Source organism: Delphinus delphis, chromosome 8 (genome assembly GCF_949987515.2).
Source record: "Delphinus delphis chromosome 8, mDelDel1.2, whole genome shotgun sequence".
NCBI lineage: Eukaryota > Metazoa > Chordata > Mammalia > Artiodactyla > Delphinidae > Delphinus > Delphinus delphis.
Window position 1 is genome coordinate 103,482,758 of NC_082690.1, and position 988,582 is coordinate 104,471,339.

Consider the following 988,582-nt stretch of genomic DNA (forward strand, 5'->3'; position numbering starts at 1 on the left):
GCACTTACATGAGGCATCTTGAGCCTCTTCTTGATGGGAATGATAGTAGTACCCACCTCATAGGGTTATTAGGGTGCTTCAGGGTCTGGTGTTGACAGGCACTCGATAGGCATTAGCTATTTTCATCACCTCTAAAAGTCCTGTATCTGGAAAGCTGGGTGGGAGAACGGGATCCACCTGAGAGGCCGGCCCCTGCCGCTGGCACACCGCCCCCCCCTCCCCCCGCGCTGTGGTGGGGAAGGGAGCGCTGACAGCCTGGGGCCTGGCAGGCCTGGAGCCCTTCCTCTCACCCAGGCCCCTCTGCCCTCGCCACCTGTGCTAGTTTCCTAGGGCTGGTGTCGCAGATGGCCACGACCTTTTATTTTATTTTTTTGGCCGCTTGCGGGATCTTAGTTCCCTGACCAGGGATTGAACCTGGGTCCACATCAGTGAAAGCTCTGAGTCCTAACCACTGGACCGCCAGGGAATTCCTAACCATGGTCTTTTTTTTTTTTTTTTTTTTGTGGTACGCGGGCCTCTCACCGCTGCGGCCTCCCGTTGCGGAGCACAGGCTCCGGACGCGCAGGCTCAGCAGCCATGGCTCACGGGCCCAGCCGCCCCGTGGCATGTGGGATCCTCCCGGACCGGGGCACGAACCCGCGTCCCCTGCATCGGCAGGCAGACCCTCAACCACTGCGCCACCAGGGAAGCCCCCTAACCATGGTCTTTTAAAACAACACACAGTGGGGACTTCCCTGGCAGTCTAGTGGTTGAGACTTCCCCTTGCAATGCAGGGGGTGTGGGTTTGATCCCTGGTTGGGGAGCTGGGATCCCACATGCCTCGCGGCTGGGAAGCCAAAACATAAAACAGAGGCAATGTTGTAGTAAATTCAATAAAGACTTTTAAAATGGTCCACATCAAAAATAAATAAATAAATCTTGAAAAAATTAGTCAAACAACACACAGGGAATTCCCTGGTGGTCCAGTGATTAGGACTCCATGCTTTCACTGCCGAGGGCTGGGGTTCTGTCCCTGGTCAGGGAAGTAAGATCCCACAAGCCGTGCACTGTGGCCAAAAAAGTAAATAAATAAATAAAAATAAAACAACCCACATTCAGGATCTCACAGTTCTGGACGTCATAGTCTGAAATGAGTCTCCCTGGGCTGAGATCAAGGTGTCGGCAGGGCTGCATTCCTTCTGGAGGCTGAGGGGAGAATCCATTTCCTTTGCTCTTGGCCCCTTCCTCCATCTTCAAAGCCAGTCATGTAACCTAACATTCATAGGCTCCGGGGTTAGGACGCAGACATCTTGGGGGGCCTTTTTCTGTCCACCACGCCACCTTCTCTGCCCCAGGGACCCGGGGCCCAGTCTGGATGCCAGTGCCTCAGGGGACAGGCCAGAGAACCCAGGAGGTCTGGGGGTTTCTCCTGCCAGCTAGGCCCACCTGCTTTGTGCTCCAGGCAGCGATGCTTGCCTCTTCTCTGCCCAGCTCTGACAAGGCCTCCCTGCGCTGTGGCCTGGTTGTCAGGGGAGCAGGAGTGGCTGCCGGTCTGTGCGAAGGCTCAGCAGACTCAGGGACCCCTCCCAGGGCCATGGAGGAACTTCTGCTCCAGGCTGGCCTCTCTGTGGCTAGCTCCGCCCAGGCCTCCTCTCCAGGACCACCGCCCAGTCTCCCCCTAGTTCTACAGGTGTTCCATGGGCATAAATTCAGAACGTGTCTCTCCCACCCCACAGGTGCACACCATTTCAGTCACCAGAGGGCTCTCCTCCACAGAAGGGCCTTTGTGCTCTCCTGTGCCCACCAGGCCGGCAGAAGGAGAGAAGGGGGGCACTGCCCACCCAGATCACCTCACTGTGCTTGTCGTTCCCCTGCCCTGCCCCCTTCTCCTAGGCTCAGTTCAGCCTTCACTGCTCGTGGCGTGCCGGCCACAGCCACTGCTCCAGGTGCAGCTGGAGAGAGACCGGCCAACCCCTGGAAACCCTGCCTTGTGTCCTGGAGGGGGATATGCACACGCGAAGTTGGAGAGGCCTCTTGGTTCTCTGAGGGCCAGGGGCCCATGATCTCAATTCCATGCACCTGTGAGATGGCCAAAGGGGACAGGGGAGGGAGCCTCGCTGGGAACCAGATCCTGGTGGGCAAACTGGCTCTGCGTGGCCGGTAGGGCGTGTCCTGCAAGGTCCCCTGGGGGTCAGCTTCCTGGTCTGTGATGCGCTCTGACCCCCTCCCTTCCATGCAGGTGGGGTGTTTTCCTACTGCCTCCCCATGGACACCCCAAGGTCGGGCCCTGGTTTAGCCATCCCCACGAGGCAGCACTGGCCCAAATCCAGGCTCCGTCGATGCTCAGCAATGTGGACAGAACAGTGAGGGCAGCAGCATCAACTCTGGGCCTCTCTCCCCCACCCTCTGCACCCAGACACGGGCCTGCCTGGGGCTGAGTCACCTGGACTGAACGAAGTTCAAGCTTCAGGGCCTTTCTTTGGCAGGAGTCTCTTCCGAGTCCCTGGGAGGGCCTAGCAGTGTGTTCTATGGTTTTGTAAAATTTATGAAAAAACAGGAATTAAATAATTTTTTTTTTTTTTTTGGCCACGCCGCGTGGCTTGTGGGATCTTAGTTCCCTGACCAGGGATTGAACCCGGGCGCCTGGCAGTGAAAGTGCTGAGCCCTAACCACTGGACTGCCAGGGAATTCCCTAAATAATAATTTTTTCTAAAGGGGGCCCCTAAAATTATTTAAGCTTCAGGCCATACAAGTCCTGGATTGGTCCCTACGCACCAGACACACTGGCTCCACTTGGTTCTAGAACACGCCCTGCAATCTCCCTGCTCTGGGCCTTTGCTCTCCAACTGCCTCCCCATCTTGGCTTCTCAGCACACACAGCCCATTCCCTTCACCCTGGCTTGTGAGACTGGACGGCTGTCCTCCCCTGGGAACAGACTGGTCACTCAGTCACCCTATTTATTGTTGTCTCCTCCATCCCTGCTGTGCAGCCTTCAGCGAGTTACATCACATTTCTAGGCCTCCATTCCCTCATCTCTGCACCGGGGTGGCACTACCTACTTCTTCAGGCTGGTGGCGGAGGTATGATGCCTCGCTAATGGTTTCTTCTCCCACCCCCGCAAGGGCAGAGTGCGGTGCTCTCACACATCTGCAGATGACAGGCAGGCATGTGGTTTCCAGAGGCGGGGGAAGTGGTCCGCAGGGTCAGCAGCCCCTCCCACCGTGCGGGGCCACAGGTCAGCTCTCTGACCTCAGTTTCTTCATCTGTGAAATGGAGACAATCACCCGCTTTCCAAGGTTGTGGGCGACATTGGGTGAGAGACGTGAAAGCATCTGCGGCCTGCATGGCTGCCTCTGTGTGTGATCCTGTCAAGTTCATTCAGTCACTGATCTCTTAAGACCCACCTCGCGCCAGGGCTCATTTTCATGCACCCTTCGTTCCCTCCTGCATGAGTTTCCTGGAGCTGCCATGACAAATCACCTCAAACTGGGGGCTGGAAACAAGACATTCATTGTCTCAGGTTCTGGAGGCTCCAAGTGCAAAACAAAGGCGTTGGCTGGCAGGGCCACGCTCCCTCTGGAAGCTGTAGGGGAACCTTCCTTCCTCGTTCCTTCCAAGCTCCGGGCGCTTGGCTGGCACTCTTTGGCCTCCCTTGGCTTTGCAGCTGCATAAATCCAATCTCTGCCTTCACCATCACATGGCTGCTCCCTGTGTGTCCGTCTTCATGCGGGGTGTGTCTGTCTTTTGGGGGTTGGGGGGTATCGTATTAGTTTGCTGGGCTGCTGTAATCAAGCACCACAGACCGCGTGAACAGAAATCTATTTTCTGTCTCTGGGGCTAGAAGTCCGAGATCAAGGTGTCGGCAGGGTTGATTCCTTCTGAGGCCTCTCTCCTTGGCTTGCAGATGGCCGTCTTCTCCCTGTGTCATCACATGGTCTTCCCTCTGTGTGTGTCTGTGTCGTCATCTCCTCTTCTTATAAGGATGCCAGTCGTGTTGGATCAGGGGCCCACCTTACTCCACTTTGTCTTAACTAATTACATCTGCAAGGACCCTATTTCCAGCTCAGGTCATAGTTTGAGGTCCTGAGGGTTAGGACTTCAACTTTTTTTTTTTTTGGTGGGGAGGATACAATTCAATCTGAAATACCACCCTAATGGTTTATTGTCGTGGTCTTCTTTGGGGCTTTTGAGAAGCAGTAGTGGCCTACTCCAGCCAGCCTGGCACATACAGCCTGGCTCAGCCAGCACCTGGCTCCAGTGGCCCCCCAGACCAGAAGAGGCCCAGCCAAGGCCACCCATGGAGGTCGGGGCAGTGGGACAGGGTCTTCCCGGCCCCCAGACACCCCCTAACTTTTCAGGTAGCAGAGATCGCAAGGACAATCAACACAGGTAATCCCGTTGTCCCTTCTGAGGCTGGGGCATTTCTGGGTCATCCTCCACCACTTACAGCCTCTGGGACACTCCTGTAGGCCTTCCCATTTCTGGCCTCTCTGGGCTAGCTGGGTACAGGCAGCCCTGGCCACACTGCAGCTCACCAGGAGGCCAGCTCAGATCCAGCCACAGGAGGAGGGCTTCCTGCTTTGAGCTGCAGTGGCCCAGCAGCGTGCTGACACATGGAGAGATCCACAGGAGGCCAGAGGCCCCACTGGATTCAGAAAGGCTACAGCTGGGCAAGCAAGGAAGCTTACATGCTCAGTCTGAAAAGATAAAGGCTCGAGAGACAAGACCATATAAAGCTGGGAAGGAGTGGGCTGGAGTGACCGTGCCAGGAAAGTCTGACACGTGTTAGTGAGTGACAAGGATTCTACATGCCCCTGCACAGGGAGTTGCAGAATGAATGACCAAGTTGCCCAGGAGGATGTCAGCTCAGAGTTCAGTCAGCTTTTCAGGGGACGGGAACACAAAGGACCAGGAAATCAAGCCACTTTGCACATACATGATAGCCCTGATAGATAAGCTGGCCACACCCAACACAGGACAAAGGGGAACAGACAACAGATGGGGTGGCAGTCAGTGATCCGGGAAGGCTTCCTGGAGGAGGGGGCCTGAAAGGTTCAGTAGGATAGAGACAAGTGGAGCAAAGTGAGAGGGTAAGGGGGCAGGGCAGTGGAGCCAAGCAAAGCCTGGCTGTGACCTTGATGCTGATGGACACTGAAAGCTCTGAGCCAAGGAAGGACAGATTCTCACTGCTCAGAAGGATGCCTTAGAGCCACCTGGCCCTTTCTCCCTGCCCAAATCAGCCCATTTCAGAGAAGGCAGGCAGGCTACCCAACATCACCCAGAACTGGGGTGTTGGGGCCGGGCCTGGGTCAGAAGTTCAGTTTTAGGCAGTAAGTCTGATGCCCCGTGGTCGCCTGCTTTTCTGGCCCCCACCAGTTGACAATTCCTGGCGGAGGGTGGGGGGGTGGTGTTTGGAGGGGAGTTGGCTGCGGTCACTGTCTGTAGGGTGCTGGTCCGGCTGTGGCCGGCAGGGGGCAGTTGAGCCCGCCCTTTCCTCCAGCTCAGCTGCAGAGGTGGAGCCGGCACTTCCTGTCCGGATCTACACATCCTGGAACCCAGGGCAGAATCTGGGGTTCTTGGGTCTGGCGCTGCATGCCCACCCCCTCTCAGAGTGGGACCCCTGGCTCCTGACCGCTGCCACCTTCCTCTGGTCCATGATCGGGGGTCCTGGACCTCCAAGAGCACCAGAAAGAGGGTTTTCCCCCTGTGGTCCCCAGTTGGTGAAGGGACCCACATTTTCCAAAGATCAGGATGCATGTCCCAAAAACAGATTCTGCTTTGGAATTTTTTTTTGGTTTTTTGTGAAATGAAAATCGAGTCAAAATATTTAAAACAAGGGCTATATGGGGGAATCCGGGAAGTGGGGTGGGCACACCCTGGGGCTAGTCATCTATCTCCCTCCGGCTCCACCGCCTGCCCACAGGAGCTGACTGTCCCAAGCCCCTGCCCGCCAGGCGCCCCCCTTCCCAGCAGTCCCGCCCCTCTCTCAGCACCTCCTCCCCTCCCCCACCCATACTGAATTCTTCAGCTGTTTTATTTTATTTTAAATTATTTATTTATTTTTGGCTGCGGCTGCGTTGGGTCTTCATTGCTGCATGCGCATGGGCTTTCTCTAGTTGTGCAAGCAGGGGCTACTCTTCATTGCGGTGCGCGGGCTTCTTATTGCGGTGGCCTCTCTTGCTTGCAGAACACGGGCTCTAGGCACGCAGGCTTTAGTAGTTGTGGCACGTCGGCTCAGTAGTTGTGGCTCGCGGGCTCTAGAGCACAGGCTCAGTAGTCATGGCGCACGGGCTTAGTTGCTCCGTGACATGTGGGATCTTCCCGCACCAGGACTCAAACCCGTGTCCCCTGCATTGGCAGGCGGATTCTCAACCACTGCGCCACCAGGGAGGTCCTCTTCAGCTATTTTAAACTACTTGTCAAAGGTATAATTTGCAAGTGGGAGAATAATAATAGTCCCAGCTCTCCCCAGGACTTCTGTGTCCCCTGCCCATTTCACCGTTGCATTTGGGGGGTGGGCCATGACTGCTGACTCTCTGGGTCAGTAAGAGCACAGGCCTCCCTCAGATCATTAAGGTCAGCAGCCTCCAGGGGCAGATGGACCACTCGGAGGGGTTCGCTCTGCCCACAGAAGCCACGGCACCACACACACGTCTCTCGCGGATGCCACTCAGGCAGGCCAAGGGGAGTCAGAACAGAAAAGTCTCCTTCAGAGGTTTGAGGACAGTCTGAACAAGCAGCGCTCCAGTGGGATCACGTGGGGGAGAAACAGGCTCGGGCATGAAGACGTTTCCATCCACAGGGACGGAGCTGAAGCGGGCCCCCGCAGTGGGGGAGGCAGGCGGACCCAGAAGACAGAGTGTTTCCTGGGGGGCTGAGCAGCCCTAGGCGTGGGAGGTGGTGCGTGTCAGCACCACCTGGCTCCCGAGCCAGAGGAGCTGTTGCCAGGAATCCTGATGGGTAGGGCTTGGGGCGAGGCTGGCAAGATGGACACAGGCCAAAGGGTGGGGCCTACAAAAGCTGGGACTTGCTTAGTCTGCAACAGGGAGGCTGGCCGAGGAGGTCTGGGGGCCACTGGTGGGGCAACGCTTGTGGGACCAGCTCCCTCATTCCACAGGTCTTCCCGGGGCTGGGGGCGGGGGGCTGGGGAGTGAGGACACAAGCGCTGGGCATCGGGTGGGGGAGGGGGACAAGTGGGTCCGGTGCGCACTCGGGCAGGGGCTTCAGGACACAGGGAGGCGACCATGAGACAGTGAAGGTGCTGGCAAGAGAAGGGCAGTGTGAGCTCCAGGCAGGAGGTCAGCTGGGGCAAGGCTCAGGGACAAGGGGGGTGGGGTAGGAGGGCTGAGGCACCAAGGGCCTGATGCCCTTGAACGGAGCAGGGAGTCCCAAAGCTCAGATGCAGGAGACTGACACCATCAAAGTGACTTCCTGGAGGCGAGGCCCGAGGCCGAGGCCTGGCCCTAAGCACAGGGGGCTCGCGGTTGGAGCTGCAGCAGTGGCTAGGTAAGGGCTTCAGGAACCCAGAGCCCACAGGCCCTGCAACCCCCAGTGGAGGCATGGGTCACATGTGTGAGAAGCCCTCTCCTAACTTAGGATACCCTCGCTGCTTCTCCCCTCTCCTTTTGACACACATGGGCCCCAAAAATGAGAGCATGAAATGCAGGTGGGCTGGCCCACTTCCTCCTCTGCTTTATAAACCAGGGCCTGGGGAGTATCCACCCCCACGCCCTCTCCCTCGAGTGCCTCCTGCCAGCGTTGGCCCAGAGACGCTCCCCTGGCTCTTTAGCTGCGCCAGACCCTTCGTGTGAGCTGCTGGGTCCAGGCCACAGGGAGCAGCGCCTCCCCTTTCTCCTCCTCTCCAGACCTGGGAGTCCAGGGCTGGACAGGCCCCCAGATCTGGACCTGTCATGGAGTTTGTGGGCCTGCTGCTAACCTGAGAACTCATTTCCTTCCTTCAATCAGTCCAGAAACATCACAAGTATTTACTGAGAGCCTCACACTGGACAGTGACCTTTACTGTAATATTGATGATTGTTTGATCAACACATTGATGGAGGTCTGCTCCATGCCAGGGCCATTTCATGGACCTGCTGGACACAGAGAACCGGGGGAGTACAAAACAGACAGAAACCCCTCACTTGAGGGGCTCAATGAGAAGGTGACCTCTGAGCAGAGGCCAGAAGGAGCTGAGGGAGGGCTGGGCCAGGAGGCCACTGGGTGAAGCACTTTCAGGCAGAACAGTATTCATCAGAATTATGAAGTGAGAACAACAAGGAAAGCACGCTGGGGAGGTTAAGGGCCTGCCAGGGTCATGCTGCAAGGTGGGGTGGGGGGACCGGGCCAGAGCCCAGGCTGAGGCCCTGCTTCCTGCCAAGGCTGGAGAGGCCAGTGGGCGCTGGGCGGGGAGTTCCTGTTTGTTGTTCCTGCTGGGCTGCTGTGAGGTGAGTCAGGGCAGGAAGGGCTCTCAGCCAGCACGCGGTGACTATGCAGTTCCTCACCCAGGCTCACCCAGGCCCTGAAACCAGGGGCCTCAGGGCTCAGAAGGAAAAGGCCCCAGACAAGAGTCTCCTGTGAGTGGAGAGCCCAGGGTGATCCAGGAGGCCACGGTTCTGGAACTGGACCTGTGGGGATGGCGGCAGGGCTCTGGCACATTCTCTAGCGGCAGCAGCAATACTGTCATCCTTCTACCCATCTTGAACCTCAAGTATCACCTCTTTCTCACTCTCCTTTTTTTTTTTTTTTTTTGGTTGTGCTGTGCATCTTATGGAATCTTGGTTTCCTGACCATGGACTGAACCCATGCCCCGTTCTGTGGAAGTACAGAGTCCTAACCACAGGACCGCCAGGGAAGTCCCTCACCCCTCTTCTTCTGTCTCCTGGGTCCTTTCTCGGGCTGATGTGTGTTCGGAAACAGCAGAGCTGAGCTAGCTTCAGAACAAGAATGTGAGGTGGCCATGGCTGTGAGAAAAGGCTTGGAGCCCGGGTCCTGGCCCTGAAATCTGTATGTTGCCCAAGGGGTCCTTCCTCTCCTCCTTACCCCTGCAACCCTGAGCCCCTAAGTGGGCTGCCCAGGAACGAGCAGGCCTCCGCCACCCACCTGGGCGGGGCAGACCTACCACCACCCAGCCCCACCCAGGGAACCAAGGTCCTCTGTTTACTGCTGTTTACTGGAACAGCTTGTTTTGATCTAGAAAAATCTGCTGACGCACTGGCTGCCCTGCCCTCCCCCTCTGTCAGGGTGCAAGTATTTTTAGCCCCATTTGCAGAGAAAGAGGCAGAACCCAAGCCCCACATTTATCCACCTTACTGTGAGTACTGCCTTGGCCCCTTCAGGCAGGACAGAGAGGTCCCTGTGTGGTTTTCTACCCTCATCCCTCCTCAGACACATTCCATCTCCAAAGAACCCCGAGGCCAGTAGAAACTGAAACCAGGACCCACTGAAACTGTGCCATTTTGTCCTTGAAAATGGAGTTGGGCCCCTCCAGACACAAGGGCACAAAGCAAGGCCTTAGTTCCTTTTGTGTTGGGACTCCTAAGCTTTGTAGTATCCTAATGCTTTGTGTGTTGCTAATTCCACTGACTCCTGCTCTAAATCTAAGACAGTTTGTTTCTGGAATTTGGGAATAATATGTGGGAATGAGGAAGGTTATGAGACCAGGTAGAGAACAGCAAGCTAAGACATGAAGTTGGGCCTGGGAAGCTGACACACAGCAATTCCCACCGCCTCTCAGGCGCCGCCGTGTACATAAAGGGCTGAGCCCACAGTCTGGCACAGTGACACAGCATAGAAGGCACTTGCTTGCTATTACACACCTCCCGGCCTTTCTAGAACACTCTGACAGGCAATTCCCTCTTTCCACACTGTTCTTTCAGGCCAAGTCTTCCCAACCCACCCCTAGCAATGTTGCCAGTACAAGACGGATGAGGCAGATCTTGGGGAAAAGTGAGCTGCCAGAAGCTTTCCCTGGCAGGAGAGGGCAGCTGAGCAGCCCTGTGAACAACCCTGGGCTTGCCACGTACTCGACGTTCTGTGACAAGGGTCACAGGAGAGTCACCAGTTTCCGAAGGACTCAGGGAGGGTGCCCCCGCTGGGCCCGGCCCCGCCTGCAGATGCCATCTCATAGAGGCAGGGGAAAAAACCTGCCCCAGTTTCCCCCTTGCTGCCAAGGGAGCCTGTTGTCACAGACGGGTTTGTTTGGGGTGTGGGTGGTTACCCCGGGAGGAGACAAGCCCTTCTCAGTTGTTCCGCACCACTGTCTTTCCCGCTGTGCGCAGGGGCTTCAGGGCTGAGAGGAGGCCCCCGGGGGGGGGGGGGAAGAGGGCGGGGTCTGGGGCTGTGGCTCCTCCTCCCGCTGGTCCCACACTGGCAAGGGAGACGCCAGCGACCCATTTCAAAATGGGTCGCCTTGGTGGAGGGGACAAGAGTTCACCGGTTTGCTTTTGCCTCCGCTTTGAGAGACGCAGGTTGGGGGACTGCTCTACGTGGGCAGCCAGCGAAAAGTGCCCCCAGCAGCCACCAGACAGGCTCCCTGAGGACCATCACGGGCTGTAAACTGACCTGGATAAACTAGTTTTTTCCCCCAAATCTCCTTTTTCCCCACCTCCCAAACCAAAAGGAAAGCGGGTTGAATACCTATACTCTTTTGGTCTTATTGCCACGCGATTACACGTATTGTTTTCTGCACAAACAAGATCTTGCTTTTCACTACCTTGCATCTGCCTTTTCCCATTTAATACATAATGAATAATCATCAAGTATTCTTACCCAGCAGGGACAACTTTTCTGAGGAAATACTTCAAGCCTCCAAGCCCCTGGTAACAGAGAATAACAAAGCCACGACACACGCCCCTCAAGCTACCTAGCAGCAACGCGGTGGCTTAACTTTTTTTTTTAATTTCTTTTTGGATGCGTTGGGTCTTGGTTGCTGCACACGGGCTTTCTCTAGTTGCAGCGAGCAGGGGCTTCTCTTCGCTGCGGTGCGCAGTCTTCTCATTGAGGTGGCTTCTCTTGTTGCGGAGCACAGGCTCTAGGCGCGCGGGCTTCAGTAGTTGTGGCACGTGGGCTCAGCAGTTAAGACTCATGGGCTCTAGAGAGCGGGCTCAGTAGTTGTGGCACACGGGCTTAGTTGCTCCGCGGCATGTGGGATCTTCCCAGACCACGGATCAAACCCGTGTCCCCTGCATCGGCAGGCGGATTCTTAACCACTGCGCCACCAGGGAAGCCTGGGGCTTAACTTTTTAATGAACTTTTAAAATTAAAAATCACAGCAGGGTTTCTTAACCAGAAACACTAAGCACAGCTACGGGTGCGGCTCCCCGTAGGCGTGTCCCTGGATCCAGCCTCGCGGAGCTCGGGCCGCCCCACCCCCACACTCCCACACCGCAACCGGCGCGCCTCAGCACTGACATCACAGGCGCTCACGAGGCCCAGCCGACGCCCGAGGAGTCACGCGCTTCCGCCCCACCCCCACAACGCCGCGGGGAGTGATGCGCCCTCTGCAGAGATCCCTCCGCCGCCGCCTGGAATTTTCCAGACGCTCTGCCGGCCCTTCTTTCGGGCTTCTTCTGGGCGGGGTGACCTGAGGCGACCCCAAAAGTTCCCTTAGACTCGAAAGAGCAGCCCCAGCCCTCCTCCCCCCCCCCACCTCCAGGACCGGGATGCCTCCCCAACCCTGGCACTGTCACCGGCCGAAAAGAGGGCTTACCCTCCCTCCCGGTTGGAATCCGCCTCCCTAAGTGACCTTGAGATCTGTCGTCGATCTCAGGAAGCACTTGCTAAGGAGAGTGGGGGATAATTGGGGAATCTGAGAAGGTGGACACCCCGGAAGAGCGGCAGCCGCCCCGAATCGTGTCCTTGGCCAGGGTCGGGGAGGGACTTTTTTCCGGTGGCAGGGGAGGAGTCGTCCTGTTGAGCAATGCCCTGGGTAACGCGGCCCAGGCCTATAAAGGCAAAAGTTGTGGCCCGTCCGGCAGGAGTTAGCGACAGGGAGGGCGGGGGCCCTGGGCTTAGTTTTGGGGGAGGAGGTGGCCAGTTTAGGGTCTCAGGGGACAGGTGGGGGAGATGGCAGAGTTAGATGGGACTGGGGGGGTGGGGGGTGCCAGGAGAAGGAAGGTTGAAGGGGAGACTAGATGTTGGGGGAACTGTGCTGGGAAGAGGTGCGTCGGGAGTGCCCACAGTAACCCGTGGGGGAGAACACCCCAGGCCTGGCTGTCGCAGCTGCCTGCTGGAGAAGGGGGGCCTGACCTCTAGGAGGGCGCCGCTGCTGTGTAGGCTGAGCGGCCCCCAGTGCCCTGGTTTGTATGGAAGGAGGAAGGCAGAGAGACGGGAGGAGGAGGCTGACGGTCCCGCGGCCCTTGCTGGAGACACACTTGGGCAGTCGACGCCCTGAAAATTTGCAGGAAGGAAGGCAGTGGGGTACAGGGACGCAGATAGGCAGGGAGGGCAGAACCTGAACTTGTCAATACCAGCAGCCCCCTTTTTTTCCAGACAGAGGGTTGTGAACCCGCCTGGGGATGAGGCCTGGTGTTGTGGAAACTGAACTTAGCTTCGCGGGGCTGACAGTTCTGGCCCAGGGCGGTATGTAATTCTGGCTCGGCCTGGGACAGGGTCCAGCCAGGCCCAGCTGGGTGGAACCCAGGTCTCGGCGTGAGGGTGGTCTAGGGAGTGATGGAGGTCACGTGCCACCCTGAGCGGTTACTGGTATGGCGCCTCGTGTATCTGACAGGCGGGAGCTGTAGGCAGACAAAATTGACGCCCACTTTATTTTCCAGGTGGCAGTGCACCCCTTTGGACTTTTCCTCTAGGTTCCATGCTTACCTCTTCTGTGACCTCACTCTACCCTTCCTCCTCCCTCTTAACTCTCTCGAGGTTACCCCTTCACTTAAAACGTTGCTTCTGGTAATCTGGTAAGCCGGGAAAGTTGCTGGAATCCCTGCCGGAGTCGGTATTGTCGGTAATCCCGAAGGAGGAGAGGCGTCCCCAGCGGAGACTCTGGGTGGGCGGGTTGGTCTTGCTTGCCGGTGGAGAGGGTGGGGATGGAAGGTGCACCCTTGGGTGGGCCCACATTGATGGTACCAGCTGAAAGCTACAGAAATGCTTCATAGACCGTGGTTTGTTACTATAGCGTTCATCATGGCAAGCTGGTGGCACCAGGAGAAATGGAGGCCCTGGCCAGTGTGAGTCGTAGCCGTGCAGGAGGGGAGACCCTGGAGGAGGAGAGAGCCCGCCTAAATTGATGTCTACAGATTGAATTTCCAGAGGCTTAGGAGGAGGAGTTCTCCAATGTCCTGTTTCCAGGCCTTGCTCAGGAAGCCCTGTATTCATTCAGGAGCCCACCCTTTAAGGTTTTCAGATGAGCTTATGAGGGGGTAATCTTTAAAAGTCCAAAGCAGATGCATCCGGGGCCTTCAGCAGATGTGTTGCTTTGAGTGTGTAATCCGGGAGCAGCGATCTCTGGGCACGTGAATGCCAGCAGGCGCCTCTCCTGTTCCGGGGTGGAGGTTTTCAGATGCTGCATCTTCTCAATTCAGCCTCCTGTTGTACTAGTTCTGTGCTACGAACCTTGCTTCCAGAGGACCCTTAAGCCGTAGAACATTTTATCGCGATGCCACAACGCAGAGTGCTGCCTTGTAGACGGAGCTCGCAGATGCGTCCCCGTGCCCCTCTCATCTACCCGCCCGCCTTCCTGCGCGTTGGCCGGAGGAATTCTTAGTGTGATGATATAATCTGTGTGTTGGGAAAGTGTCCAAGATTGAATGCCTTAGGCAAATACTTAAATGAGCCAACTGGCAAATTGAGGGGGTCATTGTACTGTGCTGGAGGTGCGGGTTGGTCATGCCCCAATTGTGATAGAAACGGCAGGTCTAGTTTGGGCATTCCTACTAAGAAGGGAGTGGTCAGGATACCGGTAGTGATCTTTGATTCATCTTGCTCTTTGTGTTTTTTAACTTCAGTTTTACTTGATCAGATTTGAGAGTAATCTCAAATGGGAGGACCCTGAGGTGAGGGGTGGTGGGGAGGGAAAAGCCTGCCGCAGGTGCTGGGAGGGGTGGGAGGGGTGGGCGTGAAGAAAGGGAGAAGGGGGGAGGGTTGTGGTTAGGTGTGGGTTGTAGAGGGTGGGAGTGGTAGGGAATGTGGGTTGAAGGGAATTCTCTGGAGAAAAGATCAGTAGACAGAGCTCTGGGGAATTATATAGAGCTCATGGGCAAAGAAATTACTAGTTAATAGTAAATTGTTAATGCTAGTTAAATTATCACTTGGAAGCACAGAAAACAGTTGCTTGGAAACTTTCTAAAATGCTTAAAACTCTGCTAAGTGCAGGGGAAAAAGCAAAATTGCTTTGCTGCAAGATGGGGAAGACTGAAAAGGTAACTGAAGACCTGGTTATTGGTGGCTTGAAAGATTGGTGTCAGAAACTTGCATCAGCAGGTTAACATCCTTCACTGCTTTCAAGCTTCTTACGTGGTTTATCTGGAGATGTGTGGTATTTGGGAGAGGTCTTGGAAAAGACTTTAAATACCCATATTGTGGGCTTTTAAAGTAAGCTTGAGGTTTTGGAGTGCACTTAAGATGGTGAGATGTACTCTTCCGGGTTTGCAACATTTTTTTTCACTGAGGTTTTGCAGTTGAAAACTTGAGCAAAGTGAAAATGCAATGATTTCTAAAGGAATTTTGTGTTACTTCCTGCCTTATAAGCACATCTCTTTGTGATGAGTATTAATTAGAAACAGCAAGAGTTTTTACTTTTCATCGTCATTGTAACAAGGAGAACCTAATGACTCTGTGATCACTGTAAAATTACCGTCATGTTTGGTAGCAAACACTCCATGTAGGCTTGCTAAGGTTACAGTTAGTAACCCACTGTCTCTTTAGTTTGAATGTCTGTGTTTTTTAAGTGATAACCGTATTAGAGGGGAAACTATCAGCCAAAATCAGTTTGGGAAATAAGCAAAACGGGGTGGGGAGGTGCTTTATTACTAGATTATGGTGTGTTTGTGAAAATTCAGGGAAAGATCCGAATCCTTTGTGATAAAGTAATACCAGTGGCTTTTTTATCTTGTCCTTCTTCCCATTGAATTTCACTTTGAAAATTTTAAATCCCCAATATTTATACACTTGGCATCTTTCTAGGTTCTCTTTTTAATGTTTAAAAATATGTTGACATGATCAGTTCTTAACCCGTGATTTGGGCATGATATAGTAACTGTCATTGGAATTTAAAGAATACTAGTCATGCATGTATGGGGAAATGGTAAGCTGTTGTGAAATTGAAACTGTAATAAAAGTAGGAGGAAAAAGTACTTTTATGTTGCTCTGTATGGGAAGAACCAGTCTTGTTACACCATGTATGTGACTCATCATCATTCTTCCCCTTTACAGCATGAATAAAGGTTTGAGTTCTAAACTCATTAGAATTGTTTGTATTGCTATGTTATATTTTTTCAACCCTGATCTTGTCTGTATATCAAGTTGCCTTCATAAAGAGACTGTGGAGTCAGGTGCCCACCAGCAAGCTGCCTGTGCGGGGCTCACGGCCCTGCCAAGAGTGGGCACCGCTGATCTTGTCTGTGTATCAAGTTGCCTTCATAATGAAGTTGAATGTACCTTCATATTGGAGATTTAGGCCTAGATGTACTAAAGTAGCTCCACACTGAGGGCGTGGAGTGGAGTGTGCTAACCTGAAACAACTGGCACATCCTGAATGGCCTGCAGTCTGGTGGGTGGGGAGGGGCTCTGCTCACTGGGCGTGTGTGATGGTTGCGCAAAATGTGATGTCAAACCACCAAGCCAATGAAGGTCAGTGTCAAGGTGGGGGAGTACTTCGTAACACCCTGGAATTTTACCTGGTTGTATTTCCAAATGGTATTGTCAAAAAGGGGACCGCCTTATTCCTGTCTGGAGGAAACAAGCTAAATAGAACGGACATGTAATATGTATTTGATGTATGTATTTGTGGTCTTTGGGAGGCTGGAATGTATCTGGGATTTGGGTTTAACGCACATAATTCTAATTTTACTAAAGAATTTGACGTTCCCTTAAAGTTTTTCCTTTTGGTGAGTGATAAAAGAATTTGGGCTAAGTTGTGTCTAAGCGCTGTGCTAAGCAGGCCAGGACTACGCCCAGGGCATGAGTAGAGCGTTTGGAATCCAGAGTATGTGTTGTGATTCTAAGTTGGTCCTGTGTCCTGGGTGGGGAAGGCACAACAGCAATGCATCCTGGGAGCTCATTCTTGTACCGCTGTTCTGTGTTCATTCTTTGGGGCCATAAGGTTTTGCTTCCCAGCAGACAAACTTTGGGCTTGGAATAGAAACCACTGCCAGCCTCTGCTGAGGCTGTTGTTTCCAAGGGAGTGGAAAGGGGAATGCGACAGGCTGTGACCAAAACAAAGGCCAGGGAGAGCAGCTGTTGTCCTCACTGGCGCCTCCTGTTTGCCTGCCTCCTGTGTCCACGTGAGCCCTCACGTGTTTTTTCCTGAGATGCTGGAGTTGGGGGCCCACCAGCAAGCTGCCTGTCCAGGGCTCACAGCCCTGCCAAGAGTGGGCACCGCTGTGCAGCTACCTTACCCTTGCTTTTTACCTCGTCCTCCTCCACCTGCCTTGCCCTCTTTTCAGAACTTGTTTCTCCTCTTGTTTTTATATGGTGATTACTAAACTCTTGCTTCCAGACTTGAGGGTAATTGCTACCAGCGTCTCTGGGTACTGTTTCTTAGCGACTGTGGTGGGCTGATAAAGAATTTCTCCACAGGGGTATAAGTGTTTGTCATTGGAAGGGGTTGTAAAGTACAGGCGCACAGCAGGCAGCTGAAGGCTATGCCCTTGCCCTCCTGGCCTCTGCTCTGTCTGGGGCCCCTGGGCCTGTTCTTTACCCTTCACTATCCTCAGGTAGGGTGGGATAGGGCGCAGGTGTTGATGGCAGTGTTGGTGATCTTTGCTAATCAGCTTGCATCCTCGTGTGTAGATCTGACCTCAGCCTTCCCTCTGAACTCTCAGAGGTGGTGGATCGTACAATGAAATTCAGTGAGTGGGCTTGTGGAAGTTAGGTAGAAAATGGTGATCTGATGCAAATTAAAAGTGATGGGGTGTAAGAACAGCAAGAGTTGAATTCGGAAGTTCTTTCAAAAAGGAATAGCCTGAGAGGAAGCATTGGTTGAGGCTCCTCTGTGGGCCCAGGTTGGACACACTAACTGCAGAAATGGCCTGTGTTACCAAAGGGGTTGGATGGAAACTGCCCTTCCCCACCCCCCACCTCACCCCGTTGTCTGCCCTTGGTTTGTCTTATGGCCGTGAAGGGACCCCCTAGGACCTCTTAGGCATGCCAGGGCTAACCTCTCTGACTGTACTTTAGTTTCTGGAGGAAATGTTAACCTCTGGCCTTGAGCAGTACTTATTATTGTGCAGTGCTGACGTTAAAGGAAATGCCAAAACAGGCTTCAGGTATCTGTGGTATATTTTAAATGTTCACATTTAACACAAAAATACACTGATGCAGTTTGGAAATGGCAAGAGGAAGGTAGCAAAAATAAGAAAGATGTGAAGATATGTGTCCCAGGGAGTGTGGCCTTGACCTTCCTCTGGGTGAGGAGGAAGCCCCCCTACCACCTTGTCTTATGCGTAGGACACTGCCTGCTGGAGGCCTCTACCCTCCAGGGCCCCTCAGGGCTGCACCGACTTCCCTCTTCTTTTCTTTTAAATAACTCTTAGTTGAGTTTTCATGTTGTAAAAAGGGTTTATTATTGTAAGGTTTACAAATAAAATTGATATAAACAAAATCCTCAGTAATCTGTTGACAGTTGTTGGCATCTTTGCTTCTAGAGGTTTGTTCCCCTATGCATAGGATATATGCCTTTTTATACAGAAGTGGAATTATGCTGTAAATTCTGTTGTGCAACTCTTTTCACTTAATATACAATGAACATCTTTTCCTGGCACTGGAAGCATCTTTTGTAGTGACATAATGTCTATTGTATGCCTCTATCAATTTAATCTCATTTAGATGACATGTGAGTTATTTTCCAGTTTTTCTTCTCTTAGGAAGTAATGGTGTGATGACCCCTGTAGCTCAAACTTTTATCACATCTGGTATTTCTTTGGGATTCATGAATACATTCTACACGCGAATTGCCTGCGTCAGACTTCTTAAGACTTTAGGTTCCTATTGCTGAATTGCCCTCCAGGGAGGGATTTTGTAAATTAGCATTCTCACTCTTGAGGTAAACCTAGCTGTCTCCCCTTTTTCTCAGAGTGGGTAGTGTCATGCTAAAAACCTTTGCTTCCTGAGTGGATCCAGGCTGCTTTACCAGGGGGTGTGCGCACTGTTAGTGACACTGAATATCTGTGTGTTCGTTGGCCACCTGCAGTGTTATTATGTGCGTGCGAGTGTGACTTTACACTTCCTAATGGTTCATTTTTCTATCGATTGTTTTGTAAAAGCACTTACATGTTAATAATGCTTCGTATGTTTGATGCAAATATTTTTCCCAGTTTGTACGTTGCCTTTTCATTTGTTTATTGTGTTTCAAACATACAGTAGTTACAGTTTTTCTGAGGTTGTCACTCTTTATGGTTTCTGTACTCGTGTTATGCTTAGATCTCTCCTACCCCAAAAGTGTATACATATTAATCTGTGTTATTTTGTGACAGTTGTATGGTTTCATTTTTTACATTTAAACATACAATCCAACCGGAGTTTACTGTGCAGCCTGTTGTGTGTGTGTAGTAGGGGAGGCTTGCTCCCCCCCAGTGCCCACGTCCCTGTGGCCAGATGATGGAGTGGCAGAGAGCATGCCCTCCGCTGGGAGGCTAGTTGTCGCAACGGGACGGTTCACCGAAGACCTGAGGGGCAGGTGGCTGCTGTGTTAACTGCGCCCAGCAGGCAACCCTGGGTGCAGGCGGGGTGCTCAAAAGCAGGTGCAGACAGACAGATGTGGTTCTGCTCCTGACTTGGGAGCTTTGTGACTGGGAGTACATTACTGAGCCTCGCCGGGCCTGTTTTCCTCACCTGTGAGATGTAGATTTAGGCCTAGATGTACGAAAGTAGCTCCACACTGAGGGCGTGGAGTGGAGTGTGCTAACCTGAAACAACCGGCACATCCTGAATGGCCTGCAGTCTGGTGGGTGGGGAGGGGCTCTGCTCACTGGGCGTGTGTGATGGTTGCGCACAATGTGATTACTGTAACTACTGTCTGTTTTACCGCCTGATGTACCATCTGCGTTCTTCCTCTTGGACCATTTACCATATAAAATTTCTGTATTGATTTGTATAAAGATCTTGAAGCTTTTGCCAGTAGTTGTCAAACTTAATCTCATTTTTTCCTTTTCTATTTGTGCTCAAAAAGTATCTATTATACAAAAACTTTTTAAAAGTTGTTGTAACGAGTCTAATAATAACAAATGGGGTGTTGGGTTTGCTTCTGATGACTTTTTCTTTCGTAGCTAAACATGTTTGTGCTGCCACATGACAATAAGTGCTTTTCTCCATTTAAGGGGTTATGGATCCAGCCTCCAAAGTGTATAAATTAATCACCCTGATAAAGTTGAACTATCAGGCTTTTACTGAGTAAATACTGTCATTGCCCTTTTGTTCCAGGTCTTGTCAACAGCAGCTTCTTGTAATTATCTGCTTGAATCTGCTTCTCAAATTTTTTGTCTCTAGTTTTTGTTGTTTCTAATCAAATGCAATGAATTTTAATGACTGTTACTATTCATTAGGTTATAAAATCTAGTAAGTGGAAGCTATGATACTCCTCTCAAGGCAAGAGTATTCCTTCTCCTTGTTGGAACTTGAGCACACAGAACTGGGTTAATCTTTGGTTCAAGACATAATATGGTTCTCTTTTATTTGGTTCCTTGATGTTTTTAATAACGTGGCAAGCATTTTTGAATCTTCTGTTTGCTGTATAAACAGGACTTTAGACAGTAACTTCCTCTGCTTGTGTGGTCCTGGTCATCTCCCCCATCTCCCTCCCTGCCTCCCTCTAGGCCAAAGTAATCATCATCCTCAATACTAGGTTTATCTTCTACTTGCTTTCTTCTGATATAACTTTGCAAAAAGAAAAAACTTACCTAAATGTGTTTTTTAAACTATAATTTTCATTTCAGTTGTTTTTAATTTTATAGAAAAGGTATTATGTTGTATATAAGCTTATGGAATTATTCTCATTTAATGATTTTAAGATTCATCCTTTACCTTGTGTGTAGTTCATTTGGAGTCTCTATGTGACTGTAACACAATTAACCAATTTTTCCCATTGCTTCTCTTACTCTGGTCAGTGTAATTGGGTAAGTGGTAGGTGGATGCTCTCATGTTATACAGAATGAAACCCTGACTGACCGGGGCGGCACCACCAATATGCACCGCTACCCTCACCCTGCCTGCTGCTTTTCCTGCCGGACCTTTTTCTGTACGTTTTTATCCACATCTAGTATTCAAAGAACATAGGTTATAAGTGGGAAGATACTGTTTTATACTGTATATCATTATCGACTTGCTTTTTTCACTTAGCAGTAGGGAGAGTCACATGAGTACATGGAGAACTGCCGTCATTGTATTAAGCTGCTGTGTCGTATTCCTTCACCTGGGCGTTCCACGAGTTATTTAGCCATTCCGCTACTGGTGGATAGTTACACTCTTTCCAGTCCTTTCGGTTGCTGTGTGATCATCATCATGAGTGCTCCGTGTGCCCGCACATGAGTGCCCACGCGTGAGAGTAGGTATCAAAAAGTGGAATTGCTGGGTCAGACATTTTGCTCAATTCCTCCCTGTCGTCCTCCAGAGTACGCGTACCTGATTATGAAAGTATCTGTTTGTCCATATCCTCTTGGACACCCTGTATGTATGTATGGCAAGCTTTTAAATTTCTGCCAGTTGCCTTTGATCCGTCATGTATTCACATTGACCCACTGAGTCTTTGATGGGTACAGTGGACTCTTGGCATCTGTGGACTTAATATCTGTGGGCTTGATGCTGATAGGGGTACCAGAGTCCAAGGCACATGATCCTTTGTGATTTTCTTGAGGTAATTTTTTAAATTACTCATGTCATGAGCGTCCCCAGCCAAACGGTCTGTTCCATGTCACACTATGGCTTTGTTCTCCACTTGTCTCTGCATTGCAGCAACTCTCAAAGGGACCAAAACTTTGCAGATTTGGGTAGGTTTATGGCTCATGTTACTATACTATGTACTGTGGTAATGGATGGGACTGTGGAGTGTATGTTTGTGGCAGAATTTATTTTAATCCCTTTATAAATTACTAACCTTGCATTTAAATTTTAAACACTATGGGAAAACAATGTAGAAGATAAAAGTTTCTCTCTAGTTCTTCTCCCAAGAATAATTAGTAATGGCAACTTCATTTATATTCCTTCAGATGTTTTCCCTCCATGGACATACAACAGTTTATCCTATTATTATTATGTGCTCTAAAATGGAAACATACAGTATGTACTGTTCTGCAACTACTTTTTTTCATGACTCTGTAATATTTAATCTTGCACATGTTGGTATAGTCACTTTAACCATTTTCCTGTTGATGGGCTTTTAAGGTTATCTCTAGGGTTTTCTGGCCATAGCAGACAGTGCTGCAGTGAGCTTCTTATAAATACTTCTTTGTGCACATGCTACGCAAGCCCTCAGATCGTGATGCCTGCAGGAAACATGAGCTCCAGACATGCACACCTGCTCCGCACAGCCCCGCACTGCAGCTCTCCCACCCTGGTGCTGTCGGGGTCTGGGGCGTTCAGTCTTGTGAGGTGGGTTGCGAGTTTCTGCTGCCAAAGTAGAATAATGCTGGCCTTCTCCTAATGTGTCGGGGAATTCAGTTGAAACTGCTTGTCCATACCAGGTTTTAGCTTAAGATGGTGTCTGACTGACTTAGCACAAAACAAAAAGACCCAACAAACCTCAAAGTCCACTTCCCAGTTTTCTTCCCCTAAGCAGGTTGAAAAACAAACTCTTCTAGGAAAGTAGTTGTGACATTTGCAAAAAGTAGCATTTAATTATGTTATTGTTTGTTTGTTTGGTCTCTTGAAGTCGTTTCACCTGGCATCTCTGTAGGCGTTTCTGGTCCTCGGGAAAGCAGTGCGTTCAGGTGGGGCACAGGCTGCTCCCTCCTGCCTTTCAGCACAGGCTTGGCTGCTAAGTACATGCTCCCTCTCTAAGAGGCCACCACGTGCCAGGAGCACAGGTGTGAACCCGCTCTGTCACTCACCTCTCAGGATCACGAGGGAACTGAGGGCACAAGATCTATCCCAGCAGCCTTATTCTCTCCCCTCAGCTTCGGGGGTGATCCGTGCACTGTCCCCCATACCCTTCTGTCGAGGAGACAACTGTGTGACCCGCCGTCTGTATGTCAAATCAAGGCCCTGCCTCTGCCCTGAGCTGACCCCAAGGGCAAAGGCTCTTTTAAGTTGTTTAACTTAAAGGTGTAAAAAATGCTCAAAGTAATACCTGCAAGTGTTAAAGTTCAAACCCTGTAGAAGATACTGTGACGCCTTTCTCTAACCCCTGGCCTCCCCTCCCACAGAGGCAGCTATCGTGGCCAGTTAGTTGCTGGAGTTTCCTTCCAGAGAATTCTTGTACCTGTTTTGCTGTGAGGTCCTGGTATACCACATGCCCTGTCTTGCACTTTGGGTGGTTCAGTTAACCGTGCGTCGAGGAGCCCACTGTGTATCTGTATTCGTGGTCTGCCTTGGGTCTTCAGTATCTGTGTGGTAGTGCGTGTTTGAATTATCCATTCCCCTTTTGAGGAACAATTAAGATTGTTTCTAGCAATTTTTGCTGTATATAATGTCTATCCTGAGTATCTGTCTCCATGTGTTTTTATGTACATGGCAACTATGTCTGTGGGGGACGTTTCCTTTGAGGGGAATTCTGGGCCACAGCCCATGTACTTTTCCAAACATGAGGGAGCTACCAGCTTACACTCTAGGGAGGCTGTTCAGGTTGACGGTTCCCTACACCTTGTGTTCTTGAACTAGATTATTTGTGTATATGAAAAGTGAAAATAGTATTTCATTGTAATTTGCATTGTATTTCATTGTAATTTGCAATACATAATACATAGTATTTCATTGTAATTTGTAATTTGCATTGATTTGCATTTCTATTGGGATGTGTACTTAGGGATTTTTAAGAGCTCTTAACATATTAAAAAAGTTAACCCTTTGTCATTTGTGCTGCAAATACCCTTTGTCATTGACCTTTACATTTTATGCTTTAAAATTTTTTGCTGTTCAAGAGTTTTAAACATATTTATACTTATGTTTTCTTTCATGGCTTCTGGATTTTTTGAGTAGTTCAGAAAGACGAATGCAGCTCAAGATTATTTTTTGTTAAACCTCGTGTTTTGCCCAGTTCTTTTAAGGTGTACGTGGAATGTCTAAGTGGAATCCTGCTCTAGTAACAGGCACCTGACCCCGAACTGCCTTTTTCTCCTGTCCACACCTGATGGTCCGTTTACAAAATGTCTCGCTTGCTTTCCTGCCTTGTCAGAGAGATTACACAGACCAGAATTTGCCTTTTCTTTGGCGTCTCAAGGCCGCCATCCACATACCGTCGTCCAGTCCGGCACACGGCAGTTGCTTCAGGGGCTGCTGAGGTGGCCTGTTTGTCCCCTCACTGACTGTCCTCCCCAGCCCGGCCCTTCCTCGGGGTCAGCCCACCCCTCCTGTACTGGGCTCGCGGTGTCTGTACTAGAGGCGAACCGAAGGTGCCTGGAGGTGAGGCAACAAAGCCTTCCCTTTGGTTATTTTACTGTTTCACCTGTGTGTCAGTGGTGGCCTGTGTCTCTTCAGAGATGATCCGTATGGGCCTGTTTTTCAACCAAACACAATTCTGTTTTCTAACTATGATTTTTTCTGATTTACTGATTTTCTGATTTACTGTTACTTTTTCTGATTTACTAGGATGCTTTTTTCTCTGTTTTCTAAGACTGTGATTTTTTCCTTAAGGGAATTTCTTAACACTGACATTACTGGCTCAGAGGACTTGGCCAATGTGAAGGCTTTTGAGTCACGTTGCGTTGCTAAGTGCCTTCCTCAAAGGCCAGCACAGCTCAGCCTGGCCCTGCCCTGTTTGTTTTCATCTTGGCTGACCGGAAGGTTAAGCAGTGTCTCGGGGTTCTAACGTGCACACTTTGACTCTGTACAGCTGAATGTGCGCCCTTCGTGTATGTTAGCCGACCCATGCATCTGCTTTGTGCTTCACTTCTATTTCCATCGCTTCCTGAGAACTCATTTTTATGTGGAGGGCATTTACCCACAGATACTACGAAATGTTTTGCAAGTTTGTAGTTTACCTTTTAAGTTTACATCTTGGATCTTGCTGATGGTTTCTTGCCGATGGTTTAAAATTTTGTAGCCAAATCTGTCTAATTTTATTATTAGGGTTATGTACTTTGGTGTCATGTCTGGTTCTTTTGTGGTTTCATTTTTGACATTTAACTTTTTACTCCATCTAGAAGTTGTTTTGGTCTACAGTATGAGGTAAGAATCTAATTTAGTTCTTTCAAAATGGTAAACAAATTTTCCCACACTTTTACTGAATTGAAATGCTGCTTGTTAATTATGGGCTAAATGCTCAAACTGAGTCTGTTTCTAAACTTTTCAGTCTGTTCCACTGGTCTGTCTTTCCTCGTGCCAACCTAGTGCTTTAAATATTTTATCTTTATAATATCTGCTTTTAATAATATGGTAATACAGGCCCCTGCCATTCTTTTTAAAAGTATTTGGATTTTTATTGGCATTGAATTACATTTATAGATATGTTACTGAGACTGCCCATTTAGGAACTGGTCTCCCTGTTCATTCAGGATAGAATGATTTTCATGTCCCTCAGGAATTTTAGACCTCAAACAATTAAAGCACATTTACAAAGCTTGTTCCTAGAAATGTTCTGTTCTGTATTGTGGTTGAATAAGTTTTTCTATTAAAATTTCTGATTATGGTAGCCTATGGTAAGACTCGTTTTACATATGTATTTTATAAATAAATCTGCTGTACTTCATTACCAGCGTCAGTTGAGAGGCAGTAATAGTATCTTGGCTAAGAGTGTAGTCTTTCGAGTCAGATGACCCTGATTTCATGCTGGACCTGCCTCATTTCTGTGTGACCATCTCTCTGCCTCAGTTTCCCCATCTATAAGAGGGGATAATCTTATTATCTACTAAGAAGTGGTTGAGGAGTTCTCTGGCAGTCCAGTGGTTAGGACTCGGTGCTTTCACTGCTGTGGCCCCGGGTTCAGTCCCTGGTCTGGGAATTAAGATCCTGCAAGCTGAGTGGTGCGGCCCCCCCAAAAAAAAAGGAAGAAAAGAAAATTGGGTGGGATAAGGGTTAATGAAGCAATGTAAGCCTTGTACTTGGTGCCCTCCAGACATGGAGTGAGCACTGTTCTCTTGAGGTTTCCAAGTAACTAACATCAACTTTTTTAAAATTTAATTTATTATTATTTATTTTTGGCTGCATTGAGTCTTTGTTGCTGCATGTGGGCTTTCTCCACTTGCCGCGAGCGGGGGCTACTCTGTTGCCATGTGCGAGCCTCTCACTGCAGTGGCTTCTCTTGTTGTGGAGCACGGGCTCTAGGCACACAGGCTTCAGTAAGTGTGGCACATGGGCTTCAGTAGTTGTGGCCCGCGGGCTCTAGAGAGCAGGCTCAGTAGTTGTGGCTCACGGGCTTAGTTGCTCCGCGGCATGTGGGATCTTCCCGGACCAGGGCTCGAACCTGTGTCGCCTGCATTGGCAGGCGGATTCTTAACCACTTCGCCACCAGGGAAGTCCCAATGATTCTACTTTCCTGATATTGTCCTTTAAAATAAAATAAATTTATATTTTAAAAGTGAGTTGATTTAAGGAAAAAAATAGGACCGCTGAACTCAAAAGTGGCAAAAAAAAAAATCTCAAGATGTTGTGTGAATTAAGGTTTGGGAGAGTGTCTTCTGTGAACCACAATTGTTTGGAGGCAGAGAAAAGAGTGCAAACCTTAAATAAGAAGCGGGTGAGGAGTGCTGTCCCTTTGTGTGTGGTGTCAGCTGGCATCACTGCCAGACACACTGGGATCATTTGTTATTAGATTGTGAGGAAGTTTCTGTTTTGTTTTTTAAATTTATTAAAATGTCTTTCCTGAATCTATGGAGATGAACGTCACGTTTTTCTCCTTTCATCGTCTAATGACTAGTTGGATTGATGGAATATTAAGCCCTCCTGTGACTTCTGAAACAAACCTTTCCGGGACTGGAGCTCTATTTTGTCGACAGAGAAATGAACCAGAGGGTCCACTTTGACTCGGGGCCTTGCCAGGCAGGCAGGTGTCAGGATCTCAGGAGAGGTGGACACAGTCCAGGGCAGCAGCTCTGACCGCTGGTCCCTATTCCCTGCTCTGCTGCTTATCAGCACATGCCTTTGGCCAAATTCCTTAAATTCTTGAAGCCAGTTTCCTCCGTGGTAAAATGGGGACAAAAACAGTGCTAGCACATCTCTCTCGATCTGTGTGAAGCTGAAGTGTGGTGGCGCAGGCTCTGGGAGTGAGTGGGCCTCCACTGTTCCTGCCCCTGTTACGACAGGAACATGTGACGTTTCTGGCGGGACCACCGTGGGAATTCAGGATGGGACCCCCGGGGCACCTGAAGGCCTCCTGGCTGTATTTGGGAAAGAGCTCATTGTCCTTATTTCCTATATGCTTTGTGGTTTCAGTTCTGATGTATAATTTGACCATAGTTATTTAAGAGTATGCTTTAAAATGTCAAAAAAAAAACCTACTTAAAAAGGCAAAAAACTACTGCTTTTTTGAATCAATGTCTCCCTTTCTTCATTGCTTGAAGTGTGATTATTTTCATAAGTGTTCCATGGCAGTCGAGAAGGTATTCTCTGATACGTTCCATATTCTGGATTAGTCCCTTCGCGTGTTTTTTGGTCCAGTCCAAATCCACTATATCCTTTTGTAGGTGAGAAGTGTGATTCCATTCTCACCACCACTTCTGGTTCTCTCCCCTCCCCCCTAGACGGCTTATCAGTTCTGTTCTCTGTTTCGCAGCAGCATTATTGGAACATTGAGATTCCGCCTGTGTGGACTGCCTTCTGCTTGGAATTCGCTTTGTCTGGTATAGGCAGGGCGGGCCTGCACCTGCGCCCCACCCACCACCAGCCTGGCTGTGTCTTGTTTGCACTTGACTGAAGTACCTGTCGAGAGTTACTTTCAACTGAAATTTGAAACTATCTACTTTTGCATCTTTCTGCCCACGTATGTGTGTTTATTTTACGCGGTTGTGATCGGTAGTTGCTTTGCTTTCTCCACTTCAGGTTATGTTTTGGGCGCGGTTACCCTGCTGAAATCATCCACCCGTTCCGGGTGAGGCCCTCTGGGGCATTCCAGGGTGTGAGCCTGTCACTGCTGCCTTGCAGTCTGAAGCGTTTTGTGATGATGAATGACACAGTCACAAACGTCTTGGGGCAAATCCCCTTGTATACCTACCTCATGGCTGCTTCTGGTTTGCATTCCCCACTGGCCAACGGGAAGGGGCAGTTGCTTAGTCCTCCTTGCTCACTGCCCTGTGCCCTCCAGATGGCTCTAAGAAGCCAGCGACACACTTATCTTTGCTCATTGACTATGAGTGTGTGTGGTGGTTTCTTGAAGCCATTTAATTTTTCCTCTTTTAGCCAGTGCGTATTTCCCTGTGTAGATAACTCTCTGGGTTTCCCAAGGTAAAAATTGCGAGGGCCTCGTCACTCACCTGCTGAAGTGTAATGCTTTGCTCATCTTACAGAGTGTGTTTTGACTCCCCCCACTTCTGAGGCCTTTTAAGGTCAGAGCTCTGTTGCTTCATCGTCAGGTTGGACTTAGATGGTCGTGCACATCCCTCTCTCCTGCTGCAATAAGTAAGTGCCCGCCCTTTGTGGTGTGTTTGGGGGACGAAGGTGAAGGGAGGCTGTGAGGGGAGGTGGGCTAGAAAGAGGGACAGGGACGTGAGGGAGATGGGCTGAGGGGGACGGAGGCCAGGCCCACGGGCCTGGCTCTGAGCCCACCTGATGGGCCCCAGACCTTGGGGTCGGGGTGTGTGTATGAACGGGGCCCCACTCACGTTCCTCAGCCTGGCCTAATTGTTCTGTGTGACCCTGAGCAGGTGTCAGCCCTCTCTGGGCCTCAGCCTCTCATCTGGACCTTGCTGGGAAGAGGCTTCTGCACTCCTCAGGGCTGGCAGGAGGGGTGCAGGAGCGCTCCCCCTGTGAGAGGCCGGGACAGGACTCCTGGACGAGAACTACGGAGCTGGGAGCGCGGAGGAGGGTAGTGCACCCACTGGACCCGTCGTGGGCCCAGGGGAGGCAGAGCCCGGCCCGCAAGCAGTGGGTACTGCGGGCTGTGGGCTGGGAGGGAGGCCTGGGGGCAGGTCCGGGGTGAGCTCCTCTGTAACCTCTCGGAGCCCTGGGGACTGTGACCTGCCCTCCCCGGAACTTCAGACTCCCACAGAGAGTAGGTGAGAGGAGAGAAGGTGGCGGGGGCGTTCTGGCCTCGTTTTCAAGTAACGGCAGTTCCCAGGAGGGGTCCACAGCTGACTGGGACGGAGAGATGGGGGCAGCAGGTGTGGCAGGTGGGCGCGTCTGCGTGACCCCCACGTGGCCGGGGCACGGCAGACCTGGAGGACCGCTGGCATTCAAGCTAGGCCAGAGTGCTCAAGTTTCCCCTAGTTCTTAGATTTCCTGTTCTAACAAAAAATTTAAGATTTTTGCCTTTAAATATAAAAGTAATTTGCCTAGAGTTAAAAATTCAAGCCATGGAAAAAGTATAAAATGCAAGTAAAATTCCTTCCCCTGCCACCCCATCCCGGCCCTGCTACACAGAGGTGACCTCTCAGTGTCTCAGGATCTTGGAGGTTTCTGTACACATACGCATCTTGTCACTGCTGACACTGTCCTAGAACCAGCAGGACCGTATCTTGCGGTTCAATCTGCCTGTCTGATTTCATGCGCTCCTGCGGCTGGGCTATGCAGCCAGCACGACAGGAGACGTGTGGCTGTGGGGCTGAGGGGCCGTGTGTCCCCCGGCTGTGCCTTTGAAAGGGGCGTCAGGGCGGGGAGGAGTAAGCCTGGGGGACGGGAGGCACGGAGCCGGCGCAGGTGTTTTTTTTTCCTGGACGCGCTGATGGCTGCATCCAGGTTTTGCTTTTCACCTTTGAGTCTGTGAGAAAATGAGCAGGAAAAAAGCAAAAGGCACTGGTGGTGGCACGCCTGGTACTGCTGGGCCAGGGTTCAAGTCCCTGCAGTGTCCCTGCTTCCTTCCAGCTCCCCACTCCAGGCCCTTCCCACCCTGTCAGGGACATCATGGTCCCCAAGGAGAGAGGTTTCCGGGTGGGGCGTCCATGGCCTCTCTCCCAGGAGCCCTCACCCGCTGGAAGGGGGCCTGGCTGAGATGAGTAGACATGGACGGGGGGCTGGGCGCTCAAGGGCTCTTGGGGCTGCAGCCCCGCCCCCCAACCCCTGGGCCACATGTGGCGGGGGGAGGATGTGGGAAAGGGAGGACAGCCTAGGGGCTGTGAACCCCAAGTCTGGGGGCCCCGCCTAGAGGCCACTCTTGTCAGGGTGTGCTCCACACCCAGCCTCGTCCACCCAGGGCTCCCGGGATCAACTACCGCCCTCCTCTCTGCCTCTGAGGACCAGGAAGGGCTGGGTGGACAAGGTCTAAGAGGAGGAGGCCTGGCTGAACTGGGCAGGTCGTGGAGTGGCCCTGGGGAGCAGAAAGAGAGAGGCCGACAAGCAGGTGCTGGTGCAGGAAGTGCAAGAGGGGCCTGGGTGGCCCTGAGGGTGCTGAGCCTGCACTGTGCAGGTACCTGGGACCTGGAGGAAGGACCCCAGGAGACCCCAGCTCAGGACCCAGCAGGGGCAGCTGTGATCCCAGGCAGGCTGACAGCGGCTGCCTTGTCTCTCAGCCTCTGAGGTTCCTCTGCCCCTCTCCCAGCTGTGGCCGGCCTCCTCCATTCCCCTCTCCCCAGAGGTCAGAGGATCACTAGCCATTTCGCTGGTCCTGATGCTGATGCTGTCGCACCTTGGAACAGGGCTGCTCAGGCTCCAGCCAGTCCCCATGATTCCCCAGGAGCCCCTGCCCATCACTGCAATAGTCTTTTCCTTTAACAATCCACATCCCATAAGGAACAGCTGGAAGCAGGAGGGGAGGCGTGCAAAGTTGGCCAGGAGGCAGGGCTCTCAGAGCCCAGTTTGAACACCAGGCCCTGTAGGTCTTCTCAGCCCAAACTCAAGTCACAGGATGGTACAGGTCCTCCCAGGAGAGCTGGGCTCCCATGGGGTGGAAGGGACACCACACCTGGACAAGCCCTGAGGGAGATGCAGGATGCCAGTCTGAGGGAGGGGAGCTAGGAGACAGAAGAGGGCAGCGGCCGGTCAGCCTTGCCGAGAGAACCCCTTAATAAGAGGCCTGGGCTTGGGCCTCCTGAATGAGAGCAGTGGCTGCTCTGCCGTCATCTGCAGTGCCTTAGCCCCTTGGCAAGTTTTGGTGACAGAAAACCACCCTTTGGAGGTGGTGTTTCTTGAGGGTGGTGAGAGGAGGCAGCGGAGGCCGTGGTCCCGCGAGCAGACTGTTCCCAGGCGGGTGGTGAAGTCGCGATGTCCACCAAGGTGCCTGTTTATCTGAAGTGCGGCAGCCACAAAGGCAAGAAAGAAGCTGCGGGAATTGCTGTCCTCAGACATGATCAGCCCGCTGGTGGGGGCTGACAGGCTTATGCTCACGCATAAGCAAAGGCACTGAGGCACCAGAGTGCATTACAGAGAGGAGCCAACACATGGCAAAGACAGCATAGGTCTCTGAGTCCAACCTAGCCTTGTGAGGCTCAGTTTCCCCATCTCTAAAATGCAGTCAGTGATACCTACCTAACAACCTAGCAGGGTTGTTAAGCAAGTCAGGGATAACGTTTATTAGCGTGCACATGGAAGGTATTCAAACATGGTTATGCTGTGAGACATAAAGGAACCCGGGGCTCGGGAAAGGCAGGACCATGAAGCTGGGAAACTGGGTCGGAGTCAGCTTAGAACAGTTCTCCTTGCAAGGCTGAAGCTGAGGCCATGGGAGCTGCCGAAAGAGTTTAAGCAGGAGAGACGGGGGGTCAGACCCAGGTTTTAGAAGGGTCACCAGCCAGGCCGAGTGGGGAGACGGACCAAAGATCAAAGAGGAAGAAGCCGTTGCAGGAAGAGGGCTGGCTCCGCGTGGGGACAGTGGGGACCGAGAGGAGGGGAAGGTGCTGGCGTGGGGCTTCGTGTCTGACTGGTACAGACCACGTGGGCAGCTGGAGGCCAATGCCGGCCTCGGTGACCCCTCTTCCATTCTCTGCTGGTTCTTTTCCATCCTTTTGATCCTGTGAATCCCAGAACCCCCCTCACCCCCAGCCTTTCCTGCTTCCAGTCCTTGCGAGATTTCATAGTGGAGGCTGAATTTCAGCAGAAGGCATTTTGCTTGGCCATGCAGGGTTTTCTTTTAATGTTTTTTAAAATTTTATTATATCAATAGATACACACACACGTATATGTATAACATAAAACTTGCCCTCTAATTTTTTATTTATTTATTTATTTAATTTATTTATTTTTGCTGTACGCAGGCCTCTCACTGCTGTGTCATATAGAATAACAGCCCAAGGTACACGCAGGCTCAGTGGGCATGAGTGGGCTTCTCCTGCACTGTCCTGTCCACTGGCAGACACTGCCATCCAGCACAAAAGGTCAGGGTCCTGCTGAAGACCTCCTGGTGGCCTCCTTATCACATCCCCAGTGGTCCACAGCCCACACCAGGGCTTTCCCACCACTGGAAGCCAGAAGCTCCCCAGAGTGGCCCGGCTTGAGGAAGCCCTGGTAATTGCAAGGGCTAATTGCAAGGGCTGGTAATTCCAAGGGCTAATTGCAAGGGCTAATTGCAAGGGCTAACCTTGCAGCCTCATCTCCTCCCCACCCCTTATGAGCTGACATTTTGCTTGACACAGGAATGTCCGGGAGCGAGATCCACAGGCTGCAGAGGTTCCTACGACCTGGAAGCAGACCCAGTAGAGGAGTGCATGCTCCAGCACCGACTCCACAACACACCATGAAATGTGTGGAGTCCCTCTAACTGAAAATGCCCAACTCCTGGCAACGCCTGCCCAGGTAACTCTGTCTCCCAATGACATACAGAGGCCAGAAGGGTTCAGGAGCGCAGGAAAAGCTCAGCAGGGCTCATCAGGAAAGTGGAAACACACTAGAACCAGAGATACCATGCAGACACACGAGCAGAGCAAGCTGCAGAAAAGCCCGTTAGCCACACACTGGGTCCGCGCACTGCAAGCCCTCCAGTTACAGAGCATGGGAAATGAGTCAAGGTCATGCTGTCCCCATCTGTCGTGAGGGCTGAGTTGGGCAGAGAACCTGCTTGCTTGCCCTTCCCTCTCTCTTCAGCTCCTGTTTCCTAAACTCACACTGAACTTCAACATCTAGATTTCTGGAGCCTGTCTCTGTCCTTGTCCTCTGTTCCCCCTTTGCATTTCTTCTGGCCTGGTCTGACTCTGTTTTGCTTTGACCTTGACACCAGCTTTTCCCTTCCAGTCTAATGAATCTAGTATTTGGACAACTTTGAAATACCGCCCAATGTTCCCTTCCAGTTGTAGCATTCCACAGCATGAGTAAATCACAGTAAACTGTCAACCTTTTAATCCTTGTTAAACCAGTTTAACAAGCATTTCCTGTTCCTTATGTACAATACAAACCACTTTACCTAAGTGATGTGAGAAGGCTTGTCCGAGAGGAAGCCAAGCGGAGGGCAGCAGAGCCTCATGGTGGGGAGCCATGGAGAGCGCTGGGGCCAGCTGTGGCGGAGACGAAGACCACCTCTGCGTTTTTCAATAACATAATACAATAAATATCCTTTTTGCTGAGGTCCTCTTGCGGTGGGGTGGGAGTTTCAGGTGAAACTGAAGAAGGTCTGGTAGACCTTGACCTGGTCCTAGTGCACTAGTGCTGACTTGCCTTAGCTGTGCAACGACAGGCAACTAATAATGGGATGAGGGCATGTCTCTTGAGGGAAGAAAAAAGACCAGTCCTAGACCCGACCTACTCTGAGGGGCAGGAAATCTGAATTCTAGACTGGCTTCTTTCACTTCCGCACTGAGCCGTCTCTGGGCCTCTGCTTCCCGGTGGCTGTGGAGAGGCTGAGGGGTTGAAGGTCCCGCCTCACTCTGGGAGCGGGTGTCTCCTGCCCAGGCTGCCAGCTGTACCACGGGCACCCGCTCCGCCGAGGGCAGTGTGCACTCCTCCACGGCACTCTCAGGGTCAGAACCAGGACTTGTGACTCAGAACAGACATATCCATTGCCAACTGATGAGATGGGAGAGACAGAGGAGGCCGGTGTACCTCCCCTACCAGCTGCCACTGATCTCTACAGCTGCCTGTCCCCAAATGAGTGCCCAGCCCTGGCACAGTGGGAAGGCCCTTCAGGGTTCAGACTTCCCCTCCGTGCAAAGAGGGGCCCCTCCGTGGCCCCCACTCTAAGGGGCGCAGGAGGTTCACAGCCTGGACCCTGCTTGTTTCTTGGGCTGGAACTTGAGCCGCAGTCTGGCTCTAGCCCCTGGCATCTAGTCTGGCTCCCCCCGACCCCGGCCAACAGACACACACCCCGTGCTACTCTCCGTGGGCCTCTGTCTCACCGTTGTCGTGGTTCTGCTATTTAGAAATGATTATCCCCCCTCCAGACCCAGTCCCCTGTCTGCAATGATGTCCTGCCCAACCTATCCACCAGCTCACCCTTCCTGGCCTAATTAAAGCACCACCCACTCTCAGAAGCCTCCTCTGAGCTCGTGATGGTGACTGTCTCCCTGACGCAGGTTCTTCCCAGCACCAGGTCCCTCAGCGACAGCATTCGCAGGCCCACGCACGTCACAGCTATTTATAGATGTCTTCAACTCCCTGGAAGGAGGCTCTGACTCAACCCCCAAAAGCAAGTTGCAGAAACACGCTTAGGAAGGTAAAGAAGCAGCCTGGGAGAAAAACAATGCTGTTGCCGTGGGGCGGGGGACACTTACTTTTTGCTTCATACATTTCATCACTTATAAAATTTATCAGTATTACAAGGTTGTAAACATTACATTATAACATTACAATGTTATAAAATAACATCTTCAGTAACTCTCTACATAAAATCTCACATATTTCTTTTTTTTTTTTTTTTGTGGTAGGCAGGCCTCTCACTGTTGTGGCCTCTCCCGTTGCGGAGCACAGGCTCCGGATGCGCAGGCTCAGTGGCCATGGCTCACGGGCCCAGCCGCTCTGCGGCACGTGGGATCTTCCCGGACCGGGGCACGAACCCATGTCCCCTGCATCGGCAGGCGGACTCTCAACCGCTGCGCCACCAGGGAAGCCCTCACATATTTCTTAAATTTATTCCTAGGTATTTTATGGTTTGTGTTGCCACATTAGCACTTAAAAGAATAAGGTAGGTCTCATGTGCCAAAATAGATCTCTAGCTCTATTTTTGAGAAAAAGCAAGCTGTAAGACAATATCTCCAGTATAATACCTTTTATAACTTTTTAAAAAAATAAAGTTATTTATTTATTTATTTTTGGCTGTATTAAGTCTTTGTCATTGGGTCTTTGTTGCTACATGCAGGCTTTCTCTAGTTGCGGTGAGCAGAGGCTACTCTTCGTTGCGGTGCGCGTGTTTCTCACTGCGGTGGCTTCTCTTGTTGCGGAGCACGGGCTCCAGTAGTTGTGGTGCGCGGGCTCTAGAGCGCAGGCTCAGTAGTTGTGGCGCACGGGCTTAGTTGCTCTGCGGCATCTGCTTCCCGGACCAGGGCTCGAACCCGTGTCCCCTGTATTGGTAAGCGGATTCTTAACCACTGTGCCACCAGGGAAGTCCCTCCACTATAAGACCTTTTATGGAAAAAAATCCCCAGCCACTAAAATGATAGTACATTTGTATATATGTGTATGCTATATAGACACACATACCAAATAGTGTGTATATATATTTGTAAACATATACGTATGTATATATGTGTATATGTGTGTGGTGTGTATATATATATATATATATATATATATACACACAGCACATTATTTAATATATCTATGTTTTTGTATAAACATATATAAACTGGAGAATATATATATTCTGCACACTGATATATATATCAATTAACAGGATAACAGTAGTCAACTTTAGGACAGGCCTAGGATGGGAAGCGATGGTCCAAGGGACTTTAACAGTGCTGTTTAAATTTTATAACAATAAAGTGTTATTTCTAAATAAATAATAATATAATAAAGACATCACAGGGTGGAATCAGTAAGTCTGAGGTGGGAGAGGCAGTGTTTCAGGTAAGCCCATGAAAACTTCAACAAAGTTTAATTGGCCCTGGCAGCTGAGTCCAATCGGACATCTTGGTGAGACAGTCTCCAGAAGTGTCACAGCATATAATTTTCAAAGCTAAAAGCATGACCCTCAGTATAGGGTATATGTCAAAGATTACTTAACGTCTTAAGGAAAGTACCAGTATGGTGGAAGACCTAGTTCAAAGAGAACCAGGGAAACAGAAGTATTTAGAGGCACCAAAAAAAAGTGCTGGAATAAGATTGCTGGGTTACATACAAAGTGGCTAATGACCTACAGGGGTCACTATTACCTTGGGGGTCATGCTCTCTACCTGACAGTTATTTACAGCTTATCAATCTACTTATCACCGAGCTGGGGCTGATAGCCACCCTTTTGCCTTTTCAAATTTCGAATAATTTTTTCTTAACTGAGGAGTGTTGCTTAACCCCTTCTCCAAATCTTCTCTGCTGATCCCGAGGTTTCGCAGAGCTATTGATCTGAGCTGGGTGGAGAGTGGACTGTCCACACTTGGTGGCAGCGTTCTGAGTTACCCTGGTTCTGGGGCCATTGGTGCTCCTGTCTTCAGGGCTGAGCTGGGCCCCAGGGAGAAGGAATGAGTCTGCTCTCTTCCTAAGGTCAGGGAGCTCTGTGGCAGGACTCTTACTCCCGTGTCTTCAAGGAGGCTGCTGCAGGGCTGAGCTGAGACCTAAGGGCAAACTAGATTTCACCAGGATTGGGGACGGCGGTGGCTGGGGTGAGCCAGGAACACAAGGAGGATAAACCCAGAGAAGCCTGCGTTTACTCAGGGAGGCCTTGGATGGGACAGGACCAAAGACTGGTTTATCACAAGTTTCCTGAAGGCGGATGATGTGCGGCTCAGGACACAACGGAGAGAGAATGGCGAGAGGCCCTGGCCTGGGGGGGAGGCCAGTCATGGGTGCAGGGAAGGGGAAAGTGGAGGAGTCAGAATCTGCAGGAGTTGAGGTCCACGTGAGGAAGCAGGGGATGAAAAGAGAACATCAGGCTGACACAGTGGGGACAGCGGCCCTGCTTCACCCACCTGCATCCCCGGGGCCTTTCCAGGCCCCCCAGAACGAGGCCTAGCCACAGGGTCCTTCAACCCCCCTTCGGCCTCACCCCCTGCGGTCCTGCCCAGATCTCATCTCTGCGCCTTTGGGTCAGGGACCACAGTACCTGCCCCACACTTTGAAAACACCAAGCTAGGGGACTTCCCTGGTGTGGCAGTGGATAAGACTCTACACTCCCAATGCAGGGGGCCCAGGTTCGATCCCTGGTCAGGGAACGAGATCCCACATGCATGCCGCAACTAAGGAGGCCGCCCGCAACTAAGACCCATCACAACCAAATAAATATTAAAAAAAAAAAAATCGAGCTGGGCCAATCCGGCAGGAAAAGCAGTTCTCAAAGGCTGACACAAACCCGGGAGTTCCCGCCCAAGGAGCCCCTCCTTTTCGGACACCACGCCAGGCTCCGGACATAGGCCGCCCACAAGTGACAGACCAGGGAACCGCCCGGGCCGAGAAGACTACACAGTTCCGAGGCGGCCCACCCCGCCCCCGCCTCCCCGGGCCCCGGCGCGGAAGTCAGGGGGAGGAGACGGGGGCGGGGAGAGGGAGGGAAGGCAATGGGTTTCCGGTGCCGAGCGGCTGTTTACTAGGACAGTCACGTGAGGCGCCTGGCTTACTGAGGCACCCGGAAGCATCTGGCGGGGCGCCGGCCTCCGGGCCTGGCCAACCTGCGGACCGTCTCTCCCGGCCCAGCGGCCCCAGTGCGGGGTGGGGTGGGGGGGAGCCCAGGTCCGGTTCTCCTCTTCCCAGGGTCTCTGCCTTGGCCTTACATTTTTGGGAAACCCCAGGAGTTCCAGGCTGGGGAGGGGAATCTGGGGGCAGAAAGGGTATCTAGAAGGAGCCTGGAGTTGTCAGACCACGCCCCTCATAGCCGGGGTGCAGGACAGGTTTGGGGGGTCGTCAGGAGTCAGTGGAGGGAGAAGAGTGTCCCAGGTTTGGAGAAAGGGTGGGGGTAGCATCTTGGGAAGAACACTCTGGGAAAGACCCAGGATCATGCGCCGGAGAGGTGGAGAAGGGGGAATGTGCATCTATACACTCTACCTTCCCACCCACTCCGAGCAGCTTTCAAGCTCTTGCTGTGCCTCAGGGGACTCAGGCCTCGGCCTCTCCCACGTGGTCCTCCTCCCGTCCCATACACCTACAGGGCCAGCAGCCTCCCCTGGCACCCTGCTCCATCCACCGCGTGGCATCAGGCTCTTTCACATCCCAGCCAATGCGCTCTCAGGCCCTACCTTCTGCTCTGCGCGCTCGCTTGCCTGTTCCGACAGGGGCACTCTTACACGCCTCTGTGCCTTTGCACATGCTGTTCCCTGCACCCGGACTGCCCTGTCCCACAACCCCTCTTCTCTCACTGGTGAACTCCGGAGCCAGACCCCATATCCACCATATCGAGCTACAGAGTAGTCCCTTCTGGAATGCCTTGTCTAGGAGCGTCGACCACCAGCTCCACTCAGCCCCACTTTTCGGCCTCCCTCAGACCAGGGGCCAAAGCGTGTGCGCGGGGCCTGTCACTTGCAGTGAAAGCGCTTTGAGGCTGGGGAACTTCACATGGCTGAGAGAGTAGTGAGCAGGTCACTCGGCCTCTATAGGAATGAGGTGTCAAGGGACGCTGGGCGGGGTGCAGTGGGGACAGCTTCGGAAGGAAGGAGTGGTGTGGTGCTTCAGGGCTCTCCCAGCCCCAGGTTGGGAGGGGTTGTCCGGAACTGCGTACCATGCTGGTGCCCACGCCCCCTCCCTTCCCCTCCTCCCCCAGCCGCCCGGGCGCGGGCGGTGGCCGCGGGCTGAGCTCACTCGGCTGCAGTGACTCGCTAGCTCCAATTGCGGCCCACGCGGCCCCGCCTCGCCTCCCGGAACCGGAGCCGGCAGAGCACGCTCGCAGCTGCGTCAGCCCCGACGCCTGTCTTCTCCAGCCTGAGCCCCGCGAGCGGTAGGCGCAGGGGAGGCCCTCCTCAGGTCTGGGGTTCTAGGAGGCATGAGTGCGTGGACAAGGCTGACGGTTGCGGAGGCGCAGAGGGGTCTAGGGTTCAAAGCAGTTAAGCAGACAGTGTCAAGGAGTGTCAGTTGCTTTGTTTGGACTTGACCTCCCCACTCCAGGGTATTCAGAGCTAGCCTCACACCGCCCTGGGATGGAAGGCTCCCCTAGGCCCTCACCACGCCTTAAGGCAGGATCCCAGACCAGTGGCCATCCAGCAGGTCCTTGGTTCCTCCCAGTAATAAGGAGCTCGCTACTAAGAACGATCTTAACACCCCCTGGCTCATTCATTTATTCAACAGATGTTTACCAGGCACTTACTATGTGGCAGAGACTGGGCACTGGTTTAGATAATGAGGATTTAGCTGTGACAAAACCAAGCCTTTTGGTCAATGTTCCAGGATTCTTCTGAGTGTGTGGATCACTTCCCCCTGGAAGCCCTCCTAGCTCTACCCTCTGAGTTAAGCCCCTCTTCTTTGCTCTAATAGTTCCCAGCCTTCCCCACCACCACCACACCTCCACTTCCTTAACCCAGAGAAGGCAGAGCCTCTTCTGGTTTGGACCTGACCAAGGTGTTTGGTGATGACTGATGCACCAATGCCCAGTGGAAGCTGAGCTTTGAGAAATCCCCACGGCTTTCAGCTCTGCCGTCTGGAGCTAGGCTGGTCCAGGGAAAACCTTGCTCCTGCCTTGTGGTACAGCCCCTAGAGCAGGTATCATGGACAAACGTGTGGGGCAGGAAGCCAGGACTCCAGGAGCTGCCCGTCTGAGGTTAAGCCCAAGGGTCAGAAGGCCTGGGACCCTCACCCACAAAGAAGGACATGGGCATGTGTTTTAACACAGGTGGTAGTTGAAATCTGGGGGCAGGAAGGGCAACTGCATGTTTCGCACCAAGGGCAGATGGCCATACTGGGAGACTTCCCCATGGTCTGAGGGGAAGGAACCCCCCTCTCCCCACTGGGGAACAGCCCACTTCCCAGAACAACATCTCTGTGACCCTGACTTCCTCTGTCCACTCCTGTTCTTTCTTCTGTCTGGAATCTCCCTATCTCTTCTCAAGGCCAGTTCATTCTCATCCTTCCACTTGCTGCTCAAATGTCACCTTCCTGGTCCACCCTATCTAAAATTCATCCCCTCCTCTGGTTCCCTTCATGCAACCACCTCACCTTCTTCAGAACACTTACACGGCTGCTATTCACTGGGATTGTTGCCTGGCTTCCTCCACTAGAATACAAGCTCCATGAAGGCAGAAAACTTGCCTTTCACCTGCCTTATTTTTTTTTAATATTTATTTATATATGTGGCTGTACCAGGTCTTAGTTGCGGCATGTGGGATCTAGTTCCCTGGCCAGGGGTTGAACCCGGGCCCCCTGCATTGGGAACACAGAGTCTTAGCCACTGGGCCACCAGGGAAGTCCCTCACCTGCCTTATTTCCACAAGCTGTGCCCTGCGTGGAGGGTGTTTGTTGAATGAATGAAGTTTTGTTCCAGAATCACATAAAGAATGAAGCTAAAAGTCAGGAAAACCAAATCCTGCTCTGCTACTAATTTTTTTTTTAATAAATTTATTTATTTTTGGCTGCATTGGGTGTTTGTTGCTGTGTGCGGGCTTTCTCTAGTTGCTGAGAGTGGGGGGCTACTCTGTGTTGCGGTGCACAGGCTTCTCATTGCGGTGGCTTCTCTTATTGCGGAGCACGAGGTGAGGTGCATGGGCTTCAGTAGTTGTGGCACACGGGCTCAGTAGTTGTGGCTCGCAGGCTCTAGAGCGCAGGCTCAGTAGTTGTGGCACACGGGCTTAGTTACTCCACAGCATGTGGGATCTTCCCCGACCAGGGCTTGAACCTGTGTCCCCTGCATTGGCAGGTGGATTCTTAACCACTACACCACCAGGGAAGTCCCCTGCTTCTCATTTTTAAATTTATCTCTTTATAGCTACCTTTTACACAAAGGATTGCCGTCAACTTTTAAATATACAGTGAGAGTGAGATAGGTAGGTAGCTAGATAAAAAATCAGGCAGAGAAAGTTCAGGCAGGTTTAAAAGTAAAGGCCATAGAGTCATTTATCACTGCCAAATTTGTGCCTCAGTTATGGTTTTTAGCTTCCTGGGAGCTAAAGTAAAAGGGAACAGTATTTATTACATGATTCATCTTGTCTGTAAGGAAAAGCATCCCAGTTCCTCAGGGAAAGCACACTTTTTTGCTGGTAGGTGATGTATAAGACATTTCTCACGTAGGCCTTCATATGGGGATGTGGTAGCTCTTGATAGCAACTCTCCCTACTAAAGGCCTGTGCACGGAGAGCTGCAATATCAGCAGTGAGCAGGATGCCAAGGACACCTCGGCACGTGCAGCTCTGCAGGGTGAACAAAGGGGTTTTCTGGGGCTCTGGCTAGACCCGGGGGGTAAGGCCTAGAATCAAAGAGGGATGGAGGGACTGAATTCCTTTCAGAGCAGTGTGGCTCCCAGCTTTTGGGTTTACATAGCCAATAATTTTATTTTTAAGTTGGATATTTTCAATACCATCTATAAAATAAATATTCCTGTAAAAAAAAAAAGAGGAACCCAAATTGGATCAAGATCTAATCACCTCCTTATAAAAACTGCAGAGGGGGAGAGGGCTTCCCTGGTGGCGCACTGGTTGAGAGTCTGCCTGCCGATGCAGGGGACACGGGTTCGTGCCAAATCCGGGATGATCCCACATGCCGCGGAGCGGCTGGGCCCGTGAGCCATGGCCGCTGAGCCTGCGTGTCCGGAGCCTGTGCTCCACAACGGGAGAGGCCACAACAGTGAGAGGCCCGTGTACAGCAAAAAAAAAAAAAAAAAAAAAAGTTGGATATATTGATATAAGGTTAGCCTTTTCTCAATTAGCCAACTTTTCCCAAATAAGAACGTGACAACAACAACAACAAAAAGAACATGACAACAAAATAGCTACCATCTGCTCTCACCATCATTTCATAAGAAAAAGGACTTTATAACATCAAAGATGCAGTAAGGGCTGCAACTCTGATAAAGGCCAGTCAAAATGGAATGTATTTTGCTTTCTGGAAAAATCACAGCAGACAGTACCGTGGGGCAGTACTGGTGTGTGGGCCCCAGCTTCAAACAATCCTTCCCAAGCCTGTGTTTCTCAAACACCAGCTGCCAGTCCACCAGGCTTTAAATCTAGACCTTGCCGCTTGCTGGCTGTGTGACCTCGGACCAGTTTACCTGACTTCTCAGGGCCTCAGTTTCCACATCTGTAAAATGAGTGGGAGCTGTAATAATGATCCTCACCTTCTAAGGTTGCTGTGAAGATTGAGCTGGTGCACGGGCGGTGCCTGCCGCCTAGAAAGTGCTCGGTGTACGGCAGTTGCCTGTATTTTTACCTCCCATGGGGATGATAAGGTCCACAGATTTATTGTGGAGGGCAGGCAGGCCTTTAACTTAGGTTTATGGAATGTCAGAGCTGGAACGGGCCTTCTGAGATCATCTACAGAGGAATCCTCTTACAGAAAGAGAAAGGGAGTCTTTGGGGGGACTATGTGAACAGCTGATGGTCCCAGTGACAGAACAGTAAGTGGACTTCAAAGGGGCCCCTGAGTCCTGGGGCTCCGGGCTTTGCTGAACAAGTTGGTAGGGCCCCCAACCCCACCTCATAGGGCCATTCCACTCTATGCTCATGTCAAAGCCGGTCAATTAAAGCCACATGGCGAGTGCACAGAGCTTTAGTTTACAGTGAGCCTTTGCAAACTTACTCCAGCCCTAGAAGGTAGGGTGTCCTGGAATGAGTATCCCATTTCACAGAAGCCAGGGGTGGATTGGTAACCAAAGCCGTAAGCAGAGGCTCAGAAATTCAAAAAAAGAAGGTTAGGTCAGTATAAAATGGCTGCCACTCCCTCTGCCTTTGGAAAAGTACTTCAACTACAAAGAAGTCAACTACTAACTCCAAGGAGAGCAGAAAGGAAAGCAGTTGCTATGGCAACATCTCTGGCAGCCTATTTTCCATCTTCCTCTGGTTCAAAACAACAGCTTCCAGCAGGTTCTGGCTGGGGGGTAGGGAAGGTCTAACTCCAGCCCAGAAACAGCTCTTGGCCAATCTCCTGCTAGATTTCAGTGGCAAGAGAAGGTGGCAGCCAATGAAGAGGCCTGGAGCTTGTGTCATCGGCCTCTAGCCAGGTTGGAATAAGCAGAAGGCAGGCACACGTGACCGTTTCCATGGTGACCTCAGTTAGCAACCCGAATGGTCCTGTTTATGAGCACTGGAAAATTCCACCCAGCCTCTGGCCTGATTTTGTTACCTTCTCTGCCTCCTTCCTGCTCCAAGGCAAGGAAGAAGTCACTGCCAATGTTTAACCCCTTCCTAAGATGTGCCTGGCTCCCGTCAGATCTGGGGGTCTGGGAGGCAGCTGCGTGCTTAGTATGCGAGGGGGGAGGGAAGGTAGTGACAGACACCATTTGCAGGGCACGTCATTTGAGCCAGGCACTGTACTCAGCTCCTGACGGCCTCACAACCTGAGAAGGGGGTACTACACGATTTCATTCCTATTTCCCTGAGGACTAAATTTGATTCAGAGAGGTTAAGTAACTTGCCACCATCACAGGGTACAGCCAGTGAGGGAGGAACCAGGCTGAGACCAAGTGTGTGGGACTCTCAAGGCCACTCTCTCCATGACCCCTCTATAAGGGTGGAAGAGTTGAAGAACCAGATGGGGTGGGCGACAGGGACAGGGTGCGGAGGGGGAGAGATCCATGGTCTTCTGGGGAGCTGAGAGAAGGCTGAGTGGAAGAACAAGGAGGAGATACCTGCTTGGCTCCAGGACACCCACATTGCCAGGCTGGGGCCGACGGCTGGTGGGCAAGGCCAGACAGGCCCCAGGGAAGGCTGTGGCCAGGACCCTGGGCTGAGTCCCCATCATTCATCCTCTCTGGGATCCTGGTTGGGGTGGGGAGAGAAGTCAAGCCTATAACCATTCCTGCCAAACTCCTGCTGGGGAAATGCCAGCCTGGGCTGGGGATGGATCCTGGGGCCCAGCAGCTGGAACAGCTGGAACCTGGGGTGAGCCTCTCAGCGTCCCCAGCACCAGCTGGCGGTCACACAGGACAGGCTGCGTAGGTGCGGAATAAGCTGCGTGCATTGCTGGTCTGAGCCGAGGCGGGGCTGTGCGAAGACTGTGTTTGCAAGGATAAGCGACAAACAACAATAAAAGTCATATACCATAGCTCAGGGTAACAACAGGTGAGTCACTGAGCGAAGGGCACGATCACAGGAGTGCTGGTGAGGTCACTGGATGATGACAGCCGCAGGCGCCTGTAGGAGGGACGGACCATTCAGCGGGGAGGGCTTCCTGCAAGGAAGGAGGGCAAGGGGCCTCGATGTGGCTCCTAAAGAGGGGGCTCCCACTGGCCGGGAGGTTAGCCGTGTCCCTGGGGGAGAGGTGGCGGGATATCTCATGAACTAGGGGTCTGAGAGCAAATGAGGCTGGAATAGACGGGACACAGCTGATTGAGGGTTATGGCCCGGGTTCAGGGTGGGGCAGTGGGTGACAAAGATCTGGGAGAATGAGGAAGGGTGACCCTCTGTGACCTGGATGGTTTCTAGCTCCCAGGTCTGTCTCTGCCTTGGGCTCAGCTGAAGCCTTTGCTTTGGCAGAACAGTCATGGAAATTTCCACCCAGGCTCTTTTCCCAGTGCTTTTCTTGTCTCCACCTTCTTCCCAGGCGCTGCTGAGTCTAAACTTCCTTGGTTTGTGTGGGCTGCAGCTGAAGAGGCCTGAGGCAGCCTGAGACTGAGTGACACAGAAGGCACTTCTGGCGTGGACATGTCAGAACTTCAGTCATGCTGGGCATTGTGTTGCCATGGGACACGGGGGCTAGCCCCCCAACTGACGGTCCCAGGGGCCCCGGGATTCCTGCACCTGGGGAAGGCAAAGGGGAGGAATGAGAGCTTCTGCCACCATTTCACAATTCTTGAGCCAGGTCACTCCGTTGGGCCTGCTTCCCTGGAGTAAAGGGCAGAGGAGCTGGGAATGCAGGGACCAGAATGAGCTCTGGCCTTAGAGCAACAAGTTACCAAACGGAGCCAAGTGACATCTCTGCAGAGTTCTCACCCTTTGTCCACAGCTGGGACTCACCGCTGGGAGGGTGGCACAGACCCATCTCCCGTCTGTGCAGGAGAGTGAGCCCGAGGGCCCTCTGTCCCCAATTTCAGCCTCCAGCAGTCGCACCCCATCCTCACTGCTGACCAGGCTGCAAACCCTGGAGTTGCCTTAACCCTCCAAAGAGTTAGGGGGACATGTTAACGAACACGTGTTCATCCAGGAAAACAGGCTGTGCTGTGACAGTGAGTAACTGTGGGGTGGTGATACGGGATGACTTTGGAAGTGCTGGGCAGAGGCCCTAGGCCCTTTCCCAGGCAGGGTGATGAGAATGAGTGTCATCTGAAGAGTGGGGGAGGTGCATTCCATGCAGATGTGTCATCGAGAGCAAAGAACATGAGTGTGGACTCACAGAGAGAGAACAAACTAGTGGTTACCAGTGGGGAGAGGGAAGTGGGGAGGGGCAAGATAGGGGTAGGAAAACGAAGGGTTATTACAGGATTATATGAAATCATGTGTGTTAAACTTTTTTTAATAAATACATTTGTTTATTCATTTATCTTTGGCTGCATTGGGTCTTCGTTGCTGCACACAGGCTTTCTCTAGTTGCGGTGAGCGGGGCCTACTCTTCGTTGCAGTGCATGGGCTTCTCATTGCCGTGGCTTCTCTTGTTGTGGAGCACGGGCTCTAGGCACGTGGGCTTCAGTAGTTGTGGCTCACAGGCTTAATTGTTCTGCGGTATGTGGGATCTTCCTGGCCCAGGGATGGAACCCGAGTCCCCTGCATGGGCAGGCGGATTCTTAACCACTGCACCGCCAAGGAAGCCCCGTGAAACTTTTGAAAATTGTAAAACACTATAGAATTTAAAGGACCTTTCTTTTAATAAACATCTATTGAGTGCCTACAAACAAACAAATAAATAAATAAAGATGAACATGAATGCTTAAAAAAAAAAGAAAAGGGGACTTCCCTGGCAGGGTCCAGTGGTTAAGACTCTGCACTTCCACTGCCGGGAGCACAGGTTTCATCCCTGGTCAGGGAACTAAGATCCCGCATGCCGCACAGCATGGCCAAAAGAAAAAAAAAATGGAAGAAAGAAAAGAACATGAGTCTGGAAAGGGCTAGGGTGCTCAGGAGACAGAGGAAGAGACCAGTGTGGGGAGCCTGGAGAGCCTCAGGCAGACCTCTACCTGTCTTCTTTCTCTTGTGCCATGCCACCACCCCCACCACCCCCACCACCCCCAAATCCAGGCCTCCACGACCTCCGGCCCGGGCTGTGAAGATGGACTCCAGGGCCGTCCCCTCTGCCGCCTCTCCCAGCTCAGCCACCTTGCAAAGAGCAGCTACACAATGCTTCCCAAAGCCAGGGCCTCTCCCAGCTCGGAAGCCATCCTGCTGTCCAAAGAACAGAGTCCAAACTCCCTCTTCAGGGAACTCCAGACCTCCCAGACCTCACTCCAGTCTCCGCTGCTCTCTAGTGAGTTCCCATCACCTAAAGAGCTTTCAGGTCTCTTCCACCGCAATCACTGCAAGCCTGTACTGTCACATCAGCCCCAGAGAAAGAGCCATAACGCCGTGGGCTTCTGTTCTTACCTGGCATGTGCTGAGAGATACACCTCAGGCAAAGATCCTAGACTGGCTGACCTCTACCCCTGTTCCATGAGCCTTGTCTCTGTGGGATGCGGGCCACAGCTGGGTTGAGGAAGAATGAACACGTGTGTGGTGTGTGTGTGTGCGTGTGCGTGTAGGAGGGGTGAAAGGTTTAACGAGCACCACGCTGGGGATGTGGTGCTAATGCAAGCATCTGCCTGGGACCTCAGGGGGGTGACTGAACAGATCAGGGTTATAAGACTGTGATACTGTGGATACGACCCACTGGGAAGCCTCACAGTTCCTTCAGGCTGTTCTGAAAGGTCCACTCACAGGCCCGCGCAGTGCGGGTGAGACTGGACACAGCACCTCCTGCTTCCCGCGGTGAGGCCTCCAGCAGAGGGGCAGCAAGCCCTGAGTCCTGAGGGTGGGCTCACACCCCTGCGTTCTGGAGGCAGGAGCTCCACGGAGACCCAAGGCAGCCTTCCGGGCCACACCCTTCCCCACCTCTATGGGTCAGTCTGTCTAGAAGTTCCGCGGTTTCTGACGCGGTACCGCTCAGTGCGGAGTTTACTCCCTCCTGCCGGACGGTCGTGTTTGTGTCACATCTGAAAGCATTTTGCTCCTGTCAAAGCATGTCAGCTTGCGCCTCTTCCTCACCACCGCGCTCCAGTACCTACACAGCGCAACCAACAGCTGGAAACCTCAGAGAACCACTGAGCTCGCTTTACACAAGTGTCTCTGGACTGGACATTCCAGGATGGGGGACGCATTGTCCTTTCACAGCCCCTCCCGAGCTGGGTTACAGTCACTCAGTCACTCTGCACTTACGGGGCATCTACTGCATGTGCTCTTTTCACTGTTCTGCCTGGTTTTTTAATTCCAAAAGAGATACTATTCCAATTTAGTCATTTAGTCATGGTTCAGTAGGCACATTTTGAGCTCCTAATGTGTGCCAGGCACTAGTGATGCCAAGAGAGACAGCCCGGGCCTCAGTTTCCTCATCTGTCCAAGGGGTTAACAGCAGCACCTCCCTCACAGGGTGGCTGTGAGAACTGAAAAGAGATGGTTCATTGAACGCGTATGGCACAGTGCTCAATAAATGCTACAGAAAATAACGCTGAATTTCCTGTCCTGCAGATGCACCAGGCACAATGCAGGGACTGAGGAAAGCGTGGTAGACTCTGTTCTCTGCCGGGGAGGGGGTCAGTAGACCATCTCCACCCCAGGTTAACCAGGACAAGAGGAAAGGCCACAGGGAGGGTGGACGGCCTGGGGAAGGAAGGTCTGGAAATGCTGGGTGAAGCCAGTGAGGGGCCTTGCTGAGCTCTTAAGCTGGGGAGAAAGAGGCTGAGGCAGCTGGTCTGGAGAGCTGCGTTCTGCCCCTTGTTGTCATTCTGTCCTCCCACACCCCACAGTGCTACAGCTGGGCTTCCACAGCCAGGCCTTCTGGAAAGATCCACAAACAGGCTGCAGGGCCCAGGGCCAAGGACATTACGTGGCGAATAAACTAAAGAAGGGAGGAACTAGCAGCATGGAGTTCTCGAACTGGGGTTGAGAAATCTCTTTTTCAAGATGCTTTCTCCTGTGTTCTCCCCCAGAAAGAGAATTCTACCAACACAGAATCCTTCTGCTATGTCTTGGAGGAGGATACACTTAAAAGACGGATGGTCTTCTCAGGAAGACAAGAGGAGAATGTTTCCTTTACTCTTCAGCCTAGAGATGTTCAGTGCCTGAGAGGGAGAGGCCCAGGCTGCCTCTCCCCAACAGCATTTTGGGGAAGGCTGATGACGCAGCCGTTTTTAGTTTCTGTAACTTGTTTTTGCTAGAATTGCCCTCAGCTCTCTGTGAGGTAATGGTGTGTCTGGTGGATTTCAGTGGTTGATTTTTCGACTTTCTCCGAGTACATTTTTAGTTGTCCAAAATCCCCTAGAAAACAATGACTTCTCTTCTGCATAATGGAGCTCTGAGCTGCGTCATCTCTGTGGGTTTTTCCTGCAGTGGGAGTTGGCTGCTGTCTGAGGAGGAGGGAGCTGAACTTTTGTGCAGTCATTGTTCCAGAGATCAGCTCGGGGAATGTGGGCAGCAGGAGGGGGCTGGGAAATGCAAATTCCTTGAGTCTTTAGAAAACAAGAAAGTTGTTTATTGGGGACTCCCGTGGCCTTTTATTTCTGACCTGCATTTCCAAAACTGTCTCTGGCAATGAAGGATTATCTAAATAGCACAAGGTTAGGTAAAATGCAACAAAAGAGGCCTGGGGGGATGCCAGGTATCGCTGAAGACTCACCCAGACTGGCCTCTGAACCATAGCCCCAGAAATGAAGGGCCTCAGAAACGTCTCTTGACTAAGCCTGACCGGCCTTTCTAAAAAGGGAAGGAGGTGGAGCAGATTCTGGCATTCTCTGGAAGTTTCGGGTCTGACGTGATTCGGGAGGATTAGGTGACAGAAGGTCTGGAGGCCTGATTCTAAATTTTTGCTACTTTAGACCTTTTCAGGGCTCCACCTCCTTGAAGCCACAGCCAGGAGGCCTAAAACCTTCCATGTTCCCTTCTCAACCCTGTTTACTGCATTTTATAGAGTTAGCGTCATCACTCCTTCCATCGAATCTCCTCATTTTACACATAAGAAAATCGCCAGTGAGAAGTTATTTGGGTTAGTGCCCAAGGTCACCCGCTGTTTGTCAGGGAAGTGATTGCCAGAAACCGGAACCAAGAGCCCCCTATTTTTAGCCTGGGCTTTTTTGAGGGTGGGGTGTGGGAACATGAGATGACCTACCAGCTGAAACGGATTAGCCCTCCTATACCTGTGCCCTGAGGCCCAAATGCAGACCAGGTTTCAGACTGAGGTAGAGGGGAATACATAGGATATTGAGAGCAGCTGCCTTAGGACGTTATGCAGTTAAAAGGAACATGGATTAGGAAAGGTGCCTTGAAGAAAATTTCGTTTTATGTTAAAGGGAGCCTTAGCTCAAAAGAATTGAGAGAAAGGCTCATAATCAAATGTATTATTTATCTTCTCACCAAAGAACATGGCAATTTTAGGCCATCTTGTTTAAATATATCTTCCAGAAAAAAAGAGACTCATTACATCAAGAAGAGGAGGGAATTAGAATATTTTGGAGACAGCTAGTCAGTTTTGCGAAGCAAAAGCCAAGAGAGATGAAGGCAGTAAACCTTTGGGCCAAAATAGTAAAAAGGGGATTAGTGTCCATAATCTCTAAAGTATTTTTTACTTACCAGTTTGGGAAAAAAAGGTAAGAAAAATCTCTCCCACACGAGAGATTCCTGAGTTCTGAGCTTCATTTAAATCTCTTTCCCCAAATTCAGGGAGAATTAGCCAAATACAACGCAGCCATTCTAACAGTATAAGGAAAATGCTACAATCTATGTGTAAGGGAACTGGAAATGACTAGTTAGCTACACTGACAATTATTTAAAGCACTTCAGGGCTCTTAACATTCACTTCGGCGGCTCCAGAATGGGAGAAAGGTCACAAATAAGAGGGGGTCCTAGGTCCCCTCCCCGCCCAACCCTGGAGAAAAGGGCAGTTGAGGAGGCCGACATAAGTACTGGGAGAGAGTGGGGGGACAAAGGGAGGCACCATGAGGTTGAAATTCGCAGATTCAAGAATAGGTTCTGGTACTAATTAGCTGTGTCTGATTTTAGGCAAATCACAAACTCCCCAGGCCCCCAAATCTCCATTTGTAAAATGAGGTGACCCAACTCAGGTTTTCCTCCTTCCAGCGCTAAAATTCTACTAAAACTTTTCCAGTCCCAGAGCAAACAACAAGACTACGTTTGAAGGGAGCCGTCTGCATCTCTGTAATATTCCACTCTTACAGGGAGAGGGAAAGAGTGATTAAACAAGAACAGCTTCACCAGGGCCACTTTAAAGTAGCTGCTCAGACTGGCCCTGCTTTATTGGGGGTGGAGGAGGTGGGAGGGTAGCATAGAAGACAGTACCCTAACTTGCTAGAGCCCCCCAGGCCTGCTCCTTTCACAACCACCGCCATTTATAGGAGCCAAAGGGGGTTTAAAAATACAGACTACGGGACTTTTTACAACTCCTATGTCATCATTCAGTTGCCATCCTAACCTGTACCTTGCCAATAAACTCCGTCTTCCCCTCTTGGAATTTACTGCCTAAACACAAGGTATTGCAGAGATTCTAGAATTAAAAACTCTGGAGGTGAGAGGCGGCGAGAGGGTGGGTGTCACCACCCTGTCCTGGGCTCTAGGCTTGAAACCACCATGTGCCCTGGAACGCTCCACGATCTCATCGCCACTCCAGTCTTTTCAAGGAAAACAACCCAGGCAGTTTCTGAGACCCCTTCCGCTTCGAGCATCCTAGACTAGTAAGATCTGGTGACATACAAACACTCAAGGGATGTTACAATAAACAGAACTAGATGACTACAGGGGAATGACGTGCGAATTTTTAATAAACGGATGACTTTGCGATAATAAGGAAGCAATGACAAAAGACGGGGGAGGGGAAGGAAAGGCCGACCCGGGCTGAGAAGAGAAGGAGGGCAGCAGCCCCTGCAAGGGAAGAGCAACCCAAACGTGGCGAAAGGTTGTAAGGGCGGTCAAACAGCCCCAACCGGCTCAGGGCCAGCTGCCACCCTCCCCCACGCCTTTCTCTAGGACAGGCACCGGCCCTGGGGGCGGGGCGCGCGTGCGCAGTGGAGCGCTGCGCCAACCGCCACCGCTCCCGGAGGCGGCAGGGACCGGCTGGAGCCGGTTAGAACCGGCGGAATCCGCCCGCGAGCCTACGACTCACAAAGGGAGCCGGCGGCTCACGACCAGCATATCCCTGCGCGAGGCGGGCGTGGAGTGGGGGTGGGGGTGCGGGTGCGGTGGCGTTAGTGTAGCGCCCCTCCCCCCACTTCCTCAAAGGCCTCAGGCCGCGCCGGCCCGGAAACACACCCCTCCCCCGCCCGGGTGGCCCGAGGGTCCTGGAGGCCCAGCGGCCCCGGCGGGGCGTGCCCAGGCCGCTCGGCCTCTCCTCAGCATTTTCTTTCCGCGGCTTCTTTAGTTGCGTGGAAGGCCGGTGTCCGGGAAGCCCCCCCCCATCCCCCAAGACTTTTAAAAGTCTCTAGAGTTAAACAGTAGATAACGCAAAATTTGTAAAACAGAAGAACCTAGAAAAGCAAACCCGCAATTAAAAGTTCACAAAAATTTGAGAACGTGTTCCCTCGCGGAGTGCCTGCCCAAGGTCGCCTTGTCTTTCCAGGTGAAATCACTGACTTTTGTTATTGATACTTTATAAACAGGACATGTAAACTTGGTTTTGACAACTTTAACGAAAGAGAAGCCTGGAAGTTTAGAAACGCTTCACGTTTGGAAAGAACAAGAAGTTAATCCCGGCTTGATTTAAAATGTCTAAGCAGGCAACCAAAAGTGTAGGGCTCTAGCTGACATTTAGTAAATACAGAATCGACAGCAAAAGCATGTAGCATGTCAAGTAACTAACAGGCCCACGCTGATGCCTCGATTTTAGTCAGCCTTTGAGATGGGTAGCCAGCTCTGTTTCAGAAGACAATAAACTGTGGGTCTTGAAACATTTTCGAGAAGTGGACTTATACATTTAGAATTCTTAAGCAGATAACCTGGACCGATCGGATTTCATGAATAAAAGGGCAAACAGGCCGCTTGCGGTATAAACCTCAGAACCACCTCGCAGGACTTGAGGCTGTTGGGGGAAAAACTGCAACGCTTTGCTTCTAAAATGGCTGCGGTCTGTACTTGTGAGGCTGCGGCTCGGTTACATAATGGAAAGGCAGGCCGTCAGCAAACCTAGTTTAACCTTCCTTCAAAAAGCACTAAGTTGTACCCACTGTACTCCAAGGAAACACGAGAAGTATTTTAAAAGTTGCTAAAACATTCCCAAGTAATGGCTCTGAGTTTTTGTAAGCTGGTCTATTTAAATGTGATATTCATTGTTTTTGCCCAAACTTTCAGCTCAAATCTACTTGTTAATAAGTTTTAAAAATCTGGGTACAGGACTTGCGATCAAGTTGCACAAACTTAAGAGTCTAGAAAGTCTCGTCAACCAGATTCTATTTTTACCCCTCCGGAGGAACTATTTTTGCTTCCCTCACAAAGGCGGCGGAAGGGTATTGAAATTTGGAGGCGTCAGCCGTCCTTCCTCTATAAATATGCCGCAGCGGGCGGGGTGGCAGGTATTGAGGCAGCGAGCGCAGAGGCTGCTGTGAGGGAGGAGGCGCTGCCTGAGGCGACCACAGATAAGTTTTTCTGCTAAGATAGATAGGATTAGTATAATTCTGTAGGAATTATAAATAGAATACTGAGATACTGCTTTGCATTAAATTCTTAGAGTAAGTTTGATAACTTAAGATTATTTTACAGGAAATATGAAGACTTAAAGAGTAGGTTGAGAAAGGAAGAAAAATAATTTTTAGAACATGGCGGAGGTTAGGAGCTGAAACTTCTTCATGGAGTGAAAAAAATAATTTTAAAAGGAATTGCTGAAAGAAATAGGACTGCACAGTACGGAATTTTCTTAAATGAAAGGCAGCCTTTTAGATTAACGTTAAAACGTAGGATGACATAAACAGAACCTAAACCTAACCGTCATTTAAAAAAGTCAAGTTGTAGAGGATTAAAATTCTTTAAAAGCCGTCTTTTAAGAAAATTAACTGAAGGTGATTTAAAAAACATGCCTTCAAATTCATGGCGCAATAAAAATTGCGACATTTGAAGCCTACTTGATTATAAGGGCTTTATTTGCTAAAGCCGACGGAAATAATAATTAGGGATGGTAGGATAAAGATTTTGAGAAAGAAGATTAGAAATTTGAAGTGGAAAACTCGGAAGACAGAAGTACAGGAAGGTGAAGAAAAGACTAGAGAAGATAGGAAAAGTAGAAGATAAAAATACGCCCGTTAGAAGACAGAAAAACTAATTTTAGCCCAGAAGGTAGAAGGCGGAAGAAAAAGTAGACAAAACTAGAAGAGAGAAAGAAGGTTGAACATACGGTCGAGTATTTCAGATAGAAAATGAAAAACAAGCTATTGGACATAAGCATACCAGATAGACGTCAAAAAAAAATTAGAAGATGCGAAAGTTCAAGGCCAAAAAGTTGGATAAAGTAAAGGAACAAAAACTAAGGAAAATAATTTTTTATAGTTAAAAGAATTATAAAAGCCCATCAACTTAATTCTGGTGGTGCAGAAGTTAGATTGGAGAAGATGAGGGTTTTTAAACTGCTGTAGGTCAGGACCAACTTAGAAGACTATCCCAAAACTAGAAGGGAAGTCAGTTTAAAATCACAGCAAAAAGCTACTAAAAGGACTGAAGTAATTTAAAAACTAAGAATGTTTTTGGAAGAGTTAAACATTTGAAAGGCTGTAAATACAGTAGCTTAGTTTCCTTTGGAAAATTTAAAGGACTTTGTAACTGAAGGAAATCCAAGAGCAAGAATAACCGTCAAGTTAACATTTTTGCATTGGACTTTGCGCTAAGATGAAATTTTAAATTCTGAGGACTAGGCGCTAATTAACAGCTGACCCAGGTGCTACACAGAAGTGGATTCAGTGAATCTAGGAAGACAGGAGCCGCAGACAGGATTCCAGGAGCCAGTGTTTGGTGAAACTAGGACTGAGGAGCAAGCGGCAGTTCGTGAATATAGGAAAGAGGAGCCCGGGAGCCAGTGCGATTTGGTGAAGGAAGCTAGGAAGAAGGAAGGAGCCCTAACGATTTGGAGGTGAAGCTAGGAGAGGATCCCAGGAAGGAGGAGGCCAGTGCGATGTGGTGATGAAGCTAGCGTGCGGCTTGGCTTGGCAACCACGCGGAGGAGGCGAGCAGGCGGTGTGGAGGATAGATAGAGGATCCTAGAGCGGCAGCCCAGTGTGCCAGGCCCGCAGGGAGAGCCAGTGGTGTGGTAAAAAAATCCGTGAGGTCGGCCATATCGTGGGTTGTTTTTTTCTCTTTAATTTTTTTTTTCTGGTAATTGAGTATGGTAATATCTTTGAATTTCCTAATGGTAATGGGGGAGTTGTGTACTTAAGCATAAAGGGTTTTATGGGGATGTAGGCCGATTTTCGGGTGTCGTAGGTTTCTCTTTTGCAGGCCTATTTTCTCATGCATCTTTTCTGGAGCTTTTGAGGGCAGACTTCCAAGGCCCGGAGGAATGGTAGATGGCAAGTGTTTTTGTTTTTAACCAATATGAGGGAAAACAAATGGATTTGATAGAACGACTTTGAGAGGATTTCAGCAAGTTGTGTAAGCAGGTTTTATATTTAGCTTGGGGTAATGAAGCATTTCAATTTCGTGAATAGAGGACCTATTTTTCTTTCCTCACCCTGTATTCTAAAAGTTTTCTGAATATGTAGCTTGGGTGTGTAATTGTGGGGGGAAAGTTTTGGGGGGGCAAAATATGTTTTGAGTTTTTTTCCCTTTAGGTCTGTCTAGAATTCCAAAGGCAAATGACTCAAGGTAACAGGAAAAAAGAAAATCCAGTATCAGGATTATCAGAACACCACAGGTTTACAGTTTGTAGAAACGAGAGCACAAGCAGCTCTCATTTGAGGTCTGTGGCGGAGCTATCCATTGGAGAAATGGCTGGTAGTTATTCTGTTTTTCCACCCCTTAATCAGATATTTTTTAAAGTACGTAACTGGTTATTTTTACTTGAAGTATTTTGGGGACGAGGGTGGGGGAGAAAATGTTTCTCTAAGATTTTCCACAGATGCTATAGTACTATTGACAAACTGAGTTAGAGAAGGATTGTACTGCTACGCTGTTTGGCACCAACGCCTTCAGGGATTGGAGCTGCTTTTTTCCTTGGAAGAGTATTCCCAGTGAAGCTGAAATGCACAGCACAGTGCAGCTTTGGTTCATACTCAGTCATCTCAGGAGAACTTCAGAAGAGCTTGACTAGGCCAAATGTTGAAGTTAAGTTTTCAAATAATGTAACTTTTAAGATAACTTATTAAAGGGGAGGGGCAGACTTTGGCAATTAGTTGGCAGTGGCCTATGGTTGGGATTGGGAGGGTTGGGTTTAGGTAATTGTTTAGTTTATGATTTCAGATAACTCAAACCAGAGAACTTAAATACTTAGGATGGAAAACTAAAGAACTCTCAACTTCCAAGGTGGCAAGTAACTCCCAATTTTCTAGTTTCTGTTTTTCCCCAGTTTTTGAATTTGACAGCTGGGGAAGTTCATGAAGATTGGATTTAAAGTGTAGGGCTTGGGGAAGGAAAATGGTGGACTGGGGGTTGGTCTAGCCCACTGGGCTGCCTTAGATTAAAAACTTGGGAATTTTTTAAATGCTTAAGTTGTTTGCATATGGTAGTGTGTGGTTCTCTTTTGGAATTTTTTTCAGGTGGTTTAATAAAACTTAATACTACTATAGGAGCTTCAGAGCAAAGGAAGTGGCTTAATGATCCTGAAGGGATTTCTTCTGATGGTAGCTTTTATATTATCAAGTAAGATTCTATTTTCAGTTGTATGTAAGCAAGCATATTTTTTTTAGTGTAGGAAAACCTTGTGTGTGTGACTGCAAAACAGGATGTTAAGGTATGATTCAAAATTATTGTAAACTGTCTCAAATTTGCATCTAAGTATTTGTAAATTATAACTGATAAGAGGGTGGGCTTTTGTTGATGAGGGAGGGGAAACCCTTTTTTTTTTCCTGTAGACTTTTTTCAGATAACAACTTCTGAGTCATAACCAGCCTGGCAGTATGATGGCCTAGATCGAGAGGGGAACAGCTCCTTGGTGAATGATAAGTAAAGGCAGAAAAGATTATATATCATACCTACATGGGGGAAAAGGCATAACCCTGAGATCCTTAACTACTGATGAACAAACACATTGTCTGCATATGCCAAAAAAATTAAGCAAATGAAAGCTACCAATTTAAAGTTAATGGAATCTACCACTTTAAAGTTTGGCTTATCAAGCTGTATCCACAAAAATAATGAATTGATGAGAAATAATGAAATGATGAAATACAATGAAGATCAAATGTCCATCTCAATACTGCTTTTACAAAAGCAGAATAAAAAAGCGAAATGAAATGAAAATGATAATGCTACACATTAATCCTGGAATAAAAGAAGCTGAAATAATTGAAATGAGTGGGATCAAGTGGATTGAGGAGGAGGCTGTGCTGTTTGCCAATCTTTCGTTTGCCTCAGACAGGTTTCTCATTATCAGAAGAGTTGCTTCATTTCATCTGGGAGCAGAAAACAGCAGGCAGCTGTTAACAGATAAGTTTAACTTGTATCTGCAGTATTGCATGATAGGGATAAGTGCTTACCTTTGCTAAGAGCTGTGGAGGTCCTAGGTCCCTTACCTAAGGGATTCCGGGATTGTCAGGGATTTTCCTATCCAGCCTTTTAAAATTAGACAGGACTTAGTGTGCCTGTGGGCTTCCATGATGGGTTAGCACACTTCACTCAGAGGCTAGTAATTCCTTAAAGCCTCTTGAGATTAATAAAGGTAATGTGTGTAATACTAAGAACATTTGTTTAGCATTGAATCTCTGAAAAGCCTATTGAAGGGTAGCATAATGTGCTGTTAACCAGAATTCAGATTGTTAATCTTGCTAAAATTTAAATGTTATGATGTGTATTGTGCAGAAAACCGTTAAATTATTCAAAATAAAATACTTTGTAGAGAATGTATGCTTTTAGAAAGCTGTCTCCTTATTTAAATAAAATTGTTTGTCTGTAGTTAGTGTTGGGCAATCTTGGGGGGATTCTTCTCATCTTTCAGAAACTTTGAACACTCTTTAACGGACAAGATCAGGAGTTGAGCGGAAGAACGAATTTAACTTAAGGCAGGAAAAACAAATTTTATCCTTCGTAAAAGTGATGAGCATTTAATAATTCCAGGCACATGGCAATAGAGGCCCTCTAAATAAGGAATAAATACCTCTTAGACAGGTGGGAGATTATGATCAGGAAAACAGGTAACACCTACGCTGTTTTCAGAAAGTCAGGAGTCTAGTGGTTAAACTAGAGTAATGAGAGATCATACTGTCCACGTTTCCAGTTTGCATGTTAACTTTAAATGCTTACAGTCGTGTTATCTAGTGGTAGCTGATGTTTACACTATTGGCCTTTTATGTAGGCACTTGGTGTGGGGGAGGGCATGTGGGTTTTTTAAAGCATTTTCCTTTGCAGAGGCTTCATTTCATCCTTCATGAAGCTGTTCAGGATTTTGACTTGCATATAAGCACTTGGCTCTGCCTTCTGTTCTCCTAGTGAGTGTGAGACCTTGCAGTGAGTTTATCAGCATACTCAAGTAAATTTTTCCCCCCTGATTTTGGAGGGAAGGGAGGAGAGGGTGGGGCTTACTTGTTTTAGTTTTTTTTTGCAGACTACACAGAATGCAGTTGTCTTGATCTCAGGTCTGTCTGTTCTGTTGGCAAGTAATGCAGTACTGTTCTGATCCGCTGCTATTAGAATGCATTGTGAAACAACTGGAGTATGATTAAAAGTTGTGTTTTCCCCAATGCTTGGAATAGTGATTGTTGAAGGAAAATCCAGCTGAGTAATAAAAGGCTGAGTGTTGAGGAAATTTCCGCAGCTTTAAGCATTCGTGTTTGTGATTGAAGCAAAGTCCCTTTTGCTGTGCTTTTAGGTAAAATGCTTTTTTGTTCACTTCTGGTAAGGGGGTGGGAGGGCACTGAAGCCTTTAGTCTTTTCCAGATGCAACTTTAAAATCAGTGACAAGAAATAAATTTCAAACGAACAACAGTCTTCACGAAATTTAACTGGCAAGTGGAAATGTTTAACAACAGTTCAGTGGTCTTAGTGCATTGTCTTTGTGCCGGGTTTCTCTCTCCCCTCCCTTGGTCTTAATTCTTATATACAGGAACATTCAAAACAACAGACGTATGCGAAGGGCCAGAGAAGCCAGACCCAGTAAGGAAAAATAGCTTATTTACTTTTAATAAACAAACCAAACATTGCATTTTAAATGTGGGGATTGGGAACCACTAGTTCTTTCAGATGGTATTCTTCAGACTATAGAAGGAGCTTCCAGTTGAATTCACCAGTGGACAAAATGAGGACAACAGGTGAACAAGCTTTTTCTATATTTACATACCAAGTCAGATCTGTTATGGGTAATTCAGTACTAAATGACCTTCCAGCTTTACGCTGGTGTCAACAGCATGAGCAAGTTGTTTGTTGGCCTGGGGGTGGAGGGGTGAGGTGGGCGCTAAGCCTTTTTTTAAGATTTTTCAGGTAACCCTCACTAAAAGCACCGAAGGCTTAAAGTAGGACAACCACGGAGCCTTCCTGTGGCAAGAGAGACAGCAAAGCGCTATTATACCAAGGTCAATCAGAATGGTGTCGGCCTCTCAACCCCATCTTCTGTTAGGAAATGAGGACTTGCCTCAACGACACCCTTTGCAGACAATGCATTGAGGCTGTCTTTTTGGGGAGTGAAGCATCCAAACGAATGCTCGAGTACCTTGTATATACCCTGGGCTTGTCCTAACATACAACTCAGCTGTTTTTATAGCAGCTCTTAATAAAGCCCAAACCTCAAAAAGTGATGCTTGAAGGGGAGGGAAAGGGGGAAAGCGGGCAACCACTTTTCCCTAGCTTTTCCAGAAGCCTGTTAAAAAGCAAGGTCTCCCCACAAGTGACTTCTCTGCCACATCGCCACCCTCTGCCTTTGGCCTAGCGCAGACCCTTCACCCCTCACCTCGATGCTGCCGGTAGCTTGGATCCTTGTGGGCATGATCCATAATCGGTCTTAAGGTAATTGGTGTCAAGGTCTTCCGGTGGGTTGCACTACTAGAAATGACCATTAATTTGCCTGCAAATAGTTAATGATGTTAAGACCACAATTAAAAAGCTCTAAGATGTTTCAGATGTGTGGCATTATTATCCAGTGATTAAAAGAAACTTAAACCAGTAAGTGGAGAAATAACATTTAAGAACTGTCATGTTGGGTGGGAAGGTATAAACTGAAGTAGACAGGCACTTTAGCAGTTGAGAGGGGCTGTTGGGGGGGATTGCAAAAATTCTCTGCTAAGACTTTTTCAGGTGAACATAACAGACTTGGCCAAGCTAGCATCTTAGCTGAAGCAGATTCTCCAGTGCTCTTCAGTAGGGTTATTTATAAAGGTTTTTCTTTTCCTGAGAAAACAAAAGGTTTTGTTTTCTCAGGTTTTGCTTTTTGGCCTTTTCCTAGCTTTAAAAAAAAAAAGCAAAAGATGCTGGTGGTTGGCACTCCTGGTTTCCAGGACGGGGTTCAAATCCCTGTGGCATCTTTGCTTGACTTTGACCTCTGCTCTCAGGACTCTTACGTTTTTCTTCTTTGGCTTCAGGTGCTAGGCTCTAGAGTTAGGGGAGGTGGAAGATAAAAGTAGCTTCAAACTATATCTTTTCATTTCATTTGTCAGAAGTCTGAACTGGTTTGTATTTGTATTTACATAGGAACCTAATATAATAACTGCATTGTCTTTAATTTTCAGGTATTCCTCATGTATCTAGTGTTTGGAGAAGTCTCACTATTGAAATGTTTAATTACATATTAATAAAAATTAAAAAGCTTTTCATTGGTGTGATTCATTTGTGTATAAATCAAACTGGTCCGGGTGGGTGTTTTCGTGGGTGTTCTACCTTGTTTCTGTTTAACTTGTCTAATGAAATACTGTCATGCAGTCTAATCTCCCAAGTAGAGCAGGGACCTGGAGGGGGGAAGCGGTGCACCGGGTGAGCTGAAGGACCCAGCAACATCCCTACAGGAAAAAATGGACACTTCCTTTAAAGCAGCCTACTTTCTGCTGTTCAGCAGTTGGCTGTGAGCTGGGCTGGGATGAAGAAAAACAGCTGGGGGACATGGGGAGGAGCGGTATTACCATTTCTTCTATGAAAGTACTTAAAGCTGGTTAAAAAGCTCTCTGCTGTTCCCTCTGATGTCTTAAGTGACTCAGTTTTTTAATCAGTTGTCATTTCCCAAGCTACAAGCTGGTCACGTCACTTGTCCTGTGGAATGGCCTGTAAACCTGCAGATCATCCCTCTCACTTGCAACTGGAAAACCCTCACGGTCCCACCCATCTTCTAAACCCCTGAGAGGTCCTTGCCTCCTCCCTGTATTCCCTGAACGAGTAGGAGCGTCTCCTTCCAGTAAACCTGGCCAGTGAAACCTAAGTGTGGGACACAGTTCTGAAGAAGATGCTGCACCTAGCACCGGTCTCCCAGCCTGGCTACACCCTCAGCCCAGTGGAGGGGAGGGGCCTCAGCAAACAGCTTTGTCCTACATAACTCATGTTAAGTTGCTCATGTGTTGCAAATGGGGAAGCAAGCTCTGATTGGGTCACTGGCAAGGCAGCAGGGCTGGAATTTGAACCCTGGTCCCCAACACTTGAATTCTCTTGCTTTTACTTCAGTGCATGAATGTACGTTAACTGTCCAACTACATAGAAAATAAACAAGGACCTACTGTATAGCACAGGGAACTATATTCAATATCTTGTAATAACCTATAATAGAAAAGAATCTGAAAAAATATATGTATGTAATTATATGTATATTCACTTTGCTGTTCACCTGAAACCCAACGTTGTAAATCAACTATACTTCAATTAAAATAATAAAATCAACTGTCCAGACAGGTCAGCAGCAGACCAGCCCCCAACACAATGGTCCCTGGGCTTAAGTGCCTATTCTGAACTGATGCCCAGTTTCAGCATCTTTTGGAGAAGTCTCTGTTCTTGCAGAGCTGGGAGACTCCCAGGAAGCGCAAGGACTTCACTGGAGAGCAAAGGAGTAAGAGAGGAGAGGCTGGGAATTCACCAGGGGCTACATGTTTCCTGGCGCTGAGCAGGCTCAAAACTGGCCAGGATTGGAAAATGTCAAGGCCAGGGTCAGCGACAGGAAGGGGCAAAGAAGGAGGCCAGAAGTCATTTCCTCCTTCTGAGCACAAAAAGAAGGAGGCCACCATAAAATTCCTCTGAAGGTTATGTCCAAGGCAGGGGCCTAGATCTTGATAATATAAACGAACCCCAGGAAAGTCCTTTATTTACTCCTCCAGCTGTACAACAGACTTTTTCACTCTGGGTTTTTTTTTTCTTTTTTTTTTGGATTTCATTATTCTGATAATTCCAGTACTGCAGTGGGTGACTAAAACAAACCTGAGTTAAGTGACAGCTCCACCATTTCCCAGCCTCTCCAAACTTGCCCTCAAGTCTCCCAGGCCCAGGGCTAGTTGGTTTGGATTTGGGAAGCAGATTTCTGACTTCAATAAGAGTGCAACTAGGAAAATGAGAAGACTTGGAGGGAGGGGCAGGGTATTGGGGAAAGTGAGAAGTAGGAGTGTCTAGCAGGGTTTTGTTTTGTTTTGTTTTGTTTTTGGCTACGTTCGGTCTTTATTGATGCGCACAGGCTTTTCTCTAGTTGTGGCGAGCCGGGGCTAGTCTTCGTTGTGGTGCGCGGGCTTCTCATTGCGGTGGCTTCCCTTGTTGCGGAGCACGGGCTCTAGGCATGCGGGCTTCCGTAGTTGTGGCTCGCGGGCTCTAGAGTGCAGGCTCAGTAGTTGTGGCGCACGGGCTTAGCTGCTCAGCGGCATGTGGGATCTTCCTGGACCAGGGATTGAATCCGTGTCCCCTGCATTGGCAAGCAGATTCTCAACCACTGCGCCACCAGGGAAGCCCTCTAGCAGGGTTGTTGATTCAGAAGCTCAGAAAATATAGGCGACATAGGTCAGATCCTGGCTCCTGGCTCTGACAAGTTGGCAAATGGGGTGTCACCTGCCCTTTCCAGGACTCTGTTTTTCCTCTGTTTAAATGGGGACGATGCCCTGTCTGCCTGCTGCAGTGAGCAGAGTAGCCACAGGAGATGCAAATGTATGGAACTGGACATGAGTGGGCTTTTGCCGCCATCTAGTGAACAAATGCAGTATTGCAAACCCTGTCCTTGTAATACTTCATAATACACTTGTTTGTTCAACAAACGTTTATTTTTATTGCTGAGTAGTATTCCATTGCATGGATATTATAATTTCAGTTACTTCCCATTTTTAGTAATTATGATGCATAGTTTTTAAGAAATTTCCAAGCTATTTCCCCAAGTGGTTGTACCGTTTTGCATTCCCACCAACAGTGATGAGAGTTCCAATTGCTCCATACTCACCATCATTTGGTATGATCATATCTTTTATTTTTTTAAATAAATTTATTTATTTTATTTGTTTTTATTTTTGGCTGTGTTGTGTGCGTTTGTTGCTGTGCACTGGCTTTCTCTAGTTGCGGGGAGCAGGGGTTACTCTTGGTTGCAGTGCACGGACTTCTCATTGCGGTGGCTTATCTTGTGGAGCACGGGCTCTAGGCACGTGGGCTTCCATTGTTGTGGCGTGCGGTCTCAGTAGTTGTGGCTCGCAGGCTCTAGAGCGCAGGCTCAGTAGTTGTGGCACATGGGCTTAGTTGCTCCACGGCATGTGGGATCTTCCCGGACCAAGGCTCGAACCCGTGTCCCCTGCATTGGCAGGCGGATTCTTAACCACTGCGCCACCAGGTGATCATATCTTTAAATTTTAGCTATTCTAGTGAATATGTAGTGGTGTCTCATTGTGATTTTAATTTGCATTTCTCTATGACCAGTAGTGCTGAGTATCTTTTCATGTGCTTACTTGCTATTTATATATCTTCTTAGGTGTAGTGTCTATTCAATTTTTTTTTGGCCAATGTTGTTATTGGGATGTTTATCCTTTTATTGTTGAATTGTAACAGATTTTTTTTTTTTTTTTTTTTTTTTGCGGTACGCGGGCCTCTCACTGCTGTGGCCTCTCCCGTTGCGGAGCACAGGCTCCGGACACGCAGACCCAGCGGCCATGGCTCACGGGCCCAGCCGCTCCACGGCATGTGGGATCTTCCCGGACTGGGGCACGAACCCGTGTCCCCTGCATCGGCAGGCGGACTCTCAACCACTGCGCCACCAGGGAAACCCAGAAGTTTTAAATCTTGAACAAACCACTGATGTGCACAATAACATGGAGCAATTTCAAAATAATTATGTTGTGAGAAAGAAACCAGTTTTTTTAAAGTACATACAGGGAATTCCCTGGCGGTCCAGTGGTTAGGACTCTGTGCTTTCACTGCTGAGGGTGCAGGTTCAATCCCTGGTCAGGGAACTATGATCCTGCAAGCTGCATGGTGCGGCCAAAAAACAAAAACAAAAAACTACACACTGTCTGGTTCCATTTATGCAAAATTGTCAAAAATAAAAACTAATCTAGGGCTTCCCTGGTGGTGCAGTGGTTGAGAGTCCGCCTGCCGAAGCAGGGGATATGGGTTCGTGCCCTGGTCCGGGATGATCCCACGTGCCGCGGAGCGGCTGGGCCCGTGAGCCATGGCCGCTGAGCCTGCGCGTCCGGAGCCTGTGCTCCGCAACGGGAGCGGCCACAGCAGTGAGAGGCCCACATACCACAAAAAAAAAAAACCAAAAAAACCTAATCTAAAATAACAGCCAATAACAGCTGACTAGGAGTTATAAAGGGGCACAAGGAAACCTTGGGGGTGATGATCATGTTCATTGCCTTGATTGTTGGTTTCATGGATGTACACATGTCAACACTCATCAAATTATATACTTCAATTACTTGCAGCTTATTGTACATCGAGAAATTGTAAAATAAAGAATATACACACACATGAACAAGCATCTCTTGCACACTTACTGTGTGCCAAACACTGAGAAGATGCTGGGGATACAAAGAGAAACAGTGGACTCTCCTCAGCAGCTCAAGTCTTGAAGCAGAGCCCTACATTCACCTCCCCAAGGCTATGGCGACAGGGTGTCTTCCAGGCCCTTCTCTGCTCCCTGCCCATCCGCCTTCACAGACTGCCTGTTAGGATTCCTGTGCACATTCTGGCTGTGCCCACCTCACTGGCCTCTATCCAGCCTCTGAAACCCACACCCACTTGACCAGCAGTCCCTTCCTTCCCCTACAGGAACCACCCACACCCCACACACAGCCCCTCCTGTCCCGTCTCTGGCCTTCCCTCATGCCTTTCCCCCTTGCTGGAATACTCTCTGCCCTCACTCATCTCAGAGGAAATCCCACTCCTTCAAGGTTCAGCTCAGAAGCTCCCTCAGCCCTTGCCTGGGCCGTCGTGCCTTGAGCCCCCTCCTGCGTGTTCCCCAGCCTCCTGGAACCTGTGTTCTGGTTTCCGTCCAAGCCCTGCCTGGGCACTGACCCAGGGTCATGCTCTGGTTCACTCCGCTAAAACAGGAGGACCACACCCTCCTGAACAGACATGTGTGTGCACAGCCCTGGTCACAGACCCTGGTGTTGCTACACACTTGCCAACTTTTCACCAGAGCCACTCTTACAAATGTATACCGCTTTTTAGACAGTGATTCCTTTTTTTTTTTTTTTTTGCGGTACGTGGACCTCTCACTGCTGTGGCCTCTCCCGTTGAGGAGCACAGGCTCCGGACACGCAGGCTCAGCGGCCATGGCACACGGCCCAGCCGCTCCGCAGCATGCGGGATCTTCCCGGACCGGAGCACGAACCCGTGTCCCCTGCATCGGCAGGCAGACTCTCAACCACTGCACCACCAGGGAAGCCCAGTGATTCCTTTTTCAGTACAATTTCTCCCCTTCCCACACCCCTTTTCTTAGTTCCCCGACAAGGGATCGAACCTGCGCCCCCAGCAGTGGAAGCGCGGAGTACTAACCACTGGACTGCCAGGGAATTCCCCTCCCCTTTCTTTTTTATTTTATTTTAAAGTTTTTATTTGTTTATTTATTTTTGGCTGCATTGCTGCACGCAGGCTTTCTCTGGTTGCGGCGAGCAGGGGCTACTTTTCACTGCAGTGCGCAGGCTTCTCATTGCGGTGGCTTCTCTTGTTGAGGAGCAAGGGCTCTAGGCACACGGGCTTCAGTAGTTGTGGCACATGGGCTCAGTAGTTATGGCACACAGGCTTAGTTGCTCCGTGGCATGTGGGATCTTCCCGGACCAAGGCTCGAACCCATGTCCCCTGCATTGGCAGGTGGATTCTTAACCACTGCGCCACCAGGGAAGTCCCATCTTTTTTATTTTAATAACCTTTTTATTTTATAATGTTTTTAGACTTACAGAAAAGTTGCAAAAATGATACAGCAAGTTATAACGACTATTATTTTTTAACTGAGAAATGCACCAAATGAACTCACTATTACATGTGATACTTCAACTTTACGGTTTCAGGCAAAGAAACTCATCACTGAACTCCATACAACAGTTTGGAACAATCTGGAACAAATGGAATCATGGACCAGATTTAGTAGAACCCAAAGTGTTTTACTTTGGATGGCAGTCCTGCCAAGCCCGAGAGTGGGCAGAGTGGAAACAGAACAGGTGGCCCTGGCCTCGCAGGCCAAGGTGGGGGGCATCTGCCTTCACGTGAGTGAAGTGGGAGCTGTCGGAGGGTCTTGAGCAGTGGAGTCCGGTGACCTGCCTTACGTTCTGTAAAGATCCCTCTGGTGGATGGAGGACAGGGGGGTGCAGGGGAGACCAGTGAGGCAGCTGCTACAGGGGTGCAGCAAGGGAGGCTGGTGGCCTGGCAGCTGGGGGAGGGGCAGCGGAGGTGGTTGTACCAGGTGATTGGAGCCCAGATCGCCTGCTGGTGGCCTTCGTGGGACAGGAGAGGAAGCGCTGGGGTGAGCCTGGCTTCTGGCCCAGAAGGGTGGAGTTGCATTTGCTGCCGGGTGAGCCGGAGCCGGTTTGTGGGGGACTGAGAGCTGTCGGAGGGTCCGTTGCCTATCTGGGCTGGGCTGAGGGGATGGTCCCCACTGTGGTGGGGCAATGCAGAGGGCATTTGAAACCCCAGACTCCATAAGATGACCTGGGGTGACTTGCCCTGGCCACACCAGCTGCCCGGCCTTAGACCTCAGCTTCCAAACCCTCCCCGGAAGCCACCCCCGTCCCTAGCCCACCTCAGCACCTGTGTCCAGGGATGGGAGCCCCAGAGGCACCACCGGGATTCAGCATCACAGACCTGCAACAGTGACACTGCCAATACCCAGCAAATGGTGTGGCCTCCCTTCCTTTTCCCACCGGGGAGGGAAGCCCATACCCAGCCCTCCTGGCAGCCCAGGTGCCCCCAGAAGGTGGAGTCAAAAGGGAGAGAAGTGAGGTGGTCCTGGCCTCCCCTGAGCCCTGGCCCCTCCCAGCTCCTGCCTGGAGCCTGGAACAATAGCAGAGGGGGTGTAGGGCAGTGGGGGGCCAACAAGCCTGGGAAGGAAGATGTGAGGACGTGGAGCAGGGGGGTAAGGGGGGGCGTGCTCTCACCCCCGCCTGACCTGGGCCACTCGCCCCAGAGAAGTGACGTTGGGGGAGGGAGAGGGGTGGTGGTGGAAGTCGACCGGTTCCCAGGCCAGCCCACCTCAGAGCTGAAATGTTGTCCCTGGGAACCAGACGTTCCTGGGCCCAGGCAACTGACAGACAAACAGGTGGCTCGAGCTGCATCCATTTCTGCCCAGGTGGAGCCAGGCCACTGGGAGACAATGCTGTCCCTTCATCCCTCTGCCTGACAAGACTGTCCCATCCTGCCTCCGCTCGCTCACTCGTAACACTCATCCACATGCTCCCAGCAGTCACCGGGCTGAGATTTGAATCCAGGCAGCCTGGCACACACACAACTCACATTCTCAACATACACTCGCCAGCCAGCTGTGCCTGGGTCCAGTGACAGAGAAACATGGGCCCTGTACTCAGGGAGCCCGCGCCATCAGCCCTGACATGCTCATGAATGCTGGGTGCATTGGCCATTACGGTCAGACCAAGGGCCTCCGGGGCTGGGAGGAGGGTGGGCTTCCTGGAGGAGGAGGCATCTGAGTCGGACCTTGACAAAATGTTGGGACTCACTCATGCGAGGACAGGAGGAAAGTCACCCCAAGGGAGGGAAACAGCGTGAGCCAAGGCAGGAGGCTGGAAGGCTGTTTGTCCGTGGGGTTACATCCTCAATTCCAGGAGGTGTCTCTCCCCAGCCTACTCCTGAGCTTTGGGGACAAACCCCCGGCTCCCCACCCCACTCTTTTCCCCAGCCTCCCCCACTTTCACTTTCTCTTGATTCCTTTTGCCTCTCCTTCCAAGGCTTTGAAACTGTCACATGATTTCTAATCGTGTCACCCTTACATTTGTAACCAGGACACTGATTATTCACACTGGCCCACTTGTGCCCCAGGTTCTCAGCTCACCCTTGCTTTCTTGAATCCTGTTCCTTCCTTCTGGGTTCAAGGTCCTTCTTCCTAAGGTACTTCTGGAAATTCTCTCAGCAAGGATTTCTGAGTGGTAAATACTCAGAGCCTTTGTTTGAAATATCTTTATTTCACTCTCTGCTTTCAAGGATAGTTGGGCTGGGTACGGCATTTTCAGTAGCCCTCACTTTCCCTCAGCACCTGAAGATGTCGTCTGGATTCAGTTGTTGCTTTTCAGAAGTTGCCTTCTGCCCCACATTCTGCCCCTGGACCCCAAGCCCTCACAAGCTGCTCCTGCTTCCTCTGAACCATTTGAGGACCCTCCAGATGGGAACCTCCCAAGGATGAAATTCTTGGCACCCTACATTCCCCCAGCTTCTGGGGCAGCCAGTCCTTACAGCTGCCCTCCGTCACCCACCACACAAACATACCCTGCCTCTCTGCTCCATGTGGTCCTGCAGCCTCCTTCCTCCTGCGTGGCTCTCCCCTCTCCTGCTCCCTGCCCCAGGTCCCTTTCCTCTTCCTGACCCTCTACCTCCTGCATAGCTTCTGCACCATCCATGCCTCTCACCGCCTACCACCTCTGCCCTGGCCCAGCTCCCCCAACTGTGCATCCACAACCCCTCCGGAATGTTCTCTACGTGATGCCTTTACTCTTTCCAGTCCTTTCCCAGGCTGTGGCCTGACAGATGTTTCTAATGTACAGATCTGATTGTGCCACTCCCCTTGATGGTCCTGTTTTCTCCCATGGAGGTAGTCAAACTCCATGACCTGACTGAGAAGCCTTACATGATCTGCCTGTGCCCACTTCCTGGCTCCATCTTTCCCATCTCAAACTAAGGGCTCCTTCCAAGTCCCCCACAGGAATCACTTGGGAAAGATTTTTATCTGTAGAGAAACGTCATCAGATAAACCAAAAGCAGAGACATTGGCACTTTGTCACACATCACAGTCTGCTGTGGGTAAATGTAAAACTCCTTTAGGCTGGGTGAAACGTTGAACAGTGTGTGCTTTGTGAAGATTCTGTTGTATTTTGGCTTTCTTCTTCAAACCAGGAGAGATGTTTTTTGAAAAACGCATCTCCACTATATGTTTACATACAATAAAATTCCTACCTTTTTTTTTTGGCCGCACTGCATGGTTTGCAGGATCTTAGTTCCCCAGCCAGGGATGGGACACAAGCCCCTGCAGTAAAAGTGCAGAGTCCTAACCCCTGGACCACCAGGGAATTCCGTAAAATTCCTATCTTTTAAGTGTACAGGTTGATGAGCTCTGACAAATGTACCTGTGTAACCATCACTGTAGTCAAGGTATTTCAGAACTCTTAATTCTATTCCATTTCCCATTACATTCCATGTATGTTTATTCTTATGACTGTACCACACTGTCTTGATTACTATTGCTTTGGAGTAAGTTTATTTATTTATTTATTTATTTATTTTGGCTGTATTGGGTCTTCATTGCGGTGCATGGGCTTCTCATTGCGGTGGCTTCTCTTGTTGCGGAGCACGGGCTCTAGGCACATGGGCTTCAGTAGTTGTGGCGCACGGGTTTAGTTGCTCCGCGGCATGTGGGATCTTCCTGGCCCAGGGCTTGAACCCCTGTCCTCTGCATTGGCAGGCGAATTCTTAAACACTGCACCACTAGGGAAGCCCCTGGAGTAAGTTTTAAAATCAGAAAAGAGGGCTTCCTTGGTGGCGCAGTGGTTAAGAATCCGCCTGCCAATGCAGGGGACACGGGTTCGAGCTCTGGTCCGGAAAGATCCCACATGCCGCGGAGCGACTAAGCCCGTGCACCATAACTACTGAGCCTGCGCTCTAGAGCCCGTGAGCCACAACTACTAAAGCCTGCACATGTAGAGCCCATGCTCCGCAACAAGAGAAGCCACCGCAGTGAGAAGCCCACACACTGCAACAAAGAGTAGCCCCCGCCTGCCGCAACTAGCGAAAGCCCCGCTCGCCACACTAGAGAAATCCCGGGCACAGCAACAAAGACCCAACACAGCCAAAAATAAATAAAAATAAAATAAATAAATTTATTTTTAAAAAATCGGAAAAGTGTGAGTCCTCCAATTTTGTTCTTTTTCAAGATCGTTTTGGCTACTATGAATCCCTTGCAATTCCATGTGAATTTTAAAATCAGCTTGTTAATTTCTACAAAGAAGCCAGCTGGAATTCTGATAGGGATTGTGTTCAATCTGTACATCAATCTGGGGAGTGCTGCCATCTTAATAATATTAAGTTTTTGACCCATGAATGTGAGATGCTTTCCCACTGACTTAGATCTACGTTAGTGTTTCAACCATGTTTTTGTAATTTTCAGAGTATAAATTTTGCACTTCTTTAGTCAAATTTATTCCCAAATATTTTATTCTTTTGATGCTATTGTAAATGGAATTGTTTTCTTAATTTCATTGCTAATGTATAGGACTTTTTAATATTGATCTTGTATCCTGCAACCTTGCTGAACTCCTTTATTAATTTTAATAGCTTTTTCATGAACTCCTTTGGATTTTCTGTATAAAATATCATGTCATCTGCAAATAGAGATCTTTTTTTTTTAATTTTTACTGGAGCATGGTTGATTTACAATGTTGTGTTAGTTTCAGGTGTACAGTAAAGAGAATCAGTTATAATATACATACATCCACTCTTTTTTAGATTCTTTTCCCATACAGGCCATTATAGAGTATTGAGTAGAGTTCCCTGTGCTATATAGTAGGTCCTTATTAGTTATATATCTTGTATATAGTAGTGTGTATATGTCAATCCCAATCTTCCGATTTATCTCTACCCCCCTTACCCCCGGTAACCATAAGTTTGCTTTCTACCTCTGTAAGTTTATTTCTGTTTTGTAGATAAGTTCATTTGTACCTTTTTTTTAGATTCCACATGTAAACACTATCATATGATATTTGTCTTTCTCTGTCTGACTTACTTCACTCAGTATGACAATCTCTAGGTCCACCCATGTTGCTGCAAATGGCATTATTCTGTTCTTATTTTATGGCTGAGTAATATTCCATTGCATATATGTACCACAACGTCTTTATCCACTCTTCTGTTGATGGACATTTAGGTTGCTTCCATGTCAAACAGAGGCAGTTTTAATTCTTCCTTTCCAGCCTAGATGCTTTTTGTTTCTTCTTGTCTAACTGCCCTAGCTAGAACCTCCAGCATAATGTTGAATGGAGGTGGTAAGGTGGATATCCTTGTCTTATTCTTGACATTAGGAGAAAAACATCCAGTCTTTCACCATTAAGTATGATGTTAGCTGTGGGTTTTTCATAGCTGCCCTATCAGGTTAAGGGCGTTCCATTCTTTTTTTTTTTTTTTTTTTTTAAGATTTTTTGATGTGGACCATTTTTTTTTTCTAAATTTACTTTTTAAAAATTTTCATACTTTTTAATGGCTGAGTATTTATTCCATTATATATATGAATAATAATTATATATAATTTATTCCATTATATACATAATGGATCTTTTTTTAAAAAATAAATTTATTTATTTATTTTCGGCTGGGTTGGGTCTTTGTTGCTGCGTGTGGGCTTTCTCTACTTGCGGTGAGCCGGGGCAACTCTTCGTGTGGTATGCATGCTTCTCACTGCGGTGGCTTCTCTTGTTGCAGAGCACAGGCTCTAGGCGCGCGGGCTTCAGTAGTTGTGGTGCACAGGCTCAGTAGTTGTGGCTCAAAGGCTCTAGAGCACAGGCTCCGTAGTTGTGGCGCATGGGCTTAGTTGCTCCACAGCATGTGGGACCTTCCCAGATCAGGGATCGAAACCATGCCCTCTGCACTGGCAGGCGGATTCTCTTTTTTTTTCTGGCAGGCGGATTCTTAACCACTGTGCCACCAGGGACGTCCTGATGTGGACCATTTTTAAAGTCTTTATTGAATTTGTTACAATACTGCTTCTGTTTTTATGTTTTGGTTTTTTGGCCCCGAGGTATGTGGGCTTTTACCCCCTGTGTTGGAAGGCAAAGTCTTAACCACTGGACCACCAGGGAAGTCCCAAGGAAGTTCCATTCTATTCCTAGTTTGTTGAGTATTTTTATCATGAAAGTGTGTTCGATTTTTATCAAATGCTTTTTCTGCATCTATTGAGAGGATCATTTTTTTTTGGTTTGTTTTTTTATTCCATTAATATGGTGCATTACATGAATTGATTATCAGATGTTAAACCAACTTTTCATTCTTAGGATAAATCCTACTTGATCATGGCATATAATTATATATATAATATATGTATATTTATTATATTATATATTATATATATATAACATATAATTATACATATAATATATGTTGCTGGATTTGGTTTACTGGTTTGGAGAGTTTTGCATCCATATTCATAAGAGATTTTGGTCTGTAGTTTTCTTGTGATGTTTTTTCCGGTTTGGGTATAGGGTAGTAGTGACTACAGAGAATGAGTTGGGAAGTGTTCCCTGTTCTATTTTTTGGAAGTGTTTGTAAAGAATTAACATTCTTTTTTAAATGTTTGGTAGAAGTCACCAGTGAAATCATCTGGGCCTGGACTTTTTTTTTTTTTTTTTGCGGTACGCGGGCCTCTCACTCTTGTGGGCTCTCCCGTTGCAGAGCACAGGCTCCGGATGCGTAGGCTCAGCGGCCGTGGCTCACGGGCCCAGCCGCTCCGCGGCATGTGGGATCTTCCCGGACCGGGGCACGAACCCGTGTCCCCTGCATCGGCAGGCGGACTCTCAACCACTGTGCCACCAGGGAAGCCCTGGACTTTTCTTTGCATGTAGTTTTTTGGGTTTTGTTTGTTTGTTTACTTTTTGGCCACACTGTGCAGCTTGTGGGATCTTAGTTCCCTGACCAGGGATCGAAGCCGCGTCCCCTGCATTGGAAGTATGGAGTCTTAACCACTGGACTACCAGGGAAGTCCCTGGTGTGTAGTTTTTTTGCTTCCTGTGTGGTGGTTTTTTTATTTATTTATTGATTGATTGATTGCTAATTCAATCTCAACTTGTTATAGATCTATTCACATTGTTTCTTTCTTCTTGAGTCAATTTTGGGAGTTTGTATATTTCTAGAAATTTGTCCATTTCATCTAAGTTATCTAGTTTATTGGCATACAATTACTTATAGTGTTCCTTTATAATCCTTTTAACTGCTATGAAGTCATTAGTAAAGTCCCTTCTTTCACTCTGATTCTAGTAATTTGAGTCTTCTCTCATTTTTTTTCTCAGTCAACCTAGCTAAAGGTTTGTCAAGTTTACTGATATTTCCAAAGAACTAGATTTTGGTTTCATTATTTTTTCTCTATTGTTTTTCTATTTCATTAATTTCCACACTTTAAAAAAATAATTGATTTTTTCCAGTTTTATTGAGAAATAGACTTAATTTTTTAAAGTTTCAGGTGTACAACATAATGATTCAATATTTCTATATATTGCAAAATGATCACCACAATAGTCCAGTTAACATCCATCACCATACATAGTTACAAAACATTATTTTCTTGTAATGAGCACTTTCAAGATCCACTCCCCTAGCTACTTTCAAATATGCAAGACAGTATTAGAAGCTGTAGTCACCATGCTGTACATTACATCCCCATGTCTTATTCATTTTATAACTGGAAATTTGTACCTTTCAACCCCCTTCTACCAATTTGCCCACCCCACCCAATTTCCATTCTTAACTTTATTATTTCCTTCCTTCCACTTGCTGCAGGCTTAGTTTTCTCTTCTTTTTCTAGTGTTTTAAGATAGAAGTTTAGGTTATTGATTTGAGATGTTTCTTCTTTTTTAATATAGGCATTTATAGCAATAAATTTCCCTCTAGGCACTGCTTTGGCTGCATCCCATAAGTTTTGGTATGTTTTGTCTTCTTTTTTTTTTTATTAATTTATTTTTTAGTTTTGGCTGTGTTGGGTCTTCGTTTCTGTGTGAGGGCTTTCTCTAGTTGTGGCAAGTGGGGGCCACTCTTCATCGCGGTGCACGGGTCTCTCACTATCGTGGCCTCTCTTGTTGCGGAGCACAGGCTCCAGACGCGCAGGCTCAGTAGTTGTGGCTCACGGGCCTAGTCGCTCTGCGGCATGTGGGATCTTCCCAGACCAGGGCTCGAACCCATGTCCCCTGCATTAGCAGGCAGATTCTCAACTACTGCACCACCAGGGAAGCCCTGTCTTCATTTTTATTCATCTCAAAATATTTTCTAGTTTCCCTTTTGATTATTCCTTATTTAGGAGTTTGTTAGTTTTAATTTCCACATATTTAAGTTTCCAAAATTTCTTTCTGTAACTCATTTCTAATTTCATTTGATTGTGTTCAGAGAACACACTTTATTTATTTTATTTTATTTTTTCAGAGAACACACTTTTTTTTTTTATTTTATTTTTTCAGAGAACACACTTTATATTATTTACATACTTTTAAATTTATCGAGGCTTATTTTTCAGCCTAGCATATACTTTATTCTGAACACTGTGCCATGTGTATTTGAGAAGAATATATATTCTGCTGCATTGTATTTCTTTAATTTCAAGGACTCTTGTGATTACACTGGGCCCACCAGGAAAATCTAGCATAATCTATCTTTTTTTTTTTTTAACATCTTTATTGGGGTATAATTGCTTTACAATGGTGGGTTAGTTTCTGCTTTATAGCAAAGTGAATCAGTTATACATATACATATGTTCCCATATCTCTTCCCTCTTGCATCTCCCTCCCTCCCACCCTCCCTATCCCACCCCTCCAGGCGGTCACAAAACACCGAACCGATATCCCTGTGCCATGCAGCTGCTTCCCACTAGCTATCCACTTTACTAGCATAATCTATCTTAAGGTCAGGTGATTAGTAAGCTTAATTCCATCTACAACCTTAATTCCCCCTTTGTCAAGTAACATATTCACAGGTTTTGAGGATTAGGATATGGACATTTTTAGGGGGTCATTATTCTGCCTGCCACAACAGGCCAGAATCATGAACAGCTTCTTTTTTAAAGCATTGTATTTACTAAACAAGCAAGCATAAAAACAAAGCAAAAACCACAGAGCAATTTTTTGAAATGTAATAGTAATGAAGGCAAAGTAACTTTTACCTTAAAGTTATTCTCATACAATTTTGCAAACTTTTAAATTTTTACTTTTTTTTTTTTTTTTGACCACATCACGCAGCTTGCAGGATCTTTAGTTCCTCAACCAAGGATTGAACCCCAGCCCACAGCAGTGAAAGCGCCAAGTCCTAACCACTGGACCACCAGGGAATTCCCTAAATGTTTCTTTAATTATCAATTTTTAGACTTAGATTTAATTCTAAAATTAAATTTGGGTAACTGCCACATAAGATCCACCATTGTTTAATAGCAGTTTTTCTGTTTTCATGACTAAATCTCCTAAAATAAGTAGAAAAAACACAACTGATCATTTTATCCTGTGGTAAGTCATCAAGAAACAAAGCATGGACCACTAGCAAGTGGCTTTCAGAATCTTGCAGTGAGTTGAACAAGAAATATTTTTCCCTGAAGTCTTTGGAGCCCTGATAGCTAAACTTAAAGTTTTTATTTTATTGTAGGGAAATATACCTCAACTGGCAAGAGACAGGTGGAGGCGGGATTTTCCAAAGCATTCATACATGCATACATAATATGTACATTTATATTATATATATATGTTTTTATAATGAAAAATATATAATTACACATATATAATGAAATTACACATATACATATGTATGTGTGTAAGTATATATATACATATATAGTTTCTTGTTTACAAAAGGAATTCACTTATTGTGAAAACTTCAAGCATCACATCAAAGAAATAAATATTATGTTGAGCTGTATGAATTTACCAATATTTCGCTATTTTTGACATATAAAGACAGCAATTTCATACTGTTCAATCTAATAATACAGCAAGGAGAACTCCCTGTAATCCCCATGTCCTGGAGGAAACCACTGCCGTTCGGTATGTATTCCTTCATGCTGGAGAGTATGTCTGTGCATATTTATGGTTGGTGGAGTTATTACCACAATGACATAACATGGATAATTTTGCAATCGGCTTTCTAAGCACTTTGTAGAGCAAAGCAAATCCTAGCACTGGTTGTGCTGCTTCCCCTCTACGGAGCCTCAGTTTTCTCACCTGCAAAAGTGAAACTAATGATTCTGTGCCAGTTATTAATTTATTGACTCTCAGCTCCAAATTCATCATGTTTGCCCGCTTTGTGAATATGAATCCGGGCCCTTTAAATAATTTTCCTTTGCCAGATGGCACAACGTTAAATTTTACCAGTAGAGGGCGCTAACAGACACTGCTTGATGAAGGTTTTACTTCCGGGTTTGAAGGCGTGCCTCTCGGCGGGCTTCTGCAGCGCGGCCAATTTCTCGACTCAACTACCCAGGGCAGCTTTTCTAGCGACGGGTTCCTGCAGTGCAGGTGGCCAGCAGCCCTCAGCCCCCACCCTAGGAGAAGTGGACCGCTTCTAGTGAGTCACTTCCCCATGAACAGCTTTCCCCAGCACCCTAGAGGGTGGTTTTCCAGCAAGTTCCATGGGGTGTGCACAGCACTTGAGCAACTTCTCTACTATCCGCTGAGCCCCAGGCATTCCCTCTCCAGCCAAATCTGGATCTCAGACTTGGGGCAGGAGGCGGGCTCTATCTCAGCCCTAGGGTTGGGGGCTGCTCCGTATACTTGTTATTCCTGTATTCTTTCGAGTTCTGTCTCTCTCTCTCTCTCTCTCTCTCTTTTTTTTATACATCTTTAAAAAATTTTTATTTATTTATTTTTATACAGCAGGTTCTTATTCGTTATCTATTTTATACATACTGGTGTATATATGTCAATCCCAATCTCCCAATCTTTTTCTTTTTCTTTTTTTTTGTTTTTTCTCTTTTGGCCTCGCCATGGGGCATGCGGGACCTTAGTTCCCTGACCAGGGTTGGAATGCGTGCCCCCTGCAATGGAAGTGTGGAGTCTTAACCACTGGACCACCAGGGAAGTCCCTAGAGTTCTCTGTACTTCTTACTAGCCAATTCCTTGTTATTCCAATCCTGTTACAGTTAATAATTCTTTACATTAGACTTTCCTTGTTCAAATCACTTTGTGGTTTCTCTCTGACTGGCGCAGAGCCCCCATATTGTTATGAAGATCAGACAAGATCCTGTAGGGAGAGCACCTAGCTCAGTGCCTGCCATGCAGGGGGCACTCAGAAAACAGCTGTAGTATCTCTACCATAATCATCATTTCTCCATGTCAGAAGCTGTAGAGAAGCCTCTTTCTTACCAACTGTTGTTGTGGTTCCGTAGTATGGATGGAATTTTGAATCACTCCATTCCTGATGGACATTTGGATTTTTCTAGTTTTCCATGATTACGAACAGCCCTACGATCCACAGAAGAGATGTCATTCATTGAACACTTGCTGCATCGTATGCACTGAAGCAACTACATATACTAACTCACGAATCCTCACAACACGCCTAGTGTATTAGCTCCTACGGCTGCTCTAACAAATTGCCACAAACTTTGTGGCTTAAAACAACACACATTCATTATCTTACAGTCTGGATGTCAGAAGTCTAAAATGAAGGTGACAGCAGGGCTGTGTCCTTCTGGAGGCTGCAGGGGAGAAGCTATTTCCTTGTCTTTTTCAGCTTCTAGAGGCCACCTGCATTCCTTGGTTCATGACCCCTTCCTCCCATCATTCTACCCTCTTGCTCCCATTGTCCACCTCCTACTACTCACTGTGATCTTCCTGCCTTCCTCTTACAAGGACCCTTGTAACTACATCAGGCCCATCCAGATAATCCAGGATAATCTCCCCATTTCAAGACCCTTAACTTAATCAAAACAGTAAAGACCCTTTTACTATGTAAGGTAACATATTCACAGGTTCCAGGGATTAGGATGTGGATATCTTTGAGCATACCACACCTATGAACTAGATACTATTATTCCACCCATTTTACAGGTAAGAAAACTGAGGCACAAAGAGAGTAAGTAACTTGCCCAAAGTCACACAGCTCATAAGCAGAGAGCTAGGATACAGGAGGTCTGGCTTGATAATCCAGGCTCTAACAATTACATTGCTTTGTATAAATCTTTGCATACCTGAATGAGGGTTTGTGTAGGATACATTTCTAGAAGTGGAATGACTGGGGGAAACTGCTTAACAGGTATTGCCAACTTGTCCTTCACTACAGCTGTGCCAATTAATTCCCAGCAGCAGTGCCTGAAATCCCAAATTCTTCCTCATCCCAACTCTTGATGCTCTGAGGGCAGAATGTTACGTGACTACAAAGGATTTGTATTCAGAACCAAAGGATTTTTACTGCTTATCAACGTAGGAACTGAAAAATGTTTCTCTTCGTGAGATGAGAGGAACATGACTTACCTAATAATAAACAAAAAATTACAGTTGTAATAAAGAGCCATCAGTTTCCTGGAGAAAATAAAATCATTTCATTACCTTAATGTATTGCAAGACTGAAAACACTGGCCTAGCACTGACCGTGATTCCAGCTTCCTTTCCTCACCGAGACTTGTTGTTGGAGGCAACACTTCTGAGAGTTTTATTGATATTTTCCGCCTCCATGGGTTGTTTTCATCTCCCATGTCATCTCCTGAAGATCTCTGGTTAATAAATCACTTCCATCTTTGAGCCTTTCCAATCACCCTCTCTTCTTCTTGCATCCATGCCACAATTGTTTACAGCTTCCTTTTCAAGGCTTTCCATTTCCCTTCCCAGTGTGCTATTTATATGGGGCCGAATACTTCTACTCCCCACAGTGGCAAACACTTACATAGTTACTTTTATAATCTTCATTTTACACATGAGGAAAAGAAGTGAAGTGACTGGCCCAAGATCTCACAGATATGGGATTCGAACTGAGGCATCTGCCTACAGGTTCTCCTGCTTGACATCCTACTGTATCTCCTCTGGAGCAACGGGCATCCTGATGCACCCGTGAACCTCAGGCCTGCCTGCCCTGGGGCCTCCTAGGGTCATGGCAGGGCTGCAGGGCTGTGTGCGCTCGTCCTGGCAGGTGAGGGAAGCAGCCAGCAGCACTCAGGCACTGCCACTTCCTACTGCGTAAGCCTTCAGAGCCTCAGTTTCCTCATCTGTAAGGTGGGAACAACATTGGTCCCCCACATAGGGCAGTGAAGAGGAACTGGTATTATCCTCATTTTCTAGTTGATGAAATGGAGGGCTCACAATGTGAGGACAGGCTCAAAGTGAGAACTTGGGAAAGGGATGCTGTTCCTTCCTAGGCTGCTAGCCTCTCTGCGCCAAGCTTTGCTGGAGAAGCAGGGTTACTTAGAGAATCTGGGAGGCAAATCCCTTTCTGGCTCTTCATTTGTAACTATGCTTCCTGTTGTCCTCTGCCCAGTCTGTTTCACCTCCTCGCTGCTCTTCTGTGCACTGGGACTCCAAGATCTCCCCCCAGCCCAGTGGCCCTGCCCTTCCTGCACTGGTTTCCTCTCCAGATGCGGCGCCCTGCGTGGCACAGGCCTAACATTTGGCAGGTGCATAGAGAATGTGCCACTAACTGAACACTACCACGTGAACCCTGTGTTCTCAAACCCTCCCCTCCAACCGTGCTCTCTACGCCAAAGCATCACCCGCCCCAGCCTGCCATGTTCCATCATTCCACACTCACAAACTCATAGCTCAGCCTTCGGTAGGGTAAAGTTCCAGACTCTGGGACTTCCCTGGCGGCCCGGTGGTTAAGACTCCACGCTTCCAGTACGGGGGGCACGGGTTCAATCCCTGGTCGGGGAACTAAGATCCCACAGGCCACGCGGTGAGGCCAAAAAGTAAAAAAACCCAGAAAATCAAACAGTTTCAGACTCTGTATTCTGGCATTCAAGCCCTCTGCTTGCCCCTCTCCCATGACAAGATGCTCCCCACGCTCCAACCTTGCAAATTCCATATTCACAGTGTTGTCAGCATCTTCCTAGCGAAGCCGCAGAAGAATCTCTAGTTACTATTTCTGTTCGGCCCCGAGCAGCCAACACTGTGTCTGATCCTCCCTCTGAGTGTCCTGCACAGGTACTTGGACAAGAAAAGGGAGACTAAGTCTCCGCTGAGCAGCTGTTTTATGTTAGGTGAGGCACCCCAATTTATAGATGGAGGAACTGAGGCTCCCAGGTAAGGTGAGTTCTCACAGCTGGTGAGGGGGGCTGGGCTGGGATTCAAACCCAGCTCTACTGACTTTGGCATCCCTGCCCTTGAATCCACTCCCAAAGGCATCCCCACCAGACGTTTCATAATCAGTCCCAGAATCTATCCATGCTCCGTAGGGTGTGGTTGCGGGTCTGTCCCCAACCCTGGGTCCCCTGAGACCTTACCTGCAGAGGAGCCATTGCCAGCCCAGCCGCTTCTGGACATTGGGCTCTGTCCAGCTAAGGGGCTGGGTCTCCATCAGTATGAATGGCATTTGAGCTTCTGACACCGCTTTGCCACAGACAGCCCCTATCTGCACAGGCAACTGGGGGACCTGGAGGAGACTCTGGCCCTGAAGACCAGACAGCCAAGTCTGCTGGGCCCAGGAGAGCAGGGGCCCCTCCTGGCCCCCTGGCTTCTTCTAGACTTGCTGGGCTGTTCCTCCTCTATCATTCTCCTTTCCTGGGGTCACTGCCTTTTCCCTCCCCCAGGTCCCCTCCCCCATCCCAGGGTTCCTAGACTTTGCCAGGGCCTTTGCTTCACTCTCTGCTCCCCAACCACGCTCATTTTCCGGGGCTCTGCTTCCTTGTGCCTCTCTCCCCTGGTCACTTCCTCATTCCACCAACACGATGCCTCATCGGATCCTGGAGGTGCCCACTGGCTGGTGGGACAGAGAGTCTGGCTTGGGTACAATCGCCCTCCCTAAGCCTTTTCCCCACTGAACACTGCACCCCCTTCATGTCTGTCTGTCGACTTCGTCTTCCAGCTGTCTCCCTCTCTCTCAGCTTCCTTGCCTCGGTTTCCCCAACCTCAGCCCCTTCTCAAGCTCTAATCCTTATATAACGCTGGGAGGTGGACTCTATTACCACCCACATTTTAGATTTAAGGACACAGAGGGGCTGAGAGTTTGGGTGACCTGCCAGGGCGCCAAAGCTGGTAACTGGCGGCTCCCAGCCAGCGCGCTCTATCTAGGCCCGGTGGCCAGCCGAGGGGTGGTCTCCCGGCTCCCCTCCGCCCCTGCTCCGCCCATAGGCTCCGCCCCCACCGACCGTAGCCCCGCCCCCGATCCGGCCCCGCCCTCGCCCCGCCCCGCCCCGGCTCGGGCCGCCGGAGGACCAGGAGCTGAGGACCCCGATCCCGCGGCGGCGGCGGGGACGATGTGGTTCTTTGCTCGGGACCCGGTCCGGGATTTCCCGTTTGAGCTCAGCCCGGAACTCCCCGAGGGCGGCCCTCCCGGGCCCTGGGTCCTGCACCGCGGCCGTAAGAAGGTAAGAGCGACCCCGCTCCGCAGGCCGCAGCGGACCTCGGTCTCGCCTAGTCAGCGCCGCCGGCTCCGCCGCGTCGCGCCCGCCTGACGTGGCTGCGGAGCCTCTAGGGCTACGGGCCGGGCGGGGGGACGGGCAGTGCCGACGTGGCGGGCGGAAGGACCGAGGGACCGACAGGCGGACCCAACCAGGGTTACGTGGGCCCGACTCTGTCCCCAAGGGTTGACTTGGGGAGAGACCAGGCCGGCGGCCCTTCCTTTCCGGCACTGAACCAGCTCCGGGGACCATCTCGGAGGTGGAGTGGTCTGCCCGGGACCCGGCCCACACACCTGAGGCCGCTCCGCCCTCCCACAGGCCACAGGCAGCCCGGTGTCCATCTTCGTGTATGACGTGAAGCCCGGCGTCGAAGAGCAGACCCAGGTGGCCAAAGCTGCCTTCAAGCGCCTCAAAACTCTCCGGCACCCCAACATCCTGGCCTACATCGATGGGCTGGAGGTACCTACCTGCTGCTCAGTCTGCCCCGTCTCTGCCCCTCACCTTTTCCCAGTCTCCCACTCCTGGCTTCTGCCTTCCTGCCAGTTTCCAGCCCTTCTGCCCCAGCGCCCCCCAGATTTGACTTCCTCTTCTCCACCCCTCTCCCCATCATGTCTCTCATCTCGCCTTCCTCTCGCCCCATCCCCCCCGATCCCCCGTGTCCCCTTCAGACAGACAGATGCCTCCACATAGTGACAGAGGCTGTGACCCCGCTGGGAGCGTACCTCAAGGCGCGAGCAGAGGCTGGTGACCTGAGGGAACTGGAGCTCTCCTGGGGGCTACACCAGATTGTGGTGAGGTGGGGGGCAGTGGTGATGAGAGCAGGGCTGGGGGGCTGCAGCTACTGGGCTGTGATGGCTCCTTCTGCCCCCAGAAAGCCCTCAGCTTCCTGGTCAACGACTGCAGCCTCATCCACAACAATGTCTGCATGGCCGCTGTGTTCGTGGACCGCGCTGGCGAGTGGAAGCTTGGGGGCCTGGACTACATGTATTCCGCCCAGGGCAATGGCGGGGGACCTCCCCGCAAGGGGATCCCCGAGCTTGAGCAGTACGATCCCCCGGAGTTGGCCGACGGCAGTGGCAGAGCGGTCAGAGAGAAGTGGTGGGTGACTGCGGGGGGGTGGTGGTGGCATGCCCCACCCTGCCCTATTCTGGAAGCCCCTGCAGCCTCAGGACCCCTAGATTAGCTGGTACTCCCCTATCCCCTGCCACCTGACTGAGGAGGAAACTAGGGTCCTCAGGGTGGGGCCCACTCCTTGCTCCCAGGATCCTCAGGGAGGTAGGGCAGGATAAACACAGGCTTTGGGGTCAGGTGGTTCTGAATTTTAAAGTTGTGTGACCTGGGGTGGATGTCCTTGCTCTTCTGAGCCTCAGTTTCCTTATCTGTCAAATGGGGCTAATGAAACGTGCTTCTCGGGGCTGATGGGAGGATTAGCTGAGGAACACAGCCCAGGGTTTGCCATGCAGTGAGTGCCTAGTGCCCAGGGTAGATTGGAGGCCTATGCTGGCAGGTGGCAGGGCCTTGAGCAGCTCTGGTCACTGCCTCAGGTCAGCTGACATGTGGCGCTTGGGCTGCCTCATCTGGGAAGTCTTCAATGGGCCCCTACCTCGTGCAGCCGCCCTTCGAAACCCTGGGAAGGTGAGTGTCTGACCCCACCCGGCCCCTCTCCACCAGCCAGCCAGCCCCTGCCCTGACCCTGACGCTTCTCCCACAGATCCCCAAGTCACTGGTGCCCCATTACTGTGAGCTGGTTGGAGCCAACCCCAAGGTACGTCCCAACCCAGCCCGCTTCCTGCAGAACTGCCGGGCACCTGGTGGCTTCATGAACAACCGCTTTGTGGAGACCAACCTCTTCCTGGAAGAGATTCAGGTGAGTCCCCTGCCCCACCCTGGGCTCTGGCCCTACGTTCCTCACCCCTGTGTCCTGTCCCCACTTTATAGGCTCCCTGATCATTAGACCCCAGGAGACAAGCACAGACTGTGGAGCTAGGCTGTCTGGGTTCAAACCCTGGCTCCAACTGTCATTTACGTGTGACTTCTCTTGGCTGAAGTTCAGTCCTAATAACAGCACCTACTTCAAAGGAGCAGGGTGAGGAGTCAGTGAGTCTGACTTGCATAGTGTAGTTTCTGGCACATAGTGGGGCTTAGTGACTGCTCCGGGCACTCTGTTAACTGGCACTGGCCCTGAATGTTGGGCTGTGGTGTGGGTAGCAGGGTGGGGGGTAAATGGACCAGGCCCCCAGCCTTGGGGACTCTCACTGGGGGAAAGGGACAAAAAAAACCCATAAATGAGGAAAGCTGTGCTTCCTGGAATGTGGATAAGTGCCGGGAAGGAAAACAGTGAGGGTTGGGTGTTTAGGGAAGGGCTCTCTCAAGGGTGATGTTTGAGCTGTGACCTGAAGGGTGTGAAGGTGGGAGTCATGGGGATGGTAACTGGTGAAGAATGTTCCAGGCAGAGGGAACAGCAAATGGAAAGATGGTAAGGAGGGACCCCTCAGCTTAACCTCATTGAATCTCAGTTTCCATATCTGTCCAGTGAGAATAACTATAGTATCTGCTGACCCATAGCACTGTTGTAGGGAATGAAGGAGGGAGGCTCTGCCCTGGACACCCGTTCTGACCCGGCCTTGTGTGGGGCACACAGACAGGTGACTGAGAATCCAGAATGGGGGAGGAGTGACAGACACTTCCACAGACCTCGATGGTCTGTGGAATCTTGACTCAGATAGGGGCTGGGAGGCCTTCCGAGGATGGGAACATGAGCTGAAGAAGGTGCTGGAAACGCTGAGCCCTGTTGCCTCCTGGGCAGTGTAGGGACAGCAGGAGCTCTGTTACATGGAGTTCTTCTTCTCACATGGCTGGCTCTGCCGGGCTGCCCTTCTCCGTAATATGTGCCCCACAGGAAATAGGCTGTTTCTGGCAGGTCCCGATGAGAGCGTGGGAGGGCAGTGCCCAGTGGCCCCTCTTCCCATCATTGAGCGCAGCGGTGGAGAGAGCCCAGCTGTGACTCTCAGTGTGCGACCTTGGATGCGGTTTGGCCTCTCTCTGGGCCTTTGCTCCCCTGAACCCTGTCGTCAGAGCACCAAGCCTGCCTCCCACACTAGATTGAGCTGCTCAGGGGCCAACCAGGTCCTCCCCAACCCCAGTTAGAGATCACCTCTTCTGGCCCAGGCAGCAGCTCTGGCGGTGAGGGTACAGCAGAGAGCACAGGGACTTTGGAAGCGTACAGGACAGGGTTATAATCCATGCCCTACCATTCCTGCCTGGTGACCTTGAGCCTCAGTCTCCTCCTTTGTAAATGGGGGAATGACAGCACTTCTTCACAGCCTGTAGCACAGCAGAGGTGCCACACCACCGGGTCATACCCTTCCTTGACGGCTTCTTAGCTGTGTACCTTTGGACAAGCTCCTTGCCCTCTCTGTGCCTCAGCTTCCTCATTGGATTATTTCATCTGTGTAAAGGTTTTAGCACGTAACCTGCCTGGCACGTAGTTTGTGCTCAGGAAGTGTGAGTTGTGGGTATTACAGCCTCGGGGAGGTTAGGAGGACTGAAGGAGACCATCGAGCTGACAGCCTGGCCTGTTCGGGCCCAGTGGGAGGACGAGCTCCGGGGGTAAACTGCGCCTCATCCCTGCCTTTCCACAGCCTGCCACGACCTCCACCCACGGGGCTGCAGGTGTGCCCAACCCAGCCAGGCCCAGGGTGCCAGAGTGAGCCCCTTGGCCTCACTAAGCCTGTTTTCTCGTCTGTGCCGTGGGGTTAATGGTACTCACACCTTGTGTCGTCCTGAGGAGCAGAGGCAACGCTGATAAAGGGCTTGATCCCCCTAGTGGCTGCTTTCACAGCAGCAGGCCAGGTGGCAGTGACAATAATGACGGTCACTGACTGAGCGCCTCCAGTGTGCCGGGCAGCTTTCATGTGCGTTTTCTGGTTGAATCCTCGGCACAGTTCTGTGAGACAGTACAGTTACTACCCCATTTTACAGGTGGGGGAACTCGCCTAAGGTCACATGGCTAATAAATGGGAGAGTCGGGATTTGAACCCAGCCCATCTGGCACCCCAAGCTTAAGTTTACCTTCGGGTTGGAGGTGACCCCCGTCCTTGCCCGTGGCTGACGAGACCGTGACCAGGCTGATTTCCCGTTCCCTGCATCCTGTCCATGCTCCACCAGATCAAAGAGCCAGCCGAGAAGCAAAAGTTCTTCCAAGAGCTGAGCAAGAGCCTAGACTCGTTCCCTGAGGATTTCTGCCGCCACAAGGTGCTGCCCCAGCTGTTGACCGCCTTCGAGTTTGGCAGCGCAGGGGCTGTTGTCCTCACGCCCCTGTTCAAGGTGAGTGGGGCCTGGAGCCTCAGGAACTGTGGGCCCAGAGACTGGCTGAGTAGGTCTGAAGGGCAGAAGAGAGGCCAAGGGCGTGGCCAGCCTCGCTGGTGTCCTTGCAGGGGCAGCCTGGTCAGGGATATCCAAGCCCACGTGACGGGGAGCTTTTTTTTAATATATGTACTTTTTTTTTTTAAATTTTATTTATTTTGGCTGTGTTGGGTCTCTGCTGCTGCGCGCGGGCTTTCTCTAGTTGCGGCGAGCGGGGGCTACTCTTCGTTGCGGTGCGCGGGCTTCTCACTGTGGTGTCTTCTCTTGCTGCGGAGCATGGGCTCTAGGCACACGGGCTTCAGTGGTTGTGGCTCGTGGGCTCTAGAGCGCAGGCTCAGTAGTTGTGGTGCACACGGGCTCTAGAGCGCAGGCTCAGTAGTTGTGGCGCGCGGGCTTAGTTGCTCCGCGGTATGTGGGATCCTCCCGGACAGGGCTCGAACCCGTGTCCCCTGTATTGGCAGGCGGATTCTTAACTGCTTCCCACCAGGGAGGTCCGAGGAGGAGCTTTGACATCCAGTGGTTCAGCAAGTCAGGGTCACCTGACCAGCTGTCAGGGAGGTGGTGGGGACTTCTTGTCCCTGGGGAAGGGACACCCTCTGCCTCCAAAATTCTTTTTCCAAACACTCCTTCCTTCAGAGCCTATAGCCCTTCCTCCATTTCCTCAAGACAGCCTCCCTGGTCTGACCTGGGCACTCTGGTTCCCAGGGCCCAGGGGATCACCTGCTCACCACCTCACTTTCCTTCCTTCCTGACCACTCGGCGCTTAGCTCTCTTGCTTCTAGGGGCTGGATCCTCTCCCCCTCCTCAGACCCCAGCCCACTGTTACCGGGGCGCCTGCCATTTCCCGCTCGGTGGGAGAACCCTTTCCCCAAACGAACTTGGCATGTGGGAAGCGGGGAAGACGGCAAGTAAATCTTGTGGAGCTGAGAACCCCCAGAAATCACAGGCAGAACTCTGTGGGCACGTGGTGTCTAGGTGCTTGATTATAGGGAAGGGCACAGAGCTTTTGTGAGCCTCCTGAGAAAGGCCTTGACGCAGAAGGGTTAAGGGCAGCGCTGACTGAGACGGAGTACGGGCAGAGGGGCTGCTGAGGATGTGCCTGCCCCACCCCACCGCCCTCACCCCGTTCCCACCCTGGGAAATCAGCAGGGAGCCTGAGGGAGTTAAATGAGCCCAGTGAAGTCATCTCAGTCCTGTGGACGGAGCTGAGCCCCTCTTCCCGCGCCTTCTCTCAGGTGGGTAAGTTCCTCGGCGCTGCGGAGTATCAGCGGAAGATCATCCCTGTCGTGGTCAAGATGTTCTCATCGACTGACCGGGCCATGCGTATCCGCCTCCTACAACAGGTAGGGGCCACGGCACACCCTGCCTGCTTCCACCCCACCCGGACCCCACCCTGGCTGCACGGGAGGCCCCCTCCTCACCTCCAGCCCCAGGCAGGTAGCTCAAGCCCCTGCGCCGGCTACACAGAGACCCCAGAAACCCCTCCCTGAAACATACACACTGGTGAGGAACAAGCGGGGCTGTGCTCTCAGGAAGTCAGGATAATCGCAGGGCTCATTGGCAGCTTTGGGAATGCCCCGCCCGCCCGGGCTGCAGGGCTTAAACGCCTCCCCCTGCGCCGCCCAATCTCCTGGCTCGGTCCCCTCTAGAGTGGGGATAATGTCTCTCTTGCCAACCCCAGGGCAGCTGGGAGCATCATACAGGACTGATGGGATCGAGGGTGGGGGCCACCCGTGCTTCCAGGCAACATTCCCTCTCTGGTGCTCAACACACCAGCCTTCCTCACAGCGCTTCTCTGGGCGGGGGTTGCACTCCTTTTTATAGACAGGCGGTGGAGGCTCTAAGAGGGGGTGTGACCAGTTAGCCTGCTGAGCAGGACCAGAGGCCAGGCCCTCCACCTCCCATTCCCAGGCTCTTCTCAGCACCCTCCTTGCAGCCTCACCAGTCCACGTGGGCCTGAGGCCAGATGCGAGGTGGGGGCCTCAGGAGACTCCCCTGGCCAGCCAGTGCCTGCCAGGTGGAGAAACCATGTTAAGGCTGATCCCATGTCTCTGGTGAGGGGTAGAAGGGCTGACTGCCTTCTCATGCCCCAACCCGGACCACAGATGGAGCAGTTCATCCAGTACCTTGATGAGCCAACAGTCAACACCCAGATCTTTCCCCATGTCGTGCATGGCTTCCTGGACACCAACCCTGCCATCCGGGAGCAGACAGTCAAGGTGGGTGTAACCAGGCCCAGAGGGGCCACCCCTGGTTTTCTGAGGCTTGGAGGGGGCTCATCAGAGGACACACAGGCCTTGGTTTTGGCCTGTGGGTCGAGCAGGTTACGGGAGGGGCAAGCACTGTTCTGCATGTAGGTCCAGGCTGTGGGTACAGCTCGGCAGGTGGTGGGGGCAACAGGATGGGCATGACCAATAGTCCTCCATTCAGCAGACACGCTTTGTGCCCGGCCCTGTGTCCCATGCTGGGGTGCAGTATGCACAGGCAGACCAAGCTCCCTGCCTTCTTGGAGCTTCTTTTCGAGGAGAGGGGGAGGGGGCTTGGCAGACAATAAACAGAATTAGAAAAAAGTATATTATGTTAGAAAGCGATGGAGAGTGTGAAGAGTTTGCAGTTCTAAAAACAGTGATCAGGGAAGACCTTGCAGAGGAGATGTCGTTTAAGGAAAAAAGGTGAAAAGGGGTGAAGGAGGAGATTTGGAGGAAATATGTTGCCTGCAGAAGGAACAACATGTGCAAAGGTCCTGAGGCTGGCGTGTACCTGGAGTGTAGGAGTAGCAGCAAGAGGTTCAGCATGGCTGAAGGGGCATGATTGTGGGCAGTGTAATCTGAGAGGTCATGGTGGGGCCAGGGCCTCGTAGGGCATGGCAGGGACCTGTTGCATTCATGGGAGTGAGACAGGAACCCTGGGGGATTGAGCAGAGCACTGACCTGATCTGACCTGTTGCAAAACACTGTGTTGCTGTGTGGAGAACTAACTGTCAGGGCAAGGGTGGAAGCTGGGACACTGTTAAGTGCTATTACAGTGGCCCAAATGAAAGATGACAGTAGCTCAGACCTGAGTGGTAGCAGCAGGTGGAGAGAAGGGGCAGCATTGTGAAGGTGGAGCTGACAGTATTTGGTGATGGGTAGATATGGAGTCAAGGATGGCTCCAAGGTTTCTGGCCTGAGCAACTGGAAGGTTCAGTTGCCATTTACTGAGAAGACTGGGAGGAACAGTTTTTTTGTTTTGTTTCGTTTCATTTTCTAAATATTTATTTGGCTGTGTCGGGTCTTAGTTGTAGCATGCGGGATCTTTTGTTGCGGCGCGTGGGCTTCTCTCTAGCTGTGGTGCGTGGGCTCCAGAGTTCACAGGCTCAGTAGTTGTGGCTTTCGGGCTTAGTTGCCCTGCGGCATGTGGGATCTTAGTTCTCCGACCAGTGATGGAACCCGCGTCCCCTGCATTGGAAGGCGGATTCTTAACCACTGGACCACCAGGGAAGTCCCTGGGAGGAACAGTTTTGCGGGAGGAGGTCAGGCCCAGTCTTGGCATGTCTGTTAGCCAGGTGGACATGCACTGGTTATGTGTGTGTGAGGTTTAGGGGAGAAGTCTGGGCTGCAGGTGCACATCTGGGCACGGTCAGCTAACAAGGGCATTCGAAGCCGTGAGATGGGTGAGCTCGCCTAGGCTGAGGTGTAAAAGATACGAGGCTTGAGGAGTAGCTCTGGGGTGTCTGAACAGTAAGATCTCAGCAAAAGGAGACTGAGAAGCAGCAGTAGGTGAGGTCAGAGAACCAGGAGAGGGCGGTGTCCTGGAAGAACAAGAGACCAAAGTTGCGAGGAGGAGGGAGAATTCGGGGCTGTCAAAGCTGCTGAGGGGTCAAGTTTGGTGAGGATGGAGAATTGGCCTTTGGATTTAGCAACATGGAGATCATTGGTGACTTCAACCCAAGCTAATTGGTAGAGAGTGTATGTGGAGGTGTTTTTGTGAAAGTCTGAGTAGAGTGCACGCAACAGAGAGCTGACGGAGAGGGATGGGAGACAGGAGTGCAAAGCAGTGGGGGTCACCTTCCTCAGCATTCTGGGCAGGGGCCAGGACCAGGTTGGGGGTCGGTTGGGGAGGGCTTTGGCGGGCTTTGTCTCCTCAGTGCCCAGGCCCACTGGTGGCCTCCAGAGTATGCCCGCTCCAGCCCACACTTTCCGCCGTCTCCCGCCCTGCAGTCCATGCTGCTCCTGGCCCCGAAGCTGAACGAGACCAACCTCAACGTGGAGCTGATGAAGCACTTCGCGCGGCTGCAGGCTAAGGATGAGCAGGGCCCCATCCGCTGCAACACCACCGTCTGCCTGGGCAAAATCGGCTCCTACCTCAGTGCCGGCGTGAGTGCCCTGCACAAGTGCCAGGAGCTCTGTCACCGTCACGGGACCACAGCCAGGTCCCCCAGAGCCAGGTCTCCTTGTGTGGGGCCTGTCATCCTCCCAGAGACCTAGGCCCTGGGTGCTCCAGCCCAGTGTCTGAGGGTGGAGTGAGTTGAACCGGTCACACCACCAGTAGGTGGTGGGTCTGGGAACCAAACCCAGGCCTGCTTGCCTCCACGGCCTTGCATCCCCTCCCCTCAGCCAGGGCCTGTGAATGCAGACGCCTGCAGCTCCCAAGCCCTTAACAGGAATGAATGAGTCGGTCTGCAGTGCAGGTGGGGAGGGAGGCACTGGCCTCAGCCCTGAGGCAGCTGCTGCTCTGGCCCCTGTCACTCTGAGGCAGCGTGAGCCCAGTGATTTGGGAGGAGAAGCTAAGGTCTAGAGTTTTAAGTAAATTCTCCCCATTTGTTAGTGATTAACTCCCATTTCTTAGACTCTGGAGACCCCGTGGATGGCCTCTGTTCTGGGAAGTAAGGCCTGTCAGTTCTGGGCCCCGCACTGATCCTATACTCAGGAGCCCTCTTCCCGCCCCACCCCAGACCAGACACAGGGTCCTCACCTCCGCCTTTAGCCGGGCCACTAAGGACCCGTTTGCACCATCCCGGGTCGCGGGTGTTTTGGGCTTCGCCGCCACCCACAACCTCTACTCGATGACTGATTGCGCCCACAAGATCCTGCCTGTGCTCTGCAGCCTCACCGTGGATCCTGAGAGATCCGTGCGGGACCAGGTAGGGCACAGCTGGGGCTGGGCCCTGGAGCTGGGGCTCTGGGGGATACCTGGGCCCTAGCTGGCCTGGCAGGCTCACGGGAACCTTGGAGGCCCCAGCTCTGCCCCTTGCTACCCCACAGGCCTTCAAGGCCATTCGAAGCTTCCTGTCCAAACTGGAGTCTGTGTCGGAGGACCCCACCCAGCTGGCCGAAGCCGGTGAGTGGCCCACACTCGTGTTCCCTGTGACTCTTGCCACATTCTTAACTGTCACCTGTCATGGCCCCCTTCTACCTCATTGGAGCGTCCGAAAGCTGGAAGAACCCTAGAAGACAGACTGTACATCACTCCCCCACCCCCATCTCACAGTTGGGAGAACACAGTACCTGGAGAAGGGGGACGCCCACTGCAGGTTGCTCTGTTTCAGTTCTTGCCCTCCTACCACCCTCCCCATGGAAGCCTGAGGTGTCCATACCTGTCTCTCCTGTCACTGCCCAGAGAAGGACGTCCATGCAGCCTCCAGCCCTGGAATGGGAGGAGCCGCAGCCAGCTGGGCAGGCTGGGCCGTGACAGGGGTCTCCTCACTCACCTCTAAGCTGATCCGTGCCCACCCCACGGCTGCCCCAGCTGAGACCAACGTTCCCCAGAGACCCGTGCCTGAGGGTGAGTGTCCCAGATCGGCTGTATCGGTGACTGAGAGGGCCTGGGGTTGCTGGCACCTAGGACCTGTTACTGATCGACTTCCCCCCGGGATGGTGATGGGGACATAGGAGACGGTACGGTCCAGTCCCCTTGTGAGCTTCCACTCTACACACCCCCAGCAACCTCGGCCCTGCTCTGAGACCTTCCTGGGGCCCAGTGTGTGGCAACTCAGTGAGCCTCTGCTCCCCAGGACTTCCTGCCCCAGCCCCAACCCCTGTCCCTGCCACACCCACGACCTCAGACCACTGGGAGACACAAGAGGAGAGCAAGGACGCAGAAGAGGACAGCACTGCTGCCGACAGATGGGATGATGAAGACTGGGGTAGCTTGGAGGTAAGTGGGGCTGAGGAGGCCTACCCGGGCGACCCCAGCTTCAAGGTCACAGGCTCCCCTGCCATTCAAGGAACTCATGTGGGCTTGGCTGGAGTCAGACCTGTCCTCATCTGCACAGCATCCTGGGCAAGTAGGTGTCATGGAGCAGCCGTTGCGGGTTAGAGCTGACAGCTGAGCCCCCACTCAACTCCAGAGGCCAGGCTGCTGGTGGTTGGCTCAGCCCACTGACCCTCCTTCCTCTCCTCCACTCCCCGTCCCTCCTATACCTGTTCTAGGGCCCACCCCACCCTGTGACCAGCAAGGAGAAGTCACTCCCAGGCCTGCAACCAACCAGTCCTCCCTGGGGCTGGGCTCAGCATGGGCTGAGGTTGGAGTGGGGCTGTTCTGAAGGGAATGGGGGCAGAGCTCTGGGTGAGACCCCTGAGGCCACAGGCAGGGGTGTGGAACTCTAGATTTCATTACCCAGCTTCATAGAGCAGTGATGACAGGCCAGGTTCAGCGTGTCCACTTTACTGATGGGAGACAGAGCCTAAGGAGAAAACGAGAGGGAAGGCAAAAGAAGAAAGGGTGGAGCCCATGGCTGGGCAGGGGCTAGGGGGCTTCTTTGCCCTTTTGGGTGGAGTACAGGGGACCCTATGGTCATGCTCTCCTCCCCACACTGCAGCAGGAGGCCGAATCTGTGTTGGCCCAGCAGGACAACTGGAGTACTGGGGGCCAAGCCAGCTGGGCTGGGCAGGTGAGCTGGGTGGGACAGGGTACATGTATGTGGGGTGGAGCCCTGCCCCTCCCTCCCTGCCCCTCCCTCCCTTTCTCTGGCACTATCTCCCCCTTCTCTTTGCAGACCAGCAACCCTGGTCACAAATCCCAGGAGTCAGACTGGAGCAGCTGGGAAGCCGAGGACGCATGGGAGCAGGGCTGGCAGGAGCCAAGCCCCCCGGAGCCACCCCCTGAGGGCACACGGCTGGCCAGCGAGTATAACTGGGGTGGACCGGAGCCTAGTGACAAAGGCGACCCCTTTGCTGCCCTGTCAGTGCGTCGGGAGGCTGGTGCCCAGGTACTCGGCACCTGTCCAGTGGGAGGGTGCAGGCCTGGGGTGGACCTCAACTGAGAGTAGGCCTCCACTCCAGCCCACACTTCCCTTTCCAGCCGAGGCGGGACTCGTGGGGTGATGACAACTGGGAGGGCCTGGAGGCCGAAAGCCGTAAGTGCTTCCCCTGGGCTGGCTGGCTGATGGGCTAGGGCTACCCTCCTCTGGGGCAGGCATGGGCTGGGAAGCTGAGACTCAGGTTGTCCTGACGCCGTAGCCCTCCTCCCCTTCTTGTTCCCAGGACAGGCCAAGGCAGAGCTAGCCCGGAAGAAGCGCGAGGAGCGTAGGCGGGAGATGGAGGCGAAACGCGCTGAGAAAAAGACAGCCAAGGGCCCCATGAAGCTGGGAACCCGGAAGCTGGACTGAACCGCGGGTGTGGGCGCTTCCCAGCCTCAGAGAGCAGGCCCCGCAGATGTATTTATTGTACAAACCCTGGGAGCCCGGCCAGCCTGGCCAGGCACATTTCACATATACATAATCAGAGCCACAATAAATTCTATTTCGCACCCCCTGTGCTGGGCTCAGTCTAGCCCCTCCAAGGAGGCTGGGGTCTGGTGCTGCCCTTCGGAGACTGCGCCCACCACGGACATGAACATCAATATACTTCGAAAACCCAGAGTAAAGAGGCACGATCTGATTTATCAGTTTCTGGGAAACGCCCTCTGGAAGGAAGGCCGGCAGCGCCAGAGAGACCCAACATCTGCCTATGAACCGGGTGGAGCTGGTATGGGCACCCTTGGAACACGGGGCTCGGGGAAGGGGTCTGCGGGCCCCGAAGGGTCCCTGGGTCCGAGCCCCGAGTCAGGGCACAAGCGAGAGGCGGAGCTCGCCCCAAGTGTCGGTCAGAAACTCCTCGGTGATTGCCGAGGTCCAGACCGAGGGTGGTGTCAGCGGCGGCGCTGGGGCACGCAAGCTCCATGTGGGCGGCTGCGCGCGAAGCCAGCTTTGCAGACGCAGCGGAAGGAACCGCTCGTGTTCACGCAGCGCTCGCTCTTGCATAGTAGCCCGCGCTGGTTCAGCTCTCGGCACTCGTCGATGTCTGGGTGTGGGAGTTAACAGGTGCGGACTTCGCGACGGAGCCGGAGCCGCGCGGCGCGCTGGGCTTCCGGTCCAGGCGGGGTTCTGCAGGGCCCCGCCCCGCCCCTCCATTGCCCCGCCCCTCGGCCCAGCTCACCGACGCAGCGCGCGCGGGAGGCGTCTAGCTGAAAGCCACCAGGACACTCGCATACTGCGCCGCCAGGCCTAGGCACACAGCGGCCGCTCACGCAGCGGCACTCGTCTGAATCCTCCTCCGAGCTGTCCTCTTCTGCGCCGGGAGAATGCAGACGTCAACACCAATCCCAGCGATGGCCGCGGACCCCGCCTCTGTCCCTCCCTTTACACTCACCTCGCGGGGGCTTTCCCAGCAGCAGGGGACTCGCGTCCCAGAAGGAATTGCTCTCACTCTGCGACGTCGGGCAGTGGGACCCTGAGAGGGCAGGGGGCGGTCAGACGTCTGCGGCGTCGATTCACCCCGGCTCCCGCCCCAAACTCCCTCCCGGGCCGGCTCACCGGCGCCGCGCGGCGGGCACGGGCGGCACTGGGCTCCCCAACCTCGGCCCTGGCGACAGCAGCAGTCGTCGAAGGTGAGGGCGGGCCCGGCCAGGGGGCCCGCACACATGCCGTCCTCTCCGCGCTGGCTCCAGCACACGTCCCGCCGCTCCGGGGCACGCTCTGCGGAGGGGGACCCGGCGTCAGGGAGGAGCGCCCTCCCCCGCTCCAACCCACCCTCGGGGGAACCGCGGCCCCGGGTCTCCAGGCGGCGGACAGGGCTCTGGAGAGCCCAAGATGACCCTTGCCCTCACCGGCCGGGCTCTCGGGGAGCTGGCAGTCGCGGCCAGAGGGCCCGGGCACCCAGGGCGGGCGGCACTCGCAGCGGTAGGAGCCCGGCAGGTTGACGCAGCGGCCAGGGCGGCAGGCTGCGGGGTCCTGGCACTCGTCCACGTCTACGGGCAGCGAGGGGATGATGGGTGTGTAGGGGTGGAAGTCACAGCTCGGCTCGGCCAGCCTCCCTCCTGTTTCCCCAGCTGGCCGACCCGAGCCTCACCCATCTCCTCTGGGCTCAGACACTGGCGCTGCGCCGGGCTGTACTCGGCCGGGGGCGTGCAGGCGCAGCGGTAGCCACCGCGCGTGTTCTCACACACTCCATTCCGGCAGTTAGACTCGTCCAAGCACTCGTCCACGTCTGAGGGGAGGAAAAGCGCGAGTGGTAGGAACCGGCCCCGAGTCGGGTGGTTGTGCATGTCTCCCGGCTGCTTTCCCGCGGCCACAGGGGCCGGCTGCACTCACCCACGCATTCCAGCAGGTTCCCGTCGTAGTAGAAGCCTTGCTTGCAATAGCACTCGTAGCCGGGCTGCGTGTTCACGCACTTGCCCTCCTTGCAGATCTCCGCCCCAAACAATATGCATTCGTCGATGTCTGCGGAGTGACAGGCCGTGGGCACCCTCGCCCTCTACCTGCGGGGCCACTTAGGCCCCGCAGCAGAGAACGTGTGGGTGGGGCTTACGGTGGAAGGGACGAAAACTCTGTACGAGGGGCTTTTCCGAACGCTGACGTAAGAGTGGTGGGGCGGGGCTTTGTGGAGGGGCGGGGCAGTCGGTGAGGGAGTGGGCGGGCCTTACCCCACTACCCGCCACTGACAAGCACTGGCGGGATCGGGGCAGTCCAAACCTCGGCGGGCGGAGCGGGCATGCCAGGTGGGCGGAGCCGTGTTGGGGCTTACCACGGTGGGTTGGGATTCCGTAGTTGACAATGTTGTTGTCCTGGGTGTAGCCCTTCCCGTCCGGGCAAAGGCTGTGGAACTCAGCTACAGCGAGATAGTGGCCGTGGGGAAGGAAGGAGGCAGGATTGAGCGCGTGTGTGCTGGCTGTCGGGCACAGGTCAGAGCTCTCGCCTCATTTCCCACCTACCCAGGGAGGGGCTCTCTCCCCCAGTCTGTTTCCAAATGAAGAAACTAAGGCTCAGAAAAAGGAAAGGGCCTGCCCGGCTCCTGACCTGAGCTGTAGACTGGGCAGGGATAGATCTCGCAGTGGTCTCCCCAGCCAGCCCCCAGGGAGCAGCAGCACTCCTGCTGGGTGACATTGGTGGCCAGTACACTGTCGCAGAACACGGTGTCATCGAAGTTAAGGTAGCACTCCTTCTTGTGGTGGGGCTGCTCCACCTCTGAGGGGAGGGGAGAGCAGCTCAGGTTCCTGCAGAATGTCTTTGCCTGTCCACGCTGCCCACCAACCTCATCCCTCTATTCCCCCACATCCCCTGGCTCCCCTTAGCTGCACTGTGAAAGCCAAGCTCCGTCCTCAATGTGGCATTCAGGGCCCTCCTGTGAGGTCTGGCCCCACCGGGCTCTCCCAGGCAAAAAGAGATTTCTTCCTGTTCGCCACATTCCAGAGGGTGGGACCAAGATACAACTCTGAGCCCCAGCTGCAGCTCAAGGGAGTTGTCTAGATTGAGGAGGAATCCGAGAGGGCACTCACCCTCACAGCCGTGCTGGTCCTGGGTGGGCATGAAGCCTTCATCGCAGACGCAAATGTAGGAGCCCTGCAGGTTCTCACAGGCCCCATGGGGAAGGCACAGACCCGGGTCCTGGCTGCACTCATCTATGTCTTCAGGGAGTGAGGTGAGCAGAAAGAATCACTCAGAGGGAAATGAGCCCCTCTTTCCCCGGGAGTATGCCTCAAGGGCCTCACACAAGATCAGAACCTGAATTTCCACTGTGACTTCAAAGTACACATGACAGGAAATCCACTCGCGTCTGTCTGTGCATGTGGGTAGTTGTGTGCACACTCGATGTATTATTCTTCATAAAACCTAACAGAATGAAGTCCTAACTCTCAGCTCAGCATTTGGGGACTTTCAGTTTGGTCTCCCAATATCTTTAAGTCTCATCACCCTTTACTCTAAACCACCAACACCCTCAGCTCTGTGCTTAGGGCATAGGTGTCTACTCTCCCTTAAAACACAACTAGTTTCTTCCGGATCTCTGTGCTTTGCAAATACTGTTCTTTGGGCCTGGAATACCATCCCATGCTTTTCTCTGCTTAGGGAATCTATTTATGCTTTAGGGAACCCTATTTATGCTTCAAGTTCCAATTCAACTGTTGGAATAAATCACTAGTCCAGACCTCTTTTGGCACCCAGCACCCTGAACTGTAAGAATCAATTTACATGTCAGTCTCCCCTAGCTGGGAGCCCTGGGTCATTGCTCAATATCTAGTATATAGCACAGAACCTGGAAAATATTAGCTGCTCAGTAAACTCTTGTTGGATGAATGCATACAGAGGTGATTTGGCACATAGTAATAAGCACTGTTAATTACTGTCATTATCACTGTTGTTGTTTTCAGTGAAAGAGTAGAAGGATGAGTGAGTGGATGGATGGATGGAAAGACAGATCAATAGTGTGTCTAGGAGATTACTGCTGCCTGCCATTGCTCCTCGGGAGCTCTCAGCCAATCCCCCCATACCTTGGCACTTCCGGCCGCCTACCAGCCGATGCCCCTGGGGACAGAGACATCGATAGGAGCCATTGGTGTTGATGCAATCACCCCCAATGCAGGCTGCGGGAAAGTCACACTCATCAATGTCTGTAGGGAATCAAAGAGGGGGAGAATCTCAGGGGCTAAGCCCAATCACACACAGCCTGAGGCTTCCAAGGCTTCCCAAAGAGCCCTGGGTAGGGCCCACACCCCAGGCCTCATCTTGCATCTGGATGGGGGCTGGCCATGGGAGTGCCTGGCTTGTTTACAGGTAGCCCCTGGGCTTGGCGCCTGGGCAGTGGAGGTCTTGGGGTAGGGAGGAACAGGTCAGCCCCCCAACTCAAGGGCCCCCTCACCCTCACAGTGGCTCCGGTCCCTTGACAGATGGTAGCCAGAGAGGCACTGACACTGGAAGGAGCCTGGCGTGTTGGTGCAGATGCCGTTGTCACACACGTCCCCAGCCTCACACTCATCCACATCTATGGGGCACAGGGGCTGTCAGAGGGCCAGGATGGGACGGTCTTGGGCCTCTGCTACCCTTTTCCCACTCCTGCCCATGGCCTGGAGCACCAGAGCTGAGGTGAGTGGAGCTGGAGAAAAGCATGGGACCCTCACTCTGCTCCTGTGTGGCACACTATGCCCTAACGACCAGACCAGGTGCTGCCAGGAACCCTGGGCCACGTATGATTCCAAAGAACTCAGGCCTCCCCATCCTTCATCTGTTCTCACCAAACAATCTCATTCTGCCCTGGGCTTCCTTTTGCCCCAACTGCTCTCACAGCTGCTCTTGCCCTTCCCCCACCTGCCGTGGCTGCCTTCCTTCCCATGTAAATAAGCTCCCCTATATCTTTGGTCTCACAGAATAAACTTGTTCTGCTTGTGCAGTAAAGGGACTTGGCTCTGAGAGCATGCTTCTCTGCAGTCCTTTCTGGTGGAAGCTGGTCGTTGCCCACACCCCAGACCCCTTTCAAACCACACTCTTCCTCCGAGGTGCACTTGGCCCCCAAGCCAGCCTCTCTATTGTTGTCAGCACCCACCTTCCTAGCCCCTCTCCCTCTCTCTTCCTCCCCATCCTACGAGTTTTCAACGTCCATTTGGACAGCCAGGCCCAGCCTCTGACCTTACAGCCCTTCATCCCTCAGTTTCTGTGGCCTTCACCTCAATGCCAGCCACTCACTCTCGGTGCAAGGGGCTGGGATCTGCCCCCTCTTGGACACCTCAGACGCAGCTTCCTTCCCGCTGCCTCCGCTGTTCTCAAGCCCCCAACTCTACCTCCTCTAGCAAGGGCCCATGAACACCTCTCCTTCCTCCTCACTGGTCTGGCAAAGTCAGAGCCCTAGCCTGCTTCTCAGGATCCTGGGTGCTGAGCGGGGCTGGAGCCAGCCACCAAGCTGAGCACCCTGGGCCACTCCACTCCCTCTGGCCTCCAGCCCAGCCAGATCCTCAGCATGGCTAGCGCTACCCTCTCCTCCTCCTCTCAAGCCTTGACACTCGAAAGCCCCTAGGTAGCCCCCGTGCTCTTGGGCAGTTCCAAACCTCTACTGTTCTCCTCAGCCTACAGCCTACACCCCACTCTGGTGATCCCAGGTCTCACTCCTCCTCACTTGCTGCCTGCATCTTCTGGCCTCCCGTCATGCCACGGAAGCTCCCCTGCCAAGGCCACCAAGGACCTTCTCGTCTCCCCAGCTAGTCCTTATTTTACTAGAAGCTCTCTGTTGCATTTACCTCATCCTCCTCTTCCCTGCATGCCTCCGCTCCCCAGCTTCTCAGCTAGTGCTCCCTGGGCCCTCCCACCACCTCTGCTCCGCCACCTCCTGCTCCGATTCCCCTGCCTTCTACCGACGTGGCAGTACCCACAAGGCTCTGCCAAGGCTCCCCTCACCGGACCCACCATCCTTGACTGCACCCCGAGGCTCCACAGCTCTCCCCAGTGCCTACCCCGAGGCTCCACACACCCCCAGTGGCACCTCAAGTCTCCGCAGCTCCTCCCAGGGCACACCCCCAAGGCTTCACACCCTCCCAGGGACACCCCAAGGATCCACACCCCCACAATACACAGTTCCAGTTGGGTGTGTCTGGCCCAAGGTTTCCAATCAGTATGGCCCACCCTCTGCTGGCATTGCCAGCTGAAAGGCCCACAGGGACCACCTGCTCAACTGTCCAACATGAAACTTAATGTCTTCCTTCTCAAACATGCCCCACCCCAGGGGACCCTATCCCGGTGAGCAGAACCCCCTGACTCACCCAAACTGGAAACCTAAGGATCCCTTACTCCCCTCTTTCCTTCACCTTGACATCCAGTTCACAAGCAGCCCAGGTAACGCGTTCTAATATTTCTCTAATATCACATAACCTCATGACCATCCTTAGGCCTCTATTCTCATCAGGTCCACCACTGTCTCTGTCCTGAGTCCCCACCAGACCTCCAGCCACTCTCCACAATGGGCATCAGGGAACTTTCTAAAACAAATGGCCAGTCTTGCCATTCTTCCCCTTAAAATGCTTCAGGTGCCTCCTAATAACCTCAGGGTGAAGCTCAACCTCTTGGGCAGGGCTTAGGTGGGCCCTTCAGGGTGTGGGGACCTGCCCCTCACCGGCCAGCCTCAGCCCCCATCCCCTGCTTACACCTTACATTCCCTGTACACTCCGTGCTGGTGTTTGCCTCTGACTTCGCTGGCGCTGCGCCTGGCATGCTCTTCCCTCTCACCTTTCTTTGCTTGGTTAACTCCTGTTGATCCTTTAAGAGCACTCAGACCTCCCCTTCTCCCAGCCCTGCTGAGGTTTCCCAGGAACACCCAAACTCCATCCAGTCCTACAGCCCTGCGCTCTACAGTTGGTGTCTACTGTTCTCCAGTTTCTCTGAATCCCAGCCCTCAGCCTTCCTCCTGATACATAAGAAACATTAGTGTCGGGGGGACTACTAACATCCCCTTTCTTTTATATCTTTTTTCCCCCCTCAAATTTAAGTAACGTGCTTTGCAAACGCAGCTTCAAGCTTTGCCTCCTAAGATCCTTCCTACGTAGAAATTCTGGTCGCCCCCTCCTCCGCCAGGTCCGCTGAGGAAAGTAGTGAGTGGATCAGTGAAGGGGCGGTGTCTGTGAATTAGCTACCTCCTGCCCACCCGTCCGACAGACGGGGTGACCCAGTCCCCAGCTTCGGCGCGTGAATGGGTGGCGGGTAGCAGGGCGGGGAGGGCTGGAGCTCACCCAGGCAACTGCGGCCGTCCGGCGCGGGCGCATAGCCCTGGGCGCACGTGCAGCGGAAGGAGCCCGGGAGGTTCTCGCACCAGCCGGGAGAGCAGGGGCTGCCCTCGGCGCACTCGTTCACGTCTGCAGCGGAGAAGGTTCGCCGCGGATTCCGCCCCACCGCATGATGCACTGTGAGGGGGTGGGAGCCCCCTCCGCCCGGGATGGGGGGGGTCCTCTACTCCCAGGAAGGACGCCCAGCCTGGAGATGACTTCCACCGCCATTACCCCCGCTCCATCACAGGGGCGACTCCCGAAGGGCCCCGCCCATTTGCTTTCGAGGCCCCGCCCCCTACCCTACCCCGAACCCCTGCCTCGCCCTTACCGCGGCAGGCCCCGCCCCCCTGACTGCGGTAGCCAGGCAGACAGGCAATGCACTTGAAGCTCCCAGGTTTGTTCTCGCATTTGCCATCTGGGCAGGAACTAGGGTCTCGGCACTCGTCGATGTCTGCACAGTAGGGAGGAATAGGACTCGTTTGGGGACAACGTGGCCGGCCAGGCGCTCAGCGTCCTCGGCAGGGCCTCCCTTCGTCACAAATCGACAAGGCGAAGCAGGCCCTCTGGGCTCCGGACCGAAACCTCTGAGAGGCCCAGAGCTGGGCAGAGACGGGGGTGAGGCCCTCCGCCCCCACCCCAGGCCGAGGGACCGCTGAGGACCCCCGGCGGTCTGGATGGGGTCTTCCCCACCTTCGCACACGGGCGGTCGAGAGGTTTTGAGCCGGTAGCCGGAGTAGCAGTTGCACTTGTAGTGACCGGGAAAGTTGATGCAGAAGCCGCCGTCGCCGCACAGGTGGGGCTTGGCACACTCGTTCAGGTCTGAGCGGGAGGAAGGGGGCGCGAGGGGAGTGCAAGGCGGCGGAGGGGATTACATGCGGTCGGGAGAGCCCCCCAGGTCCACCTAGCCCCAGCGCCACCCCCGGCCCGGCCGTGCTCACCCACGCACGAGCGCCCCCCGGCGCCGACGTGCAGGCGGTAGCCGCGGTTGCAGTGGCAGTTGTAGGAGCCGCCGGTGTTCATGCAGATTCCCCTCCCGGCGCCGCACGGCTCCGCCTCGCACTCGTTCACGTCTGAGAAGGGCGCGCGGGCGGAGAGGCGTCAGAGGTCTGTCGGGAGCCAGGGCCGCCCCCGCGCCACCCACTCGCCACGCTCACCCACGCAGTAGCGGTGCTGCGGATGCGACCGGTAGCCCGGGTTACAGTGGCAGGAATAGTCCGAGGGTCCCGGGACGCACTCCCCGTGGCCACAGATGTTCTGGTTCAGTCGGCACTCGTCCGTCTCTGCCGGGGTTGGGGGGTGGGGCGGTAGGTCAGGGGTCCAGGCAGGGAGAATTCACTTTCTGCCACGTCCCCAGGGAGGACCTGGATAGCCCATTACTAACGACCCGGATACCTGGGCCGGGTCGCACCCTAAGCTCGGGTGCTCCAATCCTAGGATTCCCTACACCTCCATCACAGATAAGCCCAACATCACAACCTCCGGCAGCCCCAAACCATGACCCCAGGTCCCTGACATCCCTATCTCCTCAACTCCAGGAAACCTTGATACTTCTATCCCCACTTATGATACCCTGACCCCAGTAACCTCAATACCTCAAACCCTGCAGCCTCACCCACACAAACATCCTCTAGATCAGTGAACCAACACCCTTTGCCTTAGGGACCTGCCCCCCCCCATTCCAGAACAGTGGTTTTCCTCCCCCTCCCAAGGCAGACAGGAGCTGGTTTCCTGGGAATCCTGGCTCACACATGGTTGTGCATAAGTGGTCAGATCCAGGAATCCTCCTCACCCTATTTCCTACGATTCCTAGTACTTCGTGCCTCCACCTCTCCCCGTTGTGGTCCCTCCCCTGAGCCCTGCCCCATGCAGCCCAGGCCTTGATGCTGAACTCTACCCGTTCCCAAACACACCTGGCCAGTGGGCTCTTGCAGGCTGTTCTCTTTGAGATGCCTCTCCCTAGGCATCCTTAACACCCCCTCCTCTGAGAAGCCTCAGCATGTGTCTCTTCCTCCACATTCCCACAGCCCCCAGACTGTCCCTGGGTGGTTCCTAGCCTGTGCAGACTTCCAGGGCAGTCACCTTCCACCAGGAGCTCATCTAACCTCTGGTTTTCAACCAGGCTGGTGGCTTCCTTGTGGCTTTGGAGACCAGAGACATGGGCTTGAATCTGGCTCAGCTGTGTGACCTGGGACCAGTCCCTGAACCTCCCTTAGCCGCAATTTTCTCATCTGGAAAACGAGGCTAACAGTGCCCACTTCACAGAGTATGAGAAGGGTAAACGGTATTTAGTATGTAAAACTCTTCAGTCAGTGCCTGGCCCAGGGCAACTGTTCAGCCATAGCTAGCAATTACTACGATGCCCAAAACCCTGCAGACACTTCCCACAGCCTTTGGGATCAAACCCAAGCCTCTTAACAAGGCTCCCTGAGCCAGTCCTCCCCTAGTTCAGAAACACTGATCTGTGTGTGTGGTTTCTCCCTGCTCCATGAAACCAGGGTTTCATGTTTCCATGCCTTTGCCCAAACTTCTGCCCAAACTGGAATGTCCTTTTTCCCAACCCGCCCATTTCTTTCCCACTTCTCGTTGTTAATTTCTAACAATCTTTAAAGCCCTGCTCAGAAAGCCTTCTCTCATTGCCACCGTGCATATTATCACCCCCCACCCCCTCCACCCAGACTTCCTTCCTTCTCTATTTTTTTTTTCATAGCATTTATGAGACATACCAGATTTGGACTCATTGATCTGTTTGTTGTCTGTCTACTCCACAAGGATAGGGAACTTTTGTCTGTTTTGCTTATTACTGTATCCCCAGCACTTAAACAGTGCCTACACATAGTAGGTGCTCAATAAATAGTTGTAGAATATGTGAATAAATGCCTTTGGCCTGGGCTGACCACCATAATACCCGGATCAGTTGAGGGCAGAGTGGGATCTCTGCTGCACACCGAGGCTTCCACAGCGCCCAGCCCAGGGCCTGGCACACAGTAAACCCTGGATGTTTTAGTGCTCGGGAATGATTGAAGGGGGTAAGGGAGGAGAAAAACTGTTAGGGGCGTGGCTTACCTCGGGCGTGGCCTAGGTGGGCGGGTCTTACCTGTGACCTGAGTAGGGGCGATCTCTACCGCACTTCGGGACGGGGGCAAGTCGGGCAGGAACCAGGGCGGCGAGGGCCGGGAGATCAACTCTGCGGGCAGCAGGGCACACTCGTCAGCTGGTGAGGAAGCTGAGAGCGCCGCCCCTCTCTCCGCAGGTCACCGGCTGGGAACTTCACACCCAGCTTCACCGCCCCCTGGTGACTAGACTGTGAACTTCCCTGGCAGTGGCAGCCCCTGAGGACTGGTTCCTACGGTGTCCAGCTCACCAGGGTAGGGCCGGGCAGGAGATGTGGTGACAGTCGGGTGGCTCTGCTGCGAGGACTGCTCTTCGATCACTGGCTGCGGGTGACAGCAACATGAGCCCTCTGTGTCTCCTTGGCCTCCCTGCCCCTCCCACCTGGGCTCTCATACTCACTGAGTCTGTGCTCACCCCTAGAAGGGAAGAAGATGGGGCCATTAAGTATTGGGCTGGGAGAAGGGAGTCAAATCTGGGATTGGCACTTGGGTATTTGTGGTCAGGGTCCCTAAGAGTTCAGCGATCATGTCTGGATCAAGCATCAAGGGTTAGATCCTGAGGTCAGGGAGTGTTTCCATCACAGGTCAGTGAAGCAATGGTTGGACAAGGTCCTTGGCTTGGGAGGTTACAGCCAGGGTCAAATCCCTGGGTCAGCGGTCAGAAGGTCAGATCTAGGGGCAGCATTTGAGCTGCATTAGTGCCCTGGTCTGGAAATCAAAGGGGTCCTGGAAGTCAGAGGATTGAATCTGGAGAGCAATAAATGGTCAAATTCTGTTGATCAGGGGTTAATTCTGGGGTAGTTACAACATTGGTTAGGGGTCAGAGTATCAGCTCTGGGGGTCAGTGCTGGTCTGGGACTAGGAGTTAGACGTTAGACTCAGGTCATATCCGTGGATCAAGGGTCAAGGTGTCAGACCTAGGGGTTCAGCAACTGTCAGGTAACAGGAGGGGTCAGGCCAGACCTCTCTCTTCCTCTGTGTCCTCAGGTGGTGGTGCCCGGCTGGGGCTCTCAGGGAGCTGCTGGGGCTTGGGTGGCCCATCAGGGTGCAGGAAAAGGGAGAAGTCACTTTCACCCTGAATGGTGAGCGTCTGATGGGAGGTGAGGATGTGGTACCCCTTCCCAGCTGGACAGATCTCCTTGAAGGCAGCTGCGGCCAGAGCAAGGGGCAGAGAAGTGAGCATTTCCTGGATAGGCACACAGACAGCCCCCCAGCCACAAATGCCCCAGGCTCACCAGTGCCATCAGCTGGGCAGCGCTGGCACCTGGTGCCCCAGGCCTTGCCAACACTGCAGCAGCAGAGTTGGCGGGTGAGGCGCGTGGTCAGCGGGTGCTGGCACTGGTGCTCAGGGCTGACCAGGCGGAAACATAGGCTCTTCTCCTCTGGCTTGTCCGCTGCAGGGGCCAGTGGTGGGCATGGGCATCTGGGCCTGAACACTGCCCACATCCCCCTTCCTGTCTGCTCCAGACCTTGCCTCTCTGGCCCAGACAACGCTTAATCCTCATGTGGCCCCTGATCGCACGTGACCCTGAATTCATATGACCCCTGAAACCTGTGTTATTCTGACCTCATGTAACACCTGAAACTTCGGTGACCACTGACCCCATTGACCCCTGATTCTAGCTGCTCTAGACTTTATCCCTCCCACTCATCAAGCCCATGGTCTCATATGACCTTGACTCCATATAATCCCTGACCCCATGCGACCTCTAACCCCAGATCTCATGCAACTCCTGAACCCACTGATCCCTGACCCTATCTGCTCTGGGCCTTGTTTCACCTGCGGCCAGCCCTTGACCTCACTCTGACTTCTGTGACCTCTGATCCTTACTGTTTGGAGGCTTAACCTCCCACCCATGCTTTGTGACCTCCAAGGATCCCCCAGTCTCACCAATGCACTGTGTGCGGGAGGGGCCCAAGCTATGGCCAGGTGGGCAGACACAGCGATAGGAGCCAGGGTTGTTGAGGCAGTCACCATGGCGACACATGCCTGGCATCGCGCACTCATTGATGTCTGTGGTAAGTGAGAGTTTGGTCCCTCCAGTCTGGGGCCATAGGGTGACAGCAAGATGCTCCAAGAACCTCAGGGTTCTGCCCCTGCCCCACCGCCCCCCTGTCCACCGCAGGGCCTCCCCCAGTTACCCCTCCAGCCCACAGAGTCTCCAGCCGGCTGTACCCTGGCAGTGTGTGCTGTTGAGCCTCTTGTAGCCCTGGGGGCAGTCAGTGCCCACCTCCCCACGTACAGGCCCTGGCTTCTGCACCCCTGTGTCTGCAGAGAGAGGAGAGCATGGCAGGAGAGGACCTTGGGGGGCCTGCAGAGAGGGAAGGGAGGGCACTGGAGACAGGCAGGGTGGGACGCTGAGGGGAATTGGATGGGCAGTGAGAGGCTCAGGCTGCTTGGAGTGGAGTCTGCCACTGCAGGGCTGAGAGGGGTGTGGGCGGAACCACCCTGTGGGGAGTGGGAGGGAGGTCTCACTGAGCCAAGGCACTCACACTGCAGCTGGGGGCACTTGTGGCACTTGCTCTGGCCCCAGGCTGTGCCGATGCTTCCACAGCAGTCTTCCTGCTTGGTGAGGCCGGGGAGGGGATTGCTGCCACACTAGGGAGAGGAGTGTGGACAGGGGTCACAGGGTGCCCAGCCCCGACCTGGCCTCCCTCCTGAGGCCCTTTTCCTCCTCCACTCAACCTGCAGGACACCCCCAGTTTTGAGCAATCCTGGTGGGTTGGAACAGGGCAGCCCTGAGAGACTGAAGGGCCGGTCCAGCGGCGACTGTGGATTCACTCACGGGTTGCTTGGGCAGCGTGTCCTGGAAGCAGCGGCCCAGGGGCTTCTGGGTGGGTGGTCGAGGATGCGGGGGCTTGGGGTGCGGCAGCAGGTGCTGGGAGGGGGCTGGGCCCTCGGCCTTGGGCCCTTCGATGCGGTGCACTTGGACGGAGGCCTCGGGCGGGTGGTGGACGCGCACGTTCACCACAGGGGGTGGGGCCTGCACTGGGGGGCGGGGCACAGCGGCTTCAGGGCTGCCCCGCAGGGCTGGTTGGCAGTGTGGCGGTCCTCCAGGGCTGGCTTCCGCCCGGGACCTGCCACCCTACTCCCCGCCCGCCTCGGCCTACCGGGGTCTGCCCGTTGCCTGGTACCTTCCGCTGAGATCTGTCCTGGCCCGAGGGGCACCAGGAAGGCTGCATGCTGGGCAGGGGGCCCCTCCCCGGGCCCCGGCGGATCGGCGATCACCTGGACCGCGTAGATGGCGTGCTTGCTGGCCACAGACTCGCCTTCCTGAGCCAGGGGAGGCAGCGCGCCTGTGGACAGGGCCCCAGCCCGACCAAGCCCAGGGCCTGAGCCGCCAGTGCCCCCGCCGGTTCCTCCAGCGGGCACCTGGCAGAAGCGACCGGTGAAGTCCGGGGGACACAGGCACTGGTTTCGGGAGGAGCACTGGCCGCCGTTCATGCAGGGCAGAGGGCACACCACTGGGGAGGAAAGGTGGATCAGGGCCCAGGCAGACCCCTGTCCCAGCCCCCAGGCCCAGTCCCTCACCCACATCCTGTCTCTTCCCCTCCTCCCTGCTTCCTTGCCACCCACCAGTTCTGTCCTCCCTGGGAAGCTGGTTTTTGTAACACATCACACACACACACACACACACACACACACACACACACACACACACTACCCTGTAAGTCCCCCAACATCCTTATACCCATGGGGCCACTGGAGTCTTAAGTCTTGGACTTAAATCCTAGATAGGAGGCCATGTGCCAACTGTGTGGCCCTGAGCAACTTACTTCCCCTCTCGGTGCCTCAGTGTCCTCATCTGTAGGACTGTCCTGTCTATTGAATGGGGCAATGCTTAGCGTAGTGCCTAATACACAGTGGGTCCTTAATAAGTAGTAGCAAATGATGATGATGATGATGATGATGACGGAATAGCCTTTCCCTCCCTTAGGCCTTTCCTGGAAATCCAATCTCTCTCTGGTGCTTCCTCCTCCTCACCCCTAAATTCTTCCCCTGATTCAGCCCTCTCTGGGCTCTCCCTCCCTCTCTTTGTCTTGCCATCCCAGGGCCCACACCTCACCATTGCCAACTTGAGCTATCCCTCTCCAGGACCTCTCTTAAGCACCTCCACCCAGGGGACCCTGTCAGAAATCAGCATCTTGCCTCCCCACCTCCACTTGGCCTTGAACAACCACTGGGAATCCCCACCTGCCCAGTCACTCATAACTGAGCCTTGATACTCCATCTCTCCTGCTCCCACTCGGGCCAGTTCTGGCCTCTGTAATATCTCATAATCCAGCTTCCCCCTCCCCATGCCCTCTGCCACTCCCCTGCCTGTCAACATCCCAAGCGCCCCCAGAGAAACTTGCTTCAGGCAAAGCTCTGGCACAGTCACACCCCTGCTCACAGCTTGCTTCCTTGCTCTCCCGTGGCCCAGAAGGAACCTTCTTTCAGCCCATCCCCCCCTGCTCTTTCCATGTGCACCCTATGCTCCAGGACTCATCTTCCGTCCCCTACAAATGTACCACATCTTCTGCCTCCCTGACTTTAATCATGCCTTTCCCGCCCCCTCAGAGCCTTGTCCCCCATCTCTGCATATTCACATCTTATCCTTCCAGGCTCAGCTCCTCCCCCAGGAAGAGAGCCTTTCCTCAGATCCTACCCACCCTCTGCCTCAGCTCTGGGTGCCAGAGGAGGTGCTGGGGGAATGAATGAAGGAGTGGCTCAGTGAGAGGATGGGATCTCTGTCTTTCTGTCACACACTCATATCTGAAATCCAGCCTTGGGGACCTGAGCTCACACACCAGGCCCAGCCCCTCTCCTGCCTGCCACATAGCTGCCCTCACTTCCCAGGATGGGAAGGTGGGGCTGAGGCTCTCTGGACACCTGAAGGGCCTCAGAGGGATGGCCCACATGCATGGCCATCGGGGCCTGGCTAAGAGCATCCCAGCCCAGCCCAGCCCATCCTGCCTGGCCTCTTGGGGCCAGTCTCTCAGGGCAGAAGGGGTGTGTCCTGGGCCGGGGGAGGCAGGATCCTCTCCTTCCTGCCTCCCAATGAGTCACCCATAGCGGTGAGGGTGACCTCCCTGTGACACCCGCCCACTGTGGCCTGGGCGCCGAGCCTGGGGGATGTGGGCAGCACGGATGGAGACAGCAGCCTGGGCAGGATGGCCAGGGGGCTTGGGAGGCCGGGCCCACGTATACTCACATGCACAGCCATCTCATCACACACACATGCACAGACTCATTCTGACACCAACACAGGCTTACATAAACACTCCCGTAGTGATTGCAGACATGCACCCCAGACAACACCAAGAAACAAGTACTTGATCCCAGTGTGCCACTCCAAAGCCGGGCATACCCCCGTGGGCGTGTCACGTGCAAGCACGCACGTGCACACTCGCACACAGACAGACACACATGCACGTCTCATGAGAACCCCACATCTGTGGGGTTCCTCAGGTCTGAGTGGGTACATGAGTATAGGAATGTGTAAGAGGGGCTGTTTTGCTGGTACCATCCTGGGCCTGGCCTAATTACCCTGTCCAGGAGGGTAATTACTGCTGGGACACCTCCCCCAGCCTGGCCCACAGGGCCCTGAGGGAGGAGAGCTGAGCCCAGGCCTGGCTCTCTGCAGAGAGATGTTGGGGAAGGGGTGGACTCCAGGTGGAACTGGGAAGTTATCACGGCTTGTTGGGGGGAGACTCTGAGGCAGAGCTGTTAAGATTTATGGGGGAAGCATAGATGGGGCATCAGGAGGAGGAGAGGTTGAGGACCCAAACCAGCCCCTACCTCCAGGCCTGCTCTCCACTTGTTAGGCCTCAACACCCCTCCCCTCTAAGACCTTGCCAGTAACTAATTCCCTCACTCCCAGCCCTGACCTCAGCTCCTCCTCCCAGAGAATGCAGGTGTCTACCACTGGCAGGCCCTACTTTAGACAGTTTTTAAAGACTTTTCCTGTTTCTTCCAGCAAGACTGTTTCTCGGGGGAATACTTATCCCTTCTCTGAGACCTCCTGCCCCCGGCTCACATCCCTCAAAAGCCCCTGCTGCAGGCCCTGGCTCCCTCTCAGGACCCAGCACTTTCCTAGAGGCCTGTGTCATCCAGGACCCCAGCATCACCCCACACCTTAGGCCTCAACGCCAACCCAAAGCTGTAAAGTCCAGGCTTCCATGCAGCCCTCCCAACTCTGGCCCCAGCACTCCAGCCTCCCAAGCCCCCTGAAGCCCCTGGGGCCCCAGGCCCTCAGGCTCTGCTCTCTCAACCCACGACCCCCAGGGTCACGTGGCCTACGTGGCTTACGCTGCCAGGTACCCCGCATTTGTCCAGGTGCCTGCCTTCCCCGCTCCCCCTGCCCGTGTCCCCGGCCCTCACCCACGCGGAAGCCGGAGCCCGTGAGCGTATCGGTGCTGTGGCCGTTCTCTCCGATGAGCGTCATGTTGGAGCCCTGCTGACAACTGTCCCGACACTGGCCCTTGAGACAGGTCCGCTTGCAGATCACCGGCGCAAAGACCACCTTGAAGCGCTCGCGGGCCAGCGCCCCGCCCCCGCCAGCGCCCCTCTCGCCCGCCGGCCCCCCCTCGGCCCCGCCGCCCGGGCCCAGCAGCAGTAGCAGCAGCAGCAGCAGCAGCAGCGCCAGCAGCCCCGCCGCCCCGGCCCCGCGCATCTCAGGGGCCAGGCCGCCAGCAGCCCCACGGGGCCCGGGCATCCGGGGCCGCAGAACCCGGGGGGCGCGCCCGGGCAGGGGCGATGGTCCCGGCGCCCGAGGGGAACAGCAAGCCGGGAGCCCCGGGAGAGGAGTAGAGAGGGCAGCGAGGGAGAGGATGGGAGGAAGCGCGCGGGGAGGGGACAGCAGGCGCGGGCGCGGGCCCAGTGAGAGGCAAAGAGATGGAGGCTGGACTGCGGGGAGCCCAGAAACTTCCACCGCCCCGGGAAGGAGCCCAGCCACGAGACGGGGCCGAGGGCCTGCGGAGGCCCCAACCTGAGGCCGGAGCGAGGAGGCCGGAGCAAGTTGAAGCGGAGAGGAGGAGCGAGGGGAGAGGAAGGCCGGGCGGCCGGCCCGCTCCGCGCCTCCCCCGGCCGGGCTGGGCTCCCGCGGCCGCCGGGAAGCAGGGAGCGCGCGGGGCGGACTCAGGGAGAAGTGAGCAGTTGTTTTCCCTGGCTGGAGCACGGCGCGGCGGCGGCGAGGGGGGCTGGGATGCTGGCCCCGAGCCAGGGAGACAGTTTTTTTCTGTTTAAAGCGTCGTCGCTGCCGCCTGGGGGAGCGAGGGTGTGCGGGCGGGTGGAGACTGGGGGGCGGTCCCCGCCCCAGATGCCCGCCCCGCCGGAACCCGCCGCCGCCGCCGCGCTGGGCCCGCTCCAGAGAGCCCTCACCTGGGACCGCTGGCCGCCCCGCCGGATTCCTCCGGGCGGGGCTGGAAGGCCCGCGCCCACCTCCGCCCGGCAGCATCAAAGTGGGAAACCGAGGCTGGGGTAGGAAGATGGGCCTTGCCCCAGGGTCGCGCGGATAATGGGAGCAGGTGGGGCTGGAACCCACGCCCCTCAGCCCTGGCGCAGCCTCCCTTGCACATGTGGGGGTCTCACCACCCCGAAATCACTTCTTATTAGTACTGGTCCACTCCCCCTGGAGGAGAGGACTCGAGGAGGGGGCACCCCTTAGCCAGGGCCCCAGCGGGGTCCCAGGAAGAAGCCCGCGGGGTCCAGAAAAGGAGCAGATGGAACAAAGCTTGAAATCCAGGTCCCCTGCCAACCCCCCTCTAAATGGCTTCCTGATGCCCACCCCGCCCCCACCCCTTCGCCTTGTCTGGCCGGGCTGGCGGGGCTGGCTCTGGGCCTCAGACACTCTGGAATCGCCAAGGTCTGAGCTCAGGGCCTGGCCCCCTTCCCAGGCTAACAGCCGGGAGGAGGGGGCTGATGCTTGAGGGCCCCAGGGCTGGGGAGGGGCACAGCAGGGCCCCAGGGCAGGGGTTGGCAGGGGCTGGCGGGGGGCCTTGAGTTTGGTCAGGGCTGGAGAGGAGCCAGGCCTGTCCGCTAGTCTGGAAGGGAGGCCCTTGAGGGCTGCAGTGCCCTGGGGCCCAGGCCATATCCCGGGCACCTAGCCAGGAGACCCCAGGATTCAGTCTCTGACTCACAGAATTCAGCAGGGGGTGGGTGTGACCAGGGCACAACCAGAGTGGGACACAGCCAAGTCAGGGTGACACTCTCTCTCCGAGGGGAACGGGGGCTGCAGGCTGACTGAGGGAAAGGGGGTTCAGGGACTTGCCTCCAGGCACACCCGTGCAAGGAACTCATGGTTTTCACTTTGAGGGTGGGCTCATTTGGGGGAACTGAGGGAGAGTCTTTGGTGGACCCCTGCCCGAATTGCTCAGTGGGCTCAGGCCCTGTTCACATAGACAGGTATTGCAGAGGTAGGATGGGGGCAATCCCATGTCCCCAGGGGGGCTGGGAGGGTGTGTAAGGGCTGCCCACACACTCCCTCGGGGCTCTGGTCCCACACTGAGGCAGGGAGTAGTACTGAGTGCTCACCACTTGCCACGTGTAGGGCTGAGCATTTTCTAGTCATTTTTCCCCCATACTCATCTGAACTTGGCCCTTGGAACACAGCATAAACAGACCAGGGTTAGAGTCCTAATCTCTCTGAGTCTCAGTTTTCTCACCTGTGAAATGGGGATCTATTCACTCAACAGACTAGGAACCTCCCGCGTGCTCCTGCTAACAAGTAGGACGAATCTCTGCCCTGCCGGAGCTTCTGTACTAGAGGAGACAGACATCTGACACATCAATTCATACGTGGCTGAGGCTGGGACAGAGACGACTAAGGAGCTGGGAACAAGAGAAGTGGTGGGACCTGGAGGTCCAGGAAGCCCTTCTGACGAAGGGACTTTTTTTTTTTTTTTTGGGGTACGCGGGCCTCTCACTGCTGCGGCCTTTCCCATTGCGGAGCACAGGCTCCGGACGCGCAGGCTCAGCGGCCATGGCTCACGGGCCCAGCCGCTCCACGGCATATGGGATCCTCCCGGACCGTGGCACAAACCCGTGTCCCCTGCATCGGCAGGCGGACTCTCAACCACTGCGCCACCAGGGAAGCCCGAAGGGACTTTTGAGCCAGGAGCTGGAGAAGGAGGAGGAGTTAACAGCCAGGCGGTGGGGAGAGCCTGTAGGACGCCCGAGGAGTCGAGGGGCCTGTGTTGAGGAGACAATTTACACAGGGGCATGCGGGGTGAAGGGTAGGAAAGAGATTCATTTCTTCGAGGAGCTGAGAGAAGGCCAGCGGAGCAACGGGGTGGGGAGGTGGAGAGAGGGCATCCGGAGGCGGAGGCGGGAGGCCACGGTGAGGAATCTGAGTTTTATTTTCATTGCCATGGGGCTGTATCAGAGCAAGAGGGGGTGCTGATGCCATCGTCCCAGGAGAGAGGACTCGGCTTGGACGCGGTGGAGATGTGTTTGGGGAGTGGAATCTAGAGACTAGGTAAAGTGGAGGGTGCACAAGAGGCTGGTGGTGTGAATGGCTCCCAGGTGTTTGGCCTGAGCCCCTGGGTGGGTGAGGAAGGCGGCAGAAGAGAGGGAGACCTGGGGGAGAGTGTGGGGCTCTGTTTGCAACCTGCCGAGTTTGAGATGCTTGTGTCATCCACGTGGAGACGTCTCAATCCAGGGGTCTGGAGCTCAAACAGAATGTCTGCCCTGGAGACACAGACTTGGGGTCCTCCGCCTACAGGGGCATTTATGGCCATGGGAAAGGGTGGGCTCGGCTGGGGAGAGAAGAGGGCCCAAGGCGAACCAGGGAGGTCACCACTCCCAGATCAGAAAGAAGAGGCAGCGTCAGAAGTGACTTAGAAGGAGCAGCTGGAGGGAGCAGAGAGAGGAAAACCAGGAGTGTGATGCAGGAAGAGCCCAGAGGAGCGAGTGTCTTGGGAGGAGGGCACGGCCAAGGCTGTCTGATGCTGCTGAGAGTAGGATGGGGGGAAGGCGGCCCTTGTTGGGGGGCTGTTGAGGGGACTGAGCCACCGGGAGCCGTGAGGGCAAGCGGCACACAGTGAGTGCTCCGTGAGTTTACCTACTGTCGGTACCAAACTCCTCAGCTCATCAGGAACCCAGCAGTGGGCACCCTCCCGCGGGTGATGAACATTAACCTAAGTCTGCAGCCACGGGAGCTGGAGCCGGAAGGGGGGCAGCCCTGGGGAGCGGCGGTCTTTAGCACAATCTGGTGGGACCTGTCCTCGTGCAGCCTGTGGGGAGGGAGCTGCGGAAATAAATATTACCCCCGGTCTCTTCCTGTCCAGCTGGGCCCCCCAGGGGCCGAACCCCAAAGGAAGCCTGCGGGCAGGGGGGGCTGGGGAGGGAACACAGCAGGCAAGGTGAGCCTCGGGGCATGAGGCAGGGCGGACAAGGATGCAGATCCGCAGGGCTACTGCGACAGTCCAACGCAGGTAGTGTCCGTGGCCTGTGCACCTTTTCTCTCCGCATCTCCTGTGTCACCACACCCAGCCACCCCATCTTCCTTGAATCGACCAGCATGCCTCCTAGATGTAAGTTCTCCTGCAAGTCCAAGGAGACCATGACCTCTGTGGTCAGTCCAGATCACTTCTGTTGCCTAACGGGTCTCCCCACTGCCATTTCTGCCTGGTCCTGTCCCTCCTCCACCTGGTGCCAGAGTCACCTCTTAAAACCTAATTCCAGGGCTTCCCTGGTGGCGCAGGGGTTAAGAATCCACCTGCCAATACAGGGGACACGGGTTTGATCCCTGGTCCGGGAAAATCCCACATGCCGCAGAGCAACTAAGCCCGTGCGCCACAACTACTGAGCCTGCACGCCTAGAGCCCATGCTCCGCAGCAAGAGAAGCCACTGCAATGAGAAACCCACGCAGCGCAACGAAGGGTAGCCCCCGCTCGCTGCAACTAGAGAAAGCCTGCATGCAGCAACAAAGACCCAATGCAGCCAAAAATAAAAACAAACAAACAACCCCCCTTAATTCCAGGGACTTCTCTGGTGACCCCCCCCCCTTAATTCCAGGGACTTCTCTGGTGGGGCAGTGGTTAAGACTCTGCACTCTCAATGCAGGGGGCCTGGGTTCGATCCCTGTTCAGGGAACTAGATTTCACATGCCACAACCAGGGAGCCCACCTGCTGCAACTACGAGCCAGCGCAACCAAATAAATAAATTAATTTTTAAAAAACCAACAAAAACCTAATTCCAACCTTGATCCTTCTTGGCTTAAAAAACCTCCAACAATTAATTTAAAAACAAAACAAAACAACAACAACAAAACCGTCCTGCAGCTTCTGTCTGCTCACCTGGGCCTGCAAGGTCCTCGGTGTGGCCTAATCCTTCATGTCTTGGGGTCCTGCCTCCAGAAGGCATTTCTCTAAAACAGCCGTCCCCGGCCCTTTGGGTCACATCCCCGCTTTGTCTCCTGCTGGTCTTCAGCACAGCCTGAAACATTCTTCTTTGTGGGCTTGGTTACTTCCGGTGCGTCTCACCGCCCTCTCAGGGAGGTACAACCTTGCCTCCAGAGCCTAGTACAGGGCCTGGCAGGCAGAGGGTGCTGAAGTTGGCTGATTGACTGAATGGACTGAGACCACGGAACTCTGAAAGACGGAACAATTAGACTTGCATCATCTGGTGAGTAAGATGTGGGGATTGAACTTAAGCCGGCCTGATCCAAAACCTACACAGTGCTCCTGGGAGGGAGGAATGAGAGGGGTCCCACAAATTCCTAAAGATAGGAGGGCAATGAGGGGCTTTGCTAGAATGTGGCAAGGAAGAGCCCTGGGACCCCAGCCCCGGGGAATGATCAGACGGCTTAAATGTTAGGAAAGGGTTCCTTTGTGCAGAGGGGTTCTTGAGGCTCAGAGATGGCAAGGGACTTGGCCAAGGTTGCATGGCTGGTTAACGGCAGAGCCAGAACCCAAACCCAGGGCTCCCGATGCCTCCTTAGGGGAACTGGCTGGACGAGGCAGCAGCAGCCTGCGTAAGGGACGTTTCATTTCAGGAGGCAGCATAACATGGTGGTGGTTTTCTGGCATTCGATCTTCCTGCACCAGCTGTGTGCATTGGGGAAATTCTTCATCTCCTCTAGGCCTCCTTTCCTCATTTTTAGACAACGAAGCAAAGGAGCTGACATTCATGAAGGCTTGTTGGATGCTGGGCACATGGCAAGTCCTCAGGATATGTTAGCTCTTTTCATCATTATCTGGGTCTGGGGTCCACAGTGGGCTGTGGGTGGGAGCTGGCTGCCTGTGGGGAGGGGGAGAATAACATTGAAAGAGGGCTGACCATGCGCCAGGCTCTGTGTCACCTCTCTGAGTTCTGAATGTCTTTGGGAAGCTTCTAGACTCTGAAGAAAGAAATGGCTCTAAATGTTGTAGGTTCTAAAGATGACGGTTGGAAGTTTCAGAAGCCTGGAGGGGACCATTCTGCCCTGAAGCATTTCTCTCCAAAGACACTTTACTGAAAGTGACTGTCACTGAGCCCCTCTGATGTGCCCCTGCTGTGATGAAGGGCACTGAGAGATGGGATTGGAAAACGCAATGAACCAGTCTTCATGCTTGATCAGTCAGAGAGGATCTTCAGCCCTGCCCCTCGTCTCCACCTTCCGAACCCAGGAAAAGTCCACTGGTGAGAATCCAGCTCTGGACGTGCGCTGACCAGATGGGGTCACAGCCCTGCCACATCCCAGCAGGGTGACTGTGACTAAACCTCTTAACCTGTCCAGGCTTCAGCTTCTCCATCTGCACATTGGGAGACATAACTCACAGACTTGTCCTGAGGATTAAAGGAGATAATTCAAGCTCTTAGTATAGTGCCCGGCCCCAAGAAAAAATACACCAAAAGTTGAGTATTATTATTTTTTTGTTGCTGTTTCTTTTTTTTTTTTTTTTTTGCGGTATGCGGGCCTCTCACTGTCGTGGCCTCTCCCGTTGCGGAGCAACAGGCTCCAGACGCGCAGGCTCAGCAGCCATGGCTCACGGGCACAGCTGCTCCGCGGCATGTGGGATCTTCCCGGACCGGGGCACGAACCCGTGTCCCCTGCATCGGCAGGTGGACTCTCAACCACTGCGCCACCAGGGAAGCCCGAGTATTATTATTTTTGCTACTGTATCATCTAGTCCTTTCTTGTTTCCCAGAAACGTCAGGTCAATTCACATTGCAGTGAAAGACAAGAAGAAAAGTCGACCCCTTCCGGAGGCCTGTTGCCGTGATGATTAAATAATGCCAGTTACGATTTTCAGAGCCTCGGCTACACAGCGTAGGCCACTCGTTGTCATGTGAACCTGATTCACCAGATGAGGCAGTCAAGTGGGACCTGTAACTGACCTGTGTGTGAATATGCTGCCGTGGGGTGTGCTGTTACTCAGGCACAGGCCTAACTACTGCCACATCCACTGTGCCACAGGTAGGGACAGATGTTGGGCTGGCTCACATGAGGGTAGGGAGGGGTCCCACACTTCCCAAACAGCCAGTCTACCCACCGTTACTGGTCTGAATGGGCTTTACCACCAGCACTTCTGAGACCTTCTATGTGCTTGCTCCCTTGTCAAGGACTATGACGGGTCTGAGGTTTTCTGTTTAATTTTTTATATATCTATTTTATTTATTTGGTTGTGCCAGGTCTTAGTTGCAGCAGGCAGGCTCCTTAGTTGTGGCTTGTGGGCTCCTTAGCTGCAGCATGGGAACTCTTAGTTGCGACATGCATGTGGGATCTAGTTCCCCGACCAGCGATCGAACCCGGGCCCCCTGCATTAGGAGTGTGGAGTCTTTTTTTTTTTTTTAATTAATTTATTTTGGCTGCGTTGGATCTTCGTTGCTGTGCACAGACTTTCTCAGTTGCGGCAAGCGGGGACTACCCTTCGTTGCGGTGCGCTGACTTCTCATTGCAGTGGCTTCTCTTTGTTGCAGAGCACAGGCTCTAGGCACATAGGCTTCAGTAGTTGAGGCATATGGGCTCAGTAGTTGTGGTGCAGGGGCTTAGTTGCTCCGCGGCATGTGGGATCTTCCTGGACCAGGGCTCGAACCTGTATCCCCTGCATTGGCAGGTGGATTCTTAACCACTGCGCCACCAGGGAAGTCCCGGGTCTGAGGTTTTACCTTACTTGCAAACACAAGTGAGCCTGCCACAGGTTCGTGCATGCTGGCAGAAGACAGGAGATTCCTGGGTCAGAGACAAAGGACCATTATTCATGGCGCAGTAAATAGCATGATCATCAGCATATTAACATCAGTCCTCTTGTCCCCAGGTCCCGTGGGGGTGGCACCAATGACCTAGAATAGACTCCTGCACACAGTGGACTGTGGTATGGGAGAGGATGCTAAACTCAAGAACGCAAGTCTTTTCTAATGACTGGCCTTTGCACTGGAGGGAGATTCTGTCTCGATCTTCCATGGCTATTCACTGTACCAATATCCTTGAGAAGAGAGTCCAGGACAAAGGCAGTCAGTTGCCTCGCTTGCAAAATGCACAGAAACTCAAGAGATCCCTGGAGAATTGTCTTACAGTAATATCCACCCCTCATTTCTACACTATCTTGGCTTTGGGCGAATTTTCCCATGAGTTCACCACTCTGTTGGCAAATCTGATCGACAGAGGCTAGGACCAAATCTGTTCAATTTGTGTCATACAGCATTTAATTAAAGCTACTACCAACAGAACTACAAGCAGCAGGATGAAGCCAACTTGCAGTACTGACCTCAACTATGCCTCCCAGATGAACAAATCCATAGAGCATCATACCTACCTTAGAAAGCCAGGTGGCTCGCTCCTTAGTTCTCTGCATCAACCTTTCCTTGGCTCAGAAGGCATTCAGGAGAGCCTCAATTCACTGACCAAGGTTGCTATGGGTGATGGATTTCTCCTGTACTTCTTCCTTGCAGACTAGAGTCTGTGCAATCAATATATCTGCTGTACCTGGATTAATGCTTCCAGCCATGAGTAAGAAGGTCCTTTTTCTCTGACTCAGGAGTCTCCTATCTTCTGCCAGCATGCATGAACCTGTGGCAGGCTCATGTGTTAGTTTGCAAGTAGGCTAAAGTCAAAGATAAATTTCAAGTCACTCTGTTTTCTGGAGAGAGACAAGTTAATGTGTGACTTCCACGTCAATCATGCAGTCTCAAGGGTACTAGTGGTGCTTCTGGGAAAAAACATGGCGCCCCCAAGTGGGACTTACATCAGCTAGAGGGGGCCCAGGTTGACAGTGCCTCCCTTCAAGTCCATAGGCCTTAGGGCTTCCAGCCCAATCCAAATAATTAAGTCTAGTCCTTGTTTTTGGAGGGCTTGGCTAAGGGCAGTTAGTCCTGTTTGCCCATGCCACCAGCCAGATGCCATTCTTCTACTCCATGGCATGACTGAGTGGTGATAGCTTCAGGATTGGGCCTGGGATCTGTATCTGGAGGTGATGTTGTTGACAGGTATTTTATGTAGGAGGTACAGGAGCTGAGGCTACCCGCTGCTGCTTCCAATCCCTTGGTGAGGTTAAGCAGAATGGCAGTCGAATCCAGGTCAGAACTGTCTAGTGGAGCATGGCAGACTCAGCAGTCAGTTAAATTTAAGTCACTTGAAATAGTTTGGGCGAGTTGGACCAAGATGTTGTCCTCAGTGAAGAAGGCTCCAAGTGGTTTGGAAAGACAAAGACTATAAGTGTCTTTCTTTCCCCCATTTCTCCCAGGGTCTGAGGTGTCCCCTCCCCAAGTGCCAAGGTTGTTATTCTCCCTCCAGTGTCACAAAATCGATGTGTTCTATTCTAGTAGTTAGAACTTCACCTTTTTTCCAATCACCTCCTACTTACACTTTTCATCTGGAAGGGTCAGGTGCAAGAAGGACAAGGACATTTTTATAAAACATACAGGAGCCCACTATGTCCCCCACTCTACGTGTAGGCCACTGTTCGGGGACTCAGAGAGAGAGGTGTGCGTGCCAGGCGCTCCAGGTATTCTCATGGTCTAGGACCGTGTCAGTCAAATAAGAGAATCCAGGTGGTTGAGAATCCCCTAGGCCCCTTTCTGACTGGGCTGTCTCCCGGAGTTGCACCAATCAGGCTGACCTGGGGTTGCTGTTAAGGGAAAGAGAGAAGCATTATGTCCAGGAATGGTGAACGTGGAACCCTAAATTTTCAAAACTGGTCTATATAAACCCCACCCCTCTCATCTCAATCATTATGAAGGACATGGCCTAGATGAGATGGTCCCATCCTGGGGACAGCCACATTCAGTTATTGAACTGCTGTACTAAGGTGTGTGGACCAGGAGGGAGAGCCAGAAATCTCTTTGAGCTAATTTTTGAGGAGCTATTTCAGTGCTCAACAGTACCACATGCTTGTGGATGACAGGGAGGATAGAAGGACCACCAAATACCTAGACTATCAGCTCATTGTTGAGTGGCCTGAGATGAAAGGTGCACCATTGTTAGACTTCAATTGGTCCAGAAAGCCAAAATCATGACACAGATTCGTCTCAAGAACCACAATGGGGTGACCAAAGTTGGCTGATTGGCCTGAAACAGTACCACTGTAACCTGAAAAAGTGTGAGACACCATCCATAGCCCCAGGAAGGAGTCAAAGGTCCCATGCATTCAATCTCTCAGGAGTGGGCAGGGGCAATGCCACATACACTGTAGCCTCCTCTTCACAGAACAAACAGCTGAACTTTTGACTGGGATCACAAATCTGGCATGGAGTGGTGGCTTCTGCATCAGCAGCATAGAGTCCTTCACTTTGTGCCCACTCCGTGATGGTGGACGTGTTGCCATATCTGGTATCATGATGGGTCCAGGCAGAAATGGAGACAATCTGGGCAGTGCAGGCTCGAACAACAGCTTGATTCATGTCAGTCTCATCAGAGAATGGGCCTTTAGCATGGGCATCTGCATAAGTGATCTAGAGAGTTTGATCAGCCACGATTTGTTTCCACAGTTAGCTGAGAACATTGCCGTCCAAAGCCCTCTATTAGGCGGCAGGGCCCTGACATTATCTATCTCACATTTGGGGACTCCTTGACTCAGCAACCACAGCAACATTGCTTTCCAGCTGGAGCGGCAAGGTTCACACCCTTTGGCTGACCTGGGCTTGAGTTGGTCAGTCTTGCTAATGGTTTGGCAATTTTGTTGATCTTCTAAAGAACTAACTTGTAGGTGAGTTGATTTTCTCTAATCTATTCTAGTCTTCCTTCTGCTTGCTTTGGGTTTAGTTTGCTCTTTTTTCTAGTTTCTTAAGGTGGAAGATTAGGTTACTGAATTGAGACTTTTTTTTTCTTTTAAATATAAGAATATACAACTATAAATTGCCCTCTAAGCACTGCTTTGGCTGTATCTCACAAGTTTTGTTATGCTGTGTTTTCATTAATCTCCAAGCAGCTTCTAATTTCCCATGTGTTTTCTTCTATGACCCATTAGTTATTTAAGAGGGTGTTGTCTAATTTCCACATATTTGTGAATTTCCGAAATTTCCTTCTTTTACTGATTGCTAATTTCATTCCACTGTGATCTGAGAACATACTTTGTATTATTTCAACCCTTTTAAGTGTGTTGAGACTTGCTTTATGGTCTAACATATGGTTAGACCATGTATATTTGAGAAGACCATGTATATTTGAGAAGAATATGACCTGCTGTTGTTGGGTGGAGCGTTCTATAGATGTCTGTCAGGACTTGGGCTTGACTTGCACAGCCGTGACTTTTATTAAAAGGAGACTACCTTGATAGAGGGTATTTCTGTCCCCCTGTCATAATAATGTCTCATTTTTGCCTTGTTTTAATAGAAGGGCTAGGAGAGTTTTCTAGGGCAGTGGAGCTGATCACAAGAATTTATCTAGATTTCTTTGGGGCACCTGTAGCAGTACTGTAAACCTGAAGTAAGACAATAGGAGCCCAAAGAGTAATAAATGCCTCATCTATGGTTTCCTATGGGAGTTTGTCTCAAGGAAATTTCCCGGAAGAGGGACAAAACTCCCTTATAGCAGCGAAGACCCATTGGGGGGAAAAGCTGAGACCTTTTACTGTCATCTCAGAATAGATATAAGATTCGCATGATAGCCTGTAGAAAGGGCTGAGCTGTAAGATGACCCAGCTGTTGCCATTCTTCCTTACCAAGCATCACATGCCCTGCCCCTCCTCTCCTAAGTGAGCCAGCAAAGTTCTAATGATTCATCTATTTTCTTGTCCATAGCAGTAATGAATTTCCCTCCATTCATGTTTAATATGTGTGTGCATCTCTGTAAATGCTGCCTGAAAGGAGGTGGAAACTTCTGTACTCCCAGGATGAGTCTTTTTTTTTTTCTTTTTTTGGCTGCATTGGGCCTTTGTTGCTGCACGTCAGGATGAGTCATTGGTTGTTACAATGGGGCAGACCTGGACTGTGAGGCGCTACCTTTCCACTCCCAAACCCCACCCAGAAGAGAGTAGTTGTCATGAGGAATAAATGAAAGGGAGTAAATGGGAGGATGAGTGTAAGGATCTTAGTTGGTGTCAGACAGGATAAGCTGCTGAGTGGATATGGGCCATTATGATGACACAGAAGGGTGCATCGAGAAATTCGGTGGGGGGTGGGGCGTGCTGGGAGCTGATGATAGTAAGGACCCGAAGGGTCTGTGCATATAGGCTAGAGGCCAAGAGTGCCTAGTCATTTTGGCAGAACTGACCTGGTGTCAGGCCCTGAGTCAGGTACACTGCTGCCCAAGAGGCTGCTGGTAGATGGACAGAGTGACGTGGGGCACAGGGCTCTCCAAGGAAGCAGGAGGCAGGAAGAGTCAGAAAATGTAAGTTCCAGGGAGTCTATGTAGGAGGAAGATGGGGCCAGGAGGAGGGTACTCTATCTTCAGGTAAAACTGAAAGCATGTGCTACCAGTCAGAGGAGATTGCCGATGAGATTACGGGAGTCTAAGTCCTAGCTCCTTCTCAACTGACCTGGTGTACTGCCTTGAGGCACTGCAGGCTGCACATCTGGGGACTGCTGCCTGCTCCACCTGGCTTCTTCAAACCTACTAAAGGAGAGGAGGTGTATGGAAAAAGAACAAAGAGGAAAAAAAAAAACCCACCAAGGCCAATGGTCAGGGAGCACTAGTAATTTTAACAGCAACGCACTCAAGAAGAGCATAACGGTCACAGGCATGTGTAATAAACCCCTCATCCCCACCCTCCAGCATGTATCACTCAGTTGCGGCTGGAACCGAAACTGCGCATGCCCAGCACAGCGATTTCCACCCCCACCCGCGGTCAGCTGGCTTTTCGAGGGTTCAAACTTCAACAAAACAAAATGTCTTCTTAAGGGCTGACTTTGAATCAGTCCCAGGCCTTTGGGTGGGGAAGATAGGGAGTGGGCAGACTGTAACACCGAACGTGCAGAAGGGGAGGGGTCTTGAAATAAGCTGAAAGGCAGCGAGAACGATCGCCGCCTGGCCTGCCTTGCCAGTTGAAGTGAGAAGGGAAGGACTGAGGCCCGAGGAGGCTCCACGCATGCATAAGGGGCCGTTTGTTATCAAGGGTGTTGTGATGTTGCCACTGCCCCGCCTGCCCCGGGTCCTGCCAGTGCGGAAAGGGAAACTCCAGGGGAGGCGGAGGCCAGCGGAGATTTCTCAAGCCAACCGGTGCCCTCCCTCCGCGGCGGGCAGGAAGAGCGACTCTGAGCAGCCACTTCCGGGCCCTGCGACTTAAAGCTGCATTATCACGGAGACGCCCCTCCTGAGGCCCGGCCAGTCGAAAGTTCTTGTCCACAGGCTCCCACCGAGGTGCGCACCAATGGGACAGGGTCTAGTCTGCGGCAGACACGCCCCACTCTGGGCATCGCGACGTCGGAGCACACAGAGCGTCATTTCCGCCCTCATCCTCGGCCCCACACGGAGGGGGCGGAGCCAAGCGGAAGGCGCGCGGCTTGTGCGTCACTTCCGGTGAGTCTAGCGGCGACAACGGTAACATGGCCCTGAACGGCTCTGGTGAGGACTTGGGCTGCGGGGGCTTGTGGCTGCGGGTTGCGGGCTGCAGCCTGCTTCGGCAAGACCCCCCGGCCCCTTGTGCCTCTCTTCCCCCAGAAGTCGACGACTTTTCCTGGGAGCCCCCGACCGAAGCGGAGACGAAGGTGCTGCAAGCGCGGCGGGAGCGGCAGGATCGCATCTCCCGGCTCATGGGCGACTACCTGCTGCGTGGTTACCGCATGCTGGGCGAGACGTGCGCGGACTGCGGGGTGAGGAGAGACTCGGGACGTGGGATCCAGGATGGGGCCGCGGACCAGGCCACACGGCCCTTGACCAGCGCTCCCCTCTGGACCCCATCGCCCGGCGTCTCACCCCTGCCCCGTGTGCTTTCTGGCCCCTAGACGATCCTCCTCCAAGACAAACAGCGGAAAATCTACTGCGTGGCTTGCCAGGAGCTCGACTCAGACGTGGACAAAGATAATCCGGGTGAGGTGTCGAGTGTGCTTGGTGAAGAAGTGTGGTGAGAGAGGCTCAGGAACAGTAGGTGGGAGGTGACAGTGGTATTTGTGGGTGAGGCGGGGGTGAGTTGCTTTCTCCTTTCAGCTCTGGAAAGGACCATTCATTCAGTAAGAGCACCAAGCACCTACCGTGTGCCAGAGATCATGGAGGGTCTAGCTTATCAGGCATAGTTCTGATGAGAGAGATGAAGCAAGGGCATAAATAACTCTGATACAAAGAAGAAAATGGATAAATTGCCTTATACTGGGGCAGGGAAAACATCTCAACTAGAGAGAGAGCAGAACAGTAAAGAGTAGGAAAGTGGCTCAGGGCTGAGGTGAGCCAGGTATCCTGACCATTCCACCGGCTTTTTCCTCTTTTAGCTCTGAATGCCCAGGCTGCCCTCTCCCAAGCTCGGGAGCACCAGCTCGCCTCTGCTTCGGAGCCCCCCTTGGGCTCTCGGCCTGCCCCTCAGCCCCCAGTACCCCGTCCAGAGCACTGTGAGGGAGCTGCAGCAGGGCTCAAGGCAGTCCAGGGGCCGCCCCCTCCTGCTGTGCCTCCAAATGCAGATGTCCTGGTCTGCACACAAGAGGCTCTCCTGCAGAAACTGACCTGGGCCTCAGCAGAGCTGGGCTCTAGCACCTCCCTGGAGACTAGCATCCAGCTGTGTAGCCTTATCCGGGCTTGTGCTGAAGCTCTGCGCAGCCTGCAGCAGCTGCAACACTAAAGAACCCCTCCTGAGAAAATCCCTGTAGAAAAACAGCTGTTCCTCTTGTGTGATTTTTTCTTTTCTTGGTTCTGAGTGTGCATGTAAGCCCCAGCTCTGCTCGTCTTTTTCCTACTTTTGGCCTCTCATGCTGTCACAGTCTGGTCTCCTTGATGCCCTGAGAGATGAGTTGGGCTTGTTTCTGCTCAGTTTCCCCACTCAAAGGATGAGGCGGGAGAGGACTATGTGATACTTTTATTCTGATAAGGAGGCCACAGCCTCCTCAAAAGCAGAAACAGGCGTCGCTCTCTAAAGGAACCCTGCAACCTCCTCAGCCATCCAGTGCTCATTCCCCACCCTTGAGTGAGATTTGGGGTTCCAGTCCCCTTGGTAGCTTCCCCTCCTTCCCCCGAGCATCCCGACACCATCATCCTATCCCACCTCAGGCCCAGACCAGGTACTCAGATACTGACAGGGTGTCAGTCAATTAGGGATCAATTATGGACTTATCCTCAGTCTCCTGACCACCCCCCCCTTTTTAGATCCTTGAGAGTTATAATAAGGCAGAATAAATAAAGTGTTGTGTGTGGGGGTGGAGAACCGCGAAAGAACCGCACGCTCCGCTTTTGCCCTCTTCCCTCACCCCTTTCTCCTGTTCCCCTTCTATTGGTGGCCAATTGCCTGTTCTCTGCTCTCTGCGACCTGGGGCAACGTGGGCGCATCAGCCGTTGCCCTTTTAAGAGAGGCCCTGCCCACACGGAGGGGTGGGCAGGGGGCGGAGTCGGAGGAATCGGGTAGGAACAAAGCACTCCTTGCGGGCGGCGGCTGGGCTCGGCTGGCGGGGCCGCGGGGTGCGGGGCCTGCGGGCGGCGGCCCGGGCGGAGCGTTGGAGGGAAGGAGGCGGCATCCTCCTCTGCCGGTCCGGCCATGAATGGGCTGCCTTCGGCCGAGGCGCCAAGCGGCGCGGGCTGCGCCCTGACCGGTCTTCCGCCGTTACCGCGCGGCCTCAGCGGTCTTCTCAACGCGAGCGGGGGCTCGTGGAGGGAGCTGGAGCGCGTCTACAGCCAGCGCAGCCGCATCCACGATGAGCTGAGCCGGGCCGCCCGCGTACCGGACGGGCCCCGTAACGCCGCCGGCGCCGCCAACGCGGGAACTGCCGCGGGTCCCCCCGGCCCGCGTCGCCCTGTTAACCTCGACTCGGCGCTAGCGGCGCTGCGCAAGGAGATGGTGAGTAGCCCTGCCTCGGTCAGCTGGGCGTTGCGGGGTGATGGGGGCTGCCGGCGAGCTTGAGGGTCCTGGGGCGGGGCGGAGTACATAAGGCAGCGCGCTATCTGGGTCTAGAGGATTGGCAGAAGCCGGTTGGGTCAGAGGGGATATGGTAACAATAATTAGTTACCGTTTATGGTAATAGTTACTATGTATTTTAAAATGCCTTACTAGTGTTATTTCATTCTATTCTGCTAGATAACTGTTGTCCCCATCTTGCAGATGAGGGTCAGTGGCTTTGCCTACAGATTCACAGCTTGTAGGTGGCATCTGATGTCCACAAAAACCTGTGCTTGGGAAGACTGGCTAGGGGGGTGGCTTCGACCCCAACCCCAGCCCACTCTCAGTCTTTTGCAGGTGGGCCTGCGGCAGCTGGACATGTCCCTGCTGTGCCAGCTGTGGGGCCTGTATGAGTCGATCCAGGACTATAAGCACCTGTGCCAAGACTTGAGCCTGTGCCAGGACCTGTCATCCTCCCTGCATTCAGACAGTTCCTACCCACCTGATGCTGGCCTATCTGATGATGACGAGCCTCCTGATGCTAGCCTGCCCCCAGACCCGCCACCCCTCACTGTGCCCCAGACGCACAATGCCCGAGACCAGTGGCTGCAGGATGCCTTCCACATCAGCCTCTGAAGAGCTAGGGTGGTAGGGGGCATGTACCCATGCAAAAGGCTCAGAAACTCACCCTTCAGCAAGTATTCAGACTATAGTGCCTGCTTTCCCCCATACCACCTCACCTCACAGGAGGAGGGCAAGGCCTGGGCCCCTTGGGAGCAAAACTGCCTACCCTCTCTCTCCTGTCTTGGGTTAGCTGGCACTGGGGCAGGTACCTGCGCTACAGCCTCTGCCCATGGCACTGGACCTTCACTCCTCCAGCTTGGCCGACCTTCAGTCTGGCGGTGGGGTCCAAAGCAGCTAGCACTCCCTTGGCACCTCTGTGACTGGGATGAGTGCCTGGCTCCTGTCTCTTCACCTTTTGCTGCTATTGGCAGCTGCTGGCTCAGGGGCGTCCCACCTTTGGTCCCTGGGTTCCACGGCCCTAGACAAGGGCTCTCCAGGACCCATTCCTGCACCACCCACGGCCGGGAGGGCCAAGGCTCCGCGCTGGATATTTAAGTTTAGGGGCCAGCCTCCTGGGCGCATAGATAAATAAATAACTGTCTCAGCATTGTTGTGTTTTGACTGCCTGGCTCAGGGGCGGGAAGATAAGCGGTAATTCTGTAAAGTGCTGCCCCGCGCTCCGCCAGCAGGTGGTGCCCGAGACCCCGAGTTGGAAGAGGCTCGGCGGTGCCAGGGTGCGAACCCTCGCTCCCCGGGCAGAGTCGCCGATCTGCCGATCGTTCCAAGCTGCCCCAGCTTGGTCCCGCGGTTGGTTGTGTGAGTGCGGGCGAGTCACTTCCCCTCTCTGGCCGGAGGCCTGGAGCTCAACGCCCCTCCCCACTCGCTTTGGGCTTTCCTGGCCGGCCGGGAAGGAAAGAGAAGGAGCCGCCCTTCTCGAGGAGAGAAACTTTCCACCCCGAGTGGGGGCGGGGTTGGGGCGGCACAGGAAATGGGTGGGCCTGGGCTGGCGGGCCGGGCCGAGGGGCCCTAGGCGAGAGAGGGGAGGGCGCCTCCTGGAAGGGCCTGGGACGAATGAGTGACCTATAGGCGGGAGAAAAGAGTTGCAGAGGCAGAAGGGGGGTGAAGTCGCAGTGCTCCAGGCCTCCCCAGAGGCCAGACAAGCCCCGGAGGGGAGATGGGGGCAAGCCTCTGGGCTTGGATGCATGAGACTCCCAGCGGCGTCAACACCCTCATTCTATGCCTGGCTTTCCCTCAACAGCACCTGGGACCTTCAGGGTTGTATGTAAAAGGCTTTCTCTTACAGAGGAAACGGAGAACCGCGATGCTGGGTCTAGGAGCTAAACCCGGTGTCAGGTTCCCTCCCCTCCCCCAAAGAAGCCTGAACATTTGCGAATGGTAGGTGCTAAGGCTTCCACACACACGCACAATACCCCACAGCTTCCTGAAACGAAGAGAAGAGGAGAGGACCTCAAAGTTGCGCACTTAGGCTTACCGGCTGCTCATCCCCATGCCTCCTGGACACAACTCAACTGACACTCCTGGCAGATCAGACGTCCTGTTCAAACCGAGTATTTATCAAGGACCAGGCTTCTGTCCATTCACAAACCTAGCAGAGCGTTCACACTGGCAGACGGAACAGGCTGATGTGCTGCTCTATGGCAGTTCTTGTAACTCTGAGCCTGACACCTGCAGCGGCTCATTACCAAGCAGGCAGCTGGGCGGGCTGGCGATAAGGGCTCTAATCTAGGTGTGAACAGAGCGGTTAACGCCCCGGGGCAGGCTTCCCAGGGGAGGGAGAGTAAACACACACACACTCCCGTCCATGATAACGGATTTCAATAAAACCGGCAAAATCAGCCAGGTTCTACACTAATGCTTTCCAAGCTTTCATTCTCAATGATGTTGTAAAAGATGGAACTATAATTATCCCTATTTCACTGAGGTGAAAACTGAGGCTCAGAGCGTTAGTACTTTGCCCAAGGTCACACGCTTGTTGGAAGTCATCTGCTTGTGGGATGTTGGGACCACCTTCCCACTTGACAGCTGGAGAGTCAGGTTCTGAAACTGGCAAGTGGGTGCTGCCCACAGGTAAGGCTACCCGGGTTGGCCGCTGACCCTGCTCCTTCCTGCTCTGGTTAATTCGTGGGTGGCAGCAGGAGTCTGCCTCTCCCCAGTGTTGAGGCCAGTTGGCTCTGGCTCAGCGCACTGTGATCCTTCACGTTTCTTCTCCTTTCTGGGTCTCTCTTTCCCCAGCCTGTGAAATGGGGCCACCAGTACGTACCTCCCAGGGCTGCGGTCAGGAAGGGAGGCGGCCGGGGCAGGGCTCGCGAGGGCGGTACCAATTGCTGGTGGCTCCCTGCCCCGGCCCGCGCGCCCCACACCCGGCCCACGCCTCCACACCGCCTCGGCGCGCAACAAGCGGGCGCTGCGGTCCAGGCGCCCCCGTCGCCCCTCTCTCTCCCCTCCCGCGCGAGGCCCCGGAAGCCGGGCCGCCCCGCCCCCGCGCTCTCGCCCCGGCCCCCGCCCCCCGCCGGAGCCCCGCCCGCCTTCCGACGGGGGTGCAGCTCCAGGAAACGGCGCGCTCGCCGCTCAGTGCTCCAGCGACACGACGCGCCCCGGACGACCCCGCTGACGCAGCCAGACCACCCAGCGGGCCCCAGCGGCGGCGGCGGCAAGAGCGGCTCCGGGTCCCGCGCCTCGGACCCCTCCCCACGGACGGGGCGGGCGGTGCCGATAGGAGCCCGGAGGCCATGGGGACCTGGGCCAGGCCAGCGATCGCGGGCCAGCGGGAGCCCCGGGTCTGAGGAACGGGCGGCGGAGGCGGCAGGGCCATGACCTCGGTGTGGAAGCGCTTGCAGCGCGTGGGCAAGCGGGCCGCCAAGTTCCAGTTTGTGGCCTGTTACCACGAGCTGGTGGTGGAGTGCACCAAGAAATGGTGAGTGGGAGGGAGGCCTGGGGCACTCCCCAGACTGGCGGGGACCCCATCCGGCCTTGGGGCCTGAGAATCCTGCCCCCAGTCCAGTGACCAAAGACGCCGCCTACCCCAGCTTAGGCCCTGGTGACCCGGGCACAGAGAAGTGCCGCTGCAGCTGTGGCATCCCCGGAGCTGAGGGTGTGGGCAGCCTTTGGGGAGCGGAGGGCAGGACTTGCGACCGGAGAATCTGTCTGGGCCCACACTTGCCTCAACTGCACTCAGGGCTGAGGGAAGGGAGGCCTCCTGGTTTTGGCCAGAGGGATGGTTCAAGGTGGCATCAGAAAAGGGAGCAAGTTTTGCCGGTCTTCGGGTGGAGGGGCTGGGACGGCAAACACCATGGCCCTAGTCCAGCTCAGAACAAGGATGTTGCCCCTTCCTCCGCTGCCCATTTGTTGAACCAGAGGAACCACCCGCCCCTTCAGCCGGAGTGGGCGCTGGGAGGCTGGATCCGTCTCCACAATATCCTTAAAAGGGGAAACTGAGCGCTGGGAGGGATGAGGAGGGAGGCGGGGAGCAGCTTAAAAGGGCCTGAGGACTTAGGAGGTTGTGGGTCGTGGAGGAGAGAGCCTGGGGAAGGCAAGGTGGTGGGGTGCAGGGAGATAGGTGAGGGGGTGCAGGACCCCCCAGCCCAGACTGCCAAAGGACCCGGGGCATCTCGTTCACATTCCCCCACCCGCAGCTGCCTGGGCCCCTGCGTCACACCCTAAATATACGTGCTTGCTAGTGTCAGCTTCCCCTGGCTGGATTAGGGCACAGCTGTGGGGGCCTCAGCCGCCAGGCGGGGCTAAATTTAGGCTCCCAAGTGAAAGCACAGGAAGGGACCAGGGGGTCCAAAGGGAGGGGAGTGAGCAGGAGGCCTGGGGTCCTTTGGGCAGCTGTCATATCCCTGATGTTGCCTGGGCCAGCCAGAGGGTGGTTCACACCACTCAGCAAGGCCCAGAAAGGACGGGCCGGCTGGGGTAACACAGCACAGGGCTGGAACTTGAACTCTGGCCTATGGCTTCTGCCTTCTGCCACAGCATCCTGGGTGAAGACAGGGGGACGCTGGGCACGGTCCGGAGAGGTGGCTGAGGGTGTGGGCACTGTCAACGTGTCTGAGTCACAGGCGGCGGGCAGGGCCTCCTGAGCTTTTTCGCCTGGAGCCCCGGCTAGGAAGCTGCCTCTGCCCAGGTCACGGCTCCCCAGGAGGGCGTGCCCAGCCTGAGTCAGGCTGCCTAGCCAGGCCCTGCCCTCCCTAGGCTCTCACTGTCTTCTTCCCCTTTCTGGGAAGTCCCCATGGCTGCCCTTAGCCATCGCCTGCAGTCTGGGGTCCAGGAGAGGCACTTGGCTCCAGGCTGGAGGGCTCTAGGCTCAGCTGTGTGCCCTTGCCTGGCCCCTAACCTCTCTGGGTCTCGGCATCCTCAGAGGCTGACAGGAGAGCCAGTTATCCTGGCTCGGCCTCCAGAGGGGCAGTGCGCTGGGTGAACCTGAGCGTCCTGGCAAGGGACAGGGTACAGGCAAGGAGGACTCTTACGTTGCCATCTGCCTGATGATCCTCTAACCATCCCCACCCTCCTGGGCAGCAGTCGGCCCCTCCAACGCAAAGGGGCCCTCTTCCTTCCAGGCCCAGCCACGTGTCTGGGACTCGGCCCCGCGCAGCTGACACTCTCCTCTCGCTTTGCCTCTGTCTCCCCACATCTCTGCCTCTCCTCTGAGTCTGCCCTGGCATATGCTGTTTCGGCTTAGATGCCACCTTCTAGAAGTCTTCCCTGGTGCCCCTTGCGAGAATCGGGGGCCCTGCAAAGCAAAGGGCTGGGCGTGGAAGGTCCTGGGAGGGTATCGAATGACAAGCTGACCCTATGCCTCTCTGCCTACTTCCCAACCTCTGCCCTCCCCTCCCGACCTTACACCCACACCCCCATCCTGGGACCCTGGCACTTGCCATCCTCTCTGCCTGGAGCCTTCCTTCTCCAGACCCTCCTGACATGACCCATTCCCTGCCCCAGAAAGGTCTTGCCTCTCCTTTGCTTGGCTCTGCCCCCAAATTGGGCTGGGGTAATAGTATGCACTCTACAAATATTTGTGAGTGAATGGGCTTCTTTTACTCTGAGGCTGTCTCTCTGTGTCTCTGAGTCTGTGTTTCTTGCAGGGTACTTGTGTTTCTGTTTGTCTCTGTGTGTGCCTGTCTCTCTGTATGACTTTCTTCATACTTCCTGCTGACCCACAGGCCTTTGCCCTCTGGCCCAGGCCTCACCCTGCCTCAGCAGCCCCACCCTACTCCCTGTGGCCCCAGATAAGGGGCTGTCTGGGCCCTGTCCTGGGGGAGGGGGATGTGGGCAGAAGGGAGACTGGAGGAGATAGAAAGGCCGGGTGGGCCTGACTGAGTAGCCCCCTCTCCCCGCTCCGCCTCCCAGGCAACCGGATAAGCTGGTGGTAGTGTGGACCCGGCGGAACCGACGCATCTGCTCCAAGGTGAGGGAGGATGTCAGCTGGGGGTCCAGGTTGGGGGTGGGGCCAATTGGGGGGGTAAGTGGGTCAGGGCTGAGGGGTGAGTGGAGTCAGGTTCAGGTTCAGATCAGAATCCATAGAAGGGAGAGAAAGATGGGGTCAAGGTTGGAGATAAGGGCAAGGGGTGAGGGGGAGAGTTAGGATTGGGGGGAGGACTCAGACTGCTCATTGTAGGCCCACAGCTGGCAGCCGGGCATCCAGAACCCATACCGGGGCACCGTGTTGTGGATGGTACCTGAGAATGTGGACATCTCTGTGACCCTATACAGGGTAAGTCTCTAGCCCTCCTGCACAGATGGGAATGAGCCAGTGATTGCAACCCTGGGCAGCCACAGGAGGCCCCTGGTGCGTTATCCATCCAAATAGAAAAGAACAGAGGGGTGAGACCAAGAATCATGGCAGGGGGCCTATTCAGTGTGAGTGGCCCAGGAGGTCTCCTTGGAGGAGGTAGCATTTAGCCACCACATGAAGAGAGCTGGGATCAGGAGAAGCCGGGAGCATACCTGCCAGGAGGGCTCAACATGTGTGAAGGCCCCACACAATCACCTCCGGAGCCAGCACAGGCTCTTCTCCCTGCCCTGTCCCCGCCGCAGCAGCCTCTGTACTCACCGGTGCCCCCTTTTCCCAGGACCCACACGTGGACCAGTATGAGGCCAAAGAGTGGACGTTTGTTATTGAGAATGTGAGTGGCTGGGGCGGGCTGGAGCCTGGGGTCTCGGGGACTCTGGGGCAGCACTGATGCTCCTTCTTCCTGCCCCCAGGAGTCCAAGGGGCAGCGGAAGGTGCTGGCCACAGCCGAGGTGGACCTGGCCCGCCATGCAGGGCCTGTGCCTGCCCAAGCCTCACTGCGGCTGCGGCTGAAGCCCAAGTCGGTGAAGGTGGTGCAGGCCGAGCTGAGCCTCACTCTCTCTGGGGTGCTGCTGCGGGAGGGCCGCGCCACGTGAGTGTCCAACTGCCCTCCTGGGCCCTAGTCTATAACCTCTGACCGTAGCCCTCACCCCTGATCTCTGACCCCCAGGAATGATGACATGCAGAGTCTTGCGAGCCTCATGAGCATGAAGCCTAGTGACGTGGGCAACTTGGAAGACTTTGCTGAGAGCGATGAGGAGGATGCTAATGGCCCAGGGGGCCCGGACGCGAGGGTTCGTGTCCTCCAGCCAGGTGGGCTCACAGCTGTGGACTGAGATCGCCAAGACCTAGGGAGGGTGGAGGATGACCCGGGCCAAAATCCACTTGCTCTTTTGGGGCAGGGCCAGCTTGTGCACGCCCAGTGGTCGGAGCGCACTATTGCCAGGTGGTCCCAACCTGCCCAGCAGCCCTGATTGTCCTGCAGAATGGGTTTCCAGTACCTCCCTGTGCCCCTGGCCCTCTCCTCACCCCTGCCCACGTACCTGCCCCGAGACAGCTGGGCCAAAAGCGCAGAGAGGGGCTGCAGTCCAGGCTTGCCACCCCTCACTACCCAACCTCGTCCCTCCCTTTTGCTTGTTAAGGCTTTTTTTTCCATCTGTCCTTGTTGGTCCTGTCTCTCTTTTCCTCTGCACCTGTGGGCCTGTCTCTTCTCGTAGGCCGGGGCGGTTCCCTGAGGCTGGGGCGTTTCCCAGGTAGGCCCAGCATTCTAGTTGTGGGGAGGGGGTCAGACCTGCAGGGCCCTTCCCTGGGCTGACCTGCCCCCAACGCCCCACCCCCAGATACTTCTCGGGAGCTGAAGACACTCTGTGAGGAGGAGGAAGAGGGCCGATTTCGGCCCCGGCAGGCAGGTGAGGCCCAGGCTGGGGTTGGGACGGTGGAGACTGGACCTCCAGTCACAGGGCCCAGGCCTCAGCATCCCCCTTCCTTCCCCCCAGCTGCCAGCCCTTCTAGTGCCGAGGATACCAGCCCAGCCCCTGTGAGTGCCCCTGCGCCCCCAGCCAGGGCCTGCCGGGGCCAGGGGTCAGAACCAGCTCCTGTAGCAGGGGGCCAGGTGGGGCCCAAGGCCCCAAGGCCCCCCGGAACCCCACCAGAGACAAGGTGAGCTTTGGGGTCAGCCCCAGCACCCCGCCCTGTCTACTCTTAAGAAGTTGCACACTCCTTGCCAACCTGCCTTTCCAGGGTCCCAGCAATCTGAGAGGTGGGGGGCGCTGAGAGCGGGGGGCCAAACGAGCCCCTGCAACGCACCCTCCTGCTCTCTCCTCAGGTCCTCAAGACAGCCAGGCCAGGACGCGGCCCCCAGCCCGGCCCCTCGGCTCCGGAAAGGCTCTGATGCCCCCTGGCCCCCAGTCCCCCAAGGGGGAGATGAGGCCCCCAACGCCTCAGGGGCTCCCCCAACAGGCGTGAATTCTGCTGTGGAGACCCAGGCCTGGGCAAGCCCTCAGAAAGGGACAGAGGCCCAGGGAACCGGGCTGGGCCCAGGCATTGAGGACAGAGATTCCAGCAACTCTTTGGAAGGGCAGAAACCCAAGGTTGAAGAGGGGGGCATTGGGGACAGGCCAGAGGCTAGTGGGGTGGACACTGAGCATGGGTCAGGAGTCAGAGAGGTGAACAGTAAGAGGTCAGAGGTCAGAGCTGGGGAGGCTGAAGAGAGTTTAGAAGTTGGTCAGGTGGATGCTGAGCAGAGGTCAAAGGTGAGACATGTGGACACTAAGGGACCAGAGGCTACAGGGGTGACATCTGAGGCAAGATTCAAGGGAACTCCTGAGACTCCTCCAAGGGGCTCTCAGGGGAGGACAGGGGTCAGGACCAGGGAAGAGGCTCCCACCATCCTGAGCCCACCCCCAGCGGAGCCGGCAGGGCAATCCAGGCATCTCAGTGACCTCAAGGGGGCCAGGGCTGCTGCGGGCCAGGAGAGAGAGGGTGCAGAGGTGAGGGGTGGAGCCCCTGGTGTTGGGGGGACAGGCCTGGAGCAGGGCCCCTCTGCTGGAGCAGCAAGCGCCAGGCCCCAGGTGAGCCAGTACCAGGGGGCCCCACCAGCAGCTGACCAGGGGGTGATGTCCAGGGATATGAGGGTCCAGGAAGTAGAAACTGGGGATTTGAGGGACCTGGGAACAGAAACTGGTGTGACAGAATCAGAGTTATTGGGGACCCAGAGAACAGAAGTGGGTGGGTCAGGGTTCCCCGAGATAGAGACTGAGACAGCAGAAGTGGAGATACTGGGGACCCAGGAGACAGAGGCAGTGAGATCAGGGGTCCTGGAGTCAGAGGCTGCTGAGATGGCAGAGTCTGAGGAACTAGGGACCCAGAAAACAGAAGTCAGCGTTTTAGGGGTCCCAGGGGCAGAGGCCGGGATGGCAGAGTGTGAGGTACTGGGGACCCAGGAGACAGAGGCTGTGGGTACAGGAGTTCTGGGGACGAAGACTAGGATATCAGAGATTGAGATACTAGGGATCCAGGAGATATCTGGGGGTTCACGGGTACTGAAGATAGAAGCTGATACAGCAGAATCTGAAATATTGGGGGCCCAGGAGACAGAGATGGGGTGTTCAGGGGTCTCAGAGATAAAATTTAAGATAACAGGGATGCAGGAGACAGAGTTATGGGGTTCTGAGGTCCCAGGGATCGAGACTGAGACGGCAGAAGCTAAGATACTGGAGACCCAGGAGATGGCAGCTGGGGGTTCACGGGTCCCAGGGATGGAGACTGAGACACTGGGGACCCAGGAGACAGAGGTTGGGGGTTCAGGGGCCCCAGGGACAGAGACTGAGACATTGGGGACCCAGGAGACAGAGGTAGGGGGTTCAGGGGCCCCAGGGACAGAGACTGAGACATTGGGGACCCAGGAGACAGAGGTGGAAGATTCGCAGTTCTCAGGGCCAGAGGCTAGAATGGCAAAGGCTCAGACTTCTGGGGCCCAGAGGGCAGAGACTGGACTCTGGGAGACCCTCAGATATGAGGCTTTAGGGGCCCCAGTCACAAAGCATGGAATTTTAGGGTCCCAGGGAGCAGAGGCAGAAACTACAGTTTTGAGGGGCCAGGAGGTGGAGGCTGGGACTTTGAGAGTTTCAGAGGCCATGTCTGGGGTTTGGGGGGCCGAGGAAGCAGAGACGGAGGTTTCGGGGGCTTCAGAGAACCAATCTGGTATTTTTGAGGCCCAGGAAGCAGAGGCTGGGGTCTCAGGAACCGAGAAGGGAAAAGAAGCTGAGGGAAACCTCCCAGAGGCCAGCCTGATGGAGGCGCAGGTGGCCAGTGGGGCAGGGGCTGGGGTGCCCAGGCCCTCGGGGGCCTCTTCCCCAGAGGAGCCTGAAGAGGACAGGAGGCTGCCGGGCAGCCAGGTAGGGATGGGGGCCGCCGAGGGCCCAGTCTGCTGCTTCCCACTAACCTGGGCTGAGCTAACGGCGGCTCTGCATGGACCCACCTGGCCGACTGGGGTGGGGTGGGACAGGAGCTCAGCTTCAAGGAGCCCCTCACCCCCTCCTCTCCGAGGGTGCCCTGGCTCCCCCGCCCTGTCTTCCCTGGGTTGCATGGAGCGGGATGCCCCGAAAGCTGAGTTTCTGGGCTGACCTTGAGGTGTGGCTGCTGGGGGGCCTCTGATATCGCCTGGGGGCCACTGACCTTTTAGGTGACCTTGGTAGATAACACTGGAGCTGGAAACCCTTTTGCCTGACCCTAAGGCCCTGGCCAGTGGTCCGTGGTGACTCCTGCAAACCCAGAGCTGGAGCTGTTTTGTGCCCGAGGGGCAGAGGGCACAAGTCCCACGTCCACATTCCCTAAGCCCATCCCTGTGTCCCCAGGCACCACCCGCCCCGGTCAGCTTCAGTCAGTCCCTGCTGGAGTGGTGCCAGGAAGTCACCGCCGGCTACCGTGGCGTCCGCATCACCAACTTCACGACATCCTGGCGCAACGGCTTGGCCTTCTGTGCCATCCTGCACCGATTCCACCCGGACAAGATGTGAGCTGCCAGAGGGAGTGGAAATGAATGGGGGAGGCTGCCAGGAGGGGAGGGTGGTGTGAATCCAGCCTCTGATCAGTGCTCTCTCTGCAGCGACTTTGCCTCCCTGGACCCACTCAACATCAAACAGAACAACAAGCAGGTGAGACAGGGTGGGAGTGGTGCCTGGAGGGAAGGAGGATCCAGAGCCAGGCCTAAGCTAAGATTAAGTTCCTTGTCCCATCTGTGTGTAGGAGAGGAATCTGTGGGCTTCATGGCCCCAGCTGTGGCTTTTGGAAGTTCTGCCACTTAGTTACCCTTTTGGTCTTTATATTTTTCGTTTTCCTGAGTTTAGCTTTGTTTTTTTTAAGCATATTTCCACCAGATGGTTTTTCCCAAAAGCACCCCGTTTGGTGTGCAGTTGCTGGGTAACGCAGGGGCGGGCCATGTTGCTAGATTTCCCCCAATAGGAAGGTGAAGGCGTTGTTGGCAAACCCAGGCGTGCCAGTCGCAGGGACCTCCTCGTCGTTCCGGGGCGGGGCGGCAGGGTCGCTGGCTGACCCGCCGCCGATGACCCGAACGAACGCACCGTCCCTAGGCCTTTGATGGCTTCGCGGCCCTGGGCGTGTCGCGGCTTCTGGAGCCGGCGGACATGGTGCTGCTGTCGGTGCCCGACAAGCTCATCGTCATGACGTACCTGTGCCAGATCCGCGCCTTCTGCACGGGGCAGGAGCTGCAGCTGGTGCAGCTGGAGGGCGGCGGCGGCGCCGGCACGTACCGCGTGGCCAGCTCCCAGTCGAGCCCGCCCGACGAACTGGACACCGGCGGCCTGGCGCAGCGGCTGCGCGAGCACTGGGCCCAGGAGCCCCAGGAGGCCGCGACCCGCGCGGACGGGACGGCCCCCGAGGCGGCCTCCAAGGACCGCGGGGCCGAGGCGGCCTCCAAGGACCGCGGGGCCGAGGCGGCCTCCAAGGACCGCGGGGCCGAGGCCGCCCAGGAGCCGCGCTCCGTGGAGGCCCCGGCAGACGGCCCTGGAGCCCGGGCATCCGTGCCCCCGACAGAGGGGCTGGTGAACGGGATGGAGGCGCCGGGCGCCGCGGGCGGCGTGAGGCTGCGGCGGCCGTCGGTCAACGCGGAGGCCGGGCCCGTGCCCCCGCCCCGCGCGCACGGCTCCTTCTCCCACGTGCGCGACGCTGACCTGCTGAAGAAGAGGCGCTCGCGGCTGCGGAACAGCAGCTCCTTCTCGGGGGACGACCCGGACTCGGGAGCCGCGGGAGCTGCCGGAGCGGCGGCGGTGAGTGCCCTCCAGCGGCGCGGGGGTCGGGGGAGCAGGGCAGAGCAGGGGCGGGTCTTGAGGGACCCCAAGGGCAGGGCTGGCGCGGGGCGGGGGGCGGTGGCTTCAGGGCGGCCGGCCTCTGCAAGATGCGGGTAGGCGTCTGATTTGAGGCACCGGTGCTGCGGAAGTCCCGCTCGAGGACGAGATAGCTCTGCCAACTCCTCAGCGGGGGCGCCAGTGCCCAGGCCGGCGACCCGGCGCCAATTTTTTTTCTTAAATGAATTTGTCTATTTATTTATTTTTGGCTGAGTTGGGTCTTTGTTGCTGCGCGTGGGAGCAGTGCGCGGGCTTCTCATTGCGGTGGCTTCTCCTGCTGCGGAGCGCGGACTTCAGTAGTTGTGGCTCGCGCGCTCTAGAGCGCAGGCTCAGTAGTTGTGGCGCACGGGCTTAGTTGCTACGTGGCACGTGGGATCTTCCTGGACCTGGGCTCGAACCTGTGTGCCCTACCCTGGCAGGCGGATTCTTAACCACTGCGCCACCAGGGAAGTCCTGCCGCTGACTTTTGCTGCCAGCCTTGGCCAAGATGCAGGCTAGTGATTTTTAACGCACGGCAACCAGTTAGTGGAATCAGGCTGTAGCAGGAAGTTCCTAGAAGGTTCCGTGTAGTCAGCGCTCTTTATGGACTGTTAAGTGGGTTGGGGCGTTTCTTTCCCTGCTGGTGGCGCGGGGTCTACCGGCAGCCACCACTTTCCTGTAAGCTGGGAACAGGATTTCTATACTCAAGGGAGCTCTCCAGGGCCTTCCAACCCCAAGATACTCTGACTCGGATCCTTAACTCCAGACACTGGAAACCAGTTTCCTCTCTTCTCTGATAATGTAAAGTTGGAGATGGGAGACTCTGCTGGGTGCCCATGTTCCCCCATCCCTTGCAGGTCTCAGGTCAGCCTCCCAGGGTGTCTCATGGTCAATACACTAAAGAGGAGATGGTTCCAGAGAGGGCAGGGATTTGCTCAAGGACTCACAGCCACTGAAGTCCCGGCCATCGGCTTTCCAGCAGCACCGTCCTGGACAGCAGGGGCAGCTCTGTCAGGCTGCTTCAAGCCTTCAGCTGTCCAGGCATGACCCCTAAGTTCTAAGGAAAAGAGGGAATAAATTGGGAGAGGCTTTTTGGAAGAAGCAGCCACTTGAGCCAGGCTGATAAGACGGGCAGCTTTTCCCAGGTGAAGAATCGGAGGGCTGGTTCTCAAGAGGTGGGACCTCACAAGTAAAAATGTGGCAGCAGGAAAGCTCAGGTCTCATTTAGGGAACTGCCAGCCACCTCCCTTAAGGTCCGCAGGCGGTGATGAGGCTGGCCTGGAGAGCAGGACCCCTGAGTGCAGGGTCAGAGGTGCAGCATTGAGCCTATGAATGAGAAACAGGAAGGGCATTAGAGGCACCCATAGGAACTGTGCTCTCCTGGCCTGTGTTGGCCTCTGGCCAAAGCTGCCTTAATGTGTCTCAATGGCTCTTTATATGTTAAAACAGGAGGCTCCATCTTTCTGGGCCCAAGTCCCAGCATCTGGTCCTTCCAAGCCAGGCCCCCCTCCAACCCTTGTCCCACAGGAGGTATATGACCCATGGGGCTGGAGGGGATGCTGCCTCATTGGCCACTCCCATCCCCCATCCCCCATGCGTACAGTAGGAGGACGTAGGGCCTGCCCCTGGCCTTGCGAGCTCCCAGAGACCTGGATGGGATGCAGTCAGTCGCCTTGAAGCTGGGGCAGGGCCGAAGCAATGCCATGAGGAGGGCAGGGTGCCTCTGCTGTGGCCCAGCAAGGCTTCCTGGAGGAGGGGCCACACATGAGGGTGTAGAAAGGGGAATTTGGGTCAGACATGAGGAAGCGTTGGAATTCCCATCAAGGCTGCCATGAGTAAGCTTAGTTGCTGCTGAGGTTGGGGCTTCTCCACTCCTGCATCCGCCTGCCCTATTGGTTGAGCACTTGCTTCATGCCTGGTCTGCCCCCTCAACCCCTCAGCAACTGCTCCTTCTAGGAAGGAACAGTTACCCCCTTTTGCAGGTGGGAGTGTTGAGGCTCAGGGATATGAAAAGATAAAGGGAGTTGATACTGGTGTGAACCCCGGTTCCGACACTGAACTCTAAAATGGCGCCCTCTACTGGGCCCAGCACTATGAACTGGCTGTGTGACCTTGGACGAGCCACTTAATCCCTCTGTGCTCTTTTCCTGAGGATGAGAAGTAAAGACATGAAAGCTTTTTGCAAAGTGGCATTGAGGTACTCCTGCAGGGTGTTGTCAAAAGAGGGGAACTGTGAGGGACTTCCCTGGCAGTCCAGTAGTTAAGAATCCGCACTTCCACTGCAGGGGGCCCGGGTTCGATCCCTGATTGGGGAACTAAGATCCCACATGCCGCACGGTGCAGCCGAAACAAACAAACAGACAAACAAGCAAACAACAAAAAAGAGGGGTACCCCAACCTGAGTGTACTCTGTTAAAAAATTTTCTTTTATAAAGGGGGGGGGACTGTTTTTCCCCAGATGTCTTTCTGGAGCCCTGTGTCCTTTACGTACAAGGACACAGGCCCAGTGCGTGTGACTGGGCCAGAGGCAAACAGCAAATTGGTGGCCAAGCTTGGGAACAAACTTTTGGATTAGACAGCCCTAGGCCTGGGCCGGCCCTGTTTGAGTGTCATTTCTGACCCTCTGTTTCCTCATCTGTAAAGTCGGGATGGTAACCTTCCCCGCCTCACAGTGTTCTTGGGAAAACTAAATGAGTCGATGCACGTACAGCACCCAACACACAAATAGATGCTTAATGCGTATCAGCCGTTACAGTTAACCGGTGCGCCCTGAGTGCATTCTCTGGACCCCAACCTGTCTGCAGGGGCCGCTGCTGCTTAGGGAGACAGGCGTAACCCACAGCTGTGATGAGGGAGGCCCTGGGGGCTAGGGTGGGAGTCGGGGAGGCTTCAGGAGGCCTGAAAGTTGGGGAGGGAGGAAGAAAGCCCTGTGAAGGGGCCCCTGGAGGAGGTGGGGCCGAGCTGGGTCAAGAAGGTCGAGTTGGCGTCCAGCTGCCCAAGACAGAGCCCGCTCCAGGCTGAGGAAACAATTTGGGGAAGCGAAAGTCCACCACTGGGGCCGGAGGGTGGCATCTGGGTGGGGCCCGGGGCAGTAGGAGTTGAGGCTGGATCTGCCACCAGGCCGTGGCAACGAGGCTGGGAGCTGAGAGGGGGTGTGAAGAGAGTGACACCATCGGGGGCGAAGGTTTAGGGAGACCCTTCAGTTGTGGCTTGAGGGTAAAGTCAGCAGGCAGGGCGTGGGGGGAGGCTGGTGAAGAGGCCGCCACCTACCCAGGCCAGAGAGGAGGGCCCCTGAGCAGGGGACGTCCAGGGCTGCCTCTCAGAGTTGCAGGGTGGGGTGGACTCAACACTTTCAGAGTTGCAGGGTGGGGGTGGCTCAATACTTTCTCCCCACCTCGTGACCTGGAAAGGTGGCCAGAGCAGGAGCCATCAAGGGGGCCTGGCTATTAGCTGAGCTGAAACTTGGGGGCCCCCAGGGCTGACAGTGCCAGCAAGTTGCCAGGGGCGGGGCACATGAGGGGCCAGCGCTGCCCTTCCCGGCTGAAATTGGTAGGTGCAGCTGCCTGTTCTGTTCCAAGTGTTATTCGGCGGGCACAGCATTCTCTAGGTGTGGGGACTGAGAAGGTGGGAGGGTGCCTCGTTTGGCCAGGAGACGGAGGTACTGGTTGCCAGGTCAGCTCAGCTCAGTGTCACTGAGCGGGGCCCTGGCCATGATGGGGATGCTGGCACTAGGTGACAGAGTCTGAGGTGACCTGAGGGAGATTCATGGGGGAGGGGGCAGAAGGGGGAAGGAGAGGCCCCAGCTGGGCCCCTCACAGCCTTTCACCCCCGACTCAGAAAAGCCCTGTGAGGCCCCAGGAACGAGGACTGTGAGGCTCGGCCAGTGGGAGGGGACTGGCCCAGGACCACAGGGCCAGGCGTGGTGAAGGCCTTTGCTCTAGGAGGTGCTTCCCCAGAAGGGATGGGGGTGGAGTTCTGTGCATGCAGGACCTCCAAGCTGCAGGGCCTGGAACTGAGGTCCCCCCTCCCCTGTGTGAGTGGGGCTCCGGCTGGCCCCAGGGCGGGCTGTTGGGGAGCCCCTCCAAGCCCTTACTGGCCTCCTCCTCCACAGGAAGTCGTGAGCCCTGACCCCAGCCCTGCCCCACAGCAGGCCCCTGGTGAGTAGTTTTGAAGGGGTGGCGACTTAGCTGAACTCAGGCTGCTCACAGATCCTGAGCTGGGGACCTTCTGGGGACAGATGTCAGTTGGGGGTGCCTTAGCCTGGTATCTGTCCACAGGTGGGAGTCCCCCATCGGAGGAGCTACCCCCAAGCCCAGCAGAGGAGGCTGGGCTGGTAAGGAGGGCTGAGGTGGGAGGAGTGATGGGTGGGCTTCCTAGGCAGGGCTTGGGCTCAGCCCACCCTGTCCCTTGCCCCCGCTTTCCACCCCAGCAACGGTTCCAGGACACAAGTCAGTATGTGTGCGCAGAGCTACAGGCCCTGGAGCAGGAACAGAGGCAGATAGATGGGCGGGCGGCCGAGGTGGAGACGCAGCTGAGGAGCCTCATGGAATCAGGTGGGGCGGGCATCTGGAGTCCACACCCCAGCACGTGCCACCACGGCTAGCCCACCCTGCAGCTCTTTCTGACCCTGGGAGGAGTGGGAGGAGACAAGGCTGGGGTCATCTCCCCATTTACAGCCGGGCACCCTGAGGCCCCCCGGCTGGGAAGCAGCTTGCTGGAGGCGCACAGCTCAGGTTTCTGAGATGCCACAAGGGAGCAGACACCATCCCCCACCCCCAGCCTCCCTGCTGCTGACACAGGGGTCAGTGGCAGGCCTGGTGACTGCCCTGGCCCGATTCAGGTGCCAACAGGCTGCAGGAGGAGGTACTGATCCAGGAGTGGTTCACACTGGTCAACAAGAAGAACGCTCTCATCCGGAGGCAGGACCAGCTGCAGCTGCTGTGAGTGTTGGTGCTTCCCTGTCCAGGCCCCACCCCTGCCCACCCAGGGCCGGCAGAGCAGATGGAATCTTAACTACTCTAATTAGAACTGTTCACTGCTCTCTTCTTTCTCTGAATTTTTTTTTTGAAGAAATTGCTCAACCATCTTAATTTTTTCCATAATTTCCTGTATAAAATGTATACTTCTTAAATTGGTACTGTTTTTATGAATAAGAAAATCGAGGCCCAAAGAAAAATGTGGCAGGTCAGTGCTGAGTGCCCCAGTTGGACCCTGTTCCTTTACAGGAAGGAACACTGAGCCTGAGAGACAGCTGAGCTGCTCTCCTGAGTGGGCTCAGGAGCGGTTCTGGGCTTCATGGCCTTTATAGCCCTGCGTGGTGGAAGTGGTTTTGCCTCCCTTTTACATCTTGGGTCATTTTTCAGAATAATTTTAGTCCAATACTTGCTGCTTATGAATAATATCCATCTGAATAATCCTTCTGGGTTTCTTATTTGTTGAAAAGGGGGTGGGATGAGGGGAGGAGACGATATAAACTCCCAGCAGCTGGGCAACAGTTGAAACAAGAGGGACTTCCCTAGCGGTCCAGTGGTTAGGACTCCGTGCTTCCACTGGAGCGGGCCGGGCCGGGGTCTGATCCCTGTTGAGGGAACTAAGATCCCGCATGCTGCCCAAAAACCAAAAACAGAAGAGATGATTCCAAGCTGGGACTAGGGTATAGCTCTGACCTCCGTCCAGCCATCTATGGGAACTGGCGGTGAGGTGGGGGGCGGGGGTGCCAGGGAGCGGTCCGAACCCTGGGCGCTCCCTGCCATTCCTCTCTCCCTGACCTGGCACCCCACCCCCCCCAGCATCGAAGAGCAGGACTTAGAGCGGAGGTTCGAGCTGCTGAGCCGGGAGCTACGGGCCATGTTGGCCATTGAAGGTGGGAGATGGGGCCCGGGGGCCGGGGACCAGGACCGGGCAGGGGCTGGCGCCTCCTGACCCTCAGCCTCCTCTGTCCTCAGACCGGTTGAAAACGGCCGCGCAGCAGCACCGGGAGCAGCTCCTGCTGGAGGAGCTGGTGTCGCTGGTGAACCAGCGCGACGAGCTGGTCCGGAACCTGGACCAGAAGGAGCGGACGTGAGTGAGGCCGGGATGCGCTGGGAGCTGGGAGGCTCCAGGGGGGCTCTCGGAGGCGTGCTCGGTCTGGACCCCGGGGGTGGCCTGCCTGTGGGGCCCGACGCTGGGGCTGACTTGAACCCGTTCCCTCCCAGAGCCCTGGAGGAGGACGAGCGCCTGGAGCGCGGCCTGGAGCAGCGGCGCCGCAAGCTGAGCCGGCAGCTGAGCCGGCGCGAACTCTGTGTGCTGAGCTGAGGCCGCGAGGGCCCGGACGTTTTCGCCCCTCCCGGTCCGTCCAGACCGCAGCTTTTCTCCCCGTCGCGCCCGATCGCCGCTTCGGGCCTGCGCTCCGGAGGACCGGACCCTCCCCGATGCCGCGCGTGGCCAGTAGGGGCCGTCGTCACCCTTTACCAGGAGGGGACGCGCGGCCCTTCAGGCCCCGACGGACAGGGGCGGCTGGGCGGCCGCGCCGCCCAGGCGTATTTATTAGTCCGTGTGAGTGTGTGTGCGTGTGTTCGTGGTGGGCTGGGGGGTCCCAGGCACGCCCCCCAGAGCCCCTCCCCGAGGGCAGGACCCGGCCGGCCAGCACCGAGGGAGAGGGACGGCTCTCGAACTGCCACATCCCCGCCCTCCCCCTTCTTCCTGTTCCTCGCGAGCAATAAAGTTAGAAAAGGCCAAGCCAGTGCTCCGGGGCTTTCTCAGGACGACTGGGGCTTTCAATAGACGGAAGGGGGTGGGGTCTCGGCGGATAAGATTGTCTGCGATCCTTATTGGGGCTGTGTGGAGTTGAGGTTCTCAGATGCTGGAGGAGGCGAGACCAGAGGCTTGAACTCTGCCTTCGAAGGGTGATGGGGTTTGGGTTGTTGATCACTGTAGGGAAGTCCCATTTCGAAAGGAGACGAAAACAGTCGGCGGTGTTGCCCGTTTTATTTTTTATTAACACATTCCCTGAGGTCCTCACATCCATCCCTTCCCCTCCCACCCCCAGAGGCTTCCCCAGCCACTCCCGATGGCTTCCTCCTCAGGCTTCTCCACCTGAAAGGAGCTCAACTCCATCACTGACATCTGTCAGCAAGCTGGGGCCCGTTCTGGGGCTGCTGCTGAGGGTGGCAGGGTGCTCAGAGCCAGTTCATCCAGGCCTAGGATGCCACCTTCGTCCTCAGCGTTCAGAGGGCCCCTGGACCTGAAGAACTTCACCATGGCACGGACCTGGGGCAGCTCCAAGAATGTCTCCACGGTCAGCAGCATGGCCAGGAGCCCCAGGAGCAAGTACCCTGGGGAGGAGAGGTTACTAGGGCAGCGCTCAGGGTGCTGAGGATGCTCCCCACTCCCCTCCCAGCAAGTGACCAGCCCTCACAATTCTCTTAGCACTTCGAACTAAACCTCCCACACCCTGCCCTGGGGCAGGGTCCTTCCAACCCGTGAGGCTCAGCCTCCCCAGTGGCTTATGGGAGTTGTAGTCCAGGCTCCTCTTCCCTCCTCTCCTCCCTGTCACGCTCCTTGGCAGCTGGACTCACCCAGAAGTGCGAACTGGCCAAGGTAGTAAAACACTGGATGCAGGCCATTGTCATGGCCAGGCAGCAGGTCCCCCAGGCCGATGGTGCTGAGTGAGCTGAAGCAGAAGTAGATGGCCTGCAGCAGGCTGCAGTCGCCCTGCAGACCCCACAGCACCAGTGCTGGCAGCAGCACGAAGATACCAGCCACTAGCAGGCCCAGCCCAGATGCCTGCAGTAGCGCAGCCCTGGCTGGCGTCAGCTGCCAATGGATGGCTACCCAGGCACCCGGGCGGCTGAGCAGAGGCAGCAGGCAGTGGCGCAGTGCAGCCACAAGTGCTAAGGAGGCTGGCAGCCCCAGGGCCGTGTAGACCACACAGAAGGCCTTTCCACCTGCCGATAGTGGGGCCATGTGGCCATAACCTGGAGAGGAGAGAGACAAGGGTAATGAGCACCTGAGTGGGATGCCTGCCGGGTACCCACTTCCTCCAGCCTCCCTCCGGTAGAAGGCTGCCCTCTGGTGGCTGAGATTGCTGGAACTGTTCAGGCAGGGGCTCTGTCTGGCTCTGCTCTTCATTCACTTGGGGTCTTACTCAAGTCCCTTAACCTCTCCGGGCCACTCTTTTATTTTCTGGAACAAGAAAGGATTAAAAGAGACAGTCCCCTCAGGCCTCTTGTAGCTGGGACAGTTCTGAGAGCTGCTGTCCTACCCCAAGGCAGCCTGGCTTCCTGAGAGATTCCTCAGCTCTGCCCTTGACTCCCACTTCCAAACCCACCAGGTGAAATGTTACCCCTTCTTTCATTCCCCAAAGGCATATCAAGTTATCCTGGGTGCCAGGCCTTGTGCTGGAATCAGAGTCTGCCCAGGCTCCAGTGGGGAAGGCAGGCAGGAAAAACAGTCAGGACACCTGACACGAAGGGCTGCAAAAGAGGCAGCGCACGTGAGAGAAGGCATTCAAGGCTGGAAAAGTGTGTGCAAAGGCAGGGAGAGGTGAAAGAGCGGGGCATGCTGGGGGAACAGGGTCGGCTGGTCCAGGGCTGTAAACACAAATACCTAGAGGAGTCAGAAGTAAGACAAAAGGGAGTGGTGGGGACTGGGGTGGGCTGGAGAGCATGTGCTCTGCCCCCAGGGCAGGCCCTGTTCTACTCCACAAGGATTCTGGCTCAGTGCAAATAGGTTTCCCAATTTTTCCAAAAGAAGATAGAAAATGGGGCTTCCCTGGTGGCTCAATGGTTAAGAGTCCTCCTGCCAATGCAGGGGACACAGGTTTGAGCCCTGGTCTGGGAAGATCCCACATGCTGCGGAGCAACTAAGCCCATGCACCACAACTACTGAGCCTGTGCTCTAGAGCCCGTGAGCCAGAGCTACTGAGCCCACGTGCCACAACTACTGAAGCTCAACACGCCTAGAGCCCGTGCTCTGCAGCAAGAGAAGCCACCGCAGTGAGAAGCCTGCGCCCCACAATGAAGAGTAGCCCCCGCTCGCTGCAATTAGAGAAAGCCTGCGCACGGCCAACGAAGATCCAACGCAGCCAAAAATAAATAAATTTTTTAAAAAGATGGAAAATGGCCTTTAAAAAATATTCAGACACTTTGCAGGACAAATCCCTCCAGGGCTGTGGGTCCCATTGCTTTATTCCTCTGGGCCTTCACACATGCTGTTCCCTCTGCCAGGAATTCCTTCGTGTCTATCTCTGTGCCCTCTTGCCTTGGCTACCATCTCATGGGGACTTCCTCCCCCGGGAGCCTTCCCTCACACTCCTTCTGGGATGGTGGTCCTGTATCCCCTGGGTTCACTCCATTTCCCTCCATCCAAGAATCCATCCCATAATTCATGTTCCCAGTCTTGCCTCAGGCCCGTAGGGTCTGGGCACCTCTCCTGGGTCTCAAAGGGTGCCTGGGGGTGGGACTGAGGAGCCCACACCCCTTCTGGCAGTTGAAGTTGAGGTGTGTTGGTGTGGGGGCCCCAGCTGTGATGACAGGCCTAATAAGGCCTGGGCTCTGTCTAGCACTTTGGGGCTGGGGGAAGGGCTGCACCCCCAGGGACCCCAGGTAGCAATGGCCTCAAGCGCCCCTTCCTGCCCGGCCTCCTGGCGGCCTTACCTGTGGTGGTGAGGAGGCTGGCAGTGAAGAGTAGGGCTGAGGGCAGATCCCAGTTCCTGGCCTGGGAGCCATTGCCCAGGCTGGAAACCCCGTGGGCCTGGGCTGCCAGGGCGGTGCCCAGCAGCTCTTCCAGTGCCCTGGGTGGCAGGCAGGCCCTGTACTCCGCCTGGAAAGTGGCCAGCTCGGCCCTGAGGTTGGCCTGGAGCTGGAGTGCTGGAGGCCCCTCCAGGGCCTGGAGCACTGCAGCCCCAAGTCCCAGGGCTAGCAGGTGGGCCACAACCAGTAGCCCGTATCGGGCCCAGGGCCTCAGAGCCCCCATGGTGTGCCGCCCAGAGTCCATCAGAGGTACCCTGGGAGCCGACTGCTCCACCACAGGCACCTGGGAGGGGCTGGGCAGGGTGGGGCTGGGAAGAGGTGCAGCGTGGGTGGCTGGCGAGGGAGGGAAGCCTGGGAGAGCAGCTGGGGTGAGTGGGGCTGGGAGGGTGAGGCGAGGAGGTGAGCTGGATAACTCCTCCCCATTTCTGGGGCAAGAAGTTTTTTGCCCAGTTCGCCAAAACTGGGTGGTCGGGTGGTGGGTGGTCCGGGGCGGGATGGAGGAAGGCGAGACCCCGAGAGGTAACTTGACCGGCTCCCAGTCACACCGTGGTGGTTTATTCAGGGATGAGCTCACTCAGTCACAGACCCCATTCACCCGCTCAGCAGGTGCCCGGACCCAGAGGACGTTAGGGGAGAGGACAGACCAGGTCCCTGCCCTCCTGGTGTTCCCACAAGAAGCCTGTTGGCAAGGACGCAGGACAAGTTCACATCATCACAAGCTCCCTGAAGGAAACGCCCCGGGTGTTGGGGGAGAGTTCCGGGGGAGCATCACCTGGAAAGCTCCTCTGAGGAGCGGCATTTCAGCTGGGGAAGAGAAGAGGCCAGGCCAGGTGGGAAAGAGCTAGGGTGGTGAGAAAAACAGAGGCCTGCTGGAGTGGGGCGGAGTTGGGGGTCAGGACACAGGGCCTTGAGGACATGTGGCTCAGGGGACCTATGGAGGGGGCTAGTGCAGGCATCCCGGATGGAAAGGTGGCGGCCTGGGCTGTGGAGTGGGAGAGGGCAGGTGGGGCAGGGTGGCGAGGCGAGGACAGGAGTGGAGGATGCCCGGAGCTCCCTGGACAGATGATGCTCCCTCCACTCTCAGTGCTTCCTGAGAACCCTTCATGCCCAGCCCTCCTGAGTCCCCACCCTGGTAAACACTGGAGTCACAGTAGGTCTGGCTGCCATGGAGTGCGCAGGGGACGGGGAGAGGGAGCCTGGACCCCGCCTCCCATAAACCATGGAGGGGCTGAGCCCAGGGTCCCCTGCCGTAGGGCGTGGTGTGGGAGGGGTAGTCCGCAGAACCCCATGGCATTAAGAGAAGCTTGAGTGGAGCCGGGTGTCAGGGTGGGGGCCCCCTCTTGTATCCAGACCATGGGATAGAAACAAACCCAGGACAAACCACCAAGATGCCACCCGGAGGGCTGTGGGCTCCTGAGTTCAGCGAGCTGCCTGGGGTGGGAGCAGCATAGCTGGGAGGGCATCCCAGGGGAGGTGATGTTGTTGCTGGGCCTTAAGGATGAGCCGGGACCACCCAGCAACAGGAAGAATCAGAGCAAACACAGTTGCTTGAAATGGTGGGAAAGGCTTAGTGAGGGTGGGAGAAGATGGGTGAGGCCCGAGCGTGTGGGTGCCAGGGAGGCTGAGAAGGGCCTTGAATGCCTGGTGATGAAGCGGACTTGATCCCAGGAGAGGGATGTGGTGCAGAGCATCCCAGCCTAGGCCCATGCTGAGGGCATGAGGTCCCCAGGGTCATGTGACGGTTTGGATCCCCTGGTTACCTCCAAGAAAGTGACAGGCTGTGCTTGGGGAGACAGCTTGGGGAGTTTATTTGGCTTCATTGGATCCCGAGGCCATGGCCCCAACCCTGGCCGGGGCAGCAGGAAGGCACCCAGAGAGCCCCGGCCCCAAATGACCCCCGGGGCAGGGGGGCCCAGGCACGAAGCCCTGGGGCAGGGGCCACAGTAGCAGGACTTGGTCAAAAGTGCTGGTGACAGCTAAGGCCGGCCCCTCTCCCCTGCACCTCCCCTCCTCCCTGCACCACCCCTGGGGGCAATTCCCTGAGTCAGGCTCTGGTCCTCCCAACCAGCTGGGTACAGTGTCGGGCCCCAGTGGGGCGGGTAAGTCGGGGGACCTGCACGTTGCAGGTGTGGAGGGGTGCAGGCCCCCTGTCCAGTGTGAAGGCTTCCTGTGCAGTGTAGTGTTCCTGACCCCCGGGGGGGGCAGGGTCCCTGGGCGAAACCAAGGCAGCTACAGAGGCATGACCGGCTCCTATTCCAGTGTATGCTGAGGCTCCTGGAGGGCGGTGGGCGCGTGGGGAGCAGCCCGGCCCACTCAGGGCCCTGCCTCTGGTGCCCACGGGGCCTGGGCACCCACGTCTTTGGTCTGCGCCCTGCAGTCCTGAGGGCCCCCTCGGAAGGGGTTGGCGGGTGGAGAGTCCCAGAAGGGGTCTGAGTCTGGGAACAAGGTCCAGGGTGCCCGGCGGGGTGCTGGCTGTGGCGAGGGCAGGGGTGAAGGCCGTGGCCCGGCTGACACAAAGCTCCATGGGTCGATGCGGCTGCGAAGGGGTGAGGGCCGAGGTCGACTGATGAGGCCCAGAGGCGGTGAGCGTGGGGTACCTGGGGTGCCAGGAGCAGAGCGTGATATCCCTGGTGGGGGCGAGACGGAGCTTCCTATGAAGGGAGGGGGAGAGGACCGAGGTCAGGCAGTCACCACCTCCTGGGTGTCCCTGGGAGGCACTGCCCTGCTCTGGGCCTCAGCTTCCTCATCTGTACAGTGAGTTACGGGACTCATAGCTTCCACGGTCCTTCATGCTTGGGGGTGCATCTGTTTACTACGTAGCAGTTAAGAGTGAGGAGTCCTCTGGAGCAGAGGGACCTGGGCTTGGATCCCAGCCCGGCCACTTACTAGTGGGAGCCTGGAATCCCTCGATATTTCATCCGAAAAACAGGTATAACCAGAGTACCTAGTTCACAGCCTTGTTTCCATAACTGAATGAGGCAACCTCTGTAAAGCACTAGCAACAGTGCCTGGCACAAGTAAGCAACCTGTAGGAGTTCGCTAGCGTCATCATCTTCATTTCTATTATCTCACAACTGGCCTGGCCTGGCCCCTGCCCGCCCCCACCCCCATGGATGGCTGAACGGGGAACTCAGTTCCCTATGGTGCATCCTCATCGCCCTGAGGGGGCGGTCAGCAGACAGCTGTGGCCCCGGCTGTACTGCCCTGCGCGTCCCCACCAGCCCCTCCTCCCCTCTGTCACCAGGCAGAGGCCACTCACCGCGCCTCTCCTCTTCGCGCCGGGGACTCTTGGCTGATGGCTGGCCGGCGGGGACACCCAGTTCCAGCAGCAGGGGCGCGGGGGAGGGCGAGCCGGGGGCGTCGGGGCTCAGCGGGGAGGCCTGGGCGTCCGGCATCTCGGGGGAGAAGCGGATGAGCGGAGAGGGGGGCGGCTCGGCGGGGGACGGCGTGGGCAGCGGGGCGCGGGGCGTTGGCGGGGGCTCCCCGCGCTCGCGGCCCGGTCCACCCGGGGGCTGCAGGTCGCGGCCGAGGCCCAGCGAGGCGAGCAGGGCGGTGCCGCGCAGCAACGCGCGCTGGATCAGCTTGGGCGTCCCGGAGCCGCTGCCGCGCTCCGCCGGGCCCGGCCGCCGCGGCTCCTCGGGCTCCGGGCTCGGCCGCGGGGGGTTACCTGGTGGCGGGTACACAGGTTAGGCCGACTTCGGGGGGACCCCTCGGCGGCCCTGGAGCAAGGACTGGCTTCTGCTCCCCTCTGACGGCCAGCCCAACTCCTCCCAGGCCGCCGCGCCTCCCCCAGCAGACACACTTTCTGGCCTTTCAGAAGGGGCGGGGCCGGGCAAGGTGGGGTGGGCATCGCAGTCTGAGGAACCAGCAGGAGCAAAGCCTGGGAGGCAACCAGGTGCCCTGGAGCCCAGAGATGGAGGGTGGGCTGGAGGGCAGGCAGGGGATCCACCAGCAAGCAAGCTGAGGCCAGATCGGGGCCTCAGTGGATTATCTGGAGGGGTCCGGGGACAGGTCTGGGACCCATGCTCTGTGCCCACCTCCTTCCTGGCTGGGCAGCCCTGGTCCTTCTGCTCGCCCGCCCCCCTCCAGCGGGAGCACACAGGTCAATTCCAATGTACACAACAGCCCTGAGAGGCACGCATCACTGTCCCTATTCCAGAAATGAGGAAGTTGAGGCTCAGAGAGATGAGCTGTTTGCGTCAGGCCTGAGCTGAATGATTTAGGGGCATTATGTTGTCTGATCCTCATGGCCCAGGCTTGGAGAGGTTAAGGGCTCAGCTAAGCCTGAACTGCCCTGGATTTCAGGACATCTGTGTCCTAACCTGTGGGCCTAGGGTTGGCCCGACTCCATTCTAGACCACCTGGGGTGGGTCTGGGGAACCTGTCATTGAGGACGTAGGGCAGTCTGTGATGGCTTCCCACAAACCCCAATTTTGTCAGGTCCTCCTTAGCTCTAGAACCTGCCATGGCTTTCCACTGCCACTAGAAGAAAGTCTAAGCTCCTTGTCTGGGTTTCAAAGCCTTCTCTCTCTTCCTTGGGCCTGCCTGGAGTGGAGCGCTGGGCTGGGTGTCCAGAGGAAGAAATGCAAAGCTGGGAAAAGTGAGTTTCTGCTATGAACCAGGACTTTGCTTGGGGTCCCTGTCCTCAGCCACAACCCTTACCCCATCTTTCTCTATTTTTTTTTTTGGCCACACCATGCGGTGTGCGGGATCTTAGTTCCCTAACCAGGGACTGAACCCGCGCCCTTGCCAGTGAGAGCACAGGGGTCCTAACCACTGGACCGCCAGGGAATTCCCCCCATCTCTCTGACTCTTATCCCCCCACCCCACCCCACCCCTGCAGTGACCACTGCCTTCTAAAATGCAAATCTGCTAAAGACAAGTCTGCTTCAAAAGTCCCCCATCAATTTCCAGGCCCTTCCTGAACTGGCTCCTGCCTGCCTTTCCACCTTCACTCATTCATTCAACAAACATCTGCTGGCCCATGTGCTGGGGCTGCACTGGGCTCCACAGACCGAGGGGATGCAGGCCTGAACCCCACTTGCTGCTTCAGGCCTGTGAGTCCCTGGCTCTCAGCTCTCCCTCTGAGTTCCAACCTGGATTCCTCTTCCTCAGGTGTGGTGGGCCCCACGGCTGTACACACACTATTCCCTCCGCTCAGCACACCTTCCCCACCTCGGCTCTCAGTGATCCCTTATTTACCATTCAAGACCCAGCTGAGATGTCACATCCTCTGTGAAGCTATGACATTCTGATTTATAAAAAAGTATATATTTTGTCTTCATCTCATACCTGGTACAGAACTCCCCAAACCCTTGGAATTTCCTAAGTGTAAGAATGATAAAGGTGAAAGGAGCGCCTTTTGTTATTCATAAGGAGATCTTTTAACCACATCTGAGTTCATATTGATGCAGTCATTTTTGGAAAGCTCCTAAGGATGGGGTCTGGTTGCCAAGGGAACGAACTATATGATTAGAGGGTTAGAACTTTCAGCCTCCACCTGCACTGGGAAGGGGAGGAGCTGGAGATTGAATCCCATCACCAATGGCCAAGAATTTAAGCAATCAATCGTGTCCATGTAATGAGGCCTCCACAAAAACCCAGCCAAAGCGTTCCAAGCACTTCTGGGTGGTGAACCAGTGGAGGTGCTGGGAAAGTAGCGTGCCTGGAGAGGGCGTGGACACTCTGTGTCCTCCCACATACTCTGCCCTACACATCTCTTCCATCTGGTTGTTCTTGACCTGTAACCTTTTTAATAAACTGGTAATCTAGTAAGTAAATGGCTTTCCTGAGCTTTGTGAGCTGTTCTAGCAAATCATCAGATCTGAGGAGGGGGTCGTGGGGACCTCTGATTTATAGCTGGTCGGTGGGGAGCACAGGTGACAAGCCGAACATACAACTGGTGTCTGAAGTGGGGAGGAGCAGTCCTGTGGGCCTGAACCCTTAACCTGTGGGGTCTGACACAAACTAACTCCAGGTAGGCAGTGTTAGAATTGGATTGGATTGTAGGACCCCCAGCTGGTGTCCCAGAATTGGTCGGTGTGGGGAAAACCCCCAGGCATCTAGTGTCAGAAGTGAAGTGAGTAGAATGGAGAGGAAAACAAGAGGTTTTTCCTCGTTTAGAAGCTTTGCCAGAATCCCATTAACCTGTGCGGTTCTTGCTCACGTTATGCCTTGTAGAGCCCTCGCCCCACCACGTACTACTCCCTACTGTCCTTGTTTATTTCTGAGTCTGCTTTTCCACCAGACTAGGCCCTCCCCAAGGTCAGGGCAGTGTTGATCTCTAGCACCTTGATGCCTGGCTCATAATATATGTCGATACATGTTGGATGGAAGAGTCCATTCTTACAATCCTGTGACAACCATGTAAGGTGACTGCTGTTACGCCACTTTACAGGTGAGGAAACTGATCATTTACAGTGAGTTTAAACAGAACAGGGGAAAAACATGTTTAAAACAGGCAAGATAAATGGAACAAAGTGAAGTGAAGCTGGAGGTCAGCACACAAACTAAGAATGGAAAGGAGTTCCTGAGGCCGATATTCTGAGAAACCGAGGTTCCCAAAAGTAAGCGACTTGCCCCAGGTAACTCGGCAAGGATTTTAATTTGCCTCTAAGCTCCCTGGCAGTAAGAGTTGGCAACCCTGTTGTTGAGGACAAAGAGAAAAAACATGCTTGACCCAGAGACGAAGGTGAAATCGCTTCTGTGGGGCCTCACAGAGAGGACACGGCCACGTGGTAGTTAGCGGCTCCAGGGCAACAAGCTTCAGGCGGCAGTTGCTGTCAGTGCAGGCTGACTGCGCCCACCAATCTGCCACTCATTGCAACCAGTTCCCCAGGGGCCGGAACACCCAGGTGTGGACAAGGGGTGGGAGTTGGGGCTCCCCGGTGGTGTGGCTAATGCCTGGGACAGTCTCACAGGGTCTTTGATTCTTAGCCAGGTTTTTCACTCTGTGGGTGGTTGGGAGGTCAAGGTCATGCACTCGTAGGTGGGCCCAAGATGGCTGGAGGGTGGGCTTGCACCAGGGGAACCAAGTGCTCAGCCAGCAGCTGGGCTGGGACAGGTGATATCCTTTTAGGTAAGAGGGCAAGCCAGAGAAAGATGGGGTCCAGGCCGTTGTGTCCCTGCTCCTAGGAGCTCAGGGAGAATAAGGCCAAATGGATCTGCAGAATATGGTCAGGGGCTCCTTCAGACTACACACCCAGGTTGACAGGACCTCAAGTTCTCCATTGACCCTTCTGGCCTGGGGCATTCTAGAGCAGGTGACTACAAGCAGCCCCCTTGGCCTTCCAATTCTCAGTTCAGTGCCTGCAGCACGGCTAGCTTGGGGCAATGCAACTGCTGGAGCAGAAAATGGTGTGGCAGACGGGGCTCCAGGGCCCTGCCTCCGGAGTCAGACCTGGGCTCAAATCCCTGTTCTGCTGTATGCCCTATTTCAAACCACTTAACCTCTCTGTGCCTCAGTTTCCTCCTCTATAAAATGGCACACAGGAAGGACCCAATAAACGTTTGCTGTTATTGTTACTGTGAAATGTAGCTCAGGTAATGGTGGAGGTGACGCGCTGGGTGGGGTGAGAGGAGTGAGTCTAACTTGTTTGCTGAATAGGACTCTGGTCTGATAACAGTTAAGCCAGGTCCTATATTCTGGCTGCGAGAAGCAGGTACAGCTGGGGGCTCTAAAGGGACCCATGGGCAAGGGAGGCTGCAACTTTCTAGTCCCTGCCAATGCTGGGCAGTGCTGAGCTGAGCCCTTGTCCCTCTGACACAGGAGCCCCAGTTTCTGCTAACCCCCTACCTTCCCAAGTAGTTTGTATGTGAGAAACCCTTTCTTCAAGTGAAAGTTTCTGGGAAAGCTCACTACGAGCATGAGAGTCAAAGTCTCCCTGGGTTCAAATCCTTAGCTGGGGGATTTAGGCAGATTACTTTACCTCGCAGAGCCTCTGTTTTCTCATCTCTCAAATGGGTATAATAATCCCTCATGAGATTGTTGCTTGGATGGAATGCCTGACACACAGTAAGTGCTACTGCCATTATGGAAAACAGAAAAGTCCAGAACTGCCCCAGATGCAGCGAGTAGGCCCTAGATCCCCACCCGTTCAGATTTCTTATCCTCTTCTCCACCTACAGGCTCCCCAGAAGGGACTCTGAGAAGCACAGTGTGGCAGCCACTTTTCTAGCTCCACCCCACATGCACAGTTTCCTTCTCTTCTCTCAGCCCAGCTTCCCCTGGGTCCCAAATGCGGGGCACCGTTCCTTGTTTTCCTGTCTTCCCTAGAGCTTGCTGAGGGCACAGCAGCTGCCACAGGGCCAGGGGAGAGCCCTCTTGCAGGCCAGCCCTGAATAGGGTCCCTGAGGCCTAGGCTGGATCCAGCTCAGTTGTGGGCTGATGGGTCAGACCTGGGTTCTAGGAATGGCCTGCCTTGCAGGCTGGCTTCTTGTAGCCTGCCCATAGGACCCACAGGAGTGCAGCAACAGTCTGCTGGGGGGAGACAAGGCCACTCACCATTGAGCATGGGGGGTGTGGAAGGAGATCCTAAGGGGGATGAGTCATCTGAATCCAGGTACCACGTGGCTTCGTCCAGGCGGGACCTTCTCCTGGTGAGGGGACGAGAGGGGAGTTGTGCTTCGTGAATCTCAGGACTGTTGGGAGGCAGAAGACACTCGGTGGGTGGCACTCAGGCACTCACCTCCCGTTCTGGGCTTCTCCGGGCTTGGGGGAACTGGGCCCCCAGGCCCAGCATGCTCGCCGCTCTCCATTGCTTGAGTCCTCTAGACGTCTTGGGGACTGTCGGCCCCATGCCTGGCCTGGTTCTGCAGGCTCCACTGTGGCGGGCAGGGGGAGGGGGGAATGGAAGGAGTCTGAGCTGAGGTCAAGAACCCTGATCCTTGTCCTCCCATCATGAGAATCAAGCTCCAGGGGCAACTTCTTGGAGGATTGGGGTGGGGTGTGGGTCAGGCTGGGCCCCATCCCATTCCCAGGGTGAGCTTTGGGCCACAGAGAATCTGAACGGAACTGGGGTAGGTGGGTGTGGGTCCTGGGACTGGCAGTGAGGCATCTCATCTAGTCCTTCTTCACCCGGCATTTGCTGCTTAGCAGTTAGTACAGCCACTACAGCCAACTGCGTGGGTTTGAATTCTGACTCTGCCACTTGCTAGCTGTGCAACATTAGGCAGTTACTTGTCTCACTTTTCTCATCAGTAAAACTTATATAATAACAAGGACATCTACCTCACAGGGTCTTCGTGAGGAATTAATATTAGCAAAGTGTTTAGGAAAATGAATGGGACATAGTGTCATACAATTGCTAGACTGAAAAAAGTTGTAAAATGCATGCTGCTTGGGGAACTTAGAGGTACCAGTTTAGACAGATAGGGGAGGGCGCCTGGGAGCAGGGGGGAAGAGGAGGAGACAGTGTGTGGGATCTACTTCCAAGGATAAGTTTTGACTGACAAAAGGATAAGGTCTGGGGGTAAGGGCATGGGCAAGGGGAGGCGAAGTTTCTTACACTGGATGGCCCGGAACCGGGGGAAGGTGGGCGAGTCCCCAGCCCCGACCTCGAAGACGTTTCTCCTCCTGTCCAGGCCGGGAGAGGCCTGCACGGTGATGCGGTGTTTGAAGTCTGGGGTTGGGGGGGAAGCAGGGCGCAGGTTTGTGGTGAAGGAGAGACTGGATCCTAACCTGCAGGGCCCCTCAGCAGTTCCCAGGCCACGCAGGCAGTGCTGGAACAGGGCCTGGCACAGTGGCTGGGTGACTGGGGTCGGCCTCACTGCCTTCCTGGGCCCCAGGCTCTCCGTAAGGAAAGCAGACCTCTCACGCGGAGAAGCGCAGCGGAGTCGGAGATTCCCAGGAGCGGCCCACCCAACTCCCTCGGCTTTCTCAGAACTTTCATGAGCCCCGCCCCTTCCCGGCCGTAGCCATTCCCAGACCGACATGCAAATATTCCCGCCAAAACCCGCCCACAAACGAAAACACACTCCGGGCCCCTCCCCTTCCAGCCTCGTCTTACAGGCCCACCCACCAACGCCCTAGACCAATCCCGGTGTGGCCAGCACACCCGCCTGACCCCACCCCTCCGCCCACGAAGCCAATGGCGGGCGGCGTGCTGGGACCCGCCCCTTACCGAGCGGCATGCTGATGCGCTCGCCGCCGTCGCGCGCGCGGAGTTTGCTGCGCTTGAAGGTTCCGCGGCGGCGGCGAACGTGTGGCCGTTCGCGATCAACTTGCTGCAATAGAAGCGTCAACTCGCGCTCGAACACCTCCAGCTCCCACTGGGCCAGCAGGTGCTCGCGCCGCCGCAGCTGCTCTGCCTGTGACCGCTGCTCACGCGCCGCGCGGGTCAGCTCCTCCTCGCGGCTCAGTAGTTCCTGTGCCCGGGACAATGGAGGCGGTGGAGTCAGTCGGGTACGGTCTCAGACGCTCACCCCCACCTTCTGCCCCATGGAAACCGGGGAGACATTCCTTCCCGGCGTCCCCTTCCAACCCTGGGACCCCGACTCCTCCCACCTTTTCTTTGGCCCGCAGCTCGTCAAAGAGGCCTTGGATCTCGCGCTTCCAGCCTTCCTGCATGGAATGGAAGGAGTCCCGCGGCATTTCCCGCAGGACCTGCGCCTCTAGTGCCTCCAACTGCTGAAGGATGGAGGCGAAGTCGGGCCTGCGGTGGGGATCCTGCGCCCAGCAATCTGGGGAAACGGAGTGGAGGGGGGACAGGATAAGAAGGGGTCTGTGAGTGGATATGTCCTGGGCCAAGGAGCTCTGCCCCTCACCCTCCTGCCCCATCCCCTTACCGGCCATGAGCTGTGCGAAGGGCTCGGGGCAGGTGGATGGGATGGGCAGTGTGAGCTTGTTAACGGCCACTCCATAGGCTACAGCAAGGCAGTCGATGCCACGGTAGGGCACCTCCCCAGTCAGCAGTTCCCACAGGAGCACCCCAAAACTGTGGGTGAGACAAAGGGTCTATGTCCCCTCCTCTACTTATTCGTTGCCATTTCATCCCAAGGCAACCAAGAGCTCAGTGGTCTGTGTCCCTCCCTCTGGGCTCTGCTTGTCTGCCCAGCCCTAGATTTTGGCAGCCACCTCTGCCCTCTGCAGCCCCATATCTGTCCAGCCTCCACCCAGCCGCACCTCCAGACATCGCTGCCCTTAGAGAAGGTGGAGGCCTTGATAACCTCAGGAGCCATCCAGGCATAGGTGCCTGCAGCACTCATTTGCGTGGTTTTGTGCCACTCGCGGGCCAGGCCGAAGTCAGTGATCTTCAGGGTCTTGTGCTCCATGTCGTCACCTTCAATGGGCTGCAGCAGCAGAACTGGGGAAGAGAGGAAGGGCTGTGGTGCTCCAGGCTCAGGTGGTGGGGACAAGGGAGGAGCTGGGAGCAAACTGTCATCTGACAGGCATCCTGGCTGGGTACTGGGGGCACCGAGGTGAACTGGTCTCAATCTTGCCCTGGAGAGCTCATAGCTGGGGTTGGGGTAGAATCAGATAATAAGCACAAGGCTGGGAAACATTTACCAAGGGGTTACCAGAGGCCAGGCATTTTACACTCAGCATTAGCACTCACAAAAAAAAAAAGTCTATGAGGTAGACATCATTATCCCCATTTTGCAGAAGAGGAAACTGAGCAATAATTTGATTTAACCTAGGGCATATGCAAATAAAGCAGATGCCACGACCTGGTCTGTGTGCTTCCAAAGCCAGTGCTCTAACTTTCTCCTAACACTGCACGGAATAGAAATGGGCAATATGGGGACCTTCCTGGTGGTCCAGTGGTTAAGACTCCACGCTTCCACTGCAGAAGGCACGGTTCAATCCCTGGTTGGGGAACTAATATCCCGCATGCCACGGTGTGGCCAAAAAAAAAAAAAAAGAAAGAAGTGGGCAATATGGCAGCCTCTCAGCATTTGTAACTTTGATTTCAAGAGAAACCTGTGTCTTGTCATTTTGCTGAGGCAGGAGTGTGAATCAGAACCTGCCTCGGGGTGGGGAGCAGGAGGGAACCCCCTCGTGAGAAAGGAAGCCCAGCAGGCACTACAGACCCCTGGTGTCCATGTCCCATTGTGGCTAGCGCAGCCGCTCCCAGGGGAAAGATTCCAAAAGATATCCACTGATGCAGCTGGATGTGAAGAGAGAGAAGGGGGTATAAGAAAGTGGTGGTTCTTGGCTAGAAAGGAGTTTGGGACAAATGTAGTAGTGGATAGACGTGGCAAGGGCTGATGGCTTTGTCCCAAATGGGGCCACCATACTCTGTACAGAGAGGAGAGGCAGCAGCTTGCAAATCTCTCACCAGGAAAAGCATGGCTCAAAGGAGAGAAGTTTTAGAGGAATAAAAAGAGGACAAAATTATAGAATTTTCAAGGTTCTGAAGAGGCCTCTCTACTTTTCTGGTTATAGCCAACTGCATTGTAGAGAAGTGGCATCCAAGCCAATGACATTTCTGAACACACGTCCTTTCAGGGCACACCTCTCAGCAATCCTGCCCAGAGTGACAGCACCATAGTGGGGGCAGAGGACACAGGCACCTAATACAGCCCGGCGAGTCAGGGAAGACTTCTCAGAGGAGGTGACAGAAGCAGGGTATTCGCTTTTCTAGGTCTAAAGCCACAACTCCTGATCCTGCTGCTGGCCGAGCTCTCTGGGCCTCCTGGGGGCATCTGGCACTGCTGCTCAACCCCTCCCTGCTGTCCTTGGCTCCCAGGACCTCTGGCTGCTTTTGCTGTTTCCTTCAGGGCCTCCCCACCCTTAGCCTTTTCAATGCTGGCGTTCCTCAGAGCCTGGCCTCCCCTTGACCTTGGCCCACTGCCCCCAGGCTGTCCTGGACTCTCCCAGGTGCCAGCTGCCCCCTCCTCACTGGCATCTCCCACATTGGGAGCTCCAGTTCAGAAGTTGATCCAGCTGCCTATCAGCTGCCCTACCTGACGTCTTTATGCCCTCAACAACCATCTTCATCCTTCCACCGTGCCTGGCAAATCTTCCCACAATTTCTCAAAATTCAGAGAATGATCCTGCAATCTACCCTCTCCTCTTAGCCAAACTGGGGCTGAGTACTGAACAGTTAAAGCTAGGCATGACGACAAAACCCACCTCAGAGGATCATCATGAGTATTAAACAAGATCACCTTTTTTTTTTTTTTTTTTGGCGGCACCAAGCGGCATGTGGGAACCTAGTTCCCCAGCCAGGGATGGAACCCGTGCCACCTGTAGAGAGGAAGCGCAGAGTCTTAACCACTGAGCCGCCAGGCAAGTCCAGCGAGATCACGCTTCTTAAAGCTTTAGCGCGGGATCTGACAGTTGTCCTAAAGACTCTGCTGCTAATCTCCCTCAGATTGACTTTCTCCTCCAACCTCTAACATCTTACTCCCAGCTTCACAACAGCCTCCGGCCCGGCTGCTGAAGACTCAGAACTGGACCATTCAGTAAGCTCTGCGAAAGTTCATTCCAGAGAAGAGCCGCAGCAGGCTGGGGCAGGCAGCTGGAGAGGGACCAGGCAAAGGGATCCATGTACTGGGGCTGGGGGGAGGGACTCCCGCCTCCTCTGGTGCCAGGACCCACCCATCCTCTTGACGGCTGCTTCTCAGTCGGGTCTCTAGCCACTTGTGGTACCTCACAGACTGGTGAATCACCTTCTGCGCCAGTATCTCGAGCTGGGAGGCCAGCCTCCCTTTTTCGGTCAGGTAATCTGAAGTCCAGAGAGGGGCAGCAACTCACTCGAAGTCTCAGGACTTCTTTCTATTGGTGGCCTTTCTGCCGCCTCCTACCCCCCAGCTTGACCTGACACCTGTGAAGCCTTATCCTCACCTCCGTGTCCCCTGCTTTTCTCCAAGTGCCTTGAATTTGTTCCAACCCAAGTTGCTCTTCTGGTGTCTGATGTAGACCTTGGGGATGGGGCGGTCAGGGGTCACTCAGAGGAGAAGGGGCTAGAGATCCCCCTCCCAGCATCCCGTTAGGGCTCCCTGGCCTCTGAAAGGGACCTGGCCCCCAGCCCCCTTCCTGGGCTGCCTCTGTGAAGCTTGGGAGTGGCCTAGGCAGCTTACGCCTCTTCCGCTTCCCTCCCATGGTCCCTACTTCTCCTTTCTGGGAGGCCTGGCTCAGGTCTCCAATGGGGGCGGGGGTCCTTTGGTGGAGAATTGGGGGAGGTCAGGCCCAGGCTGGGCTGGCTGGTCAGTCCTGTGACTCGTGGGCCTAGAGAATTCCCCCTCCTCTCCCTGCCAGGCTTCCTCACAAGGCCCCCATTGTCCAGGAAAATCACGCCATTGTTTCCTGCCTGCGCCCCCCCCATCCCAGGGACTCCCCCCGCCAATGCCGCAGACAGCAGCCCGGGCCTAGAACTGGGGTCTGCGAGGTGGGAGGCCAGGCTCAGCAAGGCTAAGGGCACCCTGCCTGCCTTTCACCACCATCCAGACTCTGGGAGGGAACTGGGGGGGAGTAGGGGCGCAATCCCTGGCTCCTTCCTCTCCCACAAACCCCCTACCCCCAGCTCTTTCCTCCCCTGCAGGCAGCTGGGCTGGGGAGAGAGCAGAGGCTGGAGCAGGGGCAGGAAGCCGGCTCAGGGGCAGCAGGAAACGCAGGAAGCGGTGGGGAGGGTGGGGAGCAGGAGCCTGGGCTATTGTTCCATTTTTTCTGGAAAGAAAACTGGAGGAAAAACAGAAGACGGGAGTCCCCTCCCCCCAGGCCTTCGGGGAATCCCCCTCAGGCTGGGGCAGGGAGTGGGGGTCCCTAGATGGCTAGGGCCCAGGAGGGAGGCTGAGAGGTGGGATCTGCCCCCTACTGTGGATGAGAGGAGTGGGTGGGGTCGCTGGCAGGCCTCCCCAGGCCCCTCTGGCCCTGGCAAGGACTTGGATATCACTGGGCCCTGGTGTTCTGCTCCCCACAAGCCGCTTATCCATGCTCAGCCCAGGCCAGGAGGCTCAAAATATCCATGCTCACCCCTCCAAGAGCCACCCGTGCCTCTCCAGTGACCTCACCGGCCCTTCCTTTTGCTCTACAGCTGCACCTCAGCCCCCAGCAGGCCCAGCCCGGGTACCCACTACCGTGCTGCGGCCTGCCTCCTTGCCTTTGCTCTTGTCAGGCCCTGCATCCAACTGGGTCCCTCCTGAACACTCCCTGCTTTGGGCTTGGTGTGAAGCTCGTCTGCTTCAGAAAGCCCTCCCAACCTGCCACTTGCTTGTCTTGGGCCCAGGCTGGGCAGCGTGTAGGACCTGAAATGGCTGGAGATGGAGTGCCTTACCGCTTGAGTCTTTCTTAGCCCCGCCACGCCCACTCCCAAGTGCTGATTCCAGGCAAAGCCCTCTTGGTGATCCAGCCTTCAAACATCCACACCCATGGCTGAGGACCCACTGTGTACCGGGCATCGGATGCCCAGCCTGCTAAGCCGTTTCACCCTCCCGATCACTCCCTTTTTACAGAGTCTGAAATCGAGGTTCTGAGTTGAAATAACCAGCTAGAGATCATGCAGCCAGGGGGGGAGGGGTGGGGCCAGAATTCCATCCCTGGCCCCAGCTTTGACCACCACGGGGCAGGGGAAGAGGGTGGTTTTTCCCCCTTTGAGATTTCTGTTCTGGAGGAGCTGCCCACCACAAGTGGAGGGGGGAGGAGGCACCAACAGGACAACGGTGAACTTCAGGGGAGTTCCCTGCAGATGAGGGGGCGCCAGCACCCAGCACTCCTCCTTCCTTGAGGTAGTGGCCACGGTTAGGCAAGCTGCTTACGGCCCACGTGAGAGGTTCCAATTTTTTTAACTTGGCAGCTGTGAGCTGGGATCAAGGACTCTTTGGGGATGGGGCGTGAAGGACTCTGTTGGGTGCCCGGAACTCCTGCTTTGGGGCTAGTGTGAGCCCACGGGCACCCCGGTCAACTCAGATTCCCCTAGGGGAGGAACTCCTGCCTCTAGTAGATCCCCAGGTAGGCTCAGCTAAGCGTTGTTAGTAGGTGTGTACTTGGGCCATGCCAACCTCCACCCATGCTCCCCAAAACTCACTGTTGTTGGACTTGAGGTCTCGGTGGATGACAGGCACCAGGGCCTCGCAGTGCAGGTAGTGCATCCCACGAGCAATTTGCACGGCCCAGTTGACGAGCACATGGGGGGGCACACGCCGCCCAGCCAGGGCACGGCTGAGGGGCCCGCCGGCAGCATACTCCATCACCAGGCACAGGTTGGGCTCCTCCAGGCACACGGCCTTGAGGGCAATGATGTTGGGGTGTGCCAGCATGGCGAAAAGCCGGGCCTCCTGTCGCACGCTCTCAGCTGTCACGCTGATGTCTTCATCGGGGTCCTGGCGAGCTGCCTTCACAGCCACCAGCTCGCCTCGCCAGCTGCCGCGGTAGACCTTGCCGAAGCCACCGATGCCGATCACCTCCTCCAGCCGCAGCTCCTGGAAGCTGGCCATCTCGCAGGGGGGCGGACCGCCGCCCCGAGACACATAGTTGGACGGAAAGATGCCCACCTGGCCTCCCACCTGGCCCGCCCACCAGCCCTCATCGCCTGAGATAGCTGCATCCCGGGACAGCACCTCCACACGGTCGCCCTTCCGCAGGGCCAGCTCGTCCTGCCCATTGGGCTCGTAGTCAAACAGGGCTGTCCACACAGGGTTGGCATAAGCTGCCGCCTTCGGGGATCCCTCTGGCCAACCTCCGCCGCCTCCCCCACTGCCCCCACTGCCACCGCTGTTCCATGACCCCAGCGGGCTCTTGAGGAAGAGGTTCTTCAAGGGCTCCATGGCTGGGAGCTGGCGTTGGTGGGTGTGGGGGACCTTCCCTGGGTGCCCCTGGTCCCCACCCTTGCTGACTGCCGAGGCCCTAGTCCCGGAACCTGGGCATCCGGGCCCTGGCCCTCAGCCCCAGACCCACGCCTCTCTGGGGAGCCAGGAGTGTCGCCTCCCGGCCCCCCGCATCTCGGGCTTCCGGGGGAAGGCGACCTAGGGCAGTGTGGTCAGGCTCGGGGGGTGGGCCCCCGGGGCCTCCGGCGTCTCACCATCGCTGGCACAGAGGGGCCCGGGCGTCCCTCAGTCTGGAGCAGTCCTGGGAGTCTGGCTCCGGCACCCGCCAAGTGTAAGGTGGGGCCAGCAAGGGGCAGCGCCTGGACTCCGGTTGGGTCTCTTTGCGCAGGGGGTGGCTGGAGTGTCTCTAGCTGGGCCAAGCTGCCTCTTCCCGGCTGGGCTCTCTCAACCCGATGGCTCCAACCCCGTTCCCTTCTTCCTCCTCCCTTTGTACTTTGGCCCCGGGGGCGGGAGGCAGAGGTGGAGGGTGGAGTTTCACTTTTTTCCGCTGTTCTCCCTCCTGCAGGAAACAGCATCAGATGACGCGGGCGGGTAGCACCGCTCCCCTCCCAGAGGCTGCGGGGCGACTGGGCCTGGGAGTTCCCGGGTAGGCGGGCAATGAGAGGCAGAAGGTGGGGAAGGGTAGCCCCGATCCCCCATGACAGCAGGTTTAGGGTCCAAGTTGGTTTCTACTAAGGACGGGCCATCCCCACTCTCTACATCCGCATCAGCAAAATTGGGGCAAAGAACCGGGCTTGGGAGAGGGGCAAACCCGAGTTTGGTCTTGGCTCCGAAGTTGCAGGGCTGTGTGACCCATCCTCTCTACGCCTCATTCTCTTCGTATGTGAAACTGGGGCCTGAAGCTCAGCTTTGCAGAGCTAGTGGGATGGGGGTGCGTAAGACAAGGAGGACGGAACTGGCTGCACCTCGAGCTCTTGGAACGAGTTGTCTAAGGCTCTCCTCTTTCCCTCACCTGGGAAACAATCCACTTATTCATGCCTCTTCCCCATGAAGGGGCGGAAACCTGAAACTGCGGTCAAGAAATTCGCTCAGTGATTGGATTCAGAATAACTAAACCGCCCTTGTAACTGCTGGATTGACCCCAATTGCCTTGAGCCTGTCACTTTAAGAAAAACGACGCTATCCTACTTCGACTATTCCTGCCTGTTCTTGGAGGATCGCTCTCTACAATCTTAAGTCTGAGCTCTGACCTGGAAGTAGAGGTAGCACGTGAGGTTTCAGGTCCATCGCTAAAAAGGGCGGACCTAGAGGGGCGTGCTCTCGTAGAGAACTGTCGCTTTAGCCAAGGGAGATCCGCGCCTCCATCCTCTACCCCGCCTCTTGTAACTCAGTGGGAGAATTTTGCGCCAGTTAACTCCGCCGTTACTCGATGGCCCCTCAACTATCCCTTGGGTTCCGCCCAGTGGTCTCCGCTAGATTGGCAACGTTTAGGTGTGCGCATGCGCCCAAGCGCTTCTGCCTTTCGGACCGTCCCTTCCCTTAGACCTGAACTTTGCGCACGCCCAAAGCACTCTCCCGCTTCTTAGCGCTCCACCACTTCCCTGCGCTTGCGCATTCAAGCCGCCAGGTTTTCCTTTTCCGGGTCCCAACTGGGCTCGTTGGGCGCATGCGCCACTGCAGGTTGGCGGCTCGCGGCTCCTTTTTCCGGCCTCCCCCTTGGGCCGGCTCCCGCAGAAGCGGGGCGAGCGCGGAGCCCAAAACGAGTGACCTGTGACCCCGGAAGTGGACCTCAGGGTACCAGGGCTTTCCCCGGGCCGGAACCGAGGGAGCCGTCGCCTGCACCCCCAGAGCATCCACCCCACGCCCACCTCTGGATGCCGCCGACGGGTGCCCGGCCCTTGCCCTGCGCCTGCCTGCCGGCCCGGCCCTTGGGAGCAGATCTGGGCCGGGGGTGGGGGCCCGGACCCCGCCTCTGATGCGTCTCCACCCCCGCGCCTGGGTCTCGCACCGCTGACTGCCCGGGCCGGCCCCGCCCCCTGCTCGCACCCTAGCCCCACCGACCTCTCTTCTCCGCTGGGGGAGGTCATGGCGTGAGCGCGAGGCCGGGCCCCGGGGCCCTCGGGCGCCACGCGGGGCATGGGCCGGGGGCCGCCCCCATGAGGGTCCCGGGAGGAGGGCGCGCGCAGCAGCGGCGGGGCCATGGGGTCGCAGGTATTGCAGATCCTGCGCCAGGGGGTGTGGGCTTCGCTCACCGGCGGTTGGTTCTTCGACCCGCACCAGAGCACCTTCTCCAACTGCTTCCACCTCTATGTCTGGATCTTCCTGCTCACCTTTCCTTTCTTGCTGTACATGGTGAGACGCTGCCGCCACCTGTAACTCCCGCCGGGGAAAGGGAGGGCAGATGTCACGGAGGGGTGCAACCTGGCAGGGATTCTGGGCTGTGGCTTAGGCACTAGGATGTAGGAAGAGGACTCAGTGCAGAGTTTGGAGTGTGTGGAGGAGAGGCCAAAATTTTCTGGCCTGGGTGACCTTGAGACCCTCACTTCGTTTCTTTCCAGTTAGAAGACAGGGCCCTCCGGCAGGGCTTTCTTACTAGTTGTGTGCAGGGGCGATGAAGTCCTGTTGTGAATTTGTGAATCCTAGCTTTGACTGTGGCGTTAGGTCCACCCCACGGGGGCAGGGCTGTGTGAAGAGGGACCTGACTTGCTGCCACCTCCAGGTCCTGCCCCCCAGCTTGATGGTGGCTGGTGTGTACTGCCTTGTGGTGGCTGTCATCTTCGCTGCCATCAAGACTGTGAACTATCGGCTGCATGCTATGTTCGACCAGGGCGAGATTGTGGAGAAGCGCAGCTCTACCATGGGGGAGCCAGAGGAAGAGCCTGCCCAGGGGGACGGCAGTCTGCCCAGGTGGGGCGAGGCAGGGCCTGTGTTGGAAATGGAGGGTCCTTGGTGCCTGGGCCTGAGCGCTGGAGGATGGAGAAGGGGCTTAGGGAACATTGGGTCCAAGAACGGTTGAACGTTCTATGGTTGGCCCTGGATTCATCAGGGGGATCTTTGTGGAGAGTAGAGCGATGGGGATGTTGGGAGAAGTACTATATGAAGAGGGAGGGTTAGCTGAAAGCTACTGTTCTTTTCCACTGCTAGGGATCCTGGAGTGGAAATGACAGTATTTCGAAAAGTGAGTTCCACACCCCCCGTACGCTGTAGTTCTCAGCATTCCGTGTTTGGCTTCAACCAGGTCTCGGTGAGTGGTCCTGGCCCTCTCCCTTCCCCACTCCTCTCCTGAGAGCCTGTCCCCAACATGGGTATGTCCTGAACCTACTTTTTGCCCTGTTTGCTCCTTCGTACTTTTTTTTCTATTGCTCAGGAGTTGCTGCCCCGGATGGAGGACTCTGGGCCCCTCAGAGGTAGGTGGCTGCTGTTCAGAGCTGAAGGTGGTGGTGTGGAGTAGGGGATGGCGCGTGGAGGCCTTGAGGTCCTGCTGACGCCTCTGGGGCTGTGGTTGCAGACATCAAGGAGCTGGTGCGGGAGCAGGGCAGCAACAACGTGATCATGACCTCTGCCGATCGAGAGATGCTGAAGCTAAGCTCACAGGAGAAGCTGAGTGAGTGGGCATGTTGGCGAGAGCCTGGGGAGAAGACTAGCTGTCTTGTCTTTGAGCCACCCCAACTTTTACTTCCCTGGGCTCTCTGTGTTCTCTCAGATTGGATCTCCTCAGTGTCTTGCCCCACTGGGTTCTCAGAAAGTGGGGCCATAGGACCCCTTCAGCCACCGGTCCCTTTTGTAGAATGCCATTCTGTCGTCTTCTGTCTTCTTGTGTTCTGATAGTTGGAGACCTCCCCCAGACGCCTCCAGGGGCTGCCCCAGACCCATCTCTCCCCAGCACGGACTCCTCAGAACGTTCTCCCCTGGCTGGAGATGGCGCCCCCTGGAGTGGGAGCAGCGTGGCTGACACTCCCATGAGCCCCCTGCTGAAGGGGAGCCTCAGCCAGGAGCTGAGCAAGAGCTTCCTGACGCTGACCCGGCCCGACCGGGCCCTGGTGAGGACCAGCAGTCGACGGGAACACCGCCGCGGAGCGAGCGGCTACCAGCCCCTGGACCGGCGGGGCTCGGGTGAGCCCACACCCCAGAAAGCCGGCTCCTCAGATTCCTGCTTCAGTGGCACTGACAGGGAAACGTTGAGCAGCTTCAAGAGCGAGAAGACCAACTCGACCCACCTGGACAGCCCCCCCGGTGGGCAAGCCCCCGAGGGCAGCGACACAGACCCACCCTCGGAGGCAGAGCTGCCCGCTTCACCAGATGCTGGGGTCCCGTCAGATGACACACTGCGTTCCTTTGACACAGTCGTAGGAGCAGGGACGCCTCCGGGCCCGGCTGAGCCGCTCCTCGTTGTACGGCCCAAGGACTTGGCCCTGCTGCGGCCTAGCAAACGGCGGCCACCTGTGAGAAGACACTCCCCCGCTGGCCGTGCCCCTCGGCGGCCGCTGCTGGAAGGCGGGGGCTTCTTCGAGGACGATGACACCAGCGAGGGCAGTGAACTGAGCCCGGCCTCCAGCCTCCGGTCCCAGCGCCGCTACAGCAGCGACAGCTCCTCGTCCACTTCCTGCTATTCCCCTGAGAGTTCTCGGGGTGCGGCGGGGGGGCCCCGGAAACGACGGGCCCCCCACGGGGCTGAGGAGGGGACGGCTGTGCCTCCCAAGCGGCCCTATGGAACCCAGCGGACGCCTAGTACCGCCAGCGCCAAAACGCACGCCCGCGTGCTGAGCATGGACGGGGCAGGGGGTGATGGCCTGAGGGGCCCCCTGGCTGGCTCCAAGGCTGAGCTGGAGGTCCAGGCGGGGGTGGAGCTGGCAGCCGGTGAGCCCGCTGTGCTGCCCGCCGAGGCCCGCCGGGGACCTGCGGCCAACCAGCCTGGCTGGCGGGGGGAGCTGCAGGAGGATGGTGCTGTGGGGGGAGGTGAGTGCCGGCTCCAGAGCTGGGGGGAGGCGAGCTCGGTAGGGACGTGGGTTTGGGCCAGGGGCAGCTGGAGTGGACCTGGTCAGCCTCTGTCTCAGGCAGCAGATGGACAAGGACGCAGCGACCTAGTGACGTTGGCTGCCGGGCGCCTCAGATGAGCAAGGCTGGAGTGGTGAGGAGATCGAGGCAGAGACCTCAGGCACCTGGCTCCAGGTCCTGCAGGTAGCACCTGGGCCTCTGCTCTTTGAGGACTCTGAGGAGCCACGCTCATCCTCCCGGGTCGCCAGTGGGGCAGAGCAGATCATGTCCTTGTTTCTGCATGTGGAAACTGAGGCCCGCGTGGTTAGGTGACCTGGCTGGGCCACAGAGGCGGGATGCGGTTGGACTAGGCCTGACCTTTAGCTCCATCCATGCAGGGGCATCTGTCTCCCCCCCTCCCCCAACCCTCCCTCAGGCTCTGTCCAAGCCTCTGTCACTTATGCTCGGGGGGCCTCTCTCTCTGGTCAGCTGCCGAGGAGACTGGCAAGCGGGACCGCTCAAGCAGCGTGAGGCGGGCACAGGCCATCCGGAGGCGTCACAATGCCGGCAGCAACCCTACCCCCCCCGCCTCGCTCATGGGCTCGCCGCCCAGGTGAGCACCTGCCGGCTGCTTGGACGGGAGTGGGGGCCGGCTGGCTCTAAGGGGTGCTGACCATGAGCCGACCCCTCCCCAGCAGCCTGCAGGAAGCTCAACGGGGCCGGGCTGCCTCCCATTCCCGGGCGCTGACGCTGCCCTCTGCCCTGCACTTCGCCTCCTCGCTGCTGCTCACTCGGGCCGGCGCCAACGTGCACGAGGCCTGCACCTTTGACGACACTTCCGAGGGTGCTGTGCACTACTTCTATGACGAGAGCGGTGAGCCCCTCCCCCGGTCCGTGGCCAAGCCTCTTTCTCTTCCGCTGAGGGTCGTGGTCCCAGCAGCTGTGCTCTTGGTGCCCAGGGGCTGGGCTGCCATCCAGGGGAACCCAGCAGAGGGTTTTCCTCACTTGATGGCCCTGGTGCCCACGTGGGTTGGGCCTCGGTGCTCCTGTCCCTGACAGGCTGCCGTGTCCCACACTTGTGCCCCAGGCGTGCGGCGTTCCTACACCTTTGGCCTGGCTGGAGGCGGCTACGAGAACCCTGTAGGGCAGCAGGGGGAGCAGGCAGCCAATGGTGCCTGGTGAGTCTCCAAGCTTGGGCTCTCCCGACCCAGCAGCCAATGGGCTGCCATTTCTGGGGAATTTTCTGTCTTCCTTCTTTGGGCTGGGCAGGGGCAGCTCAGACCCCTAGGAGGAGAGGAGGGTGGGCGGCGGTGAAGGGTGGACCTGCAGGGATCCCTGAGGTCTCTGGTTCCTCAGCACTTCGAAGCAGGAGGCTTCCAGGGTCTTCCAGGACCTGGGAGGGAGGCACTTCTGCCACCTGACTCCTCTGGACACCCCTGCGCTCCTGGGTATTGGAGCAGCTCCCTTGGGCCCCCAGTCATGGCCTGGCCTTGGCCTCGACCCCATTCCAGTCCCAGCCTCACCCACAGCCCCGACCCTCACGGCCGCTGTTCCCACAGGGACCGCCACTCGCATTCCTCCAGCTTCCACTCGGCTGATGTCCCAGAGGCGACAGGTGGCTTGAACCTGCTACAGCCGCGGCCCGTGGTCCTGCAGGGCATGCAGGTGCGCCGAGTGCCCCTGGAGATCCCAGAGGTGAGGAGCCAGCATCGGGGAAGGAGTTGCAGGGGGTGGGGTACAGACAACCAAGCATCCACCCAGGCACCAGGAGGGACAGGTCACCCTGAGTGAGGGCTCCAGGGGCCCTGAGATAGCTGTCTTGACCTTTGATGGCCAGCACAGGGTGCACAGGTCCTGGACCTGAATGGCTCAAGGAGTCGCTTATTTATTTACTCGTTCAACGTACATGCCTGGAATAGTTTTGTTTGCCCTGGAGGGGCCCACAGTTAGTGGGGACGGTGGGTGCTAGCAGTGGCACTTGCAGAAGGGGCGGTTGAGCTCGCCTGGCAGTGGCAGTGCTGCCTCCTGTGCTGGGCGCCTGACGTGGGGTGTCTTGAGGCATGCTGTTCGAGCTTGTCCGTCTCAGCAGAGCTAGCAAGAGCGCCACCTTTCGTTCCTGAAAGCGTCCTGACGGGGGCAATAACTGATGTGGTTGGCCAGGGAATAACAGAAGTACTAGGGATGTATGAGACACAGACTCAGAGTTAAACGACAGTCGTGAAAGTAGCACCCACACACCCAGGGCCACAGAGAGGCACGGGCAGCGCCCAGAAGCCCCACGTGCCCCTTCCTGACGCGATTATTCTCCTGACGGTCACGTGGCATAGCAGTGTTATCCTTCCACAGCCGAGGGTCTCCACCAGAGGCAGGGGCCCTGCTGCTGGGCTCTCCAGAGCCCAGCACAGGGACAGGCTCGTAGTTGTATCCCGTAAACACTTGTTGAATTAAAGACACGAGAAGCCCAAAGAGGTTAAGTAGTTGGTCCAGGGCCTCGCAGTGCTGGCACCGGCACCGAGGCCCGTCCTCAGGGCTGGCGCTCCGTGTGCTCCAGGGTAGGGGGTCTGAGTGACCCTGAGGGCTCTGTCTGGGAGGAGGGTAGTGTTTGTGCTGGCTCCTGAAGGATAAGGTGGATTTCTCTGAGCCCAGGAAGAGACGGGAGATGCTGCCTGAGTGGGGAAGACAGACGCAGGAGCTAGTAATCCTGGCGTCCAGCAGCCCTGGAAGCCCCCACGGCCACTGAGCCCCGTCCTGGGAAGCTGTAGGAAGGAGTAGGCCCTTGGATGGAGGGTCAGGGCAGGCCGCGGGGCTGCTGCATGGTGGGGACTTCCTGTGGTGACCAGCCAGTGTGTGCTGGGGGGTGGCAGTGGACCACGGGGGCGGGGGGTGCGGGGCTGATGGCCGCGGCCATGGGGACCGCAGTTTGACCTGCTGGACCAGGACTCCCTGCACGAATCCCAGGAGCAGACACTGATGGAGGAGGCGCCGCCCCGGGCCCAGCACAGCTACAAGTACTGGCTTCTTCCCGGCCGCTGGACCTCTGTGCGCTACGAGCGGCTCGCCCTGCTGGCCCTGCTGGACCGGTGAGCACCCACCCCCTCATCCCCCAGTCCTTGATCGTCCCTGGCCCCTGGCCTTCCAGACTCTGAACGTGTGGAGGCTGTCATGGCAACAGAGAACCTACCTGCTGGGGTCGCTGAGGGTGTGTGGAGAGCTGGAGTCTGCAGTGGGGTTTCTTCAGGTGCTTCTGGGTGCAGAGGGGCGGCCGGGGGGGTGGTGCTCTGGTCGCTCCTCTCCCAGAGCTTTGCTGGAGACGTTGTTCCTGTTCAATGTGTCGTTTTTTATTTGCTTCTGGGTGAGTGTCAAGTAAATTGAATCCTGTACCCTGAAAGAGCTAACGAACCATCTGTCTTAGCTTTCCGTGTTTTCGGGAGGAAACTGAGGCCCAGAAAGCGAGAGAGATCAGATGGCATTTGTTGTCGGGGTGGATGGTTTGGGCCTGGAACCTGTCCCGGCTCCCTGTGTTCTGGGTTTCTCCCGGCGCTGTGACCGGTGTTTGGGGGGCATCGTCTGTGTGCGTAGCATAGCGAGTGGGAGCCGGAGATGGGCAGATGCCAGAGTGGCGGCACCTGAGGCCTCAGGGTCTGGAGGGGGCAAAGACTGGGATCGGGCTGCGGGGTAGCAGTGGAGTGGCTTCCTGGAGCGGGTGCCGCCTGGCCCTGGCCCTGAGAGGGCATAGCTTCACATACTCAGGATGGCGGCTGGCGTGGACACCGGCCTGGACATGGGCCTCTGTGGCTGGCTCCTGTTTCCCCCATCCCCTAACCCCATGCTCCACCAGCAGGTGAGGAGGTGGGTGTGCTCTGACCCTGCTGTCTCTCCAGGACTCGGGGGCTGGTGGAGAACATTCTCGGTGTCGGTCTGAGCAGCCTCGTCGCCTTCCTGGGCTACCTGCTTTTGCTCAAGGGCTTCTTCACCGACATCTGGGTCTTCCAGTTCTGCCTGGTCATCGCCTCCTGCCAGTATTCCCTGCTGAAGGTCAGGCCTGGCTTCCTGGGTCTCTTCCCTGCCATCTCTTCCCAGATGCACCCCCCTTCCCAGGACCCCTCTTGAGCGGGTTGAGCTCGAAACCCGCTCGAAAGCAGTTAAGATGCTTCAGATCCCCTGTAGCCACCCCCCATCCTACAAATGAGAGAACTGAAGCTCAGGACGGTTCAGGGGCCTGCCCTGGTCATTCATAAGGGCCCAGAAGTGGAATCAAACAGATCCTGGGGCCTCTGACCCTCCCGTGGGCGCTGGCTCTCATCACCAGTGTCGCTCTTGTCTCTTCCAGAGTGTCCAGCCTGACGCAGCATCCCCCATGCACGTGAGTACCAGCAGAGCAGCACCTTTCCCCGCCAGGCTCAGGCCTGGGTCCTGGGCGGGACTGAGACCAGGTGGGGAGGGGGTCGGGTGGGGGAGAGGCAGGGCTCCCTCAACCACCCCCATCACCCCTAGCTCCTTGGTCCTTCTGCCCCCAGCATGCCAAGCTTTCTATCTTGGACCCAGGGCCAGGCACGGGACACATGAGCGTGCGTGTGTGCACGTACAAGTAGGGTGTTCAGTGGGGGAGGCCTGGCTCCTCACAGGCCCCCCTCCCCAGGGCCACAACTGGGTGATCGCGTACAGCCGGCCTGTCTACTTCTGCATCTGCTGTCTGCTCATCTGGCTGCTGGACGCCCTGGCCTCAGCTCAGCCTTTCCCGCCCGTCTCCCTCTACGGCCTCACGCTCTTCTCCGCCTCCTTCTTCTTCTGCGCCCGTGATGTAGCCACTGGTAAGGCCGGGCAGGGTTGAGGTTGCCCAGGGAGCGAGGCCCCAGGGGTGGGCCGAGGGGCAGCCTGCAGGCTGACCGGGCCTCCGCTTCCCCTCCCCGCCAGTGTTCACCTTGTGCTTCCCGTTCGTCTTCCTCCTGGGCCTCCTGCCGCAGGTGAACACCTGTCTCATGTACCTGCTGGAGCAGATAGATATGCACGGCTTTGGGGGCACAGGTATGGGGCCCATGGGTGGCTCGGGGGTGTGGGGGCCGTGCGGGGCCCAGGAGGGGCTGTGGATTGTGGCTGCGGCTCTGGCCGCTCACTGAGCCTTCTCCCGCGGCGACATGGTGGATTCTGAGAGCCCATCTCTTCCCCTCCCCTCCCCTCCCCTCCTGACTCCTCCGCAGGCAAGTGGTTTAAACCCAAGAATGCCAGGGGTTCCGAAGGCCTCTCCGGGCTGGGGGGAGCCGAGAACAGTGGGCTGGGGACGGGGTCTGGGGGAGTTGAGGGGCAGCGGGGGGCAGTGGGGTGGGCGGCCGGCAGGTGGGAGCTGGGCTTTACTAAAGGCTGTCGCTCACCTCGCAGCCGCCACCAGCCCCCTCACTGCGGTCTTCAGCCTCTCGCGCAGCTTGCTGGCTGCTGCCCTGCTCTACGGCTTTTGCCTCGGAGCCATCAAGGTAGGGAAGCCCAGGGGGTTGGTGGCGGGCATACTGGAGCCCAGGGCGTTGTTGGGACAGGGCTGTGAACTGGGCTCAGCAGTGGCTTCTCCCACGGTTGGGGGACCGCCCTCCGCCACCACGCTTATCCTCATCCCCTCTGACCAGCATGGGTTCTCTTCCCAGACTCCTTGGCCAGAACAGCACGTCCCCGTCCTTTTCTCTGTCTTCTGTGGCCTCCTGGTGGCGCTGTCCTACCACCTAAGCCGGCAGAGCAGTGACCCCACCGTGCTCTGGTGGGTGCCCGCATGTACCTGTCCGTGTGCGCACGTGTATACGTGTTTGCGTGCGTCTGTGCGTGTGTGTCTGTGCATGTGCCTGTCACCACCTGACATGGCAGGGGTTGGGGGGGGGTGTCTGTGGGAGGAGGGGCAGCCTCCCCAGACCCAGGCCCCTGACTCTTCTCATGCCCCCCAGGTCTCTGATCCGGAGCAGGCTCTTCCCTGAGCTGGAGGAGCGGAGCTTGGAGACGGCCCGCGCCGAGCCCCCAGACCCACTGCCAGACAAGATGCGTCAGTCAGTGGTGAGGACCGACAGTGTCAGGGTCTAGTCTTGGGGTGCGGGGGTGTGGTCAGCCACTGGGTGGCGGGGACACCCAAGCTGGTGTTTCCTGACCCTGCAGCGCGAGGTCCTGCACTCTGACCTGGTGATGTGTGTGGTGATTGCTGTGCTCACCTTTGCCATCAGCGCCAGCACCGTCTTCATTGCCCTGAAGGTTCGTGTGCCGCAGGCCACCCCTCCCCCTCCCCCACCTCAGTTTCCGCCCCTGAGGGCCTGGGCAGCCGTGGCCTCACGTCCTTCTCTGCCCCTGGCTGACCTGCACCAGGTGGCTCCGTGGCCCTGTGGCCTGGTTCCCTTGGCTGAGCCTTCCGCCTCTCCCTCTTGCAGTCCGTGCTGGGTTTTGTGTTGTATGCGCTGGCTGGGGCCGTGGGCTTCTTCACCCATTACCTGCTGCCGCAACTCCGCAAACAGCTGCCCTGGTTCTGCCTGTCACAGCCCGTGCTGAAGCCGCTGGAGTACAGCCAGTATGAAGTGCGCGGTGAGTGCCCCCCGCCCCGGGCTGGGACCCCTCCACCCCTCCTGCCCTGATTTCCAAGTGGACCTGCAGCCTGATGGTAGCACAGGCCTCGCAGCTCAGAGTGCCAGCAGGGGGCAGCCTCTGCCCACGCCTCCCCGTCCGCTCTGGCACTGGCCCTGCGGCCCCTTCACTGCCCTCTGTACCCGCTCCTGCGCCCGCATCAGCCCATGCCTCACTTTCACCCTGCCTGCTTTGCCCTTTTCCTACCTGCCTCGCAGTCTCTGAGGAGATGGGAGAAGTAGAACTCCAGGACCTTAAAGGGACACGTTGTCGAGAATTACAAGCTGGCTACCAACGCACTACATCAGCCTGGCATGCGTTTTTATTTGGATTCTGCAACACAAACACCCCTGAGCCTATATTTAAACACCTGGATTTGTTTACTCTTTTTTTTTTTCTTTAATATTTATTTGCATATTATTTTGGCTGCTCCGGGTCTTAGTTGCGGCACACGGGATCTTCATTGCGGCTTGTGGGATCTTTAGTTGCAGCATGCAGACTCTTAGTTGCGGCATGCATGTGGGATCTAGTTACCCGACCAGGGATCAAACCTGGGCCCCCTGCATTGGGAGCGCAGAGTCTTACCCACTGGACCGACAGGGAAGGCCATAAACATCTGGATTTGTTATGCAAAGGTTCACGTGCCTTTGTTTTCATAGACAATGAAGGATTTTGCCCACTGGGCCAGCATCTCCATGTGGCTGAAGTCAGCTCGAGTGGCAGGGGCCCCTTCAGAAGGGCCCTGAGGCTGAGGATCACTGTGCACTTGGGCCTCACCCTGCCCGCCCTGGCTCCGGTGGGCACCTGGGGTGTCGTCATTAGCCTTTATTTCACAGACAGCCGACTGGGCAGAGCACCTGCCCTGAGCCCCCAACACACCCGACCTGGGCCTCATCGGCCTCATTGCCCTCATCTGGGCTGCCAGAGATCAACCACCTGCCCCGCAACCGCTCAGAGTCTTTAGGGACCCAGAATGCCACATCCCCACGTCCTGGGGTGTGCCGTCTGTCCAGGTTCCTTTGGAGAGCACACCTATCCTGCCCCGTGGTTGGAGGGGAATGCGGAGGACCCGGTGCTAGACAGCAGTCCCACCTTTCCACCTTCCGTTGCAGGTGCTGCCCAGGTGATGTGGTTTGAGAAGCTGTACGCCAGCCTGCAGTGTGTGGAGAAGTACCTCATCTACCCTGCTGTGGTGCTCAACGCCCTCACAGTGGACGCCCACACGGTCGTCAGCCACCCGGACAAGTTCTGTCTCTAGTGAGGACCGCCAGCCCCCTGCCATCCCACTGTCTACATCTCCGTGTGACACAGGGGGAAACTGAGGCCCAGAGAGGGAAGGACACCTGCCTCAGTTGCCCAGCAAGCTTAAGTAGGCCCCCAGCTCCTGACACCCTTTCCGGTGAAGCAGCTGCCTCTTCAAGAGCAGATGTGTCTCTCCAGTGTGTCTGAAGGGGGTGACCTCTTTAGAGAGCAGAGATGAAGAGGCACCGGCCCAGAAGAGCAGGGGCCTGCCCAGCAGAGCCCAGGCCAGGGCCAGCAAGGGATGGGCACCCACACCCACCGTGCCGAGTCTCCGCCCAGTGCCTAACGCCCACCCCTCGCCCACAGCTGCCGGGCGCTGCTGATGACCGTGGCTGGGCTGAAGCTGCTGCGCTCAGCTTTCTGCTGCCCACCCCAGCAGTACCTGACCCTGGCCTTCACTGTCCTGCTGTTCCACTTCGACTACCCGCGCCTCTCCCAGGGCTTCCTGCTCGACTACTTCCTCATGTCCCTGCTCTGCAGCAAGGTGAGACTGTGCAGCAAGACTCCAGGCTGTGCAGCGGGAGCAGGCCTCTCGTGCCTCAGTGCGGGAGACCTTCCCCAGCCCATGTTAGCCACACTGGGGGCCTTCGCAGCGGCTCCTGGCGGGGCAGCGAGCATGCTGAGGTTTAAAGTGGGTAAGTGATTTGCCTCAGGTCTCCTGGAGCATTGGTGGTCAGCTGGGATTTGAAAAGGACCGTTCCCCGGCTCTGTGCTGGAGTCTGCAGTGGTGCCTGCAGGGCGACCCCAGCGCAGGCCTGAGCTTTCAGCTCACTCATGTGGGCGTTCTAGTCTGGTTTCTGGCCTGGCCCAGGATGGTGGCGATCCAGACTGTGTCCCCCTCTGAGGGCAGGGCCTGTGACTGGCTCTTAACTCTTGGTACCACAGTTGAGGCCCGGCCTCATCGCTGAGAGTGGCGTGGCCTGAGCAAGTCTGCTCTACCTTCTCGAATCTCAGTTTTCCCATCTGAGAAATGGGACAGCAGTAGGGGGCTCCCGGAGTGGTTCTATGAATTAAATGGCTAACGCCCCCTTGGTTGCTTTGTCTGGAGCTGCTGATGGTATCGGGGGCTTCGAGGCAGGTCCAGAGTGTAAGAGCTGGGAGTGATCTTGAGCTTGACTCCCATGTAGGCAGCAAGTGGCGTAGCCCCAAGGCTCTGAGTGGGTACTTGGTGGACCCCCCCCTCTCTGTGAGTGATCTGCGTATCTTTTACCTTCCCCCCTTCCAACCCTGCAGCTGTGGGACCTGCTGTACAAGCTGCGTTTTGTGCTGACCTACATCGCGCCCTGGCAGATCACGTGGGGCTCGGCTTTCCACGCTTTTGCCCAGCCATTCGCCGTGCCACGTACCCAGCCTGCCGCCTGCTGCCTGGGCGCGGATGTGCAGGGAGGACCGTGGCCTGGATGGGGCTGGGGGCCGCCAGGCGGGTTGGCACGGGGTGGGGGGCTAGTGAGGGAGGCCGGGGAGGGTCCTGCGTGCCTGCCACCTCCTTGACTCGTGCCCAGACTCGGCCATGCTGTTCGTTCAGGCCCTGCTCTCCGCGCTCTTCTCCACGCCGCTCAACCCCCTGCTGGGTAGCGCCGTTTTCATCATGTCCTACGCGCGGCCCCTCAAGTTCTGGGAGCGCGACTACAAGTGAGTCTCGTGGGCCACAGAAGCGAGTGCCGGGGGCGTCCCTGAGAGGGACTTGACAGGGGAGCGGGATGGCTGCACCGGGGGGCAGGTTGCTGGGAGACAGGAAGGAGTTTGGAGCCCAGGCTGGGTGGGGTGCCGTGGGCTTTGGCGAGGTGGCTGACCCAAACGAGGCAAAACTCGAGCCAGGCCGAGGCCTCAGGCTCACACCCTGCTTCCTGGCTGTGTGGTCCCGGGTGAGTCCCCTCATGTCCCTGAGCCTCAGCCTCCCCCTCTGTCACGGGGCTGTCATGGCATCTGCCTCGGGGTGCAGGGGTGCGGGTTCGGGGGGGAGGTGCTTGGGGCTGGCGGCAGCAGTCGTTAGCCCTGGGCAGCGTTGCCCTCTCGGCCACCCGTGGTGTCGCTCTCTCTGAACAGCACTAAACGTGTGGATCATTCCAACACCCGCCTGGTCACGCAGCTGGACCGGAACCCTGGTGTGTACCCGCCATCGGGGGCTTTCGGGCGGGGCCTTCCTGGAGGGAGCCTTGCTCACGTGTCACGGTGTCCATCTGTCCGTCCATTCTGGGTTCCAGGAGCTGATGACAACAACCTCAACTCGATCTTCTACGAGCACTTGACTCGCTCGCTGCAGCACACGCTGTGTGGGGACCTGGTGCTGGGCCGCTGGGGCAACTACGGCCCCGGCGACTGCTTTGTTCTGGCCTCCGACTACCTCAACGCCCTGGTGCACCTCATCGAGGTGGGCAATGGCCTCGTCACCTTCCAGCTGCGTGGCCTCGAGTTCCGGGGTGAGTCGCGGGGCCGAGTTTGACAGCGTGTCGGGGCTGGACTCTAGCCCTGCTCTGCTCCGGTTTGCTGGGGCCCTTGAGCAAGGGGCTCTCCCCGCCGGGCCTGGGTTTCCTAGTCCGAGCAGTGAGGTGGCAGGCTCTCTCCGGCCCAGCCCCGTCCCTGCCCTGACTGTGGCAGGTCTGTAGCGACCAGGCTGCTCTGATGAAAGCTCGGACCTGGAGCTTCCGCTGGCCTGCTCTGCGGTCTCAGGCCAGGACCAGGTGGGGGGCCACACGTAAGCCCTGGTGAGTGAGCCGGCTCCTTGCCCTCAGGAAGCTGTGCCTGGAAGATGCCAGCTTCAGAGGGGCTCACAGATGCACAGGGGCTCTAGGCACAGCTCGGGAGCAACACGAGCCTGAGCTTCAGTCTTTGCGTCTATAGATGAGGGACCGGACCCTGTCCCCTCCCCCCAACGCTCAACGCCCCAGTTCCACCCATCGCGGCCACTGGGAGTCAGGAGGAGAAAGGGGCTTGTTTGTTAATCGGTTCACTTAATAATGGTTACTTGCGTCGCATCTCGGGGAGGTGCCTGGGCACTGTCTGGGGAGGAGGTAGGCTGGGGTGTCACTGTGGCCCCCTGACTGGAGCCCCCCCTTCCCCGCAGGTACGTACTGCCAGCAGCGTGAGGTGGAGGCCATCACAGAGGGCGTGGAGGAGGATGAGGGCTGCTGCTGCTGCGAGCCTGGCCACCTGCCGAGGGTCCTGTCCTTCAATGCCGCCTTCGGGCAGCGCTGGCTGGCCTGGGAAGTGACGGCCAGCAAGTACGTGCTGGAGGGCTACAGCATCAGCGACAACAACGCTGCCTCCATGCTGCAGGTCTTCGACCTCCGCAAGATCCTCATCACCTACTACGTCAGGGTACGGGGGCAGGTGGCTGGGGGGCGGGTCCCCGCCGGTGACTGCCCACTGGCCAGGAGCATCCCGAAGGCCATCTTCTGGATCCCTGGGGGAAGCAGAGGCCTCAGAGAGTTTAATCAGCCTCCAAAGTGTCAGTGTGGGACAGCGGGCCTCAGAGGCCCATGTGACTCTCTGACGGTGGGGAGCCCGGGGCGGCGGGCCCCCTGTCACCCTCCTCCAGGAGGCTCACGTGGGGCGGTGAGTCCTGGGGGCCGGTGGGCAGCACGTGCACAGATCCTCTCTCTGGGAGGGGCATTGCTGATGCCAGCCTTCAAGACCACCAGCCCCGCCCCACGCCCCCCCAGTACAGAGTGACGATAACAGGAGCAGCGGTGGCGGGAACGACAGTCGTAGGAGCAGCCGCCAAGCAGCGGTGCTCACTGAGGGCTGGGCTCTGCCAGGCACCTCTCCTGGGCTGCGTGGAGCCCGCCACACCCTCCAGGAGAGGTCCCGCTGCCTCAGGTGCGGACAGCGACTTGCCTGAGGCCCTAGAATCAGGAGAAAGTGCCAGAGCTAGGCTTAGCCCAGGCCTGGTCCTCGCTGTCTCAGCCTGGGCACGCCAAGCCAGGCCTGGTCCTCGCTGTCTCAGCCTGGGCACGCCAAGCCAGGCCTGAGGGTCTCGAGGCCTATGGTGATGTGGCAGGGGGTTGGTGAGGCACGGTGTGGGGTCCGAAGGCAGCCGTGGATTGGGTTCTGGGAAGCTTAAACTATCGCCTTCTTTGCTGTGCCTGTCAACCCCCTTGAGAAGTGGGGATTCTCGCAGTTCTGTGAGGTGGCAGGGATGATGAGGGCGCTACAGGAGTGGGGTGAGTAGGGGCTCATAGGTCCCCTCACGCTCTCTTAGCATCTTCCCTGGGGCTTGTCGTGGGCCCAGACGGGGTGGCCTGTTGGAGTCCAGGTGAGCCTGCCCACCTGAGGTTCTCTCTAGGGCAGTCCTGTGCATCCCCTAGCTGTCCTTCACTGCCAGTGGGCACCCCATCTGTGTCGCTTGTCAGAGAAACTGCACTTTCTCTGCTGTGGATGTTTCCACCTGTCCACTCCTAGGGAAGGGCTTGTGAGCCTGCCCCATTCTTATCGTCACCAAGAAAGAGGCTGTGGTCCAGAAAAAGGCATTCCCAGCCGCAGGTCACCCAGGGGTTACGGTCCTGTACACCTTCCTCTCCCCGTCTCCTGAGAGGTGCTCCTGCCCAGGTCTCCCCACTTCCTCCCTCTCGGCCAGTGTAGGCTTCTCGTGGCGGTGCAGCAGACCCCAGCCAGGCCCCCGGCTAGCAGGCTGAGATGAGCGCCGCCCCTGTCCAGCTTCTTGAGGGGAAGGCGACTTGCCGCAGCTGCCTCAAAGGCTGGGCAGAATCACGGCCGTGTGGAGGCGCCTGGAGGACCCAGGGAAGGCTCTGCCCAGGATGGAGTGTGGGCTGAAGTTTGGAAGGATGAATGGGGGCTGCTGAGGCGGGGCCTGGGGGGAGGCAGGTGTGCAGGGCAGCCCCACGGGCCTGGGGCAGTTCAGGGATGTGTCCCATCCAGCCCTGGGCTTGGCAGACCAGGCGGAGCCTTCCTGTGCCGATTTAGCCCCCCTTGGCACCTCCTACCCCTTGTCCTCCGTGGAAGTCACTGAGTGCAGTTGCGTGAGAGATTCAGTGCAACTCCTGTGGCCACGGAGACACTGGCCCTCACATCCACCTGCAGCCAAGCCTTGGGGTACTCTTAGCATTTCCAAGCCCAGGCACGTTCATTCTGCTGTTTGATTCTTTTTTTTTTTTTTTTGCGGTACGCGGGCCTCTCACTGTTGTGGCCTCTCCCGTTGCGGAGCACAGGCTCCGGACGCGCAGGCTCAGCGGCCATGGCTCACGGGCCCAGCTGCTCCGCAGCATGTGGGATCTTCCCGGGCCAGGGCACGAACCCGTGTCCCCTGCATCAGCAGGCGGACTCCCAACTGCTGCGCCACCAGGGAAGCCCCTGTTTGATTCTTTTAGTAACTCTTGGAAGAGGCAAGGTCAGTGTAACAGGTCCCTTTCACAGTTGAGAAAACTGAGGCTCACAGACCCATCCTTGCAGTTAGGTGGGATGAAGGCAGAAAAGGTGCCGCAGTCGTGATGCTTATGAGGATTCAGTGAGCTGCCCCACGTGAGACACGGAGCAGAGCCACTGAGCTGCCAGCAAATGCTTGCAGGCGGGCGCTGTTACTCCTGAGAACCACCCTCAGGGCTGGGCCCCAGGATTGCTGGTTCCGTAGAACACCACGTGGTTGTGCAAGTGAATGGAGCACTTCTGTGTGCCAGGCCAGCTCCTCCCCCAGTCCCCAAAGTTTTTTTTTCTGGTTCTTCTTGGGGGCTGCGGAGATGCCCTCTGAGCAAGAAGGTCAGTCTGGAGCCAGTCTGCCTGGAGCCCAAGCTGCCCCACAGCCCTCCTGCCCCCATTCACCCCGTTAGGCTCCTGGTGCCCCTTCCTCTTGGTAAGGGGGCCACCCAGCCTTCCCCAGACTGCCCACTCACCTGCCACAGCCGAGGCAATGCTGGGGCCAGGCTCCCAGCTACCAGGCAAGCTGCTGTATGCTGGGAACCGAACTGGTGAGGCTCCACCTATAGCCATGGCCTCCAGGTGTCCCCACCGTCACCACCCAGGGAGCTATCTGAGGCCCTTGGCTCTTCCTGGCTTGTACTGTGGCTGTTTTGCCCAGGCTCTTAGCCTTTCCATGTCCTACCAGAGCCACCCTGCTGGACTCCCGTACTGCCTAGGTGCCCTCTGTTCATGGCCAGCTGCGCCAGCCTCCCCAGCTCTGGACTTCCCACCCTTTCCCCAGGCAGAAGCCCATCCCGTTGGCTCCATCCCAGGGCAGCACACAGAATCCCAGTAACCTCACTGGCTGCCAGCTGCCGGCCTCACACTGCCCATCCATGCTGGCTGTGTCAGCTGCCTGCTTCCAAGAGCTCCTCTGCATTTGCCCAAACCCCTGCTTAGAAGCCAGCAGAATCTCTTAAAGGGTCCAGGAGCCCCGGACTTTGGGCACAGATGCCGTGCCTCTGGCTTTTTTCTGAGGGGAAGCCCTATGGCCGTCACACTTAAGCTGCCTCAAGGGGCCCAAGACCTAGGGGCACTTAGGCCCCACTGGCCTGCAGGCAGCCCCACGACCTTAGGCTGACCTTCCGGGGCCTCTGAGGTCTGGATGCCGCAGCATCGTGGTATTGTGGTGCTGGCCAGCTCACCCTGCCCTGCTGTGTAATTGCGGGCAAGTCTGTCGTCTGTCTGGGCCTCAGTTCCCCTTACAAACAGGGCAGGAGGGAAGGGCAAGCGTCCGAGCACTTGCCACAGTGCACCACCCTCCAGGGGATGCTCCGTGAGGAGGACTGCTTTCTGTCAGCTTTCCCCTTCCCCCTCCCTGGCCGAGAGAAGGGCAACAGACTTGCCTGTGGGTCTTCAGGGAGCTGAGATGGGACACAGGATGGGCGTCCCGGGAAGCTGACTTCAGCTCAGTCTAAGGGAGAAACCTCTTTTTTTTTTTGGCCACTCCGCATGCCTTCTGGGGTCCTGATTCCCTGACCCGAGATCGAACCCCTGGCTTTGGCAGAGAAAGCATGGAGCCCTAATCACTGGACCGCCAGGGAATTCCCGCGGAGAAGCCTCTTCACCCTGACGCTGTCTCCTTCAGTGGCCGGGGCAAGGGCGCTCCCCCAGGCACTGACCCCAGCCCTCTCCTCCCAGAGCATCATCTACTATGTGAGCCGCTCGCCAAAGCTGGACGCCTGGCTGAGCCACGAGGGCATCGCGACAGCCCTGCGTCCTGTGCGGGCACCTGGCTATGCTGACTCAGACCCCACCTTCTCACTGAGCGTGGATGAGGACTACGACCTTCGCCTCTCTGGCCTCTCGCTGCCCTCCTTCTGCGCCGTGCACCTGGAGTGGATCCAGTACTGCGCTTCTCGGCGCGGCCAGGTCCGGCCACCGCTACCCTGGGGCTGCCTTCTCCCCTCGGCCTCCCCCCTCCCCATGCAGGTTCTTCTCACCCTCAGCCTCCCTTGGCCTGGGCCCCAGCCCCCACCCCAGGTTCCCTGTCCCAGGTCTGAGCTGGGCTCTGGGGACGGGGGTCCTTGTGCCGCAGCCTGTGGACCAGGATTGGAACTCGCCGCTGGTCACGCTGTGTTTTGGCCTGTGTGTGCTGGGCCGCCGGGCCCTGGGGACAGCTTCGCACAGCATGTCGGCCAGGTGAGTGCCCGCAAGTCCAGCCGGGCCTGTCGCTCTCCCCTCCTCTACCTCCATGAAGAGCTCTGGGCCTCTGGCCTCAGCCCCCAGGGGCCGCATCAGTCCTTCCTTCAGTGGCTCTTTTATCCATGGTGACTTCGCCTGCTCCTCACCGCCCTGTGAGGGACATGGGCAGAGGTTGACCTCGTCAAGATGGCGAAACCAAGGCCCAGCATAAAGAGCCGACTCCGCTCTGACCACTGCACATAGAGGCAGAGCTCAGGAAGCCAGGAGCCCCCTGTGCATTCACCTCCCCCGCTCCTCTTCCCCAGCCTGGAGCCCTTCCTCTACGGCCTGCACGCCCTGTTTAAGGGGGACTTCCGTATCACCTCCCCGCGCGACGAGTGGGTCTTTGCCGACATGGACCTGCTTCACCGCGTGGTGGCACCTGGGGTTCGCATGGCCCTCAAGCTTCACCAGGTAGGGAGAGGTGTGCCCAGGCAGGGTGGGGCGAGGTCTCTGCCCAGGCCAGGGGCCGCCGGCCTCAGCCCTCCGTCCTCCCCGCAGGACCACTTCACGTCCCCAGATGAGTATGAGGAGCCGGCCGCTCTGTATGATGCCATCGCAGCCAACGAGGAGCGGCTGGTCATCTCACACGAAGGCGACCCGGCCTGGCGCAGCGCCATCCTCAGCAACACGCCCTCGCTCTTGGCGCTGCGGCACGTCTTGGACGACGCCTCCGACGAGTACAAGATCATCATGCTCAACCGGCGCCACCTCAGCTTCCGTGTCATCAAGGTGGGGACGGCCGCTCGCCCGACCCGGCCCCCTTCCTGGCGCGGCCTCCTGACCCCCGCGTGTGGCCTCCGCAGGTGAACCGCGAGTGCGTGCGCGGTCTGTGGGCTGGGCAGCAGCAGGAGCTGGTGTTCCTGCGCAACCGCAACCCCGAGCGAGGCAGCATCCAGAACGCCAAGCAGGCGCTCCGCAACATGATCAACTCCTCCTGCGACCAGCCGCTGGGCTACCCCATCTACGTGTCGCCCCTCACCACCTCGCTGGCCGGCAGCCACCCCCAGCTGCGGGCATTGTGGGGCGGCCCCATCAGCCTGAGCGCCATCGCCCGCTGGCTTCTGCGCAGCTGGGAGAGGTGAGCTCCGACCCCCCGCCTCTAGCCCGCAAGGCCGGGGTCACGGGGCAGGAAGCCGGGGCTCGGAGAGAGGAAGCGGCTCTCTCTGGGGTCTGACTGAGGAAGTGCTGGAGCCAGGATTGAGCCCCGAGAGCTGACCCCTTCCCCGAGCTGACCCCTTCCCCGAGCTGACCCAACCGCACACCCCGCCCCCTCAGCCAGAGCTGAATGTGGCTTTTAGCCTGAAGCACCATTGATGATGCTTCCCTTTTTTTTTTTTTAAGGTTTATTTATTTATTTTATTTGTCTTTGGCTGTGTCGGGTCTTAGTTGTGGCACGTGCGATCTTCGTTGAGGAATGCGGGATCTTTTGTTGCAGTGTGTGGGCTTCTCTCTAGTTGTGGCGAGCGGGTTTTTCTTCTCTAGTTGTGACGTGCAGGCTCCGGGGCCCATGGGCTCTGTAGTTTGCGGCACTCGGGCTCTAGTTGAGGCGCGCGAGCTCAGTAGTTGTGGCACATGGGCTTAGTCGCCCTGCGGCATGTGGGATCTTAGTTCCCTGACCAGGGATCGAACCCGTGTCCCCTGCGTTGTAAGGTGGAATCTTTACTACTGGACCATCAGGGGAGTCCCCGATAAGCCCTCCCTTAAAAGCCCTGTAGGGACTTCCCTGGTGGTTCGGTGGTTAAGACTCTGTGCTTCCGCTGCAGGCGGTGCGGGTTCGATCCCTGGTCAGGGAATTAAGATCCCACATGCCACGCAGTACGGCCTTAAGGGGAAAAAAAAAAAAGCCCTGTGAAGCAGATGGCAAAAACCTTTTAGAAATAGGACTCTGGGTTCTGATATGGTAGGTGACCTGTCTTGGGTTGGGGACTTGTGCTTGTGAGGTCTTTGTATCTCCCACCCCCTACCAACCTCTTGTCCGCCTCCCATCCCCCAGGCTTCATAAGGGCTGTGGTGCCGGCTGCAACAGCGGCGGGAACGTGGATGACTCGGACTGTGGTGGAGGCGGAGGCTTGACCTCCCTCAGCAATAACCCCCCCTTGGCACACCCCACACCTGAGAACACAGCAGGTGAGCAGGCAGGGCCGCGCTGAACCGCTGAGTGGAGAGGGCAGCCTAGCCGACTGAAGTCTCTGCCCTCTTATCTGTCTCCCACAGGCGGTGGTGACCAGCCCCTCCCACCAGGCCCTGCCTGGGGCCCGAGGCCCTCCCTGAGTGGCTCTGGTGATGGGCGCCCCCCTCCTCTGCTGCAGTGGCCACCCCCTCGGCTCCCTGGACCATCCCCCGCTTCTCCTGCCCCCACTGAGGGTCCCAGGCCCTCAAGGCCCCCTGGCCCTGGCCTCCTTAGTTCTGAGGGTCCCAGTGGGAAGTGGAGCCTGGGGGGTCGGAAGGGGCTAGGGGGATCCGAGGGGGAGCCAGCCTCAGGGAGCCCTAAAGGAAGCACCCCCAAATCTCAGGTACGGTTCTTATGGGAAGGTCGGGTCCTGGGCAGCTCAGGTCTGCTCTCCTACCAACCTATCTCCCCTCCCTCAGGTGCCCCTAGACCTCAGCCTCAGTCCGGACATCAGCACCGATGCCTCGCCCCCCAGAGCAGTGCAGGATATTCCGTGCTTGGACAGCAGTGCTCCTGAGAGTGGCACGCCCACTGGGGCCCTGGGCGACTGGCCTGCCCCCGCTGAAGAGCGTGAGAGCCCAGCTGCCCAGCCCCTGCTGGAGCACCAGTACTGAGTGGCCTGGTGCCCTCTGGGTCCCAGCCCAGGATTCAGAAACTTGGACCCCCAGCCTTTGGCCCTTTCTGCTGGACCACAGAACTGAGTGGCTTTGGCTCCCACATGTGAACCCTGACCTCTGGCTGCCTTAGCCAGAGCACCAGAACTGAGTATCCCAGACCTCTGACCTTGGCCCCTGATCTCTCATCCTAATTCAGGGCCTGGGCTCCCCAAACTGAGGCAGGCAGCCTCCCAGCTGGGCCCTAAGAGCCAAACCCATGGGCTGGTCCTGCTTCAAGCCCATGGCCAGGACTGACTTGGCCCCTCGGCCTGCACTGCCTGCTGGGGTAGCCCCTTGGCCTTGGACTTGGGGCTGAAATGTGGGGAGGGGGGTTTCTTTTTCTTTTTTTTCTTTTTCTTTTTTTTTTCCGTGCTTCGGAGACACCAGAATTAATAACACTATTTTTGATTTTGGTTGGTAGTTTCTTCTTCCATCTGGGGGTGTTTGGGTGGAGGGTATATGAGCACAGAGAGGGGAATGGGCTATGATGAAGATCAAGGTTAGACCAGGGTGGGGTTCAAGTAGGACTGGATCCTCTTTCTCACAAGGCTGTTGCCTTTTCTATCCTTGATCTGAGGTTTGCAGTTGTTCCGTTTCTCACACCCAAGTGTTCAAAGACTTCTAGCTCCAGTGGCAGGTTCCTACAATTGTTAGCCTTGACCTTGGCCAAAGCCTTTCTCTGAACCTCAGTTTCTCCAGTTATAAGTAAGAGATGATACCTGTCTAAGGTGTTCTAAGAATACACGAGAGCGTGTGTAGGGCAGGGCCCAGTGCTTACGAGCAGAGTGCTTGTAAATAGCGGCACTTCCTGAGCACTTGCTCTGTTCCGGGATGGAGCTGAGCACTAGTTGTCCCGGTCTAGCCCTCCCAGTTGGTTTGGAAGGCAGGTACATTTGTTCCTGTTTCTCAGCCAAGGACTGGAGGCCCGACAGTTTACTGGGCTGGGCCGGGCCTGTCGTGGGGCAGCCGTTCAGACTGCCCGCCGCCAGGCTTCCAGTCCCCGCCCGCTGCGCTTCCCGCCGACGGAGACTCCCGGGCCGGCCCAGCCCCCTCGCTGCAGTTCCGCCCCCGGCATAGCCCCGCCCCCAGGCGGAGCCGGCGCCCGGAGCTGTAGCGGGAGAGGAGGCAGCTGGACCCCATCGCGGGAGGAGGCGGCAGAGGTACCGGCGGGAGAGGGGGGAGCGGAGGCACCGCGGTCGGGCGGAACAGGGAAGAAAGTGGCCTGGCGTGGGCCCGGGTGGTGTGTGGGTGGGAGGGGTCCTCGCCGCGTTCGCCGTCTGCACGCTCCCAACCTCCCGTTGGGCTCCAATCTCAAGTCAGCACGTCCAGTCCCCTGCCTCTGGCCGGTGCTGCCCCCTACCTCCTTTGCGGGACGGCCTGGCCCGCCCGGTGTGCGGGTGAGCGGATGCGGTGCCTCCCGACTCCTCTCAGCGGCACTGGCGACTGCCCTTCTGCCTGTCGGCTGTGTGCTCCCCTTATTCTGGGTCTCCCCTTCTCCCTGGGCGGCCTCCAACCCAGCCTTTGCACACCGCCCCCTGGTCCCGGGCCTGGCCTGGGAGGAAACATCTGTCGCGCCCCCTGGCAGCAGAAACGGGGTCATGACCTCCAGATGTGCTGGGAAGTATCCAGCGCCTCCTCCTGGGGCAGCCAGGCCTTCCGGATCTGTGGGAGCGGGCCGGCCCCCTCCTCCCCAGTGACACAGGCCGTGAGGAATGTCCCGGCCTCAATGGACCTTGTGTGAAGCTGCCGGGTGGGGGGCAGAGCCCAAGAACATCCCCCAAGGCAGGCCAGAGCCCGGCACTGGGCCAGAGCAAGAGGCAGCCCATGGGCTGTGCACGCACAGATACACAGAGCTCAACCCACACGGAGCAGGGGTCTGCGCAGACCCCTTCCCTCATGTCCCCTGTCACCCCCATCACACACACTTCACACACACCACAGCCAAGGCCCTGGAGCTTGGCACATGGAGCCAGGGCCTGCATCTGACACCACACACTTAACACAAGGCCAGCTTTGCTCGCTTCACCTTCCTTTCGGTCTTCCAGCAGTGTTGGGAGGGGACAGGGATAGTTAACCCCATTTTAGAGGTGAAAGAACAGAGACTCAGGGTCAGTGTCACGAACTTGTCCCAGGAGAAGCCAAGGGAGGAGGCACTCTGAGCCTTACTGGGTCCTGGAGCTTTAGCTGAGGGGTGCAGAGCCTCTGCTCCCATCCCCTCCTAGCCCAGCCCTACACAGTGTCCGGATGATGCACAATGACTCACCAGCAGGTGCCTGCACCCCTAGTGGGTCACCCACATCCCTGTCCCAGCCACCCACTCCATCCTGGGTTCACCTGAGGGTGACTCCCCCTCACGTTCTCATACCACCCTTTGCACCTGCCCCTGGTCTCGACACATTTTTCACACTTAAGCTGGTCCCTGGGGCCTTGGGTGTCTCACTCTTACATCCTGTGAGACCTCGAGCCTTAGCCCAACCCCCCACCTGCCCCACACCTACTCACATAGTGTTAGGAGTGGGGAGGTACAGCACTGTTTAGGCCCTGGAGATTGGCAGGCCCAGGTTCAAATCCTAGCTGATATGGAATTGCTTCAGTCAAGAGCATCCCCTTATTTGGACCTCAGTTTGTTTGTCATATGGGGTTCAGATTCTCCTCTCAGCATCAGTGGGGCCAGGTAGGCAGAAGTCCCCATGGGTCCCAGTTCCAGCAAAGGGGCCTGGTCAGCATGACTCCCTCCCGTACCCCCAGGTATGGCTACAGAGGCCTGCAAGAGGGTGAGCCCAGGCCTGTCCTTCAGGTTAGGTTGACTTAGGTCCCATGACTGAGCTAATGCGATCCCAGCACCTTCCTCAGGATGTGGGGCCGGGCAGGGGACTGGGCCCAGAGTTGGGGCCACTTCCCGTGCTGAAGGAAGTGCTCTTGCTGTTCCTGCTGCCCCGCCAGTGCCCCCTGGGAACCCCTGTGTCCTTGAGGTACTGAGGCCGTGAGGGCCAGGGCATTGAGACCCAGCCTCTGGGTGCTCAGCTCCTCTGGGATCCTGGAGGAAGTGGGAGGAGCAGGGAGGAAGGTCTCTGGGGACAGGACGTCCTCCCTTTGTCAAGTGGACAGGACCCAGACACCAGTAGCCCCATGGGTTTTCCGTCGGAGCGGAGACAAATCATCTGTCCGGTTGGGCCAGGTCTTGGTGGGGACTCTCACTCTGGGCCCAGACCAAAGCCAAGGTGTGTGAGTGGGGACTGGGGAGCCCTGGCAGTCCCAGGGCCGCCCAGGCTCCAAGACCCTCAGGGCCAAGGCCCCGACAGCCCTGCCCAGCACTAAACTGGAGGAGGGGGCTGGAAACTTCAGCCCCAGGCAGACGAGGAAGTGGCCAGGAAAGCGGAAGCGGCTTTGATGGTCGTGGAGGGGGCCGGAAGTCAACCCGCATGGTGGACCAGGCTGGGGGCCCGGGTTCCTGTTTTCTCCCCAGGCTCCTCTGAGCAGACCCCTCCTCCCTCAGGGCAGGAACCGGCCTGCCGGCTGGGCACCAACCACCCGTGCCTGCCAATGCGGCCCGGCACCCGGAGAGCCAAGTCCCCAGGTCCGAGGCACGCCCATGTGGGCCGGCGGCGTGGGGAGTCCTCGGCGGGGCCCAGCCCCTGAGCCCACCGATGACCTCTTCGCCCGCAAGCTGCGCCAGCCGGCGCGGCCCCCGCTGACGCCACACACCTTCGAGCCCAGGCCAGCCCGCGGCCCGCTCCTGCGCAGCGGCAGCGATGCGGGCGAGGCCCGGCCCCCGACACCGGCCAGCCCTCGCGCCCGCGCCCACAGCCACGAGGAGACCGGCCGCCCCCCCGCGCCCCCCGCCCGCTTCTTCTCCGACCCGCTGGCGCTGCTGGGGCTGCCGGTCGAGGAGCCGGAGCCCGAGTTCCCGCCCGTGCCCGAGCCCCGCTGGTTCGCCCACTATGACGTGCAGAGCCTGCTCTTTGACTGGGCTCCGAGGCCCCGGGGGACGGGGGGCCACGCAGAGGCGGGCTCTGGGACCCCCGCCTCGTCTCAGGACCAGACTGCCCGCTCCGACCTGCTGCTTGAGGCGCCTGGCTTCGTGAGTGAGCTCGGGGGTGAGGGCGAGCTGGGACTGGGTGGACTGGTGTCTCCACCTGTGCCCCCCTCACTGCCCAACGCGGCCGTGTCCGTCCTGGAGGAACCACAGAACCGAACCTCGGCCTACAGCCTGGAGCATGCAGACCTGGGCGCTGGCTACTACCGCAAGTACTTCTACGGCAAAGGTGAGGGGAGGGCCGCTGGGGAGGGGCCAAGGTCCCTGTCACCTGTGGTGAGCTGTCCTTTCCCTGTCAAGTCCCTGGCCACGTGAAGGGTCAGGCTCTGTCTCTGGGCCGAGGCTGCCCAGCTTTACCCACCTCCCTAAGACCAAGCCCAGCCTCCACCCAGCCAGGCATGCTCCGCTGCCCCCATCTGGTTCATCCTTTTGCTCCTCCCGGCTGGGGAGAGATTTCCTATGGACATTTCTGTGAGGTGAAAACTGAACCCCTGCACCCGGGAACCTTGTTCTCATCAGTGCCCACAAGGGAGGGCCCCAGGCATCCTGGGGAAGAATATGGGCATGGTGGGCGAGGCCATGCAGGATCTAGGTTTTGGAGCAGGCAGGCATGGCCCCCCTGGGTCTGGGGCAAGATATATCATCGGTGAGGCTGCAGAAGGGGTGAGGCCTAGGGCCAAGGGTATAGGTGCCGACAGGAGTCAGGATCTGGGTTGGTAGAACGTGGGCAGGGCTGACGAGGGGACTGGACTTAATGTAGGATCTGAACTAGTGTTGTGGTGGGACCTGGAGCGGGGACTTTGGTGGACGTGGTCGAGCGAGGGTGGGACTGCTCAGGGGGGTGGATCTGGTCACCCACCGCCTGCTTCCCCCAGAACACCAGAACTTCTTCGGACTGGACGAGGTGCTGGGCCCGGTGGCAGTGAGCCTGCGGCGGGAGGAGAAGGAGAGCAGCGGAGGGGGCACTCTGCACAGCTACCGCATCATCGTGCGGACCACGCAGGTAGGCCGAGGTCATGGGAATTAGACCGTGGATTGCCTTCTGAACGGCCTGCACGTATCCTGAGCGCCCCTTATCCCCTCCTTAGCTCCGGACCCTCCGTGGCACCATCTCGGAGGACGCGCTGCCGCCAGGGCCCCCGAGAGGCCTGTCCCCAAGGAAGCTTCTAGAGCACGTGGCATCGCGGCTGAGCCCGACCTGCCTGCGCCTGGGCTCAGCTTCACCGAAGGTGCCCCGCACGCTGCTTACGCTGGACGAGCAAGTGGTAAGTGGGTGGGACAGCCCTGCCCTACAGCTAGACCTGGTCTGAACCCAGCCTGCCCAGCTCCTAGCCACCTAGCCTTGATCCTGATCCTGGGCTGGACGGGGACCCCAGGAGAGCTGCCTTTTCAAAAGGAGGGCATCAGAGGTCATCTGGAGACTTGCCTCTCAAAGTAAGGTCTGTAGACCAGCAACATCCGTAGCTTGTTAGAAATGCAGATTCTCGGGCTCCACCCCAGACCTACTGAATCTCAGAGCCCACACTTTAAGAAGATCCCAAGGTAATTCCTATGTACATTTCAGCTGAGGAGCGCTGATCTGACTGCCACCCCCTCTTCCTGCAAGTCCCTCTCCTTCCCTGTCAGTTTTCCCCGCAACGCCCTGCTTGGTCTCCTGCCAGTCTGGGGTGCTCACTCCTTCCTGGGGCTGCCCATTCCACTGTGGGACCACTCAAGCCCGCTGAAGGTCCTTCCCTACCCTGTGCTGAAAGCTGCCTATGGGCCCCGATTCTCTTCCTCTGTCATTCAGTCTGTTAGTCATTCAACAAACATTTCCTCATACCTTGGTACCAGGCCCCAGACTGGATGTTGGAGACCTGTCTAGACCAGATGCTGTCCTTGAGTAGCTCACAGACAGGTGTGGGAGAGAGACTGCAGAGAATCATGGATAATGATGGAGCAGGATAACAGGGACAGGGCAATGTTGAGGGCTCTATGGGGCACCAAGGTAGCGCTGACAGCCCTTCCTTGGTTCAGCATCATGGAGGAAATGCAAGAGCCCAAACCAGGAAGAGCAGGCATTTTCTGGACAGAAGGAACAACTTGAGTGAAGCTTAGAGACTAAAAACTGTCACGTCAGGGTCCTGTGGGCAGTTCAGCATGACTGGAGTAGGACTTGGGGGGAAGGGGTGGGAAAGGCTGGCCTTTGGTCCTGAGGGCACCGTGGAGCTGTGGAAGATCTGAGAGGTTGAGCAGCCCTCTGGCTGCAGTGTGGGGGCTAGACTGGAGGCCAGGCTGAAGGCTGTCGCAGTGATCCCAGCCAGATGTGGTGGTGACGATGGCAGAGGTGAAGAGGAGGTGACAGTCCAGGGACAGTGGATAGCCTTCGTGGCCGACTGGAACGGTGGGGGTGTTGGGAGATTGCCCTGCTTCTCGGCCGCTGGGAGCGGTAGTTTATGGAGGCAGGGACCCTGGAGGACGAGTGGTGTGGGGGGGGGAGTCATAGTGAGGAGGTGAGGTGCCAGGGGCTGGAAGGACATCTGGGCAGCTGCAGCTCGGGAGAGGGGTCTGGGCTGGAGGCAGAGTTGGGGGTATCATTCCGTGGAGATGGCTGCTGTGGCCACTGAAGGTGAAGAGCGTGGGTGGGGAAGAGGCCCAGACATGAGAGGGTGAGGTCCCTGGGGTCTCAGGCAGAGTGAAGTTCCAGTTGTCCCAAGTGCCAACTAAGGTGAGAGGGTGCCAGGATGAGGCCGTGCCCGTGGCCATAAGAGGGGCTTGGGGTTTAGGAGCTGGGGTGGAAGTGGGGCTGTAGTGTGAGGACGGATGAAATGAAAGTGGGGACTGTGGGTGTAGACGCGCTTAACAGGAAGACGGGAGGTCAGAGCTGGAGGGGCCCTGGGCTTGTTTGCGTGGTGGCAGAGCGCCCTGAGCTGTGCACAGTTAACCCCAGATGCAAAGGAGCCACAGGAGCCGGGGGCAGAGAGTAAGCAGAGGTGGTGCAGGGCTCCAGGCCTCCAGAGGCTGGGCTCAGGGTGCCTGGCATTTGAGGGAGGGGAGGACAGGCTGGCCTTGAGATAAGGAGGATGACAATGTGGCCATTAATTGGGATCGAGCGCACTCTGTGCAGGGTCCTTTCCGTGAATCACGTCCTCTGTGGTCATATGACAACCAGCCCCCTCCCGGTTCCTTCTCACCTTGATCTCCTCTGCCCTCCTGAGCGCTGGGAGCAGGAGAGACAGAACCCACTTGATAAGCGAGGACACAGAAGTGGCTTAGAGAGGGCAGAGCTCAGGCCACACACGGAGGCAGTTCTGCCCCCAGGCCAGTGTCCCGGTCCATTCCCCAAGGCCCAGGGGTGCTGCTGGGCGACTGAGGCCTGTGCCTTCTGCCTGTGCCCTCCCCCGCAGCTGAGCTTCCAGCGCAAGGTGGGCATCCTGTACTGCCGGGCGGGCCAGGGCTCGGAGGAGGAGATGTACAACAACCAGGACGCAGGACCCTCCTTCATGCAGTTCCTCACCCTGCTGGGTGACGTGGTGCGGCTCAAAGGCTTTGAGAGCTACAGGGCCCAGCTGGACACCAAAAGTGAGGCCCAGGGGGCCCGGGGTGGGGGCAGACCCATGCTGAGGGGCAGGCTGCCTTGGTGAAAACCAGCTGCCTGCTCGCTTTTCTGTCCCATCTTGTCCTGGGTCTGGGGCCGGGGGTGGAGAGTTCTTTGGGTAGGCTGAGGACGTGGGTCTGGGGCTGCAAAGGCCAAGCCATGGCTGGGAGGAGGGGCTGGGACTATCCCCCAAGGCCCTGGTGCCCTACTGTCTGAGCGGGGTCAAGGGGGTTTGTAGGTACCACCCTCGCCATCAAACACACATATTCCACCAGCCCAGACTCTGCCTCCCTGGTTGGAAAGGTCCCAGGGTCCCTGGAAGGTGTTTTTATCCAGCACCTCCTGCCTGCCTTCCACTCTCTCAGCTGCTCCACACATGCTGGTGCCTGGGCCAACATCTGTCTTCTCCTGGGACATCCGCCCCCGACTCCCTGTTAGCAGGCCATCTCTCATTTCTGTCTTCATTCTATCTCAGCATCCCCCCATACCAATCCCAGGCTGGAGGCTGGATTCTGTGGGGGGAGGGGAAGGGGAGCAGCCAAGGCTGAGGCCGTTGGAGCTCATGGCCTGGACCTTGGCTGGTGGCGGAAAGGGGTTGTCCACCTGCTGGCTGGGGGTACAGAGGCTCCAGACTGCAAGCAGGATGGCAGGTTCAAGCCATCCGGATTTCCCTTGCTCTCCCTCGGTGTCCCCAATTAACTGGCCACAGCGGATTCCACGGGCACGCACTCCCTCTACACCACGTACCAGGACCATGAGATCATGTTCCACGTGTCCACGATGCTGCCTTACACCCCCAATAACCAGCAGCAGGTGTGAGGGGGCCCTGGGGATGGGGGCTGGCTATGGGCTTCTGGGGACCATGGAGGGGTGCTTTGTGGGTGGCAGTGTTTGAATCTTGGTCTGAACTCTGCTGACCCCTAACTACGCTCCAGGCTAGTGTCCCTCCCCAAAGACAAACACCCCAGGCCTTCACCAGGGGCAGGTGGGGGGAGCCACTGGTGCCCAGGCTCTTAGGTCTCACTCACATCCCCCACCTTCTAACCCCCAGCTCCTGCGGAAGCGCCACATTGGCAACAACATTGTGACCATCGTGTTCCAGGAACCCGGCAGCAAGCCCTTCTGCCCCACCACCATACGCTCGCACTTCCAGCACGTATTCCTAGTCGTGCGGGCCCACGCGCCCTGCACTCCACACACCTCCTACAGGTGGGCGCCCGGAGTTCCAGTTCTGCCAAGGGTAGGTCTTCCTGGGCCCTCCCTTTGCCCCTGACTACCGCCTGCTTCCCCATAGGGTGGCTGTGAGCCGCACCCAGGACACCCCGGCCTTTGGGCCAGCTCTGCCCCCTGGCGGAGGTCCCTTTGCGGCCAACGCCGACTTCCGGGCCCTCCTGTTGGCCAAGGCGCTCAATGGCGAGCAGGCGGCGGGCCACGCACGCCAGTTCCACGCCATGGCCACGCGCACGCGCCAGCAGTATCTGCAGGACCTGGCCACCAACGAGGTGACCACCACGTCGCTGGACTCGGCTTCCCGTTTCGGCCTGCCTTCCCTGGGTGGGAGGCGGCGGGCGTCCCCCCGGGGCCCGGGCGCTGAGCTGCAGGCGGCAGGGGCGCTGGTGTGGGGCGTACGCGCGGCGCCCGGGGCGCGGGGCGCGACCGGAGCCGAGGAGGGCGGCCCTGACGGCGCAGAGGTGCCATGCCTGCTGGGCATCTCGGCCGAGGCGCTGGTGCTGGTGGCGCCGCGCGACGGCCGTGTAGTCTTCAACTGCGCCTGTCGCGACGTGCTGGCCTGGACCTTCTCCGAGCAGCAGCTCGACCTGTACCATGGCCGCGGGGAGGCGATCATGCTGCGGTTCGACGGGCCCCCCGGCCAAGCCGTTGGCGAGGTCGTGACGCGCCTGCAGGTGAGGCGCGGGAGTAAGGTTGGGGTGCAAGGTCCTTGCGCGCGCGCGCAGCGGGGAAGGAGCCTGCTTTGGAACCCCTCGTTCCCGCCGCCTCTCCTGCGAAAGGGGAAGTCGGGGTGGTGGGGCACACCGGGAGCCTCGCGGGGATGGAACTGGGGGTCCCCAGGCCCTCTTTTGCGGGGTGGGTGGCTAATACCCTCCTTGGGCGTGTGGAAGGGCCCATGTGACCTGGGACGGTCCCCGGGGCTGGCGCTGGGGCGGCCCCTCCTCCGTTAGCCCCCCTCACTCCCCGCCCCGCCCCGCTCCGCCCCAGCTGGTGAGCCGCGGCTGCGAGACCCGCGAGCTGGCGCTGCCCCGCGACGGCCAAGGCCGCCTGGGCTTCGAGGTGGACGCCGAGGGCTTCGTCACGCACGTGGAGCGCTTCACGTTCGCGGAGACGACGGGGCTGCGGCCCGGGGCGCGCCTGCTGCGCGTGTGCGGCCAGACGCTGCCCAGTCTCGGCCCCGAGGCCGCTGCCCAGCTGCTGCGCTCGGCGCCCAAGGTCTGCGTCACCGTCCTGACCCCCGACGAGAGCGGCCGGCCCCGCAGGTCAGGACGTTGGGACGCAGGGAGGTGGGAGGACCGGGCAGCTGGCCACCACCTAGCCCGTGCCTCCCGTGTGGCCATTAGCGACAGGAACCTCGCGGGGAGGCCTTTCCTTCTTGAGAGAATCCCGCGTCTCTTAATCTCTCTGAACTGCACTATCCTTATGGGTAGAATGAAGACTATTAAGCTCGCGTCTTCACCGCCCAAAAGATCCAAGAGCAGCCCCCACTGTATTTCTCACAGACACCCAATACACACTATTGGTTACTTACTGCATTAAACCAGGGATATGCGGACTCTTTATGTAAAGAGCCAAAGAGTAAATATTTCAGGTTTTCTGGGCTATCTGGTCTCTGCTGCAGCCACTCGGCTCCATCACGGGAGCACAAGAGCATCCAGAGGTGACATTTAAATGATGACTATGGCCTCATGCCATGAAAACGAGTTATGGACCCTGCAACGTGAATTTTATGTGACTTTCACATGTCATAAAATATTCTTTTTATTTCTTTCAACTGTTTAAGACTGTAAAAGCCAACCTTAGCTTTCAGTACAAAAACAGGCACATCTGCTAAGAAAGAAAAGACAAAGGCAGAGGCTGGATTTGCCCCCAGGCAGTACTTTTTGGCTCTCTATGCTAAGTGGTTTTCCCACGTTATTTAAATCCTCACAGCAAACTAGGAGATCAGTACTATTATCCCCATTTCACAGATGGAGAAACTGACATTCAGCGTCATTTGCTTAGGATTCACAAGGGCAGCACTGCGATGTGAACTGAGGTCTGGACAAATGGCCAGTAGCCAGGCAAATATTTTTCAGTGTTGTCAGAGAGTTTGGAGAGCTCTCCTCCTCCTGGAAGCGAGCCTTGGGCACAGCTGGGAGTGGGGCTGGTGATGCTGGTGTTCCTGCCTGACCTACTCCTTCCTCCCCCCAGGAGCTTTTCGGAGCTGTACATGCTGTCTCTGCAGGAGCCCAGCCGGCGGGGGGCTCCCGAGCCAGTGCAGGATGAGGCCCCAGCAGTGGCCCTACTGGCCACCACGAAGCAGCTGCTGCAAGTGTGCCTGAACGATGGCAGTGGTCCTCCAGGGCCCGGGGACCTGGCCGAGGAGAGAACCGAGTTCCTGCACAGCCAGAACCCTCCATCACCCTGCAGGTACGCCCGCTCGGCCTTCCCTCTCCTCTAGCCCACGAGGCTGGACGGGAAGGCCTCTGCAAGCAGGGTCCACGGGTGGGGGCAGCTTGCAGTGCTGAGCCGTCCCTGCTCTCCCCAGCTCCCTGTCCGACGAGGCCCCAGTCCTGCCCAACACCACCCCGGACCTCCTCCTTGCCACCACAGCCAAGCCGGCAGCACCCAGTGCTGGCAGGGAGACACCCCCCACCCAGGTGAGCAGAAGCAACTCTCTGGAGCCCAACCAGCAGGGGTGGGCACCGTGGTGATGGTGGGCATCACTGCATCTATACCCACTTCTGCCCCCCAGGACGGGCCAGGCAGCCCCAGTGGCTGTGAGGACAGGGGTGACCCAGCCCCGGAACTGAGGGCCTCCTTTTTGCCACGAACTTTGTCTCTGAGGAACTCCATCAGCAAAAGTGAGTCTGGAGCAAGGTGGGGGTCTAGGAGCGGGGCAGGAGGAGGCCTGGCCTGTGCTTCCCTAGCTGAGCCCAGCTCCGGTGCCCACAGTCATGTCAGAGGCGGGCAGCGAGACCCTGGAAGATGAGTGGCAGTCCATCTCAGAGATCGCCTCCACCTGCAACACCATCCTGGAGTCGCTCTCCCGGGAGGGTGAGGCCACCAGGGCGCTGCGGGCGGAGCCAGGGTGGGGCTTTCTCCCTTTACCTCCCTGCCCAGACGGTCCCTCTGTCCCCACAGGGCCACCCATCCCAGAGAGCAGAGATGCCAAGGGAACTCCAAAATCTGACGCTGAGTAAGCCTCACATCCGATCTACCCCTTCACCCCATGCCCAGTGTTCGTGCCCACCCATTGGAGTGAAGCTCTGTCCCAGGGCTCTGCTGTAATGTACACCCCAGTCAGAAGACAGGGGGTGGGCTCCTCTCAGGCGGGTGGGTCTGGGAACCAGCCCATGGTGCCGCACCCTGCCCTGGTCTCACTGAGTTCTGAATCCCATGTTTTCAGGCCAGAACCCGGGAGCCTGTCTGAGAAGGTCTCTCACCTGGAGTCCATGCTCAGGAAGCTGCAGGATGACCTGCAGAAGGTGACACGGTGGCTGCGGGTCATGGGGAGTCACAGGGCTGCCCACGCTGGCTGGCCACGCTGACTCCCGCCTCGCTCCACCTCCCCCCAGGAGAAGGCAGACAGGGCGGCCCTGGAGGAGGAGGTGCGGAGCCTGCGACACAACAACCGGCGGCTGCAGGCCGAGTCCGAGAGCGCGGCCACCCGCCTGCTCCTGGCCTCCAAGCAGCTGGGCTCCCCCACCAGCGACCTGGCCTGAAGCTGTCGGGTCCAGCCTCAGCCTGGCTGCGGACCTGCTGGAACTGCCCGGTCGCTCGCTCGGGGCACCTGGGCCATACCAGGCCCTGGGCCCTCCTCAGGGACTATCCCTGCGCGAGGCGCATCTTAGCACTGCCCCCGCTCCCCGGCCCATTATTTGGTGGCATTTTGGTGGCGAAGTTGCCCCTCTACCCCATCCCCGTTTGTAAATATTCTGTGGAGAAAAGGGAACTTCAGGGAATAAAGAAGCCACCGTTATTTGTGTCCACACAGGTGTTCATGACGTGATGGGGGAAGGGGCTTTGCCCCCTCAGGCCCCGGCCAAGCTCCCGGGACAGTGGCTCAGAGTTGGGCTGGCACAAACTGAGGGGTTCTCTGAGGCTAGGCCACCCTTGGCTTCTGTCCCACAAACATTGGTTTGGTCTGTTGGGAAGCAGGTGGCCACACCCTGTACCTATCTGCTTAATCGTTGGAGCCAGGCCCCTGCCCTAGAACCAGACCTGCGGGGCTGAGATCAGAGGCAGAGCCCCTCTGGGCGGGAGAGGAAAGGCACTTAGGGGCCAAGGGGCACCTGCCCATGCCCTCTTTAAAGGCCCTGTCCCCAGTACAGGCCCCGCTCTCCTCTCTGTAGACACTGAGCCCCCAAGCCTGGCACTCCCTCAGTCACCTGGCCAGATCTGGCAGGCCCCAATTCCAGAGGTAGTAGCTTCTCTGCCTTAGTTGCCTGAGAGATGTTTCCATGTCCCAGAGGAAATCAGCCCTTGACCCACTTCTCTCCTCACCAGCCCATGACCCCTTGTTCCTCAGCAGGCTGGGCCCTTTCCTGTGAGTGGCATCAGCAGGTCCAAACTTGAATCGTGTCTAAACTGTTTTCTGGATCTGAGGCCCAGACAGGGCACTGACTTGCGCAGCATCACATGCCTAGTTCAGCCCTGCTGAGACTCAGGCCCTGGGGTCCATAAACTCAGGCTTTGGCAGGATGAGCTTGGCTCTGAGAAACAGCTTCAGGGGCTCAAGCTTCAGGGAGGAGGTAATGTGAGGGCTGAGGGTTCTTTTGTTTTTTATTTGTCTGCCCTGGGTCTTAGTTGAGGCACGCGGGATCTTCATTGTGGTGTGTGGGATCTTTAGTTGCGGCATGCAGGATCTCGTTCCCTGACCAGGGATCGACCCGGGCCCCCTGCATTGGGAACATGGAGTTTTAAACCACTGGACCACCAGTGAAGTCCTGGGGCTGAGTTTTAAAGGTTCAATGTGGGGACATTCGATCCCTGGTCAGGGAACTAAGATCCCATGTGCCGCAAGGTGTGGCCAAAATGTAAAAATAAAATCAAGGCTCAGTGTCCTGTTCACCAGGCAGAGAAGGCAAAGGGATCCTGGGTACAACCAGTCTGGGGGGCCTGTTGGACTGGAGTCAGCCTACGTAGGGACCCAGGGTCAAGGAGGCTGGAGCTGAATCAGAAAGGGCTGTGAATGGGTGCACTAGAGCTCCTGGACTAGCAGTTCCCAGCACTGTGTCCCAGCTTTCACCTGGTGGACTGTAGTGAGGAGCCCTCACAGTGCAGGGTGGAAGGCTCTGGTGTGATAGATGTTCAAAGGGAGGGTGATGTGATTTGGGTGTCAGAGCCCTTCGGCTACAGGGAAGGCAAGGCCAGGGAGGAGGCTGTAGTAGCAGCCCCAGTGGAAGAGGTGGTGGCTGAAACTAGGTGACAGCAGTGGAGATGAAAGGAACTGGGCACATTTGCCAGGACCCAGTGAGGAGGTGGACTCGAGTTGCTAGGGGAGAAGATGCAGAATCCACGGTGGTGGCCAGGTTTCTGGCTGGAGCCCCTGAAGGATGGTAAGGCCAAGGCTGAGACGGGGAGGGGGAAGGGCAGCCTGGGGCTGGCTGGGGTTCTTTGGAACACGGAGAGTTTGAGAGGCCTGAGGGATGTCAGTGTGAGATGTCCAGTGTGCTGGCGCACTGGAGAGAGAAGTCTGGGCTGGAGACAAGGATTTGGGACTGGTGAGCCATGAGCATGATGAGGTCACTCAGGGAGTGTGGGAAGGACCGTGAGAGGGCTTCTGGGGGTCACGGGATGTCACTTCAGGACACTGGGAAAGCCAAGAGCGAGGCACAGCCTGGGCTGGAGGACCTGGGCTCGCTCATTCCCCTCTGGGTCTCAGGTTGGCCACACTGCGGGCAGCTCTGCCATCAGTTTCCTCTGGTTAGCCTTCTCACCCTGCCAGGTCCCTCCTGGCGCTCGCCCTCGCCCCATTTACAGCGCCGTTGCTCCATCAAGCCCCACCTCCCCAAGCACCGCCCCGCCCCCCCCCCCCCCCCCCCCCGGCAGGTTCGCCGGGGTCCTGACCTGGCCACCATGCTCGGGTTCCGCCCCTCGCGCGTAAGTACAGCTTGGCCTGGTCCCAGAGTGGTCCACCTGCTTCAGACCCTGCCCCCTGAACAAGAGCCTGGAGCAAAGCACGATTCGCTCGATGCTTTCCGGTTCGCCAACATTCCGCCGCCAGCTGGCATCTTTCCTCGTAGACACCGTCCATCGGAGTCTGCACCCTGGGCCTACTGTGTTCCCAGAGGACTCGGTAGATTTGCAGCACGTCCCACTGAAACCCGGTTGCTCCTGCCTTCACCCTCCCGCAAAACCCTGCGACGCCACCGGCCTCAAGATGGGTTTTCCTGAAGCGCATTACCTGGCGTCTCTATTGTAGACTGCTATCCTTGCGCATGCGCACTAGCGACGGCAGGCCCTAGCGGGCCACGGCCTCTGGCGACCCTGCTTTACTGCGCGTGCGTCGGGCCAAGCCGGAAGTACGTCCAGTTCTAGTCCCTCTGGAAGTCGATTTGTTTTTGTTCAGGACTCCTGGGCGCGCGCGGTGGTGGAACGGCGGCTTCGGATTTAAGATTTCCTCGGTGCTCCCAGGGCAAGGTGTCAAAGCATAGACCTTTACCTGGCACCTCCCCTTCCCCAACACATGCAAACACTCCCTCATCCATTTAAGGGATGAAATCCAAACCTCTTAGCCCCGCGTTCTTTATCTTTCACAGAATGACCCCATCGAAACTTTCAACGTCGTCTCTCTTACCCCGCTCACCTACAAACGCTGGCTAGTCCCTCTGCGAAATCCACCCTCCTCTGTTGATGTAAGACCTGAAGCTAGCGTGGCCTCTGTGAAACCCTTCCTGAAAATGCTCCATCCCCACAGCTGCTGGGCCCTACCGGGCTCTCACTAGGCTGGGACCTCCACCCACTCCCACCCCCTGGCTGACTGCTCTCATCCACCGGCTGGTATCCAGGGGTTTCCACAGGCATCCTCGGACTGCAGGCTCCCGGATGGCAACGTATTCATCCAACTCTGTATCACCAACGTCCAGCCTGAAATGACCAGCAAAGAGTGTGCTGTTTGCTGAAAGAAGGCAAATCTCTGGCCAGCTTGGCAATGAATTTATTAGTTCAGAATAGAAAAAGCAATAGTCTATAAACGCTTTGATTCTTCACTAAAAACTGAGCCTTTTGACTGGAGAGCAGTCAGCCTGCTCTCCCCCTGACCCTCCAAACAACTCGCCCTACTACTAAGGCACTTGAGAAAAGGGGGAACAGAGCAGTCTCAGAGAGAACCTCCCTGGATCCTGGAGAAGGCCAGTGCTATCCCACCAGTTCCCTTCAACCACAGCCCAGCAAGGAAAGAGCTGGCAGAGCCCTCTGCAGGGTAGGAGGGCCAGCCCCTCAAATGCTGGTGGTTTGGCACAAAGAACGCCAGCACCACACAGGGGCTGGTAACAGGGGCATTATTTTGGCTCAAGGTGTAAGTGAACCCACGATTTGAGGCAGACACTTGGTAATAAGGCTTTGTGGCCTCAAAGGCCATAGCTCCAGCCTGTCCCTCTCTCTAGGAGAGTACTAGAAGCTGGAGGGTGGGGTTGAGGGACCCCAAAATTCCCTATAGAGACTGGAGCTGAATATCAGGATAAGGGAAGGAAGAGTTTGAGTTTTCCCAGCTCTCCCCTTTCCAGAGAAGTTAATGCTTCTGCTTAAGCACCTCCAAAAAGAGAGAGACAGCTACTGCCAATAGAAGAATAAAATGCACCCCCCTCCCCAGAAAGACATCACCCAAAGAAGTAGGGGGCAGCTGGAGAACACCCCCGCCCCCCCCCCGAATCCGTAAGTGCTTGCTTTGGGAGGGCTTGCAACCCAGTGCTCTGGGCAGGGCAGGGCAGGTCCCTGCCCTTTAGGAGCTGATCTGACTCAGAAGGGCTGAGAAGTCCATGTCCGCAATGGAGGAGAAGTCTTCATCCCCTGAGAGGAGGCCGTTGGTGAGGCCAGAGGCTCCCAGGGGAGTGGGAGCTGGGTCAGGGGGCCTCTGGGACCCTGTCACCAGACGAGTTATAGCCTCAGGGTACTCCATCAGCATGGGCTCAGCTGTATGGGGGGCCATGGGTACACCCTGGTTCAGCAGCTGCTGAAACTCAGAGTTGTCGACGGATGCCAGGTCTGTGAACACGGCTGGATCTGTGCTATTGCCGAGCAGGGCCCCCAGGTCTTCATCAGCGTCAAACTGCAGCTGCAGCAGAGCCTCTGTCAGTGTCCCTTCCCCAGCCGGGTTAGTCTTGGGGGCAGGTGGGGTCACAGCCTGAGCAAGGCCTGGGGCTAGGACGGGGCCAGGGGCTGGGGCCTGGGCCAGGGCTGATGCCATGGCTGGGGCAGGGGCTGGGGCCTGGGCCAGGACTAGGGCAGGGGCCGGTGCCAAGGCCGAGGTCTGGCTTGGGATCTGCCCAGAAGGAAAGACCATGGGGGAGAACTCCTCAAAGTTGATGGTGCTGAGAGATGGTGTAAAGGGATAGGGCTGGGGAGCTGGAAAGAGAAACAGAGAGGCAGGGGTCACAGAAAGCCTCAGAGGCCCACCCCAGCCTCTGGACCCCAGCTGCTGTCAAGACTGCTTAGGTCAGTCCTTCTCTGTGCGGTCACAGCCAGCACCCTAGCACCCTCCTCTTAATGCAATCTGCCCTCGCCTGTAAGGTCCAGCTCTAGCCGCAACTCCTTGGAGGTTCCCTGTCTACCCTAGCCCACAAAACTCTCACAGCCTTTCAGAGGAAGGGACGCTGTCAGAGCTGGCGCAACCTCATCATACAGCTGAAAGACCAAGCCCTAAGTGGGCCTGGGCCCCAGCAACACCCAGTAAGCAGGGGGTCGTCGTTCTTCTTTGAGCCACGTTTTGCTACTTCAGAGGTGTTTTTCTTGTTGCCCCACTTCAGTGGAGAGCTGGGGGCAGAGACTGTGCATTTTTGAAACTTCTGTATCTCAGGGTCTCCAAGGTCTCCAACGTGGGGTTTAACTGGCATAGGGGTTCTCATCCCCAAGAGGTTGCTGGTTCCAGGGCCACACCTCCAGAGCCTCTGATTCCACAGGTCTGTTAGGGGCCCAGGAATCTGCATCTTCACCGCTTCCCTGATGGCTGTGACACAGGCAACTAGGCCTCAGGCCCTGAGAAACAGGAGCCCAACAGAGAGCAGCCTTCAGACGTCTGCTGCTGAGACTGACTGCTCATCTCCCTCCCAGAATGGGTCTAAACCACGCACTGAACAGATTTGAGCCTATAGTTCTGGTGGGGCAACCTTAAGGAAATCCTTACGTGGCTTGGGGACGGAAGTTGAGCTGCGGGAAGGCACAGCGATGCGCCGGGTCGGAGGCCGGTGGTCAGTGGGTCCTGTGAGGCGAAGTCTGGGTCAGTTCATGGCGCCCAAGGTCCCCCTTCCCCCGCCTTCTCTCTAATTCTCCCACTGCCCCTCTTACCATTGAAAGGGCTCTTTTTCATGATGCTCTTAAAGGTCTCATACGTTCTTTTGCGTTTCTCCTCAATCCGGTGACGATCATCTGGGAAAGTAGTGGAGAAAAGCGGGTCTTACTCTCCCCAGTTGGACCCCCAAAGCTCTCAAAGGACCCTTGGGAGGTAGGTGACGGGACAAACTTCCCGAAGACCCTTTCTCCAAACCTTCTCAGCCAATGAGAAGAGCTGTGTGACTCTGTGACACTCAACAATTGTAAGAATGGGGACTTCCCTGGCGGCGCAGTGGTTAAGAACCCGCCTGCCAATGCAGGGGACACGGGTTTGACCCCAGGTCCGGGAAGATCCCACGTGCTGCGGAGCAACTAAGTGTGTGCCCCACAACTACTGAGCCTGTGCTCTAGAGCCTGTGAGCCACAACTACTGAACCCATGTGCCACAACTACTGAAGCCAGCGTGCTGCCTAGAGCCTGTGCTCCGCAACAAGAGAAGCCACCACAGTGAGAAGCCCGCGCACTGCAATGAAGAGTAGCCCCGGGCTTCCCTGGTGGCGCAGTGGTTGAGTCCGCCTGCTGATGCAGGGGACGCGGGTTCGTGCCCTGGTCCGGGAAGATCCCACATGCCACGGAGCGGCTGGGCCCATGAGCCATGGCCACTGAGGCTGCGCGTCTGGAGCCTGTGCTCCGCAACGGGAGAGATCACAACAGTGAGAGAGGCCTGCGTACCGCAAAAAAAAAAGAGTAGCCCCTGCTCGCTGCAACTAGAGAAAGCCCGCACGCAGCAACGAAGACCCAATGCCGCCAAAACAAAACAAAACAATTTTAAGAATGCCATAGCTTTGTGAGAAGACCTCTGTTAGCTCAATCTGCCCTCTGAAGGCCACACAGGTACTCCCAAGTCAGGGGCACAGCTGACATCCCTGTTCCCCTCCAGCCTTGATCAGGCCTGGCACTGTGCCCTCTGCTCTCTGGGGCAGCCCAGGCATGACAGACCAGCTTAAGACTTCAACAGACTCTTAATCTTCTCTCTGATGGTTTCAGAGTTCAGTCTGAAGTTTTCAGAACTTTCTAACTACTGCTGCACTTGGATAACCCCAGAGGAATCAACGCCAACAGTCCAAAGCCAACCTCACCATCTCACCTCAGACACCTGGTTCTGGTTCTTTCTCCTTCTGTGTTCCCTCCCTACCTCTCTGCCCTGTCCCCAAACCTTGGACACATCCTCAGCATCTTCCTCTTTCTCACTCCCTACCATTCAGCCCCTAGACACATATTTACCAAGCACCTACTGCGTGTCAGCCTCCGTTTGAGCCACTGGGATATGGCCCTGAGTAAGCAGACAAGGTTCCTGCTCCCAAAGTTGACATCCTGATGACAAAGGGGCGAAGACACAACCACATACAAGTGATAGGAGCTCTGAGGGAGAGGCACAGGGTGATGTAACACCACCAGAAGATCAAGGAATCTAGTTTAAAGGTGTCCAGGGAAGCACTGGTGTGAGCCCATCGCGTGAAGATCTGGGGGCCGAGCATTCCAAGCAGACGCAACAGCTAGAACACTGGTCCCGAGGGGGACTGGGCTTGCTGTGTGTTGTACGCAAAGGGCCCGTGGGGCTGAGAGTCCCCGAGGAGGCCAGCAGTAGGTGAGACCGGCTCGCTTTGCACTCCCTCTGCAAGGTTCACATGGCGCCTCCTCTCCCAGGATGACCAAAACGTCTTCCAAAATGGCCTCCCCACCCCGAGTCTCCCGTCTCAGATCCTCTGCACGCTGCTGCCAAAGCGAGCTTCCAGATCTGCTCGTGTCACTTCTCTGCTCAGAAACCTTTGGTGGCTCCCCACTGCCTTAGGATGCAACCGTGGATGAATGCCTAGAGTCCAACCTTCAAGGCCGTTCTGGGGCTTCCCTGGCAATCCAGTAGTTAAGACTCTGCACCTCCACTGCAGGGGGCAAGGGTTTGATCCCTGGTCGGGAACTAAGATCCCACATGCCACGTGGCACAGCCAAAAACAAAACAAAACAAACAAAGAAAACCAGCCCTCCTGCCGGGGCCTGCTCACCGCCCACATCAGCTCCCCCCTCGAAGCTGTCCCCAGATGTGCTGTGCCGGGCACCCTCCTACACCCGTGCCCTTCCAGATGCTGCGCCACCTGCCTAGAAAATGCACTTCTGGGTCTTTCTCCAACTCAAATGGCAACTCCTCCAGGCAGCCGGCTCCAGCTCCCACGGTATTTTGCACACACCTCCATTTCGCACGTTACTCTGTAACTTAAGGCTCTGTTTTGCATGCGTGTCCTCCTCATGTGCCTGAGTTTCCAAAGAGCAGGGCACATGTCTCATTCATTTTTGTATTCAGATTACCTGGCACAGGCCCTGGCACCAAGTGGACATTCAGTGATTATGTGTGGAATGAACTGATGGCCGTTTTGGGGGTTGTTTTCTAGACTCTATTAGACAGTTCCCAGGGCAGGAAACACTCTCAGGCTGGATGACGGACTTTGAATAAAGGATCACTCCAGCTATTCCTATTTGATCAGATACCCGAAAGCCTTGACCAAACCATGGCTGTGTGGTAGTGATAAGAGAGATCCGGTGTGGCAACAGGACCCTGGAGCCAGATGGCTTGGGTTCAAATGAGGTCTGCGTCTGCCGACTCACTGAGTATGTGACCTCAGGCAGGTTAGATGCTCACTCCCACCTCAAAAGGTTCATTAGAGAATAAAATCAGGTAATTCGCTGATATGCCTGGAATAGGGCCATGCCCGTAATAAGAGCTCAGTAAGTCTTGGGTATCGTTACTATTAAATGAGGCAAGAAAGATAATCTGATTACTGTGTAAATCCCCGCCCGACTCCAGCTTCTGACCCTCACCTACAGCTGCCACATCCAGGCCTGGCCTCACTCCCATTGGCTGGAGCCCAACAGCCCTGCTGCTACCCTCCCCAGCTGGGTACCTGTGTCTGGCAAGTACTGGAATTCCATGGGTTCGCTGAGCTCCCGATCGGAAGGCCGCCGCAGCTGCATGGAGACGCGCACGGGGGCCTGCAGGCTGGGGTCCGCATAGGGGGGCGTCCGGAACACAATGGCCACTTGCCGGTGCACATCAGCTTGTGAAAAGGAGCCTCGGGCCTCCCAGCCTGGTCCCGTGAAATACACCTCGATATCCTCTGCCAGAGATGGGGTGGCTTCGTGGGTCACCGCGGTCAGCTCACCCAGCCCGCCACCCCCTACAATTGCTGCTACTTATCTCTGGACATACATCGCCCTACTGTCCCCAAGGTGTTGGGGGAGTGTCTACACCAGTCCCCTGACACTCACCCCATGTCTGCTCAGCCCTGCCCTTCACCTCCTGATCCAAAGAGCACAGCCCTCCTCCCAGGTATGTACCTTTCTGCACCTTGTCACACAGCAGGAAGATCTCATCCCCCCCAAGGCAGCTCCCGGAGTTCCGATTCACTCGGCAGATCTTGAGCTCGGCAGTGTTGGGGGCGCCTGAGGGTGTGGGAATAAGGAAGGAAGCCCTGAACCACCGGAGGTCTCCTGGGCTGACCTGCAGGAAATGCAAGGCTCCTGCCCAGCCCAGAGCCTAGGCTGTCCAGAGCTTGCTGACTGTACCTCTGCAGCCAAGGTCCGACCATTCCCACTGGCTCCTCACCCCAACCAATTCAGCAACTGTTTATCTACTAGCACCTACTCTGTCCCCAGCTCTGTTCTAGGCCTGAAGAATACAACCACGCACAAAACCTAAACGTCTCTGCCCCCACGGAGCTCACAGTCCAATGTGAACCAAGGGGATCACAACTCCTCTTTCTCCACCTGACCCAAGCAATCTTCAAGGCCCATTCATACCCACCCTGGAAATGAACCCTTCCCTCCTGACCCCCCGGTTCATCCTGGTTTCTGGGCCTCGGGGCTCCAAAGGCCTTTTATTTTCACTCATCCTGCTGGCTACTTAATTAAAGACTGCAGTTGATCTACGTCGGCCCCATTCATCTGTGAACTTCCTGTGAGCTTTCATCATTGAATTATTACTCTCTAACATTATCTCATTTCTGGGAGTTCATTTCCTGGAGTCATTAGTACAGTTCTGGGCATACCACCCTCTTATCACGTATTGGAAATGCCTGTCTCCCATCTGACTCCCTGCCAGCCTGGAAGCTGCACCTCGAGGGCAGCTCTGGGTCTTCTTTGCCTCGTCTCTCCAGCCAGCACAGTTCTGGGCACAGAGGAGATGACGAATCCGCTGGATGACCGGACGAAGCCAGAGCAACTTCTGCAGGCCCCCGTGCCCGCCCCCACTTCCTCCTCACAGGTCCACCCCTCCTCCCTGCCTGCAGCTCCCTGGCCACTCACGGTTGTCAAAGATGGGATGAGAGAGGGCAGGCGACAGGCGTAGGGGCCTGCCTGCCGGGTCCCGCACCGTCACCTGGAAGCAGAGCCGGACAGCATTCAGGTCGTAGTCCCCACGCTGCTCTTCTACGGGAACTGCCAGAAAAAGAGATGGTCAGGCGAGCCTGGGCAGGGGATGGAGCGGGACGTGTGTGTGTGCAGGGGTGAGCTCTGGGTTGGGAGGGCTGTTTGAGGGCATGTGAAACGGTAGGAGCCCTAGAAGAGGAGGAAGAGAAGGTTCTAGACCCATCACTGACTCCACTTGTGACCCTGGATGCCACGTTCCCTATGTCCCCTCTCCGGGTCTCTTTCCCCAGTGGTAAACAGCAAGATTCCATCTGTACTGTGGGTCTTGGCCAGCGAGGGACAGATGAGGGGAAGGTGGCCTCGGGGCGACAGAGGCTGGAGGTGCTCCAGGCAGGTCCAGGCCTTTGCCGCCGCCGCCCTCACCTTGGAAGGGGTTGTTGTTGGTCTGGATGCGCTGACTGATGGCCTGCTCCAGGTCCCGCTTCTTTACACACTGGATCCCCAGGTTCTGGAAGCTGAGGCCCCCCCGGGCATCAGTCCCACTGTCTCCAGAAGAGCATGGGCCCTCCTGCCTTGCCCACTCTGCCCGTTCTCCCCCACCCACTCGCCAGGTGAGCACTTCGTGCTTAAGCCCCTTGAATGGTCCCCAACCATGCCACCGTGAAAGCCACTCCCTACTCTGGCTGACAAGGCCCTGTGCCCTGGCACCTGGCCCCTGTGGCAGTCCCTGCCGGCTCCCTACCCTCTGCCACAGGGGCTTCTTTCCCTTCTCCAAACACATGAAACTCATTCCCACTTCAAAGGCTTTTGCACCCGTTCATTCTGCTGGGCGTGTTCCTTCGGTGCTTCTCTGCTTTCCCACATTTAGGTCTTACCTGCGAGAGGCCCTTCTGACCTCCCAATCCAAAGAAATGAGACCGGCTCCTTCGCCTCCCCCACCTCGGGCTCTTCTTCCAAACTATTACTGCTTTACTTCCATCACTGAAATGGTGACTCCCTAACAGTATCTTGTTTAGTTATTTGTATATTTATTTATGGCCTGCCTCTGTCAACTAGTATGTAAGCTTCAGGGGAGACCGGTGGTTCAGTGGTTTTCTTTCCCGCTATGAGAGATGTGACACTGAGCGACTCGCCTTTCCAGCCACAGGGGTTAGGGGTTCAGAGGTGAGCAGGGACCCACTCCTTTTCCATGGAGCTCACAAGGAGCTCCTCTCCGTTTGAGAGAGGAGACACAGACAATTTCAAGACAAAAGAATCTGCTTGCAGAGCTGGGGACAGAGCAAGGAGTGAGGAATTCTGTCCTCCCTCCAGAAAGGAGTAACACTGTAACAGCTACACAACTGCCCCGCCTCTCCGCCTTCCGCCTCACCACCAGCCCTGCCACCCATGCCAAGCTCACCTGTGGATGCAGCGGTCCGGGCAGAGCTCAGCCTCATAGAAGCCATCCCGGCAGTCTTTCCCCACAAGCTCATGGGGGTGAGGCCGGTGAGGGGGGTCCTTGGTCACCAGGGAGATGCGGACTGTCCCTGGCCCCGTGTAACCATTGATCTGTCCAAAGTACAGAGAGAACCCTAGAGGCTCAGAAATTCCAGGCTCACCTCCCAGACACAGACTGTGTGGGCCTGAACGCAAGTCCCTCCCATACTGACTCAATGTCCCCCACCCGGCGCTGTGCTGACCTTGATGGTAGGGTGGGTCTTGGTGGTATCTGTGCTCCTCTCGCCTGGGATACTGCCTGCTGAGCGGCCCTCACACTTGTAGCGAAAGCGCATGCCCCGCTGCTTGGGCTGCTCGATGATCTCCACATAGGGGCCGGAGGCCTGGGCCGGCTCTGTGGGGGACACGCGGGCCAGCCCCCATCAGACGGCTGACCCCATTGCCCCTGGCCCTGGGGAGCTCGTCCCAACCCACTGAGAAAGGATGGCCCACTTACCCGCGGGGAAGATGAGGGGAAAGAGGTCTGAAAGGAGAGGGAGACAAGGGTCAGCACAAGCCCACATCCTGCCCTCACCAGGGAAGGCCTGCTTCCCCACAGCGAGGAGATGGAGCCAGGCCCCTTCCCAGGGACACGGAGTCGGGGCCTGACACCTGGAACCTGCAGGGAAACTAAGGGGCAGGGGTAAAGGAGCCAGAAGCACCTGCTTCCTGAGGGAAGCCGGGGATGGGGCCTCCCTCCACCAGGGGAAACTGAGTCAGGGTCTTTTCTATTTTCATAAGTTAAACCAAGGGTGGGCACCCTCACCCCCCAACCCGAGAGGAAACTGAGTCAGATACATTCCCCCCTAACGAGGAAACTAAGTCGGAACTGCCCCCCCGGACCCCGGGGGGAAACCGAGTCAACGCTCCCCCCACACCCCACACCCAGAGGGGAAACTGAGTCAGACCCCCGAACGCCCAACCCCGCCCCGCGCCACCATCCGGCCGGCCGCTCCCTGCGCAGCGCCCATCGGCGTAGGAAGGGTCGGAAGGCGACGCAGGGGCTCCCGCCGCGGTCCCGGCGGCCCCAGCGCCGCCACCCCGCGGGGTCAGAGGTCGCCCTCACCGTCCATGGCCGGGGTCCCGGGGGCGGGGCCGGGGTCGCAGCTGGGCCCGCGGCGCGCGCTACAGCAGAGCCATTCGCCAGAGGCGGAAATGCGCTGCGCGCGCCCGCCGCCGCGTCACTGCCGGGAATCCGACCGCGCTTGCGCGCTGGGTCGCCGCCGCCGCCGCCCCCGCCGCCCCCCGCGAGGGTAAGGGGCGAGTGAGCGCCACGCGGAGGACCGGGAGGCTGTGCGTGGCGACGCTGTTGTGGACCGGGAGCCAGTGCGCGCTGCGCGGGGCACCGAGAGGCTGCTCGCTTGGGGCCCGCTCCCGGGGCTGGCGGGGCGGCTCGGCTCGTCCCCGAGTTCGGGCCCCGCCTGGAGGGCGGGGCCGGCGATTACTCACAATGTTTTTAGGGGATTTCGGGGCCCCCTTCCTCCGATCCGAGGAGTTTGGTGATGTCACCCCGAGCCGGGTCTGGAGCAAAGCCAGGGCTGCCGGGCTTCGACCGCCCGCCTTGCGCAGGGAAGGTCTCGGGCCTGCTTTGCCCTCAAAGGCCAGGTGGCTGAACTCCTCACGGTTTCCTAGTCGATAAAAGTGCTGCTTAGTGCTTCTCGGTGGGTGTTGCCGCAGAAGCACTTTTTAATTTCCCGTCCTCCCCAATCTGGCTGCAAGGAGGGGAAAGGGAAATGCCCGGACCTCTCCACCTGGCAGTGCTTGGATCGTGGGCTTCGCGGATCCTGCTGCACGCTAGGGTGGCCCGAGGCTCCGCGCCGCGTCCGCTCCCACAGGCGAGCCGGGCCCAGGCTCATCTGTTTAAGATCACCCACACTGCCGGCCCTCGGGGGCAATGGGAGGGCAGGGGGCACCCAGAGGTAAATCTCTGGAGCCTCGTCTCTGCAACCTGCCGCCTCTGTTTTAGAAGGTCCGGGACCCCCAGGGGCCGCTTGAACCCTCAGGGTCACGTCCCGCCCCCTGTCTCCCCAGGGCTTCCTCCTGGGGTCCAGCCGTCTCCCAAAGCATTCCCACTAATTAAACGTCCTGTAACTCCTCGCCAGGGGTGCAGCGGTCCGGGCAGAGCTCAGCCTCCCCCAAGGCCAAGCCCAAGGCACGTTCGAGCGGGGTGAGGGTGGGCCTGGAACACCGCGCCCCCCCACCCCCCAAGGCGGCTTCCTCATCCCAGAGTGAGGATGCTCCATGGCAGGCGGCAGAGTCTTCCCCAGATGGAGGAAGACTTTATTTTCTCTAAGTTCGTTCTAAATTAGGGAATCATGTGGGAATTGGAAAAGATTGGAAATTCTGACTTTCTTTCCCAGGCTCTAAAAAAACAGGAAGAGAAAAGTGAAAACAGTTACCACCCCTCCCACTCATTTCAGTTTCTCATGTGGCTGCCCGGATTAGAAAAGTCACCTTACTTTTTATGAGGAGGCAGACGTCAGGACGACAGAATGGATTAATTATAATCCTTTTAAAATTATTTATTTATTTATTTATTTTTGTCTGCGCTGGGTCTTCCGTTCCTGCGCGGGCTTTCTCTAGTTGCGGCTAGCAGGGGCTACTCTTTGTTGCGGTGCTCAGGCTTCTCATTGCAGTGGCTTCTCTTGTTGCAGAGCACAGGCTCTAGGTGCGAGGCTTCAGTAGTTGCAGCACTTGGGCTCAGTAGTTGTGGCTCTTGGGCTCTAGAGCGCAGGCTCAGTAGTTGTGGCACACGGGCTTAGTTGTTCCAGGGCATGTGGGATCTTCCCGGACGAGGGCTCGAACCCTTGTCACCTGCATTAGCAGGTGGATTCTTAACCACTGTGCCACCAGGGAAACCTATAACCTTTGATTAATGATCATTGATCAATGATCATTGATCCTGGCATGATCCTCTTTTAAAAATTTATACATGTATAACTTTTAACTTTTAAATTAATATGTTGAATTCCAGTGTACCCACTGCAAAACTCAAGAGGCTGGATAGAGCACCAACAGGACTTAACATCTACCCACGTGTCCTCACCTGTTCATCCCCTCCTTATCCCTGTGTCTAGCATGCCATCATCCAGAATTCTGTATTTGTTATTCCTTTGATTTTTCTAAAGAAAAAAAAAATTTAAGAAAAATATTGTACTCACGTATACATGCCTACACAATGTCATGTTTGGTTTTGCTTAGTTTTGAACTTCCATGAAGAGAGTATCATGTTATTTGTTGTCCTTTGTTATTTGCATATTTCACTCAACACCTTACTAATATTTGTCTGTTTCATAGTTTATTCAGTTTTTTACTGCTGTATACTATTCTGTAAATGTACCACAGTTTTTTATTTATTCATTCTGAGGATGGCCATTTGGGTTTCCAGTTTGTTGCTATTATAAACAGTGTTGTTAAGAACATTCCTGTGAATGTCTCCTGTTACACATGTATCCAGAATTTTCTTGGATATATACCTAAAAATGATTTTTTTAGAGTATAGAATTTCTCTTTATCAGTTTTCAGAATAATGCCTTGGTTCTTTAACATCCTCTAAAATTGATTAGTAAGCATTTAAAAATATCTTAATGAATGCATGGATTTAAGCATATTTGATGTGCTTTAATCTATTACAATTTTTATTGAACTTCAAATTGTTCCATCTTTGGCCAGAATACATAAATAATTCCTAAAATTCAACAATCAGAAAAACCAAACAACCCAATTTAAAAAATGAGCAATGGGACTTCCCTGGTGATGCAGTGGTTAAGAATCCGCCTGCCAATGCAGGGGACACAGGCTTGAGCCCTGGTCCGGGAAGATCCCACATGCCGAGGAGCAACTAAGCCTGTGCATTACTGAGTCTGTCTGCACTCTAGAGCCAGCAAGCCACAACTACTGAAGCCCGCACGCCTAGAGCCCCTGGTCCGCAACAAGAGAAGCCACTGCAATGAGAAGCCCGCCCACCACAACGAAGAGTGGCCCCTGCCCACCGCAACTAGAGAAAACCCCAGTGCAGCAACGAACACCCAGTGCAGCCAAAATAAATAAATTTATAAAAAATAAAAAATGAACAATGGACTTGAATGGACATTTCTTCAAAGAAGATGTAAAATGGCGAATAAGCACATGAAAAGATGCTCAACATAATAGCTATCTGGGAAATGCAAAGAAAAGTCACACTGAAATCCTACTTCATACTCATTAGGATGGCTATTATCAGAAAAACAAAACAACAAGTGTTGGCGACGATGTGGAGAAAGTGGTTTCTTTGTACATCACTGATGGGAATGAAAAATGGTGCAGCTGCCGTGGAAAAGAGTAATCCTCAAGAAATTAAACAGAATTACCATATGATCCAGCAATTCCACCTCTGGGTATATATACAAAACAATTGAAAAGAGGAACTCAATGTTCATAGCAGCATTATTCACAATAGCCAAAAGGTAGAAGCAACCCAGATGTCCTTGAACAGAGAAACAAAATGTGGTATATACATACAGTGGCATATCATTCAGCCTTAAAAAAGAATGAACAGCAGAAACTAACACAACATTGTTAGTAAATATACTTAGTGCCACTGAACTGTACACTTAATCATGGTTAAAATGGTAAATTTTGGGCCTTCCCAGGTGGCACAGTGGTTGAGAGTCAGCCTGCCCATGCAGGGGACATGGGTTTGTGCACCAGTCCGGGAGGATCCCACATGCCGCAGAGCGGCTGGGCCCGTGAGCCATGGCCGCTGAGCCTGCGCCTCCGGAGCCTGTGCTCCTCAACAGGAGAGGCCACAACAGTGAGAGGCTCGCGTACCGCAAAAAAAAAAAAAAAAAAAAAAAAAAAGGTAAATTTTATATTACGTATATTTTACTACAATAAAAACAAATCTCTCAGTGATACCAGACAATTACTCATTTGGTCTGTCTCATACTATACACAAAACACTCAGAATAATGATACCAACTCTACCACCAATAATGTGATTAAATACAGAGTATATTTTTACAGTTCTTGTCCTTAGGTTACATTCAGTTTTGTTTTTGTTTTGTTTGTTTTGGTACATATCTATTACCAAGTTAAGGACGCTCCTTTCTAGTTCTAGTTTACTGCATTTATGATAAATGGGTGTTGATTTTTTTTTTTTTTTTTTGGCTGCACCGTGAGGCTTGCGAGATCTTATTTCCACTACCAGGGATTGAAACTGGCCCCAGCAGTGAAAGAGCTGAGTCCCAACCACTGGCCTGCCAGGGAATTCCCTGGGTGTTGATTTTTTATCAAATGCTTTTCCTGTATTTATGGAGAAGATTCTTCTTTATCTGTTAATGCCAAGTATGACGTAGATTTCCTAATAGTAAACCGTCCTGTATTCTTGGGATAAACCTAACTTGGTCACAGTGTGTTACATTGTAGAATTTGATTCACTGATATTTTAGGAGGAAATTTTACAACTGTATTTGTAAATAAAATGGCTGTAGTTTTCCTTTTCTTCCCCATCCCCCTGGCCTTGCCTAATTTTGGTATGAAAGTTGTACCAGCCTCATAGAATGACTTGAGGAAAAATCCCCCCTTTTCTATTCCCCAGAAGAGTCTATGTAAATTTGGAATGATATATTACTTGCAAGATTGGTAAAACTCACCAGTAAAATTGACTGTGGCTGTTGATTTCTCTGCAAAAGATTTTATTTATTTATTTTAACCTTTCATTATGAACATTTTCAGACACACTCAATATTAGAGAGAATGGTGTAATTAACCCCCATATAGCCATCCTTCAGCTTACATAAGTTATCAGCTTTGCTATTTTTGTTTCATCTCTCTCCCATTTTTTGGGGGGTGGGAGAGTATTTTAAAACAATCATTATATTGACTCATAAATACAGAATTACGTATATCTCCATATAAGGATTTCTTTAAAAAATAACTTCTTTGTGGGAAACTTTTAAACTACTATTTCAGTTTCTTTAATATATTGGAATATTTCGTATTTATAGGACTATTCCACTTTTCCGGAGTTAATTTTGAAAAGTTGTGTTTTTCTTGGAATTTATTTTACCTAAGTTTTCAAACCTATTGGCATGAGGTTGATGACAGTTTTCTTATCTTTTTCATATGTGCTGTAACTATAGTTATGTGTCCCTTTTCATTCATTATGCTATTTATTTGTACTTTCTATTTCTCTGTAGAAGTCTTACCAGAGGTTTTTCGAGAATCTTTTCATATGCTTATTTGCTATCCATATATCTTATCTAGTGAAGCATTATTCAGATGTTTGCCTTTTTTAAAAAATTGGGTTATACGTGGTTTTCTATAGTCTAAATACAAGTCCTTTGTTGAGTGTATGCTTTGCAAATATTTTCTCCCAGTCTGTGTCTTGCCTTTTCATTTTCAAAATAGTATTAGTTGCAGAATAAAACATTTTCATTTTGCTGAAGCCCATTTTTTTTCTTTTGTACTTCTTACCTTTTGTGTCATGTTTAAGAAATCTGAGCCCATCTAGAGATGAATGGATAAAGATGTGACATATAATGGAATATTACTCAGCCATAAAAAGGAATGAAATCTTACTATTTGCAACAACATTGATGGACCTGGAGGGTATTATGCTTAGCGAAATAGGTCAGACAAAGACAAATACTGTATGTTTTCACTTATATGTAGAATCTAAAAAATAGAACAAATGAATAAATATGACAAAACAGACACAGATTTACAGATACAGAGAACAAACCCAGTGGCTACTAGAGGGGAGAGTGGTGGGAAGAGGGTCAAAATAAGTGAAGGGGATTAGGAAGTACAAACTGGCAGTTATAAAATAAATAAGACACAAGGCTGTAATGTACAGCGCAGAAAATAGTCAACATTTTATAATAACTTTGTATAATGTGTATTCTATAAAAATATCAAATCACTATGTTGTACACCTGAAACTAATATAATATTGTATGCAAATACACTTCAATAATTTTTTTTTTAAAAAGAAAGAAATCTTTGTCAAACCCAAGGCCACTGTGATTTTCTCCAATTTTTTTTTTCTAGAAGCTTTACAGTTTTGGCTCTTACATTTAGGTCTATCTATTTCTTTTTCTTTTTTATTTTTTGGCTGCCCTGCGCAGCATGTGGCATCTTAGTTCCACGAAGAGGGATGGAACCCATGCCCCCTGTTTTGGAAGTGCAGAGTCTTAACCAATGGACCGCCAGGAAAGTCCCATTTTTTTTTTTTTAAATAATCCATTTCGAGTTAACTTTTGTAGATAGTATGAAGTATGGGAATGCTTCTTTCTTTTTCTTTTTTCCCTGTTTTTCATACAGTTATTGAATTGTTTCAACACCACTTGTTGAAAAAATTATCCTTTCTCCATTGAATTACTTTGACACCTTGGTTGAAAACCAACTGACCATATATACATGGGTATACTTCTGGACTCTTTATTCTGTTGCATGTATCTATATGTTTATCTTTACGCCAATACCACAAAGTCTCAATTACTGTAGCATTAAAATATATCTTGAAATCAGGTACTGTAATCCTTCAACTTTCCTCTTCTTTTTTTTTTTCAATCCTTTCCATTTTCTTATAAATGTTAAGATACAGCTTGTTAGTTTCTACAATTGGGGGAGCATTGACATCTTAATATCAAGTCTCTCCGTCCATGATCTCAGGTATATCTCTACCCTTATTTAGGTTTTCTTTAATTTATTTATGCATTTTGTTTTGTAGTTTTCAGTGTATAGGTCATGCACATCTTTTGTCAAATTTATCCCTAAGTATTCAATATGTTATGGTATTTTAAATGTTTTTAAATTTATGATTGTTGCTAGTATATAGAAATATAATTTATTGTTGAATATTGCAACCTTGCCAAACTCCCATTTTAGTTCTTGTAGCTTTTTTTTTTTTTTTGAGTAGAGGGTAAATTTCTTAGGATTTTCTACATAGATGATCATGTTGTTTATAATAAAGGCAGCTTTGCTTTTTGCTTTCCAATTCAGATAGCTGGATACCTTTTAATTTCTTTTCTTTTTTCTTTTTTTTTTTACTTTATTGTACTGGCTGGAACTTCCAGTACGAGTTTGATTTAAAGTGGTAGCAATGGACATCCTCACCTTTTTTCCAGATCTTGGGAGGAAAGCATTCTTTTTCACTATTAGTATCATGTTTGCTGCAGGTTTTTCCTCTAGATGCCTTTAATCAGGTTGAAGAAGTTCCTTTCTATTCCTACTTTTCTGAGAGTTTTTATCACGCTGATCAAATTTTTAAAATTTTATTTTATTTATTTTTGGCTGCGTTGGGTCTTTGTTGCTGTGCGCAGGCTTTCTCTAGTTGCAGCAAGCGGGGGCTACTCCATTGTGGTGCATGGGCTTCACATTGCGGTGGCTTCTCTTGTTGCAGAGCACAGGCTCTAGGTGCACAGGCTTCAGTAGTTGCGGCACGTGGGCTCAGTAGTGGCACACGGGCTTAGTTGCTCCATGGTATGTGCGATCTTCCCGGACCAGGGCTCAAACCCGTGTCCCCTGCATTGGCAGGCAGATTCTTAACCACTGTGCCACCAGGGAAGCCCAGGGGTTCTTTATATATTCTGGATATAAGTAGTTTTTCAGGTATTTGTCTTGCAAGTATTTTTTCCTTGTGCTTTATCTAATCATTTTATTAATAAGTCACAGAAAGAACATATGGAAAGCATGGAGGAGAGGTAATATATTAAGAGATAATGGGGGCTTCCCTGGTGACGGAAGTAACAAAATCCACACTGGCAGAAGTAACAAAGTCTGATTATAATGAGGAGGTAGGATTCTGTTTCACAAGGAGGACAGCGGAAATATATCTGGAAATCAAGGGATTCACTGACAATGCCTATTGATAAGTATGTATGGGCAATTGCAGCAGCCACAGGATGACAAGGCTGAGGACTGGGTTAACCCACTGGGCTAACAACCAGGTTCATGGATTGGATGATTCAATATTGTTAAGACATCAGTTCTCCCCAAATTTCTCTACAGATTCAGTGCATTCTCAATTAAAATACTGGCAGAATCTACAAAAGATTCTACAAGTTGATTCTATAATGTATATGGAAATGCAAAGGACCTATAATAGACAAAACATCTTTGAAAAACAAAGTTGGAGGAATTACATTACTTGATTTCAAATTTTATTTTAAAGCTAAATATTGGAATTTGATTAAAGAAGGTTTTTTTGTTTTTTTGTTTTGTTTTTGTTTTTGGACTTCCCTGGTAGCACAGTGGTTAAGAATCTGCCTGCCAAGGCAGGGGACACGGGCTCAGTCCCTGGTCCGGGAAGATCCTACATGTTGCAGAGTAACTAAGCCCGTGCGTCACAACTACTGAGCCTGCACTCTAGAACCTGCGTGTCACAACTACTGAGCCCGCATGCCACAACTACTGAAGCTCACGGACCTACAGCCTGCATTCCGCAACAAGAGAAGCCACCGCTATAAGAAGCCCACGCACTGCAATGAAGAGTAGCCCCCGCTCGCAGCAACTAGAGAAAACCCGGGCACAACAATGAAGACCCAATGCAGCCAAAAATAAAACAAATAAGTAAATAAATTTTTTTAAAAATAGAAGGGTTTTTTTTGAAGGACTTCCTTGATGGCCCAGTGGTTGAGACTCTGAGCTTCCACTGCAGGGGATGTGGGTTCGATCCCTGGTAGGTGAACTAAGATCCTGCATGCTGCGTGGTTCAGCCAAAAAAAAAAAGAAGGGTTTTTTGAAGTAAAAAAAAAAAAAAAAAATGCTGCAGTAACCAAGAAAGTGGGATATTAGTATAAAAATATAGATAATGATATAAAGATATAGGTAAATGAAGCTAATCCGAGAGACCAGGAAGGGACCTACATATACATGGTCAATTGATTTTTGATGAGGGTACCAAGAAAATTCAATGTGGAAAGGTGAATCTTTTCAAAAAATGGTGCTGGAACAATAGGGAGGGAGAAACAAAACTGAATCCTTACCTCACACCATATACCATAAGTGGTTTCTTGTTTCTGCTGATATTCACTCACAGTAGTTTACTTTCATGTGTTTGGTGGTGGTTGTGAGATCAAACAATCCTGTAGGCTTACTTGGAAAAGCTTCCCTCCATGGAGGGTTTGTTTCTGCTTCTGCTGTTAGTTCAGTGGGGGCGGGAGCCATAGGAGCATTAAGTTCATTTTAGGACTAATTCAGCCTCTCTTGTGGGTTTAGCTCCAAGTGGGAGTCTCCAAATCAGTGTTTTAACCTTGTTCTTGTTCTGAGAATTTTTAGATGTTGGTCTAATGTTAATTATGTTTGCTAAATATTTTAAAACTACAACTTTATTGTCATTGTTGATAAAATTTCTGTTTCTACAGATGATTCACTTTGTATTAACATAGATTTCAATAAAAACCATTTAAATATTATCTACAAAACAATCTAAATATTTCTTTTGTTAGATCTGGTTGTTCTATCAGAGAATAAAACTAGTGCCTGAAACTCCCTGCTTAGGTAAAGCACTTAGAACCAAGTTATCTGTCAGTTCTCTGACATGTATGAGAAATCTCTGCACGAGTTATGGACTTAGTATCTGTTTCTATAACTCTCCTAAAATGACACCTTCCTTACCTCTGAATATCGTCCTTCCAGTGATAACTTTAGTGTATGAATCAAAATTCTATCAAACTAGAAAAGTGCACGCAGATATTTAATGAAGGCACTGTCAGACACTTTTCTGGCCAACCACCAGTTGATTTACTTTACATGTGCTCTGTCCTAGTTCACTGGGCCCTGGGCACCAGCTCCCCCTCACTTCACCCGGCCATCTCCGGCACAGTAACAATAGCTAACGTTTGCTGAGCATTGGCTGTGTGCCAGATGTTGAGCTAAATGCTGTATATGGCTGATCCTTTGAATCTAATGCGTATAGCCAGCCTTTGAGGTGAGTGTTTTATCACTAGGATCTCCATATTACAGATTTGGTAATAGGTTCAGAGACATTGGGTAACCTGCCCAAGGTCACACAGCTTAATGGAGGGGCCAGGATTTAAATCCAATTCTGTCTGACTCAAGAGCTGACATCTTGTTGCAGGAACCTACCGCAACGTGACTCGGGAGCCAAGTCCTAGATGCAGTGGCTGGAAAGACCCACAGGGACCCTTCAGTTCTGCCTTGAAGCAAGTCATCTTCCCTTCAGGCCCACCTCTGGCCTCAACGTGGTCACTTCAGGCAATGGTATGCTCACAGCAGCTCTGTTTTTTCAAGGTCCTTTGTGATGTAGGGTCAAAATCTGTCTCCCTTTGGTTTCCATGAGATGGTCAGCCATCTGCCCATAGAGCCTTACAGAAGACACTAGCCTGCTCCCCACCCTAGGAAATCCCCTCAGACCCAATCCCCTTGACCCAAGCAAGGTATTTACTGTGGACCCACAATGTGCCTGGGACAGAACAGTGAGAAAGACAAAGTTCTAGCCCTGGTGGAATTGACACTTTAAAGGGAGAAATAAAAAGTTCCATTTTGACAGTGACACACTCACCCACCCACCCCTTCTAGCCTTTCTGGATCATTGCAGATTTCCAGATTCGAGACCCTTTGGAAATGTGGTCCTTGGTGAGGTAACCACACAAGGGACAGGGCCATGGGGCTGGCTGTGCTGATCCGGCATGAGATGCCCTGACTTGGGGCTTGGAGTGGCCATAGGTCCAGGGCAATCCCAGAGCTTCACTCTGTTCAAATCTTGGCAAAGGAGGAAAGAAAATCCTGCTGCTTCACTGCCATTCACCAAACAAGCAGGCAGCAAGACAGGCTCGATCCACTGCCCTCCCTACCCTCCCCAAACTCCGAGTTCCCCTTTCCCACCCCTGCCAATGTGTCCTGCACCTGCCCCGCCTTCCCTAGCTAGAGCCCACACGCACTTGTGACTAAACTCATGTTCTGCTCTTCTCCAGCCCAAAGTGTGCTTGCCTGTTCTCACTGCACTGGCTCCCCCCGTCCCCACCCCCAACTTCTCAGTTCCTCCCCCACATTCTGGCCTCTTCTACTTCCAAAATCTCTCTCCAGTCCAGCCATGACCCAAAACCAAGTGTTAGTGCCATTCCCTCGGACTGCACCCTTCCTCCTTATAGCTATTTGGAATAGGTGAGCACTTAAGAGAGCATCACAGGTCAAACACACACACACACACACACTTCCTTCTATCCGGTGATCCCTCTCTAGTCACAGACTCAGGACACAGTGGAACAGAAGAAGCCACGGTGCTGGTTTCCGGGTCATAAACAATAGATGTGGAAGAACAAATGCTCCGCTATTGAGCCCATCAACTTACCACCCTCCCCAAGGGAGATAATGAAAGGAGAGGAGAAGAGAGGAATAGCAGAGGCTTCAGAAAGGAGCGGAAAAGTTGGGGTGTCCCCAGGAAGAGCCTGTGTCCCAGTCCCCACTGGCCTGCACCCTGGCTGAGGTGTAGAAACGAAAAGAGAACCCTGAGAGATTGAGTTGCTCACAGCCCTGACGCCTGTGCTGTGCTTCTGGGATGGAACCAGGGTCAAGGGTGTTCTCAAGGCTGATGGCCAATGGGAGGCCAAGAGTCAGTCTGAGGGGCTTCAAAGAGTCTCTGGGCATCATCAGGGATTGGGGCACGAGAGATGGGTTCCCCTGGCCACCAAGAGTTGTGTGATCTTGGCATCAAGAGCTGGTCCAACTGGACCAGCTGGAGTGATCCTGCTCTCAGGGTAGCGGAGGCCAAGATGCAATTGAAGGGAACAACTGGGGTTTACATAGGTGCCAGCAGGGACTGGATGGCTCTCCCTCAGTAATATTCTCTCGCCTTTGTGGAGTGCTCATAACATGACCCTTCATGTGAATGAATCTCATTTAAATCTCTCAAAACAACCCCGTGAGATACTATGATTCCCATTTTACAGATGAGTGAATTGAGGTACAGAGAAGAGAAGATACCCATTCGAAGACACAGTACAGAAGTGGCAGGGCAGGTATTTTCACTTGTTTTTTTTAAGTCAATTTTATTAAGATATATTTGCCTACAATAAATGCATATGTTTTGAGTGTACAGTTCAACGAGTTTTGTTTCTTGGGTTTTTTGTTTTTTGTTTTTTTTTTGGCTGTGCTGCAGGGCTTGAGGGATCTTAGTTCCCTGACCAGGGATCGAACCCAGGCCCTGAGCAGTGAAAGCGCAGAGTCCTACTTTAGATGAATGTAGGCTGGTTCTTCAAATGTGTGGTATGGTGGAGGGCATCCATTTAGTCACTCTAGATTTGTGGTAGAAGGTCTACTGATAATACTTCTCATTTGGATGTGAATGTTTCTCAGATAATGAAGATTATCAATACGACTGCTGTTAATGAGATGAATGAACCTATTGATGAAATAGTACTTCATGTTGTGTAGGCGTCTGGAGAGTCGGAGTATCGTCGAGACATGCCAGATAAGCCTAGGAAATGTTGTGGGAAGAAGGTTAGGTTGACACCCACGAATATAATCACAGTGAATTTTTGCTCATGTTGAGTTGAGTGTATATCCTGAGAATAGTGGAAATCAGTGTACAAACCCCCCTCTAATAGCGAAAACAGCTCCCACTGAGAGCATGTAGTGAAAGTGTACGACTACATAGTAGGTATCATGAAGGACAATGTCTAATGACGAATTGGCTAGGACAATACCTGTCAGTCCACCGACTGTGAAAAGGAAGATGAAACCTAAGGCTCACATCAGGGCTGGGGATCATTTAATATTGCCTCCGTGAAGTGTTGTCAGTCAGCTAAATACTTTTACTCCTGTAGGGATAGCAGTAATTATAGTGGCTGATGTAAAGTATGCTTGCGGGTCAACGTCCATACCTACTGTGAATATATGGTGAGCTCATACGATAAAACCTAAGAACCCGATTGATACCATAGCTCATACCATACCTATATATCCGAAAGGTTCTTTTTTTCCTGAGTAGTAAGTTACAATGTGTGAAATTATCCCAAACCCAGGTAGGATTCAAATGTATGCTTCGGGATGTCCAAAGAATCAAAATAAGTGTTGATATAGGACTGGGTCTCCTCCTCCTGCCGGATCAAAGAAAGTTGTATTCAAGTTTCGGTCGGTTAACAGTATGGTAATCCTGGAGGCTAGGACAGGTAAGGACAATAGAAGTAATAGTGCTGTGACTAGGACTGATCATACGAAGAGTGGTGTTTGGTATTGGGTTATGGCGGGTGGTTTTATGTTGATAATAGTAGTAATAAAATTAATGGCCTGGGCTTCTCTGGTGGCGCAAGTGGTTGAGAGTCCGCCCGCCTGCCGATGCAGGGGACACGGGTTCGTGCCCCGGTCCGGGAAGGTCCCACATGCCGCGGAGCGGCTGGGCCGGTGAGCCATGGCCGCTGGGTCTGCGCGTCCGGAGCCTGTGCTCCGCAACGGGAGAGGCCACAGCAGTGAGAGGCCCGCGTACCGCAAAAAAATAAAAAAATAAAAATTAAATTAAATTAAATTAATGGCCCCGAGAATTGAGGATACGCCAGCTAGGTGCAGAGAGAAGATGGTGAGGTCAACTGAAGCTCCTGCATGTGCTAGGTTTCCGGCTAAGGGAGGGTACACAGTTCAGCCTGCCTGCGCCGGCTTCAACTATTGATGATGCTAGTAGTAATAGGAACGAAGGAGGGAGCAATCAGAAACTTATGTTGTTTATACGGGGGAAAGCTATATCGGGTGCCCCAATTATTAAGGGCACTAGTCAGTTTCCAAATCCGCCAATTGTAATGGGTGTGACTATAAAGAAAATTATTACAAACGCGTGGACTGTTACTAGTACGTTGTAGATTTGGTCGTCTCCGAGCAGTGTGCCGGGTTGGCCCAGTTCAGCGCGAATTAATAAGCTTAGGTCAGTGCCCACTATTCCTGCTCAGGGGCCAAATAGAAGGTATAGGGTGCCAATGTCTTTGTGGTTGGTTGAAAATAATCAGCGATTTATGAACGTAGGTAAAATGACCGAGCAGGCATTAGACTGTAAATCTAAAGACAGAGGTGGAACCCTCTTTTTGCCAAGTCCCCTGGTGAATGATCATTTTGAATTGCAAATTCAGGGAAGCAGCTTCAACCCTGCCAGGACTTCTCCCGCCTTTTTTTTTTTTTTAAAGGTAATCAAAATTTTTATTGATTAACTTTTCTTCTTACCTGAAAGAGTAACACATGCATGTGATGAAAAATTTAAGTAGTACCAGAAGAGTCACAGTGAAAAGAAATCTTCTTCCCACGTATGATCCCCAGGGTGCTAGTTTATCTCCCCAAAGGCAACTGTGCCATATGCTCGGGTACTAACCTCAAATTAATCTATGGATACACACATATATGTATCTCCTATATTGCATATCTTTTACACAAATAGATACCTGCTATACATGCTGTAGTGCATTTTGCTTAAAATGTGATTTTTTTTAACATCTTTATTGGGGTATAATTGCTTTACAATGGTGTGTTAGTTTCTGCTTTATAACAAAGTGAATCAGTTATACATATACATATGTTCCCATATCTCTTCCCTCTTGCGTCTCCCTCCCTCCCACCCTCCCTATCCCACCCCTCCAGGCGGTCACAAAGCACCGAGCCGATATCCCTGTGCCATGCGGCTGCTTCCCACTAGCTACCTACCTTACGTTTGTTAGTGTATATATGTCCATGACTCTCTCTCGCCCTGTCACAGCTCACCCTTCCCCCTCCCCATATCCTCAAGTCCGTTCTCCAGTAGGTCTGTGTCTTTATTCCTGTCTTACCCCTAGGTTCTTCATGACATTTTTTCCCCTTAAATTCCATTTATATGTGTTAGCATACGGTATTTGTCTTTTTCTCCCGCCTTTTTTTCTCGTGGCAGGAGAAGTAGATTGAAGCCAGTTGATTAGGGTATTTAGCTGTTAACTAAAAATTCGTGGGAAATGTATCCCTCCAATCTAGTGAGGATTTAGCTTAATTAAAGTGTTTGATTTGCATTCAATTGATGTAAGATATAGTCTTGCAGTCCTTATTGGGCAGGAATTAAGTAAATTGTACTTGCTTAGGGCTTTGAAGGTCCTTGGTGTGGTCTAACCTAAATTCCTATTCTAGGATTGACAGTATTGCTGTGAGAGGTAGAAGTATTGTGGATATTACGACTATAGTTGGTAGAAGGGTTGTTTGTTTCGTGGAGTCAAATTGTCATTTTATGTTGTTTGTAGAGGGGAATAAAGTTAGTGCTGTGGAGTAAGTGACCCGTATGTAGAAATACAGGTTGAGTAGTGCTGTGATGGCCATGAGTGTGGGTAGAATAATGGTATTATTTTTTGTTATTTCTTGAATAATCATTCATTTAAGCATGAATCCTGATAGCGGTGGGAGCCCTCCTACTGAGAGTAGAGTGAGTATGGTGAGGGTTGTGGTAATAGGTGTTTTGTTTCATGTCTGTGATAGTGATAGTGTGGCGGTAGTTGAGTTTTGAGTAAATAGCTTGAGTGAATGAATATAGTAGTTGAGTTTTGAGTAAATAGCTTGAGTGAATGAATATAGTGAGGATTGTTATGATGTAGATTAGCAGGTTTAGGATGGTTACGGTTGGGTTGTACAGTAAGATGGCCGTTATTCGCCCCACGTGCGCGATTGACGAGTAGGCCATGATTTTTCAGAGTTGTGTTTGGTTTAATCCACCTCAACCTCCGACTAGGATAGAGAGTGTGGATATGGTTACTATTAGGTATAGATTAACTGATGGTGAGATTTGATAAAGGATTGACAGGGGTGCAAGTTTTTGTCATGATAGTAGGATTAGACCTGCGGTTAAGGGGATGCCTTGTGTTACTTCGGACACTCAAAAGTGGAAGAGGGATAGTCCTAGTTTAATAGCTAGTGCTATTGTTGTTGTTATGGATGCCGTTGGGCTGAATAGCTTTGTGATGGTTCATTGGCCAGAGTGCAGTAGATGAATGATGACTGCTATTATAAGTAATATGGATGCGGTGGCCTGTGTTAGAAACTATTTAGTGGAGGCTTCTATAGCTCGCGGGCTAAAGTTTTTTATTATGATGGGGATGATAGCTATTATGTTTATTTCGAACCCAATTCAGGCTAGCAATCAGTGAGAGCTAGTAATTACGATTGTAGTCCCTAAAATGACGGTTGTTAAGATAATAATAAAGATAACGGGGTTTATTAGTACGGGAAGGATATAAACCAACATTTTCGGGGTATGGGCCCCATAGGTTGTTTAGCTGAACTTACTGTAGATGGTAGTGTGATGTGGTAGCACGAAGAACTTTGAATTCTTAAGGGTAGGTTCAATTCCTATGATTCTAGAAATAAGAGGGCTTAAACCTCTATTATTTACTCTATCAAAGTAACTCTTTTATCAGACATATTTCTTATGTTTGTGGAGGGATACTTGCTGTTATGATGGGTAGTGAGACATGTCATATACACAAGGCTAGTGTCAGAGGTAGGAAGTATTTTCAGAGTAAGTGTATTAGTTGATCGTATCGGAATCGAGGGTAGGATGCTCGAATCCATAGGAAAGATGTTGTTAGTAATAGTGTTTTAACAATGACATTTGCTGTATAGAGTTCTGGTGTGTAGGGGTTGTGGAATGCTCCCAGGAATAGAATAGTTGTGAATATATTTATTATAATGATGTTGGCGTATTCCGCTAAGAAGAAGATGGCGAAAGGGCCTGCTGAGTGTTCTGCATTGAAGCTGGATACGAGTTCTGATCTGATTCTCCTTCTGTTAAATCAGATGGGGCTCGGTTGGTTTCTGCTAGGGTAGAGATGAATCATATCATAGCTAACGGTCACGATGGGCACAATAGCCATAGTTGTTCTTGTGTTGTAGTTAGTGTTGATAGGGTAAAGGATCCATTTATTACGAGTACTCATAGGAGGATGATTGCTAGTGTTACCTCATATGAAATTGTTTGTGCTCCTGCTCATAGAGCTCCAATTAATGCGTATTTTGAGTTGGAGGCCCAGCTGGATCATAGAATGGAATATACGGCTGGGCTTGATATTGCTAGTACGAATACTACTCCTAAGTTTATGTTGATGAGGGGGTATGGTACGGGCAGAGAGATTCACACTGTGAGGGCTAGGGTCAGGGCTAGGATAGGTGCAATGATGAATATAGTGGTGGAGGATGTGGCTGGTCGCAGGGGTTCCTTAGTGAACAGCTTGACTGCGTCGGCAAAGGGTTGGAGCAGGCCATGAGGGCCTACAATGTTTGGTCCTTTTCAGAGTTGCAAGTAGCCTAGGATCTTACGTTGTACTAGTGTCAGGAATGCTGCGGCTACGAGGAGAGGGATGGTGAGCATTAAAATGTTAATGATAAACATTTTTTTCGGGAGAGGGTTTGAACCTCTGAGTATAAAGGTTTAAGTTTTACGCAACTGGCGGCCTCTGCCACCCCAACAAAACCCTGGTCTCGGGTAAATTAGTCTGTGCTTATTAAGTTGAGATTAGAATCATTAATTGCTTTGAAGGCACTTACTTAAAGTGGGCCTTATTTCTCTTGTCCTTTCGTACTGGGAGAAATGCATGATAGATAGAAACCGACCTGGATTGTTCCGGTCTGAACTCAGATCACGTAGGACTTTAATCGTTGAACAAGCGAACACTTACTAGCGGTTACAACATTAGGATGTCCTGATCCAACATCAAGGTCGTAAACCTTATTGTCGATATGGACTCTAGAATAGGATTGCGCTATTATCCCTAGGGTAACTTGTTCCGTTGATCAATTTTTTTGATCAATAAGTGATACGATGCTTTGGCTAGTAGGTCTAGGCATTAATCATTCCCACCAGGGAATTCCCTACTCAATGAGTTTTGACAAACATATACAAACAGCCATGTATACATCCCCACAATCAAGATAAAGAACATTTCCACCACCCCAAAATGCTCCGCTGTGCCTTTTCCCAGTCAATCCCACACCCACCCCATGCCCCAGGCAATCAGTGGTCTGCTTTCTGACACTATTTTCCTTATTATTATTTATTTATTTATTTATTGGCTGTGTGGGGTCTTAGTTGCGGCACACGGGATCTTCGTTGAGGTATGTGGGATCTTTCGTTACGGCACGCCGTCTCTTCATTGCAACGCTCGGGCTTCTCTCTTGTTGTGGTGCGTGGGCTCCAGGGTGCATGGGCTCTGTAGTTTGTGGCACGCGGGTTCTCCAGTTGAGGTCCTCAGTAGCTGTGGCACGCGGGCTTAGTTGCCCCGCAGCATGTGGGACCTTAGTTCCTCGACCAAGGATGGAACCCGCATCCCGTGCACTGGAAGGTGGATTCTTTACCGCTGGACCACCAGGGAAGTCCCCTCTGACACTGAGTATAATTGCTTTACAATGGTGTGTTAGTTTCTGCTTTATAACAAAGAGAATCAGCTAGACATATACATATATCCCCATATCGCCTCCTTCTTGCGCCCTCTGACACTATTAATTACATTCTTCTTTCCTAGAATTTCATAAAAATGGAATCATACAATATGTACTCTTTTGTGTCTGGCTTCACATGTCATCTATTGTGAAGTTTCCATTCAAATGTTTTGCTCTTCTTTTTTGTCTTGTTATTGAGTTTTTAGAGTTCTTTATACATCTGGATACCAGTCTTTGACTTTGCAATATGTGTATTGCAAATATTTTTTCTCAGTTTGTGGCTTGCCTTTTCATTTTGCTAATGATGTCTAAGAGTAGATTTTAATTTATTTCATCACTTTTTTTCTTTTATGGTTCATGCTCCTTCTGTCCTATTAAAGAGATCTCTGCTCATCCCAAAGACACAAAAATTTTCTCCTGCGTTTTCATCTAGAGAGCTTTATAGTTTTATAGTTATAGTTTAATAGTTTTAGTTCTACATTTAGGTCTATGATCTATTTTTTTAATTAATTTTTGTCTGTGTTGGGTCTGCGTTGCGGTGCACGGGCTTCTCACTGCCGTGGCTTCTCTGGTTGTGGAGCACGGGCTCTAGGTGCAAGGGCTTCAGTAGTTGTGGCACATGGGCTTAGTTGCTCCGAGGCATGTGGGATCTTCCCGGATCAGGGCTCGAGCCCGTGTCCCCTGCACTGGCAGGCGGATTCATAACCACTGCACCACCAGGGAAGTCCCTATGATCTATTTTGAATTAGTTTTTGTGTGGGGTATGAAGTAAGGATCAAAACCCATTTTTTTCCCAAATGGATATCCAGCTGTCCCAGCTTCATTTGCCTAAAAGGCTATCCTTTTCTCATTGAATTCTCTTGACCCCTTTGTCACAAGTCAATTGACTATATATATGCGGATCTATTTCTAGGCCCTATTCTGTTCCATAGATCTATGTTTTGACATATGTTTCTATTCTTTTTTTTTTTTTTTTTGCGGTACGCGGGTCTCTCACTGTTGTGGCCTCTCCTGCTACGGAGCACAGGCTCTGGACGCACAGGCTCAGCGGCCATGGCTTACGGGCCCAGCCGCTCCGCGGCATGTGGGATCTTCCCAGACTGGGGCACGAACCCGTGTCCCCTGCATTGGCAGGCGGACTCTCAACCACTGCGCCACCAGGGAAGCCCCTATGTTTCTATTCTAATGCTAATATGATCCTGTCTTGTAAGTCCTCTGATTGCATTCTTCTTTTTCAAAATTGTATTGGCTATTCCACGTTGTGCTGGTGAGGATATGGAGAAATTGGAACACTTGTGCACTGTTGATGATACCAGGGTAACACCAATCACTTTACAAAGTGAGTTGGGAAGTGTCCCCTCTTCTGTTTTCTCTCACCACATTAAAGATGTTGCTTCATGTCTTCTTGCTTGCATTGTTACCAACAAGGAATCTGTTGTCATCCTTATCTTTATTTCTCTGTATGTAACATGTCTATTTTTTTTTCCTGACTGCTTCTAAGCTTTTCTTTTTACCACTGGTTTTGAACAATATGATAATGATGGGCTTTGATTTTTTTTCATATTTTTTGTGCTTGAGGTAGGTTGAACTTCTTAGATCTGAGGGTTTATAGTTTTCATCAAATTTAGAAAAGTTTTTTGTTGGTGGTGGTGATAGTGGTGGGTATTTTTTAAAATAAATTTATTTATTTTATTTATTTATTTTTGGCTGCATTGGGTCTTCGTTGCTGCACGTGGGCTTTCTCTAGTTGCTGCGAGCAGGGGCTACTCTTCGTTGCGGTGCGCGGGCTTCTCATTGTGGTGGCTTCTCTTGTTGCGGAGCATGGGCTCTAGGGCACGTGGGCTTCAGTAGTTTTGGCACTCGGGCTCAGTAGTTGTGACACACAGGCTCTAGAGCGCAGGGTCAGTAGCTGTGGCTCACGGGCTTAGTTGCTCCGAGGCATGTAGGATCTTCCCAGACCAGGCCTCGAACCTGTGTCCCCTGCATTGGCAGGCAGATTCTTAACCACTAAGCCACCAGGGACGACCCCCCCCCCTTTTTTTTGGCCTCATTGTGCGGCTTGCGGGATCCCCAACAAGGGATCCAACCCATAGCCTCTGCAGTGGAAGCTCGGAGTCCTAACCACTGGACCACCAGGGAATTCCCGGCATCTTTTTTTTTTTTTTTTTTTTTTTGCGGTACGCGGGCCTCTCACTGTTGGGGCCTCTCCCGGTGCGGAGCACAGGCTCCGGACGCACAGGCTCAGCGGCCATGGCTCACGGGCACAGCCGCTCCACGGCATGTGGGATCTTCCCGGACCGGGGCACGAACCCGTGTCCCCTGCATCGGCAGGTGGACTCTCAACCACTGCGCCACCAGGGAAGCCCCCCAGAATCTTCTTTCTTGACTTCTAAACCACTCTTTCCAGAACGCTCTCAGATTCTCTTGCACACCCTCTTCCAGGCAGGTTTTCCATACTCTGCCCAGCAAAAATCCCTACTCTCTCCTTGATCTCTCCGTCTGCTGAGGACCTCAGAAGTTCCATGGCTGTCACAAGGAAGAAAATTTGCATCCTGATCTCGGCCCATCCCTTGGGCAGCTCCCTTTCTGGTCCCCATTATCAGCTATTCCAAACATGAACCTCCATTTTAAAGCCTCTACATCCATCCACACCCTCAACAGAGCACCTGGTTTCCTGCTCCCCCGAAAAATAGAGACCAAGGAAGAGGTTCTCAAACCTCAGGACACCTCAGCAGTGCCAAAGCCCCATGATATCGTAAGATAAACTTGCAGTCTTTGATTCAATAAAATGTATTTTAGTGACTATTTATTGTACACTTACTCTGCTGGGCCCTTTATGTTCAATAGTTATTTATTTCTCACAAACACCAATTAAAAGAGTTGTTGTTATTCGCATTTTATAGATCAGGAAACTGAGATTGAGAGAAGTGAAATTACTTGCCCAATCATATAGCTAGTAAGTGGCAGAGTAAGGATTTTTTCTGGAGCATTAGTTTTATTCAGTGGTATGTTAAAACATTTTTAAGACAGACATAATTTCTTAAAACTTAAAAAATAAAGAAAAGTAAAGAAAAAGCAATGTAAAATAAATGCTACTTATAAAGCAATATTGAAAGAATTGAAAGTACCTCATTCATTACACTAAATGTGAGGGACTGGATACTTGCAATAAAAGGTAAACTGCCAGATAAGGCTAAAAACACCAAAGCAGCCTAAAAATATTATATTATAACCATCAGACTTGCTAAGAGAACTTAATGATTCCAGCCACTAAAAAGAGAGGATAATTATGTAACCTATAGAGGTACTAACTATTGCTACAATGGCAATCATATTATACTACATAAAATTATCAGATTAACATGTTGTACACCTTAAATTTCCACAGTGTTACATGTCAAATATATTTCTTTTTTGGTAGATTTTTATTTTATTTTATTTTTAAATTTTTATTGGAGTATAATTGATTTACAGTGCTGTGTTAGCTTCAGGTAAATATGTTTCAATTAAAAAAAAAAAAGGACCTGCCAAAAACACTGTGATATTGCCGTAACAACAGATATATGGACTAGTGGAATAGAATGGAGACCCCAGAAATAAACCCTCACATTTTGTTTTTGTTTTGTTTTGTTTTGTTTTGTTTTTGCAGTACGTGGGCCTCTCACTGTTGTGGCCTCTCCTGCTGCAGAGCACAGGCTTCGGACGCGCAGGCTCAGCGGCCACGGCTCACGAGCCCAGCCGCTCCGCGGCATGTGGGATCTTCCCGGACCGGGGCACGAACCCGCGTCCCCTGCATCGGCAGGCGGACTCCCAACCACTGCGCCACCAGGGAAGCCCAAACCCTCACATTTACGGTTAACGGATTTTAGACAGGAGTGCCAAGACCATTCCATGGGGAAAGGACAGTCTTTCAACCAATGGTACAGGGAAAACTGGATATTCACATGCAGAAGAATGAAGTTGGACCTTTACCTTACACCAGACACAAAAATTAACTCAAAATGATCAAAGATAAATCTAAATTTATCAAGAAAAGCACAGATCAATATGAACAATCATATTCTCAACATCATATTGAAAGATATTTTAAAAAATGGAACAAATAGAAAGCTATCCCAGGTTTTGGATGGTTAGACATGATAGCATAAAATGGTCCCTTGTCCCCAAATTAGTATATACATTTAATGCAATTTGAATTAGCATTCTAATAAGTTTTCTCTTTTAATTGGTTTAAATGATCGTAATGCCTATCTCAAATAATACAAGTCTAGGAATAGTCAAAATATATGAAAAAGAATAATGAGGGGGGCCTTGCCTTCCAAGAAAGGAACCATTATAAGCACACTGTAATCAAATCAACATGGTATTGGCAAAGAATTAGTTAAACAGATTCATGAAGCCAAATTAAGAATATAAAGCTGGGTCCCAGTCCATTTTAGGATTTCATATATAACACATGTGGAATGTTGATTTAGCAGAAAAGGAGGGCCTTATTACCTAATGAGAGGTGTCAGCACACAGCTCACTACCCATCCAAAAGAAAATACAGTTGGGCCTGTTTCTTACACCAGTCTCCAGAATAAATTCCAGAAGGATCAAATTCTTAAATGTAATGAATAACATAATAACAATCTTGCAAGAAAATTTAAAAGATGAGAAGAGGCCCGTGAGCCATGGCCACTGAGCCTGCGCGTCCGGAGCCTGTGCTCCGCACCGGGAGAGGCCACAACAGTGAGAGGCCCACGTACCGCAAAAAAAAAAAAAAAAAAAAAAAAAAAAAATGAGAAGACCCTCTTAACCAAGACTGGAAACCCAGAAGTTATGACAGGAAGGATAGGCATATTTGACTAAATAAAAAATTTAAATGTATGTATGCTAAAAGATGCTAGAGAATAGATTTAGGAAAAAATATTTACAAAGCAGAAGACAATAACAGGTTAATATTGCTCTACAAATCAAGGTGGAACAAAGAACACAACGGAAAAATGAACTAAGCATATAAAGAGGCAGTTCACAGAAGGAAAATTCCAAATGGAAAACAAAGGAAAAGATGCTTAAACTGACTGAAAGGTTGGGAAATGCACATTAAAATTATAATGCTATGCCACTTTACTCACTGGTCTGGCAAAAATTTTAAAAGACTCTAGCATCTGTTGGCTGGAGAAGATACAGGGAAACAGGAATTTCCAAGCATTTTTTGTGGAAATGAGATATGTTACTTAAAAAAAAAAACACTCAACTAATATTCAGCAAAATAGAAAATTCTTGTATCTTTCAACACAGCAATCCCACTCATGGGACTCCAACCCTTAGATCCTATAAGAGACTTACTGTAGCAATATTCATGTTGGCATACAACCGAGACCAAAGCAAAGACCCACAGGTAGCTGAATTCCACTTGTAGAATATTATAGCCATTAAAAAAGAGTGAATTAAAGCTGTAACAGTTGACTTGATGAGAGTCCCACGAGGTATTGCTGAGTGAGAAAAGAAAAGTGCATCTGGTACAGCACTTCTAGTAACTAGAAAACCAAACAAAACCCACATCCTGTCTATGTACATTTGCACATATTTACAATTATATGTAGGTTTATTCTTGATTATGAGAGTATTGGTAAAATATGGGAGATTACATAGCAGGGTGTTAATCTGCGTTATGGGGGGGTATTGGTGGTAAACATGGGTGAAGGGAGGGAGAGGTCAAGCAAAAAGGACAAAGGAAAATTAGACTGCATAAAAAACATGTATTATGACCATGTATTCATCAGGTTCTCCAGAACCAATAGGGGATATAGATATATATTTACATATATTTTATTATATGTATGTCTCTTCCTCCCTTTCTCTCTCTCTATTATAAGAAATTGGCTCACATAATTAGGGTGGCTGGGATGTCCCATCATCTGCAAGCTGGAGGCCCAGGAAAGCTGGTGGTATAGTTCCAGTCCAAATATGAAGGTCTGAGAACCAGAAGAGCGAATGGTGAAAGTTCCAGTCTGAGGCCGAAGACTGATGTTCCAGCTCACACAGTCAGTCAGAGAGCAAATTCTCCTCCTCTGCCTTTTTGTTCTATTCTGGCCCAACAGATTGAATGATGCCCACCCACAGTGGGGAGAGCCAACTTCTTTACTAGGTCTATTGATTCAAATGCTAATCTCATCCAAAAACACCTTCACAGACACACCCAGAAATAATGTTTCATCAAATATCTAGGTGCCCTGGGACTTCCCTGGTGGTGCAGTGGTTAAGAATCCGCCTGCCAATGCAGGGGACACGGGTTCGAGCCCTGGTCTGGGAAGATCCCACATGCCGCGTAGCAACTAAGCCCATGAACCACAAATACTGAGCCTGTGCTCTAGAGCTCGTGAGCCACAACTACTGAAGCCCGCAGGCCTAGAGCCCGTGCTCCGCAACAAGAGAAGCCCCGGCAATGAGAAGCTTACGCACCACAACGAAGAGTAGCCCCTGCTTGCCGCAACTAGAGAAAGCCCTCACGCAGCAACAAAGACCCAAGACAGCCAAAAATAAATAAATAAAATTAAAAAAAAAAAAGACTAGTAAGTATCTGAAAAAGAATTTATTGCTGGCTCTCTGTAAGTGAATCAAGTGGATGTACAGCAGCAAGTAACACAGCATTGAAAATCAGCTGTACACCATTATAAAAATAAATTACAACAACAAAAAGACAGTGAGAGAGAGAGAAATTCTTACAGAATTCCTTCAGAGGCTGTGATGCAACCTGGACTGACCACATCTAGACCCACAGCTGGATGGGGCCTAAGGCTGGACACTCGTGGGGCTGAGAGGCTTGGCAAATGCAGCCCCTTTAGAGTAATACTGCCTGGCCCCCATTCCATGGGTCCCAAATCTCCAGGTGCAAGGGACCCTTCCTAGAGCTAAAACATGCATGGGACACCCAGAGGATGGTACACCATCTGATCGGGAAGAGTTTGGAAAAGGCACCTCATCTCCTCATCTAGTGGCCATTGGGTTCCCCCCTCTCCAGCCTCTTTCCTAACAATCTCCCCACTTGGGGAAGTCAGCACCTTCAACATCCTGTTTCGCACAGTTTGGAATTTGTCCGGATGATGAAGCGGAAGTGGGGGAACCAATGAGAGACTAGCCCTAGGTGTTTGGACAGGCACATGCCTCTCTAATTTCCAATCAGGAAGAGGAACTGACCAAAGGCTCAGCTTGCCCCGGAACCAGAATAGGGCTTGAAGCAATCCTGCTGTTTTGTGGCCAGTTCCCAAAAAAGCAAGTTGAAAAACGTAGCTCGGGGGCACTGCAATTCACAAACCTGCAGGGTTGTAAAGGATACCTATCCTCGAAAAATGTCTTGAGGTAAGTCATCGAAAAGAACTGTAAGCAAGGCAGAATTGCAGGAAAGGGATTTCAAGAGGTAGATTGGACTCACCCTTAAAGTACATGATAAGCGGGTGAGCCTCCCCAAGGATGCAGTTGGCCAAAAAGGGCGTATGCGTTTTTCCTGAATATATTCAGGAAAATATATTTGGCCAACCAAACAGGCGAACAATGCAAATCAACACTACGAAGAGGTGTCACTTCACATCAAAAAAGTGAAGAAAAAGAAAGAAAAAAAAGAAACAAAACAAAAGAACAAAAAAAGAGAAAAAAAAAAAGGAAACTGCCAGCCAATGCAGGGGACACAGGTTCAAGCCCTGGTCCGGGAAGATCCCACACGCTGCAGAGCAACTAAGCCTGTGCGCCACAACTACTGAGCCTGTGCTCTAAAGCTCATGAGCCACAACTACTGAGCCCATGTGCTACAACTACTGAAGCCCGCGCGCTTAGAGCCCGTGCTCTGCAACATGAAAAGCCACCGCAATGAGAAGCCTGCACACCGCAACAAAGAGTAGCCCCCGCTCGCCGCAACTAGAGAAAGCCTGCACGCAGCAACAAAAACCCAAAGCAGTCAAAAACAAATAAATTAATTTTTTTTTTTTTTTTTTTTTGGCGGTACGCGGGCCTGTCACTGCTGTGACCTCTCCCGTTGCGGAGCACAGGCTCTAGACGTGCAGGCTCAGCGGCCATGGCCCACGGGCCCAGCCGCTCCGCGACATGTGGGATCTTCCCGAACCGGGGCACGAACCCGTGTCCCCTGCATCGGCAGGTGAACTCTCAACCACTGTGCCCCCAGGGAAGCCCAAATAAATTAATTTTTTTAAAAATCTACGTGCCCTGTGATCCAGTCAAGTTGACACATAAAACTAACCATCACAGACCGTATATTCATTTATATAAAATTATGTATAAGGGATACATCTAAGAAACATTTCAAATTTAAAAATCTGCCCTCAATTGGAGCCGTCTCACCCCAGGGGCAAAGAGCTCGGTGTTTCTTCCCACTCCCATCAGGCATCGGTTGAGAGGAGCTTCTGAAGGTGTTCGTTTCTCCAACTTCCGGCCTTCATTGTGCGTGGGCTGGATACGTCCCTGTGGTCTGAGGAAGCCTCTATCAGAGCTGCAGGTATATGCAATGAGAGACCTTCCCCGTGTACAGAAGAACGTGGAGGGGAGAGGGGAGGGGCACGATAGCATCTGCTCCAGATATGTTGCGTTTTTGCAACAGCAGGCCTAAGTGGGGTATTGAAAACACTTAACCATGCTAGTTGTGGTTAAGGCCTATTGATTTTTGGATGCTCACCATGTACTGAATATGGTACCTGACCTGCACACACATCATCTGTAGGTGTAACCATTACCGTCCCTGTGATACAGCAACCAGTATCTCTCCACTGCTTCAGCAGAAGCTCTTCTAAAGAGATGGAACGGAGATGGGGTCCTCTGTGCTGGTGACATGCAGAATCGAAGGCAGGTGCCACATGAAGGAGATTGCTCAGCCTGACCAGAGACCCATTTCCCCTAGCAAACACTTTATTAACACCTTTCGAGCCCAAATCCTTGAAGCTGATGTTGAAGGGTGGACAATGGCTTTTTTCTCTGCTAGCTACTTTGTATGTGGCCCATAAGGATGGTGACACTGCAGGAGATAGGGCTTTATAATGGTTGTGTCTAATCTGAGAATAGAAATATTTTTAAGCAAAAAAAAAAAAATATATATATATATATATATATATATATTTGGGGTGAAATAAAAATTCTGAAAAGCCTTCACGAGCCCTCCATCTTCAGGATGGTTCTAGGTAGAGCTCAAGTTAACCCTACAGCTCACAAGACCACCTGACCTGCAAAGTGTGTTTATTAGGACAAATGGAGCAAACACCAATTAATGCTACCTGATAACAACAATGCAAGTCCACTATGGTGAAGTAGAATAAGAAAATGTCACATAACCTTTAAGGTGGCACACAGTTCTTATAGGATCACCTGCTCGGCAGCACTGCTGTAGCCACGCAGACCACGGCCCCAGTCTCTCTGCTGAGGTGCAGTCTGTGCTCCTAGGGTCCCTGCCCCACTGGCTCTGGGTTTCCAGGAGCAGGGCTGGCAGGGGTTTGGATAGTGGATTGGAAGGAAGGGTCTGTGTTTGAATGGTGTCTCTGCTAATGCTTGGCTCCGAGGCTTGGTTAAGTCCTCAGATTTCTGAGCTTTCGTGGTTCACCTGTCAAATGGGTACAGCACCTAACCCATTCACAGGGCGACTGTGGGGTCAGATTCATTCCTCCAGCAAATGTTCACTGAGAGCCTCTTTTGTGCAGGCACCTTTTCGGGCACTGGAGAAATTGGGGGCTTCCCTGGTGGCGCAGTGGTTGAGAGTCTGCCTGCCGATGCAGGGGACACGGGTTCATGCCCCGGTCTGGGAAGATCCCACATGCCGCGGAGCGGCTGGGCCCGTGGGCCATGGCCGCTGAGCCTGCGTGTCCGGAGCCTCTGCTCCACAACGGGAGAGGTCACAACAGTGAGAGGCCCGCGTACCGCAAAAAAAAAAAAAAAAAGAAAGAAATATTTAATATTTAGAAGTTATCATTCTTAAAATGACAATGTAAAACATAAAAGCTTTCATTGCCCTGATACTCTTGATAACTGTTTCATAACTAGACCACATGTAAAGACCTTTGTTTCAGTTTGCATTTACCTTGGTCAAAATGGTGTCCACAAACATCTTCAACAATTTGGGTGTATATGTTCCTTTGTAAAAGCTCATCTCATCTTCTTCTTTTTTTTTTTTTTTTTTTTTGGCCATGCAGTTTGCGGGATCTTAGTTCCCCGACAACCAGGGATCGAACCCCTGCTCCCTGCAGTGGAAGCTCGGAGCCCTAACCACTGGACCACCGGGGAAATCCCTCATCTGCTTTCTTAATGAGGAAAATATTTTATCTGCTAGTCCTGATTTTGGTCTTGCTGTTGAAATCAATACTGTTAATTCAGATTTCAGGTCAGTTTCTGGTTTCCTGTTGGAGTATTACATAACTTTCACAACTTTTTTTTTTCTCCTCTTAAAGCAGGGGTCCCCAACCTTTTTGGCACCAGGGACCGGTTTCGTGGAAGACAGTTTTTCCACAGATGCGGGGGGAGGGTGGTTTCAGGAAGTTTCAAGCGCATTACAACTATTGTGCATTTTATTTCTATTATTATTACATTGTAATGTATAATGAAATAATTATACGACTCACCATAATGCAGAATCATTATGGGAGCCCATAAGTAGAGCCCAATCACTGGGAGCCCTGAGCTTGTTTTCCTGCAACTAGATGGTTCCATCTGAGGGTGATGGGAGACAGTGACCCCCGAAGTGCATTGCTTATGTCCAATCTACTCTGTAAGATGCAGCTTGTCACTTGCCACTCACTGATAGGGTTTTGATATGAGTCTGCAAGCAATTGATTTATTATGGTCTCTGTGCAGTCAAACCTCTCTGCTAATGATAATCTGTATTTGCAGCCGCTCCCCAGCGCTAGCATCAATGCCTCAGCTCCACTTCAGATCACCAGGCATTAGATTCTCATAAGGAGCGCACAACCTAGATCCCTCGCATGCGCAGTTCACCGTAGGGTTCGCGCTCCTATGAGAATCTAATGCCGCAGCTGATCTGACAGGAGGCGGAACTCAGGCGGTAATGCCAGTGATGGGGAGCTGCTGTAAATACAGTGAAGCCTTGTTGACTTGCCCGCCACTCATCTCCTGCTGTGTGGCCTGTTTCCTAGCAGGCCACGGACTGGTACTGGTCCATGGCCCAGGGGTTGAGGGCCCCTGTCTTAAAGTATTCACAAAGAACTGTAGCCTATAGTGAATATTTAAAATACTGGAATACTCCTGTGAACATTATTGGGTCGTATTTGAATAATGTAACATTTGAATCTTCCAGCAAGATTAGCAGTACTACACAGAATCCCTTGGTGAAATGACCAATTTAAGAACTTATTTTACTTCCAAAAGGCATTATTTCTTGAACACCATTCACAAACTTTGTATTAAGAATACTTGTATACAAATTTATTAATTTATATTTTAGTTGCCAGAATGACTCATTGATGTGGTACAGCCATGCAATGGAATATTATTCAACCTTAAAAGGGAATGAAATTCTGATACATTCTACAACATGGACAAATCTTAAAAACATTATTCTAAGTGAAATAAGCCATATGCAAAAAGACAGATTTGTATGATCCTATTTGTATGAGGTACCTAAAGCAGTGAAATTCTTAGAGAGAGAAAGTGGAATAGTGGCTACCATGGTCTGGGAGGGCGGGGTGGGGAGTTAGTGTTTTAATAGGTACAGAGTTTATGTTGGGGATGGTGAAACGATTTGGAGATGGATAGTGGAGATGGTTGCACAACACAGTGAATGTACTTACTGCCACTAAACTGTACACTCAGAAATGGTTAAAATGGTAAATTTTATGTTATGTATATTTTACCATAACTTAAAAAAAAAAAGACTGACTCACTGTTACCAGGGCCACAAATGTACACTCACAAAATGGTAACAGCTGCAAGAACCAAGACTAATTTCATCACGATGACTTCTGGCTTTCACAGTCCTATTTCTGCTTTTGCTTTTAACCTGACATCAGTGAGTTCTTTTGGAGCAGTAACGTCTCCACGTGGATTGCTAAGCCTTAACTGTTGAGGGAGAATTATAATCCTTTTTTTCTTGATTTTTTTCAGGATCAGGTCCAGCCATGAAACTTGTGGGGCCTGGTGCAAAATGCATATGCGGGGCCCCGTGTTCAAAAATTAAGAATTTTTAAGATGTCAACAATGGAGCATTAAACTAAGTGCAGGATCCTTCTAAGCTCTGGGCCCTGTGCAACTGCACTGGTCTTACACCCATGAAATCAGCCCTGCTCAGGATTCAGCAAAACACAAATTTATGAGAGATGCCAAGAAGGCGTTTATGCCTGGAAACAGGAGGTGTGAAAGGAGAAGCGTGTGGCCCAGCGGCTGCAGCGGGCACTGGGCCACCCTAAGGGGAATCCCCTTGAAAACAAAGCCAACCGACTGAGCTGGTGTATAAAGATGCCATCTTTGAGCCACAGAGTTGACCAGCTTTGGAGCTGCTCCAGCTCCAGGGAGGTAAGAACTCCAGTTTATTCGGAGTTTATTCTTTGTTTTCTGTTATTTACAACCAAGAATGTCCAACTGATGCATGTCTTATAGAAACGTCCTTCCTCATCCTTGCAGCCCCCTCTGGTTCCCCTCCAATCACTCTTCTTAAAAAAAAAAAAAAAAAAAAAAAAAAAAAAAAAAAAGGCTTCCCTGGTGGCGCAGTGGTTGAGAGTCCGCCTGCCGATGCAGGAGACACAGGATCGTGCCCTGGTCCGGGAAGATCCCACATGCTGCGGAGCGCCTGGGCCCGTGAGCCATGGCCGCTGAGCCTGCGTGTCCGGAGCCTGTGCTCCACAACGGGAGAGGCCACAACAGTGAGAGGCCCGCGTACCGCAAAAAAAAAAACCAACAGGGTGGAACTCCCTGGCGGTCTAGTGGTTAGGACATGGCGCTTCCACTGCAGCGGTCTGAGTTCAATCCCTCATCTGAGAACTAGGATCCCAGAAGCTGCGAGGTGTGGCCCCCCCAAAAAAAAGCTAAAAAAAGTTTTTGTTTTCATTTTAACTTTGTTTTTCTTTTTTTAACATCTTTATTGGAGTATAACTGCTTTACAATGGTGTGTTAGTTTCTACTTTATAACAAAGTGAATCAGTTATACATATACATATATCCCCATATCTCCTCCCTCTTGCGTCTCCCTCCCACCCTCCCTATCCCACCCCTCTAGGTGGTCACAAAGCACCGAGCTGATCTCCCTGTGCTATGTGGCTGCTTCCCACTAGTTATCTATTTTACGTTTGGTAGTGTATATATGTCCATGCCACTCTCTCACTTTGTCCCAGCTTACCCTTCCCCCTCCCCGTGTCCTCAAGTCCATTCTCTAGTAGGTCTGCATCTTTATTCCCGCCTTGCCCCTAGGTTCTTCATGACCATTTTTTTGTTTTGTTTTTTAGATTCCATATGTATGTGTTAGGATACAGTACTTGTTTTACTCTTTCTAACTTACTTCACTCTGCATGACAGACTCTAGGTCCATCCACCTCACTACAAATAACTCAGTTTTGTTCCTTTTTATGGCTGAGTAATATTCCATTGTATATATGTGCCACATCTTCTTTATCCATTCATCTGTCGATGGACACTTAGGTTGCTTCCATGTCCTGGCTATTGTAAATAGAGCTGCAATGAACATTGTGGTACGTGACTCTTTTTGAATTATGGTTTTCTCAGGGTATATGCCCAGTAGTGGGATTGCTGGGTCGTATGGTAGTTCTAATTTTAGTTTTTTAAGGAACCGCCATACTGTTCTCCATAGTGGCTGTATCAATTTACATTCCCACCAACAGTGCAAGAGGGTTCCCTTTTCTCCACATCCTCTCCAGCATTTATTGTTTGTAGATTTTTTGATGATGGCCATTCTGACCGGTGTGAGATGATATCTCATTGTAGTTTCGATTTGCATTTCTCTAATGATTGGTGATGTTGAGCATCCTTTCATGTGTTTGTTGGCAATCTGTATCTCTTCTTTGGAGAAATGTCTATTTAGGTCTTCTGCCCATTTTTGGATTGGGCTGTTTGTTTTTTGATATTGAGCTGCATGAGCTGCTTGTAAATTTTGGAGATTAATCCTTTGTCAGTTGCTTCATTTGCAAATATTTTCTCCCATTCTGAGGGTTGTCTTTTCATCTTGTTTATGGTTTCCTTTGCTGTGCAAAAGCTTTTAAGTTTCATTAGATCCCATTTGTTTATTTTTATTTCCATTTCTCTAGGAGATGGGTCAAAAAGGATTTTGCTGTGATTTATGTCATAGAGTGTTCTGCCTATGTTTTCCTCTAAGAGTCATTTTAACCTTTCACGCAAACTCAAACTACCCTAAAGAATTGTGTATTTGTGCTGCTTCCAGTCCCTCGAGCCCTGCAGAGTCTGGCTTTCTCTCACCCCCACCTCTGTGAGAGTGCCCCCTGAAGTCTGGGAGGGCCAGCCAAGTACCTAGCCCAGCGGGCATTTTCTTGCCCTTGCTGCCATCCATGCTGAGGATTCCCAGACCTGGGCCTGCAGCCTTGGACTCTCTGCCAAGCAGTCTTTACCCCCACTTTGATTTTTTGTTTTTTTTTAAAAATTAATTCATTTATTTATTTTTGGCTGTGTTGGGTCTTCGTTTCTGTGCGAGGGCTTTCTCTAGTTGTGGCGAGCGTGGGCCACTCTTCATCGTGGTGCACGGGACTCTCACTGTCGTGGCCTCTCTTGTTGCAGAGCACAGGCTCCAGACGCACAGGCTCAGTAGTTGTGGCTCACGGGCCTAGTTGCTCCGTGGCATGTGGGATCCTCCCAGACCAGAGCTCGAACCCATGTCCCCTGCATTGGCAGGAGACTCTCAACCACTGCGCCACCAGGGAAGCCCTTGGGTTTTTTTTTTAACACAAATAATTTTTTTATTTTTAAAGTTACAACCTACCGAGAAATTAACACCTTGTCAATCCAGAACAACACCGGCAACCATTCCTCATGCACTTCTCTGAGAATAAAAGTCCCCTCGGCTGGTAGGATGAGGCTTATGCTATGGAACCTTCTCTCCCACAGCCACGACCCCCTTCTATGACAGGCCCCTCCTACCCTTGTTCCCCCCACATCCCCACAACAGCATTCACCTGTCCCACCCCAGAAAGTGCCGCTCATGGTAACCGTTTGTAGAAAATGATTTTAATGGGTACAGCAAATACACTTTTTAAAAAGCCCTCTCTGAAAACCAGAGATGATGAAAATGAATTGTGTTCTTGAACTGTTTTTTTTTTAAGCCTTCACTGGGCCGAAAAGGTGTCATTCTGAATATTTGACTTTTGTCTTGGGTACTTGTTTTCCTTTAGATCCCCTGAGATATAAAGGAGAGCACAAGTCCGTTTTCCCAAATGAGTGAGCTGTTGAGCCCAGTGGGGCTCAGCTTCCGGCCCCTTTCCTGGCTCGGGGTCTTTCCTGGGAACCAGTTATTGCTTCCATGACACTGTGACAGGGAATGTTCCACAAAGGTCATGGGCCTGGTCACAGCCCACCTGCAATGACAACCCTGCGCTGAAAAACACACCAGCCCGAGAGCTCTTACCCAGAAGAAACATCTTCAGCCCTCAAGGTCACGGGCACATCATTAGTGCAGTTTAGAGGAAATGCTTGTTTACCCCCACCTTGAATTCAGCCAGCATTTTGATGAATCTGGATCTTTTAAGCACAAACATAGCACATACATTTGGAAAACAGAAGTCCATGTTCCTTCCTTCTTCTTTTTTAAAAATATTTATTTATTTATTTGGCCGCATTGGGTCTTAGTTGTGGCATGCGGGATCTTTCCTTGCGGTGCACAGGCTTCTCTCTAGTTGTGGCATGCAGGGTTTTTTTCCCTTCTCTAGTTGTCGTGCGCAGGTTCCAGAGCACATGGACTCTGTTGTTTGCAGCTCGCAGGCTCTAGTTGAGGCACGCAAACTCAGTAGTTGTGGCATGAGGGCTTAGTTTCCCCACAGCACGTGGGATCTTTGTTCCCTGACCAGGGATCGAACCCGCATCTCCTGCATTGTGAGGCAGATTCTTTACCACTGGACCACCAGGGGAGTCCCAGTTATCCATTTTATTTATTTGTTTGTTTTTTTATGGTTCCATATGGTTATTATGGACCATATGGTTATTTATGGTCTTCGTTGCTGCACGCAGGCTTTCTCTAGTTGCGGCAAGTGGGGGCTACGCGCAGCCTTCTCATTGCGGTGGCTTCTCTTGTTGCAGATCACGGGCTCTAGGTGCGTGGGCTCTAGAGTGCAGGCTCAGTAGTTGTGGCGCACGGGCTTAGTTGTTCCGAGGCACGTGGGACCCTCCCGGACCGGGGCTGGAACCCATGTCTCCTGCGTTGACAGGCGGCTTCTTAACCACTGCGCCAGCAGGGAAGTTCCAATTATTCAGTTTTAATGTGGATGGAGTCATAGACAAAACGTCAATGAATGAGTGTGGCTATGCTCCAACAAAACATTGTTTACAGACCCTGAAATTTGAATTTCATAATTTTCATGTGTCATATTCTTTTGATATTTCTCCAAGCTTTAAAAAATATAAAAACCATTCTTAGCCCACTGGCTGTAGGAAAACTAGCAGAGGGTTGGATTTGGCCTGCACGCCACAGTTTGCCTACCTGCCTATTTCCTTCACCTTGCAGGGTTTTTTTTTTTTTTTTTTTTTGGTTTCCCAAAACACTTATCACTCTTTTTTTTTTTTTTTTTTGCGGTACGCGGGCCTCTCACTGCGGCCCCTCCCGCTGCGGAGCACAGGCTCCGGACGCGCAGGCCCAGCGGCCATGGCTCACGGGCCCAGCCGCTCCGCGGCATGTGGAATCCTCCCGGACCGGGGCACGAACCCGCGTCCCCTGCATCGGCAGGCGGACTCCCAACCACTGCGCCATCAGGGAAGCCCATCACTCTTTAATAGACTAGATAATTTATTTTTTAAATATATTTACTGTTTGTTATCTATACCCCTCTTTTTTTTCTTCCCAACCTCCAAGAATGCAAGCTCCAGGAGGAGGAGATTATTTTATTCACTGATGTATTCCAGGCTCCTAGAATAGGGCCTGGCACATGGTAGGCGATAACTAAGCACTTGTTGAATGTATAAATGAAAAATGTTGTAATTACTCTTATAATTAGCAACCTATTATACAAAACAACAAACCCATAAATCTTCCGTGACTCCCAGCCCTAAGGAATGAAGTCCACAACTTAGCGACGCGTTGAGTCTTTCAAGTCCCGGCCACTTCTCCAGACCCGCCCCCCAACTCCCGGCCGAGCACGCGCAGTTCACTCCCCGCGACGCATCGTTACGCCAGTAGGAGACGCCCCAGCCCGGCCTCCCTCAAAGCACTAACACCAGTCCCACGTGACCGGCGTCGCACCCAGTGAGCGTCACGTGACGGACTCAGTTTTCCTCCAATCGTTGTGCACGTTGTGGGGATTCCACCCAGGACCTGGCCTGAGACTTAAAACACACCATTCCCCCAGCAGCCAAACGGGCCGGCTCCGTCAGCAAGCTGGGCGGCGATGTCTCGCAAGTGTCCTCTCGTAAAGCCGCTTCGGGGAAGCCCGGGCCTACAACGTGTTCAGTCCCGGAAGTGACGTCTCCCAGAGGGGCCGGAAGTGGCAGTGGAGGGAGGGAAGATGGCGGAGGTGGTGAGTCCGGTGCCCGGGGCGGGGCGGAGGGAGCCAGGGGAGGTGGGTAGAGCCCGAGGCCCCCCAGTAGCCGACCCTGGCGCCGCGCTGTCTCCCCAGGGGGAGATAATCGAGGGCTGCCGCCTGCCCGTGCTGCGGCGGAACCAAGACAACGAAGATGAGTGGCGTGAGTGACGTCGGGGGGCGGGGCTAAGGAACCTGAGGGCGAGGGGCGGGGGAGAGTCAACCGAACCCAGGGGAGGGGGTGGGGCCTCTAGAATCCTGGAGCGGGCGGGGCGCAGATACTCAGGAGGGGCGTGGCTTTTAGCCGTTTGTGAGGGACCGGTCAGGGCTTGGAGAGGGGATGGCACTTGGTGACTAACGGGGGCTTGAGCGAGCGGTTCCAAGTGCTGGGGCTTAGGAATCGGGCCTCGTGGTGGAGTTCAGGTCGTAGGAGGGTGGAGCCTCATGGCCTGGTCTGTCTAAGGCCCTTGCCTCTGCTGTTCCCACAGCCCTGGCTGAGATACTGAGCGTGAAGGACATCAGTGGCCGGAAGCTTTTCTACGTCCATTACATTGACTGTGAGTTCTGGGCCGGGATGAGGTGGGGCCGCAGGGTTGCGGGGCAGCCTCTGGCACTCCTTCCTGAGCCATCCCCACTGCTGCAGTCAACAAACGCCTGGATGAATGGGTGACCCACGAGCGGCTGGACCTAAAGAAGATCCAGTTCCCCAAGAAAGAGGCCAAGACTCCCACCAAGAACGGACTTCCTGGGTCCCGCCCCGGCTCTCCAGAGAGAGAGGTGGTGAGTAGGTCCCCTGCTTCACCTCCTCTCTCCTGCCTCCTACTTTTCAAATCTCTTGGCCTCAGTGGCTCCTGGATGGGCTTGAGGCTGTGCCCTCCCACCCTGGCATCAGCTTGTGAAGGATGGGGGCCAAATTGCAGATGTAGTTTCCAGAGTCCAGTGGCTGTTCCTGTGTCCTTGAAAGGGCAGAGGGTGGGGTTTGATCACTCCATGCTGAGGGGGCCCTACTCCCCTTCCTGATCCCACCACCAACCCCGCCCCAGAGGAAGACCCTGGACCTATCTCTACAGCCGGCCTCCGCCCAGGCCAGCGGGAAGACCTTGCCAATCCCGGTCCAGATCACACTCCGCTTCAACCTGCCCAAGGAGCGGGAGGCCATTCCCGGCGGCGAGCCCGACCAGCCGCTCTCCTCCAGCTCCTGCCTGCAGCCCAACCACCGCTCAACGGTACCCTCAGCAATTCCAGGGACCTTGCTTTCCTCTCAGGTCCCACCTTCTCTACCTTCTGACCCACCTGTCCTGGTTTCTTTCTGCAGAAACGGAAGGTGGAGGTGGTTTCACCAGCGACCCCAGTGCCCAGCGAGACAGCCCCAGCCTCAGTTTTTCCCCAGGTGAGTCCCCCAAACCATCTCTTCTTCCCTCCCCTTCTTCTAACCTCTGGTAGCCCCTTTTGGGCTCATTTCACAGCTATGTTTTCTGTTCCTACTTTTTCATCTGCAGAATGGATCAGCCCGTAGGGCAGTGGCAGCTCAGCCAGGGCGGAAGCGAAAATCGAATTGCTTGGGCACTGATGAGGTAGGTCTGAGGAAGAGGGAAGCTGGGTGAAAAGGAGGGGACATAGGCAGGGCAGAGACTTTAGTGACTAGTTTAAAAATGAACAAGGGGTGCTGAGCAGAGATGGCGTTGGTGGGACTGGGAGTGAGGCGGAGCTGGTTCAGATCAGGCATTGGGTGATTTTTTTCTACATTCCAAATGAAAACTTTCCAAGTCTTGGTTTCTTTAACTGGAAAGTGGGGATTTTAGTACCTCCCCCAATAGGTTTGCTGTTAGGTTTGAACAAGGAAACCTGTGGAAAGGCTGTGAGCTGTAAAGTGCCCTGCTTGAATTGTCTCCTGTAACCTGGTGTCTTCCACCGGCCTTGGGCAGGACTCACAGGACAGCTCAGATGGAATACCGTCAGCTCCTCGCATGACTGGGAGCCTGGTGTCTGACCGGAGCCACGACGACATTGTCACCCGGATGAAGAACATCGAGTGCATCGAGCTGGGCCGGCACCGCCTCAAGCCCTGGTACTTCTCTCCATACCCACAGGAGCTCACCACACTGCCCGTCCTCTACCTCTGCGAGTTCTGCCTCAAGTACGGCCGAAGCCTCAAGTGTCTGCAGCGTCACTTGGTATGAGGGGTCCCAGGAGGCCATCCTCCTAGCAACCCCCCACCCCCGCCCCTAATTCTCCTCTCTTCCTCAGACCAAGTGTGACCTGCGACATCCTCCAGGCAACGAGATTTACCGAAAGGGCACCATCTCCTTCTTTGAGATCGATGGACGTAAGAACAAGGTCAGTGGCTGAGGGGCAGCGGGGAGTCCTTGTCGCCGGGAGTCTGAGGGAGTCGAGTGAGCAGCTTCTTCCAGCTCAGGAAAACACTGCCCATTGTGGCTAACAGATCTGTTCACCCCATTTACTGCATTCCTGCTGTAGGGCAGGTGGTGGGAGATACTGTACAAGGTGAATTGGACAAAATCTCTGCTGAGAGCTCACAGGGGAAAACAGACATGCTAATGGCTGCATAGATCCCAGTGTGATACGTGTCATGAAACACAAAGGGTGGGTTATCAGGATCCAGAAGAGGTGGACAGCAAAGCTTCACAGAGGAGGTAACCTTTGAGCCGTGACACAGGCAGTGGGTTCTGAAGGGCAGGAATGGATGCTGACTCCAGACATACTGCGGGTTCAGTTTCAGACCACCACAATCAGGTGAACATCGAAATAAAGCAGTCACACAATATTTTTGGCTTCCCTGAGCATATCAAAGGTACGTGTACGCTGTGCTGTAGTCCGTTAAGCGTGCAGTGGCATTGTGTCTAAAAAAACAATTGTAGTGGTAACATTGAGAATCACTGGTCACCATAACAAATATAATAAGGAAAAAGTTTGTAATATTATTGCAAGAATTATAAAAATGTGACACAGACATGAAATAAGCACATGCTTTTGGAAAAATGGCAGTGATAGACTCAATGCAGGGTTGCCACAAACCTTCAATTTGTAAAAAAAATGCGTTATCTGTGAAATGCAAAAAAATGTGCAGAGACCGTGTAAAAGGCGAAGATCCTTTCTTCTGGCCGGAGGGCAGACAGGATGCGGCAAGGCTGTCTTACGTGGGACAGAGCTCAGGTGGAGGGCAGACAGGATGCGGCAAGGCTGTCTTACGTGGGACAGAGCTCAGGTGGAGGGCAGACAGGATGCGGCAAGGCTGTCTTACGTGGGACAGAGCTCAGGTGGAGGGCAGACAGGAGGAGGCAAGGCTGTCTTACGTGGGACAGAGCTCAGGGGGTGGGATTGAGGTCAGCTGGGAAGTGGGGACACTACAGGTTTGGGGCTTCAAACCTGCCTTAGTCTGGCTGTGGGGAGGAAGAAGGGCATAACCTGGAGGGACTTTAAAAGTGAAATGCCTCCATTCTTGGGGCCTGGAGGGCGGGGAGGGAGAGGCAGTCACCTAGACTGCCAGGGGACAGCTCTTGCTTGGGTGCTGGGGGGACTTGAGAGGAAGATGCTGCTTTAACCACTGTTAACTGTATTAAGTGTGTGGGCTTGGGTATCCAAATGGCCGTGTCCAGCAGGTGCTTAAAAAGCCAAATCTGAAATGCAGGAAAGTTGTGAGACTAGAAGTAAAGTAGCAAGATTAATAATTTTGCTGGGGCAGCCCTTGAGGCAGTTATTTTGTCAAATTCCGGAATTCTTTACCCCTGTTGTAGAAGAGCAGATCAGTTCTCAAGAGATGTGACTGGGGGTTGCAGAGTGTTGTTTTTTTGACAACCAGTTTCCTAAGACTGTCACACAGACAGAGCTTTTCTCATAATCCTTGGTCAGTCCTTCTTTGTAGGGACACATCAGTTTCTTGACTGGTAACTGGCAGAGGGCAGTGGAGGCTTCCAGGCCAGAGTTAGGTGGGGTATGGAGAGCACGAGTAGACCTGCCCAGCTCACCGGGGGGCGGGTGCTTGAACACCATCACACAGCTGAAACGTGGGCTCCTGGACACTAAGAAGGGCCCGTGCGCCGGACACACTGACCAATGGACTAGGTCAGGCCCCAGGGAGGAAGGCTTCTCACCTGTCAGCCTGGGGGACAAAGAAGCTTCAGGCTGACCCTGGCCCAACGGCCATGCTCAAGGCTGGGTACCCAGGGTGGTGACAGACCTTTTCGTTTGCAGAGTTACTCCCAGAACCTGTGTCTTCTGGCTAAGTGTTTCCTCGACCACAAGACGCTGTACTATGACACAGACCCTTTCCTCTTCTACGTCATGACGGAGTATGACTGCAAGGGCTTCCACATCGTGGGCTACTTCTCCAAGGTGAGTGCTCTTCCAGGCTGTCCTCAGTCCTGCCCTGAGCTAGGTCCCTTCCCTCACACTCACCTGCCTCTCTTTTCCAGGAAAAGGAATCCACAGAAGACTACAACGTGGCCTGCATCCTGACCCTGCCTCCCTACCAGCGCCGGGGCTACGGCAAGCTGCTGATCGAGTTCAGTGAGTACCTGTGCTGCTGGCCGGGGGCTGGGGGCAGGTCCTGGGAGGCCCAGGCCCCATCGCTGTCTCACGCACAGATGCTGCACACAGACATGTCGGGTTGCTGTGTTCTCAGCCCTGGCTGTGCAGTCCAGTCACCAGGGGAACTGGCTAGAAATAAAGATGAGACTCTCCCAAGGTTCTCTCCGTACTGGGGTGACTGCCCTGTTCGTCTGGACTAGGTTTTCAGCCCCTCATAGTTCCTTGGCCAAGGTTCTAAGTACCACTCAACTTTTCCCAATTCTGACTTGTCTGCTCCTGCCCAGGGCACGGGCAGAAGCCGAGTGAGCCACTCCTGCTCAGCTGTCTGGTCCTTTGCGGTTATACACGTTCCTGGGCAAGGACCTGTGGTTTATTTTCCTACTTGTTCTCTGAGCCTTGGGGACAGCAGATGTCACGTCAAACGTGACTCACAGGGATCTGGCCTCTGCCCCCCATCAGACGTGAACTCTTCATTAGCCCCCAAGGCCCCCTCTTGCTTCCCAGCCTCTTACCGTCATTCCATTCAACTCACCACTCACTGCACCCTTGGGATAACCAAGCTCTGACCCGGGAGATGAGGGAGGCTTAGCTGTCTGGTGAAGACTTGGAGGCTTGACTTGATCACCGACATGTTCTGAGAAATTTTATTGGTATAGAAACATGCCAAGATGTGGTCACATCCTCAGGAAACCTTCTGCCTGAAGAGCAGAAGGTTGCTGAAAGTCAGTCTAGCCTTGGAGCTCAGCCCTCAGTGGAGATGGGATGTGTGTGGGGCCACCAAGGAAATGTGCTCAGTTGTGCCCGGCAGGAGCAGACAGGGCACTAGAAGCACCATTCCAGGCAGCTCCAGAGGGTGGGTCGGTTGTTGACTGGGAGGGGCTGGGAGCTCCTGCAGCTGAGGAGGCAAGTGTGGCCTCCAGTTGATCTGTCAGGACTCTGCATGCACTCCCCCCAAAGTTGAGTTAAGAACTCAAGTGTGCCCCTTCCCTCTTCCATGCTTCCTTCCTCCAAAGCACAAGCCTCTCTGTCCTCCCCACCGGGCTGCTTGGTGAAAGTCACAGGAAGTTGGGCAAGAGGGTCAGACTGGCTGATAAAGATGAATCAAGGGGGAAAGGAGAAAGGGCTACGATCCGACACAAGGCTCGTTATGACTGAGGATAAAGAAGGGCTTCTAGAAGTAGTGGAGACATCTCAGGGCCCTGACGGGGAAATGAATACTGTCCAAGAGATGTGAAACCGCTCAGGGTTTTGCATGGCCTGAGGGTCTCACCAGGAACTGCCTGCCAGTGCCCAGTGGTCAGCAGGGTAGAGGAGGGCACAGCAGTCAGAATGGGAGGGAGAGAGCCACTGGAGAGGTAGCTACTGCTGAGGAATGGCCTCCCTCTGACTTGGGAAGTGCTTTGGCGCCCTTCTTGCTTCCTCCCAGCCATCCAGTCAGGCCAGCCTGGTCTTAGAGCAGCTGATGCTTCTCAGGTCACAGCTGAGGAACTGCAAGCATCCTCAGGCCTGGACCAGAGGTGGGGTCTTCCCTCTTCTCTCCTCACATATCCAGGCGCAGAGAGTCTGGTATGACTGAGGCAAGTTGGAGGCACGCACTTTCCACAAACCATTTTCGCTGCACTCCCCGCATCCCACCTGTAAGCCCTCACTGGCTTCTAGTTGATTGTAGCTACTTCTCTCAGTGCCCTCAGCACACCGGTGAACCGTACGCTCACTAGTCCTTTACAAGGAAACTGAGGCACAGAACTACCACATGGCAGGCCCAGAATGGAAGCCATGCAGTCTACCTCTGCAACCTGCATTCCTAAACGATGGTTGCATAACGCTGTGATTGCTTACCCACCCCCTCCTGCTCCATTGCTTTAGGCTATGAACTCTCCAAAGTGGAAGGGAAAACGGGGACCCCTGAGAAGCCCCTCTCGGATCTTGGCCTCCTATCCTACCGAAGCTACTGGTCCCAGACCATTCTGGAGATCTTGATGGGGCTGAAGTCAGAGAGCGGGGAGAGGCCGCAGATCACCATCAAGTGAGCCTGGCCCTGCCTGCCCGGGGGTGCATGGCATGACCTGTCTGTTCCCGGGCTTTCTCACTCTTCGGGCTACTGGGGGCCTGGGGTGGAGATGTAGGCCCCCAGGGGACCTGATCTTTGCCCTCCCACAGTGAGATCAGTGAAATTACCAGCATCAAGAAGGAGGATGTCATCTCCACTCTACAGTACCTCAACCTCATCAACTACTACAAGGTAGGGAGGCAGGCAGGGGGAGACACGTGTGTGTAGGGGTGCAGAGAGCAGGCCCCACGTGGGCTGACCTGCCTGGCCCCGTCTCCTGTCCAGGGCCAGTATATCCTCACACTGTCGGAGGACATCGTGGATGGGCACGAACGGGCTATGCTCAAGCGGCTTCTTCGGATCGACTCCAAGTGTCTGCACTTCACTCCCAAGGACTGGAGCAAGAGGGGAAAATGGTGACCAGGCACTGCCCGTGGCAGTGCCAGCAAAGCCAGCAGAACTGCGGCTGACGGCCCATCCCTCCCCCACTGGGGTCTCCAAGAGGCGCGCCAAGGGAGAGAGGGCGGAGGACAACTCCACAAGGAGAGGACAGGCCTGGTAAAGGCCTGCTGGTGCCTAGCACCAGGGCGAGCTCAGGGCTCAGGTCAACTCCAAGGTCGGCTGGCCGCAGGCCCAGGCCTGCTGTGAACCAGGGACCAGAGGGAGCCAGGCAGCTGTGTACAGTGAGATGGGGGGTGCGGGTGGCTTGTATAGAGGACTGGTGGCTGTACAAATTTCTTTTGTAAAGTAGAAGCTGGGGGTGGGGTGGGGTGGGAACTGGCTGCAGAATTCTGGCCTCTCTTGCCCCACTGCCCCCTGGCAATAAATTGTTTCTATAGGTCAGAGCTGTGAAAGGACCTTGTGGGAAAATGGGCAGTGCTGGATCCAAGGTGCTGGCGAACTTACAGGTGTTCTGTGAAGAGCTCCTTTATTGGGGTGATGGAATCAGGCTCCAAAGTGAAGAAGGGTTTACTGGGGTGAAGGGATCGGTGGCTTTCAGTTTCAAGCTCTGGTTCTCAGTCCTCGGGTACCTGTGCGTGAATCTGCAACAGGAATCACCTCTACTATTGGATTTCTGCAGTATAGTGACTGGGTGGCCCAGATCCTCAGGGGAGAGACCCAGCTGCTCAAAATCATAGCCCTTCTAGAAGGCCAGAGAAGAGTGGTGGGGAAGCCATGCTGCCCCTACCCAGTCTAATCCTCCAGTCAGACCCAGGTTCCATCTGCCCCATTGTTCTCCCCAGCCCCGAAGCCCCCAGATTCACTCAGGGACAAGATTCTGGACAACTTAGGAAACCACCTTGAAGGGGCGGGGGGGGGGGTTGGATGGGGTCTGGGAGGGAGGGGGCCCATCCATGTACTCACCGCTGCAGCGAGGCTGGGCCAGGTCAGGGCCCCACGCACTTTGGCATCGGGACCGGGGATAGTCTCCAGGCCCCACAGGGTGAAGCTGCTGAAACTGGCTGTGGCTCCAATAAAGCGGTCCTGGGGAAGGGGCCCCGGCTCAGCATCGAGGCCGCCGCTCCCACCCGCGCTCCCTTGCAACCCTGTACCCCCGTGCTCACGAAGTCGCGCTCCAGCGCCTCCGGGGGCTCCACGAGTTCCCGCTCCTCTTGCTCGTCATCCTCCAAACCCTCCGAGAAGTCCTGCTTCCCCAGCAACACCTCTCCCTTCTCTTCTGTCATCACATATCCCACGAGGCCGGGAGGCACCACCACCTCCTCGCCGCGTAGACTGCGGCCCCGGAACGACACTTCCAGTCCTGGAGGAGGCAGGCGAAGGGCCCCAGTGAGGGTCTGATCCAGGCCTACCGGAGCAAGCCCGGTAGCCGCCCTCCCGCCACCTTCGGTGGACCACGATCCCCGGGAGCCCTCGCGCCGCTCCTCGCGGAGGAGAGCGCGGCGCCGGCGCGGGGGCTGCCGGGAGCCGTAGTCCAGCCGAGAGCGCTCACCGTCGGGACCCTGGCGGATGGCCGGGGTGAAGAAGAGCCCCACGGGGGCGGGCCGGTTAACCAGAACCTCGCAGGGCAGAAGGTGCAGCAAGATGGGGGCGGGATCGCGCAGCGTAACAGGGCGCAGGTGAACGCGGCGCTTGTCGACGGCTTCCCCGTCGCTGCTTTCCATTGTCCGTCGCGACCCCGTTGCTCGCAGGCTAAGGCCAAAGCTGGCGCGTAAAGCGCGCGGAGCCTGTCGGGAGGCCTGGGGCAGTCAGCGCAGAGCCTCCTGGGAAGCGTAGGCTTCTCTGACGCTCCTCTGCAATACCGCCTGTGTTCGAGCCCCAGATTTTTTTCTTGAAAATTTTTTTCCAATAGTATATTTTTATTGTAAAAAATCAACACGATCCCTAAGAGTTCACTTTTTATATATTGACTGGTAGAGAGTGTTTTGTTTTGTATTGTGTGTGTGTTTAACTAGGGATATCAACCCTTCCTCAAATGTATTGAAGATACTTTACCCAAGTTTGTCTTACAAACTTCTGTATTGGTCATTTTTATTACAGAGAAGACTTTTATTTTTTGTAGTCAAATATATAAGCCTTTTCGTTTCATGTCTAGTTTTCGCAGTACTCTTTCCCTTTTGACTTCTTAACTCTTCTTTAATGTTTATTTGTCCTGATACCCAACTTAAATAGATTTTGGGAAGTACTCTCATAAAACGAACCCATACGTAACTGGTAATTAACATTAAAATTGCATTTAATTTATAGATTTGAGAAAGAGAAAAGCATCCTCGGACATCCAGGAGCTAGCCTTGGTGTTCTGTTGAACATGAACAATTTCACAGAACATAGACATCAGACAAGGTCACTCTGTGATGTGAAGGATCAAAACAAAAACAAGATCATTCTGTAATCATGTGAACACTGACAAAGACACAAATATTGTCCAACACACAAAAATAATGAAAATCCCTCTATATTGGATAATATAAGTTTCTGTTGCTACTTTACCAATTGCAGCTTTAGCCTCCGTATAGTTAAGATCTGTTAACATATCCCATCACAGAAATACTCCCACTTGCTGACAGCATCCAATCCAGAGAAAAGTCCTACTTCTTTAAACCCTCCCTCATATCCCCAACACAAGCCCAAATCCTAGAAATCCTTCCTAATCCCTTCTTACTGAGATACCCCACACTGCAAAACTAATAACTACAGATGTGTGCCTGGTGGTCTTTGGCTGGAGGGTATTGACAGATTGAATAGAATTTTGCTTTCATTTTCTACCAAGCATAAGATACATAATACCATTTATTTATGTCTTTTATGTCTTATCCGTACGGTTGTGAGGTTTTCTTCTTTTATACATATTTTAAAGTTTATTCCTAGATAGCTTATATTGTTTCTATTACAAACAAGATCCTTTTTCTCTTTTTTTCCTTTTACATTCTGATTATTATTTATCTATAGCAGAGGTTGGTGAACCTCACATTTGTTCTCTGACACAAGTACTCAGCTTTGTCATTGTAGCCATAGAGGGCTTCCCTGGTGGCACAGTGGTTTAGAGTCTGCCTGCCAATGCCAGGGGACACGGGTTCGTGCCCCGGTCCGGGAAGATCCCACATGCCGCGGAGTGGCTGGGCCCGTGAGCCATGGCCGCCGAGCCTGTGTGTCCAGAGCCTGTGCTCCGCAGCGGGAGAGGCCACAACAGTGAGAGGCCCGCATACCGCAAAAAAAAAAAACAAAAACAAACAAAAAAAAACATAGACAATATGTAAATAAATAAGCATGGCTGTGTTCCAATATAACTTTATTTGCAAAAACACAGTGGGCTGAAAAAAAAAGTGGACTGGATTTGGCCTGTAGGCCATAGTTTTCAGAAAATCTATTGATTCTTATTTATGGCTGTACTGGGTCTTCGTTTCTGTGCGAGGGCTTTCTATAGTTGCGATGAGCGGGGGCCACTCTTCATCGCGGTGCGCGTGCCTCTCACTATCGCGGCCTCTCTTGTTGCGGAGCACAGGCTCCAGATGCGCAGGCTCAGTAATTGTGGCTCACGGGCCCAGTTGCTCCGCGGCATGTGGGATCCTCCCAGACCAGGGCTTGAACCTGTGTCCCCTGAACTGGCAGGCAGACTCTCAACCACTGCGCCACCAGGGAAGCCCTAAAAGATTTACTTTTACTTTATGTGATTATTTACATTTCCAAAATCAAACTACAAAGTAAGATCTATTTAGAGAAACCTAGTGTCTATTCCTGTTCCTTGCAAACAGTTCTCTCCTGCCCTATGTGATCTTTTAAATATTTTAGTTCATCTTTCCATTGTTTACTCTTTTAAAGTGTTAGCATACATTTATGTATATTGAATTCAATTTCCTAATATTTTTTTGTGGAGGATTTTTGCACCTATGTTCATGAGTGATATTGATCTGTAGTTTCCTTTCTCGTGATGTCTTTATCTGGTGTTGGTATTAGGATAATGCTGGTCTCGTAGAATGAATTAGGAAGTGTTCCCTCTGCTTCTATTTTCTGGAAGAGATTGTAAGGAATTGTTATTCTTTCTGAAATGTTTTTTCACAAGAAGAATTCACCAGGGAACCATCTCGGCCTGTTGCTTTTTTTTTTTTTTTTTTAGGAGATTTTCACTAATTTTTGTTGTTGTTCATTTTAAGAAATTTTTTTTTCAGCTTTACTGAGGTATAACTGACAAATAAAATTGTTAAGATATTTAAAGTGTACATCATGATGATTTGATATATGTGTCACCTCACATTATCTATTATTATGTTAACAATATACAGTATTAACCATTATAACTATTAATTATTGATTCACTTCCTCGAGATAGCTCTATTTAGATTATCTATTTTCCTTTGTGTAAGTTTTGTTACTTCGTGTCGTTCAAGGAATTGGTCCATTTCATTTAAGTTATCAGATTGTGGGCATAGAATTGTTCATAATATTTATTATCCCTTTAACGTCCATGGGCTCAGTAGTGATGACCCCTCTTTTATTTCTGATATTAATAATTTGTGCTCTCTCTTTTTTTCTTAGTTAGCCTAGCTAGAGGCTTATCAATTTTACTGATATTTTCATAGAACCAGCTTTTGGTTTCGTCGATTTTCTCTGAATTCCTCCTTTCGATTTCACTGATTTCTGCTTTAATTTTTATTTATCTTCCTCTACTTGCTGTAGGCTCATATTACTCTTCTTTCTCTAGTAACCTAAAGTAAAAGGTTAGATTATTGACTTTTATATCTTTCTTCTTTTCTCATATATTCATTTAATGCCACAAACCTCACTCCAAGTATTGCTTTCACTGAATCACACAGATTTTGACAAGTTGCATTTTCATTTGCATTTAGTTCAGGATATTTTAAAATTTCCCATGGGGCTTCTTTGACCCATGTGTTATACAGAAGTATGTTGCTTAATCTCCAAATATTTGGGAATTTTCCAGCTGTCATTCTGTCATGATTTCTACTTTAATTCCATTGTGGTCCAAAAGCAGACTCCTGTTCTTTTAAATTTGTTAAGGTGTGTTTTATGGCCCAAAATGTGGTCTGTCGCAGTGGATGTTCCATGTGCACTTGAGAACATGTATTCTTCTCTTGTTGGATACAATATTCTATAATCTTTTTTTTTTAATGAGTAACGTTCTTTATTTATTTATTGGCTGCGTTGGGTCTTTGTTGCTGCGCGGGCTTTCTCTAGTTGCGATGAGTGGGGGCTACTCTTCATTGTGGTGTGTGGGTTTCTCATCGCGGTGGCTTCTCTTATTGCAGAACGCAGGCTTCAGCAGTTGTGGCACGTGGGCTCGGTAGTTGTGGCTCACGGGCTCTAGAGGAAGGGGCCACCAGGCCACTGCAGCCTCCTCTGTTTCTGCCCATTGGTCCCTCGTCCTATCTAGCCTGAGCTCCCTGTGCAGAGACCCTGCAAACCTCTGGAGTTCAAAAGCACTGGCTCACAGGTCAGGAGGCCCAAGTCCAGCTTCACTCTCATTCCTAAATTGCTGGGTGGCTTTGAGCAAGGCTTTTCCCTCTCTGGGAGGCAAAGATGTGGATATTTTTTCTCCTGCCTCTTGGGCAGGGATTCTAGAGAATCCTAGTATATCCGGGCAGGAAGGAACTTTCATGCCCTGCAGTCTGCGGGTTCCTAGCTTGGAAGCTTTCCTGGAGCCTCTGACCCTCATCCCACTGTGCCTTCCCCCAACCAGGGCCCAAAAGAAAACAAACCAGTGAGGATTCTTAGCAAATATAGGGGGCTTTTTGTTTTGTTTTTACAGAAAGGAGCTACGGGGCTGTATCCTGGCTCTCAGCAGCACTTCTTGGGCAAGAGCCTGCAAAGGCCGCAGTCCTGCTCCTACCTGTGCCAGCCCTGGGGCTCAGCCAGCCGCTGACAGCCCCCGGAGGTAGTCCCCCACCAGAGGCAGCACGGCCCAGTCATCAGTCCGCAGGGCCACAGGCACTCCGTCTGCCTGGGCTGCTTCCAGCCGCAGCAGCAACCGCGAGTCTGGGGGCAGACGGATGGCTATAAGGTAGCTGGTCGGGGGTTGGGCCACCACCACAAAGGGCTCCAGGTGGCGGGACACCAAGGCCTCCAGCCCATGTGGCCCTAGAGGGCACCACAAGCGACTCTCGGTGCCCTTTGGCAGGCAGGAGTCCCAGAGCTCCTCGAAGAAGCCCAGCTTGGCCCCCTCGGGGGGCTGGGGGAAAGGCAGAAAGAGGTCAGCGAAGTTCACAAGCAGGGGTGGCAGGTGAGCATGGCAGGTGAGGCCGCTGGGTGTGGTGTACAGGGCGCGCACAGCCAGCCTCGCGGGAGCCGGGCGTCGGGGCTGCAGAGGCAGCAGCAGAGGGCGGGTGGGGCGGCCGGGGCACAGGCACGGCACGTGCACAGCCCCCAAGGGTGCATAGAGCTGTCTTTCCACACGGAAGCGCAGTTCCAGAGAATACACCTGCTCCAGCACCTCCACCTGGAGCTGCAGCACTGGGACCGGGCCCTTGGCTCTGTGGGGACCCATGCTTAGCCGAATCGGGGCCGGGGCCTCCTGCACCATCAGCGCTGCAGCAAAGCCCTGGTTCTCGGCCACCAGTGAAGAGGCCAGTGCAGGTGCGGCAAGGGAGGGGCCCAGGGCCACCCCCAGCTTGGGCTCTTCCAGGTGGGCCAGGAGGATGTAGTAGAGGCGCGCGTGGTCCCGCCCATCAGGGTCCTCCAGCTGCCTGGCCAGGGCCTGCAGCAAGTCCGCCAGGCCTCCTCCAACACCTGCCCGCAGCAGGGCCCGGCAGACCTGTAGGAGGGCCTGCTGGAGGCCCCAGTCCGTGCAGCGAGCAGCTGCAGCCTGCAGGAAGCCAAGGGTGGCACTCTGGGCATCCCCATCTGCCACCCTTGCCAGCATCTGCAGGTGCCAACGAAGGGCCTCATCCCTGCCTGGCCTGGACACCACCTCCTGCCGCAAGACCACCTTTAAGGGTTCCCCCAGCTCAGGGCCCACCCGATCCAAGAGATCCACGAAATGGGGAGCCAGTGCAGGCCGGGCTCGGTACAGCTGGGCCAGTCCGTGGGTCAAGGGTGTCAGCACCACAGGTTGCCCGGCCAGGCAGCGAGCAACGAGGTAGGAGGCCTGGAAGCAGAGAGTGGCTAAGGCCCGGGGGCCACCATCCAGGGCTGCCCTCTGCCGCAGGCCAGCCAGTAGCTCCTCCAGGTACTGCCGGGGGCTCTGATCCTGGCCCTTTTCCTCCTTTTCTTCGTCTTCCACACAGAGGAGGCACAGCAGATGCAGGCGGGCCAGCAGGGCCATCGGGTCATGCAGGAGACTGGGCAGGAGGCCACGGCATAGCTGGAACCCCAGCAATAGCGGGGCAGCCTCCTCGCCTGCGGGGCCCAGCGGCCAGTTCTCAGGGAAGTTCAAGAGGCAGTGCAGGTAGAAGAGATGGGCGGGCAGGGGCAGGGCCGGGTGCTGGGCAGCCAAGGTGAGCCGGCGAAGCAGCAAGGCCTCATCCTGGGCTGTGAACAGTGCCTCACCGAAGGCCGCCTTCAGAGCCAGGACGGCGTGCAGCAGCGTCAGCTGTGCTGTGCCCAGCAGCCGTACCAGCTGTGGCTTGAAGAGCACTGGTGGCTGTCCCCGAAGACCCCGCAGGGCCCAGCCCAGCAGCCACAGAAGCTGGGCCTGGGCCACAGGAGTGAGCAGGTAGGAGATGTCCAGAAGCTGGGCCACGGCAGCCCGCAGCTCCCGGGCCTCCTCAGGACTGAGCTCCAGCATGGCAAGGCAACACTCCCCCTCCTCAGCTGCTGGCCAACTGGGTGCCTGGGGCTGAAGGTGGGCATCACCCTCCTCAGCTAGCATCCAGTTCCAGGGACCACCCTCGGTGGGACAGCCCCCAGCCACGAGCAGGCCCTGCAGGCCAGCCCTGGCCCTGGCCTGTATCACCAAGGCGTTTCGTAGGGCAAGTGCCAGCAGCAGGCTGAGTGGCTGTACAGCGGCCTCCTGCCCCAGCAGGCCCCGAAGCAGCCCCAGACAGCCCCCCAGCAGCCCAGGCTTGCAGCTCTCCAGCTCCCGCAGGCACTCCCACGCTGTGGCCTGCAGGGGCCGCTGTTCCGAGGCAGGACCGAAGCTTCTCCCCAAATCGCGGCCCGAGGCCAAGCCCAGCAGCAGGGGCAAGAGCCGGCGGGAGGCTCTTGAGGTGGGGCCCAACGCACCTCCTGCCGCCAAGGCTGTGGTGGCCGCCAGCAGAAGGGGCCGCCGCAGAGCCGAGGGCCGCGGGGGTAGAAGGACCAGGGTATCCAACAAGGAGGTGGCGGCTACTTCGGCCGCAGGAGCGTCCGGCCACAGCTGCGCTGGGTACTCCAAGCTCAGAGCCAGCAAGGAAACCTGGGGATAGGGGATTCTGGGTGGGAATCACGAAGCTGAGGTTCACGTCACGGCAGGCTGAAGGGACCACGTGGGCCAGGACACAGGTCACGCGCAGGGCCTACCTTAGTTGGCTCGCTCAGCTTCTCACTCCTCAGGTCGCTCAGCAGGTGACGACCCAGATCCTCACCCTCAGGACCTGCCATGAAGGCGGACGGGCTGGCCCGGAAGGTGCCCAGGCGCTGGGCCCAGGTTTCCCGGCTCGTGGGTCCCATGGTCAGGCACGCAAGTCCCTGCAGAAGAGCGAGGGAGGATCAGACGTGCGGCCTGGAGACGCGCGGGGCCCCAGGGCCGCCAGAGGGCGCGCGAGCCCCTGCGCCAACCCCGAAGGGGCCACTGTCACCCCAGGGCCGCCTAGCAGATCCCAACCGCCCTCGGCCACGCGCAGAGGCCAGCGGGGACCTCGCAGCCGGGTCCCGAGATGAAACCCAGAGGTTTCGGGGGTGACGCTAGGGCGGGCCGCCAGGGTCCCCGGGGTGAGGAGGGCTGGCTAGCAGGGGCGGGGGTGCCGGGCAGGCAGCTAGCGCAGGGGTGCGTGCCGAGAGCTCATTAGGCCGCCTGCCTGCAGCCGGTACCGAAGCCACAGCACCGCCCCGGCGCCCGCGGTAACGGGTTGACCGCTCTCACCCTGCCTGACCCAGCGGCCGCTGGCGATCTGGCCGGCCGGCTACTTCCGGGCTGGCGGCGCTGGGCGGGGTGGGGCGGGGCGCGCGGCGCGTGGGCGGCCGAACTGAGGCGGGTCCCTCTCGGGGGCGGGGCCGTAACGGGGCCACCGCCTCCCCCGCCCTCCGGGCCGCCGCCCCCCCGCCCTCCCTGCTGGCAGGTGAAGACCTGTTGGTTTCGCTGGGGCTAACTGTCCCGCTGTGCGCAGGCCCCCCTTTCCCGGAACCGCCGCAGGCCCAGGCGTTGGCGGTGGAGTTGGGTGGGCCTGGGCTCCCGGATGCCAGGGTCCCCACTGCGTGCGGACTGCAATCTCAGGGCGCTCCGGCGGACAGCGGCCCGGGCCCCGCCCGCGCCTGCCAGACTGCTGAGGATGGCAAACAGCGCGCCCCGCGCCGGCGCCCGGGCGCGGCGCACCCTGCGCCAGCCGCCCGCGGCCCCTGGGGGTGACGCGGATTGGAGTCCTTGGGGCTCCCCTTGTGGCCGCTGGGGGGTGTACAAGGTGCGGTCCCCGGGCGCCCGCAGGAACTGCGCGCCGTGGGCCCGGCTAAACCGGTCGGGCGGGCGCCGCAGGGCTTGGCTTCGCTTCCCCGACGCCGGCCCCGGTTCCCCACCCGCTCGGCTTGGGGGCGCTGAGCCGGCGCCGGGGTCGGGGCAGGCGGAAGCTGCTGACCTTTGGCGGAGGCCGCGCCGACGGTCGGCTAGGGTCGCGGCAGCCAGGCCAGGGTAAAGCTGGCGGGGCCAAGTCCCAAGCTGCGATGAAACCGGAAAACAACGGGATGCAGACGTGAGGACTGGCAGGGTCTGTCCGGTCACGGGGCTCACAGCACGCTTAGCACGGACCGGGAAACTGAGGCCTTGCCGCCGCAGGAGATCTGGGGTCTGCAGTGCCCGAGCCCAGCACTCTTGACTTCCAGAGGGATGGAGCAGGGCTGTTTGGGGGCACTCAGAGGGCTGGGCCTGGGGCTCAGCTAGCAGCCCCTCCTGGGTCTAGGGTCCAGGCTGCAGACGCCCCACTGATCGCAGATTTCCAGGGTACAGAACCGCGGGCGTCCAGACCCCACACCCACAGCCCGCCGATCTGAGTAACGCCTCTGGCTCTCATCAGCCCGCTCTGAAGATGAAACAGGCCTGAGCCCCCATGCCATCGCTGCCAACTAGTTTCTCACCTTTCCCCGGGCTTGGCAGGCCCCTCCCCACCCCCTCCTGCTGCCCTCCAAATGGGAGGTGGTAGGGAGTGGTGAGGTAGAGAGACCTGGAAAAGAGGCTGTGTGCCCAGGGTGCCAAGGGGATGGAGACAGGGATCCACCCCAAGGGACAAGTCCAGCTGGAAAACCCAGTCCCAGCTCCTCTGGGCCCTGGCTCAACAGTTGACTCACAGGCGGCAATCCCAAACTACTTCCCTCTAGGTGCCTCAGTTTCCCCACCTATAAAATGGGAGTGATGACTTCGGCCGGAAAGGCTGTGGAGTGGGGCTGCCTGGCTAATTAAATCTAGGATGAAAGAGGCCAGGATGACAGCAGCCCTGGGAGGGAAGGCAGCTTGGAGGTAACAGGAGCCTGTCTGGTTTCCCTGTCTGAGGCCCAGAGGGTGCTGATAACTGCACATCCCCAGCCCTTATCACTTACAGGGAGGGAGGAATGATTATTAAACCCCTTTTACAGTTGAGGAGACAGGCTTCAAAGGGTCAGAAACTACAATGCTGGCTCCGGCCCCTGTTCAGCCTCTGACAGCCGCCAGCCTTTCTGAGCCTTTGCTCCTTGGGGCCCAGGGTCTGGAGGGAGGGAACCCACGTGTAGTTCTCGATGCTGTGGTGGGAGCATCCACATGGATTCACTGAGGCTTACAGCACCCTGAGGTACCTGAGGATGGGCACCATTCACAGAGAAGGAAAGGGAGGCCCAGCGGGGTGCAGTCACTTGCTCACAGTCACAGAGCTCCTAAAAGGTGGAGCCTGGGCTTCAGGCCACAACCCATTGCTATCCCTGACTTGGCCCTCCACTCACACAGCTGCCCTCAGCCTTCACCTGCCTGCCCAGATGTCTGCTCCCCTGTGGGAGGGTGGTGCTGGTACTGTCCCTGGCACAGGCCAGGCATAACATTGAACTCAGACCACCAGCACTGAATCTGCAGTCAGCAAGCCCACCCGCAAGAGTGACCTCCCAGCCGAGATGGCCCAGGTGTGGGCTGCAGCAAGTGGCTGAGCAGGGAACTCCCCACTCAATGCCCACAACTCATTTCTTCTCTTTCTGCTGAGTTTCCATCCTCCCCAGGGCATCCCAGTTCTGTGGAGACACTAGGCACACTGAAAAAAGGGAAAGTCAGTTTCCTGAGTCTCAGTTTTCTCATCTGTAAAATGGGAGATACCCATCCTCACAGCACTAGGCACTGGGGATACAGAGATGCTTTAAAAAGAACACATCAATATGCAAATCCATAGAGAGCAGAATAGTGGGTTCCAGGAGCCGGGGGTTGGGAGGAATGGAGAGTGACTGCTAATGGGTACGGTCTTTCTTTTGGGGTGATGAAAATGTTATGGAAGACAGGGGTGGTGGTTGCACAGCTCTGTGAAGATACTAAAAACCACTGAATTGGGAATTCCCTGGCAGTCCAGTGGTTAGGTCTCCATGTTTTCACTGCTGAGGGTGCAGGTTCAATCCCTGGTCAGGGAACTAAGGTCCCACAAGCTGCACAGCACAGCCCAAAACAAAAAAACCCAAAACCAAAACAGAACACTGAACTGTACACTTTAAAAGGGTGAGTTTTATGGTATGTGAACTATATCTAAATAAAGCTACTAAAAATGATGTTAAAAGAGGTCCCTTATGTACAGAACTTACACTGGGGAAGAAAGGAACAAACAAGACAAATCAAAATTTCATGGAATAAGAGATTCTGCAGGGACTTCCCTGGTGGCGCAGTGGATAAGACTCTGCGTTCCCAATGCAAGGGGTCCATGTTCGATCCCTGGTTGGGGAACTAGATCCCACATGCATGCCACAACGAAGAGTTTGCATGCCACAACTAAGGAGCCCGCGTGCCACAACTAAGGAGCAGACGAGCCACAACTAAGGAGCCCTGGAGCAGCAACTCAGGAGCCAGCCTGCTGCAACTAAGACCCAGTGCAACCAAATAAATAATAAATAAATAAATATTTTTTTAAAAGAGAGATGCTGCAAAAAAGAATAAGAAAATAGGGTAATGGGACAGAAGTGACTGGGGGGACAACGATTTAGCTAGGGCAGTCAGAGAGGACTCTTGGAAGAGGGCACATCTGGCTGAAACCTGAGTAACGAGAGAGCCAGTCATCAAGTGGGGAAAAGCCTTCCGGGCAGAGGGAGCAGCAGAGGAGAGGCGTGAGCTGGGAACAGGATTTGGCCAGTTCAGTGGACGGAGGGCCAGCAGTGTGGCGGGCACACACACAATCAGTGAGACGGAAGAAGCACGGGGTCAGGCCAGCTGGGGCCAGAGCACGCTGGGCCCCAAGGACTTTATTCAGTTGCGAAGGATCAGGGTGGTAAACGTGGAGACGGAGGTGTGGGAAGATTCCAGATGCTTTGGGAGCTGACAGGACAGAACTCAGCAAGAGATGGAGGTGTCAGTGTCACCCACAGCACGTCACAGTTTGTCAGGGGCTTTGCAGCCTCCACGGGGCTACCGTCAAACAGAGCTGGAAAGGCCACTATTTGAGCCAAGCAGAGGCCTCGGTGGCCAGGGGCACTGTCGGCCTGCTTTAAGGCTGAGTCCATTTTCAAGGGCTGCTAGCCTTCTGGGCAAAAGTGAATCAACAGCATCTCTTGACAGCTCTGAGGAGCAGAGCTGGAACTCAGAGCCCCCCGTACAGACAGGGCTTAGCCCAAGTCCCTGGAGACTAAGAGTCTGGGGCAGCCTGACTCTAGGTCCAGTGCTCTGTTCTGCTTGTCCTCTCAGCACAGCTCCCAAAAGCCTTTCTGCCCCGAGCCGCCATGCTTCTAAGCCCCTGCCCCACCCAACCTCATCCCGGCTCTCCCCAGAAGCCTTCTCTGAGAACAGGTAGGAGTTGTTCCAAAACCTCTCCATCCGACTCCTGCCCTAGCTCTCCCTGGGCTACTTGGGATGGGAGCCGAGCTCTAAAGGCGGCTGCCAGCCACCAGCCTTCAGGGGACATGGGCCTTGCCTGCCTGCTAGGGTTCTGCTTCCTTCACACCCCTGTCCACTGTACCAGCGGCACGGCTACTATGTCACCTGGAATGAGCACTCATGGCTCTGCCTGCAGCTGGCCCAGGCCACCATCCCCTCCTTCTTGGACTATGACGGTAGCCTCCTCACTGGTCTCCCTACTGCCACCCTCAGCACCCCTCCTCTGGCGACACACTCCTCTCCCCATAGCAGATCCAAGGCTTCCCACCACACTGAGCCTCACATGACATGACCGACCTGCCTCTCCAGGGTCAGTTCCTACACCTTCCCATCCCCTCATGATCCAGCCCCCTCGCCTTTCGGTTCATCACACACACACACACACACACACACACACACAGGCGCTGCTCACTCCTGCTCTGGGGCCTTGGGGCCGCCTGATGCATTTACGGATCAGCCTCTTCCCTGCCCTGCACAGCTGGCCCCTACCTCTCGTTCAGATCTCAGCGCCCCTCTCACCACCCCATCACTAGTTAAATGTCCTGCAACACACTAATCATTTCCTTATTCTTTGTTTGCCTTGCATCACAGGATACCCAGTGCTAGCACAGAGTAGGTGTTCAATGAATATTTGTTGACTGAATTAAGGAGGGAGAGAACGACATCGAACTGGCACTGCGTGAACAGAGCAGAAGGCGCCTGCCCTCATGGAGCTCACAGTTCAGCTCAGTGTTCACCCAAGTTCACACACATTGTCTGGTTCATGAACCACAGGCCACACACTGGCAGCCCACGGGTCCAATCTGTCACACGAATGTATTTTATTTGACTCATTCCATGTTTTAAAAAAAGCTAAGTCAACATTTAAAAACTGCTAGATTTCGGAGAATTCCCTGGTGGTCCAGTGGTTAGGACTCTGCGCTTTCACTGCTGAGGGCCCGGGTTTGATGCCTGGTCAGGGAACTAAGATCCTGCAAGCTGTGCAGTGTGGCCAATAAATAAATAAATTAATTAATTAATTAAAATTTGGTAGATTTCACACATAAATCTGGATTTCTGGTTTCCAAATGGACAAAAGTGGCAACGTTGGGTTTCTGTGCTTGGATGACATGCTTGTCACTGGCCCTTTAGATAGTCGCATTCTCCATGCCCCAGCCCCCATCTCTGAGAGTTAGTTGCCCTTTATCACACTGAACTTGCAGTATAGCTTTCCTCATAAGAAAGAAATTTGCTTCGTATTTATGTCTCTAGCAAATTTGGAGCATAAAAGGCTGAATGGGTCACATGAGTCAAGAAACATAGGATATTCATTCATTCAGCAAATATTTATTGACAACCCACTATGTGCCAGGCACAGCTGTAGATGCTGGAGATATAGCAGTGGGCAGCGTGGACGAATATCCCTCCCTCCTGGGGCCTCGATCTGTACACTGTGTAACTTTCTTTCCACAAGTGGAGACATTTGAGTTGTTCCCCCGATGAGAAAGACTGCCTGTGTCCAGCATCATCTACGAAACTTCATCAGAGTTTCCACGAAGCCCCTACTGTGTCCCAGCCCCTGACAGGGTCTGGTACAAGCAAAGTGCTCAGTAAATATTTGTTGGGTGAATGAACTAAATTCACCTCTCTCCAAGGCAGTGTTAGTCAAACTTATTTGCCCAGGATACATTCAAAACACAAGCAAGGGACTTCCCTGGTGGCGCAGTGGTTGAGAGTCCGCCTGCCGATGCAGGGGACACGGGTTCGTGCCCCGGTCCGGGAAGATCCCACATGCTGCGGAGCGGCTGGGCCCGTGAGCCATGGCTGCTGAGCCTGCGCGTCCGGAGCCTGTGCTCCGCAACGGGAGAGGCCACAACAGTGAGAGGCCCGCGTACCGCAAAAAAAAAAAAAAAGACAAGCAAGTAGCAGGTGCTCGCTTAATGTCAACTGAACAGAAGGGTCCAGGGTAAGAGTGGAGGGTTGACAACGGAAGCAGAGCCTGGGAAAGGAAGAGGAAGGGGGCAAACATTAGTGCCCCTGCCAGAGCTCACACCATCCTCACCGTGGACCCAAGAGGTAGATGATGGGATTCTCAGGTGACAGACGAGGATACAGCCTGGAAAGGAAAGCCCCTTGGCCAGACTCACAGGTTCCAGGAAGGAGCAGAGAAGGAGGCCCATCTGCCCCCAAAGTCCACACCTTCCCCACCCACCCAGGGAGTGCTCTACGGAAGTCCAGTGGGGGCATGTAAAGGGCCTCTGGAAGCCTCCCCCTTGAAAAACTACCTTCTTCCACTAGACGCCTGAAAGTCCACCATGAGCAGGCTGCTCCCTTCTGACTCCTGACTTTTGAACTGTGTGAATTCACTTATCAGATTCATTTCCTCCTAATCTGTCCCAGCAAACATTTAATATGTGAGAAAGGTGTATGTGTGGTAGGGACTCCACGGGGGAAGGGGGCGAGCTAAAAAGAGGGAGGGGTCCCATGCCAGCCCTTACTAGTTCAGCCGGTAAGAGAAGCCCAGTGGCTGAAGAGGCACAGTCACTGTGCCTCATGGAGGCCAGCAAGTGCTCCGCAGCTTCTGAGGAGGATGGGGCCTCCGTCCAGGAGGCGGGTCCTGGGCCTGGGCAGAGCGTGATGAATGGCTGGAGTGAGGGGTCCCAGGCTGCGCCTCGGCCAGGGCTGGGCTCTGGGGCCACGACATGAGCTCCCTGACTGCCGTGGCTGCGGCCAGGCAAAGTAAGTTGGTCCTCTGCCCTCGGCTCACCTCCAGTCTTGCTGCACCTGAACTCCGGCCATTTGGGACAAAGATGAGGGCTCGCGGGGGGCGCGGGGGGCGGCGGTGTAAGCCCCAGTGACTAGGCGCTGGGGTCTTTCGGGGTCACGGTGGACTCGGAGCGGTTTAAACGCCCTTTCCTCTACGAAACCTTCCACACTTGCCCGGCCAGAAGGCGGGCTCTCCGCTTTGTATTACGGCCCGGAGAGGCCCGGCCTGCCCGCCCACCGGCCTGCGCGTTCCTGCGGCCCCGCGTGCCTTTCCGAACGGTGCCGGCGACCAACAAATACCTCCCTCTGGGCTGAACCACGAATTGCTCAGCCAGGCGTTTGGGACCCGGGGCCGCCTGGGCCCGGGCCCGGTTCAACAAGTGTGGGCCGGGCCGCCCAGTCCCGCCCGACGGCTTCACGCCTCCCCAGGCGCCCGGGGCGCGCCGGGCCGGGCCCAGTCTGGCGAGTTCCACTTCATCGCCCTTAGAGCGTGCGAGCGCCGAATAACATTGCCCCTTCCCCTCCCTCCCCTCCTCTGCTCCCTTCGAAACTCCGAAATTCCGGTTGGCGAACGCTAGCACTCCAGCTGGGAGGTCCCCGGCGGGCAGCGGCTGGGCCGGCTGGGCAGCCGTGTGCTGGGGGCCCTGCGCCCGCCCCCTCCCGGCAACCCCGCCCAGCCCGCGAGGCCACCTCACCGGCAGCGGAATAGAAACCGGTTCGACAGGTAACAAATAGGTGGGTTGTCACCGTTATTTCCCAACGCATGCGCCGTCGCTCCCCGGGCCACTCCAAGCTAATTAGCTCAGATCAGCTCCCCCCCCCTCCCCGCCCCAGCCACCAACACACGCCGCTGCGAGCCAATAAAGCGTGAACCCGTCCGTCCTGCTCGCACTTTAAGACTTCCCGAGCGGACGCGAGGGACGCCAGTCGCGCCGGGAGGAGCATACCTGCCGCTTCCCCCGCCGCCCGGTGCATCTGGCTGAAGGGGACCTCGTTCAGACGGAGGACGGCGACAGCTCCGCGGAGTTGAAACGGGCGCGCGCCGTCCCGGGCACGGCCTCCCGGCGCAACGCGGGACGCTTTGGCGACTTCTTCTCCGACCTGCTCCCCCACCCCCCCACCCCCGTCCGCCTCCAGCCCGGCCAGGGAAAGGTGGGACGGCTCCGGCTCTAGTTACGGAAGCGGCCGGTACCCGGCGAGGAGGGTTCGAAAATGCCTCGTGCGTTTCTAGTGAAGAAGACGTGCGTCTCCACGTGCAGGAGGAACTGGAGCGAGCTCCCCGACGAGGAGCGCGGAGAGATCTATGTGCCAGGTGAGGCGGCCAGTCCCTGCGCCCCGAACCCCGCGCCGCCGAGAGGGCGGCGGGGCCCCGTCGAGCGGCCGGCGTGCGGGGCGCAGTGGCGCGGAGCCCGGCGGCCGGCGCAGCTGGGGCGCCCGATTTAATGTTTAAGCGGCCGCTGCCCCGTTAGCCCGCGGCGCGGCCGACCCCGGGCGCGGGGGGAGGGGAGGGCAGGGCCGGCGGAAGGAGAGGCCAGGCGGGGGCGGGGGTGGGCGCGGGGGCTGCCAGGTGGGGGCGACAGCCGTTCCCAGGACCCCGGCGGGGCGTGGGGGCAGGCCTGTCCGAGGCGCGCGGGCCCGCGCGGTGCCGCTCTCCCCTCCACCGGTCCGGGCCGCGGCGCAGGGGAGGCAACGGGGTGTGTCACCGCTCAGGCAACCTTCCACTCTCGTGCAGTAAATCCCGAAAGCCGGGACTTTTATGAGGCGGGAGGAGGGCACTGGAGCGGTGCCACTTCAGGGGGCAGGGAGCGAGCTGGAGTTTCTGCTGAGATTTGTGTAAATGTAAGAGAAGACCCAGAGCTGAAGCCACCTTCACTGATCTCTCCCTCTCACCCACAACACTGGCTGCCAGAAGGTCCCCGTGAGGGTCGGGCAGGCAGGAGCTCCGAGCCGTGGGGAGCGCGAGACTGTGGGGAAGGCGCCGAGCTGCACCCCACGAGCCCTGAAGACAAAGGTGGGATCAGCTCTCACCTCTGTTAGAAACGCGCCTCCTTCGACCTTGCAGAGGACACCACTGAGCTGAGAGGGGTTTTAAGGAGCCCACCCCACAGCCAGGGAGCAGCCCCGGGGGAAGCTGGGGCACCCAGTTCATTTTCGGAAGACGCCTTGACAGCGTGGGAGTCAACTTTGGATGAGTAACCCCAGTTGTTTCTTCCTCCAGGAGCATCTTCCACGTTAGCCCCGAGACCTCTTCTGCGCCTTCGGTCCTCCCCCACCCCTAACAGAATCTTTGGTCGGGAGCCAGTTTCCTTCGGAACTCCCCTTCCCCAGGCCTTGGGGGTGGGGCGCGGGATGCGCTGAACACTCTGCCCAGCGCCTCCAACGGGGGAGAGGTTGTAATTAACCAACCGACTTTGACCTTTGATCTGCCTGTTCCCCCTGCATCGCCCCGGGCCCTGTAGGAGAGTGGTGAAATAAGGGCGGTGAGGGGCCCTGTGAGGGCTCTTGCCTCGGTTTCTGTCCTGAATAAATTGTTGGAGACTGTGGGTGTAGTGGTGGCCTGACGACCGTCAGGATCCTACGGCCTACAGGGCTGGTGGGGTGTTTCACAGCTTAGCCTTATCTCAAGTGCCTAGGCCCCTATCTACAGCCTCCTTAAAAGGTCGGAATGCGCCAGTAGTCCTGATGACCCCAATGGGGAAACTGAGACAGAAAGGGAAGTGCGCTGCCTCCACACCCGGAGGCGGATCAGGGTGTGGGCCCAGGATTCTGTGTATAGTTTCTTGCTTCTCCAAGTTCCCTGGGGAGTTAGTGATCGGTGTTCCACCTCCAGAAGGGCCATGTGAGGGGGTGAGGGACGCGAGCCCCCTTCCTTGCTCCTGCCTCCTCCCTCACCTGTGTCTGACTTGCTGCTTAGCTGCTCCTTGGGATCTGATAAACCGAACTTGGACTGTGTTAAAGGTGAGCGGAGCCTTGCTCGAGACTAGTGTGCTGTTATTTTTAGTTTTACTTCACATCCCAATCAGTAACAGATCATGTGTTGACTTTTACAAAGGACAAAGGAATTCCGTTGGTTCAAATCATTGACTTCCTTGCATCCTAGTGATTTTCCCCAGCACAGTTCTGGTGGCCATAGTGGGAGTGGCGGGGGAGACCTGCACCAGGGGCTGTCCCATCAGGGGCACAGGATGGTCTGTGCCACCTGCCGCTGCTGTCCAGGTGAGGGGAGCCGCTCACTCTGCAGGATCATCCCGGATGTAGGATGGGGTCTAACCTGGAGGTGCAGGTGACGGTTTGCCAGGGAGAGTCCTGTGGGCTCAAGCAAACAGTAGAAGTCAGAGAGCTTACTTTTGCCTCTCAAAGCCATGTGGCCCACTAGAGAGTTTTCCCACAGTTTTTGGAAATGAGAAAGGGAATGTTCTCGGGCCACGCTCGGGTGCCTCAGATGGCTAGAGGGTGGGGAGTGTGTTTTGTGGTGGCCTGTCCCCTGACTGGGCCATTCCATCACCAGCCGACCGTGACCCTAAGAGCCGGCTGGGCACGTTTCCTTCACCCCACCTCACAGACTCAGCACGTTGTGACCAAGTAAGCATTGACCCCATCCGGTCCCACTGGGAGAGGCACCGGGAGGGCTGGGGAATGAAGCGTTTGAGGTCTGACCTTCCCGCCAGGGCCCTCTGAGACCCTTAGAGCAGCAAAGAATGCCTGGAAAGAAAGTGTTTACTGACTGAAGATCCTGGGCCCCGGCCTGGTAGCTCTGACTCCAGGGCCCCAGTCTGACCAGCACTCCAGCCTCTTCTCTGAGGCACAATTCTAGAGGTTTCCCACCCTCAGTCCCCTGGGCCTCACTCTCCTCCCAAAGCTGAGGGAAAAGCCCAGAAGTGGGCACAGGGCCTGGAAGGCTGCAGGGGTGGGCAACGGCACCACTCACGCCGGGAGCACTGAAAGGGTTCATGGTTAAGTTGCCACCTGTTTGGCCCTCGAGCCCCTGCCCTCCATCTCCCCTGGCATTTCTCCTTTGTTGTGTCATTATTGACTGTGGAGTGCAGGGACTGATGCTGGTTTCTTGACGATGAACCCAGGCCCCTGTACCCAGGGGCTAAATTCCATCTCCTGGACCTAAGGGGAAGCTCCAGGAACGGGGAGGAACGGGGATGAAGCGGGGTTCTCCAGGCCCCTGCTGAGAGGAATCTCAAAAGGCCAGGAAGGCACTGGAGGGCAGACCAGGCCTGGAAGCTGAATGACATGCCCCAGCCATGAGCATCCTGGGGCCTCTTCCCTACCCCCCATCAAAACCGCCCCCCCCACCTCCCCACTTCAGACGGAGCGTCTGCAGTCTGTTCTGCCAGTTCAGCAGCACATGCCTACCCCAGGGGGGCAGCCAGGCTGAGGTGCGCGGGACCAGAGCGTCCTCAGCCTGGCTCTGACTAGGCAGTGTGGGCACCTGGGCAGCTCTTTCTGGGCCGAGTTAGAAAGGCTGAGAAAGTCAGCTTTGGGCCCCAGAGTACACATGTAGGGGCGCGAGGGAGTGGAGTTGGGGAGAGATTATGCCTCTGACGGTGATCATTCTGATTCCTGGGAAGTGCTGGCAGTGAGGGACGCGTCTGCCGAGCTCTCCAGGGCAGCGAGGCTGGGAGGGTAGACAGCCAGCCCACGGATGGGTGCGGTGGGCTAGATGGGACTCCTAGCTGTCCCACAGGGTGCCGTCACCCAAGCTGCCAGGCTGTTTGTCCCTAGCTTGGGTGACCTGAGGCAGAATCCTGCCAGACTGTTTGTCCCAGAAAGAGAGCAGGTGAGGCCGAGTCCTCTGGGCACAGGGAGGACGGGAGCAAAGCACGGCCATTGTTGATGTCAGGCTTCTTCTTTAACTCTCTTCATGCTCAGCAAGTATCGTGTGGCGTCCCACAGGGGTGCCAGCCCCGTGCTGCACGGGGGGGAGGGAAGGAAGGACGCAAACTCAGTACGGCCCCGCCGGTTGCAGCGTCCACCCTGGTGTGAGGCTGAGGTGCACGGGGTTGGTTAACTTCACTGTGGACGCGGTATGAGGAACGGTTGGGAAAGGGGGGAAAGATCCTGCCTGAGAGAAGAACTTGGCGTTCACAGAATGGAAACGACAGGCTGAGAGATGGGCCCGTTGTGTTTCCAGGGCTGCCCAGCTCTGCCAGTTGGCTGGCACTGGCTCCCTTTCAGGCCCCTGTTAGCTGACCTGGGGGCCGGAGGAGACGGGCACAGGGGACCCTGCCCTTCCCGATAAGGGTGCAAGACCGCCTAACGCCAGCCTGGGCTGTGCTGACACACTGGGCTCCCCCGCCGCCCCCCTGCCGCTTCCAGGTCGGCAGCAGCCCCAGCCCGTGGCTAGGTGTCCTCACGTCTGCTTCACCCGCTCTCCCCAGAGAGCCTAGGGCCAGGCCTCGTGCCCAGCCCTGGCCTGAGGCCTTGGATAGGGTAGGACCTGGCACCCTGTCTGGTATTTGGGCCAGGAGCTTTCAATCCAAGAGAGAGGGGACTTGCTGAAGGCCTCGGGTGGGAAGCTGCTCTGGGCCCAATGCCCACAATGTCATCCAGGTGGAGGCATGTTGAGCCGACAGAAAGGGAACCCGTGCAGCCCCTGAGGGGGTAGGGAGAGGGCCTTGCCACACTCCTCAGCTGCGGGCGGGCGATGAGTAGCCACAGCGGCCGCCACCTTGCCGGAAACATCTAATTAGGGGACAGAGAGTAGCACAAGCAGGGCCCAGCCAGTTCTGCTCGCTGCCGCTCGGTGCCGCCCAGGGATAGGCGCGGCGGCAGGACCACGCTCCGGGGGTGGCAGGAAGACGGGTTTGGCGGGGCTGGTGGGATGAGGCAACCGTCCCCACCCTGACGGCCTCACCTGCCCCTCGCTCGGGAAAAGCGGCACAGGGGCAGAGCAGGCAGGCCCGCTCCCTGTCCCCGGTTCCCCAGCACTGTCATCTCAGGGCTTCTGCGGAACGGGAGAGGCAGGCCTGCGAAACAGTTCCCCCCCTAAACCTGCTTAGGTCCTCAGAACCCTCACCATGGACCCCACTCTAGTGGAGGCAGGGAGCCAAGGGTGACAACTCGTTTGAGCGCAAACCGGTTAACCCTCACCTGTTGTCACTCTTCCCTCTGCTGCTCCGGGTGCAGGCTCTGAGGCCCGGCTCCAGCTTTTGGGAGCCTTGATCTCGCTCTCTGATACTGAAAGACAGAAGCGGGTAGAGGTTCCTGTTTGTCTCTACCTGGATTGAGAAATGGAAATTGTCATCCAGTTTTGAATTCTCAGCCAGGATCTCCAATAGCTGGTAATCCGGCATAAACTGAAGCCGCCAACACTCTGACACGCCCACCCTCTGGCAGCCCCCATCCCTGTACACAGACGGCCGTCACTGTGGGAGGATGGGAGCGGGGGGGGGGGGGGGGGGGGCCTCTGAGAGCTCCGGCCTGACGTCCAGCCGTCCAGGGCTTGGAGAGAGGCCAGGCCAGGGCCAGGTGCTGGTGAATCAACTCCCGGAATGAGGTGGCACGTTAGAGTCCCGGGACGGACAGACAGACGGCGCCAGTGCCAGCAGAACGGGTTTGGGTGGCGGGCAGGCGCATTCTTCCCGTCAGAACTTTGTTGTGTTTGAAGGGGGCGAGAGCGGGGGCCTCTCCCGAAACTTGGGTGCCTTCATATTCGCCCTTCCTCCATTGGTGTGTCCTCTGCTTCCAGCCTTGCCCGCTGCATCCTGCTGGGGGCCGCCCCTCCCTGGGACCCCGTCCACTGTCTCACCGGCCGGGGGCTGCAGGCGCAGGGGCCGCCTTCATGGTTCTGAGACCCTAAGTCAACCTGCTAAGTCCCTCTCCCTGAAGCCCACTCATCCTTTCCTTCCTGTGCCCCTCTTGATTTTTCCTTCTGAGGCTTGGAAAATGTTCCTAGCTTAGCCTCTTCGGGAGAAAAATACTGACCAAACCGTAACATTAGATTATTTGCCTCAGCTCTGGGGGTTTGAGACTTGTCTCCTCTGTGTCACTCGGGAGAGCTCCCCTCCTGTCTAGTCAGGACGAGGGCCAAGCCTCTCCAGCCCTGTTTAGCGTGAGGTGTCTGCCGTGGGGAGCAGCGTGTCAAAGGGCTGCCGGTATTGCTGGTATCACTGCAGCTGCCGTGCGAAGGGCGGGAGCCCAGCCCTCAAAGCGCCACAGCGACCAAGCAAGTGAGCGGTCCCTGCTCTGGGGGAGGCTTGCGTAACAGCCGGGCAGGCTGCCCAGGAGACTGTTAGGCTGCATCCACCTGCTGCTCCCTGACCTCCTCCCTGCCCTGCCCCACCCGGCCTGCTCACCTGCTAAGCTGGGCCAGCGGGAGTGGGGAGCCTGGAGCCCCAATGAGCTGCAACGTCAGGGACAGACCACCCGGAAGGAGAGAGGGGTTAGGACCACCCGTTCCCCACGGCCAGCAGCTAAATCTGCCTGGAAGAGAGGCTCGGAGTGGCGCAGACCACCGGGACCCTTCTGGGGCAGGGATGAGTCCCTGGGTCCAGGGCCTCCAGTGGTGTCCTTTGTCCCTGCAGGAGCGTGGATGAGGCCTGGAATCCAGAGGGACTGGCCCAGGTGGGGCAGGCAGACAGCTCGGGAAGAATAATTGGCAGGGCAGCTTTGGTCCTCCCAGTTCCGCTAAGACACAGATTACTCAGCGGGCAGGCCTGTGGGCCGTGGAGCTTGGCTGGCGTCACCTGTAATTACCTTAATGGCGTGGGGGGAGGGAGGTGCGGCATGCAGTGGGCTGGGGGCAGCCCTGCTCTGCCACATGCCTGCAAGGGGTGGGACAGCGGCTCCACGTTCCAGCCAGCTAACCGCCAGGGAACCTTCCGGAAATCCCGCGCAATTCCTTTTTCTCCACCAAGCCCCTCACTTGGCTGTTCTTCTCTTCCCAGTCAGCCTAGGCTTCTGCCCACCACAGCCCTACAGGGAGCCAGAGCCATCAGTGGCCGAACCCCCTTCTTGCCCCCTGGCTTTGGACATGAGCCTTCGGGACTCCAGCTATAGTGTGACCCCAGGACCCTGCGTGGTGGCCCAGCTGCCCTCCGAAGACACGAGCCGCCTGGCAGAGCCACAGAGCAGGGACCATGGCTTCCTGCGCACCAAGATGAAGGTACTGACCCTCACGCTGTCTCCAACGGCCAGGGGCATGTGTATCCTCCTGGGTCCAGCCCACGAGACGTGGCACAAATGAGACTTAAGCAGAGATTGGCCTTGGATCTGGGTCTAGGTTTCTGCAGAGAAGTGAACCTCACTGGAGCACGGACGGGGGTGGCAAAGAAGAGAAGTGGGTCGGAAGTGAGAATGCCCTGCGCTGGGAAGAAGCAGTGAGGTTCCAAAGACGCTTAACTCTTTGGAGTCCTCTCTGGGGGTTGTTTAGCTTCATTTCGGGTCTTGAGGGGAGGCACCTCTTTACACAGAAGTCCTAGGAGAAGCGGGGAAGCGTGAGCCTGGCTCTGCAAGCTGGCCTGGGCCTGCGTCTCCGCCGCCTGAGAGTGAGGTCTGGAGTCTGCTCGGTGGTCGACTCCCTGCGCAGGTGCCCGGCGGCAGTCTCCGCCTCGCCCAAGTGTGTGCTTCCATCCCGGAGCCTTGCGTCTGGGGCGGGGCCTGGTGAGCGCCCCCTGCTCAGCAGCAGAGGCAGGAAGGAGCTCACAGGAATGCCCCTGCTTTCCAGCGTGCGAACAGCAGGGCTGTCTCTGGCTGGGCCTGCATTCCTGAAATCTCCGGGATCTGGAAGCAGTCATCTAGAGGAAGGGCTCCCGTGGAGCTTTCCTATGAGCCAAAAGACTGAAGAAAACTGGCCGTGCAGTGCTGTTCCCGCCTCTCTTAACTGCGGAGGCCACATGTTGTAACCAGAGGGGAATCGCCAAGACATGTGCTGGGCGGTTGGCTGGGGAGCTGACACAGTGCCCCTGATCCCCGAGGGCCCTTCCTCCCACCCCTTAATCCCAGTGGCTAGGGAGCGCGTGGAGAGAGCGAGCAGGGGGCACAGGACAGCAGATGTGCCAGAGGAGCGAGTCCTGACCCCAAAGGGCTTGCTTAGCTAGCAGCAAGGCATTTACCCGGTGCCCGAAGGCATGGGGTGATGGGGTGCGCCCGGTGCCCAGGGAGCTTGGGAGGAGTGGCCAGCGACAAGGCCACCACAAAGCACAAGTAACCTCTGAACATTCACAGAGGTAGGGCGTTAAGGCCACGTCTCCACTTCTGAACAGCTGTTCCATAATTACAAAGAAAATGAAAAATGTTTATAACCAAGAGAGTCATCAGGGTGGCAAAGGGACTCAGACCAGACCACGTCAGGCTCAAGGAAGGCCAGGGGCGGGGCTGGCCTGCGAGGGGACTCCAGGCTCCTAGCGGTGGCCTCAGCCTGGGAAGGCTGCACGGAGACCGCGTCGTGGGCACTCTTCCCTGTCCTAAGGCTTAGAATGGGAACAGAGGGCAGAAACTACAGAGAAAGGTTTGGGCTCAGTGAAGGGAGGACTTTCTAACAGGTAGAGTTACTGAATCGGGCTGTTTCTGTGGGGAGATGGCCACAGATGGTAAGGAAGGGGCTGGGTGGCGGCCCTGCACAGAGACTCAGGAGCCCAACAGGAGGCGGACCTTCCTTCCAGCTCCACCACCAGACCTCTGGAAGGTCTGGGCACAGAGGTGTGGCCTCTGGGGTGGGCACCGCCCTCCTCACGTGGCTGGGGGCTGGTGTGTGTGTCCTCGCAGTCTGCCACCTGCAGCCCCAACTCCTGGGTGTCCGTCACAAACCCCGTCCTCGCCCACAGGTGACTCTGGGGGACACTCCCAGTGGAGACCTGTTCACCTGCCACATCTGCCGGAAGGCCTTCACGTACCAGCGCATGCTGAATCGCCACATGAAGTGTCACAACGACGTCAAGAGGCACCTCTGCACCTACTGCGGGAAGGGCTTCAACGACACCTTTGACCTGAAGAGGCACGTGCGCACCCACACTGGTAAGAGGAGCCCGCCCGGCGGAGGCCGCGGCCGCGGCCGCCGTGCTGCTGTCCTGGGCCCTGGGGGGCCTGGGAGCTCTGGGCAGACGTCCTCCGCGGTTCGCTGGGGAGCTGGAGTCGGGCGGGCCTCCGGGCGCTCCTCTGCCACGGAGTCGGGTCCCTGATGCCGGCACTGCCCTCCCCGCAGGCGTGCGGCCCTACAAATGCAGCCTGTGTGACAAGGCCTTCACGCAGCGCTGCTCTCTGGAGTCTCATCTCAAGAAGATCCACGGCGTGCAGCAGAAGTACGCGTACAAGGAGCGGCGGGCCAAGCTGTACGTGTGCGAGGAGTGCGGCTGCACATCTGAGAGCCAGGAGGGCCACGTCCTGCACCTGAAGGAGCGCCACCCTGACAGCCCGCTGCTGCGCAAGACCTCCAAGAAGGTGGCCGTGGCCTTGCAGGACACCGTCACCTCCCTGCTGCAGAGCAGTCACCACCTCTGAGCAGTGGTGCCCTGACTTGGGCAGCCCCGAGAAGGCGAGGGCCGCCTCCCTGCCGCCCGGCCAGCCCGCCCTCTGCGGCCTCCTGCCGGAGCGCCGGTGACCTGGCGTGGAGCCCGTGGGCACGCATGCTCGCTCGGGCCGGTGCTGACCTCTGCTCGCATTTGCGTCGGTGTTTGGGGGGCAGAGGCCACTCTGAGCCCGGGCAGACATGTGTAACTGTGGGGCGGGGCGGGGCGGGGCGGGCCAGGGCTGCCTTCGATTTGAAGCAGCTCGGGTCCAGAGACAGGACTTCCTTCCCAGAGGAGGTACGTGAGGGCGATCCTGTCGTCCTCTGCTTTTGGAGCAGCGCGGGGATAGGGGGCTGCTGGTCCCCCGTGGACGGCAGAGTCAGGCGCCCCGGCAGAGGGCACCCCTGCAAACAACAGCCGTGCAGGAGCTGGCGGCGGCCCGCCCGGCCATGTTCCTCGCGCTCAGGGCTGCAGGGGCGCTGCAGGGCACTGCTCTTCGACAGGGAGATGCACGCGTGTGCACAGCCGTGGACGTGCGCGCACGCGGGAGGCCTTGCCATATATCACCTCATTTTTAAGAAATCAACTACAAGGTGCCAAGGAGGTTTTATTTCCTTTTTTAAAAGATGACATATGTACAGATAGTAATATATATTTTTGGTGCCAATGGCGACTGTTTTAAGAGAGGGTGGAGCTGGCTTTTCTCCTCCCCACGCAGTTTTATTTATCCTGGACGTTTCACGCCTCCTCTGCGCCTTGGCTCTGGGGTGGCTGCCCTGACCCACCCCTCATACCTCCTGAGATATTTAACCTAAGACTTTCCTCCAGCCCTGCCTGGAGGAGGCTGTACTGCTCTCTGTTCTCCCTCTTCTGCCGGGACAGCCGTCACATCTTCTGCTCTTCCCTCCCCGTGTCTCTGCCTCCCTCCCACATCCTTTGAAGGCAAGTCTCAGGGTGACCGAGAGCCTCCTGATAACAGACCTTTTGCGGAACAACTCACCATTCCGGAGATCCGGGGTGGGGGGTGTCCAGCTGCGGCCGCAGGGGTAAGCCGGTTGGGGTGACGAGTCTGTGATGCGCCCAGAGTCCACTGCCTGAAGTAACAGCAAGAGTGCGGGGCCAGGCTGCGAGGCCTGCTCTTTTCCTGGGAGAGTCAAAAACCCTAGGACGGGAACAAAAAAATTGGGACAGAATAATAACCAGACATGTCAGAAACTTCTAGAGGGAGGAGAGTATTAGATGGTTAACAAGTTACATTTGTAGCCCTTTTTCTGAATGTTTGGCAAATGGCGAGGCTGGGTCTTGCGCACCTAAGGAGGGAGCCACCCCTGGGCTGGTTGGCTCCACCTGAGGGACTCTGCCAGGCTCCCTTGGCTGGGCTGGGCTCCCTGCTAAGAACACGAAAGGGCTGTGGGTCGAAAGGGAACGACGGGCAGGGGCTGGAGCCAGCCTGCCGAAGAACGAGAAGGCACACTCGAAAGAGGACACAGAACAGAGCAGGTGAAGCTGCCCCGTGAAGCCAAAGCCCAGGCGGAACCAGCCTTGGCCTCTCCTGCCCGGAAGGAGCAGCGACTGCACAGTCCCCGGATGCAGGGAAGGAGCCTTCTCTGACCTCCCTCAGAACGTGTATGGATTGTTCTGGAAGACTCTCGTTTTAGTTTACTTTAGAGTCTGTGGGAGCTGCTGTATTCTGGAAGGTGTATAGCATGAACTAACATTCTCTGGAAGCCTTGTCTTGTTTACATTTCTGTATCCCTGTGTTCATTGCCTGTTCATTGTTCATCTCTGTGTTCATTGCCTACCTGAGGCAGTCACAAAGCTCTGTGCTGTCTGTTTTATAACTTGCCCCTCAACTATCAAAATAAAGAACTATCATTTTCTGTGTTTCTGCTTTTTTGTTTAATAGACCTCGTTTTTCCACCTGCAGGGAAATTAATCAAAACAATTGATGCATTCTAGTCAAAGCTTTACCCTTTTACAGGTAGCGATGGCCCTGGTCAAGACAAGAGCCTGCTAGATCAAGTGGCCTGCCCACGGTCTGGGCGGTCAGTGCCTGCTGACCCCAAGGCCGCATGTTCTGCTCTTCACGGTGGCATCAGGCCCTCCCCTGGCTCCTGCAGCCTGACTGACTCGTGGCTCTCCTCCAGTGGGTGCAGTTACTTGGGGTCCAGTCTCTTCCCCACACCCTGCCAGGACCACAGGAGGAAGAGCCACATTCCTAAATAGTAGGGCGCAAAATTCCCGTCACTTCTGGGCCAGACACCTAGCTGTAGGGATGGTCACACCTGCACAGCACTTGTTCTGGGCCAGGCACACTCGTGTTTCATGCGTATTAGCTCCCTTGAACTTCCAGCCACCCTATGAGATGGGGGCTGCTCCCCACACCCGGCAGAGAGGTTAGGCAGCTGGCCCCAAGTCTCATGACTAACTAGTAGTGGAGCTGGGCTAGAAACCAGACAGCCCGGCTCAGGGTCTGTGCTCAGAAGCACGCGCATGCCGCCAACGGAGAGGCCGGCAGATGGCCTCGCACCTCTAGGCAACTCAAAGTAGAGGGAAACTTAGAGATTACCTGGCTGTGCCCATCACCTACCCAGGATCGCCTGGGGAGACCTGATCACTCTGGGGACCCTGGTCCCTGAGTCCCAGTTCAGCGTTTTTTCGTCACGCCCCCGCCAGGGGTGGAGGAGGGGCTGCCAGGCCTGGGCCCTTGGCAGATGTCCCGGGAGGCGTGAGAAGAGTTGGTAGTCCTGCTGCTGCGAGGAGAAAGGAAAACATTGATCTGACCTCTAAGGCTCCCTGTGTGAAGCCAGAGGACTGGAAAGGGCCCCAACCCCTCCCTATGTCTCTTTAAATAGCTGGGCGCAGAGGATTTCTCTTTATCTCCAGAAGCCTCCCAATGTGAAAGGCAAACCAAATCCTATTTTTACATGTCCCAAGATGGGCAGAGCCCATTGTTGGGAACCCAGATGATTAACTGCTATGCAAACTTTAGGGGGAGCAAGCTTTCCAGGAAGCCAGGGATGGGGGTGGGGAGAGAGTCCCCGGGGCTCCCTCTAAGCCACTCCTCAGAAGGGCTCAAGGACCGGACACCACTCAGACGGGGTCAGGCCAGCAGTCACATTTTGAGGGCCCGTAATGATCTCAGGACTCTGCAGGATGGGTGCCGTGAGGGAAACGAGAACGGTGTGGGTACCCTCCGCTGCCTGGGAAATAGGCGGCAGCCCCGCAGAGGGAAGAGATTAGCGCAAGTCAATGGATAACTAAGGGTAAATGGTGTGGCCAGACTACGAAGGCTGTGGAACCCAAAAAGGAGGCTTTTGCATTTGAAAGAATGAAGACTTCTTGGAAGAGGTGGGCTTCAGCTGGGCTGGAAAAATGGGAGAGTCTGAATAGAACAAAAGGGGAGGGGAGGGCTTCCCTTGGTGGCGCAGTGGTTGAGAGTCCGCCTGCCGATGCAGGGGACACGGGTTCGTGCCCCAGTCCGGGAGGATCCCGCATGCCGCGGAGCGGCTGCGCCCGTGGGCCATGGCCGCTGAGCCTGTACGTCGGGAGCCTGTGCTCCGCAACGGGAGAGGCCACAACAGTGATAGGCCCACATACTGCAAAAAAAAAAAAAAGAAAAAAAGGAGGGGAGGTGTTTCAGGGAGGGAAAGAGGAGGATCCGACCCAGAAGAGAGGAGGTGTGGGCTCTGGGGCCGCAGGGGGCCTCACCCGTCCCACCAACAATCCGACAATCCGGATGTTGTCATTCATTCAGCCACACCACTGTGTCTTTTTGAGCCCTGCCCAGGTGCCAACAAGAACTGGTAACAAAATAAAATTCTGAGAGACAGGAGAGCTGGCTGGGACCTAGCAAGACGTCCGGCCTAATGGAGGATGGAAGGAGGGTCCTATTTATACAGCTAAAGGCAAAGCAACCAAGTGCACGGTGGGCGGAACTTTACAGCGTCAGGAAGTGCTGTGAAGGTTTATACTTTATATTTTTATGTATTTTCTAATGTTTTTATAATGAGCATATATAATTTTTACAATCAGAAGAAAATCGAGTTATAAAACAATTCAGGGCTTTTAGTCAACTTGAAGTTCAACACGTCACTGGGGATGGGGCGGCCCAAAGAAGCACTAGTGTGACCCTGGATGACACCAGAAGCGTGGCGTCAACAGCCGAGACTGCCCTCTGCCTGCCTGGGCCCGTCACCAGTCCGTGGGTGGCAGGAAAAGAGCAGTGACGGGGCTTGAGGCGCTGCCCTGTCTGGGGCCATCTGTGTGGCCTTGGGCGAGTGACCTAACTCCCCAGTCTCCTCGTGTATAAAATGAGGTGGGTTCCCAAGTTCAAACACCCCTTCTGTTCTAAAGGCTTCATGTCTCTACGCCCCCATCTCAATAACATCCTTGAAGAAACTCCCTGACAAACTGCAGCAGAGATGAGGAAGTGTAGAAGGCTGAGAAGGTGGCTGAGGGAGTGGGGAGCACCACCCACACGGCTGCCGGCTTGAAGCAGGGAGAGAGGCTCATTCCGGTGGACCCAGCGGGCAGAACCTGGGCGGAGAGGTGAGCATCAGAGGGGCACAGCCTCCACTGCAGGGAGCCCTGGCACAGCTTAACGTGGGGCAGTGGCTTGGGAGGGAGGCGCCCGGGCATTGTCACTGGGGGCTGCTGGCTGGGGCTGGGAAGCCATTCGTTAGGAATTTCTACAGGGACTCAGTAGCGGGGCTGGAGGCTGGACAAAATACAAGACTTTCCAGCCATGAAATTCTAAGGGGTCAGGCAGTGGCCGTGACTTCCAGGCCTAATCCCCATTCCCAAGAAGGCAGAGCCTGGGTGGAAATGCTAGTGAAGAGAATGGAATGGAAAAGGAAACCCTGGAAGGGGTGGACCAGTTGGGAGGCTGGGCTTGGGGGGTGAAGACCTGGTCTTGGAAGGGCTCCCCTGGCCCGTCCTCTGGGGCCACCCAGGACACCCACCACTCCCTCAGGCGGTGGTGGTCTCGCCTCACCCAGGATGTTCCGCCCTCTTCATGTCCAAGACCAATCTGCCCTCCGCTCCTCATGCCAGCCCCCTTCCCCAGTTTCTAGAGTCTGTTTTGATCTTCCATCCCTCACCCCGCAGGCTAACAGCTCCCAGCTTTCTGGTTCCTGTAACCCATCAGTCAGGCCCTCTCAGTCCTCCTCTGGGACGGTCCTCCTTGCTTGGCAGCCCCACCCCCTGGGCGGCAGGCTCGCTGACACGTGGGGACTCAGGTCCGACACCGGCAGGTGTGGAGATTCTGGTCCTGGGCAAGGGTGGTACATTGAGAATTATAATGTGTCTTCCAGGTTCTGTTTCCTGAACGTAAGAGCTCCGTAACAAGGGACCGATTTCCTTTGTTCCTCACTTGTTCTCTCTACATAAAATGAGAATACTTCTACCCTATCAAGCTTTGAAAGTAGAACACAAAGCAGGCGTCTAAAAATGTGTTCAGAGATGTGAGGGGTAGGGAGCCAGCTGCACTGTGTAACGGGCCTAAACCTCAAGCAGGAGTACCCGCCTGTCCTCAGAATTCGCCTGTGACTTAACGCTTGAGGGCGGCTGGCACGCCCCCTTCTCCCACCCCCTCCCACCGCCGCGGAGAGGAAGCCGGGGCAGGGCTGCTCAGGGCAGAGAGCAAGAGAGCTCTGCGTCCAGGCTGCGGGGCCACACGGCCTGTGAGGTGACAGCAGCACGGGCTCGTTCCACAGAGTAAAGGAACCACGGCATTCAGGGTGGGAGACCAAACCGAGAGAGGCTCAGGGCAGCGAGAGATGCCAGGGTCACTTACTGCTAAGCCCCGTGCTCCTTGGAGTCGCGTCACTGGCCCTTTATATTATTTATTTATTTTTTAACGTCTTTATTGGAGTATAATTGCTTTACAATGGTGTGTTAGTTTCTGCTGTATAACAAAGTGAATCAGCTATACATACACATATATCCCCATATCTCCTCCCTCTTGCGTCTCCCTCCCACCCTCCCTAGCCCACCCCTCTAGGTGGTCACAAAGCACCGAGCTGATCTCCCTGTGCTATGCGGCTGCTTCCCACTAGTTATCTGTTTTACGTTTGGTAGTGTATGTATGTCCATGCCACTCTCTCACTTCCTCACAGCTTACCCTTCCCCCTCCCCGTGTCCTCAAGGCCATTCTCTCCGTCTGTGTCTTTATTCCTGTCCTGCCCCTAGACACCGGCCCTTTAATAGCAGCTCATCACCGCCTGCATTTACTGAGCTTCTACTGCTTGTGGTGGGCAGGCACCAAGCTGCGCTTCCCTCTGACATCACTAATCCCCACAACCACCCTGGGAAGTAGCTATTATTGTTCTTGTTTTTAGACAAAGAAATTGAGGCTCAGGGAGATTAAATGTCTTGCTCAAGGTCACACAGGCTCCAGTCTGAGGACTCTCAGGCTGGGGCTCCCGTGTCTCAACCCTCCATGATCATGAGATGCGAGAGCCTTTCCCTTCACGAGCACCTACTCTGTGCCAAGCCCCGTGCTGAGGCGTTGGGGATGCAGAGACGAATGGGGTCCCTGCACTCCGGGGTTTACCTTGCGGTGGGGGAACTGCACTAGTGGGTGAGAGCCGAGGAAGCAGGAAGGGGCCCAGGCTGCCCTGAGCTCTGCCCTGAGCAGAGATCTCTGAAGCTCCCAAACGACCGACCCCACGTCCGCAGAGTTGAGGAAAGAGAAAGGAGGGAGAAACCCTGACACGGAAGAGCCCCCACTACCGTCTGTCTGGTGATTTGTGCACTAGCCCCGAGGTCTAGACTCTCCAGATGAGGAAGCGAAGCCTAGACAGGTTAACAAGAGGCCAAGGCCATCGCGGCCACCTGGCAGAGCAACCACTGAGCAGGCACCCGACTGGAGCTCCCCAGGCTCTCACCGACGGGCATCACATGGTCTTCGTGGGAAATGTGTGAAAATACAAGAAAAGAGGGTTCTGGAAACTCCAAAACTCCTCCGCGAGAGACCAAGGGGGCCAAAGGTGTTGGGGTCTAGCTCCTGCCACAGAAATGTTTGTGCCTGTTACTGTCCCAGCCACAGCCAGCTTCCAAACATTCCAAACCTGGAGAAAGGGCGGGAGGGGAGATGCGTGGGGCATGGAGGGTGGACCAGGACATTCCAAACCCACAGGAGCTCGGAAGTGAACTCCCAGCGTCCGCCCCGTGCCCCCCGCCCTTCTCCCTGCAGTCCCAGCTTTCCCAGGAAGTGATCTTGCCGCTAAGAAACTCATCCTGTCCTCACCACCTCGGCCTGTCCAGTCCAGCCGGCTCCTGCCTGGCCCCTCCGGGCCTCTACCGCCTCTGGGGGGACTCCAGGTAACAGGCCCAGGGAACCTCCCCCTCCCCACGCACAGCGGTTAGTTGGTAAAGGAGGCCAGGGGAACTGGTGGGACTGGCGACCCTTCTGCCAGCGGTAATAACGGGGCAACTGAGACTCAGGAAGTGGAGGGAAGGCTGGCGGCAGAGAGCCCTGCATTAGGGCCTTGCTCAGAAGCAAGAGGGGCCCTTGGAGGGTGGGGTTCTCTGTTCCTGCTGTGACAGACCCAACCAGTACTTCCTGCCCTACCTGACAAGACAGTCTCCGCTGATGCTAAGACCCCTACATGGTCTCCTCCCCCATCCTCCCAGGGGTTCTTTTTTTTTTGTTTTAATTACTTAATTTTTTTTTGGCTGCGTTGGGTCTTCGTTGCTGCGTGCGGCGAGCAGGGCCTACTCTTCGTTGCGGTGCGCGGGCTTCTCATTGCGGTGGCTTCTCTTGTTGCGGAGCACAGGCTCTAGGTGCGCGGGCTCAGTAGTCGTGGATCGTGGGCTCTAGAGCACAGGCTCAGTAGTTGGGGCGCACGGGTTTAGTTGCTCCACGGCATGTGGGACCTTCCCAGACCAGGGCTCGAACCCGTGTCCCCTGCATTGGCAGGCAGATTCTTAACCACTGTGCCACCAGGGAAGTCCCTCCCAGGGCTTCTGAGAAGTTCACATTAGGGTTTTCTGATGGAACCTCTGGGAGGCCCACCATCACTCCCAGGGCAGTGGCCTGTGTAAGTAAGGGGAGCGGGTGATGAGGTCCTGGAAGTTGGGGTGGAGGGATGGGGGGCTTGGTGCCCAGGGGGAGAGGAATGACATTGCCTAAGGAGGCCAGGGTGCTTCTAGGGGTGAGCATTGGAGGAGGAACCTTCTACAGAGTTTGCTGTGTTTGTGGGGAATTTGTTAAAGAAAAAGTAGAGGAAAAAGAGCAAAGCATCCACGGCCTGGTCGGGAGAATTGGAGGAAAGCAGTGTGCGCCCGCATTCAAGATGGTGCACTAACAGGTAGTATCAGGGACTTCCCTGGTGATCCAGGGTTTAAGGATCGGTCTCGCAATGCAGCAGACACCGGTTCGATCCCTGGTCGGGGAACTAACATCCCACATGCCGGGGGGCAACTAAGCCTATGCCCCATAACCAGAGAGAAGCTCACAACTAGAGAGAAGCCCATGCGCTGCAACAAAAAGATCCCTTGTGCTGCAACTAAGAGCTGACGCAGCCAATAAATACATAAATAAATATTAAAAAAAGAGATGTGGTGTCAAAATTAGATTTTGGCAGATAAAATTTTAGCCTTAATATGAAGAGTTCTTCCATATCAGTAAGGAAAAGAAAACGCGGACCACTGAAAACTGCAAATAGTATGGATGGGCTATTCACGAAAGAGCTTCAAATGATAAAAACCATATAAAAATAAACTTCAGGGCTTCCCTGGTGGCGCAGTGGTTGAGAGTCCGCCTGCCGATGCAGGGGACACGGGTTCGTGCCCCGGTCCGGGAAGATCCCACATGCCGCGGAGCGGCTGGGCCCGTGAGCCGTGGCCGCTGAGCCTGCGCGTCCGGAGCCTGTGCTCCACAACGGGAGAGGCCACAACAGTGAGAGGCCCGCGTACTGCAAAATAAAATAATAAAATAAAATTTAATAAATAAATAAAATAAACTTCACTCATAATCAAATAAATAAAAATTAAAATCAGATATAGAAGTCTATCATAAAACTGGTTACAACAGTGAAAAAGTAGGAACAATGCAAATGTTTACCTCTAGCGTACCATCCAAAATTATAATGAAATATTGTGTATCCACTAAGTATGATTTTATGAAAGTATTTACTAACAGGAAAATGTTTACAATATATTAAGTTTAAAAAGCAGATTCTAAAGCAATGTTATGGATAGGCACATTTTCCATTTCTGTAAACACAAGTAGGTCGACATGTACAACATAAAAGTTGTGGAAGACCAGGCACCACGACGTGCACAATACTAAGTTATTCTTCAATGGTGGAATTATGACTCTTATTTTCCTCTGTTTCGTTTGTCTATATTTTGTGCTTTTCTACAATGATCCCATATTGCTTTTGTTATGAAAAGAAACCTTCTTGGAGACTTTGAAAGAGTTCTTGGCAGAGGGAATGTAAAAATCGTTGCTTTCTGTATACACTTTTCACCAAGAAACGGAGAGTCTTCTCCCATTTGGTGATCAGAGTGGGGGTGGGATGGGAATGGGTGGGAGGAAGGCTGAGGTCCAAGGTCAGCTGGGGCTGAGGAAACGGATCCAGGAATCCCAACTCTGATGTTGCTCTGAAGCCCCCAGGGGCCCACGACCTTGTATAGAAGGCACAGAGGATTTGAAGTCAGAGAATGTGAGCGGATCCCGGGTCCACCAGTTGACACAAAGGAAGCCACTTTATCTTTCTGAAACTCATTGTCTAGAAAGTGGAAGTAACAGTAATGCAGGATTATTATGAGGATCATATGAGACAATTATTTTCTTTGCAAGGTATAAAGCCCTAATCGGGGACTTCCCTGGTGGTCCAGTGGTTAAGACTCCACGCTCCCACTGCAGGGGGCATGGGTTCGATCCCTAGTCCATGGAATTAAGATTTCAGCACGGCTGAAAAAAAGAAAAGCCCTAAGCAAATGTTAGATGTTGTAGTTAATAACACTGATCAGCCTGGGCAAGAAAGCTGGCCATCTGCTGTCGTCAGGGCTGTGCTGGACATGCGGGAGTTGAGGGGTAAGTTCCCATGTGGTTCAGGAAAACTTGGATTTCCCAGTCCATAGTCATAGCATATAAAAATAAAATAAAAATAAAACGAGCTCGGAGGAAAGTGTTCGGGGACCCACTGTCTGCTCTTTGAGCAAAGAATATGTAGCCAGTGATAAGAGCTCCCTGGTAGTCCTGTGCTGGGCAGTGGAAAGGAGGAGAAAACAGCCCAAAATGCAGAGGTCTCTGACCCCCTTCACCCAGAGTTGTTTACTGATGTTCTGGCAAAATGCTTGGGGGCTAAGGTGGGTGGACCAAGGATGCCACAGTTTGTCATCTAAGGAGACTGGGAGAGGCTGGGTGGCAGTTCCGGTTAGATGGGTCCCCACCCTGCACGAGATGGGGGAAGCCACGGCTTCTGGGTGGAGGTGGCAGGCACACCCATGAATCATAAGCCCCTCTTGTTCAGAACCCGTGAGCTGGTTCTTACAGTGCCGCTCACGGCCTTCACGAGGGATGGGCCCAAAAGTTGCCAAAGAGTACCACTTTCTTCATCCCACTAGATGAACGGGATTTACTGATCAGATGACAAGCTTTCTAATACTGACCACATTTGAAGACTTATTCTTGACTGCCCCTCCCCAGCTCCTCCAAATGAGATGCTTCATCTTCACTCTTCTTCTCTTACGTTTTTGCTCCTTCTACCATGCCTTTCCTTCTGTTTACCCCCCTTTTCTGCTTCGGGGTCATTTTTTAATTTTTTATTTTATTATTTATTTATTTATTTTTGGCTGTGTTGGGTCTTTGTTGCTGTGCACAGGCTTTCTCTAGTTGCGGGGAGCAGGGGCTACTCTTGGTTGCGGTGCGCGGGCTTCTCATTGTGGTGGCTTCTCTTGTTGCAGAGCACAGGCTCTAGGCGCGCAGGCTCCAGTAGTTGTGGCACGTGGACTCTAGAGCGCAGGCTCAGTAGTTGTGGCTCGCGGGCTCTAGAGCGCAGGCTCAGTAGTTGTGGTGCACGGGCTTAGTTGCTCTGCGGCATGTGGGATCTTCCTGGACCAGGGCTTGAACCCGCGTCCCCTGCACTGGCAAGCGGATTCTTAACCACTGCGCCGCCAGGGGAGCCCCTCGGGCTCATTTTATTGCTCCTCCTCTCCTCGCTCCTCCGTTTCCTGCTCCTTCTCCCCGTGTCCATGTCTCTTTGGTTCTGGGTGCAGCCAGCATCTTCACCTGTGCTCTTGATGCCACAGACACTCACCACTCGGAGCCACCCGACGCCAGGGTGTCCTGAGCTACAGCACAGAGGACAACTGTGTGATGAGGCCACGCAGATGGCCGTTGGTAGTAGCGGGTGGGGGGGGGCTGCCCCCTCCCGCAGGAGCCACCAAGCTGGCAGGTTCATGAGCTTCACTCCTCTCCTCCTCGCTAGTCCCCTCCTCAATTATCCAGCAAGCCTTTTAAAATCTTTTTGTAGCTGAGTTTTTCTTGTGATACTCCTGCCAACCCTACTCCCTGGCCCCCAGGCCCCTCCGCCTTCTGCGGGAGCCTCTGATGTACCCAGGCCTTGCTGGTGCCGACATGCCCTGGACTGAAAGCGCCGCTCGGCTGTGGTTTCGCCTGGTTAAGAGTCACAGCCTCCTGCCTCCCCCGGGGCAGCGGGGAGCGGCCAGCAAGGACAGCCCTGCGCTCCCGCTCAGCTTGGCTGCCTCAGCTGCCTCCCTCCCATTCTAGGCTCTTCTAGGCTTTCTTGTTTATCCCCGCTATCCAGCCAAGTGCCAGGATGGGAGTTTTTCCTGTCTCCTTCATCCCTTGGAAACTCACGCCACTGTATTTTTTCTAATCTGAATCTCTTTTTGAAATCTCCTGCCCAAGGGGTTTCCCAGAGCCTCCCAGTTTTGAATCTGCCTGAGGTTTACAGCACACCCAGATCAGGAATAGAGACGTCAGGGGGCGACCGGATCTGACACTATGCCCTGAAGACACTCCTGTGCCCGCGACAGTCACTGGACTAGTGGCACCTGGACAAACAAATCTATTCCCTCCTTATCTCCCATGAAAAAAGAAACCAAGTAGGCTCCAAGCTGAGAACAAGGACTGGCTGGAAGGCTGACGCCAACTCGGCCATGTTCCTCCCCTGGGGAGACGTGGGGGACTAACCGCAGGTCTGGCCTGCACGCAGGACGATGCTCTCCAAGCAGCCCCATGGAATTCTCTGCCCCCAAAGTGTCCAGTCCCTCTCAGGGGGCCATTCCTCAGGAATATGCATCGTAGCTCCCCATCCGTGACTGAATGGGGTGGATTTCTGGCCACAGGGATCCTAAGCCACGGGCAGCCTCAAGAACAAACACAGAGAAGTGGGTCAGTGTTTTCTTGAACAAGTGAAAACGGGTTGTTCTCTGCATACAAAGGTGACCCACCACCTGCCTGGTAACCTGAGAGCTCTCTGTCACCAGCAAAGAGGGTCAGCCTGTGGTCCCAGCCACGGGCTATGCTTATTCTCCAGAGGAAGCTGAAGGAAGAGTTCGGGGCTAAATTGGCAACCTGGGTCTCTGCATCATGTTCTAGCCAATTTTATTTTCAAAATCTATTCAAAGCCCCAGTTCTGCCTCTAATTCCCAGAGAGCCAATCCTTTTGTCCAAGTGAGCAGAGTGAGATCCAGACATCAAGCCAGCTTCCAGAGGCTCTCGTCACCCTCTCATTGAAGCGAACGCTGCCAACCGGAACTAAGCCTCTCTCTGCTCCTATAATTTGAGACGAGAAAACATTGATGCCACAGCAAGTTCCTGCTCTTAGCACCTGGTGTCCCTGTTGCTTCACCTTGGTTCAGTGCAAAGCCTTCAATGACTGGTGGCAGTCACACCACAAAGGAGAGAACTCTCTCTCCTTCCCTCCTGCACCCCCCCACCCCACCCAACCCTTGCGGGCCAGGGCAGGAGCCCAGCTCTCCTGGAGGAAGGGTAAGTGTTGGGTAAGGGTAAGGCAGAAGGATGATGGGAGTGCCCCCTGGTGAGGGGCAGGGAGGAGGGGCCTCCTTTCCCAGAGCACGGCCTGGGCGGAACATCAGATCCCAAAACTGTGGGTTGTTGACCTCGCCAACATTTTCTTAAAGCTCAGAATTGCTCAGAAAACGATCACACACATGCACACAAAAACACTAAGGGTCGCTTGACATCACATTGGCACAGTGGCAGGAACACAGGAGCCATCCACTCACGGCTGTGAGGCTTGCCATCTCCCTTCTTTTTTTTTTTTTTCTTGCGGCATCTTAATTCCCTGACCAGGAATTGAACCCAGGCCACTGCAGTGAAAGCACTGAGTCCTAACCACTTGGCGGGAACTCCTCGTCTCCCTCCTTTTTAACACGTTGGCCATCACGCCTTTGTCAATCCCCAGTGCAGGACTTTGCAAATTTTGTCTGCTAAGAACACCTTTTGGCAACCCAATGAATGTTCTATTCCCTTTTAGTGAGTCTAATTAATTAGCATCATTAAACTTCTCCTGTCGTGCTCCATCTCCGCGATCTCTCTCAGCCTCTGCTCTGTCTCTCGTCAAACAGCTGCCAGGCTCCTCTCAGCAAGGATTTAATGAGCTCCCACTGGACTCTGGGCTTACTTCTGCAACCACCCCCCCTTTCTGTCTCTAGAAGATTCCTTTGTCCTTGAGGTTCTCCTGCGGGTGAATAACCCTCATGGGCTCAGTGATTCCTCCTCTGGGGACACAGATCTAATATTCTTCTCATAAGACACGCAACTCCTTCACCACCCACGAGAGAAGGTGGTTCAGGAGAAGCCTGACAGTGACAGACCGCACAGGCTTAGTGGAGACATGACCCGGGGAGCGCTGGCATGGGGAGGGCCACCTGCCCAGCACAGCTGCCCTTCAGCTGCCCTTCAGCCACGCTCCTGCTGCAGCAGGTCACAGTGTCGCCAGCCTGGAAGGGACAACAGTATCTCGCTTACAAAGGCCTGTGGTTACCTTGATGTTGCCCGGTCCCTGGCTGTCTAACTGGCTGTGCTGAGTGAGAGCCCCCAGGAAGGTGGGGCGTCCCTGTGACCTCCTGCCAGAATTGTGACACCTCCACGCACAAGGGAGCGGGGCTCACCATTTCTCTGCCACCCCATCTTTGGAAACATCTTGTAAAAGTGCATCCGAGGAAACAATCTTTTCACTCTACCTCTTATTAGTTCCTGGAACAGGGAACTGTGCAGCCCGGCAAGTCACGCCAGAGATGGCGGAGGGCTCGCATGATGAGGGGACACAAGGGGCCAAACTACCATTTATCCCACTTCCAGGGATGAGACTGTCGACGCCGAGGTCAGGAATGAGCAACACTGACCCACAGTACCATGGGGTGCTGTGTCCACAGCATGTCCTCCTTGCTCTCAGGCACCACCTCTGGGGCTGCCGACGGAAGCCCTAGACTGGAGACTGGTGAACTGACCCAAGTGTAACAGAGAGTCAGGTCATGCTCTTCTTGAAATACTTCCAAGTACTTTATGACAACGGTCTCATTGACCTGACCAACATCCAAGAAAGGAAAGAAAGAAGGGAAAGGGAAATGGAAGAATAAGCCTTCTCATTTCATCGAAACAAAAGTGAATGGTTGGGGGGACTTCCCTGGTGGTGCAGTGGCTAAGGCTCCACACTCCCAATGCAGGGGGCCCGGGTTTGATCCCTGGTCAGGGAACTAAGATCCCGCGTGCATGCCGCAACTAATAGTCTGCATGTCGTGGCTTCCCTCGTAGCGCAGTGGTTAAGAATCCGCCTGCGCATGCATGGGACACGGGTTCGAGCCCTGGTTCCGGGAAGATCTCACATGCCACAGAGCAGCTAAGCCTGTGCGCCAGAACTACTGAGCCTGCGCTCTAGAGCCAGTGAGCCACAACTACTGAGCCCGCGAGCCACAACTACTGAAGCCCGCATGCCTAGAGCCCGTGCTGTGCAACAAGAGAAGCCACCGCAATGAGAAGCCCATGCACTGCAACGAAGAGTAGCCCCCGCTCGCCGCAACTAGAGAAAGCCCACGCGCAGCAACAAAGACCAAACGCAACCAAAAAAAAAAAAAAAAAAGAGTCTGCATGCCACAACTAAGACCTGGCACAGCCAAAATAAATAAATAAATAAGTAAATAAATAAATATATATATATATTTTAAAGTGAATGCGGAGGGGGAGATTTGGGGTGAACCAGCCACTAGTCACCTGGGAACTCAGTGAAGAAGTACAAATGAATTAAAAAACCCTGACCCCAGCCCCATGTTTCCAGCAAATCAGACAGATAGCTGATAACATGCATGGATGTGTGTGTGTGTGTGTGTGTGTGTGTGTGTGTGTGTGTGTGTGTGTGTTTGTGAGAGAGAGAAAGGGAGGGAGGGAGGGAGGGAGGCAGGGGCCCTCTCTGGTAATCTGCCAGTTCAGACTGACTTTAAAAGATGGGCTGGGGCTTCCCGGGTGGCGCAGTGGTGGAGAGTCCGCCTGCCGATGCAGGGGACAGGGGTTCGTGCCCCGGTCCGGGAAGATCCCACATGCCGTGGAGCGGCTGGGCCCGTGAGCCATGGCCGCTGAGCCTGCGCGCCCGGAGCCTGTGCTCTGCACCGGGAGAGGCCACAACAGTGAGAGGCCCGCGTACCACAAAACAAAAGAAAAACAAACAAACAAAAAGATGGGCTGACTTTGACCCCTCTGTGCTGGAAACGGTACCAAAGCACAAATCCCCACCCCCCCAACCCCCCTTCCCCAAACTTTATAAATAACAGAGACACTCACTAGAATAATTAGAAGAAAGAACTGTCAGCCAAGTGGTTTAAGAAGGTGTGGCTGGAAGCATTCTGTGTGTTTTCTCTAAAGCAGGACATGTAGACAGTCAAACACACGAGTTTAATGAGCTTATGAATTTGGAGTGACTCTTCACATCTTACAGTGAGGTCTGGGGTTCAGCTATTTCACCTCTGAAATCAAAGAGGCTGCTCTGGGGTTCTCATCCCTGAACAATGCCTCCAGAGTCTGTGCCGAGGATTTCTTCCTCAGTTTATCTTCTTTTCCAGGGTAACTGACACAAACAATTCAGCCCCCAGTGTTTTTGCAGAGGGAGGTAATAATTCTTGGTATTCAGAGATGTTTTCTGATGTTTTATCTCTTTCCTTCCCTCCTTAGTCTGCCCCAAGCTACCTAAAATACTTCAATCAGCACCGATATCCTTTAGGAACTTACATGCTTCTTATAAGAGACAGGTGCTCGTCCTGGGTAACTCCTACAAATGCGCAAGGTTCTCCAATGCTCAAGTTCCAAGCATTCTAATCTCAGTACTCATTGTTTACTACAGTGCTTTTCTAGCCTTTTCTATCGACAGTATTTCTAAACATTAATTTAATTGAATTTAAAAGACATTGTACATAGTGTGCTACAATTTGGCAAACAAATAATGTCAATGGTGTCCTGCTGACAGGGTGAGTCTAAGGCGGGAAACAATGCTGTCAGCAGTATTGTCTCACATATGACTCCAAGCCCAAAACAGCCACAGGGCTCCCGGTGAGGGAGGCACACGTGCGCGATGTCATTCATCTGGGGCCTCGCTGCCCTGGCTGGATCTAAAGGTGCTCTCCCGCTCCGGGTGGTTTGTTCTGCAGAATTAACACTTGGGGTGCCACTTCAATATTTTACTCTCTGTCTGGTGCATGCCGGCCTGGACATGAAGACAGAGTAAGCCTGTAGCTGAATACTTTGTCACCTCTTTTTTTCAGAGCCCCAGGACAGCATTGCTAATATTCAGGGCTACACATGACCTTGCTGCCCTCACCATGGAATAATCTGTTAACGAAACAGATAGACAGACAATCTCATAACCAGGGCCACTACATATACTCCGACTTACGCCCTTGGTTCCATTCCTTTCTTTTTATTTATTTATTTATTGGCTGCATTTTGTCTTAGTTGCGGCACGCGGGATCTTTCACTGCGGCCCACGGGCTTCTCTCTAGTTGTGTCGTGCAGGCTCCAGAGCGCGTGGGCTCAGTAGTTGCAGCGCGTGAGCTTAGTTGTCCTGTGGCATGTGGGATCTTAGTTCCCCAATCAGGGATTGAACCCACGTCCCCTGCATTGGAAGGCGGATTCTTAACCACTGGACCACCAGGGAAGTCCCTCCATTCTTTCCTAAGATTATTTAGAGGGAATTGCTCACTGGCCAATAATGCAGAATTGTTCTCCTTACACCCCAAGGTGGACTTTTTGTCCACAGCCACCCTCAAGTATCCCAGAGCTTCTGTCATCTGCCCCAATAGTCTGAGCCTCCTCTGTGCACTTTTGTTTTCCAGACTCTGTCATTCTCATGAGTTTTCCTGTGCTTCTGAGGATATAACCAAGACAAAAGAGATGCCCCAATCCTGTGCACACTGGATGAATGGGTAAAAACTTTAAGATAAGGGAACTGTGGAGAAACCTCGTAACATCCTAAGGATTCTTGGTGCAAAAGTTCCCAGTGCCACTCTCCCACTACCAAACCAGCTGGAGACACAGACCTGCCCTTCCCCAGGCTGATTTAGCTCGAACAGAGAGCCATCTAAAAGCTGTGCTATCTCCCTCCCAACTGAATCAGTGCACAACCGGTTACCTCCCTGGACTCCTCGGAGACATCACCAAGCAGAAATCCTTTCTAGGGGTGACAGCACCCTTTGGGAAGCCTAGCATCACCCGAGAGTGCCGCCCCAATCCCTCTGCCTTTGGCAGGTTCGTAGGTGGACTCAGAAAGGGTCCTGAGGAGTGTCCTGGGAGGTAGCAGCCCAGGTGCGAGTGAGGAACTGTGCCCAGGGGGCAAGGAGAAGGCCTGAGAATGAAGGAGCTTCCAGAGACGCTGCTGCACAGGTCTGAGCTGGAAGGCTGAGCTAGAAACTGAATGATGAAACAGAAACGCATTCTTAGTGACGATCAAACTCCCAGATTAACTCAGCTTGCTTGCTTTCTTTTTAAATTCATCTCTGTAGCATCTGTTTCCCTCCAGGCACGTGAAACTTTTGCTTTCTCTCTTCTTGTTCAGTCCACTTCCAGAGGCAAGAGGAGTGAGAAGCACTGGCTTCTGATTCTGCGCCAGATTAGGTCACAAGTGGATGTACCGTTCTCCTTACACGCATCAAATCTAACCGATAAACACGTTGATCTGACAGTCACTGAGTGCTCTGAATGAGGAACCACAGCGGCGAGGAGCTGTGAAAGGCAGTCTCTGCTTTGAGGAGCTCCTGTGGGACCGACCAGGCCAGCATGGCCATACCTGGCTTTAGGCACCTGCCCTGAAGTCTGCACAGGTCAGATTTTTCTAAATGGAGGTCTCAGCCCTTACTGCCTCACTGGGTAATCAGACCCTTTGTTTTCATATAAGACTCATCTTCCACTGATAACAACTTTTGATAGTTAGCCTCTGGTTTTTCTGTTCTCCCTGCTACTTACGTGCCCCAGAAAAATTTCATATTTAAATAAGTCTAAGCATGAATCTCTGGTAAAGTGAAGACTGTTTCTGCAAAAAGGGTAAGTCCTCCCAGATTTGTGTGCCTCAGCTGGGACTGGCACAAATCTTTTTTTTTCTAGAATTGGTCTCCATTGCATGTTCCATTTTCTTTTCATCTTTGATTTTTCTTTTTTTAATCAAGAAAGAAGAAGTTGGCCACCTAAACTGAAAAAAAGGTAGATAACCAATTTCTGTCTTGCTGCATCAGAAATTCTTTCAGGTCCTACAAATGCAGGTAATTATTACCAAAAGACTTGCAGTTTTAGGGAGGAGGAGGAATTCAGCATACCCCGACGAGTGCAGGGACTCGGGGCTTCACAGCCTGGGTAAGGTCATTCCTGAGGAGATAACATCTGTCACACTGCTAACAGGCCTCTCCAATGACCACATTTTCAGAACTGAGAATTGGTGGCAGTCTGACGCGTGGCCTGGCAAAAGGCCAGTGTCTTCTGTCTCAGAAGCTGAGATTGTCCCAGAAAGCTGGTGCCACATGGCTGCCCACAGCACAGTGCGAAGAAACCTCTCACTGCTGCACTCAGCTTAGTAGGTGGACCCAGGGATCTCTCAATCGTTTCACCCCTCAGTTCTCTCCCGCTGCCCACTCTCTTGGAGTACGTTCAAACAGTACTCCAAACTGACCTATCCACAATTTTCATTTTTATTTTTTCCCATCAAATCAGCGCCTGTCCCCCCCGCCCCTTTAAAAAGAGATATGTCAGCAGTACATGAACATAACTTCGCCTACTGATTCCCAGCAGGAGGTGTTTCTGCTCTCTATCGGACTGGCTCTTTCCAGATTAAAAAGTAATTCTTCCAAAAGAAGGTTTTATGGTTAAAATTAAACCACAGTCCAAAAGCTATTAGGACCTGGACTTTGGACAAATGCCAAAGACGACAGTCCTGGCCATCTTCCAGACAGAAGAGAAAAGAGACCCACTAGAAGGAAGAAATCTTCAATGATCACATAAAAAGGCTAGGTAAAATGTTGGAACCTGTTCAACCACCTTCAGTTAGAAGGTACTTTTTAACAACATTAGGAAAGCGAAACTAGCTGTGGGTGGGGTGGAAATGCTGCCAGGTCATCCCGCCTCAAGAAACCCCAAGATTGTGCCTACATGATGGACGTGCTGCAGTGGCACCACGGTGGCACCGCTGCACCACGTGGCCATGAGGATCACACTAGCATTTTCTGGACTCCTGCCTGGGGGGCTCTACCAGTGTTTCGGTGATCACTAGCTCATCACTTGAGGTCACTTGGGTTACTAGCCCTGATTTGTTATTCCACAGCATGATTAAGAAACAATCATCTAGGAAAACACAGATGCACACATCAGTGTGCATGAAAAGGCCCGAGGGTGCTGAGAGCTTGCTGGGTCAGGCGTCTCGGTGGGAGGGTGGGAGGGGAGTGGGCAGGAGGGCGGGACCCGGGAAGGTCTGGCGAAATGACTCCGAGGCCAGCCTAGCAGCACCTCCCCTGGAAGGCTGGGAGCACGCCATCTGGGCTGGGTGGATGCCGACCAACCCGGTGCGTGCCTCCACGTCTTCTTCCAACCAGGTGTGCGACTGCCCTCTATTGGACAAAATGCTTTTCCATTTTGCCGGACAGATGGCTGAAGGGAAACATTGGCTATAAGGGCCGCCAGTTGGCATTAGGCAAGGCAGGACCTTCTAAGTCTCAGTTTCCACATCTATAAAATGGGAGTCATGGTAACAGTATCTGTCCTTGAAAGGGTTGTTATCAGGAGGAAATGAATGAAGTACCACTGTTTTCTACCTTTGCCTGCCTGCTCACTCTCTGCCCTGACATCATCCAGGTCCCTTTCCTGAGATGATCTTTCACTCCAGTGTCTCTGAACCAGAGGCACGATGATAAAAACAATATAGTCATGTTATTCTAAGCTCTAATAGCTAGTGGCATCTCACTTCTGGTAGCTTTAATAACTTCACAAATGTTTTAAACGTAATTTTCAAAGCATTTTTTCTTATAAGCATTTATATCATAATTTAAATCAATTTTCTGATAACTTATGTTCATTGTCTAAATCCCCCAGTGGATTATGAGTCCTCCAAATGCAGGGACCTGTGTGTCCTCTGTAACCCCAGGACCTACCTACCTACCTACTGCACAGCAGATGCCTGATAAACAATCTGCTGAATAAACACATAGATGAATCATAAGAACTGGAGAAGGCCAGCCAGGAAGGGCGGTCAGATATGGGGAAAAAAGTCCTTTTTCAAGAGTGGTGACATAAACTAATATTAAAAATGAAAAGGCAGGGTGATGACAAAATTTTGGAACTAAAGAGAGGTAGTCGTTGCACAACAGTGTGAAGGCACTAAACGTCACTGGATCATACACTTTAAAATGGTTAATTACACGTTATATGAATTTCACCTCAATAAAAAAAATGATAGGGCGGAATCGTAATATAATAATTACGATCCATGATGATTGAGACATTCTACAAACACTTGATAAGTCGATATAAAGAGAATAACTTTGATACAGTGCCTGATGGTTTACGTAAATGTTTCCACATAAGTGATTTCATCTGTTCCTCACGACAAGCCCATGGACTTGCGGAGGAGGAAACCGAGAAGTGCAGAGGTCCCGGCAGTGACTTCTGTTCCTCTGACAGGCCAGACGCACTCGCCACTGGGAGGCGCTGTCCGCGAGTCCTCCTGCCTGAAAAGGACTTCCTCCAAAAAGGACTTCCTCCAAAAAGGACTTCCTACTTCTCTCTCACCTCCATCTGGGCCCCACTTGGAGAGTCACCCCAACAGAAAGGTCTTCCCCAACCACCTTATCTAAAAGAGCAGCCCAAACACCCGACTCTTGTCATTCTCTCTCCCTTGCTCTGCTTGGCTTTTCTTCAAAATTCTTAGCTCATATTACATATTGACACGATTTTTCTGTCTCCTGCTTACAGTAGCGTAAGCAACAGAACAGGGATATCTGTCAGTTTTGTTCTCTGTTACAATCGTGACTTCTGGAATAGTGCCTGGCAAATAATAGATGCTTGATAAATATTTGTTAAAGAATGAATAAGGAGTAGAATTTTACCATGAACCTGGCTGGCTCTTCTGCGGAGCCTAGGCTTTTTAAGCCACACCACAAAAATGAAACTGTCATGTGCCTGCGATACAATACCAGTTGTTATAGTGGAAGCAGCTGCATTGCATGGAGGGATCAGCTCGGTGCTTTGTGACCAACTAGAGGGGTGGGATAGGGAGGGTGGGAGGGAGACACAAGAGGGAGGGGATATGGGGATATATGTATACATATAGCTGATTCACTTTGTTATACAGCAGAAACCAACACAACATTGTAACACAATTATACTCCAATAAAGATGGTAAAAATAAATAAATAAACAGAGAAAGGTTAAAAAAAAAAACCAGTTGTTAGAGCACTATGACAAAGTGCTACGTCGTTCAGGAATGAGCCCCTTCGTGCTCCTCTTGTCTCCAAGGGTGGGGCACCTGTCTGTTGTATCTCTGGCTCAGCACAGTGCCAACCACCTAGTATGGGCACTTGTCCATACGATATCAATAAAACATGGTGGATTCTGGGCAATACAGTCGAGAATGGAAGAACTGACCACAACACACGTCTGGGACCCACCCTGGGAGTGTACACCGGGGAGTCTCTGAGGAGGAGAGGAAGGAGGAAGGAGAACGAGCTAGGCAGGGGTCAGAGTCCAAGGAGCACCAGGGTACGGCCTCGCAAGCCTTGAGTAATCAGGGTACAAATGGTTCCTGAGACCAAATTGATCTGCAATGCCAACCTTGTACAATTAATTCAGGCTCTCAGGGAAAGCTTGCAGGGCTGGCCTCTTGACAGTTGGGTCAGGGTGGTCTGACAGGATGGGTGACCCTTGTGAGATAGACAATGAACCTCTGAAACCCAGTGGCCATCCCAGAATGGTACCCAGTGGCCTCTGAGAGATTCGTGCCCAGCAGCAGCAGCTGCCTTTCTTCAGCCTCTGAATCAGGCAGCCAGGCATGGTGGAAAACTGTTTGGGCTCACACTGATTAGGGGCCAAACTCCTGAAGCTCTGGTGTCAGCTCTGTTCCTGTTTGAACCTGTGTCTCTAAGTGCAGTTTTCAAATTGCGAACAAACTCACACAAGCATAAAAATCTATCATTTGTCCAAACTGACTGCTGCCGTGGCCCTTGTTGCATCTTAAATGGAACAAAATATTTAACATGGACAGATACCTGTTTGCCATCCTGTGCCTCACATTCTAAGTTAATGGTATGGAAACATGCTTTCAACTTTTAGTAAAGTCGTAAAACCTTTTAAAAATGTTCTGGAATTGAATTTCTGCAGAGAATTCCAAGCTATGTAAGCTACGATACACACACACACACACACACACACACACACACACACACATTTTCTCTAGAAGCTTCCTTATAATACGTCCAAAGTACACAGCTCAAAATTCAAGCAAATTATTAATTACAAAACAAATTAAACAAAATAATCACAGCATGATTTGTATAGCTGCCACTACTTTGGCCATTTTCCATGGGATGATTGATATTTCATTTTAATGGGTGCTGGTGTCAGGAACCATGGCCATTCACCTTTAGCCTACACTGCCCGTATGTAACCGTCCTCCCTGTGGGCACTCAAGCATGGGTGGGGATTTAATTTTTCTCAATTCCCACAGCATGAAAGACAAAACAAACAAAGCAAAACACGTTACTGTTTTTATCTTATATTACCTAACATTCAAAAAGAGTATTTGGTCATCAATGGAGGCCTCAGCTTGACACGAGATCAAATGCACAAGCACAGCTTGGCATCAAACTGGACCAGCAAACTCGGGCACCTGCAAAGGTGGGCAGGGACCCCAGGCAGGCAGACAGGCTCTGGCCAACTGCAGAGCACAGGAATGCAGACAGGCAGCAAGGGTTGCCATATGGGCCCAGGGTGGCCAGATCTTCTTACTTTTCAAGAAAAACCAGAAACCCAGGTTTTAATATGAACTCTAGGGTTTTAAACATTAGCAGTTCATTCTAAAAACTGCTTTAAGAATATTCTATCCAAACACTACACGTCTGTGGTTTGATATGGTGCTTGGGCAGCCTGTTCCTGAATCTGGGGAGTAGTAGGTGGTTCCAGTGGGTTCCAGCCCGAAGCTGCCACTCATTAACGGCTCCCTGGTTGGTTGCTTCACGTTCCTCCCTTGGGTTCAAATCCTTAGGTTCAAAGTGACGTACCTGCCTAGTCACTTTGATTGACCAGTCCAGGTTCCAACTTCCTCATCTATAAAATGCAGATAATAACACAACCCCGCTCCTATGGCGATTATGGGAGTAAAGGAGATCCTGCAGGCAAAGCACCTACCTGCAGAGTAAGCATTTGGTGATAGATATCAGCCACGATTAGCTGTAAGCTTGGTGCCTCCCTCCTCACTGTCACTCACAATTAATCAGCAAATCCCGTTAAATAGGTCTCCTAAAACTCTCTCCAGTCTATCCTCTTGTTTTCATCCCTACTTTCTGTGCCGTAGTTCACAGCCTCGTCCCCTCAACCCTGAACTGTTCCTTACATCGATCTAATGGACACACCTCCTGCTTTACTGAGCAGGGGACTCTGTGCCGGGGAGCTACTTAGTGTCCCACTTTGACCCACCCTCATACTGCACCCAGCTGATTCGATCTCTTGGCTCAGCAAATTACTTAAAGCAAAGATCTGCTGGCGTCATTCTCCCTGTCACCTGCAGAACAAAGGCCAACTTCCTTAGTCCTGCATTCAAGGTTGTCCCCAGGCTCTCCCCCAGCTCACATCCTACCAGTCTCTATAATCCTCTCTCTGCTCCGGCCACACCAAACTACTTTTCTCGTCTTTTCCAGAACGAGCCACACGGCTCCTAGTCATCATACATCAGCAACACTATTCTTTCTGCTTAGAATGTTTGTTTCTCTTCTTCTCACCCGTCAATCCCTTCTCACCCTTTGAAGTCCAGCCTTAAATGGTCATCTCCACCATGAAGCCTTCTCTGATCAGCCCCCTAACCAGCCCCCAGAGTCAGGCCCTCCCTCCTCTGTGTTTCCCACCACACTAGTACCTCTGTCCCTTCAAGCCCATCACACAATGTGTGGTAACTGGCTTACTGAGACATCTGTCTCAACGTGAGATAGACAGGAGGCCAAGGGCAAGAACCTGGTCCCTTATATCTGCTGCATTCCCAACTAGCACATGGTGAGTTTTCAGTGCTGGCTGAATGAATTAATGGGACCAAGAGGGCGTTTGAACAAAAGCCAAACAATGAGTCACTTTTAACACAACCTGTTGTTAGAAACAGGGATCTTTGGGAATATGCAAAGAAACAATAATAAAAATACATAAACTCACTCAGGAGCTCTCAATTGCCTGTGATGTGTGCATTTTGGTTAAGCTTAGTAAAAAAGGATATTTTATATATATATATATATATATATATATATATATATATATATATATATATATATGTAAAGTTGTAACTACCCAGATGATTGAAAATATCTGCACTTACAAAGCGGTGTCACAGTTTCTTGATCTTCACTTTTTCTTTCTGTGGTCTTGGTGGAATGCATCTGATATTCCAGGAGAAAATGTAATCCAGCCAAAGAACAAGTCTGATTATTTGGCTCACAATTTATATACAGCGAGGCGCAATCTGAGAGACAGACCCACACAACCGAAAACTGCTCATCTTGACCTGGTGCCTGTGCAGGCTTCTTACAAGAAAGGCAACAATTTCTCGGTACTCAGATAATCACCAGAGGAGGCCAGCAGTGGATCGTCTTGGGAAGGCAGAGATCTGGGAAAGAAAATAAACATCATTTTTTTTGGCATTTATGTTCGTAAAAACTTGTCTCTGAAGCGTTCATTCAACAAGCATTCACTGGGACTTCCCTGCTGGTCCAGTGGTTAAGAGTCCGCACTTCCACTGCAGGGGGCGAGGGTTCCATCCCTAGTCTGGGAACTAAGATCCTGCACGCCTTGCGGCAGCCAAAAACAAAATTTAAAAAACAAAACAAACAAAAACAACAAACATTCACTCAAGGAATGGAAGGGTGGCTCCACGGCCTCACTCCCCGCCCCCCAAGCAGGATGGCAGACCTCGCTTTGGCAGCCTAGGAGAACAGGTTGTGGGGTTTGGCTAGTAAGAACGGAGGCAGCTCAGCAGAGTGGTTCCCCATGCGGGTCTGGGGTCAGGCTGCCTAGGCTCAGGGCCTGGCCCGGGGAAGTTTCTAGTTGGTAGAGCTGACAGAGTGATAGTTTTATCTCAGAGAGTTTTAGGAAGGAATAGACGATAGAGAACACGTAAAGTGCTCAGCATGGTGCCTATGAGATGATTCTGATTATTATAAGAAGTCAGTAAATGTTAGCAATCCTCATTTGTTAAAAAGATCCTACTAATAGGCTTGAGCCTCTGCAGCTTATCTTTGCAACTCTGCCCACACCTAATATCTCTACTTTATTGTCTTAACTATGAGATCAGAGCTCCTAGAGAATGGAAGAAAGAGCAAGCTATAAACTTCTGGGCGATAACTAAGCAGAAATAATGGAGCCAAGGAGAAGAAAACAGCCCACGTACACTGACCACCTGGTTGTGTACAGTGGCTCAAGCATAGAATAGATCTGGATGCTTGATGGCCATACTTGAAGGGAGATAACGAAGGGGCATGCCTTCGAACTGCTGAAGGAAATTCCTTACCTAGACGAGCCTAGGCAAGTGTGGAGTAAGACATTTTCAGGCATTTGAGCCTTCAAAAAGTCTGAGATATTCTAAGGAACAGCATAAATTATTACAGTAGCTTCTCAATAGATGTTAAATAGTATTGAGACAGGTAAAGTCACTGAATGTGAAGGACTGATTCATACCACAAATACATGCTGAGTGCCTGTGATGTGTTGGTTACACAGTGGACTAGAACAAGTAACCCAACAGACATACGTCATTCCTTCATGGAGCTTACATTCTAGTGGGGAGAGATAGATAGTAAACAACCACAGAAGCGAAACTCCGATTCAGATGAATGCTCCAGAGAAAGAAACTGGGCCAAAAGCCCCAATTTTGGGGTATACCAGAACTATAGCTGATAGAGCATCCAGCTAAATGACATCATCTAGACGCAATCAGATAAATCCAGAATGTTGGCCATCTATAAGAATACAGGTCAGAATTCGTTAAAAAGTCAAAGTTGTTAAAAACAAGTGGGAGATTAATGTAGATTAAAGAGTTAACAATCACATTCAACATGTGAGCCTTGATTGGATCCTGGACCACAGGAAAAATTTTATAAAACATATTTTGGGGACAAGGAAGGACATTTGAATATAGATTGAATATTAGATGATATTAGGGAATTATTATTATTATTATTATTATTTTTTTTTTTTTTTTTTGCGGTACACCGGCCTCTCACTGTTGTGGCCTCTCCCATTGCGAAGCACAGGCTCCGGACGCGCAGGCTAAGCGGCCATGGCTCGCGGGTCTAGCGGGATCCTCCCGGACTGGGGCACGAACCCGTGTCCCCTGCATCGGCAGGTGGACTCTCAACCACTGCGCCACCAGGGAAGCCCTATTTTTAATTTTTAATTTATTAAATTAAAAAAAAATTTAATTTGCTTAGGTATTACGGGTATGTAGGAGAATGTCTCTATTCTTAGGAGATATATGCTGAAATATATAGAGATAAAGCAAATAGGGCAAACTGTTACCAACTGCTGAATCTAGAAGAGAATATTTAATTGTCTATTGCTCTAATCTTTCAACGTTTCTATATATATTAAAATGTCCAATATAAAAAATTGGATAGGTCTTCCCTGGTGGCCCAGTGGTTAAGAATCCGCCTGCCGATGCAGGGGACACGGGTTCAAGCCCTGGTCCGGGAAGATCCCACATTCCACGGAGCAACTAAGCCCATGCACCAAAACTACTGAGCCTGTGTTCTAGAGCCCGCGAGCCACAACTACTGAGCCCACATGCCACAACAACTGAAGCCCACACGCCTAGAGCCCGTGGTCCGAAACAAGAGAAGCCACCGCAGTGATAAGCCCACGCACCGCAACGAAGGGTTGCCCCGGCTCGCCACAACTGGAGAAAAGCCCGTGAGCAGCAACAAAGACCCAACGCAGCCAAAATATATATATATATATATATATACATATAGATATATGTAAAACTGGATAAAAAGGAATGGAGGAGAAGTAAGCATAGATAACTTTTTGGAGGAATTTAGCTGTGAAGGGAGTGTATTAATTTCCTAGAGCTGCTGTAACAGATTACCACAAACTTGGTGGCTTAAAAGGACAGAAATTTATTCTCTCACAGTTCTAGAGGCCCAAATCAAGGTATTGGGAGAGGCCACACTCCCTGCAGAGGCTCTAGGGAAGAACCTATTGTGTGCTTTCCAACCTCTCATGGCTATTAACATTTCTTGACTTGTGGCTGCATCACTCCGGTCTCTGCCTCTGGGGTCACACTGCCTCCTCCTCTTCTGTGTGTGTCTGATCTCCTTCTGTCCCACTCCTTATAAGGACACCTGTGCTGGCATATTGGGCTCACCCAGATTACCCAGAATAAGCTCCTTCTCTCAAGGTCTTTAACTTAATCACATCTTTTACCATGTAAAGTAACATTCACTCTTCTGCCACAGGGGTAATATTCACAGGTTCCTGGGATTAGGAAAGGAATATATCTTTTCGGGTCACTTCTGTGCCTAGCACAGGGAGGAAGAAAAATGGGACAGTAACTAGAGGGGAACATGCGGCCAGAAAAGGTTTTGTTTTGTTTTGTTTTAAGATATGAGAAATTATAGCATATCTGCAATAACTGATATGGAACAGTTTGTTGTACACTGCAGTAGCAGTACAATAATACAATTTATTTGTTCATCGTGTTAGCCACTTGCACACAGGAAAATTCATAAAGAAAATAGCAAGGCCATCATCAAAAAGCCTACAAATAATAAATGCTGGAGAGGGTGTGGAGAAAAGGAACCCTCATACATTGCTGGTGGGAATGCAAATTGGTACAACCACTATAGAGAACAGTAGGGAGGTTTCTTAAAAAACTGAAAATAGAGTTACCATATGATTCTGCAATCCCACTCCTGGGCATATATCTGAAGAAAACTATAATTCAAAACCATACATGCACCCCAATGTTCACTGCAACACTATTTACAATAGCCAAGACATGGAACCTAAATGTCCATTGACAAATAAATGGATAAAGAAGATGTGGTATGTGTGTGTATGTATGTGTATATGTGTGTGTGTGTGTGTGTGTGTGTGTGTGTGTAATGGAATATTACTCAGCCATAAAAAAGAATGAAATAATGCCATTTACAGCAACATGGATGGACCTAGAGATTATCATACTAAGTGAAGTAAGCCAGACAGAGAAAGACAAATTTCATATGATAATGCTTATATGTGGAGTCTTAAGAAAAAGAAGAAGAGGGCTTCCCTGGTGGCACAGTGGTTGAGAGTCCGCCTGCCAATGCAGGGGACACGGGTTCGTGCCCCGGTCCGGGAAGATCTCACATGCCATGGAGTGGCTGGGCCCGTGAGCCACGGCCGCTGAGCCTGCACGTCCGAGCCTGTACTCCGCAACGGGAGAGGCCACAAGAGTGAGAGGCCTGCATACCGCAAGATGAAAATAACAGTTACTCTTTGAGAATTTGATTAAGAGCAATGAAAAGGTAACAGAGGAGAACTTTTGTCAAACATGGCAGATTGAACAAATATATATGTTTATCTCCAAACCCCACCAAGATGAAAATAAAGGAATAGATATGGTATAAAACCACAAAGACAAAAGGAGCAGGAGAGCAGACAACAGTGGATCAGAGAGGTCAACAAAATTTTGGAGATGGAGGGGGAACTAACTTAGCAGAGTGTGGGAAGCTGGGACTTAAAGAGGAGAATACAAACCAAAAGAGTAACAGTTCACTCTACTTGTCCCCCCAAAAGTTCAGGACCTGAAGGGACCAGATACTTCAGGTGGAAGGAGAAAGTCATGGAGCTGAAAACAGGGAAATTGATTAGAAGTCTGTATATAAATCAGTTAAACTCACAAATCCCCTCTTCAGGCCTTTTTAGCCTGGCAATGACCCCTTGCGGGGTATCAGAGGGTTTATTCTTTGGAGAAATTGAGTCTTCAAAACATTGACTCAGGGCCACCAGGCACAGCTGAAGGTAGTGGTGAGCACTGAGCTGAAAACAAAAGGACTGGGTGAGAATAGGCACGCTGAATGTTGGATCCAAAACCCTATCCCCCTTGCCCTGCTGCCAGAACCTCAGCAGTGGTGGCCATGCAAATGATCCCCAGACAGGAGACTGGAGAACCTTCTCCGGAGAAACTGAAGAGTTCCTGCAATGTGATCTACAGATTCTGACATTTGAGGGTACCCACTAAAAAACCCAATTCTCCAGTCACCTTAGAATGAAGTGCATCAATTAACAAGCCCCATCTGTGCACCTAGAGTTTCCAATTAGCTCTGCTCAGCGTCCTGTTCTTAAATATTAATAGACAAATATCAAACATTTGAGGAAAACCTCCAACAACACACACACACACACACACACACTCACACACCAGAAAGGGTCGAAGGGAATTCAGAGCAAACAATGTGAAAACCAGAAGAAAACTTAAAACCAGGAAAATTCCTCAGAGAGCTAAGAGCACATGTACATGAAACAAAAACAGAAATGCTATATGTAAAATAAGAAGCAATCACTGAACAAGAGAGTTAAAATTAAAAATCCAATAGAAAGGATAAGACAAAGTTAATAACATTTTCTATCCAGAGAGTAGAAGAAAAAGAGGGTGACATAAGTAGAAAAAAAAATGAGTATAATGCAGGCTCCCACACCCTGAAAATCACAGAACATGGGGTGAGAGTGCAGGATGGGCCGTGGCGTGGTAGAAAACAGGTAATTTACATATGAAAGGAAAACAGATCACATCCATAGAGTTTAAAAAAGAAGAAGAACAAAACTGTACTTTTAAACAGCAGCACTTGGAAGTTAGAAGAGTGTGCCTGTGAAATTCTAAGGGAAAAACATTGCCAACCTAGAATCGCACACCCAGTTAAACTATCAGTCAAATATGAGAGAAGAGTCAATATTTTCAGATGGATAAGTTGTTACAAAGTTTACCTCCCGTGGTTACTTTCTTTGGAAGCTATTAGATGATGTGGTTGACCAAAATGAGGCTGTGAAACAAAAAAGGGGAAGAAGATCTAAGATCCATGCAGTAGGAGAACCAACACAGAAAAACAGAGAGAAGTGTTAAGAAGCTCAGGAAAGCAGCTCTGGAACAAGCCTAGAACGAGCCACCCTACACCAGACCCAGAGGACAAAGGACTCCAAGAAGGAAATTTCCAGGAAAAAAAAAAAAAAGGAATTGATAGATTATCTGTTAGATTTGACTATACGAACAAAATTATGGCACAGAGTTTAACAGCACTTTTGGAGATGGGAAAATTAGGTAGGGGTGTGTAGAAAACTTAACAATTAAAAAACATGAGGCTATTATAAATTTGTGTTATGAGACTTATGATATGATGAAGTTTCTACCCGTTAGAAATTGTATAGACTTTAAAAAGTATGTGGAGGAGAAAGGGTGACGTATTCCTTTCATCCTAAGTATCCATGACTGCTTTTTGCCACCTCTTAGATCCCTACCCAAGAGTCTTGATATTGATGCCTTGACACTAGATACTCAGAGAATCTTCTCTCTTCCCTGGGGTGACGATGGATGGTGGATGACATGTGGAAGACATCAAAGAAAGCCCCAAAGGAGACAGACACAAGGGGAAAAGTCCATGTGATTAGATGCATCATTAAAAGTCAAAGATGGAAATAATAATAATAATACAAAATAATTGAGACCATTTCAAATTCAAAGTTGATGTGGAGGTAAGGGGAACTTGTGGAAATGGTGATCATGGTGAAGTGATTAAAAAGGTGGAGCCCAGGGACTTCCCTGGTGGTCCAGTGGTTAAGAAACCCAGAAGCGGGTTTGATCCCTGGTCGGGGAACTAAGATCCTACAGGCCGCAGGGCAACTAAGCCCACACGCCTCAACTACTGAGCCCGCATGCTCTAGAGTCTGCGTACCATAACTAGAGAGCCCACGTGCTGCAACGAAGATCCCTGCATGCCACAACTAAAACCCGATGCAGTCAAATAAATAAATAAATAAATATTTTTTAAAAAATAGTAGAGCCCGGGAATTCCCTGGTGGCGTAATGGTTAAGAATCCGCCTGTCAATGCAGGGGACATGGGTTCAATCCCTGGCCCAGGAAGATCCCACATGCCGTGGAGCAACCAAGCCCATGCGCCACAGCTACTGAGCCTGAGCTCTAGAGTCCGTAAGCCGCAACTACTGAGCCTGCATGCCACAACTACTGAAGCTCACGAGCCTAGAGCCCGTGCTCTGCAACAAGAGAAGCCACTGCAATGAGAAACCCATGCACCGCATCGAACAGTAGCCTCCACTTGCTGTAACTAGAGAAAGCCCGCGCACAGCAACGAAGACCCAAGGCAGCCAAAAAAATAAATAAATAAATTTGTATATATAAAAAAAAATAGTGGAGCCCAGCAATTATTCTGGATACAATCTGGGGGCTAGGTAGAGGGAAGATTAGGGAGGCTGGGCTCAGTCCAGATATACAGGGCCCTGCGAGAGGCCTGTCCCATTAAACTGTAAAATTGGCTACATGGGAGAGGAGGGTACAGAAATAGTAAAGGAAATAACTTTAAAATCCAACAAACATAATCACTATTATGGGATTTGGCTTCTTACTTTTTTTCTTCACTTCTTTATTTTCTTATCTCTGCTCTTGCCTTTGTCACTTTGGAGCCCTTCGTTATTCTTTAGGATCCTCTCTCAGAAACTGCACTCCAGCCTGCATCTCTGTCCACAACCTCCATGACCTATCCTTACCCTGCTGTACCTTTCCATTTTTCTCACTGTGCATTCTCCTACATCTCATAAACCCAATCATGTGTTAAGCTAAATCCTTCTAGCCTAACCTAAATCCATTTCTCAAACATTTCTCTATAAGCTCCTCAGTCACAGTTCTTTTCCAAGAAACCAATGTCCACTCTTCCTCTACCTATCAACACATTAACGAATCTTCTCTTTCTTCTCAAAATGTTCCATTTCCCTCTTTATCACTCTTCTTCACTTCCTTTGGTCCTGGTCTCCGCCTTCATCCCCAGGAGCTCTTCATTCCCACTCTCTCTTCTCTTAGGCAAAGATGCTCTCCTTTCCCTCTCATATTTACCCCTTCAGGGTCAGTAATGTTCTGCTTGTCTCTAATTTCTCCTCTCTGACTTGCAATACTTCCCTTACCTGCTTCTTTCCTTCTTTACCTTAAATCCTTCATCTGCCTCATTCACTGGTACCTTTGTCTATAACCTTTCTCTTCCATAGAAATGGATTCATCAGTATTATCATTCACTTCATCCAAGACATCCTCCTCAACCCTCACCCCTTCCTCAATCTCTTCATTGTTCTCCTCTACCTTTTCAAAAGGAATGTCCATCTCAGCATCAGTAATTTCTATCAATCTTTCATCACCAGTAACTTTCACTCTTTCAATTTTCTCTTCATTTATGCTCCCCATTCTTGAACCGTCCAATTTCTCTCCACTAGTCCCCAGCTTCTCTCCCCTGGATCCCCGCCTTTCCCCGCTGAACACCAGCTTCTCTCTGCTCAACCTCGGCTTCTCTCCACTCGACCTCAGCTTCTCTCCACCTGACCTCAGCTTCTCTCCACTTGACCTCAGCGCCTCCGCATTCTGCCCTAGTTCGTATTCTCTGGATCTCGAGTCCTCTCCACTGGTTCCCACTCCAGTAAACTTCAACCTCTCTTTAAACCCAGGTCCCCCCCTAGACCCCGCTGTAGTCCCTGCATTCTTAGATTCAGCCCCTATTTCGTGTCTGACTTCTTGCTTTCCCCACACCTCCTTGGAGTTGTCTTTCCGCAAACCCGCGGAAGCCTGTAATGCACTTGCTACACTGCGGACTCGTTTCACATCCATCCTTCCCTGACTCCGGCCTGACTTTCCTCTCAAGACTGCCTTTTCCACATCGTCCAGTCTCCGGTCCTCAGACTCAAGCTTCGGGTCCCACATCCTAGGCTTTTGCGTGTTTCTACCCAGGAGCTCCATTCTCTTCCCGATCACGAAGAGCCCGTTCCAGGGCATCCACAATTTTTCTCGCATCGTCTGCGCCCCTCTGCTTCCAGGCTCCAGTTGCGACCGCCCGAGGGTCCGCGCCTGGCCTCGGGCGCCCTGGCCGCGGGCCCTGTCGCGCCCCCTCGCCGCCCGTTGCGGCTTACCCAGCCACTCCCTCATGTCCCAGAGCGGACGTCCAAACGGAACCCCTTTCTCCAAAGACATTAGCCCTTGTCCTCGTCCCTAGTCCGCCCCTCCAAACCAGCTCCCCCTTCCCCTCACCCACCCCACCCTTCCACCCAGCCCTCTGGCCTGCCGCCCCGCCCACCGCCTGGAGGGCACGAGACTAGGGTAGTGCGCACGCGCAGGCCGCGCCAGGCCGTTAGAAGGCGCGGCCCAGAGGGGCGGCGGGCGGGAGTCAGCCAGCCTGGGGCGTGGGCTGACGCGACAATAGATCTCTGCGATCCTAGAGCCCCCCCCCGGCCCCCGACTCCATTCTCCAAGCTGTGGGCTGTTCCCGGCCCTCTCAGTGCCGCGCTGCCCCTTAAAAGCTGGGGCCCAGGCACAGGAACGACAGGCGTTGCAGCCAATGGCGTCCCGCACGGTAAACCTGCTACCCAATCAAAAGGCGCAGCTGCGAGGGAACGGCGTGGAACCACGCCCGGCTCCAGGTGACTCCTTGGTAGGGAGGGGAGAGTGCCTCTGTCAGCTGATAGGATCCCCACTGGGTCCGTTCCTCGGGGCGATTTACCGGGGACCAACCTACGGGAGCGCGCGGGCAGTAACCCGCCGCGGAATTCTTGTGTGCTGTAGTCGAGAACGAGAGTGATGGAGGAGCACCTAGAGGCTGGGAAGGAGAGCAAGGTACAGAAAGGATGCAAACACCCTCCCAACCTTCACCTCACTCCATGATACCCAGTGAAGCCCAATCAGGGAATGGTGTGTGTGTGTGTGTGTGTGTGTGTGTGTGTGTGTGTGTGTGTGTGTGTGTGTGTGTGTGTGTGTGTGTGTGTGTGTGTGTGTGTGTGTGTGTGTGTGTGTGTGTGTGTGTGTGTGTGTGTTCGTGCCCACGCATGAGCTAGAGAAAGGCGAGACCTGAGCAAGGGGGTGGGGCGCTTCCGTGGCATCAGCATGGGGGCTGGTGAGGATGTCAAAGGAGGCAGGGTTTACCGTGGCCCCGACAGATGCAAAAGGACCCGTCACTCTTACTCATCCCCTTCCCAGGACCGACTCATGCTGGTTTGATGGGGAAGAAGGAAGGATGTTAGGGATTGAGAAGGGGCTGGAGTACCCTCCTCCTTTCCCAAGGTGGGGGAATACTGTTCAGCACTAATGGCTTCACTTGTGTATCTATGTTCATGTAATCATGAGACCATTCATTCTTTCCTCTTGACTTCATTCAACAAATAGTTTCTGAGCATCCTTGTGCCAAGGATGGTTAGGGGTGGGGCATACAGAGGTGCACACTTTTAGGGGTAGGAGGAATGTGCCTAGTGGACTGTGACTGAGGATAAGGATGGAGCAGCTGTGGTTCATCTTTGAAGTCCCATCTCCCTCAAGCAGTTACCAAGCAGGAAGGAGACAGGGGACTTGGGGGCCTATTGCACCAATGAGCCAGACTTTGGGGGTGGGGGGCAGTTGGACAGAGGCAGAGCCTGCCATGGGGGTGTCGGAGAAGCCAAGAAGTGAGGAATGGGGATCAGTGGAATTTGAAGAAGTGAGAGGGGTGAGAGACCAAAGTATGGAACAGAAAGCATCTGTTTCAGTGTTTATCTATGTTCATATTCATGGTTAAATTAGTTAACACAGGGACTTCCATGGCGGTCCAGTGGTTAAGACTTTGGCTTCCAATGCAGGGGGTGCAGGTTCTATCCCTGGTGGGGGAGCTAAGATCACACATGCGTTGTGGTCAAAAATCCAAAACATAAAGCAGAAGCAATAATGTAACAAATTCAATAAAGACTTTAAAAATGGTCCACATCAAAAAAAATCTTTAAAAAAATTAGTTAATATATATAAAATGCTTAGACCAATGCCTGGCATATAAGTAGAGCAAATATAAGTGTTAGCTATTATATTACTATTACTGTTACCAGTAATAGTGGATGCTATGTGTTCTAAGGATATACTGGGCTGTCAAACTCATGGGTGCACCCCTAACCTTTGTAGATGCCAGACTCTTTGAAAATCTGTTATTAGACCATGTCCTCCAGAGTAATCATTGGCTTCTTCAAAATTCTCCTATAAATATAGAGAAATGAAAAGAGTAATAAATGAATATGTAAGTAAAAATATAACAGAGAAAATGAAATAACATAAAATACTTGAGTAATCTAACAGAAATCAAGAAAGAAAGAATAAAGCAACTATACTCCAATAAAAATTTATTTTAAAAAAAAGAAAGAAAGAATAAAGGAACAAAAAACAGATGAGATGAAGAGAAAACAAAAAGTAAGATGGCAGGTTTATAGCCTACTATATCAGTAATTACAATAAGAATGAATGGAACAAAAAGTACAGTTAAAAAACAAACATCTGGGCTTCCCTGGTGGCGCAGTGGTTAAGAATATGCCTGCCAGGGCTTCCCTGGTGGCGCAGTGGTTGAGAGTCTGCCTGCCGATGCAGGAGACACAGGTTCGTGCCCCGGTCTGGGAAGATGCCACATGCCGCGGAGCGGCTGGGCCCGTGAGCCGTGGCCGCTGAGCCTGTGCGTCCGGAGCCTGTGCTCCGCAACGGGAGAGGCCACAACAGTGAGAGGCCCACGTACCGCAAACCAAACAAACAAACAAAAAAAACCTGCTATAAGGACATAGAAATATTGAAAAACTGATGGAATATGTACACTATGAACACACTAACCAAAAGAAAGCTGGTGTGGCTTTATCAATTTCAGGCTGGAAGACAAGAAAGAAGTATTACTAGAAATAAAGAGGAACATTTTATAATGATTAAAGAGTCAATTCAACAGGAAAACACTCCTCAATTTTATGCACCTAATAACAGTTTCAAAATATGCAAAATAAAAAATTACATATGCCGCAGAGCAGCTAAGCCCGTGCGCCACAACTACTGAGCCTGCACTCTAGAGCCTGCGAGCCACAACTACTGAGGCCTGCACACCACAACGAAGAGTAGCCCCCGCTCGCCACAACCAGAGAAAAACCGCACACAGCAACCAAGACCCAACGCAGCCAAAAATAAACAAATAAATAAATTTATATATATATAAAATTACTGAGAAAAATTAAAGAAGACCTAAATCACTGGAAAGATATTCCATGTTCATAGACTGGAAGATTCAATATTGTAAAAACGTCTGTCCTTCTCAATTTGATCTATAGATTCAATGTAATCTCAATCAAATCCCAGAAAGTTCTTTGGGGGTAGAAAATAACAAGCTGATTCTAAAATTTATGTGGAAATGCAAAGGATCTACAATAGCCAAAATGATTTTGAAAAAGAACAAAGTTAATTCTACCTGATTTCAACGTTGCCTGTCAATTACAGTAATCAAGAGAGTGTGATATTATCAAAAATACAGATATATAGATCAGTGGAACAGAACAGAGAATACAGAACTGATCACACTTATGAGGTCAATTGATTTTCTACCAAAACAAATCAATAGTGAAAAAATAGTGTTTTTAAACAAATAGTGGTAAAATCACTGGCTATTTATAGGGCAAAATTGAATCACAACCCATACCTTACACTGCATACAAGATGAATCAAATGGATCATAGACCTAAAACTGTTAATTTCTAGAAGAAAAAAATAGGAGAATATCTTCATGACCTTGGGGTAGGAGTGCTTCTTCAAGAGTACACAAACCACAAAAGATTGATATGTTGAGCTTGTAAAATTATAAGCCATTAAGAGAGTGAAAAGGCAACCCACAGAGTAGGAGATATTGGCAAAACGTAACTGACAAAGGGCTTGTCTCCAGGAGATTTAAAGAGTTCCTACAAATCAATAAGAGAAAGATGATCTGATTTTTAAAAGAGTATGGCAGGGAGGAGCAAAAGACATGAATAGGCACTTTACAAAAGAAGATATCTGAATGTCTAATAGGTACATGAAATGGTGTTCAATATCATTTCTCACCAGGGAATACAAGTTAAAGCCACTATGCACTATTTTTTTAAAAAAAGATGTATTTATTTATTTGGTGGCACTGGTCTTAGTTGTGGCACGTGGGATCTTCGTTGCCGCGCGCGGGATCTTTGTTGTGGCATGTGGGATCTTTTTTTTTTTAGTTGCGGCATGTGGGATCTTTCAGTTGTGGTATGCGGGATCTAGTTCCCTGACCAGGGATTGAACCCGGGCCCCCTGCATTGGGAGCATGGAGTCTTAACCACTGGACCACCAGGGAAGTCCCCACAATGCGGTATTACTGTACCTCCACCAGTAAGGCTAAAATTAAAAGGACTAACAGTTCTAAGTATTGGCAAGGATGTGGTGCAACTGGAACTTTCATTCAACGCTGGAGGGAGTGTGAATTAGTACAGTCACCTTGGAAAACTGTTTGGCAGTATCTATGAAAGCGTTTTAAACACATGCCTACCCTCTGATGAAGCCATTCTCGTACCCAACAGAAATGAGTACTTAGGTCCCTCAAAAGATATATGCAAGAATATTCATGGCAGCTTTATTCATAATAGCCCCAAACTTGAAATAATCCAAAAGACCACCAACAGTAGAATGGATAAACTACGATACGGTCATATGATGGAACACTACACAGCAATGAAAAAGAAACACTGCACTCAATGACATAGATGGGTCTCACTAAAGAACATGGACACAAAATAGTATATACTGTGTAACTGCATTGATATGAGGCTCAAGGCCAGGTAAAATTAATCTATGGTGCTAGAAGTCTAGGAGTGGCCCCACAGTGTCCCAAATAAGTGCCAAAGCCTGTGAGAGGAGAGAGGGAGGCGTCTGGGTGTGAGAGGTGGGCAGGTGTCAGTTTATATACTGGTGAGTAGTACTTGAAGGGAGAGTGGCTTCTGAGCCTCTGCCTCTCTCCCTAGTACCTCTTGGCACAATGGTGTGGACATAGCAGGTGTTCACTAAATGCTTGTTGAGATAGCTCAGTGTAAGGATGAACTAGTAACTTGGTGCCTCAGGGATCTTTTCACTTAGAGAAAAAATACAAGTGCTTGGCCTCCAAGTCAGTGCCTCTTGGTACCAAACGTAGTGAATGGAATGGTCTCAGGAGCCCCTCAAAAGGGGTGGGACCATCTTATCCAGCTCACTTTACACCTGGTGAAAGGTACCTGAGGTAACCAGCTGAGAAGGGGTGGGCCGGTAACTGAGGAAGTGCATGGGGTTTGGAACCGAGAAACTGTTCAAATCTGGCCCTGCTGCTTTGCACCTGTGTGATCTCAGCCAAGTTATTTCACCTCTCTGGTGGTCACAGCTTCCAGGCCTATCAAACAGGGAGAGTTCTGCCTACTTCAGAGGATGGCAGGGTGGGAAAGTGTCATTGTGAATCCCTGAGCAGTGACTTATCAGGATCCCTCGGGGGGTGGGGGGGAACAGCCGGCGACCCCAGGGCGTGGTGGGAGTAATGCTGCTGAGGTGGGCTCTGCAGGAGGACCAGAAGCCTGCGGCGAGGATGGGCGGGGGCGTGGTCAGTCATGTCAGGGACCTCCCTTCCCCCACAGCCCTCCTCCATGTCCCCGGACCTGCAGGGAGACAGCTCCTTACAGGTGGAGATCTCTGATGCCGTCAGCGAGCGGGACAAGGTGAAATTCACTGTTCAAACCAAGGTGAGGCTGCGCCGGAGCAGGGGGGGTTCAGATGGCTGCTTCAGGAGCCCGGCGCGCGGATGCCCGCGTAGCCTCTGGGCCCGGCTCCTCAGCCTGGCTCTTGGCCCCTGGCCCTCTGAGAAAGAGGGCATCTTGTCTAGTCTCGTACAGCCTTTGCCTGCCTAAGGCCCCAAGTACTACCATCCCCTGTCCACCCTCCTGAGGGTAGTCATGGACGTGTGAGCCCCAACTTGGGCCTCCCCTGGGATGTGGGATTGGGGAGGCCCAAAAGTGGGTGCCCAGGAAGCTTGGTGGGTGTAGGGTTTGGGCAGGGGAGGAAAGACACCTCAGCTAGGTTCCCTGGCTTCCAGAGCTGCGTCCCTCACTTCGCCCGGACCGAGTTCTCAGTCGTGCGACATCATGAGGAGTTCATCTGGCTACACAACGCCTACGTGGAAAACGAGGAGTACGCCGGTCTCATTGTGAGGAGGGGCCGGCCTGGGCACCGGGGGGCGGCCGGGAGGCTGGGCCAGGCTTCGGGGCGCGGGTGACGGCCTTCTCAACGATGAGAGGACTTCCAGCCCTGTCCCTCCTTGGAGCAGATCCCCCCAGCCCCTCCAAGGCCAGACTTTGAGGCTTCAAGGGAAAAACTGCAGAAGTTGGGTGAGGGAGACAGCTCTATCACGCGGGAAGAGTTTGCCAAAATGAAGGAGGAGCTGGAAGCGTGAGTGCCGCCTCCCGTTCCTGTCTGTGACAAAGCCCCAGCCCAGCCTCTCCTGACAGCCCCAGGGTTTCTCCCCTGACTGTCCCCCGTGGACGCTTAGGACCCTGCTCCTCGCTCCAGGCCTGCCGAGGGGGAAGGGGGCAGGAGGGGGGAAGGAGCCAGGGAGGGCCCGCGAGCTGCCTGCCATCCTCTGCAGGGAGTATCTGGCCATCTTTAAGAAGACAGTTGCGATGCATGAAGTCTTTCTGCAGCGCCTGGCGGCCCACCCCACCCTGCGTCGAGATCACAACTTCTTTGTCTTTTTGGAATATGGCCAGGATGTGAGCTGGGCCACAGAGCTGGGGTCCCCCCAGGGGTGGGGGGCAAGGCTCTAAGTGGGCTCAGGCCTCTTATCTCACCAGCTCGGCAAGTGGTATATGACCGGGGTGGGAGGTGCAAATGCCCACCCTGACGTCACACCCTCCCCACGTGTGCCTCAGCTGAGTGTCCGAGGAAAGAACAGGAAGGAGCTCCTTGGGGGGTTTCTGAGGAATATTGTGAAGTCTGCAGATGAAGCCCTCATCACTGGCATGTCAGGGCTCAAGGTGACTTGGGGGGCCCCCTCTCTGGATTCAACCCAGGGCCTCAAGTCCCCAGCAAGGATTGAGACCCTGGGTCCCTGTGGGAGGGAAGCCACTGATGGGGCCCTGCCTAGAGGGAGATTGTGCCACGCCCGGGAGCCCGAGACTGCACTGCTCCTGGTGACTCGGTGTGAGTGGGTCCTGTCTGGCTCCCTTAGGAGGTGGATGACTTCTTCGAGCATGAGAGGACCTTCCTGCTGGAGTACCACACCCGCATCCGGGACGCCTGCCTTCGGGCAGACAGAGTCATGCACTCTCACAAGTGTACGCAGGGCCCCAGGGGCCCTGGATCCCCCCCAGTGGCCCTACTCCCCAGGGGAGAGTAGAGAGCAGGAAATGCCCTGTGTCTGTCCATGGCCACAAACACCAGGGGTGGGACTTGATGTGCAGACGAAGGGGCTCTGATAGACGGCTCTTCCCCAACAGGCCTGGCAGATGATTATATCCCTATCTCAACTGCACTGAGCAGTCTGGGAACACAAGAAGTCAACCAGCTAAAGACGTGAGGACTCCCTCTTGCTCCTCTGCCCTCTTTCTTTGCCTGTAATACTGTGTCTGTCCATGAGGGGTCACTCCATGGAAGCCTACTATCAGCTCTAGCGGGAGATGCAGAAGCTCCTCGGGCTTTGGGAGAGAAAGAGAGGGAAGGTTCACCAGGGCAGGGAAGCTTTAAGCAATCCCTAAGACCCCTGCCCTAACTCCTCCCCACCGCCTCCTAGGAGCTTCCTCAAATTGGCAGAGCTCTTTGAACGACTAAGGGTGAGTACTGCCTTCTGTGTTGAAAGGCCACCCAATGATCCTTTGCAGGGAAGAGAGTGTCCCGGGAGAGGGGAAAGCTCCAGGGTCATTTTGGATTGTTCAGTGATAACTTGGGCTCAGTGAGGCCCTGGACTCACTCTGCAGACTAGTTTAATGAAAGATGGAGTGGAGACAGGGATCCAGCCTCAAGTGTGGGTGTGTGGTGATGGGGGAGGAGGTGGGAAGTGGGCTTGGCGAGGCACTTACAAGGATGTGCCACGTGCCTCTGGCAGACTGTTCTGTGCTGCCAGCATCCTGCCCCAGACACGCTCTTCCTGAACTCCTCTCCAAGAAGGTCACCAGAGTGTGCCCGTCTTCCTAAAATGTCCGTTGGACCCCATCTCTTCCCTGCTCAGGGCCCTTCAGTGACCCTATCCCTCCTTGAAACTATCCAAGACACAAAGCCCCAAGTCCCTAGCTTGCATCTTAAGCCTGTTGTGATCTGGCCCACTGCTGCCCAAGTGCCCCACTGAACTTATGGTTCCCTGAAAACATACCAGGCTTGCACACCTGCAAAGCCTTTGGCGACGTCGTCTAAGCCCTGCTCAACCCCCAAGATCCAGATCAGATGCCACCTCCTCTGTGAAGCCTTCCCTGGCCTGCTCCCCTGAACCACAGGGCTTGACATAGCGTGGGTATCAAGTGACCCTACTTGGTATTTAGATGAACAGCAGCACTCCCAGTCCTTAGCTGCCCCCCCACCAGCTCCCTCCCCAGCCTCCACTTTCCTGATTCAGAAACTGGAGGGCCGAGTGGCTTCTGACGAGGACCTGAAGCTGTCGGACATGCTGAGGTACTACTTGCGCGACTCACAGGCAGCCAAGGTGAGAGGTGGCCCCAGAGCAGACCTCAGGGCTGGAGCCACCAGGGAGGGCGGGCAGGTAGGCAAGGGCTGTGGGCCAGGGATCCTGTGCCCCTGCCGGCCCCAGGACCTGCTGTACCGGCGGCTGCGGGCGCTGGCAGACTATGAGAACGCCAACAAGGCACTGGACAAGGCGCGCACCAGGAACCGGGAGGTGCGGACCGCTGAGAGCCACCAGCAGCTGTGCTGCCAGCGCTTTGAACGCCTCTCCGACTCAGCCAAGCAGGGTAAGCCCCACGGCCCTGGAGCCCCTGCCACTGCACTGCTGACTCTGCCGGGGTCCCCATTCCTCTCTTCTCCAGAGCTCATGGACTTCAGATCCCGCCGCGTCTCCTCCTTCCGCAAGAACCTCATCGAGCTGGCGGAGCTGGAGCTCAAACACGCTAAGGTGAGCCCTCCAGCCTCACCGAGCCTTCTTGCTGCTTTCCTGGCCTCCCACCGCTGGGCCTCTAGGCCCTTATCAAGTGTCTTGGCGCATGGGGGGTGCGGTGGAGCTCGGGGGGAGGTCAGGCTGCCAGGAGCAGCCCCAGCTGTTCAGGACCACAGTTCCCCATTTTGGATCAGGACCATTCCCTTCTGTCATTGGTAGTGAGGCCTCAATAAATGGTAGCTGTTATTGCTGAGGACAGGGGTGGGGACGGAGGGGCTACCCAAGGTGGGGTAACAGAGGGGGTAGCAGCAGATGGGAGCCATCAAGAACCTCTCCTCTGCAGGCCAGCACCCTGCTTCTCCGGAACACCCTTGTCATCCTCAAGGGGGAACCTTAGAGCCACCAGAGTGCCCCCCGACCTCCCACCCCAGCAAGATGCCTCCTTCCCCACCCCAGGAGCCACTCACCATGCCCCGTGACTTCTCGGGGCAAGGCCTACCCCTACCCCAAGGTGCCAGGCCCTGCAAGATAGGGCAGCATGGGCACCACACTTGGCCACAGGTAAGCAGAGCCCTAACCTGGGGAAACCCAGGGGCCCTGACCTCCCTCCCCAGAGGCTATGGGGCAGCCTCAACCCACCTCTGGCCCCTGAGTTCATTTGTCTCCAGCTTGTTCACAAATAAAAAGCCTGGTTCTGTAGCAAGGAGGCTTGCTTGTCCTGACTTCCCAGTTGGAGGGCCCACCAAGTACATCCTCTATCGGGGCACCATGGTAGAGACCAGATCCTGGGGGAACACGGCGGGGGACACCCCTGCAGTGTCTTCAGCCGCTTTTCAGAGTGCCAGTGGTGCTCTCTGTGGGAAGGTACAAGACCCAGAACTTGGAATCCAGGAGCAGTCTTCAAGGCGTGCCACCACCCCCATAAACCCTGGCACAGACCACGCATAAAACAAATTATAAATCCTCTACACCCATTTCCTAATCAGTAAAATGGAACTACCCCTTCCTGCCTCCCTACCAGAGATACTGGCCAGCTCCAAGGCACTAAGGAACCAGCTCTTTAACTCCAGGCTTTTTTTAGTTGATGGCAGGGGGGGGGAGGGGGCAGGGTATAAATCCTCCATCACCACCACCCCTAGGGCAACACTTCCACCTTACCTGCAGGGCAGGCGAAAACCCAAAGCACAGGGCTGGAAAAGAGCCCACAGCAATGCCAGCAAGAAGCGTGGGGCTCCAGCCAACACTCTCTTGGTTAAACACAGGAAGGTGGAGCCCAAGACACCTGGGTCTGAAGTCCTGGACTCCACCTGGCTGGCCCCACCCTGGCCCCCAGCCACATCTGCAGAAGGCCAAAGACTCAACCTGGCTTTGGACTCACAGCAGCCACTGGACCCAGCCCTTATAAATGAGTCAGCCATCCAGGGGAGAGAGCAGAGCCAAAGACCAAATACTGAAAGTGGAGAAAAAGGTCAAGAAGCAACCAGTAACTTGCAGTCTCGGGGCCCACATCTGGGCAAGACTGCACAGGGGATCACAGAATGGGCCTCACTGTCCTACTGCCCACCTGGGTCAAGGCAACAGAAGAAACCAGTTCAGGGATTAAGCCTCTCTGTTCAAGGAACCCCTGCAGCCAGTAGCAGACACACCCTGGCTCAGCTACCTTCCAGGCTGGTGCCAACTATGACGCCAGGATATAGAGAGGGAACTGTCAGAAAGGAGACTCAGCTAGTCACTGGCGCCAAATGAGGGCGTGTGGGGCTGGCTGGAAGGAGGGTTAGGGAAGAGATGCTACACATCCTCCCAGCCTACCCGCCCCCAAGGTCCCCTGGGCCCCAACCTCCAAACAAACATCCCATTAGTGAGCCTTTTTATTGTTGTGTGTTTTTTTTGTTTTTTTAATTGAGGGTCCCTTACTGGTCCTGCTTCCATGAGTGGCTGTGACCAGGGGCAAGGGGGAGGGGAACCAGGTGGCGCAGGGAGGGGTCATCTCCACAACATTCCATTTATACACAGAACTAAACAGACAAGCACAGAGTCACTATTGTGGTTAGAAGTTGGCAGCATGGGAAAAGGGAGGAACAAGGGGGGAACTGGGGTGTCGTTAAAAAAAATACAGGTCCCCCCCAAACAGGGGTTCCTGGGGGGAACTTGGTCTGTTTCAACCCAAGAGGAATCAGAAGATCAAAAGCGGTTTGGGAAGGCCAGAACCGTCAGGGATGGAGGGAAGAGGAGGAAGGTCCAGGGGGTGGGGGGGCTGTTTGGCAACTGGGGTGAAGGGACTGCCCTCCCCCTGCTGGGTTCCCCCCAGCCCCTCCGGTCTGGCAGGAAGGGGGCAGCCTGCAACCCCCACGGGCAGGTCTGGGGCTGCCAGATGCTCCAGGCAGGGGGCTGGAGGGGGCTCACAAAGGCTTGCCCTCCAGAGAGATGACGGCGCTGCCCCCCAGCTTCTCTGCCAGGGTGCAGCGGTCCTTGACCTCCTCATAGCAGTTTGCTTGCAATTCATGCTTGATCCCTGTGGAGGAGAAGGGGGAGCATCTGTGAGAGGGAGCTCTGGGGCGGGGGTGGGTGTGCTGCAGCTGGGAAGGAGCCAGCAGAACAGATGGCGGGATAAGGCTACATCCAGCAGGCAGTGAAGAGGAGACAGAGAGAGAGGGCTCTCCTCCACCATGCCGTCCACCCCACCCTGCAGCCAAGGCCTGAATGCAAGGGCTTACGGCACCACCAGCGCTGGCCCTTACCCGTCAGCTTCTTCTTGATGGCGTCCTTGGAGCTGGCGTAGATCATTTTGCTCTTAAGGGGTGCACACTCAGGGGCCCTGGAGGGAAACAGAATCAGAGAACTTACCGCAAAGCCCCCTCCTCCAAGTCTAGCAAGTGCCCTGAAGCGATACAGGACTTCCAGAAACCCCTGAGCTGGCCCCTAACATTCAAGCTTTTATCAAGTTCCTCACTGACAGGCATTTTATTACAACACCCTCCCCTGAAACGCACACCTCTGGGTTAACAAGGAGCCACAGACCTTCCTGTCCTGGGAAAGCAGGGTGGGACAGAGCTACGGCAGGTGACAGGAAAAGGTGCCTGCAGGAGAAGCTCACCAGAAGATGAACACCAGGTCCTCCTTCTTGCTCTCCTTGGTCTCATAGGTTGCGTCATAGAGGGCGTAGCGGCAGTCCTTGTCTGGCAGCATCTTGACAAAGGTGGTGTAGGGGTCGTCTACAGTCTGGCCCACATCACCTACCAGGATCTCCTTGCCCTCCTCCAAGATGATGTTCTTCTTGTCCTCGCTCAGGCAGAAGAGCACCGCCTTCTTGCGCTTCTTCACCTCCTCTGGTGTCGACGACTTACGCACCTTCATGTCGTTGAACACTTTGATGACCCCATCAGAGACAGCCACGCCAGAGGCCTAGAGGACGAGCCACACGCACCTCATAAGGAACAAGTTTCTGGGACGTGCCCTGAAGTCCCTCCTTTGCTTTCTTAGGAAATCTGTCTAGATGTCAACAAATATAGTCCTCAGCCCCAAGACATCATTAATCCCCTTCCCAAGACAAGTATCACTAGTTTCCCACCCAAGTCACTGTCAAAGGATCAGATGTGACACAACCCCAGAAAAGCCGCCACAGAAGAGACCTCTGATCACATAACTCAACACCATTCCTCCCCACTCCGACATCCTGCAGGCTAGATTAAAGACCTGTGAAAAGCAAAGTCTTGGCCAAGATGTGAACCCAGAATTAAAAGAACCTACAGACGCACGGTACTCAGTCTCAGCTTTTGCATAGTGCTGACTCAGAACTTCACAGAGAGTAGAAAGGGACCCAGACAACCAGGTCATAGTCATCTACGAGAGAACCAGGACCCACAACGCTAGAGGAGTCACCAACGGTGCTCAACAGTTCTAGCAAGCCCATCAGAACTGTTCAACGCAATTATCACACAAGGTATCCCTTTCTCTGCTGGAGTCTTCCTACACCAAAGGAAGAACAAACCCCTAATTACGGCCCTACCCGACAACTCCCTGTTCTCCGGAAAAAAATGCAAGGCCCCAAAGGTCGCTGATAGAAGTTAGCAGTCCAAACTCAAAGGCCCAAACTCAAAGAGCTCCGTGAGAGCTCTTTAAACTTCTATTCTGGGTCGTATTGGGGTCCACCCTAGCCAGGAATGGGGGTGAGACTGTCCACGGTGAAATCTGCCCCCGCTCCCGGAACTGCAGAGGAAGCCGGCCACGTGATTGAGCCGCTTCCGGAGTAGGCGGGGAAAGGAGACCGGCTAGACTCAGCCCCCTCCCCGAAAAAAACCCGTACCTAGAGGAAGCAACACCTCCAGGGCCTCAACCCTAAGGAAGCGCCCTTACCGACAAGCTTATCGCCCCCCTGCGCTGCGGGCCTGGACAAATTACCCAACCTTCGGCTCTCGCAGCCCTCGGGCCGAACACAGGGGACGGGGTGGTTTCCGGGCGGTGCCCGCCTGGGTCACTTCCCTAAACTCGGCTCCACCCTCAGGCCCCATCCTGGAAAGCCGACAGCCCCGCTGGTCCACGGCTTCGGGCCCAGCAGCTAGGCCGGACCGTGTGCGCACGCGCCGGCCGACAGCGCCGTTCCAGCGTCCGCCGGGTGTAGTCTGCGAACCCAGCTCGCCTTGTGGGCTCGCTAGCTCCCGAGCACGGCCGTGATCTCCGCGCTGTCCGCTCTGTGCTGCGCGGTGCAAGTCTCTAATCCCAGGCGCCTGCGCCCGGACCCGGACACCCCCGCATCCCCGCTAGCCGCGCCGCCCCCGCCCCTTGCGAGCATCCCTGCCACCTGCTCTCGAGACAGACCCGCCTGAGAGGGAGGGTGACGCGGAGATAGGAACAGCCCCTGGGTGGGGCGCGCGCGCCGAGACCGCTCGCGCGCTTTTCCTTCGCCGCCCCCGGGCCAGGTTTGGATGCCGCGTGCTCCCGTCGAGCGCGCCCCCGTGAGCCGACTCTCTTCGGCCCCGCCGCGGCGCGCGACACCGGCTGCTCAGCGAGGGACGGGCGCGCGCGCCCTGGACCCCTCCCCCACGGCCCTTGTCCGCGCGGGCGCAACAGCGGGGTGGGGGAGGGGAAGGGAGTCCAGGGGGCGCGCGAGCGACGTCCAAGCCGGCCCTCACCGGCGCCCGCGGGCGCGCACGCGCGTCCCGGCGCCGCCCGCCCCTCAGCACGAGACCCTCATCCCGCCCGGGGAGCTGGGGGAGGGGATGCCGACGTCGCTCCCCCGTTCCCTTTAGCGCGCGCAGATGATCGACCCGCAGCCGCCTCCCCTCCGGCGCCATGGCCTGCCGCTCACCATGTTTCCGGAAGAGAAAAGGAGATAGCAAGGAGAGCCAGAAAAGACAAGAGCCGCTGCAGCTGCTGCCGGGATCCGACTGAACGCGGCCTCTCCCGGCCCCTTCCGTTTAGTACGAGCCGCACAATGAGGGGCGGGGCGGGCTTCCGGCGCTCCCCCCGCGGGCCGACGGGAAATGAAGTCCGAGGGTCCTGCGCCGTCTTCGGGCTCGCTGGGTAACAGAGTCTTTTTCACCTGACGGCCTCCCTGCTCCACGTTGCATACTGGGAAATGTAGTTCAAAACAGCCGAGAGAGGCGGGGCTATGGCACGGAGAGCGCACCCGTTGGTCGAATTTCCCAGGAAATGCTCGGAGCTGAGCGAAGGCCTCGGCGTTGGGTAATATGACCTGAAAATGAGCCCCGACTTCGCGCTCTCTACCTCGGAGGGAAACGGTTTTCCTAAGATCCATCTTGGCACTATCTGGATCCTTTGGTCTGAAAATTTTCAGTGAGTTAGTATTTTGGTTTTCCGAATTGAAGCACCTATTCATTGGCCTGGAATCCAGCCCTAGAGCAAGGAGAATCGCCAGTATAAGGCACCTTCTATCCAATAAACATTTGTTAAGCATCCTCCATGTGTAAAGCCACTCTTGTCTACTGAGAAAAGGCCATATGCAACGTCAATAAAATAAGAGAAAAAAACGCAAGGGAAAGGCTACGAGGAAATCTTTGAAAATAGAGATTTGTACTTGTTTTTAGGGTGTTTGGCAAAATCATGAGGTAATAAGCCAAAATCATGAGACAGGGGTTTGTGCATTCAATTCAAGGATTATGTGCCTTTTACTAAACAGTGAAAAGCGGAAATAGATATTAAACCAAACTTGAGTCTCATTCTCGAGTTGGTAACCAGGCATATGGTTAATTAGTACCGGCAGAAATTGAGACAGAAACTCTGTGGGAGCATAACCTTCAAAAAAAGAAACTGGGGTGGGGGAGTCCGGGAAGATTTCTTTGGCCTCGAACAAAGGCCATGCCCTCTTTCTCTGCAGGAAGAGAAGACAGGGTCGCAAACAAGAGAATTGGGGGCGTTGATCCCATATGCAGAATAAAGGGTGTAAATGAAGAGCCAGAAGGCTGGGCTTCAGGACCCGGGGAGCGACTCCCGAGAGTGGGGTACGTCGCAGAGCATGCCGGGGGTTGTAGTCGGGGACCTTCCGCCGCATCGCCCACCAACCGAGCTCCCGGGAGCCTCAGGCGGGGGCCACAGCTCAACCGCCTCGCGCAAGCGGCCCTGCCTGGAGAGGAGGCTGGCTCCACCTTTTTTGAGCTTCGGAGTTTCCTAGAGCAACGACAAGGGGGAGGGAGACTTCGCAGTTACCCTGGAGACGCGCTCCCGCCCGCCCCTAGCTGCGGGATGCCCTAGATGTCCTTATTAGGACATGAGGCTAGAGGGGGCGGGGCCAAACCGAACGCCCGCTGGAGGCTCCTTATAAGGCAGCGTCGGGCGGGAGGCGGGAGTGTGGAGCAGGCTGGGGGGGTGAGGGATCGAGGCGGGGCGGAGTTTGAAGGGGCGGGCCTGGAAGCTCTGGCGCCCGCCTCTCCGCTCCAGTAAGGCCTCAGATCCGCACCTCGCCACTTCCGGTGTAGCAGATGAGGGCTGCTCTAATTTGCTGGCGAGACTCTCGTGCTCAACTGGGACCCCTCTGCATAGTTCCCATCTTAACCTCCCTGAGGGTCCCCCACCTCCAATGAGTCTCAAAAACGATGAAGTGGGGCTTCCCTGGTGGCGCAGTTCTTGAGAATCTGCCTGCCAATGCTGGGGACAAGGGTTCGAGCCCTGGTCTGGGAAGATCCCACGTGCCGCGGAGCAACTGGGCCCGTGAGCCACAACTACTGAGCCTGCGCGTCTGGAGCCTGTGCTCCGCAACGAGAGGCCGCGACAGTGAGAGGCCCGCGCACCGCGATGAAGAGTGGCCCTCGCTCGCCGCAACTAGAGAAAGCCCTCGCACAGAAACGAAGACCCAACACAGACCCAAAAATTAATAAATAAATAATTTTTAAAAAAAACAAAAACGATGAAGTGTTTTCCCCTTGTCCGGGCTTCTTACTCCCAGGCTGCTACCCCGATTCCAACAACGCTACCACTTCAGCCCCTCCCACATATTCCGATGTCCAGTACCTCCTATTTGTTCCCTCTCTGCTTGTCCTCTGTCCCCCTCTCCCCGTCCTGCAAGCTTTGGCCTTCCCTGCGTGTCCCCGACTTCGCGCCCCTCCCCCATGGAGGCCCCAGCTCGGGATCACCATTTCCTCGGAGGGTCTTTCAGCTGCTCTCGCGTTACCTTCGTGTCCTCATTCCCTGTACCCATTCCTAATGTCCCTCCGACGAAACTACCTGCAACCCATTTGTTCCCCCACCCCCCCGGACTCTTCATAAGCCCAGTCTCTATACCGTCCTCCGCTAGAGCGCGCCCGAAACTGACAGCCTTAGGTTACTCGGTATGCACCGCCGCAACCAGACCTCCCAGCCACAGGGCGGCGCTGTCCACCTTCCTCTCTCCCGCACAAAGAGGACCCCCACCCCTCCACCCCCGCTCTCGAATCTGGGGTGGGAGGAAGGGGCGGGTCAAGGCCTGGGGCGGGCGGGGCGCGTCCGAAAGGCTCGTCCTGTCCCGGGGCGGCGGGAAGGCGAGAAGCGGTAGAGACTGTGCTTGGCACCGACCACTTAGAGTAGTACAGGGGCGGGGAGGGCAGCAGAAATCAGTCCTCTTGGTTAGTTCCCCGCATGGGACCACGTGATTGGAGAGGTCCTGCCCTCCTCCGCCGGAACCAGGTGTTCGAATCCCGTCTCCAGAACTAGCGGCATTTCAGTCCTGCCGGCGTGAGGGCTGGGGCTCACGCCCTGGGGCTCATGGCAGCGCCGGTCCGCCTGGGCCGGAAACGACCGCTGCCCGTTTGCGCCAACCCGCTCTTCGTACGCTGGCTGACCGAGTGGCGGGACGAGGCAGTCAGCAGAGGGCGCCGCACGCAATTCGTGTTTCAGAAGGTGGGTTCTGGCCGGGCCTGATGGGGGACAGGTGCTGGCCGGGCCAGACAGCCAGGTCCACCCTGACCCGGTACTGTACCCCTACTCCGCCAGGCACTGCGCTCCCTACGGCGGTACCCACTGCCCCTGCACAGCGGCAAGGAAGCTAAGATCCTACAGCACTTCGGAGACGGGCTCTGCCGGATGCTGGACCGGCGGCTGCAGCAGCACAAGGCATCAGGTGGTGAACGCTGGGAGCAGGGGTCTGTGGTCCCCTGAGCCTCCCTCAGATGCAGCTTCTGTAACCACCTGGGATACTTTGGCTTCAGGCTCCCTGCTCCTGTCCAAGTTGCTGTTTGACGTCGGGCTAGTGGTTGACTTTTTCAGAACCTCACCGCTCTCACCAACCACTTGAGCTGGCCGCGTCACAGACCATCCTACCTGCTGGATTCCAGGGTCCAGGGTTGACTCTCTTCTACTCCCGCAGGTGACCACGCCCCATGTTCACCACCTGGAGCGAAGAGTCCAGCCCGGGAAAGGCCTGCCAAAGTCCAGGATCCTTACATGCCAGTGAGGAGAGGGCAGGGGGGTAGAAGGGAAAGCGGGAGCACCAGGAGTAAGATTTTCTGGCTTGGGGGACTTAGCTGGGCTGGGTCCAAATCCCACCAGTGACACCTGGCTCTGGACAAATGACTTATTCTGTCTGATGCTTAATTTTCTTATCTGTAGGTGTAGATAGTGAGTTATAATAGAGTCAGTTGAGAGAATTCCATGATCAAGCTATTTAGGGGGCCAAACCCAGTAAGTTATGGGATTTGCTGTTGAGTCTTCTTGTCTTACCTTCTCTGTCCTGTGCTAGAACTGAGGCTGGGCCAGGCCGATTACACCCCTACCCCACCCCCCACCCCCTGAAACTGTCCACCGTCTCATCCCAAGTTTGCAGGAGATCATACTATCACATGGCCTATTTTACAGATACAGAAGCTAGAGAGGCAGCTGAGTAATTTGCTCAGGGCCGTTTAGTCTGCTGAGATAGAACCTGAACCTCAGCTTTGCCAGGGATTGCGTCTGCAACAGCTGGCTGGCTTTTGGCTTCAAAGGCCCCCTGTACCTTTCAGGGTCCAACCCAGCTCAAAGCAGGAGGCTCTGGCAAGTATTGGCCAGCTCGGCACTCGGGAGCTCGAGCAGTACTGCTGCTGCTGTACCGGGAACACCTGGTGAGCGCCTGACCAAATCGGGAGTCCGGGGAACTGAGGCCACGGGCCTGCGGCTCCTGGGGCAGGCTGCTCGGGCGCTGAACCTAAGTTGGTTACATTTCTGCCTTGGTTACAGAATCCTAGCAGCCACGGCTTCCTAACCAAGGATGAGCTGCTGCAGAGGTGTGCCCAGAAGGCTCCAAGGGTGAGCACTGAGAGGGGGAAGGAGGGAGCCAAGTGGCTCTGGATCTGACCCTGAGCCCACCACAGGCTGCCCTTCTTGGGAGCAAGCAGCGGGGTGAGACAAGGGGGTGGGCAGGTGGTAGCCCTGGGAGCTCTCTAAGGGTCTCCTCCCGTACGAACAGGTGGCCCCTGGAAGTGCTCGGCCCTGGCCAGCCCTCCGCTCCCTCCTCCACAGGAATCTCGTCCTCAGGACGCAGCAGCCAGCTAGGTGGGGAGAACAACGTGAGATGCAGGAGGCAGGGCCGGGGAGTATGCGTGCCGTGCTGAGGTGGCCCTGCAGCCTGATGTGTACTTGTTGCCGACCAGAGGAGTGGCCCTGGGCAGGTCCAGAGGCAGCTGATCTGAGGGGCGAGAACGTGGCTAGCAGGAGGGGTGTTGGGCAGCCACTGGCCTTGTTTGTGAAGTGTCGCCAAGGCTGGTGAGACCAGCCTAGCTGGGGGCAGGCAGGGGAGCCCGCCAAGTATGAGTGAAGAAGGGAGATCTGTGTTCTCTTTTTCCACCCACCAGGTACTCACTGACCCCAGAGGGTCTGGAGCTGGCCCAGAAGCTGTCTGAGTCGGAGGGCCTGAGCTTGCTGAGTGTGGGCAGCGGGCCAGAGGAGCCCCCTGGGGAGGAGCCTGCGGTGCCAGGAGCGGCCTCAGCTGAGCTGTGAGGAGGGGGAGGGGGGAGAACAGGGGAGCAGGAATCGTCCCCAAAATGAGGCCAGGACCCCACCCTGTCTCCATCAGCTCCAGCTGAGCTGTGGCTGCCCCACCTCCTAGGGGTTAGAGGAGCAGCAGCCCGGGCCTTGCACACACCGACTTCCACCCCTTCTCCCCAGTAGTGGCGCCAGCGAAGGGAACGTCCAACAGCCACCGCTGGAGCTGGGGCCTGGAGAGTACAGGGTGCTGTTGTGCGTGGACGTTGGCGAGACCAAGGGGTGAGTGAGGTGGGGGGAGGTGAGGGAGAGGACGCGGCGAGGGCCCTGGCCTGCCCTCCCTCAGGCCTCCCACCGTGCAACTCCAGGGCGGGATCCAGGCCAGAGCTGCTCCGAGAGCTGCAGCGGCTGCACGTGACCCACACGGTGCGCAAGCTGCACGTTGGGGACTTCGTGTGGGTGGCCCAAGAGACCAGTCCCAGGGACCCGGGTAAGGGGTGTGGATGGGCAGGTGGGGGGCAGAGGCAGGGCCTGGAGGGTGAGGGGACGCGAGCCAATGGGACACTTCTTGGCCTCTCGGCAGCACGACCTGGAGAACTAGTCCTGGACCACATCGTGGAACGAAAGCGGCTGGATGACCTGTGCAGCAGCATCATCGACGGCCGCTTCCGGGAGCAAAAGGTTCCTTCACTGGCCTCGCCACCCTCCCTGCCCCGGGCCCACTCAGGGGCACTTCTGGGTGGTATCTAGGCAGAGCTCCCACACCTCCAGCCACACCCCCTCTAGAGCTGCTCCAGGGCAGCCCCGAGATCAGACTCCCCTCGGGCCCCTCCAGGCACACAGTAGGTATGCAGGGTCTCTGGGCAGGGCAGAGGAGCATGTTAGGACCCCTAGGGTGTCCAGCCCCTGCAGCCTGGGGTAAACAAGGCTCACCCCTCCAGGAGTGGAACCGCAGCAGCTATGTGTCAGTGCCGGCTGCTAGGCTGACCCCATAGGCCACGTATAGGCCAAGGGAAGCTTGAAGAATGGGCATCGCTCAGATGGTGGCAGGGCTTTCTGTGCAAGAGTAGCAGCGTGAGCAAAGGTGTGGAGGCCGCTCTGAGGCAGGTGGAGAAGCTAGGGAGGATGAGGAGGCGAACTGGTGGGACCAAGGTCTTGTGACGGTTTTGAGGGTGACTTGATGGACACCTAGCATATGAGCATCCAGGTTTTGACCCACCTCACCCTCCCCAACTGCCTGCCCAGTTCCGGCTGAAGCGCTGCGGCCTGGGCCGTCGAGTATACCTGGTGGAAGAGCATGGCTCAGTGCGTAACCTCAGCCTTCCCGAGGGCACGCTGCTGCAGGCTGTCACCAACACTCAGGTGAGCCGGGAGGGCAGGGCCAGGCTGGCAGGGACCCTGTGGTCTACGGCTCTGCTCGGGAGCCACTCTCTTTCCCTTGGATCGTCTTCTTCAGGTCATCGATGGCTTCTTTGTGAAACGCACAGCAGATATTAAGGAGTCAGCAGCCTACCTGGCCCTGTTGACAAGGGGCCTGCAGAGACTCTACCAGGTGAGCAGGTGCATCCATCCGGCACTGGCCCCTTACTTAGGTCGCGTGTTCCCTCAGGGAAGGCGAGGTGAGTGGGATCCCTGTTTCTCAGGCTGGCCCACTGAGGCCTGGGATGGGGCAAGGCCTGGCTGGGGGTTGTCCCCTAGAGCTCTGGCCTGGCCTCAGTTCCCTCTTCCCTCAGGGCCACACCCTCCACAGTCGCCCCTGGGGAACCCAAGGGGACCCTGAATCAAGGGCTGGGCCCTCCCCAAACCCTCTCTGCTCACTCCTCACCTTCAACGACTTCAACGCCGGAGCCATCAAGAACAAGGTACTGCCTCTGCCCAGCCCCTCCTTACGAGGTCCAGCCCTGGGCCGCTCCTCACATGGTCCTCCCCCGACCCCAGGCCCAGTCTGTGCGGGAGGTGTTTGCCAGGCAGCTGATGCAGGTGCGCGGAGTGAGCGGGGAGAAGGCGGCAGCCCTGGTAGATCAGTACAGCACCCCTGCCAGGTAGGCGGCCACAGAGCCCCTGTCCTCTGCCCCCGCCCACACCGCGTGGACGTCAACTCAGCCAGTGCCTTGCGGGTAGTCTGGCTCTGTGAGGGCTGGACAGACCCAGCTGATACCTGAGGAGTTCACGGAGGTCCGGTGGTGAGGAAGACAGAGCCAGCCAAGACCAGACAGAATCTCAGGCATTGGGAGGAGGGGGAGAGAGACATTCTACAGTTAAGTCCTCTACATACGAACAAGTTCCATTCCAAGAGCACGTTCATGAGTCCGATTTGTTCGTAAGTCTAACAAAGTTAGCTTAAATACCCAACTAACACAGTCAGCTATATACCGCTGCTCTTACGCTTGCTTCTGGACATCCTGGGCTTGAAGTAAAGATACTGTACTCCTGTACTCTGTACAGTACCGTAGAGTAAAGCACAGCCACCTGTGGAGGATGCACGTGAGTGAGCATGTACACCAGACACATGAACTAACTTCCGTGATTGGACATGCGAACATATGTTCATATCTTTGAAAGTTCACAACTTGAAGGTTCGTATGGAGGGGACTTCCTGTACCTGGTGCAGCAGAGAAGGCTTCCTGGAGGAGTGGGCGGGCCATGAAGACTGGGCCAAGAACAGCCATACTTGGGAAACATTTGCAGAAGCATGAAAGGAGGGTGAGCAGGATGGAGCAGGGCCTTGAATGCCAGGTTCAGGAAGTGCGGCCATGGTCCTGACTCCTCTAACCCATGCCAACCTCTTCCGGCCCGCCTCCCGTGACACTGGCCTGAGCCACTCGGGATGGGCCAGCAGTCAGCCATTGCCAAAACTTAGAAACTCATACTCCCCACCCCACCCTCAGCCTGCTGGCCGCCTATGACGCCTGTGCCACGCCGAAGGAAAAGGAAATGCTGCTGAGCACCATCAAGTGCGGACCCCTGCAGAGGTGAGGGCAGGAGACAGAACCTGGAGAGAGTAGGTGGGGTGCGGTTACCCTCACCCAGGCCTGACCCTTACGTGCCTTTCTCTTTGTGCAGGAATCTGGGGCCAGCTCTGAGCAGGACCTTGTCACAGCTTTACTGCAGCCACGGCCCCCTGACCTGAGCTATGCCACAAGACAGAACCCCGCCCCCATCTTCCCAGGCTACGCAGCCTTTTAACCGGGATCTTTGGGCTACAATAAAAATCTTAAGTGTTTGCAGCTTTATGTGTTAGGAGGAGATGCCAGGCCCCAGGGGTCTTGTAAGATATCCAGGTGGGAACTGGGGAGACCATTGGGTCCAGTTTTTAAACTGAGCTCCTCAGGACCCGTGGGGTCCCCTGGCAGGGCACTGAGACTGCCAGGGAGATGAAGTCAGTGAGGCGTTGCAACTTTGAATCTAGTTTATGTCATCAGAGTTCTCTGATCAAATAAAGTTTCCTTTGAGAAGAAGTTCTGTAGCTAGGAAAAGAAAAGTTTATAAAGCGCTGACAGTCCAGTTGCCTCATTTTATGGATTGGAACACTGAGGCTCAGGGAGCGATCGTTTGAGACCAAGCTAGGATGGAAACCCAGGGCCTCCTGGCACTGTCTAGAGCAGGATTGTTCGGGCCACTGCAGAGCAGCCAAGCCCACGTTTCTGGGCTGTGGCCTGGAGTCTGCAGCCTCATTACCTCTTGCCTCCTCAGGGTGATTCTGATGCCCATGGTATATAGGCCAGTTCCAGTCTTGGGGATGCAGCTCCCAGCTCCTGTCAATGGAGCCCTTCATCCTGGACAGAGACACCCCCCGCCTTTAGGTGGACGTGGCCTGCCTCCCATGAGCCTGCCCTTTCCCCACTCTGGGGTTCACTGCAGTGTGACCCACCCACCTCAGCCACCAGGACTCCTTCTTTCTCCCTTTATTGCCTTTCTCTCTCTACCCTTCACAACAGCGTCTTCCCTTTTTAGCAGAACACAGTCATCCCTGAGCCCCAGGCTCCTCGGCTACAGGGAACCTCCCCCTCCCTGAGAGCTCCCCCGCCCACTCCTCAGAAGGTGTAGGCCCCCACGAAGACGGTGAGTCTCAGTACAGAGCTGGCCCGGTAGCTCATGAGGGAGTTCATGGTGACCATCTCGAGGTCCAGCACGTACTCCCGGGGGCCTGTCACAGGGCGCGCGAGGACCAGCATGGCGCTGACATTGTTGATTTGCTGCAGGGTACAGTGGGTGGGGGGACATGTAGATCGCGTCAACCTACGCAGCAGGACCCTACTCCGCCATCACCTCCCTGCCCTGAGTCTGGTATCCACGACCAGTTGGCTGTGAAGTGGAGAGAGCCCTGGTCAGCCTGGGACCCCAGGCGCTCATCCAGACCTGTGACTCCCTCGACATCTGCACCCGGGCTCCTGCCCTCAGAAACATCCCACTGGTGCTCTTCCCACCCTTTCCAGCTAGTTCTTCTTTTGTCTAACCACGGTCAACTGATTCAGGACCAGGTGTGAGACTTGGGAGCAGTGGGGCCTTTGGTGACCTGGAGCAGGCAGACTCCCCTTCAAAGCACTCAATTCCAGAAAGAGAAAACCAGCACTGGTACCAGACAAACCCTTAACACCTCTCTCACTGTGTCACATCCAGACCCTGCCCTCCTCCCACCTCCACCAGCAGAGAGCTGGATTCTCAGACCCCAGGCCCCTGTGCCAACCCCTGCTGCCTCTGTCTCCAAGATCCAGCTCCACTTGTTTGCCCTTCCCAGACTCTGCTGTGTCTGTTACCTCCAGCATCTCATGCTAGTCCTTTGTCCTAAGGGTGAAGCAGTTGAAGCCAGATACGCAGACCAGCACAGGGACTCAAACCCCAGTGTCTGAGTGCCTTGCTAGAATTGTATTTAACAATCTGTAGTTTGTACCAAGGGAATTTATAACACTTCTACCTTGCTACAGAAATTCTGACCCCTGTGGGGAGGGACACAGAGAAGAGGCGGGGCATGGTGGCATAGTTGCGTCTCCCACTTAAGGTTTCCTGGAATTCAGTTTTGGATTATGCAAGTCAGTTGAGGGATGGGGTTAAGGGAAAGCCTTACCCTAATGTAGAAGTCTCCCTGCGAGTTTCCAGCACGGATCTGAAAAGCATTGTAGGCGCCAGGGTAGACGGAGGTCGCTTGGATTTGGAACACGTCGGCTGGTACGCTCCGCTCCGAGGTGATGCTCATGTAGCGGTGCACGATGGACGAGGGCTGCTCCCGGCACAGGGGGTTGGAAGCCGGACAGAGGCAGCGACTGGAGACCCCGAGATGGGAACACGAATGAGGTCATAGCCCATCCTCCAAATCTGGCCCACCCCCAGAATTAGGGATCCCAAAAGGATCCTCCCACTCCTGCTGTAACAGCATGTGTGGTTTAGTTGGACTACAACTCCCATCGGCCCTCAGAGCACTCGGCAGCCCGAACAGGCGCCAGTCAGCCGCAGAGCCCTCTGGGAGTTGTAGTTTCTGCTATGGCCTGGTGTCGAGTTGACTCACTTGTCCGACACCTGGACATAGGGCTCCACGCAGCGGTTGGTGTCCACGCAGCGGTAGCCCCCGTGGAAGTTGACACACGTTTGGGCCTCAGAGCACTGGTGCGCACCCGACTCACACTCGTCAATGTCTGTGCCGGGGGAGAGGGGCTTGGAACCCGGATACCAGGCCACCAGCCCCTGACACCACCCTGCCCGCTGCACCGGGGCAACCTGTACCTTGGCACAGGCGCGTGGCCAGCAACTGGTAGCCCTGCGGGCAGTGGCAGGAGAAGCGGCCTGGCTCGTTGACACAGCGGTACTGGCAGAGGTAACTGGAGTAGCTGCACTCATCGATATCTGAGGGGGGAGGGGGAGGGGGGCGGGGCTGAGGACTGGGCTGCCGCAGTCCTCCAGCTCAGCCCCACACATGCTCATCTCATCGACTGAGCCTGGCCCCAGGTTAGGCTCAGTGTAGAAAGAAGCAGAAGAGACAGGCCCTGCGGAACTCAGCAGCGGACAGAGGGTTCAAGAAAGAACTGCCCAGGGGACTTTCCTGGCGGTCCAGTGGTTAAGACTCCGCGCTTCCACTGCAGGGGGCATAGGTTCCATCCCTGGTCCGGGAACTAAGATCCCAGAAGCCACATGGCAAAAAAAAAAAAAAAGAAAGGCCTGCCCAGCTCACAGATCTGTCTTTGCCCCAGGACTATAAGGTGATACTAAATGAGAGCACTGGGAATCTAGAGGTTTGGCTTTATATCCTACTGACTGAGTTTGGGGAACCTAAGTTTTCCTGTCAATAAAATCAGTGGCTTAGACTGATGAGCCCTCGAGGCATCCCAGCCTGCTCTGGGTTTCAGTACTTTGCCCGAATCCTGCAACCTACAATCCGCCCAATTACAGTCACCTCCTGCCAACTGCGAGCAGCAGAGGCAGGAGCCAGGTTTTCTCCTCTGTGCCCCTTATGCTGCCCGGCACCTAGCCAGGTACCAATGCGGCCTTCCTCGCCAGCAAAGCACACAGCATAACAGAAACAGGGCACGTGGCCGGTTGACATGGAGTGAGATAGAGCCCTGGCCCCATTGGGCAAGTCACTCAATCTCTCTTCACTGAAGTATTTTATCTTATTTTTTGTAATCCTCCCAACAAAACTTGAGGGAAGTATTATGTCAATTTGCAGAGGAGGAAAAACTGCTATTTATCTCATAGGATTGTTGGCAGGATTAAATAAGGCCAAATATGTAAGGAAAGCATACTGCACAGGGCAGTTTCTCAATAAATGCTAATTCACTTTAAAGCGTTGCTGCTTGGGACTTGAAAAAGTCTGTCGTCGTTTTCTCACTTAATTCTCAAGACAACCTATTCTACAGAAGAATAAATGGACTCAGAGAGAAGAGTGACTTGCCCTGGTCCAGGATTCGCACGCACATCAGCCTGATTCCCAGGGAGGGGGGCACCTACATCTTCGTTCAGTCTCCCTACTGAGCTTCGGTGGGGATCTGACTGCTCCCCTCTGTGCCTTCCCCACCAGGTGGGCAGCTCTGTAGGTGCCCAGCCACCAGCTGGGGTGGAGTACCAGGAGGCACATGGGTGCAGGATGGACGGGACGTGGAGGCATCAAGGGGAGGGCTGTGTGGCAGGAGGTGCAGCATGACACAGGGCCTGGGGGACCAGTGGAGGGACACGCGGCAGGGGTGGAGCTCTCACCACTGCAGGAGAAGCCATCCCGGTGCAGCTCATAGCCCTGGTGGCAGCGACACAGGAAGGTCCCATAGGAGTTGAAGCAGCGCTGCTCACACGGAGCCCCCATGTCACATTCGTTCACATCTGGGGGTGCCAGGAAGAGGGGGAGGGGTGAAAGCCGAGGAGCAGCCCAGAGCCCCCGCTGCCCCTGGGCTGGTCAGGAAGGGAGCTCCCCCCCCACACACCACCCTGCGCAGGACCCAGGAGCCTGGCCCAGCCCGGCCTCACCCACGCAGGAGCGGTTGTTGGGCCCCAGCTGGAAGCCCGGCTCGCACTGGCATCGAAAGGAACCAGGCAAGTTCACGCAGCGGTGCTGGCAGTAGCGGTAGCGGCACTCATCTATATCTGGGATGGAGGCAGGGGGAGGACAGCAGAGGGCAAATGTCAGGTGCGGCCCAGGCCAGCTGGGACTCATCACCCATAGTCTTGCTTGTGTCTGGGCTGGGCCAGATCATCCAGGACTCACACATACATGCACACAGTCCTGTGTCTGGGGACAGTAAGGCAGAGGTGGCAGGGGACTGGGGTGAAACCTGGGGGTGGGTTGGAATGGGGATCAGGTGCTAGAGTGAGAGCCAGGTCATGGGCAAGAGCAGGGACTAGAAAGGCCGCTCCCCAGACTCACCCACACACTCGGGCCCGATCTTGCGGTAGCCGTCGGGGCAAGTACACTGGTAGGAGCCAGGCAGGTTATGGCACTCCTGGCTGGGGCGGCAGTCGTGCAGGGCCTGGGCACACTCGTCCACGTCTGCAGGAGACACCACTCAGCCCCCGCCTGGCAGCCCATGCACCACCCGACACGACAGACACCTCAGTATGGGAGCACACAGGTCAGGTACCACTTACATGGATGTGTGGGTGACTGATGCACCCACAACGGGAACATGTGGACCCGCCCAACAGCACAAATAAGAGTTTACCAGCTTGGAGCCAATGAGAACGGCACCCCTACGCTGGGAGACCTCATGCCAGGGAAGCATAGGATAAGGCCCTGCCCATACTCCCAGGAGCACAGATTCCAGGGCCTTCCTCCAAGGTCCGAGGCACCCACGGGTGGGGTGCAGACCAGGAAGGGGCAGGGGCAGAGGCTGAGAGGCAGAGCTCTTGCAGTACGTCTGCAGCAGTCAAGGCGAGGGTCCCAGAGGCTGGCTGGGCAGTGTAACAGGAGCTGGGGCCCCCTGCGGCAGGCCCCACGCAAAGTGAGGGTCTGGACAAGGGTCTGGATGTTATCCTAGTGGCCCTGAGGAGGCTCTTGAGCAAGGGAGGAACATGAGGTGTAAGTTTTTAAGATGCAGTGAGAGACGCTCGGTAGAAGGGTTGGAAGCCTCAGTGCCAGGGTGACCCTTACTCACCCGTGCAGCTCTCTTGCTCATCGGGCTCATAGCCCGGGAGGCAGGGGTTGGGGTGCTCAGCAGGGGGCACTGGTGGTGGTGGTCCCTCGCCATGCAGGTCACTGATGACAGCAGCAGAGCGGGGCAGGCACAAGTAGCCCCCATAGTGGTTGATACATTTCATTTCCCCCTTGCAGGCCTCCGGGATGGTCAGGCACTCATTGACATCTGCGGAGAGGGGCCTGCTGGGCACAGCCAGTCTCCTGGGCCGGCCGTGGAGGGGGTGGGAGGCAGGAGCCCATCTCAGCCTTCTCTAAGCTGAGTGACCCGGGCAGGGCCTTCCCTCTCTACTCAAGAAGCTAAGGCTGCCTGCCCAGGACCCCTTCCCAGGGCTGCCAGGGCTGATGGTGGAGCAGTTGTTCCTATAGTCACCCCCATTTTCTTGCCCCCAAGAGGGTCTCTGTCCCTCCCCAAAGCCCTGGCCCTGACTCAGCCTAACAGTGATGTGCAGGCCTCCTTACCCACCCCCGCAGGCACTGCTCTCCTGGAGCCGTGATAGGACAAAGCTGGATAGGACAGTGATTAGAGGAGGTATCCAGGACAGCGCCCTGTTGCTCTCTAGACTCCTGAGGGGGTGGGGAGGGGGGCGGGCAGGGTGTCCTGGGTTTCTCTGAGAGGGAGGGGCCTGGATGGTTTCTCCACCCCTAGCCGAGCTGGCCCCCTGAGAATCAGAGCTGGCCACGGCCAGGCAGAGCTGGGCAGGAGACAGAGCAGCTCTTGGAGGTGGGGTTGCAATCCCCTTCCCGGTTCTCGGGGGTGAGTCAGTCCCCCAAGCATCCTCACCCCGGCAGTGCTGGCTGTCAGGGTCCCACTCATAGCCGTCTGTGCATTCCTACAAGGGGACCAGAGGTGGCCAGTGGTCACCCCTGGCCGCCTCTAGCTGACCAGGCCAAGACCAGGGCCCAAGCCTGGCCACCCTCCCCGCCTGCTCCAAACAATGGCCCCAGCTGCTCCACCAACCAGGGGAGGGGAGAATCTTCCCCAGCAGCAGCCACCCCAGGATCCTGGTCTCTGTGTCCCTGCCCTGCTCAGCCCAGCCCAGGCCAGTGACCCCACTGTCCCCACCGTGTAGCTGTCGGGCTCCTCAGAATCCTGGGGAGACGCTGCCCCCAACAGCAACAGCAGCAGCGCCCAGAGCAGTAGAGACGCCGGGAGGCAGGAGGCGAAGGGGAGCATCCTGGGGCTGGGGGATGGTGGGCGGGGGTCAGGGCGCCTCTGCCGCAGCAGCCCGCATTCCCGGTACCAGGACTCAGAGCCGTGGCCCCGGTCGCCTCCTGCCCGGAACCGTGCTTGGGGCACCGGAGCCTCCCAGGGCCGAGGGCCGACTCCTCACGCAGGCCGGGGTTCAGGGCCCACCCGCCCGGGGCCGCCCCGCCCCCGCCCGGTCCCCCAGCGGCTCCGGCCGAGGAGCGCGGGCCTCTCGGCTCCTTGCTGACGCGACTCGGCCGAGACTCTGGCTCGCGCCCTCCCCCCATGGACGGCCACTCACTTGGGCCCGCGACGGCCCCGCGGCCCGCGGCTCCGGCGGCTCGGCTGGCTTCGGCACTGCCTGCGGCAGACGGACAGGCGGACGGCGCAGCTCCCTGGACGCGCGGCCCCAGGAAGCGCCCCCCGCCCGCCCGCCCGCCGCGGCGCGGCCCACCCCGGCGCCTCCGCCCGCCCCTCAGCGGATTCCTGAGCCCGTGCCAGGGGGAGGGACCCCGACCCCCCACTTCTCCGCCCCCAGCCGGCCGCAGGCCCCCACCCGGTCCCCCGCGGCGCCTCCCGGAGCCGCCTCCCGGCGCCGGGCCAGGGTCCCCTAGCGCCCGATCCTGGGGGCATTGGCCCTGATGCCAGGCCCCCGACTCACTTAGGAGCCCCCACGCTTTCACTTTGCGCACCCCAAAATGTCATCCTGCGCACCTAGACCCTGCCTAATCTGCGCCCCCAGAATTCCTGTGCACTTAAGGCCGGGGCCCACAGACTCTTTCTGCGCCTCCCAGAATGTCATCCTGGGGACCTAGACCCCACCTAATCCTGGGACTTCCAGATCCTCACTCTGCAGCCTCCAGAATGTTATTCTGTGCACGCGGACAGTCACTCTGGAAATACCAGAACTTCGTCCAGGGTCACCAGACCCTCGCCCTAAGAAAAGACGCTCCCAGGTCCAGAACTGTCCATCTCGGTCCCTTCTCCTCTCCATCCCCAGGGCTGTCTTCAGCCAGGCGGTCCCTTCACTCCAGAACGGCCTCCTGCGAGCCCTCAGTCCGAGAGGCTACCTCAGTTTGGGGCGGGGGCGGCAGTTCACTTCTGGCCCAGAATGAATGGAAGCCCCTGAGAAGGCGGGCAGGGCCGAACTCGGGCGTGCAGGACGCCAGGGTCCGGTGCCATCGCCTTCCTGGCCATCCTCCCACCAGCGTCCCCCGACCCCACACACACACCCCGCCCCCAGTCCCCGGGTTTCTGCATCCTCTCCCAAGCAGAGGGAGAGCCCTAAGGGGAGGAGTTTGGGCGGAGCTGGCTCCCAGGAAGGGGTTGGGGTCTTGCCCTGGCCACGTCTCAGGGCGGGGCCAGACGGGAAAGGGCTGCGTGTCTAGGGGTCCCCTGCCTGGAGGCAGACAGGGTGTGGGAACTGCCGAGCCTTCGGTTCCCTTTCCCACCCCTGTTTATCTTCACTATCGCCCCGCCGGGGGAGAGGAGAGGACTTAACGGTGGGTCCTGGGGTGAGCCTTCCGGGTGCAGTGTGAACTGGAGAGCACCTCGCCACCCCCAAATCCTTCCCAGCACCATCCCCCAACGTGCGGGGAAGGAGCCTAAAAATAATAGTTCTTTAAAACCAAAAATACAGACAGTAACAAGTGCTGGCGAGGAGATGGAGAAATTGGAACACTCATACACTGTGGGTGGGAATGTAAGATGGGGCAGCCACTGTGGAAAACAGTCTGGCAGGTCCTCAGAAATGTTACCACGTGACCCAGCGATTTCACTCCTAGGTATATACCCAGGGGGATTGAAAACACAATCCACACACACACACACGAAATCTGTACAGTGTTCATAGCAACACTATTCATAAGAACCAAAATATAGAACCAATCTAATGTTCATCAATTGATGAAAGGATAAGCAAAAAATGGTAACACGGTGGAATGTTATTCAGCCATAAAAAGGAATGAAGTACTGATATATGCTACAACATGGATGAATCTTGAAAATAGTACACTAGTTGAAAGAAGCCAGACACAAAAGGCCACATATTCCACTTACTTATATGACACGCCCAGAATAGGCAAATCTGAAAGACAAACTAGATGAGTGTTTGCCGGGGGAAGGGGAATGGGGAAATGACTTCTAATGGGTATGGGGTTTCTTTTCGGGTGATGAAAATGCTCTGATATTAGACAGTGGTGATGGTTACACCATTATGCAAATACGTGAAAAACCGCTGAATTGTACACTTATAAATGGTGAATTTTATGGTATGTGAATTATACCTCAATAAAGCTGTTATGTGAACCTCCAGCTCTGAGGGCTGACATGGGGCTTTAGCCATAGGTCACACACAGCCAGAAGCAGCTTGGGACACATGCCTGGGATCTAGAATCATGAAGCCAGGTACCCCTCTGTGGATGGTCTGTCTACTGTATTTTAATAAAGGCAGCATCACTCTTTTTTCCAAATAGAGGAGTCCCTTGGCTTACTATCCGGGGTGTGTGGGTGGGGGGGGCGGGGGGCTGGGTGCAGCAAAACGGGATCTCACAGCTTTGGGAAGATTCCTAATGAATGAAGAAAAGAGGTGGTGAGCTCATGAGTGGATGGATCCCTTCCCGTCGCTCCCATCCCCATGGAACCCCGAGAAAGCCAGCTTTTTTCTCACCCATCTCTTGTATTGGGTGCTGGTTGCCAGCCTGGAGGCCCATATGGGAGCTCCCTAGCCCAAGGACCCACTTAAAACCAAGGCAGAAGTAACAGGTGTGAACACCCCTGCCCAGCCCTTAGCCTCCGGCCTTACTCTGTCTGAGATGCCAACCCTGCTATCTTTCCGCCCCCTCAGGCCCACCCACACCCCTCATCCCCATCCCCAGACTGATAGGAATGAAGAACAGAAGGAGGTAGTAGATGCCACTTGCTGTCCCCCAGACCCTGAACTTTTCTATTTAAAACCCATGACGACCAATTGCTCAGTCAACAAATCCCCACTGAGCCAGCTCTGTGCCCAGCCCCTTCCTGGGTGCTGAGGACACAAGCAAGGCAGATACCTCCGGTGCGGTTGGGACGCAGACGCCCAGTAGGCACAGGCACAGCAGGGGCTCAAGGAGCTGCAGGTTACACCACAGGATGGGTGAGCTGCTTGGAGGTGACTTCTGAGCCGACTGAGCTTTGTAATAGGATGAACAAGAATGCTCTCCGGGGGCCACTGACCACCACCCATCCCCCCAGTCATCAGGGCCTGTGGCTTCCATAGCCCCCTGTTTCCCGCTCAAGGCACTGATGGCCTTACATTGTCACTGCCCACTTAGGATCTGTCTCCTCCTGTCCCCTTAAGGACAGATCCATCTCCATATCCCTAGAATCGCCCAGAACAGCATGGGCAGAGAGCCTCTGTTGAATAAAGGGGAGGAGCGGGGTACAGGAAGGCAGGGGGCCATGTAGGGACAAAAGCCTGAAGGCCTCTTGTGCTCGGGGGTCCTCCTCCCCCTCGCAGCCTGGTTTCCCCTTTGTGGTTTCTCCAGCTCCACCCTCTCAGCCCCTCCACCTTGGTCTGCATAGCTTCCTGCCGCTGACACTCTGGTCTGCGGCGTCATGTCACTAACTGTCCATCTCTCCTGTCTCCTGGCCCTGTTGGTGGCAGGCCTGGCCCAAGGCATCAAGAGCTCCCTCAGGGGCCAGGTAAGCGTCCCCAGCCTGCTCCCCATGCCTGGGGCTCACCCCCTCAGAAACAGTGCTTTGCTCCTACTTCTCAGAGGGAGCAACTGAGGCTGGAGAGGTGATTGACGCGTCCAGGCCCACACAGGGAGAAGAGGGGGTGAACCGGCTGCTCCCCTAACCCAGTCCTGGCACATCTGGGAGCTGAGGTGTGTCCCAGCAATGACTCCTCACCTCTCCGCCTCCCCACTGCCCTTGGTTGTTTTTCCAGGACCCAGGTCCCCAGCCTCTGGAGCTGAAAGAGGTCTTCACGTTGTTCCAGATCCAGTACAACCGGAGTTACTCACACCCAGCAGGTATCACGGGGCGCAAATGTCTCCGGTCCAACCCCCCTTCTCCCATTTAAGAGACAAGGAAATCAAGCCACAGGGTGGGGAATGTGCTTGGCCAAAGCCACTCAGCAGGACAGTGACAGGGCTGGGGGTGTACTCCCTGGTTTCCCAAATGCACAAGTGGGGACAGGATCATCCTTGGCTACGAACCTGGAGGGAGGCAGCAGCTGTTGGGGGTCTGACTGGTCCAAGAGGATCCTTCACCTCCAGAGCCACTTTCCTGTGACTGCAGGCAGCAGGCAGGAGGCCGCCATCTAGTCATGAGTTCATTCAGCAAACACCCAAGGATACCCATTTTGTCCCCAAGCTGGGGACTCCCTCTCCACCCCCAGGAGTTGCCAGCCCTGCCCCTGCCCTCTGGATCTCATCTCCTATAGGGGGATGGTCTGTGAGCACCTTTCAGCCCAGACTTCCTGTGCCATGGACCTGTACCCCACCCTCCCCCACCTCGTTCCAGCCACAGACTTGCGGTCAGAGATGTGAAGTACAGAGAGCGATGACCTGGCAGGATGCCGATCTCTAACCATCCACTTTTCCCTTGAGTCACTCTGCCTTCCGACCCTTTACTTGGCTTCTCCCCCAGGTGGGCGGAGATACCCCTTCTGGCTTCCTAGGAAAACCCAACCCTAGGGGCGCTGGGGAGCCACTTCCTTGGCCCAGGTGTCTGTAGCAGGGCCTGCAAGGACCACGGGAAACACAGCCAGTGCTCACCTGGGCGAGTGTGGATGAGAAGCCAAGCCAGTGACCACTTCCTACCCCTGGGGGCTTGGAAGCCAGCCTAGGACAACCTCCTTTTGGTCTAGAGCATGCTCGCCGCCTGGACATCTTTGCCCGAAACCTGGCCAAGGCTCAGCAGCTGCAAGAGGAGGACTTGGGCACAGCTGAGTTTGGGGTGACTCCATTCAGTGACCTCACAGGTACCGGGACCCCCTCCTGGCCCCTAGGTGGTAGGTGGGGAAGCAGAACCTTCTCCAGGGATACTAGCAGATGGACAGGGCAGGTTTTTGGCTTTTGTTTCCCAGAGGGACTCTGAGGACCAGAGGCCTGGGTGCTTGGCCCAAATCAGAGATCAGGGGCAGGAACTCCGGAGGCCGGGGTCGCAACCCAGCTCAGGGGGAGGCAGCAGGTGCAGGGGAGTGCACCCCAGCAAGGAACCTGGCCTCTCTCTAGGCCTCAGTACCCTTGCCTTTCTGTCTCCCAGGGTATTAGGGGGACTCAGATGGCTGAGGATGTGGATGGCTGAAGTGAGAGGCAGACTGTGGGGGAGAGGGGGTAAAAACTGCAAAATTTGGGGGCCCCATCTGTCTCCCAGAGGAGGAGTTTGGCCAGCTTTATGGGCATCAGAGGGTGGCTGGAGAGGCCCCCAGTGTGAGCCAAAAGGTAGGGTCTGAAGAGTGGGGGCAGTCAGTGCCCCTGACCTGTGACTGGCGGAAGAAGGCTGGCATCATCTCACCCATCAGGAATCAGGTATCTGCCCCCATGCGGCCTGGCCCAATCCAGCCCTGGTGGCGGGAGGGGGAGGGGAGGGGCAAGGCCTGCATTCCCTACCCCCACCCCCATCCTTCTACCACTAGCAAAACTGCAACTGTTGCTGGGCCATGGCAGCAGCGGGCAACATCGAGGCCCTGTGGGCCATCAAAAACGATCAATCTCTGGAAGTCTCTGTGCAAGGTATGGCTGGGGGAGGGGACCTGTGTGACTGAGGCGGGGGTGCCTGAGGCCCGGGCACCCACACTGTCCCTGCTTGCACCAGAGCTGCTCGACTGTGACCGCTGTGGGAATGGCTGCAAGGGCGGTTTCGTCTGGGATGCGTTCATAACTGTCCTCAACAACAGTGAGTGCCTGTCTCTCGGGGCAGCTGTGTGTGTGTGTGTGTGTGTGTGTGTGTGTGTGTGTGTGTGTGTGTGTGTGTGTGTGTGTGTGTGTGTGTGTGTGTCGGGGGGGGGGTGGGATGTTCCGCAGCTGAGCCGAGTCTCCTCCGGGGCCTTGCTCATGTCCAGGTGGCCTGGCCAGTGATAAGGACTACCCATTCAAGGGGAACAGCAAACCCCACAGATGCCAGGCTAAGAAGCACAAGAAGGTGGCCTGGATCCAGGATTTCATCATGCTGCAGCCCTGCGAGCAGAGTACGGGCAGGATGGAGACACATGGGCGGGCCCAGGGGGGAGAATGACAGGGACAGACAGACCAGGACAGACAGGGCTACAGACAGAGATGGAGGGATTTGGGGGCGGGGGGTTGGGCGTGGGAAAGAGAAAGAGATAGAGACACCCATGAGCCGAGAGCAGGGGGCACAGGACAGGCAGGGCCTGACGGCACATTCCACCCCCAGGCATCGCCAGGTACCTGGCCACCCAAGGCCCCATCACTGTGACCATCAACATGAAGCTACTGCAGGTGGGATAAGGTAGGGAACTGGGGGGAGGGGTATATAGGGGAGGTGGCCCCCGACTCAGCCTCTCTGCCCCTGCAGCAATACCAGAAGGGTGTGATCAAGGCCACATCTACCACCTGTGACCCCCAGCTTGTGGATCATTCTGTCCTGCTGGTGGGTTTTGGTAAAAGCAAGTCGGTGGAGGGGAGGCAGGCAGAGGCAATCTCATCCCGGTCTCCTCCTCATCCTCGCTACTCCATCCCATACTGGATCCTGAAGAACTCCTGGGGGGCCAACTGGGGTGAGGAGGTGAGTGTGATCTACTGGGGGCGGGAGGACAGGGCCGGACAGACCTCTCCCCGCCGACTGGCCCTGATGTCCCCTAACTTCCTAGGGCTATTTCCGGCTGCACCGAGGGAGTAATACCTGCGGCATCACCAAGTACCCGCTCACTGCCAGAGTGGACAAACCCGTTAAGAAGCACCAAGTCTCCTGCCCTCCCTGAGCCCACCTGGCTGCCCCCCAGCTCTCTCCTGCTGTGCCAGCTACCTCCCTGCCCACCCCACCCCAAGGCTTTTGCCTATCCTCCCAGTGTTTCTGCTACGGATTGAATAAACCTAGACAAGACCCCTGTCTTCGGAGTGGACTCAGCTGGGGTGGGGAAATAGATGGGGAGTACATAGATAACATTCTCTGACATGTCCTAGTCCCTGCGGGGCCAATGGACACATACATCCTTAGACACTGTGACACGCAGAGACACACGCGTGCAACCTGCACACACTCCCACACGCGGACCCATAATTGTACCCACTCACAGCCTCCTCCAAAGTCATGGCAACTTTATTGTCAATGTGGGCAGGGCAGGGGGAGGGGGCCTCAGTCATGACAGAGACGCAGGAGGCAGCCACGGAGGGTGCCCATGTAGCGGTCCCAGAGGGCCTGGTGCCTGCAATGGTAACAGTAACGGGATCGGCTGACGTTTACTGTATGCCCCTCGTGTCATGACACTGCTCTAAGTGCTCTCTACACCCTCACTTGTTTGATCCTCACAATATTCCTATGATCCTCATTATTATCACCCCCAGCTTATGTACGAGGGGACTGAGGAAGGGAGAGGTTAAGGAACCTGTCCAAAGTCAGGGTCACAGCTTCCAAGAGGTGGAGCTGAGACTCTAGTCAACACAGACTTCCACCTCCAGGGCGACAGAACAGGGAACTCTGAGTCTGCAGGAGGGCTAGGCCCCAGAAGGAGGCCGGCAGAGTGAGGAAGCCTGGGGTGTCTCACCGGAAGCCATCCAGGGAGTGGACCGATGCCGAATACTGATTCAGGAAGAGTCGCACATCATTCAACGGCCAGTGGTCGGAGCGGCAGGGTTCCACGAACTGTGGGTCCGAGGTAACATCTAGCACTGGTACAGCCCAGGGACAGGCCAGGATGGGGATCAGAGGGCAGCGGGCAGGACAGCTCACCTTCTCCACAAGGTCCACAAACAGGTCTCTGACATCCTTATTGTGGGTCAGCTTGGCAGCCACATTCACCAGCCCCCGGGACAGGTTCTGTGGGGCAGGGAGCCTGGGAGTTCTGCCTTCTGCCCAAGAGGCTGGGGGCTGAGCCCAAATCTATCCACCTCCCTCCATCAAATAACTCCCCATTGTTTAAGAGCTGGCTCCCCCTTCACAGGCAGGCAGAGGGAGCAGCAGCGCCACCTGCCGGTCAATCTCAGGCATGAGCAGAGCTGCCCGGAGGGGACAGTGCTCTGGAGGCTGACGATGCCAATGGGACAGAGGCTGGATTGGGCCACAGACCTTGAAGTTGGCTTCCATCTCAGAGAAGACCCCGAGCTTTCCCCGGAGGGCAGTGCACACCAGGCTGCAGGGAGACAGGGTCAAGCCCAGAGTCGCCTGGGCCCCCACTTCAGGCCCCGCCCCATAGACCCCAAGGGTCACCTCTTGTGCAGGTCCAGAAGGTCCTTGTCAGCCACAAGCACCTTGAGCTCCTTCAAGTCCTGGAGAAACTCCTTGTCTAAGTCCATGTCCATGTCATCCGCCTGGGGGTCTGAGTGAGGTCCATGAAGGGAGTTGGGGTGGGAGATAAAAACCCCTCCTGTGACATCCCGAGCCTTCCTCCCCCACCACCTCATTGCGCCCCATGAGACAAAAGAGCAAGTGGAGTGTGAGGGACGTGGAGTGACTGGCCCCAAGCCATAGGGAAGCCGTGGGCCCTTTGTCTGCAGACGTGTGGGTGGGAACACCGGACTGGGAGCAGAAGTGGCTGGGGAGGGGCCCTGAAGAAGAAAGGATGCTGGGAACGGGGGCCTGCAGGAGAAACCGCTGGTGGGAAGCCAGGCCCTGAGAAGGTGAGGAGGTGTCCAGGCACCTGGGTCGGTGGGGGCCTCACCGACGGCTCCAAGGGTCCAGTTCTGGATCATGAGCTCAGCACAGAAGGCAAAGTCCCCAAAGCTCAGATACTGCAGTTTTTTCTTCCCTGTCTCAAAGCGATTGTTGGCAAAGAAGACGATGGCTGCATAGTCCCTGCAGGGAGGGGAGAGTGGGCCCATCAGGGCTTGAAATTCCTTCTTAGCGAGCAGCTCCCACCTGCAACACTGGCTGGGCATCCGAGTTCTGGCCTCTCTCTACCCTAACTCACTGTGTGATGTGTTTCAAGTCACTTTTCTCTGGGCCTCCTCATCTGGGGAAAGAGAAGGTTTCAGCCCAGGTCTCCTAAGGGACACAGTGGGAGACCACAGGGTAACAGCTACCATTCACTGAGTACATACTAAGCCCCAGGGGCTGTGCCGTCATGGGCTTTCCATGTGGCACCTCGCAACAGCCCAGTTGGTGAATGGCCGGGCTGGGATTCAAACCCAGGCCAGTCTGATCCAAAGTGCAGACCAGGAGTGGGATAACCATCCCCCTAGCCCAGCCAGGAGGTCAAGCGGGTTGGTGTGGGGAATATGGACCAGCCTCAGGGGGCAAGGAAGGAGTGTGCAGGAGGGGGAGGCAGCTGGCTCCTCATCTAGCCCCTCACCTGGCCAGCCGGTCGGACAGGAGGAAGTGTTGCTGGATGTTATCGACCAGGGAGCCCCGCATTTCCTCCACCACCTTGAAGACTCGCTTAAAGTTGTCAAACTGCAGGGCAGTTAGAGGAGGAGAGAGGACTGGTCAGAGGTTGCTCACCCAATAAGCTGTTTAGTGAACGTCCCTCTATCACCTACCCACCTATACAGTCAACAGACACTGAGGGAGCATCTGTTATTCCTTCAACAAACTATTAATTATTAATACCTGTTATCAATTCAACAAGTGTTCACCAGCTTCTGCCATCTTGCCTTGGATACATGTTTACTCACTCTTATCAATAAATTCACCCCCATTTTATCATCATGCTCTCCAGTTCTTCACTAATTTGTGCTGAAACTGACCGTCCTGGCTAAGCCCCAGGAAAGCTAAGGTCAGATCTGGGCTTCTGAGAGGCCACTCTGGCTGAAGAGTAGGGAGTGGCTTGGAAGGGCCAAAAAGAGAGCAGAGTGGATATGAAGCCACTGCCACCGAGGTGCTGGAGGAGCCTGGAGGTGGGGCAGTGACCAAAGGGATGGTGTGAAGGGGCGGGCTGCAGATGAGTGTGGTGTCCACCTGTCTCCGGCAGCTCTTGAGGGTGATGCCTGTTTTGGTGCTGATGTCATCCAGGTCTTTCTTAGTGCCCTTGGACAGCTTCTTGCCCAGCACCTCCCGCACAAAGGCCTCGTCAAAGGCATAGTACCTGTGAGGAGTCAGGGAACACTGCTGACTTTCCATAAAGGAGGCGAAAGGAGAACTGGCAGGACCTGGGTTTGGCCCCTTCTGCTCTCAACTTTCTCCCGGCCTAGATAAGCCCCGTCCCTCCCTGGGCCTCATTTTCAGCCTGCAAAATGGGTATATGGCCAGACTGGTTGGCGTCCCCACCATCCCGCCAGGTGAGCACCTCTCGATGAGCAGCGCCTGTCGAGAGGGCGGGATCTGAAAGATGAGCTGGTGCAGCAGCTTGGGCGGGGCGTGTAGCAGGCGCTCAAGCATTTGGAAAGTACGGTAGTGGTCCATGGTGTCGCTCTGCAGCACCGCTGCTGTGGCGCCGGTCTGCTCCAGGATTCCCGAGCGCACCCTCAGGGCCACCGCGTCGCTCACTAGGAAGTGAGCGCTAGCATCAGGCTCCGCCCCGCCGACCCCAGAGGCCCTTCAGGGATTCCAGCCCCGACCCCTAGGTATTCGGTACTCCCAGGCCTCTGCCCACTGCCCTATAGGATGCCTACTCCTGGCTCTGCCCGCTCTCCCATCCAAAACAACAGCTCCGCCAAACCGGCACCCACAGACGGTCCCCCACAGACCCGAATAACCGTCCAGCCAGAGGCGATACACGTCCTCGTCGATGAGGGTCGTGTTCCCCACGAAGATGTCCAGCTCGCTGGCCATGGCGACGCCGGGACCCGGGCGCTACCGCAGCGCCCCAGCAGGAGCAAGCACTGCCCGGGCCCGGCGCGCCGCCGCCGGGCCGCTTCCGTGAGCACAGGCATTCGGCTCCCGGCACCCGGAGCCAGAAAAGGACCACTTCCGGGACAGAGCGAGTCGGGGCAGGAGCGGCGAGGAAAGAGGCGGAGACGGAGGCAGTGGAGTAGCCCCGCCCTCCTCTCAGCGGGAGGGGGAATCTCAGGCTCTCAGTCCCCACCCCACCCCACCCTCACCCCGGCCAGGTTAGCGGGAGGGCGTCCAGAGTCAAGTTCTCCGGCCAGTTTGACCTATCCCGGCAACCTCTACCCTCACATCCTTCTGGTTTTTCTCTGCCCTTTTCGGGGCCTCCCTACTTTGACCTGTATCCTAAATTTAGGGTCTCCACTGGGCTCTATCCTAAGTCTTTTCTCTGAAAAAAAGGTGTCTGGCTCATCCTCAAGGGCCCTTGCTGGGTGGGAGCCCCTCAGTCCATCCTGCAGACGAGCCCCTCTCCTGAACATGGGGCACCTGTTCCCATGGTTTTAACCACCTCCCCCCCCCACACTAATGACCTCTCTTATTCTGCAGCTTAGAGCTCTGTCTGCAAGTCCACATCCAGACGGCCACCTATGTGTGACTCCACTCTGTCCCCCACAGGACCTTCAAAAGCCAGACAGACCTGTCGGTCTCCCGAATCTGTTTCTTTCCTGCGTTCCTATCTTGGTGACAGCCCCACCATCCACGCGGTTCTCATACCAGAAACCTGGGCTTTCTCCCAGACTCCTCTCTCCCTACATTCAGTTCTGCCGATTTGCCTCCTGAATATTTCTAGTATCTGTTCTGTCCTCTCCACCCCCACTGGCACTGTCCCAGCCCACTCCTTCTGCATAGCTCTCCTTGCCCATTGACACAGTGTTCTTAGTAATCTCTCTGCCTACATCCCCTCCCTGTGGTCCATCCCACACAAAGCCGTCCAAACAACCTTTTTTACAAAATGCATATTTAAAAATGTTACTCTCCTGCTTAAATTCTTACTGGCCTGTGTAAACGCTCCAGCCTGGTATTGAAAACTCTTAAAAATCTGGCTTCTGATTACCTTTGTTACCTCCCTTCCTCTCTTACCACTTTCTCTAAGCACCTGCCTTTCCAAAACAAACAAATAAACAAAAAACCCAAAAAACAAGCTACTCTCACGGTTTCCAAAGCAGCAAGCCTCTTTCAGACCCCAGCGATTTTCATCATGCTATTCCCTCTCCTTGAAATAGCTCTCTCATTACTTGCCAAAGTCCTATGCATCTTTCAGGGCCCCTCGGATATCCCCTCTTTTGGGAAACCTTTTGCAGGTAGGGGGCGGTCCCTCAAAATGTGCTCTTCTTCCATTTGCTTTTTGTTTAACGCAGCTCGTCTCCTCTGCCAGATTACGATCTCTTTAAGGACAGTATAAGGATATTGATCAAGTTTGTTTCTCTATAAGCCTTACATACAATAATAGTTTATTGAACAAAAGAATCCCTTGTATGGCCCTCCCACTGGGCAGGACACGGTCCGTGAGAAGGAGAATAGGCTGATGGTGAGCCAGGACGTTTGGACTTATGTTTCCGTGGACTGGGAGCGATGCTCAGTGAGCCGAGACTCTTGAGTTCGAGCAAAGCTAGGAAGGAAGAAAAGGCGATCCGTCTGGATTTCGCCCGGGGGTGGGCAGGAAAGTCGGGGGCCGACCCCCGAATCTTGGTTCTCAGAGGGAGCTCGAGCTTGAGGAGGTTTCGAATTGGAAGATACGAAGCTTCTAGTTTGCTGTTGACTGCCGCGGAGGTCGGTGACGCGGGTACCGAGTGTCCGCGAGCGTCGGGGACTCCGCGGTCCAGAGTGGGCGGGGAAGGGCCTTGCTCCCGGCTCCTAGGCACCGCCCCTTCCGAGGGAGCTGGCTCGGATTGGCTGTTCTTCCTTGACGCCATGCAGTCCCGACCCGGCGCGCGCCCCGCCGCGTGCCCACCCACGCGCGGCTGCTGCAGCCTAAGCTATCTCTACCACAGCCTGTCCGCGGAGCGGGTGCCTGAGCCCCAGCGGCGAGGAGCTCGTCGTGGGGCTCCTGGGCCGCGGCGGCGGGCAGGCGATGCTCCAGAGGCTTGAGCAGCCATGGAGGCCGAGACGGGCGGCCTGGAGGAGCTGACGGATGAAGAGATGGCGGCTCTGGGCAAGGAGGAGCTGGTGCGGCGCCTGCGGCGGGAGGAGGCGGCGCGTCTGGCGGCTCTGGTGCAGCGCGGCCGTCTCATGCAGGAGGTGAATCGGCAGCTACAGGGTCACCTGGGCGAGATACGCGAGCTCAAGCAGCTCAACCGGCGCCTACAGGCCGAGAACCGCGAGCTGCGCGACCTCTGCTGCTTCCTGGACTCGGAGCGCCAGCGAGGGCGGCGAGCCGCTCGCCAGTGGCAGCTCTTCGGGACCCAAGCATCCCGAGCCGTGCGCGAGGATCTAGGCGGTTGTTGGCAGAAGCTGGCCGAGCTGGAAGGCCGCCAGGAGGAGCTGCTGCGGGAGAACCTGGCCCTTAAGGAGCTCTGCCTGGCGCTGGGCGAGGAGTGGGGCCCGCGCGGCGGTACCGGCGGCTCGGGGGGCTCTGGCCCTGGGCCGACACCCGAGCTGGCCTTGCCCCCCTGCGGTCCCCGTGACCTGGGCGATGGAAGCTCCAGTACCGGCAGCGTGGGCAGCCCCGATCAGTTGCCCCTGGCCTGCTCCCCAGATGATTGAGGGCACAGCTTCGCGCCGACGCCCGCCCGGATTGCTCCTCCAGCGCGGAGATTGCGGTGGACCTCGGCACCCGGACGCCGCCCCCGCTGCGCACGAGGGGCCGCTGGCATGGACTTAGAAACCCTAACACTGAGGAGGGCCCCTGGCGCTTGCTGGCGGGGCAGGAGGGGGACTGGAGGCTGGAGCGGAGGGACTTGCTGGGGGCTGGGTGGAGGCTAATAAACTGAGGCGGAAGCAGAGCCCATGGCTGGGGCAGCGTCTGTTTGGGACTCGCCGGCGTTGGGACGAGGGCGGGGACGTTGAGACTGGGTACCATTCCCATCTGGAGGGACTGCAGAACTAAGGTGTCTGACTCCCCCATTACTTGCATCCTGGGGCGGGATGTGGGACCGTGGTAAGCCACTGGCTCCCCCCATCAGGCCCCAGGACAGGCCGTAATCCAGCCCCTGAAGTGGCTCCAGCTCCCTTCCCGGTTCCTTCCTGTCCAAGACAATGGGGCAGGAAGCAGGTGTTGGGGGCCTGAAACCCACTCAGCCGCCTCCCGGGAGGCTGGAAGGGGCATAACAGTGCCCTCCTGTGGGAGTACTGTGGGCCCCCACCAGGAGGAGGATGGTAATCCTCTTGGCTTGGCACCTCATAGCACTTCTGTGCCTTCTCTCAGTCCTGGAGCTGAGGCAGAACAGACGTAGCCTCACTTGTCAGATAAGAAAATCAAGGTCCAGAAATATCAAAGAATTTGTCCAAGGTCATGTAGTGAATTGGTGGAGCTGAAATGGGAGCCTAGGGCTTCTGGCTCCAAATCTTCTCCCTTTAGCCTCTGGGTCCAATGAGAGCAGGCTAGAGCTGCAAGCCTTTTATTCCATTTTGGCAGGTTTGTATAAAAATACTCTCTTTAGGAAAATAAATAGCAGCTGCCCACGCTGTGGAGGTTTGGAGCTAAAGTCTTCTCAGAGCTGGGGCTGCAGGTCAGCTCATCATAGAAACCTCTGGCACCTCCTGAGCTGTTCCACTTATGAGGGGCTGGCAGAGTGTCCTGGTTCAATAACCTGGTGCTGCTGGCAGTGGGGCTGGGTGAGTTAGTGTTCTCGGCGGGTAGAGCATCACCTCCTGTCAGGGGTAGGGTTGGGTGAATCACAGGAAGAGGGTGATGGTGACTATAGGGGTGATCTGCAGGGATTTAGGGCTCCAGAGGACCTCTGAGAATCTACAAAGTCCCTTGGGAGCTGCCCGGAATTTTCTCCAACAAACAGGAACCACTTTGTCTCTGACTTAGTGCAAATTGTGCTAGAGAGGCCAGCTCTAGAGAAAGAGGGGGCAGCTTTGGTAGCCCCAAGCTGGCACTACCAGGAAGCAAAATATGCCCAGTCTCATCTGGAGGGATGGAGAAGAATCTGCTGGGGTTGGACATGAGATATGGTCCAGGCCAGCTGGACCAATGGGCAGGGAAATATTGGTGAGGGTAGCACCCGCAGGGAGTGGGGGCTGGAGTGCCTCATAAGGCCAGGAGGGTTGGGGAGCCAAGGGGGTCAGAAGAGGGGTCCCCACTGCTGCTGCTACTCCTGCGGTGGGCTGAGGCACAGGGCTCCGGTGTGCTGGGGTAGGTGAAGACCAGACTGGGGGTGAAAGGAGTCAGGGAGGGTGTGGTCATGAGCGTGGGAGTGTGCAATGCTTCGGGTTCAAGCACAGGCCCTGGGGAAAGGGAGATACGAGGCACAGAGCGGGAGGGGGCTGGTGGGCTGCTGGTGCCACTGGTACCGCCTGTGCCGCTGGTTTCGCTCTCCTTGGCCCCTTCCGGGATTTTGCAGATGGGGCGGTGGGCTTCCAGCACCAGCTCCAGGCGCTCCTTCTGTTTCTGCAGCTCCTCAATCTCTCGCTGCAGCCCGGATTTCTCGTCCTCCAGTTTGTCGGTCTCCTGTGGACGATCAGGAGAGGAGTCAGGAGGATGAGGGCTGAATACCGCGGAGCCTCCCACTGTGGTAGTGATTGGAAGGTTGGGGCGCGGAAGGTGGGTGGTGGTGGCGAGGGGGCGGGGAGAAGTGGGGAGTCTCCAGCAAGTCTGGACTACAACTCCCATGAGTCGATGGGAGAAAATGGGCACGACTCCCATCAGGCTCGGGGGGCATCTTCGAAGGACATTGTCGGTCCCAGCTTCAGCTCTTCTCTGTTCAGAGAGAGACCCGCTGCAATTAATTTTTAATCACATTTTCCTCGTCGGAGTGCGCCTCCGACAGGGAGCCGGGGGTGGGGCAGGGGACTTCATATACCGGCGCCCCCTGCGGCCCCGCGGGCTCTTGGGAACTGGGGGCCTTTTGAGGTTGGGTGGGCCGGGACCTGGGCACCCTCCGCACTCGCCGGTGCTCACCGCCTGCAGGAAGTCGGTCAGTTCTTTCCTCCGGTTCCTGCACTTGGCCGCGGCTAGCTTGTTCCTCTCGCGCCTCACTCGACGGCGTTCCTCCTCCTCGGGGCTGATCTGGGGAGGGTAGAGAGAGCAGTGAGGTGGACCCTGTGCTGCTGGCCCAGTGGTAGGAGCCTGGCCGAGGGCATGGCAGCGCAGGGGCACCCTCAGGCTGCGTTTTGGGACCTCTGCACCCCGACCGGTTACCCGCTTTAGTAAGCTTGGATGAGTCATATTTCCTCCTCGCACCCAGCTTTTGCCTCCTATGATTCCTCTCGGAATGCCCTTCCCGTCCTTCTACAAACCTTAACCCTCCTCCTCTCCCAGGCTCAGCTAAGATTCCCCACCCGACCCCGGCCGTTCCTGGAAGCTTCTTTCATTCCGCAGCTATAAGTGGCCTTTCCTCCCATGAGCCTCTGGGACCAGGCCACTCTTTTTAAAAGGACCCTCATTCTTTTCAGTCTCTTGATAACCGAGTCTCCTCTTCCCCAGGGGCTGTAAGCACCAAGAGGGGCTAATGAGAGCTGCTAAGTAGTTGTTCATCGGGAATCTACTATGTGCCAGCTAAGAGCTTTACACAGATTCCTTTTAATCATTTAAGTTTTATTTATTTTTTTTTATACAGCAGGTTCTTATTATCTATTTTATACATATTAGTGTATATATGTCAATCCCAGTCTCCCAGTTCATCCCACCCCACATGCCCCCCCACCCCGCCGCTTTCCCCCCTTGGTGTCCATACGTTTGTTCTCTACATCTGTTTATAAAGATTCTTAACCCAACTTTTCGTGTAAGGAACTGAAGCCCAGAGAAGAAAGAATAACTTGTTTGTGGTTCCAGAGCAGAAATTAAAATCCACTCACTCTATTTAACATTGAGAAAGAGGCCAGCTGATGGAGACCACCTCCCCCGAAAGGACCCCACTCACAGCTCACAGCCTCAGTCTAGGAGTACCCAGGATCATGGCTGAAGGAAGTCCAGGAGCCTGCCTCTGGGGCTTACACCATGGTCTCCTTCCAGTTGGTCACAAAAGCCAGCCATTCTGTTTCTGGGGAAGTCACCCCTGGCCGACGGCACATCTTTGTTAGGATCCTGACGTCTTCCCCATCCTCTACCCTGCTGTCAGAGCAAGCTCCTTAACGTGCAGACCTCACCCACTATAGTCTCAGATACCAAAATGCCCCAGGGAGAGGAAAGTGGAACCACTCCCTAAAGACCCTCTAGCTCTTATTCATTTATTTTGGCACGGACTTTATTAGCAGTGTGCTGCTAAGAACCGTGGTTTGGGAGGTAAGAGTTCCCAGCTCTCTAAGCTTCAAGCCTTCTCTTAACCTCCTGGTGAGACAGTGTGGATTGGTGGTTACGATCTGACTTTAGAATTGGACAGACCTGTCTCATTACTCACTACTTGTGTGATCTTGGGCAAGTGACTACCTCTCTGTGCCTTCATTTCCTTGGCTGTAAAATGGGGAATACCAGAGTTCATTCCCAAGAGGGTTTTCGTGAGGATTAAATGAGATAAGAAACAGAGCCTCAGAGAGTAGCTGAAGGGAACCCTCCTCTTTCTGTTCTCTTCCCAGCAACATAGACAGCATAAGCCCGCCCTCTCCATACCTGTCAGCAGCTGGAGACCCTCTACTGTCCACACAACTTTCCACACATACACCTTGCATGTTCTCACTGCTACCTCCGTTCCTTCTGCCATCCCCTCTTCCTGGAATGTCTTTTCTTTCATCTTTCTCTCTATTCAAATCCTACCCATCCTTCTAGGCCTGTAGGAAGCCTTCCTTGATCCAGAAGTGACTGCTTTGCCCTCTGGGTCTCCCCAGGGGGTCTCATCACTTTCTGTCTTGGCCAGTAGTCACCAGTGGGTCTGTTCTCCCCATGCCCCTTCTAAGCCTGCGTTCTGGGCAAGAGCTTATGCTCTGCACCTCAGCATCCCTGTGGGCACAAGAACCCGTGCAAACGCCACTGCTTCTTACCTGTTCACAGGGCCGGCGACGCACTGCTGGAGTTTGGCCCAGGGCCCGTATGACTCCTGGCCGGGGCTGTGGGGGACTGTACTGGGGGTAGGCCAGAGGCCTGGGGTAGCTGCTGGGTCCCAGGAAGTGAGGCTGAACCATCCACTGCAGCTCCTGGCTGCCACTCACAGTGTTGATGCTTGGCACGAGGTGGAACTTCTGAGGGATAAGACATGGAGGGCCAGGGATAAGGTCTCTGTGGATTGAGGGGCTTCCAGTAATAAAGTGTGAATTCCAGGTGCTGTCCCAACCACTTTACAAATACTGACTCATATAATTTGCACAAGAGTATCTTCATTTTCTGACAGGAAAACAGTTGTCCCTAGACACACAGCCAATAAGTGGGAAGTGGGGTTTGGATCCAGGCAGCCAGGCTCTTCTTACCCACTTTTGCACCCTGCCTGAGTCCCATCTACATAAAGAGGATAATGACAGCCCCTAACTTCGAGGGTGACTGTGAGAATCAGGTGAGAGAATGTGTGTGTGACAGAGCCTGGTAACTGGCAGGTGCCCAACACACAGGGGCCATGGTGGGCAAGAGCCACTGCTCTGAGTTCAAGCTAGCCCAGTTCTAATCTTAGCTCAGCCATTTACCGGCTGTCAGGGCGAATTATTTAACTTCAATGTGCCTCCGTTTCCTTGTTTTTAATATTGTCATAGGTGAGGATTACAGCATTTCACTGATGCTAACAATTTCCCTTCAGTAGCTCTGAAATCATAGTTGAATTGGTAACTTTAAAAAAAAAATTAGTGGCACAAAATAATGGTGGGTTTTAAAATCAGTGGGGTCTTGGATTCTGTGAGGTAAAGTAAATGAGGTGGAAACTGCCCATCACAATGCAAGGCTGCACAGTATGCGCTCCAGGTATTACCTGTCATGATACTTTCAGCCAGAAACGTGAGGAATGGGTTGAGATGGGGGCTCAGTGTTCCGGAGGAGAACTGGGTTCAAGCCCAGGCAAGTCTGGACAGCAGTGTCCCCGGCTCAGCGCTGCGGGCCTAGTGACCCAGTGACCCCAGTTCCGGGCCGAGGTGCCGCCGGCGGCATCTCCCGCTCCCGAGGTTGTCCGGGCCCGGGACGCTCCGAGCCAGGAAGGGAGGGGCGCTCCGGGTGAGTCAGCCACCGTGACTCGCCGCCGTGACTCGGCGGAACGGACGCCACTCCTTCCCTCCCCTAGCGACACGTGCTCACGGCCCCTCGACAGGAAATGGACACCTGCAGCCTCCCGGGTCCCCCCTCAACCCTCAGCGGACGCCGTTCGGTGCCGAGAGTCGGGGGCGCGGGAGTTGCCGCTGCAGGACCTCGCGCACTTCCGGCACCTCGCGGTTTCCACCGGCCCCAACCCGTAAAAGGGTCAAGGGCCAGTCTCCCGGGGCCCACCAGGCTCCACTGCGCCGAGATGGGGATGAGGACTTGGCGACGGGGTGGGGAGGGACAAACAAACGGTCAGGCACACGGATGATCACAGACAGACTGCCGAGGATTCGCAGTCTGTCGGGGCTAGCCTGGCGGTGGATCCCGTGCGTAGGGACGTCTCGGCGGCCGCGGCTCAGACTCCGGACCTCGGAAAGTGAGTCCGAGATGGATCAGACCCTCTCTGATCCTGTCGGGGCTAGGACTAATCCCGGACTAAGGGGTCCCCTTCCGACGTAGATGGGACAAAGAAATTAGCGGTGAACAGGAAGAAGGAAAGAAGGTAACGGAGACGGAGGGACAGATAGACAGCAGACAGAGACGGGAAGGGGTACGAGCGCGAGAGGGGATGTTCGCAGATGTTTGCTCCGCCCGCCGCGCCCGTTCCGCTGGGGAGTGGGGGAGAAAGTGCCCTTAGACAGCGGAGAATGGGCATAATCCGCTGCCACTGCTCCGAGACCCATTCCCTGCTCCTTGTTCCCGGTCCCAGTCCCCGAGTGTGCGGGAGCGGCCCGCACAGTCCCAGGCTCTGTCCACCTGGGGATCCCAGGCATCGGGTTCCTCTCACCTGCTGGCCTGTCGCCGGGGGCTGCGCCGGGCCGCCGTACGCACCACCGGCCCCGGAGCTCGGCCCGGGTTCCCCGTAGTCTCGGAACATGCCCTGGGCTGGCTGCTTTGTGGGGTCCGCGTCGGCGGCTTCGGTTCTGACTCACTCGCTCCTAGCGGAGTCTTTTCTTTTTATGAATGAGAAGTCCTCGGGCTGAACCACTTCCACTGGGGGTGGGAGCGGAGAGCGGGCGTATCGCAGCGGCTCTGGACAACTCTGGGCTCCACCTCTCCAGACGCACTGCCTTTTGTCAGTCCGCCCTGAACTTTTCATCGCTTCCTACGATCCAGTAGCCGACTTTTGTTGGGCAAAAGGGGAGGACTTGGCGGCCCCCAGAGACAGCGGCGGGTCCGCCCCCTCTGACGTAGCTGCCCATACATGGTGCAATTTCCTCGCCGCGCCCAGGTGGAGCGAAGGATTCCCCCGCGGACAGACGCACCTGAGAGCAGCCGGGCGCCCCGCCCCACCCAGCCCCGCCCAGGCCTCAAGCGCAGACCTAGACCTCCGCCGCCAGACTCCAGAGCCTCTCACTGCTTGGTCTGGCCTCAGTGTTTGCATCCGTAAAATGGGACGAAATAATCACATAGCGAGCTTGCCACGCGTGGGAAGTTGGAATGAAGAATGTGAAAGTGGTCTGGAAACTGTAAATCGGATTATAAATGTGATTGATGTAATTATTATCATCATCATCATTTACTGCCAGGGACCGTGCTACTGCCATTATTTCATGCCAGGAATCGTGCTACTACCATCCAAGTCTTGGGGTGAGGCCCACTCACTTGCATTGTTTTAGGGTTCAGGTATACTAAAAAGTGAATAAATGACAAACCAGGGTTACCAAAATGGTGTATATTTTAAATGCTTACAATGACATATTAATGCGTTGAACTACCCACAAATGCAATGCAATATAATTGCACTACTCTCAGGATAATCTCAGGAGCTATAACAAATTTTAATTCAGAGCCCCTATAAGCAGTGAGAGCCTGTGGTGGGACACAGTTGTCCTGTGCTCTGATAAACGCCATCTTCTTTAAATACTGTAACTGCTCTTCCAGGACTGCATAGTCACCACCCTTGTTTGGGGATTATGTCAAAGGTCTGTGTGAATGTGAGGCCAGGACCAAATGTCAACAACCAAAGACCAACAACCATGGGAGGTAGGTGTCGTTATCATCCCCATTTTACAGATGGGGAAACTGAGGCTGAGAGATGTTGAAATGAGGTGCCTAAGATCACTAAGCCAGTGGCTGAAGCAGGTTGCCAAATCAGGGCTGTGGGAGCTCCAAGCCCGGGCTCAGGCAAGGGTTTTCAAAGCCCTCGCAGACAGACATGTTTTCACACATGCACAATATCAGTGCTGAGAGAACCACCCTGAAACTTCTTCTTTGCCTCTTCCCATTCTACAGATGAAGAAACTGAGGAGAGAACAAGGAGCTGCCAGTGTCACACAACTATACAGAGAGAGAGTTGGGCTCTCCTGCTTTCCACTGGTACCTCCTTTTTAAAAAATTGTTTATTTGTTTATTTATTTATTTTTGGCTGTGTTGGGTCTTTGTTACTGTGCGCGGCCTTTCTCTAGTTGCGGTGAGCGGGGGCTACTCTTTGTTGCAGTGCGCAGGTTTCTCGTTGTCGTGACTTCTCTTGTTGCAGAGCACGGGCTCTAGGCGCGCAGGCTTCAGTAGTTGTGGCATGTGGGCTCAGTAGTTGTGACTTGCGGGCTCTAGAGCTCAGGCTCAGTAGTTGTGGCGCACGGGCTTAGTTGCTCCGCGCCATGTAGGATCTTCCCGGACCAGGGCTTGAACCTGTGTCCCTTGCATTGGCAGGCAGATTCTTAACCACTGTGCCACTAGGGAGGCCCTCCATTGGTACCTCCTTTTGATCAGCTCCAGTTTTGTCCTCAGGGAGGGAAGATTTCAGGAAGGTGGGGACCTGGGCTGCCTTACTTGGGGACAGACGTCAGGGTCAGTTGACACATTCAGGACTTAGAGCCAAGAGGCCAGCTTGGCCCTGGGCTTCCAGTCTCAGTACCACCATTTTCTGTCTCTGTTACCCTGGGCGGGTCACCTTCCTGCTAAGTCCCACTCCCAATGGAAATAATTGAGCCTCCTGCTGACCTCATGGGGTTGCTATGGGATCAGATGAGATCACAAATGTGAAAGTGCTTTGTAGGCCGTAAAGTGATGTGCACTCAGAAGGTGGTTACCAGCCTGGTGCCTCTCCCTTGCCCTTATTCTACTCAATGCTTGTCATTCTCTAAAAAGAAAAGGAACCACCAGCAGTTTACCAGAATGAGAAATATATGGGTGTGTGTGTGTGTGTGCACGTGTGTGTGTGCATGTGCGTGCATGAGAGAGAGAGGGGGAGAGAGAGAGAGAGAGATTTTTTCAGGCAGTGTGATTCACGGAAAAGAACAGATATGCTGGAATCAGACAAGCCTGAGGTCTGAATTCGAATTCTGGTTAGGCTGCTCGCCAGCTGTGTGCTCTGGATGAGGCATACAGTCTCTCAGAGCCTCATCTGTAAAATGAAGACATAACGATAACTATATAGTGATAACGTCTCAGGGTTGTCGGAGAATAGATATAAAATGATGTCACATGCTTCATACAGCATATAGTAAACATTTGACAAATAGCAAAAATAATTACGTGTTAATAAAAAGCCCCAGGGCTGGGAGCTCTGGGGGCTCTGCATGCTAAGGTACTCATGCGCATGCACACACACTAACTGATATCTGAATTCCTTGGCTAAGTCCAAGCAGGACAGGTCGGAGTGACACAGGCAGCCAGGTTGTGGCACATGCGAGGCTTAACACAGGTCAGCCTTGACTGCATTCGTCTGCCGGCTCCAGAAACACCACCCTACCCCCACTCCCCAAGCAGCCTGGGACAGTGACTGAGCAGGGGCTCAGGTTTCGTGTGTGTGTGTGTGTGTGTGTGTGTGTGTGTGTGTGTGTGTGTGATTACGTGACTCTGAAAGTCCCTTCCTTCTCTAACCGTCAGTGGAGCCACAAGGAGGTCCTTTCAGAGGCAGCACATTCCAAGCTCCTCAGTCACTAACGCCCGCCTCGTGGCTGCAGTAACGTTCCTGGCCCCTGACCTCACCGGCTCCCACCCAGGGAGGCCTGGTGAGAATCCCAGGGGGCCACAGTGGTTTCAGGAGTCTGGGGGCTGGGAGGTCTGAAAGATCCAGGCATTGTCCCTTGGCAGCTGTGTGAGACTGGCTCAATCACCTTCCCTCTCTGAGTCCCTGACAATCCCCACCTCCTGGGGCTGCAATGAGGTGAAAGGAGGTGGTGGATGAGTGTGCCTTGCGCCCAGTAGGTTCTGTCAATGCTCCCAGGGCATTGTAGGTGATGTTTGTTTTCCAGTTTGCGTTCACTTTCTACATTGAAGTTTATTTAGTTTTAAAATTGAGGTGAAATTCATATAACATGCAATTAGCCATTTTTAATTAATGTTTTGTTAAAGTCTTTTAATTAATTAATTGATTTTTATTTTTGGCTGCGTTGGGTCTTCCTTCCTGCACATGGGCTTTCCCTAGTTATGGCGAGCTGGGGCTATTCTTCGTTGCAGTATGCACACTTTTCATTGCGGTGGCTTCTCTTGTTGCGGAGCACGGGCTCTAGGCGCGTGGGCTTCAGTAGTTGTAACTCGCGGGCTCTAGAGCGCAGGCTCAGTAGTTGCAGCGCACGGGCTTAGTTGCTCCGCGGCATGTGAGGTCTTCCCGGACCAGGGATCGAATTCGTGTCCCTGCATTGGGAGGCGGATACTTAATCACTGCGCCAACAGGGAAGTTCCTTCCTAGCCTTTTTTTTTTTTTTTTTTTTTGCGTACATGGGCCTCTCCCGTTGTGGAGCACAGGCTCAGCGGCCATGGCTCACGGGCCCAGCCGCTCCACGGCATGTGGGATCTTCCCAGACCAAGGCCCGAACCCGTGTCCCCTGCATCGACAGGCGGAATCTCAACCACTGTGCCACCAGGGAAGCCCCTTCCTAGCCATTTTAAAGTGTACACTTCAATGGGATTTTGTGCATTCACGATGTTGTGCAACCACCACTTCTCTCTAGTTTTAAAACTTTTAAATTATCCCAGAAAAACACTCCATATCCATTAAGTAATGACTCCCAATTAGCCCCTCCTCCCATCCCCTGGTATCCACTAATCTGCTTTCTGTTTCTACAGATTTGCCTCATATGGACATTTCATATAAATGGAAAATTTATTGTACAATTTGTGACCTTTTGTGTCTGGCTTCTTTCACTTAACATAATGTTTTCCAGGCTGATCAGTGTTGTAGCAAGTAGCAACACCTCATTCCTTTTTATGGCTGAATAATATTCAATTGTATGGCTATACCACAATTTATTTATTCGTCAGTTGATGGACGTTGGGTTGTTTCTACTTTTTGGCTATTATGAATAATGCTTCTGTGGACATTGTGTACAAGCTTTTGTGTGAACATGTGTTTCCATTTATCTTGGGCATATACCTAACAGTGGAATTGCTGGGTCATATGGTAACTCTCTGTGTAATCTTGTGAGAACTGCCAGATTGTTTTACACAGTGGTTGTACCCTTTTACATTCCTACCAGCAGTGCCTGAGGGTTCTAATTTCTCTACATCCTTGCCAACACTTATTATTTTCTGTTTTTAAAATATATCCTAGAGTGTGTGAAGTGATTGTGTCTCTTTTTCTTTTTTGAATTTTATTTTATTTATTTTTTTATACAGCAGGTTCTTATTAGTTATCCATTTTACACATATTAGTGTATATATGTCAATCCCAATCTCCCAGTTCATCACACCACCCCCTACCCTCCCCCCCCCCCCCCCCCCGCCGCTTTCCCCCCTTGGTGTCCATACGTTTGTTCTCTATTCATTGTGTCTTGATTTGCATTTCCTTAATAACCAATCATTTTCCTTAATGACCAATGAACATCTTTTCATATGCTTGTTGGCCATTTGTATATATTTTTTGGACAAATGTGTATTTAAGTCCTTTGCCCATTTTTAATTAGGTTGCTTTCTTTTTGTTGTTGCTGAATTACATGAGTTCTTTATATATTCTGGCTAACAAATGCTTATCAGATATATGATTTGCAAATGTTTTCTAACATTCTGTAGGTGGTCTTTTCACATTCTTCATAAAGTCCTTTGATGCCCAAAAGTTTTTATAATTTTTTTGAAGTTCAGTTCATCTATTTTTCCTTCTGTTGCTCATGCTCCCAGTGTCCAATTGAAGAATCCATTGCCAAATTTGAGGTCATGAACATTCACCCCTATGTTTTCTTCTAATAGTTTTATAATTTTGATTCTTATATTTAGGTTGTTGATGAAATTGAAGTTTAACATAACTACAGTAAAGTGCACTCATCCAATATGTTCAGGTCAGTGATTTTTTACATGTATGTAAACGCATGTAGCTACCACCCTGATCAAGGTGTAGGGTATTTCCAACAGCCCAGAACCTCTTTGTGCCTCCTCCCACTCACCATCCCCCATCTATAGGTAACCACTATTCTGACTTCTAGAGTCATAGATCAGTTTTTGCCTGTTCTTGAACTTCATGTAAATGGAAACATACAGCATGTACTCTCTTGGGTCTGGTTTCTTTTTTTTTTTTTGGCCGCACCATGCGGAATGTGGGATTCTGTTTCCCTGACCAGGGATCGAACCTGCGCGCCCCCTGCATTGGAAGCACGGAGCCTTAACCACTGGACCACCAGGGAAGTCCGGGGTCTGGCTTCTTTTACACAGCATGTCTGAGGGATTCGTCTATATTGTTGGGTAAAGCAGTAGCTTGGTCTTTCCCATTACTGTGTAGCATTTCATTGCACAAATATCCCATAATCACTCTCTACATTCTTCTGATGATGATATTGGGGGCTCTCCAAGTTTGGGGCTCTTCTGAATAAGGCTGCTGTGAACATTTTTTTTTGGCTGTGCTGCGCGTGACTTGCAGGATCTTAGTTCCCCAACCAGGGATCGAACCTGTGCCTCCTGCAGTGGAAGCACGGAGTCCTGACCACTGGACTGCCAGGGAATTCCCTCGTGAGCATTCTTGATATGTCCTTCGGTGGCCAATTGCACTCACTTCTCTTGGATATGTGCCCGGGGTGGATTTGTGGGTCATAGGGTACCTATAAATTTGGCTTTGATTCTCTCCAACAGTTCTCCAACCCACCAGCAGTGGGTCAGAATTCCAGTCTCCCCACATCTGGAGGTGACATTTCAGTTCATTTCAACAAAAAGATTTTTTTCCCTTGGTCCTAGTCCCCTCCATCTGTTCTGGACACTCTCCACAGCCTCCAGCTTGCTCCCTCCCCTCCACTTCCCACAAGCAGCCTGAGGAATTTTTAAAATCCTGACAATGTTTACAGAAAAATCTCTTACAATTCTGACCATTTCACCCTCAGACTTGGACCCTTCCGAGGCACCACGCTTCAGATTGCTACACAGGAGGGTCTGAGGTTTGGGAAGGGGTGGGGTCAGGATGCTTGATACACTCTGTGTTCTTTTTGGTTGTCTGTTGATTGGGGGACTTGGAGGGCCAAAAGGGTCACACTAGTGGCTCACGCTCATGTAGCTCTTATGAACCAGGCACTGTTCAAAGTAATTCATTAATCCTCACAACAACCCTGTAGAGACAGATAATAATATTATACCCATTTTACAGATTAGGGAATGGAGGCATAGAGAAATTAATCAACTAGCTGAAAGCCACACAGCAAGGAAATTGTGGAGCCAGGATTTGAACCTAAGCAGTCAGTCTCCGGAGCCTGAGCTCCTCACTGCCTTACTGGTCTGTCCTTTGAAAACAGCCAGAATCCTTAACATGGCATCCCAGGCCCTTCCAGGTGTGGGCCACCTGCCCAGGGTTCTCCCTCAGCAGCACCCAGTTACTCTCTCTGCACCAGGCTTACTACTGGACCAAGCTTCTCACCTTTGCAGAGGCTATTCTCTCTGCCCACAATGCCCTCCTTCATCCCCTTGCCTGGGCAACTCTCATCTTGCAGGTCTCAGTTTCCCCATCACTTCCTCAGGAGGCCTTCCATGAGTCCATGAGTCCTTTATTTATTTATTTATTTATTGGCTGCATTTGGTCTTAGTTGCGGCATGTGGGCTCTTTCTTTGTGGCATGCGGGCTCTTCTTTGTGGCACGCGGGCTTCTCTCTAGTTGTTGCGTGCAGGCTCAGTAGTTGCAACACTTGGGCTTAGTTGCCCCACGGCATGTGGTATCTTAGTTCCCCGACCAGGGACTGAACCTGCGTCCCCTGAATTGGAATTTTGATTCTTAACCACTGGACCACCAGGGAAGTCCTCATGAGTCCTTTTTTTTTTTTTTTTTTAATTTTTATATATTTATTTATTTTTGGCTGCATTGGGTCTTCGTTGCTGCACTCGGGATTTCTCTAGTTGCGACGAGTGGGGGCTACTCTTCATTGTGGTGCGCGGGCTTCTCATTGTGGAGCACGGGGTCTCGGTGCACGGGCTTCAGTAGTTGTGGCTTGCAGGCTGCAGAGTGCAGGCTCAGCAGTTGTGGCACACGGGCTCAGCTACTCCGCGGCATGTGGGATCTTCCTGGACCAGGGCTCGAACCCGTGTCCCCTGCATTGGCAGGCGGATTCTTAACCACTGCGCCACCAGATAAGTCCCATGAGTCCTTAACCTAGGTTAAATCCCTCATGTAATAGAGTCCCATAGCACTATGCAGGGTATTACATTTTTTTTTTAACCTGCTCAGAATAATTTTTAAAGATTTTCTGTTTGGGGGAGACAAACACAAAACACTATATATATATATATATATATATATATATATATATATATATAGTGCATGTAAGAGAAAAAATTATTTTAAAACATGATTTTTATTTTTTACTTTGCCTTATGTTTTAAAATTTTTCATTGCATTTGTTTTTCAACTAGGTAATACATTTACATGCTTCAAGATCCAGAAGCCACCCAAGGGTGTACAGTGAAAAGCCTCCCTCTCTAGTGTATTCAGTCGCTTGCCTATCTTTTTACCCAGAAGTTAGCCTGCTCTATACCCTGTTTTGCTCCTTGCTTTTTTGTTTTCTTATATCTTGGAAATCCTTCCACTGAGTATATGTAGACCTGCCCCATCAAACAAAAATCTACTTCGTTGAGGTATATTTTACATTCAGTAAAATTTACATTTTAAAAAATGTGCCGGTCTTATGTCTGACCATTTGTATTCACTCATGTAAGCACATTCCAGTCACGATATAGAATATTTCCATCCACCAGCAAATTTTCTCCTGCCCCTTTGCGGTCAATCCTCCCTACCCCAGAAAGTCACTTATCTCGGTTCTATCACCATAGATCAGTTTTGTCTCTTCTAGATTTGCACATCAGTGGAATCATACAGTGTGTGCTCTTTTGTGTCTGGTTTCCGTTTCTCACCATTATGTCTGTGAGATTCATTCAGGTTGTGGGTAGCAGTAATTCACTTCTTTTGATTTCTGAGTCTGGTCCCGTTGCATGATGGACAAGTTTATCCATTCTCCTGAATTAACAGAGTTAAAGTCGAATGGAACCAGCAGTCGGGGAGGTAGGGAAGCAGACTTGGTCCTGGCCCCAAGGTGTTTACAGCCCAAAAAAGGGATCAGCTGCTGAGGAAAACATCCCTGGTGGAAGGTAGAGAGTGCTGGGGCCAGGAGCTGGAGAGTGCCGGGGGAATTACAGGAGCGCCCAGGAAGGAAGGATGCTTTCCTATTGTGAGGGTAGGGGCAGCAGGTTTCCTGGTTGAGGGGTATCTGAAGATGGAGGAGATATTTCTGGATTTGGAGTCAGTAGGCTTTACAAAGGCCCGGGGGTTGGGAGAGGCGAGGCCTGGCTCCCTGTTGTCTAGGGCATGTGGTAGAATGTGTATTGGGACCACGATGGGAAGGGTGGGCTGAGTGAGGCCTAAGCCAGGGCCCTTAGTCCCGTGTGAGGGGCTTGACTTGGGCTAGAGGACAAGAGGACCCCTGAGTGCTGTTTGAACGGGGAAGGGACCTATGCTCACTTTACTGAGGCTGGAGTCTGGGGAGGAGGGGGCTGGAGTCCCTTATGGGAAGGTCTTCTGGCCCGTGGGGTGGAGGGAGCCATTTGGTGGGGCCCGGGCCGAGGAACGGGGTGGGATGAGAAGGGGCTGGGCTGCTGCTTCCAGGGCCTAGGTATCACCCTCCTCATTCCCCAGATGCCACTGAGCACTGGTCCCTCTGCTGTCCTTTGAGCCTCATGCCACCCTGCTGTGAAGGCAGTCCTGTCCCCATGATGCAGAGGAGCACATGAGGCTCCAGAGAGGGAAAGGAGCTGGGCTAAAGGGTTACAGGGAGTCTGTGCGGGGCAGACCTCTCCATCCCAGGGCGCTGGGGAGAGTGTTAACTACATGGTCCCAGCTCTGGCTGCACCTCTGATTTGTTATGGGACCTCAGGCCAGTCTTTTTCCCTCTGGGAGCCTCAGTTTTTCCTTCTTGCAGATTAGTGGTTTACATACAGTGATCCCTAAAACCAGAGGTTTCCGCAGAGGTGAGCTGGGGGAAGGGACAGGGCAGACTGGGCCGTCATCCCTCTTCCAACCAGCGCGGCTCAGGGAGGCAGGAGGGATAGCAACGTGAGCTCTGGAGTTGGATGGCCTGGGTTTGAGTCCTGGCTGTGTGACCTGGGTCATTCTCTTCTTTATGCTTGTTTCCTCACTTTTAAGACGGAGATCATAATGATTGTACGCGCCCTTCAGTACATGAGGCAAGGTGTGGATGGCACTTAGCACAGGACTGGTACAGTAAGCGATCAATACACGTTAGTGAGGGTTTTCTTGCTGTTATGTTTTGTGCCACGTGGACCATTTCCTCTGAATGCAGGACATCGAGGGCTCTGCTGTTGGTGCCCGTGATGGCGCTCTGCCCGCTCAGCCTGGCCTCTTATTTCTTAGAGTAGCTGCTGTTCCCTGCAGACCCAGGCCCAGGGAAGTTGGGGACTGTCACTCAGTTCTTGGACTCTCCTACCCTCCCAGGCCTGAGGCTTCCCGCCACCTCCAGGCTCCAGGCTCCGGGTGCCAGCTCTGGCTGTGGGCCAGGAGGGGGATGAAACTCTCATCCAGGGATGAAAGGCTGGTGGGCCTGGGCTGGGCTAATAAACCGCCCCACCCTCGCTGGGAGGACCTCTGGGCACCCGTGTAAACTGAGTCATGGGGGACAAGGGGGTGAGTCATCCGCTTGTGAGTGGGAGCCAGATGGGCAGAGTTGTCTGCGTGGGGCCCTGGGCTACACTCCACAGAGCCACACCCTCAGCTCCCCTCGAGTAGCCAGCGGGCCCCTGGCCCAGGACAGAGGGCGCAGGGCCGGCCTGCTGAGGGGCAGTGGCCTGGAGGCTGGACTCTCGGTGTGCACGTGTGTGCCTGTGTGTGCGGGCATGAGTGTGTGTGGTGTCAGGGCCGGGGGCAGGCAGACAGGAAAGGGAGGCTCTGACGCAGGGATGGGGGGGCGGGAAAGGATTGGTCTTTGGAAAGGAGTCAAAACCCTCCAGAGGAAGATTTTGGCGGGAACGCCTCGCTGCCCTCTCCTGCCCTCTGTGGGTTTGGCTGATTTTTTTTCTGCAGGAGCCAGCTTTCTCCCTTTAGCCTCGGAGGAGCCAGGGTCCCGTGGGTGACCTGCCTGTCCTCTAAGGTTCCCAGGGGCCTGAGTTGGGACGTGAGGATAAAGGGTCCCCAGAGACCACTTCAGACTTCACCCCAGGGAGGTCTCTGGCCCCTGGGGCCAGAGGTGCTCAGGGAGAGGGGGGAGCACCCTGCCGTAGGGGTGTGCACAGCGCTCGGGCGTTGTGGAGAGCCTCCGGAGCATTTCCAGCCTTGACTGTGGCCTTTACTTACCCCCTTTCGGCTCAGTTTACTCCTCAGTAAAACGAGGGCTGTGAGGACCAAAAGGGGTGAATGCGTACAAACTGCTTAGAGTAGTGTCTGGAACAGAGCAGGTCTGCATGTGTGTTTGTTCTTGCTATCTGAGCCTCAGTTTTCTCATCTGAAAAATGGGTAAGGGGGGGAAAATGCCTGAGGTGCCCCTTGTCCAGCCGTCGCTCTGGTTCCAGTCTCTGCCTCTATTCCCTAGGAAGCTGCCCCGATGCCCTGCCACCCTGCCCAACTCTGTCCCTCTGTCCAGCCTGGGGGGTTTTCAAGCCCTACTAGGAGGCCAGTAATCAAGGAAAGGTAGGTTTCTGGGCTAGGTGCCCTCAGGTTACTCCTCAGCACCTGGGGGATGCGCGTCAGAGAAACGGGGAGTTTCCCTCCTCAGATGAATCAGCTGTGTGACCCAAGCCTGGTCTCTGCCAGGGCCCCTCCCAGTGGGCGGGAGTGGGGTGCAGTTGCTGGGAAAATCCCCCAAACCTCGCCAAAGCTCTGGCTGAAGCTTTCTCCCGACTCAGCTGTTTCCTGTCCTCCCCGATTCAGCCCCTCACCCTAGCCGGAATCAGGAGGTGGGTAGAGATTCTCCCCATTCACAGGCTATCCCCTCTGGAGCCTCCTGCCTGGGGGCTGGGGTTCGCGGTGCATGCGAGCGGGAGTAGATGCGGTGCAGGTGTCCTCCTTTTCCTGGCTCAGTCATCCTTCTGTGGTTTTATAAAAGGGAGCAGAGCACAGCGGCTTGTCCAAATTTATCCAGCCTGGCCTACCCCGGGTCAGGGCTGCTCCCTGATGCCTGTATGGGAACGGGCCAGACAAACAGGACACAATTCCCTGCCAGCCTGAGTGGGTGTGTCTTGGGAGCTCTTGCCCTGGCAGGGGAGCAGTCCCCGCTGTAGGCCCGGGAGATCCTTCCTGCTCAGTAGGCTTAGTCACTCTACTCTCTGGGCCTCAGTTTCTCCAACAGTAAAATGGGAATCTTAGTCTTGGCCCAGCCTCTCTCTCAGGTGGTTTTGAGGGCCGAACCTGTGTGCTTTCCAAATCAGATCCTAAGTCCTTGCTGGATCTCAATTACCTCGGCAGCCCCCCTCCCCACAGCACTTTCACATAGTGGGGGGCTCAACAGTGCACTGGGTGCTGTGGAGCTGAATGACCGGGATTCAAATATTGAACTCTGTAACCTTGAAACAATTACTGAACCACTCTGGGCTTCAGTTTCCTCTTCTGCAAAATGGCAATAATAGTAGAGCTGGGTGAGGCTTAGATAACGTAGGTACACACTTAGCACAGTGCCTTGCTCTTGTTATGAATGGAATGAGGAAACTGAGGCCCAGAGACAGAGGGCAACTTTCATTCAGTCACTCAGTTATTCAATCATGTTTATTTGGCACTTATGCTAAGCCAGGTACTATGCTGGATGCTGAGGACACGCTGGGGGATAAAGCGCAGCCACTGTCCTTGAGGGGCTTCGGATGCACCGATGAGAGACACAGGTGCGTGTGCGTTACGGGAGCCTGGGGTGTGCATGGCTGGGGGAGGGGGAACCTCTTGAATGGATGACACCTGAGCATGTGCATCTGAGATCTGGAGTCAGCCAAGGAAGCGGGTGAGGGTCAGGTATACCAGGCAGAGGCAACAGCATGAGAATAGGCACAAAAATGAGGAGGCTAGCGGGTGTGCAGGAAAAACACAGGCAGCTCATGGTTCTGGACCCAGAAGCAGTGAAGCAGGGAGTGGAGGAGATGAGGCTGCAGGCAGTGGCAGGGGATGGACTTGAGTCACTCATTCATTCATTCAATAATTTATGAAAAGGTTGCTCTGGCCACAAACTGTGCTAGGCCCTCTGGGGACAGGGCTGAGATTTAGGCATTGTTCTGCCTTCACTGAGCATAGTCTGGGCACGTGGCTTAGGGGCCAGCAGCGGGAGAGAGACATTAATCCAGTGGTTACATAAGTAACCCCTCGATCCTCACTGCAAGGCAGGTGTTCAAGCAGAAGGAAGAGCCTGAGGCCCAGGGCTGCGTGCCAGGGGTGAAGGGAGGAGAGCCAGTTGGCTCCGGGCTGGGGGGCGGGGGTGAGCAGGGGCAGAAAGGGACGCCTGAGGGAAGCTGGGGCAGCTGGGGGCGGGGGCTAGGCCATAACGGGCTCAGGAGAGGGGACTCTAAGTTGCAGGCTGTGGGGAGCCACAGAAGGGCTTTGAGTAGCAGATGGACACAGGCCGCTCTGCAGGACAGCTGGCAGTGGGGGGAGGGAGGGGGAATGGGGCAGAAGAGGCAAGTTGTAATGGTCTGGGAGAGAGAGTGAGGAAGGGGCTAAAGCAGGGCCATGACGATGGAGGACAGGCGCTAAGTGTGTGAAATGGCTACTTATGGAAGAAGAACCAGGTGGTGTTGACACCACTTGGGCATCTTTGTGGGACCCACAAGGGCCTGGCCAGGATCCTCCCAAGCCTTGGCCCCATTTGGGTAAGTGCAAGGCACTGACAGTCTGAGGGGCACCAGGCTTTGACCTGGAGACCACCCAACCCTGGGAACTTCCCAGGGCTGGGCTGAAGGGGACTCAGCCCCGGGTGCGGAGGAGGCTGGGGAGGGGGCCGAGCCAGCATCTTATGACTCACCTACTTCCACCCAGTCAGCCTGGTGGCATCTCCGCTCCCCTGCTCCAAATTCCAATTTGATGAGGCTGCTGGAGGCTGAGTCAGCTCCAGCACGGCACGAGAGCAGCGTCCCAAGGGGCTCCCTGCCAGGAGCCGCCAGCCAAGCCCAGGGCCCTCCCAGAAGCTATAGCAGCCTCAGCTGAGCGGTATGGCCCAGGGAGGTCATGTTGAGTGAATGTGCCTGCTGGGTTGCAAAAAGCTAACTGCAGGTGAGGCCAGGGACGCCACTCTGCCTGAGGAGAACTGGGGTGCAAGTCTCAACTCTGCCCAACTCACTGCATGACCCTGAGGGATCATCTCTCTCCCCTCTTGGCCTCAATTTTCTTGACCATAAATTGGGCCCAAATCTCCTCCTGTTAGGTTGCGAGAATTAAATAATCCATATGGAAGTGATGTGCAAACAGTCCAGTGGCCTCTGTGATGGTCAGGGAGGCGGGAGAGGTGAGTAGAAATGGGAGGACTTCCAAGGCTCCCTGAGGTTGTGCAGGTTGTTCACTGCACAAGGATATCCAGCCTAGGCGGCTGAAACCCAACCCATCCTCTGTTCACCAGACCATGTGCCCCGGCCTAGAACTGCCAGGACCAAGGAGGTACCTTTCTCTAGTGGGCACAAATATACCCTCTGAGCTAGCAGTAGCCCCTCAGACTTTGCTGGGCCAAATCTTTGAATTTATGGGAAGTCACTGAGAAACTAATTCTGATTCTTGGGATGGAGGGGAAACAGGGCCGGCTTTGCAGAGGCTCTCAGAGAGGCTCCAGCCTTGGCTGTGAGGCATATCTTACTACTGGAGGCAGTTGGGGGGGCCCAGTCAGAACAGAAGGGCAGTCTCTCCTGGCCCTGCCTCTCTCCAGCAACCAAAGCAGGTAACCACCAACACAGTGTCTTCAAAAACACTCAAGACACAGACCCAAGCTGGGTTTTATTGAAATGCCAGGAGCAGGCATGTGACAAGGTAGCTGAAGAAAGGAGGAAGGTGGTGTGGGCTATGAGATGGCAGGGAGGGGCAGGCCCCGTATCCATGGCCCTGGCAGCCCCTGTCTCTGCCAGGAGCTGAGTGGAACAATCACCCACCCACCCCCAACAAAATGGCATGCTCAGGCCTGCAGGGCCTCTGCCCGCTGGACTGTGAAGGCCCCAAGGAGAGGGAGTGGAAGCACTAGGTTTTCTCTCCTGTGAGGGAGGAAGAGAAGGGGAGGATGCAGGAGGAGGGGGAGGTACAGCCAAAACTGAGGGTGTGGCCAAGGAAGGCTCTCCTGCTGGTGTCCGCGCCCAGCCTGTAGTCCTGGGTGACCAAGGGGCGCAGCAGCAAATAGAGAGGCTGAAGGTCTGGCACTCAGGGAGCCAGAGCCTCCAGCCAGTGGGGACTTGAGTCAGCCCTGAACACAGGACAGAAGTTCAAAGGGTTCGTAGATGCAGGCAGTTCCCGAGTGACCCAGTCCTCAGAGCTGGGGACGCTCAGCCTCCTTGGGACAAGGAGGGGGAAGACAGACAGGAGGATCCATCCCTAGCAGGGGCGGCAGAGGGTGGTCTCCCCCATTTGGCCCCACTAGGTCAGTTCCACATTGTTGGCACGGTCCAGCACACGGGAACCACGGGTGCTGCCCCCAAGCTGGAAACGGCTCTCATAGAGAGTGGGGCAGAGGTGCCAGCGGTTGGCCCGGTAGATGCCCAGGTAGGTGTAGACGTCAGGTTTGTAGGTGAGCAGACACTTAACGCCTGCTGCACGGATGGCTGCATCTGCTTCCAGTACACCCAAGCGGTCCGTGAAGTCGTCTGTATAAACACAGATGACCTGCCGCCCACCCTCCTTGGCCCGTGGGCTCACCTTGGCCACCTGAAGCCGGCCCTCGACCACGGCTCGAGCAATGCCAGCCCAGGCGTGGTCCAGCTTGAAGCCAGGTGCCAGGTGTATCAGCCATTTGCCAGAGAGCACCTGGTGGGTGATGGCCAACTGGCGCAGGGTACCTGGCGTGATGGGCCGCCCGCTGGTCTGCAGAGCCTCCCAGGCTACCTGCAGGCCCTGCACATCACCCGAGTTGGGGACATAGCCCTGCCCGTATGCTGCAATCCAGCCCACGGGCTCAGAGTTGGGCGAGCCAGGGTCCCCGTAGCGGGTAACTTGGGATGGTGGGTACTTGGCCAACCAGGCATCCAGCTCTGTGGCAGGTGTGGTGCGGGCGTCAAACACCAGCCAGGGGTCCATGTCAGCTGCCATGGCCTCTGCAGCCAGGTGCTCAGCAGTGAAGCCATCTTCACGACCACCTGGAGAGTCCTCGTCCTCCAGCTCCTCACCTGGTTCCATCCTGCCGTAGGGAACTGAGTTAGGGCAGGTCCACGACAGACCCAACTTGCTGGGCCCTAGTGGGTGCCAGACACTGAATTAACTGTGTGGCCTGGGGCAAAACTTAATGTCGCTGTGCCTCAGTTGCCTCATCTTTACAATGGATAACAACTGTTCCTGTCTCAAACAGCTGTAGAGAATTAAATGCCTGAAGTGGAACAAAAGCTGTGAAGATGTTGTTAATGTTATTACTACTCTCCCTGACCTACAGACGAGGAAACCGAAACTCAGAGAGACTGGACTCACCCAAGGTCACACCTGCAGTGAGTGACAGGGCCGAAATGTGAATTCAGGCGTGGGAACCTCCCGGCCCTGCCAGAGGATGGCAGCTTTCCCTGGCGCCGGGAGTTAATGGAGGAAGGCAAAGCACACGTTCGCGCAGCACCGCGGCAGGCCCCATGGCGCCAGGCCTCCAGGTGGGCGTTATCCAGCCCATTTAACGACGAGGACACTGAGGCCAGAGACGGCAGTGACCGATCCGAGGCCAACGGGGCGGTGTCCGGACTCGAACCCACAGTCGATAGAACCTGCAGGAGGGCCAGCCTCCCGCCCCGCCGCGCCCGCCGCCATTAGCGCCCACGGCCCTAGCTGCGCCCCCGCCCCGCCCTACCCCTTCCCGCCGCCCGGGGTCACCTCCGGCCTTCGCTGCGCTCGGCGCCGGCCCAGCCCCGGGCCCGGCTCCGCTCCTGCCTGGGATCTGCGCCGCCGCCGCCGCGCCCCGCCCCCGCCACGGCTGCTGCCGCCGCCGCCGCCATCTTAGCGCCCCGCCGCTTCAACAACAACTTTATAGACAAGCGCAGCACAGGGAGGGGCCGGGGGAAGGGGCGGGGCAGTAGGGGGCGGGGGCAGTAGGGGCGGGGCAGTAGGGGCGGGGCAGTCAGGGAACGCGAGGAGAGGCGGGCCTGCGGGGGGCGGGGCTAACGCTCTCTCTTCTGGCCTTGGGGGCGAGCGGGAGTGGCGGTCCAGTCCGCGACAGACGCGCACCGCCTGGGAGGCTCTAAGGCGAGGGCGCTCGGGCCCTGCGGCGGTGTCGTGACCGGCGGCGCTAGGACCCTGTGGGCAGCGGCGGGGGCGGAGCGGGCGGCACCAGGACCCGGGGGAACCGCGGCGGGCGGGCGACGAGCAGGCCCGTGGGCCGGGAGGCAGCGGGCGGCGGCGCTGGGCCCGGCGCGGCGAGAGAGGCCCCGAGATGCCGAGCAAGAAGAAGAAGTACAACGCGCGGTTCCCGCCGGTGAGCACGTGGCCAGGCCCCGGAGGAGCGGGCCGGGCTCTCGGGAGGCTCCGGCCCAGGCCCGGCTAGGGAGTAGGGCGCATCGCGATGTTCGGGGGCCCGGACGCCCCGCCCCCTTCCGTGCCCTCTCAGCGTCGGTGCCCCCCGCCCCCTTTCTCCTGGGATGCTCCCTTTCTCTCCCCCCACTTAAGCACCCCTTACGGGACGGAGGCGACGGGGTCCGAGCTCTCTACCCCCTCCCCAGGCACGGATCAAGAAGATCATGCAGACGGATGAAGAGATTGGGAAGGTGGCGGCGGCTGTGCCTGTCATCATCTGTATCCTGTTGGGGGCTGGTCGGATTGAGGGAGGTGGGGGAGGCCGGCAGCCCGGGGTCGCTTTGTGTGGGCTGGTACACCACCGGGCGTTCTCCTTGACCCCCCTGAGCTCGGGCGCTCGAGCTTTTCCTGGAGTCACTGTTGAAGAAGGCCTGCCAAGTGACCCAGTCCCGAAACGCCAAGACCATGACCACGTCCCACCTGTGAGTGGCTCTGCTCTGGGAGGGCCCGGTTGGGGTCCTCTTCCAGGAGTTCACACGCTTAGTAGAGGCTGTGCCCTGATAGTGCGGGAGGTAGGAGGTGCTGGGAGATCAGCAAGGCCTCAAAGACTAGTGGGTTTGAACTTGGGAGGAGGGGTTGAGTGTTCTAGCAAAGGGGGGGATGGTTGGGATTGAAATTTTCCAGGCTCCATTCCCCTGACATCCAGAGAGCCCCTTGCTGAGGGTGCAGATGGCTGTGCCCCACCTGAGTGCCATCCCCTCCCCACCTCTTCCAGGAAGCAGTGCATTGAGCTGGAGCAGCAATTTGACTTCTTGAAGGACCTGGTGGCATCTGTGCCTGACATGCAGGGGGACGGGGAAGAAAATCACATGGATGGGGACAAGGGTCCCCGCAGGTGGGGAGCCAGGGTCCAGTGTCCAGGTGGGGAAGGCCAAGGCCCTTGGGGTTGGGGGTGGCTGGCGGGTGGCAAAGGAGGGGAGAGACCTCTGGGCAGATGCACTATACCTTCCTGAAGGGGCCGGAAGCCAGGGAGCAGCAACCGGAAGAATGGTGGGATGGGAAGCAAGGGCAAGGACAAGAAGCTGTCGGGCACAGACTCGGAGCAGGAGGTGAGTGCGGCCCCAGCCCTCTGTCCTGCCCCGCAGGGCAGCCTTGCATCCGGCCAGGCCAAGCTGGCTGGAGGCCTGGTCCCAACCTCACCTGTGAGCTTTTCGTTTTGGTTTGTTTGCTTGTAAATTGGGGCTACGGAGGTCCATCTCCTATTTCTGCTTTCCAGTGATGAGCCCATGCCTTTCTGGTCATTTCTCATTCCTGCCTTATTCGCAGGATGAGTCTGAGGATACAGATACTGACGGCGAAGAGGAGACACCACAGGCCCCACCCCAGGCCAGCCACCCCCCTGTCCACTTTCAGAGGTAAGCAGTTCAGTGGCACCAAGAGAGGGCTAGCCGACCCCAAGGCTGACTTGTCCCTCCTGGCCTCCCTGGCCACTTGGTTCTGTTGGTTGTAGCAAATTTCAGGGATAGGAGGGGAGGAACTGAGGAGACCTTAAAGGCTGAATACTGTGCTCTCAGAAGGTCCCCTCCCCTTGGGTGAGGCTGTGTGACCTGCCCTGGATCCTTCACCTCTCTCGGCTTGGCTCCGTGTTGGTACAGAGGGCGCTGGGCTCCAGAGCTGCCTGTGTGGAGGACCGGGTGGGGCTGAGTGGGCAGGAAACTGCACCAGAGAGTGGCCTGATCTTCCTTTCCTGCTTTCTGCCCTGCAGCCCCCCGACACCCTTCATGCCCTTCACCTCGACTTTGCCTCTACCCCCAGCACCCCCAGGCCCCTCAGCACCTGACGCAGAGGATGAAGAGGATTATGACTCCTAGCGCCCTCTGCCCCCCAGGCCCCACCCCCTTTTAGTTGGTTTTAGTTGCTCTGGGGGGAGAGAGAAGTTAGAGCTGTTCTTAAATTTATTAATAAAACAACAATAAAAGGGAGCACCAGTGTCTGTCCCAGCTTGTGTCCAGCGCTTTGTGGCCTCCTTCCCGTCCATCCACCTCCTTCCCCACGCTGAGCTGGGGCCAGGAGCCGTGGTGGTCTGGACAGCAGCTGACTGAAGGGAGGGGCCGGAGGCCACGGTTCTGCCAGAGCAGGACCGGGGGGCTGATGGAAGGAAGGCGGATCAGAGTGGCAGAGGGCCTGAGCCAGCTGGTGCCGGTCATGCTGGGAGACAACCTGTCTCATTGTGCTGTGTGAGCCTGGGCAGGTTTCTGCCCTTCTGTGAGTGGCCTCTTCTTGTCTGTCTAATGGAGACCATTCTGCTCACTCTGGGCTGCTGCAAAGGGACAGACGGGACAGGAAACGGCAACAGTCTTGTAAACAAGAGCTTGGGCCAGTTGCCTTGCAGGGCGTGTGGGGAGGGGCAGTGGGAGCAGAGGTACGTGGGGTTGTGGCGGCCTTGAAGGCTGGCTTGTTGCGGGCGCGAGGTAGATGTGTGTCTTCAGGGAGCAGTGGCTTGGTGAGGCGGGCGGGGAGGCATGGCGTGCTGTCGGGAATCCTGGACGCTGATGACTGACTGCATCAGGGGCAGGGGATCCTCAAGGACTCCCAGGTTTCTTTGGGTGGGGCTGGGGGAGAATAGGAAGAAGAGGGTTAGCAAGATCTCGAGTTTGGCTGTGATGGGTTTGGGGTGCCTGTGAGGCCACTGAGGAGAGGAGTGGAGTGGGCGCTTGGACATAGGGGGCTAAAGACAGGTGTGTGAACCTTGAGCATCGGGGAGAGGGGAGGGCTGGGGCAGACCACCAAAATAGACTGAAGAGCAGCCAGCCCAAGGGCCCCCCAGGAGCCACTGCGGTGCCCACCCAGGGGCATGTGGGAGGAGGGAGAACTCAGCTGTCGGATGCCTCAGTGGCTTGGGGGTTGTGGACGGGACAGCGAGGTGAGAAACTTGGAGGTGAGTGGAAGCAACACTCAGAACCGTGGAGGGGAGGTGGGAGAGGGCAGTGGCTCAGAGTGAGGACGGAGGAACGGATTGGGGTTTATTTATTTATTTTAATTTTATTTTTTTGCGGTATGCGGGCCTCTCACCGTTGCGGCCTCTCCCGCTGCGGAGCACAGGCTCGGGACGCGCAGGCCCAGCAGCCATGGCTCACGGGCCCAGGCGCTCCACGGCATGCAGGATCTTCCCGGACCGGGGCACGAACCCGTGTCCCCTGCATTGGCAGGCAGACTCACAACCACTGCGCCACCAGGGAAGCCCCGGGGGGGTTATTTTTTAAGGTGGCAGAAATGCAGACTGAAGGGGCTGAAGGGATGGGAGGGGGGACTGATGGAGTGAGGTGGGGTTGCCCGAAGCCAACCCCAGCCTAACTGGGGAGAGGGGTTGAGTAGGTTTTGGTGGGGGACTGAGGTATTCGTTTTTTATCTGATGGCGTATGACTTCTTTGTGAAGTGGGAGGCACCATGGCAGGCCTGGGTGGGCCCAGGGCAGCTGGAGCCTGAGGGCACATGGGTCTTGTCTGCTTCTCATCTGCTCCTGCTCTAGGTGTAAGAAAGGAAAGCCCCCGGTTCCTTTTGGGGAAACATCCCTACTCAGCCTGTGGTGTGTGCAGCTGACTGCACTCCGTGGGGTTGAGGCATGGGAACTGCCAGCCTGGCCAATCAAACAGGCTCTGACCGCCGTGAGTACGTAGGCAGTGTCATGACCCCAGTGGGCAACACACCTGAGCCCTGGGACTTTAGGTGGGACCCTTGGGAAAGGGTTTTGACAAGATCGCCGCTGGCTTCCGCGTGGCTCTGGTGGTGCGCAGGGAACCCTCTCAGGAGTCCAGGTGAGGATGACAGTGGCCACACTGGGGTAGCAAGGCTGGCGGAATGGAGGCTGGTGGGTGCTGAAAGCTGCTTCCCACCCCAAAGGGTGATTTTGACTGAGCACAGGGCCAGCACAGCAGTGCCCGGAGGCTCAGAGGCACCATCTTCTGGTAACATCTGATAACCTGGACCCTGATGCCTGTATACCTTGGACTTCCTAGTCACGTGAGCCAATAAAAAAATTTTTCTCCCTAGAAGCCAGCTGGCTTTCTGTTACTTGTAACTAAGAGAGCTCTGGCTGGCAAGGACTGTGCATGGGAGGTGCTTCCTGTTGGCCCCGGAGAGGGAGCAAGCGGTTTTCTCCAGCAGCAAGTTGGGCACAGTCCCAGGGAGGGTGAGCTTCTGGGGTCCACGGAGCCGAAGGCCTGCCAAGCCATGCAAGGCACGTGGGTGGGAGACAAAGAGACCCTGGGAGCCCGTTGCTGGGATCTGTCCAAAAGGTGAGATTTTGCACGGAGAGGGTGGGCGATGGCTGGGGAAGGCGAGGAGGCAAGGGTGCAGGGAGCAGCCTCCCTTCATCCAGGAGGTGCAGGTGGGAGTGAGACGCCCAGGAGCCGCTGCCCTGGGTCTCTGCATCCTCAGCCTGTTGACTCAGTCTTGACAGGGTGCTTATGAGTAGAACCTCATTAGTCCCGGATTCAGATCCTGGCTTCTCCACTTATTAACCTTGAACGAGTTCTCAGCTTCTCTGTCTCAGTTCTCTCATCTGTAAAACGGGGCCTAGTTATTACCTGTGTTAGTTATATGTACTAAACTCTATGTACGAGTTATACCTATTAGTTAGGGTAAAGGGTTAATGTAACAAACTCAATATGTGTAGGTTGAAATACAATAGAAATGTATTTCTTGCCCACGTAAGGTTCATAACGGGTTTTCTCTGCTCAGTGGGCCGTGCTTCTCCAAGAGGGACTTCTGGGCCCAGGCTCCTTTCATCTTGTGGCCCCACCACCCTCAACTCATGGCTTTCAAAGTCACTGCGGAACGGGGAGTCTCAGCCTGCGGAGGTTTTCCTGGGCCAGGGCTGGAAGTGGTCCCATTGCCTCTGTTTACTTTCCCACTGGACCTGTCACAGGGTCCCACCCGAGGGAGGCTGGGGAAGGTGGTCTAGCCAACCTGGGTGACCAGCCAGCTTCTGCCGCAGGACCTCATGGGCCATTGGGAAGGGCCTGACCCAGCCTTTGACGAGTGTTAGGAGTGTGGCCTCCTGAGGCAGAGGGCAGGGGCCCCAGGGAGACAGTGCTTCTGGCGGGGCCTGGCCTCTGAGTGCCTCCTGGGAATGGGAAAAGATGGCTCTGCCCTGCCCTCTGGGTACCACTGGGCACAGGGAGGGGCAGCCTCTCAGTACCCCATCTGCAGAGCTCTTCCTGGGAACCAGATGATTGTCATTCTTTATTGTCTGTCCACTGGGGAGCCTTGAGCCTGAATGCCTCAGCCCGGCATCAACTGTGCCCCAGGGTGTAAGTGTGACCAGTGTGTGAAAGAGGGAGCAGCTGTGACCTTCATGTGAAGAGTACAGACCCACCCCTCCCTGCCAAGTGGAAAGCCCCCCCTCCACAGCCCATTTAAGGATCCATTCAACAAACGTTTATTAAGCACCCAACATCATCACCCAGCAGGGAAATGAGTTGCCAGCCACCCACCAGAAGACAGAAACTAAGAAGTCTGGGAATTCCCTGGTGCTCCAATGGTTAGGATTCCACGCTCTCACTGCTGCGGGCCCGGGTTCAATCCCTGGGTGGGGAACAAAAGTAAATAAATTAGATAAATAAACAAAAAGCTCTTTTATTAAATAAATAAAATCTGATACCACCTATGCTAGGGTAGAGGTGGCAACACCAGAACTCACACTGCTGGGGTGAATGGCAGTGGGTGCAACCACCTTAGAAAACGGTTTGGAGGGAAAAAAAGAAGGGACTTTCCTGGTGGCGTGGTGGATAAGACTTCACACTCCCAATGCAGGGGGCCCCGGGTTCGATCCCTGGTCAGGGAACTAGATCCCACATGCATGCCGCAACTAAGAGTTTGCATGCCACAACTAAGGAGCCCTCCTGCCGCAATTAAGACCCTACGCAACCAAATGAATAAATTAAAAAAAAAAGAAGAAAGAGAACGCTTTTGCAGATTCTCATCGAGTCTATCAACATACGCTTCCGTGTGACACGGCGATGCCACTCCTAGGCATACGGCCACCAAAAGACGCGTACAAGAATGTTCATAGCCCCCAACTGGAAACAATCCAAATCCGATCAACAAGAGCATGAATAAATAAATGATAGGATAATATATAATAAAACAGAAACACAAAAGAACAAACCACTGTGACACGCAGTATCAGGACGACTCTTATAGACATTATGTTGTGCAAAAGAAACCTAACAAAAGAGTGAGTGCACGCTATGACATAATTCATTTAAATAAAGTTCAGGGACAGGTGAAACTAACCGATGGTGATGGAAGTCAGTGTAACGATTACCTTGGGCTGGGGGCTGATGGGGGTGGTCACTGGGAAGCCTTCTGGAAATGTTCCATAGCTTGAACTGGGTGATGGTTATATATATAAATATACTAAGCTGCACACTTAACGATACACACACCTTTATGATACAACATAAAAACTTTATTTTATCTACATGTCCATTGAGAACCTACTGCACACCAGATACTATTCCAGGTAGTGGTGATTACACGAAGAAAGCGTTTCTTGGAGTTCGTTTCTGATGGAGAGAGACAGACAATAAAGAATATAAATAGTATGTCAGATGGCGATAACGTGTACTGGGGAAAAGGAAGCATAATAAAGGAGTGGGGAATCCCAGGCAGGACAGGACGGGTGGCCCCAGCCATTCTATGCAGCGTTCAGGGGAGACTGATAAGGTGAGATTTCAGTAGAAAGCCCTATTAAGTGAGGAGTGTGCAGGCCACAGGCTATCGGTGGGGAAAGAGCAGAGGGGACAGTGAGAGCAAAGGCCAGGATTGAGATTTGATCCGCTCAGCTTTCCCTGTGGTCTCCCCCAGCTCCCACGTCCTCATCCACCACCCGGGACCCAGATTCAGGAGGCACCAGCCCTGTACTCAGCCCACCTTGGCTAAGGGGTGTCCTTCTGGCATTGACGGCCCCTCAGGGTCCCAGAAGCTTCGTGGAGGGAGAGAAGGTAGTGGTGTGGGCTCCTCCCGGACACCTGCCCCCCCCCCCCGGGGCTGGCACACCTGGAGTCCCCAGGGGCTGGAGGAGGAGGTGAGGGGGAAGGAGGGAGAGATAAGGGGTGGGAGTGACCTCACCCACCGCCCACTGGCCTGGTGGACTGATCTGCAGCGCTGTGTATCTGAGTGCAGCATGACCCAGCGTTGTATCTGAGTCCACTCTCTCGGAGAGGTGTTCCCATCACCTCCCATTTTACAGAGGAGGAGACTGAGGCTCAGGAAGTGGGACGAGTGCCCCGAGTTTGCTCATTGGCACAGAGATGGGCAGGGGCTTGTACACTGGCCTGCCTAGGGGTCCAGAGTGTGGGGAGGTGGAGTTCTGAGGTCCCCCCATTCCTTCTTGGGTGTGGTAAGCTTGTCTCCAGGACGTGGATGGGACCAAGTTCCCACTCTTCTAGGCTATAGGAACTGCGGCAAGGGAGTGACACCTGTGATCCAGGTGCTCCACCAGGGTCCTGGTCCCTCCTCTCCTTGGCAGAGTGTTTGGTGAGAGTGGCAGGTAGCTCTGGACTCTCTCAGGGGGTTCCTTGTAGCTGGGGAGTGGGGCAGGACCTGGGCGACACTCACCTCCCATCACCAGAGTGAGCTTTCTTTATTCTGAAATCATGTCCTTCCTATTTTGTGTGCTTGTGTGTATTCAAATGTTATTTTTAGAAATGGAATAAGCGCTAAGATTTCTGCACCCACCCCAGTAATCAGAAAGCTACAAAGGAAAACACAGGATCTCACATGAGACCCGTCAGATTGGCAAGAACAGAAAGTCAGATAAGGGAATTCCCTGGCGGTCCAGTGGTTAGGACTCCACGCTTCCAATGCCGGGGCCAATCCCTGGTCGGCGAACTAAGATCCCACAAGCGCCAAAAAAAAAAAAAAAGGAAGAAAGATAAAACTGATGGCTGGTGGGGAGGTGGGTACACAGAAGTCAGGTGCTTCTGGCGTGTTTGAAAGGTCAGTATGATGGCTAAGTGACTTCCGGAAGTTCCACTCGTGGGTAAAACCTCTCCCAAAGAGAAAGACATGCCCTAGGCATGGTTAGAAGTGGTGAAGTATTACAGGCTGCCAAGCTGTCTGTCACTGGGGTGCTGCATGGCAGGTAGCAATGTGGACAAAGCTTCAACATATCAGAAAAACAGAAAAATGTAGAACAAGATCTATAGCACAGCAGTTTTTATGGAAAGTCAAAACACAGACAAGCACAGCAATGCCGTATATTTCTGCCATTTATTCTGTGACCTTGGGCCAGTGACTTAAGCTCTCTGTGCTTCAGTTTCCTCATCTGTAAAGTGGCGACAATAATAGCACCTCTTGGGCTTCCCTGGTAGTGCAGTGGTTAAGAATCTGCCTGCCAAGGTAGAGGACACGGGTTCGAGCCCTGGTCGAAGATCCCACATGCTGCGGAGCAACTAAGCCCGTGGGCCACAACTGCTGAGCCTGCGCCCTAGAGCCCGTGAGCCACAGCTACTGAGCCCGCATGCCACAACTACTGAAGCCCACGCACCTAGAACCGGTGCTCTGTAACAAGAGAAGCCACCGCATTGAGAAGCCCCTACTCGCTGCAACTAAAGAAAGCCCGCGTGCAGCAACAAAGACCCAACTCAGCCAAAAATAAAATAAATAAATTTATATATAAAAGAAAATAATAGCACCTCTTTCAGGGACGTATGATGAATAAATGAGACGTGACATATAAAGTGCTTAGCACAGTGCCTAGCACATGGTAAGCACTCAATAAATGGTGCCTGTAATTGACACAGATGGAAATCAATGCCTGGAAGGCAGACTGGAAGGACATGCTCTAGACGCACAAGAGTGGGGCGCTGTGGGGAGCAAGAATGGGAATGGGGATGGGCTGAAAGGGAAAGTCCATTTTATTTAATTAATGTATTTATTTTGGCCACGCCTCGCGGCTTGCAGGATCTTAGTTCGCCGACCAGGGGTCGAACCTGTGTCCCATGCAGTGGAAGTGCGGAGTCCTAACCACTGGACCACCAAGGAATTCCCAAGCAAAGTCCATTTTAAAGGAAGGCTTTTCAGGACCCTGGTGGTGCCTGAAGTGCTCAAACCAAAGAGATGAACAGCTAAGTCTATGCACGCCATGTTTAAAGCAAAACCAAAAAATATTGTCAATTGTCATCTTCAGAATGGGCCAAACGAATTGATCCTCCTAGACAGTGTCCTATAAGGACAAGTAAACAGTGGCCCTGCAGTGCTCTTGGGGTCATAGGTATTTCCTTCCTTCACTCACTCGACAAATATTTCCTGAGCACCTACTCTGTGCTAGGCACTGCTCTGGGCTCTGGCGAGAAGAGCACAAAAGAAAAAGGTCAACCTGCTCCGATGAACAAATGTGCAAACAACCAGTTTGGGTGGGGGGTGCCAGTGAGGCCGGTGTGCGGAGGCAGCAGCCAGCAGGTATGCAGGGACCCTGGCCATTGGAGTCCTCACCCTTCCTTGTTCCTGTGAGGGGCTGGGGTGCTGCCCTTTTTTCCAGCCACTGATTCTCTCCCACCCCTGCCCTGTGCCCAGGGCTGGTTTCACTTTCCCCTTCCCCTAAATTCTCTGAGTTTTGTTTCTGTCTGTGGGTTCCCCGCCCCCGCGCACCACCTTTGTCGAGTTACATCTGAAGTAGCAGGGAAGCCAAACAGTTTCGGGGCGGGGGACGGAGGATGAGGTAGGGGCCGGGGCCTCCATTGCTCCTCCAAAGGCCCCACTTCATCACTTACCTGGTCCCATCTCCCCGTCAGGATCCACCTCCCTACCATATTCCAGGGAGCAGAGCCCTCACCCCCACCAAGGAGTCTGGGCTCTGGGCTATACTCCTTGTATGTATTTTGTATTTTGGCACCACCCCTTACCAGCCTTGTGGCTTTGAGCAGATAACCCCACCTCTCTGTGCCTCAGTTTCCTTAGTATAAAATGGGCCTCATAAAAGCGTTGTTAACAGAGATATTTATAGAGATCTGCTGACCACCTGCTTAGTGCCAGGCTGTGCTAGGTGCTGGCCTTAGGCTGTGAGCAAACCAGTTCCTGGTCCCCGTGTACCTGACCCAGCGGAGGCGCGGAGTCCTAACCGCTGGACCGCCAGGGAATTCCCTTAACCAGTTTTAAGTGAACAGTTCAGTGGCACTAAGTACTGTCACGTTGTGCAACCATCACCATTCTCCATCTCCAGAATTTATTTCATCATCCCAGACTGACACTCTATTCTCATTGAACACCAACTCCCCATTCCCCACTTCCCACAGCCCCTGGTAACCACTGTGCTACTTCCTGTCTCTATGTCATCGACTATTCTAGGCATCGTATATAAGTGGAATCATACAATATTTATCCATATGTGTCTGGTTTATTTCACTTAGCATAAAGTCTTCAAGGTTCATCCATGTTGTAGCATGTGTTAGAATTTCTTTTTAAGGTTGAACACTAGTCTATTAATGTATATACCATATTTTGTTGATTCATTCATCCCTCCACGGACATTTGGGTTGTTTCCTACTTTTTTTTTTTTTTTTTTTTTTTTTTGTGGTACGTGGGCCTCTCACTGTTGTGGCCTCTCCCGTTGCGGAGCACAGGCTCCGGACGCGCAGGCTCAGCAGCCATGGCTCACGGGCCCAGCCACTCCGCGGCATGTGGGATCTTCCCGGACCGGGGCACGAACCCGTGTCCCCTGCATCGGCAGGCGGACTCTCAACCACTGCGCCACCAGGGAAGCCCTTGCTTGTCTTTTGAATATATCCTGGGCAAATAAGTTTGACTAACACTGCCAGGGAGAGAGGTGAATTTAGTTCATTCACCCAACAAATATTTATTGAGCACTTTGGTTGTACCAGACCCTGACAGGGGCTGGGACACAGTAGGGGCTTCGTGGAATCTCTGATGAAGTTTCGTAGATGATGCTGGACACAGGCAGTCTTTCTCATCGGGGGAACAACTCAGATGTCTCCACTTGTGGAAAGAAAGTTACACAGTGTACAGATCGAGGCCCCAGGAGGGAGGGATATTCGTCCATGCTGCCCACTGTCCACCTGTGAATGGCTGCAGAAAAGAAGAAATTAACACGTCCCCTCCCCGATGCTGGCCAAGCCACGCAAAGCTAATAGCCTTTTTACTTTACTTCCTCACTTGCTCCCCATCTCTGTTCTATAAAAGAAACCGGCATTCAGACCCCGATAAGATGGTTTTTTGGGCACACTGGCCCGTCATCTTCTCAGTCTGCCGGTGTTGTGAATAAAGTCACTACTCCTTGCCTCAAAGAAAAAAAACAAAACAACAGCCACCTAAATCAGGGACTTCCCTGGTGGTTCAGTGGTTAAGACTTTGCCTTCCAATGCAGGGGGTGTGGGTTCGATCCCTGGTCAGGGAGCTAAGATCCCACATGCCTCGCAGCCAAAAACAAACAAACAACCCCCCCCCCCATAAAACAGAAGCAATATTGTAACAAATTCAATAAAGACTTTAAAAAAAATGGTCCACATCAAAAAAAATCTTAAAAAAAAAAAAAAGGCCCTGAATCAGCCCCCATCACTTCCTCCCCTCAAAATCTTCTACTGTGAGGCTACTGTGACAATACAAGATGCGCGGGATATAATAAAGGATAATTTGTCTCCCAATGTCCCTCTAAAATTCCAAAGGAAACTTGTCTCTATGCCCTCAGATGAAGTCGTGACTTTCTGTGCCATGTTTCTCCACAGTGCTGGCCAGTTCCCACCGTGGCTCCGCAGCCTTTCTGGAAGTCTCCTGTACCCTTGATCCACTGGGCTGCCACGACTTCAGGTAGCCCATCTCAAGCTCTCCAGGCAGCTTTCTTGAAACACCTCTCCCCAGATTTGGGATTAGAAGGCAGACCCCAGCCCTAGTCCCTGAGGGGAGTGTTGGGACTCCCTTTCTAAATCAATCTCATCACAAAATTCTCCTTCCAGAATCCACCCTCCCAACCCTTTATAATCTTCAAGTAGACCGGGGGTTTCGCGTGACAAAATGGGTCTTCTAACATCCTCTCACACTTTCCATCATGCTTAGGACTAATCCCAAGACCTTCCCGTGGCCACTGGGCCACATGACCCGACTTCCGAGCCCCCAGAGAATTTAAAATGCCATAATATCAAAGAATATTACAGAAACTGACACAGCAGTGTAAAACAGCTATACTCCAATTTAAAAAAAAAGAACGTTACAAATAATTGTATGTCACCCAAAATAAAAACTTAATCAAAGTGAAGGCCTTTTCAGAAAAGTGTGAAACGCCAAAATTGGTACAAAACTATCAAAAACTTCAGTAGATCAATAACCAGTAAAGAAGATTATAATCTAAGACTCCAGTGCCAAAGGGTCCCAGTGGAGCCCACCAGACTTTCAAGGAACAGAGAGATGGTCCTTATCTTATACCAGTTGTTCCAGAAAACAGAGAATGAGAAAAGGCTGCCCACTTGCTCAGGTGACTCCCAAACCAGAAAAGAACAGTATCGGAAAAGGAAAAGTGTAGAGCATTTCACTCTGAACACAGATGTTAAATTATGATCTAATAGCATAAAATAGAGAAGAATGCCCCACCTAGGGGTAGGGAAAGGACTTCTTAAGACATCCAGAATGCAAACCCTCATTCAAAACATTTATGGATCTGAGCACATCAAAATTAAGTATTTCGGGCTCCCCTGGTGGCGCAGTGGTTGAGAGTCCGCCTGCCGATGCAGGGGACGCGGGTTCGTGCCCCGGTCCGGGAAGATCCCACGTGCCGCGGAGTGGCTGGGCCCGTGAGCCATGGCTGCTGAGCCTGCGCGTCCGGAGCCTGTGCTCCGCAACGGGAGAGGCCACAGCAGTGAGAGGCCCGAGTACCGCAAAAACAACAAAAACAAACAAACAAAAACAATTAAGTATTTCTGCTCCACAAAGGCCATCAGAGATAATGTTGATAGATAGCTGGTTGCAACCTAGTGAATGAAGAACTCCTGCAAGTTAATAAGAAAAAGCCAAGAAACACAATAGAGAAATGGCCATGAACAGAAACAAGTACCCCTGAACTGAACTGAACTGAACTGGCCCAAAGGCAAAAAATTAATGAAGATGGGGTCAAAGAAGTAATCAGCACAATTCAGTTAAAATTACAATGAGATACCATGTTTTTAAATTTATTTTTTCATTCATTTTATATATACATATATGTATTTTTCTTTTGGCCGCACCGCGTGGCATGTGGAATCTTAGTTCCCTGACCAGGGATCGACGCCGTGCCCCCTGCATCGGGAGCACGGAATCTTAGTCACTGGATCTCCAGGGAAGTCCCTAAAATTTATTTTTTTATTGAAGTGTAGTTGATTTACAATGTTGTGTTAATTTCTGCTGTACAGCAAAGTGACACAGTTATACACATATATACTTTAAAAAAATATTTACTTATTTATTTGGCTGCATCGGTCCTGGTTGTGGCACACGGAATCTTCGTTGCAGCATGCAGGATCTGTTGTTAGGGCGCATGGGCTTCTCTCTAGTTGTGGCACACAGGCTCAGTTGTCCCATGGCACGTGAGATCTTAGTTCCCCCACCAGGGATTGAACCCGCATCCCCTGCATTGGAAGGCAGATTCTTAACCACTAGACCACCAGGGAAGTCCCATATATACATTCTTTCTTGTATTCTTTTCCATTATGGTTTATCCCAGGGAGATACCCTTTTATAACCATCAGGTGAGTAAAAATTCATCAGGTGAATACTGATGTTTGGTGAGGGTGTGGACCGACAGAACTCCTTATCACTTTTGCAGGCATATAAACTGGTACAACTTCTTTTTCAAGCAATCTAAAAAGAGATATACATTTGTTTCAAGATCCCACACTCTCAATCCTTGGTAAATAAGCCCCAGAAATTCTCGTGCAGATGTACAAAGAGGCGTATACGAGGACGTTGACTGCAGTGTCCTGTGTGGAAACAGAAGTTGGGGGCAACGTTGGCATCCAACCTCAGGGGAATGCATAGTAAAGCGTAATGGAAGCAAACTACAGAACTTTAGGCAACAGTCAGAAACAACAGACAGCTTCTCAAAACGTGGCGTTCAGAGAGAAGAGTAAGGAACAAAAATGAGGTCAACAGCATAATACATTTATATAAACTAAAACCACCAATGCATAAACACGATATTAGATACTTCACAGAGCCATTCCTATTTAAGTGAGATGGGAATGAAGAGCAAAGATAAAGGAGAAAAAAATGCTAAACCAAAACAAGAGATTGACCTTGTATCCATTGGTGATTCTCATACACTGTGAAATAAGGAACATGATCAACTCAGCGCCCTGTGCCCGAGGACCAGAAGAGAAATGTGCAAAGGACGCGAACAGGGAATTCACAGAGGAAGCACAAATGGCCCATAAAGATAGGAAAATATACGAATCTCACAAATAATGAAGGGAATGCAAGTGATAGCAACGAGTTCATATTTTTTCACCTATGAGATTAACAAAGATTTTTTTTTTAATATGGAACGCTTCACAAATTTCCATGTCATCCTTGTACAGGGTCCATGCTGATCTTCTCTGTGTCGTTCCAATTTTAGTATATGTGCTGCTGAAGTGAGCACAGCAAAGATTTCTTTAAATTATACTATGTTTTGCTGGCGAGAGTGTAAACACTGTGGATTGAAATCTATATTGATTGAGCATTTGGGGACAGTGATTAAGCGTTATCAAAATTAAATTGCTGACAGCCAGCAAGTTTGCTTAAAGGAACTTATCTTGCAGAAATACCTCACGTGCAAAGGCGCATTTCCAAGGATGTCACTGCTGCAATGTCTGTCCCAGGGAAGCTAGCAGAAGCTGTGTGTGTGTCTGACAGGAGGAGATGAGTTTAGTACATCATGTCAGACATATGGTGACAACCAGTGTGAAGGCTGAGGTAGCTCTGCATGTACTGACATGGAAAGATAAGCATAATATACTATTAAGCAAAAGAAGTATGATGTCACTTTTGTTGAGAAATTACACACACACACATGCAAAATCACAAGACATTAAAAAGGTCCACGGTTTCAGGTCTGTTTTGGCATCGAAGGCCAAGCATAAGTCAACAGTGCAACGGCTCCCGTGTTCCGAAGCAGGTGCTTGTGGTGGGACCTGCAGGTAGATGGGGCAGATGGATCACACAGGACCTAGTAGGCCATGGTAAGGACTTCTTCTTTTACTCCTCAAGAGATGGGATCCCGGGAATTCCTTGGCAGTCCAGTGGTTGGGAGTCGGCTTTTCCACTGCAGGGGGCCTGGGTTCCATCCCTGGTTGAACTAAGATCCCGCAAGATGTGCGGCGCAGCCAAAAAGAGAGGGGGTGGGAATCCATTGGAGGGTTTTAAACAAAGGCAGGACAGGCTCCAGTCTTAACAGGATCACTCTGGCTGCTGAGTAGAGAACAGACTTGGGGCAAGAGCAGAAGCTGGGCGCAGGGGCTACTGCAGTGATCCGGATGAGAAGGGGTGGGGGCTTGGGGGAGCGTGCTAATGGTGGTGGAGGGGAGAAGTGGCTGGATTCTGTGTGTATTCTGAAGGCGGCACCAGCAGGGTTTGCTAGTGCTTGGGGTGTGGAGTGTGAAGGAAAGAGAGGAGTCCACAATGACACCAGAATTTTGGCGTGAGCAGCAGGAAGGATGGATGTGGCCTTGACTGAGATGGGGCAGATGGAAAGTCTGAATTTCAACATGTCAAATTAACTAATATGCTTATTCATCATCCAAGTGGAGTTGTCGAATGGGCCATTGGATACGAGTCTGGACTTCGCGGGAGAGGTCAGTCCTGAGATATGTAAACTCGGGCAGACCTGGAAGGTGATAGATGTCTTTTAAGGCCAGCAGACTGGAGGAGCTCACTTGAGGAGTGAGTGTGGCTGGAAAGGTCTGTAGACACCTCGTGAAAATATTTACCTGAGGAGCCCAGACCCGTCCTCTGCCAAGGAAGGAAGTAGCCCAGAGTTTGTCCAAAAAATCAATTCGATGGGGGTCTGGAGGGGACTTGCTCTCTGAAAATGGAGCAGCCCACACACTTGCCCTTCACCTGGGGTCCCACGGGTGACATTCAGCAGAGGAGGTGGATGCGCGGGGCTGGCGGCCCACCAGAAAGAGCAGAGTTGACCTATTTTGAATGGAAAAGATCTTTCCCTGGAGCGTTACTTAGGTTGTTCAGTGAAATGTGCTCATTGCAGAGGTGCTACTGGGATGGAGTCTGCAAGCAGACAGGGGTCCACAGCAACAAAGCTCTGAGCAAAACACGCCCGTAGGGCATCTGCTGGGATTTACTTCCACGAGCAGTCTCACCGGGGCGCACTGTTGACTGATTAATAACAACTCTCACCTGGCTGTTGTGACGAGCTGTGGAAATGTTCCATGATGCATGTGTGTATATATTAACTGATTTAATCCTTGCCACAGCCCTAGAAGGTAGACACTGTTATAACCAGCCCCACGTTGCCCATGAGGAAACAGAGAAGGTACGTGACACGTGGAGGGGCTGGGATCTCAACCCCCGTGCTTCCTCTGTTTTTTTGGGTTTTTTTTGGCCATGCCCTGCAGCTTGCGGGATCTTAGTTCCCCCAGCAGGGGTCAAACCCATGCCCCTGCGGTGGAAGTGCGGAGTCCTAACCACTGGACCGTGGGGAAGTCCCTTTCCTCTGTACTCCTGACCATCGTACTCTGCTGCCTACCAATAGTCATCAGTGATTTTTAGCAGTTTTAATCAACATTTACCGAGTGTGTTGCCTTTGTGATTTCATCGAATCCTTGCAACAAACCTACGGGATGGGCCTCTGATTCCAGTTTGACAGAGGAGAGAAGTGACTTGCCCAAGGTCACAGACCGGTGAGAGGCTAAGCCACGCTACTCCATCTCCAGGGCCTCAGCTCGGCACCAGGTCCCTATACTGCTGGTCACAGTGGTCAGCTCCCGGCATCTCACGGGGATTTACCGTGTCAAGGCTTTTTGGCGATGCTTAGAACTTTGGAATGAGAGCTGCATGTTCTTCCTCCAGAGCCTCCTCAGTGCTCTGGTTTGCCTGCTGCCTTGTTCCTGGACGTGGTATTCAACTTCCTGGCCTTTCCTGTCCTGTCAGGGCCTCGGAGGGTAAGTGGTTTGAACAAGATCTTGTTGTGAGGGTTCAGTTTGCCCCTTACATGGCCTCAGCAGGGGCTGAGGGGCAGCAAGGAGGCAGGCAGAGGGAGAGGGACACGGCAGGCGCCGTCTGCCATCTTCGTAGGGTGTGAGGACCCTTTGAGATGGAGAGTCCTGAGACCCCTTTGATAAATAGATGGTGAAACACAGGCTGAGCAAGGGCAGGGGGGAATTGTACTCGGTCAACGGGGAGTCCTGCAGACTCAGGAGCAGAGGCAGGCCTTGGCCCTGGATCTCTGGACTCCCAGACCTGGACTCTTTCTCAGCATCCTGCCCAACTCTCCCCTCCGGAAGGAAGTAGGACTTATATATATACCTTTCCTGGCCTGCTTTTGCCAGAGCCCTTGAGACTGGCTGAGGACTGGTTGCCATAGAGACGGTCGGACAGGGAGTTCCAAGGTTGGCAGATGTGGGGCGGGGCGGGGGATGGGACAAGACACCAACATGCTAAATGCCCACCAACAGTTGGTAAGGACCGCATCTGGGAGACCAGGGCAAGACACACCACAGCAGGCTCCAGGGACGGTCCCATGTCTGCTCAAGCTTCTCTCAAGCATCCCCCAAGCTGAGCAGGTGAGGGGGGCTCCTTGGGGGGATAGCCAACGGTCCAGAGGCAGGTTGGCTCTCTGGGGTGGGGAGGCTAGGGATGAGGGAAGCCCTTGAGAAGCCACGAGACTGGAGCTGAGGCCCAGGTGAGAGTCAGGGAGGCCCCAGGCGGGCAGGGACTACAGGGAGGCCTGCAGGATGTCGGATGAAGAAAAGGATGATGCCCAGGGATGACTCCCAGGCTTCTGATGGAGCAACTTCTGCAACACTGCGGGAGGATCAGGATTTCGGGAAAGACAATGCGTTTTTCCCACTTTGGCTTAGTAAGTCCAGGGCCCTGTGGGGCATTCAGAAGAGCTATCCGGAGCCCAGAGGCAGTACAGTGCAATGGTGACAAATCTGGGCTCTGGAGACAGACTCAACACACTCAGGTCCTGGCTCCACTTACCGGCTGTGTGACCTTAGCCAAGTGATTTCACCTCTCTGAGCCCCAGTGTTCTCATCTGCATGACAGGGGTGATAGCGAATATCTACCTCATGGATCCTTGGGAAGGTTAAACGAGTTAATACTTGAAAGTCCTGAGCACCCAGTAGATGCTCAGTAAATAGCAGTTGTTGCTATTTTAATATTAATAATTCAGGTCATGATCAGTCAGTTTCAGTGGTAACAAGGGCCCAGAGGGGCCAGCCTGACAGAAAAGAATGGTCCTGGGACTTCCCTGGCGGTCCAGTGGTTAAGACTCCGAGCTTCCACTGCATGGGGTGTGGGTTCGATCCCTGGTCAGGGAACTAAGATCCCACATGCCGTGTGGCACAGCCATAAAACAAACAAACAAAAGAACAGGAGGGTCCCCTGGGGGAGCTACTCAGAGCTGGGCCTCCTCTCCTGTCTTTGCCCAGGGGAGTCTTGGGAGCAGTGATGGTGTAATTCAGGGCCAGCAGCAGAGGTCTGTGAGCGCAGGGCAGATGGCAAAGAAGGACCGGAGGCCCAGGGACCGGAACAAGAAGGGGCAAGGCTCTGCTGAGGCTGAGGAGTAAGCAGCTGCGGAGGGGCCGGGGGGCTGCTGGGTGCCAGGCCCCAGTTGGGGCCAGCGCACAGACCCTGACCCCTGCCCCTTGCCCTCTCCCTCCTCAGTCTGGTCCCCTCTCCTCCTCGGAAACCCTCCTTCCCCTTCCAGTGGGTCTGGGAGAGCTTCACCACAGATGGCCGGGCTCCGCTTCAGCCGGGCTCCGCCTCGGCCCCTGGCCACCAAGCCCTGCCCTTGCCCCCAGCGGTCCATCGGCACAAGTCCAGGCGCAAGTCCACGGCCAACAACCCAGAGGCCCGTGGCTCCTGCTGGAAGACAGAGGCGCCAGATCCGGAGAGGAGACAGCAGCTCAGGGCCTGTAGACGCATTCCCATCCCTCCTGGCAAAGCGGGGGGCCAAGAGCTGGAGCTGCCTGGGAAGAGCTCAGGATCGGGGACGGAGGCCGAGCCAGAAGGCCTGGGCGCTGAGGTGGCCGAGAGGGCTCTGAGCCCCGGGGAACCGCCCCAGCTCCCCAGAAGGGGGTCGATCTTGGAGGAGGAGCCATTTGCAGAGGCCACAGACGAGGCCGAGGAGGGGGAGCACAGGGTCCCCCAGAGAAGGAGGGCTAGTTCTCCAAGAAAGGGGCGGAATTCTGGCGAGGAGGCCTGGGACGAGAGTGAACTGCGGAGCCAGGGGAGTGGCTCTGGCTCCAACAACCTCCGAGGACCACAGAGGAGGAGGCCAAGGGCCAGGGAGCTGGAGGGGCCGAGGAACCTGGAGAGGCTGCAGAGGCAGCTGCAGCAGGACTTGGACTGTGGTGAGCGTGGGACTCAAGGCCCGGGTTCCCCCACGAAGCCGCACAGTGCGGAGAGGGGCTGGAGCCAGCCACCTGGCTGGGCTGGGCTGGGCTGCGCTCCAGGTGCGGGGAGGGATTGCCCAAGGGGCCAGGAGAGACGGCAGTGCCTGATTTGTCCCTCTGTGCACAGATCCCGAAAAGCTGCCCTGGGAGCCATCGCGGGCTGCTGTTCAGGCCTCCCGCTGGAACAGGAAGGCCCATGCCTTGGGAGCTGATGAGACTTGCCTGTTTGCACACTTCCCTAACCGCACCTTCCACAAACGACAGGAGGCCACCAGGTGAGGTGGAGACGAAGAAGGGTGGGAGCAAAGCACAGGGACTAGAGAAGGAGCTAGTTCTTCAGGAGACAGTCATTCATCCTCTCATTCATTCCTTTATTTATCCATTCACCAGTCTTTCTGATCATCCAACCATCTGTCCATCCATCCACCATCCACCATCCATCCATCCATCCATCCACCATCCATGCATACATCTGTCTGCTTGGCCAACTGTTTATTGACACAAGCCAGTTTTCATTCACTTCCCATCTTCTATCCATTCATTAATTTATTAGCTAAGTGATTAATGCAACATATATCAGGTATCTGCTCATGGGTCCTCAGGATATAAAGGTAAAAAGACTTGGTTTCAGCCCTAAGAAGCTCAAGGTCGGCTGGAAAAGGAGACAGATGGGCAAAACAGCGACAATGGCAGAAGAGTTAGATCATTACTATACTTAGGGCTTGAACTAGAGACAGTGGGAGCAGAGGGGAAGACAGATGGGGGCTGTTGACAGTGTCTAGGTGAGGGTTGATGAGGGCTTGGACCGGGTGGCCATGTGAGTAAAGAGAGGGGGGTTTATTTAAAAGATATTTGGAGTGGGCCTTGGTGACAGTGGGCCTTGGTGACAAGTTAGAAGTGGTAGGTGAGAACCCATTCAGCATCCTGATAGCACCCTTCAAGTCTTATCCTGTTATCCTTCCTTGAGACCTTTCCATGCTTCCCAGTGCCCTTAGGACAAAGCCCAGATTCCTTGGTAAGGTGTTGGGCTGTCTGTCCATCCCTTTGTACAGATTGAGGGCTCCTCCACGGACAGTGTCAGCTCTTTTTTTTTTTTTAATATTTATTTTATTTATTTATTATGTTTTTGGCTGCATTGGGTCTCAGTTGCGGCATGTGGGATCTTCTGTTGTGGCGCGTGGGCTGCTCTCTAGTTGTGGTGTGAGGGTTTTCTCTCTCTAGCTGTGGCGTGCTGGCTCCAGAGAGTGTGGGCTCTGTAGTTTGTGGCACGCAGGCTCTCTAGTTGAGGCGCCTGGGCTCAGTAGTTGTGGCACGCGGGCTTAGTTGCCCCGCAGCATGTGGGATCTTAGTTCCCCAACCAGGGATCTAACCCGCGTCCCCTGCATTGGAAGGCAGATTCTTTATCACTGGACCACCAGGGAAGTCCTGGTGCCAGATCTTTTTGATCACATCCCCCGTCTGGCACCCTAAAAGGACCTGGCACATAGTTGGTGCTCAATAAACACGTGCTGAGTGTATGTCTGCCTATCTGTCCATCTTTCTATCTGACCATGATTCAGTTGTGCATGAACTCATCAATACTGAGTTTCTGTCTGTGTCAGGCACTGTGCTAGGTGCTGGGGATACATTGGTGGTGCAGAGGACAGACAAAGGATCCTGCTCTCATGAGGCTCACATTCTACTTGGGAAGGAGGATAATTGATAAAGAAATGAACAGAATGTATAGCTAGAGATAGAAAGTCCCTGGGAGGTAGATGGGGTGCTGAGGTCTCATTTTCTCTGACCTTTGAGCCAAGACCTGATTGACCAGAGGAACTGACCATCACATCTGGGGGAAGAATGTTCCAGGTGGATCTAGGTGCTGTCTATTCAACCGTCCACACCATCCATCCATCCTTTCATCCTTTCATCCACCCACTGATCACCATTTGTTTCTTTTTCCCATCCATTCATCCGTCTGTCCCTCAAACCCGTAGGCATTACCCTAGCTCCTACCAGATATAGGGGTCAGAGAGAAGAAAAGATCTGGGCCCTCCCCTCAAGGAGAGCTGCTTTGCAAGGGGAAGTTGGCGATACAGGTGAGGTCATGGGTGTGTGTGCTGAGCTCCACAAGGCTAAGGACTGTCCGAGTTGGGGTACACCCCTGGCTGGAGTAGGCAGGAAGCTTCCAGGAAGCGTAGGGAAAGACCTTGAGCTAGGCCTGAGGGCTGAGCCCCCAGAGTCAGCCTGCATCCTGTCCAACTTCCACAACAAACCCCATTCCCCAGGCCCCTGGATCTCTGGGCTGCAGCAGTCCCTCCCTCCAGGCCCCCATACGCCCCTACCTGCCCCTGGCCCTCCATGAGGCTCCTGGTTCCCTGCAGACTTCTCCCACCCCTCTTCCTTTCCTCTCCCCACCCAAGAAACCGGCTGCAGGCCTGGGAGCAGCAGCAGCAGGAGAAGCGGCAGCAGGCCGAGCTGCGGCGGGCCCGGGAGCAGCGGCTACAGCAGCGGCTGGCTCAGTGCCTGGCAGCCTACATACCCAGAGGGAGCCGGGGGCCGGGGGCCGCCCAGCGCAAGCTGGAGGAGCTAAGGTAGGCCGGAGCTGCGGGGGGCCTGGAGGGGAGAGGGCAGGGAGGCGGTGCTGGGTGTCAGACCAAAGGACCAAGGGGAACCTGCCCTCACCTTCCCACGGGCTGAGCTTCCAGGGCCAGCCTCCCCACCAGGTGGGCAGGTCGGGCCGCTTTACAGATGAAGACACTGAGGCCTGGGAGGAGAAGGGGCTGGGCCAGGATCACCTTGTTAATAATAACAATTCCTGCAGCTGTCGAAGGCTGAAGTTTAAAATGTTCTTCTTGCATTATCACACTTTCAAATCTTGTTTTCTGATTTCAAATGCCAGGCGTGCTTACTATAAAAATTCAAATATTACAGAAATAGTTCATGGAGAATGTGAATAGTGCCTGTGATCCGGCTCCTGGAAACAGCCATTGTTCGTGGTCAGGGGAAGAGTCATCTGTTTCATTTTCTTCCTATATTTTGATCATAAAAAAGCAAATTCATATTTAAAAGCAAATCTTTCTTAGACTCATAAGAGGAGAGTGAAGTAGGTATCATCAGCACTCCCATAATTTTACAGATGAGGAAAGTCAGCCTTCAAGAGCTTAAATAATTTGTCAAAGGTCACAACAGAGGGGCAAAGCTGGGATTCCAACCCAGGCAGCCATTCATCTGCCCTGCTATGCTGCCTCGGAGAGCTCAAATGCCCAATCTTCAGATAAAGTGCACCAGGATCTTCCCCCCAAAGCCCAAGCTAGGGAAGGAGATAACTCAAGTAAATATGATGACCGATGCCCTTGACACTGCGGACCTACGGGGTGCAGCTGGCACCCAGGCAGCCCTTTCATCCACGGAGAAGCGCTAGGGCAAGGTGAGTTGGGTGCTGCTGAGAGACTACAGGGTTCCTGCCCTGCGATGGGGCCCCTGAGGACTCAGGGGGGCTCTGATCACCTACTCTTTGAGGCTCAGCCTCATCACTCCCAACTTTACAGATGAGGAAACCAAGACTCGAGAGGTCGCGTGTACTTTAAAGGAATCCTTGGCCAGTGATCGGGGAGATGCCTTCTCCCTGCCGGACCTCAAGTTCATTGTTTCTTCACATGGCAGGAAGTGGAAGGCCAGACTCCAGTGGCAGATGTCAGTGAGAGGAGCGTTCCAAACGCACTCCTTTCATTTTCGACTTGGGAGAGGATATTTCCCACGGGGTGTCTCAGCCCTTCCAGCACATGAACTTTGCTCTGAGCTTCATGGGAGACTCTGCCCTTCCCGGGAGGGTGGGCACAAAAGATATCTCCCTGTGGTAGGGAAGCTCCGTACTTTACTTTTATTCTGAGACAGGGCTGACATCCACTGACATCACTTCCTTTCTCGCTTAGAGCTCCAAGACATGGGCTTCCTCTCAATTCTAACAGAAATAGCATCAAGAACCAAGCAGGAAAAATGTACACAACCTCACGGGCAAGACCGAGACTGAATGCAGCTCATGCTTCCCCCACTCCCCACTCCTTGTAACTGCTGTAAAATCCCCTCTTGAACAGTGAAGACTTCTCTTTGCAGTGACTTCTGTTCCTGGCCATGGTTTTCAAGTCCACCTTTTTCTCGAACGGAGGAAGTTTCCTTCTCTGGCACATAGCCAAGGGGCCTGGCCCAGCAAGCCAGTGTTTTCCACAGGGCTCAGCATACTTGCCGGAAGTCCCAGCATGAGTTTTGGAGTCTTGTGTGCCTCTCCCCTCCCGTTCTATCTGTGGGTGCTGCCACCATGCCCTTCGGCCTCTCTCGTGTGCTCTTCAGAAGGATGCCCGGTCCCGTGTGTGGCGTAGCCAGAGGGCCCCTCACTGCCAGGATGCACGGCTTGCGAGCAGACAGATTTCCGACAAGCGCACAGACTGGGTTTTTGTAAATGGGATTGTGCTTCTCCAGTGGAACCTAGATCTTTCTGGGATGTGTTCTTTCATTTGCAGTACATTTCTTTAGTTCCTCTGTCCCATTTTCTAAACTATCGGCTTATAAGATCCACAGAGAATGCTGGCAAGCTTGTCCCATTCGGGCTATAGCACAGAGAAGAAAATTGAACCCAGAGCCCAGACTGGGATTTTGCCCAAAGTTACAGCCAACAGTCACAGCGTCTCCTCACAGGCAGAGTGTGAGAGGGTGCAGGGGTGGATGCAGAGAGGGGAGGGCTGTGCATGCAGATGTCCAGTTGCTCAGAAGTCAGTGCTGGCCCCTCTCCCTTGGTGATGGCTAGGAGGAGGGGCGAGCCTGGCACCGCCTGCAGACCTGGGTTCAGCGCTCAGTCCCTCACTTCCCAGCTGTGCAACCTTGGACAAGTCCCTTGACCCTCCTGAGCCTCAGGCGTGTCATGGGTAAAATGGGACAGATGATTCCCGCCCCACTGACCTCAGGAGAAATCCAGGGCAAGGATGGAAATCAAACGGTTTTGTAAAGCTAAGGGCAGGAGGACAGAAACCGAAAGTTCTTAATGAGGACAAGTGGGCTCAGGAGGGGGCCGGCTCGTGTCCACAGTTAGCCGCCCAGAGGCCCGTCTCCCCGCAGGCGCCAGGAGCGACAGCGCTTTGCTGAGTACCAGGCAGAGTTGCAAGGTATCCAGCAGCGGGTGCAGGCCCGGCCCTACCTGTTCCAGCAGGCCATGCAGGTGAGGCTAGCACCTGGGCAAGCATGTGGCTCCCCAAGACCAGAGCTTCTCACTGGCCGAGTGGGTGGGGAGATGAGGTGGGCGTGGGCCCCCTTAGCGGGACCCCTGGGCTGCTGCCCATCTGGAAGCCCTGGGACCCCCTCGGTAAGCAGAGGCTCACTGTGTCCTCAGCAGCCCAGGTGAGAGAGGAACCCCGCTTCTCTCTCCTCAGGCCAATGCCCGGCTCACTGTGACCCGGCGCTTCTCCCAGGTGCTGTCGGCACTGGGACTGGACGAGGAGCGGCTGCTGGCTGAGGCAGGAAAGGGGGATACGGAGGGCACCCCCAGGAAACCCAGGTGAGGCCCAGCTGTGGGGAGGAAGGGCATGGTCACCAGCACTCTGCGCTGCAGGGCCTCATCCACCTGTCACCCTGCCCTGGGGAAAGGCCGAGGGGACTCCTTGAGCAGCCACATGGATCTACCGTGAATTCAGTCCTGCCCCATCCACCCCCTGGCCTGGAGGACTCTGTCTAGCTTTCGCAGTCAGCAGGGCCTTCCCCAGGCGCTGTCCTCCATGTCACCCAAGGAAGGCGGGGCCAGGGTTATTTTCCCCACTTCCGATGAGGAAACTAAGGACCCCAGGGGTAGGGTCTTGCCCAAGGACACAGGAATGAATAAGCAGCAGAGCCTGTCTGGGAACCTGCAGCCACCTGAGTGGCCACACATCAAGCCCCCACTGTGGGCTGGTGCCACGCTGGTCACTCCACCTACCCTTATGCTTTAGAACAACTTGGTGCAGAGCAGGGGTTATGAGGCTTGAGGAGGGGAAGTCACTTGCTCAGGGTCACACAGCATAGGAGCCAGATTTGAATCCACAACATCTGTGATGATGGCCTTTCCCCTTCTACAGCCCAGGTCTCCTTGGTTATGGGAGTGGGGAGCTGCACAGCCCAATGGCCTCTATCTGTGTCTTTATCTTTAAGGAGCCACAGGTCAGTGGGAGTGAGAATGGAGCACTCTTCTCAAGAGTCCCCCAAAGAAAGAACCCACTGGCAGCCAGCCTGACAAGCACTCCGCCCCAAGCCCAGACCGAGAGTCCAGTCCCTGAGATAAAAATTAAATGCTTTGTGGAATATACACTGTGGGATTCCTGGTGGTAGTGGAAAGAGGCTGCAGGTTGGGAGTAGGTGGTGGCAGGTGGGGTATGCAGCACTCTTGGCTGGTTCCCAGGACGAGGAACTCTGGCTGTTCTGGCTGCCCCCTCCCAGCACACACGGCTCTGCCTCTGCCCTGAGGACTGAGTGGGGCATCTCCAAGAGCGAGAGCTGCAACCCCTAAAACTGCTGGGTGCTGGAATTCAAGAGTGAATAGGACACAATGGCTTCCGCCTTTGGGAACTCCCAGTCCTGTTGGGGAGGGGGGCGGACCATTAAAGGGGCGCACGGTGTAACAAACGGGCCGCCAGAACGATCAACTGTGAGGCGGGGGTGTCAGGAGGGATTGTGTGGTCTGAGCTTTTACATTTAAGCAACTTCAGGTTAGAGCCCCTCTCCTCAAGGGGGAAAAAAAAAAACCTCAAACACACGGACGTGCCAAACTTTACATTCAATTTCAGGGGACTCAGACACGCAGAAGTTCATCTCGACCTCCGTAGCAGTCACAGGGCGCAGGTTAAAAAATCCGATCCAAGGAACGGGGGAAGGCAGCGTTTGCAGACAGTACTAGTTGTAGGGATTGGGAGGAGGCTGGAATGTGGAGCTGGGGAGGTCTCAGGAGAACACGCTCGTCGTTGAACACCTGATGGAGCCACGACCCCGGGGAGTTCACTAGGAGGACGCCTACTGCAGCGGTGGGCGCTGCCCACGGAAAGTCCGTGAGGCAGTGACTGTCCCGTGACTGAGGGTGTGCAAGCGGAGGGAAGCCTGAGAGGGGCTTTTCTGCGTCGGCGGTGCTGACTTTGATGGCCCCTAAGTCCTTAAAGTTCTGGGATGCCGTCTTACCCAGACCCGGTCGCACAGCACCTTGAGGCGCGCATGCGCAATTGAGCGACCTGCTCAAAGACTGCACCACCGCCCGAGGCGGCCGCGACTGCGCAGTCGGGCTCCGATCCCGGCTTTCCCATGAACCTTTGGGGCCGGCTCCGAGGCAAGCGACGGAAGCAGCCGCTCTTGGTTTCCGGCAATACGACACCGGCTGTCTGGCGACCCGGAAGTGTTCCCATTTTGCGTTGTCGGGGCTCGGCGGTAGCCGGGCTTGGGGTGCACACACCACCATGGGGTCGTCAAAGAAGCACCGTGGGGAGAAGGAGGCGGCCGGGACCACGGCAGCGGCCGGCACCGGGGGCGCCACCGAACAGCCGCCTCGGCACCGGGAACACAAAAAACACAAGCACCGGAGCAGCGGCGGCGGCAGCAGCGGCGGCGAACGACGGAAGCGAAGCCGAGAGCGTGGGAGCGAACGCGGGAGCGGGCGACGCGGGGCCGAAGCTGAGGCCCGCAGCGGCGCGCACGGGCGGGAGCGCAACCAGACAGAGCCCTCCGAGCGGCGGGTGAAGCGGGAGAAGCGGGAGGACGGCTACGAGGCCGGTGAGGGGCGGGGCCTGTGCAGGGGGCGGGGCGATGGGGGGTGTCTGGGGGTGGTGGGCTCTGGGTTTGGAGGCCGAGCACACCAGGCCGAGGCATCGCCACACTCTCTTCGTCAGTACTGTAACGGATCTTCCTGTGGTTATTTGGAATTAAAGGTTGTTTTTCTCTGTTAAACTTCGTGAGGGTAGAAATTTTCTGTTTTCCTCAATTGGCATATCTCAGGCTCTCCCTAAGTGTGTTGAGTGAGTGAATGAAGTGGTGCCAGCACGTGCAGAGGCAAGAAGAAACCTGATATTGTGCAAGTTGTGGAGTTCACAGCAGAGACACGAGGCTGTGAGATAGGCCCTGTTAAGAAATTTGAACTTTGTCTTGAGAGTCGTAGGGAGCCATGAGTTTGAGCTGAGGAGTGCGCTGATTATATTCATATTTTGCAAAGATCATTGTGTTGAGAACTGGGTCAAGGGCAGTGAAGATTGGAGGTGAGGTGAAGGCTGATGGTGGCCTGCACCAAGGCAGCAGCAGTAGGATGGAGGGGAGATTGGAAAGGTGTTTCGGAGGACGATGTGACAGAGCTTAGCACTTGGAAGAGGACGGGAAGGAGAAGAAGGAATTGAGGATGCTCCTTGAATTTTGGCTTGAGCGATTAGGTGGGTGGGAGTGCTGTCGACTGAACTTGAGGAGTTTGGAAGAGACGCAGATTTTTGGAGGGAGACAACGAATTCGCTTTTGCAGAGTGTTGCATTTGATGTGCATGGAGCAACCCAGCTTTGGGGCCAGATAGAGCAATTTGGGAATCATGAGAGTTCAGGTGGCAAATGAAGTCCCTTGAGAGACTGACGAGTGAGAAGCCAGGGTTGGGAGTAGAACCTGAGAGATGCCAATGTTTTAGTAGTAGGCAGAGCAGGAGACTAGAAAAAGGAGGTAGGCTATCCTCCAAAGCAGGAAAACCGTAGAATCTTGTGTCATGGGATCTGTGGGAGTGATCAACAGTGTCACACACCACAGGAGATCAGGCGAAAACCAGAGCTGAAAAGAATCCATGGGATTTCGAATTAAGGAGGCTGGTGACCTTGGAGAGAGCCTAGAAGGGTTGGGATGCAGGGTCCAGGTGGGATAAAAGGGAAAGAGGGAAAGAGGTAGGTTGTGAGGTGGGCCTGCCGGAAGGATGAGCACGTGGTGGCAGCTAGTTGGGGCAGCTCCGCCTGATGGGGTCTGGCTGTTGTCTCTGGTGTTCGGTGAAGTTATTTGCTGTTTGTGAGGTGGGTGGAGGAGGTCCGAAATGCCCCTTTATCTCTGTGACCCCGGTATCATCATAGAACAGGCACCAGTAAGTGTGTTTCTTGATTGCACGAATTACATAGAGGACACAGTTATGTTGCCAAGGTGGTTCCTGCCCTGTGAGGAGAAACAGACCCAGAAATGACTGACCGTACTATGCAGTGCAGGGGAGAGCAGTTCATGCTGATCAATAATCGAACAGGACACCACGAAGGAAGTGACATTTCATTGTTGCATTCGGATAGGATTTTGTTAATCAGGGTGAGGCCAGAGAGGGCAGTGCAGGTTGAAAATACAGAATGTACAAAAGTGAAGAGGCGGCAAAGTGAAGGATGTAGAAAGCTGGACCTTTTGGATGAAGAAAGGAAGGTGTGTGGAGAGGTGGCATACTCAGAGCCTGGGACTCAGGTAGAAGGAGCTCCTGGGGAGGAGGAAGCAGGCCCAGGTGCTGGTGAGGGCCTCTCGTCTTCGGCCCTGCAGCTGGAGCCAAGGCTGTGGCTGCAGGCCCTGTGTTCAGCTCCTGAGCCTTGCTGCTTCTTGTTCCAGCTGCCAGCTCCAAAGCAAGCTCAGGTGATGCCTCGTCACTCAGCATCGAGGAGACCAAGTAAGTACCGTCTCCTTTATGTTTCTGTGTTTTCTTACAAGCAGTTTCAGGGGCAGCTGTTTCGGGTGGCTTTCGCATAGTAACACGTTCTGATTGAAGTTGGAAGTTGCCACGTAAATCATCTTAGCCAACCATTTGAGTTACAGAAGTGGGCAATTAAGAGCCAAGAGGAAGGATGACATTTCACTGGTTAGAGGCAGGCCAGGCCTTCCGCCTGATTGGGAGGCCAGTGCTCTTCCCAATGCTGGGTCAGGCCCTAGGTTTGGGACCCTTAGGACCACTCAGTCCCCTCATGTTTTCACCCCGTCTGTCCAGAAATGCATTCGGTGCTCTTTCTTTGACAGTTCCTAACACTTGTATCTCTTGCCTTCAGTAAACTCCGGGCAAAGTTGGGGCTGAAACCCTTGGAGGTCAATGCCGTCAAGAAGGGTGAGTGTGGGGCTGAGGGTGGGGGAAGGGAGGGCATTTGGGACCAAGGAGAGAGGCCATCTGAAGGGGTCTTTGAAGAAAGTGGGCACAGGTTCAGCACCATTCAGCGGTCCTGTGTGTGTGCTGGCAGTGGGCGCGGGGCCCTCCTTGCTGTTGTGTGGCGGATCTGGGACTCAGCTGCTTCTTGTAGTTTGAGCAGTTGGCGTTGCATCCTCAGTCTGGCTGTGAGGTAGCATTAGATGGGCTGAGAGATGTGCACAGTTCCTGCAAACGGATCTGGGCTGTGCAGGTGCTAGTTTTTTCATTTTGTTTTGTTTTTGAAGTATGATCAGAGGGACTCTGGAAGGCATGGAGGGTCCCATTGTGCCGTGGGGAGACATGGGAGGGTGGGGTCGCGTGGGAGTAGGGAGGCACGGATTCTTCCCCCACCCCTGGCCCCTCTGGCCCCCTGAGCTGGACGGGGGCAGCGTGAGTGGCTCCCTCCTCTCCCCACCAGCCTTGGGCAGGCATAGCCTCACGCCTGGGCCTCCCTTCCAGAGGCGGGCACCAAGGAGGAGCCCGTGACCGCCGATGTCATCAATCCCATGGCCTTGCGACAGCGAGAAGAGCTACGAGAGAAGCTGGCGGCTGCCAAAGAAAAGCGCCTCCTGAACCAAAAGCTGGGGTGAGGGTCCCAGCCGGGCAGGCAGGGGGAGGGCCCGAGGAGGCGCCAAGCAGCTCTGGAGTTGGGGTGGGGGAGCAGGAGCTGGCTCCCGGAGCATCACTGTCTTCCCTCCTCAGGAAGATAAAGGCCCTGGGGGAGGATGACCCCTGGCTGGATGACACTGCAGCCTGGATCGAGAGGACCCGGCAGCTTCAGAAGGAGAAGGACTTGGCAGAGAGGAGGGTGAGGTGCTGGGAGCTGGGGTGTCGTTCAGTGCCTCTGGTGGCCTGACCGGCTGGTGAGGCAGAACATGGACCCTAGGGAGGTGAGGCTGGGCTCGGGGCTGTAGGAGTGGTCAGTAGTGCCTGCGCTGGGTTTTCAGCAGCGTGCCTCCAAGTCCTGTGCTCTTTGCACTCACATTTAGTAAGGCCCCGCACCTTCTGCTGATCCTGAACAGCCTGAGGTCAGACGTCACCCCCTCCCTGTCCCATAGGCCAAGCTGCTGGAGGAGATGGACCAAGAGTTTGGTGTCAGCACCCTGGTGGAGGAGGAGTTCGGGCAGAGGCGGCAGGTGAAGCTGCAGCAGCTGGGGGGTGGGGGCGGGGGGTGCTGTCCTTGGTGCTGGGATCCCAGGGCTTGGTGGGTCGGGCTCCTGACCCGGCTGGACCTTCTGCCTCCCTTCTAGGTCCTGTACAGTGCCCGGGACCTGCAGGGCCTCACTGTGGAGCATGCCATTGATGCCTTCCAAGAGGGGGAGACTGTCATCCTCACCCTCAAGGACAAAGGTGGGTTGAACTGGGGTGCTCTGGCTGGGGCCACAGGCACTGCTGAGTTGAGGGCAAGCGTGACCGGCCACTGCTTCTGCCCTGGCTCCAGGAGTGCTGCAGGAGGAGGAGGATGTGCTGGTGAACGTGAACCTGGTGGATAAGGAGCGGGCAGAGAAGAACGTGGAGCTGCGCAAGAAGAAGCCTGACTACCTGCCGTACGCAGAGGATGAGAGTGTGGATGACTTGGCACAGGCAGGCCGGCAGTGTGGGCTCTGGGCGGAGACGGTGGTGGCTTTTCAGGAGCTGGGTTGGGTCCTAACCTGTACTTCTTGTCTTGCAGCAAAAACCCCGCTCTATCCTGTCCAAGTACGATGAGGAGCTCGAGGGCGAGCGGCTGCAGTCCTTCCGTCTGGAGCAGGGCGGCGTGGCCGATGGCCTCCGGGAACGGGAGCTGGAAGAGATCCGGGCCAAGCTGCGGCTGCAGGCTCAGTCCTTGAGCGCAGCCGGGCCCCGGCTCGCCTCCGAGTACCTCACGCCCGAGGAGATGGTGAGCCCCGAGGCCTCCACCCGCACTTGTGACTAGGGTGGTGACCCTCCCTCCCCTCGGAGGTCACAGGCTGCCAGAATGAGCTAAGGAGGGGGATCAGGTGATCATGTGGTGCGTGGTCCCTGGGGATGCGCAGTCATTGGCAGCCCCGAGGAGGAGCTGTGGGCAGGCAGTTGGTGTAGACAGAACAAGGACCGTGAGCCAGGTGGCCCTGAACTGGTGTTCAGACCCTGCCGCTTAGCCAGCCTGTGCCTGGGGTGAGTGACGTAAGTACCAGGCGCCCCATCTGAAATGGGGATGGCGGGAGCCAGCTCTTGGGGGATGATACAAGGATGGGTGGTGATCTGGTAAGTGGTCATTCTACAGCTGCGCGTGGCTGTCGCCTTTGGGATGGCTGTGTGAATTCGCAGGTAGACCACTGGCTCAGTAGGTTGCTTGGCTCTGTGGTTACGAGCAAGACTCTGCAGCCAGACTCCTGGGATTCACAATCCCGGCTCTCCTGCTTAGGAGCTAGCTGACTTTGGACGAGATACATAATCTCTCTGTGCCTCGGTTTTCCTCATCTCACAGGCGGGAGAATAATCGCCCACACCTCATGTCTTGCCCATGTACGTGAACTACGTATGACCACAGCCAGCGCAGAGTAACGCTAAGGCAGCATTCGCTCTCGTGGGCTTGTGCTGCCTGCCTTCCCCCCACCGCCACCCCGGCCTTCACGTTTCTCTTTTCTCTCTCCCCTTCAGGTGACCTTTAAAAAGACCAAGCGGCGAGTGAAGAAGATCCGCAAGAAGGAGAAGGAGGTGGTAATACAGGCTGATGACCTGCTGCCCCTTGGGGACCAGACTCAAGATGAGGACTTCGGTTCCAGGTGGGTGTGGGGCCAGGGGTCGGTGTTGGCGCTGAGCCAGCCCCGGGGCCAGGGCTCACGCAGAGGCCTCTCCACACAGATTGCGGGGCCGCGGTCGGCGCCGAGTGCCTCAGGCAGACGAGGAGGCCCAGGAGGAGGGGGAGAAGGAGCCTGTGTCTCAGCCCCTGCAGTCAGATGACCCCCGCGTGGAGAACATGGACATCAGCGACGAGGGTAAGGGCCCAGCCAGCCCGTTTCGGGGGGTGGGAGGGCAGAGGGGGAGTTGGGGGCAGGGGTGGAAAAGCAGGGACAGGAGCCCAGGGCCCCTGGAAGTGATCTGAGCCGGCGTCTCCTGTGTTTCCACCAGAGGAGGGCAGAGCACCGTGGTCTGGGTCACCCGAGGTGCTGGAAGAGGATGAGGCGGAGCTGGAGCTGCAGAAGCAGCTGGAGAAGGGGCGCCGCCTGCGGCAGCTACAACAGCTGCGGGACAGCGGTGAGAAGGTAGGGGGGCTCCTGAGGCGTGGGTGGGCGCTGGGCCCTTTGGTGACAGGTGTGTCTGTAGTGCCCTGTCCTGAGGAGCACGTGCTCCTGCGCCATCGTAGGCAGCACCCGCATTTCAATTTGCATCCTCTCTTTTGTTTCATATGGTGTTATTGGTAGATATTGGTAGATTTCTAGGTTTCTGCAGCGTTTCCACTAGGGGATGCTTTAGTGGTTGGATCTTTCCCTCCCTTCTTTCCTTCTGGAGTGTGTATTGCATGCCTTACTGTGTGTGAGGCATTGTCCCAGGGCTGGGGAGTCACTGGAGAACAGGACAGCCAAAGGCCTATGCCTTGCATGGAGGCAGAAGTGGCGGTGAACTTGTGAACACGAGCAAACGGTAATTTCTCATAGTGACTAGAGCTGAGAAGACCAGACAGGAGTCACCGGAGGGTTGGTCTCTTGGTTCGGGTGTTCACGGAAGACCTTTCAAGGGGAGACATTTGAATTGAGACTGAAATGACACAAAGGAACCGATCTTGCGCAGATTCAGTGTGGAGGTCGCGTAGACAGACGTTCAGGCCCTGGGGACAGCAGATGTCCTTTGGATAGACGACCTTAGAATGTTGGAGGACCAGGTAGGCTGGAGCAGAGTGAAGGGCTGGTGGTGTGAGCTGAGGCAGAGAGGTCAGCGGGGCCTTGAGGCCGTGGTCATCGCTGACCCTCAACGGGGCACTGGCACGTGCCGGGCACTGCTTAAGTGCTTTATGTGCTACTTCATTTAATTCTCACAGCAACACCCTATGAGGAAGGTTCTGTTTTCTCCATTTTACAGTTGAGGAAAACTGAGGCACAGAGGCGTTAGGCAAGTTGCCTAAGGTTGCGTGACTGGTAAGTGGCCGAGCTGGAATTTGCACAGCTTGACTCCAGAGCCCACACTTGTAACCCTGCACCTCCCACCGAGGGAGAAAGTGGGGCTGGAGACAGAGGCTGCAGCAGCAAACCTGGGGTGCCTACCGTGGGGGGTAGCGTAGGAGGGGAGCCACGAGAGTGAGGCCTCCCTGAAGCCGAGGAGGGGTTTCGAGGAGAGAGAGGGCGGCGTCATCTAACACTGCTGAGGGGCAGGTCAGATTTGGCACCAGTGGAGACAGTGCCCTGGCAGAGACAGTAGCTTCTGGAGGATTGAGGAGAGATGGGACTCAAGGAGGTGAGGGCAGCAGCTGGGGATGATTCCTCAGCGCAGGAGCATGAGGGCTTTTTGTTAAAGGGCCAGAGAGTAAACGTCTGAGGCTTCGATCTTGGCAGCAGCTGCTCAGCTGCTCAGCTGCTCTGCCAGTGTAGCCAGTGGGCATGGCTGCATGCCAATACAGCTTGCTTTACGAGGACAGGCAGTGGGCCCCAGTTTGCCCAACCCCACTCTAATAGAGGACGGGAAAATGGGGCAATAGCTGAAGGGGGCGCGAGTTGAGGGAAGTTTTTCTCTTTCATAGTTAATGCGGAATAGCGTTAATATTTAAAAATTATGTGCGAGTGTCCCAGAGTCTACGGCTGAAAGGATTGTAAAGGTTACGTGGCCCGGTGGGATTAATCACGATTGGGTTTTCTACTGGCTGGGCCATTTACTGAGATGGGGGAGACTAGGGGAGAAACAGGTGTGGGGAAGAAAAGCAAGTGTTTCCTTTTGGTTTAGTTAGCTTTGAGGTGCCTCCTTATTGGAGGTGATTGTATTGAATAGGCAGTTGGATATATGACTTTGAACTTCAGGGGAGAGGCTGAGATGAGAGATACAAGCATGGAAGTCTGTGTAGCTGGGATTTAAAACCAGAGGACTGGATGGAATCACCAGGAGAGTGAGTATAAATAAGGAAGAGAACGTAGGGCTCCAAGCGAGGAGGGTAAAGAGGAGAGGGTGCCGTCCTGGAAGCCATGTGAAGAAAGGTCTGGAGTGGAAGCGTGTGAGCAGCTGTGGCGCATGCTCCGGAGAGTTTGGGTATCAGGAGGATGGGAACTGACCTTGGGATCGGGCAGCACAGAGGTCACTGATGCTCCCATCAGGTCAGCTCTGTGGGGTGGTGGGAAATGGGGACTAGATCATGCAGGCTTTAACAAGGTTGCTGGACACAAGATTAATAGATGAACGTTGATTGTGTTTCTGTACACCAGCAATAGGTAGAAAATGTAATTTTAAAAAGGACACCATTTATGAAAGCGATATAGATGGTGAAGTAATGTGGATAAGCAAGAGAAGACAATGTGGGAAAGGAGTAATCAGCATAGCAACAAAATAAAAAGGAATGAATGATTCGTAAGATCTATATGGGGAAAATTATAGTCCGTTTTCGAAAAGCATTAAACAAGACGTGTTGTTTTAGTTACCAAGGGCTACCATAACAGAATACTACAGGCCGGGTGGCTTAAACAACAGCAATTTATTCTAACACTTCTGGAGGCTGGAAGTCCAAGATCAAGGTGTTGGCAGGTTTGCTTTCTCTTCAGGCCTCTCTCCTTGCCTTGAGATGGCCATCTTCTCACTGTGTCCTCACATGGCCTTTGTGTGTTACTCCCTGACATCTTTCCTTCTTGTAAGGACACTAGCCCATTGGATTAGGGCCTACCCTTATGACCTCATTTGACCTTTTTTATCTTCTTAAAGGCCTTGTCTCCAAACACAGCCACACTGGAGATGAGGGCTTCAACATACAAATTTTGGGGGGGACACATTTCAGTCCATAACAACCATGTTAATGGATACCACTAACATTGTAAAGATGTCTATCTCCTCCAATTAACCTATAGATTAAATGCTGTTCCAACAGAAATCCCAATAGAGATTTTTGTGGAAGCTGGCAAGTTGATTCTAAAATTTACACAGAAGATCAAAGGGACCAAAATAGCCAAGACGCTTTGGAATAGTAACGTGGTGGGATTTGCTGTAACAGATATCAAGTCTTTTTAGAAAGTTGAAATTGAAACAGCAGGATATTGGCATAAGTGTGGACTAATAGGGCTGAGATTGAATACAGGGACCCAGAAACAGACTACTGAGCCAGGACACGTGATGTCCCAGTGTGAAAGGTGCTCAGCTCAATAAGTGGTGGTGGGACAGTCAGTTACCTATTTGGAAAAATGTGAAATTGGGTTTGTACTTCACACCTTATGCAAATTCACTTAGATTAAGAACTTAAAGGTAAAAACTTAATATTTGAGGCCAAAGTAAAAAAATTACGTTTATGACTTCGTGGTAGAGATTCTTTTTTTTATTGTGTTAAAATACACATAATATTTACCATCTTACCCATTTTTAGGTGTATGGTCTGTGGTATTAAGTATATTCACCTTGTGTGCAGCCGTCACCGCCATCCATCCCCATAACTCTCTTCACCTTGTGAAGCTGAAACTCTGTCCCCATTAAACCCTAACTCCCCATTCTCCCTTCCCCCCAGCTTCTGGCAATCACCATTCCACTGTCTGTCTCTATGACCTTGACTCCTCTAGGGACCTCCTATAAGTAGAATCATAGAGTATTTGTTTTTATGTGATTGGATTATTTCAAGAGAAAGATTTCTTACAATATAGATATAAAGCATAACCCATGAAGAAGAAAACAGACATTTTACTTAGAAATAAAAATTTTTAATTTTTTTTAAAAATTTACTTATTTTTGTCTGCATTGGGTCTTTGTTGGTGCACGTGGGCTTTTTCTAGTTGTGGCGAGCAGTGGCTACTCTTGGTTGTGGTGTGTGGGCTTCTCATTGCAGTGGCTACTCTTGTTGCGGAGCACGGGCTCGAGGTGCACGGGCTTCAGTAGTTGTGGCACATGGGCTCAGTAGTTGTGGCTCTTGGGCTCTAGAGTGCAGGCTCAGTAGTTGTGGCACATGGGCTTAGTTGCTCCGTGGCATGTGGGATCTTCCCGGATCAGGGCTCGAACCCAAGTTCCCTGCATTGGCAGGTGGATTCTTAACCACTGTGCCACCAGGGAGGCCCCTTAATTTTAATTTTAAAATTTTGTTTTATTTAAAATACATTATGAAGGAGAATTCCCTGGCGTCCAGTTGTTAAGACTCCGCGCTTCCACTGCAGGGGGCATGGGTTCCATCCCTGGTCGGGGAACTAAAATCCCACATGCCTCGATACGTGGCCAGGAAAGAAGAAAAACGACATCATAAAGAATGTAAAAAGACAGGCCAGAGGGAGAAGATATTTGTCCATATGCAGAATGGCATTCAGAGAATTAGAAGGATAAATGACCACTAGAATCCCCCGCGAGGCCCAACCTCAGTAGTGATCAAGGAAAGGTGAGCTGAAACAATGACAGACTGTGTCACATGTGCATCATTTGGCAAAAATGTCTGTCTGACAACATCAAATGTCAGTGAGGATGTGGAGCAGCCAGAATTCTTAGCCACACTTTTCATGGACGTGTAAACGAGTCTAATCAGTGGGAAGACAATGACGAACCTTGCAGAATGAAAGTGAGTGTGTTCCGTGCAGCTCACCGGTCCGCACTCTCACGTGTGCCCCAGAGAAATGCTTGCATCAGATTGCTTCAGCTGCGTTACTCGTGGTAACAGAAGAAGAACATCCTTAGTGCACTAGAATTAAATTGAGGTATGATCGTGTCACGGAATATGATTCTGTAGTTAAAAGCTAATGAACTATATATAGCCGCTCGTGTCAAGATTAACCTTAAAATACATATATACTTATGTATATATATAAACAAGTCATAGTAGAATCATACAGTACGATTCAGATTGCATAATGTTTGAAAAATGCACAACAAAATAACAGACTGTTCGTGGATAGGTCTTTATGTGGTAAACTATAAAGGAAAGCCAGTGAATCATGGCCACAGATATGTGGGGAAGAGACACTTGAGGTTAATAATGTTTCTCAGCCAGGTGATGGGGACATGGGTGTTTGTTTGGTGGTTGTTATTTTTAAAAATATGAATGTATTATAAATAACCCTTTTTTGTGTAGGATGACATTCATTTAAAAATGTAACATAATAAAATGAAAAGGGTTGCAAAAGTGGACATGGAGACTAGAAACTTCTCGGAGGAGTTTGCTGTCAGGGGGCAGAGCAGGAGGGCTGTGGTATTGAAAGGAGATTTGTTTTTTTTTTTAATTTATTTTTGGCTGTGTTGGGTTTTTGTTGCACGCGGTCTTTCTCTGGTTGTGGCGAGCGGGGGCTATTGTTCGTTGTGGAGCACAGGCTTCTCACTGCGGGGGCTTCTCTTGTTGTGGAGCATGGGCTCTAAGTGCACAGGCTCAGTAGTTGTGGCTCGTGGGCTCTAGGGCGCAGGCTCAGTAGTTGTGGCGCACGGGCTTAAGTTGCCCCGCGGCATGTGGGATCTTCCCAGACCAGGGTTCGAACCCGTGTCCCCTGCAGTGGAAGCACGGATTCTTAATCACTGTGCCACCAGGGAAGTCCAAGGAGGAGTTTTTAAAAGGGGAGAGCGACTTCCCTGGCGGTCCAGTGGTTAAGACTCTGTGCTTCCACTGCGGGGGGCGTGGGTTCGATCCCTGGTCAGGGAACTAAGATCCCACATGCCGCGCAGCCAAAAATAAAAGAGGGGAGATCCTAGGTCATCCCTGTGTGCTTGTGGGAATGACACAATAGAGGGGACAGTGAGTGTAGTCAGGAGGGGGGTAGTGTCAGGAGCAGAGTTCTGAGGGCCCTTGGAGCCCTGCCAGGTAAGGTGGCCTGAGGTGGGAGCAGGGCTGGGCATCTGCTGTGATGGGAGGGCAGGCAGGGTGGGTAGCTGGTGGATTCAGTGCCAGAAGCAGGTGGAAGGTCAACAGAGCATCTAGCCTGCAGCCTCAGGGACAGGGCTCCAGGGGGAGGGATGTTTACGCCGAGTCCTAAAACTGGAGTTTCTCAGGTGAAGAGTGGGTAGCAGAGGAGTGGCGGGAGAGGCCCTGGAGGAAGGCGTGCATGTGAGGCTGCAGGAGTGAGCTGAGGGGCTCTGGAGAAGGGTCGGCCCAGGCCCGGTCATGAAGGGCCGTGTGGGATTTTGGATATTAATTCAAAGGGCAGTGGGGAGCCATTGAGGACTTTGGAGGAGGGAAGCGAGCCAGTGAGATCGGTGCAGAGCGCAGAGCAGATCGGGGGTCAGGGAGAAGTAGAGACCGGTCTGGTCTGCCGTGAGCAGTGGGAATGGCTTGTCATACTGCCACCACGGAGGGTCTTGGGTTCCTGGGCCCCACCCCAGAAACTTGCGGGTTTGCCCACAGCCACTCCCTCCCTCAGGTGGTGGAGATCGTCAGGAGGCTGGAGTGTCGCCAGCGGGGCTGGGAGGAGGAGGAGGATCCGGAGCGGAAGGGGGCCATCGTGTTCAACGCCACATCCGAGTTCTGCCGCACGCTGGGGGAGATCCCCACCTACGGGCTGGCCGGCAACCGGGAGGAGCAGGAAGAGCTCATGGTGGGTCCTCGGCAGCCCAGCGCCCACACGCTCCCCTGGCCTGCTCTGCTCCGGGGGCAGGGGCGCAGCGTGGGCGGCAGTGTCGGCCCTGCCGGTCCTCAGTGCTGAGCCCCAGTGCTCAGGTGGGACGGGCCGGCTGAGGGCTGGGCCGCCTGGGCTGAGCCTGATCTGTCCTCTAGGACTTTGAACGGGATGAGGAGCGATCGGCCAACGGCGGCTCCGAATCTGATGGGGAGGAGAACATTGGCTGGAGCACAGTCAACCTGGATGAGGAGAAGCAGCAGCAAGATGTGAGAACAGGGAGGAACGGGGCTGGGGCCGGGAGGACACGAGAGTGGAGACCCCGCTGCCTTGGGGTCAGGAGCTGGGCTGGAGGCCCAGCTCTGTGCCTTCCTAGCCGTGGGGCCTCCATGTCTCAGAGCCTTGGTCTCCTCATGCGTAAATGGAGTGTATAAACCTCACGGGGTTATTGTGGATTAAATGAGACGTCTTGTCATGCAGGGCCTGGTGCATAGAGAGGTCCACAGTCCAGTGGGGGGTGACTGTTGGGTTGGAGGGTCAGAAGAGCCCGTGTGGCTTACAACCCCCATCATTCTGTGCCACCCCCAGTTCTCTGCTTCCTCCACCACCATCCTGGACGAGGAGCCCATCGTGAATAGAGGGCTGGCAGCCGCCCTGCTCCTGTGTCAGAACAAAGGTAAGGGGCTCGGGGCAGCCTTGCTGGGGCCTGGGTGCTGTGGCGGGAAGGGCAGGCGAGGCAGGTGCTGGCGCGGCTTCCCCTGGTCCCTTCTGCTGCCTCTTCCTCGTTTCTGATGCCATGAGCCACTCCTTCCCCTGCACCCTGGTTCCAGGGCAGTCTTAGTAGCAGCTGGCCTTCTGTGCTGCATCACCCCATTTTCAATGCCCGTGCTCACGTATTCCCCTGCAAAGCATCCTTTGAGGCTTGGTGTCTCCTCTGGGGAGGAGTGTGGGGAGCTGAAACAGTCCAGGCTGTGGCACAGAGGCCTTGGCATTAGGATCCCAGTCCTGCCTTTTACTTGGCCAGTGGCCCCTGACAAGGACTTGACTCTTGTCTCCGTTTCCTCCATCTGCACAATGGGCCTGATGTCTGTCCACTCCCACAGCACAGCTCTGAGGGTCTCCCAGTGGCCCCGTGCTGTTGGCGGGTGCTGGGAAGCCTGGAGTCTCATAACCCCTGTCCTCAGGGCTGCTGGAAACAACGGTGCAGAAGGTGGCCCGGGTGAAGGCGCCCAACAAGTCCCTGCCGTCAGCCGTGTACTGCATTGAGGACAAGATGTGAGTGGGGCACCAGCCGGGGCCGCACTGCCTGGAGCCTGGGCCGGGGGGGGGGCAGCAGCTCACACTGAATCCCTATCCGTCTCGGGCAGGGCCATCGATGACAAGTACAGCCGGCGGGAGGAGTACCGAGGCTTCACCCAGGACTTCAAGGAGAAGGATGGCTACAAGCCTGACGTCAAGATAGAGTACGTGGACGAGACGGGCCGGAAACTCACTCCCAAGGAGGTGAGCGGGGCCTCTGAGGCGGGGCCGCGAGGCAGAGCCGCACCCCAGGGTCTGGGCTGGGGGCTGGTGGTGTCTGTGTCTCTGGCAGGCCCGGTGGTCCCCCTCGCGGGCCTGGCGGGAGGGTGCCTTTGCTGGCCTGACCCTTCACTCTCACCGCCGGCGGCCCTCGCGGGGCGGCCGACTCTCCCATCTTTTCTTTGTCTTCCACCCGCCAGCACTCTTCCCCACATGCTCCCTGGGTGTGCTGCCCCCTCGCTCCAGCCCCAGCCCCGGTGCCCCGACGAAGTCCATCCCCCCCACTCTGCTGGGGGCCCCAGAGGGTGCTGGGGCCGCTGGCCTTCTCCCATCCCCTCCCAGCCACCCCACCCCACCCTGGGCCTAGCGCTGCCCCTCCCCTATCCTGTGCGGCTTGGGCGGCTCCAACACGGTCCTGCCTCCCTCCCCCATCGCAGGCTTTCCGGCAGCTGTCCCACCGCTTCCATGGGAAGGGCTCGGGCAAGATGAAGACGGAGCGACGGATGAAGAAGCTGGACGAGGAGGCGGTGGGTGCCCGAGGGGTCGCGGGGGGGCCTCGGGACGCATGGCGGGCAGCTGAGGTGCCGAGGCCCGCTCCCACCCGTGTTGACCAACCCTGCCCCCGCAGCTCCTGAAGAAGATGAGCTCCAGCGACACGCCCCTGGGCACCGTGGCTTTGCTCCAGGAGAAGCAGAAGGCCCAGAAGACACCGTACATCGTGCTCAGCGGCAGTGGCAAGAGCATGAACGCGTGAGTGGGGAGGCGGGGTGGGCACAGGGCCTCGCGGTGCACGTATGGGGTCGGGGAGGCGCGCAGCCGCTCTGCAGCCTCACGCCCTTCTTCTCTCCGCAGGAACACCATTACCAAGTGAAGCCGACCTCCCTTCTGATCCCCTCACGACTTTAATATTAAATAAAGTTCCCTCCTTATTTTTTCCCCCCCTGGTCATGGTGCAGATTCCAGGGTTAGACCTGGGAGGAGGGCAGGTGGAGGAGCATCAGTGACACTGCCCTCGGGCTCCATCACCACCTTTGTGACCTCAGGCAAGTCACTGAACCTCTCTGGGCTTTAATTCTGCCATTTGTACCATCAAGACACCTCTGCTTCACAGGATGTCTTGTGACAATTAAATGAACTCATTCGTTCATTCACCTGCAGTGCGAAGGTGAGCAAGACCCCTCAGAGGTGGCTTAGAGTGATGGCCTCTGCCAGGTGAGACCTGGTCGTAGGTGACACAAATAACAACGGAGATGCAGGGAGAAAGCTAGCCTGGATCCTCTAAGGCGGTTCTCCAGCCCACCCTGGGCCCCAGCCAGCTAAAGAGAAGCCAGCTGGTTCATTTTCTCGCCCCCTCCCCTGGCCTCCCCGGTGTGGTTGCATGGGTCCTGGCCGTCTGTTGAAGGCCGTGCCTTATCCTCTGCAGGGCTAGAAGTGGAAGGTGTTTTAGAGGTTTGGGTAAGAAGTGGAAGGTGTTTTAGAAGTTCAGTCACCCTGGTCTCTCCCAGCCTCCAGAGCCACAAGTGGCACTGCCCTCCCCGGCCAGGACAGGCGGGGCAGGGACTGGGGGCAGCGCAGGGCGGAGGTGCTACCCGAGGCTGCTCCGTGATCCTGTACCGCCTTGGTGTGTGTGGAGCGAGAGGCTGAGAGCTCCTCGGAGCACCTCCTGGGAGCTGTGTCCAGTTAAGCAGGGAAGAACTCTGTGAGGGGTGAGCAAGAGCCTAAATCAAGGGAATGGTGACAGCTGGCTCCCATGGGAGTCCGACCAAACCAGCGCCCCCCCTGACGTACACCCGGATGCATTCCAGACGCTTCACGGATTTTTTTTTTTTTAATGAAACGAAGAAAAGAGTGGATAACCTTAGGGTGAGAGAAATGTAAGCAAGGGACAAAAATACAGTTGCTTAGCACATTGCCTTTGATGACAGTTTTTGCGTGGCAGACCCAGCAAGCACCAGCGCCTCGTGCTTTCTTGCGCTCATCTCCTCGTTTTGAGGTCTGATTCTGATTTAATTTTCATCTGGGCTGCTTCCTCATGGAGGGTCCCCGTAGGATGCCTAGCCCAGATCTGGGATTTGGGGATTCTCAGTCCATTTCTCCTGGAAGCCTCTGAGGCACGTCCGGTGTTACGGATGGGCAGTCCAGTGTCCCTGGTGGCATAGCACCAGCTCTGGCCGAGCTCTTGTCAAAGTTCACACCGTACGCTGTGCAGCCTGTTAGGAGGCTGTCACCATCATCAGAGCCAGAAACGACCAAGGCCTAAAGCAACGGTGGACCAGGGTCAAATTGACCAGGTTTGGCCCAGGATGCCTCCCAACGCTGACCCTGTGACTGAGGAGACAGTAAATAGTGCACCAGGGGCTAGGAGGGGCTTCCAGGGACTCGCAGGGGCCTCTCCAGGAAGCCTCCCTGCTTGGCCGTCTGCTTCCTCTGAGACATCCTGTGGCCTCTGGTCCCCAGGCCCCGTGCTTGCCCTTCCCGGCCCAAATGCATGCTAGCTAGTCCCCTCCCCAGGCTGTGCTTGCCCCTGCCGGGGGCTGGGAAGCAGCAAGGCGTCAGTTCAGCTCCCTGGAGGTGGGAGGGGCTGGGGGCCACCAAATCTTTTGAGGCCTGAGCCCCCAGCGCAGGAAGAACCATGGGAGAAGGTGGGGCCCTGCCAGCAACACTTTCCCCCTCAGGAACTGCAGGCAGTGATGCCTCCGCACAGGCTGGTGTGAGGGTCACTGAGGTCTTAGCCAGGGCCTGGGGGCAAGCTGGCTGGGGCACTAACTCATCTGGACTGCTTTTCTATTCACAAGCTGTCTGACCTCGGGCGAATTACCACTGAGTCCGTGTCTCATCTCAGACTTCCAGGGCTGGTGTAAAGCAGAGTTAAGAACGTTCATCCTTTCATTACTTCAGCAAATGTTTACTGAGCATCAGGGCTGCTGGGCCTGAGGGTAAGGAGCAGGGCCAGACTGGCTGCCTGGGCCCGTGAGGATCTGATGGGTGAGCAGCCGTCGAGCAAGGACACCACCAGACGTGAAGGGGATGGGGGGAGTCCATGCCCTTCCACGTGACACAAGGCCTTCAAAGGGGCTCAGAGAGCCCAGCTTTAATTTACAGAAGCCCATACATCTGCCTCTCTGCCACCGGCCCACGTGGCACCCTCACCAAGGTATAAAGGCCTGCCCAGGACCCCTTCACCACTCCCAGCCGCTTCATTCCCTGGCCAGCCCCCAAGAAGGCCCTTTCTTCTGGGCCTGGTGATGGGAACCTCGGTCCAAAAGCTGATTATCCGGAGTGGGTGTGGCCTGCAAGTGAAACGGGCAGGATGGGTCCCCTCCTCACTCAGGTGGTCCTTCTCCTTCTGAGCTGTGCCCACACCCTGCCCAGGTCCACTGAACCCCTTCAAGCCCCAGCAGCCATACCCAGGCTGTGGCTCCTGTCAGCTCATGGTCCAGTTCTGTCGTTTCCCCACAGCACTGGGAAGCAGCAGGGTGTCCCCTGCCTTCTCCCCTCCCCCTCCCCAGGGCTGCCTGATGAAGCCTCCCCAGTTCTTACCCTGGAGGCCCAGGTAGGGCCCTGCCAGTTCAGGCACCCTTCCGAGATTTGTTCTCTGACCCCCTGGGATTCTGTGAGTGTATCAGAGTTCTCCAGAGAAACAACCGTTAGGATATGCACATGTATGAGGAGGTTTATTATAGGAATTGGCTCACGTGATTATGAGAAGCCCCAGATATGCCATCTCCGAGCTAGAGACCCAGGAAGGCCGGTGGTGTGAGTCTCAAGTCAGCCTGAAGGCCTGAGGAGTGAGGAGGAGACGGGTGTCCCAGCTCAAACGGAGCAAACTCGCCCTCACCGCCCCCTCCCCGTCCTCCTCAGGCTCTCAGGGCGCAATGGGTGAGGCCCACCTGCATTGGCGAGGGGGCCTTCTGTACTCAGTCTACTGCTCCAAATGCTAATTTCCAGAAACACCCTCACAGACATACCAGAAATAACATTTTACCAGCCATCTGGGAATCCCTGAGCCCGGTTAAGTTGACACACAAAATTAACTATCACAGTCACCTAAAATGGTCTAGAAAATCCCTTTTCTGCTTAAACAGTAGTTTCTGTTCTATACAAGTACTACTTTGTCCTGTTTCTCTTGTTTTTCTCCTTTGCTTTCTTTTTGAGTGATTGAGTGTTTAACACCTTTTCTTCTTACTGGCTTGGAAGTTATCCACTCTTCCTATTTTGGAGATTACCCTTAACGTTTCAACGTGTGTATCAAAGTCTAAACTTGGTCAATAGATCTATCTCCCTTCAAACTATACAGGCCTTTAGAACCCTTTAATTAGGATTGCTCACTCTCTATCCTTACATGGGTCTTGTTTTTTTGTTTTTTTTTAGTTTTGGCCACATGGCTTTCGGGATCTTAGTCCCCAACCAGGGATGGAACTGGTGCCACCTGCAGTGCAAGCGCGGAGTCCTAACCACTGGACCGCCAAGGAAGTCCCTATTCTTAGGTGTTTTTATCCTCCAGGACCTTATCTTGACTTTCTAAGAACCACCCCCTAGTCAGACATCATCATCATTAATGAACTTGTTCCTTGTTCCTTCTTGCCGCTCCGATCTCTCCTCTGGAGTCATTTTCAATTTTTTCTGAAGTTTGTCTTCTAGAAGTTCTGTCTGTTAGTGATAAACTACCATATTCTGCTGCTCTGAATGTCTTCATCTTGGTATAGGATGGAGATGGCTGTCCTCGCTCACAGGGCGGAGGTGAGAGCCAAAGTCACTCCCCCACGGCCATTTCTGCGAGGCCCTAATGCCCTGGGTAGTCAGCCTCACTCGGGGTCTTCACTCCGGTGGGTCCCAGCCCTTCCTGTTACACCCATTTCCCCCTCTCTGACTCCTGACGCACCAGGTCCTGCCATCTCAGGTGACTCCCATCAAAACCCCCTAGGCTGGCACTCCAGGCCTGTACCTGCCAGACAACATGGCCCTGCCCAGTGAGACCACGTTACCTGCCCTTCCTCAGACCCCTGCCCTTTCCCTCCTCTGTACACCTGCTCTGGGGACACTAAGAAAGGCAAAATTGCCCTCTGTGTCAATATATGCTCCCCTGCGGGCGTGGGCGGAGACAGGAGGGGGTCCCAAAATGTGTCTGACTTGTCAGCCTTCGACAGAAAGGGAAACTGAAAAAGGGGAGGATTTCCCTGCAGAGGCCCCCTCCCGCAAAGCTCTGTGTGAGACAGATCAGTCAGGGCAGATACTGCTGTATGAGTTCCTCTGCACCCTGATTTGGGTCCTTTAGAACTGAAAGAGGACTAGGGCAGCTCCCCACCACTCGCCAAGTGCTCTTGAGCACATACTCCAGTCTGTGTGCTGAGGGTTGGGAGACTAACGCCTGGGTAAGTGAACTCCCCTCTTCTGTTGTGGAACTTGTTACCAGTGGCTAACCAGTCGCAATTGCTCTTGGGGCCCTCGCACCCTATGCTTGGACTGAGACTGCTACTGTGTTACTGGATTGTATCATCCGAGTGGACCCGTTGGGCTCCTGCGACCCAGGGCAAGTGCTGACTTACTGGTGGACATGCTTATTGTGACCCTGCTGGCAGCTTCTATGAACGTTGACTGAATGTGGAGCCAGGAACTGATTACACCCCTCTCACTTTGGCCAAGGTCATGCAGTTCGAACCCCAGGAAGAAAAAGAGTACCCTTCTCATACAGAAATTCATGACAACGGAGTGATACACAGCGCTGTCTCCATGCTCAACAAGCTGCACTGGCTAGAAACAAGGGTTTCGGGTGCTTGGCACCTCACTGTGAACGAGCAAAGGTTACCTAAAGAAGTGGATATTTTAGCATCACCAGATTCTATCGTAACAATAACTGAAGAAATTGCTGCCACCTGGGAGACAGCCTTGGGCACTGCTAACGGTTTATTCCTCTATGTCGCCAGGCAAGGTGCACAATGGGCCTTGACACATTCCATAGGGATTCTGGATTCCCCCAAGTATGTCATCAATGCATCACACGTGAGCACATGAGCCACTGTTGGCGTCCCGACTTTCCCTCACACTGATGATATTCTGAGAGTGGTTCCTACTGAGGAAACTGCCCATGCTGCTTTACGTGCTCCTCAGACACAGGTAAGCAGAGTTGGTTGGGCCTTGAATGAAGACAAAATCCAGGGTCCCGCAACCCAAGGAATTTCCTAAGGGGCTATCTGGGCAACTACTAAGGACAAATTGCTGTCCTTTTCCTCAAACTACAAAGAGGCCCTACACCAATTTGGCTTCTTTGTACATTGGAGGCAGCATATTCCACATTTAAAGCCTTTAAACTGGGTCACCAGACGAGACCAGTGTGCAGGGGCCCTGACACTCAGCCCCATGGAATTCGTCTCAGCTTTGGAAATTATATTCCTCCAGTACTTATTGGCCCCAGGGCTTTTGCATTTGTGAACTTCTTCCTGCTGCTGAGCAGTGCACACTCCAGAATTTCACGCGTATCCTCTCAGAACATGATAGACACGTGCGTGCTGGCCAAATTTCAGTGGCCTTGAAGCCTGGTCTACTCACTCCCCCAGGGGGCTATTGCTAAAGTGTATTAGACACTGGATCCCAGAGTTCTCTATAAAGGAAAATTCCAGTACAGTCACTTGTAGTTTAAACCTGCTAGAGAACTCATCTTGAGCTGAAATAAAGAACACAATAGACAGGATACACAATAGAAGGGACACAGTTTAGGAATCAGTCAATTGGAAGACCAGATTGAGAAAATCTTCAAAGAAGGACTGAGAATTTTTAAAATGTAAAAGAAAAGCTAAGAGATATGGAAGACAGAAGTAAAGGTGCGGGGACTTCCCTGGTGGCACAGTGGTTAAGAATCCACCTGCCAATGCAGTGGCCACAGGTTCGAGCCCTGGTCCGGGAAGATCCCACATGCCGCGGAGCAACTTAAAGCCCGTGCGCCACAACTACTGAGCCTGCGCTCTAGAGCCCACAAGCCACAACTACTGAAGCCCGCGGGCCTAGAGCCCGTGCTCCGCAACAGGACAAGCCACCGCAAATGAGAAGCCCGTGCACCGCAATGAAGGGCAGCCTCCGCTCGCCACAATTGGAGAAAGACAAGCACAGCAACAAAGACCCAATGCAACCAAGAATAAATAAATAAATTTATTAAAAAAAAATTTTTAAATTTATGGATCAAAAAAGGCATCATGATGGAAATTTAAAAACACTCAAAACTAAAGTATAATTAAAATACTAGATATTTCACACCTATCAGGATGGCTACTAGCAAACAAACAAATAAAAAATAATGCATTGGCAAGGAAGTGTAGAAACTTGAACCCCTGTGCACTGATGGTGGGGAATGCAAACTTGTGCAGCCACCATGGAAAACAGTATGGCGGTGGGTCCTTAAAAAATTAAAAATAGCCCTGTGATCCAGCAATTCCACTTCTGGGTATATATCCAAAAGAACTGAAAGCAAGGTTTCAGAGATATCTGTACATCCATGTTCATAAGAGCATTAGTCACAACAGGTAAAAGGTGGAAAGAATCCAAGAGTCCACCGACTCTTGGATAAAAAAAAAGTGGCACATACAAACAATGGAATATTATTCAGTCTTAAAGAGGAAGGAAATTATGGCATATGCTATGACATGGATAAACCTTGAGAACATTATACAAAGTGAAATAAATAAGGCTGTCACAAAAAGGCAACTATTGAATGAGCCCACTTATCTGAGGTATCTAGTCAAACTCATAGAAACAGAAAGTAGGGAATTCCCTGGTGGGCCAGCGGTTAGGACTTCATGCTCTCACTGCCAGGGGCCTGGGTTCAATCCCTGGTCAGGGAACTAAGATCCTGAAGCCACGTGGTACAGCCAAAAGAAAAGAAAAAAAAACAAAACAAAGAAACAGAAGGTACAATAGAATTGTGGTTGTCAGAGACTGGAGGAAGGGCAAATGGGGAGTTGTTAACGGCTATGAAAAATTCATACACAAAAAAATTTCAACACACAAAAAAAACAAAACCAAATACAAATACTTATAGAGCTGCATTAAGGGAAATTTTAGCCTTAAAAGGTAAGACTGTCCCACAGATTACCTAATTACAAAGGGAAAATAATACCTTCATAAGAAAATGACCTAGAAGCCATCCCTTTAACCAGGTGATCAAAATTAGCATCACCAATAGTTGGACATCCTGTATCACGTGCCTTGTGATCTGCAATAGATGAACATCATCTCTGTACCTGGTGATGTGGTCAAAGCACATCAGCTCTAGGTTTTTGCTAAAATTGTTTAACTCAAATCTAAGCATACAAAAATAATCACACAAATCCAAACCCAGGACATTTGTTATAAGAAAACTGGCCTGAACTTGTTAAAAAGTCTATTTTATGAAAAATAAACCAAAAAAATGTTAAGAAGTCTATTCTAAATTAAGAGGCCAAAGAGATGTAACAACTAAATGCAAAACCTATGTGTTTTGTATGTATAGAGAAGTAGAACATGACAAAATGTTATAAATTAGTGACCCTGTTGAAGGGTACACAGGTACTTATTTTATAATTATTTTACTTTTTCTTCAGATTTGAAAATTCCCTAACTAGTTTTGTGGGGAGGGAGGAGGTAGAGCTGAAAATCAATGAGTTAAGGACCAAACCAAAAGGGTTAGAAAAAGAACCACAGAATAAACCCGAAGGCAGTATAAGGAGAAATATGGTAAGAGCAGAAATTAATGAAATAGAAAAAAAACTAACAATGAGGAATGATAACAAAAAAGCCAGTGCCCTGGGCTTCCCCGGTGGTGCAGTGGTTGAGAGTCCGCTTGCCAATGTAGGGTACACGGGTTCGTGCCCCGGTCCGGGAAGATCCCACATGCCGCAGAGCGGCTAGGCCCGTGAGCCATGCACTGAGCCTGCGCGTCCAGAGCCTGTGCTCCGCAACGGGAGAGGCCACAACAGTGAGAGGCCCGCATACCGCAAAAAAAAAAAAAAAAAAAAAGCCAGTGCCCTGAAGAGAGTAATAAATGAACTTCTGCCAAGATCGACAAGATTAAAAAAGAAAAAACACAAAAAAATAGTATTAGATATAAAAAAGGGGATATAACTTTGGATACAGTCAAGATTATGAACAAAAGGCAATTCTACAAATAACTCTGTGCCACAGATAAAATAAGAAAATATTTTTTCTTGAAAATATCACTGACTCAAGAACAGAAACCCGAGCAATCCTACACTCAATAAAAATCTAGAGTTAAAAACTTACCGCGAGGGCTTCCCTGGTGGCGCAGTGGTTGAGAGTCCGCCTGCCGATGCAGGGGACACAGGTTCGTGCCCCGGTCCGGGAAGATCCCACATGCTGCAGAGTGGCTGGGCCCGTGAGCCATGGCCACTGAGCCTGCACGTCCGGAGCCTGTGCTCCGCAACGGGAGAGGCCGCAACAGTGAGAGGCCCGCGCACCGCAAAAAAAAAACAAAAACAAAACAAAACAAACAAAAAAAAAACCTACCGCGAAAATGCCAGGCACAGGCAGTTTTACCAAAAATTTTAGAAGTGTAAAATCCCAATCTTACACAAACACTAATAATGAGAGAGAACATTCTCCAATTCACTTTACGAGGTTGGCATAACCTTGACAAAACAAAACAAAACCACCCAGACAAGGGCAACACAGGAAAGGAAAAGCTTAAACCATCTCACTTATGAACCTGGATGCCAAAATCCTCCCAAACATCAGAAAACCAAATCCAGCAATACACTGAAAAATGTATCATGGCTATTTTATTCCAGGAATGCAAGGATGTCTCAACATGAGAAACTGTGTCAAGATATCTCACCACGTTTACATATTACAAGAGAAAAACCATGCGGCTAGCTCAGAGTGCCATGGGTGCTCCTTGGCACACATATATGTGTGGCTGGATGACAAGGGAGGAAAGCGAGCTGGGCTGCATGGGGGGGGCTCCAATGGACATGACCTGGCTGTAAAGGTTGGTTGTAAAGTGATAGACGTGCGGAGTCTGGCGGGCTACAAGTCTTAAACCTAACTGCAGCAGGGGTCAGTACTATTAGGCAACAGATCACATGGACTGGCACTGGCATTGGGGAAGGAGGGTTCCTAAAAGCCAGCTCATTCGGGGACATCTATACATATATGGTTGGACTCCACTACTAAGTTGGGAGAATAGAGGTGGAATTCAACTTTGGAGAATGACAAAGGGGAACAGTATACAGAATACAAGGACTCTACCTCCATCAGAATTCCTAGGTATGACCCCCAGGAGTTGAATGGCTGATAAGAGAGGAAGTCGAGATTAAAAGGTTTTAGGAAGAAAAAAGAGGTTATTAGGTAGATCACAGAATCACTGAGGGCTGGAGAAAAACAGAAGGCCATGCTTAGATACAACGCCCCCCCAAATCACACAAGTACACCCGATAAAGTGGGAAACAGGGAATTCCCTGCTGGTCCAGTAGTTAGGACTCAGTGCTTTCACTGCCGTGGCCTGGGTTCAATCCCTCGTCGGAGAAATGAGATTCCCGCAAGCGATGCGGCTCGGCCAAAAAAAAAAAGCAGGAAACAAAGGAGTATTTAAAAGAAGATTCTTAGCCCTAAATGTACTAGAAAACAAGTCTGAAATTAATTAAGCATACAACCCAAGAAGTCAGAATGAGCAAATAACCCCAAAGAAACAGAAGGAAAAGGCTAATAAAGTAGACAGGTATCTTGCAAAGCTAGTCAAAGAAAACAAAATACACAGAATTCAGGACAACGTTTGTTGTTTTGGGAATTCCCTGGCAGTCCAGTGGTTAGGACTCCGGGGTGCTCTCACTGCCCTGGGGTTCAATCCCTGGTTGGGGAACTAGTATCTCACAAGCTGCACAGTATGGCCAAAAAAAAAAACCCTCCCCAAAACAAAAGCCACAAATGTTTGTTGTTTTATCTGCTCTCACCCCTTGCCCCCTTTTTGGGTAAAAGAACCTCTCTCTTCCCTGGGAAACGCATGTCATATGGATCAGGGAGGTTCATCTCGCCTCCCCTTATTCCCCCTACTCAGCCCTGGCCAGACTGGTTGCCAGGAGAGGGCAAGTGACCAGAGCAAGACCAGTCGGTCTTCCCTGAAGTTCATGGATCCCGAAGAAGTAACTCTTTGTCTGTCAGGACCAAGTGCAAACTGGAGCTTCCTGAAGAAAAAACCTATAGGGAGAAAGAGATTGCTGAACCAAGAGGAGCACAGACAATCCAAGAAATAAATGAGAGCCCTGACGAAATTATGCTGGCCTAGGTCAGCTCTGCCTAAAGCTCTGCCCTGAGACTGCAGAACAATGAGCTCTTGTTTGCTTCTGCTGGTTTGAATTAGACTTTTGTCACTTTTAAGTAAGACAGTCCCAAATGATACAAATAGTACGCATGATGTTTTGCAAAAAAAGGCTTAAATATACAAAAAACACACAATTCTAAAAATATATACATTATCAAAACTGACTCAAGGATAGAAAACTTGAATAAAATGCCACAGAAAAATTACAAGGCAAAGATCTACCCTTAAAAAAGGAATCAAGCACAGATTTTATAATTAAAATTCAATCAAACCCTGAAGAAACAACTCCTTTTCTTTAAAAAAAAATTTTTTTTTAATAAATTTATTTTTGGCTAGATTTGGTCTTCATTCCTGCACACAGGCTTTCTCTAGTTGTGGCGAGGCGGGGCTACTCTTCGTTGCGGTATGCACGCTTCTCGTCGCAGGGGCTTCTCTTGTTGCGAAGCACGGGCTCTAGGCCCACGGTCTTCAGTAGCTGTGACACGAGGGCTCAGTAGTTGCGGCTCGCAGGCTCTAGAGCGCAGGCTCAGTAGTTGTGGCGCATGGGCTTAGCTGCTCCGCGGCATGTGGGATCTTCCTGGGCCAGGGATTGAACCTGTGTCCCCTGCACTGGCAGGAGGATTCTTAACCACTGTGCCACAAGGGAAGTCCCAAAACAACTCCTTTTCTATAAATTACTCCAATCCAAAGAAAAAGATTAAATGTCTCCAAACCCATTCTACAAGGCTAGCATAATGCTGTTGTCAAAATGGGACACAGAAATCATTAAAATAAAAAATGAAATTGGCCCAAGGATAGACACAAAAATCCTAAATAAATAAATATAAAACTAAGCAGAGTTTACATCAGAATTCAAGAATGGTTCAACACCAGGAAACCTAATCATGTAAATCAGTGCAATAATAAAAAAAATCTTTTGACTATCTCATAAATGTCAAAATTCATCACTGTTGAATACAGGAAAAAAACACTCAGTAAGTTGGGTACAGAAGGAAACATCTTCAGCCTAATGAAGTTTATCAACCAGAAACTCAAAGCAAGAATAATATTTCATGATGAAACATGAGAACAATTCTCACTAAGAGAGGAACAAACAAGGGTGGCATTCAACATTATACTGGAAGTCCTGGCCTCCACAATTCACAAGGAAAAGAAATGAGTGTAAAGGAGAGGATGAAACTGCCGCTGGTAGAATATGATTTGACACTCTATCCAGAAAGCCAAGAGAATCAACTGAAGAACTCTTAGAACTAATGAGAATTCAGTTAGATAAATAGGTGGGCACACAGAGATGAACAGCTTTCCTACCTGCCAGTGATAGTTGGCAATGTAATTTCAAAAGAACACATCGATAACAACAAATAGCTCTAAAATTCTTAAGACTACATTGAACTAGACCCATATGAAGACAACATTTTTTTTTTTTTTTGGCCGCATGGCTTGCAGGATCTTAGTTCCCCAACCAGGGATCAAACCAGTGCCCCCTGCAGTGGGAGTGTAGAGTCCTAACCACTGGACCACCAGGGAATTCCCAAAAGATAACATCTTATAAAAGAACACACATAACTAATTTCTGTATAGGAAGATCAAAAACAACCGTTAAGTACCACTCCTCTCCAAATCAAACTATGAGATTTAAAACCACGCCAATGGAAATTGCAACAGAACTTTTAAATGCAATGACCAGTTCATCCTAAAGTTTTTATGTAAAAGAAAACAGGAAAATTCCAAGGAACGATGGGGCAAGGGTGAGGGAGAATGAGTTATCAATCATGCTATAAAATATGGCGTGTGCACACACAATCAGTGTGCCAGATTCCAAAGAGATCCATATATATGCGGGAATTTCATTTATTTTAAAAAAGGTATTTTGAACCAGTGAGCAAAGAATGAACCACTCAATAAATGGTATAGGGACAAGTGGCTAGCCCTTTAGGGAAACAAATTAGCCATCTTCCATACAAAAATAAACTTCAGATGAGTTAAAAATACACTCACATCTTCAACTTACCTGGTTAATTTTTTGCTCACGAATGTATATACACACATTTCTATACGTGCGTATATACACATGTAAGCATACACACACGTGTATATACGTATTTAAGACTACACTAAGCAAGCGTAAAAGAGTGAATGAGGAGCAGGTAAATGAAGTGGTAGCTGGAGAGGATGTGGGATCAGGGACAGGTTTTTTTTCTGGTTGTTTTTCAGATGGGAGATTGTATAGCACCTTTGATGCTAACATACCCAGTACACAGGATGACAAAAACCAAAACTCACCAAAACTCCTTAAGTAAAGAGAGACAGGCTCCAAAGCACGAGAGGAAAGGCTTAAGTCCCACTGGATTACAATGGGCAGTAAAATGACAGGAAGATCCATGAGCACAGTTGTAGGGTTGGTAACAGAGAGGTAAAAGTTCCCTCCAATGGTTACTATTTCTTAATGAAGAATGAGCTGCAGTCTGTAACTATCAGGCTAAGAGGGATTTGGTAAAAAAAAAAAAAAAAAAAAAAAGTTTTCTAATACGACATCCCAGGGTAGATCTGCCAGGCAGTGCTGCGTGGCCATCTGAGGTTTGTAATTACGAATTTAAGGTAAAACTTCGTAATGAACCAGGTTGGCTATTTTCTCTAACACTTACTTGCGTACAGGCACAGAGGTGAATGACTGGGTTGACCCAAGGTTAGGTTTTACTAGATGAACACGATGGAGGAAGAAAGGGAGTACAGGGTGTAGACCACGGAATTGATGCTGCACAGGGAAGGAAGTGAAGATAGGAGAATGATGGTGAGAATGTGGCAGGGCTGGAAGATGAAGATAAAGAATTTCTATGGGGGGCGGGAGGGGTGGTAGTTGAGCAAGGAGGCCTGGAGGTGGTGATTGTACAGGTTTTTGAATTCAAATGGCGTTGCAATTTCTAGTGACGTCAGCGGTCCAGAGAGTGACTACAGATATAGGCAACAGGCCTGAAATAGAAGACAAGGGCATTAGTGATGGGGACATCAAGGACCTAGGTGGCCACAGTGTTGAACGGGCCCATCCATGGGATGTAGAAAAACAGTGATGGAAGCACGAGTAGAAGACTCTAAGCCAGGAGGTAAACTTCAACGTCTGAGCAGTGACTAAAAGGTGAACGCCAGCAATGAAGAGGGAGAATGCACAGTCAGAGGTAAAAAGCTTCTAAGGAGAAGTGGGATGATGTGGTTTGCACGAGGGCTGAGGACTGACGGTCTGAGTAGCCATGAGGAGGCCACCAACCAGGGGATGTACACAGCAGCATGGAGGTGGGCGCTCCTGCAGTCACAAGTGACTAGAAAGGCAGGGAGAACAGCTTACGAGGCACTGTGAAATTCATCCTGAGGGTCTCGTAAAGGCAGATGGGCACTAAGCCCCACTGTGATCCTGAATGCCTGAACCAGTACTAACTGCAAGCAGGCAATGAGGTGGAAATGCTCCCACTTACTAAGTACATGCAAGGAAGCACACAGGGCCTGGCACTTACTAAGTGCCCGACGAGAGAGGGAGAAACTAGGAAAGATTCCAGCCATTTCCCATTTCCTGCCCATTCAGCCCACCTGCCCATGAGGACACCACCTAGGAGCAGTTTTTAACTTTATCACATGTCCCTCCTTCCTCCAAAGAGCCACTCCGACACCAGCGTAAGTCACCACCCACCAGGGGTTTAATTCTCCTATGTCAGAAAGTCAGTTCAGAGAAGGGCCCTGCCTTGTCCCCATCCAGGGGGAAAGATCCACAGAGGCTCCTGGGCATGTCCAAGCTCAGAGCAGCCAAGGACTATTCCCTGAGCAGGAGGAGAAGAGGGTCCCGGGGTCTCAGGCTGTCTCCTCTTCTTCACTCTCCTCCTCACTCTCATGACACTGTCTGCGGTTGGTGTTAACAAAAAGGTCAGCATCACCTTCAGAGCTGGACTCTTCTCCCGATGACTGTGGCTCAGCTGGGAGTTCTGGCTGAGCCTGTCTGCATCGGGGTGGGGGGAAAGGACAATTAGCCCAAGGCCTTCTGGGAAAACCAAGAAGCCCCACAAAAAGGAGGACCATATGGCCAAGCAGTCAGGGCTCAGCGAGTCAGACACAGAGAGAATCGCAGGAAACTTGGCCAAGAAAAAGCGGCAAGAAACTACCTCCTCCTCACCCCCACCTCAAAAATTTGCTAGAAAAAAAAAAAAAAATTTGCTAGAGCTACTGACTTCAATAATAATGATTCTACTACAACCAGCACTCAATGAACCCACACTGCTTACCAGGTACTATGCTCAGCAATTTTACAAGCGTTATTCTCTTTAACCCTTACAAAGTTCCCATTTTATAGGTTAACCTGCTTAAGGTCACTCAGTTATAACTCGCAAGGCCGAAACTTTAACCCAGGGGATCTGACTTTTAAATCATACTTTCAACCACAAATTTAGAAGCTCTCACCAGGCACCCTGTGTAGGAATGAAGGAAGGTTCTATTTCCCCTCAAGGTACCAAGGCCTGAAGCCCCATTTTCTGTCTTCCCTACCCCAGGACTTGTGCCTCACCTGTTCTGGTTGTTGTGTTTCTCAGCCACTTCGGAGAAGGCCTCAGGCCTGTGCCAAGAGAAGAGCCAAAGTAAGAAAGGACAGAGAAACTCCTCAGCAAAAAAGCTGTTTCCAGCTGTTCCTGCCTGAGATGCCATGATCTTCCCTCCCCCAAATCCACAACTAGGAAGTAAATCCTCCAGAGAAGTAGGGCAGCCAGTGACCAAGGGGACCATCCTACCAGAACCCCTCCTTCTGCAAAGAGCGCACGTGGTCTTTGCAGAGCACAAAGGAGATCTCGGCCTTCACCTTCTCTCCCTCTTCGATAGGGTCAACAATGAGAAAGTCCCCTGCAGGTAGAGAGGAGAAAAAGCACAGTCAGTCCTGCTTGCAGTGGTGGAAGCTGAGGCCATAGGAAACGGTTCTGCCTCCAAAAGGGCTGCCCCTCTCACCTCTCTTGATCCAGATATTCTTGCGGTATTTGGAGGGCATGCTCACCAGGAAGCGCTGCCCCTCGGCTGTCTCCACCTCATGCAGATTGTTCCCTGGGGTCCTGAGTACCTGGTCCAGGAGAGACCAATTACCAGTCAGCCTCATCAGCCGGTTCCAACACCCACTGAGCTGTGGTGCACCCTGCCCCCACCCCAGGGGCCCAACAGGAGTGGAGAGCGGGGGCAGAGCAGCTGGTCCCCAATGTCACTTACCCTCACGATCTGCTGCTGGTCGGAGGGCACCATGTGCTCCCCCAGCAACTCCTTCACCACATGCTTCCTCTTGGTGGCCTGAGACATGTTGGGTCCTGTCCCAGGGCGGTGAGGGATGCAGAGACTATCAACTCCTCCTCCTGAGTTTCTTGGATGGCAGGCTCAGAGTGCACGACTGTTTTGAAGATGGGGAGAGGCCTTTTACTGAGGAGTGACACAGTGTCCTGGTTAAGAACATGAGCTCTGAAATCCAACTGCTTGGATTCAAACCCTACCTTGGTTATTTCCTGGCTGTTCAATTTCTCTAGACCTCAGAGAAAAGCAGTAGCTAACTCAGAACACAGTTATTAAAAAAAAAATAATCGTAAGCAAAACACTTAGCACAGTGTGAGGCACGTAAAAAAACTCGTATTATTCTTAAGTACTGACATAACCACAAAAAATAAATACGTGTTCTAGAAAAATCAATCATTCTGGCAACCACTTGGGGAAGGAGTAAGATAAACCATTTCTTCCTCAACATGCTTGTACATCCCAGGTGCAGCACAACCACACAACACAGATGCTCAATCTCTCAGCACAGTACAGACACAGACAAGTTAGGAGAATCCAAGTCAGGAACGAGTTAATTAAAGGTCAGGGTAGGCTGGCTTGGTCTTCGACATCTACTGTTTCTGACTTGGGTACTGAAAAAACAAGGACTAATGCGTACTCAGGAGACTGATGGCTTCCAAAGGAAACTCCGACGTGTCATCCCTAGCTGCCGACCCCTGCCCTCCTGCCTCCCTATTACGGAGGAAAAACGCTCAGAGAGAAAGCCCCATACTTACTCTCTGGCCCTCGAATCCCACGGGCGCTGCCTGAAAAGACCCCGCTCTCCAAGCTGGACGCTGAGATCGACTCGTCCACGACTCACTTCGCAGCTGAGCTAATGAAAGCCCAGAAAAAGGACTTGTCGGCGGTCACGACAGTGGAGTCGTCTTGGACTCGGGTCTCCTACGCCTCCGGTTCTCGTCAGACTTTCGCAAGCCCGACGGCGAGCAGAACGGCGCGTGTCAGCCTGAGTCGCACACCGTAGTTCCGGCGCTCTCCCGGAAGTCTCCCGGCCACGTCTCTCTCCTTGTCCGTCCCTCTAACTCTTCCCACCATCAGGTCGGCCAAGGGTAAGTCCTTTAGGTTCCGGATGCCGTGCAGCAGAGAAATAAAGTTTTCTTGTCACAGACCTCTGCTCCCTGAGACCGGAAATGCTTCCCGAGAAGCGAGACCACAGAAGGCAGCCCGGCCTCCCGCGAAGGAACCGGAAAGGAGCGCCTACTAAGGGCGCCCTCGAGGTCCGGGGGGGAATGCCTCAACTCGGTGATTCTAAGCGGCTAGAAGTGCCCAATGTAGATTTTTTTTTTTAAGGCGGCCCTTGAAGCGACCCGGAAGCGGAAGTGGAAGAAAGTTCTAGTGGGTTGAGGGATCGGCGGGAGCAGCCGGGTGGCGGGAGAACCCGTTACGGAACCGGAGCTGTGGGTGAGTGCGAGCCGCGGAGCAAGGCCCGGGCTGGAGGTCGGAGGAGGCGCAGGGAGGAGGGAGAGAGGAGGGGCCGCAAGTGCTGCGACGGGCCAGAGGATGCGCTTTCGGACGTGCCCTGTGGGAGGGCTCGCTGCGGCACGGGGAGGGGGCGGGGCGCGGCGCGTTTGGGGCGGGCCCGGCGGCGTGGGACGCGGAGGGGGCTGGTGGCGTGGAGGTTGAGGGGCTGGCTGAGCGGGTGTGTGCGCTCCCGCTACGCCTTCGCTCTGTGAACAGCCAGTGGGGCGGGTGGGAGAGCCCTTCATTTGCTTTTCGGACCAGGTGGTCGTTCCATTCTGGGTCAGTGCCGCCTTTGCCCAGCCAAGGTCACAGAGCAGTGACAGCTTTAGGATGGGCTCTGGGTACTGAGCGACGCTCTTTGTCCTGCGTGCGCCACCTGTTAGGGCAGGATAGTTTCTTCTGTGGGGCGGTATCAAAACGCAGCTCCCGCAGGGAGTGGCAGAGACCTTTCTCTTGAACAGTGAGGAAAAGACTTTTCTTGATTCTGTTTTCTCATCCGTAAACTGGGGGAAATCGAGAAAGCCTTCCTAACGGATGCTCTAGCTGTCTTTTACTGTGAGATTGCCAGTGGGCCTTCGAGAGTTCCCGGGTTTTTAGCCGTAACTTCTCTTTTCTTAGGATTCCCAGATTAAGCCTGATCAAGATGACAACCTCCCAAAAGCACCGAGACTTCGTGGCAGAGCCCATGGGGGAAAAGCCAGTGGGAAGCCTGGCCGGGATTGGCGAAGTCCTGGGCAAGAAGCTGGAGGAAAGGGGCTTTGACAAGGTGTGGGGCGGCTGCGTGCAGCCGGGGAGGGCTGGGGGTGGCCGACTACAGTGCTTCCCCGCAGCTGGGGAGTGAGGAGAGTGCGTGTACCTGTTGGGGATGGGCGGTGGTGTGAGATCTGCAGAGCCCGCAGGCTGGCGCCTGCCCCGGCTCCTGGGCTCCTGTGCTGGGAGCGGCACGGAAGTGGCCTTCTTGTCTTAGTCCTACAGAGCGCTCAGCAGCCCGCCTTTTGCTTTGCCCATCTTGCAGGCCTATGTGGTCCTTGGTCAGTTTCTGGTGCTAAAGAAAGATGAAGATCTTTTCCGGGAATGGCTGAAGGACACGTGCGGTGCGAACGCCAAGCAGTCCCGGGACTGCTTCGGGTGCCTTCGAGAGTGGTGCGACGCGTTCTTGTGATGCTCTCTGGGGAGCCCCCGACCCCGAGCCCCAGCACTGAGTCTCCAGAGTTTGCAGCCAAGTGAGGACTCCTCCCCCGTCCTCTACAAAGGAAAAGATTGCTGTTGTCGTGCGCACGTCCCATGGACTCCAGGGTCTTTTGGGAGTTCTCTCCCCTCACCATTTCAACTTTTTTGGAATTCTTATCCTTGCATGCATCCCCCTTTTCCTTTCCCTGCCAGTTTCGTGACAGCAGTTACCAGCTTTTCTGAGTGATTCCTGGCCCTGTCCCCGCCCCCCTGCTCCCACCTCTGGTCTGTTTTATGCCATTTGGCCCTCTTTCTGGCAAAACAGTCACTGTCCTTGTAAAGTTTTTTAAATCAATAAAGTCAGTGGCCTTCATGACTGGGCTTTGTATATGAGAAGCAGGCGGGCTGGGAGTGGCCTATTCCTCCGGGAGTGACCAGGTTTGCTGCCCTCCTTATCAGTGCAGATCGAAACTGGCAGCTTCCTTCCCACTCTGGAGGGCAGCCATCCTGGCCACACGGGCCTTGGGCAGGTGGCTTGGCGTGTCTCAGTCCTTTAGTAATGTGGGAGAGAGTGTGGGTTGATCCCTTCCTGGGATCCAGATGTCCATGTGGTCAACAGCTGGGCTAGGTAGCACCTGGTGGAAAAGTCAGTGGCAGTCAGAGCTACTAGGAAAAGGGTGGCTGGGATGTGGGTGAAGGTTTACCTGCCAACTGTCCTGTGCTCTCCTGGCCTCTGGGAGGAGTGGGCAGGGCTCTTGCAGTCTGCCCTGTTGTCTTAGGGAGGCAGAAAGAATGTGAGCATCACAACTGGGGTAGGGGCTTGAGTGAGATACACTTTTTTCTGGTATATTTTCATCTTTATTTCGTTGAAGATTTGGTATGAACTAGGTCCAGAGCTAAGATCTTTGCAAACACTTGTTTCTTTCACAATAACAAGTGACTGTTTCCTCTTCTATGGGTGAGGAAGACTGGTCCTCAAAACATAATATGGAAACCTGAGAGCCCTGTGTTCCTTGGTCATGGCGCTTGGCCTCTCTGAGACTCAGTTTCCCCTCCTGGAAAGTGATGCTGTAAGGATCAGATGCAGTGCTGGAATTGTTCAGGACACCGGCACACCTGCACTGGCACCTCAGCGAATGTTCACAGCAGCTTTGTTTATCCTCAGAGGGTTTACAGTCTGGTGAGGAGAGAAATGACAGATAATAAATACAAACATTGCGATAATATGAGAAGATTTTCATGATCTCAGGGTAGGGAAAGATTAAGAAAAAGTTGATAAGTTCAACTCCATTATAGAAACTTCCGTCATCTAAAGATACCATAAAGCGAGTGAGGAGCCTAACCCATGGTTGGAAATATTTGCAACACACATCGACAACAAAGGATTCTCTAGAGCAAGTTCAGAGCTGCAGTCAAGAAAAAGCAGACAACACAACAGGATAATGGGTAAAAGACGTGGAAGGCAGCCACAGAGGAATCCCCAAGTGGTAAGTAAGCCTGTTAGAAGGTGTTCAATCACATTCGTAGTCAGAAATGCAAACACGATGCCATCATACGCTCACGTATGGTTGTAAGTCAGACGATACCAAGTGCCGATGAGGAAGTGGAGCAACAGGATCAGATACCCAGCTGGTGGGAGTGTAAATTGGTATGAACAGTTGGGGAAAAGGGCGTTTGCCAGTAAAACTGAAGACCCTGTGAGCCAGCAATTACGCTCCCAGGGTTGTGACTGAAGACACGCACACCTGCACCAGCACTTGAGCGACTTCACAGCAGCTTTGTATATAAGGGCCCCCAGCTGGATCCCTATGTAGGGATCTCCGTGGGTGGTAAAACTAGAGGGGAAAAAAAAATGCTTATTGCAGAAGTCGATGGTAAAGAAAAAGAAGTTGGGAGTGATTGCCTTTGGGGGAGGGAGGCGGGTGTAATGCCTGGGAGCACTTGGGGCCGGGAGTGGCAGTTTCCACTTTTTGACCTGTGTGGTGGTGATCAGATACGTTCTGTGTACTTCTCTGCACATTAGCTACGTCTCAGAGCAGTAGAAGAAAGATAAAAGGGAAACCAAAAAGACCTGAGGATAGAGCAAGTAGGTGATTACTCAGAAAGTATGATGGTTATTAGTAGAGATGAAGGTTCAGTGCAAGTTTGGGTCTGGGAAGTGTGAGAAGCCCCCCTGGAAGGTCACCAGGTGGCCGGACCTGGGCCCAGCTTGTGTTAACAGGCTGCTGCCTGGGAGGGTGCCAGTCTGAAGACCAGACTGAGGTGGTAATGTGGGCTGTCCCTGGAGTTTCAGGCCATACTGTGTTTCTGATGTTACTCTCGTTGGGTCCAGGGTCACCTTGGAGTCCCCTCAGCCTTGACCCATGTGCTGTGATGCTGTCACACAGGCCTGGTGTGCTTAGGCAGGGGCTGGGCAGGGCCACGGCCTCTCCCTGCTCAGCCTTGGTACTGCCACATGGTCACTGGCACTCTGTGAGGTAATGGAGACTCCCTCCTCTTCCACGACACCCTTCCTGTGGCTCCTGTCCCTGCTGGTTGCTGGGGGCCGCCCAGCGGAGCCCTGTGGGACAGGCTTCCCTGCCTCACGCACAGGCTTTGTCTGTGAGGGGGCTGAAGCCTGCCTTCTCACCTCACCCTCGGGCCCAGGCAGTATCTGTGACAGGTTGGTGGGCCCCGAACCCTCAATCTGGTCTTCTTCGTGCGTCGCACCCAACTTCCCGCATCAGTCCTGGAGCTGTAGGAGACCAATGGCATCTGAAATGTTCCTTGTGACAGCAGCCTCTCAGAGACCCAGCCCCACCTCGGCCAGCAGGACAAAGGGAACGAGGCCTGGAACGTTGGAGAAAGCAGACCTGGGTGGGGATGGGTAGGAGGTGGGTTATCTAGATGTCAGCCCGCACTGCCTGACAGGATGTGCCTGGCCGGAGACATGGGTGGGCCTGGAAATCAGCAAATATTGACCCGGTTTTCCTTCTCCCTGCTGCACCCGAGCCAGAGCTTGACGCCCTGAACCAGTCTATCACGAGTTCTCAGATCTGCCCCAAAGCTTGAGGTGGACCCAACCCATGAACTCCGGGGTCCTGAAGGGGTCCTGCTGCCCCTGGGGAGGAAGTAGGGAGAGGCTACAGGGCAAACCCAAGCCCAAGACTCACCTTGCCACCTGCCCCAGTAGCAGCCCAGAAGGTGTGAAGTACGTGCTCGTGACCGTCACACGCGTACGTGTGAAGTACGTGCCCAGAAGGTGTGAAGTACATGCACCTCCCTTCCATGTTGCCTCCTCCCTGCAGGGACCCAGGGCTCTCTCTACTGTCACTTCTGGCCTTGAAGGATGGTAGCTTGAAAGAGCCCACCAGGCCTGGCTCTGTGCTCAGTTCCTTCCGTGCGACCTGGAACAAGTTGCTTCACTGCTTTGAGCCTCAGTCTCCTCCTCTGTCAGCTGGTGCAGGTTTGTGAAGATTCAACCAGCTAATGAACGCAAAACCCAGGGCACTTGGGAGAGCTTCTCCCCAGAGGGCAGCTTTAATCACGGTCGGATCGCAGCTTTCCTTGCCACACAGCCCCTTTTCCAGGACATGATCCATCAGGAAAGGGGAGACGAGCCCTGGGCAGGGAATAACTGCGGCCCAGCTTAAGGTTCAAGGAAGAGGGTTCTGGGAGCAGCGTGAAGGCCCGGGGTAACATGATCCTGGGGTGAAGGGGATATCGAGGGCCCACCCTGGCCAGCAAGACCCATCAGCCAGGGACAAGAGAGGGGTGCCGTGGGCAACCCGGGTTGGGATGTCTGGGTCACAGCAAAACTGAAAGCCGTGTCCTGTGGCCAGTGGGGATGGCCCATCCGAGCTCAAACCTGGCCCAGGCCTCCTTCTGGAAGCCAGAGTGGTCCAGACTAAGCATGAATGGAGTCCAGGCTAAGACTCTTTTCCAGATGAGACCCAGCCCTGGGAAAACCCTTCCCGGGGCACCCGCACCCCCAGGGAGCCTCCCACTGCACAGCAGACCTCATATCCCTGTGGAGTGGTCCAGAACTCACACACTAGGATGCTGGCACATGGTTGCCCCCCAGTGCCCACCCCTGACCCTTCCCCTTTGACCCTGCATTTCCTCCTTGTAAAAAGTAATAATCACTGCTTCTGCAGAGCTGTTATGAGGATGAGAGAACATATGTTGAGTCCCTGGTGCAAGGCCCGGCTCATATCAGGAGCCCGATAATTGTTAATTTCCCTTCCCCATCCCTCTTTTCTCACCAGGACACCACTTCTGAGTGAGTGACCTTAGACAAGTGTCCTGACCTCTCTGATTAACTTTCTTCATCTGCAAAATGAGGATGATGCTTACTCAGGGTGCTTACGAGAACAGACCAGTGGGTGAAAAGTCTTTGAAAATTGTTAGGTTGGCATGCAAAAGATTTGCTGGTGTCAGCACAAAGGAATAACAGGTAGAGTAGGGGCAAGTGAGCTGGGGACCCACTGGCCCTTGGTGAGTCAGAGACTGGGCCTTGGCTTATTTCCCAGGGAGCTGTTGGAGTTTAAGTGTGGCCACAGCTGAGTTCCAAGTAACAGGAGAGCAGATCCGGGAGAACCCAAGGAGACTCCTGGCCCCCTGGGGCTACCTCTCCACCTCTCCCCTGGGCTGCGGGCTTGGGCCTCTTACTCCCCCACTCCCAGCTTCTCTCGGGTTGGGCTCCTGCCTGACCTTGGCCTCCTCATCAAGCCAAGCTCTTGCCAGCTCTCACACAAATGGGTCTGTCCCTTTAAGGCAGACACCTGAGCCCACAACAAACTTGAGACTGTCCCTTGGCATCCAAAGGTTGTTTTTCACAGCTGGGCTGAGGGGGTGGGGTAGTAGCTGGACTGGCAGTGACCACACTGGTCCTGGTCTCCCTGGGAGAAATCAGTGCCTTTCCTGGCCCTGGGATTCTGAGAGGCCGAGAATTGGTGGGGGTGCCGGGGGGGATGCTGGATGCTTTCTCATAATATTCATCACAATCATAGCTACCACTTATTAAGCACCAACACTTTTAAGCACCAACACTTTGTTGGGTACTGAAAACCACAGCCTGTCCCAAACCCCAGGTAAGATCCTTGGAGGCCCTAAGCACTAATAAGATCTTTGTGTCCCAGGAGCAAAAAGCCCCACCTCCCCCTGGCAACAAGTGATTAAAAGTACAAATGACCCTGAACTCTAAAATACTAATTCTAAAACATCCCAACAAAAGCCACACTTTTCCCGTGTTGACTACTTCAATGCTGTTTTTTATAGATTGTCAGATTATTCCAAAAAACATCATAGCCCTATATTGCTGGTACCTCCAGCACAGGCCCAGTTTACCTATGGGTGACCCAGTCTCAGGCCATTATTGTCAGCACAACCTTAGAAGACAAGAGTTGTCACATTTCTTCAGATGAGGACACTGAGGCTCCCAGAGGTCCAGGGACTTGCTGGAAGTCCCCCCGGCAGTAAACGGCAGAGCTGGGACCACCCACACACCTCCTTCTGGCCAGTTCTCATTCTTTGGGTTCAGTCTGGCTTGAGAGCACAGATTTGGCTTAGACTGCTGGGGCTCAAAAGCCAGTGTCACCGTTTACTCTTTGCCAGTCGGTGTCCTTGGGCAAAATCAGTCGTTCCCTCTTTCTCCTGTTCACTCCTCTGTAAAGTGGAAACATTACTGATCCCCACGTCATGCTGGTTGTGAGGGTTAAACATTGCCCCGCTCGGCGCAGTAACATCCCCTACTTACCTGCTGTTTATACAGCTCCTGGCCTCCCCTAAGCCCTTTACTTATTGAATCCTCACAGCAACCCGTTTCACAGAGGCGGAAATTGAGGCCGTGAGAGTTAAGTAACTTCTCCAAGGCTACACAGTGGAGACAGTTAAGAGCTTGCTGGTAGCTGTTGTTGGTATTTCACACGTGATGGGCCTCTGTGAACTGTCCCACTGGTGGCACTTGTTGCTGGGGGCTGTCCTTGCCCTTGCCCTCACCGGACTAGGTGTGCCTGGAGGGCACGCAGCGTCGTGATACACAGGTGTGCTCGGGGCTGTCCGCTGTCCCCCTCGGCGCCCGGAAGGCGGCCTTGCCCAGGCCCGGCGATCCCTGCCCGCCGGTGGAGGCACGCGGCGGGCGGGGCCGGGCGGGGCCGCGCAGCCCGTAAAAGCGGCGCGGGCCCGCGGCTGGACACCGACGCCGGCAACCATGGCGCGTCCGAGCCTTCTGCTGCCGCTGGGCCTGGCCCTGCTCGCGCTCTGCCTCCTGGCGCTGCCCCGCGACGCCCGGGCCCGGCCGGGGGATCGCGAGGTCGGAGAGCGGCAGGACCTGTCGCCCAACGACCCGCAGGTGCGGAAGGCGACGCAGGCGGCCATGGCCAGCTACAACATGGGCAGCAACAGCGTCTACTACTTCCGCGACACCACCATCCTCCGGGCGCAGAGCCAGGTGCGCCCGGCCGGCGGGGCGGGGCGGGGCCGGGCCGTGGGAGGCGAGCGCGACCCCAGCCGGGCAGCAGATGGAGGGGGCGACACAAGAGTAATCAGCATGGCATTTTAATACAACATATTTTTCAAAATCCAATTAATGCCAAAACTTCTTGCGGAACAGAATATCTAAATTTCGAATAAGATCCAACCCTGAATTTGCATGGCTACCTCACTAGCCTCACACTAGTCCCTGCCGGGATGGGCGAGTTGGGGAGGGGGGGAGAGGGAGATGGGGCAGTTGTGTGGACTTGGGTCTCAGCCTCCTGCGTGGCCCAGTCTCTGCCCCTCTCCCCAGGGCTCCCCACCAGAACTGCCTGCCGCCCCCTCCCCATCCTTCCTCTCCCCTCCTCCCAGACCTGAATCCCAAAGGCAGTGTGCCGGATATGTCCTAGGGAAGGTAATGGGAGATGGGAGCAAATGGAGGGAGGTGAGAGGTCCAGGTCAAAGGTTGTCCCCCGGCACCCCTGACCTGCCCCCACCTCTGCCTCAGTTGGTGGCGGGCATCAAGTACTACCTGACCGTGGAGATGGGGAGCACGGCCTGTCGGAAGAATGCCATGGCTGGAGACCACATAGACCTCACCACCTGCCCCCTGGCCGCAGGGGTGCAGCAGGAGGTAACAGCCCTGCCCCCAGCCAGGCATCAGCTCACCCAGTGGCCAGCGGCCGGGCCCTCGGGTTGTACAGCTCGAATCGGTCTGGCTGGCCCTGTCCCTGCCTCCTGGATGACTCAGCCTTGAGAGCAGTGTGAGGTGCAGAGAGGAGCAGACTGGGGCTCCCCCTGGAGTGAGGGGCTGGGCTGGAAAGATCTGGGCTCTGGTCCTGGCATCTAACTTGATGTTCCTCCTTGCATCCTGGAGCACCGCAGGCACAGGGCTGACTGTGGGCAGCAGGCGGCCTGGGGCCTGGGCTCACCCCTCCTTCTTTCCTCATGATCTATTTGCAGAAGCTGCTCTGTGACTTTGAGATCCTTACGGTTCCCTGGCAGAACTCCTTCCAACTTCTAAAGCACGACTGTGTGACCCTGTAGTAGACCCCTGTGGGCTTGGGTGAGGGAGGGAGCGGGCGGGTCTGGGCAGGAGTGAGCGCGTCGGTGGAGGGCATGTCAGGTTCCTGGACCATATATGTAGCAATAAATTGCTAGCACTGCTTCTTGCATTGGTCTCTTCTGAGTGCCTCACTCTTCCTCCCTCTCCTGTTCCCCAGTCCCACTCTCGGCAGCTCCCAACACCCCCCTCCAGCTCCCAACACCCCCCTGACAGGGTGCCCACACCACCCACAGCTGAGCTTCTGCTGTCTCAGCCCAGACGGTGCTAAGGGTGCAAAGTTCAGCTCCCAAATTTGGGGTCCCCTGAACACCCCAGCATCACAGACGTAGAGGAACGAACCTCTAGAGACTCCCAATATTGGCAGAGTTATGGGTTCGGAGACAAAGTCACAGGAGAGGGATGATGCCCCAAGACTGGAAAGGGACGGGAGCCAGTGAAGGCTCTGAGCCGCACCTGAGTTCTGCTTCCTCTCAGTTGCCAGGACGACTCAGAGTGGCGCGTGAGAGTTTTAGCCAGCCTGGCCCCAGTGCACTGAGCTCTCAGCCTGTGAGATTCTTATACCAGCATGTGGCCCAGACATGGCAGAGCCCCTGCCGGGCAAGAGACCACGAAGGCTGGACCCTGTGGACCACATGCCGGAAGGACTCCCCAGTGCTTTGTCCTGAGCAAGACGCCTGCAAGGGGCTGGCAGGGAGCGCGAAGGGGACCGAGGTCAAATCCACTGTCCGTAGGAGGGATAAGGGGACAGATGCAATTCAATGTCATTTAAAGAAGAGATGGAACATTTTTTGCGCACCTGAATTTGTGGCTGGAATTAACGCTCACTACACATGCACACACACACATCCAGAACTTCGCAAGACACCAGACAGACACATAAACCCACCATGCACCCTCAGATTCCTCCCAGACACCACACATATATCCAGAAAAAGACACACATAACCTAGCAAACCGGAAACACACACACACACACAGAAGCAACACCCCCATCCCGAGGATAACCTGGAGAATACACCCCAAAACACACAGCCCCAGGTACACACCTGCCCCAGCCGGAGCTGTTCCTCAGATGCACAGACACACACCCATGCCTGAGACAGGATGGGCAGGAAGCAGATCCTGTGGGAGCACGAGGTGTGGGTACCCCTAGGCCCAGGCGGCTGGACAGGGTGGCTGTGGAGAGCACCCTAGGGCCCGACCGGCCAGGCCTCGTGCCTGCCTGGCTCCCTGCCAATGCTGGCACTTACTGAGGAACAGCCCCAGCTCCCAGGCCCTGCCCTCTAGAGCCCTGGGAGGCCATATGGGGTGGCGATGGGGAGATGGCAAATGAACTGATTCCCACCTGGAAGCTTGAGGGGCTGAGTGTGACAGGAATGAGGGATGGAGGGAAAACTTCCAGCCTCCCAGCGGCTCAAGCCTGTCGGATATGGCCTCGCAGACAGCCCGGGGGCCTGCGGTGGGGCAGCCGCTGGAAGAGCTCCCATGTGCCACCCGGCAGGAGCCTCCTGGGTGGCTGCCACGGGGTGAGAAGTGGCAGGAAATGCTTGTTGAATCAGTGTGTGAGGTGGTGGGGTGAGGTGAGGCCGGGTGGCCTCTCCACCCCCGGAATCTGTGCCCAAATCCCAGATGGCATTTCCTCCGCACAGTCAATGCCCGGGCCCTGGGCCAGCCCGCACCCTCGGCCGGGCCAGGGAGGAGACGCGCTGCTTCTGTCCGGGGGCCCGTAGACGTCACCACTGTCTGGTCCGCACTGGAGGTAGGGGGGTGGCTGGCAAAACTGTCTGTCACCTCTCAGCTCCCACTCCTGCGTTCCGTCCCGATCCCCTCCAGCTTCACTCTGCCAGCTTCACTCCCCATCTGGTGGGAGGCCTCCCTCCCTCTGGCTGGGCTTGACTTAGTGCTCAGTGCCCCGCCGCCGTCTTGGGCATCCTGCCCAGGCTCAGGCTAAAAGCAGGGGAACTCATCCCTTGCTTCCCTCTAACAGAGGCTTGTCCACTCCACACACACCCGGCCCCCCCACCCCGAGGCCACAAGGACTTGAGCAGCCTCCACCCTCCCTCCCCTCACTGAGGCTCTTTAGCCTGACCCCAGGCAGGGCAGGGCATGGCGATGGCCTCTGCCTTCCGAGCTCAGGCTGCCCGCATCGAGCTGGCGCCCTTCTGCTGGATGCTGACGGTGCCGGTAGCCCTGGGCTCTGAGACCTCGTTTCTGGAGCATCCTGGTCCCTCGGGCCCTGACAACCGTCCTGTTCTTGTTCTCCTGTCTCCTGGGCCAGACGGGCCTCCCTCCCCAAAGCAGGGTGACCGCTCCCTCTCCCTCCAGCACTGAGCCTGGCCCACATGCCACGTCACCCCGCTGGCTGCTGTTAAGGCCCTGCCAGGCCAGGATGCCAGGCCCCAGTGGGGCAGGGAGGGATCCAAGGACAGAGCCTTTCACCTGAAACACTCGCACACACATGCTCGAGGATGCACGTGCGTGCAGGCCCACAGGTTCCCTTGCGGCTCGGGCCCAGCCAGGGAGGACACGGAGCCACCTGGGGTTTTAAAGCTCTGTTGGGGCCCAGCCCTGCAGGCCCAGTGATCTTTCCAGCAGAGATGGGGACTTGGCCCGACCCGGGGGAGAGCCTGCCAGAGGCTGAAGCCTGGACTCGGGCTGCCACTCTGGGGATCACTTCCTGAAGTCCTCCTCTCCAGCCTGCGGGGTGGGTGACAGGTGATGGCGCCAGCCCTCTGCCTCCCAGAGGCCCACACCGCTGTTACTCAGGGCGGCTTCCAGGCAAAGCCCCCGAGGCCCGGCCTTCCAGTGCCCTCCCCCTCCATCTGGCTCCTCCCAGGTCCTGCCTGGTTCACCTCAAACGTGGTGTCCACAATCTCATCGATGACAGCTGCCTGGGAGCGGAATTTCTGCTGGTAATGCTCCACCCCGGACACCAGCTGCAGGAAGTGGAACAGGAGCTCCCGCTGCCTGAGGGGACGGGGGGGGGGGGGGGGGGGGGGGGGGGGGGGGGCGGGGGGGGGCGAGGGGGGAAGTGGGAGGGGGCAGGGGGGAGGCAAGGCTGGGCCATCTCAGCCCCCAGAGCCCCCTTCTCCCCCCACTCACAGCACCCCATGCCTCCATTTCCAGCCACGGGCGCCACTTCTCTGTGTGTGGCCCTCCACGGTATATTTCCTTTTCCACATATCCGCGCCCCTGCTGCCACCAGCTGCCGGTACCATAGAGGGTTCTGACGATTAAACTGTTCACCTCCAAACCGCCCATGCCTCCATGTGTCCAAGCTACCCCATGCTGACTCCTGCACCCGCTCAACCACCTACCCGCATCCCCGCCCGTCTATCTAGCCATTCCTCACCCATGGGGCCGCCCCGCCCTTTCCCTCACTCACCTATCCCTCCATCCACCTGCTTTTCCCCGGCCCCGCCCCCCACCCCTTCATAGTCAGCCATCCACCTAAACCCCCAGCCCCACCCACTACCCATTCATTAACTCCTTCACTGCCAGCCTGTCTTATCAATCCAGCCATCATATAACCCTGAAATCAATGAACACTGCACGGTGCTCCAAGGACATAGAAACAAATAAGAAACAGCCGCTGCCCTTAAGAAGCTCAGTCTGTGGCAGAGCCAGGAAAGCAAACCAAGGGTGTTTACACTTGTGATAAGTATAAACAGAGGGCATCGAGGGGCCCAGAGGAGGAAAACCTCACCCAAGTACTGGGGATCAGGAAAGGCTTCTGGAGGAAGCGTCACTGAGCTGAGCTTGAAAGACACTTGAGGGTTTGCTGAGCTCAGACCCGGTTTCTGGTGCGCCAAGGTCTGTGAGCAGCAGGGAGTGTACTGGGGGCCGGAGTGCGCCTCGGGACGGATGAATTCAAGGTGGAGACATCCAGGGGAGGTCAAAGCAGGGCGCCCGGACCTTAAGCTAAGGGAGACAGGAGGCCTTGTAGGGCTGTAAACTCGGGGAAGGCAGGGAAAGCCAAAACTACTTTTAACAAAGATCAGTCTCTAAATCATTAAAAAGAAAAAGGAAGGAAGAAAAAAAAGATTCAAACAAACTAAACAACAAAAACAAGACCACTCTCGGTGGAGGTGGAGGTGGGCCAGTGGAGAAGAGTTTGGGGGCCGAGAAACCCCCAGGGAAAGCATCACAGAGGAGCCCAGGCCAAGGTACCAGGATCTGGAACGTGGAGGGCAGCCGGGAGGGCGGCCGGGAGGGTGGCCGGGAGATGAAACGAGCAGGATTGGATCTCAGCTCTTCCGGCTCTTGATCACCTGAGCCTGGTGTTGGCAGCCAGAGAACATTCCAGGCAGAGAGAACAGTGTGGGCAAAGGCCTGAAGGTGGAGAAGTATGTGCTGTGCTGTACGTAAAGCCAGGATGTGTTGGAGGTGTGGGGTGGGGCCGTGATCATGGAGGGCTTGGCGCTCAAGCTCTGTCGGTGGCCAAGAAGAGCCTGGAAGGTGCCAGCAGTCAGGCTGGTTCTCTGGGGAGCCAGGCCTGAGAGCCAGGGCGCAGGAGTCTGTGCCAAGGACCCCTGGCCATGAGCACAGCCACTAGTCCCCAGCTGTCCTGGCCCAGCGGCCACTCGCGTTGACATCTGCCTCCCAGGCCTTTACCAAGCTGTTTCCCGACCCACCCTCCCCATCCCTGAAGCCGGCTGGAGTCCACCCACCCTACGTGGCCCCGCCAAGGTCTTTAGAGGGGGCCCTCACGGGCAGGTGCTAGTCTGTGTCCGCTTTGGGCCTCTGGAGTCCTCGCAGAACCTGGCCCAGAGCAAGGATCAGGGATGCTTCTGGAGCAAAAAGATGAGCAGAACCCCTGCTCCTGCAGCCTCTGTCCGCTGCCCCTGCCCTGGGCCCTCAGCCTCAGAGGGGCTCTCGTGGCCCTTCAGGTGCTGCTGGTGGGATTCTCTTGGTGGTACCAGGTGACTCTGAGTGAGCAGAAGCCACTCAAGGCCTCCACATCCCACCCACAGGCTCTACATAAGCCTTAGGGCTCTACCGCCCTTCCAGAGAGGCGGGCAATGCCCCTTTCCCACGGCGGTCCACCGGTCTGGCCCCCGGACCTCTCCCCTTAGACCTGAGGCCTCCCCTCCCTTTGCATCTCCTTACTTCTCAGTCATGCCTCCAAATTTTTTCTCAATGAGCTGCTTCTGTATAGTGTGTCCACTTATCACCTCTTCAGGCTCTGCATGTAGGGAAAGAAGGGGGAGGTCAAGACGCTGCCTGGATTGAGAGAAGGTGGAGGAAACCCCGTGTGTCATGGAGATAGTCAAACAGGAGCTAAAGGGGTTTTTGTCCAGGATGACCCCAAAGAGATTGTTTCTCCGGGCATGGAGTGTGTTTTGTTTGTTTGCCCATCCAGCATGCGTTCCCTCTTCTTCTGGTAAAAGTTTCCCAATTTTCCTGGGGAACCACTCCCACCCCTTTTGGTGCACGTTGCCTAGCTGGGGTTGACCCCACCCCCCAGCTCTAAGGACATATGACTCAAGCCTGGCCAAGCAGAATAGCCTATCCTTTCAGCCGTAGCGATTGGTTCAGAAATAGGCAGGTGACCAACCTGAGCCAAGGAGATTCATTTCTGGGATGTTGTTCGAACCGTTGGGAGAAGGGGACCCCTGCTGGGAGAGCTTGGGATACTTAAACTGTGAGGATTTGGGACTAGAGTTGCAGGTGGTCACTTTCCCACCACAAAGGAAGAGCACCCTAAGCACAAAACCACACAGAGAGCCACAGCGCAGAGAACTGGAAGGAGACCAAATCTCAACCATCATTGGGTCCTGGATCCAGCCGTTCCTGAAAGCCCATGAACTCTCAAGTTGCTAATAATTTAAGACAGTTAATTCGTCTTTTTGCTTAAGCTTTTCTGCACTGAGTGTTCATGATGGAGAGGGCAGGTGGGGGTCCAGGTGACCCCTGAGGGCCCTTAGTCCTCTGGTGTTGATGATCCTGGGATTCTGGAGCTCAGATTCTAAAGTTCTGAAGGTCTTTAAGCAGGAGGCAAAGCAATTGGCTCAAAATCTATTTACCCAGGAAGTCAGGTGTGTAAAGATGAACATGTACAGAAAACTTCATTTTTATAGACTCAATTTTTATAGACACTTTGAGTGACTCTGGACAAGTGGGTATAACACCTTGACAAAAGCCTCAAAAACAGTTGAAGCCACCTCATATAAGACCAACTGCTACAAACTTTGTAAGTTATTAACAGAAACGAACGTTTGGTGAATCATAATTTGGCTAATTAGTTGTTTTGCAAATGGGTCTTTCAAGAATTGACTATCAGTTTAATTGGTTGTTGACGGTTAGTCCTGGAGCTTTTTGGACCGAAGTTCTAAGCTCTGAAAGTTCTCCTGAGTGTCAGGTTCTAAGACTCTAAACCTGGGCATCGGGAATTCCCTGGCAGTAGGTCCAGTGGTTAGGACTTGGCGCTTTCACTGCCGGGACCTGAGTTTGACCCCTGGTTGGGGAACTAAGATCCCTCTAGCCGCGCAGCATGGCCAAAAATAAATAAATAAATAGGTAGATAGGTAGATAAATAAATAAGGCTGAGCCTGGAGCTCTGTGCCTGCCTGGGAAGAAGCAGGCTGCTGGTACCTGCTTCCATGAGCTCTGTCAGTGAGTCATCCAGTAGCTTCTCATGGACCTGGGAGGCCTTCTGCGAAGAAGAGGCCTCAGTTCTGCCAGCGTCCCATGTCTGCCCATCCCTGGAGCACCTTCCTTCCTTCCCTCCAGCTTATGTGTCCCCCTCCCCGTGTCTTCCTGATTCGTCCCCCTGCCCCACTCCCTCACTACCTCCTGCTTCACTTTCTCCAGGCCTTTGAGCAGGGCCATCTGGAAGTTATCCACCAGGACGGCAATCACCAGGCTGGGGCGGGAGACAGGAGGAGGCTGGAGGGGAGGCCCTGAACCCTCCTCTGGGTTCATCGTGGCAGAGCCATGGTGAGAGGGGAGGGGAGGGGATGCCCCGGGGTTAGGCTGGGGGAAGTGAAGCTGGGGAGCACAGGCGTGGGGGCCTCACTTGAGGAAGATGAAGTACTGGATGATGATATATATCATGAGAATGGGGATGATGTACCAGGCGCCTGGGAGAGAGGGGGTCGTTCGAGCTGTGAGTTCCTTGCCGGTCCTCACCACACCCCTGCCAGCAAGGCTCAGAAGCCCCACTTTGCAGATGGGGTAACTGAGCCCTCAGGGTCTGCCCACTCAGCCAGCCCCTGCCCTCCACCCAGCCTGAGGCCTGCCCTACCCTGGGCTCGGCTGTCCAGGTAGATGAGGGACCAGTCGTCCAGGGTGAGCAAGGTGAAGAGGGTGAAGATGGTGGTGAAGATGTTCTGGAAGCGCTTGGGGTCAGAGTAGCGGAACAGTGCCCGGAACACCACAGAGAACAGGACTGGCTGTTGAGGACCAAACCAGGCTCACAGGGTCCTCTCTCCCCTTCTTCCTCTCTCCCTGCCACCCCCAGTTCCTGGTCTCTCCCCCCAACTCCATCCATTGCAACATCTCACTCTCCCACCCCAGCCCCCGTGGCACAGGATACAGAGACAGGTGAACATGAGGATGAGGATGGCGGTGATGGACGGCAAGGACTGGGCCAGGGTCCCGGTCACTTCCTGGAGGCTGGTCAGGAAGCTGTGGGCAGAGGTTGAGAAAGAGGCTGAGTCAGTGGGGTGGGGATCAGTGTCTAGCAGTTGGAGCTGATTACAGCTTTCAGACTGCTGATTACAGGGGTGGGAGGTCCCTGATTTGCTAGTGACTTGGGGCGGGGGGTGTCCCAGACCCTCTCTGGAAAATAAAGAGATTGATCCTAGTGGATGGCAGGAAAAGCAGGCTGGAGTCTGCAGCCTCCTTGTGGGCAGCTGTGGGTCCGCTGACCTGAGCCTCCGCAGGACCCGGATAGCTCGCAAGGCTCGCAGGCTCTTGAAGACCTTGAAGATGCGGAAGATGCTTTGGTTGTAGACCACGCGCATGGAGGAAGAGTTGATCTGCATGAGCATGAACTCCAACACAGCCATGATCATGATGAAGAAATCTACAGAAACAGGGGCACCTGGGTGTAATGGGCTCCTGCCCAGGCTCACAGACCTCCCAGTGCCAACACCCCCTGCTCCTGTCGCCCCTGGGCAGTTCAGGGGCTCCCACTACACGCACACACACACACACATGCCCCATCCCTACCCACCCAGGTTGTTCCAGGGGTCCAAAAAATACTTGAGGCCCAGAGCAATGATTTTGAGCACAGCTTCCACCACGTAGATGCAGAGGAAGATGGAGTCCAAGGCCATGAAGTACCACTCTGTGGGGGACACGGGGGAGGGGGGTCTCACTCAGGGGTCTCCCCAGCAATCCAGCCTCTCCTTCCTCCTCCCCACTGGAACCTCACACTCAGCCATTTAGGGAGAAGCTGACTCTGCCGAATGGCTGTGTGTTTTAACTGCTCTGTGACTCACTCTTCTTGCCTATAAAATGGTGATAATAACAGTCTGCCTGATAGAATTTTCACAAGCATTAAATGCTTTTCACGGGCTTCCCTGGTGGCACAGTGGCTGAGAGTCCGCCTGCCGATGCAGGGGACACGGGTTCGTGCCCCGGTCCGGGAAGAGCCCACATGCCGCGGAGCGGCTGGGCCCGTGAGCCATGGCCGCTGAGCCTGCGCGTCTGGAGCCTGTGCTCCGCAACGGGAGAGACCACAACAGTGAGAGGCCCGCGTATGGCCAAAAAAAAAAAAAAAAAAAAATTGCTTTTCACAGAGTAAAGGGCTTAGAATGGAGCCTGAAACAGCTTGCAAGAAACATCACTCTTCTTCTCCCCTTAGTTTATGGGCCCTGTGGCAGGTCCTTACCTTCACTTTGCTCCCCAGGGTTTTAGGGACCATCTTCCCAGGTTTCCCACCCTCATCCCTCCAGGGCCTCCTGCTTGCACAGTCTCCTGGCCCTTGCAGCTGACCTGGGTTCTGGGCATCCTTCCCGCAAAGCAGCGTACTTAGAGCTGATGCGCCACCTGGTGGCTATAGTCCAAAACAGCAAACCTCAAATTTATTGGGCTTTTCTGCCTCTGGCGGGCTGGTTGACTTCAGCAAAACTCTCTGAGCCTCACTCTACTGCTGGGCAATGCCGCTTACTTCCCAGGGTGAGGATCAAATGGGATAAGCGATATAAATCCCCCGGCACTTGATCCGGCCCACGGGAGGCTTGGGACAACATCAGTGGCCTTCTCCATGTGAACAGGGCTCCCTGGCTCTTACCACCCCGGACCTCGACTTCAGCGAAGGTCTGGGCCACGAGCATGATGGTGTTGAGGCAGACGATGAAGACGATGAAGGCTTCAAAGGCCAAGGAGTCAGTCAGTTTCCTGAGCATTCTCGAAAGGCCCCACATGAGGTGGCTTAATTTTTCCCACAACAAATAGAAGAGGTCCACAGTGTGCAGCTTCTTGTGGGTTCGTGGGGCTCGGCCAGCTGTGAAAGGGCCAGAAAGCCAAGCCCATGGGGGAAGGGGACACGGCGATCCGGTCTCCCTCCCAGGCCTGCCTGCCATGAGCTCACTTAGGTGCCTCCATGCTAGTCCTGCGCTGGTATAGGAGCCGCAGGCTTGACCCCTTCCCCGACAGGTGCCAGCTTGCTTGGGATTTGAGGTCTGCTTGAGCTCACGCTCCTACACCTCCATGCTTTTCTTTAAGTCACATGGCAACTTACACACGGAAGACCCCATCCTCCTCGCCACCCCATCCTCTTGGTAAACTCTCCTTCTCCCTCCAAGATTCTGCTGAAACATCACCCCTGTTGGCTGACTTTTCTGCCCACAAACAATTAGACACTCATCCCTCACTGCTTGTTTGTGAAGCTGATGCCGTGTTTACGGAACTACCAGGGGCCAAGTTTGGGGGATCATATGTTAACAGCCAAAGTCCCTCCCTGCCCTCTAACCAGGCCCTCATTCAGGCCTCTGGCCTCAAGAAGCTCACAGTTCAGTGGGGGAAACATGGACAAACAGAATCCACGGTGGTAAATGTTCTGATATGGATGCTAGACCCCTCTCACTGGGTAGTCTGGGATTGGCTGTATAAGTGATCACCCCCAGCTTTCATACTAGAGAAGAGGAAATGTTCGAGAAGTGAACATGCGAATGAATAAAGCAGTGACTGCATGAACCAACAACCGACAGTCTGGAGAAGTGCCTAATCCCAGGAATAAAAGATTGGATGGTGAACAGTCAGGCGAGTGAATAGCCAATGGGATACACCTGCAGGTGAGAGCAAGCCTCGTGATCTGCGGAAGGACGTTCAGGGCCTGACTCAGGTCTGGAATCTGGGCCAGGCAGCTGGAGTTGGGGGGTGGGGGGCAAGCCAAGACTCACTTTTGTGCTTCTGGATCTGCTCGTCTTCTTCGGGCCAGCTTTCCGAGGTTTTAGAGGAGGAGCCCTGAGGATGGACTTTGCTGGAGGTCTGGGCAGGGTGTGAGTACGCTGTGTTCAGGGAACGAGCCAAGCTGAAGGCTGAGCTCTGTCTATCTGGCTTGCTAGGTTGGGGGGCTACTTGACGAGAACAGGCAGAGCCGAGGGAGGCTGAGGCCGCACTGTGGGACGTGTGTGGGCCAAAGAGTTGGGAGCTATCACGACGGTACTCCCCATAGTGGTGCTCTCGGTGGAGGTAGTCACGAGGATGTGCACCGTGCTGGTGCTCTCTGTGCTGGTGCTCATCATGGTGGTAGGACCCCATGGAGGCAGGCCTTCTGTGGTGATGGGCTTCATGATGGTGGTGCCCGCCATGGTGATGGGCCTCACTGTGCTGGGCAGGGCTACCAGAGTGGGAGAAGTCTCTATGGTTGTAAGGCACACCTTGGTGATAAAGCCCACTATGGTGGGAAACCTCACTGTGGTGGTGAAACCCACCATGGTGGTGGGACTCCCTGTGCTGCTGGAGTCTCCCATGGTGGTAGGACTCCCTCTGTTGGTGGGGCCTCCCATGATGTCTCCTGCTACTGTGGTGGTGCTCGTCATCACAGTGGTCCTCACCATAGGAATGGTGGGAGATGAAAGCGCCACAGGAGGTATCCGGGAAGAGGGATGAGGAGCGGTGGAAGCGGTGGGAATGGCGGGAGAAGGCATTGTCATGGAAGTCTTGAGGTCCATCACGATGAGGGGATATGCCATGATGGTGGGACTCACCATGGGGACGGGACACCCTTCGGTGATGGCGGTGGACTCCACCATGGCCTGGCCTGTGGTGTGTGGTTGGTGAACTGGGGTGAGAGAACACATCCGAGTCATCAGTGTCTGCCTCACTTTGAGCCTTTTCAGCCATCGAGGGTTGATCCATGACTATGCTGTGAACCCCGGATTGAGGAAAGCTCAAGATGTGGGCCTAAGAGCCCTTCCTGGATTGCCTTTCTCGCCTAAGCCGTGGCACTGGGGCTTCTAGGAAAGCCTGACTTCTCATGGAATTCTCCCCTCTATGATGTCACAAACAGGCCCCTTAGTAGACCTAATTCCCAAATGCCTCCTCCTGGGCTACAGTCCAGAATCAAGGATCGGTGTGTCTAACCTCCTCAATGTAAAAGGATGAAACTGAGGTCAAGAAAGGAGAAGGGACTGGCCCAAGGTGACCCAGCAGGTCAATGGGAAAGCTGGACAGAGAATTCTGGGGTGACACCATAGGCCCCAGCAGTTGCTTTAGCAAGTTTAGCTCTGTTACTGGAAAAAACTTCAAGAAGCCAAATGGTCTAGTCCCCAGTTGTACCTAGATACCAACTGGCTCTAAGGTTCAAACTGCCCAACTCCACTGTAAGTAGGTGTGTGGCCGTGGGCTAGCTGCTTAATCTTCCTATGCCTCAGTTTCTTCCTCTGTAAAATGGGGATAATAACACCTACCTCAAAGGATCAAAAAAGTTAAGATATGTAAAACTTATACTTGCAGCACAATAAATGTTAATTAGTATCGTTATTCTCTCCTTCATCATTGACAGGGATGAAGAGGAAATACCTCTCTTGGGTTATTACTAAAATAAAACCGTCAGCCATTATTTACTGAGGACCTACATTAAGAACTCTTTTTTCTTTTTAAATCTATTTATTTATTTATTTATGGCTGTGTTGAGTCTTTGTTGCTGTGCGCGGGCTTTTCTCTAGTTGCGGCGAGCAGGGGCTACTCTTCGTTGTGGTGCGCGGGCTTCTCATTGCGGTGGCTTCTCTTGTTGAGGAGCACGGGCTCTAGGCACACGGGGTTCAGTAGTTGTGGCACGTGGGCTCTAGAGAGCAGGCTCAGTAGTTGTGGCGCACGGGCTTAGTTGCTCCACGGCATGTGGAATCTTCCCGGACCAGGGCTCGAACCCGTGTCTCCTGCATTGGCAGGCAGATTCCTAACCACTGCGCCACCAGGGAAGCCCACAAGACTTCATTTAAAGCAATGTAAGGTTCATAGGAAAACTGAGGGGAAGGTACAGCGATTTCCCATATGCCTTTGCCTCGACCACATGCATAGTCTCCCACATTATTAACATTCCAACCAAAGTGGTACGTTTACTACAATTGATGAACCTACAATGACACAGCAGCATCCTCCAGATTCCATAGTTTACATTAGGAGTCACTCTTAGTGGTGTATATTCTATGGGTTTGTATGCACTTTTAATATAATCCTCACAATAACCTCACAGGATGGATATTATTTACCCCCAGTTTACAGAGGAAGGTACTGTGGCTCAAAGAGTGTAAATGAGCTGCTCAATCTTCTGGAAGCATTCAGGTCCCTCGTTTGACTACAGCTGCTTCCTGAATGCTTGGTCACAGCCAAGTCCATAGCAGCGTTGGGTATCAGGTTCCCAGTGATGAAAGCCCTCAAAGGGCTCAGTGTCTGTCGCCAGTAGCAGACAAGGCAAAAGTTTGTGATAGGACTACTAATTGTTCCACAAATCCATTCTCCTCCTCTTCCTGGCACGTGGCCTCCCAGCTAGAGATGACATTTCCCAGGGTGCCTTGCACCTAGGCTTGGCCAAAGGGTGAGAGCAGAAGTAATGTGAGAACTTCCGGGTCTTGGATTTAAAGCACTGGGCCAGGAACCTCTGTTTCCCACCGTTCCTATAGGCTAGAGCGTGGTTCCACAAGCAGACAGGATCGATATTCTAGGGCAGAGATTTCTGCGTTCTGCAAAACCACGGAATTAGCCTTGAGATCTTTCTAGTTTACGGATTCCGTCTTGTGATGAGAAAAAAAACCCTCAGCATTATTTTCGAAACTCGCATGCTGTGTGATGCCAGCGCTTTCAGTGATGGACAGTAATCGAGCAGCCTCGGAAACCATTTGTGAAACGTTGTTCAGCCCCATCTGCAGTGCTCATTGGGTGGGGCCTTGCTCAGTTTTCAGCGTGAGATCAGGAAGTCTGTCGATCATGTGTGAACACAGTATTGCCCGGATAGGAGGAGGTAAAGAAGGTGACCTCAGCCTCGCCCTCCTGGTTACCTCCCTCCACCTCCCCTTAGGCGCAGATGACTGACTTAGGGGCGCAAACACTCTGGTGTGATAGAAAATCAGAGGAAATTTTTCTTCTAAGGAAATCATTTTTGCCTCGACGTAGCGGCCTCCCTGCCACTTTGCTGTTGATGCGAGCACTGTAAAACATGAATTATGCAGGTTAGAAGTGAATTTCAGCATGATTTCATATCTTGTTGCAAGTTTCCTGCTTAGTTATATATGATGCCCTTCTATTGTATGTCTTATTAGTGTTTGTGTTTTACAAATGGGTCTAGCGATTCCATGTGATGCTGTTTTATCATCAGGTGTGAAGTGAAAGAGGAGGAGCTTAGGACTGTGGACAAATCTGGTAGGGCTAGCGATGAAGAATTACAATTTACAAGTGTAGCAATGGCTTCAGGAAAATCGAAGAGAACTAAATTACAAATTACGCCATTTGACAAATAAATGTGCTGATTTTTAACCTATCGTATCTCAAAACAAACAGGGTAAGGCTTTTATAGGCTACATTTAGTACAAAGGCTCAAAGAGCAAGTTATTTGTAACAGACCAATTGTCCAGAAAAAGAACCCAATAATGCTGGCATGTAAAAGTATATGAGTGACGCGTTAGCGCAAGATGCTCAACAAAAGAGTGTAAGTGTTCTACTCTCAGAGAGAGTGACAACGCAACGTGTTGATGTCACGTGATGCTGAAGAACTTTTCTTTTTTTCTTGGTAATTAGCTGAAAACTAACAGATTCTTTATCCAGGCTGATGAGTCAACAGATTTCACCGATAAAGCCATGTTTTTAGAAGTGGCACTGATAAATGCCACTTCTAAGATTTGTAAATGATGCTGGTAATCGAGACTTTTCTTTTTCTGCGGCAAACAGCTTTTACATAGAAACAGCCAAGATATGATTAATGTTTTCTTCATATCTAGAATCAGAAGGTCTGTCTTGGAAGAACTGTCTTGGCATTTGAACTGATGGTGTTTCCATCAAAAGTTGGCTCCATAAGAGTTTTCACTGCTGTTATAAAAAAACAAAACCAGGACTTCCCCAGCGGTCCAGTGGTTAAGACTTCACGCTTCCACTACAGGCGGGGGTTCAGGTTCGATCCCTGGTTGGGGAAGATCTTGAATGCCCCGTGGTGTGACCAAAAAAAAGAAAAAGAAAAAAAACAAAACCAATCAAAACCCAACAAACAAAAACCTGTTGTTGCCACGTACACTACTTTCCTTACAGGGAGGAACAGGCGTCACAAACTCTTGGAGATGAAAAAAAGAATGATGCTGCAAAATGGTTAACTTGATGAAACAAAGACTTAACTTGAGCATGTTTTAAAAACTGTGGGCTTCCCTGGTGGTGCAGTGGTTAAGAATCCACCTGCCAATACAGGGAACACGAGCTCAAGCCCTGGTCTGGGAAGATCCCACATACCATGGAGCAACTAAGCCCGTGCGCCACAACTACTGAGCCTGCACTCCACAGCCCGCGAGCCACAACTACTGAGCCTGCGTGCCACGACTACTGAAGCCCACGCACCTAGAGCCCATGCTCCGCAACAAGAGAAACCACCGCAATGGGAAGCCCGCGCACCACAATGAAGCATAGCCCCCACTCTCTGCAACTAGAGAAAGCCCGCGCACAGCAACAAAGACCCAATGCAGCCAAAAAAAAATTTTTTTAATAAAAAAAACACAAAAAACTGTGATTATGGGGAATTCCCTGGCAGTCCAGTGGTTAAGACTCCACACTCTCACTGCTGAGGGAGTGGGTTCCATCCCTGGTCAAGGAACTAAGAGCCTGCAAGCCACGTGGTATGGCGTGCGTGGCCAAACCACTCCCCCAAACCAAAAAAACCCCTGTGATTATGATCCAACAAGTCCACTTCTGGGTATGTGCCAAAAGAGTTGAAAGCAGGGATTCAAACAGGTATTCATACACCCCTGTTTGTAACAGCATTATCCACAACAGCCAAGAGGTGGAAACAACCCAAATGTCCATGGACAGGTGGAGAGATAAGCCAAATGTGGTCCATAGATAAAATGGAATATTACTGAGCCTTAAAAGGAAGGAACTACTGATAACATACCACAACATGGATGAACCCTGAAGACGCTATGCTAAGTGAAATAAGCCAGGCACAAAAGAACAAATATCATATGGTTCCACTTAAATGAGGTACCCAGAATAGGCACATTTATAGACACAGAAGGTTACATAACGGTTACCAGAGGCTGTGGGAAGGGGATGATGGAAAGTTATTTTTTAATGGGTGCAGAGTCTCAGTTTGGCATGATGAAAAGTTCTGGAGATGGACCGTGGTGAGTGTTACACAACAGTGTGAGTGTACTCAGTGCCCCTGAATTGTACATTGAAAATGGTTAAAATGGCCAATTTTATGTTAATGAATATTTTACCACAATAAATGTTTTCTTAATTAAAAAAAAACTGTGTCCGCAAAAAAAAAAAAAAAAAAAAAAAAAAACTGTGTGAAAACCTGAACGAAGAACACAGACATCTCCTATACAGACAATAGAAATCTGGTGGCTTCCCACTTTGTGATAGGTCCATTGAGAAAGCACCAATTTAGTTGAGGAAAGAGGCTGGCTGAATCTATAGAATGGGTCATCTCATCCAATTAGTGAGGACTCCTGCACTGACTACCTTACATTGCATTTACATGGGACATGAGTAACTTTCCATTTTGTGAGCATTTTAAGAAGCCATCCACAGACCTCTTCCCTAGACCATCATATAATCAAGTTCCCAGTTGTGTTCTTTCCAAGTCTCTGTAAATGACCAGCCCATCAGATATTGCTCAAGAGCCCATATGAATCTGCACCTTAGCCCCTCTTTCCTTCCACACAAAGTGGATAATATATGTATTGCCCGAAGTTCTGCCTACTGGGAGGATTTTTCTTCACCACCGTCTTTCAGGGCCAACTCTGAATGGGGCTGTCGTGCAGCAACTGTCCACTTCTGGCTGTCGCTGGCTTACTGTGCAAAGTCTTCCATAAATCAGGTCTGTCCTTTTTCCTCTTCCCCTTGAAGCCTTTGAGTGTAAACAGAGGGAAAGGAGATGAAGCATTAGAAACAGACATCACGGTAGGCTGAAGCACCTGCTCATGTAATTCATTTGTGTCTTCTGGATCAGACCTCCCTTGCTATACAGGAGGTCCATGTTGATTACCTCTTTTATATGTACTAGCATGTATTTGTTAATCCCAAACTGCTAATTTATACCTTCTCCCCAGTATCATATATACCACTTCAATTTCTAATGGGATACAACTGTGAAAATCCAATTTCATGATTCTGTGGGCCAGATAACACCCAGTTTATGATGAACATTTGGGTCTGATAATCACTAGGTGTTCCATAAATCAGTCATTCAGTGTTCACCAGGGCCCAGAGGCAAGCCAGAGGCTGCTTTTGAGAGGATAGAATAGTCGTTGGCAGAGGACAGCATGACAAAAATTCCATGGGTCTTAGCTGTGATCCTCCTATTGGGGCTTGCTAGATATGCCACATGGCATCTTTGGCTGACACCTGCCCAAGTGGTAGGGCAGCTTGCACCACAGGCTGGACTTTTGCAGAGCTTTTTTTAGATCCAGATCGAACATTGTCAGATTTACAGGTTACCCAGAAAATGAGTCAAAGCAGTTTGCCCCAATGGGACCTACGTTGGCTCCAAAATCCAAAAGGCACACCGTACATTGCTCCCCTTTCTTTGTGACATATAGTGTTAAGCGGCAGCAACGTGTCTCTCACTTTATTTATTTTTTACATTTTATTTATTTATTTATTTTGGTCGCGCCACATGGCATGTGGGATCCTAGTTCCCTGACCAGGGATCGAACACACGCCCCCTGCAGGGGAAGCAAGGATTCTTAAGCACTGGACTGCCAGTGGAGTCCCTGTCTCTCACTTTAGAAGAGACATGCAACATTCCCCAGACCTCTGGACCCCTGGAAACTTTCCTGATGTGGCAGGCAATTTGAACTTCCATGGGGTTCATCTCCAGCTCTCTGGCACACATATGTTTAACGCTTGCTGTTTCCTGATCATAGTGCACAGTTAGCATAATAGCTTCAGTTGAGTGTGTCAAGATGGTATTCTCTGTGTTGTCAAGACTATCAACGTAGGGAGGGTGGGAGGGAGGGAGACGCAAGAGGGAAGAGATATGGGAACATATGTATATGTATAACTGATTCACTTTGTTATAAAGCAGAACTAACACACCATTGTAAAGCAATTGTACCCCAATAAAGATGTTAAAAAAAAGAAAAAAAAAAAAGACTATCAACGTCCCTTTGGACCTTGCAGTTTGCTGGAAGATGGCATAATCCAGGGACAAGACACTAAAGGTATACTGTTATCCTTGCTATGTAAATGCAAACAGTGTAAATTCCCATATTCATGGGAATGTAAGAGAAAGCATTTACTAGTTCAATAGCCACATAACAGTTGCTGGGGTTTATACTGAGTTTCTCCAATAAAGATCTCAAATCTAGAATTGCAGCTGTGATTGGCATTGCCACATCACTAAGCTTGCTTTTCCACCGGCAAATAAGAAGGGGATATGCCTGGAATCACCACTTTTGCATCTCTCAAACCCCTAAAGGTGGCACTAATCTCTGCAGTTTCTTCAGGTTGTTGTATCACTTGATGTATAACTTCGCAGGGGTGGGGGGACAATTCCAGAGGTTTCCACTTGGTCCTTTTACCATAATCGTCCACACTACAGGGGAAGGGAAGCAACGTGAGAGTCTGCCAGCTACTGAGTACTAATCTCACAATCAATTCTGGAATGGTGGAACTAACCACAGCGTGAATCTGAGGGCCTCAGGAATGTGACCTTTCATCTCTAAAGGCCTTTAGTGCTAACTGGTCTCCATGGGTAATAATATTCGAATTAACATCTGAAGCTGCAATGAATTTGTCGTGTCATTTTAGCTAAGCTGGAACTGCTTCCCAGAATTCCCTTCTCTGCATAGTTCTCTTTAGTGTGGGCCACGAGTGGCATTTTGTGTAAGATTTGGGAAGTAGAAGTGAAACAGGAGTTGTATCCTTTTTCCACTAGGAAGGTTGGTGCAGGGGCACCAGAAGCAGCTGCATCTCCCTCACAATGACCCTCATTTGCTAGCTCACCTTTTTAGCATCGAGCAGTACCTGGGTCCACAGCTTCTCCAGCTTCTGCTACTCTTGTTTCAGGTGCATGTTTAGCTCCCTGGTGAAGTGCCAGCTTCTCCTGTGGGTCATCTGCTTCATTAAAGTTGGAAGCTTAGACGCAGTGAGAGACTGATACAGGTTCTGGTCCATCCTGTGGGTACTAGCTTATTCTCACTGGTGCACGTTCATTCTTGCCTCCCTCACCTCACATCACATTCATTCCAGCTGTCTGCCTGCCATCTTTTAGCTCCAGCACCAGAAACAAAGATGGCAGTCTTATATGATCAGCCCTCACAATTATGTAGGGTCTTATCCATATGATACAACTTTACTGCCTATAATCGCTCCCAGTAATTTTGTTTCTCTGATTAAATCCTGGCTGATACAGTAACTTTATTTTTTGAGTTTTTTTTTTGTTGTTGGTGGTGGTGGTGGGCTTTTTCTGTTTTTTTTTGGCTGTGCCATGTGGCTTGTGGGATCTTAGTTCCCCCCACCAGGGATTAAACATCCTCAGCAGTGAAAGCACAGAGTCATAACCACTGGACCACCAGGGAATTCCCCAGTAACTTAAAAAATACACAAATTGCCATTTTCTGTGTCTAAAGAAACTTACAGCTTGTCTCTTGTCCCTTTGTGCACAAAGGTAAATAAATCAATGTTTCCGGTATCTTCCTTATTGTAACAAAGTGCTTATGACGGGTTGGGTTTTGTTTTGCTTCTTAGGAGTGCTGGATGAAAACAGAATCAGGAGTAAGCTCCTTCGCTTGAAGAAAGAGGGGAAGGTAGTATGATAGACTGAACATAAAAATAACCCCAGTTCTCTCCTGCTTCTATCCATAATGCCCCATGAAATGTGACTTTGAAACATCGACTTTCCCACCCCTTAAATCTGAACAGGTTTGGCTAATGAAATGGGGCAGAAGTGATGGAGTGTCTCTTGAAAGCCTCAAAAGAGCTTGCCCGTTTTTCGTTGTTCTCTTGGACCCACACTTGGGCGATGAGAACAAGCCCAGTCTCCTCTGCTGAAGATAAGAGAGACCATATGGAGCATAGCTGTGTCATATGGGCTGAGGCCATCACAGACTAGCTAACCCCTCCCCGCCCTGCAGTTGATCCTGCACCACGAGTGAGCACAACTGAGATCAGTCAAGCCCAGCCCAGATCAGCAGAACCACCCAGACGATCCATACTCTAATGAGAAACAATGCATTTTAATTTTTTTTTATGATTAATTAATTAATTAATGGCTGCATTGGGTCTTTGTTGCTGCGCGCGGGCTTTCTCTAATTGCATTGAGTGGGGGCTACTCTTCTTTGCGGTGCGTGGGCTTTTTACTGTGTTGGCTTCTCTTGTTGCAGAGCATGGGCTCTAGGCACACAGGCTTCAGTAGTTGTGGCATGCAGGCTTCAGTAGTTGTGCCTCACAGGCTCTAGAGCTCAGGCTCAGTAGTTGTGGTGCACAGGCATGGTTGCTCCACGGCATGTGGGATCTTCCCGGACCAGGGCTCGAGCCCGTGTTCCCTGCATTGGCAGGTGGATTCTTAACCACTGTACCACCAGGGAAGTCCATAGAATGCATTTTTAAAAGCCATTGGATTTTGGGGTGGTTTGTTACACAGCACATTGCTAACTAATACAGGAGCATGGGAAAATGGATGTTTTGAAGAATGGTGAGGAACTTTACAGGTGGATCAGAAAAGAAAAGGCACTAAGGGCAAAGAGAAGATCATGTGCCAAGAACAGAGGTGTGAATTGTCCTGACACCTTCAGGCAGTGGTGTGCTGGGAAGCGTTTGACACCTATCTCTCCATGTGTAGTTCTGATGTGAATTTTGGTTGCTATTTTTTGGTTTTGTTAATGAGTAACAGACTTTTTCCATGAAGGACCAAGAGGTAAATGTTTTAGGCTTTCAGGGCCACACAGTCTCTATTGCAATGACTCAACTCTGCTATTGTAGTGCAGAAACAGCCACAGAACAATAAGGAAAAGAATAGGTGTGGCTGGGTTCCAATAAAACTTTATTTACACAAACAGGTGGTGGGCCAGATTTGGCTTGTAGTTTGCTTATCCCTGGTCTAGACGATTAACAAAACAATAAATCGATCTGATTTATAGTGTTTGTTGATTTACAGTGTAACTACTTGCACCATGGCTGATTTCATGCTACCAGTGTAATGTCGCTGAACACTGTCTGGAAGAAATGGACAATAAGGAGCATCCTATTCTCTAGGATTTCCACCAGGCAGATACAATAGACCTACATAACCTTAAGAGCAGAAATAATAGTAAAATCTAGTAAACGAATTAGGAAGTAATGAGTTGTGAGTATTTATTACCTTTGTTCTTAATATACTTTATTTAATAGTAAGTTTATGTAATCTAGTTAAATTTTTAATTTAATTTTTAATACAATTTAATTGTGTTCAACAACCAGCTGGCAAAATTCAGCATTCTAGAGCCAGTAAGAGCCAGTAAGAGCCAGACCTGGCATACCATTGCATTCAGGAAATGATGTGTTATCCAGAGTGAGCAAGATGGGGGGTGGAGATAGAGGAGTAATGGGAGATGCAGGTGAAAGGTTTTTGGAAGGTCAGACTAGGCTGGGCCTTGTGGGCTGGTAAAGGGGGTGGCATTTCAAACAGTGATGAGATCAGATCAGATGGCTCTAAGAAGGATGCTTGCACACAGAGAGGAGTCTGTTTGCTGTGGGGATCCTGAGGCCGGTGGGTCAGTTAGGAAGCTGTTGGCATAACCAGCAGAGAAACTCTGATGGCTGGGACTACAGAAGATGTTGGGAAAGAGAGGTGGGTTGATGCCAGTTATTCAGGCGCCTGGATCTACAGGATGCAACGACGGATAGGTGGTGCTGGGGAAAGGGTGAGGGGCACATGAAGGGGACATCAAGGATTGGGGCTTGAACATCCTCAGGAACTGGGGCGCAGGTCCCTGAAACTGAGAGTGCTGGAGAAGGAGCTGGTTTGGCAGAAGATGAGTGTTCGGTTTGCACATAGTGGGTTTGACGATCCCGGGAACACCCAGGAGGGGAGCCCTGGGCTGGAGGCCAAGTTGGGAAAGAGGGCCCAGGACCTTGCCTCCTGGGGCTCCGGTGGCAGGACACTCATGGGAGTGTCCCCACTCCTGACTCTGCCCTGGCTCCAGGCCACCTCTGAGCCACATTCCCTCTCGGGGCTCAGTCTCCCCATTCGTAGTGGGGGGTTAGGGTCTGACTCCTGCACTCCTATTGCCTGGCTTTTGTGAAAATCCCATGAGATCGGGGTGCGGGTTGAGAGGGCGGTGGAGGACGCTGTTCCTGTCCTGTCCTCGGCCTGCTGGAGGGTGCTGGGGGACTCCTGGGAAGGAGACGATGGCCAGCCAGATTCCTGAGGCCTGGCTGGGTCAGAAGAGCCCAGCTCAGGTCCCCCCCATCACCTCCCCTTCTGCCCTGTATCCCCCTCTCTGGATGGCCTGGGGGGCTGTCCCCTCTCCTCAGGTTCTCTTGCCCTGCAGCCCCTCTCCACTCCTCTCGCACAGCCCCAGACGCCGCCAGCCAATTGCGCTGGCAGATCCCTGCTTTCCTCACCTCCGACACCCAAAGTGTCTCCCTGCCCCTCCCTCCCACTCGAACCACTCTCAGTGGCTTTTATAAAGAGGCTCTTTAACAAGGAGCCTGCATTCTGGTTTCGGTCCTTGCTCAGGCTCTCCCTGAGTGTGTGGGTGAGCCTGGGCACATCACCTTTTTGTACCTCAGTTTCCCCTTCTGTGAAAAGAAGATAAGAATAGCATCTACCTTACGGGGTTGTTGTTAAGAAGCACATAAGTTAAAATGCAGAAAGCATGGAGAAAAGCGCCCAGCACGTAGCAAGTGCTCAATAAATGTTAGCTGGTGCCACGTCCCTCCTTACCGTGCCTTCTCCCTGCAGCATCTGCAGTTTATTAAAGGCCTTTCTCCTGCTTCCCTCAGTGGCTCCATCATCTATAACAGAGCTCCCTACCTGGTGCACTGCTGTGCCAGGAATGGGCTACAGACGGGCTGAGACGGTGACTCCCTCCCCTCTGGGGACAGCCCAGCACCCCCTGCTGGTCATCTCTGGCCATTCCATTTATTCCAGTGTCCGGTGCAGAACAAGCTGGACTTCGAAGCGTGAGATTCAAGGCCTTTCCTAACCGGACACTGGCATGCTTCTCCCCACACTGGTAGCCCAGCATTCTCTACCTGGAGCACCCTTCCCTGTCCCTGTTCTCAGCTTTGAAACTGCCAGGTGATGCCTCAGGGAACTCCAAGGGGCTCCGGTTCTTTATGTCTCAGCACAGAAAGAATTCAGTGAGAGGCAAAGTGATAGATAAGAAGTGATTAATTAGGATAGGATGCTTGTGAGGCTTAGGAGCGGGCAGGTGAGCATCTCGCTGCACTGCCCCAAGTACTTAGTGGGTTACATCTTTATAATCAAAGGAAAAGAGGGGTGGGGGAGAAGACCACCTTCTTCCTCGTTCTCCTTTGAGTCTTCCATCATTAACTCCTCCGACATGTCAGGTGGGGTATTTTTTTGACCCTATATGGCCCATCTGGGACTGTCATGGCACTATGGAAAAATTATTTCAGGTCTCAGTATAATGAGGGTCTTTCACTTTGAAATGTCACCTTTCCCTAAATTATTGTTTTTTATGAGTGCAGAGAGTATGCCCTAGAGGTCATTATCTTGTTGACATCACTGGGCAGGATGTAGGCATTATTTTTCTACTATTGTTTTATTGTCTTGAGGCATGATTTGTGCCTCCATTGCTTAGTGTTGTTGCTAAGCACCTTGCTCTGCTTCGTGAGTCAAGCAAGCCCACATTGTTTCAGGATTTTCCCATTGCTTTCCTCAGTGATCATTAACTTACTGTGGTCTCCCAAAGCCCCCTAAAGTTCCTTGTCTATCTACAGTCCCCTAGTGGAATTTCTAAACTAACTATTTGATTATCCTACTCTATCCCTATCACCTTCTCCAGGGCGCCTCTCCAGACGGCTCAGGCAAACACTCCTGTCCTCCTCTGCTCCCCATGAAACTGAGCAGGACCCTGTGGGTCTCCTGGCACAGAAGCCTTTCCGTGTCCCCCATTTCTTGTTGTAGGGAACAGACTCCAGCCTCCATGACCTTCCCTGAGTTCCAAAGCGCAGATTCAAACAGTTGCTAATCGGGGAAGGGAGGGGATGCGGAGACAAGGGACGAGGAACCAAGAACAATAGTGGAGCCTTGGGGCAGGATCTTGGTTCCGCCTCAAGGGACACACAGAACAATTTATTTGAGCTCTTTACAGAACTAAAACCCCCAACAAGTGCAGTCAGCATTCTTCATTCCAGAGAAGACCACCTGAGACCGGATTCAAGGAACCGGAGAAGCTCATCAAGAGATTACCTGAGGGGCTTCCCTGGTGGCGCAGTGGTTGAGAGTCTGCCTGCCGATGCACAGGACACGGGTTCGTGCCGTGGCCCGGGAGGATCCTACGTGCCGCGGAGCGGCTGGGTCCGTGAGCCATGGCCACTGGGCCTGCGCGTCCGGAGTCTGTGCGCCGCAACGGGAGAGGCCGCAGCGGTGAGAGGCCCGCTTACCGCAAAAAAAAAAAAAAGATTACCTGAGGGCTTCCCTTGGCAGGGAACACGAGCTCAAGCCCTGGTCCGGAGCAACTAAGCCCGTGAGCCACAGCTACTGAGCCTGAGCTCTAGAGCCCTTGAGCCACAACTACTGAGCCTGCGTGCTGCAACTACTGAAGCCTGTGCGCCTAGAGTCCGTGCTCCGCAACAAGAGAAGCCACCGCAATGAGAAGCCCACGCACAGCAACAAAGAGTAGCCCCACTCACCGCAACTAGAGAAAGCCCACGCACAGCAAGGAAGACCCAACACAGCCAATAAATAAATATATTAAAAAAAAAAAAAAGACAGAGAGAGAGATTACTTGAGATCAGATTAAAGGAGGGCAGGGCCTGCACACACACTAATCTTATCAGCAACCCCACCCCTCAACTGTTGCTATAAAACTCCTTCCAAATCCTCCGGGGTTGGGACACACAGTTTTCTTTTTTTTATATATATAAATTTTATTTATTTATTTTTGGCTGTGTTGGGTCTTCGTTGCTGTGCGTGGGCTTTCTCTAGTTGTGGCAAGCGGGGGCTATTCTTTGTTTTTAGTTGTGGCGAGCGCGGGCTACTCTTCATTGCGGTACTCGGGCTTCTCATTGCAGTGTCTCCTCTTGCTGCGGAGCACAGGCTCTAGGCACGTGGGCTTCAGTAGTTGTGGCACGCAGGCTCAGTAGCTGTGGCTTGCGGGTTCTAGAGCGAAGGCTCAGTAGCTGTGCCACACGGACTTTGTTGCTCCAAGGCATGTGGGATCTTCCCAGACCAGGGCTCGAGCCCATGTCCCCTGCATTGGCAGGCAGATTGTTAACCACTGCACCACCAGGGAAGCCCAAGGGACACACATTTTTCGAGGCAGGAGACCGCTGTGTCCCCTTTGCCTGGTAAAGCAATAAAGCTATTCTTTTCTACTTCACCCAAAACTCTGTCTCTAAGATTTTATTAGGCACAGATGCACAGAGGCCGACTTTTTGGCATCACCCACATGCTTTGCACATCCTTCTGTAATCATAAAAGTCAAAGCTGCTGCTCATCCATACAGTGCCTTTGAGCAAAAAGCCACCCTTACCTCAAAGTGCGTTCTCCCATCTGCTGGAAAACTCTTGGAATAGATGTGCCAACCTATAACATCTACAGCGTGAAGGGTGTCTGTCTCGAAGGAGCCCTGATGATGCCAGAGCGGCCACTTTGGGGACATTTCCATGTGTCGGGCACCGTGCTAAGTGCCTTATCTCAACTACTGTTCACAAAGCTCTGGAGGGTTCATTTCACAGACGAGGAAAGTGAGGCTCAAATGCTAAGACCAAGGTCGTGTAACCAGTAGGTGGCAGAGCCAGGGTTTGAATTCCAAAGCACTGATGGAGGTAGTTGCTTCCGTCAAGTCACTGTCACCCAGGTTGCTGCTTACACATCTGTCCCAGACCTGAGCGTGAGCTTCTCAAGGAGGAGACATGTACAAAGGGCACAGATGGAAGGAGTCTCTCTGCAGGGCACTGGGGTCTCAGGGGCCGGGGCCTGTTCCTCTGGGTTGTGGCTGAAGCTGGAGATGTTCAGACCAGAGTCTCAGCCACTGAAGGCTAATCTTTGATTCAGTGTCTGCTTAGGATCTGCCCTTGCTCCTACCGCAAACAGAGAAACCCTCTCCTGTGGCCTGATAATTCCAGATGATTCCAGTTAGTCCCTGAATCCAGATTTTTCTGAGTCCAGAGTTGTGCTCTTTGCTGAAGTGGGGCAAGGTCTATAAAAGAGGCCCAGCTGCCTGAGGATGAAGGAAGGCAGGAGAGGCCTATGAAGGCAAATCTAAAGGTATGTATGAGTTTTCCAGGAGGATACAGGGCACGGTGAAGGATGTTCCTGGCAAAGGTATGACCAGAGGCTAGGGCTGGGGGGAGCAGGGGTGGGGGACAGTAGTGGACAGACATCTTCTTGGCCTGAGGGCCACAGCATGTCTGACTGCTTGTTTTTGGATAGATGACTTTGAGTCTAGTACAATGCTTTTTTTTTTTGCCGTACACGGGCTTCTCATTGCTGTGGCCTCTCCCGTTGCGGAGCACAGGCTCTGGACGCGCAGGCCCAGCGGCCATGGCTCACGGGCCCAGCCGCTCTGCGGCATGTGGGATCTTCCTGGACCGGGGCATGAACCCGTGTCCCCTGCATCTGCAGGCGGACTCTCAACCACTGCGCCACCAGGGAAGCCCGAGTCTAGTACAATTCTTTAAAGCTGCTTAACACCAGAAACCTAATTATGTCTTTGCAGGTCTCTAATTATTGTCTTTTGCCTTTTCCAGAGTGCCACTGTAAAAAGTGCTGTGTTTTCAAGCCCAGGGAGAGTCATATAACCTGCCAACTAAACCTTGCAATCTCCATTGCCCAACCAGGCCAGCGATTGTCTCTGTGAAAGATAAAAGGAAGAGGAGCTGACAGCAATGTCTTGGTTTCTTCACTTATCATTCTTTTGGGGAAGATCCTGGGCATCAGCCTAGCCTGGGGAGTGGGAGCTCCTTTATTCTAGTGGCAGTGTGAGAGCACTTAGGAACTATCAGTCTGGGTTCAAACTCTAGCTGTGTGACCCTGAGCATCACTTAACCTCTCCCAGTTTCAATTCCCTCATCCATAAAATGGTACCTATCTCATTAATTAATACACGTGAAGCCCTTCAACAGCAGTTGGCACATAGTATACCATGTTAGCTATTGTTTCTTTTGTTTTTGTTTTTGTTTTTTTTTTTGCGGTACGCGGGCCTCTCACTGTTGTGGCCTCTCCCGTTGTGGAGCACCAGCTCCGGACGCGCAGGCTCAGCGGCCATGGCTCACAGGCCCAGCTGCTCTGCGGCATGTGGGATCTTCCCGGACCAGGGCACGAACCCGTGTCCCCTGCATCGGCAGGCGGACTCTCAACCACTGCGCCACCAGGGAAGCCCAAGCTATTGTTTTTATTGCTTGTCCAGATGTGTCAATATAGCACTGAAGAAAGTAACAGGAAAAGTCCTGATTCTCTGCTGGTCTTAACAGAGGTTTCATTTGAAAGTGCTGGGTGTATTACTGTGCTAAAGGACATTGGAGGCAGGGAGTGGTCCTCATGAGTCAGTGTTGTCTTCTTGTGGGGAAGGAAGACCAGTGGTGAAGTCAGTGACTCAAAATGGAGATAAAGTCCTGAGTTAAGCCTCTCCTGACCTGAAATGATCCTCCTTCCAGCCTCTGCTCTGCCCAAGGAGGGGTTGTCAGTGTTTTCCCATGAGGATAAAGGTCCTATCTGCCTTGTTCCCCTGTGTCCCTAAGTTAGGGGGATGACGCTCAATACATGGTGCTGAAATGAATGAAAAGGCATGATTTAGATCTTCTCAAAGAGAAGTGAGTGGGGCTGGGGTGGCCAGTCTGGTGAACCCAGTCAATCAAGGGCTTGCTGAGTGTCGTGAGCCTCTGGGAAGGGCAGTGATTGAGCCTGGTGACGCCGAAAACTCAGCCTCCGTGCACCGGTGCCTAATCGAATCTTGGAGACAGAGTTTTGGGGGACGTAGAAAAGAATAACTTTATTGCTTTGCCAGGCAAAGGGGGGACACAGCAGGCTCCTGCCCTCGAAAACTGTGTCCCACCTGGGAGGATTTGGTAAGGAGTTTTATAGCAATGATTCAAGGGCGGGGTTGCTGATAAGTGTGTGTGCAGGGCCTGCACTCCTTTAATCTGGTCTCAGGTAATCTCTTGATGAGCTTCTCTTGTTCTTTCTAGCCTCAGGCAGTCTTCTCTGGAATGAAGAATGCTGACATCTTCCATTTATTGGGGGTTTTAGTTCTATAAAGCTCAAAAGATATTGTTATGTGTGTCCCTTGAGGTGAACCAGGACCTGCCCCAAGGCTGCACTATTGTTCTTGGCTCTCCTCCCTTGTCTCCGCATCCCCTCCTTTCCCTGATTAGCAACCGTTAGAATCTGCCCTTTGGAACTCAGGGAAGGTCATGGAGGTGGGAGTCTGCATCCCCTACAAACAAGAAATGGGGGACATGAAAAGGCTTCTGTGCCAGGAGCCCTACAGGGTCCTGCTTGGTTTCACTGGGGCCCCATCCTCATGGTAACAGCCACACCTATTCTTGGGCATCTGCCTCATCCTCAAACGTGGGGAATCTGGCTTTTAATGAGTGACATGCAATCTGTACATTTTAAAATATTTTATTAAAAACAAGGAAAACCAACCAACCAAAAAGCTCAACCCAAGAACTCTGGGTTCTGGGGGTCTGGGAGCAGCTTAGGTCTGCGGGAAGGGTGGAACCTGGAAGACGGACAGTGTGGGGGGGCCTCTGACCCCTGGCAGGAAGAGCAAGAGCCGGGGAGGCTGACAGGCAGCACAACCTTCCCCAGGGCTCAGCCCCTTTCTGTGGCATGGGCTCATCCACTTGGGGAAGACAGGTGGGGGTCCTCAATCCCCATAAAAAGGCAGGGTGGGCGGTTCTGCACGGGTCTCAGACCTCTTGGCAAAGCCACCAACCAGTTAGGACGGAGGAGAGGGTGGCCCGGGGCTCGATCGGGCCTAACAGCACCCTCCCCGAAGGCGGGGTTCAGCTCCCCCTCGGGAGATGGGCTCAGACAGGGAGCTGCGCCCCCAAGTACTGCTGCAGCCCCTCTCAGGAGAAAGGGCCCCGATGGGGTGGGACCTGGAGGCAGCCCTAGGCAAGATCCTGGTGGGCAGGGCAGGGTCCGGACTCCCATCCGGAGCTCAGTGGCCCCGGGGCAGCGCCCGGATGGGCCGAGGAGGGGGATTGTCCAGGACCGGTTCGGGCCGGGGGCGCACGCCACCTCGGCGCTTCTGCTTGCGCAGCAGGTAGCTCGAGTACTGCACCTCGGGCATGGCCAGCTTGAGGCAGGCCTCGGTGGCCGGGCCGGCGCGGCCGCTGGGCAGGTCGTAGCCCATGATGTCCACCTTGCGGCTGGGCTGCCAGGGCTGCAGCTGCTTGGTGCGGATCTGCGCCGCAGGCCGCAGCACAGGTTCCTCACCAAAGCAGCTCCGCAGCAGGCGCTCTCGGGCCTCTCGCAACTCGCGCGCCTCGCGCTCCACGCAGGCGCGTCCGGCGAGCGCCACGCGGCGCCAGAAGGTGACGTTGAAGTGGTCGTAGAGGCCGGCGTCGAGCGCGTTCCAGGCGCGCGCGGCCCGCGCGAGAGCCGCGGGGATGGCGGCGAGGCGCGAGCTGGCGGCGCGCGCGTTGAGCCTGGCGTAGAGCACGTCGTCTAGGTCCCAAGCCAGCAGGCGCCGCAGCAGCACGAGCGACTCGTCGAAGTACTCGGCGATCATGACGAGCGAGAAGACCTCCTCCACCTGGCGGATGAGGCCCGCCAGGTAGGCAGCGTCGTCGCGCGGGCTGCGCTCGTTGTCGCCGCCCAGGTCGTAGGCCAGCGTGTTGTGCGCGAACATGGCGAAGTGCTCGCCCGCGCGGTAGTAGGCCTCGGGCGCGCTCAGGAAAGCCTCGAGCGACGCGTTGGGCACGCGCCGGAAGGCGGGGCAGTACTGGTTGTAGTAGCTGAAGAGCGACTCGAACATGGCGGCCGGCTCGCGCAGGATGGTGACGTAGACGGTGCCCGGGGGCATGAGGCGCTGCAGCTCCGCGCGGTCGAAGCGCAGGTGGCTGGCCAGCATGTGCGGTGGCCGCGTGGCCGGGTGCACGAAGTGCGCCGAGAAGTTGCGCGGGTAGCAGAACTGGTGCTCGCAGCTCGGGTGTGGCAGGGCCACGGTCAGGTTGTGGCGCTCGGCGAAGCGGAACAGGATGTTCTGCACTGTCGTGCCCGCAGTCTTGTGCGTCTTCAGAAAGGCTACGGTCATGTGCTTGGGGCGCGGCGGAGAGTCCTGCAGAGGCGGGCAGCTCTGAGGGAACAGCTTGGGGTACCTGCAGGGTTCAGGGGGTGTGCAGGGAGGAGGAAGTAAGAAGGGTGCGGCTTGACCCTGCTTCTCCCCAAGGATGGTGGGGATGGGCCAGGGCTCATCCTGGGCTTTACCCACAGAACAGTAGAGGCGTATGGTGGGCAGCCTCTAAGATGACCCCCGTGATCCCTGCTGACCTCCTGGCATTCACGCTCTTGTGTATGTCCCTTCTCTTGAATATGAGTGGGACTTATTGATGCCTCTTAGGTAGTAGAACAGGGCGGAAATAGTGGGATGTCACTTGTGAGATTACATTATAAGAAGATTATGTTTTCTGTCTTGGTATCTTTCACTCTCTCTAGGGCAGCTCATGCAGGGGACAAGGAGGTACCAGGTGGGAACAGTCCCCAAGGAACGAGGCCCTCAGTCCATCAGCCTGCTTGAAGAGCTGAAGGCTCCGCCACCAACCACTTGAATGGGCTTATAAGTGGAGCCCTTCCAATCAAGGCTTCAGATGAGACTGCATCCCCAGCAGCCAACTTGATTGCAACTCCGTGAAAGACCTTGAGCCAGAGGTATGCAGCTAGGGCACACCTGGGTTCCTGACCCACAGGAGTGACATAATAAATGTTTAATGTTTTCAGCTGCTAAGTTTTGAGGTAACTTCGTTACACATAAAAGATAACACAAGGACAAAGGCCCTTGGAGATCCTTGAGGAATTCCACTTCACAGATGTACAAACTGAGGAACAGAAGGAGAAAAATCATTTCTATAAGTTTGGCAACTCAGATTAAGTCACCAAATCCTCTTGCTCTCTGTCTTCTTTCCACTGGCTACTCACATTGTAGGTGAGTGGCATGGGCTTTGAAGGAACCTGTTGTTATGTGATTCTGTTAAGTCCTCTGGAACCTTATTCATTTATTCAAGTAGTATTTTTTTAAAGCATCTACTATGTGCCAGGTACCGTTCTAGGCTCAAGAAATATGATAGTATAAAAAACATAATAATCCTAGCGTTCATGAAGCTTTCATTTCTGTTTCCTCATTCCTGAAACAAGGGCCTTCGGGATTACAGGTGACCTGTGAGTTCCCTTCAGACTTTGAGTCACTCTCCTGTTTCTTTTCTGCCATCCTCAGCGTCATGTAACAAGGACAACTCTAAGCAGCTTTGAGAATACCATTGAGACTTCCTATCAGTGGCTGGTTTGGGTTCAGGATAACGTCTGCATGGATGCTCCTGAAGACCAGCAAATCATCTGGCAAGAGGGACGGGGCCCATTCACACTGTTCTCATGGGCAGACCATGTAGCACATGGTGAAATTGAGGCCCTGAGGGGGTGCAAGGATTCACTGGGTTCACAGTGAGCCAGGAGCAGGGTCAGGGTTGCTACTAGTCATCACATGGTATCCTGTATCAGGGTGACTGGCTGGGTCACACATACATCATTCCCATTTCATAGATGAGCAAATGGGCTCAGAGAAGTGAGGAGGCTTGGCCAGCACAACAGTAGTGAGAAAGTTGTTTGCACTTCTCTGGGGGTGTGTGGCTGAAACACACTGTCTCCATCTTGTCAGCTCCATCGTAGGGCCACAGTCCTACCCCCTCCCCTTTCTGCGAAACTGAGCTTTAGCCTACGAACAAGGGGTGCGTCCAAGCCCGATAAGTTCCCTGCCAACCTTTACGCTTGCCTTCATCCCATGTGAAAACTGCAAGAGTGTCTTTTGCTGATGCAGATGGTTAATGGCCATGAGACCCACCCCCCCGGGGGCGGGGAGGAACCTCGTCCTTCCCATCCACGCGGATGTGCTTCTCCCTAATAGTCAGATTCTGTTTTTAGCTCTGGCCCCTTTAAACCCCCCTGTACCCCTTTCGGTGCCGCGGCGAATGCGGCGGAGGCCTCTGGATTGACTGTCCGATCGTTCTTTCCTGCCTGTATGTAAGTTACCCACAATAAACTTCATAGTTGCAGTTTATGGAGTCGCCCACTTCATTTTTTGGTCTTAAAGTTCCTTCTCACTTTGGAGAATATTCAACATCTCTGCCTTCTGACAGGGAGGCACTCAGAAGGAGATGCCGAGGGAAGACTCGAGCTGGAATAGAATCCCAGATTACTCACTCAACCCTTTCAGTGAAGTCCCTGCCCAGGGAGGTTGTGTGAATCTAAAGAGAATGTATGGAAAGCGCTTTCAGAACAGAGGGAAGGAGCAAAGCCCATCATAAGATGGACTCTTCTGGCAGCTTTAAGGAACGAGGAGAGCTCCCGTCTGCTAACGCTAACCAGGCAGCTGACTTCTAGAGGACCCCAACTGCCGAGCCCCGCCCCCTCACCGAGGCCCCGCCCCCTTACCAGCTGAGCTGCGCCCCCTGGTGGATGAGGAGGCTTAAGGTGCTGCATCCTAGCACCAGCAGCAGGATTTTCCTGCGGCTCATCTTGGTGGCCTGCTGCAGGCGCTGGAGGATGGGTGGCATGATGGGGTACCCACCCCTGGACCAGCCAGGGCCTCACTATCCAGGACTGCCTTCGCCGGCACTCATGGGGGCTCCTGGGGCTCTGGTAGCAGGGCCAGTGTTCCTGTGAGGCCTGGCAGGAGAAGGAGGCAAACAGGTTTGTAGCAGGCAGAGAAGATGGGCTCCGAGCCCCAACAGGACTGCTGCAAAGGAGAGCTGCAAAGGGTGGGGTGAGCAGAGAGGCCAGGGAAGATCAGATTCCTACCTCCTGTTACCATGACCCTATCTCCACACTGCTCCAGATAACTTAGTCTTGGGTGGAATTACACGCTCTGGGGTCTGGCCAGCCCTTCAGGCTGTAGCCACTCCCTTCCTTGAGCCCTGTCTCTGCTTTTCTGCCTGCCCCTAATTGTCTTTGTCTCATGGCCATTTGTGTCTGTCTCCCCTGTAGATGTGCCTTAGCACCAGCACTTGGCTCAGGGCACAGAAGTCTCAATTCGGGGTTTCCTCTCCTCTAGGACTCCTTGCCTCATTGCCTCAGCCAACGAGTTGGTCTTGACTCCCCAGACGCTGAGCTCCTCAGAAACACTGACCAGGTGTTCACTTTCTTGAGTCTCTGACATGAGGAAGAGGCTTTCTCTACATATTATACTACCACACACTTAATCCCATTTAATCCTCGCTGCAAGCCTAACATAGGTATTCCCATTTCACAGACAAGGAAACTGAGGCTCTAAGAGATGATGTCACTTGTCCGTGGTCATGCAGGTGGTATTAGCAGAGTCTGGATTCAGATCTGTTCCTTCCGGCTCCAAAGTCCATGCCCTCAGACAGTATGTGTGCTGCTTCTACAGAGAACTGATTTCCCCATCCCTGCCCTGGACTCTGGCAATCCTGCATGCTTCTGAGCCCCGAGGGCCCAAGACCAATAAATCCACGAGGGAAAGAAAGGAGGACTTGAAATCCTGGAACCCTATCTGGATTCCATCCCCAGACACCTGAAACCCTGGCCACCGCATCAGACGATTGCAGTGAGAGGTGCCTGGCCAAGGGAGGGGGGAGGGGAATACAGAGCTTGCTCTGCTGAGACTCTCCAGGAGAGGTGGGCCTCTATCCCAGCTGAGCGGCAGCAGTGAGAGGCAGGAGAAGGGCCTGGTTTCTGGTCAGTTACCCATCCCCACATGATTGTCTTGGGTCAAGGGCAGCTCCAGGGGAAAGTCAGCTTCAGTAGCAATGACTGCCCCCCAGTTAGGGTGGGCTCTCTGTCTCAGCAGCCTCAGTCTCCAGGTTCAGGTTTGGCTTCATCCTCGCACACACCCGTCTCCAAAGGGGAGGGGGAGCCTGGAACGTTATGGGCATGTGCATGTGTGTGGAACTAGGACACCTCAGTCCCAGGAGGGTTGAGGTAATGGTAAAACTCTTTTGACCATGACCTTCCCCTAGGCCCCTGCACTTGGCTTCCAATCCTTCTCCTTTAGCCCCCCCTTCCCCCAATTAATCCTGGATTACATTTAAACCTGTTTGGGTGGAAAGGTGTACTGGTTACGCCTTTCCCTTCTCTCCAGTTCCCATCACCTGATTTCCTCCACCCCTGCAGATAGCCTTAATCCTCCCGGAGCCAAGGGGTATGAAAGGTCCAGCCACAGAGGGCAACCAAGCTAAGGTCCCTCTGTCTTCAAGGATGGCTAGGGCAGAGGAGGGCTGGCGCTGCCCACGTGAGGCTGCCGGCAGGAGGGAGCCACAGCCAAGGCCCTCTCGAGATGCACACCTTCTTTCCCTGTCACTTATCCTGCCTAGAGGAGTTGGTGACCAGGCAGGAGTTTCCCAAGGGGGCCAAGTGGAGGGCCAGCCTACTCCCATCTTTGCTCAACTCACTGAAACCACCCTATTTTTCAGTGGCCTCTGGGTCAGCCAAGGAGAGGTCAAGCCTGGAGAGAGCTGCAGTGGGACTTTCCCTGGGAGACGCTTCAGCCAGGCCATATAGAGAAGGGTGATGGGGTGCTTGGTAGCCCCCTCCATCCCACTCCCCTCCATGGCTTAGCCCTGGGCAGCCAGCCAGACCCCAGTCTGAGGCCCACAGGGTATCATCACCACAAGAATCCCCTGGACACCAGCCCTCCAAGGTGGGCACCAGCTTCTGCGTGTTCCCGGTCAATGACTGGATGCTCACCGCCTTCACATACAGCCTGGTCCGTTTCTGAGCAGCCTTGGCTGTTCAGAAGTTCTCTCTGGGACAGCTGGGATCAGCCTGCCACTGGCAGCGCCCTCCTCCCCTTGTCCCCTTCCACCTCCCACTCTCATGGTTGCTAGTACTGCCCTGCTACACCACACGAACCGTTTTTTCTCCATGACAGACCTTCAGGTATTTCAAAGCAGTAACCCTGTCTCCTCTGGGTGGGCACTCGGCCAGGCTAAACATTCCAGGTCCCGAGAGAGGGTGCTGCTCGGACACTGGAGGAGGCCTCCCTTCCCTTGGCAAGTTCACTCCGCGATGCCTATTCTGGAGATGGAGTCAGGTCACTGGCACCCAGGAAGGGGGCCACCTGGGGCTGGGTTTCTCTTTGTAACCTCCGGGGCGGTGTGGGGTGGGCGGCAGTCTGCTGGGGCCAGAATTTAGAGCAACAGCCCTGGCTCCTGCCCCTCACATGTTTCAGACTACTCCCTGGCATCCCCGGTGCCTTCTCTGTGGAGACAGAGTTTCCCTCAGTCGTCCGAGACAAGTCAGGGTGCCCAGCCTCATCAGAAAATCAGTGCTAATTTTAGTCAGAACAATCAACCTCAGGCTGCTGCCTGGTTTTGCAAATTGCTTTCCTTTCTCCAGGGAACCAAAGAAGAAATGGTTTAGCTAGCCAAAGCTTTGCAAACCGGCCTGGATGCCCACCCACTCCCACATAAGCCCTTTGCTCTCTCCCTGTAAGCTCTAGGGCTGATATTGGTGCCTTTGGAGGACGGGGGGGGGCACCCTGGCCTGGACCACCCGCATCTGACCGTCGGATGACCTGGAGACTCTATCCTTACCTGAGGATGGCACAGCCCACTGTGTAGGGCAACTGCCCAGTGCACTAAAGAGGAAAGGGCCAAGGGCTGAGCGGGCTGCAAATTAGTGGCCCAGGAGATCAAATATTATTCAACCTTCCTCTTTTCCTTCCTTTCTTCCCCCCCAACCCCCGGCCTGCGCCAGGTCAGCCCCCCCTCCTCCAGTCCCCTCTCCCTGTCATCCACCCCCACGTCATCCCTGCCTCTGAATTCCCTTCATCCTCCTCTCTTCATCACTACTGCCCACCCTCCCAGCCCCCATTCCCTCAATTGCATCCCAGCCTCCCCCAGGGATCGGTCACTGGGATCTGGTCCCCATAAGGGATAGGCCAGATTCTCTCTCTCACCCGCGTCCTCTCCTGCTCTGCAGGGGGCCAAGAGCCCGCCTCCTCATGCTCTTCGGGGACTGGCCCCCACGGCACCCTCCCGCCCAGCCGGCATCCCCCATCCTGGTCCGGTCCACCCCCGCGCCTCCAGCCCCAGGCCGTCCCGCTGCAGTACTTACGCTGAGCGAGCTCTGCTTTGACCCGGGTTGAGGGTGGTCGCCGCTACCTCCCAACCTTGGCCGCGAAATCCGCTGAGGGTCCGAGGGCGCTGGGGGCCCTGCGAGCAGAGTGCTGGTCGCTCGCCTCTCCGTGCCTGGATGGGATCAGGTGGCAGCGTCAGCTCAGCTCCGCTGCTCTTGGCTCTGCCCGCCGCCCGCCCCCCATCGCACACCGGAGGCGGAGGCGGGGCGGGGGCGGGGGCCGGCGAGCAGGGGAGGGGGAGGGGAAGAGGAGTGGGAAGGGGAGGGGGCAGCCCTGACTCGCAGGCTCCCCGAGAACACTCTCCGAGTGGCGTCTTCGCATGCGGGCATCTTCCCTGGGCAGCCTTTGCAGAGTCTGGACACCAAGGTGGCCAGCTGCTTGCCCTCACTCTACAGGAGGGGAAACTGAGGCCTGGACGGTATCTGGATACTCCGGCTTTGCTGGGCCCCACTGGTCACCCTTGGGCGGGGTAGGCCCTGGGAGAGTTAGAGACACAGGTACATGTACAAGTACCTACATGGTTTCCCCCCACCCCCTTCTCCTCTTTCCACCTCCAGCCGAGAAATACCCTCCAGCCTGGGGTCTGGTCCCATCTTTCCTCACACCCCTAGGGACCCTTTCCTTTCCAGCCCCTGCTGCTGACCCACTCCTACTCTGCACCGGGAGTCCAGATCCACTCACTCTTGGCCAGAACTGTAGTGGGCCCGGGACCCCTGCCTAGGCACTTGTGTGCTGGGAATCAGAGAACCGAAGTTCAACCCGGGTTGAACTTAAGTTCCGGAGTCAAGAGGTAACTTCCTGGGCCTGGATGCTTCCAGCTCTACAATAGGGAGCTGTTCTTGGAGCTGTTCTCAGGCTGCAGAGATGATACATGTGAAGGCTCTGTGTGAACTCTGTGTGAGGATCCTGAATTTTCTACTGCCTTCTTTGTCCTTAGCTCCAGCCACCTGGGAGCCAAGCAGCAGCAGCTCCCAAAGTCGTACCAGACACCAAGAGCCCCAGCCGCACATTTAGTTATGTGGTTCTCAGGAACCCCTGCTTTCTCCTGCCTTCCTGGCCTGGTATGGCAAGGATCCTGGAGCTGGGGTAGCCACCCCAAACTGGGACCTTGCCTGGTATGGGAAGGAGGGGACTGGATTCCGTGCTAGACCCACACAGATAGGTATCGTGTGAGGGTCCTTGTTAAGGAGAAGGGAATGGGGACTCTCAGAGTCAAGAGAACTGCTTGTGGTCCCAGTTTGACCCCTTGGGGACATCAGTGTCTCTCTGCCCCTCAGTCTTCCCTTCCGCACAACTGGAGGAGGGTCATATCCTGCCTGGGTCCCAGGGCTGTTGGGAGAAAATGAGGCCCCAATTGGCCTGTCCTTTTCTGGCCCTGGCTACATTGCATCTTCACCCATCGGCCCTTAGTTTATCCTGCCTCAGAGACCCCCAACCTCTTCCCTAGCACATACACATGCTTTGGGGCCTTTGGCCTCAGATGACCTGCAGTGGCTCTCCAGTTACAGGGAGCAGAAAGACACTTCCTCTGGGTCAGGAATGGTGCTGCCTGAGTGGGCTGACAAGCTGGAGGGGAGGGCACTGCTGTTCTTTCTTCTGTCCTTTCTGGGTTTGGCTTCTCCTCTGGGAGTGTCAGGAGACTGGGATGGTGGTAGTGATGAAAAGGGGAAGGTCCAGGTTTGGGTGGGAGCAAAGAGAATTTCCCAGCCTGGGTTAGGATGTGAGCAACCTTCCTGGTCCAGTCCTTTTCTTTGTCTCTCCTAAATCTCACCTTCCCTGGACCTGACATCCCATTCTTTTTTCCCTGCTCCCAGCTACTCCTCTGTTGGGGGTGGTTGGTGAAATAGAGCATGCTAGAGAGAAGATCTGAAAGATGTGGGTGTCAGGGGGAAAGGAGACCATTCTGAGGTTCCCAGCTCTCTCACCCAACACACACACACTCACACAGGACGGGAGCCTGGCTGTCAGTGAAAGAGCAGAGCTAGAATGGGAGAGGGACCTCACAGCTAGTGGCAGAGGGGGGAAGGTTAACTGAATTGACTGGTCAGGACAGGGAGAAGTAGAAGGTGGGCAAGCATGGGGCACCCGCCCATCCCTCCCTCAGGGGCACAGGCCACTGGTGAGGTAGGGGAGCAGCAGACAGGGTCAGCTGCAATGGTAGGCTGGTGGGGATGAGGGAAGAAAAGGTCCTGAGTTTATTTTCTTTATTTTTTTTGGCTGCGCCGTGAGGCCTGTGGGGTCTTAGTTTCCTGACCAGGGGTGGAACCCCGGCTCCACAGTGAAAGCACTGAGTCCTAGCCACTGGACAGCCAGGGAATCCCCTGAGTTATTTTCAAGACTAAAAAAGACCCAAATCCTGTAACCAGAAAGACTGTTACATTTGTGTTTTTTTTTTTTTTTCAGTAATCATTTATTGATCGCCTCCTTAACGCCAGGTACTGCGAGCCAGTAAAAACTCCTGTCTTGGAGTTGGAAGTGCGGAGAAAGGGCAAGAAAGAATTCAAAACAAAGTTTCGACGTGTTACGGGCACTCCAGGGTAGGAAAGGCGGGAGACAGCTTAGAGGAGATGACATTTGAGCCGGCCAGGAAGGTGGAAAAAGGGGCTTTAGTGTGGCCCTTCCCCCAGGTCGGCAGCTGGAGCTCAGCCGGGAGGGCCCACTTCGCTCCCGGCTCCGATCCCCTTTCAGCCCATTCATCCATGCCTGGGCCGGGGGTGGGCGGGCAGACAATCAGACACTGTTTTATCACAGGCATCGGCTGCAACCTCCCGCTTGGCGCCCACAGCGCGCGGCCGCCGGGGGAACGAGTCTCCCCGGAACGTAAGCGTCCGGGCCTCTCACGCCCGACCAGGGAGTCGGGCCGGAAGGCGGGACGTCAGTGCTGCGGTCCGTGAGACGATGAAAGCACGCCCTCCGGGCAGGTCCATCTTTCCCCGCAGCCCCGCCCCAGCTCCGGCCCCCAGTGTTCCCGGTGCCGTGGCCGGCCACTGTTCTCCCCTCCCGGCTTTTGACCCTCAGAGACCGTGACCTGTGCACTACAACTCCCAGAAGGCTTCGCGACCAGGCCGCTTAGCACTATTGGAGAACGGCAGGGGGTGGGCCCTAATCGGAAAGGCCTAACAACCCTCGAGCGCTGCCGGAAGTTCCGGGAAGTGGGCTGGGAGGCTGGCCCGAGCTTCCGGGTTGGTCGCGCGCCTTCCTGCGGCTAAGATGGCGGCCGAGCATCCCGAACCCCCTAAAGGGGAGTTGCAGCTGCCGCCGCCGCCGCCCCCTGGGCACTATGGTGCCTGGGCTGCCCAGGAGCTTCAGGCCAAATTAGCAGAGATCGGAGCTCCGATCCAGGGTGAGGAGCACGGGAGGTCAAGAGCGGGAAAGTGCAGGCCTGCGGGGAAGCGGAGCTGGTTACCCCGGAGACTCGGGGGCGGGGGTGGAGGCTGGCCGCGGGGGCCTGACTTGGGCCTGCTCCGCCTGACCTACCCCATTGATCCTGTGCTTTGCCCAGCAGGGACTCGCGAGGAGCTGGTGGAGCGGCTGCAGACCTACACCCGCCAGGTAAGTGTTGGTGGCGGGACATCAGGGTAGGCCGAGCTTTTCGAGGAGGCATTAATGATCCCTCACAACTCGGTCTTCGTTCTTAACGTATCTCCGTACAGCAAGTGGGGTCTTGCTCTTTTTGCCTCTTCTTGCCTGCTCAGATATATCGGTCTTCCTGAGAGTCCAGTCCGAGCTCTGGCAGACAGACTCTGGGTAAATTTTGTTGGACAGAGCGAATGTTGTTCAGTGGAAGAACTCCTTTTGGGCTGACTCAGAGTCCTTCTCTTTCTCAGACTGGCATCGTCCTGAATCGGCCCGTTCTGAGAGGTGAAGATGGGGACAAAGCTGCTCCCCCTCCTATGTCAGCTCAGGTAAGGAGATTGTCCGGCTTGATAAGATCCGTTTCTACTCACAGTAGCCCATACTCTCACATGGAATGTACGGGAGGGATGCAACTAGCCGATTGGGCAGGGAGGTACTGTGATGACAGTATTGGGAACTCTTTAGTTCTCCCTTGGTCCTGATCCTTGCCTCTTTCCTCGGTGTCAGCTCCTCCAAATACTACATGTCATTTAAGATTCAGCTTAAATATCTGGAAGCCTGATTTACTCCTCCCCTAGTGGAACGTAATCACCCTCTTCTCTGCCCTCCCAGCACACAGTTGCCATATTATTCAGTGAGAAACTAGGGCTTACTCCCTGATTTGATTTCATATTCTCTATATTTAGTGAGTCCTTGGAGGCACAGTGGCTCCAGCTCCTCTCAACTTGCATGTCTTTTCTGATCTAGGATTTGACTCTCTTTCTTTAGAGCAGTGGCTCTGACTTGGGGTCCAGGGACTTCTATGTGTGGGATGAGGAGTTCTTAGATGGCCTTTTGAGGTGTCCCTGAATCTCCTGAAATTGTATGCAAAGTCTGTGTTCGTGATATTTTTCTGGAGAGCGAGTTGATAGCTTCCATTAGTTGGTGCCCCAGAGTTAACATTGCTATAGAGTATTCTTGATATCCTTGATATTGCTGTAGAGTATTCTTTTCTTGAGTGCAAGAATTATGCGTCATTTGACTTCACATCCCAGCACCTGGCTTATAGCAGTTCCCCAGCAAATGTCTGCAGTTAGATAAATGCTGCCTAGTTAACGGTCTTATTTTCCCCACAGCTCTCTGGGATTCCCATGCCACCCCCCCCCATGGGACTCCCTCCTCTGCAACCTCCTCCGCCACCCCCACCACCCCCACCCGGCCTTGGCCTTGGCTTTCCTATGGCAGTTGGACCCCGCCCACCAAACCTGGGGCCCCCTCCTCCTCTCCGGGTGGGCGATCCCGTGGCGCTGTCAGAGGAAGAGCGGCTAAAGCTGGCGCAGCAGCAGGCGGCGTTGCTGATGCAGCAGGAGGAGCGTGCCAAGCAGGTAGGGCAGGTGGCGGCCTGAGCCTGGATCTCATCAGGGTCCCGAAAGGGGAGTGGAGCCTCAGAGAGAGCCGGATCCTGGGGCCAAGGCTTCTGGGAAGGTCTGAACCAAAGACTTGGGCCCTAGGCTGGAAGAGGACGCCAGGAAGCAGAGTTGTGGCAGACTGGCCTGTGGGGTATTGGTGCTGGTATGAGCTTGTTTTCTTTTTTAAGCAGGGAGATCATTCACTGAAGGAACATGAACTTTTGGAGCAGCAGAAGCGGGTAATGCCTCCCTCATCCTAACCTTTGACCTCAGGGTCCAGTTCTTTGTCTGTCACTGCTAGTGCTTAGTGTCTAAAACGAGAAGTACCATTCAAGTTCTCCATGGAGGGAATTCCCTGGCGGTCCAGTGGTTAGGACTCTGCGCTTCCACTGCTGGGGGCCTGGGTTCGATCCCTGGTGAGGGAACTAAGATCCTGCAAGCCGCATGGTATGGCCACAAAAAAAAAAAAAAAGTTTTCCGTGGAGGTTACCTCATCCTCATCTAAGTTCCAGTATCTCCTAAATAATTCTCTCTTTCATGTAGCCCAAGGGTTGGTAAACTGTGGAGTACAGCCTGTTTTTGTATGGCCTGTGATGTAAGAATGGTCTTTATATTTTTGAAGGATCGTTTAAAAAAACACAACAAAAACAAACGGAGAATACACAACAGAGTCTGTACAGACAGTCTGAAAAGGCTAAAATATTTACTGACTCGCCCATTACAGAAAAGGTTTCCTGACCCCTACTAGTCTTACATGATATCATTTGAGGTACATTGGAGAGAACTCTGGGCTAATTTAGTTATTTGTATCAGATTTAGTTTAAACGTGATGGCTCTGAGTTAGGGAATGATACATAAGACATTCAGCCACAGAGACGCATTATATCAGTTGTTACCCCATACGTTACTCAGGAGTATTAGAAAATAAGCATTAACAGCAACAAATATGGAAATATTTACAGAGTACTGTCTTTGCCCAGATTGTGCTAGATCTTGAGGGGCAGGTACAAGAAAAGAGTTCAGTGTCCTTAGAAATAACTTAATCTCTTGGGGAAGAAAAATCTTGTTAAAAAACAGAAGGTAGTGTTTATTAAGTATTAAATTCTCTGTTAGGAACCAGAAGTTTCTCAGGGTTTTTATTGGTGTAATTTCCAGGGGTTTTCTTTTGTGGTGAGAGGGCTCCTTCACTTGGATCAATAGCCTGGAAGTGTGGGTGTGGCGAGGATGTCAGAACACGGGTGGTACCTGATTAATCAGTTCTCCTTGGGCCAGTTACCTGGCTGTAAGGCTGCATTTGCCAGGTGCTGCCTGCCCAATGGATTTCCAAAGCGGTGTCTCCAACTCCTACTTCCCTCTCATAGGCAGCTGTGTTACTGGAGCAGGAACGGCAGCAGGAGATTGCCAAGATGGGCACGCCGGTCCCTCGGCCCCCACAAGACATGGGCCAAATTGGTGTTCGCACTCCTCTGGGTCCTCGAGGTAAGACCGTGGAAATGGAAGGGAAGGGCAAGGAAGATGATGACAATTTTTAACTTAAGTATATATCACATAAAAAGGTGCACATATTGTAAGCGTACAGTTCAGTGAATTTTCACAAACTGAATACATCCATACAACTAGCACTTGGACCAAGAACCAAAACTACCAGCACCCTAGAAGCCCTGCACCCTTCTAGCCACCCCCTCTCCCAAGGGTAACCATTACCCTGACTTTGAAGCAAGGAAGGTAATTTTTATGTTTTGATTTTTTTTTCAAATCATTCTTTTTAAAAAAATTTAGTTATTTTATTTTTGGCTGCATTGGGCCTTCATTGCTGTGCACGGGCTTTCTCTAGTTGCGGCGAGCGGGGGCTACTCTTCTTTGCGGTGCGCAGGCTTCTCATTACGTTGGCTTCTCTTTGTTGTGGAGCATGGGCTCTAGGCATGTGGGCTTCAGTAGTTGTGGCATGTGGGCTTAGTAGTTGTAGTTTGCGGGCTCTAGGGCACAGGCTCAGTAGTTGTGGCACACAGGCTTACTTGCTCTGTGGCACGTGGGATCTTCCTGGACCAGGACTCGAACCCATGTCCCCTGCATTGGCAGGCGGATTCCCAACCACTGAGCCGCCAGGGAAGCCCCAAGGAAGGTAATTTTTAAAATGTGTGATTTGTCTTTTCTTACTTGAGATTTTGTTTTTTCTCCTCTCAGTGGCTGCTCCAGTGGGTCCCACTCCCACTGTCCTGCCTATGGGGGCCCCTGTTCCTCGGCCTCGTGGTCCCCCACCACCTCCTGGAGATGAGAACAGAGAGGTGAGATTGCTGATTTCCTCCTAGGGACAGGAGAGTGTTTTAGAAAGGGACTGTTTCTAGATTTTTTGAGAAGGATTCCAGAGAAGATGGGAGAACTTCTGGGGGTGGGGTTGGGTGCGGGGAGCCATATTTACTTAAAACATACTTAGGTAGGGCAGGAAGTAGGGTCTGGGAGACGTTTCTGGGGTAGGGTTCTGGGCTTCACTTTGAGGGATGCTGAGGGATGGTTGAATTCAGTTGGTGTTGTCCCCTATCTGCTGTTCCCAACACCTGGCCAGCAGGCTTTCGAGTACAAGAGGTAGGAGTCGGAGGAAAAAGGGCACTGTGATCACCCCCTCTGCCTGGGTTGTCTCTGGCAGATGGATGACCCCTCTGTGGGCCCCAAGATCCCCCAGGCTTTGGAAAAGATCCTGCAGCTAAAGGAGAGCCGCCAGGAAGAGATGAACTCTCAGCAGGGTGAGTGTGCCACCGTGTCCCAAGGGCTGCAGGGACAGAGCCTGCAGAGCTGCAGCCAAGTGTGCTTCCCTCCTCCCTCCCCCGAGGAGGATTTGAGAGAGAAACTGGCTCTTGGTAAAGAGGGGTTACCGTGAAGAGACTGATGGCCTCCTTCCTCCCTTACAGACGAAGAGGAAATGGAGACAGATACTCGCTCGTCCCTGGGCCACTCGGCGTCAGAGACTGAGGAGGACACAGTGTCCATATCTAAAAAAGAGGTATGGATGGAGCTGGATCTGGAAGGGATGTCAGAGAGAGGGTTTGGGCCCTAAAATAACCCCTATTCTAAGTGTTCAATAAGCAGTAGCTGCTGTCTCTTGCCAGTTCTTTGTCCAAAGCGTCTTACAGGTATTTTTTATTCAATTGGCTAAATCCTTTGAGTTCTGAGTGTGATGCCTGCCTCCATTTTAGAGCTGAAATAACTGAGGTTCTGAGAGATGCAGTAATGTACTCAGAGGCACACAGCTTGAGAGGGGTAGAACTTTGTGGTCTGACTTCGAGGCCTCTTTTCTCAGTCACTTGGGGAAATTGGGTGAGATTGGCGGTTGGGAGGCAAGCATGGTGCTTGGATTCCCTGACCCAGTTGGTTTTCCATGTTTTGGCAGAAAAACCGGAAGCGTCGGAACCGAAAGAAGAAGAAAAAGCCCCAGCGGGTGCGGGGGGCATCATCTGAGAGCTCTGGGGACCGAGACAAAGAGTCAAGCCGCTCCCGTGGCTCTGACTCCCCAGCGGCTGATGTGGAAATTGAGTACGTGACTGAAGAGCCTGAAATTTATGAGCCCAACTTCATCTTCTTCAAGAGGATTTTTGAGGCTTTCAAGGTACAAGGAGGAGCGCCCTCGGAAGGGGCAGAGCTAGCAGAGTAGGGGCAGGGATGGGGCAGGACAAGGGGAGGAGGGCACCTCTTCAGTGCCAGGTTCAGGAACCGGGGAGGGGCCCAGGGCTGGGGTTTCCATGCTGTCTGCCTCCTCAGCTCACTGATGACGTGAAGAAGGAGAAGGAGAAGGAGCCAGAGAAACTTGACAAACTGGAGAACTCTGCGGCCCCCAAGAAAAAGGGCTTTGAGGAGGAGCACAAGGACAGCGATGATGATAGCAGTGATGACGAGCAGGTGAGGCCCACGCTCTCCTGTTGGGGAAACAAGGGCTCTGGGGACGAGTAGCTGAGATACAGCCAGCGAGGGACCATGGGGAACTCTTGCAGGGGAGAAGTCCTTTGGTGGCTTTAGTTTCAGGGTAAGCTGGGCGGTCTGATTCACACCTAAGAATCCTGCTCACAAGAGATGATTGTTCTGGGACTTCCCTGGTGGTCCAGTGGTTAGGTCTCCACACTTCCACTGCAGGGGGCACGGGTTCAATCCCAGGTTGGGGAAGTAAGATCTCGCAAGCCGTGCAGTGAGGCCAAGAAAAAGAAAAAATGTCCTGTTCTAGGAAAAGAAGCCAGAAGCCCCCAAGCTGTCCAAGAAGAAGCTGCGCCGAATGAATCGCTTCACTGTGGCTGAACTCAAGCAGGTGAGAGCTGAGACGTTCCATCAAGGCCTGGAGCCCAGCTGGGAGAGCACACGAGGAGCTCCCGGAACCTCTCAGGGGGTTTGCTCTCGGGGTGGGGAGGAGGGCTTTGAAGGAGGCCCGGGACGGGCCCTTTGAGGAAGAGCAAGCAAGCAAGCTTTAGATCTGCGAAGTTCAGGCTTTCCAGAGGGATGCTGCTGTGTTTTCCAGCTTGTGGCTCGGCCCGACGTTGTGGAGATGCATGACGTGACTGCGCAGGACCCCAAGCTCTTGGTTCACCTCAAGGCCACTCGGAATTCTGTGCCCGTGCCTCGCCACTGGTGTTTTAAGCGCAAGTACCTGCAGGGCAAACGAGGCATTGAGAAGCCCCCCTTCGAGCTACCCGACTTCATCAAACGCACAGGCATCCAGGAGATGCGGGAGGCCCTGCAGGAGAAGGTGAGGGCCTGGCTGGGGTTCAGATCTGCCCTGGGGGATCCACGTCCTTAGCAGCAACCGGCTTCAAAATTGCAGCTGGCTCCCAAAACCCACCTACACATTAATTGTCTGATTATTTATTCTTCAGTTTAGAAGTCAGCACTGCATGTCACACATGGCAGGGAGGGCAGGAGGGGAAGGACATCTCACAAAAGGCAGACCTCACCTGTATGCTCAGAGCTCGCTCTCTTGCCCCCGCTGAGACTTCCGGTTCTGTGCGGTTCGGTTTGCCCCTTTGTCTCCTTGTCCCCCTGCCTGCACTTTGCCAACTCTCTCATTTGCACACGGTGACTCCTCCCTCTGCAGGTTGCTGTGTCTGTAGTTCTCTGCCCACTGTGTGAACCTGATGCACTTGTGGCTAGAAATGTATGGTGGTTGTGTAACTTCTTGAATTTAAAATTTTTAATTAAATACTCTCATTAGGTAATAGTTGCGTGTAGTGCAGAAATTAAGGAGGTACCAAAGCACATGGTGAAAACTGCCTCCCAGTTAGATTCTAGTCACCTAGCTCTCTGCAGAGGCAACTGATGAGCTCAGTCTCTTGATCAGATGGCTTAAAAAATATTTGACCTAGATAGCTGAGGCTGATTGCATATGTTACATCTATTTTGTTCAGCGTGGATCATGTAATTTTGAGGGGCTTGAGCAGGAAGGATTTTGGTGACTTTCGGAATGAGCCAAATGAGGTTTCCCTCTGTCTCTTTTGGGAGTGGGGATTTAGACCTACCAAGAGTTGAACTTGGTGAATACCTTTTATGGTGTGTCTTCTGCCATGCCCCACAGGAAGAACAGAAAACCATGAAGTCAAAGATGCGCGAGAAGGTTCGGCCCAAGATGGGGAAGATCGACATTGACTACCAGAAACTGCATGACGCCTTCTTCAAGTGGCAGACCAAGCCAAAGCTGACCATCCACGGGGACCTGTACTACGAGGTCCGGGAGGGGGCGGGGAGGCAAGGCTGGGCCTTTGGGCATGGCTGTGTAACTCTTGGTCAAAAGGGGTTTGGAAGCTGGAAGCGGGTACGGGGCCCCTCCCCTCAGCCTTAGAGTTTGGAATGAGGTAGTTTTCTGAAAGAGAAATGCAGACTATGTCTTTGAGGTGATCATTGTTTATTGTGGGTGGTTCAGGAACAGAGGGGCCAAGGGCAGATGCTTTTAGGAAACATTTAGTATTGAGGGTAGGAGAAAAGTATTTTTTTTCTGATGCTTGAAATAATCACCGTGCAGTTTTTCAAGTGGAAGGACCTTGGAGATCATCTTCTCGAACGTCCTCATTTAGCAGATGAGAAAGCCTGTCCTTAGATTTGGCCACGTTCTCATAGTGGGTTAGTGACTGCACTGGGAGTCTTGCCTTTCTCCCTACTTCCTGGCCTTTATTCCTTTCCCTACTCTAGCCAGGGAAAGAAGTGATGAGAATCAGAGTGGGAACTGGGTAGCCCTCAGTGGGACTTTGTGTCTGATGTGGATTGGGACATCTCGTCTTTGTTCTCATGTCCTCTTGCAATTGACCTCCCAGCGTGTGTCTGGTGTCCACAATACAGCATGCTTGGCTTTTTCCTCAGGGGAAGGAGTTTGAGACACGACTGAAGGAGAAGAAGCCAGGAGATCTGTCTGATGAGCTGAGGATTTCCTTGGGGATGCCAGTAGGACCAGTGAGTGCCAGTTATCTGACTGGGAAAGTAGAGAAGGGGTTGGGAATTGGGGCAGGAGAGAGACAAGGGGATAGGGTTGGGCAGATGGTATCCTGTCCTCTTTTTCCTGCAGAATGCCCACAAGGTCCCTCCCCCGTGGCTGATTGCCATGCAGCGATATGGACCACCCCCGTCGTACCCCAACCTGAAAATCCCTGGGCTGAACTCGCCTATCCCCGAGGTGAGTACTATCCTTTCTTTCATTCTTAGCTGGCTCTACATTTTTTTTTTTTTTTGCGGTATGCAGGCCTCTCCCGTTGCGGAGCACAGGCTCCGGACGCGCAGGCTCAGCGGCCATGGCTCACGGGCCCAGCCACTCCGCGGCATGTGGGATCTTCCCGGACTGGGGCACGAACCCGTGTCCCCTGCATCGGCAGGCGGACTCTCAACCACTGCGCCACCAGGGAAGCCCTGGCTCTACTTTTTAACTAGAGGATGATTTTCTTTTCCCTTTTCTCATTCTACCATGTGTCCTTTTTTTTTTTTTTTTAAAGGAGTAATGGTTTTTGTTTTAAAAAAGAATCTGAGATGCTTGTCATAAAGTGGTCAATCAGAATTGACAAGTACAAAGATGAAAACACATCACCCACATTTCACCACTCAAATAACCAAATTTAATATCTGGTGAATGTGTTTCCAGATAATCTCTCTGATATTATCAGAGAGATAGACAGATATAATTTTATCTCAGGAATGGCATTGAACTTATTTTTATTTTTAAAATTTTTTTAAGGAAAGATTTATTAAAGTGAAAAAGAAGTAATTGTTAAACTTCAGATAAAAATTTCTGTCCCTTAAGAGTAATAGATTCTAAAAGCTTACCAAAGTTAGGAAAAATCAGTAAGAAGTTGGAGTAATGTTTTTTAAAGTGTATGTTTCAGTTTCAGATAGCATGGACTCTGCCACAAAGGCTGAATTTATTAGCATGCTTTCTGCTCCCATCTCCCCATCCTATTACCTCCAGATTTTTATTGTTTACTACTTTTGCTTTGTAATGCTTTATAAGATTTAATTCTTCTCTGAAATCATAATCTCCAGAGTTCCCAGGTGTTAGTTCTGTACTTTGGAGCATGACTTTTCTTTAGGGCTTCAGTGTTTCTTTTGGAGCATAGGAGTGGAACTGACTTGCTTTCCTGTCTTGCAGAGCTGTTCTTTTGGGTACCATGCTGGTGGCTGGGGCAAACCCCCAGTAGATGAGACCGGGAAACCCCTCTATGGGGATGTGTTTGGAACCAATGCTGCTGAATTTCAGGTATGGGCCACGGCTGGCAAGCTTGGTCTTAGTTAAGGTTATGAAGTTCAGAGATAGTTGGTTTATAGCTTCATTAGCAGAGAGCTGTGTGTTCTGAAGTTTCAAAGTCTGAAAAAGGGACATATGTTTTCCTGAGATGTAATGCAAGCTCCCCACTAGCATATGAGCTCTTTGTCGGTAGTGATTATTGTCTATTTGTTTACTCTCATATCCCTCTGTTTACAACCGCTTGACACATAATAGGTATATAGTAAACATTTGTTGAATGAATGAGTGATGTCTTTCAGACCAAGACTGAGGAAGAAGAGATTGATCGGACCCCTTGGGGGGAGCTGGAGCCATCTGATGAAGAGTCTTCAGAAGAAGAGGAAGAGGAAGAAAGTGATGAAGATAAGCCAGATGAGACGGGCTTCATTACCCCTGCAGACAGGTGGGGGAAGCAGAGAGTCTGCCTCTCTGAAGTGGTATGTCTGTCTTTGGGGGCCTTGTCTTTACTCCAGAGCTTGTTCCTCTCTTCACAGTGGCCTCATCACTCCTGGAGGGTTCTCATCAGTGCCAGCTGGAATGGAGACCCCTGAACTCATTGAACTGAGGAAGAAGAAGATTGAGGAGGCGATGGATGGGTGAGGGAACCAGGGAGGGCTGAGAGGGGAGGATTTTCAGCCTCTAGGTGGACTGGCTGACTTTTTCTCCGGCCCCCCCTTTTTCTTTTTAAACAATTATTGAACACTAGCTCTGTGCCAGGCACTGCTCTAGGCACTGGGACATCTGCAGTGAAAAAGTCAGGCGAGGTAAACAAGTGATCAGAGAACAAGGTAATTTCAGATGTGGATAAGACGTGTAGCAAAGGAAACTGAGTAATAGGATGTAGAGGGATTTGGGTGGTGGGGAGGCCTTTGGGAAGGCTTATGGAGGAAGAGGTATTTGGGCTGAGAGCTGGGGCAGAAAGAACTGTAAGAGCAAGTAAAAGAACACTGGAAATGATAATAGACAATTCTTATTATTTAAATCTCTCTAAAAGATAATTGACCATTTAAACAAAAATAATAACCATGTAGTAGCCTTCCTTTTTGAAAGATACAGGATTCTAGGTTAACAGTGATTTTTTTTCTTTCATTACTTTAAAGATGTTGATTCAGTGTCTTCTTTCTTGCATCATTTCTGGCAGGAAATCTGTCATCATCCTTCCTTTGTTCCTCTGTGCATTTGTGCCATTTTTCTCTGGCTGCTTTTAAGATTTTCTTTTTATCACTGTTTTGAACAGATTATGACATGCAGTGTAGTGCAGCATAGTAGTGTAGTTTTCTTCGTATTTCTTTCTTTTGTTAAAACGGTTTGGTGGGGTGTTTTTTCCCTTCTTTTTCTGGCCATGCTGCATGGCTTGCAGGATCTTAGTTCCCCAACCTGGTGAAAGCCAGGAGTGAAAGCAGTGAAAGTGGCGAGTCCTAACCACTGGACTGCCAGGGAAGTCCCATCTTTTGTTTCTTTACTTGGGGTTTGTTAAGCATCTGGAATCTGTGCCTTTATAGTTTTTATTAATTTTGGAAAAATTCTGGCCATTATTTCTCCAAATATTTTTTCCTGTTCCCTTCTCTTTCTCCTCTCCTTTGGGAACTCCAATTATACATCTATTAGATTTCTTGAAGTTGACCTACAGCTCACCGATGCTCTGTTCATTTAAAAAATTTCTCATTTCTCTTTTTATTTCATTTTAGAAGTTTTCTATTCCTATGTCTTCAAGTTTGCTAATATTTTTTTCCACTATTTCTAATCTGACATTAATCCCATCCAGTGTAGTTTTCATCTCTAGAAGTGCAATTTGGGTCTTTTTATATCTCCTGTGTCTCTTATTTGACTTTTGAACATACGGAATCCAATTATAATAACATTTTAATGTACTTGCCTGCTAATGCTAACATCTGTGCCAGTTCTGGGTTGATTTAAGTGGATTGATTGTTTTCCTCATTGACGATGGTATTTTCATGCTTCTTTGCATGTCTGGTAATTTTTGATTGGATGACAGACTTTGTGAAATGTACCTTGTCAGGTCCAGAATACTTTCATAGTCCTATAAATCTTCTTTAGTTTTGTTCAAGGTTACAGTTAAGGTACTTGGAAACAGTTCGATTCTTTCAGGTCTTGCTTTTCAGGTTCATTAGGCAGGACTGAAGCAGTGCTCAGTCCTCTTCACTATTGAGGCACAAGACCCTATACTCTATCCAATATCCTGTTAATCAGGAGGTTTTTCAGTCTGGCTAGTGGGACTAGGCACTATTCCCAGTCCCGTGTGAAGAGCAGGCATGTATGATACCACTAATGCTAACGGGTGGTTCTTTCCCTGGCCTTGGTAGTCTCCATCCACACAGTACTCACCTGAGAACTTGAGGGGATTCTCTGTAGGTCTCTTGAGTTCTCGAGTCTCTGTGCTGCTTTCTCTTCTCCAGTTCTCTGTCCTGTGATCTCTAGTCACCGTAGTCTCTCTGCACTTTCAGCTTCATCCTTTCAACTCCTAGAGTCCTCTGGGCTCTACAGGAGTTCCCCTCTTTATTCTGTAGCCTGGAAACTCTCAGTGCAGTAGGATGGACAATTGAAGGAATCACCTCATTTGTTTCCTGTCTCTCAGGAGTCACTGTCCTTCGTTGCTTCGTGTCCAGTGACTTGAAAACCACTGTTCCATATATTTTGCCCCTTTTTTGATAGTTTCAGGTGGGAGGGTAAATCTGGTCCCTGTTACTCCTTATCCAGAAGCAGAAGTCTCAAGTTTTGAGGAAGAAAAGGAAAGAAGGGTATTGGGGCTAGACTGTAGTGAGCAGGGATTAAGTACGGGACCAGATGATGAACCCTATAGGTCATGGTAAAGAGTTTGGGTTTATTCAAACAATGATCAGAAGGCTCAAAGGGTTTTGAGCAAAGGAGTGACAGGATGTGAATTCCGTTTTTCCTTCTGGCTGCTTTGTGAGAATAGATTTTCACCTCTTCCAGGGGGAGGGGTGGGGATGAAGTCATGGTCTGGGTTGGTATTGGTAGATTTGCTGTTGTATTTCGAGTAGCATTCTTGAAACAGGTGGCACTTCTTCCTCCCATGGGTCTCCATGACTTGCAGAGGCAGCTTGGGCAGAATTTTTCCCCTGGGTATCTTGGAACCTCGCTGGGGAGCTCTGTGGGGATGCTGCCCTTACTCCTTTTGCTGTCCCTCCTGGAGACCCTTTTATCCTTTCCTTTTTGGGCTTGACCCCCTCGTCCTTTGCAGAAGTGAGACGCCTCAGCTGTTCACTGTGTTGCCAGAGAAGAGAACGGCCACTGTTGGGGGCGCCATGATGGGATCAACCCACATCTATGACATGTCCACGGTGAGCACTTGGAGGATACCGCTTTTGGGGGCTGGGAAGTGGGTCAGGAACTAGGGCTTCTGAGCTTCCCCTTTGGAGATGACAAGGCTCCGATTCCTCTTCCAGGTTATGAGCCGGAAGGGCCCGGCCCCCGAGCTACAAGGTGTGGAAGTGGCCCTGGCACCCGAAGAGCTGGAGCTGGATCCCATGGCCATGACCCAGAAGTATGAGGAGCACGTGCGGGAGCAGCAGGCACAAGTGGAGAAAGAAGACTTCAGTGACATGGTGGCTGAGCACGCGGCCAAGCAGAAGGTGGGCGCGCACACAGGAGCCTGGCTTCGTGAGCGCCAGGGACCAGGGCCGCCTTTCTCAGTGGGCTGGTGTCCTCTAGTGGTGAGAGGGAGGGAGGACGCAGTGCCTGCTGCCCTGAGCTTCCTTGGGGTTGGGAACCTAGGAATCCTCCAGTGGGCTGCCCTCTTTAAGGATGATGAAACAGGCACAGGGAGGGGAGGGAACTCATCCAACTCTGAGAATTCCAGCTTCAGTACTTTTTCCACAGACGTGTGTGGCTCTGTCAGGCTGCCCACTCTTTGTTTTGGGGATCAGCCAGTTGTTTAACCGTTGTAACCTGTTTTGTTCTCTCCTACAGCAAAAGAAACGGAAAGCTCAGCCCCAGGACAGCCGTGGGGGCAGCAAGAAATACAAGGAGTTCAAATTTTAGGTCCCCTCACACACCTGGCCCTCCTTTCGGCCCTTTGCCTGGACACCTGGGCTTCTTCACATGTGGGTCCCCAAAAGCCAGCTCTCCTGCTCTTCCCAGGGGCTTGTTATTTCATGTTCTTATTTTAGACCTGTTTTGTAAATAAAGCTGTTTCCCAAGGAAAGAGATGAATATGTAACACTGCTCATCCTCCTTCACCTTGTTTTAGTCCCCTTCTGCAAAAGAACGGAAACAGCCATTTTCTACAACCTGAAGTTGCTCCAGTGGCTGGGGGCAGGCACTTGGATCAGATGTTGCAGTTGAGACTGGTGATGAAGCTAAAGCCACACCGAGATTGTGTGTTTTACCACTGCCTGCTTTTGTAGGAAGGCTCTGGGGGAGGGACCTCCAGGTCTGGTTTGACCTTACTGGTGTGTCCTTGGGGACTAAAAATAGCCAGCTTAGCGCCCTGGCTGGGCTGAGGAAGTACAGTGGGCTTGGGAAGTAGGCCAGGTCAGGCCTTCCTAATAGACCCTGTGGCCAAGCGTCCAAGTCCTTACGTGGGAGAGAGCACAGCTCAAAGTCCGTATAGGTTGTCCTGAGTCCATGTGAGCCCCTGGGTGGTTTCATCAACAAGTCTCCAGGTTTTGGTGGGCGGGGGCTGCTTTCCCAGGTTCTAGTCCCCCTGTCCTGGGAGGTCTTTCTGACAGGCTAGACTACGTTGGACCAATGGTTCCAACGGGCATTTGCCAAGCACTGGGGAGGGAAGTCGCATACTGCCGCTGTACCACTGATGCTGGTCCAAGTCCACCATCTGGGGTGCCGGCATGCAGGAGGCTTCGAGATGGTTTCTGGAGCCGGGAGTGTGGGTGACTCCAGGGAGGATGAGGCAGTTGAGTAAGGCCTCGGGAAGAATAGGATTTTAGAAATTTAGTAAGTGACGAAGCAGAAAAACATCCCAAGTAGAAGAAATTGAGCGTAGAGATGGCTTGGGACTGTGATGGTTCTTTGTGGGAGGGGGACATTAGGGGCAGAAAATAGGTGGTTGGCTCCAGATGGGTCAGGGCTTAACTTCAGATTCACCCGTGCCAAAGGCCTTCTGAACTCTAGGTCCTTGAGCCCTTGCCCACACTGGGGAAAAGCGGGGCGGAAACTGCCCGGCCCACAGGCGCCCAGCCGGCCGCTGGGTCTCCATCGCTCCCTTCGCTGGTCGTGACGGCGAAAAAGCCCCGGAGCCGCAGGGTGGGGGCCAGGGCGGCGGTCGGAAAGGGGGCTTGGGTGGGCAGCGGGTTGGGCCTCTGGTCCACAGGCCCGAGAGGGCCGAGGCGCGCTGCCGCGGTAGCCCCCTCCGGTCCGGGGCCGCGCCCCGGAAAAGTGAGGTTTCCGCTGGCTCGGCTGCCGCCGCCCCCGTGGAAACGACGACGCGAGAGAAGAGGGGGGTCAGCTGGCTGCCGCCGGGCCGCGAACTTCAGGAGAGGATCCGGCAGAGGCGCGAACCGCCGACCCCTCTCCTGAAGAGCGAGGGGCGCGCACGCCCACAGGCCCGCCCGGGGCGCGAGCGCGAGCGCGGCCCCGGCCCCGCCCCTCGGCGCTGGGTGGGGCGGGCGCGGGCCAGGCCTCCCCGCCCCCTCCCCGGACACGCCCACCCAGTGCTTTGGCGGCGCGAGCCGCAACTGGCAGCGGCGGGCGAGCGCGAGGACCGCGCGCCGCGAGGCCCCGCGCGTGCGTGCAGTCTCTCGCTCGCGCGCTCTGGCGGGCGGGCTGAGCAGACGAGTCGAGCCCCCGCCGCCGCCGCCGCCGCCGCCGCCGCCGGAGAAGCCTCGGCGTCCGCTCGGCGTCGCCTGATTCCCGTAACCCCTGTGCCACCCTATCCCCGGCCGGGCCATGGCGGAACGTGGAGGGGCGGGCGGTGGTCCCGGAGGCGCCGGGGGCGGCAGTGGCCAGCGGGGCTCTGGGGTCGCCCAGTCTCCGCCGCAGCAGCCACCGCCGCAGCAGCTGCCGCAGCAGCCGACGCCCCCCAAGCTGGCCCAGGCCACCTCGTCGTCCTCGTCCACCTCGGCGGCGGCCGCCTCCTCCTCGTCCTCGTCCACCTCCACCTCCATGGCCGTCGCGGTGGCCTCGGGCTCTGCGACTCCCGGCGGCCCGGGGCCAGGCCGCACCCCCGCCCCCGTGCAGATGAACCTGTACGCCACCTGGGAGGTGGACCGGAGCTCGTCCAGCTGCGTGCCCAGGTGAGCGGCGGGTGGGGGGGACCGGGCCCTCGGGGGTCGCCCAGCCGGGTCTGTGGCAGGCCCCCGCCTTCCCATTCCTCCCCGTCCCATCGCCCAAGGGGGCACCCCGACCCTAGATTCCCTCTGGCTGCTTTGCCGCCCGGCCTGGCTCCTGCCCGGCCTCCCGGGACTCCTCCCGAATGGACCCCGCCCTCTCCTGGCATCCCCACCTTCTGTCTGGGGCCGGGGCCACCCTCTTCCCCTCTCTGAGCTGGGCCTTCTGGACTCTCAGCCCTGGGCCTTCTCTTGTTGATTTGACCGAATCCGGCCTTCCTGTCAGTTTCCCTGTGAAAGTCACAGACTCTTTTCCCGGCCTTGCCAGCTCCCGTGGGCTGTACATATGTTACATAGATGTGGTATGGATCTCTTTAGACATTATTTCCCAATATACTTGGCACGTGTCAAACTCGGTTGTCACCTTCTGCCAGGTAAAGTCGGTATAGTAACCCTTGGCGCTTCTAGTTTGTCTTCAACACACATGTTCATTTGTACTCCAAAGACACACATTGTGTCCCGGCCTCTACGTCTTGTAAAAGTCCTATTAAATGTGTCTTAAAGTGTATTTTTCATCCTCTTCTCCCTCCTCACCCCCCAATAACTGGTCACAACTTCTAGCCCTGCAGGGCTACATAAAATTACTGCCTGTTCCTAAATTCAATCCATTCCTCTGTCTGTTGGAACCATCTGGGGACTTTCCTTCCATTGGTAAAATATACCTGAGTTTGGCATATTTTCTGTTTCTGTATTGGCAAGGCAGTCTTTCTCAAACTCTTTGGGGACAGTGTGCAACATCCTACAGTTTACCCCTTGAATAGACACTGTGAAGCTGGTTTCACCCAGGAAGCCCAGAGAAGTGCCTGGAGGTGGTCTTTTTTGTCACCTGTAAACTGAGTTGATTCTGTTGGCTTGGAGTCTGGCTGGCTCCTTACTCTGTCAGCCCTGTCTTGGGCAGATGGACGTGTAAGTGGGGTTGGGGAGCATTGTCTGGTTACATCTTCAACTCTTTATTTTTCTCCATGCCTCCCCCTTTATTCTGAATTGTTTCATGCATGCAAGATTATATATGTCCTAGAAAGGATTGTAAATAAAAATGACAAGAAGTACATCTCTGTACTTGACTCAGCTTGAGAAAGAGCATTACAATTGTGTTGAAGCCCTCGGGGTGCCACTTCCTGATCACATCCCCTTCTTCCCCCTACAAAGGTAAACATTATTTTGAATTGTGTGTCTGTCATTTCCCTGTCTTATAAAATTAGTTTTACTGACATATGTGCATCTCTAAACTATGTTTTTTAGTTGTGGATGTTTTGGGAAGTTTATATAAATGCTATCATACTGTATGTGTTCTGTGGCCTGTTTGTGTGTGTGTGTGTGTGTGTGTGTTTAAACTCAACATTAAGTTCGTGAGAATCATCAGTGTTGTATGGTGGCTCTAAGTATTTTCACTATTGGGTAGAATTTCATTGTGTGAATGTATCATAAAGCTCCTTTTGATGAACATTTGGGTTGTTTCCTGTTTGTTAATACAAACAGTAATGCTGTAAATATTTTTGTCCAGGACTCTTGGTGCTCCTTGCAAAAGTTTCTTTAGGATGTCTTTATATGTAGGGGTGGAATTGCTATTTGAGAGATATACGTCTGGAACATTTTTAGATAATGCTGAATTGTTTTCCATTAGCCCCTCTCTACTCTTCGTGTCCCTTGTGTTTCAGCGTTCACTTCACTGATTTATACTTTCCTTTTTCTCTGTCCTTTCTTCAGGGTAATCAGGAGCCACATTAGTTTAGTTAGGTTTGGCCAGTACCCTAACACACACCAGACGCAACTGGGAGTTTAGTATGTGGCGGTTTTCCTCTCTTGGTCCTAAGCAGGCCTGCCTTTCTCTTTCTGTACAGGCCCATCTATAGTTGAAATATTCTCATCTACTTCTTTCAAACATAAAAGCACTGGGTCCTTTCCTCCATGGGTCCAGTGTTAGCATGCTTGCCTGTTCTTCCATCACATCTATCACTGTTTGACTGGTGACATTTGGACAGCTGCCTTCTCTAGCTTGTTAGATCAGAAAGGCGTGAGCCTACTGGCAAGAAGCTGCTGTGCAACCGAGGGGGATAAATAAAAACACTGATTGCTGTTGATTTCCAATCTGTCCCTATTGGTCACTGAAAGGTCCACACAATAAATTATTAGCCAAAGAAACAGCCAGGCATCCTGATCAAATCAGTAATTGTTATGTTGACTTGGTGTGAGAGCCTTAGACTGTCTTGTTGTTTTCACCTGCAGGGAGCATGCAGTTCTGTCATGTCTACCATCCAGTCTTTGGGATTGTCAGCTGTCCTGCTCTGACTTATTTTTTAACCGGCACCCTTGTGCCTCCCAGCTCTTTGTGAAACACTTGTGCTCTTTGGAGCAGGCTGTTTTATCTGCAGGATGGAAAATAACACCCTGTGGGGAGAAAATGGCCTGCTATTGGCCCTTCCAGTGATTAGAGTCATCCAGTTAATTTGAAGTCTCCTTGGTATGCTTGTTCACATTGTTTGGAATGTATTGGCAGCGAGCACTCTGTATACAGCACGCTGAATATCGTCTAGGATTAACATTCTTGTCTTGTGTAACTCAAATGAGACACAAATGTATGATTTATATGCACTTGAGAAATGCACGCATGATTGTATGATCTAAGGTTGGATGTGTATAAAATGTCCTGGGATTCAGTCTTGTGAAATTGTCATCCTCTTCCTAGTGCAGAGAAGCGAGTTGAAAAGTCGAGTGTTAGGAAGGTCATGCTCCTTTTGTTGATCCCTGTAGGAATATAATTTACTTTTGGAAAAAAAAAAAAACTTTTTCCTTTATTTGATGTTTAAATAAAGTTGTTGTTTCTCAGGTATGTACTCTGCTCTGACTTAACAGCTACTAAATTCTCTCAGAATCCATAGTATTTTTTTTTTTACTTTTTATGAATGAAGAGCATACCTATAGTTGGCTTTAAAATAACTAAATTGTTCTTTTCATTGCCATTTTTACCAGCATTTTTTAAAATAAAAAGATGGTTTTTTTCCTGATAGTAGATTTTTATTCTCACAAGGAATTTCAAAATTTTAACTGAAATATAGTTGACATACAATATTATATTGGTTTAATTTGCATTTGATTTGACATTTGCATACATTATGAAATGATCACCACGATAAGTCTACTAACCATCTGTCCCCACACAAAGTTATTACAGTACTATTGACCATATTCCTTATGCTGTACATTACATCCCAATGGCTTAAAATAAAAAGATCAATACACGTCCATGATTAGAATTTCAAGCAGTACAGAAAGATGGAAATGGTAAAGGAAAGCCCCAGCCCTGTGTCTCTTCTCCCTCCCCAGAGGTAATCATTGTGAAATACAGTTGACTGTTGAGATTCTGTCACCAGCAGGTAGGTCTGTTACAGTTCCATTATGAAATTCACAGCTTTGGAAGTGGACGCTGTTTTCCCTCCACACTAAGGAGTGCTCCCTGGTCTGTGGTCCAGAGTATGGACAGTGGTGTGGCGCTGTCGTAGGTACCAGGTGGCAAGATGCTTGACATTGAAGGCAGGGCTTTAGAGTCTCATTGACCCTTTCTCTTTGGTCTTTGTATGGTGACACTTCCCCTGATGTTCTTTTCTCTTTTTGAGTTGCTTAAGTAGGAGAGACTGAAAAATTATTCAATTTCCTAAGTGTACAAAATTTCCTCAGGGGTGTAAAACTGACTGTCAGGAGACAAAATGTGCTCTGCTCTATCACCCACTAACTGTATCACATTTGTCTTTGAGTACAGAGCACATTTGCGTATCCTTATCTGTGTGCTTAGGGAAGGAGTTCAGTGGTTATCAGTCACATTTCTCCTTTAGACCACATTTGGAAAAAAAAAAAAAGAAAAGGGGAGGTGGCCATGGCCAAGTTTGTGTGACTGTCCTGCAATAGAAGTATTAATTTCATGAAGATACTTGAGGCCAGCTACCCCTCTAACCATGAAAGCACTGGGCAAGCCAGGATGTATTGCTGTATGTGCTTCCTGTGTGCTAGGGCAAACTCTCCCACACCTTAGCATTTTCATCCATTGATTGGGAATACTTTTACTTACTATCCATTCCAAGATGTGGGTGAAATAAATATAAAATAGGACCTATAGATCCACAGGAGAAAGTACTTCTTAAATGATAGATATAAAGTAAATGTAATTGATCAAATAAGAGAGAGCTGTTAAACTTTCATTTATTTCCCTAGCGTTAAAAGTCTTGGAAGCAGGGCTTCCCTGGTGGCGCAGTGGTTGAGAGTCCGCCTGCCGATGCAGGGGACACGGGTTCGTGCCCCGGTCCGGGAAGTTCCCACGTGCCGTGGAGCAGCTGGGCCCGTGAGCCATGGCCGCTGAGCCTGCGCGTCCGGAGCCTGTGCTCCGCAACGGGAGAGGCCACAACAGTGAGAGGCCCGCGTACCACAAAAAAAAAAAAAAAAAAGTCTTGGAAGCATATTTGTATCTTAGAAGATTTGAATTTCACATTGTGAGTGTTGTAATAGAATATGCTCTCTATCGGAGTAATATAATCCACCGTCCCTGTGGAAGCTCAGATTCCTTAAGTCAGAAAGAGAATGACTTTCACAGAGTCTGTCTTACATGTATTGATTTACAGATCTTTTGGACACATTAGTGGTTATGTGATTTCCTTTTAAGCTAGATTTCCAATTTCTTAGCTGAGCCAATAAGCTGCCACTGTTATTAAGGTTGGTGCCGTCTCTGTGTGCACCAGGGAGGTGCAAGCCAGAAAGTGTTTGGGCTGTGTCTTTTCACTGCTTCACCCTAGGAGGCTTGTCCTGTTTTGGCCCGGACTTGCAGACTCAGTAGGTCCTCCGAAATTTGGAGTCGGCTTGGCTTGGACCTGTGGTGTCACATTCTGGGAGTACTTTGGGAATCCAGGGAAGCTGTGGGAATGATTGCAAGAGTTGGTCTTTTTCCAGTGTGAGTTCGGAGCGGTATTAAGGGCTCTTGAGAAAAGACAGAGTTTGAAGTTGGCCTTAAAATGTCTCTCAGAGCCCACTGGGCTGGAATTGAGCAAGGCGGTTTGGTTCTAGATTGGCGAGCCCTGACGCAGTCCTCCCTTCTCCAGGCCTAATTAAAGGAATAACCAGCATAACTTCAGAGGACTTTAGGGAACCAATGTGTGTGCCTGGGCACCAACTCTGGAGTCATTCACAGGGCAGTTATCTGATTAGAAAGCCTGCTGGACCTGCTTTCCCTTTTACGTTATTACAAACCAGCGAATAGCTGTAGTCACAGCTTAGGGAGCTGCTTAGGCAGACACGTGCCTGGCCTCTACCTTGGGTAGCGCAGTAGAGAAGGCCAGTAAATGATGATGTATTGTTGCTGAGCTTTTATAACTTCTAGAAAACAGTTACTTAAAACATTTTCTTTGACATTCAGTTATGTCTTAAGATCATAGGCTATTTCATCTTTAAAGCTGTGCTGTTCAATACAGTAGCCACTAGCCACATGTGGCTGTTTAAATATTGATTAAAATTGAATGAAATTTAAAATTCTCTTCCTTAGTTGCACTGGCCACATTTCATTTCACACCAGTCACGTGTGACTGGTGGCTGCCATATTGGACAGGGCAGATCTAGAACATTTCCAGGACCACAGAAAGTTCTGTTAGATAACACTGTTTTAGAGAGAAAACTGCCTAAGTATGGGCATTTCTGGTATTAATATTTATGGCTTCTCCTTATTTGTTTAACTAGACTGAGTACTCAGTCTGTCCTCTTCCAAGTTATTTTAAAATGTCCCCTTTCTTCGCTATTCCAAGGGCCCATTAGTTTTCTTTTGTTAGTTTTCCCCCTTTAAGTGTTGTTCCCTTCTAGTCTGTTCACTTCTTCCTGGAGGGAATTAGCTTCCTGGTGCTTCCCTGTCATTTTTTTCTCACAATTTTAGGTCTTAGTCAATATCTACAGAGAAAACTGTCTGGAGGCATTAACTCCAAAATGGTTTTGGATGGTAGGATTATGTGTGATACTAATTTTTGTCCTTGTGTATTTTTTGGTGATTTCCAGACTTTCTATAACAGACATGTATTACAGAAAAGACCAGTAAATGTTGTTTTAAAAATATATATTTAGGGACTTCCCTGGTGGCGCAGTTGTTAAGACTCTACCCTCCCAATGCAGGGAGCCTGGGTTCGATCCCTGGTCAGGGAACTAGATCTCACATGCATCCCACCTGCTGCAACTAAGACCCAGTGCAACCAAATAAATGAGTAAATATTTTTATATATATATATATATATATATGTATATATTTAAAGATGCATATCAACTCTTCTCGGTTGTATACGTACCTCAAAGGAGGGAACCTTACAAATTTTATATCATTATAAAGATGTAAAATATAGGATTTATTGAATGGATGAAGACATTGGGGGGAGCTGAGGTTTCACTCCACTCACCTTCCTTTCTTGGTTCTAGAGTTGCTTGTTCATCTTTATTGACAGCAAAAATGGTGACTGGAGAATGCTCTAGCCTGCTGCCCACCTCATGGTTGTGGATGGTGGGGCACAGGTGAGGAGGGGGGCATTGATAGAGGCACATTAGTTATTTGATGTTCGTGTAACTTCTTTTATTTTATTTTTATTTTTTATTTTTGGCCACACCGTGCTGCATGCAGGATCTTAGTTCCCTGACCAGGGATCGAACCTGCGCCCCCTGCATTGGGTGCGCTGAGTCTTAACCACTGGACCTCCAGGAAAGTCCCATGGAGCTTCTTTCAGATTGTAAAGTTTTTAAATACATTAAAGGTCAGAATATCTGAGTTTAGTTCTAGCTTCACCAATTTTTCTGACCCCGAGTACTGTTCTTCCTCTTTTCTCCTTGGCAGTAATGATCCTCCACGACTCTCAGATGAAGCTGTGTTTCATTCATCCTTTCAGCACTTGCAGTTCGTTCTGTAAACAGAGGCACTAGGTAATATCCAGAGCCTATTTTGGCAAAAAAATTTTTTAGAACTGTGACAGACCTCTTAGCAGTTACACCCTGAGTGGTTTACCCTGTATGTTTTTTTAGTGACCTGGTGCAGGTATAGGTAGGCGTGATGTTTTAAAACTTGGTTCCTATTACAGCACCTGCTCCTGTCTTCTTAGTCTGCAGACTCCTCCGAATGGCAGTCTGCCTCTCAGAGCAGTATTCTGAGCAAGACTCCCCCCAGGTAACAGTTTGGATGTGGTAAGTGGAATGTTAATTGTCCCTGAGGAAATTTAGCCTGGTTATTGTGCTTAGATGCAGGAAGGTGTTTTTTCTTTAGTTTTTCTCCAAAACTCTGTGTGTGTGTGTGTGTGTGTGTGTGTGTGTGTGTATGTCTGGCTTTGAGCTTCCTTTTGTTCCTTTTTTTATAAGTGAAACAGAGATTCTTTGTAGTGTTTTTTTTGGTTTTTGTTTTTATAACAGTTTAGGAGAACACAAAAGGCTTAGGACACAGTTGTCCTATTTGGTCCCTCCTCCCAGACCTTTTCCTGTCTGTTGTTTAGAAACACCAAATGGCTTCAGGGGTTAGATAGTAGCTTTTTCCTCCCATGTCTGTGATTTACGGTGCCTGGAAAGCACATCGCACTCCCTCATGTGTAATTCTACCCATCCTCTGTGACCCTGATCTCCTCCTAGAAGGTAACCACTAGTAGCAGTTCCGAGTGATATGTTAAAATGAAAATCAGATCATGTCACTCCCCTGTTCATAATCTTCCCAATTAACTCACTTAGCAAATGCTTGTAGACCAGCCGTCATGTGCCACAAACAAAATCCTTGATCTCATGAAGTGTCCATTCTGTTGGGTGAAGATGAGAGACCCTATCAGACAACTTTTCATCACACTTAGAGTAAAACGCTTTTTATGACCTAGGAGATACTTCGTGGTGGGACTCTTCCTGTGGCTTCCACCTCATTGCTACCATTCTCCCCATGCACACCTGGCTCTGGGCAAGTTGGGCCCGGGCACAGTCACCCTGCCTTTGGGCTTTTGCACTTGCTGTTCCCTCTACCCGGAATGCTGTGTCCCCAGGTCATCGTGTGGCTGGCTCCTGGGTATCATTCAGGTCTCAGCTGACCTGCTACCTTGGAAAGCTTCTCTCACCTGCCCATTCCATTCTGGGAGTTTATAAAACTCCTTCACACCAGTTACCATCATCTGAAATAATCCTGTTCATTACTTCACATAGTAGTTACTTTATAGGTGCTTGATGGATACATTTGTCAATGAACAGTGCCTGTTTATTCGTAAAGTTTATTGAATGAAAATCTATCCTACGCAATTCTTTCATTCAACAAATATTTTTTGAGTATTTCTATATGCCAAATACTGCTCCAGGTGCTGGGGAACCAGCAGCAAACTGGTTGACAAAGTCCATTCTCTCCTAGAGTTAACATTCTTGTGGAGGGAGACAGATAATAAACACGTAATTAGGTCTATAGTGAAGAGTCAGGTGGTGAGTAGTGCCATGATGGAAAACAAAGCGGAGTGTGGACTTGAGAGGGTTGGGTAGTGTGGTCAGAGAAGGCCTCTGGTGAGGTGCTGTTTGGGCTGATGCCTGGGTGAGGTGAACCAGACTGCTGAGCGTTTGCTATGTGCACAGCACCTCCGCAGGAAGGGAAGTCGAGGCCCAGGGAGGTGAAGGCTGTTCTGCAGGGCTCCCCAGTTTAGAATTAGGTGGAGGACTTCCCTGGTGGTGAAGTGGTTAAGAATCCGCTTGCCAATGAGGGGGACACAGGTTTGAGCCCTGGTCTGGGAAAATCCCACGTGCCGTGGAGCAACTAAGCCCGTGCGCCACAACTACTGAGCATGCGCTCTAGAGCCCGTGAGCCACAACTACTGAAGCCCGCGCGCCTAGAGCCCGTGCTCCACAACAAGAGAAGCCCCCTGCTCGCTGGAACTAGAGAAAGCCCATGCACAGCAATGAATACCCAACACAGCCAAAAATAAAATAAATAAATTAATTAAAAAAAAAAAAAAAACTTGGTGTCCCCTGAGCTCTGTCTGGTTCTCATGGTTGACAGATAATATTTAATGCTTTATATTTTCTAATGTTGGGATTACAGAATGCTGCTTTATTACCAGACTGTTGACAGTGAGAGGCTTCGTAGCACAGTGGCTACAGGTGTCATTTCTGGAGCCAGTTAGCCAGGATTTTAATCCTGACTCTGTTGTTTACTGTTTAAGTGACTTGGGCAAATTACTTAACTTCTCTAATGCTTCTTTTGTCTCATCTTGTAAAATGGGCATAGTAATTGCCCCTACTGTTCATTTATTATGAGGATTAAATGAGATTAATACACTTTAAGTGCTTATGTGGCACATAGAAAACACTTAAAAATGTTACTATTACTCTTGCTGTCTTTATTGCCAGCCTAGCTTCTCTGTCTCTCCCCCACACCCCTCGAAAAACTGCTTTCTGTCTAGAATCAGGGCAACCTTGTTTATATTCTGATTTCCTCAGGGGGACCATTACAAGGTCTTGGGTTCACTTTGGCCACAGATCCTGCCAAACCCCAAGCTTAATAGACTAGAAAGTCAAAGGAAAATATTTTGGTTCTCTGAAGCAGTGGCTGGGTCGGGATCCTGTTTCTACATCCTGCCAGCTTATATGAACGGAAGAGATGGCTCAGGCCCGGCCTGCAAACCACAACTTTGTTTTGAGCCAACTTGACTTGACAGCTTCCCTATTCTACCTGCTGACTTCTTTAGCTCCGCTTTGGCAGCCAGAAGAGCAACTAAACCGGTTTACAGCTAGCCATTTATCACCAGTAAAAGCTGAGCGACTCCTAGGAAAATCAGGATTTAAACGGAGTTGATCTTTTTCTCTTTTCTCCTTAAGCTTTCCTTTTTATGTCTCAAACTATAGAAAAACTGTATTCTACTTTTGTAGGAGAACCTGGTAATACATTTAAGGCCTATTGTGAAACATTTGGATCTTGGTACACATGTCAGTTTTCTCCTTTAATAAGCACCAAGACTTTTTATCTTCCCATTTTGGTTAGAAACCCACAAATATATTTATGTGTTTCTGGTTCTTCCTTGAGAATATATAAAACACAGATTTACCGCTTCTCAAGTGCGGATGGTCATGATGAATGGGACCCTCATGGCGAACATCAGGGCTTGAAATGAAGTGTGGACCGGTACATGGTGCGTAACTGTTTTTAAAGTCATATGTTTGCTTTTTTAGTTTTGTTTTTGTCTTCTCTTCTCCCTGTTGCTATCAATATGCCTTCTTTCTGCTTTGTTGCTTCTAATATTCCATGAGCTGAAGAATCATATAGTCAAATATGTTAAGAAGGAACGGGCTCTCAGTGTGAGGCTGAGAGTAATGGGCAGTGTAATCTGAGAGCATGAGATCCACAGCGGGGCTGTTTTGCTCACCTCTCGGTCCAGTTTGTGCTGTAGAGGTAGGCTTGCTGGTGAGTTGAGGGTGAGGGTTTAATCTTCTATTTAACTATTTAATCTTCTATTACTATTATGGATTAGTCAGTAAAACCCTATATCTAGTGCTTAGTTAAATCTATTTTGATTACCTCTGGGCAAGTCACTTTTTCTCCTGATTTTTTTTTTACAAGTGGGGATACCCTTTTTGGCCTTGTTGATTTGTTATGCAGAGAAACAAAATATTTGTAAAATGTTTGAGCATCTATATTCATAGAAATCATTACCTTAACATCTTTGGGTAATGGCAGTGAAACTATGAATATGATGGTATAGTATTTGTAGGCCTGATTTACATTAGTCATCATTTACATTGTCTCTGCAAGTAGGTTTTTGTTTCGCACTTTCAGGTCGTATCCAATAGAGTGTGGCAGCGTAATCTACCCTAAGTCTGTTGTTTAATAAAATTGTCTCCTCAAAATTAAAATATGTGGAAAGTAGACTACAGCATTCAGTCATCCATGCCATGTACTGTTTTTGCTGTGGATGAAAATGAATGAGCAACTCTGGAAACCAGCGTCCTCTGGGAACATAAAAGCTCAGTAGCTATTAATGGATTTAATTGTATTTCCACTCTGCCACCAAGATGTGCAATAAATTGTTTATGCCCTTATCTTTAATGGGGAGAATTGTTCATTAACTGTATATGATATCATTATCCCTTTGTTTTTATTACTTGTGGATAATCCCCTCTATCTTTCCTTTCTTTAAAAAAAAAACTTATGAAAAGGAGCAGCTAAAATGTTATTAAACATTGCCCATTAATCTTTTTGGTTGACTTTTCTCTCCGTGGAGGAAAAGGAAAGTGTCATCTCACTGGGAAAACAAATGCTTGGGTTGGAAATGGGACATGACCTGAACTAAGATTTGGCATAGGATTAGTTTGGTGTGCTTTGGACTTAGGCCAGCGATGTGTTTGCTTATGTTCCAGGAGGGCCTCATTCTCAGGCAGCCTCACTGATAAATGAGTGCCATGTCTCCGTGTGCTGAGGCGTCGTCTGATTGGAGTCCATTTAAGAGAACGTTTTATAGAACGTTTGTGGTGATGGCTTTATTTGGGTTTGGGTTTTGTTTTGTTTTGCTTTGTTTTGTTTGATGCTCATTCAGGTATTTCCTCCTATTCTTATAATATATCTGGAGGAAAAAAGTCAGCAAGTTGCTATCATCTCTTTAAAACCACGTGCCAAAAATGCTTTGGCTCTAGAATCTGGTTTCTTATTTGGCTTTACCTCACCATGTGGGTTTGCATAAGTCTCTGTGAGTCCTCTCCCTAATAGTAACTTCATTTAGTTGGCAGGTACTCACCGTGCAGAAACCGCATGCCTAGTCACCATTTTAGACACCGAGGAGAGAGTGCCTAATAAAACAGGCAAAATCAAAGCTCCCCTGGAGGTTACCTTCTAGGGGCAGAGGGGGCAGCAGGCAATAAACAAATGAGTGAGCAAATGGTAGGGTATGTCAGATGGGGAAAATTAAAGCAGGAAAGGGGTATACGTGAGACAGAGAGTGTTACTTTTTTAAATAAGGTAGTTTAGAAGACCCCAGAGAAGGTGAGTCATCATGTGGAGCACATACTTAGGCAAGTCATTAGCGGGAACAGTAAGTACTAGTAGGTTCCAGGAATATCCAGGAGGCCAGTGGGCTGGAGCCAAGTGAACAAGGTGGAGAGTAGTGGGAGAGAAATTCAGAGAAGTGAAGGGACCAGATCTCGTAGGCCAATGTAGGACTCTGGCTTTGACCTTGAGTGAGATGAGGAAGCCATTGGGGATTTCGAGCCAGAGAAGAGGCATGGTAATGACTTACATATTAAAATAACCACTGGCCCTTGTGTGTAGCATAGCCCATAGGGAAGGGCAAGGGTGAAAGCAGGGAGTCCAGTTAGGAGTATGAAGATGATGTACCGGGAGCTGATGTTGCCTTCAGCCAGGGTGGTAGAGAAGATGAGAAGTCATCAGAGTCGGGTATAGTCTTTTCAAGCCTAAAGGATTTGCTTATGGATTACATTTGGGATATGACAAAAGAAAAGGATTCAAGGACAACTTCAAGATTTCATTTAACCTCCTTGTGTCAGTTTTTCACTAAAAAAATGATAGTGATTGTCATCTGTTTATCATAAGTGACATTATATGAGAATGAGATCTGTGTAACAGAACTATTCAAAGCTCTTGAGGAAGGTTGTTTGTTTCTATTTTTGCCATTTGTGATTAACTGGGAATAAATTTCCTTGGGGATTTACTGGGTGATGGAATAATCCATAGGTTGGCAATGATTGTGTTAAAAATCTAGATAAATTCTTTTTATGCTGTAGGCCATGGTGAAGGTGTTGGAGCAGCAGAGTCCCAACATCCCTAATTATTCTGCTGTCACATTTGCTTGGTCTGATATCTCCTCTGTGATCTTTACCTATTTGATGGCTTTTGGTGAGGGAGCTCTATTGCAGAGGCCATTAACAGCCATAGCACCTACCCTTTGTCACTGACCCGGTGGAACTGAAAAATAAAAAAACATCTGTTTTTTTTTTTTTTTTTTTTTTTTAAATGACTGGTTTGCTACAGCCGACAGCCTGTCTGTGCTTCCTAGGAGCTGCTCTATAAGGAGGAATCCTGCTGCAGAATGATCTAATTTGTGTAATCTTGAAGGTGGAGCTATTTTTGAAAGAGAACAGAAAAATAATGGAACCCTTTGCTTGTGAATGCCAAGCTGGATCTTACTGACTTAAAAGGAAAAGGGCTCAGTTAGATCTTGTAGTTTGAACTCTAGTTTCCCTCTTGTCCTGCTCACCAGGTCTAGGCAAAATTTATAATAGATATATCTAGGTAATTGCTCTTGAAAACGGTAGCTGGGTTTTTCTTTTCTTTTTTTTAAAAACATTTTAGATAAATATATTACTTGTGATTTGGATAATGTGAGTAGCATAAAAGAGCAGTTACCAAATTCAAGAATTAGAATTCTCTTTACAGTTATTTGATAGACTGATGGTTTGTAACTGGTTCTCAAAACTATCAGATTTTATGGCCTCTTTTCTATCTTGAAATGAAATTCCCAGATAATCAGATTTACCAGCATGTCTGCAATGTCTTTTTTTTTTTTTTTTTTTTTTTTTTGCGGTACGCGGGCCTCTCACTGTTGTGGCCTCTCCCGTTGTGGAGCACAGGCTCCAGACGCGCAGGCTCAGCGGCCATGGCTCACGGGCCCAGCTGCTCCGCGGCATGTGGGATCTTCCCGGACCGGGGCATGAACCTGTGTCCCCTGCATCGGCAGGCGGACTCTCAACCACTGCGCCACCCGGGAAGCCCTCTACAATGTCTTAACTGCACTATAAAGGAAAAATAAAAGGAAAGCTGTTTGTAATACAGTATGTGTTTCTATATGTAAATTCTCAGAAGACATGTGTAAGTGTTCACAGCACATTAGAAACCATAGCTGTCAGGTGCTTGCAGGTACACATCGCCTTATCTCTGTGGATATGGCTCCCATAAATAGAGACTGATACAGGTGTACTGCATGGGTGCCTCATGATATGAGGCAGTGCCATCGGTGATACAGTTTTCTAAAATGGTGGATAAATCTTCATCAAATTCTACACAAAACAAAATATACTCTTTTCTCTGTTTACTGTAGTTACATTCCTGCAAAATCCAGTGTATATTGATTGGTGAAAAAATCAATTAAGTTTCTATGTAAAATCTATTTAAATCTAGGCTTAGAACATTATAAGCTGCTTTTTATTTACATACGTTTGTGTCTGGCAAGACCAAGGCAAATTTATTAGTAAGCTAATGAAACTTAAGTTTCAAGGTCCTTTATTTGCCTTAAATTCAAAGCAAATTTATTATGAAGCTAATGAAACTTAAGTTTCAGGCTACTTCTGTGGCCCTATACCTAATTTTTTTTAAACTTTTTATTCAAAAAGTATAATATATAGTACTTAGAAAAGGACAAATATAATAAGTACAATTGATGACTTTTTACAAACTGAACAAAACTAGCACCCATATCAGGAAACAACACATTACCAACACCCCAAAACATTACCTTGTCTACTTCTAATCACTGCCTCTGCCCCCACCAAAGATGACTAGCATCCTAACGTGTAAGAGCGTAAGTTAGCTCTGCCTGCTTTGGTACTTCATACCGTGTATACTCTTGTACCTGATTTCTTTTGCTCAACATGATGTTTGTGTGAATCAGCCATGTTGTTGCATATGGTTGCAGCTCATATATTCTTGTTGCTGTACGGTATTCCATGTGCGCATGTATCACAAGTTATTTAATCACTGGGCTGGCGGTGGTCATATAGGAGATTTCCCGTATTGTGAATAGGGCTGCCATGGACATTCTCACCCGTCTGTCGGAGGTCATAAGCACTCTCGTACAGTTCATTTCGTTTCTCTTGAGAGGACAGCCAGGAGTGCAATTGCTGGGTTGTGTGAGAGTTCCGCTTGGGTCAGATCGCTACCATCAGTTGGGATTGTCTTTTGTGTTTCAGTTATTCTGAGTGGAGGTGAAATGGCTGCTCCAGTGGTGTTAATCTGCATTTCCCTCATGATGTTGGGAACCTTTTCATAAGCTTAGCAGCCATCCGATATCCTCTTTTATGAATTGTCTGTTCAGGTAGTTTTTCTATTGGGTTGTCTGTTTTCATTGAATTGTAGAAGTTCTTTTTCTTCCAAATATCTTCTCATACTCTGTGGGCTTCCTTTTTACTCTTTCAGTGGTGGTGTTTGTTGAACACAGATTCTTAAATCTGTCCAGTTTATCCATTTTCCCCTTTATATTTAGTGTCTTTTATGTCCTGTTTAAGAAATCTTAGTCCATTCAAGATCATGAAGAGGTTCTCTAATATTTTCTTCTCAAGCTGTATTATTTTTCTTTCACATTTAGATCTATAGTCCATCTGGAATTGATATTTGTGTGTGGAATAGAGGGTTAAGATACATTCCCCCCACATGGATCTTCCATTACCCCTGTACCATTTACTTAAAAGATCATCTTTTTTGATGGAAATAAATGTTCTGTGTTTTGATTGTGATGGTGCTTACGCCATTTGTCAAAACTCATAAAACTGTACTCTCAAAATAGGTGAATTTTATTGTATATACATTAGACTAAAATTGAAAATAAAACAGAACAAAACTAAAAAAAAAAAAGATCATCTTTTTCCACTGCTCTGCACGTCACCTTGATTGTAAATCACATGACATTTTACATGTGGGTCTATTTTTAGACTTCCTGTCTGTACCGTTGGTCAGGTTGTCCACGCTGGTACCAGTGTTTCCCCTGCTCTACTCCTGTATCTTTCCTTTATCTTTATAATAGTCCTATTACCTGGTGGTGTAAGTCTTCAACTTTGTGCTTTCATGATTGCCTTGACTTGTCTTTGCTCTTTCATTTCTTTTTTTTGCGGTACGCGGGCCTCTCACTGTTGTGGCCTCTCCCGTTGCAGAGCACAGGCTCCGGACGCGCAGGCTCAGCGGCCATGGCTCACGGGTCTAGCCGCTCGGCGGCATGTGGGATCTTCCCGGACCGAGGCACGAGCCCGTGTCCCCTGCATCGGCAGGCGGACTCTAAACCACTGCGCCACCAGGGAAGCCCTGCTCTTTCATTTCCTTAAAAATTTGAGAATCAAATTTTCAGTTTCCTTAAAAGTTTTTTGAGAATTTTATTAGGATTGCATTGACTCTGTGGATTAATATGGAGAGAACTGAAATGTTTAAAGTATCGGTTCTTTCAGTCCATGGATGTGTTATGTCCCTCCATTTATTTAGATCTTCTTTCACTGATTTTGCACTTTTAGCATAGAAGTATTGTAAATCTTTCTTTAGATGTATTCTTACATATTTGATACTTTAAAATCCTAGACCTAATTTTGTAACTGCATTTGCATGCTTCTCCTGTAGAGGACCCTCCAGCTTGTAAAAGCTTTAGGCCCTACAAGACCTGGTTCTGCCCCTGGTCAGAACATTCCACGTACGTGAATGTTGGAAATTGTGCAGGAAGCTAGTCATTTCTTAATTGTGAGGGGCTCAGAGGAATTGTGGGTTGTAGGAGGTCTGGCTTTCTTGTTTTTTCCACCACTGAATGTCAGTGAAGTCTCTAGTCACTGTGACAATCCAGAAAGCCCCCTGGAGGCGTTAGCACCACCATTATATTCCAGTTATGATAGTTACATCCAGATGATAAGTGTGCTTGAGTATCTTCCAGTGTGTGTGGCTTTTTGTTTGTTTTAGGAAGAGACCTAAAGTAAACCAGCAATTTCAAATGTTGTCATCCCTAATCTAGACCTTAAAAACTAGCAAATGATTAATCTTCACAGACTTCTGTTTGCACAGAGAGACTGGCAGAGTGGATTGAACACTGGACTTGGAGCCAGAAGAGTTAAATCCTTCCTTGAACAAAAACTGTGATTTGGGGTTGGTTACCTTTTGAGCCTCCATCTCATCAGAATGGAAAGAAAGAAAAAGGACTGTCTAGCTGCCTACCCAGGGTTGTTGGGAAGAACAGATGAAATAATTTATAGATGCCGTCTTAAGTCTTAGAGTACTATAGAAAAGCCATTGAGTCGGTCTGTGAGTTTGCTAACTTCAGTTTTTGCTGGAGCTGTAGGCAGAATTACCAAGACGAAGTCTCCTAAACGGTATGGATCTGCCCAGTCCGGGGTTCTTTGAGTTTGGTCACTTTAGAGATAACTTATTCATGGAAAGTGGTGTCTGCTTTTTAAAAGCTGTGTGTTTATAGGAAGGCAACAAGAGCACTACTCTGTTGGGATTCCTGTGTCTTAATTCAAATTCTGGTTTTCAACATGAAAGTAGGCAAACCACTCACTTTCCATTTCCTTCGTCATCTTACTGCTTAGAAGTGCTTTGAGGATTCTGGTAAAATTTAAGCAAATTTCATGTTCCTCAGTGAAAGTTTCCATGTGAATATAGGTGTTACATTATTATAATTAAATTCTCATTCATATTAATTCACTATAACCCTGGCCTTCCAGCCAGTGGATTGAGAAATCCCTGGCCTCTTACTGGATGAAAAGGTGATAAGATTTTGGAATGTAAGTTGTGAGAGAGGAAGGATACTGTCTCTGCAGTTTTAACATGGAATATACTTAATACTCGTATGAAACTGAATTACAATGTGAACTCCTCACCCCCTCCCATAACTAAGTCTCCGTAGTACCTCTGGAATGCACCTTCTCATACAGACTGATGCTCGTTTGAACTGCATTTTGGTTTCATTTGAAGTTTCAACATTTGATTATTTTCCATCCTGGTTTTATTTTTTTTACTAGTCCACTTCCCCTTAATAGTTTTCTTCCCCTTGTTGTTGTATTTATTTCTCGTCAAAGTTGTACATATATTTTAAAGAGTCAAGTAGTTCTACAAGGCTCCTTTCAGAAACAATCTTTGGATAGTATCTGGTGAATTCCAAATGTGGAAGATTGTTTGGCTTTTTCACCACCACCTCATTCTCCCAATAAAATTGTAATTTTGGTTATATTATTATTCAGGACTTTTATTATTATGACCGTAGAAGGGCAAGTCACTGTTGAGCCATATAGCCAACTATGATTTTCCTTTCCTGGCCAATTTTTAGTTTTTCCAAGCATCCATAATCATCTTTTTAGTTTTGTTTGATTAATAGCTAATGTTAACTGAATACATAATATGTACTAGGTGCTGCTCTAATTGCTGTCCACGTGTTAATTCATTTAATTATCAGATAGGTAGAGGTGTGCAAAGGGGTTAGGTAACTTGCTGAAGAAAGCTGCATTGCCAGAGTTCGGGCCCTGGCAGTCTGGCCTCAGGATCTATGCTCTTAACTACTATGCTACACTTTTTTCACTGTCTATTAATATGCACTTAAACATTTTTTTAATTGAGGTAAAATTTGAATGCAGTGAAACGCACAGATCTTGGGGTTATAGTTGGATGAGTTTTGACAAACATATACATTCATGTAACCAACACCTTAATCAAGAATGTTTTTGTCACTTCCAGTCATTCCCCACCTGTCATAGGCAGTTACTGTTCTGGTTTATATGGTCATAGATTATGTTTGTCTCTTCTTGAGCCTCATATAAGTGGAATCATATATATTCTTGTGTTGACCTTCTTTTGCCAGATTCATCCATGTTGTGTGTTAGTGGTTCATTATTTTTTATTGCCAACAAATACTACAATTTTTTAATCTATTCTGCTGATGGACATATGGGTTGTGTACAGTTTTGGGCTTTTCTTTGTAAGGCTGCTATGAATGCTCTTGTACAAGCCTTTTGTGGACTTACATTTTCATTTCTTTGGGGATAACTATGTAGGATTGGAATGGTAGGACTCAGTATAGGTTTATGCTTAACTTTATTTTTTATAGTACTTATTTAATTTATTTTTATTTTTGGCTGCGTCAGTTCTTAGTTGCAGCATGCGGGATCTTCGTTGAGGCATGTGGGATCTTTTCTCGTTGCGGCATGTGGGCTTCTCTAGTTGTGGCATGCGGGTTTTCTCTTCTCTAGTTGTGGCGTGCAGGCTCCAGGGCGCGTGGGCTCTGTAGTTTGTGGCACGAGGGCTTAGTCGCCCTGCGGGCAGGTGGGATCTTATTTCCCTGACCGGGAATCAAACCCGCGTCCCCGCATTGCGAGGCGGATTCTTTACCACTGGACCACCAGGATGTCTCTATGCTTAACTTTATAAGGTGATTGTGTCAGTTTACATTCTCACTTCCTGTGGCAGATTCTAAGGTGGCCCCCGTGATCCCTGTCCCCTCATATTTATGCTTTAGTGTAATCCCCTCCCTATGAGCGTGGGCGGGACCTGTGACTTGCTCCTTCCTAACAGAAGATGTCAGAGGTGATGGGATGTACGTGATTATGTTGCATCAGACTGTAGTGCCCACCCTGTGGGGAGACTCCCTTGCTGGCTTTGGAGAAACAAGCATAGAGCTGCCTATGGAGAGGGCCACGTGGCAGGGAGCTGGGGGCGGCTTCAAGTCCACAGCCAGAAGGAAACGTGGCCCTCGGTCCAGTAGCCCACGAAGAACTGAATGCTGCCAACAAGGAGGTGAGCTTGGACATAGATCCTACCCAACGCAAGCCGCATGTGAGACCACAGCCCCAGCCGACACCTTAATTGGAACCTTGTGGAGGACCCAGCCCAGCCACGCCTGGGCTTCTAACCCACTTAAACTGGGAGATGATTAACATGTGTTATTGTAAGCTGCTAAGTTTGTGGTAATATTGTTGTGCAGCAGTAGATAACTAATACCAGCAGTATACAAAAGGTCCTGTTGCTCCACATTTCCACCAACATTTAATTTAGTCAGTCTTTTTAATTTTAGCCATGTGAATGGGTATGAAACGTTCACTCCTTGTGGTTTTAATTTGCATTTCCCTAATTAATAATGACATTGAATATCTGCTGATTGGCCATTTGGATATCTTCCTTTGTGAAGTATCTATTCAAGTCTTGCCTGTTTTATAAATTGGTATGTTTGTCTTTTAATAATTTATTTGTAGCAGTTCTTTATATATTACAGATAAGTCCTTTCAGATGTAGGTCTGTGCATGTGACTCTGTGTGTGTGTGTGTGTGTATGTGTGTGTGTGTGTGTGTGTCTCTGATAGATATTACTTTCTTCCAGTCTGTGACTGGGAGGAACTCCCACATCCCTCTCACCTCACCCATGTTCCCAAACTTTTTACATTTTTCCACATTTATTCTACTATGCTAACTTTCTCTAAATTAGTTTTTCTGAGCCATTTGAGACCAAGTTATGTACATGATGCCCTACCACCCCCAAATATTCCCTCGAATCAAGTGCACTCCTAAATAACTAGTACACGCCCTCTAAGTCAGGTAATTAGCATTGATAAAACCCTTTTCTCCAATCCATAGACCCCAATCACATTTTGCCAGCTGCCCAGCAATACCTCCTTTTGATTTTGCTCCAGGATCCCACCAAGGAACATGCATTGGATTTAGTTGTCATGTCTTTTCTTTTTTAATATTTCATTTAATTTATTTATTTGGTTGCTCCGGGTCTTAGTTGTGGCAGGCGGGCTCCTTAGTTGCAGCTTGCTGGCTCCTTAGTTGTGGCATGTGAACTCTTAGTTGCGGCATGCATGTGGGATCTAGTTCCCTGACCAGTGATTGAACCCAGGCCCCCTGCATTAGGAGCGCGGAGTCTTACCCACTGCGCCACCAGGGAAGTCCCCTGTCATGTCTTTTCGTGTCCTCCAACCTGGGATAACCTCTTAGTCTTTTCCTGTCACTCATGTCCTCAGCTCGTTGTATGTTCAGTAGGATGATCTGCAAGCTGAATCTATTAGTATTTCCTTGTGACCAGGTTGTGATTTCTTGCCAAAAATATCACAGAAATGATGCTGTGAATATTCTCAGTACATCACATCAAGGAACACATGGTGTTAACCAGTCCCATTACCGGTGATGTTAACCTTGATCATCTGGTCATGTTGGTGTCTGTGACGTATCTCTACTTTTCTGCAGACTTTTCTTTTTGTAACTGATGAGTATTTTGTGTGGAGACAGTTTGAGATTATGCCAATATTCTGTTCCTCATCACACTTCGAACTTACAGCATTAGTGTCTTCCCTAAATCAGCAAGCACTATGTGTTTGCCAAATGGTGATTTTTTTTTTGTTTCCATTATTCCTTCTACATCTATAAATTGTTCTATTGTAAAGATGAGCCTTTATCATCTCCTTCTTCCCTTCCTCCCTCACTCCTTTTCTTCCTTTCAGTATGGACTTACGGATTTGTCATTTATTCATTGTGTTGTAATTTACTAGTGTTATTATTTATTTTGATGCTCAGAGTACTCCAAATTTGGTCAGTGAGAGCTCTTCCAAGCTGTTTCCCTTTTATATGTTCTTTGCATTCTTTGAACACTTGTAATTTTCTAGAACAAGATGTTCCAGGCTTATCTTGTGTTTTCTCTGCCCTGGCCCTGGAATCAGCCATTTCTCTAAAGAGTCCTGGTTCTTTTAGTGGAGGATGGTATTTAGAAGCCAAGATTGGAGGTTTGTTGTGCTCATTGTTACAGGATGTCATTACTTCTAGGTGCTCTCAGAAAACAGAGCCTGGGCTTCCCTGGTGACACAGTGGTTAAGAATCTGCCTGCCAATGCAGGGGACATGGGTTAGAGCCCTGGTCTGGGAAGATCCTACATGCCGTGGAGCAACTAAGCCCATGTGCCACAACTACTGAGCCTGCACTCTAGAGCCCGTGAGCCACAACTACTGAGCCCACGTGCTAAACTACTGAAGCCCGCGCACCTAGAGCCTGTGCTCCGCAACAAGAGAAACCACTGCAACGAGAAGCCCGTGCACCGCAACAAAGAGTAGCCCCTGCTCGTCACAACTAGAGAAAGCCCGCGTGCAGCAACAAAGACCCAATGCAGCCAAAAATAAATAAATAAAATAAATAAATTTATTAAAAAAGAAAAAAGAGAACAGAGCCTGGAAATGTAAGTGAGTATCTATAGCACATACCCGCCCCCTCCACCAAAAACATACACACACTCTCTATTTCTGTAGAGAAACCATATGTTTTTTTTAAAACTGTAAAAGACCCAGGAGTTCAAACTAACACATTCATTTCCAGTATAATACCTCAAGGTTCTCTCCAGCCCTACCCTTTTCCATGTTTGTTAGTACCTTTTCCAATTTCAAAAATATACCAAAGTAGAGAAAATGTGTAATGAATCCCCGTGACCTCATCACCCAGCTTCATTATCAGCTGGTTGTTTCATCTGTATCCCTACCTCCTACCCCGACTTTCACTCCCAGATAATTGAAGCAAATCCCAGATGTCGTAGGATTTCTTCTATAACAATTTCAACATATACCTCTAAGAGGTAAGGACACGTTTTAAGAGTATATAACGCAATACCTTTATCCCTCCTAAAATAATTTACGTTTTAAGAGTATATAACAGTGATACCTTTATCCCGCCTAAAATAATTAAGTCCTTAATATTAACTACTTACAGCCAGTTGAGCTGGATTTCACAGAAGATTTAATAGTGGGAGGAAGAGAATTCAGGTTGAGGGAAATGTGGGTAAGTGACAGGGGTTACAAGTCTGGTTTAGGGCTGCGGCAATGGAAGTGGAAAGTAAATGGCAGATATGAGTCATTGTGGAGGAAAAGGCAATGGAATTGTCGCATTGCAGACAGCAGGTGTCTCTTCCCTCTGTTTCTGGTTAACAGTGTTTGAGTGGTTGTTTTGAGCCGTATAGAACAGGGTCAGCAGACCGAGTCCTACTCTCAGCCAGTGTTTGTAAGTAAAGTTTTTCGGGTACCCAGCCACATCCATTTCTGCACACATTGTCTACAGCTGCTCTCGCCCTGCAGAGGCAGAGTTGAGTGATTGCAGCAGATACCCCATGACCTGTGAAGCCCCAGATGTTTACTGTCTAGCCCTTTATAGAAAAAGATTGCTGACCCCTGATCCAGAGGAAACTGGGTCCTGGGTTTAGTGCTGTCGGAAGGCTGTGTTGAATGTACTGGTAAGGAGCAGCTGTGTTTGTGATGTATAGGAGTGAGAAGCCTGGGAGTTTGCTTTGTTCTGTCTTGATCATTCTCTCTGTAGCCTGAGAAAGCAAGTTTCTCTAAGAATTTCTCTGCCTGTTTGCCTGTTATCTTATTTATTGTCTTTCTCTCCCACTAGTCAGGGATTCTTGCATATTTTGTTCACTACTCTATCCCCAGGGCCTGGATTAGCGCCAGACACTTAGCAGGCACTCAGTAAACAATTATTGAATAAACAAGTCAGTGCATTAGTGTTTCTGCTCCTCTTCTGCATTAGACACATTTGGAGCTTCTTGGGGGATAAGAGTGATGTATTTTTAGGTGACAATGATGCTATTATGTAAATCCATTATAATTTTCCCCCAACAAAGTTTAGAAAAGTGTTCATCAATACAATGGACTGTTAAGCAGCAACTAAAACTAGTAATTATGAAGATTGTAGAAATGTGGGAACACGTTTATAATGGGTCAAAATCTTATGCACACTGCCTCTGTAAAATATATATGAATATGGGCAAAGGCTAGAAGATAATGCGAAAACGAAATCATTGTTTTAAGACAGTGGGTTTTTGGGGTGGTTTTTCTCTCCAGATTTTTCTTTAATACTGTTGTTTTCTCATATTTTCAATAATGATTTTAAAAATATATAATTTTTCTGTGCCTCTCCGCCCGCCCCATACATGTACGTCTGCACCATGTCCAGAAATATAACCTTTAGCTTGGGTCACAAATAATGCAATAATCAGAAATTAGAGTTAGTATTGGAAAGGTTGGTGGGCATTATGGGTGAATGGTCCACTTTATCCCATGGTAAACTGCTACAGTATACTTCCCAGCAGGACATGCCTGTAAGCATTCTTGGCTAGAGCCTGATTTGGGTTTATATGTAAGCTTACATTTAGACAAAAGCCCTTTTATTTGAAATGGAACATGAACAGGCATGGTGGGAAGGAGTGGTCTGGGTGAGAATGTCTTATGTTTGCGTTTTCTCAAAGCAGTACTTCCGCCTTCCTCTCATTCTGAGATGCACGTTCTGCCTGGCTTTTCTTTTTTCCATAGAAAGGCAGCATTTTCTCGGGGATGCAGTCATTTGGAGCAGTCATGTGGTTTTCTTCCCATTTCACGTTTAGGCTGCCTTTAAAAACATGGATAAATCTTTTCTTTGTACCTCACTTTCTCTATGTGCAAAATTGTTGTTCGCTATACATCTTCCAAGGATGTGGTGAGTTTATAGCCGTTTTATTTAAATAGGTGTTTGTGTTCGTTCTACCTAACTACGTTTCTAGGTTATATATAGTTGGTGTTCCAGCCGTTGCCTGTAGGCTTCGTCTGAGTGTCTTGTCAGGGACTGGAATTCTGCACTGCAAAACAAAATACAGAAAGATCCCACGATTTCAGCCTGCTCTTTAAGGGAATATTACCTCTCAGGTTTAGCAAATGGGAAGATGATAAAGTATCTTAGTTAATTCAAGGTAAAACCCAGAGTCCTTCCAGTGGTCTACAAGAGCCTATGTGATATGGCTGTCTGCCCCTCTTACTAATCTGACCGCCTGCCACTTCCCCGTAGGTCACTCCATTCTCAGTGGGCCTCTTGCGCTTCCTTGAAAATGTCATGTGACCTGCCTCTTTGCACTGCCTCTGCCGGTAGATACATGGTTCATTCTCGTTCTTCTTCTAAGTGTTTACTCAAGAGTCACCTTCCCAGTGAAGTGTGCCCCAAGCCCTCCTTCCCCCATGTCGTTCCTGCTTCTTTTTGTCTATAGCAGTTGTCAACCTCTAACACACTATATAATTTTCTTATATATTATGTTTGTTGTTTACTGTCTCCTCCCTGCTCTTAGCTAGAATGGACGCTCTGTGAGGACAAGGATTTTTGCTGGTTTGGTTCACTGTTGCATCCCTAGTGGTTAGATTCGGGTCAGCTGTATAGTAAGCGCTAGGTAAATATTTGTTGAATATTTACAGTGATTGGGACACTGACTTTCACTTTCCACTTGGAATCTTACTTATGTGATTGTTACTACCATACCCTCTTGACCCCAGGGGTACTCTGTTCCCCTTTAATGAGCAAAGGTGAAAACATCTCTTGGTTCTGCTTTGGCGTAATTGAGATAGGCTGGAGAGTTCAAGAAAATGTTTTTGTTTTTGTTTTCATTAGGGGGTGTTCATTTTATTTATTTATTTATCTATTTTTATTTTTGGCTGCGCCGGGTCTTAGTTGCGGCATGCATGTGGGATCTAGTTCCCTGACCAGGGATCGAACCCGGGCCCCCTGCACTGGGAGCACAGAGTCTTACCCACTGGACCACCAGGGATGTCCCCAAGGAAACGTTTTGAGTGTTAAGAATAATGGAGAAATGAGTACAGAAAATGCAAGAAGTGTAATGGTCTAGCTTATAGTGTATGACGCTTGAATCTGTCTTAGCTAGCTGGCTCTGGTATCTTGCATGCCCTATCCTCGTCTACCCATTTATGAGAAACCTAATCTTAGCTTCGAAGGACTCGTACTGACCTTGCCTTGATGTCCTTGCATGTGGCTCCATCTCATAATCTGCTACTGAGGAGCTTCCCCCCGTACATCTTCACAACTATCAATGAGACCAATGGAACATTCATTTTCTAGTTTGAGTATCAGTCAGCTTGGGCTGCCATAACAAAATACCACAGACCGAGTAGCTTAAACAACAGACATTTGTTTTCTCGCAGTTCTGGAGACTGGAAGTCCAAGATCAAGGTGCCGTCAGAGTTGGTTTCTGGTAAGACCTGTCTTCCTGACTTGTAGATAGCCACCTTCACATGGCCTTTCTTCTGTGTACACTTAGAGAGAGAGATCTCCGGTATCTCTTACTCTTCTTATAAGGACACCAGTCCTATTGGATTAGAGCCCCACCCTTATGACCTCATTTAACCTTAATTATTTCCCTAAAGGCCCTGTCTCAAAACACAGTCACATTGGAGGTTAGGGCTTCAACATATGAATTGTGGGTGGGAGTTGGGGAGAGGGGACACAGTTCAGTCCGTCAGCGTCGTCTCTTTTACTGGAACGAATAACATTATGCTTCAGCTGAGATGGCACACAGGTGGCATGGCCTTCATTAGCATTTTAGCTGGCATTTACTGAGCGCTAACCATGTCCCAAAATGCGTGCTGGATGCAGGGGATATCCTGTACCCTGCCATCATGAAGCCCACGGCTCAGCAGAGGAGACAGACAAGGGTGACAAGTACTGTGAGGGTGCATCTATGTGTCAGGGAAAGCATACTTGAGAAGATTGTGTAATATTCTTGCAGATCTGTCAATAAATATATCCATAGTTACAGCACCATAGCATATAGTGTACTAATACGGTAATAACACACATATACAGCAACGGGAAGGCAGTTCCTTCCACCTCTAGCCTAAACCCTCTTCCTTGTCTTCCCCTGGCTTTAGTCCTCCAGCCCCTCTCCCCAACCTTGACCCCCGCCCAACATTTTTCCCTTTTATTTTAACAATCCATGACTTTTCTTTTCATTCGCTATAGAAAGTTACTGATTTTTTTTTTCTCAGTACTTTTCCTTAACAAGTTGAGTTGAACATTTAGTTCTCTGTTCTCATCTCTTAGCTTTCTGCAGAGGCAGTTCCTGATGCTAAGTGAAAACTGTTCCCATCAGAGTCTACTGTTTGCCATTAATAAATGCTAAAGGAAATTGTCAGCCAACATTAATGCTCTGTTCATAAAATTGCAATTACTGATGCAGCATTTTGTGAAGTTCTTACTATATAAATGGTGCAAGTGATTTGATCAGTTACGACTTCTGAGAATTCCACACATAGTAAGCCAACATTTCTTTTTCCTTCTCAGGGGGATACACATAACATTAAATTAAGTTTGTTTTGCTTGCCATACATTTTAAACTGAGCTGGCTCTCCTGCCTGTGCCCAGGCGCGTTTATGAGAGTGTAACTGATTTCTCTCACAGCATGGACATCGAGGGAGCAGCCTTCTCCTGCCTCAGTCTCATTAATGCTTCATGGTCTTGAAATATCAAAAAGCGCTTGCTACTTGCCTTAGTGCTTTATGACCCTGTGATAAACTACCAAGGCTCCTACCAGACACCTCCTGATTCTGATGGCATGGCTTTACCTCATAGCACACTCCATGAAGTACTCAGTCTAATAGATATTATTTGTGGTCCTTCTCTTTTCTGTTGGTTCTGTTCCCAAGTCTTTGTATATAATGTTTCTAGTCCTTGGGTTGTAAACTTCCCCAGACAGGTGACGTGCTGATACTTAGGTTGAACTTATTTTCAGTAGCTTTTATAATTGTGTAGTAGAGGCTTTTAAAAAAGGTTTTTTAAAAAATCTTTTTTCTTTCCTATTATCCTTTCCTTTTGTCTTTCTATTCCAATTTTGCTTGTTCATTCATCCATCTGTTCTTCTGTCCCTCTACCTGACATTTGTTGAACATTTACTAGGTGATAGTTGTTGTGGAACTTTCTTGGTCCTCTTGACCATAGCCCTGGGCTTCACATACTTCTTTTGTTCTCTGTAAACCATTTTCCTTTTCCATCCTCACATGGAATATTTTCTGATACTTTGATAGCTGTCGGTTGTAATTAGTGAAGTTAATTTCTTCAGTAGATGATTCTCTTTTCTCTTTTATTAGCTTTAGAATTTTACTGGCCTTGTTTTGTAAATAGGTCTATCACAAAGGCTATTATACAAACAGGAAATAAATGTGATTTTTCTCTTTTTTTTTCTTTCTCAATATTACTATAACTGACTTATGGTACCTTCATAAATGGAGAAACTGTCACTCTCAAGTAGAAATACAGTGTGAGCTGCACATGTGTTTTTTTAAAAAACAGCTTTATTGAGATGGGATGCACATACCATACAATTCACTTATTTAAAGTGTGCAATCCACTGGTTTTATTATATTCATAGAGACTGTACTTTAAAATTTTCTAATAGCCACATGAAAAATGGGAAAAGAAACAGGTGAAATTAATTATGTATTTTATTTAACCCACTGTATCTAAAGCAAGTGTGATCAATGTAAAAGAATTTCCACTGCTTCCTTTTTTAAATTTAAATTCATTTAAGTTAAATAAAAAATTTAAATGTCATTTCTTAGTCGAACTAGCTTCCTTTTAAGTGCTCAGCAACCACACGTGGTCAGTGGTTATAACCGTATTGGACCATGGAGCTCTAGAAGGACAATCTTGTTGCAAGATGATACTGCCTCAGGCAACTGTAATATTTATTGAAAATGTAAATTTTCTGACTGTTTGGTAATGAGCCTGTTTTGGAGCATGAATCAAAGTTATTTGACTGACATGGTTGAGAGACAGTGTGTTTATTTGCTGTTGGACAGTGAGAGAGGAGGTAAGTTGCAGAAGAAAGTCTTGCCAACGTGACTCCAAGAGGAGGCAAGAGTTGGCAAAAGGTTTCACTTGGGCTATAGCTTTCCCATTCGTACACACTTATCCTCATACACGGATGCACTTAGTTGATATTAAGCACCTCTTTCTCATTTCTCATAAAGAACTATAATTTTGGCTTTTGTGTCTAGTTTGTCCCATGAAGCTTTTCAGTGTTTTCAAGGAGCAAACAAAGGTATAGTGTTCTCTTTTTCTAGCCTTTTAATCTGCTATCTCCTACATGTTTACTTTTTCCTACAGACTCTTTACCACCAACTTAAAAATCATTAAACAATTTTAAAGTATGAGAAGTGGTAGTAACTTCAAGTGCTCCAAGATGTTAGTCAGGTAGTTAGTTACTGTCATTTGAATACTTGGAGCTAACTGTATTGACTGGAAAAGTCTGGCAGTTGCTCAAAAGATTAAACAGTTTAACCATAAGACCCAGCAATTCTACTCCTGGATAGATACCTAAAAGAAGTGAAAACACATGTCCGTACAAAAACTTGTACATGAAGGTTCATAGCAGCGTTACTCATAATAGCTAAAAAGTAGAAACAACCCACTGTCCATCAGTGATGGGTGGATGAATAAAATGTGGTATATCCTTACAGTAGAATATTTTTTGGCAGTAAAAGTATGAAGTACTGATTCATTCTACAGCATGGGTGAACTTTGAAGACATTGTGCTAAGGGAAAGAAGCCTATCACATGCTGTATGATTGTATTTATATGAAATGTCCAGAACAGGAAAATCCATAGAGACAGAAGGCAGATTAGTGATTGCCTAGGGCTTGTGGGGTTGAAAGAAGATGGGGAGTGACTCCTAATGGGTATGGGGTTTCTTTTTGGGGATGATGAAAAGGTACTAAAACGGATTGTGGTGATAGTTGCACAGTTCTGTGAATGCAGTGACAACAGCTGAATCGTACACCTAAGTGGATGAATTATATAGCGCATGTGGGTTGCATCTCGAAGTTTGTTTAAAAAAGTGCTGACAGGCAAGAGTTCTCAGCAAGTTCTCAGTAAATGGTAGTTCCTGTCCTCTCCACATTGGTTTTACCTTCTTTCCTTTATTTATTCCCCCTGAGATAAAAATAAAAAGAAATAAAAGCTGAAAGCCTTCTGGTCTTCCTGTATCTTAAAAATTTTTTTTTAATTAAGGTAACATTGGTGTATAACTTTATATAAGTTTCATGTGTACAGCGTCATATTTCTACTTCTGTATACACTACAGCGTGCTCACCACCAAAACTTTGGTTTCCATCTGTCGCTGTACAGTTGACCCCCTTTACCCATTTCACCCTTCCCCCACCCCCACCCCTTCCCCAGTGGTGACCGCCACTTTGTTCTCTGTATCTAGGTATTTGTTTTTGTTTGATGTGGTTTGTTCATTTATTTTGTTTGTTTTGCATATTCCACATATGAGTGAAATCATATGGTATTTGTCTTTTTCCATCTGACTTATTTCACTTAGCATAATTCCCTCAAGGTCCATCTATGCTGTTGCAAATGGCAAGATTTCATCTTTTCTTTTCTTCTTTTTTTTTTTTAATTAATTAATTTATTTTATTTTTGGCTGCATTGGGTCCTCACTGCTGTGCGGGGGCCCCCTCCAGTTGCGGAGAGTGGGAGCCACTCTTTGTCACGGTGCGCGGGCTTCCCACCGCAGTGGCCCCCGCCGTTGCAGAGCACAGGCTCCAGAGCGCAGGCTCAGTAGTTGTGGCACACAGGCTCAGCTGCTCCGCGGCATGTGGGATCTTCCCGGACCAGGGCTCGAACCCACGTCCCCTGCATTGGCAGGCGGATTCCTAACCACTGCACCACCAGGGAAGCCCTCTTCTTTTCTTATGGCTGAATAATATTCCATTGCAAATATGGAATTGTATATACATATACCACAACTTCTTTATCCATTCATCTATTGATGGGCACTTAGGTTGTTTCCATATCTTGGCTGTTATAAATAATGCTGCAGTGGACATTGGGGTACATGTAGCTTTTTGAATTAATGTTTTCATATTCTTTGGATAAATACACAGAAGTAGAATTGCTGGATAATATGGTAGTTCTAGTTTTAACTTTTTTAGGAATCCCCATACTGTTTTCCATACTGGCTGCACCATTTTACATTCCCACCAACAGTGTGTGGGGTTCCTGTAGCAATCTTCTTCAGCCCAGATTTCAGTGCTTTCCCGACCAATCACATTTAGCGTTTTTCATATGTAACTTATATTATTTTCTTTTGATACTTATGTCTTGTAGATCTTATTATACAGTGAGACCCTGTAGAGAAAAAACATTGGGGCGTGTGTTTAACCAGGGGCTATGCTTAAGCGCCTTGCCTGTATTCTGTCATTTAACCCCTGCAGTGACCCTGTGCCTCCACAGTTAATGAGCAGCACAGGTGGCATGTGAACCGAGGCCCGTGGGCTCTGAAGTCCACGTCCTAACAGCTGTGCTGCTCTGCCTTCTTGTGAGCCCCACAGCCTCAGGCCCTGGGCTCTAGTCCATATGTTACATTTTTGCTAATTGATTGTTGTGTATTCTGATACTTGTCCAACTTTTTTCCTGAAATACTCCAAGAGATACATGAAGATGTATCACTAGGTGTCTTGTGGTATAGTCCGAAGGCTGCCAGCCACAAACACAAAATGGCTTTGAAATCTTATGTTTAATCATGAACAGTTGTGTAAATCCAGCACTTTAGTCTTTACATGTGTGCATTCAAATATAAAATTCATCCCTCCCTACCCCCTCACCCCCAAATCACAGTAAAAGTGTTCTTGGAGTCCTGTTCATCTGGTGTGATCCAGGTGCACTGAGGTATATGTCAGAATATTTTCAGAAGCACAATTGTAGAATCTGTTTCTCAGCTTCAGATACTATTCTCTAATACTATCAATATACATCCAGCACTGACTTCTCGTCTTAACTTCAAACTCATGTATCCAAGTGCCTATTTGACATCTGCATTTGGACGTTTAATCAGCATCACAGCTTCATTCTGGTGGCGATGGCCTGGACTACAGGGAGAGCAAAGAAAGATGTGCAGAATACGCTAGACTACAAGTCCAAACCTCTTTTTCCTCCAATTTTCCCCATCTCAGTAAATGGTACTACCATCCACCTAGCTGCCCAAGCCAAACACCTAGAAATTATCCTAGATTCTTCTTTTTTATTCCCACTACATCTAATCCATTAGCAAGAGCTATTGATTCTACTTTTAAGATATCTTGAAATCATCCCCAGCTCTTCTCTTTTCTTTGCTTTCCCTGTTGTCCAAGCCATCACCACCTGCATCATGCAGTAGCTACCTAACTAATCTGCTTCTCCTCTTTCCCTTTACAATTCTTCTCTACACAGCCAGGGTGATGTTTTTAAAATGCAAATCTGATTATTTTACTCCCCTGCTTAATAGCCTCCAGTAAAACCCAGACTTCTTGGCCCATAAGATTATTTGGCTTGGCCTCTGCCCGCCTCTCCAGCCTCATCTTTTACCCTCATTCACTACATTTCTTTCTTTCTTTTTTTTAATTGTTATGGTTATTTTTAAAATTTATTTATTTATTTATTTGGCTGCATCAGGTCTTGGTTGCAGCACACGGGATCTTTCGTGGCGGCACATGGGCTTCTCTCTAGTTGTGGCATGTGGGTTTTTTTCTCTCTAGTTGTGGCACGCAGGCTCCAGGACGTGTGGGCTCTGTAGTTTGCGGCACACGGGCTCAGTAGTTGTGGCGCGCGGGCTTAGTTGCCCCGAGGCATGTGGGATCTTAGTTCCCCAACCAGGGATTGAACCCGCATCCATTGGAAAGTGGATTTTTTACCACTGGACTGCCAGGGAAGTCAGTCCCTCGTTCACTACATTTCTATCACACTGGCCTTTCTGCTGCTCCTAGATGAGGAGAAGTTCAGTCTGTCCTTAGGGCCTTTGCACTTGCAGTTCTCTTTGCCTGGGATGCTTTGATCTTAGATAGTCACATGGCCGGCTCCTTGGTGTCATTCAGATCTCAGCTCAGATAGGCCTTCCCTGGCTGCCGGATCTGAATTAGACACCCATGCTTCTAGCCACTTTCTGAATATGTTACTTTCAACTTTTTCTATTTTGTGTGAAATTTTCTTTTATTTTTGTATATCTCCCCTTCTGCAGTCCCTCCCCTCAAAAAAGATTCTAAGTTTTACAGAAGAGGGATTATACTGTCTTGTTCATTACTGTGTCCCTGGTGCCTGAACAGTCCCTGGCAAACAGTAGATCCTTAATATATGTTTGTTGAATAAACGATTGCTTTTCCCATTGCACATAGGGCCAATGTAAGAATGGGACTTGTGGTGAGCTGAGAGTATATGGACAGTGCTGAGGTAGTAGAAAGTGAAAGGAATGAAAAGCTTCTGGAGCCTTGCATGTTCATCACAGATTTAGTCATAATAATTCAAAACTGGAAACAACCCAAATGTCCATCAACAAATGAGTGGATAAACAAATTGTGGTCCGTACAGTAGAATATTATTTGGCCATAAAAAGGAGTGAAGTACTGATATGTGGTACAACATGAGTGAACCTTGAAAACATTATGCTGAGTGAAAGGAAGCCAGACACAAAAGAGCACTACTTATCCTTTCATTTCTACGAAATTCTAGAAAAGACAGATCTAATCTGGAGTGACAGAAAAGTAGTTAACCCAGGGTGGGAGTGGATTGACTGGAATGGGACGCAAGAAAACCTTTAGGCTTTTGGAAATGTTTTATATCTTCAGTATGGTGGCAGTCACACAGGTGTATAGATGTGTCAAAATGTATTGAAACATAAAATTTAAATGGGTCCATTTTATTATACGTAGACTATATCTCAATAAAGTTGATGAAAAAAACTTGTGGTGCCTGCATTTAAGAGTACTTTGGATTTCTCTTGTCTTGTTTACCTGACTGTTTCTTGGGCAGATGACTTTTAAATTTCAAGATCCCCTAGTCACCCGCCGACTCATCCTAGACATGCTGGCATTCCAGTTCATGAATCAGTACCAGCATCCTTTGGGTCTCTTGTCCTCTATCTCTAGTTGGCAAAGTATCTTTTTAATTGTAGTGCTGTTGGTTATTTTCAGATATGCTGTTGGAATTTGCCATCAAGGCTAGTTGGATTTCTTTTTTCTTTTTGGGGGGCACACCCCTTGGCTTGTGGGATCTTAGTTCCCTGACCAGGGATTGAGCCCAGGCCCTTGGCAGTGAAAGCATGGAGTCCTAACCACTGGACTACCAGGGAATTCCCTTTCTTCCCTTTAATTCATAGAATCATCTAGTCCCTTTTCTGCTTTAAGTTTTTTTTAATATACAAGCGATATGTGAATGATGTGAAAAATTTCTCCAAACTCCCCCTCTTCTCTCACCTCCCCCCCAGTTGAAATAATTATTAAGAATTTGGCATGTATTCTAGATCTTTTTCCCAAGTATTTGAGTACAATATGTGTACAGGTTCACGTAAATGGTTTACATAAGCAGAATCACCATGAGTTGTTCAGTTTGCTCTTTTCCTGTAACAAAGGTGTCTTGGAGATTTTTCCATTTCGTACTTGGAGGTCTCTCTCATTCTTTTTCATGGCTGTGTACTATTCCATAGAATTGACAAAACACAGTTTATTTAACTAATCCCACCAGGTGGATATTTAGTTTGTTTCTGATTTTCACTTTAACAGTCAATTGAATTTAGACTAATGTAAATAATTTGTGTTTTTAAGGTTTTTCATTTCTTTCTTATTCAGTTATGTAATTATCCATACTACATTTTCTAAGCTTATTGGGGTGAGAAATACCTCACTGATGTTGTAAAGTTGGAACGACACTGTTTGAAGACCTTTACTTTGAAAGAAAGGGTTGAATATAAGTTCTCTGTGCTTGTGGGTTTTATTTATCATTGTGTCTTCAGCGCTTTCTTTTAAGGTGTGTTTATAAAGCAACAGTAGTTACAAAATTGTATTACAGTTTTTATCTGGCTAGTTCAAAAGAAGCATACATCTCTAAGGATCAGATCTAGGACAATACAGGAAGTCAGCAGTTGGTTATAATGGTTGCTCTAGGTTAATATTTTCCCATTGAGCTGGAGTCAAGCCTACGTGAAAAATGTTTTTGTCTCCCTTTTTCTTCCAACTCGAAATCCTGTTAATACACATCATTGCCGTGGAACTTTCTGTCATTGACCAGCTGTTGCTGGTTTATTAGCACTTGAAATATTAAAAACAAACCCACAAAAACCCCTGTCTCTTCCCGTTTTCTTGCCCTGTATGTAAGAAGATATACATATATGGATAATTCTGATGTTTAAGGAGATTTAGGAGGTTATATTTTAAGCAGATGGGTTTGAGTGTCTCAAAACCCTCATGATACAAGCGCATTTCCTCCGCTCTGCTTTTGGGCCAGTGCTGGGGTTGGGGAACAGGCTGACGTTTGCGTGACCACCCAAGAGGGGCCCAGACTGCCTTCCGGTGAGGTTTTGACTGCTGCCTAGTTATGAAACAGTCTCAGGACACTGTTTCTGTTGTATTAACTGACCTTGTTGTTAACCTCATGTTCCCTCCCACCTTTCTTTTTCTGGTTTCTGGTTTGCCTTTCCAATCTGTTATCACACTACAGCGTGAAGGCGTTGCAGTTGGTAGAAATTATTACATTTCTCTGGAGCTTCGAGTTGTCTTGGCTCTTAGCTTCCTTCCTCTTAGGACTTTGTGAGACAAACAGCATAGGCAGCCTGTTGTGTCTGAGGGTTTACATTCTTGTTAACCTTTTAATTTACTGTGAATAAGATGAATTAAAAATTTTTTCCCTCTATTTAAGAGTTGCCTTGGCGAGAAGCTGGAAACCCTAGAACCTTGTTGCCAAGGAGAGTGTGGCTGTTCGTTGTGAATGGGTTGTCTCTTATCGTTAGCGTGCAGTTAGATACCTTCAGTGGGAAAGAGATGGAAGGCAACGCAGCAAAAGCTTCAGAGGACAAAGGGTAAAGTGAAGGCAGAGTTAATAAGCAGGAGACCTGGCCCATGGATTTTGTTCACTGACTAACCTGGAGGCATTTGACTTCTCTGCCTCACCTCCCTTCTTCGCCCTCAGTCAGTAGATATTAAGTTTATTGTGGAGGCATGAAGTTGCCTTTATAAAAGGTTTCCAGCGCTATTAAGAAGTTAGTAAACATGAAGCCTTGTGTATTATCTTGCTTAAGGATGACAGATCCTAGTAGAACTGCCTGTGATTCCTCTGAGAGTAATAGCTCTTAGGAGACAAGACGTTTATTTACTAATTCAGAATATATTTATTGGGCATCTGTTAGCTACCAGGCATTTTGTAGGTTTTGGAAATAGAGTGGTAAACAAAATAGATAAACTTGCCTGCCCTCATGGGAGCAAGGTTCTAGTTGGGAAGACATCTACTAAATAAGAGAACAGAAGTAAAATACGCATAGCGTGTTAGATAGTGACAAACACTAAGCAGAAAAAATAAAGCAGGGAAAGGAGACAGGAAGTGTCGGGGGAGGTAGTGTGGGCTAATTATTATAACTGGTTTCCTTTTTTAAACCACGCATACTGTCTTATGTATTCGAAAACATTGTTCTGAGCAGGGATCTGCTGGCTTCTCCGGACTGCCAGAGGGACCCCCGGCACAGAGAAGGTTAATGATCCCACCGTACAGGGTCATCCACCCGACCATGTGTGATTGAAATATATTTGTTTCTCTTTTATGCTTTATGTGATAACGATGAAGTAGACTTTTCCATGTTGATTTTCACGTTATATCTGGTAATTGTGGCTTTTCAGGTTTTCTTCAAACTATTTGAAGCCATCATTCATTTTATTTTATTATTTTTTTATTTTTTTCGTCATTCATTTTTGAGGCTAGTGTTATAGGACAGTAGCTTTTCCATTTGTGTTCTGCAGACCCCCAGGGTACCCCGAGCCTTTCTGGAGACTCAGTGGTCATTTTAAATTTATGCTTGGATCTTTTTCATGCAGTTTAGTCTAAACAAGTTAGTCCGATGCCTGGCTTGAGGGAGGTATAAGTATAGAGACTAGATGGAGGGGTTGGTGCATATGTATAGGGCATAAGCAACATAGATTGTTAACAGATACAGAAAGTAGCTGAACCACTGATTTAACTCCGTAGGTGTATGTCATGGAACCCCTGTCAAGACTCTGTGCTGATATCTAGTGTCTGTATAAAGATAAGAATTTCTGAGCTTATTCCTTTTTATTTTCCTTATCGCCCTTACCCCCGCTATTTTTGAGCATCCACATCGGCTAGGAATACAGACTTGAAAACAAACAAAAGCACATACAAATGATTGATTGAACATATATATGTTCAATGGTAAGTGGTAGGATAGAGATAGACCCAAGTTTCAGTAAGAACACAAAAGTGGGACACCTGCCCCAAGTGGGAGTGGGGGATGGCCCAAGAAGGCCTCCTGAATCAGTGACTCCAGAACTGAGTCAAGAAAAAGGCCGTAGCCTTGCTTTGTTGCAAACTGCTTTTCCTTTGATCACTTCTGCCTTTTACTTCTTTGTTTTAATGCAGGGTCAGCATATGCCCTCTGGCCCACTACCTGTTTTTCTATAGCCTGAAAGCTGTAGCTTCTTAAGTAGTTGGGAAAAATCAAGAATAATATTTCACGGCCTGTGAAAATTATATGAAATTCAAATTTTTGAGTCCAAATATTAAACTTTATTGGAACATCACCAGGCTCATTGGCTGCTTTTTTTCCTCACTAACGTGCTTTTAATGCCCTACTGAAAGGCAGGAGGCGGCAAAAATGATGGTGGTGGAAAGGAATGCATGAAATCCTGTTATCTTCTGTTAGCTGGTTGCAAGTAATGCACAGGAAGTGTTTGAGGCGTCTCTTGTTCTGTCTTCCACGAAAACATGATGCATCCATAGCTCGAGGCACAGTGACAGGCATTTACATATATCATTCTTGTTTTGTCTCTTTTATGGGGAAATTTTTAATATTTCTCAAAAAGAAAGTATCTGGTATGAGTCAAAATGATTACAGACTGTGCTTGCCTCAGAGTAGGAAATCTGGGGTTCACTCCCAGTTGTGCTGTAAACTAGCCAAAGGACCTAAGTAAGGAAAGTCCTTTACCCTCCCTACAGGTCTTTTTAAATGATAGGGTTGATTGGTGAATAAATCAGATAATCTCTAGGCACCTTTCAGCCCAGTAGAGATGATGCTGCTTGGTGGAAGGAGCATGCACTTCGGCATCAGACAGACCTGTGTGTACATCCTGGCTCTGTCACTTCCTACCCAGGTGACCTTGAGCAATTGATCTAAACTCTCTGTGCCTTAGTTAGCTCATAGGAAAGCGAGGCTGTAAGAATGAAGTGAGCACTTGTTCTTAAAACTCCTGGCACTAATAAATGTTTAATCTGGTATAACTATGATAATTATTGTCAGTCTGTGAACTCTTACTGTACATTATGAGACATTTAAAAAAGCAAAGATCTCCCAGCAGTTTGCTTTAATGATTTATTAATAGCCCATCAACTGTGACTTAGTACATTTGCATTTTTGCTGAACGGCTTCCGAAAAAACTGAGTTCTTTGAACCAAGACTTTCCCTAACTGATAAAATTTCTGCTCATGTTTTAACTGGAATTGGCACATAGACTGTTTACCTTGCCTTGTAAACACATTCAGTGACAATTTCTATGCTTAAAGCAAATGATAGTGGGGAAAAGAGATTTCGTGTGTCATAGCATCTTTCCTCTGTCTTAGCTACTTTCTTTTCTTTCCACCCATTCTCAATAATTGATTGAGTTGTTTAATTAATAAGTTTAATTCTCCTTAGGAAGGTTAGTTTTGATGAGGCGACTTAGAAGTTCTAGTGTTTGCTTAGCATAATTTTTGATGGTTTAGAGGTAACGTAATTCTAGAGACAGTATTGGAATATCAGTCAAGACACTGCATTTTCTGTCTCTGAAAAATTTTCATTTGGTCTTCATTTTAAAAAGTCTATTGAAAAGGGCTTCCCTGGTGGCACTGAGGTTAAGAATCTGCCTGCCGATGCAGGGGACACAGGTTCGAGCCCTGGTCCAGGGTGATCCCATGTGCCGCGGAGCATTTGGGCCCGTGTGCCACAGCTACTGAGCCTGCGCTCTGGAGCCCGCGCACCACACTACTGAAGCCCGCATGCCTAGAGACTGTGCTCTGCAACCAGAGAAGCCACCGCAACGAGAAGCCCGCGCACTGCAGCAAAGAGTAACCCCTGCTCGCCACAACTAGAGAAAAGCCCGTGTGCAGCAGCGAAGACCCAACACAGCCGAAAAAAAAAATGTCTATTGAACACTAATTATATACTTTATTTTAAACAATCTCAATGTATGAAATATTTGTGTTTATGATTCGCTTAATGAAAAAGACATGGGATTCCTTAAATAGCCAGCTCTTCTAGTAGGATCAAGGTAATTATTTGAATGACATACAACTATATAAGATCATGTCAGTGCACAGTGAGCTAGACAAGGATTAGACTGTGGTTAAGAGCACAGGCTTTGGAGTCATGTAATACAGCTGCGGTTCAGAGCCTGGCTTTGCCATTTGCTAGCTGTGTGCGATCTTACCTCCTCGTGGGAGTAATAATGCTCAGGGTGGTTGTGAAGATGAAATTATACATATGAGATACTTAGCGTGGTGCCTGATATACAGTGAGCGCTTCCATCATATCCATTGTTATTGGATTATTTTAGGGATCTTTACAACGTATTGCTATCTCTGAATATCGAACTGAATCTTGCTGTCTCTCAAGCTTCATTTATCTCTGTCTGATCTCAGACTCCAGCCGTAGTGAGCTCGTAGTTCCCCGAAAATTCCATGGCCGCTTTCTTCTCTAAAGATATACCTAATGCTCTGTCCGCCTAGGACACCCTTGTCCTCAGTTCTTTTCCTCCCAACTTCCTTGTCCTTCAGGGCTCTGCTTGGGGGATTCTCCTCCATGAAGCCTCCCCCCGACCCACTGTCTTTTGCTTCCATAGAGCCCTGTGCACACGTCTGTCCGCCTCCCGCATTGTGTTGGAAGGGACTGTTCATTTGCAGTCTCTCAGACTGTGAGCCTCTTAAGGGCAAGGTGTTCTGATCAGCTTTGGAAATGCCGTGTGGTGGTGGACAAGAAAGACCTGTTCTCAGGGCATGTACATCCTGTACATTTGGGGAAGACAAATATTTACATAATCGCGAGTACACACAGTGCTTCAGTAGAGCATTGCATGTAGTGGAGTGTACAAGGAGCTTTGGACCTTGTCTGGACACATCAAAGAAGCCTTCTTCTAAGGAAGTGATGTTTCTGTTTTGTTTTGTTTTTTTAATAAATTTATTTATTTATGGCCACATTGGGTCTCCGTTGCTACACGCGGGCTTTCTCTAGTTGCGGTGAGCAGGGGCTACTCTTCGTTGCGGTGCGTGGGCTTCTCATTGTGGTGGCTTCTCTTCGTTGCGGAGTGTGGGCTCTAGGCTCGCAGGCTTCAGTAGTTGTGGCATGTGGGCTCAGTAGTTGTGGCGCACGGGCTTAGTTGCTCCGTGGCATGTGGGATCTTCCCGGACCAGGGATTGAACCCATGTCGTCTGCATTGGCAGACGGATTCTTAACCACTGCGCTACCAGGGAAGTCTCGGAAGTGATGTTTATTCAAGTTGGAACCTGGAAGATGTGTAGGAGTTAGCGAAGGGCAGAAAGGGGAGAGTTCCAGGTGGAGAAAAGTGCATGGATGGAGTGACTTTGGCCAGTTACTTAGCTTCTCTGTGCTTCAGTTTTCTCATTTGTAAAATAGGAATAGTGTGACTATTCTCAGAGGATTATTGCACACATAAGTACCGTATGTAAAGTCATCGTCTTCTAATGAATATTTCTGAAATGAAGCACAATCAGTTCATACAGGCCAGTTTCCGGGTCCAAGTTTATTTATTGAATTGTTAAACGTGTGGATTCACTTACTGTATTTTTCCTCGTAACCTTGCTCTTTACCTGTCCCAAAGCCTTTCTCATGTTTTAATGACAAGAATGGGGTATTTCGTTTTGCTTTCTTGTTTTTTTATTTTAATTATAGAGATCCAGTTCTGCCTTTCATTGCTGCACGTAGCTAGTGGTGTGCAACCTTTTAGGTCAATAAGTGTCATCGGTTGGAATGCTTTTACCTTCAAGAAAAACAGAAGAGCCAACTCAGTGACTTAAACACACAGGCAGTATTTCAGACAACAGGAAGTCTGGAGGTAGGGTGACTCCAAAGCTGGTTAATTCAGCAGCTGGGGAGCCACGTTCGTTTTTTTTCTTCCTGCCCTGCCATCCCCAGAACACTGGCTTGTCCTGGCTGCTCCCGTGGTCTCAGGTGGTCTGTCGCCATTCCAAGTGTCACAGATAGACACCAGAATATCCAGTTGAGGAAGAGGGGCCGTTGTTTTTCCTTGTCTGTCTCTTTATCGGTGGACTTCTGGGTGGTTTTGGCTATTATGAGTGAAGCTGCTAGAAGAAAGGAAATCAAAACCTAGGTAGGTTGATTTACCAGCTTCACACAGCCGGCTGGTTTGACGCAGCAGTAGTGGCCTGCAGGGGAAAGCACCAGACCAGGAGTGAGAGTTCCTTGTTTGGGCTTTACTTTGCCCTGGACTGCTAGTAATCAGGGTGTTTCCTTCTCCTGAAACACGTTTGTTAGTCACCACAGGGTTCCCAGCAGAGCACTGACTGGAAACAGACTCAGGACATGCAGCCAGGTAATCCCTGAACAAGTAAATCCCAGTGGAACCAGAAAACTGGGTCTTGCTTTCCTTAATTGGAGCCTGACTTAGAATCAGATATTGAACTGGAAAGGAAGTATTAGCCATTAGAAAAAGAATTTAAATTACTGGTCTGTCCATATTTAGAATTTCTTGCAATCATTTCCACTGTATGTAACACTGAAATCCTTTGTGGTTGTCTGCTGCAAAAATGGATCTTTGACCCGGCAGCTTTAAATGTGCTTGACACCGTTGGGAATTTTGAGAATTCTTAATTTAATCTGTGCTTGTCCAGAGGTGGGGGCCAGGATGAGGGAGAACTCGATCCTTTTGTACTGAAGGTTATGCTGTTTGTAAGCAGAGGCCTGTGCTTCTGGAACTTACGTTACCAGGCAGTAGTTACTGGCACAATAATTATCATATTCTAACTTTTACTTCTGGAGGCAGTAAGAACCAGCCCAGCACGGAGATGAGTAGGAGGTGGCTGGCAGTGGAGGGCCCTGTAGCTATTAGTGCAACATCGTGCTGCAGGTGGCTGAGGGTTTATCAGAGTGGGAAAAAGAGAGGCCCCAGTCGTCCTGCCAGTGACTCTAACTTCCTCCGCATGGCTCAGTAACAGTGGGCCTCTCCCCTGGACTTGGGTGAGGTTGGAATGTAAACTTGCTTTCCTCTTCCCCATCCCAAATGTCCCAGGTTATCTCTTTAATTTAACTGATTCTTATTCTCTTTTGTGATAACTTAGTTCTTGTCAAGCAGGGACTTGCCCTGCCAAAGAGAGCAGGAAGGTCACTTTACCGGGCCCTCTGGCTCCTTGTGTAAACAGCATCCACAGCCCTTTCCCTCGGAGACTCAGATTGTGTAGACTCACGCATCTCCCTGAAGGGAAGGAGGAGGCATTAAAGTAGAAACACGTGCAACTCAGCAGGTTTCTCCGAACAATCAGTGATCTGTGATTTCTCATGGTAAACTTCCACCGATTCACTCTTCATATTTCTTCTCTGCACCTCTGTTTTCTGGTTGGTAAAATCTGGATGTCGCTGGCTCTGGAGGAAGGTTGTAAGCAGCTGATGAAGGAGGCGGACCTCATCAGGGATAGAGAAGGGCCTTTCCTCAGCGGAGAAGCGTATGATGGTCACTCTTGCCTGGGTGATACCTGTGTGCAGAGCCAGTGATGAGGGTGGAGGAGAGGCCACCTCTGCACCTCTCCTCTCGGAGATAAGACATGCGCAGAAGACGGACGTGGCAGCGTGTGTTCAGTGTGTGACTTCAAGTAAGTGATAGGTGGATATGATGGATGGAACCATCTGAGACAGTGACTCAAAGCCTATTTTTCCTTTGTAGGAACACCACTGTCCAGAATCAGTCTGTTAAAATGGGGGTCGATGTCCTATACTTTTACACTTTTCTAGATTATATGAATCTTATAAACTATCATAAATGCTTTTCTTTTCAATTAGTTGAGGAAAAGACTATGGTTTTCAAAACGTGAGACAAAGAATATGGGACATGATATGTGTCTCCTGATAGAGGTCCACGATACCGCCCATAATGTAGCCTTGCCAGCTATAACAGAACCTGAATTTGTTACAACTTCTAGATCTTATTACAAATTTATAGGGACTACAAGGGACAGAAACTTGGTAAATGTTTTTTAGGGAAGCAGTCAGCAAATTCCAAACTGCAGGTGCTTTATAGGACAAACTAGTTTCTTCAACAAATAAATTATAAGGGGGTGGGGGAGAAAAGATGGAGGGGACGCCTATAGATAAAAAGGGACTTAAGAGATGAATGAACCAATAGTAATATATGGATCTGATTCAGACAAACATAATGAAGGAAAAAATGTGAGGCAATCTGGGAAATGCAGGTACTGATTGATTATTTCATGGTATTGAGAAGCTTATTTTTAATTATTTTAAGCGTGAAAATGGTATTATGGATATGTTTTAAAAGAATATCCTTCAGAGATATATACTGAAGTATTTACATGTGAAGAGAAATAATGTCTGGGATTTTCTTCAAAATAATCCATGCAGGGGCGTGGGCAGGAGTATAGATGAGACAGGATTGGTCATGCATTAAAAATCGTTGAAGCTGAGTGTTGGGTAAATCACTTTCATTATACTCTTCTACTGTGTGTGTGTGTGTGTGTGTGTGTGTGTGTGTGCGTGTGTGTGTGTGTGTTTTAAATTTTCCAAATATTAAGTGAACCTTTTTTTATACTAGAAAAAATATAAAGATGGGTATCTTGACAGAGGGCAATCAGTGGTTGCCTGGAGCCAGGGTGGAGATGTGGACTGATTGCATAGGAGCATGAGGGAACTTTTGAGGTGATGGAAATGTTCTACGTCTCGATTGTAGTGGTAGCTGCATTCATTTAAACTCATCAAAATGTTCATTTAAAAATGGGTGCAGGCAGGACATACTTAAAGTGATGAAAGGGAAAAACCTACAACCAAGATTACTCTACCCAGCAAGGATCTCATTCAGATTCTATGGAGAAATTAAAATCTTTACAGATAAGCAAAAGTTAAGAGAATTCAGCACCACCAAACCAGCTTTACAACAAATGCTAAAGGAACTTCTCTAGGCAGGAAACACAAGAGAAGGAAAAGGCCTACAATAACAAACCCAAAACAATTGAGAAAATGGTAATAGGAACATACATATCGATAATTACCTTAAATGTAAATGGATTAAATGCTCCAACCAAAAGACACAGGCTGGCGGAATGGATACAAAAACAAGACCCGTATATACACTGTCTACAAGAGACCCACTTCATTCAGACCTGAGGACACATACAGACTGAAAGTGAGGGGATGGAAAAAGATATTCCATGCAAATGGAAATCAAAAGAAGGCTGGAGTAGCAATTCTCATATCAGACAAAATAGACTTTAAAATAAAGACTATTACAAGAGACAAAGAAGGACACTACATAATGATCAAGGGATCAATCCAAGAAGAAGATAAAACAATTATAAACATATATGCACCCAACACAGGAGCACCTCAGTACATAAGGCAAATGCTAACAGCTATAAAAGGGGAAACTGACAGTAACACAATCATAGTAGGGGACTTTAACACCCCACTTTCTCCAATGGACAGATCATCCAAAATGAAAATAAATAAGGAAACACAAGCTTTAAATGACACATTAAACAAGATGGACTTAATTGGTATTTATAGCACATTCCATCTGAAAACAACAGAATACACTTTCTTCTCAAGTGCTCATGGAACATTCTCCAAGATAGACCATATCTTGGGTCACAATCAAGCCTTGGTAAATTTAAGAAAATTGAAATCGTATCAAGTATCTTTTCCGACCACAACGCTATGAGACTAGATATCAATTACAGGAAAAAAACTGTAAGAAATACAAACACATGGAGGCTAAACAATATGCTACTAAATAACCAAGAGACCACTGAAGAAATCAAAGAGGAAGGCAAAAAATACCTAGAAACAAATGACAATGAAAACACGACGACCCAAAACGTATGGGATGCAGCAAAAGCAGTTCTAAGAGGGAAGTCTGTAGCAATACAATCCTACCTCAAGAAACAAGAAAAATCTCAACAACCTAACCTTACACCTAAAGCAGTTAGAGAAAGAAGAACAAAAAAACCCCAAAGTTAGCAGAAGGAAAGAAATCATAAAGATCAAATCAGAAATAAATGAAAAAGAAATGAAGGAAGCAGTAGCAAAGATCAATAAAACTAAGAGCTGGTTCTTTGAGAAGATAAACAAAACTGATAAACCATTAGACTCATCAAGAAAAACAGGGAGAAAACTCAAATCAACAGAATTAGAAATGAAAAAGGAGAAGTAACAACTGACACTGCAGAAATACAAAGGATCATGAGAGATTACTACAAGCAACTATATGCCAATAAAATGGACAACCTGGAAGACATGGACAAATTCTTAGAAAAGCACAACCTTCTGAGACTGAACCAGGAAGAGATAGAAAATATAAACAGACCCATCACAAGCACTGAAATTGAAACTGTGATTAAAAATCTTCCAACAAACAAAAGCCCAGGACCAGACGGCTTCACAGGTGAATTCTGTCAAACATTTAGAGAAGAGCTAACACCTATCCTTCTCAAACTCTTCCAAAATCTAGCAGAGGGGGGAACACTCCCAAACTCATTCTATGAGGCCACCATCACCCTGATACCAAAACCAGATGAAGATGTCACAAAAAAAGAAAACTACAGGCCAATATCTCTGATGAATATAGATGCAAAAATCCTCAGCAGAATACTAGCAAACAGAATCCAACAGCACATTAAAAGGGTCATACACCATGATCAAGTGGGGTTCATCCCAGGGATGCAAGGATTCTTCAATATATGCAAATCAGTCAATGTGACACACCATATTAACAAATTGAAGGATAAAAACCATGTGATAACCTCAGTAGATGCAGAAAAAGCTTTTGACAAAATTCAACGCCTATTTATAATAAAAACTCTCCAGAAAGTAGGAATAGAGGGAACCTACCTCAACATAATAAAGGCCATATACGACAAACCCACAGCCAACATCGTTCTCAATGGGGAAAAACTGAAACCATTTCCTCTAAGATCAGGAACAAGACAAAGTTGCCCACTCTCACCACTATTATTCAACATAGTTTTGGAAGTTTTAGCCACAGCAATCAGAGAAGAAACAGAAATAAAAGGAATCCAAATTGGAAAAGAAGTAAAACTGTCATTGTTTGCAGACATGATACTATACATAGAGAACCCTAAAGATGCTACTAGAGCTAATCAATGAATTTGGTAGAGTAGCAGGATACAAAATTAATGCACAGAAATCTCTTGCATTCCTGTACACGAATGATGAAAAATCTGAAAGAGAAATTAAGGAAACACTCCCATTTACCATTCCAACAAAAAGAATAAAATACCTAGGAATAAACCTACCTAAGGAGACAAAAGACCTCTATGCAGAAAACTATAAGACACTGATGAAAGAAATTAAAGGTGATACAAACAGATGGACAGATACACTATGTTCTTGGATTGGAAGAATCAACATTGTGAAAATGACTATACTACCCAAAGCAATCTACAGATTCAGTGCAATCCGTATCATACTACCAATGGCATTTTTCACAGAACTTGAACAAAAAATTGTACAATTTGTGTGGAAACACTAAGGACCCCAAATAGCCAAAGCAACCTTGAGAAAGAAAAATGGAGCTAGAGGAATCAGGCTCCCTGACTTCAGACTATACTAAAAAGCTACAGTAATCAAGACAGTATGGTACTGGCACAAAAACTATGTTGATCTATATTAAAATATGGATGGAAAGCCCAGAGATAAACCCATGCACATATGGTCACCTTATCTTTGATAAAGGAGGCAAGCGTGTACAATGGAGAAATGACAGCCTCTTCAGTAAGTGGTGATGGGAAAACTGGACAGCTACATGTAGAAGAATGAAATTAGAACACTTCCTAACACCATACGCAAAAATAAACTCAAAATGGATTAAAGACCTAAATGTAAGGCCAGACACTATAAAACTCTTAAAGGAAAACACAGGCAGAACTCTCTATGACATAAATCACAGCAAGATCCTTTTTGACCCACCTCCTAGAGAAATGGAAATAAAAACACAAATAAACAAATGGGACCTAATGAAACTCAAAAGCTTTTGCACAGCAAAGGAAACCATAAACAAGATGAAAAGGCAACCCTCAGAATGGGAGAAAATATTTGCAAATGAAGCAACAGACAAAGGATTAATCTCCAAGATATACAAGGAGCTCATGCAGCTCAATATCAGAAAAACAAACGACCCAATCCAAAAATGGGCAGAAGACCTAAACAGACATTTCTCCAAAGATACACAGATTGCCAACAGACACATGAAAAGATGCTCAGCATCACTAATCATTAGAGAAATGCAAATCAAAACTACAATGAGATATCACCTCACACCGGTCAGAATGGCCATCATCAAAAAATCTACAAACAATAAATGCTGGAGAGGGTGTGGAGAAAAGGGAACCCTCTTGCACTGTTGATGGGAATGTAAATTGATACAGCCACTATGGAGAACAGTATGGAGGTTCCTTAAAAAACTAAAAATAGAACTACCATCTGACCCAGCAATCCTACTACCAGACATATACCCTGAGGAAACCATAATTCAAAAAGCGACATGTACCACAGTGTTCATTGCAGCACTATTTACAATAGCCAGGACATGGAAGCAACCTAAGTGTCCATCGACAGATGAATCAATAAAGATGTGGCACATATATACAATGGAATATTACTCAGCCATGTAGTGAGGTGGATGAACCTAGAGTCTGTCGTACAGAGTGAAGTAAGTCAGAAAGAGAAAAACAAATACCATATGCTAACACATATATATGGAATCTTAAAAAAAAAAAGTTATGAAGAACCTAGGGGCGGGACAGGAATAAAGATGCAGACGTAGAGAATGGACTTGAGGACACGGGGAGGGGGAAGGGTAAGCTGGGATGAAGTGAGAGAGTGGCATGGACTTATATACGCTACCAAATGTAAAATAGATAGCTAGTGGGAAGCAGCCACATAGCACAGGGAGATCAGCTTGGTGCTTTGTGACCACCTAGAGGGGTGGGATAAGGGAGGGTGGGAGGGAGACCCAAGAGGGAGGAGATATGGGGATATATGTATATGTATAGCTGATTCACTTTCTTATAAAGCAGAAACTAACACACCATTGTAAAACAATTATACTCCAATAAAGATGTTAAAAAAACTTTTTTAAACATAAAAAGATGCGCTGAAAAAAAAAAATGGGTGCGTTTCGGGAATTCCCTGGTGGTCCAGTGGTTAGGACTCAGCACTTCCACTACAGGGGGCCTGGGTTTGATCCCTGGTTGGGGAACTAAGATTTCACAAGCGTGGCCAAAAATAAATAAAGTGGGTGCATTTTATTATATATAAATTATACTGTAATCAAGCTGACTTAAAAATGAGTAAGAAGGGTTTTTCCGTTTTGTACATATAGGGTCAAATGGTCATTTCAGAGGTTAATGCTACCTAGCACTGCCAGGAACAGGAATCATCCGACTTGTGCTGCGTCTCTTTTTTTCCCCCACTTAAAATGAACTTTTGTCATTTGCATTTCTGATTTTGCTGTAGCATCTCTGAGTTTCCTTGCAGCCATAAAGTCGACTTGAATTCTGTGATATGTTTGTTCATGTGTCTGTCATCCAAATGGACATGCCTTTTGATGCTAGAATAAATGATGCAGGGAGGGACATCTAGCCATAGCCAGTCAACATTCATTGAACATTCATTTAGCTACATTATAACAGTCAAGAAGGTTCAGTTGAGTTCTAATTTTGGTTTATTTTTCATCCAGTCTACCAAGCAACAAAGAGGTCAGCCAGTCAGCAGTGACTGAATCTATTCTTTGCAACAGCCACTGTGCTGAGTCCTGGGTTTATGAGGGTGAATGCGATCTAACGCTCAGGGTGGGAAGCTCGTCGTGGATGCATGTAGTTGCAGTGGTGTAATGAATGCCGTGGTGATAAAGGTGGGTGCAGGATACAGCGGGGCTCCATTTGCACTGTGCCCTGGTGCCTGCCCTCCTCCCTCCGAGGTCCCTTAATCACCTGTTAAATCAGATGAGTCAACTGACAGAATGTCATGCAGTTTGGGAAAGACAGTTGGAACAGATGAACATTCCTTTTGCCCTGTAAAATTTGTTGTTTTTCCTTTTAGATCTCAAGTGCAGAGCTGAATTTATCATACAACATTGTACTGACATTGCAAGACCCCTCTCATGTTATTATTTCTCACTATTGTCATTTTCCATCTCTTCTCCCATTCCCGTTAACTTCTTCTATAATGTGTTCAGTATTTATCCTTGGATATGTTTGTATCCTTGTATGATTTGTTTTGTAAATTTATATTAAATAATATTATGTCATACTTCTTTCTCATTTTGATCCTTTTTTCATTTAAAACTACATTTTTAGGTTCTGTCCATGTTGTTGCGTTTCTATATTGTGTTTAGCTCCTTTATTGTATTTTATCACTAGCATCTACCGCATATTATTTATCTATTTCCCCTAGTGATGGACGCCTAGTTTGTTCTCCAGCTCCCTGCACCACAAACAAGTGTTCTGATGGAAATCCTCACGTGTATCTTCTTAGGGACTTGAGCAAGAATTTCTCCAGCTAAATACCAACAGGTCTAATTGTTAGGTCCCAGAGTATACTCACATTTAATTTCACTAAGTGTGGCATGACTGCTCTCATTATATTCCCACCACATAGTGCAGCACGCGGTATCTGACTTTCAGACTTTTGTCAGTTTGGCGAACGTAGCGTGTTATTTTGTTTGAATTCCTGTTTCCCTGATTGCTAGTGAGAATGAGAATCTCTGTGTATACTAGTCTTTGGATTTTCCTTTTATGGATGACCTGGTCATATCCTTTCCCCATTTTTCCAGTGAAGCTCCTTATATGGTCTAGATATTAATCCTAAATCAGTTATAAGTGTTGCAGCTGTCATCTCCTGGCCTTGCCCATCTGTTAACTTTGTTCATAGTGTCCTTTATTCAGCAGAAATCTTACATTTTATGTTTTATTTTATTTTATTATTATTTTTTTTGGCCGTGCCTCGCGGCTTATGGGATCTTCGTTCCCTGACCAGGGATTGAACCCGGGCCCCCTGCAGTGGAAGCGCCGAGTCCTAACCACTGGACCGCCAGGGAATTCCTGAGAAATCCTATGTTTTAGTATGTCATTTTCTTTGGTTTTTCCAAGTATAAAGATTTGTGCTTTTTGATATCTTAAGAAATCTTTTCCCATCCTCAGGTCACTAAGAAATTACCCTATATTTTCTTCTAATTAGAAGAAACACATTAGGTTTACATGTGTCTCTTAAATTTGCATCTTCAGTTTGATTGTTGCATCTCTAAATTTGTATACCCGCTGCCTACCTCATAGATCCATCTGAATATCTAACAGATATCTCAGACTTAACATTGCTAAAACAGATCTCTTTATTTTATCCCTTTCCCATTAAAAAAAAAAAAAATCTCTCCCAGTCTTTATTCATCTAAGTAAAAGGGTACCACCGTCCACCCTTTTGCTTAAGCCAGCAACCTAGGAGGCCTCTTTGCTTGTTTCCTTTTTCATGTTCACCCACAGCCAATCCATCAGCAAGTCCTAAACATTCTAACTCCAGAATAGAGCACAAATCTGTTGCTGTCTTGTCAGCTCCACCCGCTGCTGCTGCCCTAAACCACATCGCCATCATCTGTCCTCTGGAGGCCGGCGGTGGCCTTCCCGCCGGCCTCCCTGCTTTCAGTGTAGCCTCCCCCCAGTTCATCAGCAGCCAGAGGGACCTTTCACAAACATCAGTCAGAGGGTGTCACTTCCCTGCTTAGAAAAACCTCTGATCATTTCCAATCACAGAATAAAATGCAAACTCTGTTTACCTTAGCCTCAGGACCGACGCGACCTGTCCTTGAGCATCCATCTAACCCCATCTCTTGTTCTGCTCCAGCCAAACAGGTCTATTTTTTGTTGCATACCGAGCCTGTTTCTTCCTCGGGGCGTTTGCATGTGACCTGGAATGTTCTGCCGCTAGCTATTTGCATGGCTGGTTCTTGTCTTTCAGTTCTCAGCTTTATGTTACCCCCTCAGTGTAGCCTTTCGTAACCACTCAGTCTGAATTAGGACCCTTGCCCCATTCTCCTGCCTGTGTCATGTTTTTGGTAGTCATTGTTACTCTCCCATGTCGTGTTATTTGTCTGTTGTATATATTCATTGCATCACTACCTCACCCTGCTTTTCAGCTAGCTTCACAAGAGTAGGGCACCGAGTCTCTCCTTCACGGCTGTATTGGTATTTGCAGCTGTGCTCTAGATATGGTGGCAGTTAGGACATCTGTTTTGAATGAATGAATAGGCTTTCGAGGCAGCGTCTCTTGCAGAGTCGTAAATGGCCCACGTGCTTCCGGCTGGAGGAGCTGCTCTTTGCTTCTCAGTGAGAGGAAGGCAGCTGTCATTTTAGAGCCTTCGATGAGGACCTGGCTCTACCCCTTACTGGTTTTGAGGCCTTGGGTGAGTCACTTGTCTTCCCTAGGTGTGTTCTGTCATTTATAGAATGGAGATAACACGTACCTTATTGGTGTTTGGTGAGGAATAAATGAAATTACATGAGAACACCTAGCAGCCACCTGGCAGTGTGTGCCCCCTACCCTCTGTCTCAAAGTAAAGCTGCCTCCCTGAATTCTGAAAGCTCATTCCCTTCCGTGGGCCAGCTCCTAAACACCAAGCATCTGATGTAAAAACGATATTTCTAAGGAATTCCCTGGCAATCCAGTGGTTAAGATTCTGGGCTTTCACTGCCGAGGGCCCTGGTTCAATCCCTGGTCAGGGAACTAAAAGGAAAAAAAAAAGAAAAAGATATTTCTAACATGTAGTTTTGTTATATAAGTTTTAAGCCAATATTATTAAAATTGCACAGATGAATAATTATTCCTATTCCACTGCGGGAGCAGGGCAAAGCAGTCAGTACCCAGGGACATCACCTAAAGACAATTTGGGGGCACTCTGTGTAGTCTAAACTACTAAACCAGCTTTTGTCCTTTCTGTCCGTTTTCTGTGTTCTCCATTTTTATACTCTCTTCTCTCCTCTCTGCACGAACCCTCAGCCTTCTTTCCTCTCGGCCTCCTCTTTGGCTTCTCTCGTGGCTGCTGGAGGCCTCACTGTTGACTGACTCTTAGGGTTAAGGATGCTGTCAACCCCAGTACAGAATATCGGAACAGCCAGTATGTCTCACGGTTTATAATATAAAGTAATATAGGTCAACAGACGTCTTGGAAAGATTTTGCCTGGCAGCAGGTTTGAGGGATGAGGACGACACAAAGTAGCTCCCGAAGGGACAGATTTGCTTGTATGTGTTATCCAGGCTCAGATATTTAGCAGACCTTTTTGTTAAATGTATCTTAAAGCAATACTTTCTGCCTTGTTTTAAAAAACAATTGTGAATCTCTGGCATCTAATGGAAAAAAAAAAAAAAAAAAACTGGACCAAACAGTTATACCAGTAATCTTTGTCCTGGTTAAGTGTGATACCGAGCGAGACATTTAACCTCCTACTTTTTCAGCCGCCTGTGAAATATACCCCATGTTTATTTGCGTTTCTCAGAGATATGAAAAGCTAGGTTTAACATATCCGTGAAACATATCTATCCTTGAGGTCACTGCTCCAGGCCTCTCACCCCTGCGCCCTGCTGAAATCCCTATTCGCTTCATTCCCCTGCACCGCAGCCTGGGTCTGAGGGGCCTCAGCACGCTGTGTGCTGCTCCGGGATGGTTCAGGGTTCAGAGCATCAGGAGCTCCTTGAAGAAATTTTTCCAGCCTTCCCTGGCATTCATCTTCCTTCTGGATACCAAATGACACTATCATTGCCCTTTGTGATTTGGATAAGCAAATACAGAAACAGATGGCAGATAACTGGTTTTGTTTGTTTTAATTTTTTTCTCGATTACCTGGCTATGAAAGCATTTCTAAAGCTTGATAGATCAGTGTAGCTTTCCAGTTTGGGAATATGCTACAGCTATCGGAAGTCCTGTTAGAGGTGTCTCTCGGCCACCTGGAGCGGCTGAGTTGTCCTGGCTGATGGTGCCCCCTGATGGCCTGTAGAGAAACTTGGCCACGGTGTCATCTTCCTCTTTTCCCACCTTCGTGGGGGATTCTCTCCCTACCCCTATACACACTTTTATTCTATCTTGCATTTTAGATAATTATGCTTCAGATAAGCCTTCTTGCCTCTTCTTTGGGCTTCTTATTTACTGCTGTCTTACCTCAAAAGCATCTTATTTCTTGTCCTCACTCATTCTTTTCATTATACTTTTTTTTTTTTGCATACTTTAATTTCAGAACAAAATGAACAAAAAGCCATGATACACAGCATTCAACCCTCATGTCAAAGGTGGAAAGGGGTAGGGCTTTGAGGCCCTTGTATCCTGCCTTAGACAGAAGGACTAGCCATCAGCAGAGGGAGCCAGGTGGGCCAGGACTACTGGGCCTGCTTCTGAGGGAGCTGTGGGGATCTTTTCATTATACTTTTGAACTAAAAACTTTCCCCCATCACGGCTAAAAAGCACTCAGTGGCATGTCCTTATTAAGGCAAAAAGCAGCGCCAGATTTTGAAGTGAAATTAGATGCCACAGTAAATAGAGACTCACTGTTGCCAACTTCTGGAGCTCTTGAGAGATACATTAGGAGCTCCCTTCAGAACCTTAACACATTTTTGTTCACCGTCTCAGCCTTCTTCAACTAAATTTGCTTTGTCTTAAGTATTAGAATTTAAAGTAAATAAAACAGTTCTTCCATTTTATTTTACCTTATAAATTGCTAGTATTCCAGTGGTATTTTCTACTTGGAAAAGGTGCCCATGCTCAATACCTCAGGTACTTTGTGGGTTCACTGTGCATGCACTGACAGGCTGGCCAAGGGACCCGCCTCCTCTTAGCTTTCCTTCTCTCCGGCTCTCCACATTTTTAGTGCTGTTTCAGATTCTACCCAATTGACTTGCAAAACTCACTGCTGGTTCATATCCTGTCTGTAAGCTGAATTTTTCTACCATATTTGTTTGTGCTTTTTAGCTCATAATCAGACTATAGTGAAAGTGACCTTGACGTCGACGTATCTCTCACGGGTGGTGGGTTACGGCTTTTATACGACAAAGAACCACACTAGTGAGACCTCATACTTAACTCTCCAACCCTAATTCACTCTCTTTTAAAACCCTTCTTTTGCTTTTAGTAATGAAGGAGCAGGAGCAATGAATGAAGAAGGCTTGCCCAACCCCCCACCATAAAACCCTCAAAATACTCCTGAGTACGGAGTCAGGAGTCAACAAATCATTTATACCCTCCCCGCTGTCCCCCTGCCCCCAGAGAACATTGTACTTATAATGAAGAGTTACGAGTGATAAGCACCATGGTTTCCAATCTTTTTGGAGTTGTGAGAGCCTAACGTTATTTGATTTTGTGCTGTTAACTTTTCCAGAGGTGATGTAATCTTTGGGATAGAATTGCATAATTTCAGAGTTTGACGGAACCTCAGAGATCATGTTGCTTAGTTTCCCATCTTACCTGGTCCTCCCTTCCAAGAATTTCCTAAAATTTGGCCAGTTAGCCTTGGCCTAATTCTTAGAAAGTTCTTCTGTATGTTCAGCTGACATTTAACTCATGGGAATTTCCACCATCAATCCCGATTCAGCCATTTATAGCAACACATGACTCAATGTTTTCACTCTTCCACAAGAATGCCCTTCTGCTATTGGAGGACAGCTCTCAGCCTCCTTAGTCTCTCCAGGCTGAGCTTTCCCTTTGGTGTATTGGGCTTTTGTCTTGATGATTTTGGGAGTCTTTGTACATTAAAGAAAATCGCCCTATGTCTTTGATATGAGTTGTAAAATTTCCCCTACCTGTTGTCATTTTTCTTCAGGTTTTGTTTACAGTGGTGTTTACCATGCAGATTTTTTTTCTTAATGTAATAAAATGTATCAACTTTTTAAAAACAGCCCCTGGATTTTATATCCTTCGGATTTTGTTCATGCTTAGAAAGACCTCACCTACTTTGAGGTTATTTTAAAAATATTTTCCTCGTATTTTCTTCTCATACTTTAATGGATTTGTTTTTATGTTTAAATCTTTGATCCTTCTGGAATTTATTTTGATATAAGATGTGAGTTAGAGGTTCAAATTTATTTATTTTTCCAGTTAGCCACCCAGTTACTCCAGTACCATTTATTAAGTGATTCATTTTTCTTCCACTGATTTGAAATGCCATTGTATTAAATTCACAATATACTTTTGGACTTATTCCCAGGATTTTTCATATGTTTTGCTGCCAGGCAAACCATCACACATTTTATACCTTCGTTAGTAAAATTTTTAGCTGAAATGTCAAACTTATTCTATCCTTATTATAGTTCAGTGTTCAGCCTGTCATCTGGCCTGTCAGGATGGCCTGATTCTTACCTCTTGCACCAGCAGCCTCTTGCTTTGTGCCCCCTGCAGCTTAATAAGCATCTCTTTTCTGTCATTATCCAGGCCATTGATGAAAAGAGTGGCAAAAATATTGGTCAGTGTAGGGCTGTCCTTTGAACATCAGTGGAAAGCCACTGCTCATTTTCCTGTATCAGAGATGCAACATGATGTGTTAGAAAGAGCTTAGGATTTTACTATCTGTTGCAAGACTTTATTTGGGCATCCCTTATTTTCATTGTTTCTCAAACTTTAATATGCGTAGGAATAACCTGAGAATCTTGACAATCTGCAGATTCTGATTCAGTAGGTCTGGAGTTGGGCCAAGATTCTGTATTTCTAACAAGGCTCCAGACCGTGCTGGTGCTGCTGGGCCACAGACTCACCCTGTACAGGACGGAGGCCAGGGGGAGTCCAGCGAGATGCCCTGGATGCCCCATTTAAGGAGGCACTCTGAGGTTTGCTCAGGTGGCAATCTTGCACTTGGGTAAACCTGAGAATAAGTACTTCCTTAAATTTTGTGCCCTAGGTGCCTTCTAATCCCAGCCCTGAGGCCATGTTTCTTAGAATTGTTAGAGTCGCTACTGATGAACTAATAGGACTCCTGAGAGGTGAGACCTTGCTATCTTCCTTTGCAAACAAGTTCCCCCGGTGATTCCCAGGTGCACCAACGTTTGAGAAGCACTGAAACAGACATTTAGAAGTTCCGACTTCTAGGATTAATTTCTTAAATAAATCCCGTTGTGACACTGATGCTTACAACCTGAGAACATCATGGAACCATTTGCCCTTAGCATGTCTGACGTGCTGAGCCCCAAATACTGACTGGTTGCTCAGGTGGTGCCAAACCACAGACGAAAAAGGCCTCCTTGAATTTGACGAAACCAGCCTTCACCTCTGTATTGATGGCTCTTGTAACATGAGCTCAAAATCAAGCTCTTATATGGTATTAAAAGCTTAATTGAAAATGTGCTATCGGCCGGTGCATCTCAAACGTTAATGTGTATACAGATCTCCTGGGTGTCTTGTTAAAATGCAGATTCTGATCTAGTGGGTCTGGGGTAGGGCCTGGGATTCTGCATTTTAACAGGCTCTGAAGTGATGCTGAAGCTTCTAAGCTACAGCTACAGAACACAAAAACAGGGAGAGTTTTGACTGGCCTCTAGTTAAGTTCTTAACTTCTTTCTAAAGTATGAGAGGGTTTTGGTTAGGAATGTCTGGAGAAGTTCTTCATGGATTCTACTTCAGGAAACAAGGAAAGAAGCTTAAATTGTTTCCCCTTTCTTGCTGTTACAAACAATGCTGCAAAGAATACGTTCATCACATTCATTATTTTATGTACATTATACATATTGTTGTCTGTTATGCAGCAATGTTATTCCATTTTAGAAAGCCTTGAAATGTATTTATCTTGAACTTTTTATATATTTAATGCAATATTATTATTTTTATACCTTTCAGTTCTGTTTTGGTGGATTTGGAAAGTATTTTCTCATCCCTAATGTTATTAACACTGTGTGTGTGTATATATATATATAAAACACTGTATATATGTGTGTGTGTGTGTGTGTGTGTATACATGTATATATGTGTGTGTGCATATATATGTGTGTATATATATACATATATGTGTGTATATATACACACACACACATATATATATAGAGAGAGAGGGGGGGATTGTTTTTCTGTAACCCAGGTAGAATGTGCTCATCTCTTACGAATCAGCATCTTATGAAAAAAGAGGCAGTGGTTAATTTCTGTCAGATGTACACCTGACACTTTCTATAATTCAGATCCGTTAGTTTAAACCAGATGGGAATGGAACTCATGAAGAGAAAGAGCAGGGGAAGTTTCGAGTCAGCTGCCGTCTAACACTGCTTTTCCTGTTAGAACAGCCCTGAGACTGTGTTGATCTGAATGATGTCCAGGGTTTTTACATTCCGTCCCCTTACATGTTAGCCACCTTCACTGGAAAAACCCAAAATCCATAAATGGTATTTGTATCTGGAATGCCACCACTGAGAAAACAGAATGACTCACAAACCAAAGTTTAGCCTACATTGACTCCAGCTGTGTGGCTTGACTAGCAATTCTGTTATTTATAGGTGGGTCAGGTCATTCTATCCAGTAAAGACCGTATGAGAGGGACTTTCCTGGTGGCGCAGTGGATAAGACTCCACGCTCCCAATGCAGGGGGCCCGGGTTCGACCCCTGGTCAGGGACCTAGATCCCACATGCATGCCGCAACTAAGAGTTAGCATGCGACAACTAAGGAGACTGCGAGCCGCAACTAAGGGGCCCATGTGCCGCAATTAAGGAGCCCGCCTGCTGCAATTAACACCCGGCGCAACCAAATAAATAAATTTTTTTTTTAAGACCGTATGAGAGGCTGTTCTTCCTAATGCAGCTTTTTAAACTGCAGTCAGGGGGTTCTGTTAATGAAAATGCCAAACAAAAGGAGTGATTTCCCTCCCGAGCAGTATTAGATTATGGTGTTGTCAAGAGTCTTGCAATTGAATTACCTTCTTGTAATCCACCCCACCTTATCAGTTAACTCCAGTTGTAATGGACTGCTGACTTCCAGGGACGCCGTGTGGATTACTTAAAACCTCTTGCTGTCTGGAGGAGACAGGATCTGCAGCATTTCCACCTTCCTCGGGTGGCGTATTCCTCACCCCCACGCTGGTGAGGCTAGCATCCTGGAGTAGCCGCTAAGTGTGAGGGGCAGTGGGTGTGTGGTCATCTCACCGCCGATGCCCTCACTGTGTGTCCTCAGCTGGATTGGATCAGGTCGGACCAGTGACTGCTCTTCTCTCTTGCGTCAGCCTGTCACGTGGTACCACCAACCCAAGAGAAGCAATGAGTGAGAAATTCCCTTTGCCATTATGTTTGCCCTGATTTAACATATAATGCTCAGTCTGGGAAGCCATGTACTGCTGCAGACTTTTGTGAGGAAAAAGCATTTTAAGAAAGTTTCAAAAGCCATCTGCAGTTACTTGAGGGTGGGTCGTGTGGAATAAATGCTCTTTCACAAACTCAGTGTCAACGTAGCAACAATATGGAAGAATGCTTTAGTTTGGGGAGGCGCGTAACTGTAGCACTAAGAATCAGAAATCCTTGAACTTTGATTCCTGTCTGCCTCTGACTGATAACTGACTGTATTTAGCTTTTTCTTTTTTTTAATGTATTCAACTGTTCCTTTTTTATTAATTAAGTAATTTATTTATTTGGCTGCGCCCTGCGTTATGTGGGATCTTAGTTCCCTGACCAGGGCTTGAACCTGCACCCCCTGCATTGGAAGCAGGGAGTCAACCACTGGACTTCCAGGGAAGTGCCTATTTAGTTTTTTCTTGAGTTGGGTTCTAAGAAAAAGAACAAACAGTAACAATAATACCTGTTTGCTAAATGACCAGATCAAGCCATGTGATAGTTTGCAGTTTCAGTAGGGTAAGATACAGCAATAGGAGCCGTTTCTATTACAAAAAGAAACTGTATCACATTGAGGAAGGAAACAAGGTTTATTAGAGTGAGGGAAAATAAATCCCAGGTTTGTTACTGGTACAAATAAACACAGAAGGCTATCAGGGCAGTCTGCCTTCACTAGAGATCTGGTAACCAGCTCTCAGGAGCCCGGTGACTTGAGATGCCAGCCAATAGAGAGAATGTGTGACTTACAGGGAAGGAAAACAAAAAGTAGCCAAGCAACTTTCTTCCATAAAAGAGTCAAGGTGAAACCTGCTCCTGGAACCTAGATAAGACTTGAGGGAAACACAGGCATTTGGTTTACTTTTAGACCAGGTAGAGTTGTAGAGCCATCTTTAAAAACGTTATATTTTGCTCCTTCTTTGTAATAGCGTTAGGAAGACAGCTGGGCATGAAGGATGCTCACTTTCCTTTATGATCCCGTATTTGACTTATAGTGTGGTGTTATGTCATGTGGCCGAGTGGTACACTGAAATGAAAGAAGATTTATAAGTAGCTGAGGACAGAGGCAGGACGTCGGTAGGTGGAGTGAGGAATTCTGCACATCTCTCCTCGAAAAACAATGATAAACTGGACAAAGTTGTCAAAAACAACCATTTCAGGTCTGAGGAAAGAGCACACATGCCAACAGCAAATTGAGAAGCATTTGTCCGTAAGAAACTGCTGAACTTCAGATAAGGACAGTGGGAGTTTTTGATGTTCTTAGCCTGGGACTACTCCCTGCCACCCCCAACCCATTAATGTAGTAGTTCCATCGTGGGGGGGTGGGGTTTGGGCAGACTGTAAAAGCTAGCAACTGGCTGCCAGAGGAAACGCACCTGATTTGGAGCAGAAGGTGAAAAGCCGACGCCCACTGGCATTGCCAGTAAAAGTTATGATCTCGGTGGCAAGCAACAGGCAGCTCTGGTAGCCTAACTAGCTGCCCCACTTGGGTCAAACAACGGACTGTGAACTAGCCAGAACCTTAGTAGAGGTCCTAGAAATGACAGCCACAGACAGGCTTGAAAAACTCTCCACACATTCCTGACCGACTGGAAGCCGTGCACACATGTAAGACTAGACGGGTCCCAAGCTAACCACACAGCCCTGGTCGGCTGGGCAGCTGAATGGATGTACAGAGGAGATGCAGGAGGCCCCGGGAGAGAGTCACAGTTGGGGCAGACCTGAACTGTGTGTTCTTAACCCTACACAAATCAATGTGCAGAGGCTGGAAGTCTCGCTGACTCCAGATGTGTGAGCACGACCTTTAACCAATCATTGGCTGATCACTAAACCTTGTAGACACAGGGGCAACCCCTAGGAAGTCAGGTCTAATAACAGAAACAAGAATTGAAAGAAAAGAAAGCACCTGAGTAGAAACATCATGGCTGCACATCACGGAGGAGACAGATTCTGCAGATTTAGTCCAGGAAAATTACTCACATGGAAGGGTGTCCACTTAATGTAAGTTGTAAAATATGAACAACAGGATTTGTTTAAAAAGAGAGAGCAAAGGAAGCACAGAAGTATATGCTCAAAGGGTGGTGGACACACATACACACATTTTTTTTTCCCTTGGATTTTTAACAGTGATCTTCCTTGGAGGTTTATAGGGATGTTTCTTTCACTTTGCTATATATTTCCAAAATAAACTAAATATTTTTTCTACAGTGTATCGGTAATACTTCGTAAACATACACACACAGACAGAAGTAACTCATAGCATAACACTAACTGTGATTTGGAGTTGTGAGATTTACTAAATCAGGTACTTAGTCTATAAGCAGCACTTAACTGTCTACCTCCCTTTCACCTCCTGTGTCTCTCCTCTTCTGTTTTTGTTTTTTTTCTTTACATGTCTATTTAGTACATCATAAAAATCTTTGGGAGCAAAACTGATCTTATTCACATTATTCACTTTTCTTCCATCCCATTTCTCTGTTCCTGTTACATATATGCATTGCTTATGGCAGACCATCTGTAAATATTTACACTTTGAGACATATAACATCTCATTATTCCATACAGCAGTTGGGAGTCCAGTACTGTAAATGTTGAACAGTTATTCAGCCCACATTCTTTCTCCTCCCCCCAAAATAACCATTGAGACTCTCAAAAATAAAGCAAAACAAAACCAAAACAAAAGAAGAGCTTTATTTTTCCCATGTCCTTCATTTGCTAAGTGTAGAACAGACTGAGTTGTGGTGATCCTAGGCAGGAAAAGGATTCATTTTCTAGAATCAGAATTCTAGTTGCTAGCTTCTTTAATTTGGGCCCTGGGCTTTTCTTTTTCTTTGTTTCTTTCTCTTTTTTTTTCACTTTATGTTTCCTCTTCATTAAAATAGGAAGAACTGCCCCAGGCCTTTTCTGCCATTGACTTTATTACATGCAACACATGGACTGCTTGACTTAAATTTTCTAAAGACAATTAGGTCTTTACTAGTGAGATTGTTGTTCATTATTTTAAAACTTTTATTACTTATAAATATTTTGTATAGCACTATGCTTTTTAAAGGTAAGGTGTTATTTTAAAAAATCTAGAAAGTATATTGAGTTGTAAATTATTCTCAGTTGGATTAGGAAATTTCCAGTAGAGGAGGTAGAGTGAAGTGGTTGCTCAAGCCCTCCCACAGATAATAATTAGAAAATCTGGACAAAATAAAAGAAACTACTAAAAGCACCCAAAAGCAGACAGAAGCTGGAGGAGAAAAAGTTGTAATTGGAAGGAGCAAGACTTGCAAGTTTGTGGGGGTATTTTGCCTAAAGGTGTGCTTCAGTCCCCATGGTGGCTACAGTGGATGAAGTGACAGTGCAAAACTGCAGCCTTACAGGTGAGAGGTGACAGAGAAGGGAGGTCAGGGATGGAGGGCAGAGGAAACATACGGGGAAATCCTGGAAGCAAGAGAGAACTGCAAAAAGGGTGAGGCCCAACATCTGAGTAAAAACGCTGCCCAAATCCCTTGTTGACTGCTCTATTAGTCGGGATTCTCCAGAGAAACAACTTATAGCATATATAGATATATAGGAGGAGATTTATTATGGGAATTGACTCACGTGGTTATGGAGGCAGAGAAGTCCCATGATCTGCAGTCCGCAAGTTGGAGACTCAGGAGAGCTGGCAGTGTAATTCAGTCAGAGTTCAGAGGGCTGATGGTATAAGTCCCGAATTGAGTCTAAGAGCCCAAGAGCCAGGAGTGCTGATGTCCGGGGGCAGGAGAAGATGGATGTTTCAGCTCAAGCAGAGAGAGAAAACAAATTTGCCCTTCGTCCACCTTTTTGTTCTATTTAAGGCCCTCAGTGGATTGAATGATACCCACCCACACTGGGGAGGGCCACCTGCTTTACTCAGTTCACCAATTTAAGTGCTAATCTGTTCCAGAAATACCCTCAGACACACCCAGAAATAATGGTTCACCACCTATCTGGACACCCCCTAACCCAGTCGAGTGGACACATAAAATTAACTATTACAATTGTTAAATTCCAAATGTGCAGGAGAGACACCAAGGGACCCAGCAAAACAAAAAACAAACAAACAAGTAGAGGCAAGAAGGAACCAGTCCTTGAAAGGCAAACCTATACGAGCTGAGATCTGTAAGTTTGATGCCTTTTTTTTTTTTTTTTAAGATGAGTTAATTCCTAAACTACACAGCTCAGGAAGGAGAAAGCTGGAGCCTTACTGGCTTGGAGTGTCAGAAGACAGACCCTGAGACTGGCAGAGCAGCTAGAAAATTAGAGGGAAATTACAAAAACACAAAAATTGCAGAGTGTGAGCCCTCAAATCTGAGTATAAGCTGCCCAGGTCTTTGGCTGTCTGCCAAATTACACAGGTACAGGGGAGACCCCAGGGAGCCAGTCTTAAAAAGTAGTAGCTAGAAGCTGTAAGAACTGAGCAGGTTTATCAGCTGCTGCATACCAGGGGAAGACCAATATGTGGTCTGAATCTGGGCAAATTAACTGCCTACTAGAATTTTAAAAACCCAACAATCCTTAAGGACACAGCAGAGTCCAGAATTGCTACAACATCTTATATACATTGTCTAGCTTTCAACCTACAGTTACTAGACATATAAAGAGACAGGAAAATGTAACTCATACTCAGGAAAAAAAGCAATCAATAGAAACTGCTTCTGAGTGTCTTCGTGGGTACACATGTTGGATTTTGTAGGCAAAGACTTCATTCAAACCAGTTATTATACATATGATCAAAGAATTATAAGAGAATATCAGAGAATTAAAGGAAAAATAAGTGAACAGATAGAGGAATTGCCACAAAGAAATGGAAACTATGAAAAAAAAGGAAATTTTAGGGCTGAAATGAAAGTAACTGAAATCAAAATTCACTAGATGTGCTCACCAATTTTGAAATTACAGACAAAATAATCTGCACTTGGAAACAGAGCAATAGAAATTACCCAGGTCAAAAAAGAGGGGAAACAATATTTAAGAAAAGGGAACAGAGCCTCAGAGGCTTGTAGGACAATATGAAGTAGTCTGATATAGCTGTAATTGAAGTCCCAGAAGGAGAGGGGAAAAATGGACAGAAAATATAATCTGAAGAAATTAGTAGCCCCAAACTTTGTAAATTTGATAGAAAACACTGGTTTACATATCCAAGAAATTCAATGAACTTTAAGCAGGATAAACACAAAGAAAAGCACTTGTAGGTACATCATAGCCAAACGGCTGAAACCAAAGATAAAAGAAAATCTTGAAAACAGAGAAAAATGACACATTACATACAAAGGATCAATGTTACAAATATGGCTAACTTATCAGAAACAGCGGAGGCCAGAAGACACTGGAACAATATATTCAAATACTGACGGAAAACCTATTAACCAAAACCCCAATATCCAGATAAACTGTCTTTCAAAAATGAGGGGTAAAGACATTTCCAGAAAAACAAAAACAAAATTTGTTGCCAGGAGACTTACACTAAAGGAAGTTTTTGGAACGAAGGGAACTGGCAGATGGTGACTCAGATCTACAGGAAGAGATGAAGAGCACTAGAAACGGGAAGTAATATGGTGAATGTAAAAGACTATGTACTTTTTTCTTCTCTAATTTCTCTAAAAGACATATGACTTTATTTTTTAATTTTTTATAAGTTTATTTATTTTATTTTTGGCTGCGTTGTGTCTTCGTTGCTGCGCACGGGCTTCCTCTAGTTGCGGTGATCGGGGGTTCCTCTTCATTGTGGTGCAGGGGCTTCTCATTGCGGTGGCTCTCTTTGCAGAGCGTGGGCTCTAGGTGCACAGGACTCAGTAGTTGTGGCACGTGGGCTCAGTAGTTGTGGCTTGCGGGCTCTAGAGTGCAGGCTCAGTAGTGGTGCATGGGCTTAGTTACTCTGAGGCGTGTGGGATCTTCCCGGACCAGGGCTCGAACCCGTGTCCCCTGCATTGGCAGGCGGATTCTTAACCACTGCGCCACCAGGGAAGCCCAACAATTACATTTAGAATGGATACACAACAAGGTCCTACTGTATAGCACAGGGAATTGTATCCAATTTCCTGGGATAAGCCACAGTGGAAAAGAATATTTTAAAAAAATGTATACATGTGTAAACAAAACCAATGCAGAATCAATTGGGATATTAGTGCCAAATTGCATTAGCCACATGTACTTTCTTGCTCACCCATCAACAAAGCCCTTGAGAATGGCATTTCTTAAGCATCATAGGCCATCTTAGCCTTCCACACGTCCCATCCTTTGCTGTTCACCAAACTATTTTGTTTCCTTTGACTATTTTGATCTTTAACTGTATCACCCTCTTTGATGCAGTTCTGAATTTAAAAGCTATGTGACCGACTCCCTCTTGTGAGAACACCAGAATCACAACTAAGTGCTGAGCAATCATCGACAGGAAGACACTGGAACTCACCAAAAAAGATACCCCACATTCAAAGACAAAGGGGAAGTCACAATGAGATGGTAGGAGGGGTGCAATCACAATAAAATCAAATCCCGTAACTGCTGGATGGGTGACTCACAAACTGGAGAACACTTATACCACAGAAGTCCACCCACTGGAGTGAAGGTTCTGTGCCCCACGTCAGGCTTCCCAACCTGGGGGTCTGGCAATGGGAGGAGGAATTCCTAGAGAATCGACTTTGAAGGCTAGCGGGATTTGATTGCAGGACTTCGACAGGACTGGGGGAAACAGAGACTCCACTCTTGGAGGGCACACACAAAGTAATGTGCGCATCGGGACTCAGGGAAAGGAGCAGTGAACCCATAGGAGACTGAACCAGACCTACCTGCTAGTGTTGGAGGGTCTCCGGCGGAGGCAGGGGGTGGCTGTGTCTCACTGTGAGGACAAGGACACTGACAGCAGAAATTCTGGGAAGTACTCCTTGGCATGAGTCCTCCCAGAGTCCGCCATTAGCCCTGTCAAAGAGCCCGGGTAGGCTCGAGTGTTGGGTTGCTTTAGGCCAAACAACCAGCAGGGAGGGAACCCAGCTCCCCCCATCAGCAGACAAGCGGATTAAAGTTTTACTGAGCTCTGCCCACCAAAGCAACAGCCAGCTCTACCCACCACCGGTCCCTCCCATCAGGAAACTTGCACAAGCCTCATCCACCAGAGGGCAGACAGCAGAAGCAAGAAGAACTACAGTCCTGCAGCCTGTGGAACAAAAACCACATTCACAGAAAGATAGACAAGATGAAAAGGCAGAGGGCTATGTACCAGATGAAGGAACAAGATAAAACCCCAGAAAAACAAATAAATGAAGTGGAGATAGGCAACCTTCCAGAAAAAGAATTCAGAATAACAATAGTGAAGATGATCCAGGACCTCGGAAAAAGAATGGAGGCAAAGATTGAGAACATGCAAAAAATGTTTAACAAAGATCTAGAAGAATTAAAGAACAAACAAACAGAGATGAACAACACAATAACTGAAATGAAAAATACACTAGAAGGAATCAATAGCAGAATAATAACTGAGGCAGAAGAATGGATAAGTGACCTGGAAGACAGAATGGTGGAATTCACTGCTGCAGAACAGAATAAAGAAAAAAGAATGAAATGAAGACAGCCTAAGAGACCTCTGGGACAACATTAAATGCAACAACATTCGCATTATAGGGGTCCCAGAAGGAGAAGAGAGAGAAAGGACCCGAGAAAATATTTGAAGAGATTATACTCGAAAACTTCCCTAACATGGAAAAGGAAGTAGCCACGCAAGTCCAGGAAGTGCAGAGTCCCATGCAGGATAAACCCAAGGAGAAACACGCCGAGACACATAGTAATCAAATTGACAAAAATTAAAGAAAAATTATTCAAAGCAGCAAGGGAAAAACAACAAATAACATACAAGGGAACTCCCAAAAGGTTAACAGCTGATTTCTCAGCAGAAACTCCACAAGCCAGAAGGGAGTGGCATGATATACTTAAAGTGATGAAAGGGAAGAACCTGCAACCAAGATTAATCTACTGGCAAGGATCTCATTCAGATTCGATGGAGAAATCAAAAGCTTTACAGACAAGCAAAAGCTAAGAGAATTCAGCACCACCAAACCAGCTCTACAACAAACGCTAAAGGAACTTCTCTAAGTGGGAAACACAAGAGAAGAAAAGGACCTACAAAAACAAACCCAAAACAATTAAGAAAATGGTAATAGGAACAAACATATCGATAATTACCTTAAACGTGAATGGATTAAATGCTCCAACCAAAAGACACAGGCTCGCTGAATGGATACAAAAACAAGACCCATATATATGCTGTCTACAAGACACCCACTTCAGACCTAGGGACACATACAGACTGAAAGTGAGGGGATGGAAAAAGATATTCCATGCAAATGAAAATCAAAAGAAAGCTGGAGTAGCAATACTCATATCAGATAAAATAGACTTTAAAATAAAGAATGTTACAAGAGACAAGGAAGGACACTACGTAATGATCAAGGGATCAATCCAAGAAGATATAACAATTATAAACATATATGCACCCAACATAGGAGCACCTCAATACATAAGGCAACTGCTAACAGCTATAAAAGAGGAAATTGACAGTAACACAATAATAGTGGGGGACTTTAACACCTCACTTACACCAATGGACAGATCATCCAAACAGAATGTTAATAAGGAAACACAAGCTTTAAATGACACAATAGACCACATAGATTTAATTGATATTTATAGGACATTCCATCCAAAAACAGCAGATTACACTTTCTTCTTAAGTGCACGGAACATTCTCCAGGGTAGATCACATCTTGGGTCACAAATCAAGCCTTGGTAAATTTAAGAAAATAGAAATCATATCAAGCATCTTTGCTGACCACAACGCTATCAGATTAGAAATCAATTACAGGGGAAAAAAACGTAAAAAACACAAACACCTGGAGGCTAAACAATACGTTATTAAATAACCAAGAGATCACTGAAGACATCGAAGAGGAAATAAAAAAAATACCTAGAGACAAATGATAATGAAAACATGACTATCCAAAACCTATGGGATGCAGCAAAAGCAGTTCTAAGAGGGAAGTTTATGGCTATACAAGCCTACCTCAAGAAACAAGAAAAATCTCAAATAAACAATCTAACCTTACACCTAAAGGAACTAGAGAAAGAAGAACAAACAAAACCCAAAGTTAGCAGAAGGAAAGAAATCATAAAGATCAGAGCAGAAATAAATAGAAAGAAAGAAAACAATAGCAAACATCAATAAAAGTAAAAGCTGGGTCTTTGAGAAGATAAACGAAATTGATAAACCATTGGCCAGACTCATCAAGAAAAAGAGGGAGAGGACTCAAATCAAAAATTTCTAAAATTAGAAATGAAAAAGGAGAAGTTACAACAGACACCACAGAAATACAAAGCATCCTAAGAAACTACTTACTACAGGCAACTCTATGCCAATAAAATGGACAACCTGGAAGAAATGGACAAATTCTTAGAAAGGTATAACTTTCCAAGACTGAACCAGGAAGAAATAGAAAATATGAACAGACCGATCACAAGTAATGAAACTGTGATTAAAAATCTTCCAACAGAGGCTTCCCTGGTGGCACAGTGGTTGAGAGTCTGCCTGCCGATGCAGGGGACACGGGTTCGTGCCCCAGTCTGGGAAGATCCCACATGTCGCGGAGTGGCTGGGCCTGTGAGCCATGGCCGCTGAGCCTGCACGTCTGGAGCTTGTGCTCCGCAATGGGAGAGGCCACAGCAGTGAGAGGCCCGCGTACCACAAAAAAAAAAAAAAATCTTTCAACAAACAAGAGTCCAGGACCAGATGGCTTCACAGGTGAATTCTATCAACCATTTAGAGAAGAGCTAACACCCATCCTTCTCAAACTCTTCCAAAAAACTGTGGAGGAAGGAACACTCCCAAACTCATTCTATGAGACCACCATCACCCTGATACCAAAACCAGACAAAGATACTACAGAAAAAGAAAATTGCAGACCAATATCACTGATGAATATAGATGCAAAAATCCTCAACAAAATACTAGCAAACAGAATCCAACACATTAAAAGGATCATACACCATGATCAAGTGGGATTTATCCCAGGGATGCAAGGATGCTTCAGTATATGCAAATCAATCAATGTGATACACCATATTAACAAATTGAAGAATAAAAACCATATGATCATCTCAATAGATGCAGAAAAAGCTTTTGACAAAATTCAACACCCATTTATGATAAAAGCTCTCCAGAAAGTGGGCATAGAGGGAACCTACCTCAACATAATAAAGGCCATATATGACAAACCCACAGCAAACATCATTCTCAATGGTGAAAAACTGAAAGCGTTTCCTCTAAGATCAGGAACAGGACAATGATGTCCACTCTCACCACTGTTATTCAGCATAGTTTTGGAAGTCCTAGCTACGGCAATCAGAGAAGAAAAAGAAAAGGAATTCAAATTGGAAAAGAAGAAGTAAAACTGTCACTGTTTGCAGATGACATGATACTATACATAGAGAATCCTAAAGATGCCACCAGAAAACTACTAGAGCTAATCAATGAATTTGGTAAAGTTGCAGGATACAAAATTAATGTACAGAAATCTCTTGCATTCCTATACACTAACAACAAAAGATCAGAAAGAGAAATTAAGGAAATAATCCCATTCACCATTGCAACAAAAAGAATAAAATACCTAGGAATAAACCTACCTAAGGAGGTAAAAGACCTGTACTCAGAAAACTATAAGACACTGATGAAAGAAATCAAAGATGCCACAAACAGATGGAGAGATATACATGTTCTTGGATTGGAAGAATCAATATTGTGAAAATGACTATACTACCCAAAGCAATCTACAGATTCAATGCAATCCCTATCAAATTACCAGTGGCATTTTTTACAGAACTAGGACAAAAAAATCTTAAAATTTGTATGGAGACACAAAAGACCCCGAATAGCCAAAGCAGTCTTGAGGGAAAAAAACGGAACTGGAGGAATCAGACTCCCTGACTTCAGACTATAGTACAAAGCTACAGTAATCAAGACAATATGGTACTGGCACAAAAACAGAAATATAGATCAATGGAACAGGACAGAAAGCCCAGAGATAAACCCACACACCTATGGTCAACTAATCTATGACAAAGGAGGCAAGGCTATATACAATGGAGAAAAGATAGTCTCTTCAATAAGTGGTGCTGGGAAAACTGGACAACTACATGTAAAAGAATGAAATTAGAACACTCCCTAACACCACACACAAAAATAAACTCAAAATGGATTAGAGACCTAAATATAAGACCAGACACTATAAAACTCTTAGAGGAAAACATAGGAAGAACACTTTTTGACATAAATCACAGCAAGATCTTTTTTGATCCACCTCCTAGAGTAATGGAAATAAAAACACAAATAAACAAATGGGACCTAGTGAAACTTAAAAGCTTTTGCAAAGCAAAGGAAACTATAAACAAGACGAAAAGACAACCCTCAGAATGGGAGAAAATATTTGCAAACGAATGAATGGACAAAGGATTAATCTCCAAAATATATAAACAGCTCATGCAGCTCAATATTAAAAAAACAAACAACCCAATCCAAAAATGGGCAGAAGACCTAAACAGACATTTCTCCAAAGAGGACATACAGATGGCCAAGAAGTGCATGAAAAGCTGCTCAACATCACTAATCATTAGAGAAAATTAGTGCAAATCAAAACTACAATGAGGTATCACCTCACAGCAGTTAGAATGGGCATCATCAGAAAATCTACAAACAACAAATGCTGGAGAGGGTGTGGAGAAAAGGGAACCCTCTTGCACTGTTGGTGGGAATGTAAAGTGATAACAACCGCTGTGGAGAACAGTATGGAGGTTTCTTAAAAAACTAAACAGAATTACCATATGACCCAGCTATCCCACTACTGGACATATACCCAGAGAAAACCATAATTCAGAAAGACACGTGTGGGCTTCCCTGGTGGTGCTGTGGTTGAGAATGTGCCTGCCAATGCGGGGGACACGGGTTCGAGCCCTGGTCTGGGAAGATCCCACATGCCGCAGAGCAGCTAAGCCCGTGAGCCACAAGTACTGAGCCTGCACATCTGGAGCTTGTGCTCTGCAACAAGAGAGCCCGCGACAGTGAGAGGGCCGCGCACCGCGATGAAGAGTGGCCCCCGCTTGCCACAACTAGAGAAAGCCCACACACAGAAACGAAGACCCAACACAGCCAAAAATAAATAAATAAATAAAGACACATGCACCCCAGTGTTCATTGCAGCACTAAAATAGCCAGGTCATGGAAGCAACCTAAATGCCCATCGACAGATGAATGGATAATGAAGATGTGGTACATATGTACGATGGAGGATTACTCAGCCATAAAAAGGAACAAAATTGGGTCATTTGTAGAGGCATGGATGAATATAGAGACTGCCATACAGGGTGAAGTAGGTCAGAAAGAGAAAAATATTGTATATTAACACATATATGTGGAACCTAGAAAAATGGTACAGATGAACCAGTTTGCAGGGCAGAAATTGAGACACAGATGTAGAGAACAAACGTATGGACACCAGGGCCGGAAAGCAGCGGCGGGTGGTGGTGGTGGTGGTGTGTTGAATTGGGAGATTGGGATTGACATGTATACACTGATGTGTATAAAATGGATGACTAATAAGAACTTGCTGTATAAAAAAATAAAATTCAAAAATTCCAAAAAAAAAAGCTATGTGACCTAATTTTCAAAAATAAAAAGTTAAAAAAAAAAAGAAAAATAGGAATGTCTATACTGTGGGTGGTAGTGATAATAAAATGATCCTATTAATCTAATTTCACTAGGCCAATGAATAAATTCCCACTTGAAAGCTCAGCCAGATAAGAAAGTGGAGATTCAATAGGCTACATTTTCTTCCCACAGGAGAACACTTATTTGAATTTAAAAATAGATAACTGGGACTTCCCTGGTGGCACAGTGGTTGGGAGTCCGCCTGCCAATGTGGGGGACATGGGTTCGACCCCTGGTCTGGGAGGATCCTACGTGCTGTGGAGCAGCTGAGCCCGTGCGCCGCAGCTGCTGAGCCTGCGCTCTGGAGCCCGCGAGCCACAACTACTGAGCCCGTGTGCCGCAACTACTGAGGCCCGCGTGCCTAGAGCCCGTGCTCCGCAGCGGGAGAAGCCACCACAGTGGGGGGCCCGTGCACCGCAGCGAAGAGTGGCCCCCACTCCCTGCAACTAGAGGAAGTCCGGGTGCAGCAATGAAGACCCAACGCAGCCATAAATAAATAAATTTAAAAAAAAAAAAGAAGATTCTTTTAAAAAAAAAATAGATAACTTAGGAAGTGAGTATTCACAGTATCAAGGGATTCGCTCTTGACTTCCTATCAATAATAGCTTTTCCCAAGTCAGGTTGGATTCTTGGCAGAATATGACGAGTAGCATGAGAGGCAAACATGCTTTATTTTTGGAGCTCAGCCAGATGGATAGTGGTCTATGTCGTGCGTTGGATGGTGGCCCCCGGAAAAGATACATCAGTGTGCTAACCCCCGGTACCCGTGAATGTGGCCTTATTTGGAGAGAGGGTCTTGCAGCTGTAATTAAGTTAAGGATCTAAAGATGAAATCATCCTAAATTTAAGGTAGACTCTCAGTCTGATAACTGGTCTCCTTAGAAAGGAGAGGGAGATTTCAGACACAGAAACAGGAGAGACAGACACAAGGGAGAAGGTTATATGAAGACAAGAGGCAGAGATTGGAGTGATGTGTCTACAAGCCAAGGCATGCCAGAGACTGCCAGCGGCCACCAGGAGCTGTAAGAGGTAAGGAAGGATTCTCCCCTAGACTTCAGAGGCAATGCAGCTCCACTGACACCTTGATTTTGGATTTCTGGATGTTAGAACTACGAGAGAATAGATTTCTGTTGTTTTAAGTCACCAAGTTTGTGGTAATTTATGTCAACCCTAGGAAAGTAATACAGTCACAAATGAAAATAAGACATATTTGAAGTTGTCAGGGAAAATTATTTTATGCAAACACACAAAAGTACATTTTCTAAGACTTGTGCATCTGTTGTATCTTAAAATTTTACAGGCAGTAAATTTGGGATGGGAGGAGTCAAATATATCATTTTAGATGTAAACAATCCTGAAAGGCATTATAAAATGACCTTTTTTTTTTTTTTTTTTTTTTTTGTGGTACGCGGGCCTCTCACTGTTGTGGCCTCTCCCGTTGCAGAGCACAGGCTCCGGACGCACAGGCTCAGCGGCCATGGCTCACGGGCCCAGCCGCTCCGTGGCATGTGGGATCTTCCTGGACCGGGGCACGAACCCATGTCCCCTGCATTGGCAGACGAACTCTCAACCACTGCGCCACCAGGGAAGCCCGACCCATTTTTATTTAATTAATTATTTATTTATTTGGTTGTGCCAGGTCTTAGTTGCGGCAGCCAGGCTCCTTAGTTGCAGCTCACAGACTCCTTAGTTGCAGCTCACCAGCTCCTTAGTTGTGGCATGCATGTGGGATCTAGTTCCCTGACCAGCGATTGAACCCAGGCCCCCTGCATTATTAGCGCAGAGTCTTAACCACTGTACCACCAGGGAAGTCCCAAAATGACCCTTTAAAAAAAAAAAATTTACTTTATTGAAGTATAGTTGATTTACAATGTTGTGTTAATTTCTACTGTACAGCAAAGTGATTGTTATACATATATGTATACACATTCTTTTTCATGTTCTTTTCCATTATGGTTTATCACAGGATATTGATTATAGTTCCCTCTGCTGTACAGTAGGGCCATGTTGTTTATCCATTCTCTATATAACAGTTTGCATCTGCTAATCCCAAACTCCCAATCCATCCCCCCCGCACACCTTGGCAACCACAAATCTGTTCTCTATGTAAAATGACCCTTTTTATTTGTAGAATTGGAGAGAGAGAGAAGGAGAGATTGAATCAGGTAAACATAAGCATAGCCATTAAATTTGCCATTAGAGAATAACTAAAAAACTGTACTAAAAAAAGATACTCACAACTTAATTTTATTTCTTATTAATACAGATAATTGATTACAGTTCTTCCTTTGAAAATAGTTGTTGGTAAAGTCTGACCTGATTGTCTTCATATCCCAATATCTCAGTCCCACTCAACATTTGTAATTGCTTTGAGACCAGGCTTATTTGATTTTATTTTTTAGTTTATTGCTTCTAACATTTCTGATCCAAAGCTAAATTCTGATCTTAGGTCTAAAATGTGTGCTTCAGGTATTATGCTCATTCAAATCTCAGCATTCTTCTTTTCAAGGTGGTAGCTCTGTGAATAGAAAACTGTGACGTGCAGAATATTCTTATTTGAAGCTCTATGGTTTCAAACTCTAAGATAATGGTAATTCCTCTCTGTGAAGTCCTTTATCAAGAATGCCTAAGGATTATCCTGTTACCTCACCTCTAAGAGCAGCTGTTTGTTTCTGGAGCCAAATGTGGGTCCTGCCTTGAGGTGGGATAGATAGAGAGATTAGAGAAAGATGGAATTATCTCTGGAAAAAAAGAAGCCAGCTGGTTATGCAGTATTTAAAATATATATATATATATATATATTTGAAGGTAAAATGGCAAGCTGTTTCAGCCCCCAACATGACCTACTTTTTAAAATGTTAATTATCTCTGTAGAGAAAGCCACCTTGAATCCAGATTACACAGTTTTCTTATTTTGTTTGTTTAAACATTGTAAGAATCTGTCAGAGGCTGAATGTTGGGAGAGGGGAATAAAGGCAAGAGAAGGCACATGAGAAAGGGAAGGAGCCGCGCTAGCAGTTGGGTGTTTCCTTCCTGGCTCTTCAGATCGTGTGAAGCTGCAGCATCTGGATGGCTGTGACACCCCCATAACTAGGGATACGAGCAGCGATCTCTGGTTTCAGCCTCCTGCTGTTACTGTGCTGCTTTTGAACTTTACAGAGTTAAAGATTTCTTTCTTGTGTGTTATTCACTTTCTCGGTCAAGGCTTATGACAGAGGAAATTCAGATCAGCTCCTCATCTGTGTGATTTCAAAAACAGTAATGACCCTGGGATAATGATATGGCAGGACACAACTGAAACTTTCTGGGCACTTGTGTGCTATATCATTTTTCCTGTATATAATTCTAGAGTGACACCAGAGCTACTTTAAAATAAATCTTTTCTATTTGGTTGACTTATTCCATTTCAGGTCTCCAGTCACCTCTCTTCCCCACATTCTCAGATAAAACTTATTTTCCCTTTTTCCAGGGGAACTCTGAGCACCACAGGGGACCTTAGATGAGACCACTTGGTCCCAACATTTTCCCAAGCAGCTGAATGCTGGAAAATGTGAATTGTTAGACTAACACTGGTCAGTATGGAGACCAAGTTCCTCCTTCTGTACCATGTTGCTCTTTCTCCAGCTCAAAATTTTCTCCTCCATCCTCAGCTCCATCTACAACTGCTTATATTTCTCAGGAGAAAGGATACTTCAAGCTTTTGTTTTTACTACTCCACTGAAATGACTAATATGGTCACCAGTATTCTCCATTTTGCTAAATCCAGTGATTAGTTTTCTCTCCTCAGCTTACTCTGCTTCTCAGCAGCGTCTGACACATCTTCTTAGGCACTTTCTTCCCTAGGTTCATGCAGGCACATCGTTTTCCTACTTCACTGGCAGCTTCTCCGTCCCCTTTACTGGACCTTTCTCCTTGCCAGACTTTAATGCGTCGGAACGCCAAGGATTCCATCCTTGGCCTTCTTTCTGATTTGAACTTTCCTCTGGAAGATCTCAACCATTCCCATTGCTTTATATATCATCTTTATGCCAGGACTCCTAAGTCTGTATCTCTAGCCTAATTTTTCCCTTGAGCTCAAGACTCGTATAGCCAGCTGTCTAGTTATTGTTTCCACTTGGATATTCAAGCTATCTCAAACTTAACAATGTCCTGACTTTTCTGCCCTATTCACCCTAAAACTTCCCCCCAACTCCCTCATCTCAGTAAACAGTACCACAGTCCATCCACCCAAAGCCCAGCTAGCTTATAGCGAACTTACGATGGGCCAGGCACTCTTCTCAGTGCTTTTATGTATATGAATCCTGACAACAACTCTGTGAGTTGGTAGTACAATCCTCATTTTACAGATGAGGAAACAGGGGCATAGGAAGATGAAGTGGCTCACCCAAGGTCACATAGCCAGTGATGTGGCTCCTGGTACACAGGGCAGGAGTTTCTCCAGGAGTGAAAGTGCTAGATCATGGGTTTCACTCATGTTTGGCTTCATAAGATGATACCCGATAGTTTCCTGAGTGATTGTACCAGTTGAAACTCCCACTAGCAGCATATGAATTCCCGTCGCCCCACATCTTCAGCCACATTGAGTTTTGCCTACTTTGTGAGTGTAAAATGATATTTTGATTTCAGTTTGCATTTCCCTGATTCATAATGAGGGTGAGCATATTTTTGTGTATTTATTAGCCATTAGTGTTTCCTCTTCTGGAAACGTGAAATGTCTGTTCATATCTTTTGCCCACTTTCCTGTTGATTTGTCAGTCTTTTTCATTTTGAACTATAGGAGTTCTTTATATTCTAGAACCTTTTTCAGTGTTATGAGTCTCAGATATCTTCTCCAAGTTCATGATTTGTGTTTTAACTCTCTTTATGGTATCTCCTGATGAACAGAAATTCCTAATTTTACTATAATTGAATTTCTCAGTGTTTTCATTGTCTTGTTTGAGAAATCCGCCCTTCAGAGTATGAAAGATATTGTCCCATATTTCTGCTACAATTTTGTGTTTCACATTTAAGTATTTAATCCACTTGGAGATTATTTTTATATATGGTGTGAGGTGTGGATCTGATTTTTTTTTTCCATTTCATAGTTTTTTCTTTTCCCAATTATTGAAATACTGCCTTTTTCTTCTATCAAATTTCTGTACAATTGTGAAATTGTTTCTGGGCACTCTGGTCTGTTCCATTGGTCTACCTTTCTGTTCCTTTACTAATACCATACTACCTCAACTAATACTGCTTTACAATAAACCTGGATATCTGATAGGCTAATTTACCCACCTCATTTCTCTTCTTCAAGAGTGTTGTTGTTTTTCTTGGTCCTCTTCCTTTTAAATTTTAGAATTAGCGTCTATGGAAAATCCTATTGGAATTTTGATCAGTGTCGTATTAATTTTGTATATCAGTTTGGAGGGTGAATTGAGATCTTGATAGTGGGGTTTCCCTTGTACATGAACATGGCATCTCTTTTACTTGTTTAATTTCTCACAACAATATTTGTGCATGGTCAACATAGCCTACAACTACGTAAAGGCCTTGCCCATCTTGCAGAGAGGGAGGCAGCTTGGAGGGGTGCTAAGAGCAAAGACTCCAGGACCATACTGCCTGGGTTTAACCCTTCACGTGGCTGCTTACTAATTGTGTGATCTTAGATAAATCAACCTCTCTGTGCCTCAGTTTCCTCATCTGTAAAACAGGGCTAATAAGAGTCTCTATTTCATAGGGAGACACAATGCTCAGCTATTAGCTCAGTTGTTAGCTTTTGCTCTTACTCTATTTTATCTCAGGTGTCTAATTTTTGTTGTTTTGCAAATAGTATCTTTTTTAAAAATTACGTTTTATTTCTTTGTTGCTGGTGTTTAGAAATGCAATTGATTTTCAGAAATCTAGCAACCTGGTTAAACTCTCATCAATCCTAATAATGAGAAATCTTCTGGATTTCCCAAATCATATCAACCTGCAAATAATGAGTTTTGTTTCTTCCATTAAAAAAATATATTTATTTATTTATTTATTTATCTTTGGCTGCATTGGGTCTTCATTGCTGCACGTGGGCCTTCTCTAGTTGCAGCGAGCGGGAGCTACTCTTCATTGCGGTACATGGGCTTCTCTTTGCAGTAGCTTCTCTTGTTGCAGAGCACAGGCTCTAGGCACGCAGGCTTCAGTAGTTGTGGCGCACGGACTTAGCTGCTCCACGGAATGTGGGATCTTCCCGGACCAGGGCTCGAACCCATGTCCCCTGCATTGGCAGGTGGATTCTTAACCACTGTGCCACCAGGGGAGCCCCTGTTTCTTCCATTTTAATCCTTGTATTTTTATGTTTTTTGGTTTCCTCCCTGGGCTGGCTAGGGTCATGACAACAGTATAGCCTTGAATGGAAGTGGGAATGGTGGACACTGTGTGTTATTCTTGGTTTTAAAGAGAAGGTGCTAATGCTTCACCATTAAGATTTTTGCTGTAGATTTTTGGTACATACCCTTTATGTCAAGGAAGGTTTTTCTATTCCAAGGTTGCTAAGAGCATTTATCACGAATGGACGTTTACTTTCCCCAGATGCTTAATATGATATGATCATATTGATATAATCATATATTTTGTCCTTTATGATCATATATCTTGTCCTTGAATCCGTTAATGGAAAGTTGCATTAGGTTTTCTAATGTTAAGGCATCCTTGTATTCCTGTACAAATGGGTCATGATGCATTTTTTAATACATTGTTAGGTTTAGTTTGCTAATATTTTGTTTTGAAATTTTGCATCTATGATCGTAAATGAGATTGGCCTTTAATTTTACTTTCTTGGGTACTAAGGATATGTAAATCTTATGAAATGGATTGGAAAGTGTTCCCTCTTTTTGATCCTCTGGAAAAACGTGTGTAAGCTTAATATTATCTCTTCCTTGAATATTTGATAGAATTTGCCTCTAAAAATTATCTGGACCTGGTGTTTTCATTTTCAGAAGAGTTTAAATTACTGCTCAATGTCTTTAATGGTTTTACAGCCATTCAGCTTTTCTGCAGCTTCCTTAGTCATTTCTGTTACATTGTATTTTTTAGGAATCTGCCTTTTTCATCTAAGTTTTCAACTTTATTTAAATAAAATGTTTTGTGGCATGCTCTAATAAATCTCTGCTTTGTCTGGAGTATGTCCGTTTAAAAAACGGTTCCAGGTTTCTAAATTTTATTAGTCTACTAAGTCATATATATTTATTTTCTATTTTATGAAATTTGCTTTATCCTCATCATTTTCTTACCTTGAGATTTTTTTGGTTTATTTGGCTGGGTTTTTTTGTTTGTTTGGTTGGTTGGTTTGCTTTGTTTTTGCTTTTGTTTTTTTTCCTTCTTATTGGCTGCTTAATTCATTTATTTCAACATTTCTTCTTTTCTAATATAACCACTTAAGACTGTTGTTTCCTCTAAAAAACAACAATAAGATAAAATTTCCTCTAAGAACCTCTTTAGTGGCATAACAAAGTTTTGATATACAATGTTTTAGTTAATTTTTGGTTCTGAATATTTTCTGAATACTTCTGATTTCTATAATGATTCTTCTTCCTGTGTTTCCTTTTTTTAACCCTTTTCCTCTGTTTCCTTTGAATTGGTTAAGTTGTTTTTTTTTTCTCTCACATTCCATTTAAACTACCAATTTGAAAGATAGGCATTCAATTTTCAGTTTCTTGATGATTGCTCTCAAAGTTTGAAAGTGAGTACCTAAGAGTTTAACGTTAGTTAGTTTCCATTTTCCTCTGAAACAATTCAGGGACCTTAAAAACATTCTCTGACTTCAGGCAGTTCCTCTTACCATGCATGCTATAACATTTACTGTGGGTAAATTAGACAGTCATTCTTGTTTCATATTAGCAGTTTGTTTAAATTTACCCACATTTTTATGATTTTCTTTGTCCATCATTTCTTTTTCTATCCTTGACCTTGATCTTCTAGGACCATTTTCTTATTTTTATCGTATAGCCTTAAGAAGGCATATTAATGCTCAAGCCAGCCTCTATGGCGCCCCAGTGATTCACCCTCTCTGGGATTCACACTTAGTATCCCTCCCACACTGAATGAGGCTGACCTGTGTAACCATTAGGATATCGTGGAAATGATGGAGTGTGACCTCTGAGGCTAGGACATAAAATACGTTGCACCTTTGCCTTGCTCTTTCTTGGACCACTCACTCTGCGAGGAAGCCAGCTCCCATGTCCAGAGGATATCAGTCAGCCCTGGGAGAGGAACTGAGGCCACTTGTCAACCGACAGCCAGTACTTGTGAGTGAACCACCTGGAAAGAACGCAGACCCTGCCGTCCTGGTCAGGATGATTGCAGCCTTGGCCAACATCCTGACTGAAACCTCCTGAGAGACCTTGAGCCAGGACCACTCAGCTCAGCTGCTTCTGAATTTCTAACACACAGAGAGTGAGAGATAATAAACGTGTGTTATTTATAGCCATTTGTATTGTTATTTAGCAGTAGATAAAAGTAATACACATAAACTCTCCTAAACTCTCGGTAGTAAACTCTCAGGTTTTGTTATCTGAAAATGTTTTAATTAACACTTAATTAACATGAATGTTCGTGAGGATGTGGAGAAACAGGAACTCCATATGTTGCTGGTGGGAATGGATAATGGCACAGCCACTTTGGAAAATAGTTTGGCAGTTTCTTAAAAAGCTAAACCTAAATGTACCATATGAGCCAGCAATTCCACTGGCAGTGTATACCCAAGAGAAATGAAAGCATGGGTCCACACAAAGACTGGTGTGTGGATGTTCGTAACATGACTATTCGGTAATAAAAAATGAATAAATACTGATACATGCAACAAATGGATAAACCTCAAAATCATTATGCTAGGTATATATCCTTTATGTACAGCTTTATAGAAGCCAGACACATATTGTGTATTTCCATTTATATGAAATGTCCAGAAAAGACAAGTCTGTAGAGACCGAGAATGGATTGGTTTCTTGGGAGGGTGGGGAACAGGGATTGAATGTAAATGGGCAGCAAGGGATCATTTTGTTGATGGAAACATTCTAAAACTGTATTGTGGCTGCACCATCTGGTAAATTTACTAAAAATCATTGAGTTATGCGCTTAAAATAGGTGAACTATGTAACATGTAAATTAAACCTCAATAAAATTGATTTTTTTTAAGTCAGTTGTCAGTCTGATTGTTTCTTATTTGTCTTTTTTTCTACAGGAGCTTTTAAGTCTTCTTGTCTTTGGTGTGTTCTGCAGGTTTACAGTAATATGTCTGAGTGTGGATTCATTTTTATTTACCCTCCTTCAGATTTGTTGGACTTTCCAAATCTGAGGATGGGTGGCTTTGGAAAATTCTGGAGAATTCTTTGCTATTATCTCTTTGAATAATGTCCCTCCCCTAATTTCTCTGTTTCTCCTAGATGTTCATTATATTTCAGATCTAACTTTTCTGTTTTCTTTTATTTCATATTTACCATTTCATTGTCACACTGATAACATTTTGTATAATTTCATCAGATCTGTCTTCCATGTTACAAACTCTCCATCAATTCTAATGGCCAGAGGCCATGGTGTGTGCTTGTTAGAGAATATTACTAAACAGAGGCAAATGTCAGCTCCCATTTAGTGCCTAATCTCCCTGAATTTATAAAGTGGAGTGGAAAAAAAATAGTTTCCACCTGACAGTTTTCTAAAAAATGTTTTTAACCCTTTTTGCACTGGTACCAACTCATCTAGAATAAAAGAACCCGATACTTATGTCTGACTGTGACACCTTTAACCTAAGACCAATTAATGTGTTCTTTATTCTAAAGTCAGCCACTAAGAGACTTTACTTATCCTATTTTCTTGTTTGCCTGGAGTTGACACTGCTTGGTGAAATGGGTTCATGAATAATCAAGTAGTCTGTATAGAAATTCCCACTCATTTTTCAAGGGCAAAATTGTAGAAAGTATGTTTACTTGTTCAACAGTATTTTCACTGAGTGCCTACTGTGTGCCGGACACTCTGTTAGGTGCTTGGATTGCTGTGGTCAGATAAAATAGCTAAAATAGTTGTTCTCACTGTCCTCACTGAGCCTAGCTTGGGGACATATTAATTGAGGCTGAGGGGTACCAGACATGATCAGACTGCTGGTTCAAAAAGATCTCTAACCACAAGGTAAAGAACAAATTGAAGGGAAACAAGAGTGTAGGTAGATTGGTTAGGGGGCTGTTGCAGAAGTAGGTTATGGTGTCTTAGACTAGGTTGGGATTGGTGATAATAGAAAGAAATGGATTTGAAAGCCCTTTCGGAGGTATCGTTGACAACACTTGATAATGGTTTGGATATGAAGGCAAGGGAGAGAGAGCTGTCGTAGGTTACTCCTAGGTTTCTTGTTTGCTTAATAGAATGGATTGTGAACAGTGAAAAGGACGAAGTTTACTAAGGAAAGTTGGGTTTTGAACATGTTGAATTTGAGATGCCATTGATACTTCCAAGTAGAGCTAACTGCCAGGCAGAAAGCAGTTGAATATACAAGTCTGATGATTGGAGGAAATATGTAACTGATAAGTTGTCTCTGTATAGGTCCTTATGTATAGGTCTCCAGTTCTCAGGTAAAATTCTCCATCTTTTCGTCTCCTTTTTTCATCTTTTCTCCTGTTTGTGTTTTCTTTTTTTGTTCCTGTTTGTTTTTTAAACCAGATTAATTATTGTTACTTTTAGGTGCTTTCCAGCTAACTCCTAACATCTGGGTCATCTTTGGGTCTCTATCAGTCTTTTTCCCCCTTAGTTTCCAATTGTATGGTCCTGTCTTTTGCCATGTTTAGTAATGCCAGGCATTGTATACAAAAATAATTGTAGGAGCTTCAGATGATGAGATTTTCCTACAGTCAGGGCTCACTTTTCCCTCTGCTTGGCTGATCACCTTAATCCAATCAGAGGCTGTGCTAGATGGAAGTTGAATTTGCAGTTCTGGTGAGGCTCAGACTTTCTAACCTCTGGTTCCCCCCAACCCTCCGGGGTTTCCCACTGAGACCTCATGTGTTCTCAGGACCCTCTTCCCTGATAGAGACCACATTCTTAGTCTAACAAAACTGCTTTTCAGGAGATTTTTGCTTAGGTTTTTACTGCCTCGTACACCATCAGTATTCAGCAAACATCCTCAGAGAAAAACTGGCAGTGTGCTTGAAGCCACCATTTTGCTCATATCTGACACAAAGCCCAGATTCTCTGCCTTCCGCCCATATTCAGAATCTGTAATTTACTGCAAAAGTCAGCTCTCTTCTCAGGATTCTCTTCTCTTGGCCCCTCCAGAAACTCTCTACTACTTTATTTTTTAATTTGTTAAAGGTTTTCTCCCTATTACTTTTTTTTTTTTTTTTGCGCGGTACGCGGGCCTCTCACCATTGTGGCCTCTCCCGTTGCGGAGCACAGGCTCCGGACGCACAGGCTCAGCGGCCATGGCTCACGGGCCCAGCCGCTACGTGGCATGTGGGATCCTCCCGGATCGGGGCACGAACCCGTGTCCCCTGCATCGGCAGGCGGACTCTCAACCACTGCGCCACCAGGGAAGCCCTACTTTTTTTAAAAAATAAATTTGTTTATTTTATTTATTTTTGGCTGCATTGGGTCTTCGTTGCTGCGCGCGGGCTTTCTCTAGTTGTGGCGAGTGGGGGCTACTCTTCGTTGCGGTGCACGGGCTTCTCATTGTGGTGGCTTATCTTGTTGCAGAGCACAGGCTCTAGGCACGCGGGCTTCAGTAGTTGTGGCATGCAGGCTCAGTAGTTGTGGCACACGGGCTTAGTTGCTCCGTGGCATGTGGGATCTTCCCGGACCAGGGCTGGAACCTATGTCCCCTGCATTGGCAGGCGGATTCTTAACCACTCTGCCACCAGGGGAGCCCTCTACTACTTTAAAATAGACCGTTCCTGTATTTTAGCCGCTTTTTCCATTGTTCTTGGCAGGAGTGCTGATCTGCTGCAGCTTCTCCATTCTTCTATGAAGTGGAAGTCCAGCCTCTCTTCCTGTGAACTTCTTAAGGGTGGGGATTTTGTGTATTTTGTATTCCCTCAAAACTTATCATAGTAGTATATGGTGGATGTGTAACAAAAATTTAGTGAATTTACTCCCCATTTTTAGTCTTTAGATCTGCCTCATCTTTTCCAGAGTCTTGAACCATTGTGATCTCTAGTTGTTCTTATTAGATATTGAGTATTTTACTAAATATTGAGTAGATATTTGAGAATATTTAGAAGAGGTATATTATATAAATATATAAGGAATCATTTTACAACAAACACCCAAGAACCTACTACCCAATTTAAGAAAAAGAATTTAGTCATTGAGTTCCTTATATATCCCTCTTTTTCCTCATCCTTTTCCCTCCCCCTCAGAGGTAACTGCTATCCTCAATACATAACTGTGTTTATCATTCACTTGAATATTTGTCTTCCTAAACAGTGTATTATTTAGTGTTGTGTTTTGAGCTTTATGTACATAGATTCATGTTGGGTGTTTTCTGTTTTCTTACTGTTGTGTATATCTGTAATTCATTCATTTCCACGGATGTGTAAGTAGTATTCCATTGTATTACTGTGTATGCATGTATGTTGATAGACATTTGTGGTGTTAATGAGTTTTTTGTTTGATCTTTGTTTGGGGGTTTTGCGGGGTGGGGGTGGGGAGTTGCAAATAGTCATGCTAAAGATATTTTTGTGCATGTCTCCTGGTGGGTTATATCTATTAATATTCACTGTACTACAAATTAGAATAGAAATGTTTAAAATGTTTACTTACTAACTTATTTAAAAAACAATGATTTTAAAATTAAAATAATAAAATAAAAATTTTTCTGAAAGAAAAACTGTGGTTTCCAAAACAAACTAATGAGAAATATGGCATGGTTTTACATTTTTTTCAAATCTCTTTACTGTCTTAATAGAAAACCACTGATTTCTCCTGTCTGCTTCTGCATTCGATTTGTTACAGTGTCACACATGAGTGGAAAACACTGCATATTTGGGAGAGAATGAGAGTGAAAGAGGAAATAACATCTTGGAATCATTTTGAAAATAGTTTTGACCTTGCATACCTCCTGAAAGGATTCCAGAGTGTTCCAGACCATACTTAGAGAACTACCGCCCTAGGGTCTGTTCACAGACTAAGCCCCAGGGTGTGTGTGTTCTCTGCCTTTGCTTTGTAAAGCCAAACTCTTTGCAAAAGTAGATAGACCAAGTTGCCCTCCCACCAGCAGTGTTTAATTGTCTGATCACCGTAATCACATCACCTGATGTTGTCAGATTTATAATTTTTTCTCCTCCAGTGGAAGTGAAATAGTATCTCCCTGTGGTTTGATCTGCATTTTCCTTATCACTGATTGGTTTGGGCATCTTTTTATGTTTATTAGCTATCTGCTTTCCTTTCTTGTTAAGTGCCTATCTAGTATTTTTCAGCTGTAATTCAAGTTTCATTCTTCCTTGTAAAGTGAGATAAAATGTTTTTTGTTAAAATACTCATTACAGAGTCAAATTGACCATTCTCATTACATATTTTTATTTGAGCAATAATTTTAACATGTGAGGGAAATATTTGAGATTTAAAACATGGCATACCTAATTGTTTGTACCTCTTAATCCCCTACCCCTATATTGGCCCCACCCCTCTCCTCTCCCCACTGGTAACCACTAGTTTGTTCTCTGTATCTGTGAGTCTGCTTCTTTTTTGTTATATTCACTAGTTTGTCGTATATTTTAGATGCCACATATAAGTGATATCATATAGTATTTGTCTTTCTCTGTCTGGCTTATTTCACTTAGCATAGTACACTCCAAGTCCATCCATGTTGCTGCAGATGGCAAAAGTTTCACTCTTTTTTATGGCTGAGTAGTATTCCATTGTGTTTGTGTGTGCGTGTGTGTGTGTGTGTGTGTGTGTGTGTATACCATATCTTTATCCATTCATCTGTTGATGGACACTTAGGTTGCTTCCATATCTTGGCAATTGTAAATAATGGTGCTATGAACATTGTGGTGCATGTATCTTTTCAAATTAGTATTTTGGGGGTTTTTTGGATATATACCCAGGAGTGGAATTGCTGGGTCATATGGTAGTTCTATTTTTAGTTTTTTGAGAAACTTCCGTTCTGTTTTCCACAGTGGCTGCACCAATTTACATCCCCACCAGCAGTGCACGAGGGTTCACTTCCCTCCACATCCTCACCATTTTTATTTGTGTTCTTTTTGATGATGGTCATTCTGACAGGTGTGAGGTGATATCTCATGGTGGTTTTGATTTGCATTTCCCTGATGATTAGCAATGTTGAGCATCTTTTCATGTGCCTGTTGTATGGCCCTCTGATTTCTGTTCAGCCTGTTTCTTTTACTCAAATTGTTTATTTTTTAATTTATGGATTTTCAAAACTAGGAAAAATAGTATGGTGATCCCCCATGTACCTGTCACCTAGTTTTAATAATTACCACTATTAAAAAATCTTTCTCCTAAAAAAAAAAAAAAAAAAAAAAAATCTTTCTCCTAAAATGTAAATATATTTTTTGGTAAGAAAAATAGATATTTTTAAAATGTAAACAATACCAAAAAACTTAAAGAAGAAAATAAGAATAAGGTAGAATCCCACTGCCCAGCAATGACCACTGTCAGAATTTGTTTGAACGATCTTCCATTTGTATGAAAACTAAATGTGATTTAACAAAAATGGAATTATACCATAATTATTATGTTTTCTCAATTTAATATATTTAGATCTACATCGTCCCTTATAGTAACTATACATTGCTTTTTATATAAATATAATATTTATTAATCAGTTCCCTGTGTGTACTGCTCTATTTATCTTCTTATATAAATTTCTAAAAATGGGATTATACTTTCAAAAGGTATGCATATTAAAATTTTAATACTTATTATGAAACTGCTCTCTAAAAACTGAAAATTGCTAGTAGGTTTCATTCCTGCCAGCAGTACATTATAGTGCCTTTTTCCCATATTCTCACAACTCTGGGTCTTGTCACTCTTTCTCATTTTTTCAGTATGATTGATATTTGTGTTTATGTGATTAGTAGTAAAATTAAATATCTATTTATGTGTTTTTCACCACTCCTTTTTCTTCCTTTGTGAATTGCCTGTTAATATTCTTTGCCAATTTTTATTTTGAGGTATTTGTTTTTTCTGTTGATTTGTAATAACTCTTTGCATATTAAGGATTTGACATTTTATCATATCACAAATATTTTTCATTGTAGTTATTAAAATCTTTAAATCTTTTTGAGTATGTTCAGATTTCTTTTTTTATTATTGATTTTGCTATATAGAAGTTTTTTATTTTTATGTGTATCAGTCAGTTCCTTTATGGGTTCTGATTTGGTGTGTTGCTTAGAAAGCCTTTCCCCAACAGAAGATTAGTTTTTTAATTGTCCATATTTTCTTCTGCTACTTTTATGGCTTTCTTTCTTTTTTCTATTTAAATCTTTAATCCAGCTGAAATTTACTTTGGTGTAAGGAATAAGATAGGGTCCATCATTGTTTTTGTTCAAATAGCTAGCCAGTTTTCCAGTGCTATTTATTAATTGAGTAATTCATCTATTTCTTAAATACAGTAAATTCCTATTTATACTTGGGTCTAATTTTGGACTCTGTTCTCTTCCATTTATCTCTTTGTTTATTCTTTTCTCAATACCAAGGTATTTTAATTACTTTGGCTTTAGAATACATGTTAATGTCCTATTGGGTCAAGCTCTCTTCGTTATTCTTTGTCCCTAGAAGTTTCTTGGCATTTTTCTTTCCTTTCTTTCTTTTTTTTTCTTTTTTGTTACTATGAAATTTTTAAAACCTACAGAAAAGAAGAGAGAGGCATTTAGTGCAGCCCCATATATATTAATCTCCTACCTTGAGCAATTTTTAAAATTTTGTCCTATTTATTTTTTTCTGAAGCATTTTGAAGTTAATTAGGAAATCATTTCCTCCTTGAATACTGCAGCAAGCATCTCTACCTACTTTCCAATTATATTTATTATTATTTTTGATTAATTAACTTATTTTTGGCTGCATTGGGTCTTCGTTGCTGCCCCAGGCTTTCTCTAGTTGCAGCTAGCGGGGGCTACTCTTCGTTGCAGTGCGCAGACTTCTCATTGCGGTGGCTTCTCGTTGCGGAGCACGGGGTCTAGGCACATGGGCTCAGTAGTTGTGGCACACGGGCCCAGTTGCTCCACGGCATGTGGGATCTTCCCGGATCAGGGATGGAACCCGTGTCCCCTGCATTGGCAGGCGGGTTCTTAACTACTATGCCACCAGGGAAGTCCCTCCAATTATATTTAATTATTGGTTAGCATCCGCATTAAGCAGACTTTTGATTTTTATATATTTATTTTGATATTTTCTTAATGACTCCACTAGCTTTTTGGTTGATTCTCTTGAGTGCTAGTGCACAGTCACACACCTGTAGATGGGCTAGTTTTGTCTCCTGCTTGCTTCTATATCATTTATTTCTAATTACTTCAGCCAGCTTTTAAGACCAGTTTTATATAAGTAGCAGAGATAGGCCTATATATTGTTACTGTCTTCAGAAGGAATGCTCTGGTCTCTCACCTTCAATCCTGATGCTGACTATATGGAAAATATATATGTTTAAAGTTTATGTTAAGGAGGTATTTTTCTATTGTTCTTTTCCCAAGGGTCTTTTTAAATTAGGAGTGCATGTTGAATTTGATCAAATTCCTTTTCAGCATCTAATAAAATAATTGTATTTTTTGAGCTTATTAATGTGATAACATGTATTACTAAGTTCCTAATATTCAACCATGCGTGCCTTGGGAGTCTCCTTGGATATGATATATTTTTGTTTTCATATATTTTATTGGTTCTTGCCCCTGTTATTTTTGGCTGCACCCTCGAGGGTTTTTATTTGTTTGTTTTTGTCCTTCCCACACATGCCCTCTACCTCTATCACTGAAACACGTGGATTAAGGGGTTGTCACAATGAGGGACAGTAATTTAAGTGACTGGGACTTGTCCGATGCTGACGGCATGTACCCTTTTTGAGCACTTCTGATGTGCCAGGCTCTGTGCTAGGTGCTTTCCCATTTGCTAGTTCACACGGCAGTTCTATTTTATAGATGAGAGAACATACACTTCAGTCTCTTCTATCTTACTAAGGGGCTGCAGACCTGAAAATTGTCCTGTCTGATTTTAATAGGCAAGCCCCCTCCACACCTCCCCACACATTCGAGGCCTGTTTTCCTATCCAGAAGACTATCATCAAGAACTTTGTGAAAGAGGGGAAAATGTTACAAATCTTGTTGGTATGTGCAAGTGATTGGCATTTATACTCCAAAGATAAACATATGCTCAGTAGCTGAAAATTAGGGATTTATTCATAACCTTACATTCCTGTGCTTCGTAGAGTCATATCAGATGGCTGGGGAATAAAACGTGTCTAAGCATCTTCCTGGGTTCTGTTTCTTGTTTGGGTCTAAGTTTTTCTCATTCTCTGGTGTTTCTCCATTTGAACAATGCCTAATGCCATCTGATTTCTTGCGAGACAGTTAGAGACAGGAAATCTTTTTTCCTCTTATCCATTCACTGGAAAATCCACTCTCCTCTGCATCTCATTCAGCCCATCTCTTCCAAGTTGTGCCTTTCCGGATGATAATTTAGTCACTTTACTTTTTAAAAATCTGCTTTAGGGCTACTCATTTTAAAATAATAATGCCTTAGTTAATTGTTTCACAGTGAAAATTACGCTATTTCACGTGAAGTAATAATTTCAATATCTACGTAGTCAAGTAACTTCGTAAGCAGTAAAATACACTGCTCAGAAATTTACCTTTCACGTTATTGTTACTGAAGCTCATGCAGACCTCTACAGGCGCCCTGTTAAAATGGAGACCGTTTTAGAAATGGAGTTACTCTCACAAAGAAAAACCTTTCCCATAATTTTTTTCTATTGATTTGCACTTTATCCTGATAAATGCTGTTGTAGAGGGAAGGCAGAGCTCACTCTTCCCATTTTAGGATTAAAGAACTGCAGGGGAGAAAAGCGAGACTTGCTCACGTGACACAGCCATTTCTTGTTGGGACAAAAGAATGATCCAGGTCACTTGGCTTCTGGTCCAGCATTTATCTGCTCTGGTCCCAAGAGGACTGTCGGTTTGGTTCAGAGACTAGCTCTTCAGTTTTTTATTTCATCCAGATCTTTGTTTCTCCTTTCTTCCCCCTTTTCTGTCTAAAATATGGCCACTTCATTGTTCACTGATACCCTATCAGAATGGGGCTGGGGGCTGGGGATGGAATATGAGACTGTTTCTCTCCTGGTGAGCCCCTCTAGTTCTGGTTTGCTTGAGGATAAGTTTGAAACAGTTGTTAAATGCATATTGGAGATCATTTGTAGATAGCACTTAAGGCCGTTTCTCTTTTATCTTACAGCAAAGCACAAACTAGAATAATTTAGAAGGTTTCAAAAGATTCTTATTATATTTTCGTTCCATTTTATACCTAGTTATCAAGCTTTATTTTTATTCTTTCAGATTTGGTCTAATAAGATCTAAAGAAAACAGTTTCTTGAGAGAATTTACTTGGGCTCAAATAATATGTCCTCACTGAAGCCGCAGCTCAATTACTTGTGATCTTCTTTTATGTAATTTAGTACTTGTATTATGTATGCTGCGTTACATTTGTTGACAAATTGTTCAATATACTTAATTCCCGTCTCTCAAAAACTGCTCAGAAGCAGAGATTATGCCTCATGTTTCCATGTACCTCACATCTTCTAGCATAGAGCTGAAGTTCAGAGAAGATGTACAGTAAATGGTTGATGGAGATCTTGCCGGGCAAAGAGAAGGTCTTTAACCCAATTCTAGATGCCATCAGTGTTCCTCTGACTTCATCCTTCCTGTGGATGATCGCAGTGAGGATGTTCTCCGCAAGGGCTCGAGTGCCCGTGAAGTGGGAGAGAAATGGCTCAGTGCAGGGAATGCGGGAAGAGACCAGGAGCTCCCTCCTCTTTACAAGGGCAGTTGCCTCACTGCTCTTATTGGAAGGAAGTTGATCCCATAGAAGTTGATCCCACAGAAGAGCTAACCAAACACAGGCTTAAACAGTAAACAAGTAAGAGTGATGATGATGATGATGATGGTAATGCTGATGGGTCCAAGTGTAGCGTTTACTGCATCTCACCATATGCCAGGCCCTGTGCTGCCTTTCAGTCTCTCAATTAATCCGGATCACAGTGTTATTAAGTAGAAAGGATTATCTTCATTTTATGTGAGAAAACTGAGGCAAAGGGGTCACCAGGGTTACCCAACAAGGAAATAAGGGGTGGGATCAGGAAAAGATCAAGATGCAGAAGGAAGGACTTTGAGTAATCAGGGGACCATGATTTGTTGTTTTATTATTTTGTTAATAAGGGACTTAACTAAGATTTCCAAGTGGAGTCTTTAAAAATGACAGTAAACAAGTCCTGTTATCAATATATTTTCAAAATTCCTTTGCAGAGAGCAAGATTATCTCTGAGCTGAATAACCTGGGATCCTCCTTTATAAGTCCTTTGGATTCCAGCCATCTTTGTGACATTGTTTTACTTTAAACCATTGATTTCTTTGAGTTCTATTACCTAGAGGCGTGCCTTTCTCTGTCTGGCTTTTCACTGACGTTCCGGAGGTGGACTAGTTGGGGAACCCCAGCCATACCTTCCATTTAAAACCCCCTTTGATTAAGGACTTTTAACTAGAACTGCCCTCCCACCTCATCCCCAGATGAGGAGGTGGGTAGGAGGGTGGGGTACAGAGGGGTCTTCATTCAGCGCCCATATTTCTAAGTGGTGCTGTGGGACCTGCTTCCAACCCTCTGTACCGTGGAGATTCCTAGTTAGCTCTCTGAAGTGCAGAAGACTAGGGATCTGGTTCTTTTAGGGATCATGGAAAGAATCTTTTTTTCCTTCAACTTTTGAGAAAACTTCCTTTCCTTCTATAAGGATGGGAGTTGGGATTTCCTCATAGGGCATCACCCATTAAAATGGACTCTAGGAATAATTCAGCTGGTTTTCTTAAAAGTATCTGGGAGCTGGTGACTAAAGTCCTAACATCTTGGGAATCTATTCCCGTATATTAATAATAGGTTTACCGGGACTTCCCTGGTGGCGCAGTGGTTAAGAATCTGCCTGCCAATGCAGGGGACACGTGTTCGAGCCCTGGTCCAGGAAGATCCCACATGCCACGGAGCAGCTAAGCCCGTGTGCCACAACTACTGAGCCTTCACTCTAGAACCTATGAGCCACAACTACTGAGCCTGCGTGCCACAACTACTGAAGCCCGTGTGCCTAGAGCCCGCGCTCCGCAGCAAGAGAAGCCCACTTGCCACAACTAGAGAAAGCCTGCGCGCAGCAGCAAAGACCCAATGCAGCCAAAATAAATTAATTAATTAAAAAAAAGAATAGCTTTACCTGCATATAACAAAAAATAAGAAAAGATTTATATAAGATAGCGGCTTATTGCTTTCTCACATAAAAAATAAAAAATCCAGAGGTGAACAGTCCAGGGCTGATAGAGTAGCTCCCATGGTGTCGTCAGGGATCCTGGCTCCTCTCTTTCTAATTGACGTTCCTGACACATGGATTGAATTATCACAGTTTCCTCATGGTCCAAGTTAGCTGCCAGAGCTCAGGCCATCAGCCTGCATCACAGACCAGAAGAAGGAGAAAGGACAAAAGAGGGTCCTGTCACGTGAGTGAGCTCCCTTTAAAAAAAGTCTTCCCACATGTCCTACCTAATACGTCCACTTACACATTGGCCAGATTTCAGTCACGTGTTCTCAACCTAGCTGCAAAGGAAGCCAGAAAGCGTGGTCTTTTATTTCAGGAAGAAACATGCTCAGCTAAAAACTGGTGCTCTTTTATTAAGTAGGAAGGGGAAGATAGATGTTGGGTAGGCAATTAGCAGACTCTAGCACACTGGGTAGAACCTTCCTTTTAAAACAAAACAGCTTTGGACTTCCCTGGTGGTGCAGCGGTTAAGAATCCTCCTGCCGGGCTTCCCTGGTGGCGCAGTGGTTGAGAGTCCACCTGCCGATGCAGGGGACACGGGTTCGTGCCCCGGTCCGGGAAGATCCCACATGCCGCGGAGCAACTAAGCCCATGTGCCACAACTACTGAGCCTGCGTACCTAGTGCCCGTGTTCTGCAACAAGAGAAGCCACTGCAAGGAGAAGCCCGCACACCGCAATGAAGAGTAGCCCCTGCTCGCCGCAACTAGGGAAAGCCCGTGCGCAGCAACAAAGGCCCAATGCAGGCAAAAATAAATAAATAAAATTTAAAAACAGCTTTATTGAAGTATAATTGATGTACAGTAAACTGCACATATTTAAAATGTATAATTTGACAACTTTTGACACAAGTCCACTGAAACCACCACAATGAAGATCATGAACATATCCATCACTCCAATGTACCCTTTGTAATTGCTCCTTCCCGCCCCCTCTATGTCGGGGGTCCCCAAGACCACTGATTCTTTTCTTTTTTTTTTAATCAATTAATTTTTTTGGCTGCATTGGGTCTTTGTTGCTGTGCACAGGCTTTCTCTAGTTGCGGCAAGTGAGGGCTACTCTTCGTTGCGGTGCACGGGCTTCTCATTGTGGTGGCTTCTGTTGTTGCGGAGCATGGGCTCTAGGTACAGGGGCTTCAGTAGTGTGGCTCACTGACTCTAGAGTGCGGGCTCAGTAGTTGTGGCACACGAGCTTAGTTGCTCCATGGCATGTGAGATCTTCCCGGCCCAGGGCTTGAACCTGTATCCCCTGCATTGGCAGGCGGATTCTTAACCACTGCGCCACCAGTGAAGTCCAGGTTTGATGATTCTTAGGAGAACTCACAGGGCTCAGTATATAGTTGTAGTCACAGCTATGACTTATTTCAGTTACAGGATACAAAAGCCAAGTCAGGGGGGAAAGTGCATGGATAAAATCTAGAGGAAACCAGGTGCAAGATTCCAAGAGTCCTTCCCCATTGGAGCCACACAGGACCTAATTCCTCCAGCACTGGATTGTGACAACGCATATGAAATGTTCTTACCAGGGAAGCTCCTTAGAGACGTACTGCCCAGATTCTTGCTGGGGGCTGGCCAGTTGGGTACCCTCTTCCTAGCACGGAGGGCAACATGTATTCAGCATAAACCACATCATTTGTAAAAAACAGTTCAGGCACAGAGAGCCACTCTGACCAGTTCTGGAAGCCCTCCCAAGATCCAAGGTGTCAGGCAAGGGCCCATCCTGTAAGCAGGCCTTTTCTCGGGCCTGCAAGTTAATGCTTTTCTGTACACCGCCACCCCGTCCCCATCCTAAGGTAACCACAGGTCTGCCTTCTGTCACTAAAGGTTTGCATTTTCTAGAATACTTTGTACCTCTTTTTTGGCTTCTTTCACTCAGAATTATTCTGAGTTCATTCATGTCATGTGCATCAGTAGTTCATCCATTTTTATTGTTAAGTAATATTCCATTGTGTGGATATACCAGTTTGTTTATCCATTCGTCTGTTGATGGACATTTAGGTGGTTTCTAGTTTGGGGCTATTTCAAATAAAGCTGCTGTGAACATTCAGGTACAGTTCTTTGTATGGGAATATATATTTCCTTTTCTCTTGGGTAAATACACAGGAGTGGAATGACTGGATCATATGGTAGGTGTCAGTAGAACTTTTTAAGAAACTGCTAGGGCTTCCCTGGTGGCGCAGTGGTTGAGAGTCCGCCTGCCGAGGCCCGCGTACTGCAAAAAAAAAGAAAAAAAAAAAAGAAACTGCTGAACTGTTTTCCAGACTGACTGTGCATTTTACATTCCCGTCCACAGTGTGAGTTTCAGTTGCTCCACGTCCTCACCAACAGTGAGTAATGCCCAGTCTTTTAAATTTCGATTTTCAAGCAGGAAGGTAGTGGTCTCTCATTGTGATTGTAATTTGCATTTTCCTACTGACTGGTAAGGTTGAGCATCTCTTCATATGTCTTGCCTTCTGTATACCTTCTTTGGTGAAGTGTTTGATCAAAACATTTGCCCATTTTTTTCACTGGGATGTTTGTTTTCCTAACATCAAAATTTGAGAATTCTCTATATATTCTGGACCAATCTGTTATCAAATAGGTGATCTGCAAGTATTGTATCCCACTCTATGGCTTGTCTTTTCATTCTCTTAATAGCATCTTTCAAATTCATTTAGACAAAGTCCAGTTTCCTCATTTTTTTCTTTTAGGGATTGTTCTTTGGTGTCATGTCTAAGGAATCTTTGCCTAACCCAAGGTTCCAAATATTTTCTCCTGTGTTTTTTCCTTAGAAGTTTTATAATTTTATGTTTACATTTAGATTTGTAGTCCATTTTGAATTAATTTCTGTAGACAACTTAAGGTATGAATTGAAATTCCATTTTTTTAATTGGGTATCCAACTCAAACAATGTATGTCTCTCTATCTAGGTCTTCTTTAATTTCTCTCAGCAATGTTTTATAATTTTCAGTGTGTGTAGGTCTTGTATGTTATTTGTCAGATTTATCCCTGTATATGTCATTTTTTTGGATGCAGTTGTAAATTGTATTTTTTCAAGTTTCAATTTCTAATTATTTGTTGCCAGTATATAGAAATACCATTGATTTTTGTATATTGATTATATTGATCTTGTTTCCTGCAACTTTTCTAAACTCACTTATTATTCTAATATTTTTTGAAGATTACATCAAATTTTCTATATAGATAATCACATCATCTGAAAATAAATTCCGATCTTAGATACCTTTTTTTTCTTAATTTATTTGGTTGCACTGAGTCTTAGTTGCAGCAGGTGGGCTCCTTAGTTACGGCATGCAAACTCTTAGTTGCAGCATGCACGTGGGATCTAGTTCCCTGACCAGGGATCAAACCCAGGCCCCCTGCATTGGGAGCATGGAGTCTTAACCACTGCGCCACCAGGGAAGTCCTGCATTCCTGAGATAAAACCTACTTGGTCGAGGTATATTATTCTTTTTACATATATTGATATTTTAATATATTGTTTATACTATTTTGGATATATTGAGTTAAATAAAATATATTACTAAAGTTAATTTCACCTTTGTTTTTACTTTTTAAAAAATATGGCTATCAGGAGAAGTTTAAATTACAAATGTGGCTTGCACTATATTTCTGTTGGACAGGAAGTTTACAGTCAGGATACGGGGATAGAGCTAAGATTGAAACAGATTTGCTATCTCCCAGTTCCTTTCCTCCCATTCTCTCTTAAATTTATTCCAGTTTGGCTTTCATTTTCACTCTTCCAGTGAAACCGCCCTTGTTGAGGTCCTCAGTGGCTTCCATATCGCTAAATTCAGTGATCAGTTTTCAGTGCCCCTCTTGACCCATCAGCAGCAAGTGATACAGCTGACCATTCCCTCTTGGCTTCTAGAATATTGCGTTCATTTGATATTCCCCCTGCTTCACTGGTTAATTCTTCTTCATATCCTTTGCTAGTTCATCCTCTTCATCTCTCTGTCTTAATGTTGAAATATTCTTGGGCTCAGTCCTGGTCCTCTTCTCTGTATACTCACTCATCCTCATGATTTTAAATTCCATCTTTATGCTGCACTTCCGTCTTGATGTTCCCAGCCCACAGGCAGACTTGTGTACCTTAACTCTCTGCTCAGCATCTCTACTAGACATCTCAAATTTAAAACGTCCAAAATTGAACTCTCAATCTTAAACTCCCAAAACCAGCCTTGCCCAGAGCTTTCCCCATCTCAGTTAATGATAACCCCATCTTTCCAGATGTTCAGGCCCCAAAGCCTATATTTTCAACAATATATCCAGAATTCAAACCACTTTTCACCACCTCCACTGCCCCTACCCTCCAAACCTCTGCCGTCTGTTGCTTGCACTACTGCAGTTGCTTTCTAACTCTCAACCTTTTCCCCTTTTCCCTTGGCTTCCCTCCATTCTGTCGTAATAGAACAGCTAAAAGAATCCCATTAAAATGTAAAACAGGCCATGTCTCTCTCACGTAAAGCCAGTGGCTCCCCATTTCTTGCAGAGTAAGAACCAGATCCTTACTGTGGTTTACAAAGCTTTGCATAGCTGGTATGGCTCCGCTACCCACAATGCATGTGTTTGACCTTGTCCCATACCACTGTCACCCTTGTTCCCTCTGCTTCAGCTCCACTGGCCTTAATATTTCTCAAACAGACCAGGTGTGCTCCTTTGCACTTCTTTCCCTTAATCTAGAACTTCTCAGTGAGGCCTACCCTGACCACCTTACTTAGAATTACAACGCTCCCTGCCCTCCTCTGCCTCACACTCCCAATCCCCCTCACCTAGCTCTATTTTAACACAATCTAACATACTATGTAATTTATTTAATAATTATGTTTATTGTTATTGACAGTTTTTTTCTCTAGAATATAAATTCCATGACAAGAATTTTGTCTGTTTTGTTTCCTGATGCATCGCAAGTGACTGGAACAGTGACTAGCTCAGCATAGGCTGATGGATGACTGACAGAGTAATATGACAGAACTGTAATTCAGACCAGGTTATGTCTGACTCTAAAGCCTTCATTCTGGTCTTAAAAGTCTTTTTTTTGATGTGTAGTTTGTGTACAGTGTGGTGCCTGGGCCTTGAACATAAAGCAGCTCTGTGGATTTTTGCAGGTGTGAATATCCACGTGGCCACCGTCGTGGGTGTCTCAGTCACCCCCAAAGGGTTCCCTTAAGACCCTTCCCAGTCAATGTCTCCACCTGCCTCAGTTACTGAACTGGCTCCTATCGCCATGCATTGGTCTTACCTATCCTTGAACTTCGTATGAGTGGAATCATATAGTCTTTTGTGTCTGCCTTTTTTAGCTTAGCACAGTGTTTCTGAAATTTGTCCATGTTGTCCCATGCATCAGTAGCTTGTCGTCTTTGTATGCCACAATTCGTTGGTCCATCCTGTTAGTGGACACTTAGGCTGTTTCCAGTTTAGGGCTGCTGTGAACATTCTGTCTTTGTGTGGCCTGTGCCCTCGTTTTTCTCGGCTTCTCTTGGGACCTGGGCAGAGGAATAGGCATGTATTTAATATCTACTAATAAGCTACCAGGTGGTTTCTCAGATACCTGTCTGACGCTGCACTCTTACCAGCCACGTATGGGGCTTCTGGTTAGTCCACATCTTCACTAGCACTTGGAATTACCAGTCTTTATGATTTTAGTGTAAAGTTATTTTCTGCTGTAGAAAAACTGATTAAAGCTGGAGTATGGTCAGGGAAGGACTCTTCTTTCAGGCCTTGGGTACTGTATTTTTACTGCATATGAAGTGCCCAACCGATAAAACATATAGTAACAAAAAACCCTAGGATCAGCATCTAATCAGCCTCTTACGTGTTGAGACACCTCCGTCGGAACATCTTGCCAGACTCAGTCATCCTTAGAACTATATCTGGGACTGTTTCAATCAGTATTGTGTGAGTGTGGGTTTAAGGAGAAATGTGTCTTATTTACTCAGAGTTTTTCTATTGTATTAAGATATCTGTCGGAAATATTTACTTGTAATTAAAATAATTTCTTCTTACCTTCAAATAAGTGCCCTGTACTAATTTTAATTGGGTTCTGACCTAAGATAAACCTAAGTTTGCATCTTGGCTCAACCACTTTCTTGTGTGACCTTGGGCAAGTTTCTTAATCCTTCTCAACATCCTTATCTGTAAGCTAGGTAGAGTACCCCACCTCTTAGAATTATTGTAAGACTTACATGAAGTAGTGAAATGTATCTCAAGCAACTGGTACATGGTAGATGCTTAATGAGTCACATTTTCTTATGCTTTGAAGAACCAGAATACATTTAAGTCCCCACATCCCCTTGAGTGATACCATTAAAAACAAACAAAAAGACCTGTTGAACTGATTGCCAATAGTATGGAAATCAATGTGGCATGTCTAGTTTCTGAGCAAACACTAAACACATCCAGTCTTGTTATTATTTTGTTACCTAAGGTACTAGATCATTGTTGGCTTTCTTCTTGACATAAGGTGCTGTGGCCTAAAGGTTTGTTTATTTATTCACCAAATATTTATTGGTATATGATGTGTTTTTCCCTCCTAACAAAATTCCACCATATTACCTATTACAATATTTTATATGTTATGTAAGAGGAAAGATGGTCCAGAGCCTCATGGGGCATAGAAGAGCTGAGGACAAGAAGTGTCGTGTAAGTCGTTGCTTGTCTTCCCCACCAGACTGTGTAATGTGCATGAGGCTGTGGACCATGTCCTCTAAACTCCCGCTAACCCAGTGCCTGGCGTACAGGAGATGCTCTCTCAACGTGTGGAATGTGTGAGAGGGTGAAGGATCACAAGCAGAGGGGAAGGAACACGCGTGTTCCCAGTTTATTCCTGTGACTCTTTTTTTCTCGCAGTGAGTTTATTCAGCACCAGCGCATCCGTCTGTAGGTGCTTTGGAAACAAACGAAAACCCAACTTATCAGAAGCATTTGTAATCGGCAGCCTTAGATGAGGAACAAAATTGGGCATATCCAGTCTTTTCCATTTGCTCATCCCAGTTGTGTTCCTTCCCTTTCCTCTCCAACAAGCCTGGAAAATCAGCTGAACAGTGTAGTTAGTAACACTTCTTAGTAGTCAACTATGTGAAATGTAATAATCCCTTGGGTGTTGGCAGAACCAGAGTTCCTTTTGGGCCAGCACGTTTCTACTCTGAAGGGAAAGGAGAAACAAGTGATGCTGTGGGTAGCTGTTGATGGGCGGGGGAGAGGGGGCGGCGAGCATGAACCATGGTGACTCCAGTTTAACAGACCTGAGCGTGTTTTAGGAGCACAGGTGCGGGAGCGCCAGTCATTGGCTGAGGAGGCAGCTGTGTAGTGGAGGCCTCAGGTCTTAAGAGGAGAAGCGTATTAGCTCCTACAGCTGCTGTAACAAATGACCACGGACTTAGTGGCTGAAAACAAAACACACGTTTATTTTCACAATTCTGGAGATCAGAAGTCCAAAATGGGTTTCACTGGGCCAAAATCAAGGCGGTGGCAAGGCTGCATTTCTTCTGGAGGCTCCAGGGAACGTCGGTTTTCTTGCCTTTTCCAGCTTCTAGAGGCTGCTTGTATTCCTTGGCCCCTGACCCTGGGGTTCTTCCATCTTCAGAGCCAGCCACACATCACTCCGACTTCTGCTTCCGTGGTCACATCTCACTCTCTGACTTGGGCCCTCCTGCCTCCCTCTTATAAAGACTTGTGATTGTAGTGGACCCAACCAGATAATCCAGGATCATCTCTCCACCTTAATTTAATCACATCTGTGGAGTCCCTTTTGCCCTGTAAAAAGTTTACAGGTTCTGAGGATTAGGAGATATTATTTGCCTACCACAAGGAGATTGGAGTTAGAATCTAGCTCTGTCACTTACTAGCTGTGGGAATTTAGCTGAGTCACTACTCTGTTTAGAATCTGTTTCCCAGGACTAACCTGGTGGCGCAGTGGTTAAGAGTCCGCCTGCCAGTGCAGGGGACACGGGTTCGATCCATGGTCTGGGAAGCTCCTACATGCTGTGGAGCAACTAAGCCCATGTGCCACAACTACTGAGCCCGTGTGCGGCAACTACTGAAGCCCGTGCACCTAGAGCCCATGCTCCGCAACTAGAGAAGCCACCGCAATGAGAAGCCCACGCACCACAACGAAGAGTAGCCCCCCGCTCACCACAACTAGAGAAAAGTCCACGTGCAGCAACGAAAACCCAACGCAGGCAAAAATAAATAAAATTTAAAAAAAAAGAATCTGTTTCCTCTTCTGTTATACGGGTAGAGCAGTGACCCCTGCCCCACCCCACCCCGCCCCCACACACACACTCACACACACACACACACACACACACACACACACACAGAGTCATGTTTTTGAGCTCTGGATGAAATAATGTATATGAAAAGACTTGATAGGCTCTCTTTTAGTTGATTTTGATTGTGACTTAAAGCAAAAGGAAAGAAAGAGTTTTATTTGCTTGCTTAGATTTTGCAGATCTAAGCAAGTGTTTGGGGTGAGGGTGAATTCAAAATTAGAATTCAGTTCTGTGGATCTGGATTTGCCCCCCTTTTTTCATGAATTACATGAATTTCTTCAACATGTATTCTTGTTCACCTGGTTTTAGCTAGAGGCCGTTTTAAGAAAGTGTTAAACTTCATTAACAAATATTTGCGGAGCAGCTGTACTGGGCCCTGCCCTTTGGAAGAAGGCCCAGAGGTGAGAGAGTGGACACGCGAGGAGCAGAAATGAATTCGGGGCGACTGGAGCTTAGAGAGTAAGGAGGAGGCCCAGAGGTGAGATCGACGGGAAACAGGGAAAATGAGCCCCAGGCCAAGTCGGGGTCTCAGGACCTGACTCGGGTCGGCAGCGTCCCACCTATAACCATCCTCCAGAACCTCACCGGGGAGAAGGATGTTTTAAGGACTTGAACCACTCAAACCAGAAGCAGAAGGGCAGCATCTGCAGTTTCCCTCCCAGCTCCTGCTAGAAGCCCAGGGTAGCCCTGCCTTGGGAGGCCAAGGTCGAGTCACATTAGAGATGCCAAGACTCCAGAGTGAGGGACAGTCCCATTGCTTTTAATTAAGGAGAACTTCCTCATTGTGGCACTGAAGATTTTCTGCATGTTTGAAGCAAAGTTTGGCTGAAATCGAATTTGTGGTCATTTAAAGCATTTCCTGCCAAATGGTTTCTGTTTTGTTTGTGTGGATTTTCTCTTTGTTGCTACAGATTTACATCGGTAAATGTTTCAGGTGTGCTTAGACATAAGGTGGAACTGGAACTGGGCAAGCAAAATAAACACTGATGCCCCTCCCTGGTCTACTCCCCGCTCCCAGATACGGCTCCCACATATTAGGAGTGAAAAGGCATCTTGGTTTTGGCTGGAGATAAAGGGGCATCCACAGACATTCATGGAATAATGTACCTTTTTGACACTTACCAAGTACAAAGGTTAAATAAGGGGGATGCTGTTTTACTGATGGTAGACACAGTAAACAGCATTCTAACATTCTTCCTTTAGGTAAAGCAGCATTTCCTCAACAGACTGTCTGTCACTTTTCTCATAAGTTCCTTACATTTGACTCGATCTTCTTTCTCAAAATTTTTCTAGGCTGTTCAGCTTGACCCTGAAGAAACTTGTCATGCTAAAAGAAATGGACAAAGACCTTAACTCAGTGGTCATCGCTGTGAAGCTACAGGTGAGTTGAACAGGATTGTTTGTTCAGGACCCAAGGAAGCTAGATAACCTTGTGCCCACTGTCGGGGCTTCAGAGATGCTGGTAGGGGACCAGCTCTCTCGTCCTTCACTCAGCAAAGCAGGTGCAATAGTGGGAAGACGATTGAGCTCCTGTGACCTACTGGGTCCCAGTTCTGCATCTTAGTTAAAGCACTCAGTCACTTTAAACCTTAGTTTCTTTGTCTGAAGGATAAAAGTGGCTCTCCCTGCCCTGCCTGTCTAACAGGATTAGCATGAAGATCCAGAAGTTCATGCTTCTGGATCTAGAAATTCAGAAGTTACTAGGGTGGCTAGAAATTCAGAAGTTACTAGGGTGGCTTGTGTAGGTTTTGGTCTTATTCCTGGGATTTCTGGGTATAAGGAGATGTATGGGTTGGGGAAGCAGCTTTGGCAGTTTTCTATAGGGTGGAAGAAACTTGTAGGTTATTATTTCAAACTTGACAGTTTAAAATTTACTGGGGTGTTTTGTCTTCTGAGTCATCCCCACATTTAATTCCTTGAAATTACCTCAGTAACTCCAGGGGACCCAAAGTATTTCACAAACATTCATATTCTAAGCATTTGGAATTTCAGTTTCAGGAGAAACTGAACTCCAGAAAGGTCAAGGAATTTACCTGTTGCCAGGTGATACCAGGTGGCAGAAGTGGGACTAGAAACCAGAGAGCCAGTAACGTATGTAGACGTTAAACTCCGACACCAGGGCTTCCTTAACCGATCAGTCCCTTTTAATGACGATCCCTAAAGCTTACTGAGAGTCTGAAGTGCCTCTGGAACCACTAAACGATGGAATCCTTCAGCTTAAGAATGGTGTATTTACTGAGTTCTATTTCATGGAAAAATAGTGGGCTGTAAGGAAACTCACTACTAACCAGAACATTTGATTACTGGCTCACCTGTTTGTTGTGCAGCGGTTTCTTGGCTTCACTAAAACCCACGTCTGTAGCATTTTCGCAGTATGTGAACCATACGCCGAGGTCCTCAGTTCTCTTTCTGAGATAAATACATTATGTTAATTTAGTCCTCAAAACTTGAAACACTTTAATTACTCCTTATGATTTCCTGTGTGTCCCTTATATTCAGACTCCCTGTTCATCTTCGTGCATAATTCCTCTCGATTCTGTGAAACGTTTCCAGACACTGTGGGTCGAAAAAACAAGTGTGGGACCATGATGGGCGAGTGGAAACTTGCGGTTCTTTTCCTCCTTTCCCGATTTCGCACCTGTTTCTAGGTCACGGGCAGTGTTCCAGTTTTCAGGAGTTATTTGCATAGCTAAAAGCAGTTGCCTTCCAATGCAAACACTGTTGGTACAGTTTTGAAAGTTCCTTGCTGCTTTTGCATCCCCGCAGCTAAATGCCTTTGCCAAAAGAAATAATGCCTTTTATTTCCTGATTAAATATTTAGCATTCCGTAAAATTTTAAATTATACCCCAAAGCTACAAATATCCTAAATTTTTTATTGCTTGACTTCCAAGCAGCTGAAAGTAATTACAGATGTTATCACATTCCTTTATCCAGTCACTTATTTATTCATTTACACATTTATCTAATAAATATTTATTGAGCACCTGTTATAGGCCAAGTATTGTTCTAGGCACAGGGGATTCAGCAGTGAACAAAACACACCCAAACCCCTGCCTTTAAGGCCCTTTACGTGCTGATAGAGCAGCAGTTCTCAAAATGAGGTCTGCAGAGCCTGGGCTCCCTAAGACCGTCTCAGGGGATACGTAAGATCCAAACTGTTTTCATGATAATACTGTGGCTTTACTTGCCCTTTCCACCACGTTGACATTTGCATTGAAGTTACAAGAGCAATGACTGGTAAAATGGCTGGCTGGCCCTTAGTGCAAATCAGGATGTCAGTAGTCATTGTATTGCCTACCATCGCAAACTAGAAGGAAGAGAGGAAAAGCCAGTTTTGCTTAAGAATGTCCTTGGAGAAGCAGTAAAAACTGTTAATTTATTTTGTCTCAACCTTGGAATACGCGTCTTTTTAATAGTCTGTGTGATGAAACGGAAATGTGCATACAGCGCTCCTGCTTCACAGAGGAGGCTACCGTTGTCTCGAGGACAAGTCCTCATACAACTGAGCTGTGCATTGAAGTAGCTGCTTTATCATGGAACACCATTTGTACTTGAAAGAGGGGCTTACAGACAAACTGGTTATTCAGACTCAGGTATTTGGAAGATACTGTCATGAAAATGAACAGAGTAAGCCCGTTCAGAAAATGAACAGTTTCCCACTTTGAGGGAAACAACTGAGAATATTTTGGGCCAATAATAAATGACATTTGAGCTTTCAAGTGAAAACCAGAATTTTGGAAAACTTGTCTTTGTCATTGTAAGCTTAACAGCTTCCCAGTTCTTTTTATTTATTTATTTATTTATTTATTTATTTATTTATTTATTTATTTATTTATGGCGCCATTGGGTCTTCGTGGCTGTGCGGGCTTTCTCTAGTTGCAGCGAGCAGGGGCTACTCTTCGTTACGGTGCACAGGCTTCTCATTGCGGTGGCTTCTCTTGTTGCAGAGCACAGGCTTTAGGCACATGGGCTTCAGTAGTTGTGGCACGTGGGCTCAGGAGCTGTGGCTCACGGGCTCTAGAGCGCAGGCTCAGTAGTTGTGGCTCATGGGCTCTAGAGCGCAGGCTCAATAGTTGCGGCTCATGGGCTCTAGAGCACAGGCTCAGTAGTTGTGGCGCACGGGCTTAGTTACTTGGAGGCATGTGGGATCTCCCCGGACCAGGGCTCGAACCCGTGTCCCCTGCACTGGCAGGCGGATTCTTAACCACTGCGCCAGCAGGAAGTCCCAGCTTCCCAGTTCTTGAAGACTTTCCTAAAAAGGTCTGTAGTGATAGTAACTGTCGTGATTTTTTTATATTGTGTAATGAGTAACATTTGAAAGATTCGCGTAACTCAGTGAACCAGTATTTTCCAAATGACCAATGCATGAGGTCACAAAATTGTGCTGCGTAAAGATCCATTCAAAGAACAAAACAGGTCAATGGATTGGATTTTATTTTTTACTTTTTGTTTAAAAATAATTTTAAATTTACAGAAGAGGTGCAGGAGTAGTACATAGAGTTCCCATATACCCCTCACGCAGCTTCTCCCAGTGTTAACATCTTTCTTAACCATGGTATTTATCAAAACTAAGAAATTATCATTGGTACAACACTATTAACTAAATTACAGACTTTATTCAAATTTCCCAGTTTTTCCAGTGATATCCTTTTTCTGTTAATTGACTGGATGTTAATATATAACAGACTATAAAACCTTATTGATACGGTTTCAGGCTCTACTTTGCGACTGACCTTTAAGAGACTACCACTTGTAGAGTTTTGGTATACTGTCAAAGAAAAATAGTCCACCATTATTTGAAAAGGCTGTTAAAATGTTCTTCCTTTTTCTAACTTCGTATCTCTCTGAGTCTGGATTTTTTTAATATACTCAACCAAAACAATATTTTGTAACAGATTGGTTACAGAAACAGGTATGAGAACCTGGTTGTCTTTTATTAAGCCAGATGTCAAAGAGATTCACAGAAGTGTAAAAGTATACCATCTGCCTCATACACAGCTGTTAGGTGTGTACAGTGGTGCAGACACTGTGGAAAACAGTCTGGCAGTTCCTCAAAAGGTTAAACACAGAGTTACCATATGACCTAGCAGTTCCACTCCTATAAATATTACCCAAGTGTGATGAAAACATGTCCACACAAAACTTTGCACACAAATGTTCATGGCAGCATAATGGCTGAAAAGTGGAAGCAACCCAAGTCCATTAATTGATGAATGAATAAATAAAATGTGGTATATCCATACAATGGAGTATTACTTGGCAATAAAAAAGAATAAAGTACAGGGACTTCCCTGAGGGTGCAGTGGTTAAGACTCCTCACTCCCAGTGCAGGGGGCCTGGGTTCGATCCCTGGTCCGGGAACTAGGTCCCACATGCATGCAGCAACTAAGAGTTCTCATGCCACAGCTAAGGAGGCCGTGAGCCGCAACTAAGAAGCCTGCCTGCCACAACTAAGGAGCTCACATGCTGCAACTAAGACCCAATGCAACCTAATTAATTAATTTTTTTTAAAGAAAGAATAAAGTACATTCATGCTACAATATTGATGAACCTTGAAAACATACTAAATGAAAGAAGCCAGTCACAAAAGACCACATGTTATATGATTCCGTTTTATGAAATGTCCAGTATAGACAAATCCATAGAGTCAGAAAGTTAAATTAGTGGCTGCCTAGGGGTAGAGGGATGGGAAGGTTGGCAGAGTGACAGACAGCTAATGAGTATGGGGTTCCTTTTTTGGGTGGTGAAAATGTTGTAAAATTGATTGTGTTTCTGGTTGCACAACTCTGAATATACTAAAAGCCATTGAATTGCACATTTTAAATGGGCAGATTGTGTAGTATTTGAATTATATTCTAATAAAGCTGTTATATACATAAAAAAACGATGCCCTCTTCTTAATAAATTGTTTTTGCTTTAGAGAAGATATTTTTCATAAAAATATTTTTATGTAAACACATAATAGGTTCATTACAGTTATTTTTAAATGAATTAATACATATTTTTAATATCTCAGTTTTTTGGTTTTTTTGCGTTATGCGGGCCTCTCACTGTTGTGGCCCCCCCCCGTTGCGGAGCACAGGCTCCGGACGCGCAGGCTCAGCGGCCATGGCTCACGGGCCCAGCCGCCCCGCAGCATGTGGTATCCTGCTGGACCGGGGCACGAACCCGTGTCCCCTGCATCGGCAGGCAGACTCTCAACCACTGCGCCACCAGGGAAGCCCAATATCTCAGTTTTAATTCCTAGTGTGGTAAACATTGAAAGATACATGTACATAAACAAAAGCTATTTGGGGTCCTCAGTAATTTTTAAGAGTGTAAAAAGATCCTGAGACTGAAAAGTTTAAGATTAATCATTGTAGTGGAAGGAAAGAGACAATAAACATTAATTAATTAATTATTTTAAAAACAGATAGTTTTGAAATTGGACTCAAGTTGGTAGTGCCTGGCACCTGGAAGAAGCAAATACTGGGACCCGTGAAGGGCTAAATCTTTGGAGAAGGTTGGCAAAGATGAGAACAGTACTGTGCCATGCTTCGGAAGCGCGTGAGCTGGCCATGGTCCTGTGGCTGCACCGCAGCTACATCCTGTTCCCCGCATGCACAAGTTCATGTTCACAAGTTTGCAATTCAGATAATGCGTTTGGGATAGAAATGTTTACAGGTATTTATAGCATATATTTGGATAGTGAGAGTTCAAATAGTGAGGGCCGCTGCTGTTGGAAGATGATATGTCCCGGGGTGGGGGGGGAGGTGGCGGGGGGGGGGGGAGGTGGCGGGGGGAGGTGGCGGGGGGGGGGGGGTGGGGGATGTCAAATAAATAAAATACGGTGAAGAGGATGGAGCATGCCATGCCCTGGGGTGGAGGAAGTTACAAATCGTATGTGGTGGTCAGGGGTGGCTTCACTGAGAAGATGACTTTCATGCAAAGACTTTGAAGGAGGTGAGGGAGGAAGCTGTGCAAATATCGGGAGGAAGAACTCTGCAGGCTGAGGGAGAAGCCAAGGCAAGGCCCTGAGGCAGGAACGTGCTGGCAGGCTTACATCTGGCAGGGCGGAGATGGGGTGGGGCGGCAGTGAGGCTGGAGGGGAGTGAGAGGAGGAGATGAGGTCAGAGAGGTAGGGGGAAGGGTGTGCGCAGTTATGGCAAGGTCTCTGGCTTTCGTTCTGTGTGAAGTGGAGGGTTTTGAACAGGGAGGTGATGGGGTCGTTCTGGCTATGGAAGACAGACTGTAGGTGGGAAAGAGGAATCAAGAAGACCAGCCAAGGGGCTCTGACAGTGATTCTGGCAGGAGATGAGGGCGGCACCAGAGCTTCGGCCTCAGGGACTAGAAGGGCGGAAACGCCATTAAGTGAGATGGGGAAGACTGGAGAAGGCAGGTTTGGGGGGAAGGATCCAAAATTCAGCCTATCACATGGTGTTTGAGGTGGCTGTTACACATGCGAGGGGAGGCGGTGAATAGACAGCTGAATATGTGAGTTCGGAGTTCAGGAGACAGGTCTGGGGGAGGGAAACAGTTTGGGGAATCATCAGCGTATCTGACACCATAAGGTGGATGAGCTGCCCAGGAGTGGAGGAAGCCGTTACAGAGAAGAGAACAGGTCTAAGGATTGAGGCCACAGGCTCCCCAAGACTAGGATGTCAGGGAGGAGAGGAAGGACCTGACACGGAGACCAGGAAAGAGCAGCTGAGGGTGAGAGGAAATCCAGGAGAGTGAGTGTCCAGGAGGCCACATGAAGGGAGAGTTGCTGGAGGCGAATGAAGAGGAGTCCTCCTCATGGAGGTTATCGGAGACCCTGCCAATGGCAGTCGTGGCGGAGTTACGAGACAATGAGAGAAGTCTTCAAGAGCAAAGTAGACAGCTCGGGCTTCCCTGGTGGCGCAGTGGTTGAGAGTCTCCTGCCGATGCAGGGGACGCGGGTTCTTGCCCCGGTCCGGGAAGATCCCACATGCCACAGAGCGGCTGGGCCCGTGAGCCATGGCCGCTGGGCCTGCGCGTCCGGAGCCGGTGCTCCGCAACGGGAGAGGCCACAACAGTGAGAGGCCCACGTACCACAAAAAAAAAAAAAAAAAATGTAGACAGCTCTTGAGGAGTTTGCTATAAAGGGGAGGTAAGATGTGGGGTGGCAGCCTGCAGGGCACGTAGGGAGACAAGAGCGGATATTTTTTTTAATGAGAGAAAAAACATTAGCCTGTTTGCTAATGGAAATGATCCAGAAGAGAGACGGAAGTTGATTGTATAGGAGAGGGGAGAATGGTTAGAAGAGCCTCCCTGAGTCCGTGAACAGGGATGGAGGGATGGAGCGGCTGACATCGGGTGGGGGCCGGGAGCCCATCTGTGTAACCGGAGGGGAGGAACCTGTGGGCATACGGACTGGGCAAGGAGCTAAGTGTGGTGGGCGTTCTTTTCCTATTGCTTCCATTTTCTCGGCAAGGTAGGAATCAAGGTTATTCGCTTAGAATGAGGGAAGGGGTGAGGAGGCGTTGGGGTGTGAAGAAGAATGGGAGGTCATCTTGTGGAGTGAAGGGGCAAGTGCCCGGACTGGGGAAAATGCAGTGATCGCCAGGCAGCTCTGCAGGCCCACGTCACGTTTGGGGTCATGAAGTCAAAGTCAGAACAGTTAGGGCTTCCCTGGTGGCGCAGTGGTTGAGAGTCCGCCTGCCGATGCAGGGGACACGGGTTCGTGCCCCGGTCCAGGAAGATCCCACATGCCGCGGAGCGGCTGGGCCCGTGAGCCATGGCCGCTGAGCCTGCGCGTCCGGAGCCTGTGCTCCGCAACGGGAGAAGCCACAACAGTGAGAGGCCCGCGTACCGCAAAAAAAAAAAAACAAAGTCAGAACAGTTAGCTGATTGTATGATTCTCTCCAGGCATGTTCAGCTGGGGCAGCTGGATTTGTACAGGGTTGTAATGTACCAAGTGAGCGCAGAGAACAGCAGCGGGCAGAGGCGCTAGGGCGTGTGCAGGGACCGCTCGTCCAGACTGACGGGGGCATTTAAGCTGAGTGAGGAGGAAAGAGGGGACAGCGGGCATGAGGAGGAGTGAAACATGGTGGGGGGATCAGTGGATCGTAGGCCTGGGGGGTTCAAGGGATTATTGTTGTTGACAAACAAGCGAGAGTGAGCTGGAAAGTTGGGAAGTGGAGATCAGAGAGTGGGGTGCATGACACTGAGATGAGGCTTTGGCCGTCATTATCGGTAACCATAAGGCCCAGAGTGTGACCATGTGGGTGGAGGGGCTCAGACAAGGGTGAGGACGAGACCACTGGGAGAGGGAAACCACGGGGTTTAGGGGCCAGGACATTGGAAAGCGCACATGTCGAAATCACGAAGAGGGACTTCCCTGGTGGCACAGTGGTTAAGAATCCACCTGCCAATGCAGGGGACACGGGTTCGAGCCCTGGTCCGGGAAGAGCCCCCATGCCATGGAGCAGCTAAGCCCGTGCGCCACAACTACTGAGCCTGCACTCTAGAGCCCGCGAGCCACAACTGCTGAGCCCACGTACCACAACTACTGAAGCCCACGTGCCTAGAGCCCGTGCTTTGCAACAAGAGAAGCCACCGCAATGAGAAGCCCGCGCACCGCAACGAAGAGTAGCCCCTGCTCACCACAACTAGAGAAAGCCCGTGCGCAGCAACGAAGACCCAATGCAGCCAAAAAATAAAGACATTTAGACAAGGATGCTTTCATCAGTAAGTTATATTATCGTTAAAAAAAAAAAAGAAATCATGAAGAGTTACGGCGGGAGTAGTGCTGGGAAAAGAACAGTGCGTGAGGAGCTAAAGTCAAGAAATGAGCAGGGATGCTGGCAGGTACAGACAAGAGCCACAGCCAGGAAGAGAGGCTAGAGTAGGGGCATCCACTCAAAGCAGGAGTTTGGGGAGGTGGAAGGGAGGATGTTCTGGAGCTGCTGACAAGGAACAAGGAGGACCCTGCCCCACCCCCAAGCCCAGCAGTCAGCCCAGGAAGCAGTGTCTTCAGGACGGAGCAGGTTTCAGCTGTGCGGGGTTTCTCAGCAGTGTTGTGGGGCTGTGCTGTACCTCGTAGACTGGTCGGCAGCAGCCCTGGCCTCTACGCTCTAGAAATATCACGCACGCACGCACGCACATACCCCAGCTGTAACAATCAAAAATGTCTCTAAATTTTGCCAAATGTCTCCTACCCCTAGTTGAAAACCACTGCTATATATCAACCACATTTTGGATTCTCAGCATTTCTGAGATTCATTGTCCAGAGACTTCTTAAATCCTAAGAGCCTACCTATATAAATTCAGGTGAAAACTTTGCCAAGACTCTTGTTTGTCATAGAGGTTACAGAAAGCATTATCTAACGCATGAGGCAGAGCGTCCTTTATTATTTTTAATTGGCATAATATAATGCTATTCTAATTTTAAAAGCATTGTGAAATACTACATTTAGGAGATTTTCCTTCCTGCATTATACAAAATCTGTATTTTATAAAAGCAAAAATTAGAAATGGATAAGAAACCTAAAGGTTAAAACTAAATTTTTTTCATTCCTAAAGGAAAACAGAGTGGAATATCTACTCTAATACAGCAGAATAACTTCATTACTTGGAATAGGCAAAGGTTTCTTAGCTAGGACCCAGAATGCATTAACCATAAAGGAAAAAAATAATAATAAAGTTGACCAGATCAAAATTAAATACTTCATCAAAAGATACTATTAAGAAAATGAATAGGCAAGAAAATATTTATGGTGCATATACCTGACAATTTCTTATATAAATAAAAAACTTACGCCCGAATAACAAGGTAAACAAAACAAAGAAGTTTGATCAGTCACGTCATAAATGGAGATTTACAGCGGACCAATAAACAGCTGAGAAGGTGCTGCGTGGGCTGAGTCCTCAGGGAGATGCAAATTGCAGCCACAGTGATGGACCTCTCTGCACGTGGCCAGTAGAATCCACGGGTCCAGGACAGACCACGCCGGATGCAGCTGCAGGTGGAAAGTGGTACTAACACTTTGGAAATCAGTCTGGCGGTTTCTCACGAAGCTACATATGTGTCTACCCTAAGTCCCAGCCATTCCTCTCCTAGGTGTCAGCCCAAGAAAAAGAAGACACATCCACTTGTGTGGATGACTTGTACAAGAATGGCAGCTTTAACCATAATGGTCCCAAACTAGAAACACCCCAAATGTGAAGTGTTCAGTGACAGGAGAACAGAAATCACATGTGTACGTTCATGGGACAGAATTCTGCTCAGCAGTAAAAAGGAACAAGCTTTCGATACACTCAACAGCCTGTATGAACCTCAGACACATTGTAAATGTTGGGCAAAAGAAGCCCGACCAGAATAGTACACACTGTATGATTCCATTTATATGGAATTTTAGAACAGGAAAAACTGACCTATGGTGAAAGAACTCAGAACAGTGCTTTCCTCTGAGACAGGAGCGCAGGATTGACTGGGAGGCATCACAAGGGATTTTTCCAGAGTAGTAACAATGCTCTACATCTTGATAGAGGTGTGGGTTACACGGGTATATACATTTACTAACTCACCGATCTGTATACTGGAGATCGGGGCACTTCACTGTGTTAAATTAAACTCAATGGTTTTTTAAGTAATTTTTTTTTTTTTTTTTTTTGCGGTACGCGGGCCTCTCACTGTTGTGGCCCCTCCCGTTGCGGAGCACAGGCTCCAGACGCAGGCCCAGCAGTCATGGCTCACGGGCCCAGCCGCTCCGTGGCATGTGGGATCCTCCCGGACTGGGGCACGAACCCGTGTCCCCTGCATCGGCAGGCGGACTCTCAACCACTGCGCCACCGGGGAAGCCCTAAAGTAATTTTTATAAATATACTGGCATTCCTCAGGCTCTCCTGCTGATCTCTTTTTACATTGAGGAACGGTTTAGCCCAACTTTATTTTTAAGAGCTAAAAACACTATGGTGTTTAACCCAGCGTTAGGTGTGGTGGAGCGGGGGTGCTGGGGGGCACGGCAGGGGAAGCGGGGGCGGGGGGAGCCGCACTAAAAGGAAGAGTTCCTGGAAAAAAATTATATCAAAGCTGAGACTGGGAAGGTGAGTTGGTTAGCTGTGTACAGAAGCATGAAGGAATATCCAAGAAGAGAAAACAGCATGTGGAAATGCCCAGAGACAGGACAGTGTGGCCGAAGTGTCAGTTAGACGGGAGGAGGGCGGCTGAGGTGCCATGGGGAGAACTGCCACGCCTTGGGGTGCGACACCACTGCCTCTCCCTCAGGAGCGGTGGGAGAGGAGAACTCAGATGCAATAACAAACCATTTTCATGTGAAAACCCTTTGCAAACGGACAGCATAATACATGTAAAACCACATCTATGGTAGTGGCTTGATTGTGATCAAGTACAACAAAAAGACGGGTGGAATACTTGAACTGGTAAGAATCTTTGTAGAGTTTAGATGTTGTTTGCAAGCAGTATTTCTTTTGGTCTGATTTTTGGTGATACAGCTTTGACCTATTTTTTCTTGGTTTCAGGGTTCAAAAAGGATTCTTCGCTCCAACGAGATCATCCTTCCAGCCAGTGGGTTGGTGGAAACAGAGCTCCAGTTAACCTTCTCCCTCCAGGTGAGAGCCTGCTCAGTCTTAGGTCATTAATATGCCGTGTCCAGCCCAATCCCAAACAGTCCTCTAATCTGGAGACTGTTTTATCCGAAAACAGCCATAACCCAATGATTTAAAGTCACCTAGAGCTTCTGTGGCCGGCCTGGAGAACCAGAGCAATCACCCAGACAGCCACAGCAAGGGCGCCGAGACCCAGATGGGCTGCTGAAAAGTACACCACAAATCGTTCTTTTTTTTTTTTTTTTTTTTAAATTGCAGTATAGTTGATTTAAAATGTTGTGTTAAGCTGCTGCATAGCACAGGGAGATCAGCTCAGTGCTTTGTGATGACCTAGAGGGGTGGGATAGGGAGGGTGGGAGGGAGGCTCAAGAGGGAGGGGATATGGGGATATATGTATACGTATAGCTGATTCACTTTGTTGTACAGCAGAAACTAACACAACATTGTAAAGCATTTATACTCCAATAAAGATGTGAAGTAAATAAATGAATGAAAAGCACTAAAAAATAAAATAAAATGTGTTAATTTCTCCTGTACAGCAAAGTGATTCAGTTATACATATATATATGTGTGTGTGTGTATACATTCTTTTTCATATTCTTTTCCATCATGGTTTATCACAGGCTGTTGAATATAGTCCCCTGTGCTCTACGGTGGGACCTTGTTTATCCATCCTGTATGTGATGCTTTGCCTCTCATTCTTCTTCCCCTTTTCCTCAGACAGAGCTGTTAACCCCACCGTCCCACCACACTCGGCCCCGTCTCCTCTCCTTAGTAATCCACGCCATGCCCCCCAGCAGAGGCGGATGCTTCAGTCTTGTTTTGCCTGCATACTGCAACCTCCATCCCTTCCCTTCTCCTCCTTATCTGTCCCAGTATGTCTGTCTCTCCGCCTAACGCCAGTACCCCAGGTTGCAGTGCACGGACAGCTGATTATCTGGCAAGGGAGGAGGCTGTTTTCTGAGCGTGTGTGGACCACCCCGCTGCGGAGTGGAAACCAGGCGCTCCCCTCGCCCCTATCACCCCCTTGTGCAGCTGGGAGCCAGTGAAGCACAGGAAGGTGGCACGTCCTCTCGCAGCACCAAGACCCACCGAGGACCCAGTTGCTGATTAACTGTGCTCGGCTCTGTTTTGTGCTCGGCAGTACCCTCATTTCCTGAAGCGAGATGCCAACAAGCTGCAGATCATGTTGCAGAGGAGAAAGCGTTACAAGAACCGGACCATCCTGGGCTATAAGACCCTGGCCGTGGGGCTCATCAACATGGCAGAGGTGAGAGAGGGCGGCCTCTGGACAGTCAGCCTTTCGGAGCCTACGAGAGACACGGCCCAGCCAGTGATTTTCCCAGCCTGCTGTTTGGGTGTTTTATTCTGTGTTACAAATTAATTCTTTTATTGGAAATTCAGGATGCACTTCTTTTTATTGAGAACTTTCTCCCTCATGAAAAGTTTTTTCTTTAACCTTTAAAAAAATGTCAAACTTAGAGAAAAGTTGTAAGAATAGTATAAAGAATTCCCATCTACCCTTCACCCAGATTCTTCAGTGTTAACACATCTGCCTTATTATTCTCTCCTACATACGCGTTATGCATGTTGTTTTCTTTTCTGAACCACCGAAAGTAAGCTGGTGCCCCATCACACATAGTTAATACGTACTGTGTCTACCATGAAGATCAGGACATTAGCACCGACACAGGGTTGCCATCTAACCCGCAGTCCCCACCCAGGTCATGCCAAGCGACTCAGGGATGTCCTCTGCAGGCCCAGGGTTTCATCTGGGATTAAGGGCTGCACTTAGCTCTTGTCTCCTTAGTCTCCCTCGACCTGCAGTCCCTTGGATTTTCTTTGTCTTTCAGGCCCTTGACATTTTTTAAGAGTACAGGCTCTTTATTGAATGTGCCTCAGTTCAGATTTGTCTGATGTTTTCTGAAGATGTACATTCAGCTTCTGCGTTTTTGGCAGAATTATTGCAAGCAGTAATGCAGGCAGCACTCCTTGTTGATTTGTTCCGTTACTGGTGAGGCTAACTCTTATCGCTTGGTTAATTTAAGATGGTGTGTGCCAGGATTTCCAGTATAAAGTTAAGTAATACATATTTTGTTCTTACCAATGAAAAAAAAACATTTTATAGGGAGGAGATATTTTGAGACTATATAACAGTTTCTTATCCCCTCATATCTTCACCAAGTAGTTTTAGCCTCTATTAATGATTCTTACCGGAATCAGTCATTACTTGGACGTTTGCCAGACAGTGAATTTCCAATCCCACCATTCCTCCTCTATTTATTAGTTGGCCGTCTGCTGTAAGATACAGCTTTCCCTTCTTCTCCACTTACTGATTGACTCATTTCTTTGTAGCAGTTTTGGATCTGTGGATTCCTGTTTAGTTCAGTGGGGTTTAGTCTGCTACTATCATTATTTATTTTGATGCTCAAATTTTCTCGAATTTGGCCGGTAAGAGCCCCTTCAAGCTGATTCCTATATCCTTTTTATATGCCTCATCGTTCTTTACATGCTTCTTTACTTTCTGGTACAAAATATTACAGGCTCATCATGTACTTTCCCTGACCCAGCCTCAGCATGAACTGATCCTCCAAAGAGCCCTGGTTCCTTGTAGTGGAGAATGGTATTTAGAAACCAAGATCTGGATGCTAGAGGTGCTCGTTTTCCCAACTGGGGCATCATTGCTTCTCCTCCCTCTCAGCAGATGGAGCTAGGAAATACATGTATACATATGCGTATGCACGTGTATGTACATACACATCGCATCTGTTTCCACTTCTGTATCTATCTGATCATGAGCTCACATTCCAGTCAATTCCAATCAGCACTTTGGGGTTCCTCTAGCCTTTCTCCTTTTCACGTTTTTAATTCCCTTCTCAGTACGTTTGCTCGTTTGTGCGGCTTCCCTGTATGCCTGGTGAATCTTCTCAGCCCTGACCAAGGGGAAGAGGAAAGGGGCCACAAATCAATTTTAAAACCTATTTCTGTATTTTAGAACATTAAGTAAGAAACATTTTGTGTCCATAGTAAAAGGTGAGCTAGTCCCAGCCCATCTTTCTGTCCTCTTCATGTTTTGTGTCAGAAAGAGGGCCTGGGGGGAGTGAAGTATGTGGATGGCACGTTTTGCCAGCTGTGTCAAGCCCTTATTGCCTGGCACAGGTGGCCTGGTACAGGTGGCCACGGTCTGCAGGCCAGCCTCGCGCAGCCTTGAGAGCTAGTTTCTCTGTGAAAGACTTAAACTAAAATGCAGTCCTAGAGATTAGCAGTCATTTTCAATCTCAGGCCTTGATTTTTATCTCTAAGCACGTGGCCTGACCCGTGGCTGACACTTCAGGAGGTAGTTTTAAAGTGAGACCGGGGACTTCCCTGGCGGTCCAGTGGTTGGGACTCCGTGCTTTCACTGCGTGGGCCCTGGTTCAATCCCTGGTGGGGGAACTAAGATCTCACAAGCCGCGTGGCACAGCCAAAAAGGAAAAAAAAAAAACGGTAAAGTGAGACAGGCAATAGGAGAACGGTAGGCGTGAATCTGGAAGATAGTGAAAAAGAAAATGTGTCAGCAGAACACCGTTCCCAGTGGCTCGCCTGTCCGTTGGGATTTGTGAAAACGGGCTGCTCTGCGGCACTGTCCGTAGTGAGGTGTGTCCGTGGCCACCCCGTGCTCGTAGGTGATGCAGCACCCGAACGAAGGCGCCCTGGTACTCGGCCTGCACAGCAACGTGAAGGATGTCTCCGTGCCTGTGGCAGAAATAAAGATCTACTCCCTGTCCAGCCAGCCCATTGACCATGAAGGAATCAAATCCAAGCTGTCTGGTACGACATGTGCGGTGTCGGGAGGCCCTCCCCGTCACCTGATCTCCATCCCAGGAAAGCCTAACACGTTCCTAGGAAAGAGGAGCTTAGAGCTCCCTGGAAATGAAAGGGGGTCGGGGCCCTCTCCTCCACCCCGGCCGCGTTTCCACTTGAGGAGAGCATGATTCCAGCCAGCCAAAGCCTCTTAGACCAGATCTTCGCCCTGCGAGGTCATCTTATTAAGGTGTCTGTTTCCAGACCGTTCTCCTGATATTGACAATTATTCTGAGGAAGAGGAGGAGAGTTTCTCATCAGAACAGGAAGGCAGTGATGACCCACTACACGGGCAGGTAACTTTCCACAGCCCCTCAATAAAGCGGCCGAGAAGCAGTTACAGACCTTCCTAGGGTTTCCTAACCTCATTCCATCCCCCTACCCACTTAGGACCTGTTCTATGAAGATGAGGATCTTCGGAAAGTAAAGAAGACCCGGAGGAAACTAACCTCAACGTCTGCCATCACAAGGGTGAGCCTCCAAGGCCCGGGGAATGTTTTAGCAGAGATTTGCAATCTGGGGGTAGGATGGGAGTGGTGTATTCAGACTTCCTGGGGGCTTTTTAACATCTGCACAGGGCCATGCCCTCAAGGCTGTGATATACCCCTTGGTACCTCCACCTCCACCACCAGCTAATTAAGCATCACTGTTGCAGAGAACCAGCGTTCCTGATAGGAGCGTGTTATATTCTTCAGGTTATCTTAGGATAGAAGAAAGGTTGAGAAACCTTGTTGTAGACTTTGGAACAGATGCTTCCTTGGGGAGCAGAACCCCTCAGACACCCTCCCTCCCTTCTCCAGGTGATTACTTCAGGTTTCGTACTGTCCACCGCACAGATAAGTCCAGTCCTCTCTAGGAGCATCTCCATTTGGAATCATTTGTTGAACTTACCCGGAAATAGTAGGCTAGTGCTTGGAACTGTGGGCTCGACACAGTGCCTGCCTTAATGGATCCAGAACCTTAGAGACCAGAGGCCTTTAGATTGTGTCTCCTGCACGCGATCTCCTCAGGAGTCACTACTTTTGGTGAAATTAGAGTCCTGGACTGAGATGCTTAATACCCGAATTTCTAGGTTAACTTTGACCTCTTCTCGGGTTCCCGTGCCAGAGTTCGGGGGAGTCAAAAGTGCCAGGAGCTTTTTGGAAGAGAAGTTCACAGTTTCATTTGTCCCCAGAGGCATCCTGATTCTCTCTAGCGCAGAGCAGCCCAGGGACCCCAAGAGCAGAGATTCCCGTCACCTTCAGGAGTGAAATAAGTGGAGGCCAGACCTTCCGAACATGTTGTATCCGAGCCTGTTCCACCGTGAAACACGCTGTCCTCTCTCCAGGCATCCTTGGGTATCCCTGGGCTACAATGTATAATAAATCCTCAAGGCTGAGGCCTTGGTTCCCCCACCGGATGATGACTAGAGCGCGTGTGAACTGTTTCATCGTCCTCAGGCTTCTAATCCTCGATAGGCGCTCCTAGGCCGGGTAAGGCCCATCCTGGCCTCCAGCCCACCCTGTGCTCTGATGATGGCAGAGGCTGGAGGTCGCTCTCTGTTGTGGCTACTCCTGCTAAGTTTTTCTTTTTCCTGTGCTGTAACCACAAAGAGGCCCCGTTTTCTTCCCAAAGGTGCCCCCTGGAGCTATATAAATCGCCACTTCCTGTGGTCGCCTCCGTAGCTTCACTGGTTATACGACCAGAGCTCAGTGTTCCTTTGACGCCCACTCACTCCCCGAAAGGTGTTTTTATTTTCTGTGTTAACTGCAGGCGCTTGCCAATCAGATTTCCAGAGTGATTGTCCTTTCACTCCTGCCTCCCGTGCACACGAATCCTTCTCTCCCTACCAAGAGCACTTTGTCCTAGACGTGTTAATTGACTCAGCGTTCTCTGAAGCGCCTTCTGCGTCTCGGTCGCTGTGGCTCTCGTTCCTCCTCTGCTGTGGGTGCTCTTCCACCTTGGGGAGCCCCGCCCTTTCTTGAAGGCCCAGCTCAGTCTCACCCACAAGTTAGTCTCCCCCATCCCCAGGCGGTGAGTCTGTCATCCAGTCAGGAGGTGCTGAGGGCCACAAGCTAGTCGCCGTGCCTGGGGTTGGACACATAGAGATAAGGAAGGCCCGGTCCATGCCGTCAGGGAGCTCACAGTGTCCAGTGACACAGACACATCTACACAAGTGACCGTAACCCCGTAGGGCAGGCGCCAGACGAGCTCTGCGTCAGGGGCAGCGATGGCCCTGAGGGGAAAGTGACCGGCTCTGAGCAGGACAGCTTCGCGGGCAAGATGCCAGGAGATGGGTTTTCTAAGAGTAAATAGAACTTCACCAAGTAGATCTGGGGACATGTTTAGTCAAGGCAGAAGTTACCATGTAAATGGCCCAGAGGGGTGCCAAGTCGTAAGCAGTTAGTTCCCACCTAAGTGGGGTGTGAGGAGTTGGGTGGTGGGTGAGGCCAGGGTCAGGCAGAGCCAGCCCTCAGCAGACACAGGGTGACACCGAAGTTCTTGAGGCTCTGGGGCCAGTGAAGGCCTTGCATCTGGGGAGTGACGAGGTGAGATCTGCATGTGGAACAGTCGCAGTGGACTCTGGAGGGAATGAGACTGGAAGTGGGGTGGGAGGAGCTAGTTGAGGGCGGTGGGTGGCCCCAGAGAGGGACGAGGAAGGAGGCCGGATGGAAGCGGTGCGGTTTCGGGTGGACAAGAGGGTAGGAGGCAGCACCCCTGGGCTGGGGGTCGGGGGAGACTCCGGGTTCAGATTCGGGGACTCCTCGGTGCCTGGGTGACCAGGAGGGGGAATGCACGGCGCAGAGGGTGAGCTCTGTTTTGGAAACCTCGAGTTTGAGGAACCTGTGTGTATACAGGTGGCTCTCGCCGTGGTTCTGAAGTTCTAGAGAAAGGGATGGGCGGGAGGCGACCATGGGCAGTTACTGGGCTGGGGGCGTGGCCCCGGTTCTTCACCAAAGCCGGCCCTCGGCCCTCGATCACTCTGCCGACTGGGCTGCTGGCTGAGGACTCCTGTGGCTTTGTCCCTACAGCAACCTAACATCAAACAGAAGTTTGTGGCCCTCCTGAAGCGGTTTAAAGTTTCAGACGAGGTACGACCCCTTACTCCCGAGCTGGATGGTGAGTAGAATTCCCAGAGTTTCACCCTCATTCCTCGGGCACAATCTGGAGTCAAGATTCCAGGAGCCCCACGTGAGGGGGTCGCTAAAGGAGGGCTTTCCGCTACTTGAAAAGAGAAGGAAAGATTTACACGTAGCACCCAAGGTTCCATGGTATTCGAAGCAGGGGCACATGCTTCTGCCCAGCTTTCGGGTGTGGGGTGTCCAGCACAGATCCAGTTGCTATCGTTCAGTTTTCCCTCCTGCCCCGAGGGGAACCTCGTGAGTAGCAGCCTGTGAAGTGGGGGCCTCCTCCATGGCGTCAGGGACTGGCCGCTAAGAGCAGCAGTGCCTTCCCTGGGCTCGCAGGCCTAGAGCCAGCTTTCGTGGGCTCTCTTCTCAGTGGACTGAGACAGGGATGGAGATTTGTCCCCTGCGGGCTCTAGAGGAGGCCAGCATGAGCCCGCCAGGGCCCCAGGCGTCTGGGTTTCCCTGCGCCAGTTCCTCGGGAGAAGTACCGCCTGAACCCCACTCTTCTTCCTGACGCCGGGCACTAGTGGGGAGCACTAGGGAGGCTCTGAGCAGGGCCGGTGGCCTCACCACGTCCCTGCCCTCAGGATCAAATCACAGCACACCAAGACCACCCTGATGAGCATGAAACTATGGCACGTCCCTTAAGGGGACTGGGTAGGGAAGCCAGTGGGGCCTGCCCAGGAGGAAGGAGTTTCCTGTCTGCCGTGTTGTTAATAGGGGTAGCCCCAGACTCCAAGGTTTTGTTTTCTCCCACAGGTGGGCTTTGGGCTGGAACACGTATCCCGAGAACAGATACGAGAAGTGGAAGAAGACTTGGACGAGCTGTATGACAGTCTGGAGATGTACAATCCCAGCGACAGTGGTCCCGAGATGGAGGAGACAGAGAGCATCCTTAGCACGCCAAAGCCCAAGCTCAAGTGAGGCCCGCACCCCCTCTGTCACACTGTCTCTCTAGGCCATGGCAATCTCCTAGACTCCCCTCCCTCACCCCACCCCAACCATTACCCGGGAATCTCGGTTCCTCACCCCTTCTGAACCGCCTGCCGTCTGGATAAAGCTCGCTGCTTTAGCCTCTAACCGACAAAAGCCCCGATAGGACTCTCCTGAAGTCCTTCGGTCCAGGTCCCTACTGGTCCAGCCTCTGCTGTGTCCTTCCTCGCCGGCATCCTCGAAGCCCGGATTGTCGCTCTTTCTTGAACACCAGCCCTGCCCGGCTGTCCGTGAGCTGCTGCTCTGGGCCCTGGCGGCCACTGACCCTGGCTGTGCTTCTTTGCCACAGGCCCTTCTTTGAGGGGATGTCGCAGTCCAGCTCACAGACGGAGATTGGCAGCCTCAACAGCAAGGGCAGCCTCGGCAAAGACACCACCAGCCCTGTGAGCAAGACCAATGGCTGTGGGGTGTGGGAGTGGGACCAGGGGAGAGTCAGGGCTTAACACTGGGCCCTGTGCTCCTGGCTCATTTGGGACCTATGGGCCATCTCATCTTGTTTCAGCCTCAGTTGTCATCTCAGTCCTGCTGGGCTCTTAGTGCTCTGACGATATTGCTGTGGCCAGGCGGGTATTCTTTATGGTCTGTTCCCGCCATGACCTGGCGCCTTCCCTCCCGGAACACGCAGTGCCTCAAGACCTCTCCCTTAACGCCCGTCATGCGGTAGCTGGGAGTGTGGCACCCGGCCAGTGGTGGCGATTCTGCATCCAGGCTGGGGAGAGGGTGGATGCAAAGGGGCAGGAAGGCCCCAGGGTCTGTTCAGGAGAAATTACATGGGCTTTATTCAGAAAGTGAGCAGTGCCCTCGAAGAATTTAGAACTCGGTGGGCTGGTTTCCATTTTGCCTGGCGAGCCAGAGGGAAAAGGAGCTGTCTACTGCAGCACCCCAGAGCCCCGCATCACCCCAGGACCACGCTCTGTCCCTATCTGGGAAGGCTCTCCCCAGCAGTGGATCAGGGGCAGAGGCCCGGGTTGATGCTGTACCCACCTCGGGCCCTAGGAAGCTGCCCTCCCCCTTGTTTATGACCAAAGGCAGGATGACGTGTCTGATTCTAGTGGTTTTCGGTTTGCTTTGAAAGCCCAGTGTCTTCTCTGTAGATCAAAAAAACTGAATCCTTTAAGTCCTTCTGCTCTTGCCGCTTTAACAGAGGAAATATAAAACTCACCCTGCGCGTAGGTATTAATTGTGAGAAAACGACCTGAGGCCTGTGACGCTCTCCATCCCCTGAAAAGCGCTGTCTATGGAAGGGCTGCCTGCCGCCGGTCCCAGGTGTCTGCGGAGCGTCAGCTCATGGACTGCCTGCTACCACCAGGTGGCACTGTCGTCCATGTAATCCCTCTCCCTGCTGAAGGCGCAGCAGGGTGATCCAGCCCTAGAACAGCGGCACCACGTGGCCTTAGCGAGTAAATGTGGGATGGGAAATGGCAGCCCCCACCGAGAATCCCTCCACCGAGAAACCTCAGGCCCACCACTTTCAGACCGGGTACTCTCAGCCTTTCCAGCCCAGGTTCATATGATCTGGGGCTGAGGAGGCCTTACCTGACTAGTTCTGCTCAGGATGTGGCTTGGGGCTGCTCGTTCTCACAGGGGGCTGCTGGATGGCCCTGCTGAAGCATCACTGTCCACGTGGACAGATCCTTGGCCCCTGGAGCCAGATTCCATAGCAAGTATAAATATAAGGGATGACTCTTCTAGAGAGAAACCTGGGACCTGGCCAGGGGAGGACTGTCTTACGGTGTCCTAGGAATGCAGAACAAGGGCCCTACTGTAACACAATGCAATCAAATTTTAAATGAGATTAATACCCCGGAAATGCTAAGCGTGACACCTAACATGTGGTGACCGCTCAATAAATTTTAGGAATCGTCGTTACTAAATCAGTAAGAGAAACTACTCTCTACTGATGAAGCTGTTTCTGGGTTGATAGAATTTGTAGGTTCTACATTTAGTCTCAGCTGCATGGCTTACAAAACTTAAAGAGAAAAATCACCTTGATGCTCTGGGCCTCGGGTGCCTTATTTGTGAAGTAAAGGAGTTGGCCCAGGAGCCCAGTTAGCTCAAAAGTCAATGGAGTATCAGTCTTTACAGTGTGATGGCCTAAGGATCCCTGTTCAGGCCAGACATTTCTTTGGGGCAGGGTAGGGCTGGTTTGAGAGCACACGCTCTGGAGTCAGACTTCTGGGTTTGAATCTTGACTCCATCACTCCACTGACTGTGTGATCTGGGCAGTTACCCAGACTTTGTGTCCTCATCTACAAATTGCATGTAAGAAGGACATGGCTCACAGGGCAGTGTGAAGATCCAGTGCGAAAATGCAGCTAAAGCCTCCAGCATGGTGCTTGATTGATGGTTGGATTGATTTACGGCATGGGGAGCATCAGTAAATGGAAGCTGCTTTGCCATTGTTATTACAGACCCTGAGAGCCGTGCCAGTTCTGGACTCCTGAGATTGATAGAATCTAGATGTCTTTTTAGTGAGTTCTTCAAATTCTGGTTCCCTGGGCCAGATTTCAGACTTAGCTGGTTCTCTGTGATATTTCTATTTTGAAGAGCCCCATATGTCTTGATGTGGGTGTGGAACTTTGGAATCCTTTAGTATGAAAGACACTTTGGAAACTACAGAGCGAGGCTGTGCTCTTACACAGAGAACTTCTAAACGTATTAGGGAAAATGTACAGGGATGGTGTATCCATAGGCAGGCGTGCACATGCTGCCCAGCTCTTGTCCTCTCTTCCCTGATTTCCCAGCCTTGTTATTCATTTATTTTTCTTAACCTTCCTTTTTGTTCCCCAAATTTCAGAGGATTCAGTTTTATCACTAGAACCAGAAGGAATTTCTGCTGATACAAATTATTACAGCTGTTGAGTTCTCCCAAGACTTGAGCACACAGTAGCAACATAATTTTGTTCTTGGAGCTGATAACAGTGGGCCCCGACAGCGCTTCAACTGGGGCGGCCAAGAGATGGAGACTTTCTGCCAGGACTGCCTGCTGCTAAAAGTTGCTAATTCCACAGCACTGTAACTAGTGGTGCTAGAGACCAGTACTTCGTAAAATTGAGAGCCTAAAGTGCCACCGCACTCTGCCCCCTCCACGTGCGCTCACACGCGCGTGCGCACGCACACACACACAAGCACGTGCACCCCCTGCAGCAGCAGCCAGCGTCGCCCCCAGGCACAGCGCCTTGCACCGCCACATCTGCCTCAGAGCCACTCAGTTAGGCAACACAGCTACTGCGCTGCTGGGGTGAGAAAAGCCTAAAATATTTATAGAAGCAGGAAGAAGAACTGGGAGAATCGGGAGTTTGCTCCCGGTGGGGCTGACTGAAACATGCAGAAGAGTCAGTGCACAGCCCGCAGGTGCCCCACCCCGAGTCCACCTTAGAGCGCTCGGCACATCTCAGCACAGCGCTGTGCCATGAAACACTGCTCTGCTGTCGGAGGGCTGACCACAGGGCTGCTGCCTGAGAGCCTTCCAGCAGGATGGTGTTATCGCCCCGATTCCTTCTCTTTGAAACGTGTTTAATTCACTTGTCATGCTGAGGTCCCAAATTGAGTGAAACCATCTTCAGTCTTAAGTCTGATGAAGAGTTCTCTGGGAGCGTGGACTCTGTTATCATCGGTTATTCATACAGACAATGTGTAAATGAGCTAGCGGTGCAATCTGGAGGCAACCTGCTGTGCGCGGCTCTGAGCAAACCGTCTCCCCCTCAGGGGTCACAGGGTCTGGATAAAGTGTGTTAGGTTAGTTTGGCAGATGGCTCAGAGCAGTGGTCCTCAACCCACGGTGATTTTGCCTCCCAAGGGACATTTGGCGAGGACTAGAGACATTTTGGGTTCTCACAGCGGGGGTGATAGGGGATAAGGGGCTGTTCCTGGCATCTAGTGGGTGGAGGCAGGGATGCAGCTCAAATCCTGCACAAGATGCCCCTGAGCAAAGAAAGACCCGCCCCAGATGTCGGCGGTGCCCACGTGGAGAAACCCTGGCTTAGCGTATGGTGTGGGCCTACTTTTGTGGTCCTTGTTCATTGGTTTGCTGAGTGGCCCCTTGAGCTTATTAGGCCATTTCTCTGTACTCTGTTATTTACTCAGAGAAAAGGCTTTGGGTCATTGGGAGGAGGTGGGATATCCTTGATCCTTTCTGATTCCCTGGTTCCCCACAAGAACCAGAGACCCACTGAGGCCAGGACCTTCCCCATAGCTAAGATCCACAACCCGCAACTGCTTATGATTTTGACATTGGTGTCTGCACAGCCAGAAGCAGCATTAGCAAATGTGAAAAATCTGGTTATGTATCTGTATTTGCAAAGTCCTTTTTTAATATTTATGAGAAATGCCAATAGAAGTTGGGAACAAAGGGAGAATTATTTCACACCTAAATGGCTTAGTATATTCTGTTTGAGGGTTTTCCAGATGTTTCTACCAAGCAAAAAGCATTTGGCTACCATGGATGTCTTTAGTCTCGAAATCAAAGACGTGAACTCTGAGATTCCCCTTTCTTCTGAGCAACTCTGACAGCAGAAGAGGCCCTGTGTGCCCCTCCTGGGCAAGAGTGTTTACCGAATCCAGGGTTAAGACTGACAGATCCCACAGCCATGCCATCTGAACGTTGAGCTTCTCTTTCCTGGTGACATCTTGTGAGAGTCAGAATTTCTGGGTTCCGCATTTCGCTGTTATTAATTTAATGATCGCAAAATAACTGACCTTTCCGAAGCTCAGTTTTCACAAAAATATGCTCCTAGTAAGATGAAAGTCCCAAAGATTTTATGAGGTCTTCAGATTAAGTGAGAGTATTTTAAGCTTCCAAGGGACCTAGAAAACAGGTTAGAGTGGTGGTTATTTGGATTGATGATGACTAATTATTATAATTTTTGCAGATGGAATTGGCTGCTTTAGAAAAAGTCAAATCTGCTTGGATTAAAAATCAAGATGACAGCTTGACTGAAACAGACACTCTGGTATGTATGGTTTGGGCTCCTGTTTCAGCTGTTTAAAATAGTCTTTGGTACCTTTAGAAACAAAGGCAGAAAGATCCTGACGACCACCCTGAAACTTTGGCTTAACTCTGTGGACTTGTGAATGTCCTGCGTGCCCTTCCTCCCAGCATCCTTACCCGTGGAATATAACGCTGTTCCCCAAACTAGCAAACTAGAAGTGTCCCCATTCTGCCCTTTAGTTAGATCTGATCAAGTGCTAATTTAGATAATTTCTCACTATCTGTCACCCTCGTTTACTGCTCAGATACGATGACCAGTATCTTCCCCCGAAAAACCATCCCTGCCTCCAGGTTGCTTTTACAATGGCCAGACAGCCCACAGCATTAAGTCTCCAAGTGATTACTAGTCAGCTCCTTCCGCTAAGAGATGCTGGAGCTGCTCAGGGGCGCGTGGGGTGGATCGGCTGGGCTGCCCAATTTAATTACACACAGGTTGAAATTCCACACACATACACGTGTTGAGCACTGAAGGTGCAAAAATGAGAACACCGTGGATCCACCTCCGGGAGGAAAGCCAGCCGGGGCACACCTGGCGCAGAGGCTCTGTGGGGCCCGGGAAGGACAGAGCCATTCACCTGGGGGTAGGGCGTCTGAGCTGGGCCCGCAGGTTCTGCCACAGTTCAGCCGGTGGGGCTGGAGGCCGGGCCCAGCAGATGGGAGGGAACAGAGAACTCGACCGAATACCATCTGGGGGTGTGCTGCACATCCGCCTTACGGGGGGAGCTGCTAGCTGAATGGAGGCCGAGGAGGAATTGTTTCAGGCTTATGTTTCCTACAGTAAATAATGCTGCATTAAGGATCTGGTGTCTGACAAAACCTTAGATTGGATTCAACATTACTGTAGTTCACCCATAATCCGAGTAACCCATCTTCCACTTTGGCCCATACTGCACAGCGGTCGTTTCAAAATGAAGTTCCAGGGGCTTCCCTGGTGGCGCAGTGGTTGAGAATCCTCCTGCCAATGCAAGGGACACAGGTTCGAGCCCTGGTCCGGGAAGATCCCACACGCCGCGGAGCAACTAAGCCCCGTGTGCCACAACTACTGAAGCCCGCGCGCCTAGAGCCCGTGCTCCGCAACAAGAGAAGCCACCACAATGAGAAGCCCGCGCACCGCAATGAAGAGTAGCCCCCGCTCGCTGCAACTACAGAAAGCCCGCGCGCAGCAGCGAAGACCCAACGCGGCCAAAAATAAATAAATAAATTTTTATTTTTTAAATGAAGTTCCAGTCATGTCACTTCCTGAGTGAAACACTCTCCTTCCCACCTAGAGAAGCTAGATCATCAGCCCAGGTTTGTGGGCTGTCAGTTCATAAATGTAGGGTACAGATTGAATAGCAGGAGATGGTGCCTGGTACAGCGGGTGCACTCAGCTAAATTAAACAGTCACGGTGTCCTCGTCGGGTGGGGAAGGAGTTGTAGAACCCTGTGCTTCCCGGAAAAGAGAGCAAGGGACTGACTTTCTTGTGACGGTCATGGGCCCTGGCAGGAACCACGAGGCTCCCATGGTCACAAAGGGGAAGTAACCCTCACTGCTTCCTTTCCTCCGTGGCAGGAAATCACTGACCAGGACATGTTTGGAGACGTGAGCGCAAGTCTGGTTGTGCCAGAGAAAGTCAAAACTCCGATGAAGTCCAGTAAAACGGACCTCCAGGGCTCTGCCTCTCCCAGGTACTCAGGGTTGGAAGAAGCTCCTAAAGCGTCGGGTAGAGCGAGGGAAGCCCAGCAGGAGGGGCCTCAGGAAGCGGGGGCAGGCCATGGCTCTGGGCCAGGGGGCTGTTTAACCGCCTCCTTCCACGTCTGTGGCAGCAAAATGGATGGGGTTCACACCCCCCGGCAGAAGAGGGGCACTCCCCTGAAGGAGCGGCAGCTCTCCAAGCCCCTGAGCGAGAGAACCAACAGCTCCGACAGCGAGCGGTCCCCAGACCTGGGCCACAGCACGCAGGTACCCTGGCCTGTCGGGCGCCCCTGGACCTTGGTCTCTGTTCCGTTGTCTCCTTGGGCGGTTGGGTGAAGAGGAGCGGGGAGTACTTTGAACGGCTCTGAATAAAGTCTTGAAGGCAGACCTAAAGGGGGACGTCTAGCATGCTTGTTATTGCTACTGCTGAGGAATTGGTGGGGAGCCGGGGACGGAGCAGGAGACTCTGGCTCGTTCTGCCCCCATCAGACCTTAGTGGAGACTGTGCGGGGACAGTGGTTCTAGGGACAGCAGCCATCGGCTCTCACGGGACGTCTGCTCTGAGCTCTGATACCCTTAGTGCTGCTGTGGGCCAATTAGAGTGGTTTCAAGCTGGCACGTCAACAGTATTAAAATGTTTTGATTGAGGGCTTCCCTGGTGGCGCAGTGGTTGAGAGTCCGCCTGCCGATGCAGGTGACACGGGTTCGTGCCCCGGTTCGGGAAGATCCCACATGCCGCGGAGCGGCTGGGCCCGTGAGCTATGGCCGCTGAGCCTGCGCGTCTGGAGCCTGTGCTCCGCAGCGGGAGAGGCCGCAGCGGTGAGAGGCCCGCGTACCGCCAAAAAAAAAAAAAAAAAAAGTTTTGATTGAAAGACCTAAGAGTGGCTGGGGCAGGCACAGAAGGAACTGGCCCTCGGGAGTCCTGTTCCCTCTGAAGGTCAGTCTCCGGGGGAAGGATTCTCCCCCGACAGACCTCCTGCTCTCCTGAGGTCAACAGCAGGCCTGTTCGTTTCCCTGCTACCTATCATTGGAAGGGAAGTTTGTGTCCATGTGGCTTTCTGAGCTGACGCTCTTATAGCTGAAAATGAACCCTGAAAATGAACCCGGGACTAGAATAGCCTGGTGCCTGGGGCGAGGTATTGTCCTTCTTGTTAATCACTGTTCCTGAAATACCTTTGTTCGCTGTGCCGGGGGAGCTCCCCACACAGCCTCCTTGCTGCTCTCATTAGTTCTCTCCCCGGCGTTGCCCTCGTTTTCCATCCTGTGAGCGCCTGCTTGCTGTCGTCTTCCTCCTCCTCTCCTGCTGCCCTGCTTCATTACCCTTCGGGGCCCTTCCTGCTCTGGCAGGACGGCCAGCTGTGCCCCTGGCGCACCAGCCTGTGTTCTGAGGCCTCGCTTTGCTTGTTCCTGATCCCCCTCCTTCCTTCCCCTTATGCTCTGGCCGGTGGGATACCGGGTCTCCCGCACAAGTCCCTGGTAGCTGTTCTCTGAACACCCCTGCCCCAGGAATTCTCAGCCTTCCCCTCAAGCTCCCTGGGGACTGCCCAACAGACGCTTTTGTCCTTGTAGATTCCAAGAAAGGTGGTATATGACCAACTGAATCAGATCCTGGTGTCGGATGCAGCCCTCCCGGAAAACGTCATCCTTGTGAGCACCGCTGATTGGCAGGGCCAGGTAAAGTATCGAAGGTCGCAGGGCTGTGGAGGAGAGATTCTGGGGAGCGAGAGACAGATTTGAAAGGCAAGGTGTGGGGAAATAGGAAATCACCCCCCTTTCTCAGGCCCCCCTGCCCCGAACTTAGCCCACAGTTCTGGACTCTAGTCCCAGTCCCATCGTCTTCCCACCTGTGGGGCTTAAATCACCAATTTTCCGTACCTCGGTTTCCTCAGCTTTAAAAACACGGCAGTATCACCTGTCATGCCCGCCTTCCTGGCCCTGCGTCTCAGGCAGCATACTGGAAGGGAGGTGCCTCGAGGAGCACCAAGGGCTGTGAGATGCCAGAGGCGCCCTGGTTTCCACAAAGTCCGCTCAGCAGGGGCATGGCAACAGTGGCCCCTGTCCCTCCCGCTCCCGTCGTCCACCCGGTTAGATCCCGGGGCCACCTAGCGTGTGGGCGACAGAGGCCGCGTTAGAATCTAATGTGCCCTAGGTCTTCCCACATTTCCGTATGAGCCCATCTACGTGGGGTCCGGCCCCACCTTCTCCTCGCTGGCTGCCGGAAGCCTGACCTTTGCCCGGCTGTGATCTGAACGACAGAGGATGGGGCCCTGCAGCTCGGTCTGGGCCTTGCTGCCCTCTTGGCCTGTGGGGAGGCAGTGCCCCTGCTGCGTGGCCTCACCTGTGTCCCTGCTCCTTTCCCTCCCCCACCCCACGCAGTACGTGGCAGAGCTGCTCCAGGACCAGCGGAAGCCCGTCGTGTGCACGTGCTCCACGGTGGAGGTCCAGGCCGTGCTGTCCGCCCTGCTCACCCGTATCCAGCGCTAGTAAGGGCTCGGCTCTTCTCCTGCCCTTTGGGGTTCCCTCTGACCTCATCCTCCCACCCTGATTTCTAAGCAGTGAGAGGACCTCCTGGCCTTATCAGACCAAGAATTCGTAATTGGTACCTGGTTGGGCAGCGTCAGACCGTGGTGTTCTGATGCCCTGCTGGCCCCAGAGGGTTGGGGTAAAAATGTCACCTTCCTGCCCACCTGCCTCCCCACCTGGTCTCCTGCCACACCTTGAGTTGCCTCGTCCTCTTCTTAAGCCCATGACGAAGAAGGCCGGGCAGAGAGAGCCCAGGGTTTTACAAGACCTTTTACTCCCGTCCCTCCGACTACCCAGAGTCGGGGCCTTCGCTCCGTGGGAAAGAGCTGCGGGCTTTCCCGGGTGTCTGGGCTCATGCCCACCGCCAACCCCAGGGTGCTGCTGAGTTGTCTCCCCGTGAGCCTCAGCCAGTTCTGCCTTCCTTCTAGACAATTCCCTGTCCTCTCTGATCCTGGGTTTCTCTCTGTTTGCAAAAGCGCTGTGGTTTATTGCCTCTCCCTGTATTATTTTGTTTATTGGTTTGCTTTTCCCCGTGGGCTGTTGAGATCAAGTGAAGTCTGAGCTTGGGGCCTTCCTCTGAGCCGGACGCAGGCCCACCTGACCTAGCCGTGCCTTTCCCCTTGCTTCCCAGCTGCAACTGCAACTCCTCCATGCCGAGGCCGGTGAAGGTGGCAGCGGTGGGCGGCCAGAGCTACCTGAGCTCCATCCTCCGCTTCTTCGTCAAGTCGCTGGCCAGCAAGACCTCCGACTGGCTGGGCTACATGCGCTTTCTCATCATTCCCCTCGGTAAAGGCTCAGCAGGGCCCACTCCTGAAGCGGGGTGGTGGCGCTGGGTCCCAGGAAGTGACGGGCAGGGAGACCGAAGGCTGGGCCATCATTCACCCCCTCACCAGCTCTCCTTGTCTGGTTTCCACCTACCAGGTTCTCACCCGGTGGCCAAGTACCTGGGCTCCGTCGACAGTAGGTATAGCAGTATCTTCCTTGATTCTGGCTGGAGAGATCTGTTCAACCGCTCAGAGCCCCCGGTGTCAGGTAACGGCCCCTCGTAAGGGACCAAGATAGAATGTGGCCTGATTTCTGGAGAGCCAGGGGCGAGGGGCGTGCCGCTTCTCCTCCCTGTGGCGTGTTCGTTTTTTTCAGTACTTATTAAAAGGAGGCCCATTAAGCGCAGCCCTTCCACTCTGGATGTGTTTAGTCTCTGCTATTTGCTCTGCACAGCTGGAAACGAGGGCTGTGAGGGTGGCAGGGAATATGAATAACGCTCCTGAAAGACAGAGGAAAGGTGGCAGGAATGGGCGCGCAAGCTTGGGCTCTGCGGGGCCGGGAGGTGGTCAGTGCTCCCACAGGCCTTGCAGGGAGTGCCGGGCAGACGTTGGATGGGGAGGGCAGGCTGCTGCAGTGGTTCCAAGGTTGCTGCAAGCAGAGACGGAGGCGGGGGCGAGCCAAGCCTGGGAGGGGCAGGCTGGGGAGGACAGCACGCAGATCGGATGGGAGGACGGCTCTTTGCTCCATGATTCGTTAGATTCAAGCCAGTGGGTCTTCAGAGCCCTTTCTCTGCCTCAACTCCTGGGGTCTTCTGGTGGGACGCAGGAAGGGGGCTCTCGGAGAGGGTTTTCGGGCTCACTTGCTGAAATGTCGGCGTTTGTCTCTTGACTTCTCTGCAGAGCACCTGGACGTGGTTGGGCGGGTGATGCAGTACGTCAGCGGCGCGGGCGTGACGCACCAGCTGCCTGTGGCGGAAGCCATGCTGACCTGCAGGCACAAGTTGTAAGTTGACCGAGGGGTTTCTTAAAAACAGGTTGGGTGGGCTAGATAAATCTTAGGTCTCCTTTGCTTTTTCATACTTTCCTTCTCCCCACCCCATTTCCCTTGGTAAGAACTCAAGAGGATATGAGAGTGTTTTTTGCTGCCTCCCCCCAAGGCGTTCCCTTCCTTGCCTGGGCCTCCCCACCCGTGTGGGCGCCCCTCAGTACAGACCCGGGAGCAGTGGTAGAGTGTGCAGAATCGGAGCTTCTGCCTCCATTTGGTGGCTCCTCGCGCCATCCTGAGGCGCCGTGGGAAGATGCTGTGTAGTGTCTGGACTCCCTTAAAGCCACAGTAAAACATGGAAAGCTTGTGTCCCCATCTCTCCACGAAGTCTCACCCCCCAACTGTAAAGCTTTCCTATCTCTCCCAACAGCCCTGATGAAGACTCGTATCAGAAGTTTATCCCCTTCATTGGCGTGAGTACAACTCCCCTGTTCTACGTACCCCACCCACCCCTTCTCCTGGCCTTCCTGTCCTGCACGTGCACACGTGCGCGTGCGCACACACACACACACACACACACACACACACACACACACACGACTCATCTAGACAGCGGTTCCCATCCGGAGGCGATTTTGCCCCCAGGGGACATCTGGCAGTGTCTGGTCTGGAGACAAGTTTGGCTGTCACAGCTGGGGATGGGGGTGGTACCGGCATCTCATGGGTGGAGCCCAGGGACGTGCTAACCATCCTGCAGGGCACAGGACAGGCCCCCGACAGAGAGTGATCCAGCCCCGAGCGTCAGCAGTGCCGAGGTGAGGGAGCCCCAGGCTGGGACAGGCACCGAGCTGTTCCTTGCAGTGTCCTTTCCCGATCAGGGGCCGTCCCCAGCTCACCACGGCTATCTCATGTTTATTACACCAGGCGCTGAACTTGGCGCCGTGGCCTAGGGAGTGATGTCCAGGGCATTGGTTCTACAGGCTCCAGGGAACAGAAAGCTGCCTCGAGGATAACGATAGATGATACTCGTAGAAGTCCGAGGAGTCGGTAGCCTTCAGAGTCGTGTGGACACCAAGCGGAAGAGGCTCTTTCCTCCTCCTGCTTAGTCAAGGCAGAGTCTCTACACGAGCGGATCTTGAACATAAAAGGAAAACCTCTTGGGTGTCTTTGGTGTCAGGTGGTACCGGCCTTTGCTGCACAAAGGCCTAGGCCACAAGGCAGAGACCGACCGAGAGAGGGAGCGCAGAGGGGACAGAGCCAACGCCCTGCCGGGGCCAAAGCACGACACAGACGCGTGGCTGGGAACTCTGATTTCCATTTGCAAGACGATTGAGTTTCTCTTCCAGACCAGCTGGTATCTTTTCCTACAGTCTCCCCGAGGATCCTCCCAGCTTCTAGGGGAGATGGGGCATGTGCGGGGGAGGGGCCCAGCTCCCACTGTCCCTGTTCTCTGTTCGTCCCAGACCCTGGGCATCTCGAGAGATCTTGGGAGAGGCCTGATCCTGGGGAGATCCTCCGTAAAGCCTCCTGTCTGCCTGGTCCAGTCAGTCCCCATTAGCCACTGGGGCTGCTCCCACAGCCCCGCCGCAGGCCCGGGACCGTGGCCCGTAGCCGAGGCTGGCAGTCTGACCCACATCTTTGTGGCGCTGTGGGGTCTTCATGGAGCTGGGGGTCACTGCCTACTCCAGCCTCGCAGCAAGACAGAGGGATAGAAAAAATTTAAAATTCAAACAAACAAAGGAGCTGGCAGCCTTGTGCAATGCCAGAGGAGTGAGGGGGGAGGAGTCGTGTCCAGAAGTTCAGGGTATCGATGTGTTACTTTCTGGGAATTAAAATCAGGATGTGTAGAGGATCGGGAACAAATTTCAGCGAAGGGCAGCATTGTGCTCTGATCCGTGTGTGACCCCTGCTCCCTACCGTCCCCGGGGCCCAGCTTCCATGACCTCCCCGCCCTGCTGTGCCTCTGCAGGGTGCTGGGATTCACCTGTCACCTCAGGCCCCAGCCCTGACCTTCATGGTCTGTCTCTAGATGTGCCCTTTGCTGGCCACGGGAGGGCCCCCTTCTGTCCTTCCCAGAATTCTCTCAGAGGAATCTAAAATTCTCTGGGGAGCTGAAATGGACACCACTGCCTTGCGGGGAGGGAGCGGCGGTACTGGGGACCCCCTCCTCATTGGTGTTCCTCCAGATTCCAGGAAGTCTGGAAAGGAGGGGCCTGCTCCCAGCATGTCAGCGTGTTCCAGCTGTTCGCTGGGCCTGGTGCAGCACACGCGCCCCCCCCAAGCCCCCGCCGCACCCCGCTCCTGTCTGCCGAGGCTTTCTCCCGGTCCTCCCCTCTCTCTGACATGAGACGACAGCCTCCTGCCCAAGTGGTCTTAGAAGAAATGAAATCAGGACACAAAAGTGCTTCCCACCCTCCAGGTGGCCTTGCCTGCATCCCCAGAGAAGAGCTGCAGGTCTCCTGTGCCCCTGACTCATTGTTTGCAGCTGGGCTTTTTCACATCTCTTTAACTATCCGGTCTGCTCGGGATCGGCAAAGAGTCTTAAAGCCTACGAGCCAACAGTGTGCGGTGGCGGCCGCTGGTTCCAGCTGATCAGAGCACGTCCAGCTCTGGTAGGAGGATCTAATGCGGCATCTCTTCTCCCTCCCAGGTGGTGAAGGTGGGTCTGGTCGAAGACTCTCCTTCCACTACAGGTGAGCCTGGGGCCCCTTGGCCTCTACAGGGTGAGGGTGGTGGCTTGCCGTCTCCTTCCTATTCAAACAGGCCAGAAGGCGAAGACTCAGGGGGTCCCAGGCCAAGGCAGAGCTCGAGCCTCGGAGCGAGGCAGTGGCCGGGGCGGAGTGGGGAGCAGGCTGCAGCCGAGACGGGGGCGCCTCGACTCCCTGGCACCAGAGGGTCGGGACGGCTTCCCCTGCCCAACTGTGTCTGTCTGTCCCGCTGGCAGGCGATGGTGATGACTCACCCGTGGTCAGCCTTACTGTGCCCTCCACGTCGCCGCCCTCCAGCTCAGGCCTGAGCCGAGACGCCATGGCCACCCCTCCTTCCTCCCCGTCCATGAGCAGCGCCCTGGCCGTCGTGGGGTAAGCCTGTCGCCGGTTCCTGTCTTTCCTGCCACGTCCTTCCATCGGGGCAGCAGCCCGACTGATTTCCCTGCTGCCACAGCGTGTAGGACGGTGACACTGAGCTTGGAAGGTGGCGGGGAGAGGGAACGAGAGCAGTGGAGCTAGGTCGCTGGCCAAGCAGGTCATCACACAGCTCTGCAAATGCAGGCTCCCGTCTGTCCTGTCTGCCTCACAGGTATAAGGTCGAGTGAGACAAAGGGCAGAGAGGCCCTTGGCAGCCTGTAAAGTGCTGTGCATGTGTCTCGTTGTAGGACTGCCCAGTGTGGTAGAGGGAGTGTGGGCGTGGGCGTCACACACACCCGGATTTGAGTCACGGTTTGTGTTACGTCCACCGTGTTAGCTTGTGTTAAAGAACAGATCACTCAGTGACACCTGTTAAAGCAAGAGAGACTTTCTCCACGTTGGGAACAGTCGCCGTAGGTGTCGGGACCACCTCGATGGGATTTTGCAGTGAGAGAGGGACGGGACCTGACTCCAAACCCTTGAGCAGCTGGGTTTGCAGTCCAGGAGCAGCGTGGGGGCAGCGGATGGAAAATCACCAGGAGGAACGTCGGGAGTGAGGAGGGGTGTGATTCCGGCTAAACGGACCTGACAGGAGCCTTGCTGGCGACACTCCTGAGGGAAGGTGGAGGGTGCGGAGCCTAATCAGAGATCCAGGGTGACCAGAAATGCGGGCCGGGGGCTTCTTGCAAGAACTGGATTTTCCAAGGAAGTGCACAGGTGGGCCCGGGAAGAGGTGCAGGAGCCTGACTAAAGTTTGGTCAAGCAAAGAATCTTTGTCGCTTGGGCGAGTTACTAAGCCTCATTTCAACACCGTGAAAGTAAAGGTGAAATAGCCCCGTCGGTCTTGCTGTGAGGCGGAAGCGAGAGCGCGCATTAGTGCCTGGCCCGTGGGGGTGCGGCTCCTTCCAGGCACTCAGTCCGTCCATCACTGAAAGGCTGCCGCGGCCAGTGACACAGGCAGGACCCTGTTCCAGAGCCCAGGCTCCTGGGCCCCAGCAGCACCAAAGCCACAGAGAGAGTGCTGTGAACAGTCAGGGAGGGGTGGCTGTGAGGGGGACGGGAATTTCTTTAGGATGTCAAATATCCAAAGTTTAGACCAGGCGGGCAGGGAGGCCTCCGGGAGCTGAGCAGAGCGGGGGTGGGCGGGAGGGCAGTCCCACAGCGGGGCTCAGGGAACAGCCTTCGAGGTGGGAAAGGGCTGAAAGGAGCCCCTGCTCCTTCTTCCTCCCCGTTCCCTTTCTTCTACCCTCACCTTCCTGGTCTTCTGGTGATGGTCCCTATGGAGCAGAGAGGGTAGGCCCTGGCCAGTGGCTTTTCCAGAACCCCCAGTGACAGAATACGAAGTGTTCTCAGGGCGGAGCCCAGACCCCAGCCCTCACCCTCCCTTGCCCTGTCTTCCCCCTTCGCTTCCCATCGAGGGTCTGCCGCTGACTTGCCGAAGTGCATGAAAAGGAGGAAATCCCACCACAGGTCACATTGTGACCTCACGGTCCAGGCTTCCTGGGGGCCTGGGGGCCAGCCTTGCCCCGACCTCCTTTCCCATCCAGTTTAAGCTGGGTTTTTAATGGAACCACTGAATCCAGGCAGAAAGAAAGACGTCAGATGACTTTTGTAGCCTATTGTGTCTGGCGCCTCCTTTCAAGAAAACATCAGCTTTTTTTCCCCTTGGAGCTAAAATTATCCCTGAGCTAGAAGCGCCAGAGACGGGAGGAAGCCACAGGCCGGCCTCCGCCAACTGCCCCCGGGGCCGCTCCGGAGCCGCCGCGGTGCTCCCTCCTCTGCCCCACTTAATCTCCCCCACGCTTGGTGGGGTTCTGCCCCGGCTCTGCTCATGAGGGGTGTGCATGTGTGTGTGTGTCCTTGTGTATGTGGGCGCACGTGTGCATGCACACACTTTCTCCCTTCGTTGCCTCGTTCCCGTGTGACTTTTTATTCGGTTCCCTCGTGCGGACTCGGGTCTTCACCCTCTCATGGCTGTGTCCTCAGATCAGCCTGATTCTCCACTCCCACACCAGGCAGTGCTGTGAGGCTGGAGGGAACCCGGAGCCACTTAGCGGGCGCCTCCCCCGGCCCCTCCCAGAGCCTGGCGGGGCCATCTCCACCCCGTCTGCCCTGTGGTCAGGAACTGAGCCCGCTCTCCGGCGTCGCCCCTTCTCCAGGAGCCCCAGCAGCCCATATGGGGACGTGATTGGCCTCCAGGTGGACTACTGGCTGGGCCACCCTGGGGAGCGGAGGAGGGAAGGTGACAAGAGGGACGCCAGCTCCAAGAACACCCTCAAGAGCGTCTTCCGCTCGGTGCAGGTTTCCCGCCTGCCCCACGGTGGGGAGGCCCAGCTTTCCGGCACCATGGCAATGACCGTGGTCACCAAAGAGAAGAACAAGAAAGGTAAGTGACATGTGAGGCCACAGGCCATCAGGGCCACCAGGCCTCCCCGTCTGTCTCGGGGGCTGGGACAGGACGTGCTTCTGGGAGACTGTGGACGAGGACAAAGGCAGCACACGTATCATGTGATCCAGCCTGGGGTCCCGCGGGGGTCCCGCCTCACCTTGTGGGACGAGGCCGTTCCTTCTGTCACAGAGGAGACCTCGCTCCCCAGGGGGTCACTGGTCCCTGCCTGCAGAGCATCGGCACCTGAGGAGCTGAGGCAGTTTTTGCTGCCATAAAGAAGGGAGGCTTTCTGGCCACCGCCCTCCGGGATGGACGGTGTGACAGGGGAGGACATGTCCCCCTGCCACAGCCCCACGGAGCGGAGCACTTGCACCCAACCCTGGAGGCCACCCAAGCCTTCTGAGCAAAGGGCATGGCTGTTGTTAAGAATCCAGGGGAACGGAGCCCAGCCCAGAGGAGAGGGTGACTTCAGCACCAGCAGTGGCGGGGGAGCGGGTCCCGTGCACTGGGAAAGTGAGGCAAGAACCGCCACGGCCAGGCCACCGTGGGGACGTCACTCGCTGCTGTCGGTCCCCGTCGGGAAGCCACACAGCTGGCTCTGTGCCTGCAGAAGCCGGCAGGGTGACTCTGGGGCGCTCGCAGCCCCCCAGCCGTCAGGAAGGGGCTTCCTTCACTGCCGGGCCCCGCCTTCCTCCTCTGGGCGCATCCAAAGCGGCTGGGCTTTTCCGTTCATGCCTCTCTGGAAGAGCTCCCCCGGAGGGCGGCCAGGGCCATGCCAGACCCACAGCCAGGAGCCGTCCGGGCACCCAGAGACCTGCCTAGGGCGTCCCGGGGCGGAGCTCACGCAAACCCTGCCGCAGGGCCTCCCCGCGCAGGCGCATGAGCTGGTGGGAAGGAGGCACCCGACAGGGCAGCAGAGCCCCTGCCCCACAGGCTGCCGGAACGTTCGAGCTGGAAGGGACTCGGAGACCGTCTGGCCCTGGGTCCTCGTTATTCAGTGAATATATCGAGGCCCAGGGAGAGCAGGAGCTCGCAGACCCTGATACGTAGCCCGGAGCCAGGGAGCAGGGGAGAGGAGTGGGCTGTCTGCCGTTCACCTCCCTGCCCTTGGGGGGAGAGGGCAGTGGACGGGGGAGAGTGGTGGCCGCTTTTCAGGGGCTGTGACAAGGCGGTTCCTGCTTGCTTTCCAGTTCCCACCATCTTCCTGAGCAAGAAGCCTCGAGAAAAGGAGGTGGATTCTAAGAGCCAGGTCATCGAAGGCATCAGCCGCCTCATCTGCTCTGCCAAGCAGCAGCAGACGATGCTGAGAGGTGTGGGCGGGGGAGGGGGGGGAGGGGGCACAGCAGCAGACGATGCTGAGAGGTGTGGGCGGGGGAGGGGGGAGGGGGCAGGGGGGCCGCGGCCCTCCCCAGCGACCCTGGGAAGACGGCCTTAGCAGCCCCGGTCACCCCCTCGCCTCCCCTGTCACCCCCAGTGTCTATCGATGGAGTCGAGTGGAGTGACATCAAGTTCTTCCAGCTGGCAGCCCAGTGGCCCACCCACGTCAAGCACTTTCCAGTGGGACTGTTCAGTGGCAGCAAGGCCACCTGAGGGCACCGTCTCCTGGCTACTCTCCCTCCTGGCACTGCCACCAGCCTCACCGCCTGCAGGCAGGGGGAGGCCAGCAGGCCCAGGCCCAGCGTCCCCTTTCCTGGCCCCGGGGCCTGCATCTCCCTGGCCCGGTCCTGAAGGCCACTGCCACCGGGGACGCTGCTCCCCACCCCCACACCCCGCCATGCTGGGTCCCATCCGTGGGCAGCCCCTGCCCTCCCTCTCTCCTTTTCCTCCTCTCCCTCCGTTCCAGGCCCAAGGCATGTTGATTTTGCCTTTTGGCGGCCAACCCTGGTCCCTGGAACTGAGTCCTCCGGGCCTTCCTTCGCCTGACTTCCAACCTCTTTCTCCACGTGGCACCAGTTCCCTTCCCGGAAACAGGAAACCCAGGGTCCTGGCCCACAGCAGGGGCTCCAGCCTCCCCCATCTCCCCCAGGATCTCGTTTTCTAAAGCTCAGCTGCCAGATGCCACTCAGCCGGACCCCCTCTAGTGGGGCCCAGAGCCAAGGCCACTTCCCACTGCTGTGGGCTGACGGGGCACGAACCCTCCCACCCCCTCATCCCAGGACAGCATTTCTGAGGCCACGCGTGGGTTTCTGGGGTGGAGAGGGCTCCGTGGTCTCGCCCGTGCAAGGATTCACCGCGCCCAGGTCCCCTGTAGGTGCCGCGCGTGTACCTGAGCGGTTCTTTGGTTGTCCGCCCAGCCAGTCTCTCGGTGGTTCCGTGTGACTCACCTGGGCGCTGGTCCCTCTCCTTGGGTCTCCCCCTGTTGATGGCTCTCCTCCCCAGCCTCCTCCCCCACACCCCCAGCACACCTCCGCCTCTGCCTGCAACTCTGCACCCGGAGAGATGGGAGGCAGCCCCATCCAACGTGTCGTCTGTGGCCCCGGTCCCTGCGGCTCCCTGCTCCCCGTGTCCATCCGTTTCCTTTCGCCGGTCTGTCTTCCCCTCCTCACCTGGAGCCCTGGCCTGGACAGGCCCCGTCCTCCTAGCCAAGCCTCCCTCTCTCCACGGCCTCAGGGGGCCTGAGCCCCTCAGCCCGCACCATCGGCCTTGGCCTTCTCGGGGAGACGCGGAGCGCGTGGGTGGAGCTCCAGCTGCAGCCCTTCCAGCCCGTCAGCGCCTCCGGAGCTTTGCCGTGGCCCTCTCACCCCTTCTAGAAGTTTTTGCACAGAACTTCATTTTGAAAAGCGTTTTTCTCATTCTCCATACCTCCCCCAAACTCCTCCAGCCCTTCCCCCGGCTCAGCCCTGCTGTCCAGAGCGTCCCTGGGGCTGTGCTGCTCACTCAGCCGGAGGGAGGGGCGGGGTGGGAGGGACTAAGAGGATGTTGGATTTTTCATTCAATAAACTGGTGATTTCTTACCAACGAGCAAGCCTTAGGCTTCTGCGCCTCTCATTGTGACACAAGATCTGTCCAGCCTCGTCCCCACTTCACGCCGCGGCCACTTCACTCAAAATCAACTGGGGGGACTTCCCTGGAGGTCCAGTGGTTAGGACTCTGCACTCCCACACGGGGGCCCTGGGTTCGATCCCTGGTCAGGGAACTGGGATCCCGCAAGCCGCGCGGTGCAGCCAAAAAGGAAAAAAAATCAACTGGGAACTGGCTGGAAAGAAGCAGTTTCCTGTTTGCTTGGTGATAGAAACAGAGGTGTGAAGGTGTGTTGCCCAGTATGAGGCAAGCCGAGGTCAGGAACAGACGTCAACACCGTTCCCACTCCGAAACCCCATTTTTCTCTGGCACCTGCCGTCCCCAGATCCCACCTCCCAAGGCAATGACACATCGTCGGCAGCTTCCACTCTTCCGACTGGAGATTAGAACTCCGCTTCTCTCCCGCTGCTAGGCTGACGTCCTGCCACGGTTTCAGAAAGTTGGTGAAGTCTGAGGCCCAGGTGGAGGGAGTGAGCTGGGGTCCATCATCAGGCTCGCCTTCCTGTCCGCCCTTAACCTGAGAGGTGACGGTCAGAGCTCCTGCTTCCTGGAAGCCTGGCTCTTCACGCGCTCCCGGGACAGAGGCCTGCACGCCAGTGCCCAGAAGTGGGAGCTTGCGTGTCCCCCCCCCCCCCCCCCGCCACCGCCACCGCCTGCAGGACACAGCCCCAGAGGAGCGGACGGCCAGGTGGGGCAGGCTGTCACTGGCTCCCCAAGTCCTGTGGCCAGGTCACCTAACAGAGGGAGGCTCTGGGACCCAGCAGTGCGGCCACCCAGGCTCTCTGGGCCTGGAAAATGGAACCAGTGCCCATCTTCCAAGGGTCAGAGTCTAGTCAGATACCGGAAGTTGTCCCAGAAACGCAGTCTGCACGCGTTACTTCCCGGATGAGGGGTACAAGCCGGCCAGTGAGAGGAAATGCCAGGAGAGAGCGAGGCTGAGGTGGGCTAGACGGGGTACAGAGCCAAGGCGCCCACGGAGGCTCCGGCAGGGCAGGGGCCTGGGGACCTGGGCGCTGGTGGGGGGCCCGAGCGGGACGGGCGTGGGACAGGTGGACTCAGGTCCCAGCTCAGAACCGAGAGGGGAAGCAGACGACGGAGAGACGAGCGTGAGGAGGCGTGAGGAGGCGGCGTGAACTCCCTGCTGACCTGACTCCAGCCTTGGCCTCCTGCCCGTGGAGACCAGCACCCTCCCCTGCCCCTGCCCTGGCCCAGGGTCCCTCCCACCTTCTCCAGGGCTTCCTCCTGCTGCGCCCCCTCTCCTGCATCATCGGTTCCCCCACTCCACCAGGTGGTTCACGTCCACGTGCAGACGCGCGGTAATAGCTCCCTGGTTCTAAATCCCCTCTGGCTGCCACACCACGTCTCTGCTCCCCTTACAGCGAAAGTCTTCAAAAGGGGGTGTTGCAATGTAAATAGAAGTGAGAGTTTTCTTTCTTCTGAGAGCAGGGAAAACAAAGGGAACAGCAAACAGGCTAGAGAAGAAACAAAACCTGGCCTGAAAGAGTTAATCACTCCTTGGTTTACTTTAACTGTCACTAATTGGTAGTTAAATAGATTTGTACTTTATAAAGCTAACCTCCCTGACACTACGTAATTTACATTCGGCACCTATCACCCCTAACTCTTACGTGACTTACATCCCGTGCCTCTCACTCCCTAACCTTATTACCACCCCAGCACTCACATTCTGTACGCCCCTGGTAACAAATCGCCCCCTATCATTTCTGCATTTCAGAAACAGGATCACTGGCTGATAAACCAGAGGCAAACGGACACAGTTACCAGACTGCCAGACCCCAGTTACCAGGCGGCCTGATGCCATCTGTGACTGCTTTGAAATAATGCAAAGGAAAAGAAGAATGCAAGACCTTCACTACTTTGATCCTTATCTTATACCCCGGACTGCAAGCCCCACATATAAAATCTTCCCTGATTCCCAAGGAGGGAGGGCACAATTCTTGAGGCACTAGCCTGCTGTGTCTTCCCTTCTGCCTGGCAGAAAATAAAGCCATCTTTCTCTTCCTCCAAAATCCCTGTCTCCGTACTTCTGTTCAGCCTTGGTGCACAGGGAAGCCGATATTTCGGCAACAGGGGCTGTTCGGGTTCCCTGTCTCCGGTCCTCCCACTCCTCGGGCTCGTTCCTCACTTCCCCATCAGGAGTTAGGAGTTCCTTTGCCAAGGTCACTGATGACGTGGGTTGCCAGGTCCAAGGCTCAGTTTTCTTGTCTGACTGACTAGGAGCATCTGATGCACGTGATCACTCCTCGCTCTGCCTGTAGACGGCGCTCTGCTCTCCCCGCCCCACCCCCGGCCCCTACCCCTCCCCGCCTCTTCTCTGGCTGCTCTTTCTGGGCCTCCCTTGTGTCCTCCTCATCTTCCCGACCTCTGGCCTCCCCTCTCCCCTCACCCAGCCCCAGGGTGGGAGACACTCCCTGTGTTCAGACTTCCCGACTCTGTAGTTGCTGAGGCCGGAATCTTTAAAATCGTCCTCGACTCCCCTCTCTTACACCCAGCATCCAGTCCCCCCCCCTCCCCCGGCAAATCCTATAGGCCTTCCCTTGAAGACAGACCCAGAGCCCTGCAGCTCCTGGCCTCTTTCACTGCTGCTCTCCTCTCTTGTCTGGATGTCATAATAGCCTCCTAATTACCTCTGCTTCCATCTACTCTTCCCGTAGCCTATTCTCCACACAATGGCCAGAGAAAGCCTTTTAAAATGTTAATTAGATCGCGTTAAATTACTGATCCAAACTGTCCAATGGCTTCCCACCCCACTAGGAATATAATCCAAAGACCTCCTCACAACCTCCAGGGCCTACCTGATCTGACCTGCCTGGGGCTGCTTATCTGATCTCTTCTCACTCTACCCCTCACCCACTGGCCTCCTCTGCATTCCTCAGACACACGGTGCACATACTGCCTCAAGGCCTTTGCACGAGCCATCCCGCCCCTGCCCATCCTGCTCCTGCCCCTGGATCCGTACGACTTGCTCCCTCACTCTGGTCTCCGCTTAAATGCCACCTCAGAGAGGCCTACCCTGTTCAGCCTCTCTAGAACAGCACCTCCCTTTTCTCTCACCCTTTCGTTTTTTCTTATTAGCACTTCTCACTCCTTGGCATTTAATTACTTGTCTCTCCCCACCAGAATGTAAGCTCCAAGAAAACAGGAACTTTATATTTTTTTCCTGCTCTATCCTTGGCACCCAGGATACCACCTGGCTCATCATAGGTGAACAAATACATGCTTGCTGACAGAATGAATGAAAAGCCTTTGCGCTGCTGGAACGGATGGGACTCCTCATCCACAGTTGCTACTCAGACCCTTCAAGGCCTCAGCCCCAAAGGACGCCTGAGTTTTCTCTTAGGCGTGGAGCAGCAACATAGACTCTTACTCTGAGCAAAGAGGAGGTAGAGGGTTGTTCAGGAATGGTTTCCAGGATTCCAAAGGCGAGGCAGCTCTGGTGGAAGATGCGCCCCAAGACGACTCCCAGGGGCCAGGCCAGAGCACAGCCGCCCACGGGGCCGCCAGAACAGAAATGTTCTTTAAAGGCAAAAGGGTGGCATTTTGGTGCAGAAGGTAGAGGAGCCACTATCTGATCTGCACACCAACTCCGGACTGGTTTTATTTTTTAAATAAATTCATCTATCTGTTTATTTATTTATTTATTTTTGGCTGTGTTAGGTCTTCGTTGCTGCGCGTGGGCTTTCTCTAGTTGCTGCGAGCGGGGGCTACTCTTCGTTGCGGTGCACGGGCTTCTCATTGCGGTGGCTTGTCTTGTTGCGGAGCACAGGCTCTAGAGCGCGCGGGCTTCAGTACTTGTGGCACGCGGGCTCAGTAGTTGTGGTTCATGGGCTGTAGAGCGCGGGCTTCAGTAGTTGTGGTGCACACGGGCTTAGTTGCTCCGTGGCATGTGGGATCTTCCCAGACCAGGGCTCGAACCCGTGTCCCCTGCATTGGCAGGCGGATACTTAACCACTGCGCTGCCAGGGAAGCCCCCAGGTTTTATTTTTTATTTAAATAAACTCTTGGAGAACTCCCGGGAGGTCCACTGGTTAGGACTCCGCGGTTTCACTGCTGAGGGCCTGGGTTCAATCCCTGGTCGGGGAACTAGGATCCCACGAGCCGCCTGGCGTGGCCCATATAAATAGATACATAAATAACCTTTTATTTTAGAATAGTTTTAGACTTACAGAAAAGTTGCAAAGATAGAACCAAGAGTTGCTGTGTACCGCTCACCCAGTTTCCTCTATTGTGTATGTGTTCCATTGGCACGTACATCTATCATAACTAATGATGATGATTAACTAAAGTCCACATTTGACTCAGATTCCTTAGTTTTTCCCTAATGTCTTTTCTCAATTCCAGAATCCCATCCAGGATGCCACACTACATCTAGTACTTGGGGCTATGACATTCTCTCAGACTTTCCCTATTTGGGGTGACCTTGACAGTTTGGAGGAGTCCTGGTCAGGCATTTTGTAGGATGCCCCTCGACTGGGATTTTTCAGCATGCCATACCAAGGGTACATGCCATCGGCGCGATATCCCCGATGATGTTAACCTTGATCATTTGACTAGTCAGGTGTCACCCTCTTTCCAAACTGTGCTCTTCAGAAGGAAGTTACCAAGCACAGCCCACACTTAGGGAGTGAGGAGTTTTCCCTTCATTACTTGGAATTCTGTACCACAGATTTCAGATCAATGTGTTCAGCTACTGTACTTTCATCACCCACTGCTGTGTCCAAGGACTAAGGGCAGAAATCGCCCTGTCACGGTCACTACGGACATTTTCTTTTAGCCAGGCTGCTGCTGAGTGCTTCCCGTGGTTTACTTCACTGAATTCTTAGAGCAGCCCTAGGAAATTGATTCAGCTGATATTTCCTTTTTTTTTTTTTTTTTTTTTTTTGCGGTACGCAGGACTCTCACTGCTGTGGCCTCTCCCGCTGTGGAGCACAGGTTCCAGACGCACAGGCTCAGCGGCCGTGGCTCACGGGCCCAGCTGCTCCGCGGCACGTGGGATCCTTCCGGACCGGGGAACGAACCCGCGTCCCCTGCATCGGCAGGCGGACTCCCAACCACTGCGCCACCAGGGAAGCCCTGATATTTCCTTTTTACCAAGGAGGATGCCAAAGGTCAGAGAGCCTCGCCTCCCAATTCTCAACTCTCATTTCTAACCATTTACTTGACTTGAATACACCCAGCCATCTCGAACCTCATATGGCCAATACAGAACTCTCCATGTCCCTTGCTCCTCCCCAGTCTTAGTAAGTAGCACCAGCATCCCTCCTATTACTCAAGCCAGAAACCAATGAGCCAGCCTCTGTCATCTTGGCAACTCCTGTCCATTCTGCCTCGCAAGCGCCTCACTCCCTTGCTAGAGGCCTTCAGTGAGTGGCTTCCTAATGCCTTTGAATACAGCTGCCCAACCCCACGGTCCTTCAGCCAGCACGGTCTCCCCACCCCACCTCTCTAATTTCACTTTGAGTAGCTTCGCCCCCTCCCACCCCCGCAGTGCTCACCACCCTCGGGCCACACCTGAACTTACAGTAATCAGATCCCTCCTCCTCTCTCCACCTTATACGCTCTCCCTGGCCTGCTGAGTGTCCCCTTTTCCTTTAGGATGTAGCCTGCACATCACCTCCTCAGAGAGGTCTTCCCAACTGCTCTGCCCCAAACCCCACTGTTAGTCTCTACCTCGGTCCTTTCTTCAGTCGGGACATCCACTGTCACCTGCAAAAAATGTCTGTACCATGTTAGAAGGAGAGCTTCAGGGAGGGCAGGGACTCAGGCTGCCTCATTGCTGTGTCCCCAGCCCCCATCACTCTGGCACAAGGCAAACGCTCAAAGGCCAGATAAAGGAATGAGCAAGGGGGAAAGTCACTTGTCTGACACACTCAGAGTGGCCAAGAAGGAGCCAGATTTCTAACCCAGGTCATCGGACTCCAGGCCATCTCTCAAGGCCCTGCTCAGATCCCAACTTGCCAACCCTCCATCTGTCCTACATGTATTAAGTTCCTACCGTGGGCCAGTTCCTGTCCTAGGTATGATGACACACGGATGAATCTAGGGCTGGGTCTTTACCTATACCTATAAGGAAACTCTGAGCCTCGCAGGGGAGACAGACAAATAGACAATTGCCACAGAGCATGAAAGTTTGCTTGGGAGCACACAGGAGGGGCAGCTAAGCCAGCCTGGGAAGGGGTGTACAAGAAGATGTCTCAAAGGAAACGATGACCGACATGACAGGTGTTCTGGTGCGGGAAATAGCAAAACTAGAGATTAGACAGAGTCTGGCCTATTCTGAGACTCACACGTGCTTTAGTGGGGCTGAAAGCAATGGTGAGTGATGGGGCAGAAGAGAAAGGAAGTGGCCAGAGCACTGAGGAGCCTTGTAGATATTATTGTTACTACGCTGAGCCAGAGCAAGGACTGTGTAATTTATCGTGAGATCAGTGGGAGCCAATAAAGGATTTTAGGCAGAAAAATGAGATGACAGAATTTGTTTATTTTTTATTTATTTAGGTTGTGCCGGGTCTTAGTTGCAGCAGGCAGCTCCTTTAGCTGTGGCTCGAGGGCTCCTTAGTTATGGCTTGCCAGCTCCTTAGTTGCGGCAGGCGGGCTCCTTAGTTGTGGCATGCAAACTCTTAGTTGCGGCATGCTTGTGGGATCTAGTTCCCTGATCAGGGTTCAAACCCGGGCTCCCTGCATTGGGAGCGCAGAGTCCTAACCACTGTGCCATCAGGGAAGTCCCTGAGATGAGAGAATTTAGAAAGATCACCTTGCTACAACATGTTGGAGGAAATAAGAATGAAAAATGAAAACCGGAGGAGTTCGAAGGGTGTGGCAGCAATTTAGAAAAGATGTGATGAAGACATAGACTAAGATAAGGGTAGAAGAGGAGGTGGAGGAAAATGGAGACTTGAGTCCTATTTAAGAGGCAGAATCGAGGTGTAGGTGGCTGGTTAGAAAACTGGGTCGAAGGAGAAAGAGTCGAGGATGGGGACTGGCCGTCTGCTGGGTGAACCGGCCAATGGTGGAACATCCCTGGAGGAGAGTTGGGTGGGAGATGGTGGGTTTAGGGCAAGGTGGGCGTGTGCTATTCAGAGGTGGAGTTGAACATGTAGGTCTGGATGGAGTGCAGGGAAGTTCTCCGGGCTGGATGGAGATTTGAGTACCCTTAGCATGGGGAAAAGCCGATCTCAGGGAGACGGTGAGATGGGTCCTGGCCGGGCTGAGCTCCCTCTGTCCTGACCACACAGGGCACCTCCTGGCAGCACCAAACATCTCAGCACCCGTTATCTTCAGACTCGCCTATTTGCTGCCTTATTTGTTCCTCACTTTCAATCTGAATGTGTTTTCCCTCCAATGACACCCTAAGCAGAGACTGCCCTATATTTCATGTATACACTACATGAAATATAGGGCTCTCCATACACTAACACAGGGTCTGTCAAATAGTAAACTTGATGATACTAATGATAATAACTACTAGTAATAGTGTCTGTTATGTAGAGGGCATGATGTTAAGGTCTTAACTCTGCTACTTTATTCTTTTCTCTTGAGGACCCAACAAGGTAGGTATCAGGAACCTCATTTTACAGATGAGGAAACAGATGAAGTTGCAGCGCATGCCTAAAGCTCCCTGGCCAGCAAACGGAGAAACGCAGCTCTGGACGCAGCTGAGTCCGCCCCCAAAGCCTGTGTGCCCTCCCGCTAAGCAGGACACGGACCTTTCCAATCTGGCTGGGAGGCCACAAGGAAGAGAGGGTGCAGATTTGCCCCGTGGCTGCCAGGACAGGCATCAAAAGCCTCTCAGGGGAGCTCTGAGCAGACTTGATTCTTAGCTCAGTGGCAGAAAAACTGGCAACCACAACCAAAACTGGCACCTTGTGTTCAAGGTGAAACAGCTCCTCAGGAAGTGGTGAGCTGCCCGTCACGGTCACGGAGGAGGGGTTGCATGAGACATGGTCTTTAAGGAAGCTCCAATCTTGAGCGCTTATGGGTGAACCTGCTCATGTTTCTCTTTTTCTTGGCTGTGCCATGCAGCATGCAGGATCTTAGTTCCCCGACCAGGGGACGAACCCGTGGCCCCTGCAGTGGAAGCGTGGAGTCTTAACCACTGGACCGCCAGGGATGTCCCGACCTGCTGATGTTTCAAGGGGGATGATATGCTTGGGAAAAGCACCCACCCCCACCCCCACTTCAAAGAAAAGGCAGGAAGCTAGCCAAAGGGAAAAGATTGACTTAAGAAAGCAGATTTCAGTGCTTCCAAGGATCCAAGGGGAAGGGGTGGGAGCAGTGGGAGTGATTTTCAGGGAGAAAACAATGTTGAAAGTAGCGAGAACAACTTCTGCAGACATGGGACAGGCGGAGGCAAGCTGATGAGCTCCGTGGAAAATGGCGTAAGAATCACCATTGGGCATGGACTCCTTCCTTTCTTCTCCATTAACTGAGCATCCATCAGCAGCCTGGCACCAGACCAGCAGCTGCGGGGTGGGGGGTCGGGGAGTGGGGAACAGAGCAGGGTGAAGTAACAGTCCCTTCCCTTGGGAGAGCACAGCGTAATCCTCAGAGACAAGATAAAAAGCCGAGTGGCTAAAAAGATTGAACACATGCAAGGTTACGAACTGAAAGCAAGATAAGAGCCTGAGAACCCGGCAGGGAAGGCCTAGCCTTCCCTCTACGTGGCACACAGGGAGAAGCAGGGCCAGATGCCTAAAGAGAACCACAAAGAAACCACGGAAGCCTAAGGCTAGCAGAAAAGCTGGAACAGGAACCCAGCAAAAATCATAAAAGGAGATTGAAAAATCTTCTCTCCGTTTACCTGGAAAAAGGTGATAAAAGGAATGTGCTCCTTTATTAGATGGAGAGAGAGCACAAGGTTAGAAAGCCCGGGCTTTGTGTTTGAGCCTGAGTATGTGTGGTGTGCATGCATGTATGTGGGCCTGTAAACCCATGCACGTGGAGGTGTGAGTGTGGCACATGGGCGTTCAGTGCCCCTGGGTGAACCTGCCTGAGGCTGTGTGTTGAGGGTGCGTGCGTCTGTGCTTCGTGTGGCTGTGAACAAGCAACATGACCTCGGTCCTCTTGACCTCTGCTCTATGGGGTCAGTCTCCCTTACACACTGGGACAAAATGATGTGGACTCTGGATTGGAGAAGGACACAGTGGTCACCTCGTGCAGCTGCCTTCCCCTCTTTGGGCCTCACTTTCCGTACTTGTAAAACAAGGACATTGACGCATTGGCTTTCAATCCAGGGAGCACATCATGGGCACCACTGAAGTTTCAAAATAATAAGAGATGCCCAGGACCCACTCTGGCACTACTGAATCCCGATCTCTAGGAGAGCCTTCTAACAAAGTTCCTTCCCAAGAGGTTCTGAAACCTAGCCTTGGTAAGCACAGCAAAGGTGCCCTGGGCTCCAGATTCCATCTCCTCCCCATGAACTTGACAGCGAGCTGGGCGTGCATTCATGGTATGATGGAGTCTGTTTGCACAAAGGCAGGCTTATCACACCGCAGCCAGTGCAACTGTGGGAAATAGGGCCGCTGTGTAGGCTAAAGACCTCGAATGCAAAAGACTCCAACCTTTAGGGTCCTGGATGAAAACTGACTCGATGAAACTAACAAAGATAAACACAAGCTCTGGACTGAGGCAAACAAAGTAATCGGCAGACACAAGAAACTGGTAACAGCAGGTGCTTCGGAGGAAGGCAGCTGCATGACTGAGGACAGTGGTCAGCGAGAAGGAGCTGCATCTCACTGTAACTTGTAAATGCCTTTTGAATGTTGCATCATGTGAATGTATCAACTGTCTTTAAAAATCACTGGGAGGGACTTCCCTAGCCTTCCTGTGGTTAAGACTCCGAGCTTCCAATGCAGGGGGTGCAGTTTGATCCCTGGCAGGGGAACTAAGAGTCCACATGCTGTGTGGTGCAGCCAAAAAAAAAAAAAATCCCTGGGAAAATATCACTGGCAGAAGCACAGAATCGGCAGAAGAACCTGGCTGGATATAAGTGGGATGCATGCAATCTAGGGTTTTAGCTGACAAGCTTACCCTGAGCAGACACCATACCGTGGCTGTCAAAGTCAACCTGACTTTCAGCTTCACGGTGGACAGGTGGTGTGCTCCTTAGGGGGGGACTCTCCCTCTGTGATCTGTGCAGTTCACTCCCTGTCTGTACCCCTGCGCCCTGGACTGACCACCACATTCGGAGTAGTGTCTGGACTGACATGCTAAGCCACACCCAGAAAAGAGAAATCGGGAGGGGGAAGGGTCAGAAACTGCACAGGAGTGGGTAAAGGGACCCAGATTGTCAGCCCAGGCGTGGGGAACACTGTATGGGGCACCATCACTGTCTCCAAATATCTTCATTGGCAAAAGGGAGCAGACTGTCCTTCCTGAGGACAGAGCTTCAGTTTGGTGTGGGCAGGCACTGTGGGCAGGTCCTTTGGGGGCTAAGGAAAAGCTTGCTAACTTTTAGAGCCATCTCACAGCAGAATGTAGTGGGCTCCCTGTCATAGGACATACTTGAGCTGGCGGGGTGCCGGACCATCTCTCTGTCAGAGATCATGCCGAGGGGATTCTCACATCCACAAGGACACTGAACCGGGTACAGTCTGAGTCTGAACCCACCCTGACTCATGAGGAACGCCCCAGGCCCCTGGATACCAGTGCCAGGCCTTGCTTGGCACGTTTTGTCTCTCAGTGTGGTTAACTTGCTGTTACCCACTGGGATGTCGACCTAGAAGCAGTGCAGGTAGAGCTAGGGTAGCCAGAAACCCAGGGCTGCAGAGCACCAGCCCCAAACCTGGGCCAACAGGTGCGCCCTTCTGCCTTTTAAAAAAAAAACAGCATTTACTGAGTGCTGCTATGTAGTAGCCAAGAGCTACTCTGAGAGTGAACAAGACAGGCAGATCTTGGCCTGCATTCTAGGGAGGAGACAGAAACTGACAAGGAAAATGTTAGAAGGAGTAAATGCTACAGAGAGAATTAAATGTGTGCTTGAAATGGGCTGGAGGACTGCTCTACATAGGGGGTGGGGAATCAGGGAAGGGCTCTGGGAGGAGATGACGTCATCATCACCTCGTCCTGATCATCCAGCCCACAGAATCTGTGGTGGTGCTCACCCACAGGGTCACGAGTCTGTTTCGGCCGATGCCCAACTGCCCCTTGCCATCCTTTTCTCCCTCACGCCCGGAAGCCTCCGTCCCTTCCCCCCAAGAAGCAGCCCTAAGATGCCGAGAATCCCCTACTGGGACAAGGACAGCTCCGAAGGATTTGGGTGGGGCATAACCACTCTCTAGAGACAAATGAGCCTGGGGTCAGATCCGCGAGGTTGGGATAATAGCAGTGCCCGCTTTATCCGGTCTTTGCAAGCATTAAATGTGTCATCACACTTAAGGCATCCAAGCGCCCCGCACACAGTAAGCGCTCTGAAAGTGGCAACTACCTCAATAAATGTCAATAAATGTCAACTGTCTCTTTCTGGACTCTGAGGAGGCCGGGCCTTCTCCCTGGGCCCCAGTTTCTTCCGCCGCCCTCTCTGGCAGCGGTACAGGGCAAGTTCAGGTGCACATCCTCCCCAGGCTGTGCACATCCTCCCCAGGCTGTCCACACCGCTGTGGCCTCGGGGCGGGTTACAGCGGAGGAATCCGAGGCCGCAGGAGAGTGGGAGGTGGCCGCTATGAACCTAAGCTTCGGGCAAGCCCACGCCCGGCGCCTCAATGACCACGCCCCATCCCCGAGAGCCACGCCCCCGGATCCCTTCCTTTTGCCTGGAGTGGGCCCAGCCGGCGTGCTCCTTTAAGGCAGACAGCGGGCCGAGGAGTGTTTAGCCCCCTCCGACGCCGCCAAGGTACAGGCTTCACCTTTAAGGCGGCGCAGGGACTGCTGGGAAGGCCGGCGGGATGGAGGCGGTGGGACCTGCTCACGGCTGCTGGTCGGGGTGAAGCGGGGCGGGAGCCGGAGCTGGAGCGGGAGGCGGGCCCGAGCGGGAGACGCAGGTCCACGCGGGCCGATCGGGCCGGGCGAGGGGGGGCTCTGGGTCGGCCTAGGGGAGGGGTCGTCTTGGGCGCGGCCTGTGAGAGGGCCCGGCCAGCCCGCGGGGAGGGGGCGCGGTCCTGGGTGGCCGGGGGCGGGAGCTCGGCCTTTTCAGGGGAGGGGTCCGCAGGATGTCGTGCTGGCCTATGGGGCGCGTCCTGGGGGGAGGGGGGGACGAAGAACCCGAGATCTCAGCTCCTTAGGGGAAGGGTCTCTCCAGGGTCGAGCTGCCCAAGAGGAGGGGCTCTGTGGCTCGGCCAGCCTGTTGGGAAGGGGGCTGCCCGAGGGGGGCTGGGGCCGGAACTCCCAGAGGGACGGTGTCTCCGCACGGGAGTGAACCCCCCAAGATCCCCGTAGGTCCATCCTCTGGCGCGCCCTGCTCTGGCTAAGGGAGTCTCCAGGGAAGCCCCGAGACTGGGTCGCCTAAGCCGGCCTGAGCCAGTGGTCTGGGCCGAATCCGGGTCCAGCCTCGCCGGTCGCACCGCATTGCGTCTCCCGGGCCAAGACGAGCCGGGCGCGCCCCCTGTAGGCCGAGCGCGGGCACGGTGCGGGCTGCTGCCTGGGGGACGGGGCACCCCGGGGACCCAGGCGTCCGGGGACCCTAGGTGTTTACCTAATCCGGGGCGGACGGCGGCGTGGCCCCAGGCCCGGCAGCCCCTGCCCGCCCTCTCGCCTTCACAGGCGGCACGGCCATGGCCACGATGGTGCTTCCTCGGGAGGAGAAGCTGAGCCAGGATGAGATCGTGCTGGGCACCAAGGCCGTTATCCAAGGGCTAGAGACCCTGCGCGGGGAGCATCGTGCCCTTCTCGCTCCCCTCGTCGCTCATGAAGCTGGTGAGGCAGAGCCCGGCTCACAGGAGCGCTGTGTCCTCCTGCGCCGCTCCCTGGAGGCCATCGAACTGGGGCTGGGGGAGGCCCAGGTAGGCTGGTCTGGGGTGCTGAGGAGGGAGGTCATGGGAGGGGTGGAGCCTTCCAGAGGAATCCTGGCAATGTAGTAACAGAATCAGAAGGGAAGGAAGAATCTGTCCCCTGGAGCCTCATGGTAGGATCCCAGTAAATATCTGTTGAAGAAATGAATGGGCTCTGGAGACCCCGGCATTGCCTGGCCCCAGGAGAGCCTGATCATCTGGCTTCTCTGCTAGGTAGCAGAGACTGCATGGCCTAAAAAAACAGAGGAAATCCTTAAAGATCCCCCCACTCATTCTTCTATTAATTTGTTAACAGGTAAGTTATCAAGTGCCTACTATATGCCTGGCAATGTGTTAGGTGCCAGGGCTACAGGTCCAACAAGACATGAGATCCCTGCCCTAGTCCAATAGGAAGAGAATCAGAAATACACATATATTTATTCAATATTATGGTAAGTTCTCCAAAGAAAAAAACAAGATCTTGTGACAACCTTAGCTATTGGTCAAGCAAGACTTCTGAGGAAATGACATTTAAATCAAGACCTGAGGAAAGGAATGAACCAGAGAAGGGAGGAAAGTGAGAGGTTGCATGTATAAAGGTCCTGAAGTGGAAAAGATCTTGTTGTGGAGGGAGAACTGAGAGACCTGTCTAACTGGAGCTTCGTGAGGAAAGAGAGGGACAGAAAAGGCCTGTGGAGAAGGCGGGGACCAGATCATGCTGTGCCTTATTAGTTTGGGTTTTATTCTCAGGAAATCAGAAGCCTTTGGAGGGTTTAAGCAGTAAAGGGACACAGTCTGGCTTAGGTTTTAAAACTCTCTCTGGCTGAGGGGTGGAGAATGAATGATTGTGGGTCAGGGTGGAAGGAGGTAGCAGGTGTTAGGAAGCCGCTGCTAGAATTCCAATGAGAAATGGTGGGTTGGGCCATGAGGGTAGTAAGAAGGGGGTCAGTCCTAGACGTTCTGGAAGTAGGTCCAGTAGGGCCTGGGGATGGACTAAAGGAGACAGAGAGGGGCAGGGAAAGTCCCAGGTTTGTGGTTTGAGGAAATTGAGGAGAGAGCCTGGATGGGTCAGGAGTTCTGTTTGGGCCCTCTTAAGTTGAGGCTGCCAGGATGACATGCAGACAGAGCTATCCAGGAGGTGCTGGGGTGTACAAGGAGTTAGACTCTCGGGCAGAGAGTCTTGGCCCACTCAGATCTTGGCTGAGACACTGCCTGGCTCTGTGAGTCCTGGGCAGGTGGTATCCCCTTGGTTTCCTTGTTTTTAGAATAGGGGTCGTGCCATCTGCCGTAAATACTGACAGGCTGTTTAGGATATTTTTAAAAATAGCTAGTGGTTGTGAAAACACCTGTCACTTAGGCGTTTGCTAATCAACTAGAAAGTACAAAGTCCCAGACTGCCTGGCTCTCTGGGAGGGCAATGTGTCGGGCATTCACTCCTCGGCCGGCTGACTGCCAGGTGCGGAGGTGAACACACCAGGGCCCCCTCCCAGTGTATACAGGCACAGATGGACAACAGGATGGCATGGAGGTGGGGGAGGTGCCATGCTTTCCAGGGGCTGAGGGCATAAGAGGCTTCACTGCAGAAATGACCCTGACCATGAAGGACGGAGAAAGGGTAGAGTCTAGGCAAGGCCCCAAGGCGGGAAGAGCCTGGAAGCTCAGGAAAGGAGTCATGGAGTTTGGAGAGAGGGATGGGGGCTGAGGCTGAGGCCTCTGGATCCCCTTACCTGCCCCTGTGGTTTTCCAGACACTGGAGGTTTAGGACACACACCCCCCTTCCCTCCCTGGGAGCTGCAGGAGGACAGGGGCTGCCCTGGCTCTCTGGTAGAAGTCAGGATGGGGTCTTTCGGTAGCCCTTCAGTCGTCTATCAAGGTCTTTGGGAAAGCGCTAGCCCTGGGCCAGGGGCAGCGGTATAGTGGCTCTGGCTACAGGGCTTGAGTACAACTCCTAGGAGAGACGGGGAACGAGTGGACAGCTCGGGGAAAGGGCAGCACCCCAGCTAGTGCTCTTAATGATCCGAGCACCCCGACAAGGTGGGAACTGGACCATCGATGTGGAGGACTAGCTGGAGGCCCAGGAAAGGGGATGGGCTATTTCAGAGTCCAGCACAGCCAGCCTGGGTCCTGACCGCAGAAGGAAGGACTTAGGAATCCCCAAGCCTCCTGGTTTCAGGTCTCAGGCTATGTTGGTCTGTTTGGGGCACTGGGGTAAAACTCCCTGGACGAGAGGAGAACTTCAGGGCCCTCAGCCCTGCAGCTCCTCCGGGCCTGGCTCTTCTCTGGGGCCCAGGCTGGGGGTCAGCAGGGCTCTGACCTCTGTTCCGGCTGGCTGCGCAGGTGATCTTGGCGCTGTCGAGCCACCTGGGGGCCGTAGAGTCGGAGAAGCAGAAGCTGCGGGCTCAGGTACGGCGCCTGGTGCAGGAGAACCAGTGGCTGCGGGAGGAGCTGGCAGGGACGCAGCAGAAGCTGCAGCGCAGCGAGCAGGCCGTGGCCCAGCTCGAGGAGGAAAAGCAGCACTTGCTGTTCATGAGCCAGATCCGCAAGCTGGACGAGGACACGTCCGCCAGCGTAAGCCCTACCATGGCCACTGGGCGGGGCGGGGGCACCTGGGAGCAGGGAGGGGCGGCAGGGAGCAGACGCTGCTCCGACCCAGCCCGCCGACCCCTGGGCCGCCTGCTTCCCTGACGCCCATCCCGTCTTCCTCCCCAGGAGGAGAAGGGGGACGTCCCCAAAGACTCTCTGGATGACCTGTTCCCCAGTGAGGAGGAGCAGAGCCCAGGTGCGGAGGGGCAGCTGGCTCTGGGGGCGGGAAAGGAAGGCTGTGTGAACTCCTGGTCCTTGGGACCCAGAGGTCACAGAAAACAAGGTCTGAGTGGCTGCTGTGTTCTCTCCTGCCTCGTTTCTGATTATAACATCCCAGCATTAGAGCTTAAAAGGCAGGTTTTACATGTTGCTTTTCTCATCTCCCAAGTTCTGTGAGGAGCGGGCATCACAGTTCAGAGCTTTGGAGCCGTCCGACCTGGGTGCGAGCCCTGCTCTGCCTGCGTTTGCGCGGTGGCCACTGGTAGAGTTTCCTTCCCCTCTGAGCCTCCTCTGAGGGTTAAAGGAGGACGCATGCACAGTGCTGATCCGCGGGCCAGTACTGGCCTTGCTGATCGTGTGGCCTTTGTATCAGAGCCTCTCTTCTGCACGTGACGAGGCTGAGGCTCGGGGGTTAGGCGACTTGCCCTGGGACACACAGCTTGAAGCACCGGAGCTGGGACTCTACCCACTCTTCTTGTGGGGTGACTAGACCCACTCTACAGACGGGGAAACCGAGAGCTAACGGTGACTTGCCCAGGGCCACGTGTGAGGTCGGTCAAAGGCATGGCTGGCATGTGCCGGCCCAGCTCAGGAGGCACTTGGCACATCTGACCTCCCGCCCTTGGCTTTGCAGCCCCCAGCCCTGGAGGAGGAGACGTGGCTGCCCAGCACGGGGGCTATGAAATCCCAGCACGGCTCCGCACCCTGCACAATCTGGTGATCCAGTACGCCTCTCAGGGCCGCTATGAGGTGGCCGTGCCACTCTGCAAGCAGGCCCTCGAGGACCTGGAGAAGACGTCAGGCCATGACCACCCTGACGTGGCCACCATGCTGAACATCCTGGCGCTGGTCTATCGGTGAGGGCTCCTCCGGCTTCGGTCACCCATGGGAGCATTCTTCCTGAAGGCTCCAGCCCTGGTCACAAATCCTCAGTGCCTGCAGTGGGCCAGGACTCGGGTTCTACCAGGCAGTTGGGTGACAGAGAAAGAAGGATCTTGTCCCTGGAGAGGGCCAAGCCCACAGGGTGCCTGAGCTACAGACATGAATATGCCTCAGTCTAGTGGTGGACAAAGGCTTGGACATAACCAGGGAGGGGAAGGCACACGAGGACGCAGGGGGCACACCTTCTCCAGGCACCAAGGCTTGAGGAGGGCCTTTGGTGAAAGTTGAGTTTGCCCAGAGCACAAGAAGGTCGGAGAAGGTCTCCCTGGCAGAAAGGACACCATGAGCAGAGGCCCTGGGGAACAGAGGACAAGGTGCACTGGGCATGGAGCAGTGAGGGTGGGATCTGGGGGAGTCTGGCTTGTACCCCAGCACTGCGCGCCCTTCCTGCACAAAGCCCCCCAAGCCAGAGAGCAGGGGCTGACCACGTCTCCCCATGCTCTGGGTCATGCCCCATCATGCTCGCTCATTAGTAAGTATAGGAAGAGTGACCACAGGGATCTTGGGCCACTAGGAGGAGGGCCTTGGGCCGGAGGATACCCCTCATCATCTCCCACCTGCCCCCAGGGACCAAAACAAGTACAAGGAGGCTGCACACCTGCTCAATGATGCCCTGGCCATCCGCGAGAAGACGCTGGGCAAGGACCACCCAGCTGTGAGTGAGGCTGGGTGGGAGGTGGGGCTTCCCCTCCCCCTGCAGCTCCCAGGTCCCGGGTCATGGAGCCTCCATTCTCCCACCCCCTAGGTGGCTGCGACACTGAACAACCTGGCGGTCCTGTATGGCAAGCGGGGCAAGTACAAGGAGGCTGAGCCCCTCTGCAAGCGGGCACTGGAGATCCGGGAGAAGGTGGGAGCAGGCAGGGCTGGGCAGGCCAGGTGGGCTGGGCAGACGGGGGACGTAGGCCGGCCCCGAGCCCAGCCACCGGCTCCCCCTCCTGTCCCAGGTTCTGGGCAAGTTTCATCCAGACGTGGCCAAGCAGCTGAGCAACCTGGCCCTGCTGTGCCAGAACCAGGGCAAAGCCGAGGAGGTGGAATACTACTACCGGCGGGCACTGGAGATCTACGCCACACGCCTTGGGCCTGACGACCCCAACGTGGCCAAGACCAAGAACAACCTGGTGTCCTGGGCTAGAGGGGGCTGGAGGAAGCGGGGGGGAGGGAGGAGAGGAAAAGGCTTGACTCCTTGCATCCTGCTCACCCTCTGGGCCCTGCCCCTCCAGGCCTCCTGCTACCTGAAACAGGGCAAGTACCAGGATGCAGAGACCCTGTACAAGGAGATCCTCACCCGCGCTCATGAGAAGGAGTTCGGCTCTGTCAGCGGTGAGCATGGCTGCTGTGTGCCCCAGCTCGCAGGCCCGCTCAGCCGTCAGCATCTAGGACGAATACCTCAGCCGGGCCGGCCTCACGCCTAGGGTCTGGCTGGTCCGCAGCCACTTGTGTGCACACGTGAGCACACACACCCAACTCACACAGCCCCCTGGGAGGTTGTACCCGTGCAATGCCCTCCTTTTGCATACCCATGCCCTCGGCCCAGAGCCTCTTCCCCTTTCCCCACTGGGCAACTCACGCTCACCGTGAGGGCCCAGCCCAGACGTCTCCCACTCTGGGAAGCCACCTTCTGGTCCTTCACGGTCAGTCACTTCCTGCTCAGGGACCCCTCGGCCCGGCCCATCATTCAGGCCTCGCATCGTCTCGCACCGTGGGCCTGAGGTTTGTAAGGGTGCGCCCCCCCCACCCCCGGTCACAGGCCCCTCAAGCACAGGCCTGGGCCACAGGCACCTCTGTTCCAGAGGAGCGTCAGTCATGTTTTGGGTCTGTTTCTTGTCGATTCATTCATTCAGTGAAGCCCAACCCTGGTCCTTCTTGAGTACCCCTGACCTCCCCCCAGACCCCAGTCATGTGTCCAGCCCAACCAGCAGAGGCCCACATGAGAGGCTGGTGACAGCCCCCCCTCTCCCTACAGGGAACAACAAGCCCATCTGGATGCACGCAGAGGAACGGGAGGAGAGCAAGGTAGCTCTGTGGGGCAGGGCCGTGGCAGATGTCTGTGGAGGGAGGATGAGGCTGGGGGTGTGTAGAGGGGAGGGCCTTCTCCTACCTTCCGCTTATCTCTCCCCCAGGATAAGCGCCGGGACAGCACCCCCTATGGGGAATATGGCAGCTGGTACAAGGCCTGTAAAGTAGACAGGTGAGGACGGTGGGGCGGGACTGCTGGGACAGCAGAGAGCTGGGAAGCGGCGTCCTGGGTGGGGGCCGCGGCCAGGCTCCACACTCCATACTGCTCAGCCCCAGGACACACACCTCTTCTCTGTCAGCTCATCTTTCAAGGCCCAGGTCACAGGCCAGCTGTCCCAAGAAGGTTTTCTGTCCCAGGACAGCCTGATTATCTCACTCCTGGGCTTCCCAGCCTTTAGTCCTGGTGGCAACATCCCACCTAGGGCCCTCAGGTGATTCCCCAAAACAGGGGGATCCAGGCGGACCTAGCACAGGGCCTGACACACAGGAAAGGCTCGATATTGGGCGGCTGGACGGTTCCTCAGGGCCAGCGTGGGCTGGGTGTCAGGATGGGCCCTGGCTCCTGGGGAACACGGAGTTGGAGCCCGTCCCGCTCTCCCGTCCGCAGCCCCACGGTCAACACCACGTTGCGCAGCTTGGGGGCCCTGTACCGGCGCCAGGGCAAGCTAGAAGCCGCGCACACGCTGGAGGACTGCGCCAGCCGCAGCCGCAAGCAGGTAGGGCGACAGGCAGCAGGGGTGTGGGCAGGGACCTGCGTGGCCCTGCGTGTGATCCAGTCAGGGCCCGTTGCTCCACCTGATGCGCCCGCCCCCCCCCTCAGGGCCTGGACCCTGCAAGCCAGACCAAGGTGGTGGAGCTGCTGAAAGACGGCAGCGGTGGGCGCGGAGACCGCCGTGGCAGCCGAGACATGCCCGCGGGTGCCGGGGCTCGGTCTGAGGCTGACCTCGAGGAGGCAGGGCCTGCAGCCGAGTGGAGCGGAGTGAGTAGGGGCTGGACTGGGCCAGGAGGCTGTGTAGCCGGCATGGCACAGAGACGAACCTGTCCACCCCACAGGACGGCAGCGGCTCCTTGCGGCGCAGTGGCTCCTTCGGGAAGCTCCGAGATGCCCTGAGGCGCAGCAGTGAGATGCTGGTGAAGAAGCTGCAGGGTGGTGGCCCCCAGGAGCCCCCAAACCCCAGGTGAGCCGTCCACCCAGGTGAGCCTCTCGAGAACCCACCCCACAACCTACCAACCCCAGCTGAACTTCAGACCCAGGGTGAACTCCCTGTCTCGCTCAAGCTCCACCCACCACCAATCTCCCTTCCCATCAGCCTCCCTCCCCTGCCCCAAGCTGACCCCTTCCCCCATCCTCCCCCAGTTCCACCGTGGGCAAATCCTGACCGCCCTTTCCCCTCAGGATGAAGCGGGCCAGTTCCCTCAACTTCCTCAACAAAAGTGTGGAAGAGCCAGTCCAGGTACGGGTGGATAGTTGTCGGCACTGGGCAGCTGAGGCCCCGGCCCCAGGCCTGCATGTCCTGTGTACTTGCCGAGCTTCTCAAGCATGTCTGTTCATCCAGCCACACTTCCTGTCTCCATCCCAGGCCTGGCTTTGGGCTGGACCCTGGGGAGACAAATGAGGGAAACTCAGCTCCTGCCTGTGAGCGGCCAGTGGCAGCACAGTAACTGTGGAGGTGGGTGGGAGTGTCAGGACCCTTCGGGCCAGGGAAGCGCGCACTGGCGGCAGCCCAAGGCTGAGCCACCTGCCCCTCTGCCCACAGCCTGGAGGCACAGGTCTCTCTGATAGCCGCACCCTCAGCTCCAGCTCCATGGACCTCTCCCGACGAAGCTCCCTTGTGGGCTAATCCTGAAGGGGCAGCTGGTCCCCAGAGCCTCCACCCGGCACCATCCCCACCCCAGCCCTGCGCATGGGCCTGCTGCTTGCCCCTCCTGTCTCTCCCAAGGACCCCTGTCTTTTCTGTTCAATCTCAGGGTAACCTCCTCCCTTGTCATCTCAGCCTGAGCCCTGGAGGCTGGGCCTGCCCACTCCAGTTCTACCCCTTATTTATTCCTTCCAGCAGGGCCCCCTCTTCCCTAGGTTCAGGGCCAGCGGAGGGGCTGGCCGGGGTCTCCAAAGGTAGAGAGAGGCTCAGTGGCCCCCCCTCCGCAGACCCCAAATCCAAGAACACTAAGCACCTGCCGTCCCTTCAGCACCCTGCCCTCCCCCGGCCGTTGCTTCTGTATATAGAGAAATAAGTTATTGGCCGCACTCCTCCCCTCAGTCCTTGGTACTATCCGGCCTCCCCTCACCCCACCCTTCTCTAGTGGTACCGCCCAGGCCTTAATCACCCCCATTCCGCGCGGTGGTATCTCCCAGGCTCCACATCTCAGGGGCGGTGCCTCCCCAAAGGGTTCCCTAGGCATTCTCGCTTTCCTCCCGGCCTCTAAATGGTGCGCCCTGCCCCGTGCCCCAGGACGGAGAGCCCACCCGCTGTCCGTCCTCTCACCGCCGGGCTCTGCCCTGCAGCCCGGTCTTATGCACTGCTCCTCCCGCCCGGCCTGCCCAGGCTCGGCCTGACCCCGCCCCGGGCACCGCCCGTAGAGCCATCCTGCCACGCCTCCTCCCACACCTGCAGCTTCTTGCTAGGGGCAGTGATGGACCCCTGTGGCAGGAGGGGCTGCCCCAGTTGGGAGGTGAGGCGGTCGCTCTCTATTTTCAAATGTTGCTGTAGAAATAAAGACGGTTTGACTCTGAGCTGGGCTTGTTTTGGGGCGGAGCCCGAGGGCTCCTGGCGTCTCTACGTCTCTACATTGGGGGTGGGTACAGGAGAGGCTGCGAGTGTGTGTGTGTGTGTGTGTGTGTTTGTGTGTGTGTCTCGCTCACGTCTGGTCCTGCGCAGCTGCAACCCAGATAGGCTTCTCCTATCCCGGAATTGTTCGGGAGCCCCACAGATTCAGGATTTTTTTCTAACAACCTTCATCTCTGAGATTCTGGAGACCACGGGCTTTGATCGAGCTTTGCCCCTTTACCAAGCTGTTTGACCTTGAGCGAGTTACCGAGTCTCGATTTCATCTATAAAATGTGGGTGACACCTTCCTGGGGTTTCTGCTGGGAGTTAGGAGCGCCAGCACACGAAGAACCCTGGATAAATGAACTTTTACCAACGCTGCGGGGAGTGTAAGGATGAATGCCTCTGTCAGACAGACGTGAAACGTGTCAACGCCAGCACTAAATTGAGGATCTAACGCCGGGACGCTGTCAGGCTCCCGAGCGCGGTCCTCAAGCCCAGGTACTTCTAGGGAGGGAACTACAAGCTCCAGAAGGCAACGCGCGGCGATGGTGGGGCGTGGGCTAGGATTACGCCTGCGCAGCGGGGGGCGGGGTGAGTTGCACAATGTAAGGAGACTACAAGTTCCGCGGAGCCACGCGGCGAGGTCCCAGTCCCGAGTGTTTGCGCCTGCGCGTCGCGGGCGGGGTCTCTGGGGCGGAGCGGCCACCATCTTGAAACGGGAGGCGGAGCAGAGCCGACTGGGAGCGACCGAGCGGGCCGCCGCTGCCGCCATGAACCCCGAATAGTGAGTGCGCCCCGCCCGCGCCGTGCAGCGCAGCCTCGATCCCGAGTACGGGGCTGTACGCTTACCGGGGTTGTCCGGCCCGGGTCAGGACAGCGCGGCGCCCCCACATCCGGGTCTCTCTTCCGCTGACCTCCCCCCCCCTCACATCCGGGTTCTGCCCCTCCCCCGGGGGCCCCAGAACCCCGGCTCGACGCCCCGAGTTCTTGCACCCGGGCCCGGAGACTGCGACCCCGAGGGGCACCACTTGGATCCCGAGGCACCGGCACTAGCAGGCCTTGTCGGTCAGGTGACCCCGCAGCCCCGGTCTTTCCAGGCCTCAGTTTCCCCACCTGCTGCCTGAGAGTAGCGGTCTGGGTGCTGACGACGGTCCTGGCATTGTGGAGCCCATCCCCAGAGTTTCTGGTCTCGGTCCAGTTTCGGGCCCTTTAGGTCGGGTCGTATATTCTGCTCTCCAGCCCTCCCGGAATCCGCTGGGTAGCTTTTCCGCAGGTTCTCCCCTCCGGGGCTGCCGCTTTGCCCTTTACCTGGATCAAAATGCCCTGCCGCTCCCAGAGGCTGGTCCCCTCCCGCCCTCCCCTCACCCTTGCGCAAGCCCCTGGCGCCGCCGTCACCCCACTTCCCTTCGCCGTCACCCTGCCGGAGAAGTTTAGATGAATGTGGCATTTGCTTTCCACCTTCCAGTGGGATTCTTTGTTCCTCAAACTTTCCTCACTTCTTGGTCACTCCCCCTACGGGTAGGTGGCCCACATCTCTGCCCCGACTTCTCATCGACAGTTTTCCCTTAGTGTCAGTTATCTTCTTCCTCTTTTGCCACTTGCTTTTCTCCTCCAGATCCTGGCCTCAGATTTCCTTGGGGAAGGGTGAAGCTCTAAGCTGGATTATAAGGGGTAACAGAGAAGGGAACCAACATGCTTTCACAGAGACTTTGGAGTCTGAACCTGGTTTCCAGTATTAAAGTTAACAGCTGTGTAACTTAGGGCCAGTCGCTTCCCTTCTCTGGCCTCTGGTTTCTTCATTAATTGGGAATAACCGGCACTCACTTCATTGGACTGTTGTGAGGCTTAAATGAGATGATGCATTTGAAGTACTTAGCACAAGGCCAGGCACAAGTAGGAAGTGGATACGTTTTAACTGCTATTATCATTGCCGCTTGTTGAGCATGTCTTTCTGGAGGCTTCATACCGGGCTCTTTACATGGGTATTCAGTTAAGTTCTAGGCTGGGCCCTGGCTTCCACTTCTGTGGTCTCCCCTGCCAAGTCAGGTATGGCACTGGGCAGTGTAGGAGGGTTTCCCTAAATAGCCCCTACTGGACCCGAAACCATGGAGTCTATCAGGAATCAGGGTAGGATACCGAGCTCTGTCACCTAACTGATGTGACCCTTGGCAAGTCACGTCCCTCTGTGTCTCCGTTTCCTTCTCTGTAAAGTGGGAATTCAGATGCATCCCTTTGGGCCAGCTGTGTTATGGGGAGTGGCCAACCCTCCCCATCCCAGGACTTGTGGGAGGATCTTGTGAGTGCTTTAATACTCTAATCCAAGGCACACCTCACAGTGTGGGAGAATGCTATAGGTTTGACTCCAGGATAATGGCGGGTGGGCTCCCTGCCTTCCTTCACACCTTCCCATCCTTTCTCTCCAGTGACTACCTATTTAAGCTGCTTTTGATTGGTGACTCGGGCGTGGGCAAGTCCTGCCTGCTCCTGCGGTTTGCTGTAAGTAAGAAGCTTCCCCTACCATCCATCTGGGGTCCTGGCTGGTGGCCGGAGGGAGAGGGGGGCAACCCAGAGAATAGTGGTTGCAAGACCTGGGAGACCAAGGATGAAGTTGCAGGACTTGCCAGCAACATATCTGACTGAACAGGCGCATAGGGCTGGCAAGTTGGGGTGCTGAGAACTGGGGCTCAGCAGTTGGGAGCTCGGCTGGGGCAGGACACTGGAGGGAGGTTTTCCAGATGGGCCTCAGACCTGTTCACTCAGGCCATTTCACTGGTCCCTGATCTTTCAGGATGACACATACACAGAGAGCTACATCAGCACCATCGGGGTGGACTTCAAGATCCGAACCATTGAGCTGGATGGCAAAACCATCAAACTTCAGATCGTGAGTGTTGCTCCTCCCAGAATCTCTGGTGCAGAGACATCTCCCTTGGGAGGGGAGGGGCCCTGGGCATGGAGCCCAGGGCTGACCTGCCCCTCTCTCCTGCTGTCTTGTAGTGGGACACAGCTGGTCAGGAACGGTTCCGGACCATCACTTCCAGCTACTACCGGGGGGCTCACGGCATCATCGTGGTGTACGACGTCACCGACCAGGTACTCCTGGGCTCACCATCCCCCACTTGGCCTCCTCAGCCTCAGGTCTTTGGCTTTTGCTGCTTTTTATTGTTCCCATTCTCTCTTTCTTATGCTGCCCGGAAAGGAGACTGTTCTCGGACTCATTTCACAAGGAGGGAAATAGCTGCAGACCTGGATGCTCCCCAGGCCCCGCTGCAGGGCCTTGGCAGAACCAGGCCTCACCTCCCTGTCGGACTTGCCACCTTATTCTAGACCTTCCAGGCACCTGTCTTTTGTGGGGGGGTTAGTCAGCTGATTGGTTGCTGTGCTGGGCCCGTGGCCTCCTGGGTAAAGACACTGTGGAGAAGCGATTGGAGGGCCTTACACGAGGAAGTGAGGGAGCCCTGCACTCTGGGCCCAGTGTGAGCAGAGTTCTGGGAGCCCTGTGTCTGCTGTGGCAGCGTTAGTCTTGTGTCATTGGCATCAGTGGTGATGTTAACAGCGGGAAACAGTCCTGTCACGCGTTAGAGTTCACAGGTTCTGTCACAGCCTTTTGATGCTTGTAACACTCCAAAGAGGTGTGTGTTATATTCCCATTTTACAGATGAAGAAATGGGTCGGGGTGGTAGGACTTTCTTAGGCCCTGCAGCTAGTTAAGTGGCAGAGACAGAAAGCCCAGGCCTACTGATTCTACCCGCTTTGTTTTCTTTAAACTTCGTTGCTTCATGGGGGTCAGGCCCTGGAGACGTGGAGATACTTGTATCAGCCCCAGGCCAGGAGGAGTCCCTGCTCTGAGGGGCAGCTGGGCTCTTCAGCTCACCAGGGACTCATGCTGCCTCCTGGACAACAAGCTGTGGGTGAACTTTGCTCCACTCAGAGGTCACCAAGGACCTCTAACTGCCAAAACTTGTGACTTCATTTCAGTTTTTGCCATGATTGATCTCTCATGGCTTTTAACTCTGTTCTCTTCCCTCTCTTTAAAAAAGTTACTGTGTCAAGCTCTGCCACCTCCTGCTGCAGCAGATTCTCTTTTCAGTGACTTCTCACTGGTCCGTCGTATCCTGCCCCGCTACGGCCCCAGATTCAGTGCCTCTTGATTGCCCCAAGCTGCCTCCTGACTCCCTGCACAGTTCTGGCCACCTTGTGGTTTGGCTTCTTGTTCTGTGATTTCTACAAGTAAAGAGCTGTCACTGTGGATCTCCTCTTGAGTCCTGCGTTCTGCTGGCACTTTATGTCTGTGATAATTCCCATGTTCACAGTAGAACCCAGTGAACTCAGTGGTGGCATCCCTCTTTTCCAGATGAGGAAACACACTTAGATGTATGTTGAGTTCCCTGCACTTGGCTTCACAGTCAGGAAAGGCAAAGCCTGTGTTTTGAACCCAGGGTTCTTTGCTTCCCAGCACATCCTTTCCTGCCTCTAGACCGCCTTCAGGCCATCTGTAGAGCTCCAGACCATCTGCAGAACTCAGCTTGTCTGGTGCTGGTCTCCCCGTCTCTTCTTGAACTGGCTTCTGCATCCTCATCTTTATAACAGAGTCCCTGTTGGCCTGACCAGAAAACTCTTCCCTCCCCCATCCTGTCAGTCCCTGGGCCCCTCTGTTCTCCCCCATCATCTCTCCCAGATCCGTTCCCTTGTAATAATAGCAGTGATGAGGATAATGGCAGCTCTTGCTAATTAAGCACTTGTTATGAGACAAGCCTGCATTCATTATCCCATGCTCACAACAGCCCCACCAGGAGGTACTGTTTTATAGAAGTGAGGAAACTGAGGTTCAGAGAAGCCAAGTGACATACCTAGGATCATACAATAAGTGGCAGAGGTGGGGCTTAACCCAGGGTGGTCTGACTCTAAATCCTGTACTCTTGCCTGCCTCATTCCCTGGCTCAGGGCACATCTTCTCTTCCCTGGATTATGCCAACCATCTCCCAGTTGGTCTCCGTCTCCTTGCCGGTCTGATCTGGCCTCTGCACTCCTGCCAGGACTATCTTCCCAGAACACAGGTGTGCTCTTGCTGCTTCCTTCCTAAGAAAACCTCTACTGGCTCCTGGTTGTCTAAGATTTGGCCAGGCTAAGACCCTCCCTGCTTGGGCCTGCTTCCTTTTCCTTTCCTTCCCTGCTCAGGGACTGTGTCCCAGCCGCTTTTAGCTTTTCCCCCTCACCAAAGACAGCACGCCCATCCCATCCCATCCCGTGACCCGGCATATGTCTGCTTCTCCCCTTGCATCTTGCCCCGTCCCTCCACTGGCACCCACACGGGGGTAGTTCGTCCCTGCAGGTGTAGGTCGGCTGTCATCTCCCCAGGCAGAGATGATCCTGGAGCTCCACCTGCTCCTGCCTTCTATCCCTGCAGCGCTTGGTCGCCCTGTCTTGCCGTTGTGTGTGCCCTAGTCTAGTCCTCCATTGTCCTCTGAGTGCTTTAGGGCAGGGCCCAGGCATGATTCCATTATTTGAACCCAGTGCCCAGCACAGGGCCCCGCCTGGGACATGGCAGGAGGTGTACGTTTGAACCCAGTGTGATATCAGCAGACCTCTGGCTCCTAAGAAGGGAAAGCGGCTCTAGCTCAAGCATATTCCTGAAAGTTCTGTCCTTTGTCGGCGTGCCAGGCGTCGGGGGGTGGGGTGCAGCAGGCTGCCGGGAGAGCCAGGCCGAGCACGGAGGCTGTCAGTGCCAGAAGTAGGACAAATGTCAGGCCCTGTTCCCAGGATACCTGTCTCCCCCGTAGGCCAGGGTCTCCTCTGTGAGGATCCTCCACCTACCACTGGGCTCCAAGGTTTCAAACCTTAAAGGGATTTTAAGGCCACTGTGGGGACTTTGTAATTCTTGCTAACCTGATATCCTTTGTTTCTGTCTTTCCTCTGGCCTCTCTCCTGATGCCATTTGCTCCCTCCACGTGGTTAGGCCTTTTCTGTGTCTCGGGTAAACACGAGCAGCTGCAGGAAGCAGAGCTGGCTGGCCCTTGGTCTAAGCTGCTGAGGTGTCGGGGCTGTTGGTAGACAGCCGGGGCTCTGCTGGGCCTGGCTCTTGGGGTCTCAGACAGAGGAGCGCAGGAAGGAGCGCTAAGCCTGGAGGAGCTTCCTCTGGGTCCCTGAGCCCAGGGCGCCTGCCTTTCTCAGGAGCCCAGGACAGCCATCTTCCCCTGAAAACCCCTGTTCTCCAGGGCTGGCGTAGGGGCGGGAGGTGGGAGCAAAGTAACTTTTGATCTGGTCCCTCTAGGAATCCTATGCCAACGTGAAGCAGTGGCTACAGGAGATCGACCGCTATGCCAGCGAGAATGTCAATAAGCTCCTGGTGGGCAACAAGAGCGACCTCACCACCAAGAAGGTGGTGGATAACACCACAGCCAAGGTGAGCAGGCCTGGGCCAGGCCGCCCGGGTGGGCTGGGGCCTGCTGCCCCTCACCTCCTCTCCCCTTCTCTTTTCTCCTCTCCCCTTATCAGGAGTTTGCAGATTCTCTGGGCATCCCCTTCCTGGAGACGAGTGCCAAGAATGCTACCAATGTCGAGCAGGCGTTCATGACCATGGCTGCTGAGATCAAAAAGCGGATGGGGCCTGGGGCAGCGTCAGGGGGTGAGCGGCCCAACCTCAAGATTGACAGCACCCCTGTGAAGCAGGCTGGTGGCGGCTGTTGCTAGGAGGGGCTCGTGGGGTGGGACCGGAGGTGGCACCTTCTCCAGATGATGCCCCTGGAGGGGGCAGGAGGTACTTCCCTCTCCCGGGGCATTTGAATCTGTGGCTTTGGGGTGTCCTGGGCTCCCCATCTCCCTCTGGCCTGTCTGCCTGCCGCCCTGCGCCCCGGTTCTGTCAGGGCCCCCAAGAGAGGACACCCAGGACCTTTGGCTGGGGTGAGGGTGCGGGCTTGCTCTGCTGCTGCCTCTGGGTGACTTTAAAAGATACCCCACCACACACCTTTGGGATGAGGGCTCTCCTCTGTCTGTCTCCCTCCCCCTGCCCCCCGTGTATGCTGCAGTGGGTTTCTCTCCTTACTCTTCTTCCTCCCCTCCCCTGCGCCACCCCCCTTCCCCAGGAGCCGAGGGCCTCCCTGGCCTCTACTGCCCCTGGCTGTAGTCAGCACCTGGGGCCAGGAATGGGACCAGGGGATCCAGGGCCCTGGAATGCAGGGCCCTGGGCTGGACCTCAGGACGGGCATGGGGCCACAGGGGCCCAGCAGCCCACTTTCCTCTCCTCCTTGCCTCCCCCCCGACACACACACTCACAGCTCGAGCCGTCCAGCTGCGGTGGGGTCTGAGCACATCTAGGGCAGGTGGGTGGGCAGCCGCGCTGGGCCTGTGTCTTGAGCCCAGAGGGAGCCTGCTCCTGCCACTCCCTGCCCTGCCAGAGCCAGGCCCGTGTGCTGCCTGCCCACCGTGCCCCTTTGTCCCCAAGGCAGGCGGAGGCGGAAGGCCCACCGTGCCAGAGGCTGGGCACCAGCCTTAACCCTCACTCTGCCAGCACCTCCTCCCTTTCCCTGAGGCAGCACACCTGGCTTATTCTCCCCCTTCCGTCCCTTGGAGCCTATGAGGGCGGATCCTCATCCCCTGTCGCTACTTCTCTGGGAATGTGGGTGCAACCCAGGGTGGGGGGGGCCTCTCCACTTAACTCCCTCCCACCCAGGATGCTAGCCCCCTGCCTCTGACACAGCTTCTTCCTGCAGAAAAACAAACCTTTGATCTCTACCTGAGAAGCCATGTCCCTTGTGCTGTCTCTTGCCTGTCCCACCTGTGCCCTCCCCTCCAGCTTGTATTTAAGTCCCTGGGCTGCCCCTTGGGGTGCCCTCCCCACTCCCAGGTTCCCCTCTGGTGTCATGTCAGGCATTTTGCAAGGAAAAGCCACTTGGGGAAAGACGGAAAGGACAAAAAATAAATAAATAAATTTCCACTGGCCCTCGGGTGAGCCGAGGGTTTTTGCAAGGAAGTTGTGGTGGCTGAGTGTGGTCTGTGGTGGGAGCTGCCTTTGGGTGGCAGGGAAGGAACTGGAGCCCTGGTCTTGGTGGGCTGCACAGGGGGTCCTGGCTTGGGCTGTGTGTCCTAGGGTTGCTGTTGAAAGGCCTTGACCCATTTCCTGAAGCCAGGAGAGCTGCCTGCTTGTGCTTCTATAGTCTGTCCCCACGGGCCCAGCACGGTTCCGGCCGGCCGGGAGGGCGGCTGGCGGCCGTCAGTGAGCACCTGGTGAGCCGCCGCCGCCGCCAACACCCACACAGGCGGGTCCGGGATGGGGAGTTGGGCCGCAGACCTTGTGCCCCGCTGTGTCTGGCTTGCGTCCCCTTCAGCCCCCTGGCTCAGCCCCCTCTCCCGACTTTCTCTGGGTTCAAGCCAGGTGTCTCTGACCCCTCGGACGGTGACAAGTGCTTTGCACTTAAGACCTCGGTCCGACCTCCGTGGCCGGCGAATGAGGGCAGAGGTGCGGGCACCCGTCCGAGTGGGCCGAGTGTGGCAGTGGTGGGCTCGTTGTGTGACGGGGGGGGGGGTTATGCCAGGGATGTGCGTCCATGCTTACGTGTCCCTGAGGTTGGGGCGGGGGTGGCGCCCGGGCCGCGCTGGCGGAGGGGCGCACAGAGACCCAGCCCCGCCCGCCCGAGGCTGCTCGCACGGCGGCCCCGCCCCCGGCTCCGCCCCGCCGGCTTCGCGGGCTGGAGAGCGAGGGAGCCGCGGGCGAGGGATCGCAGGATGAGCGATTGGGGCCCGGGCAGCCGGCAGCGGACGCGCCCCCCGAGCCCACCGGCCCGCGCCCCACGGCCCCGCGGCCCCGATCCCGGCCGCGCCGCCCGCGTCCCCCGAGCCCGCGCCCGAGCCCTGCGGGCCATGCCCGGCCGGCCCTAAGCGCGGGCCGGGGGGGCGTCCCCTTGCGCCCGGGACCCGCGCTGGCGCCCCCCGGGCCGCCGCCCGGCGCGGGGGCCATGGCGTTCACCTTCGCCGCGTTCTGCTACATGCTCACCCTGGTGCTGTGCGCCTCTCTCATCTTCTTTGTCATCTGGCACGTAAGGCCGGGCTGGGGCTGGGGCTGGGGTCGGAGTGGGGGCAGGGGCCGCTGGGAGCAGGAGGGGGACGGACGGATGGTCTCACGGCCCGGAGAAACTTGGAGCCTCCTCTCCGCTATCCCCCATCAGTCGGCTACTGTTCGCCCCATAAACACCCCCCATCATCGGCTTCCTTCCCGGGCCCCCCCCTTTCTCCGCCGCCCCCGACTATCTGTGGGTATGTCAGTCGGTCTCTGACCCCCCTCCCCTGCCCCATGGCAGCCTTGGGGTGTGGGGCGGAATTCTGGGATTCTTGTTCCTTTCCCTCCTATTTCCCCACCCCCCAACCCCCGCCATCTAGTCGCCCCCGTTTGTCCGTCGGGCAGTTTGTCTGTCTACTCTCCCCACCCCCTTTGTGGGTTTTTCCAGCCTGAGTGATGGAGCCAGTTGCTATGGCAACTGCATCTGTTTACAGGACCCACAGATCGCAGAGCCCATTAACCCTTTCCATTCCCGCCCCCCACCCCCACTCCCTGACCCAGCAGTGATTGGCTCTAAGCAGCCCCAGAGACCTAACCCCGACCACCAGCTCACCTTGGGTTTCCCTACCCCCTCCTGTTCGGGCTTCCCCCTACTAGGTTTCCTCCCCACTTTCCAGCTTTCCTCCTCTTCCTGCCCCCACTTTCCTCTTTGTCTCCTGTTTCCTTTGGTCTGTCTCTCTCTCCAGCCTTGCCTCACACCTGGTTCTTCAAAACGTCCATTTCTCATCCCTTATCCTGATTGCCTCCCTTTAGAGAGAGTCCCTCTCGCCCACTGTCTGGGGCCTTCTCAGTGGTCCCCTGCCTGTCTCCCTTCCACTCACTACAGAACTATCAATCAGCCTCCAGCTTATTTTTTGGGACCCTTGCTCCCCACTCCCTTTACTGCCCTCTCTTCTCCTATGTACCCTGAGGTTTCAGCCACCACCGTATCCCCTCCACACGGCCTGTGCATCTTGGCCCTGGCCCGCTCAGCTCATCATCCTCTGCTTGTACGTCCAGCACACACCTCCCTGATCATCGCGTTATCCCCCATCAGTCTCTTTGTACCCGCTTCCTTCCTCTTCCTCCCCATTGCCTCACCTGCTTCTTTCTTGGTCTCCCCACTTCATCACTCCTTTCTTTTCCTGGGACCTGCTGCCTGCCTGCTCCGTGGTCCTCCCTGGCCCTTGATCAGTCTCTCCCTTCATCCTCCCCTGCTGTCCCCTTGCTGTCTGTCTCTTTTACATCAGGATTCCATGGACTCTGACTGCGCCCCTTCTGTGTCAGGAGTGAGCCCCCATAGACACCTTCAGACACACACACCCCATCTGCAGCCCTCTCTCTCTTTGGGTCTCTCAGTTGCTTTTTCTTTTCTCTGCCCCCTTCTCTATTTCTATTTCCCTTCCTCCATCTCCCCTAGGTCCATCTTCGTCTCTCTGAGCCTTCTATCTCATCCCAGGGCCTTGGAAAATCCTGTGGGGTGGTGGCAGGAGGGCTGGAGTCCTGAGGACTGGAAGGAATTGAGAGTCACAGGCTGGGCACACAGAGCTAACCAGCTCCTGGGAGGAAGGCTCCTGGAATTCAAGAAGCCCCTTTTTGGGCTCCTCCCCACCCAGAGGCCTCCAACAGCCTCTATGGGGGTCCCTGTCCTCAGGGGATGCTCAGAGCAGACCTCCATCCAACACACTTGTCGATGCTCCTGAGAACCAGGCTCTGGTCGGCTTTGGGAGTGACAAAGATGAATAAGACTCAGGCTTCGCCCTCTGGGGCTCCCAGGCTGGGAGAGAGGGCCCAAGTGCTCCCCAAAAATACTCATTGAGTACCGACTACGTGTCAGGCACTGTGTTCGCTCAGCTGTTTAGCTGGGCGATCATAGCAAGTCTCTTGTCCTGAGTCTGTTTCCTCATCGGTAAAGTGGGCTTGTTGTGTATACAGCAGAGTGTATATAAGCCCAGAGCAAGGCTTGCCAAGGGGTGTGCAGGTGGGGAGAGGAGGTGTGGTCCTCAATCCAAATTGGTAAGAATTAGATAGAACCTTACAGGGCAGGACCCCAGATCCCACCAGGCCCCACTGGTCGCTAGGCAACCCTGGTGGGGAGTGACGCGTGTCTGCTGTCACCGTGGGGGATTGTTTGTTCCAGGGGGCTGAGTCAGCGCCAGGCAGCCTGGGGGGTGGGAGGTGCAACACTCGCCGCCTGCTGGTGGTGCCAGCTCTGGGGCAGACAGACGGCACCCTTCCGCTCCCTGCTGGACCCTGTTGCTGTGCCTGACAGAGTCAATGGGGAGTTGGTGGGGCTGCTCCAGATGGCCCCAGCTCCCTCCAGGAAGCCCGTGTTCTCTCCTTTCGAGCCTTAAGGGGTCCGGGATGCTTGGGGGGTGGGCCCGCTGCTTCATCCTAGGGCTGGTGCTCAGGGGAGGGGACTCCAGAAGGCTCCTCTGCCAGCCTTTCTCCCATGCCAGCTCCCCCCAGGTCTGTCCCATCATCCTGTCAAACACCTGCTCCCCCCAAGAGTTTCCCATCCCATTGAGGACAGTGCCGTCCACCAGATGCCCCAACACCCAAAGTCACCTTGGGTCCCTTTGCCTCCACTTCACTGCCATTCAAGCCCTCTGGATTCTGGCTTCTAAATAGCTCTGGAATCCATCCCCACCTCTCCATCCCCACTGTCCCTCTCTCCACTCAGATCACCACACCTCCCCACCGCAAGCCCCAGCCGCAACACTCCCAATAGTCCCCTGACTGGTCTGGCCTGAGTGTAGTAAAGTGGTTAAAATTTTAACTCTGGAATCTAACGGGTTTAGAAACCTGGCTTGCCACTAACTGGCTATGTGGCCTTGGACAAGTCATTTAATCTATCTCAGTTTCCTCATCTGCAAAATGGAAGTGATAATACCAGCACCTACGTCATCAGGTTGTTGTAAGCATCAAATGAGTTAACAAACATAAAGCCTGTTGGCATGGAGGAAGCATCGTGTATGTCTTGGCTGGGACCGTTAGCCAGTTTGTACTTCCTGTTCGGTCAATCCTAAAACATCAACCTAACCACCCTGCTTTGCTGCTTTATACCCCTCGATGGCTCCCCTTTACTTCTGTGTTGAAGTCCAAACATCTGGTCCGGCCTCACAAGGCACCCACGTCTGGCGCTGCTGACCTCTCCAGCCCATCTTTCACCATTCCCGTCTTTCTTCCTGCTCGCCTCACACTTTCACTTTAGTCATATAGAACCTGCAAGCTTCCTGAATGTTCCTTGTTCTTTCAACCCTCTGCCTTGGTACCTGCTGTTCCTGCTGTTCAGACTGCCTTTCCCGCATTTGTTCATCAAACTCCTACTCAAGAGTCCAGCCTGAACTCCCCATCCCCACGCCACGCTGAATCAGGCACCCACCCCAGGTTCTTCCTGCACTCCACAGCCCTGATCACCCTGGATGTAGTTCACAGTTTTTCTCCCAAGTCTGGGGTTCCTCCCGGGCAGGGGCTGTGTCCCAGGCCTCTGGGACCCTAGTGTTCAGCACGGGGCCCAGCGGAGAACACACTATCCCTTGGGATGTTTTGGATGGAGGTGTAGTGGACATGTCCTGAACTGGGCATCAGCACACTAGAGTTCCATTCCAAATTGTGTGACCTTGGGCCAGGCTCCACCCCTCTCTGGGCCTGAGTTTCTCCACCTTTGCAGCACGTCCCATCTCGTCCGATCCCCATGTGTGAATCTTATGCCACAGAAGAATGCGTGGGGGGCCATAAGCTGCTGCCCCAACCCTGACGGGCACACGCCCCTCCCCCAGATCATAGCCTTTGACGAGCTGCGGACCGACTTCAAGAACCCCATCGACCAGGGGAACCCAGCGCGGGCAGTAAGTGATACATGTGTTGTGCCGAGGTGTGTCCGTCCGTCTGTCTTGCCATATGTCGCGGGTGGAGGACGGCGGGAGGACAGGAAGACGGAGGTAGAGGGGACGGTGGCCGTGCCCCTTCCTCTGCCTTGTCCCAGCCCCCAGCAAACACCTGGCTCGGGCTCAGGGCTCGGGTTCCTCCTGGCGGGGCAGCCGTTGCCAGGCTCTGGGCCGTTGCCATGGAGACGCGGGTGAAGATCCCTCCATGGTGACGGTCGCTATGGGGACGGCGCGGCTGCTTTCCTGCCGCGCCGCCGGAAACGCCGCAGTCTGCTCTGGCGCCCCCTGGCGGCCACGTGCAGGGAGGGGGGGGCGTGGGAGGGGGGCGGGGCGCCCCCAGTGCCCACTCCTTCACCTCCACCATTGCGGTCTTTTCCTCTCCCTACAGCGCGAGCGTTTAAAAAACATCGAACGCATCTGCTGCCTCCTGAGGAAGGTCAGTGTCAGGGCTAGGGGCAGGAGGCTCCTAGCCGAGCTCAGCGCCACTGTAACCCAGAGCCGGGCCTTCCCCCTCTGCGGCCTGTTTGATCTGCTCTGCCACGTGGGAGGGAGTGGGAGGCTAGAAGCCCTTTCAGTCCCCAGAGGTGATGGTGGGTGGGCACCTCCCAAGTGCCCTTGAAGCTTGGATCTGTCCTAGCACCTGGCCGCTGACCTCTCACCCTCACTCCCCAGCTGGTGGTCCCAGAATACTCCATCCACGGCCTCTTCTGTCTGATGTTTCTGTGTGCAGCAGAGTGGGTGACCCTGGGCCTCAACATCCCCCTCCTCTTCTACCACCTCTGGAGGTGAGGGTAGCAGCTGCCTTCGGGAGGGTGAGATGGGAGAGCGGGGCAGGATGTGGGTGGGAGCCTTGAGGGTGGGCACTCAGGCCCCTCTCTCCCCCCAGGTACTTCCACCGTCCTGCGGATGGCTCTGAGGTCATGTATGACGCGGTCTCCATCATGAATGCTGACATCCTCAACTACTGCCAGAAGGAGTCCTGGTGCAAACTCGCCTTCTACCTGCTCTCCTTCTTCTATTACCTGTACAGGTGAGGTCCTGCCCATGGCAGTCAGAAGTCAGGGAAGGGATGCTCCAGGCACCATCCCTCCAATCCCAGGAATGGCTGGGCCCCAAGTTCCTGCCCTTTGCCCTTGATGACTGAGGGCAACCTAGGGCGCGACAGGGTGGGTGGCCAGTAGTGGGCATGCTCGCGACTTGGCTCACTGCCTCGTCTTCCCACAGTATGGTTTATACGTTGGTGAGTTTCTAAGGGGGAAGCCGGCCAGGGAGCGAGCCCAGAACGGACCGGACGCCTGTGCACCCCCAGCCCTGCCCCTGGGCCGCAGAGGCCTCAGCCCTGGGGAGGGAGGGGGCACTGGTGCCCCCAGCCTCCTCTCCCACACCCCCAAACTGCTGCTGCGGGGACTTCCCGCCTTCAGAGCCCCCTCCCCTTGGACTAGGGCTGGGCAGAGCTCTAAATAGGGGCAGGAGCTCCTCTGCCAGCCTGTGGGCATGGCAGTCAGTCCTGGAAGGGGCGGGACCTCTGGCCTTGTCCACTTCAGAGGGCATTTAGGCCCTGCCACGGGGCAGGGCTTGACCCTGGAAGTTCTGGGCCGCCCCCTCCACCACCACCCCCACCCTGGGGCTCCCCCTGCAGGTGGGGCGGTACCCACACCGGGAATGAGCAGGCTCAGCAGGGGGGCAGCCCCACCCCTAGTCTTCCCTCCCCCCTCCCCCAGGCTTTCTCTCCAGACCCCTCCCTGTCCCCCCTTGCCCCAACCCCAGCCACCCTGTCTCTTGGACCTATTTTCTATGTTGCCTGGAGGAGTCCGGCACCCCCTCCCCGGCCGTTTGTGACAAAATATGAATAAACTACTGCAAACACGTCTGCTCCTAAAAGGCTTAAAGAGGTGATGGGGGAAAGGGACCGCATAGGGGGCAGTCCTGAGCTAAATCCTTAGCACAGCTGGCCTCACGCCACTAGCCTACAGACCCCACTAGGGACCTCCTCAGATGGATCAGAGGCCTTTGAGGTCTCCTTAGCAGCTGCCCACTTCCATTCTCACTTTCTCAGCCACAGATAAACAACTATTTCTGCTGAAACACTTCCATCTGCCTTCCGAGGCAGTATCAAGGCCACCAACTCCAGGGAGCCCTCCCTGGATCCCCCTCCTTGGAGAAAGCCCGAGCCTGGTCCCCTGGGCAATGCAAAGGCCCACAAGTGTTGGCAAATCCCCCCATAAGCCCCAGAAACAAGGCTCAAACGAAATCAAGGAAACCAAATCTTCAATGTATGGAAAAATCAGTGCCAGTGGGGACCGGGGGGTCACCGGACCAGGTGGAAGGTCAGCCAGTATATCATGAGGGGCTGAAAGGCTGCAGCTCCCAGAGTCAGGTAGAGCTGGAGACGTTGCCGGGGGGCCGGGCCCCCCATGCTGTCGGGGCCCAGGGCTGCTGTTCGCAAAGAGCGCACCTGGAATGAAGGAGAGAGCTGAAGCTGGGCCGGGAAGGGGAAGCTTGTCCCCAGCTCCGACCCTAGGAGAAGAGGAGCCAGCCCCAGACTCACGATGAAGTACATGAGCGCGGATGAAGTCCAGGCCAGCGCCACGTAGTAGCCATCGCTGCCGAAGAGCAGGCCCGTGAGAACACTGAGGATCATCCTGCAGCGGGCAGGGGTGGGGGAGGGAGGAAGAGAAGGCTGGAGACCTCGCAAGGGTCCAGGCCTGAGACTGCCCCAGAGCCCAGCCTAGACCCCGCCTACCATCACCAGGGCCCTTTCCCCCCAACCTGTCCCCCCAGGGACCTAGACTCGAAATGAATTGGGAGGGCCAGGACTCAGCCCTAGGACCTGGATCTGAGACCCCCTTCACTACACTACCCCAGCTCACCCCTCTCCCCTGTGCTCCCAGGGTGACTCTCAACACATTCCTGACCTCCTGAGCAACACTGCGCAGCCCCTGAGGAGGCTGCTGAAAACAGGCGCCCCCTCTAGTAGAGAGGAGCTAGAGGGGGTCCAGGGTCACAGTTCGAGGCTGTAGTTATGCAGGCCGGGAACCCAGAGCGGTAGGCACCCCCGACCCAGGCGAGCCTCCCTCTTGGCCCACAGGTGCTCACCCCACATATTTGTAGCCGCTGTAGGCCAGCAGGTGGAAGGTGCTCAGGTCGCTGCGCACGGTGGCCAGGTAGACGCCCAGGAGCAGAGCTAGCACCTCCATCACAACCCACACCAGTGCCGTGCTCGCACACAGGCCCAGCACCTCTGGGGAGAACCTGTGGCCGTGTGGGGGTGAGGTGAGGGGAGCCCCAAACCAGCCATCCCGTGGCAGGTGCAAGACTGGGGGCACGAGTGGACTTGGGAGCTGGCACAAATCCCCTAGGGAGGCGAGGAGAGGAGTCAGGAGTGGGGAAGTGGTGGGAATGGGGAAGGGGTTGGCACTGACCTTTTCTGAATGCCCAGCGCCATCCCAGCCAGCAGCACGTAGGTGATGAAGGCCATTGCTGCCAAGAGCCAGAGAGATGCCATCAGCCTGGTTTCCTCAACCAGAGCCACCCCCCACTAGGTATTCAGAGCCACTGACACCCCCGTACTTCCTTCCCTGCATATCCCAACATGCTCGACCTCCACACTCAGCTCCCCAGTGCCCTGCCTGGGATGCCTGTTCCTGCTCAGCCCTCTCCCACTGTGTAAGTGCTACCTGACCCTTCTCTCAGGACCACCAAGCCACCTCCTTCCCCGTCCCTGTACTAGGAAACTCACCAAAGTTTCCTGCTGTGTCTCAGAAACTACATCACAGGCCAGAGTCACCTCTGCTATTTTCACAAAAGCTCAGACGGCAGCTGGGTTTTCACAGCAATTTCAACTCCTCAGTCCTGTCCTCTGCCCCCTTTAAGAACCAGAACTGATGTGCCCACAAGAGGGCACAGTGTCTGGAGACAGCAAACCAACTCTACCACCTATAAGCTGTGTATCCTCAAAGATACTCAACTCTCTCTGAGCCTTGGCTTCAACGTGTAAAACACGGATGGCAGTTCCTGCCTTACACAGTGACTATGAGAGGGAAACAAAATGAAGGAGGGAAGAAGAAACTGTGTCTCTCCCAGGGCAACTGGGCTGTTTGGCTGCCCTCCTGGTAGCCCTTCTGAGGGCTGGCCCGGGCATACTCACCCCTCCTCCAGCGTGTCCACCAGGGGCCTCGCCTTGTGCAGGCCCCAGGACAGAGAGAAGTCAGATGCAGAGTCTGCCAGCCACTGCACAGTGTGGGCGGCCTGACCCATGCCATGTAGACAGGCAGTTGTGGGAACCCAGAAGGGAGTGACCACCTCCTCAAAGAAGGGGATACTGAAGCAGGCCTTGGAGGACACGTAATAACAGTGATAACGGCTAATATTTACTGCGTGCTTCCTGTGTGCCACGTGCTGGCTGAGCACACACATCCCTTCGCTGAATTTCCAAAACAGTCCTCTGTGGTAGGAACTGTTGTTATTCCAGTTTTTCAGGAGCATGAAAGTAGCCACCTGAGGTCCCATAGCTGGAAGTTGCAGGGCCAGGTCTAAACCCAAGGCTCCAGCTGGGGAGGGACATGGTCTAAGTCAAGTGGCAGGAAGGTCTCAAAAGGGAGTACCCTGAGAGCACACCCAGGAAGCTGCTTACTGGTCACCCTACTCTGTCTACCTGGTCTACCTGGCATCTAGGGACACCACAAAAGCCACACACAAAAGCACCAAGAGCAGATGCTGAACCAACACATGAGCCTCTCTTCTTGTTGGCGCCTCAAGGTACAAGTCCCCCCATAACCCCTAGCCCAGATCAAAGACTCACTGGGGATATAGAGGTCGGGGGCGTTGAGGTCTTGCCGTGGAGGCAAAGGCACATCACGACTGTACTGCACTTCCCAGTTCTGGTGGTGGCAGCAGCAGCCAGGTTAGGAGGAAAAGACAAGAGAGGAAAGAAGGGGGTTGAGATCTGGGGGCCAGACTCTGGGGCAGGATGAGGGAGGCAAAGGGGTCCACCAGCTCACCTGGTAGGCAGCTCACCTGGTGTGTGTAGGGGAAGACCAGTAGCCCTAGCTTCTTGGCCACATAGGCTGTGTCCACAGCGAAAAAATACTTGAGTTTGTTCACAGACACAAAACGGTGCAGCTGGGAGGGGAGAGAGGAGGCTGTGGGCAAGCTGCACCCCAAACCTCAGGGTGCTCCTCTATGCGCTCCTTCCCTGAGGGCTGCTGTGAGGATTAGGTGGGATCCCGTGATGCCCCAGCCCTGGCCAGAAATCCTGCCACCCTTGCCCTGGGGGTGGGCCACACCTCCTTGTGCACCATGTCCTTCCCATGGGATGCGATGGAGCCGCCATAGGCCATAGCCATGTTGGCCACTGGGTCCCCAATCAAGTGGTTGACATTGAAGGCCACGTCGGCTCCTGGGGCTGGGTATCCCCCCGGCTGGCTGGAGTAAACACCGCTTGTGTCATCGAAGAGGGGAGGGGGATCCGGAGCTGCCCGGGCCCTGTGCTTGGAGCCTGTGGGTTTGTAGGTACCAGAGTAGGTGACAGGAATACCAAGCATGAGCCCAAACCACTGCCCCTTCCCCAGGCTGGGAAGCCCTGTATGGGTCCTGGGAGCACCAAGCAATCTGTGCGGGAAACTAGCTGGATGAGGAGTAGTTGACCCAGAAAGAACTTTGATGAGGGATCCTTTTGGAGAGGTGCTAAATGTGGGCAAAGAAAGAGCTGAGGCAGCCCCTGGAAGTGGTTGCCCGTCTGAGGGTTCCTGGGGGCCTCCTCAAGGGGACTGATCTCTGAACTGAGCCTTGGAGACAGAGTTTGCTAGGTGAAGACAATCGGCAGGGCATCCCCGCATGTACAAGGGTGGGAAAGGCGACGGCTGGGTACGCGGAGGCCCTGGGCAGTGGTGAGAAACCCTACCAGGGTCATGACAGGGAAAGGAAGTTTGGGAAGCAAACCCCATTCATGCCCGAGTAGAGCACGGGGATCCCAGCAGTGCTGTCACCGCCCGATCTGATCTCAGGTTTGGGCCGAGAGGGCGAAGTCCAGGACGCGTTGCACAGTCTTACGGGGCAGGAGTCCGAATGACATCCGCCGCCCTGGGCAGCGGTCACGGCCGCCCCTCTCCCTCAGAGTGAGCGGGCCGCGCAGCCGACACTCCTCGGGCCGGTCGGCCCGCGCCCCCGCCCACCCCGCGCCCCACGCACCGTGGGCTACGTAGCCCGAGTGATAAGCCATGGCCCCGACGCTCGCTCTTTCCGAGGGCCCGCTGCGTCGCCTCGTGGTACGAATACTAGTGAGGCAGCTGCTTCGTTTCCTGAGCACCGACCGAGGTTACCGAGCAGCCAGACACGTCCCCGTCCTGTCCGACGATAGCAGCATGTCCGCAGCGTCATCCTCTGCCGCCTGCCATTGGCTCCTCGGCGGCGCCGGCTCGCCCATCCCCTCTCCCAATTGGTTACTGGCGTGCCCTCGCCGAAGTGGATTCGGCAATAACCAACTTCCGGTCGGGGGAATAGGCGGAGCAACTTGAGGCGCTCTCGGATTGGATAGTGCCGTTGTTAGTTCGCGGCGGAGCAGCCAATAGAACGGTTAAAGTAGGAGGAGGTTGAGAAGTATTTCCGCGCCTGCGCACTGGAGCACTTGACGCTCTACCTGCCACGACTACAGCGGGAAGAGACCCGGCGGAGGCTGGCGGCGGCTGGACTCCGGAATGAAGTTTCGCTCGCGGGACGTAATCCAAGAGGGAGTGGGACAGTGGGGCTATGACCAAGCCCTGTCCCTCGGGGCTCTTTCCCCTCCTTCTCAATGCTAGCTTTCCTTCCCCGTCCTCCATACTTCCCCCAGTACTGGCGCGGAGCCCGGGCAGCCGGGGCGGGATGCTGGTAGGAGCCCGGGCCGAGCAGTGACTGCGCGGCCTAGCGAGCTCCGGGATGCTGACTCCTCCTCCCGCCTCCCACCACTCCTTTCCGCGCGGGTGCTGTCCGCTGTCTGGTGCTGAAATTCCCTACCGCCACTGCCGCCATCCTGCAGACTCCGAGGGCCTGGGCTCTCGACACACACACACGCACACACACACAAACACACACCTGGGCTCTCGACACACACACACGCACACACACACAAACACACACCTGGGCTCTCTACACACACACACACACACACACACTACATGTATTGAAAAACCGAGGTCCGGGTCTGAAGTCCCAGAAATTGGGTGGTAATAAAGTGGGTGGTAATAGTTGGGATAGGATCCTGCACCAGGCTTGTCCCGTCGACTCTCCCGTGGTCCAGGTGATTTGTGGGTGGAGGTGTGCCGATTCGCCTCCTGAAGCTGTGGTTGCAACTCCTGAGTCATTGCCAGCCCTTCAGTCATCTCGAAGTGAGACCCCCAAGCCTCACTCATGACCTCAGGGGCTCCTTTCTCTCCACCTTTCTCTCATTCCCACCTTCCCCGGAGACAGTCTTCGGGGCCTCCCTTCACACAGACCTCCAGCCACCACTTTCTACAGAGCAAGATCAGGTCCTCTTCGATCTGCCTCTAGTTAGCTACCCAGCGTCCAGTTACACCAGGTGACCTTCCTGCTCTCCGAACTCAGTCCACGTGGTCCAATTGCAGTGCCTTTGCCCAGAAGTCCCCTCCACCTGGGATGCCCTTCCCCCTCATATCCACTTGTCCAAAACCTAATTATCCTTTAAGAGTCAGTTCAACTTGTGCCTCTCAGACAGAGGGAAGAGTCCTGGCTTGGAATGGAGGCCGGAGGCCAGGCTCTAGGCTCCCTCTGGGTGCAGTAGTTTGCCCTGGATGTAAATTCCATGAGGACAGGGACTATGTCATTCTCCACTTCTACACTTGTCTTCGCGATGCTCGTGAATGCTTCACAGTACTTGCATATAGAAGACACCTAATAAACATCTGCGCCTAATAATTTTTTTTTTTTAATGGATGAAACTCTGGTTCACTCCTTTTTTCTCTCTACCGTTTCGGTTACTTCATCTTTAAATGGGTAGGGGTGTTGAACAGAATGGTCTTCGAGTTGCTCTTTGGGAAAAAAAAAAAAATCACAAAACAAACCGCACCTAGCATTGCAGCTCCCTATGTCCCACCCACTGATTGCCTACCTTGGGGGCTAGGCCCTGGCCCGGGGCAGATGTGAAGGTCTGAGGCCCCTGAGGGTCAGAGAGCTGCACTGGGGCCACCAGTACCTGGGAGGGGGTCCTCTCATGCAGGACGAATCCCACTCGCCTGGACAGCATGATGAATGTGCATTGAATCCAGCACCTTTCCATCCCCATTTCTCCGGTGGGAAAACTGAGGTTGGGGGTGAAGGGTGCCGACTCAAGATCACAAAGCCTAGGGCCCCGGGTGTCCTGGCCTCCTGCTTGCCTGCTCTAAGTGGAGCCCAGCTCCTCTGCCCAGCTAACGAGGTTCACCACAGCTTTCAAGGCTGTAACTGCCCCCTCCACCACCACAAGCAAGGCTTCAGGGGTGGGGTCTGGGTGAGCTCAGGCCTGGGCCTACTCAGAGATAGGACCCCGCGGGTACCCACCCTCTTCGAGATTCATTTTACAGCAGGGGAGTCTCAGGCCCCAGAGAGCAAGGACTCGTCCAAGGTCGCAAGCTCGATCGCGGCAGGAAGGGAACCCAGGCGTCCGTCCGCCCAGCCTGGGCTTCTCAGGGGTGGGGGCAGCACCCGCGGTGCCAGGCGCTGCCGGCGGCGCAGAGGGTGCCGCGGGGGCGGGGTCAGCGGAGGGCGGGGCGCCGGGCACCGCGGCTGCCAACGCCACCGCGGCTGCCAACGCCTCCGCCGCGCTAAGGCTCTAGCTCCGCGCACTCCCTCCGCGGCCGCTGAGCCGAGCGGACGCCCTCCGGGGCCGCGCCGCAGCCCTCCGCGCTCCCCCCTATCATGCCCCGGGCCCAGGCGGGGGCCGCCCAAGCAGCCAGGACACCATGCCCGAGGGCGGCGGTGGCGGCGACGGCGGGGAGGTGCCCGCGCTCATCCCGGACGGCGAGCCGCTGCGGGAGGAGGTACCGGCTCTGTGTGGTGGGGGCCGGAGCCGGGGCTGGAGCGGGAAGAGGGGGACAAGGGAAGGGGCGACCCCCAAGGCGGGGGCTGAGGAGGGAAGTCCGGAGACCCTGTGGCCAATGACGTCACTGGGGTAGCCTGCGTCCTGCAAGAGGTCCTGGGACCTAGGGGCCCACGTGGGGGTAGGGGTGGGGTTGGCTGGGAAGGGATATGGGGGCAACTCCCGCCCCCGACGCCCCCTCATCCCGCCTCGCCTTCCTGTGACGTCAGCACCTGGCCCCTGCGCGGCCCCATTCTGCAGCGCTGCCCCTCACCCCCAGAGCCCCGGGGTCAGGCCCCCAGGCACTCACGAGGTGCCGGGGCGGCGCCTGCAATGCAGCAGCGGTAGCGGGGACTCGGGGGGCGGGGAGCGGAAGGAGGAGGGGAAAGAGGGAGGGAGGTGGCCTTTGGTACCCCTTCTCCCTCTCCCTGAGGTGAGGCCCCAGGGCCCATCATGCTGGTTGGGACCCTCAGAATGGCCCCTCCTCAGTCCTAGCCACGAAGAGGGTCTGCAGGGCTGTAGGGCCCAGTGTGGGGTGTTGGGGGTGGTGGGTGGTGAGTAGATCTCTGTGTGTGTTTCGGTGGACAGAGGTTGCTTGTGGGTGTGTGAATGTCAGTGCGTGCTCCGCACACCTCGAATGGAATATACGTGCCCTACAGGCAGGTGAAGGTCTGGTGGCTTGGGTGAAATGCTCACGTGTGAGTGCATGTGAGTGTATCGTCCTGCGGTGTGTGGGTCTCTCCCGGTAGTCTGTAGGGTGTGGGTGTCAAGTCGCAGTAGGGGTGGGGGCATGTGCACCGTGGTAGGTAAGGGGCTGCCGTGTCCCTGCGCTTCAGTGAATGTGTAACATTTATGTGCATCTGTGTCCTGTGGTGGGTGGGTTGGGGGAGGGGATGCGTGTGCACCTGTGCACCAAGTTACAGTGGGGGAGGGGGGTTGCGCCCTGGGCTCTGGTGAGGGTCTGCTGCGTGCTGGATAGACAGGCAGTGGTCACATTCCCGGTGGGAGGTTCTTCCGTGAACTTAGGGTGGGGTGGGGTGGGGGTCGCGGATGAGGGCAGGTGCATCCCTCTGGCCCCGCAGGTCAGGGTAGTGGTATGCCTCTGTGGTGGGCGGCTGCTCTGGGCTGGGGTGGGGACAGTTCCTCTCCTCCTGGGTTTCTCACAGCCTGGTGGGGGTGGGACTGTGGGGCAAAAGGTGGCCCCTTAAACCCCCACCCCTGCTGCTTCCTCCAGATCACGTCTTCCTTCTCCCCCTTTTCACCCCTTCTCTCTCCTTAGGCACCTGGGGATGAGGCGGGAGCCAGGCTGGCAGCCCGGGCCAGGGAGTGGTCCCTGCTGCCCAGCAGCTGTGTGCCGCTCCACCCCCAGCACAGACGGGGAGTGGAGGACGGCACTCCATCTGCTCCCCACCCCACCACCCAGACTCACACCTCTCCCTCTCTTCCTGTTTCTCGTTTACTTGAAAGCCTCGCCCAAGTCTCCTGCTGTCCCTAGCGAGACCAAGGGACCAGAGGGAGTTGCAGGGTAACGGTAATAATATTTATTCCCATGGCCAGACCCTGTGCCAAGATCTTCACACATTATGATCTCGATGAATCCTCACAACAACCCCAGTTTACAGAGGAGGAAGTTGAGGTCCAGAGAGGATGAGGGAACTGCCCAAGTCATACAGTGAGTGGTGGAGCCAGCACCCAATCCTGGGCTCCTAAGCCCATGCTCTTCACCCCTAGGACCCCTGCCACCCTGGCTTCCCACACCACCAGGTCCAGGAATCAGTGCCCAGAGAGGGCAGGGATATGGCCACAATCACACAGCAAATCGGGAGCAAAGTCAGGACCAGAGCTCAGTTTTCTCAGTGGCCAGTCATGGGGGAGAGGGGGGTCCTCTCCTCTTTTGGCAGAGATGGGTCTATTTTGTCCTACATGCCCCTGACCGAGAGATGACAGGGCATGGTGGAGGATAGGCTTGGGGCAGACAGGCCTGGGTTTGAGTCCTGCAGCTCGACTGTCAGTTGGCCAGAAGGGTGAGGCCTGGAGCAAGTTGCCCCGTCCCTCAGAGCCTCAGTTTCCTCCTCTGTAAAGTGGGGGCACAGCACCACCTCGTTCAGTGGCTTCCGCAGAGCAGCAGGCACAGCTGATGGCCGCGTGCTGACCCACGCGTCTCCTCTCTCTGCCCACTCCGCAGCAGCGGCCCCTGAAGCAGTCCCTGGGGAGCTCCCTGTGCCGCGAGTCGCACTGGAAGTGCCTGCTGCTCACGCTGCTCATCCACGCCTGCGGCGCCGTGGTGGCCTGGTGTCGCCTGGCCACGGTGCCACGGCTGATCCTGGGGCCCGAGGCGGCCCTGGCCCAGGGGGCTGGGGGCCCGCCGCCCACCTACCCAGCCAGCCCCTGCTCGGACGGCTACCTGTACATCCCACTGGCCTTTGTCTCCCTCCTCTACCTCCTCTACCTGGCCGAGTGCTGGCACTGTCACGTGCGCTCCTGCCAGGCGCCGCGCACCGACGCCAACACGGTGCTTGCCCTGATCCGCCGGCTGCAGCAGGCGCCGCCCTGCGTCTGGTGGAAGGCCACCAGCTACCACTACGTGCGGCGCACCCGCCAGATCACCCGCTACCGCAACGGCGACGCCTACACCACCACGCAGGTCTACCACGAGAGGGCCGACAGCCGCTCGGCTCGGGGCGAGTTCGACTACTCGGCCCACGGCGTCCGCGACGTCTCCAAGGAGCTCGTGGGCCTGGCCGACCACGCGGCCACACGGCTGCGCTTCACCAAGTGCTTCAGCTTCGGCAGCGCCGAGGCCGAGGCCTCGTACCTCACGCAGCGGGCCCGCTTCTTCAGCGCCAACGAGGGCCTGGATGACTACCTGGAGGCCCGGGAGGGCATGCACCTGAAGGACGTGGACTTCCGCGAGTCCCTCATGGTCTTCGCCGACCCTCGCAGCCCGCCGTGGTACGCGCGCGCCTGGGTCTTCTGGCTGGTGTCGGCGGCCACGCTGTCCTGGCCGCTGCGCGTTGTGGCGGCCTACGGCACGGCCCACGTGCACTACCAGGTGGAGAAGCTCTTCGGCGCCAGCTCGCCCGCACCCGGGGCCGGGCCCAGCGGGCCCCCGCTCTCCCGTGTGGCCACGGTGGACTTCACCGAGCTCGAGTGGCACATCTGCTCCAACCGGCAGCTGGTGCCCAGCTACTCAGAGGCCGTGGTCATGGACGCCAGCTCGGGCGCCTACCTCCGTGGCTGCCAGCGCTGCCGCCGCTCCGTCAGCAGCAACTCGCTGCCCCCCGCCCGGCCCAGCGGGCCCCGCCTGCCTTTTAGCCGCAGCCGCCTCTCGCTGGGAGCTGGGGGCCGCGCCACGCCGGGGGTCTTCCGAAGCCTAAGCGGGGGGCCGCTGGGGCGCCGTGGAGAGGACACGGAGCCCCTGGAAAGCCCACCGTGCTACGAGGACGCCCTTTACTTCCCCGTGCTCATCGTCCACGGTGACAGCGGCTGCCAGGGGGACGGGCAGGGTGCGCTCTGAGACCCACGCGGCCCCCACACTGGCCCTCCCCCCACCATCCCACCACGGGGCTTCCATGCCTGAGTAATTGTTATCCAGAACAGGAGGGAAGACAGACCAGCACACAAGGGATGGGGTGGGGTTGGAGCCCTTAGACAGGCTAACATGCAGGGACCCACGGTCATTTTGGGGGCGGAGGGACACCACCGCGGTTGGGTCTACGTACCATCCCAGCATGGCTCCCCTCCAACCACCACCACGTCCCACCCCCTGCGATGGCGGACGATCTAGCCTGGGGGCCTCTCAGGCTGCGCAGGGAAGGAAGTTTCCGGAAAGCCTGGGCTGGGGGAGGAGTCCCAGGGACAGCTGTTGCCTGCAGCAGAGGGCTGCCTATGGACTCTTCCCTGCATGGCTGAAGCCACGTCGGGGGCCCTCGAGCAACCCAGAAGCACAAATCGGTGGTTTGGGGCCGCCCAGCTGGGCTGGCATCCATGAACCTGAAGAGCCGGCTACGGCAGCACCACGGCCGCGGCCCCACTACCCTCCCAAAGTCCCCGTCCTCCTTCCCTGACAGGCCCGTCCCTGCCTGCCCTCTGGCCTCTGCTCAGGGCCAGTCCCTGATCAGACCCTGTGGTGCGGCCCCTCTACCAGGAGCCTGGTTCTTGGAGCACAGCCCTGTCCCACCCCACCCCCCTGTCTTCCCTGGTCCACCCTCCCCTGCACATCCAGTCACCCCTGTAACCCGGGGTTCTTTCCCAGGGCCCCATCTCAATTCCATATTCCCTGGTCTCTGCTCCTGGCCCCAGAAGTCCATGTCCGCCTCTGTCAGCCGCGCACACGCCTTCCAGGCTGTGTCCTCTCATCGCCCCCGACTTCTCTGCTCTTTACCTTCCTGATGACCCACGGGGCTCAGGGCTATCGGGCATCCGAGGGGCCTTGGCCCCGGCCACAGCCTCTTGGACGATGCCCTTGCTCTGCCATGGAGGCCCCTGCTTCCCCCGTCCCTGGGGCTTGGCCCAGGGGACACCAGCCCTCCCCCAGGGAGGAGAGAGTAGTCCCTTCCCTTCCAACTGGGGCTTCCACCCGCTCTCATGGGCCGGTGGGGGAGGGAGGAGGCAGAGAAAATGCAGATAAAATAAAAGGTATGAAATGGAAGGTCTTCTCACGTGCATTCCTGGGTGGGGGGTTCAAGGCCACTACAACAAACACAATGGGCCATGTTGGGTCCGGGAGGGGATGCAGGGTGGGGCTGCAGCACCCCCAGGAGAGGGTGAGCTCCCTGCCTGGCCTGGGGTCTCTGACACTCAGATTTAGGTTGCTCTGAGCAGCTGACTCCACCCGACCGGTGTCTGGGTCGCTTCTAAGAGACTGTCCAAATGGCCCCTCTTCCAGCCCAGCAGCGGTTTCCATTCTGCTGCTGGGTGTGCTGAGGACTAAGGGAGTGTGGCTGGTCCCCAAAGTGGGAAGGAAGAGGTACGGCCTGTGGCGCAAATTCAGTTCCCCCGATGGCTGCTGGTGTCATGGATCTGGGGGAATGGGCACTGAGCAGGTCAGAGGACGCAAAGCTGGAAACAGCCAGCCCCAAATCAGGGCATGGGGTCTGAAGACGGAAGAGGGCAAAGGAAGGGCCTCCCTCAGTGGTGGAGCTCGGGCGGCCCTTGGAAGTGACATCTTCCTGTACAGCTGTGCAGGGTGTTCACTGTGCAAGAGGCAAGTGTGGGTGGAATCCCACCTGTGGGCCACTCCTCAAGCCCTGGCACGAAGCTGCATCCGCTTGGATGAAGGGCACCCTTTTCTAATCCATGCAAAAGCACCATAATGGCCAGTGGTGGCCCTAGAAGAGCGCAGAGAATGGATGGGATTCCCCCAGGCAGAGACAAGGCGAAGAGTGCTCTGGGCAGTGGGAAGTGGGAGCTGCCTGCACAAAGGCTTGGGTGCAGGGCATGAAGCAAGGGTGGAAGCAGAGCTGTGGAAGAGGTGGCTGAGGCCTTCAACACCAATCCCTTAACTGGGGCATTGCCCTTGAACTGGGGCAAACTGGAGCCCTGGAAGGTGGTTGAGCAGGGAAGTGACAAGCTCAGGACTGCATATTAGGATTTTTAGCAGAATTCCAGCTGCCTGCTGGCCACATGGAGAGGGTGGAGTTAGAGACCAGAGCTTTCCCTGTGCATCAGCCCACTGCCTCACAGTGGGTGAAGTCAAACCTTTGTTCAGAAGTAACTTAGGTGGAAAACTCCATGGTGCCCAAACATTCAAGGAGGCTGCAGCAGGCAGGGGGGCAATGTGTGGCTCCGGCTCGTCCCCATGGGGAAGATTTCCCTCTTCCATCACCCTGCTCTAACACCTCAGCCACTAATGGCCCACCAACCACTATCCATTCTCCCCTCCTCAATACCAGAACCCCAGTTTTACTTTAGATGGCGATGAGCCCAGCTAAAAGGCAATATTTCCAGCCTCCCTTGCACATATGGTGTGGCTGTGTGACCTAATTTTAGGGTATGAGATATAAGGAGAAGGTCTTGGAAGGGATTTCTAAAAATGCTCCTTGAAATAGAAACAATATTGGTGAAGGCTAGTTCTGTCCTCTCTGCTTCATCCTGCATTTCGCCTGGAGTGCAGATGTGATAGTTGGAACTCCAGTAGCTACTTGGGACCTGGAGATGACCTTGAGAATTGTAGCCATGTGCTGAGGATAGCAGAGAAGCAAGATAAAAGACCTGGGGCTGGGAATTCCCTGATGGTCCAGTGGTTAGGACTCTGAGCTTCCACTACCGGGGAGCACAGATTCGATCCCTGGTCAGGGAACTAGGATCCTGCATGCCATGCGGCGTGGCCAAAAAAAAAAAAAAAAGACCCTAGGCTTCTGATGACACCATAGGTGTGTCCACATCATCCCTGGGTTGCCTGCTTTCAAACCCTCTCAGTGAAAAAGAGAAATAAACCATTAGTTTGTTTAAGCCACTGGTTTTTCTTGTCTCTATTACCAGCAGCCCATATTATTACCTATTTACTGCTGCATCACAAATTACCCCCAAACTTAGTGGCTTACAACGTCAATAATCATTATTATCTCTCCTGGTTTCTGTGGGTCAAGAATGCAGACATGGCACAGTGGGAGTGGCTTATCTCTGTTCCATGATGTCTAGGGCCTCTGCTGGAAGAATCAAAAGCCGGGAATCATCCATGAGGCTTGTTCATTCATGTGGCCGGCAGTTGACGCTGGCTGATGGCTGAGGGCCTCACTAGGGCTATCGGCTGGAACACCAAAAGAGGGCCTCTCCATGTGGCTTGGGCTTCCTTTTAACTTGGTGTCTAGGTTCCAAGGACAAGTGTACCAAGACAGTGGAGGCTGTATTGCCCTTTGCAATCTAGCCTCAGAAGTCACATGCATCACTTCTGCCCCTTTCTATTGGTTAAAGCTATTACAAAGGTCCACCCAGTTTCAAGGTGAGGGAACATAAGACCCCGCCTCTCACTGGAGGCTTGCCAACATCGCATTGTAAGATTAGCACGTGGGATGGCAGATCTATTAGTGGCCATCTTCAAAAATGCAATTGGCCAATGAGCCAAATGCCATTCCTAACAAATCAACATCTATAGACTGGTCTGAAAAATTAGCACCAACCGTTTTTTTGTGTTTTGTTTGTTTTTGGGGGGTTTTTTTTGGCTGCACCGTGTAGCTTGTGGGATTGACCAGGGGTTGAACCCGGGCCTCGGCGGTAGACTGCCAGGGAATTCCTGAACACCAGCCATTTTATAATGTTTGTTTGAGGGAGAAGGTGGTGGTATATCAGATGTGGGCCTACTAGGGGCAGAATGACATGCTTAGGTCATTTATTTGGGCCCTCTAGCCTACAGTAGATTAAATATGGCCACAGACTCTTTGTAGCTCATCCCCTCAAGAGGTGGAATCTATTTCCTTGCTCTCTAAATCTGGGCTGGCCTTATGACTTGCTCTGTCCAGTAGAATGTGGCAGAAGTGAGGCTGCACAGCTTTGGAGGCTAGGCCTCGAGAGGACTTGCAGCTTCCACCTGTGCTCTCTCGGAGCCCCGAGACCACCAGGCTGTGAAGATGCCCAGCCTAGTCTCCTGACAGATGAGAGGTCACATGCCCCAGCCAAGAGCCTGGACGTGCCAGCCCAAATGGAGCCGCACATGACTGTAGCCACAGGAATGACCCCCAGGTAAGAGTAACAGACTAGCAGACGAACCACCGAGCTGATCCCAGCCCAAATTGCTGACCTACAGAATGGTGAGAAATAAGAAATCCTTGCCGTTTCAAGCCACTAAGTTTTGGAGTGGTTTGTTACATGCAATGGATAGCTGATACAGGCTCTGAACCCATTTCCACCTCTTAATGAAGGGTCACTGGGCCTGCAAAGCCTGGTGAAACTGGAAACCCCAGTGTCTGCTGGACAGCTCCCATCTGGTGGTCTGCTGTCTCTTGTTCATGTTTGGTCTCTATTTGAGCCAACAGTGAACCAGGATACCCCATTCTAAACCATTCTCAAAGGAGAATAATGGCTGAGGAAGGGGGCAGAGCTTTGTCCCCAGATCCCAGAGACCTCTGCCTCTGCTCTCTGATCGAGGCCTGACTCAGCTCCACACAGCACAGCTGAAACAAGTGCCCGATCTCCACACCCCCAACCCTGCTTCTCTCGATCTTTTCCATCTCAGGAAATAGTGTCACCACTGTTGCTTAAGCCAGGCGCTTGTATAGCAATCTTCTTCTTCATAGTTTTTTTTAAAAACTTTGTATTACGTAAAATTTCAAAGACCACAAAAGTAGAGAGATTGGTGCAACAAGGCCCTTCGTCTCCAGCGCCCAGCGCCTCAGCCATCGCCCACCAGGACCAGTCTTATTTCACCCACACCCCCTGCCCCACTTCTCCCAGCTCCAATTGGACTATCTCGAAGATCTGGAAGTTGTAACATTTGATCCATGAACACCTCCCTCACCCCTGACGTGACATCTACACCCAGGATTCTGCCTACAACACATCTCTCTAAACACCCCCAGTCCTCTCCAAGCCACCACCTTGCTCCAGGTCCCCCTAGGGGGTCCTCTTCCAGTGACAACCTTGGACTCCAACAAGGCTCCCCTTCCTCGCATCCCCTCCAGCCCATGCAGAATCACCTTAAAATATAAACCAAATCACATCTTCACCTCACTCAAAATATACCAGTGCCTCAGGACTTCCCTGGCGGTCCAGCAGCTAAGACTCCATGCTTCCACTGCAGGGGGCACGGATTCCATCCCTGGTCAGGGAAGGAAGATCCCGCATGCCTCGTGGTGCGAAAATATATATATATCAGTGCCTCAAGGAAAACCCAGACTCCTGCCCTGGCCCTCAGACCCCTGTGAGGTCTGGCGGACATCCCCAAGCTCCCCTCTCCTTTTGGAGCTCCAGCCACTGCGGCCTCATGCCTGATCCTGCAACAAACCAGGCTCCTTCCTGCCTCGAGGTCTTGGCACATGCTGTGCTAGCTCCAGGAGCCTTCCGCATCCCCAGCTCTTCCCGAGACGCCCTGACTGCTCTGTCTGAAGCCATCCACTGTTCTACCTCAGCTCCCTTTGCATTTCTTTTCTGCCACTCACCATAAGTGGCAACTATTTTTATTTATGTATGCATGAGGTTATTATTTGTTTCTTCTCTTAGAACTAAGCTATGGGAGGCAAATGGTAACAGGTGCAGACCGTTCAGTCTGACGGAGTTCCAATTCTGCCACTACCACCTGAGTGGCCCTGGGCAAGTTACTTATCCTCTCTCTCAGCTGCAAAATGGGAGATAATAATAGAATCTTCTGACTTCCAGGGGTTGTCATAAGGATTAAATAAGATAATATGCCACCATCACAAGATTGTAAATCAACTATAAAAAATAAATAAGTAAATAAAATCACAACAGTACTAAAAAAAAAAAAAGATAATATGCCACCATGCTAAAAACAGAGTTTACAGGATAGCAAGTGCTCAATGAATTTAGCTATCATCATCATTTGTACTATTACTGTTATTAATTATAAATAGGTACTCCAGGGCTTCCCTGGTGGCGCAGTGGTTAAGAATCCGCCTGCCAATGCAGGGGACACGGGTTTGAGCCCTGGTCGGGGAAGATCCCACATGCCTCGGAGCACCTAAGCCCGTGAGCCACAACTACTGAGTCCACATGCCACAACTACTGAAGCCCGCGTGCCTAGGGCCCGTGCTCCACAACAAGAGAGGCCACCGCGATGAGCAGCCTGCACACCACAACGAAGAGTAGCCCCCGCTCGCCGCAGCTAGAGAAAGCCCGCACGCAGCAACGAACACCCAATGCAGCCAAAATAAATAAAATAATTAATAAATAAATAGATAAATAGGTCCATATTGCGCATGTGCACACACACTCACCAGCAGCCAGCACAGCGCCTGGCATACAGTCAATGTCCAGTGAACATGTGTTAAGTGAATGATTCCACAGCTTCTACCAACACCTCTGGGGTTACTGGGGCTACAAGGTCCTGAGGATTGGCTGGTGGCCCGCTTCACCTTATCCTGTGGCCCAGACCTGCCAAAGGAGATTTGCATCACTCAGTCTCACTGGAAGTGGGCCCATGGGCCCGAGAAGGGCAGCCAGAAAAGTGTGTGCTGCCTCTCCAACCCAGAGCAGCCCATGAGGTTTTGTGTCCCCTCTGTGGATGCAGACCCAGAACTACCGGACCCCTAGAGCACCCCCAGGTGGCAGGCCCGTGCACTTTTTGTGAGTTTCATCTTCCTTCCCAGGTCACACCCACTGCCCTCTGTCCTCCAGAGCCCCTGAGTATGAATTTATCACTGAAGTGGCTGGAAAGGACAAGGACACGTCCCTGAGTCAGGGTGGAAAGGTGAGCTGCTGCCCCTCTGGGTGAAGGCAAAAAGGCCCTGGGAGTCAGATCAACAGCAACGAAGAAAAGCAGAGCGGCCAAATTGATAACTGCACACCAAGTGCCAGAGGCTGTGCTGGCTCTGCTCCAAGGAGGAGTTTCTGTCCAGTATGTCAGCTGAGACCAAAATCGGCTAATTTTCAGTAACCTGTGGTTGCCCAGGAAAAGGCAGTTGCATTTTTCTTCTTTTTGGCTGCTGTTTGTAAAACTTATAAAATAAAACTGACCAAAATAAAAATACTGATTGTTTTTTCAGTAGAAGAGTTTTAATTTTTGTGTTATAAAACACAATGTGGGTGGACTTCCCTGGTGGCGCAGTGGTTAAGAATCCGCCTGCCAATGCAGGGGACACGGGTTCGAGTCCTGGTCAGGGAAGATCCCACATGCCACGGAGCAACTAAGCCTGTGTGCCACAACTACTGAGCCTGCACTCTAGAGCCCGTGAGCCACAACTACTGAGCCCACATGCTACAACTACTGAAGCCCATGCGCCTAGAGGCCGTTCTCTGCAACAAGAGAAGCCACCACAATGGGAAGCCCGCGCACCGCAACAAAGAGTAGCCCCCGCTGGCTGCAACTAGAGAAAGCCCGTGTGCAGCAACGAAGACTCAATGCAGCCAAAAATAAATAAATAAATAAAATTTTTTTAAAAAGACCCAACGCAGCTAAATAAATATTGTAAAACACCACAATGTGTTATAACTAATATTTTAATATTAGACTAATATTTTAATAAAAATCAAGTTCAAAACTCTAAAAAACACTTCTAAAACAAACATAAGATCCTTGAAAATTTCAGACTCTGTGGACAGTTATGAAGTTAGGAGTTGGAGGGGAATTCCCCGGTGGTCCAGTGGTAGGACTCGTTGCTCTCACCGCCTGGGGCCCGGGATCAATCCCTGGTTGGGGAACTAAGATCGCGCAAGCCACGCGGTGCAGCCAAACGAAACAAAACAAAAACAAAACAAAAACAAAAAAAGCGCATCGCTCGCTTGTTTGCTGGGAAAGCAAGGGGTGGAACGTGAAGGACTCACCAGTGAAGGTGGCAGCTCCGGTGGTTTCAGGGACCGCCAACTGTGGGGTAGAAAGGAAGCTCCAATCTCCATCTTCAACCTGGCCCTCTTCCTTGAGCTCTGGATTCAGGCATACAGGTACCTTCTTGAGTAGCCCACTTGAGTGACTTCCAAATACGGCAAACGCAGTAGAGCCCACACTGAATAGCACCCATCTCTCCAAAGTGGCTGCTTCTTCCATGTCTCCACCTCCATGAATGGCACCACCAGGGGGAGCCAAAACCCGGCGGCCACAGTCCTCCTTCACATTCAGCCGGTCACTGGATCTGGTCCAAATCCACTTGCCAACCACCTCTCAACTTTACTCTCTCCTCCCATCCCAACTCTGCTTCTGCCTTGGTTCAGATCACCACCCTCTCCTGCCTGAGCAGGGCCCTGGGTGGTCTCACCTTACGTATTCCTCTTTTTCCCAGTATTATTGAGATATAATTGGCATATAGCACTGTATACATTTAAGGTGTACAACATAATGATTTGACTTACATTAAAGTAATAGAAAAAATTTTTTCCTTGTGATGAAAACTCTTAAACTTATTTACTTAACAACTTTCATATAATACATACAGCACTGTTAATTATCTTGTCATGTTGTACATTACATCCCTAGTACTTATTTATCTTATAACTGGAACTTTGTACCTTTGACTACATTCATCCAATTCCCCATCCTCCTAGCCCCCACCTCTGGTAACCACAAATCTGATCTCTTTTTTTATGAGTTTGTTTGTAAAAGCCCTTGTTCCCATGGGGATATGGGGCTCTGCATGTGTCAAAATGGCCTAAATTACACACAGGAACGAGGAAAATAGTCCGAGGTGGGTCCTCTGTGAGCAAGCTCTGTGGCGGAGCCTCTACTAGGGAAGAAAATTAAAATCTCCTCTTTAATTATTTCCTTATTAGTGAGAGAAACTGCCACTTAGAGGTTGCCTGCCGCTTTAAACCAGCTGGTGGTTCTGTAATCTTCCCCTTCTGAAAGACTTCCCCTCCTCTTCAACCAACACAATTGCAGGTCCATGATCCAAGAGAGGCCAAATGGATGCTTGGAATGTAAATTTTAGGCAAAGTCTCACATATTCTGAGCCTGGCTGGGGACGAGCATCCGGCAGTGGCCTGATCACGCTGCTCCTGCGTCCCCGCTCCAGCCTCCCAAGCTACCCCAGCTTCTGCTTGTTTCCAGGTCTGACTTTCAGCCCACATTAACCCTTAACCCCACGGCTCCCAATGTCCTACCAAAGATTCCCTTCTATTTTGCTTGACATCGAAGTTTGCTGACTGCCTGGGGGCCAAGGTACCCCTGGGAGGAGAGCATTTGAGACCTCCTTTCCTTCTGAGGTTTAAAGTGATTACATAGAGACTTCCCTGGTGGCGCAGTGGTTAAGAATCCACCTGCCAATGCAGGGGACACAGGTTTGAGCCTTGGTCCGGGAAGATCCCCTGTGCCGCGGAGCAACTAAGCCCGTGAGCCACAGCGACTGAGCCTGTGCTCTAGAGCCCGCGAGCTACAACTACTGAGTCTGTGTGTCACAGCTACTGAAGCCCGCGTGCCTAGAGCCCGTGCTCCGCAACAAGAGAAGCCACTGCAATGAGAAGCCCGCGCACCACAACGAAGAGTAGCCCCTACTCGCCACAGCAAGAGAAAGCCCACGCAGCAACGAAGACCCAATGCAGCCAATAAATACATAAATAAATAAATAAGAAACAACAACACCACATAAAGTGATTACACAGCCCCAGATGCCGGTGATGGACTTGAACTGAGATCAGATGGCAGGAAAGAACCCCAAGGGCCCCCAAGAGGGGGTGGCTAGACATAAGTTCAGTACGAGGGTCTGGATCCAGGCCAAAGCTGGAAACATCTCCTGACGCAGCCCCTCACTCCCAAGGCTGTGACAGCTGTGACAGCTGTGGCAGCACACTGTCCCCTCCAGTGCCATGGCCACACGACCAGGAATGACTGTTGGGTGAAAATCGGCAGATAACAGCACCTCTCCCAGCAGTCTGGCTGCAGCAGAAAGTGGCTGGCAACTTCTCACTAGTAAACAAGCCGACAATAAAAGGAAGATTTTATCATCTGTCCTACTGGGCGCTCCACTGCAGGACCTGCTCGCTGTGGCTAGAGGGATCTCACACCAACCCAGCACTGTTTGCCTGGTCCCTAAGTGTGGCTGTCAGAATGATGGCCCCAAATATGCCCACATCTTAATCCCCTGGAACCTGTGAGTATATTATCTTACATGGAAAAGGGGATTTTGCAGATATGATTAAGGTTAAGAACCTTGAAAGAGGGAGATTATTATCCTGAAATATCCAGGTAGAGCACCCATTTTAATCAGTCCTTCGAGGGCTTCTTTAATCAGCCTGTCTTTTTTTTTTAATGTAAAAAGTTATTTATTTATTTATTGGGGCTGCACCGCACAGCATGCAGAACTTCCCCATTTAGGGATCGAACTCATGCCCCCTGCAGTGGAAGCACAGAATCTTAACCACTGGACCACCAGGGAAGTCCTAATCAGCCTATTTTCAATGGCCACTGAGAGCAGAGAATCTCTGGGACCCGGTGACACATCAGTCTGTGAGGTTGGTCAGCTAACAGGTGGGATAGACTGATTTTACCATTCTGTTCTCCAAAGCCTCGGTATTTTTTCCTCTGTATTATTCCAAGGAAGTCTGACTCTTCCCAGGGCGACCAGTGCTAGGTTGGGGCTGGAGTGGGCCCTCTGAAAAAGCTGCTGTCAGATGCCTGCATTAGAGTGAGAAAATCCAGCTTCCCGTAAGGCAATCCATGTGTTAAGACCTAAATCTTTGCTTTCTGCTGCCTGGTAGTGTACCCCCAAAGCCAGGTTTGCCTCTTCTCCACAGGCTTCCGTCATTCATCTTGGGGGTGATATCATCTTTCTAATCTGATTTTGCCCACCCACAGGCCCGTTTTGGTTTTGTTTTTTTTTTTAAAAATGTTTATTTATTTATTTATTTTCTTATAAGTCATCCATTTTATACACATCAGTGTATACATCTCAATCCCAATCTCCCAATTCATCACACCCCCACCCCCACCACCCCCAACCCGCCGTTTTGTTTTCATTTTCCTCCTTCTCATTAGCTATCATGGGACAAACCTGGCAACGGAGTAGAGCAAGAGGAAGGGGAAGGGTTCCAGGCACCCGCAACCTCGCACCTTCTTCCCACTCCTCACAGGCATCCTCCTTCAGAATCCTGGCGTCTAACAAGATCCTTCCTTTGATGCAGGGCCCATGCACTGCAGCAAACTCATGGGGATGCCATGAAATATTATAAAACTTTGAGGGAAACACAGAGATACTGGATATCTGTCAGACAACTGGCAAGCTGCTAGCTCGAGGCAGTTCACAGCTTCAACATCGGATTGCAGTACGTTCCTTTCGATGACATAATATCTTTGCACAGCTGGATCTTTGGCAGCTGCCATGATAAAAAGCAAGTACCACAGGGAAAGTCAGTGCAGAACAGGAAATGAAGGTGACGATGTCCTGTCTCACTCCAAGTTTTGAGAAGTGGTGCACACACCCATCAGCAAGTGATTGTGGTTATTTAAGAATAAAATATTTTTGTATCTTTCAATGTATGTGTATTATTTTCTCAAATGACCACTGAGGTATTAAAACACAAGTACTTCTTACGTCATTTGAACCTAACTATTAAATGGAACTGTTGGGTGACCAAGGGACACCATGAAAAAATCAACTGAGACACTCAGGACGTGGTGAACCGACAGTGTTTGGGAACCTCTGCCGTAGGGACTTGGTGGGCGTAGGATGTCAGTTTCTGTGGATTCAGCTCTCCCATGATCAGTTTCTGGACTCTGTCTTCAGGGCTCCCCACTGGCAGCTAAAGCAGACAGCACTTCCTACAGGAGGTTCTTGCAGCCACCCTGAATGTCATAGGCTTCCATCAAGAAACCTGCCTCTCCTCATAGAGAGACCTTCCTTGTCTCCAGCAGATTATTGTGGCTATCATGGGTATTATAGTATACACATTGTTCAAATGAGGAACGATTAGGGAACCTGCCTAATGTCCCCAACCCTCAGGTAGTGGAGCTGGAATCAAAGCAAGGCTGTTTGGTGCAGGGTGCCTGGTCTTCTGTTTTTTGGCTGCGTTGGGTCTTCATTGCCGTGTGGGCTTTCTCTAGTCACAGCGAGCTGGGGCTACTCTTTGTTGCGGTGCTCGGGCTTCTCATTGCGGTGGCTTCTCTTGTTGTGGAGCTCCGGCTCTAGGCGCGCGGGCTTTAGTAGTTGTGGCGCACGGGCCCAGTTGCTCCGCAGCATGTGGGATCTTCCCGGGCCAGGGCTCGAACCCGTGTCCCCTGCATTGGCAGTGTGCCACCAGGGAAGTCCCTAGGGTGCCTGGTCTTAACCACTGCCAGTTGGTCTCCTGGAAAGAAATCCCCAAACTCACCAAAATCACGCTAAAGCATGGCCACTCTCAGGGGCCCTAAAGCTGCATCTGGTCTGGACCCCTTGTCTGGATCCCACGAGGTCACAGGCCATGCCTCACTTAGCATCATCATTCACCAAAACCATAACAACTGACTGTGAGGAAGGCTTCACCTGCCTCCCCACACCCAATCACATCATGATCAGCCTGGGAGCCCACATCTTGCAGCCTCACCCCTAAAAGCAAGTTCCCTGGGAAGTGGGCATTTTCTGATCAGAGACATGGCGGTCATTATGCACTGGCTCTGCTCTAGGGGTGAGGATCACAGAATCTACCTGGATTCAAACCTCTACTTGCTAACTTGGTCAAGTAGGGCAGGTGGCTTAACACAAGGCACTCAGGCAAGTGCCTTCAGCTTCCTCATTCATAAATTGTGGTAAAAATGGCAATTCTTGGGGATTGTTATGGTTCTTAAATGTTCTTTTCTTAAAAATTTACTTATTTTATTTATTTATTTTTGGCTGTGTTGGGTCTTTGTTGCTGCATGCGGGCTTTCTCTAGTTGCGGCGAGCAGGGGCTACTCTTTGTTGAGGTGCGCAGGCTTCTCACTGCGGTGGCTTCTCTTGTTGCGGAGATGGGCTCTAGGTGCGTGGGCTTCAGTAGCTGTGGCACGCGGGTCCGGTAGTTGTGGCTCACGGGCTCTAGAGTGCAGGCTCAGTAGTTGTGGCGCACGGGCTTAGTTGCTCCACGGCATGTGGGATCTTCCTGGACCAGGGCTCGAAGCCGTGTCCCCTGCATTGGCAGGTGGATTCTTAACCACTGCACCACCAGGGAAGCCCTTTTAAATGTTCTTTAAATGCTATGTTCTTAAAAGATTCTTAAATGTAAAGCCCTTAGAATTGGGCTAGGCATATAATAAGGCTGCAAGCATCTACTATTCTTTTAATTAGTATTTGGCACCAAACCCCACTCGCATTTGTAGAGGCCAGGACACCAGAGGTGGAATCCCCTCTGGAAGGCATCCTACTCCCCAGGCCTGAGTTTGCCGGGGGTGGTTCTGAAGCAGGGAGTGCTGGCACCTAGTTGAGCTCAGTAGGTGTTAGTTCCAACCCCCCTCAATTATAGCTCCCCGGCCTGTTCCAATATTGTTTGAAGAATGTTTTATTGAGTTCCTAGCGCTGAACTCCAGAACCTCCAGGGCTCCCTGGAGAACTCCCCCCAAACCCCGTCTAGTGTAGGAGTCAGCAGACTAATATTTTCAAATGTAGGGATGAGCACTGTTATAGAGGTCGGCCTTGAGATCAATTCCGCTCCAAAAACTGTGACTGTCAGATCCCAGCTGAGGACCTCTGAGCCCAAACCCACTCCCTCCCGCTAAACACACACCCCTATGAAAGGTGTCCACACATCCGAGCGCTAGTTGGGGGAAGGGAGGGCCCAGCACTAACAGTTCTTGACCCCAGGTGAGACGCTGTTCTTTCGCCCCCGGGAAACAGGATTCAAGAGGAAGAATAGCAAGAGTCCCACCAGCTGCTATGAAGACTGGCAGGGACAGCCTCAGCTTGAGGACCAATGTGAAGCCGTCTTGGGGTCTTCCAAATACGACGGAGGGCACCTGCGAGCAGATCTGCCGTTTTGCCGGGGGAACTCGGCAGATATTACGTAATAAACATTTAATAAATTAAGCAACTATTCATTGAACACTAGTGTGCTCTGGGAGAGGCCGGATTGAGGCTTTCTGGTGGCTTCAAGCCACCGAAGGTAGGTGGCGCCAAAGGCCCATTCATGGACACCGTCCGCCGGACTCTTGATACCGTCTTGGAGCTCCCTCCAAAGAACCCGCGATCTAGACGAACGGAAACCGGGGGCAGGGAAGGAGAGTGGGCGCCCGGGTCGGGTCCAAGGGGCATCCTGGTCAATAGGGTTCGGACCCAGTAGTCTGAGCATACCCGGAGGCAGTGAGGACTTCGAGGGTCCCAGGTCCGGAGCGGGCGTGGCTTCCGTCCTGAGAAGGTGGGGCCTAGGGTGGGTGGGGCTATACATTAACAGGAGGCGGAGCCTGAGAGGAGAGGTTGGGTTACTTTCTCTGCGTGGTTGATGCCTGTGCTCAAAGCCCCAGAGAGCAGCGCTCTGGGTGGGCGGGACTTAAGGGACCATCAAGGGCGGGGCTTCTGGACATTCTTAGTGGGAGGGCCCTGGGGCTCTGTGTAGGTGGGCCATTACCTCAGTAAGAAGCGAAAGTGTGTTAGCCATACGTGGGCGGAGCTCTTCCCTTGGTGAGGCCGGTCTGGGGTCCCGACCCTACGATGTTGGATGCTGGGGGGGGGCGTGGCTTGTAGCTGGGTGTGTAGCCTGAAGAGACGCTAGAATGGAACGCGGTGAACCCCTGGAGGGCGGAGTTTGCATCTCTACCGGACAGAGTTCCTGTCTCTGCGGGATTCCCTACACTCGTGGACCTAGTCCCCAGCTCTGCAAAGGGCGGAGCTGCGTGAGGAGAATGTGCAAACTCTGGGCGGAGTTCATACCTCCTGGAAGCTGCAACTAATAACCTCCAGTCTCCTAGCGCAAGCTGCGCTTAGGAGGCGGGGCTATGGCCCTGGTGGGCGGGGCCTAGGTACTGCCTTGGCCGGGGCGGAGCTGATAGAGCAGAGGGGCGGGGCAATCGCTCGGCGAGAACCTCTGAGCTGGCAGGGGGCGAGGCTTGTGGCCTTGGTGGGCGTTGCCTCTGGAGAGTTCCCGAGGGGACGCCAGACAGCAGTGGGTGGGCGTGGCTCGTAGCTCCGAGAAGCCAAGCTGATAGTACAGGCCCGGGTCGCGCCTGGAGGAGGCGGGGCCTGAATCAGTGGGCGGAGCCTCAAACGCAGCGCTGGGTCTGGGCGGAGCCCCATTTCGGCGCTAGTGGGGGCTCTGCCCTGGGAGGCTGTCTGTTTAGGGCCGCACGCAGCTCCGCATCTGGTGCTCATTACAGGATGACAAAGAGCCGGCTCTGGGCCCCCTTCCCCACTCCCGTCCCCGCCCTCTGACAGCAGTGCTTTTAACTCCTTCCTGCCCTCGGGGCGCTGTGGATCTCCTGCCCAGGGTCACAGGAGGGAGCTCTAGTTCTTCCCGTCCTGGCAGGCTTTGTCAACCCCCAGTCTGCGCCCCCCACCTTCTTCTCAGACCTAGGCCTTTGGACCACCTCGCGACCCCCACTCCCATCCAGTGAACCTCTCCGGCGGCGCCTCCAACGTTAAAAGCTTGGGCTAGATCTGTCGGGGGCGTCTGGTTTGAGTTAGGGGAACGTGAGAGCGGAGGGGGGGGGCGGTGCGTAGCGTTCCCTCCGCCCCCTCCGTGCCGCCCCCCACCCCGCGCCTCTATTCGTCCCCAACTCCCGCCCCTCCTCTCCTGGTCCCTTGGGGCCCAGCTCAGCCTTCTAGCCCAGGCCCAGCCCCTGGGGTCAGAGGGTGGCAAAGGGCACTGCATAGGAAAGGGGGCTCTGGGTCACCCCTCCTCGCCTGCCCGGGTGGTCGTGGTGGTTCTGCTCCGTCCTAATTAGAGGTCCCTTAGAAGCTGCAACTGAAAAATCACAGAGGTGGTGGGAACCCACGCCTCCCCCTCCCCCTCCCCCTGCCACGCCTCCCCCTCCTTGGTCCCCCCAAGGCAATGAGCCCAGGATGAGGGAGGTTGCTGGGTCCCCACAGGCTGTGATTTTTTTTTACTATCCCCTCCTCCCGTTCATGGCACATCTCAGCCTGGAGCAGCCTGAGCCTTGCTCGGTCTGCTGTTCTCCCTCTCCCAGCACCATCCACACAGAGAAGGGCACAGTGTGGTCCAGGATGGGAAGGCCTTGCTCAGGAGGCTGCCCAGGGAGCTGCGTGTGGGATCTCGCTCCTGGGCTCCTGGCTCTCCGCAGCCCAGCTTCTAGGCTCTTACTCCCACCGCCTCCCCAGAGCAGAGAGGAGTGCCTCCCATCGCCTACACCCCAGGGGGGTGACAGCACCCTTGACTCAAGCCGCCTGAGCCCCAGACACCAACTTCTGGGCGGCCTTTGAGGAGGGGAAGGGAAGTACCAGAGCTGACTCTCTAGACCACCTTCACTCTCCAGAATCACCAGGCCTAGAGCTTGCCTTTGACCCCCCTAAACCCCAGTTTGGCTCCAGTTCAGCAGAAGCCCTCATTCCAGATTCAGTCCCACCTTCTAAGAGTTATGGTAAAAAGAGGAACCAATATGAAATTCTCTTCATGCCGAACCTCCCACTCCTAGGCTCTCTGTGTGACCTTGGGCAAAGTTCTGCCCTCTCTGGGCTCCTGTTTCCCTGAGAATCTCTAAAGCATACCCTGCCTTGAGGAGTCTTACCTTATTTCCTGGGGAGCCCAAAAAAGCTGAAGGAAGATCCCCTCTTTTTTTCTGAGTCCTCCCAGACCCTCCCCTCAGGCACCAATGGGGGTCAGGAGCTTTGGATGAGGTTGGCACCCCGTTTATTGGAGAAGACCCCAGAACCCACCCCCTGAGGTCCTGGGGGGCCTCGACATCTCCTCCGTCGTGAGTGCTGGGCCAGGAAACAGAGCTCCCAAGAGTCAGGTCTAGCGGTTGACTGAGAGAGGAGCCTGGCTGGGCCCGGGGGACCAGGATGCCTTCTGTCCAGCTGGGCAGCCCCCGTGGGTCCCTGGTGCAGCCTGGCCCATGTGTCCAACGCATGGCCCTTCCCCCACCCCACAGAGCGGGGGCTGCGCCCCATCACACGCTGGTTCTGCAGGTCTGCACCCCTGTGAGGCTGCCCCGGTGGGGCACGGGTTCCGTTGAGCCCTTGCTCCCGGCGTGGGTGACCCAGCGATAGCAGTCGGTCACGCGCTTATTGGGCGCGTGGGGGCCACAGCGGGTACAGTACACGATGCCCAGTGCAAGTAGGACCACCAAGAAGACGCATGTTGGCACTAGGAGTGCCACCAGCAGCCACCGATCATCCCTGCGGCTGCGGCCTGCTGGACTGGCCTCCCCCAGGGCTGTGGGGACTGCCGAGGGCAGCCACGGGGCCAGGTTGGGGTCAGGGGTACCTTCCCTTGGGACTTGTTGGGCTTTGGAATGGGAGTGTGTCGGGCTAGCGAGTAAGGTCTGTTTAGTGGGGCTCTCTGGGGGCAGGGGAGTGTGGAAGGCTGGGGGTTGGGTGGCAGCAGGCACGGGGACTTGACGGGCAGGCGACACAGGGGGCCTGGAGGTAGTGATTAGAGAAGATTGGACAGTGGAAGTAATGGGATGGTGGGTGGCCTGGGCTTTGAGGACCGGGATATCTGGGGTCACAGGGGTTTGACGGGCGCTGGAGGTGGTTACCAGAGGGGCGTGGTTAGCTGGGATTCGAGGCAAATGAGTGGCGTTCTGGGTATCTGGAAACATGGGGGACTGGTGAGCGGGGAACAGTTCAGGATATTTGGCTGAGATACTTGGGGGCCGGTGGGCAGGGGTCGGTCCTGGGTGTGTGGCAGAGATAACGGGGGGTCGGTGGGCAGAAGGCAGATCTGGAGAGTTGGCTGAGATCTTGGGGAACTGGTGGTCAGAGGGCAAAGCTGGCTGTACTGCAGGGATCACGGGGGGCTGAGGGGCAGGGATCAGGGGTGGACGCGTGGCAGAGACAATAGGGGGTTGGTGGGCAGAAGGCAGTGGGGGGCGTGTGGCAGAGACCACCACAGGCCGGGTGACAGAGAGCACTGAGGAGTGGTAGGGGACCCTAGGGGCACTAAGCGGGGGTGGCCAGGTGGGGTCCAGGTAGGGCATCCGTGACTCTCTGTCCTCTGGGAAGCTAGGTCTATAGGCCAGGCCAAAGTCAGGTGACTGCGTGGCCTCCATCCACGGGATCCCAGGCATCTCTGTCCAGCCACCATCGAAGACCTCCCAGGCTTCATCTTCATCCTCTTCATCCTCCCCATCATCCAGCAACTCGTCCCCAAGGTCCTGGGAAGCCCGGGCGCCCATGGCCCCAGCGGGGCTGCAGCTGATGCCATCAGCCTCCAGCTCGTGGCCCTCGCTGCAGTAGCACTCAAAGCCACCAACGTAGTTGACGCACATCTGCTGGCACACGCCGGCAATCTGGCATTCATCTGTGTCCACGCAGCGGTGCGGCTCATCCTCGGCTGGCCGGAAACCCAGGCGACAGTGGCAGCTGTAGCCCTGTGGCCCTCCTGGCTCACACTGCTGCTCACACAGGGCATGGGCACAGGGGTCCTCGCAGCTGCGCCCGTCCACTGCCAGCCGGAAGCCCTCGGTGCAGCGACAGGACACCCGACCGTCCGCCTCCTCCACGCACTCGTGTTCACAGCCCCCGTTGTCCGGGCCGCAGCCAGTACCGGGGCACAAGGGCCCAGTCCGCGACCAGCCCACGCCACCGTCAGGCTGCTTCACGCAGAGCAGAGAGGCTTCTCTGCCAGCCTGGCACGGCACGGCAGCCACAGAGCCGAAGGGCAGCCACTGAAACTCTGCAGAGACCAGGTGGAAGGGCGTGGTGTAGACGGCGGGGCCGGCCTGGCCTGCCTCATCGGGCAGCGCTGGGCAGGAGCCCTCGAAGCCAAACTGGCACAGGTAGCCATCGACGGCCAGCGTGCACGAGCCCTCGAGCCAGCGATGCTCGCCACTCGCCTCAAGGGCCGCACAGCGCTGGGCCGGGCAGGGCCCACCTGTGGCGGGCTGGGCCCAGTTGGTGAAGGCCGTGTCCTGGTCCCCTGTGGTCCACGTGAAGCCCCGCAGTGGGCGCTGAGGCTGGCAGTGCCGGGCCTGCCGCTGCAGCCCGATCCACAGCAGCCGGCTGGCCGGGCCGGGGCCCACCAGGCTGTCCACGCGCCGGGCCTCCTCGGGGGTCCGCGGCGTGGCCAGGTCGCCCCCCAGCTCACGGCAGGCCCGCCAGGCCTCCAGGAAGGTGCGGCGCCGCGGGAAGAGCGCGTAACAGCTGCCGGGGCCGCAGGCAGCGCGGGGCTCGGCGGCCCAGGGGGCCTGGCCCAGCGTAGGCACCGCGGCCGCCCAGGCCAGCAGCAGGCGCAGCAGCATCGCGACGCCCCCTGACTGGCCCGGGCCCGGCCGGCAGCCGCTCTTGACAGGGGGAGGGACTGGGGCCTCCGACGGGCGGGCCGGGGGCGGGCCCGGGCCGGGCTCAGGCCTTGTAAGGAGTGGGCTGGGGCCGCTGCCAGCTCCCTTCTCTCGCTCCCCGGGGGCCGCCAGAGCAGGAAGCAGTCGGGCGGGGGGCAGGGGTGGGGGGGGGTGCTGGGAGTGGGGGCAGGGGAGGGGAGGAGGCGCTGCTAACGGGCTGGGAGTCGAGGAGAGGAGGCTGGACGACCCTCAGAAAACTCCAGCGCCGTCTGGGGCTCTTGGCGGAGGGTTGAGGTCGCTTCCCAGAGACTCACAGAGACCCCAATCGGGACACACTGACCTCATCACACCCGTGAACAACTGCTTGTCATGTGTGTGGAAACATGCTCTGACTCACGCTCTCACATCACACACGTGTGTATGCTCCTCTCCACACACAAGAGCACTCTCTCGATACTCTGTCCCTTCGTCCCAGGTTGCACATACTCTGACATGCTAAACCCTTTAGGTGTACATGCGAAAGTGGTGTGGCGTTCTGCAGGCCCTAACACAGGAAGTCACCCACCTTCGCATGCAGGCCCTGGACGTGGGAAGCACCTCGATCACACAGGCGTGGGCATCCGCAGCCCTCATTTATATACTGAGCTCCTACCTCTGCCCTCAAGCCTCCTGGCTCCAGCTGGACCGGGTGTTGGGGGTGGCCGGGGAAGGAGGAGGGGCAGGGGGCTGCCCTCCCTTCACCTCTGCTCAGCCTGGGGCCCTGGGAACCTGGACTTAGAGGGGGAGGAGGCGGCCCCCAAACAGGAAATGCTTCTCTGGGCTCCCTACTGCAGGAGGGCAGGGTGCATGGGGGAGGGGGTGGGCAGGGTGAACAGGGCTGGCTGGGAGGGGACTGGTGAGAGGCCACGTATGGACATGGGGCGTACAATGGTACACACGTGTGTGTGACACAGCCGTCACATGTGTGGAGCCCTCCTTGCCCCCAGACAGGGCCTGCTGCGCAGGCCTGGCTGGGGTCCTCTTCCCGCCCCTCCTGGAAGCCTCTGGAGGCATGTGTACTGAGCCCATTATTCAGGATGGTCCCTGGGGAGCTGGTTGTCAGATTAACCCGTGCACACCCACTGCACTCTTAGCAGAAATTTGAGCCGGGGCGGGGATGCTGAGAAGAGGTTCTGCCCCTCAGCGTGCTGTCCTGATCCGGCTTCCCACTCTGCCACAATCGACTGTGTGACTGCAGGAAGTCGCTGACCTTCTCTGGGTCTCCATTTTTCTTACCTACAAAACGGGGCTAACGTGTCAGGGCCCTTCAGCTCAGCAGGGCTATTGTATCACGGCACTCAGGGTGTGCAAACGTGCTTTGTCAGCTGCAAAGCATGAGACAAATGTTCCTTAGTCTTCTGAGCAAATCTGGGGGGGGGGGGGGGGATGGAACCAGGGCAGCTTTGCTAACCTTCTTACAGTGGCAGGGCTGGCCTTGCAGACGCGGCCAATCCCCTTGAGAACCAGGACTTTAGAAGGGCTTGCTATATGCCAGGAAGGTCATTCTTTCAAGGTTTACATCTGTGAAGCACAGAGAATTATCCCCCTTCTCATGAGAGGAAAGTCAATGCGGGGCAGTTCATCCTTCCCCTGGCTCAGACCCAAAGCCTTGAGGTCATCCTTGACTCCTCTTTCTCCCACACCCCACATCCAATCTCTCAGAAAATCCTGTTGTCTTCACCTTCAGAACAGATCCAAAATCTGACTGCGTCTCACCACCTTTGCCACCCATGTCTGGCCCAAGCCACTACCCTTGTCCATTTAGATTTGTGCAACACTCTCTCCTCTGGTCTCTCTCTTGCCTTCTCCATCCTGCCAGAGGGATCTTTTTAAACCCCAAGTCAGATCCAGTCACCCTCCTGCTCAGAACCCTCGAGGCCCCCGTCTCAACTCAGAAGAAAGGCCAGTCTTTACCACGCTCGGCCTCCAGGCTCTTGTGATCTCCCCACAAACTCCCTCTCTCATCCCTCTCCCTTCCCCTCACTCCCTCTGCTCCAGCCACTCTGGCCTGTGGATGTTCCTTAAACTCACCAGGCACATGTCTACCTCAGGGCCTTTGTATTGGCTGTTCCTCTGCTTAGAACACTCTTCCTGAAAGATGCGAAGTCTCTGCTTCTTCACTTTCTTCAGGTCTCAGCTCAGGCATCAACATCCCAGACCACCACCCTCCTCCGCCGTACCCTGGGGCTCCCTGGCCCCCTGGTCTTGCTCCATTTTTCTCCTTTGCACTTACCCCTATCTGACGTGGTATATATTTGCTTGCTGGCCTGAATTCCCAATAGCCAGGGTTTCTCGCCTTCAGTATTATTGAGATTCAGGGCTGGGTAATGACACTTTCTAGAGACTGTGTTGTGCATTGTAAGATGTTTAGCAGCATCCCTGGCTTCTGTCTAGATGCCAGTAGCATCCCTCCAGTTGGGACAATAAAAAATGACTCCTTGGGACTTCCCTGGTGTTCCAGTGGTTAACACTCCACGCGTCCACTGCAGGGGGTGCAGGTTCGATCCTGGGGAACTAAGATCCCGCAGGACTCACGGTGCGGCCAAAAAATAAAAAAGACCCCAGACATTGCCAAATGTCATGTCCCCTGGGGGCAGCATTGTCCCTAGTGGAGAACTCCAGCCCTAGGAGACTGCGAGCTCCATTTGGGCAGGGTCATTGTCTTATTCCCTACTGTATCCCCTGAGCCTGGAAAGCTCCTGGCCCACAGATGCTGCTCAATGGGTTTTGCTGAACGAAAGAATGAATGAACGCACGCATGAATGAGTGAATGAGACTCAGCTAAGTGAAGAATCTGGCTCAGGGCAACGCAGGGGGGGTGATGCGATTCTGCCTGGAGCCAAAGCCCACCTGCTCCCCACATTCACCCAGCCTTCCCCAGAAGTCATACCATCCCAGGCCTGGGAGATCCCTGGAAATCAGCAAGCTTTTTTGTGGGTGGGTACACTGAGGCCCAGGGAGTCTCAGAGAGTTTGTGTGGGAGGCCTCGGACCCTTCTTCCAGTTCTTTTTGCTGCAGTGCCCTGAGGAGTCGTTGGAGCAGTCTGAGAGTTGGGTATGATGTCAAGAAATGAGGATGGAAGGAAGGCATGATGGGAAGAAGGCACAGCCTAGACAAAGTTACTGAGCTGCGAGAGCTCAAGATGTGTTTGGAGAATACAAAGGACTCTGCCGGGCCCGGAGGGAGGTTTAGGGTTAGAGGGACAGTGAAGACTGGAGAGAAAGTATCAGAAACGGGGTAGAGGCCTGGCCTGGAAAGCGATGGAGCTGCCCCTGGAAGGCTGGCCTCCATCATGGGGGTCACGGGGAAGAGGCGTGATGAGAGATCCCTGTGGCTGGTATGCGGTGGGTGGAGGGGGGACTGGAGGCCAGGGACCAGTCAGGAGGTTGCTGCAATAGTCTGGGAGAGGGGAGGGAGCTGGCTGTAGATCTGGGTAGCAAGGCGGGGCAGGCTGGGGAAGGCAGCCGCTAGAGGCTCTTCAGGGGCGGGCGGGGGCTGGCCGGAGCCTGGTCCAAGGGTGTGGCGGTCCCAGTCATGATTCGGGCAATGGCCAGTGCTGGGGCGTCTGAGGGGAGGCTGCAGGCCGTCTGGCGAGTGGGTGGGTCAGATCAGAGGTCAGGACTACAGCCTCAGTGGGGGTGAGGCATTGGGGGGCAGGCAGGAGGAGGAGGGTCAAAGGCCAAATTCCAGATGGCCTGGCTGGGCAAGTGGAGGGAAGCCTGAGCCAGGAGGCGGGCGGTAGTGGGGAGGAGTGGGACACCCTGACCCCAACAAGACTAAGGGTTTGGTAGGTAGAGAATGAGACTTGGAGATGCACCTGGGTGCCCAGTTTGGGTGGGCATCTAGCACTCACTTACCCCCCACCCCCAGGGCCATCCATGTTGGGAGAGGTGAGGTGGAGGCTGCCTAAGGTTTCCTTGGTGGCGCAGTGGTTAAGAATCCACCTGCCAATGCAGGGGACACAGGATCGAACCCTGGTCCAGGAAAATCCCACATGTCGCGGAGCAGCTAAGCCCGTGCACCACAACTACTGAGCCTGAGCTCTAGAGCCCGCGAGCCACAACTGCTGAGCCCATGTGCCACAACTACTGAAGCCTGGCCGCCTAGAGCCCGTGCTCTGCAACAAGAGAAGCCACTTCAATGAGAAGCCCGCGCACCACAACAAAGAGTAGCCCCTGCTCACCGCAACTAGAGAAAGCCCATGCAAAGCAATGAAGACCTAACCCAGCCAAAAATAAACAAATGAATGAATGAATTAATTTAAAAAAAAAAAGAATTTCCTACCCTCGTCAGGAGAAGGTATTTAGTGGGCACAGCATCATGGATTTGGGGGTGAGGGGATAGAGGGGGGCTTGTTGTGGTCTTCATGCCAGTCCCATTCAGCCGGACTCATCTTGATTCCCCCATAGCACAGAGAAGATGCTAACTGATGCAATAAATGCTTGGAGGATGGGGGGATGGATGGATAGATGGATGGGTGGACGGATGGATAGATGGATGGATTTAGGAATGAGTAAGTGGATGGATGGATAGATGGCTAAGTAGATGGGTGTGTGGATGAGAAAATGTTTAGATGCGTGGTTGGGTACAGGGAATCAGGCAGAAATGCTAATTTATAATTAGCTGCCACCGTGATGGATGGCACACTCAGAATGTAACCCTATGGGTCTGTAGGAGTGCAGCCCAGGAGGACGGGACAGCTTGGGTCACCATCAGCAGGCAGCATGCGTGACGCTTCCCGGTTACCACACAGCCTGTTTTCTCCGTTGGGGCCTGAGGCCAATGTGTCTCCCTGGCTGGGGTGGGGACAGCTCAGGACACCAGGCGTGGCTGACTCACATTGGGAGTCAGGAGGCTGGGGTTCCCTGCTCTGATCATGGCCCTTTTGGGGAGAGCTCACCTCAGGAGGGCCATGGAAACAGAAGCCCACTTCCCCAGAAGGAACGTTGTCTTCCAGCTACTGGGACAAGCCAGACGGTGATTCTGGATGCAGTATGTGGGCCTGTTGGTGTTGGGGTGAAGGCGGCTTGCAGAGGGACTGGCCCTCAGAGGGCCCAGTGGAGCAGCCAGCATGGGGGAGCCGAGTGTGATTGGGGGGCGCCCCCCCCCCCCGGCAGGAGTCCTAGAGAGCATTGGCATGAGGGCCGCTGAGCCAGCACATTGCTTTGTGTACAAATCACCTCCTTTCCTCCTTTCTCTTTTGTCCCCATCCCCCCACCTCTCTCCATTTCTAAATTCTTCCCAAACCACCCCAGCCTTCAGGCTTCAGGAGGAAGGGCCAACGGGTGGGCGGGAGGCGCCTGGTCTTGGGTGGGAGAGGTCCCAGGGCAGGAGTGGGGAGGGAGGGGAATCTGGGAAGGAGGGGGTTGATTGCGGCCCCCTCCCCTGCCCCACGTGCTGTGCCACACCCTGTGTGCTTCTGGATGGGAGAGACCCACAGGAGGGGTGTGTTGCTGGACCAGACAGGGTGGGAGAGAGAGGCTTGGAGAAGGTGGGACCCAGGATGAAGGGTTGTCTTCCAGGCCTGGCCCCTGGGGTAAAGGATTCTGACAGCTGGAGGGGGCTGAGGTGGGGCAGAGGTGTCTTTGTCATACAGAGAGACTGTGTGTTTGTGGATGTACCTTGGTGTCTGTGCATGACCGTGTGTGTGTGTGTGTGTGTGTGTGTGAGAGCATGCGCGCACGCTTGTGAAAGCCTGGCACTGCTGTGGGTGTGCACAGCTGGGTGACGTGTGTGTCCTCGAGGGCCCGCACGTGTGCCCACAGCTGTGAGGGGAGAAGCATATGGCTGCCCCTGGATTGCCCAACCTGGGCCCAGCTGGAGCCCCAGTCTCTCTCCTGGCAGATGCCTGACCTGAACATCTGGCCACATCTGCCCAGGGGGCCATGAGTCCTGGAGCTCCCATCAGAGCTAGAGGGGCCCGGCCCTTCCACTCAGTGTTCACACGGCCCAGAGAGGGACGAGGCTTGCCCTAGGTCACACAGGCGGAGGCAGAGCGGGGACTGTACCCGAGCCTGGGGATCCCAGGACAGGTGCTCTCCCGGCCCTCACTGTTCTTGTCCTCCCTCTGGAGCCCTTTGCCCGTGCAGCTCCATGGAGCATCCCTGAAGCTGGTCCTGCCTTGGCCCTGCCATGTGCTCCAGGGACGTCCCGGATGGCCCTTCTCGGGCCACAGCTTCCTCATCTGTGTGAAGGGTACCTATGCGAGTGGACTCTGATCCCTGTGGCATCTGGCAAAGGCCTGCCACCCAGGGTGACCCACTCTTCCCCGTTTGCTGAGGACTTGCCTGGTCTCAGTACTGCAAGTGCTGTGTCCCTGGAGCCCCCTCAGCCCCGGGCAAACAAAGATGGTTGGTCATCCTGTCTCCAGGGACATTTCTCTTTCCACCACATTCTTTCCATTGCTACCCTGGTCTCCGCCCCTGCCGTGTCCACTGGCACCTGGAACTTTCCCCTTCTCTTCCTGCCCGTTCACATTCCCCGGGGACCTCTGTGTCTCACTGTCCCTCCCTCTGACTGCAGGGTCTCTTCCTCCCTGTTCCTCTCTTCCCTCTCTGTCGGGGTGTCTAGCTCCCCTGTCTGTCTCTGGGGTCCCTCTTTCTCCTCTCCTGTCCCCAGCATTGTCACCTTGTTGGTTTCTGGGGTCTCTCTGTTCTCTGCCCTCTTCTGTTTCCCCCCTCTCCATCTCTGGTGTCTCACCCGCTCTGTCTCCCTGGTCCTGTCCCCGGGTCTCTGGCTCGCCACCTTCCCTGGGTGGTCCAGGCCTCCCTCGCTCCTCTCCCCCAGCTCGCACCCCCAGTGCTGGCTGGGGTGGGAGCCAGGTCTGGGGGCTGTGACCGGGCTGGGAAGGGGAACCCAAGCAGACATGGTATTTATGTTAGGACTTCAAAGTGGAGCAGAGCCCGAGGCGGGGGTGGTGAGGGCTGTCAGGGGTGGGAGGGGTGGGAAGATGGCGGGCAGAAGCCAGACTGAGGTCAGCTCAGGCCCCTCCCTGGTGAGGGTCTCCTTGGTGACACACACCTCCCCCGTGGGGACACTGAGACCCAGAGTAGGAACAGAGTGGGCTATTTTGGTGCAGAGTTCCAAGAAAGGCACTTCCTGCACCCCCGCCCTGTCCCCTCCTTTCTTTCTTTCTGTCACCCTGCAGGAGCAGCTGTGTCCTCTGAGCATCAGCCCGGCCTGGGAGGCAGGGGCTCCGGGGGCAGCAGGAGCAGAGGGCTGCATCTCAGCCGGAAAACATCCCTGGCGCTGGGACAGGAGCGCGTTCTCAGCTCTCTGGCAGAGGTCTTGCCTGGCAGGGCAGCGAGGGTCTGTAACCCTGTCGGCCCCGACTGGGCCAGGCTGGTTCAGCCCCTCGAGGCCTCTGGGGGCCACTCGGGCTGCCTGCCCCACGGCCCAAGGGGCCAAGATGGCCGTGAAGGTCACCCCACCCCTGCCCCCCCACCCTTGGCCTAACCCCTGCTAAAGACACCCAGCTGCTGGGGCCGGGAAGGCACGGGGTCAGGGGCCCAGGCCATGGGCGGGGTGGGCAGGAGGGACTGATTGTCTCATCCTGCGACTCAGATCTGTGTCCTAAGCCCCTCCCAGGAGCCAGACCCAGCAGACACCCCTTCAGCCTGGGCCACCCCCTCGGGAAGCCCCCCTCCCAGACCAGAGGCTTGCTCTGGACCCGAGACCCTCTGATCTGAAGCCCACCCAGGCCTCCAAAGCCCCTGCCCCTGGACCAGTCTCCCCCCCCCTTCCCCAGGCACTTCCCGTGAATCACTCAGGCTGGAATCTGATGAGCTCAGGCCTCCCCACCCAGTGCTGCCGGCCTCTGCCTTCTGCCTGGCCAGTGGGGTCACCACGCCCCCAAGAGGGTCTTCTCAGCAACTCCCAGCCCCCAGCAGGGTCCACCATGGGGTGGGGTAGCTGAGTGGTGGCAGGGATAGGCCACGGCTGGGGGTGAGATTAGTCAGGAGAAGGACTTGGACCTCTTTTGCATCATCAAAAATGTATGTGTGTCGTTATGTTGTATGTGTATCTCTGTGTGTGTCTGCACTTGTCTCTGAGTTTGTGTGTGTGTCTGCACTTCCACGCCTGTGCAGCGTGGGAAGCAGCAGGCATGTCCGAGAGGGGGCCTTGGGTATGTCAGCGGCAGTCCTGCAAGGGTAGGTGTAAGCGTGCCATGAGGGTCCTTGTGGAGCAGGTCACCACATGTCTCTGTGTTGGCCTGTCTCCATGTATGTGCGTCAGGGTGTCACATTCTGAACCCGAGAGGGAGAGTGTGAGGGAATATCTCTGAGTTTGCAGATCTAGGGATGTCTGCGTCAGGGTGTGGCTCAGGGGAGGGGCCAATGTGTGTCACTGTGTCCCATCCTGCAGGGCATGAATGGCTAACAGTGTCAGGGTGTCCTAACACTCTGGGTGTTCCTGTTAAGGGTGGCGGTGCTCAGGCTTCACTGTAGGTGACCCTGGCAGGGCAGGGTGTCACACAGCCTGTGTGCAAATGTGAGTCAGGGTGTTTGCGTGTTAAGCTGTGGACATGAAGGCGGTCACAAGGCCATGGCGGGGAGTTAACTGCTTGGTGTTGAAGTTGAGTCAGGGCGTCTGCGTGTTAAGTTGTAGGCATGAAGGCGGTCACAAGGCCATGGCGGGGAGTTAACTGCTTGGTGTTGAAATTGAGTCAGGGTGTTGTGGGTCTCAATGACCGCTTTCCTCACCACCCTGGCAGGGTCCTCTCTCAGGCCACCCCACAGGTCTGGCTCCTGAGCCTGCCTGGCCAGAGAGCCCTGGGGGGAAGAGGCCGCTCTCTCATTCCCTTCCCAACCTCCATTAGCAGGATCCCCATTCGCAGGACGGTCCCAGGGCCCTTCCTGGCACCAGGCCCTGCACAGGTCCTCTGAATGCCCTGGGTCCCCGGGGGGGGGGGGGGGGGGGGGGGTGCCTCAGTAGAGAAGGGAATCTGGCATGTGACTGGGAGTGGGGCACGCCCGCCCCCTGGTGGCAGCAATGGAGGATGTGCCGCCCCATGTCCCAAGCCATGGGATGAACAGTTAGGCTGAGTCTTCAATCACTCCACATATATTTACTACATGCCAGTTCCGGGCCAGGCATTGTTCTAGGCCCCCAAGATTCAGCAGGGAACAAGGCCGACTTGGCTCTGGCCTTCTGGTGAGGAAGACAGACAATAAACAAACTCACACAGGGAACTACTGTGAGGTGATAAGTGCAACATTTCCAAGTGAGGAAATGACTCTGCTGCTCCTCCAGAGATCCAAGCGTCAGGGTTCCAGCCCTGCCCTGCAGCAGTGGATGCTGGAAATGGCACGGCACCTCTCAGAGCCCTGACTTCCTCTTCCAGAAGGCCAAAGGTGGAAGGCAGTAGTGGGAGTGGGGGGGGGGGGGGGGCAGTACAGAGTCTGAGCGCACAGTAGGCCGTTACTGCCCAGATCACAGCTGTCTCCCTCTGGCTGGGGCTGAGGATGCTTGGTCCATACGGACACAACAGATTGCTGAGTGGATGAGTAAACAACTCCTTCTGTTTTGGAGGATTGCAGAATCCGAAGCTCCACGGAACCTGGTGTCTGAGTCCTCTGCCCTGTAACAAGCCACTTTGCCTGAGCAAGCCTCAGTTTCCTCATCTATAAAATGGGGACAATAAGATCAGTTCTAGACCAGCCTGTCATTGCCTGCCCTGCCTGGAGCCCCAACCCCTGTCTCATGACCCTTGGTCATGCTGATTTATCTGGCCGGGACCCCTAACCCATCAGAATTTCTTCAGAAGGTAAACCAGAAGATTCAGGGAGCAGGCAGGGCCTGGCAGTGCTCCAATGAGCCACTGCTGGGGGCATGCTGAATTCTCAGAGCCAGGAATTAGGACTGAGCATGGGAAGGAGGTGGGAAGGGCTTGCAGAGGCCCCCTCGCAGGGGCCCAGAAGCCTCAGCCAGCCCTAGTTCCCATGAGACCAGCTCTTCATCCGGCCCTGGGGTTCTCTGAACACCCCCTGCAACCATTCCAGGTCCTTCCTCTGAGACTGAACTTGAGACATCCTGTGTTTGGTTCCCAGAACCCAGCCCTCCCTTAACCTCCCAGCCCGCTGCCCTTCCCTCTTAGTTATCAAACTCCAATTAGTGGACAACATTTATTGTGCGCCTGTGGAGTGCCCAGCACTGTACAGGGCACTCGGGTGGGTGCGGGACTCGGGGGGACATACAAAAGAGTGAAGGGAGACTCCCCACCAGCGAGAAGCTTGTGCGGGGCGGGTAGAAGTGGGGGAAGTTAGAGCTGCTGATGGCCTAGTGAGAAATTTGGGAGCCCTGCAACCTGGGCTGTATCTGGAGGGTCTGAAATCCCAATGTCCAGGATTTCTACCTTCCAGCTGTCATGTCTGATATATGAGCTGATGTCCCTTTGTGCTCAGTGTCTGAGGGAGCACCTCAGAGACTGGCTAGGGTCCTCCTTCCACCAGGGGCTAGTTCCTTCCCAGGGAGTGGTCCCCTGAGGCTGGCCTCATTCAGACCCCTGACTCCCAAGACAGCTGAGGGCCAGAGGTCTTGGCCCTGGCACTGTCCCCAAGTTGCCTGGCAGCTGCCAGACTGCAAACCCCGTGACCACCTACACACTGCCGCTGCCCTGGAGCTGCGTTCGTCCATCAGGTCACCCTCTCGGCAGCTTCCTGAGCCATGTGCACCCCCTTGTGGTTGTTGCTGGTATTTTCTTTGCTCATTTGTTGCCTGATCCGGGCCTCCCTTTGGGGTCTACCAGACCTTGAGGGTTAATTTACTGGTGGTTTAGAACACAAGGAGTAGCTGGAACCTGACCCCTGGTTTGGGTGTGGGGATCCCAATGGCCTCCTGTGTGGTGTCTTAGGAGTCACTTTCCCAAGCCTCAGTGGGTAAAAAGCCAGGCCCTGTGTCCCGTAAAGCTCTTGTGAGGTCCAAGAGAGTCAAGTGCAGAGGAGATGATTTCCGAATCCTCACCTCACTTCAGAAGCCTGTCTCCTCTGTCCCATTCCCTTGGGACATCACAGTGCCTGGGAGGACTTCCCATCTTGGGGAAAGACCAGAATGTGGGTGTTCTCTCAGCTGGACCCGACCCAGTCCCCAGGGCTGCCTGGAGAGCCTCTCCCTTCTGTGAGAGTGAAGAGCAGACCCTTGGCGAGGTGTGTGTATGTGTGTTGCCAGCGTCCAACCTCCTTCCCTCCGCTTTCCCCTAGTCTGAGCTCTGCTTTGCCACAAAACCATCCATTCTGACCCATGGAAGACTTCTGGGAGAAGGTAGGGCAGCAGTAGCACCCCGACTTCACAGATGAGGACACTGAGGTTTGGAGGTGCTTGGCCTCCAGGTGGTCTGGGCAGCACTGGGCCCCAACATCTTGCTGCCTCCCCAAATCCTCCTGACACCCAGGAGTGGGTGGGGCCTTTCAGGGCCTTGAAGCCCCACCCTCCACTGCCAGAGGTCAGGCCCCTGTTTGATTTGTCCCCTGTTGGGCACACTCACCACTGCGGGACGGCTGGCCTCCAGCTGGGGGACAAGGATGAGAGGCCAAGGGGCCTTGGGCCCTTCGTCTGGGCCCCCCCTCAAAACCCCCTGGGCTTTACTCCAGTGCCCAGATGTGGCCAGTCCAGGCACCTCCCAGCAGGTGTGATCAGAGGGCTAGACAGTCAGAGGAGGTGGCAGACACGGAGCGGCCCGGGGTGGGGAAGACTAGGGGGCTGTGCCTTGGCCAGTGGGGTGGATGGCTCTGAAAGGCCTTCCCCCCAGGCTCAGAGTTTTCTGCCCCAAATGGCCCTTCTGCCCACTCCCAGCTACTCCTCTGCTGCCTGGCTTCCCTCAGCCTCTGGCCCCCTTGGCTGGGCAGGGCCTCCCCTGGCCTGGTCCTCGCCCCCCTCGGCCATCGTCTCAGACTCTCCCCTGCTGTCCCTGGGACTGGCTTTGACCTTGGTGTCCCCATCTCCCCGGCCCCCTTTCTCCTGCTCCCTGCCCTCTGCCTCTGGCCTCCCACTGCCCTCCTCTGGGGCAGCCCCCGGGGAGGTGCCCTGGGTCTCGCGCCACTCTGTCCGGCGATAGATGAGGTAGCCGGTGGTGGGGAGCTGGTGGGCCAGGGCTCCGGGGGGCAGGCGGTGGTAGTCCTCCTCCTTGTATAGGAAGAGGCTGAAAGTATCAGGCTGGGTCACCCGGAACTTGGTGGCACAGAGCTTATTCAGCATGGCAATCGAGGCCCCTGGGGGCACGGCTAGCGTCTTGGAGGTACAGCCACTGCTGGGGTCCTGATAGGCTACGCGGAGGAGGTGCTGTGCAGGAGAAGCAAAATCAAGAACTCAGTCCTGCCTGGTGCGAATCTGGCTGCAAAGCTTGAGGTCTCAGTAGAAGCTCTGCAGGAACAGGGCTGGGATGGTACATATCCAGTGGTAGAACCAGTGGCAACAGCTTTGTGAATAAGGTGAGCTCTGAGCAGGGGCTCTGAGGAAGGGAGGGATGTGCTTGGGCTAGCGGGTCACAGCTGCAGGCTGGAAGGACGCCCCAGCAGGCCTCTACAGCCTAACAATCCTACTCAGGTAGAGCTTACTCTGCGCCCTCAGTACTTGTCCTGAATTAACCCATTTCATCCAAATATCAACCCCAGGAGGTAGATACTATTACCCCATTTTATAGACAAGAAAATTGAGGCACAAAGAGGTTATATAACTTGCCCAAGCTCCCAGAGCCAAAAAGCAGCAGAGCCAGCATTTGGATCCAGGATCTGGCTATCAAATCTGGACTCTTAGCCAAGGCTAGAAAGGGTCTCTTGACTGCATGGAAGGAGGGTGAAGGGCAGAGATGCTGTTTGGCTCTGAGGACACCACGCCTGAGCCCAGATGGGAGGGTATGGGGGTCACGGGCTGGAAGCCTGAGTCCAGTTGGGGGCCAGAAGCCAGGATCTGCCTGTGTCCCTTTCCCTCCCCATGTCATGTCTCAGTTTCCTCATCTGTAAAATGGGGATAATAATGATCCCACTTCAGAGTTTCTGTGAAGATTCAAGGCTGAGCCGCCAGCGCACTGAGCACAGTGCCGGCTCGTGGAACGCAGCCTCCAGAAAGCCTGGCTCGGACGTGTGTTACGCACGGGGCGCTGTTTCTGTCGTGGGCTAATGCAGGACTGGCCTTTCCCCTTCCCCCTCCTTTCCTGGGTCTCATTGGGCAAAGGAGAGGACTGCGCCAGACAATGCCAGACTCCCCCCGGGGGTGGCCAGTCCTGTTACCTGGAAGCTGTGGGTGGCGGGCAGGCGGCGCTGCTCCCAGAGGCTGAGGGAGGACTGCAGCTCCTGCGAGGGGCTCAGCGGGAGGGTGTGGGCCTCGTTCAGGCCACTCAGCAGGACCAGGCTGGCCGAGAGGCTGGTCAGGTAGTAGCCGCCTGGGACACAAGGGGAGGAATGCGGCTCAGGCTGGGCGTGAGTGACCTGCTCCTTCCGCCTCCTCTGCTCAGTCAGGGCGCCCCAGCCCCACCCAGACAGAAGGGGCGTGTGCGGGGTTCCTCACCCTCTCCAGTGAGCAAGGCAGGCTCCAGCAGCTCTGACATGTACTCGGCCTCCAGCAGCAGCTCAGGAAGGTCGCACTGGGCCAGGACGAGGCTCAGCAGTGGGAGGAATTCATCGGCCCCTGCACCCTCCCCTGTGGTGGTGGAGGAGGAAGCTTCAGGCTCCTCTGGGACCCCAGGGTCAGAATCCACTACTTATCTTAGACAAGGACCCTCCCCTCCGCCTGCCAGGCCTTGGGCACTGTGGTCTCTATGGCAACCAGGGGGCAAGGCCTGGGGAGTGGATACTCTGCTTTCTGGGCCACAGTTTTACCATCTGTGAAATGGGAGGGTTGGACCCTTTTTTTTTTTTTTCCCCTTCCCTGCTGTGCCATTCCTGGAGCCTCTGCCTGGTGGCCTGCCTCTGACTTGGCAGGAGCCAGTGGGAGGTGGTGGGAGGGGGCATACCTGCCTGGGTCCTCAAGGCTGTGTAGAGCAGCTTGCAGGCCTGCAGGAGCCGCTTGACCTGGGCGCTGGGTGAGTAGGCACGAAGTAGCTGCAGCAGCTTCTGGCGCACCTGTTCCATCTCTACTGGGGAGGGCAGGCTTAAGTGGGACCCGAAGGCTCTGGGGCCCTGGGCCCGGGCCAGGCAGAGGCCTTCAGCCAGGCGGCCCAGGGAGCCGTTGGTGGAAAGACGGCGCCGCAGGCGGGCCACCAGGATGGGCCGGAGAGGCTTGAGCACGGAGCGATGCAGCGACTTCTCCAGGACGCATTCTGCGGGGGAGAGGTAGGCTGGGGTCAGGGGAACCAGGGGGGCAGAGTCCCTGGGAGGAAGGGCATGATCAGGAGAGGAGAGGGATGAAAAAGAGGAGGAACCTTGGGACTTCCCTGGTGGCGCAGTGGTTAAGAATCCACCTGCCAGTGCAGGGGACACAGGTTCGATCCCTGGTCCAGGAAGATCCCACGTGCCGCGGAGCAACTAAGCCCGTGTGCCACAACTACTGACCCTGTGCGCCACAACTACTGAAGCCCGTAAGCCTAGAGCCCGTGCTCCACAACAAGAGAAGCCACCACAATGAGAAGCCTGCTCACCACAACAAAGAGAAGCCCCTGCTCGCCGCAGCTACAGAAAGCCTGCATGCAGCAACGAAGACCCAACGCGGCCATAAATAAAATAAATAATAAATTAAAAAAAGATTTGGAAACTTGGTGACAGGGAGGCAGGCGGTGGACAGAATTTGCTTGAATGGTGGTGAGACAAGGTGGGTTTGTAAAGCCGCAGAACAGACTGAGAGACAGGCTGGCAGTGTGGGGAGGCAGAGAGAGTGGAATGCGGAGATAGTGCTGAACCGGCAGAGCCCCGGGCTGGAGTCTCACCCAGCCTTTCTGGTGGCAGCAGCTTCTCCGGGCCCAGCTCCGCGCTCAGCATGGCTCGGGCCCGGCTCAGCGCCTCGCGGATACCCTGCAGCTCCTGGGTCTCAGGGCCGGCCCGCACCTGGGTCAGTAGGTCCTGCACCAGCTGGCCCACGGCTGTGTGTCGGTCCTGCATCAGCGCTGCGGCTGCCCGGCCCACCTGCCGCTCGGGCGCCAGCAGGGAGCAGAAGGCAGCGCTCATGGACCGAAGCAGCGGCCGCCGGCGGCCCAGGCGGGGTGAGGTTGCTGGGCTCCCCTGGGACCCTGGCACCCCCTCCTCCTCTGAGCTGCTGGGGGAGCCGCAATCCACCTCCTGGAGGGAAGGCAGTGGCGGGAGGCTGGGGCCGGTGCCCCCTGGCACACGGTACCCCACTGAGCTCTCCCTCCGCAGCAGCTGGCGAGAGGGCAACCTTTCTGTCTGGTTGGGGGCTGTCCCTGGCAGCACTGGGACTGGGGGAGGCGGCACAGCTGGTGGAGACAGGGGGCTGGAGGTCTCTGTGGACACACGCACTTTGAAGCTCCTCTTGAATTTCTCCCGCTTGGTGGGGCCCAGGTCCCCTGGGAACAAGGGGTTGAAGAAACACAAGGCAGCTCCAGTGCCCTGGTCCAGCTCTTGTGGGGACCGGGGCTTCAGCCTGGGCAGCAGTGGGCCTTCAGATGGGCCTGGCTGAGCCTTGGTGTTGAGGGAGGAGCTCCAGAACTCTAGGGAAGAGAAACAGGTTGGGGCCTCAGGGGGTTCAGGGAGGGGGCCCAACCGAGGGAAAGGCACAGGCTTCAGGCTGTGTGCCCATGCCTTCCCTTTCCCTCTTGGCCTCAGCTTGTCCATCTGAGCAACGGGTAGCAGGGGAGCCCTTACCAATGCCCAGATGGGAGATGGCTTCCAGCTCCTTGCGGGTGGCTGCCTGGCAGATGGCTCTGGGGAGCTGAAGCGGGAGGAGAAGAATGTCCCTGAGGCCGGAGAGGGGAGCAAAAAGTCAGGAGTGAGGAAAGCTCTGGGCTGTGGGCACTGAGAGCGTCTGTGTGGGAGGAGGACAGGGTATCCCAGGGAGCAGGGCCCCATGGACAGCAGGCGCCCTGCAGGCAGGCTCACCGGGTGTGGCAGTAGGCACAGATGAGCTGGACCAGGTCCAGGAACACAAGCTCTGAGCCCTCCAAGGAGACGCCTGAGAGACGGGAAGTGAGGTTGTTCTCTGGGGAACCCCGGTGCCCTGCCTTGATGGCTTCCAGCCCCTCCCTCCAGGCCGGTCCCTCTCACCCCCAGGGCTCTCCTGGATGTAGTGGCTGGAGACGAAGGAGGGGCCGCTGGCCTCGGGCAGCCGCATGCACAAGGCTTGGCACTGGCGAGTGTTAGATTTCCGTACCAGGAATGTCTGCGAGTCGACAGGGGTCGGAGGCTCAGGACCTCCGCGTCCAGCCCCGCTCCCTCCCACCCTCGGCCACCAGCCCCAGGGGTGGGGGAAGACTCACCCCGGGGGGCTCGGTCCTCAGCACGTGCAGCGCGGCCGCGGCGTTGGCCCGCAGCTGCAGCCACACGGGCCGGGTAAGCAGCAGGCGCTCCCGCAGGCTCACGGTGCGCCCGGGCTGCTGAGGCCCACCTGCTCGTGCCCCGCCGGCATCAGGCACATCGTACAGCGGGTCCTGCGCTGGCCTGGGGGCAGGCGCCAGACCTGAGCAGGGGGCCAGGGGCTGGGAACCTTGCCCAACCCTCTCCCCCTCCTTGCCCCAGGATAGACCCAGTTCTGTGGTCCCCCCGCCCCTGCCCCAGCGGGTTGCCCTTCCAACTTCACTAACTTTTCTCTCTCCAGGTGCCCAGGTGCGAAGCTGGTTGGGCTGGGGGCTCCGAGAAGGCCTGCTCCAGACTCTCCAGGGGCTTCCATGGCTGGGAGCTCCTTCGGTATCTCCGGGGACTCAGGAAGAGAATCCAGCCCCCAAGGCAAGAGCACTCACATTCCCAGTGGTGAGTAACACTTCCTGAGGGCGGTTCGCCCTGTCACAGCCGCCAGTTAACTCTTGTGTGTCCACTCAGCCCGGGCAGTGCCTGCTTCCTCTGTTCTGGGCCCAGCCTCTGGGGGCAGGGATCGTCTCCATGCAAGTGGCCCTCCGAGGGCCCCAGCTGTGGGGCTACCACCTCCACACAGTGCGTCCTAAAGCCTTGCCAGCCTCCTCGAATCATACAGGTGGGCAGAAAGGGGTTAAGCAGGGCCTATCTAGGTCCCCACAGGCCTCGCCTTTGGGGCATCTTTAGGTCTGTGGTCAACTGCTCATCTGTCCACGGTCTTGAGCTCAGCCTTGTGGGAGAGCGCCCCCTACAGGTCACCGATGACGCATTCCTGAGCTTAACTTGCGTTTTGGGATTTCAGGTTGCCGTGGAGAAAGGATGCTGTGTCTCCATGGAAACTAACCTCTTTGCTTAACTGAGGTTCTGGGGGCGGTTCTAACAGTCAGCGCTAAACAGGGGGGAGTCTGGCTGTGAGGTCGTCAGAACATGGCGCTGCTGCCAGCTGCCTCCCACGCACACAGGCTCTGCCAGCCTGCCTTGCCAATCTGCCAAGTGACTGGGGCAGGTGCAGACATGATCCAGTCTCCAGGCACCGAGTACCCAGTCCCCGTCCCCACCCAAGGCCACGTGCTCTGCCTGTGCCACATGTTGCTTCAGACGTTGCTCACCAGCACCAGGCAGTCCAGGGCCCAGCCCCCCAACCTCTGGGGAGCAGGCAAGTGGGAGAACCCCCCTTCCCCAGCCTATACTCCAAGTTCGAGTGGGTAGGCTCCCGCTAGGCAGTGGGAAGAGGTACCAGGGACCCCAGAAGAGACTGCCTGTCACAAGCACTCTCCATGAGAGCCCCGATTCCCTTGCAAGGTAAATTAGACACACGCCGGTCACGCCAGAGTCCCGGAAAAGGTTTTAATTCCAGTCCCTGAAATCTGGGAGGCGGACACCAGGAACCGCCTTGAGAAGGAAGACCTGGGGAGCCTGCCTTCTCACCTCCAACAACAGCCAGGACACAAAGGTCCCCCAAATATCATTTCTGGCCCAGAGTTCCCGTGAAGTGGGACCCAGCTCACTGGCTCGGTGACTAGGGAGCCGGGTCCAAGGTCAGCAGAAAGGATGTTGCTTTGGCTTAAGATGAGACACATCTTCATCAGGGAGGGCACCGCGAAGGCTGACCTTCAGTGGGGGCAGGTGGTGGGCTGGCCGGGGATGGAGGAGACAGTGTTGCCTGGCTAAGGCAGCTCCAGGCCACCGTTGAACAGGGCCCCGAGGAGGGGCAGAGGAGGAGTCCAGACCAGTGGCGGCTGGAGGGGAGGGCCACAGCAGCACTGCAGGGCTGGCTGGGCAGACGCTGAGGGGCCTGTCAGTCTGCCTTTCTGCAGCAGGTAAGTTCAAATGCTGGGTTTGCTGCCAGCTGCTCCAAGGGCCCCCTGGCTGTGAACAGCAGGGTCAAGGTCCTGGGGGTACACAGGAAGGGAAAAACCACTGCAGGTGAGAGGACGCCGAACCAAGAGGGAAGCAGGCACTTCATGTGCGGCACTGAGAGGAGTGGCCTCAGTCTGGCCCAGAGCAGGCAAGGCCAGGAGGGCACAGGTCAGCTCCACACCGCTGATTCCTGGGCCTCTCTGGTACTCTGGGCCCGCCAGGCCAGCTGCTAGGGCTCAGCACTCCACCCTCCCTAACCAGAGCTGGCGGGGCGGGTCCATCACCTAGCCCCATTACTCACCCCCACCGTAGCTCCCACAATGCCCTCACACCCAGACCGTCCTGACTCTCTCAGGTCACTGATCTGACACAGTCCCTGCCTCCCTCTGGGCTCCTTTCCTGGAGGCTGGGCTGGGGGAGGAAGAACAACCCCAGTAGTTTGTGGGTTTTTTTGACCAGGGATCGAACCCGCGCCCCCTGCAGTGGAAGCGTGGAGTCTTAACCACTGGACCGTCAGGGAAGTCCCGACCCTGCCGGTTCTTACCATCTGATTTTCTCTTCTGAGGGGACACAGCTGCTCTTGCCTGGGTGGGTAAGAAGAAAACCCCCCTGAGAGCCTGCCTCCAGCTTGGCAAATCCCCCTTCCACCATCAGCCTTTCTGAGGTGGAGGTGCTGCTGGGTCCGGGCTGCACTAGAGGGGTTGCCGGGGTATAAGACCCCTTCTAGGCAAAGGTTTGATGTGCTCTCCAGTCAGAGACTCAGGCAGCCCAGCTGCTTTCCCGCCTTCCTGACCTCCCTTTACCCCCACCCCCATCAAAACCTGCCCTGCAACAAGGGGCTGATGTAGACTAGGAACTCCCTCCTCCGGAACAGCCTCAGGCCAAACGAGCCTTGTGAGCTCAAGCAATGCCAGGGAACCTGGGCTGAAGGCAGAGGGTGCCGAGGGCTGAGCAGAGAGCTTCCCAGGCCCTCAGGAAGTCCACACGTGGAGCGCCTGCAAAGCCCAAAGCTGGCATCTGGTTGGGGAGGGGGCACTGCAGTGCCAGCCCCCATCCTGAGACAGGCAGCACCGGACCCACCTTTTTGATGGCTGTCCAGTCCTCCAGGATGTCGATCTCCTGCAGCATGTACACGATGTAAGGGCCTGCAATGGGGGTCAAGGAAGCAGGAAGCCTGGTGGAGGGGGCAGGTGACGGGCCTTGGCCCGGGAGCTCCAACACTCAGAAGAGGCGGTGCTGTGGACATCGGGGCAGGGAGCCGAGGACCTAGTTAAGAGCTCAGGCTCCACCTCCTACCTCTTGGCCCCCGGGTTCTCGGCAGGGTGGAGAGGTGGCATGGCTATGGCCTATTTCACCCACTCCACGGGGGCCTTCCAGTCTCAACCCTACCACTCCTCAGCTCCCCTCACCTATTCTCCGGTCTCAAGGTCAGAAGGCCAAGGTCCATGCCACCCACTCAGGGATCTGGCCCCTTTCCCCATCTACAAAGAGACTCTAGTCTCCTCTGTCCTGAAAACAACCCTCCTTCGGTCTCACACTCCCCTGTGGGGACCAGCCACTCTGTCCCCCTGATGTCTCCACACCCTCACCTCCCATTCACCCTTCAAGTCTCTGCAGTCCAGATTCTTCCCTCCCTCCCTGCGTGAACCTGATTCCCACCACCAGGAGGTCAGTGCCCTGAGAATCTGGTTGCTGCAGGAATATGAGGGGTGGGGTGGGTGCACAAGAGAATTCAATTCAGTTCAACTCCGTGCTGCTGTGCCAGGAGGGAGGAAGGCACAGCAGGCCCTGGACCAAAGGGACGCACGCCTGGGGCGGGGCAGAGATGACCATGCCCAGATGGGAGGCAGGTGCCCCAGTTTAGGTACAGGGGTAATATCTAAACAGCCATTTCGGCGGGGAAACCAGGAGAGGCTTCGTGGAGGAAGTAACAACCGAGACAAGCACTGAGCAGGCACACGGGCAAAGGCAGCCGATAGGAGAACGGAAAGTCAGCAAAGGCATGGGGGTGGGAAAGCCTGGGACGTCATGGGAAAGCCAGAAGGGCCTCAAAGGAGAGCTCACTCCGGAAATTACGGCGAAATCTCTGGATGGATGTTTCTACTTTTTTACGGTCCACACAGCCTAGGAGGACCCCGCAAAAAATCCCTGACGGCTGGATTTGACTGGACATGGCCACAGGATGCCAGATGACCATAAATGAGTCTGGTCTGCCTCTGTCTTGCGTGTCCCTCCACCCTCCTCCGCCCTGACCTCTCGCCCAGCTCGGGCCACCGTGGGGGAAAGGATACCGGAAACAAGAGGGGCCTTCTTCCTCTTGCTGGGCGGCACGGAGCCCCAGGTCTTCGAGCTGCCTCTGGCGTGCAGTTTGTCATCCCACCACTCTGTGCCCCAGACCAGGGTCAGGATTGGGGTGCCGGCCATCCCAGGACGCCCCACCCCTGTAGCCTGTGTCCCTCACCCGGGCCAGGCCAGCCCTTCCCCATCACTCGCACCCCTACCCCAACCAGGGCAGTGCAGAGAAGCCTGGGCTTGGGGTTGGAAGCTGAGTTCAACCCTGGGAAAGAGGTCACTGTGATTTTGTGAGGCTCGCTCTCTTCATCTGTTTCATGGACAGGGGTACGATAATAATTCCTCCCTCCCCAGTGCCCTGTATGAACGTCGGCCTGTGGACATGGAGAGGACTTGGCCATGGCATGTGCGTGTGTCAGAATGACACCTCCGTTCTGGAAACTGAGCAGGGGGGCAGGGGACCCGCTCTTCCTGAGTCCCCACTGTGTGCCAGGCTCTGGGCTAGGCGCTTCCCTGGCTGCTTTCATTCAGTCCCCACAGTGACCACGAAGCAGGTCCTCTTACAACCCCCCTGTGCAGGCAGGGAAGCTGAGGCCAAGATGGGGGGCAGGCACTGAAAGCACAGGGCCTGGGGCAGGGGTGCCCAGCCAGCCGCTCGCCTCACCAGAGCTGATGTCCAGGCTCTGGCGGTCCTCCTCCAGCCTCTGGATCCGCTCCTGCAGCTCCCCCTGCAGGGTGTCGTAGAGCAGCAGCTTCTCACTCTGGAAGAGGCGGAGTGGCTCAGCCAGGCAGGCCGGGGTGGCCACTTCCGTCCCCACCTAGCGCCCAGCGCCCGGCACATTCACCTCCAGGTGCTGCTTGGCTCCCTGCAGCTCACACTCGTACTTGTTCCTGATCACGTCCAGACAGAAGCCCTTGTAAATCCCTGTGGAGGGAGGGAGTGGGAGGTCCTGCTTGGCCAGGGACCCAGGGGCCCATAAAGGGGGGCCAGGGGCACGGGTGAGGCCGAGCAGGGACGAGAGGGGAAGGGGCCAGAGAGCCATGGCTTCTGGTAGGGGAACAGGGCACACACCTGCCACCTGAATGCGGATCTTGAGGCTCCGCTGCAGCCCCCCGAGAGGCTCTGTGTATTCGGGCGCCCTCTCAGCTCCCACCTCCTCCAGCCGCACCCGCAGCTGACTCAGCCGTTCCCTGAACAACCTGGGAGGTAAGAGGCAGCCGCGCACCCGTGTGCTCGCCCGTCAAACACGAGCGGAGCGCCCGCTCCACAGCAGGCCCCAGCCAGCCCTGCCCGGCCCCAGGGTCCCTTGCTCACTTCTCCTTCAGCTCTGAGAACTGCTTCTCCAGGTCCAGCATTTCACTGACGCACTCGCTGCGGCGGCGCTCGTAGCCCTCATCGTCCATCTCTGGGACAAGAGGCCAGTCAGGGCGGGCAGAGCGGGGGCGGGCGGCACGCGGGCGTGTGGGGCTCACCTGAGCTCTCCTCCTCGGACTCGGTCTGGCTGCCGCTCCGTTCCTCCTCGCTCTCTTCCTCCTCCCCATTCATCTCGGCGGCTGAGTCGCCCTCTGCTTCCATCTCCTCTGTGTCTTTGCTTGGAGGCTGGACGGGCATCTGGGCTCTGGGAGTAGGAGTGGAGCCATCACTCGCCACTGCCCACAGCTCTGAGCGGGAAAGTGGCCACTTGGGAAGTCAAACCAAGCCTCACTGCTGACGGGGACAACCGGGGGGGTGACTGGACTCGCCACACCCTGGGCACACACTGGGTGGGGCAGGTGCAAGTGGCCCTGCCTGCACATCTCCCGAAGCCTGGGAACCACAGAAATGCCCATGCCCTTGGACGCTGCCAGTGATCCCAATCCCGGGAACAGTGGCCAAGGTGACGATCCATAAGATGGGAAAGGCCAAGGTGGGCTCCCCACTGTCTGTGGGACTGGGCCCAAACATCTGACTGGGGCTTTCAAGGCCCTGCATAGACTGGACTTGAACTGCTGGTCCGGCTCCTTCACCCCACCTTCTAATGCTTAGTTCTCAAATATACCATGCACTTCCTACCCAGCGCCCCCCGCCCACCGTGCTGCTCCTTCTGCCTATGATGCCACCACTTCTCTTCCTGAGAACACTCTACAATGCTCATCTTCTCACCGTGCTCAAATCCTATCTCCCTCTGCTTCCTCTAAGACCTCACGTCATCAGTGCTCCCGTCTTCTGCATCCTCCACTCTCCCTCTTGACAGCTCTGTCCCATGAAACTTTAGACGCGCTCAGGAATTTCCCACCATATAGAAAAAGCAGAAACACAAAACTTCACCCCACTCCACTCAATCGCCCCCCGTTTTCCACCTTTTCCAGGCCTTGCTCTTCCTACTTTCACCTCCCGCTTGTTCTAGTCTGTTTCTGTATCATCGCTCTCAGCTTAAACTGATCCTGCAGAGTTAACAGATGACCTCCTTGTACCTAATGCCAGTATTTTTTGGTGCTTACCTCAGGTTGACTTCTCAGCAACACTGAACACTGTTAAGCATTCCTTCATTTATTCACTCATTTAATCTTTATTGAAAATCTAATATATGCTAGGTACCATCAGACACCACGGTAGGAGGCAGGCACAAGTGTGACAGAAAGACAGTCTCTGACCTCAAGGAGTTTACAAGTTCCTGGATGAGAGAGAGGCCAAGAAGCAGATCATTACTGTGGGGTGAGAAGAGTTAAGATGAGGGGCATATGGGAGAGACAGCTAAACTGGGACCTGGAGCCTGCTGCAGTTTTGAGGGCAGAGGAAGATGGGCCAGACAGATGAGCTGAGCTGGTTGAGGGAGGGAGCATTTAACCAGAGTAGGTAGTGTGAGCAAAGACCCCGAAAGGAGAGAAGGGGCAGGGTTGGGGGCACCTGGGTCTAAGCCTCAGAGAGAAATCTGGGCTGCAGAGATCTGGTCATCACATATAGTGAGTTCTTCAGGCCTTGGGAGAGGGTGCAACCAGCAAGGCAGAATGTGTGGAGTGAGAAGGGGCTCGTGATGGAGCTCCCAGGGTCACCAAAGGGGCAGATGATGCGACCCCTGCAAAACAGAAGGAAAGTAGCAAGAGGTGGAGGAGGGAAAACTCAAAGCATGGAGAGAACTTCAGAATGAAGGAGACGTGACAGTGCCAAGTGCGGCCAAAAGATCACTCAAGAGGAAGAATAAATAGTCTTCTCAACAGATCATCTCTTTGTCTACTGGGGGCTTCTGGTTCACTGTGATATGCTTGTCTGGGCACTTCTCTTGTAGTCCTTTAGTTCCGTGTAGACACCCTTCCTTATTTATTTACATGTCTATTGGCCCATTCTCATGTCTGTCTCCCCAGCCAGTCTGTAAGCCTCACCAGGGCTGGGCTGCACATGCGCTTTATTCGCCTAGCACAGTACTAACTCATTCGATGACTGGAGGATTTGCAAATACAAATTAAACCAAACAAGCTTTTGCAGGGCAGGGATTGGCTTTTACTTCTTGGTAGCCCCCGGCCTCTGTAGTGGTAGCAAACGTCAATTCAAGTAAATTAACTGGCCTAGCCTAGAGGACAGTTTCGAAACATTCCTCAATGATTTCACAAATGATCCGACCCTGACCTGAAAACTTCGGTTCTCCAAACCAGCCTCATCTTTCCCATTCTCAAGCCTCAGTTCCTGCATTTCCCAAACTTCGCAATTCCTCTTCACTGTTAAATATATTAATTTTGGAAGATGCAGCGGTAGGTAAGTCCTACCTTTCCGGACCAGAAAGGGTGAGGGGTTGGGGGAGGTCTCTCCAGCAGTCTGAGTCTACTGGGTGAGCTGAATTAAATCACAACCTCCCCCTCCTTACCTTGGGTATAAAAAGAGAATAATAAAGATTGCAAGCGATAAGGAATGGAAAAGCAAATTATAAGGCACTGTGTACAGGCAGTTTATCTCTCAGAAAGTGAGCATGTCGATGGCAGGCCTCCTCGAAAGGAAGATTCTTCCCTACCCTCGAAGAAGCCAACACAGCCCCTCTACGGCGCGCCGAGGGCCCCCCGTCCCGCTCCATCTGCGTACGCGCGGGCGCGGGCGGGACAATCACTGGCTCTTCCACGGCCAGCACCGGTCCCGCGGCCCCCGGCACGCATCCGGCCGGTTAAGTCTCCGCTTCGGCCCTGGAGATTGGGCCGGCTCCGACCCACTGGCCGGAGAGGGCGAACCAGGCGCCAGGGTTGGCGTTACGCACCCGCGGGGAGTGGGGCCTCCGGCCTCACGTCCGAGACTCCCTGAGAGGTGCCGGAGGCAGCCGGTACTGTCCACCGCCGCGGGGCTCCCAGAAGCGCCGAGCGAGCCTTTTTCCTGAGGCGAGAGCCTGTCCACGCTTCCGCATGCGTCATCAGCAGGGGCCCGTCGGAGTGCTCACAATTGGACAGCTCGGGGCTAGGCATGCCGGGATACCGCGGGCCGGTTTCCATAGCAACCGACTGAAATTCACACAGGCTTTCAACAGGCAGGGAAGGCCCTCGTGCGTTTCTTGCTTTGCAGCCAGCGCGCCTCGGTCCGCAGCCACCACCCACGGCTTGAAAGGGGAGAGCCCGCGACCTGCTCCCCCACCCCGCCCGGTTCAGGAGAGTAATGGAGCCAGCTTTAGGTGTGAACACTCATTTATTTACACATTGTAGTCGGTAGGCAAATTACCCAGCCCAGCCTATTCAGAGGTCCAGATCTCAGACTCCCACGCACAGAGCCTGCAGACCCATCCCTTCTCCAGGGCCCCTGAGACGGAGGCCTAAGACAACCAGGAAGTTGCCCAAAAGCTAAGAACTAAATTCAACGCCTTCAACTGATTTCTTTCCAAAATGCCCATTTTGTTAAGTACTCGGACTTCTCAGCTCTGCCCCATTCATACTTTTTGCTCTCCTATAGCCCACCCACCCAAGAGTGTTAATAACAATAATAATAACAACAATAATAATACTGTAATAATATTAATAATACTTCACATTTGTACGAAGCTTACAGAATGTTTTCACATGTAGCATCTCATCTGAACCTCCCAACAGTTCTGTGAGGTAGGTATTCTCACCTCCCTTTAACAGATGGGGTAACTGAGGCTCAGAGAGCGAATGGGATTTGCTCAAGGCCACACAACTAGTTAGTGGTTAAGCTAGGACTTGATCCCAGCATCCCATACTCAAGTCCAGTGTTCAAACACCACAGCTACCACTGTAAAGTGGAGTGACATTTCTTACCCCAGTCAGGCCTGAGGCGCGGCCTAAGGAGTGAGGAGGCTGAGACTTCTCAGACTAGGGGAGGGAAGGGCTCAGCAGTGACGCGGGGAGTCAGGGTACTTGGCCTTCAACTCCTGTTTGAACTGACGGTAAAGGATCTTATTGTGCTGATTTTCGGCCTCTTTCTGGGGATGGAATTTCAGAGCTTCTTTGAAGCCCTTATGAACCAGGAAACCTTCGTTCAACACCTCGAAATCGAATCCTGCCACGTGCAGCTCACAGGCCTGTGGGGGAAGAGACAGGTCAGCAAAATTTGATGACATTCCTAGGGCAGAGACTGACATCCCTGCTCGCTCCAGCATTCCCATTCCTCTGGAGGCATCCTGGATCTTCCAACCATCCAACCACCGCCTGAACTATGATCCCTCCTGCCTCATTGCCTCTTTTCCATCCAGAGCCACTCATAGCTCCCTGACCCCACCATCCATCCTGCCCCATTTCCCCTGCCCTCTCCCTTATGAGCACCTGGCTGATACGATTGAAGCCATACTGCCGAAAGCGCTCGTCGAAGTTGGGCACCTTGCCTCCGGCCACGTAGAATGGCTCCCAGGGGTCTTGCCAGGGCACCACGTAGGCAGGCCTCAGCAAGGTCTCTTCTGGCAGGTTGACCCAGCGGGAGTAGTTGGTGGGCGCCTGGCAGGGGGTGCACAGCCCATAATAGAAGGGCCGCACCTCGCCCACCTGGTAGAGCTGCAGCAGCTCGTTTTTGTTCGTGGGCATGCGGCGGGCTCGACGGATCTCGAAGGCAGGCACCACCAGCGCTGTGCCCGCCCACTGCTTGCTCTGATCCAGCATTTCTCGCAGGCCTCTCCACAGCCCCTCACTGGGCACCATGTCCACGTCGATTACCAGGGCATAGTTGGCCCCCTCACGAGCCAGATTCCTCAGCAGGTTATTGGGGTAGGAGACATTGGTGCCCAGCGCGTAATTGATCCCGGGCTGGGCCACCCTGGCTAGCTTGTCAAAGACCTCCTGGCAGGACCGCAACAGGGCAAACTCCCCTGGCTCCCGGGGGTCGGGCACGGCGGCCTCATAGCGTGAGGGGCACACAAGGTGCATGGCAACCCTGGCACGCATATCGGGGCAGTGGCTGCTCAGCGCGTAGGTCAGCACCGTGGCCAGCTGCGCCTCCTCCTTGGTGGCGGCGAACACCGACACGGATAGCGGGCCCTCCCAGCGCTCCAACAGGCCCGATAGGTGCAGCAGGTTGTCCACACTGGCGTGAGTGGCCAGGATCACATCGTTGGGGTCCATGGTGGTCTTCAGTAGGCCCCTGTAGACGCGATAGTCGCCGCTAGCGTCCAGGACGCCTCCGGAGGCCAGCGCGGTGCGAAGCTGCGCCTTGACTTGGTCCACCGACCGCGGGGACGGGGGAAAGAATTCAAAATATTGGTCTTGCTCCTCCTGCCCGTGCAGCCCGGACAGCAGCGACAGGTAGAGCAGCTGCAGCATCGCCACCAGCATTAGCGCGGCCAGCAGCAGCTGGTAGAAGGCGCACCGTATGGCGTAGGACATCTGCATGGCTCTCGGGGCTCGCGGCGCGCAGCAGAGACCACCGGGCCGCAGCCTCTGCCTGCCGCCGCAAGCCCGGATTTACCGCAGCCTGCCGAGCGCGGCCGAAGCGAGCCGAGGCGAGCCGAGCCCCTCGCGCAGCCGCGCCCGCCCGCCCGCGCCGGCCTCGGGCGCGCCAGCTCGCCCCCTGTGCGCCGGGAGGAGCTACTGCATTCTCTGCCCGCGCCGCGCGCTTTGTAAACGCTGGAAACTGGCCGCCACCGCTCCGCCGCGCCTGCTGGGTTCCCAGAAACAGGCACCCCCCTCCTCCGGGTCAGTGCGCGACCTCCTGGACCAAGCGCGTCCTGAAACCCCGGCGCGCTCGTCCCCGACTTAGGGAGGGGAAATTGTGGCAGAGCTTGGCTGCAGAGTGGTGAAGGATGGCGCGGGTTCCCGCCTGTGGCAGGCGGAAAGGAACACAAAAAGCCCCTTTCTGTCCGCCGTCTCTCCCTCCTCTAGGTCTCATCACGTCTGTACTGAGGAATGCCTGCGAGGGTGCCGGGAGGCGCGGAGATGAGAGATAAAGGAATGTGGAAAAGAGTGCTGCACGTGGGACGAGGTGGCCGAGTGGTTAAGGCGATGGACTGCTAATCCATTGTGCTTTGCACGCGTGGGTTCGAATCCCATCCTCGTCGGTCGTGTTTTACAGTGGAGATGATTCTTAATTTTCACAACCCGATGTCTGGAGCAGCGGGTCGAAGAGAACTGAACAGGAGGTGGGACCCAGTTCCGTCTGGACCGGGCCTCTCTTCTGTCTTTGTTCAACCTGCATTCCTGGCCGTTTCATACTTCAGGTACCTGGACCTTATGGGAGGAGGTTGGAGGTGTGCTTTTCCTTCTCCCTAGAAAGAGGGCCCGGGGTTTGGTGGCACCTAAAAACCAGAACCGGAATTCTGGCCAATGCTAAATTGGGGGCCAATATGTTTTCCGCAGGAACTAGAGAAAACCACCCTGGAGGAGCTGCTCTGTCTAAAGTACTGGAACTTGATGGTGGCAGTGGCGGTGATGCTTGATCATTTAAATTATTAATCTATTCAGCGCACTGATTCCCCTCCCCCAGCACTTCTCCCAGGGCAGAGACCTTGTTTGTATCCACACACCCGCCTCCCTAACACACACACACACACACACACACACACACACTTAAGCAGAAGGCCTCGAATATCTGACACCAGTCAGCGTACACAGAAGGTGCTTGATAAGTGTTTGTGGAATGATTGCTCCATGGACTCTTTCAAAGAGGAGAGGCTGTGGGGAAGGGCAGGTACTTTGATATGTATTGTAGTAACTGTTCGAGCGCTGTGAATCTTGGAAAGGTGCTTTAGGACAGTCAGGGGAGGACCTGGAACGTCAGGATAAGGTGTTCGCCGGCTACTCCACACACAGTAGGGAGCCAAGGTTGTTGAGTTGAAGAGTGATCAGGAGACCTATATTCTGCGGCTCCAGCTTGTGGAATCTGATGCTGTCTCCAGGTAGACAATGTCAGAACTGAGTTGTGTTGTAGAGCACTTAGCTGGTGTCAGAGAATTGCTTGGTATGGGGGGGAAAAAACCACGCATCAGAATTGATGCCAAAATTGTCTGTATAGAAATAAAACTGAATTTTGTGTATTCTTGAATCCTGCAACTTTGCTGAAGTCATTTATTAGCTCTAATTGTATGTGTCGGTGTGTGTATTCTTTAGGATTTTCTGTATGTGTGTGTATCACTTGTGATTATGGATAATTTTCCTTCTTCCTTTCCAATTTGGATGCCTCTTATTTCTCTTTCTTGCCCAGTTGTTCTGGCTAGAATGTCCAGTACGAAGTTGAATAGATGAAATGGTGAAAGCAGGCAGCCTTGTCTTTTTCCTGATCTTAGGGGGAAGACTTCAGTCTTTCACCATTAAGCATGAAATTGGTTGTGGATTTTTCATAAACACTCTTTATCAGGTTGAGGAAGTTCTTATTTATTCCTTGTTTGTTGAGTGTTTTTATCTTGAGAGGATGTTGGATTTTGTCAGATGCTTTTTCTGCCTCAGTTGAGATGATCATGTGGTTTTTCCCCTTCATTTCATATTTGGTGTATTACAATGATTGATTTTTGCAGGTTGAAACACCTTGCATTCTAGAGTAAATCCCACTTGGTCATGGTGTATAATTCTTTTAATATGTTGCTGGGTTCAGTCTGCTAGTATTTTGTTGAGGAATTTTACATCTATATTCCTAAGGGATATTAGTTTGTAGTTTTCTTTTCTTGTGATGTCTTTATCTAGCTTTGGCATCAGGGTAACGCTGGTCACATAGAATGACTTAGGAAGTGTTCCCTCCTCTTGTATTTTTTTGAAGAGTTTGAGGACTGGTGTTAATCCTTTAAATGATTGGTAGAATTTGCCTGGGAAGTCATCTGGTCCTGGAGTTTCCTGGGAGGTTTTTGATTACTGATTCAATCTCATTCCTTGTTATAGATATGTCCATATTTTCTATTTCTTCTTGAGTTACTTTTGGTAGTTTGTGTGTTTCTAGGAATTTTTCCATTTCATCTAGGTATCTCATTTGTTAGCATACAGTTATTCATAGTGTTCTCTTATAATGCTTTTTATTTCTGTATAATCAATAGTAATGACCCCCTTTGATTTCTGATTTTAGTAATTTTCAGGTCTTCACTTTTTTTCTTAGTCTACTCAAAGGTGTGTCAATTTTATTGACCGTTTCAAAGAACCAACTTTTGGTTTCATTGATTTTCTGTGTTGTTTTTCATATTCCATTTTGTTTATCTCCAATGTAATCTTTTTTTTTTTTTTTTTTGGCCACATTGGGTCTTTGTTGCTGTGCACGGGCTTTCTCTAGCTGCGGTGAGCGGGGGCTACTCTGCTGCGGTGCACAGGCTTCTCATTGCGGTGGCTTCTCTTATTGCGGAGCACAGGCTCTAGACACACGGGCTCAGTAGTTGTGGCTCACGGGCTTAGTTGCTCCGTGGCATGCCCACTCTAATCTTTATCATCTCCTTCCTTCTGCTAGTTTTGGGTTTAATTTGCTTGAGATTCTCCTTTTTAATGAGGCATTTACAGCTGCAAGTTTCCTCTCAGCACTGCTCTTGCTGCATCCCATAAAGTTTAGTATGTTACCTTCATTTCCATTTGTCTCAAAGCATTTTCTGATTTCTCTTTTGATTTCTTTTTTAACCCATTAGTTATTTAGGGGCATGTTGTTTAATTTCCACATATTTGTGAGGTTTCCAGTTTTTCTATTATTGGTTCCTAGTTTCGTTCCACTGTGATTGGAAAAGATACCTTGTGTGATTTTACTCTTTTAAAAATTATTGCAGGGACTTTCCTGGTGGTCCAGTGGGTAAGACTCCACGCTCCCAATTCCGGGGGGCCCGGATTGAATCCCTGGTCGGAGAACTAGGTCCTGCATGCATGCCGCAACTAAGGAGTCTGCGTGCCGCAACTAAAGATCCTGCATGCCGCAACTTAGACCTGGTGCAGCCTAAATAATTTTTTTTTTTTTTTTTTTTTTTTGCGGTATGCGGGCCTCTCACTGTTGTGGCCTCTCCCGTTGCGGAGCACAGGCTCCGGACGCGCAGGCTCAGCGGCCATGGCTCATGGGCCCAGCTGCTCCGCTGCATGTGGGATCTTCCCGGACTGGGGCACGAACCTGTGTCCCCTGCATCGGCAGGTGGACTCTCAACCACTGTGCCACCAGGGAAGCCCCTAAATAAATATATATTTTTTTAAATAAATATTTTTAAAAAATTATTGCAACTTTGTTTTGTGAGCTAATATATGATCTTCCCTGGAGAATGTTCCGTGTGCACTTGGGAAGAAGGTATATTCTGCTGTTTTTAGGTAGAGTGTTGTGTGTATGTCTGGCCTGTTTGGTTTGGAGTGTGTTCAAGTCCTGTTTCCTTGTTGATCTTCTGTCTAGTTGTTCTATCGTTTATTGAAAGTGGGATCCTGAAGTCTCTATCATTGTAGAGATGTCTGTTTCTCCTTCAATTTTGTCAATTTTGGCTTCATAGTTTTTAGGACTTTGTTGTTAGGTGTGTATATGTTTATAATTATTATATCTTCTTGATGGAGTTACGCTTTTACGAATATATAATATCCCTCTTTGTCTCTTCAATGATTTTTTAATTAAAGCCTATTTTTTCTGATATTAGTATATCCACCCCAACTGTCTTGGTTACTGTTTACATAGAATATCTTTTTCCATTCTTTAACTTTCAACCTATTTGTGGTTTTGGCTCTAAAGTGAGTTTCTGGTAGATAGCAAGCATATAGTTGAATCATTTTCAAATCCATTCTGACAATCTTTGACTTTTAATTGGAGAGCTGAATCAATTTACAAACCAGCAGGTGTCCTCCTCATAAAAAGGTGAGCAACTGGAGGATAAGGACTGACCTTGCAATGTTTGTGTCCCTCCACCAAGCCTGTCTCAGTGCCCTCCACACAGAGCCCTCTCCAACTGTTTGCTCATGGACACTGGCTGCTTCTGAGGGAACCTGGGCCTGTTGGCAGAGCTGTGTCAGGCTGGGGATGTGGCGGTGGCCAGGGGGGCTGGGCATCAGGAGAGGGATGAGCCAAGTGTAGCCCATCAGCCCAAGAATTTTTCTAACATCAAAACCAGCTGCATCCTGATCTGATGGGAAAGTTGGGCTAGGTACACGGGGAAGGAGGACAGGAAGAAGGAATTCCATGTTGTGACATCATAAGGATATCTTTCTGGGCCCATCGTCCACTGCTCAGCCCAACCCGGCTGAACGCGGACCAGTACCACTGGGTTCCCTGGGGTGGCTGGGTCTGGCAGGTCTAGGGAGCTTTTGGGTACAACAGACAACAGTCTCTGAAGGTAGAGAAGGAGAAGGGGACCTAGGAAGTACTGGGGTCCTGCTCCCACCAGTCCCAGCCAAAGGGTACAGCTAGGTCTAGTGGTCTGCACAAAATAATCCCAGAACTACAACTACCATTTAGTAAATGTCAGTCTGTACTCCAGTGCTTTCTCCAGGACTGCAGTCTCCAGGAATCCCAGTTCCCACTGCTGGGAAAGGGCCTGGCTTCGAACCCAGGACTGTGGGTCAGGGCACATGCACTTAACCACCAAGTTAAACGGCCTCTGTAGAGGCAGCAGCCTTCTCTTCTGTGTGCCTTCTCCTCTCTCTAATCCCCTGGTTAGGCCTCAGGCCTAAGGCCCTTCAGCGTTTGTCCCCAGCCCACTGCGCCAGCCTCATCCTCTCCCGTCCCTTTCCTCACATCCTAGGAGTTTCCGCTCCCCCGTGACCTGTCGCCAGAAGTCCCCACTGTTCCCTGAATATTCCGTGTCCATGCCTTCCACATTTTCTGGTACCTCTCCTGGGATGCCCCTCCCCTACCTCAGCCCAGCAAGCTCATATTCATCCCTCAAGGCCCAGCTCAGGGGACACCTCCTCAGGGATGCTTGCCCCAACTTCCCAGTTGAGATCACTGGCCCCCTCTTCTAAGAGTTTCATATTACACATTCTGCAGTGTCCTCACAAGCCCCATCACAAGTTACATTCTATTTCCCATGGCCTTGGGAGGAGGGTCACAACTCCTTCACTGTGGGGAAGCAGAGGACACCGGTGGGGGAGAGAGCGATAGTCATCCATGCGGCCAGGCACTCTGCCCGGGAGCACAGGGCTCCTTGCAGGCCAGTACCCCTGGGCCATGATGTGGTCAAGAGGGCCCAGTGCAGGGATGCCCACAAATCCCTGCCACTCTCAGGGCCTTGGTCATCCCATCTGTCAAATGGGTACAATCATCCCCACCCCACCCAGCTCATCAAAGCCAACAGAGCTGAAAGCACTTTGGAAAGTGAATTCATTGTACAAATGGAGAAGGTTATTATTAGACCCAGGAGCAGGGTCAGAGAGAAAAAACAAGCAAAAAGGTGGAGTAAGTGCTTAGGGCTCTCGCCTTGAGCCCCTCAAGGAAAAGGGAAGCAGGCCATGGGCAGGAAGAACAGCACCTACAGGGAGGTGGGAGCTGGGTCCTGGCTCTGCCAAGAACTGGTCACTTCCCCCTGGGACTCGGTTTCCTCACCTGTACAGAGGGGAGCACAATCCCTGCTGGCCTCCCTCTAAGGGCCTCAGTGTGGCTTCAGTGAGAGAGCGGGTGCAGAAGAGCTTTGCAAACTGTAAAGTGCAGTGCACACATGCAGGCTAACTGCAGTTCTGCGACCCAGGCCCAGCTGGGTTCTGGGGAGTGGACACAGTAAATGCCGGCGATGAAAACCCTGTTTGAGGCCCAGAGGGTCCTTCGAGCACCCTCAGATCCTGAACTCCTTCTCCCTGTCCCCTCAACTTCCCTGGAATCCTCTGTTCTGGAGTCCAGGAGACTTGACCATGGTGTCACTGAGGCCTGGAGAGAAGAGGAGCTCCTGTCCAGGGCTGGCCCCCACTCCCACTCTGAATCTGAAGCTGCGGCCACACCAGCCACACAGTTGGCAAGTTCCCACCTGTGGCCTCTGAGCCCCGGCACTTGGCCAGTGAGTTTCTCATGATTAACAAATGCACTCCTGGTGGTGAGGAAGGGCCATTGTCCTCGGCCCTCTTTTTCCTGATCATCGTCCTCTCAGTGAGGTCTGTGTGCATCTAGATAGTCTGTCTCTGCGTCAACTCCACTCCTGGGGAGGGTTAGAATGGCAGGTGGTGAATTCTTCCTTGCAGCACCCCAGGTGGCCACCAGCCCAGGAAAGAGAGCAGCACCCGCCTCTTCCTGGGACCCTCGGACCGCGGGGCCCCAGCCCAGCAGAGGCTTGAGCCTGGCCCACCATTCCCCCTGTGCTGGGTCTCAGCTCCGAAGAGAAGATGCTGGGAGAGCCCTGGACGGAGCACTTCAGAGCAGCGCCTTGAGGAGGAAGGAGAGCGAGGCTCCACAGGAGAGCCCCAGAGCCAGGAAGAAGGTCATGAGGGTGCCGGCCACCTCCCTCTCATGTGGCAGCACCTGCCTAGAACACACAGGAGTAGGAGCTCTTAGAAAATGTCAGGCCCAACCTGGACCCAGCCCTGTGCCCTCCGCCCTCCTAACAACAGGACGCCTGAGTTCTAGTCTGGGCTGACCCAACCTCTGGTCGCTATAATTAGGCCCTTCTCTCTGGACTCCAGTTTCCTGATCTGTAAAATGGGGCCACTGGACATAGACATCTCTCACGCCCCTGGGGTCTAGATGCAACTGCCTTCCTTCCTGGCAAAATGTCCCCTACCTGGTCCTCCCGGTCACCTCTGCTCTCCCTGGATTCTCAACTCCATTTTCCCTAGAGTAAATAGCCCAGGAACTCTGCTTGTGATCAAAACCTTAGCTCCCTTGCAACTGAGAATTTGGGGGAGTAGCTGGGCCCTAAGGAATGACAGTCCAACCCATTTATTTCACAGATGGCGAAGCTGAGGACCAGAGAGGAGGCCCCAAAATCAGTGCCTGGGCTACTTTACTGCGCAGGAACCTCCCAAGCCAAGTCCTCCTCTCCCCAGCTCCTGGCCTGGGACCGGCTCAGCAGTTAAAGCCTGACCTGACAGGTGGCACCAGTGAGGCCCCTCAAAGAGCTAGCCCACCTCCCTGCTCCCAGGCCCTCCCCCACACCTTCCCATCCCCCAGACCTGGGCGCCAGGCACATGGTGAGGGACACCAGGTAACCATTTGAAACAGCAAAAAGCAGCATGAAAGTGATGAAGTAGGCGTCCTGTGGGAAGAGGACGGGCAGCCGGGACCTCTTGGGCACGTGGCACAGCATGAAGAGTGGCACAAAGAGGACGCGCAGGCAGACCAGCAGGGGCAGCAGCCGGCTGTCTTTGTCTGGCTGCGGCAGAAGGTTGGGGTGAGGGTGGTCCCTGGGAGCAGGGTCTCTGCTCCAGGGACACCCCAGATAGACTCAGCTATCACTTCCCCTGACCTACTCCATGTGTGCCGGTGAGGACCCAGCACTTGGGCCTCTGGAGAGCGAGCAGCTGGGCCAAGGCCACCCAGCAATCAAGGACCAGCCTGGGGCTAGACTTTGCCTCTCCTGAGCTCCAGTTCGTGCTCTCTCCATGGAACTAGACAAGCATCTTCGGTTTTCAACGTCGGTGGCTCTGAGCACCCCTGGGTTCCGAAGACCCCTCTGGGGAAGATGGGTTTGGGAGCTGGGGATCCAGGCCCTGTCCTGGCTTGGATGCACAGCTTGTGGGATCTTAGTTCCCCGACCAGGGATTGAACATGGGCCCTTGGCAGTGAGAGCTCGGAGTCCTAACCCCTGGACCGCTGGGGAATTCCCAGAGCAGCTACTCTTTGATCTACTTTGTTTGTTGTGTGTCCTTGGAAGTTTTCATGTAAAGAAGCAGCATCTTGGCTAAAAGCAATCTAAATACTAGGAATCTTGTCTGACCTCCCACGTGGTGCAGGAAACTCCACATAACAGTCTCTAAGCACCAGGGCCTGGGCCCTAGGCTGGATGCTGGAGACACAGGTCAAGTGGACAAGGCTTCTGCTTTCAAAGAGTTCACAGTCTAAGCCCTGGCTTGCATATCTCCAGGGGCCAGGTGCTCACTGCTAAACCAGCCAGCTGTTCCATTACCAGACCCAGACCAGTGGGACTGTTGGGACATCACCTTTCTATGCTCGTTCACACCCTCTGATCCCCGACTGCTTCCCCAAACCGTCAGATCACCCCAGCCTAGGTGTGCTCACCCACAGGAAGTAAGAGGTCAGGCTCCGTCCCAGACAGTCCATGACGTTGAAGAGAAGGAAGCAGCAGATGGGGTTGAAGAACTGACCTGGGAGGGAGAGAGGGCTTATCCTGGTCCTGGCTGCCCTCTTCCCTCTCTGCCCTTCATTCCCACTGCCCTGTCCTCTTCCGCTTCCCAGCACTCACTCCACTTCCCAGGGCTGGTGGAGCTGGTCACCATGGCTGTGATGGCTGGGAAGACGGACAGGGTGACTGTGAAGACCAACACAAGGCACAGCGCCGTCAGCCAGATCTGGGGGTCGGAGGCAAGGGTGTGAGCAGGCAGGCAGACCCAGAGCCCAACACGCAGCCAAACCCTCCTGCTCAAGCCCTGGCCCAGGAACAGGGCACTGGGGCCTGGCCCAGCCTGTCTCTGACCCACCATGACCCTGTCATCTTGGGTGGACCAGGTGAGTACAGGCCTCAGCGCATTCTAAGAGTCTCTGGGGAAGGCTGGAGAGAGCAGCCCTCTCTTCCCCAGGGGTGGTGGTTGGGGGCTATATCCAAGCCAAACCTTCTGGAAGACAATGAAAACTGAAGGTTTCCCTGGCTTCTGGGGTTCCTCTGGCTCCATCTCTGTCTCCTTCTCAGGGTCAAGATCCAGAGTCAGCACTGCCCTTTGGGGGCTGTTGGGAATCCCGTTCTTCTCATCTGGGGCAAGAGGGGAGGGCAGGGTCATGCCTGTGACCCACGCTTGTGACAACCAGGCCCAAGGGAAGGAGATTCCAAGCAATTAAAACAAGTGACCCTCCACCAACCCAGGGTGCAGGCAAAGAATTAACAATGGAAAGATGCCGAGCTACTATGGGCACAAGCCTATACTTGTGCCTGGCAGAGTTAAGCACCTTAAATGGATTATTTCACTGCCACTGCTTTACAAATAAAGAAACTGAGGCTCAGAGGGGTTACATGACTTGACTAAGGTCACACAGCTTGGGTGTTATGAAGCTAGAATTCAAACTCAGACACACTAGGATCTAGAACTTGTATGCCTGAAGCTCTACTGCCTCCCCATTTTATAGAGGAGGAAACTGAGGCCCAGAGGGCAAAGGGATGACTTTAAGCCCATTGACTTCCCTTCAAGATCTTCTGCCTCTGATTACACGAGGCTACTAGGGATGAGGGTTCTAGTTGGGGACGGAGGGGAAATGCTTCCCTGTAGTGGTGGCTCTAGCCTCTGCTGGGACCTCCACCTCCCTGGCAGGGTCCCGGGCTCACCAGGCTTGAGGAGCTCAGCTTTGGTCTCCAGCTCTTGACCTTGTGCCTTTGATGGTTTCTTGGCCAGGTAGTAGCGGGCAAACTTCTGCAGAAGGAAAGCGTTGTCCCTGCCTGGCTTGGCTGAAGTGCCTGAATCCCTCCCCACCCTGTTGACTTAGAGGCTGGGGTCCCCCAGTGGCTGACTCCTTTGGGGATCAGGGCTGGGCCCAGGTCCCCTCTGCCTCCTTTGGCCTCTCTCAGGGCCTCAGACTCAGGGCTGTATCTGTGATGCTCTGAAGTGGGCCTTGAGCCCAATACCAGGCTCACCAGGTGGGGCAGGCTCAGGTAACACACGATGGACATGAGGATGCCCACGCAGGGCGTGATGAAGTACCCCAGGGCGGAGGTCTGGGCATCCACGCCACCTGTGCAGAAACTTCAGCTGCAGAAGGGAGGTGGCTGGTCCACCAGCTCCCGCAGGGCTAGCAACTCTTTTCCTGCTTCGCATTATACATGTCTCAGGTTCACCTCCCGGCATCTTCCACTCCTCCCACTAACAGACTCAGGACCCTTGTGCCGGGGGCCCCAGCCCAGCCCTTCACTCCTCTCACTCTTCCCCATGTGTCATTTTTGTTGAGCACCTACTATGTGCTCATTATTACTGCATGCTCCTTACAATCTGAGGATGGAGCTATAATAATCATTCAGGTGGGGAACCTGACACAGGTAAGGGCCAGCCAATGCCCCCAGCTAGGGAGCAGTGGAACCGGGATTCAAACCCAAGTCTATCTGAATCCCAAACCTGTGCCCCCTTCCCTCAACCTCAGCCTACTGCCACATGCCAGTGCTGGCCTCAGGGATCCTGCCCCTGGCCCCAAGTTAACCCAATCCTCACCTAGTCATTCTCTCATTGTATAACTCAAGAGCCCCAAACCCAATCCCGAGCTCCCCCATCACCCCATCACCTCCATCTCCACCAAAGCCCAAGGCATCCTGCTCGTGGCACATTCTCTCTGCTCCCCAGATTCCCAGAGGCCACCCCTGCCCTCCAGCCACCCAAGTCTACTCACTGGCCATGGACATGAGCATGGCAAGAGCAGCGAAGATCCCAGCCAGGCCCTGCCCGCTGAGGAAGAGGGTGCTGTACGTGGAAGGCATGGTGCCCAGTTGCCCGAAGAGGCTGCCCTGCAGAACCGCACAGAAGGCTGTGGAGGGACAGGATTGGGGGCCGCTGCTCAACTAGGCAGGCCTTGGGGACTCCCTGGAGGAGGTGTTGGCAGGGTGCCTAGGGGACTCCGGACTAGGTTGGGTAGGCATGTTCCGATGTAACACCCCACATTCATCCCTCCTCCGAGGTGCAGCCCTAGGTGTGAGGGGCTAGGGGCCAGGAGACCTGCTCTTAGGTCACTGTGGGGCCTTGGATGAGTGACTTTTCTTCCCCACTGGGCCTCAGTTTCTCATCAGGGATATGGGTGATGCTACTGCTGTCTTCCCTTCTTGGATACCTTGGGCCCTTTCAGTAAAAAGAAGAGGCTGGGCTGAAGCCCTGGGGGGCTGGGTGGGGAGATGGGGAAGGGCAGCGGTGCTCACAGTTGATGAACCAGACAGAGGCCATGGTGATGGAGAAGAAGGGCTCGGGGCTCATGTCCACCTTGACCAACACCGCCGTCAGGGTAAAGAGCAGCAGGATGACCAGCAGGCTGCCCAGAATCCGCACAGTCTCAGAGATGCTGCTCAGAATGGAGGAGGGCAGCGTGGGCATCGCTGGGCCCAGGCCAGGTGAGGGGAGGGGGCAAGAGTCTCATCCCAGGGCTGGACAGTGGGGGCTGGGGAGAGATGCAGGGGGGAGGGGAGGAAGCATGGGAGGTCTTCCCTGGGCCCAGATGGAGCTGCCTCAGCAAAGGCAGGGAAGGGACAACAGAGGGATGGCCTGGCATTGAGCCCAAGGGGCAGGGCTTCTCACCACTGGTACAAGAAGGAGTTGAGGAGTGTGAAGAGCAGCAGAGGCAGCTGGGACAGCAGTGTCACCCAGTTGTTGAAGTTGAAGGTATCTGCAGGGCTCGTGTGGTTGGTGCCCAGGGTCTCGGTGGTGCCGTTGGCCCCTGCCAGACGCCCCTGGAAGTACTGCCAGGATGCCAGGGGAGTGGGGTACAGGGTCACCCTACAACCTACCCTCAGGAACCCCCCAGCCTTCTCCCTCTGCCTCCTCCCATGCTTGGGATTGCTCCGTTAACTTCTGCGGGACTGACTCTCTGTCTTTGCACCGTCCCCAGCACCTGGCACACAGTTGGAGCTCGATGAACGTGCATTGAATTGAACGGCTGAAGTCTGGGACCGAGCCCAAGCACTAAGAACCCCCAACTTGGGCTTTGCTCCATCTTTGGATCACCCCTCCTCTCCTGTGCCCTGGCTCCAGCCCCCACCCCCACTCCTGCAGCAGCTTCCACGTTCCCCAGTATTTATGGAGCTCCTACTGTAAGCCAGGCTCTGGCCCAGGTGCTGACCAACTGCTTTCTGTCTGGAACACACATCCTGCCATGACTCTGCTTAACTCCCCCGCTCCCCGTCCATGGCTCCCTGTTGCCTGCAAGGCAAAGCCCCAAGGTTTTGGAACAGCATTTGGGCCTCTTCAGAACCAGACCCTGATCTCCCTTTTGGGCCCCATTTCCTGTTCCGTCCTGCTAAGCTCCAGTCACCCCAAGCTCTGGCCCTTTCTCTGAATAAGCTGGTACTCTCCTGCCTCTCGGTGTCTTTGCAAGGCTGCTGTCTCTGCCTGGAGTGCCCTCTCCCCTCCTACCACTCCCCTCCCCCAACACAAATGCTTTACCGAAGTTACAAATCACCTCTTCCGTTAAGCAGAAGGAATTGCTCCCTCCCCTGGGGACCCACAGGGCTCTGCTCCAAGCCTGGGATGGCACGTGTCATGTTACATTATTTATATTTCTTATGCACCCATCTTGCTCTCAAGACCATGGGCTGATTCATCTCTGGGTCTCCAGGGCCCAGCACAGAGCCAGGCACTAAAGAGGCATCTGGAAAGTTGTTGCATTTAATATATAAGAATAACCCAGTCCCAAAGAGAACACCAGCCCCACATGCCTGCCTTCCCTTGAAAGAATGTAAGCTCCGTGAGGATGAAACCTTCCTCTGCTATGTTTCCTTCTGTACCCCCAGTGCCAGGAATTCTAGGTGTACATTAACTATTTGTTGGATGAATGATTGTAATTCATGCTATTTCAAAGAAAACCAAAGGCTTGGATAACCCAATTTTTGAGTGACTAGCAAGGAATAATGACAAACAGGGGAAGTAGGTGGGTAGCTCCTTGCTGGTTCCACAGGATCCCCTGACCTGGTGGCCTTGCCCCTCTAGGATCTGGGCATCCCTCAAAGCTTGGTCGTCCTAGCCATGAGAGAGGCACCTCCCCTCTCTGAGGATCCTGCCTCAGCCGACAAACGGACATAATGAGGAATCAAAAGCGGCGTGGTGGGGAAAGGCAGCTGGAGGGACGGACGGTGGTTGTGACCGTGGGGCTGTCACTCCAGCCACGAGTCTCACCGGGATGGCTGTGATGAAGAAGTTCCAGGGAAGGAGGGTGCCCAGCCCCAGGATGAAGAAGCTGATCCCGACCAGGTGGTAGCTGTGAGGATCATTCAGAAGGTCACCCGGAGGACATCCCGCTTCGGCGGCCCCTCCCACCTCCCAGGGCAGCTCCTCCAGAGAGCGGACTACAACCCCCATCACCCAGGCTCAGGCACCCGAGGGAGGCGGCTGACGGGAATTGTAGTTCCAGCTGGTCTGCTTTGCGCTTTGGAGAGCCCGAAGGGAGCGGGTCTGAGCTGCCCACGGCCACCGGATCCCCATACGCACCCCATCCGGTCCCCAACTCGCCTGTCCTGCGGGGCGTCTCCTCGCGCCATGGCCGCCCAGCGGGATGCGCCCGGGTGGGAGAGAGATGGGGAAGCCGCACCTGCACCTGCTCCGGGGCCCGTGGGCCGAGCCGGGGACCCAGGAGGCTAGGTCTTGCAGGTGGTGGACAGGGGAAGGGGGGGTCGGGTCTCCCCGAGTCTGGAGCGGGGTAGGGGGAGGCTGGAGCCGGGCAGGGAGCCTCGGGCCGATTTCGCCTAGTCTCAGGCTCCGCAGGCTCCGACCTCGGCTCCGCCCCCGGGGCGGGGACAGAGGGTCGCACCACCCCTCCCGACCTCAGGACTGGGGGCTCCAGACTCCCGCGTCTGACCCCGGCCCGACCGTGCCGTCCCCGGACCCCAACGCACCCCGTGCCGCCCAAGAGGCGGTGGCCCGGGAAGATTCCCCCGCCGCCTCCCCTCTCTGCGGGCGCCTGGCCCGGACCAGTGCGGGCGGGGTGGGGGAAGGTAGTGGGGAAGGTGCCCCCCCACCCCCGCAGCGGACTGCTGTGGAGCTGACCTGGCTCAGTGTTCTCCCGGCTCCGCCAAGTCGGAGGTGGTGCCGTGGCGCTGCTAGCGCCGGCTAACTTGGGAGACCGCCGAGGGGCCGGGTCGCCGCGCGCCCGCCAAGCCCCGGCCGAGGGTGTAATCCGAGAGCGGCCGGTGCTGGGGGAAGCCAGAGAGACCGTCTGACGCCAGCGGTCCTGGCGGGCTGCGCCTAGATGGGTTCCCCGGGAGGCAGAGGGGAGGGCCAAGTGCAGGTGCCGGTCTGGAAGACAGACGAACAGATGGACCCTTCTTCTCCAGTGGGTGCCTGGGGAAGCGCCGGGACTTTGGGGCGCACAACGGAGGGGCGAGTCCCACCGGAGCCTCCAGGCGGGTTTCCCGGTGGCGGTGTGGCTGAGCTCCGGAGCAGTGAGGGGCTAAGCAAAGGGTCCGGAGGAATGAGTGAGCCGACGGTGAGCCCAGACCCGCTCCCTAGCCTCGCCTGGTGCCCTCCTACCACCGCCGCTTAAAAAAAAAACAAAAAAAAACAAAAAAAAAAACTTTCAGCGGTCCCACCTCACATCTTATCAAACATTAAGATGCATCCACTTCCCACTTTTTTCCGTTAAAAACTTTGAAAGGTGATAGACCATTGCCCTTTTGTAATTAATTCTCTCTAACTCATATAATTTACGAGTGGGTTTGTCTTCTCTTCAATCGCCATGCGTATTGGGGATGCTGGAGAAATAAGAGGTTTTAAATCACAAATTATTTTCATTAGTAATGACATTTTTTGGCCATTTCCAGGTTCTTGTGTTTTGTTTTGTTTTGTTTTTCTCTAGCCAACTGTGAGTATGTGAAGCAAAGACTGTACTTACCTTTTTTTTTTTTAATATTTATTTATTTGGTTGCACTGGGTCTTAGTCGTGACAGGCGGGCTCCTTAGTTGTGGCTCGCTGGCTCCTTAGTTGTGGCATGTGAACTCTTAGTTGTGGCATGCATGTGGGATCTAGTTCCCTGACCAGGAATTGAACCCGGGCCCACTGCATTGGGAGTGCGGAGTCTTAACCACTGTGCCACCAGGAAAGTCCCTACTTACCTGATTTACTGTTTATTGCAAACATCTAGCGCCACTGCCCGGTACATAGCAGGTGCCTGATAAATGTTTGGTTAATAAATGGATTGCAGTGATATACAAATGATTTTAGGGAGAACGGAGACATCATTAAATTACAGTGAGTGAGAAAGTTATTCTCTCTTCAGTTTGCTTTCAAGCTTTTGGAGTACAACAAGGGGGAAAGTCTCAACTGCGGTGCTAGCATGTTTCTAACACCTGTTAATCTCTCTCTCTCTCTCTCTCTGTCTCTCTCTCTCTCTCTCTCACACACACACACACACACACACACACACACACACACACACAAACTGGCCTCAGGGCTTCTGCTGACAAATTTACCTAAATAGAGATTAATAACTTATGTTAATTCTATCTATTTTTATAGTTACTTTATTTTTAGGGCCACTTATTTTAGGGCTACTGGTTTCCTATTTATTATAAGATATACTTTTCCTTGAAAATGAATTCATTTATACACTTAATGGGGGGGGCACAGCTGTGACACAAGTTTCCATGGAAGTACATGAAGAACTGAGGTTTAAGGAACATTGCATTTGTGAGGCTGTGAGCGAAGACGATGAAGGCGTTTCACCAAGAGAACAACCCGTACCACGGTCAGGGACATAAGAATGCCGACACATTCTGGGACATACAAATAGATCCCTTTGGCAGGCACTGCAGGAGGAGGGGACAGAGCTTCTGCGACAGCCGGTCTAGTTATGAACGGCCTGAGGGCTGAGTAAGGAGTGTGGATTTCATTTTAAAGGAGGGGTTCTCCACTCAATCAGACTCAGTCATCCTTCTAAGAGAAAATATTTTGTTACTATCCTGCAGTGAAATTCATCTGTAATAAAACCTATCTATATATGCAAAAGTTAATGTCAATAAAATACCCTAATTGTACTACCCAGGCTAGAGAGAAGTATCTAGTAATAAAATAATGTGTGTTTGAATATGTTAATGCTCAGGCACAGTGAAGCAGTCTGATTCTGGCCCCTCTTTATAAAACCACTGTTCATGCAATGGCTGTGGATGCATACACAGTACAGGCGAACCGGCCACTCCAAGACCACTAGTTTGCTATTGGTGATGTGATTTTCTGAAAGGGTGACCAAGTCTTGGCAAAATTCCAAACAAAACAAAGTGCAGCTGTCCCTCTACATAGAGAGTCTCTGCGTTACTGAAAAATGCAGTGTATACTCGAACCTTACAAATAATACATTTTATCCATACATGAAATGTGATTAGTCTAAGAGAAAATTATCAACATGGTTTTCAAAAATAAATAATAGATTTTATTTTTAGTACTGTTTTAGATTTACAGAAGAGTTGAGTAAATAATACATAGAGATCCATATACTCACCCTTGCACTCCATTGCCCAGTTTCCCCTATTACTAACATCTTGTGTTAGTGTGGTACATTTGTTACAATTGTTAAACCAATATCAATATATTATTATTATTTTAAAAAATAAATTTATTTATTTAATTTTTGGCTACATTGGGTCTTCGTTGCTGCACACGGGCTTTCTCTAGTTGCAGTGAGTGGAGGCTACTCTTTGTTGCGGGGCACAGGCTTCTCACTGTGGTGACTTCTCTTGTTGCAGAGCACAGGCTCTAGGCGCGTGGGCTTCAGTAGTTGTGGCACACGGGCTTCAGTAGTTGTGGCTCGCGGGCTCTAGAGTGCAGGCTCAGTAGTTGTGGTTCACGGGCTTAGTTGCTCCGCAGCATGTGGGATCTTCCCGGAACAGGGCTCGAAACTGTGTCCCCTGCATTGGCAGGCGGATTCTTAACCACTGCACCACCAGGGAAGTCCAATATATTATTATTAACTATAGTCCGTAGTTTACATTAAGATTCACTCTTTGTGTTGTACAGTCTATGGGTTTTGACAAATGTATAATGTCATGTGTCCACTGTTACAGTTTCATGTAGAATAATTTCACTGCCCTAAAAGTCCCCTGTGCTTTACCTATTCACACCTTCCCTCCATCCCCTGAACCCCTGGCAACCACTGATCTCTTTACTGTCAATATAGTTTTGCCTTTTCTGAAATGTCATATAGTTAGAATCATACAGTACATAGTCTTTTCCCAACCTCAGCACTACAGACATTTGGCTGGATAATTCTTGGTTGTGGGAGCTGTCCTGTTCATTGGAGGATGTCTAGCAGAGTCCTAGACCACACCCACTAGATGCCAGTAGCACCTTCCCCCAGTTGTGATAATCAATGTCTCCACACATTGCCAATTTGCCCTGGGGGCAAAACTGCGCCTAGCTGAGAACTGATGTTCTGGAGTCTTTGTTCTCAGCTCTGTCAGACCCAACACCCTCTTTTTTTTTTTTAATTGAAGTATAGTTGATTTACAATGTTGTGTTAGTTTCAGGTGTACAGCAATATATATATATTCTTTTTCAAAATATTTTCCATTATAGGTTATCAAAAAATATTGGGTATAGTTCCCTGTGCTATACAGTAGGTCCTTGTTGTTTATCTTTTTTATATGTAGTAGTGTGTATATCTGTTAATCCCAAACTCCTAATTTATCCCTCCCCTGCTTTCCCCTTAGTTAAACATAAGTGTGTTTTCTATTTACATTCTATTTCTGTTTTGTAAATAAGTTCATTTGTATCGTATTTTTATTTTTTAAAAATTTATTTATTTATTTATTTTTGGCTGCGTTGGGTCTTTGTTGATGCGCACGCGCTTTCTCTAGTTGCCGTGAGCGGCGGCTACTCTTCATTGCGGAGCTTGTGCTTTTCATTGCGGTGGCTTCTCTTGTTGCGGAGCACGGGCTCTAGGCACGCGGGCTTCAGTAGTTGTGGCTCGCGGGCTCTAGAGCATAGGTTCCGTGGTTGTGGCGCACGGGCTTAGTTGCTCCGCGGCATGTGGGATCTTCCCGGACCAGGGATCAAACCCGTGTCCCCTACATCCTTAACCACTGCGCCACCAGGGAAGTCCCCACACTCGTTTCTATCTTCCTCCCTGACATCTCTTTGCTGATACGGGCCACGAAGAATTGGGGATTATTGTTGCCACAGTATAACATGGCCTACCATTACAGCTCTAACTTGTCAAGAAGTTCTTCCTGTTACTCTATTTAAAATTCCAAACCAATTTCCCCATCCCACAACCCTGCTCTACATTTTCTTTTTCCATAAACTTAATTTTTTTTTTTCTTTTTTGGCCACGCCACATGGCTTGCAGGGCCTCAGTTCTCCCACCAGGGATTGAACCCCGGCCACAGCAGTGAAAGCCCAGGATACTAACCACTAGGCCACCAGGGAACTCCCTCTCCTAATTTTCTTAGACAGAATGTCCGTTGTTTGGTCTGTCTGTCCTCACTAGACTGTAAGCTTCACAGGGGGAGAAACATTCATCTGGTTCGTACACTGATGTATCCCAAGTGTCTTGAGCAGGATCTAGCATGAATATTTGTTGAATGAATGAATAATGCTTTCCTCCTTGTATATAACAAGTTTTTTTCCCCCATGAATGTTAATGGGAATCTTTCTGTATCTGTGGAATCTAGTACCTTCAGGATACAGCTTTGTTCTATCCTTTCATGTGATTCCTCCTCTCCCCTAGGACATGTGTGCTTTTTCCATCTATGAGCTCTTTATATATAAAGGCCATTCCTTGTTTTGGAAAAGTGTGATACTATATCTTTTAATAATTTTACTGTGCATTGTTTTCTGATCTCTTCACTGGGAATGCCAGTTATCCTATGTTTGACTTCACTTATGAATCTTCCATCTCTATCATCTTCTTTATAATCATTTTACATTGTTGCTCCCTCCCACTATGTTCTGGCTCAGATATAGGAATCTTACTCAATTCCAGCCAATGAAACCAGTGGGATAGACCTGTAGGGGAGGGTGTCTGTCAGAATCCTGGGACCGAAGCAGATAGCACAAACTGGGACAACAGTATTATCTACAAAGCTATGGTTTAGAGAAACAAGGGTCGGAGAGCAAGAGCAGAGGGCCATCACCACACCTCAGCCTGAATTTAGAAAGTGGGAGCTGTATGGAGAGAGGGCTCCAGTCTTTGATACAGAAACTGCCACCAGTCCATGGTGGCCCAGCAGAAATGGAGCTGGGAGGTTTGAATACCTCGAACTCACTCTCCTCCTGCCTTCTATTCTCTTGCCAAGGACTCCTGTTGGCCACATTGCCTGGCAACAAATGGGCAAAGGAGCCCACTGATGCTATTGTAGAGGTCGCCCTCCCAGGGCTTGGAGCAAACTAGAGAAGGTGGCAAGTGGGTCTGGAGGTGCAAATGGAAAATAACCAGTACCAGAGATTTGGTGGGGAGGAAGCTTCCTCTCTTCTGAGAAAGAGATCCAGGAATAGAAAGACCCGCTCTCTTTCTCCTCTGGATATTAACCACTGACGTCAGCTTCTCCCATTCAAACGATGAACCTCATGCTGAGCCTGGCAGAACAGAAACATGGGATGATCCTGAGTCCTTGACGATATTCTCAGAAGTTTAAATCAACCACCCTTCCTCTGGATTTCCCCATCTGTGAGATATTACATTTAATTATTTTTAAACCACTTTGAGTTGATTTTCTTTTACTTGCAGCTGAACGCTTGATACATGGATGATAGTGAGCTGCCTTGAGTGGCTTCTAGCTACTAATAAATAAAGTTCTGTGGATTCAAATTTTCTATTTATGGGTGGTGCTTGTGAAACCTAATAACACAATCTTTTTTTTTGGCTGTGCTGTGCAGCTTGCAGGATCTTAGTTCCCTGACCAGGGATTGAACCTGGGCCAGGGCAGTGAAAGTGCCAAGTCCTAACCACTGGACCGCCTAATAATACAAATTCAGAACCGGGTAAACATCAATTCTAGGAATGCAATATAGAATAATGAACCTCTTATAAATCAAGGTGTGAGCAGGCATAATTCACTGTCACCATAACTGGCTGTCGTAGGGAAACTCATGGAGGCTGTGGTAAGTTAACTGCATTCGTGGCCCCAGTTTCTGGCCTCTCTGCATCCACACCATTTGCCCTGGAACTCTGTGGTCTCCTCACACTCTGATGCAGGGTTGAATTTGTGACTGATTTGGCCATATAGAATGTGGAGAAAGTAACACAATGTCATGCCTTGGCCTCAGAAGGCTTTGTATGCCACTTCTCTCTAGGAACCCTGTCACCTCCGTGTGGACAAGCACAGGCTTGGATGCTAGAGGATGAGAGACCGCATGGAAGAGAGTCCAACTGTCCCTTTCAAGACTATACTGGACCAGCCTACATTCAGCTGATCCCCAAACGTGCGGGAGATCCCAACCAACATCAGCAGAATTGCCTACCCAACTCACAGCTGACCACAAAGCATTAACTGAACACATCCAAAACCAGAAGAACTGCCCAGATAATCCATAGACTTGTGTGCAATAATAAATGTGTAATGTTTTAAGCTACCACGCTTTGGGGTTGTTTGTTACAAAGCGATAACTAACTGATACAGAATCTCAAGGATTAACAAATCTGAACAGATATGATGCACAAAGATTCACATAAAGTGCACAAAGGTTGACCCCACTGAGTGTAGGAATAATGTGGAATTTTTAATCTTTTTTTTAAAAAATTATTTATTTATTTACTTATTTGGCTGCACCAGGTCTTAGTTGAGGCACTCGGGATCTTCGTTGTGGCATGCAGGAGGGATCTAGTTCCTTGACCAGGGATCGAACCCGGGCCCCCTGTATTGGGAGCACAGAGTCTTAACCACTGGATCACCAGGGAAGTCCCGGAAATTTTTATCTTCAACCAGTGGCCGACCTGCAACACGTGGATTATGGTTGGCTTATAAGAATTTACTAGATATGGCTCCAATTGAAAATGCTCATGAGACAGTTCACAGCTCTTTCTGGTGGAAATTAGAACTGAACAGCTATGGGAAACCACAGCTGAGAGGCACATCCTTGTGGCCATCCCTGGGAGCCACTCAGGGACAGATATGGAATTGGTGGGAAATTACACACGTATGATCATAACCTAATGGTGGAATAGTGAATGGCTAAGGAATTTACCAACTGGTCTCAAACTGTCCTACCCCTAGAGACTTTCCGGAGCTACTAACTGTTCCAGAGACCATTGATGTCAGGAGGCAGAAAGGGTCTATATGGGCAACTGTAAGCACACCTTGTAAGAGAAACTTTGGGGTCAGAAAGAGGGGACACGCTAATATCAGTCAGCAGCTGGAGGAAACAGTAGGAAAACATTTAGGAGAAGCTACTTGGGGACACATCTGGGAAAGTCTAGATAAAGGTCACTTCTGGATGGATTTCTCCAGCCCTTTCAGAATTGCCATATTGGCAGCAAATCCTGTTTACAAGCTCACGGGAAAACAGCAGAGCCATCCAGGATGAAGGAAAGGGGTTGACTTAGTTGGCGTCCCTTGAATGGGACAAGATGGCCATTGACAGGCCTTGGAAGTCCACGATCTGGTAAGTGGAGTTATTGTCACCCACGTGGGGACAACAAGCCTTGTAGTTGATGGTTCACTGTAAATTCCTGAAAAACCTAAACCATGCTGGTTGCAGTGCCTTTAGCTTTAGAAATTGTGACCAGCAGCCCCTTGGATTCCCTTTAATGGTTAACACTCAATCCTTTGGGATCCTCAAGTGGCTTAGCAAAGAATAATGGGTAAGACAGGAGCTGCAGCTGAGGTACAGGGTTTGAATCTCCACGAATTCCCAGTTGAAAACAGAGCAACTAGATAATATAACCAAATCATGTGGGGGATTTTTACACCAAAACTAGGTGATAAAGTGTGTCCTTCAACCCAAAATACAAGTTGGTAAGAACAAACCACCAACAGTCCCCAGAGACCTTCATGGAGTCAGCACCTCTGCAGGAAAACAAGAAAACCATAGACCTGAGAACAGTTACTCTCTGGAAAATTCACAGGTCAGTTTTAAAGCAGCAAGCTGAAACCAGGAGGCATTATTTTCACCCCAATAGTAGATAATAGCAAGTAGATAATAGTAGATAATAGCAAGATATATAATATATTATATATATAATATGTATATTATATATTATATTATATATATAATATATTTTTATACTATATTATATATATATATAAGACAAACTGGAACATCTAGGACCTATGAACTCTCAAAACCTCGGGAGGTGAGGGAGAGTTCCTGCCCCTCTCCTGACCTTGGGCTACTCCATTTGCTCCATTGTCCACGGAGGAATAGCCCGGGATGAGCTAGTCCCTCAGTCTCTCTTGTCAAAGAGGTAGAGTCTCAGAGGAATGTGCTGGACTCCCTGTTATCCAGCCACCTCATCCTAAAATGCCTAGATCAGGGACCTAGAGGCCTGGGCTCCATCCATGGCTGCTCAAACTTTGGGCAAAACATTTCACTTCTCTGGGTCTCAGTCTCGTTATTGGTAAAATGGGAGTAATTTTAATGAGTGCTGTCCTGCTTATCTCAAGAGGCTATGAGCTGGATTAAAAGAGACCATGGGTTTGGAAGTGAAGGGGTCACAAACGCTTTTCGCACAGTCATGAGTTCAGGTGGTGGTTCTGCCCTGTACAGCCGCCGTAGGATCTTAGGCAAGCCCAACTTCTCTAAGCCTGTTTTTCTCACCTGTAAAATGGTTAGTAGCTGTGGTCATCGTCATCATCTTCATCACCATCTGCATTGCAAGGTTGCTGTGAGAATGAAATGATATGGGGGAAACCCTTAGCAGCGATCGACACATCGGGAGCCCTCATTAAACGTTAACTACTGATGTTATAATGATGTCTTTGTTCATTAGGGTCTTAATGTGAGGACCGTCGAGATCCTTTATGCTCTTCCCTCTCACAAACGCTAGAGGACGACATAGACGGCGAGACCCCAGCCACAGCACGCCAGACGCAGCGACATTACCCGCCACGCGGTGGCGCTAAGTCACATTATGTCATTTTCCGCAGAGTTTGGGGAGCAGAGAGAGGTGACGGAGTGGGAGGGTAGATGAAGGTAAAGGGGAACCCTGGGAACTGAGGATGCTTGAACCAAAAGATCAGGGATCCCTGCCGGAATTGAGTAGCTCCCGAGTTCCCAGGATATAATAGAGTCAGTAGAGATGAATGGGTCTTGGAGCCCTTTTGAATACGAGGGCACCCCCTCCTTCCCAGTGCCGGGTCTGCATCCCCTTTCCTGGGGCAGCCTCTAAGCCTGGACGCCTGAAAGAGGGAGCGCGCTCCTCCTTTCTTCGCGGTAGCTCATTCATCTGCGGCCGCGGCACGCCGTTGCCATGGAGACCTGATGCAGGCTATGGGGAGGGAGGCCCCGGGTGACGTCTGCGCTGCTAGCAGCTGGTCTCTCGCGGCCTCCCAGTTCTTGCCTATTTTGGAAGAGAGCCGCAGCCCTTCTGCTGATGCGCGCGCGCTGGCGCCTTTTAAAGGCAACCGGCGGAGTGGCGGCTCAGCCAGAGCCCGAGAGCTGCCCCCGCCCCCGAGCCGCGAGCCCCGCGCGGGGCCTGGGCCCGGGAAGACTCCGGTGCCATGCCCCCGCCCCCCAGTCTTAGCGTCCTCCACCCACTTTGGGGAAATTTCAACCTCGGAGAAAGGAGGTCCTGCCCTTGCCCCCTCCCCACCACATTCCCCCATCTCTCTCCAACCGGGAGACACTTCTTCCATAGAAGCCTTGGAAGGAAACAAGATGCCAGGCCTAGCGCGTTTGGGGATCCTCTCTGGACAAGGCCACAGAGTGAAAACACCAGGTGAGGACTTCTCTGCTGGCCGGGCTACCCTGGGTCTCTGGTGACCCATGCCCCCTCCAGCCTCCTGCCTTAGCCTTTTTCTCCTTGGGCACAGCCTGAGGTCAGGTTAGGATCTTAGCTGGAAGGACCCTTACCAGTTTCTCCAACCCTCTCATTAAACTGAAAGAGCAACTGAGGCCCAGAGAAGAGTAGTGACTTGACCAAGGTCACATGGCACGTTCCTGGACAACATGGGCCAGAGCTCAGGGATGCTGACTTCCTAGCCAAAGATCATTCCCCCGGTGCTTAACATTGAGAATAGCTGGCACAGTGTGCCAGTCTCCGGCTCCTGCCTTGTACCCAGTAGAGGAGCTGGATAACTTTTGTAGCAGTGGCACCAGCTGCTTCTTTTTCCCCAGCAGAGTCCAGACCTAGGTAGGCTTTCTGGATCGATGATCACTTTGGGCAAGCTTCTGGATCCCATGGACTCCATGACCAACAAACCAGATTGCTGCTTACAAACATCTGCTTCCGTCAAAAGCTTATGGCAGCCCACCAGCTCTCTGGAACTTTCTGGAGCCAAACCTTCTCCATACTGCTTGCAGATGCCAGTTGGCTTCTGGTTGGAGCTGTGGCCTTCAGGCTCTGGCAGGGCTCGCCAGGGCCCTGTGGACCCAGCTCTTTGGACTCCGCCCCCCCCCCCCCCCCACACACACACACAATCCTGATGATGCCTGTACTCTCTCCACAGCACCTGCAGGGGTGTTTGACCAGGACTCACTGAAGACAGCTGTGAAGTACTTGACCATGCCCGAGGAGCTATCGATACATAGGTTTCCAGACATCTCTGGGCCCCTACTCTGGACCAGGGCTGGGGCCCCAAAGGTGGATATGATCCAGCCCAACTGTGGGCACCAAGTCTGGCAAAGGAGAGAGGTTCATGTTCTGGAGAAGTTAGCCCTGGACTTAAATGGCTCTTCCCAGGGGCATCCATTGTTAGGGCCAAGCCTTCAATGCACAGAAGGGGAAACTGAGGCAGCCCTCCAAGAGACGTTATTTGCCAGGGTCACACAACAAGTCAGTGCATTGTTGAGACTAAGACCCTAGAACCCTGCCTCCTGGCCCAGGCTCTCTCCCTCTACACCTTGATCTCAGAGACCAGCCTTTGAGAGGTGCTCAAAAGGTCATTGTGCTGTGAGCCAGGTCCTTGGTTCAGGGTCCCCCTCTACTAAGTGTTGGCTGTGTCACTTGGGCCACTCCATTCTCTGCATGAGGCCTCAGTCACTCCAGGTGGATGATCTCTGAGGGGCCCCCACTTCAACTGTGAGTCTGGGATTCTCTGAATGGGGTGTCTTGCCAGGCTGTGGACCCTCTCTGTGGTGGTCTGTGGGACACTTCTGGGGGTGTTTTCTTCCTCCCACCAGACTGAAGCTAAACAATACTGGAAGTAATAGTCACTTCAACCACAGGCTGTGCAGACCACCCGAGGATGACCTGGGGTCTGTTTTATACACCTTGGAACCAGATTCCCCCAGCGGTGAGTCCCCTGGAGCTCTCAGCACAGACCTGTGAAAATGGCCCCTGATGGGTTGGGTTTGAAGAAGGAAAACCATACCAGCCCTGTGCCCCCATGCCCTCAAGGCCAGGTCTGCAGGGCCCAATACGGGCTGAGGACTTGGTCCTCTGGGAGACTTCAGGCCCACTGAGACCCTAGCACTGGTCACATGGGCTCATCCCCACCTGAAAGTGGGTCTCAGGGCAGCAGCGTTTGACTTCTAAAGCCTGAGAGGCACTGGCCAGGGGGGACCTGGGCCCAGAGATGCTCAGGGTGCCGGAGATGGGAGGGCCCTTCCAAGCCAAGGGGTCCAACCCACTCACCTGCCATTTTGCAAATAGGGAAACTGAGGCCCAAAGAGAGGAAGGGGCTTACATAACACCCCAGTAGGCTGGTGGCAGAGCTAGGACCAGAACCCACGTCTTTAGATCCTCCTGTCCAGGACGTTTTCCCCCCCGCATCAAACATAATCTGCTGACGTCTAGACTGAGCCCACCTCCAAGTCTTTCCAGACCTTCGAATCCTTGACAGAAGGCTTCTCCAGCCCTCCCCTGTCTGCACTGGCTGATTCAGGAGCTTTCCCCTCAACCGGTGGTCCTTTCTCCTAAAGCTTCCTGGTGTCCCCTTTCCATTTGTCTAGGGCTCATCTTTTCCTGGTTCCAGAAGCTTCTCTGTCAACAGATGATAACTGCGGCTAACCCCCCTTCTTGCCACGGTTTGACCAACTCCCTGCAGTTCCAGCATTCCCAGGGGTGGGGAGTCATCATTCTCCCAGCTCTTGGGGGGTCTATTTGTTGCTCCTAGGGCTTCCCTTCTGTCACTGGCCCGGGCCCAGGCCTGCTGCTCTTCCATGTTCACCCCAGCCTTGCATCCCATCAGTCTCCCCTGGGACTTCATGGGTCATTCCCTGCAGACTTCCTCTCTGCTGGGCCCAGGTTCCAGTGGAAATAACAATAACGACCCAGGCGTCACTGGGTTGCTGCGAGTTGTGAATGAGTTAATGCATGATTAGGCGTATAAGGCACAGGTAAGTATCCATAAACTCGCATGTTATGAGGTGCATTCGGTGATAACAAGGAGTCCCTTGAACCTGGAGCCTATGATGGCCTAGGCACCTGGGGGGAGAAGGGGCGAAAGGGCCCGGAGGACCTTTGGTAACAGGGAGTGACGGGAGCCAGGAGGGTTTTTAGCTGGGGAAGAACACGGCCAGGTTGGCTTCTAGGAAAATAACAGGGGGAGCTTGGTCGCTGAGCACTGCTAGGAGCTCCATCCCCGGGCTTGTTGAGCAGGGCGGCCGCCAGCCGATGCCCAGGGCAGCAGCGCATGGGGACCCAGGCCAGAGCCCCTAGTATGACTTTGTGTGCATCCCTCAACCTCCCCAGGCCCCCAGCTGTCATCTCTGTCCTTCTCTTTGGAACTGCTGCAGCCCCCAGCCTGCCCCACCCCAGCCGGTGCTCTCAGACCAAGCTGCGCCAAGGCTGCAAAAAGCCAGTGGGTGTCCAGGCCCTGTTTCCACACTTACAGTGACAGAGCGTGTGCTACCTCCCAAACCAGCCCATGCTATCTCTTCAGAGCCTTGTTCAAAATCATATTTTCATAAAGTTAACAATGACTGACACTCCTTCATTCAACATTGATTGTACTCCTTTTGTGTGCCAGGCATTGTTCCAAGTACTTTAATGATTTAACTCAATTTCCTCATCAATCCTTTTTTTTTTTTTTTTTTTTTTTTTTTTGCGGTACGCGGGCCTCTCACTGTTGTGGCCTCTCCCGTTGCGGAGCACAGGCTCCAGACGCGCAGGCTCAGCAGCCATGGCTCACGGGCCCAGCCGCTCCGCGGCATGTGGAATCTTCCCGGACTGGGGCACGAACCCGTGTCCCCTGCATCGGCAGGCGGACCCTCAACCACTGCGCCACCAGGGAAGCCCTCTCATCAGTCCTTTGATGTAGGTGCTACTATTCTCCTTACATCCCTATTTGACAGACAGGTAAACTTAGGCACAAGAGGTTAAGTCACTTGCCCAATGTGAAGGAGCCAGGACTCCGAGTGGGCATCTCACCCCAGAGCCTCCTTCCTGGCCTCCACCCTCTCCTGCTCCTGCTTCTCCAAGCCTCAGGCTCCCTCCCACCCACCTGCCTTCCCACAAAGAACTTATTGGCTTTCTGCCCATGGACCCCTCTGCTCAAGGCTGAGCCACTTCATCTCAGTCCTGCCACAGGTGCCAAACCTGGTCGAAGTGGAGATTGGCCTCCCTTACCAGTGGCTGCCCCTCTGCACCTTCACACCGTGCATCTGTAAACACAGATACGGGCTTTGGTGGCTTCTTTTGTGGCTACATGTCCCGTGTTGTCTGATTTATGACACTGCACTCCGCCTACCCCACCCCACCTACTCAGCACAGCTGAACATGGTCAGCCAGTCACTTGACACCTGGCAACTCAGCCCAATCACACCTCCTCCGGGAAGCCAACCCAGACTCCCAGGCTCCGTCATCCCTCATTTTGCTGTCCCCAAACACCCTGTATGCCTTCTTCCCAGCAGTCATTCCACTTAAATGGCTTGATCGGGTTCTCACTTTCTCACCAGCCTGGATGCTCCCTGAGGTTAAGACCAAGGCTGTGTTTCTAAACCACTGCATCACCAGTGGTTTAGCACAGAAGCTGGCACAAACTCAGCCCTCAGATGTGTGTGTGTGAATGAATGAATGAGTGACATACCTGAGGCCCTGCTCTGGGCCGGACCCTATGCTGGATGCTGAGAATACGAGACCAGGCATAGACGCTGGTGGGGGAGACAGACAAGCAAACAGGCGGTGACAATGTAGGATGAGAACTGCACTGATGAGGAAGCACAGGCGGCCGCGGGGGGCATTGAGGAGGGGCCCTGGACCCAACCGGAGGACCAGAGGACAAGGAGTTAGCCAGCTGGAGAGCGGTGATGGAGAGGATCCTGAAACTGGACTGAACTAATGACTGAATATGCGGAAGGTCTGTCTCCTCCCCCAGACCTCCAGCTCCCTGAGGGCAAGGCAGGCATCCTGCACTCCTTTCTCCCCTACAGTGCTTGGGGAAGTGTTGGGTCCCCGAACTGCATTTAAAGAGTGGTTTCAGTTGATTGATTTTCCTTCCCTCCTTGGAACATGGCTGGTCTGACACGCTCCTCACTGCGTTGCTTGTGCCACATCTTCTCTCAGCCCTGCCTTCAGACCCTGCCCTAGAAAAGCTGCATCTTTTCCCACCTGAGCTACACTCTCCCCCTCACACCCTCTCCATGGTTCCGTGCCCCTCACCTTCTCTGCTCAGCCCACCCACCTGGCTCTGACCGTCTCAATGTGTGGGCGCCAGCGTGTACCTTCTTCACATGAGATTTGTTGATTTCATAACCATAAATAGATGAAATGTTCTGAATACTTCCCTATGCAAGTAGAATTGGGGGAGTGATAACATAATGAAGAGACCTTAAGAGAAAGAAAACAGCCTGCTAGGGTGCGCCTTTGTACAAACCAACATGAGGATTATATTTTCACTGCAGACTGGTGGACCCTAGCCCCAGGATGGGGGAGGTTCTTGGGAATCTGTTAGAAAACGTTTACATGGTTTCAAACTCATGGATTCAAAAGAACAACCTAGTTAAGAGTAGCAAGAAGTAGAAATCAGGAGACCTGGGTTCTAATTCTGGATTTATCTCATTCTAGCTGTGTGACCCTGGACAAGTTACTAAACTTCTCTGAGAAAGTGGATAGAGATTCTTCCCCTGGGTTAGACTGGAGGCTCTAGGAGGCCTGAGACCCCACAGTACTGTCATTTTCCTCCCAACAGGACATTTTGTCTTCTTGTTTAATACCTTAATCACCACCCAAAATGCAGTCTTGAGACTGGGGTTGGGGTAGGATGGAATGGAGTATCCTGACTCTTCATTGCTAACTCCAACTCATGTTGCCATGGGGACAGGATGCGGAACATCAGTTCTGCATGGGGAGGCTACATCCACACAGCTACAGAGTGGCTAGAAGCTAGTAAGGAGCCTAGCCCATAGGGCTTCCCAATCTCTTCACCCTTAAGGAGTACAGGGACACTACTGCTCCATGGCATTTGGAAGAGTAAAGGGAGATGAAATGACATTTTGGTATGCCCTGGGTCCAGAGGGCTTCTGGTTGAGAAAGAGAGAGATGAGCAAAGATATTCCTAGCGTGAACTCATCCTCTACTCCAAAAGAAAACAATCTTTTTCTGTAAAGTGTCAGTTTGTAAATATTTTAGGCTTTCAGGCCATATGGTCTCTGTTGCAGCTGCTCAACTCTGCCATTGTAGGGTGAAAACAGCCATAGACAATATATAAACAAATGGATGTGGTTGTGTGCCAATAAAACTTTATTTGCAAAAGCACTTTGTGGGTTATATTTGGCATGCAAGTCAGAGTTTGCAGACTTCAACTCTACTCCAAGGTACAAGAGAAAGCCTGGACTTGGGAGCAAGAGCCCGGCTTAAGGCTCAGCATCGCCAATAACTTGCTGTGTGACTTTGAGTAAGTCATTGTGTCTGAGACTCAGTTTCACTGTTTACCAAATGAGCATAATACTATCAACCTGATTTGGCATGAGAATAGGTCTAACAGGTCAGAACAGATCTGAAGTCTTTTCATCCCTCTGTTCCATCACTTCAGGTAGAGCTAACCCCCTCCTCAGGCCATGCCCTTGCCTGCTGAGGTTGGGCAGCAGCCTGCTGGAAGGGAGGAGGTGTTTCTCTCTAGAATCAGATTCTTGGTCTGGCTTTCCAGTCTCCAGCCCCAAGTGACCCCATTTATGCAGCAAGCCAAACACAGGAAGAAATGAGGAATCCCTTCATTTCCACCATGCAGTCATTTGGCAGGAGGCTACAGTTCACTTGAGAAAGTGATGTGGCTGCAGTGGCTGGTGGCCAGGCTTCAGAGGAGGCATTTGAGACTCAGGCTGGGACTAGAGTTTGGAAAGGTAAGCTTCAATGCTCTTCTAGATTGTTCACCTATGACCCCAATTTCCCTGGGGTCCAAGTCAAGCAGCTGCACCTGTGGTCTGGTGGTGACTTGCAGCACCACCAATTGCCTTAATGGACCTGTCTTGAGCCATCTTGTCTGTCTGTCTGACCTGACAACCACTGAGATTTTGCATCCTTTGGCATCTTGTCATCTGTTCCGAAGACCCATCAAGTGATTCATTCATTCATTCATTCATATTTTCCCTCTCTCTCTCTCTCTCTCTCCCTCCCTCCCTCCCTCCCTCTTTGTCCTTCTCATAGACACATTTGTCCAGAGCCATACAGGATACACTTTGACAGCTCCCTGTCTAGATCCTTGCCCCAAGTCTCCAGAAAATTAGCCTTAATCAGGAATCTCCATGCTGTTTTAAAGAAACAGACTCCCCACTCACCCTCCAGCTCCCTCCCAGCAGGTCATCCTCCCTGAAATCTCTGGAAAAGATATACCTTCTCTTCTCTGATAGAGGCTGAGGGGTGATGTCCCTCCAGGTCCCCAGTAAAGCCATGTAAGACAGGGGCAAGGGATCTCACGGCCTGTTCTTGCTATAAAAATCCCTTTTTCGGAAAAAATAATAAAGAAATAAATCAGCCAATCCCTCCTCGATGCCATCACCTCTTCTTGGTGATTTTTCGGGGAAGGAGTGGGCGGGGTTGCCATGGCAACAGATGCGAGCTTGTCTCGGTAAAGAAGGGACCTTGATATTTTTTCTCTCTCTCATTCTCTCTTTCAGTTGTGTATGTGTGTGCGTGTGTGTGTGTGCGCTGCGCATGCTTGTGCCCACACCAGGAATTTTTTTTTTTTTTTTTTAGAACTAAAGAAAGCCCTTCTCTTTCCTCAGCTCCCCAAATATGGAGTGATGGAAAACCATTTACTCCTGCAGGCCAGGGACAATTCAGGATGGTTCAAGAGAAAAGGAAGAGGTCATACGGGGCTCCTTTCCTCCATCTTTTAGCTAGAGATTGCATGCAGAGAGACCTTCACAAATCGTTGGGGTCCAAGAGCTGGAGAGAAGGGAAGATGTTGGGTGGAGAGAGATGATTAAGGCATAAATGGTGCAAGAGCCCAACAAGTGACATCTGAGAGAGCAACAGAAGGTGCATTGAGGCTAGGGATGCAAGCAAATCCGCACACACCATCAGGTGCTGGGAGAGAAAGGCACAGAGCCAACTCAGACGTGGACACAAACACACACATGTACAGGGAGGCACACAGAAAGCTGCAAACATATAAATACATACCAGCACAAACATAGAACTACACACAACACAGGAAATCATAGACATTCTTAATAAAGACAGGCATAAACGCAGGCATAAGGAAATGCATAGATATAAAGGGATACAGACACACAGCTATGAAGACACATGCGAACAGACATACAGAGGCCTACAAATACAGTCATGGTCAGATGGACAGACAGACACACACGCACATTCTCAGAGTCTGGCCCCCTCCCTTCAATTGCCCAAGCATCCCCAAGCAGCAGTGCATAGCTGGAAATGCTGCAGGCTCACACAGAGAGTTTGGGTGGGTGGCTTCTGCTCCCCCCATTTCTTCTACAAACTCACCCCAAGGCCCCCCTCTGAATTCATTCCCTTGCCCACTTTCTTATAGTCAATGGGCTCTAATACCTCCCTCATCTCAGACTTCCAATTCTTAGCCTGTTCTGCTGCTGCCGCCTGCTGCTTGGGAGGGGGAGGGAGGTGTGTGTGGGGTGACTCAGCCAGGCCAGGATGACTCACACTGCCAGTATTTTTAGCAGCGGCCAGGAGCTCTCTAGCGTGCCAGCCGCCCCCCTCCTCCTGCTTGCTATTTTGGAACCATCACTGGTGATATAAATAGCTCCTCTCCCACATACTGAAGCTGCTGCCAAGCTATTTTTGGTTCTCCACAGTTAAAAATAGCTTTAAGGAGGTGGGATGCAAGGGGTGTGGGAGTTGGCCTGGGGAGAGAAGACATTGGGGCATACAGCGCTTCTCAACTTGAATCAGAGTGGGCGAGCTAGGATGAGCTCTTCTGTGCCCCCTCCCTTGTCCCTTTCTAGACCCTTCTTCTCTTCCAGAGTGCCTTCCCCTCCAGTCCATTCTGGAAAAATCCAAGGGCTCTTCCCTTGAGCCCAGTTCCCCCCCCCCCTCCGCATTTACTTCACTCCTAGAGCTCAGATATCCTGCCCCCCTACAATCCACCCCCTTATTCATTCTCAGAGGACAAGGGCACAGCCAGCTGGGGCCTCACTGTGAGACCTGTATGGATTCAAGCTCTACTTTAACGTCCCATGTTCCATATGACATTCCTTGGGATAGTTCAGGACCACGGACAGCGGCGAGTGCCCCATTCTTTCACCGCGGCTCTGCTCAGCTTGCTGGACCAAACCAACAGGCACCTCTGGTCATGGAGAGGAACACTAAGAATGCCTCTCAGTCAGGGATAAAGAACCAATAAGTGAATAAAACAGGAACACTGCCCTGGATTTTCCTACAGGAAAGGGGTCCAAAGATTAAGGGCTTGTCCAAACAGAAGCTTGAGCGAGGGGTGGGTGAGTACGTCGGGGGTCAGACAGAGATGAAAGTGGAACAGAGATACGCTTTCTGAAGGAACCATTTTTCTGTCACCCAGGTAAATAGGGTTAGAGATAGTGGCAGACAGACATACCCCTTCCCTCCATCTCAGCTGTGCCACCGAATACGGGAAGGTTGATGTGGATGGACCCAACCTCTCCCAAAATACACAAGAGGTCAGGATTGGGCCCTCAGAGACCCCCTTCTTAGACAGCCTTCTTCTCAGCTGTCTCTCCTCCTCCCACTCTACCTCTCTTGCTTCCACCCTTTTCCACGAGGAGTGAAGACCCCAAATTTTGCTTCTTGGTGTCAAAGTTTATCTCCACCCCTCCTACGTGGCTTTCTACAATCAGGCCAATCCCTTCCCCCAAATTTTAAGTGGTCCCATCCCCAGCCCCTCACGTGACTTCACACACACCCTTACCCCACAGAATTCGATTTCAGATAAAATGTCCCCTAGCCCATTTCTTTCCCCTTTGTTTGGGGGAAACAAAGGCACCCTTCAACCCCAGTAGAGAGTGACCATCCGTGCAGAAAAGAGCAAGAAGAAAGAGGGAAATGATAGGGCAAAGTGATATATGTGGAGACAAAATTGACAAAGAAGAGAGACGACAGAGAGCAGAAGGGGGACGTTGGGGGGGGGGGCGCAGAGGGCGCACAAAGTTGAGATAGACCACCAAGCCGGCAATGAGATAAAGAAACTAGCTGGTGCGGGGCGGTGAGGGGTATGTGGAGAGTTGAAGATGGAGAGACAGCGAGGAATCCTACCGCCGATGACGGGGAGGGGGTTGGAGGGGAGTGTGGACAGCCCGACGGAGTTAAGGGGTCTCTGGTAGGTGCCTGCATCGTGCAGAGGGTCCAGCACGGCCCCCTCGCTTCTCTGCTGCGTCCCCATCCTCCCCGCTGGAGGCAGGGGGGAGCCCTCCGGAGCGTGGCGGAGGCAGCCAGGCCCCGCCCGCCGCTGCCGCCGCCGCAGCAGCCGCCGGAGGATTCCTGTCCTAATATGGAGCTGGGATTCCCCCGGCCCCGCCCCCGCCCCCGGCCCGCGGGGAGACGAGGCTTGCACTCGAGCGGGGGGGTGGAGGGATATGGGGGTGGTGGCGGGGGGAGCCGCTGGCTCTGAGGGCTGGCAATGGGGGAAGGGATACCTTGGTGTAGACCCAGATCCTCACCAGGCCCTGGGACCCTGCCTCAGTTTCCCCCGTCAGTGGCTGAGGTTAATTAGTTGACAGAGAAACGAAGAGTCACTGCCGACTGCGGCGTTGGTGCAAGTGTTCCTATTCTTGGCTGTGGGAAAGTAGAACCAAGGCCAGATTCATCTGGTTCCTCTCCCTCAGGACCCTTTTCCCACCCATCCTAGGGACATAGAGCCCCACCGGCCTCCCCCTGCTAAATCAGCAAGGCCCGGCTTTGGAAAGGGGGGAGGAGGAGATATGTTCTTTGAAAGTGACTAAGGGAATCCCGGATTGAGTAATCCCTAGAGAGAAACCCCAGCTGTGACCTATCCCACAGAGGCCAAGGAAGGTCCTTCTCCCCACCCCCATCGCCCCGCCCCAGACGAACTTGACCTTTGGCAAATAGGGAGGGGGGATTTGTGTACGACCCTGCTCCTCCCCTTTCCCTTATCTCTTCAGAAAAATCATTGTCAGAGCGAGCCCCTCTACAGACTCTCCTGCCAGGGGCTTCAGACCGCCCCAACCCTTGCCCTGTCCCTTCCCTCAGCTGAATACATTAGGATACCTGGGTCCCTGCACCCCCTTTCAGGCCTTCCTAAAGCAGCGCCTGCCTCTCGGCGCAGCTGCCGCCAGCCGCGGCCCCCTCCGCAGCCTGCGTTCCCCCCCTCCTCCCGGCACCCCTCCCGCTCTCGTTCTACGTCATGGGATGACGTCGGAAGCCTGGGAGGGAGGAGGAGCGCGCCCCCCCAACCCCAGCCAGCAGCTCCCGCTGCAGCTTGCTTAGCCCAGCCTCCCGCCCCCCCTTTCTCTAAAGCGAGCCCCCCACGCCTGACAGGAGCTATATAAGGCGGAACAAGGCAGGCAAGGGGGGCAGCGCAGCCGAGCGGAGCCCAGGAGAGGAGACAGAGAGAGAAAGAGCCTGAGCGAGAGACGGGGAAGCAAGGAGGAAGCCACCGGTGCGTCGGGACAGGAACGCAGGTGTTCGGAGCGCCCGAGCTGGAGCTCCGCAGCCGCTAGTCATGTATCGCTCCACCAAGGGCGCCTCCAAGGCGCGCCGCGACCAGATCAACGCTGAGATCCGGAACCTCAAGGAGCTGCTGCCGCTGGCCGAAGCGGACAAGGTCCGGCTGTCCTACCTGCACATTATGAGTCTTGCCTGCATCTACACTCGCAAGGGCGTCTTCTTCGCTGGAGGTGAGCAAACTGGGGCGGAGACACGAGCTGGCGCGCGCCGGGGAGAGTGAAGCAGAGGGAACCCACTGGGACTGCCGCAGGTCTAGGGCAGCGTGTCGGCGAGCTGGGGTGAGAAGGAACTAGGAGAACTCAGGAATTCCCACTTTTCCTCCTGAGTTCTGTCCAAACCTCACCTTAGTTCTGAATGAGGATTAGAGAGCCTGGATAGTGTCCCTGGTGCCAGACTTATGGGAGGGGGAGAGCCAGGACGGAATGGCCCCAGTCCCCACCAGCGTAGAGGCGCTCCGGGGAGCCAGCGAAGGGAAACCCGGGAAGTTACAGGGACGGAGCCGCCAAAGCCTGGGGAAGCACAGATGCTGTTCACGATACTGGAAGGGCTCTTCTGCAGCCGGTGGAGCGCTGCCCGCGGTGCTGACAGCACCACCGGGCTGCAAGGCACTGCCCGCGGTGCTGAACGCTCGGTCGGCTTTGGAGCGCTGTCCGTGGTCCTGAAACACAGACCCGCCAAAGCCCCAGCCCCGACTTAGAAGTCGAAGGGCTCGCTGGCTGGAGAGATCCAGCAACAGGTTCCCCGGGCAAGAGCTGTGGGCAGCAGGTCAACAGGTGTGTGCAGAAGCAGGTCCATGAGAAATTCCTCAGAATTTCTGAAACCCGCTCCATGTCTTTCTCACTTCTTCTTTGCTTCCCAGTCTTCCTCCTGACTCACCCTGTCTTCTCACTCTGCAGGCACTCCTCTGGCGGGCCCCACAGGGCTTCTCTCAGCTCAAGAGCTTGAAGACATAGTGGCAGCACTACCTGGATTCCTGCTTGTGTTCACGGCGGAGGGGAAGCTGCTATATCTCTCTGAGAGTGTGAGCGAGCATCTGGGCCACTCCATGGTGAGTGCTGAGGACCCTTTCAGCTTGGACTGCAGCACGGATGGGAACACAATGAGTTTTCCACTTTTGAGAATCTGGGAATTACAGGGGAGGAAGTTATAGCCTACAAGATGCTATGTGCCAAGGATTGGCTCTTGCTGCCTTCATTAATGGTCATCTCTCCTTTACCTTTCTCCAGGTGGACCTGGTTGCCCAGGGTGACAGTATCTACGACATCATTGACCCAGCTGACCACCTAACTGTGCGCCAGCAACTCACCCTGCCCTCTGCTCTGGATAATGGTGAGAACTCCTTTCTCCTTTCCTCAATCCAATATGCCTCCTGCTGCCCTGCTCCTTCCCATTTGCCATCTCTCTCAGCCATTCACTCTCTTACCAGTTTTTCTCTTCACTCACCTAGATCGCCTCTTCCGCTGTCGCTTCAACACTTCCAAGTCCCTCAGGCGCCAGAGTGCAGGCAACAAACTGGTGCTTATTCGAGGCCGATTCCACGCTCACCCACCTGGGGCCTACTGGGCAGGAAATCCTGTGTTCACAGCTTTCTGTGCTCCACTGGAGACAAGACCCCGCCCTGGCCCTGGCCCTGGCCCTGGTCCTGGCCCTGCCTCACTTTTCTTGGCCATGTTCCAGAGCCATCACGCTAAGGACCTGGCCCTGCTGGACATCTCAGAGAGGTAAGCCCAGAGTGTTCAGACTCCAGGGAAAAGGCAGGTCAGAGGTGAGGGGACCCTAGATTCTGGAGTCAGGGATAGGGAGGATGGGATCTAAGGGTGCAGAAGACCTGGGAGGGAGTGAGATGCCTGGGTATCAAGCAGGGAAAACAGAAAGCTGACCTCATCCTTTCCACCTTCCCAGTGTCCTAATCTACCTGGGCTTTGAGCGCAGTGAACTGCTCTGTAAATCATGGTATGGACTGCTGCACCCTGAGGACTTGGGCCACGCTTCTGCTCAACACTACCGCCTGTGTGAGTGTCCAGAGAGGCTGAGGACAAGACAGGGAGTTGGGAAAGGGCATGGGAAACCTGACCAAGAAGGGCTGTGATCAAGACTGATGTCGGGGAGATATCAGAGGCTAACAGCTTTGGATGCTATAGGGTGAACACTAGGGTAAGGAGTCAAGGTGAGAATAGAATCAGAACTGGGGGACTCTGAGTGGTGAGGTCAAAGTGGGGAGTTGAATGGTGCAGGTTAAGGTAGTCAGAAAAGAGGATGTCATGAATACCCCAATTCAGTGGAGAGGTCAGAGAGTGGGGAGAATAGGTGGTGCTGTCTGATGGGCGTCCTAACTCTGCATCTCTTCTTTCTCCTCAGTGGCTGAGAGTGGAGATATTCAAGCAGAGATGGTGGTGAGACTGCTGGCCAAGCCTGGAGGCTGGGCATGGATTTATTGCCTTTTATATTCAGAAGGTCCGGAGGGTCCCATTACTGCCAATAACTACCCAATCAGGTGAGCTGCAAGCCAGGGGCCTGGGAGGCAGCTGAGGTGGACATGGAGGAGAAACAAATCAGAGAACTTCTCTGGGAATGGACACCACACCCTTACCGGCTGCCTCTTCTCTCCTCTCCAGTGACACGGAAGCCTGGAGCCTCCGCCAGCAGTTAAACTCTGAAGAAACCCAGGCAGCCTATGTCCTGGGCACCCCGACCATGCTGCCCTCATTCCCGGAGAGCATCCTCTCGCAGGAGCAATGCTCTGGCCCTAATCCACTCTTCACCATGGGGCCTCCCCGAAGCACCAATTTCCCCAGTGCTCCTGAGCTGGGTGCTGTCTCAACACCAGAAGAGCTTCCCCGACCCCCCAAAGAGCTTGGCTTCAGTTACCTGACATTCCCATCTGGCCCTGAGCCTTCTCTTCAAGCAGACCTGAGCAAGGATCTTGTGTGCACCCCACCCTACACGCCCCACCAGCCGGGAGGCTGTGCTTTCCTCTTCAGCCTCCATGAGCCCTTCCAGACCCACTTGCCCACTCCATCCAGCTCTCTCCAAGAACAGCTGACTCCGAGCACTGTGACCTTCTCTGATCAATTGACGCCCAGCAGTGCAACTTTCCCAGATCCACTGACTAGCCCACTACAAGGCCAACTGACTGAAACCTCAGCCAGAGGCTATGAAGATCCTTGCACCTCCACTTTCCCAGATCAGCTGCTTCCCAGCACTGCCACCTTCCCAGAGCGTCTGAACAGCCCTGCCCATGAGCAGGTGACTTCTCCAAGCACAGCATTCCAAGCACACCTGAACAGCCCCAGCCAAACTTTCCCAGAGCAACTGAGCCCTAATCCCACCAAGACTTACTTCGCCCAGGAGGGATGCAGTTTTCTCTATGAGAAGTTGCCCCCAAGTCCTAGCAGCCCTGGTAATGGGGACTGCACACTCCTGGCCCTAGCCCAGCTCCGGGGCCCCCTCTCTGTGGATGTCCCCCTGGTGCCCGAAGGCCTGCTTACACCTGAGGCCTCTCCAGTCAAGCAGAGCTTCTTCCACTATTCGGAGAAGGAGCAGAATGAGATAGACCGTCTCATCCAGCAGATCAGCCAGTTGGCTCAGGGCATGGACAGGCCCTTCTCAGCAGAGGCTGGCACTGGTGGGCTAGAGCCACTTGGCGGGCTGGAGCCCCTGGACCCTAACCTTTCCCTGGCAGGAGCTGGCCCCCCTGTGCTCAGCCTGGACCTAAAACCCTGGAAATGCCAGGACCTGGATTTCCTGACTGACCCTGATATATTCCTGGAAGAGACGCCCGTGGAAGACATCTTCATGGATCTCTCTACCCCAGACCCCAATGGGGAATGGAGTTCAGAGGATCCTGAGGCAGCAGTCCCAGGAGGGGCCCCATCACCTCGCAACAACCTGTCCCCAGAAGATAGCAGCTTCCTGGAGGACCTGGCCACATACGAAACCGCCTTTGAGACAGGTGTCTCAGCATTCCCCTACGATGGGTTTACTGATGAGTTGCATCAACTCCAGAGCCAAGTTCAAGACAGCTTCCATGAAGGTGAGTTGAGCCAAAATGTTCAAGAACTCAAGTTCCTCTCCTGCCAATGAGGTGCTGGGTGGAGTTAGATGAGTAAACTGCCCTCTCTGTTCCTCAGTTTCACTAATAGGATAAGATCACCTGCTGTGTAGGATAGCGGTTAGGATAAGAACTAATGAAAACAATATGGAAGTTCTGGACAAGTAGGCCTGGGGGGCAGAGATTAGGGGTGTGGGATAAGATGCAAGAGAATCTTGGGTAACGGTTTGTGCTTCTTAACTCTACGAGGGACCTAGATCAGCCATCCCACCCCATTTTACAGATGAAGACAGTCAAGATCCCGAAGTTAAAGAAACTCCCCTGAGGTTGCACAACAAACTGATGGAAGCGGGTTTAGAGCTCTATCTCAGTATTCTTTGTCCCCCAAAGGGAATACAGAGTGAGAGCTTATAGGAGTTTGGGAAAGAGAGTGGGACTCAGCCCCTGGCCCCGACAGAGTGTCCCTGCTATGGCTCCATCCTTTCCAAAACCACAGACATAATTTCACTCCATTCATCCAAACTACTCCCGTATCTTCTGAGCCTCTGGTGATCATTCAGTCATTGGACCAGCGTACTGGAAGCCCATACTATGTGCCAACAGTGCACCACATCCTCAGCCTGTCTTTCCTAATAGGCCTAACTGACTGTTGTCTCTCTCTCTCTCTCTCTCTGCAGATGGAAGTGGAGGGGAACCAACGTTTTGAATAAGTCTGTGACTTAACGTCGTCAAGTATGGCATATTGTCATCAAGACATGGAGCCGCTCTCCACCCCCCCGGGATTGTTGGGGGGATTCTGGGGGCCAGAGGGGGATAGATCCGATTCCCCAGGCCCTGCAGGATTTGGGGGGGGGAGGTGGGAGGGCAAGGGAGGGGAGCTTCTTTTTAAAATTTAGAGACATCAAGCAATCCCAGTTTCCATTTCAATCTGTATTCACTCGTAGTGAGTTTCCTTGAATGGGATTTCAAGCGGAGAATGGGGGAGTCTCACTTCCCCCGCCCCGCGCTGCCCCATGGGCCTGGGCCAGTTCTCCACTCCGGGGGGCCAAGCCACCCCTGGGCCTTGGTGGGGGAAAGGCAGTGCCCACCTGGGCCAGCCTGTGCCCTGAGGGGCTCTTGACACCCACGTAGAATTCTCTACACACCAGTAACGGGATTTCAATTCCGATGGACTCTGCCGCCCTGGCGGCCCTTCTTGTGACTTTTGCGCCCCGCGCCTGGGGTGGGGGGCGCGAAGAGACGCTACGTTCCTTTCCGATGGAGGAAGGCAGACCTGCCGCCGTCACACGTGTGCTTGCACGAGTGCGTGTACCTGGTGCGGGACTCACCCGGCTGCCCAACTGCCTGGGACTACCCAGGTGGTCACCTCGTGGTGCTGCGGTGACTTTGTAGCCAACTTTATAATAAAGTCCAGTTTGCCTTTTTGGTACACCTGGTGTCATGCACTTCTGTGAAAAGGGAAGGGTGGTGACCTGAGAAGGTTGAGAGGTCCCAACGGGAGCCTGGAGCTTAGGAGGTAAACTCTGGACCTGCTGACAGCCCTGGCATTTCTTCATTCACTCATGCACTCATTCATTCATTCACTCAACACCTGAGTGTTCTGTGTGTGGCCCACCCTGTTCTAGAAGCTGAGAGTTTGGAGCTGAAACGGATGCTACGTCTTGGCTTCAAGATGCTTTGACATCCAATGCTAAAGGGTACTGGAGTCTCCTCTCTGCTCCGGGCTTGCAGTGCTTCCAGTGTGGGAGGGAGCAGAAGTGTCTGGGGATGGGTAGGGGATTCAGCTTGGCATTTTCCTGGACATGAGTTTGGAGTTTCAGAACATGAGTTTCTTTCTTCAGCCTGGCCCTACAGGCAAGCAGCTTCCCTGGATTTAGGGTCCTGGATCTCTCACTGGAAATGATAACCACCTCTTTTATCCCTGAATGGGGCTTTCAGCTGACAAACAATTTTATATCACTTAGTCGCTGCAATAAAGCCTCTGGACAGGTGTATAAGCACCATTTCATTGATGGAGAAACTGAGGATCACAAGGAAAAAGTGATTTTTTTACTCCCACAGTTAGTGAGAGCCACAGGTGGGCAATACACCCACGTCCTCTGCCTCCAAGCCCTGGCCTGTCTCCTCTGCCAGATTCCCCAGGAAGGGCAGGCTTGGGCTGGAGCAGGGGCCTCCTCCCCTCCCAGTCCACAAACTAGAGCAGACCCCAAACTTCTGAGCAGAATATAACTTAGTGGATCAAGAGGAAAAGTTTCCCAAAACACTGTCTTCCTCTAAGCTTGAGGGCCATACACCACAGGATATGGTGGGGGCAGAAATGAAAATTAGGAGCCAGAAAGAGCTGGATTCAAATTCCACCTCCACTATCTGCCGAGTAGGACGTGAGCCTCAGTTTCTTCACAGGTAAAATGGGGCTGAAAGAAACGGCCCTGACCTCCCAAAGATGCTGCTAGGACGTGATGGGGCCTCTTATAAGCTGAGGAGCACAGAAAGGACTTAAGTTATTAAACTGAATTAGAAAGCAATGGTGACCACGAAGGCTTACAAGTTTCTTTCTCAAGGTGGGGAAGGAAACTCCAGGCCCCAGTCTCCCCCACCCCAGCCCACTGAAATACGGGGGCTGGATTCCAGGAGCTGAGAGCACAACACTGAGAATTCCCTAAACCTCCTCTCATTCCAAATCCTCCAGTTCTGAGGCCATGCCCTTCAGAGGTCCTATGGGAAGGCATTCCAGGGACCTGTCACCTTTTTTCCACCTTGGATACATCCTTGGGTGAAACAGGATGGTGCAGTGTTACCTTCTGCCTTCCTGTGCGTCTATTCTCCAACTTGAACAAAAGAACTGGACTGGAAGCCCCAAAAGGACCCTGTCTCTGCTCTACCCCCCACTGGTGCCGATCACAGGGCCAAACACACGGCAGGCACACTAGAAACATTTTATCGAGAGGACCACTTCTGAAGGTCAGCCTAATAAGAACCTGAGTAGGAAGTTACCAATTTCTACCACAAGAATTTTGTGCCTAAGTTCCCCAGAGGGCCAAGCATTGTATCTTTCAGCTTTGAACCTTAAGTGACCATAAGCTCAAGACACATGTTGGAGTCCCATCTACAAACCACCCCTGGTATATTAACTAAACTTACTGTGGCAATCACTTTGAAATATATACACATATCGAATCATTATGTCGTATACCTTAAACTTATACAGTGTTATATGTCCATTATGTCTCAAACACTGGGAAAAATTGTTCATTTTCTAGTAAAACTGTTCATCAACTGAAAAAAAAAAACCTAAAACCTCCCTGGTGGTCATCAAAAGCAAGGAAAGTCTGAGAAGCTGGGACAGCCAAGAGGAGCCTATGGAAACATGATGACGAAATGTAACGTGTTCTAGATAGGATCCTGAAACAGAAAATAGACATAGGTTAAAAACAAAAGGAACCCAGGAATTCCCTGGCCCTCCAGTGGTTAGGACTCTGTTCTTCCACTGCAGGGGGCATGGGTTCGATCCCTGGTCTGGAAACTAAGACCCCTGGCGTGGCCAAAAAAATAAAATAAAAAATTAAGGAAACCTGAATAAAGTGTGGACTTTAGTTAATAATAATGTATCGATATTTGTTCATAAATGTGACCAATGTGCCATATGTGTATGATGTTAATAACAGGGGAAATAATAGGTGTGGAGTATATGGAAACTAGTATTTTCATAACATTTCTGTAAATCTAAATATATTCCAAAATAAAAAGTTTCTTTAACAAGTAAAACTAAATAAATGAACATTTAAAAATTTTTAAAATGTGAGCAAAAAAATGAACACCTCACTGGTGTTCGGTGGTGGCGGTAGGTGATAGTAGAGTGTGCGTTTTGATGAGAAGACATCTCAACATTCTGAATGAGAGATCCCGGCAGCCAAGTTCAAAAGAGCCAATGGCTCTACCTGCTGGACAGAGAGGGATCTGCTTCTGTTCCTCTCACTGGCAAGGTCCCTGTGGCTCAGAGCGTCATACCTTAGCACTGGTGGATAAACGGAGGCCAGCGGGGAGGAAAGGACTTGTCCGATGGCACTACCAGAGTCGCTACAGAAGCCAGATCTGACCCTCAGCCAGTTCCCTTCCCACGGATTCCAGACTCTGCCCTGGGAGCAGAATGTAGGAGAAAGAGCACAAGTTTTGGGGTCATAAAGACTGACCCCAAGGGCTGGCTCTGCAGCCTCATTTTTTTTATGTGGGAAATATTCACAGTAACTACATGTGCCAGGAACGTTTCTGGGTGCTGGGGACGCAGCAGTGAACAAGACAGACAAGATCTCTGGGCTCACAGAGCTTACATTCTAGTTGTGGGGAGATGTAACCAAAAGTAAGTAAAGTCTCAAAGGAGCATACAGAATATGCAGTAAGGGACAGAGCCAGGCTGCTATGGTAGAGAACCACAGCTCTGGTTCAGAGGGTCCTAACGTAGAGTGGGGTGACAGGAAGCCCTTTCCTAGAAGGTAACATTGAGCTAAGATATCAAAGACGAGGAACAGGAGTAAGAATGTTCCAGGCCAAAGGAAAGCAAGAGTAGAGGTATTTAAATGGGAAAGGCTTTGACCTGTTTAAGGACGAGCAAGGAAATCAGTGTGGCTGGATCAAGGCCAGCGAGAGGAAGAGTGGTTGGAGAGGAGGGAAAAGATTACTCAGGGCCTTACACCACAATAAGAAACTTAGATTTTATTTCACATGCAATAGGAATTGATTGAGGAGATTTAAGCAGGGGAATGACATGATTTAATTCACATGTTTAAGCCATCCCTCTGACAGTGTGTGGAGAAAGGATTAGTGGAGGCAGGAGTGGAAGCCGAGAGACCAGCTGGGCTCCTGCCGTGGTCCAGGCAAGAGGGGATGAGAGCTTTCACCAGGCACAGATGGGGGTGAGTGACTGGACTGGGGATACTTTGGAGACAGAACTAACATGATTTGCTAATGTGTTTAGAGGGGGGTGAGGAAAAGAGAGGAGTCTTGTGTCTCTGACTTTAGTAACCGGGTGAAGAGTTGCTGTGTATTTAGCCTGGGATGAGACGAATATCAGGACTTTTGTAGTCTCCTCTCGTGCCCGGCAGGACTAACTGAAAACCTCTCTGGATGAGGGCATATCCATCTTAGGCCTCAAGGAGCTTCCATAAATAACGTGTCACAGGCATTGAACAGGACACAGTCAAAGATAACCAGACACACAAAGAAGCAAGACAATACGGGCAGGAACTAGCAAAACAGATACACACAGTGTGTATATCGGAGGGGTCAGTTACTGACTTTAAAACAACTATACGTTTTCATGTTTAAAGCAGTTAATTACCAAGTCAAGAACATCTACAGGGAACATGGGGAATTCCCTGGCAGTCCAGTGGTCAGGACTCAGTGCCTTCACTGCCGAGGGCCTGGGTTCAATGCCCGGTTTCACTAAGATCCCGCAAGCTGTGTGGCGTGGCCAAAAAGATGAAAAACAAACAAACAAAAAAACACTTTAAAAAATTAAGTAACTCACTAAAAAGAAAATGGTACAAATGAACTTATTGACAAAACAGAAATAGAGTCACAGATATAGAAGACAAACTTAGGGTTACCAAGGGGGAAAGGGAGGGGGATAAACTGGGTGATTGGGATTGACATATACACACTACTATATATAAAATAGACAACTAATAAGGACCTGCTGTATAACACAGGGAACTCTGCTCAATACTCTGTAATGGCCTATATGGGAACAGAATCTAAAATAGAGTGGACGTATGTATATGTATAACTGATCCACTTTGCTGTACAGAAGAAACTAACACAACATTGTAAATCAACTCTACTCCAATAAAAATTAATTAAAAAAAATAAAGTCCACAAGGCAAGTATATAAATAAATAAATAAATAAGAAATGATTCAAATATGCAAAGTTTAAAAAAAAGGAACATTTACAGGGAACACGAAATGAAAACAGTGATAAGCAGACTTGAAAAAGAACCAATAGATTTTCTAGAAATACGATAAAAAAGATGAAAACTGAAATTAAAAATTCAATTGGAAAACAATTGGAAATGGAAAATTGGAACCCGTATCAAGGGTTTTTTGGGGGTTTTTTGGGCAAAAAATTATAAAACAATGTGCTGAGTGGCCTGTTTGTACATTGTCTGAAAACCATGTGGGTATCTTAATATATCACAGGCTACTATAATCTATACTAGGCCAAGTTTTAGTAAAAGTACACAATCCAAAATATTATTTTCTATTTCAGTTATTTGAGCAAAATAAAATCACCCTATTGATATAATGAACACATGTAATTAAAAATCATCATTTGAAATAAAAATTGGTGGCATATACTGCATATGGAGTATAATTATGTCATACACAGTGCCAGAAACTCAGGACCAGTCTCCCCATCGAGACATCAGCCAGATTTCAAATCTGCACGGGGATGAATGCTCAACTCAAAACCTCTGAGGGGCAGAACTGAATTTCCCCAGATTTTCAGAGCTGAAGAAAATCAAGTGCAGAAGCAATTCAATGCAAGAAGAATAACGTTTTCAACAAATGCTACTGGGGTAATTAGACGTCCGTGGCGGGGGAGAAAAGAATTTCAACCTAAGCCTCATACTTTATACAAAAATTAACTCAAAATGGGTCACAGACTTAAATGTAAAACATAACTATACTGTGGATATGGTTTAAGAGGACATGGTGCTTAAGAAGACATAGCTAATTGCAAACTTCTTCAAATGTAAGATTGGCACTATATACCCACGATGTGCTTACAAGCAAACCAGGATGTCTAGATTGCTTCTTAGTTACACCCAAGTAGCCATGTATAAGGATTTTAGCTTCATCTTCTTTCCTTTTCACTTTTGATACAAAGTCCCTGCTAGAAGGCTTGGAAGCAGACTCATATTTTCTATGCAAATATCTATGCAAATTTTTGCCTGGAAATGCCAAAGTTGAAAATAACAAGAAATAGTTTCTTAAAAGGTTCGATGAAGTCACACACACATAAAGAGTCAGCTGATGGGCTTCCCTGGTGGCACAGTGGTTGAGAGTCCACCTGCCGATGCAGGGGACATGGGTTCGTGCCCCAGTCCGGGAAGATCCTACATGTCGTGGAGCGGCTGGGCCCGTGAGCCATGGCCGCTGAGCCTGCACGTCTGGAGCCTGTGCTCCGCAACGGGAGAGGCCACAACAGTGAGAGGCCCGCGTAGTGCCAAAAAAAAAAAAAAAAGTCAGCTGATTCTCACAAGGCAAGTAAAGCCATTTAGGCACAGGATAAGAACTCCTTAAGAAAACACAAACTGCCTTATGAAAATGCAAGGCCAACCTTCACGATTGTTTTGCAAGTTGAAATATACCTCTGAGACTTCATTCCAGCTTTGCTGCAGGCCAGTGACTAAGATTATCTACAGAATAGATGAAAAAAGCAATGTAATCATCGTTTAGTTGGAAGACATCTGACACAGTGCTGTAACTGAGCACACCCAGATAGTCCAGGGGAAGAAGTAGCCACACAATAGTTAGAAATCATCTGCTCCTCTCACTATGGAGCTGTGGCAGAAGTACAACAAAAATTGAAAAATATAAAAGGTGCAGTATGGAAGTCACTAATATCATCAGAAGCAGGGGGTGGCAGCAGACCTCATTCACATCACTCAAATAGGAAACTTGGAATAAAATGCAACAATATATAAATTTTTCAAAAAGAAATGGCCATGGCTTTTTTTCTTAAAACCTAGGTTGAATTGAACCTATACATAATATATATATTGAGAGTGAGAGGCAACAAGATCTTAACTTCTTTGCACTCTTGTTATAAAAAAGTAAAACTTCAGAATGATTTTTTATAATCCTTTGAGAAGACTGCATGTAAGAGCACCAGGAGAGTAAGTGTTACATCTCCCATTCCTAGAAGAACAGTGGTCCATGAGGTGATTTATGAGGATTAGGAAAGTTAGACTCACCCAAATATGATGCACTATTTAAGATTTATTGTTCTTGAATAAGCAGTCCTTCCTCTAAAATGCGAGTGCCCCAATAGGATTAAATGCATGATTGTTGTTAAAAATTCATGGGAATTCAGCAAATTAAATGCTTTCCCTAAGGCCAACTGAGTTTCCATCAAACATACAAGGAGATTATATCTAGCTAAGGAGGAGGAAAGTATGTGCCAGGCTGGATAACCAAGCTGGGGAAATGCTAGGATTCTGGAAGCTACCTGAGAACACAAATGGAAGAGTAACATTTGGTCCTTCAAAACATTGTACATGTCTGACTTTTCCTACTCTTTTTTCTACCAGTAGCAACTTCAAGCTCCCTCTGAAAAATTACTACTAAGACTGTAAATGAAGCAGAAATTTTTTGCCGTCTAGAAACTAACCAAGATATAGCAGAATAGGTATAGTTTTTAAAGAAAGTCTACTGATCTCCATGGTCCATGTAAAGTGGCGCATCCCTAGCCATGACCTCAAACAAACCGTATTTTTTCTTTGCCTCACCTCATCATTCTCCTTTCTTCTGTTTTATATTTCTATCTCACCTCTCCCCACCTTGGTATTCAGAGTTTTGGTCCAAAAACCGGCAACACTGACATCACCTTGGGAGCTTGTTAGAAATTCAAAATCGTGAGTCCCTCCTCAGATATTAAATTAAATTCTGCATTTTAACAAATTTCCCCAGGTCATTCATAAATAAAGTTGTTTATCAAATAAAAAAAAAGGGGGGGGCTGCCCTGGTGGCGCAGTGGTTGAGAGTCCGCCTGCCGAAGCAGGGAACATGGATTCGTGCCCCGGTCCAGGAAGATCCCACATGCCGCGGAGCAGCTGGGCCCGTGAGCCATGGCTGCTGAGCCTGCGCGTCCAGAGCCTGTGCTCCGCCATGGGAGAGGCCACAACAGTGAGAGGCCCACGTACCGCAATAAATAAATAAATAAATAAATAAACAAAAGAAGACACAGCTATAATAAAGTTTTCATGATGTGGACAGAGAGCTAAAAATAAGCCATAAATATAACATTTTAGGAAAAAACATAGGAGAAAATCTTAGGTACCAAGGGTTTGGTGAAGAGTTCTTAGGCATGACACCAAAAGCATGATCCATAAAAGAAAATAATTGATAAATTGGATTTATTGAGGTTGAAAACTTTTGCTCTGTGAAAGATCTTGTTAAGAGGATGAAAAAACAAGCTACACAATGGGAGAAAATATTTGCAGACCACATACCTGACAAAGAGCTCCTCCCTAAAACTCTCAAAACACAGCAGTTAAAGAAAAACACAACAATTCATTAGAAAATGGACAAAAGGGAATTCCCTGGCGGTCCAGTGGTTAGGACTCGGCACTTTCACTGGGCCCACTGCCAAGGGCCCAGGTTCAACCCCTGGTTGGGGAACTAAGATCCCACAAGCCACACAGTGCAGCCAAAAAAAAGAAAAAAGAAAGAGAAGAAAATGGACCAAAAAATGGAGACAATTCACCAAAGAACATAGATATATAGCAAATAAGCACATGAAAAGATTTTCAACAACCCTAGACATTATGGAAACACAAATTAAGACCACAACAAGATATCACAACCCACCTATTAGAACAACTAAAATAATAACAACAACATCAAGTTCTGATGAGGCTGCAGAGAAACTGGATCATTCATATATTGCTGGGGCAGTGTAAGTAATGTAGTTACTCTGGAAAATAATTTTGAGGTTTCTTAAACAACTGAAAACACAATTACTATATGACCCAGCAATTGCACTCCTGGGCATTTATCCCAGAGGAATGAAAATTACATCTTCCAAGAATAATCCCTGTATTTGTAATAGCCAAAAAGTGGAAACAACTAAATGCCCTTCAATAGATAAATGATTAAACAAATTGTGGTACATCCATACCTTGGAATACTATTCAGCAATGAAAAAGGAACAGACTATTAATACACACAACAACTTGGATGGATCTCAAAGGCATTAGACTGGGTGAGAAAAGAAAACAACCTCAAAAGGACATATACTGTATGAGTTCACTCATATAGCATTCTAGAAATGAGGACAAAGACCTCCCTATAATAGAGGTAGAGAACAGAAAAGTGGTTGCCAGGGATTAGGATACTAGGAGAGAGGTGGGTGGGTGCAACTATAAAGGAGAGAAGGTAACCAAGATGGGAGCTGTGGGGATTAGGATGACCTAATCTTGGAAGTGACATGACAGCACTTCTGCCAGTCTTGGTGACATAGACTAACCCCAGCACAATGTGGGGGAGTGTTAATTACTAAGAGGTAGGGTTCGAGAGCCATTTTGGAAGGTGGCTACCACACCAACTAATTCTGTTACAAGAGCATCTAAAACATAATAGGAAAAGGTGGAAAGGATGTAAAAAAAAAGATATATTGTGCTGACTCTAAACAAAAGAGAGATTGGTGTAGGTATATTTAATAACAGACACAACAGACTTTGAGACAAAAAACATTACAAGCAAAGAGTAAATGGGAGATGAAAAGTATAGAGTCTGTTTAGACAATTCTTTTAACTGTTACAGTGAAAGAAAACAGAGCAATGGGGGCTTCCCTGGTGGCACAGTGGTTGAGAGTCCGCCTGCCGATGCGGGGGACACAGGTTCGTGCCCCGGTGCAGGAGGATCCCACATGCCGCAGAGCGGCTGCGCCCGTGAGCCATGGCCGCTGAGCCTGCGCGTCCAGGGCCTGTGCTCCGCAACGGGAGAGGCCGCGACAGTGAGAGGCCCGTATACCACAAAAAACAAAAAAACAAACAAACAAAAAAAACCCAGAGAAATGGGGCAGTGGCTAAAGGGTGATGCGAAGCAAGAGAATTGCTTGTTCTTGAATGATACTAGAGTATATGTGTGTGTGTGTGTGATTGTTGTTTTTCTGGGTTTTTGTTTTTGGTTTTTTTTTGTTTTTGTTATTGAGTTGTATGAGTTCTTTATATACTATGGATATTAACTCCTTATCAGGTATACGATTTATAAATCTTTTTCCCTTACTCTGTACATTGCCTTTTCATTTTGTTGACGGTTTCCTTTGCTGTGCAGAAGCTTTTTAGTTTGATGTAGTCCCATTGTTTATTTTTGCTTTGTTGCCTTTGCTTTTGCGGTCAAATAAAAAAACTCACTGCCAAGAACAATGTCAAGGAGTCTGTTTTCTTCTAGGAGTTTTATGGTTTCAGGTCTTATGCTCAAGTCTTTAACCTATTTTGAGTTAATTTTTAAAGTTTCATTCTCTTGCAAGTGGTTGTCCACTTTTCTCAACACCATTTATTGAAGGGACTGTCCTTTCCCCATTGTATATATATTCTTGGCTCCTTTGCCATAAATTAACTGGCCATATATGCAGTTATTGCTTCAACCTTTTGAGATAAGCACTATTTTCTCTATCTTATAGATGATGGATCTAAAGCACAGAGTAGTTAAGTAACTTGCCCAAGACAACACAGCTAGAGAGAATGGAAATGAGTATGGCCTCTGACTGATAACCAGCAAGAAATTGAGGCCCTCATGCAACTGCTCAGAAAGAATTAAATGCTGCCAACAACGACGTGAGTTTGACAGTGGATCCTTCCCCAGTCAAGCCTCAGATGAGACCACAGCCCCAGCTGACACCTTGATTGAAGTTTTGGGAGACCCTGAAGCAGAGGACCAAATGATGTTCATCACAGGGTTGTGTGTATTTTTTTTTTTAATGCAAACAACAAACCTACCCAACAGTTGAGGACTTGGTTAAATAATGGTCTACCCATAAGACAGAATACTAAGTAGCCATTAAAAATTGTTTTAGGAAGATGATTAATAATGAAAAAATGTTCTAAATCATTGCCAAGTTACAAGTAAAAGTAGAATACAACAGTATCTAGAGTATGACCCAAATTTGTTTTATTCTTAAAATATTATATATAAACACAAAGAAAAAAAAACAAGCAGAAAAGATATATACCACAATATTGCCAGGAATCTCATCTAGGTGAGGGGATTACTTGAGGCTTTTCTTTTCTTGTAGGGTTTTTCCTATGCTTTCCAAATCTTCTCGGTGTAAAACCAAGTACCTAGCACACAACAGGTGCTTAGTAAATGTGAATCCCATTTTCCCCCCAACTCCTCCTCTTTTCTCTGAGGGGACAATAGTCCTTGATATTATTACTAATGGGAAAACAAAAGGCCAGGGCTTCCCAAGGACTCCTCCCACCATGGGCAGGTACCTACCGATGCTTTGCTTCTTCCATGGGTCTGTAGCCATAAACCCCACAATAATTCACATTCAGATATCACCTGACTCAGAGCCAGGGTCAGCTTAATAGAGGGGCCTGAAGTAGCCCTTGGGATCCAGGGCACTCCATGTAGCAACCCTGCTTGGGGCTGTGACCTGAAGTCCCCAAAGGGTTCTGTCTCTGTTGAGGTGGCAAGTCCCCAAGAGATAGGAGGCATTTCTGATGGAAGCAGAAACAACATCTGCTGCCTCTGTACACCCAAGTCCAGCAGCCATGCCCCCACCTACCTTGCCCTTTCTCTCACCCCTGGAAAATGGGAAAACACAGGATTTTCTGCTACCCCTGCCAATTCAGATCCTGGGCAGTCGCTCTGCGTGGATGAGGTCCCCTTCTCTGGGGTCCCAAGGCAGAAACTGAGAGTGGGTGACAAAAGATGTTTATTCACATTTGATCCTTTTGATATAACCACACATGCATACATAATTTAAAGTCAGAAAAATATAATCAGGTTGATGTGACCTCCCTTCCTCCCCGCTGGCCCCGCCTTCCCAACTGGCCCCTTCAAAATCCTGGAGGGTGGGGGGCAGGGGTCACTTCTTGGCAGCTTCTGCCTGGGCTGCCAAGTCTGCCTCTCTCTGAGCAGCCAGGAACAGGGCTCGCTCCTTCTGGAAAGCTGCCAGCTCTTCTGAACTGAGGCTGCAGGTACAGAAAAACAGACGGTAAGTGAAGGGCCGGTCACTGGTGGGGAGCTCACAGCACCATGTCACTGTCTCAGAACCCCTCTCCCCTCCTGCCCCCATACCTTTGCTCATCTGTTTCCTCTGCCAGAACTGTCACCCCACTATCACCCCTGCCTTTTACTCCTTTCTTAAAGCCCTACTCACCTTTTGAGGATGAGCACAGCTACACCCTAGTCCAAATTAAGCTGCCCTTCCTCTGCGCCCCAAAACATTTTGTGAAATGAAGTCATCAGGTGGTGCACGCATATCTCTTTCAGAGCAAGGATCAGATTCACTCACTTCTGTACTCCCAATGCAAGTAAAGATCTGAGCAAAGTAAAGTCTATCCCTGTTCCACGTTTAACCCCACTCCTCTTGGGAAACAACCAACCGTAAGCCTTTGCATGGGGTGTGACACCAGCAGCAAGAGGCCAGCAAAGGGTTGAGTGTTGCCCCTGCTGTCGTCTGGCCAGAGGCTCTCCCACCCTACATCTCACTTCAAGGAAACAATTTCTGAGGCCATCCGAAGCCCCATGAGGGGGCCTGCTGCTGGCCTCAGGATCAAGTCTGAATTTGAGAACCAACTAGTCCGTTTGGCTCACGTCCTACTATGTCCCATTCTGCCTCTAGCATTATATACCCAGATCACACTGAACTTCTTTGCTCCATTCCTTCACCTTACATCCTTCACAGGGACTTTTCTACTTCTTGCAATGCTTGCCCCAGTCCTTGACCTCACTTCCCAGGGCTCTGCTCCCTGTTCTGAGGATACCTGTAGTTCCTTTTATCAACACTGACCATCTGGCAGTATACTGCTCCATTTATGGATCTGCCTCCATCTCTGGACTCTGAGTTCCTTAGAAAGCAAGGTCAAGCACAGCTACATCCTTCCTAGCTGCATCCAGTGTCCAGAACAATGCCTAACACGTGATAGGTACTTAACAAGTATATTCCAAATGAATGAACGAGGCTCCCCACTCCCAAGAATCTAAGATCCATTAACGCAGAAGCTGACTCTCCCACTCAGTGGGCCCTCAGCTTTGTCCCAGAGTCAAGAACTTTCCAGGCCCTCCCCTCCCACTGAGCTTCCCCGGAAACTCACTCCTTCACCACACGAATGCCCAGGGAACGGGCAGAGCCAATGATGGAGCGGACAACAGAGGACAGGGGCACATCCTGCAAGGCGAAGGCGTCATCCTGAGCTTTGACACGGGCGATTTCATACACGTGCTTCAGTGTCACTAGGCCTGCCACCTCTTTCCCTGGGAGCAAGGAACAAATAGCCCTTCAGGTGTCACTGCTTCCTTCCAGAGCCCAGAAGCCCAGATGCCCACCCTGCCCCTTACCTGTGTGCCGGGCCCCCTTCTCAATCCCAGCAGCTGCCTTCAGGAAGTAGGAAACAGTGGGTTGGCCAATTTTGATTTCAAATGTCCTGTCAGGCTGAAAGGAAAAAAGACACATGAGAATCTTTCTTCCCACCTCCCCCAACCCCTGCTGCCCCAGCCCAGGGAACTTCTAACTTCCTGTCCCCCCTTCCCTCAGCTCACCTTCCTTCCCTTTAACTGACAACAAAACCACAGAAGAAACAAATCTGCAACAAACGTCCCTGTCACTTCTATTCCAGGTCCAACTCTGCTCTGGAAGCCCCAGCAAGTTGGAGAAACAAAGGAAAGATCTGCAATATGGCAGCGCGGGTTCAGGAAAGATATGGCCTAGTCCCTACTGTATAAATGGGGAAAGTGGGGCCGGGTAACAGGAAAACACTTGCCCCAAGTTATGCGCAGAGTAGCAACCCCAGGTGACCAGCTCCAGGGCCTGGGGAGAATGAGAAGGAAACTGGGGATCAGAGTCCCGACTCCTCACCTTCACAAAAATCTTGGTAGGCAGAGGAATGCCTTCTTTGATGTCCTTGGTCTTCTCGTTGAACTCCTTACAGAACTGGTTGATGGAAACGCCTCGCTGTGAGGCAGGCATAGGGGTCAGCGTGCGGAGGAAGGGACGGCTCCCTTTCCCCCGGAGGCTCCATCCATTCTCTCCTCCGTCTTCACTTCCCTAAGCTCCCATTCTCTTTTCTCTACCCAGATCCAACTACCATTTTATGTGCCAGATGATTCGTATGTTTCACGCCTCTCTATCCTTACAACAGCTCGTGGACGAAGAACAGAGGAAGCTGAGTCTCGAAGAGGCTGTGTAACTAACCCAAGGACATACAACGTGTGGGCAGCAGAGCCGCGTTTTAAACCGAGGCCGCTCTGGCCCAGCCCGCACCCGCCACCCGGGTTCTAGCTCCCACCCTCCGACGCCTCCCACGCCAGGTTCCTGCCGCGGCTGCACCTGACCCAGGACGGGGCCTAGTGGGGGCCCGGGCATGGCCTGGCCTGCCCGCACGATGGTCCGGATCACGCCGCCGGCCTCGGGCTTCCTGAGGGCCCGAGTGGCCCGGCTTAGCTTCGACATGAGGCGGAGTCCCCGGCCTTAGATCATCTCAGGTCCACAGCAAGAGCTAAGGCTCCTGGCGCCGCCACCTTGGGTTAAAGGTCAAGGGTCCTCACGTTAGGGTAAGGCAGATGAAGCCAACCAATAGCAGCGTGGATTCATCCTTCCGCTCTCCAACTAGTAAGACAAGGAAGATGAGATGAAGCGGAAAAAACTTTTAACTTGCTACCTTAAGATTGAGGAAGGACCCGAATGTCTCAGACACACACGTTCCTCCTGGAGAGCACACAGGCAGTGCCTCAGACAGCTAAACTGGCAGGTGGCCCTTAATATCCGCACTGCATTGTGGGTATGGTAGTTTTGACCGCGTATGCGAATCCCACAGCTTGCTATGTCCTGGGGCGCCATCTGCTGGACATAGTGATAATCCCTGGGTTGGAAAATAGTTTAGCGCTCCTTTTTAGGAGTGGGGATCTCTTCACTTTCTGAGCCTGTTTCTTCACCTGTTGTTGAAAGGGAAGATGGTTAAGAGTAGGACCTTGGAAGTAAACTGCCTGGTTGCTTCTCTTGCTGGCTGTGAACTTGATCAACTTATTTAATTTATGCTCAGTTTCCCCCTCTGTACAAAGAGGATTATAATAGGTAGTACCTACCCCTGGGATTGTTGTGAGGATTGAGTCAGCAAAGTGCTTTAGAACAATACCTGACACCTAGTCAGCACGTGCTCTTCACTGTACAATAAGGACAAAACCTTGCAGAGCTCTTGTGAGGCTTAAGAGGCCCAGAACGTAGTTGATACATCACCTGTGTCCAATAAAATAAGCCAGCATCTTCTTCTTATTGTAGTTATTATCATTATTTTTAGCATTTGCTACTTGCCAGGCACTGTGCTAAGGGCATTATTATCTCATTTAATCCTCACAGTGGCATGATGTATATTGTTTTATTATACCCCCTTTACAAATGAGAAATTGAGGCACAAAAAGAGGCCCTAAAACACCTACCCTGTGTGTGACAGGGCTGGGAAAGAAATATGAGATTATCTGATTCTAGACCTTGTTCTGTTTGCCACAAGTCTGTACTGCTGTAATCCCTGGTTAAATGATATAATCCATGTAAAATGATATGATCCATGTGAAACCACACTGTAAACTGTGAGACACATAAACTTTTTATTCTGCATTCGCGTTGGACTCCCACTAAGGAAATGTGATTGCTCCTGTCTCTGAAGTCTATCAAGTTCTTGTAACGCTCAGCCTCATAAACCTTCTCAAGACTCTGGAACCAAGAAGGCTCTTTGATTTACTAGCTGTAAAACCTGGGGCACAGTAGTTAGCTTCCCTGTGCTTCCGTTTCCTCACTAGTAAGATGGGGCTGAATATAATACCTACCTCACAGGAAATTAGTTAATTCAGGTAAAGCACATAGAAGAGGGCCTGGCCCAGAGCAAGCCAAGCTGGGTAGGATTTATCTCTGGGTGCCCCACATCACTCAACCTATATTTACAAATTTATTTACAAATAAAGAAATAAATCCTTCCTGAATGAAGGAATCAGGAAGCAAATGGGCATGGCAGGTGCTCAGGGAGCCAAGAATGTGGCCTGGCACAAACTGGGCTCCATTGGGTGCAATTTCCACTTGCTGTCAATGAAAGGACAGTTTTGATTACTCAGCTCTTACAGATTATAAGGAAGCAACTCCCTAGTCTGCGTTTGGATATGTGGGAGGCCAGACTGTTCAGTGGCGAAGATGAGCCCAGACAGGCGAGTGAGGACCCGATCTCACAGGCCTTGCCAGCCTGCTAAGGAGTGCGGGCTATACAGTAGGAAGCCATTGAAGAGTGTTAAGTATTTGCATCATATTTGCATTTTGAAAAGGTGACCCTGGCTTGGATGTGTAGAGGGATTGGAGGAGAGCAGGGATTTGATGCAGCGAGACCGATTAGGTCAGGGCAGTAAGACGGTGCAGAGATAATGGTAGCTTGGGACCAGTCCAAGAGATACTTAGAATATAGAGTTTATTTTAGTCAACAAATGCCTGTGTAGTATGAAGTGTGTACATCTTTATGAAGAGTAACTCATTTTTAAAAAAATAAATTTATTTATTTTTGGCTGCGTTGGGTCTTCGTTGCTGCGCGTGGTCTTTCTCTAGTTGCGGTGAATGGGGGCTGCTCTTCATTGCGGCATGTGGGCTTCTCATTGCGGTGGCTTCTCTTGTTGCGGAACATGGGCTCTAGGCACGTGGGCTTCAGTAGTTGTGGCACACAGGCTCAGTAGTTGTGGCGCACAGGCTTAGTTGCTCCGCGCTCCGCGGCATGTGGGATCTTCCCGGACCAGGGCTCGAACCCATGTCCCCTGCATTGGCAGGCAGATTCTTAACCACTGAACCACCAGGGAAGTCCAAGAATAACTCATTTAAATCTCATTGCAATCCTTTGAGGTATAGGTGCTATTATTATGCCCACTTTATAGATGAGGAAACTGAAGCACAGAGAGGTTAAGTTACTTGTCCAAACTTACACTGTTAGAATGTGGCAGTGTCAGGATTTGAACCCAGACTGTTTGGCTGTAAGGATTCATGCACTTGACCATTCCCTAGGCTGCCACACAAATCAGCAGAAGTTAGTGCTTGATGGGTAATTTGTGGAAGGAGGGGGAGAGAAGCATCACGAGTGATGCCCAGAATTCTGGCCTGAATAATCATGCAAATGAATGATTAGGCCTTTCACTTTGAATGCTGGAGACACAGGAGTTGTAGGTTCAGGTAGAAGACAATGAGTTGAGTTTGGGTGTGTCTGTGCGACACCCGTCTGAAGGGTATGATCTGGGAGAGAAGCAGACAGGAACACTGGCCTCTGTAACACAGAGACTAGCAGTCTTTGAGGCCAGGGCCAGGAGTGAGATTGCCTGGGGTGGAGAGAAGAGACGAGAAGAGAACTCACATTTAAAGAGTGAAAAGAAGAGTGACTTCCTCAGCAGTCCAGCGGTTAAAACTCCTCACTTCCACTGCAGGGGGTACAGGTTCGATCCCTGGTCAGGGAACTAGGTAAGATCCCATATGCTGCGTGGTGCGGCCAAAGATTTTTAAAAAATAAATAAAACAAAATAAAGAGTGAAGGGACTTCTCTGGTGGTGCAGTGGTTAAGAATCCGCCTGCCAATGCAGGGGACACGGGTTCGAGCCCTGCTCCAGGAAAATCCCACATGCCGCGGAGCAACTAAGCCCGTGTGCCACAACTACTGAACCTGCGCTCTAGAGCCTGTGAGCCACATCTACTGAGCTTGTGTGCCACAACTACTGAAGCCTGCGTGCCTAGAGCACATGCTCCGCAACAAGAGAAGCCACTGCAATGAGAAGCCCGCGCATCGCAATGAAGAGTAGCCCCCGCTCATCGCAACTAGAGAAAAGCCTACGCGCAGCAACGAAGACCCAACACAGCCAAAAATAAATAAATTAATTAAAATAAATAAAGAGTGAAAAGAAGAGAAGAAGGAGTGAGCAGAGGAAACGGAAAAGGAGCAGTTACGGAGCTGGGAGGAAGAGCAGGAGAGTGAGGCATCTGCAGCTGCAGGAGAAGAGTCAGAGAAAAAGGAAATGAGAAGGTGGAGATCAAGCTAAAACTGAGCCTGTATCCCACGGAAAATGGAAAAGCCTAGACAATATTATATTTGTGGGTGGGGGTTTTGCAGACCCCCAAAGTACACAGTATCAAAGATTCACTGGGCTGCAAGAGGAAAGAGGGATAGAGTGACAAGAGGAGGGATGTAGAAGGTCCCAGCTGGAAAAGCCCCTAGCCTGCTTCTCAGGTGGGTTAATGAATCCCAGAAAAGCAGGTGAGGGCAGGAGTAGGGGGTGGCTACTCGCATTCCCCAGGGAAGCAGCAAGACCCGGGGAGGGAGCAGCTGTGCGGTGACCATGGAAGGCTCAGCAGAAATGCCTGCGTCCTTGTGTGGCAGAAAAGCTCCTATGCTTTGAAGCATGACAGGAAGAGAGCAGGAAGCCACCAGTCCTGCAGGCAAAGGCTGACAATGTAGAAGTCTTCTCAGGGTACAGGTCCCATCAGCCCATCTCAATGGGGACCTGTGTGAACAGACAGCATTGGGTGCCGGGTGCATCCTGCTGGGGGAAAGGGAAGGGATTCTGAATTTCCATCAATGGAACCAGAGATGAAGTTGAGTTAAAGAAAAGTAAAGTTCTGCATTTTACACGCAGGAAGTATGGACCGAGATCTGTACCTGTCACACACAAACAACGCTTGGCCCCATGCCTGGTACCCTGGGGGCGCCCAGAGGCATCATGGAGGAGCAGCCAAAGAAGGGGGAAGGCAGCGAGAGAAGGAGTTGGCTGGGCTCCCTTCAACTTCTTTTTTTTTCCTTTTTTCTTTTTTTTGGCCACACAGCGCAGCTTGAGGGATCTTAGTTCCCTGACCAGGGATCGAACCCAGGCCCCTGGCAATGAGAGCACAAACTCCTAACCACTGGACTGCCAGAGAATTGCCAGGGCTCCTGTCAACTTTGATTGCAGACGTGGGGAGTTAGGGACCTAGAACTACCCGCATATAGTGCACCCCCTCCCTAAGGCCCCACATTCAAATTGTCCACAAGTCTCGCCCACTTATGTCCCTACAGCTCCCACCAATTCTGCCATCCCCTCCATGACTGCCCAGAAAGTAGGGCTGACAGCCAGGTTCTCACTCTCCCAACATACACACACACTTCTCGCCAGCTGTGTGAATTCAGGCAAGTCACTTCACCTCTCTGGGCCTTAGTTTTCTCAACTGTGAAAGAAGAATAATGAAGATACCTACCAGACAGGACTGTTGAGAGAATTCAGTGAGATTAACCAGGTTGGGTGCTTAGCTCCGGCTGGCACAGGGCCTATGGTAAGCACTCTATGGAAGTTAACGATTATTATTGTCAGTTCAGCCTTCATCTTTCCTGGGCTGGATGCTCTATGGGCCCCTCTATGGGCTCTCTGCCTCCATTCTTGCCCCTCCAATCTAGCCTCTCCAACTTGGCCAGTGTCAGGCCCTTGTGTAAAGCTTGTCATTGGCACCTACGGCTTCTTTTCCCTGCAGTGTAGATCTCAGTCCATCTGAGACACTCATTAACGTGCATCTTCCTGGGATTCTCCATCCAGGGATACCTGTACTTCTCACAGAGCCCAGGGGACCCCGCTGAGACTCCTTACCCTACAAGCTAAAGTCTACACTTGTTGGTGTAGATGGGATTCAAGGCCCCACTAACCTCTCTAACCTGCTGCTCCCTACCTCCCATCTACCATCCAGTCACACCAGGGAGCACACCCTTCCCTGTCACCCTGTGCCCTCCTGTCTGTGCATATACGTACCTGGATACTCTTTCTCCCCTTTTCTTCTCTGCCTGCCTCCACCTCAGGAAGGTGACTGTTATGGGATGAATTATCTCCCCCTGAAAGTAATATGTTGAAAGCCTAACCCCCACTACCTCAAAATGTGACTGTATATGGAAATAGGGATGTTAAAGAGGTGATTAAGTCAAAATGAGGCCTTAATCCAATCTGACTGGTGTCCTTTAAGAAGAGGAAATTTGGACATGTAGAGAGACAGCAGAGATGCGTGTGCAGAGAAAAGACTATGTGAAGATGCAGGGAGAAGGGGGCCACCTGTAAGTCACTCGGGGAGGCCTCAGGAGAAACCAGACCTGCTGACCTCTTGATCTTAAGCAGGGCTTATTTCAAACTAGGGTTGTGACCTATAAGTGGGTTATGGAATTGATTTAGTGAGTTCGACCAGCATTTTTTTTTTTTTTTTTTTTTTTTGCGGTACGCGGGCCTCTCACTGTCGCGGCCTCTCCCGCCGCAGAGCGCAGGCTCCGGACGCGCAGGCTCAGCGGCCATGGCTCACGGGCCCAGCCACTCCGCAGCACGTGGGATCTTCCCGGACCAGGGCACGAACCCGTGTACCCTGTATCGACAGGCGGACTCTCAACCACTGCGCCACCAGGGAAGCCCCCAACTGCCTTTTGTAGTGGACACATTTAGGTCCAATCCATGACCTTGATGTTCCCCCATTCTCTGAAAATGCACCTCCAATCCATGGGGTTGGACCCAGCAACTATTTTTATATGACGTGATCCTGCCTATCTGTAGTTGACTGGCCAGGAGCGAGCATCTCACCCAAGCTGGGCCAGAGTTCCTCCCCTTGTGATTTTTCATCAAAAGTTAGGAATTCTATTCTCAATTTGGACTGGCTTCCTGAAAGGAGAAGATATCAAAACTTGGGAGATGTGGAGCAGCCACTTCCTACCTCAGAACAAGTATGTTGGTCTAAAGGGAAGGAAGAGTGATGCCAACATACAGAGAGACAAAGAGACAAAAAGTGGGGAGAGACGGTTCCTTTCAGGTTCCTGCTGTCTGTTGCCACTCCTCAGGAAGAACTGCTTTCAGGTTTCTAAGGGTGTCTGTCAAGGTTCTTAATTTCAAGTACAGAAGCCAATTCTGGTCAACCTAAGCAGGAAGAAAATTTATGAAGGATACTCAGTAACTCACAGGATCTCCAGGCTGTTCAGGGAACTAGGCACAGTAGCTAGGCAAGTGGGAACACACCCAAAATCGTGACACAGAACTGGTCCTAAGAATACACCACTGCCCACGCTGGGCATAGCATCTTCACCACTGGCACCGCTGGCGGAGGGCTGCAGATTCTGCCGTTGGAAATACTTTTACTGCTACTTCTGAAATTGGACATAGCCACTGTCTCCTCCACATCTGCTTCTTTAGGAAATAGCCTCTGATTCAGTCTGAAGCAGATGCCTCTGCCTGGAAGAATCTAAGACATGTGTCTGCACCCTAGATGCAAGGGATGCTGGGAAAGGGAATACCTGGCATTTTCAACCTTTATAGTTGGAACTAGTCTCTGTCTCATCAAGTTGGGTTCACACACACACACACACACACACACACACACACACACACACAGGAAAAGGTTTCAGATTATGGACAGCCAAAAATATATCAAATGTCTCTCACACTAGGATTCTGTAATACCCTGTTGCATCTAATTATGGAATCTCTCCTCTTTTTTTTCCTCCATATACAACCCATAAATAATACAGAAATTGGTGCCAGGAGTGGGGTTTGAAAGTAACAATCATAAAAACTATGGAACTGTCCAAATATGGTAGAGGCTGAGTTGTAAGTAGGGATAATTTTCATGACCTAGGATGGAAGTGGCAGTTCTTGTATCCAGTGGCAAAGCAGTTAGTTCAATTATCCCCCAGTGTCTCTTGAGACTTAGGTCAGGTGCCCACCAAGGGTGAAGCTTTGGCATAGCAAAACCAGTTTTCCATGATTCTCCAACTCTACAGCAGAAAAAAGCTATCTCTGAGTCTCCATTCCAAATTCCCAACAGACATAATGTGATTGGCCCAGCCTGGGTTACGTTGGCACCCCATCCCTTTAGCTGTGGCCAGGGAATGATATCACAAAGATAAACATGATTTCTGGGGATGCAGCACTGGGGATTAAGGGATTAGGGAGAAGTAGGTTCATTGGTGTGACCCAAAGCAAGTACTTAATAACACTGTTGATCAGTGGGTAAATAAATGAATAAATCAAGCTATCAACATTTGAAGCTCTAGGGGCCCTTCTTATCCCTTCCCATAGCTTTTCTTCTGTCTGTGCACCTGCTGTCACTGGCTTCCTCAGCTCCTCTTCACTCACTCTGGCCATGGCTATCTCAGCCTCACCAGCCTCCTCTACATCCTGACTTTTCAGCTGGAACAACTCCCTACCCATTCAAATTACAGAATGTGAGGGTTTGATTGAACCAACTCTTCTTTTTTCTTTCTTTTTTAAAATAAATTTATTTATTTTATTTTATTCATTTTTGGCTGTGTTGGGTCTTCGTTGCTGTGTGCAGGTTTTTCTCTAGTTGCAGCAAGCGGGGGCTACTGTTCATTGTGGCGCATGGGCCTCTCATTGTGGTGGCTTCTCTCGTTGTGAAGCATAGGCTCTGGGTGCGTGGGCTTCAGTAGTTGTGGCTCACGGGCTCTAGCGCGCAGGCTCAGTAGTTGTGGCGCATCGGCTCAGTTGCTCCGCGGCATGTGGAATCTTCCCGGACCAGGGTTTGAACCCATGTCCCCTACAATGGCAGGCGGATTCTTAACCATTGAGCCACCAGGGACGCCCCTGAACCAACTCATCTTATTTTTAACATTTTTATTATAAAATACAATAAACAAACCAAAAGCTCACACAACATAAATGTAGAGCTTAACAAACATTAAACGAGCACTCAGGTGAGTGCCACTCTGTCAAGACACCAAACAGCAACCTGGACAGCACCCCAGACAGCACCCCAGAGCGCCCGCTGTTCTCCTTCCAGCCTGATTTTCAGGGTGTTAACTTCCTTGCCTTTCTAATTAGTTTTACCACCAAAGTAAGCATCTTGAACTGACATAGCTTAGTTTGGACTATTTTTGAGATTTATATCAATATAATTATAGAGTATGATTATATAATTAATATAATCAATATAATTATATAATTATAGAGTATGAATTCTGCTGTTTAGCTTCTTCTACTCAATGTTATTATTTTTTGCTTGTTTTGTTTTGTTCTATTTTGTTCTTTTTTAGTCAAAGCTATATTGAGATATAATTCACATATCATACAATTCACCAATTTAAAGTGTACAGCTTAGTGGTTTTGGGTATGTTCATGGATACATGTAACCATCACCACAGTCAATTTCGGAACATTTTCATTACCTCAAAGAGAAACTCATACCCTTTAGCTATCACCCCTCATTCCACCATCCCTCCCGGGCTAAATGAGCACTAATCCACTTTCTGTCTATAGATTTTCCTATTTTGATATTTCTTGTAAATGAAATCATACAATATGCAGTGTTTTATGACTGACTTCTTTCACTTAGCATAATGTTTTCAAGGTTGTAGCATATATCAGTACTTTGTTCCTTTCTATGGCTGAATAATATTCCATTGTATAGATATACTACATTTTGTTTATCCATTCAACAATTGATGAACACTTGGGTTGTCCACGTTTTGGCTATTATGAATAATGCTACCATAAATATGTGTGTAAAAATTTTTGTGTGGGCATATGTTTTCATTTCTCTTGGGCCTATCCCTAGGAGTGGAGTTGCTGGGTCACATGGTAACTATGTTTAACTGTCGGAAGCAATGCTGGACTATTTTCCCAAGTGGCTGCAGCATTTTACAATCCCACGGTCAGTGTGTGAGGGTGCCGATTTCCCCACATCCTGACAACATCTGCCTGGTTTTTTCCTAGTCTATGTGTCATCCTTTCCTGTTGGAAACTGAAGATTTTAGATAATATATTGTGGCACCTTTGCATTTGCCACCCCCCAAGGGCTTACTATTGTTATTTGCTTGTTTAGTGACTGGGTGGATTATTTTAGTAAAGTCCATCCCCCTTTCCCACAGTCTGAGTTTAAAGCCTCTGTCCTTGGTCCTCAGTCTGCATGCCCACCGCAGTCACCTAGGATGACTGATTTGGGCAGAGCTCTCCTTGACTGACTCTCCCTGACCACACCCAGCTGTTAAACTCCACTCATTGCCAGCTGAGTTCTCTATTGTTTTCAACAATGTCCTAGAACATAAATTGTTCCACAAGCTGATCCAATCAAGTTTGGACTCTGAAGGAATAGGGTTTGGATCCCTAAATCTATCTGAGGGGTCTGTCTTTTCCCAGCCCCACGCTTCTATCTACAACAAGGCCTCAAAGGCACAGCTCAGCATCTTAGCTCTTCCTTATCCATTCCTCTGCAAATCTCTTAGCCCAGAAAGCGTTTGTTGTTGGTTTGTTTGTTTGTTTGTTTTCAACATCCTTTCTCAACTAGATGCACAAATACTCTTCCAAACTGTTTATGCCAGCCCCTATCTCTGGGCACTTGAACCCAAGAATTGAAGAAATACGGGCTGTATCTTGTTCCTTTCTTTGTCCCCTTTTTAAAAAGCAATAGGGTTGGGACTCCCCTGGTGGAGCAGTGGTTAAGAATCTGCCTACCAATGCAGGGGACACGGGTTTGAGCCCTGGTTCGGGAATATCCCACATGCCGCAGAGCAACTAAGACGGTGCGCCACAACTGCTGAGCCTGCGCTCTAGAGTCCACGTGCCACAACTAATGAGCCTGCATGCTGCAACTACTGAAGCCCATATGCCTAGAGCCCGTGCTCTGCAACAAGAGAAGCCACCACAATGAGAAGCCTGCACACCGCAGCAAAGAGTAGCCCCCACTCGCCTAAGACCCAAAGCAGCCAAAAAAAAAGAAGCAATAGGGTCAAGATCTAGATTGAAGAGAGAAGGGAGGGGCTGAACAAAAAGGTTTTCAAAACAATACTGCACATTTTTATCCCACTTCAGGAAGGTACTATTATTATTCCCATTTTATAAATACAGGAAGTGATGCCTAGAGAGATTAAGAAGCTGGAGTTCTTTTTTTTTTTTTATATTTATTTATTTATTTGGCCGCACCAGGTCTTAGTTGCGGCACACGCAGGATCTTTTAGCTGCGCCACGTGGGATCTGGTTCCCTGACCAGGGATCAAACCCAGACCCCCCTGCATTGGGAGCGCGGAGCCTTTGCCACTGGACCACCAGGGAAGTCCCGAAGCTGGAGTTCTTAGGACAGAGCATGGGCCTTAGAGCCAGAAGCCAAGGCTGGGACTTGAGATTCTGTGTCTGTTGGTGGTGTTCCAACTCACCCTTCCTCTCCCTGACCTGGACAATGCAATGCTTCAATCAGGCTCATCACGTGCTCCCAGAGGTCCCTCCTGGTCTGGCTGTACCCACCATGCAGCTCCAAGCCCAGTGCTCTACCACAGGAGAAATCTCTGCCTCCTGGGACAAAGCCTTGGAACTTCTCTTAGCCCTTCCTGCAGTCTGGTGTCGGGTCGTAGCACGGGGGCTCTGGTCAAACGTCAGTTCCATACTTGCCTGGCTGTGTGACCTGGCTGCCCACCCCCACCCCAGCCTCACTTTTCTCATCTGTAAACTGGGAATTCTAACAGTAATTCAGTACGTGTTCACAGAGGGCCTGCTCTGGCAGAAAATGTGCTGGAAGCTGGGAGTGCAAAGGGGAGTAAGACTGTCGCAGTGTCCCTGTGTTCTATTATGGCTGTGCATACCTGGCATGCAGGTGGGCATACTGTAGGCAGTCAGGGATGGAAGCTACCCTGTGGTGCAGGATTTGTATGACCTGCTGCCGGCAGCTCAGCAGTCCAGCCTGCCCTGTGGTGGCCTCTCAGGGAGTTTCTCTTTGATTAATGACTGCTTTTGTCCTCAAAGGGTGTGCTGTCAGCTGCCTTCTTGTTTCATCTGGCTGCTGGGGCCCCAGAACAGTTGGCAAAGCAGTTGGTATCTTGGACTATTTTTAGGTGGCGGAGTTAGTGGGGTGTGTGGATGTGGTGGGGCCCAGGAGGAGTCTTGGAGACGGGCAGCTTCATAAACAACAAGTTGGGGAGACGGAGGGGAAGTGTGCCCCCTCTCAGGAATGTGTGGGCAAACTTTCACTTATCCTTCTTGACTGGGGCCAAAGGTGGCCTCCTCTGTGCAGCCTTCCTTGATTTCCTCAATAAAACATGCACTCCAAAGATGGAAATTAAAGGTCCACCCTCTGGGCTTCCCCCAGCTCTTGGTTATAGTTCCAAACAGACCAAGAGATAATGAGCTTTAGGGATCTTATCTGATGCATCTCTGGGTCTCTCTGGCTCTGCACCTCTGAGTGCTGTCCAGCCTTCCCAAGTCATAACAACAAGGTATGGAAGTTAGGAGTCCGGACTTAGGAGTCACATAGCTGAGATCCACTCTTGGGCCCTTTCTAGGAAAATAACCACGACCAAGTCAGGTTCCTAAATCTCTGTTTTCTCATCTGTAAAATGGGTGATTATAGTGCCTGTCTCCCAAGAATTAAAGGGCTTATTTTGTTCAAAGCACAGCACATAGCACCTGGCACAGACTGACAGACGAGATCTCTTGCAAGCCCAGGACCGGAGGGGACTGCAAATCCCCAAAGGTCTCCATCCCCTTTGCGGCATCTCAGGTAGTGTGTGCAAGCTGGCGGGAGAGAGAGAGGAGTTCCTAGACACCTGGGGGGCCCCGAGTCAGCCGGAGGTTGCTCAGCGAGAAAGCAGCCGAGCTTGGTGGGGGAAGACAGGTCTGCTACTGGAGTCAAACGCGGCGGCTTTCCTCTCCTTCCTGCTGACGCACACCCCCTCCTCCGCCTCCTCTAGTATTTTCCTTCTCTCTCCTTCCCGCCCCTGCCTCTCTCCTCTAATTCCGCAGCTTCCCCATCTGGGAGGCGAGTTCTCGGGCAGGAGGTGGAGAGTCCCTGGCCTAAGGTGGGGAAAGAAGCCTCCAGTCCAGTGGGAAGGTCCTAGACCGCGGTGGGGGAGGGGGCGCCAGGGTCTCAAGGAGAACTCGGGAGTCCCCAGAAATGAGGGCGGGGTCAGGGGAGCCCGAACTGGGGGAGGGGTCTCGTAGACTACCTAAGAGTCCCAGAGCTGGCGAAGTTGGGCGGGGGAGTTCCTAAAATAGAGTGGTGGGCGGGGCTTCCAAGGCCCGAAGGCGGGGCCACATAAGGGGCGTGGTTTCCTGCGAAAGGGCGGGGCTCCGCCGACTGGGGAAGAGCTTCGCCGCAAGGGGCGGAGTCTTGAGTGGGGCGGGGCTTACACGGGGCGGGGCATAAGGACAGGGGGCGGAGCGTGGCTGTTGGCGCCCGTACCCCTCCCTCGGCTCCGGGTGTCTCCGTGACGAGGCAGCGCGGAGCCGCCGCGGGCCGGGCCCATCCCGCCGCGGCAGCCCCAGGGCCGAGCAGGAGGGAGGCGCAGAGGGAGAGGCGCCGAGCGGAGGCCGGAGCTCGGCCAGGTGAGGCCGCCGGGGCGGAGGGGGCGGGGGCTTCGCCGGGCGGGCCCCAGCGGACGCTGGGGGCGTGTTTGAGTGTGTCTGGGTGGCAGGGGTACTTGGTCTGAGGGCGGGCGCCTGTGGCTCTTTGCGCGATCGCGCCTGCTGTGGCGGGTCGAGGGTGGACTCTGCGCCCGTCCGGGCACTGCCCGCGGGGCTCGGGTTGTGCTGGACTGTGTGTGTGAGCGCGCGTGTTTGTGTGGAGGGGCCGCCGGGTGTGTATCTGCGTATGTGCTGGGCTGTCATTGTGCCTGCCCCGGGCGCGGGGCGCCGGCCTGCCCCGGCGCAGTCCCTCCTGCGCTGGGATATTTTCCAAACAGGCTTCCTGCGGGGACCGGCTCTGCTGCAGCCCGAGCGGGAGGGGGGAGCGCCGCCCCCACAGGCCTCCAGAGACCCGGGCGGCCCGGGGACTGCAGACTGACACCTGAGGGAGGGAGGGGGGTGCACCGGGGAGGGGTCCAGAGGCCTGCCCGCAGGGCGAGGACAAGATGGGGAGACTGGGGCAGATGGATGGGGAGGTAGAGGTGGCCAGACAGGCGGAGATGGGGAGGAGCGTGGGTAGAGAGATGGCGAAAAGGACAGCGGCGGGGACAGAGAGTCACTGAGAAAACAGACAGACAGACAGAGGCCTAGACCGGCAAAGGGGCAGAAAGATTAAGATGGACAGGTAGATTCCAAAAACCTGACAGAAGTGTTACTCAGAGGTCCTGGGGCTGAGAGCCAAACCCAGGAACTGAGTGAAGGATGAGCAGTAAGGGCCCCCAACTCCTGGGGTGACTTTCTTCCAAGCACATCCCAGACTGAGGTCCTGGCCAAAAAGAAGCTTCTGGCCACCCCAAGTTGGTCCATCCTTCTGCCCCTGCCAAATATTCTGACCCTCTGTGCAGCCCCACCCTCTTGGTTCCATCCCATCCATCTCCCTTCCCTGGTATCCCAGCAATCCTGTCAGTTTAGGGGAGGCAGAAGTGAAGTGGTTGCCATAGCAACAGAGTGGGTGAAAGGTCACTCTGTTGTTAGCCTAGGTGGCCTGCAGCAGGCTGGAGCTGGCATTGAGGGGGCTGGGGTGGAAGGCTGCAAAGCTCTTTTTCTCCTCTCCCACTCTGCCCAGAATGGTGTTGGAAGGAAACCCTGAAGTGGGCTCCCCCCGAACCTCAGACCTCCAGCACCCAGAGAACCAGGACTCTTGTGTCCTCTCTTCTCCCAGTGAAGATGCACAGCCAGGGGAGGAGCCCATCAAGTATGGTGAACTCATCGTTCTGGGGTGAGCCTCCCTGGTTCAGGTGGGGCGGGGCACCAGGCACCCCACAGGACAGCCAGACCAAGGGCCCCGTCTCTCCCCACTTAGGGCCTTCTGCTGTTTGTCCCTCCTCACCTTCCCAGCTGAGAGACAAAGTTGACCAAGCCCACCTCAATTCATAATTATTATTTTATCTTCCCATTTTTCATAAATTACTGAGACAACTCTAACTGCCCACCCACGTTTCTGAGCAGAAGAAAGTAACACCAGCTGCCTTTCATAAAGCACCTAGTGTGTGTAGTCTGAGGTGAAGAACTCTGGTTCTCCAGCAAAACTGCTTGGTTCAAATCCTGCCTTGCAAGTTGCTTAACTTCCCTGTGCCTCTGTTTTCCCATTTCCCAATAGGGATGCTAATAATAATACCTCAGAGGGTTGTTGGAAGGAATGAATGAGGTGATTTCTGTAAAGCACGTAGGACAGTGCCTGGCACACACCAAGTGTTCTGGGAGGCAGGCCTGTGCCGAGCCCTTTCATGGACATTATTTCATTTCAATCTTCACAAAGATGCTGTGAGGAAGGAGGTGAGGAAACCGAGGCTCAGAGAGGGGAAGTGACTGGCCCAAGGGCACACAGCTGGTAAGTGGCAGGGCTGGGCTTTGGACCCAGGGCTTTTTACTCTAGGTCTAGTGAACTTTTGCTAAGCTACAGCTGACCCTCATGCTACAGATGAGGAAACTGAGGCCAGGAGAGAGGAAGAGACATGAGTTGGTGGCTGAGTAGAGCTCATCCCTTCCTGGTCTTCACCTGACCAGGATCTCTGCACCACCCACCTAGCTCTTGCCCCAGGCAAAAATTCCTCTCCTTCCTCCCCTGTCTGTACCTCCTTTTGGCCTCTCTCTCTACCCCAAAGAAAGTATATGATAAGCTATGTTATCATTGTGATGATTATTTAGAAATAATAATGGCTACTGTTTGTTGACATGTACATGCCATGTACTTTTTTTTCAGTAATAATAATAATAATAGCTAACACTTACCAAGGGCTTGCTATATATATGCCAAACTCTGTGCCAAGCATTTTTAAATGCTTTATCTCCTTTAGTTCTCACAATGAACCTGTGAGGTAGGTCCTGATAAATTAACCCCATGTTACAGAGGTCATATGATAAGCGGGAAAGCCAGGATTTAAGCCAGGCCAGTCTGAGCCCCCAGCCTGTGTCCTGAACTGTCCCACCCCCCATATGTGGGAAGAGCTTACAAGGGCAAAAGTGATGCCCCTCTCAGGGGTGCTTGCATTAGAAAAGCAGCTGCTTCGGAATTCCCTGGTGGTCCAGTGGTTAGGACTCCACACTTTCAAAAAAAAAAAAAAAAAAAAAGCAGCTGCTCGATGTCCCAAAGGAAGAGCTGGCATTGCAGCTGAGGGTGAGGCCACTGATGAGGGAGAGCTCAGACCTAAGGGGACAGGCCCTCTTGACTGCCATTTGTTCTCTGCAGGGCAGTGAAGCCCCACACTGGCTGGACATCAGAGCCACCTGGCGAGCACATTGGAAAATACCCATTGACAGGCCCATCCCAAACCTACAGAATCAGAATCTCCATGTGTGAGGCCGGGGAAGATTCTGATTCAAGTGGTCCTCAGCTGTATTTGCCAGCTATTCATCCTTTTCACTTCCTGCCTCCAAACCTTCCATGGCTCCCCACTGCTTATGGAATAAAGTCCGGAATCCTCAGCCTGGTGTTCAGGGCCCTCCCACCAAGTTCATTTTCCCCTGCTGCACTTTACCACCCAAATCATCACTCTGTGATCTCACCAAACCCTTCCAGCCTCAAGGCCTTTGCTCAGGGTGAGCCCTCCTACAGAAAGTCTTCTGCAGAAGAGGCTGGAGTCAGACAGACCCGAGTTCACATCTAGACTTTTCCCACTGACTAGCCTGGGACCTCAGGCAAGTCATTTTATCTCCCTGAGCCTCAATTTTCCTCATTCGTATAATGAGAAGAAAGATACTTGCCTGGCAGGACGTTGCACACGTTCCATTAGGTAATTAATAATGCGAAGCACCAAGAACACGGGAGGCTCCGGTACATGGCAGCGATCAAGGTTATGACTCACTCCATCTTTGCCTTCCACAATCATTCCCTCCGGACGAGAGCTGGAAAGGAAGGTAGAAATTTGATGTGTGTGGCGATATGGAGGTAGTGGCATTGTGGGTCTGTTTTTTTTCTTTCATTCTGGTTTCCGGTAGTACTTGTGATATAATTAATGACAGTTTGCTAAAGGTGAATCCTTTCTAGTTCTTCAAGGCCCAGTATGGGTGTCCCCTCTCTTAGAAACCTGATCCTGGGGCCAGAATTCCCTTCTCCTGTCTCTGGGCCTGGGGCACACTTGGCTTGTGCCTGGATCATGGCAGGTGGCACCCAGGTTCCTTGAAAAACTTAGGGCACAGAACTGACTGTGGTGTGTCACTATACCATGCCAGCACCTGGCACCCGGCCAGGCATGGTTCAGGAATCCAGAAAACACTGGTTAATTGGATGCAAGGCCTTTTGAGGATATTCTGACCCCCACCCCACTCCCCGAAGGCACCAATTGGATAGAGTAGGGTCTTCTAGTTGTGGGTGGTTCTAGGGCTTGTTTATTAAGGTAGGATCTGCCCAGAAGTTGGCAGTTCCTCCTAGTCTCTCAGGGGCTCACTTTCTCTCTCTCTCCCTGCAACCCTTTCTTCTTATCCCTCACATCCACAGCTACAATGGGTGTCTGGCAAGTGGGGACAAGGGCCGCCGCCGAAGCCGCCTGGCACTGAACCGCCGGCCACACGCCAATGGAGTGAAGCCGGACGTCATGCACCATATCTCCACACCGCTTGTGTCCAAGGCAAGCAGCTTGTCCTAGCAGTCCTGGGTGCTGGTCTTCCCAGTCCTACCTACCCACAGCCCCGCTGGAGCAGGGGAGCCCACTGTGTCTTCACTCACTGCCCCAGAGAAATGGTGCTGGTGGGAGATCCCTTGCCATGAGTTACAGTCTGCACAGTGTTTCCTTGACCACCAGACCCCATTCGTTGGATGGAAGTGGTCAGCATCATTTTAGAGGCGGCCAAGGCTCAGAGAGGGGATGTGACAGTCACACAGCAATGACAAAGGAAAGGCCTTTGGCTGCAGAGGGTTTGGGTTAGAATTCGGGCTCTGCTGTTTCCAGCTGTTAGAACTTAGGCCAGTTTCTTCTCCTCTTGGAGCTGCAGTTCCCTCAACTGTAAATCGGGAATGATAACCATGCCTCCTTCGGGTGGCTTTAGGGATCAAACAAGGTAACCTGTGTAAAGTGTCAACTGCACAATACACCCTCTGCAAAGGGTGGAGCCGCCCCTTCCCTAGGAAGTGGCCACTGGGCCTTGGGCTCCAGCTTCTGGCTTAGAGGCTCACCCTTCTCCTGGCCACATGCCCGGGAAAGTGACTTCTCCTTTCTGTCACCAGGCACTGAGCAACCGTGGCCAGCACAGCATCTCGTACACACTGTCCCGGAGCCACTCGGTCATAGTCGAGTACACACATGACAGTGACACAGACATGTTCCAGGTATGCTCGGGTGCCTCCACAAGCCTTGGCCACTGGACCACCAGGCCTGGACACTCAGCTCTGCAGGTGTTCCAGGGGGTGGCTCGTGGCCACGGGGCAGGTACTTTGTGTCCTCAGTGCAGTGGATCACTCTTCAGATGAGGAAGCAGGACACCCCAGTGAGGGTTGTTGACTTCCCAGTCACACAGGAAGTCAGTGGCTGGATCAAGATTCAGACCCAAGCCTGGACTCCCACCTGCGGGAGGCATACAGTTTAGGAGTTCAGAGTGTGTTGTGAGAGTCGCACTGCCTGGCTTCTGCTCCCAGCTCCGTCAGTTAGTAGCTGGATGACTTTGGGCAAGGGTCGCTTAACCTCTCTGGGCCTTGGTTTCCTCATCTATAAAGTGGGGCCCATTATAGTCCCACCCCAGGGCATCGTTGGGAAGATTAACTGAGATATTGCACACGAAATGCTTAACATGATATATAGTAAATATTTACCAAAAATTCACTATTTTCTACTAACATCTGAACATTCCCAGACTATGGGTGTCCGTTACCCTTTCACTGTTCTATCCGCAAATCAGCTAGTTTTTAATTGAGTGGGGTGCTTCCAGGAACTGGGGGGGAGACAGAGAAGGAGAAACACAGACACCAGTGATTGGATGTGGAGACCCCCAGGGAGCTGGGATGGTGCTGTCCCCTCCTTGTTTGCTGACCCTGCACACAGAGCAGCTGCTGGGAACCCTGGGATGGGAAGCCCGCAGGACTGACCTGTGCACACAGCATTCCTGTGCCTGCCCTCCCCTCCCTCACAGATTGGCCGCTCCACGGAGAACATGATCGACTTTGTGGTAACAGACACGTCCCCTGGAGGAGGGGCTGCCGAGGGCCCCTCTGCCCAGAGCACCATCTCCCGCTATGCCTGCCGCATCCTCTGTGACCGCCGGCCGCCCTATACCGCCCGCATCTATGCCGCTGGCTTCGATGCCTCCAGCAACATCTTCCTTGGAGTGAGTGAGCCCCCCGGGCAGGGACCAGCACTACATCTGAGAGTGAGCCGAGGGGTAGGCTGGGGAGGGGCAGCATCCTGGGGTGATGGACCAGCCTGCAGTAATCATAACCATGACCTATGCGGGGATTAGCAGCCCCACTTAACAAATGAGCAAAGCGAGGCTCAGAGAGGTCAGGTGATGCCCAAGGTCACGCAGCGCCAATTCTAGTCCTCTCCGGGCCACCTCTGAGCTCGAGGGTAGAGGGGCAGCACTCCTGGCTCGCAGCCTGCTGGGGGACACTCGGGGATGTGATCTGATCCCACGTGTGGTCCCAGGAGCGGGCAGCCAAATGGCGGACCCCTGACGGCCTGATGGACGGCTTAACCACCAACGGGGTCCTGGTGATGCACCCAGCAGGCGGCTTCTCTGAGGACTCGGCCCCGGGTGTCTGGCGGGAGATCTCGGTCTGTGGGAATGTATATACTCTGAGGGACAGCCGCTCGGCACAGCAGCGGGGGAAGCTGGTAGGTGGCCTGTCCACCCTCCTCCCCACCCCCTCATCCTTCCTGGGTCCTCCCAATCTCCCCTTCCCCCTTCCCAAGCCAGGACAGATGATCTCCAGTCCTGCTGCACAAGGGATCCCCAACAGGGTCCATCTGGGGGCACGTGCCGCTTGCACCACAGAGGGGAACAGACCAGCATCTCCAAGTGTAGCCCACATACTACCGGAGGTCCCTGGGGTGATGTGAAGTGGCACCCACACAAACACACCGTGCAGTACCAAGTGGCTTTGAGGATGCCAGCAGCTGAAAAATTCACACCCTCCTATGAGGGTGACACTTGGCCTGTGTGTGAGCAGTTTGTAGCCTGAAATGTTGGCAGTTTGTAACATGTCTGTCGCGTTCACACGGGTTTAGCTTTATTCTCTCCCAGCAGGAAAGGGCCTTGGAGTAGTTCTGACACAGGTGACAGTGAACGCTCCATGTGGTACAGACCAGAGAACTAATGCTAGGGGCTGGGAGAGTCCTAGAGAGACATAGGGGCTTTGCCCAACGTCATGTGGCGAAGATCCTCAAATGGGCCACGCAGAGCTTTTCCTAGGTATGAGCACCTCGGGCAAGGAGATGCCAAACCTCGAGGAAAAGCATGGCTTATCTTTCCAGAGCATCAATTCTATCGGGAGATCTGGGGAAACATTACTTTTTAAAATCATGCTCTTGAACGTTTCACTAGGACACACTTATTGAGCACCTACTATGTTCTGGGCATCGTTCCAAGTGTTTACATTCATGAAAACCACTTGCTATACAGGGAAGTAAAATCCATCTTGAGGATAAGGAAATTAAGACACAGAGAGGATAAGTTACTTGACCAGGGACACAGAGTTAGTCAATACTGAGGCCAGCATTCACACCCCGATGATCTAGCGCTAGAGTCCTTGCTTTTAACCTCAACCCTTAGGACCCCTGCTTTGGGCTAAGTCCCAGCGTTTTGGACAGAGGAGTTTCTGGCCTCTGCCATTAGGGGAGAGCCTGGGAAAATGTTTTAGAAAACTCCCATTTTGGTCCAGGCCTTCTGATTTGACAGATGAGGTGACAAAGGCCCACGTTCCACTGAGTGTAAGGAATGGTGCCTGCCTGGGTGTTTTTTGTTGTTGCTGTTTTTTCGGACAGTGCCTGCCTGGGACCACTTGCCTCCCCTCCCACGTGGCTTCTCAGTCTTTTCTGCTGCTCTGCCCCCACCCTCCCCCCTCCTCTGCCCCAGTCCAACCCCCTCCTCTGCCCCAGCCAACCCCACGGGTCCAGAGTGCTCTCTCTAGGGAGGTTCAGTGGGATGGATGGGTGGCTTGACTGGGGTCACGGCGGCCCAGTGGCAGGGGGTTCAGGAGCCTCTTGGGCAATAAGGCTCTTCTGCTGCCCTTGCAGGTGGAAAACGAGTCCAATGTGCTGCAGGACGGCTCCCTCATTGACCTGTGTGGAGCTACGCTGCTGTGGCGCACGCCGGCGGGGCTGCTGCGGGCGCCCACGCTGAAGCAGCTGGAGGCCCAGAGGCAGGAGGCGAATGCAGCGCGGCCCCAGTGTCCCGTGGGCCTCAGCACCCTCGCCTTCCCCAGCCCGGCCCGTGGCCGCACGGCACCTGACAAGCAGCAGCCCTGGGTCTACGTCCGCTGTGGCCACGTCCACGGCTACCACGGCTGGGGCTGCCGACGCGAGCGGGGCCCCCAGGAGCGCGAGTGTCCTCTCTGCCGCCTCGTGGGGCCCTACGTGCCCCTGTGGCTCGGCCAGGAGGCCGGCCTCTGCCTGGACCCCGGGCCGCCCAGCCACGCCTTCGCACCTTGTGGCCACGTCTGCTCTGAGAAGACTGCCCGCTACTGGGCTCAGACGCCACTGCCCCATGGCACCCACGCTTTCCACGCTGCTTGTCCCTTTTGCGGGGCCTGGCTCACCGGCGAGCATGGCTGTGTCCGCCTCATTTTCCAGGGGCCGCTGGACTAGGCTCCCTGGGGGCCCCCTGCTGCCGCGCCCACCTGCCCACCCAGGTCCCCCACCTCCTGCAGCCCAGAGGGAGCTCTGCATGTGGGACTCTACCTGCTGGCACATCGCCACACCAGATGGACGGGTTGGATGGATGGTGCCCTTCCCCTCTTAACTCTGGCTCCAAAGGGGGGTCTCTGGGACCCCTACCTTGGTCAGAATGATGGGGCCCTCAGCACCAGCTCTGTCCCGGGCTGATGGAGGGAGGCTCACCCCTACGCCCTGGCCCTTCCTGGGGCATCCCACATCATGCCACCTACACTGTGCCCCTGGGGGAATGAAGGGGCCATGGGCCCCTGACCCCCAGCTTAGGCTGGCTGTGCCCTGAGCCTGCCGACCCAGTTCCAGATAATCACCCTGCTGCTGCCCTGGGTTCCTCTATAAACCTTGCTGCTCAGCTGCCCTCACAAATCCCTCGTGTCCTGCATGTGTGCAACGCCTCCAGCCCCTAAGGGAGTGCCGGGTGGGCAGCAGGCTGGGACCGACATCTGCGGATACCTACTGTGGGCAGGACTCCTTGCCAAGTGGGATCTGGGGACACAGAGACAGAGACAGTCAGACCTGGTTCCCTGCCTGGTAGAGTTCACAGCCTAGTGGATGACAGACCAATTACTGAAGGACAGCATGGCTTCCTGTGTGCTGGGATCAGAGAATCACCAGGAGCTGTGAAGCTGGTCTCACTGGAGGGTAGAAAAGTGAGGAGTGAGAGAGGCTTCACTGAGGAGGCGCATAAGGGCTCCGCCTCGTTGGACTGCTGGGAATCCCCACAGGAAGGATCCACAGGAAGTGGTGGGGGGGTACTTAAGGCAGAAGGGAGGCCGAGCACAGGCTCAGGTGTAAGTATGCAGGGAACTGAGTGAGAGGTTCAGAGTGGCTGGAGCATGGGCTTCAGGGGGCAGAAAGGTGGCTGGAACGAGATGCTGGCGCCATGCTGACAGGGAAGATGCTGGGTGAAAGTTCCGATTCTCATTTCTGGACAGTCAGGAGTTGAGCAGGGGCGGGGGGGCGGGGAGAGGACTCGTGGTTCCAGAGTGTTGGCTGTGACACAAGGGCTACCATCACCGAATGCCCACTGTGTGCCCTGCACTGTGCTAATGGTAATAATAACTATGTTCATTGAGCACTCACCAGGCACCAGGCTCTGCTTCTCAGAGGTTTTATTATTTAATCCTCCCAGTAACCCAGGGAGGGAGGTGTTACCATTTCTGTTTACAGGGAGATTAAAACACATGCTCCAAGTCACACAGCTGGAAAGTGGCCAAGTCAGATTCGAATCCGCAGCTGACTGCCTAGCCTCAGAGCCTGCCCTCTGCCCATCACACTGGGCTGCTTTCCTTGGACAGGGATGGAGGGGTCTGGAGGGCAACCCAGGTAAGGGGAACAGCATGGGCAAAGGTGTGGCAGGGAAAATGCTTGATGACCAATGAGGTGGGTGTGGAGGAGGCAGAAAAGAGGAATGAAGGCTGGGAATGTTGGGCTGGGGTCTGGTGGGCCTTGGTTGCCATAGAGGCCAAGTCTGAACTGGATCCCTATTCATCTTGGCTAAGTGTCGCCTCTTCCTGAGAGCCAAGGCAAGCTCGGGGTGCTGCTGGGATTGCCCCAGAGCTTTCCTGGGGCAAGCAAGTTGGAAAGACAGGTAGATGGAGGTTCTGGAAATATAAAAATCTGAAGAAGAGGCTCTGAGTACCAGCCTGACCTGGGCATCATCCCCAGTGGAAGACAGAGCCTTAGGGAGTACAGATTCCAAGGGGAGGGACCTGCCCTAATCCACACGGTGGGCTGGAGCCACAGAGACCAGACCGGGGACTGTTGAGAGGAGAGAGGGCACTTGCTGGTGGTGAGAGGAGGTGATCAGACTCTTGCTTCTAGAGCATCACACTGTCACAGAGGGGGAGCCCAGATGGGGATACTGGGGTGGACTTGGGAGCATTGCAACTACACACACACACACACACACACACACACACACACACACACACACACACAGCCAGAGCAGTAAGAATCCAACTCTTTCCAGTTCCTCTCTTCTCACTCTTTTGAGAACCAAACGGGGGAACACTCCCATGCCATTTCTATCAGGGAACCTCAGACTCTCTAGGAGGAGAGGCAAGCAAAAGGCACACGTGCCACACGAGGGAGAACTCAGAGGTGTTGGTGGAGGGGGTCAGACAGCCCTGGTCTTGGTTCAGCTCTACCCCTTTCCAACTCTTGGAGCCTCAGTCTCCTTAGCTGTTAAATGGAATAACAGTCCCTATGTTGCCAGGTGGTTGTGAATGTATGGAGGACACCTGTAACATAGTATGTACTTAATATTACTTCCTCACCTTCTCCTTCATTCCCATGGGCAAGAGCCAAGGTTGGGGATGGTCATGACTCCAGGGATTAGACTGCTGCATGTGACACTGTGTGTGTGTGTGTGTGTGTTGGGACAGGTGGAGGGGACAATGTGGTGGAAGGCTAGACCCCAGTTCAGGGACACCTGAGGACTTCCTGGGTGGCCTTAGGGAAGTCAATGAATCCATCAGCCTCCATTTCCCCATATGTGCAACAGGTAAAATGATATCCTATCTCAGGGTTTCTGCAAGAATTAAATGGGATCCTCCATGTCAAGCTGCTAGCACAGACCCTCAGGAAGTGCTCATATTAGCTGTGAAGATAAAAATGCAGCTCGGTTGGGGGTTTCCCAGGAGTACTGGGATCTTTCCTTGGCCTGAGCTGCCCACTGGTGTCCATGGAAGGCACTTCCTTCTTTATCTGTGTACATTTCAACCTCTCCCAAGTCAAGGAAGACTTTACACGCATGTTAAAGACAATGAAAATCGAGGCACAGGGAAGAAAAGTGATTTTCTAAGGACACAGACCAATTTATTGAGCTCCTCCCTACAATGAAAATCACCATCAGAGTCAACAGTTCACACCACTGTGCCAAGCAGGGCCTTGGGCACTTTTTGTGAATGAGAAACTGGTGCCACTCGTGGGTAGCTGCTGCTCTGGGCTGAGACACAGGTGTGGCCAAGGCTGGCAAGAAGGGTATCCCCTCTCTTCCACCCCTCTCTGCACAACTCTAGGGGGCAGCACTACCCTGTCAACACTTCACTCAAGCCTACAACATCCCTCCGAGTAAAGACGATTTTTAGCCTGGTTCTCTGGCTGAGGAAGCCAAGACTCAGAGAGGTAAAGTGTCCCACTCAAGGACACACAGCCAGTAGGCAGGGGAGGCCTGACTGGACCGTAGATGGCCTGGTTCTGCCTCACCTCTGACTTGGGACCCTCACCATGTTCCCCACGTCGCCCAGGCTGGGCGCTTGGCCCTTCCACATGCCATTCCCCGCCCAGGCCATCCTCCTGTGAGTCTCTCCAGACATCCAAGGCTCGGCTCTGCCCTGGGCAGCCTTTTGGGGTCACAGGCGGCTTTCTCATCCGTCAGGCACCCGGCAAGCACCAGGGAACTGCCAGGCCCCTCGCCCCTTTGTGCTGAGGAAACTGAGGCTCGAAGATACTCAGCTGCAGCCCCCATCAGGCCCACGGTAAGTCGGTAGCGGTGCAGGGAAGTACTTGGGGGCGTTTCTCCGCGCCCCCCACACGGTAGGACCATGTCAGCCCTGGCAGGAGCCCGCTCACCTGTAGCCTCGATTCCCTGCGCGAAGGGTTTTGCAGTCTCGGAAGAGTCTCCGCCCCCTGGCCCTCGACTCCACCGAGGAAGGACCACATCACTCCCACGGTGCAGGTTCCCCCATACAAAACTGAGCTCGGGGGACTGGGAGAAACCCCAAAGGAGAGCGGAGGTCAGGACTGTGGGGGGGTAATCCCCACAGTCCCCGCCTGGACTCGGGGTCCCTTGCCAGCCCCGTCTGCCGGAACTAGGCCGCCACCGGCCAGGCCACTGAGGTTCCTGACCCCCGCGCGGGCGCCACCTGCCGACAAAAGGCCAAGGCCACAGGGGCCGTTCTGCTAACGACGCCGTGGTGCCTGGGGCGGGGAGCCGGCATGCCGGCGAAGCTCGCCTCGGCGCGCCTATTGGCTGAAGGCGATGCCCGTCCGGACCCCGAGGCCCGGCAATTGGCTGGTGGGGGCGGAGTTCGCGGAGCCCCAATGAATGGGGGGGAGCCGGAAGCAGGAAGTGAGTTTGCGATCGGAGCAGCTGCTGCAGGTGAGGTGAGGCGCGGCGCCCGGGATTCAGGGTCACAATGTGTCATCCTCGGGGGACAGGGCGAGTCTGGGCCGAGCGCAAGATCATTCTCTTTCTGCCCCCCATCCCGTACCCCTGCCAAATTCATCGCGGCCCCGAGGCCAAGGAATGCTCCAGGCAGCAAAGGGTTAACACTCCTTTTAGAGCCCAGGGGATTGTGCTATTCGGGAGCAGCATCGGGAGGGGCGGGGGAGGTTGGAAACTCATTCCTAGTAAGAGAGGGCTTTGTGGAGTATACTCTGGGTTGGGAGACACCCGGATCCCAACCGGGCAGTGAGACCTTCGGTAAGTTGCTTGGCCTCAATCTCCCTAAATGTAAAATGAGTTTTCTCCCAACTCTGAATTTCTGTAGCTAGGGTAGCTCCCCTGGCTCAGTACAGGGAGAGGACAGGAGGACGGAGGACCGAAGAAAAGGCAGAGGGATGAGGGTGGGACAGATCCTGGGATCAGTGAGAGAGGAAGAGTTCAGGGAAAATCGTTTACTGCTGTAGGTACATTCCATTCGATAGGGGTGACCTTGTGACCTCGTGACCTCATCTAATTTGCATACCCACCTGGTGAGGCTGGGGTTACTATCAATCTCATCTTACAGAGGCTGTAATGGAGGGGCAGAAAAGTAAAACAATTGACTTGATATTAGGAGTCTGGGGCTGAGCCAGGATTGGAACCTGGGTCTTCCAACTGGGACTTTGTCCTTATGAGCACAGTGGTGGGCAGAATTGAAGAACCTGCAGGATGATTCTGAAGGAGGAGGCTAGGAGGTCAGAGAAGGAGGAGGGGAGGAGTGAGGCCTGGGGCTGGGAATCCAGAGATGCAGATCTCTGCTTCTGACCTCTCCCTTGTGTTATTAGGCAAAGCTCTAGCCTCTCTGGACATGTTTCCCCAACTGTAATACTAGGTAGTTGGATTCAGTCTTTAAGTTTGAGAGGCCATGGGCCAAACATTGCCTACCAGAATATTTTGTAATCTCCTTGGGTGAGTCACCTAACCGTGGCTGAGCCTCAGTTAGCATATCTGGTGCATGCGTACAGTGGTATTCCCTTCCTCATGGACTTTGGAGAGGATTAAATCAGACTGTGAGAGTGCAGAGTCAGGTGTGCAGTTGGCGTGCGATAAATGATGGCTGTGATCATGGTGATGGTTCTCAGCAGGGCCCATGGCGGACACCCAGTACATCCTCCCCAATGACATCGGCGTGTCTAGCCTGGACTGCCGCGAGGCCTTCCGCCTGCTGTTACCCACAGAGCGCCTCTATGCCCACCACCTGTCACGGGCTGCCTGGTATGGAGGCCTGGCCGTGCTGCTGCAGACCTCCCCTGAGGCCCCCTACATCTATGCCTTGCTCAGCCGCCTCTTCCGTGCGCAGGACCCCGACCAGCTGCGCCAGCATGCCCTGGCTGAGGGCCTTACCGAAGAGGAATATCAGGTCAGTTCTCTCAGGCCAGCCTGCATTTCCTGAGTGGCTTCTGGGTGTGAGAGGCCAGGAAGCAGGGGTACAAAGGACTTTCTGTCTCTTTGCATTAGACGAAAGGTTTCAAACACAGGGACATCCCCTCCTGGAGCTTCAGTCTTCTCATCTGCAAGATATGCGTGAGGATAGTCTGTACCTCTTAGGGTTGTAGCAACCTGATGCCAAGATAAGTGGTGGCTGCTGTGATTATAACAAGGGCTGTGGAGTAAAGGAAACAGCTGTGGAGATTCGGAGGCGGTAGAGGAATGGGTCCAGTGTAGGAATCAGGAGGTCTGTGTTCTGACCATATCTTCCTCTACCGTGTTGTGTGTCCCTGGGCAGAATGTTCTGCCTGTCCCCTTGTTTTTGTCTGTCTGTGGGTCTGTTGGCCAAGGAATACATTAATGCATTCTTAGTGCATTACAGAAATGCAGAAAGACACAAAACAAAGCAAAAAGATCATTTGTTCTCAGTGTCCTCCCCAGAGGTAACCACTGAAGATGGTGGGATATATAACCTTTTCAGTCCTCTGCCTGTATTGCATACCTGTACATGTACATACGCACATGTATTAGTTCCTTATTTTCTCTTTTACATATGAGATCACATTCTATGTATGCTTATGAGTTCTGCTTTTTTCACCGAACACCATGTCTTGGAGAACGTACATGGGGTACGTATAAATCCACCTCATTCTTTTTTATTGGCTGCGAAGCATTCCACAGCAATGTACACTATAATCAATTTAACCTTTTCTTTATTGATGGACATTTAGGTTTTTCTCTACTCTTCTTACAAACAATACCACGATGAGCATACTTACGCACATGTGTGAGTAGGATCTATTTGTAGAAGTAGAATTGCTGGGTCAAAGGCTCTGTACATTGGCAATTGATTGGTGCTGTTAAATCATCCTCTGAAAAAGCTTCACCAAGAATGTATGAGGATATGGTCTGTCTTTCTATATGTAAAATAAAGGGATTGGATTGCTTATCTCTGCGCTGAGGCCCAGGCTGTTTCTTCTACGTTTTTTTGAACTGTGAGTAATCACATCCCGTCTCTAGGCCTTGATTTACTCATTAAAAGAGCTAATAGCTGGGGAAGTACTTATTAATGGAAAAGTGCTACCCAAGTATTCATTATTTTCAGTGGGATTCTTTTGTTTGTAAGTAACAGAAACCCACCTCAAATTGGCTTAAATGAAGAAAAAAAAAAAAAACCTTGACTCCCAGTCTGGTCTGGCATGTAAGGAAGCTGAAGAAATGGAAAAATCAACAACTCTTCTTAGATCCTTAAGAGAAGTGAGGTCACAGGGCAAACTGCTGCCCCCAAAATTGGAGAGACAGACAGGCAGGTACAGAGAATCACAACTTACCAGAGCAAAAATTCACGAGCAGAAACCTCCACAGAACCAGTGCTGGGGTAGGAAAACCCGAACTGTAACTGACGAATTGCTGGAGGCTCAATGTGGACAATTCTAAGAGTTAAAAACTCCAAGGGGACCCAGTCATAAGGGGGGCCCACAGTTTGGGGGAATTTACGTCCAGGAGCTTGACCTGGTTCTCATAATGAATTTCAGAGAAAAAGTCCCTCATGCTCCTCACAGGAGGAGAGGAAAAGGAACCATTTTTGAAATATGCTAGAACATTCTGTTCTTCCTAACACAGTCTGCCCTCAGGAAAAACTGTTTAACCAGAACCAAACCTGCTAGGGTTTTATCAGAGCCTAACTGATCTGGAAGAAGGGAAATACCCAGCTCCATAGCTCTGACCATCTGTCCCACCTAAGAGGAGTGGTGGGAACATGGGACTGAGAAGCACATGTGAAGTTCATAGTCCAGCAGCAAAGGCACACTAAAGGACTGAGACCTAATCATGGGATTCTAGAATGCTTCCCCTGCCCCCACACCTTACCATCACCTTAATAAAGGCCTATTTATGACAGTTCCTTTTACCTAGCACATCATGTCTGGCTATCAAGAAAAAAATTCCAAAACATTCTTAAAGGCAAAAAAACACAGCTTGAAGAGACAGAGCAAGTATCAGAACCAGACTCAGATATGGCAGGGATGTTGGACTTATCAGACCAGGAATTAAAACAACTATGACTAATATTCCAAGGGTGCTAATGGAAACAGCATGCAAGAACAGATGGGCAGTTTGGGATTAACATATATACACTACTATATATAAAATAGGTAAACAACAAGGACCTATTGTATAGCACAGGGAACTATACTCAGTATCTTGTAATACCCTATAATAGAAAAGAATCTGAACAAGAATACATATATAGGGCTTCCCTGGTGGCGCAGTGGTTGAGAGTCCACCTGCTGATGCAGGGGACACGGTTCGTGCCCCGGTCTGGGAAGATCCCACATGCCGCGGAGCGGCTGGGCCCGTGAGCCATGGCCGCTGAGCCTGCGCGTCCGGAGCCTGTGCTGCGCAATGGGAGAGGCCACAGCTGTGAGAGGCCCACGTACTGCAAAAAAAACCCCAAAAAATCCATATATAGATATATACATATATATATCTGAATCACTTTGCTGTATACTTGAAACTAACACAATATTGTAAATTAACTATACTTCAATTAAAAAAAAAAACAGATGGGCAATGTAGGCAGAGAGATGGAAATTCCAACAAAGATCCAAAAAGTGCTAGAGATCAAAAAAACACTAATAGAAGTGAAGGACACATTTGGTGGGCTTATTAGTAGACTTGACATAGCAGAGGAAAGAATCTCTGAGCTTGAGGGTATCTCAATAAAAACCTCCAAAACTGAAAAGCAAAGAGAAAAAAGACTGAAGAAAACAGAATAAGATATCTAAGAACTGGGACAACTATAAGCAGTGTAACATATATAGTGGTAAAACCAGAGGAAGAAAGAAAGAAACAGAAGAAATATCTGAAATAATAATGACTGAGAATTTCCCCAAATTGATGTCAGATACCAAACCACAGATCCAGGAAGTTCAGAGAACACCAAGTAGGATAGTAAGTGCAAAACAAAAAAGAAAAACAAACAAAACCTACATGTAGGCATATCATGTTTAAACTACAGAAAATCAAAGAGAAAGAAAAAGTCCTGAAAAAACCCAGAAGGAAAAATTATCTACAGAGGAACAAAGAGAAGAATTACATCTGACCTTTCAGAAATCATGCAAGCAAGAAGAGTGGGCTGAAATATTTACAGTGTTGAGATAAAAAGGCACCAACCTAGAATTCTATACCCTGTGAAATTATCCTTCAAAAGTAAAGTGGAAATAAAGACTTTCTCAGACAAACAAAAATTGAGGAAATGTGTTGCCAATAGATCTGCTTTGCAGGAAATGATAAAAGTTCTTTAGAGAGAAGGAAAATGTTATAGGTCAGAAACTCAGATGTACAGTAAAAAAAGGAAAGGCACTGGAGAAGGAATAAGTGAAGGTAAAATAAAACCTTTTATTTTTCTTATTCTTAATTGATCTCAGAGATAAGTTTGTCCAAAATAATAATAGCAGCAACATATCCAACTATGTGTGCTTATGTGTACATGTATGTATATGCTTATGTATGCTTATGTAGAAGTGAAATGAATGACAGAAGTGATATGAGGGAGATGAGGCAAGAATTAGGATCCTTTTGTTATTATAAGGTACTCAAACTGCCCATGAAGTGGACTTGAATTAGTTGTAAATGTATATTGCAAACTCAACCACTGAAAAAACTAGAAAAAGAAGTACAACTGATATGCTAAGAAAGGAGAGAAAATGGAATCATATAAAACGCTCAGTTAAAACCACAGAAGGCAGAAAAAGAATGGAAGACAGGTGCCAGCACGGTTGGGTTCTGGTGAAAGCCCTCTTCTGGGTTGCAGACTGCTGACTTCTCACTGTGATTTCACATGATGGATCATTTGAGCTGGCTCTCTGGGATCTCTTTTGTAGGAGCACTCATCTCAATGAGGAGGGCTATTCCCTCATGATCTAATCTCCTCCCAAAGGCCCCATCTCCTAATACCATGGCCTTGGACGTTAGGTTTCAACATACTGATTTTGGAGGGACACAAACATTCAGATCATAGCAATCGATAAACCTCTAGCCAGGTTAACTAAGAAAAAAAGTGAGAGGTCGCAAACTGCTAATATCAGAAATGAAAGAAGGGACATCACTACAGATCCATGGGCATTCAAATGATAATCAAGGAATACTATGAAAAATTTTATGCCCACAAATTTGATAACCTATATGAAATGGACCAACTCCTTGAAAGACATAATCTGCCAAAACTCACACAAGAAGAAATAGATAATCTACATAGGCCTATATCTATTAAAGAAATAGAATCAATAATTAATAAACAACCTTCTAAAACAGAAAACATCAAGCCAATATAGGTTCACTACTAAACATTTAAGTTAGTAGTACTAACTTAATTGATACTAAACATACCAATTCTCTACAATCTCTTTCAGAAGAGAAAAGCAGAGGGAATAATTTCTAACTCATTCTGTGAGGCCAGTATTACCCTAAAACCAAAATCAGACAAAAATTACAATGAAAGAAAAGAAAACTACAGACCAATATGTCTCATGAGCATAGATGCAAAAATCCTCAATAAAATGTTAGTAAATTGAATCCAACAACATATAAAAAGAATCATGTACCATGACCAAGTAGGATTTATCCTGCCAATCTGGTTCAACATTCAGAAATCAATAAATGTAAATCATCACATCAACAGGCTAGAGAAGAAAAATCACACGATCATATCAATAGATGCAGAAGGAGCATTTGGCAAAATCCAACACCCATTCATGATAAAAACTGTCAGAAAACCAGAAATCTTACAGCTAACATCATATTTAGTGGTGAAAAACTTTCCCACTAACATCAGGAATAAGGCGAGGATGTCCCCTCTCACAACTACTTTTCAACATTGTACTGGAAGTCCTAGCTAATGCAATAAGACAAGAAAAAGAAATAACAGGTACACAGATTGTGAAGGAAGACTTAATACTGTCTTTGTTCACAGATGACATGATTGTCTATGTAGAAAATCTGAAAGAATCAACCCAAAACTCTTAGAACTCATAAGTGATTATAGCAAGTTTGTAGGATGCAAAGTTAATACACAAAAGCCAATTGCTTTCCTATATTCCAGCAATGAACAAGTAGAATTTGAAATTTAAAACAGAATTCCATTTACAATAGCACTCAAAAATGTTGAAATACTTAGTCGTAAATCCAACAAAATGTGTGCAAGACTTATATGAGGAAAACTACAAAACTCTGATGAAAAATATCAAAGAAGAACTAAATAAATGGAGAGAAATTCCATGTTTGTGCATAGAAAGATTCAATATTGTCAAGATGTCACTTCTTCCCAACTTGATCTATAAATTCAATGCAATCCCAGTCAAAATCCCAGCAAGTTGTTTTGTGGATACCGGCAAACTGATTCTAAAGTTAATATGGCGAGGCAAAAGACTCAGAATAGCCAACACAATAATGAAGCAGAAGAACAAAGTTGGAGGACTGATAGTACTCTAGTTCAAGACTTACTATAAAGTTACAGTAATCAAGACAGTGTTCTGGGGCTTCCCTGGTGGCGCAGTGGTTAAGAATCCCGCCTGCTGATGCAGGGGACACAGGTTCAAGCCCTGGTCCCGGAAGATCCCACATGCCATGGAGCAACTAAGCCCGTGCACCACAACTTCTGAGCCTGTGCTCTAGAGCCTGTGGGCCACAACTGCTGAGCCCACGTGCCACAACTACTGAAGCCCATGTGCCTAGAGCCCATGCTCCGCAACAAGAGAAGCCACTGCGGTGAGAAGCCCACACACCACAATGAAGAGTAGCCCCCGCTCGCCGCAACTAGAGGAAGCCTGCGTGCAGCAATAAAGGCCCAATGCAGCCAAAAATAAAAATTAATTAATTAAAAAAAAAGACAGTGTTCTGTTGGCAAAATTATAGACTAATAGATCAGTGCAGTAGAATAGAGAGCCCAGAAATAGACCCCCATAAATATAGTCAACAAATCTTTGACAAAGAGCAAAGGCAGTACAATGAAATAAAAATAGTCTTTTTAGTAGGTGATGCTACAACAACTGGGCATCCATATGTTAAAAAAAAAAAAAAGAATCTAGACACAGACCTTACATCCTTCACAAAAATTAACTCAAAATGAATCACAACCTTAAATATAAATACAAAACCATAAAACTCCCAGAAGATAACATAGGAGAAAATCTAGATGACCCTGGGTATGCAGGTGACTTTTTAGATACAACACCAAGTATGATCCATGAAAGAAATAATTGATAAGCTGAACTTATTAAAATTAAAGTTTTCTGCTCTGTGTAAGACACTGTCAAGAGAATGAAAAGATAGGTCACAGACTGGGAGAAAATATTTGCAAATATATGTCTAATAAAGGACTGTTATCCAAGATGTACAAAGAACTCTTAAAACTCAACAGTAAGGGCTTCCCTGGTGGTGCAGTGGTTGAGAGTCCGCCTGCCGATGCAGGGGATGCGGGTTCGTGCCCCGGTCCGGGAGGATCCCATGTGCCGCGGAGCGGCTGGGCCCGTGGGCCATGGCAGTGGGAGGCCCGTGTACCGCAAAAAAAAAAAAAACTCAACAGTAAGAAAATGAGCAACCTGATTTAAAAATGGACAAAGACCTTAACAGATATTTCACCAAAGAAGATATGCAGATGGAAAATAATCGTATGGAAAGGTGCTCCACATTGTATGTCATTAGGGAATTGCAAACTTAAAAAACAAGATGCCATTATATACTTATTAGATCAGCCAAAATCTAAAACACTGACAACACCAAATATTGGCAAGGATGTGCAAAAATAGGAACTTTTGTTCATTGCTGGTGGGAATGCAAAATGGTACAACCACTTTGGAAGAGAGTTTGGCACTTCCTTATAAAATTAAACGTACTCTTGCCATACGATTCAGCAGTCATGCTCCTTGGTATTTACCAAAGTGAAAACTTGAAGTGAAACTTATGTCCACAAAAAAACCTGCACACGATTTTTTTTTTTTTCCGGTACGCGGGCCTCTCCCTGTTGTGGCCTCTCCCGTTGCGGAGCACAGGCTCCAGACGTGCGGGCTCAGCGGCCATGGCTCACGGGCCCAGCCGCTCTGCGACACGTAGGATCTTCCCGGACCGGGACACGAACCCGTGTCCCCTGCATCGGCAGGCGGACTCTCAACCACTGCGCCACCAGGGAAGCCCCTGCACACGATTTTTATAGCGGCTGTATTCATAACTGCCAAAACTTGGAAGTAACTGAGATGTTCTTCAGTAGCTGACTCAATAAACAAACTGTGGTACATCAGACAATGGAACATTATCTAGTGCTAAAAAGAAATGAGCTATCAAGCCATGAAAAGACATGGAGAAAGTTAAATGCCTATTACTGGGTGAAAGAAACCAATCTGAAAAGGGTACACACTGTATGATTCCAACTATATGATATTTTGGAAAAGGCAAAACTATGGAGATAGTAAAAAGATCAGTAGTTGCCAGGCGTTGGGAGGGAGGACGGGCACAGAGGATTTTTAGGACACTGAAACTACTCTGTATAATACAGAGTAATGTATCATACATAATGGTAGATATATGTCATTATACATCTGTCTAAACACATAGAATGTACAACGCCAAGAGTGAACCCTAATGTAAGCTATGACCTTTGGGTGATGAGGTGTCAATGTAGGTTCATCAGTTGTAAGAAATGCACCAGTCTAGTGCGGGCTATTAAAATGGGGGAGGCTGTGCCTGTGTGGGGATAGGGGACTTTGGAGTAATCTCTGTGCCTGCCGCTCAGTTCTGCTGGAAACCTAAACCTACTCTATAGAATAAAGTCTATTTAAAAAAAGAGAATTACTGGCTCACATAATTGAAAAGTCCGGGGCTAGGGAGGCTTCAGCCACGACCAGATTCAGGGGCTCGGTGATACCATGGTGATGCAGTCTTCATCTCTCAGCTTTGCTTTCTTCCGTCACCCCAGTAGGGGAGCTCCAGGGGACTCAGGCCTGATGAGTCTTGGTATAAACCGGAGGCTCGTTGCCACTGGGAAATGTCCTGGTTGGGCTCTCATTGGCCACCTTGGGCCTGTGTCCAGCCCTGGAGTTGGGGAAGGGAGATTTCGCCCTATCCCAAAAGGAAAATGTGAGGCCTTATTGCCAGAGGAAGGGAGCCTAGATTTGGGGCCGGCAAAAACCACAGAGTAGTTGACCAAGGCCCCTCCAGCCCTAACGTTTGATGCTTCCGGTGCTGGCTGCCTGCCAGGTGAGGGCTGTGGACAGCCCTTCCTGCAGAAGGAGGTGGTGTTTGCACTGGGCCTCGGGGGTCACATGAGAGGGCGGCAGGTGGCTGGGAGGGTGCTGGTGTAAAGGGAACAAGGTGCATGAGGGCTTGGATGTATTTGGTAGCTGTTGAGAAGACCAGTTTGGCTGGACGATGAGTGTGTGAAGACTGGGCTGTGAAAGCATGTTGTGGCCAGACTGGGGCCTCCCAGGATGTGGGTCCTGCCCCGCCAGTCTCCCAGCCTCACCCATACTGCTTCCTCTGGGGTGTTAATATCCCAGGAGGGAACCTCCGTGGGGTAGGGAGGCTGTGCTTCCTCTGACCCCCTTTCCCCCAGGCGTTCCTGGTCTACACTGCAGGTGTCTACTCCAACATGGGCAACTACAAGTCCTTTGGTGACACCAAGTTTGTTCCCAACCTGCCCAAGGTGAGCTGAAGACGGCTGGGAAAGGTGGGCAGTTTGGGGCCGGTGGGATGGGGGGGCGGGGCATGCAGCAGATGGAGCCCCAGTGGGAGTCGGGCCCTGAGAGGAGCTTTGACCTTGTCACTACCACACTGCACGGCCTTGGGTGCTGCAGCCACCTCCTGACCCTGCTGACCCGAGGGACGAATGAGCGGAGGCTGTGAAAGGGCTCTGTGCGCTGTTAGGTGCTGCAGAGGTGGAGCCTGCCTGTCACCACTGAGGACAGCGGAGGAGCCTGGGCATGAGGAGTCCCTCTCTGGGACCACGGGGCTCAGGCCCATCTGGGGCAGAGGCAGCTCTTACACCAGGGCTCTCAGCCCCTGCTGAGTGCACGAATTGCCTGGCGAGCTTGTTGAAATGCAGCTTCTGACCCAGCAGGCCTGAGCAGGTGGGGCGTGAGGGTCTGCATTTCTCGGGCAAAGTCAGTGCTGCCGGTCTGTCAACTGCACTCTGGGCCAGAAGGTCTTAGACTGTGGGAGAAGAGCTTGGGGGTCGATGGGGGCAGGGAGGGGGGCACTCTAGGAGGCAGGTTCGGGTGGTGTGGCCAGGCCACGGGCCTCCCTTCCCCTGCAGGAGAAGCTGGAACGTGTGATCCTGGGTAGTAAGGCCGCGGAGCAGCACCCGGAGGAAGTCGGGGGCCTCTGGCAGACCTGCGGGGAGCTCATGTTCTCTCTGGAATCGAGGCTTCGACACCTCGGGCTGGGGAAGGAGGTGAGGCCCCCCCAACCACACTGGGGAGTGGAGGGCATCCTTGGGGGCTGCCTGGTATGGAGGGAGGGGCACCCGATGGGGAGGCAGCGGGCTGTCCGTCACGCCTGAGGCCAAGCTGCCCTCCACTGCAGGCCTCAGCGCCATCATTTGTAAGCAGGTTGGATGGAACGCTTTCTGAATGCCCTCCCAGTTCTGACATCCTGGGATGCCATGTGCAGGAGGAAGGAAGGAGAGAAGCTGAGAGCTGGAGGGAGCTGAGGAGGGGGCATGGGAAAGGAGGGGGCCAAAGCTTCCCACCTCTGGAGGTTGCTTGGGAGCTGCGTGGGGTGAGGGATGCAGCAAACCGTAGGGGCGGGCCCGCGAGAGGCTGGCACAGAGCTTCAGGAAGGCTGGACTTGGGCCTCTGTTTGTTGTTTGTGTTGTAATTTTTTCCCCCTGGAAAGAGTTGGAGAGGGACAGTGGAGGCTGCTGAGAGGAAGTGGAGGAAGCCAGAGGCTGGAGAGGGTGGCTGGGAAGGAATTCACCAGCTTCCCCAACCCAACTCAGCAACTCCTATTTCCCATCTGCCCCTTCCCCGACAGGGAATCACCACCTATTTCTCTGGGAACTGTACCATGGAAGATGCCAAACTAGCCCAAGACTTTCTGGACTCACAGGTTTGGGGGTTGGGGAACTTGGGGTGGTGGTTTGTTGGGGTCCCCTTGGCACTGGCGCCCACTCCTGTGTCTCAGCTTGGGCCCAGAGGCATGGGCATCTTGGGTCCTTGAGGTGGAGAAGACTTGGGAATCCTCGTCTAAGGGTCAGCCTGGCGTGAATGAAGATGTCCCCGTGTGTGCCCTGATGGAGCTGCCCCTGCCCCACCCTGGGCTGAAGGGCCTTGTGACAGCCTCAGGGCAGGAGGACACAGAACATCAGAGCTGCTTGGATTGGGCTGGGGCATCCATGTGTCACTTTCACCTCCCAGCTCAGCCGCACAGCGACATTTCCTTATCTGTGGAATGGGACCTGCCTCCTGTACCCCGGGTTAGCTGAGGTCACGAAGTGTCTTGCACAGCGCTTAGTAAAAGTTAGCGCTTAGTGTACTGAGCAGAGCGAGAGTCTGCCCTGGCCTGCCCCTGCTCTCTCCCCTCGCAGACAACTCAGGCACGTCCACCGGAGGCCCCGGACTGCTTTACCTGTGTATCTTCTCTCTCTGGTGTGACCCACTTTCCCTCCCCCCACCCCACAGCCCGCTCTGGACTTACTCTCCCCCAAACCCCTGCCCTGGTCTTTTCCAGAACCTCAGTGCCTACAACACACGGCTCTTCAAGGAGGTCGGCCAGGATGGGAAGCCCTGCTACGAGGTGCGGTTGGCTTCTGTGCTGAGCACAGGTGAGCTCACGCCCCTTCTCCTCCTTCCTGTGTTCCTGGACCAGCGTGGAGGGGGCCAGAACCCAGGACAGGGTTAGCCGACTATGGTAGCTGCAGGCAGTAACCACAGTTGTAATAGTTACGACACACGTTGATCGAAGGCTTGCTAGGTGCAAGCCCTAGTGCTCAGCAAATGGTGTTCCTGTGAGGTGAGCGTCCCCAGCCCCGGTGCTGCTGGTGGTGATGTAAACCTAAGAGGAGGCTCAAGGGCAGGGGAAGGGCCTTTGTTCCACCTGGCGAACATCACTGCTGCAAGCCTCTGACAGGGGCCACGTGTCGGCCATGGTCCTCATCCTCCAGGCAGTGGCGCAGAAGATACCAATCCATGTAAACAATGGAAGCAGAGGCTGGACCACATGTCCCATGACAGCCTAGAGGAGAAATCCAAGCTGCACATCAGTGAAGGCTTAATGGAAAAGGTGACCACCTGGGCTTCCCTGGTGGCGCAGAGAGTCCGCCTGCCGATGCGGGGGACGCGGGTTTGTGCCCCGGTCCGGGAGGGTCCCACATGCCGCGGAGCGGCTGGGCCCGTGAGCCATGGCTGCTGAGCCTGCGCGTCTGGAGCCTGTGCTCCACAACAGGAGAGGTCACGGCAGTGAGAGGCCCGCGTACAGGAAAAAAAAAAAAGGTGACCACGTGTGTCTTGGAGGTTGGGGACAATACAGAAAGGTGGGGGTGGTGAACTTAACTAAAATCCACTTCTTAAATATCTCCCCAAGTACCTTCAAGGCAAAGCCCAGATGCACTTCTAAGGGCTCCATCATGTGGAATTTCTTGGTTATAAGTGAGGAAACCTATTTCAAATTTGCCTACAGCAAAGGGGACTTCGTAGGCTTGAGTAATTAAGAAGCCCAGAATATAGTAGCTTCAGGCACAGCTGGATCCAGCTGCTCAGACAGTATTCTCAGAAATTTCTCTCTCTGTCTCTTGGCTCAGCTCTCTTTGACTTCACCCACAGCAGGCTGCTCCCATCTACATGTCCAGTGGTAGGTGTTAGCTGTTGGCTGGGGCCTCGGCTGGGGCTGTCAACCAAAACACACAGCCTGGCCCACCAGCTGGGCCATTCCAGCAAAGAGAGCCCTCTTCTCCCCGAAGTAGTGTCTTAACGTCTGGGAGTGGCTCAGGTTTCTCTGTTTCGGGTCCTTGTGGTTAAGGGACCCTGGTCCCAAGCCTACCTCACAGCCAGGTGGACTCACAGCCAGGTGGACCCACCACCTGGACTCGGGGTGGTTGTGAGGGGGTGGTTCTCAAAAGAAAACTGGCGTCTGTTACCAGGTGAGGGGGATACAGATGCAGCATTAAGAGAAGCATCCAGGCCCCTGTGAGGACCTTTGTAACCCCGTCCTCCCTTCCACACCCACCTCCCACCTCCCAGCCCCAGCATCCCACTTAGACTTTGGGCTGCAGCCACGCTCAGCAGCTTCCAATTCCCTGAAAACCCCATGTTCTCACCTACCCCCTCCAGGCCTTTGCACCGTCTGTTCCCCATTGCCGCTTGGAATGTCCTTCCTCCTCTCTAGGTGTTCCACTGATGAACCCTAATCGTCCTGTAGGCCAGGCTTGGACCTCACCTTCCCTGGACCTGTCCCTGTCTTCCCACAGCCTCTTTGCTCATCAGCACGCCCAGTAATTTCCCAGTTATTTTTCTGTTGACTTCAAGCTCCTTGAGAGGAGGAACTCTGTGTTTCATTCACCGGTGCCTTCCCAGCAGCTCTCCCTTCGTTGATCCTCAGATACCAAGCAAAGGAGGACAGGTCGGGAACAGCACTCCTGGTGGAGGGAACAGCATGAGCCAAAGCAAGGTGGTGGGAAGGTTTAGGGAGCAGCACGTACGTAGTGCGATTTGACTAGGGAAGAGGATAAGGGTTCCAGGGAATAGGAGGGGATCGCACGGGAGTATGAGCTGGGCCTCTAGGATGCAGCAGAGGACAGTGGTTAAGAGTGTGGCTCTGGAGCCAGGCTGCCTGACGTAACAAGCGCCCCCATTTGTTTAGTGATACAAAGCCACCTTTTCATGCTCCTGGGCTCTGTGGGTCAGGAATTTGGATGAGGCACGCTAGGAACAGCATGTCTCTGGCTGACCATGTCTGAGGCCTCAGCTGGGAAGACTTAGAGGTGGGGGGCGACTCAACAGCTAGGGGCTGCATCCTCTGCCTGCTCACCGACTCACACGTCCAGTGGTAGATGTTAGCTGTTGGCTGGGACCTCAGCTGGGGCTGTCAACCAGAACACCTCACACAGCATCTTCATATTGCTCGTGGTGGCTGGGCTCCAGAGCGAACACCCCAAGAGAGCCAGGCAGACGCCGTGTCGCCGTTTGTGACCTAGCCTCGGCAGTCACATGGCGTCACTTCTGCTGTAGCCACAAGCCTGCCTGCCCCGCTTCAAGAGGAGAAGTCCTGATAGGAGAAGTCACTTTGGGAGATGGGAGATACTGTGGCCATCTTTTCTTTTTTCTTAAATATAAGCTAGAAGTATGTTGTATGGATCAGAGACAACAGGCAAAATACAACAGTGTTAATATCCCATTGCGGACTTCCTGGTGGCGCAGGGGTTAAGAATCCGCCTGCCAATGCAGGGGACACGGGTTCGAGCCCTGGTCCGGGAAGATCCCACATGCCGTGGAGCAACTAAGCCCGTGCGCCACAGCTACTGAGCCTGTGCTCTAGAGCCTGCGAGCCACAGCTACTGAAGCCCACATGCCTAGAGCCCATGCTCTGCACCAAGAGAAGCCACCGCGATGAGAAGCCCGCGCACCACAACGAAGGCTGGCCACAACTAGAGAAAGCCCACGTGCAGCAACAAAGACCCAACACAGCGAAAAAAATAAAATCCTTTAAAAAAAAATATCCCATTGCTTCTGTAACAAATCACCACAAATTTAATGGCATAAAACAACACAAATTTATTCTGTTACAGTTCTGGAGGTCCAAAGTCTAAAAGAAGACTCCAGTTCCTTCTGGAGCCTTCAGGGGAAATCTGTTGCCTTGCCTCTTTCTGTCTCTAGAAGCTGCCTGCATTCCTCGGCCTGTGGCCCTTTCCTCACATCTCTCCCTCTTCTTTCTTCTCTCATCACATCTCCTACCTCCCTTCACCCTCCTGTCTCCTCCTTATAAGGACTCTTGTGATTACATCTAGGGTATGGCTAGCTTTTTAAATACAATCTGCCACACTGGGTTTGAATCCGACTCTGCTACTTGCTGCTGTGTGACCTTCAAAAACTGACTTAACCTCTCGGTGCCTTAGCTCCCCCATCTGTAGAACAGAGATAATAATTTCCCTCTCCCCACAGAGCTGATACAAGGCTCAAATGAGTTAACATGTAAATCACTCAGAACATTTCATGTAACATAACATTGGGTTGGCCAAACAGTTCGTTTGGGTTTTTCTGTAAGGTGGTACGGAAAAAGCCGAACGACCTTTTGGCCAACCCAATATCTATATTTTTGAAGATGAAAGTTTATACTAATTTCTGTGGGCAGTGGGGAGCCATTGAAGATCTTCGAGTAAAGGAGTGTCACAGCGAGAAGCCTGCTGGGGTGTCTTGTATTAGCCTTTTCCCTGAGCCATCCTTTTTCCCTCAGAGCCTATTCTGGACTCCGAAATGAATTCCAAGCTGAGGAGCTATGAATTCCAGGGAAGCAATTTCCGGGTGACCCGGGGAGACTATGCACCCATCCTCCAGAAGGTAGTGGAGCACCTGGAGAAAGCCAAGGTAGGGCTGGCTAGGGGCTGAGGTGCTTCTCCAGGCCCCTCTGGGCAGCAGAGGTGGGTATGGGGATGGGTGGGTAGCCTGAGGTCGACCAACCCTTGCTCACCCCCAGGCCTATGCAGCCACCAGCCACCAGGAGCAGATGCTGGCCCAGTACATAGAAAGCTTCACCCACGGCTCTATCGAGGCCCACAAGAAGGGCTCTCGCTTCTGGATCCAGGACAAAGCCCCCATCGTGGAGAGGTGAGGCGCCAGCCTTCACCCCACCCTGCCCCCTCCCCCCGCCCCGCCTCCATCTCAGCCCTTCTCTCCCCCAGTTACATCGGGTTCATCGAGAGCTACCGAGACCCCTTTGGCTCCCGCGGAGAGTTTGAAGGTAACTTCTGGGAGGTGGGCGGTCGGATGGAAACCCTTACCCTTGTCCCCTGAGGACTCTCCCCTCCCCGCTCCTCCCTCAGCAGTAATAATAACAATGACAACAGCCATTGATGATTTGCCATGTACTGGACACGTAGCTCATTTTGACACCATCATCCTATGAGAATGTCTCTCCTCACTTCACAGTTGTGGGAACTGAGGCACAGGTCGTGGGTGGCCTAGTCTAGGCACCTTGGCTCTGAGCCACTTTGCTGTGCTGCCTCTCATGTCTGGTCCAGGCATAGGCTCCAGCTTTGTCACTTAATGGCTGTGTGACCTTGAGCCACTTAACCCCACCTCTGCGCATCCGTCACTCCTTTTTGGGTGTCGTGGGAAGTGAGGTATTATATGCAGACAGCTCAGCACAATGCCAGGCGTGGAAATGGTGCTGAGTTGATGGGAGCAGAATTAACACTGGGACTGTGAACTTGACTCGGCTGCTGTCATCTCAGGACAGGTGGCAGGCTGCCTCGGCCCTTGTGTCCAAGCCCCCATGGGAACCACTAGTGCAGGGCAGGGCATCCAGCCTGAGGATTTAGACTTGTTTCTGCCAAGCTTTATCCTCCCCAGCCCCTGGATGGAGAGTCTGGAGCATCCAGCTGCCAAAAGCCTGGGAGATTAGCCTTGGAGGAGAGAGGAAAGCCCCGACAGCCCATGAGGGCTTGGATCTGAGCCCAGAGATCCAGGCCCAGGGACACGGCAGAAGGGACAGGCAGTCCAGGGGCCGGAGGGTGAGACAGGTTTCCTGCCTGGGTCCTGATTTGCCAGGCCTGCTCTGAGGGCCAAGACCCCAGGGCCTCCTCAGCAGCCTCAGTCTCAGAGGTCCCCCCCTTTTTACACAACTCATTGTGATTATTAGAAAAGTAGTCTCTGTTCGTGGTCAAAAATTATGAAAATACAGACCAAAACAAATCAACTGTGATTGTACCCACCCCAAGGTTAAAATTTGGAATGTACTTTTTGTCTTCTGTTTTTATATAGTGCTGTGCTTAAAAACGTGTGTGTGATTTAAAATCTGCATTTGTTGCAAGTAATTGGAACAGTACAGACGTATGTAGGATAAAATGTGAAATCCCTCCTTTACTATCCTCTCCTATGTCACACCCCTCCTGAGATCACCACAGCTCGCAGTTGAGTACAGGTCCCTCCAGGCCTTTGTCGAAGCATTCACACACACACACACACACACACACACACACACACACACACATTCCTTTTTTTTTTTTTTTAAATAAGTTTATTTATTTTTGGCTGCATTGGGTCTTCATTGTGGCACACAGGCTTTTCATTGCGGTGGCTTCTCTTGTCGCGGAGCACGGGTTCTAGGCACGCGGGCTTCAGTAATTGTGGCTTGTGGGCTCAGTAGTTGTGGCTCGCGGGCTCTAGAGCCTAGGCTCAGTAGTTGTGGCACACGGGCTTAGTTGCTCCGTGGCATGTGGGATATTCCCAGACCAGGGCTCGAACCCGTGTCCCCTGCATTGGCAAGCGGATTCTTAACCACTGCGCCACCAGGGACGTCCCCACACATTCCTTTTAACTCATCTAGGTAAATGAGCTTATATTCTATGTATTGTTCTGTCACTTGGTTTTTTCACTTAATCATGTATAGTGGATACTTTTCCTATCGGTATATATAGACCTACCACATTCTTTTTAATAGGTGTATAGTATTCACAATATATCATAAATAATTCCCCACAGCATTTGATATTGTACTACATATCTAACAGCTGCATGGCATGCCATCACATAGCTGCCCCCTGATTTATTTAATAATCCCCAATCATTGGACATTTATTTAGGTCGCTTTTCCTTCTTTGCTATTTTAATCATCCTCTCTTCCTGCCCTGGTGTGATGATTTCATCAGACAGAGCGAATCCAGATGGAGAGACATTGCCAAGCCCATCCCTCGGCCAGGTTAAGGTTGACCCCTTCCTCGGTCTAGGTCAGGCCTTTCCAGCGCACAGTCCCTGCAGGGTTAGCAGGAATTACATCAAGAAGGATTTGTTGCTGAGCAGCAGGGAGTCTCTGCTTGCAGGACTCTTTAACGTGCAAATGTGCATTGCGAACCTTTAAGAAGATGGAGGTAGAGTGTATAGTTTTGCCCAAACTTATCTGACCAGGGAGCTCTTTCTTTATGAAGGCTCTCATAGAAAATGTGTTCTATGGAGTACAATTTTGGAAATTGTACTGCTTTGAGCCAGGAACGCTAACTGCACTGAATCTGAAAGGATCAGTCCCAGCCGCCTGTGCGGCAGCCTCACTCACCACCGCATAAGCCAGGTGCACTAGCCGTGCAGGACAGTTCACAGTTCCCCCAAAAAGGAGAGCATCTTTTTTTGTTCACGTCGTCCCTTCCACTGGGCATCTGATCCTTTCCCCATCATCCCCTATGTACTCCCCACAATCTCCTTTAAGATCCACCTCAGGTGTTACTCAGCGAAGCCTTCTCTCTGTTCCCCACCCATCCCAAAACAGTGACCTCGTGGAGGCAGGGCCCAGGCCTGGGTCACCGTCCTCCCGAGTGGCCAGCACAGGGTCACTGTGCACAGCAGGCATTCAATACCTGCATGACGGCTGGAGGGTTAGAGGGGTTGAGGAGGGTGTGAGATCCCTTCCAAACCCTGCCAACCCACAGCCCACTCTGTCCCCCCACAGGCTTCGTGGCCATGGTGAACAAGGCCATGAGTGCCAAGTTTGAGCGGCTAGTGGCAAGTGCGGAGCAGCTGTTGAAGGAGCTTCCCTGGCCCCCAGCCTTCGAGAAGGACAAGTTCCTCACCCCCGACTTCACCTCCCTGGATGTTCTCACCTTCGCCGGCTCCGGCATCCCTGCCGGCATCAACATCCCCAACTGTGAGCTTCCGTGGGCCCTGCCCCTCGAACACGACAGGATGGCCCAAACCCCCAGGAGACCCCACTGAGAGTCGCACCCTCCGCCTCCACACACTCACCCTGACCACAAATCACCCTGCTCCGCTCACCATCCCGGCCTGTCCCTCTTGTCCAGACTCCTCGTCTGTGACCCTTGACCTTTGCCCCTTCTCCCTGGTCCCCACCCTCACCTTCTCCAGATGACGACCTAAGGCAGACGGAAGGCTTTAAGAACGTGTCGCTGGGGAACGTGCTGGCCGTGGCCTATGCCACACAGCGGGAGAAGCTCACCTTCCTGGAGGAGGAGGACAAGGTGGGCACCGGCAGCCCAAGGGCCGGCGCTGGGCCTGGCCTGACCTCAGCTGATGCAGGAAGGCGGACAGGCCAGCGCAGAGGAGAGGAAAGAACGTGGCTTCGGGCCTGGCTCTGCTGCTTCCCCGCTTGTGACCTTTGACCTTGTGTCTTTGGAGCCTGTTTCCCCAGCTGGCAAACAGTGGAGGCAGACCCTTCTTCGCAGGTTGCTGCAAGGATGGGATGGGCTTTGCGGTGCCCAGTGTAGTAGGCCTTTAGCAAATGTGTGCATCACGATGGGCCCTCGGCCTGGCACGGGGGGTGTGGGCAGGCCGTGTGGCCGTGGTGGGACAGTGGGCAGCATGGGTCTCTGCTTGTCTCGGCAGGACCTGTACATCCGCTGGAAGGGACCCTCCTTTGACGTGCAGGTGGGGCTGCACGAGCTGTTGGGCCATGGCAGCGGCAAGCTCTTTGTGCAGGTAAGAACACGGGGCTGGCCGTGGTGCCCGCAGGAGCCTCTGCAGAGCCAGGCCTATGGCTCCCCTCCTCCACAGTCAGCCCCTCAGAGGTGAAGCTGCTCCAGTCTTGGCCCTCAGTGTCTCAGCCTCCCCCAAGATGTCCCAGGATTGAGTGGGACCTGCAGGACTATCCAGCTAAGGTCCCCCCACAGGAAGAATTGCTTGGTTCAGGCCAGGGAAGCCTGCCCTGAGGGTGTGACCCAGGCAGCCCCAGGGCTAGAGAGGCCAGGAGGGGGCAGTGTCTGGAGCCCCTAGTCCTGAGGCTGCAGCACTGTCTGTCTTTGCACTGCTGTTCCCTGGAGCCTGTACCTTTCCAGGTATTGAAGGGGGCCCCTTCTCCCCAGAGCTGCCCCTTCCTCCTGGCCAGCCAGAGTGACTGGAGCGCCCTCAGCACCCACTCAGGGAATATGAGAAGACAGACAGCCTTTCTGGCAGGCCGGGAAGAGCCCATTGTGGACCCCCAGCCCGGAGCTGCATGGATGACATGACTGGGGGTGGGTGGGGCAGGGCTGTCAGAGAGTGCAGCGTTGGGCCTGCTCCTTGTGGGGTGGAGCTGCCTCTCCAAATGGGGATGGGCTGGGCCTGGAAGTCAGGAGGATCCAGAGAGCAGCTGATGGGGGCACAGCTTGGCATTGGGCTTTGTCCAGGCTTTGAAGTCCCAGGGAAGCGGGGACACATGTGGCCCCTCGATGGCCTTGCACAACAAGACAGTTCCCCTCCCTGAGCCTCAGTTGGCCCATCTGTAAAATGGGGTTCCTGACTCCTATGGTATGGCTTTTGTGAGGAATAAAGGCAAAGCCCTGGGATTTGCTTGGCACTCGATAGGCCCTCTGAAAATGGGTGTTATTGTTAAGAGACAGTGTGCACAGACATTATGTGCTCTGATTCGGCTTTGGGGTTCTTAGTCTCTGAGCCTTAGTTTCCTCCTCTGTGAAGTGGGGTAGTAATAGAATGTTCCTTGGAGGGTGGTTGCAAGGGTGAAATGGATGGTGCACGAAAGACACTTGGCACATGGAGAGGACGGTGAGGGTGATGCTTCTGAGGCAGAGAGTCACATGCTGTGACCTCCTCTGCCAGCAGAGGGGCCAGGAAGGTGAGAAGCGGCCAGGCCTTCTGGTCCACCCACTGGGACATCTGCAGCTGGGCTCTGGAGATACTGAGTCCAAGTCTTCATGTGACTTTGGGCATGTGCCTCCCCGTCTGGCCTGCAGTGTCACTGTCTGTGCAGGGGTAGGTGCCTGACGTTCTCCTACCTCCGGGGCTTCTGAGATGTGTCACAGGACAGGTTTGGAGGCGGCAGTGTGTCAGTGGACCTGCTGCTCCTGCCATCCACTCACTGCTCCCGGCACCTTTCTGAGCCACTTGGATCCAGGGCTGAAGGCCTGGCCCAGGGCAGGGGCACCTTGCCCTCACCTGCCCCACATTCATGACCATTCTTCTGCAGGATGAGAAAGGAACATTCAACTTTGACCAGGAGACAGTGATCAACCCAGAGACAGGGGAGCAGGTGAGGGTGGCCTCGGCGGAGCCTTGGGGTGCTGGGACTGGGGCGGCCCAGGGGGATGGCAGGCACCCCTAAGCTTGCTTCCTGGGCCTCCCCTCCCAGATTCAGAGCTGGTACCGGAGCGGGGAGACCTGGGACAGCAAGTTCAGCACTATTGCCTCCAGCTATGAAGAGTGCCGGGCAGAGAGCGTGGGCCTCTACCTCTGCCTCAACCCCCAAGTGCTGGAGTACGAGCAGCAGGCCTGGGTGGGGGGGCCTCCTCTGTGGATGGAGGGGGTGCTGGCAGGGAGGGCAGGGCCCGGGTAGCCTCTGGCCCCCCTCCCCCCTGCCACTTCCCCTCCCTCCCCCAGGATCTTTGGCTTTGAGGGGGCTGATGCAGAAGATGTGGTCTACGTGAACTGGCTCAACATGGTTCGGGCCGGGCTGCTTGCTCTGGAGTTCTACACCCCTGAGGCCTCCAGCTGGAGACAGGTGGGGGCCAGGGGATCCCTCAGGAGGGAAGAGCCTTAGGTGGGGACCAAGATCAGGATTCTGGGTGTAGGGAAGGGACAACCGTACCTACGAGGCACATAAACTGGGTTGATCCCAGAGTCCACTGCATATGAGGGCAAGTCAGGTCACTGTTGTGAGTCTCGGTGTCCCTGTCTGTGAAATGGGAGTAATAATCTCCTTGCCCACCTTTGAGGGTGAATCAGATGAGATGATTTTACTATGATCACTAACAGATGACTTGCATGGGACTTACTCTGTGCCACTTAGTTCTAAGTGCTTTATGTGATTAACCCATTTGTCCCCAGTGTCAACCCAGGAGGTAGGTACTGTTATTACCCTCATTTTAGAGATGAGGCAATTGAAGCACAAAGCGATTAAGTAACTTGCTGGTAACAGAACCAGAATTCAAATCCAAGCAGCCTGCCTCCAGAGCCATTAGGCTACACTGTTCGGTGATGAGATGTACTTTAGAGATAGGGCAAGCAATTGAAATCTTTTAAGAAGTCAAGTAAGTCTGTTTTGAGGAGGCAATATTGTGTCATCAAAAGAACACACGGAGACTTCCCTGGTGGCGCAGTGGTTAAGAATCCACCTGCCAATGCAGGAGACACAGGTTCGGGCCCTGGTCCAGAAAGATCCCACATGCCGTGGAGCAACTAAGCCCCTGTGCCACAACTACCAAGCCTGCTCTCTAGAGCCCGTGAGCCACAACTACTGAGCCCACGTGCCACAACTCTTGAAGCCCACATGCCTAGAGCCCATGCTCCGCAACAAGAGAAGCCACTGCAATAAGAAGCCCGCGCACCGCAACGAAGCGTAGCACCCGCTCACTGCAACTAAAGAAAGCCTGTGCGCAGCAACGAAGACCCAAAACAGCCAAAAATAAATTTATTTTTTAAAAAAACACTTTTTTTTTTTTTTTTTTTTGTGGTACGCGGGCCTCTCACTGTTGTGGCCTCTCCTGTAGTGGAGCACAGGCTCTGGACGCGCAGGCTCCGCGGCCATGGCTCACGGGCCCAGCCGCTCCGCGGCATGTGGGACCTTCCCGGACCGGGGCACGAACCCCTGTCCCCTGCATCAGCAGGTGGACTCTCAACCACTGCGCCACCAGGGAAGCCCTGAACACACGTTTTAGAGTCAGGAAACTTGGGTTAGTCCTTGCTCTCTCCTACGAGCTGTGTGACCCTGAGCAAGTCACTTCACCTCTCTGGGCCTCTGTTTTGTCATCTGTAAACTGTGGATAACGGTGCCCTCTTGATCCCACTGTTGAATGCAAACAGGATTGTGGAGAAGAAAGTGCTCGGGGTCCTGGTGGCGAGGGGCCCTCTGGGGGTAACTGTTGTCATGAGGGTGGGCTGTGGAGCAGCAGAGGGGATGGTGGGTGACAAGGGGGAACATGGGGCTCTGGGTCCTGCCTGGAAATGGCCTTCCTGTCTACCAGGGCAGCCTGCCCTCCCTTGTGAGAGGAGAAGGGAAGCATTTGAGGGAAGAGGAATAGGCACAAAAGGACCCACAGGCTGGGGAAGAATAAAACGACAATAATAATTGACAATTAGTGCGCACATATGATATATCAGACCTTGGAATGAGCTCTTGATACTTCTTGCCTCGGGGTTGCAAATGATTCCTTTCTCTTTGGCCCCGGCAGGCCCACATGCAGGCCCGGTTTGTGATCCTGAGGGTCTTGCTGGAGGCCGGCGAGGGACTTGTTACCGTCACTCCCACCACAGGCTCCGATGGGCGCCCAGATGCCCAGGTCCACCTTGACCGCAACAAGATCCGGACCGTGGGCAAGCCCGCCCTGGAGAGGTTCCTGCGGAGACTCCAGGTAAACAGGGGCCTCTCACCTTGGAGGCCCCCTCCAGCCTCACCCTGTCTCCCCACCCTGTAACAGGGAAGGCTTCTTGGAGGTGGTGGTATTTAAGCTGGAATTTGAGTGCCAAGGAGGAACCAGCTATTAGAAGATCTGATAGCAGAAGAAACAAAGCGTAAAGCCTGGTCTTGGGACTGGAAGGAGCTTGGTGGGTTGAGAGACAGAAGGAGGAAGCCTGGAGCTTGGTGAGTGAAGGAGGGAGGGACAGTGGTCACTGCAGCCCTGACGTCCCTCCCAGGTAGGGATGTTTAGAGTCAGTAGACTTTTTGGGGTTCTGGTGCCAGTACTAACCAGCTGTGTAATTGGGGTAACATACTTTGCCTTGCTGGCCTCCACTTTTCTCATCTGTCAAATGAGGTACACCACCTGCCTCACCTGGTAGGAATTAAATGAAACAACATATATGTGGAACTGAGCGATAGAATGTCGTGTTATCCAAGCCAGTGTGACACAAAGTGTGATCCAGAGACCAGCAGCAGCATCGCCCAGGACATGCAGATTCAAAGGCACCACCCCAGGGCTCCTGATTCAGAAATTCTGAGTGCGGGGCCCCGGAACCTGCACGTTTACTAGCCTGCCAGGTGATTCTGACACTCAACAAAGCTGGAGGACCACCGATGGTGACCCACTCCTTACCGGGAAGTGCCTTCCATCAGAACAGGGTCCTGCTGGCTTTTTCAACCTGAAGAAGGCCCAGCCTTCAATTCAGCAAATATCTCTTTATGATTGTACTCCCACCTATTTCCAGAAGGGATGTTAGGCATTTTTCCTAAAAAGATATGTTTGGCCATTAAAGTAAAATAAAATTAGAAATTAAAAATCATTAGATGCAAAACACAGTGCAGTGTCTTGGGTCAGATTCCGGAATAGATAAAAGACATCAGTGGGAAAACTAGTGAAATCTAAATAACGTCTAGAGTTTAGTTAATACGAATGTACCAATTTTGTAAGATGTTAACAACAGGCAAAACTGGGCCAGGGCCACACGGGAACTCTCTGTACTATCTTGGCAACTTTTCTGTAAATCTAAAATTATTCCAAAACAGTCTATGAATAATAATAATAAGTCACTAGATAAAGGAGTCAAATCTGCCACATCTTCAGCCAGTATTGAACTGTGACTTAGTAGGGAGTGAACGCAGAGCATTCCGTTCTAGAGACTGAAGCAGGTGGGTCTCTGTACGAGAGGAGTCATTCAGCAGAATGGACAATGTCTGCAGCAGTAGTTTTACAGAAGATACGGAATATGGAAGCATTTTTGGTGTTGCTGTTTCTTTTATTAGCCCCCAGGAAAAGCCAAGAGCAGAGCAAGGAGCCAGCCCCAGGGAAGATGAAGGCTTTTCCATAGGGAAAGGCTTCAGCCATGGGTCACAAACACAGTCATAGCTTTGGCCCACCCGTATTATAGAAGTTGGTGAGCTGAGACACAAATGTGTATTTCTGACTTCTTTGAAGGCCTGACATCAACAGACGTAATTCCCACGTGAATGATGGGCTGGAACTGAGCATCAGCCACTGCGTTTGCACACTTGGACATTTGGACATGGCGTGACTCTCCAGTTTGCCGGGTCCACTACCTACCTGCCTTACTCACTTGTTCATGATAACACCTGGGTCCCGTCAGCACCCCTGTTGCCAACTCTTTGGTTTAAGCTCCTGGGGTCTAACCTGTCGACCTGATGAATGTGTGTTCACATTCTGGGTGTTAAATATCATGCAGAAGAGAGAAAGGTGAGGTATTCTCTCTAACCTTCCCCCAGGAGTTCCCAGTCGGTTTTAATTACTCCAAAGCTAGGGAAAATCATTCTAACCCTGGGTCTAAGAGGGGGAGGCTTACCTGGAGGGTGCCCTAGTAGGAATCCTACTTTGCCACCTGCAAATTGGCAAAAGAAGTAAGGATCAGAGCCACAAAATGTCAGATATTTGGAAGAGAGCTACATAGACCTCCTAGCAATAATCTTTATAATCACTGAAACTAAAAATAGGCAGCTGAAACAGGGTTTAAATCCAGCTGAAGATAAAGGAAGTTATACAGCATGTAGCACAGAGACACAAAGCTAGGAAATTTGAAAGAGAGATTAAGAGACATGGAGGATAGTGTGAAAAGGTCTAATGTACATAAACTGAAGTTCCAAGAGGAAAGGAGAGAGAAAAGGTAAGAGAGGGAATATTAGAAGAGATAATGGCTGAGAATTTTATAGAACTGATTAAAGACCCAATTCATAAATCCAGGAAGCTCTAGAGATACCAAGAATGACAATTGGAACCCCTGTCTAGAAACATCATAGAATGGGAATTCCCTGGGGGTCCAGTGGTTAGGACTCTGCGCTTTTGTTTCAGGGGGCCCAGGTTCAGTCCCTGGTCTGGGAACTAAGATCCCGCATACTGCGTAGCCAAAAAAAAAAAGTGAAGGCAAAATAAGAGTAGAAATTTAAAGGGGGACATAACTGTAAATATAGCAGGAATTTATGGCAATAACTTTTTAACTTGGATGAATGGACAAATTCCTAGAAAAATAATAACATTAAAATTGACTCATGAATAGATAGCTTGAATAATCCTATAGCCATTACAGAAATTAAATCGGTGGTCTAAAATCTTCATACAAAAAATGCTAAGCTGGGCCTTGCCTGGTGGCGCAGTGGTTAAGTATCCACCTGCCAATGCAGGGGACACAGGTTCGAGCCCTGGTCTGGGAAGATCCCATATGCTGCGGAGTAACTAAGCCCGTGCGCCACAACTACTGAGCCTGCGCTCTAGAGCCCGCAAGCTACAACTACTGAACCCCGTGTGCCTAGAGCTCGTGCTCTGCAACAGGAGAAGCCACCGCAATGAGAAGCCTGCCGCATCACAACAAAGAATAGCCCCCCCTCGCCACAACTAGAGAAAGCCCACGTGCAGCAACGAAGACCCAACGCAACCAAAGATAAATAATTAATTAATTTTTTAAAAATGCTAAGCTCACAGAGTTTTACAGATGAATCCTACGAAATATTCAAGTAACAGATGGTATCAATTTTATATAAACTCTTCCATACAATAGAAAAAGAGAGAATGTTCTCTACCTCCTTGTAAGTTGCCAGTTTAATCTTGATACCAAAATCGAAGATAGTTCAGGAAGGGAAAATGTAAATGCCAAAATTCTGAAACAAAATCTTAGATCAAACCCAGAAAATATCAATTTGGGTTTAATCCCAGAAATGAAAGGTTTATTTAACATCATAAAATATATTTATGAAAATCACCATATTAAAGGAGAAAAACCATGATCATCTCAATAGATTTAGAAAAAGTTCTTGAAAGTCAATATCTATTTATGATAAAAAACGCTCAGGAAACTCAGAGTCAAAAAGAATTTCTTTAACTGATAAGAGTTGTCAGTCGCTGTTAGACTGAGGAACAAGTCCTGAGAGCAGGTGAGGGGATTAAGCAGAGATGGGGTCAGGAGGGTGGTGTACAAGCACACACACACTTTATTTCCTATCAAAACTCTTTATATATTGCAGTAGGCAATACATGTTTTTGTTAAAATCACAAGACAGAATCATCAGACAGTATTTCCTTAGTGTTGAAGTTATAGTACAAAACATTCTGCGAACCAGAATATAAACATGCATGAGAACAGACTGTGATTACCGAAACATGCCAAGGACAAACTATAGTTAGAGAAACCGCAAGCAGCCTCACGGGCCAAGACTCATATCTTCTCTAATAATCTTTCAGGTCCTGTCAAGAATTAAGCAGGACTTTGCCATGCTTTAAGCTGCAAGAACTGTCAGCTTGCAACTGGTTCCCGACAAAGAGTGTCTCAAAAAAAGAAAGTACAGTAAATGTCATTTGTTGAAACACTAGAACATTCCTTTTAAAATCAGGAAGAAGACAAATATACTTTCTATTTCCACTTCTGATCAACAGTGTACTGAAGGTCCTAGCTTTTAGAAGGAAACAAGAAAAACAAGTAAAAAGTTTAGGCATTAGGAAGAAACAAAACTCATCGTTTTGGGAATTCCCTGGCGTTCCAGTGGTTAGGACTGTGCTTCCACTGCAGGGGACACGGGTTCTATCCCCAGTCGGGGAACTAAGATCCCGTATGCCATGTGGGCTGCCAAAAATTTTTTTTAAAAATTAAAAAAAAAACCTCGGGCTTCCCTGGTGGCGCAGTGGTTGGGAGTCTGCCTGCCGTTGCGGGGGATGCGGGTTCGTGCCCCGGTCCGGGAAGATCCCACGTGCCGCGGAGCGGCTGGGCCCGTGAGCCATGACCACTGAGCCTGCGCGTCCGGAGCCTGTGCTCCGCAACGGGAGAGGCCACGACAGTGAGGGGCCTGCGTACCGCAAAAAACAAACAAACAAACAAAAAAACCATCGTTTTGCAGATGATATGACTGTCTACGTAGGCAAGCCAAAAGAATCTATAAATTATTGAAAGTAATAAAAGAGTTCAGGGGCTTCCCTGGTGGCGCAGTGGTTGAGAGTGTGCCTGCTGATGCGGGGGACACAGGTTCGTGCCCCAATCTGGGAAGATCCCACATGCCGCGGAGCGGCTGGGCCCGTGAGCCATGGCCGCTGAGCCTGCGCGTCCGGAGCCTGCGCGTCCGGAGCCTGTGCTCCGCAACGGGAGAAGCCACAACAGTGAGAGGCCCGCGTACCGCAAAAAAAGAAAAAAAAAAAAAAAGAGTTCAGCAAGGTTGAATAAAGGCCCAAGAGGGTTTTTCATGGAACTCTACAAGCTGATGGTAAAATCTAGATGGAAGCGTAAAGGACCGTGAATCAGAGCCACAACACGCTTGAAGCAAAACAGGCTGGGGACTTGTTCCACCAGATACCAAAGTTTATTCTGAGACTTCTAAATTCAGTGTGGCACTGGGGCAGGAATAGACAAATTGACCCGTGGAACAGAACCAAGAGCTTTGATTGGTATATGACAGAAGTGGTGTTGCAGACCACTGGGGAAGGAGGGACCATTTAATAGTGGCCCTGGGACAATAGATTATCCTTATGGAGAGACACTTTGGATTTCTACTTTATACCACACACAGAATTCAATCCCAGAGAGATTAAAGGTTTACACATGAATGGCAAAGTTTTAAACTGAGAAAAGAATATCTTTATGACCTCAGAGTGGAGGAGAATTTCTCCCCATACAAGAAGCACAGGCCATCAAGGAAGAGATCGATCCCTTTAACTACATTAAAAATGACTTTTAGGGACTTCTCTGGTGGTCCAGTGGTTACGACTTTGTGCTTCCACTGCTGTGGGCCTGGGTTTGATCCCTGGTCAGAGAATTAAGATCCCGCAAGCCATGCGGCGCAGCCAAAATAATAACAATAATAATAACTTTTATTCATCAAAACTTACCATAAAGAAGGTGAGAAGATGAGTCTTAAACTAGGATAGGGTATTTACCACATATGTGTTAACAAAAGGTTAGCATCTAAATATATAAAGAACTTTAAAAAAAAAAAAAAAAAGGGAGGAAAAGACAACCCAACAGAAAAATAGGCAAAACTCATGAACAGAAGAGGAAAATAAGTAGCCCACCAACCTGTGGGATGCTATTCCATCTCGTTAGTCATCAGAAAAGCACAACTTAAACAACATGAGATTTCCACCCACCATCTTGGCAAAATGAAAAACTGTCAACGCCACCCTGGTGTGCCGAGCAGGACGGACTGCCAGCCCCTGCTTCTGGGAATGTAAACAGGTGCAACAACTCTGGAAAACAATGTGGGCATCGTCCTTTAAGGATGAGCATTCACCTGACCTCCAGACCTTGATTCTCTGGGGAAACCTGCCTCTGAGCATCAGGAGATGTACAGGATGTCCCCAGCAGCCCCAAAGGGCAAAAAGCACAGGTTACACAGCAACAGTGGAAGAGATGAAACTGTGGCGTGTTTGTAAGTGGAATACGTACAGCTTTGAGAAGGGTGAACTATAACTACACGCACAAACACAGATGAATCTCAGATGTAACTCGAGCAGAAAAAGCACATCACAGGATGTGGGCGAAATTTATGGTTGAGAGTAGAACTCGGGGAAAACAAGGGACTAATGAGCACCAGGTCGAGTGCTGATTCGTCAGATGGGGGAGACCACAGGGTGCAGTCAAGGAGGGGGCGACTGGACTGACTCTTAAGCTGGGTGGTGGTCGTACGGGTGTCTTATTCTTTATAACATACATACTATATATTTTGGGTGTGTGAAATGTTTTACTAAAAAAAGAGGGTGGGGACTTCCCTGGCGGTCCAGTGGTTAAGCCTCCGAGCTCCCACCGCAGGGTCAGTACCTGGTTGGGGAACCGAGATCCCGCATGCCATGCAGCCAAGGAGAAGTATTTGTTGAACACTAAGGATAATTGCCTGAACATTTGTCATGGTGAAAATAAAACTGTTTTTATTTATTTATTTTTAATAAATTTATTTATTTTTTGGCTGTGTCAGGTCTTTGCTGCTGCGCACAGGCTTTTCTCTAGTTGTAGCGAGCGGGGGCTACTCTTCGTTGCAGTGCACGGGCTTCTCATTGTCGTGGCTTCTCTTGTTGCAAGCAGGGGCTCTAGGCACGTGGGCTTCAGCAGTTGTGGCTCGCAAGCTCAGTACTTGTGGCTCGCGGGCTCTAGAGCACAGGCTCAGTAGTTGTGGTGCACGGGCTTAGTTGCTCCGCGGCATGTGGGATCTTCCCAGGCCAGGGCTCGAACCCGTGTCCCTTGCATTGGCAGGCAGATTCCTAACCACTGCGCCACCAGGGAAGCCCAATATTTATTTATTTATTTGGCTGCACCGGGTCTTAGTTGCGGCACGTGGGATCTAGTTCCCTGACCAGGGATCAAACCCGGGCCCTCTGCATTGGGAGCGCAGAGTCTTAGCCACTGGACCACCAGGGAAGTCCCTAAAAATGTTCAAAAAAAAAGAGGGTGATGATAATACCTTCCTTGTCTACAGCTCAAGTGAGACACGCAGAGGAGAACAATTGGCTTCACTTTAGTGTGGGCACTTACTCTGTGCTGGCACGTGATCCGCATTCCTCGCGTATTCAGCACAGGAAAGCTGCGAGAGAGCAGATGTAGTCCAGGGCTGGGCGCCGTTGGCTGTAGCCCCTGGCAAAGCCCCGTGGATGCCGGGAGGGCGCCCATGATAGGCACTAACTGCTGCCTTCCCACAGGTGCTGAAGTCCACAGGGGACGTGGCTGGAGGCCGGGCTCTGTATGAGGGGTATGCGGCGGTCACCGATGCACCCCCCGAGTGCTTCCTCTCCCTCAGGGACACAGTGCTGCTCCGTAAGGAAGCCCGGAAGCTCATCGTTCAGCCCAACACTCGCCTCGAAGGTAATGGGTTCCTGAGCCCTCACTGATGGGGGCCGTGCAGAGCCCTCTGGGAGCACAGAGAAGGCCTGGAACCAACCCGGGCTCAGGAAAGGCTACCTGGGGTGGCCCTCCTCCCCATGCCAACCCTCAGGCCCACACCTTGGCATCTTCCACCCCCCACACACACGGGGTCAAGCTGCTTCTCAGACGGCAACAGAAGGTTTGAGGCAGGCCAGCAGAGCAGGGGCTAGTAGAACAGGCAGACCCCGGGCCTGTGAGGAGGCCAGGCATCATACCGGAGAATCAGGCCTGTCGGGGGCCCAGGAGTGAGGTCAGCTCAGGCAGAGAGTTGGCACCCAGCAGGCCGAGTTGAGCCCAGGGGACAGCAGGACTTGGCAGAGCCCAGAGAGAGATCAGCACCCCCGTGGTCCTTCTCCCTCCTCAAGCAATGATGCCGTTGCCAGAATCCCTGGCCCTGTCTGCCTTGCGCTTGTACCTCTTGTATTAAAGGCGCTTTTGTATTAAGAGCGTTTGCTCCTCACTGCCATAGTCACGGGCAGTTGTGAGGGTTAAATGAAATAATTACCTCCTCCTGGTGTGGAAAAAGCATTTAAAAGGTTTATTCTAAACTCTACTCTGGGGAATTCCCTGGTGGCCCAGTGGTTAAGACCCGGCGCTTTCACTGCCAGGGCATGGGTTCAATCCCTGGTCAGGGAACTAAGATCCCCGCAAGACGCGTGGTGCGGCCAAAAGAAAAAATTAATAACAATGAAAATACACCTCATTTAAAAAATAAAATAGAGGAGTTTGGCCCCCACCCCTTGGCAACCCTCTCCCCGGCTCCCCACCCTACAGGCACACCCCCTGAGCTATCACCCAACCTCCTCTTCTTCAAACGGCTGTCACTCTGCCATTTTCCTGTCTGCTCGTCTGCTCATCTCCATGGCAGCAAGAGCAGCACATCCCTGACACCTGGCACAGGGCCTGGCCCACAGGAGCCTCTCAATGCCTGTCAAATGAGTGAGAGAATGGATCATGCCGGGCACATAGTCAGTGCTCATTACATGGACAATATCGTCATTGCTTTGACTGTCTAGCCCTGGGCATGCATTGGGGTTGGACTACTCACTTCAAGTAGTTCACAGCCCATTAGGAGTAAGCCAGAGAGAGAAATGATCTTATAAGGGAAGTGTTCATGGGTGCCCAAGAGACACAAACAGTGGTCTGAACACTTAGAGAAGGGAAGATCACCTCTACTTTTGAGGGACTCAGGGAAGGGTCTGGGGAGGAAGTGGGGGTAAAACTTTAAGGCCTGAAGAACAGGTTGAATTTTCAAAGGTAGTGGTGGTGATGTTGATGAAGATGCTGATGATGATTGTAGCTAACTTTTGAGGACTTCCATGTGCCAGAGTCTGGGTAAAAACTTTCCATGGATCAACTCCCAACAACTCAATGAGGAAGTTATTATCCCCATTTTTCAGCTGGAAACTAAGACACAGAAGGGAATGTACTTGCTTGAGGTCACACAGTTAGTGGGTGGCAGGACCAGGATTTGAACTTGGGCCATCTGAACTCAGAGCCTGTGCTCTTAGCTGCGTACATCCCATGATGCCACAGGGCACAACAAGGTGCTGTGAGTGGGTAGAGCAGTGGAAGGATGTTAGAGGGAAGTGCTTCCCAGGAATATTCAGGAACACCCCATAAGTAAGATGGGTACCCTGGGAACAGCCTCACTTAACAGGTGAATAATAGGTTCAGGGGTCGTGATGCTCGTGGTAGCTGGCGCCTGGTGAGCATTCCTTCAATGCATTCTTGTATTTAATCACCACAGCTTCTTGAGACAAGTACTGTGCTTGCCCACACTTTACAGATGAGGAAACTGAGGCTTAGAGAGGATGAGAAACTTGCCCAGGGTCCAGCAGTAGACAGAGATAAGGCAATTCCTGGAGGCCAAGGACTGTGTCTGTTTTACCTAACATGGCACTGGTGTAAATCTTTATTAAGGGAATGAATGAGTGCAGCAATTCACTGAATACCCCCCTTTAATATTTCCTATCTCATAGGATTATTTTAAGGATTCAGTTAGATAAAGAAATATTGAGGGGCTTCCCTGGTGGCACAGTGGTTGAGAGTCCGCCTGCCGATGCAGGGGACACGGGTTCGTGCCCCGGTCTGGGAAGATCCCACATGCCGCGGAGCGGCTGGGCCCGTGAGCCATGGCCACTGAGCCTGTGCATCCGGAGCCTGTGCCCCGCAACGGGAGAGGCCACAGCAGTGAGAGGCCCGCGTACCGCAAAAAAAAAAAAAAAAAAAAAAAAATATTGAGCACAATTTTTGGCACATGGTAAGAGCTCAGGAAGAACTAGCTGCTCCTATGCTTATGATTGTGATTCTGCTTCCCTATTAAGACCTTTTCCTGCTGCTGTTTTTTTCTCCATCTCCTCCCCAGGCTCAGAAGTACAGCTTCTTGAGTATGAGGCCTCAGCTGCTGGCCTCATCCGATCCTTCTCTGAGCGCTTCCCAGAGGATGGGCCCGAGTTGGAGGAGATCCTCACCCAGCTGGCCACAGCTGATGCCCGGTTCTGGAAGTGCCCCAGTGAAACCCCATCTGGCCAGGCTTGAGGCAGATTTGCATGGCCCTTCCCCCACTCCATTAAACCAAGGCTGCAAGTGGCCCCCTTTTTGTCCGTGTCTTAGGGGCTAGGGGAGGGGCAGGAGCTCGGACCTTGGTGCTACCTCAGCCGAGGGTGGCGACACTAAGCCCTTCCATTTGACAGCACTTTCCAGCTTACCAAGTGCTTCCCCTGTGTTATCTCATCTGATCTGCACTGCCCTCTGTGGGGTGAGCAAGGCAGGACTCCTTATCCGGCTTCCCAGATGAGGCAATGCAGGTTCTGAGAAAGTGACCTGGCATCCTGCAGGACTCAAAACCTATCCCAGTCCAGTGCTCTTCATGTATTACTTTTATAACCAGAAAAATAAATATTAGAAACCACCACCATCTTTGCAATTTGTGTGGTTCTTCCTTGCCTTTACCTCACTTCTCATTTGCTCCCAGCAAGGTGCTGGGATCAAGGCCTGCGGAGGGAGAAGGAGGGTTATTTTTAGGCTCCCATCCACAACGGGATTTTGACATCACCTCGAAATGTGGATACACAGAGAGTCAAGAGATGAACGTAGCACAATTTTTGCCGTCCTCCTTCGTGGCTTTTCTTCTATTTTAAAATATTCCAGGAACCTAAAACCTGGAAAGCCTCAACTTCAGCCACAATCCTAGGATTTAATCTCTTACCCTTTGTGTTTTTTCTCTGAGCCTGGACCTCTAGAGTAAGGAGGGAGAAAAGGAGTGGCCTCTTTTCCACCCGGTTAACCATGAAGATGAGGAGGGGAGGAGTTAGTTTTGCTGTTCATAAACACTACAAGGGCTCGTTTCCAGGGCTCAAAGCCAGAGGGCCCTGCTGCTGACTCTGAGCTGCAGGGCCCAAAAGCTCCTACTGGAAGGATCAAGGATAAATGATATGAGCTGGAATGAGGGATTGCATCTCAGTAGCTAGAAACCCGGCACAAGCCAGAGCATCCTGCTCGCTGGCCTCTGCGTCCCGGGCCGGAAAGCTGAGCGCCCGGAACCTTTATACGCGAGCTTTCCAGAACCCGGGCTCTATTAGGCGCTGCGCGGCGGCTTGCCGGAGCTGGTTGCCAGGGTGACGCCTGAGAAGATGGCTGCTGCGTCTTCGTCGGATTCCGACAGCGGCAGAGCTGAGAGGTGAAGGCTGGGGTCCTTGAGGCCTCTTTTCCTACCTATGTAAAGAGGGTGCCCTGGTCCCGGGATCTGGGCTCCTGCGGTTCTCAGCAGCGCTGGCGGTCCTTGAAGGGCTCTTAGAGATCAAGTGGGGAAACTGAGGCCCAAGGAGTGAATGGGTGCGTGTGGGTGACTCGAGGTCGCTGTGCACCGGTGGTGGAGCCTGGACTTGGACCCAGATGTTCTATACCCCTAGTTCAAAGCTGCCTACACACCTCATTCTCAGAAACCAGCTCCGGCAAGTTTTCTTCCCCTTCCTTGGGATTCATCTTCCGCGCCCCCCGCAACTCTTTCCCTCTTCTCCCAGCAGTGAAGCCAGTTCGAAATGGCTGGATGCACACTACGACCCCATGGCCAACATCCACACCTTTTCCGCCTGCCTGCGTGAGTCTCTGGGACCAGGAACCCCGGTTCTTGGGGGACGGAGGAGTCAGATGGTTCTGTAGGGAAGCCTCTAGAATTCTGAGACCCTGGCTTATGGCTGTTTTATGTTTTCCAGAGCTGGCAGATTTGCATGGTGACGGGGAGTACAAGGTAAGCATATCACCCCAGAGGTGAGACTTCCCGATGGCTGCAAAGAAGCTCAGCATAATCTGGAATTAACGTGTACTTTGAAAAAGCACATTTAGGGTTAAATTTTATTTTTAATGTGGAAAGTGAAGAGAACCTGTTGATCTCACAGTACAGACTGCGGAAAGTAAAGCAGAGCAAAAATGCTGCCGGAAATTATACTAAGATAAAGCATCTTAATTTTGTTAACTTGAAGTAATTCTTTACTGGAAGGGCACATCCCTTGGTTGGGGGTGGGGCGTTACTCTGGAGGGAAAGTAGAAGGGAGGAGAGTGAGAGTTTTATGTTTATCAAAAGGATGGGAGAGGCCACAACAGTGAGAGGCCCGCGTACAGCAAAAAAAAAAAAAAAAAAAAAAAAAAGGGCATAGGGACTTCCCTGGTGGTCCAGTGGTTAAGACTCCATGCTCCCAATGCAGGGGGCCCGGGTGTGATCCCTGGTCAGGGAACTAGATCCCACATGCCTCAACTAAAGATCCCACATGCCCCAACTAAAGATCCCACATGCCACAACTAAGACCCCAGTGCAGCCAAATAAATAATTTTTTTTTTTTTAAGAAAAGGGTATAGATTTTAAGATTAGCCATGAGCTAATCATTGTTGAAGCTGGATGGTGTGTATTTGGGGGTTCATTATATGAGTCTCTCTACTTTTGTATATGACTGAAAATTTTCCATAATAAAAAGGTTAAATTTTAAATTTAATTTAAAATATAAAAGTAAGTAAATAAAATGTAAATAAAGAAATAAAAAATTGGGGGAATTCCCTGGCAGTCCAGTGGTTAAGAGTCCACACTTCCAATGCAAGGCGCGCGGGTTCGACCCCTGGTCGGGGAACTAAGATCCCACATGCTGCACGGGGTAGTCAAGAAAATATTAAAAAAAGAAGAAAAATAGGGCTTCCCTGGTGGCGCAGTGGTTGAGAGTCCGCCTGCCGTTGCAGGGAACACGGGTTCATGCCCTCGTCCGGGAAGATCCCACATGCCACGGAGCAGCTGGGCTTGTGAGCCGTGGCTGCTGAGCCTGCGCGTCTGGAGCCTGTGCTCGGCAACAGGAGAGGCCACAACAGTGAGAGGCCCGTGTACCGCAAAAAAAAAAAAAAGAAGAAGAAAAATAGATAAAAAATTTTGAAGGCACAGGTTTTTAAAAGTTTGAGATATATATTGGGCTAAATAAAGGAAGTTAACATGTCTGGAGTAGACTCTCTTTGAGGCAGTTTCACATACATAGATATTATTTATTAGTGGGAAAATAGATTCTGAGAGGCTGAGTTTACCGAGTTTGTAAAAGGTGGCAGACCTGGGTCTGTCAGCTCAGCCCTCAGCAAGGGCAGTGAACCCACAATGGGTGTGTTATGTGGGCAGCTTGAAGGGAGTCATACCCTACATGGACTGTGCAGTCAGATTTGGTGACTTTGGCCCCCAAATTCCTATCCATAAATCATTCAACAATTCAGCAAGCATACAGTGAACCCCTTCTGTGTGTCAGGTGTTGTGCACACACTAAACTTAGAAATGAGCCAGTCCATAGTCAGAAGGAGATATAGACAATGCCCTTAATTCATCCATGATGTTGACTGAACACCTAGTGTATGCTTGGCGCTGGGCTGACAGCAGTGAAGGGTAGAGAAATCACAGACCCAATAACTAATGTGAAATGGTAATGCTTTTGTGTAATAACTTTTCCAATGGCTAGTTTGCTTACTGTCGATTCCAAGCATCTAACCCAGTGCCTGGCACAAATTAGATAATTGATAAATATTTTTGGGGTAGATGAGTGGATGCTAAAATAGAATATACGGAAATTATTACGGGAGCACCAATGAAAGAACAGTGACTCTATCAGGAGGCACTAGAGGGCAGTAACATGAACTGGTGCTGAAGGATGAATGAAGTGTCCCAAGAAGGCATGGAAGAGAGGAGGGCATTCCAGGCAGAGGGAACAGCACAAGCAGAGGCAGAGAGGCTTGGAAGTTCACAACATATTTGGAAAGAGCAAATTTGAAATTAGAAAGTTGAGGCCAATATGAAATAATAGTTAAGACCACCGGCTTTGGATACAGACAGACCTAGGTTCAGGTCCTAGCTCTACCACTTACTAGCCGGGTGACTTTTACCTAACATCTCTAAGCCACAGCTTCCTCATTTGTGAAATGAGGCTAATAATCGTACCTACCTCACAGGTTGTTGCTAGGATTAAATGAAAGGATGCATGAAGTTACTGGTGTGGCTCCTAGCACACTACATGCGCAGAATCCGGGCATTCTGTGGCAGCCCGCATTCTGGCTGGGGCATAGCATGGATAGGGAGGTGTTAGAAAACAAGTTGGGAACCAGATCAGAGGGGCCTTGAAGGCCTCACTCAGGAGAATGGGTTTGCATGACAGCTACGGTGGCTTGGAGGGTGGAAAAGACAGGCTGAGGAGCTGGGTTCTCCTCTCTGGGTCCATAGAGCACATCCTGCTCTGCGTGACTGGTTCTGCATCTTTAGCTCTGTTCCTGTTTGGAAGCCAGGCCTCAGAGCCCAGATATGAGTTTCAGGCCCCCCACTGACCTCAGCAACTGTTCCAGTGTCTAGAACAGTGCCTGGCATGGAGCAGGCCCTGAAGAAATGTTAACTGAACAAGCAATGAAAACATGAGCTGCCACCTACTCCTCGCTAGGTTCTCTAGTTGATTATCTCATTTGATTTTCACTACAAGTGTCGTATGGTAGGTATTCCCCTTTTGCACGTGGGAAAACTGTGGCTCAGGAAGTTGCATCAGTTTTCCCAAGGTCACACAGCTTACAAGCCTTCTTGCAAAGCCTTTGCCCTTCCCCCACCCACCCATGGTGCATTGTGAGCGTATATGAATGTGCACCAGCAAAGAGCTAAGCCCAAGAAGAGGTGCAGTAGCGGGGGTGGTCTTTAGACCCTGAGCCAGGAATCAGCCTGCCTCTCTCTACAGCTGGTGGTGGGGGACCTTGGCCCAGGTGGGCAGCAGCCCCGCCTGAAGGTGCTTAAAGGGCCCACAGTGCTGAGCGAAAGCCCGCTACCTGCCCTGCCAGCCGCTGCTGCCACCTTCTTCATGGAGCAACACGAACCCCGGACACCAGCGCTGGCACTCGCGTCAGGCCCTTGCGTGTATGTGTATAAGAATCTCAGGCCCTACTTCAAGTTCAGCCTGCCCCAGTTGCCTCCAAACCCCCTGGAACAGGACCTTTGGAACCAGGCCAAAGAGGTGAGTGATGTGCGGGATGAGAACAAGAAGGCGAAGGTAGCAGCCTTGGGGTTGTCCTCGTTCCCTGCCTGGCTCTGGTGCTCACAGGCTGTACCTTCTTCCCATGCTGGCACAGGACCGGATTGACCCCCTGACCCTGAAGGAGATGCTGGAGGGCATCCGGTGAGATCCCACTTCCCCCTTCGTATGCCTCCTACCCCTCCCTCATTCCCCCACCCCTACGCCTTCATCCCAGAGCCCGCAGTCTGAACCCCAGGCCCTGTTCCTTAACTAAACCTGCCATGATGGTCCCTCTCCTTACAGGGAGAAGGCAGAGGTGCCTTTGTCTGTACAGTCACTCAGGTAAGGGCCCTCTGGAGGGCCAGGGCTCCAGAAGTTCCCAGCGGGGAGGGAGCGGCCCTGGAGTGGCCTGGGGAGAGCAGCCAGGCCCAAGGCATGCAGGTGTCAGTGCTCTGTGTGTCCAGGTTTCTGCAGCTGGAGCTGAGTGAAATGGAGGCATTTGTGAACCAGCACAAGTCCAAGTCCATCAGGCGGCAGGTACTGCCCCTCTCTTCTTATTTCCCTAGAAAAAATAAGGACAGTTTTTTTAAAAGACGATGTAACGTTAGTGGTAAATTCTACAGCCAAATGCGACTAGTTTTACTTTGCAGTTACCCTTCCACATATATAGTCACAAAGCTGCAGGGCTTCTACTTTCCAGTTAACAGTAACAGCTTTTTTTTTTTAACAAATGTATTTATTTTCATTTAAAAATTTTTTTGCTGCATTGGGTTTTTGTTGCTGCACGTGGGCTTTCTCTAGTTGCGGTGAGCGGGGGCTACTCTTTGTTGCGGTGCGCAGGCTTCTCATTGCGGTAGCTTCTCTTGTTGCGGAGCACGGGCTCTAGGCGCCCGGGCTCAGTAGTTGTGGCACACGGGCTCAGTAGTTGTGGCGCACGGGCTTAGTTGTTCCACGGCATGTGGGATCTTCCCAGACCAGGGCTTGAACCTATGTCCCCTGCACTGGCAGGCGGATTCCTAACCACTGTGCCACGAGGGAAGCCCCACAGTGACAGCTTTGAATTGATATATAGTTATGTAGCTTTATATAACTTTTATCATCTTGGGGGTAAAGGTAATATATTTTCATTAGAGAAAACTTTGAAAATAAAGAGAAATATAAAGGAGAAATGTAAGTGACTACACTCACTACTCAGAGGTACTCTTACCAGCTTGGTACATTTCCTTTATAAATATGCTTTTATATCCTGCTTCCCTTGAGTACATAACATTATATCTTGAGCATTAGTCTTGAAGAACTCCATTTTTAATCAAGTGACCCCTTGATTATTTCATTGATTATTCATTATTTCATTCATAGTTTATGTAACTATTCACACGCAGGTCATTGGAGAAGAAATGTCTCCTTTTTATGCACTTCATATTTTTCTTAGTTATGCTTTTAATGGCTTTATTGATGATCCTATTCGTTGATGAACTCCAGTGGTTCCTGACCTAGGGGTTCCTGACTCTAGCCCAGGGATGGGCTCCCATAGCTGTTCCTGCATTTCAGAAAGCCGCAGGGGAACCGGCTACTTCCTGTAGAGGCCACGTGAGCCGAACACACTGACCAACACATACCTCAGCCTTTGGCTAGCCTTAGACAATTCTGTGAGAAACATTGTTCTCTCCTGCCGAGCAGCAGCTGAGGTCCACAGGTGTCACTATCATTGAGTACTTTTAAAATCAGGAAGTAAATGAAGTAAGTATTGCTTAAAAGATGCAGTTTTGGGGAGGCCATCGTTCCAAGTATGTGCATGGTTACATGATTGGGAGCCACTAACATCCATGTTTCTATAACTTTTCTCCTTCCACTAGGCATTGAGGATCATTCCTTTTTTTTTATCTTAAAGATAGTCACACAATGAACAGCTTTATCCAAAGAAACATTTTAGTCCCGCTAAGTTACTTCCATAGGAGAAATTCCTAAAAAAGGGATCATCCCCTTCTCTTTTGTTTTCTCTCCAATCACAATTAGAAAAAGAACATATGCCCACTGTAGAAACTGTAGGAAAGCACAATGGAGAAATTAAACATCACCTATGATCTCATTGTCCAGAGATAACCAGTGTTTGTATTTAAGGGTTTAGCTTTCCAGCATGTTTTTTTATTCATATATTTTTTTTTAACTGGGATAATACTAACATAACTTTTTACCTGTGTTTTCTCTTAATACGTTAGAAGCATCCTCCCTGTCACTGAGTCTTCTTGTAAAATGTGATTTTTGTAAATGACTGCATGGGTTTTTTATCATACAGATAGTTTATAATTGACTTAGACAATCCTCTTTTGTTAGAAAGTTAGGTTTGTTGCAGTAAACACCTTTGTACATAAATCTTCTGTCACATCTCTGATACTCTTCCTCCTCCTTTGCCCTCTTTCTTCCTGGGGCGTCCTGGGAGTCTCTGGGGGAATGGTGTGAGGGGAGCTACTGGGTGACCCCTGCAGTCCCTCTGCAGACAGTCATCACCACCATGACCACCTTAAAGAAGAACCTGGCTGACGAGGACGCTGTGTCCTGCCTGGTGCTGGGCACTGAGAACAAGGAGCTCCTGGTACTGGACCCAGAAGCCTTCACTGTTTTGGCCAAGGTCAGTGTGGGGCCTGGCCGTGGGCACACCCGTGGCCCAGGCTCCATTCCCTCCCCTGTTCCCCAATATCTCCTGCCCCCCAGTTAGTTCTTGGTAATATGTGTTCACTGTGGAAAATTATAAAATGTAGATAAGCGTAAAGAAAGAGATATAGGGACTTGCCTGGCGGTCCAGTGGTTAAGACTCTGCGCTTCCACTGCAGGGGGCACGGGTTCAAGCCCTGGTCAGGGAACTAAGATCCCGCATGCCATGTGATGGGGCCACAAAAAAAAAAAAAAAAGAAGAAGAAGAAAAGAAAAAGATATATATCCCCAAATCCTACCACCCACAGATAAGTCTTTGGCATAAGTCTTTCCAGACATTTTCATATTTAGACACAGATATATAATTTTACATAATTTTTTTTTTTTTTTACAAATATGGCCTCTTGGCATAGGATCATGTAAGCTACTGTTTTCATGTAGCAGAAGCTTATCAATATCTTTCCATATCTATATAAAACCACATCAGCCTTTGCAAAGGCCACACAACATCGATTATATAGATGTACCCTGTCACCTATTGTACATTTGTTTGCAGTTTTTTGCTATTATTAACACCACCTCAGTGGGCTTCCTTGCCCAAACATCTTTGCGTGCTTATCTAAATGCTTCCTTACGATGCATTCCTAGAAGTGGCCGAGTTTAGTCAAAGGGCTACATGTTGCCGAGTTTCCTTCCAGAAAAATTGTACAAGTTTAAACTGTGACCAGCAGGGTGTGAGTGAGGAGATTGGGACTTGGAGGAATTACTTCAGGTCAGGGAAGGGCTGGGGCTCCAGGGAAATCGGGATGTTTGAGTCTGTTCTTTGCAGATGAGCCTACCCAGCGTCCCCGTCTTCCTGGAGGTTTCTGGCCAGTTCGATGTGGAGTTCCGTCTTGCTGCTGCCTGCCGCAACGGGAACATCTATATGCTGAGAAGGTAGCCACATCCGTGGTCTCTGGGGCTAGAGGAACATCTCAGAAACCTGGTGGTCTTGAGGGCTTGTAAGATGAGCAGGGAGCTTTGGGGCTGGAATGTGGGAATGGAAAGAGCTGAGAATTTCATATAGGAGGCAGAGCCCTTGAGCACAGGGGACATGTGGAGGCTCGTCCGATGGGGCCTGGCAAAGTGAGAGACTGGGCCGGGTGGCCGTAACACGAGTGATGCAATCAGATATTAGAAGAAATGAAAATAGTCTCTCATACTTGTTCTGTTGCTTTTATAGGTATGTGAAATTTCCTTATGCATTAGTTTGATATTTCTCAACAGTCATTTTTTTAATTCAAGAAATGTTTTCGAGCACCTACTATGTATGAAGCATTGTATAAGGTGTTGGGGATATATTGATGAACAAAACATAACAAAGTCCCTGCCCTTGTGGGAAGATAGATATTAAGGTCAACAAACCAAGGTAATATTGCAAACTGGATGCATGCTATGGAGGAAAAATATAGGCTCAATGGGAAAAAACAATGGGGTCAGGGTGATCAGCGAATGCCTGTCTGGGGAGATGACTTGAAGGTTAAGAAGGAGCCAGTTGTTCAGAAAGTGAAGCAAGGGCTTCCCTGGTGGCGCAGTGGTTGAGAGTCCACCTGCTGATGCAGGGGACACGGGTTCGTGCCCCAGTCCGGGAGGATCCCACATGCCGCGGAGCAGCTGGGCCCATGAGCCATGGCCGCTGAGCCTGCGCGTCCGGAGCCTGTGCTCCGCAAAAGTGAAGCGAGAGTGTTACAGGCAGAGGAAATTTAAGCGAACTCTAGGTGGGAAAGACATTATCTTGTGCCACTCAAGCTTGGTGTCATGACATGACGTAGAGACCAGGGTCGGCTCATGCAGGACCTGGTGGGACATGGTAAAGATTTTGGATTTTATCCGAAGTGCAGTAGAAAACTATTATGGGGTTTTACTCAGAAGAATGACATGACCCGTTTACATTTTTTAAAGATTACCGTGCTGGGTGGAGGGTAGATTGGAAGGAGACCTCTTAGACCAGTGGGGAAGCTCTCAGAGGAGTCATCAGGTGGGAGATGACTCTGGCTCAGACTTAAGCAAGGTGGGCTAGAGCCTGTGATGGACAGACAGGAATTATCCCTACTTTCTGGATAAGAGAAATTAAGACTCAGAGGCCAGGAAACTGAGAACAGTGCATTTACACAGAATAAACTCCTCATGCTTTTCTGATGAATTACTAAACTGCGTCAGTCCGTTACTTTGTCTAACCTGCAGTGCGCTCACTGTAAACTGGTAAGTGCCAGGTTATCACACAAATTACTGTGGTAAAGTTGAGAGGAAGACTAGGAGGGAAGACACACTTCCTGTTATCCAAGGTCGTGCAGCTACTAAGTCACAGAGGTGGAACTAACAGCGCAGTCATCTGCTGTGGGCCAAGGTTCCTGCCAGGGTAGTCTGTGGGGCTTGGAAAGAGGAGGGTCAGCCGGGGAAGGAGAGAGTCTTCCTCTGGGGCTGGGAGAGTGTGTCTTTATTCCACAGAGACTCCAAGCGCCCCAAGTACTGCATCGAGCTGAGTGCCCAGCCTGTGGGGCTTGTCCGGGTTCACAAGGTCCTGGTGGTGGGCAGCAACCAAGACAGCCTGCATGGCTTCACCCACAAGGTGTGGCCTCTGGGCAAGCACCAGCCCCAGCCCCTCCACCCGTGCCTCCTTAGTCCCCCTCAGCAGGCGAGCCCTTCCGGCCTTCCCTTCCCAGCAACTCCAGCCACCCCTTCTTTCCACTCTTAAGCCCTGAGCCCCCTGCAGACATTTAGCCGTCCCCTGCCCCCCACGCAGGGTAAGAGGCTGTGGACAGTGCAGATGCCCGCAGCCATCCTGACCATGAACCTCCTGGAGCAGCGCTCCCGGGGCCTGCAGGCCGTCATGGCCGGACTGGCCAACGGAGAGGTCCGCATCTACCGCGACAAGGCCCTGCTCAGCATCGTCCGCACGCCGGTGAGCTGCTGCCTCCTCCTTGCCCCGCTCCCGCCTGTGGGGCCCCTTCGCTGCCTCTCCTGACCCCACTCCACCTGCCACCCTTAACTTCTGATGCATTTTGAAAACATTCGTTGAGCATCCCATATGCACAACTCACTGTATTAGAAGGATAAATCAGTGACTGAATCCTTACTGTCGGGGAACTTACAGTCTGAAGTGATAGCCAGCTAGAGACACAGCCGATTCAAATACAAGGCAGACTAAAGCAGGGCAAAGCACTGAAAAAGCACAGAGGCAGCCCAGTGACTGGGGGCGGGGGAGGTGAAGGATAAATGGGGACGGAACTCAGGGGCCATTTCACAGGGCAAACCACAATTCAGCTGGGCCTCGAAGCAGTCTGCTTCGATAAATGGAGTGGATAAATGGAGATAGAATATTCCAGACTGGAAATAACATGAACAAAGGCTGAGAGGCATGAGTGTTCTTTAAAGGAGTCCAGGTAGTTTGATGAATCTGGACCAGACTTTTTCAAACAAAATCAATTTAATAGGCCAGCAACAGAACCAGAAAAAAGAAGTTCAGAATATATCACATGTGAAACTTTGTGTACCTGTATGTATAAAGTGTCATATGTCACAATGTAAAATTGGAAAGCAGCTGGTTTGGACCACAGGCTGCTGGGAGGGCAGGCGGTGTGGTGTGTGGGTTGGGGAAAGGGCAGGGAGAGAGCTGATAGAAAAGGCAGGTTGGCGTCAGATGTGGAAGGCCTTGAATGTCCTGACAAGGAGGGCAAAAGCCACTGGAGGTTTTTCAGCAGGGAATAGGTGTGGTCATATTTGTATTTTTGAAAGGCAGCAGAGGCAGCAGTGTGAAAGACACTGGGGAGGAAGACTAGGCTGGGAGACCTCTTAGAAAGCTGACCCTAAAGCCAGTGATGTTCAGTCTGGAACTGTGGCCGTGGCAGTGAGGAGGGGGCTGGGATTAGAGGCAGCGTGGCTCCAGGCCTCGCCTCACATCTCACCTCTTACATCATATCTGGGGTCTCCAAGCCTTATCCCCCTCCCCCCAGACTTGCTCTCCTCACTGAGTCATTTTCCCAGCTAAACTCTGACATCGCCACCGTAGGATGCAGTGACCAGCCTTTGCTTTGGCCGCTACGGGCGGGAAGATCACACCCTCATCATGACTACACGAGGTGAGACAAGTCAGGCCTGGCAGGGGTTTTAAAGTTGGGAGTCAGTGAGATAGGCCAGATCCTGGGAAAGAAGAGGAGGCGGATGTGGAACATTGGTGGGCCTAGGTTTGGAAAGCAGGGCTTGCAGACACGTCCTGTCTGGGCTGGGCCTTCACTGGGGACAGCTCACCAGCAGTCTGATGTCACTACCTGGGGGCCAGGCCCTGGCTGTGTCTCCAGTTCACCCCAGTATCCGCCACAATGCAGAACTGGAACATCACAGTGGTCAATAAATAACTACTAGGGAATTCCCTGGCGGTCCAGTGGTTAGGGCTCTGCACTTCCACTACAGGGGGCCCGGGTTCGATCCCTGGTCAGGGAAGTAAGATCCCGCAAGCAGAGTGGCGCAGCCAAAAATAAACAAGTAAATCAGCTGCTAAATGAATGTTTGAATTAATGGTAGGACACACTTCATTCCTTCCAGAAACTGAGAGTCTCAGCAGGAAGACTGAAATGGGTCGATATGAGACAGATTGTTTGGGAAGAAAGAATGGGAATGTAGGGTAGAAATGGGGAGGACAAATCTGCTTCTGCCTGTCCTCCTCCCTAGGTGGTGGCCTGATTATCAAGATCCTGAAGCGCACAGCAGTGTTTGTGGAGGGGGGAGGTGAAGCAGGTCCCCCACCAGCCCAGGCCATGAAACTCAACATGCCCCGAAAGACCCGGCTTTACGTGGATCAGACACTGCGAGAGCGGGAAGCCAGCACCGGTGAGATTCAGGCTGGCTCCTTCCTCTTCCTCCTCCCTTGCGCTAAAGCAGCAGGAACTGGGTGAATGCCGCCTGGGTGCCCTGAGCAGTGGGAGGAGACCTGGGTGAACCGGGTGGGTCTCATGCCTCTGGAAGCCCAGAGACAGCCTAGCAGGTACACCCTGCCAACAAAGAGCTACAGCTCAAGGGGGAAGGTGCTGTGGGTGAGGGCGAGAGCCCTTAGAATTCGAGGAGGGAGCAGCCACTTTTAGATGGAGGAATTCTCATGAGAGAAGTAGAATCTGATCGAGGTTCTTCCTTATCCTATTTGATTTTCCTCCTCTTTTTGTTCATTTATTCATACATTCACTTAATACCTATGATTATGCCAGGCCTTGTGCCAGGTGCCTAGAATTAGGCCAGTCCCTACCTAAAGAGCTCAGTAGACCTTGCTAACTTCATGTTGCATGACAGGTGTAGAATAAGTCTCTGCAGAGGGCTGTTGAGACACACAAGGGAGTGTGTTTGCCTGGGAGCCTGGGAAAGGCTTCAGAGAGAGATGATACTGGATTTGACCCCAAAAGCTGATTATAAGCCTACCAGCCAGAGAGGGAGAGGGGAGGGCGATTTAGGAAGAGGCTTGGGAAAAGGCACAGGGCCCTACGTGGATCTAAGCAGCATCTGTCATGTAGCTGCGGGTGCAGTGCAGGAAGGCTCAGTGGCCAGCGGGGAGGCTGGGAAAGCAGGTCAGCTGACTCCGAAAGGGTCTGGAATGCAAAGTTAAGATGTTTTGGTTTATTCCGTGTAGTGGAGAGATGGGAAAGATGTTAAGCAGAAAAATACAGTAACTCAACCCCCTCTGTCTTTGAAAGGAATCTGGCTTACAGTTTAAAGGATAAATTACAGGATAAAGAAAATAGCTAGCAGGCTGTTGTAGCCTAGAGGACCCAAGAGAAGCAACTGATATATTAGAGAAATAATTAAGAAGTTCTCTAAGGTATAATGAAAATAGCAAGAATCAATAGCTTTTGTATATACCAACAGTATCCAATTAGAAAAGAGAAAGTTTCCATTCACAATAGCAAAGAAATCCTTAGACGTAAACTTAACAAGAAAACATACAAAGTCTAATAAAGAAAATTATAAAACTGCTTTAAAGAACAGGAAAGACCACCTGAATATTTAAATGATGAGACTTACCAAGTCTCAGGGTAGTAAGACCTAAAGTTGTAAAGCTGTTGATTAGTTAACAGCTTCTGAAATTAATCTAGAAACATAGCAAAGTTACAGTTAAAATCCCTATGGGTTTTATTTTGAGGACTTGACCAGTTGATTCTAAGAGTAAATCTAAGAAGTTTGGGGAAAATAAGAATGAGGAGACTCAGCCTATCAGATAGCGGAATGAACTATGAATTTGTAGGAATTAGCAGCTGTGGCATCAGTATGGGAATTGATACAGCTCAGTGGCACGTTTAGGAAGTCCAGAAACACACCCTTGTACGCGTGGAAAGTCAGTATATGATAGATGTGTCATTTCAAATTAGTGGGGGAAGGAGAGACTGTCCAAGAAACATAATTAGGACAACTTGTTTCTAGAAAAAAAGTTAGAACTCTACCTCATACCAAACACAAAAGTTAATTCTGGGTAAATTAAAAATAAACTGTGAAAGTATTAGAGGAAAAAGGAAAGATGAAAGGATGGGGTAACATAAAGATGAAAGCTTCTGAATGGCAGAAGGCTCCTCGCAGGCACAAGGAGCAAGGACAGACTGGCTGACCAAGGTGCTCAGTCTGGAAAGTAGGGACAGTGGGATGGAGGGGAGGGAGCGGGCTCTGGAGAGGCCCTGAGGAAGGGTCATCCGACCTTGGCCAATGATTAGCTGTGAGGGGTGAACCTGGGTGACTTGATGGATGGGGATGCAGTGACGGAGTTAGGGAAATGAGGTTGGTTTCCGCAGCGTTGAGCTCCAGGGGTTGATGGGACGTCCAGGTGGAGGTGCCCATCAGGCAGTTAGAAGCAGCAGGCAGGCCAGGCGCTGAGCTGCCCAAGATGAGTGCACAGTACCAGGTGCAGACGCGGGCCGGACCCTGATGCACCCCTGCCCTCAGGAGCTCGTGGTTGTTCCTCTTTGGGGTGGTCACAGCTGGGGCAGGACATGGATGGGGCAGCGAGGAAGACAGAGGATGAGAAGAAGACCAAGGACAAAACTCGAGGGAACCCCAGCCCTTACTAGAAGGAGCCAGCAAAGGAGGCTGCGGTTGTGTGGGCAGCCAGGTGGTGCGAGAACCAGGAAGCAGGAGCAGGGAGTGGTCCGCAGCGTCCAGTGTCACCAGAGGCTGGCTGTGGGACCTCAGTCCTCCCGTTGCCCGCGTTCCCAGCCTCTGCGCACTGTGCCTTCCTCTCGCGCTCTCCCCACGGCCGCCTGAGCAGCACCCTCTCCCCCGGCCCTGCCCCCTCCTCCCGCCTCGCGTCCAGCACCAGCCCTCTGTGTGCCCCCTCAGCCATGCACCGGGCCTTCCAGGCAGACCTCTACCTGCTGCGCCTCCGGGCCGCCCGCGCCTACGCGCAGGCCCTCGAGTCCAGCCTGAGCCCCGTGTCTGCGACGGCGCGGGAGCCGCTCAAGCTGCACGCTGTGGTGAGCACCCACGTGGCGGGGGCATCAGCCACCTCGGGGCCAGGAGGGCAGAGGTCAGGGCTGTGCGGGCACCCCTCGGCCCAGGAGCGGATCCCAAGGCAACTAGGCCCCGTGCCCCTTCTCACCTTCCCACAGGCCCAGGGCCCAAGTCTCACGTCCCCTGTGAGAGCGCTCTCACCTCTTTCCTGTGCCGCCTCTTCCCCTTGGCTGGCCGCAGAGTGGGGCACGCTCTCCAGCCCCCTTATTCCATGCGGTGCCTCAGACGAGCCCCCAGACTTGGGGCAGGGCACACAGGTAGTCACCTTGGGCTGTTTCTTCCCAGGAGCCTTGAGGGACTCTTACAGCTGTGGTACAGGGAAGAAACCTGTTCATTTCGGTAACTGCCGGCAGCCCAAGGAGTTGGGACTGCTCAGTACTGGGAAGGGGCCATCCTGAGACTTACACTGGCACAAGGAGGATGAGGGCCCCTTGTACTCAGACACAAGTGACCTCAAGGTCGTCAGGGCTCCAGCTGGCTCTGAATGGGTCCCTGAGGTGTGCTGTCTGATCCAATTGGGCTTCTGATATCTCTTTCCTTAAAGAAAGTGGATAGATACAGCGAGGAAGCAGCTGCAGAGCAGTCGAGGATAAGAGGGAGGAAAGTGAAATCCTTGCAGCCACCAGAGGACGAGAGGAGGAGGTTGGGCCAGGCCCTGCGAAGAGCGGGGTGGGGCAGGGCACGGACACGGACACAGGTGGGAGCCAGGGCCGGCTTCCCCAGGCCAACTGTGCCTCCGACCAACTTGCTGAGTGGCCTTGGTCGAGCCCCTTCTCCGCTCTGGGATTTTGCTCATCCCTTGCACACGGAGCCAAGCTTCTGAGCTCCGTGCCTTTTGAGGGGCGGATGGACAGTGCATTAGAGTGGTTCGAGGAAGGTGACTTGAGGGCGCTGAGGGGGAGCGGGCGGGCAGGGCCGGGGTAGGCCGTATTCGGCCCCCAAGGCCACTAGGTCCTACGGGCTTTCTCCCCACCCCACCCTCTGCACAGGTTCAGGGCCTGGGCCCCACCTTTAAGCTCACCCTTCACCTGCAGAACACCTCAACAGCCCGACCCATCCTGGGGCTGCTGGTCTGCTTCCTGTACAACGAGGGGCTCTATGCTCTGCCCCGGGCCTTCTTCAAGGTACTGGACCCACCTTACTGAGACCTGGAGTGAGAAAGCGTGGGCGGGGCCGGATTAGATGTCCGCAGGTCAGAGGTGAGGGAGCTGGCAAGTGGCTACAGCCACAGACCAGACTAGGGTGCAGCAGGGGCCCTGGGGAGAGCCCCCGAGACCTGCCTCAGCTGCTTTTCTCCCAGCCTGTGAGAGGTCTCAGGGAGGCACACCGAAGGTTCTGGGAGAACAGTGAGAGTCCAGGCCTCACCGGTGCTGCTCTCAGAAGCCTGTTGGTGCTCTGGGGTCCCAGAGCCCGCCCTGTTTTCTAGCCACTCCTGCAGCAGGAATGGGAGCCCCACGGAGACTCTTCCAGAGTGAAGAGCCTTGTTTCCCCCCAGGTCCAGGTTTGACCCTAAGTTGGAAGGACCAGAAACTGAGAAAGACTTTGGGATGTGAAAGAAATAGCCCTGGACTTGGTTGGAGGTTTAAGTTTAGGGACTTCTCTGGTGGCCCAGTGGGTAAGACTCCACGTTTCCCCTACAGGGGGCACGGGTTTGATCCCTGGTCGGGGAACTAAGATCCCGCCTGCTGTGCGGTGTGGCCGAAAGAAAAAAAAAAAAAAAGGTTTAGCTTTAATTAGGGACATGCATGCAGCCCTGCGGCATTCTCTCCCCCCACTGAGCCCACATCCTCCTCAAACTGGCTTGTCATCCCTGCCCACCCTGCCAGGGCACACTGAAGTTCAGCTGGGACAACAGGTGTGAGAGTGCTTTGGAATCTACCAAACACTGTCTAGGCGTGAGGGCTGACTTCTTTACCTCTTTGTCCCCAAACTTAGGTCCCCTTGCTGGTGCCAGGGCTCAACTACCCCCTGGAGACCTTTGTGGAGAGTCTTAGTGACAAGGGCATCTCAGACATTATCAAGGTGGGTTGCCGGTTGGTACTAGTTGGGGAGGTCAGTGTGAGTGAGTGCGGACAAGGCCCCCGGGTGGCTGCCAGGATGGGGTGGGTGTCTGCCCAGTAGAGGCCTCCCAGCCTCCCCCTCCCCTTTGACAGAGCCCTGCACTAGGGCCAGTGCAGACCAGGCGTGCTTGGCCTTTGCAGGAGCAGGGGTAAAGGGGGAATGCCCCCTACTACCTGGGGCACCTTCTCCATAGGTGCTGGTGCTCCGAGAAGGCCAGAGCGCACCCCTGCTCAGCGCCCATATCAACATGCCTGTGAGTGAGGGGCTGGCAGCTGCCTGACGCCTGAGCCGGTGTTAAAGCCCCTGTGGAATCAGGACCAGGGAGTTCCAGCCCCTTCCACTGAGCCGGGCAGAGTCCACGGCCCCAGGCCCACTCCAGTGCAGCAGTGTGCTGGGCAACAGCCTCCCTCTCCTCTCCTAGTGCCCCTTTCTCACCACCCTGACCACTGGGTGACCTGTAGCAGCAGGTCAGTGAGTCCCCAGGAGGTTGGGCTCCATCCTCCTCAGGGAAACCCAGGCATTGGCCCTTTGGGCTCTCTCTTCTCCCCACTTTTCCCCAGAAGCCACTCCCAGGTCTGAAGGCAGAGTTCTGAAGTGCTCAAGGTGAGATGAGGGCATAGGCCCAGCCTCCTTGTCTGCCGCTTCCCTTAGGCATGTCACTCTGCTGCTGCTGCAGAATTGGCTGGGGCCTTGCCTGAGACAATCAGAGGCTCTTCTTGGGTGAGACTGAGCCCCCTGTTGCTCCCTGGGGTTCCAGAGGCTTGGCTCCTCCCAGCTCAGCTTGCAGACAAAACACATCCTCTGATCTCCCCTCGTGAGCTCAGCAGGGGGCCCCGGGAATAGCTGCCTTCCCACCGGAAGTCTTGGGCTCAGCCAAGGTCTCAGGCCTGTGATGCTCCATGAAGATCACCAAGGGAGAAGCTGCTGCGGGGGGCAGAGAGCGCCGTGCAGGAGCTAGTGGCCCCAGCCCCCACCAGGCTTCTGAAGACCACACAGCTGCTGCTCCTGACTTGGATGCTCGTGCCCAGAAAGCATCCCAGGAGAGGAAGGCTCAGAGAGACAGAGCAGAGGTGGGGCCGCGGCACACAGGAGGGGCGTCTCTGGGGTCCTGGGGAGGGGCTTTGGGAGGCAGAAGCCTAGAACTGCCAGTCAAGATGCTCTTCTGTGCCCCGGAGCCCAGATCGGTCAGGTGAGTGGCAGGTTCACTGGACAGTGGCCACAGTGTGAGATTCACTGGAAAGGCATGGACCATAGGTGTTGAGTCAGGTTGAAGACTGAATGAAGGTACATGTTTAGACCTTAAGCGTCAGAGACCCACAGTCTGGGCCCTTGGTGCTTCCTGGAGCCCCCTGGCTAGTCTGCCTGGCCCGCCTCACAGCCTTCTTTTGAGTTAGCGCCACCAGGGCCGCCCTGAGCCATTTGTGAGCCAGGAACCCTACTGCCTGAGGAAGGACCTATATCTTCTGTCTGACCAGGTACAGGCTAGCATGTGGCAGACAGCTCAGGCTTGTGGGAAGTACCCAAATCCCTGTGTGTTTCAGTTTCCCCAAGCGTAAAATGAGGCAGTTTGACCAGATTCAGCTCTAACATCCTAGAGTTGGCAGCCCCTCTAGAGGAAACAAGGAGTCAACTCCAGAAAGTAGGTGCAGGAGTAAGTGCAGAGCTTTTGCTCTTGAGACCAAGGGCCCCAAGCTGATTGATTCTGCCGGGCAACAGCCTCTGTGCCGGAGACAGTGAGGGACAGCCCACAGTCACCCCCTGTCCTCCCCAGGGAATGCATTCTGGGGCCAGGTTAAGAGAAGCAAGGGGACTGGACCAGAGAAAGAGCCCCATCCCCCTCCTCTCTGCAGAGTCCAGCCACTCGCAAACAAACCAATTGGATCAGGGTGGTCTAGACATTCTAGATCGAGCTGACTGAGGCACAGTTGGAATAAGCAGGACGTTTCGTCTGGAAATGGAAAGACAGGTAGAGCGAGTGTCGCTGTCAGAGAGATTTCAGCTTAACCTGAAGAGTCTTCTGAGAGAGCTTATCAGAGACAGAAGGGCCTGCCCTAGCAGGTATTGGGCCCCTTGTCACTGGAGCTGTGTCACTGGGGCTGGGCCAGATGACCTCACAATCCCTTTCACCCCAGTGAAGTGATGAACTGTGTGAACTCGGAACAAAGAAGTCTGATCTGGGTTCAACTCATAGTTATTCATGATGATGAAAGCGGAGAAACTATTCCTAAGCCCAACCTAACGTGAATTTATATGATATAATACAATGTACCTATTATTAAAAAATATGTGAATTGTACTGGTCTGGACAGTGTAAATAAAGCAATACAAAGCAAGAAACTGTGCATGATACCCCATGCCCTCACCAGTTAGAGCTCCAAGAAACTGTACATTAAGGATGAGGAGAGTGGTGCTGCCTTTTTTTTTTTTTAAGTATCTAAAAACATGTACCTACTTGGTACTATGGAATTAGGCAGTTTATAACAAGAAAACAGCCTCTCAGGAATTTCCTGGTGGTCTAGCAGTTAGGACTCGCGCTTTCACTGCAGCGGCCCGTGTTCAATCCCTGGTCCGGGAACTAAGATCCTGCAAGCCTCTCCCCATTCCCCAGTACTGCCCCCATGCTACAGTTCTCTTAGCTATTCTTTAAATATGTTTATGCTTAGACATTATTTCTTGGCTCCCTATCGTAATAGATGAGGCTTATAGCTCTCTTGTGGGAGCACCCTGCCCTCTCCTTTTCTCCCCAGTTTTTAGGTAAATTCATACTGTTTGGATTACTGTGTGAAAGTTATCTACTTATTACAGAGCCAAGAATTGGGCTATAATTAAATTACCTTTTTTGTGTACTTATTTTTCATGGAGTTAATAATTGCCCTGTTTTTTTCATTTGCTTAGTTTTCCATATTATACCGATTGCTAATTCTTCCTCCTCCCAGTCCGACGGTTCCTCTTTTTTCTGTACACTTCTGTTCATCCTCCGCCTAAGTGAATGCTGTTGGCTGTCTAGAACTGCAGCGAGCACTTCTCCTGGGAGTTCTGTTTGCCATGTTCTGGGCTAGATTCCCTAATTCCTGGACCCCCATGTCTTTTTTCATAATTCTTCCATTTTTGGTCAGGGAACTAAGATCCCACATGCTTCATGGCATGGCCAAATAATAATTTGAAAAAAACACTTGGGCTTCCCTGGTGGCATAATGGTTAGGAATCTGCCTGCCGATGCAGGGGACACGGGTTCAAGCGCTGATCCGGGAAGATCCCACATGCTGCAGAGCAACTAAGCCCATGTGTCACAACTACTGAGCCTGCACTCTAGAACCCGCGAGCCACAACTACCAAAGCCCGCACACCTAGAGCCCGTGCTCCGCTACAAGAGAAGCCACTGCAATGAGAAGCCCGCACGCTGCAATGAAGAGTAGCCCCCACTCGCCGCAGCTAGAGAAATAGAGAAAGCCCGTGGGCAGCAACAAAGACCCAATGCAGCCATAAATAAATAAATGAATAAATAAATAAGCAAACAAATAAATAATTTTAAAAGAACTTAAAATGTAAGCAAGAGTATATAAAATGAGCAGGCAAACTTGAAAAAGAACCAAACAGAACCTCTAGAAATGAAAAATAAAACATTTGACACATAAAACTCGATGAGTTGGTACAACCACTAAAAACAAACAAAAACCAAAAAAACTTCAATAGATTGGTTTAGCAGTTGATGAAAGACTTAATTGGAAGATAGATTTGTGGAAATTATTCAGAATGCCAGAAACAGAGAAAATAGGAGCTATTAAGAGACAAGGCGGGGGACTTCCCTGGTGGTCCAGTGGCTAAGACTCTGTGCTAGAACTGATGAAAGACATCGATTCATAGAATCAAGAAACCTAAGGAATCCCATTTAGATAAATACAAAGAAAACCACACTTGGACACATCACAGTAAAATGTAGAATACCAAAGACAAAAAAATCTTAAAAGTAGTTGGAGACAGAAAGTATCTTCAAAGGAACAGTAACAACAAAAAAATGAAATAGATGACAGCTGACTTACAGCAACAAGAGACACCAGAAGACAGAATAAAATTTTCAGTATATTGACAGGAAATAACTATTAGCCTAGAATTCTACACCCAGCAAAAAAATAACTTAAAAGGGTAAAACACTAGCCAAGATAGGACAACAGCACAAAATAAAGGAGTAGAAATATATCCAAGAACGTTAATTACAATAGATAAAAATGACTAAATACTGGGACTTCCCTGGCTGGCAGTTCAATGGTTAAGACTGTGCTTCCACTGCAAGGGGCACAGGTTTGATCCCTGGTCAGGGAACTAAGATCCCACATGCTGTGTGGCGTGGCCAAAAAGAATGGACTGTACTTCAGTTATTAGAAGACAAAGATTTAAACAATCCGTCTACAGGCCATTCTTAAGAGGCAGAGAATGAAAGTAAAAGAATCAAAACTCAACATACTTGGAACAGAAGGGAACTTTCTCAGCCTAATAAAATCATCTATTAAATAAAAAAACACAGCAAACATATTTTATGGTGAAATATTGAAATCATTCCCTCTATTGTGAGAAACAAGTCAAGGGTAGCCACGCTTTCTTCCATCCAGACAGAGGCAAGAAAAATAAGAGATAGTTCCCCGGTGGTCTAGTGGTTAGGATTCTGGGCTTTCACTGCCACGGCCTGGGTTCAATCCCTAGTCGGGGAACTGAGATCCTGTAAGCCGCGTGGCACAGTCAAAAAAAAAAAATAAAAATAAGAGATATAAAAATTAAAAAGGAAGAACAAAACTATTTTTTCATAGATATGATTATAAATACAGAAAACCCAGAAGAATTTTCAAGGAAATAAATAAGTTTTAGATTTGCTGGACATAAAATTATTTTCATAAACTATGAATGATAGCATCACGATACCAAATACATAAGAATAAATCTAACCCATAAAGGCATGATCTTTACGAGAAAACATACATAACTTTATTGAAAACATTACATGGAGAGATACACCATGTTCACGAACTGGAAAATTCAATTTCATGTGGATGTTGATTTTCCCCAAACTGATCTATAGATTCAGTTGGGTTCCAGTCACAATTTCAAGGGGGGTGGGGGGTTTATTGGTGGAACTTGACAAGCTGATTCTAAAATTTATATGGAAGAGCAAGGGCCAAGTAGATCTTAGGAGATCATACACAGGGGTAGATAAAATGATCGGTGGGACAAGAGAGAAAAATAAATTGTGGTATATTCAATGGATCACTATACAGCAAGGAAAAGGAGTGCTCTACAGCCACACACGTTAATTTGGATAAATCTTAGAAATATTGAAGGAAAAAGCGAATCACAGAAGAATAAACATGGCGTGGCTCTGTTTATATAAAATTCAAAAACATGCAAAACCAGTACAAACATAGCTAATAAAATCACAGGGCAAAGCAAGGGGATGATGAAGACAGCACAGTGTTTCCTCTACCAGGGAGGGGCACAGCAGGGACCTCAAAGGAAATAGTATCCATTTCTTAAATGGGGGTGGGGAGGGTGTTGTTTCTATTTTATAAACATTTCCCTATCTTTTCACTATAAAAAAAAAACAACAAGAAAAGATATTCTGGAGGGTGAGGGGTAAAGCAGTAGAGGAAACAGAAGTCTTCCAATGCTTATGTACGGCACAAAGTGATAGGTACACCAAGTTCCTAACAGAGTTAAAAAATAGTAATAGAGCATGCTGTTTAGAAAAACAAAGAAGTCTTAGCAGCTCAAACCTTTGTGGGCATGGGCGGGGCCTGTCAGAAGGGTGGGCTTCTCTGCGGGTTCTTGGAAGGCAAGCCTGCCATGTCACTGAAGGACTACCCCCCTCCCCCAGCAGCACTTGTAGGTTTTCACTTAACTCCATTTTTGGTCCAGTCCCTCACCCCCACCCTCCCCAGGGCCCCCCGAGATGCAAAGCTTCTTCGAAAAGCCCCCGCCTCCACCCCAGGGGGGTAGCGAGGGGTCAGGTGGGTCCTGGGGGGCGGGGCAACCTAGCTGCTTCTCATAGAGACCTTGAATCAGTCCCGGCCCTACTGTCAGCCCCAAACCTTGCCTTCCACAGTGAACCTCTCCAGGGTTCCTGGGGGCAGTCGGGCTGCCTCTTGGCCCCTCCAAGAAGGGAACGCTTAATTTCAACTTCTAATTCTCTAAGAGAGTAAATGAGCCTCTATCCACTTTCCATCTTTCAGAATGTTGTCAGGCTCTTTGGTCTAGTGCTGTCTCCCTCCTATTTTCTTTGTCTTTGTAAATTTACATCATTTTTAATTTCTTTACTATCATTTTAGATTTTAAGAGGAAACAAACTCACATGTTTAAACCTGCCACATTTAACTGGAAATGTCTATTTACTATATTTAAATAGAAGTGTTTAACAAGTAGCTCCTGAAGCGTCCAGAGAGGAGGAGCTTAGCAGTCTCAGCACCACCCAGCCAGCACAGATGCTTGAACAGCCCCACCTGATCTCTCTGCCTTGATTTTTTCGGCTGTTCAAGGGTGAAGGAGAAAGCACAAAGGTCTGGGTTCAAATCCGCACTCCTCCATTTACTACCACGTGATCTTATCACATCAACTCTCAGAGCTTTATCACCCACATAATTGCTGCCCAGTGCACCAGGTTAGCTGGAGAGAAGTTCACTGAAATTGTTGCTGTGAAATGTTCCTAACTATAAAGCACTGAACCTGGGGAAGAATTCTGGATTCTCATACCCTGGAACACTACATTCTGCCGTAAACTGCTGGCCACCCCCCCGCCCCAAGGCCGCAGGAGGCAGAGCCCTGGCTGCTCACACCCTCAGGCATTCTGTGGTTCCCAGGCCTGCCAATCAGAGGAACCAAAAACAGCAACCCTGGAAACAGTGAAGGTCCAGAAACCCACAGAGACGGAGGGAGTCCAAGAACCAAGTGGGCACTTTATTAACCTGGCAAAGGGGCAGCTGGGCAGGCCGAGCAGCCCCCTGCCAGACCCTTCGCTGTACTCAGGGGCCACTGATAGAGGCAGAGCCGCAGGGCCCAAGCCCTGGACACTAGGAGTCCAAGCTGGGCAAGGGCAAGGCTAAGGGCGGGGCTGGAGTTGCCGAAAGCAGGCATCAAGTACCAGCGTACCAGCCTGCCGCCCCTTCTGAGGCTGGGGGTGGGCCTGAAATGAGTTATCTGAGTCCCCTCTCCTGTTCCCCACTCCTTGTACAGCTCAGGCTCTTCCTGGAGTCAGGAAGCCATGAGTCCCACATCAGCTGTGGTCTGGAACGTGATGCCGTCCCCCGGCAACGGGGAGGCCAGGAAGGGCCAGAGCCAGACAAGGACCCAGCGGGGCCCCAGGGCCGCCTGCAGGTTGTGGGAGAGGCCCAGGTCGTAAGAGCGCTGGCCCCGAGCCCACTCCCACGTGGTCTGGCCCCTCAGCAGCAACATCCCATGGAAGAGCAGTCCAGCCCCGCACAACAGTGCACCCGCCACACACGTGTCGGTCACGAAGGCCAGCGCGAACTGCGCCAGAGACACTCTGCCTGCAAGGAGAGAGCAGAGAGGGTCAAGGAGAAGCAGCAGGCCCCAGCCGTCCCAGAGCCCAGCTCCTGCCCTCCTCCCGTCCCCTACTCCACCATGAAGCAGGGCGCATTCCTCCACTCAGGAAACACTGAGTTGTTGCTCCCTGGCCAACCCATGCCGGCTGATGGGAACACACTAGTGAAACGGGCAGACACAGCCCCCTGCCCTAGATGCGACTTTCACTCATGCATCACAAACTTGTGAGCACCTCCTATGAATACCAGGATGAATGGCAGGTAGCATGTCCGACCTCAGGGAGCTCACAGACATTCAAGAGATCATGTCTCAGTTACTTAATTACAGCTGTGATGTGTGTGACAATGCAAAAGTACAGCATCTTGCATCATCTTGACCCACAGAAGGTAGTAAATATCAGGTGAACTAATGAACTACAAGATGCCATGAAATGTGCTGTCAAGCGAGAGAAGGCAGACACAAAAGGTTATGTATCGTATGGTGCCGTTTATATGAAATGTCCCAAACAGACAAATCCATAGAGACAGAAGATTAGTGGTTGCCAGGGGCTGGGGGCACTGGGGGAAATAGGGAGTGACTGCTTAACGGGTACTGGGGGCGATGAAAAGGGTCTGGAACTAGATGGTGGTGATGGCTGCACAACACTGCCAATATACTAAACGCAGCTGAACTGTGCACTTGAAAATGGTTAAAATTATGAGTTTCATATTATGTGAATGTTTTTCCAATAAAAAAAGAGAGCCTACTGGTGGGGAGATGACATGGAAACTTATCAAGAGGCTCAGGGAAATAAACTTCATCTATTTTGACGGGGATATTTTGGGTGATGCCTGAAGGTTAAGGAGGTATTTGCTAAGTGAAGAGGGGAGAACACATTCTGTGTGAAGGTCCTGAGGCAGGATGGAGAGGTGCCTGCGAGACAAGTGAGTGGACAGTTCTGGAAGCTCAGGAGAGAAGCCCAGGCTGGATACGCAGATTTGTGAGCGGTTGGTACCCGGGCGGTTCCGAGACCCGACAGAGTGTGTAGGGAGATGAGAATGGCGTCTCGACCTCAGCCCGGAAACCAGGTCCTTAGGGATCAGATATAGGGAAACCAGGAAGGAAGGAGGAAACCCCAAAGTACAAGCCGTCGGGGACGTCAAGCGTAGAGCCCTTTAAGGAGGCTGAAGGCCAGCAGTTTTATGAGGCTGAAAGGTCTCATAAGCAAGAAAAGAACACAGAAGGGTCCTCCGGGTTTTGTGGAGACAGAGGCCTGGGGACTGTGGCAGTCTCGGAGGACGGGTGGGGGCAGAAGCCAGTTTGGAGCAGGTGGAGGAATGGGTGGGAGGCAAGGAAAAGCAGCCTATAGCCCAGGCAAGTCCTTTGACTTGGCTGCTGATGGAAGAGCCCGAAGGCATGAGCTGGAAGAGGAGGACGTGGGGTGAAGAGAGGCTTTGTACCAGCTGGGAAAACCCAAAGGAAGCCAGTGGAGGGAGCCTGGAGTGGCAGGAGGAGAAGCGACCCACGGTGTGAGGGCTCCCAGCAGGGAGGAGGGGTCGGGCACCAGGAGAAGGCGGGGCAGTGAGCTTCTGCCTCCAGGACGGGACAGCCAATTCTGGACGTGCCATCTGATGACTAATTTCCTCTGTGATGTATTTTCAGGAGAGGTTGGGGCTTGGAGGACAGGAAAGTGGGAAGATTTGAGCTGCAGCCATTAGGGGAGGAAGCTTATGAGAAACCAGGGCAGCCAGGCACCGCTGAGGGCCTGTTGAGGTCAGCAGCCATGAACGTGACATGACACCGACTGCCACATAGTACCAGGCATCTCTGGCAGCTCTCCGCAGCCAAGGGCAGACACAGAGAAGCCAGGAAGGCACAGCGGAAGGAAGACGGAGCAAAAAGTCTTGAGATGAGATGCTGCGGAAGGCTGGTGGAAATGAGGGCCCTACGCTGGACCTGGGGTGGTGAAGGGGGAAGGTGCTGATGGACAGAAAGGTGAGGGCCAGGAGCTCCGGAGGGGGGTCGCGGAGCACAGAATGAGAGATAGATAGGAGAGGCGGTGGGGGCAGAGAGAGGGGTGACATGGGGTGCTCTGGGAGGTGACACGACTGGGGTGGGGATGTGGGAGTAGGGGAAGGGAGGAGGGGAGGAGAAGGTCAAGAAGCTGAGCGACTGGGGCCATTCACCCACGCTTTCAGATACCTATGCCTTCAGCAAGGCCCAGGGCTGAGAGGGAGACGAGGGGCCGGAGCCCAAGTCTTCGGTGACTGCGGGGAGCAAGTGGGAGATTGTGGATGACCGGGGGTTGGGAGCGTGCAGACAGGAGCAGCTGGAGGGCTTGAGTCTCAGTGGAGGCAGGGGGGTCATGAGGAGGGCAGAGGGCTGCTCAGGAAGCCAGTGTGGGCACAGGAAAACCCTGACAGCCCCACTGGGCCTCCCAAGATGCCCCCTGGGCTGCAGGGAGGGGGTCCTGGGGACAGAGCCGGGCTTGGATAGGATGAGACAGAGCCACTATTCAGAGTTGTCAGGGAGTTTAGTAATTGCAGGACAAGGTTACAGAGAGGACCGTGGACAGGTCAGGAGGAAGGAGTCAGGGAAAAGCAAGCCCGAAGTGTTTTGGGGGGCAGAGAACAAAGTATAAAAAACCAGTGGGGGGCTTCCCTGGTGGCGCAGTGGTTGAGAATCTGCCTGCCAATGCAGGGGACATGGGTTCGAGCCCTGGTCTGGGAGGATCCCACATGCCGTGGAGCAACTAGGCCCATGAGCCACAACTACTGAGCCTGCGCGTCTGGAGCCTGTGCTCCGCAACAAGAGAGGCCGCGATAGTGAAAGGCCCGCGCACCATGATGAAGAGTGGCCCTCGCTCGCCGCAACTAGAGAAAGCCCTCGCACAGAAACAAAGACCCAACACAGCAAAAATAAAATAAATAAATTAATAAACTCCTACCCCCAACATCTTCAAAAATATAATAATAATTATTATTACGTTTAAAAAAAAACAACAGTGGGGTTTCTACCTTGGGTGGTGTCAGAAGAAAGTGTCAACCAGAACACAGCCTCTCAATCAGTCTCCTGATTCAAAACATCCCCTCCCCACTTCCCAAGACTGGCCCTTCCCCTGCCTGTAACTTTCACTGGCTCCCCACTGCCCAGTCAAGTAAGGACCAACTCCTCACACTCCATTCAAGGCCCTCCACCATCCAGTCCTCACTTACTGCCCTAGCCTTAATTCTCACAATTCCCACCAAATGCCTTCACTACTCCGTGCCCAACCTCCAAGCCTTTGTTCACACTGCTCCCCTAGCTCCGAATGCCCCTCACTTAGAATGCTCTCTCACCGTCCCATCCCCCTCTAGGTGAAATCCCACTAGTCTTTCCTCCCCTGAGTCTCTCAGCCAGAACTCTGTACCTATGCTGAGGCCCTGTATTTTACCAGAGGGCACACCCAAGTGAATACCAGGCTCCCTTCACCTCCCGTAATTGACGTGGGGACTAGGTCCCCAGGGCGCTGCCTGGAGAACCAGGCGGAAATCCCATCGCCTACCAGAATGGGCCTCTGCCTCTCTGTGGAGGCCTCCCCGGCCCCCCACCTGTGAGCAGCATGAGCCAGGGCAGCAGGAGGAGGGCGGCGGTGTGGAGGGGTGTGTGGGCTCGCAGCAGGGCCGACAGGGCAGGGCCCAGCAGCACAGAGACGTGCAGCAGGACGCCTGCGGCGTGAAGCAGCAGACACAGGAAGGGCCGGTAGTTGTGGAAGCCCACGCAGCGGCCCAGCAGGCGGCAGTGGTGGTCCCGGCGAAGGATGCAGATGCGGCAGGCAGAGCAATGCCCGCTGCGCGGTGGCACCTGGCTTTGGCACTGGTAGCAGTAACTGCAGGGAAGGAACCACAGGGTCAGTTCCCCCAGCAGCTCTGAGTGCCCCATTTCATGCCCGGTCAGCCCCTGAGCCCATCCTGGGGAAGCAGGCACAGCCCCTGCCCTCTCTAAGCTTCAGGTTCTTCACAGGTAAATGCAGGCTAAACACCACCTCCCAGGCCCTTCCATTCCTGGCACAGCAGGTCTGAGGGCTCTTCCAGCTCTGAGAGCCCCAGTACTGAGGCCTTTCTCGGGTCTCTAACATCTGGAAGCAAACTTCTCCTGTCCTCCACTGTTACCACCTCCGTCCAAGTCACCATGAGCTCCCCCCTGGATTATTGCAACAGCCTCTTGCCTGGCTTCCCTGACTCCACCTTTGTCCCAACTGGTGTAGTCTCACCCCAGCAGCCAGACTGATCCTTTTAAAATCTAAGTCAGGGGAACTCCCTGGAGGTCCAGTGCTTAGGACTCCGCGCTTTCACTGCCGAGGGCCCGGGTTCGATCCCTGGCACGGCCAAGAAAAAAATAAATCAAGTAAATAAAATCTAAGTCATGTCCCTCCTCTGCTCAAAACCCTCCAATGGCTCTCCGTTTCACTTGTAGTAAAAAGCAAAGTCTTCGAGGTCTTAACAAGGTCTTTATGTCTCTGACTTCTCCCCCCTCACTCCACTTTGGCCACACTTACTGTTCCTGGAACATGCTGGGCAAACAAATGCCTCAGAGTCTTTGCATCATCTGTTCCCTCTGCCTGGAACGTTCTTCCCCCAGATGACTGTGGCTAACTCTCCCCCCTCCAAGTCTTTGCTCAAATGCCACCTTCTCAATGAGGCCTACCTTGACCACCCTATTTCAAACTGCAATTTGAGTCTCCTTTATCCTGCTCTTTCTGTTTCCTTACCACCAACACCTTCTAACATTCTACATTATTTTCTGATTTATTACGCCTGAAGTTTATCATCTGCCCCCTCCCTGAAATCAGGAATATGTTTTATTGTACCTCCAGTGCCTGGAATAGTACCTTGCACGTAGTAGGTACTCAAATATTTGTAAGTGGATGAATGATACTCCTTCTGCCGTCTGGTTCAAGCGGATCTTACTGTAAACTGGTTCTAACATCTTCAGGTCCTGAGGCCCTCCCCCTGCCCAAAGCTCCCGCTTTTCCCCCCGCCAGATCCCGTGCCCCACTCACGCCCAGCCCTGGCCCAGACCACGGCCGGCCAGCATCACACCCCGGATGCTGGGGTCCGAGCGCAGGAAGAGCCCCACGTTGCCCAGTAGATTGAGCAGCTGAAAGGTTGCCAGCGCAAGCTGCAAGGTCCGGGCCAAGGGTCCCAGTGGGGGCGGCCCGGGACCCAGTACCAGCACGTAGGCCAGCTCCAGGCCCACGGCCGCGGCCCACAGCGCGGTGAGCACAAGAGGAAGCCGCGCGGACGCCGCCTCCGCGCTCCCCACAGCCCTGGGCTGCCCCATGGCCTGGACCCACTAGCGGTCGGATCCCGGGTACCCCTCCGCTTCCGTATTGGGGCGGGGAGAGTGGCAAACGGATGTCTGCTACGACCAATAGGAGCTCTGAAGGGGGTGAGCGAGCGTTGAGGTTCACGGGGAGGGCCCGCAGATACGGAGATGTGATTGAACGGCCGAACGAGCCAAAGAGATGCTTGGAATCTCGTTGGCGCTAGAGCCGGTAGGGCAGCGCGGTTACAGCCCACCCGCGCAGGCCCCGCCCCTCCCGCAGACGCTCCTCGCGCTGGTCCCGCTGGCCCGCACTCCGGGAGGATTGAGTTGCAGTTTGGGTGCTGTTGGTGTTTCGCGGCTCAGCACATTCCCCCTCTCCCTCTAGTCGCCCCGATATTAATAGCCCTGTTTCGGCCCATCCAGCTGGCTTGGAGCCCCTCCCCATGCTCTAGTGTCTCCCTTCATCACCCCAGAAAACATTCAAAACAGCTCGGCGCCTCGGTGTTTCTGACTGTGAAATGGGAATAGTGCTCCCTGTTTCCCACCAGCGCGACGCAGGAAAAGGGTCATGAGGCCCAAAAGGTAGCTTCTAGAGCAGTCTGCAGCCAGACTATTATCGTCATCTTCGTTGTACATGTGAGGAAACAGACTCAGAGAGGCCCCGTGGCTTTCGCAAGAGTCACACAGCGCCCAAGCTGCGGAGCCGGAACGCGAACCCCGGATCTCCGTCACGGGGTACATCCCAGTGCCCCCAAATTCTGCAGTCTCCTAGCCTCAGGGCAACCTGCTGCCTGGTCCCGACCCGAGTGGCCTCGCCCCCATCCGGCCCCTCCCTTCTCTCCCATATTTAGCAGGAATCCGATCCGGGGCTGGGCCGGGTGCTACTTAACGCGGCCCCCGTGTTCTGGAGCGCGCCGAACGGAGCGGAGCCAGGAGCCCGAGCGAGATGATGATGGTTATGCAGCCCGAGGGTCTGGGGACCGGGGAGGGGCCCTTCGCGGGCGGCGGCGGCAGGGGCGGCGAGTACATGGAACAGGAGGAGGACTGGGACCGCGACCTGCTGCTGGACCCGGCCTGGGAGAAGCAGCAGCGGAAAGTGAGTGCTAGCCCATTTCCTGATGGCAAAACTGAGGCCTAAGAAGCCAGACGGTTTGTCCTTGGCATCTCAGCAGATCAGGGGCAGAGCCTGTCTTAACCCTCAGTGCCACTTCCTCGCCCAGGCTCTGACCATCAGTCCTCTGCTGTCCCCCAGGGCCCGAAGAGAGGGCTGGAGACCCTCACGAGGGGTTTAGGAGGACAAGAAGAGTTTCAGGGGTCCCCACCCCACAGGGTTCATTCCCCTGGACCCACTGCTCCACTTCTGCTAAGGAATATGGTTTGGGCAAAGCCCGGGAGATCCAAGTTCAGGGTGTGGGTGGGGTTGGGAAGAATGATCTTTGTCTCCACAACCCCACTCTCTAGTGAAATATTCCCAGACCTCACCTGCGGACTTGCAGCCAGGCAGCTAGAGGACTTGGGAGTGTGGGGAAGGGGTAACCGTCGCAGACCCCTTCCCCACCCTCTCTATGTTCTCTCCAGCATGGTGTCCGTGGTCACTCTATCCCAACTGTTAAATGAGGAAACTGGGGCTGAGGTAGGAGCCAAATCACATGCTGTCAGAAAACAGGACGCCCCGCAACCTGAGGGGTTTTGCCCGTTGCTTGCCCCACCCCCATTCTTTCCCAAGATACCCCTCCTTACCCCAGGGGCCCTAAATCTGCTGAAAAGGCCACAAGGTCGGGGAGGAGGGGAGCCCTGGGTTCCCTTTCAGGTAGGTAACCTGACTCTCTGGCCAGATAGACACTTCGTGCTGAGGCAGCACCTTGGAGAGCTGAGAGGGGCACATGGGCAGCTGCTGCCCAGGCCCAGCCTTGTAAGGCACTCGGGCCTCCCCTCCCCGATCTATTTTCACTCGCAGACTTTCCCAAGTGGAGGGGGCAGGACACCTGGGGACCCAAAAGAGAAAATGATCCAGGCTGGAGTGAGGAAACTTTGGGGAGTGTGGCAGGACAGCGGTAGGAGTGTACCACGAGGTCATTAGACCCTGCTCAGCACTTGCCAACAGTGTATGAGTCCAGGAAAGGGCAGGGGAACAGGGGTGTTTGGTGGAATTTGCAGGATCTGAGAATCCCAGAATTTAGAATCAGAGCATTTCCTCTGGGTTAGTTGATAGGAGATGACCCCAGGGGCTGGGAGGCTCAGCTGACTTGGCTAGGATGCCCGGGGTGACACGCCTCCCCCCAGGCTCCTCCTGCACCTGTCTCCAAGCAGGGCTGTGGTCCTTGGGTCCAGCAATCTCCCAGTGATGTCATCCCTGCCCCTGGCTCCAGCTGCCATCTGCTCTGCAACAACTCCTATCCCCCCCACCCACCCACCCAGGCCTCTCCCAGATCCAGGTCCACATGCCCCTCATAAGATACAGGCTAGTCTGTAACTTGCTTTCATCACTTAAAATATCAGGAGCATCCTTCCAACCCAACTTACAGCCACCCACCTCACTGACTCATTCAACGATTGCCCAGAGTAGACGCTCTGTAAATTCATCAGCACCCCCTGGAGCTGGACATTCCGGTTGTTTCTCATCTAACATTGTTTATTACAATGTAATGAACATCTCTGTGCTCAGCTTTGGTCCCGCCCCCATGCCTACTTCTCCTCCATGTCTTGAAGCCCTCCTGCCTCCCCCACCTGATAACCGAGTCCTCTTCATTCAACCTCATTGCAAACATTCATTCATTGTTTCTTAGGGAGGTCCTAGTATGTGCCAGCCACTGTTTTAGGTGCCAGCAGTTCAGCAGGGGACAAAATTAAAGACACCGCCTCAGGGAGCTTATATTCTAGCAAGGACAAATGTTTTCATCTCATCCACTTGATCCTGCCCTGTCCCACTCACTGACACCTTTCCTCCCTCACCCTGGTCTCAGTCGGCACCTCCTCACTTCTCCCTTCTGCTCTGCGAAGCCATTTGTCTCCCCTCTGCAACCAGAATGAGCTTTCTAAAACACAGTGCTGCCCCTCCCTGTCCTGTGCCTGAAAGCTTCCCTTGTTGCCCTCAAGATCAAGTTCAGACTCCCTGGCTTAGCACTCAAGATCGTGCGTGACCTGGCCTCTGCTGCCCCTCCGGCCTGCCTCTCACCACGTATACCCCAACACCCCCAGAGCAGTGCCCAGATAGCTGTAGCTCCGCAAACCTAGTAACTGTTTCTCATTGCCAAGCACTTGCCCGTGTGGCTGCCCCTGCCTGGAATGCCCTTGCCTGCCCTTCCCTGCCTGAGTAACTCCTGCTCTTCCATCACAGTTCTGATCAATTATTAACCTTCCCCAAGAGGTCCCCCACTTGATATGAAGAACTCCTCCCCTAGTCTCCCCAATACTAGTCTCTCCCAGCACTTCTCAGACCAACAGGACTCTTTGACTGTGAGTTCCTTTAGGGCAAGGAGCAAATCTCATTAAAAGTCATGTTTGTCAAATGAAAAATGCCCCTTCCTCCACCACGGAGGCCTCACCCAGTCCTGCCTTTCCTCCTGCCCTATCTCGACCCAGCACCCACTTACACAGCGGAGGGAAAGAATTCCAAATGATTTCCAGGGCCACCTCCCTGGAGTATCTGCTTTGCGGTGGCGGCGGGATGCTCTCAATTCCAGAATCCTGCAAGGTCAGGGGAAGAAGGACCTGAGACATCACTGAGTCTGAACCCTTAATTGTGCAAATGGAGAGACTGAGCCCAAGAGAGGTCAAGGGGCACATCCCAGGTCACAGAGAGTGAGTAGCTCAGCTGGGATTGGAGCCCAAGTATGGATTCCACCAAGGACTGCTGATGGCAGAATCCAGGGCCTCGAGGCTTGGTAGGTTGGTAGAAACTTGTGCACTAGGTCACTGCCATCCCCCAAAGACACGCAGCCGTATACCACCCCTCCCATCTCAGACAGAGGCTGAGGCGGCAGCACACGAGGGAGGGCAGTCTCCTCCAGAAACTGGGTCAGGCTGGGCCTGAGTGTCCAGCTGAGCCTCTACAGCCTGCAGAAAGCTCTTGCAGCCTCATGGTCTGCTTGAAGGCCAGTTCACAGCAGCCTTAAGGGATCGGTGAGCCTGAGATAATAAAAACACAGGTGCACAGTCCCTCAGAGCCATCTGTGCTTCACAGAATTTTTCAGATTTGAGGCAGTATCACCTGCACTGACTCTTGTGCCTCAGAGAGCCCCACACTTTGGCGTGTCTGCTTTACAGGTTTCTAATTCCCCCTTCAGTGCTTGTTGTGCCGGCAGTGAGGCACCCCAAGTCCAAACTGGGACCTGAATGGGCCCCAGACCCCATTTCTCCTTTTCCAGGAGAATTAAATCTCAGAGAGGGAAAGGGGCTGGCCCCAGATGCACAGCAAGTCAGTGGCTGAGCCGGTACTTGAATCCAGGGCCTTGGGCTCTGAGATCTGCCCTGACAGAGGAGCCAGGGCGCTGTCCTTAGCACTAGGGTCTGAGCACTGTCCTCTGCCCCCAGACCTTCACTGCCTGGTGCAACTCACACCTGCGCAAGGCTGGCACCCAGATCGAGAACATCGAGGAGGATTTCCGCAATGGCCTCAAACTCATGTTGCTCCTGGAGGTCATTTCAGGTGAGGGGTGCAAATCAGTGCACAGGGACCCCAGGACACAGGGGAAAACCCAGAGAGCTGGGGGAGTAGTGGCATCAGAGTGCTGGAGGGGGATTGCTGAGGGAGGGGGAAGTTTGAGGACCATGTCTTCAGCTTCCTCTCATGACCTTTGACCCTTGACCTCTCCCCTCACACCCAGGAGAGAGGCTGCCCAGGCCAGACAAAGGCAAGATGCGCTTCCACAAGATCGCCAATGTCAACAAGGCCCTGGACTTCATTGCTAGCAAGGGGGTGAAGCTGGTGTCCATCGGTGCCGAAGGTGAGGCGGTGGCAGGAGGAGGCCTGGGCAGGGGCTGGGGGTGCGGTCCCTCATCTCAACAATGGGGATAACCGTCCGTGCCTCGCAGGAGGGACTGTCCGGAGCGAAGGTACCCAAAGTGCCAGCGCAGGACCTGGCGCCCAGCAGGTGTTCAGTGAATCATTTTGAAGGAAAATGATCGAGCACCTACCTACTGGTGCCGGCCCTGGGATGGGGACAAGGGCCAGAGGGCGGAGCAGGGGGAGGGCAGCCAAGGCCTCAAGTGCCAGGTGGAGTGTGTCTCCAACCCCCCACCCTGCAGAGATTGTCGACGGGAACCTGAAGATGACCCTGGGCATGATCTGGACCATCATCCTTCGCTTCGCCATCCAGGACATCTCCGTGGAAGGTGAGCGGCAAGGAGGCAGGTAGGGTGAGAGGGCTGGCCCAAAGCCCTCCCCAACCAACACTCACCCCCGTCCCCGCCCAGAAACCTCGGCCAAGGAGGGCTTGCTCCTGTGGTGTCAGCGGAAGACAGCGCCATACCGCAACGTCAATGTGCAGAACTTCCACACCAGGTCCGTCTGCCCATCAGCATGTGGGGCCTCAGCCGGGCTCTGGGCCCTGGCATAAGCCACAGGGCAGGAGAGGTCACAGCCAACTTCCTGCAACAGTGTCTGAAAAATAGGAGGACTCGGTCAATGTTGAATCGAATCCAGGAGGGCAAGGGGGAAATTCCTGGAGGAGGGAGCACAGGAGACATCGCGGGAAGGGTGTTCCAGCCAGAGGGAACCTTGTGAGCAAAGACCTGGAGACCAAAAACATCTAGAAATTGGTGTAGCTTAAGCACAAGGATGTGAAGGAACCATGATGAGCTTGGAGGAAACGGTCCCAGGTTGGCAATCAAGGGCCTTAAATGCCAAGCCAAGGAGTTTGGACTTTACTCCATTTTACAGATGAGGCCGTTATGATAGGGGTGCTCCTGGGACGAGGGTAGGACAGGGCTGCAGCTTGAACCCAGGCCTGACGCCCACACCCCCGTTCTCTCTGTGCAGCTGGAAGGATGGCCTGGCCCTCTGTGCTCTCATCCACCGGCACCGCCCCGACCTCATTGACTACGCCAAACTGCGCAAGGTAGGCCTCCGCCACCCGCAGCCCCGACTCCCCAGTCTCTGCCCTCAGCTGACCTTTCACCTCTCCCCCCCACCCCGCACACCATCTAGGATGACCCCATCGGCAACCTGAACACTGCCTTCGAGGTGGCAGAGAAGTACCTGGACATCCCCAAGATGTTGGATGCAGAAGGTGAGAGTAAGCCTCGCCTGGGCGAGGACTCCCCTTACGCACCAGTCGGCACGGTCCTACCTCCACACCTTTGTCCCTGCTCCTCCCTCCTCCTGCAATGCTCTGCCCTCACCCTGCTCCCTGGGCAGAATCCTCCCTGCCAACAGGCCCCCTTCTCCAGGAGCCCGTGTCCGGTCCCCATCCCTCTCCACCCAGTGGAACCAGGCTCTGCCGCCTCTGCCTCATGTAATGGCTCCATCTTCTACCCCATATCCCAGTAACCTGGGTCACCTGGCGGCATGACGGTCACCCATCCTGGGAGCTGCTCTCCGGTGGGTCCTGCCTCTTGTCCCTGGGCCCGTAAAGGCGTTAGTCAGTTGAACCAGCAAACATTTTCTTTGCACCTACTGTGCCTGGTACCCTGGATGTGAACTTAGGAGAAAGACAGACAGGCAGACAGACCAAGGTATGGGATGGTTAGAGACACCAGGCAGTGCGGACTGGCGCCTCATCAGGGCTACAGTGTCTGCTCACTCACCCACACCCTCATGCTCTCCTCACCCCACAGCGGGGGAGGTTGCTAGGCCCTGGGGCGGTCCGAGAGGACTCCAGGGAAGAGCTGGGTTTGGAGCACCAGGCAGCTGGTGGCCATGACTAGATGTCTGTGCACCCTACCGTCCCGAGGGAACTCTCTGCCTGGGTGGGGACAGGAGCCCACTCCCCACCCCTGGCTTCGGCCAGTCGACACCTCGCTGCCATCCCGCAGACATCGTGAACACCCCAAAGCCCGATGAGAAGGCCGTCATGACCTACGTTTCCTGCTTCTACCACGCCTTCGCGGGGGCGGAGCAGGTAGGGGCTCAGCTGCTGCTGCCTGGGCTGGGCGTGTGGGCCCAGGGGCCCAAGCTTGGCGGCATCTCCACGTTTGGAGGTGCCAGGCCCCATGTGGGTGGGAGTGCCACTGTCCCAGCCGCACATACTCGATCCTTGGGGGAGCTCAGGCGCAGAGGCTTCTGGCCTGGGAGCCCATCCTTACCCTACAAGATGTGCCCCCTCATCCTCTCCTCTGTTGCATGGGCCCAGGTTTGAAGGGTTTACAGAGGGAGGCTGGGTCGGGGGTGTCTGTGGCAGCTTGCTCTAACGCCAGCCCTTCCGCCCACTCCCACCACAGGCAGAGACAGCCGCCAACAGGATCTGCAAGGTGCTGGCCGTGAACCAGGAGAACGAGAAGCTGATGGAGGAGTACGAGAAGCTGGCCAGTGAGGTGAGGCTGGGGCTGAGAGGACCTCCCCCTCTCCCCTACCTGTGCTCTCCCAACCCAGCTGAGCCCTGGACTGGACCTGCAGAGCCTACCTCTCCTCAGAGTAGCCGTGGCCTCTCCCAGCCTCCTCCTGCCATCTCTACCCATCCCCGGCCCCCTTCCGCCCACCCAGGCTCCTGTCATCCACTCATCATCCATCCAGTTACTCGTTCATTTCTCCATTCACTCATCTTTAGGCAGTCTCCTGGCCCTTTGTGCTTTGCCGACCTACACTGGTCCCTGGACTCAGAAGTTAACCGTCCTGCTCCTGCCCTGACGAGCGGGGACCCCCACTCTGCTTGAGGCCCGGCCTTCAGGCCACAGCTTGGGTGTGGGTGGAGAGGGGTGGGCGAGGTGAGCAGGCCCACTCAGCGCTCTCTGCTCTGCCCCTGCCTGGCCCTGCAGCTGCTGGAATGGATCCGCCGCACCGTGCCGTGGCTGGAGAACCGCATGGGCGAGCCCAGCAAGAACACCATGCAGCGCAAGCTGGAGGACTTCCGGGACTACCGGCGCCTGCACAAGCCGCCCCGCGTGCAGGAGAAGTGCCAGCTGGAGATCAACTTCAACACATTGCAAACCAAGCTGCGGCTGAGCCACCGGCCCGCCTTCATGCCATCTGAGGGCAAGCTGGTCTCGGTGAGCCAGGCCAGGGGAGGTGGTGACCCCGGCCCTGCCCACATCCTCCGGGTGACCTTGGACTCTCTGTCCCCGTCTGTATAACGGGTGAACTGTGATGGCGGGCACCTCTGCCTGCCCCATAGGACATAGCCAACGCATGGCGGGGGCTGGAGCAAGCGGAGAAGGGCTATGAGGACTGGCTGCTCTCGGAGATCCGGCGCCTGGAGCGGCTGCAGCACCTGGCAGAGAAGTTCCAGCAGAAGGCCTCCCTGCATGAAGCCTGGACCCGGGGTAGGTACCTCTGGGGCCTGATTCTGTCCTGGTGTTCTGCAAGGAAGCTGGAGATCTGTTTTCTAGTCCCACCCTGACTTGCTGTGCAGTCAAGTCACTGCCCCTTTTGGGGCCACAGTTTCTTTATCTGTAAACTCAGGCCCCTAACTTTCTCCTGGCTCTGGTCTTCTGTAGGTCTACTCTGATTAATTTGTCATTTAGTACTTTATTTGTGTATGTGGCAGGTATCCAAAGGTGAGTCCCCCCACTAACATCACTTACATTATACCCAAAGTATACTGATGCCAAAATATTGCATGAATCAAATATATCACTGGGTGCAAACATTCTCTCTGTATTCTATCAAGGATTTTAATCCTATAACTGAATGAGTCCTGCTGAAAAAAATAATGAACGCTAATAATGGATTATGGACATATTGGATAGCAGTGGTTTGACAGAATAATTCCTTAAATATATGGCCATTTATGTGATCCTGACAGGTCTTTGAACTTCTAAACCTCAGTTACCTTCTCTGCAAAATGCAGAGGCACTCAATAAATGGTTGCTACTGCAATTACTGTGACTGTGGTCTTATCTGCATAATTATGGTAACTGTCATTCTCAAAGCACTTTTACATTCATTATTCATTCATCTAACAAATATTCATAGAGGGTCTACCAAGTGCCGGGCACTGGGTAAGCAAAGGAAAATGGATCAAGGGCTCACTGGGTTCACAGAGTCATTGGAAAGCACTTTGCGATCGAATAATACCAAAAGTGTACCAAGGGCCACCCCAAATCGTGCAGGGTCAAGGGACCCTGACATCACTCACAGGCCATGCCCTGGAACAGGAGCTTCACTTAACTTTATCATACTAGTGTCTCAGAGCAAACCCCGAGGGTAGGCTGGGCAGGTGTGATCACCTACATTTCACAGATGAGGACCCTCCATGGTCACACAGCCCGGCTTGGACCCCCTGCTCCTGTCGCAGCTGCTGCTTGGTGACCTGAGCCGGGCCTCTCTCCGAGCAGGGAAGGAGGAGATGCTGAGCCAGCGGGACTATGAGTCGGCTTCGCTGCAGGAGGTGCGGGCGTTGCTGCGGCGCCACGAGGCCTTTGAGAGCGACCTGGCGGCGCACCAGGACCGCGTGGAGCACGTCGCTGCGCTGGCCCAGGAGCTCAAGTAGGCGCGGATTGCTGCGGGGCAGCCCGGGGTGACCACGCCCCTACCTGGCCCCACCCCCTCTCCCCGCTCCCGTAGCCCTCCAGACCTTTTGCTTTCCCTGGTTTGGTAACCCTGCCTTGGCACCCATGTCCTTCCCCGTCACCACTTACTCTGCCCTCCTCCTGTAACCCTCTCCCCGTCTCCGGAGCTCGCTCTGCTACCCACGTTCTTCCCACACTGGCGCTCGACCTGCCCCCAAACCTGGCGGCTCCCTTCAGCTTCAGGCAGGCCCAATCCTCACCAGCAGCCTGGGCCTTGTGCCACCTCTTAGAAACCGGCCCCCGAAACTCCAGGCCCTGCCCCTCCACCCAAGCTCCTCCAGGGACTGGAGCTGAGGACTCCCTTCTCCCGGGAATGCGCTGGGAAGTCCCTGCGCTAGGAAAGCCCCGCTTTGCCCCCACCTCCCCTGGCTCCCTTATGCCTTCACCACCACTATGCCCAGGTTCCAGCCCCTGGAGGGCAGTCAGGAAGAAATCTGGGCTGGAGTCTGGCCCCAAAGTTGCCCCCCTTCCCGCCCCCAGTGAGCTAGACTACCACGAGGCGGCCTCGGTGAACAGCCGCTGCCAGGCCATCTGCGACCAGTGGGACAACCTGGGCACGTTGACCCAGAAGAGGCGGGATGCGCTAGAGGTGAGGCTGGGGGCCAGGGAGGTGGAGGCTGGACACTGGAGGAGGTGAGAGGGCCTGCTGGGCAGGCTGCTGACTGGCCATCCCTGTGGCCCCTAGCGGATGGAGAAGCTCCTAGAGACCATCGACCAGCTGCAGCTGGAGTTTGCCAGGCGGGTAGCACCCTTCAACAACTGGCTGGATGGCGCTGTGGAGGACCTGCAGGACGTGTGGCTGGTGCACTCGGTGGAGGAGACCCAGGTGGGCGCAGGGGTTCCAGGTGTGGGGTGGTTGGAGGGGATGACAGGGAAGCGGCCTGTTTCTGTCAGCCACCCCTTTGGGCTCCTGGGAAATGGGGGGCCAGAGAAAAACACCAGTTCCCGAGTGCTGGGAGACGGAAGGCCTGGGTTCTGGCCCCACTGGATGGCCCGGAGCACGCTGCTGCCCTTTGTTGCTGCGGGAAGTGGGGGCGCTGGTTGATGCTTCCTGCCTGCCCTCCCCAGAGCCTGGTGACAGCACACGAGCAGTTCAAAGCAACATTGCCCGAGGCCGACCGAGAGAGGGGAGCCATCCTGGGCATCCAGGGTGAGATCCAGAAGATCTGCCAAACATATGGGCTGCGGCCCAGCTCTGCCAACCCCTACATCGCCCTCAGCCCGCAGGACATCAACACCAAGTGGGACACGGTCAGTGCCGCCTGTGGCCTTTCCCTGCCTCCCCCCGCTCAGATGCATTCTAACCACCCTGATCTGTAAAATGGCCGTAACAGCAGCATTTTCCTGTGAGGTGTGATTTTTTCTTTCTTTTTTTTTGGCTGTGGTAGGTCTTCGTTGCTGCACGCGGGCTTTCTCTAGTTGCAGCGAGCAGGGGCTGCTCTTCGTTGTGGTGCACAGGCTTCTCATTGAGGCGGCTTCTCTTGTTGTGGAGCGCGGGCTCTAGGCACGCGGGCTTCAGTAGTTGTGGCACATGGGCTCTAGAGCGCAGGCTCAGTAGCTGTGGTGCACATGGGCTTAGTTGCTCCGCGGCATGTGTGATCTTCCCAGACCAGGGCTCGAACCCGTGCCCCTTGCATCGGCAGGCGGATTCTTAACCACTACGCCACCAGGGAAGCCCCTGGCAGGCCTGATTGAAGCAGACTTAGATCTGGTGTGTGGACATCCTTTATAAAACAATCTAAGTTCATTAAGAATGATGTCATGGGCCCCATTTTGCAGACAAGGAAACGAGCCTAGAGAGGCTGAGTGCTCAGAGCTTGGCCCCCAGAGAGCCCTGAGGCCTTGGCTCAGAGCAGCGGGAGCAGTGTGAGGGGCTGGAGCCCATCTCCCACTCCCAGAGCTGCCCCTGGCACAACCAGCCTCCCTCCCAGGTCCGAAAGCTGGTACCAAGCCGTGACCAGACGCTGCAGGAGGAGCTGACAAGGCAACAGGTGAACGAGAGGCTCCGGCGGCAGTTTGCAGCCCAGGCCAATGCCGTTGGGCCCTGGATCCAGGGGAAGGTGGAGGTAAGGCTGGGATCATGGAGCCAGCCCGGGAGAGTAGGGCCAAGGCTGGGCCACTGGGAGCTGGGAGCCCTCATTCTGCCCGGCACCCCCTGCAGGAAGTGGGGCGCCTGGCAGCGGGAATGGCCGGCTCTCTGGAGGAGCAGATGGCGGGGCTGCGGCAGCAGGAGCAGAACATCATCAACTACAAGAGCAACATCGACCAACTGGAGGGTGACCACCAGCTGCTGCAGGAGAACCTGGTGTTCGACAATAAGCACACCGTCTACAGCATGGAGGTGGGATCATACCCGCTCAGGACAGAGGGGAGGCGGCACTGGCTGGGGAAGCCTGGGGCGGCCACAGCTGGACACAGCACATCTGCCCCAGGGGTTCCCCAGTTCAGCGTGGCCAGGTCCCCCAAAGTACTTGTGGGGATACTGAGACCCAGTGAGTGAAAGTGACCTGGCCAGTCACAGAGCAGTCTAAACCCAGGCCTGGATTGGCCATGGCTGGTTGATCAATACATAATACATAATAAATCATCAAACTTTAAGGCACGAAGGGCCACTGGACGTCACTCTGTGGAACCTCCAGATGGGGACAGAGGCCCAGCAAGGGGGAGGACTTGCCCAGGGTCAATACAGTGGATTGGGGGTGGAGCCAGACCTAGTGGACAGGCACTGGCCACCCACTGACCCAGCCTGTTTTCTGCTTTCCCAGCACATCCGTGTGGGCTGGGAGCAGCTGCTCACCTCCATTGCCCGCACCATCAACGAGGTGGAGAACCAGATACTGACCCGAGATGCCAAGGGCCTGAGCCAGGAGCAACTCAACGAGTTCCGGGCATCCTTCAACCACTTTGACCGGGTCAGCAGGGGCTTAGCCCTGTGCGGTGGTGGACTTAGGGGCAGCGGGGGGGCGGGTGTTGGGGACTGAGCCTGACATCTGCTCCCTCACTACAGAAGCGGAATGGCATGATGGAGCCCGACGACTTCCGGGCCTGCCTCATCTCCATGGGCTACGACCTGGTGAGTGTCCCCCAGCCGCGTCCCAGCCGTCCCACCTGTGCCTGTGTCCCTCCCACCTCACACACGACCTCATTTCCTCCTCACCCACCCGCTGGGGCTGGGGAGAATTACCCCATTTCACACAGGGGCTACCAAAGGCTCAGAGAGGTAAATTAACTTGCCCAAAGACACTAGATTTGGACCTTGTTCTGTGTGACTCCAAAGCCTGAGCTTGCAACGTTTCTACATCACAGAAACAGCACTACAGAGGCCCAGGAAAAGGTCAGGACCGACGGGCAGCAGGAAGCACTGCCGCGGGCAGGAAGCAGAGCACAGCCTACAGAAAGGATTTCCCAGACCTAGAGCTAAGGCTGCAGCGGATGGTCTATGGAGAAAGGGGGCACCTTGTCACTGGAGCTGTCAGGCCAGGGGGACACTGGGAGCCCTCCTGGCTTAAGCACCCCCGGGCACGGTGCCCGGCCTCTAACCCTGCAGGGGGAAGTGGAGTTTGCTCGAATCATGACCATGGTGGACCCCAACGCAGCCGGGGTCGTGACCTTCCAGGCCTTCATCGACTTCATGACCCGAGAGACAGCCGAGACCGACACGGCTGAGCAGGTTGTGGCCTCGTTCAAGATCCTGGCGGGAGACAAGGTGAGTCCCTGGTGGTGCAGGGGGCTGGCGGGCGGGGGCAGGGAACAGGACCTGTGGGCCCTCAATCCCTCTTCTTCCCCAGAACTACATCACACCTGAGGAACTGCGGCAGGAACTCCCAGCTGAGCAGGCCGAGTACTGCATCCGCCGCATGGCGCCCTACAAGGGGGCCGGGGCTCCAGCCGGAGCCCTGGACTATGTGGCCTTCTCCAGCGCCCTCTACGGGGAGAGTGACCTCTGACCTCGACCCCTGAGGTTCTCTATGCAAGTCCAGAGAGAGGATGCTTCCTCCGGCTGATCCCATCCATCCCTCGGAGCAAGGGCCCTAGAGAATGACCGGCCAAGTGTTTCTCAATAAAAAGCCATGGTGGGCCCCTCTCCATCTCCTTCTGCTTCCTGAAGCAGAAGCTGGGCCCTCAGGCTTCTGGGCAGGACCAGTTGCCCCACCGTGACCCTCCTCCAGGGGTCCCCACCACCCCTCCTTGCCCTCAGGGTCCGACATTCACACCACACTGGGCTCTAGGACACCTCTTTATTGTGTTAGAAAAGGTTGGTTACAACAGTTTCTCTAGACATGGAAGGCAACACTGTCCCCAGATCCAGGGGGGACCAGAAAATTTATAGCATCAGAGGAAAGCCGGGGCAGGAAGCCTGAGCCTACAGAGGACAAAGCTGGCTTTAAGACCAGAATATTTTCTTCCCCCTGCTCCTTACCCGAGCCCAGGGTTCTTGCCCCAGCTTTGGCTGCCAAGACATCATCCTTCACCCCAAGATCCTCCTAGCTACCACAATTCAACAAAGGTGCAGTTGGGGAACTTCAGGGTGGGAGTAGGGGCTGTGCCCCTAGCCCAGTGGCCTTTGCTCACCCTGAGGTACCTGGTGCCCGTCCCTCAGCCAGCTGTGCCTCCTGGGGAGAGGCCTGGTCATGCAGGTCAGGCAGGGGAAGGGGCTGCTCTGGTCAGCACCAGGCCCGGAGCTGGTATGCCTCAGTCCACCACTGCTGAGCTGGCCATGATGTTCACACCACAGGCCCCGGAGCCACGGTGCAAGTAGTAGTAACCCTGGGAGACAGGGGGGGTTGGTGAGGGCACCGGGGCAGGATGGGGGCTGGAGGGCTGGGGCCAAGCGGGCGAGACTCACCTCCTCGCCCCAGTCAGTGCCCCAGCTGTTCTTGATGGCCCAGAAGGGAGTGGCAGAGCCTGAGGAGCAGTGCAGAGAGCAGGGAGTCAGGGCCTCAAGCACTTTGCACTCTTCAAACATCTGCTGTGGGCCTACTGTGTGACAGGTACTAGGAAAAGAGCAGAAAGCAAGACAGGCCCACCTACCACGCTCCTGGAGACCTGGTACGGCTCTGGGGTTTGGGGAGGACACCCCCCACCCGCCTCTAGCAGGGTATCCATTCATAACACCTCAACCTCCCAGCGCCTTGGCTTTCCCATTCATAGAGAGGATGGATGATCCTGCCTGGCCCATAGACCGAGGCAGAGTTTAGGACAAGGTTCCTTGGTGTTCCCCTGATGCCCCCTCCAGAGGTCCTGAGATGCTGTGGCCCAGCCTCTGCCTGTGACCTGGGGTGGATGGATGGGCAGAGCAGGGTCAGCGGAACTCACGGTTGCCGTAGCCCACGAGCAGCACGGCGTGGTCGATGAGCCAGGGGCTGCAGAGGGGCCGCAGTGGGTGGGAGATCCCATGGCGGTAGAACTGAGGGGGAGAAGGCGAGTAGGGGGCCAGCTCTGAGAAGTGGGGGAAGAGTCAGCAAGAACCGGAGCAGCAGTGAGGCTGGGGTCCTACCTGCATGCCAAAGGCATTGATGGCAACGGAGATGGGGCCTTTCTTGGCCAGCCAGGCCGCCAGCTCTAAGACAGAGGAGGGGCAGTGTCAGGGGCACCCAGGCCCCAGCCCCACCTGGCCTGTCCTCACCCCCGCACCCCTCCCTCACTCACTTTGCTCATTCTGGCTCAGCTCCACTGAGTCATTGATGTAGACCTTGGCCTTGTCTGCAGAGAAGCTGCAGGCCTGCAAGTGGCCGTGGTAGCTGTAGTCGTCCTCTGTCTCCAGCCCTCCTGGGGAATGGCGGGGGGCAGATTGGGGGTTAGAGAAAACGTGGGCCCCAGTTCATAACACTCATCTGCTCCCAGCCAGGGGCTGTGCTAAGCCCCTCCTCCACAAGGCCTCATGTTCTCTATCCACCCCCAGCTATAGGCCATCCTCTCTGAGGGAGGCCTCATTCTAGAGGTGACACAACTGAGGCCCAGAGGGATGGGGGAGCCCCCAGTGAGAAATGTGGCAGAGATGGAATCCAGCTCCCAGCTTCTGACTCCTCACTCATCCCAGCATTCCTGGGACTCCTGACCTTGGCTTGCTTGTCCGGCCCTGACAGTTTGCTCCCAATCTGGCCCAGACCCCTGCCAGACTCCCTCACCAATCTTGGTACAGCCACCTCAATCCCTCAGCCCTTATTTTCCTGCCACTGCGACCCACTGCTCAACTGAATTGCCAATTTAGGACAATGCCTCCCTCTCAGGGGTGAGGTGTGCTGCTCCCTGGTTTAGCAGCATTATAGAAATACAGACCGCCAAGCAATACCGAGAATACTGAAAATACCGAGACCCCCTGCTGTGCACCAGGAACTTTACAGGTATTTCCTCACTTGACACTTAAGACGATCCTACAAAGTGGGCATGAAGAGCCCCATTTCCCAGGTGAGACAACTGAGGCTCTGAAAGAGCTGACCTGCCCAAGGTCTTCAGCCGGTAAGGGTCAGCAATAAGACTCGAACCCAGTTCAGGTGACTGCCACGCTCATGCCTCTCCCCTCCCAAAGTGACTTCCTGTGGAGGGAGCTGGGGCTCCTGCTGCCCCTCCTGAAGCCCATGAATGCATACCCAGAGTCCTTATGGCTGAGTAGGCGTTGGAGGGCAAGCCACCCAGGCAGGCCTTGTCCACCTTGTCACAGTCCAAGAGCTCTAGGAGACAGAAGCCTGGTCCCGAGGAGCCCTCCGGAGGGGCTGGGCTGGGGACAGGGTGGGCAGAGTGGGATGCTCACCCTGCTCAGAGAGGGAGAGCAGGGACCCCCGTTTTAGGAACCACTGGCCCTCCACGTTGCCTGTGACTGAGAAGGCCCAGCAGGAGCCGCACATGCCCTGCAAGAGACAGGGAGAGTCAGGGCTGGGTCCCTTCCAAACGCCAGTGCAGTCCTCATGTCCCACCCTCACTTCTTGGGGGTCCAACCTGGTCCTTGACTTTGGTGACAGCCCCCTTACTCCTCCAGTCCCACTCAGGTGGAGGAAGGTCAGGGATGGACTGGGCTAGGCGCATCCTCTTGCCAGGCTCCTCTTTTAGGAGGGGATTCAGGTAGATGGTGCGGAACTCCTCCTCTGTGGGCAGGGGATGGGAAAAGAGTATTCTAAGCCAGTCCTGACCAGGGGCCTTGGGAGCAGGCCCTGTCTCTTCCAGGTACCATGACGGCTCTGACCCTACCTGTAAGGTCACTGAACTTGGTGACCCCATACCGAGCTGTGCCACGGTCCAGGGCCTGGATCTTCTGCGCTCGCACCATGTTATTGGCAAAGACGGACATGCGCCACCTGGCTTCTGAGGAACGAGTAGAAGAGAGGCTTGGGCCCCAGGCAGATCATAAAAGGAGAGGTGCTTGGGGATAAGAGGCAGAGGTTTCCCCAGGGAATGGTAAGCTCTGGATCAGGCCTGAAGCTTATTTCAAGAAGGGCAGAACCCTGGGGTGGGTGAGGGTAGGGGGCCAGACCTGCAAGTGACAATGGGGCCAAACCGGGGTGATGACTTCCCAGGTATGAAGGCAGAACCGAAATGGGCTCCAGAGGACATCCTGACACAGGAGGTTGTGGGAAAAGGCCACCATGCCAGGGGTCCTCCAGCAGAGAAAATCTGGCCTTTGCCCCATCCCACTCTACCCAGGATGATGGAGACCTATGGTTTCTGACTAGGAAAATCAGATGGGAGAAGGGGCCAGGTATCTGAGATGGCTGCCAAGTCCTGGGAGGCTGAGCAAGAAGTTGGGGATTTAGGGGCCCTTGAAAGGATGCACTGCCCCTTGTGCCCTTCCCCTCTCCCACACCAAGGTGCCAAGTTTGGGGGAAGGTCCTGATCTGATCGGGACAGGTACAGCCAAGGCTAGGTCCTCACCCTCCGTCGTTTCATATGTCCGGTTATAGGTGGTGACAAAGTCCTTGAAGATTGAAACCATCTTCACAGAAAAGTCCTGGAAAGGCAGAGGGGTCTTTACAAGGCGTCCTTCTCAGAATGACCCGGGAGCCCCAGGCCAGGGTGAGGGGAAGAGAGGGAATATAAGGCAGCAGCCAGTTCCCCAGACAAACAGGCTCCTCACCTGGGGCAGGGGATCCTTGTTCAACAGTGGAAGGAATGAACTGAAAGTCTCATTTTTGTCATCTGGAGGAGAGAGTTGGAACAGAGAAGAATCAGGACTGACCCCTGAGGGAAGTCTGACCTGAGCTATCCCAGCATCCCTGGGCTATCCCAGCACCTGTAATCTTGGTATCCACTGGGCCACAGTCCTGCCTCAGCAGCATGTGTCTCCCCAGCTCATCCAGGACTTCAAAGCTGCAAAGCTGGAGGAAGAGGAGGAAGACCGTTGGGGGGCTGGGACAGGAGCAAGGCCTTGGCAAGATGGAGCCGGAGGGTCCCCAAGTGAGGACCACCTCCAAGGCAACCATCCCCATAGGGGAGAGCGAGGCACAGTACGGGAGTAAGCACCCAGACACCCTCCCTTTTACAGCTTCCTGGTCTCTGGCCTTCCAGGCCTGGGGAGTGACTCACGGTGGGGTAGCTGCGGCCTCAGATCCCTCCCTCTGGACTTGACCGATCATCCCAACTACTGCCAGACTCAGTCTGGGGGCAGGGTATCGCAGGAACCCCATCACTCACCAGGGTTTTCTTGGACACACGGAGCTGGCACACCGTGGGGTCGTTGCAAGGCGGCTCCACCAGGGTCGCCTTCAGGGAGTACAGTGACCCCCGGCCCGCCTGGATGGGGGGTGGAGGGGGGCGCCGTGAGGCGGGCACAGCCACTCCCTCCTCAGTCCGGCCTTCGTGGGGCTCACAGCCCCACCGTGCCGTTCCCCTTCCCAATCCGTAGAGGTCCAACGCCCCCATCCCAAGTCAGGCGTACAACGCCCCCGCCCCAAGTCTACCCCAAAGCTCCCAGCCCTCGGACGAGAGTCCCGCTCACCCCGCACCGGGCCCCCACCCACCGCCGCCGCCGCCGCCCCCAGCGCGTCCTCACCCGGCGGACGCGACCGCGCACGACCCTCAGCGCGGCCCGCGTCCTGGCAGCCCGGCCGCGGTTGTACATCTCTAGGGCGAAGCGGGCGGGCTCCAGCAGCTCCGGGGACTCCAGCTCCCAGGCCTGCGCGCCGGCCGCTCGGGGCTCGTTGGGGGCCGGAGCGGCGCCCGGGAGCAGCCCCAAAAGCAACAGCAGCTGCAGCCAGGGCGCCATGGCGAGGGCGAAGCCGGCGTCCCGTCCTCAGGCTCTGACAGACGCGCGACCCAACCGACCGGGCTGAGCAGCCCGCGGTCGGGGGGGTCGGGGGGGTGGGGTGGGTTGGGGGAGCCCTGAGGGTCCCTCCCTCCGTCCCTCCCTCAGCTCCAGGGCGGCGGGGTGCCGGCCAATGGGCGCCGGTTGGGGGCGCCTGCGCGCTCGCTTATTCACGTGAGGCTCATGGGTCGCGCTGGCTGTGCAGGCATCCTGGCGCTAGTCCCGCGCTGATAACGCATCCTTGCACCAGCCGGGTCTGAGGAGGGGTGGCCCCAGCCGCAGCCTTGAAGTAATCTTCTTACGTCTTGGAGCTGCTGTTTGTGTAGCAGGAAGAGCCAGTTCTGACTCCCTGTTGGATCTGTTTCTTTTACTTTAACCTTTGCTTTTCGTTGCTTTTGTTATTGTAATCACTGTCTATAGCTGTGAGCATCCTGCCACAGGGAACCCTGCCCCTCTGCCTGTTAAACTAAAGTGCCTTTGTTCAGCTCACAGAGAGACATTCTGACCCTGTCCATCTGTGAGTGGCTGCACAAAAGAAGAGATTAACACATCCCCTCCTATTTTGCAAGATAAATGGTATTTTTACTTTACTTCCTCACCTCCTCCCCGTCTCTGTTCTATAAAAGAAACTGGCATCCAGACCCCGATAAGATGTTTTTTGGCGGACCCTAGTCCACCATCTTCTCAGTCTGACGGCTTTGTGAATAAAGTCGTATTCCTTGCCTCAACACCTCGTCTCCCGATTTATTGGCCTGTCGTGCGGCGAGCAGGGTGAGCTTGGACTTGGTAACGTTTGGGGAGGAGAAAGGATGCCGGCCTGAGAATAAAAATAACTAGCATTTATTGCATGCTTATTATACATGTTATATGCCATCTCCCTTTAATCTTTGTAGCAATCCTGTGAAGTAGATGTTATTATCCCCGACTTATAATTGAGAAAATACAGGTTTAGGGAGATTAAGTGGCTTGCCAAACAGCTGCTAAGTGAAAGAGCTGGACTTGAACCCAGAGAGTTGGCTTCAGAGCTTGAGTTCACAGCTCCACCAGCTCTTCGAAGCCCCTCTTCTCATCAGCAAAATGGCAGCTAAAATTCCCTGCACTGGTACTGCCTCAGGCAGTCATGGGGATCAAACACAAACATGCAAACAGCGCACAGGGTTGGGACCGTTCTTCTGTTCCACCAAGTATTCACCACTGTGTTCAAGGCCTAGCAAGAAGAAGCATGAACAGATACACTAGGCATAGTGCTGCCTATTCGGAGCTCCCAGTCTAGTGGAGAGAGATGAGTAAAAGGAATTTTCCTCCAAGATGTTACCAGCTATGGGACAGGAAACAGGGAAGAGAGTTTTTAAGGGAGTTGGGGAAGCCCCAAAAGTGGGTAGAGGGTTAGTTTGGGCATGGAGAGTGGGGAGAGCAGGTCCTAAAGATCATCCGGTCCACAGCTGACTTCTTTTGGTAGCAGAGGGCTATCGAGGCGAAGTGACTTTCAGCTACTCAAAACTTAGTGCTGGAGCCAGACCAGAGTCAGCTCCAAGCTCCCAGCTGATGTCTGAGAGGGAAGGGCCTGAGGGAGCCCAGCAGTGGCTGATCTCCCCCTGCTTGTGCCCTCCCCAGTTGCAGCTCTTCGGGGCTCCCTTTGTCTCTCTTGCAGGAGACAGTCCCAGGTCCTTAATCTGGCTCCTAAGGCTCCCTTCAGGTCCAGAAGCACCTTGGCTGTCACCTTGTGCTGTGCACTTGACACTCCAGTCTGACTCTATTTGCAGAAGTTCGAGCTCTTGCGCACCCTGGAAGCTTCACATTGCTCTTCCCTTGGACAAACTCCCAGACACCTTTCAGCTCTCGGTCTAGAGGATGATTCCTCAGGAAGGCGTCCCTGACCCACCCCTGAAACAGGAGGGAAGGGGGCAGGGCACAACCTCTGAAAGAATGACACAGCCCGAGGACATGACATAAACTGATTAGAACCAAATGGGTCCAAGATGGTGGACAAGTCGACTTCCACTAGACCTTGAGCCTCAGTATACCTCACTGTAACACGTCAGCAAGCTAAATGACATACCTACAGGCGCCATGACAGTTCCAAGCCCAACCACAGGGATCAAAAAGTGGGCGGTGGCCCAATTCCTGGAAATCCCCGCCCCTTCCCGAAATAGCTGGAATACTCCTCCCACTCATTAGCCTAAGAAATTACCCACCTTTATGAAAACTGACAACCCCATACCCTGGGGCCACTCTTGCCTTCTGAGATGGCCTACACTCTGTGGAGTGTGTTTCTCTCTAAATAAATCCACTTTTTACCTATCACTTTGTCTCTCACTGAATTCTTTCTGCAGTGAGACATCAAGAACCTGCGCTTCATTAAGTCCCGAAAGCAGGTGTATGGCCTCAGTTGGAATACCAAGGCTTTTGGTCGGGTTTGAGTCCTGGCTGTGTGGGTTCGAATCCCAATCTGAGGTGCACGGTTTCACCCCCACTGCCCCTGGTTGAGCTCAGTGCCATGGCCTCTGTATTCCTAGACCCTTAGCCCCGTGAACTGCCTCCTCCTGAAAGGTCTAGCAATTTCTAAGGCCCAGCAGGGGCAGTGAGACTTTTCTTAGATCTGGGTTTCCAGAGATCCACATTGCTGTCGTATTTATTTCACCTTCGTGGGAAACAGTCATCTTCCCCAAAGTCTGTTCCTTGGGCACCGGAGCCACCTAACAAGTGTCTGGGGGAAAGGGTGCCTCATTTTCTCATCAGAGCGAGGGAAGAGCGCATACTTGTAATTCACAAACGAAAGGGAGGAATTTTTTTTAAGTCACACATATGTTATCTCAGGCAATTCTCACAACAACCTTCAAGAGAGAAACCGTACAATTACACATGAGGAAAGTGAAGCCAGGGGCATGGCAACATCCAGGCGCTGAGCTGAAAAGAGGGAGGCTGCAGAGGAGACTGAGAAGAAATGGACATTGAGAGAGAAGGAAGTCTGAGAGGATGAGGTCAAGAAAGTAGAAGAGAGTGGATTTCAAGAAAGAGGAAGTGGCTGGCTGTGTCAAATGCCACAGAGAGGGCAAGTAAGATGAGGAGACAGAAGTGACCTTGGGATTGGGCAACATGTAGGTCATGGGGGACCTCATTAAGAGTGGTGAGTTGGGGGCTTCCCTGGTGGCGCAGTGATTGAGAGTCCGCCTGCCGATGCAGGAGACACGGGTTCGTGCCCCGGTCCGGGAAGATCCCACATGCCGCGGAGCGGCTGGGCCCGTGAGCCATGGCCGCTGAGCCTGCGCGTCCGGAGCCTGTGCTCCGCAACAGGAGAGGCCGCAGCAGTGAGAGGCCCGCGTACCACCAAAAAAAAAAAGAGTGGTGAGTTGGGAATTCCCTGGTGGTCCAGTGGTTGAGACTCCATGCTTCCACTGCCAGGAGCCCGGGGTTCGATCCCTGGTGGGGGAACCAACGTCCTGCATGCCTTGGAGCACAGCCAAAAAGCGTGTTTTTAAGATGGGAGACACTGGAGTATGCTTATGAGTTGATGGAATAGAAAGGGAGATATTGATGATTCAGGAGAGTGAGGGGAGAATTGTAGGAACCAATAGTTTGCAAAGAGAGGGGTGGTGTATCAGTTTTCTATCACTGTGTGGAACATTATCACAAAATGAATGGCTAGGGCTGCAGTCTCATTGGAGGCTGGACTGAGGAAGGATCTGCTTCCAAGCTCACGGGGCTGTTGGCAGCACTCAGCTCCTTGTGGGACCTCAGACTGGGGCCTCAGTTGTTCGCTGGCTGATGGCTGTCTGCCACCCTCAGCTCCTTGCCATGTGGACCTTCCCAACACGGCTGCTTGTTTCCTCAAAGCAGGTAAGGGAAAGCGAGGATATTAAAGTCTTGGCTAATATAATCACACATGTAGTCACTTGTATCAATCACCTCTGCTGTTTTCCTTTCCTTTTTTTTTTTTTTAAACTATTTATTTATTTTTGGCTGCATCGGGTCTTAGTTGCGGCACCCAGGATCTCTTGTTGTGGAGTGTGGGCTTCTCTCTAGTTGTGGCACACAGGCTCTCTAGTTGTAGTGCTCAGGCACCAGACCATGTGGGCTCAGTAGTAGTGGTGCACAGGCTTAGTTGCCCCATGGCATGTGGGATCTTAGTACCCTGACCAGGGATTGAACCCATGTCCCCTGCGTTAGCAGGCAGATTCTTAACCACTGGACCACCAGGGAAGTCTCACACTTCTGCTGTTTTCTGTTGGCTAGAAGCAAGTCACAGGTCTCTCTCATACTCAAGGGGAGGGGAGAGGATTACACAAAGATGTGAACACCAGGAGGTGGGGATCATGGGGCCCACCTTAGAGGTCTGTCTGCATGCGTGTTCCCCAGAAGAGAGCCTGATACACAAAAATACTAACAACAGTAAAAATAATGTCTAACATTTAATGAGCACTAACTACATGCTAGGCACTCAGCATTCTCAGTACATGCATATGTATTAGCCAAATGAACCCCACAACAACCCCACAAAACAGCTATGATGCGGATAAGGAAACTAAGGCAACAAGAGATTCAGTTACTTGCCCAAGTTGTAGAAAGGGTGAAGATGGAAGCAGGGTTTGAATCCAGTTCTAATACAGATAGAGATTCTGCTTCTCAAACTGGCCTCTGCAGACCCCGCGGTACAGGAGGGGTGCCATTTAAAGCCAGAGGATAAACAGAGCATTGTTTTCCCAGGTAAGCTCAATGAACTAAATAGATCAGCCACCAGAATTCCCTGGCCCTCCGGTAGTTAGGACTCTGTGCTTCCACAGCAGGGCGCACAGGTTCGATCCTTGGTCTGGAAACTAAGATCCTGTAAGCCGTGCGGTCAAAAAAAAGAAAAGAAAAAAAAAAAAAAAAAAAGATCAGTCACCCAGTGGCCAGGGGGTGTGGAGTGAGGAATGGGGGAGTAGTTGAAAATGCATGGTCCCGGCTTCTGCTTCAGTAGGTCTAGGTAAGGAACTTGGAATATGTGGGTGAATCTTAGAAACATTTATGTTTGAAAAGTATGCCATTATATGTCAATTTCTACACTGAGATGAAGTTTATTTTAAATTTATTTTCTATTGGAATGTCCCCCAAATATTAGGGATGGTGTGCAAAATTTACAGTTGTTTTTTTTTTGGCCATGCCAAGTGGCTTAAGTGATCTCATTTCCCTGACCAGGGATTGAACCCAGGCTGTGGCAGTGAAAGCACCAAATGAATCCTGACCATCGGACTGCCAGGGAATTCCAGCAGCACTTCCTTAAAGACCTGAATTTTCAATGAAATGGTAGTTGCTTGCAGCTCATCCCTAGGTTCCAGGATAAGGGGTTGATTTCGCCCTCTTCTGCCACTAGGGTTTGAGAAGGTCCGCATTTACACTAAAGCAAATGCTACCCAGAAATGAAAATGTCTGGGAGATGGCCCAACACCCTGGACCTGGCCAAATGGAACTTCCCTTTCTAGGACAAGGTAGGGCAAACAGCAGGGTTTCCTTCTGGGAATTTCACCTGATTTATGAAAATGGTAGTTAACAGCTGTATGGTCTGAATCTATTCCAGATCCCTCCAGCTCACCTCCTGACCCTTGGAAATGGTGGACACTTCTAAAAATTTTACCCAGTAAGTGAAATACTTCAGTTTCCTAAGACTTGTTTCCCCAAGACTGGGAGGTAGGAGAAAGTGAGAAGGGATTAGAAAAGAGGGAAAAATCACAGGCTTTAGAGTCAGACTGACTAGCTTTTAATTCTGGTTTAGCCACTTCAAATTGGCTGTGTGGCTATGAGCAAGTTACTTTACTTCTCTGAGCCTATTTGCAGAAATAAGATAGAAATGTACCTCATTCATCACCTCAGTTCTAGTCTTCTAGCAACAAACAAACAAACACTTGCAGAGAGAGTCCTAAAGGGTGGGATGAGAAGTGAGAGTGTGAAAGCCCAGATCCTTGTGGGGGTGGGGGGGACGGGAGGGGGGGTTCGGAAAGAGGAGAAGGCCAGTTAAGCAAAGCTTAGGTGGCTAGGCTTTCACATACACCAGAGGTTTCAAGCGAGCTCTACTGTCCCTGGAAATTTGAACTTGGAAATATGTAGGGGCATTTTTGTTTTCACATTGATAGGGGCTCTTCTGGTCCTTAGTAGACAGGGGCCAGAGATGCTAGACATCGTTCAATGTTCAGGACAGTCCCACATAACAGAACTGTTCCGTGTCCTGCACAGATTTCTAATGTCCCACTGGTCATTTATGTAAGAGGAAAAACCTGTTTATAATTATCTGCGCCAAGAACCCTAACTCTGTTATATATGTAAACATGTAATATTATGTGCAGTTATAGCATACACTAAATTTTCCAGGAAGTCTACTAAAATGAAACTCCAGGGAAGAATTTTCCTTGTATGAGTTCAAATCTTTACAAAGGGCATTCACTGTAAGGTCGGATCTTAACAAACGGCACCGCGAAAGGAGCGCTCCCGGGCGAGGTTCAGTGGTCCGAGAGAAAGGGGCCAGAGAAGTCGCACCCGGGCGAGGGTTGGGCAAGATTTTATAGGGGAAGAAGGGAAAGGGGTGTGGTGAATCTGGGAGGGCGCAGGGTATTCCTTATTTGGTGGTCTTTTCGGGTATCCTGGGGAACCGTTAGTCCCGCCCCTCGAAAGGCGGGGAAGGCTGGGCCGGGTGCAAAGTCCCCAGGTCAGTTTCTGGAACTGGGTGGTCCGGCGAGTTTCGGTCTGATGCAACCTGTGAATCTGATTGTGTTCCCCTGCCTCGGGCCAGTTGGCCTTACATTCACCATTTCAGAAGATCATGTTTCAGACTTCCTTGGTGGCGCAGTGGTTAAGAATCCGTCTGACAAGGCAGGGGACTCGGGTTTAAGCCCTGGTCTGGGAAGATCTCACGTGCCGCGGAGTAACTAAGCCCACGTGCCACAACTACTGAAGCCCGCGCCGCCTAGAGCCTGTGCTCCACAACAAGAGAAGCCACAGCAGTAAGAAGCCCACGCACCGCAAGGAAGAGTAGCTCCCGCTCAGCACAAGTAGAGAAAGCCCACGTGCAGCAACGAAGACCCAACGCAGCTAAAATTAATTAATTAATTAATTTAGAAAAAGAAAAGAAAAAGATCATGCCTAGATCAGTATCTGGGGTGATCCCAGTTCACAATAATCACCTTGTTACGTCTTCCGATGTGATCCTGACTGAGCATGTACATGTGGAAATGCAGATTTCTTTAGCACAAATTGCTTTCATTTTCTTTTTGCTTGATTTAAAAAATTATGTCGTTAGGTAGGATACTATCCATGAATTTTCTTTCATTCATTTAACAAATATTGACCGAGTGCACAGTAATGCATCAGGCACAATCCAGATGTCGGGATGTAAAGAGGGCATTGTAAAACATTTACTGTTAAAATGGCGTGTTGGATCTAACAGAATTGAGATCCACTGGTAGGCTGACCTGGGTTTTAATCCTAACTCCACCACCATCTACTAGTGTATAACCTGGGACACATCTTTTCACCTCTCTGAGCCTCCTTGTATTGATGCGTGTAGATTACAAGGGATCATGCGGCTCCTCCTATCTGCTCACTGAATGGTAGCTGTCAACATTATTATGATGTTGATTGATTCCTTTATGGCACAGGTACAGTAACACCATTTTATCTTTCTCACATAATTCCTCAAACTCCGTTGCCTAGCTACCTCTTTCTTTTGAGGCTCCTCATCTCCCGCCCACTCTGAGTTGTCCAAAATCTGCAGCGATTTACTTAGTCCGAAAGAGGCGCTGGTTTCTGAGGGTATTTCCTGTGGTCTGACCTCTTTCCCCACCTTGCAGGCAACTGAGGTCTGGAGTCCACTGCTGTTATGGCTTATTACCACCACACGATGGCGCTGTTGAGGCTTGGTCCTGGACACTTCCAGGGTCTTGAGCCTGTAAGGGGCGCTCTCTCCCTGCTCTCTCACCTCCCACCCAGCCACTTCCCTCAGGAATCCCACATCTCAGCATATGGCATCACTGTTCCCTCGGTTGTTCAGTCCACAGACCTGAAGCGTCCTTGATTCTTCCCTTCCCTGCATGCCTCACATCTAATCCATCTTCAAGTGCTCTGGTTCCACCTCCCAATGTCTCCAAGAATCATCCACTTATCTGTATTCCCACAGCCATCACTCATGGCCAAACCACCATCACTGCTGGCCTGGCTGGACCCACTCTTCCCTCCAATAATTCTCTCCACGCAGCAGCTAGAGGGGCCTCCTTAAACATAAACTGGATCAGGTTGTGGGCTGTGACGCACAGACCAGATTCTTCTTCAGGGATGGACTTGGTGTCCAGCTACTGGCTCACTGCCCTCTGCTGTCAACCCCTCAGGGCCTCGGCTGAAGAGTCATGCCCACTCCCCCAGGCAGCTGCATCTAATGACAAATCTGAAGGGTCATCTCAGCTTCAGAATTCCCTGCTGGGTCAGGGGAGGTGCCCATTGAGACTGCACGCAGCTCAAATTCTCCCTCTGCTCAGTCTTGCCTCCCTCCCCTCTCTTCCACCCGTGTTGATCCTGAGAGCACTCCTTAATGGACCTCCTGCCCGCCAATCACCCTCTCTGAATCTGCTCCCCAGGGAGCCAAACCTAACTGGCACTCTCCACTTAGAACAAAATCTCAACTCCGTACCATGGCCTGTACGGCTAGGCATCACCTGGCCCCTGCCCTCCTGTCTGAACTAATCTCGTGCCCCTCACTCAGCCCCTGCCACAATGACCCTCTTCCTGTCCACAAGCTAAGTGCTTTCCAGGTTCAGGGCCTTTGCACTGGCTGTTCCCTCTGCCTGGAGAGACTCCCCCTGCTCTGTAGGGGGCAGGTTCCTTCCCAGCTCTCCTGTCTCAGCCTAAATGCTATTTCTTCAGAATAAGGACCACCTCGTCTAAAGGAGCCCCCTCCCTCTCTCTCAGAACACTGTATCTTTCAACATCCATCATACCCTGTCCTTACTTTGCTTATTCCCACTGGACTGTTTTTTTGTTTGTTTTTTCTTTATTTTTACATTTTTCTAGCAAATCATAAACAAGTTACATGAAGTCAGATAATTTCAAAAGCAAAACTATAAAATTTCTTTCAAATAAATTTACAGCAAAATATTATTTGAGGTGGGACATAGGTGCATTTGATCAGATGTGAGAAGATGTGGGGTGGGGACCCCAAAAGTCTGACAGACTAAGACCAACAAGGGTCAAAAAATGACCCTGCCTTGGACCTTAGTGGATTTACTGTAATATTTCTTCGATGATTTGATGGATGGATGGATGGAAATTCTGGGCCCAAAGTCTTGAGCCCAGACTCCTTTCCTAGAGGTGAATATATCTCAGGGAACATCTCTCAGCCTTGAGTGAGCAGCTCTTGTCCACTTCCAGGTCTCCCTGGCTGAATCATTAGGCCTAGGGTTAGTGTACTGACCTTCCCCACCTCCACCCCCAAGGGCTCTAGAGCTCCATGCATAAATCGATGCATATCCTCACTGCTTTGTGGCTAAGATCTCAGGCTGCAGCAGCTTCAGAAAGTCCCTGAAGATTTTTTTTTTTTTAAATAAATTTATTTATTTTATTTATTTATTTTTGGCTATGTTGGATCTTTGTTGCTGTGCACGGGCTTTCTCTAGTTGCAGCGAGCAGGGATTACTCTTTGTTGTGGTGCGCGGGCTTCTCATCGTGGAGGCTTCTCTTGTTGCGGAGCACGGGGTCTTCAGTAGCTGTGGCACGTGGGCTCAGTAGTTGTGGCGCACGGGCTCAATTGCTACGTAGCATGTGGGATCTTCCCAGACCAGGGCTCGAACCCATGTCCCCTGCATTGGCAGGCGGATTCTCAACGACTGCGCCACCAGGGAAGCCCCCCTGAAGATTCTTGTTACACCCTAATCCCAGAATGACCTCACCTCACTGTTGTATAACTCCTAGGAATCATCCGATAACAGCAACAACAAATAATAACGCATAGCTAGTGCTTACTCTGTGCCCCATATTACACCCTTCATAGGAATTACCTTTTAATTTAGAAAGGTCATCTCCAAGTGACCAGAGGCCTTCAAGGTCCTGAAGTAGGAGAGGATGACATTTTAATAACTCCCTCAGTGGAACCCACTTCAATCTCTGCCTTAATCAGCCAGCAAGTTGTTATTTTGGGGAGTTTGGTCAGATGAGGTGTCGCGATTTAAAACCTGAAACTAGGGGCTTCCCTGGTGGCACGTGGTTAGGAATCCACCTGCCAAGGCAGGGGACACGGGTTCGATCCCTGGTCCGGGAAGATGCCACATGCTGCGGAGCAACTAAGCCTGTGTGCCACAAATACTGAGACTGTGCTCTAGAGCCCGCGAGCCACAACTACTGAAGCCCGTGCGCTTAGAGCCCGTGCTCCGCAACAGGAGTAGCCACTGCAATGAGAAGCCCACGCACCGCAACGAAGAGTAGCCCCCACTTCGCACAACTAGAGAAAGCCCACATGCAGCAACGAAGACCCAACGCAGCCAAAAATAAATAAATAAAATTAAAAAAAAAGAATAAATTGGGTTATTTGTCTTTATTATTGAGCTGTAAGAGTTTTTTATATAGTCTAGATACAATTCCCTTATCGGATATGTGATTTGCAAATCTCTTTTCCCATCCTGTGGGGTGTCTTCCACTCTCTCGATGGTGTCCAGGGAAGCACAAGTTCTAAATGTTCATCTATCACTTATTAACTATAAGACTTTCAGCGAATAGCTCTGCTTCTCTGAGCATTTCTTCATCTGTAGGGTAAGCATATAGATGTCTTGCAGGGACGAGATGAGAGTACAATAAAATGAGGCACATAAAGCCCAGGTCCCAGGTCCCAGGGCTTGGTTGGGCTTGAACATAACCTACCTGCTCCTAAGTCTCTCAAGGCAGGAAGGGAGGCTCAAGGTCACGGGTGATCCACAGGCCTCTCCATTACTTCTACTCGCTCTTGAGGGCAGAAACCCTGTCAGCTTTGCTCATTCATTGCTTTCTCCTCAGTGCCTAAGCACAGCCATAGCTCACTGAATATGCGATAAATGAATGGGTGAAAAGGAGATGGAATTCATTGCCCAAGGTCACAGACAATGAATGGGAAATCTGGGACTTCTTTTTGTTTGTTTTGTTCTTTCTACAAGTATTTTCTCTTCTTCCTTTTTTTAAAAAAATTTTTATTGGAGTATAGTTGATTAACAATGTTGTGTTAGTTTCAGGCGTACAGCAAAGTGGATTAGTTATACATATACATATATCCACTCTTTTTTAGATTCTTTTCCCATATTGGTCATTACAGAGCATTGAGTAGAAGTTCCCTGTGCTATACAGTAGGATTTTATTTTATGTTATTTATTTTATTTTATTTTATATTTTTCATTTCATTTTATTTTATTTTCTGGCCACACGGCAGGCAGGATCTTACTTCCCCGACCATGGATGGAACCTGTGCCCCCTTCAGTGGAAACACCAAGTCCCAACCACTAGACTGCCAGGGAATTCCCTATTTTATATATAGTAGTGTGTATATGTCAATTCCAATCTCCCAATTTATCTCTCCCCCCGTTTCCCCCCGGTAACCATAAGTTTGCTTTCTACATCTGTGACTCTGTTTCTGTTTTGTAAATTAGTTCATTTGTACCATTTATTTTAGACCACATATAAATGATATCATATATTTGTCTTTCTCTGTCTGACTTACTTCACTCAGTATGACAATCTCTAGGTCCATCCATGTTGCTGCAAATGGCATTATTTTGTTCTTTTTTATGGCTGAGTAATATTCCATTGTACAATATGTATGTACCACATCTTCTTTATCCACCCCTCTGTTGATGGGGGAAACCTGGGACTTCTGACTCCCTGGCTGGGATATACCTGATGATGCCTGTCTCTGTCTGCTCAGGCTGCTGTAACAAAATACCACAGACTGGAGGCTTAAACAAACATTTATTCCTCAGTTCTGGAGGCTGGGAAGTCCTAAATTAAGGTGCCAGCAGACCAGGGCCTAGTGAAGGCCTTCTTCCTGGTTTGTCATTTGCTGCTCTCTTGCTGTATCCTCCCACGGTGGAAAGAGAGGGGGCTCTGGTTTCTTCTGCTTCTTATAAGGGCTGGGGCCCCACTCTCATGATCTCATCTAACCCTAAATACCTCCCAAAGTACCACCGAACATCATCACATATGAGTTTTGGGGGGGACACAAACATTTAGTCCATAGCAATGCCTAACTCAGTGGTATTAGGTGAACTTTGTATTTAGTGAATAATAGCTTTTAAAAAAAAAGTTTAGCTTTGGTAAAATTGTAAAAAAATAATTCTTTTACATATTTTAGGCCCCAGGTTGACCTAGAAAATTAGTTTGTGATATCTGAGCAGTGACATAAGACATATGGATATAAGTATGCTGTTTAAAGATTTCCATCTTTAGCAAAATTTCTGTCCATCTAAGAAAAAACATTTGCCTCTGGATCTCCACTTGGATGCCCTGCAGGCACATCAAACTTAACTTTTTTTTTTTTTTTGCCATGAAGTTTGTGGGATCTTATTTCCCGGACCAGGGATTGAACCCCACCAGCCTGCAGTGGAAGCGTGGAGTCCTAACCACTGGACCACCAGGGAATTTGCAAACTTAACCTTTTCAGGGCTGAACTCATCATCTCCCCCCACTGCACTCCCACCAAACCCTCCATCCTCTCGTTTCATGAAGGGCTCCACCAGAGGCCCAAGCCAGACACCCAGGAGGACACTGAGGAGGTGCCCTTGACTCTCTACCCTCATTCCCCACAGTCAGTCTTCACCAAACGCTGCCAAATTTGCCTCCTAAACACTCCGTCCTGGCTCATCTTCCCACCGTGGCAGCCTCCACCCTTGTCTGCTAGCCTCCAACCCGCAGCCTCCTAACCCTCACCCGTGGGGCAGCCAAATGTCACTCCTCTGACTAAAGCCTGATAAAACCCCCTTATTTCTCTGACCTAATTCCCAAGCATTCCCCACCTGGTCCGTGCCACTCCAGCCACACTGGCCTCCTGACTCACCAGGCACACACCCGTCTCAGGGCTTTTGAACTTACATTAGCCCCAGCCTAGAATGTTCATTCCCAGGTATCACACAGCTCTCTTTCCACTCCTTCCAGTCTTTGCTCAAATATTCCCTCTTTTGATCCCCTATTTTCTCTTTTTTTTTTTTTGCCGTGCCCCGGCTTGACCAGGAATCAAATCCGTGCGCCCTGCAGTTGAAGCGCAGATTCCTAACCACTGGACAGCCAGGGAATTCCATGATACCCTATTTTATAAATTTATTTATTTTTATTTATTTTTAGCTGCTTTGGGTCTTCGTTGCTGCGCACAGGCTTTCTCTAGTTGCAGCGAGCGGGGGCTACTCTTCATTGCGGTGTGCGGGCTTCTCATGGCGGTGCCTTCTTTTGTTGTGGACCACCAGCTCTAGGCGCGCGGGCTTCAGTAGTTGTGGCTCACGGGCTGTAGAGCGCAGGCTCAGTAGTTGTGGCGCATGGGCTTAGTTGCTCCGCGGCCCGCGGCACGTGCGATCTTCCCGGACCAGGGCCCGAACCCGTGTCCCCTGCATTGGCAGGTGGATTCTTAACCACTGTGCCACCAGGGAAGTCCCGATCCCCTATTTTAAACTGCTTTTCTCTGAATTTTCTCTTGCCATTTTGGCTTTTTCCCCCTGTATCATTTGTTTTACCTGCCTGGCTGTTGTGTCCTCCCCCAGAACACGACGCGTCCTTGTCTGTATTGTGCAGTGTGGCGTCCTCAGCACCTGGAGCAGCCCCAGGCACCGAGCAGGTGCTCGGTAGGTATCTGCTGGTGAATACATGGCTTCCCAACACCTACAGAACAAGGCCCACACTGGACCTGGCCCTGCCTCCGCCTCCGCCTCCAGTCTCACTCCCTTCCCAGCCTTTTCAAGGCTGATTAATGCCAAAGTACTTGTAGTTCTCCCCCATACACTATGCTCCTCTCCTGTACCTTTGCTCACGCTGGGCTTGGAAAACTCTCCTCTTCTTCTCTGCCACCATGTGCCTGCTGACTCCCACTCAACCTTCTAGAATTTAGACTCCAATTGAGTGTGGCCTCCTCCAGGAAGCTCTCCCAGATCACCCTTCCCCTATGCCCCGGCTCTGTTGAATGTCCATTTTGTGGGCTCCCACCGTACCCTTCACTTGCCATATTATTGAAATTATCTTCCCTACTAAACTTTAAACTCCTCGGAGACAGCGACTGGTTCTTTCTGGTTTCCTCTGGCTCTGCTTCCCACCCCCCCCCCCCCCCCCCACCAAGCAGTGTCTGCCACTTGGGAGGAGTTCAGTGCTCTGGGCCTGAAAGAAGAATGATGTGGGCCTCAGAGTCACCGCTGGGAATCAAGTGGGCTGTCCGAAAGCCTGATTTCCTCCGGGGACAGGTAACGATGAAAGCCGAAAATCTGATCATATTCAGCTTCTCCCCATGGACTTCAATTGGGCAGACCTGTTTTTTTTTATATTTTATGATAAGAAACAGTACAGTGGTTAAGAGAATGTACTTGGAGTCAGACCTCTGGGTCTGAATCCAGACTCTGCCATGTTCCTAGTTGTGTGACCTTGGGCAAGTTACATAACCACTCTGTGCCTCAGTTTCCTCATCTGGGCCTTGAAATAACAGTAGTGCCTGCCTCACTGCATTGCCATGAGGACTCAATGAATTACTGCATGAAAAGTGTTTAGAATGGAGTCTGGCACTTAATAATCACTATATAGTATTAGCTAGTGTGATTAAAATTGCCTTTTAAAATAAGTTTTAAAACAGAGTCAGTGGGCTTCCCTGGTGGCACAGTGGTTGAGAGTCCGCCTGCCGATGCAGGGGACATGGGTTCGTGCCCTGGTCCGGGAAGATCCCACATGCCGCGGAGCGGCTGGGCCCGTGAGCCATGGTTGCTGAGCCTGCGCGTCCGGAGCCTGTGCTCCGCAAGGGGAGAGGCCACAACAGTGAGAGGCCCGCGTACCGCAAAAAAAAAACCAAAAAACAAAACAGAGTCAGTATACTCAGAGACGTAAAGGACAGACTTGTGGTTGCCAAGGTCGGGGAGGGAAGGACTGGGGGTTTGGGGTTAGCAGATGCAAACTAGTATATCTAGGATGGGTAAACAACAAGGTCCAACTGTAGAGCACAGGGAACTATATTCAATATCCTGTGATAAACCATATGGAAAAGAATATAAAAAAGGATGTATATATGTGTGTAACTGAGTCACTTTGCTGTACAGCAGAAATTAACACAACATGGTAAATCAACTATACTTCAATACAATTTTCTTAAAAAGGGAGTCAACATAAAGAAAAGTGTTTGATAAACAACAGTACAAGGAAGAGGTGGGCCAGGCACAGAAACCCCAAGACCAAGGGGGTGGGGCTGTAGGCTTAGTGAAGTCAGAAGCACCTGGGCCTAGATCCAGTTCCCGCCAGCACTGGTGAACCGTCAGGACAGGACTTCAGCTCTGTGGGTCTCAGCTTCCCAGCGTGGCCAGATCACCAGAAGCCAATGTGCTTGTCCAGCAGCTGAATGACCAATTTGCAGAATTGCCGATTGTTTTTTTCAAGTTGTATTTTACCTCTGGCTTGACATTTTATAAGCAAACAAGCTGGTCACCCAACCCTTCCCCCACTTTCACTGCCCCTGCCCCAGCAACTGCCCACTCCCCCGAATCATGTCTCACAGTCCTTAACACCACCCTCACTACTGCCTTTGCTCCCACCTGTGCCCCTTCCTCTATTTCAAAAAAAATAGGCCCCCCCAGACCCTTTCTGGGGTTTCATGATATCAAAACCATTTTCAGGGCTTCCCTGGTGGCGTGGTGGTTGAGAGTCCGCCTGCCGATGCAGGGGACGCGGGTTCGTGCCCCGGTCCGGGAAGATCCCACATGCCACAGAGAAGCTGGGCCCGTGAGCCATGGCCGCTGAGCCTGCGCGTCTGGAGCCTGTGCTCCGCAACGGGAGAGGCCACAACAGTGAGAGGCCCGTGTACCGCAAAACAAAAAACAAAAAACAAAAAACATTTTCATAATACTGCTGACACGTTATTTGCCTTTTCTACCCTCCCTGTTTCTGAGTACAGTGTTTTCCAGAGGCTGCATGACGTGCAATATCGCAACAGATGCAGCAGAAACATGAGAATCCAGTTGTCTCCTATTAAGCCAGACATTCAGGAGATTTGCAAAAGAGTAAAATAGCCACTCTTCACTACTTTAAAAAAAAAAGTTGTTTTTCATAACATATATTATCTCTGTAAACACATAATGGGATTAGTGTTAATTTAAATAAATAGTAAGGAACTTCCCTGGTGGTGCAGTGGTTAAGAATCTGCCTGCCAATGCAGGGGACACGGGCTTGAGCCCTGGTCTGGGAAGATCCCACATGCTGCGGAACAACTAAGCCCGTGCACCACAACTACTGAGCCCGCGCTCTAGAGCCCGCGAGCCACAACTACTGAAGCCCGCATGCCTATAGCCCATGCTTGGCAACAAGAGAAGCCACCTAAATGAGAAGCCCACGCACCACAACGAAAAGTAGCCCCTGCTAGCCACAACTAGAGAAAGCCCGCGCACAGCAACAAAGACCCAACGTAGCCAAAAAAAAAGAATAGTCAAAACCAATTGAAAAGTGGGCAAAGGGCATGAGAATCTTACAGAAAATAACCCAGCTTTTAAATATCTAAAAGATGCAACTTCACTCATAAGACAGATGAGAACACAACTCAAATGAGATGCAATTTTTTCACCTATTAGATGGTAAAGATTAAAAATTTTGATAACACTATCGATGAGAGTGGGGAATTATTATTATCATCATGCAGTGCTGACAATAATGCAAATGGTTACAGCCTTTGTGGAGGGTAATCAGTAATATCTATCAAAATTACAAGTGCTTATGCTTAGATATAATTCCACTTCCAGGAACTTAAACCATAGAAATAGCTGCACATACTAAAGAGATGAACAAGGATTTTTTTAGAGCATTGTTTTTGTTTGTAAATGTCCAACAATAAGAGACTGGTTAAACAAAATAAAAATACACCCAGAGAATTCCCTGGCAGTCCAGTGGTTAGGCCTCCACGCTTTCACTGCCAGGACCCAGGTTCAGTCCCTGGTTGGGTGACTAAGATCCTGCAAGCCGCGAGGCACAGCCAAAAAAAAAAAAAAACCAAGACCAAAACCAAAAACACCCAGTGGGATACTAGATAGCAATCAAAAAGAATAAGTCAGATCTATGTGTACCGACGTGGAATGAACTTGAGGCAAGCTCATTGGGGAAAAAAAAAGGGGCAAAACAGGGGACAGTATGCTACTGCTGGTGTAAAGACATGTGTATAGACAACATATTCATGTGTGTTCATACATGCATAGGCTATCTCTGAAATCATTTTTACAATGGCCTACAGGCCTTACATAATCTAACCTGCCCCCTGGCACCTTGTCACGACCCCTCTGACTCATCCCTCTTTCCCCTTAGCTCTGCTCCACCTGCATTGGCCACCTTGCTTTTCTGGAACACCCCAGGCACCCGCCTGCCTTACGCTTCCCAATAGCTGGCAGGAACACTGTTGTCCCAGATGTCCACGGAGCTCACTTCCTCCCCTCCTTCAAGCCTCCGTTCAAATCTCCCCTTCCCCGTGAGGCCTACACAGACTACCCTAATAAAGCTACATCCTTCACACTTTATTTCCTCTTGCCCTTCTCTATTGATGCATGAGTTTTTGGCTGTGCTGTTCATGGCTTGACAGAAATGGGACTACTGGGCTTGTGGATTTTTTTATGAGAACTTCATGGTCAAAATAAAGTGCTAATTTCAGTCCCCTGGTAGTTGGAAGCACAGTTTTCCTGAACCCCGCACTCCCAGATATTTCTTCTTTCAAAGCAGTCCAGAGGTCTGGGTGAGCTGCTGGGTGTATGGGGGTGAGGGAGGGACCTGAGGGCACTTGACCTGGTCAGAGAGTAATGGGCGTATTCCCAGGGGCTATTAAAGGCTGGCTGCTGAGCTTCCTGGACAGGGCTGACTGATGGGAGGCCCTCTTGGCCCAGACCAGGTGGTGGAGCCGCCGCCACTGCTGCAGCCAGTAGAGCATCTCCACTTTGTCATGCTTCATCTTGTCCAGGTAGCGCCGCCCCTTGAAGGTCACTGGCTCACCGAAGACTAACTCGATCTCCTCCAGGAGGGGAACCAAAGGAGCCTCCACTAGACCGAGCCTCTTATGGAGATGGTTGCGGATCTGATTCTCCTCCAGGAAGCGACTCAGGCCCATGTCGGTCTTGTGGAAAAAGCGGTTAGGGTCGGAGGCTTGTCGCTCAAACCACTCCAGTTTCCCCAGCAATACCTCCCGCAGCTGAATGGGCTGCAAGGCCTGCTCCCAGGCACTCACCAGTGACGGCAGCTGCCTCAGGCGGGCATTGGAGCTGTACTTGATGGCCATGTCCAGCCGGTCTTTGTCAGGGACCTCAAGCATGGACCACAGCTGCTCCAGACGCTTCTGTAGGCTCAGGATTTTGTGAGAGTCTTCCAGGAGGCTGTTGTTCTCAGTTCCCAGCCTGTGCTCCAGCACCGTGTCCCAATCCCACTCTCCTGGCACAAAGTCTGGCTCGTCGTCTTCTAGCAAGGGAGGTGGGTGCTGAATCTTTCGGGACTCTCTGACAGGGGCCACGATCTCCACAGGAACCTCCTCTTCATACATTTGGAAGATGACATGGAGGAAGTCTGTCTCCTGGGTGGTGAGGTACTTGAAGTAGTCACCCACAGACAAAGTCGTTTTCCACCAGTTCAGCCATGAGGCCTTGTTTGACCACTTCTCCCAGCTTTTACGTGCTTGGAGTGATGTGAAGGAGGACATCTTATCAGGGTTGGACTGTAAAGTGTTAGCTCTCAGGGAAGAAAGTCCAGCCAGCTTGGTGTTGATGAAACGATGCTGTTTTTCTTGACGTAGAAAGGCTGAGAATAGGAAGGCCGACCAGTCTTTATTGGCTGCAGGCTCAACCAGGGGCCCCTGGTCAAAAGAGAAGTGGTCCTTAGAGACATGGCTCATCAGCTCCTTGTACACCTCCCTGATGCTACTGCCCAAAGTGCAATCAGTATCCATTTCCTCGATAAGTTTGGGTTCCAGTTCACCAGCCAGGTGGTTGTATAGGACTCCGGCCCCCTCAACGTGGAAGGAATCCAAAAAGTTTCTTGCTGAGACCTGTACAGCAGCTGCCTGGACCACCTGATTTCTTAGCTTCAAAGTAACAGTCACTGGCTGTGGTTCAACTGGATGGGATCTGGGGGACTGGGGGCTCCACTGCTCTGAGGCTTTCTTCTCCTCAAGGCCCTTCAACATTCTCTGCAGCTCTTCCATGTGATGTGCTGCAGCTGGGCGGTAGGTCAGGGCCCCCAAGAGTGGGGGCAGGCCCGAGTTCAGCGGTGAGTAGTGAGACCACCCCAATTGCATGTTCTTCATCCTCTGCTTCAGGTCCTCAGCCGCAGTGTCCCCTGCCAGCTCTGGTTTGCTCTCTGCAACCAGGACCAGTGGGGTTAAGGGGCGAGGAGAGAATGGAGGAAGGCCCAACTCATCTGCTAGTTTCCAGCCCTCACGCAGAGAGGGCATGGACTGGCCCCTCTGGAGCTGGGAGGAGAGGGGCAAGTGGGAGGTGGGGGGAACCTGGTTGGGGGTAGCCACAGAGGACCCAGGCAGTGAGGCAATCTGTGAACTGAAGTTGCTTTCTCTCCCCTTTTGCATGGTGGACAGCCAGCGGAGAGGCTTCTTCTTCTTCAGCTGGGGAATGGACTTCCATTCCTTCACTGGGTCCGGTTCAGGCTCACTGACAAGCTCTCGCGGGCGGCTGAGTTGGATGAGGTAGTTCAGGCTGAGGTTGGAATATGGCACTTGGGCAAAGCCAGTGCTGTGATGCCACGGGATAGGGCAGAGCCTGAAAGCCGCAGTGGGGCCGAGGAGGCGCAGTCTGGACAAGCAGACTTGGACCTGCCCTTCCTTCAGCAGGGCGCGGAAGTCGGCGAGCAGGCCACGGTAGACCTCGGGACCGGTAAGGAAGACTGTGCAGTCCCTGGCGAGGCTGGCGGCCAACCGGGTGAGCGTGGCTGATTCGGTGAAGACAGCTGCGGGGGTCGACATGATCTTCTGAAGGTGCAGGTAGCGTACGAAGAGCTGCTCGCTGCTGAGCAGCACGTAGACCAGGAGCCGCTCCCGCAGCCTCTGATTGTTCCAGTAGCTCAGACCAGGTTCGGTGGGGGGCTCCTGCCAGCTGCACTTTAGCTCATCCAGGATGACCTCGGTGAAACGGAGTCGTACCTTGCGAGGCGCGCGCGCCTCCAGCCCGCTGTTGGCCAGCCGCTCCGCTACCTGGCGGCAGAGCGACGCCACCGTCAGCCGTGAGACCGGTAGGGGCAGCAGCATCAGGACCTCCTGCGAGAGGCGCTTCTGAGACTCTGTGCGCGTCGTCGTGCGGGGGAAGAGCGACAGCGGACGCAGCAACCGGTGGTAAAACCGCTGGAACTCGGGCTTATACGGCTCCATCTTAGACCAGGCGGCGCTGGCGGCGCCGGCGGTTACTAAGGCAACGAGGGGCCGGATGGCCCAAGTGCGCCTGCGCAGCCCTTGCCCGCTACAGCGTGGACGTGGGTGGGTGGGATGCAGAGCCTTGCGTGCGCTCGCAGCGGGAGGCGGGGCAAGGAGTGGCTTCCGGGGCTCCGCCTCTCCCGACGCGTCTCAGGGTTGGCGCCACAGGACCTGGACAGTTCGGGTCCTCCGGTGGTGACTGCGTTCGGGATGGCATCGGACTCGGGGGACCGCGGGACTACCTGCACGGTGAGGGTCGAGGCCTCGTGTGGGAGCCTCGCAGGGGCGAGAGCTTCGGCCCCTGGGGTGATCGTTAACTTGAGAATGGGGGAAGGAGCGTACACCTGGGTTGGGGCCTGGGATCCAGGCTGGAATGTGAGAGTAGCAGGGCCCTTGGCGTTAATGTTGAGGGGTGTTGCTCTTGGAATGATCGTGAGTGATAATGAAGGCGCTTGAGGAGGGGTCACGTGGGGCGTTACTCCAGGCCTTTGGGGGTGGTCGCAGGGAAGGTAGTGAAACAGGGTCACGCAAGAAGGTTCCCTAGCTCTCATCGGCCCGTCCTTGCAGCTGGAGTTCGCGGTGCAGATGACCTGTCAGAGCTGCGTGGACGCGGTGCGCACGTCCCTGCAAGGGATAGCAGGTAAGAACCTGCTTAACCAGATTAACTTTTCAGTGCGCAGTCAGGAGGCCTCTGGGAGGGGCAGGCAAATCTCTTAGACCAACCCTACTCCCATTTACAGATGCAGAAATTGAGACCTGGAGAGAGGAAGGAATGTTCTCAGAGTCACACAGGGACCCAGAGGCGGAGTCTAGAGTGCAGGTCTCAGGCCTGCCCTGCCAGATTCTTCTACTGGCTCTGCCTGCCCTTCTGGTGTCTTAAACCTCCAGTGCCTGGAGGTGAGGAGGGAGGCAGAGCGTAGTCCCCCCCTACAGGGGTTTTCCCTGGCACACAGGCAGTTCTTGCTTGAGAAACAAAATAATCTTGACAAAGCAAACAGCAGCCCTAGCCATGTTCCATCTTAGGCGGCCCTGATTCTTTTTTTTTTTATTTTGGCTGCTTTAGGTCTTCATTGCTGCACTTTCTCTAGTTGCGGCAAGCGGGGGAGGTGCACGGGCTTATTGCCGTGGCTTTTCTTGTTGCGGAGCATGGGCTCTAGGGCGCGGGCTTCAGTAGTTGTGGCACGTGGGCTCAGTAGTTGTGGCGCACAGGCTTAGTTGCTCTGCGGCATGTGGGATCTTCCCGGACCAAGGATTGAACCCATGTCCCCTGCATTGGCAGGCAGATTCTTAACTACTGCGCCATCAGGGAAGTCCGGCCCTGATTCTTAAAAGCCAGCTAGCCGGTCTGGAGATGACCAGGCACAATCGGAAAGATCTGAGAAGGCAGAGCCACCAGCATGGCCATGGGAACTGCCTGTCTTTGATTCTGTCAAATGTTTATCCAGTCATTCAGGTATAGACCAGACACTGGGGGCTTTTTAGGGAAAAGTGTTCACAAATGTTTCAGGCACAGCCTCTGCCCTCAGGTAACATGAGCACACAAGCATTGCGCTGGGAAGAGCAGTTCTTGGAGGAGCTGCCATGTGATGGCTTCTGAAACTGGGACATTGGTGGCACTTGGCTCTGTATAAGGCAGCAGTGTGTCCTAGGTCTTCGGGGTATGTGCTCTAGAGTCAGACTGTTTGGGTTCAAATCCCCCCTTTGCCACTTAATGGCACTAAGACCTCGTGCATGTTACTTTTTGTGTCTGTTTCTTCAGTGTTTAAATGGGCAAGGTAATGGAAGCTACCCCAGAGGTTCATTGTGAAGAGTAAATTAGTTAATACATGTAAAAGCACTTTAGAAAGGTCTTTGGCATGTAGTGAGAGCCCACTAAATCTTAGGAATTATGAGAGGCAGGGCTTATAGGTGGTAAGCTGGTTGGGCAGAGGCATGAGGGGACAAAACTTTTTTTTTTTTTGGCCGCACCGTGCGTCATGTGGGATCTTAGTTCCCCCACCAGGTATCGAACCTGTGCCCCCTGCAGTGGAAGCGCAGAGTCTTAACCACTGGACCGCCAGGGAAGTCCCTGATCTTTTTTAAGTTGTTCAAACTGTCTTATTTAGGGGTTCCATTTTCACTCCTCAATAGAGTTTATGTATTTCTCATATGCTTCCTTACCCATTAGTTCATCTAGTTCTGAGGTGTTCCTGAATGTCATCTTGATCAGCCAACCATCTTCATAACAACATTTGTGGACAAGTCCTGGATTTTCTGCAAGAGCTTCATTCATTTCAGTTACTTCTCCTGATAGAGGATACTAGAGTTCACTAGCAGCTCTCACACTTTCCAAAGCACCAAACTGCTCTTGTTGGTTCAGTTTTGTCCCAACTTCAGGCAGACTACAGTAAACAACATCTCTCAAAGCGTCCTGTGCAAAACTGTTGATTCCCACTGTTCCAACACCATTTCACTTTGTTAGCCATTCATGTTTGCCCATGAATCTTATGCATGGAGAGCAGAGCGGGGCTGGTGCGCAGCGGCCGGGCAGCACCTGCCCTCAGCCCCCAGAGCGCTTGGTGCTGGCTTCCAGTGCCATGTTTGCAGAGGGGGACAGATCCTAAAGCTGGGTTTGCTTTGACTATGTGTTTGGGAATGAGGGGTGAGTGTCTGAGAAAACTGAGCCATTCCACTGAGAGTGGAGTGTTCTGACCAAAGCTTTCCAAAGCTGTTGGACTCTACCTCCTGTAAAACATTCTTACTGGGAGAGCAGACAGCTGGACTTCTGTTGGACATAGGGCAGTTTTTAGCCCTCTGCAGGTTTCTTAGAGGCCAGATAAAGACTTCTGGTGACTACATTTTCTGGTCTGGGTAACTGGAAGCAGCTTCGCTTTCTCATGGGCTGGCTTCCCAGATACAGAGAGGGAGACAGAAAGAGTGATCGGGTGATTTGCCCTCTCCAGGAGGCCTGGGCTTTGGGGAAGAAGGCTCTGCTCTCCTCCTAAGGGTAAGTGGGAGGACCTCCCAGCCCAAGGCTCACTTCCTTGAACTCTTATCACCCACCCTAGAGTCCCCTACGGCCTTATCTTTTCTCCCTCTCTGGGCTCTGAGCTAAACAGGTACTACTGGCCAGGCCACACTCCACACCAGCCAAACCGAACTGCTGCTCAGCTGGGGAGCCAGCCTTCTTGGTTCAGACTCAGGTCAAGGTTTTGGGAATTGCAGTCACAAGGAGCTTCCCACTGGGGCCCTCCCACTTTCAGTGCAGAGACGCAGCTCTTCTTAGGAGACCCCAGAGCAGCAACCTACCTGTGCCAAAGCCAGTCCATCAGAAAGTCTTGTCTGCTGTGTCTAAAACTCTTTTTCTGTACTTTGGGCTTCACACCAAACCAGACCACCTCACCTCACCACAACCCACACGAGAACCTCATCTTTGGGCTCTCTGTTGCCCTTTCCGATAGGTTCTTCACATAGAAACCAGAGTGATTTTTTTCCTTTTTTATTTTCAATTATTTTATTTTATTTTATTTTTTGGCTGCCCCGCGTGGCTCGTGGGATCTTAGTTCCCCAACCCGCTGGTCGAACCTGCACCCTTGGCAGTGAAAGCCTAACCACTGGACCACCAGGAAATTGCTAAGAATGATTTTTTAAATCATACATCAGATGTTGTCACTGCTCTGCTTAAAATCCTGTGAAAGTCCTAATATTTAAGAGCTTCCCATAGGCCAGGCACTGTTCTAAGTGCTCTATATGAGATAACTCGTTTAGGCCTTCAGTAGCCTGCTGAAGTACGTTGTATTGTTATCTCCATTTGTAGAGGAAGAAACTGAAAAGAAAACAGAAAGGTTGAGTAAGCTAAGGCCACACAGCTAGTAGGTGGCAGACTCAGAATTTCAACTCCAGAGCCCACACCCTCAACCACTGTACTCTGTGGCCTCTGCCAATGGCCTCCCCTTGCATTAAAATTAAATTCCAGATTCTTTCCTGTTGCCTGCAGGGCTTTGTTTCATTGGTCTCCACTTACAACTTTGTATCTTATCATTCCCTTTACTCCAGCTCCAGCCACTGGGCCTTTCTCTTCCTAGAACACATAGATGTTGTTCCTGCCTCAGGGTCTTTGCCCAAACTGTACCCTCTGCTGGAATGCTCTTCCCTGACTACATTCAGGCCTATGCTTAAAGGCTCAGAGAAACTTTCCTTCACCAGCCTAAGTGGCTCACGCCCCGGTTGTTCCCCAATACCTGTTTCATTGAGCACACTTTGCCCTATCTGAATCTCCCTGTGCATGTGTTTGATATCCATATTCCTGTGCTGGAACACATGCTGCTTGATGGGGCAGAGACATCACCTGACTTGTTCCCTGCTGCATCCCTACTGCCTGGAACGGGGCGCATGATAGGCACTTAGTGTACATTTGTTAAATGAATGAATAGGCAAGTGAATCCCTCACACTGCATGCTTACTTAAGCTCTGGGAGCCTCAGACAATCAATCCTTTGGGGCCCAGTCCTTCTTCCTGTGGGGCAAGGGGACCAAGCATCAGCTCTGGAGTTGGACAGGCTGCCTTCTGAGCTTTGTGATCTCGAGCCAGTTGAGAAGCCCTCCAGCCTCATTTCTTCACTTGCCAGAGGAGGACAGTATCACTGTCCTGATGTGTGTAAAGCTGAGCACACAGCTCTTGGCATTCCCTAGAGGCTCAGAGTTCCCTGCCGTCCTCCCTACCACTTTGGCATCCAGAGGCACCTCTGGGTGGACCTGGAGCTCCAAGGCTTCACGCTAGGTGGCCCAGGATGAGACATTGTGTTAAGTGACAGGCAGTTGGGTTATTTGGGGGGTTTTCTTCTGGCAGAATTGCCCAGTACTTGCCGGGAGGAGATGGGTGTGTCTGTCTGATTTCTGTTTACAAATTCGGCCCCTCCCCCAACAGTGTCACCGATGGGGCAGGGGATCTGTAGAAGCAAGACCGTGGGACCCTTTGTAACCACAGGCCAAACAGTCCTGCCTCTTGGGTGCTACCTCCGCCCAGTACCATCTCCCCGTTTGGCCTCGAGTTGGAAGGAATCTGAACAGCTGAGGTTCCTTGTGTGTGCCTCGGGGACTGTTATTCCCATCTCTGCCTGATGGTTAATCCAGGTGTAGTCTTGATTCTCCCACAGCCCATGAGCTCCCTGCGGACTAGGACTGGTGCTTTCCCTGACCCTGGCCTCCTCCAGGCCCAGCACACATTTGTTGAATGAATACAGGGCGGGGGTGGTGGTGGGTGGGGGAACCAAGGATGAAGGGAATGCAGACAGTCAGTGCAGCCTTCAGTTCACACAGCATTGGCTCAGCAGAGGGACATGCCTCGCTTAACCTGTCTTCTGGGCTGCCCAGGGCTCCCGGCTCCCATGGGCTCTACCCTGCCAGAGCAACAGACACACTTACTAAGATCAGAGCAGAATGGTTGTAAGCTCCACAGGTGAGATCATCCCTCAGAGTTCCCAGCCATCCCCTGTGCTCTGGCTCAGGATTCAAGAGTTCTCTTAAAAGGCTTATGAGCCCTGAACATCTGAATGAAAGAGAAGCCCCTTCTCGTCCTTCTTTGAGGTGGCTCGATGGCCCTCAAAACTGAGCATGTGTCAGAATCGTCCCGCAGGTTGTGTATACACCAGGGTGGCTTCAGGGATTTGGAGGGCAGTTGAGACCCTCTGACTTTTGAACCTGACCCTTGTGGACCACACAGAGCTCCTGCCCACACAGAGGATTGTAATCGGTGCAGCATGAGTTACATAGGAGAAGTGGGAACTGCCACAGGAGGATGGAGGCGGGGGCGCCAAGCCAGCCTGGAGGCTGGAGCTGCTTCTCAGGGTGAGCAGTATTCAGGTGAAGTGCTCGGGCTCTGGAGCTAGGCTGCCTGGGATGAGTTCCAGTCCCACCATTCACTACAACGTGACTTGGAGCAAGTTGCTTAACTTCTCTATGCCTCAGTTTTCTCATCCGTAAAGTGGGGATAATAGTGCCCAACTCACAGGGTTACTGCATTAATACAGGTAAAGTACGAAAAAGCCCACAGTGCATGTTCAGTAAATGTTAGCTTTCAGGATAGTGGTGATAGCCCCCTCTTTTTTATGTGTGCCAGCTTTATTGAAATGCTCATATATCATAAAATTCATCCATTAAAGTATACAGTTCAGTGGTTTTTAGTATATTCACAGAGTTGTGCAACCATTACCACTATCAGTTTTCTATTTCATCACCTTATGAAGAAAATTGTACCTTTCAGCTATCACCCTCCTACTCCCCTACCCACTAATCTACTTTCTGTCTCTATAGATTTACCTCTTCTGGGTATTTCATCCAGAATGACATCATCTAATACGTGCTCTTTGTGACTGGCTTTTACTTAGCATAATGTTTTTAAGGGTCATCCACATTGTAGCATGTATCAGTGCTGAATGCCTTTTTATGGGTGAATAGTATTCCATTGCATGGGTACGAGTTTTGTTTATCCACTCATCATTTGATGGGCTTTGGGGCTGTTTTCACCTTTTGACTATCATGAGTAATGTGGCTATTGATAGCCCACTTTTATACAAACATTTTTTTTTATTGTTTAATTTTTAAAAATTGAAGTATAGTTGATTTACAATGTTGTGCTGAAACATTTTTAAAAGAACTATCTGTGTTTCAAAAGTTATAAAGAGGGGCTTCCCAGGTGGCGCAGTGGTTGGGAGTCCACCTGCCGATGCAGGGGACACGGGTTCGTGCCCTGGTCCGGGAAGATCCCACATGCTGCGGAGCGGCTGGGCCCGTGAGCCGTGGCCACTGAGCCTGCGCGTCCGGAGCCTGTGCTCCACGACGGGAGAGGCCACAACAGTGAGAGGCCCGCGTACCGCACCAAAAAAAAAAAAAAAAAGTTATAAATAATGCCTCGTATGAAATAAGAATTCACAACACTCCTGGGGGCAAGATGGCGTTATCCCCACTTTATTCATAAAGAAACAAACTCAGAGAGGTTAAGGGCCTTACACAGCTAGAAGGCAGCTTCAGAGCTTGCCTCCAACCATAGGAAGGTTGGTTAAGATGGGGATGGGGAATGGCCCCCTGATTCTCTCTTCCCTGCTCCCAGCACAGGGGTGCCAGCCCTCTGCTGCCCACTGTCTCCTGTCTTCTCCCAGGTGTCCAGAGTGTGGAGGTGCAGTTGGAGAACCAGATGGTCCTGGTACAGACCACCCTGCCCAGCCAGGAGGTGCAGGCCCTTCTAGAAGGCACTGGGAGGCAGGCGGTACTCAAGGGCATGGGCAGTGGCCTGTTCCGTGAGTAACCTTGGCCTTGGCCTCTCTGGGAGGGAGGTGGCCTGGGTGTGGTACAGATCCAACCATGGCCTTTGGGGGCTCGGGTTGGCGTGGCTTTAGGGACCCCGCGAAGTTATGGGGGCTCTCTCCACGTCGTTTCCAAGTTGATAAATGGGTGGGGCTGGGTGAGGTGACGAGCCAGCCCTGGTGTTTAATACCTTACAGAGAATCTGGGGGCAGCAGTGGCCATTCTCGGGGGGCCTGGCCCTGTGCAGGGAGTGGTGCACTTCCTACAGCTGACCCCTGAGCGCTGCCTCATCGAGGGGACCATTGACGGCCTGCAGCCTGGGCTGCACGGACTGCACGTCCATGAGTTCGGAGACCTCACAAGGAACTGCAACAGGTGAGTCCTCTGTAACCTCCCTGTAGCATCCTTATTGCCCCAGTTGTGCACCCACATAAGTGCAGGGGGCTGTGTTCAGCTTTTCACACACTCTTTCACGTTTGATCCTCACAAGTACCCTGGGAGGCATATACACAAAGGCCCAGTCTACAGATGAGAAAACTGAGACTCAAAAAGGTTAAATGACTTGTCAAAGACCCTAGAGCATGTAAATGGTAGAGTGGGGATTTGAACCAAAATCTGACCTAGACACTCCTGCTCATAGCCACCTTACTGCCTCCGAGATGGAAGGTGACTCCTGGACACGGGAGAGTCAGGTCTCCATGTCATGGTGTTTGTCATGCTGTCATGCCATTAGTTGTTTACTCATCTGTGTCTCGCCTGGAAGCTTATTGAGGGCAGGTCCCATGACTGATTCTTCTTAGTGCCCTCAACTCAGAGCCTGGCACAGAGTGGGCCTGTGTGTTGAATGAGTGGATGAATGAATAAGTGAGTGAATGAATAAATGAAACAAATGTCAAGTAAGAGGATGGATCACCTGGCCTGTGAGCTATTGTTTCACTGCCCACCTGCTATCTTTCCTTCTTAGCTGTGGGGACCACTTTAACCCTGATGGAATGTCTCATGGAGGTCCCCAGGACTCTGACCGGGTAAGTGAAAGCCCAGAATCCTAACCACTAGGCCACCAGGGAACTCCCCGACCAGGTAAGTATTCTTTTTAGGCTGAGAGAGAACCCAAAGTCTCAGAGGCAGGGCACGCAGCTCTTGGGGCCTGAAAGTATGATTCCTTTTTGTTGGGGTCTTTTTCCCTCACTTTTTTGGTTCCATTTAGAAACATTTATTGACACTTTCTGTGTTGAAGGCCTGCTCCCTAAGACTCACAGTCTGGTGAGGGAGACACTGAGAACTCCTTGGTTGCAGTGCAGTGAGAGAATCCTTGCAGGAGCCTGCCGGAGGCCCTGGGAGCCCAGAGCAAGCTCCTGACCCAGCCCGAGGGGCACATGCAATGGGAGAAAGCTTCCTGGAGAAGGTGATGGTGTGGAAGTTAAAGCTTTTACCTAAACTAAAAAGGCCATCCCAGAACTTCTCTGGTGGTCCAGTGGTTAAGACTCCTCACTTCCACTGCGGAGGACATGGGTTCGAGCCTTCATCGGGGAAGTTCCGCGTGCCTCATGGTGTGGCCAAAAAACAAAAAACAAAACGCTGTCCCTGACGCTGCAGCTCCTGGCCCTGGAGTTTAATTTTACACCAGAGAATTGTTTCCCCATCAGCAGTGAGTCACATGCTGCCTTAATGATTCTTGCCTTATCTGAGTACTACTTGTTCTGTTAGTTACTCAATGTTTTTATTTAAATTGACTGATTTTTTTCCCCTTAGGTAAATTTAGTTATTTTTAACATTTTAATCTATCACTGAAGGTTTCAAACAATTTCTAAAAGTAGAGAAACTAGAGTCCTGAACCCCCATGTCCCTGTCACCCAGTTACCAACTCGTGGCCAGTCCTGCTTCATCAACACCCCTGGCCCTTCTCCACCATTATTTTGAAGAAAATCAAGACATCATTCATGTAATTAAGGTAGATTTATTTTTAACAAGAAACTTGATATGGCCACAGAAAATAAGAAACCAGTACTTCCAGCCCCAAGAGGAGGATCATTGTGAAGGTACATCAGTGCAGACCTAAAACGTGTCATTAGGGTCCTGCTAGGGACTACGGCCTGCTTTACCGCTGTCAGGGTGATTAGTGAATGTCAGAGAGGCGTTAAAGACGTTTCAACACCAAGCTGACATTTTGTCCTGGATGTCGTGCCAGGAGGACGGCCTCCTCTCTCAGTGATGGGATGTTTCCTGACGCCCTGTCCACACACACCTGATTCCGTCTCCTCCGCCTGCGGTGCTATGTGTTCCCCTCCTCAGGGATTCAGAGGGGATCAGCCTCTGAGCCACACACCAGGCCGCTTGCTCCTCCGCCCAGTCCTGGAAACGCCTCCCCCTCCTTAATCTTCCTACCGCAAAAGACCCCAACACCCGGCACAGCAAAAAGTGCCAGGTGTGAGCAGCAGACGTCCCAAAGGGAAACAAGATAAAGCAGAAGTGGCTCTTCTTGCTGCTTGCTCGTCAGCCCCGTCACACAGCCCCACCCACCCGTGTGCAGGGGAGGGCAAACAAATGAAAACATGGTGTGTGTTTCTTAATTCATGTAAGTGATTTTTGTTTTTTTGGACTTTTGACAGCTCTGTCACATTTCTAGTGATCGAAGTTTTTACTCCTCGCCCCCCGCCCCCTGGGGAGTGGGGGAAGCCTTTCTGTTGGGTCCATTGCATAGTGTCATACTTGCGTTCTGTGTGTCAGTTATCTATTGCCGAGAGTCAAATTACTCCAAACTTAGGGTTTTTTGTTTTTTGGTTTTTTGTTTTTTTTTGCGGTACGCGGGCCTCTCACTGTTGTGGCCTCTCCCGTTGCGGAGCACAGGCTCCGGACGCGCAGGCTCAGCGGCCATGGCTCACGGGCCCAGCCGCTCCGTGGCATGTGGGATCTTCCCGGACCGGGGCACGAACCCGTGTCCCCTGCATCGGCAGGTGGACTCTCAACCACTGCACCACCAGGGAAGCCCTTTGGGTTTTTTTTTGGCCAAGCTGCTCGGCTTGTGCGGATATTAGCTCCCCAACCAGGGATCGAACCCACAGCAGTGAAAGCGCCAAGTCCTAACCACTGGACCACCAGGGAACTCCCAGGTTTAAAACAAACAACAAGCATTTGTCATCTCACAGTTTCTCTGGGGTAGGAATTCGGGTACAGCATAGCTGGGGACCTCTGTCTTCGGGTCTCTCAAGGCTCGATGTGGGGAGGACCCGCTTCCACACGAACTCATGTTGCTGTTGGCCGGCCTCAGGGCCTCCCTGGCTGTTGGCCAGAGACATCAGTCCTTTGCCAGGTGGGCCTCTCCCTAGGCCAGTGCACAGCACAGCAGCTGGCTGCCGTCAGAGCAAGTGAGAGAGAGAAGGCTTCCAACCTGAAGCCACGCTCCTTTTGTAACGTAAGCTTGGAGGTGACGCCAGGTCCAGCCCACCCTTGTGGTGGAGCACACAGGGTGTGAATCCAGGGGGTGCATCTTAGAGGCAGTCTTCCTCATTGAAGCCTTGAAAGGTGCTGAGCAGGAATCAGGCAGGTGAAGAAGGGAGAGTGGGAATGGAGGCTTAACAGGGGACGCCCCGTAGACAAAGCCCTGGAGGCTTGAACCGGCAAGAAGGAGGTCTGGGAACTGGCAGCCCTATGCCTCTTAGGAAGTGGAGTTTCTGAAGGGCCGAAGACCCCCTCGTGACCCGTGCCTTGGCCTGGGCCCCTCCCAGGGAGGGCATCTGAAGGGGCTGGAGCCAGCTGCTGTCTTGTACCCGAGCCCTCGGTATAGGCAGAGGAAGACCTGAGCAAGAGCTACATGTCCAAGGAGCCATGATGACTGGCATGTTCCTTTTGGATTTCAGCGTCTGGTTTTGTCCAGACAGAAGTGAATTCAGTGTGGGGATTTACGTCCAAGCCTGGTTGTCCCTTTGCACATCTCCTAACTGGTTTCTAAGCTTCCTTCCCTTCTCTCCCCATCCACCTCCAGTCCTTTGCCTTCATGCACGGTATTAGAGGAATTGTTCCAAAGCATGAAGTGACAAAGTCACACCCCTGCCTGAAACCTTTCTTAACTCCCCAGTACCCAAGGGGACAGATCTCACGTGGCTACTTGGTGTGACGTTCAGTGCCACCTGGCCCAGTTCCACCCACCCGTGTGCAGGGGAGGGACTAGAAAGCCTGCGTCTCCTGACCCTCTGCTGCTGGCTCGTGCCTCTGAGCCACACACCAGGCCGCTTGCTCCTCCGCCCAGTGCTGGAAACACCTCCCCCGCCTTTATCTTCCTACCGCAAAAGGCCCCAACACCCGGCACAGCAAAAAGTGCCAGGTGTGAGCAGCAGACGTCCCAAAGGGAAACAAGATAAAGCAGAAGTGGCTCTTCTTGCTGCTTGCTCGTCAGCCCCGTCACACAGTGACATGCTTTGTGACCCTGCTTTGCGGCAAGGCCATGTGTACCAGCCCATGTTGGCTCAGGCTCTTACTTCTGCCCAAGTTGTCAGGTTGGGGGCAATTTATTTGCACAGACAGACGTGGGTCTCTGGGACTCATCAGTAGGGCCTTGTCACCAGGAAACACACTCACTATTGTGCTAACCCTATGTTTTGTAATCACTAGTCTGTTCCATGTCTGTCTCCTCACCATGCTTTGAACCCCTTGAGGGGTGTTGACCATCACCTCCCACCCTGCCTGGCAGAGGGTATCTGATGTAGGCGGAGCTCAGTAGCTGTGTTAGGACATTTAAAAAATATATATATATTTATTTATTTGGCTGCACCGGGTCTTAGTTGGGGCGTGCAGGATCTTTTTAGTTGCGGTGTGCAGGTGGCATGCGGGATCTTTAGCTGCGACATGCAGGATCTAGTTCCCTGACCAGGGATCAAACCCGGGCCTCCTACATTGGGAGCGCAGAGTCTTAGCCACTGGACCAGCAGGGAAGTCCCAGGACATTTTTATTACCTTCAAGGGAGAAGGTGGGCAGAACCAGGTGTTGGGGGCAGGAGACGCCCTTTGCCCCTGTGTTTCTTCTTTTCCTGGAGGCCGGACGTCAGGGAAGCGATGCTGGCTGCCTCTGATGGTCAAGAAGCCAAGCTTGGCCAACTTAAGCCCAGGGGAACTGCAGACTACCAGGGGCTCACAGAGTCATCCGGAGGCTGGAGAAGTGGGCTTGGAAAAGAGCAGGAACCAGGCTAGATTCTGAGGCTTGGATGCAGACTGGGCAGCAGCCTTGTAGGAGAAGCAGCCTGGTCTAGTGACATGACTTCCTAGGGAGGGAGTCACTGGCCGTTTTCAGCGTGCTGTCATTCAGCATGCCCAGGATTTTAGTTGCAGGGAGAGAGAGTCCAGTTTCCTTCCTTGTGTCCTGGGCCGTCCCTTCATCCTACCAGACTGGACCCATAGGAGGACACTGGTACTTTGAGGAAGGGGACCCAGATACTGGGAAGCCAGAAGTTAGCAGCCATGTCCCACGTGCCCTTTCCCCCCCGGGTCTCATTGCAGCACCGTGGAGACCTAGGGAACATCCACGCTGAAGCTGATGGCCGAGCCGTCTTCAGGATAGAGGATGAGAGGCTGAAGGTGAGGTGGAAAAGAAGGTGGGGACCTTTCCTAACAGGTCCACTGTCTGAGGTCTTTGTCTCCCCTCAAAGGTGTGTGATGTGATTGGCCGAAGCCTGGTCGTCGATGAGGGAGAAGACGACCTGGGCCGGGGTGGCCATCCCTTGTCCAGGATCACAGGGAACTCAGGAGAGGGGTGAGTGCTCTGCCCGCAGTGCCCGCGGAGACCGGGAGGGGCCAGGCAGGTGCTCATCTCAACCGCACTGCTCTTCCGCAGGTTGGCCTGTGGCATCATCGCACGCTCTGCTGGCCTTTTCCAGAACCCCAAGCAGATCTGCTCCTGCGACGGGCTCACCATCTGGGAGGAGCGAGGCCGGCCCATCGCTGGCGATGGGCGAAAGCAGCCTGCCAGTCCCCCCGCCCACCTCTGAGCACAGCCTCAGCCTCGGGTCTGTCACTGTCCTCCCTGCTGAGCACTTCCAGAGGGAGGCCCTGCTCACCCAGTCCTAGGAGAACTAGTGTGTGGGGTATGTAGGGGTTGCTGTGATCTTCCCTTGGCAAATTAAAATTTTATTTTCATATGGAACTTGGTGTTTTGTCCATGTCCTGTTGTCCCTTAATGGGCTTAATAACCACAGTCCCTCTGCCTCTGTCCTCCCTGTCGAGGGCCACCTCTTGGCTTTAGAGGCAAAGAAAACTGGATTCAAAGCCAACCAGTTCCTGAGGGCCGTATCCTCCTCAGGGTCAGAGTGAAGGACCATAGCAGACATATTTCTGTTTGTGACCTGTCCCCCTCCCTTCACTATGGCCAGTTGGAACCAAAATGGACACCTGACCCACACAGGGCCTTGCTTTCCCAGAGAAATCAAAGTGGATCCAGCTTTAGTTTCTCCCTGGGGTTGGATCTGTAACATGGGAATATGGGAGCTGTGGGTGCGCCTCTTCTCCCTGCATTGTGGACCGAGTATCAGAAAAAGCCCATCAGCTGAGGAGGAAGAATGAGGCAGATGCACAGGGAGAACCTAAGAGTCGCAGGAGGACGCCAGATGCTCCGGAGTCCGCACTCTGGGCCTTTCCTGAGGCCAGCGACCTCCTGATCTGGGAGTCAAGAGACCATCCCCCCACCAATGCATCATCACCCACTTTCTAAAAAAAGTTAATGTGGCTTGAGTTGATTTCCTTACTCGCAAGTAAAAGACTCTTAATTAATCGAGTAAATAAAGTGTTTGGCACAGGGCCTGGCACAGGGTAAGTTAAGGGAGCAGTGCCTGTGATTCTGAGGCCAAATGCGGCCCCTGGAGGCAGACCCAGCCAGGCTCCCCTCTCACAGGGATGGCCGATGTCCAAGGACATCGAATTCCTTGGGGAATTGGCGCCGGGAATTCTGGGGCTTCGCAATCATCTGTTGTGCCCCCTGCCCCCACTGGACTGTGTCATGCTTGCTCACCCATGACGAAGCCGCTTTTGTGACATGGTAGGCTGGCAGAGCGCAAACTTTGCCCCTTACACTGCCTGCTTGGAGCAAGGTGGGTGGATTAACAGTCAGCTGGCCTTGGCTTGAGGCACCTGGCTCTGCTCCCATTCCCCAGGCCCTGTCTGTTTCCCTCTCAAGACTGCTGGCTCTGCCTCTAGCCCTGCTCTTTTCTCACCAAACCTATGCTGGTTGCTTTCCAGCTCCCCTTGGTTCCTGGGGAACCAAGCCCTTTTAAGCCTGGGGCCCAGGCTGTGTTTCTCCACCTCAGAATCACTGCAGGAACTCCCCTTGGACTCTGCTCACAGCCAACTCCTGACCTCCTCTCACCTTCATTCTGGAATTCTAGCTGGATTTAACCCATTTATGGCTAGACCGCTCACCATCCCCTGCCACTCTTTTTCTACTCCTAAGGGATCAGTATCCCCATTAACTTTTCTCTCTTCTAAACTCTCAGCCTTGTGGTTTTCAAACTTCGTTTTTAAATCACAGAACACTGTTCAAATACCTTGAAACCCTATCTATAAAGCAGAAGTGGAACTACAGCCAAAGATGTTTAGCTCTGACTAAGCGTCCCAAAAACCCTGGGGCTTCAGGGAGCACAGGTGGAAAATCTTTGCCAAATTCAGGCATTTTCGTGTTCTCTCTCAACTTCTGCCATGTCCACCAACCATCTGTACTATCATTTACCAAATACTATTCTTTAAATTAATTCACTTTTAAACTTACTTAAAAAGGAAAATTTAGGGCTTCCCTGGTGGCGCAGTAGTTGAGAGTCCGCCTGCCGATTCAGGGGACACGGGTTTGTGCCCTGGCCCGGGAAGATCCCACACGCCGCAGAGCGGCTGGGCCCGGGAGCCATGGCCGCTGAGCCTGCGCTTCCGGAGCCTGTGCTCCGCAACGGGAGAGGCCAGAACAGTGAGAGGCCCGCGTACCACAAAAGGAAAAAAAAGGAAAATTTAATCATATTAGCTAACACCTGTATAATGATGATTAAGTGCCAGACTCTATTCTGAACACTTCACGTGCAGTAATTCATTGAATCCTCATGACAATACTACAAGGTAGGTTCTGTTTTTGTTTTTTTCTTGGCCACACCACGTGGCTCGTGGGATCTTAGTTGGCAGTGAAAGCTCGAGTCCTAACTACTGGACTGCCAGGGAATTCCCAGTAGGTTCTGTTATTATCCTATGTCACAGATGAGAAAAGTGGAACACAGGGTGATTATGTAACTTGCCCAAGATCACACAGCTAGTTACTTGGCCAAGTCTAGATTCAGACCCAGGTGGTCTGGTTCTAAGTCTATATTGGTTCTCAGTGTAAAGTATGGAAAGCAAGAGTCATTTGCCATAATTAGAAGTTTTCAGGGACTTCCCTGGTGGTCCGGTGGTTAAGACTTGGTGCTTCCACTGCGGGGGGCAGGGGTTCAATCCCTGGTTGGGGAACTAAGATCCCACAAGCCGTGTGGCTCAGCCAAAAAAAAAAAAAAGAAAAAAAACTGTTCCACAGATTGCTCAAAATCATGTGTAACTCCAAGGATTTTTGCACTGTGTCTCAGGGAACCCAGATACTTTCTTTTGCCCCCTGTTCTCTCGGCTGCCCTTTAGCATCTTTCCTCTGCCGCAGCTGCTTTCTCAGTGGCTGCCAGTGCCCAGCCTCATAACCCATGTCTTGGAAACCTCCTATCTCTTCTGCCCTCTTCCCCCTGGGTTTTCACCTTCCAGCATTGCATTCTCAGTTCTGCCTGGGGTTCCACACTGTGGGTTTGTAGAGCTGCTCCTTTTTCCCAAGCGGGAGATCTCCCCAGCTGAATCCTGGTAGAGGGGCCCAGTTGGAGTCACTCTTCAGAGCCGTGGCAGAGCCTCGGCTCAAGGGCTCCTGGCCACAGGTGGGGTCCTTGGAAGAGGTGGGGGCCATTACGCGAAGGTAAGTGAAATTCTGGCTTCTGAAAACCCTTCTCTCTGTTCCTCCTCTGTCTTCTCTGCTTTACCACTACCAGTGGCTCTCAAGTGGGGGCCCTTGTCATCCCTGACCAGAGGCTTGAGCAACACCTGGAAATGTTTGAAATGCAAATTCTGGAGCTTCACTCCAGACTTACTGAATCAGACACTTGGTGAGTGAAGCCTAGGAATCTGTTTTAAAAGCCTTTGGCGGGGTGGGGAGGGATAAACTGGGAGGTTGGGATTGACATATACACACTACTATATATAAAATAGAAAACTAATAAGGACCTACTGTATAGCACAGGGAACTCAGTGCTCTGTCATGACCTATATGGGAAAAGAATCTAAAAAAGAGTGGATATATGTATATGTATAACTGATTCACTTTGCTGTACAGCAGAAACTAATGCAACATTGTAAATCAAGTGTACTCCAATAAAAAAATTTTAAAAAAAAGGCTTGTAGGTGATTTTGAGGCATACTAAAGTTTGAGAACTACTAGTCTCATGTTTTAAAACTGGTTAGGGGGACTTCCCTGGTGACGCAGTGGTTAAGAATCCGCCTACCAATGCAGGGGACACAGGCTCGAGCCCTGGTCTGGGAAGATCCCACATGCCGAGGAGCGACTAAGTCCATGGGCCACAACTACTGAGTGTGCCACAACTACTGAAGCCCGCACGCCTACAGCCCATGCTCTGCAACAAGAGAAGCCACTGTAATGAGAAGCCCACACACCGCAACCAAGAGTAGCCCCCGCTCACCGCAACCAGAGAAAGCCGGTGGGCAGCAATGAAGACCCAACGCAGCCAAAAAAAAAAAAAACTAGTTAGGGACTTCCCGGTGGTCCAGTGGTTAAGACTCCAGGCTTCCACTTCAGGGGGCACAAGTTCATTCCCTGGTTGGGGAACTAAGATCCCCCAAGCTGCGGGTCACGGCCAAAGAACAAAACAAAAAAAACAACAACAAAAAAACTGGAGCTATGTGTTTTAGGAGTAGAGTCAGGACTATCCTCCAGCCCCCAACATCTTCCCCTCTAATTTAAATACATATATGTCACGTACTTCCAAAAAGGACTTGAGGTATCTTAGCCAGAGACAGAGAGAGAGAGAGAGAGAGAGGAGATTATACCTAAAAACCCTGGTGATGGAAAGCACCATAACAGAGAGAGGGCTGAGCTTTAAGGCCAAGAGCAAAGTGCTCTGGGTTCCCTTGGTCTAATTGCCTAATAATACCGCTAAAAATTTCAGCAGGAGAGAATCCTGTCACTGTGTCTATGATGCATGTTAGTGGTATTGGTGCACCTGAAGAGACTGTGATTACTTCTTTTTTTAAAGTTACTGTGATAGGCTCATAATGCCTCCACTACCACACACAAATTATCGGGTCCTAATCTCTGGAAGCTGTAAATATTACCTTATCTGGGAAAAAGGGTCTTGGCAGATATGATTGAGTTACAGATTTTTAGATGAGATTATCCTGGATTACCTCGATGGGCCCTAAATGCAAGCACAGGTATTCTTACAAGAAGAAGGCCCAGGAGGTCCCCCCCACAACCCCCCGGCACCACGGGGCATACGGGATCTTAATTCCGCGACCAGGGATGAACCTGTATCCCCTGCAGTGGAAGCATGGAGTCTTAACCACTGGACCGCCAGGGAAGTCCGGAAAGAAGTTTAATGATGTTGACCTTGGAGACTAGAGTGACGCGGCCACAAGCCTAGGGATGCCAGTGGCCACCAGAAGCTAGCTGGCAGGGACAGTTTATCTCTTAGAGTCTCTGGAGGGCACAAGGCCCTGCTGACATGTTGATTTCAGCCCAGTGCTACTAATTTGGACTTCTAGCCTCCAGAACTGTGAGAGAATAACTTTCTGTTGTTTTAAGGCACCCAGTTTTTTGGTGATCTGTCACGGCAGCCACAGGAAACTAATACAGGTTACTATTCAATTGTATTAAAGTAACATACTTAAAGCCTAACTTTCCTTAAGGCTTTAACTTTACAACGTTTATTGTTCTATCTATAAATCTAGTAAGATAAGAGTTATTATCTTTACCTTTTCTTTGATAAACTCTGGTTGGCTACATTGGACTCCTTTAAATAATCATACCCATCTGCAACTTAAATTCCTTCAAACTTTAAAGAATTGTATTTGTATATTTAATATGTTTAATTTTCTTAAATACCACAGATTCCTAGCCTAAATGTAAACTTCTCAACATACTTCCTAAGTCTTTTTTTCTTTTAAAAATATTCTATTATGTGGGTCCCTATCCTTTTTTTTTTTTTCTTTTTTTTTTCTTTGGTACGCGGGCCTCTCACTGTTGTGGCCTCTCCCACTGCGGAGCACAGGCTCCGGATGCGCAGGCTCAGCGGCCATGGCTCACGGGCCTAGCCGCTCCGCGGCATGTGGGATCCTCCCGGACCAGGGCACGAACCCATGTCCCCTGCATCGGCAGGCGGACTCTCAACCACTGTGCCACCAGGGAAGCCCATCCCTATCCTTTTTAAAAAAAATAAATTTATTTACTTACTGACTTTTGGCTGCTTTGGGTCTTCATTGCTGCACGCAGGCTTTCTCTAGTTGTGGCAAGCGGGAGCTACCCTTCGCTGTAGTGCGCAGGCTTCCCATTGCAGTGGCTTCTCTCTTGTTGCTGAGCATGGGCTCTAGGTACATGGGCTTCAGTAGTTGTGGCTCATGGGCTTAGTTGCTCCACGGCATGTGGGATCTTCCCGGACCAGGACTCGAACCTGTGTCCCCTGCATTGACAGATTCTTAACCATTGCACCATCAGGGAAGTCCCCCTGTTAAGTCTCATAAATACGTTGAAACTATTCTACGACTGTTTACGAACTTTAAAAAAAAATTACACATTTTAGCTAAAAATCGTGACCCTAAAGTCAATTTTTTTTTTTTTTTTTTTTTGCTTTACGCGGGCCTCTCACTGTTGTGGCCTCTCCCGTTGCGGAGCACAGCCTCCGGACGCGCAGGGTCAGCGACCATGGCTCACGGGCCTAGCCGCTCCGCGGCATGTGGGATCTTCCCGGACCGGGTCACGAACCCATGTCCCCTGCATCGGCAGGCGGACTCTCAACCACTGCGCCACCAGAGAAGCCCCTAAAGTCAATTTTTGAAAGTGCTTTATTTTGAAATTATTTTAGATTAACAAAAAAAAGGTGCGATGTGGATAAATCTTGAAAACATTAAGCTAAGTGAAAGAAGCCAGACATGTGAGCCATATATTTGTATTGTTCCATTTATATAAAATGTCTTGAATAGGCAAATCCAGAGCCAGAAAAATTAGTGGTCACCAGGGTATGAGTGAAGGGGAGAATGGGGAGTGACAGCTAATAAGTATAGGGTTTCTTTTTGGGGGTGATTAATTAAAATGTTCTGGAATTAGTGTGGTGATGGTTGCACCACCCTGTGAATATACTAAAACCACTGAGTTATACACTAAAGGGGTGAATTTTATGTTGTATGAATTATCTCTCTTTTTTTTTGGCTGTGCTGCATGACTTGGATCTTAGTTCACTGAGCAGGGATTGAACCCTGGCCCTCAGCAGTGAAAGCGTGGAGCCCTAAGCACTGGACCGCCAGAGAATTCCCTATATCTCAATATTAAAAAATCATTTACATTAAAAAAGCAGTAGAGGGCTTCCCTGGTGGTGCAGTAGTTAAGAATCCGCCTGCCAATGCAGGGGACACTGGTTTGAGCCCTGGTCTGGGAAGATCCCACATGCTGTGGAACAACTAAGCCCGTGCGCCACAACTGCGTAGCCTGCGCCCTAGAGCCCGCGAGCCACAACTACTGAGCCTGTGTGCCACAACTACTGAAGCCCGCGCGCCTAGAGCCCGTGCTCCACAACAAGAGAAGCCACCGAGATGAGAAGCCAGTGCACCGCAACAGAGTAGCCCCTGCTCGCCGCAACTAGAGAAAACTCGCGCGCGGCAACAAAGACCCAACGCAAAAAAAATAAAGTACTTTGAAAATTAATAAATTTTTATTTATTTTATTTTTAAAAATTTATATATTTATTTATTTATTTTTGGCTGTGTGGCTCACAGGCTCTAGAGCACAGGCTAAATAGCTGTGGCGCATGGGCTCAGTTGCTCCGTGGCATGTGGGATCTTCCCAGACTAGGGCTTAACCCCGTGGCCCCTGCATTGGCAGGCGGATTCTTAACCACTGCGCCACCAGGGAAGTCCTAATTTTTTTTTCCTATATTTTGATTTTTATCTAAGTAACATAGGTACACAACTTAAAAAGTCAAATAGTACTACTATGCTTATAATGAAAAAGAGCAATTTCTGTCCCATCTCTTCCCAAATCCACTTTCTAGAGGTAAGAGATTTCAACTCCTTTAGCCATTTCTTCTGGAATTTACCTCCATATTTTTAGACAACATGACTGTATTGCTTTTTTTTAAAAAAAAATTTATTTATTTTTGGCTGCATTGGGTCTTCGTTGTTGCACGCGAGCTTTCTCTAGTTGCGGTAAGCGGGGGCTACTCTTCGTTGCGGTGCGTGGGCTTCTCTTATTGCAGAGCACGGGCTCTAGGCGCGCAGACTTCAGTAGTTGTGGCACACAGGCTCAGTAGTTGTGGCTCGTGGGCTCTAGAGCGCAGGCTCAGTAGTTGTGGTACACGGGCTTAGTTGCTCCGTGGCATGTGGGATCGTCCCGGACCAAGGATCGAACCCGTGTCCTCTGCATAGGCAGGCGGATTCTTAACCTGCGCTACCAGGGAAGTCCCAACTGTATTGCTTTTTCTTTTTTAAGGTGTGAAACTGGTCTTTTTAAAAATATTTATTTATTTGGTTCTGCTGGGTTTTATTTGCAGCAGGCGGGCTCCTTTGCGGCATGCAAACTCTTAGTTGCGGCATGCATGTGTGATCTAGTTCTCTGTCGAGGGATTCAACCCGGGCCCCCTGCATTGGGAGCACGGAGTCCCACTCAACCACTTTTTTTTTTTTGGCTGCGTTGGGTCTTCATTGTTGCATGCTGGCTTTCTCTAGTTGCGGTGAGCAGGGGTTACTCTTGGTTGCCATACTTGGGCTTCTCATTGCGGTGGCTTCTCTTGTCACAGAGCATGGGCTCGTGGTGTGCTGGCTCAGTAGTTGTGGCATGTGGGCTTAGTAGCTGTGGCGCACAGGCTTAGTTGCTCCATGGCACGTGGGATCTTCCTGGCAGGGCTTGAGCCCGCATCCCCTGCCTTGGCAGGCTGATTCTTAACCCTGCGCCACCAGGGAAGTCCCCCTGGTCTTTTTTTTAATATAAATACTTTTTAAATTTTATTTTTATACAGTTTTTAAAGGTTATACTTTGTCGACTGAAAAAATAAAATAAAAACGCACAATCTGAAAGTTGAGAGTTATGTTTTTCCTTTTTTTTTTTGGCCGCACCACGAGGCTTGTGGGATCTTAGTTCCCCGACCAGGGATCAAAACCACGCCCTCAGCAATGAAAGCTGGAGTCTTAACCACTGGATCGCCAGGAATTCCTGAGAGTTATATTTTATTCGGCAGACATTCTTAGGACTTCAAGCCCATGAGATAGCATCTCAAATAACTCTGAGAGACTGCTCCAAAGAGAAAGGGGGAAGAGCCAGGATATATAGGAGTTTTTGCAACAGAACCAATGTAGTCAGAACCTCAAAAGATTACTTGATAATAAAAGAAAACCAGATATCTCAAGTTAAGAAATTTTCCACTTTTCTATGTATGGGAAGATGCGAGAGTCTGGGCTCACTGAAACAGGGGTAATGTGATGGCTGATGGCTGTGAAATCCTTTGTTTACTAATATGGCAGGCAATAATTTAGTTCTCAACTCCATTTAAAGTTATTACAAAATATTGGCTATATTCCCTGTGTTATACACTTCATCCTTGTAGCCTGTCTAACGTCCAATAGTTTGTACCTCCCACTTCCCCAGCCCTGTACTGCCCCCCCCGTAACCACTAGCTTGTTCTCTGTATCTGTGAGTCTGCTTCTTTTCTGTTATATTAACTAGTTTGTTGTATTTTTTAGATTCCACATATAAGTGATAGCATACAGTATTCATCTTTCTCTGACTTATTTCTTAGTATAATGCCCTCCAAGTCCATCCACGTTGCTGCAAATGGCAAAATTTTGTTCTTTTTTATGGCTGAGTAGTATCCCATTGTACGTATATATCGTGTCTTCTTTATCCATTCATCTGTTAAAGGACACGTAGGTTGCTTCCATATCTTGGCAATAGTAAATAATGCTGCTGTGAACATTGGGGTGCGTGTATCTTTTCCAAGTAGTGTTTTTGTTTTTTTCCAATATATACCCAGGAGTGGAATTGCTAGGTCATGAGGTAGTTCTATTTTTAATTTTTTGAGAAACCTCCATACTGTTCTTTACAGTGGCTGCACCAAATTACATTCCCACCACCCATCTGGACCGCCAGGGAATTCCCTGTGTTCTTTCTGATGCTATCCATTCTGACAGGTGTGAGGTGATAAATCAGGGTGATTTGATTTGCATTTCCCTGATGATTAGCAAATCAATTTATCGCTAATCACCAGGGAAATGTACTGCTTTTTCTTACTTGCAGTTTTGATACTGTCTGTTGAATTCTATATTAGGATGAATTCTGCTGCAAGTAGCAAGAGTCCTAGTAGGGGTCAAAGCAATTAAGACATTTAATTATCTCATAAGATAAGCAGTCTGGAGGTTTGAGGATTCAGAGCCGGTCCAGTGGCTCAGTGGTGTCAGGACACTGTGTCACCCTGACCTGTACGTTTCTCTTAGCACCCCCCTCCCATTTTGGTTGCAGGGTGACTGCTACCACAGCCCCAAGCCTCCGCTTTTCACACCCTTACATAGGACAGGGTGGAGAGCAGGAAGGAAGAGGGTCGAAAGGGGAAAAGTTTGGAACAAGATAATATGAGTCCATGCTGTGAAAATATCTTCATTTGTGTTGTTAAAAAAACAATTTACAACTCTATTCGTTTCCCGTAGCTGCTGTAACAAATTACCAAAAACTGGGTGGCTTAAAAGAGATCATTATTCTCTTACAGTTCTGGAAGCCAGAAGTCAAAAATTAGTACTACTGGGCTGAAATCAAGGTGTCAGCAGGGCCACAGTTTCTCTGGAGGCTCTAGGGGAAAATCCTTGCCATTCCTTGCCTCTTCCAGCTTCTGATGACTGCTGGCATTCCTTGGCTCACGGCCAATCGCTCCAACTTTCAAGGCCAGCATCTTTAAAACTCTCCCTGCTCTGTCTTCCCATCACCTTCTCCTTCTGTGTATTTGTGCCAAGTCTCCCCCTGTCTCCCTCTTATGAGGATACAGGTACTTGCATTTAGGGCCTAAGCAAGTAATCGAGGATAATCTCGCCATCTCAAGATCCTTAAATTCATCACATCTGAAAAGACCCTTTTTCCAAATATGGTAATACTTACAGGTTCTAGGGATTAGGAACTGATATCTTTGGCCTACTACAGTCACCAACTAAACCAAAAAGTTTTTGGTTTGTTAGTATAATTAACTGAGATGTCCTTGTAGGTGAAAAATGTGTTTATAATTAGAACCTAATTTAGTTTATCATTTATTATTTTACTTATAAACAATGAAGTATTTTTGATGCAGCCTTAATGGATACTCTGAGTCTCTGATCTTTTTTTTTTTAAATTAATTAATTTATTGGCTGCATTGGGTCTCCGTTGCTGCGTGCGAGTTTTCTCTAGTTGCGGTGAGCGGGGGCTACTCTTTGTTGCAGTGTGCAGGCTTCTCATTGCAGTGGCTTCTCTTGTTGTGGAGCATGGGCTCTAGGCGTGCAGGTTTCAGTAGCTGTGGCTCGCGGGCTCTAGAGCACAGGCTCAGTAGTTGTGGCGCACGGACTTAGTTGCTTCGCGGCATGTGAGATCTTCCCAGACCGGGGCTCAAACCCGTGTTCCCTGCATTGGCAGGCGGATTCTTAATCACTGCGCCACCGGGGAAGTCGCTGAGTCTCTGATCTTTAAAGGGTTTGGGTCAGCCTGGCCTGGCCTGGCTCATCCTGAAGAATCCTTGGCAGCTCTGACACTATTTGTTGATGGATATTTCTGAGCTTGATCTTCCTGCTAATCCTCATTCCTCACACTTGGCTCTGAAAAATATAGGGCTATTTTAAAAAATCACATGTATCCCCAACGTTGAAGTTTCGCTTTTCCAAAGGATGTCTCTTCAGGATCTAAAGGCCATTTCAAGAAGAGGGCTAAGCCTGCACTAGCCAAGATGGCAGCCACTGGCCACATGTGGCTACATACTGAACACTGGAAATGTGGCCCGCCCAAATTGAGATGTGCTGTAAGTGTACAATACACAATGTATTTCAAAGACTTAGTTGAAGGAAAAGAATGTAAAATATCTTAACAAGAATTTTTATATTGATAACATGAAAAAAGAATATTTTTTTAGAAACACTGCATTAAATAAGATATATTGTTAAAGTTAATTTTACCTGTTTCTTTTTATTTTTTAAAGTGGATACCAGAAAAATTAAAAGCACATATGGGTTTCACATTATATTTCTATTGCAGTGTTCTGACTCTAAACCCAGGATTTTTTGGAACAAACATGGAACTGCCACCACGAATCCTTTTAAAAGACTATGTGCCCTGGGTGTCCAGAGGCCTGCTGATACCCTGCTCTGAGAATAGTGCCAGCAGTTTGGATTTGTGAATGTATCAGAGTGCCCCTCTTTTCCCCCTTACAGTGTACTTTTTTAAATTATAAAAGAATTAGATGCTCATTGTTGAAAGTCTAATGATACAGAAAAGCATAAAAAAATTAACCCCCATCTCATCCCATTGAGGTAACCGATATTACTTTTCTTTGCTGAAAAAATGTATGCGTATTATATTGAGGGTTTTTCACCTACAGCTTAGAAAGATGTAATGTTATATAATTACATTTTTTCCCTCTTAAATTATGGTCACCCTTCCATGTCAATAGATTCTGACCTATTTTTATTTTTAGAGGGTTTTTTTTGGCCTCGGGGCATGTGGGATCTTAGTTCCCTGACCAGGGATGGAACCTGTGCCCCCTGCAGTGGTAGTGCAGAGTCTTAACCACTGGACCGCCAGAGAAGTCCCCTGACCTATTTTTAATAGCAACATAATATTACATCATAAGTCAATATTTCCTTATTTATAGACATTCAGGTTGCTTACCCTGCTTGCTACTACAAACAATGCAACAATAAATAAATTTATACCAACATCCTTATTGATGAATTTTCTGTAGGCTAGATTTCCAAAGCAGGATTACTATATTAAAGGCTCACTACATTTATTTATTTAATAATTATTTATTTGGCTGCGTTGGGTCTTCATTGCTGTGCAGGCTTTCTCTAGTTATGGTGAGTGGGGCCTACTCTTTGTTGTGGTGCATGGGCTTCTCATTGTGCTGGCTTCTCTTGCTGTGGAGCACAGGCTCTAGGCATGTGGGCTTCAGTAGCTGTGGCTCACGGGCTTAGTTGCTCCATGGCATGTGGGATCTTCCAGACCAGGGATCGAACCCATCTCCCCTGCACTGGCAGGCGGATTCTTAACCACTGCACCACCAGGGAAATCCCAGCTCACTACATTTAAAGTTTTGATATTGGCAGAATACTTACCAAGAAGGATGTAGAGTTCACACTACATATGTAGTTCATAGATACAATCTGTAAGTGTAATTTCCTCACACCCTTACCACCAACAGATATAAATCTTCTGAATTTTTTGCACATCTGAGGGGCGAAAACGTTCTCATTCTCTCAGGAAATTGCATTTCCCTGACGAGCAATGAAGTTTCTTGTTTATTGGCTATTTGTACTTCCTCTCCTATAAAATTACCAGTTAGCATCCTTGGCATATTTATCTCATCTTTTTTTCCTATCAATTTGTAGGAGTTCTTTGTACAGTATAGATATTAACTCTTTAGACTCACAAATTTGTATCTTCAGCCCAGACCTCTGCCCTGAACTCCAGACACATATCTAATTGTCCATTGGTATCTCCACTTGATGACTCAGAGGCATCTCAAACTTATTATGTCCAGGGAACTCCCTGGCAGTCCAATGGTTAGGACTCCATGCTTTCACTTCTGTGGGCCTGGGTTTGATTCCTGGTCAGGGAGCTAAGATCCCACAGGTGGCGATGCATGGCCAAAAACAAACAAAAAACCAAAAAACCAAAAAAACAACTTATTATGTCCTGGTCATCCACAATGTTCCCTATCTCAATAAATGGCAACTCCATGTTTCCATTTACCTGGAGTCATCTTTGACTTTTCTCACAACTCACATCCGATCGCACATTCTGTTGGCTCTACCTTCAAACTACTATATCCAAATCTGAGCACTTCCCCTGAATTCTGCTGCAGCCACCCTGATCCATGTCACCATCATCTCTTTCCTGGATTTTTTTTTGGCCGTGCTGCATAAGGGATCTTAAGTTTCCCGACCAGGGATTGAACCCAAGCCTGCTGCAGGGGAAGTGCGGAGTCCTAACCACTGGACCTCCAGGGTAGTCCCTCTCTCCTGGATTTTTGCCATAGTGATAACTGTTCTGAGCAAATGACTGTCTTCTCTTTGCTTTTTACCCATTTCAATAGCAGCCAGAATGATACTTATAAAACTATGAAAGATAAGTCATATCAGATGAACCCCTCTGCTCTCTAGACTTCCGGTCTAAGAGTGAAAGCCAAAATTACTTCAATGGCCCACAAGGTTCTACACCTCCTCCCCATCCTTACGCTCTATTATTCACTCTGTTCCCCCCCTCCAGCCATACTAGCTTGTGATTCCTTGGACAGACATGCTCCTGCCTCAGGACTTCCTGACATGTACTTTCACGCTGGAATTATTCCCCCCAGAGGATGGCTTGTCTGCTCCCTCAGTTACTTCAAGTCTTTATCACTACCTAGCAGGCTAAATGTTTTACTTGTTATTATCTGTCTCTCCCCACCATAATATAAGCTCCAAGGTCGGGATTTTTGTCACTTTTTGTTTACTGCTTTATCCTTGGTCCTGCCTCACAGGGTAGGTTCTCAATAAAATTTGTAGCATGAACTTGTAAGCAAACATTTCCCTGAACTTGTCACATGTTCTTGTTTTTGACGTCTTCTGCCATGCAAAATCTTTTTATTTACATACGTACAACCGTCAGTTTTGAAGTTTTTCTTCTTCTATTTAAAGGCTCAATTTTTACCCTCTCAAGGACCGTTCTTTTGACTTAATTTCCTATTTTATTAAACTTTCTATTGTGGAAAATTTCAAACATACACAGAGATATATATCTCATTCCTCGTTTGGAAAGTCCATAAAAGGGAGAGGCTCTTAATGATTTTTCAACGTCTCCAGCCTCTGCCAGGACCTCAGCAACCTCAGGGAATGCGTTTCCAAAGAATAAATTAATGGCACGAGGGTTTCTCCAGGGCAAATGCCTCTCAGGGTCCCCTCAGACCACAGGCGGCAGTCCTGGGAGTCGTTTGCTTAAGGAAGGCGTCTGTCCTGTTTTCTCCCGCCAGGCTGGGCCTTCCCGTGGACACTCGCTGCCACCTCTAGGCGCGTGTTTGGCCTAGGTTGCCAGAATGGGAGGGGCTCTGACTTCCGACTGAACAAAGTTTTTTCTTGGGGCCCGCCGATCTCGGCCCCACCCAGGCCAGAGGCCGCCTCACTGACTAGGCCTCTCTGCAGCCACTGCGCTCCTCGCACGCGGATCCCCCTCTCCAGCCCTTCTTCCCCCTCCCCCCGGCAGTGGCGGTTGGTCGCGCGCAGTCGTCCCTCTCCCACCCCCTCCGCTAACGAGCGGGCTCCAGGCCCTCTGGGATTGGCTGCGCCTGAGTGCATTTTCTCTCAGCCTCTCTGATTGGCTGCAGGGCACGCGGGATCTGGGCTCCGATTGGCTAGGTCAGAGCGCCTGCGCGGCGGGGTTCTCCGTCGCCAGCCATTCCTGGGGAGGACTGCCGGCGGGTCAGACGTTTCGCCTGTCGCTGGAGGAGAGGTCCAGGCTCTCCGGGAAGGCGGCTGCGGCGGCAAAATGAAGATATTCGTGGGAAACGTCGATGGGGCGGATACGACGCCGGAGGAGCTAGCAGCTCTCTTTGCGCCCTACGGCACGGTCATGAGCTGCGCCGTCATGAAACAGTTCGCCTTCGTGCACATGCGCGAGAACGCGGGCGCGCTGCGCGCCATCGAGGCCCTGCATGGCCACGAGCTGCGGCCGGGGCGCGCGCTCGTGGTGGAGATGTCGCGCCCACGGCCTCTTAACACTTGGAAGATATTCGTGGGCAATGTATCGGCTGCGTGCACGAGCCAGGAATTGCGCAGCCTCTTCGAGCGCCGCGGACGCGTCATCGAGTGTGACGTGGTGAAAGGTAATGTGGAGACGGGCGCGCGGGCGCGGGCGCGCTCGGGGCACTCTGCTTGTTAGCCACGCCCCTTTCCCGGGGGTCGGTCACTGCGCGGTTGGCGGTGGGGGCTGGGAGAAGTCCGCGGGAGTGAGGCCGGAGGTGTTGGGGGCGCGTTGGGTAGAGCCACCCTCCTCCCGTGCGGGTCAGGCACCATTAACCAAATGGGAGGAAGCGGCTCTGGGTGGGTGCGGCGGCCACTGCGAGCCGGGCTACGGGGCCGGGGACGCGCCTGAGAGACTTGGGAGGGTACCGGGGGCGCGCCTTCCACTGGGCTCCTGGGCCTGGCGCCGAACGGAAATTGGGAAGTGACGGGCACAAGCCGGATCATGGAGCGGGGAAGATTTCGCCACTTCCCCACTTCCTCTTCAGAAGTCTGTCAGAGCAAGGGAAAAGGGAAAAGGTGGGGGCTGAACCCCCCCCCCCCCCAAGGCCACCGTCGTGTTCCCTCTCGATGAATGCTCCCGAGCGGAAGGTAACGGGGCCCTTGGAAGTTTCTTGGGCTGGGATCTTTTAGTATTGTGTGGCGTGGGTCTACTGATGGGTATAGTTACTCGTGGGTACAGGAGGGGCCCCTTCCTAACCACTTTGGCCTTTCAGTATTGTTAGGTGGGTTAGGCGTGGCAATTCTGTGCTTTCCAACTCCCTCAAACTTTTTTTTTTCCCCTTTGGGATCGATTTTACATCTATAAACTGGAAACCCCGACTTTTCGCATGTGGACGAAGGCTTGTTTTATGAAATGGCCTCTTCTGAGCAACTAACTCGTCAAGCCGGTGCCCTAGGGCGGTATCCTTTTAGAAGCTTGGTGATTTTGCAAGGGGGCACACTCTGAGGGGGACGTGGGGACTTAATAGTCATCTTTGCTTGAGTAGTCTAATTGTCAGGGTAGATCCCTAGTTTGCCTTCGAGAAGAATATATCACTATAATTTAGGCCTGACCTCCTTTTTGGGACTTAGTTGACTTTTTTCATAGTCTGGGTTCTTATCCCTAAGCTCTTTTTCTTTTTTGTTGGCAAGATTTGGAGGTATAGCCCTTGCGTATGTGGCCAGTTTCTGTTCCACTTGGGAACAGATCAGAGTCAACTTTGCCTTGCTATCTTCAGGGATGCAACCTGGGAGTGAGTATCTGATCCCTTGCTCCTGGTGTTGGATTCATAGCTGCTCATACCCTGTGTGAGAAGTTTTAAGGATAGTAAATACATTTGGGAGCAGGTGCTTATTCATTTCCACCAAGATACATCTTTTGGGTCATTCCTTATCCTTTCCGTAACTGGGGGAAGTGTGAGGGTTGCAGTCTCCACCACTAGGAGTAATTCCTCCTTCTGCATTAATACTACATTTTGTTTTCCTCAACTCAGGCTATGCAAATTCATGACTATCTGGAATCAGGCTTTCCTGCTGGGTGCTCTGATGAGGCAGGCTGTATGGTGCATGAATTTTTGCTTTTATTTAGAGTGAAAAAGTGGGAAGGGCATCAGATTGGGCCCCTGGCCAGGAAATGTATATGACTCATTATGAGAGTTCTGTTTGATTGACCTATTACATTTTTTTGTGTGGTTCTCAGACAGGGTGGCTACTAGATTGGGAGTCTAGAAACTTGCATCTGAGGGGACAGTCTCTATGGAACTCATTGGTCAAGAAGCCTTCTTTGGGTTGGTAGAGAAGGCTAAAAATTTGCCTGAATTTGCTTGGGACTGACACCAAGTGACAGTGGGGGGGTGGGGTGAAGTGTGTAACTGCATGTGGTTTTTAGAACTCTTGACTGTTTTCTTTGTGAGAGTTAGAGTGAAAGTTTTGTGCATTTTGTCCCTTTGCGAACATTTGATTGGCAGAGATGCACTGATTTCCTTAGGGAGTGGTGGTTAGTTGTTGTTTGTAGTTATGCTGATATGTAAGAGAGTGCCTGATAATATTTTGAGGTAAGGGAAAGATTTGAGGATCTGTGGTAAAGATTTGAGGATCATATTCTCCACTGATGCCTTTCTATTTGGAGTGAAGGAAAATGAAGTTTTTAAGTTGGGAATGTAGTAGAAGAGACTTGGCTCTGGCTCTATAAATAGCTTACTTATTTCTTGCTCTGGGAATGGGCACTTGATTGAGTCATCTTGTGTTGGTTGTCAGGTCTTTGAAAAGCACAGAAGCTTGGCATTGCACAGGACAGCCAGTTCCGTTTTATTTCACAGGGGGAATAACGTAGTTGCTTGGTTCCAGGAGCTTAGATATGATTTGTAGAATAAAAATTTCCATAGCAACAGCAGATTGTAACCACTCTCCACAGCTACATTCTGTTGGGTGTTCAAGGATGAAGTTTGAGAGTTGCTGACAGCTTTAGGAACCATTTAGATTCCATGAGAAGTCTGAAGGGCAGAATAGGAAACTGTTTCCTCTCCTTTGTTGTGGGTGGCCATTCTTTCCTCCTACATACAGCTCTGTAGTTTCAAATTAGAATTTTTTTACTCTTCTGAGAATAGGAAAACTCATTTTTCTGGATTCTCTTAACTTTGGTACTGGAGGAATTGTGAAGTCACCAGACCATTAGGATAGCTCTGTAAATCATTGCCTGCTAGTCCCTTTAAATGCGATGGATTTCCTTCAGGGGTCACCGTTTCCTTGAACTACCTCTCCAGGCAGGTGGGTCCCTGGAGTTTTCTAGATCTTTGGTTTTTCTTTATTGTCCTAGGAGTAGTTAGGTTCCTGGGCATCTTTGGAAGGGCTGGGTCTGGGTTTAGCTGCTCACTGTGATAAGGGTTAGTTAGCCCTCATGTGATGGAGTCAGCTGGACAACCTATTCGCACTTCCCTCCAGTATCAGGCTTAGAAACTCTCAGATATAAATTGGATATAATTGTATCCGATGGCTTTCTTTTTATCAGCTATATAGCTTATCTGTGTGGTCAATTGAATTGTACACATGAAATCTCAATTTTCAAGTTTCACAAGTTGGTCTCTTAATAAAACCGAGCTAAGTAGGGAATAGATAATGTGACATCCTATTGCTCTTGTAAACCCATTGAAAGTTTTTGTTGGGTGTTTTTTCCTAGCTTATTCCAGTCCTAGGAATTTGTGGATAGGTTAACCAGGAATATAGTATGGTTCCTTAATATTCCCTCATAGTGCCTGAAAGTTTTTTAATTCCCTTTAATCTGCCTACACTCTTGCTTTCTGCTTGCCATTGCATTCTCCTGGTGGTAGGGTCAGCTCAGCCTTTGCTTTTAAAGAGATCTGGGACCACCAGCATTGATTTTTAGCTCACTGTACCCAAACTGGAGGTGAGAGATGAGAGGACAGTTCTGGTGCCCTGTGGCTAGGCCGAAAGGAACGCTTTGCTTTTCGCCTTTCGCAATTGGAAGAATCAGGTTCTGGCCATAGGGGTGTAAAGACAGTTGTGATAGTTCATTTTGTTCCTTTATCATCTCTGGCTAGTTCCAAATTTGCATTTACAGGTTACATTGTATTTCTTGTGTTTTATTAGAGATGAAAGATCATATCTGTAGGGAACTAAGCCTGTGGTTATTCCTAGGCTTGAATAATTATCATGATTTTTATCATTATATAGCTATTTATACTTTACAAGGCTTTTTTTTTTTTTTTTGGCGGTATGCGGGCCTCTCACTGTTGTGGCCTCTCCCATTGCGGAGCGCAGGCTCAGCAGCCATGGCTCACGGGCCCAGCCGCTCCGCGGCATGTGGGATCTTCCCGGACCGGGGCACGAACCCGTGTCCCCTGCATCAGCAGGCGGACTCTCAACCACTGCGCCACCAGGGAAGCCCTACAAGGCATTTTTATCATCTCATTTGAATCTTCTAACTCTGAGGTGGGTAGGACAGATTGTCAGATGGAGAAATAAATTGTAAGTTCCGTAAGAACTTACAGCAAGTCAGTGAACTGGATCTTCAGCTGAGGCATTTTAGCGCCTAGCCCCAGGATTCCTTTTGCTATACCACACTTCTGACTTCTACCTGTTGATTATTTTACTTTATTTTTTTTTTTTGTGGTACGCGGGCCTCTCACTGTTGTGGCCTCTCCCGTTGCAGAGCACAGGCTCCAGACGCGCAGGCTCAGCGGCCACGGCTCACGGGCCCAGCTGCTCCGTGGCATGTGGGATCTTCCTGGACCGGGGCAGGAACCCGTGTCCCCTGCATCGGCAGGCAGACTCTCAACCACTGTGCCACCAGGGAAGCCCCTGTTGATTATTTTTATTCTTATTTGTATGAGAGTCACATTGGTGGCTTACATCCAGGAAAATGGCTTGCTTTATAGGAACAGCTAGAGAGGGCATCCCAGTATGAAAGTTTCTAGAAATTAGGACACTTGTTTAGAGGCCATTTAAAAGGATTTCTTATCAAGAATGGAATCTTAGTAACTTCATCTAGGTAATTCATTTCCTAAAGTGATGTGAGAGAGATGGGGTCCTGGTGCTTGGACTTTAAAAGTAGCCACAGGTCCAGATGGGGTTAAGTGCATGGCCTTACTTAACCACCAGCATGACCTTTTTCATTGTTCTTCAGATTCTGCTTGCACCATCGTGGTTTGTGAGTTTGGATGTGAACAAGAATTTCTTCCTATTACTTCCTTTCCTAAAGTTTTCTTGTTCTATATGGTAGATGAGTAGGACTTTGAGATCAACATCCTGTCTTAGAGGCTTTCCTACCACAGCTCATTTAGAACTGAATGAGGACCTGAGGGGTAACCTGCTTAGCAGAGCCTGCTAGTTGTGGTAATTGCAGCTTCTTGCTGTGAAGCTGAGAAACCAAATCTTTTCTGTGAACAGAAGCCCAAGGGGTAAGGAATACTTCTGTCTCTTGATGAGTAACCTCTGGTGTAATGTAGCCTGGGGGTGGGGGGCGTGTGTGTGTGTGTGTGTGTGTGTGTATGTGTGTGTGTGTGCGTGCCTTGGGCCTGAACTCAGCCAGGAGGCTCAGTTTCCATTCTCACATCTTATTGGCTTACGTGGGGTCCAGCTTCTCCCCTTCTAAGCTTAAATGTCTAGTCTTAATACACAATCCTGCCTTACACATTGACTTCTCAGGGGTAGACTGGTGTAGTGAAGAGGCATGGAGAGCTGGGATTCTGTTTCTGGGTCTGACACATGGTTTTGTCGCAAGCCGTATAAATTCTCTGAGTGTGTTTGCCCACCTGTAAAATAAGGATAATGATCCTTTGCTCTGCCTGCCTCCTGGGATTGTTGTGAGGCCCAAATGAGGTCCTGTGCATGGAAGTGCTTTGAAAACGGGGAAGTACTGTGGGAAAGGGGGAGATTGTACTGGAGGAATTTCATGGACTGTGCATTGCAGTGTAGCTCTCCTGCCTTAATTGGACCCTGGGCTGAGACATGGGTCATTCCAAGACATAAGTGGTCATTTTCAGTGTTTGAGAGTTAAGCCTCAAAGGTGAACAGTAGTGTTTGGTAATCTTGGGATAGACAGTACTGAATAATTGAGTGATCCAGGAATGCTTTCTGCTTTTTGTCTGCTCGTTTATACTTACAGGAGACGTGAAGATTTTTATCCTGTGTTGCTGTTCATCTTTGCTCTTTCTTCTCTCACCAGGAAGTTGGGTGAGGTGGCAGGGGGAACGGGGAGAATGGGAAGAAAGCCATAGACAAAGCTGCCTGCTTGGGACAGTCAGAAGCTTTGTTATATGGGAGCCACATTTTATGACCTACTCCTGGAGAGGAGGGTTTGGAGGCCTGGAGGTAGCTGGCAACAGCTGGGTGCTGTTGGTGTGTCCAGTTTGGGACCCATCAGGTAGCATGCCCTGCCCCCCTAATTGCTAACCCTCTGTCTGCTGCTTTATCAGACTACGCGTTTGTTCACATGGAGAAGGAAGCAGATGCCAAAGCCGCCATCGCGCAGCTCAACGGCAAAGAAGTGAAGGGCAAGCGCATCAACGTGGAACTCTCAACCAAGGGTCAGAAGAAGGGGCCTGGCCTGGCTATCCAGTCTGGGGACAAGACCAAGAAACCAGGGGCTGGGGATACGGCATTCCCCGGAACTGGTGGCTTCTCTGCCACCTTCGACTACCAGCAGGCTTTTGGCAACAGCACTGGTGGCTTTGATGGGCAAGCCCGTCAGCCCACACCACCCTTCTTTGGTCGCGACCGCAGCCCCCTGCGCCGTTCACCTCCCCGAGCCTCGTATGTGGCTCCTCTGACGGCCCAGCCAGCCACCTACCGGGCCCAGCCCTCAGCGTCACTGGGCGCTGCCTACAGGGCCCAGCCTTCTGCCTCTCTGGGTGTCGGTTATCGGACTCAGCCCATGACAGCCCAGGCAGCCTCTTACCGCGCTCAGCCCTCTGTTTCCCTTGGGGCCCCATACAGGGGCCAGCTGGCTAGCCCTAGCTCCCAGTCTGCCGCAGCTTCCTCGCTTGGTCCATATGGTGGAGCCCAGCCCTCGGCCTCGGCCCTCTCCTCCTATGGGGGTCAGCCAGCTGCGGCTTCTTCGCTCAACTCCTATGGGGCTCAGGGCTCCTCCCTTGCCTCCTATGGTAACCAGCCATCCTCTTATGGGGCGCAGGCTGCCTCTTCCTATGGGGTTCGTGCGGCTGCCTCCTCCTACAACACCCAGGGAGCAGCTTCCTCCCTAGGCTCCTATGGGGCCCAGGCAGCCTCCTATGGGGCCCAGTCTGCAGCCTCTTCACTAGCTTATGGGGCCCAGGCAGCTTCTTACAGTGCCCAGCCTTCGGCCTCTTATAATGCCCAGTCTGCCCCATACGCTGCACAACAGGCTGCTTCCTATTCTTCCCAACCTGCTGCCTATGTGGCACAACCAGCTACGGCTGCTGCTTATGCTAGCCAGCCAGCTGCGTATGCTGCACAAGCCACTACCCCAATGGCTGGCTCCTATGGGGCCCAGCCAGTTGTTCAGACCCAGCTGAATAGTTATGGAGCTCAAGCATCAATGGGCCTATCAGGCTCGTATGGGGCTCAGTCAGCTGCTGCGGCCACTGGCTCCTATGGTGCTGCAGCTGCCTACGGGGCCCAACCTTCTGCCACCCTGGCAGCTCCTTACCGCACTCAATCATCAGCCTCATTGGCTGCTTCCTATGCTGCACAGCAGCATCCTCAGGCTGCTGCCTCCTACCGTGGCCAGCCGGGCAATGCCTACGATGGGGCAGGTCAGCCGTCTGCAGCCTACCTGTCCATGTCCCAGGGGGCCGTTGCCAACGCCAACAGCACCCCGCCGCCCTATGAGCGTACGCGCCTCTCCCCACCCCGGGCCAGCTACGACGATCCGTACAAAAAGGCTGTCGCCATGTCGAAAAGGTACTGTATGCCCCCCCGCCTCTGCCCCCAGCTGGGGCTCAGGGCAAGGGGCTGAGGTTGGCATGGGAGGGAAACTGGAGCCATCGGCCCCTCCCTTGGTCTTCTCTACTCCTGTGGGGTGTCCAGAAGCTGAGGGGGGTGATGTCTGTGAACTTTCCTGGTCACCAGGGTTCAGGTGGAGCATAGTGCTCAGACTGGGGTGGTACCAGCTAGTCAGGCTGGGAAAAGTGTCACCTGTCAAGGCTAGCCCAAGTGCTATTGGAGCTACTGCCTGCAAGATTGTGGCCCATAGTCTTTCCCACTGTCTGAAGGATCCTTAAGCCTGTTACGTGGTTGTCCTGGCCTCTGGTGGGGGTGGGTTTGAAAGAGTAGTCCCTTTGGCAGTCACTGGCTGAAGGCAGGGTGTATGTGGTGCGTCCACTCTTTGGGAAGTTGGGGACCTTGCTTTCGTCCGCCGTTCTGTTGGTAAACAACCAAGGTCTTTCTCTGCAGGGCCCAAGGGTGGGGATAGTTTGTCTGTGGTTTGGGAATGCAGACCAGAATCCACCTTGGCCAGTTCAGAAGGGTGGTCTTCAGTGGTGGGCTTGGTTTCCCACTGAGTTGGACCAGGCTTGAATTCTTGCCCTGGATAGGGTGTTGAGCCTTCTGACAAAATCTTGTTTGTTGGAGACCAATCTGATTACACCCTCCCTATCCCCATTGGCATCTCCCCCGTGCCCACCTGGAGCCCTCCCCTCAATTGTCTCATTCACCAACTGTCTTCTTCTCTCGACTAGGTATGGTTCCGACCGGCGTTTAGCCGAGCTCTCTGATTACCGCCGTTTATCAGAGTCGCAGCTTTCGTTCCGCCGCTCGCCGACAAAGTCCTCGCTGGATTACCGTCGCCTGCCCGATGCCCATTCCGATTACGCACGCTATTCGGGCTCCTATAATGATTACCTGCGGGCAGCTCAGATGCACTCTGGCTACCAGCGCCGCATGTAGGGCCATCCTGGGACAGGGCTCCACAGGGAGGGAAGGAGAGGAGAGGTGGGGTAGGGTGCAGGCCCAGGTTGTAACCACTGGCCCATACCTCTCCTGTTTGCGGTTTTTCATCCCCTCTACCATGTGGGCCTTCCCCAGGAGACGATCCTTTTGAGTGCTCGGCAGTAACCTACTTTATTCCTTCGCCTCAGCAGCGAATCTTGCTACTGGCTCTAGATCTGCGGTTCCCCTCTCCCCTGCCTCCCATCTCCCCAGGATGGGAATTTCTTTTATGTTTTTATTTTTTTCCTGGCTCCCTTTTATTTTTGTGCGCGATATTTAAGGTCGTCTGGATGGGGAAGCAACCTGCAGCTGAGGTCGGCGGCGCCTTTTTCTTTTTAGATGTGAGGGAGGCCAGGAAAGGGTTAGCTTAACCATTTCCTATGCGCCAAGCTGTGCCAGTTGTCCAGGGGGCCCTGACTTTGTCCCTCTGTAGACTGTGTTGAGACTGAGTTCCTGTTGGGACAGTTGGTTGGTATATGTCCAGATCCCTACTGACCCCTGATGTTCTAGCTGATGCTGTGCGGCACAGTCCACTTCCCCATCTCCCCAAGTAGGTGGTGTTAGAAAACCTTAATTTTTTTTCCCTTTTGTATGGACTACAAATAAAACTTGGGGCGATTTGCAGTTTGGAAACCTGGTTGTCATTGTCTTGATTGCACTCAGTTTCAGGAAGTTTGACATCCAGGAAGACATGACAACTAAAGGGAGGGTGGCCAGAGAACCCAGGGCAGATGAGGAAAGGGGTTTGAATGTAGGAATTAGAATGATTTCCCTGCTGCCAGAGGGATTTAACCCATCGTCGTTCTGCTAGTCTGCCATCTTTAGGACTGGAGAGTCTGGCCCAAGTTGCTTCAGCTTGAATTAATCACACCAAAATGCAGTAAATTTACTGCCCATTTTCCTCGCCTGTGCTTGGCTATTTTCCTTGACTTGTCTCCAGTTCAGGAAAATCCTGAGCTCCAGCAGGGTGGTTCTGGGGTTTGGCTTCTCAAGTGAGAAGTGGGGAATGGGTGGCTTTGGTGCTTATGAGGCTAGTAGGTCCTTCAGGCAGTGGGCTCCAGTAAGTACTGGGGCTGGGACAACTACTGGGAAGGAGCCAGTAGTTGGGGTGGGGGGGGTCATGTCACTGTCTGGTAATGCCCTGTGGTCGGGACAGTTGGAAGCTGGTATGGGGGATTCTGGCTATAGACCTGGTATTTCGCACGTCGAACATCAGCACGGAGTGTCCTTCCTGCGTCCTGCCAACCCCTGTCATAGTCACCTGAGACTCAAATTGCCTATCTTCATTTGTTAGGGTTTCCAGATGTTTTCTTGTTGGGTTTATATTTGAAGGTGTTATGATAGACTCTGGGAAGTGGGTGAGGTGCAAGCGTAACCAAATAGGGGTGCTGGGATAGGCTGAGGAATTGATTGTTCATACTTTCATTCTGGGACTAGGGGTTCAGAGGACCTGGGCACAAAATAAGACAATTCCAGCCATGGACAAGAGGCTTGGGCTTTATGATGGGTGAATGAAAGACTGGTTGGGTAGGGTGGTGACAGGAAACTGACATTCCTTTGGGAAAGGGGGCTTTATAAATTTGATTTGGGAGTCTGTTGGGGCAGGGTGGTTTTGGGGTGTGTGTGTATCAGTCAAATGGAGTTCAGGTGGGTTCTCTTCTGCTTCCTTCACTGGTTTCTTGTGAACTTCCCTGTGACAGAGTAGTTTGCCCCAGGTGTTCTCTTTCCTCTGCCCAGTGGGCAAAAGCATATGTTTTTTGTTTAACTGTGAGCTCCTATTTGTGGATGCAAACTGGGGGTAATCTCAGGGGTACTGAGGCCATAGTGCTCTTCCTTGCTTTTCTTTCTTCTCACTTCTTTGCCTTCAGGTGCTTTGCTGCTCCTTTTCATTTGTTTGCAGGACTGTGAGGAGGGCGAATTTGATAGGTTTTTTGTCACTTTTCTGCAGTGAGGGTGGGGTAATCTCAGGGCCAAGCTAACAGGCTTAGCTCTGGTTATTTCCCTGGAAAATCAAGGGTTGGTTAATTGTAGTGCTGTGATTGTGGCCTGCGTATTTGTAATTACTTCTTTGTCAGTGGCTTTCTGTCATCTTTCTTTCCAGTGAGGGTTCTGCCACTGTCCCAATCCCATGGTTCCTATGAAACCATTAGTACATGGTTCCTAATGTGCTCTCAGGGCCAGTGCTGATATTTCTTTATTGCAGCCCAAGTTCTTCAGGCTGACCTGGCCTAGATGATCACTCTGCTTATTATCTTTAGGTCCTGATGCCCTTGTTGCCTCCGCTGCCAGGCTTCTCATTTAAGCTAGAAGGAGCTAAAGCTAAATCATTTGTCATTTTCCTCTTTCTTGCAGATTGTTTTAAAATTCCCTCCCTCTGTAAATTATGCCACCTGTGTTAATCCTATAGCCCACTCTTCATACTTTGCTTTTTGTGGATTTCTGATTTCCAGGGTCCTATAACTCGGAGACGGTTGGGTTGAGTGAATGGGAGGATAGACATTTAATGTGTGTTTTGGGAGAGGTGGGTGGGAATATGCGCTCCCAGTGTCCTTCAGATCTTTGCTCTTCTGATCTATCACCTCTGTAACTCGACCTTCATTGGAGAAGCTTTAGATGGTTTATTCCTGGAACAAGACTATGTAAAGGCTTCTCCCCTCTACAGCCTCTTCTCTCCTGCGGTTTGGACCTTGTTTCAGATTCTGTCTGGGGTAGGCCTGGGGCCCCATCCCTTGTGCTGGAGGTAACGGGACTATCACTGAGTGGTCAGCCTCCATGGGTAGGCTGCCTTTCTAGTCATGCCCATCAGTTAAGCTCTGCCAAAGTCTGTGCGCAGACTGTTGGTTCTGCAGTCATTTTGTCCTATCAAGCCAAGTAAGTTGACTATAATGTGGGATGACTAAGGTCATAATGAAACAATTTCCTAGATTTATGGACTAGTATGTAATGTAATAGGAGTTTGGGTGATAAAGAAGATAAGATGGATATGATAGGTGGAAAATTCTTATTCACCTAAATTCTATAGGAACCTTTAAAAAGATCATAAAGGGTAGAATCTAGTTTTCCAGGAAGAAAAATTTATTAATAAATGATTTCAAGTCTAGCTGTAAATCATTAGAAACATTGTGTGTCTGTAGTGCTGGAAATAGTGTTCAGGTAGCTGAGCCCTTGGGCTGACCTTGGGAAATCGATAGTGGGGGTGGGTGCAGGACCTACCTCGATGAACTAGTTACAGTTAATAAGCAATGCTAGGGAAGTGACAGGTAAGGAAGGAGAGGATGGGGCAGCCCCACTAGAGAAAACTGTGGAGATGGAATTTGTTTGATTTGAAAACTGACTTGGCACAGAGAGAATTACTGAGGGTACTGGCTCTAAAATCAGGCTTCCCAAGTTTGAATCCCGGTTCTGCCACTTAATCTGGGTGATCTTGGACATGTCAGGAATTCTACCTAAGTTTTTTCATCTGTAAGATAGGGAAAATAGTTAACATCTATTTAACACATGCTAAGCATTGTTAAAAGTGCTTTTCATATATTTCATTTTACCTTCATTGCAACTCAAATGTATTAGGTACTTTTTTTTTTTTTTTTGCGATACGCGGGCCTCTCACTGTGTGGCCTCTCCCATTGCGGAGCACAGGCTCTGGACGCGCAGGCTCAGCGGCCATGGCTCACAGGCCCAGTCGCTCTGTGGCATGTGGGATCTTCCCGGACCGGGGCACGAACCCGTGTCCCCTGCATCAGGAGGCGGACTCCCAACCACTGCGCCACCAGGGAAGCCTGTATTAGGTACTTTTAAACCTATTTTGGAAATTGAGGCTGTAGGTTAAGTAACTTCTGAAGATCACATGGCTAGAAAGTAGTGGATCAAGGAATTGAACCAGCCATTTTGGAGCAAATAACATGTAGCAAGTGTAGAGCCCCATATATAGTCACTGCTCATTAAGTGCTAGCCATCTCAGAAATAAGAAGTTAGAACATTCTGGGGAGATTGGGACTGTGTAGGGTAGCACACAGCTGAGCAAAGGACTTTGGGTGTAGGTGTGAGTACAGCACGTATGAGTAACCGTGAAGAAGGGGGATTTCTGTAATGAGTGGTACCTAGGTGTGATGTAGGCCACTGGACCATACCAGTTTTGGCCACCTCCAGTGTCAGACAACACTGTTGTGTCCTGAGGGTCAGATTCCCCTAGGTATGGAGAAGAAAGGTACGGAGTAGGGGCCCTGCACAGACATTAAGGGGAGGCTTAGAGTGTGTAGTTGGCAGTGGGATTGGAGGCTTAGGAAGCTTGCTGACTGGCCTAGTGGCTCCCTCTGAACATCCTTGCAGATTACTGGTTTTTAATTTGAGCCCTTATTATACCAGTAACTCATTTCTGGATTAGGAGCCAGAGTTATTAGGTATATAAGTTGTATACATTCCTAAGAGTGTGAAAGGGTTTGAAACAAATAGATTGCTTATTCACATTTGAGTGGTCTACACTGACAACAGTGTTTCCCTCTGAATTTGGATTTGTTCCTCATTTCCCTTTCAAGAGTCCAGGCTCCAGCCTCTTTCATCTCTTCAAGATGTGGAGCCAAAACATACTTAAGCTTGGCTCTGACAGAAAGGCTAGATGACTTTGGACAAGTTGCTTTATCTTTTAATTTAGAGGCTTGGTAACCTGATCAGAAGAATCACCAAAGTGGCCGTTTTCAGTGTTCCAGACAAAGTGCTTTTAAAACATCCGATTCTCTGTAGTTGGTGTGGTAAGGTAGAGGGTTTGGACCAGATATCCTTAATTTAAAAACCTTTAATTTTTAAGTATTTTGGTAAAATACAGTTGGGTAAATGAACATCAGTATGGAGACACTGGAGCTACAAATCTCCCTACCTAAAGCTTCATTTTGCAGCATTTGTGAAACGTAATCCTGGTGATCAGAAGCTGTAGCATAAGTTACCCCTGGCTTTTGGGCTTTTTATGTTTGAGGGAGACTGGAAAGTATACTAGGTGATAAGAGCAAAAGGGCTTGTTTTTAGTACTAAGTGTCCATGTTCTTAAGCTGATACTGACTGCAAATCCAAAGTCATTTCTCTCCTCTTGGTTATCAAGGTTTTAACTCATGCTTTATCTATTTGTTAAGTTAGTCAACAAATATTTGAGTGCTTACCACGTGCCAGGGGCAGTTTTAGTTTTAACACAGGGTAATAGTAGACAACAAGAAAAGGTCCTTGCCCCTGTAGAACAAGTATTTGCTGGGGGCAGGGGCTGGGAGGGAGTAAGAAAATGAACGAATAGGATTTCAAGTGGTGGTAAGTATTTGGAAAAACAACATGGAGTCATGGGATAGAGTTCCAAAGTGTAGCGTTGGAGTGGGGGGCTGTGTTTAGATGGGGTGGCCAGCGAAGGACCTGGAGAAAGAACATTTCAGTCTGAATGAGCTTGGGACAAAGGGGCCAGTGTGCTGGAGCATAGTTGGGGTGGGGTGTGTTAGGGATGGGGGTGGGAGAATTGTTACAGAGATTGGGAGATTCTGGCAACAACCAGATTGGGTAGTGTGAATTGAAACTTTTCCAGTTGCCGTTGGTTTTAATTTAAAAAGCAGGGGAATGATTTAATGTGGTTTACTCAGTTGGATGAGCTTGCAAAATGAAACAAATATAACTGGACCTAGAGGGCTTTCAGAAGGTAAACCAAGAATAATTAGATCAGGGGGTGGGTGTGGGTGGTGGTCTGCAAACTGGCCTGAACTGTGATCCCGAGATTTCTATTCCCAGTTTTTCCCCTTTGGACTTGGAGAGATTCCTAGTTTCATAGAGTAAGCTGATCTCATATGCTTTGGTATTTTGGAAGAAAGTTTTATCTCCAAGGCTATTAGGACAAAAATTTTGGAAGATCAAACAAAGGAGCTGAAAGGATTTCTATACCAGATGTGTTTCCGAACCTGCGCACAAGGAGTTGTGACCACCTCCCGATGCAGGGCCCCTCCAGAGGGCACACTTGCGGCTAACATGCAGTTGGTTTTCTTCATCACTGATCCTTTGGCCTTTATTCAGAGCCGCAGTGTCAGCATCAGGATCCACAATGAAAACGGACCAAGATTAGTGACCACTACATTTGTAAATGTGACATTTTTAGATTCCTGCCTTTTCCCACCCTAGAATAAATTATTGACCAATTCCCCACCGTTTGATTTCTGAGTCACGTCAGGTTTTAAAATCTATTTCCATAACTTTGACTTCACCTTTCTCTTTATGATCCCCACCCCTTTTGGGGGGGCTGCTTTGAACGGTAGTGTGTTCTGCTTTTGTCATCTTCACTTCCTGATGATCCCTTTCCTCACTGCTTTTATCATGTTTTAAGTTCTTCCATCCCCCTTTTTAAACTCCCTCTTCAAAAGCTGCCTTGCTTGTTCAGTGAATTATGGGATTATGTGAAGAAGCCAAAGGATGATAAAAAAATGTGAGGAGGGAAGCTGGACCCTCTGGAGAATGCTGTTTTGATTGTATTTTGCTTATAGCTGGTTGTGACTTAGGCTCTTCCCTCTAAGGTCGGTTCTAGGAGTTTAAACCTACAGCTCTGGCTGTGATGGCGCCCAATAAAATAAAACAAAAAACTTTGCTGCTCTAGTTTTTTCTCAGGGCGGGGTGGGGGTGTATGCGCAATCTCCACGGTCACACAGAGAACCCTTTTCTTCATCTTGGACCCCGGGAGGCTGGTTCCTCCAAGGAACTTGTCTCTTCGGCGCCTCCTGAGAAATGCAGCCGTCAACCGAGCCGACGTCGGGGCCTTTATACCCTAATTGAAGCTGAGCCCATTAACCGTTTTCAGAGTTCCTTTCACCACCTATGAAAGTAGTTTCAATGTGGGGGTAGCTCCGGGACTCCCAGGGCGCCAGTGCGGATTCTTGGCCAAAGGAGGAGGTTGGTTTCTTCAGGTGGGAAGCTTTGCTATTTTTCTTACCTGGCTTCTGGGTCTGCGTAAGCTACCGCCCGCAGCACCCTGGCTGCGAGGGGGATGGCGTTTGGGAGATTAGAGGGAGAAATGTGGAGTAGAAGGCAAAATGGAGCGCACGTGGAGTGGCGAAATGTGGAAGCTTAACAAAGTTGGCGCCATGAAGCTGAAGACCGCCACACCGGATCCCTAGCTCGCTCCGCCTAATGGCGGGCGGAACCCCGCCAGCGAAGCCCACGTTGGTAGTTCCTCCCTCACGCCGACCTTCCATCCAATCAGTGACCTCGGTTTGTCGAGAGAGGTGCTCATTGGCTTTCGTATAGACTCTGTGGGGTTACTGACGTTTCCACCTCTTCCAGGCCTCAGGTAATTGGCGTTCGTGGTAACCAATCAGGAAGAGGATCTACGGGAACGCCTGCCTTTTATTTTATTGAACGGCCAATCCGGTGGTAGGTTCACCTCCCCCTCTCTACCCAGAGTCACTGCTGCAGCCGCCGCCATTTTAGCGTTTTGTCAGAAGCGTCCGCGCCGCGAGGAAGAGCCCCTGCTGCTTTTCGTGCGGGTGAGAGACTCCGAGCCCCTTCACTGTCTTTTTTTTGCCCTGTTAAATCTCACGACTTGGGCTTTAGGGGTATCCTAGGGTGGTCCTGGCCTCCGCACTCGTCACTGAGAGCCGACCTCGGTGCTCGGCGTTGCGCGGTAAGCCTCAAGCAGCCCTTCCCCCACGACCTCCCCCGAGAATACCTTGCTTTTTTTCCCCACCTTGCCCTCTATCCGACTTTGCTCGGCTTACTGCCTCGAGGCTTTTACCGAGATAACCGCTTTTCCGTTAGACTTAGGAATTACAACCCCGTTTCGAAAATTTTTGAAGCCCCGAGACACTCGTCTGGCCGTTGAGGCTCAAGGCCCCTTCTCTGGCCATGCATTTCTCCAATTCTCCAGGAGCTCGTAGGACGGCACCCCGAGAGAGGCGTTCCCCGCTCCAGCACTTCCTGTACTCTCCGAACGCCTCGCTATCCAGCTTAAGTCACGGGTTCACTGCTTCCAAAGGAAACCCTAAGATGTAGCTATTATAAGGTCCTTTTTTCAGGAAATGGCTAATTCGGTTACGAGAGGAAGAGCCAGTTCATAATTTCAGTCTGTCCAGCCAGCCAAGTAGTTAGACCTTTGTTTTCTGACTGTCTTTTTTTGTTTTTGGCGGCGGAGCCGCCGCGTGGCTTGCGGGATATTAGTTCCCCGACCAGGGATTGAACCCGGGCCCTCAGCAGTGAAAGCGTGGAGTCCTAACCGGACCTCCAGGGAATTTGCTGTCTATTTAGTAGGTAGAAAGCCCAGTACCCCTAGGGCTGCATTTATGCCCCGCTTTCATTTGCGTTTCCGTTTGAAACTACTCAGCTCTTACCAAACCCTTTGTCTGTGTCTGCTAAGGATCTGTGTCACAGATGCTTTCTCCTTTCTGTAGGTTCTATAGCTGGAATTGTAGCGGGCCTCCTTATTCCTACTTCCCTTTGATTATTATCTGGGGGTGTGCGTGTGCGTGTGGGGCGTCTGAGAGGGGGGAAAACTGGAAATATTTGCCAGACCCAAAGGAGATGGCAGTATTGATTTTTTTTTTTTTTTTTTTTAACTGACATGGGCCTGAGGTCTTTTGTTAGAAATTTCATTTTTTTTCGCCCAGGCTGTGTCCGAGATGGTGAAGCTGTTCATTGGAAACCTGCCCCGGGAGGCCACAGAGCAGGAGATCCGCTCACTCTTCGAGCAGTATGGGAAGGTGCTGGAGTGTGACATCATTAAGAACTACGGCTTTGTGCACATAGAGGACAAGACGGCGGCCGAGGATGCCATACGCAACCTGCACCACTACAAGCTGCACGGGGTGAACATCAACGTGGAAGCCAGCAAGAATAAGAGCAAAACATCCACAAAGTTGCATGTAGGCAACATCAGTCCTACTTGTACCAACAAGGAGCTTCGGGCCAAGTTTGAGGAGTATGGTCCAGTCATCGAATGTGACATCGTGAAAGATTATGCCTTTGTACACATGGAGCGGGCAGAGGATGCAGTGGAGGCCATCAGGGGCCTTGACAACACAGAGTTTCAAGGTGAACCACCCTCTTTGGGAAGAGGGCTGAACACAAGGTTTTGTGTAGAAAATAGGCTGGATAGGAGGGGTCTGGGATAGAGAGAGAGATACAGCTGTTGGTTGGCTGATTGTGAGGATTAAGTGTGGGTGATGGGCTTAAATGGAGAATGCATGGGATTTAGAGGCTTTACCTTAGGCAAATCAAGTTTGGGAGAAGAACCACTTGGCATTAGTTTGGAACCCCTAGGCTTTTTTGCCTATTAGTGCAGAAATCCCTTCCTCTGAAGATTTATTCAGTTTTGTCTTTTTTGCGGGGTGGGGGGGTAGTAGAGCACCTAACAGTGTTTCACTCTGAAATTTATTGCCTCAGCACCCCATGTGTTATTTTGTATGTGGAAGGACCTGGCAAAAGCTGGCTTAAGCCACATGTTTAGGAGCAAAATATCTGTGAAGCTCCCCCACCTCATCCCAATTCATGGCTTCTCAGTAAATATAATTTGTCGTTAAACAAGTCTTGAGAGAACTAGTGTCTTTAAATTGTTATAGCTCTTACCGCTTTTCTGTTACGCTTGCACCAAGAGGTTCGGTTTGGAGGACGAGGACACTCTAGAACTGAAGGCTAATTTCAGGAGTTTCTGAGGAGAAGGTATTGGGATTTGGGGGGCGATAATGGCAAAGCCGTTTCACTGGTTTGAGGAGTGAGCTCTAACATCCTTGGTGATTAGAGTACTTAGATGGGTGTTAACCTTGGAGCCTTGACTAGATTAATAGTGTGCCTGGAAGGCAGCATGAATGATGCTGTGGATAGACATTTTGTTTTCTTGGTTTAAGATCTAAGCTCCTGTGGCAAGGGTGGCAGTTGTGAAGGGGGTGGTAACCATGGTGAGTTGCTAACTACTCTTCGTCCACCCACTTTGGGTTCCCAGTGTCAAAGCCAGAAAAGAGCCTTTCCCCTTCAGTGTAACTACTTCTAAATTATGGAGTATTCCCACAACTCCTTGTTAACATTTTTAATCTATATTCCAACTTTTTTCAGCCCGAACAAGGTAGTAGCTGCTGCTTCTCCTGAGCACTCCTCTTGTTAAGAGTCATTTTGGCTATCTTTGATGTTTACTTAAATTGGACCTTCTTAGACCTGGAAGTCTGATCATCATTTCTTCCAAGTTAATGGTGCCCTGTGTTATGGGTATTGCTGTGCATTATTAAAGAAAAATGTCACAGGTCTCTCAGGTCTGGTTTTCCATTTTTAATTGGTAAGTTGAGAATTATTTTGTGTCAACAACTTAATTGGGAGGAAAGGCTGCTCTGGTGGAGGGTTTATGATATCTAATTTTTGGATACTCTTCTACACTTTAACCAAGTCATAGAAGAGGTGGTGGTGTCTCCTTGTAACAGTTAACACATGTAAGGGAAGGGTATTGTGAACTGATACAGGACACATACTTAGAGCATAACTGTTGGTATCTGAAGTCTAGGCTCTCTGAGGTTTAGTTGTTTTTGCTCTGTTTTCCTTACTGTTAGTCATTCTCTTTAGCATTGTCTAGTACAGTTCTGTATGTACATAGAGTAGCAGTATTTATTATGATGGTCTTTTTCCCTTTCAGTTTCTCAGTGTTGGGGATATTCTTTTTATTGTTTGCCCATTTAAGGAACATCCATTTTAGATATTTTTAAAGACTTAGCTGCTTTTTCTGACTTTGCAATTTTTTCTGGCAAATCTTTAGGTCAGGACATTTATTAATGACCTTTATGTCTTGAAGAGACATGGTTGGTTCCTCGGTTGCCCTTATTTTCTCTGGTTTTGTTAGGTGCCAAAGTGGCCACTTGGACAAATAATGAGGGACATGGGTTAGCACTTAAAGCACTTAAGTACTTAATTGTACATCTTAGCTTTTCACTGGCAGCCTACACTTATCAGATAAAATGTTTGAACCGGGACTTTTTTTTTTGATATTTTGGTCCTTCCCTTTTCCCTTTTTTAGTCTTCTAGAACCTAACTTTAATTTTGTAGGTGAAATTGTATATTTACCATTTTCTATAACGTTACTTGAGTAGATGACCTATCTGTTAACTCCCCTGGTTCTAAGCATTCACTTCTTCGCCATCTGCATGCTTGGGTGCATGATAGCCATTTGTATTGGAAAGGTTTTGCTGGAGTTTTGCTTACATTAAAATGGTAGATCATGTTAGGTGGAAACTGCTCCTGTGAAAAGGTTTAAAATTTAAACTTTCTCATTTCCAGAATACAAATTGTAATTTTCAGCAAAAACTAGTATCAAGTGCATGTTCTTAGGATCTTAGATCTCTAAAGGAGAAAAAGTACTTTAATCTTGCGCTAACATGAACAGTTTGATACACTAACATTATTGGTCATTCTCCACTTTTTTCATCCCCTCTTTTCTTCCACATTTTTCATAATACTCTTTCTGAAAATTCAGGCATCTTGTGAACTGCCTGACCTGTTTTGTTTGACCCCCTGTTATAAGGGGTCACTAAATATTGTAAAGGATCCCTGTTAGAATGAATATCAGAACTAACAATTTAAAGGACCCAGTTTAGGGGGAAGGCAGTCCTTCAACTCGTATTTCACCCCTCTTCCCCCATTCATGAGTGTTTTTCCCAAAAGTCTTGAAACTTGCCTACCGCACTCAGCCACGGATCAAGTCTGGATTACTGTCAATGGTAACTTTAGAGTCCTACTCTATTCTCTTTGATTTTGGGGCGGTATGGGGGACTGGCCTTTGCATTCTCCTGCTTACTGAATTCAGGAGTCTTAATAGTGAAGATTGGAGGTGTCAGAATGTTGTGGAGCACTATTATTGTGGTTTCTTTTGACATTGGGCCACCGTTCAGAGTAGTTTTTGTCCACAGTTACTTGGCAAAGGATGAAATGCCTATTTTTGAGCTAGAGTAGTTTCTTTCTTAAGCGTTAAACTGGTGTTAGAGCTGAAACATTTCTTCCTTTAATTGATCTTTGCCTGAAATCAGGTCATTATACTGAATTTATACTGGACCTTTTAAAAATATCTTAAAAATGGCAATGAATCCTGCATTAGAGTTGTCTAGGTAAAGCCATTGCTATGACCAGTGTCTGGGGTAGGGGCTGGGGCTATGACTAAGAGTGATAGCAACCCTTCTTGCGTCTGTTTCTTCAAGGCAAACGAATGCACGTGCAGTTGTCCACCAGCCGGCTTAGGACTGCGCCCGGGATGGGAGACCAGAGCGGCTGCTATCGGTGCGGGAAAGAGGGGCACTGGTCCAAAGAGTGTCCGGTAGATCGTTCGGGCCGAGTGGCAGACTTTACCGAGCAATATAATGAGCAATATGGAGCAGTGCGTACACCTTACGCCATGAGCTATGGGGATTCATTGTATTACAACAACGCGTACGGAGCGCTCGATGCCTACTACAAGCGCTGCCGTGCTGCCCGGTCCTATGAGGCAGTGGCTGCTGCAGCTGCCTCTGCGTATAATTACGCAGAGCAGACCCTGTCCCAGCTGCCACAAGTCCAGAATACAGCCATGGCCAGTCACCTCACCTCCACCTCTCTCGATCCCTACGATAGACACCTGTTGCCGACTTCAGGAGCTGCTGCTGCTACAGCTGCTGCTGCTGCAGCAGCCGCTGCTGCTGTTACTGCAGCTTCCACTTCATATTACGGGCGCGATCGGAGCCCCCTGCGTCGCGGCCCAGTCCCCACTGTTGGAGAGGGCTACGGTTACGGGCATGAGAGTGAGTTGTCCCAAGCTTCGGCGGCCGCGCGGAATTCCCTGTACGACATGGCCCGGTATGAGCGGGAGCAGTATGCGGATCGGGCGCGGTATTCAGCCTTTTAAAGCTTGAGGTGAGAGCGGTGGGGTGTCCCTTGTTCTGGTTTTGCCATCCCTCCTGCAGCCTAAAGGCTCCAGTTAGGCTGCCCTGCTTGCTTGCTTTTGCAGGGTTAGGGTAAGGTTGCTAATGGTTCAGAGGATAGGGAGAAGTCCTAACTACTTTGTGAAATATATAAACATCCTTATCCCTCATGGCTGTTTTTCCAGGGCTCCTAGTCCTGGGAGTCAATCTGATTCCATTTGTGCCTGGAAAAGCAAACAGTGGTGTGATGAATCTTGGGTCACACCTGTGTGCTGTAATTGAACCAAACCTGGAAACCAGACATTCAGACCCAGGTGTGCCGTTTCTCAGAGCCTTCGTTGAAATTCCTAGGTGTGTGACATTACTAAGGTCTGCAAGGTTCCTGTTCTGCTTCATGCTGTGTGAAAGGTCTGATGGTAAGTTGGGGCAGAGAGGAGTAGAAAAAGATATCTTTCAACTTATAAAGTTGATTTCAGCAAGGAGTCTGGGGCATAGACTCAAATTCAACTTCTCTGGTCAGTTCACATTCATTCCCTGAGCTGAATAGAATGCCTACCCCATTGCTTTATCTTTGACTCTGTCCTGTAAGAGCCCATTTACTTTGTTCAGTTTTGTTTTTAAACTGTCCCCACGGTATTAGATTTGACATTCTCTCCACTTCTTTAAGGTACATAATAACGTAAATATGTACGCACCCTGTTAATTCTACTCTTCTTCAGTAATATTGAAATCCAAGGTTGGGAGCTTTGCCTTAAGCACGTCACTCCCTTCATCTTCCCACCAGCTATGAGCATTTAACACTCTTCAACCACCAGCTCTACCTTGAGTCCTCTGGCTTTTTCCTATACATTTTGAGCCTCATGATCCATTTGGCTCTACTTGAGTGTATTCTCTTCTGATGCTTGCCAGCTTTGGGCTCTAGGTGTTTGAGACTGCTGTTGTATTAAAGGGTGTTTCACAACACCCTTTGTCTTGAGTAGCTCCCATTGTGTCCCAGACATTACCATTGATCTGTAATCCTGTAGTAACAGGGTGGGTGATACTGTCATCTTTTCCATTAGGGCAGAAGGTATGTGACTTGCCCAGGGTTATTGGATAGGAGATCACTGATAGGGCTGGAGAAGAAACTTGAGTGACCTGATGTGTAGCTTACACATGCCCTCCAGTACGTTCTTTTATTTTCTTCCCTAGTCAGAGTTGGACGCCCTCAGGTGTTACAGCTTGTTCAGTTAATGCCACTTTTTCCTAGACCTTAAACTTGTAACTCCAAGATTCAAACATACTTTTTACTGTGGAGAGCTAAGAGCTAATTGGAACCTTTCCCTTTTTCCTGCTCTCCAGTGACAGTTTGTAAATGTGGAATTGCCTTCTCTGAGGAATGCTAATGTGCTAACATCAAGAGAAATGCAATGTCTGTCTACTCTCGTGAAAGAAAATTTGCTATTTCGTTTAGAGAAAGGCTAGTCTGGGATTGCTTGAGCCTTCCCAGTTACTGTCTGGCCTTCAAGCTCTTTTCACTTTTAGAGATTATTATTATACTATGGATGGATACAAGTAAACTTAAAAGGAGTGTCAAGTTACCGTACTTTGTAAAGATGTTCTTTGAAGTGTAAGTGGGAAAGCCCTTGTGAGCTTTGCTGTAAAGCCCCTGTATTGTGCTCTCTTTCAGGTGGGATGTGTGTGGGCTGAAATTCCGAGCTGCGGTTGTGCATGAGAATACACCCTTCGTGGTACCCCATCTCCGGGACGTTCTCAGCTCTGTGCGTTCAGTCCCCCAGGAACCGTGGACCTTAATTTACCTTGTTAAGTTCAGACCACCTCTTCTTTCCTCTCTCCTGCCCATTTCCGTGTTCTTTCTGTCCTTCAATACTTCTGTAGCTTCCCATCATGTTCTGTTCTCCCAGCAGGTCTCATTGTGTGCAGAAACTGGTGGGGGTTGTACTGTATCCCCACCTCCTGCTTCCAGTGGGTGTTGTGAGAGTGTCACTGCTGCTGAGTCTTTTTGACCTAAAGGCTTATGGCAGGTAGACACATAGCGTTGGATCACTTTTTTCTTTCCGGTGAAATAAATGGTTTTTCAACTTAGGGAATGTGTGCTTTGAGAGAGTTCTTACTTGGGCTTGTGTCTGGGTTCTTTATTTGTCTCTGGAAGAGAAGGGGAGGGTATAAAGTTTGACATTCAGTTCTGCGTGAACATCACTGCAGTTGTTTTCCTTATTGTAGATAGGATTTATAGGTGCCAAAGGTAAAAGAGGACTTATATAGAAGAACCCAGGTAGGCAGGCTTATTCCATTAAAGACTTTCTGTCTCTCATACACCTTTGTTATAAAACCATCAACTTACTAGGAGTTTTGAGATGTGGGACTTTCCCCTGCTTGAGAAACAATTGTCACCTACCCCTTACTACTAACATTCCAACCACCCAGTCAATCAGTACATCTAGTTTGACTTACTTTCCAAGGAAGAGGTCTAGAATAAGGAAGGGTTTGAGGGAACAGGAGGTCAGCTTTCACTTCATGCCATGTGGAAAATTAAGTTGTGGCTCCAACAGCATTCTGCTATTTTCCTAGGCCAGTAAGCAACACCTTTTGATGGCTTTCACCATCTATTTGTACAGTTCTGCCAAAATCCAAAGAATTCCTCAGTGGCCCCACTAGTACCTCATTTCCTTTAGAATGATAGGCATAGAAGAAGGACCCAGAAGTGAGCTTTAGATGATTTAACAAGGATGGGGGGTGAGTACAAGGAAGACCCACTGCTTCTTAGTTCCATGCTTTTATCAAAACAGACTGTCTTGCAGATGTTTTTTGTCTGTACCTTCTTGCTCCAGTTTTAATATATATAGTGGGGTTCTGTCTGGTTAGGGCATTTCCCAGCATCATTCAACAAATACTCAGCACCTACTGTATGCTGGGCCTTAATGCTTTTAGGAAAGGTGGGTTGTGGTAATGGGAGGTAAGAAAAAGCAGCTGGTTTTTAGTTGGGTAGTCTCTCATATTTTCCTACTTAATGTTTCTAATTCATAGATGGCTGAGATGGGGATAACAGTACAACTTGTAATTTATTGGATATTTGTTCTCTGAAACCCTGTGAGAGACGTTTTGTGTGTTAATCTCCCAGCCACCATTTTACTGAATATGGAAGTTGTCTTTGGTGAGAGGTCAAGTGGTAAAGACAACAGTTCTGGGAAAACTGTTGGAGTTGGGATTAGGGGTGGGAAGAGTTATTGGCTCCTACAGATAAGAAGTGATCAACAAAGAAGATTATGACTAATATCTAGGCTAGGTCCTCGTATTTGTCTTTATCTTCCCTGGCGGGCTTGGTTTTCTGCCACTGCCACTTAGAGGGTTTTCCTGCTTTGGTTCCTTTTTTCCGCCAGAGATGGACCCATTACTGATCAGCACTGATGAACATACCCCTTGGTCCGATGGGTGGGGTTGGCAAGTTTCAAAAGATGGGCACTAGCAGTGTTCACTGATTCAACAAATAAAAATTTTCAGTGATACTCTGCAAGGTACTGTTTTAGGTCTAGATCTGGAGCTTATATTCTAAGAGAGGGAGACTACATAATGTCAAGTAGAGCATTTAGGTGGGAATGGTCAATGAAGGTGGTGACGTGTCACAGTGGATTAAATATGGGAGTAATATATTTTTGCATGATAAAGCATTCTTTCTCCCTCTGAGAGCATGATCTCCCTGTAACAGACAACCTGAGTTTTTCATGACTGCCAGAATCTGGGCTGGTTTAATGCTGTATTCCTACTATAGTGTTGGGGTTTTTTGTCTTTTTTTTTTTAAATTACTGTTGAAAGGAAAAACACTGTTAAGAACAGTGGAAAAGTAGTTCTAAAACTTTAAAAAGGTGTTTTGAAATGATTGAATTCGCTATTTCAACATTACATTTTGTGAAATTATTTTTGTGTGTATTTCCAATCCAATGTATCTCGAGTTGAGGCCACGTAGTCTGCCCTGTGTCATTGACAAAGTTATACTGCTAATGCTTAGCCTCAGGAGTTGTACAGTAGGTTTTTAAGAGTGATGCTTTAATACACTAGCTTTCTGTAGCCTTCCACTTTTTTTTTTTTGGCTGCGCTGCATGTCTTGTGGGATCTTAGTTCCGCACCAGGGGATTGAACCCGGGCCCTCAGCAGTGAAAGCACTGAGTCCTAACCACCAGACAGCCAGGGAATTCCCATGTAGCCTTCCACTTTTCTTTTTGTTCCGTTGAGTAAACTGTGGTTGGCATCCACCTGAGAGCTTGCTTTGCACATTGTGAAGTACTCACTGGTTACCAGCTACGTGTAAGTACCATGTGGAGAATAAAGATGATTAGGTGCCTGTCCTTATTTTGCCTACACAGGCAGCTTTCTGCATAGGCAATTTGGGTGTGCAAATAACTGGTATATATGTTAGGTGGAGATAGGAATGGTTACACCATTCTGTTGTGATGGCGTCTGGCCAAGCCCGATTCTGGATGAGTCAGAGGGCTTAGGAGGGCAGTTTTCAGGATGATACTGATTTGGTGTTAGATTAACTTTCACTTAAAAGTCATCCACACACCCTCAAAATTGGGGTTGAGTTGGAATGCTAAATTAAACCAGGTTTCTTATCCCAGAGCTACATCAGCAATAAGCTAGACTCTAGGGGGGTGGAGTAGTGAGAGGTAGACTATTTGCATTGTGGTATTAAATGCTGGTGCAAATTACTGAAGTGGAGTTTGCTTAGTACTGGAATTCTCCATGTGGTCTCATGCGGAGGCAAACGGAATTCCCAGAAATGATGGCAATGGGAAGTCCCAGGACTGCTTTTCTGCTTTGGCTTGGAGAACAGTACTCTAGGTTGCAGCAAGGGAAAGTTGAGTTCTAGAATGGAATGACTCTAAGACTGATTTTGAAACTTGGCATATTTGAATATCTTGAGGAAATTTTGGTTCATTTGAAGAGTTAGCTCAATTGCTGATAAGAAAATAGAAAATAAATGAAAAAATGTAAATGCTAATTCCAGAGTAAACAAAAACTCAAAATATAATTAGGAGCTCTACCGAGTCATAATCATGGCAGCATGATTTATATATTTAATAAAATAATTTTCATCTAAATTGGGAGAATAGGGAAGTGTGGATGGGTAAGTAATGGGGTGTGTAAGAGCAAAATTCAAAATTTCATAATAGAAATCAATAGATAGGGACTCCTGGCGTCCAACGCGGGGGCCCTGGGTTCGATCCATGGTCAGGGAACTAGATCCTGCACGACACAACTGAAAAAAAAAAAAAAATCCCGCATGCCACAACGAAGATCCCGTACACAGCAGTGAAGATTCTACGTGCCTCAACTGAGACCTGGCGCAGCCAAATATTACCAAAAAAAAATAGATAATTTCTTAAAGTGGTAAATGAAGAACAGGGAGCATCTTACTCAGACACAAAGGTAAGGAACGCTGAAAAGAGCTAAGATCTGTTGCTTCTGGGGAGGATGGGGCAAGAGACGTGAAAGCCTTGTTATATTTGCTAAATCATGTGCGTGGATAATTTTTCTTTTTTTGCGGTACGTGGGCCTCTCACTGTTGTGGCCTCTCCTGTTGTGGAGCACAGGCTCCGGACGCGCAGGCTCAGCGGCCATGGCTCACGGGCCCAGCCACTCCGCGGCATGTGGGATCTTCCCGGACCGGGGCACGAACCCGTGTCCCCTGCATCGGCAGGCGGACTCTCAACCACTGCGCCACCAGGCAAGCCCGTTCGCGCATAATTTTGATAAAAATAAGTTTTATGCTAACGGCTTTTTTCTGACTTAAGCCTGAGATGATGGCTTAACATAGGAAACCTTCCAACTTCTCACCAAATACAAATTTTCTGACATGAGTAGGGCCTAGTATTATTCACTGGCAGGTAAATAACACCCCTGAGATACAGGATAGGGGTGGTGCTAGGAGTTTGTCAGGGAGATAAGACACCAAAGAAGGAAGGGGCTTAGCTAATGATAAGTAAATCTTAAAGTTGAATTGAGTATGTTACTACTGCTCATGTTTTCTCTAACTTGTCAAGGCCAATAGGGAAACTGAGTACTATGCTCTTAGTCCACTGGGGCTGGTTCTTTGAAGGGCTAAGCCTGCTGGTTCAGTAGAGTACCTCTACTGAACATACTGAATTGTTCGTACTCAGTTAAACTGCGAGATGGGACCTCTCTCATTTTCACTATGTAGGGAATATTGAAACCAGATTGAGTTTGGAGCTTCCTTAGCACCTGGGGTCCCCAACCCCCAGGCCGTGGACCGGTACTGGTCTGCTTATGAACTGGTCCGCACAGCAGGAGGTGAGTGGCAGGCGAGGGAGTGAGCGAAGCTTCATCTGCGGCTCCCCATCACTCGCATTACCACCTGAATACCCCGCCCCCGTTCGCGGAAAAATTTTCTTCCATGAAACCACTCCCTGGTGCCAAAAAGGTTGGGGACCAATGGTATAGACCATCCAACCTGATCTGTTCCATCTAGCCTATTGCAAGGGGAAGGAGGATCGTTTTTACACACTAGCGTGAGCTGGACTAAGACATTCTGATTTTATTTATAGACTTGAAATGGTTTGAAGAGCAGACTTTCGTAGTAAATGATGAAAAGTTTTCCCTGGAGAGCCAGAGAAGCAGTCTGGGAGCTAAGATGCCCAAAAAGGTTTCCTGTAGAATTTCAGCATGGCACATCTTGTAAAATTCAGGATGCCCAGCAAAGATAGGGAACCAGATTTTGAATATTTACCTCAATTTAAAAAATTATGGAATGAAATTAATGAGGTTATAGAATATATATATATATTTCCCCCACATTTTTTAATATCAGAAATTTGTATCTTAATATCCATAGTTTAATTGGCAGTGTTTTGATTTTAGTGGTACATAAAATAACGATGCATCTTAAAATCAATGATGACCTTAAAATCAGTGGCATTTGGATTAGATGAAATATAGTTACTTTGCATGAGTGCAAGTGTATCTGTAAGTTATATTCCTAGAGATGGAATGGCATTTTACATTTTGCTACATGTCAGATTGTTCTCAGAATTTATTCCAGTTTTTCAAATGTTTCTTTAAACCCTCATCAGTGCATTTGTTCATCTTTCCCAACCCGATGGGTTAAATGGTATCTTATTATAGTTATACTTAGTGTCTATTTTTATAATGAATGAGGTTGATCATCTCTATATTTTTAAGAGCCATTTGCATTTTTTGTCTTTTCATATCCTTAGTCTTTACCTTTTTTTAAAAATTGGGTCTTCATGTTAACTAACTTGTGGAAGCAATGTATATGTTTAGGAAATTAGCTCTTTGTGGTAGGAGTTGCTAGTGTTTTTCCCAATTTGTCATTTTATTCATGATGTTTTTGCCATGTAAGAAAATAAAATGTATAGTAGTTGAATTTCCAGCCTTTATTCTTAGGACTTCAGGATTTGCATCATATTTGGGATTTCTGCACTTGAAGAACATAAGAAAATTCTTACTTTTTTCCTGATACTTTAATGGTTTCATTTTTTAACTAAAAATTTAATCTATTTGGAATTTATTTGATATAAAGTATGAGGTAGATACCTGACTTTGCTTTCTAGGTGGGCACTCAGCTGGGGACCAAATTGAAAGAAATCTCAATTTAATTGCAGTAGAACTAAAGGAATGAAAATAGTGTTAGAACATCATATTTCCTCTTCTGATTATAAGAAGCAAGAAATTTTAGCACTTTTCCTGGAAGACTGGAATGAACGGGATACAGATGCTTCCTACCTACTCTAACAAAACCTGCTTATCCAGAGGGAACCACTGCCTTAGACCCTTTAAATCACAGTCTGTAGGGGTTGGCCTTGGGGGAAAAGTCAACCCTGGTTGTAAATCTGTGCCTAGAGTGCTCTGAATAATGTATTTAGGCTTTACTTATAGAGTATAAATCGGATTTGTTGTGGTTTGGCATGCCTGTCCTCCAGGGATTCAATCTGTAGGAGTCAACCTACAGAACCTACCAAACAACCAATAGTGCTCCCCAATCCAGTTGTGACAATGCCCAGGACTTCTCTAATAGTATTGAACCTACAGGGACCCAGTGTGCCTCTATTTGTCAAGATGGATGAGAATGACATTTCTCTCTTCACCTATTCTGTCTTACACTGTTTCCATCTCTGGTGGACAGCATGCAGAACAATTGGGGGTAGATACATAAATTTTAATCCCTTTTGAAAATTTTTTTCTTTGTCAAGTTATCCCCCCTTGGCAATCCAAAACAAAGCTTATTTGAGGGTTGTTTTTCTTTTTTAATATTTATTTATTTGGCTGCTCCAAATAAATTGTTGTGGCACGTGGGATCTTCATTGCAGCATGCAGGATCTTCTAGTTGTGGCAGGCAGGCTCTTAGTTGTGGCATGGATGTGGGATCTAGTTTCCTATCGAACCTGGCCCCCTGCATTGGGAGTGTGGAGTCTTAATCGCTGGACCACCGGGGGAGTCCTTTTTTCGAGGTTTTTAGAACCACCTCATATTTGGTGAAGGAGCTCTTCTACTTGATTGGTGATAAATCTGTTCCAGTTTCATATAGGTGCATTGCCATATTTGGCCTGTTCTTATGTTTGCTATTTTGAAGTTTACTTATGTCCCATGGCCTTTTTCTTGAATTGGGCTTTAAGGCTATAGGTAGCCTTTTACAATATGTAAGTTATCTGGCTGGAAGACATACCTTAGACTTATAAAATTATGGGCCATTATGTTGGCCTAAGTGGAGATCTTATCCCCCAGATGTCCTACTGGGTGGAAGACTTTACCCAACTGGTTTTCTGCAGTGGTTGTGTAGGTCAAGCTATAGCTTATTAGCAGATATCTTACTCTCTTGGTGCCCAAAGCCATGGGTTTTTTGTTTTTATTTTCCCCTCTTGGTGTCCTGTTTGGCTACATTCTCGTGCTGCAACAAGAACAGCCTTTAAAAATTTTTTTAACACCCACCTCCCTGCAGTTTCACTAAAGTATTTGACTGACTTGGAGTGTATAGACCAGCATTCTTACTGTTTGGTCCAATTTTTCATCAGAGATTAATTTCTTATGTAGTTACTATAACTTTGGATTTAGAAAGAGTCATGTTAGAACCATACTGATTTGCTTTACCAAAGTGAAGAATGAAATAATAAACAGTACCTGGGCATCCTCCAAAGTCAGTCATAAATTAACTTAGTCATTAAACAATTTCTTTAAACAAATTTCCTTTAGGTTTTGGTGTTGAATATCTCTTTCTTTTTAATTTATTTTATTTTTGGCTGTGTTGGGCCTTTGTTGTTGCGCATGGGCTTTCTCTAGTTGTGGAGAGTGGGGGCTACTCTTCGTTGCAGTGCGCGGGCTTCTCATTGCGGTGGCTTCTCTTGTTTCGGAGCACAGACTCTAGGCGCGTGGGCTTCAGTAGTTGTGGCCTGTGGGCTCTAGAGCGCAGGCTCAGTAGTTGTGGCGCACGGGCTTGGTTGCTCCGCGGCATGTGGGATCTTCCTGGTCCAGGGCTCGAACCCGTGTCCCCTGCACTGACAGGCGGATTCTTAACCACTGCACCACCAGGGAAGCCCTTGAATGTCTTTTAAGATAGCAGATGGATAAGAAACCTGGTTGGCAGTGTTTTCCCCCTTCATCAAGGGGAAATGGGTAAACCATCTCAGTGGTGCACCATTCTTAAACACCAGTTGATATAGAAGTGTGTTTTGTTTTTTTGGTTTGAAGACAATCCTTCAAAAATGCCATCCTCTTAGTCTTTTGAAATTTATTTCTTGTCTTCAACTCAGCCATCTTCTGTCATTCCAGATTGCTTTCTTTAATATTCTAATCCTTTTGATCCCATTGGAACTCCCAGCTCATTGATTTTACTTTTCATTGTCCCTCACCCTCTAATATTATCACCTCCTTATCCAACTTGAAAACCATAGCCAATCACTTTCATTCTTTTGCTACCCCATCATTTTTCTTGCAAGCCCAAAGCCTACCCAGTCCCCAGCTTTATCATACTTGGCAAAACCACAACCCAGATTAAATGCAGTTCATCTATTCATTTGTCTGACTGATGAGGCTGAAGGTTGCTGGAGAAAAACAATCTCAGTGACTGCTCTCACTTTAAATAAATTATTACAAACGTTATATCTTGTGTAGACCCATAATTCTGTTAGGCAGAATTAGAGAATAGGTCCTTGGTCCATTTGCCCTCCCATTCACTTCCTCTCCTCTCATGCTTATTTACCTAATGAATGATGTGTTTCGCACCTTGCAGAAGAAACTGAAGCAATCAGAAAAGAATTAACATTCTCAGCACACCTATTCACCTTCCAGCATCCCAATTAACTGCATTTATCTAAGGCTAGTTGCTCTACTTATGCTTTAGGGCCCTTCTTCTTGTTCCTGTAGTTCTATTCCTCTCATATCATCCATTTTCCTTTTTATTAAATCAGTCTTGTTAGCATTACAGACATTCTGTCATTCCCATTTTACAAACGTCTTGACTCTGTTTCCCCTACCAATTATCACCACTTTATTTCTTCCTTTTGTACAAAACTCAGAAGTGTTTTATATGGTTTCTTTCTCTAATGATTGCTTTCCATTTTCTCTTAAACCCTCTTTAATCAGGCTTTTACCCCTGCCATTCCACAGGAATGTTGCTAGTGATTTCATGCTAAATCGTGAAATGATTTTTTTTTAACGTAAAAAAGGTCAGGGCTTATTTCTTGTTCATGCCACGTGTCTATTATGGTTGACATGCTGGTGGTTTCTCCTCTTTGTTAGTCTCATCACCCGAACTAATGGAAGCTCCACCATCTGAAACTTCCATTCCAACCAAAGACAGACAGTGAACATAGTAAATAAGTAAACTGTGTGTTAGGAAATAAGAGCTTTGTATTAAAAAGGGTAGAGTTGCGTAAGGAGGACTGGGAGAGCTAGAGCAACGTATGTGGGTGTAGATTACTGAGAAACTGAGATTTAAATAGACTTGAATGAAGTGGAAGTTGGCCATACAGCCCTCTAGTATTCCAAGTAGAGAGAACAGCTTGAGCAAGGGCCTGGAGGTGGGATTGTAGCTGGCCAGTTCTCAAAGTAAGGAGGCCAGAGGCAAGAGTGGAGTGATGGGGGAGAGTCGGGTAGGTAGAAGAGGTCAGGTAGTTAAATGATCATCTGGGGCACTTCTGGTCTTTACTCTGAATAAAATAGTCTTGCATTGTTTTTAAGCAGAGGAATATCATGATGTGATGCACTCTGGCTGAAAATGATGGTTATACCCACATTCAGTCCATTAGGAAATCTTATTGGCTCTACTTCTTAGAATCTCCCTGTTAATACTCTAGTCAGAGCCACCAGCATTTCTCACCTGGATTTCCTAAATTCTTTACTAATTAATGTCCCTGCTTCTACATTGTTTACAACCAGAGTGATCCTTTTAAAACGGAAATCAGATAACATCACAAAATGCTCAAACCCCCTCTCCCCCCAGGGGCCTTTCATTTCAGTCAGAGTAAGAGTCAGATGCCAAGGTCTGTAAAGCCCTACATGATCTGCCCCCTCCTCTTAGCTGACTTTGTCCTCCTCTCCTTTGCTCACTTGGCTTCAGCCATACTGTACGCTGGACTTTTTATACATCTTAGTCAATGCCAGGGCCCTTCCTCCCTTAGTATTTGCACCAGCTAGTCCTCTAGATATTCCTTAAAGGCCTGGTTTGTTTGTTTTAAAAACAGATTTGGGTTTTCAAGGTAGAAAGGAAGCTGATAAGTTTTCAGGACTGTTAACAATTAGGCTAGGGCTCCTCTATTATCACCAGTTTCCTTGGCTTTACCCACCATGTAGATTCCAGTCCCAGACTTTCTCCTCTATGCTCAAGCAAGCTGTATGTCTACATACGGGGCCATAGAAGCTTGATACTGAATCTATATCCATGGTTTCCTCTAATTTGGATAACCCCAATCTCTCCAGATAGTTATGTGGAGTTTCTCTTTGGGGACAGTGGTCCTTGGTAAATGCTACCATTTGTCAAGAGGAAGGGATCAGATGAGGAGAGGAAAACTTGATTATATAAGAAGTGACAGTGGGGGAGGACCTCTTGCTGTTGCTGTTACCGACATTGGTTGGGTGTTTTCATGTACTAGAAACTGGACCTCTGAAGTTTTCACATGAAATCACCTCACCCCTTCCTTTCAATTCCCTAGGGCCTACAGTCCTAGAAAAATTGAACCAGAGAATTGAACCTTTTAATGCCCCATGCACACTACCTAAGGCAGATGGTAAGGCTGGTGTTCCCAGCGTTCTCCTGGGCCCTCTGCTCTCTACACTCTCTCTCTGTCTAGGTCAGTGGTTCTCAATCACTGGTGATTCCCCCTCTTCACTCTTCACCCTTTGCCTAGGACATCTGACAATGTCTGAAGTCCTTTTTAACTGTCAAAGTTGGGAGGATGCTACTGGCATCTAATGGGTGAAGGCCAGGGATGCTGCTAAACAGCCTATGATGCACAGGATAGCCTCCTCTCCCACACAGAGAACTACCCAGCCCCAAATATCAGTAGTGCCAAGGTTGAAACCCTGTTCTAAGGGATTTCATTAGCCGCCTTGGCTTTGTCTACCATCTAAAGTTGTGCTGTCCAGTATAAGAGCCACAGGCACATATGGTGCTGTGAGTATATAATACCCATGGGATTTCGAAAGCTTCATATGAAAAAGAATGTAAAAATACTCATTTTTTGAATCATATGTTTTGATCATATGTTGAAATAATATTTTGGATATATTAGGTGAAATACAATACATTATTAAAAATAATACAATTTCACCTGTTTCTTTTTACTTTTAAAAATGTCGCTATTAGTAGTTTTCAATGATTACCCATGTGGCTTTTGCAGTTCACTTTATATTTCTGTTGCATAATGCTGATCTAGATGCTGAAGACTCAAATTTACATCTCTTGTCCCAAATCTCTTCTCTGTGCTCAAAGTTCAGGGATCCAAAGACCTGCTTGAGCATTCTCCTTGGTTGTCAACAGAATATCTCAAACTTGATGTGTGTGAAATGGAACTCCTGAGTCACCCCACTCCAAAATAATTTCTCCTCCAACCTTCCCTATTTCTTTAAATGGTGTTACCGTCCATGTAGCCGCTCCAGCCAGATTCCTGGTAGTCATCCTTGATTCTTCCCTCATTTCTTATCCCCCTTGTCTGTCCCTTAGCATATTTTGTATCAAACGTTGCCACTTCTGTCCATGTCTTTGCCACACCACAGTGGAGACCATACAGTCCCACCAGGACTATTGCAGTGGCATTCTGGCCTCTCTTTTTCTCCTTCCTTTTTTTCCTCTGGTCATCTTTCAATTTAATCTCCATTCAGTAGCCGAGATGATGTTGTTAGATATAAATTAGATTGTCACTCCATAACTCCAGCTTCCTATTGTGTTTAAAATGCCAGTCCTTAGGCCTTGAAATATCTGGCCTCTGCCCCGAACTCCAGTGTCATCGCAGGCCCCCCACCCGCCTTTCTCTAACCACACTGGCCCTCCTTTCAGATCCTGTTCACCAAAAACTTTCTTGCCTCAGGACCTTCTTTCTACCTGGAAGGACTTTCCCCTTGACCACTTTAAGATTAATTTCTTACCTTCAGGTCTTAGCTTCAGGATCAAGCATCAGAGCACCCTCCTTGACAGCCTCTAAGAGATGCCCCCTTATTCTTCCCTACCATTTTGCCCAGTTTTTGTATTTTGTGGTACTTATCTCAGTTTCTTTGCTTACTCATTTAGTGAATATTTTCCTCACAGAATTGTAAGGGGGACAGGAAACTACCCCAGTGCCTGGCAACAGTGCCTGACATGTAACAGGCTTTTAATAATAAATCTGTATATATGTAAGCTATCATTTGAATGATGTGCTCCTCCTGGGAACATACTACCCTCTGCCCTTGCCCTCATCCATTCATTGCCCTAGCAGTTACCAGTCATTCAAGAAACTGAGTGCCAGCATAGGACCAGACCCGGGGGTAGGACTGGAGGATTCCTGGATGGCCCTTGTTAGGGTTGGTGTTGTGCCCCATCCCATAAGTCAGCAGTCAAGAAAGACAGAGGTGGCGGAACTGATAACCTAGGAGGGCCCTTCAGCTTTGACATTTGGTGATCCCTAAGGGCAGAGCTTGAGTGGGTTTGTGTCTAGGTCCCACAGCTGGAAAAGAAAGGAGGAGGAGCTGGAACCTTTGAAACTGAAGAGGGAGTGATGACAGCTCTCCTCCCTCCAGCTCCCTACATGGATAGGGTGGAACCCTCTCTTTTGCTTGCACACATCACAGTTCATCTGTGATAATAATGGCCAATTGAGTGCTTTGCATTTACTCCGAACAACGCTTAAGAGGAAGTTTACGATGAGGAAACGGGCTCTGAAAGGTTAAATTGCATGTCTAAGACTACAGAAAGGGCTTGGATTTAAGTTCTGGCTTAATTTAAGTCCAGCTCCGGAGCCTGAATTTCAGCCATTAGTCTAGTGAGTGTCCTGAGACATGTGGCAGTGCGAGCTCCACTCCCAGTCGCACTCGGGGTTCTGACTTCCCTGCAGGGTCCGGACCTCCGAGCTTCCTCCAGCCAGACCTGCGCCGGCCCATCTTGAGCTTGGCTTACCTTGTCTGGTTCAGTGCAGTGTGGTTCCGGGTGCGGGGGGTGGGGGTGGGGGTGGGCGTGTGGCAGCAGTGGCATGGTCTCTGGAGTGTTGGCCACTTACTCAGCTTAGGTGGTCTTGGCCCAAATACCTCTTTGTGTCCCTATGGAGAGGCGAGGTATGATTCACAAACACAGCCACTGAAGTGTACTGGCCATGCCCCAACGTGGAGGGAATATAACGGTACTTAGGGTGGGGGGTGCCTTTTCCCTAACCACTCATTTTCCTAATTCTCATAGCCACTGTCCTGCCTCTGAGATAAGAGCCAAGGGTGGGCCAGGGGCACTATCACTGGAAGTCTAGTTCACCTTGCCAAATGCAGAGGCTTACCCCGCCCCCAAGTAGGGTAGATAGAGTCTAGCCTTAGGACTGCTGGGTGCCTTTGCCAACTGTTTGTCTCCATTTCAGTAGCTTCTTTCTTTGGCTTTCTGCTGTGGTGAATAGGCAGTAGGAATCGGGGGTCTTTTTTCCTCACCACTGTGTGTTTGTGGGAAGGGTGGCCAAATTATTTAATCTTTCTAAACTTCAGTTGCTTTAATTACCAGGGGAGCCAAAGGATGCTACCTCATTGGGTTCTTGTGGATTAGTAGAGATAATGGGTGTCATTAAATCTGTAGGGCTGTTGTGCGGTTTAAATTTGGCCTGGATCCTCAGAGGGCCTGCAAACCTGAGACACTGCTGACTGAAATCATCTTGCCAGACCTTTCCCTCTTCCTTTGTGGGTTCCTGGGACTGAACTGTCACTTCTTGCGCTTCGGTTCTCCTTGGCAATAGAGCATAGCCCTGATCTTAAGAAAGCCTTGAGGTGGATTCCTCTGACAAAGCTGACAGCTCTTCTAGGAATGTATTTTTATTTCCTCCTTTCTCCTCCCAGGTATGCCAGAGACACTTCATCTCAGGCCCAGATTTGTGAGCCAAATTCTGACAAGCCATGAGGCCAATCTTAGGCACGTTGCTTCCCTTTCCTGGGCTACCTTGCAGCCAGCAAACCCTTTCCTGCCCTGTGGACAAGCTCTGTGCAGTGCATCGAGTGCCCTGAGGGCGTCTTATCTCTCTGTGCCACACTGTCTAACTTCATCGTGTGGCCAGAGATTGGAGGAAAGGGGAGATTGGAGTCCGCCACAGGCCTAAGAGGCAGGGTTTGGGCTGCAGTGGTCTCAGCGTTTGCCAGGCTGGAGCGTTTGCCAGACTGTCCTGCCAGTGATACGGGCTCCAAGTCCATCCATGTTGCTGCAAATGGTAGCTGTTTGTTTCCCCCCACTGCCCTAAGGAAGGTGTTGAGTAACAGCCAGGAGTTCAGAGACACCACCTGGGGGAATCTGGATGCTTTTCTCCCAGCTGCAGTGTTTGAGTCAGTCTGCGGTTTCTTTTGCCTTGTACCTGAAGTACCTCAGAGTGCTGCTGCTGTGGCTGGGCCTTGCTTGAGTGGTGCCCAGGACCCCACCTCCAATAGCTGACAGCTCAAGAAGAAATTCATGGAGATGGAAGGCCTCAGGTATTATTCTAGCTTTTTCTTTTCTCCAAACTGGGCCAGGGATGTCCTCTCGGCCTTCATCCCTCACAAACATTTCACCCTCTTTGTGGACTACTGATAAGTATTCTCATTTCAAAGGAGAGAAATATTAAAAAAAAGAGTTTTAATCTTAAGGCACCGAGAATAAGCTATAGAGTTTTGGTAGGATTGCATAAATAATTGTCCTCTGAACTCTCACAATGCTTTTACATTTTTTCTTTTTTTATATATAAATTTATTTATTTTATTTTTGGCTGT

The 988,582-nt window shown here is 52.0% G+C and overlaps 55 protein-coding genes, 3 long non-coding RNA genes and 2 other non-coding genes across 120 annotated transcripts; 34 read left to right on the forward strand and 26 right to left on the reverse strand.

Annotated features, from left to right (window-relative positions):
* Positions 1–54,773: 54,773 nt before the first annotated feature.
* LOC132430067 (uncharacterized) lies at positions 54,774–59,579 on the forward strand. Its single transcript, XR_009520433.2, has 2 exons — positions 54,774–55,576; positions 55,698–59,579. It is a non-coding gene; the product is annotated as an uncharacterized lncRNA (long non-coding RNA).
* Positions 59,580–80,435: 20,856 nt separating this feature from the next.
* SCYL1 (SCY1 like pseudokinase 1) lies at positions 80,436–92,608 on the forward strand. 3 transcript variants are annotated; one of them, XM_060019240.1, is made up of 19 exons: positions 80,436–80,608; positions 80,960–81,100; positions 81,310–81,432; positions 81,513–81,739; positions 82,186–82,276; positions 82,353–82,508; positions 84,809–84,967; positions 86,242–86,349; positions 87,112–87,225; positions 89,206–89,361; positions 89,940–90,128; positions 90,250–90,325; positions 90,605–90,769; positions 90,999–91,141; positions 91,417–91,508; positions 91,806–91,877; positions 91,983–92,195; positions 92,269–92,342; positions 92,470–92,608. In XM_060019240.1, the coding sequence occupies exons 1-19, from the start codon at positions 80,498–80,500 to the stop codon at positions 92,592–92,594; spliced, it is 2,535 nt and encodes an 844-aa protein (XP_059875223.1). In that variant the 5' UTR covers positions 80,436–80,497; the 3' UTR covers positions 92,595–92,608. The 3 variants fall into 3 exon arrangements, with proteins under 3 accessions (XP_059875223.1, XP_059875221.1, XP_059875222.1); XM_060019238.1 differs by lacking the exon at positions 91,417–91,508 and having other exon boundaries at positions 92,288–92,342; XM_060019239.1 differs by lacking the exon at positions 91,417–91,508 and having other exon boundaries at positions 82,437–82,508; positions 92,288–92,342.
* Positions 92,609–92,783: 175 nt separating this feature from the next.
* Positions 92,784–110,081, reverse strand: LTBP3 (latent transforming growth factor beta binding protein 3). Of its 4 annotated transcripts, none has more exons than XM_060019233.1 (28): positions 109,460–110,081; positions 106,207–106,560; positions 105,882–106,084; positions 105,589–105,694; positions 105,272–105,364; positions 104,987–105,109; positions 104,331–104,489; positions 104,059–104,244; positions 103,496–103,512; positions 103,347–103,419; positions 103,080–103,169; positions 101,140–101,265; positions 100,924–101,055; positions 100,676–100,804; positions 100,314–100,436; positions 99,950–100,072; positions 97,099–97,221; positions 96,731–96,850; positions 95,741–95,869; positions 95,262–95,429; positions 94,990–95,073; positions 94,557–94,685; positions 94,315–94,452; positions 94,073–94,213; positions 93,780–93,941; positions 93,616–93,696; positions 93,403–93,534; positions 92,784–93,267 (listed from the first exon to the last, which is right to left on the reverse strand). In XM_060019233.1, exons 1-28 carry the CDS (start codon positions 109,791–109,793, stop codon positions 93,116–93,118), a joined length of 3,930 nt encoding a protein of 1,309 aa, XP_059875216.1. In that variant the 5' UTR covers positions 109,794–110,081; the 3' UTR covers positions 92,784–93,115. The 4 variants fall into 4 exon arrangements, with proteins under 4 accessions (XP_059875216.1, XP_059875217.1, XP_059875219.1 ...); XM_060019234.1 differs by having other exon boundaries at positions 106,231–106,560; positions 109,460–109,894; XM_060019236.1 differs by lacking the exon at positions 94,073–94,213 and having other exon boundaries at positions 106,231–106,560; positions 109,460–109,895.
* Positions 110,082–110,419: 338 nt separating this feature from the next.
* LOC132430070 (uncharacterized) lies at positions 110,420–115,677 on the forward strand. Its single transcript, XR_009520434.1, has 3 exons — positions 110,420–110,557; positions 114,575–114,705; positions 115,452–115,677. It is a non-coding gene; the product is annotated as an uncharacterized lncRNA (long non-coding RNA).
* Positions 115,678–122,867: 7,190 nt separating this feature from the next.
* Positions 122,868–124,216, forward strand: ZNRD2 (zinc ribbon domain containing 2). Of its 2 annotated transcripts, none has more exons than XM_060019242.2 (4): positions 122,868–122,956; positions 123,098–123,249; positions 123,382–123,466; positions 123,862–124,216. In XM_060019242.2, exons 2-4 carry the CDS (start codon positions 123,190–123,192, stop codon positions 124,203–124,205), a joined length of 489 nt encoding a protein of 162 aa, XP_059875225.1. In that variant the 5' UTR covers positions 122,868–122,956; positions 123,098–123,189; the 3' UTR covers positions 124,206–124,216. The 2 variants fall into 2 exon arrangements, with proteins under 2 accessions (XP_059875225.1, XP_059875224.1); XM_060019241.2 differs by having other exon boundaries at positions 122,951–123,001.
* Positions 124,217–125,107: 891 nt separating this feature from the next.
* Positions 125,108–126,619, forward strand: FAM89B (family with sequence similarity 89 member B). Its single transcript, XM_060019243.2, has 2 exons — positions 125,108–125,411; positions 125,808–126,619. The coding sequence occupies exons 1-2, from the start codon at positions 125,112–125,114 to the stop codon at positions 126,084–126,086; spliced, it is 579 nt and encodes a 192-aa protein (XP_059875226.1). The 5' UTR covers positions 125,108–125,111; the 3' UTR covers positions 126,087–126,619.
* Positions 126,620–128,495: 1,876 nt separating this feature from the next.
* EHBP1L1 (EH domain binding protein 1 like 1) lies at positions 128,496–144,404 on the forward strand. 3 transcript variants are annotated; one of them, XM_060019245.1, is made up of 20 exons: positions 128,507–128,949; positions 131,382–131,439; positions 131,650–131,745; positions 132,104–132,157; positions 132,237–132,415; positions 132,494–132,636; positions 133,164–133,232; positions 133,320–133,482; positions 133,649–133,913; positions 135,543–135,719; positions 136,179–136,336; positions 136,430–136,478; positions 136,914–137,609; positions 141,778–141,823; positions 141,944–141,999; positions 142,096–142,219; positions 142,507–142,606; positions 143,456–143,529; positions 143,612–143,726; positions 143,861–144,404. In XM_060019245.1, exons 1-20 carry the CDS (start codon positions 128,846–128,848, stop codon positions 143,958–143,960), a joined length of 2,826 nt encoding a protein of 941 aa, XP_059875228.1. In that variant the 5' UTR covers positions 128,507–128,845; the 3' UTR covers positions 143,961–144,404. The 3 variants fall into 3 exon arrangements, with proteins under 3 accessions (XP_059875227.1, XP_059875228.1, XP_059875230.1); XM_060019244.1 differs by having other exon boundaries at positions 128,496–128,949; positions 133,649–135,719; XM_060019247.1 differs by lacking the exons at positions 133,649–133,913; positions 135,543–135,719 and having other exon boundaries at positions 128,520–128,949; positions 133,320–133,360; positions 143,861–144,403.
* Positions 144,405–144,622: 218 nt separating this feature from the next.
* On the reverse strand, positions 144,623–147,660 carry KCNK7 (potassium two pore domain channel subfamily K member 7). The gene is made up of 3 exons (XM_060019253.1): positions 147,302–147,660; positions 145,223–145,621; positions 144,623–144,979 (listed from the first exon to the last, which is right to left on the reverse strand). The coding sequence occupies exons 1-3, from the start codon at positions 147,639–147,641 to the stop codon at positions 144,774–144,776; spliced, it is 945 nt and encodes a 314-aa protein (XP_059875236.1). The 5' UTR covers positions 147,642–147,660; the 3' UTR covers positions 144,623–144,773.
* Positions 147,661–149,188: 1,528 nt separating this feature from the next.
* On the reverse strand, positions 149,189–166,396 carry MAP3K11 (mitogen-activated protein kinase kinase kinase 11). The gene is made up of 11 exons (XM_060019252.1): positions 166,357–166,396; positions 163,366–164,663; positions 158,520–158,700; positions 158,183–158,331; positions 157,902–158,077; positions 157,519–157,762; positions 156,904–157,017; positions 156,085–156,220; positions 155,901–155,992; positions 150,657–151,064; positions 149,189–150,048 (listed from the first exon to the last, which is right to left on the reverse strand). The coding sequence occupies exons 2-11, from the start codon at positions 164,102–164,104 to the stop codon at positions 149,711–149,713; spliced, it is 2,577 nt and encodes an 858-aa protein (XP_059875235.1). The 5' UTR covers positions 164,105–164,663; positions 166,357–166,396; the 3' UTR covers positions 149,189–149,710.
* On the forward strand, positions 165,758–187,798 carry PCNX3 (pecanex 3). Of its 4 annotated transcripts, none has more exons than XM_060019248.1 (35): positions 165,758–166,456; positions 166,824–167,011; positions 167,249–167,348; positions 167,472–167,511; positions 167,613–167,708; positions 167,933–169,060; positions 169,568–169,691; positions 169,774–169,952; positions 170,166–170,256; positions 170,638–170,773; positions 171,998–172,158; positions 172,960–173,113; positions 173,409–173,441; positions 173,718–173,889; positions 173,993–174,103; positions 174,455–174,546; positions 174,712–174,821; positions 175,003–175,108; positions 175,208–175,300; positions 175,474–175,624; positions 176,776–176,920; positions 177,272–177,449; positions 178,199–178,307; positions 178,468–178,597; positions 179,012–179,070; positions 179,170–179,385; positions 180,030–180,283; positions 184,019–184,249; positions 184,416–184,519; positions 184,828–184,975; positions 185,063–185,293; positions 185,368–185,642; positions 186,558–186,691; positions 186,779–187,077; positions 187,154–187,798. In XM_060019248.1, exons 1-35 carry the CDS (start codon positions 166,304–166,306, stop codon positions 187,346–187,348), a joined length of 6,126 nt encoding a protein of 2,041 aa, XP_059875231.1. In that variant the 5' UTR covers positions 165,758–166,303; the 3' UTR covers positions 187,349–187,798. The 4 variants fall into 4 exon arrangements, with proteins under 4 accessions (XP_059875231.1, XP_059875233.1, XP_059875232.1 ...); XM_060019250.1 differs by having other exon boundaries at positions 172,037–172,158; XM_060019249.1 differs by having other exon boundaries at positions 169,777–169,952.
* A 723-nt stretch (positions 187,799–188,521) lies between these two features.
* Positions 188,522–200,826, forward strand: SIPA1 (signal-induced proliferation-associated 1). Its single transcript, XM_060019254.1, has 16 exons — positions 188,522–188,550; positions 190,887–191,655; positions 192,302–192,429; positions 192,515–192,691; positions 194,813–194,987; positions 195,713–195,816; positions 196,055–196,212; positions 196,298–196,907; positions 197,221–197,495; positions 198,427–198,645; positions 198,764–198,875; positions 198,971–199,079; positions 199,171–199,272; positions 199,360–199,414; positions 199,625–199,703; positions 199,794–200,826. The coding sequence occupies exons 2-16, from the start codon at positions 190,983–190,985 to the stop codon at positions 199,938–199,940; spliced, it is 3,123 nt and encodes a 1,040-aa protein (XP_059875237.1). The 5' UTR covers positions 188,522–188,550; positions 190,887–190,982; the 3' UTR covers positions 199,941–200,826.
* A 2,145-nt stretch (positions 200,827–202,971) lies between these two features.
* Positions 202,972–213,207, reverse strand: RELA (RELA proto-oncogene, NF-kB subunit). Of its 4 annotated transcripts, none has more exons than XM_060019259.1 (11): positions 212,669–213,207; positions 212,060–212,086; positions 211,806–211,957; positions 211,526–211,674; positions 210,550–210,641; positions 210,064–210,195; positions 209,098–209,202; positions 208,665–208,877; positions 205,723–205,803; positions 205,562–205,636; positions 202,972–203,307 (listed from the first exon to the last, which is right to left on the reverse strand). In XM_060019259.1, exons 1-11 carry the CDS (start codon positions 212,673–212,675, stop codon positions 203,207–203,209), a joined length of 1,134 nt encoding a protein of 377 aa, XP_059875242.1. In that variant the 5' UTR covers positions 212,676–213,207; the 3' UTR covers positions 202,972–203,206. The 4 variants fall into 4 exon arrangements, with proteins under 4 accessions (XP_059875242.1, XP_059875239.1, XP_059875240.1 ...); XM_060019256.1 differs by lacking the exon at positions 202,972–203,307 and adding an exon at positions 203,364–204,783 and having other exon boundaries at positions 212,669–213,198; XM_060019257.1 differs by lacking the exons at positions 202,972–203,307; positions 212,669–213,207 and adding exons at positions 203,364–204,783; positions 212,541–212,622.
* Positions 213,208–248,338: 35,131 nt separating this feature from the next.
* Positions 248,339–256,094, forward strand: KAT5 (lysine acetyltransferase 5). Of its 6 annotated transcripts, none has more exons than XM_060019262.1 (14): positions 248,341–248,642; positions 248,742–248,808; positions 249,134–249,202; positions 249,289–249,425; positions 249,689–249,871; positions 249,961–250,035; positions 250,145–250,219; positions 250,571–250,819; positions 250,893–250,982; positions 252,858–252,998; positions 253,079–253,172; positions 255,060–255,219; positions 255,354–255,435; positions 255,529–256,094. In XM_060019262.1, exons 1-14 carry the CDS (start codon positions 248,631–248,633, stop codon positions 255,661–255,663), a joined length of 1,569 nt encoding a protein of 522 aa, XP_059875245.1. In that variant the 5' UTR covers positions 248,341–248,630; the 3' UTR covers positions 255,664–256,094. The 6 variants fall into 6 exon arrangements, with proteins under 6 accessions (XP_059875243.1, XP_059875245.1, XP_059875244.1 ...); XM_060019263.1 differs by having other exon boundaries at positions 248,345–248,642; positions 249,716–249,871; positions 255,529–256,093; XM_060019260.1 differs by having other exon boundaries at positions 248,339–248,808.
* On the reverse strand, positions 255,552–257,429 carry RNASEH2C (ribonuclease H2 subunit C). The gene is made up of 5 exons (XM_060019266.1): positions 257,195–257,429; positions 256,809–257,005; positions 256,609–256,728; positions 256,150–256,286; positions 255,552–255,638 (listed from the first exon to the last, which is right to left on the reverse strand). The coding sequence occupies exons 1-4, from the start codon at positions 257,364–257,366 to the stop codon at positions 256,260–256,262; spliced, it is 516 nt and encodes a 171-aa protein (XP_059875249.1). The 5' UTR covers positions 257,367–257,429; the 3' UTR covers positions 255,552–255,638; positions 256,150–256,259.
* A 1,555-nt stretch (positions 257,430–258,984) lies between these two features.
* On the reverse strand, positions 258,985–264,760 carry AP5B1 (adaptor related protein complex 5 subunit beta 1). Its single transcript, XM_060019267.1, has 4 exons — positions 264,716–264,760; positions 264,154–264,321; positions 261,548–264,049; positions 258,985–261,021 (listed from the first exon to the last, which is right to left on the reverse strand). The coding sequence occupies exons 2-3, from the start codon at positions 264,301–264,303 to the stop codon at positions 261,566–261,568; spliced, it is 2,634 nt and encodes an 877-aa protein (XP_059875250.1). The 5' UTR covers positions 264,304–264,321; positions 264,716–264,760; the 3' UTR covers positions 258,985–261,021; positions 261,548–261,565.
* Positions 264,761–272,804: 8,044 nt separating this feature from the next.
* On the forward strand, positions 272,805–282,258 carry OVOL1 (ovo like transcriptional repressor 1). 2 transcript variants are annotated; one of them, XM_060017509.1, is made up of 4 exons: positions 272,805–272,924; positions 279,511–279,728; positions 281,389–281,578; positions 281,766–282,258. In XM_060017509.1, the coding sequence occupies exons 1-4, from the start codon at positions 272,825–272,827 to the stop codon at positions 282,059–282,061; spliced, it is 804 nt and encodes a 267-aa protein (XP_059873492.1). In that variant the 5' UTR covers positions 272,805–272,824; the 3' UTR covers positions 282,062–282,258. The 2 variants fall into 2 exon arrangements, with proteins under 2 accessions (XP_059873492.1, XP_059873491.1); XM_060017508.1 differs by lacking the exon at positions 272,805–272,924 and having other exon boundaries at positions 279,384–279,728.
* A 33,901-nt stretch (positions 282,259–316,159) lies between these two features.
* Positions 316,160–325,603, forward strand: SNX32 (sorting nexin 32). Of its 4 annotated transcripts, none has more exons than XM_060019271.1 (13): positions 316,160–316,451; positions 321,453–321,557; positions 321,908–322,018; positions 322,139–322,260; positions 322,457–322,580; positions 322,740–322,844; positions 323,039–323,144; positions 323,307–323,382; positions 323,600–323,639; positions 324,416–324,502; positions 324,582–324,767; positions 324,843–324,928; positions 325,254–325,603. In XM_060019271.1, the coding sequence occupies exons 2-13, from the start codon at positions 321,462–321,464 to the stop codon at positions 325,387–325,389; spliced, it is 1,275 nt and encodes a 424-aa protein (XP_059875254.1). In that variant the 5' UTR covers positions 316,160–316,451; positions 321,453–321,461; the 3' UTR covers positions 325,390–325,603. The 4 variants fall into 4 exon arrangements, with proteins under 4 accessions (XP_059875254.1, XP_059875252.1, XP_059875253.1 ...); XM_060019270.1 differs by lacking the exon at positions 316,160–316,451 and adding an exon at positions 316,468–316,644; XM_060019272.1 differs by lacking the exon at positions 316,160–316,451 and adding an exon at positions 316,469–316,644 and having other exon boundaries at positions 324,608–324,767.
* A 1,160-nt stretch (positions 325,604–326,763) lies between these two features.
* CFL1 (cofilin 1) lies at positions 326,764–330,680 on the reverse strand. Its single transcript, XM_060019273.1, has 4 exons — positions 330,216–330,680; positions 328,005–328,312; positions 327,649–327,725; positions 326,764–327,422 (listed from the first exon to the last, which is right to left on the reverse strand). The coding sequence occupies exons 1-4, from the start codon at positions 330,663–330,665 to the stop codon at positions 327,310–327,312; spliced, it is 948 nt and encodes a 315-aa protein (XP_059875256.1). The 5' UTR covers positions 330,666–330,680; the 3' UTR covers positions 326,764–327,309.
* Positions 330,681–332,853: 2,173 nt separating this feature from the next.
* On the forward strand, positions 332,854–338,516 carry MUS81 (MUS81 structure-specific endonuclease subunit). Of its 6 annotated transcripts, none has more exons than XM_060019274.1 (16): positions 332,854–333,238; positions 333,332–333,458; positions 333,705–333,787; positions 334,336–334,434; positions 334,550–334,618; positions 334,779–334,864; positions 335,164–335,304; positions 335,477–335,575; positions 335,662–335,783; positions 335,877–335,974; positions 336,539–336,655; positions 336,750–336,845; positions 337,027–337,155; positions 337,232–337,335; positions 338,182–338,265; positions 338,357–338,516. In XM_060019274.1, the coding sequence occupies exons 1-16, from the start codon at positions 333,104–333,106 to the stop codon at positions 338,421–338,423; spliced, it is 1,656 nt and encodes a 551-aa protein (XP_059875257.1). In that variant the 5' UTR covers positions 332,854–333,103; the 3' UTR covers positions 338,424–338,516. The 6 variants fall into 6 exon arrangements, 5 of the variants coding, with proteins under 5 accessions (XP_059875257.1, XP_059875259.1, XP_059875258.1 ...); XM_060019276.1 differs by having other exon boundaries at positions 335,674–335,783; XM_060019275.1 differs by having other exon boundaries at positions 335,480–335,575.
* A 40-nt stretch (positions 338,517–338,556) lies between these two features.
* Positions 338,557–345,528, reverse strand: EFEMP2 (EGF containing fibulin extracellular matrix protein 2). The gene is made up of 11 exons (XM_060019280.2): positions 345,395–345,528; positions 344,971–345,088; positions 344,689–344,737; positions 343,867–344,073; positions 343,140–343,262; positions 342,743–342,859; positions 342,479–342,598; positions 341,012–341,131; positions 340,797–340,923; positions 340,359–340,554; positions 338,557–339,489 (listed from the first exon to the last, which is right to left on the reverse strand). Exons 2-11 carry the CDS (start codon positions 345,079–345,081, stop codon positions 339,328–339,330), a joined length of 1,332 nt encoding a protein of 443 aa, XP_059875263.1. The 5' UTR covers positions 345,082–345,088; positions 345,395–345,528; the 3' UTR covers positions 338,557–339,327.
* A 2,575-nt stretch (positions 345,529–348,103) lies between these two features.
* Positions 348,104–352,097, forward strand: CTSW (cathepsin W). The gene is made up of 10 exons (XM_060019281.1): positions 348,104–348,774; positions 349,022–349,106; positions 349,946–350,059; positions 350,455–350,609; positions 350,717–350,813; positions 350,896–350,976; positions 351,143–351,268; positions 351,475–351,539; positions 351,616–351,825; positions 351,911–352,097. Exons 1-10 carry the CDS (start codon positions 348,688–348,690, stop codon positions 352,019–352,021), a joined length of 1,131 nt encoding a protein of 376 aa, XP_059875264.1. The 5' UTR covers positions 348,104–348,687; the 3' UTR covers positions 352,022–352,097.
* A 241-nt stretch (positions 352,098–352,338) lies between these two features.
* FIBP (FGF1 intracellular binding protein) lies at positions 352,339–356,078 on the reverse strand. 2 transcript variants are annotated; one of them, XM_060019283.1, is made up of 10 exons: positions 355,881–356,078; positions 355,481–355,679; positions 355,153–355,279; positions 354,548–354,648; positions 353,918–354,051; positions 353,467–353,575; positions 353,326–353,389; positions 352,990–353,076; positions 352,805–352,902; positions 352,339–352,465 (listed from the first exon to the last, which is right to left on the reverse strand). In XM_060019283.1, exons 1-10 carry the CDS (start codon positions 355,963–355,965, stop codon positions 352,396–352,398), a joined length of 1,074 nt encoding a protein of 357 aa, XP_059875266.1. In that variant the 5' UTR covers positions 355,966–356,078; the 3' UTR covers positions 352,339–352,395. The 2 variants fall into 2 exon arrangements, with proteins under 2 accessions (XP_059875266.1, XP_059875265.1); XM_060019282.1 differs by having other exon boundaries at positions 353,897–354,051.
* Positions 356,079–357,933: 1,855 nt separating this feature from the next.
* CCDC85B (coiled-coil domain containing 85B) lies at positions 357,934–358,964 on the forward strand. The gene has a single exon (XM_060019289.1). It carries the CDS (start codon positions 358,117–358,119, stop codon positions 358,723–358,725), a length of 609 nt encoding a protein of 202 aa, XP_059875272.1. The 5' UTR covers positions 357,934–358,116; the 3' UTR covers positions 358,726–358,964.
* Positions 358,965–359,712: 748 nt separating this feature from the next.
* FOSL1 (FOS like 1, AP-1 transcription factor subunit) lies at positions 359,713–365,248 on the reverse strand. Its single transcript, XM_060019288.1, has 4 exons — positions 365,124–365,248; positions 363,103–363,300; positions 361,088–361,195; positions 359,713–360,637 (listed from the first exon to the last, which is right to left on the reverse strand). The coding sequence occupies exons 1-4, from the start codon at positions 365,211–365,213 to the stop codon at positions 360,218–360,220; spliced, it is 816 nt and encodes a 271-aa protein (XP_059875271.1). The 5' UTR covers positions 365,214–365,248; the 3' UTR covers positions 359,713–360,217.
* Positions 365,249–379,625: 14,377 nt separating this feature from the next.
* Positions 379,626–381,826, reverse strand: C8H11orf68 (chromosome 8 C11orf68 homolog). 3 transcript variants are annotated; one of them, XM_060019285.1, is made up of 3 exons: positions 381,699–381,737; positions 381,312–381,516; positions 379,626–381,027 (listed from the first exon to the last, which is right to left on the reverse strand). In XM_060019285.1, the coding sequence occupies exon 3, from the start codon at positions 381,024–381,026 to the stop codon at positions 380,271–380,273; it is 756 nt and encodes a 251-aa protein (XP_059875268.1). In that variant the 5' UTR covers position 381,027; positions 381,312–381,516; positions 381,699–381,737; the 3' UTR covers positions 379,626–380,270. The 3 variants fall into 3 exon arrangements, with proteins under 3 accessions (XP_059875268.1, XP_059875267.1, XP_059875269.1); XM_060019284.1 differs by lacking the exon at positions 381,312–381,516 and having other exon boundaries at positions 381,699–381,826; XM_060019286.1 differs by lacking the exon at positions 381,312–381,516 and having other exon boundaries at positions 381,676–381,754.
* Positions 381,827–382,015: 189 nt separating this feature from the next.
* On the forward strand, positions 382,016–384,346 carry DRAP1 (DR1 associated protein 1). The gene is made up of 7 exons (XM_060017511.1): positions 382,016–382,296; positions 382,541–382,613; positions 382,723–382,816; positions 383,110–383,229; positions 383,350–383,443; positions 383,661–383,749; positions 384,100–384,346. Exons 1-7 carry the CDS (start codon positions 382,255–382,257, stop codon positions 384,203–384,205), a joined length of 618 nt encoding a protein of 205 aa, XP_059873494.1. The 5' UTR covers positions 382,016–382,254; the 3' UTR covers positions 384,206–384,346.
* Positions 384,347–396,853: 12,507 nt separating this feature from the next.
* On the reverse strand, positions 396,854–396,960 carry LOC132430412 (U6 spliceosomal RNA). The gene has a single exon (XR_009520503.1). It is a non-coding gene; the product is annotated as a U6 spliceosomal RNA (small nuclear RNA).
* A 2,992-nt stretch (positions 396,961–399,952) lies between these two features.
* TSGA10IP (testis specific 10 interacting protein) lies at positions 399,953–408,173 on the forward strand. Of its 3 annotated transcripts, XM_060017512.1 has the most exons (9): positions 399,953–400,099; positions 400,973–401,106; positions 401,208–401,896; positions 402,066–402,213; positions 404,341–404,511; positions 407,030–407,129; positions 407,258–407,273; positions 407,318–407,465; positions 408,092–408,173. In XM_060017512.1, the coding sequence occupies exons 1-9, from the start codon at positions 399,953–399,955 to the stop codon at positions 408,171–408,173; spliced, it is 1,635 nt and encodes a 544-aa protein (XP_059873495.1). The 3 variants fall into 3 exon arrangements, with proteins under 3 accessions (XP_059873495.1, XP_059873496.1, XP_059873497.1); XM_060017513.1 differs by lacking the exon at positions 407,258–407,273 and having other exon boundaries at positions 407,341–407,465; XM_060017514.1 differs by lacking the exons at positions 400,973–401,106; positions 401,208–401,896 and having other exon boundaries at positions 402,110–402,213.
* A 1,170-nt stretch (positions 408,174–409,343) lies between these two features.
* On the forward strand, positions 409,344–425,974 carry SART1 (spliceosome associated factor 1, recruiter of U4/U6.U5 tri-snRNP). The gene is made up of 20 exons (XM_060019290.1): positions 409,344–409,693; positions 411,518–411,575; positions 411,949–412,004; positions 412,542–412,668; positions 412,785–412,890; positions 413,141–413,218; positions 413,333–413,432; positions 413,524–413,666; positions 413,755–413,961; positions 414,705–414,829; positions 414,909–415,042; positions 415,176–415,309; positions 421,544–421,717; positions 421,897–422,007; positions 422,327–422,414; positions 422,923–423,013; positions 423,106–423,241; positions 423,694–423,783; positions 423,885–424,006; positions 424,109–425,974. Exons 1-20 carry the CDS (start codon positions 409,381–409,383, stop codon positions 424,125–424,127), a joined length of 2,412 nt encoding a protein of 803 aa, XP_059875273.1. The 5' UTR covers positions 409,344–409,380; the 3' UTR covers positions 424,128–425,974.
* A 12,248-nt stretch (positions 425,975–438,222) lies between these two features.
* On the reverse strand, positions 438,223–441,049 carry EIF1AD (eukaryotic translation initiation factor 1A domain containing). 2 transcript variants are annotated; one of them, XM_060019292.1, is made up of 6 exons: positions 440,615–441,049; positions 439,785–439,959; positions 439,533–439,641; positions 439,322–439,430; positions 439,102–439,149; positions 438,223–438,540 (listed from the first exon to the last, which is right to left on the reverse strand). In XM_060019292.1, exons 2-6 carry the CDS (start codon positions 439,869–439,871, stop codon positions 438,396–438,398), a joined length of 498 nt encoding a protein of 165 aa, XP_059875275.1. In that variant the 5' UTR covers positions 439,872–439,959; positions 440,615–441,049; the 3' UTR covers positions 438,223–438,395. The 2 variants fall into 2 exon arrangements, with proteins under 2 accessions (XP_059875275.1, XP_059875274.1); XM_060019291.1 differs by having other exon boundaries at positions 439,785–439,988.
* Positions 441,050–441,169: 120 nt separating this feature from the next.
* BANF1 (barrier to autointegration nuclear assembly factor 1) lies at positions 441,170–442,902 on the forward strand. The gene is made up of 3 exons (XM_060019293.1): positions 441,170–441,299; positions 441,978–442,125; positions 442,375–442,902. Exons 2-3 carry the CDS (start codon positions 442,003–442,005, stop codon positions 442,519–442,521), a joined length of 270 nt encoding a protein of 89 aa, XP_059875276.1. The 5' UTR covers positions 441,170–441,299; positions 441,978–442,002; the 3' UTR covers positions 442,522–442,902.
* A 5,678-nt stretch (positions 442,903–448,580) lies between these two features.
* On the forward strand, positions 448,581–450,135 carry CST6 (cystatin E/M). Its single transcript, XM_060017515.2, has 3 exons — positions 448,581–448,959; positions 449,491–449,616; positions 449,946–450,135. The coding sequence occupies exons 1-3, from the start codon at positions 448,720–448,722 to the stop codon at positions 450,027–450,029; spliced, it is 450 nt and encodes a 149-aa protein (XP_059873498.1). The 5' UTR covers positions 448,581–448,719; the 3' UTR covers positions 450,030–450,135.
* Positions 450,136–452,718: 2,583 nt separating this feature from the next.
* Positions 452,719–461,361, reverse strand: CATSPER1 (cation channel sperm associated 1). The gene is made up of 14 exons (XM_060019723.1): positions 461,058–461,361; positions 460,667–460,840; positions 460,401–460,508; positions 459,290–459,502; positions 458,228–458,341; positions 457,921–458,077; positions 457,586–457,677; positions 457,295–457,438; positions 457,067–457,130; positions 456,841–456,913; positions 456,643–456,703; positions 455,158–455,233; positions 452,901–453,015; positions 452,719–452,745 (listed from the first exon to the last, which is right to left on the reverse strand). Exons 1-14 carry the CDS (start codon positions 461,359–461,361, stop codon positions 452,719–452,721), a joined length of 1,722 nt encoding a protein of 573 aa, XP_059875706.1.
* A 17,075-nt stretch (positions 461,362–478,436) lies between these two features.
* On the reverse strand, positions 478,437–486,275 carry GAL3ST3 (galactose-3-O-sulfotransferase 3). Its single transcript, XM_060017516.1, has 3 exons — positions 486,116–486,275; positions 482,474–482,707; positions 478,437–480,150 (listed from the first exon to the last, which is right to left on the reverse strand). Exons 2-3 carry the CDS (start codon positions 482,593–482,595, stop codon positions 478,989–478,991), a joined length of 1,284 nt encoding a protein of 427 aa, XP_059873499.1. The 5' UTR covers positions 482,596–482,707; positions 486,116–486,275; the 3' UTR covers positions 478,437–478,988.
* Positions 486,276–489,313: 3,038 nt separating this feature from the next.
* On the forward strand, positions 489,314–503,026 carry SF3B2 (splicing factor 3b subunit 2). 2 transcript variants are annotated; one of them, XM_060019294.1, is made up of 22 exons: positions 489,314–489,480; positions 489,640–489,689; positions 489,965–490,042; positions 490,829–491,077; positions 491,290–491,340; positions 492,463–492,580; positions 493,286–493,386; positions 493,746–493,842; positions 494,008–494,099; positions 494,487–494,702; positions 494,855–494,992; positions 495,312–495,392; positions 495,600–495,827; positions 496,650–496,799; positions 497,429–497,518; positions 497,631–497,738; positions 498,702–498,809; positions 499,097–499,239; positions 499,331–499,432; positions 502,060–502,159; positions 502,265–502,450; positions 502,788–503,026. In XM_060019294.1, the coding sequence occupies exons 1-22, from the start codon at positions 489,348–489,350 to the stop codon at positions 502,857–502,859; spliced, it is 2,691 nt and encodes an 896-aa protein (XP_059875277.1). In that variant the 5' UTR covers positions 489,314–489,347; the 3' UTR covers positions 502,860–503,026. The 2 variants fall into 2 exon arrangements, with proteins under 2 accessions (XP_059875277.1, XP_059875279.1); XM_060019296.1 differs by having other exon boundaries at positions 489,643–489,689.
* Positions 503,027–504,631: 1,605 nt separating this feature from the next.
* Positions 504,632–644,692, forward strand: PACS1 (phosphofurin acidic cluster sorting protein 1). 2 transcript variants are annotated; one of them, XM_060019297.1, is made up of 24 exons: positions 504,632–505,069; positions 606,068–606,155; positions 617,259–617,348; positions 618,490–618,615; positions 621,011–621,155; positions 621,393–621,484; positions 621,579–621,659; positions 624,200–624,259; positions 625,055–625,215; positions 625,578–625,671; positions 630,160–630,240; positions 631,831–631,946; positions 632,085–632,220; positions 633,523–633,627; positions 634,330–634,436; positions 635,108–635,262; positions 635,398–635,508; positions 636,141–636,243; positions 636,656–636,698; positions 638,876–638,918; positions 639,170–639,305; positions 641,510–641,736; positions 642,930–643,049; positions 643,214–644,692. In XM_060019297.1, the coding sequence occupies exons 1-24, from the start codon at positions 504,723–504,725 to the stop codon at positions 643,327–643,329; spliced, it is 2,883 nt and encodes a 960-aa protein (XP_059875280.1). In that variant the 5' UTR covers positions 504,632–504,722; the 3' UTR covers positions 643,330–644,692. The 2 variants fall into 2 exon arrangements, with proteins under 2 accessions (XP_059875280.1, XP_059875281.1); XM_060019298.1 differs by lacking the exon at positions 643,214–644,692 and having other exon boundaries at positions 641,652–641,736; positions 642,930–643,043.
* An 11,917-nt stretch (positions 644,693–656,609) lies between these two features.
* Positions 656,610–666,192, forward strand: KLC2 (kinesin light chain 2). Of its 3 annotated transcripts, none has more exons than XM_060019301.1 (16): positions 656,610–656,614; positions 657,481–657,719; positions 660,045–660,275; positions 660,417–660,486; positions 661,144–661,366; positions 662,019–662,106; positions 662,197–662,298; positions 662,396–662,569; positions 662,672–662,771; positions 663,415–663,464; positions 663,572–663,639; positions 664,075–664,183; positions 664,288–664,446; positions 664,521–664,645; positions 664,864–664,921; positions 665,225–666,192. In XM_060019301.1, the coding sequence occupies exons 2-16, from the start codon at positions 657,492–657,494 to the stop codon at positions 665,306–665,308; spliced, it is 1,869 nt and encodes a 622-aa protein (XP_059875284.1). In that variant the 5' UTR covers positions 656,610–656,614; positions 657,481–657,491; the 3' UTR covers positions 665,309–666,192. The 3 variants fall into 3 exon arrangements, with proteins under 3 accessions (XP_059875284.1, XP_059875282.1, XP_059875283.1); XM_060019299.1 differs by lacking the exon at positions 656,610–656,614 and adding an exon at positions 656,666–656,762 and having other exon boundaries at positions 657,445–657,719; XM_060019300.1 differs by lacking the exon at positions 656,610–656,614 and adding an exon at positions 656,692–656,758 and having other exon boundaries at positions 657,445–657,719.
* Positions 666,193–666,925: 733 nt separating this feature from the next.
* Positions 666,926–674,198, forward strand: RAB1B (RAB1B, member RAS oncogene family). Its single transcript, XM_060019302.1, has 6 exons — positions 666,926–667,019; positions 668,659–668,731; positions 669,024–669,119; positions 669,233–669,328; positions 672,507–672,638; positions 672,731–674,198. The coding sequence occupies exons 1-6, from the start codon at positions 667,006–667,008 to the stop codon at positions 672,923–672,925; spliced, it is 606 nt and encodes a 201-aa protein (XP_059875285.1). The 5' UTR covers positions 666,926–667,005; the 3' UTR covers positions 672,926–674,198.
* Positions 674,199–675,082: 884 nt separating this feature from the next.
* On the forward strand, positions 675,083–681,024 carry CNIH2 (cornichon family AMPA receptor auxiliary protein 2). 2 transcript variants are annotated; one of them, XM_060017518.1, is made up of 6 exons: positions 675,083–675,267; positions 679,049–679,117; positions 679,545–679,592; positions 679,829–679,941; positions 680,043–680,186; positions 680,381–681,024. In XM_060017518.1, exons 1-6 carry the CDS (start codon positions 675,187–675,189, stop codon positions 680,406–680,408), a joined length of 483 nt encoding a protein of 160 aa, XP_059873501.1. In that variant the 5' UTR covers positions 675,083–675,186; the 3' UTR covers positions 680,409–681,024. The 2 variants fall into 2 exon arrangements, with proteins under 2 accessions (XP_059873501.1, XP_059873502.1); XM_060017519.1 differs by having other exon boundaries at positions 675,135–675,267; positions 678,940–679,117.
* Positions 681,025–681,413: 389 nt separating this feature from the next.
* YIF1A (Yip1 interacting factor homolog A, membrane trafficking protein) lies at positions 681,414–685,530 on the reverse strand. Of its 2 annotated transcripts, none has more exons than XM_060017521.1 (8): positions 685,346–685,530; positions 684,442–684,653; positions 684,173–684,277; positions 683,958–684,036; positions 682,579–682,636; positions 682,253–682,408; positions 681,705–681,798; positions 681,414–681,611 (listed from the first exon to the last, which is right to left on the reverse strand). In XM_060017521.1, the coding sequence occupies exons 1-8, from the start codon at positions 685,374–685,376 to the stop codon at positions 681,465–681,467; spliced, it is 882 nt and encodes a 293-aa protein (XP_059873504.1). In that variant the 5' UTR covers positions 685,377–685,530; the 3' UTR covers positions 681,414–681,464. The 2 variants fall into 2 exon arrangements, with proteins under 2 accessions (XP_059873504.1, XP_059873503.1); XM_060017520.1 differs by having other exon boundaries at positions 681,414–681,635.
* A 2,434-nt stretch (positions 685,531–687,964) lies between these two features.
* Positions 687,965–692,851, forward strand: TMEM151A (transmembrane protein 151A). The gene is made up of 2 exons (XM_060017522.1): positions 687,965–688,167; positions 690,391–692,851. The coding sequence occupies exons 1-2, from the start codon at positions 688,090–688,092 to the stop codon at positions 691,720–691,722; spliced, it is 1,410 nt and encodes a 469-aa protein (XP_059873505.1). The 5' UTR covers positions 687,965–688,089; the 3' UTR covers positions 691,723–692,851.
* Positions 692,852–708,541: 15,690 nt separating this feature from the next.
* CD248 (CD248 molecule) lies at positions 708,542–711,102 on the reverse strand. Its single transcript, XM_060017523.1, has one exon. The coding sequence runs from the start codon at positions 711,100–711,102 to the stop codon at positions 708,808–708,810; it is 2,295 nt and encodes a 764-aa protein (XP_059873506.1). The 3' UTR covers positions 708,542–708,807.
* An 11,738-nt stretch (positions 711,103–722,840) lies between these two features.
* RIN1 (Ras and Rab interactor 1) lies at positions 722,841–728,281 on the reverse strand. The gene is made up of 10 exons (XM_060017524.2): positions 727,862–728,281; positions 727,538–727,718; positions 727,326–727,440; positions 727,161–727,233; positions 726,927–727,018; positions 726,035–726,772; positions 725,126–725,431; positions 724,681–724,812; positions 724,404–724,555; positions 722,841–723,456 (listed from the first exon to the last, which is right to left on the reverse strand). The coding sequence occupies exons 1-10, from the start codon at positions 727,945–727,947 to the stop codon at positions 722,971–722,973; spliced, it is 2,361 nt and encodes a 786-aa protein (XP_059873507.1). The 5' UTR covers positions 727,948–728,281; the 3' UTR covers positions 722,841–722,970.
* A 686-nt stretch (positions 728,282–728,967) lies between these two features.
* On the reverse strand, positions 728,968–736,160 carry BRMS1 (BRMS1 transcriptional repressor and anoikis regulator). Of its 5 annotated transcripts, XM_060019309.1 has the most exons (10): positions 733,254–733,399; positions 733,096–733,186; positions 732,853–732,980; positions 732,626–732,705; positions 732,445–732,541; positions 731,780–731,872; positions 730,569–730,633; positions 730,033–730,072; positions 729,790–729,899; positions 728,968–729,520 (listed from the first exon to the last, which is right to left on the reverse strand). In XM_060019309.1, the coding sequence occupies exons 1-10, from the start codon at positions 733,390–733,392 to the stop codon at positions 729,455–729,457; spliced, it is 909 nt and encodes a 302-aa protein (XP_059875292.1). In that variant the 5' UTR covers positions 733,393–733,399; the 3' UTR covers positions 728,968–729,454. The 5 variants fall into 5 exon arrangements, with proteins under 5 accessions (XP_059875292.1, XP_059875290.1, XP_059875289.1 ...); XM_060019307.1 differs by lacking the exons at positions 729,790–729,899; positions 731,780–731,872 and adding an exon at positions 736,001–736,160 and having other exon boundaries at positions 730,569–730,724; positions 732,853–732,971; XM_060019306.1 differs by lacking the exons at positions 729,790–729,899; positions 731,780–731,872 and adding an exon at positions 736,001–736,157 and having other exon boundaries at positions 730,569–730,724.
* A 221-nt stretch (positions 736,161–736,381) lies between these two features.
* Positions 736,382–738,649, reverse strand: B4GAT1 (beta-1,4-glucuronyltransferase 1). Its single transcript, XM_060019303.1, has 2 exons — positions 737,511–738,649; positions 736,382–737,269 (listed from the first exon to the last, which is right to left on the reverse strand). The coding sequence occupies exons 1-2, from the start codon at positions 738,564–738,566 to the stop codon at positions 737,078–737,080; spliced, it is 1,248 nt and encodes a 415-aa protein (XP_059875286.1). The 5' UTR covers positions 738,567–738,649; the 3' UTR covers positions 736,382–737,077.
* Positions 738,650–739,149: 500 nt separating this feature from the next.
* On the forward strand, positions 739,150–739,231 carry TRNAS-GCU (transfer RNA serine (anticodon GCU)). The gene has a single exon. It is a non-coding gene; the product is annotated as a tRNA-Ser (tRNA).
* A 3,672-nt stretch (positions 739,232–742,903) lies between these two features.
* On the reverse strand, positions 742,904–752,515 carry SLC29A2 (solute carrier family 29 member 2). Of its 2 annotated transcripts, XM_060017525.1 has the most exons (12): positions 752,379–752,515; positions 752,046–752,127; positions 750,453–750,613; positions 750,080–750,219; positions 749,560–749,694; positions 748,817–748,914; positions 748,511–748,595; positions 747,807–747,943; positions 747,440–747,545; positions 747,256–747,341; positions 746,190–746,389; positions 742,904–745,543 (listed from the first exon to the last, which is right to left on the reverse strand). In XM_060017525.1, exons 1-12 carry the CDS (start codon positions 752,405–752,407, stop codon positions 745,432–745,434), a joined length of 1,371 nt encoding a protein of 456 aa, XP_059873508.1. In that variant the 5' UTR covers positions 752,408–752,515; the 3' UTR covers positions 742,904–745,431. The 2 variants fall into 2 exon arrangements, with proteins under 2 accessions (XP_059873508.1, XP_059873510.1); XM_060017527.1 differs by lacking the exons at positions 752,046–752,127; positions 752,379–752,515 and adding an exon at positions 751,333–751,406.
* A 21,517-nt stretch (positions 752,516–774,032) lies between these two features.
* Positions 774,033–778,853, forward strand: NPAS4 (neuronal PAS domain protein 4). The gene is made up of 8 exons (XM_060017528.1): positions 774,033–774,207; positions 774,934–775,085; positions 775,264–775,366; positions 775,485–775,758; positions 775,940–776,049; positions 776,396–776,531; positions 776,653–778,070; positions 778,766–778,853. Exons 1-8 carry the CDS (start codon positions 774,033–774,035, stop codon positions 778,792–778,794), a joined length of 2,397 nt encoding a protein of 798 aa, XP_059873511.1. The 3' UTR covers positions 778,795–778,853.
* A 10,966-nt stretch (positions 778,854–789,819) lies between these two features.
* On the reverse strand, positions 789,820–793,740 carry MRPL11 (mitochondrial ribosomal protein L11). 3 transcript variants are annotated; one of them, XR_009520319.1, is made up of 6 exons: positions 793,367–793,674; positions 792,896–792,991; positions 792,379–792,472; positions 792,135–792,294; positions 790,601–791,009; positions 789,843–790,151 (listed from the first exon to the last, which is right to left on the reverse strand). XR_009520319.1 is itself a non-coding variant. In XM_060017529.1 (5 exons), the coding sequence occupies exons 1-5, from the start codon at positions 793,487–793,489 to the stop codon at positions 790,904–790,906; spliced, it is 579 nt and encodes a 192-aa protein (XP_059873512.1). In that variant the 5' UTR covers positions 793,490–793,674; the 3' UTR covers positions 789,835–790,903. The 3 variants fall into 3 exon arrangements, 2 of the variants coding, with proteins under 2 accessions (XP_059873513.1, XP_059873512.1); XM_060017529.1 differs by having other exon boundaries at positions 789,835–791,009; XM_060017530.1 differs by lacking the exon at positions 792,135–792,294 and having other exon boundaries at positions 789,820–791,009; positions 793,367–793,740.
* A 7,567-nt stretch (positions 793,741–801,307) lies between these two features.
* On the reverse strand, positions 801,308–818,649 carry LOC138414155 (uncharacterized). Its single transcript, XR_011246578.1, has 3 exons — positions 818,334–818,649; positions 809,644–809,784; positions 801,308–801,589 (listed from the first exon to the last, which is right to left on the reverse strand). It is a non-coding gene; the product is annotated as an uncharacterized lncRNA (long non-coding RNA).
* Positions 806,175–815,709, forward strand: PELI3 (pellino E3 ubiquitin protein ligase family member 3). 4 transcript variants are annotated; one of them, XM_060019310.1, is made up of 8 exons: positions 806,175–806,361; positions 807,506–807,658; positions 808,199–808,270; positions 810,377–810,506; positions 811,103–811,204; positions 812,002–812,196; positions 812,514–812,702; positions 814,104–815,709. In XM_060019310.1, exons 2-8 carry the CDS (start codon positions 807,507–807,509, stop codon positions 814,671–814,673), a joined length of 1,410 nt encoding a protein of 469 aa, XP_059875293.1. In that variant the 5' UTR covers positions 806,175–806,361; position 807,506; the 3' UTR covers positions 814,674–815,709. The 4 variants fall into 4 exon arrangements, with proteins under 4 accessions (XP_059875293.1, XP_059875295.1, XP_059875294.1 ...); XM_060019312.1 differs by lacking the exon at positions 812,514–812,702; XM_060019311.1 differs by lacking the exon at positions 808,199–808,270.
* Positions 818,650–818,816: 167 nt separating the features above from the next.
* DPP3 (dipeptidyl peptidase 3) lies at positions 818,817–853,215 on the forward strand. Its single transcript, XM_060019315.1, has 18 exons — positions 818,817–818,862; positions 820,053–820,327; positions 829,001–829,090; positions 829,700–829,837; positions 830,419–830,493; positions 831,115–831,208; positions 834,832–834,962; positions 835,072–835,202; positions 835,277–835,335; positions 838,036–838,230; positions 838,449–838,561; positions 838,926–839,018; positions 840,502–840,564; positions 840,664–840,788; positions 840,912–841,032; positions 842,702–842,881; positions 850,082–850,244; positions 852,673–853,215. Exons 2-18 carry the CDS (start codon positions 820,058–820,060, stop codon positions 852,843–852,845), a joined length of 2,214 nt encoding a protein of 737 aa, XP_059875298.1. The 5' UTR covers positions 818,817–818,862; positions 820,053–820,057; the 3' UTR covers positions 852,846–853,215.
* Positions 853,216–853,913: 698 nt separating this feature from the next.
* BBS1 (Bardet-Biedl syndrome 1) lies at positions 853,914–872,365 on the forward strand. Of its 3 annotated transcripts, XM_060019318.1 has the most exons (17): positions 853,914–853,986; positions 854,330–854,406; positions 854,522–854,556; positions 857,537–857,809; positions 857,925–857,971; positions 858,113–858,151; positions 858,274–858,346; positions 860,307–860,438; positions 861,291–861,397; positions 862,949–863,069; positions 863,244–863,402; positions 864,510–864,579; positions 865,169–865,327; positions 867,809–867,942; positions 868,969–869,103; positions 869,915–870,001; positions 870,234–872,365. In XM_060019318.1, the coding sequence occupies exons 1-17, from the start codon at positions 853,940–853,942 to the stop codon at positions 870,318–870,320; spliced, it is 1,782 nt and encodes a 593-aa protein (XP_059875301.1). In that variant the 5' UTR covers positions 853,914–853,939; the 3' UTR covers positions 870,321–872,365. The 3 variants fall into 3 exon arrangements, with proteins under 3 accessions (XP_059875301.1, XP_059875299.1, XP_059875300.1); XM_060019316.1 differs by lacking the exon at positions 853,914–853,986 and having other exon boundaries at positions 853,994–854,406; XM_060019317.1 differs by lacking the exon at positions 853,914–853,986 and having other exon boundaries at positions 853,994–854,406; positions 869,014–869,103.
* Positions 872,366–875,005: 2,640 nt separating this feature from the next.
* On the reverse strand, positions 875,006–882,929 carry ZDHHC24 (zinc finger DHHC-type containing 24). Of its 2 annotated transcripts, none has more exons than XM_060019320.1 (3): positions 882,606–882,929; positions 881,155–881,432; positions 875,006–877,569 (listed from the first exon to the last, which is right to left on the reverse strand). In XM_060019320.1, exons 1-3 carry the CDS (start codon positions 882,884–882,886, stop codon positions 877,274–877,276), a joined length of 855 nt encoding a protein of 284 aa, XP_059875303.1. In that variant the 5' UTR covers positions 882,887–882,929; the 3' UTR covers positions 875,006–877,273. The 2 variants fall into 2 exon arrangements, with proteins under 2 accessions (XP_059875303.1, XP_059875302.1); XM_060019319.1 differs by having other exon boundaries at positions 881,109–881,432.
* An 888-nt stretch (positions 882,930–883,817) lies between these two features.
* ACTN3 (actinin alpha 3) lies at positions 883,818–896,561 on the forward strand. Of its 2 annotated transcripts, none has more exons than XM_060017531.1 (21): positions 883,818–883,967; positions 887,405–887,519; positions 887,698–887,817; positions 888,119–888,205; positions 888,287–888,374; positions 888,852–888,930; positions 889,020–889,101; positions 889,847–889,932; positions 890,252–890,344; positions 890,786–891,016; positions 891,142–891,289; positions 892,304–892,454; positions 893,018–893,126; positions 893,223–893,363; positions 893,606–893,788; positions 894,469–894,603; positions 894,699–894,878; positions 895,303–895,449; positions 895,545–895,610; positions 896,085–896,243; positions 896,326–896,561. In XM_060017531.1, exons 1-21 carry the CDS (start codon positions 883,818–883,820, stop codon positions 896,482–896,484), a joined length of 2,709 nt encoding a protein of 902 aa, XP_059873514.1. In that variant the 3' UTR covers positions 896,485–896,561. The 2 variants fall into 2 exon arrangements, with proteins under 2 accessions (XP_059873514.1, XP_059873515.1); XM_060017532.1 differs by having other exon boundaries at positions 883,875–883,967; positions 895,545–895,621; positions 896,081–896,243.
* Positions 896,562–896,761: 200 nt separating this feature from the next.
* Positions 896,762–901,832, reverse strand: CTSF (cathepsin F). Its single transcript, XM_060019321.1, is given in 14 exon segments — positions 896,762–897,304; positions 897,384–897,442; positions 897,854–897,944; positions 898,035–898,099; positions 898,187–898,306; positions 899,128–899,208; positions 899,289–899,385; positions 899,474–899,619; positions 899,723–899,836; positions 900,404–900,479; positions 900,606–900,749; positions 900,751–900,846; positions 901,163–901,261; positions 901,521–901,832. Coding segments are annotated over 14 exon segments (1,476 nt in total). The 5' UTR covers positions 901,734–901,832; the 3' UTR covers positions 896,762–897,229.
* A 17,837-nt stretch (positions 901,833–919,669) lies between these two features.
* Positions 919,670–922,314, reverse strand: CCDC87 (coiled-coil domain containing 87). Its single transcript, XM_060017533.1, has one exon. The coding sequence runs from the start codon at positions 922,312–922,314 to the stop codon at positions 919,741–919,743; it is 2,574 nt and encodes an 857-aa protein (XP_059873516.1). The 3' UTR covers positions 919,670–919,740.
* Positions 922,315–922,457: 143 nt separating this feature from the next.
* On the forward strand, positions 922,458–935,784 carry CCS (copper chaperone for superoxide dismutase). The gene is made up of 8 exons (XM_060019323.1): positions 922,458–922,605; positions 922,924–922,996; positions 929,492–929,629; positions 929,834–930,011; positions 930,601–930,661; positions 935,127–935,204; positions 935,276–935,379; positions 935,461–935,784. Exons 1-8 carry the CDS (start codon positions 922,567–922,569, stop codon positions 935,612–935,614), a joined length of 825 nt encoding a protein of 274 aa, XP_059875306.1. The 5' UTR covers positions 922,458–922,566; the 3' UTR covers positions 935,615–935,784.
* Positions 935,785–950,539: 14,755 nt separating this feature from the next.
* RBM14 (RNA binding motif protein 14) lies at positions 950,540–966,572 on the forward strand. Of its 3 annotated transcripts, none has more exons than XM_060019324.1 (3): positions 950,540–950,965; positions 956,798–958,262; positions 959,039–966,572. In XM_060019324.1, the coding sequence occupies exons 1-3, from the start codon at positions 950,629–950,631 to the stop codon at positions 959,244–959,246; spliced, it is 2,010 nt and encodes a 669-aa protein (XP_059875307.1). In that variant the 5' UTR covers positions 950,540–950,628; the 3' UTR covers positions 959,247–966,572. The 3 variants fall into 3 exon arrangements, with proteins under 3 accessions (XP_059875307.1, XP_059875308.1, XP_059875309.1); XM_060019325.1 differs by having other exon boundaries at positions 956,798–956,908; positions 959,039–959,206; XM_060019326.1 differs by lacking the exon at positions 956,798–958,262 and having other exon boundaries at positions 959,039–959,206.
* A 12-nt stretch (positions 966,573–966,584) lies between these two features.
* On the forward strand, positions 966,585–974,239 carry RBM4 (RNA binding motif protein 4). 5 transcript variants are annotated; one of them, XR_011246579.1, is made up of 5 exons: positions 966,585–966,781; positions 967,898–968,321; positions 971,459–972,146; positions 972,506–972,570; positions 973,824–974,239. XR_011246579.1 is itself a non-coding variant. In XM_060019329.2 (5 exons), the coding sequence occupies exons 2-5, from the start codon at positions 967,910–967,912 to the stop codon at positions 973,841–973,843; spliced, it is 576 nt and encodes a 191-aa protein (XP_059875312.1). In that variant the 5' UTR covers positions 966,585–966,781; positions 967,898–967,909; the 3' UTR covers positions 973,844–974,239. The 5 variants fall into 5 exon arrangements, 3 of the variants coding, with proteins under 3 accessions (XP_059875312.1, XP_059875310.1, XP_059875313.1); XR_009520436.2 differs by having other exon boundaries at positions 971,459–971,537; positions 972,340–972,570; XM_060019329.2 differs by having other exon boundaries at positions 971,459–971,537.
* The last annotated feature ends 14,343 nt before the right edge of the window (positions 974,240–988,582 follow it).

What these genes read in the sequence shown, in the direction of transcription:
- CNIH2 (XM_060017518.1), top strand. Translation starts at nt 675,187, where the DNA reads ATGGCGTTCACCTTCGCCGCGTTCTGCTACATGCTCACCCTGGTGCTG. An exon ending in TCTGCTGCCTCCTGAGGAAG is followed by an intron (nt 679,593 to 679,828) that starts GTCAGTGTCAGG and finishes CTCACTCCCCAG; the next exon opens with CTGGTGGTCCCAGAATACTC. An exon ending in TTCTTCTATTACCTGTACAG is followed by an intron (nt 680,187 to 680,380) that starts GTGAGGTCCTGC and finishes GTCTTCCCACAG; the next exon opens with TATGGTTTATACGTTGGTGA.
- BBS1 (XM_060019316.1), top strand. Translation starts at nt 854,202, where the DNA reads ATGTTCTATACCCCTAGTTCAAAGCTGCCTACACACCTCATTCTCAGA. An exon ending in CACCTTTTCCGCCTGCCTGC is followed by an intron (nt 854,407 to 854,521) that starts GTGAGTCTCTGG and finishes TATGTTTTCCAG; the next exon opens with AGCTGGCAGATTTGCATGGT. An exon ending in CCAAGTCCATCAGGCGGCAG is followed by an intron (nt 858,347 to 860,306) that starts GTACTGCCCCTC and finishes GTCCCTCTGCAG; the next exon opens with ACAGTCATCACCACCATGAC.
- FIBP (XM_060019282.1), bottom strand. Translation starts at nt 355,965, where the DNA reads ATGGCCAGCGAGCTGGACATCTTCGTGGGGAACACGACCCTCATCGAC. An exon ending in TCAAGAGCTGCCGGAGACAG is followed by an intron (nt 354,649 to 355,152) that starts GTGGACACCACA and finishes ACTGCCCTGCAG; the next exon opens with TTTGACAACTTTAAGCGAGT. An exon ending in AGATGGAAGCCAACTTCAAG is followed by an intron (nt 353,077 to 353,325) that starts GTCTGTGGCCCA and finishes CCTGCCCCACAG; the next exon opens with AACCTGTCCCGGGGGCTGGT.
- TMEM151A (XM_060017522.1), top strand. Translation starts at nt 688,090, where the DNA reads ATGCCCGAGGGCGGCGGTGGCGGCGACGGCGGGGAGGTGCCCGCGCTC. An exon ending in GCGAGCCGCTGCGGGAGGAG is followed by an intron (nt 688,168 to 690,390) that starts GTACCGGCTCTG and finishes CCCACTCCGCAG; the next exon opens with CAGCGGCCCCTGAAGCAGTC.
- SCYL1 (XM_060019240.1), top strand. Translation starts at nt 80,498, where the DNA reads ATGTGGTTCTTTGCTCGGGACCCGGTCCGGGATTTCCCGTTTGAGCTC. An exon ending in CCTACATCGATGGGCTGGAG is followed by an intron (nt 81,101 to 81,309) that starts GTACCTACCTGC and finishes TGTCCCCTTCAG; the next exon opens with ACAGACAGATGCCTCCACAT. An exon ending in AGAGCGGTCAGAGAGAAGTG is followed by an intron (nt 81,740 to 82,185) that starts GTGGGTGACTGC and finishes TCACTGCCTCAG; the next exon opens with GTCAGCTGACATGTGGCGCT.
- MAP3K11 (XM_060019252.1), bottom strand. Translation starts at nt 164,104, where the DNA reads ATGGAGCCCTTGAAGAACCTCTTCCTCAAGAGCCCGCTGGGGTCATGG. An exon ending in AGACCTCAAGTCCAACAACA is followed by an intron (nt 158,701 to 163,365) that starts GTGAGTTTTGGG and finishes TCTCTTCCCCAG; the next exon opens with TTCTGCTGCTGCAGCCCATT. An exon ending in AAGGGCAGCGATGTCTGGAG is followed by an intron (nt 158,332 to 158,519) that starts GTGCGGCTGGGT and finishes TCTCACCCACAG; the next exon opens with TTTTGGGGTGCTCCTGTGGG.
- DRAP1 (XM_060017511.1), top strand. Translation starts at nt 382,255, where the DNA reads ATGCCGAGCAAGAAGAAGAAGTACAACGCGCGGTTCCCGCCG. An exon ending in ACCATGACCACGTCCCACCT is followed by an intron (nt 382,817 to 383,109) that starts GTGAGTGGCTCT and finishes CACCTCTTCCAG; the next exon opens with GAAGCAGTGCATTGAGCTGG. An exon ending in GCACAGACTCGGAGCAGGAG is followed by an intron (nt 383,444 to 383,660) that starts GTGAGTGCGGCC and finishes CCTTATTCGCAG; the next exon opens with GATGAGTCTGAGGATACAGA.
- FAM89B (XM_060019243.2), top strand. Translation starts at nt 125,112, where the DNA reads ATGAATGGGCTGCCTTCGGCCGAGGCGCCAAGCGGCGCGGGCTGCGCC. An exon ending in CGGCGCTGCGCAAGGAGATG is followed by an intron (nt 125,412 to 125,807) that starts GTGAGTAGCCCT and finishes AGTCTTTTGCAG; the next exon opens with GTGGGCCTGCGGCAGCTGGA.
- PELI3 (XM_060019310.1), top strand. Translation starts at nt 807,507, where the DNA reads ATGGTGTTGGAAGGAAACCCTGAAGTGGGCTCCCCCCGAACCTCAGAC. An exon ending in CCACACCGCTTGTGTCCAAG is followed by an intron (nt 810,507 to 811,102) that starts GCAAGCAGCTTG and finishes TTCTGTCACCAG; the next exon opens with GCACTGAGCAACCGTGGCCA. An exon ending in GTGACACAGACATGTTCCAG is followed by an intron (nt 811,205 to 812,001) that starts GTATGCTCGGGT and finishes CCTCCCTCACAG; the next exon opens with ATTGGCCGCTCCACGGAGAA.
- PACS1 (XM_060019297.1), top strand. Translation starts at nt 504,723, where the DNA reads ATGGCGGAACGTGGAGGGGCGGGCGGTGGTCCCGGAGGCGCCGGGGGC. An exon ending in TGACTGAAACAGACACTCTG is followed by an intron (nt 630,241 to 631,830) that starts GTATGTATGGTT and finishes CCTCCGTGGCAG; the next exon opens with GAAATCACTGACCAGGACAT. An exon ending in CTGACCTGCAGGCACAAGTT is followed by an intron (nt 636,244 to 636,655) that starts GTAAGTTGACCG and finishes CTCTCCCAACAG; the next exon opens with CCCTGATGAAGACTCGTATC.
- KAT5 (XM_060019260.1), top strand. Translation starts at nt 248,631, where the DNA reads ATGGCGGAGGTGGTGAGTCCGGTGCCCGGGGCGGGGCGGAGGGAGCCA. An exon ending in AGACAACGAAGATGAGTGGC is followed by an intron (nt 248,809 to 249,133) that starts GTGAGTGACGTC and finishes CTGTTCCCACAG; the next exon opens with CCCTGGCTGAGATACTGAGC. An exon ending in TCGATGGACGTAAGAACAAG is followed by an intron (nt 250,983 to 252,857) that starts GTCAGTGGCTGA and finishes TTTCGTTTGCAG; the next exon opens with AGTTACTCCCAGAACCTGTG.
- RNASEH2C (XM_060019266.1), bottom strand. Translation starts at nt 257,366, where the DNA reads ATGGAAAGCAGCGACGGGGAAGCCGTCGACAAGCGCCGCGTTCACCTG. An exon ending in CATCCGCCAGGGTCCCGACG is followed by an intron (nt 257,006 to 257,194) that starts GTGAGCGCTCTC and finishes TGCCTCCTCCAG; the next exon opens with GACTGGAAGTGTCGTTCCGG. An exon ending in AGGCGCTGGAGCGCGACTTC is followed by an intron (nt 256,729 to 256,808) that starts GTGAGCACGGGG and finishes CCCCTTCCCCAG; the next exon opens with GACCGCTTTATTGGAGCCAC.
- MRPL11 (XM_060017529.1), bottom strand. Translation starts at nt 793,489, where the DNA reads ATGTCGAAGCTAAGCCGGGCCACTCGGGCCCTCAGGAAGCCCGAGGCC. An exon ending in CTACCAAGATTTTTGTGAAG is followed by an intron (nt 792,473 to 792,895) that starts GTGAGGAGTCGG and finishes TTTTCCTTTCAG; the next exon opens with CCTGACAGGACATTTGAAAT. An exon ending in GGCATTCGTGTGGTGAAGGA is followed by an intron (nt 791,010 to 792,134) that starts GTGAGTTTCCGG and finishes CTGTACCTGCAG; the next exon opens with CCTCAGTTCAGAAGAGCTGG.
- CTSW (XM_060019281.1), top strand. Translation starts at nt 348,688, where the DNA reads ATGTCACTAACTGTCCATCTCTCCTGTCTCCTGGCCCTGTTGGTGGCA. An exon ending in GAGTTACTCACACCCAGCAG is followed by an intron (nt 349,107 to 349,945) that starts GTATCACGGGGC and finishes CTTTTGGTCTAG; the next exon opens with AGCATGCTCGCCGCCTGGAC. An exon ending in GCTGCAGCCCTGCGAGCAGA is followed by an intron (nt 351,269 to 351,474) that starts GTACGGGCAGGA and finishes TTCCACCCCCAG; the next exon opens with GCATCGCCAGGTACCTGGCC.
- EIF1AD (XM_060019292.1), bottom strand. Translation starts at nt 439,871, where the DNA reads ATGTCTCAGGCCACCAAGAGGAAGCATGTGGTGAAGGAGTTGCTGGGG. An exon ending in GAATATCTGGATCAAGAGAG is followed by an intron (nt 439,431 to 439,532) that starts GTGAGAGGGGCA and finishes CTCTACCTGCAG; the next exon opens with GGGACTTTCTCATTGTTGAC. An exon ending in AAACACAACAACCAGAACAG is followed by an intron (nt 438,541 to 439,101) that starts GTGAGGCACAAG and finishes ACCCCGATGCAG; the next exon opens with ACAGGCTCAGCCAGAACTCC.
- CATSPER1 (XM_060019723.1), bottom strand. Translation starts at nt 461,361, where the DNA reads ATGGATCAACCCTCGATGGCTGAAAAGGCTCAAAGTGAGGCAGACACT. An exon ending in TGGAGAAAGTGAAGCAGGAG is followed by an intron (nt 456,704 to 456,840) that starts GTAGTGAGGGAG and finishes TCTTCTTCGCAG; the next exon opens with AAGGCCTCCCAGGTCCATGA. An exon ending in GACAGAGCTCATGGAAGCAG is followed by an intron (nt 455,234 to 456,642) that starts GTACCAGCAGCC and finishes CCCTACATGCAG; the next exon opens with AGCCTGAAGAGGTGATAAGT.
- FOSL1 (XM_060019288.1), bottom strand. Translation starts at nt 365,213, where the DNA reads ATGTTCCGAGACTACGGGGAACCCGGGCCGAGCTCCGGGGCCGGTGGT. An exon ending in GTCGCCGGCCCTGTGAACAG is followed by an intron (nt 361,196 to 363,102) that starts GTAAGAAGCAGT and finishes TACCCTCCCCAG; the next exon opens with ATCAGCCCCGAGGAGGAGGA. An exon ending in TGACCGACTTCCTGCAGGCG is followed by an intron (nt 360,638 to 361,087) that starts GTGAGCACCGGC and finishes GATCGTCCACAG; the next exon opens with GAGACCGACAAACTGGAGGA.
- MUS81 (XM_060019274.1), top strand. Translation starts at nt 333,104, where the DNA reads ATGGCAGCGCCGGTCCGCCTGGGCCGGAAACGACCGCTGCCCGTTTGC. An exon ending in TCCAGGATCCTTACATGCCA is followed by an intron (nt 333,788 to 334,335) that starts GTGAGGAGAGGG and finishes TGTACCTTTCAG; the next exon opens with GGTCCAACCCAGCTCAAAGC. An exon ending in AGGACGCAGCAGCCAGCTAG is followed by an intron (nt 334,865 to 335,163) that starts GTGGGGAGAACA and finishes TCCACCCACCAG; the next exon opens with GTACTCACTGACCCCAGAGG.
- CCS (XM_060019323.1), top strand. Translation starts at nt 922,567, where the DNA reads ATGGCATCGGACTCGGGGGACCGCGGGACTACCTGCACG. An exon ending in ACCGCGGGACTACCTGCACG is followed by an intron (nt 922,606 to 922,923) that starts GTGAGGGTCGAG and finishes CCGTCCTTGCAG; the next exon opens with CTGGAGTTCGCGGTGCAGAT. An exon ending in CATGGGCAGTGGCCTGTTCC is followed by an intron (nt 929,630 to 929,833) that starts GTGAGTAACCTT and finishes AATACCTTACAG; the next exon opens with AGAATCTGGGGGCAGCAGTG.
- RELA (XM_060019256.1), bottom strand. An exon ending in GTGTGACAAGGTGCAGAAAG is followed by an intron (nt 208,878 to 209,097) that starts GTACATACCTGG and finishes CATCTCTGGCAG; the next exon opens with AGGATATCGAGGTGTATTTC. An exon ending in GAAAAAGAGCCCTTTCAATG is followed by an intron (nt 205,637 to 205,722) that starts GTAAGAGGGGCA and finishes TTCGCCTCACAG; the next exon opens with GACCCACTGACCACCGGCCT.
- ZDHHC24 (XM_060019319.1), bottom strand. Translation starts at nt 882,886, where the DNA reads ATGGGGCAGCCCAGGGCTGTGGGGAGCGCGGAGGCGGCGTCCGCGCGG. An exon ending in GGTCTGGGCCAGGGCTGGGC is followed by an intron (nt 881,433 to 882,605) that starts GTGAGTGGGGCA and finishes CCTTCCCTGCAG; the next exon opens with TTACTGCTACCAGTGCCAAA. An exon ending in AGAGGCAGAGGCCCATTCTG is followed by an intron (nt 877,570 to 881,108) that starts GTAGGCGATGGG and finishes CTCTCCTTGCAG; the next exon opens with GCAGAGTGTCTCTGGCGCAG.
- CCDC85B (XM_060019289.1), top strand. Translation starts at nt 358,117, where the DNA reads ATGGAGGCCGAGACGGGCGGCCTGGAGGAGCTGACGGATGAAGAGATG.
- EFEMP2 (XM_060019280.2), bottom strand. Translation starts at nt 345,081, where the DNA reads ATGCTCCCCTTCGCCTCCTGCCTCCCGGCGTCTCTACTGCTCTGGGCG. An exon ending in GGCCACGCGCCTGTGCCAAG is followed by an intron (nt 340,924 to 341,011) that starts GTACAGGTTGCC and finishes CCCCCGGCACAG; the next exon opens with ACATTGACGAGTGTGAGTCG. An exon ending in AGGGAGACTTCTACATTAGG is followed by an intron (nt 339,490 to 340,358) that starts GTAAGGCTTTCC and finishes TGTACCCTGCAG; the next exon opens with CAAATCAACAATGTCAGCGC.
- ZNRD2 (XM_060019241.2), top strand. An exon ending in AGACGTGCGCGGACTGCGGG is followed by an intron (nt 123,250 to 123,381) that starts GTGAGGAGAGAC and finishes TCTGGCCCCTAG; the next exon opens with ACGATCCTCCTCCAAGACAA. An exon ending in CGTGGACAAAGATAATCCGG is followed by an intron (nt 123,467 to 123,861) that starts GTGAGGTGTCGA and finishes TTCCTCTTTTAG; the next exon opens with CTCTGAATGCCCAGGCTGCC.
- GAL3ST3 (XM_060017516.1), bottom strand. Translation starts at nt 482,595, where the DNA reads ATGCCACCCATCCTCCAGCGCCTGCAGCAGGCCACCAAGATGAGCCGC. An exon ending in CAGGGGGCGCAGCTCAGCTG is followed by an intron (nt 480,151 to 482,473) that starts GTAAGGGGGCGG and finishes TGAACCCTGCAG; the next exon opens with GTACCCCAAGCTGTTCCCTC.
- C8H11orf68 (XM_060019284.1), bottom strand. Translation starts at nt 381,820, where the DNA reads ATGGCGGCGGCGGCGGCAGCAGCCGTGGCGGGGGCGGGGCGCGGCGGC. An exon ending in GAGCGCAGCGAAGGCCGGAG is followed by an intron (nt 381,028 to 381,698) that starts GTGACCCCGGGC and finishes TCCCTACGGCAG; the next exon opens with GATGGAACCAGGTGAGGAGC.
- SNX32 (XM_060019269.1), top strand. Translation starts at nt 316,609, where the DNA reads ATGGAGGAGCACCTAGAGGCTGGGAAGGAGAGCAAG. An exon ending in AGGCTGGGAAGGAGAGCAAG is followed by an intron (nt 316,645 to 321,452) that starts GTACAGAAAGGA and finishes CTTCCCCCACAG; the next exon opens with CCCTCCTCCATGTCCCCGGA. An exon ending in TGGAGCTCAAACACGCTAAG is followed by an intron (nt 324,929 to 325,253) that starts GTGAGCCCTCCA and finishes TCTCCTCTGCAG; the next exon opens with GCCAGCACCCTGCTTCTCCG.
- RAB1B (XM_060019302.1), top strand. An exon ending in TGTACGACGTCACCGACCAG is followed by an intron (nt 669,329 to 672,506) that starts GTACTCCTGGGC and finishes TGGTCCCTCTAG; the next exon opens with GAATCCTATGCCAACGTGAA. An exon ending in TGGATAACACCACAGCCAAG is followed by an intron (nt 672,639 to 672,730) that starts GTGAGCAGGCCT and finishes TCCCCTTATCAG; the next exon opens with GAGTTTGCAGATTCTCTGGG.
- SF3B2 (XM_060019294.1), top strand. Translation starts at nt 489,348, where the DNA reads ATGGCGGCCGAGCATCCCGAACCCCCTAAAGGGGAGTTGCAGCTGCCG. An exon ending in GGATTTTTGAGGCTTTCAAG is followed by an intron (nt 494,703 to 494,854) that starts GTACAAGGAGGA and finishes CTGCCTCCTCAG; the next exon opens with CTCACTGATGACGTGAAGAA. An exon ending in CCAATGCTGCTGAATTTCAG is followed by an intron (nt 498,810 to 499,096) that starts GTATGGGCCACG and finishes GATGTCTTTCAG; the next exon opens with ACCAAGACTGAGGAAGAAGA.
- BRMS1 (XM_060019309.1), bottom strand. Translation starts at nt 733,392, where the DNA reads ATGCCCGTCCAGCCTCCAAGCAAAGACACAGAGGAGATGGAAGCAGAG. An exon ending in GAGCCTGGACATCAGCTCTG is followed by an intron (nt 731,873 to 732,444) that starts GTGAGGCGAGCG and finishes TCTGGGGCACAG; the next exon opens with AGTGGTGGGATGACAAACTG. An exon ending in TCAGAAGAGAAAATCAGATG is followed by an intron (nt 729,900 to 730,032) that starts GTAAGAACCGGC and finishes TTCCTCCCCCAG; the next exon opens with CCCAGCCTCCAGGAAAGGAG.
- EHBP1L1 (XM_060019244.1), top strand. Translation starts at nt 128,846, where the DNA reads ATGACCTCGGTGTGGAAGCGCTTGCAGCGCGTGGGCAAGCGGGCCGCC. An exon ending in GGACGTTTGTTATTGAGAAT is followed by an intron (nt 132,158 to 132,236) that starts GTGAGTGGCTGG and finishes TCCTGCCCCCAG; the next exon opens with GAGTCCAAGGGGCAGCGGAA. An exon ending in TCAAACAGAACAACAAGCAG is followed by an intron (nt 136,479 to 136,913) that starts GTGAGACAGGGT and finishes CACCGTCCCTAG; the next exon opens with GCCTTTGATGGCTTCGCGGC.
- LTBP3 (XM_060019233.1), bottom strand. Translation starts at nt 109,793, where the DNA reads ATGCCCGGGCCCCGTGGGGCTGCTGGCGGCCTGGCCCCTGAGATGCGC. An exon ending in GCTGGGAAAGCCCCCGCGAG is followed by an intron (nt 93,535 to 93,615) that starts GTGAGTGTAAAG and finishes CTCCCGGCGCAG; the next exon opens with AAGAGGACAGCTCGGAGGAG. An exon ending in CTCCCGCGCGCGCTGCGTCG is followed by an intron (nt 93,268 to 93,402) that starts GTGAGCTGGGCC and finishes TCCCACACCCAG; the next exon opens with ACATCGACGAGTGCCGAGAG.
- YIF1A (XM_060017520.1), bottom strand. Translation starts at nt 685,376, where the DNA reads ATGGCTTATCACTCGGGCTACGTAGCCCACG. An exon ending in AGGACATGGTGCACAAGGAG is followed by an intron (nt 684,278 to 684,441) that starts GTGTGGCCCACC and finishes CTCCCCTCCCAG; the next exon opens with CTGCACCGTTTTGTGTCTGT. An exon ending in CCCCGACCTCTATATCCCCA is followed by an intron (nt 682,637 to 683,957) that starts GTGAGTCTTTGA and finishes GGCTCTTGGCAG; the next exon opens with CAATGGCCTTCATCACCTAC.
- B4GAT1 (XM_060019303.1), bottom strand. Translation starts at nt 738,566, where the DNA reads ATGCAGATGTCCTACGCCATACGGTGCGCCTTCTACCAGCTGCTGCTG. An exon ending in GCTTCAATCGTATCAGCCAG is followed by an intron (nt 737,270 to 737,510) that starts GTGCTCATAAGG and finishes CTTCCCCCACAG; the next exon opens with GCCTGTGAGCTGCACGTGGC.
- SART1 (XM_060019290.1), top strand. Translation starts at nt 409,381, where the DNA reads ATGGGGTCGTCAAAGAAGCACCGTGGGGAGAAGGAGGCGGCCGGGACC. An exon ending in CTCCTGAACCAAAAGCTGGG is followed by an intron (nt 412,669 to 412,784) that starts GTGAGGGTCCCA and finishes TTCCCTCCTCAG; the next exon opens with GAAGATAAAGGCCCTGGGGG. An exon ending in CATGGACATCAGCGACGAGG is followed by an intron (nt 415,043 to 415,175) that starts GTAAGGGCCCAG and finishes TGTTTCCACCAG; the next exon opens with AGGAGGGCAGAGCACCGTGG.
- RIN1 (XM_060017524.2), bottom strand. Translation starts at nt 727,947, where the DNA reads ATGGAAGCCCCTGGAGAGTCTGGAGCAGGCCTTCTCGGAGCCCCCAGC. An exon ending in TGAGGACCGAGCCCCCCGGG is followed by an intron (nt 727,441 to 727,537) that starts GTGAGTCTTCCC and finishes GTCGACTCGCAG; the next exon opens with ACATTCCTGGTACGGAAATC. An exon ending in CATCTCCCATCTGGGCATTG is followed by an intron (nt 726,773 to 726,926) that starts GTAAGGGCTCCC and finishes TCTCTTCCCTAG; the next exon opens with AGTTCTGGAGCTCCTCCCTC.
- ACTN3 (XM_060017531.1), top strand. Translation starts at nt 883,818, where the DNA reads ATGATGATGGTTATGCAGCCCGAGGGTCTGGGGACCGGGGAGGGGCCC. An exon ending in ACGAGAAGCTGGCCAGTGAG is followed by an intron (nt 890,345 to 890,785) that starts GTGAGGCTGGGG and finishes CTGGCCCTGCAG; the next exon opens with CTGCTGGAATGGATCCGCCG. An exon ending in GGATCCAGGGGAAGGTGGAG is followed by an intron (nt 894,604 to 894,698) that starts GTAAGGCTGGGA and finishes CACCCCCTGCAG; the next exon opens with GAAGTGGGGCGCCTGGCAGC.
- BANF1 (XM_060019293.1), top strand. Translation starts at nt 442,003, where the DNA reads ATGACAACCTCCCAAAAGCACCGAGACTTCGTGGCAGAGCCCATGGGG. An exon ending in AGGAAAGGGGCTTTGACAAG is followed by an intron (nt 442,126 to 442,374) that starts GTGTGGGGCGGC and finishes CCCATCTTGCAG; the next exon opens with GCCTATGTGGTCCTTGGTCA.
- PCNX3 (XM_060019248.1), top strand. Translation starts at nt 166,304, where the DNA reads ATGGGGTCGCAGGTATTGCAGATCCTGCGCCAGGGGGTGTGGGCTTCG. An exon ending in CTGCTGGCCCTGCTGGACCG is followed by an intron (nt 172,159 to 172,959) that starts GTGAGCACCCAC and finishes CTGTCTCTCCAG; the next exon opens with GACTCGGGGGCTGGTGGAGA. An exon ending in GCACGGCTTTGGGGGCACAG is followed by an intron (nt 174,104 to 174,454) that starts GTATGGGGCCCA and finishes CTCACCTCGCAG; the next exon opens with CCGCCACCAGCCCCCTCACT.
- KLC2 (XM_060019301.1), top strand. Translation starts at nt 657,492, where the DNA reads ATGGCCACGATGGTGCTTCCTCGGGAGGAGAAGCTGAGCCAGGATGAG. An exon ending in ACGAGGACACGTCCGCCAGC is followed by an intron (nt 660,276 to 660,416) that starts GTAAGCCCTACC and finishes CTTCCTCCCCAG; the next exon opens with GAGGAGAAGGGGGACGTCCC. An exon ending in ATCCTGGCGCTGGTCTATCG is followed by an intron (nt 661,367 to 662,018) that starts GTGAGGGCTCCT and finishes ACCTGCCCCCAG; the next exon opens with GGACCAAAACAAGTACAAGG.
- AP5B1 (XM_060019267.1), bottom strand. Translation starts at nt 264,303, where the DNA reads ATGGGACCCACGAGCCGGGAAACCTGGGCCCAGCGCCTGGGCACCTTC. An exon ending in AGCTGAGCGAGCCAACTAAG is followed by an intron (nt 264,050 to 264,153) that starts GTAGGCCCTGCG and finishes CCCTATCCCCAG; the next exon opens with GTTTCCTTGCTGGCTCTGAG.
- SIPA1 (XM_060019254.1), top strand. Translation starts at nt 190,983, where the DNA reads ATGTGGGCCGGCGGCGTGGGGAGTCCTCGGCGGGGCCCAGCCCCTGAG. An exon ending in AACCCTCCATCACCCTGCAG is followed by an intron (nt 198,646 to 198,763) that starts GTACGCCCGCTC and finishes TGCTCTCCCCAG; the next exon opens with CTCCCTGTCCGACGAGGCCC. An exon ending in TGCAGGATGACCTGCAGAAG is followed by an intron (nt 199,704 to 199,793) that starts GTGACACGGTGG and finishes ACCTCCCCCCAG; the next exon opens with GAGAAGGCAGACAGGGCGGC.
- TSGA10IP (XM_060017512.1), top strand. Translation starts at nt 399,953, where the DNA reads ATGGGACAAGACACCAACATGCTAAATGCCCACCAACAGTTGGTAAGG. An exon ending in GCATCCCCCAAGCTGAGCAG is followed by an intron (nt 400,100 to 400,972) that starts GTGAGGGGGGCT and finishes GTCTTTGCCCAG; the next exon opens with GGGAGTCTTGGGAGCAGTGA. An exon ending in CGCAAGCTGGAGGAGCTAAG is followed by an intron (nt 404,512 to 407,029) that starts GTAGGCCGGAGC and finishes GTCTCCCCGCAG; the next exon opens with GCGCCAGGAGCGACAGCGCT.
- CST6 (XM_060017515.2), top strand. Translation starts at nt 448,720, where the DNA reads ATGGCGCGTCCGAGCCTTCTGCTGCCGCTGGGCCTGGCCCTGCTCGCG. An exon ending in TCCTCCGGGCGCAGAGCCAG is followed by an intron (nt 448,960 to 449,490) that starts GTGCGCCCGGCC and finishes CCTCTGCCTCAG; the next exon opens with TTGGTGGCGGGCATCAAGTA. An exon ending in CCGCAGGGGTGCAGCAGGAG is followed by an intron (nt 449,617 to 449,945) that starts GTAACAGCCCTG and finishes ATCTATTTGCAG; the next exon opens with AAGCTGCTCTGTGACTTTGA.
- KCNK7 (XM_060019253.1), bottom strand. Translation starts at nt 147,641, where the DNA reads ATGGACTCTGGGCGGCACACCATGGGGGCTCTGAGGCCCTGGGCCCGA. An exon ending in CAGCCTCCTCACCACCACAG is followed by an intron (nt 145,622 to 147,301) that starts GTAAGGCCGCCA and finishes TCTCCTCTCCAG; the next exon opens with GTTATGGCCACATGGCCCCA. An exon ending in TGGCCAGTTCGCACTTCTGG is followed by an intron (nt 144,980 to 145,222) that starts GTGAGTCCAGCT and finishes TCTCCTCCCCAG; the next exon opens with GGTACTTGCTCCTGGGGCTC.
- RBM4 (XM_060019327.2), top strand. Translation starts at nt 967,910, where the DNA reads ATGGTGAAGCTGTTCATTGGAAACCTGCCCCGGGAGGCCACAGAGCAG. An exon ending in TGACAACACAGAGTTTCAAG is followed by an intron (nt 968,322 to 971,458) that starts GTGAACCACCCT and finishes TGTTTCTTCAAG; the next exon opens with GCAAACGAATGCACGTGCAG.
- CFL1 (XM_060019273.1), bottom strand. Translation starts at nt 330,665, where the DNA reads ATGGATCTTAGGAAAACCGTTTCCCTCCGAGGTAGAGAGCGCGAAGTC. An exon ending in TTTTCTCTTCCGGAAACATG is followed by an intron (nt 328,313 to 330,215) that starts GTGAGCGGCAGG and finishes CTCGTCCTCTAG; the next exon opens with GCCTCTGGCGTGGCTGTCTC. An exon ending in GACCTGGTGTTCATCTTCTG is followed by an intron (nt 327,726 to 328,004) that starts GTGAGCTTCTCC and finishes GTTTCCCTCCAG; the next exon opens with GGCCCCTGAGTGTGCACCCC.
- NPAS4 (XM_060017528.1), top strand. Translation starts at nt 774,033, where the DNA reads ATGTATCGCTCCACCAAGGGCGCCTCCAAGGCGCGCCGCGACCAGATC. An exon ending in GCCAATAACTACCCAATCAG is followed by an intron (nt 776,532 to 776,652) that starts GTGAGCTGCAAG and finishes TCTCCTCTCCAG; the next exon opens with TGACACGGAAGCCTGGAGCC. An exon ending in TCAAGACAGCTTCCATGAAG is followed by an intron (nt 778,071 to 778,765) that starts GTGAGTTGAGCC and finishes CTCTCTCTGCAG; the next exon opens with ATGGAAGTGGAGGGGAACCA.
- SLC29A2 (XM_060017525.1), bottom strand. Translation starts at nt 752,407, where the DNA reads ATGGCGCGAGGAGACGCCCCGCAGGACAG. An exon ending in AACTCCTTCTTGTACCAGTG is followed by an intron (nt 750,220 to 750,452) that starts GTGAGAAGCCCT and finishes CATTCTGAGCAG; the next exon opens with CATCTCTGAGACTGTGCGGA. An exon ending in TTTTCATTGTCTTCCAGAAG is followed by an intron (nt 747,546 to 747,806) that starts GTTTGGCTTGGA and finishes TCCGACCCCCAG; the next exon opens with ATCTGGCTGACGGCGCTGTG.
- DPP3 (XM_060019315.1), top strand. Translation starts at nt 820,058, where the DNA reads ATGGCGGACACCCAGTACATCCTCCCCAATGACATCGGCGTGTCTAGC. An exon ending in TTGTTCCCAACCTGCCCAAG is followed by an intron (nt 829,091 to 829,699) that starts GTGAGCTGAAGA and finishes CTTCCCCTGCAG; the next exon opens with GAGAAGCTGGAACGTGTGAT. An exon ending in GGTTCCTGCGGAGACTCCAG is followed by an intron (nt 842,882 to 850,081) that starts GTAAACAGGGGC and finishes GCCTTCCCACAG; the next exon opens with GTGCTGAAGTCCACAGGGGA.
- RBM14 (XM_060019324.1), top strand. Translation starts at nt 950,629, where the DNA reads ATGAAGATATTCGTGGGAAACGTCGATGGGGCGGATACGACGCCGGAG. An exon ending in CGAGTGTGACGTGGTGAAAG is followed by an intron (nt 950,966 to 956,797) that starts GTAATGTGGAGA and finishes CTGCTTTATCAG; the next exon opens with ACTACGCGTTTGTTCACATG. An exon ending in GCTGTCGCCATGTCGAAAAG is followed by an intron (nt 958,263 to 959,038) that starts GTACTGTATGCC and finishes TCTCTCGACTAG; the next exon opens with GTATGGTTCCGACCGGCGTT.
- CCDC87 (XM_060017533.1), bottom strand. Translation starts at nt 922,314, where the DNA reads ATGGAGCCGTATAAGCCCGAGTTCCAGCGGTTTTACCACCGGTTGCTG.
- CD248 (XM_060017523.1), bottom strand. Translation starts at nt 711,102, where the DNA reads ATGCTGCTGCGCCTGCTGCTGGCCTGGGCGGCCGCGGTGCCTACGCTG.
- OVOL1 (XM_060017508.1), top strand. Translation starts at nt 279,384, where the DNA reads ATGCCTGCAAGGGGTGGGACAGCGGCTCCACGTTCCAGCCAGCTAACC. An exon ending in TCCTGCGCACCAAGATGAAG is followed by an intron (nt 279,729 to 281,388) that starts GTACTGACCCTC and finishes CCTCGCCCACAG; the next exon opens with GTGACTCTGGGGGACACTCC. An exon ending in GCACGTGCGCACCCACACTG is followed by an intron (nt 281,579 to 281,765) that starts GTAAGAGGAGCC and finishes CCCTCCCCGCAG; the next exon opens with GCGTGCGGCCCTACAAATGC.